Here is a 1,127,500-nt window from a genome sequence, read left to right on the forward strand (position 1 = left end):
CTCAGTTTCTCTCCCCCCATTCCTGCTCTCAGTTCCTGGCCCACCTTCCCTCCTTGATGGACTGGGATTGGTGTGTCTAAGACAAATAAACCCTCCACTCTCCTACACAGTCTAGTATACCATGGTCTGTTTGTCCATGAATACATATGTCTCTATCCTTGTGTCTACCTAGTCATCCATCCATTTTGCATCTGTCTGTTCGTGAATACATATGTCGCTTGGCCACCCACACTCCTACCCACTTGTCCATTCACTTACCTCATCTTTGTACTTATCTGTCTACACACTCATCTGGCCATCCATCTTCACAACTGTATATATACATCTGTCAATCTAGATGTCCACGTGTTCGTTTCTCTGTCCATCCATTCACCCAGCCCTCTGGCATGTATCCATCCAAGTCTTTGATGCTCATTTGTTGACTGCTATGCTTGGCACAGACACGATAAAAATTCCATTTACAATCCCCAAATGCCAAGGAGCTGGCAACTCATAGCCAACTACGCAAGATGGGGGAAAGCATCCCAGAAGAGAAAGGAGGGCTGTCCCCAACCCTCTGCCTTCCAGCCCAGCAGGAGAGTGGCAGCTATGGGCAGATCTCACCTGGCTATTAGACTTTAGCATTTAGCACATTCACAATCTCTCCAGCCAGTTCACACTGAGGTGTGAATGTGTGAACCTGTCTAATCCCTGCAGTGTTTCTGTGGAGAGCAGCCTGGGGGCCTCTTTGGCAGAGCTGTCTTAGATTTCAGACTCAGAAACCTCATTAAGGAGAAACTTGAGACAAGATCTCAGCAGGGGTCAGGATGGGAAGGGAGGCTACACAGTCCATTCCTGGAAGTACTCGCTGGGCAGCCCAAGGCCTGCCCATCAGACCTGTGCACAGCACACAGCAGGTACGACCAGGTACCTTCCACAGAGAGAGGTCTGTTCCACGGCCAAGGCCAGCCACCCTCTCTATGGCCAGTGATTAATAGCACACGAGTGGCCTTTCTCAATTACCCTTTGTCTCGACTGGACAGGAAGCAGGCAGGAGGAAGCAGGGGAAGAGGAGGCGAGTGAGGATCCCTGGAAAGCCCTGGGACTTCTACCTCATGCTCTCTTAGCAGCTTGGTCTCCTGTCACATGCCACGACTTTCACCAAGCCCTTGTTGACCCCAGCTGACTCGGCTTTCCAGGCAGAGAACGGACAGTTGTCCTGTCCCCTCTGCCTTCCAGCCCAGCCGGACCAGCAGGGGGCTGGCAGCTATGGGCAGATCTCTTGGGTGGAGGAAGAATGGGTGGGTGGGTGGGCTGGTGACAGTGATGGATGGATGATTGGTGGGGGGTAGAAGGACAATAGGAGGAAATGAGTAAAATAAACAGACACGTGTGTGCACTGACAGAGGAGGCATCGAAAAGCCAGACAAACTCGTAAAGGAAAAAGCTGCCGCCCTCTGGACCTGCTGGTTCTGAGCATCGGTGGACAGCACCCTGCGATCAAGGTTCCCTATTGTTCTGCTTCAGGCTTTCAAAGCTCAGGTCCTCTGTCTATGGGTCCTTAGGAGGTCCTGGGTAGTGTCTGTAGCAGGGGCCAGACCAACAGTGCCCTTTCCCGGAACTCTCTACCTTCCCAGCTGCTCCCCCGCCCCAGTCTTGCTTCTCAGAATCATTTCTTGATGGACTTCCTGACACCCAGCCACTACCACTCACCCTCCCCTCCGTGTCTCAGGGGCCCCAAACTGCCCCTTAGCATACCCAACTTCTCTCTCGCCACAGTTGTCCCTGACACGAAGGCTGGATACCCTAAAGTCTATATAGCTTCCTTATGTTTAATATTTCCAGGCAGGAAGCAAAGGAACTGAAGGAGGAAAAGACCAGGGAGATAAAGATGTAGGACTTGAACTCAGGTCTCCCTGATACTTGGACATAGCTATACCGTTCCCCGCAAGAAGTTCCCTTGTAGCAACATTCTTCATTCTTGCCTAGTGTCTACTCAGTGTGATTCTATCTCTCACCCCAGGGGACACGGTGAGGTCCCGCCTGAGCATCCAAACACCCATGATGGAATACTCCATCAGTCACTTTCCAGTTCTGTCTTCATGAGCAGGCATGCAGTGCAAGGCCCATAGTGTCCAAATCGATTGCATTGTCACATGTCCACACCACCGCAGTGAGTTTCGAGTTATTATAGACCCAGATACTCCAGAGTCACCTGTTGGCTTCCCCAGGACTGGGTTGTTGGGGCGATTATTTAAATTGAAATGAGGGCTGGGCTGGCAGCGTGGAGGCAGCTGGGTGGTGCCAGGCCAGGTGCTGACAGCCCTGTGTGTCTCAGATGCGACTTGGCAGACCCTGGTGACTGCCAGCAGATGGGGCAGGAGTGATGTTCAGTATGGTGTTGAGGATGGAGAGGTGGTAAGGAGCTGATAGGAGGAAGACTGAGATGCCTGACAGGAACTGAGCAGGGTGAGGGCTCGGGAGAGAACAGGAGGAAGGTTAGGCTTGAATAGTGTGCCTCTGCTGTTTTCCTAAGATCATGCCAGCCATCTGGGGCACCATGTGAGGGTCTAAGTCATAGACTCCGATCCAAGCTCTTCCCACATCCTCTTAGATACCAGACCCAATTCCAGCCATTCCGTACCTGAATCACACACAGTTCCAGACTCGTGACCTCCTAAACGTCAGGGATCAGCCAAACTTTCTTACCACAGGCTCACCCTCAGCAGAAGTCCCCTTCCCTGACTGGCTCTATGTGAATCACCTCGCTAACTCTGCCCACACACGGCACCCCACTGGAGTCTCTCACAGTCCCCTGCCTTGGCAGACAATGGTTACCACTGGTAATTATGAGCTTGGGGGTTTATTAGTTTACCTCTTAGAAGGGACGAATGTCTCCCTGGAGAAGTTTGCCTCTGCTCTACATGGACCGAGCTGGCTGCAGGTTGCAGGCCTTCCCAGGGCACCTACTCCAGCCCTGGGAAAGAGGTTTGACCCCGGTCTGGCCAGTACTGCACTCTCTGTAAGGACAGGTCCCCGAAAGGCTCTTAGGGCCGGGTGCTGGAGAATCACTGTTGGTGGCTTCTTTGACAGGATCCCCAACTCAAGGCAAACCTGGACAACCTTCTGTGACCTGCTCTGGGAGGCCAGGACACATTAAAAGGGACTCTGACTGACTCCCAATAGCACACAGGGGCCTCTGGCCCTCTCTCAGTACATGGCCTTGGTAGCCAGCCACGGTATTGTGCAGAGGCATACACCAAGGAGGCGGGTACTCTGGGTGTCTTGACAGGTAGCAGCTGCTTCCCCACTACAGGAGTAGCTATAGGACACAGCCTGGATGAGCTTCAGGTGACCCTAGCCACAGCCTCTGCGTCTGGGCCTCTGAGACCAAGTACAGCAGACACTGGTATCCCAGGGGTCTCCACCCAGCTGTGGGGTTGTGAGCAACGCATATACATCGGGGTCAGTGCCTTCCAGCCAGGCCTGAGTAGAAGAGAACCCAGACGGCTTCCTCACCTGCACCAAGGTCCTGTAGGGATCAAGCCAGAAGAACAGTGACAGGGACAGATGGCACACCAAGGCTGTGCCAAAATTGGGACCTGACTCTTCCTGTGGCTGCAAGGTCCTACCTGGAAACCAGCCCAGCCCCTTCTGTGGGAAGCGCACACTGTGCTGTATGGGTGCCTGGCATTCTGGATGATGGAACTGCCTTCCAGCTGGCTGGCCTGCCAGCTCCTCAAAGTGGATTCTATCAGGTCCTGCTTGGGTGTACAGGGAAGACCCAGTAGAGAGCTGGTCCTGTGCTTTGTACCCACCCTCAGGACTGAACAGGTATTGCCAAAGGGACCCAGGAAGAACATTGATGAAGAGATTTGAACTTGGAGCTGCCCTGAGCCCAGCTTCCTGGGTATGAATGAAGAATAGAAGGGTGTCTGGTGGGGATAACAGGACCCTTTGCGGGCCAAGTAGCAGTCAGGGGATGAAAACATGGGACAAGGCTGTTCCAGTGGAAGCTCCACATTTCTCTCTCTCCAAACCCTGCCCCATTCCAGAAAGCCTACAATGATAAGCTCCTCCCCTGGAGATACCCAGGACCACACCTACTGGCTATTCAAGACCCGGTCCATAGATCTGCCATATGGGCCTGTGTTCTGTCTCCTTCCTTCCTTCTTTCCTCCCTCCCTCCCTCCCTCCCTTCCTCCCTCCCTCCCTCCCTCCCTTCCTCCCTCCCTCCCTCCCTCCCTCCCTCCCTTCCTTCCTTCCTTCTTTCCTTCCTTCCTTCCTTTCTTTGTTTATTTGTTTGTTTTTCAAGACAGGGTTTCTCTGTAGCTTTGGAGCCTATCCTGGAACTAGCTCTGTAGACCAGGCTAACCTCTATCTCACAGAGATCCGCCTGTCAGAGTGCTGGGTCCCTGCCTTTCTGAGGATCACCCAGGAGTGCTCTGCTCTGTGTTGCCCTGTTTATTAAATCTGAATTTATTAATTCAGTTTGATTCAGCTTATTGCATGGGTGGCGGAGGAATCCAGAAACAGGGATCCAATACTTTACAAAGATTGACATAGGCCAAGAGCTGACCAGAGCCCGATGTCACAGGGGCTCTGGGAAGCTAGGAACCAGGTCAGAGCAATAAGACCCTTAAGACCGTTGGCTTTTGTAGTGGACATGGCCACCCTGGGGCACCATCCTCCCCCAGGACTCCAGCACCTGTCTAAGTTGGTCAGGAAAGACTCCATTCTCTCCCACACTCACCAGTTTGGTAGATGCTTCTGGACAGTTCCAGCTTGGCGGGGAATTCAGTTTGGGGAGGGGAGGCTGAAGCCTGTTCTGAGCTGAAAGCTAAGTTCTGAGGCAGGAAGTCTGAGATGCAGGCAGCACCTGTGAGGTCCCTCAGCTGCAGTGGAAGGAGAAAGAGGAGAGGGGAGGAGATGGTTGGCCTTGCCTAGCTCCGTTGCCTGTCAAAGGCCCTTGCATTCACTTGGAACATAGTTTAGACTCAGTACATGTTTCTGAGGGTGCAGACTTCCAGGTATTCCCATGGGAAGGGACATCGCCCGGATCCCCAAGTCTAAGGCTTCGTTATCCAGCTGTGCACTATGCACTTGAAGCAACAGTTCTGACAGGCTCCCAGTGGTTGGGAAACTGGCCTACAGGTAGAGCTGTGTCCTCTGTCCTAGGGCTTCTCTTGGTGACTGCCAAGTCCTGAGCGGGGTACACACACCCTCCATGGCTCCACTGAGGCAGGGTCTGCTTTTCAACACCATGTGTGGAGGAGATTCAGGTCCCCAAAGCCTGTGAACCAAGAGTCCTTTGTCTTTGCTGGCTATTGGACCGCCACAGGTCCTGGTCACATGGCTATGTGACCAGGTTGACTGTTAGGTTCCTCTAGAGGAGAGAAAATCTGAGGAGCACCGTGTCCAAGCATCTGTCACCTGAACACTTGGGAGGCTGAGACAGGAGGTTGAAAACCAGAGACCAGGGGGTTTACAGTATCAGACAGGAGGGGTACAGCTCAGCAGTGGGCACTGACCTCACATGCAGAACTCTGGCATCCAGGGCCACGGCACAGGTCCAGGACACAGCAAGAAGCAAAGAGACAGGGCTTGACCCAGAAGTAGAACCATGAGATCTACATACAACCTCATGAAGGACAGGCAGACACTCTGGTTCTGTGTACCCACAGGTGACACATGACAGCTGCCGTGGACAGGTGTCCAGGGCAGGGAGGGGATCCCAGGCAACGACAGAGAGGGAGACGTTGAACTTGCTTCTAAGGCCTTGAGCCTGTGTGGAGACATTGAAAAAGGTGGAAATGGACTTGGGGGACATGATAACCTAGGCCGCAGTAGCAGCCAATGCCCATCCAGGAAGCCCCAAGGATGGCAAGGCTTCAGCCTTGGCCACACAGCACTGTGCCCAGGGATCAGGGTCTCTTTCTTCCAGTCTCTGTGAGCTCGCTTAGAAGAGAGGATCCTGGGCCATCTGCTTCAGCCACCCCTCCCCTGGGCTTGCTGGCGCACACTTCATACCACTGTGCCACAGACACAGCCCCTTGAGGGAGATAAAGAGAGCAGGGAGGTTGTGCTCACACTGAGTTGGAAGCAGTACGGCTACAGTGATCATGATGCAGGCCTGCAGCCCTGTCATGCCCTGAGGCCTCTCTTTCTCCCTGTGCACTTCTGGTCCACATCTGTAAGGCAGCATTGGCTCTCATGTGTTATGCGCTGTCAGCCTGCAGGGCCATCTGTAATCTTAGTAAACTACTACTCAGGCCTCAGGACCCGAAGAGAAATGCCCTCCTCCTTCTGATTCCAGGCAGCTCAGGTGTCTTCTGGTTCCCCCAGCAATAACAAAAGCAGTGTGAGAAGAGTGTCTAGCAAGTGCCAAGCTAGTACCCAGATGTGTACTGGGTAGCTTGGCTCCAAGTTCGCAGCCTCCCACGTTCCTCTATCGTCAGGCCACCTCTCTCCAGGACCTTCTATGTGTCACGCTTGCCTTACTCAGACCAAGTTCTGCTGCTCGGGCAGTAGCGAGAACAATGAGAGAAAGCATTTCTTCTGGTTGGGGAGGTTGAGGCAGGGACACATAAGGCAGAATAGAGAAGAGGCCATGTGGAGGGACAGAGAATGGGAATGCATCGAGAAAGTCGGAAGAGAGGGACTGAGCTGCAGACGTGGAAGAAAAATCCAGAGAAAGGGATGGGGAAGAGGGAGGGAGAAGAAGGAAGACAGACAGACAGACAGACAGAAACACACAGGGGAAAAAGGCACAGAGACAAGGACATCCCTCATCCCAGTTCAGTCACCCCATAGCCGAGCCCAAACAACCATAGGCTCTGCTAGCCAAGAGGACCAGGCCAAACGACACTGGGCAGAAAAGCTGCTTCTGTGGCCCCAAAGGCTGAAGGCCTGCTACGAACTGGCTGCCTTCCACGGGCTGGGAGGGCAAGCTGTGGGGGGAACCTGGTTCCCCTCATCCTGGGATGTAAAATTCAATCAAATGGCTTTTCTCACCCCAGCCCCTTTTTCCCTATCAAGCTTGTCACATCATCCCATGCAATTAAAAGAAATACTTATTTTCTTAAGCAAGGTGCATCCTGGGAAACAGGTGAGAACAAGATAAGCCCAGGTCTCAGGGGGTTATCAGTCCTGCAAGGCTCCCAGCCTGAGTGTGTTTCCAGAGGCAAGCTTCCTCAGCAGGAGGGCATCTGCCAGGCCTCTGGGCCAGACAGTTGGAGCCACCACCCCTCGGGGAATCAGGACCCCAATTTCTCTGGAGCAAAGCAGCAGGGAAAAGTCACAGAGAGGCCCAGGGAAGATTGGAGGATCTCTCTGTCTCTCTCTCTGTCTCTCTCTGTCTGTCTCTGTCTCTGTCTCTGTCTCTGTCTCTGTCTCTGTCTCTGTCTCTCTCTCTCTCTCTCTCTCTCTCTCTCTCTCTCTTCCTGCAGTTCTTGCCCAGGCACCAGGCGAGGCCACAGTTGGAAGCCTCGCCCTCTCTCTCTCCATCCTTCAGAGGCACAGTGTCTGCAACACACAGTCTGTCATCTCTGCGAGCAGGGGGTGTCTCTTCACAGCACACGGTGTCTGTAGCACCAGGTTCCAGTGAAACTCTACCTAAGTGGAAGGCAATCCAGTTGAGCCCACCCATTACCAGATTTCAGGCTACACAGGGAGGCCAAATTTAAGAAGGGTCTGTCTGGACAAGTGAGTAGGCACTGTGCCCAATTGGAAGCATGAGATGTGGAAACTGAGGCTGGGAGCCTTCAACATCAGCTGCCCAAAGTCACAGGTTGGAGGGGGCAGCATCAAGATTTGCACCAGATTTAAAGACCACAATTGCAATACCTTGCTCTGCAGGAATGTAAGGCCTGTGGAGAAGGGACACAGGTCTCTACTAGCTAGGGAGACCACTAGCCTCAGGAGGGACTGGTCAGGGCCCAGTTGCTCTCCCCAGGGCTTGGAGCATCCTTGCAGACCATGCCCCCCTCTCCATGCTCATGTCTCCACCTCCCGTCAGGGACGTTGTTTCTGGCCTTGGACAGGCAGGAAGATGACACTAGGAGCTCTGGTCCTCCATCCCCATCACAGTCCTTACTGTCAGCCTCACTGCTGCTCAAAGTTCTTCTAGGTGCAGAAGGGAAGGGAAAAGGTAAAGGGAAGGGAGGGAGGGAGAGAAAGGAAAGGAGGAAGGAGAGAGAGAAAAAAGAAGGGAGGGAGATGATATAAAAAGATATAAAAAGAAAGTTTTTTTGCTTTTCAACAGTTGGGTGAATGTAGAAACAGACATCAGAAAAATGATGGTAAACAGATGATGAAGATGAATAGATGGATGGATAGATGAAAGATGGATGGATAGATAGATGATCGGTGGATGGATGGATAGAGATGATAGATAGATAGATACATAGATAGATAGATATAAATAAATGGATGGATGGGTGATAGATAAATAGATATATAGAGTCACAATAGATGGATGGTAGATAGAAGTGGATGCTAAATAAATGTTAGATAGATATTAAGTATATCCTAGGTAAATATTAAATAGGTGACAGATAGGTAGGTAGGTAGGTAGATAGATAGATAGATGATAAATAGACAGACAGATAGGCAGACAAACCAACAGACAGGGAATGCCTGTGAGGAACATGTCTTCGAGCTCAGCATGTGTACCCACCTTCTTTCCCCTGACCAGTTCTAGAAGTTTCCCCTTCTGAGCCTTGTCCCTCTCAGCAGGGTTCCCCAACTCAGACACCCTTCCCCTTCTGCCTCCCCCATGGGACCCCACCCAGCTTCGGTCTCTGAGAAGTCAGTGTCCTAAAGGCCCCAGGGCAGACTCTTCATTGAATACTGGGGCAGCCATGGGTACCCCAAATAAAACAGCAGGAAGTTTACATTTCTGGGACTGTCTACAGTCATTGAGCCTCTGTGGGAATCCCGGGCCTCAATTTCCCTAACTAACAAAGACAGTGCACACCTCCCTCCAAGGGATGCTGTAAAGGTCCGGAGACTGCATTCTCCGGCAAGTGTTCTGTATGCTGAGAAACTGAGGCCCAGAGAGGGCCAGCCATGTGACACAAGCCACATTACCATGCAGTCAGCCGCCCCCAACACTGCATTCCCGAGTCACCTCTCCATGTCCTGCATGGTACCTGGTGCTGGATAAACCTCACTTCCCTGGAAAAGTCCTCCAGTGACCGGGAAAAGCACCCCAAACCCTATCTGCTTTTCAAATTCCAGTTGCCATAGCAACTTAGCACAACTATTTATGTGGTATCTCTGCCGTCCAAGTCTTGCAGAGCTGCACGCTAGAGAGGCGGTCTGGTCCTTCCAGAGCAACACATTTTTTCAATCAATTTAGGACTGGGATTTTTTTTAATATAAACACACATAAAATATGTTGTGTAAAACTTTAAGAGCTAACCGGGAAATGCTGGTTTATAGCCCATGCTCCCCAAATTGCTTCAACAGGCACCTCCTGATCCGGCCGTGACAGGTGGGCTTCATGTCTGCACTCAGCACCAGCGATCCGCTGGCAGTTCTAGCCCTAACGTGTTGTGCGTCCTTGGTAAGTGAGTGCAGGTCTCTGGTCCAGAGAGGGTGCATTTGGGTCCAATTGGACCCCTTGCCCAATATTGGAACCAGGGAGGATCTCAGAGGATGTCCAAGGCAGAGACTCTTGCCTGGGAGGGGTGGGAGGGGAGCTAGGACTGTTGGAATTTTCGGCTCTCAGCTCGTCAGCCATGCACATACCGTTCCCTTTTGCTGGACTTCTCTTTGTCAACCTGTCAGAGACCACTGCTGGGCTGGGTGAATTCCTAGCTGCTTTCAAACAAGAGGCTCCAGCTGCTCTCTCTGCAGCAGAATTCTGTAGGAATTCTGTCCATCCTGTGCCCCGCACCAGTCCTGGTACCTTCTCCAGGCCTCGCAAGATGGGGACCATGAGGACCCCCTTCCGAAGGCTTAGGGTCACAGCAATATGTCCAAGAGCCTCTGCACTAGACCCCACAACAGCTTCTTCAGTAGGCTCAGCCTGGGGCTGTCCCTTCTCCCTGCCCAGATACGTCAGCTTCTTCCCTCTGTCCTCAGGCCTTGCCAGTTCTACCTGAATTCCTTCAGGTATCAGGACGTCTGCTAAGCATCTGGCACAGCACTTACTTAGCAAGTAAGAGGCCCTGGGCTCCATCGACAGCACCAGAAGTGGAGGAGGGAGGAACCTAATTCTGCTAGCCTGACCACTGAGATTTTCACTGATGTGTCGGCAGCTCCGGCTTCTGCCTTGCCCTCAGGGTAGCTCTGGTTGCCTGCCTTCGGGGTGCCCAGTGTGCACTGCTGTTTTATAAGTTGTAGAATTACTAAGCACTGGTTCTGTGGTGCCTACCACATGGCAGTCTAGGAGCCCCGCTCACTCAACTGACCTGCCCAGCTTAGTACTCAGGAGAAGGCCATGCTGTCCTTCACCCCTGAGCAAGATGCCAGCCACCCATGTCTCTCTATCTAGCTCCTGGCACACAAGTACCCACCCCTGCACTTCCCCCATCTGCCCCAGGAGTCAAGTCTCCAAGCTCTGGTTGCAGCTGTCCTGCAGACCCGCTAGTCTGGCGACCTCACCTTTGGCTGTGCCCCATTCTTATAGATAATGATCCATAAACTGAACAAACCCATACATCCATCCCTAGATCATTCTTGACCATATCTCATACCCCAGTGATGGATTTCAGACAAGTCTCGGGCTTCTACTCCCACCTGCCACTTTCTTCTCCGTCAAACTGGTCCTGTCCGGTCAGGAAGACTGCTCTTGCTAGGCATCCAGTGTAAGACCTTCCCCATCAGAACACTTCTCTCCTGGGCTCTCAGGGTCGCCCAAGGGCAGGTCCCCCGTGCCAAAGGCTCACCTCATGTTCAGAGCTGACCCACCCATGTGGCATCTCCCATACTATGGGCCTATATTCTGATGGAGGGGCAGAGGAAATTGTGGATAGACAAATGCGGGGAGACAAATGGACACGGGTGAGACAGGTGGGGGCAGGTGGGTGTCTGGTGGGCGGGTAGATGAGTGCATGGCAGTGAACACACTGAGTGGATTGATAAACGGACGGGGATGGGGAGATATGTAGATAGGAGGGTGGGGCAGATGGCCAATGCCAAGGCTAAGACCTTCCAGAGCCATAGGTACTGACTGGCTCGGCACAGTGGTGGCTACTAACTGAGCACAGCACCCTTCAGAGCCTGCAGTTCTCTTTTCCCTGCCCCTGAAGCTGCCCTCACTTTCAACATAACTTTGCTTCAGCTTTGTACATATTCATTATCAAATGATAGAATCCAAATCCACAAATTTATAACAATCATTGGGGGGCTTTAATAATAAAACCCATGACTTTGGTAATGACAGAGACCTTCCCTTACAGTTACCCCGCAGCTGTGATGAGAAACTGAAATCAATTAGCCAGAGCTGACCATGCCCTAGGTACATCCTTCACGTCTGCGTCGGATCGTCAGGGTCCTGGAGGTCGCTCCCCTCTGAGCCAGCAAGTTCTCAGAATGGTTTCAGACCGTGGAACGGTGACAACAGAGGCAGGCATATCCCGCAGACCTGGAGGTTTTTGGTGTCAGGAGCCTAGCAGAGGCCCAGAGGATGGGGTTCTGGTTTTGCTGAAGAAAAGATAGAAGCTCCTTGAAGAACCCAGCTCATCAGAGCTGTCTCGGTTCTGGGTCACCTTTCCTCCGTCTGAATGACAGAGCCCATAATGGTCCTTCTGAGCTGGGCTGTGCTCCTGTCTCCTGCAGTAAGCTGGACGTTGATGTCTGACTGTGAGTCAGGCCCTGGAGAACAGGAAATACTACACAGGCTTCGGCCAAGTTAAGTGGGCAGAGCACCATGGGACTCTGTGTGTGTGTGTGTGTGTGTGTGTGTGTGTGTGTGTGTGTGTGTGTGTGTGTGCCTGCCTGCCTGTCTGTCTCTGTGTGTGTCTGTTTCTATCTCTGTGTGTTTATCTTTTTTTTTATTTTTTATTTTTAGTTTTTCAAGACAGGGTTTCTCTGATGCTTTGGTGCCTGTCCTGGAACTAGCTCTTGTAGACCAGGCTGGCCTCGAACTCACAGAGATCCGCCTGCCTCTGCCTCCCAAGTGCTGGGATTAAAGGCGTGTGCCACCACCGCACGGACAAATAAAACAATTCTATTTTAGATCACATTGGTTCTGTTGAGCCATCACATCTGTGTGTTTATCTTTATCTTTTCTGTCTCTCTGTCTCTTTCTCCTCTCTCTGTCTCTGTGTATGTATGTCTCCTTTTGTCTGTCTCTGTCTCTCTCTGTGTATCTGTTTCTCTATCTCTATCTCTGTCTCTCTCCCCACCTGTGTGTCATCTCTATTGGCCTCAGACTGTCAGTGGACACAGCAGAAAATGGACCAGAGCAGAGAGAGAGGAGAAAGGGGAGTAGCGGAGGGTCTAGAGGAGGACAGGTAGGGGAGAGTCTGGAGGAGGGAGGGTAGGGGTGGGTCTGGAGGAGGGAGGGTAGGGGTGGGTCTGGAGGAGGAAGGGTGGGGGTGGGTCTGGAGGAGGGAGGGTAGGGGTGGGTCTGGAGGAGGAAGGGTAGGGGAGGGTCTGGAGGAGGGAGGGTAGGGGTGGGTCTGGAGGAGGAAGGGTGGGGGTGGGTCTGGAGGAGGAAGGGTAGGGGTGGGTCTGGAGGAGGGAGGGTAGGGGTGGGTCTGGAGGAGGTAGGGTAGGGGAGGGTCTGGAGGAGGGAGGGTAGGGGTGGGTCTGGAGGAGGAAGGGTGGGGGTGGGTCTGGAGGAGGAAGGGACAGCTAGAGCTGAAGGTGGTGGATCCTCACTTTCCATTCTGCACCCCTCCCTCACCCCCACCCCTAGCCCAGTGTCACAGAGGCCATGAAGAGCTGGCCAGGGAGGCCACCTCGGATGCCAGCACAGGCAGTAACGGGCGCCCAGGGCAAGCCTGAGATGGAATGATGAGTGTGGAGAGAGAGGGCGAAGTCCTAGACCTCAGGAGACCTCCTGCTCACCCTCCCTTCCATCCTACCCCAGATGTTCCCACAGCCACAGTGTGCCCTGGGCCCTGCTGCTGCCCATGTATAGGGACTGTGACTTTAGTCACCCGGCCTGGCGGGCTCCAAACTCGGGAAAAGTTGAGGCTCAAGGCCTGCCAAGAAAACTTTGGAGATCAAGCAGCAAGTCCACACCTGGTAAGAACAGCCAAAGATCTGAGCTGTAGGAGTGGCTCAAAGGTTAAAAGCACTGGCTGCTCTTCCACAGGTCCTGAGTTCAATTCCCAGCAACCACATGGTGGTATACAACAATCTATAATGGTATCTGGTGTCCTCTTCTGGTCTGCAGGCATACATACCAGCAGAGGACTGTATAATAAATAAATAAATAAATAAATAAAACAAGCAAGGTAAAGGTGGCTGCCACCAAGTCTGCCAGCCTGAGCTCACTTGCTGCAACTGTGCATGTGCATGCACGCAGAACCGTGTGTCCCTTTTCATCACCATCCCAAACTCACCCCAATCCAGGAGTCCAGGACTGGACTTTCTGCCCCTAGATGTGCCTTTTCTGGAAATATCCTCAGAGTGGATTCGCATTTTGTGACTGACTTTTTGCTCTGAAAAACATACATTTGAGGTGGATCGGTCAAGAATTCTCAGTCAGTGCTCTGTTCTTTTCCCAGGCAGAAACTACTCTATTACCTGAGAAGACCTGATCCTGCCCTGGGGACATTTGCGGTTTCCGTCTGTGGACCTCTGAGAGCATCCATGTATGCATTTCTTTCTCTCTGCAGACACCAGGGAGCAGAATGGCTGAGTCACGGGACACTCAGCTCCCTCTGACAGGGGAAGCATTTCCTTTCTTCTCCTCTTCCCAAGGTTCTGTTCATGCCTTCCCTCTTTCCCATCTCCCTGCAGTCTATAATATCACCCCACAGCCCACCTCAGCCCAGCCCAGCCCACCACACACCACCACAGCCCACCACACAGCCCACCTCAGCCCAGCCCAGCCCACCACACACCACCATAGCCCACCACACACCACCACAGCCCACCGCACACCACCACACACCACCATAGCCCAGCACAGCCCACCACACACCACCATAGCCCACCACACACCACCATAGCCCACCACACACCACCACACACCACCATAGCCCACCACACACCACCATAGCCCACCACACACCACCATAGCTCAGCACAGCCCACCACACACCACCATAGCCCACCACACACCACCACACACCACCATAGCCCACCACACACCACCATAGCCCACCACACACCACCATAGCCCACCACACACCACCATAGCCCACCACACACCACCATAGCCCACCACACACCACCACAGCCCACCGCACACCACCACACACCACCATAGCCCAGCACAGCCCACCACACACCACCACAGCCCACCGCACACCACACACCACCATAGCCCACCACACACCACCACAGCCTACCACAGCCCACCACATACCACCACAGTCCAGCACACACCACCACAGCCCACCTCAGCCCACCTTAGCCCACCACACACCACCATAGCCCACCTCAGCCCACCTCAGTCCACCTCAGTCCACCACAGCACACCGCAACCTATGTAACAGCTGAGGACCATAGCCACCTCTTCCCAAGTTAAGAAACTGAGGTTTGGAGACACATCGCACCCATACGTATGGCCCAGGATCCCAGAAGCTGCCTGGGAACATTTCTTCTGGGGGTTCTTAACACTGATAGGTAATTGGGGACAAGGAATCTATGAGGGGTTATAGTTTGAGAGGTCTTTGTCATTCCCTCCGAGTTTGGAATGGCAGCCAGCCTTACTATAGGCCTCTACCAGCACAAGGCCCCGAGGTCTGAGAGAAGCCCTGCGTTCAAGCTAGACACAAACAGGCTCGCCAGGTTCTGAGCATACAGACAGTCATCCCCTGCCAAACTCACCAAGTGTGGGCTGGAAAAAAATGAAGTCATCCAAGGGTTCTAGTCCCACTCCACAGTCAATCCATGCCTCCTATGTATCCTTCCAGAACGTTCTTCATACTTAGTGTGTGTGTGTGCGTGTATGTGTTTATGTGTACTGTGTTATGTACTTATGTGTGTTTATGCATGTGTGTCTGTGTGTATGTGTTTATGTGTATGTTTTTATATGTGTGTTTATGTGTCTGTGTGTATTTGTTTATGTGTATATGTATGTGTGTGTGTGTTTATGTGTTTGTTTTGTTATCACAACTAGAGTTATTTGGGAAGAGGGACACTCAAATGAGAAATTACCTCCATAGGATTAGCCTGTAGGCAAGTCTGCAGGGCACCTTCTTGGTTGAGGATTGATGTGGAAGGACTCAGTCCACTGTAGGCAGTGCTGCCCCTGGGAGGTAGTTCTGGGCTGCAGGATCAAATGGACTGAGCAAGCAGTGCAGAGGAGTCAGTAAGCTCCCTTTGTGGCCTCTGGATCACTTCCCTGCATTCCGGTTCCTGCCTGAGTTCCTGCCCCAAGCCCTTTTCTCTCCAAGTTACTTTTGACCATGGTGTTTTATTACAGCAGGCAAAACCAAACTAGGTCACCTAGACAGTGTCTGCCTGAGTCTGCTTGCCCTGTCCTGGGTTAGTCCAGGATCAGTTTTTCACGTGGGTGCAGGGGATCTGATCCCAGGCCCACACATTCATGGAGCAAGGACTTTACCCACTGAACCACCTCCCCAGCCGGTTTCTTTTAACCATTTTTTTCTCAGACAAGACTTTACTTTGTAGGTCAGTTGGCCCAGAACTCACTTTGTAATTCAAGCAGGACTCCTACTTTCAGCAATCCTCCTGCTTCAGGCTTCCTAGTAGAGGGAGCATCTCCAAGTGAACACCCCACACCCAGTAGTAGAGGGAGCATCTCCAAGTGAACACCCCACACCCAGCTTTTCTACACATACTTTGATGGTGTCCACACATGTACTCCATCCTCAAGGACAGGTGACAATCTCAAAGATCCCCTCCTGCACTTGGGGAAACCTATCCACATCTGTCCCACAAGAGCAACACGGTCTTTCTCAGTGGTCTAGAAGAGAGGCCCAACACATGCTTTCCCCTCCTGGTACGCGAGAGACGCGGGATTCTGTTGCTCCAGAGTCAGACCTTCCACCTGCGTGTGAGCATGTGCTGTGCATATTCTCATCCAGGGTACATTAGGATGTAGGAGCTGCAGCCCTGGTTTCGTGTGTGTGACAGGAAAAAGACTCACATGTCCCCAAGATGTCTCCCACATTGGATAGCTCAAGCCTAACCTTCCTTGCAAGTGAAATGTATAGTATATGCAGAATATTAAATATATACAGGGCTGAAGAGATGGCTCAGCTGTTAAGAAGACCCAGGTTCCATTCCCAGCACCCATATGGTGACACACAAGCTTCTGTAACTCGAGTTCTACAGGAAGTGCATGCACATGATGGACAAAAATACATGCAGGCAAAACACACATACAAATAAAATCAATCTCAAAAAAGCATATGCACATTATAAATTCTATATATACACCCATTGGCCAGGCATATACATGTGTCATATACATGTAGTTGTCAACCAGGTGTACACAAATCGACCTCTTGCCAGGCCTATGTACATGATATATTATACACCTTATACAAGCTTGCACCTGTTGTCCAGACACATATATATATTATACAGGTGCACCTGTCAACCAGGTGTACACACATATCACATGTATGCACCTGTAAGCCAGGCATACACACACACACACACACACACAGTGTGTGCCTATAAAACAGGTATAGATATATCATATGTTATTCATATATTATATTTGTGCATTTGTCAGCCAGGCATATACACATCATATATATATATATATATATATATATATATATATATATATATACTCATCAGCTGAGTATACACATACCATATTTTATATGCATGCACCTTTCAGCCAGGTGTGGTATTGCACATTTTTCATTTAACATTCAGGAAACTGAGGCAGGGGGATAACAAGTTCCAGGCTGACCTGCACTGTACAATGAGCCTGTCTCATAAATAAAACAAAACAAAAACAAGCAAATACACCCATTATGAAACCAATTCAAGAGATGTCACAAAGTCATCGACACCTGGCAACCAGCACCAGACCCAGCAGGAGATAGCCCTCTGTGTAAAGCTTGCAGCTGCTACTTTCTGTCAGCAGATCTTCTGTGGCCTTTTGGCTCAGTATCTCCAACCTATCCTCTCTACCTTGACCTCAAAGGCACCAAGAGGAAGTGTAAAAGCAAAACCCCTTTATGAATTTTCAAAAGACCCAGAAGGCGGGCAGAACAAAGGGTCCTAACAGTCTTATAGTCTCAGCTCAGCTCACAGATTTCTCTGTAGGTTCACCTCCTAAGCCTCCAAGTGTTTCTTAATTGTTTGAAAAATCAGAATTCTTTATGTGGGAACACTGATGCACCACAAATGGTGTGCTTGCTCCAGGCCTGCCTGTTGCATGTTCAGCGGTCAGAGGACCAAAGCTGCTTGCTACAGGGAAGCAGGGACCTCAGGTGTGTCCCATTCAGAGCCAAACCTCAAATGAGGGCTCCAGGCACATGTCACTAGGATCCCTGGAGAACTGCTAGGGGGCAGGAGCTGAGTATAGACCAGAGCTTAGGCCAGGCAGAGGGTGGCAGAGAGAAGGGGTGCTAGCCCGAGTTTCCACCTCAACGCTGGGGACTGAATGTGACTTGGTAAAAGAGTGGAGTATGGCAGTCAAAAGTCAGGAGCTTTCTAGTCTCTGGCCTCCTAGCAATGACAGCCTGTGGAGGCCACATTGCTGAAGGTGGGAGGAGGGAGAAGATAGATTAGTGAGAAGAAACATGGGTGGCAGTCCACAGTAAGCTCCCCGAGCCCAACATCATGAGCTGTCCACAGATTAAGGAAACAGCCTTCTGTGGCAGGTTCCCCTCATTTCCAGATAGACAAAACACTCTCAGGTCCTGGATCCAAATCTATGCAGGCCCTAGTTTCACAACCCACGTACTCCAGCCAGCTTTCAGTCCCCAAAGCCTCAGGTTCCCCTCCTAGGAACGGGGGCTGACACCGGTGAGCTTGGAACATGACTTACAAGGTGACAGGAAACATGGCATGTGGGTTGCCACCCATAGGAGCTATGACTTGTGTGCCAGTTCCCTTGGACACCCAAAAGGTCTCGACACCCGCAAAACTGATCGTTTTGTTTGCTGGAGACATCTTCCCCCAAGAGGGTAACCGCGAGCCTGGGCGTCCTGGGCTAGGGAGGCCCAGGCTGCTCTGGCTCACTGAAGTCTCTCAAACACAATCAATTAGGCATCCCCATTAGCATATTTTTCATTGTAACGCAGCCACAGAGAGGACGTTCTTGGACTGTTTATTGCTGCTCTGAGCTAATATTTGTTAAAGTGATTAATATGTTTTTCAAACCTCTGTGACAAGCAGAGCAGGCGGTATTCATCTCCACCACAGGGGCTGCAGGGGGAGGGGCAGAAGCCACTGCATTGGCCTCAGGGACCCTGCCTTGCCCAGCTCCTAGGACCCCATCTCCTCTCTGGCCTTCCCCCTTCACCCTCACATACCCTCTGCAGACCATCCCCATTGCTGCAGCAAGCAAGTCCTCCCGGGCCTCTTCCCCTCTGGGCCTTATCTCCTAGCTATTGTCATGGTGGTCAAAGCACCAACTGTCCCTCCACCCCTGCACCTCGCCAGGCCCCGCCTTTTAAAAACCATCATGAAATACTCAAAGCACATGAAACATCCCAGAACCACAACATCTGAAAGAGTGTTCTGCAATCCTTGAGATATTCTAGGTTAGCCTGCGACATGAGCCACCAGCAGTTTGTGACTCTGAGGTAGGGCCAGTCCTTAAGAAACAAAGAGAGTGTGGGGAGGGCACTGTGTGAAGGGAAGAAAGTCTGCCCCAGACTGAAGCATGCCACTGCTTGCTAACACCAAGAAGAAAAAGTAGATCTCCAAGATTTCTGGAGTACAAGTTGGTCCCAAGATTCGGGAAAAGAGAGTAGCAATGGTCATGGGGAAGAAGATGCTCATCATTGGTGGGTGGTAATAGTGGAGAAAGGGTGGTGGTTGTGTGGGGAGGATGGTGATTGCAAGAGGATGATGGTGACCACGGGGGAGGAGGATGGTGACCACGGGGGAGGAGGATGGTGACCACGGGGGAGGAGGATGGTGACCACGGGAGAGGATGATGGTGACCACGGGGGAGGATGATGGTGACCACGGGGGAGGATGATGGTGACCACGGGGGAGGAGGATGGTGACCACGGGGGAGGAGGATGGTGACCACGGGGGAGGATGATGGTGACCACGGGGGAGGATGATGGTGACCACGGGGGGAGGAGGATGGTGACCACGGGGGAGGATGATGGTGACCACGGGGGAGGATGATGGTGACCACGGGGGAGGAGGATGGTGACCACGGGGGAGGATGATGGTGACCAAGGGGGGGGGGAAGAGGGTGAACATGGGGGAGGAGGAAGGTAACCAAGGGGGAGGATGGTGATCATGTGGGGAGATGTTAACAAGTGGATACAGGAATACAGAGAACAGCCACACACCCTAATGTTCTGTATTAACCTTGCTGAGGCTGCTGGGTTGGTGCCTTTTCTATCTCAGGTATGTCTGTTAGTCAAGAAATAGTTTATACAGAGCTTCCCCTGGGAGGTCTCCCCTCTGGAATCTGAGGGGACTCCTCTGTTCTACTGCCAGAACTCAGGTGGGTGACATGGCAGCACTCACACCAGCACAGGGGCCCTGCGTGCTCACAGGGTGTGCACAGTCTCAAGGCCTGCAGTTTCTGTCAAGGAGATGGGTAGCACTTTGTGCTTGTTTCCAGGCAAGGCAGCATACTGTCCTGCTGCCCAAGTGCTCATTATTATTTTTCTCTACCAGGTAGAGAAAATAAGTGTTTTCTTATTGATTTGCAAGAGCTCTTTATATATTCTGGACCTGGTCAACTCTCCATTATGTACATATTCATATCTTTTTCAAGACTTTAGAAAAATTCATGATAACTTTGGTTAGAAAGAAGTTTTAAAATTTATGGCAATCATATTCATTCTGCATCTATGATTTTAAGCTATAATTAAGATGTCTCCCCTCTAGGGTTATAACAGTTCCTCACAGTCTCATCTAAAAGAGTTAATTTTTTTTGTTGGCAATTCGATTCTTGATACACCTTGAATTTGTGCCTATGCACGAGTTTGACCTGGGGGTCTAATGTGCTATCTTTACATCAGTCACCCTGCATGTGTAAAAATGATCGTGATCCGGTTATTTAAGATAGCACACCTGTGCTTTCACAGCGCCTGTGGTCTGGAAGTGTGCTCAGGGTGTCCCCAACTAAACCACGATGCACCAGGGCTTTTCACTCTGACAGCTGTGGGTCCCACACATTCAGGGAGCAGCTCACATGGGACACGAACCCAGGCCCAGGTGGTCTCACAGGGTGTGCACTGGTCCCCATGGCCCACTTTTGCCTGGGACAAACAGCCTCCTCCACTGCCTAGGAGGCCTCTCACGGTGCATGATGCTTCCAGGTGTGGAGGTCTCCAGAGTCCCTGCGCTTGTCCCGTAGGCCCCGTCTTCCCAACCCCACTTCTCTCAGAACATGCCTGTCTGGGCGTCTGCCAGATTGGAAACGCCACTGGATCTTCCTATTTCAACTTGGCGCTGTGAGAGGCTCAGTGGTCCAAGCCATCACCCCACCTGTAAGGTCTCCGTTGGTCCTCATCTGACAGAGGTCCTGACCCTCAGGTGGAAGGCTCTATCTGATGGCCTTGCCAACCCTGAACCCTGACCACATCTTCGGATTGAAGTTGCTCAATTTCCATCTGAGACTGAGCCTTGTGGCTCTGTGAGGCCACCATCTCTGTGGCAAGTATCAGACAGGTGCACCCTGAGGGAGCAAGGGTTCAATGCCTATGGCCAGGAAAGTGGGGCAGAAAGTGGTTACCTCACAGGGGACAAGGGGGAAGGAAGGCCACAGGAAAGGGTAGAGCAAGCAAGGCTCAAAGACAAGCTCCACTTCCTGGGTCCACCCCTGTCCTTTCCAGCCCCATAGCCTCTGGTGTGATGGTCCCTCACCTCCCTGGATCCAGACCCCTTCCCAGCAGCCTACAGGGACATTTCCTTCCCAGGCAGACCACGGCAGGCTGCATGGAAGCTGGTGACGACTGGCCATACTTCACCTTGATCCCAACTTCCCTGTCATAGACGTCTGTGTCACCACCCCCACCCAGAATTCCCCATGCCCCCTCATTCTTTTGAAATGTGTAAGTTTGGCGGTTGCTTCCTCCCCTCCTCTCTGTCACTATAACAAACCAGTGTGCTGGCTCTTCCTTGGCACCTCCTCCACTGTGGTCTATTTCCATCGTAGTGGTCAGAGCCATGTTTTTAAGGGTAGAAGTCAGTCCTTGGTGTCCAAGACTTCCCGCTGCTATGGGAATAAAACCCAGATTCCTCAAGTGCCTCACGTGGCAGCCTCCACAGGCCCGCGGGCTCCATCTGTCACCACCCGAACTGCGCTGCCCTCAGACCTGAGGATTTCTCTAGGCAGGAAGCTCCAGGGTGGTCCTTCAGGCAGCACTGAGCCACCAGTCCTGAGCCGCTCTGTTGATCCACCCCATCCCTGGTGTTGTCTGGGCAGGAGGCCTTAGGGAGAAGCCCTTGTTCCAGCCAGGGTGTGCCTGGTCTTTACAGTGGCAGCTACTCTAACATCTGCACTGGTCTCTGAGCCTGCACATGCTCTAGATAGGGACAAGCCCAGATCACAGAGTCCCCCCAAAACCAACTTGGAGACCGAGACCTGTATGTAAAAGCAAAAAGCCTTTATTTTTACCCAAGTTTGCAAACTCGGTGTGTCAGTATGTCCAATGTATTGGAATGATCAGAGAGCTCTGAGCTCAGTTAGGGTTGGGTTTTTGTAGTAGCAAAGGTGGGGGTGAGAGGTTTCTTAGATTCGGGACCCCTGATTGGTTGACATTTGTCTAGGAGTGTCCTGGTAAAAAGCGATGGGTGTGTGCTGGCAGGCAAGCCTATCTACAAAGGTTGGAACGTTAGGCATTTCATTGAGATGGTTTGTTCCTGGGTGGTGCCCAGGTAGTCAGTTTGTGGTCCTTCCTGCAACCAGGTGTTGCCTCAGGTCATAGAGACCTCAAGTCTGCAACCAAGGTACAGATGGTGCAAGGCTCTGTCTGCTCTGACCCTGCCAGTGGCCTGGGACACTCTGCAGTTAATGTGGTGAATGTCATGTTCCTGTAGCCTTCACTTCTGCCCTCACACAGCCTCCTCCGTGTTCTATGCCTATCTCTCATGAGGACACTGTCTTCAGACTCAGGGACCTCTGGGTCTCCTGGAATGACGATACCTTAAGATCCTTTAGCTTCCAGACACTGGCAGCACTCCTTCCCCCAAGGAAACCGATTACAGACTTTGAGGAGGGAACTCTGTAGTGATCTTGTTGGAGACTGAGAGGGCTTGAGGGGCCTTGCTCCACCCCCTGGGCCTCCTCCACCTTCACTCAGCTACGTCCCCCACGTTCCATGGTGCACTCTGCTTCTGCTCAGGGTCTTCATACATGCTCCTTCCTCCCCATTACCTGGCTCTTCGCAATCCTTCCGCACCTGGCAACCCCTGAGGATGCTTCCACTGGGATCCACAGGTGGTGTGGGAGGTTCTTCTGTTTTTGTGTTGCTTTCATTGGTTAACAAATAAAGAAACTGCCTCGGCCTAGTTGATAGGGCAGAACTTAGGTAGGCGGAGAAGACAGAACTGAATGCTGGGAGGAAGAGAGGTGGAGTCAGAGAGAGACACCTTGGAGCCACCAGAGACAGACATGCCAAATCTTTCCCGGGAAGCTACTGCCACATGGCAATACACAGACTAATAGAAATGGGTTAAATCAAGATGTGAGAGTTAGCCAATAAGAGGCTAGAGATAATGGGCCAAGCAGTGTTTTAATGAATACAATTTCTGTGTGGTTATTTTGGGGCTAAGTTAACCAGGCAGCTGGGAAGAACAAGCAGGCCCTCTCCCTACAACACACAGACATGTTTTTATTTATTTTAAAAATCAAAGTAAACAGAAGCATTGTCCAGCTCAGAGGAGGAGGCCAGGAAATCACAGCCCATGTGGTACACAGGGCATACAATCATCAACAGAGAATGACAGCCTGAAGTCTCGAGGTCAGAAACCATGGCTGTGGCCTGCCACAGCTGTGGTCTGGTGGGCCTGGGTATACAGGCTTGAATTCAAATCCTGCCCTCCCCTCCTCTTCTGCCTTCTCTCCACCTGAACCCTTGCTTGTCCACACTGCAAAGAGGTCAGTGAAATGCATGGCGTGTCATTAGACCCGATCCATGAGTGAGGGCCTCTGTGTGTGTGTGTGCGCGTGCGTGCATGCGTGTGTGTGTGTGTGTGTGTGTGTGTGTGTGCGTGCGTGCACCAGGCACTCGCCACATGCCAGCTGATGGCCTCAACTCTCATCTCAATCCTTGGCCATCTGAGACCGACCTCTGTGCTTATAATCTGTTCTTGTTTATCAGGTGAGCAGCTCCTATGAGCACAAACAGCTGACCAGTGTCACCAGACACAAGCTGCACCCCAGACCTGGCACTAGGTGTCTGGGACTCACAGCAGTGGAGCTGTGCAGGCAGGAGTGAGCCCAGACCCTCTACCACAGGTGCCCAGGCACTGACACAAGGTATGTGCCCCATAAACCACAAGCACCCAGGCTGCAGCAGGGCCAGAGAGATATGGAAGTGGACTCTGCCTGCTCCACTCCCTACCTTTGTTTTTCTCACCGGGCAGCCCGGGTTGGCCTGGAACTCACCATCCTCTTGCCTCATCCTTCTAAGTGATGGGATTCCAGGCATAGCCCCCTCACCAGGCTCCATCATCCTATGAGAAACAGATTGGGAGGTGGTGAGAGCTTGGGTCCGCTGGACGTAGGTGAAGATGCCAAAGCCCTGAAAGGGGCCATAGGAAGACAGAGCGGACCAGGGCTGCCCTCACAGCCCCAGGAGACCTGCTGCTTCCTTCTCTGGCTGGCCACACAGATGGGAGCACAGCCAGGAGGTTGGTATATCTGTGTGTGTGGGAGCCCACATCAGCCTTGTCTCAGTTCTGCTCCTCACTGCCTGGCCTCATAGAAAAGCCTTCCTCCTCTGAGCCTCACTTTCCTCCTCTGTGAAATGGAGCTGATGTGTGTTCAGGTTTGTCTCCATTTAGAGGGCTATAGACTCAGCAAGGGGCTCCGCCCTCACCAGCTATTGCTGAACATCTTTCCAGGCCCCTCCTCTTTGCTGTCCTGGGTGATTTTTTTAAAAAATTATTTATTTATTATGTATACAATATTCTGTATATGTGTGTGTCTGCAGGCCAGAAGAGGGCACCAAACCTCATTACAGATGGTTGTGAGCCACCACCATGTGGTTGCTGGGAATTGAACTCATAACCTTTGGAAGAGCAGGCAATGCTCTTAACCACTGAGCCATCTCTCCAGCCCCCTGTCCTGGGTGATTTTTAAAGCTTCCTAACCCAGGCTTAGGAAGGCATAGGGCTTCAAATCCTCCTGCCTCAGCTGTCCAATGCTGGGTGACAGGTGTGGGCTGCCACACACAGAGAGGATAAAGAGTGTTTCTTGTGCCTTGCTGTGTGTGGCCAACTCCGGCACTGTCCAAACAAACAGGACTGGAAGGAAAGAAGTTCCCTGTGTGCACTGACCTCAAGAGGCAAAGACCGTTGGTTCCATTTACTGTGGGCCCAGAGGTGACCTTCTTAGTGCCGTGTCTCGGTGACTCCAAGTGCGGAGGCTCACCACTGTGCAGCCACCTCCACATCAGGAGGGAACCGGGGGAGGGGAGACTCAGAGAGGGAAAGCAGCAAATCTGAGGTCACACAGCATTCTTTCTAGGAATGGGACCAGACTGCCTGGCCCCAAAGCTTTCAGTCAGTCCTTAACCTCTCAACACTGTCAACACTCTTTGCACTGCAGCCCCAGAATCTGCACTGCACCGAGCATGGTGCGCACCTTCCCTGTGTACAGCGCAAAGCGGCACCTACGTGCCTGTGCCGGTCACCCTGACTTCTCAAGGCAGAGCGACCCCCTTTGCTGTAAACTGTGAGCAGCAGCACCCTTCTGCTCAAGGTTAGGGTTAGAGTGTGCTCTAGAGAGGCCCCTCTCCTCTCTAGTCCCCTCTCTTCCACCCAGACTTCTGCAAGACTTGGCACAGCCCTTCCCTGAAGCCCTCAGACTGGTGTCTCACTGGTGGGTGGTCTCTGGCCAGAGCCCCATCCTCTCCAAGGCCCCTCTTCCTCTCCCGGCATGAAACTCCAGCCCATCCTCCGAGGACAACAGAAGGGTCCTTCAAACACTAGAGGCCTGGAGGACTTAAAAACCCAAGTAGCCCCTCAACAGAGGCCTTTCAGCCACACACAGAGTGAAGCTGCGTTTGTTTCCAAAAGGCGGAGGGCCTGGGCAAGAGAAAGGAGCCTCCTAGCAGCTCCCGGGGAGGAGCTGCTGGGGTCAGAGGGCACATTCCAATCACTAAGATGCATTGACAAGCTCCGCCCCACAGGCCCAGTCGGAGACCTGGGGACCAGAGGGGGCTGTGGCTGCTGGGGGTGGGGTGGGGGGTGGAGGCCCTCCAAAACAGGCTAACCACAAAGTGAAGGCAGGAGCCCCCCCCCCCCCCCCCCCCCCCGCAGACAGGCCAGAAAAGAATTCCCAGGTCTCATGGAAGGAGCAGGGAGCCAGAGGCAGGGCCTGGGAGGTGGGCAGCTGCTGGGATCTCATGGAAGGAGCAGGGAGCCAGAGGCAGGGCCTGGGAGGTGGGCAGCTGCTGGGGTCTGTGGTGAAGTTGGAAGATGGGAAGGGAAGCCATGAGTGACAAGGCAAAAGGTGGGGGTTGACTGGCGTTTGTTAGTCAGCTGGGGACCTGGCTTCCCTCCCAGCCTGGACTGGTCCACTGTAGACAGTTGTCTTGGTGTCTCTGAGCCTCGGTTTCCCCAACTGTGTCTGGACCCAAACTGTTATTAGACTTGAGAATCCATGAAGACAAAAGAAACCTCAAGGCTCGTGGGTGAGCCTGGATTGTAATACACATACATGTATGCACACACAGGAGCACACGCACACACAGGCAGAGTGCTTCCCGAAATTTAAAAATGTCACCAGAGGAGACAGCTGGGCATAGCGGCAGGGAGAAGAGATCACAGCAGGGGGTGTGGAAGGAGCCACCTGGAGGAGGCATCATAGTCTCGGGAACGGGCAGCATGCTGGAACACGAGCTCCCAGTTTCCCATAGAAGTTTTCTGTTCTAATACTTTGGTCAAATACCAGTACCATTTATAGACTCCATTCGCTTTTAGAGTGTAGTGAATAGTATGTGTGCATGTGGAGTGTGTGTGTGTGCGTGTGTGTGTGTGTATGGGGAGAGGTGTGTGTGTATAAGGTGTGTAGTGTGTGTGCATGTGGAGCGTGTGTGTGTGTGCTTGTGTGTATGGGAGTGTGAAATGTGGAGTGTGTGTGAGAGAGATGTGTGTGTGTATAAGGTGTGTAAGATGGGTACTGTGTGTGCATGTTGGGGGTGAGATGTGAGGTATGTGAGGTGTGTGAGGATGAGGTGTGCAGTGTGTGTGTTATGTGACCAGCTACGTCCCTCTCCTGCTGTCACACCTTCCCTGCCGTGGTAGACGGCACCCTCATGCTGCGAGCCACGAGAAACCCACCTTCCCTTAAGCTACTTTGGTAAGATGTTAGGTTCCACCAGGGAATAACTAAGATAATCACGAAGACAGTGTGTTCAAGGCTTGAGCCTTGGCCTGCGGCATTACAAGAAGGAAGAATACTTAAAAGTTTGTCTCATGCCTGGCAGTAGTGGCACACATCTTTAATCCCAGCACTCAGAAGGCAGAAGCAGGCAGAGTTATGTGAGTTTGAGGCCAGCCTGGGCTACTGAGTGAGTTCCAGGATAGCCAGGACTACACTGAGAAACCTGTCTGGGGGAAGAAAAGTGGGGACGTATGAGTGGTCTGCAGGTCATGGGGTGTGTGGCCGAGAGCTGCGGGGTGTCTTTCCCCTGCAGTATCTCTTTGCCTGTCTCTCTCATTCCCTGGCCCTGACATGAGTGACCCTGCCAGCCACATGCACCCCTGCATGCTCCCACAGATGAATAGCACCTGACGCTAGCCTGACTGAAACCTCCACCCTTGTGAGCCAAGTCACCTTTCCTCCGTACCCACTGCCTCGGTGACCCCATCCACAAGGCCTTTCTGGGTGCTTCTCCACATGTCCCCAGCCTCCCTGATACAGCCCAGCCCAACCCCAAGGCACTTCCTGCGGGAAAGTTGTGAGGTCCCTGGGTCTTCGCTGGGGCCAATTAATAGTCCAAGATATGATATTCATACTTCTAAACTCAAGTGGACCCACGAAAACCTGAGGCAGACAGATCATCCAGGATGGGGAGGAGATGAAACCCCAAAATATCCCCACCTGCACAGGCAAAGGAGAGGTGAAGGGCAGCATGGACTGGTGCACAGCACCCCCATTGTGTCCTCCTCCCCTCACCCTCCTGGTTGCCAGCTCCACAGTGGATCTCAGGGACGCTCACTTTGTTCTCTCGCTCAGTTTCCCACCAACAGAGCGTTCTCCGTCTTGTGACCTCTCAAATCTTCCTGCTTCCAACCTGAACATACAGCCGGAATTAGGGGCACCCTGAATAGTGATCAAGGCACCTCTCTGTCCATCCATTCCCCATTGGCTGGGGGAGGCCAGACAGGTGATATCCCAGAGGTGCAACCCAGTCTTTCTACTTTTACCTCAAGGGACCCAGATGTCCTATGAGCTCTGTCTCAGTCTTCTAGGGCAGCACAGGCTCCAGGCCAGGGTGGGACGTGAGTTAAAGGCCCCAGGCAGGCATGTGAAGAGACCCTCTGTGCTGTGCTCTGACCCGGGTCCCCCGCCAGCACCCCTGTTTGCGTTGGCAACAGAGCCAGACATGGCAGGACTGGCCTTTGGCCATCCTTGGAAAAATTGGCTCAGCCTGCAGCTGGACTGGGCCAGCCTTGATGGGGTCTCCATTCTGCCACCAGCCACCCCATTACCTAAGCCCCACACAGGACATGACGGCACAGGCCAGGTGAGGAGCACAGTGTAGCCCAGACAGGGCTGCCATTCACTGCTAGCCCTGACCTGCGCTTGGTGCCAGGCCTGGAGCATGGATAGTTGGGCAACTGAGAGGACCAGGCAATGGTGACCAGGCAGATAAGGGCTACAGTTGGGGTGAAACAAAGTGGCCTGGGGATCTAGTCACTGTAGCTTCCTACCCTAGAAGCCTCTCGAGAGCAAGTGGGAGCTTGCCTGGGGAAAGCACTTGCTGCCACCGAAGGTTATAAGCAAAAGGACCCTGACTGCTAAAGGATGGGAGGACAGCCAGCACACGGAGGTCTGAGCTCTCCAGAGCTAATGAGGTCTGCCTGGTGCTGGGTGGGGACCAAAGGACCCACTTTGCCTGGCATGTGACCAGGTCTCTCATCCCCGACTTAACCACTCCAAGGCTTCCAGCAGCTGCACTCTTGTGCCCAGCTTTGATTTCCCACAAAAAGGATGTTCAGTGTGAGTTCCGGAGGAAGGGGAGCTAAGGTGTGGGCCTCCAGGGAGAGCCCCTTGACGCCCTTTCCACAAGCTCTGTAAAAAGGTTTCTCAAGAGAAATGCAGGCTGCTCCTTTTCTCTCTTTCTTTTGTCTTGCCTGGAGTGGGGTTGTCCTCAGAGTCATCATCTCTCTCCAGGCCCATGGATTCATCCCTGCAGCTGTCCCCTAGGCTTCCCACTGCCCAACTACACAGGCCACCTCCAACCTCCAATTCTGGACAAGGAGCAGCCAGGGAGCAGCGGTGACCCCGGCAAAGGAATGACAGAGGCCACAGCACCTGGAGACTCAGCCCAAGGAGGCAGCCTCGGTGCCAACCCTTTGCTAAAAATGAGAATACCAACAAGATGCTAACCCACTGCCTGGCTTAGTTGGGACCCTATTCCAGGCCAGTCCATCCTGCCAGAGCTCCACAAAAGAGTCCCTTTAAAAGGCTCCCTTGGTCCACACTGCTGGGCATCTGGGCTTTCCTAACCCCTAGGGGAAGCCCAGAGGTCGTTAGCATATTAAAGGCTCTGAAAAGGTCTGTGGAGAAAAGGCCTGATTTGCTTTGTGGAGCCCAGGAGGGCGTCAGAGTTCCCCAGGAGCTGTCTTGAGACACAGGCCCTCCTGTGGCTGTGACCTCTGTAAGTCCCTCACCATTTCAAAGGTCCCTCGACCCTGCGAGGTCCTCAAGCCCTGAGTCAGGATCCCTTGTGGTTTCATCTGCTCATACAGGGACAATCCTGGACTATGGTCCAGTGCAGAGGAGCCATAAGTGCAGGAGAGTGGCCTTTCCCTGCCTGGTGGAGCCCATGCCTTCCCACGGCAGAGCGCCAGTGTTTGTACCAGCCTCATCAGCCTCGATGGGAGGCACAAAGACCTGGTCTGTCCTTGCTGACTGTACCAACACACTATGAGACAAGGGTTCAGCATGGAGTCAGCATGGATCTGGATGCCTACGTGGCCAGGCCCTCCAGATTAATTATTGCAGAGAAAGATTTGAAAATGAGACTGCCGGAAGGACCTTGTCATTTGGCAGCAGCTGACTGATACTCCGGTGTGTGAGAGCTATCACTACCCTTACCGAAGTCTAAGAGGGTGTGGGCACTCTGTGCCATTACGTCAGGGACAGTTTCTTCCCTCTGGGTCTTTTTCCCCCAGGAACTGAGGCTAGCCTTGGCTTATCTTTCTCTTCACAGAAGAAACAACAGTGAGAAGAAAGTCATATGGCCACTTGTAATTCCAGGGAGAAATAACGTGGAAGAAGAAAGGAGGCAGCTCAGACCAGCATGGCCAACTCAGATGGAGAAAAGTAAATGAACTCTGGAATCATCTGGAAGTTGGATGAAAATTTGGGTGTAAGGAATGGGAAGAGGACAGAAGGAGGTTTGGGGTACTTGAACCAAACAGTTGCCGGGTGACCCCACCTACCCTGCTCTTGTGTGCTCCCAGGCCATTCCAGGCCTCTGCATGCCCATCCTCCTGTAGCCACGCTTGTTCTCCACAGACTACAGGCATCATGGCCGCCATACACACACCTATATCGCCCAGCTCCCAATCAGTCATAAGCTGGTAACACCCAGCTCTCGCTGCCAGAATTCCATAGCTGCCCTTTGTTGGAACTCTAAATTATAAAGACCTGGGACTGTGGACTAAAGCTACCTTTATGACAAGGACGGGGCGGGTGCTCCTGGATGGGACAGACGAGAGCGGCCTCATGGACATACTGCTAGTCTTCCATTTTCCTGGGGAGCAGGGACAGGAACTTAGAGGGAACCTGTCACCTCTGCCCCAGGCTCAGCTTGGATGACTGGGAGTGTCCTCTGCTGCAGAACACTCTAGTCTACTCTTCTGGGGACTTTCCAGGAGCCTGGGGACACTGAGCTTGTACCACCCCTCTGACAACCACTAGTGAAGGACCTTGTGGGTGGTGGGGTGGAGAAGAAAGCTTCAGGACCTGGAAAAAACCCACAATGTTTGCTGAAGCCACCAGCCCTGAAGGCCTAAGAATGTGGTTCCCAGGCCAGTAGCCTGGTATCCCTCCTGGGAAACTTGTTCCAAACTCAAGTTCTTGGCCCATCCCAGACCAAACGGGTGGTGACTCATGGCTGAGGGTGGCCCAGCAATCACAGATTGGGGCTCCCGGAGCAGGAAGACAGGCAGTGTTCCAGCGTGTGCCTGAGTTTGAGGACACACCACTGGCCACTTTCTTCCCCCATTCGCTGCTGATCCTTTGAGGTTGAAGCCAGAATGCTGAGAAGACGGGGTGACTACCCCTGTTTCTCATTCTCCCAGGCTCTAACGCAGGCCTCCTCCCACTGGATCCGGAAAATCTGGGCCCTGGCAGAGCATCTCCACACTGGGGTGTAGCCACCCCCTAGTGAAAACACAGAAAATTCCGGGACCTGATGTGGCACTTGTCTTGCTCCAAGCCAGGCCTGTGCTGCGACAAGATGACACCAGGCTCCCGGGTAGAAACTATTCTTCTCTACTCTCTAGCCTCATTCTGAGCCAAAAGAAGGAAGAAGGAAGTAGAGTGCCTAGGCAGGAAACAGGAAGTTCCTGAATGCAGGGAACAAGTTCCTCTCGGGAACTAATGGGCGCTAGGATCTTGCCTAAGTCATTTCAGATTGGTGGGTATGGGGGTACCAGGGACCCAGGTCTGCCTGCCCCTCTCTTTGGCCACAGGTGGAGAATGACAGGGTCCCTCTTGGAGAATGGAGGGGTTCTCCAGGTTGTGGAACAGATGGTGAGGGAGGAGAAGTTGGCTTGGCAATGCCCCTCGGCCCTGTCTAATAGGCAAGAGTCAGTGGTCAGAGGGGACCAGAGAGAAATTTGTGACTCACCCTGTGGTAGGCAGTCTTCAGGGTCAGAGCATGCTTCTGTGACTCAGTTTCCCCAATTATACAACCAGAGGCCTGGGCACTATGGCCCTACAGGTCTCTTCCAGGTCAGGACGCTGCACCCATTAGTCTCCATGTGCAGTGAGAACAAGCCCCGTCCATTGCACGTGCAGGCTTGCAGAAAGTACCTACTACGAAGAGAATCCCCAGAAGGGACCCTTCTGACGCACAGCAGGGTCCCCCTCCCCCACAGTTGTCCTTCCGTAGAGGCAGCATCTAACCATGGTGGCTCCTGTCCCCAGCCCCAACCTCTCCTTTAGTAATCACTGGTCCAGTGAACAAAGGACGGACTCTGGCTGTCCACATGTCAAAGTGGACACAAGGCACTGTCCCTCCATCAAATGTAGATCCTGAGATCTGTGTGTCCTCTGCGCTCCCACTCCCCTCCTCAGGTGTGGGGTAATTTCTCATGTGGGGCCTGAAAGGGTGGAATCTCTACTGGCAGCGACCACTGCTGTTGCTATGGTGACCATGTCCCCCATGCTCTATGGAAGTGGACACCTGACCGAGGACTGGCGGGGACAGGGTACCTGAGCAATGGAACTCCTAAGCTGATTTCTTCAGGAGGAGGTGGGGAAAGGAGGCAGAGGGGAGAGGTGGCTGTGGGGGGGGATGGGACTCCAGTTCAAACCGGCCTTGGCCAAAAACTCAAGAAGAAAAGGACAAGCAGAGTGGGTGGTGTTCTGGCTGTGGTGCTGATGCGACATGGAACAAGGTGTGTTCTTAGCATGTACAGAACTGTACTAAAGAATGCAAAGTGTCAGTAAATTATACCAGGAAGAAAGCTAGAATGCAGTCAGTCGAGAGGGGGCATGCATGACATCACCCTACAACTTGTGAAGCTGTCGTGAGGCAGGAGGATTACGTACGCCCCTTCCTGGCTGTACACACCTCATCTTGGGCCAGTGGGATCTTACTGGCCCCAAATGGGAAGAGACTCAACAATCATAAGAAAACATTTTTTATACTCTGCTCCAGCGACACTCAGGGAAACTGAGTCACAAATCCCTGGAAGATATCCAGACATACCAGGCTAGACCCAGCTGTGTGAACAGTGTGGGTTCTGGGTTCTCCCCTGACATCTTCTGCATCTTTATCTACTTGTGTTCAGCACGGCAACATTTCTAGGTGGACCAATGCTGTGGCCAGTGACACCTGACCTCTTGGTTACTCTGGCATTTCAGAGTTACAGCCTGAAGCTTTGTGTGCTTCTCTCTGCTCTCCTCCCCAAGAAGTCTACTCTTGATGAAGGGCTCTGGACAGGAAGCCCTGTGGCAGGATGAAGAATGAGCCGTGAGAGGGGACAATCACCTTGAAGGCAGCTGAAAGCAGGGGTATTCCACAGATGCCAAGTAAGAGGCCAGAGTCAGACCCAGGCAGCCCAGAGCCCAGCCCTGTTGCATTGGCTTCAAAAGAGTCCGAATCCCCAACATTTCCTGCCTTCCGCAGGGCAGATTCCCTTAGAGGAGTATTTGGTGCTTGCCCCTGGGGTGGGGCCAGCAGGCCAGGGCAGCTGGACAGAAAAGGGACTGCGTTCTGTCACTGCCCACCCTGCCCATTATCTCCCCTTCAGCACGGAGAAGCAAGTTCCCCCTTCCAGACCCTGTACTCTGCCTAGAGCCCTTCACTTGCCACAGAAGCCCAGAAGACTCAGCAGTTTGTTATGTGAGCACTGTGCAGAACTCTAAGCAGATTGATCCAGACCTCCCCATCTCTTTTGGGGGCAGCAGAGCACTGGTCCTCTGCAGGATCGGCTGGATAGCTTCCTCCCCATACCCTCGGTGCCCAGAACATACTGAGTACCCAGTGTTTGTGGATGATTGGTCAATCTGATGATCCGAATGCTTGGCTTCACACCAGACCCGACAAAATAAAAGCGCCGGAGAAGCTAACGCTGAGTGCGGTTGAGAAAGAGTCCTCCCATGAGTGCCCAGTGCTCTCCAAGACACCTGTCTCACCCAATCCAACAGACAACAGCCTGGATTCCTGGAGGAGTCCCCAGGATAGCAGCTATCTAAAATTAAACCTGCATAGGCTGGTGCTTGTAGTCACAAGATGGCATCACAAGAAGCCAAAACAAATCAGTGACACACGGGGCAGAAAATTAGACAGGCCCTCCCCAGACCAGAGTGTCCAGTGTGGGGCAGGTAAGAATGCTGTTCAAACCCCTTGATGCCTGAACCAGAGAGGCACAAGAACTTCACAAGAGCCAAATCAACCAGGGACTAACCAGAATTAAACAGTGTCCACACCTTGTTGGGAAGGCAGCACTGTGCTGTCTGGAGGGCTTCCTGGATGAAGAGGCACCTGAGATAACTCACTCTTCCTTGAGATAGTGTAAAAGGGAACACGAGCTATAGGAATGAGCAATGAACACCCAGGGTTCTGTTTGTTGACTGACTTACTGAATGCATGACCCACAGGTGCCCACCCACAGCCATACAGGCCATGTTGACATGCAGAACACACACCCACTAGAATATGGGGTTCAACATCTTTGAGAACAGGATCAATTCCTGAGAAAACAAACAAGTCTACACACCCCAGCCCCTCCGCAGCCCCACGTATTTTTCCTTCCAAGCACTATGGAAATGAGATTGAAGGGGAGATGCATCATAGCCCAGCTATTTCCTGACGTCTGTCCTTGGGGCCCAGAGCCTGGGCCGCACACCACACTCATCTCTTCCTTGGCTAGAAGGGGTAAATTCAGAGCCAAGAGCCCCAAGATACGGGGAGGAGTCACGAAAGGCCTTTCAAGAAGACCAGCCAGGCTGTCTGGCCACGGAGCTAAACCGAGCGGTCCAAGCCCGCCCATCCCTGGCTGCACCCACTGGATGAAAAAGGAAGGACCTGTTCCTGACTGAAGAGATCCACGGGGCATCAGAAGGGTAGATGCATGCACCCACACCCGGCCTTCCTCTCTCCTCCCTTCCTTCTCCTTCTAGCCTTCCTTTGTGAGTCTTTCCATCTCTGAGGCTTTCAGAAGCCTCTTTGTATGCACATCTATCATCCTTCCTCGTCCCAGAGTCCCTGCCCTGTCCCCTCAGCTCGCTCCAGCATGTGTGTCTCTGTCTCACTTCTTTTTCTCTTGTGAACAACTTGCTGAAGAGGGCTTTATCTGGAAATTCCACCCTGTGAAAATACACGATGAAACAAATTCTAATAAGATCCTGCACTGCGTCCATCAAACGGCAAAAGCAAACGGCTCGACCACCAGGCCTGTCCTGAGCAGAGGACAGAACAATGGGCTTCCGCGGAATGTCTGAGGAGCTGCACACACTGACCTCAAAAAGCCCACTTGCCTGTGGACCATGGCGCCTGGCTGGGAAGGGGGTGCACGGAGATAGACAGAGGCACATGCAGCCACGTCTACACATACTTTTGTCCACAACAGCGAAAGTCAGACACACTGGAAGAATCATGTCCAGGGAGCTGGCACGGCAGCCCAAATTGACCCGTCATCCCATGAAACCCCATGGTTGGAATGAGCTGGGTCTGTAGGTCAGGCCAGATAAACAGACACTCAGGAACAAAGCCACGAGCCCTCAGCTTGGAAGAGCGAGTGAACCACATCTGGGAGACCCAGGGCGTCCTGCAGAAATATTTAACTTGTTCCAGCAAAGTCGGGTATGAGTTCACTAGCTCCAGGGACCTTCTGCCAGCTCTGTGCTGGGACAGCACATGGATCCCATGGGAAGAAAGATGATGGATACAAGGCCATTCCTGATTTCGTCTGTACCGCTCTGGCAGGGAAGTCACCTACTGCTGGACTATAGTGAGACCGGGAAGCAGAGGAGTGAGTGGATTCTGGGAAGGTGTGATTCTGGTGAGAGGAAGCCTGGCGATGCTGTGCATGTGATCATGGGCCGGGTTCAGAAAGGCCAACCATGCCAGGAGAGGAGATGCTGCTTAACACTGAAGTGGGTGGGCTGGGCATGGGGAACCTGCCCCCACCACACTCCTCGGCACTGGATTTTGTGAGTAGGTGAGCTTGTTAGACAAAACAGTAAAGATGAGGAGATCTGCCCCTTCAGCAGCCCAGTCAGATCCACCCAAGCTCCATGACACTGGAGACCAAACCACTAGCTCTATCCACCCCCGTGGCAAAGTAAGTCAGGTTCTCTGGGAAGGGGCTTCCAGCCTCAGCACTGGGGGTCTAGGGAAAGAGAAGCATTTAAGTGACCCCTAACCCCAAAGGGTGAAGGGCACCAGGCTTGATGCATGCAGTTCACAGCCCAAGGAGGGCAGGCATCTCCTCCATAAAGTGACACCTGACACCACTGAGCTAAGAGGGCTTGAGCCATGGGCTTCTCCCCTCACAGACAGGAAGTAAATGCTGGAGCACCTCCCCCACACCGGCCAGCTTAAGTGAGGGCCAGCTTGGGTCCATTGCCCCACACCAGCCAAGGACCAGCTTCCCCAAGCATTGCTGCCTGTTCTCCACAGCCATGGAGTGACTTTTGGAGACCAGGACATCTCTGCCTGGCCACGTCTGTGAGAGCAGCAGAAAAGAACACTGGGAAATCAGTCCCAGATGGCGTTCCCCAGACACCTTTGGAATCATTTTAAATGACCACAGGACGGTTTCAGGGAAGAAATGGAGAGAGCCAGCCCACAGGCATGGTGGCCAGTTCCAGGTCTAGTTCTGCTTTCCCAGTTCAGCTATGTGGCTTGAGACACACCTCTCTGATATGTTCCCTGTGTGCTATGGACGTGATCGGCATGGATGGTGGAGAGAGGTCAGCACAGGGCTCTGTGAACCGAGAGGTGAGGGAGCAGCAGGACACCTAGATGTGTGTGGTCATGTCACCTTTGCCCTTGCTCTTCTCTCAGAGGTCAGGGCAGGAGTGCTCCATGTCACCTTAGAGTGCCCTTCCATGCAGCTCAGGCATGTGAGTACCTGTCACCAGTACACGTAGGGACGTTTCTCCATGCCTTTATTAATACCACGAGAACTGATTCGCGCTCACGTCCCTGCTGATTTCACCTCTAGATCTCGCCTTGCCTCCTTCACCCTCCCAACAATCGTCTCTGTGATGGTCAGTCTCAACTGCTGCCTTGATGAGATCTAGACTTAGCTTGGAGACAAGCCTCTGGGCCTACCCTGAGGGACCATCTTGACTACATTAACTGAGCTCACTGTGGTGGCACCATCCCCCGGGTTATGGGCCTGGGCTGAATGAAAAGGAGAAGTGAGCTGGGCAGCAGCCTTTTCTCTTCTTCCTGGCAACAAGTGTCACATGAGCAGATGTTGCAAGCTCCTCTTGCTTTCTGGTCTCAGGGATGCACTGTGAGCCACAGGGAACCACAGGCTGCTTTTGACGGCGTAGTTACCACAGCCGTGGGGATTGTGACTGAGGCAGTGAAGGGTGTGGCCACCACTGTGATGGGGTAACCTCTTTAGGCCTGTGGAACTGGTATGTGGAGGGATGTGCCCAGTTTAAATGGGGCGGGTAGGATTGCTCGGTGGGCAAAGATGCCTGTCACAAAAACATGGGGACCTGAAGTCAATACCTGGAACCCATATAAAGGTGGAAGGACAGAGCTAATTCCACAAAGTGGTCCTGTGACCTCCACATATGCATTGTGCCACCAAATCCCTCCACACACATCACACACATGCTCACATGCCTACACACATGTTAACACATGTACACATGTCACACATACACACACCACACACATGCTCACGTGCCTACACACATGTTAACACATGTACACATATCATAATACACACAAACACGCATCACACACATGCTCACATGCCTACACACATGTTGACACATGTACACATACCACACGTACACACACAAACGCACACATGCTCACATGCCTACACACATGTTAACACATGTACACATGTCACACATACACACACCACACACATGCTCACGTGCCTACACACATGTTAACACATGTACACATATCATAATACACACAAACACGCATCACACACATGCTCACATGCCTACACACATATCACACATACACACACACACACACACATCTTATAGAAGGAGTTCATTTTAGCTTGTAGCTCCAGAGGCTTAGGGTCCATCATGGTGGAGAGGCATAGTAGCAAGTCACAGGAACAGGAAGCTCACATCTTCAACCGCAAGAACTAAACAGAGTGAGCAGGAAGTGGTAAACACTAAAAGCCCGCCCCTAGTGACATACTTCCTTCAGCAAGGATCTACCTCCGAAAAGTTCTATAAGCTCCCAGACAGCATTGCCAAGTTCAAATACGGGAGTCTGTTGGGGACAATCTTACTCAAATCACCAATCCAGGAAAGCGCTTCCCCAGGACCAGTAAGAGGACCAGGCTGTGTCTACAGCAGGGCTCAGAAGTGGTGCTGGTTTTGTAGACAGATCCAAGGTCTAGGGGTCATAGAGCTGGCTCCTACCCCTACTCCAACTATAGACAACTTAGGAATACTGAGATCAGAGAAATGGGCTTCCCAGGGATGAGCCCCCTAAATGGTATCCAGTACCAAGTGGTTAGCACTGAGATCATATACATACAAGTAACACTAAACAAAACAAAATATATTTATGCATGTGTATATACTATATGTGCATATTGCATGTATTTTCATAAATATATATATGTAACAATAACAAAGAAAAAGAGGCCATGAATTTGGTAGGAAGCAAGGAGAGACTTGGGAGGGGCTGGGGGAGAAAGGGAGACGAGGAAATCATGTAATTATACTTTATTTCAAAAAAAGTGATACGTGTAAGTGTCCAGATGACCAGAGGTGGTGTCATGATGGTCAACCTCAAGGGTCAGTGAGACCCAGAGCCACCCGGAGATATCCTCTGGGCATACCTGTGGGGATTAACTCTACTAAGTAATTGACAGGGGAAGGTTCCCCACTGTGGGCAGCACCATTCCCCAGAGCACATAAAGAGGAGGCAGTGAGGCCAGCACCAGCATCATCTCTGCTTCCTGACTGTGGGTGACCTAACACCTCCCTCACTCTGTGATGTGCCCTGTAGGACTGCAACCAGGAACTGCGAGCCAAATAAATCCTTTCTTCCTTAATTATTTTGTCTGTGTTTCTGTCTTTATTGTTACTGTTGTTAATCACAGCCGCAGCGAAAGTAACTCAGAGCCAACATCCTCTGGCCTGGGTTTCCACAGGGCCTCCTTCCACCTCACCCCTGGCTCGTCCCCTCTATTTCATCACCCTTATACATCCACAACCCGTCAGGGACTCCCTGGGGTGCGAGCAACACCTGGGTCTCTAGGTGCGTGGAGAAGAGATGCTCAGGGGAGGAATTTGAGACATTGCCCAATGGCACTGAGCAGGCACAGAGCACTGGCAAACCACAGTCCTTGGGTCACCAACACAACTGCCTGAGGGCCTGGTGAGTACCGGGTATGGTGAGCTGTGGGACACTGTGACCATGGGCATGGTGAGCTGGGGGACACTGTGGCCGTGGGCATGGTGAGCTGGGGGACACCGTGACCGTGGGCATGGTGAGCTGTGGGACACAGTGACCGTGGGCATGGTGAGCTGTGGGACACTGTGACCGTGGGCATGGTGAGCTGTGGGACACCGTGGCCGTGGGCATGGTGAGCTGTGGGACACCGTGACCGTGGGCATGGTGAGCTGTGGGACACCGTGGCCGTGGGCATGGTGAGCTGGGGGACACTGTGACCGTGGGCATGGTGAGCTGTGGGACACTGTGACCGTGGGCATGGTGAGCTGTGGGACACCGTGGCCGTGGGCATGGTGAGCTGTGGGACACTGTGGCCGTGGGCATGGTGAGCTGTGGGACACCGTGACCGTGGGCATGGTGAGCTGTGGGACACTGTGGCCGTGGGCATGGTGAGCTGTGGGACACTGTGACCGTGGGCATGGTGAGCTGTGGGACACTGTGGCCGTGGGCATGGTGAGCTGTGGGACACTGTGGCCGTGGGCATGGTGAGCTGTGGGACACAGTGACCGTGGGCATGGTGAGCTGGGGGACACAGTGACCGTGGGCATGGTGAGCTGTGGGACACTGTGGCCGTGGGCATGGTGAGCTGGGGGACACTGTGGCCGTGGGCATGGTGAGCTGTGGGACACTGTGGCCGTGGGCATGGTGAGCTGGGGGACACTGTGGCCGTGGGCATGGTGAGCTGTGGGACACTGTGGCCGTGGGCATGGTGAGCTATGGGACACTGTGACCATGGGCATGGTGAGCTGTGGGAACTGCTGAGCTCTCCCTCCCTCCCTGGTCAGCTTCTCTAGCCTCCAAACACTAACTAAGAGGCAATGGGGCTCGAAGGGACCCCAGGAGGCATCCAGGATTCCTTCTTCTCCCTGGGGTCCAGGAATGGGAGTGTCCCTTTCATACTACCCTTTTCGGTTATTTTAGACAATCACACCGACACACACACAGGCTGAGCACTGGCCAAAGGGTGCAAAGGAGGTGGTGGTAGTAACTAGTCCCCAAGAAGAGACTGAGCCTGATGTCTGCTTCCAGGCTGGGTGGACACCAGAACAAAGGACGCCAGGCTTGGTTTCCAGTTCCATCCCCCATGCTGTGATTGCAGGAAGTCCCGCCTTCTCTGAGCCTCCTGCAAGACTGGCACCCTGTAGACCCGCTGAGCATCAAGCACAGGCACGGGCGGGGAAGGCTTGGGCCTGTGTGAGCTGGAGGGAGTGACAGGCTTATCTGGGGGGCAGGTCTCAGCCTGAGGGTGAGGCCACCAAACCAGCAGTCCATCAACACCTGGTGACTTCCCCAGGCTGGTCATCATGCCCAACACCAGCTGCCTCTCTCTAGACCACCAGCCAGCAAGCCAGACAAGGAGTTAACCAGAGGCCTCTCCAAAGAAAACAGCCAGCACTGAGTCCAGCCAGGCCTGAACTCAAAACACATGGGGAGAAGAATGGACCTCCCCCTCCTCTCTTCCATCTCCTGCCCCCCTCTCAGGCCTTCAAGAGTCTGGACCGCTCCTCTCTTCAGTGTTTCCACAGCGCCTGTGACTTGTGGAGCTGCCGCTGTGGAGGGGCCTGCTCTCCACCCCCAGGATTCCCACCTGCAGGGGTGCCCTTTCCCGTCTCCACAGCTGCGGCCGACAGAGCCTGGAACAAACCTGGGCACAGAGATGCTTATAAAATGTACATAGCAGACATCTGAGTTTCTCCCTCAATGGACACACTAGGCGGCATCTAGAGATGGGGCACAGCAGTGCTGAAAGCAGAGCTAAGTGGGGTCAGATCTGCCGCCTGGACCCTCCTCATAGGTTAAGTTGCAGTTGCCTGGTGCCCTCAGGGCAGCAGGGTGCCTCAGAGAAGACCCGAGTGGGAACGCCACTCAGAAACTCCCAACAGCCCCACCAGTCCCTCAGCATCACCCTCTGAGAGCAGAGGCCACATGCTCTTTGACTCCCTGCTCGGAGAGGAAGCCCGTCAAGACCACGGGGGACGTCTTTCTGCCCTACCTACACCCCACACTGACTCTTCCCCTATGTTATCCCGCTGAAATCTCCGAAAGAGGAGCCACAGTCTGCATTTCACAGATGAAGAACCCAATGGCTGGAGAAGTTCAAGAATGTGTCTAAGAATCACAGAGGCCTGAAACCCATGCCGTATCTCCATCGCCCTCTTCAAAAATAAATCATGACCTGTTCTCAGGACACAGAGGAGCTTCTACAGCCTGTAGCAGGGGCTGGGGTGATGGTGGCAACTTCCTGGTCCCTACTGCAGTGCAGGCCGGCCAAGAGAACTCACAGTTATCCTCATGCCCAGAAGTCTCTGAAAGAGGACCTCATCTGCCCAATTCACAGCTACCAGAGCTGAGGAAGCCACTTGCTTGGGGACCCAAGCCTGTTGGCAGGGGCAAAGGAGCAATGAAGACCCTCCTGGGGCTCCAAAGGTCATCAGGGCCTTCCAGGGTCAATGCCTCCAAGCCTTGGAATCCTGGGGGAAGGGTGTGCCCACTGGCATACTTTAGACTCTGAAGGTCTGCATGGATCCAGGGCTGCCACTGCTGGTCCAGGATCTGCTGTAAGCATGGGTGCCTGCACTGGAACCTGGGGTGCGCTTTTTTTTTTGGGTTTATCGAGACAGGGTTTTTCTGTGGCTTTGGACCCTGTCCTGGAACTAGCTCTGTAGACCAGGCTGGTCTCGAACTCACAGAGATCCGCCTGCCTCTGCCTCCCGAGTGCTGGGATTAAAGGCGTGCGCCACCATCGCCCGGCTCTGGGGTGCGCTTTTGAGGAGTTCAGAAGGAGCTATCTGGGGTGGGCTAGCAGGATAACAACAGTCATTTCATGTTGTCCTGTTCTACAAGTGGAAAAACTGGGTTCCCAAGAAACAATGGTACAGACTCCGAAAGATAATGACATAGCTATGAGCCCTGGGCATAGCAGACTATAGACCCTGCCCAACAGAAGAGAAAATGAGTGTTGGCACCCTGTACCACAGCTCTCCTGAGGTCCTGAGGACACAGGCCCTGTGCATCTACAGAGCTCTGCATCCCTGAGGTCAGCCCTGCCCCTTTACTGGTCGTCAGATGTCTGGGGCCATCCAGGGGTCACTCAGGTGACCCTGAAGTCATTCTTCTAGAGCTACCCTCCTAAGAGCCACTGGTCACACGTCCCCCAGGTGAAAGGACAGCGGCCCACCTGTGCTGGATTTTGGCTTGTTTTCCTTAGTAAGAGAGACAGGGAAGATGACTGTCATAGAAACCCAGCCCCTAAAAAATGTGTCCTGGCCTGGCCCGGCTCCCTGGCCCACCAAACCCCTACCTAGCCCACACCACATTAGAAAGCATCTCAGAAAGTTCTGAGAAGGGGAACAGACCAGCTGACAAAAGGAAAGATTATTTCAGAAGTCAAGGACCAAGAAGAAGCAGCTCTGAGAGTCAAGGAAGAGTGGAGTGATGGTTCCAGAACAAGCTGGGGACCAGGGAATGCTTAAACTATAGGTCCACCCCACCAGCTGGTGCTGTTGACAGCCCTGTGGGGAAGGGCAGAGCAAGAAAAGTCTCCCAGGAGGAGACCTATGGCTTTCTAGATATGCAGTTCCAGACACCCAGGCACCCCCAGGCTTCTCCAGCCCAGCAGCTGAAAGAATGACCATGCTGTGGCAGGGAAGCCCCAAGTGAAGCCACACATGGACATAGGTCCCCTCCCAGGCCATCTTGGAACTGTTCTCCTGCCTCTCCAGTAACTTGCAAGAAGGGGAAGAAAGCCAGCTGCAGGAAAGGCATCTCATGAACCTGTTTGTGTCAGTTTGGTCCAGGCACCCCAGCAGGCTATCACTGACACCTGGAGAGGAAGATGGGATGGGGGGAGGAACCTCTGTTTTTGATATAAAACACTCTTTGTCTGAGCTTTTCTAACAATATACACATTTGGAAGTTTATGCTAAATTTTTTAAAATACTGAACGTTGACTGCTGAGTAAATGAAAGGAATGCGGTATGTCCGTACAGTGGAATACTACTAGTCAACCATTAAAAGAAATGAAACAAGTCACACAACAGTGAGATTAAGCTTGAAGACAAGATGCTCAATAAAGTAAGCTCAATAAAGCTCAATACAGTCTTAGTTGGTGGGAGGCAAGAGGATCAGGAGTTCAAAGCCAGTCTGTGCTACATAATAAGTTTGAGGCCAGCCTGGGCAACATGAAACCTTATCTCAAAAAATAATAAATAAAAATATAATGGTAATTGATTAAAATATATGAAATATCCAGCCTAGGCAAATCCAGAGATATGGAGAGACAGAAAGATGGTGAGACAGACAGACAGAGACAGACAGACAGAGACAGACAGAGTGAGTCAGAGAGACAGTGAGAGAGACACAGAGACAGAAAGAGCAAGACAGAGACAGAGAGAGACAGTAAGACATAAACAGAGACAGATAATGAGACAGAGAGACGGAGGCAGAGAGACAGAGAGACAGAGAGACAGAGAGACGGAGAGACGGAGAGACGGAGGCAGAGAGACAGAGACAGAGAGACAGAGAGACAGTGAGGAGACTGATCCCTCAAACTAAAACTTTTGGGATCATTAGAGACTGTGCTGTGGAATATGGTGACGACCCCGAAGGAATGCACACAGGAGACAGACTCTGATGTTACCCTGAAGCCACCACACACGGGACACGCACACCCTGATGCCACTGCATCATGCATTATAGCAATCCAGAGCCCGAGAGAGAGACTTTAATCTCAGCTTTAAAAGTTGTCTTGCCAGGCTTGGTTGGTAGCACATGCCTCAGGAGGCAGAAGCAGGTGGGGCTCTGTGAGTTCAAGGCCAGCCTGATCTACACAGTGAGACCCTGTCTAAAAAACAAAGCAAAACAACAATGATCACAAACAAAAGTAGCCTTAGCCACAGAAGTGGAAAAGTGGGCACATCACTCTGGAAGCTCTCTTGACAATTCCTGCCAAAGCTAGCCACACCCCTGCCCCCAAGATCCCTTGACATGTCTCCTAGCAAACACCCAACAGGAAGCGTGTTCGGTACCCAGGATCCCAGGAGGACATCAGCAGGGCCACTCTGCATAAGAGCCCCAGCTGGAAACCCTGCAGATGTTGCAGAGGGAGAACATAGGCACCAACTGCAGAAAGTTTGCAGGACGGAAAACTGGATCCAAGAGCTAGATTCAGTCTTGTGGCTGACCTCATGGGGGCAGCATGAACAAGAGAAGACACAGAACACACCCTGATTCCTCTGCTGCCTAAGGGTGAGAACGGTAGTGTTGAGCATGAAGGGGATGCTAGGGAAAGATGACAACATGGACAGGGGCTGTTGCCTCAAGGTAGAGCATCACAGGGCTCCCATGAGCCAGGCATGGCATGTGCCTGCTGCTCACAAGTTCCACATGTGAAGTGCTGCCCATTTCACAGATACGAAAACTGAGGCTGCAAAAGGTGAAGTTCTGCGCTCATGTCAGGGGAGGAGATGTGTGGCTGGGTGGTGCTTAAAGGCAGTCCTTCCTGTGTCTTTAACCACCACATTTAGGCAGGTCCAAGTAGGACCCCGACTCTGGACTTTTATGAAAGTCAATACAACAACCAGCCTCTCAGGAAGGTGCACACATGGGCCCCCCTCAGCATCTCCCTCTACATTGGTTCCAACCTCAGGAAAGTCTATGACCTCTGTCCAGCAAGTCGGGCACGGTAAGGGCTGTCCTCATGGGGAAACAGTCTTGGGCCACACAGGAGACCACAGAGGGAGGGAGACAGATGCCAGAGCCTCCTGGTCAAGTGGGGGTGGCAACTTGGATCCAGCCTAAGCACAAACCTTAGTAATCAGTGTGGCTAAGGGTGGTGGCATCTTTAAGAGGTAGGACTTGATCCTGGAGCCCCACGCTCACGCATGGATTAATAGAATGGAAGAGTCTTCCAGAGAGGACTGTTATGAGGGTGGCTGGGCCTCCTGCTCTCCAGTCCTGTGACCTGTTTACCCTGAAGCTATCGCCACACTCTGGCATTTGCCCCAGACACACTCCTGGATCTCTAGAATTTAGAGTTAAAACAATATCTTTTCTTTATGGTCACCCCGCCTCAGGTATTTTCCTATAGCAACAGAAAGCTTTCTAAGACAGAGTGCTAGGTTCCCGGGCCTCACTCTTCCTACGTTTTCCTGACCAGCTAGACTGGCCCACAGTGCACTCCACACCAGCAGAGTGTGGGCCTGGACTCAGACAGGCAGCGGGATCTCAAGACTAGTGTCATAAAATGTGTGTTACACCCATGTCCAGACTGACCAGAGGCCTGAAGGCAGGCTCCAGGGACCGTGTGTGCTCCTTGCTCTCTGTATGCTCCCTGCAACTTCACAAAGGGACTGTAAACACCTTCATTACCCTCTCTGGCAGGACTGGAATAGGTTGGTTTCTCATGATGGTGAAAGCTATCCAAGCTGGCAGGATGGGTAAAAGACTTCAAAGCATCTATATCAGTACTTTCATTCTACAGTTGGGGAAACTGAGGTCCGGGGGGGGGGGGGCGGAATAAAGAATGTCAGACCCAAGTTTCTGGCCCTAGACAGATTCAGCTTACATCTCTCACTGTGCACCCTAGAGGCTTTGACCAAATTCATCTGAGTCACAGTTGTTAACCAGTGAGTCCCCAGGCTCCACAGCAGCAGTGACCAGCCAGGGCCTCCCTGCCTTGCTTTGTTGCCCAGCCTCGCTTTCCTCACCTATGAAATGGGGACAATCTCAGAGGCGGTTACAGGCTCTTGTTGTCTATGCAGATGTGGTGAGCTCCGACTCTATGGGGCAAGGAAGGAAGGCTGGAAGTTGGCAAGAAGAGAACATGAAGGGCCTGGATGCCAGCATGGGGATGGGGTGCTGGCCGAAAACTCCTGCCCTGCTTGCACCCCAAGCCACAATAGGGTGCAGCCCTTCTGTATGCACATGAGCACACTGCACCCTGACAAGAGCCTCCAGCTATGGCACGAAGCCACGGGAGACCAAACAGAGGGAGCTGTGGAACAGGTGGAGTGGGCTTTGATTTCAACACAGCCATCCAGGTCTGTGTTTATGCAGAGGTGAAGCGGGTCTCCCATGAGGGGGGGAGGGAACGAGGCAGAGCAGCTAGAGGAAGCCACTGATTGGTTGATCCTGCGGATTCTTGCTTCTACTAGGTTTGGCAGTTGGAAGCTGCCTAAATGGCCCTGCACACCAACAGTGGGAGGGGTGAAAAGAAGGCAGAGGAAACTGAAGACCAAGGAGGGGAGAGCTCTGGCTAATGCCCTACTGACAGATAGTGGTCTAGAGCCAGTCTCTCACTCCACTGCCATGGCTGCGGGGGAATGGGAGCTGGGGTGGTGGCAGGAGCTGGTGACTGGTGGGGCGTGTTCCTCCACTCCTGTGGCTCTGCAGGTCCCACCCCTCACACACAGGCCCCGAGGCCACAGAGGCACTGCCAAAGCAGGTGAAATTAGTTCAGGTCTTCACCAGGGAGCAAGGGAGTGGGAGAACTCACTGGGGAGGAGAGGAGTGAGGAAGAAAGAAAGGCAAAGATTCTAGAGAAGGGGACACTAGGGAGGAAGGAAACACTGAAATGCTGGAGAATGGGCAAGGATTAGGAAGGGGATGCTGGGGAAGGGGTGGGGAGGGGGTCTGTTGGGGAAAGGGACCCATTGGAGGGGGGATGCTGGGGAAGGGTGCTGGAAAGAGGCCTATTGGAGGGGGTTCTGGGGAGGGGGCCCACTGGAGGAGGGATGCTGGGGAAGGAGTCCTGGAGGGAGGATATTTGAGAAGGGGGCCCATTGGAGGGGGTGCTGGGGAAAGGGTGCTGGGGAAGGGGTCTGTTGGAGGGTGAATGCTGGGAAAGAGGTGCTGGGGAGGGGCCCATTGGAGAGGGAGAGTGTCGGAAACAAAGTTTCTTACTCAGTGACACTTTGTTCTCACTGCAGAGCCTGTTGAAAATTTGGTTTCCACAATCCAGGCTAAGCAGAGGGTCAAGAGGTCAAAAGATCTGACAGCCACATTACTTGACAGGCCCCTATCCCAAGAGGGTGGGCTGTGTGGTTCCTTTTGCATCTGCCCTTGAGTGCACCCAACCAAGGCACCAGGCCTGAGAGGTGGGGACAGGGTGCTTCAGACTGAAATCACATAATAGGTGGTCCATGCCACACCGTCAGCTTCCTGCTTCAACCTTGCCACTCTGAATGCCACTTTCCCATTCTTAAAGGGACACACTGATAGTTCCTTCCAAGCAACATGACTGGGAGTATTAGACAGCAGTTTCCACTCCCCACTCCCAGTGAGGATGGATGGCCTGTGCAAGATCTCAGGGCTGTGAGAGCTCCTGACTGACAGGAGGGTGCACAGCAGACATGCCAGGTCTCTTGTTGGAAACGCATTAAGGAAACAGAACCGCATCCCGGAGGCTTACCATGACTCAGAGGGCTTCACTCAGCACTGGCTGGAGTCTGAAACATGGCAAAGGATCGCCTTTGCTTCTCTGTGATCCACTGAAACACCTAACAGACGTGGAGGATTTGCTCCCCTTCAGCTCACAGTTTCCTGCCACAGATCCCTCAAGGCAGGAAGGGATGAAGGCAGCTGATGAGTGATGGAGGCTGTTCACATCATGGTAGTGGACCAAGAAGTTGACAACTCAGCAGGAAGCAGGAGAGGTTCTAACCTGAAAGCCTACCCCTAGTGGCTTCCTGCAGTGGGCCCACCTCCTAACAGCACCACCATCTAGGAGATAAAATATGTGGAGAGACAGTGGGACACAGCGGCTCAGGTCTGGGCAGCCTACTAGGAGCAGGATCTCTGTTTTTATTAATTTTCTGTGTGACATGCTGCAACCATGAACTCAGAGAGTGAATTCGGGAGCCTGCCTGCTCCAGCTGGGTGTCTGAGGCTCCCTCCATACAGCGATGGCAGAGAATTGCATTCAATGCAGCCTGGTTAACGTGACATGGGCTTCACTCAAGGCTGCACTTTGACCCAGAACACCCAAGCTACACAACACTACTGAGGCTTCTGTGAGCCCAGCCCATCCCTGAGCTGTATGCCAGGGCAAGCAGTGGCTCCAAGCTATAGGTGCCCAGGAGGCTCCTAGGCTGGGCAAGGAGGGCTGCCATCTGCCCCTCCGACCCAGAAAACTATGCTTTAAGGCTGTGCATTTGCTCCCACGGAGACCCAAGTGTGTGCCAGGATGGTGTGGGAGAGAGACACCAGGGGTCACCTGAGTTCAAATCCCAGACACGTGGCCTCGGGTAAGCTGTTTAGGCTAATATGGATTGTGGTTATAGCCATTACTGTAACAAATGCCAGTGGTGGGCGACTTGTGGAAAGAACTGCCTGGCTCACAGTTTGGAGGTTTCAGGTTATGCCCGCTGGATTGTGGATTTGGCCAAGGTAAGGGTGTGTAGCAGAGCAAGCCTACTATCATATAGAAGCAAAGTTGAGCAAGGGACCTCAGGTCCTTCAGGCCACACCCCAGTTGCCTGGTGATCTCCACCAGGTCTCACCTTGCAATAGCTCTGCCCTGAGGACCAAGCCCTTACCTCACTGGCCTTTGGGGAACACTCCAGAGCCAAGTGATCACAGGTGTGGGAGAGAGTTCCAGTTTCCTAGATTAACAGATCAACCTGGGCTGACATGTACACAGGCACCCACCCACTGTAGAACTAAGCAAATGCTTCGCCATTACAGCCTTTGAAATGACATTGGATTCTATCATGAATGGTCAGAACCACATACACCCTGGGCAGGTCACCCTGGCCCTGCTCCTTTGTGACTGCAACGCGAGGGGTCATTGGCCCAGGTGAGGGATGTCATCAAGTCCTTAATGTAGTGTAGAGGATGAGAGTTGATTAGCCACATGGAAAACAGGTTGGCAATATGGTATCAGTGGAAGAAATGCCCCTTCCCCAACCTGTCAGCAATTTCATTCCTGAAAATACCCCAGAAAAGAGTCTGGCCACTGCACCCAAAAAACATGTTTGGACATACACTAAAATTACCTGGAGCGAGTGAGAAAGAACCACAAAACACACAACAAACCCACATAGGAGTTTATTAGAGGGGGGCATGGACAGGCCTGGGGAATCGGAGTGCAGATAGAGAGAGTAAGATGGCACATCCAGCTTTTAAAACCTGACTAGCGAATGGGCACAGGGGGTTGGCGTGACTACGTCATAGGCAGATGATGGGGCTCAGACATGCGCACAAGGGCTTAGCTGAGTCACATGTGGATGTAACCATGCACACATGCACGTGTGTCACGCAGGGCCCTTTAACATTCAGGCACTTCTGCCTGAGGGCTTGTCTGCACGTGCATGACTCTAGAACCCAGAAGTGCAGCCTTATTTGTGGCTGAATAATTACATACACTGCAGTGTACTCATGACTGTGAGCCAAAAGCAACAGAGTATCTATGACAGCAGACCAAGGAAGTCAATTGAGGTCTTCAACGGATGAAACAATGTAGCATTAAAAACAAGCTTGCCTCACTACCCAGAGGGCATACCAGTTTCATGGTGAGATGCCTTCCCCATGTGAGTCTGGAGGAGCTGGGGAAGGTGGGCTGTATTACTCTGCCCCAGTCTCCACAAAATGCTCAATTAATTACAGTACAACTCATTTAATCTGGGATCCCAGCACCTGGGGGCTGAGGTCAGAGGACTGAGACATGTAGAGTGGAATTTAAGGCCAGCCTGGGCTACACAGAAAGCCAATGCCTAAACAAACCACAAACTAGATAAGCAAACAATGAAGAGGGCCAAAGAGCACAGTGTAGGTTTGTGCTGAGTCACCACATAGCAATGAGGAAGAAAAAGAAGGCCAGACCCTAAGCAGGCTCCCTGGTGTCACAGAGACACCAGGCTTCCTGTGTGCAGCTTATTTTCTTTTGCTGTACCCCGGAAACCTGCCTGTGCACCTTATTTTCTTTTCCTAAAATAACTTGGGAAAAGATAACTTTTTCTGAAGTTGTCTGGTCTTTGGAGGCAGAAAGGTATAGTGACTGCTGGCTTTACCACTAGCAGTCAAGTGTTAGGCTGGTAGGAGGCAGCTACCAAGGGCACTGTACCCGGGGTAGTCCCATCACAACAGATCTCCAAGCTGCATTTCTGTGGGGATTCCCAGCCCAGTGACATAGTCTTTGGAGGGACCTACCAGTTCCTTCATTGTGTGACTCTGAGGTGTGCAGAGCTCCATGTAGGTGGCAGGCAATCTGTGCACACCCTCTCCAGCACTGGTATATGAGAAGGAATTGACACACCCAAAAATGTTTAGATATGAGACAGAAACAGTCAGAGGAGATGCTGGTGGTTCTCATTCCCACACAGAATGCAACCAAGCTGCCTCAACCTTGCTCCTTCTTGAAGTCACCCCCTCAAGTTCATGCTTTGCTGACTTCCCTCTCCTCTCCAACCATCTAACAGCAATCTCCACCCTCATCTACAATAGTGCAAGGTTCACCTTTGGCTCCAGTGGTGTTGTGGAAGCTCCTTCTGCTCCTTTAGCCAATAGCCTTTAAGATACCAGCCCACTTGGGCATGGTCTCTTATACTATAAATGCAGCTATAAAGCATGTGCTCACTCTCTTATATCCAGTTCTCACTTCCAGCTACTAGACTCTGTTCTTGTTCCCTCTTTGTGCAGAGGACTGTGATCTAGGACAGTGATCTGTGAGTCTCCTCTGAATAAATAACCCTTTATTATACATAATTCTGAACTAGTGTGGGATTATTTTGTATCTTCTGACATGATCTGGCACCTTGGGCAACAAATGGTGCCAATGCGGACAACAGCATTTGCATAAAACCTGAGAGAGTTTGGGAAGTAATTCTAGACACAAAAGAAGAGTTGATCATGGCTTCTTGGCAGCATTTTCTCAGGTGGGCCCTGTTTGCTAGAGGCAAGTGCACCTCATTTAAGAGAGGCTTCCTGACTCATCTTTAGCTGCAAAAATCTTGCAGCTCTTTTAAGAGGCCCCACCACCAAACACTTAAATGGTGTTGATGAGGAGCCAATAGCATGCTTGTCGGTGGTGGCAGGACCTTGAAACTCAATAGAGATGTGGCAATAAACAAGGCTCTGGTCAGTACCTCTGCCATGAGAAACTCTCAGAAAGCTAAGGAATGCAATGGATTCAGCTGTCAAAGCCATGGCTTTAATCCTAGCCATATTGCTTAGCAAATTAAAGACTTATGTGTTTCATAAAAAAGGAGATCTACAATAAAGATAGATTCAAAGACAAAGAAAACCTCTAAATGGTTTAACAGTGTGTTTAAAAATATATGTAGGCTTGGGAGAGAAAAAAGGATAAAGTCCTTAAAATAAGAAAGAGAATAGTTCAGTGTGGTGGCACAACCTTTAATCCCAACACTTGGGAGGCAGAAGCAGGCAGATCTCTGTGAGTTCAAAGACTACCTGGTCTACAGAGTGAGTGCCAGGACAGCCAAAGATATATAGAGAAACCTAGTCTCAAAAAGCCAAAAATTAAAAATAAAAGTAAAAGAAATAGAGTTTAAAATAAAGCTACGTAACGATGGAAAATATGCCGATGCATGTTATTGTGTTGTCTTTAAATTGTATGATGACTGAGGAATGAACAAGAGCTGCGAAAAGACATTTGATTATAAATGCTGCTGGATTAATCTAACATAGGTATTTTGAAAATGCCTTGACTTCAAAATTTAAGTCAAAAGGTATGTTACTTTGGAGAAGAGGATTTGCTTTTGTTTCCACAGGAAATGAGAAGTTGTGGGGTCATTCTGAATTTAAAAAAATAAGGCTTAATCAAGGAAGCCCCCCTGAGAAATCTCTGATAGGAGCGGATGGCCCAGATCTCTGAATTCTACATCCAGAACAGCCCCGAGACTGCTGGCTGAGATGATCAAACCTCACAGAATACTCCAGTCAGGACTTGACCATAATTCTAAATTTTCTTTAGGTTCCCATAAGATTATTAGAGCCCCCAATCAGCAGGAAGTAGCCTGGAAGATTATGCCCACATACCCAAAAAATGGATTATAGATATTTATCTTTGTTTAGAGCGTTAGTTACAATATGTTATGAATAATGGTCTGGACAAAAAGCTAAACAAAGGATATTAGATTCAAAGTTCTTGTTTTAAGAAAAAGGGGGAAGTGCTGTGGGAAAGTGGTCTTTTATTTTGTCACTTGTATTATTTTTAATAAAACACTGATTGATCAGTAGCCAGGCAGGAAGTAAGGGCAGGCAGGAAGTAGAGGTGGAGCAATGAGAACAGGAGAATTCTGGGAAGAGGAAGGTCAGTCTGCAGTCATCACCTAGCCAAAGAGGAAGCAAGAGGAGAATCCCTCAATGAAAAAGGTATCAAGCCATGTGACTAACATAGATAAGAATAATGGTCTAATTTAAGATGTAAGAAAGAGTTAATAAGAAGTCTGAGCTAATAGGCCAACCGGTTTATAATTAATATAGGCCTCTTATGTTATTCTTTGGGACTGAAAAACTGCGGGATCAGACAGGATAGAAACCTCGGGCAATACAGCCCCATCTCCCCATCCCCGGCTTTTTTTTCTGTCTCTTTTATTGATTTTTTTATTGAGCTCTATGTTTTTCTCTGCTCCCCTCCCTGCTTCTCCCCTCCCCTTCAACCATCTCCCAAGGTCCCCATTCTCCCGATTTACTCAGGAGATCTTGTCTTTTTCTACTTCCCATGTAGATTAGATTCATGTGTATGTTTCTCTTAGGATCCTGGGATTGTGATTCGTAGGCTGGTTTTCTTTGCTTCATGCTTAAAAACCACTTATGACTGAGTACATGTGATAATTTTCTTTCTGGATCTGGGTTACCTCACTCAATATAGTGTTTTCTAGCTCCAACCATTTCGCCTGCAAATTTTAAGATGTTATTTTTTTCTACTGTGTAGTACTCCATTGTGTAAATGGACCACATTTTTCTTTTCTACTGTGTAGTACTCCATTGTGTAAATGGACCACATTTTTCTAATCCATGCTTTGGTTCAGGTTCTGGCTATGACAAACCATGTTGCTGTGAACATAGCTGAGCACATGTCCTTGTGGCACAATTGAGCATCCTTTGGGTATATACCCAAAAGTGGTATTACTGGGACTTGAGGTAGGTTGTTTCCTAATTTTCTAAGAATTCGCCATACTGATATCCAAAGGGGCTGTACCAGGTTGCACTCCCACCAGCAATACAGAAGTGTTCCCTTTACCCCACAGCCTCTCCAGCATAAGCTGTCATCAGTGTTTTTGATCTTGGCCATGCTTACATGTGTAAGATGGGGTAACACATCCCCATATCCCCATCCCTGACTTCTTTACTGCCTCCCTCAGTTCTGTTTGTTTAAAGCCCCAACACTTGGTAAGGCAAATCAGACCATGGTCTCTGGTGTCATCCATCATCACCATCCAGAGCAAACCTCAGTTTTTTTTAACCCTCCTGCTTCCAGCTCTAAGCACACACACACATTCACACATATACACATGCATACACACGTGGGCCAAACAATACACATATTCACATGTACACACATTTATACACATGCACATACATTCACACATATATATATATGCACACACAAAAGCACGTGCATATACACACAAGAGACCATAAATACATTCACATGTATACACAGCATTCACTTGTACACACATGAGTTTACATGTACACATGTTCACATATACATACACCACATACATTCACATATATACACACATGTATTTACACAATTACATACACCATACTATATACACACTCACAGATATACACATGTATACACAGACATACATTTACAAACATGTGCATATACACACCAGGCTATATGTGTTCACATGTACACACACATGTTCACATGTACATATAGACTTCACATATATACACATTCACCAGACTATACACATATTCACATACACCATATGCATCTACATGTACATACACACCACACATGCACACATCTACATACATGCACACATGTACACATGCATGTAAACAAGTCAGACCATACACACATATATCACATATATATGGCTGTTGAGATGAAACTGTGTCTCATTAGGTAGCATGCTTGAGGTGTTCATCACTATTCCCTAATCTCTATAGCATGAAATTCCATCAACTCCTATACCCACCCTTCCCAACCCACACAGAACCCCTTTGTCCCTGTCTCCCCAGGGATCTTCAGGGTTGCAGGGCTAAGTGAATTACCATTCCTCTTCTACCCAGTCCTGGAGCTGTGGAAGGAAACTGGTCATTAGCTCACAGGGTGAAGGAAGGGCTGGGCAAAGTGGCAGGCCACGCTGATGAACGGAAACACTCACCCTCATTTCCAGGCATACAAACATCTCGATGCACAAACTCTGTGCCTGATACAAACAGTGAGGCTGGTGGACCACGCTCAAGGACTCGGGCCTCCAGTGAATCTGAAGTGGTGGCCACTGCAGTCCCTGGCCTTAAATACACACTTGAGAATCTAATTCTCTCTCACAGGAGGTCAGAGATACTCTTTATTTACTGCCGAGGAAAGCCAGGATCCCAGGAAGTGGCCTGGGTTGCCCCTGCGTACCTGCCAACAGCCCTGAAGTTCAGTGATGGACACTGTGGAAACAGAGGAATGATGCTTCTCCTTGAATTCATTTCTCAAGATGGCTTCCCATGAGCTGGAACCTTTGCTGGGTGACTCAAGGCCCCAAATGGCATCCTAGCCCCCAGTTTCCTATAAAATCCCCAAATTTGCAACCAAGGCCCCATTACAAAAGCATTGCCTGCCAAAGCCCCAGCAATGTGGGCTACCTCATCTTTGTAATATTAGAAATATTGAAAATAGCTCACAGACACACCATCCCACACCACGTCAGCCGCTACAGCTGGCACAGCCCACCAGGCCTGGCTCCATGCGTCCCACGTAACCACCATGCTGCCATCAGGTCTGGGCTAGGGAGGGCGTCCACAGGGCCAGAACCTTCTGCTGTGTTCGAGGTTTAACCCCTATAGCCAGAGTCAGCCAGTTCTGAGGGGTTGGGGTGGGGGAGGAGGCCCACTCAGCCAGAGTCATGGATCCCCCCTCAGCTGGCGGGACATCAAACCTTCCCAAAATGCTTCCATGTGAGGCCAGGCCTGCGCCCGGGTCCTTCACATTGGATTAGTCCCGGGGCTGTTGGACAGCCGCGTCCTCACAACTCCGCTTTCATGCTTGCCCACAATTTGAATGTCATCACACAAAATCAAGGCTAATTGTGAACAGGCCTGCCCCCTCCCAGCCTTCCCTCCCCCTCTTGCCTTCCCAACCACATCTGGATTTCACAACCTCTCCCGGGGCCTGGAGAGCACAGGCTGCGAACTCTTAGACTCTAACTTGATTTCCTTTCCCATCTCCCAGCCTCCTAAATATACACTATGGAATGTTCCTTTCTTTGCTCTGCCTTTGGCCTTGGGGTTGCCATTGTCAAGACCGCCCTGCCTGTGAACCCTGCCTTTCTGGGCTTGCTCCCAGCCAATGCTGAGGCTCCTACAAAGGCCAGGGCCTCACTCTGCCCAGGTGTGTGCAAGCTCTGCCCTTCAGACAAACAGTCCCACCAGACTTTATCCTCCAGCATGACATCTCAGTCTGGCCACACCCCACAGTCCCCCACCCCAGCCAGCGGTGATGTCTGAAGCAATGGAGAAAGGATTCTACCTGTCAAGGCTTCTAGACCAAGGAAATCGATTTGGGGCAGGAGAAATGGAGGTGCTTTGTCAATCGTAGAGAGCCCCAAAGGAGGCAACTGGGGTGTCTGCCAGCAACCTGTTCTAATAGGTTAAGGAAAGATTGCAGATGCTCTCCAAGGGGAGAATGTGCCCCTACAGACCCAGGGCTCTATGGAAGGGATGGAGTTTTCAAAGAAGAGTTTCAGGGTGAGCACTGGTTCGTGCCAAATTCCCCGAAGGGGCCCATTGTGTTAGAGGAACATTAGTTTTCTCTGCTAAAATAGTCATATCATCTCAGAGGCTGTGGGTGGCCATTTGACAGCCCATCACGTGAGGGGGGGAGCTGTGGCCAAGAAAGGGATAGTCACCCAGGGTCAAGCCAAAGGGGGTTCTGCCTTTGAGGAATATTGCTAATGGTGCTTTGGGGGGAACCCCAGAGAAGATGGTCCACTCTGAGGAAGTCCAGGAGAGGCGAAAGACTCTGTATCTGAGTCTCACTTGGCAAATTCAGCTAAGGGAAGTTGCCAAGGGGTAGTGCCAGCCCAGTCCACAAGTCAGAGGTTCAGAAGATGGCCATTGGAGGAGGAGCATCAGAACCAGCTCTCCACAGTCATTTGCAGCCTGGGGCCTGAGCAGGAACTTGCCCTGCAGGATGGGCCCATTCCCACCTCCTCTCCTGAAGCACCAGCCCATCCTGAGCCTGGCTGCTTGAGGACAAGGCTGAGACTAAGGGGTTTATCCTGGTTTGACCTGTACACTCGCCATTCTCATTTCCAGGGGCAGAAACTTGGGCTGGGATGTGCCAAGCACTCAGGAAGAGCCAGAGTGAAGACAGGAAGATGTGAGTGACATGTGGCCTGTTTAATACACGCAGAAGCTAAGAGGTGAAGGAACAGACTGAAAAATGAATGAATGAATGGAGAAACAACTTGCTCAGGGCTCATGTGGCCTTTTGCTCTCGGAGGTGAGGGCAGCACTCATCTACCTTCTAAGGGCTCTGATAGGAATTTTAATGCAAGTGCCTTTGTGGGCATCTGCCGAGAATGGGGTCCAGGCAAGTGCTGGCAGCCAGGAGAGTCATGGAAAGAAAGCTGTCCTTCCCACAGTCTGCCTGCCTTTACCTGACCGTCCCAGCCACTTCACTGATTCCCCACTGCATAGCTGAGGCAGATTTTCCTGGGCCGTTTGACTGGTTGGCCAACTGAGAACACAGCATAAGGTCCCAGATTCACCCACAGCATTTGTGACTCCCTGTGCAGGGGCACTGTGGGAGGAATCCAGTAGGTCCCACACACCAACCTTTGTCCTGAGGTTCAAAGAGCAAGAGACCCACTTTATAGATTCAGAAACTGAGGCACAGCAAGTGGGAACACACATTTGCTGTCACACAGAAACCTGGCGATGGAACCAAAACCTCTGTCTTCTTTCCAGGAGCCACAGAGGCTGGCTGATGGCTGTGATGCAGCAATTAGATAATCACCATGGCAACTACAGGACTCCAGCCCCACACACACACCAAGAAGGTGTAGGAGTTGTAGCGGTCACAGAGCTGGAGATGGACCCTATTTGGTTTCTAGATGCTCAAGTCCTGCAGCTCCCAAGGACAATGGTGACGCCGTACTGCAGGTCAAGGCTCTGAGGGTCAGCCGGCTCCACAGGAACACAGAGGCTGCCTTCTGTGACTTCTCACTGAGGCATGATCTAAGAGGCCCAAGTATCCCCCTGCCTGACCCCAACTCCTGCATACGCAGCCAATGTCAAAAGCTTCAGGCTTGCAGTTCCCGTCATCTGTGGCCATGTTTATGGTTACAACAAAAGCTAGCGGGTGCTGGCGACTGAACACGTCAGTCCTGGCCCAGCCCTCAACAAGGCTTCTTGGAGACTACAGTTATCAAGGTCACCAGCTCTATACACAGCTCTGATGGACTTCCTATGATGGACCAATGACAAAATGGGCCAGATGTGTAGGAGAAAGTCTGCCCAACACCCCCATTTGTAGCACGGACGCTGAGACAAGGCTGCTTCTGCCTCTTTCTCTGGATCCGTCATTTGAGGTCCAGCCAGATGAAAGATGAGGATCCATGTGAGGGCCCTACAGGGCAGATGAGTTGATTTCTAGAAGATCCTGGTCAGGTGGCATCCCCAAAAGTCATTGAGCAACTTGGTCACTCTGCAGGGTTGGCACTTACCAGTCCTGTTTGGGAGGCTCACCATATACCCCAGTGTGACCTCAGACACACCCCACAGGCCAGTGTGGGAGTCAGTCTCTAACCATTATGTGTCAGTTAGAGCATGGTTACCCACTCACAGTAGTGGGGGAGCCAGCTGCCTTGTCCACTAGAGGACAGGAAGAGAAGGCCTTCCTGTTCCCTCCATGTGACACCAAAAATGGCACTGGATCCGGCCAGCACTCTTGCCTCTTAGTGACAGTTGAGCTGGTTGGAACCTGGAGGAGAAAGTGCTTAGAAAATCAGTGATGTCTCCACTCCCACCCCACCCCACCTCAACTCCCATTCATCACAGCACTTCATTCCCTCAGCACGGGGCTCTGTCCTCTGCATTTCTGCCTGATCAGTGTTCCTCCAGAGATCAACGCAAACATCAATTTCCAATAGAAGCCATTCTGAGCACAAGCTACCTCTCCCAGAATGCTGCCACATCTGAGTCAGACTCCCTGAGTTTGACCCTGGAGAACAGGCATTGGTCTGCTGGTCCATCTGACTGGGAGTAAAGTCTCTGGGCCAAGAGAGATCTGGGTATTGGGAGGAGATGATAGGGATCCAGGCTCTGCCTATGAGACCCACACCCCCCTCACAATTGACATTGATGGGGACACAGCCAGCAGTTCATGTGGCCAAGGAGCATGTGTAGGTTCCTGCTGTGTCCATCATCAGCTGCAGTGGAGCTGCAGGGCTATGCACTGGTGGTTGAGCATGCTCCCTTCCTGGGGGCTCTGTGGCAGGCAGGCCTGACTGCTCATTGCAGGCAGTTATCAGTTATCAATTTTGCTCGCTATTTATTTTCAGTAAAAGGAATCCAGGAACATTGCTGGGTTGCTGGGGTTTTTTTTTTCTTGTTGTCAGTAGAATTTGTTTTCTTAACTTAAAGCTTTTAGTACAAGGGAGGGAGCCCACTCAACCCCGCCCATTGTCCAAGAGGCTGTGAAACAGTGTCCCTCACTGTCTTAATGACCTGTGTGGTATGTCCTTTTGATTCAATTTCAACTACACCAAAGACCACAAACGTTTCCTTCTTTGCAAGTACAATCTCACTTGCACAGGTACCTGCTTACGCCCACTGCAGTGCTTTCTGGGTGTGCGATCTGCTGTTTCTTAGCCCCTCTGCGCACTGGTCTCCTGTGCTATACAGTGGACATAAGGACACCCCTCTGGTTCAGTTGCTGGGTTTTAACCTGTGGCGTATGAAGCATGCCATACACTGAGGTCTTAGTTTGCATTCAGAGATCTGGTCTAAGACACAGACACCAGGGTGAGAAGGGAGAAGAGAGGAAGGAGGAAGGGAGAAGGGGAGGATGGGAGAAGGAGAGAGAAAAGAGAAGGGAGAAGAGAGGGAAGAAGAGAGGGATAGGGAGGAGAAGAGAGGGGAAAGAGGGAGGGAGAGAGACCACTGATCCTGGCCTCTTGGTGAAGGCTAAGTAACTGGCTGTCTGGTGTTGGGAAACTCTGGTGATGAAGGTGACCTTGACAGATGTGTTGAAACCAGAGCACCATGGCAAGGCCAACATGGTGTAAGGAACCTTCAGAGGAATTCTGCTGTGACGTGGGAGCTGCACAGCCCACAGTCACCTGCACGTGGGAAACCTGTCTATATGTTCCCACCCTGCTGCCTCCACCTTCCTGTCTTATCCCCTCTCTGAGACTCCATATTGCCCCAGAGTTTAGGCCTCATTTCTAGACCTTGAGGCACTGGGCCAGGATCTGTCTTTGACCTGTTTTATACTTGCCCTGGGGGTCTCAGAGGCACTTTCTCCAGGAAGACACCCAAGAATTCCACAGCCCCTGCCTCCCTGATGTCATCGGTAGTCTAGCTAGACTACCACTCTTTAACCCCTTCTGGGATGCAGCTCCTCCCTCTCACATGCAGAGGCCTCGGTACCAGGAGCCTCAAATAGAGGCCTGGAAGCCCCCTCGCCTTCTGCCTCGAGTACACAAGCACATAACATACAGACACCCTGTATTTCAGTTAAGGAGAAAGGCAGCCCTCAGGGCCATGGTCCTGTCCTGCTCAGGGCCCCTGGCACCTGTCCCCCAAGTCTGAGAAAACCTGAGCTCAAGCTGCAATGACTGAGTTGCTAGAAAGCTCCATTTCTACCCTGTGCACAGGAGACTCAAACAGCCTGCAAGCTGGCCAGACTTTAACCATTTTACGAGTACTCTGCTGAGCTGAGGTCTGGCCACACTGGGATCCATTCAGCATTGCACTTTGCACACCGGTCTGTGTGGGCGCCAGCACCCTACTGCAGGAGCACCCCAGCACATATCTAAGATGCTTGGCTGCAGCAGAACTGCATCAACGCATTGGCCTAAACTGACGAGGATTCTATTTCTTAGCCATCATGAACTGGATTTGCTATATGCAGTGATACCTATGAAACAAAATTCATAAGTGTCTCTGACACTTACAAGCAAGGAAACTGAGGCTCATTGAGACCAACGAACTTGGCTGCTTGCCAAACCTGGTGTCCTTTGTCCTTGGAACTGTAAGCTACAGTCTGAGCAGCCGGCTTCACACAGACATGAGTCCCACTCACCCCAAGTGTGGATGGCTATCAGTTCTCTGTGGGTGGGGAAGGCGGCTCAAGTGAGGTCGCCTGGCCACCACAGGCAGGTACCCCTGAAGTACCAGGTTCTCCCTGGGCTGTGAAGGTCCCCTGCTGCTGGCCTGTGGGGACTGGGCCTCCCTGTGTAGCCCCTAACATTTTCTATTTAAATGCAAATTCTGACTTTTCCTTGGCAGCAAGCTAAAGTTTTTTGCACTCAAATGAGGGTCAGGATTATAATTTATCCACAGGCCTTTTCTAACAATTATTATTTATTCAAGGGGGAGGACAGATTCTCTGGAGTCAGGGAGAAGGAGCCCCTGGGGACAGCTGGCAGAGGCCTCTGGACCTCCTCCCTGAGGAGCAGCCTGGGATCATGTGCAGAGAGGGGACACCCTAGGCCAGCAGAAGGGATGCCAGCCCAGAGAAGCACAGCTGACCCAATGACATATGGAGTCAGGTATGGGTGACTAGAGACTGACCTCATGTGATAATAATGACAGTGTAGATTGCCATAGGCTGGGGACCCAGAGGAGTCCCTGGGCCAGTGTGGGAGCCCAGGAAGGCTTCCTGGAGAGGTGACAGCTGCTCACAGACCTGCGATATGCTGAATGATCAGTTAGACTACTCATAACCCAGTGTCATCTATGAGGAATAATTAAATAATATCCACCCATGGGATTAATAGATGCTTCTAGAAAAAAAACTTAAACTGTCTGCCAATAGATGCATCAGGCCAATCAGTGATGGGAAATCACAGCAAAATACTGGCAATAATCTAGGTATTCAGGGGGGCCTAGATGGCAGTAATCTAGGTATTCAGGGGGGCCTAGATGGCAGTAATCTAGGTATTCAGGGGGGCCTAGATGGCAGTAATCTAGGTAATTCAGTGGAGGTGGGGGTTAGATAGAAGAATGACACCATACGGTGTCATTAGGCAAACATGTAAAAGGACAAAGGCTTTACATATAATGGAGATGATCCCTGAGTCGTGGGAAGCTGCATTCAGAGCAGGTGTGATGTTTGCAAAGGGCTGTAGGCGGCTACTATTTTGTCCTAATAAGATTCAGACAAAATAGGATGGAGTTTGTCCATCACGGGGACAGAGAGTCTGGAGGTCAGGGATGGGAGGGAGGAACTGGCTTCCAGTATTTGTGCTCTGCACACAGTGAGTGTAGACTAACTGCAAAACTGAGTTTAGAAAGTAGATTTTCAAGCTGCCCAACTGAGTGACTGAGGGGTCAGGAGGATAGAGACCTCCCCACCCCATCCTGGTTTTAAGGAACATCAGTGTCATGGCCCTGGGCTTTGGTGGAAATCATTGGACCCAGCCCCAGGCATGACCCACAACATGCCTTGACAGGCTATGACGGGCCTGGCCAGGAGGCTTCACTCATGCACCCGAAAGCCCAGTAAGTTGGGTAGATATTGCTTTGCTGGGACTGGGTGCCTTCCTGGCAGAGGGACCGGGGGGGCATGGCTAGCATCTTCAAGGAACAGTGGACTCAGTTGTGGTACTGAAGACCACAGGATGTGGGAGATGAGTGAGGCCAGAACAGACTGTGGGGGTTCTGGTGAGGGTGCCAATTGTCAGCTGTGGACAGCAGGGACAGCAGGGACAGCAGGGACAGTAGGGGAGAAGAGAGAGAAGGGAGGTACCCAAGAAACAAAGTGGCCCTCTGCTCTGTGAACCAGCAAAAAAGTTTGGTGTGAGTTGGGGCTCACTGAGGGTACCCTGTCAGAAGGAAGAGGAGGGACAGGAGGGGACCAAGTGGGGTGAAGGCTGCAGTGGGTGGTAGGGGCTAATAGCCTCTAGGTGTGCCAAGGCAAGGAAGGCTGACTGAACACTGGGTGGTGGGGGAGGGCTTCTGGAGGACTGACTACCAGAGGCTAAGAGAGCCCAGTCTGGATGGGGTGGCCAGGGCTGCCTAGAGACTATTGGAGGAGAGGGGAGGTGGACTGAGTTCCGCTTTGAGGAAACCTAGTGGAATGATTTGAGATCCACAGTCTCCCTAGAGTCAGTTGGTCTAGGCTTGCCTCCCTGACCCCTGAAACAACCAGGACCTACTTTAGGGTTGAAAGGTTAGTGTCCGTGCCAGCACCCAGCACAGTTTCCTGACACACAGTAGATGCTTAGTAAACACAACTGGACACGTGGCTCACAAGACACACGAGAGGCGGCCTGCCCCTTCCTCCCTGAGAAGCAGGAGGCTGTCAAATCCTTCTCCTGTGTACATAATTTAAACTCAGCGCATCCGTGGAGGCATCCACAGCCTGGCTGGGCTGAACCAGGACGGGAGACAGCACTGGGAGCTGCAGATAAGGGGCCGCTGCAGACAGCCTGTCGCTCAGCCTATTAGACACTGCCTCAGCCCTCCCCTCCCCTGCTCATTAATACTCAGGGTGAATAGAACACTGAATAAAAATCGGCCCGGGCCACAAACAGAGGATTGAAAGGTAACTGTCAACAGGAGGATTTGCTCCACAAAGGGACCAGCTTCACGCTCAGCAAGTGATGCTGGCCCTTGTCTCCACAGCTGCAGTTTCCAGAGGTTGTGGATGGGTTTTGCTTTTTTCTTTCTTTTATCCTTTTTTGTGTTTGCTTTTTGTTTTTTAAATAGCATTTATTACCATACTTTTGAAAGGCTTGTGTTCTCTTTGCTGCATACTCATTCCTGAGTGTATGTGCCTATGTGTTCTCTCCCGTGTGCACACTCCTTTGATTGTGTATTGCTTGTGTGCACGTGTGTGTGTTCTCTCTGCTGTGTTCTCACTCCTCTGTGTGTGTGTGCATGTCTGTGTGTTAGTGTCTGTGTGGTCCCTCGGTTGTGTGTGTGTGTGTGTGTGTGTGCATGTCTGTGTGGTCCCTCGGTTGTGGGTGTGTATGTAAGGGTCTGTGTGTTCTCTCTGCTGTGTTCTCACTCCTCTGTGTGTGTATGCATGTCTGTGTGTTAGTGTCTGTGTGGTCCCTCTGTGTGTGTGTGTGTGTGTGCATGTCTGTGTGTTAGTGTCTGTGTGGTCCCTCGGTTGTGTGTGTGTGTATGTAAGGGTCTGTGTGTTCTCTCTGCTGTGTTCTCACTCCTCTGTGTGTGTGTGCATGTCTGTGTGTTAGTGTCTGTGTGGTCCCTCGGTTGTGTGTGTGTGTGTGTGTGTGTGCATGTCTGTGTGGTCCCTCGGTTGTGTGTGTGTGTGTGCATGTCTGTGTGTTAGTGTCTGTGTGGTCCCTCGGTTGTGTGTGTGTGTATGTAAGGGTCTGTGTGTTCTCTCTGCTGTGTTCTCACTCCTCTGTGTGTGTGTGCATGTCTGTGTGTTAGTGTCTGTGTGGTCCCTCGGTTGTGTGTGTGTGTGTGCATGTCTGTGTGTTAGTGTCTGTGTGGTCCCTCGGTTGTGTGTGTGTGTGTACATGTCTGTGTGTTAGTGTCTGTGTGGTCCCTCGGTTGTGTGTGTGTGTGTGTATGTCTGTGTGGTCCCTTGGTTGTGTGTGTGTGTGTGTGTATGTCTGTGTGGTCCCTTGGTTGTGTGTGTGTGTGTGTGTATGTCTGTGTGGTCCCTTGGTTGTGTGTGTGTGTGTGTGTATGTCTGTGTGGTCCCTTGGTTGTGTGTGTGTGTGTGTGTATGTCTGTGTGGTCCCTCGGTTGTGTGTGTGTGTGTATGTAAGGGTCTGTGTGGTCCCTCGGTTGTGTGTGTGTATGTAAGGGTCTGTGTGTTCTCTCTGCCATGTGTGTTCACATGCATGTGTATATGGGTCTGTGTGTTCTCACTCTTCTGTATGTGTATGTATGCATGTCTGTGTGTTCTCTCTAATGTGAACACACCCCTGTAGGTGCACACATGTGTATGTGCACCAGTCTGTGACACCCTTCATTCATGGAAACTGATTTGTCTGTTCCTGGTCTAACAGGTCCATCTTTCAGAAGATAAAAAGAGCCATAGCACAAATGAATTCTGGGAAAGGATGTGTCTGTTATTGCAGGACTGGGCTGTGGCAAAGAGGGACCAGGAGAAGGAAGGGGGCACACAGCTGAGATCCCACACTGGCCCCTGAGTCAAGGACCAGTGGTATAAAGAATACCCACTCTGGTCTGGCCACATGCTCCTACTCAGGAGCTCTGAGTGTACAAAAGGGGCTATGCATACACAATAGCCCAATGGTCACCCAGAATTCTACTGTGAGCAAAGCCAGTTCTCCACATTGCCAAGAATACAGCTCAACAAGATGAGGCTTTGGAAGAACACATGAGCGATAAAATACCAGAAGAACACTTGCCTGCCTTCAAGTGAGTCAAAGTGACTGGAAAGAGCCCCCCAGAAAAACAAGAAGCCAGGAGTCTAGTCAAGGAAACCTCGGGGAATCTTGCTGCCACTGAGCAAGTCAGCTTCCATTCTGTGCACTCAGTTTCCCTCATCTGTGAAATGGGCCATTAGGACCTCATACTCTTAAAACATCCTTCTCAACTACAAAGCAGTGGCTCACTGCACAGAAGAACACAGATGGAAGCCAGGGAAACTTCCACCATTCACTTGGCAGAGCAGATGAAGCAGAGTTAAGATTCTGAGGACTGGGGGAGGGAGACTGGGGAAGTGGGGACTGGGGAGTGGGGACTGTGGAGTGGGGACAGGGGAGGGGGGACTGGGGAATGGGGAGGGGGGACTGGGGACTGAGGGAGTGGAGACTGGGGGAGTGGGGACTGGGGAGGGGGGACTGGGGAATGGAGAGGGGGACTGGGGACTGAAGGAGTGGGGATTGGGGGAGTGGGGACTGGGAGAGTGGGGACTGGGGGAGTGGGGACTGGGGAGTTGGGACTGGGGAGTGGGGACAGGGGAGAGGGGAGTGGGGCCAGGGGAGGGGGGACTGGGGAATGGGGAGGGGGGACTGGGGAATGGGGAGGGGGGACTGGGGACTGAGGGAGTGGGGATTGGGGGAGTGGGGACTGGGGAGTGGGGACTGGGGGACTAAGGAATGGGGAATGGGCCACTTGTAAGTTGGCAGCAGAAATATCAGGCAGCAAAGCAGGCTGCTAAACAGCTGAGCCATTGCATACCTGGGCATTCATCCCAAAGCAACAAAGACTCATGTGCCCATAAAACCCTGTACAAAGTGTTTATAGCCGTCTTACTCCCAGAAGCCCAAACCTGGCGCCAACCCACATGCCTTTCAGCAGGTAAACAGAGAGACAAATGGGGTACAGTCCTGCCAAGGAATACTACTTAGCCAGGACAAGAGCAGCTACTGATAAACACAACCAACCTGGAGATTCCAGAGAATTATGCTGAGTCAAAAAAGCTCAAACTCTGGAAGTTTGGAAAGAGGGCTTCTGCCCTTATGCCTTTGCTAAAGTAGAAAATGACCCCAAACAGAGCACATCTGAGACTGTAGGAGCTTGGGCAGGCAAGTGCATGCATACAAGGGAACACAGGTGCCCTACGCCAATATGGATGTCTTGTACCCTGACAGGGCTGTCTCTTGCCCACCAGTGTTAGTTTCTAGTGCCTGCCAGGGGCCATCATTGGAAGTTGAGTAAGGACTGCATGAGAATTCTGTGTCTCTTCTAGCAGCTGTGTGTCCCCAGGGTTCAGAAGGAAACTTGTTTACAAAGAGAGACCACATACAGAACTGTCCCTGGCAAGTAAATGGGTGTCTGTAGACAGGGCTCCAGGACCTTTGGGTTGGCTGCTACCTCTAAGCTCTTCAAGACATGCCGGCCTTTTGTTTTGGTGACCTGTGGGTTGGTGGGGCCTATGGGTCTGCAGTGGGCACTTTTTGCCACAGCCTTGATTTCCCAGGACATGAGAGTCTCTCTGTGCATTGACTTCTATGACCAGTGGCAACCTGGACCATGTGAGCATTCCAGGTTGGAAGAGACAAGCCAGGTTAAACTGAGGCAGATCTCCCTGGAATACTGGAGTCCACCTATATTGGGACATGCCCCTGTAATACCCACACCCAAGATTATACCCCCCATACCTATTCCCATCCCACATCCTGACATGTCCATATCCACATCCAAATAACGCCCCCATGCCCACTCCTGCCCCACATCCCCCATGCCCACTCCTGTCCTACATCCCCCATGCCCACTCCTGCCCCACATCCTCCATGCCCGCTCCTGCCCCACATCCCCTCATTCCCACTCCTGCCCCACATCCCCCCATGCCCACTCCTGCCCCACATCCTCCATTCCCACTCCTGCCCCACATCCCCCCATGCCCACTCCTGCCCCACATCCTCCATGCCCACTCCTGCCCCACATCCCCCATGCCCACTCCTGCCCCACATCCTCCATTCCCACTCCTGCCCCACATCCTCCATTCCCACTCCTGCCCCACATCCTCCATTCCCACTCCTGCCCCACATCCCCCATTCCCACTCCTGCCCCACATCCCCCATGCCCACTCCTGCCCCACATCCCCCATGCCCACTCCTGCCCCACATCCCCCATGCCCACTCCTGCCCCACATCCCCTCATTCCTACTCCTGCCCCACATCCCCTCATTCCTACTCCTGCCCCACATCCCCCATGCCCACTCCTGCCCCACATCCCCCATGCCCACTCCTGCCCCACATCCTCCATTCCCACTCCTGCCCCACATCCCCCCATGCCCACTCCTGCCCCACATCCTCCATGCCCACTCCTGCCCCACATCCTCTTATTCCCACTCCTGTCTCACATCCCCTATGCCCACTCCTGCCCCACATCCTCCATGCCCACTCCTGCCCCACATCCCCCCATGCCCACTCCTGCCCCACATCCCCTCATTCCCACTCCTGCCCCACATCCCCCCATGCCCACTCCTGCCCCACATCCTCCATGCCCACTCCTGCCCCACATCCCCCCATGCCCACTCCTGCCCCACATCCCCTCATTCCTACTCCTGCCCCACATCCCCCATGCCCACTCCTGCCCCACATCCCCTCATTCCCACTCCTGCCCCACATCCCCCCATGCCCACTCCTGCCCCACATCCTCCATGCCCACTCCTGCCCCACATCCCCCATGCCCACTCCTGCCCCACATCCCCCATGCCCACTCCTGCCCCACATCCCCTCATTCCTACTCCTGCCCCACATCCCCCATGCCCACTCCTGCCCCACATCCCCCATGCCCACTCCTGCCCCACATCCTCCATTCCCACTCCTGCCCCACATCCCCCCATGCCCACTCCTGCCCCACATCCTCCATGCCCACTCCTGCCCCACATCCCCCATGCCCACTCCTGCCCCACATCCTCCATTCCCACTCCTGCCCCACATCCCCCATTCCCACTCCTGCCCCACATCCCCCATGCCCACTCCTGCCCCACATCCCCCATGCCCACTCCTGCCCCACATCCCCCATGCCCACTCCTGCCCCACATCCCCCATGCCCACTCCTGCCCCACATCCCCCATGCCCACTCCTGCCCCACATCCCCCATGCCCACTCCTGCCCCACATCCCCCATGCCCACTCCTGCCCCACATCCCCCATGCCCACTCCTGCCCCACATCCCCCATGCCCACTCCTGCCCCACATCCCCCATGCCCACTCCTGCCCCACATCCCCCATGCCCACTCCTGCCCCACATCCTGGCATGTCTACCTGCTGCTTATTGTCTGCTTTCATAAGTGAGTTTAGAACCCTTCTCTCCCACAGTAGCACTGAGCTTGGCAGAGAATTCTAGAAGCCCCCAGAACTTGGCCACCCAGACCTCAGGTCATTCTGGAAGCTGGTCAGAAACCCAGCAGTTCCTCCTAAATGAAAGTCTACTATCAAAATTAATGAATGGGTCAAGGGATGCCAGGTTGCTGGTCAAGCATTGTTTAAATACTGGGCTTAACTACAAGAAAGTTTCTGGAAGAGTCAGTAAGGTAGACAGTTCTCCCCAGTGCAAATGGCCTCATCAGACTACTGAGGATTGGTGAGAGCAGTAGGGGCCTTCCTCACTGAGATGTGAGCCAGCAGTTGTCAGAACACCTCTCCCACCAGAATGAGTCCTTTCCACTGCAAAGTCCTTCTTGTTTAATATTTAACCACAGCAGTGAAAAAAATGACTAATAAGAATAGATGAGATAGAGAGATGATAGATGATGAATCATGGATGCATGAATGGATGGATGGGTGGGTGGGTGGGTGGATGGATGGATGGATAGGTGGGTAGGTGGGTGGGTGGATGGATGGATGAATGGATGGATGGATGGGTGGATGGGTGGATGGGTGGGTGGGTGGGTGGATGGGTGGATGGATGGATGGATGAATGAATAGGTGGGTAGGTGGGTGGGTGGATGGATGGATGAATGGATGGATGGATGGGTGGATGGGTGGATGAATGGATGGATGGATGGGTGGATGGGTGGGTGGGTGGGTGGATGGGTGGATGGATGGGTGGATGGATGGATGGATGGACAGGTGGGTGGGTGAGTGGGTGGAGAGGTGGATGGAGGTAGATGATAGACAGGCAGGCAGGCAGACAGACAGACAGACAGACAGACAGACAGATAGAAGAGAGAGAGATGATCGCTCCATATCCATGGGGTTAGTTTCCAACATCCCCTGCTGATGCCAGTCTCTGTGGGCACTCACGTTCTCATGTACAATGGTGCACAAGAAGAGCTCACAAGCATCCTTCAGACCATCTCTGGACAACCTGCTCTAATGCAGTGTGAGGGCTGCAGGAACCATCTGTGCATGATCAGCAAAGATTGGGGCATGTTTGGATGGCTCTGATGATTGTAGACCTTGTGCATGCAGGGCCAGCTCTCTATGGGTCCATATCCACAGATCTTATAACTTGAGAAACCTCATACAGAGCTACCTTTCTCATCCAGGAGTGAATGCCTCACAGCCAGGGCCCAGAGCTCTGCCCAGGGACAGGACCCAGGAACTTCAACTTTAAGAACTTGCTTAAGCGTACTTCTGGCTAGCTCTTATATCCTAAACTAACCCATCTCCTTTAATCTGTGTATCACCACATGACTGTGGCTTACCCGGTAAAGTTCCATCTGGCATCTGTCTCTGGCAGGGCTACGTGGCTTCTCCTCGACTCTGCCTTCTTCTTCCCAGCATTCATTTAGTTTTTCTGCCTAGCTCTAGTTTTCTGCTAAGTCACTGGCTGAAACAGCTTTATTAACCAATAAAAGCAACACATACATAAGGACTTCCCACCCCACCACAGCTTGAGAGTTCCTGCCCTCCACATACGCCGTCTTCACACAGCCACCCCATGATAGGGCACACCTGGAATCTTCATTGCACTACCAATGAGACACAGCAAAGCTAGACCACTCTTCCAAGGACACACAGCAGATAGAGGCCCTGGAGAGAATCTGATCTAATGCTCACTTGACCTTGAATCCAGTCCCTAACTACCTTCCTACAAGGATTTTGATAATAAAACTCCCAAATCTCAAATGATTCCTGGAAGATGTGCTGAAGGAAGACCTACAGGACCCTCGGTCACAAACATGAAATGTATGTCCAGTTGCCTAGGAGAAGAGCTGCAAAATGGAGCAGAGAGACGTGATGGGATACTCAGATGTGATGGGATACTCAGGTCCAGGGCACAGGGCAGAGAAAGTAAGGACAAGGAAGAGAGGAGGGGTATAGAGGTGAGGCCGGCCATAACCTCACACTTACCCTTCCACAGCCTTTACCCAGCTCCGCCTCCCCAAGAGCACTCACCCTGTTGGTGCTCATGCCCACATGTCTTCTGAACTGTCCAGCTCATCACTGGGCACACAGCATCATGCCCACGTGTTCATGCCCACGTGTCTTCTGAACTGCTCAACTCATTATTGGGCACACAGCATCATTTGTTTTGCTTTGATGCATTTGTTTTAGTTTCTCACATAATCCAGACTAGCCTTGAATTCATTATGTAACCAAGAATAACCGTGAACTTCTGGTCCTCCTGACTCCACCTCCAGAGCTTGGTGAGGGTGCAGAGGATATAGGTGTACACCACCACACCCAGTTTACATAGTACTGGAGTTCAAACCCAGGACTTCACAAATTCTAGGCAAACACTGCACCAACTGGACCACATCCCTGGATCTAGTGATTTCTTTTCTAGAAGCTTGAACACTTTATGAGAGACACACAGAGTAAATCATCATCTGAGAAGGCTTTGGTGTCAGATGGTCTGGATTTGGCTCTGCCTTATCCTTACTTTGGAATCCTGCCCACATTGCTTCCCTCACTGCCCCAAGCCTCAGTTTCCCCACTTTGGAATAATGATCGTACTCTCTACCCAGAGCTTTCCTTGGGCATTTCCTTGGACATAACCCTGTTCAAGGTGTTCTTTTAAGCATAGCCTGCAGGATAGATGCATGGATGGGCAGGTAGATGATTGGATGTGCAAGTACATGCATAGATGCTTAAATAAGATAGTGAATATATGAATAGATGCTTGGTTGGATGGATGCATGAGCTGATTGTTAGGTGGATGACTGGGCACATAATTGGGTGTTTGGTTAGAAAGATGCATGAATGGATGAATGCATGGATGGATGGGTGACTGTGTGGATGGATGAATGGGTGGGTGGGTGACTGTGTGGGTGGGTGGATGGATGGATGGATGGATGGATGGATGGATGGATGGATGGATGGGTGACTGTGTGGATAGATGGATGGATGACTGTGTGGATGGATGGATGGATGGATGGATGGATGGATGGATGGATGGATGGATGGACGGATGGATGGATGGATGGATGGATGAGTGGATGGATGGATGTGTGGATGGATGGATGGATGGATGTGTGGATGGATGGATGGATGGATTGATGACTGTGTGGATGGGTGGATGGATGGGTGGGTGGGTGGGTGAATGGATGGATGGATGGATGGATAAGTGGATGGATGGATGGATGGATGGATGGATGGATGGATGGATGGATGGATGGATGGAAAATTTGGTGGATGAGTGTATAATGGATGTAATGCTCAATTCTATTGTCAATTAATTAAATTAACAATTTTTAGGGCATTAGTGAAGTGTACCCCTGGTATATCTGTAAGAATATTTCCATAGAAGACTAAGGGAAGACACCTGCCCTGAGTGGGTCACGGCATCCCATTGGTAGGGGCTCCACACTGAAAGAGAAGGGAAAGAGAAGAGGGTGAGCTGAGGGCCCTCTCTATGCGCTTCCTCACCTGCTGAGACGTGGGTAATAGCCTCTTGACGCTAAGACTTTCTCTCCATAAGAGGCTGAACACTCAAACTGTGAGCTGAGATAAACCTTTTCTCCCCTAAAGTGCTTCTCATCAGAGTATTGTACCACAGCAATAGTGGCTTAGAGACTGAATCACTTCAGGAGCCTCCAGAACTTTGACTTTGAAACCTCAGATCACATGGCTCCTCTTGGTCTCCAGAAATCCACCCTGCTGGAAAGTAAAGGAAGCAGGTGGGAGCATACACCTGTTCATGGAGAGCCGTGGAAGACCCCACATCAGCCCCTGCTCCCTTGGAGAACCCACAGCCCACATTACCCCACAGTGGGACCCCTCATAGTCCACCATCAGCCCCCAGGACTGGAGAAAGTCAGATTGTGGAAGCGGGATCCAGAGCATCAGATCTGCTTCTCCAGCTACAGTACCCACCAGCAAGGGGAACTCGCAGGGTTCTAGAGTGCCACACTGCATGACACGGGAAAGTGACGGCGTGGGAGTGAACCTGCAATGGCAGTGGGCACCCCTGACATCTGTGACTGAGGAGAAAGAAAGGCCACTCACCATGTGGACCCATCGAGTCACAGGATCATTCTCCAAGTACCACAGGCTCTGCTGGGGAGCGTCATCACTCTCAAAGCATCCCATCCCAAACTCTCCAGGGTACCATGAACAACCGCAGCCTCTGTGCCCAACCTTCTAGAATAATGCCATAGAAAACCTCTTCTCTAGTGTCCTGGGGCAGCAGGGGCCTCAGGATACAGCTCTCAGGATAATGGGATGATCCCTGAGTGTGAGCAGCAGAAGGGAGAAGGGTGAAGAGCCCAGAGGAGAATTCCTTGCTGTCAACTGGTGGTCTATTTCCCCGACACCATTTGCTTGTATACAGATAAGGAGTTATCGTAAATGGCCATGTCTTTCTCAATTTGTCCTTAACAGTCAATCCCACTTTCCTTCCACGATACTATCTGGGCAGGATGAGAAACGCATTCAGTAATCCCCCAGGATCTTCATATATCAATATCAAATGGTCTGAAATTGACCTGGTATAAAATCCAGTTCTTCAGCCAGCAAGAGGTAAAATCAGAGTGAAGTGAATTTTAGTGTTCACCGTGCTTGGCAGAGGTTGGGGGTCCCAGCACCAAAGCCTGTGTTTTCTGGGGCCTTAATGAGAACAAAGCTTCATTCCCCCCCCCCCTTCTGAAAGGGATCCCTTCTGTATCTGGCTGACAGTGGACTTCACAGAGGGCTGGGCACAGCAGGGGAAGCTCTGGGAATCTGCACTTTGCACCTGAGGCCCAGGGGCAGGGCCTGGACTTGGAGACAGCACTCATAAGACATCCTGTCATCGAGCCCACATTCTTGCAGACTTTGCTGACAACTTGGCTGGTAGTGACTTAGAAAGGCTTCTGCCTGCTGGCAGCCCTGGAGCTCACCGGGGTAGAAGTTTTCTTCTGCTTCCATTCTGAGATCTCCAGGGTTTACTCGGCTCAGCTGTGATAGAAACAATGACCAAAGCCTACTTTATTTCATCCCCAGAACAGCCTGCATTTAAGATAATGAGAAAATTAAAGCCTGGGGCACTAGAAGAACTTCTCAAAGCCGTGTATGGCACAGTTGAGAGTCTGCTCTTGGCCACTGCAATCTAACCAGCAAGCACTTAAGTAAAATCTGGTGGTAAGGGCAGGAGGTGGGAGGAGAGAGAAAGGCAAAGACGGAGGGGGCCAGGGAGAAAGAAAAAGGAGAAGGGGATCCTGAAGAAGGCCCAAGCGTATCGGGTACTTTGGGGACAGAGAGAGGAAGGTGAAGTCCCATGAGGGGGCAGCGGGCTTCCTGCAGGAGGCTAGCCAGGCCTCTTCTGGACTCCTTGTTGCTGCCCTTTCCTACCAGGTGGGAAGCATGGTGGGGTCACTCAGGTGGGGAGGAGGTGGAACCTGCCCTAGAGAAGAGGCTGGTCAGGAGTCAGGAATCAAGCCTCCCCAAAGGAACTGGGGAACAGCCACCTCTGTCTCCAATATGAGGCCAAGAAACACAAGACAGGCTGGGGACAAACTCCACCAGCATCCTTGAGCATCTAGACCTCCATCTCCAACCTTCACACGTCAGAACCTGAAAGACAGGTGACAGGAATGACCTTGGATGGTTAGGAGCTCAATGAGCCATAGGGTTCCCACACCTGTCAGTAGCTCACATAACACGGCCTGTCCCCTCCCTAGAAAGACGGCTCACAGGTCAAAGGCGGTGGGGCTTGGGGTTCGCTGGTGGATCCCCAGTGCCTGGGACATAATTGCCTCATGGATGGATGGGTAGACAGACAGACCAGATAGATATGGCTCACTCTGGGCTGCAAACTTGCCCTCAGGAAAGCGTACTCATCCCTTTCTAAGGGAAGCGGCCTCTTGCAGTCCCAGCTGGGTTCTCAGCCTGGAGCTGCCAGGCTCCTTTCATAGAAATCTGCATCTCCCAATCCACGCGGATCTCCAGTATGAAGGGAGCTGGGACTAGGAGTCGACCAACAGAAAAGCCAAAAAAACTGTGAGGAGCAGAGCGGGTCCCACCCTAAACTGCTGGTGGGGTAAACTAAACAGGTCCCAAAGGACAGCGTAGGCAGGCCCAACTGGGGTGGGGGTGCAGCTGTGGTGGCTCTTATCAGGTAAGCTGTCAAAACCAAGAAGAACCTCACTGAGCATTGGCACAGGGGCAAGAAACCTGTCAGCGTTCGCCAGGGCACAGCAGCAGTCCACTGACCAGGGGGAACTGCTAAGGACAGACTCAGGATTTGAACCTGAGCACTTCACCTGGACTCCCCAAGCTGCACACATGTGGTGTACTAGGTGGAGCCATGGGTCCAAGCAGAACCTCCCCCGCTGAAGGGTCACCACCCAGAAAAGCAGACACTGGGTCTGGTTCTGTGGGTGGGTTGGTGTCTTGTGGTCATTCAGACATTCGCAGGAAGAGGAAGAGCAGCAGGAATCATTATCGTAATAATGATTGTCTTTGCCAGAAGGTTCCCAGGAAATGGATGAGTTGACCCCAAAACAATGTTTTCTAAGATCTTCAATTTTTGCCCAAACAACCCAAAGCACAGTGTTTTGCTTCTCACCAGCTGCACTCCAGCCTCACTGGCCTTCCGTCCAAGTTCTGAATGCTCCTGGAACTGGCTGCCCCACAACAGCACCCCTACCTTTTATATAACCAGCTTCTGCTCATCTTTGGATTTCAAACCAAAAATCTTCTTCTCAGAGATGCCTTCCCTACTCATCTCTCTTGTGCAAACAGTCACCACCCAGTTCTTCAGGTTCGCTTCCTAGGAGTAAGACAAAATTTTTATGTGCATACACCTGTTTCTTGGCTTGTTCGACCTATCTTCCTCTTAATATTGTGGGTGCCGTAAGGAAAAGGATGAGGCCAGGAACTGCTCTGCCCCAGCACCTGGCATGCAGTAGACAACACCTGGATGAGCAGGTGAATGGGTGGGTCAATGGGTAGGTGGATGGATGGATGGATGGATGGATGGATGGATGGATGGATGGGTGGATGGATGGATGGATGGGTGGGTGGATGGATGAGGGGATGGATGGATGGATGGATGGATGGATGGATGGATGGATGGATGGACAGATGGACTGACAGATGGATCACTACTGCAATTGGAAAACCACCTTTAGGGATAGGACTTGGACACATAACTTTCTCAGTGTGACTGTGAGAATCCGCATCTGGTAACCTGAGCAGGAACTACAGAGTAGTGTGTTATTGCTGCTCTATGACAGAGTGAGTTGGGGTGACTTCCCAGAGATGAATCCTGCTGAACCTGAATGGGACTCAGAGTCAACTGGGCTGAGGGAACACTACCCACAGGATTTTTCCATGTGGGGTATTTTACCAGGAGTAGCCCTTGCAGCAGCACCTCTATGGTGGGAAGGTAGACATTTAAAATGCAGATAGCAGGAGCTGGCGACATGGCAACAATGGTTAAAAAGCACTGGCTACTCTTCCACAGGACCGGGCTCTAGTTTCCAGCACCTGCATGGCTGTGACCGCAGTCTAACTCCAATCCCAGGGGATCTCACACCTCCAGGGGCATCAGGCATTCATGTAGTGCATAGGCAGAATGTCCATATACGTAAAATAAAAATAAGTCTTTTTCAAACAGTAAAATAAATGTTGATTCCCTAGGCTCCAACCCTCTGAGACAGAACCTTTAAGGGCCTCCAGAACATCTATCCGCATTTTCATCTGCCATTCTAGCAAGTTCTGAACCCAAAACTCTGTCTTTTTTAGTTATGAACCAGGAGCCCAACTGAGCCAAAGATCAAGCCACCAACAAGCTGTCTATGCTTCAGCCTTCAGCACAAGCAGGCTCTTGGTCCTTAAGGTATGGACCAGCCTAGTTCAGCCCAGCCCTTGCTCCAAGGCCCAAAAGATCTCTCCCCATAGTTCCAAAAAACTTGGGCTGACCCCATCCTTACAGCCCTGCTGAATCATGGTGACCCTGTTTTTCAGGGGTGGGGGAGCTGAGTCATGGACAGAAACCCATAAACTTGGTCCAAGCAATGTCCATGAGAGGTGGACGAGAATTCTTTTTTTTTTTTAAAGAGAGAGAAAACCTTTATGACTGACTTTGTTTCTGCCTCTTACTTCTGTTTGTTGTCATGTGACAGAAACAATCATCCAACTGTCAACAAAAACACAACGTCATCAGCTTCACGGCTACATGTCTTCGTCTTTGCTGAACATCCTGGCATCCCACTGAGAGTCTGGGAGCTCCCTGGTTTCATCTACACATAACCCGGGGCAGATATTCAACGCTTCTTCTTACAGGCAATTCTCCAGTGTCCCAGAGTAGAGAATCTGGTGACCTGAATGACTGGGTCTGTGAGAAGCTGGGACAGAAGGCAGAATCCGGAGTCTTGTAGGAAGTTCCATGCAGAGCCTCAGTTCCATACAGAGCCCCTGTAGAATGGGGGCCCACTCTTATGCTGTCTTATATAAATGTGATGTTCTAGAATCATCTCGTCTGGTGCCACTGCAGATCCTTGGAGCCTGTGTGAGTGACACAAGATGCACTTGATTTGTGAGGTCTCTGCCTTCCTCTCCCGGGTGGTTTGAGGTGGCTGTAGCCGCCTGAGGACCCACTGGAGACAGACAGAAGCGTCCATTCACAGAAACTGCACAAACTAATACCCAGTTATTGCTGCTTCACAGTAGTGAGTCTCAAGTCGGGGCTGTCTGTTTCACAGTTACAGACAACTGACAGCCAGAGGGGAATGGGCAGAAACACACCAAAATACAATAATCAATCCTTGGTGTTTACTGCTCCTGGGTACTAGCCAGGCTCTGCTCATGGTTTCTACCCATTCCCTGAGTAAACACCAACACAAGGCTGTGTGAATAGATGGGCAAAGTGAGCTCAGAGACAAGGAGATGCTTGCCCAAGGGCACACAGACTGAAGGTGGTGTAGGCAGATCTCTCAGGCTCTGAATTGCTGCACACACTGCATTCCAGGCATGGGTAAAGATTATTTTCTGTCATTAGGCTTACCATTAGTAAGTAACACTGTGTTTTTCCCATTGGAGAAGACATAAATGTTCGTGTCGCCCATCCTGCAGGGAGCCCAGCATCCCTGACTTCTCAGATGGCAGCAAGGAACCCTGTTCAGGAGAAAAGCCCAAACCCTGGAGGGAACTTGGGAACCTAGCTGGGCTGCTGTCTGCCGGAGCAGCAGGGGTTAAAGAGAAAGGCTGGCTTGAAGAAATTCTCTAAGCTGGTGTTAGAGCAGCAGAAGAAGGCAAAATGCTTGTAAATTCCACCCAGGGAATTGGGCCCCCGAATCGGCTCACCTTTCGTGGACACCCCCGCCGCCCCCGCCCCGCCTGAGAGGACAGCTGACCTTTGGAGGGAAATAATGAAAAGAAGAAATTCCTTGGAGAAAATAATGTGTCCGGGCCTCAGTAATGAGATCGGCTCCTTTCATGTTGCCATGGCGACGGCAGTCATCTTATAATACAAACCCATGAATGGTCAGGGCAGGCAGCCTCACAGCCGAGGGGCCAGGGAGGGGGTTAGCCTCTTGCAGGCTGGGGGTCAGGGGCCACCGGGCCTCATTTCCCCAAGATGCAACCTGGCTCATGGAGTCTCAGGGGCAGGGGTCTCAGGCCTAGCTGGCAGCTTGCACCACAGTCTGGGTTCACAGGAACTTTGCAGCCTGATGTTGGCTGCACCTTCGTGCTACCGCAACTCACAATGTGGGGTTACTCTGCAGCTGACCCACGAGGAAGGAATGGAAACTGAGGCACAGGTGACAAAATGACTTCTCCCTGGTTTGGTTCTTAGGCCACAGCCATGTGTGGCCCAGGCTACTATCCGGCTCAGACTAGGACCTCTGCGGGCAACAGGGAGGCCCAAGGGAAAGAAATTAGAGACTAAAAATATGCTCCTCTCAGACTGGCAGAGTCTGAGGAGGCAACCTGTGTGAAAACACACGGTGCTGGGCTAACCTGGACTGCCTGTGAGGATGCAGTGCACTGGGCTAACCTGGACCGCCTGTGAGGACGCAGTGCACTGGGCTAACCTGGACCGCCTGTGAGGATGCAGTGCACTGGGCTAACCTGGACCGCCTGTGAGGACGCAGTGCACTGGGCTAACCTGGACCGCCTGTGAGGACAGGACGCAGTGCACTGGGCTAACCTGGACTGCCTGTGAGGACGCAGTGCACTGGGCTAACCTGGACTGCCTGTGAGGACGCAGTGCACTGGGCTAACCTGGACCGCCTGTGAGGACGCAGTGCACTGGGCTAGGCTGGTAGCAGAGCGCTGTCTGCTGCCCAAAGGTCCTGGTTCGGTTGCCCAGAGTCTCTGTGTGATTGACACCCAGCAAGTTCCAGCTGCTGTCTCTCAATTGGATGGAGCTAGAGGGGCCATTCAGTGGTCACAGAGCTTTGCATGTAAGCATGAAAAGTCAGGTTGGGTCCCCAAAACCCGCACAGGGTCCAAGTCAGCAGAGCAAGGGTTTGCCAGCCCAGGGCTCCTGCTGCGGGCTGGGTTAAAGAGACAGGAGGGGCCTTAGAAGTTCTTTGACAAGCTAGCCTGAAATACACACAAGAGACCATGCTCAACTAAGGTGGGAAGTGAGGACTGACAGCTGAGGATGTTCCCTGACATCCACACTCATGCCACGGCAGACATACACACACACACACACACACACACCTAGGCACACTATTGTTTAAAGTGTGTGCACCTGCGAAACTGAAGGAAGCCCGAGCATCATGGTGCCCACACTTCTGCACTGCCCTGGACTTTGCATGAGGCAGTGCCCTGGCTTCAGGGTTGAGCTTCCTCCAGAGACCACAGTAATAAAAGTGACATCACAGGACACACAGGTGAGGCAGGAAGATTTCAGAAGAAAGACCTAGAAGGGAAGGACAATAGAAAAGTGGATGCAGCGAGGAGGTGAAGAGAGGAGTCAGGGGAGGAAAGAAGAGGAGGAGCTTGTTGAGAAGAGAGGCAGCAGGTGGATTAAAAGGCGGTCTGAGGCTTCAGAGCAGGACCTGGGGAGCTGCCACTTACTGCACGACCTTAGGGAAAATGCAGTCCCACATGGCTTCCTTATCTATAAGGATTTTCCCACAAGGCCTTGAAAGCAAAAGCAGAGAGGGAGTGACAGGCTGCTGTGGGGACACCCCTTAGCCCCCACCTCTGTACAGCCCTGTGGCCCTCTGTCTCATTCTTACCCTTGGAAGCTACTGGCCATGGGAACCAGCCTGTTCCAACAGAGACCCCCAGACAACCCTTAAAATAACAGTGTGGCTCAGCTTTTTATAGGTCTCTGTCTGATGGGACAAGTTACATGGATTTCTGTCCACAGAAAATTTCGGGTATGTCAGCAGGCACGTAGTGTCTGCAGGGAAGCTAGGCACAGCGCGGCATCTTGCAGGGATTGGTCGTCAGCTCACTTGACCGCGCTGACCTGCCTCAACTGTGTCCCTTCCTCTTGCCTTTTGATTCGGTGCCACCTGGACCAGCCCCGCTGAGCATCATCCCATGTGACTCCTCGGAGCACGGTCATCTCCATTGCACACGTGAGGAAATGGAGAAGTCAGAGGGATCAGGCACTGAGCCCAAGGTCATCCAGTTTGTGAGTGTGGAAGGCTGGACTCCTAACACGACAGGAACAGGACAAGTGGACTCTACACACAGGTGTGAGAGTCTGGAGGCCCTAGTGTCTGTGCCCTTGACCTATAGTTTTGGAAACCCTAAGGGGGTGAGACAGTCACACCCAGGACTAGAGAAGATCAAGTGTTACATGGAGGTCATTGGAATCAGGACCAGCTATACCTCTGCAGGGGAGTTTCACCTCTGATTACAGCTCCTGAGATACCCCAAGTAGAAGAAAATGTCAGTTCAGGGGAGCTAACAAGATGGCAGATGTTCCTCTATTCCCTTGTGTGTCTGTGCAATTGTAGATGGAGCCGTCCCAGCTCTAGCCTAGGTGATGACCATGACCTTGGAGGTCCATGCCCCATGGCCATGCAAGGAACAGTATTTGGCTTCCTTTGATTCTAAGCACAGTGGGTCTATGGACACCTGGTGAGGCTGAGCTGGACCTGTTGCCAGCTGCACAGACAGGGAAACTCAGGGTTCAAAAGGCAGAAAAGCCGTCTCCAGCTGCCAGTCCTTGTGTGAAGTATAGCTCACCTGCAGGCTGCTGTAAGAACAGCCTGGTCATCCTGTAACCTCCTGTCCTCTCTGCCTGGGCCTGGATGGTGTCACAAGGACATCTGAGCGTTGTCCCAGCCCCCCTCAGCCTTCCAGTTCCTGAGAAGCCTGTGGTGCTGAGCACATCTGGTCAGTTGGCCAGAGCTGTTGCCAACATCTGGGAAGAGATGGGAGGGATGGGAGAGAGGGAGAGAGAGAGGAAGGGAGGGATAGAGGGAGGGAGGAAGCTGGGACTCCCACAGTCTGATGGACAGGACCCTGGACCTGCTCCAGATGGCCAGGTAAGAACTGTACCTTCAGGTCCTAAAACTATGTGTCTGCGCATGTCGCTATGCATGGTGTGTGTGTGTGTGTGTGTGTGTGTGTGTGTGTGTGTGTGTGTGTGTGTGTGCGTGCATGTGTGTGTTGTGTTGTTGTAGAAGGGGTGTACATGCATGTGTGGTGTATGTGCAGGTAGGTGTTCCTGTCTACGAGGGGCCTGTCTTTGTCTATTTGTGCAGACTTGAATGAACAGTGATGAAGCTGCTTCCTGACTGGATGACCCTGGACCAGGTCACACAACTCTCTGAGCTATTTCTTGCTGTGGCTCAACTGAGACAGTCTGGGGATACCAGCTGGCTGAAGCTGAACAGCCGGTCTTCCTGCCCAGGCATCTCTGGTGCCTCCCAGACCCTGGTAGAGGCCTGTCTACATACCCACCCACCCTGGGACAGTCTGCTGTAGGAATGTGGGATTCTGTCTTCTCCCAGACAGAATCAACCATTCAGAGCCCTTTCCCCTGGCTTGCAGCCAGGTTTAAGAGTTTTACAAAAATTCCCAAGACCTTTAGCCGCCTTGCCTTGAGAAGACAGGGCTGTCGACGGCAGGGACGGGAATGGCTGGCTGCTGAAGGCAGGAAGCAAATGCAAACTCCTGTCCCAGTCCAGGGAGGTACAGCCAGGGCACGGAGGGGCCAGGATTTCTCCTTGGAGTTAAAACTGCTGCATTTCAGCATTTCTGCCTCAGAAACCAGAAGAAGCCCAGAGAACAGGCAGTAGGTACCAGGCGGGAAGGGAAGCAAAGCCCTCAGTGGGACTGTGTCCTCTGTCCCATGACCCAGGAAACCGTGTCCCTCCTACCAGGCCCACTACTTAGGCTCGGATTCCAGTCATGTCCCTCTTCCACTGGGTGCCCTCCAGAGCCTCTTGACTTCACCTCTCTGAGCTCATCCCTTTCTTTCTTTCTTTCTTTCTTTCTTTCTTTCTTTATTTATTTATTTATTTATTTATTTATTAAAGATTTCTGTCTCTTCCCCGCCACCGCCTCCCATTTCCCTCCCCCTCCCCCAATCAAGTCCCCCTCCCTCGTCAGCTCAAAGAGCAATCAGGGTTCCCTGCCCTTTGGGAAGTCCAAGGACCACCCACCTCCATCCAGGTCTAGTAAGGTGGAGCTCATCCCTTTCAACTTCAACAGAGGAATTAGACATGGTCACTGAAGAACTGCACACAGGGACACACAGGACAGTGTCTGTGAACTTATCCCAGGTTCCTTCCACAAACTTGCTGGAAGGACAGGGTGACAAGGACAACCCCCAAAATCCTGGAGCGAAGCTCCCAGACAGCTCAGCCTTCTCAGAGCTGCTCTGCTTTGGCCAATGGCAGGAGTCATGTGTCCTATGTGGCTTCAGGCAAACCAAACCTCTCCGGCCCTTACCAAGCGTAAGATGGTTCGGCTCTTATCCTTTTGTCATAAGGACAAAGTATCTAATGTGAACAGCTTAACAATGCTGTTGGCTCATGTTTCCATTCAAAGCATGAAGTGGAGGGAAGAGAAAGAGAAAGAGAGGGAGGGAGGGAGGGAGGGAGGGAGGGAGGGAGGGAGGGAGGGAGGAAGGGAGGGAGGGAGGGAAGGAGGGAGGCCATGCCATGGCAGCCTCTGTTCTTATGTCTCTTTATTCTAGCTTAGGCCAGTAGCCTTTGGACGGGGCCACCACATTCAGGGCAGCCCTTCCTCTCTTTGCTGGACCCATCTGGACACCCCCTCACAGAGTACACTTAGGTAAGTGCCTGGGACCAGACTTCTCTCCACATTAGGATGACGACAAGTAGCACTGTCTTGGCCTATTGTCTGTTGCTACAACAAAATACCCGAGACTGGTTTATTTATAAAGAATAGATGTTTGCTTGACCCATAGCTCTGAAGGCTGGAAGGTCCCAGACATGACTCTGGCTTTGTGTTGTGTAGGGCACAGAACTGGCTAACCCATTCCATGAGATGTACGGCAAGTGGGGATCTCAGGCTTCTCTTCCTGGTCTTATATGCCTCTAGCCATCATGGGTCCCCGCTCTCAGGACCCCCTTAATCCCACCCCACTTCCCAAAGGCCCACTGCAGACATCATCTGCATATGAATTGGAAGTTAGGCCTTCAACTCATGAACTTTGGGGGCCACATTTAGTTAGAGCAAGGACTTTTAATCCTAAGGTCTGGGAAACTTGGAAATAGAATACACACCAGCAGTACAACATGTCTCCTGAAAATTCTCAGGTGACTTCCACCCCTCAGACATCACTGCCACTTCTAAACTGGGTGATAGGACCTGCCTGCCATTGGGCAGAGGCTAGGTGTTGTGGTCCTTGGCTGGCTGTTGGGGTCTGCCAGTGAGGCTGGGGTCTTTGATTTCATTAGAGAGTTTGTACTACTTTAGGTTTTTTAAATGGCTCCTGACCTAAGGGTTGAAGTTAGGAGTAAACTGAGGAATCCCCATGCCTCGTCAGCGGAAACAGACATGCTTAGTCCCTCAGCTGTCATGGGGAGCAATTCCATGCAGCAGGACCCCAGGGAGCTATAGTTTTTCCAGGGTTAAGGCCCAGTAACTACAATAACATAGCTGACCACCACTGCTTGGGCAAGCCGTGTTTTGCAGGATGGTAGATATGGGTGTGTCTGTGCCCATCACTCCATGTGAACCACAGCGTGCATACCAGGAAAATGTCCCAGAAGTAATCACAGCATAAAGTCCTGGGCAGATTTCCAGTTCTGCCTACTTGCAGACCCCGCAGTGTGGAGAAGCAAGGGTTCTCACCACACTGAGTGGCTGATGTCTGAGTGTGGGACCTCTATGCTCCTTCTCTACCTGTGATTCATCATCTGCCGCAGACAGACGCGAATCCGGCACTAGAAGAACAAAGATCCTAGGGAAACCTGGGGTCTGATGCCAAGTCCTTGGACCTCAGCCCTGTGGCTCCACTGTCTGGGCCTGGGGACACAGGGACAGCAGAAGGGAAGAAATCAGGCAGTGCCAGCCCCACAGCACTTGACAGCACCTCCCCCACGTGTGACAACAGTGTGATTACAGAGACGGAAGCAACAGCTGGGCCCTACCCCCATCCAGATGTGGAAACGCAGTTTCTCCCCAAAATACCCTTGGCTGTGAAGTCAGAACTCCTCATAGTGTAAACAAAGAGGTTGTTCGTGGCCCTGTCTGAGTGCCTCACCCCCTCTCCCACCCCCTCCTAGCTCCCCCTGGAAGGAGGAGACTGGAACACAAGCCTCTGCATCAGTACAAGGTTCCACTGCTGTGGATGGGGCAGGGACAGCCCTGGCCACAACTCCTGAGACTGCTGCTCAGCCCCTTCCCTGCCTTCCCCCAGCTCTGCCTCTACCTCCTGCAGATTGTCAGCTGCTCCACTGGGTGTCTGGTTCCTACAGTCGCTGCTCCACCTATGAGTTAACTCCAAGAAGTCACAAGAAAACAAGAAGCAAGGGATTGTCTAGAGTCACAGGCTTGGCCTAATGCCAACTGTGATTAGGAAGCCCTAGAACAGGATGTGGCCTAAAGCTTGTGATGGGTTAGTATGCACCTCACCTGCCCAAACTCTGGCCCCCGAGGAGCGAGAGGGCACTCTGTGTCCTGTGAGGCCCGGGAAGAGGCAAAGCTCCCCAGGATCCCAGCTATAGACGCCTTATGTCAGGCACAATGGATGTGGGAGTGAGCAGACATGGAACAGCACAGACACTGGGGTGACTTCTCAGATAAACTGAGGCAGAATGAGTGCTACCACAAGGTAGGATTCAAACTCAGTCAAGACAGAGCCTGGATTTTAATAAATCCTACACAGGCAGTTCGAGTCAGAGGGGACGGGGACTCCACTGGGCCCAGGGAAGCTGGACACACCTTGATGAGTTTCCCGCACGGGAGCCACCCCAGAGGGAGAGGCAGAGCAGCTGCCAAAACAAAACAAAACAAAAACCCCATCTAACTTAAAGGTGGAAAATGAGTGGACTTGGTATGGGGCGTGGCCCAGCATCACCCTGGCAACCCTGGACAACAATCTCATAAACAGTAGTTGGCCCCTCAGGGAGGCGAGGTGGGAGGAGTCCTCTCTTGCCCCAAGGATGAGGGTGCCTGGCAAAACCCAACAGGTTTAAGAAGCCAGAAACCAGAGTGACATAAGCTGGGAGTGAGGACACCTGAGACAAGTGGGCTCTGAGCCAGTGAGCTCGGGGCAATGCTAAGGGAAGGAGCCTGGCCAGCTCCCAGCCCAGTCATAAACACCCCACACTGGGAGGAGTCTTTTCACAGGGGCACTGACTGTATGGAACTGTCTAGAATCTGGCTACACGCCTCCGGCCTGCCTGCCATGGACGCCCGCTGCCTCCGGCCTGACTGTCGTGGACGCCACTATGATCAGCCTGACTGTCATGGATGCCCACTGTGGCAAGCCTGACTGTCATGGATGCCCACTGTGGCCGGCCTGACTGTCATGGATGCCCACTGTGGCAAGCCTGACTGTCGTGGATGCCCACTGTGGCCGGCCTGACTGTCATGGATGCCCACTGTGGCCGGCCTGACTGTCATGGATGCCCACTGTGGCAAGCCTGACTGCTGTGGACGCCCACTGTGGCAAGCCTGACTGTCGTGGATGCCCACTGCCTCCAGCCTGACTGTCATGGACGCCCACTGTGGCAATCCTGACTGTCGTGGATGCCCACTGCCTCCAGCCTGACTGTCACAGGATGCCCACTGTGGCCAGCCTGACTGCTATGGACGCCCACTGTGGCAGGCCTGCCTGCCATGGACACCCACTGAGGCCGGCCTGACTGCCGTGGATGCCCAGTGGGTGGGATAGCTGAGGTGAACATGCATGTCTCCTTGGTGTCTCCCCCAAAGGTCCCTTAAGACAGGTACAAAGTAAGACAAGGTGGAGAATGTAGTGGGTTCCACAAAGCCAGACACACAGCCCTGCAAGGTGGCAGACAGACAACCAAGCTGCAGCTGAGGCTGATGCAGGAAGTGGCATGGTAAGGCCAGAACTCAGGTCCCTGCTCCTTACCCTTCTCATGGAGACCTGCAAAACAGGAAAACTCTGAACCTGGGGGAAGAGCCCCTGGTGCACCTGAGTAGGTAGGTCTAGGTGGAGGCCTGAATATGGGTGGGAGTAGTCCCAGCTCCCTCTTACCAGAGTGGCAGGTTTCGACAGGTCACAGCAGTGACTGGTTTAGTCATGTTCTCGTTTCCTTGCTGTGCGGCCTCCGGTGAGTGGATGAATCTCTTTCCACCCAACTTTCCTATTTTCAAAATGCTCATGGTAAGAGCTGTGGCTCCACAGGGCCAGGACAGGATGGGCACATGACAAACACCTGCTCTGCCGGACTGTGTGTACCCACAGGTGGGTAGGGACAACTCCTACCAGGATACCTTGTGCATTCACACTGAGAGGAGCACATTTGTCAAACAAATCAATGCATGCTACCCACCACCCTGCCTGCTCGGAAGCCATGCTGGACCCAGCAGTGCTGGGGAGGGACAGACCCTTAAAGTCAGTGCTGCTGGAGGCATGGGGGCACAGACCAGAGGACGCCTGCAAGCAAAGGCACAAAGGGGAAAAAATCATTACCACAGAAGCAGTGTGTGGCGATGGGGGAAAGGGTGTGTGCGTGTGCGTGTGTGTGTGCATGTGTGTGTGTGTGTGTGTGTGTGTGTGTGTGTGGTCACACGTTTGTCACAGGTCAAGAATTGACAAAACTAACAAGCAAAGCTGACCTACTCTGTACTTCTTGCCTTTGCCCCCCCCCAGCCCCACCTGTTCCCAGACCCTCCTTCCTGACACCCACAAGGTGTCATAGTCTCCTAACCAGACCCAGGAGCCCACCCACCTGCAAGCCTTCGCACATGCTGTCCTCTCTGCTGGGATATGGGGCTGTGTGCCCTGTAGCCCAGTGGTCACTTTTCTTGAGGATAACTGACCAGTAGCCTCAGGACCAGGCAGAAGAGCTTTAGAAGCCTAGTCACTACCATGGGGGTGGGGGAACCTCCTCCTGTCAGCTACAGACCATCTGTGACAAGGCTACCACCCTTGGCATCTGCCTTTCTCCTGAAATTCCTTCTGAATCCCAGATTACAGGAAAAGAGAGAACACAGAGGGGAAAGTGCTGAGACAGGGTTTGAACCCCAGGCAGATCAGCGCAGCCTCCTCCTCACCAGACTGCTGCTCATGCCTCCAGGTTCAGCTGCTTCTTCCATGGGCAACTGAAGTCACAGGCACAGGCACCAGGCAGTCAGGCATTCCAGCTGGGGACACACCCTTGGCCCAGCTCCCAGCCTCTCCTGTCCTGCTGTGCACCTCACATTCACTCACTTCATTAAACACCTTCTTCGTGATGCCCTTCCGGCCTCCCTGCTGAGCAAGAACAAACATTGCAGCCCTCAGGGCAGGGGCATAAATCACCAACGCTGGCAGAAGCACCATGTGCCTGGCTCATCTCTGGAGGCAGTGGCCTCCAGAGCGCAGGTTGGGCTGCGATGTACGGTGTGCATTCCCCAGGGCTTGGAGCACAGAGCTTGTCTCGACAAGGTTTATCATTCAGAACCTCAGTGAGATGGGTGCTCTGTCTATTAGCATCCTGGCCTTAAGTCACACAGCAATTTTAACCAAAACTCCGTGTTCCACAACCATGCAGGAAAAGCAACCTCAATCTCAAAAGGTGTCATCATTGGCTGGGTGTGGTTTTGTGGTAGACCACTTGCCTAACAGGCATAAAGCCTCAGGTTCCATTCCTAACACTCAAAAAGACTCACCACCATCTCCTCGACATCACCACCACCATCCCCATCATCAACACACCACTACCACTATCCCTTCACATCATCCCCACTGTCCCCCTCAGCACCACCATCTGCATCCCATCATTACTATCACTGTCACCCCACTGTTATCATCACCACCACCACCACCACCACCACCACCACCACCACCACCACCACCATCCACACCACCCAAGTTCTTCACACATCTCCCAGGAAAGGTGACATGCTATGGCCCTCCATCTGCTTTCAAGGTTTCTGCCCCTCATCTTTTCTTAATCTCAGTCTCTTGTGGATAGTACTATCCCTGAAATCACTACATGAACATTGAAGATGGAAGCTCAGAGAAACCCAAACCCTCAACACAGTGGCTACCACCAAACCCTACTGAGTGGTTATAGAAGATGGAAATGTAACGGTTACCTGAATTGGAAAGTGGTTGGTCGGACCATTCCGGTTGTATCACTACCACATCAGTGGGTTCATCTTGCTGGGCGTGTTAACATAGTAGCACACAGACCACAGTTGAGATGGACTGTTGGGACAATTCCCCCAGCAGCCTGCATTGTGCCTCCTGACTCCATGAAAGCTAGCCAGCAGGGAGGAAGCTTGCAGTTCAGTCCAACCTGATTTCTCCTTGTCCTACAACAAAAGATGGGACTTTGGTCTGGAGGGTTTCCCGTCTCAATTTATATGCTGCAGCGGCAGTGTGAATGAAGTGGCCAGTGGATCTCATTTCCAGCCGGGTCCTTGTACCACTTCCTTCCAAGAACAGAGAGGACAATCAAATGAAAAATACTTTATTGTCATTTGATATTAGCCATTAACAGTTAACACGGATTCCCATGTGTGCTGTGGCCTCATGAAGTCGCAGCTCTCAGAGGGCTCCAAAGCAGCAGGTCTGGATGTCTAGAGTTTCCAGTCTCAGAAGAAGTGAGTCTTGGAAACAGGAAGCACCATCAGGGACAAATCCCCTTCCACAGTCCAGCTGGGTGTGAATCTTGGGGGCAGAGGCAGGAACCCTCAGGTTCAAGAGGTCTCTGAGGGTAAGAATTCCCTTACAGTCTTGGAGTGGGTTCCTTCCCTTCCCTTCCTGGTTGCTCCTGTGTTGTTCTCATTCATAGTCCTGGAGTGTCTGAACGCATGGGGTGCTGGGTAGGCTCTGACAGACTTCATGTGGGTATATAAAGGAAACTAGGACCAATCAGGGAGGAGTAGCAAATCTGTAGGTGACAGAAAGAACCTGTAAGTCCACCAAATTTGCCAAGTTCCCAATCAGGTGCTCAGAGGTGGGGCAAGCAGTGCCCTTTCCTACAGGGGAGAAAAGCACACAGTGCAAGCTTGCAGGATAGATGTTAGGACAGGCCTGATCTTCTCCACCTTGCATGTCTCTGGTGAACTGCCATTCAGGTCACATGGGCCTTGGAATCTCCAGTGAAGTCGCTGGCACTGCACTTGCTTGTTGCTGCTGTTCCCGTATGAACTCCAGCTCAGCACACTTCTTGGTACATCCACCATCTGGCTGCCAAGCCCACTCCCAACCCCTCCTGGGTGCTTCAGCATCTTCTAAAGATGCCAGAGCCCTTATACCTCACAAAGATCCGGTCCACCACAGGCTCAGCAAAAGCACTAAAGCCCTCTTCCAGTCCCAAGGTCCCTCTGAATCAGACTCCTCCTCCTCTCTCTGCTGTGAACACAGTTCTGGTCCAGTGAGCTTGTGCCCAGGCCCTCAGCTGGCCTGGACACTCCTGATCTGCCATCTATGTCCAGAGCCTCCAGGAGGAGGAAGTTGCAGTCTGAGAGTGGCTGACTCACTTCAAATTCTGCTCTAAGTCCTGGCCTCTGCACTAACCAGGATTGAAGTACCCCTTGGCCATATCTCAGAAGTGTTCTGATGCCACAACTCCTTATCTGTTCTATCCAGTGAGAATCCCTAAGTGTGGAGGGTCAGGCTACCCTCAGCCAGTACCCACAGGAAGTAGCAGGTGTCATGGTCCTATTGAGTCGTGTGAAGGGCACCGTCCCAGCATGTGAAGCTTGCACACAACCTGTAGGATGTGACCAGGTGAGTAGCTGCCAGAGATTGACCGAGAGGTAAACAAACATGCAGATGCAGTAACAGGGCCTGTTGGAGAGCCTGAGCAGTGAAGGGTGATATTGAAAAATCTTCTTGAGCATGGCATGCCAAGATTGGGTTTTGTGGAATGATGAGGAGTTTTCTGGAGAGATCCATGAGAATTCCAGGCAGGGGGCAAAACCCAGGAAATGTAAAAAGGGTTCAGGGAACTGCAAGAAGCCCCAGGTGTTAAGGAGCACGGGCTGCACGTGGGGACTGGAGGAAGAGGCTGGAACTGTGCCTGAGCAACCCTACACCATGGGGTATGTGTCTGTCTGTCTGCCTGCCTATGTGCCAGCATGTATGCATGAGTGTGTGTGTGTGTGTGTGTATGTGTGTGTGTGTATGTGCACACATGGGCCTGCCTTGGGCCATTGTGTACTTGCTTGGGTCTGTGTGAGAGCTGCCTGCAGGTGGACATGCACCGGTGAGCACTGTGTCTAAGATGAATAACATGCATGTGTGCCCATGTGGGGGCCCTACAGTGTATGCTTGCACACGTCAGGCCAGACAGGCTGTGCACTGAGGCTGAGGGTGTTTCTACCTCCCTGCTGTTAGTGTAAATTTGAATGGGTACAGTATACACACTCATTGCCGGAGGATATAGGCACTTGTGCCCCTGGAGTAGCTCTGACTACAGGCCCTAGACAGAAATGACAAATTGTCCCCCTCTCCCACTCGACTTGCTTCTTATAGAATCCAGGGGCATAAACTTAGGAGTGGCACTACCCACAGTATGCTGAGCTCCCCTCCTCATCAAATGCCCCACAGGCTTCTACAGGCCAGTCTTACAGAACCATTTTCTCAATTGAGAGTCCCTCTTCCCAAATGACTCTAGTTTGCATAAAGTTGGCATGAAAGGAGCCAACATAACTGACCCCTGTCAACTTGACACACAAGCCATCGCTGTTAAACTATAACCTTTCCTTCCTTGTTCATCCCCAAGATATCACACTAAAACATAAATAAAATCAAAAGTCTTCTAATCAATTCAAATACTCCGAACTTCAGCACCCTTAAAATCTCCAAAGTCTCTTTCAAATTCTCAAGTTGCTCTAAAATTCTAAAATTTCTTTAAAAGTTCAAAGCTTCTCAACTGTGCACTCGTGAAAACTCAAAAATACATACTCCAGTGAAGAGTCTCTCACCCTCAGCTGTCTGCTGTCTTGCTCTGTGAGCTTCCTTGCTTCCTGAATCTTGAGCATCCATCTTCCCTCCAGGAGGGAATACTTCAGTACTGAGGACTCACCCCACAGCCTGGCACCTGGCACGCACCCAGCCATGCATTCCTTCAAAGTAGCAGGACTACTTCCCGGACCCACGAAGCTTCCCTGGCTTCGGAGTGGCTCTGTGGTCGTGGGGAATCCGAATCTAAGGGTCCCCAAAAGCTATGTATTGAAGGTTGGGGAGCTGCTGTGGGCAGTGGAACCCTTCACCTAAGACTTTCCCCTGAATGACCCCCACCACCTAAGGGTTCCACTGCCCGCAGCAGCTCCCCAACCTTCAATGTCTCCTTCAAATATATACCTACCACTCACCTTCATCTTAATGTTATTCATCCCTTGGCAACCCTGACCTCTCTAGAGGACAGTTTTGAGGTACTTGTCTGTGCTGCTCACCCTCTGGAAGAAGGCTAATTCTGATTTCCTCTCCTCTTATTTCCTTTGTTGTCTCATTTCCTCCTTCCTCTTCATCTTTCCTGCCCTGCTTTGTGGACAGCCTGCAGCCAAGCCTTCCCACCTCTAAAGCCTGGCCTTGGCAGGCAGGTTGCCCCACCTTCCCCGTTGAGATCTTAGGTAGGTGACCCCACCTCTGTGGGCTTCCTTCTCTGTCACTGTAGGAGGAGGGGCTGCTTGTTTGTCCCTGCCACCCGGCTAGCTTAGCCCCAAAATAACCACATAGAAACTGTATTAATTAAATCACTGCTTGGCCCATTAGCTCAAGTTTCTTATTGGCTAATTCTTACATCTTAATTTAACCCATTTCTATTAATCTGTGCATCACCACGAGGTAGTGGCCTACCAGCTAAGTTGCAGCACGTCTATCTCTGGCGGTGGCACCATGGTGTCTTTCTGACTCTGCTTTCTTTCTCCCAAAATTTAGTTCTGTCTTCTCTGCCTACCTAAATTCTATCCTATCAGGCCAAGGAAATTTCTTTATTCATCAACCAATACAAGCAACACACAGAAGGGACTCCCACATCATGTACGTCACAGACGCTTCAGGGGACTTGGACACAAATCAGAAGTGGGCCACAGCCAGCCTACACCTATTCACAGCAAGCATGCAGTTCACCCTGCTGTGCTCCCTGGCCATGACTGCTGCCCCCACCACCCTTAGTCAGGATGCACGCACGAGGAAGAGAACTCAAAGCAGAACCCCAAGTGTGCAAGAGCTCAGGGAGCAGGAAACAGCAGCTCAGAACTTGTAAGAAGCCTCCGTCTGTCCTATTTTTTGACTCTGAGTTCCCAGCATGGTGGGAAAGGCTAGGTTTCCCCTGGGAACTAGGACGACAGCTGTAAATCAAACTCTATTACATGCGGCTAGCCTTGGGACGTCCTTTCCTGTCCTCTCTCAATTTCTACCCTGTAGCCTCCTCCCAGACACCTCAACTCGGAGCTCAGATTCCAGAGCTGGGAAGGGTGGACAGCCGGTTCTGGAATGCAGGCTCCAAGGGCTGGGAGCCCCAGATGCTGAGTGTCGATTCTCCCTGGCAAAGAACCAGGCATTTTCAGCATAGCCACCCGGAGAGGAGGCCATCTACCCATCCTATTCAGGCAAACAGTTCCTCTCCTGCTCAAGGACGCATCATGGTTGCCCAGAGCCATGTCCTTCATAGTCCACCCCTTGGTGCTGATGCTGGAGGTTCCCCACGGCCTCTCTGTTGCCCATATCATCTCCCGTCTTCTAAGGCTCCCGTCCTTTCACAGAACCAGCATCTCTGCACACTGTTCGTTCTGTCTAAAACCTCATCTGCTTGCTCTGTCTCTCAGTAAAAAGCCTATGAATCCTTTAAGATCCACTTGGAAGGGTCCTTCTAAGCATGTTAGCACACGCCTTCCTTCATCTAAAGCACCGTAGCTGAAAGGGTCCCCTAGAAGCCACCTACTCCTGCTTTGCAGTAATCCTGGGCTCAAACAAAATTTTAGAGTAAAACTCTGTAAAATAGGCCAGTGTAGGCCAGCTCCAGGTGGAGAGAGCTAGGAGCCTGGATGTGTTCACAGAGGCTGCATATGAATAAATTGTTCATAATAGGGGTAATTTCCTTCAGAGTTGAAATCTGCATCCAGAGGCATAACTGAGGACCCTAAGCTGCGTGCTGACATGGTAGAAGGCCCTGGGGAGAAACAGCAAGCCTGCCAGCTTGGGTCTCTCTTCCTCTTTTCAAAAACCCACTAAATGCCACCTCAGGGGTCTCACACTGGAGCCTTCCTGTAAGCCCGATGCTCTCCCTCAGGCCACCTCACAGAAACTCATCTTGTGAACAATTTTTCTTATATTGTGTGTGTGCATGTAAATGTGTGTGCATGTGTACATGTGCAATGTAAGTGTGTGCGTGTTCCAAGAGGCCAGCAGTATCTTCCCAGTTACTCTCTCCCTTCTTTTTAATTAATTAGTTTATAAGATTTATTTTATTTGCTCGTGTCTGTGTGGTTATAAGTATGGAGGTGAGAGGAGGTCACTGAACACTGTGGAGCTGGATTTATGGGTGATTCTGAGTCACCTGATGCCTGGAAGTTCCTCTGGAAGAACAGCCAGTGCTCCTGACTGCTGAGCCATCTCTCCAGCCTTCTATATGCATGTATGTAAACCTGGGTGTGCAGTCAGAGGACGGCTTACAGAAGTGAGATCGCTCCTTCCATCACATAGGTCCCAGTGATCAAGCTCGGAAACGAGCACCTTTACCTGTCGGACCATCTCACGCACCCCATCTTATTTTGGGGGTCAGATCTCTTCCTGAATCTGGAGCACAGAGATCCGGGAGGGCTGGCCAGGAGTCCCCGAGCCTCCTGGCTCTGCTCTGCACTGGGTCACAGGCTCGCACTGCCTCTCCCTGCTTTCTCACTTGGTGTTGATGATCTAACACAGGTTCTCAGTGCATGACCAGCCCTCTGCCGCAGAGCAGCCCCCCAGCCGCACACAGGGAGAAGCTCAACCGGGAATTGCTGTCGGAGATGGCCTCAGCTGTGGAGGCCCCTGGGAGTGTGTGCTGTGGCCTACCTTGCCTCTTCTATTTACTGATTCTTCCTGTCAGGGCCCACATGGCCCCACATCTTTAGTGTCCACTCTCCTGCCTAGCCACCACAGAGAAAACGGAACACCTACCTCATTCTAGAAAGTTCTGGGCAAGATGCCAGGAAACTGTTAATCAGCTCTGATTGGCCAGACCTGGGTCATGTGATTATACCTAACCAGTGCCTAGAAGCAGGGCCATCTGCTGATTTCATTAGCCGATCCATATCTGGTGACGTGCTCTGGAATCACAGGGAGCCTGACAGTGAAGAGACGTGCTCAAGATAAAATCAGGACTCTAGTCCCCAAAGAGAATCCAGACACACTCCCCCAAACTAACACCACCATCTTCCCCAGCCCTCACCTGACCACCTCCCCCATCATCCCCAGGACTCTCTGAAGCCTAGAGCTCAACAAGCTCCGAGAAACACTTGTCTGCTTCCATTTGACAAGTGAAGACCAGAGAGGGAAATGAATCCATCTGAAGTCACACAGCTCACTGCAACACTCTGCTCTCCATGGTCTGCGCTTTCTAGCCAGGCTCTGCCCCCTGACCCATGCTATCTCCAGCACCAGGTGTAGCTGACAGGACTGTCAGTCACAGGCTTGCTTGTCTAACTGAATTAGCCGTTCACATCCGCCTCCAGTTTGCAAACTTTAAAAAGAAATTAATCCCATCATTTCCACAAGTGTAACAACTAAATTATCATCTTTACATGATTAAGGAGTCTGCCGCTTCTCCCCTGGCAAACACCACATGCACACAATTTCACTAAATGTAATAAACCAACCACAGAACTATTAATTTCGCCATGGTACTCATAACAATTAGAAATGCGTGAACCTGGAAAGATAACGACTTAATAGAATGCCGGAGTCCCAGGAACCCCCAGTCCCTCCCTGCAGGCAGGGCTGTTATGGGTGATGGCATCTGCCTCTTAATGTGTTCAAAATGAGACAGACCAGGGTAGGAGCCCTTGGCACACTCAGCGAAACTTGATTCCAAATCCAGACATCTCTGAGGAGAAAAGGATCAGGGGAAGGGCCCTGCTAATTCAGTTATCCTTCGGAGTACCTGGTCCTGAAACAGCGTAAGTACCACTAGGCAGTTTCTCACATCCATGGCAGACATTATTAATCAATCACAGAACTTCCTGCCAACATAGGTAATCTCCACAGCCCTCTAGGCAGATATTGCCTATCAGTCACAAAGTGAATTCTTTAACATTCTTGATGTAATTCAATATTGGCAGTTTACAGGAAAAGTAGACTGTAGACAGAGAAATGGCTTGTTCCCACTCAGGGCAGACTCAAGGAAGAGTTGGGATGCTGTGGACAGGGAGTTGAGCCCTAATTGACAGGTGATTCATTTTGAGACTTCCAGGAGAAGACCCAAGAGTTGTCCTTGTTTCCTCAGTCTCTGGGGACCATACATGGGTCAACTTCTTCAGACCACACAGTTCCTATCAGAAGTGTGGGGAGCATGTTCACCCAGGAATTATTTTATGTGGAATGAAGCTGGAAGCAACCTGATAACTGAAAATGTTTTAAAGCATTTAAAAATGAGGTACTTGTTAAGACACACACACAACGACTCTTTCTCACGTGTACGAGAACGGCAACTTTCCAACAGTACATGCAGGCTGTGAGGAATGAGCAGCAGCAGAGAAGGCAAAGCCAAGATTGCTGTGGAACCGCCCCGACTGTGCACTGAACAGCTAGACCGAAGCTGGGATGTGTACGGTGCTGTCTGAGGCCGAGTACTCGACATCCCTCCTTGTAGCCTAAGATGTATGAAAGGTTGTTTCCAGAAGCAGTGACAGCTTTCTGCAACAAATGCAGCTCCTTTATGGAGCGCGTGAGTGATAATCTCTCTGAAGTATTTTGTAGCATGCGCTATATACTGCCTGTTCAGGCTGACTGTGTGCTCTGCTGCCCTGACGAGATCTACGCAGACCTGCATGTGTCCACCCATGTGTGTTTAACAGTGAACGGCGTTGTTAAGGAGCAGAGACTGTCCATTTCCCGGGCCCTTTGGATTGGGTTGTATGCTTTTGGACATTGGAACCTACAGCCCACAGCTGACCCTCAATCTCCCCTGAAAAATAGGGTCTCAGAGAAGCAAGCCGCTGATGTTCCCTTCCTCGGCACCCGCTTCCTTTAGAGCAGGGACATCCCAGTCAAAAGAGCTAGGCCAGCTCTGCCCTCTGCTTCCTCACCCATAGATACAGGGTTGGTGTGGCACGGCTCTGTCCCCTCAGCCTTACATCTGATTTTATGATACTGTGCCCACAAACGCATCAGACAAGAATTGTTGTCTGTCTTGGGCCCCGACCCCTGCCCTGAGGCAATTTAATTTCCAACCCTTAACACTTTATACCTCACAACGAATATGATTCCCATAGTTCAAATGCCTCAATTCCAAGATGGCAAGCCATGCTACGATCCCTGCCCCAGCCAGACAGCTGGGATTGCAGTACCCTGCTCAGCACTTGGCTTCCTGTCAAAGAGGAGTGAGCACACAGCCAGACTCCAGAGATGCTGAAATCTGTGGTGATGCTGGCATGTTGCCAAGAGGGAAAAGAACTCAATGCAGTGGGGAGGCACGATAAGGCAGGCAGGGAGCAAGAGTAAGGGCACTCAAACAACCCGTGAGTCAAAGGCGAAGCTGAGTCTTGAGGGTGGGGTGGGAGGGGCCGTGGGTCAGACGGGCAGTGACGAAAATGGAGGATGGACAGGACTAACAGTGGGTGGGGTTGGGTGATTGGCAGGGTCAGCAGGGAGACAGATGGAGGCTTGGAGAGCATGGTGGGACTGGCGGTGGGTACAGCCTAAACCCTGTGTCACCCACCATACAGTCTTCAGTTGCCCTTCAGCAAGTGTTGGGAGTGCAATGACAGAGGAGAGCACAAGAGAAGAGTGGACGGTGGCCTTTGTTAGGAGGGGGTAGCAGGACTTGGAGAGGATGGTGGGACTGGCGGTGGGTACAGCCTAAACCCTGTGTCACCCACCATACAGTCTTCAGTTGCCCTTCAGCAAGTGTTGGGAGTGCAATGACAGAGGAGAGCACAAGAGAAGAGTGGATGGTGGCCTTTGTTAGGAGGGGGTAGCAGGGCTGGGGAAGATTGGGTTAGAAAGTCTATGGGAAGGGTTGGGGGAGGAGGGTAAGGGGGCCCAGCTGCACAGGAGACAGGAGACGCCTGAGGGGAGCCAGGGAGCTATGGCATCCACTTTGAGGTGGGAGTCTGAGACTCCTCCCTCTGCTTCACATGAAGAAGATCTAACAAATCAGAGATATAGAAGCTTCCATCAGGGTGGTGGTGGGTAGGGGCCTGCAGCAGAGGCAGGAAACGGGGGGGGGGCGGATTTGATGGCAGAAGTCTCTGCTGCCTGCTGGTCGTGAAGCCCTCCACGTGGGTCAGTCACGCAGGAAGAACTAACTGAGGACCAGAGACCTGGTGGTTAGGGCAGCCACCGCTTATGAAGTTGTCCCAAGGTCCCTTTCAGCTTCCTGAGCCCTGACAGCTGGAGGAAAGGGGTAGAAATCAGAGCCTATGGCGAATGGACAGAGATACACCAGCTCCTCAAGAGAAAATGGGAAGTTCTGGGTGAACAGAACGAGCTGACCCCTGAACTTGATCTGCCGTCCCCTCCGCGAGGGCAGCGCCATCCCCCTCCGATGTGGCACTGATGTGAATGGCTGGGTGAGCAACCACCTCACCCCCTCGGTGTCTACCAGTTTGCTCTCCCAAGTGAGTGCTCACCTCTCCCGGAACCCAATAAGCCTTTCAATTTGACTCAAAAGTCCACATTTTTCCTCTTTAGGAACTGTCACCCACATTCCTCATTCTCCTTTCTCTGGCTTGCAGCTGTTATGACCCTGGGGAGCTGCTGCTCAGGGAGGCAGCCTGTCCCCACTGTCACCACAGCAGGGTCGGCCCCTGCTGCCTATGGCCATAGCTGCTCAGGGAGGCAGCCTGTCCTCACTGTCACCACAGCAGGGTCAGCTCCTGCTACCTATGGCCATAGCTGCTGGCTGGGTCTCTGCTAGACAAAGCCTTCACTGCCCTTGACCCTGAGCCCCAGGCACAGGCCATAGACTCCAAAGTGTGTGGTACAAGCTGTTCACGACCCCCGGGGCTCTTGACCCTGGGCTGGCTGAATGTCAGCTGCTCCTCTGCCAGGCCCTAACCAGGTCGTTCAGCTATGCCCCCTGGTCTCTGCCAAAATCTCTCCCTTCCTGTACTTTTGTGCCTTTAATTTCTGCCTCCTTTTCTTTTCTTTTGCCATTTTTCTTCTCAGACAGCATGTAGGAAGGACCTGATGTTTGCCGGGACCAGTCCTGAGGTTGTGGGTGTGGTGATGAGATGAGGCCATCGCTCTCAGGAGACAATAAACAAACAGGTGGACGTCTGTAGTTGGACTCAAGATCATGGACTGACTCCATCATGATGAAGACTGAGCCTTTGTCCTCTGCAGCTGGGCAGGTCTTTATGATGCCCTAACCAACCAGGAGCAGCAAAAAGGCTCACCCTTCACAATGTCCTGTGTTTCTACCTTACTCCTGGGAAATCTCACAAAACCTAGTCTCCAGCCCCAGGCTACTTGTTTGTCAAGCCCCAGAAGATTCCCTGACCTGGGGAAGCTGTACGTCTGAGTCCTGTTCAAACAGTAGCTTCCCGGATGTTACTGTTTTAAGCTACCAAGCTCTGGGACAGTTTGTGACACAGATAACTGGGACAGCGTGCAAAATAATGACACACGAGAAAGAAAAGCATAGCCGGGCCGAGGCACGTGTGGAAACCACAGTGGTGGTCGGGGAGGCCCCACGTGGTACCAGTCCCGTCTACCCTATTGCTGGATATGTGGTCACCAAGACATGCTGGAGCGTTCAAGTTCGAGAAGACCTTTCCGGACAGCCCACTCCAGGAGTGGCTTCCAATCCCTCAGCTTCTGCTCCTATGTCTCCTGGGATGAGGCACTTTCTCCCCTTTAGGGGAGAAAAAGTGAATGAGCAACTATGTTGAGACAGTTTTTGGTACAGCCTTCAGTAGGAAGCCAGGATGGCCAACTATGAGCAGGAAGAACTAGAAAAACTGAGGCAGGGGCTGGGGAAACAGCTCCGTCAGAGAAACATCTGCCTCACAAGCATGAGGAACCAGTTCAGATTTCCAGCACTTGCGTGGAAGCTGGACCATGGCGCACACTGGAGCACCAACACTAGGGAAATGGAGATGTCAGGCTCCCTACTGTTGTTAGCCAGTCTGACTGCATTCAGGAGCTGCAGACTAAGTGAGACCCTGCCTAAGACAAAAGAAGATATCGGATGCCAACCGCTGGCCTGCACACAAGTGTGCTCATGTTTTCCTGCAATGAACTCTGTAGCCCCCTCCCTGAGCAGCCTCAGAGAGTTCATAGGTGTGTTTGCTGATTCTCTCCTCTCCTGCCTCAAAGGGGAGCAGGTGGTGGCAAAGGCTGTGTCCTGCCTCGGAGTAGCTGTGATGGAAGGGGCCCCCTCCCCCAAGCTGGGACAGGACACTGCAAAGGGATACCCGCAGATGTCCGCTCCCCTGGGCACAGTAGGAAGCTGATCTGTAGATTCTGAGGACACCCCAGACACCAATTGACTGTAAGCAGCCCCAGGCCAACATGGGACCCTTTGCCTGCCAGGCTGCTCCAGGCTTTTCTTGGGACTCAACCTCTGTCAATTACACTCTGAGACTTGTGGACTTCAGCTCCCTGAGGAGCTCGATCCATGGGAGCCTCAACTTCTTCCTGGTGCCTCAGTTTCCCTCTGTACTGAGATGACTTACCAGAGGCCCTGGAGCCCATTGCTTTTGAAGGGTTGGAAATGATTCAGCCCCCTTTGAAAGCCAAATAAATCTTTTTTAAGTTGTGGGGGTGGGGGGGGAGGTGTGTGTGTGTGTGTGTGTGTGTGTGTGTGTAGGTGTGTGTGTGTGGGTGTGTGGGTGTGTAGGTGTGTGTGTGTGTGTGGGTGTGTATGGGTGTGTGAGCGGGTGTGGGTGTGTGAGCAGGTGTGTGTGTGGGGGGGGTGTATCTATGGGTGTGTGGGTGTGTGAGCGGGTGTGTGTGTGTGTGTGTGTGTGTGTATGGGTGTGTTGCACACATGCCTGCCTGTGCATCACATGCGTGCCTGGTGCCTGTAGAGGTCAGAAGAGAGCTTTGGATTCCCAAGAACAGTTGCTGCAGAGACTTGTGGGACATCCTGTGGGTGCTGGGAATTGAACCCATGTCCATCGCTCCAGCTCAAGGAGCATATAAAAATTTAATTAATGTATTAAGTGTGTGTTTTGCATGGCCGTGCTCATAGGAACGCTCATTTCACAGCACACATGTGGAGGTCAGAGGACAACTTTTGGGAGCTGGTTTCTCCCTCCATGTAGATCCCAGGAACGGAACTCAGGTCATCAGGCTTGGCGGCAATTGAGCCATCTCACCAACCCCCAAAATAACTTGTATTTTAATAAAAAAGAAAAAGTTATTTTTAGATTTATTTATTTTATGTTTGGTTGTATGAGTGTTTCGTCTACAAGTACGTGTGTGCACCATATGTGTGTGCCTGGTGCTTACTGGGGCCAGAAAAGAGTGTCAGAATCCCTGGAACTGGAATTACAGAGAGTCATGAGCTGCCATGTGGGTGCTGAGACATCCCTCCAGTCCCCAAAACAAACTTCTAGAAGAAGTCCATACATTATAAAGCTTAGGTGTTTCTGTCTGCACATTTGCTCCTTTGTGCTGTGGTGTCAGTCACTGCATTCAACGCTTAGATGTTCTCTGCAGAGCGGAGTCCAGGAGCACGGCCGGCTGCCGGTGGGGACAACCTGCTTGGGTGCACCAAGAAGGTGCTAGGCGCCTGGAGTCCCATTGCCAGCTAGCAGGACTTTTCTGGTAGGTGCTGAGCTTTCGGGGATGGGCATGAGGTAGGGGCAGGTTCCTTCTGGGACCTGTGAAGGTGGCACCTGCTGTCCTCAGTTTCTCTGACCTGGCATCCCTTTGAGATCTGTAAGCCTGGCACCCCAGCAGAGAGCTGCAGAAGGTTCCCTGCACCACTCAAGTCAGAATTACAGGTTCAGACAATCGCCCTCTCCCTTGCTCTCCACTCCCTCCCTCTCTTTTTCTCCCATGTTTATTTTTTTAATTCCAGGATGTTTGGTTTGGCTGGGCTCCAGCTCACAGTGTTTTCACTAGGCCATCTCAGATTCCTCCTGTCCCTGCCCCAGTTTTTCCTGTAGGGGGATAAGACATCTGTCATGGGGTTGTAGAAGAGCCTGGGCCTTGATGCTGGGGTGTACTGGGTGCAAATGCACCTTCCACTTTCAGGTTGTTCCAGGCCCCGAGGCTGCTGGATCAGAGGAGCCACATTGGAGAGCTTCTTGGTCTCCAGGCAGAGAGTAGAAAGGTGCTCAGAGGGACACCAGAGAAAACAGAGGAGGGGGGCTGGAAGCCTCTAAGAGTCGGCAAGGTCCCCACAGGGCCAGAGTACTCCTGGAGCATAGTATCTGTTCAGCGTGCCCTGGGCTCTGGGTCTTTCTCCAGCGCCACAAATAATGTTCTGCTAAAAACCAGGCATGAGACAGTCCGGGAGAGGCCAGGGCAGGAAGAGTCCTGTGAATTAGAGGATAAGGAAACTGAGGTCCAGAGAGGCCATGAAGCTGCTAAGTGGCCCTGATATAACTTGAAGCCACCCTGTTCCAGATCCTAGGCTGTGCCCTCCCCTCCCCTTTTCCCTACCTTTCTCCCATTTCCCTTGCTTCCAGGGAGGAGTGACCAGTACCCAGGTCACCTGCTGAGCTCTGTCACAGAAGCTGCCAGGATGTGAAATTCTGCTTCAGAGCTGGAATTGCCTGCCCCATAATGAGTTTTTCCAACAGGACAGAGGCTCAGGCCTCAGGACCCAGGGAAAAACTGAGCTCTTGGGGAGGTTGCCCAGGCCGGGAAGACAAGCTGCAGAGGCCAAGCCCCCAGCAGCACTGTCTAGGGCTGGACCCCTCTGCCGCCCCGTTCTGGGCCCCAACTCTGCCCGCTCTTCCCCTGGACAATGCAGCCTTTCAGGGCCAGACAAAGGCGGGTTTAAAAGGCGAGAATTGTGTTTCCATGGCGGAGGGGCGGGGGGGGGGGGGGGGGGCGCCGGTGGGGAGGGCCCAGCAGCGCAAACTGTGCTGTATTTATGCCCGTCTGACACAACACAATTTGATTTTCCACATAAAAGATCAAATAATATTTCGGTTACAGTTAATTACGCAGCCCAAAAGCCCATCAAAGGCCCCTCCGCATCCACCCAGCCCTTGCTCTGTAGCTCCGCATGCGCCCAGATTTCACGGCTTGCTTCTCAGGGTCCGCATCCCACAGCTACCCATTCACAGGGGCAGGGGAACCCCTTCAAAAGCTCCCAAGAGAACCCCCATTTCTGCACAAGCTGCCTGGTCTCCCCACCAAAATAGCAGCTCAAATATCTCACGAGGCAGCAAGCCTTCTGGTTCCCCCCAAGCCCTGTCTGTCCCCTTGTGCCGGAAGAGGAAATGGGGTCCAGCCAGGGCAAGAGCCCAACATGAGCTCATGGAGTCTTCCGTGGTACAGCCACTGGGACGAGTCTGCTGGTCACACTGAGTTGACAGACTTCTCTGTTTGAAATGAAACTGCAAATCCCAAGCTGTGTTTGTTGAGTGAACAAACAACTTGATAAAGGAGTGAAGGAGGAAGAGGATGGATATGAGGGAAGAAGAGAGAGAAACAGAGCGAGGGAGAAGGGGGAGACTGGAGAGCAGAGAGGAAAAAGGAGGGAAAGAGGGAGGAGGACGAGAAGAGAGGGAGCTAGGTTCCACCCTGGGCAGTGGCAACAGCGATGGGGGGCCAGCAACAGAGCGGGTGCCCCACAAGCTGACAGGAGACATTGTCGATACCAGGAGTCCTACAGGGGCCAGATCAAAAGAAGGTCACCTTCAAAGTGAGACCCTGAGAGGAACAACCCTGTCCCCACAGAGCCTCGGCTCACCCTGTGCTGCATCATGGAACAATCCTCTCAGTGCATACTGTAGAAAATTCTAGAAAGGCACAGTCTGAGACTTACAGACTCTTAATCAGAATATTCACAAGATAAATCCACCAACCCAGACAACAATGGACTCTCAGAGTCAAACCAGAGGAAGAATTCATGTTGGCATCCTGCCCAGCTCTAACAAAAGACCCAGAGAGGGTATGTGTTCTGCCAAAGATCACACAGCAGCTTGGCAGGCTGGCTTTCCAGATTGGATGCCCTCTGGTGTTGATCCCAGGGTAGCACCCCTCTGTCCTTTTACAGGTACTATGGGGGAGCACTTATATTTGCAAGGTTTGTTAGAGCTGAGCCTCAGCTAGGGTATGTGCACACCCCCATTGCATCAGCCTGTGGAAACCCCCCTTCAGAACAACTGCCTTTAGGAAAGGTTCTCTAAGCGCCCAGGAAGGATGTTCCTCCATAACAAGAAAAGGGGGTGCTTTGGAAATTGCACCCCCAAAAGGAAGCTAGATCTGCTCCTCAAATGCAACCCTTTCACACCCCAGCCTGCAGATGAAAGCGGTATCGTGCAGAACAGGCCACTTCCTCTCCTGTGGGGAGGCACCTTCTTTTTCCAAGCTCAGGAGCCTACAGAGCCAAAGAAGGCTCAGACCACAGGGAAGCTAGCAGCCCAGACTAGGCAGGGGCACAGTGTGGGCATGAAGCTATTCTGGGCACCGAAGTTCTGTGGCGGTGCTCAGCCCGAGCTACGGCAAAGGTGTTTCCTGTGTAACTACAGCCGCTGAACCTGCCCTGTGCCCACCACAACCCTTCCCAGAAGCCCTCGCTCACCTGTCACCTGAGACACTGTCACACTCTCTTCAGTGTCTGGTATTCTACACCCCAAGACTGAGATAGCTAATGCAGTCCACCCAGAGGAGCCTACAGGTAGGTTCCAGATGGAAGTACCTGTAAGGGTAATCTTCCACCTGTGAAACCACAGAGAAAAGGAAATACAGAACCGATGTTGGTGCTGATTACTGGCTGCGGGCTCTGTGTGATCCCATCCCCAAATCCACTTCACTGGTCCTGTGAGCACCAAGGGGCACATGTTATTCTTTCCCACAGCACTGTCAACACAATCCTTACCATGGGAAATGCGCTTCACTATCTCCTGCAGGATCTTACCTAGATCTGTGCCTTGCAAATGCTTACTGAATATGCAGATGGGTGAGATGATGGACGGACGGATGGACGGACAGATGAACGGACAGACAGACGGATGGACAGATGGTGAGGGGAAGGACATGATAGATGAATGGATGCAATGGATGGGTATGTGGGTAGACAGATGTGTGGTTAGATGGGTGGATGTGATGAAGGAATGGATAGAGAGACAGATGTGATTAATGGGTGCATGAACGAGATGGGTGGGTGAGTGAAGGAAGGGATGGATGAGTGGATGGGTGGGATGATGGAAGGGATTATGGATAAATCAGTGAATGGAATGGATGCATAAAATGATGTGTGGACAGACGAATAGATAAGTGGGGGTGGTATGTGCACAATGAGTGGATGAGTGAGGAGATGGATAGAAAGATGTGGAGGGTTAGATGAGTGAGTAAATGGATGAATGTTGAACTCAGTGGATGAGTGGGTAGATGTATGGATGGGACAATGTACAGATGTAGATGATGCATGGGTGAAAAGATGAATGAGTAAGTGGGTTGGTGTAGTCCATGTGTGAAAGGTGACTAGAACGCTGGATAGGTGGCTGGGTTAGCGGGTGGACAGGTGGGTAGGTAAGTAGGAGGATGGGTGGATGGATAGATGGATGGATGGGTGGGTGGGTGGATGGACAGAGAGATGGATGGATGGATGGATGGATGGATGGATGGATGGGTGGGTGGATGGATGGATGGATGGATGGATGGATGGATGGATGGATGGATAGGTGGATGGGTGGATAGATGGATGGATGGATAGATGGATGGATGAATGGGTGGGTGGATGGATGGATGGATGGATGGATGGATGGATGGATGGATGGATAGATGGATGGGTGGATGGGTGGATGGATGGATGGATGGATGGATGGATGGATGGGCAGGTGGATGGATATGTTGTGGGGGATGGTTGAACAGATGGAAGGGCTGGTTAACAGTTGGAGGAATGAATGTATGAGTAGATGTGAGTGGGTGGATAGATGAATACACCATGGAAAAATGGACTAACACATAGTTGTATTAACAACAGATGGATGAATAGATAGAGTGAACAGACAGATTTCTTTAAAAAGAATAAAAAGCTGTTTTCTATAGGACTCCAGAGATCTAGTTTCAAGTAGTTCTTCTGATCTTTGGCCTTGCCCAATGAGTCACCCTCTCTACCCCTGCTTCTACCTTCATCAAATGGGCACAGTCCCTGGATCTCACTGGCTTTCCAGGACGTCTGGAAGATTCCAAGGCCAGTGGGAAATCCTTTCTAAAATATGAAGGTTCTTTTCTTGGATGGGAGACAGCCAGTCGTTGATGTCCTGGAGAGGCCAGCAAAACACATCATGTAGTGAATCTTCTGTCAGCTTGTGGAGACACCTAGAGCTGCCACCATGCTGGGCTCTACTCCTGCTCCGTCTCCAATGGATAACACTCTCACCGTAGCTTACACTGGCCGCTAGGAGGGAGCTGGCAGCCTCTGAGGTTTATAGCTATCCTCCCTTACTCGAAAGTTGTCCCTGTCTGATGAGGTTGCCAGGCATAGTGACAGAGATCTGCCCTCACCTGATTGGACAAGAAAGAGCAAACTGAACTGAGGGGACTCCATGAAGACTTGGTAGCTAAATTCAGAGCCAGGAGTCTAAAGGACCCAGATGGGAGTATGAACCTGGAGACTTCACAAGAAACTGGCTGATACTGTGACAGACTACAAAATTGCTACATAGGTTAGGGTCCCTTTTGGAAAGCTAGGGGACAGCACTGAAGTAGACCAGTCTCTCCTTCATCCCCTATACAAACTGCACCCTCTCACCACAGGACCTTGCTAGACACTGAATCTTCAGGGAGATGCAAGTTTGCATGGCTGGCCAGATGCAGGTGTTGATCTGATGATGCTGACAGGTATACTGGTTGTTTAAGTGTGTGTTCCTGTCATGTGTATGGGTACTGGAAGACCACAGATGTGACTTCTGTCCTGGTTTGCTTCCTATTGTGATAAACACCATGAGCAAAAGCGCCTGGGAACAGAAGTGTTTACTGCAAGTTTCTATCTTACAACACCTTTCCCTTCCGTGCTCTAATTCATCATTGAGAGAAGTCTGAATAGGGACTCAGGCAGGAACCTGAAGACGGGAACTAAGCAGAGGCCATGGAACAGTGCTGCTTACTGACTTGCTCCCAGTGACTTTCTCAGTCTGCTTTCTGTATCATCCAGGATCACCTGTCCAGGGGGACACCACCCAAATTCAGTCATTAACCAAGACAATAACCCCAGACTTGCCCTGGGCCAATCTGATGAAGGCAATTCCTCAGCTCAGATTGTCTCATTCCAGGTTTGTGCAATGTTGACAAAGGCCAGCCAGCATAGCTTGCAAAAGTAGAAGGAGAGAACCAATTCCACAGCACTGTTTTATGAGCCACGCGCATCAGCCCAGAACATACATATACCTCACACAATAATAATAAATAATATTCATAGAATAATGGTAAATGCACAGATGTGCTCACAGGCCAAAGTGATGAAGGTATTTTCTCAACTGAGGTTCCCTTCTCTCAGGTGTCTCTAGTTTATGTCAAGTTGACAAAAGAAACCTAGCACGCCCTCTTTAGGAGCCAAGACACTTCCCTGGGTGTGCAGTGGGGGTGGCGAGCCAGTGGAGTGTGCTTTTCTGGGACCTAAGATAAAATAAAGAGACAAGAGTCAGAAGCAGGAGGAAGATGCTGAGAGGGCCAGTGGCTGCAGAAGATGAGGGACAGAGGCGGAACAACATGGTGAGCTGCCTCAGCAGCTCCCAGCCTGCAGACTGTGGGAAGCTCTTTCTTGGTCAGTGCCCGTCAAACTGATTTACGGGCCTTGCCGTCCGCCATGTGCCGGCCATCAGCCACTGCCACCAGATCTATTATTGATGGAACTTTCCAGGACCTGCTAATTAACTGTGCGCCCATGGCGGTCATTGGGGCAAGTGACAGCAGAAATAGAGGCAGGAAGCCCAGCCAATGTCATGGCCACAGTGTTCTGGGCAGACCACAAACTGATTGTGCCTCCTGGGTGGCAGCCAGTCCAGGTAACTAGACTACAAGCACCCCCATCTGAGTTGGGCAAGGCAGACTGGACTCTCTGTGAGGTCAACTCTGAGTCTAGGCTATAAAGGGACTCACTCTCTGCAGGCCCCACTTTCCTTGGGAAAATAGAAATAAGAAAAGAAACTGCGGGAGGAGCTGAGAACTCAGATTCTCTGGACGACACATGGGGCTCTGAGAAGAATGTGTACTGGGGTTGAGGGGCCCTCCTGGGCTGCACAGGGAACTGAGAGCCCAGTGACAGGGTGGGACACAGCCAAGCACCCTAAGCTGTTTGCTCAGCAGCTGAGGCTGTGTCCAGCCGACACTGTCACACTCAGACCCAAGCAAGGATCCCAGAGCAAAAGAGACACTGAGACAGTCAAGATGGAGGAAGTGGTTTCAGGCTGGGGGTCTAAAGGAGTCTGCAGGCAGCCGAAGAAGGAGCCAGAAGCACCCATTCAGGAGACTGTGGAAGGTTGTGAGGCAATAAGAAAGGCTGCAGCAAAGGCCCTGTGGTAGGAACGAGGAGGGCAAGGCATGACAAGCACAACACAAACACCACCAGAACAAATTCACTAGGAAAAATGAAGCCAGGGAAGGAAGAGGAGTTAGGAAAGAGGCTGAGGGCTACCAGGGACATGAATGCCCGACCAGGGCTTGGAGAGATATACCCAGAGCTGTCAGTCAGCAACTCCTGGCCTGATGCTAATTCAGCAACTAACTGACCCCACCCTCCCAACTTGTGCAATTAGTTCCTGTGAACTTCACCGCCTCCCATCTCTGTCGTGTTCCAGAGCAGGGGGGAGCAATTCCTGATGACAGATCAGGGCTCCCAGTAGGTTCTCATTTTACAAAGGAGGAAAGGAAAGCTAAGAGAGTGTGAGCAACTTGTCTGAGGCCACACAGCTAAAACCACACCAGCAGCACTTGCCCTGCTACAAGCGCCCAGGCAAGCCCTCACCCCATTTCTCTGTGCCCCCCAAGAGGTGGGAAATCTTTTCCTTAGATGAGCGGGACTCAAGGGAGCCAGGGGAGATCTGGGCCCTGAACCTGTCTGAAGCAGAAGAGAAAACTGAATGAGCAAAGCATGTTTGTAGAGCTTTCCCAGTGGCCTAAAAGGAGGCCCTTTTCAGTCAGAATTTGCATAATCTTTATCTTATTGGTTAACATTGTCCCCTTTGACCTCCCTGCCACCCACAAGCAGGGACTGGGTTATTTCTGCAGCCACAGCAGGCTCCTGACCACCTTTTATCCTTGGGTATGGCATTCCTGGGAGAGAATCAGGGAGGCCATCAGAGCTAGGGGACAGCTGAGGGGGACAGGGGAGGAGAGGTCCTAGGCAAAGTTGGGTGTGAGGGAAGCCTGGCTTTGGGTCACTCCCCAGGGGGGAACTGTGGACCCAAGCAAATGTGTCTCAGAGAGTAAATCAGAGACAGTTTCCCTGCCAAAGCCACCTCTGTGAGATGGAGTTCAGGTCACATGATCCCAAATAAAACAATCAAGGTCCCAAGGTAACTCACCTTCCTCCTTCCCTCATCCTGAATCAAACAGGCTACCGCTAGATTAGCCCCCTACACCCACTGACAGCTCACCCTCAGCCCTGAGGCCACAGTAAAACCTGCTACACAGGCCAAGTCCCCAGTTCACATCCCAAGGCCAGCCTTGGGCCCCCCAGATAACCTTTCCTCATCACTGAGTCTAAAACTGTAGGGGCAGGTCCCCTGCCTTTTGACTTCCCCTTCTGCCAGATGTCACATAAGCCTTGTTAAATAAATCCACCTATGTGACTTATTCTCTGTCTTTTCTTCTAGGGTCCTCAGCCAGGAACCTCTAGTGTAAGGGGCGGGGGAGAATCCTCCCTCAAAGCAATGAGAGACAGAACAGATCGGGCTCCTGGGATTCCCTTGGGAGGCCTGTGTTGTCTACACTCCCCACCTCCCCTTCCACAGGCCACCCTCTGTGCTTCTCCCTAGCACAGCTTTGGGGTCCATGGGACATCTCATGACTCTGTCCCTCTGCTCAGTCAGAAGATGCATAGGACAAGGCCCTTTCTAGCTCAATGCTATGTCACGGGGGCTAGCCCAGCACCGAGCACACAGCAGGGATCTACTAAGTGTCGGCAGATGGATTATGGAAGGGCACATGTGTGGCACCCTCCTGGGGCAGGTGAGGCCTGGAGACCACCATGCATTGAGCCTGGGCAAGGAGAGAACATACCACTCCAGCTGCCATCCCTCCTCCCAATGGCTTCATTTGCTTCCTGTGCCTTAATAGGAAGGACCAGCCTTTAATTTTGATAAGCAACTTTCTATCAATGCTTTGAATTGCAATTTATTATAAGCAAAAAATAGCTCGTTGTTGAATTCAAAGGCCTTAATTGCCTAGTCATACCAAGATCCTGTTCCATGAGGCATCCCAGGCACCCACCACAGGGCCTCGAGAACCCCCAGGCTCTTCTTTCCCTGAGGCTCAGAGGCATCTGTCTCCCTCCGTGTAAATGGCCTCACCCCAGTTTCTGCCAAACCTTTAAAGTCCTTGGAAGGAGCAAAGATGAAGAGGCATCTAGCCCCGAGTGGCCTCCCACCTTGGGCCAGGGGTTTGGGCTGCCACCATCTGCTGCTCTGGGTTTCCCAGCTGGGAACAAGGCTGCTGGACCACAAGGCCACCTGACTTTCTGGCTGAGGAGACCAGCAAGAGAGTTCCTCCCACCTGTGCAGAGACACAGCCAAGATCCTTGCCCTAACAGTCATCGAAGGACAAAGAGGGAAATGCTGTTATCTGTCTAAATCAGTGGCACACATTTATACTCAGCTAGTCATACTCCTCTGGCCACCAACTTCGTTTATAGAAATGATCTTGGGTCCTGAGGTCCCCAGACTCCCTAGTGATTCTTTGGGAAGCCCTGCACCCTCCAACTCTGAAATGGCCAGGCCAGAGCTAAGACTGTGTCCTTGTATTTTATCAGGTGACATTTGAATTCACTTTCCTACCAATTACGCAGAGAGCTAGGAGACAGAGTGGTTGTTGTGCACCTGACATTATGCAATGTGACAAAGCTGCACCATCGCTGGGTAAGACCTGAGGCTGTGGGACCCGTGAGCTTAGCTGGCTACTGAGTGACCAAGAGCATTCAAGCCAGTCACTCAGTAGCCCTCATCTACTAATAGAGAAATACAGACTGAGTGGCGGCCTCTTTAAGGGGTCAGAGAGGCCCTGCCGCAGGTTGCGGGGAAGAAACGCACTCCAGAGTTCCGGGATGTGTCTAGAGGTCTGGTAGTTCATGGATGGGGATCACTGTCCTCTCCATCCTGGGAGCCCGTGGAAGGGCCTATCTGCATGCTTCTCTGGGGCTGGGCAGAGAATGGTGAGCAAGACCAAGAGCCCAAGAACTGGCACAGTGGCAGGTGTTTATGAGCAAGTGGGTGGGCATGTGAGTGAATGAAAGGCTAAAAACGCACAGGTGCCAAGCCCGAAGGCTGGGCAAGTGTCCCCAAAGACGATACAGCAGCGGGGCTGATGGAGCCCTGGGAGCCCAGTTAGTGAGACAGAAAGAAAAGTCATGTGGGACTGGGGGCTCAGCGATGGTGGGTTCACCTAGTGTGCCTGGGATCTGGGAGAGAGGGAGGAGAAAGGGGGAAGGGAAAGAGAGAAAGGAGGAACAGAGAAAAGAGGAGGAGGAAGTAAAAAGTTGGCAAGGCCCCCAGTGAGGTCATCCTTTGCGCGCAGGGTAGACTCTGATGGTGTTGGTGAGGTCCCTGGGCACACTGACGAGGGCTTGCTTGATTTCTGTGTTGACAAGCAATGACCCACCTCCCTGCAAGTCCTCTACCTCACCTGCTGGCCATGGGCTAAGGGCTCAGCCCTCTGAGATACAGCCTCCCTGTTTGCCCAGCCTCACCAGGTTCCCGGGAACATGGAGCATGACCCCTATTGTGAGACCAGGCATTTGTGAAGGAGTAGTTTGGGCCTCTCACCCTAGAGTCGACTAATCTAGAGATGCAGGTACCAAGACTCAGAGGGAAAACCACCCACCACGCACCCTTTCTTGTCCCAGAAGGCAGAAGTGCCACCTGCTTCCAACCCTTCTCATCTGACTTATCTATGGGGTCCTCAGTACATTGCCATGAAGCAAAATGAGAGGGCTGGGGCATGACTCAGTCAAGCAACACTTGCCCAGCCTGGGCAGCATCTTGAGTTCAATCCCCTGTATTGATAGGCAATGGTTTCCTCCTCCAGGGGCCAGGAGACGGAGATGCCCCGAGGCTGAGAGTTTCCCTGGGCCTCCAGGCATGGGCACTGCCTCCTGCCATAGCCTGGGGCTTAGCTTGCCGGGTGAGTGTCACAGAGCCTCCTGCCTTTGGCTATCACCCAAGGCTTCCTACAGTATCAGCTGTTAACACAAAACAGAGAAGCCACAAGGGAGGGCGGGCCACAGCCTGCATTGTCCCACACTCATTAGGAAAGCACATTTGGTCACCAGGCATATTAGCAGAGAAGAAGGACCCCTTGGAGTTTGAAATCAGCAGTCAATCAGTCAATAATCTATCAATCAAAACAAGCGAAAGAGTCCATGTATCAGCTGCTGAGCTGTGTGGCAAATGATCACATATGACCTAAAATAAATGAGTTCCCAAAACACTGGGCAGGGCAGGTATTGTCCCAAACAAGCATTTAAGTCAGGAATTGAATCAGTTCCTCAAATTCCAGAATCTTCTGGAAGATTCCAGAAACAAATAACTAGTGTCCTGCCCACAGATACCTGGGAGTACCACCTGCTTGCCCCAAGGATGTCACACCAGCCACTTAGCTCACATGAGGGCCCACCCAGTGACGTCACATGCTTAAGATGTGAACAAGGTGAGGCAGGAGGCTCCCAGGGGCCTTGTCTTCACTGTGTCCTTCAAACGGGCAGGCCCTGAAGCAGAACCCACTTGCAGTGCGTTCAGACTTGAATCTGAGAGCTTCCTCTGAACATCTTCAAGTCTCAAGGTGGGAGGAACAGAAAGTAAGAGGAAAGCCCTGGCAAGGCTCCCCCATGTCTTGGGTTGTACCCACAAATACAGGAAATACCTTTACACTGGGTAGGACCAGGGCACTACAATTTCCTCTGTCTCCACCACACAGAGCTACTCTATGCCTCTCTTCTTGTTTCACGGCTGAAATTCCGTTAAGAGGTTGGTTGGTTTAATTTGTTTATCAAGTTTAAGAACACCCCTAGAGTATCTTCTAAATGGATGCATCGTAAACACAGTGTACAAATGAGCCCTTCTGTGGTGCATCCATGTTCCGTAGGTCCTGAAGGACCCTCAAGGACCCATCTGTGCTATTGGAGGGTGTATGGCAGACAGTGGTCGGAAGAGATGCGATGGAGGGAGAGGGGTTGTCACAGAGAAGGTTGATGTCTTGGTCCTACAGCTTTGGGGCAACTGTCAGAGTGTCATCTGTAGCTGGATTGCAGAGGTTGTATGTGGCCCCTGAGAATCCAAACCATAAATACCCAGTGAGGCTGCTGTGAAAGGAGTGTTTGCAGGTACACAGTAGAGGAGTGGGTACCACAAGGCTTGCAGGGTTCCCCCCACAAGGTCACAGGTTCCCCAAATAAACAACCCTTGCTGTCCATGCTACACCCCAAGACAGAGCTACACCCCTCGGTGGAACACAAGAGAGGCCTGTTCTTTTCACTTCAGATATATTTGTGCACAACAGGTGTGAAACCCTCTAGATCCTCCTGACCGCCAGTACCAGGGAGAGACCCATTAGCTGGAGCAGGTGGATCTGCAGCAGGAAGCCATGGGCAGCCCAGGGCTGCTAGCAGTGCACCCCTGATTTTCTCCTACCAGACTCTGGGAAATGGAAGCACAGTTTAGGCAAGAAAAGCTTTGACCACTGGCACTTGCCTGTGCCCTGTCTATGGGCCCTGATTATCAGGGTACTAAGAGGCAGGGCACCTGGAGTCCCACTGGTGAAATTGAAGTTAGGAATCACCCTCCAAGGGAATCCCCGGTGACCTGCAACTGCCCTTGCTCCATTTCTTTTCATGAATACCAGGGACCAAGACCCCATTCCATGACCACTAATTAGAAAGCACTCCCACACATCTCCTAACCACAATGGTTACAAATGAACATCTAAAGAGTCAGGGAAGTGGCAGCACTGGGGGATCTGTCCAGATACAGGTAACCAAGTCCTCTGGGCATGGAGGAGCTAGCAGGGAGGCAGACTAGGCCTTGGCTCCCATGTGACACAGGGAACATGTGTCTATTGGGAGCCAAGCAAAGAGGCAGGTAGGGTCTCTGAACCCAGTGTCAGCTTATGACCGCCACCTCTCTGCTGCAACAACCCCCGGAAGACAGCATCATCTCATCTCACAAAGGGAACACCCAGCCCAAGCCACCTCATGGCCACCTTGTGAGCTCCGTGGCTGCTGTAACAAACGACCAATAGTTTGGGGGGTTAAAATATCGTGAGTGGGGCCATGGGCAAAACCCTTGCTGCACAAGTGTGAGGGCCTGAGTTTACCCCGGCACCCACAAAAAAGCTGGAGTGATTACACACACCTGGAATCAAGTGCTGGGCTGGAATGGGCACGAGCCCGGGGCTTGCTGGACTTCCATCCAAGCCAGTTCAGAGAGCTCCCAGTTCACTGAGAGACTGTGGCTCAAAAAGTAAGGTGGAGAGCAATTGAGAAAGACTCCTGAAGTCAACCCCTGGCCTCCATACACATGCACACACTTGTGTATACACACACACACACACACACACACACACACACACACGTAGACAGTTACAGTGTTCTACAGTGGGCCTGCCTGTAGTGAGCTGAGGGAAGGACAGAGTTCACTACATTCCTGGCATTGGAGAAGCCCATCTTTTGCTGCTGTGGTTTGGACGTCATATGGGTGTACCCCAATTGCTCATAAAATGGGACCTTGGTCCTTAGTGTGGTGCAAATAGGTGGGACTTGTGCAGGTCACTGGAGGAGAGGTCTCCTCTAGGAGGGTAAAGGCAGTTAATTCTGATGAGAGGGTTTGGGAGGCAACCCTGGCTGCTTGCTCTAGTTTCCTGTCTGGTCATATGATCTCTCTCTCTCTCCCTCTCTCTCTAACTCTCTCTCTCCCCTCTCCTCTCTCTCTGTCTCTCCCTCTCTCCCTCTCTCTCTAACTCTCTCTCTCCCCTCTCCTCTCTCTCTGTCTCTCCCTCTCTCCCTCTCTCTCTCTCTCTGTCTCTCCCTCCCTCCCTGCCTCCCTCCCTCCCTCCCTCTCCCCTTCCCTCCCTCTCTCTCTCTGTCTCCCTCCCTCTCTCTCTCTGCCTCTCTCTCTCTCTGTCCCCCTCCCCCGCTTTCTCTCCCTCTCTCTCTGTCTCCCTCCCTCTCTCTCTCCCCCTCTCTCTCTGCCTCCCTCTCTCTCTGTCTCCCTCCCTCTCTCTCTCTCCTTACCTCCCTCTCTCTCTCCCCTTCCCTCCCTCTCTCCCCCTGCCTCTTTAGCTCTCTCTCCCTCTCTCTCTGTCTCCCTCCCTCTCTCTCTCTCCTTACCTCCCTCTCTCTCTCCCCTTCCCTCCCTCTCTCCCCCTGCCTCTTTAGCTCTCTCTCCCTCTCTCTCTCTGTTTCCCCCCCCCTCTGTCTCCCTCCCTCTCTCTCTCTCTGTCTGTCTCCCTCCCTCCCTCCCTCCCTCTCTCTCTCCCCTTCCCTCCCTCTCTCCCCCTGCCTCTTTAGCTTTCTCTCCCTCTTCCATCATGTAGCCCAGGCTCACCTGTAACTCATGTGCAGCCAAGAATGACCTTGAACTTCTGATCCTTGATGCTAGGGTTGGTTATAGCTGTACACCACCACACCCAGATACCCAGTGCTGGAGACTAAACCCAGGTCATGTGAGTGTGCATGCACACACATACACACACACACATGTACACACACATTACACTCATGCACACATGCACAACACATATACATGTGCATACACACAACACATACACAAACATGCACACCCATATACACATATGTACACACATACATACACATGCACACAAACATACACACAAGCACACACACATGCACACACACAGATACACACATACATAACACATGCACACATACACATGCACACACATATACAAACACACACACACATGCACAACACATACAAACACACATACACACATACATACACATACACACATACACAACACATATACACACATACGTAAACATACACACATACACAACACATACAAACACACATACATACACGTACACACATACATAACACATACAAACACACACAATACACAAACATACACACACACATACATACACACATGCACATACATACACAAAGCCTCCGCAGTTACTCCACCATAAGGGAAAACAGGCTGTACGTGGCTTCTGGAAGCATTGCCTTCAACCACTGTTCTGAGCAGCTCTTCTGCATGGAGCGCCCCCACCCGTCTCTGAAGGCCTCCTGGGAGTACGTGGGCCACCCAGATGATTCCCAGCTACCTCCCTTTCTCGAGATCCTTGAATTCAGTGTCATCTGCTGGGCCAGATGACTTCAATCCCACAGCACTTAAATGTGGCCCCTGTGGAGGCCACAGAGCTCTGCCATCCACAAGACACCCCAAAAGACCAGATTGAATACATGAACACCCCAAACTGTGTTTCTCTACCCACAGGTATCCATGGATAAAACACCAAACAAAACAAACTGCCTTAGCATAAGTTGACCCCAAACTCTTCATGGGGACAAGTTCACACCATTTTATTCACTGTCCTGGGAACTTGAACAAACCAGAGCAGCCTGTGTTTGCACAGCAAGCCGACAGAAGAACCAAAGAGACCCTCCGCTGGAAAGGCTGCAGACGAGGAGAAATCTCCCTGCAGATCTTGGATATGGTCAGGGCAAATAGCTTCATTGCCTTTCTGTACCTCAGTTTACCTACCTGCAGGATGGGGGTAGAGCACAGGCTCTGCTTGTGGGTGCCCTCCCCCATGCCCAGCACTGGGATGACAGAGGCACGTCCCAGGTCGGACAGATGGGGCCTCAGCCTGATCACACTAGAGCCAATTTCCCTGGTTCATTGTCCCAAACCAAATTAGGGGCTCACAGACTATGCCACTCAGCCTTAATTGGGACTCACAGATGCCCCGCCCGGCACGGCCTTTCTTCCCTGCTCTTCTGTCCCCAGCCAGGCCATGCCTTGGGGGAGCCAGAGGCAGCCTGGGTCCTGCCACCTGGGCCCCCACAGACGCCTTAGTGTAAGCAATTAGGGCCAGGCCAGGCCTGCTGGTAATAGGGAGGTGCTGGGCAGCTGGGCCCGCATCGATCCCAGCCTCTGGTGACCCTAGGGAACGGAGACAGCCAACAGGCAGGCAGATGGTGGTCTCCAGGGCCCAGCCCCACCCCCGGTGTAGAACAGTCACTGATGGACACAGGCCAGGAAGGAAGGAGGCCTGTGCTCCTGGAGGCCCCGTGTGAGTCTGAAAGCTGGTTTGGGGTGTTTAGTCCTCACACTGTAGACATATTCAGGAATGAGCCCCTGTTGGGGTCCTCACCGTCCCTCCAAGCACCTGAAACCCCATGGTCTGTTCTGCCTGTGCAGGATGGCCCTCTGGGGATCCTAAGGAGACCTGAGGCAAGGGAAGAACTCACCATTCTTATCTGAACCTCACCTATCTCTACCCCAGCAGCAGGGATAGAGCCTTTGCAAACCCCAGAAACTGCAGCTCTGTGGGATTCCGAGGAACAGGTGCTGAAGGGACAAGGGTCCCTCAGTGTCTGGACTGCACAGGACTGGTGCTGTGAGCTATGTGTAAAATGACGGCATGCTGTGGGTCTGTGTAGAGTTCCCCCACCTGGCTAAGATGAATGGTACACATGGCCGTGTACGTGTGTATGCCTGGGCGAGTTCATAGTGTGTGAGTGTTGAGTGGAGGTGCATGTAAATATGTACATATAGAGTAGAGGGCGTTGAGTGTGTGTGTTGCCTGTATGTGTGCAGTGTATGTGTGTATGAATGTATATATAAAGACTATGGGTGTGTGTATATTTGGGTGTGCATTCAGAATATGCATGTGTATGGGTGTACGTGTGTGTGTACACTGTGTGTGTATAAGGATACACACACAGAGTGTGGTGTGTGTGTGCATGTGGTGTACTGTCTGTATGTGGGTGTACATAAGAGTGTGTGTGTGTAGACATGTAGGTGTGCATACAGAGTGTGTATTCTTGTGCGTGCATGTTTGTGTTGTCTGTGTGAATGTGTGCATATAGTGTGTATGTACGAGGGTGAACATACAGAGTATAAGATATGTGTGCATGTGGTGTAAGGGGTATACATACCGTTGTGTGTTGTGTGTATGTATGTGCAGGCATGTGGAGGGTGTATAAACCATGTGGAGTATGTTCATCTTTTGTCTGTTGCCCATGAGTGTGCATTGAGTGAGGGCAAATCAAACTCAGGGAAGATGTTTTGTGGAGAGTGAAGACCGAGGGGCTGTTGGGCTTTGAGCCTTATTTATATGTCTATTATTCAGCATGAAAATATCCATGGATGCCAATGATGCCAAGCTTGCGAGACTGCAGAGGCTTGGATAAATGTAAGGGACTCGCCCGCTCTGGTTCCAGTGTCTCTGCTTACAACACTGCAACAAATAACGTGACCTTCAGTCACCCCTTCCCCATGTCCTGAGCCAGGACTCACCAGGGTCCCGCACCCGAGGAGGGGACAAGGACTTGAGGACTTCTCTAGCTGATGCTCACCAGGTGGGACCCCTTCCCCTGTCCAAAGGGAGGGTGCAAACCTGCCCACCTTCTCACTGTCTGTGTCTCCAAGCTAATGGTGCCTCAGTTTTTCTACCTGCAAAATGGAGGGAAGACTAAGAAGCTTATTCAAGCTTGCCTCCTACCTTGCTCTCCCACTCAGGAATGGCTGTGTGTCCTGGAGCAGTATGGAAACTTTGCTGACTAGCACACGAAAATACCAAGTGCATCCACACATGCTGCCTGTCCTCACCCTTGTCACAGGTGGCACCCTTGGTATAAGCTCTGCCCTGTGGTACGTATGCCCACCACTCATTCCTCGGGAGATTTGGTGTGCCCACTGTGGACAAGAGAACTCAGGTCCAGGGGGGAAGCCCCATACACCCCCAGCTGTAATGTGCCTGGGATCCTGCAATTGACGCTCCTTCATCTGTCTCCAAAGGGCAGTGGCTGGGGACAGAGAAATGAGAGGGCCAAGCCCCCTGCAGCACTGCCAGGCCACAGGGCTGGAGAGCAGGCTGCCGTCCAGCCACCCAGCGCAGGCTGGCTAATTGCTGCCGTGAGGCCACTGCTCTGGACCGTGACACGGGCCCCTGACAGATGTGATTTATGAAGGCCCTCGGCAAAGCGGAACCCACTCAATGGCCTATTACCTCACTTAGCAGACACCTTGTCACCGCCCGAGAGCGGGGTGTTAAAAATACAAGCCAGGCGGCCGCTGGCCGTTTGCAGTCTCCACCTGCTGTGGTCCAGATCACAGCCCAGGGCTGCTGCTGCTGCCCTGCCCAGCTGGCCTCTGAAGATGCCCAGGCCCTCACAGATGTCATCAGCCTGGGTTCCAGCAGCAGAGAGTGAGGGCAGGGAAGAGGCTTCTCAGTACGACTATCCCAACCATGGTCGGCATCCGATGGAGACCTTGAAGCAGAGGCCTAGCCAGTGGACAGAACCAGGTTCCCACTCCCAGAGTCCAGCTGGCCCTGCCAGGCCTCATCTTGCCTCTGTTGCTGTGAAGCTATAAGATGCTCCCAGGACCACTGTGCAACTCTCTGGCTAGAGTTTCACAGGACTTTCCTTCCTTGCCACAAGGATCTAGGAGCCCCTTCTGCAATCCAGCCTGCCGTTCCTGAGGCTGGCAGCTTCCCAAGGCTTCCACCCTATGCCATGGACCTCAAAGACCCAATGCAAACCAAAATCACAAAGTCCTTGAGCACAGTGGCAAACATCTCATCATCAGTGACTGGAAGCAGACCCAGTCCTGGACTTCCACACAGCCTTGGGAAAGATCTGCCAGACTTCCCGCTGCAGAGACCAGGCACATAAGTGTATCTGTGTGTTTACACCTGTGTGCCTGTCTGTAAATCCACTAAGGTTTTCAAACAGTTAAGAATCAAAGTAGCTGATCCATTAGGGGGGTTTGTTGGCCAATAGTTTCCATTCTGAACTACCTACATTGCACCCTGTGTCCTGGCTGGGCCTTCTGGGAGGGGCAAGAGGGATCTGCCTGCCAATTCATGGGCACTAGGCTAGGCAGCCTTGACCCTGAGCATGGAGCCCAGCAGGCTCCCTCCCGCCTCCTTTCATCCCTCACTGACAAGGCCAGGATAGTATTCACAGCTGGCTGTTCTCCAGGGAGCTCAGAGTCCTCTGGGTAAGTTCGAAGGTGGCAGAAACTGTGGGGACCCAGAGGAGGTCACTGACCCACCCTCCAACTTTGGCAGGCCTTCCAAAGATAATTCCTCAGTGGAGATCCAAAAGTAGGTGGCAGCCAGACAGGAGACAAGAGTGTCCCACCAAGCTGGGAGGAGCCCCGTCACCTGGCCAATGGAAAGTCTTTCCATAATTTTGCAGGCTTTTCTGCCTTCTTCACTTCCTGTGACTCCTCCAGGCCTCGGTTTAAACTCTGACTTCGCATAGGCATGCTCACCTATGGTTCCCAGGTCTTTTCCTCAGGAGTCAGGCAGCAACCCAACTCGAGCGACTCCCCTCCCTGCACACATCCTCTTGTCTAAGGATGAACTGAGAAATGTTTGCAGGTGGGCGGTGAGTGACGACTGAAAGACCTGCACGTTTGGAAAGAGCGAGCTGAGGGCTGTGGTGACTGGCCCTCCATGGGGGGATTGCGACTAATTCTGATACTATGTCTCTGTAGACCACAGGAGAGAAGCCCTCCCTCAGCCTCTCTAAGGAACTCGCCTCCACGATGGGATCTCCAGGAGTAAAGGCTGAAGTGCCCTTTGCAAGCTCAGACCTGGGGATGTTCTTCCCTACTCCTCACAATGTTGTCCCCTGGCTCAGGGTCATCATCATCACGCAGGGAGCTAGTCAGTGAAGAAACCACCTTGTGTAACAATGGAGCCACAGATGTTTCCAAGTCATTTCCCATCATCCTCTGCCCCGAGGGAATCTGCTGGAGGTCAGTATGCTTGCAGGGGCCATGAGAGACTCAGGACCCTTTTCCACCCATCCCCGCCACCTCCCTGAGCTGGGTGGCAGGTGGGTGGCCCTGCCCCAGAGGTGCAGTGTAGTCTAAGTCTAGAGAGAACTGCTGCATGATAGAGCCTGTGGCTCTGGCTGAGGACTCACCCTAAGTCTGCAGAATTCCATCAGGGGCCCTGCTCTGGAGATGACCCTGAACCCTCCATAGCTCACTTGCTCTATGGAGCCCCTGTCTGAGTCCCCTAGCAACAGTAGAACCAGAACCCACATTAAAAGAAGACTCAGCTGAGGTTGTTCAGCAAGATCATACATTCACTCAACAAGCATTCCCAGTTTATTTAGAGGCATGAGAAGCAGAGATGGCATCATGTGACATCAAGTGAACACCACCTCCCAGGAGCCACATAGGGCTCTGGGGTTGGGGGACAACTGGGGGTACTCATAGCCAAAGCAGTGATATCCAGGCAAGGAGGAAGAGGAAGAGTGAGCCCCACAGAAGAAAATCCCAGGAACACAGCACAGCACCAGGCCCAGAGTATAGACAGGTGCAGCACAGGCCTCATGTACCAAATTGTGCTAGGCTGACCTGGCCACTTGGCAGCTCCTGATGCACTATGGGTGTGGGTCTCAGGAAAGGCAAGAAACAGAATAGCTCTGAGCCTTGAAATAGACCACAGTGTGACTAAGTAGAACACAAGGGATCCCGCCTCAGACCCAGTCAGGAGAAAAGAAAGCCCAGGGTTCTCCACTGTCAACCTGCCTGTCCACTATCCATCCCTCCACACACCCATCCATCCACTCATCCATCATCCATCCATCATCCATCATCCATCCATCCATCATCTATCCATCATCCATCCACCCATCCATCCATCCACCCATCCATCCATCCACCCATCCATCCATCCATCCACCCATCCATCCATCCAACCATTCATCCATCCTGTCATCTGTCCATCAGTCCTTCCAACTGTCCATCCAGTTGGATGTGTGCATCCATTCATCTATCTGTCCACTCCACACTCACCTTCATAACACAAATATCTCAGCCCAGCCCCGACGTTCACAGACCAAAGTGGAATAAACAGGAACAGATGGGTGTGAGGGCGAGGGAAGTAGCCTTTGTCCGAGCCAATTGACAGAAGCCCCGAGACCTTGTGACTTCTGACCCAAGTCCTCAGACCCAGCTTAGACCACTGCCTCTAGGACTGGGAGACATACCCAGTTGGCCACCATCTTTGGAACTTTGCACAGAGCTCTTAAGGAGCTGGCCAAGTCAGGTGGGTGCTGGGGACAGGGCACAGCTGATCTCAGCTCTATTTTAGCTTCTGCTGTGTCCCTGGAAGGCCTGGGCTGGGGAGGCTGGGGTTTTATGAGAGGGATTTACGGGGCTATTTTCAGAAAGGATGAAGGATCAGGGGTACCTCACTAGTACAGCAGGCATAGAGGCTCAGAAACTTAATCCCGGCCACCACCCACCTGGACGCTGAGCAGAACTGGCACTGGGCTCCTGAACAGTTCACAAGCAGGGCTCTTACTAACGGTCAGGGCCTGGCTCCACCCCACAGACAAGGACACTGAGGCTGGCATCGCAGCCCAGCTCCTCCCCGGGTCCCAGGACAATAAGTTATTTCTGCTTCCAGGCCTGGCCAGTGCTGCGCCTTAGCCACCGTTAATTAGAAACGGTGATACATCATGCTGCCGACAGGCAGGACGGTAGGCGTCTATGCGTGCCAGGCTCCACTCCAAGCACAGTGCGTATTTCACCATCAACCTGTTTTCACCCTCCAGACCACCTGGGGATCAGGGCTGTGCCCATTGGACAGAGGCAATTCAGTCATCACAGCCCTGGGAACCAAACAGAAGGCTGGAAGTTTGGCAGACCAGACAATTCCTGGCCCTCCAAGCCTGCCCTAACACTATACCTCAAGGCTGTGATCTGAGGGGTGATGAGACCCAAGGTATTCTCAGTTCACTCTGAGATAGAAGACAATGAGCAATAGGCCCGATGGGCTATGAAGTGGGGCCATAAATAAAAGCCTGGATTAGAATTCCACCCTGACGTAACTTGGCTGTAACCTCCTGTGAGGTCACTGGCCTTTCTGAGCCTCAATTTCCCTCTCTGAGAATTAGGGGCCCCTCTCCCCTCTTCCACCCTATGAGAACCCCAAAAAAATATAATTCTAACTGTTGTCAAACGAGGAATCTAGGGCCCAGAGGGACCAATGGCAGACAGGCTGGAGCTGAATGAGCTTTTAGAAACCGTGTCTCAGTCCAAATGACAGTTAAGAGGCAGGGGACTGGGACTCTGCCTCCCAGACAGCCTTTCTTGGGAGCAGAAATTGAAGGCACATGAGCCCACAGGATAACCAGTCTCCTGTAACCAGCTGGGGAACTTCTCTTTTCTCAATCGCAGGATGGTGACAGTCATGGGGGGAGGTGAGAAGCCAAGAGAGGGCACCTGTAGAGTCCAGGAAGCACAGGCAGTCTGGTGACAGCAGGGGATAAGCCAGACCCTTAGCAGAAGCTCTCCTACTGCTCCACATCACCCATAGGTCCCAAGAACAGATCTTGTAATATGGGAGGGTGGTCAAAGTGGGGTCCCCAGGCCATGAGCATACACTGAGAATGAAGGCCGAGTGAAGGAGCTGGGGCAGCTGCAGCCCATGTGGAAAAGGAGGCTCTTCTCCCTTCGTGCAGGCTTGCAGGAGTGCGTGAGTGTTTTCTCTGCCCTTTTCCATTAATCTGCTTGCTGTGTCCTGTTCCCGCCCTCCCACCTCCTGTGCCTGTTCATCCCGAGCTCACTCCCTCTCCTGAGGGCTCCACGGGTCATTAAAACCGAAACAAGCCTGGCTCTGATGGTTAAACCAGATGCCAGGCGCGTCCTGCCGGCCCCTCTCCGGGTCAAACCGTGGGGGGCCTCGGTTCCCAAGGGGGACGGGCCAGACGAGGGGAAACCCAACCCGAGACACATGGAGATCATTTGCCAGAAGAATGGGATCCGTGACCAACTCCAGCAGAGGGCAAGGAGGGAGAGAGGAGGTGAGGGCAGTGGGGCCAGGCAAAACTGGGCGCCACCCTATGCCGAGGCTGGCTCGGCCCACTACGGTCTTGTTCCCTCCCCCATTCCAGCAAGCTCAGCCAGAACTCCAGGCCCTCAGGGCCCCTGTGTCCTCTCCAGTGTGCCAAGGACTGAAAGAAAGCATTCGCAGCCTCTGACCCCATACAGCACAGGGCCCTCAACAGGCAGCTGATATATAGAAGATAAAAACCCGAGGCTCAGAGAGGTTGTGTGACTTTCCGAAGGACACACAGCTAATCAGCAAAGCTATAGACCAGGAAGTAATGGGACAAGGCAGAGAAGGCTCTGAGTAGCTTGTTCCCTAGGAAGGGACCAAGTCAAAAGGTCATCGTTTGCCAATCTGGTCACACTGGGCCTTCATGCCCCCTGAGACGGATCTTCTGACCTCGGCAGGCCTCCATTCACTAGCTTTAACAGCAGTTGTATTCAATACAACTCAGGCCCCATAGGTTCACCCGCCCAAGCTGGATGGTCTTTCTGATACATTCTATCATTTTTTAAACTTTGGCAAATTATAAATATAAAATGTTTCATTTGAATCCCCCAGCCTGACCTTAGACTCATAGCAATCCTCCTGTCTCAGCATCCACAGCTGGTAGCTTTGAACATATTCGGTGACAGGCTCATCACAGCCAGCAAGGCCATCTCCAAATTCTATGACCCCTGGCTAGACCCACATTGCTCTCTGAAGAGAATTCTTAGGCATTCTCAGTGGAATTCTCTATGTTCCCTCTGAGGTCCCACTGCTGCCTCTGTCCACCCTCAAAGCCCATCCCATATATGTTGTCTGCGATTCATCTGTCCCTGTGGGTGCCTGGAGGCTGGACACTGTGTCTCTGCAGGGTCCCGAGCACAAGAAGTCCTCTATAAGTAAACTTCATTAATAGAGAAACTGAGACTCCGAGAACTAGCCTGTCTGAGGATACAAAGTAACTAGAAATGGGTCTGTCTGCAGAAACATAGCAGCAAGTGCCCAATGGTCGCTCAGCACAGCTCAGCACAGCGCCAGCTCCCTTCCTTCCCCTCACCCTGGCCATCCCCACTTCCCTGGAGTCAGCCTCTAACTTGCTGTGTGGCCTCTGTCAAGATGGTTGTCCTCTCTGGGCCTTGATAACCACGATCTGAAAAAGCAAATTCCCTAGTCTCTGCTTAGTGGAATCTGATGGCTAGCTACCCCCATACCCCCCCCTCCTCAGATCCCTTGTCTCAGCTGGCCCCTCCTGCCTGCAGGTAATTAGATGGACACAGTGGGGGTCGCAGGCAGGGGAAGCCACCACTGGCAGCTCCTTCCCCTGAAAGGGGCCCCTCAGCCCCTCCGGCCCAGCTCCATATCAAGAACAAAGGCCTTGTGGACATTCAAAGCAAAGCTCTGGGCTGGAGGCCAGAGTGGGCGGCCACAGAGATGGCCACGGGGCTCGTGGCGGGACTGCCAGTGACTGGAAGCTGTCCCTATCCATCAGTCAGCGGTGACAGCTCCTGGGGCCTTGCAGCCCCCCTATGGTCCAGCCAGCTGACCCTCCTCCTTCCCTGCCTGGTGGCCCCAGATCCTCCTTGAGCAGTGACAAGCGGGTCCTCTGATCCAGGCTTCTGTTCCTTCCCGGCTGCATCCCAAACACTGAGAGAAATGAGACAGACACACATGCCACCTTCATCCTGCTGGAGAAGGAGCTTGACCTGCTGATCACTTGCCGGGTGACCCTGGGCATGCTATGGTTCCTTTCTGGACCTCACTCCCTGCCCCAACACACACAGACACACACTTTGAGATTGAATTGTCATTTCCAAGCCTTGATGCATCAAGTGATGCTGATGCACCTCAGAAAAGTGGTGAAGATGGGCTCAGGGAAGTGCTGGTTTCAAGCCTGTCTCTGCTCACTCTTGCTGTGGTCCCCAGACAAGTTGCAGAGTGTCTCTGAACTGCATGCTCCCCAGCCTTTCTTTGTGAGGGCTCAGATGTGAGCAAAGCATTCTGGGTAGAGGGAACAGTCAGAGTGAAGCTCAGAGATAGGGCCACACTGAGAGCATCTCAGGCACATAGTGGAAGCCACACTGCCTATAGCAGAACAGTGAGGGAAAGGGGCTGTAGCCATGGGACTGAGCTTCTTCCTCACTCAGTGCCCTTAGGGAAACTGTTTGACCTTTCTGGTCTCCAGGTCAGAGACTGAGACATGAGGGCAACACCAAGATATGTCTCTGAGAGGGAGAGAAGGCCTGAGCTGGGAACCTAGAGCGCTCCTGGCTGAAGGAAGGCCCAGACCTGGGGACTATTTGTCACCATCGTCACCGTCACCGTGGGCCATGGGGAGCCTTTTGGCAGCTGTTATTGGCTTCCTGTCAGCAGGTGCTTTTATTTTAGAAGCACGGAAGCCAGGGGTGTCAACTGGTCCCGGAGTTCCTACAGTCTGGGTGGTAAAGGGGGAAAGCCCAGCTACACGGCCATCACTGGGAAGATGACCCAACGCGTAGTGACACATTCGTGCTGCGGAATAGCCCATCGCCATGACCGCGTGTCAACTGGAGCATCACGTATCAACAAGGATCAGTCTCAAAACGGGAGTCTGAGCCAAAATCGTGCCCATAGGTCATGCATGTGAGAGCAGTGTGCCTACAGAACACCCCCAAACAGGTCCAGCCTCACCCCATTTCCCGAACATGCACAGAGGAGACAGTGGTGTGGGAAGGGTGGAAGCAAGGCAGAATGGTTGGGCTGCCTATTGGCTGCCAGCACACAGTTTCACCTTCCCTTTGTTCCTACCGGGACCCTCACATGCCCAGTGCTGCCCCATGCTTGCCCCTCACGGCTCGTCTGCCTTTTCTGGGAGACCAGTCCTGAAGTTAAGTGTGGGGTTTTGTCTGTAGCTCTGTGTCACCTCCCTGGGGCCTGGGATATAGTGGATTCTCTCAGAGCTGTGCTGATAGCGCCGGGGGGGAGGGGGGAGGAACAAGGTGGAAAGATCCCCAAAAGGGAAGTCTGCAATGTGGCGAGTCCACAGGCCTAGGTGAGAGCACAGACTGGGACCGAGGTAGCAGGTCACTGGATCCTACTCTTGGCTTTCTCCATGGAGCAGGAAGGGACCTGTGTCACTAGTGAGGATGGAAAGTCTGTGCATGGCCACCCAGGCACAGGAGACACCTGGCTGCTGTCAAAGCCAGTTTCCCCATCTGAGTCAAAGAACCCAGAGAGATTGGGCCTGGCACATTGGTACTCCTGCCCACCATGGCCTCCTCTTGGAGTTCCAGGTGAAGATATGTCTCACCAGTGCCAGCATGCTGCCCAGCAATGTCACTCATATCCCAGCTGTTTGCTACTGTCACCGCCCATATCGCGCTGCGCCCTCCTCTTAGGGGCCATATCCTCCTGCCTGAGTCATCTTCTGTGTCCACCACTGCCCTCAGAATACTGTCCCTCGCTGACCCCAAGCCCCACTGCCACTGCTCCATCTGTGCCCTCCGGTGCCTCCACCATGGATTTTGAACATGTTGCCTCCCTGCCCCTGCCCCCTATCATCTTCTCTCCTCCTCCAACCCAATCATCAGTCCTGGATATTCCCTTTTTATGCACTCCTCTGACAATCTTCTAACCCCTGCCATAGGCCCCCAGAAGACCTGAGCTCCAAGAGAACAGATCCCATTTTGCTCAGAAAGGTTCAGCACTGGACCCAGGGAAGATCCAGGCTCAGTACCTGTGAATGAACAACCAAGGGTGCAAGTGAATAAATGAAGAGCTGAGTGTGTGAACAAACTGGTGACTAGCTAGCTGAGCAAATGGATGAATGGATGAATAGGTGAATGAATGCTTGAATAAATAAACCAGCTAGTGGGTGAATAAATGATTAGATGCATGGATGAGTGAATGGCTGAATTAATGAATTGGCAAATTACTACATGTACAAATTAGTGAATGAATGAATGAGAAATGATGCCTGAGTGAGTACTTGGATGAATGATGGAGCAAGTGGCTGGGTGAGTAGGTATATGAGCTAATAAATTAATGGATGAATGAGTGGATAGACCACATGTGGTTCTTCCAGGTCAATCCAAGCATCCTTTAGGGATCTGGTCCCTTTAATGGGGACTAAAGATGTCTGTCTGTAGAGTGTACTGCCCTGAGTGCCTACAGCCTCCCTGTAGTGGGCTGGAAGAGGTAGAAAGAGCTCCAGGCTGACTTCTCTGCAAGACAGCCAAAGAATGACTGACTAAGCCCCTATGGACATCAAACCCCTTTGCAGGGAATAGGCAAGAGCCAGACTAGCTGAAGGAATGGTCACCCCAAATGTCCCCAGGGGTTCAGTTTGGGTTCCTACCAGCAGACAACTAAGTGTATGAGAGAAAAAACAAAAAAACAAACAAACAAAGAGAGATCTGAGACATGGCCAGGGAGGGACTGAGCTAGGGACACTTTCCTTCATGGTCTGGAGAGTGGCAAAGGACCAGGATGTCAGGGTGGCAGGGACAGCTCTGTTGACTCACTTTAGACATCTGCATCCAAAGGCCCAGCACACACTTTCATTGTCCCTGTTGTCAAAGGAGAAAACCAAAGCTCAGAGCAACCAGACAACTGCTACCCAATAAGGGAGAGCTAACAAAAGTCTCAGAGAGGTAGCTGAGGCCAGGCCAGCAGACAGTTGTCACAAAGGAGGCTGTTGTGGGATTTCTATCCTTTAGCCAATGGTTTTTGGGGGTTATGAGTCCTAGGACGTGGTCTTGTATGTAACCACATAAAAGCTGATAGGAGGACTCTCTCACTTTCTCGCTCTCGTGCTTTCCCTTGGCATGGTCAGAGAGCAAGTGACCAAGAGACTGCACGATTGGTACTCTTCACCCCTGAGTTGGACAAAGGCAGCTGGATCAGAGGCGACATCTGATTTGTTCTGTATCTGTGAGTTTGTCTTTTCATCATACCTTAACAAATTGGTTATTAGACTTCTTTGGGTTCCCACTTCACCTTGCTCCCAACATGGGGCAGACCCATGCTACCACCACCCATCAGTCAGGGAGGGAGAACGTTTGGGGCTAACCCAGTGGCTGCCCTAAATGCCCTCCCCGCCCCTGTGGCCTGCCACCTCGTTTGGGTCAGGGTGCTTGTATGCAGCTAGCTCCACCTTTTGAATTACCTGCTTCATGCCCCTCCCACCTGTAGGCACTAAATGAGATCTTTTTTTCCTCCTACTTCAGCCACATCTTTAGCAGCCCTGACACTTCCTTGTCTCCTTCCCAAGGGAGGTAGGTTGGGGTACAGGCCTCAGATTTCCCAAAAGGCATGATTCTCCCCATCAGTGTTCTCCTCCCACTGACTCCCCCAACATAAAGTTTCTCTTTCACATGTATTTGCATAAAGTGGGAGTACTTGAAACTATGAGGCTTCTGTCACTAGCCTGGGACCTGCCACCACAGCAGAGGGGACAAGGCGCTGCTGTGGAACATTCCTTTTGAACACTGTGAATATGTGTTGCCCTCATTGGTTTAATAAAGGGTTAAATGGCCAATAGCTAGGCAGGTAGAGGTGAGGCAGAACTTGTGAACAAAGAGAGAGTGTGGGAAGAAGGGTTAATTTGCCAGCCAGATGCAAAAGAAGCACGAAGTAAATGTGCCATGTTGAAAAAAGGTACCACCATGTGGTTGAGTGTAGATAAGAACTATGGGTTAAATTAAGTTACAAGAGCAAGTTAGTAATAAGCCTAAGCTATCAGCCAAGCATGTATAATTAATAATAAGTCTCTATGTGATTATTTGGGAGCTGGTTGGTGGGACAGAAAAATTCTACAAGGTACTGGTACAGTTTTCAGATCTTCTGGTGGGGTAGAGGGTCAGCAAGAAACAGTTCCAAGTTCAACAAAGAACTTGTTGGGTGAAGGAGTCAGCAAGATAAAGTCCATGCAGGGAGCCTCAAGTGTTCCCAGTCTGGGCCAGGAACTCAGACTCCACATGAGGTACTTCTGTCTCACTCAGGGGCCCTGACACATCACAGGACCATCTGGACCCTGCTGAGACTTGAAGACTGTTACTGTTGTCATACAGGCCTTGGGAGTAGCCAGGAGCAAGCCTGTGGGGGAAAGTCTTTGGCACGATGCTGAGTGAGCCCAGTGAGCCCCAGAGAGGAAGAGGGAAGGGCTGGAAGAAGTTGAAGAGGAGGGTGGGAAAGAGGAGGAAAAGAACATGATAAGGAAGAAGAGGAAGGAGAAGAGGAGGAGTACATCAGAAAACAGAGAGGACAAAGGAGGGAGAAAGAGAAAAGGACCAAGATGAGGCATGGAGTGGCAGAATTTCAGGGAAAAGAAAGAGGAAGAAGAGACAGTAGAAAAGCGGGAAGGTGAGAGGAAGAGAAAGGGAGGGAGAGGGGAGGTACAGAGAGAAGGAGGGGTAGCCCGACCACACACAGGCTGGTCCTCAGGAGCGCCTTCTCTATCCTGTCCCAAAACTGGGGACAGTCTGTCCCGTGCCCCCTCGGGTGGATAGGTGGACAGATGCATGTATCTATGATTGAGCAGGTGGATGAATGGATGGGTGAATGGAAGGATAAATGGATGGGTAGCTGGGTGGGTAGGTAGATGGATAGGTGGATGGATGAGTAGAAAGAAAATTGTGTGGATGAATTGGTGACTGGGTGGAAGAATAGATGAATGAAAGGATTGATGAATGGATTATTAAGTGAGTAGCTGGATGAACAGATGGATGGATGACAGGGAGATGAATGAGTAGATTGATAGATGGGTAGATAGGCACGTGCATGGATAAGTATACAGATACCTGGAAAGAATGTATGTATGATTGAACTGATGGATGGTGGGTGGATGGGTAGAAAGACAGCAATGGATGGACAGATGGATCGATGAATAGGATGATAGGTGAGTATATAAATACATGTATGAAAATACGGATGGATGAATGGATGGATGGATGGATGATGGACATGTGTCAGGGAGCATAGATAGATAGATAGATAGATAGATAGATAGATAGATAGATAGATAGATAGATAAGATAGATAGATGATAGATAGATAGATAGATAGATAGATAGATAGATAGATAGATAGATAGATAGATAGACAGATAGATAGATGGATGATTGGTGGATATAGGGATGGGTGGGGAGATGGATAGAGAGATACTGGAGTGGAAGAAAAGAGGGGCAGTCTTCCTGGTGAAGGGCCTCTTGTCTCAGATCCTTCCAGCTATCCTTCAGCATCTGGGTCAGGGTATAGACCAACAGGCGCTCTGATTCAGTAATTCATGGTGAGGGCTAGAACACTGACCAGGGACTAGAACCAAGCTGAGTCTGGTGAAGCAGTTTGAACACACTGGTCCAGGCCCAGAGAAGAGAAAGTTGCCCAAGGGTTGTCCAAGGAGAAGGAACAGGACCATGTCCTCATGAGCAAGCCAGAGCGGGACACTACAGGAAGGGTTAAATTACCGAGAACCAGCATGTTCCCCTGAGCTCTGCCAAGCTCACCTTGGTGAAGGTAGAGTTCTAATGGGGAAGCAGTGGAATCAGAATGCATTTTGGAGCTGGACTTGAGTCTTGGCAGTGGGAATATTGTAAGAATGGATGAGTCAATGGGATTCCCAATTCAGTTTTAATATCACAGGCAGAACAGAACCTATGCCGATTTGTGTGTGACTGGCTGCCATTTTTAATGGGAAAGTTAAGGGCCCCTTTGTTTATTCACACAAAGATATTAAAAGAATGCCACTGTGCCCTCTGTCTCCCCATCATGCCAAATCTAGAGACAATGTACCAAGTACTCGGCTGCTCAGGCACCGGCACAGCATGTACCCAACCAAGCTGCCCACAGCTCACCAAATCCCCCCAGGAGTGACAAGGCCAAGTGTCTGAAGGTGTCAGGTTCTCGTGTCCCTCCCCAGAACTAGGTGACCCAATGGCAAGCAAGCCTGATCCCCCAGGGAGCAGGCAGTCTCCTCCAGTGGTCATGTGTTAGGGTGGTGCTAATCTCTCTTCCCTGTGTCTGGACAAGCCACACAGGGCTTGTCCAATGGTAACCCAGGCCCACAACCTCACTGCAGAGAGTGCAGCCAGCAGCTGGCCTTCCCTGCCTGCTTGACCTTGAAAGGGCTGTTTTCCAAAAATGATGGCCCAGGAAGGGGTCATGCTTGAATTCCTCTAAGTGCACGCTGCATCCAAGGGTCTCCTGAGTGACAGACTTTTCAGAGAAAGTCTGAGAGCAAGGGCTTCTAGGATGTCCAAGACAGGCCTAAATTAACCACGGATTGCAGATGCCCTCAATCCAGCTAATCTTCACACACCTCAAGGACATTAGGAAACGAACTAAAAGACCCACTGTGAAAATGGGAAAACTGAACCCCGGAGCCAGGACCTTGCTGCAGGCCACATAGAAAGTGGGCTGAGCTAAGGTTAAACTTCTAGGTCCCAGCTTCCAGGGAAACGTCCTGTCTGATCTCCAAGTGCTTCCCAGTGCTATGTACGGGTGTGAGGTGGCTCGCGACAGAGGGGAGGAGGATGAAAATATAGGACTACTTCACCCCTCCCCCACTTCCAGGTCACTCAGATTCTAACCCTCCCAGAAAGGTTCTGAGAGGTCCTCACATGGCCCCCAGGGGCCAGGTCACACAAGGCTTTACAAGAGGCTAAATTTAAAACTGCAACCCAGACCTCAGGACAGGGGAAAAACACTTGGAGGAGGGGGGACTGTGGGTGAAGCTGGAGCTTCAGGAACCTGCCCAGGCCCTCTGAGTCACTCAGGGGACATAGTTCTAATGCACCCAGGGAGGGGTTTGGCACTGGCCACCGGATTGGCCAGACTACCTGTCACCTGTCGCTAGCTCCTACCTGGGGCCATTGTTCCTCACTGACCAGGAGAAGGAGAAGAGAGACCACTGCCCTGCAGAGGGCCAAGACTAACACTTCCCACAAAGGAGCAGAGGGTGTGTCCTATGAAGCACTCACTCACAGTTAAGGTAGAATCAATCCCACGAATATGGACAGAAGGCAGAGCAAGCACAGGCCCACACCTTGTAGAAGTCTCCTGAGTCATTGCACGGCAATATCTCACGCGTGGTATAAAAAAAAAAAAAACAGACCAGCCCATTCCAGCTACCATCTGTGCACACGGATGTGTGGCAATAGGCATGTGTGCAAGAGAACAGCACAGAGATGTTCACATAGGACTAGGGACCTCACTTGAAGCATGCACGTGTGCACACACACCCAAACACATATAAACATAAAAACATATACTCACATACACATATGCACACATACTCATGCACATACATACACATGCGTGCACACATATGCATGTGTGTGCACACCCACACACACCCATCCACCACGGATACATATATTCTCTCTCATACACACAAACATACATACACACACTCAAACACATATACTCACATACACATATATAAACACACGAAAACATATACTCACATACACATTCACACACACACATATATACATAATACACATACATATATATATACACACGCTCATGTGCATGCACACACATACACACTTCTTGCACCACCTAAAGGAGGAGTTTGGTCTGTACTAAAGAGTCATGACAGAACTCTGAGTGGATCATAACTGGAGACTGAAGGGTCAGAAACAGAGCACAGGTTCCAACATGCATGATCTTCCCACACCAAGTCACCTCAACAGAACTCCAGTCCCCCCAGATTAAACCAGGGTTCTGTTGAGCAAAGTGTTGCCTGCTGGAACAGTGCTGGGGGTCCAGGGGCTCCTGGGTGAGCAGAGGTGTGGCTCGTGAAGAGAGGACAGCAAAGCATGACCAAGGGGCTAAGCTTGAGCCTCCATGGTCCTCATCTGAAAAGTGGGCGCAGCTGTAAGAGCGGGGCTGGGCCGTGAGCTGGACCCACTCCAGTGAAAGCAGACAAGAACCAGCTTCTGGGCTAGAGTCTACCACCTTGTGGAAACTAAGGCACAGAGATAGAGGCTAGACGGACACAAGCCTCACAGATGAGGCTGTGGCAAGCAAGCCTCCTGCTATATTTGACAGCTGTGAACCAGGGCCACCCAATGGGCCTGCGGTGCCAACACCCTTGGACTTCCCCACAAGCTTAGGATGCTGCTGAGGAACAGTCACATCACAGAGGGGGAAACAGAGGCACATGTCTCCATCACCTGCAGAGATTCCAGAGCCAAGTGCATGACAAGGCTGGGCCTGCAGCCAGGGCTGACACTTCTGAGATCCCACTGCAGCCAGCCAAGCCCTGTCCCTCTGTCACCAGCTTCCCCAGTGTCCAACTCCAGACAGTGGTGTTTCTTCCCTTCCTGTGGCCCAGATGGTGGCTGCCTCCTTTGTCCTGAGGGTGCTCTTTTTTGCTTTGCTTTCCCTGGCTTGCTTTCTTCTTCTCCCCCTACCCCAATTGGAAGGACTAAGGAACAATTCCCTGGATGGCAAGAGCAAACAAAAGAAGCCGCTGTCAGCTAGTCCCAGGGCCCTGCCACCCAGAGCTGGGGGATATGGAAATGAGCTGGTGCGTATGTAAATGAGGCTCCTGGTGATTTGCATGGGGCTGCAGGAAGCAGTGGAGGGAGGCAGTGGGAGGCTGTCAGGTTCTGCCAGCCCCTCTGTGGGGACTCTTCTTGGTACTTGGCCTCTGCTGATAACCTCCCCAGCAGATAACCTCCCTAGGGACAGCCTTCCTGAATGCTGGCCCTTTACAGCGTGAAGGATCTGGGCAACTGTAGGGCTTCATCCTTCCTATCTGAGTAAATAAATTGAATTTTCTGTTTATTGCCTCATTGTGCCAACATGCTGCTCTTTGGATATTTTATGAAACACAGAGGGAAGTTTGAAATGGTGCTCAGTGAGACAGTGGACTGTGAGGGACACCCCGAGCAGGTACTATAGACAGGAAATATGCAGAGGAGTCTCCCCTGCACCAGCCGAGAATCCTAGACAGCTTCGCTGTGCTCTGGATAATGTGTGCGCAGAGTACTGGTGAGCGATCAGGCCACAAGGACCCTCCCAGCAGGGACTAGGCGGGAGGAGGATGGGAAAGGGTATGGGAGAGAAAAAGAAATAAGGAAAAAGGTTGAAGAATGGATGGATGGTAGGGGTTACTATTGCTGTGATGAAACACCGTGACCAAAGCACCTTGGGGAGAAAAATGCTTATTTGACTTATGCTCCACATCACTGTTCACCATCAAAAGCAGTGAGGGAAGAACCTGCTGGCAGGCATTGACACAGAGGTCATGGAGGGGTGCTGCTTACTGGCTTGCTCATCATGGCTTGCTCAGCTTGCTTTCTTATAGAACCACTAGGACCACCAGCCCAGGGATGGCCCCACCCACAGTGGCTGGGTATCACCCATCAATTACTAATTAAGAAAGCGCCTTACAGCTGAATCTCATGAAGACATTTTCTCGATTGAGTTTCCATCTTCTTTGGGAACTTTAGCTGATGTAGAAGCCGTGGAGGAGTGCTTCTTACTGGCTTGCTCATCATGGCTGGCACACCCTACTTTCTGATAGAACCCAGGACCACCATCCCAGGATGACACTACCTACAAGGCCACGCACTCTCTGACTTAGGCCCAGTCCCCAAACTTGAAAATGAGACTGACAATACCAATTCTAAGAACCTGTCTGCTAGGAATTCGGCAGAGACAAAAGAAGTACACCAGCTTCTGATATGGGAGTGTCATATATCAATCTGTTGATTTCATTGGTTAAGCAATAAAGAAACTGCTTGGCCCTGATAGGTTAAAACATAGGTGGGAGGAGTAAACAGAATGCTGGGAGGAAGAGGAAGTGAGCTCAGAGACGCCATGCTCCCCTCTCCAGGGCAGACGCATAGCTCTGCTCTCTGAGGCACACGCGATGAAGCTCCGACCCAGGATGGACGTAGGCTAGAATCTTCCTGGTAAGCACACCTCATGGTGCTACATAGATTATTAGAAATGGGTTAAGAGGCTGAAACTAATGGTCCAGGCAGTGTTTAAAAGAATACAGTTTGTGTGTTGTTATTCCGGGGCATAAGCTAGCCAGGCGGCCGGGGTGCTGGGGATGCAGCCCTGCCGCTCTTATTACAACAAGCTTCCTCCACACCCAACATAGTATGTGAGCTGGGCTAAGGTCATGACTCAACCTGCCCAAGGCTTATAGGAACGCAGATCTCATGAATACTTTCTCATTGCTATAATAAAACGCCTGACAAAAGCAGCTTAAAGGAAAGGGGCTTATTTCAACTCAGAGTTTCAGAGAGATAGCTGAGAAGACAAGGAACAGGATGCCGGCTAGTCACATGACATCCACACTCAGGAACAGAGAGAGGGGAATATTCCTGCTTAGCTTCTTCACTTCTACAGTTCATGACCCCAGTCAGGGAATGTCACCGCCCACAGTGGTCAGGATTTCCCAGCTCTATTAATGTAATTGAGATAATTCCTACAGGTATGTCAGAGGCTCATCTCCAGGGTGATTCTATAGTCTATTGAATTGGCAACCAACACTAATCATCACAGCAGGTATGTAGCCTGGACATGAGATGGAGTTACTGCCATCCAGAGGCCACGCTGTGTCCCCATAGGCTGCCCAAGAATATAATAACATCAGGGCCCAACTGATGTAGGAAGGTCTTCTTTCTTTGTGTTACTTTCATTGGTTGAATAAAGAAAACTGCCTTGGCCTTTTGATAGGGCAAAACTTAGGTGGGGAAAAGAGAACTGGATGCTGGGAGGAAGAGGGCAGGCAGGGAGCCACCTGCCATGAAGTTGCCAGGTCAGACATGTTGAATCTTTCCTGGTAAGCCATGGCCTCGTGGTGACATACAGATTATTAGAAATGGGTTGAATCAAGATGTGAGAGTTAGCCAATAAGAAGCTAATGGACCAGGCAGTAATTTAATTAATACAGATCTCTGTGTGATTATTTTGGGCATAAGCTAGCCAGGTGGCCAGGACGACAAGCAGCCTGCCAGTCTGGGTGTAAGCCAGTTGGGCAGCGGGATGCAGCCCTCTGCTCCATCTACAACAGAGTGACGCTCCAACATGGTCTACTAACTCCACTGGGCCCTGCCGCGGGTGCAATCTCTGGCTATGGAGCATTTGTGGGCCCAGATGTTTCTGTGCCCTCTCAGAGTTGGGAACAAAGTAGCTGAGACCATGCCAATGGCTCAGCTCTTCCTACCTGGGTAGGCAGTGGGATCAGGTCTACTAGAAAGTGGTGATTTTGAGATACCAGTTCCTGGGCTGTGCCCCCATCGCAATCTCTGTCTGGCTTCTGCGGGAGACATAGCTTTTGAATGGGATTTTGTGAGTAAAGTGCTATGGTTTGCTTGCTTGATGGCAATGTGGACTCGCTGCTGTGTGCCTAGAACTGCATGTGGCTCAAATGGCACCAAATGACTCTGAGGCAGGAGCAGCTCCTGCCACCATGCTGAACTGTGCTGATCTCAGGCAGGAACTATCATAATTATCATAATAACAATGCAGTTAAGGTTTAGACTGGGCAGAAAACAGGTGGTACCGTATTACCTCTATATGGTGCAACTTAAGTTTTTAAGAAGTGCTTAGCATTTTAAGAAGTGCTCCTTGATAGTAAAGAATTACAGATTCACAATAGGACAGATTCAGACATAAAAGACTTCTAAATGGGTCATAGTGTTAGACATACGGAGGCTTGGGAGAGAGAAGAAAAAGAGTATTAACAAGTCATAAAATTAAGTTAATGCTTTAAGTGATAGAGTAAAATTAAGCCACATAAAAGTGGAAAATTCACAGAGAGTTTGAATTCTTTTTATTATTGTGTTTTCTTTGAATTTTTTGACTGTAAAGGAGCTAAGTACAGAGAGACATTTCATTATATGGGCTGCCAAGCTAAACCAGAATGGATATCACAAGGGTATTATGACTTCAGAATTTGGGTCTAAGGATATGATGCTTTTGGAAAGAAGTTCTTCTTTTGTTTTCACAGAGGATGAGATCCTGTGGATTGCTTCTATCCCAATATGGTATGATAGACCACATCCTCCTGAAAGATCACCATGACTACCTTCAGAAAATTACTTCACCCAACTGATGACTGAGATGAACCTAGCAAACAGGATACACCATGAAAGACCTAATTAACAGTGCTCCCACACAGCATGAAGCAGTTAGGAGAGAAATAACTGTGTCCATATTCCCAAATATTGTTTATAAATTTTCTTTTACATTTAAAGGGGGATATGATATAGATATGGATAATTTGCATTGGCCTCTGCATCAGCTTTTGCCTGCAGGTTTTTGCCCTGTTTTGAGTTTCTGTCCTGATTTCCTTCAGTAATGAATAGTGATGTGGAAACATAAGCCAAATAAACCCTTTCCATCCCAAGTTGCTTTTGGTCATGGTGTTCATTACAGCAAGAATAACCATAACTAAGGCCTCATCTGCAACAGCTCCTCTTCTTACATAGATACTTACAGGCACCTGCTGAGACAACATCTGTGAAGTCCAAGCTAACAGAATCCCAGGTACCAGGATCTCTTACCTGAGGAAGTGAATTTACATCATAGGGACATTGACACCACACACCCTGCTCCCCAACACTTCCCTGCCTCCTGCTTGGAAATCAGAGAGCCTAGCTAGTGGCTTATGCCATGAAACCTACCCATCCTCAGAGAAGTGTATATAAACAGACCTCACTTCTGCCATGTGTATCCTGATTTTTTTTCTGTCTGTTCACAGTATTAGGGGTCTGAACTCTCCTAAGAGCCCTGGCATGTTTTTGGCTCTCTGTGTGTTCACAAATAACCCTACTCATTACTCCCACCTTAAGAGACCTTTCAGGCTATCATACCAGAGCTGTGTGGAACTTGGACCCAGTCATCCCAGGCTTTCCCCTGCTGGAAAGATCCTGCAGGGTCCCTCACTACAAATCCTATGGATGGTGACCAGAATCAGCAGATAGGAGATCCAGAGTCATTTGATGTGCCTAGGATCTTGGCTGCTGCCCCTTTGCTGTGTCTCTCTTGGAGGGGAAATTGTTTTTTAACTTGAGAATTCAGTGGATCAAGGTGTGTATGTTAGAGAGAGGGGAACATGTCAGCCTGGAAGCAGAACGAGAAGAAGCCAAGGATTACACAGCCCCAATCAAACATCCTGCCCCCACCCCAATTACTTACCTTTTCCAGAGAGATCCTGAAGTTTCCACAACCATCTTCTGGGGTCCAGTCAAACAAAAGACCCACAATTCCCAGTGTTGTCCAGGGACGGGAGTAATTAAAAGGACCTGAGATTCACCTGTCTTCTGTGAACCTCAGTTTTTGCATCTGTAAAGTAGGCCTTAGATAACTACCAGTGATAAGTTGTGTTGACCAACTGCCATGAACTCAGTTGAGAGGGTTGCCTCTGCTTCCATGATTCCCACTCCCAAAAGGAGCAGCCTACATAATGAGACATTCACAAAGTTACACACAGGAAGCATGGACTCCAACTCAGACCTTCTACCTCCCAAGAGCACCCACCTGGTCCTGCTGGGATCCCAACAAGACACAACATGGGGTAAGCGATGGACACTTAGGCCCAAAGTGTGCTGGGTGTCATGCAGGCTGAGTATGACAGTTAGGTTATTAATACTGTGTAGAAGTGCCCATTAAAAGCCTGGCAGAGAGTAGGCCTCCCTTCAGCTCTCATCACTGCCCACAGGTCAATTCCCTCCACTGTCCTCCACTAGAGAACCCCCTCAACTGACCTCCATTTGAGAACCCCCTCAATTGACCTCCATTTGAGAACCCCCTCAATTGACCTCCACTAAAGAACCCTCTCAACAGACCTCCACTAGAGAACCCCCTCAACTGACCTCCACTAGAGAACCCCCTCAACTGACCTCCACTAGAGAACCTCCTCAATTGGCCTCCACTAGAGAACCCCCTCAACTGACCTCCACTTGAAAACCACCCTCCATTCCTCATTCCATTGAGCTCCAATTAAGAATCTCCTTCCATTGACCTCTACCTGAGAAACCCATTCCATTGACCTCCATTTGAGAGCCTCCATCTAATGACCTCCACTAGAGAACCCCCTCCATTGACCTCCACTAAGAACCTCCTCCATTGACCTTAACAAAAGAACCCCCTCCACTGACCTCTATGTAAAAACCTCACTCCATTGAGTTCCAATTGAGAAGCCCCCTCCATTGGCCTACATTTGAGAACCCCCTATATTGACCTCCACTTGAGAATTCCCCTTCATTGAACTCCATTGAGAACCCTGTTCCATTGAGGGCCACATAAAAATTCCCATCTATTTACTTCCACCTGAGAAGTTCCCCCCATTGACCTTCACCTGAATATCCCTCCATGGATCTCCAGTAGAAAACCCCTTCCATGGACCTCCACTTGAGAATCCCCATTGACCTTCGCCTTGGAATTCCCCTCCATTGACCTCCACCTGACACCCCTCCTCCATTGACCTCTACTTGAGTATGCCCCTCCATTGATCTCCACTTGATAACCCCCCTCCACTGAGTTCTAATTGAGAACCTCCCTTCACTGAGTTCCAGCTGAGAACCCTCCCTCCATTGACCTCCACTTAACCCATTCGTAGAAAACGTAGCTTCTTGAGTAGAACCTACTAGCAACCGAAGATCCCACTGACCTGGGGCAAAGCCAAGATTCAGGCCCCTGAAGACACACAAAGCCCTCCAGATGTACTTAATCCCATCCTGCATTAATTACCAGTGGCCTTGGGGCAATTTAGCCTTACTTGACTGGTGTATTAGCCAACATTACCTCACAGCATCAGCAGCCCTAGGACATGACCCATGTTGGCTACTCACCTACTGCATGTGGCTTCTGGAGTCACCAGGTGCTGGCATTTAAGTGACCTGTAGGCATCGCATTACGAGAGCAAAAGAAGGAGGGAGCTGGCCCACAGAGATTATTCCAGACTATGTTACAGCTTTGAAACACAAAGCCCCAAGGCATTGCTTTCTAGGGGGATTCCTGGGAGATGAAGAGGCTGAGATACAGGAAGCCTGATTTTGAAGGTGAGGATGAAATCAAGGAGGATCAGGACCCAGAGGCCCACACTGCTGCGACCCCTGGTAGAGACAGATACATTCTCATCACTACTGGCTTCTGATGTGGAGAGATATTCTCAATCTCCCTTGTGTCTGCCTCAGAGCAACCTCTTCACCAACGGTTCCACTAGTGAAGGGCAATAGACCCATGGGGCTCAGGACCTATTCCAATTCCAGTGTAATTAATGGCTCCCCAGTGTCTTGCCTGGGGTTTGAGGTCTCCCTGGAATTCCTCCACTAAAGGAAGTTCTCAGGCCTATGTATTCTATGAAAATGATCTGTAGCCCTGGGAAGGCAGAGAAAAAGTTCATCTCTGGAGCATAGTATCTTGTCGGCTAGAATTCTTGACTTACATTTCTCTCCCCTTCGCTGCACTTAAATATTAAATGTAGTATTAATAGCTCACTTTTAATTACCCATCAGTAATGTACTAAGGCTCAGAAATTAATGAAGGGAAGGACCCAACCCAGAATATTTCCTACTCCTCTAGGTGCCAAGGGCCGATGGGAGGGAGAAATTTGCATGTGATTTGCATGTGAGGTTTGGTAGCCCTGGCTGGGAGGATGGAAGAAAGACATAAAGGCTCAAATGTGAGGCCTGCTATGGACCCACCCAGACTCTAGCACTGCCCCGGGGCATCTTTCTATCTCTCGGGTGAGAAGCCTCTCAGAGCTTTGCAAGCACCGGTGTCCTTGTGAGCTGGGGTGTGGATACGCTTCCCAAACTCTGCTTCAGATTCACTTTCCACTGTGGTGGCAGCAAGTGTCACCTTAGATGCTTGGATGCTGAGGCTGGTGGCCAATGGCATCCTCGCTCTCTTGATGAACATCAAGGGCTAGTCCTGTGGCTCATTTGGTAGGGTGTTCACCTAGCATGCATGGAGCCTTGGCTCATATCCCCAGCACCACACAATTGGTATGGCAGCACACTGCTATGTTGATGTCAGCACCCAGGATCGGGACTTTAGAGTTACCCTCAGCTACTGAAGCCTCCTGTGATACATGAGACCATGACTCAAAATCACAGAAACAAAATAAAAGATTAACTCCAGAGGCTGTGGCAGGAGGATTGTATGTTTGAAACCAGCCTGGGCTACTTTATCTCTAAATGAAAGTTTCAGAAGGTGTGGCTCTATCTCCATGGAAGAACACTTGCCTCTGTGTGCATAAGTTCACTCTCCGGAAAACAAACAGTCTGGTTTCTCTTTGACAGTCTGAGAGCAGCCATCTGACCAAGCAGCTTGCTCCCAGGAATACTGTGAGAAAGGGAAGCTTGTGTCCATGGAAACATAAACCACAGTAGCCAGGAGTAGGAAGAACGTCTGTCAAGGGAGGGGAGTGAGCTCCACCTGTGAGGTGGGATAGTGTGAGGCACAGAATCAAACGCTGGGCACGCTGTGACGCCGACAGACCTTACAGACAGGGAGGATTACACTATGTTTTTAGATTTAATTCCAAAAATACACAGATCTCTGGAGACAACCAGATTACTGGTTGCCAGGACGAAGGTTGGGGGTGGGAAGAACAAAGTCAGGCCAGTGGAGAAGGGTTTGGGGTTTCCTTCTGAAGTGTAAAAAATGTTATAAAAATTATTGTGTTGATGTTTTCATAGTTCTTGAATCTGCTAATCCCTAGATCTGTGCTTCAAATGGATAGACTGTGTGGAGAGTAAGTTACCTTAGTAAAGTCGTTAGAGACAAGCCATGGGCTGTCCAACACAGCACTAAGTGGATGCTGTCCCCTGTTGAGCGGTGGTCTCCTCTTGGGGATTAAGGAGCAGAGTCTGTGGTAAAACCATCAGGAATCTGAGGTCTAAGCAATTGTCAGTGCCACTCCTGGCAAGCTATGACACCCTGGGCAAGTAGCTTCATGACTCTGAGCACCCATAGAGCCCCCAAATGTGGGGCCAGTGTGATGTGAGGAAACAGAAGAAACTTGATTGGCCCCGGCCTGACTCCAGGCACCAAGTGAGCTCTAGTCGTCTGGCCCCAGTGAAGTCGCTGGAGGTAGGTTGGCTCCTATTAGCTCCCCACTACAGAGCTGGTCCTATACTTTGTGGCAAGGGCAAGCATCCCCAACCCTCAGGGCTTAGGACTGGGGCTAGCTGCTCATAGGAACCAGTGCTGTGTAGATGTTGGGCATCCAAGTGCAGAGTGAGTAACTCAGGTCCTCCCAGAGAGAATGGCCTGGGTCCTTCCAGAACTACTAGGTCCCATGTCATAGTACTAAGCAGTGGCCAATGCTAGTGTAATGGAACTCTTCTCTTACCCCAGCACTTGGAAGGCTGAAGCATGGGGATCATACATTTGAAGTTAGCCTGGACCACAGAGTGAATGTGGAACAATCTGGGTTATATAGGCAGATAGACCTTGTCCCTACAAAGAATGGGAGGGGGTATGAAGAGGGGAGAAGGAAGGGATATAGAGAGAATGGGAAAGATAGGGAGATGAGAGAAGAGGAGGAACCTTAGGGGTAGGTTCAGCTGACGGTCACTGGGTTGGGGTGTTCTGCTCTGGTTCAGGAGAGTGCATGGTAAAAGAGCTTGCCTGCCTGGCCTTGGTTTCTGCCCCAGCTTTGTTTGCCATGAGATCCCTGCCTAGCTCACAGGTACTCCTGCCGTGATGCTCTTCACACCCATGGTGTGAGCCTTCACCCGCAAGACTCCTGGGTTTATATTCTTGTTCCCTTCTTTCTTTACCAGTTACCCTGAGTCCAGGCTTTTCTCTTAGCAAAAGAAAACAGATGACGACACTTTCCTCAGCCCCATCTGTCTTCACTGTCTTCCATGAACACACATGACTAGAGGTTGCCAAAACATACCTGTCCCTCGGCCCTTCCCAGCCAGGGTCTGCTAACTCTCTTACAGGGTTTTCCTCTGGGTTTATAAAACTGGCCCACACTTAATGAACATAGCAGCCATCAGAGTGTGTCTTCTCTAGAAGCTCAACACTGTGTCTGTGAAATGGGCCAGCCCTGGCACTACCTTGTAGGTGTGTCATATGTCCTAGAAAGGCCCTGTACAGTCGTATTTAATGTGCCCTTGGGCAAGAGGACACTCAACGGTTCACATGCTGCAGGTTGAGCTTCAGACAGAAGTATTTCTGATTGGGTTTTGTTGTTGTTGCTTCTAAGATTTTGGAATATTTATCTTGACAATAATTTTCTACCACAATTTCTGGCATGATTCATGGTGTGAGGTCAGATATGATGTTTTCTAGTTGAAGTATCATGTGATTCTCCAAACATCCTTGACCTGGGAAGGTTTGGAATCCAGTTGTCCACATTAACCAGATGCCCAGCCTGTGTTCAAAACACCAAACCGAGACACACACACCCCAGAGCGTAGCATCAGAGACAGACCAGAGGATTTTAGTTCATTCTTCCACATGTTCCTGAAAAAACTGTGAGAGACAGCATAAAACAATTTCTTTTCTTAAAGGTGTGTGTGTGTGTGTGTGTGTGTGTGTGTGTGTGTGTGTGTGTGTGTGTTCAGAGGAGAACTTTTGAGAGTCAGTTCTCTCCTTCTACTATGTGGGTCCCAGGAACTGAACTCTGGCTGTCAGTCTTGGTGGCAAGCACCCTGCCCCCTGAACCATCTCTCCTGCCTCAAGCTGTTGAATCTCTACCGTGTGGTAATCTTCAAAGGTATGTTCAGGTATAATCTTAGTCACCATCCTTTCCTTCAGTATGTATGCCTCTTGGTCCCTCTCTAGGAGCCTCGCTGCACCCAGGCCTCCTGTTCACCTTCACCCTGTCCACAGTGCCATTGGAAGCCTGTGTGCAGGAAGCTGCGGACGTTGCTGACACCCATGCGCCAGCTCCCCTGCTGTCATGCACAGCCCCAGAGGTTGCAGAAGTGAGCACACCTCTCAGAAACCCCTCCCCAGAGGTAGGCCCCACAAGGACTCTATTAATCTCTGCCATCTTCTGAAGCTGGCGCCTCAAGCTGGCCTGAGGGGGAGGTAACACTGCCCATAGCTCACTGGAGCCCTTGATGATCACGTCAAGTGGCCGGTCATTTATTACTCTCCTTAGTGGAAGAAAGTAAATAAACAAGAGCTGGGGTCTTCAGGACCTGGAGGACAGTAGTTTGACGCTTTTCCATGCCTGCTCCAAGGCTCAAACACTGAGGGTGATGTGAGTGGTGAGCCCTGTCGGGAAAGCACGGAGGCTCCCTGCTAAGCAAGCTCAGCAAGCTGCAGGTGGGTACCTGTCCTTGCCCAGGGCCAGAAGGCATCCCCTTTGCGTGTGTATTAACAGATCCACAGGGTCTGCTTGAATGGCCTTGGAGTCTTCTATGGAGACAAATGAGTGTCCAGGAGAGGTATGTGGACCCAGTGCAGGAGAGGAGAGAGGGGCCTAGGTGGAAGTGGCAATGTCAGCATGTGTCACCCTTCTAGACTCACTTTGCTCATCCAAAAAATGGGCAAGCCTTGGGGATGAGGGACCCTATGAATATCACTGCCTTGAAATTCTAAATTTGATCCTTGAACTCATGTTTCAAGAACCAAGGGGACACAGCAGATATGTCCAAGACAAAGGAGAACAAAGAAAGATTCTCTCTCTCTCTCTCCCTCCCTCCCTCCTCCTCCCTGCCCCCTCCCTCCCCCTCTTTCCATCTTCACTCCCTTCCCCCCTCTCCCTCCTTCCTATCTTCTCCCTCCCTCTCCCCCCTCACTCCCTTCCCCCCTCTCCCTCCTTCCTATCTTCTCCCTCCCTCTCCTCCCTCCCTCTTTCTCTTCCCCTCCCTCCCCCTTCTCCCTCCCTCTCCCCCTCCTTCCCTCTTTCTCTCCCCCCCCCCCGCCCACGCACACCTCCGGAGCACTGGAGTTGCCGGCACATGTCATCACAGATCACATCATTTTCCAGCCACTGTTTTGCCCTTCCCACTGGGCCCATAGTGTGCACCACTCCAGAGACCTCAGGCCTTAGGAGACTCCTGGCACCACATAGCCTTTCCTCTCAGGGTTCTTTGGGCCCCCAGCAGACTGCGGCTATAGTCATGGTTACCTCCCCCTGTTCCAGCCCTGTGCCCCACAGGTCCCCCTCTCCCACCTAGCTCCAGTTCTGGGCAGGACCTCACCACAACCCCTGGTGTAGCTGCCTCCCCAACCTCTCTCTTGTCACAGAAGAAAGGGGTGGCTCCCCAAGGTTCTCCTAGAACCCTACAACTCAGCCTTTGGTTCTACATAATCCCTAACCACCACTGGCAGATTGCTCGCCGGTGCTGCGCGGCATCACAGGCATGTCCACGCTCAGCCATGCTCTTCCATGAGCACTGCGTTCCATTCCATCCTCACCAGGACCTGAGGATATAGGCACTGGAAAAATCTGCATCCTATATGTAGGAAACAAGCCCAGAGCAGTTCATTCACTTGCTCAAGGTCACACAGCACAGGACAGAACCAAGATAAGACCCCAACAGACTGGCCACAGTAGTAGGCTTAGACCATAGCCAAGCCTTCCCCTGGGGAATCTCCTCAGGACTTATCTACACTGACACCCAATTCCCACCTGCCAAGTCACAGCCTGGGGAAGTAATGGAGTCTCCTGCTAGCGGCTGGCTCTGGATAAGGCACACACACACACACACACACACACACACACACACACAGGAGCACACCCACCACTTAGAGGGAGAAAGACCAGGAGTCATCCATGGGTCCATGGGTAAACTCATCCCTGTGGGGAGGAAACAAGGGTCCAGGACCCCAAGCTCAGACCAGGGTGACAGATCTTTCACAAAGGGCAGTGCCCAACAGGACAAGACGGTTCACATGCCTCCTGCACTCCAAGACCTCCTCACCCCAGGACCACAGCCCTCTGTACACACCCTTCCTTCCTAGGCAGGAACTGCCAGGAGGGGCTGGGCTGGTCCCAGCTCACCCCAGCTATGACCTTGAATTGAACAAAGTCTTTGTGTGTCCAGAAGCAGACACCATTGTCCCAGTGTCCCAGTGACCCTGCTGGCCCATGTTGGAAGCTGCCCACCCAAACAGTGAGGTGGTGCTCACGTCAAATCCACACTACCTGGGAAACTGAGGCACAGAGCAGACCGGAACCAGCTAATGATCACACAGACCTCTGTGGCAGTCGCCTGGCCCAAAGCTTCTCTGCTACCCTCTAGCACAGTCTAGCACATGTGGGCAGCAAGCACCCAAGGCATCCAAGGCTCTCCCTGGGTGCACTCTCTCAGATGGCCACACGCTCCTCTAAGCCAAAGGCCTGCCAGGAATCCAACCACCTGTAGATGGTAAACCAGTGCCTGCCACACGCCCTCACCCTCAGGCACACTTGAGGTGTCACAGCTGGACCGTCCCTCCCAAGGTCAAGCTGTATGACTCTGACCAACCAGTCACCTTGCCTCTGAGAACTGTTTGCCCTCACTCATTCTTATGGCTCACACAGGGGACCACACAGCTGATCTGGCTGAACCCCACACCCATCCATAGAGCTGACAGATAACTCCCTCCAGATGAGGAAACTGAGGCTCAAAGAACGGGAAGCTGTGCAGCCCCAAGTCAGGAAGCATGTTCAGGGCTCAGGAGAGGATGTGGGTGTCCATGGGGCATAGGTGCTTCCTGCCCAGAGCCAGAGGTGGGGGCAGGGCCAGCCTGAGGGGAGGGGTAACTCTTTCCTGCCCAGAGCCTCCCCTTCCACTCTCTCCCTCCCTCCTCCCAAGACTGCCAAACAAAGAGTCCTTTATCAAGATTGTGGCTGCGTTCTTTGGTGACACATGGGGACAAAGGAGGGGACCAGGAATGACAGGAAAGCCCTGCTGTCCCACAGCAGTCTGCAGCCTTCCCACGCCCCACCCGCCTCACAGGCCTCCCTGGAGCCTTCCAGTTTCCCTCCCCCCAGAGCTCCGGAGGGTCTCCCAGGGCTGAGCACAGTCTCCCACAACCAAAGCATGATCAGGCTATCTGTTTACCTCCCAGGTCCAAAAGCCTCAGTCTTTCTGTCTGCATTTGATGGGTGTTTGAAAGGTCTCCATGCCAAGTTTCATTTTCAGCCCTGCCTGTGCTTCTCCAGTTCCCAGAGTTTGCCCCGCACTGTTTCATAACAGGGCCCTTCCTCTCTTTAACATCTCCCTATCTCTCTCCGACAGGTATCTGTTCTCTGGGCAGCCCATCTTGACTACAGTGTAGCTGCCGGGCTGGGTGACCTGTTGACCGCATGTGGACACTTTGGCCCTATGTACCTCCTCACAGTTCACAGTCCCTTAACTGTCCATGTCCGCTAACACAGCCACCCACCATCAGAGCCCCTTAAGGGCAAATCCAGGTGTTCCTTCTCCTCAGACCTGGGACAATGCCCAGACAAACTCAGACTATGATTTTGAGATAGGAGGGTGGATGGATGGAAGGCTAGATGGCTGGATAGGTAGATGGATGGATGGGTGGATAATTACACGATGGATTAATGGATGAGTGGATGTGTAGACAGATGGATTTATAAGTGGATGAATTTATGGATGATGGATTAATGGATGGATGGATGAGTGGGTGGCCAGACATTTGGGTAAAGGATGGATAGATGATTAGATGGATGGACGAGTAAGTGGATAAGTGAATAAATGGATGGATAAGTGGATAGATGGATTATGGAGTTGGTGGCTGGGTGGTAGGTGAGTGGATGGATAAACCGACGAGTAAGTGGAGAGATAGGCTGGTTGAATAGATGAATGGTTAGATAAATGGATAAGGGGGTAGATGGATAATGGCTGATGGAGGTGAATGAACTGGATAGGTATATGAACAGATGGGTGTATAGACAGATGAGGGACCCTCAATTGATGGATAAATGGGTGAGTGGGATGGCAAACGAATGTGTGGGACTGTTTCCAGATGTGCTAGGCAGAGAGTAGGAAGGGCAAGAGGGAAGAAGGTGGTTCTGGGAAGTGAGGGAGGCATCTTCCCAGGCCATGGGTTGTCACTTTCTCCACAAAGTCATGGCGGCTGTACCACTAACCCCAACCATTTGCATCTGAGCTCCCTCAGTGACTGAACTATGAAGACAGCGTAAGCCTTCAGAGTTTCCACGATGGTATAAAGAAAATACTGGGGTTTGGAAAGATAGCTCAACAGTTACGAGCACAGCCCTGGGCTCTGCGCCCAACACTCCGTGGCAGCTCACAACTATCTGTGGCTCTAGTTTCAGTATCCGACAAGATTTTCTGGCCACTGAGGGCAAGAGGCACACAGGTGGTGCACAGACATACATGTAGGTGAAATACCCACACACATAAGGTTAGAAGAAGGGGGGGAGTAACCCACAATCTCTCTTACAACTCCCTGGTCCAGATCTCTCAGAAAAAAAAACCACAAACAAACAAAAACAAAACAAAAAAACACTATTTCCATCAGATTCTCAACAAAAAAAATCCGTAGTCTGGCACTTAGAAGTTTCACACACACACACACACACACACACACACACACACACACACACACACACTGCAAAAAATAAATAAATAAATAAAAATAAAAAACAAAAACAAAAAAGAAACAACCGTCATTTCATTTAAATGTTCACCTTGGATACAGTCTATGAGGTGTGTGGAAAGCATACAGAAAAAGAGACCAAGTTCAGTTTTCACAGGAGTTCATAATTTGAACACAGCTTGAAAACCCAGTGTGCAGTTGATTCCAGACAGCTGCCCAGAGTCACAAAGCAGGGCCCAGACAAGAAAGAGCTGGGATCCAGAGTTCCAGACTCCTGGACCAGAGCGCTCTTCTAGGGATTCAAATGGGGCAGAAGCCTGTGCCGATGACTAAGATGAGGAGGGGGAGGAAGGACAAATGCCTCTTCGTCCTGGGGTAGGGAAGAGCCTGGCTACCCTCAAAAGCTGGCTTCCTCCACTCCACACTCCTGAACAGGTAAGGAAGCTTGAGCAAGGTTGGCCAAGACTGGAGCTGAGCCAGGTCTGTTCAACTCCCGAGCCTGCGGTGGAGCTAGCTAGAGCCAGGGCACTGAGAGTGGCAACAGCTGGCTTGTAATTCAAAAAGAAGAGACAGGTGGGGGCGGGGCAGCATCCTCCCTATGTGGAAATCTTATCCACAGTCCAAGCCAGGACTACCTCAGCAGGAGAGCCCAGCACTCCTTCCTGAGTTCATGCTGATCTGTGTCTACATCTGAGCACCCAGGCAGGCCCTCGGCCAGCCCCATCTCATGGCGTCTTTGTTGCCTTAGCTGGGATGGGTAGTTCCAGGGAGGCCAACAGTAACCTTCCAAGCTGGACAGAAAAGGCTGCCGCTCAAAACAAACAAACGACTTCCGGGGCAGAGGGCAGGAAGGAGGTTCCAGGCGGGCCTTTGGGCTGCATGTGGCCCATTCAGCCAGCCCCGCCTGACTGTGAAGAACGCAGAGAATCAATCACAAGTCCTGTGTGTTTGCAGAAGGGTGCGTGTGGCTGGGAGGTGCCTGGGGACACGTGTCTACTGCTTGGGCTCCCAGACCCACTGGACCCTGAAGGCTTTGATACAGAAACAGATTTCCAGGCCTAAACCTGGAGGGTAACATCTGTGGCCATGTTCTCCAAGGCTGGATTCAGTCTTCTAGATAATTATAGGAAGCAGGTTGACTTGGCAGTCCTGTGGGTAGTGATGGAAAGGCAAGGATTTAACAGATTAAGGTGAGATCCTTCTAGCTAGGCACTCATGCTTCTGGAACATTCTGCCCAGCTAAGTAAGGCCCAGTGTGCTCATCCTCCATGCCCTGTACCTGCAGATCCGTGAAACCTAGGGCGTAGTGAGCACTCTGTAAATCTGAGGGAACATCATTTGTGCTGTCCCTGTCACCCAGGCCTGCCTGCGGCTCACACTCCATCTGCCCTCCAGGCCTACTCCAATGCCTGCTTCTCCACTTGCTCACCTCTCCTCTCTGGAAGCCGAGTTGCTGGGGAAGTTGTCCCCTGCTTGTCCCCACTCAGAAGTAGCAAACCTGCTGCCTGCTCCTCAGGCTTCATGTGCTAAGAGCCACCGTCACTCTGGGCCACCCTCCACTCTAGGATTCAGCCTCTTTCTTGCCTTCTTGTTTCCTTTTTCATGTTTTAGTTGATTGTTTGCTACAGTGGAATTTTGCTTTATAGCCCAAGCTGGCTGCAAACATGCTGGGATGCTCCTGCCTCAGCCTGGTGCTGCTGGGATGCTCCTGCCTCAGCCTGGTGCTGCTGGGATGCTCCTGCCTCAGCCTGGTGCTGCTGGGATGCTCCTGCCTCAGCCTGGTGCTGCTGAGATGCTTGAGGTGTGCAGGCCACAACTACAGTGCTGGCCTGGGCTGTTGAGCTGACTCCCTGGTACTATCTGTGCCCAGTGCCTGCCAAAAAAGAGCCAGAATTCTGCCCCCTCCCCCTGCCACCACTACCACACCATGGCACAGAGGGGATGACTAGCCAGAGGACGAGACAAAGGTCACTCGGAGAGCCTGTAGTAGGCAGCTTTTGAAACCCTCTCTACAGGATGTTTTGATCTCATAAAGTAACACAGAATGTCCATTTTGACCAAGTCACTCTCCCAATTTAGTAATAAAGCCAGCAAGATCCTGCCCCCAACACTGATGACTGGCGTTCTGTCACACAGTGGAAGGGGATAACCAACTCTAACAGGTCCTCTGGCTTCCACATGTGCGCATATACACGCATGAAAACCCATATGCACACAAAAAATAAATCAAAATGTGATCAAGATTTTAAAGAAAAAGAAGACACTGAGACTCGGGAAAGAAACGGGTGGTTGAAGATGGCTGGAAGGTGGCCAGGCTCACAGCAAACAACCAGCCGCGGTCACACTACATTTATGATGAAGAAGCGCAGTCATTCATTAATGTCTGTGTGCTTGGCGCCCTCTCTCCACTCATACAGCTCAGGGTCTTCTGCCTAGGGAATGATGCCTCCCACACCCAGTTGGGTCTTCCCATGTCCAAAGAAATCCCTTCAAAGCTTGTGCACCGATCAGTCTAACACTTACTGAGATACCCCTCCCGGGCAGCTTAAACTGTGTAAGCTTGACAACCAAATCTAACCATTGCATCGTGCAACCTCCAACATGCTGCGTGATTCTCTCACAACATACAGAACTCTTCCTTATATGTCTGTCTTCTGTGTGAGGATCCAACCCAGGACTGTCCAGCAATACGAAAAGAAAAGAAACCAGGTATGTTTAAGACTTTTTCTGGGCTGGGGAGTTGGCTCAGTGGGTTAAATGCTTGCCTTTCAAGTCCAATAAACTAAGTTTGGATCCCAGAACCACATGAAAGCCAGATGCAGACAAGAAGCAATTGTCACTCTGGTAAGAGGTGAGAAGCTAAGAAAGAGAATTCCAGAACCTCAGGTACCAGCCCAAGAGAGGATGTATGTGCTGCAGGTGGCAGTGCTGGAGGAGCGGGGTTCCCCAAGTCCAGGTGATGGTACCCCAGGCTCCAGATGCTGGATATGGAGCTGACCTCTCCTTCCATTCCTCCTTTTCGGAGCAGGAGTGGACACTCCTTGCCACTGCTTGTTGGAAAACTCAAGAGAGGCTCCATCTCTGGGGCTGTGAGGAAGCCACTGTGAGCCTGCTTTGGAGTCTCTTACTCACCTTTAAGCAAGCCCTCACTCCTGCTCTGTAAGGAAGCCCGATAACTCGGTTGGTTGCTCAGGATGAATGTTGATGGACTTGTACTTTGGCTTGTCATTGGAACCCTGTTAGGTATCCCCAGGAAAGGAATTCTCCAAACACAATGACTCACATTTCTTAGAGTCTCTCAGAACAAACTTTGGACTGGGGGCTTTTTGACATATTAGAATTGTTAAGACTTGGGGGACTCTCAGAGTGAACCTAGCATGGTTTTCACTAAAAGATGCCCACTAGTCTTTGAAGACCAGGGAAGGAATTCTATGATTTAAAAGGAATGCTTGGGTGTCAAGTTGACAAGGGGTGAACTTGTGAGGTTTCATCTTTGTCATCAACATGACAGGCTTTAGAACCATACGGAAATGGATCTCTGTGTCTGTGAGATTTAGAGTGGATTAACTGAGGTGGGAAAACCCAACCTGAATGTGGGTGTCACATCCTGTGGAATGGGTCCCAGTCTGAATAAAGAAGAGAACACAGCCGAGACTAGCACTCATTTCTCCACGCTTCCTCACTGGCCACGGTGTGACATCCATCTCACACCCCTGCCTTGCTCCTCACCAGAATAACCCTTCCCTTCCTTCCTTTGTCCTCGCTGGCCGTTCTGTCACAGCAACAGGAGACACCCACATGGTGAGCAGATTTCTTAGAAAGCACAGAGAAGTGTGCAAGGCCTCTTGAGGCTTTGTTACTTCTACCACTTCCCATTGGCCACAGAGAGGCACATGACCAGCACAGATTGCAGAGAGAAGACATAGACTCAGCTTCTTAATGGGTCAGTATGCAGGATTGCAGCCATTTTTGCACTGAGTGGTTTCCAGTTTTCAGCTAAGACAATTAATTACTCTGTAAGCATTTTACCACCTGTCTTTCAATGATGTTGTAATGAGGGCCGGGCTGCTGGGGTTTCTGTCCCGCCCGGTCCCCCAGCTGTTTAGTCCCAGAGAAAATCACACAGAGAGTCTGCATTAATGATAAACTGATTGGCCATTAGCTCAGGCTTCTTGATAACTCTTATAGCCGATGCACAAGAAGATATTAGTTTAGGGCACTCTCACTGGGTCTCTCCTCTTAAAGAGCATGCCATCTCAACACTGATGGTCAAAGCTTTAGTCCCTGTTGAACCTTTGAGCATAAGCCAAACCATGCTGTCTTCATTCATGCCACTCCCATGAAGGCTGCTTGTTGCAATAAGCCAGTACCATTGTAAGATTAGCTCTTTTCAGGAGCTACCTAAGGGCCATGTGCACATTCTCAGTTCCTGGCACTTCTAGGATCGACCCTCTACTGTCTATGCTTCCCCCAAACAGGTGTTCACTCCGATGGTCAGACTGTGACAGTGGAAGCTGGTCTTCGCAGGGGTAGCCACGTTCAGATGAGGCAGGAGTAGGAGGCATCATTTCTGATGAAGGAGGTAACACATGCTTGTGAGCCCAGAACTCGAGAAGACAAAGCACAGGGGCCACATCCCCAAGGACACCTTCATCTCAGGCTGCTGTGGTCCTATAGCCCCTCTCACAGCAACCCTCCGTCCTGCCATCACCAGCTCCACCCTCCAGTCCAGATGGGGGCAGAGGGCAAGTTCCCTGTTTTCCCTGTACTTGACCTCTTATACTGTCTTGTCCCCAGGGTCACATGGTGCATGTGTCCTGGAGAAGATTTATCCCACAGCAGTGTGCAGTGCCGGCTGGTTTCCAGTGATTTAGTCTCAGAGCCCAACTGACAGAGGAGCACCAGCCGAGGAGCCTCTGTCATATATCAAAAAGCAAATTGTGAAGACATTCCTGTAAACGCAGCAGGGGGGAGAACCTACCATCGCCATAAACTCAGCAATGTGGCAGCGCCGGGCATACCATCTGCCATGCTCCCCTTCCAGATGCCTGCAGCGGCTGGCTAAAAGACTCCATTCTTTTGAAGCTCTGGACACAATCCTTCACCCCATCTTCTTGGTGACCATGGGAGCAACAGGGCCTGGAGAAGAGCACAGACCCTCATTTCTTGCCATTTCCAGAGTCTTGAGGTAAATCTGAATTATTATAGAGCAGAGACATAGTCACATCCCAGCCACACCCCACTAAGCACAGGAACCAGGATATATTTCCAAATGAGTGCCAGCCACCCTGTGTGTCAACAGAGAGTGCCCTTTAACTCACCTATGCTTCAGAGAAACTGAAGCAGAAAAGCCATCCAATCCATAGCATGCCTCATGTCCACTCCCCCATCCCTGAATGGTGTTTGATGGGAACCCAACTCTGAGTGGCTTAAGAAACTGATGAGTTTCACACACAGGGAAATTTATTGAAGGTACAACTTCTGGCATGGCTGGATCCAGGGTCTCTTCAGAAGCTACCTGTATCTTTCAAGTCATTTTCCCCCTCAATTGCCTTGGTACTTGGGGAGGCAAGGTGATTCCTGTAGCTGTAGATGTTCTGTTGTTAGCCAATCCAGGAAAAGAGATACAGAACATTCAGCATGCCCTAGACTTACAAGTAAAATATCAGCTAGCAGAGATGTACTGTGCTGCCTAATTAGCTAGTGAGTTCCCTGTCCCTAGAGGCAAACAAGCAGCCTGGTAGGGACATGAGCAGATCCAAGTGTCCAGCAGGCACTCCCTTACTAGAATGTGGGCTTTGGGACACCACAGTACATAGTCGTGAATGGCTTGCCTTCAATGTGTGCACCATTGTTGACAGAAGTTTCTGTCCCACACAGTCCTGCAGTCATCCCAAAGAAACACACAGAGGTCTGCATTAATTATAAACTGGTTGGCCTATTAGCTCAAGCTTTCTTATCAACTAACTCTTACATCTTACAGTAACCCATAATTCTTGTCTGTGTTAGTCACATGCCTTGGTACCTTTTATCAATGAGGCATTCTCATCTTGCTTCCTCTGCGTCTGGGTGATGACTGCAGACTGAGCCTTTCCTCTTCCCAGAATTCTTCTGTGCTGGTCACCTCACTTACACTTCCTGCCTGGCTACTGACCAATCAGCATTTTATTAAGCCAATAAAAGTGGCAAATCTTTTACAGGATACAAGACCATTGTCCCACAGCACACCCTAACAACTCAACATAAATCCTGGCAGGTGTTTTAGTCCATTTTCTGTTGCTATTACCAAATACCTGAGACTGGTAAGTTTACTCCGACTCTGGGAAATCCCAGAGCCAGATGCCAGTAGATTCTCAGCTTTTGGCAAGAACCTGGTGTGGCTTCAACCCAAAGTTGGAGGCTCAGCAAAGTTGGACATGTTCAAAAGTGAGGAAAGGGCTGAATTCACAAGAATTCAAAAAGAAAAGAATCAACTCAGTTCTGAGTTCCACCCCCATGACCCAAATGCCTCCCACTGGGCTCCAGTCCCCACATTCTTGTGTTGTGAAATTGAGGCTTCCACATGTGAGTGTCCCATGCACCAAGCTCACAGTCGCCAGCATCCCTGTTTCTTTCTTTGCTCTCTGCAGTCTTCTGGATCCCAGCTCCAGCTCCCTGGTCCCCTCTGATTGCACCTCAATGCCTTTCTTTGGGCTGCAAGTGGATTGACTTTCTACCACTCCTGGCATGTCCAGTTTCCTTCCTACTCTCAATTTCAGGAAAGACGTCATGGTCTCTTCTTGGGCCAGCCTCCCCAGCCTCCCTTTGGAAAGTCCTTTCCATCTCTAACCCATGATCTTACTTTCTTTGCATTCCAAGGACAAGATTCACATGGTGTCCTGTCCTGGCTTGGCTCAATAAATAGCCTGTGCTCAATAAACACCTGTCCAGTGTATCTCCTCACTTAGGATGACAGCAAGCATTGAATGAGGCTCTCGCAACGGTATCAGCAGCATTTTCCCTCGCTCTTAGAAAGCTTGCTTTCAGCCAGCAGGTCTCAATGCCTCCTGTGTGTGGCTTTTCTCCTCTCCAAGGTCTCAGAGTCACCTGCTTTCTGATAGCAGATGGAGGGAATGGGAGACATGAGTGCTGGTTTGTGGCCAAACCCAATGTGATAAAGCCATATGAACACAGCCAAGGACAAAGGAGGCTGGGAATGTGGTGCAAGAGGGGAAAGAAATGAGTTTAGTAGCAGCCAGCCTCTGCCTGGACAATGGGGGATGAAGGAATGGATGGGCCTATGGGGAATGGGTGGATGAGTAGGTGAGTGGATGGACAGGTGGGTAAGTGGATAGGTGAATGGATGGACTGATGGATGGTGGGTAAAGGGGGATAGGTGAGTATGTGGGTGGATGGATGGAAGGGTGGCGATGGGTGGGTGGAAGGTAGATGGGTGGATGGATATATTGGTGGATGGAATAGGGATGTGTATATAGATGGGTGGGTGATTGCTTGGTCAGTGGGTGGGTGGTAGGTGATGGGTGAAGGGGTAGGTGGATAGGTGGGTAGGTGGGTGGAGCATGGTGGACAGTGGGTGATGGTGGGAAGTCTGGGGGGGTAGAAGGATGAATGCAGTGCTTTCTAGTGACTTTTAGTTTACGATCTTACAAAACTCCATGTCTACTGTCACCAGAACTATCATATCAGCTGTTGCCTGCCCTGTTCCATCCCTACTGCTGGGAGCGTAGAGACAAAGGTATCTGAGTTTCCTGTGCACAAGGCTCCTCCCAACACACTACAGTGGAGGGCATGGAATCCCTCGGCAAGGAATAACTTTAACCTAGCTCTGCCTGGGTTCCAGCAGGCTTCAGGGGCATCTGTGGGCCCATGGCAGTGCTGAGTGGTTGTTAGTATACAGCCTCATCCTCATGGTGATTCTGTGTGTTGTTTTGCTCATCAAATCATACACCAGGTTCTGAGAATACAGCTACAGGCAAAGGGCCTCAGGTAGCAGATGATAGGGTAGCTTATATCACTGTGGCCCTGGATGAGTGTCATTCTAAGAAGATGAAGACATTCCCTAGCCTCAGCGGCAAAAGAAGAGCATTGTCCGGGAAGGACGCTGCAGCTTGCAGGGAAGGCTGAGAAGGACAACCCATGCCTCTGGATTCTGAGGTTTTGTACCCAGGGTTGCCACCTCCCCATGGTTGGTTCTACCCCCCGCCCCCATGGATGCATAGAAACAGCCAGAATTCAGGGTAGAGTGGCATCTACAAGCACCCTTGGTCGTCTCCACCCACAGCTACAGCTTCTGGGCTGGGAAAGCACCCCTAGGGAGCTACAGCAGCTTCAGAGTGGGCACACTTACACTTCGGAAATCTGAGTCCCAAGCCGGTCTAGTCCCGTAAGGATGCAGAGGAGGTGATACCCAGCCTATGGCCCCAAGAGCTGCAAGTCTTCCTTTCAGCGTTTTCTGTGAAGACGGCTGAAGACCAGGCCACCCTTCACTTTGTGAGGGAAGGCAGCTGAAGATGTGGATGCTGGGACATGGCTGGGTCTTGGGACTCTGGTGTTTCGAGGCAGAAAAGGAAAGGCAAACCCAGCTCAGATCCTTCACCTCAACCAGCACTCAGAGGCATTCCAGTCAAAAGCCAGCCAGGTAGCTGTTCTCAATGAAGGAAAAGGAACACACAACACTCTAGAAAACTACTGACTATGCACAGTCGCAATAGGCTCAGGGATTTGCTCTCCAGAGACAGAGAGTGCACTCACCCCACCCTACCCCATCTCTCCAGAACGTGAGCCTCATGCTCAGTTTTAAGACATTGAGTTTGGAACACAATCACAGATCTGTCATGCATGAGGTGGGGCAGGACTTGGATTCCTCAGCAACCACAGCCTCAGAGCTCTGGAGTTTCCCAAAGCTTGGGGTCCCCAGAGGCCAGCAATGAGTCCCAGGAAACAGTGTCAGGGCACCAGCCCCTGGAAAGTCTCCTGAGGTGAGGGCACGGCCCTGTGGTATAAGTCCCCTGGGCCAAGAGCCATCTCAGAACTAAGGCAGTAGATCACCTCTCTCACCCTTACCCACTTCGGGAGCAGGTAACAGGGCTGTTACTCCCAGATCAGGACGGGTGGGGGTGGGGGATCAGATGGAGTATGGCAGAGGGACCCTGCACATCCTCCTCAGGAGGCCAAGGGCACCCAGGACGTGGAAATTAAAAGGGAGGGGGGAGGCCCAGCATATTAACCTCCTTAATCTTTCATTTCTGACATGGATTGTGGGCTTTCATTTCAAAGAATTTCCAGCTAATGTCTGGAGGGCAGAAAAATCTATTTCCCAATACACTGCTGCAGCTTTTGCCCCAAACGACCGCCCTTCCTGCTACAATCAGCTGCTCATTGATTTCTCTCTCTCTCTCTCTCTCTCTCTCTCTCTCTCTCTCTCTCTCTCTCACTCTCTCTCCCCCCCCTCTGCTAACACATTATTCCAAAATATATCAATACAAACAACATCTTTGAAGGAAATGTCACCATCCTAGGTTGCGTCTTTGTTAACCCCAAAGCTGCTGGCTAGAGATAGTAGAGATAGAAAAGGGGTATTCTTTCCTAGAGAACCCATCTCAGAGATTCATCTCTGTCCCTCCCCACAAATGGCAGGCTCTCAATATGGACAATGCTGGAATATTCAGGCTCTATATGCTAAAACACCTTAGGGTAAGAGCTCGAGAAGTCATTTAAATGTGAATTAACTAACTTGAGACAAAATGAAAAATTCTGTTCCTCAATTACAAAAGCCACACTTTGGTACTCAATGGCTGTGCATGACTTGTAGTGAGTCATCAAAGCCTGGAAGCATCCTTCAGTCACAGAATGTTCTGGTGGACAGAGTTCCGTTAGAATGGGGGTCTAAAGACACTGAACCCCCACCCATGCACAAAAGTGATGTTTTGGGCTTTGGAGACCATTCTCTGTCAAACTACACACCGCTTGTCATCATAGAACAAAGAAATCATGTACATTATATACAAATGGACCTAGTCCTGTTTTAATAAAGCTTTATTGACAACTGCAGACAATGGGTCAGACTTAGTTCCCCAGCTTTGGAAACCCCCAAAAGGACTGTTAGGTATAATCTTAAGAGGAGCCTCTTGGCCAATGCAAATAATTCCAATCAGACCAGATTAGACCGAATCAAAGATGCCCACGTTTAATGAATGCAGCGCTCCCGGGTGGCCAGAAGAGCCTGGTGAAGAGAAGGGAGAGACAGAAGGAGGGGGGACACGCAAAACCTGAGACCACATGTTTCTTTTTCCTGCATGAGCTTAAATAGCCTGTGGGAGTGGTCCTGACCCTCCCTGGGGAGGGGTCAGCACTTGGTGGGCTTCTGGAGGTAGAGTTCAGACCAAGGCAACTCCTCCCAGGGGGAAAGGCTGGGGTGATGCTTCAAACCAAATATCCCAGGGGAGGGGGCTTAAGATGGTTGCCAGGGACTGGGGTAACACTTCCAGTCAAGGACTTCAGCAGGTTCCAACTGGTTAGAGTGTTTAGGCTGTCTTAAAGGAGTTGTCTGGGCTGGAAGCTCTTCTTGTTTTGTTTTGTTTTAAGACAGGGCCTTACTATTTAGTCCAGGCTATCCTGGAGCTCTTATAGACCAGACTGGCCTCAAACACAGAGATCCACAAGGCTCTACCTGCTGAGTGCTGAGATTAAAGGTGTGTGTCACCACTGCCCGGATGAGGTAGGGTGTCTTTTGTTAACATTGTGTGTTTTACAATATTTAAATGGTCTATCCCCCAAAAGAAGACTCTTTAGAATGTGAAACCAGCACAGGAAGAGGTTTCAGAAGGTCAGGATCCCGTGTGGTACATCTGAATATCTTTATCCTGTGCGCACACAGAACACAGCCTGGGTTTGGAGCCTGGCCTGGGAGAAGGGGACAAGGAGGGCTGCCCTGGGACTCTCCCATTCAGTTTGCTTCTCCCAGTCTTGCCTTATTTGGAATTTCTGGGGCTGAAAGTGTAACAGCAGCAACAGAGAGAGTGAATGTGTCGAATGTGTCGTAGCCCCAGCACCAGGGAGACCGTGACAGGAGAAGCCTTGAGAGAGACTATCTCAAAAAATAAGATGTGCTGGACCACTCCTCAGGAAAATAACCAAGGTTGGCCTTGGCCTCCACATCAGTGCACACACACACACATACAGACTACACACAGAGATACACACAAATACACACACACACAGAGTCACACACAGACTACACACACAGATACACACACCCTGAGAATCTTTGAGAAAACTAGACAAGAGATGAGAGGGAGAGCAGAGCACCTGGCAGGAGGACTGCTGGGGTGAGGGGCAACAGGACCAGGCAGGGAGGTCTCTGCACGCCATGGGGTCTCTAACCTGCTGAGACCCCTTGATGGAGCTTCTGGAGCAGGGGTTGGCAAACAGAAGCCCAGTGACTGAACCCAGCACTCCAGCTCACCAATAGAGTCCTGCCTGAGCCCAGCTGGGAATGTGGGAGAAGTGGAGTTGTAGCCTCTGCCTCCTCTCTCTCTTCATCTTAGAGTAACAGAAAAGAGAGCTGGAGAGCCAGGCAGGGCTGGGGCTCAACTCTGGCTGTATGACCCTAGGGAAATGGCTTTGTTTCCGTGTACCTTGGTTATGAGTTCTGTAGAATGGGGGCGATGATGGGACCCAACTCATGGGTTGTTACAAGAATAAAAGGAAGCATCACCCCTTCAAAACACTTTGCTCCCCTGACCTGTTTCCATTTTCACACTTGGGGCATGTGTGCTCGTGTGCAAACATGCTTGTGTGTGTGGTATGCACGAGCACAACCCAAGGTTGCTGTTGGGAGTCATCCTGATACTCTTCCACCTTATTCTTTGAGATGGAGTCTCTCAGTCAAACCCAGAGTTTGCTGACATGACTAGCCTTGTTGGGCAGCTTCTTCCAAGGGTTCTGTCTCCATCTTCAATGGCTGGAATTACAGGTAGGCTACCGGGCTCACTGGATTAAAGGGGGCTCTGCAGGGCTGAACTCTGGTCTTCACACTCATGTAGTGTGCACTTTACTACTAAGCCTCTTCTCAGCCCTCAAACGTCTTTGAAGCTTGCCTAGCATTTTGCTAAAGATAAAGGGCCTGAGGTCTGCCGGGGCCTCCCTTTCATCCCTTCTGAAAGAGCTGAGGTTCATGCCGGGCTTCGGAAAGGCAGCAGCTGGGCTGTACCACAGCAAGTGCCCTCTTTCCCAGCTTAGATCCCAGTGGGTTGTCACCATACATCTGCTCCATCACCAGGGCCTGGTTGCCCATCAGGGAAGTCCCAGAACCTGGACCAAAGCCAGTAGCTTGTCAAAACACCCAGGCCACAAGCCAGGAACTAGCTCCCATCCGGCAGCCAACCCAGGGTCCGTTGTTCTGGGTCACAGAGAGGCCACACTGTCCTCAGCATGGCCCGACTCCTTCAGAGTTTGGCTTATCTCCTGATGAAGCTGAATCCCACCCTCTACAGTCTCCCTAGCTGGGAGATAACCAACTCTGGGGCACACAGGTAATCCTCAGAGTTGTCTCCCACCTCCTTCCACCTTGGCCAGAAGCCATGGTCCTCAGTCAGTCTTTCAAGAGCTATTTATAGCATGCCTACTGTGTGCCTCACCATGTCCTCAGGATGGGGCCCACAGAGGGTAAGAGATCTGTGCTTTACACTCACACACACCACATTCCCTGGGGATGAGGCACTGATGGCTTCTTCAGAATTCAACCCAAAGGGAAGACCTGGGCATGTTGAGACGCAGTCAGGGGAGGATTCCCGGAGGAACCAATACCTGTGGAGTAGGCTGACAGCCACAAAAGAGCAAGATAGGCTTCTCTAGATGAAAAGCATCCTTGGAGGATGGGCATGCATGCACACAGGAAGCAAGAAGGAGGAGGAGGAAGGACAGAAGGGAGGAAGGTAGCCAGCAGCTCTCAGCATGTGACTTTTCCTGCCCCATCTGGTAACACCCGGCTTTGACCTAGAGATGCGAGGCCACTGTGGGTGGCTGATGGTACATATTTACCAAATTCTAGGAGTCTTGCTTTAAATTTAGCCTCAGCTTTCTCCTACCTGAGCAACCTCAACAAAGGCTGACCTTCGTGGGCCTCAGTTTCCCCAGCAGAAAAACTGAGCAGTGAAGGACATCTTTCCGTTGGCTATTGCAGAGGTCAGAGAGTCAACAAAGGGCTTCACTAAGTACCAGGCTTGGTTATCTCAGCCAAGCTAGAGAATCCGTTGGCCCTGACGACTGGCAAGACCGAATTATAGATACCTGGAGACTGTTCTGAGCCCCTCGTGACTCAGGATAGGGGCCAAGGAAGCTGAGCTGCCCAGTGAAGGAAGGGTCTCCTTTGTTCAAAGCCTCCTGTGGGCTTGCAGCTCTGCAGGACCCAGACAAGTCACGGACAAAAACACAGAGCAGGCCTGGTGAGGGGACCAAGAGTCAGGCTGGGTGAACACCGAGGAGCCATGCAACACTTGGATTTTTCTGTCTAAGTGGAGGTATTGATGGTATCTTCTTCCCAGGCCTGTGAAACTCCCATATTAAGGTTTGGTACCTGCACATCCCCAGACAAACAGACAGACAGACACACACACACACAGACAGACAGACACGCAGACAGATACATAGACACATATACACAGACAAACACAAAAACAAACAGACACACCACACACATACACGTGTGTACATTACACAGTGTCCCTTGGTTTTCCTTTTCATTTGCTCAGCAGAGCCCTGCCATGTTGTATGTCTAACTCTGTTGAACTGGACACAGAGATGCCAACATCCACCTGAGCTCAGAGCCAACTCAGCATGCCAGCAGGGTCTCAGGAGTCTTCATAATGTGCAGAAAGCAGCTAGAAACTCAAAACTGCCTCTCTCAGCTCCTTGGACAGTGGCTTGTTGGCCACATGCCTGGTCCAATGGGCCATCTTGTCTGTGGCTTTGCTGGGGGGAGGTGAGGGTCCCCTTCCTACCTGCATGTGCCCCCACGCCCCATTGCAGGATCCTCTCCTCTAAGATGCACCCTGAGTCTGGCCCTGTCTGGCTGTGAAACTTGGGCAAGCACATAACCATACTAAGCCACTGCCTGAACTGTGGCGTGGGTGAAAGCAATAGAAGAAACTGGACATGATGGTCCAGGAATGTCACCCCAGCTACTCCACAGGCTGAGGCAGAAGGATTGCTATTTGGGGGACGGCCTGAATGAGTTCAAGATCAACTTGAACAAGTTAGTTGAGTCAAATATGAAAGTGGGCCATAATTCAGTGGCTGAGCACCCCTCAGGATACACAAAGCCCTGGGTTCAATTCCCAAGAAAGAGGCATTCTGTTAAGGCGTTGGGGGTTCACTGTAGCCACGAGGTGGCACGTGCTGGGTCCCAGGGACTCTCCTGGAGAAACTGCCTTTGTCACTACCTATTTAAGGATTTCATGGATTCCAGAACCATCATTCCTGGTTACAGGAAATACACAGTCTGCACAGCTGCAGCTCACGCTGGACGAACCCTGGATAAACTCTGGCATGGCTGCCCCAATTTTGACATTTCTAGGCCATTACTTAGACATGAGAGAGCACTGTGCAGAGCAGAGGAGACCACCAAGGATTTCTGCACTTCACAGAATGGAGACTCCTTGCACCAGAACCACATTTTCCAAGTGTCCTTGCAGCTAGGTGGTGTCATGTGATTATCTCTGGCCAATAGACTGAGAGGGAACAATGTGCATAACTTCCTGTCATGGTTGATAAACAGGTTTAACTCCTCCATCTCTTTCTCCTTCCTCCAGCCAGGTGAGGACACCTTAAGGCATGTACTGGGGACTTCGGAGCTCGAAGATGAACACATCCGGGTGCCTGGTGGCTGCAGGCCAGCCAGAGGCTGTTGTATTAATGGAAAGTCCATGGTATGCAATATCCAGTGTGGACTGGGACAAGTTCCTCTGTGATTTTCCCACTTTACAATGGTGCCAACAGGAGACCCTTTCATACACATAGAACTCGCATCCTTCCCTGGGCCAATGGGATATAGGGTCTTCTCTGCCAACAGTGGACCGAAGCAGTGCGCTGTCACACAGCCAGCCCCACCAACCTGCACTGAGCATGTGCTGGGTGGCCAGAATCTTGGATAAAGCTGTTCCAAGAATTACATGAGCTTTCCAACACTTCAGTCGAAAATTGGCTTTGTTGGAAACCTTCTGTGGTCTAAAGTGATCATCCTACAACCATGGGGGAGGGGTTTAAGCCATAAACGTTTTACATCACCTCAACTTAGAATACTCTGAGCATTTTACCAGGGGCAACCCCATCATAAACCTGAAGGTTTTCCAGCTGTGCAGGCATTATCCCATTCAGCAATGAGATAACATTCAGCAGCTCCTAAGGCCAACCATACAAACTGCTCCCTACAGACACTCACATGTGCCCAGCCCTTAGCTGAGTCTTGTTCATACTCGATTTACACAGCCCCAGTTCCATCTGCTAAGCTGCTGGATGATGTTGAAGACCATGGTTCAGAAGGGTGGGATGGATCGGGGACACTCAAGCATTCAAAGTGGTGGTAAAGCCTACAGTTCAGGAGCAGCAGACAGTCAAGCATCCTGCCAGGTCACAAGCTAGTGAGGGGAAGTGGCAAGATCAGAACCCGCTCAAGTTTTTCTCTTTGTGTTTGAGGTTTTGAAACTGGGTCTTACCATATAGTCCTGTCTGGCCTCAAACTCACAGTCCTCCTGCTTCAGTTTTCTGAGTGGTGGAATTAGCAGAATATACCACAGTGTCTGGTTGCTCTGAGAAGCCCTCCACCATGGCCATGGCTATGATCACTATTAGTACAATAAGCAGCAATGGCTGGCCTAGGGCTCAGGGTTGCCCAGCACCTGGCCCGCTGCCTCAGTTTCTCTGACCCTGCTTCTGTCCCCAGTCCTATAAACAAGCTTGATATTCCCAGGCCTGATATGCTGCTAAATGCATCTTCTTGACAGCCCTGTATCTTATGCACCTTCAGGGTGGCTTCTGCTTTTTGCCATCCAAAACACCCCTACTTAGTATTGAGGAAAAAGATAACTTTCCCTCAAGGTGAAAAAAACAAAGACAACTGAGAAGAGAGAGTTAAATAAATTGCAGTGCCTCCCTGCGAAGGAATACTGTGCAGCAGTAAAAAAAAAAAAAAAAAAAAACCAGCATGGATCCAGGCATGGTGGTGCACACCCTTAATCCTAGTACTGGGGAGGCAGAAGCAGGTGACCTCTGCGAATTCCAGCTCAGCCAATGTTGCATAGTGAAACCCTAGCCAAGAAAGGAAGAAAGAAAGGGAGGGAGGAGGGAAGGAGGGAGGGAGGGAAGGAGGGAGGGAGGAAGGGAGGGAGGGAGGGAGGGAGGGAGGGAGGGGAGAGGGAGGGGAGAGGGAGGAAAGGAGGGAAGAAAGGAGGGATGGAGATGGAGGGACTGAGGGACAGGAAAAAGGGAAGGAAGGCTTGAGATGACTTGGGCTTTCTCTGTCCTGCCCCATCCCTCAGCCACTTCTAAATAGTCACTCAGGGGCTTTAATATTAATTACGAACTGCTTGACCTATTAGGTTTGGATTATTGCTAACTAGTTCTTAGATTTAAATTAGCCCATTTCTATAAATCTATGTATCGTCACATAATCATGGATTTTACTGGTCCACTGACATGTTGTTTCATGTTGGGCAGCTGGCTTACATCTCTCTTGACTTTACCTTCTTTCTCCCTGTATTCAGTTTGGCTTCCCCACCTAGCTATAATCTGCCTTGCGATAGGCCAAAGAAACTTTTATTATGAACTAATGAGAGTAACATATATTCACAGTGTACAGAAGAGTTATCCTACAGTAAATATCAAAATCATAACCCTGATGCCCAGAGTGTGTGTTTCTCTCAGTTGATCTCAGATCCAAACAAATTGATAACCAAGATCAACTGTCACACCCAGGGTATTAGTCAGGGTCCTCTAGAGGAACAGAACTGATAAAATGAATTTTATGTGATATGTATGGGGTTATTAAATTGGATTACAAGTTGTGGTTCAGTTAGTCCAATAGTGTCTCCTGACAAGGATCCAGTTGTTCAGCCCCCAAGGTGAGGCGTCTCAGCTGTCTTCAGTCTACACTGGGATCCTGAAGAAGCGGGCTCCAATGCCAGTGAAGGAAATGCCTCAACAACAGGACAGATAAACTCCCCATGAAAGGACAAGCAGGCAAAAAGCAAGAGCTTCTTTTTTCCATGTCCTTTATACAAGTTGCCACCAGATGTTATGACCCAAATTTATAATGAGTCTTCTCACGTCAATGATCCAATCAAGAAAATCCTCCCAGGCATGCCTAGGTGCTGGGGTTTGAGTTAACCCCAGATGTGGTCAAGCTGACAGCCAAGGTTAGACAGCCCACTCAGGGAGTCTGGAAGTCACAGATGCCCACCCAAGCCTGGCATCATGATGGGCAGCTCTCAAGGCCTTGAAAACAAGTGACAGTGGAGCATGGGAAGTCAGAAGCTGTCTGGGAGTCAAGAGGTTAGGACCTAGCAGACTTACAGGGACAGCAAAGCCACAGAGTGGAGTGGGATGAGAGCCCCCGCTTAAGACCACACTCTCAAGGCTGACATTCTCAAGGACAGAAAAAGACAGGGCAATGTAGGTCTGTGTGGTGACCCATACCTAGGACCCCAGCAGGGGAGAAGAGGAGGCAGAAAAGAAACCAGGACTTCAAGGTCATCCTTAACCACACAGCAGGTCTGAGACCAACCTGGGTTGCATGAGGCCCTGTGTGGAGGGCTGTTTTTAAAGACAGAAAGAAGGCAAAAGACAGTAGCCAAGAATTGTGTGTGTCACCCTATAGAGTGAGAAAACTTTCCCTTAAACTGAATAAGTGGACCTCTGCCAGAGCAGGCCCAAGGCAGCAACCTCTTCTGGAGCAGGCCTGAACCAGCAACCTCCACTGGAGCAGGTAGGTACAAGGGAGCAACGTCTGATGGAACAAAGTACAGATGGGACGTGAGTCAGGGATCTCCGAGGGAGCAGGCCTGAGCCAGCAACCTCTGAGAACACAGAGTGACCTCCAGAGTGACTGGAACCATGACTTTGACTGCACCATGAGGAGCAACCATCTGAGCCTTGGATCTACTGGCACCTGCAAGGTTGATCACCAAAGACACATCCCCAACTACACCAATCAGAGGAAAAGATGGGTAGACAAGGTAAGAACACACTCAACACCACAAAGAGCAACACAACACCAACAAAAACAGGTGGCTCTACAAAGGCAAAATTTGAACACCCAAATATAGATAAAGCAGAATAAAAATGACCTAAAAAATAATTTTAGGAGAATGTTTGAGGCCCTTAAAAAGGGAATTAAAATTAAAATTTTCTTCAAAGAAAAAGCAATCAAACAGATGAAAGAAATGATTCAAGACTTGAAAACTGAAATCGAGACAATAAAGAAAACACAAACCACAGGAATTCTGGAAATGGAAATTATGGGAATATGATCAGGAACCACAAATGCAAGCCCTAAACGGCAGAATACAAGAGATGGAAGAGAGAATCTCAAGCACTGAAGATACAATAGAGGAAATAGACTCTTTGATCAAAGAAAACATTAAATCTAAGAAAAGTTTAACACAAAATATCCAGGAAATATGGGACACCATGAAAAGACCAAACCTAAGAATAATAGGGATAAAGGAAGAAGAACTCAAGCTCAAAAGCACAGGAAATATATTCAACAAAATCATAGAAGAAAACTTTCCCAACCTAAAGAAATATATGCCTATGAAGATACAAGTAGCTTACAGAACACCAAAGAAACTTGACCAAAAAAAGTGCCTTTGCCACATAATAATCAAAACACTAAGCACACATAATAAAGAAAGAATATTAAGAGCTGCAAGGAAAAAAGGCCAAGAAACTTATAAAGGCAACCTATCAGAATAATACTTGACTTCTCAAAGGAAAGAATGAAAGACAGAAGATCCCGGTCAAGTGTTATGCAGACATTAAGAGACCATGGATGCCAGTCCAGACTACTACACCCAGAAAAGCTTTTAATCACCATAGATGGACAAAATAAGATATTCCATGACAGAACCAGATTTAACCAATACCTAGTCACACACCCAGCCCTACACAAATTACTAGAAGGAAAACTCCAACCCAAGGAAGTTAAAACATAAAAACACAGACAATTGATGATCTCACAGCAGCAAATCTTAAAGAAGGGTGAAACACATAAAATAACATCATCAACACAAAAACTAAAATAGCAGGAGATAGCAATCACTGGTCATTAATATTCCTGAATATAAATGTACTCAATTCACCTATAAAAAGACACAGCCTAACAGATTGGATACGAAAAAAGAATCCATCCTTCTGCTGCATACAAGAAACACACCTCAACCTCAAAGACAGACATCACCTCAGAGTAAAGAGGTGGGAAAAAATTTCCAATCAAATGGACTAAGAAACAAGCTGGTGTAACTATCCTAACATCTAACAGTACAGACTTCAAACTAAAATCAAAAGAGACAAAGAAGGGCATTTCATATTAGTCACAGGAAAAATCCATCAAGAGTAAATCTCAATACTGAATATCTATGCTGCAAATACAAGGGCACCCTCATGTGTAAAAGAAACACTTCTAAAGCTTAAATCACACATTAAACCCCACACACTAATAGTGGGAGACTTTAACACTCTCACCACTGGACAGGTATGCCAGGCAGAAACATAACAGAGAAATAAGGGAACTAACAGATATTATGACTCAAATGATCTTAACAGACATCTATAGAACATTTCATCCAAACATAAAAGGTATATTACCTTCTTCTCAGCACCTCATGAAACCCTCTCAAAAACTGACCACAATCTAGGTTAACAAAACAAACCTTAACAGACACACAAAAAATGGAATAACCCCATGTATCTCATCATTTCACCATGGCTTAAAATTAGAATTCAAGGGCAACACTAATTCCAGAAAGCCCACAAATACATGGGAATTAAACAATGCTCACCTGAATCATCAATGGGTCAAGGAAGAAATAAAGGAAGAAATTAAAGACTTCCTAAAATTCCTTCAATGAAAATGGCCACACAACATACCCAAAATTATGGGATACAATGAAAACAGTGCTAAGAGGAAAGTTTATAGCACTAAATGCCTACATAAAGAAGCTGGAAAAATCCCACACTAGTGAGTTAACAGAACACCTGAAAAGTCTAGAAGAAAAGAAGCAAACTCACCCAGGAGGACTAGATTCCAGGAAATAATCAATTTGAGAGCTGAAATCAAAAAAGTAGAAACAAAGAAAACAACATAAAGAATCAATGAAACCAAGAGTTGGTTCTTCGAGAAAATCAACAAAATAGACCTTTATCCAAACTTACCAAAACGCAGAGAGAGAATATCCAAATTAACAAAACCAGAAATGAAAATGGGGACATAACAACAGACATGGAGGAAATCCAGAGAATCATTAGATCATATTTCAAAAACCTGTACTCCACAAAATTTGAAAACTTAAAGGAAATTGACAATTTTCTCAATAAATATCACTTACCAACATTAAACCAAGACCAGATAAGCAAATTAAATAAACCTATAACTGCTAAAGAAATAGAAACAACCATCAAAAGTCTCTAAACCAAAAAGAAGCCCAGGGCCAGATGGTTTGAGCACATTCTACAAGAACTGTAGAATTCCACAAGATTTTCAAAGAAGAACTAATGCCAATACTCCTCAACTTGTTCCATACAATGGAAACAGAAGGAACATTGCCACACTCTTTTTATGAGGCTACAATTACCCTGATACCCAAACCACAGAAAGACATTACTAAGAAAGAGAATTACAGATCAATCTCATTCATGATCATTGATGCAAAAATATTCAATAAAATGCTAGCAAATCAAATCCAAGAACACATCAGAAAAATCATCCACCATGATCAAGTAGGCTTCATCCCAGAGATGCAGGAATGGCTCAACATACAAAAATCTGTCTATGTAATCCACCATATAAACAAACTGGAAAAAAAACACATGATCATCTCATTAGATTCTGAAAAAGTCTTCGACAAAAACCAACATCCCTTCATGATAAAGGTTTTGGAGGAAGCAGGGATACAAGGAACATGCCTAAACATAATAAAGACAAGATACAGCAAGCCAACAAATAACATCAAACTAAATGGGGAGAAACTTACAGCGATCCATCCCACTGAAATCAGGAACAAGACAAGGTTGTTCACTTTCTCCATATTTATTCAATATAGTTCTTGAGGTTCTAGCTACAGCAATAAGACAACAAAAGGAGATCAAGGGGATAGAAATAAAAAAAGAAGAAGTCAAACTCTTGCTATTTGCTGATGATATGATAGTTTATATAAGTGACCCCCAAAATTCTACCAAGGAACTTCTACAACTCATAAACACTTTCAGTAATGTAGCAGGATACAAGATTAACTCAAAAAATCAGTAGCCCTCCTTTACACAGATGATAAATGGGTTGAGAAAGAAATCAGAGAAACATCACCCTTCATAATAGTCAGAAATAACATAAAATAACTTAAAGTAACTCTAACCAAACAAGTGGAAGACTTGTATTACAAAAAGTTTAAATCTTTGAATAAGGAAATTGAAGAAGACGCCAGAAAATGGAAAGATCTCCCATGCTCTTGGGTAGGTAGAATTAATATAGTAAAATGGCAATCTTACCAAAAACAACCTACAGATTCAATGCAATGCCCAGCAAAATTCTTCACAGCATAGCCAAAACAATTCTGTACAATTAAAGAACTTCTGGAGGCATCACAATCCCTGACTTCAAATTCTACTACAGAGCTACAGGACAAAAAAAACAGTCTGGTACTGGCATAAAAAACAGATAGGAGGACCAATGGAACCAAATTGAAGACCCAGATATCAATCCATACACCTACGAACACCTGATTTTTGACAAAGAAGCAACAAATATAAAATGGAAAAACTAAAGCATATTCAACAAATGGTTCTGGCATGTAGAAGAATGAAAATAAATCCGTATCTATCACCATGCACAAAACTCAGTCCAAATGGACCAAAGACCTCAGCATAAAACCAACCACACTGAACTTCATAGAAGAGAAAGTGGGAAGTACACTTGAATGCATTGGCACAGAAGACCACTTCCTAAAAATAACCTCAGTAGCACAGACACTGAGAAAAACAACTAATAAATGGCACCTCCTGAAACTGAGAAGCTTCTGTAAAACAAAGGGCACAGTCAACAAGACAAAACGACAGCCTACAGAATGGGAAAAGATCTTCACTAAGCCCACATCAGACAGAGGTCTGATCTCCAAAATATACAAAGAACTCAAGAAATTTGTCATCAACAGAACAAACAATCCAATAAAAAAAATGGGTCCAGATCTAAAGAGAGAACTCTCAACAAAGGAATCTAAAATGGCTGAAAGACACTTAAGGAAATGTTCAACATCCTTAGCCATCAGAGAAATGCAAATCAAAACAACTCTGAGATTTTCTCTTACACCTGTAAGAATGGCCAAGATCAAAAACACTGATGACAACTTATGCTGGAGAGGATGTGGGGTAAAGGGAACACTCCTGCATTGCTGGTGGGAATGCAACCTGGTACAGCCCCTTTGGATGTCAGTGTGGCGATTTCTCAGAAAATTAGGAAAAACCTTCCTCAAGACCCAGCAATATCACTTTTGGGTATATATCAAAAGGATGCTCAATCATGCCACAAGGACATGTGCCCAACTATGTTCAGAGCAGCATTATTTGTTATATCCAGAACCTGGAAACAACCTAAATCCCCATCTGTTGAAGAATGGATAAGCAAAACGTGGTACATTTATGCAATGGAGCAGAAAAAAAATAACGACGTCTTGAAATTTGTAGACAAATGGATGGATCACATTGAGTGGGGTAACCCAGACCCAGAAAGACAATTGTCATATGATATGCACTCACTCATAAGTAATTGTTAGACATAAAGCATAGAAAAACCAGCCTACAATTCACAATCCCAGAGAGACATACATGGATCTAATCTACATGGGAAGTAAAAAAAGACAAGATCTCCTAAGTAAATTGGGAGCATGGGACCATGGGAGAGGGCAGAAGGGGAGGGGAGAGGAAGGAAGGGGAGTGGAGAAAATATATAGCTCTATAAAAACAATTGAAAATTAAAAAAATAAATAAATAAAAATGAGGAAAAAAAACCCTGTGTAAGCATGGACCTGTTTTCACTTAAGTTTGGTGTTTTAACCTGTACTGTTTTAATAGAAATGAGGTACTAAATGCAGATAAACTTAAGTCCAGAGCTGGTCCTCTATCTCTGCAAACGAATGCCCACTCTCCTGCTAAGGCAGACACATGCTGACCACAGCTCCAGTACCCCCAGAGATACAGCCACACCACCTATTGAGCTTGTGTGTGGACATCAGAAGACATGAGAGAAACCAGGCTGCCGTAAACATTCCTGTAAGGCTCAGGACAGACCGTCAGAGTGAGAGTGACCACCTCTGCAGAGGAAGAGGCTCTGGAGTAGGGCAAAACTGTAGTTATTCACATTTTTAAAGGATTCATTTATTTTTATTTTATGTGTATGGGTGTTTGGCCTGTACATTTGTCTGGGCACCACATGGGTACAGTGCCCATGGAGGCCAGAAGATGTCAGATCCTCTGGAACTAGAGTTATAGATGGTTGTAGCCAGTGCTCTTAACCCGGGAGTCATCTCTCCAGCCCCTCTCAAATATTTTTACACTGCTAACTATGGTAGTTTAAGCAAGTCCACACTTCCTTCTTTAGTGGTAAAATGAACAATATCTGAAAAGGAAAAAAAAATAAAACAGAAGGAGAGGGAGCAAGAAGGGGGGAAAGGAAGAAAGCTGGTTTCTGTAGCCTCAGAGGCCCCCACACTGCCCCCACTCAGCCCTGGCCACAAGCTGTAGGGTACTTCATGGATGGGACTTGACCCTGACTTCTGATGGCCAGGGACATTTCTCATAGAGAGTTATCAGCTGCTCTGTCCAAATACCTTTGCTTACATAATTTTGGTTTTAATGTGTACTATGTGCATAGAAAGGTGGGGGGACACATGGGGTGGGTGAACTGGACGGGGAAGACTGGAAGAGGCCACCCATTTATTCTGTAAGAAGAGGCTACAGCATTTTCCTATGTCCTGGTCCAGTTCAGCAAGGTTTTTCCATAATGTTCTTCTCAGCAATGAACTGATGATCTGTCTCCCTGGCACATGGTGTCTACACCAGACTTTTCCCACCCAAATCCCCTGGCTGGTTATGGGGCTTCTCTTTGCCCTGTGTCTAGTGAACTTTCCTCTCTCCTCTCCTGCCCCATGTGTATCTGACTCTGCCCTGTCATTCTGAGCGCTGCTTCCCCCACTGGACTGGAAGACTCCTGTGGGAAGGGATTAGGTGTCTTATACTAGCCAATGTGCTAGCCGTCAGTACCAGCAAGTCTTACGGAGTCTCACATTGATGGATAATGGGATCCCCATGCCAGCCTCCCAGGCCTGCGGGGAGGCATTTGAAGAACTATGAAGGGGCCCACAGTGCTTAGCTCTCTCTTGCAGCAGGGCCTGGGAACAGCACGATGTCAGCCCCCTCCCAGAGCATCATAGGAAGAAGCAGAAGACAGAAGGGAGACCAAAAAACATTCACTCCCTACAGCTCAAAGTCCCCTTCCCCTCCTGACTGCCACCCCTCTAGGAGGGAGCTGTCCCTGCTAGAACCTGTCTCCTAGCCATGGCAGCTGCCCACCTAGGGGCCGTAAGGTTCCAGCCATGGGAAAGGCTTTTATAACCTCCTCTCATTGCCCTGTGGCCAGGCCTGCAGCTCCTGCACTCAGCTGCCATCTATGCAGCTGCTGGTGAGTCAGGTGCAGGACACAGGCCAGACAGACTCTGCTGTGTCCAGGGCAGGAGGCACAGTCACTGAGTCTCGGTGGATCCCCTGGCTATAGCCGGTATATCCATAAAGCAGCCAGAAGGGCCTCCTGCAAAAAGTGACCCTGAGCTGAGAGCAGGAGATGAGAAGTGCGGGGGAGCCCAGTGAAAGCAGCCAACTCTCTCCATGTCCTTCTTTGGCTTTAAGCCAGGATCTCACTATGTGGCCCAACCTAGCCTCAAACTTCCGATCTTCCTGCCTCTGTCTGGCAAGTGTGCACACCTGGCTACCGGGTTACTCCTGACATGGTTGGACATGTCTGGACTAGGGTGATGGATTATCTGGGGGCAGGGTCTTTTCTTCCCCTCCCCCACATTCTCCAGCTCATGCCTGGTTTAGCATTTGTGTGTTGGTGAGTGTTTTCTGCCTCCAGGACAAGGACGTGGAGACTCAGAGAAGCTTAGACAGGAAAAGGTCATCCAAGGTCACACAGCCAGCCTGGGTCCCCTGCCTCCCCAGGAGTCCTTCCCCTCCCCTCCCAGGCCTCTGGACAGCTCAGGAGAGGGAGGGTAGACAGCCTCACTCCCTACCAGCCCATATATAACCCTTGCTGCACACCTTCCCCACGTTAATAAATGGGGAACGGAGGGCTCATAAATCCTGGGGCTGCCAATGTCCCCAGGACCACAGCTCTTTCTCCGGCCACGCACTAGTACTCTTTACAACCCATTAATTAGTCCCTCTAATAAAGTTTGACAAAATGATAACTTGCCCATGAAAAGCATAATAAATACATTTTCCCTAACTTTTGACCATTCAAGCATGGCCACCTCATAAACCCTCTGCCATGGTTCACTGCTTGATTGTCTCAGTATTTCTCCATCAGTGTAAAAGTTGGGGGCCTGGGGCCTACTGGACCCAAGACAGGCCTGAAGGAGGGTCCCCAGCACCTCCAGGGAGGCAGCCAAGGTCAGCACCTCCCTGTTCACAGACCTTCAATGGTTCTCAATACTCACCAGATCAGAGGCTTCTAAATGTTGGTCTACCTCCCAGCGCCTATAGTCTCAGGCTTTAGCCACAGGGTCCTGAAGGATCCATTTTTGGGCATTATGACTTCTTCAGACCTATTCCCTTTTAAATGTGTTTTTTTTTTGTTTGCTTGTTTGCTTGCTTGCTTGCTTGCTTTTTACAATAAAGCTTAATATCACTACAGAGAAACAAAGAGACCATCCCACAAGCCCCGCAAAGAGAATAAACGTGAGGGGCTGGGGGTAGGGCTCAGTGAGTGGAATGCTTCCTGTATGCCTGCAGCCCTGAGTGCTTCAATCCTTAGTTCTGCATGAGCCTGGCATGGTGGCACACACCTGTAACCCCAGGACTCAGGAGGTGGAGGCAGGAGGATCAGAAGTTCAAGATCATCCTGGACTACACAGTGAGTTAGGGGCCAGCTGGGCTATATGAAACCCTGTCAAAAAAAGAAAGAAAGGAAGGAAGAAGTACAATATGGAGGGGTGGAGAGGGAGGGAGAGAAGGAGGGAGAAAGGGAGGGAGGGAGGGAGGGAGAATGAGAGGGAGGAAGATAAAAATGAAAATAAAAGCAACTAACAAAGTCCTGCACAGCCCAGCCCCGCACTTCCCTGATGAGATGAGCCTTAAGCAGCTCCCTCCCCTCTCAGTCTTCCTTAAAGAGAAATTTGGACCCACTAAAAAGCCTATAAAAAACATTAGCACCCCGCTGACTTTGTAGAACAGGGTCTGGAATCAAGTCTGTAGGGGGATTTCCTGTGAGTGGCAGGTGGGCCTGGGATGCGGATCTGGTTGGAGGAGGAGCACAGGGTGTGTTAGCAGCTCACTGTGTACTTCAGACCGATGGACCCAAGCCCCTCCCACTGTCCATAGCTGTCAAAGGACTCTAGCTCATCAGCGGTGGGAGAAGGGTAGTGCTGAGGAAGGCAGGCTGTAGGCAAGTGATGGGAGCCCCCAACGTCATCTCCACCCCATGTCCAGAGAGAGCCACTTCTCCCTTCCACTCTCCCTCAGCTTGGAAGCCTGTCAGGATCCAGACCCAATCTAGAGTTCTCTGTGCCTCTGCCCCATCCCAGTGACTTGCGTGGGACTCCTGGCCTCTGTCCCTCTCTCACATCATCATCTATAGAACTGTCTGGGGCACTGTTTCAGAACAGGTGCTCCAAACATCTGAAACCAAAACCTACCACAAACAACTCCTTCATAATGTTTGAGTCAGTTTATGATTTTGCATCCGATGGCATTTCTGTCTGTCTACGTCCACATGAGGCCCATGCCTGGAAGTTGGGCATGTCTGCTGGGGGTCTCAGGGCTGCAGGTTGGGCATGCCTGCTGGGGGTCTCAGGGCTGCAGGTTGGGCATGCCTGCTGGGGGTCTCAGGGCTGCAGGTTGGGCATGCCTGCTGGGGGTCTCAGGGCTGCAGGTTGGGCATGCCTGCTGGGGATCTCAGGGCTGCAGGTTGGGCATGCCTGCTGGGGGTCTCAGGGCTGCAGGTTGGGCATGTCTGCTGGGGGTCTCAGGGCTGCAGGTTGGGCATGTCTGCTGGGGGTCTCAGGGCTGCAGGTTGGGCATGTCTGCTGGGGGTCTCAGGGCTGCAGGTTGGGCATGTCTGCTGGGGGTCTCAGGGCTGCAGGTTGGGCATGTCTGCTGGGGGTCTCAGGGCTGCAGGTTGGGCATGTCTGCTGGGGGTCTCAGGGCTGCAGGTTGGGCATGCCTGCTGGGGGTCTCAGGGCTGCAGGTTGGGCATGCCTGCTGGGGGTCTCATTCCTTAGTCTGCATCCCAGCATATGGCCCTATACAGAGGACTCAGCCAGTACCAACTGAATGTGTGAGTCGGTGGGAATCATGTCATTTCATGAGAATATTTTCTGAGAATAAAAGATTAGAGGGGTCTGAGAGGCCTGATTAAGGCAAGACCCTGGACTAGAACCCCTGAATCACTTCAGGGCTTCTGTTCTGAAGCCACTAAATCTGTCCACTTGACAAATCCATTCAGCACCAGGGCACCCATCCTGCAGGCTCCCAGTCACTCTAGACTGTGCAAATGGGGTGTCTTGCCTCTTGCCTCTTCTGGTCCTCCTGTCTTGTATTGTGACTGTTTGACTCCAATCTTGGCCTTTGTTCCCTTTCCTTTGTCCTCTGCCCTCAGATCCCATTCTAATTCAGTCATTGCAACACTTAGATTCCCTGATTGTATTTCTTCTGGGAACTTCCAAATAATCACTTTCTTAGATAGGGCTGCCGTGCACCCAGCAGCAGTACTAGAGGCAGATTCCAGCGGAAGCCCTGCTCATCCCTGCACACAGGAACACCCAGAGTCCACTCCCTGCTGCGCACACTCACACTTTCCTGAAGGGACAGAGATGCCTCCAGGCCCCAAGCTGGCTTGCTGTCCCCTTTAATTCCAGCAGAAGTGTGAACTACCTTCAGCAACACTGGCATCAACCCCCCACAGGCCTGGGGATCCATCTCTTTGAAGGAATTTATGGCCATAATTTAAGAGTGAATTATGCCGGCTGGCACTGGGGCAGTGAGAATTGCTGGGCACATTAAACCCACCCCAGACGCCCCTCAGTGCTGAAGCTGCCCTTTCAGAGCCTGTATATAGAATAGCAAAGAGCAAGCCTGGGGCTGCAGTCAACACGAGGGCCACTCTCCGGGGAGCTGGGGCAGGTCCAGGGCCATCCTGGTGCCAGCAGCCCCGCTCAGGTAGACAGGAACTCAAAAATCTGTGTCCAACCCAGACCTCCCACCCAGAAGCGTATAACCATAGTCAGATTAGGGATGCTCAGATTGATATGAGGAAGACTCAACCTGGGATTTGAAAAACAAGGGAAGATTGTGACACACGCTGGTGGCCCAGAGTCCAAGTTTAAGGCGACACATATACCAGCTGAGAACCCCTCTCCTTGTTCACAGAAGTGTACCCACTGGGCCTGCATGATGGAAGGCAGAAGAGCTCTTCCTCCAAGCACCTGCCCACAGCCTGACAAAACCCAGCCCCTGTCCCCCCTCACCCACTCTGCCCTCACCATTTGCTGACTCCAGGTGGCACCCACATGGTGTCATGCATGCACACACATGCATGTATATGCATATATACAGTCACGCATGCACACATTCCCATGCACATATACACATATTCCTGCACACACACACTCAGGCCCACACACACTCTGGTGCACACATGTACACACTCACATGTGTGCACACACTTGTATGCAGTCATGTATACACATGCTCACACACACACACAGTCCCTGTCCTGATGTTTCCTGTCTCACTGTTGGTGAGTTTTTGTCACTTGAGAAAGTTTCCCTTTGCAAGTTCATTCAGGGAATGTGTACCAACCAAAGCAGGGCTGGTGCCAGGAGATTTGCAGGCACCAGGGTTTGGAGGCGGAAACTGATGCAGGGCTGTGGAGGGGTGCTGCTTCTGGGATTTTCTCTCATGGCTTGACCAACCTGCTTTCTAAGAGAACCCAGGACCTCCAGCCCTGGGCTGGCACCACCCACAGTGACTGGACCAACTACATCCATCATTAAGTAAGAAAAACAGCACAGTTTTCCCTCAATTGAGGTTCCCTCCCGCAAAATGACTCGACTCTACCTTGCGTCAATGTGACATCAAATTAGCTAGGACAGATGGCCCCCGCTGAAAGCTGGACAGCCTGACTGTGGCCATGTCTCAGAATGAGCCACCGTGAATGGAGGCTGAAGAACCACAGACAAGTGTCATCACAGTTCCTCAGGCTGCCAAGTCCCAGGTACAGCCGCTGCCTCGCAGTTGCTGGCCTGCTGTGTCCTTGCAAGTCAGAAGGGTCAGAGGTACTCTGGGGCCCTGGTTCCACCTGGAGGCTCACCCTCCCGACCCTGTCACCTCCAAAGACCCCAGCTCCTGGACCTCACTCTTGGCTTCTGGGTCCATATTCAGCCATAATCGTCTACAGCATGCAGAAGAGGGTGTGACCCAAGTGGAGTGTGAGGGTGGCTGCAGATTGCAGAGGTGTGCCAGATGCCAGAGTGCCTGTAAGGGTAGGGGTTTGGCTCTGCATAGAACTGTGTAACCATGAGGTCCCTATGCAGAGCTTACAGATCCCATGTGTGGGTCACACAGGAAGTAAGAGACAAGAGGAAGATGAGAGGGAGGGAGTGGGTCCAGAGTGTGGGCAGGAACAAGCCCTAGTGGCTGAGCTGTGCTGAGGTCTGGGGATGCTTGTTACTGAGGTACGGCACATCCTGCACTGACTGAGAGATCAAGTGAGGAGAAGAGGGAGTGGGAGGAAGAGCGAATAAGACAGAGTAGACAGCCTGAATGAAACTCTTCCTGCTGTGCAGGGCTGTGTGGGTACTTTTGTTACTGTAGCGTGACCCATCCTGTGCTGACTGGTGTGGGACTGTGAGTTCCTGTGGATGAGGGAAGGCTGAAGGTAAGTGTGCATAAGAGTGTGAATGAGGATGTTAGTGGAGGTAAGGGAGGTCTGAGGGAAGGATTGGGAGCTCCAAGAGGACCCTTGCCCCAATCCTGATGATTCTAGGGCCCTGGACAGTGGTTGTGCTTGACAAACACACACACACACATGCACACACACATGTACACACACTGGACACCACAGGTGTGCTCCTCCTCACATTTCTTGACTGCTCCTCCCTGCCCACACCACCTCCCTCCTATACCACATAATCTCCACCCAGATGGTCAGCTGTGGCACCTCAAACTATACACATTACACGTGACCAGACTTCTCTCCAGTCACCCTTCCCAAACCTCCATAGGGCCCTGCAGGAAAAACCCTGGGAGATGACAGAATTGCTCAGGCCAGCAATGCTGGGGGCTGGGGCTTGTGTGAGAGACAGAGCCAACAGATTGTGGGGCCAATATTTGCTGACTAGAAGAGATCAAGGGAAAAAAATGATGTTCAAGGTCCCACCACCAGTTGTCAGCTGTCCTCTTCCTCCTCTGAAAGGGGCTTGTCAGTGTCATACTGCTGCACCCAGAGGTCACCATGAAAACCAAGTAGGTGATGATAGGAAAATACGTGGAAAAGGATAAAGCAGGATCAACAAAACCCTTTTGAAGGGAAGATGTCCATGCACTGGACCTGGAGACCCTATGTTCTCTCTTGCTCAGGGCTCTAAGCTCTGCCAGGGTGGGCACCCTGGGCAGACTTGCCGAAAGTAATACTTGGCTTGGTTCTGTGTTTGTTTGGTCAGTTTTGAGACATGATCTCACTGTGTGGCCCAGGCTGGTCTCCAACTCAGCCTCCTGAGCACTGGGGTCTAAAATTACTGACATGTGTCGCATGGCCAGTATTTAATAACTGCATTCATGGGGCTGTGTTTATCAGCCCCTGGATTGTGACTTGGGGCAACTGACAAGTGTCAAGGCCTTATTACCACCCCTGGTATGTCCTCACTTGACTGCAGATTTTTTTTATTTTGTCTCAAATAATAACAGAACCGAAAGAAGGAAAGCAGCTAGTTCTTCACGGTTCTGACTTGTACTGAAAGGGTTAATCTCGAATGGACTGTACCTTGAGGTATAGATGGGTTTTCTACTCCCTGAGTAAATACAGCATTTACTCAGTGCTAGGTATGGAAAGTCACCTAGATGGGGAGGGTGTGTAGGGCCCACAAGCCCACATACAGGGTATTCCATAAAGAAATTGAAGACCTGCAGATTTGGTTGTCTACAGGGGTCCTAATCCAATCCTAGACAACATGACACAGCAATCCACAGATAGTACTCTTGCCTGCACGCCCAATCCTGCACTTGTCTCAGACATTGCTAATCAACCCCTGCATGCATTGATTTCAGGCCCAAATTCTCAGACCAACATTCCAGTCAATCACTCTCCCCTGGCACTATCTACCCATAGAAGAAACGGAAGTTACTTTGGTCTGTTCCATAGAAGAAGAAGCTAAGGATGCTCAGTCTGGGGGAGCCCATGAGGCCTGACACGTCTGACAGCTCCAGAAGAGCCAGCTGGGTCCCCTGCCCTTGCTGACTGAGCTCTGCCTACCCGCTCCCCACAGCTGCTCTTTTGAAAGCCTTGTATGGGAAGCCATAGATGCGGCTCCCCGTTTCCTTTTCAGGCCATTGTCCCCTTACTGGCGCCAGCCAAGCTCCCCCCTTGGTTGCTTAATTAACAGTATTATTAATGCCAAGAGGGAAGTCATTGATCCTCCATGGGGCAATCCCAGCTCTGAGGATGAGTCCAGCCACAGGCCTCCAGGAAGCAAGGTTGGTGCCAGATGATGCCCCTCCCATCTCTGGGGCCAGCCCTCTGCCAATGCTCAGCTGTTCTTCTTGGCTCCACCCCCTTGAGTGCCACTGAGGCCAGGAAGGCTTAACTGGCAGCAGCAGAGCTGGCTGGAGGCACCAGGTCTGGCCCATCAGCAGTGCTCTGAGCAATGGGTGCGGGGCAAGGACTGAGGAGGACGACAGAACCAGCTTGTGGTGGGCTTGGAACCCAGGGATCTATCTCACCCACGCAGAAGCAGCAGGACGTGTGTTACGTGTTTGATGCTGTGTGAGCTTGGAACTACACACTGCTGTCTCTGTGCTTTAATGTCTCCCTGAGAGTGGGGACACTGTCTGTTCCCTGCTTTGGTGCAGCCTAAGGCACACTGATGGTAGTCTGCATTCATGCAGGACCCTGCACTCCAGGGTCAAGGTGAAGGAACTTGGGCTCCAAGTGAGGGAGCTTCAGTGTTCTATAAGGCAGTGAAGATGGAATATATTGCTGTGGGCATATTCAAAGACACAATCTACCATGTTCTTCATTCAAATCAGGAGTGAGGGGAGTTGATTATCACTCCCATTTGATCAGGGATGCTCAGAGAAGCTAAGTCATTTGCCCAAAGTCACACAGTGGCTGAAAAGCACACAGGAGCCCGGCTGCACTGTGTAGCTGTCTCCAGACATTTCCCAACACAGTCTCCACTGCAGACTGAAGGCAGCAAGAGCAGGCAAAGCAATAGGGCCCTGCCCTGCTCCTAGGTTCTCTCCAGAATTCACATTCCCATGGAGCCCCTCACCCAGTGAATGGGTTGGTGTTTTCCTCTCTAGCCCATGTGCCCTGGTGCCTTGTCTCATGGTCCTCTGACCAGTACATGTTGCTGTGGCCTTGACCCATCCCAGCCCTAGTTCTGTCTGGAGATGTTTAAGACAAGAAAGGCTGATGCGGAGTGTGGTGGATCTAACCAAGTGACTCTCACACAGGACCACGAGCAGGAACAGTGGAGGCCTGAACGGGGTGACAGGAGCCAGCAAGAACAAAGTTGGGGTGAGGGAAGGGGGCTCATTCTGAGGAGGAAGGAGGGTATCAACTTTGAGAACACCGTAATCAGATATGATCTGTGTGCCTGTGTACATGCATGTGTACATGTATGTATGTAAGCATGTATGTATGTATGTATGTATGTATGTATGTATGTATGTATACATGAGTGTGTATGTGCATGCAGGTGTCTATGTGTGTGTGCATGTGTGTATGTGTCTGTGTGTATGTATGTGTGTATTGTGTGCATGTGTGTGCATGTGTGTGTATCCATTTGTGTGCACATGGGAACAAGTATGGAGACCAGAAAACAGACTTGGCATAATTCCTCAAATACTGAAGGTTCTATCACAGGCCAGGCCAGCGAGCCCAAGGGCTGTCCTCTTCAGCGCTGAGGCTATAGCTCACGCCACACCAGCTTCTTAAATGTGGGTTTCAGGGATCAAACTCAGGTCCTCTGCCTTCAAGGTTGTCTCCCCAGCAGATTTAACCTTTTGAACAGGAGTGCCCCCAGCCTTGGTGACAGTGGGTCTGGGGGCATGTGAGATTATGAGGTTCAGTCACTAAAGCAAGGGGGCAGTCTGTACACGGACTCTGAGTGTCCAATAGAGGACAAGGTCCCCAGGACTCTGACTGGGAGAGCAAAGGGACAGTCAGTTTTTGCTGGAGCCAGGGGCCCTGTCCTGAACCCCCCCTCCCCAAGGAACTCTGAGGAGCACAGTGAAGGTGGGTGTGACTCGGGAGCCCGACATCACTCGCCTGAGCGTCATTCCTCAGAGTCTGCTTTGGTAACTATGACATGAGCATGTTTCAACTATAAAAAGCAGGGTTAAAAATAGCTAGCTTGACGTGAGGCTCAGGGAAGAGAGACTCCCCCGCTCCACGCACAGGAGTGACGTGGAGTCACCCAGGCTTCCAGAACTGTGCCCGTCACTGTCATTGCTGCCTCCTCCTCCCAGCCACAAGGACCTCAGCTTCGTGGATTTGCTGACACCCACTCAGAAGCCCTTCTACCTCTTCGTCAGTCATCGTCGTGAGGCAGTATAGCAGAGGTGTCTCCCAGCTGCCATCTCCCTCCCCACGAGGCTCCTCCAGGCTAAGGAAAGCATGATGCTGGCCTGAGGGTCAGGGTGGTAACCCATGAGGGTCCAGGAGACATTGTTCACAGCCCGATTCTGGACACTTGCATATGTATGCTCAAATTCTGTCTCTTTCTCTCTTGCTGTGTGATTTTGAATAAGTTAGTTAACTTCTTTGGGCCTCCATTTCCATATTCATTAAAAGTGGGGTTCAGAACACAGAAATGTTGAACATCACCTGGCAGAATGGTTTTGGAATCCCTGTGGCTGCCACACAGGTCAGTGAGTACCTTCTACCTCCCACTGAGATACTTAGCAGAGAATGGAGCCAGTGGGGAACAGCCAGGTGCCTTCAGGATGACTGATTGGTGATCCACTTAGTGTAATAAAACAGCATGACTCAGTTCCTGTACATGGAATGGTGAGAGGCTGTAGGGGTGGACACTATGACAGCCTCCCTCAGTGGTACAACATCGGGGTTACACACTCGCCTGCCAGAACTGGGTGTAGGGACTAAGATGGCCTCTCTGGTCCTCCGCGGTGACTCCTGCAAACACCACCGCATGTCAGGTGACTGAGACCGCACATGCTCTCACTGCCCTTTGTCCTTGTCATCTGAATGAAAAGCAATGCAACATCCGCAGGGTGCCCGGTACCAGATACAGCTGGCAGCTTAGCTGAGCATTGGCCAGGAAGCACTGAGCTGGGTTCCATCCCATGCCCAGAGCTATGTTGATACCCGGTGATCTGAACAAACCATGGCAGCACTGGGTCCTCTCCCATCTGCCTCCACTCCCAGCAAGTCCTTCTTCAGAGAGGGTAAAGTCAGAGATGGGCTTTCAGAGACTCATCTTACCGTAGCTCATGAGTACCCAGGACATCATGACCGAGCCATGAGTACCCAGGATATTATGCCCAGGAGAATAAATGTGAGTCTACTTAAAATAGGGGTTCTCCCCAATAAAATCATATCAAGTTGAAAAGTTTGGAATGAGCACAGCCATTGTGGAAAACCTGGACCATCTCACTTCCAGGTGTCCCCAGAGACTAGAACTGCATGCTAAGTTCTTCACATGCTCTTCATGAGCTGAGACACCTCAATGTCCACCAGCAGACAACTGCAAGAAGCCAGTGCTGTGCCAGTGCAATGTGGAGAACTGCTCAGCCATAGAAAAGAATGAAATCCTGCCATTGTGAAAGTGTGGGTAGAAGTGGCTGTCCTCAGGTGAAATTGAGGAAGCCAGACACCAGAAGAGACATGTCATGTGACCTCATTCATGTGATGTCAAAGTTGATCTCCCAGAAGTTGAGAGTAGAAAGGGAGAGTGGGGAGGGAGGGTGGAGAAACGCTGCTGCTTGCTTGGGGGGGTCACTCCATACCTTGGGGGGGTCACTCCATACCTTGGGGGGGTCACTCCATACCTGGGGGGGTCACTCCATACCTTGGGGGGATGTCACTCCATACCTTGGGGGGGTCACTCCATACCTTGGGGGGTCACTCCATACCTTAGGGGGTCACTCCATACCTTGGGGGGTCACTCCATACCTGGGGGGGTCACTCCATACCTTGGGGGGGTCACTCCATACCTTAGGGGGTCACTCCATACCTTGGGGGGTCACTCCATACCTGGGGGGGTCACTCCATACCTTGGGGGGATGTCACTCATACCTTGGGGGGGTCACTCCATACCTTGGGGGGGGTGTCACTCCATACCTGGGGGGTGTCACTCCATACCTTGGGGGATGTCACTCCATACCTTGGGGGGGGTCACTCCATACCTTGCTAATCTCCACACACATTCAGGTTCCATGTGTTTATGTGTCAGGTAAAAATAAATATAATGCAAGGGCTGGGAAGATGACGCAGCTTGTAAAGCCTTGCAACATGAGGTCCTAAGTTCGTCCCCAGAATCCAGGTGAAAAAGCCGGGCATGGCCGCGTGCACTTGCAATCTCAAAGCTGAGGCAGAGATGGACAGATCCCGGGGCTCAGTGGCCAGCCAGCCCGGTCAAATCATCAGGCTCCAGGCCAGCAAGAGACCCTGTCTCAAGCAGAAGATAGCCAGTGCCTGAGGAACAATGTGCACAGCTGAGTTGACCTCTAGCCTACATGTGCCCAAACATAAGTTAAATTCAACTAAAGAGACAATTTTTTAGGAGCAAAAAGCAACAGAAATGGAAATTTGTGGATGGCACCTAAAGCACAGAGCACCCCATTGAGCAGCTCTATGATGTCTGGCATGTCCCCGAAGGGTCACAGGTTGACAGAGTTGCAGCCACCTCCTAGGCCAAGGCCAAAGTCAAGACACAACCCAACTGTCCCAGTCATGGTGTCTCAGAGCACTAGGTGGAACATTTGCAACCAAGCCCTGGTACATCGAGTGCCATTTTCTCCAAGCCTGAGCTAGCAGAAGGGCCATTATTATAGTCACGTCCTGACCCCCCCAACAACAACTGCTGGCCCCACATATGACCCTGGGGAGGAAGAATGAGTGTCCCAAGCCTCCCAGAAAGAAGTAATTGACAGCCCAAGGCCCAGGACAAGAAAAAGGGAGAAAAAAAAGTTTCTTATCCACTCACCCACCCAGTAACACTGAGATTTCTCCCATCCAAGTACTAACCAGACCCAAACCCTGCTTAACTTCCGAGATCAGACGAGATTGGGCTCATTCAGGGTGGTATGACTGTAGACAGCACTGAGGAAGCCAACAGCCCACTAGGACCTTGTTCTCTGGGCCCCCTTTCTGGAGTGCCTAGGTGAGTGCTGCTATGCACCATCCGTGGAGGAGACCGCACCTCTGCTAGAATGTGAGTGACCAGTGTGGTCCCAGGGAAGTCATGCAAACTGGGACTCCAGCTACCTCTGCAAGGGCTCCAAGACAAAGAGGAGCTCTCTGAGTCCACAACAGAGTGGATTCAGACTCCTCTTTGCCTTGATAAAACTGAGGCCACGATGGCAGCTGGATCTAAGCCCAAGCAGTGGATGCTGGGATCTCCCCAGAGTGTCTGTGGCTTCCCTGATAAGCAGATGAATGGAAACACAGGTATCTTGCTCTGTACCCTGCAGGGTCTCACATCCACACACTCAATCAAACAGCCTGGCTCGGTGCTCAGAGCTGAGTGGACACCTCTCCTCCCCACTGTCTTCACTGTTTTACCTGGAGAGCTCAATCAGGTGCAGAGATGCAGTCATGTAGTAGCATGGCCTGCGCTCTGGGTCACAATCAGTTACTTCCCTCACAGCTGAGAGGAACACGTGTGTTTGGCTCACAGTGTGAAGATGTGGTTCACCAAGGCAGGGCAGCATCTGCAGTCTGGAAGGAGATGGGTGGACGCTGGTTCTCAGCTTGCTTTCTCCTTTGTATTCAGTCCTGGACCCCAGCCCATTGGATGCTGCTGCCTAATTCTGGGTGGGTCTTCCCATCTCAATTAACAATCTAGAGACACCCTCACAGACACACACCCAAGGCTTGTGAAGTTGAGCATCTATAGTAACATCACAACCCCTACATAGTTGAGGCTCACCTCCAGCTGGCTGTCCTCATGCCTCTGCTTCCTGAGTGCTGGGATTACCACCCTACACCACCAGTCACTATCATTTATCTGATCTGTAGGCCAGAACTGCATGTCACTGTGGCTCTACATACTCAGCTTTGCACCTCAAGTCCCTGCCTACCACCTCTCCTTGGCCTGACCCTAGTTGGACCTCTCCCAAGAACATGTGCAAATCTATGCAATTTTGCTGGACAACAGGCCATCCCCAAACCTCCTGGCTGGAAGCAAAATGTGTTTATTTAGCTCACAATTCTCCTGGGCTGCAGTTGGGCTGATGGAGGTTGGCCTCCAGCAGTGAGAATCAGCTGAGACTACAAAACCCTCAAGGTCCTGCTTGGAACTGGAACAGGCGCACTTCTGCCACATATGACTGGCTAACACACAACCAATCCAGCACTATGCCCTTTCCCTACCCCTTCTACAAAAGCTTCAGGGGGTGATCTGAGGATACAGGGTTAGAAGGTAAAGGTTGATGAGGTCATAAGGGTTGAGCCCTGATTAAATATGGCTGTGGCCTTGGGAGGAGGGAGAGATGTTATATCTTTCCCTCAAGGAAGGAATTTTAGCCACAAGCCCCCGTGTGGCATTTCCACGAGCACCATGTGGCATTTCGACGGGCCCTGTATGGTGTTTCCACGGGGACCATGTGGCATTTTCGTGGGCACCGTGTGGCATTTCCACAGGCACAGTGTGGCGTTTCCACGGCAATGTGTGGCGTTTCTAGTGCTGTCTGGGTTTCCTGTGGTCTGGGGTTTGTTTGTTTTGTTCTCTATGCACCGATGAGTTGCACTGGGGTTGCTAACAGGAGCATGAACAGCTAATTGGTGACTGTACCACTGAAGAAGATGTCTCTCCTCAGTTAACATTAACCTCAGCAAGAGCAGAGCTTCACCTTGCTCTTGGGGGTGCAGTGCCCCCAAACCAAAGGAAATGTGTTTGTGTTGTTTACACTGCCCTGTCTGTCATGACTGCAGCCTGGGTGTGCCTAGATTTGAGGAACAGAAAGTAGAGGAGCCACCACCCACGATGCAGAACACACACCGGCTTTGAGATAACACAGGAGGGAGGCTCTGTGGTCTTCAAGCCATTTGGCCTCGAGTCACCTCTCGAACCAAATGGGGATTAAAGGGAGTGCATGACGCATGGAGCCACCAGCTCTGCACTCTGTGAGCCATGAGCAACTGAGGTGGCTGCTCTTCCATGAGGGGAGTGGTAAATACCTGTGCACCATCAGGGACCCCTGGAGGAGAAGCCACGGCAGGGGATGGCTTTGGTATAAAAGGCAGCCAGGTGACCTAGCATGAACGCCCGGCAGCATTATACCTCTGTATGTATGTTTGTAAGCCAGAGGGTGCTAATGCTCTCTCCAGAGCTACTGTAGAGACAACAGCCCTCGGAGCAGTTCTCAACCTGTGGGTCTCAACCCTCCTGCAGACTGAATGACATTTTCACAGGGGTCTCCTATCAGATATTTACATTACAATTCATAACAGTATCAAAATTACAGTTACGAAGTAGCAACAAAAAATAATTTTATGGGTGCGGGTCACCACAACATGAGGAACTGAGAGCCACTGCCCCAGAGGCTTGGCTACATTGCATGGAGCTGGGGGAGACAGCTAGTTCTGATAGAAATCAGAATCAGCAAGAGCTGATAGGAATGCTGTCCCAGGCTTTGAGAGTCAAGGAGAGCCAAGAGCCACCTAGGTGCTGTGGGAGCAAGAAATACCTTCTGCAGGAGTAGGGTGGAGTCCCAGGAGACAAACATGGGGTCAGCCCGCTGAGGAGAAATGGCTGGGAGTGGGCCAACTGTAACCCCAGATCTCGGAGGCCGAGTCAGAGGGTGGTGAGCCCTAACTAGTTCGCACAAGGATTTCAAAGGAGAAAAAAAAAGATGTTATATTTGAGCTATTATCACCAAAATCTCCGTATGAGGAGAAGAAGTGGGGCCACTTCCGAGGACATCATCTGTTCCAGACTTGGCCTTTGTCCTCTGCTGTGGCTTTGCCTCGCCCTTCCCTCTTTATCTCCCTGTCACTCAAGGCTCACCTCTGTGGAAGAAAGCTGGTTATACAAGACTCCCGGAGAAGGGCTCTGATTAGCTCATTGTGAATTATGGACCTGCCTTAGAACCAATCATGGTGCTGTCTGAAAAGTGGATAAGGATGCTTCTCGGCTCCGTAAGAAGAGGAGAATGGAAGCCTGGGAGGAGAGGAAGGTGGTCTGGGGCATTCTGGGTAGATAGCGCCCGAGGTTGGGCCTGCTCAGCACCTTCCACATTGCTGGCCTCCTTTAGTTAGTCTTTAGGCTTGGCAGGGAGATGGCCTTGTTGTTGTTTGTTTGGTCTGTTTACTTTGTTTTCTGGCAGAATCTCACGTGTCCCAGGGCTGGCCTCTAACTTCCTCCTGCCTCCATCTCCCTTGAGCTGGAGTTGTAGGTCTTACCACAGTTTACTCAGAGCTGGGGCATCCACCCCAGGCTCGGTACTCGCTAGGCAAGTACCCGCCAGCTGAGCTGAGTCCACGGCACAGACTGAAAACGGCTTTGCTTTTCATGCGATATAAACCTGATCTCCTGAAGGTCTTTACACCCAGCCAAGTCGAGTCCCCCAGCGTCTTCCCTCAGCTCATATACTCTGGGCAAACTCAAGGAAAGGCCATGGCGCCTGTTTCCTGCCGCTAACCTGCAGCTACATGCCAGCACCACCACTCTTTCGGCTGGTTCCAGGAAGCACTGACCATCCAGGAGGCGCTAGTCCTGAGTTTTCAGTCCTGCAAGGCCTCCAGCCTTCATCCAGCTCCATTGGCTGTGTCTTCTGGGAGAAACCGGATTAAATTAAATGTACCTAATTATCCCATACTTGGCTGCCAGGACTCAGGACTGAGCGCTGTGGGTTGTGGAAATCCCATTCCTCCTTGGACCAGGGTGTAGTCACAGGCACCAGTAGATGGCAAGACCTAAATACAGTGTATCCATCACCTCCAAAGCCTGGCCCAGGTGGTCAGGGCAGGACAAAGGCTGAGCAAACTGCACACTGACATCTTTGTGCCCTGGGCATGAGGACACCCTTTGTCATATCAACCCCAGCCTAAGCTCCACTCTGCTTTAGTTTCCACATCTGAAAACGTGGGTCTGTAGGAAAGGGGCCTAGTAACGGGCACAGGGGAGGGTGTGGAGTGTCCACGTGAGGTTCCTGATGCTGGAGTTTACAATGTCACCACCACCGACTCTGTGCCGGATATTTTCCCAATACTATGACAAAATACCTGAGAGCAAAAGAACTGCAGAGAGGAAGGGGTCATTTAGCTCATGGTTTCAGAGGGTACAGTCTGTGGTGGCAGAGGGCATGGTGGAGGAGACACTTACGTCATAGCAACCAAAAAGGAGAGCAAAGTCAGGAATGCAGGCAACATGTGCTGGGCTTCCTTCCCATTTCCCTTTGCGTCCATCCATCTCAACCTGTGGGAAGTTGTCACCCACATTCAGGGAAGATCTTTCTCCTCAGTAAATTCTCACAGACATGTGTAGAGGAGAGGTATGTTTTGGTAATCTTCAAAGCTTTTTAGACCAATCAAGTTGATGACTGAGATGAACCAGCACAACCATCACCATGATCAACATCACCACCATCATCACCGTCACCATTACCACCACTGTCACAATCATCATCATCACCATGATTAACATCACCACACCATCACCATTACCAACACCATCACAATCACCATCATCACCATCACCACCACTGCCATCAACACCACCACCATTACCACCACCATCGCAATCATCATCCTCATCACCATCATCACCACTATCATTACCATCACCAGGATCATCATTGCCATACACAAAGCCAACTGTGGCAAGCTGGCACTGGTAGCTTCACCTCCATTGCTTACCAAGGACACTGGTGGACTCTATCTTGCATCTGCCTGTATTCCCTCTCTTCCAGACCATTGCTCCTGCTCACCCTTCCTGGCACCCATACAGTGGACCATAAATATCTTCACGTGGTGTTGAGACTTCCCTCGGCCTTCTTACCCTACACAAGGACTTCCTTTTTCAGACACACCCACCCTCTGGATGATCTCCAGGACGTTGTGCCAGCATGCTCTTCCAGCTCCCATAGGTGCTGGCCTCCTACAGAAGGGAGCCCAAGCTGACTTCTCCCACAGCTGCACGCTAGTGTAGTTGCCCATAGAGGCTTGGATGTGTTAACACAAGAGAGACAAGCAAGTAAAGAGATGTGGTTAAAGACCTTAGCACAGGCACAGGATACCAGTCAGGGGCTCCTTTGGGAATTAAAAATTATCACAGTGGCTGGGGTGTGGCCCTATGGAAGGGCAATTGTCTCACATACACAGGCCCTGGGTTCCATCCCTAGCACCAAAAATCATACAAGGCTAAACACAAAATTCCTCTTGTCCATCCTTACCCTTCAGGACCCACTGCCCAAGGCCATGTGACAAACAAGCCCCTTGGAAGAGACTCTTCTGTCCCTTCTGAGCAGAGAAGCCTGTACTTCCAAGGCATTTGCCTTTTTATGGCTGAAGTGACATCATTTCTCCTTCTCAAGCAGACATTCCCATGCAGATCCACCCCCACCCCTTCCTGTCGGTTGGGAGGACCGATTTCCTGGACTAGACAATGGCTGCTTGTACGCACAGACTGTTAGCCAGGAGATGGTAGCATGCACAGCCAGGAGATCTGTGCCTCCCTCAGCCCAGAACTGGGGACAGGAGCAGCCCTGCACAGGGACACTATAGACCTTGGATCAAGAGCACACTGGCCCTGCGCAAGGCTCTTGGAAAGACAGAAGCAGGCTTTCTAAGCAGGTCATGTGCAGGCAGTCCTGAGGACTGCAGATGCTTCCTTGTACAGACTCCTTCCATTCCTTCCTTAGTGGGAGTCCAGCCCTGGTGTGTCCGCATGTGGGGAGCTACAGTTCAGAGGTTGCCTTGAATCTCAGAAGAGACTTTAAACTTCTAAACAGTCTGGAGACTGTGAAAGACTATGGAGACTTCTGAAGTTGGACTAAATGCCTTTTGCATTACTCTGTGGCTGCAAACCTATAGGGCTAGGCAGAGAAATGTGGTGGTTTGAAGGAGAATGGCTCCTCACATTCATATATTCGAGCCCCAGTAAGTAAAACTATTTGAGAAGGATTAGGAGGTGTGGCTTTGCTGGAGGTGGTGGGCTCTGAGCTTTCCAAAGTCCATGTCAGGCTCCCTCACTCTCTCTGCCTGTGATCTAAATGTAAGCTCTCAGCTACTGCTCCAGTACCTGCTCCCACCATGATGGTCAGGGATTGACCCTTTGAAACTCTAAACGAGTCCCCAGTTAAATTCATTCTTTTATAAGCTGCCTAGGTCATGAGGTCTCTTCACAGAACAGTGACTAAGATGGGATATTATTGTTAAAAACACTGTGAAATACTACTCAGCAATAAATATAAAAAAAAACTTATTGTGGGTGCAATGACCTCAAAGCATTGTACAGAGGAGAAGGAAGACTTGGATGAGCCCAGGCTGTCCCTGTCCATTTCCATGCCATTAAAAGAACCAGAACAGACTCAGCTGCTCTATGGTGACAGAAGCCACAGTGTTGGTGCTGGAGGTAGTCAGGAAAGAACTTTTTAGAACTCACTGTGGTGGTTTGAAAGAAAATGGCCCCCAAAGGAAGTGACACCAATGGGAGGTGTGGCCTTGCTGGAGGAAGTGTGTCACTGTGGAGGCAGGCTTTGAGGTCTCATATATCCTCAAGCCACACCTAGTGAGTCCCTGTTGCCTGCATGTCAACACATAGCAGCTCCCTCTCCAGTGCCACATCTGCCTGCATGTCCCCATGCTCCCCACGATGATGGCGATGGACTAAGCCCTGGGAACTGTAAGCTGCCACCTCAGTTGAATACTTTCCTTTGTAAGAGTTGCGGTGGTCATGATGTCTCTTCACAGCAATAGAAACCCTAACTAAGGCATTCATTTTGAAGGAAGTCTGGGCTACACAGGTGTGCTTGTGAAGACAGCATATTACACACTTAGGATCTGGGTGTTTTGCTTTATATAAATTATACCCCAACTTTTTACTCTGGCTTTCCTTTTCAGTGCTGGAATTGAACACAAATGTGTGCTCTACCACTGACCTACATCCCCAGCCATAGCCCAGATTTAAAATATGACATGGGGCACCACTGTGTTTAACAAACCAACAAACAAAAAGGCTGAGAAGCTGGCTTGGGAAAAGGTGCAAGGTTGACAACCTGATAGGTCCCTTTTCTAATCTTTTTAAAAATAAAAGTGACATATCTTCTGAGTATGTACCCATCCCTCTGAGGAAAGAGGTTCTGCCCTGGGGCACACTGGGGCGACCACATGCTCAGGTGCCCAGGCCCCTTTCCTGCTTCCCACCACCCTGCATGCATCCCCACCTTCATTCTACATGTTAGGAAAGCTCTCCATCATCACTGCCTACAAGAAGAGAGCATGTGCACAGCACTCCCTCACTCTGTATGGATGGAGGCTGCACTAGGTCCTTAAACAGGGATCGGCTTACCGCAGGGACAAGCAATGCCCGCCACTGCAGTGCATCCGGATGCTTCCTCATGGCCTCCTCACATTGCACCATTTCGCAAATGAGAGCAAGGAGATGCCCAAGGCTCAGCCACATTCTTGCAGCAGTTGCACAGCTGAACACAAGACTCCAGAAGGGTCACCATCCCACAACCCTCCAGGGTTTCCCACACCCCTACCCCACCACAGGGGTTCTTGACTGGGGCAGTCCTTCCACATCAGGCAAAACTGGAGGTGTTCTGGTTGTCACTATGGGGAAAAGGAGTCCTGATGAGACCCAGTGGGTTGGAGCTTGGGGTCTGTGAGGTGTGAGCACCCAGCCTGCCTTGTAAAAGTAAAAGTAGTCAGGCCCAGAGGGGATAAGCATCACGGCTGTGAGGCTCTGGGGTAACCTGACTCCGAACACACACACACATGTATACATGCATGTGCACAGTGCACACATGCACATACTCACTCAGGATAGCACCTGAACCTCCATTCCAGTGTTCCAGAGAGCAATGAAAGCCAGGGGACTAGAGAGATGGATCAGAGAACGAAGTACTTGCTGCATGGGGGTGAGTGGAGGTTGGATGACTAATGTGTAAGGCAGGCAGGTGTGAGAGCCGCCAGAGATGGGGATTCTCAGAGCAACCTGGCTAGCCCAACTAGCCAAACTGGTGGGAGCCGGGCTTTGTACGTAATTGAGTGATTGAAGAAGGACACCTGACGTCAACACCAGGCTTCCCCAAGTGCACGTGCACACGCATGTGAACACACAGGCACACCAAACACAATACATGTGCAGAAAATAAGGAGCTTATGAAAGGAAGCAAATCCCACCCACAAACATGACCCAGACACCATTAACATTGTATTTATTGTTATTTAAGCCGCTCAGCAAAACATATACACGTATATACAGTATGCGTGAATACGGAAGACTCAACTTTACATATTTTTTTAAAAAAGAAAGAAAAATACCACTCAGTTTCATGAGCTATTGTCACTGTCTTCCAACCAAGCATTTCAGAAATGGTTTCTTTAAGACTCAAAAAAGCTTACAGGCTCGCGCACGGCACCGCAGGGTTAAGGGTTCATATTTTACATGTGCAATAGCGATTTCCTTCTCTGCTGGAGTTGGCTGTGTACTGATTGCAGGGTTCCCAGGCTTTCGCGCTTCGGGCGTGGTTTTCTTCCATTTTTATTCGTTCTACTAAACCAAATTTCATGATGTGACATCCTTTTGCTTAAGGCTGTTTCACCCTGGGGTGGTGGGGAGTGAGGCTATGACAACACTGGACACTCCCGGGGGTTGGAGATGGCCTGAGCCACACACTGGCAGCTGCACGTGGGCTGATGCTGGGAAGTTTGTTGATGGACGTTAGGGCATTTGTTCCCCAGCCTTGAGCAGTGAAGGAGAAGTCATTCTTGTTTGGGAGTGAAAAACTGGCTCTCAGACCTCTAGACGTTGCAAACTCTGAGAGTTAATGTAGAGTCTGGACCCAAACCTGGAGGGTGCTCCTGTGGCCCGTGGAAGGGGAAGCCATCCCCTCAATGCTTTGGGCACAGAACAGAGGGCCCTTCCTACTCAGCAGCCCATGTCTCCTGTTTCTGTCTGCCCTCTGAGCCCCCCACACTGCCCAGGCAACAAGTGCAGACCCTGGGGCTCCGATCTCAGCCAAGAGGAGGAGGAGGACGAGAGAGAGAGAGAGAGAGAGAGAGAGAGAGAGAGAGAGAGAGAGAGAGAGAGGGAGGGAGGGAGGGAGGGAGGGAGGGAGGGAGGGAGGGAGGGAGGGAGAGAGAGAGAGAGAGAGAGAGAGAGAGAGAGAGAGAGAGAGAGAGAGAGTGCCAGCTCTTGGCAAGTGGCTCCCACAGTTGAAAGTCCCTTGACACAAACAATGTGGGTGTCTGGAGAGCCCCGAGCCTTCAGGCCTCTTGCTAAGAAAAGGAAGGGGATCTGTCAAGTTGGGGTGGGGGCTCAGAAAGGAGCAACTGGGAAGACACACTGATGAGAATGGCTGAGCTGAACTAGAGCTGGCTCTGGTCGGACCCTCCCAGGGACGGACAGCCCCACAGCAGTGGGCACAGAGGTCAGTCAGGTGTAGATCACACCCTGAGGTATCCACATCAGCACTGAGATCTCTGCTCCTCTCTGCTTGGGAGCAGGAACTGCCTCTTGAAGGGACACACTGGGCAGGGCTCTGCTTTTAAATCAGAATGAAATGGAATCAGAAGGGCAGGAAGGGAACATGAGGCCCAGGAATGGATATCATGAAGTCACTCCTTCTATTCTCCTTCCCCTCATCCCTGTGGGAACTGCAGGACCAAAGAGAGTGTCTCAGCCTGAGTGTGGCTGCCTTAATCCCTCCTCCCAGGGATGGACTCCCAGGAGGACGTGGGAGAGCTGAGGCACCCTGGCCTCTTCCCTGTCCCCTCTGAGGGTCACAAGGCCACCCTGCTCAGCCCAGAGAAGGCAGAGTGTGCAACGGTGAAGTCAGTAAAAGAGAAGGGAGTTCGTGACCCTGGCAGACTCCTTCCTCCAAGTGGCTGGACACAGCATCCCAGCATCCAGTACCCAACCTAGGAGGGACTGAAAGAACAGTCCCCAGTGGGAGAAACAGAAGCTAGCTGAAGGCTAAGGGCCAGAGAGGCAGTGGAAAAAGCCCAGTCCCTGGAAGTTCCTCGAGCTGCTCGTGTGTCTTGTCTCCTAACTGGTGACGGAGTAGCGAATGCTGTGGCGGCCCTGCAGCCTCCACCCGGGAATATTCCAGAACACTACTCTCCAAGATCTCCATCTTAGTGATAAACAAAGCAAAGGGGAAAGAAAAGGCGAAGGGGGAGAATAGAAGAGAATAAAAAAGAAAAGAGGGTAAAAGGTGCACCCTGCCTGGGCTTAAACAAGGCAAGGGCCTTCTAGAACACACTCCAAGTACAGAAAACGGGGTTCTCTAGCAGGAAAACGGCTTGAGCCAGTGTTTGCTGTTGGCCGAGGACTGGTACTGGTGTCACAACGTGGCACACCGTTTCTTTAAAATAAACTTTTGAGGTTCTCTTTATCACCTTCCCCAGCCCTTTTCAGTGAACCCTTTCCATTCCGAGTGCCACTAAGCAAGTACCAACCTAGACAAAAACATGAGTCTGCTCAGCCACAGAGGCCCTCATGAGTGGGTAGGGCAGGGGCTCCCAGGGGCTCAAGTCAGGGCAGCCACAAATGTCCCGAATCGGTTGGAGATGTCGGAGTGCAGAGACCGCCACGTGGGTACGGAGGTGCGGGCCTTGGGGTCACCATCTGTGCAGTGGACAGTCAGGCACTGCAGGTGGCTGCCAGGCTGGGTGGCTGAGGCCTTGTTGGTGGGGAGATCATGGGCTGTGGAGAAAAAAGACACAAGTTAGTGACCACTGGGGACCAGGTAGGGGTGACGGCAGAGGCCTCTAGCCCTCCTTCATGGCTGGAGATGGTTGCAGAGGCTTGGCTGTGAAAACGGTATAAGAAAAGCCCACCACACCACACCCACACCACCACTAAGTCTGCTGCTCCCGGGAAGCAGAAAATAGGATAAAATGACATTGGAGTTTGCCCATCTCTGGTGGACAAAGATTACCAGACACCAGGAGAGCTAAGAGCCCACCTGAAAACACATCATAGGGTGACAGGACTTCACAGATATCCTAAAGGAGTAGAGGACACTACCTCGTCCTCTGGACAGACACGTGCTGTGGGCTTCCTCTCCACTCAGAACTTCCTGAAATAGACAGACCGCATAGCACACCCTAGAGCTAAGGGCAGCCAGGTCCAGAGGGTGGGATAGCCTATCTCAGGGGACATGGAGGAAATTCTGCTGGCGGCATGGAGGAGGAATCAGTGCCAGTGGAGTGAGAACGCTGTGTGGTCACCCACCTAGAAGTGTGTGCTCTCTTAAGGAACAGAGAATGGGCTCAGAGGAGGTGGCTTGGGGGTAGGCTGGCAAGGGGGGAGCCTGTGGCCACCCTACTACATCCCTCACCCTCTCAGCCCTACACTTTAAAGACAGGCATCTGTTGCCCACATGGGCACAGAAACCTGCCTGGAGAACACAGTTCTAGCCCTACACAGGAACTCCAGTCCCGTCCTCTGAAAATGGGATGATCCAGGGACGCTGGTCTCAATGCCACAGTGATCAAGCCTAGAAACGCATCCAAGCATTTGTGTAAACTGTAAAGTGCCGTGAAGTAAGTGCTCACAGTAGTAGAGCTCCCAGACCATATCAGTAGACAAGCAGAAGAAGGGATTGGGGTGGGGGCCCAACTAAGACAAAGGAGGCACACCCAGATACTGACCTCCAGGACCTGCTCATCCCCATCACTACAGCAGAAGTGCCCACCCACCCCGCCCAGTACCTAGGATTAAGAGTTGTCTTCCACCAGAGCCTGGCCCTAACGGGTGCTAAGCCCCACCCCCTGGATCAGACAAGCCTCTATGACTTAGGGCTCCACTCCAGGGCTTCAGAACCTGTAAGGTGGAAAGAAACCTGTCTTGGCTTCTGCCCTCACGCATTCAGTTCAATGGACAAGCACTTCTCTGGGACCTGTTATATCCTGGCATGGTGGCCCATGGAGCCTCCCGAGTGACACCAGGCAGCAAACAGCACTCTGATCAATCAGGGCGGCGCGGGAGGGGCGGTCCCACTGCTGAGTGGCATAGCTCTACTGCTTTTTCTCTCGGGGCCTTGGAATGGTCCCTGAGAAGGTCACAAGGGAGCCAGCCACTCAGAAACCTGTGAAGCCTCTCACTTCCTAAATCTTGGTCAGGTAGTCTGCCTCCTACCCACGACATGGACTCTTCACTCATCTTGTAAAAGAAACTGAGGTTTCAAGCTCAGGACAGTTTGGATTTTGCCAGTGGGCCCATCCTCAGCGTGCCTCAGGATGGCAGACAGAGGCCCCAGGTCCCTGAGCACATGCAGGCCCCAGCTTACTGTAGCAGTGCAGTCCTGGCTGTCTGAGCCACTCACACTTCACCTCCAGCAGCAACCCTGCTTCCTGTCCCGTGTTATATTATTCCAGAGTGCAATGTCCCATGAGGGGCGGGTCATCCTCTTAAGAGATTCATGCAGCCATGCCTGCGTCCCTTACACAGAAAACCAGAGGCTCTGAGGAGCAGAGATGAGTCAGGAGGGGCTCAGGGCAGGAGAGAGCCAGGCCCAGGTCTGACTGCAGGCCCCGGAAGGTGATATGACAGAGGTATTGCTTAAGCATATATGACTGTCAGGCTCGGGTAAATCCATTCCCGGGCCACCCTCTGCTTCTGGCCACTCTCTGCTCCCATACCTAGGCTGATGCTTCTTAAACTATCTGGATCTCAGAGCCAGGCAGTTGTTGTACCTGGGGTGGAGTCCAGGATTATCTGATTCTATCCCCAACAAACCAAGAACGTGCTGCCCTTCTTCCATTTTGGCAGAAGCACCTGTGCCTCAGAGAGGGTGTGGGGGGGTGGCCTGATGCCACACATCATAGGTACAGAATTCCCCAGTGTCAGCAGGACCTTGTGAGACCATCAACCCCAGCCCAGAGTCCACACAGTCCTTTGAGGAGAGAATGCTGTTCTCTGACGATGCAGATTGTACTCATCCACCATCAGTGCCATTACAGTGGGGGAGCCACTGTACCCTAGGATGGTGGCCCTCAGACTGTCGACTCATGGATGACAAATCTATCCCACAGAAGTTGTTCAAGTCCCAGCCTGTCCCAGCCAAGAAGACGCTAAGTTCCCAAGCCTCAGGTGATAAACACACCCAGGCCTCCATGTCAGCAATCCAGAGATTGCTCACCTGGGGCTGAGGGACACCTGGGGCTCCTGGGTACCCAGTGCTGGCAGATGTCATAGATTGGCTTTCTTTCAAGCCTGGAGTTCCTGATAGGTGAGGGAACCCCCACACCTCGGCTGCTGGCCTGTCTGCAGTACCCGTTCCCCCATTTGTTACTGGAAGTGCTATTCTGGGTAAGTGCAGGCCTCATGCAAACAGGTGAGGATGGAGGGGTACCATTGTCTCTATACACCCTGCATGAACCTCATTGACAGCGGCATTCCAGGAGTGAGTGCCCATAGCTGACTGGTCAAGAGAGAACAGGAGAGTTTGGGCTGCACTTCTGAGACAGGATAGATTCCTCATGCACATAGCCAGGATCAAGGCTGGCTCTAGGTGGCCCCTGCAAGACCTCTCAAGGCCCTTCCTCACAAGACCAATCCCTGACAGCAACACATGGCACTGAGGTCAGAGCCTGTTCGACTCGCTCACTGTAGCCACAAAGACTCAAACAGGCTTCTGTCTCAGGCATCAGACCACAGTGAGACAGCAAGACATCAGCCACAGAAGCAAAGGAGGAAGTCCTGCGGTGAGGCCAGGAGATGCCGATGTCGCCTTACTTCTCCTGTGGGTCCAACAGCAATGGCAGGCAGCTCCTGTGCAGTAGGGTATCTCTGTGTCTCACCCATGGACTTCCAGACCCTGGAGTCTAAGAAATGGAGAGCAGTCGTGCAAAGGGACCAGGGAGGTCAGGAATGTGAGGGGCCTGACTTGCCTTGAGCAGCTACTGGAGCAAGCTGGCGGCTGGCTGCCTGTTTTCTTCCCTCTCCATTTCCTCCCTCCTCCTCCCTTCTCCCTCCCCCCTTCCTTTGCTTCCTGGGCTTCCTCCTCTATCCTTCCATTCTTCTAGGTCAACACAGCAATCCTGGCTGCACCCTGCTCTGTACTGAAGCCCCAACCAGGATTCAACATGGGGACCATGCTCAGACATCAGCAGCCTTGTTGGGCAGCCATGCTCCTGCCTCAGTGGCTCTCCAGACCCATTCTACCTTGAGTCCTGGGATGGGGAGTCTGACCTGGCCTTCTGTTTTCTGCCTACCAGAGGGATGACCAAGGTACGGGACATGGGTGGGGTCCAGCTGGTGCCCAGATTGAGGGTAGGTACAGAGGGGTGGCGGATGAACCCACCTCTGGGCAGGCCCACATGATACCCAAGCCCCCAAAAGGCCCAGGACTTGCCCTTGCTACTCAACAGCCCAGGCTCTGAGGGCACCAGACCTAGAACAACGATGCTTTCATCTCTGTGGGGGCTCCCTACGGCCAGCATGAGGCGGAGCGAGTATTTTTAACTCCTGGCTTATGTAAGAGGGAGTGTGGGCCTGACAACAGCTAATGCCGCCCCCCACATTCACCTCACCGAGTCCCAGAAGGGAAGTATATTTTGAATTTCCTTTATTTGGACCCTGGAGGGGTAAAGGGAGAGGTGCTGACTTCTGTGACTTCTGCCCTTCGCTGGGCCGGATCACTTCCTGTTCTTGAGCAGCCTGCAGCCAATCTGCTCTCCGCATCCACAGGCCTGGACAGACCTCCCTCCTGCTTACCCCTCCATAGCTTCCCAGACCCAGCACTGAGCTGTGACTTTACACAATCTCCCGGTTGGTCACACTCGCCACTGGGCCTCTGGCACCATCTGTCTCTCTCCTACTGTGTGCAGTCTCTACACAAAGTCCTTCCCCACCACACCCACTCTCTGTCTGTAGCACCCTCCCTCCGCACCCCTGCTGGCTCCCACCTTCCTGCCCAGCTGTCAAACCCATGGGGGGTCCCCAACCCAAGGTCCATGACCTCCAGCCCTGCTGGTCGGCACAAAGGGAGGCGATTGTGTGAACCGCCCCTCCCCACAGGCTAAAAAGGATCAAACACCTGGAGACGGGGCTCAGGTGGACAAGTTCCCAGCCACAGAGCCAGCTGCTTGCCTGAGATGGATGATGCCACCCAGCTCTGTAGCAACAGCACCAGATAGAGGTGTGTGTGGTGGGGTAGGGGAGTGACAGGGTGTTGGGTGAGGATGTGCAGGTGTGCACTCTTGAGAGCACACTTATGGAGGCCAGAGGAGGATGTCCGGGCCCTGCTCCATCACTCTGCCTTATTCCCTGAGACAGGGTCTCTTGCAGGAGCTGGAGCTAAGCTAGCTGGCAGCAAGGTTCATCCATCCCCCTGTCTCTGCTGTGCATGGTGCTCGAGTTGCAGTCTTTATATACACATGCCTAGCTCTCCACCTGATGTAGAGACCTGAACTCAGGCCCTCACATTTGCACATCAAGTTGCTGTGCTGCCTGAGTGTCTCCCTGGCCCAACAATATTCCATCTATCAGGACAAATAAACATGCCCATCTCTTTAGCAATCCAGCCTTATGGCTTCAATTGCAAGTATGGATTTCAGAAAGGGCGGATGTTCCAGGTTAAGATCCTTGGGGATGCCTGCTCCTCTGTGAGGGGTACTGCTTCAGGGGGACAGCGGGAATGGAAACTGCCTGCCACCCACAGCTCAAACGTTTCCCCAAAGGAGATCTACACGGATAGTCATTCACATGCTATGCAGACCAGGCTCTGGGTAACCTACGCATAAGTGCCAGACTGTGGGGCTAAGGCCGACACAAATCAGCTCCCTGAATCTCTGCATCCTACCCTGAAAACCAGGATTGGTTATTCTTGACTGGCAATGAGGGGACATTAGGTTTTGGCTGCTCCGTGGGCTATGCTATGTACAAGAGTCAGGGCTCACGCAGGACTCAGGGTTGTGGGAGGTATGGGGGCAGATTTAAGGACAAGTACAGAATTTCTCAGGAGAGGAAGAAAAGGGACATTAGAAGGGCCGTTGGGGACTCTTTCTGAAAAAAAAAAATCTTCACACAGCCTTGGGCATTCAGAACCGGGAGTGAATTATACTGAGGGGTGGGGATGAGGAGAGCGAAAGCTCAACGGGATCAGCCGTGAGGTATCTAGGAAAGAGTCTGGTCCTCCTGGAAGCAACAGGGAGCCAGAGAGGATTCAGAATAAGGGCAGAGTGTTGGGGATATGCCAAAGTAGGTAAGAGTTCACATCTTCCTTACCCCAGTCTTGACATAGGACTCTTGACTTGGAAGAACCCACAATCCCTGGTGTCCTTCAACCCTGAGCAAGCTGGAGACTGGAGTCACTGTCACCACCTGAATAGCACTCTGGAAAAACTCTTGCCTGATTAGGCCAACCAGGAACCCTAGGCAGTTCACACCTGCAGCTCTGATCCCCAGACTTAGGCCAGCTCCCCCGCAGCCACACCAGACCTCCCTGAGCCTCTGCCTCCTCTCTGCATAACAGATGCAATCATCATGGCTTCCACCTTACACCAGCATGTCCTCACTGAAGTTACAGGGAGGGAAACCGAGGCCAGGAAAAGAAGCACTGAGATAATGGTGTATGAACAGGGGGAATCTCAGTGTCCGGTCAGTTTCCCTGTGTGTGAGGAAGATCAGAGATACGGACAGGGCAGTTAGGAGACTCACTCATGCAGATATTAACAATGACAGGCAACAACTGTGGCTAACAGCACCCCAGTCTATTCCTCTGCACCCACTGGGGGCCCTGTCTTGTCTCCTCGTCCCCTGACCCAGTCACAGAGATGCTTGCTTAGTCCAGGCTAACTGATCTTGGCTCATACCTGCAAGCAAAGTTTTACTACCACGTGGCCTTGTTTGTGGCTATTTTTCTGTCATTGTGCCATGAGTCTGGGCTTTCCAGAGAAACAATAGTTAACAAAAAACCTGGGCACCCTGTGACCTAGGCAAAATGAACCACTGCATTGTACAACCCACAAATGCCAGATCTTAACAGACATCTCTACAGAGATGCCAACCTTCAAACCTGAGGCTCAAGTCTATACAAGGAAGAAGTTACCATGTCTACTGGGTGCTTAGTACACACTCTAGACATGTGAGGATGTTACACTGTGACAATTAGGGGATCTGATATACCCTTATTGGTTGCTGTGGCCCCACCTTTCTTTTGACTGAATACTTTCTAACCTCAATAAACCAGAGTTGCTCTAAAAGTGTTTTGAATATCTTTTTTTTAAAAAAAAAAAAAAAAGGAGGAGGAGGACAGAGAGGGAGGGAGGAAGGGAGGGAATGAGAGGAAGGAAGGAAGGAAGGAAGGAAGGAAGGAAGGAAGGAAGGAAGGAAGGAAGGACGGAAAATCATTATTCCAGGAGTTTCCCTAAAAGAAGAGAAATGGGTTCTCTGAGACGGAGCAAGGCTGCCACATCCAGCCAGAGAAGCATCCTGGTAGCCCAGCCCCAAACTGACAGCCAGTAATGACCACCTAGGAGCAGAGCAGACAGAGTCTCACACAGCCCAGGCTAGCCTGGAACTTTTTTAAGTTGACCCCCTAACGCCCCCCTCCCCAGAGCTGGAATTATAACTGTATGACCAGGCCTGTTTATGCAGTCCATGGTTTTGTGCCAGCTGAACCACATCCACAGCCCCAGCCGACCCTCCTGACAGCCTGTGAGAACCAAAGCCACATGGCTAGATGTGAACCCAGGTCTGTGTAGGTCCAGAGCCCTTTGGACGTTTGTGCTGAGAGCACTCACCCCCAGCTCCCCCTCCCAAGGCTGTGATAGCCAGCCTCTACTGACTCTCTGGAACTGAGTGTCTGGTTTGATTTCCTCTCATCAGGGTCTCCCCTCCCACTATAGAAAACCAGGTGCCAGCTCTGCCAGAGGCTGGCAGTGTGACCTCAGGGACACTGCTTGCTGTCTCTTAGCTGCTATCCCTTTTCTAAGAGGAAGGTGAGAGTCAGCTGACAGAACTGTGACTCCGTGACCTGCAGAAACCCCCAGTGGGTGTTTCCCACCCCCAACCATTCTGTGGACTGCTGGGAAATGTTCCTTAATCTCTCCCTTGGGGGTGGGAGAAGGCTTGAAGGATTGAGCCCTGGTGACTGGCTTAGCTCTGAGTTCCCACTGGGCCTGTAACACCCAAGTGCAGTTTCTGGCATCACCCGGGGAAGGTGGGGTTGTGGACTCCTAGAGGAGCAGAGGCCTCCAAGGGAAGCGGCAGTGCAGGGGTGGGGGCCAGCAACTGAGTCAGCCTGTCCTCACCTTCTGTCAGATTTCCCCCTGGACAAGACACATTTTGTAACACCCACACTCCACCTCAGGAGGGATTTTCTCTGTTTGGCTTATGTCTCTAGGACACACACGCTGGATTAAAGCCCAGAGCAAGGGCAGAGGTCAAAAGTTCCTTGTGCCTGTGACCTTCCAAAGAAGACAGAAAGAGACCCCAGAAGGCAGTGTTAATAGGTGCTGTATCACGTAAGCAAAGGCCAGGCCATTTAAGTCATGGCAGAAGAGCAACTAGATCCATCAAAGACACGCTGTAGGTGCAATCATGGCCTTCACAGCCCATTGTCACCGAGGAATGGCACTACACAAGCCTTCATTCACCTTGCTGGGGTACTGCTGTCCCTTCTCTCCACCTAACTTATTCTCCTGCATGCCCTTGCCTTAGCAAGGCTGTCCATGCCCCATGTTGCACCTGGCGTCACCTGTACTATAACCCCAAATTCTCATTCTCACCTGTACAACCCAACAGTGTAACTTCTATACACTGAGGGCCTTGTCTTCTGCTCCCAGGGCTGGCATTAGTGTTGCACACAGTAGGTCTTGTAATATGCCAATTCCTGAGGAAGCCTTGCCATCACTCAGGGCCTCCAGGTCAACATGAATAGAAACTTGCAGAAGAAGTTACTGCTGGTGGCTGAAGACACAGGACTTCCTGAAGGGCCACCACTGTGCTTCCCCAGGTTTACAGACAGGGGACACCGTGTTTCAGAGCCTGGGCCCTACAATGCTCCCTGTGAGCTTTCCATACAGAGAGAAGAAGAGAGTAGGCTAGACCTTAGCATGGGCTGACAGGTGCCCTGGAAACACCCTATGTCCACCTTGCCTGGCTGTGGCATGGGTCTCTGAGATGATGTTCTCTGAGTGATATTTAAGTTGACTTCAGGCAAGAGAGTTAGTTCCCAACAACTCTGCAGCCATCGCTGAACAAGGGGGGGCTGTTGAGGCGTTGATTCTGAATGACAGAGAGAGAAGAGAATGAAAACAAGAGCTGGAGAGAGACAGAGACAGAGCTCGGCTGAGTAGGGAGCTTCCATTCAGCTGATGTTTCTGAGAACGGGTGCCACCTTCCCCATTCCTAAGCATCATGTACAAGCGCTCCCATTCAGAAAGACAGGACAACTTGTTCAACACCACACATCTCCATCACTGACATGAGACCTGGCCAAGTCCTGGCCAGCACCGCCCCCCACCAGAGGCAGGTGAGGGAAAGGGGAGCCTGCCTTCCCTCACAACTACCCATTGCACACCTGGAACTACCAGGCTGTTCCCTGGGCCTCAGGCAATGAGAGCCTACATACAGTCTCTGACACTGAGCGTCAGACCCAGGCTGCTGCCCAGTGCAACTCAGCACTCTAGAAAGCAGCTCTCTGCCCCAGAGAGAACAGCAGGCCCCAAGCAGGCAGCCATCCACCCAGGAACACACGCAGAGCAGTTGGCTGTGGAGGGCAGAGCCAAAGCCAGGACTATCTATCTCTGTTGCCAAGCAACAGACTCTCACCTTAGGACTCACCTGAGTTCTTGGATTAACACTAGAAAATGACCTTGGAATCAAAAACCCCTAGAGGCCAGAACTGGGGTATCCCAAAGTTACCCTACATGTGCACACACTAACTGTTCTGACATTTCTAAGTGAAATGAAATTTAGAAATGACAATGGGCCTAGCCACACCAGCCTGTCCACGACTGCAGGAGGCCCGTGGAGACTACATGGATCGTGGGCCACGCCAGCCTATCCACGACTGCAGGAGGCCCGTGGAGACTACATGGATCGTGGGCCACGCCAGCCTATCCACGACTGCAGGAGGCCCGTGGAGACTACATGGATCGTGGGCCACGCCAGCCTATCCACGACTGCAGGAGGCCCGTGGAGACTACATGGATTGTGGCAGTGAAAACATTTCTACTAATCCAGAATTACCTGCCAAATCCATCCCAATCTGTGTCAAGGGCATGACAACTGTTTTTCCTACAAAGAAGCGCTACCATTTCCTAGCAGGAAGATTCTTCCACTGAGGCCCCACGGGAGTTTCCTAGGGTTATCAGATATCCTTATAAACCACAGCACTGGCTCTGATGGACCCCAGACCTAGCTCCGGTTTTTGCCCATCACAACAAAGGAGAACTCGAGTTCCAGAGCAGTAAAATGACCAAGCCACAGTCAGCTGGTAGAGACGCACTTCATGAGGCAGGGGTCACTGGCAGAGCACGCCTGTAATCCTAGCACTCAGGAAGCTGAGACAGAAAGCCCAAGAGCGACCACCCTGGGCCCCATGCTGAGATTAAACCAGTCTAGGCTCGACAGGACCCTCTCTCAAAACACACAACCTCACATTTGCCTTCTACTACCCCATGAGGAAATCCACTCAGCAAAGAGCCTCGGGGATGCAGAGGCTGAGGGTGGTGGTGAGGATGACGACAGTTTGCAATGACAGTGTCAGAAACAATAATAGCAGATGTCATGCTATCACATGCCAGGTGCAATTCGGTTTCATGGAGCCTCCTCTATTCTCAGGACGACCTCTAATGCATGCCTTCTGGGGGAGATGAGAGGGAATCATGGCATGCAGGAGCTACTGGGTGTAGGAAGGGAGAATCCGAAGCTGTGAAGTCATCAGCTAATGGCAATGACCAGCACTTATGCAGTGCCACTATATGCCTATGAGCTGTCCTCCCACTTGACCTTAGCACAACTCTGTGGTGGTACAAGCATGGAGCCCTGCTGGCCAGAGCTGGGCTCCAACTGCTACTCTTCTCTGTCACTCCCTAGCCATACAACCTTGAACAAGCTGACTTTTAGGGGCCTCTGTTTTCTCCTGTGCCAAATAAGAACCAGGAAAGCAGATGTCCCCAGTGACTCTGCAGGAGTCACCAATGCTACAGCAGTCGGTTGCCATCATAATGATAATCACTATGACACCAGTATCACGGTCACTGGCGTCATCCCCATCATCAATATCATCATCGCTGTCGTAGTTAGGGTTTCTATTGCTGTGACAAACGCTGTGACCAGAATCATAGGGGGAAAGGTTTATTTCATTTTACACTTCCACATCACAGCTCATCATCAAAGGAAGTCAGGGCAGGAACTCGAGGCAGGAACTGGAAGGCAGGAGCTGAAACATAGACCATGGAGGAACATTGCTTCCTGGTTTGCTCAACCAGCTTTCTTCTAGCACCCAGGACCAGTTTGCCAAGGGGTGGAACCATTTTTAGTGGGCTGGGCCTTCCTACATCAAACATTAGGTAAGAAAATGTTCTCATATTTGCCTATAGGCCAATCTTATGAAACCCATTTTCTCAATTAAGATTCCCTCTCCCAAGATATGTCGAGATTTGTGTCACATAGACAAAAACAAACCAGAAGAATCACTACCATTACCACCTAAATTCCTGCCACCACAACCACCACCACCATCATCACCATCACCAAGCAGTATAGTTTGTAGGCTGGGGTTTCCTGCCTAACCTGGGCCCAATTTAAGGCTGAATTATGAAAAATCACGAGGAAGGCCTAGCTTTCTCAGCTGGCCCCAGGGGGCCTCACACATAGAGCCATGTAGCCCAAACAAGGCCCCAAACAGGCCGCCCATCCCAAGCTGCAGACCCCTTCTGGCCCTCCAGGAGCTCTATTGGGGAAATAGGCCCCCTGGGGAACCAGGAAGAAAAAGGGGACCCTTGTCCCAAAGCTACGCTGTTGCCAGCCTACCCCGAGGCCCAAGGGGGGTCTCGAGATACTCTGAAAGGCTGCTGGGGCTCATTCAGCTGCGTGCGGGTGGCTCCAATGAGTTCATTTTACCTCAGTAGAATATTAAGCAGTTCCCAGGGAAACGTGCTGAGCTTGATTTCAGAGCAAGTGAGGAGGGAGGGAGAGAGGAAGAGAAAGCATGGACCAGTCAGAGGAGAACTTGATTCTGTCTCTGCTGTTGCAGATCCTCCCAGGCTAAACCAGGCCAGAGACTGTCATGGGAGGGCATAGGCTGGCCTCTCAACAAGTCAGTACTTCAGTCAGGGCTCCTAGCTTCCTGGGTAGGAAATCCATGGGCCGATTCCATAGGAGGGGAAACCAAGTCAGAAGGGAACAAGTGATTTCCTAGGGGCTTCCTAGGAGAGTGAGAGGGTTCAAATGCAGGCTCACAGATATCATCTTGGTCCTTCTATTGACACCTCTCTGTAGGCCTTGAACTGATAAATATGGCGCCTCCTGCACCCTGTTGTCTGAAGTTTAAGTCCTTCCATCCATCTAGCCTACCTGAGGATAGCAAGCATGTCTAGTACAGCTTCTCTGTTGTGGATGGGGAAACTGAGGCACAGCCTATAAGGTAGCTACTGCCCATCCCTCCCTTCTCTACCACAAATGCACTACTAGCTCAGCACGGAAGCCAGCATTTCCTCCCTATACTGAAAAACAGAGCAACAAAGTGACTTACCCACAGCTGCACAGCCGAAAGACTGGACTAGGGCAGAGCTCCCTACCTCCACTCTCACTGGCTTCCACGGGGCCCCTCCTGCTTCTGGCTATCCATCGAGGGGCTAATCCCAGCAGGGCCTCCTTACTTTGAGACCTGACACTGCCGTGTTCCCACTGCTTGGATAAGGAAACTGAGATCTGGAGACAGCACTCATTATTATATCTAGGCTGGTGTAGAGAATGGCTCCACCAGCCACTAGTCAGCCCCAGGAACTCTCTCCCCTGAGCCACACTTCTCAGATCACCCCCCTCCAACTTCCCTTCGGTGGCATCTCCAGGCCAGAGCTTAGTGCTGCTCTAGGCTGGCTAAGGTCCCCTCACTGGGGTCTGAGGAGCCACACTGGCTGACTGCCCACTGAGTGATCCCAGAGTAGCTGGGAAGTCCATCTGCGAGTCAAGCCCCCTCTTACAAAATTCCGGGGAGGGGGGCAAGAGAGGGTCTGAGGACTGAGACCTGGAGAAGCTTCATCTACTGTCACCTGTTACAAGCTGGGAGACTGAGCCCAGCACCACCCTGCCAGGACCTCAGTTTCCCTATCTGTAAGTCGGGACACAGCATAGCTTCCAATGAGGGGCCTTGCATACGGCCTGGTGGCTTGAAGCAGTGGATATGGCCACACCTGCCTGAATAGTGGCCGACACATGTGGGAACCTTCTGCTAAGGTGAGCCGCTACGCCTGCTCACACCGCGAATCTGTTGGCCAGCTTAGACGCAGTTCACTGTCCAAGGACAGATACTAGGAAATTGGAGTCTGTGTTTCCGAGTCACAGGCAGGGTTGAGCCCTCGCTCAGCAACACTGACACAAGCATATTGAGAAGAAGGGAAGCGGGAGCAGGGGGTAAAGGAAGAGGATATAGATTTCCTTCAGCAGAACTCAATTACCTGCTCCAAGCAAACTTAAGAAAAATCTAGTATCAAGCCTCCTCTGGCAGGGTCTTTTTCTTTGGGTCTCCCTGGGCAGGGACCACCCATTTAAAAGCCAAGTTGGCCTCTCTGAGGGAGAAACCTAGCTGTCCCACTTGAGGTTATCTCTAGTTAGAGCCAAAGACGACGACAAATTCATCAAATGTGATTTCTGATTAAGCTGTGGGTCCTGGTTTAATTGCCTTCAAATGCAGGCAGGGAGGCCCGGTCACATGGATTTCAACCTGACCCTGTTAGAAGATAATAATAACCAATAAAACGCACAGGGAAGACTAACACGCAGTGGGAGGCTGGCCAGCTTCAGGGCAGGCAGGGAACAGTGCCGAGAGCAGTGGTTCTCAACCTTCCTAATGATGTGACCCTTACAATACAGCTCCTCCTCATGTTGTGGTGACCCCAACCATAAAATTATGTCGTTGCTACTTCATAATTGTAATTTTGCTACTGTTATGAATTATAATGTAAATATCCGTGTTTTCCAATGGTCTTAGGTGAGCCCTGTGAAAGGGTCGTTCAGCTCCCAGGGGGTCACGACCCCCAGCTTGAGAACCACTGGCCTAGAAGAAGGCATGGGGGCTGCCCCAATCTCTGGGCTCGGGCTCCTCTTTCTTGACATTGCATGGCTCCAGGTTCCCCAACATCCCTGGTCTCTGCCTGGTCACCTTGGGTACATACTGGTTTTTGCAGGAAGGAGAGAAGGAGAAAGGGTTGAGGTCTGGGGGGACGGCATCAAAGATACCTAGTCAGCTCAGCTCCTGCCCTGAGAGTGTGAACTCGAGGCTAGCCTGGGCTATGTCTCGAGAGGAAAGACCTGCAGGGTGCTTTTCCCAAGTTGCCTTGGTGACAAGGCAGTAACAAAGCAGCAGGGATAGCCTGCCTCCTCACTGCCCATGCCCACACGCAGGTGACATTCTCATTCTGTGAGATGCTCTTAGCGGTCTCCCAGGGACTTTCTACAGCAGTTTCCTCGAATTAGCAAGGGGCAGATTTTCCAAAGCCATACACAAGCGCATACTGAAGAAGTGGCTACACAGAGCAAGGAATTTAAAACTAACGGATGGGGCCAGCGAGACGGCTCAGGAGGCAAAGCCCCTTGCTGCCAAGCCTGGCGACCTGACTTAATGCCCAGGACAAACAGTAGAATGACAGAACTTGTAGGGCCCTGGTCTCCCTTATTCCTGTGGTGCATTTGTGGGGACAGTTTATGATCAACTTACTAAGCTTCCTGTGTGTTTCTGTGCTATGCCTGCCCCGCCTGGTGGTTAGCTGCAGGGCATTCACTCCATTGATAATATGGTAATTTCCCACCTGCCTGGGCGGAGATCCTTGTGCTGCAGTCAGGTAGATAAAAACTCCCCCAACGCTGAATAAAGTGGCATTCGGCTGATCTCCTTTCGAATGACCCTGGTCTCTCTGTGTCTTTTTTTCAATCTCCAGGCCCTTGCCCGACTCGCGTTCGGTACAGAGGCGCGCGAACTGTACCGAGGGTGTAACACCAAATCGGGTGTTACAAGAACTGACTCCCAAGAGTTGTCCTCTGGCTTCCATGTACACACACATCCACACAAATAATAAATGAACAACAACAAAAATAAAACACCCATTTCCATTCCTCCACAGATGTGTTTTCTTACTGGCTTGCACTTGAAAACACACAGCAAACCTGGAAAGTCCCACAGCCCAGCACCTCTGTGCCTGCCCAGTGCTGGGATCACCCCCACCTGAAACAACGCCCTGGGCTCTCCCTGGTCCTGCCCAAGATCCCTGGGCAGGAACGCTGACTCCCTTCTCTCCGCAGCATCCCTCACTGCCCACAGGTTCCAGATTCTACACATAAGTGATGAAAATCATGTTTCTAAGAAGGCCTGGAACAGCTGAGCCAAGCCAGGCATCGGGATGAGAGCTCTTCCACCACGCCACACCCCACGTAACCCAAAGCTGAGGAAACTGAGGCTTGAGCTGAAGGGTCTATCCAGCAGGACACCACAGCCTTTGATCCTTTCACTGTCTTCCTCCCCCAGGTCTGGGACACAGCTTTCTAAGCTTCGGGGTGCAAAGATGACCGAGTGCTGGGGCTGCTGTGCTCAGCATCATCTGGACCCACCTGAAATCAACAGGAAGCAGCCCTGCCACGGTGGCCCTGTGCCCTGCTCCTTAGGAGAGGCCAGGATCCATGTCTTAGATCCAGAGGCCCAGATAAGGCTGTCTTTGCCCCAGTCACACCCCATAATGACACTGATGCCAGAGCTCTGAGCCTAGCTCTGTAGCCTGTAGAAAATACTCAAGAAAACTGGACTAGCCCAGGGCAGAGAGTGTTACCTCCAGTACATGCTAAGGAAGTACAGCCTCCTCCTGTGCCCTTGTCTAAGCATGGCTCAGAAAAGCCAGTGTGAGTCTGCACACCATTCCTCCAAAAGGCATGGACTTAGGCAGGTCACACCTGATCACTGAGCCTGTTAGCCACACCGAAAACTGGGAGAAAGTGAAAAAAAAACTTCCAGAAGGTGGCCAGGGCAGTCGCCTGGGTGGAGCCTGTGCCTCCCTGCTGAGAGCACTATAGAACAAGAACAAGGGCTGAGGGACCCCCTGGACCAGCAGATCAATCCCAGCTTGCCCAGAGCAAAGGACCACAGACTCCTCAGGTGAGGTAAGCTGGGCCCTATCTTGGTGCCTCAGTTCCTTCTCCTGGGAGTGACAGGGATATCCCCTGCCCTAACTGGTGGCCTGGCTTGGAATGAGAAAAACATTCTGGGTCACCTTAAATTCAAATAAACCCCAGTTAACTGAAAATCAACTTCCAGATCCCCAAACATCCTCAGCTCTCATCACAGCCACAGTGAAGCAACACTGTCCCAACTGTGTGCACAAACCCTCCGAACTCTGTCATTGTACCCTTGAAGCTGCAGGGTTGGACATGGCTAGCTTCAGGACGATCCAGCAAAAGAGCATTTACATGGACATCGGCAGCTTTGCTTTTCCCCCAGAATGCCACTGCTCACTCTTTCTCACCAAAACTCAGCATTGTGTCTACAGCCCACACAGACCTCCCTTGGCCTAGGCTAAAGACTTGTGCGTGTCCTTCCTCGTTTTCAGGCTAGCCCATCCAGTGATGCTGTCTGTATTGCTGTCTGTGGTCTATCTCCTATCCTAGAAGGCAGACTGCACCACAGTGGGGCTTTGGTCCCATGGCTCCCTTCAGTCCCACCACATGGTGAGGGCTTGGTGTGTGCCTGCTGAATGACCCAGGCCACTCATTGCTACCCAGGCATATCTCAGCTTCCTGAGCACTACTGATGGGTGGAGCTAGATGGTTTTACTGTTGGGTTGGAAGGGGCCACACCCATGTTTAACAGCCTGCCAGCCTTCGATCCATTAGACTCTAGGAGGAGCCTGACTCAGTGTGACAACCAGAGCTGTATCTAGATGCTACCAACATTTCCCTGGGGATATCACCCTGGGACAGGCCACCTTGACAGCCCAGTTTGCAGCTGTGAACACTGAGGCTCAGAAAAAAGCGGAGCTGGGTTGAGGGTCAGAGAACCATCCCTTCCCTCTAAACCCAGCATCCCAAAGCTCTCTGCTGCCTCTCTGCTGCTTAGCCCACGCCCACCTTTGAGAGGATCACAGGATTACAGGGGAAGGAACCAATGCTCAGAAAAGCGGCATTCCCACCCAAAGCCACACAGCACAGGAGGATCTACTCCCTGAGCCCAACAGGAGCAGAGAGAGGCCCCACTCTCTGTCAACACTCTGCCCCCAGGTCACTCTCTGTTCAGTCCCAGTTCTGCAGGTTGCTGAGGCCCCACCTGAGGTGCTAGACACTAGGGTTTGAGGGTATCCTTCAGCTCCCAGACTGTTTATGGCTGGCTCTGGCTCCTTGCCCAGAACTGGGAGGCTAGGGTCGGGGTAGCTCATGAATTCCTCCAACAGGAAGGGTGACCGTTATGCAGACCAGGGACAGCTTCCCAGCTGGGTATTGCTGTCAGAAGAAAGAAAAACACCTTCATGCTCCCAGCTGCCTGGCGACCAACAGTGCCTGACAGCGCCGCCAGCCCAGCCCACCCCACCGATGCTGGCATGAGGTCTGTCCAACAGCTTCAGACAACCCAGCTCCCAGTGAAAAATGAAAAAGGTACAGGCAAGACTCGGTTGAAGTGCATCCCTCGCTGGGAGCTACGCTGTGTGACCTTGGCTGAGTTGCCTGGCCTCGCTGGGCAATTCTCTCAGTAAAGAGAATCTGTACGTGGCTTATCTCCCACCCTCCAGCCTGACGGTGAGGCTGAATTATTATTGCCTCAGTTTCCCCAATCCTCAGATGGGACAAACAGCAAAAGCGAAGCTCTGTGTCTCCCATCTCTGAAAGTCAGACAACCAGCCGAGCAGGCTAAAGGCCAGCGTTGTGAGGAGGGGCCCCGACTGCGGCTCTTTGAGGAAGAACTATTATTAGTCTCTTCACCAACGAGAAAACAGAAGCACAAAGAGGCTGCGTAACCTGCCCAACGATAGGAAGGATAGCTGCTGGGTTTTGAGCCCAGGAGGTCTGGCTTTGGAGCCTTTGCGACGCTATTCCCATCACTGCCACCACCACACTGTATGGTCTTCTTGGGCTTCTCTGGGGGAGATCTTTTCTCCTTTTTCTCTGTGTCAAGGATGCCAGACAGGCAGTGAGGAACTGAATATCTGAGACAACATGATCAGAAACGCCAGAGAGCCAGGCCTGGGGAGTCTCTCATGTGGAGAGATAAGGTACCCCACAGTGTCCCCAAGAACCAGACCCATCTGCAAGGGCAGAAAATGCTGAATGTCCCTGGGGGATGCATGTTCTAGGGCAGTCTAGAAAGGTTTGGAAATTTCTAGTTTGAAACCTGACTTTGGTCAGTACAAAATTTAGCTGTTTTGTACCCCCACAGTGAAAAAGAAAAAGCCACAAGCAAGGCTCGGTTGAAAGTCCATCTCTCACTGGGAGCTATGTTGTGTGACCTTGGCTGAGTTGCCTAGCCTCTCTGGGCAGTTTTCTCAGCTGGAAAATGTTTCAGGACAGGGAAATTAAAGACAAGAATAAATTTCTCCCACCTGAGAACTTTTGCTTTAACGTGGTTTCACACATGGAGACAGAGGTGTATTCTTCAGCCGCAGCAATACCTCCCAACATGAATACCTGAACAAAGCAAGCCCACCAACCAGTCCCAGGGAATCCAGTGGCAAGCTGGCAGCACTTTGTAAGCTGCCTAGCCTGTACCTGATCCCCTGCCCAGATCGGCATTCAGGCAGGCACTGCTAAACCTGGCCCCCAGAGCAGCCCCTTGCTGGGCACTCAGGACAAAACAGTCCCCTTCCCAGCTGTCACTAGGAAGGAGCTGGCCTGCCCTGCCAGCAGGCAAACACAATCAAAGAGAATCATGGGAACTCCCCAAGCTGGGGGACTATGGGGGGTGGGGGCAGTCTCAAGGGCCAGACCAGGGCTCAGCCTCCAGAACTCAGGGTTTAGAGCTAATTGCTTTATGCATCAAAACTGCCAAACACCCCAAGCCTACAGCAGGAAAAAGGAAGGAAGCTCAGAGAGGCAGATGCAGCCCTCCACTGCCTGTCTTAGGCTACACATACAGGGGTCAGTCCCCAGGATCCCCAGCAGGGAAGGGTTGGGGTACTGTATCTGCTTGCTACGGAACACGTCCATTCTACCCCCAAGTTCAAAATGAAACTTGCTCCTGTTTGGGAAAAGAATTTCATTAGGGGGAAAATATAATATGAAAATACCCATTTAGAAGGAATGTGCTATTAATTCTTAGTACTCCATGCAGAAGGGAAAATTGCATTTTTATCTAAATGGTTTTTCTGCATAAGCCATTTACAATGTACTTCGCTTCTCTGTAATAGGCCCTGCTAACCATTAGTGCTGGGACACCCAGGCTGAGAGCTGAGATCACCCTCAAACACATTTACTATAACCCCTGAAATGCTATTCGGAGGGGCACTCGGCAAACGGGTCCCAAATCCTTCTAAAGGAAGAAAGAAGATATTGCCGAGCAGGGGGGAGGGTGCTGAGGAAGAGAGCAGATAGTTTCAGCCAAAAGCAAATGTCCTGGCTCCCTCTCACCAGGGGACATGCCAAATCACCATGGCGTTTTGGTTGTGTGGTTCTAGCCACGCAACCACTCCCTGTTCATGCGCGACGCACCACGGTATACATGTCTCCATCAAACAAGCAAATAAGGATAGGATGAAATTCAGAACATCAAAACAAACTATTTTTAAACACCAAGCAAACAGCAAGATCGTAAGACTGCTATTTTCCACTAAACCACACTTCTCTAGGTTTGGAAGGCGCGGGTGTGCAAACAGCAAGGAGGTGCCGGGCTACTCCGAACAACGGAAAACACTCCACCGAGAGAAGAGGGATTGGTGGGGCCACAGGTCTGTCCACACAATCTCCACAGCATCTCTTGTCAAGATGCCTCAAACTTCAAAAGCAGCAATTCTCCCCCAACACACACTTTCTTTGCCCCCCCTCAAAGTGTCTTTTCGTCTTCTTCTTCTTTTTATTTAATCTTCCAGCTCTTTCTCTTTTGGATTCCCAAAATAACTACTGAATACCAAGGGTGGGGAGCTAGATTAATTCATTAAAGAGACTCGAGGCTGTGGCAGGAGCTGGGCGTGGGGCTCCTTCATGGCTGTGCCTCTGGCTGCTGTCTTCTGGCAAGACCTGGCCCATAAATTCTTACTACCAACCAAGAGCTCAAAATGTCATAATCACACTTGAGACAGGTAACAGGTGTGCCCCACCCTGCTGCAGCACTCAGACAAGGGGATGGGCACTGCAATTACAGGGTTTAAGGGTTAGATAAAGACCCTCTCCGAATTTAAAGCCAGACACCAGTATCCATTAGACTTTAACAGACCCACATAAAAAAGAAATTGTGTCCTCATCATTCCAAATGCCTGCTTCCTCAGAGCCTTGAGGTCACTGACAGTTGGCACAGCGCCAAAACACCCAGGCTGTGCCTGGCTATACAAAGATGGGATCTTTGGGAGGGAAACAACATATGAGAATCAAAGCTAACGGGGATCTAGGGGCCCTCAGGAAGATGCTTGCCACCGCCTAACTGGCTTTAAAGTGTGGCGTTTCCTAACACCATCTTAGAGACAGGCAAGGAGTGTGGTGTTCACTGACAAAGAGAGGGGGCAGCAGTTTAAATGCCCACGTCCTGTGAGTCACAGTGTTCAGAAAGGTTCTGGGTCAGTCTGCCATCTTCTTTCTTTTCCCGGATTATGAGGCCTCGGCATGGCTCCCCTTCCTTCTTTGGAACGTGACCCACACATTTCTCAAATTACACACAAGCAGAGAGGCCCACACACCACCATTCCCACCGATCGCCACAGCACAGGGATGATACAGGGAGCCCCAAAGCACGTTGAGATACCTCAGCTTGGGGTCATGCCATCCATTTCCCAGTCTTTTAGGAATTAATGCTCAGAAACTTCCCAGGGTCCCAGGATGGAGGCATCAGAAGAGGCCAAGTTCTATGGCTGCCTCCAAGGCCCTGGGTAGTGGAGACAGCTGAAAACTGCCTTCTCTCCAACTGCATAAGGCTGAAGGCCACTTGTTCCCCTCTCCCCAGCTTGTGAAGGATTGGGGGCTATTCTGCAATCAGTGACTGGGATCCTCCATTAATGCATACATGTACACACACACAAATGTATGTACACACATGCAAATACTTCTAACCTCACACAAATGCTTCTCACAAATCAAACACAAGATAAATGCTTCTTAACCAAACTGAGCCAAAATAATGAAATATACAAGGAAATCCACCAGCCCTTTCCCTGAGGCCCAGCAGGAAAGCCAATTCAGCAAAACCTGGTCATAACAAGATCTATGGGCCTCTACCTCACACCGAATAGAGCCAAAACTTTGTGTGAGCTTCGCGAGACAAAAATTATCTTTTCATTTCCTAGTAAGAGTTCAGCTCAGAAGGACACACACACCACATACGCATGCTCCAAACACAACCCACAGGAGATGCGCAGAGCCTGGATCATCTAGAAACAGCTGCAGCATAAGGACTACGCAATTGCTCCCCTTCCAAAAAGCCAAATGCCAGCCTCTCTGGCCTCAGCACCAGCCAGCTCTGCACCAGCCAGCTGCAGAGACAAAAAGACACTTGTTTCAACCAGCTAGGACTTTGACCAGGGCATGAGGGTTCCTGGTCCCCTAAAGGCCAGGCATAAGTCTCTTTGCCATGCTCCTTCCTACACCTGGCTTACCCCAAGTTAGGAAATGTCCCTTCTGCTGGATCTGTCACTAACTTGAGCTCCCTTTTGCCTCACTCAGAGAAAGAATGGGACTATCTCCTGAGTTGGAGGCCAGTGAGGGCACGCTGGCTCCTCAAACTGTGAAGGACCTGCCATGGGGATCAGGGCTCAGTCTCCAGGGGAAAGGACGCCCCCACCCTGGCTTATGGAATGACCCCAGCACATCTATAGCACTTGGCTAGATGGACATTTCTGTGGCTCAACCCTCCCACAGCCTGTCTGCAGTTATTATCACCCTGTGCTGGTTTGGTAGCTCGCTGCTAATAGACCTTCCGAGCAAGACCGTCCGTATCTACGTCCCTCTATATCTATGTGGGGAAAGTTGGGCACTGTCATTTGTGATACATATGTCAGTCTCCAAGCAAGTCCCACACTCTTGCCTTGTCCGGGAGGTAGAAATGATTCCCACCGTTAGAAATTATTTTTCACACCCAAATCTTGAGCTGCAGTAAATAACACTGGACTCTTAGGGTGTACTTCAGCCTGTCCTGTCTGTCACCTCTGTCGCAGCCACTCCTCTCACTGCAGAAAATAGGCTGTACCCCAGTTCTCCAAACTGGAAATGGCTCTCTCTCTCTCTTTCTTTCTCTCTCTGCCTTCTGGCTCCCGAGAAAGGGGAGAAACCACATGAGGTGTGTCTTAAAGTTAAGAGTTTTCAGACAGGAAAGGACCCATCAGCTTCTCAGCAGATTCTCAGCCTAGGCTGCTCGGCTGCTCGGAGGTCTCTGCAGCCTCACCCACCTCCTCTGATCTAAGAGATCGTCAGAAGTATCTTATTCCTGGTGGTCACTGTCAATCATTTAACAATGCTATATTCCAAGATCCAAGGATGTCACGGTAACTGGGAAGAGTCTTATGCCCTGTGCCCCGAATGACTCTGTGTGTGTGTGTGTGTGTGTGTGTGTGTGTGTGTGTGTGTGTGTGTTGTGTTAGGTAGGGTCACATGAGCACATGCATGGAAGAATTCATTAACTGTCACCTCAAGTTCCAAGAACTCCCAAATACAACCAGAAAAGCTAGATAAAGCATGCTGGGATCCCCAATTTCAAGACAGACTCGTGGCCCCAGTCACTCCACGTAAAGCCCAAGGCATCAGAAAAGCCAGAGCATCTTGTCAGCTGCAGAAAAAATGCCTTCCCCATCCATGCCTTGGGGTCAAAGGAGCCCTTTCTGCCCAAAGACTCTTTACTTATGCATCAGCACCGCAGAGGAAAAAGGAATTGTAAATCTCAGCTCAAGCACCAGGATGGACCTCTGGGTTGTTGCACGCCAGCTGTGGGAAGCGGGGTCCAGAGCGAGAGAGACTCCCGAGTGCCTCAAAGTCAGTTCACAATTCCTCCAAAGCCTTTGCTATCTGGGAGTCTTGGGAGAGGCTTGGAGACACAGTGCTCCTCTGAGTGTCTTTAAAGCCTCAAGCTTTCCAAAGACCCTCAACAGCAACATGTCCCCAACACGTTTTTTCAACTCACCAGCTAGCTTACCTAGAGCAAACGTCAGCCCAGGTAGAAGAGACTATAAACCCTAAACCAGTGGCTCTCGGAGCCATCTGAGTCCTAGGATCGTGTTTCTGTGAAAAGCCCAGAACTCTCCACAGAGAGGCCAAAAACAGGAAGAAAGATGAAGACTTCTAGTCACACAACTGATCCGCAAGCGAGAGGGAACGTGGCATGGCAGGCATGCGACCCTCCATGCTTTAGAGGCAAGACTGTAAGAGTCTGCCTCTACCGTCAAGGATGTGGGCTACACCAGCCTAAACTGACTGGGTATTTTCCCCTCCTTTTTCAGAGCAGTTCATTTCACATAAGATGTCTCTTCCGGGACATTCAGAAAGAACCAGAAAGCAAGTAGGGATGTGTTAAGACCTCCAAACTGCTCAATTCAATCGCCTTCAGTTTAAAGGGCATTTGGGTCCTCCAATGACGTATAAATCGTGGAAGGATTTGTTCTCTCTCTCTCTCTCTCTCTCTCTCTCATCTAGCGGTGCAAGGAACAGCGGTAATACAGACAGCGCTAAAGACCACGCAGCTTTCTCTCATCCCTGGATGCTGTGGCTGGGATGGGGCCCCATTCAGTAGGTTCAAGGGTGTCTACAATGTGGCTGCTAGGTCCAAACTGAAATTACTGGGGATTTGAAACAGTTACAACACTCAGAGAACCTGTGGTACCTCCTGGACCTTGTGCCTCGGCAGAGCACCACTGTCTACAGCAAACACTCAGCTGGTGTTCCAAACCTCAAGCCTGATGATTTTAATGCAGATGAAAAAATACAGCAGGCCTCAGCTCCCTCTGGTCACTATACCCCATGAAAATGATGGTTTGGGGGACCAGAGAGATGAATCAAAGGTTAAAAGCACAGACTGCTGTTCCAGAGGACCCAGGTTCAACCCCCAGTACCCACATGGCAGTTCACAATTGTCTGTAGCTCTAAGATCCTACATCTCCACACAGACATACATGCAGGCAAAACATAAAATAAAAATAATTTTTAAAAATATATGTCTTTTAAAAAATAAGAAAATGATAGCTCTTAAACCTGTTTCCACCCAAGAAAACTGAACTCAACTCCACTTTCCACTTCTGAGCACATCCCTGTAGAGTTTGGGCCCTGGGAAGGCCATACCCACAAGGCCTCAACAGAACGACTCAGACCCAACAGAACAACTGATTGTCCCCAAATGAGACTTGCAGGCAGTTGTCCCCAGAAGAGACTGGGTGTTGCATGCAGGCCCTTGGAAGATGGCAGGAAATGCCGGCCACCTTGGGCTGACAACCCATCCAGACAGATGAGCCAGGATCCCCACAGCTGCTTGTGCTCAGAGCCCCATGCTAGGCTCCACAGTCCCCTGGAGCTGCTCAGTGTTGGGGGTCTGAAGGGACTGTTGTGCCTTTGAACACAGAAGGTCCCTGCAGGTTGAACTATGACTAATTTGAGAGCCCAGCATCGTCTCTGCCACATCATTGGTACCAAAAGATTTCCATAAACAACCAGCAGTTTCTGATGCCCACAACTGGGGAAGGAGGGGTGAGAGAATCATGGATTGAAAGATTCCTTCCCTCACAAGAACCCAGACGTAGCTGAATTCAGCCAGGAAGACACTTCCACATCACATGCTCACACATAGAACTGGGCAAAGGGTGCATGTGTTTGTTGCTGAGATACGCCAGTCTAAACCCACCCACAGACCAGGGGCAGAGGTTTTGTAATCAGGATCTTCAAAATCAATGCTTTTAAGATTTGCGCTCATTCCGGTCCCCTTACAGAATCAGAACCTGTCAACTGTGGCCACTGAGATGCAGATTAGCTCACTTACGGGGAAAATAGATTGGGGACAGCAAACAAGAAGCTACAGATCTGAGTGAGGGAAGCGCACATTGACGTGTGCCTGTCAGGGTATGGGTAGAAGCTGCACAGAGGCCTGTTTTCCTTTGCTTGTCACCCCAAGACTAGACAGAACACCGAACCTCACTTGGGCTACACACTCTCCAGCAAGCCGACTTCATCTGGTCTCAGTGTGTATGAGAAGGCCAGGAAGCCCCTCTCCATCACCCGCTAAGGGCTCTATCAACGAGGCTGCCATGAGCAATCAAATCCCACACTCAAATCTATCTACCCAAGGCACACCTAAAAATAGATGCATCCTTACAAACCTCCCCTCACCAGACAGACAGATGCTGCTTACGTGAAGGTGAGGAAGCTGGGCTATTCTGGCTCCTCCTGGCCAAAGGACAAACAGAGAATTAGCCAAATAGGTTGGAAAGCAGGCGGACATGCTGGTTACAGGAAAACACGTTAGCTGGGGACCCTTGGGCAAGGGAGGAGTTGGCCTGTTCTCCTGCGGTCCCCATGCACTCCCCAGACATTTGATCCCATTATACAAAGCTGCAGGCTTTTCATCTCTAAAATTAGCCGACAGAGGTAAATACAGTATTCCTAACTGACAGTATTTATCTCCTAAATGGTTTTGGCAAAGCGGATTGCTCTCTGGGCAAGGAACACAATCCAATGTTATTGTCATTCAAGTGGAGAGGAAAGGGCCACTGGTGCCTCCCTGGGTTCCACAGTGTTGAGGAGCCCCTGGTCCCCTTCACCCAGAGGAAACTTCTCATTTCACCTGGCTTCTAGCATGGCATACATCAGGAGAGTGGATCGAGTAGCCTGTTGGTGAGGGGAGCTGTATTCTCAGGACCGATTAAGACTCTTTGTAGAAATTTAAATACCTCTGTCAGCCAAACAAAATCATATCAGGAATCATAGAATTTCATTGCTAGAAAGAGAAATGAGATTAAACCACCCACGCTCCTTTCCTAGAGCCCTCGATAAAACAGAAGTGCATCTCAACAGCCTCTCACTTCCGGTCTGCAGGGGCCTCACAAGAACTCCAAATGAATTTATATGAGAGAAGGCTTTTCCGTCAGCACAAGCTGTATGTAACTATAAGTAAATGGTGCATATTGGAATGCACTGGTACTTAAAAATATAAAATAAATTTAAAAAACACAACAGAAAAAAATGCAGGAGCAGAGTCGACAGCAAGTTCAACTCTACTGAGCTTCAGCCCCTTAAAAATCTGTTGTCCTTTATTAATATTTAGTAGAAATGTGTAATTGCAGATGTGTGCTGCTTGGGGTTTATGTCGGGAGGCGGGCAAGGAAGACAGGTTTATTACAGCCATGAAATATTAAACAAGCGTGGAAGAACAGTAGTTAGATGCCCTCCACTAGCCAGGGAGTGTGCAGCCAGAGCACTGGCCGCACAAAAGGGGCCCTTATCCATTTACGGTACCCTTGATTAGCACCTGAGGGGCCTGGGGTTACATCTGCTGAAGGCGCAGAAGTCACATGAAGGCTGCAAGAGAAAGGCAAGGCAGCGCCGGCTCACGTTCCCAGGAAGAGTCCAGATGAGACTTCAAAATTTCCTCTCTAGCGCAGGAATGATGGACACATGGTTCCATCAGCCACGGCAAACCTGGCTTCCTCAAGCGTTCCATCCCTGCCCTAACTATACTTTCTCAGCCTTGCCTGTGTTCCTACAAGAACACAGAGGAGCATGGAGTTCCAAAACGTCTCCCAAGTCTCTGCAAAGACACAGGACTTGAAAGTTGTGGGGCGGGAGGCAAGGATTAGGTGCGCAGTGCAGACAGAGGCAGCTCCGGCCTCACTGTGTATGAAAGGCCCTCTGGCCACTGGGTTTAATACACAGGGCTACCAGCAGAAGGACAGAAGTTTGCTGAGAGCAGAGTCAGTACACATCATGGAAAATTCCTGTCCTGAAAACCATGTAGCGCAAAGGAAGCCAGAAAACACATTTCCCCAAGTCAGTGCCCACTGCGTATCTTCTACCATCATTTTCCCTTCCTTTCTGTCTTAAAATTCCCCAAATCTACACTAAGCATATTATTACACATAGGTAGAGGTCCAGCCAACTATCTTAAAGCCATCTTATCTTTGCTGACATGAAATGTCTGAACCACCTCAAACGCCCTTCCCTTCACTCCAACTTTGGACAGGAAGCCTCATGGGTAGAAGTGGAGTTTTCTTATGAGAAAGTATTTGTCCAGTTGGTTGAGAAGTTAGGGCCGTGTCATCTAGAGAAGCTCACTCTTCTTATCGCCATATGACCTTCTGGCCTAGACCTTTTAGAAACTGCAACGGGCCAGTCAAGTTTCTTCCTCTCCAAGGGACCATCTACAGACTGAAGAACAAGCGAGAGGCTCCGCTGTCGTTCTGACTTATATCTCCTTCCAGCGCATACCTTTGTAAAACACTGACTAGTATGCTGTCATCTGAGCAGAGAATTTCAGAAATGGAGTTAATATTTAATCACATTAGTACTGGCATATTTTCCAGAGAGACAAAATATCATCACAAAAATGGCCTGAGAGAATGGTGAGGGAAAACATTTTCTGGGCTGAAGGTTCAAGGCCCATCATCCTCCCTGGATATCCCCACACCAGCAAATGGGGCTGGGCAACTTTTAAGAAACAGACCATTTTCTTTTACCTTTTTCTTTTTTCTGACTTATTTCAAAGTGGCTCTTTTCAGCCGGGGCTCTCAGAAGCTGACAGAGAGTCATGTGCGTTTATTTGCACAGCCTATACAAATGGAACTGTGGGGTGTTATCATAATGAAAACTTTAATCACCCTTATTTACTACCATTGAGGAAGCCAAAGTCGGGGAGTCCCTATTAAACCCGAGCTTGCAGCCATGCAGCACACTATCCTTCTATATCAGAGTAGAGAACAAAGAGGGTCAAGTGGGTACTCCCCACCAGGCTTAGGAGACAGACAGTCCTTTGGAAGTGTATCTCCTCACAGACAGGAGAATGTCCTCCAGTTTACAGAGGCAATCAACCCAGAAGCGACTGGTACATGCTTCCATGTGTGTATGGTACCGGGACACTGAAACAAGCTAAAAAAGGAAGGGAAGAAGGAAGGAAGGAAGGAAGGAAGGAAGGAAGGAAGGAAGGAAGGAAGGAAGGAAGGAAGGAAGGAAGGAAAATATCCTGTAAAGTCATGTCAGCAGCACTTGAAGCCTGCACCTCTCCCACTGAGAATGAGGTGGAAAGATACAAAAAACAAAACAAAACAAAAAACAAAAACCCTCCTTAAAGCCCCAATACTTCCCCACCTAGAGGGTCTTTCTAACAACTAGAAGGAGAAATACTAACGGGTTTTCTTTATTAATTCTCTAATTTTTAAAAACTTTTCTTACCCTATTTTGGCCATTATGTTTTTAATTACTTGTGACGCGGGGGGGGGGGGGGGCACAGACTGGACCAAGAGAAGTGACAGCATTGAGTCCTGAGCTAACTGACCATGGACTGGGCTAGATCGAGATGTTACATCCAAGAAAATAAGGGGCGGCAGGAAACTGTGTCTGAGTCAGGAGAGCTGAGGGTCCCAAACTAACCAATTTCTGGCCTTGCCTGGGAGTAGTCTGTAGAATGCTGCTGCTGGGCTCGGTGTCTGCCGTGCATGCTAAACACCCGGCTTCAAATGAGAGCGCGGGCCTGGGCATCCCAGGCTGGGCAGTAACAGGAACAAAGAGAAAAGCCGTCAGACACACTCGTGAACCAGAAAGCTAAGGGAGACTACCCAGAGTTCGAACACCTCAGCTCCTGCGTCCTTCTCCCTAAAGGGGCCTGTCATATTTTCTTAAAACTTACCCTCCCCAGATTCATACTTAAAACCCAGTGGGAGGGTTCAGCAGAGACCAGAACGCTGAAGATGAGCGATCAAGGGGACAGTTTTTTAAAAGACGGGCTTAAATTGTCAGCCATGCGCCATGGTAATATTCTGTCCAGCAAAGCCCAATGAGGAAACTCAGATTCAGAAGCAGAGTGGGGAAGCAGGCAGAACGATGCTGCCAGTTTTAAAAAGCTGCTAGCTATGTTTCTGCAAAGAAAAACAAAGCCCCATTCATATAAAATGCAAACTTATTGCAGCCTACTCATCTTTAGATGAGACTTTTTACTGGCCCTGTCCCTCCCACCTTAAAGGCCTCTGGGCCTGGTGGGGAAGGGGCGTTCAGTGTGCAAATGAGACCTGGGACTGGACATCTGTCACCAACGCCAAGTGAGATCTAGACAAGCGAAGGTCCTTTGTGTGTTAGGAATAGTCATACCCCAAACACACATGATGTCCTGAAGGAGCGGTGCACTCGCTGCCAGTGGAACCCAGTCCCAGTCCGTGGCTGCCCAGTGTCAAGCAGATAAACACCTGGGATTGGTGGCTGCCTAGAACCCTGGCTGAGAGCTATTCTCTAAAAACAAATGACCAATGAGGCCTGGCCTCTGAGTGACGCTGCCCACACCAGGGCGGGGACTTTGCAAAAGTCCTAAACCAACTCCTGCTGAATGCTAAGGAGGAAAGGGTGGGGGGCCATGTAGCTTTCCAGCTGTCCTGGGGGGAGGGGTAGAACACCTAAGCAGTGGGCTGAGTGCTGAAGGCAGCAAGAGTCTTAGTGTGAAGTGACGAGGTCAGCTTGTCCAAGACCTGAACCCTGAAAACTAAAACTGGGAGGTGGAAGGCGTAACTACGGATGATCCTCCAAAGGGGAATATAAGTTCTTGCTACCAGGAAAACCAAAATCTACCTGAGAGCCCAGCAAGGTCCAGCCACAGGTTGCCTGGGTCTGTGGAGATGAAGGCCAGCCCACACTAGGGCTGGGACCAGAAAACAAGCAAGGCGGGTACATATACCTTCTTTGTTGTTGGGGTTCTGGGGCTTGGCCTTCTCCCAGGGTGCCAGCGTCTTGTCTTCATCTCCACCATCCACCAGGGCCTTGTCAGGCGGCATGTACCAGGGGGTGCTGTGCTCTGCCATCAGAGAGTCTAGGTCGATGGTGCTCATGGCACTCTTGACGGCCTCGGAGCAGCAGCTGCCCAGTTCGCTGTCACCGTTCTGTGCTCCTGAGGCCCCTACAGCACACTCAGCTTTTTTGCCACCCTTGAGCCCCAGGGGCTGGTCCTCCGAGATGCTGAACTGCTGTCTCTGCAGCTGGATCTGGGCCTGGAGAATCTCCAGGGGATGGATCTCGTCGGGCGGCGGTGCACTGCTGCTGCTGCTGCTGCTAGTTGGGGTCCTGACCTGCTCCAGACCTGGAGTGCCAGGATGGCCGGTGCCCACGCCCCCACCATAGCTGTCAGGGGTCGAGGTAGAGGTAGACAGGATACTCAGGCCCAGCGCGGGAGCCTTCAGTGCATGTTCCCCAGTACCCACTCCTCGAGGAGGAAGTTTGGGTGAGCTGGTCACCAGGGGGCTTCGGCTGGCTTTTGCCAGGACTGTGGTGTTGTCAGAACTGGAGGACACTTCGTCCTCGTTCGCATAACTTGTGCTCACCTCATCAGAGGCGAACTCACCCACGTGCGGGGAATTACCATCCGATTTGGCTGTGCTGTCCAGGGACACCATGAGGTCCGGCTGGTCCCCAAGGAGCAACTCGGCTCCCTTTCCCCATGACGGTGATGTGAGGGCCTTCTCGTGGGGTGTGGGCCCGCGGGCCTCGTTCACAGAGCTTGCCGCAGCAGCTGAGCTAGGAGCCTGCTGTTGCCCGGGGCTCACCCCTGGTGCTCCTCCACTGTCAGGAGCTGCAGAGTACTTGTCAAAGAAGGTCCCGGGGCTCACGTGACCACTGTCCCTTTTTCTGCGTCCCCTTCCCCGGCCACCGCCCCCAGGTCCAGGCTTGCCATCGTTCCCCGATGTTGATTCCAGGGTATAGTTGGGGGAAAGATTGGTGCCATCACCCTGGATGGGTGGGTTGGGCGGTCCTGAGGATTTGGAACCGCCACTACAGGCCCCGGAAGGGCCTCCGGGTCCAGGGGCCCCAGAAGTCCCTCCAGGGAAGTAATCCGAGCCCGGGTTGCCGGCCGCGGCCGCGCTGTCGGGCTCGTTCTGGCTCAGTTTCCTTTTCCCTTCGGGTGGGTTCTTCTTGTTGAAAGTCACGTTGAGATTGGGAGCACCCAGGCTGGCGATCATGTTCTGGCAAGCGGTGGAGAGCGCAGCTAGGCAGCTCTGGCCGAACAGGTTGTCCTTGGAGCTGGGTTTGTTGAAGGACCCCAACGACAGCGCGCCCAGTTTACTGGCCGAGTTGCGCTGGCTGGGCTGGAAATCTGGCTGCGGCGGGTAAGGTCCCCCGCCAGAGCCCGAGCTATTGCTACCGGCGCCCGCACTCGGGGGCGAGTTCACGCCTGGAGCGCTGTGCGGGGTGGCCTGCCGGCTCCCTGAGCCAAATGGAAAGCCGGGCTGGCCCCCGAGAGCTGGCGCAGGAAAATCTGGAGGCGGGGGCCGCCGCTCAGACGGAGCATTGGGCAGTCCCACACCAGCCCCAGGCGACTGCAACTGGCCTAAACTAGCCAAGCTGCCCCCAAACTGCAGCCCCGGAGAAGCCAGAGCGGGCACGTGGCCTTCCCCCGGCATCCTCAGAGGCTCCTGCAGAGAGCCTCGAAATAGCACCCCTGAACCACCCGGGGCAGGGGGAGGCGCTAGGCCAGGGTCGTGCGGGCCGCAGTCTGCCGGCAACCCCGCACCGCCCATCCTCCGGGGCAGCAGGTCTCCCGGCGGGTGTGGACCGGGAAACCATGCACTCTCTTGTGCCAGGTGGGACGCCTGCTGCTCGAAGCCGCCCAGACGCCCCGCACCCGTGCTGCTGCCTTCTCGTTCAAAGTTCGTCTGAGCCAAGCCGCTCATCGAACCTCCATGGACCAGGCTACCTGGGCCTACGTCCCCAGGATGACCTAGCTGGGCCAGGTTGGGCTGTCGCAACCGTTGCTGCTGGTTCCGAGACGCCATCTGTTTAATTATGAGGGCCGCATTCTGGCGTTGTTGTTGCTGCTGCTGCTGCTGCTGCTGCTGCTGTTGCTGCTGTTGCTGCTGCTGATGCTGCTGTTGCTGCTGCTGCTGCTGCTGCAGAGACTGGTGTTCCGGACCCGGGTGTTGCAAGGGCGGTCCCGAGGTGAAGCTGTCCGGCACAGGCGGTGTGAACTCGCCTGGGAGGCCTGGGTAGGCAGAGGGAGAAAGTTGGTTGTCCAGGGCGCCGTTATGCATGCTACCATTCCACGAGGTGCAACGGTCCACGCCTGCGCTGCCCGGGAAGTCAAAGCGAGGCCTCTTGGCCACGTTCATGTAGGGGGGCGCATCGAAATGCTGCAGCCTCTGGTTGGGCGCCTGCTGAGGAGGGGGATGCTGCATGCTGAAAACAGGCTCAGAATATGGGTGCATGCTCCGGTTCTCTAGCCGGTGGATGGGATACTCAAACTGAGCGTGCTGGCTGGGCAGCATGGGGCCCCCGTCCTGCAGGCCGCCGCTGGGTGTGCCAGCCTCGCCCTGCTGGGGCCGCGGGAGAGCAGGAGGGCAAGAATTCTGTCGGACCAGAAGCCCGGGTGGTGGCGGCTGCTGCTGAGGGGGCTGCTGCTGCGAGGATGGTGGGGCCTGCTGGGGAGGCTGCATTAATGGGTGCCGGGAGCCCACTGCAGGCTCCAGACTCACAGGCATCTTTCGGGCCCCGCCAAACCTCTCGAAAAACACTCCGTGCTGAGGTTGCTGCTGTTGTGGTGGTGGCTGAGGTGGCTGGCCGTGCATTTTGGACAAACCTACCAAGCCTGCAGCTCTGGGCATGGCCGAAGCACCCGGGAAAGCGCCCCCGGGAACCTGTCGACCCGCCGCGTAATGTGGCAGCTGTCCTTCGGAGTCGGAGGGCGAAAACATGTCAAAATGTCCTGAGGGCGGCTCGCCCGGGTAATTGTATTCCAGCGAATCTACTGCTCCTTGGTTCGTCACCCTCCGGGGCTCCAGACTGTGAGAATCCGAGCCGCTGGAGGCCGGCAGGCCGTGGAAAGAAGCAGCCCGGTTAGGGCTCTGGTCCAGCGGCAGGCACGGGGCAGGCACGGCGTGGCCCGAAGTGCCCGAACTGTGGAAATCCGGGAGGTTTGCTGGCCGCTGCGGGCCGAAGCCCTCCGGCCCCTGGCTCTCCGCCATGTGCTCATAACTCTCTGCGAAGGGCGGCTGGCTGCCCAGGCCGCTCGCTGCACCTCCGTAGCCAAGAAGCCGGCCCCCGTGCAGACACGAGGCACCTGGGTCCGGACCACCGAAGTTGCCCCCGAAGTGGGGGTGATGCTGGTGGGGGTGGTGGCCTCCGGGGTGGCTGTGGTGAGGCTGCTGACCACCGAAGAAGCCGTGCACAGGCTGCGCCTGCAGCCCCCCTGCGTGCAGCTCTGAGTGGCCGCGCGCGTGAAAGCCGTAGGGCTCCATGTTCAACCCCAAGATAGGGGGTTCACCCAGAGCGCTTATGGCAGGGTCCACAGGGCCAGGAGGGGGCCCGGTGTGGAAAGAAGGAGCCTTAAAGTGGGCGTTCATACTCAGTCCGGCTTCGTTAAAGTTCCCCTCGCCCTGGCCAGCGTGCCGGCTGTTGATCTGGGGCTCGAACTGGTCCAGCCCAAACATACTTGGCTGGGGGCGGGGGGGGGGATCAATAGGGCATGACAGCCTGCTCCGCGGCGCGCCTCGGGCCAGCTACTCGCTTCAGGCCGGCTCCGGCGCTCCCGGACGTTCTCACCGGGGCGAAGCACAGCGCTCACCGCCACCCCGCCGGGCGCGCGGGCGCTGGCTGGGAGCTCTCCGCTGCTCTCCGGAACCTCGAAATCTACCCAAGCGGGCCTCTCACGTCTTGCGAGGCCGGGGTGCCTCCTGGAGCCTTGTCGGGGGGCCCATGCCCCGGGCAGATGGCACGAGTGGGTATGCGGAGAGGAGACCTGGCGGCCGACCAGCTAAGACAAAAAGTTAAGTGGGGTGGGGGGAGGAAAATAGGCGGGAGAGAGAAATGATCACCTTTTGGAGTCCGCTGCGCGGCCGCTGGGGCCGTAGGGGAGCCCCTTGGTCCCTCCCCTGCCCCGAGTCCCCGAGCCCGGGTCGCACGGGTTCCCGCACCTCCAGGCGATCGGCGACGAATGTTTCAGCGGCTCGGAAGACAGGCAGCTCCGCTCCTCATCGCCGGTGCTGGCCCCGCGGCAGGAGATGCGAGCGCCGGAGCGGGATCGCAGGCTGCGGGAAACGCGCGGCTCCGCGGCTCGGGCTCGTCCGCCAGTCGCCGCGCGAGTTCGCGGGCGTCTGTGGCCGCGCGCGGGCGGGAAGGCGTGGGGTCGGTGGTTCCGAGGCTGCGGTTCCCGCCTCCGCGCTCCGCGGGTCCCTTCGGACCCAGGAAGGGGCCGCGCGTGAGCGAGCTGGGCGCCCGGGGCGGGAGGGGCGTTGCGAGGTCCGGGCTCCCGCTCAGCGTCTGCCTCTAGCCGGCGCCCGGAGAAGCAGCAACAAGTTTTGCGTTTCAGCAATCCATTCCAGCCATTACCGCTGCACCAATCAGCGCCGCCCGAGCGGGCCCGGGGCGGGGCTCGCTCTTAAGGTGGTCCCGGGTCGGTGGCGTCCCGGGGCCGGGCTGCGCAGGCCTGGCCACCGACCCGCGCTACTCCGAGTCTAGGCTACGGCGATGGGGGTGCGCCCTGGGTGCCCCCGGCTGGGGAGGGCGCGAGCAGAGGACTACGGCGGGAGCCGGGCTTTGTCCGCCCCTTCCCATTCACTGTTTCCAACTCCCCACCCCCAACTGGAGCCAGCGCGACCTGCCGGGTGGGCAGGGGCGGGGAGGTGGGCGGTGAACTGTGCGGGGCGCACAGACAATGGGGTCGCCTGGCAGAGCCCCGGGACTCGCCAGGGAAAGTCGCTAAGTGTCGCCTGTGCTGCAGCCCGGTGCGGTGCACCAGGGAGCCGGCCCTGGGAAGTTTACGGTGTGATCGCCGAGGGCAAACACAAAGTGAGGTAGTCTCCCGGAGCCAGGACTGGCTTGCTGCTTCCCGAGTCGCCCATCGTCCGCGGCTTCCGGTTTTCTGCCCCTGGCTCCACAGAGAAAAAGCCACGCACACTCGGCTGCTTTCTGGGGACACTTTGGGTGAGCCCGGCGCGGAAGCAGCGAGGCGAGAAAATGCGGAACCCCGAGAGGAGCGACTCGCAAAGCGCACACAGTGGGGCTCCGACACCTTGCGGCGGCCACAGGCGCGCAGGCCCAGACCCTGGAAGGCGCGAAGTTGGACTCCTTAAAAGATCAATTAAACTGAAGAGGTCAAGGAACGGAATTGGATTGTGATACTAAAATCAATTGGAGTAATTTAATATCTGCCCTGTTTCCTATGAAATATTTATCCCAATAATCTTAGTTAAAATGTTTGAATCTTCCCGATCCTCACAGAGGCTGAAATCTGTCTTGCAATTAAAAGTTGGAGGTGATGGGAGCTAGAGGTGTTGATTATGTGGACGCGCGCGCACCACACACACACCCGCGCGCCAGCACTCGTGTGCGTGTTTTCCTCTCAAAGTGTAAGTAGGGGAGGAGGGACAGAGGCTTTTAATTTCCCATGCCATGAAATAAAGCGAGACAATTTTGCTGGCAGGCCAGGATTCTTAAAAGAGAAGGGGGGCAAAACTTTCGTTGAAGTGCCCTGATATCGCTATTAGATCTAAATAAAATTAAGCATGGTGTATAAAAATGCCTTTTCCCCCACAAAAGAAAGTGTTTATCACCCAAGTCTGTCTAGCGTTTGCTAAATTACGCATGAAATCTGAAATGAAATAAACGTTATAATAAAACCAACCCTTTTTATTTAAAAACCTCAGATTAAGCACTCCACTGTCGCGGGCATGAGTTAAAAGTTACCGTGTCATTCGCGGCGAATTCATCACTCCCCGGAGCTTCTAGTTGGAAAATGGCTCGATTGGGGGGGGGGGGGGGCGCGGCGGCAGGAATCCCCAAGGGACTTCTGAAGCAATCACCCCCTACACACACACACACACACACCGCCCCCGCTGCTTCACCCCGCCAAACACACTCTCACCCCGCCCCTGCTCCTTCACCCCACATACACTCCCCCACCCCCACACACACTCGAAATAATGCTCGGGAAGCTGCAACAAGCTCAGGCCTTTCCTGCAGTCTACAGATTTTTTTTTCCTTCTGAAATTAAAAATGAAAATTACCCCCACCAAAAACGGGACCCATAAATAAGCATTGGGAAGAAGTATTTGTGCAGGGTGGTGGAGTTTTAAAAGGATTTTTCTGCAGGATCAGGTTGTTGGTCTGTGATTAAATATTGATTTTGTGTAATTAGTTTTCATGCGAACTATCCTCTTGCTGATAGCTTAGAGGTTTCAGAACTAGAAAAGAAATGGAACTGGACATGGAAATTATTACTTAGCAAAGTGACAGGGAAGGAGAGCGGGGAGACAGGCCTTGGCTATGCAGGCACAAAGGAAAAAGGGCCGGTTAGACACCTCCGAGGGAGCCTTCAGCCCACAGCCAGGGGCCGCTGGTCCTCTTGGGCAGGAAGGGGGAGAGCCCAGGGTAGATCTCAGGAGGATGCCCCAGGTAGCTGTGACACATGACCTTGTGCCCATCTTGGGGATGGTAGCCTTCTCAGGAGGCAGGAACGGAATACCTTGTCCATCATGTCAGGAGGGGACAGGATGTTTTGGGAACTTTGTGGAGTACTAGGGAGGGATGGCAGGAGCTGGGAAGGAGTACACGCAGGCCTGCTCTCTGAGGGGCACTGGTCTGAGGTGTTGGGTGGGGGTCCCCGCATCTGACTGAATTTCCTGTTTGCACTGAAGGGAAGAAGTATAGGCATTTTTTCCGGGCTCTTTCCCAGAGTCAACATTTTGGGGTGTTCGGGTGTCTGAAGAGAGAATTGAGTTTGGAGGAGGAGGACTCCTTTCTTAACACTGTAAATGGACTATACTTGCATTTGTGCTTGCCCTGGGAGGCTAGCTGCCATCTGTGTGCTTCTGGATATGGCAGGTGCATGTACCTTTGGACGTCACTGTGCAGTGTGTGTGTGTGTGTGTGTGTGTGTGTGTGTGTGTGTGTGTATGCACGCGCACATGCACGCATGCGTGTGCACAAGCACACACACACTCTCACGGGTATTGTCTGCTTTCAACCACCACTGCCTATCTCTCTGGGTGCGCAGCTATTTATCTCTGTGCAGTTGCATTTACCCCTTGAACGCCCTCACCCCTGCCCTTTGTGTCTTTTGTACTGCTCTGTGAGGACATGCATGTCTGCCTGGGCCCTCTGTGCACCAGTGTTTGCACTTCCATGGTGTGGGCACCCCTGTATGGGCCTGTGTGTGCTCACACCTCTGGAGTTGGTTCCTAAGTTTCTTTCAAACAGGCACATTGCCCCCTAGTGCTCAAACAAACTCAGAGTCCCTCCTGGCACCAAGCCAGAAGCTGCAGAGCCTCGGGCATCCATCCAGGCTTCCTCTTTCCTCTCCTCCTTCCTGCACCCCACCACCACCACCACCACTACTAAACATGTTGGCACCAGCAAAGGAAGGAAGGGACACAGATAGGCTGGGGCCCTGGGGCTGCTGAGGGTGCTCTGAGCTGGGGACGTGTGAGGAGCTGCCTGGAATGCCCCGCAGCTGCTCAGAACAGCCTCCAGCTGGGGCTGAAGAGTGACATCCACATACAACAAAATGAACACACTCAAAACCCATGACCTTGTGAGCAGGAGACACAGCGCTCACATTTGCCCGTCAGCCCCACACAAACATACAAAGGGGACCCATGAGCACACAGACACATAGTGGACAGACATGTCAGACCCTGGTGACAGGGCAGGACAGTATCCTCTCTGCTGCCTGAGTACAAGGGTCCTGTTTGATTTCATGGCAACCCTTCAAGGTCCAGACCTGACCCATTTGACAGATGCCTCCCTTGGTCAAGGAATTTGCAGAGAACAAATAAGAGCAGGTCCTAAATTCTAGTCCTCAGACAGCCTGAGCTATGCCAGATCTGTACTACCACGGGCATAGCTGCCTATGGCTGCCCTGGGAGGGAGCCGCAGTAGCAGGGCTCTTCCCCAACAAATGCTCTTTGCCTTTCCCTGTGGTGATATTTTGTTTGTGCTCTAACAAATGATGCTTGCCTGAAGATCAGAGTGTGGAGCTAGCCACGAGTTAGCCATAGAGGCCAGGCAGTGGTGGCACACATCTTTAATCCCAGTACTTGGGAGTCACATGCCTTTAATTCTAACACTAGGGAGGTGGAGACAGAAAGGGATATGGCTGGGCAGAGAGAGGAGTATAAGCCGGGAGGAGATGAGTTCAAGGCATTCAGTCTGAGGACTTGTAGAGACAGGAAACCCCATTCTGTCTGAGGATTTCGTAGAGGTAAGAACTAATGACTGGCTGCTCTGCTTCTCTGATCTTTCAACGTTCACCCCCTAATATCTGACTCTAGGTTTTTATTACTAAGACAAACTAGAAACTGGGCAACATTCCCCCAAATCTCCCATACACTCTGGAGCTGGACACTTAGCAGAGTCCTCTGAAAAGCCTAGAGGAGCCCACTCCTCCAACACCTTCATGTTACCTTGGGCAAAATACTACCTTCTCTGAGCTTCTGTTCTCATTGTTGGAAAGGGACATCAAAGCCAGTTTGTGTAGAACGTAAGGATGGTTGAGCATGTTTGCAGAACCAACAGACTTCACATGGAGCCTGCGATTCAGTGTTTGCTCCTCTCCGTCGCCAGTCATCAACATGTCTCTTGCATAGGAATGCAAGAAGGCAGGAAGAGAGGCTGGAGAAATGGCTCAGTGGTTGAGAGCACTGACTGCTCTTCCAGAGGACCCGGGTTCAGTTCCCAGCACCCACATGGCAGCTCACAACTGTCTGAAGATCCAGTTCCAAGGGATTGTCCAGTTCCAGGGGATCTGACACCTTCACACCAGTGTACATAAAATAAAGTAAATAAACAATAAGAAAAAAAAAGGTAAAATAAATCTTTTCAAAAAAAAAAAGAAGGCAGGAAGACACTCAACCTTGCTCAGTAGCCCAGTGATCATGATGGATGCCTCCTCCATGCTAATGCCCATGGAGCAGTCTAGATGGTACCCTAGACAGAAACCTCCAGGAAGACATAGTGCAGCCAGGAGAGAAGACAGAGGAGTTGACTAGGGGGCCAAAGGGATGAGACCTTCCTGCAGCCACAGGCTGCTGGTTGCTAAGCGACAGCAATTCCCACCTCTCAACACATGCTTGATATCTTTTGAGTATGTCTCTTCTTCTAGCTGTCCACTGAATGGCTACTGTATGCCATCTGATAACTCAGAAAAAGAAAAGTTGAAAACAGCCTCTACTGTCAAATCAGATCAAAAGAGTCCTATTATTTGGCATGAGAAGGATTCCATCAATAAGGGCTTAAAATAGCTGTGAATGGAGGGGAAAGAAATAGAAAAGGGTTCACAAAGGTAGGTTTTGAAGGTAGAATAGGAGTATGAAAACCAGACTAGGCCAAAGGACCATTCAAGATATAGACACCAGGCTAGAAGTATGTGGGAAGTTTCAGGCAGCAATGAGGAGAGTGAAAAGGGTCAGACCCTGGATCAGGAGGTGGACATGTGTGGGCCTTGTGAACACCACAAAAGACCAGAAGCAAATCCCTGGAGACTCAAGTACCATTCCTTTCTTTGCCTTTCAAGGTGGTCCCAGAAGTCATCCTTGGCTTTCTTGGAAACCAGGCCTGGGAGAGAAGTCCTGTGTTTGTCCCGAAGCAGGTAGCCGAGAGCATGCCATACTGTGTGCATAGACTAGAATTCCCTCTTGTGGCACAGGATCTGCCCACCTATCCCTCTTAAGAGCAGCTTGGGTATGAGAGTTTTAAGTTGAAGGTTCAGAGCCACTGCTCCTGACTAGGCACAGCATCTATCCACAAACGTATCGGGGAGCAGGACAGTACAAGAAAGAATCTGGTTCACAGGGTAGATAGATGAATAGACAGATAGTCGAGAAAGAAAAAAAGATGGATTGGATGGGTGATACGTGAATGGATGAAGAAAGGAAGGAAGAAAAATGGTGAATAGATAGTGGATAATGGGTGGATGATGTTAGATTGTAGATGGGTGAATGGATGGTAAATAGATAGTAGGTGGATGGATAATGGGTGGATTGGATGATGAATGGATGGATGGATGGATGGATGGGTGATGGATGGATGATGGATGGATGGATGGATGGATGGTGGATGGATGGATGGATGGATGGATGGATGGATGGATGGATGGTGGATGGATGGATGAGTGGATGGATAGATGGATGGATGATGGATGGATGGATGGATGGATGGATGATGGATGGATAGATGGATGGATAGATGGATGATGGATGGATGGATGGATGGATGATGGATGGATGGATGATGGATGGGTGGATGAATGGGTGGGTGGATGGATGGACGGATGGATGATGGATGGATGGATGGATGGATGATGGATGGATGGATGAATGGATGGATGGATGGATGGATAATGGGTGGATGATGTTAGATTGTAGATGGGTGAATGGATGGTAAATAGATAGTAGGTGGATGGATAATGGGTGGATTGGATGATGAATGGATGGATGGATGGATGGGTGATGGATGGATGATGGATGGATGGATGGATGGATGATGGATGGATGATGGATGGATGATGGATGGGTGGGTGGATGGATGGGTGATGGATGGATGATGGATGGATGATGGATGGATGGATGGATGGATGGATGGATGATGGATGGATAGATGGATGGATGATGGATGGATGGATGGATGGATGGATGATGGATGGATGGATGATGGATGGATGGATGGTGGATGGATGGTGGATGGGTGGATGGATGATGGATGGATGGATGATGGATGGATGGTGGATGGATGATGGATGGATGGATGATGGATGGATGGTGGATGGATGGATGATGGATGGATGGTGGATGGGTGGATGGATGGATAGATGGATGGATGATGGATGGATGATGGATGGATGGATAGATGGATGGATGGATGATGGATGGATAGATGGATGGATGGATGATGGATGGATAGATGGATGGATGATGGATGGATGGATGGATGATGGATGGATAGATGGATGGATAGATGGATGATGGATGGATGGATGATGGATGGATGGATGATGGATGGGTGGATGAATGGGTGGGTGGGTGGGTGGATGGACGGATGGATGATGGATGGATGGATGGATGGATGGATGGATGGATAATGGGTGGATGATGTTAGATTGTAGATGGGTGAATGGATGGTAAATAGATAATAGGTGGATGGATAATGAGTGGATTGGATGATGAATGGATGGATGGATGGATGGATGGGTGATGGATGGATGATGAATGGATGGATGGATGGATGGATGATAATGGATGGATGGGTGGATGGATGGATGGATGGGTGGATGGATGGGTGATAATGGATGGATGGATGGATGGATGGATGGATGGATGGGTAGATGGATGGGTAGATGGATGGGTGGATGGGTGATAATGGATGGATGGGTGGGTGGATGGATGGATGGATGGATGGGTGGGTAGGTGGATGGATGGATGATGGATGGGTAGATGGATGGGTAGATGGATGGGTGGATGGATGGATGGGTGGGTAGGTGGATGGATGGATGATGGATGGGTGGGTGGATGGATGATGGATGGATGGGTAGAGGGATGATGGATGGATGGGTAGATGGGTGATGGATGAGTGGATGGATAGATGGATGGATGATGGGTGGGTGGATGATAGATAGACAGACAGACAGATAGATAGATAATAGAGAAATTGTAGATGAATCAATGGATGATAGATAGGTGTGTTGGATATGATGGATAAAAATGTATAGATGGACAATGGATGGGTGGAAGATAGAGATAGATGGATAGATAGACAGATAGACAGACAGACAGACAGATAGATAGACAGATAGATAGATATAGACACATTTATGACAATTGGGTGATCCATAAGTAGTTAAAATATGTAGACAGATGACTGACAGGAGTGGGTAGCTGGCAGGTAGACTGTTAGTATTCAATAGGCTTCACTACTTTCCTCCATGTTATAGAGGAAGAAGCTGAAGCACAGATAGGCCCAGGCTCACAAAACAAACCAGCCAGAACTAGAAGCTAAGCAGCTGGTACAGGGGCAAGACTCTGCTCAACTCTGCTCTGCTCCTCTAAAACCCCAGCTGTAGTCTGCAGGGAACAACAGCCTGGCATCCTGGAGACCCTCAGCCTAGAGAGGGACCCTCTACCTTTTCCTTCTGGGCAGCCTGACATCAGTGTTTCAGCACTGTCCCCTCGGATGGCACCCCGGAGGACTCTGTGCCGCAGAAGCCCTCTTGTCACCATATGCCATTCAACTGCATTGTACCCAGCTGCTAGCTGCTTCAGGCCTGACGGCGCCAGAGCTCCTGGTGTAGCACAGGACAGTTCAGCACTGCCCACATCGCATCTGCCCAGCTGACTGACATTGACACTGAAGCTTATGCTGTTGGCACCGAGGTAGAGCTGCTGTGGGCATGCAGAGGTCCTGGGCGCCAGGTTCACAGAAGAAAGCTGAGGAGGACCACTCTTCAGAGAAGGGATCCCAATAGCAACCAGAAACAGTCCTTTCTTTGGGGTTTTGGCTTTGTTTGTTTTATTTTTATTTTGTGTTGTTGTTGCTGTTTGCTTTTCTGAAAAGAATCTTGCAACATAGCCCTGACTTGGAACTCACTGGATAGAAAAGCCTGGTAATGAGCTCTGATGTACCTCTTGCCTCTGCCTCCCGCTGTATCAGAATCCCAAGCCTTCTCCACCACCTGGACAGGTCCCCTTTCTGAGCATACAGACTCTTCTGGATTCCTCTGAATCCTGAAAGCACCCCTCATCTTCAGCACCCTAGCTCTGGGAGGGGTAGCTGCTCCAGGCTCACAGATGATCCAGGCCCTGGGATCCTGAAGCCTTGCCTGTACCAATGCCTCTTCCTCAGACAGTTACCAGCCAGGAGCTTCCATTTTCCATTCTGTAAGCCGAGCATGATGAACCTGGCTCCCATCCCAAAATAACTCACACCAGCCCCACAGGCTGGAAATGAAGCCCAACAGCTCCAGGCCAGGTCTAGCCTCCCTTAGAACTCCCGATCAGCAATAGAAAATAAAGCAGACCTTGTGCACAGAGTGTCACGTGACCCGCGGTCATGGCTCCTCTCTTTCTATTCTTACCAGGTAGCAATAGGGCTCCCTACCACTGGGACCCAGAAGCAAGCGGGCTTCCAAACAGCCCTCACACAGCCTTTCAAACCACACCATCCTTGTCACTGACCTTCCTTCGTCTCTTAGTACACCTCCTCAAATGCAGGCATCAAGGCTGTGCTGAGGTCCCCCACAGCCACCGAGTGGTCACCTGTTTCATCTTAGTGGTTCCCCAGGCCACCTGTCCTATAGTCTTTGACAGACAGGCAGCGGTGTGTGGTGGCAGTACTGGGGGCTGGGCAGGTGTTCTACAGTAATATTTGCCTCCTTCTAACAGGGAAGAGGTGCTGTGTAGCTTAGACTACACCCCCATGCCTCAGTTTCCTTTGTAAAGCTGGCTTCAATGGTGCCTACGAGGAGAGATGTTCAGAGCATGGAATGAGATGATAGGGTATGACATCCTGATACCCTAGGAGTGTAGAGAACCTAAGGGTTCCTGAGGGTGTGGAAGTGGTGGTGGGAAGTGGTGTTCCTCTCCACGAGGGCCCTCTGAGGTCAGTTCTAAGTCCCACACCAAGCCTGACAGGGGATATACATGTGCCTATTTCACAGAAGGGAATTTAGGGGATAGTATTCCACAGTGGGGAATACCTCCCTCTGCTTGACCACAGGAGCTGGACACAGCTCAATGGCAGGGTGCTGGCCTAGTACATGCAAGACCCAGAACAAAGCCAAGGGCCTAGGGAGAAAAGGAGACTGAAGGAAGGCTTGGGAACACCCCTTGCCCTGGCAGACTGCCAGGATGGGACAGGGTGGGAAGGAGCCTGCTGGCTTTGAGAAGCAGCCCAAAAAGTCAGGACCAGGCTCACTCCCTGGGTCTTCCAGGTACCTGGCAATACGACCACCCATTCTCTGAATGTTTTGTATACAGCAAGAAGACAGTATGGTGGGGTGGTGGTGGCGCATGCCTTTAATCCTAGCACTGGGGAGGCAGAGGCTAGCCTGGTCTACAGAGTGAGTTCCAGGACAGCCAAGGCTACACAGAGAAACCCTATTTCAAACAAACAACTACAACAACAAAGACGGTATGGCTTGCATATTGTCCACTCACAATTCACCACACCTTTCCTGGTCTCAGTTTCCCTATCTGTCAAGTGGGAAGACTAAGAGTTCTAAAGAACATCAGGAGGGTGAATGGGGCCCAGGCACTTTGCACATAGTTAACACTCAATAATCGTCAGCTACTGCATTGGAGGGAGGCCCTGAGGCCCTGCATAGTGGGTAGCTCCCTGGGGTAGCCCCAGGAAGGGCTGGGGCCAGGCTGCTCACCATGGCTTCCCCAGATGCTGAGGTCCCTAGCCAGTGCCTCGTTAGCTCTATGGACCCTAAGCAAAAAACTCATCCTATTCAGGCAGACCCAGCTGTGCTGGGGCCCACCCTGTCTTGGCTGCCTTCTTCCCAGCTGAGGCCCAGCCGCCTCCACCATTTGCCACCGGGCCACCTGGGGAGCTCTGGGCAGGCTCCAGGCGCCAGCTGCCCCCACCTCTGGCTGGGATGAGCTCATCTGGGTCTGGTAACTTCTAAAGCAGCCAGGAATGTTTGCTCAAATGTTCCAGGCTCAAAGAGCAGAAAGCAACCAGCGGCCTCCGCCCCTTCCCCCGCACAGAAAGCAATCTGCTATAACTCAGGCAGCTTCACCAAGCCGGAGATGGATGCTGCGTCTCAGAATCTATATCACCCTAAAGGAAAATGCCTCTTAAATCACAGGGAGCCAGGAGAAAGTGGGGGCAGGGTGCAGGGACACAGAGACGCTCCAAAGGGAGGACTGTGGAGGAGGGGTGCTTCAGGCCCTGGGTTTCCTCCTACCAGGGCTACAGCCACCACCCAACCCCTAGGGGAGTCTCAGATGGAGAGAAAGAAACCTGGGGAAACCTGGGACAATTCTCCACTCTGACATTTTTCTTTTTTCTTTCTCTTCTTTTCTTTCTTTTTAAGTTCGTTCTCTCTCTCTCTCTCTCTCTCTCTCTCTCTCTCTCTCTCTCTCTCTCTCTCTTTTTCTTTCTTTCTGAGACTGTGTATCTCTGGCAGTCTTAAAACTAGCTCTGTAGACCAGGCTGGCCTCTGCCTCCCTGAGTGCAGGGGGGCGGGGATTAAAGGCAGGCACCACCACTGCCTGGCTCCACTCTTCCATTTGCAGGGTGTGAATTCACATACACACATGTCTCATGTGCACAGGGGTACACATACATATGCATGCAAACACACCCATCCCATGTCTTGAACCCCACTTCCCAATTCATACCTAGACAGCAGCAAGGTCTAAGTGTGTTCAAGTCAGGTCACACACAAGCACTTGTGCATCCCAGAGCCATACCAGGAAAAGACAAACGGTTTCTTTAGTGTTGTCTGCGAAGCCCTGGAGACCTCTCAATGCCTTCCCAGTTCCTTCAGCCTCAACTCTGCAACTCTGTCCTTTGCAGCTCACACCCAACACTGAAGGGTTTTTTTAAAAAAAAAAAAAAAAAAAAAAAAAACCTGGCTAAGATGCAGCCACCTGTCCAATAGGCGGCATGACCTCAGCTTTGAACCGCCCTCCTCTGAGCAGCCCAATATAATCAAAAACCTCTGGGAAGAACCTATGCAAACTGGGTCCTAGTAAGATCCTGAGGTGGGTGGGAAAACTGAGACCAAGGGAAGAGGCAAGGCAAAAGGCCTGCCGCAAAAAGCAAGCTGTTTTCACAGATTTTAACTGAGCCTGCATAGACCTACACCATAGCCTCCTGGTGAGCCCTGGGTTCCAGGCTGATGGGTACACTGCTCCAGTCCCTCTGCCCTCACCTTGTGGCTGTCTCCTGGTGCCTCTGTTTGAGTTTTCCTCGTAAGAGCACCCTAGATTTAAGCCCGCTCCCACCTCATGCACACATCTAACACAAGACTTTTGTTTTTGAGACAGGGTCTCATGTTAGCCCAAGTTGGCCACAAACTCAGTAGCTGAGGATAGCCTTGAACTTCTGACCACTCCTGCCTCTACCTACACAGTGCTGGGATCACAGGTGTGCATCATCGTGCCTGTTATGCAGTACTGGCCATGGAAGCCAGGGCTCCACGCTCATTGGGAAAAGAACTCCGCCCACTGAGCTGCCACACCTTCCGCCTATGGCCAAGTTTAATGTGATTCCAAGTAACACCACACTCAGGCTCTCCATGGACATGAGTGTTGGGGACACCATTCAATTCAGCACACGCTGATTCTTTTAAATGCCCTGGAATGTTTCCCTGGAGTAGCCAGCTTCTCCAAGAAACAGTACATAAAATCTTTGGCAAAAAGTCAGGCCATTTTGCTCAGATTCAGCTTGTGCTATTCAATTCTGTTTTCAAATGTATTTCTCTAATAACATCACAAAACACTCCATTCCTGTTACTGTGGGTATGCCCTTTGGCTCGCACGGTTTTTTAAGGCATCCACCCCCAGGCAGTCAGAAAGTAGCTGGCTGATTGCTAACGGTAGGTCTCAACACCATGCATGCTTGACTTGAGTTCAAACTTGACCATGGGCTCTTCTCGTAACAGTAGACTTTCTTTTTTCAAGACAGTGTTTCTCTGTGTAGCCCTGGTTGTCCTGGAACACCAGGCTGACCTTGAACTCATAGGAATCCACCTGCTTCTACCTCCTGAAGGCTGGGATTAAAGGCCACAACTGGCCAGCTCAGGAAATATTTTTTAAGCAACAATTATTTTTAGAAAACAATTAGGATTACCTTATTATAATTTTATATTATAACTTTAAAATTATAATATAATTTATTCCTAATAACATCTTATAGTAACTGAATACAGATGCAAAGATGATTTCTGGAGCTTACCGTGGGCTGGTGCTGAGTGTCTATTCAGGTTGGAGTTCCCGTCACAGAAGATGAGGTGCATGGTGCAGCTTAGAGAAACTAAAACTGCAAACAGCAAGATGACTCGGTGGGAAGCACGCTTGCTGCCAAGCTGAACGACCTGAGTTCAAGCCCCAGGGACCCACACAGTGGAAGTAAAGAACCAACTTTTGCCTGTTGCCCTCTGACCTCCACATGAAAACTGTCATACATGCATGCCATTCTCTGCAACATACATATACACAATAATAATTGTTTTTATTAAAATATTTAATAAAAAGGAATGAAACTAGCCAAGTGGTGGTGGCTCACACCTTTAATCCCAGCACTCGGGAGGCAAGGACAGTTGGATCTCTGCTGAGTTCGAGGCCAGTCTGGTCAACAGAGCGAGTTCCAGGACAGCCAGGGCTACACAGAGAAACCCTGTCTTGAAAAAAAAGAATAAAACAGTGCTGAGAACAAGTAACAGCGAGCACTCGGTCCTAAACTGGGTATTCAGGCCACGCCCCCTCTAAGGAAATAGCTGGAGGGGGATGCTGGGAGACACCACTCTTCATTTTTTAATTTAATATTTGGTTTTTATTAGCTGTTCCTTTATGACAACTTCATATTTGTGTATAATGCATTCTGGTTATTCTCACTCCCTCCCCCATCAGCCCCACCCCACCCCCTGTCCCTATAGGTCCCTTTCCCATGTTTATGCTGTTTTGTAACCTACTAAGTTTAATCAAGACCGTCTTTACAGTCTATGAACCTCACTTCTATTATTTTCTAGAAAATTCCATTTTTCCCAACCTTTGGCTCAATAATTGGAACACAACTAAGTAAAGGTTTTTATCCTTAACGAGAGGAGGTGAGAACTGCATGCACTCAGCAGCGAGTCTTCTCCTTGCCACAGCGGTGTCCAGGTGCTTCGGGAAGCTCCTCCCACAGCCCAGCACTAGCTTCAGAGGAAAATGTCCGTCGTCCGCCCCCCCCCGCCCCCCCCCCCCCCGCACAGGCCTGTCTGACCCTCACGCTGCCTCTGATGCTCCTCCTCCTGACTTGATGACCATAAGCACCTACTCCACACCCCCGTGTCTGTCCCTTGTCTCTCCCACCTGCTGTCTTCTCTGCCACTGAGCTCTGAATTGCGGAAGTGAGGAAGTGACGTAGGGTGCTTCCCTAACCCTCAGGACCAAGGTTGCAAGAGCCTGCTTGACCTTGGTTTTGAAAAACTAATTCAGACTCCTCAGCAAGTGAAGCTTTGGCTTTCCACTCTTGTTGACCCTCCCCACAAAAGGAAAACAGGTGTCCCAATAAAACCCAGGCTCAACTGTTTCTAGAACTCTCCACAGCAGCCACCAACAGTGATGATTAAACAGGATGAGCTCTGTCCATGCAACGGAATAGTATTCAGCCGTGGAAAGGCATGGAGCTCTGATACAGTGTGCCAGCTCAGCGCTGAGGAGCGTGAGAGACGCGCAGCGCTGAAGAGCGTGGGAGATGCACAGCTCGTTTCCTGTGTGGTTCTATTCAGAGAGGATGCATAGAACAGACACAGAAAGACGGGGCGCTTACCAGCTCAGGGGGGCAAGCGGGGCAGAGAGATAGAAAGCAATGTTTGGTGGCTGCAGATGGTGACTGAACAGCTGTAAGCTCGGTGACACAAAGCGGTGCCATTGACAATGGTTGGCACTTCTTTACTTTCTGTTTATCATAATTGAGAAAAGAACACAGTGGGATGTCTGGAAAGGCCATCCTAAGACACATGCAATCCCTAGCCATGTCCCACTCCTTATGCTGGTTCACCTCAGGGACAAGGGACGCTTCTCTGGACTCTCCTGGGTATTGTAGTCATTGTCCCTACTGGCCTGGCAGTTCTCACAGTTCCAAGGCATAAGGGGTCACAGGGTGTGGAGTGCCGGGCCAGTGAGGCTACAGAACTAGAAGAGGAAAGAGTGCCTGTGAGCTCAGTATGCAGCCTGAAGACAGTAGGCGGTATGTTCTGAAGGCTAATCTTTCTCCCTCCTCTGGTGGCTTCTATAAATCCTCTGGAAAAAGGCAGTTTTCACGTCGGATGGGCCAGGTCACCTTGCAAAGCAAGGAGCTCTCCAAAGCTCTTCAAGATGTTTTGCCCCAGATCTGGGCTAGAAGGATGGGAGCAGTGACAATGACCCTCTGAGGCACAGCCAGGTCCGTTCCTGCCTCTGAGGCACAGCCAGGTCCTTTCCTGCCTCTGAGCGCAGCCAGGTCCGTTCCTGCCTCTGAGGCACAGCCAGGCCCGTTCCTGCCTCTGAGGCACAGCCAGGTCCTTTCCTGCCTCAGGCCTTGGCAGGTGCTGTTTCACCACCTGGAACCCCACCACCATCACCACCACCTTTTCTTGAGACAGGGTTTCTCTGTGTCGCTCCGGCTGTCCTGGAGCTCATTTGTAGACCAGGCTGGCCTCGAACTCATTGAGATCTGCCTGCTTCTGCCTCAGAGTGCTGGGATTAAAAGCATGCGCCACCACACCCAGCCTGGAGCTCCCTTCTACAATATTTGGTACTCACTGTTGTCATAACACAACACCACAGACTTGGAACTATACAGACTGACTTTCCTCCCTCCCCCTCCCCCACCACAGTAGTCTGACATTAGAACATTGGTCTCCCTGGGCTAACTTCAAGGTGGTATCAGGGTTGCATCCCTTCCTGGAGTCCTAAGGAACTGCCCCCTGCCTAGTCCAGCTTCCAATGGCTGCCATGTTCCTTTGCTGGGGTGGCTCCCAGTCTGTCACTAACCTTGCATCTTGCAGAAGCATCCTGGACTGCCTTCACATAGGAATGTTCTCTTGACTAATCTGAGATGGGATCTTGCTCTGTAGTCCAGGCTGCCCTGGAGTATGTTGTTCCATGCTTCAGCCTCCTCAAGGCTAGGATTACAGATGCACCTCACCAACCCTGCTCTCCAAAGACTTCCTGTTCATGCTGCGAACTCATCAGATTGGAGCTCCAGGATAGTGCAGGACAACCTCACCATCTTGGTTCCTTTAGCTCTCTCTTCCTCCATCTGCAAAATGGCTCTTGCCACAGGAAGAAACATTCACAGGCTCTGTAGATAAAGAAGTACCACTGTGGGGCCTTTATCTTGTCCTTCCTAAACTTGACTACCTCCACTCCTTTGGTAACTCAAGAGCTATGTTTTGGGCTCTACCAGCTCCCAAACACCATGCTGGAGACACTATAGTGACCAGATCACATCCAACCTCTGCCATTCCTGACCTTTAGGTTGCCAAGAAGTTGTCTTTGATGGCTCTCTGGACTGTGGACTGCTCTGATATGAAGTTGTTGGTCTGGAATAGAGCTCTGGCTGAGCAAAGGGAATGGATGAGCCTGGGCTCCACCTAGTTCTGCCTTGGAAGCTCTTTGGAATTTGTTCTAAGAGGGAAGGCAAAGTCCCTCACATGAATAATAGATGCTGACAGTCCATTGGGATTTTGGGCTGTTTAGTGGAGGCCAGTTCTGAATTTTGCTACCCTTGGGAGTTATTGATCAAGGTCTTAAGGATCCCCAGTAAGGAACTTGGTTCTAGGAACAGCTGTCACAGGCCCTAACATCCCGACACTGTGTTACTAAAGGTCTTTAAAAAGACTTTTAATGTTCATGTTTTTAGATGGCTGCTGAGAAATTGAAAGGTGGGTCTTGGCTGGGTGTTTGGCAAGCCTGCATAGATTAGGTGCTTGTATGTGGCACCACGTGGTGATAGACACGTGACCTCTTTCAATCCCTCTTCTCTCAGAACCAGCAAGGCCTCTCAGACATCATTGTTTCTTGAAATTTGATTTGCCTCTTAAGAAAATAGATTTAATATAGCAACACACTTGTGAGATGATGCCAAGATGGGGGAGAGGTGGCTTGGGCATGGAGTAAGAGCAAGGGCTCAGTGAGTGAGAAAGATCAGAGCCTGTTGTCCCTGTGGTGGAGGATGTGGCCAGCACACACCCCTAAAGCTACACAAGGTCAGGCTCCAGATTCCTGTAAGGATGACTCTACTCACAGCCTGACTTCGGAAAATATTCCCAGCGTTTGCCATTCTTGATCTGGGCCCAATGCTGAAATTATTCCAGGACTTTTCCCTTCCCTTAGTTTTCTTTTTGACATCTTGAGCAGAAGGAACTGTTTGTTTGTTTGTTTGTTTGTTTGTTTGTTTGTTTGTTTGTTTGTTTGTTTCAGGAGGGGAAACACACACAGAGAGACACACAGACACATACAGAAAGAAACACACAGAGACACACAGACACACACATAGAGACACATACAGACACAGAGAGAGACATATACAGAGACACACAGACACACACAAAGAAACACACACTGAGACACACAGACACACACAAAGAACATACACAGACACAAAGACACATAGAAACACACACAGAGAAGTACACACTCACAGAGACACACAGACACATACAGAGAGAGTCACACAGAGATACACAGACACACACATAGAAACACACACAGACACAGAGAGATACACACACACAGAGACACACAGACACATACAGAGAGAGACACACAGACACACACAGACACACACACAGACACAGAGAGAGACACACACACACAGAGACACACAGACAGAGAGACACACACAGACACACAGAAACACACATAGACATAGAGAGAGACACAGAGAAACACACAGAGACACACACACAGACACACAGAAACACTCACAGACACCAGAACCATCTCTACAGGACAGAATGTCCCCTGTGCTGAGAGCACAGGGTCCCACCTCTTAGCCAGCCTCACTCACTTACTCGGCATCACCACGGGTTATATAAGTGCGGTTTGGATTTGGAAGTTGAACACAGCCTTGGACTTTGAAAGAAGGCAGAGGAGTTTGGGTGAGGAGCTGCTTGGCTCAAAATAAATCTAGGCACTCAATGCAGAAAGGAAAACACCACCAGCAGTTCTGATGGAGGGAATATTTGGATGTGCAGTCTAGAAGGTCCAAGCCAGAGCCTGGAGGGAGGGGTGGCGGAGTGTGACCCTTGAAGGGTGAAGATTGACACCACTCTCATTCTCTTGAAAGGGAACAGACAACTCCTCATGTGCTGAAAGCCAAACTTGCGCTTCTGTGCAGAACCTGCGCCCCTGGGTCAGACTTTGGACACACTTGGCATTTTCCAAGTCCTGGTCTGGCAAGACATTTGTTCCAGAACAAACAATGCAGGAGACAGATGCTACTAACTTATCCCGCTGGGCCTGACAGTCCCAGTTTTGAGCCTCACCTTCAAGAAGAGAACAATGTTCTGATATGGCTGCTCGGGAAGAGTGTCCCTGGTTCACTGATGGTCAGAGGGGCCCTGGCTGCCTCTCCAGCTAGGTCTCATAAGCCCATTTTACACAGTGGGCAACTGAGGTTTGAAGATGTGTGGAGACAGGAGGGAAGGAAGGTGTGTTGTCCTTCAGTTTTTTTTTTCTGTGTTTTAGACAGGTCTTTCCATGTAGCCCAGGCTAGCTTTAAACTCACAGCCCTCCTGCTTCAGCCTCCTAAGTGCTGGCGTCTCATTTGTGTACCCTACTGAAGTCTGAGCTTCCTCAGCCCCATCCTTTGCAGTGCCTCACTTTAGGACACAGTCCTGAGGGTTCCCTCAGCAAGTGGCTTCAGTGTCACTACACTGACTTAAATTGTTGGGGATGCTCTCTTTCAATGGGAACAAACGTTTGAAAACAGGGTAAGCAGGAAGGACACCGACGTACAGCAGGAGTATGGTAGTGAAACAAAACACCCTTGTGGTCAGGTAAGAGCCTAAAGGGTTTGGAACTTCGTCCTGAAGGAACTGGGGAGGTGGGGGAGTAGTTACACAGCACTTACAAGGTCAAGTTTGCAATTGGAAAGGTGAGTCTAGCTGTGAGCTCAGCAGCCATGTTGGGAGAAAGACAGCAGGAAGCAACAGCGCAGCTAAGGAGGAAGAGACACACTTCTGTACCGGCACAAAATAAAGGCAATGCAGATATCAAAGAATATTTACCAGTTTATTGTTAAACTTACTGAACCAAAGTTCCAGCGTAGCACAGGTAGCGAGGAACAAAAGGGCCGAGCCGCCTCTCCGCGCACTCTTTATTGGCAGGGATTCGCCTGAGGCAAACCCCGCTCTCTAAAGGGAGCTGATTTAACCCCTTTATCTCCCCCTTTTGTCTAAATAAGACACAACTAAACCAAATATAACTATAACAATAATAACAAATGATAAATATAACAAACAATATTGAGAGCAAAAGTTTTGCTAAAGAGTAACTACAATTAAATAATCTTCAACTCCATCAAAGATCTGAGAAGGGAGTAAATATTACTTAACAAAAAAGAGATATCCAAAATGTGCAACAAATGACAGAGACAACTGACTGCCTGGGCAATCACCCAAAATCTCGTTTGCAATGTTGAGTCAACCAACTTTGGCTAAGGCCTAACATAACTGACATACCATTCTCAAATGTAAGGAACTTTCTTAGGATTATCCTACCCTGTCTTGGCAAGATAAGACAATCCTGTTTATATCTTAGTCAGTAGTTGAGGTATGGGTTTTTCTTAACCCAAAGGCCAGTTCTGCCAGGAAGACAAGCTCCCAGTGGAGTGTCTTTGGTGCTCAACGTTCTCTCGGGAGTAGAGTGGTGTTGCCAGGAGTAAATTGTGTCTCGATGGCACAGAATTCTAGGTTAGATTAAAGGCCATTTTCTACAGCTCTTCAAAGAGGCTGAAGATTATACTATCTATACTGAAAATAATCTCTATGTATCTAAAAGACCTGATTAACCTAAAAATAATATGACAAACATGTAATTCTCAATACCTATCTAATTTGAAAACTAAGGGAATAAACAATTGTGCAATGTATGAAGACAATGATCTTCACTTGTAAACAATGTCATTACTTATCAAATGTAAACAATGTTATTACATAAATAGTACCAGAGGTAGAAATGTACATTGTGATATGATAGATGTATCCATACAATATAAGCATACTCTTATACCAAAATAGAGGTAGGAACACTCACATTCAATATTCAATATATCAATATACAAGAAACAGTACCAACATAATTTTCTAAAAACAGTAAGTCACAAATACCAATCATCCCATCAACCCAGTTAATCCCCCTCTTTTTTTTTTATATATATATATATCCCTAATTCCATACAATATCTCCCCGTCCCCTCACCCCTAAACCAACCACTAAAAGATGTCCCTAACCCTGTGGGCAAACTCTGTTGGGAGAGGGGACGTCGTCCTCTTAGATTGCTTCTAGCTGACATGGGGGCGACGTTCTTCTTAGGGGCCCCTGTGAAAGCAAACGATGGTAAAATTCCCAAATTAACCTTTGACTTAAGAAGACTATAACTAGTCTCTGTGTGTTTCGAGAAGGTCCGGCCAGAGCGTTGTCAAAAATGTGCATCATATGAAATTGTCTCTTGCAATTGGTACCAAAAAACAGATCCAAAATTAGTGCTTGAAAAAAAATTCATGACGTCATAAAAACCAGATTGAGTTGATGTTGTGGGGCCCCATCTTCATCCTGGAAACTTCAAAAATTACTGTAGGAAAATATGTTGCTTGTTATGGGAAATTTAAACATTAACAACAAGGACTTATACTGACATATAAAGAAAGACACAGATGTGAGGGAAGGCAAAGAAAGTTTATCAAGTATAAAATTATTCTTATTCTGTCCCATTTCATGGCTCCTGACCTGAGACAGAAACTTTGAAATATCTCTTATCAACAGGCTTGGAATTGAAGAAGGACAGAGCCATAGTCCAACTCCAAAACCAGCTCTACACATTTATAAAGAAGTGTTCAATAAAACATATATATATAGATAAATATATATAAAACCAATACTTACGATACGTATAGAATTTTATTGTTGATGTTTAATGGGTCGTATCTATTTTCCATCCATCAGTAATTAAATGTTCAGGGTCCCTCAAATTCTTTGGAGATGAATATTTTCCTGTGGAGATAAGAAAAGAACCCTGCCCCCATCCTATTAGTAATCCTTACCATCTGTATGTCGGTCATCCTTGTGAATGAATTGTTATTTATCTTTTCCAAGTGACTTCTCTTCCTCAAACCGAACCTTTATTAATTTTGACGGTATCCATAATTTTTCCTCACCTGTGGAGATAAGAGCAAAACCCCTTCCCCAATGCAGCACATCTCCTGGCTTCCATTGTGAGGTCAGTACATCCTTGAAATAAACTGGTTGATTTAGTTCAGCAGACTTTTCCATTATCCAATGTCTTTCTGCAGCCGTCGTTCCCTTCTCGTTAGCGTTGAGAAAATTCAAGGTTAACAAAGCATTATGTAACCTATTTCTAGGGGTGTTTTCCACCCCTTTCTGTTTGTTCAACATATCCTTTATAGTTCGATTTGATCTTTCTATGACTGCTTGACCTGTAGGATTGTATGGTATACCTGTAACATGCTTGATATTGTAATGATCAAAAAACCGTTTCATCTTCCTAGAGACATAAGCAGGACCATTATCTGTCTTTATTTGTGTAGGTATACCCATGATAGCCATGACTTCTAATAAATGAGTGATTACTGAATCAGCTTTTTCTGAACTTAAAGCAGTTGCCCACTGAAAGCCTGAATAAGTGTCGATGGTGTGATGAACATACTTCAATTTGCCAAATTCTGGAAAGTGGAACACATCCATCTGCCAGATTTCATTTCTATGAGTGCCCTTTGGATTAACTCCTGCTGGCAGTGGCGTTTGGTTATAGAAAGAGCAGGTAGGGCATTTCTTCACAATCTCCTTAGCTTGTTGCCATGTAATAGAAAACTCTTTCTTCAAACCTTTGCTATTAACATGATGTTTTTTATGAAATTCAGAGGCTTGAAGCACACTACCAATCAATAATTGATCAATTTCTGCATTACCTTGTGCTAGAGGACCTGGCAGACCCGTATGGGATCGGATGTGTGTTATGTCCATAGGGCAAAGCCTGTTCCTGATCAAATCTTGAACCTGGATAAACAATGAGGTTAGTTCTGTATCATCAGGTATAAATTCAGCAGTTTCAATATGTAAAATAACTCTTTCTGCATATTGTGAATCAGTAACTATATTAATAGGTTCTTTAAAATCTCTTAGTACCATAAGAATGGCATATAATTCTGCCTTCTGGACAGAATCATAAGGACTTTGTTCCACCTTACCCAAGTCTTCTGATTTGTAACCTGCCTTCCCTGATTTATTGGCATCAGTATAGAATGTACGGGCTCCAGTTATTGGAGCATCACGGACTATTCGAGGAAGGATCCAAGAAGTTCTCTTTATGAAGTTGAGCCGCTTGCTTTTTGGATAGTTGTTATTAATGTCTCCCAAAAAATTAGCACAAGCTCTTTGCCATGGTTCATTATCTTCCCATAATTTCTTTAGTTCATCAGCAGTGAAAGGCACTATAATTTCTGCTGGGTCTATGCCTGCTAGTTGACGAAGTCTCAGCTTGCCTTTTATAATTAACTCAGAGACTTTTTCCACATAAGTTTTCAGTTTCTTACTTGGTTTATGTGGTAAAAAGATCCATTCCAAGATAATATCATCTCTCTGCATTAAAATTCCTGTAGGAGAAATTTTCGATGGTAATATGACGAGAATACAATCGAGCTCTGGATTCACTCTGTCCACATGTGCCTGTTGTAATTTCTCCTCAATCATTGTCAGTTCCTTTTCTGCTTCAGCTGTTAATTCTCTGGGACTGTTTAAATCTTTATCACCATCCAAGGTCTTGTTCAAATGAATTATTAGATCAGGTGTTATCCCAATAGTTGGTCGTAAACTGGAAATGTCTCCTAACAGTCTTTGAAAGTCATTAAGAGTCCGTAAGCGATCTCTCCGAATTTGTGCCTTCTGTGTCTTAATTTTTTGCAAACCTATTCTATAACCTAAATAATTAACAGAATCTCCCTTCTGAATCTTTTCAGGAGCAATTTGCAATCCCCATTTAGGTAACAGTATCTGTATTTCTTCAAACAGCCTGTTCAAGGTATCTATGTTTGAATCAGATAACAATATGTCGTCCATGTAATGGTATACAATAGATTTGGGAAATTTCTTGCGTATTATTTGCAATGGTTGGTTCACAAAATATTGGCACAGGGAGGGGCTATTTAACATACCCTGGGGGAGGACGGTCCAGTGGTACCTCCTCGAAGGTTGAGAATTGTTATAAGTAGGCACTGTGAAGGCAAATTTTTCTCTATCTTCTTTTTGCAAAGGTATAGTGAAAAAACAATCCTTTAAATCAATAACTATGAGAGGCCATCCTTTTGGTAATAAAGAGGGCAACGGAATTCCAGATTGCAGAGGGCCCATAGGTTGAATAACCTTGTTGATGGCCCTGAGATCTGTCACCATTCGCCATTTACCTGATTTTTTCTTAACCACAAATACAGGAGAATTCCAAGGGCTGGTAGATTCTTCTATATGTCCAGCATCTAGTTGCTCTTGTACCAGCTGTTCTAAAGCCTGTAGCTTTTCCTCAGCTAAAGGCCATTGCTTTGTCCATATTGGTTTCTCAGTCAACCATTTTAGAGGCAAGGCTGTTGGTATTTCTGAAGGGACATCAATTACTTGTTCCTGCACAGCCCTAATGGCCGGTTTTGTCCTTTTGTAATAACTTTTAATATTCCTTTCAGAAATATGGGCTCTAGAAGTAGCAGGAATGTTAATTTGAGTATTCCATTGTTGTAATAGGTCACGACCCCATAAATTCATTGCAATATTGGCTACATAAGGCCTTAATTTTCCTATTTGTCCCTCAGGCCCTATACATTCAACCCATCTCGTGCTCTGCCTTACTCGAGATAGGGTTCCAATTCCCAGGAGCTGAACATTTACATTCTGAAGAGGCCAATATGGATGCCAAGATTCTGGGGTAATGATACTTACATCAGCACCTGTGTCCAGTAGGCCAGTAATAAAAATGCCATTTACACACACTCTCAGCTTAGGTCTTTGATCATTTATAGAAGTTTGCCAAAACACACGTAACTCATCTTTCTGATTACTATTGCTTGTAACAGTAGGCATGTGGCTTTCTAATTGTCCTGACGAGGCATGTTCTCTGCAGAAACTGGGAATGTCTGAACCATGTTTGCCATGGGGGCCTGAGAGGCCCCCCCTCTCACGTTTCCCGTCTGTATCAGGTTGCCTTGTCTATCTCTTGTAGACCTGCATTCATTCGTCCAATGTCTGCCCTTTCCACATCTTCTACATAAACCTGAAGGCTGATTCCTTCTATTCCTGTTATTTCTAGAAGACGCATTATTATTATTTCTGAAAACCTGTTGTTTACAATTCCTTTTCATATGACCCATTTTGCCACAATTAAAACATTTGGTATTCTGGTGTCTCCTTTTACCATTGGAAATTGCTTCTTCTACCCATGCTTCAGTGCCATAGTCAAATGTGTCAACATCTAGTGTATGCAAGACCCATTCTTCCAAGGACGCTGATCTGAACATTAAAGGCCTCAAGATCCTTTTGCATTCCACATTAGCATTTTCGTAAGCCAAAGACTCAATTATTATACGTCTTGCTTCTGGGTCAGGTATCCCCATTTGTACAGCCTTAGTTAATCTTTGTAAAAAGTCACTGAAGGGTTCTCTCTGACCCTGTTTAACTGTGACAAATGATTCCATTCTCTGTCCTGGGTCTTGTACTCTGTCCCAAGCCCTTAAGGCTGCTGTAGTACACATGGAGAGTATGTTTTCATCCAAATTAGCTTGTTCCTGAGGGTCTGAAAAGAGCCCTTCACCTAGAATTTTATCTAGGGAAACGTCAATTCCCTTCGCCTTTTCCTGCTGTTCTAAAAGTCTAGCCTCTTGCCTGAATAAGCATTTCCATTTTAAGTGCGGTCCACTCTCAAGGACCGCGGAGCTCAGCTGGAGCCAGTCCAAGGGGGTTGCTTTGCTTGTTGTGGCCCAAGATTTTAGCATCTCTTTAACAAAAGGGGAGTGCATCCCAAAAGACATGATGGCCTGTTTAATTTCTTTGAGATCATTCATACGGACAGGCTCCCATGTATCTTCCTTGATGACCCTAGGGTTTCTGGAACCAACCACCTTTTCTGTTGTTATTACAGGAAAGGCATGTAGAGCTGTAGGTAGAGCTTTGTGAAAATTGTCCCGGAGGGATTTATCCACAGATGTAGTTAAAATTTGCCTCTCTACCCTTTGCTCTTCTTCATCAGAATTTAGAAATTCCTCAATCTTTTCAATTCTATTCACCATTGCTTTTTGTAATGTCTGAATCTCCTGCCCAGAATTATGTTCTAAAGCCTTCATTGAGGATTCTAGAGTATGAAATTTGTCCAGTAGAGATAACTTGTCATCTTTGGACATAATTTTTATGGCATAAACCGTGCCTTCTTGTATTGACAATCTTTCCGCCAATCTGTCATACGCTTTAGACAAAATTCGATTGTCACATTCAGCAGTTTTGATTCTCTCAGTTAACGTTTCAGTTCCTACAGAAAGGGACTGCTGAAACTTACGATCTAATTCAGCTGTTCCTTCTTCCATAGTAATGAATTTCTCCTTAACATCAGAAAGGGACTGCTGAAACTTACGATCTAATTCAGCTGTTCCTTCTTCCATAGTAATGAATTTCTCCTTAACATCAACCTGTACTTTTTTTAGATTTTGCTCAGTTAACCGAGTCATGTTAAACAAAGATTTGTTTTTTTCCTGGAGAACTTCAAACTGATTCTTGAGAAGATTGTTGTCACTCTCAATAGTTTTCAAGCGTTCAACCTCTGCCTTAAGAGATTTGATCATTTTCCTATTATCAAACCAAATAGTGCTAAGGAAAATTAAGAATCCCAGGAATATCCATATATGTGGTGTGGTAGACACCTCTTGTAAGATCTCCCAAATGGTGCATTCAAAAGAACTATTGAAATAGGCTGTGGTCACGTTGTCAGACATTATTTAGAAAAGAAAAAGTTCTCTTACCTGTAATAACTGGTTCCTGCCAGTGGTGGCGAAAGAGCCCAGTTGAATCCACGTGTCCTAAATCTGAAATAAAAGGACTCAAAAACAAAATTGAAACAGACACCAGGATGATAAGTATTTTTTGCCGGGGCTCTCAAGCCGCTGTCACGTGACCTGAGCGCTGGCGGCGGTGGGGGTGGTGGGAGGGGGAGCAGACACAGGCAGCGCGCGCACGCCGGCGGGCGGTTGCGCACGGGAAATCTGGCCGGGGCGGCTCGGAACAGAGGCTTAGGCGCTGTTAAAAAGGCTCTGTGGATATCAAACTCACTGCTTGATACTCTAACAAGCAGCAGGGAAAATCGAGTCGCTCAGAATCTCAGCTGTTTCAGCGCGCGCCCAGAGAGACTGCTCAGAATCTCAACTTCTTCCGCGCGCGCCCAGAGAGACCGCCGCAGCGACCCCGGGGTGCAAGAGACTCCGTTCGGGGCCGGTTCTTGGCAAAGCCCCACGGGGGAGGCGCCAGATGTACCGGCACAAAATAAAGGCAATGCAGATATCAAAGAATATTTACCAGTTTATTGTTAAACTTACTGAACCAAAGTTCCAGCGTAGCACAGGTAGCGAGGAACAAAAGGGCCGAGCCGCCTCTCCGCGCACTCTTTATTGGCAGGGATTCGCCTGAGGCAAACCCCGCTCTCTAAAGGGAGCTGATTTAACCCCTTTACACTTCCACCAACTGATAGGAAAAAGAAACTGAGGCTTCTTCAGAGATGCCCAATGGCTAAGAGCACAGCTAAGGAGGAAGAGACACACTTCCACCACAGCACAGCTAAGGAGGAAGAGACACACTTCCACCACAGCACAGCTAAGGAGGAAGAGACACACTTCCACCAACTGATAGGAAAAAGAAACTGAGGCTTCTTCAGAGATGCCCAATGGCTAAGAGCACAGCTAAGGAGGAAGAGACACACTTCCACCACAGCACAGCTAAGGAGGAAGAGACACACTTCCACCACAGCACAGCTAAGGAGGAAGAGACACACTTCCACCACAGCACAGCTAAGGAGGAAGAGACACACTTCCACCAACTGATAGGAAAAAGAAACTGAGGCTTCTTCAGAGATGCCCAATGGCTAAGAGCATTGGCTGCCCCTACAGAGGACCTGGGTTCAGTTCCTAGCACCCACATGGCAGTTCCCAACTATCTGTAACTCCAGCTCCATGGGCTCAGATACCCTCTTCTGATCTCCTCAGGCAGCAGGCAAGCTGTTTGCACACATACATACGTGTTGGCAAGCAAGAGGTATACCTGCATACATACTGACAAAACATTCATACACATAAAATACAGTCAAAACTTTACAAAAGGCAAGGGTCTTGTAACAACAGCACATCCCTAGGCTCTGGCCTCAGGGAATCCTCATCACCCCATATTGGGTTGAACCTTTTGAGGAAAGCAGATGTGGCAGCTTCTAATGGACAAGGCTGTCATGACCCTTCCTGACTGCCTTGGGGCGCTGTCCTCACTGTTCTGCACAGGCTGGATAGCTCTGGGTTGTGCACATCTGAGGTAGCCTGGACTAGGCATATAGGCTATCACCACATGTCCTGCCCCCAGGGTGATGTGGGGTTTCCCTCTGTATGCTGTGAATATGTTTTATTACCATTGGCTAACAAAGAATCTTCTTTGGGCCTATGGCAGGGCAGAATATAGCCAGGCAGGAAATCTGAACAGAGATATATAGAGAGAGTAGGTGTACCTAAGTAGACAGACAATGAATGGAACCTCACCAGTAGACCACAGTCACATGGTGATACACAGATTAATAGAAATGGGTTGATATAAGATATAAGAGTTAGCTAGAAACATGCATAAGCTATTGGCCAAACAGTGTTGTAATTAATATAGTTTCGGTGTGATTATTCAAGTTTGGGCAGCTGGGAATGAACGAGCAGCCTCCACCTACATCAAACAAGTCTGCAACAGTCTCAATCTGTGCATCAGAAGCCCCATCTAAAATGTGCTCAACAAACATGGATTGGTGATAGAGCTCTGACTGTATGCAAAACTGTGCATGGCCAGGGACCAAAACAGGGGTAGCCTCTGCCTTTGGAAAGGGAGAGGCAGTGCCCACCTGCTGGGGTCCACAGTGGTCAGTGACCACCTGCTGGGGTCCACAGTGGTCTGTCCAGAGGCACTGCAGCAGTCCTCAAAGTGACTCAGAAATAAAATGATTTTCTACAGAATCAGGAACAGCAGTGTGCATTTAATCTTAGCCACCCTATGGCTGAGATAGGAGAAGGCCAGAGCCCAGACTCTGAGTCAGAACCTGTCTCTTTTTTTGGCGGCGGGCAGGGGGGGGGGGGGGGCTCCTAAGGTTTGCCGGGAAGCCACTTGCCCATTGAGGCTGAGTTCCTACACATTTGATCTTAAACATGTGGGCTTTTGTAGTAGGGTATCACCCCCATTTACAATAAAACAGGAAAAGAATGTGAAACTAACAAGTCTGATCCTGCAGGGCCCCTGAAGGGGACTATTCTGAGCCCACCTTCACAAACAAACTTGCTGTGTGTTATTTCCTGGGCGCATCCCTTCTGTGACCTGTGGCACAGGGTTCATTTCCAAGGAGAAAGACGAGACTCAGAAAAGCAATGTAGGACACAGTCTAGGAGACTTGGACTTGGAAAAGGGTTCCTACAGACCTGACTCTGAGCATAAAGTCTTGTTGCATCCTTCAGCTTCTCTGAGCCCACCCCCTGGCTCATGACTGCACACAATGTGTGAGGTTTCTTAGGCTCCACCATCACCCTGCTCTACTCTGGCTCAGTGTTCACCAGCCCCTGACCTCCAGGTTCTCAGCCAGCATGGACAGGCTTCATTGTGGGTCCTTTGGAGTAGGACCACTCTCCTCCTCCTGCCAGCCTCTGTCACCACCCATTCCTTCAATGTAGAGGCCAACTTCGCCACTGTGTCAAATTAGACCCTCTGGCAGAGATTTGAGGCAGGACTGTCACATCAGGAGGAGAAGATAGAGCTAATGGGCCAAGCAGTGATTTAATCAATATGGTTTCTGTGTGATTATTTCAGGCCTAAGCTAGCCAAGTGGCCGGAAAGAACAAGTGACCTCCCCCAACAAATTGGCACCAATGTGGCAAACTAAAATCCACTTAAAAACCTGAGAGAGCTTAATTCTAGACACAAAAATGCAGAGTTTAACACAGCTTCTTCCTTTTTGCTGGTGGCGTGCCGCAGCTCCTTTTAGAGAAGTCTTATTGATTCAGTGGTAGCAGCCTTGCAGTTTCAAAATGGCAGCTTTCCAGCCATGGGTCATGCTGCCAGCATGAGCTCTGACTCTTTCAGGCAGGAGGTCTGGCTACGAAGCATTTGGATGTGTTTTGTGAGCAATGTGCTAAGGGTTGCTTGGTGGTACATGAACCAGCTGTGTGCCTAGAGATGGGGCAGCGTGCATGGCTCTGGGGGAAGGGGGAACAAGCAGCTCCGCCATGCTGGACTGTGTGGAGCAAGCAGGAAGTACCATATATACCATAGTAATGGCACAGCTTAAGTTTTAAGATGCGCTTAGCATTTTAAAAAGTGCTCCTGGACAGTAAAGAATTACAGATATGCAATAAAGACAAATCCAGATGAGTCACAGTGTTGGATAAATGTGCATAGGCTTGGGAGAGAGAAGAAAACTAGTATAGAGGGTCAGAAAATAAAGTTAATGCTTTTATAAAAAAGGGAGCAAAGTCTTCAAAGAGACAGAGTACAGACAGTCATGGATTAAAAGGAGTAAAGAAAAATAAGCCATGTAAAGATGGACTATACATAGAAAGTCTGGATTATGTATATTATTGTCTTTTCTTTGAATTTTTTGACTGTAAAGGAGCAAAATACAGAGAGATATTTCATTGTATGGACTGCTAAATTAAACCAACATGAAGGTATCTTGACTTCAGAATTTGGGACTAAGGATATGTTTCCTTGGAAAAGAAATTCTTCTTTTGTCTCCACAGAGGATGAGAACCTGTGGATTCATTCCAGGCTAATATGGTTTGATAGAGCACAACCCCCTGAAAAGTTGCTGTGAACACCCTTAAAAAAATAACTTCTCTCAACGTGGGCTAACTGCTGACTGAGATGAACCTAGCACATAGGATACACCATGAAAGACCAGATTAGCAGCACCTCCAAACAGCAGGAAGCAATATGGACAGAACTACACCCATATTCCCAAATATTGTTTATAATTGTTTGTTTACATTTAAAGGGGGATATGTTATAGAGATGAATAATTTGTTTTGGTATAGATCTTGGTTTATTGATACAAATTTAAGGTAAATTTTGTTATACTGTATATGTATATTTCTGTCCTTGATTAAGGTATTGTGTTTGTGTAGTTCATTTAAAAATGTAATGTATAATTAAGAAATATTATAGTCAAGACTGTAGCCATGTTAGTTGGGTTTTCTAGATATATAGTTCAGTCAGTTAGTTAAGGATTCTTCAAATCTTTCAGAGACCTTCAGAATATGGCATTTAAAATGTTTAAGAATTTAGTACTTTTCATTATAATGGGACACATCTGCTCCTGGCAGCACCAGTCTACTTCAAGAGGAAGATGGGCATTGAAGAGGTCTAACAAATTAGCCATTTGGGCAAAAAACTGCTTTTGCCTTGACTGCTTAACTGGACATGCAGGACCCACAGAGAAATGACTACTAAACTTTCCTAAAGGGAGACAGTCCTTCGGGGTTCCTGCTTCATGAAAGAGTCTGCCAGACATTCTACAGGACAAAGAAAACAGTTATTGACAAACTGCCAATATAGTTGGAACTGTCTTTGAAATTTTCTGCTTCATGAAAAAGTCTGCTGGACACTATGGACCTATAGGCTGAAGATGGATGTCCCAATGTTACAGAAGAACTTTGGGTGACTCTCCAGGCAGTGAGATGTCTCAGTCAATTCTAGAGTTTTGGAAGTTGCTTACAATGCATTTCCTGTTTACTTAGGTAATATTATATCCTTCTGGAGTCTTTGATGGAGTTGAAGAATAGATAGGAAGTAGATATAAATATTGTAACTGTAATTCTTGTTTGATACTTGTTTTGTTATATGTAATTTTATTATGTTAAAGTTAAAGCCTTTCTTTTTGTTTAAACAGAAAAGGGAAAATGGTATGGGAGCTCCTTCTGTCTATGTGTTGCTTTTATTGGTTAATGAATAAAGAAACTGCTTTGGACCTATAGCAAGGCAGAACTTAGGTAGTCAGGGAAAGCTAGGCTGAATCCTGGGAGAAAGAAGGGCAGAGTCAGAGAGAAGCCAGAGACAGATGTGCTGGTAGGCCACGACTTTGTGGTGATATACAAATTAATACAGATGTGTTAAATTAATATGTAAGGGTTAGCCAATAAGAAGATAGAGCTAATGGGCCAAGCTGTGATTTAATTAATATAGTTTCTGTGTGATTATTTCAGGTCTAAGCTGGCTGGGGGCCAGGAAAACAAGCGCTCTCCCCCAACAAGGATATCCCAAGAAGTAGAGTCAGAAGCAAAGAAGTGATGGGAAAGCTGTTATGGTTTTTGTCTCTTTAAGAGACAAGCCACGCCCACTCCCAGTGACCCCTGCCCTCCTCCCGCTATCTTAGATTCTGTCTGTCCCCTCTTGGCACACATCTCTCTCTCTCTGGCCCTTTTCTGTCTCTCTCCTTTCTCTTCTCTCTTCCCTTTCTCTCTCTCCTTTCTTTCCCACCTCCTTTAAGTAATAAATATTCAATTCTATTCTGTACAATGTGTCTGCCCATGTCCCTTCTACCCACCGCCTGCTCACACCCACCAGCCCGCTGGGACCAGCCCAGCACCACATGGCTGGGCCCTCCCCCGCTGCTCTGGACCGGGCACTGGGACCCGCCTGCTAGCCCGCGCCCTTCCTTCCCCCCCCCCCCCCCCATGAGCTGCTCAGGACTGGCAGCCGTCTCTGCCTGGGACTGGCTGTTCTGTGGGCCTGTCTGCCTAATGCCACCAGGGACCTCCCAGTATTTTTTTTTTTTAAATCATTAAAAAAGCTATATAGGGAGGCTGCCTGGGACATGTAGGTGCAGGGGTGCTAGGGACCCTGGGAGACTGTGTGGGTTACACCCCAGATAGCCTAATGGTAGCTCCTGGAGTAGGACAGGGTGCATGCTAGGCAGGCAGCCGGAGAGAATAGAGTTGTGTACTTGTGTACAGGTAAGTGCCAGGACGGCAGGGATGTGGGTGGAGCAATGGGGACTGTGTGTTTGTAAGCCCATTCATGGTTCCCTTCTACCCACCTACCTTTCCACATCCAAGGAGCACTCACTATGCTCCGGGTGCCAAAGTGTCATCCTGTCTTTTCAAAATCTGTGTGCCTGTGTCAGAATACATGACCAGGAGTCCCCACTTGCTGGGCACAGGGCTCACTCTTGGAACTGTGTTTTCCATCTGTATGCATGGAGCACGGGAGTGGAAGGATTCAATGGCAAGGTAGTTGATATGTGTTGAGCCTTACATAAATGGCTACTGCTTTTCTATTATCAACTGCAAATAACATCTCAACTTTAGAAATACCAAAAGAGCACTTCTTTGAATAAATAGGCCATGGTACTCTTCCTTGATAGGCTATGGCACTGCCCCATGTTAAGATGCTATTTTTGTTATGTCCACAAACTGGGGATGGAACCAGTGGCTCACACAAGCCAAGCCGGTGCTTACCCCTGAACCCCAGTACTAGATCAAGGCATTCCTGAGGTCTGTGTTGTCTTTAGCGGGTCACCTTGGTGTCAAAGCCAGTCACTTATACTGTGAATGCCAGGTTACAGGAGCCGGAGCTGCAGAATGAACTCAGCCAGTACTGGTCCAGAGCAACCACTACAGGCCCACACCCACCCTACACCCTCCTGGGCCTCTACCAAGATGATTCAGCCCCAATTATCCCCTAATTGTCTCAGCCTGTGGACTCCCAGCTGGAGCCCTCCTCCCCCAGCCTTCTTGAATGGATCCTGCAGAGTTACAGGCAGGCAGGAAGCCCCTCTGCAATGGAATGCTACCTGCCAGGCTTTTCTAGGCTCTTCTAAGCCTGCTTCTATCCTTCCTTCTGCAAGTCCCCTTTGCACACAAACCTGTGGGTCCAAGATGTTTGTGAAGTTCTTGTTGCAAAGCACTTCTTGCTTTGGGGATCCCTGGGCGGCCACACTGGCCTTGCTGCCTACTAGATGACCTGCTTTGGTAGGGACAGCAATGACTCTTAAGCCCCTTAGGGGAACTACCTTACTCAATATCTCCTTCTCATGCAGCAGGCTGGCAGAGGAATCAGGAAAGATGGGAAGGGCAATGCCTCTAGATGGAAAAAGCCTCAGGGAGGGGTGCTAGAGTGGGAGACCCGAAAAACCCAGTACAGGGAGCTCCACACAAACCAGAGGATGTTCTAGAATCTCGGGAGACAGGAAACTATGCTAGAATGCAAATTTTCACCTTTTCTTGGCTAAGTACCGTTAATTTGAAAACCCACTCTCTGAACAGGCTTGTGTTGATCCACACCCAGCAAACATTTAGGTATCTAGGAGAAACAAACAACCATGCTTTGGGTAGAAAGAGTTCTAGCTGGCATTTTGGAGTTCGGACTTTCAGATTAAAGAGGCTGGCTGTGTGGATGCAGCATTAAGAACTCTGAAACCGGAAGCACTTCTGCTCCCAGATGTCCTCTCCACTGTGGGGCACTACCCATACCTGTATGCCAGTTTAATGAGTACAGAAGTCCTGAGAATCCGAGATTTTGTTTGTTTGTTTATCATTTTTAGGATTTTATTTTTATTTATATGTCCGTCCGGGCAAGTATATGTGGTGCCCTTGGAGGCCAGCGGGAGTTTCTGGCAGTTGTGAGCTGCTTGGTGTGGGAACTGAACTCAGGTCCTGTGGAATTTGCATCCTCCGGTTATAATAGCAACACTTATTAACCCCTGAGCCATCTCTCCAGCTGCCCCCAGCCATATTGTTTTGAGGACCCACTGGGAGGCAGGTTATGGCTCATAGGACCCCCACTCTTTTTATTACCAGGGACTCAACTAAACCAATCTCCTCAGGGTCACCACCTGACAGCTCACTCCTCTAGCCTGTTCCCTCCCCTGCCACACACCACAGTCACCCTTTCAAGTCAGCTGCCATGCCCTATGCACTTGTAGTCCAGTGTGAGCAGAGATAGCTCTCAGGAACACAGATAGCATCCCCTGTCGTCCACTGCTACCTTCTCTCATTTTTGAGCTTCATTCTTTCAGGTAGCTGACAGTTCACCAGCTTTTTTTTTGGGGGGGGGGCGGGGAGACGAAGATCATGGCCATGGAAGAAACTCTCCACAGGGCCTGGCATATCTAGAAGGACGAGTGAGGTCAGTGAGTACCGAATGGGAGGAAGGGGTAGTGAGGTGCACTTTGGACGATTCCATCTGGTATCACACTGCCTTGGGCCTCTCTAGCAGCCCAGGCTGAGCAGCTTCCTGCCCCAGCTGAGTACGATGTGCCTCTCATCTCATAGTGTGAATCCTCATTATATTCTGCAAAGTCCAAGAAATTGTCCCTAAGTAGACAGTCCGCTGACTGAAGACTAGATTCCTCTAGTGAAAGTCACATTCCCCAGGATTCCCCTGCAGTCCAGACCGCAGGGTCTGCCTTAGGGGGATCCAGATTTGTTGTTCTAGCAAAAAGAAACCAGAACTCATGTTGAGTAAGCTTGGAATCAGATCTTGGCCCAGGGAAACACTGCCAGAGGCTTAATTGTGCTCCAATTACACAGAATGTTCTAGAAGGGCTGCTCTGGGCAGAACAACACAGATGGCCATTATTACATCTAAACAGCCCTGTTCAGTTGTACGTAATCTCTGTGCTATTGTGGGTCTCCTTAAGAGCTGCCAACCCACCCTGAGACTGAAGATAGTGGCTGCTCATCTCATACATAACAGCCACGAGGGCAGAGATCTCCTGAAACTTCTGGTCCAGTGGGAAATGCCCCCCTCTCCCTTTCTTTCCCCCTCCTGTACTTAAGGGCTTAAAAAAGCTATGACTAGCTCTAAGAGGAACCAAATGGTGGTTCAGGAAGACATGAAGAGAGGCCATTGGACCCAATGAGTCATTGGAGGAGGAGCCTTTGAGGGGATGTGATCAGTCCAAGAACAGGATCAGTCATTGCTGAAGGGACCTGTGTGGTGGGTCACAAAGTAGTCAGCAGGAGGCAGTGTAGCTGGAATAGAAAGGGGCAGGATGAGAGCAGAGGGGCCTGGAGAGTCACCAAGGAATCTGCACGTGCCCCTGTTTTTCTGCCTTTGTAGACAGGGATGTGGCCTATCTACGAAGAGTCAGGAGGCTTCTCTGAGGGAGAAAGGGCAGCATCTCCAGAGTTTCCTGAAGACCAATGCTCCTGCAAAAGGTGTGTCTGCTGCAGCCAGGGAGCTGGACTGAGCCGTGGTCTGACTTAGCTCCACCTTTACAGCCTCGGCTGCAGCCTGCCCCTGGAGCTTTAGTTAGCCCACCTGAACAAACATGCTGCCTACCACTAAAGCCAGTGGCTGCAGCCAGAGGCTCTGATCCTGCTGGTGGACCCTGGCAGCTTTTGGCAGCTTCTCATTGGTTGCCATTCTCTCGCCAATAATGCATTTCGAGGGCTCACTTTGAAGTCTTTCCACATGCATGGTGCAGGCAGCCTGCACAGACATGACAAAGGCTGTTGTAAAAGGCACGCGGCAGTATGGAGTGACTGGAAACTGCACGCGAGAGTCTACATCGCACACAACTTCATGTGTGATGGGCAGAGCGGCCGCAGACTCCACTGCTGTAGAGCCTCAGGTCCACTTTACTTGTCCCATCTGGAAACTTTCAAGTTTTGCTTTTTTCCTCACATATCCCTCATGTCTTTCTTTTTTATTTTTCTCCCTCTCCCCAACATGTCCCTCACTTATTTGGGGCTTATTTTGATCTGGCTGGCCTGGAACTCAGAGATCAGCCTGCCTTTGCCTCCTGTGTGCTGGGGTTAAAGGTGCACACCACCACACTTGGCTTTCACCACCCCCTTTTAAGTCTACCTCTAATTCCCAGGCAACTAGAATCTCCTTGATTTAACTGCCAATCAAGTCTATGTAAGAACTTTGAAAATGAAGTTGGAGTGTAGGTGTAAGCCACATTCCTAACCACGAGTACTTGCTTGTGCTCAGTTCTCCCATCAGTCTCCTGAGTTGCAAAAGGTAGGCAGGCAGAGATGAGAACCAAGGGAGGGAGCAATAAAGACTTCAGTGATAGCTTTGTGGGTCAAATCCATGCAAAATACAAAACACATGGTAAGACGGTAGACCGTGGGGGCACTTGAGATTCAAGAGCCCGTCGGAATCACCCAGAAAACATACTCAAACACAGGACCTCCAGAATGGGCCCCGGAGGTCTTCTCTGCAGATCTAGGACAGACAAGCCCCAAGGGTGGGCAACTATTTCCCTTTGCCCAGCTCTGAGTGAAGCACAGGATGTGGGGCTGAACCAGATCAGCCCTGGGTAAACTGGGTTGGAGGACCCATCTGGTACAGAGGCCTGCAGCTTTAGCACTCCCAGGTGGTGAGATGCAGGCTTCAGTCGTTCCTGTACCACATGCTGAGGCCCAGGAGGAGTTTAGGGGGCAGGGCAGCAGACATTGTCAAGCCCAGAGGCAGTCAACATTCCCCAGAGTGAAAAAAAATCACTCTCCCACCCCCACCCCCACCCCCAAGATCTACCTCTGCATCCTCCAGCATAGCAGGTGAGCATGATCAGTAACAATTAAAAAGTGTCCATCAGCTCGTCCGGGTGGGGCCGGCAGACTTGTTGGTATTTTGGGGCCAAGTTTCCCAGCAGCACCCAGCTGGGTACAGCTGAGCTTCGGCTTCTGTGAGCTGCAGGGTATTTGGAATGAAGGCTCAACCTTGGAGAAGTATTAATGAAAATGTCACAGGCACTAAAGTCAAAGCAGATGTGAAGCCAGCTACACGGGCAGACCTAGCTGATAAGAAGCAGCCCGGGAGAGAACAAAACCTCTTGAGATTAGGTCAAGGACAGAAGGGGGGGCACCAAGGGGTCCCCCATGGCAACTCAAGGGAGGCTGTCGTTCCTGTGGAACAAGCTGACATTTCTGTGCTGCTGTGTTATATATTGACATCCCGACAGGGCAGCATTTGGAGGCCTCCACATCAGCAAATAAATATTACGTCTCCATCTTCAGCTAAGCAGAGCCGTGGTGCATTCCTATTACTTCATGTGGATTAACCATCTGGAAGTTGAATCAAGCCACAGAGTAAAGAATGGGATCCAATTTTGCATTCACCAAAATAAGCCGTACTAGTCTCAATTTATGGCAGATGGTTATGCAGTCTCAGCGGGCCAAAGAATCTCTCTGCAAAAGAATAAAGTTCATGCCAATTACTGTAATAGGAACCGGTACAACAACTGTGTGGGGCTGACGAAGATCGCAGTGATTGCTGTATAGTTCATAAACTGCGGGGGGCCGGGGAGCAACGGGCACCCAGTTAATTCATTAAGATAACGGGAGAGAAACGAGAGCACACACAATCATGAAGTAGAAATGTTTCCTCACAAAAAGGAAGCTAGCTGAGCGCTGTTGCTGGGTCATGCCACAGACAGGGGCAGGAAATGGTTAATGGTAGGAGGCAAGCTAGCAAGGAATGGGTTAAATTTTGAGCTTCTCTGTTCCATTCATTCAAAACAGACCTATGGGCTCCCTGGTCTCAGAATCTGGAATGAGACCATTGTGGGTGGAGCCTAGGGGTGGGAGCATAACAGGCAAGTCTGACCAGGGGGCCCTGCTCCCTTCAGGAAGGGGTCCTTGGCTCAGTGAGCTTGGATATGCTTGCCCTAACTGTGCAGGGCACCTGGGAAGAGCTCTCACTGTGAGGGCTCTCCCTAGCCTAGCTAAGCGTTTTCGAGACCTCCTGTGAGACTGGCTTCGCAGTCCCCTGCTCCTACTTGTGGCTATGCAATCTGTGCCCTGGTGGAGCTGGGGACAGACAGGTTATAGCATTGCATGTCTCCTGTATTTGGCTCAGTGTTTACATCTGCCTTTTAATAAAAGCTGCTGGAATTAAGAATGCTGGTATTTGGGTTTTATAACAGGGTGACCAATGGCTCGTTTGTCCAGGACTGTCGTCATTTTAGCACCGAAGTCTGGCCTCCCAGGAGTCCTTTGTCCTGGGTAAAGTGGGATGGCTAGTGACTCTAGCTAAGAGTCTAATCAGGGCACAAAACAGGGTTGTTTTCATATGTTCCCTGTCACAGAGCCATGTTCCATGTTGGTGCTGACTACTCAGAGACTTCCACTGGCAGGACACCAAGGCTCAGACGGGCCAAGGCTTCATTCTGGACCTATTGTTCAGTTAAGTAGAGGGGCAGGCATAGGATGCATGCGCTAAATGCCAAAGCCTCAGACCCAGCATGGTCCATTCTATGACGTAAAGGTATCAACCACACTTACAGGGCTAACAGGACAACAGCAGTAATCCCACTGAGAAACACGGGTTGCTGTCTCATCCCAGCACTCTGGGATGGTGGCTGCTACACAGTGTGGGGTGTGACATCCAGTCACGGGCAGCACTAACATGCACAGGCTGGCCTCAATCTCAAGATGGGCTAAAAGCAAGACTGGAATCCTGTTAAGATTTCTGGACCCCACACAGCAGGGCACTGAGTTCATGGCCCACCAGATGTTCAACTGATATTGTCTCCAGCCAGAGAAGGCAATGCAAGCCAGGCATGTGTGTGTGTGTGGGGGGGGGGGGGTGTAGCCTCAAGGCCTTGTGTTACAGCTTCAGCTATATACCTTGGTAAAGTGGTACAGCCCTGTCCACAGCTTCCCCATAACTCCCTCCAGGTATTCACAGGCCACCTCCCCCCCCCCCAAATGCTGCCAAGCACACTTACAAGGGACACACAACAGGATCCTAGAGACTCCTCATGGTCCATAGCACAAACATAAAGCCAGCTGGGGTGGGAGGAGACAAGGTGCCACTGGTAAGGGACCTCAACAGGAGCAGAATGTTGCCCCCCCACCCCAACCTTTCCTGTGAGGCCTCCAAGTGTGGAATTTTAGAATAGACCTGGCTGTTCATATTCTGCCAGAGGCCATGCTGGGTGAGAGACTCTGGCATCTAGCACATCCCCATCCTGCCCCTTCCAGAATATTACAGACTATGCCTGAGGGTTTCTATGCCACTATGAAGAAGCTCAGCTCTGCCTCAAAGAACTTTATGAGCAAATACTCTTACGATGCTGGTGGCGCACACCTTTAATCCCAGCACTCAGGAGGCAGAGACAGGCAGGTCTCTGTGCGTTCGAGGCCAGTCTGGTCTACAGAGTGAGTTCCAGGACAGCCAAGGATATACTGAGAAATTCTGTCTCAAAAAATCAAACAAACGAACCAGATGACAAAAAAACAAAACATTCTGAGCATTAAAGCTGTAGCCAGAGGCTTGGGGTTCTGCAATTGACAACTATGGTCTGGACAAGCTGGTGATCTGAGGGACCCTTGATTAGAAGGCGACCTGCCTCCATTTTTAGTAGATGTGCAGTGTCACCTGCCTTCCAGGCAACTATCAAGCTGCAAAGTTGGTGTGAGGACTACTTGGATGGCAGCACTGGTGGACATTAACAGTTTTGGAAATCAGATAGCTTAGAGAATTATTAGCAAGGTGTCACATGGCCCAATTGGGGCCACACCCCTCGCCCTTTGATGCTCAAGGCTATCTGCCTGCTACAGGGGCAGCATAGGGCAGCTGCACAAGACTATAGGCTCAAAATCTCAACACCTAGCCCTTTACAGAAAGCTTGCCAGCCCCACTGCTAAACAGCTGCTGTGGACTATAGCTGAGAGGTCACCGGTTCTCTCTTGGAAGGACACATGGGAGTGGATGCTGGCACACCTTGGAGGGGAAGTGGGCACACCACCGATGAGAGGGGTACTAAAATGATGCTGTTAGCATTCAAGGATGAAGGGAGACATCTTGCCATGGGCCACCCAGAGGCGAAGCTTCTGTTTTTATCCTGTAAGCTACTCCTCTGTTGTGTTTCTCCATGCCCCCCATGGTCTGAAGGCTATCTTACTATCAACATACAGTAAAAGATCAATACACAAGCAGCATGTCAGGCACCTCATAGCTTCTCAGAAACTAAGGCAGACTCCACCAGAAGCCACGGCACAAAGTCCAGGTCAACAAGTTGGGGGCACCACAGCAGAGGAGCAGCACACGTCAAAAATTTAATCAGCATCATCTTCAATGCCTTCTGTGTACTCACTGTAGTACCACCTTGCAGCTTTAGGTCTGCGCTGACTGGAAATGAAATGCTTCTAGTATTTCTCTGAATATCTCAGCTAGGGAAGCAGACTGTTGTTGGCTCTGTTGGCTAGCGTCAGAATGAGGCACCTAGTGGTGATTGGCATTCTGGACCTCATGGAGTCAGGAACAAGGCACCATCACACAGGTTCTAGAGAGCAATTCTTGTGGCAGAGTCCAAGACTACCCATACACTTCTGAGAACTGGTCAAACCTGCCCTACCATGAAGGCTTTGGGGACCATACTATATGAAGGTCACTGGATGTTTCTGCAAGCATAGAAACAAGAAAGCATGGCACAAAGCCTCACATCCCTTAAAAAACAAAAGGCAGTGTTTTAGTGTGTAGCTGATTGATACAGAACATCCTCTGTAGCTCAAGCTGGCCTTGAACTGACGAGATCTTGCCTGCCTCCCCTGAGTGCTAGGTTTAAAAGTGTGCACCAGCACATCCAGTGAGTTTATCTTTCATGTGAAATTCTGAGATGAGGATGGTTAGAACACAGCTTGGACTGGAAGAACAAGGGCAGCAGCGGCTCACTTTTACCCAGGAACACTCTTTGAGCTTAGGGACCAGTTAGGCTTCCTGTCTAGTGTGACCATTAGTGATACGTTGACATTCTGGAGGTGGATTCTGAGGCTTTGATGACGGGGAGAAAGAAAAGGTAGACTCAAGAGTTGCTGCCCCTTGTGTTGTGGGTTAAGGGAAGAATCTTGTTCATCCTCTCCAGCATCCTGCTACTAGACTGGCAGACATCAGCTATGGGGAAAACTGACATTCATGATTGAAGCTTCCATTACAAGAGGTGACTCTGAGGAGTGCCCACACCAACATAGGGTGTGAAGTGAGATTTAAGGGTTCCACTCACTAGTCAATAGTGATGGTCACGCTCCAAATAAGCAGCTTCTGGAAGGAGCGGCACCTGACCTAGGGACGGGACAGGTACTTCTGGGAGAGGCAAGGGTTTTCCTGCTTTTGAAGAGGGAGTGCACCAAGACAAACTCACAGAAATGACAGCGACCAAGTGGACCTGTAAAGGTTTTCATCTGTTTCCTAGGATGCAGCTGCTGCCATCGGCCTCTAGCATGACGAAACATTCTCCCAGGACATGGAAGCTGCACAGGCTGGTTTTAAGACAGCCAGAGGACCTTGGCTGGAATGGAGACTTTTTTTTTTTTAACAGGGTTTTTCTTGTAGCTTTGGATGGAGCCTGTCCTGGAACTAGCTCTTGTAGTCCAGGCTGGCCTCGAATTTACAGAGATCCACCTGCCTCTGCCTCCCGAGTACTGGGATTAAAGGCGTGTGCCACCACCACCTGGCGAATGGACATTCTTAATCCAGTCACATCTGAATTTAACTCAGCAGAACATGACTCCATGAGGTGGTCATGAAGGTTCCTCCTGTGGAATTTCAGCCTCTGAGAGGATAAGCTTGTCTGGGTGCAGGAAGCTTGTTCTGTCAGAACGTGAACTGATGAAAGGACGACCATTACAGGAAGGCTCAGGCACATCTGTCTTCCTTTCCCACGTTGTAACCTCTAAGGGGATGTGATATAGACCGCAGCGTATGGGCAGGTCAGTCTAATGCATCCCACAGACAAGATGGGCGAGGACTTGGGTTCCACTGCTCTTCCTCCTTCCCACTCACACCAAGCCAAGATCTAGAATCCTGCACCTCCACAGACCCTCTAAGATTCACCTCCTGACTTCTAGTGGCTCTGCTGACCAAAAGCAAGGTCAGCATGTTCTCCATGAGGACGGCTCTTACCTCTGGAGACATGTCTATAGGGCTGGGCCACTTGAAAACACCATCATGTTGAGGGATAGGTCTGAGCAGCCTTGGACACACAGGAAGGCAGCATGGGAAGTTAGTGGAACAGTAAAACAGAAGGCCAGGGAAGAGAGCTGCCATCTGTCAAAAAATTACCAAGTCTCACCTGCCTAGGCCTGTGCCCTCCACAGCAGAAGAAAAGGCTCTGGGAGGTTTCAGGGCTGCTCGGCCTGCAAGTACTTTCGTCAACTTCTTGTTTGCCCAGTATGTAAAGCTCCAACAGTACTCCTCAAGAGTTATCACGCCAACCTGTGTTGTACCAGTTCCAACTATGCCTGTCTCCCACACTGGGCTGCATATCTGCCCTAATTTGCCTCAGAACCTCTGCTGAGCGCCAGGTGACTGTGTACAAACACTCAGGTTGATAAATGCAAGAGACTAGATCACCAGGCATGCTGATGCTGTATCTGAAACAGAACACTAAGAAAGGAACCGCAAACAACCTGCACATTAAGTCTACTCAGGCAGTAGGCCTTGTCTCCAATGGAGAGCACAGGAGACACAACCAAGTTCTAAAGGACGAAATATCCCAGAGACACGATCTTGAGTCAGTAAGACAGGACAGCAGAGCCCGACAGAGCACTTAAAAACAAAGGCTTTCTGAATTTTTCCTTTAAAAATAATTTTTACAAACTCCGAGGCTAACAGTACTCAGTTTCCCATAAGGACAGGAAAACACCTCTGAAACCACGTGATAACCTGAACGGCATGGGCCCACGTCAAGAACAAGCCACCTCACAGGACCAGCAAAACACTCCTTCTCAGAGTGGGATTGCTGAAACACAGAGAACTCAAGCCAGTGACACCAGGGAAACGGCCATTCAAGCACACAAGCGACATTTTGTGATCAAATTTATTTTTGTTTCAATTTCACTTACTTTGTTTTACTGTAGTTTACACAAGAGACTGCCAAGTCAACAGGTATTTGACATTCACCACGTCCCTCAATCTCCACAGCTGTTAGAAGACAGTAGAGTCCACACCAGGCTCTCATTTCCTTGTGTGCCCAAACTCCCAATGTGACTATAGCTGTCCATGAATTGGTTCACTGGGGAAAAGACTGGGTTCTCCACTGCCTGGGGTGGCAATGACCCTTCTGGTGCCTTTCCCACTGATGTAACCAAACCCATCTCCCACCAGTATCCAGAGAAAAAACACCAGCCTTTATCTTCAGAGGGCACATGGAAGCCAGGGTCTGTTGCCGAGGATGACAGGGTATTATTGCAATGCAGTGGGAAGTGCTGTCATTGCTCCCATGGGAACACAGGGCATGGGAGGAGGGGCACATAGGGCAAGTCTGTCAGCAAAGGAACCAGTTACTATTGGGCTCACTGTGGGGGTAATATGCTCTATGGGGGATGGAGGACTGTGGGGTGATGTCGGTTAAAAAGACAGTGTGTAACCTGAGGGCTTCAACAGTATGATTCTGGTCAGGCTTCTGGGACTGACAAGGGAAAACAGCATCATACAGAAAAGTTAATTAAAAAAAAAAAAATCTTACCTAGCTATTGTTCCTTCCTTTAAAAAAAAAAGAGAAAAAGAGGAGAAAAAAGAGGGAAGAAAAGGAAGCAGTGTCGGCAGCAATGCTCAGGATCGAGCTGGCCTCAGGATGGGGACAGTCCTGTGCCACATTTAACTGTTCCTAGCTCACCATCAGCATTCCCCCTGGCTTGGACTGCAGCAGGCAAAGAGCTAAATGTCAGTGTGCTCAGAGCAACATGGACGGTCTGCACAGTCCCCACAGTAAAGCTCTGTGTGACTGTAATGCCATCAAGGTTATTTCCTTTGTCGCCTTGTTTGCTCAGCCAGAGTCTGAACATTGTCTAGTGTTTATAGGAATCACAAACCGTCATCACTTTTTTTTTTGCTAGATTTGATGTAGAAAAATACTTGAAATTCAAAATACAAAAATCCAATAAAAAGTGGCAATTTTAAAAAAAAGATTTCCCCGCCCCTTGGGTGATCTAGTAAAGAGCTTTGATTTCACTCCTTACTCAACAGACATTGTTGGATTTGGCTGGAAGATAGTGGCCACCCAGAAATAAATAGTTACAAATACACCCAAAACATCCAGACTTTACTCTCCGGATTCACTGGAGTATCTAACAATCTGAAGATACCTTTCTGTAGGAGTCTGCTGCTGATGGGATAAAAATAAAAAAAGTGTATGTGTGGTGATTTGAAAAAAGAAACAACCCAAAACTATACACACTGGTCCACACCTGGCATTCATGAAGCACGCCAGCCAGCACCACATGGCAGTCCATTTATCCATCAAGGGCATCACATTGATGATTATTAAAATCCGTTCCAGGTTATATATTGAAAATATTTTCTTTAGTATTTTTGCTGAAGAGAGGTACAGTACTTTGGAGAAATTGTACTGATCCCTTCAATGTTTTCACATACATATATACACTTGTGTGTGTATCTAGGCCTCTAGCCATATGTGTTTCACATACAGCTACAGACATACACACATACACACGCACACATGCACACACATGTGTGTATGTGTATATGTGTGTGCACACGTGCCCTTGAGTCATCACAGGCACACGCTGGAAACATCACACAGAGACACTGGTAGCATCTTCACTCGTCACAGGCTGCACTTGTTCCCCTCACTTGGCCTTGACTCCGTAGCTGTAAGAAAGTAAAGAAGCAAACAGCAAGTTAGGCCACAGGCTCCCCTGAGACACTCAATATGGAAAATATTTAGTAGAAAATGTTCCCCAAACCATGGCACCCCAAAACTTAATTTCTGTTCAAAAAGACCAGCCACGTTAAAGGCAAAACATTTTATTTCATCACAGAGAAAAGTAAATTCAAAGTAGGAAAAAAAAAAATCACTGAAAGTTAGTACTTAATCAAAGTAACAATTGAACCCCCCCCCCCAAAACGGTTTTTGTTTTGTTTTTAATGAACATGAGTGATAAAGGGCTTTCAGGAAATCTCAGAAGTGTTACTCAATTCTTGTTTGGCATAGCAGCTCCTCTGCATGACCAAGCACCTCTCACTTAGTCCATGTGGGGAGCAGCAAGGACGCCCAGTGCAGGTCTGAGCACATGGACACCTACACAGAACAGTAGCTTCTGCTGCTCTCATTCTCTGCCTGTGCCTGTGGAGTGGATCTGATGCTCTCTGCTCCACCTATGGTAATGTCATGTGGACATGTAGACTTTGGTAGGAATACCATAGAAAAGTGTCAGGCTTACAAAGTGAAGTGAACTATGGAGTCAACAGGGAGACTGTGTCACACAGAAAACACTTTACCTACAGTGAGCTTCTGAAGTTAGCCTGATAGTGTGGCAGGAGAGATCCTGGACTACCATGTTCCACTAGTCGGTTGTCTAGGAAAAGGTGAACCGGTTTCCAGGACAGCGCCACTACACAGCAACTACACTGACAGCAGGATCAAACGATGACATTCAACCTGGCCCACAGTGATCCACAAAACACACATGCTCACAGTTTCTACAACAGGCACCTCTTCATTCTAAAAGTGGAATGCCATCACTGTAGACAAGAGCCTGTGGCGCGCTCAGCAGTTAACTCCCCATCACCAAAAGGCGCAGGTTTTTAGAAATTCTTTTACCCAGGTCTTCACTTACACAGTTTGAAAATGTCTCTGACCTACAGGGGACTCATCTAGGCATCAGCGGCCGACGTGCCTCGGACGGAACCCTTCTTACGCATCTAAATGTAAAATAAAATCATGAGCTGCTAAAATGATTCTACGTAGGGGTTAGAAAGCAAGTGGAGAAAAGAAGGCCTAGCAATGACTACATAGCTGTCTGCTTCTCATGTAGACTTAGAAGGGATGGAGTTCTGAGGTCCTGGCTCCAACCAACTTGTGTGAGGTTTCCCTTAAAAAGCCTTAAAATTTATCTGTATCTGAATTTAAACAAAGACCTCCAGTCTGGTAGCAAATTATCAGGGATACATTTCCAAGGGAAGTTGTCATTATGCTTTGAGAAAATGCTTCAGGGGAAGGGGGCATGGTGTGGTCCACCTTTCACTGCTGTCTCTGGGTCAGACAGGAAGATGTGAAGGTGCTGCTACTTTGGCTGTTTTTAGAGAAGTTTCTTAGTGCTTTCTGGATTACTGAAAAGAGTAAGGATCAAAGGAAGAGACACAGACAAACAGCAGATAGGAAAAAACAAAACAAACCCACAAATCCGCAAAAGAGCAGGCATTTCTAACATTTACAGACCAAACAAACAAACAAAAACTCACAGAAGAAAACCAGAAAAAAGAAAGAAAACAAACAATACTGTATTTCTACAACAATTCCTTCCTCCAATCCACCCCTGGGTATGGCCAGTTCTCTTCCACCACCTGGCTAATTCTTACAGCTCTGCAAACTTCAGGCTACATACACATGCATACGCGTGCATACACGTACATACACATGTATACACGTGCACACACGTGCATACATGTGCATGTCCTTTCTATGCCAGGTATTTTCAAGTCTAAAAGTGTTTTGATAAAAAGGATGTCAATTCTTAAAGTATCTGTGAATTAAGAATATTACACTGTATGAGAGTCTTTGACTAGGCATGAGAAGAAATTCCTTCCTGCTACATGTGGGAGCAGAAATTGTCACTTCTAGGCTAGGGGATCTCGCGGTGTGTTCAGATATCTGCAGGCTGAGAACTTTGAAAGAATCAAGAGTTGGGAGCAGTAGACCTCAGACATATTCTGTCTGTCCAAGGAGTCAGGGTGCGAGGGCCTGGTCACCAGGTGATCAGTCTTCCTCAACTGACAGTTTAACACAAAACGCCCAACTAGGGCAAAGGTTCTTCCCTGAGGTTGGTTTTCTGCCACCCCGAGGTTTTGGGAAACACTAGCTGGAAGCAGCCACACTACAGCTTAAGCAGCTGCTCCAGAGTAGATGATAGAAGGAGTGAATATTCTGGAATCTGGAGCACTAGAAGGGAGGGTACAGCAGAGGAAGAGTTCCTGCTGGGAGGGGTGGCACCAGGACTGCTCCTTAAAGGAGTGATGTGGGATGCCCTCTGTATGCTGTGAATATGCTAATAAAGAAGCTGATCTGGCTAATAGTCAGGCAGAATATAGCTAGGTGGGAAATCCAAGCAGAGAGATAGGGGTGGGAGGGGAAGGAAGGCAGAGTTAGTCAGAGACACCAGTCACTACTGGAGAAGCAAGATGTGAGTTAACATCATGGCCATGTGGCAATACATAGATTAAAAGAAATGGGTTAATTTAAGATGTAAAAGCTAGTTAGTAATAAGCCTGAGCCATTGGCCAAACAGTTTGTAATTAACAGCCTCAGAGTGGATAATCGTGAACTGGTGGGCGGAGAGAAACCTCCAGTTACAGAGAAGCACCTAACTATTGAGAAGAAGGGAGCACAGGATGAGAGAGGTGTAAAGGCCAGAGCAGCATGACCCAGGCTTGATCATTCCACCACCCTACTCCAAAGACCCAGAACTTTGCTGCAGCAAGAGAAAACCAACCCCTTTATAATGCTGTCTCTATGGGAAGTTTCAAACTCAATCAACCTAAAATAATCTAGAGCAAAATCCATTTATAAAAATATAAGATAGGTTAAAACATTCTATTGCCCTATTAAGAACATATAGCCTACTCCTTTCTAAAGATTGGTATAAGGCTAATTAGAAGCAGGCCTGCTCTGATCACCCTAAGTAACCGACTGCAGACAATTCTTCATTGTGCTATAGCAGAGACAGCATTCCTTCCCTATCAAAGAGCCTGACTTCCCACCACTCTCTGGTGATGTGGTGATGTGAGGGCTCTAGTCTCACATCAGATACCACACCTGCAGGGCCTGCAGAGCCAGGAACTTTAGCAGGCCTCAGGGTGACTGTGTGGAAGTCCTGAAGGCCCTAGGCACGCCCTGGATTTACTTCCCACTTTGGGAACGAACTACCAACTGCAGAAAAGCCTGGCTCAGTGAAAAATCAAAACCAAATCCTTGTGGGAGGAAGCTAAGGAAAATGGCCTTGGAAGAGTGCAGATGCCCACTGGCTATGGGCAGGAGCTAGGGCAAGTTTAGCCATGAAACTATACCCTGACCTCTTGTCAAGGACTACTGCAATCTGCCTAGAGTTTTTCAAGTAAGAAAAGCTTACTGCTAAGTGGGAGGTGGAACTGGTGAACTCAAAGGACTCCCTGTCCTCACCTTGCCTACGGAGGAGCTGAGCCCAAGGCATCTCTATGTAAAATGAAAAGGACCAAGACAGGTACTGTTGCAGAAAAACTGATGCCCAAGACTCAGTACAAAGAGCACTGGGATGTTTTTACAAGGAACATATTTAGGTTAAGAAAGCTTTAGTCCACCTTCAGGAGTGTCCAAAAGGTTCCATTTGGATGAAAATACGCGTGGTGAGAAACGGCTTGCAGTAACTCTGTCCAACTCCAGGTCTACACTTGCTAAGAACACACAGGTTTATAAGGGAAACAACCACCACAACCAATCTTACTGTTTCGAGTTCTTTCTGAGTCTCATCTTCCATTCTCCTAATGTCTTCCATTGTCAGATCGATCCACTTGTCAATCCAACAAAAGAGCTGGCGATGTAAGTTTGTAAATATCCGTTTTTCTTGCTTTTAAAACAAAGTGGCAAAAACATCCAATTAGTGATACATGCACCAAACAGCCCATAAAACCAACTTGCACTTAGTTAAAAGACCACTTTATACAACAGCAGAAACTAGGCCAAGTATGGTGGCACATACCTTTAACCCAGCACTCAAGAGGCAAAGGCAGATCTCATGAGTTCAAGGCCAGCCTGGTCCACATAATGAGTTCCAGAAAAGCCAGGGCTATGTAGAGAGAGAGACTTTGTTGCAAAAAAAAAAAAAAAAAAAAAAAAAAAAAAAAAAAAAAACCCAAAAAGAAATAAAATAAAATAAAAATTCTTTACATCAACATTAATTCTAGCCTAGCATAATTTTATACAGGGAATCAATTCCCTGTGAAGGGGCAGCATTGCAGCTCAGCAGGTAAGAATGCTTGCTTCCAAGCATGATGACTTCAGTCCAATACATGGATTCATACGGTGTAATAAGGAGAGAACCAACTCCCAAACTGTCCTCTGACCTCCACACCCATGCAGCTGGTATACACAATGACATATAACAAACAAACATAATTCAAAACTTATTTTCAAAGTTCCCTGAGAAATGGGAAAGAATCTCCATTGGCGAAAGGATGAATGGTCTGGTAAAAGCCAAGAGCGCACAGCATGCATAACTGAATTCCATATGCTCCTGCTGGGCTTCATGTACTGACACCTGTTCTCAATGCCACGGAGCAAAGGTCAACTGGATTTTTCTACAATAAAAGCAGACCCAGTCTTCTCTCTGCACTGAAGGAAACCCCCGTGCTTAGACACATAGCATTATGTACTCTGCACTGATTCTTCTGTGCACTACATTAGTCCCATGTGTATGCACACACATAAACATATGAAAACCATGTATAGAAATAGCAAATTTAAATACCCGACTATTTAAGTTGTTTTCAACTTTCCCAAAAATGAGAGCAAAATACATAACAATAACCGACACTTTGGGAACAATTTTCAACTTTCCCCCATGAACAGAAAATTGTATGTCTACACATGCGACTTTTAAATTGGACTGTCAACCTACTTATTACAATGTCTAGGTGAGAAAGAAGGCCAGCACATACACAGTGTGCTCAAGGGATGGTTGTGAATAGGCGGAAGAAGCACTGTGACATTCCGGGGGTAACAGAGACATCTTTTTATTTCCTAGGGTTTCTTTTTATGTGTATGCATGCATGTCTGTGCACTGCATGTGCACCGCAGAGCCCATGGAGGACAGAAAGTGGTATGAATCCCCTATGCCTGGTAACTATTATTACGAATCGTTGTAAACCATCATGTGGGCGCTGGAATCAAACCCAGGTGCTCTGGAAAAGCAGCTCTTAACCACTGAGCTGTCTTTCCAGTCCCCAAAGATATCTCTATAATGATGATGGGGGTAAATACTATAGGAACAGTAACCATAGGGTATTCCTGCATCTTCCTGTGTATTTACAACCTATTGTATTTTGTTGCTCTGTGTGATGTTGGGCAACACTATACATAAATGTGTTTATATCACTGTGATCCCCTTCTATATCTAACTGCTTATGTCATCTTCATTTTTTGTTTTATTTTGTTTTTGGTTTTTCGAGACAGGGTTTCTCTGTAGCTTTGGAGCCTGCCCTGGAACTACCTCTTGTAGACCAGGCTTCATTTTTTAAAAAAGAAATTAGGATAGGGATCCTCAGATCATGTTACCAATTCAGGGTCTACCTACTCTTGGCAAGACCTCTACAGAAGACACTCCAGACAAGACAGCGTGACTGCCAGGATACTAGGTCTCTTCATGGCTGGGCTAGTCACGGGAGGGACTTTGTACTGGAAGCTCACTGAATAAACACTGCATCTCCTAAGCAGTCCTGTAAGGGCGGGAGATGACTCAGTGAGGCTAAGACCACAACGCAGCTCTTCCAGATGACCCAGGTGTGCGTTCCAGCACCCACATAACGGCTCTCAATTGTTTCTAACTCCAGTTCCAGGGCATCTGATGCCTTCTTCAAGGCTTCCAAAGGCACCACATGCACACGATGCACAGATATGCGTGCAGGCAAAGTATCTACACACAAAAGACCTTAGGGGGGGAGGGAGGGAGGAGAAAAAAGTCTCTTAAAATCTTGTTATTTGGATTTGATGTTTTCAGGGGATCAGACAGACATGGTGACAGTAACTTTAATGTCATAAAGGATAAAATGCTTGTCATAGAAACCATTTTCCAACAGTCACCTTCTCTCAAATCTCCCACAAGCAAGTCCCACTGTAAGCAGATTTACCTTTTGAATGAAGTTTTCTACTTTGCTCTGCAGCCCCCACCACTTGAACTTGATGGTCACCAGCTTATAGGCACACATCTTAGGACAGTCAGGGGTGTTTGCCAGTTCCTTCTAGATGAGAAAATGGAAAAACTGTGACTTGGGTACAGGTTCTGATCAAGACTGACTACTATAAAACAACATCACAGACACACAAGGAAAACTGGTCTTGTGCTTAATTCAGAAATCTGAAATCATCTAAACAAAAGGCCAGTACTCCTCTCCTGCCACACACCAAGTTACTTCCCAGTTGTGAGATCTCATAGCTGAATCTGATAGCTGCTGTCACTGTTGTCTTTTGGTTTTGATTTTTCTGTGTAGTCCTGGCTGTCCTGGAACTCACTCTGTAGACCCAGCTGGCCTCAAACTCAGCGATTTGCCTGGCTCTGCTTCACGATGAGTATGTGCTGAGATTAAAGGTGTGTGTCACCACTGCTGGCTTCATGGAATTCTTATGTATGGTGAAGGTCTTATCAGTAGTGAGCCTTAAACAAGGTAAAGCTCTCCTAGCTCCCACTGTGGAGTTTCACCATTTTCTGTATTTCTAAACATTTCCAAGTGGAGCAGCACAGCTGGTGAGAACAGAGGGCCACAGACAGCAATGCAAACACACACCATGAACGGCCTGTGCATGCAGTTCCAGTTTCCAGAGATCCACACAAATGATGTCAGTGGAAATCAAGTCTTTCTTGGATAAATAGGGATGCTGCAAGCAGCTGTCCTCTGAGCCATGTAACTGCCACATTAGGGAGTTAAGCTGTACCCCTTGAAAAAAAATTACCCCAGCTGGGTTTCTTGACTGCACTCCCCACCCCCTCATGGAGAGTTAAGAAGGGTGATGAGGCATCCACCTGGGTATCTAGCAGCTATCTGCCACCTAGTGTAAGCAACTCTGCTTTAACCGCACACATGGCCGTGGGGAGGGCTAGTCTGTGTATAAATACACCTCACTTGGAAGGCTGGCTTCAGCAGTTATTAAGTGGGGACCATTTACACATCACCACGTTAGGTGCTATCAGGCACACAAAACTGATTCAGATAATGTGTGTTATTTTCTTTTTTTAATTTTTAAAAAAGATACTCTATCTGCATGTACACCTGAATGCCAGAAGAGGGCATCAGATCCCATTATAGAATGGTTGTGAGCCACCATGTGGTTGCTGGGAATTGAACTCAGGACCTCTGGAAGAATACTCAGTGTGCTCTTAACCTCTGAACCATTTCTCCAGCCCACACATGTGTATTTTCAATAGTGTTATCCTTGGTGGGAACCGTTCATCAAAGACTCTGTAGTACACACAGATGTTATCAGATATGTTGAGTCAGGTCTGGACACCTGTCATCAATAAGTCAATAAAAAGAGCCAATTTAATAGTGGCAAGCAGAAAAAGGAGGACTACTTGATGTGATCACATGGGGAAGAGAGTTAAAGACATGCAGCAAACCCCTCAAGTCCATCTTTGGGGTCCTAAAGTGAAACTGAAGTTTAAATAGAGGGTTAAGGCTATGTACATAAGCCCTGACAAGATGCAGACCCACCCACCAGCGACCTGAAGTCTTATCCTGTAAGGTGGTGATAACATGTTAGAACACTGTGGAATCTCTTCCTAGGAGACAAGCTCCCCCTCTGGCAGGTACTCTTCCTGGGGAAATCCCCACTACTGAGTCTACTGTTTCCATAATCTGAAGTCAGGCTAAGACACATGCAAGTGTCTCTCTAGATATCTTCATTTCTACCATGCCAGTTAAACTGACACCAGCCTCCTCTCCTCCACTGCAAGCTTGGCTCTAAGCTGGACATCTGGTATGGTAGAGGTCAGCCAGCTTCTATTGGACACCCTGCCTTGAAGCTCTACAGAAAGGACCGTAAGGTGAGCCTTCCACAGACCATCTCTTCAATAAACAATGAGGTGAGGACATGCTAGGGCCTTTGATCCAATGAGTGCTGTTGAGCCTGAGCAGAATGTGGCTCAAGTGTCAGGCAGGTCTAGCTGGTACAAGGTCAAAAGCAGGGTCCACCCTGGTTCCTGCCATGTGGAACCCGACCTTCACTGGCTCCACTCTTCTAGACTATCCACTGAGGTGAACCAGGGATGAGCAAGCTTAGCTCCAAGGCTGCAGATAGTAAACCAAACATGTCCTTTACATCTAATGGCATGTGAAGCCCCTATATCCACACAAGGCCCTGTTCACACTTCCTGCAACACTAACAGCTCTAAGCATTTTTTCGTCTTGGACAAGTCCTGGTAACTCTGAGCTATAAACAGCTTCCTTAAAACCCTAAGAGCTGCATACCTCATTCTCCACAAAGCCCCACCCATAAGAATGACAGCTCTTCAGAATTCTCCCACAATTTATAAAAGCAAGGGGACTAAATGCAACACAGGCGCCCTCCACAGGTGGGTCAGGACTCCAAGCATACAGTGACTCCACAATGAACCAGGCTGTTTCCCATATGCTTCCTAGTGATGCTGGCAAGCTACTTAGGCCAATTAACACAGCAATTTATAGAGCCTGCACTGGGTTATAAAAATTATTTTAATGGGAGGAAGTGGGAACTGGGATTGGTATGTAAAATGAGAAGATTATTTTAAAATTAAAAAAATTTAAAAATTATGTTAAAAAATAAATGGGACCAAAAAAAAAATCCTAGTTCTTGAAGCTGTCTCCCTAGACCTCACTCTTTTTGTGTTCCATCCAATTTATAAGCAGTTATTAAAAACAAATAAAAACCCACTCAAATCTGTTCAAGGAGACAAAAGCCCGCTGCCTCAACTTCCTGGCGTAGTCTTCTTGGTAGATACCAGCACCTCACTGAAGTCACCAGAAAGCAATCACAAAAGTAGTATCAAAGAAAGACACTAATACACAAGCTAAATGTTTTCCTTCAATAATTAATATGCTCATGGTATTTTAAGTGTAATTTCCTGTTTAAAATCGACTGATAGGAAGTCATCCCTTAATTCAGGCTTTAAACTAGTGATTAAGAATAGTGATGTGGGAGTGTCATATATCAATCTGTTGATTTCATTGGTTAAGCAATAAAGAAACTGCTTGGCCCTCATAGGTTAAAATATAGGTGGGCGGAGAAAACAGAACAGAAGGCTGGGAGAAAGAAGCTGAGTCAGTGAGTCGCCATGATTCTCCCACTCCTGACAGACGCAGGTTAACATCATTCCTGGTAAGCCAGCTCGTGGGCTACAGCAGATTATTAGAAATGGGCTAGTCCAGGTGCGAGAGCTAGCCTAGAAGAGGCTAGATAGAAATGGGCCAAGCGGTGTTTAAAAGAATACAGTTTCCATGTAATTATTTCGGGGCATAAGCTAGAGCTAGCCATGTGGGCGGCCAGGTGCCGGGGACGCAGCCCCGCTGCTCATATTACAACAGAACAGGGCTTTATGAGCGGCGGTGGTGCACGCCTTCAGTTCCAGCACTTAGGAAGCAGAGGCCAGACTGATTCCAGGAAAGCCAAAGTTACAGAGAGACCCTGTCTCAAACAAACAAACAGGGCTTTAAACAGTTCCACAATCTGACGTGGTAGGATGAATTGCCCTGTTATCAGAGAAGCAAATACAAATATACTAACTTATTCAGAACAAACCCACTCAGTAATACTCTCCATACCCACAACACTTTTCAAGTCTTCTAAACGACAGCTACTGTATGCACAGCCACGAAGGACCATTTGACCATTAAAGCCAGGCTGGCCCTGAACTCAACAGTAGTTCTGCTTCTTGCACTGTATCTATGGGAAGAGCCACCTTCTTAAGATCAACTGCTCTGGGAGCAAGGACAAATAGTAGCAAGATGCATCTAAATAGCCAGACACCTGTAAAAGAACCAGGCCACGTGAAACGGGTAACAACCAACTTTTTTCTTTTAGGTTCAACACTGTATTTTCAAAACTCACATGATTTTATCACTGGTGGGAGAGGTTACCTTGTTATTAAAAAAAAAAAAAAACCCAGAAACAAAACACCTGACTCTTAAAATATTTTGGCTCTCAGTCACACATTTTAGGACAAAGGCTTCCTTTGCCTTAACTTTTATGGGTACTCTTTCAAATTGCCCTCTTTTCTTTGCCTATGACAATATAAGTGTGCTTGGGCTCCTCCCACCCCTTTTTGATGTTTACATCAAAGCTAAATAGACTGAGGTGAAAGCTCAGTTAGGGCATAAAATATTTGAGATTTTAGTTGCTTATGTAAGTATGAGTGTTTACGGTGCCCACAGAGGCTAGCAGACAGACAGCACTGGATCCCTGGGACTGGAGTCACACATGGTTGTAACTCCCCATGTGGGTGCTGGGGATTAAACTCAGGTCCTCTGGAAGTCGCCAGCGCTTATAACTGCTGAGCCGTCTCGCCAGGCCTTCAGTTTAGGGCCTTTAACAGATAAGATTGGTCCAGCCCACGTTTAAATTTTTCCTAAGATTAAACAATGCAAAATAAATCACAGGCATTCTTGGGGCTACCAGAGCATCCCTGTAAAGAGATGTGTAACTCAGATGGCTCAGCAGGTAAAGGTGCCTGCTGCAAAGCCGGACTTACCAGAGTTCAACTTCAACCTCTCCATGCCACACGATAGGAGGGCATCGACTCCCGCAAGTTTTCCTCTGCCCCTGATGCATGCTGTGGCAGGCAAACACAAGTGTATGCAAGTGTTTGCTCATGTACACACCTTCGTGCAATAAATATAATACAAATTTTTCAATTTTTTTATTCTATGTGCATTAGAGTCGTGTCCTGCATGTATGTATGTACATGTATGCCTAATGTTTGCAGAGATCAGAAGAGGGCATCAGATCCCCTGGAACTGGGGAACTTGCCATGAGCCAACAAGTGGGTGCTGGGAACCAAACCAGGTCCTCTGCAAAAACTAGTGCTCTTAACCAATAAGCCATCTCTTCAGTCCCTAATTAAAAAAAGAAATTAGAGAGACATTTAATTTTCAAAATTGTGACAGAAACAAGTAGTAGCCTGTATAGGTACCTGGGATCTCAACTGCTGAGGGCCACAGCTTCCTGATTCTTTATAAACAATACAAATGTGTCTCAATGTTTCCTCTTTATTGTTTTAAAAACAACTGCCTCTCAAAACAACAACAGAGGGTGGGAATAGAATGAAGGTCTTTCACACAATGTTCCAATCCAGCCAAAGCTGAAGATTTCATTACCTGCAGCTAAGACTAATTCTGCTAGTTCAAAATACCATTATTCTGCCAGTAAGTGAGTTTTATAAAGATTAAAAATTAAAATGGAAATCTTTTTAAAAGAAGGGGAACACTGGTTGGCCAACAAAAGAACAACCAGAAGTAAGAGAGTCCTGAGCTAACAAGAGAACAACCAGAAGTTCTGTAAGAGAGTCCTGAGCTAACAAAAGAACCCCACATTATGTTTTTCCCCACATAATTTAAATTTCATCCATAATGTAGCATGTACTAGTTAGCTGCAAAATGTTTTCAAAATTGCATTAAATAGTTTGTATAGTCACAGAATTCCTTACATTTCATGTTACTAACTATAAATGAAACTCCCCAAGTCAAATCATGTTTTCAATTTAAGAGCACATATTAAGTTACTTTGAGGCATGCGGCCGAGGCCTTCAGGGAAGCAACGGACACAGCAAGCACACATCAGGACTGAATGACTTGCAGCAGCATTTGGAGCTATGTGGTAAGCAATCAGCCAACATTAGCCTCAAGAACAAATTTCTTGAGTCTGTGACAAAAAAATATATACAAACGTAAGAGAATAAAAAGAAGAGCATCTGAGGGCATTCTCCTGACCTGGTCCTCTTGGCCTCACTAGCTTCACATGCTCATCTCGTGGGATGAGGGTGAGATGGGGTGCACTGGAGTAGAGTCAACGCTCTGCAGCAGCAGCAGAGCAGTCTTCAGTGCGGTTCACACTCCCCCAGCATTTTAGCTTTTCAGTGGTAGGCAATCAGAATGCTCAGTTTTGGCGGCCGAATTCATAGCGTTAAGTTTCCAACTGAAATCTCACTAAGAAAGCTAAAAATAAATGTGCCGTGAGGGCTGCCAGGGTGTGCACCAGCAAATGTCAACACAGGATCACAAAACACATGCCAAGCATGTGCACCACAATCTCAGAAAAACCCCATTCTCCAACGTATACCATCTTTTCTTCTCTAGACCGCTTTTACTTTGTGAGTTTTCCAGACAGGCCTGGGCTGGACATTGTGTTTTTCTACATCTTACTGATTTTCACTGGTTTATGACAGTTAACTAACTCTGTACTAAGCACCCACTGAGGGTACACCTACAGCAGGCACTGCCAGACACCACAGTGGTTTAGAACAAGACAGAAGGTGGAACAAGGAGACCACTTTGACCTGAGGCACCAACTGTACCACACGGGCGCCCTGGGGTGGGGGTTCATGGTGGAGACTCTTAACTTCAAAAAGATCCAAAGGGTAAACTAATCATAGGTAATTTCATAATTATAGGGAAAATGAATTCAAACAGGAAGACCCCTGCTTGTGAACAGATCAACAGAGTCCAGGTTCCCTTACAATACCTTGGCACAGTTCACACCCTTCCTCATCGGGAAGCGATCTTGTACAAGTACAGCTGCAGGGTCCCACTTCACTAGACTCATGAAGAGCCTGACCAGAGGCCTGCTCTGCCAAGTCACTTCCCAAACAAGGCAGCATACATTCCAGAGTCCTGAATCCTGCAGATCTGTCTAGAAGCAGAGGCATTCCACAGCCAAACCAAGGTGAAGGCTAGCAGGAAGCAGTTTTACACGTATAAAAGCTAAAAGTAAAGTCACCAAACTGTGTAATCTCCTATGAAAACCGTTCATGTCTGTAGACCTCTTTATTGCCCAGAATCCAAAATGTGGCTTAATCAGAAACCAGTTTGAGTTCCGCACGCTATAGTTACAGGGTTTTAAACACGAGACCACAGGGAGGAGGTGTGCTTTTAGCTGCTTTGGGCCTCAGGCATGTGAAGTTCAGGATTTGGGAGCGTGGCAGGCAGCATTTTCCATCAGGAGAGCCGCAGGAGGAAGCTCTAGGTGGCTTCCCCGCTGGTCTCCACCTGGAACAGGACTTTCGCAGCAGGTTCTCTCGTCGCTAACTTCCACTGTTCCCATCCCTTACATCTTACATTTCATTTGACAACCAAGGCTGTTGTCATCTTTTCACACTATGGGTACAAAGAGACAGCAATCACGAGGACAGGGAGGAAATAAACTGGCGTCTCTACAACTTGCAGCGCCCTTCTCTAGCTTGGAGAACTCAGAATGGTCATGAGGGCTGTTCCAGAATGTGACTGAGCAGTGTATAGAACAGGAGCCTGAAAGGCCAACCTCCAAATGCCAGGACACATCAAACCAGCGTAATTTCTGGGCCAACTCCTTTACCTGACCCAATTACCATATGCTCCAATGTCTGGCACTGCAGAGGCAGATGCTTTGGTAGAACCTCCTAGCTATTAACAATCATCCATCTGTAGAAATAAAAGCTTAACTGTTCAACAGTGTCTGACTTAAATGAAAAAAGATATTAGGCCTTTCATTGGATTAGAATGACACCATAATCTTCAATTTGTGAAGCCGACACTCCCAGGTTCAGAAGCGGGACACTGGAAAGCTTAGAGGAACACACACGTAAAATACTATTGCAACCCTTATGAGAGGTGGCTGTGCCAGTGCCACAAGACAAACACACCCTTCAGATAGAAACCAAAACCTACACATACATATGCATGTGTGTGCATGCACACCATGCCACAGAGAAAGAAGATGTTCATCAGCAGTTCTGCCTGGAAGCAAACTTCCTAATCAGGTTATAAATTGCTCTATTAGCATGCACAAAGTCACTTCATGTTGAACTCTAAGCAACAAAGATCTTTTAATTTCCTTCTTCAGAAGGAAAACAAGCACACAACTCAGGCTTATGTCTCTAGGGCTACAGTGTATTCCTGGTTGTGTTTGTTTTTAAGTAAAAATATGTATCATACCATAAGGGAAAAAAATAAAGCCTGTGCCTATGACAAGCCTGGGAAACGAGAACATCTCTTGAGCAGCAACACCACCTGGCTGTGGAAGGAAGGCTGACCTACACCAAGCACTAATCATTAAACACTGTAAGGACAAGGGGCTCAGACTGGTGACCAAAGGCAAATCAATCCTAGCTATAGTGTGAAGATCTCTGTGGTGTAAAACAGTGCAACACACACACACACACACACACACACACACACACACACACACGGATCAAGACCTTGACCTTTTGACACCACTCCCTGTGCCCAGCACTCACCATCATTTCATCCTCTCAATGACTGCTGAAGTTGGTGCTAACAGCTGCATTTTAGAGGTATGGAAACTGAGAGTCAAAGCTTACACGATCTAAATCCTAATATATACGTCTTCACAGACATATTCACAGTATTGGAATGCGTCTCCTTTTGTGCTCCTATCACTGGGGGTGTGCAGAACTGTCTAAGCACAGAGTTCAAATGTTACCATGCAACATGACAAATGCAGCAGACAAGGATCTGCCCCATCACTCCTTATACCTGTGAGCAGCACTGGGCTCAGGTCTGTGGACCCGCAGATCTGGGTTTCTCTGGCTACATTTCTCAATTATAAACAGAGCACCTGTACCTGACCTAGCCAACTATAAAGTTTGGAAGGTTAAATGCGACCTTTTTATAGTACCTGGGACGACAAAGAACCTTCTCGCTTCAATTGAATATAGCCAGTAAGTACAATACGAAGTATCCCCATATCAAATGAGGGAGTGTCACAGCAGTCACTAGGGTGTAACTCAGGAACAGAGCACTTGCCTAACACGTGTCAAGTCCTGGGTCTGATCCCAAACAACTAAAGACACACATGTAGGCAAACAAACAAATAGATCCCGAGGTTTACACTTAGCCTTGAGCACATTTTGGAATGTAGACTGATAAGCAAACAGCCTGCTGCTGAAGCAGCAGGTGGATGATACAAGGAGGGCTCACAGAGAGGCTACCTCTCGGCCTGCACAGTACAGCAGAGCATGTGCCATACCCTCAGCACTCACTGGCAGTGCCAGTTGTTTTGTCACGCCCACACACATTTCTCCTGTTCTCACCCTGCCACCAGCACCACCAGGCAGAGTAAGGACACATGCCCACTGACCAAACCCATAGGTGCTCACTCATTCCCATGTGTGCTCAGCTATTGTCACGAATGTAACCTTTATGTCCTTGCACATCCGTATATGGTGGTTTGGCTTGTTTTTCTTCATTACCCCAACATTCCAAAGCCATGGCAGCTCAGTCACAAGACTTGCTTGCTTCTTATGAATACCTCCACTTACCACCATGTGGATGAAGTGAGCAAGTGATCACTAAGCAGATGGGTCAGAGGAGCCTTCTGATGGGCAACATGAAGTCACTGTTGGACTTGCTTCTCTAGGCACAGCCCATTACGGCTCATGCCTGTCATCTTAAGTGTCATGAGGCCGAGGAGGGGAATCACTAAGTGTTCAAGGGCTGCTTAGGCTGTATGGTGACCCCCAGCTAGCATGGGCCCCATCATGAAACCCTGTCTCCAAACAAACTTAAGCTACTCCAGAATTTTAAGTAATAATCAACTAGAGATAAAGGTCTATGCGTAAGCATACATCAAAGTAACAAAGCAAGAACAAGCAAAGTTATTTACACACATTCTAATTTCCTAAGACGCAGAAAAGCCAAGCAAAAGTAAAAAACATTAAGTAATTCTACAGTTGGTTGGAAAACCTCCTAGAAGTACCCATGGGAAAGTAACTCTACAGTTGGGTGGAAAACCTCCTAGAAGTACCATGGGAAAGTAACTCTACAGTTGGTGAAAACCTCTTGGAAGTACCCATGGGAAAGCCCTGCACCCATGTGACACCCACCATGTGACAGGTGTGTAAAACCTATACTCCAGACTCTGGTAATTGGGTGAAAGAACTCAGTATTTTGTCATAAGCCTTCTGCTTTTTCATCCCCTGTGAAAGCACTGCTAGCCAGAGTCGGCACCACCTGGCCTAGGGGTGTCTAGAGGATGTAGCTACAAACCTGGAAAAGGTGGGGACACTGAGCAAACCCTTAACGTGGACTCAGATGATGCTTGTGTGACATTTACCACTTCCTGAGTATTAAGTCTCTAGTCATGGTTATTAGGTTGGAAGAGTTTTAAACTCTACACTGTAAACAAATGTGAAAATAAGACAAATTATGATTCTGTCTTTCCTTTCTAAGATAGGGTCTCACTGTGTAGCCCTGGCTGTCCTGGAACTCTACCCACACCAGGCTGGCCTTGAACTCATAAGAAATCTACTGCCTCTGTCTGAGTCCTGGGATTAAAGCCATGAATGACCACACCCTGCAATGGCTCACTTCACATTAAACAAAGTCAGATCCCTCCTTCCTTTTAGTTGATGCACAGCAGTTTACAATATAGTTATAACAGGAGTTATAATAGGGCCATTCAAGGGATCCTCTACAGGAGCAGCCAGCACTGTAATGACTCCTGATGTAACCAGCCAGTTAGACCCTGGCTACCAAGAAAATCCTGTGGGTAAAAAAATCTGCTCAGGTCAAGTTTGGGTGTTTATGTGCCTCCTGGTCTGTCAAACTAATTAGAATAACCTGCCGCCAACACTTAAGCCTTGTTTAAGGGATTCCATTTGGTGGAGTGCACTATACAACAAGACTATGTTGGAATTGCTTTTCCTACTTCATGAATGGTGTGAAGGTGTGCTCTACCTGAATGCAAATGCTTGCCACGAAAACTGCTTTGGTGTTCAGCTCTCCCGAAACCTACCTACCAAAAAGGTCAGGGAAACACCTGTGTGACAGGAACTCGTTTAGAGTAGATGCCAACTAGACCCCACTACAAACCTTCATTTAACATGGATTTCTTTACTGTCTGGAGTCAGAAGATGTCACAGTCCCCAAAGAGCAAACCATCTGCCCCTCTTCAAGTTCCTCAGCACGGCATGACTCTGTTAACGTAGCGCACACTTACAGGCCAACTGCAAATGGTCCTAAGTCCTTAAGCAAAGAAAACCCTCTGTGCAGTTTTTATTTTCCATTTAAACACTACCACCTCTTTTAAGAATTGGGACCTGTCAATTATTATGTTGTCAAGACTCCACTTGTCAGCAAGGTCAGCAGCCAATACCTTCCAGTTAGGTCCCAGGGGGCCTCTCTTGGTCTTGACAGAATGGAATAATGCAGGGTCTTCATCAGCTTTGTAGTCCTGTAAAGCAAAACAGAGTCAAAGATGAAGAAGAAAACCAGAAACCATTTTTTAATCTTGCCAGGCGGCTTTCTGCAGCTAGAGCTCCCTGTGCCTTTACACACGGGGAAACGGTCCACACACAGCACCCGCAGTTTGTATCCCATTATTTCCTAAACTTATGTCTCAACTATGGAATTAGGAGTGCTGAGTGATAGCAGCTCACCAAGATCAGTTGCTGGGCTGTGAAGCATTAGAGTTTGAGGGCTGACAGTCAGCAGACATGCTGAAGTACTAACACCTGACTTTCGACAACACCTGCACATGGTGGCGCTGGGCTGCTTCTGTCACTGTGAGCCACTACTGCACTACACAGACCACGTCCCTGCATGTCCCTCCTCCCTTCCCGGCTAAATCGGTGTTCTTCACGGTCATAAAAGGTAGGAACGGGTGACTGAAACTCTTCAGTAACAGCAAACCAGCAATGACTACAAAATCTACGACTCATGCATGTAAGCTCTGTTTCGTTCAGTGCATCCTGCCTGGCAGATTGTACAAAATGAGTTAAATCATTTCACTCAACTGAAGTTCCTGTCCCTCTCCCCTGCTCTCTCCAGAGGAGCCAAGTTATTTTTGGAGTGTGCACAAACGGCGGGAATTTCACTAATTGTCACAACACAGACCCAGGGTGCACCACAGCACTTGCAAAGGGCACAAACACTGTGCAGAAAGTGCCCAAACCAGGCTGAGAGGAAACCCTGGCTGCAAACTGCAGTTCTTTGGTAAGAGTCATTCAAGCAAAGCATGCATGGAGCATGCTCCAAAGCGAAGAAAATATACTGGCAAGTGGTCACTTAGAAGAGACCAGTTAGTAAATGCATATGGCATGCTATTAATTCCTAGGGAGGGTTATAAATAAACCATGAGAAAGATCAGGGAAAAAACTAAGCTTTTTAGAAGCATGCTTGGGTAAACATGTGACCCTGTACTGGAGGTCATCTCAACACTGTCTCAGAAGCTAGAGAAAGGGCTGAAATTGTTAAACACATGAAGCTGGCTGGCTTCACTGGGTCTCAATAATTTGAAATAGTTAATGTAGTACGGCCAGGACATAAGGCCAGTCAACATTATGCAGAAAGGACACACAGGGAGGAGAGCAGACAAGCAGAACCAGTCACTTCACCTGTGTGTACAACAGCACTGATTTCTCTCTACCAGCTGGGATGAGGTCATAGACCCACACCTGCATCATTAAAACTGGCACGCTTTCTCGACTCAGAAAAGAAGTAACTAAATAGGGGATCCTAAAACTTGCACTCAGAAGAAGTAAGCTACCTGAACAAACGCATACCTATAAGCCTCTAAATCATTCTTTTCTAGAGCAAAGGCTCGAAATTAAAGCCCACTTTTCCCCCCAAATTAAAAAGCATCATTACATTAATCACTTCTAGTACCATTTCCTTCCATCAAAGACCCTACGGAATAGCTACCACAGGACAGTAAGGGCCAGAACACAGGGTTGGTTCCTAACATCAGTCTAGTTCAAAGTGGCATACAAGACAAGACAAGACAAAACAAAACAGGTACCCAAAACCCAAGAAGTATCTATTACCTACCAAAGGAGAAGAGAGAACATTCAGTCAGAATCAAAACCAAACAAAACCAGTTAAGAACACACCCCATTCCAAGAGACAAGTGGCCTTCATATTCAAAAGTAAAAAGAAGCCGGGTGGTGGTGCAGCACACCTTTAATCCCCAGCACTTGGGAGGCAGAGGCAGGCGGATCTCTGTGAGTTCTAAGCCAGCCTGGTCTACAGAGTGAGTTCCAGGACAGGTTCCAAAGCTACAGACAAACCCTGTCTCACAAAACATAAACAAAAGTGGAAAGAAAGGCATACCATGTTTAAAACATTTCAGCAACTAAATTCTAACCGCCAGTCTAATGCCCAGAAGGCTGGCCATGATTCACCAGCCTGTGAGAGCGAAACCATGCCCTTTTTCTCTATTGACTGGGGTGTGAGGTGGCCATGGCCACACCAGTCCTCTTTTCCTTTTATTTTTACCAAACCTGAGCTGTAAGTGAATTGAATAGTAAACACATTTCTGTGCGTGAGTAGCTGACAGTTATAGCTTGTACTACTGTTTTATGTGACATTAATAATAAAAATGCAGAAGGCTAATACATGCCACAGCAGCAAGACAAGCCTTGGTTTTGGATGTATTCAACTGTGAAAGGGAAGAGGGAAACAGGAGTTTAGAATTGAGTGTGGAAAACTGTGGAGTGCTGTGAAATTTAAACCTGCCCCATACACATGGGAAGAGTAAGTAAACACAAAATAAACTGTACACAATTGCCTCTATGGTCAAAGGAATAAAACCAATGGCATTAAAGAAAGGCAGTCCCTGCACTAGGGCCAAGCAAATTCTGACCGGCATCAATCATTTCCAAGTCAGCCCCAACAGACTAGCAAAGGTGTCAACTGGAGGGTCAAAATAGAGAGAGACCTCACTGTTTCTTTACTCCAGTTCCATGGCAGGCAGATACGTCACACATCTACAGAAACCCTCTGCAGTAGATGCAGAAACTAAAGAAACCGAAAACCTTGTGAAAGTGTCACTCCAGACCTGACACTATTTCAGAGGGCACACCACACCAGTAAGCCTTCATCATCAATGCGAGGTAGCCATGGCTGCTTTTCCAAAACGCATCATGAAGCTCACCATCCAGTAAGGAACTGATAAAAGTTCCCTATACCTGGACTTCAACCAGAGTTTTATGTGTATGGGTGTTTTGCCTGGATGTGTATCTGTGTACCCCACACGCAAACACTGCCTTCAGAAGAATCTAGAAGGTGGCACTGGATCCACTGAAACTGGAATTACAGAAGGTTGTGGGTAATGGGAAGTGAACCTGGTCCTCTGGAAGAGCAGCCATCTCTCCAGCCCCTCCTGAACTCTTTGATCTGTTCCCTGGCTCATATGACAGCCCAGCCACAGATGTAAACAGGTGTAAGTAATCCCAGGAAGCAGACAGTTAAAAACCAAGAAGCAGTCCCAGCACCAGGAATATCCAAATGGGTCTTCTCTTTGTTTTTTTCTCTAAGAATGCAAAGCAGCAAACACTAAAGATATTATACTAAAAATATAATATAACCCAATTATTAACAATAGCACCTTAACCCTGACAGGTGAGAATAATGCACCTTGTCAAAACCTAGACATTTTGCGTGAGTTAGTTTGAATCTGTAAATGTTTAATCAGTTGAATTAAGTAGCATAACATGAAAAGGGAGAAAGTGGATGCAGTTTTCACAACCTCAATTTTGTATTTCTGCAATAAACACTATTTTCTTTTTTGAATAGTATCTTCTTGCTGAATTTTACGTTGGGTATCTGATTTGGTCTCTGGATTTGAAAACGGGTTGATTTATATCCATATCACAATGAACAAATATATTCCTTCATGTATGACAGTTTCCGCATACAGAATGCAACCTCAGCTACCAATTACAGCTGCAAATGAGCAATAGTGTGGAATGAGACAGCCTGCTGGCTTTGTTAGTATTCTGTCTCCTCTGGGATCCCAGGGGGAAAGGGAGGCTCTGATGAAGAGAAGCCCCTGGCTCATGGTTTATTGTGCTGGCCACCAGCTGCAGGCTTCTCATCTCATTAGTTCTTTTAGAATACTGTGGGTGAAGACAGCTGCAGTCTGCTTGAGTCTTCAGCTCTTGGGTATTCTGAAGGCTGAATCTGCTATGCACTTTCTGTAATCCTTGGGAAAAAAAGAGCAAATTCACTAGGCCAATGAAATACACTTAAAAAAAAAAGGTTTTAAAATCAGGTTTAAAGGGAGCAAAATCTTATTATACTAAGGTGAATTGTGCTTAGCATTTTTTGTGATCTGATTTTAATTACCTAGACAATGCCCAGAGGCCTGGTCAGGATAAGGACCTGTGAAACCATCATTATTAGCTGGGTGCACCTTTCAAGACAGTACTTGCTCCTCCATCAATAGTGCTCAAATGACACAAAAGCACAATGGCATCAGCGTAAGACAACATTAAATTTGTGCTAACCAATGCTATATCACCCAAACTCTTATTTAAGTAAAAATGAAATCGAATGGAAGCCAAGATCCGCCCCCCCCCCCCCGAACAAACTGAAGTACGATATGGTAAATAAATGGATTAGTGTCTCCATGATGGAGTCACAAACTGAAGTACGATATGGTAAATAAATGGGTTAGTGTCTCCACGATGGAGTCACAAGAGTACGGTCATTAACCTCATCTGAGGAACTGCTCTGTCCTGGAACAGGAAAGCTACACTACTTCTCGGGCACACATCTGTTATTGACCACCACTCTCAACAGAAACCACATTAATTTTGAAGACAAAGAATATTAATTTTATGAATTTTTTTAGCCTAGTGGCTGCCCCCCAAAATACAAGCATACAACCTTTGCTGAGCCAACCTAAGTATGTCCTTGCACCCAGATTTAACTCATGATTATGAATGGGGAAGGGAGTAGGAGGTAAGTTTCTTGACAGCTCGTGGAAAATCAAGATGAGCCCCAGACACCAGAAACCATTAAAGAGTGCGCGTGGGTTAGCAGAGGTGAGGGTAAGCAGAAACAGGAACAGCTACTCAAAAGCACCAGCCTTAGCAACCCCCTGATACCTGCTCATAAAGAACAGACCCAGTCTATACAACCCGCTGCCCACAGGGAGTTTCACAAAGTAAATGTTAGGATCCCGCATCTGATGATTAATTAGGTGTCTACTCAAACAGCTCAGAGATACTCACTGAGTTTAAAATGCAAGGGTACTACTGCTCAATTCAGCAAAGCTTAGAGAGGCTGAATGAAATGTGAAGACAAACAGCAAGCATCCACTCTACTAACACCACTCTACTCCCTTTAAATATTAGGAAAGAAAATGTCTCTAATCCCAAGGCCGACAGTATGCCTGGAGTTGACGAAATGTAAGCCATACTCCAGGCCAGCATGTTTAAAAAAGTGTTTGCGCTGAATGTTACTGTAACAAATAACAGAGAAAGAAATAACATTTACTAACTTGTTTAATAAACCAATTTCAACAGTTATTTTCCAATCAGCAGCTTTCTTTTCTGTTTTTAATTACATCTCCCCAGTGACTCCTCACCCTTGCAGGTTCCCACAGAGTACCATTAATACAGTATAAGTAAATCTCATTAATTCAGGTTCTACCACCTTGGAATTCCTAATCACTAGCACAAGGGCTGGGCTGAAGTTTATCTTTGCATGATCTATGAAAAAAAGATTTGCTACACAAATTAATAGAGTAACAAGATCTCAGGAGGGCTGTTTAAACAGTTCAGAAGTGTTTTAGAGCAATTCAGAAGCCTTCATTTGCATATAATTATTATGCTAATTACAAATCATTCTTATCTATTCATTAAAGCAGAGTCCCAAAGGACCACTAATTGTCAATAACTTGTTGGCCTAGTTTCTGTTACTGAATGCACCTCAGAGAAACAAAACAGCACTAAAAATATTCTATAATGCAGCCCCTCATGAACCCTAAAACCGCATTTACAAACACCTGTATGGAGACCAAAGACACAATCAGTGTGGTCGAGAAGTGCGAAGAGTGTTTCATTCTTTCTAATTCTACAGAGACCCTTCAAACAGTCATGGAATGGCAAGATGATCCCAGATGGGCTGTGGGTATCACCTCAAGGTAGGCAGAGCTAGGTTAGAGAACAACCGAGCTAGCAGCTTCTTCCTGCTTTCTAATGCTATCCTTTCCTTGCCAGAAGTCAATGCCCTGTTTATGAGAGCAGATCACCAAAGAAATAGCAATGTCAGAATTTCAGCTCTGGAAAAAAAGTTTACTACAAAATATGTGATATGACACATTGTTCAAATGACAACAGAGCAAGGAAAAGAAATGGTGCTCCCAAAGGAGACGTTGCTGCGGTACAGTGCAGATGCTTGTGTTGACAGTGCCTAAAATAACTGCCTGTGGTTCCCGCTCCATCCCTTCCCCCCAAAGGGGGCAGAGTTTACTGTTCTGGCTATGTTTTATGTACAGAATTACCCTGTTACTTATTATTTTAACATTGTCATTACTATATGTTACTATATTATACCCCTTAAAAATGAAGAGACTGTGACCCTGGTGTCATGGCACACACCTTTAATAACCTTAGTACTCAGGAGGTAGAGACACATGGATCTCTGATTTGGAGGCTAGCCTGGTCTTCACAGTGAGATACCATTCTCAAGAAATCAACAAACAGCCAAGCGGTGGTGGTGCCACATTTAATCCTAGTACTTGAGAGGTAGAATTAGGCAGATCTTTGTGAGTTCAAGGTCAGCCTGGTCAACAGAGTGAGTTCCAGGACAGCCAGGACTACACAGTGAAACCCTGTCCTGAAAAACCAAGATGAATGAATGAATGAATGATGCCGCCTGACTTTCTCATGTACACCATGTGCCCCCACCCTAACATCTCCATATATAAACATACATACACATACAATTAAGTATTTCAATGTAGGCATTTAACAGTCTAGATACCAATGAAATAAGTTTTAACACAATAAACATGCCATTATCAGCAAAGGTCCTCCTCATTCATTTTAAAACCAAATTGCACCTGAGATGTTTGGCAGTGTTCTGACGGCATATCACAGAAGACACCATAGCAAATGGTGTCAGTTAAATAGGAAATGTCCTTTGCTGGGCCGGGTGTGCCCTACCTGCCCTGCAGCTCCTCAATCCAGGATCCTGTGTGGTCTGTTGGTATAAAAATTATTAAAAACTATAAAGCCATTTCCTTTCTGTAAAAGCAGACTCCAGCACCATCATTTGTGCTTGTGTTTTCTGAGCACTTCTGGACTAAGCCAGGCAGCATAGCACTCCAGCAATGCTAAATCATGCCCCCAGGGAAGGGAAAGGGTGTTCCCTGCTCAAACACATTACCCACAACCCCAGAGCAGGAATTAGTCCTCAATACTACATTCTAAAAACAGGAACTGTAAGACCTCTGCCCCCGCTCAACTTAGGGAGCAGCCTCTACCTTCAATCCAGGACTGGGAAGCTGGGAACCAGCCTGGTCTGCACAGCAAGTTCTGGGTCAGCTAGGGGTCCAGAGTAAGTCTTCTCAAATAAATACATAGAATAAAATAATTTAGACTTCTGAAAAAAAATTTTAACAAGGAATTGCTCAAAACCATTTTCTGGCTCTCAGAATTCATCCCTCCCTGGCCCTCCCCACTGTTTTTCTTCTAAACCTGGTTTGTGGTGGGGTCCAGTCAGAAAGTACTTTTTGTGAAGATGTTTTTACACACTGGTTTTTAACAGAAATGTACACATTAAAAAAGCAGTATGTTATTTTCCCACAAGAGGGCACTGCTGCCAATCAAGTCTGCGAGCACACCAGGAATCCATGCTGGAAGTACCTGACCATGTAAGGCAGCAGACTAAAGTGGGAAAATGTTTTCACATTTATTTTTAATGGCAACCATGCTTACATTTATTTATATTCTCTTTGAAGATGATGGGGCAGGAAAGGGGGGACCCTTTACAACTCACTACAAAGAAAGATCCTGTCCAGGGCTTGCTTCACTGTGCAGCAAAGGCTGGTGAGATGAAATGGAAAGTGTATGTTTAACAAGCACAAGAAGACCAGCCACTTCAGACTTGGAGCTGTTTTCTCTTCCTTTCAAGGGCTATCCCCTGCACATGTCACACTGGCAGCTGGGTCACGGTCCTCCCACCTTCACACATGCACCATGAGCAAAGCTTCTGAAAGTCTCTTACACATGAGTGATCAGCCACAAACTCCTAAGATAGAACCAACTCCCTGCAAGCTGTTTTCTCTTATGCGTGCGCACACACACACGCGCGCGCGCACACACACACACACACACACACACACAGAGCCAAATCACAGCTATATGGACAGACTGATGGTTTATCCAAGCCATCAGGGTCCACCCACCACTGTTTAACCTGGAACTTTGGGTGAGATAACCCAGAAGAAAAATGTTAGCTCAAAAGCTGACAAATGGCTTGAATGAATATTTATTAAGCTTTTCTAGCCAGATTCTATTCTAATTTTTAAAAGGGGAAAACCAAAAATAAAAATTAATAAAGAGGGGAAAAAAACCAGTACAGACTGTTTAGGAAAGACATTCTTCTCTCTTAAAAATTATATTATTTTGGGGCTGGAGAGATGGCTCAGTGGTTAAGAGCATTGCTTGCTCTTCCAAAGGTCCTGAGTTCAGTTCCCAGCGACCACATGGTGGCTCACAACCATCTGTAATGAGGTCTGGCGTCCTCTTCTGGCCTGTAGGCATACAGACAGAACATTGTATACTAAATAAATAAATAAATATTTAAAAAAAAAATTATGTTATTTTTTCTCTAGAAACAGCACAGTAAAGCATATGCTACCAAGATTACAGATCAAATACATAAAGTGTAGGCATGGTCTAACAGAACTCAAAATCAAAAGAAAAAGCAATGCTTTTCCCAAAAAGTCTGTTTCTGAGAACCAGGGAAGATGGACTGATTTGCCCTAAGTAAACTAACAGAGCTCTCTCAATCAACTCTAGAAAGCTGCCAGCCCGCCGTGGGGTCTGCTACCAATGACTGCTAGAAATGACAGCCCCTCCTCAGGCTGAAAATCCTTAATAGTGCAGATAAAAGTTAAGTAAAGGTTGGGCCTTCATCTCCAACTGAGACTATTCTTGCTTCCAGATTCCTACTCTTTCTGATCTCTCCTGTGTGCTAGCACACAGCTTCCCACAAGTGTACAGGAGCAGGGTCACTGGGAAGACAGGCATGCTGTGCCTCATGGGATTCTCCACAGGTGAGGAGTGATGAGCCCTATACTCAAGAGAAGGGGAGTGTCATCAACAACTCACTTCCCATGAGGGGCCTGTGTCCACTAAGAGGACACCCCCAGGCTTGTTGACAGACCCTGGGTGGAAAAAGCTGCCTACAAGCTTTTCTACTGGAAAAAGATGTATGTGTACAGTGGTCGAGAGTCCAGAATTGACAATCCTAGGATCCTACTCCAGGCAGTGGAACACTCCAAGAGCACACTGTGAGCCTGCAGGGGAAAGACAGACAGGAAAAGGAAGGTGATCTGGCACATGGCAGGTGAGGAGGAAAGCACTGAGTATCAACATGGTGCGGAAGGGCTCAAAGGAGCAAACAGCACTGAGTAAAGCCCAGAAAACTTCAAGCAGTCCAGTCATAGCAACAGCTGCCCCAGGCTCCGCAGGGGAACACTGTGGGAGGGTGCTCTGTGCACCCTTTCCTGTGATCCAGAAATAGGTGCCTCTTCCTGTCCTTAGTGATCCATCACCATGTCCCTAAAACTGTGTCATTTTTGGTTTTGAAATGCCTCATTTCAAAAAAACACTTTGACCACAAATAAAAATATCACAGTCACGTTGAAACATAAGGGGACAATGTTATTATTCTCTTTGAACCTGCTGCATTTTAAGATGGGAGAAAAATATTGTGCAACATCATATTAAGTTATATTTTTATATTTTAAAAAATGGTGTGTGTGTTATGTGTGTAAAAGTGTGAGTACTTGTACACGATAGCACATGTGTGGGAGCCAGAGGACAACTAGCAGGCACTGGCTCTCCTTATAGCATGTGCATTCTGGGACTGAACTCAGGTATCTGAGAGCCATCTCACTGCACTGCAACAGTATTTGTAAACCGTATCTTTCTAGTAATCTAATATTTCTGAATCACTAATATAGTCTTATTACTAACTTCTTTAAAGCATACTAAAATGAATTACTTTAGATTTCAAAATTTTGAATCATCATTTCATCATTTCTACTAAAGAAAAGAGAGACCCATCCCGGGAATTATAAGTCACACAGCATGTATTAAGCCAGAAGAAAGGCTGACAAACTCTTTCTCATTTAAATATGGTTCCAATTTCTCTTTTTTAAAACTGTGCTCGTTTCTTTCAAATTACTTCCAAACTGAAGGACTCTGCTGTTAGTGGTGTGCTCACTTCAAGCTCATAAGCCTGCCTCTCCTGGGAAGTGACTTTTATATACAAATCATGGAAAGCTACTTAGACAGAGTGCTGGGCATGATTAAAAGGGCCACATCCAGATTTTATACCTTAGGAAACAAAGCAGAAGCAGATGTCAAGTGCTGTATTTGTGTACATTCTGGAAATGAGCTGAGGCTATGCGTGAGCATCTCATCAGGGCAGTTAAAGAAACCCAAACATTTTGCTGTGGTTATGTATCAACAACAACCTTAGAAGGGGGAAATCTTTAAACTTACATTTGGATGTTTTATGCTGTACACACAATCTATTAGGACACTTTTTAACCTGAATAAAACCAGACCACAAATAGCGGCTGAGAATCTTTGCAGTACAGGCAGCATCATGTATTTCCCATGGTGTAGGATCAGGAAGCGGTTGCAGCAGCACTGTGTCCATTACTGTCTGCACAATAAAATCCACCTTCTCTTATCTTTTTCTACTTTCTTCTTTTTATCTTGCTTTTCTGAGATGGGGATATCCCTATGTTGCCCATGCTGGTCTCAAACTCCTGGGCTCAAGCAACCCTTGTCCCTCAGCCTCCTGACTTCCTCATTTAAAAACACCAGCAGCAACAACAAAACCAGCTAACGACTACAGAAAAAAGAAACCCAGCAAAGCTAGACTGCAAAGTTCACTCCCCATCAAAAGTGTGCTGCCCTTGCCCAAGGTACTGAGAAAACTGAAGGCAGGGAATGAGAGTGTGAAGGGACAGAGGTGTTCCACTGGTACAGTGTGCTCTGTGACTGCTGAACTCCAGATGACCCTTACTTCTTGAAGGGTACAAATCTTACTGGCACTATATTTTAATGCCTCTTTCTCTCAAAGAGGAAGTCAGTTTTGCAAGGTAGAGACAATCTAAAGAACAAAAGAGACTGTGTGAGATATTTACACAGAAATATCAGACAGCCACTGGTTTCTTTAAGAAATAATGCACCTGGGGCTAGAGAGATGGTTAAGAGCACTGACTGCTCTTTCACACTTCCTGAGTTCAATTCCCAGCAACCACATGGTGGCTAACAACCATCTATGAGATCTGGTGCCCTCTTCTGGAGGGCAGGCATACATGCAGTACAGAACATTGTATAAATGAATAAATTAAAAAAATAATGCACCTAAACCAAGTCTTATAAAATTTTTCCGAAAGGCATCAACAAAACACCCTAATAACTTCCATACTTACACGCACATGATTCCTAAAGCAACTATGCTATGAAAGTAAGTCACACTTACAGATTTTCACAACAAATCTTTGCTTCTAGAGTTATACTGACAAGGCCACTTCAATTATCCAAACACGTCAGAACGCTTAGCCAAATATGCAGATACACCATGGGTCAAGATCAGTCAATACACGGTAAAGCACAGCTTCTAAGAATGAGCAAACACAGACAGACAAAACAGTGAAACACGAGCCACCTCACAGTCCAGCACAAGGTGAGCCCTAACAGAGCAAGCCCGAGTAACCAAATCCACCTGCAGTGACAGAGAACTCCCACCAGATGGCGTGAAAAGGTTCAAGCTTCCTTTCAAATTTTTGTTTCTTCTACTCTCAACTATTTTACATATGCCCTGAGTCTGACAGATCTTGACTACCTATTTTCTCAAAATTACTAGTGTTTCATTTCTTATAAAGTGAACAGCAAAAAGAAAACAAACGCAACCATTTCAAGTTTTGTTGTTATGAGGTTGCACTGGGCTGAAAAGATGATGTAGAGTTAAAATGCTTGCAGCAGAACCGGAAGTGTTCAGACCTAACATCCACGCAGCCATGTATATCTCTCATGTACCTGTAGCCCCAGTATTGAATGTCAGGAATATTTTCTAACAGAACATCTTCACCGGCGCAAAAAATTCCAATCAGACCAGATTAAACCAAATTAAATGCCTGTGTTTAATAGACAGCAGTCCCGCCAGGCGGGGGTGGAGGGGTGGTGGTGGTGGTGCACGCTTTTAATTCCAGCACTCGGGAGGCAGAGGCAAGCAGATCTCTGTGAGTTCGAGGCCAGCCTGGTCTACAAGAGCTAGTTCGAGGACAGGCTCCAAAGCTACAGAGAAACCCTGTCTCGAAAAAAAAGGGGGGAGCTATGGTCCTTAATGGCCGGGAGCATGACAGGGGGACAGAAGGAGCACACATGCAAACCCAAAACCGCGTGTTTCTTTCTTTCTTTTTTTTTTTTTTTGGTTTTTTTTCGAGACAGGATTTCTCTGTAGCTTTGGAGCCTGTCCTGGAACTCCCTTGGTAGACCAGGCTGGCCTCGAACTCACAGAGATCCACCTGTCTCTGCCTCCCAAGTGCTGGGATTACAGGCGCGCGCCACCACCGCCCGGCCCGCGTGTTTCTTTTTTCGACATGAGCTTGCATAGGTTCACCTTAATAAGGCACCTTCACCTTTCCTTCCTGCTCTTCCACAGGCATAGTGCAGAAGCCTAAGGAACAAGCTAACAGCAAGACTCTTTTCCGAGGTCCAATTTCTATGTAGAAAAGACAGACACATGAACCAAGACTGTGACCCGAGAGTGTGATGCACGCACGAAAAAGGTGTAACACACAGTCCCTTCAACCACTGCAACCCTACTCATTTTTGCCTTTCTGGGCCTGAGTCCTTGGTGACCTTTTGTCCCCTGCAGCACTGTGAACCTCTACAACTTAGCTAGATCATGGTACTGGGCTGACCTTACCCAGACTGCAAAGCACTGCCACTGATCTTGAGTATGCAAAGTGTGCACTGACATATTGCCTGCTATGACAACACTGCCCTTTTAAAATTGCAAATACATTCCTTTTAAAAGTATCTTTTATTTATTTATGTGTGAGAACTTGTGCAGTTTATGTGCACCAGGTACTCACGGAGACCAAAGTGTGTCAGATCCCCATGAAAATGGAGTCAGACAGTTGTGAGCCACCTAATGTAGCTGCTAGGAACTGAATCCAGGTCCTCTGTAAGAGCAGCAGCTCTCCAGTCCCTCAAGCTAGGTTTTTTTAATGTTACATCTGACATCCTACATGGTATCAGTTGCACTTCCATTATCAGGACTAAGAAAGCACACAGACCAAAAGACCCTGAGATACTAAAATGTCAAAGCAGCTACAATGCCCAACAGTGATGAAAGTTTGAGCAAAATGTAATATTTCATCCAGTGTGATTTGGTCAAACCTAAAAAGATGAACACCAACATATGCTACAATACAAATAAAACTTGAAATTATGCAGTCTAAGCAGCATCCAGACACAACAGGCCATATGGTGCAAGAAATGCCCAACAGGTAAATCCCAGTGGTCACAAAAAGCTGGGGTTAAGAAGGAATGGGGAATAGGGGTCTGGTGATCAGCAGTGAGTCCATCGGAACTAGACAGTGATGGCTGTATGCCCGTGAATACTCACTATGCCACTGCATTGTACATTTTTAAAGGATTCAAAAGTTAACTTTTATGTTGTGTGCATTTTATCACAATAAAAAACGCTACTATAAATTCAATATATTTTAAATTTGCATTTACTCATATCTGAAGTGTAAATTTGCAAATAGAAATTATGAACCCTGGAAAGCAATAAAATCAATATAGTACCTGCATGCTATAGGCCTGAGTTAGTATTTACCAATTCCAGGAAACCAAAACAAGTGAGGGTCTTCACCTGGCATGGGGAAGGGAGATTAAGTGAGAGGCAGGTACAGATGCTTACATTTAGTAAAAATCAAGACAGCCAGTCAGATGGCTCAGTGGGTAAAGGTCAGCCTCATGACCTGAGTTTTGACCCCATAACAACCCATGTGAAGATGGAAGGAGAATCAACTCATGGAAGTTGTTCCTCTGACCTCTGCATGTGCTGTGCATTAACCCACACATAAAATTTAAAATAATCCAAATAGCATGCTAGCTGGTTAAACGATCATATAAATGATTCTAACAGGACTAGCCTTAACTGAGCTAATAAAAACTTAGTAAGGAAGTTACTGAGTAAGGAAGATTTTTACTTACTCATACATAGAAAGTATAAAAGACCTGTGTGACTTTAAAGCAGTAAACAAAAGTGTTTGGAAACACTTCTTGAGCAAACGCTCTCTAACATAAGAAGGCACTTTTTCCTTGCCCACAGCACAGGAGACGATCACCTTCTCTTCCTCCAGTGCCTGTGTTGTCCAGACCAGACCTGAGTGCCAGAATCATTTCAGTGTAGAAATGCAGACTACACAAAAGACAGAGGTAACTTTGAGATGTGAAGAGGACATATCAAGATGCCATTAAATAGTACTCACTGCCGGTTCAACTTGACTTCGATCTGCAATGTCTATGTGGACAATTTCAACAGTTTTCCATGTGTTTGGATCTAAACCATGAACCTGTGAGAAACAGAATACTTTAGTGTGTTCTTTTTCAGGAAAGCACTACATTTCCATATGTCATCTTAGCCCGAGTACCTCAGAATACAGTATTGAATAAATTACTATTTCAGAAAATAGCAGCTGGTAATCTTGACATCTAGACAGTTTTAACTCCTTGTATTGCTTCCGCAATGAGGGGTGGATGTATACATGATTAATCTGTCAGGGCAATTTTATAGTAGAGCTAAGAGGTGATTTGTGTAACAAAATGTGTTTTGCCTGTTTAATGCAAATGATATAAGCACAGTGCTTGGAACCCTTAAATTCTATGCTAGCAAAGGTAACACGACAACCAGACTTCAACAGGCTGCACTAGGGGTTAGAAGAGTAGTTTTCAATGCTGTGACCCTTTAACACAATTCCACCTGGAGTGGTGACCCCTGTTCATAAAATTATGTTTGTTGCTACTCCATAACTATAATTTTGCTACTGTTATGAACAGTGAAGTGGAAATAAACATGAGAGTAAACAACCGCCCTGGTGAACAGAGGGAAACCGTCTAATACCCCAGGTAAGAATTGGATGCCGCACCATCTGTGAGTCACCCACATCCTCCTTGCTCCATGTAAGAGAGCTGCTGATAAGAACAGTGATCTCAAAAGAGTCCACTCAAGCATGAAGGCAAGGACTGATAGAGGAAGCCGATTTGTGTCTGGCTTGCTTGCCTCACCCCAATGACATAGACATGCTGCCAGGAGCTTGTCTAATCCTGGGTCATCATCGCACTAAGGAGAGTGGACTGTTTTCAGTAATCCCCTTTCCCACAGCCTTCTTCACTCAAGTGAAGAACTGGTACCGTGAGCTGGTACCATTCTGATAGGGCTGGTGATCAAACCCAGGGCCTTATACATGTGGACCAAGCCACCATGAAGCAGCTACTTGCCGGCCCTTTCAGTGCATAGTGGAAACTTACATTTTCTAATGTTCCTAAGTCAGGTTTGTGCCATGTTTCAATTTTGATGAAGAAGTCATCTTTCATATATTCATTCTGCAGAGAACACAAGAAAGTGATGCATCCTTCACAGTTCTTCGGGAGTCTTTCCTCACACAGTACCCCAGTGTGGCCCTCTTTCCAAATCCAAATAAACTCCCCATTTTATTTAGATTTATTTTTATTTTATGTATGAGTGTTTTGCCTACATCTATGAACATGGGCCAAACATGTTGTCTGGTACCTGCCAAAGTCAGAAGAGGGAATCAGAGGCCCTGGAACTTGATTTATGGATGGTTGTGAACCACCATGTGGGTGCTAGGAACAGAACCTGAGTCCTCTAGAAGAGCAACCTTCTTAATGCAAGTGCTCTTAATGGTCAAGATGAATCTCCAGCCCCAGCTCCTGATTTTTGGGGCTTGTTGAGTACAGCAAACGACACTTGCATAATTCAAGCACTCCCACTTGTTAGGCAGCACAAGGGCAGAGAAAAGGCAATTTTCTGAGCAATTCTGACATTCAAAGGGGTAGCAAAAGCAGAGCAGAACCAATAAGAAGCGTGAGGCAAGCCTAGGACATATGAGGTGGGAACAGCACAAGGAGGACACAGGACAGGCCGTGAAGCAATAGGGGCTTAAGCAAAAAGTGAGCAGCAGCTAGGAATCATTAGGATGCAAAAACAAACTTTAAGGAATACTGTGTGCTACTCACCGTTACAACTGAGGCAGAGAGAAGAGGCGGGCAGCAAAACAAGAAAAACTTCAATTAGATGGAGTCAAAACAGCCTGTCCCCGTATTTAATGTCAGGTGGACTAACACATAACATATCCCAAACATATAGCACTTAGTAGCTTATATCTTCAAAATGGTTCCAATACAGTGACACCAAGAAATCCTCAATTTAGATTATAGAGTACAAAGCAATATTTCCATCTACCTTAATTTAAAATAATGCTAATAAGAATATTGCAAAAGCATGACATCATATATGAAGACAGTTTGGGTCTTAGAGTGCTGCTGGAGCACAACAACAGACACTCTGGGTGTACATGATCTTTACAATTCTGTGTTTATTTCATCTTCCCAAAGCCAACAGTTAGCAGGACTTCCATATGGCTGTCATCTGGGAACGGGATATGCATAGATCTAAGAAGGAAACCAGTGGTTCCTGCAGCCATCACCCACGCAGTAGTCAACTACCTAAGACCCTATAGGAGACTTTGCTTGGTCTAATCCTCAAGACCAGGGCATTTAGTGTCCCTCTCCTCATAAAAGCAGCAGGATGCAATACTGCTGGAACCAGCTTACTTGTTCTACAGTAGGGGTAAGCATTCCAGGCTTTCTCATGAAACACCAAGGAGCCCTCGGGAGCAATCATCCTTACAAATGCAGGAACTTTGCTGTAAGGAGAGAGATTTGGATACATTTTCAACTGTACCATCATTTTTGTTTCTATCAAAAATGTTATCACATTCTAAATCTGATGAACTATATAGCACTAACAGTTTATTTCAATCCCAAAATAATCAAGTAGCAAATTAATGTTAAAAAAATGAAGAAAGTTTAGCTATATAAAAGAAGTTACTCTGTGTGTGTGTGTGTATTTTATATTTTGGTGGTACTAGGTATGGTAGGGAAGCACTGTACCACTCAGCTTCATCTCCACCCTTTTAAATGTGTGTGTGTGGTCCTTACCATCTACCGAGTGTGAATCAACTTCCCACAGGTGACTGAAGCTATCCAGCCCACACACTGCCACAACACTGGCATTCACGTGGCCAGGCTTCCCCACAACAGAAGCATGCCATAAGTGCAGGGTTATGTCTAAACAGCAGTCACCTCAGCTCCCAGGAGGCTCAGAAAGGAGTATCTCCATGTGCTCGAGACTAGCATGAATTAGAGTGAGACCTTGTCTCATCAAAGAAAAAGCCTGGTGTGGTGGCACATGTCTTCAATCCCAGCACCGAGAGACAGAGGCAGCCAGATCTCTGTGAGTTTGATGCCAGCCTGGTTCACACAGTGAGTTCCAGGACATCGAGGACTATGTAGGAGACCCTGACTTGGACAATAAAAGAATGGAAAGGAAAGAAAACTGTAAGTTCAAGAAATGGCTGTTGCTAGATGCCTCAACTGTGATCAGAAGAAGGTTAAATGCAGGACTGGCACACACAGGCTTGTGAAAACCCATCAAGAACAGCACCCAAAGACAGCTGATATACTCTTATAAACAGAAAGCACTAGTCGCTAACAAGAAGAAAACTGGTCTTTGCAGTTTATACAAAAATACTGATGAACTGAACATGCTTATGACAGAGACACTGCCACACAGACTAGACTGAACTCTCAAATCTACCTTCTAACCTGTCAACACTGGGCACGCTGCTTAGATCTTCTAGTTTGGAGTTTGTATTATCTACCCTAAAGTCACAAAAATTGAAACACAATGTCTATGATGTATCTAGAATTTTGAAAGCCCCCCCCCCAAGCCCCGAAAACTGGCTGCCGAGGTTAAAGGGAGGCGCTTTTCTCATTTAAATGTCCTAGGAACACCGTAAGGCAAGTACTGTTCCATTATCTCAGATAGCTAGTAACTCAGATGTTAAATCATAGAAGCCAAACTACATCATACCCCCAACTTCAAACATTTTATATATTCTTTACATATCATAGTAAAAGTCAAACTTATTTATTTGATAAGACAGAGAACAAAGCAAGCAAACTTGGGAGCCAGGAAGGACTTCTGACTGGATTAAGAGTGAGCAAGTTAACAGGAGCCATTCCTAAACTCAATGCTGGAGGCTAAACAAAGCACCCTTGAGAAGCCTCACACCACCCAGAAAGCTGTGCGGCATGAGAAGAGAGAACCCAAAATGCCAGGCCCAAAGGACACGACATAGCTGGAGTACCTAGCTGGGGAGTTTCACTATTCAGACAAATTACATCACAGAAAAAATATATATAGTTTGAATGGTGGGGCAAGCAACAATCCTAGGGCAGACATAAAGAATTTTCCATGTGCTTTCATGCCCTTCAAAGATAACAATGAAAGCCGGGCGATGGTGGCACACGCTTTTAATCCCAGCACTAGGGAGGCAGAGGCAGGTGGATCTCTGTGGAGACTAGCCTGGTCTACAGAGCGAGTTCCAGGACAGGCTCCAAAGCCACAGAGAAACCCTGTCTCGAAAAAACAAAAACAAAAAAAAACAAACAAAAACCAATGAATGAAGGTCAATTCTCTGAGCATTTATTCTTTTCAAATTGTAGGCTAACTCACACCAACTTCAGAAATATCAAGTCAGGATAACTAAAAAGAATGTTGTCTTAAAGTCAAAGGCAGGTTGGGGAGAAGTATGAGACCCAAGCTTCATCCCTAGAACCTATGTAAAAAGTCAAGCATAAGCTTGTAATCTCAGCTCTAAGAAGCTAGAAAATGGAGGATTCCTGAGGCTTGCTGGTCAGACAGTGGGCAAACTCCTGGTGCACGCCTCAGAAGACAGGGTAGGGGCTGGTAAGACATCTCAGTGGGTAAAAGTTCTTGTCACCAAGCCTGATGACCTGAGTCCAATCCTTAGGGACAAAGCTGATTCCCAGTTGTCCTCCAACCTCCCCGTGTGTGCCATGACACACATGCACACACATCTCATTGCTGCCTTGAGGCCTCTACACATGATGCACACTCATGAGCATGTAAGCATGCATATACACGTTCACCTACAGATGTACTGCACGCACACACACAAAGAACATCAAGTATAAACCTCACACAGCTAAGAAGTAGAACTGACAGTCCTCATGCAATGTGAGGTCCAACAGAGCATAATGTAATACAATACCTACGCGTAATTAGAATACACTTCATCTCAGAATACGGCAAATAACCTGTCAATTGTTCAGCCAGTCAACTCAGAAAAAAAGGTTGGCCAAACTCCCTAGGGATTACATCAGAAACAGTTTATTCTACAAGGCCCAATAGTAGAAAAAGTTTAATACCTATAAACCAGTATAAAACCTGCATACTTCCCAGTGTGCATACTCAAGAAGGCTAGAGGATGCTAAGTGCCCTGTCCTATGACTTCCCACTTTATTCCTTTGAAAAAGTCTCCCTCCAAACCTGGAGCTATACTGAATGCCAGCAAGCTCCTGTAATCCTCCCATCTCTGTCCACCACAGGGCTGGGGTTCCAGGTGTACACAGTCACATCCAGTTTTTCTGTGAGTGCTGGGGACTTGAACTCTGATCCTTATTTTTGCTCAACAAGCACTATGACCCAACATGCCCACTTCTAATATTTTTCTACCTAGCCTCGACTGTCTCCTATCATAGTTCCAGAAGACTGCTTCTACCATTTAAGTTCCTTTTTAAATCTCAGTTATGAAATTTCCATTTCTGAGCTAGCTGCTCCAAACTCATTATAGGTTTGCACTTAGTATAAGAACATTCATGGGTAAGCTTCTCTTCACGACTAGTAATGACTAGATAGACCTGGGAAATGTGTACCTGGAATAAACAAAATATAATTTAAATTCAGATTTTAAGAAATCTTCATTAGTGGACATTTTTCACATTCTTAACAAGGCAACTAGAAGTTAGCTATCATTTTTCCTCTATCTCTTATCTCATCTATCTTAAATTATCTATCTTCCTCTATCACGTTGATTAATGAAAATCACTTTAAAAGTTTAGAGAGCCTGAGAAAAGGAAATGACAGTAAATAAACTTATGAAATGAAACTAGGCCTTCAAAGTTCTCTCCTTTCTCTTTCCCTAAGCATTCACGAGACAGTGACTGCTTCTGATGTTTTTAGCAGATCTCATCTCAAAGTACCCTGTCTAGATGTGGGCTGGTAAAGAGAAGCCCATAGCATGAAGGTTCTCTCAGAAGGCACGCCTCTGTCACACACTTTAAGAATATTCAACCTGGGAATCAAAGTCAACTGCAGTATTTTATTCTACTGTGTTGAAAGGAGGCTACCAGACAGGGCAGCTAAAAGACAAAAATGCTGCATGTGAATGCAGGTGCCATCAGACCCCCAGAGCTGGAGCTGTCTGACATGGGTGCTGGGAACTGAACTCCAGTTCTCAGCAACAACAATACAACTGAGCAGTCTCTTCAGCTCAGGGTAGAAAACTGTCACAGAATAATAGGAAAAACAAGAGAGACTTACATGGTTTAAAGGACTAATTGCCACTCTGGGGGTTGGGAAACAATGAACCAACAGGGGCAATCCCAAAACAGCTGTCCTTTCAGGAAAGAAACAGAAACAATGGAAGACAAAAACCAAGAACCATACCACTGGGCAGAGCATGTTGCAGGAGAGGAAACAGCAGGACAGCAAGACCTGAGCTATGGCAGTTCCTAGCATGGCTACTGCTAGGACCAAAGGAAGATGATGACCAGACAGAACTGCCAGTGAGGTATGGGCAGTCAGAGACTGGATGGTTGGCATACCAACAAGCTGGACCGTAAAGCTCATTTTTTGTCTTACATGGAAGCTGTGGAAAGCTTTGAGAATGAGAACAATACAACCTGGGTCAAATTTTAAGATTACTCTGGCTCTGTGTGGAAAATTAAACCAAGTAGAGGAGAGGGCAGAATGAATGGTGGGGCGAAATCGATTCCAAATGGACAAAGACCTAGCTAGCAGTGAAGGGCGGCATGTGCCGGTGACTTGGGATAAGCACAAACAAAACCAGTAAATTGGAACTTCATTTAAAATAATAACAGTAGCATAATAATAAACTGTTGCGGCTTCACAAGGTACTCCCTAGAAAATAAAATTAGCCCAGGGAATAGGGGAGCTCTGCAAAGCACTTCTCTGATAGGCCTAACACTCAGGTGTCCTGCAGAGTCAAGAGCGGCGAGGCCCGATGTAGCAGTGCAGTCTACAGCTCTAACACTCAAGGAGGCTGAGCAGGAGGATCACAAGTAGGAACCCGACGTACACGAGACCAGTCAAAAGAACAAAACACCAAAAACCCAAAATAATAATTGAACAGTATTTTTTCTTCATACACAAACGGCTGTATTCAAGAAGCCAAGGAGTCTAGATTTTGGTTACTGTGGGTCAAGTGAAATACAGAATGTCACAATTTGATAAAATAAGGTGTTGGTGGTCTAAACAAAATCTTCGATTCTACTGATATTAAGTGGGGACAGGGCACACAACTTAACTAAAAAATTAAATGCTAAGCCTATAAACAAGGCTAGTGGGCACCACCTAAAATGTAACACAAGGCCCTGGAAGGGCCTGTACTGACACCAGCCTTTCCTAGGATCAAGGCTTTACTTGATGCTAAGTCATCTGTGCCCTTTTGTAATGTGGTTATCCGGTGGCTTATCAGTGTGACAGCAATGAGCCTGAGAGGCCTGCCTGCATCCCATAGTCTCTCTTGTTCCCTGACAGTAGCAATGGTCTGTATGGTCTCTATTGATGGCAACGTTCTGGCCATCTCTCCCATGACGTTCCATCACTGTTGCCCTCTCTCCTGTTCTCCTTTTACGCTTCCCTGTATTTCTATCTATAGCTACCATTTTGGACAGGGGCTGAAGGGTCTGGTAAGAGTGGACACAAAGTCAAGCAGCCCTCACCATCCCGTTAGCCCCCTTCTGCTCCTTCTCAGGGGACCTGTGCTCACTGAATTCTCAAATGGGTTCCGCAGGCCTGGGACTTAATACTCAGAGCAAAAGAGAAACTAAAAGTCAAGCGTATGCAAGTCTGTCACTTACTGACCACAGCAAGTGTGCATTCCTATGACTTCTTGGCAAAACTCATCAACTGTCCATGTCTCAGGACTTGTACACAGAAAATGTAGGGTGACTCTGGCTCCTTCACTGCTCCAGGAGACCAGGAACACAGGAAGGCTGCCTCCAGAGAGCTGGTACTACCAAGCCTCAAAGTTCTATCCTGTCCAAAAAAGCTTTTGAGCAATAATACCAACTGCAGTGACCATATTTATAGCTCTCCTCAACTAAGAGTTACTATTTATGGCTGGAGAGTTGCCTAAATCAAATGTTTCGAAAGTGGTATTTAATAGTCTTCTTTCCCATAAAAATGCAATTACCCATATCTCAGCAGCAAGTGATAAATATCCCTCACATTTTAATGACTTTCTAGGGTTTTATCTGATTAGGTTTTAAAAACATGGAACACGGTATGAATACCTAATGGCCCAGTAATAGACCTTTTCTACATAACAAGGTGTCATTTTTCTAATATCTGAACCTTTAGGTTTCAAACAAAAGGTATTTCACATTTATTTCAAGAGGTGTTCTGGTTGGTTTTCTATCAACTTGACACAAGCTAGTCATTTGGGAATAAGAACTTTTAGGAAAAGGCCTCCACCAGATTGCCTACCAGCAAGTCCATAACGTAAGTGCATTTTCTTGATTAATGATTGATGAGGAGGTGCCTCCAGCCCCCTGGGGATTGATACCACCCCTGAGTAGAGAATCCTTGATGTGGGAGTGTCATATATCAATCTGTTGATTTCATTGGTTAAGCAATAAAGAAACTGCTTGGCCCTCATAGGTTAAAACATAGATGGGAAGAGTAAACAGAACAGAAGGCTGGGAGAAAGAAGCTGAGTCAGGAGTCGCCATGATTCTCCCACTCCAGGCAGACGCAGGTTAAGATCATTCCTGGTAAGCCAGCTCGTGGGCTACAGCAGATTATTAGAAATGGGCTAGTCCAGGTGCGAGAGCTAGCCTAGAAGAGGCTAGATAGAAATGGGCCAAGCGGTGTTTAAAAGAATACAGTTTCCGTGTAATTATTTCGGGGCATAAGGTAAAGCTAGCCGTGCGGGCGGCCGGGTGCCGGGGATGCAGCCCGCCGCTCCTATTTCAACAAGTCCTGGGTGCTACAAGAAAGCAGACTGAGCAAGCCAAGGGGAGCAGGCTGCTAAGGTGGTACTCCTCCAGGGTCTGCTTCAGTTCCTGTCTTGACATGCCCCTTTGTAAGTCAAATGAACCCTTTTCTCACCCAGCTATTTTTGGTCAAGGTGTTTTGCCACAGCAATGCAACAAGCTAATATTTTCACATTGGAATTGTAATCTACACAGGGTTAGCACAGACCAATACGATAATGCAACAAGCTGATGTTTTCACATTGGAACTGTAATCTACACAGGGTTATCACTGACCAATATGACACATTAAACCTCCAGCTTATTAGCACTCCCAGAAGGAGTTCAGTGCTTTTAGTAAGTAACTTTTAGTTGTTTATAGAACTGAATTAATGGATGAATCAAAAATTATAGTCAAAGAGAGGCTGCAGAAATGGGTCAGTGGTTGAGAGAACTTGATAAGAGTTTAGTTTCCAGCACACGCATCTGGTGTATCACTATATCCTGCAGCCTTCCTCTGGCCTCCAGACAACTCCTCTCTTGTGACACACAACACACACACACATGCGCGCACACACGCACGCACGCACACAAATATAACTTTATAAAAGAAAATAATGATAAAACTTAAGTTTATTCACCTAAGTTCATCTACAACTTCAAGGTGCTTTAGGAATACAAGTAAGATTTACTTGAATGTACAGAGAAGAAAACCAAGATAAGCAGAGAAGCCTGCCCAACCTTAAGAGATAGGGAGGGGGTCGCAAATGACTCAGAGCCATCTCTACTATCAGGTATGCATTTTCTATTGTAAAAAAAATATCTGAAGGAAAAGGTATGGGTAAGATTCAAGACTCCAGCTTAAGAGGAATGCACAAGGGATCCAATCATACGCATAAAAAATAAAAAATAGAAACTGGCAAAAATTTAAAACAGAAAAATTTGGAAGACTAGCATATGGAACTTTGAAGGACGACTGAAACCGTCATGGCTTTCCAGTAGATCCTTCTTTGTCCTAAAGGTACAGCCATCTAAGACAACCAGAAAGTATGCTATAACACAAAAATGTACTAAACTATAAATTATCTAAAATTATAATTTTCATTCCCTACCCTGTAGGAAACAGGTAAATAAACTATGCTGGGCCCATGAGAACCTGACTTCAATCCCCAAAACCATGTCAACATGCCGAGGAGCAGTGACCTATACCTACAATCCCAGTGCCAGTCCAGGTCAATACACGCCCTACCGCAGAGGGACCATCATCCTGAGCACAATACTGAGCTGTATTCTGGCCTCCCCACAAACACTGGCACTCACACTTAGTCAAGACCCTACACACCCACACACATTAAAAAAGAAAAACAAACAAACAAAAAAAAACCCAAAAAATAAAAAAGGATGAACTAGGATCCAGAAGGATAAACCCTTAAGTATTTCAAGTGTTTCTCCTTTTAAGAATACTGATGGCAAGGAGTGAGGATGAATTACATATTTTTACTTTATGTATATGAGTGGTTTGCCTGTATGTGTACTACATGTGTGCCTAGTACCCATGGTGCTGGATCTCTTGGAGCTAGAGCGGTGGACGGCTGTGAGTCATCATGTGAGATCTGGGAACCAAACCCAGGTCCTCTACAAGAGCAGCCAGTGCTCTTGACCAGTAATCTTCTCTCTCCAGGTTGAGGATGAAGGTTTAATTTTACATTCCGCCCCGCTGTTTGAACTTGTGTTATAGACAGATGGATCTCTTTTATAATTTAGTATAAACATAAGGGGGTCCACAATAAATTGAAGCACAACACATCGTCACCACATATTATAGCTCAGCAGGCCTACTCATAAGGAGGTTGCCAGGTAGGTACTGCAGGTCACAGGTGGAAACCCCACTTGCCTCTTGAGGTGGTAAATTTTGTGTGTGTACTGTCCCTTCTCTCCATCCTTCTCATACGGTTCGTTCTTCAAGACTTCGATCCCTTCTCCACCGCCAGTCTCATTCTTACTCGCTTCTGCAACAGAGTAAAGCTGTCCAACCTGATACTGAAATTCCAAAGAGCAGAATTTTACTAAGTCAATAAAAGCTGCAGAACTTTCCTATGTTAAAACTTTAATAAAAGATGATAAAGAAAAGTTCAAACCATTCAGCATGTGTTCTACATGAAAACAGAACTCAAATGACAATGTCGGATGATCACATATTTCCATGGTTCACAACCAAAACTTACTAATATTTCACTTATATAACATTATGTATCAAGAGAATGTCAGCACTTAGTTCAACTTTTGAACCCTGAATTTGTACCCTGTGAAACATTTTTATGTTTCTTACATCTTAGATGTGTAACCTTAAGGCTGAGCAACCCACTAGCTCTCCATTCTCAGTAATGAAGAGTATGTTGTGAGGCAGTAAAAGCCTCAAGAGCTTTTTTAGCACAGCTCTGGGTCTCTTCTATGATCAAAGACACATGTGCCCATTTGGCCCTTGCTCCGCTGAAATGATACAGTATTGGGTATCCCAGGTCAGAACTTTTCAACAAAATTCTCCAATAAGCACGAACGTTCCAGGAATATAAGCATATAAGCATGTAAGCATTAGCATGAAAGGCTGGTTAGTGCTCAGTCATTCCTATTTCAAAGTGAACCAGGGATCTCAGTGGTAGGGCAGTTCCCATGAGTCCGCAGTATTGAACTGTGCACTAACAGTCACCATAAGGGGCAAAACCGAGGCTCTTATGCGCTCACTTGTTCCAGGGACTAAACCATGGGACTACTGCCAATCTTTTCAAATTTGATTAAGACAGCTTAAAGCAGTATTTTTCTCCTTTATAAGCTTATTTTCAAGGTAAAGGCACAAAATTTTACCTCTAGAACTCATAATTCAAAGCTAAAATTATACTTGAGAGAATAAAAGGATCATTAAAGTTCAGGAAATACTCCCATCTGGTGTTCACAAGGGATGCAATTTAGTGCTGGCTAGCTTAATAGCCCTACCCCCAAGCAGCATTACTCGATTTGATTTGGAAGGGTCTGAAAGGCTGGAACTAAAATTTCTCAGTGCCCCTAATATCTACTTAAGACTCTGTCTGGACTGAGCTGGGCATGGTGGGCCACACTTTTAGTCCCATCACTCAGGAAGCAGAGGCAGGTAGATCTCCATGAGTCTGGGGTCAGCCTGGCTCACAGAGTTCCATAGAAACCTTGTCTCAAAAACCCAAAACCAACCAACAAAAGAATCTGGACTGCAGGGGAAGCTGTTCCCTCTGTTTTCTGACATGTTGCCTGGGTTAGTCTAATGCCAATGTCGTAATTCTTAAGTCCTTCACAACCTACTTTCAATACATCACATTTCAAAACAGGATTAAAATATCTTTAAAACAGAGGACAAATTTGGTCTAACAAAAATCCATGAAGAAACAAAATGATTGGAATCCCCAGGGGGGCATGCTTGTTAAATCTGAGTATAACAAAAATCTGAAAAAAAATCTGAGGTGACAATATCAAGAATCCAGATTTCAATAAGTTGTTTCAATCAACTACCCCCTAGCCCCAATAAACCCTACAAAATAAACGTCAAGTTCCACCTCTGAGTTCAATTAATCAATTGTACAAACAAAGCGCAGGTTTGTTATGTGATGAAACTCCAACCCTATTCAGTCACCACACAGCTGTACTCAAGACCACACAACCAAAAAGAAAAAAGAAAACTGATTTAGGCGGTGGTGGCACACGGCGCACGACTTTCATCCCAGCACTCGGGAGGCAGAGGCAGGCGGATCTCTGTGAGTTCGAGGCCAGCCTGGTCTACAAGAGATATTCCAGGACAGGAACCAAAAGCTATGGAGAAACCCTGTCTCAAAAATCAAAAAAAAAAAAAAAAAAAAAAAACCAAAAAAAAAAACACACACAAAAACAGCTTCTTTTCTCAGTTCTGCTTTTGCCTGTCCTTCTGTTACCTGTCACTTCTTAGCTTATCAGTCTGCTCTGTCCGACATCCAACTCTCTGCTTTGGGTCTACTGTCAGCTGAAGGGCCCTGGGGTTGAGCTACACCTGCCAATTCCTCAGACACCTGTACTGCAGGATGTGGGTTTTCTGCTAATGCCCAAGACCATAATCCCGACGTCAGCTGATGGCAAGATCACATCTAGAATACCTTTTTAGTGCAGAGCACCAACTACGGTGCACGTAGCAGTGAAGCCAGCGGTGTAAAGTCATAAGGTCACAAATTAGCATAAATGGATACACTGGGAATGTTTAACCTGTTAAAGTAGAACAGAGGTCTTGGGGGTGGCGAGGTTGGCAGGCAGAGGCACCATCAGAAAAGCTCAAGTGTTACGACAGGAGAAGGCTCAACTCACACGTGTTACAGAAAAGCAAGTTCTACGGAAAGACAAATGTCCAGTAGTAAAGGAGGCCACCTCTCTCACAGCAGCAAGCTCTCTCACATAGGAAATACTTAAATTGAGATAGGAACCTCATTTTTCTGGGATAGTGTTGAAAGAATTTCTACATTGGTTAAACTATTTTCTACCGATTCTTACAAATAAGACAATATAACAAAAATTTATTTACAATTATCTGTAATATGACTCATTTTGTCACAAAAACTGGAAAGAGAAAGAAAATGAAGGCAGAGAATATAACTCATTGGTAGACTGTTCGCCTAGCATGTTTGAGGCCCTGGGTCCAGATGCCAGGACTGCACTAAAAGAGAAGGCAAAAGCAAATGAATATTACAAGAGCAGCATAGACTAGCAGAGCAGTAAACCACACCAATGGGATGCGCAGAACCAAAACAACTTACCTCTTGAACAGAACACGGCAAAACCACACGACTAAAAAGAAAAAAGAAAAGAATATACATTACATACTGATATGGCTTTAAAACACAAATCTCTAGACTCAATGTAACCTCAGTAATTTCTTTTCTTTTTTTTCTTCTTCTTTCTTTTTGAGATGGGCTTTCTCTATGTATCCCTGCTGTCCTAGAACTTACTCTGAAACCTAGGCTGGCCTCAAATGCAGACAGAGATCCACCTGCCTCTGCCTCCTCAGTGATAGGATTAAAGGTGTTTGCCACCACTGCCTGGCTTGGAATTTTAAATTTAGTGACACAGTGGACAAGAATGCCATTTATGAGAGAGGGTGTTTGCAAGCCTAGGACCCTAAGGGTCTCAACTACAAGTCTAAGACTGCCATTGTTGAACTTGGAGGGCCACCCGCTTCACTGCCACAGCATCTGAGAAACAGGGTGAGCAAGCATGAGCAAGGTCCGTCATCTGCAGACTCTCTGGTCAGGCCACTCTCACTCACCAAACGCATGCTATCTCTGGTACACATGTACATTTTTAAAGGTTTATTTTTATGTGTATGAGAGAGCACCCACAAAAACCAGCAGATGGCACTGCAGGTACAGGAGGTCACAAGCCACTCAACAGGGGTCTTCTATGCATATTTTATTTTTGATATTTCTCTCAGAATACAAACATGCCTTGAAGTCCACAAATGACTGTTTCCAGAAAAGTCCCTCCATAACCTAATTACTCAAGTTCACTGAGACAAAAGTGAAGGGCTTTAGAACAAGGAGAAACGCCTGTGAAGGAGACAGCCTCACACCTTACAAATCCCATACCCCTCCCAAGGCAGGGCCAGTGGAAGGTGGATCTGTGTTTGATACTGTCCTATTCGGGCTAGTGGACATCACAAAGGTTATCTTTAGAGTTCCATTAACTATAACGCAGTACAAGACAACAACTCAAAGTCTACAACTACGTTGTGTTTTATCAGAACCTCAGTTTTTACCTCCAGATTTTTGACAAAGAAATCCCTTATTTCTACAAAACAGGTTTACTGTTATTTCCTCCCCTAGTACAGGTCACTGTCACCCTGTGTAACAGTGATCTAAAAACCATGGACACCCAACACTCAGAAAAGTCCCAAACTTCTATTTCTCATGGGAAACAAACATGCTGTTAAGTCCCTCCATAAACCCTCTGCTCCTCCAGTGCACAATAACTTGCTGCCTCATTCCACAGGACATAAACTAGAGAAAGGCAAGTGAGAAAGAGAGGTTGAGTCCCTTTTTCAGGGCCTGTGATTAAGTTCGTTAATGAAGCGGTAGAAATGCTGGAGGATTTTCCCCAGAGTGACATAGCTATGGCTGACCTCAAAAGACCATCTGCAGGTGGCTGGGAACATGAAGAATAAGGCAAAGAAGTCTTCTGAGGAGCTTTTCAAGAATCATTACTATTAATATTAAAGGACTGAACAAAGATGTACGACTATAGAAAGGAAGAGATGGAAAAAAGGAAGTCTTCACCAAAGTTTTACGAAACCAAAGAATCACAGCTGGGTAATTTTAACTTACTAGCAGAAGATGCCCATTTATATTTAACAACACTCTCAGAGAAATCTCTTTCATGAAACAAAAGTGGCTATGACATTTAGAATGCTAAATCAAACTCACAAATTTCTCTAAAGATCCTCATCAAAGTGTTTTTCCAAACAGAACCAGCAACAAACACTTTAAAATCAAGACTTTAACTAATGGCAACTTCATCTACTGCTCGACAACTGCAGGAACCAATCTACCCTGAGAGTCGTCTCCTGTCTTGTCTTGTTTGAGAACAGTCTTACTATGCAGCCCTGGCTGCCCTGGAACTCACAAAGATCATCTCTCTTGGTGCTGGTATTAAAGGCATGTATCACCAAACCTGGCCCTGGAAGCTATTTTCAATTATTTGATTCTTATTTTAAAAAATAGATGTTTTAAAGATGACAAACATCTATGATAGTATTTTACCTTACCAACATCTTCATACAGGAACCACCTACTCATTGTCTGTGTTCAAAAACCAACTGAATGGAGTTGACTACAGAAAATTCACTTCATTTAATGGCACTGAGTACTTACACTGTACTGAACATAGAACACATTAACAGGAAACAGTCTTTACCTTAAAAGCCTAGATGGAGAAAAAAAAAAACTAGGGGAGGCCACCATGAAGACTAAGCATCAAAAACTTTAACATACGATGCTTCAGAAAAATAATCAGATGTTGGATAAATATCATCATTTATTAACTCAGTGCATTTAAATGTTCACAAAGTAAAGGTCTGCAAAAGACAGGGCTGGAGAATGGCTCAGAGGTATTGCTCTTGCAGAGGATCTGAGTTCATTTCCCAGCATCTACATTAGACAACTCGCAACCACCTCTAGGTCCAGTTCCAACTGGAGCCAATGTATCCGGCTCCACGGGCATCCATACTCAGTTGTGCGTCTACAACTGACACACACTGTCACGTCTGTCTCATAGTATCCTGTCTTAATATCTGCCACTCGAATAATAAATGAGGTGATGCTTGCAAGAGACATTATTAAAATCACTTGGAAGAAAGTTTTCATACAAGCTCAAAGTTCAATACTATGAATATGCTTTAAATGCAGATCTTTGTTCCATGCAGAATGTAAAAAGTAAGCCTTTTTCAGGTTCCCTGTCACTAACAAAAAGTAGTGATTGTTCAGGCCAGATATGGTTCAGCAGGCAAATGCACTTACGACCTGAGTTCCAGCCACAGGACCCTAATGGGGGCAGAGAACTGACTCCTTCAAGTCGTCCTCTGACCTTCGGAAGCCTGCTGTGGTTCCTGCCTGTACACACGTATGCACGCGCAAATGTAATCTGTCATCAACTCATGAACAAATGTTTGCTGAGGGGCTAGAGAAATGGCTCAGTGGCCTTGCTGCTCTTTCAGAGGACCTGAGTTTGGTTTCCAGCACCCACATGGTGGCTCATTACTCCCCTCCATGCCCTCTTCTTCCCTCCGAGAGCACTGCACGGTGTGGTGCACATGCACACATGCAGGCCAACATTCATGCACATAAAGATGAATCTTAAAAAAAACAACCACCAAATGTTTGCTAACCATCTTAAAGACTTTCTAAGAGCTAGGTATCAGAGTGAGTATAGTGTGCACCATAGAGAGAACAGGAAAACAAACAACATAAACTGCCCGAGGTGGTGAGCTACTAATTTGAGGAAAAAGCAGAAAAGAAAACAGACTGGCCCTGAGTTAAGCCTATATGTAGAGCAACAAAAGAATAATAAGGGGATCTTGTGATGCTGGGATGAGCAAGAGGAAATGTTGATGAGCAGAAAACAGAATCTGGGCTGTGTTAAGTATACTGATTTTTTGTTTGTTTACACAAGTTGACATTAATACAGATAAGCTGCCTACACAGCTAAATTAGGGCCTTTAAAAAAAAGAATTTGAAATGAAAGTGGTGGGGCGGGGAGAAGAGCAACAACAAAATGGGTCATATTGAAATCCCGAATTGCACAAGGAACATTCCCTGCCACCAGTTTCCTGTAATGTTCACGGTTCTAAGAAGGGGGAAGCTACAACTTTTCAACAAAATCATGGGACCAGTCCGATGCACCTGGGGATATCTTCATTTGCCACACCATGTGTTTAACGCCGCATCTAGCCCGGTGAAGCAGGTGGCGCCTCATTTTAGAGGCCAGAGATCGATGGCAGGGAGATGTGCTAGGGGTCAGGTCCCCTGAGTCTGCCAGCGTTCTGGCATAAACTTCAGGGCGACCCCTCTCCGGGCACTCCCGGCTCCCACGGGAGCTCGCGCCGCTAAGCCAAGCGCGGACTACGGAGGACGGCGTCTCCGCACAGGGCCTCGAGGCTCCAGTAAGGGGTTCGCAGCGTCCCAGGAGTGCCCCCCACACTGAGCCAACCGACCCTCCTCAGCTCGCGTCCCGGAGCCTCACTCTAGCCCACCGACCCACTCACAATTCCTTAATCAGCACCATCTTCCGGGAACCCCCTCACAGTTGCCTCCGCCGCCGCCGCCACCGGGCCTCTCAGCACGCCTGCGCAGCCCGGCCTCCCAATGGTCCGAGCTCTGCTTACGCATGCGCGTCCGCACCCTTCCGCCGCAGGCCACGGCGTCAGAGCGCCGGGGGGGGCGGGGTCTAACTCCGCCTAGTCCACGCCCCACCCTCGGCGCACGAGGCCTCCACTGCGGCTGCGCGGCCCGTTGGCGCGCCCGTGAGGTGTGGGCCGCGCTTGCGTAGACTTGGCGAGCGCTGGGACTGCGTTGTGTCTGACGTCCGTCCCCCAGGCCGCTGCACGAGCGTTTTCGAGTGAGTTCTCCAGTCGGGGTCCCAGACGGCGTTGTGCTGTGACTGGCTTTGCATCTCCTCGCTGCTTCCAGAGGAAGATCTCTTCTGACAGACATCTCGCTTCCATCGTGCACTTTAGAGACTTCACACAGGCGTGGAAGCCGATGACACCAGGTTTTGCAGCCTCAGATTTAGCAGGACGGTGTTCTAGAAACCCAGACCAGTGTTTTAACCCAGATGTGCTGGTCTCTTGTGCCAACTTTAAAAAATATGTGGCTGCTTTGCCTGCTTCATGTCTGCTTCATGTGCGTATCTGATGCCTATTGAGGGCGCTGGATACGCGTAGAACAAGAGTTGCAGGCAGTTGTCAAATACCATGCGGGTGCTGCGAACCAAACCTGGGTCTGCTAGAGCAACCATTGTTTTTAATAGCTTAACCCCTAGCCAAACATTTAATCCTCAACAAATGCAACTTTTACACAATAGAGACCCAGTTGGATTAGACGAATTCTACCAACCCCCCTCAGGTATTGGTTTTACCAATATGTACTTTCCAGGAGGAGAGTTAATTACAGTAAGAATGAAAGGTAGATTTTACTGAGACTTATCCAAAAATTCCTGAACACAGTGTGCCCAGCATGGGCTTTGTGCACTAGTAACACAGATGTAACACAACTCTGATCAGTTTTGAACAGTTGCTTGAATACTGCGCTTGGACATAACCTGTCAAACCCCTGCCTATCTCCACTCGCTGAGATTCATAACTTGGGATCCAGGGGCCTTTTGGTGGGACTCCCAGGGAACTGATGAACTTTAGACATTATAGGCATTTCATGTTAATGCACATGTTAGTCACCTTGCTTACTCTGTCAAGCCATACTTTTTTCCTTCCTGGATGATCTTGAGAATATTTTTATGAAAACTGGAAATAACCCCAAGCAGTAGGATCAGTCATACCAATTTGAGAAACTGGATTGGACTTTGGAATAGAAGACCTGGAACTTAATCACAGGACATGGTAACACCAAGATATGTTGTAAGACACTGCTTATCATTTCCTGGCTGCCCAGACTCCCAAAATAACCACACAGAAACTGTATTAATTAAATCACCGCTTGACCCATTATCTCTAGCTTCTTATTGGCTAACTCTTACATATTAATTTAACCAATCTCCATTAATCTGTGTATTGCCACATGACAGTGGCTTCCTGGCAAAGTTTCGGCATGTCTGTCTCTCTTACTCTGCCTCCTTTCTCCCAACGTTTAGTTTTCCCCACCTACCTAAGTTCTGCCCTATCAACAGGCCAAGGCAGTTTCTTTATTTACCAGTGGTATTTACAGCTTACAGAGGGGAATTCCACATCATCTCCCTTTTCTGTTTAAATGAAAATGAGGGTTTTAAATTTAACATAGTAAAATTACATATAAAAATATAGGTATCAAGCAATAATTATGGTTACAATATTTATATCTACCTTTTATTGTAACTAAGGAAAACTATAACTATCAATTCTTCAACTCCACCAAAGACTCCGGAAGGATATAATATTACCCAAGTAAACAATAAGTTCATTGTAAGCAACTTCCAAAACTCTAGAATTGACAGAGACATCTTGCTACCTGGACAGTCATCCAAAGTTCTTCTGTAACGTTGGGGCATCCATCTTTAGCCCATAGGCCCATAGCATCCAGCAAACTTTTTCACAAAGCAGGAAATTTCAAAGACAGTTTCACCTGTATTGGCAGTTTGTCAGTCACTTTCTTCTGTTTACTGCAGAATTTCTTGCAGACTCTTTCATGAAACAGGGACCCTGAAGGACGGTCTCACCTTTAGGCAAGTTCAGCCGTCATTTCTCTGTGAGTCAGTTTCTTGTCCCAAACTCCATAAGGAGCCTCTTTGATGCCCATTTTCCTCTTGAAGCAATTGGTGCTGCCAGAAGCAGATGTGTCTCATTGTCATGAAAAGTCCTAAATTCTTAAAACATTTAAATGCCACATTCCATAGGTCTTTGGAAGGTTTGAAGATTACCAATCTAACTGAAATATATCTCCGTAGGTCTTTGAAAGGTTTGAAGATTACCAATCTAACTGAAATATATCTCTATATATTTAGAAAACCTAACTAACATGACTAGAAGCTTGATTATTATAGATGATGATAATAAAACCATTCCCTTCCCGTCTCCTGATTACCAGACTTGTGGATTCTGCTATGAGAGAAATAATGCCAATACACTGATTGAAAGTATGTACTGCCTTCTGGAGAACCCTGCCCTAGCCCTCCAGGCCACTGACCCCCTTGGAATTTATTGTGTCTTTATGTTATTCTATAACATAGTTGTGCTATTATGTTATTCTATAAGGCCATTTGCTTCAGGGTGGTAGAAAACATGGTTAGACCAGTGGATTTCATGAACATGGGCCCATTTGTTAAACTTCTCTGGCTGTGAAGAGAGTTCTTTGATCAGAAGCAGTGCATGTGAAATACTATGATAGTGTGTAAGAAATTTTGTAATTTCATGGATGATGATTTTGGCAGAAGCATAACATGTAGGAAGGCAAACCCATAACCAAAATAAATATCTACTCCAGTAAGGACAAAGAGCTGTCATTTCCATGGAAGAAGTGGTCCAGTGTAGTCACCCTGAAGAGCAATGTCATAGTGTTGGTTTCTGCTGTGGGCAGAGCTGGCACTCTACCACAGTTGTAGCCAGATCAGCCTTAGTGAGTGGAAGTCCATGATTTGAATGCATAATCTTCATCACTGCCACCATGACCACTTTTTTTTGGCCCACTGGGCAATGACAGGGAAGGCTGGAGAAGAACTGACTGCCCACACAGTGGGTCATCCTATCCACTTAATTACTGAACTCCTCTTCTGCTGAAGTTGCCTTTTGATAATTATTTACAGGTTTTTTTTCTCATTCTTTGCCTATCCAGAGAGATCTATCCACATACTTCTTCTCCAGATGTCTTTCTCACTGATTTTTTACTTATACTATTTCCAAATTCCTGACCATCTAGCCAATCCACGGGTTACCTACAGACTATGAATCAGTAAGCAATCACAGATCTGGCCATCTATCCTTCTAAGCAAAATTCACAACCACATGTACTGTGCAAAGCTCTGCCCACTTTACTAGCATATTTCAGGGTTGTCCCAGGTATTGTAATGCTGCAGCTGTCCACTTCTGGGTGGTGCCTGCAAAACGTGTACAACCATCAGTAAACCAGACCCTCACAATCTCTTCGTTAGCATAGGCACACTCCTAGAAGCTATAGATGCGTGCTTGGCAGCAGACAGTATTATAACAGGAGCAGAAACCATAAGCATTCTAGGCACCTTCTTCATATAACTTGCTTTTGCCTTCAGGATCTGCTCAGGCATGAGCACATATATACCATTTTTATTTGATAGTGATTGCTGCTTTGCACATCTTAGTTTATGGCTTGGTGGGTCAGATAATACCTAGCTCATTATGGGCATCTCAGGTCACATGTCAACTTTGTGGGTTATTGTCAAATATTTAGTTTCTACTAAGGCCCAATAGCAAGCCAATAGCTGTGTCTAAGGGAGAATAGCTGTCTGCAGCATGGTAAATCCTTGTTCCTAAATCCCAAGGTCTCCTCCATGATTCCTCTATAGGGATCTGCCAAAGGCTCCAAATAGCATTCTTGTCTGCCACTGCCACCTCATGTACCACCAGGCCTGCTGAATCATACAGTCAAAGGGAAAGAGCAGCCTGGACTGTTGAAGAGTCTTTTTCTCTTCCATGCCCCAGTCAAAGATACCACCTTTTATTTTCACTTGGTAGATGTAGTCAAGTTGAACCAAATATAGCCATCACAGTTACTGTCAAGGTGTTGCATATTTAGGGATATCTCACTGATTGGTCAGTAGCCAGGCAGGAAGTATGGGCAGGGTTACCAAACTAAGGATGATGGGAAGGAGAAGGCAGAGTCAGGAGTCGCCAGCCAGACACAGACGACACAAGAGGTGAATGCACCATGCTAATAAAGGTACCAAGCCACATGGCTAAACATAGATTTTTTAAAAATTGGATTAATTTAAGTGTAAGAGCTAGTTAGTAACAAGCCTGAGATACCAGCTGAACATTTATAAATAATATTCAGCCTCTCTATTTGTTATTTGGGAACTGGCAGGCAGGAGAGAAATGTCTGACTATAGGTCATTGTTGTGGTTCATAGACGCCACAGTTGGGTAAATCTGTTGATTGCTTTCCTCCTGGCTTTAGCAGCTTGCATGCCACATTCCAACACTGTGAAAGTAAGTGCTGGAGAGGAAGCTTTTGGGTCAGTTCCAGCTAAGTGCATGATGTCTTCAGCAATAGAAGCTTACCTTTAACTTCTAGGAGGCAACCAAGGGCAAAGCAATAGGCTATATTGTTCTGAGAGTCTCTTGGACTCCCCTGACCAGCAACTCAAAAGGTTACGTATGCCCTGTACTGGGGATTTTATTAGTCAGTCCATGGTTCTTGGGGGAAGTATTATCACCCTAACTGAGGTAATTTCATTTAAGCCACATATATGTGTTATATGTAACGTTAGGTAAATATCTTCTTCAAACATTCTTACTGGGTTTATTTTTGCCCCTCCTCCTTCCTTCCCTTTCCTATATTGTCCTCCCTTCCCAACTAAAGCCTTCTCCCTGTTTTTTCCATTTACCCCTCATCTATCCAGTATCCTCCTGCTGTTCTACTCTGTAGAGCTCCCCCCCTTTCCTCTGGTCACTTTTCACTTCCCCGTTCTGTCATTACTCCAGGTTATTTACGTATCTGAAGGTATGAATCTAGAAACCACAGGTGAGAGAGAACATGTGGCCTTTGTCCTTCCGGGTCTGGGTTCCTTCATTTAATATATTTCCCAAACCCATTCATTTACTTCTGAATACTAGTCCACTATGTATGTGTATCTGTATGTGTATATGTATATTTTATTCATCCATTTACCAGTTGAAAGACATGTAGGGTGTTTCCATTTCCTGACTATTGTGAATAGAGCAGCAATGAACATGGCTTAGCAAGTGTCTGTGGACTAGGATGTTGAGTCCTTTTGGCACATGACAAGAAGTAGCACAGTCAAGCCACATGTTAGATTTAGTTTTAGTTTTTTGAGGGTTTCCCATACTGATATCCAGAGTGGCTGCACTAGCCACTTCCTCACCAGCAGGGCCTCCTCCCCATAACTCACATCATTTGTTTTCTCTTATTTTGATATCTTTACTATTCTGACTAGGGGTGAGATGAAATTTCAGATTTATTTTCTTTTGCATTTCCCTAATTATTAAGGATGATGAACACATGTATTTCTTAGCCAGTTTTATTTCTTCTTTTGAGAACTCTTTTTTTCCTTATCGAATTGTTTGTTTTCTTGATATTTTAAAGCTCTTTACATATTTTGGATTTCAATCTTCCATCAGATATATAGCCAGCCAAAGATTCTCTCGCTCTGTGGCTTTCCTCTTCACTCAGCTAAGTGTTTCTTCAGCTATATAGATGCTTTTTGATGTGAAGTATCACTTGTTAATTGTTGGCTTTAATTCCTGGGCAAATGGAGTTCTATGCAGAAAGTCCTTCCTACACCTATATCCCGTAGGGACTATCTATGTTTTGAGTTTCTCAATGAAGTCTTTGATCCCTTTGGAGCTAATTTTTGTGCAAGGTGATAGATACAGGTTTATTTTATCCTCCAGTATGTGGATACACAGTTTCCTCAGCAACGTTTGTTGAAGAGGCTGTCTTTTCACCAGTATTTGTATTTGACATGCTAGTCAAATATCCCACAGCTATACTAGGTGTACTCATGCTTGGCTCTTCTATTATGTCCCATTGCTCTCCTGTCTGTTTTTGTGCCTATGCCAAATGGATATGTGTTATATCCTGAGGTCTTGAATGTTAATCCTTTAGACTATCTGAGATCTTTGTATTTTTATAATAATTTTAGAATGTTTTCTGTATCTGTGAAGATTTTTTTATTGGAGTTGCATGGAATATATAAATTGCTTTTGTAGACTGGTCATTTTGGCATTAATTCTGCTAATCCGTGAGTGTGGGGTGTCTTTGCATTTTCTAGTGTCTTCATGAATCTCTTCCAAGATTTAAAGTTTTTATTATAGTGGTATTTCACCTTGTTTATGTTTATTCCAAGATATTTCCTTTCTGTGTCCATGATCTCTTTCTCAGTGTGTTTGTTGTTGTTGTATAGAAAAGATGCTGGGGGGCTGGAGAGATGGCTCAGAGTTTAAGAGCATTGCCTACTCTTCCAAAGGCCCTGAGTTCAATTCCCAGCAACCACATGGTGGCTCATAACCATCTGTAATGGGGTCTGGTGCCCTCTTCTGGCCTGCAGGCATACACACAGACAGAATATTGTATACATAATAAATAAATAAATATAAAAAAAGAAAAGATGCTGGTTTTTGTAAGTTGATTTTGTTTTGCTTTTTTTCCCCCCAAGACGTGGTTTCTCTGTGTAGCCCTGGCTGTCCTGGAACTCATTCTGTAGACTAGGCTGGCCTCGAACTCAGAGATCTGCCTGCCTCTGCCTTACTAGTACTGTAATTAAAGGCCTGCCAACACCACCCAGGCAAAACAAACTTCTTTCTTGATTTGTTTATCATTCATGTTTATTCTCCATGAGTTGTTACTTGCTAGAGATTTGTTTGCTGTTGACTTTAAGTGTTATGGTTGTAATGGTTAAAATAAAATGCTGCAGATTCCCCGTGGGGTGCAGGGGGCAGTGGGCCATGAGACCATGCTGCAGGTCCCCGAGCAAGGGCAGGCAGTGGGCAGCGAGTCCCGAGAGCAGCCAGGGACAGCACAGTTTCCCACGTGGTTGCAGTGGGCCATGAGGGACAATGAGTCCCAGGCAGGGAGCTCCAGCCCCAGCGGGTGAGAGACTTGGACAGGGTAGCCAGTCCTGTGAGGAGAGACAGATGGGCATGCCCCAAGTCATGCTGTGAGTCTACCACAGTGGCTGGTCTCAGACAGGGAGCCACACAGTGGGCAAGAGACAGAAACATGGATAGGCACACCATGTAGACTCAGGTTGGATATTTATTTAGTGGGTTATGGAAGGGAAGGGGAGAAGGAAGAAGAGCAGAGAAAGGAGGAGGAGAGAGAGAAACAGAAGGGGAAGGGGAGAAGTGGGGAGAAGGGAGAGTCAGAAGCTGCCTCTTTGAGAGGAAGATGGAAAAGGAAGGGACTCAGCCTGGAAGCTGAAGATCAGCTTGCCTCAGCTGACAGGGGAGGCAGTGGACATGGTTTGTGACTTAAAGGACAGGAGAGATCATTACATTCCCATCTCTTTTTATAATAAAAAGGCAGAAGTTTAGGCTCAACAGGTTAAAGTAATTAATGTTAGAACTAAATAATATCAAATGAGTCTACCCGGTATCTCTACAGAACATTCCACTTAAGTCCAACAAATATACATCCTACTCCTGGTTCTGGACTGCATGGGACACATAGTGAATCTTGACAAGTTTAGAAATTCTGAAATAATTCCATGTATGCTATCTAACCTGCCTGGGACTGGCTGCTCTCGGGACCCACTGCCCACTGCCACTGCTTGGGGACCTACAGCATTTCTGCTGATGCAGCCACTTGGGGATTTAATTCTAATATTTTCGTTGTCCTGTTGACTTATCTATTGGAGAAACTAGGGTATTGAAATCATCCACTATTGCTTTGAATTCCACTTGTATACTTTTAATGAAATTGGATGCACTAGAGTTTGGTGCATATATATTTAGCATTATAATGTCTTCTTGGTTAATTGTCCCCCTTATTAGAATGAAGTGCTTTTTTTTTAAAAAAAAATCTTTTTTGATTTATTTGAAGTCAGATATCAGGATAGGAATACCTGCTTGCTTCCTGGTCTCATCTGCTTGGGGTAATTTTTTCCATTCTTTCATTTCAAGTTGGTTCCTCTATTTAAAGCTAAGTGTTAGGAAAAAAATCCTAAGAGAAGCCACTCTGCCGGCATAAAGAAATCCAATTAGGTCAGATTAAACCGTTTAAAAATGCCTATGTTTTATTAAATACAGTGCCCTCAGGTGACCAAGAGCATGGTGGGGAGATAGGAAAGCAAGGAACACATGCAAACCCGGAACCTGGTGTTCCTCCTCTGGGAACCCACTTAAATACCCTCTGGGAATGGTATGCTGGGATTTGGAGTCCAGACCAATGCAACTCCCTGGCCAGGGGCCTGGGATGGATGCCAGGGGCTGGGATTTACACTTAACACTAAGCTCCTGACTTAACACTAAGGTGTGTTTCTTGTAGACAAAAGAAAGACAGACTTTATATCACAATCTAGTCTGCTAGCCTGTATCTTTTGACTGGCCAATTAAGGCCATTATTATTTAAAGTTATTGAAAAGTGTGTGTGTTGGGTATAGTCATTTATTTTGTTGTTGTTTGTGTTCTCAGTCCCTCTTTTAAATTGTTATCTCTGTTATCTTGTCACAGCTACAGAAAAATATCTCAGCCGGGCGGTGGTGGCGCATGCCTTTAATCCCCAGGAGGCAGAGGCAGACGGATCTCTGTGAGTTCGAGACCAGCTGGTCTACAGAGCTAGTTCCAGGACAGGCTCCAAAGCCACAGAGAAACCCTGTCTCGAAAAAACCAAAAAATAAAAAAAAATATGTCATCCCGTTTGTGCTTATGTCCTAACAGGCCTTCCTCCACCTAGTGGCAGCGCTGCCTGCTTTGTTTGGAGTTTATAGTTTATGGACATCTAGGATGTTTCTTTTTCCTGACTATTGTGACCACGGATGATGAGGTGTCTCTCTAATAGGATGTAGAGTCCTGGGTGAGGAAAGGGGGGACAGGACAGGATGGAGAGAGATAATGACATCAAAGGGCTTATTTTATCTTATACTTCCTGGTCATAGTCTGTTATTGAGGGAAGTCAGGGTTGGAACTGTAGCAAGGATCATGCGGAAGGATGCTTACTGGCTTGCTCCCAGGCTCGTATCTGGTTATCTTTCTTGTACCTCCCAGTATTCCCAGTCCAGGGGTGACACTGCCCACAGTGGGCGGGGCCTCCCACGTTTCTCATTAACTGAGAAAATGCTCCATAGACATTTCTGTAGGCCACAACTGTTACAAGACAAAGCATTTAATTGGGGCTTACTTAACAGTTTTGGAAGTTTAGTCCGTTATCATCATGCAGGAATGCAGGCAGAGGGTGGAGCAGTAACTGAGAGCTACATTCTGATGTATAGGCAAAGAAAAACACTGGGCGTGGCATGGGCTTTTGAACCCTCAAAGCCAACGCAGTGACACACTTCCTGCTACAAGACCACACCTCTTAATCTTTCTAATCCTTTCAAATAGAGCCAGCCACTCCCTGGTGACTAAGCATTCAAATATACGAGCCTGTTGGGGCCATTGTTGTTTAATGTAGGACTATAAGAAACAGTGCTTTTGAACACAACATGGCAGCTGCACATATGACCTCAAAGCAACTCTGAAAGCATGAGCAAGGCCTGTACAAGCCAAGCCCAGCCAAATTCCTGCACGGAGAAGGGAGTTGGGCATAGGGTCCCACCCTTAGCCAAGAAGCTATTGTCAGTTGATGGCCTGTGGAAGTCGACCATATTCCAGAGGAAGGCTATCCAAGACTATTTTGGCAGCTGAGATTGATCTTGAAGGGTTTTTGTTGTTCTTTTCTCACACGTTAGGTAGATCTTGGAAGAGTTGAGGGAGCAGGGTTACGATGGTTAAAGCAGGCACAGAATTCTAAAAGAACTTGTAAAAAGTATCTATGTTTTAATAGTGAAGTTGGCAGAGCTGAAACTTTTTTTTTTAGATTTATTTATTATGTATACAGTGTTCTGTCTGTATGTATGCTTGCTGGCCAGAAGAGGGCACCAGATCTCATTACAGATGGCTGTGAGCCACCATGTGGTTGCTGGGTATTGAACTCAGGACCTCTGAAAGAGTAGTCAGTGCTCTTAACCTCTGAGCCATCTCTCCAGCCCTGAGCTGAAACTTCTTACTCTTCCACAAGAGGGCAGCACAGAGTTCAGATAGGTTCATGCAACTGTGTAGGGCAAGATCACCAGGAGCAGGCTCTGATCTGTGCTCACTTCTGTAGCATTTCTCTCCTTGCTGTGTACTGCTTTTTCCCTGAAGTCTGTTCTGTGAGATAAGAAAGTCTCTCCCAGGCCGTGCTGCACAGAGACAGAAGGATCTCTGTGAGTTCAAGGCCAGCCTGGTCTACAGTATTTCCAGGGCAGGCTCCAAAGATACAGTGAAACACTGTAAAAAAATAAGTTTGTGGACTTTTTAGCTGATGTTAACTTCAATACATGATATGGACTGGAGCCTGCAAAAGAAGATAGAAAATCCAGTGGGATCGTCTTTCTGATAGGGTGTTTTTGGCCATGTGAAAGTAAAATTCTGAAGGAAATCTCTAAAAAACAAAACAAAAGTAAAATTACATAGTTTTACAGAATCCTCGTCTCTCTTTTAAGAAAGATGTGAACAACATCACATGACAAACAGTAACAGCCTTTGTCCCCTAGCTCTGGCTCTTACATTTGACCACAGTAATGGACTAGGCACTATAGTTAGGTCAGGCCAAGACCTGCACAGAGTCATGCAACAAGTATACTGCATTCTTGCAGACCCAGGACTTTCAACCAATCTTAAGTTTTCTTTATATATAGAACCTAACAAGGAAAGGACTACGTCATGTGGTCAGGAAGTTTTAAATCATTATGAGAAACAGCTTTAGCTATTATCAATGATTCCAAAAGCAGACATAATTGAGAGTGGTGATGGATTTGGGTGTGCCCAAGGAAAAGAAAATTGCCTATAATATTAGGAAGTTCAAGATAACCATCTGTGACTTGATAGAGGGGGTATAACATAAAGATATATGAAGCCATTTGTAAAACTAATTTCTCTTTCCATTTACTCTCTCGTAGCCTCAGAAAACGCAGCTAGTAATTAAGACCCATTTTGGTGCTGCTTGTCAATGCGTCACTCCCATTAAACCTCGCACTGGTGGAAAGAGCTGCTCGCAGGCAGCCCCAGGCAACACTTTTCAATAGCTAACTTTGTTAAAAATATGTTTTCCAAATTTCTTGCAATAAAATGTAATTGCATTTTCTGTTTACACTTGCAGAGCCTCTACTCGTACACTCCCCAGTCTGGGTGCTGGAGGGAAGGTTTGTCAGACTGGAGTAGTAGAACAACTTTTGAACCCCCCCTTCCTGACCATTCATAATTTAAAAGTTTCCTGATTTCTCTGCTAGATTTTTTTTTTTAAATAGTTTGCTCATAAGGTTAAAGAGTGACGAAGAGAGATTTCAGAGTAAATGCTTTTCAGTGTCCCCATGTAAAAGTTATCCAGAGTTGCTAGGAAGCGATGGGCAAACCAACTGCAGCTTCGCTGGGCACCAGGTCACCCCAAGAAATCTGTGAAGGTAGGAAAGGCAGGAGCAGGTGAGGAGGGAAGGAGACACAGGAGAGAGCCGTCCTGTCTCTTATTTTTGGTAATGCATGGTCATGGCCAATGAAAATATGCACTGCTTTATAAAATCTGGCATAATCCAGTGTTATTGCTGTGGGTGCGAATAGTAAACTTCTGACATGTCTTTAAGTCAGGGTCAGAATTTCCCCTTTCATACTGCAAGTGCTTGCTTCTGTGACTGATGTGTAATGACTCAAAACAGTGGGTTGTTTTAGAGTAAATATTCTTACAACCTTTAAGCTTCCTGTATCTGCCTATCTGAAGACCAATCTTAACTCAGTCATATCTACATCATAATTTTAAAAACTAATAAGAAGCCAGGCAGTGGTGGTGCTTGCTTTTAATCCCAGCACTGGGGAGGCAGAAGCAGGTGGATCTCTGTGACTTGAAGCCAACCTGGTCTACAAGAGCTAGTTCCAGGACAGGCTCCAAAGCTACAGAGATACCCTGTCTCCAAAACCCAAAAACCAAAACCAACCAACCAAGCAAACAACCAACCAAACAAACAAACAAACAAAAAAACCCAAAAGAAACCCTGATGCTCCAATGAGATGGTTCATTGGATAAAATTTCTTGTTCCCTGGGACTGACATGGTGGAGAGAGAGCCAGTTCCCACAGATTGTCCTCTGATTTCCACACACATGCAGTGGCATGTACACACACACTTACATGTTCATCCACACATAAATAAATATATTCAAAATCAAAAGGAATGCTGGGCTAGAGAGTCAGCTCAGTTTGTATGTAATGTGCTTGCTACGCAAGCAAGCATGTGGATCCAGATTGAGTCCCTAGTGCTGATGTAAGGCCAGGTGTGGCAGTGTGAGCTGTAATCCCAGTGATTCAGTCCCCACTACTGATGTAATGTATCGGCGTAAATAAATGTTAGATCTTGTAAGTAGGAGGCCATCCTGGTTTATATTGGTTTATATAGTTTCAGGCCAGTCAGACCCTGACTCACAAAAATCAAGGTGAACAGTTACAGAGGTGCAACACCTGTGACTGTCCTCTGGCCTCCATTTGCACAGCCCCCCCCCCCCCATGCACACGCACTCACAAAAGAAGTGTCAATATCTGGCTGCTTCCTTGGAGTTCTTTCTCCAGATACTAATAAATGTTATTGTGCTGGATGAGATGGCTCAGCAGGTCTAAAGGTGCTTGCCATCAAAGCCTGATTTTGAGCCCCATGAGCCCCATGTTAGAAGGAGAGAACTGACTGACTCCTAGAAGTTGTCCTTTGACCTACACACACACACACACACACACATATACACTGTGGCACATTCACACAAAACATAATTTTTTTAACGAAAGTATTCTCTATTTTGCACTAATTTTCTGCTTAGTTTGCCCTTTTGGTTTTTCCTGGGACACATCTGATCGAATGAATCTATCTATCTATCTATCTATCTATCTATCTATCTATCTATCTATCTATCTATCTGTCATCATCATCTGTCTGTCTAGGGTATTAGAGTAGCTCACAGGTTGTGATCCATTTAACCCAACAGTGGCTGTCTAACAATGGAAAGTCCCAGAATCCAGTAGTTAAGTCTCTGAGGCTGGATGTCTCAGCTGGTCATCAGTCTATGTCAGAATCCTGAAGAAGTAAACTCTAATGTCACTGAGGGAATGAGCTTACCAGTGAGAGTGAGGACAACCAAGCAAAGAGCAAGTGCTTCCTTCTCCCATCTCCTTTATACTACTACCAGAATATGTGGCTTAGATTTAGGATGGCTCCTCCCACCTCAAGTGATCTGCATTTAAGATGGGTTTTCCTACATCAGATGAAACAAGTAAGTAAAGAAGTAAAGAAAAATCCCTTTAGTGACTTGAATTTTTAGTTAATTCCAGATGTAGTCAAACAACCAACCCGGAATAGTCATCATACCTGAGATTGATAGCAGACTATAGTTGGTGAGGATGGCCTTGCTATTTTAGATCTCATGTATGAGGTCCTGCAGCGTGGTCACCACTCATCTTGAGTTTCCATCTTCTATAAATTCATTTGCCTGAGGTCAGCCAAAGTCATCTTTTAGTTTTTGGTTTTTTTTTTTTTGAGACATGTCTCATTATGTAGCTCTGGCTGTCCTGAAATTCACTCTGTGGAGCAAGCTGGCCTCAAACTTACAGAGATCTGCCTGCCTCTACCTCCCAAGCACTGATATTAAAGGCATGTGCCATCACTACCTGGCTCAAAGACCAAAATAGTAAATGGAAAAGTCCACAAGTAAATAATTCCTAAGTTTTAGATTGAATGCTATTCTGTATAATGTGATGAGTGAGGTTCTATACCAAGTGCATCAATCATCCCTTTATCCTGCATATTCATCACCAGCCAAACTGCCTTGATATTCTAGTCCTTGATTTGCTATCCCTCCCCTAGAATAAGGGAGAGGTCTATATTTGACTCTGTCGAACTTGTTTTGCTCAACATAACTACAGGCTTACCTGTATCATTGCAGATGACAAAAATCTTTTCTATTAGAGGCTGCATAAGGTTTTATTATATATCATGAAGTATATTGTTTTCATCCATTCATTGGTGGATGAACACTTACCTTGATTCAGTGTCTTGTCCATTGTTCATAATGCTGCCCTGAATGTGGAAGCATGCATGCCAGCATAACAATTCCTTTTTCTTTGGTTGTGCTTAGAAATGGGATAGGTCATAGAATCATAGAGTAGTTCTGTCTTTGTTGTGTCCTATGATGGTTACCCTGAGTTCTGTGCAGCATGATAGTCCCATTTCCTCCGTCTGGTCCCTCTGGCTGAATGAGCAAGTGTGCAGAGCATCAGAGGGTAGCTGCCTTTTCATGGGGTCAGATGCTGCTGAGTGTTTTTCATGTTGCTGCTAGCCCCTGTCTGCCTCTTTTCAGAGACATGTATATTCAGGACCTTTGATGACTTCTGACTGAGTTGTTTGGTCTGTTTTATGTTTTCTGTATTAGTCTCTTATCAGATGTGTGTTATGTAAGCATCGTCTCCCGTTCCCATTGGGTAGAGAGATGAGATGTCTTTTCTCTCTAGTGCCTGTTTCTCTGTGTAGAAGCTGGTAGTTTAATGCCACCTCATGTTGAAGGGGACCTTTGGGCTGCGTTCCTGCCACCCAGCTCCCGGCCGCCTGGCTAGCTTATGCCCCAAAATAACGACACACAAACTGTATTCATATAAACACTGCTTGGCCCATTTCTATTCGTGTGTGTAGCACCACGAGGTGCACTTACCAGGAAGATTCTAGCCTACGTCCATCCTGGGTCTGAGCTTCATTGCGTCTGCCTCAGAGAGGAGAGCTATGGAGTCTGAGCTCACTTCCTCTTCCTCCCAGCATTCTGTTCTGTTTACTCCACCCACCTAAAGGCTGGCCTATCAAATGGGCCAAGGCAGTTTCTTTATTAGCCAATGACCTTCCTCCATCAACCTCATTTGTCTTTTTCTAGCATCTGTTTTGAGTCATATGGGGAAAAAAACCCACCAGGTCAAAATCAAAAGCTTTTCTAAATGTATTTGGTTTGACATATTGAGAGCTGAGTGTGGTGGTACACACCTATATTCCCAGAAATAGTCAGGGGTGTCTTATTGCTGTGAAGAAACACTACGACCAAGGCACTCTTCTGGAAGAAAGCATTTGATTAGGAGCTTGCTTACACTTTAGAAAGCCAGTCCATTATCGATGGGCAGGTGCTTTACATCCTGATCCCCAGGCTTCTGTTTTAATCTAAATCTTAGTTGTTCAATTTTATCAATGAAGTCTTGAGAGACAGATGCTGTGGTAAAAACCAGCTAGCTCAGAGAGAGAGCGAAAGTACCGAGCCGACCTTCCTCCTCAGTGGACTGCCCAGAAAGAAAGCTTTCTCCTACACTGTCTCAAACAAAACTCCTCAAACTGAATGTCCCTCCCTCCTACTTCCTATTTGGCTTCTTTCCATCCTCCTGACTCCCTCTCTATGGGTTTTTCCTGTCAACTGGTTGCTAGCTCCACCTCTTGACCTATGGTTGCCTTTATCTAATTTTGTTTATAATAAACAGAAAGCTCTTGTATTAAAGGTGTGTACTAAGACTAAGCCACACACAACTAGAAACAGTTTTTTTCAGTAAATAATGCAATCTTGGGATTCACAGTGTGATCAAGTATTCTGCAACGAGAGAGAGAGAGAGAGAGAGAGAGAGAGAGAGAGAGAGAGAGAGAGAGAGGGAGGGAGGGAGGGAGGGAGGGAGGGAGGGAGAGAGAGAGAGAGAGAGAGAGAGAGAGAGAGAGAGCCTGGTGTGGGATTTTGAAACCTCAAAGCCCACCCCTAGTGTCATATTTTTTCTCCAACAAGGCCAAACCTTCCAATCCTTCCCAAACACTATCAGCTAAGGAGTAAGAAGCAAATGATATGAGCCTGTGGGTACCAATATCATCCAAACCACCACAGGGGACAGCAAACTTGGGGTAACACTGAGTTATACAGAGTTCTCAGTTAGCCTGGACTTCATAGTGAGGTCCTGTCTCAAAAACTGAAAGAAAGATAGAGGGAAGGGAGAAAAGAAGCAACTATTGATAAATGTGACTATGTAAAAAATAAAGAACAATTAAATCACCCAAAACTTCAAATTGGTAACTAGGAAAGCTGTTTCCTAGTAACTTACTAACAACTGCTCCTTTCTCAAGCACCATGTGCAGACCAGAGACCTCTGCTTAACCTACTTCCATCAATTTCTGTTGTGCTTTACTTAAGATGGTACTGAGTCTAGGACACCTTCCATCCGGACTGGAGGTTAGCACGGAGAACAGACATTTACACTGATTGAAAGTACCAATGTGGCCTTGCCATGCTGTCCAAGTATTTATTAATGTAAAGAGAAAAGAGAACAACAGAAAAGCCTGGAGAGCAGCATTTCAGAGAAGTCCGGATGGAAGGTGTCCCAGACTCAGTACCATCTTAAGTAAAGCACAATGGAAACTGATGGAAGTAGGTTAAGCAGAGGTGAGAAAGGAGCACTTGCTGCAGTTTACACAGTGTGTCCAGGCCTGAGCACAGGACCTCTGTGCTGTGGGACACTGGTTTTACCCTGTAAACATTTGTTTCTTGTACTTGTTTTAATAGAATGCTGATTGGCCGGTAGCCAGACAGGAAGTATAGGCCGGGCGACCAGGCAGGAAGTAGAGGCGGGGCAATGAGAACAGGAGAATTCTATGAAGAGGATTCTGTAGTCTGCAGTCATGACCCAGCTGCAGAGGAAGCAAGATGTGACTGCCTTGCCAAAAAAGGTACCGAACCACGTGGCTAACTCAAACAAGAACTATGGGCTTATGGAAGTTATAAGAATTAGTAAATAAGAAGCCTAAGCTCATGGGCCAATCAGTTTGTAACTAATGTAGACCTCTCTGTGATTCTTTGGGACTTAATGGCTGCTGGACCAGGCGGGACAGAAAACCTCAGTCAACACCTCTGGCCTGAGCTGACTTCTGCAGTGAGGCCACGGGCCTGGGGAAGTTGTAGTTGTGTGGCTGGAAGCTGTGCACAAGGGTCTTCCCGGAGCTGACCTCTGCAGTGAGGCCACGGGCCTGGGGAAGCTGTGCAGGAGAGTTTGTCAAGGGAGAAAACAAGCTGCTGTGACTCATGGGTACAGAGAGGCACCTGTGAAAGGATAGGGAACCTCTGCACCAAAGGCTGCTTTTGTCCCACAAAGCAGCTTGAAAACCAGCCTGGAGAGGCCCAAATGGTAGCCTAACCATATTTCAGAACAAAACAGGAACAGGTTTAAGGGATGTAAGAAGTGACAGAAAACTCATTAAGGTTTCCACTTCCAGCTGTGGATGGTACTTGATAGGAGTGTGGGCAGTAGAGTTGAAGCCGGGGGAGAAGAGCTGGCCCAAGTGATAGAGAAATGTTTAACAAGACACGGACAATTAAAAATCTGTAGTCTCCCATGCTCCAGAAAATTCCATGTGCATGAGAAAAGTGACATGGGAGACCTTTTGAAAAGTCCTGGAGGCACTTTTCCATATGGATGTTGTCCTGCTGTCTACCACACCTGGAATTTATCCACTTGCTTCTGATTTTATTCAGTGGCTTATAACTTGTAACTAGCATGTTTATTCAGTGGGTTATAACTTGTAACTAGCGTATTTATTTAGTGGGTCGTAACTTGTAACTAGCATGTTTATTCAGTGGCTTATAACTTGAAACAAGCATGTATATTCAGTGGGTTATAGACTGTAACTAGTGTGTTTATTCAGTGGGTTATATATAGCTTATAACTAGCGTGTTTCTTGAAAAATCATCACATTTCATTGTGTCTGTGAGTGTGACAATATGAGCATGCTCATGACACATCATACATGTGGAGATCAGAGGACAACTAGCAGAGGTCAGTTCTCTCTTATGTGGGCCCTAGGAATTGGACTCAGGTCATCAGACTTGGCAGTAGGCACCTTTACCTGCTGAGACATCCTACCAGCCTGCTATTACAATTTTTAATACTTGAATTCTGGCTTTTTTTTATCCCATGGGAGCTTCTTAAGAGTTGGTGGAGTTCTTTGAAAGCCTCAGGGAACCCATGATCACTTTGTTGCGTTCTGATAGGCCACACATCCTGGCTCCTCTTAGCCACTTTCCTGTGAATGCTAAGTGGTCCTTGGTGCCAGGCCCTGGGGCTGTGCATGCTCCCATTGCTTCTGTGCTGTTACTGCTGCCAGGCTCTCTTAGCCACCCCTGTACTGATCCATTTAGTGATTAAGTGACTTTACATCAATATCTGATTCCTTCCCACTCAAGGCTGCTTCCAACTTTTCTTGTTTAACTCCTCCTCCCTGGGCAAGAAGGCTAATTCCCATGATTCTTACCATATCTATGTGTTGGATCAATCTTGCTTGGTAACATGCCATTGCCACCACCATGGGTGGATGTTTCCCTAGCATGCACAAGGCCACTGTCGTCACCCTTCCTATGCACGATGTCCTTAGTTTAGATACTTATCTTGCTCAGAATACTTCATGGGTACTTCTAAATCAGATCCAGTCAATGGAACAGGCTACTGTATTTCAGATGGATGGATTACATGTGAAAGGCTGGGAGTTTGTAAACCCTTCAGAACCAGAGGCAGGAATGAAGCTGCATACCCTCCCCCAGGCTTGCCATTGTGCAAGAACCACAGAACAGCTCTGAAAATAATTGGCTATCTCTAGAATCCTTGACAATAATGTTTATCCCCCCATCAATTTTTAGGTGAGAGACATTCAAGAATCTAGCTGAGCCACTCATCTGGAAAAGTTCAGGGAGTGGTTCTGACCAAATTATATCTTGGTCAGTATTTAAACTTTAAGAAAAGTTAATTTAAATTTTCCCCACCCCAGATCCCCTCACACACCTGAGTAAAGAGTGTAGCCCAATACTTGCTATGAGGATCCTGGGTAACTTGTGGAAGCCCACAGAAGTGAATCCATTCCACCTTGGCTAAAGGTCAGAGAGTTCAGACCTATTCTTGTTCTTTCAAGGTTATTGATAGGAGGTTTGACTTAAGGAGTGGCTGCTAACAGGATGTTTTGGCCTAGGGTGTAGTTAATGGATGTTTTGGGTACTGAGAAGGTAATTACATTGTTCTTTGTATTTTGGTAGAGAAGCCTGTTGCCTTCTCCCTCCTTTTTGGATTGGGGTAGATGAAGCCTATGAGAAATAAACACAGGGTGAATCTCAGTATTTCCTGGATGCCCTTCCGACTCTCTTGTTCCCCACACTTCTCTCCAAGTACATACAGACAAACTGGGCAGATCTGGCAGTTGTTGCCTGGACGTAGGATATGACAAATGGTCCCAATGTGAATCTCACGGTAGTAACTGTAGAACCTGAAATTCAGCAATGAGAGATGGAGGGGAACAGTTGAGGGTGGGGATCAGACCACAGAAATGTGAGTTTGTGAGACATGAGACTTGGCACATGCCAGCAACACCACCCTGCCCTCCACGTATGACTTGTTCACATCTCTGAACAGCTGTGATGATGTTGCATTGCCAACAGCATGTGACAGTGACTTTGTGTTGTGTGATAAGACTTTCCTGGGGAGACGCAACACATATGTCCACTCACGCCAGATAGAAAGCCCATGACAAACCACAGTACAGACACCACCAAAGTCCAACCCGGTGAACCATGAGTTTTATTGGGGTTAACTGTGGATGCCCAAAAATGTGAGCCTATTTCCACATTGACCAAAGATCAGAGAGTTGGAACTTACCTCTATTCCTTCAAAGTTATTGTGTTTCTACCCCAAACAAAGGTCCCACCTAGATTTAGATCAGAGAGAATCCCGCTTTCTCAAGGTTATTGTCAACAGGTGTGGCTCATAGCCAGCCCTTGTATTTCAGGTATAGAGAAGTAGATATGTCTCTACCTCAAACAAAAGTCTAAGGATCCAACTAAGGTTCCAGTTCCTTTAAGGATTCCACCCAGGGAGTGGTTTGCCTACAGGATGTTTTAGTCTAGGGTGTGAGCATGACTTGTTTTGTTCTAGCAACAGGACGTTTAACTGTGGATGTAGCCCATGACCTTCAGTTGGTATGTTCATTGCCTTGCATCATGTTAATGCAGCCAGGGGTATTTTAAGCATTTGGAAATCAAATGTGGGTGATTTCAGTATTCAGCTCTGTTGGTCTCAACTTCTTTCCTGGAGCTGGTTTGATTTTGGAATCTTCTCTGAAGCTTGGCTTGCCTGATAGTGACTCTCAGCAGTTTGCATGTTACTTTTGCAAGGAAGGACCTAGTGAATCTGGTTAGTTTCAGAGATTTTTTGGTATAGGAGGATCTTCTATGTGTTACTTTCATTGGTTAAATGAAGAAGCTGTCTTGGCCTTTTGATAGGCCAGCCCTTAGGTGGGTGGAGTAGACAGAACAGAATTCTGGGAGGAAGAAGGCAGTGTGGCAGATGCCATGGCTGTCCTCTCTGAAATGAACGCTGGTTAGACTCATGCTGGTAAGCCACAGTCAAGTGGTGATACACATTAATGGAGATGGGTTAAACGAATATGTAAGAGTTAGCCAATAAAAGGCTAGAAATAATGGGCCAGGCATTGTTTAAATGAATATAATTTCCATGTGGTTATTTTGCGGTGTAAGCTAGCCACTCCTCTTACTACAGAGAGGCATTCCAACATGGTAAATAACTCCACGTAAAACCTGAGAGGGCTTAAAAAGGAATTCTAGACACAAATATAGAGTTTAACACAGCTTTTTGCTGTTGCTGGCCGGATGCTGCAGAGAAATTTCCCTGACTCAGCAGCCGTAGCAGGAAAAAAGCTGTGCCATTTTAAAATACAGCTTCTTGGGCTGTGCAGCCAGTGCGAACTCCGGCTATAAAGCATTTCAGTGGCTTTTATTGGACTGGATGTTTGTGTTTCCACTTGGAATTGGGAAGAAAGTCCTCTGAGACCGTGCCTGCACTCCCCACCTGGGCAGACTGTGGGATCAGGCTTGGGCAGGCGGGAGAGCACGGCAGATTTCTGCTGCCATACACAGAGATGTTTCCAGGCTGCGCAGTGCTCTGTGTGGTAGATTTGGCTGTAACTCAAAAAGAAAGAGTTTATGTGCCACACGCTCAGTCTCAGTGTTAAAGTGCTTAGTGCGGCTCCTACCTGGTGGTCCCAGAGCTAGCAGAAACGAATGGTACGTCCACCATTTTGAAATTGGAGAGAGGTGGAGCCAACATCCAGAACAGCTCTCCACTCTGCAGCTCAGAGGTGCAACTGACTCAGAGTCACAAATGGCTCCACCATGTTGGACTGGGCAGGGCAAGTTGGCAGTACCTGTATTTGATCTGGGATTGTCACAGCTTAGATTCTTAAGCACTTAGCGATTTAAAAGTGCAAAGCAAAAATGTTCCTGGACAGTAAAGAATTACAGCCAATACAATAGGACAGATTCAGACATAAAAGACCTCTAAATGGGTCATAGTGTTAGACATACGTAGGCTTGGGAGAGAGAAGAAAATGAATATAGAGAATAAAGTTAATGCCTAAAAAAAAGAATAAAGTCTTTAAAGAGACAGAGTACAGATAATTATACATTAAAAGAAGTAAAGAAAAATAAGTCACGTAAAGATAGATAATACACAGAGAGTCTGGATTATGTTTATTGTGTTTTCTTTGAATTTTTTTGACTGTAAAGGAGCTAAGTACAGAGGCACATCTCATTATGTGGGCTGCTAAGATAAACCAGGACGTATATTATAAAGGTATCTTGATTTCAGAATTTGGATCTAAGGATATGAGGCTTTGGAAAAGAGGTTCTTCTTTTGTTTTCACAGAGGATGAGACCCTGTGGATTGCTTCTATCCCAATATGGTATGATGGACCACGCCCTCCTGAAAGGTTGCTGTGAATACCCTCAAAAAATTACTTCACTCAACTGCTGACTGAGAAGAACCTAGCACATAGGTTATACCATGAAAGACCTGAATAACAGCGCCCCCATACAGCAGAAAGCAGTTTGGAGAGAAATAGCTATGTCCATACTCCCAAATATTGTTTATAAATGTTCTTTTATATTTAAAGGGGAATATGATATAGATATAAATAATTTACATTAGTATAAATTTTGCCTTATTGATAGAAATTTAAGGTCAATTTTGTGGATCCTTAGTTGCACAAGAAAACAGGCCGAGAAAGCCACGAGGAGCAAGCGGCAGCACCTCCCTTCCATGTTCTCAGCATCAGCATTAGCCTCTGCCTTGGTTCCTGCTCTGATTTCCTTCAATGATGTACTGTAATGTGAAACTGTAAGCTAGAATCAGACATTTCCTCAGCAATTTGTTCTTAGGCATGGTGTTTATCATGGCCATAGCAACCTGAGACACCATCTTAATGGGCTTCAGAAGGCAAGTTTTCTGATTGTATTTTATTTTTTAAAATGTTTTATTCTTGGTAATTTAAATACTTTTATCACATTCCTTCCCCTCTCCAACTCCTTCCAGATCCTCCCTCATTTTCCTACCCACCTAACTTCATTTTCTTTCTCTCTCTGAAAGAGAAAAAAACCAAACAAATCTGGGGTCTGATTTGTGTTAGCTAACGGTCTCTGAGCACCAGGCCTGCCCTGGAATGTGGCTGATTATTGTTTTGCAGTGCAGTTTCTTTGGTGAGAAGTAAAGTTGGAGTGAGGACTCACAATTGCAGGGTGTTGGAGGGAGGAAGCCTGTAAATGCCTGCAGGGCCTGCCTCGGAATGCCATGAGGCTCTGAGATTAAAGGGCCACAGGTACGAAGTTCATGAGGCAGGAGCCTGTTGGGCACAGCTGAGGAATGGGAGAAGGCTCTGGGATCTAGATCCCAGGGGCTGGGGTGTATATCCCACTGAGTAAATGAAAGAGGTAGGCCATTCTGTTGCAAAATCCACTACAGCTGCTGTGTAGAGAAATGACTGAGAGGAAGGACATAGGCTCAGACCAGGGAGGAGGTGGGGGAACCCACAGGCCTCTGGGGGTAAGGAAGTGGGATGCAACTTTGCTGGGTTTTATTCTAATGAGCTGATCCTACTATCTCTTGAACTGTGTAAAATTTCAAAGGGGACAGTGGTGGACAGGAAAATTGGGTGTGGGTTTTGTGGTATTTTAAGTGTTCTTTGTAGTGTTGGGGGTGGGACCCAGGGCCTTGAAAAGGTCAGAAATGTCAGATGAGCACTCATCACCGTCTCTGTCCCCAGGTGAGCACTCTTCACCGTCTCTGTCCCCAGGTGAGCACTCATCACCGTCTCTGTCCCCAGGTGAGCACTCATCACCGTCTCTGTCCCCAGGTGAGCACTCATCACCGTCTCTGTCCCCAGGTGAGCACTCATCACCGTCTCTGTCCCCAGGTGAGCACTCTTCACTGGCTGTGTCTCCAGGTGAGCACTCATCACCGTCTCTCTCTGTCCCCAGGTGAGCACTTATCACCGTCTCTCTCTGTCCCCAGGTGAGCACTCTTCACTGGCTGTGTCTCCAGGTGAGCACTCATCACCGTCTCTCTCTGTCCCCAGGTGAGCACTTATCACCGTCTCTCTCTGTCCCCAGGTGAGCACTCATCACCGTCTCTCTCTGTCCCCAGGTGAGCACTCTTCACTGGCTGTGTCTCCAGCCACTTTTTCTTTTTTTTTAAAAGTAAGCTTTATACATAATGACATAGAATAGTAAAAGCACATAAATTATATCTACATTGCATGGATTCTTATCACACTGCCACTCTATAGGCTTGATTTGCTGCCTTGCAATGTGATATGAGCAGATGGGTAGCATACAGCATTTGCTGTCAGGCTCCCTCTGTGTTGTTAGGGACATTTGCCTTGAGTATGCTGTCATCAGCCTCTCCACAACCTACAGATATCATCCAGCCCATGGATCACACCTTCTGTGTCCTCTTTGGAAAGTGTAAAGAGAGACAATCACTTCTGTCCTTGAAGCACTATCTCTAGGGTTTCTGTCTTTAGCCTTGGCTAAAACATTTAGGTGAGTGACCAATAGAGAATGGGTTTCTGTGTATGGTATGAACTGAAGTAGAGGTCAAGGTTATTAGTGTATGTTTGTGTGTGAATGGTGTATGTGCATGTGGTATGTTAATGTGTGGAGTTATGTGCGTGTTGTATATATGCACATGGGTGTGCATGTTTGAATGTGTAGAGGTGTATGTATGGGTTTTAGGGATGGAACTGTGGTCTTGTACTTATTTGGCAGGTTCTTTACCCACTGAGCACTCTCCCCAGCCTCCAGTTGAACTTTTTCCTATATATACATCCAGTTGACCTGGTACCACTTCCCTTCCCTGACATGGTACTGTGTCTTCTTTGTCAAAAATTAGGTAACCATAGACAAGTGGTTTGTTTCTGGACTGTGCATGGCTATGGGATGCTGTGGAATAATGCTCTTGTATACTGTGGAGATTTGTCACTCATATTGGTTTAATAAAACACTGACTGACCAGTAGCCAGGCAGAAAGTACAGGCAGGGTAGCCAGACTACGAGAATTCTGGGATGAAGAAAGGCAGAGACATAGTCACAAGCTAGATGCAGAGGAAGCAAGATGAGAATGCCTCGCTGAGAAAAGGTACCAAGCCACATGGCTAAACATAGATAAGAATTATGGGTTAATTTAAATTGTAAGAGCTAGTTAATAATAAACCTGAGCTAATAAGCAAACCACTATAACTTCTGTGCTTCTCTGGGACTGATGGCTGTGGGACTTGGCAGGACAGAAACTCCATCTACAACTGGTACCCAAACATTTGGCAAGAGTGTCCATATAAAGTAAAGCCTAAGCTTTTGTTTGTTTGTTTGTTTTTTTGAGTTTAGACAGAGTCAAGTGTAGCCTCTTGGTAACTGTCTTTTCTCTGGTAGGTTCTGTCTGCTGGCAGTGAACAAAGACATGGCTCCTTTAAGAGAGGCTTCCTGACTCAGCATTAGCAGCAAAAATCTCACAACTCTTTAAAGAGGCTCTGCTACCAAACACTTATAATGTTTATGAGTAGCCAACATCAGGTTTCTTGGTGGTGGCATGGACATAGAAACTCTACAGAGTTATGGCAATAAATCTGGCTCCTGCCAGTATGTCCATCATAAAACTAGACTCAAAAAGATAAGGGATGGGATGGAGCCAGCTACCAAAGCCACAGATTTAATCCTAGCAGATTAAAGACTCATGTGGGCTGGGCGGTGGTGGTGCACGCCTTTAATCCCAGCACTCAGGAGGCAGAGGCAGGCAGATCTCTGTGAGTTCAAGGCCAGCCTGGTCTACAAGAGCTAGTTTCAGGACAGGAACCAAAAGCTACGGAGAAACCCTGTCTCGAAAATCTAAATAAATAAATAAATAAAAATAAAGATTCATGTGGTCAGAAAAAGATAGAAATATAAAGTAAAGACATATTCAGCCAAAAACAAAACCCTCTAAAGAGCTTATAGTGTGTTTAAAAATATATGTAGGCTTGGGAGAGAAAAGAAAAAGAATGGAGAAAGTCCTTTAAAAAATAGAGTTGCCGGGTGTGGTAGACCATGCCTTTAATCCCAGCACTTGGGAGGCAGAGGCAGATGGATCTCTGTGAGTTTGAGGTTATTCTGCTCTACAGAGTGAGTTCCATGACAGCCAAGGATACACAGAGAAACCCTGTATCAAAAAACTAAAAGTTTAAATAAAAATAAAAGAAATAGAGTAAGAAAAAAAAAAGCCATGTAAAGATGGAGAATACACAGAGAGTCTGGACACTGTAGCCCCATTCCCACCTGCCTGTAAATGCTCTTTTTCTCTTGCTCCCATTACTTCTATTCTATCTCTGCCACTGCTACCCCAGTCCCACAGTAACTGGCAAGATTAGTTCCATGAGGCAGATGTTTCCAGTTCCAGCCCTCGCTCCCCACTGAGGCTGGTGGTATGGCAGCTTGGCGACACAGTGGCTCACAGTGCTATCTACTTCATATATGAAACAATGTGTGAATGGTGTGGCCACATGGATGTAACTCTGTTTTAGATGTATGTTCTACAAGGCCTCTGTGTTGCTCTTGTTATTTATATCTGTTTAAAATTCCTGCTGCTTCCCTAAAAACATGATTTCTCCATATAACATGTGACCACTGCCATTTTGACTAAGGTCAGGTGACCTCACCACCATCTTAACTAAGGGTAGGTCAGGTGACCAAGGCCTGGCCTGTTACCTGGGTACCCTGTCCCTTTAAGAGATAAGCCTCATCCACTCCCAACCACCTCTTCTGCCAAGGCAAGCAGATCTGCCTCTAGTCTGCTCTCTCTCTTCCTGTCCCTCTTCTGAAAAAGTAACTACTGCCACTCTCCTCCCCGTCTTCCCCTGTCTCCCTCCCTCCCTTTCTCTCTCTCTTCCTCCCTCTTCTTCCCTTCCTTCCCTTTCCCCTCCATAACCCACTAAATAAACGCTATACCCAAACTCTCTCCTTTGTTTAGCTCCCCCCCCCCAACCATTATTGATAACAGCTTGTAACCGGCACTCTAAACAAAGACAAACATCCATAATCCATTTTTTGGGGTGGTGGTGAATGTGGGCATACTTTTTTAGGCTACTTCCTAATGATTGGGGGCACTGGTAATCTTATGGGGGCCCAAAGCAAATTTAGGATTATGGTCAAGTTCTGCCTGGAGTATTCTTTGAGGCTGGATCATCTCATCCAGCAACCTTGAAGTTGTTCTGGATACAGAACTCAGAAGAAACTGCAACAGAGGTGCCTGAAATGTTGGATCATCTGGGCCATCCGCTTCTATCAGAGATTTTTCAAGGGGGTCTTCCTTGATCAAACCTGATTTTTCTTAACCTAGAATGAATTCACAGCTTCTCATTTCCTGTGGAAACAAAAGCAAATCCTCTTCTCCAAAGTAACATATCTTTTGACTTAAATTTTGAAGTCAAAGCGTTTTCAAAATATATAGGTTGGATTAATCCAACAGCATCTATAATCAAATGTCTTTCAGCAGTCACACAGTTGAAAGACAACAAATAGCATACAGTATCCAGACTCTGTGTTCTCCATCTTTAGACAACAAATAGCATACAGTATCCAGACTCTCTGTGTTCTCCATCTTTAGGGCTTTTTATTTGTACTCTATTTCTTTTATTTTTATTTTTTAATCTTTGGAATTTTGGGTTTCTCTGTGTATTCCTGGCTGTCCTGGAACTCACTCTGTAGACCAGATTGATCTTGAACTCACAAAGATCCATCTGCTTCGGCCTCCCAAGTGCTGGGATTAAAGACATGTGCCACCACATCTGACTACTCTATTTCTTTTTTTTTTCTTTTTTTTTTTTTTTTTGGTTTTTCGAGACAGGGTTTCTCTGTAGCTTTGGAGCCTGTTCTGGAACTCCCTTTGTAGACCAGGCTGGTCTCGAACTCACAGAGATTATTTCTTTTTTTTAAAGGACATTCTTTATTCTTTTTTCTTTTCTCTCCCAAGCCTACATATATTTTAAAATACACTGTAAACCATTTAGATCTTTTTTTTTTGTTTGCTCCCCTCCCTGTCTGAATCTGTTTTTAATCCTTTTTAAAAAAAAATTTCTCAGGATTTATGTGGAAATTCTTGCCAAATGTTTGGTGCCACATGGCGGCTCAGTTGTTTGTAACTCCAGTCCCAGGGGATCTCTTGTCCTCTTTTGACCTCTGAGGGTGCTGCACACACATGCAGGCAGAACACCCATACACAAAAAATAAAAGAAAAAACCCAGTGTATACAAGAGTTCTGACTTTGGCATGATGCTGCCAGGCAGAGAAGAACTCAAATTAATTCCCTCTCTGGTGACTTACAGGGCAGGCCATGAGCTCTGCTTCTGGGAGCTGATTTAGAAGTTTTTAGTTATATAACTATATTGAGGGTATTTATACGACATGGAGTATTATTACCCCTGGAAGCCCAAATGTACAGTTGCTACTAATTAAATAAATGTGCTGGCCTGGGCAATGGTCATCTGATACACAAAGTGCTGTCTAGATGCTACCATGTCCCTTTAGTTTGTTGGACTCAGATGTTTTGACCTAGTTTTCTGGAGCAGACACAAGGCTGTCGCTCCCCTGCTGTTTGTGGGTATTAATTGTGCTGGGGGCATCATACATGGGAAAGTCTGGCAGAGGGTGTTAGAGGGAGAGTTACCACACTGTGGTGCTGTGGCAGCATAAGCATAAAAGAAGCCCTAACAAGCAGGAAACTTCCAGATCAATGGGTGTCCCACCACTAGCTGTGTAGGCTGTGAGCTTCTCATGCAGCCTGCCCGCCCGAGGCTTTGGTTTGTAAGTTAGGGCACTCAATTCTGCAACTGGGACAGCCAGTTACAGCTGCAGTGTCTCAAAATGTTATAGACCTGTTCACCATCCCAGGACTTGGGAGGTGGAGGCAGGAGGATCGTTCAAGGCTAGTCTAGGCTACATGAGACCCTGCCTCAAAACAAAAACATGAGGGAAGGAAGGGAAAGTAGCCAGCTTCTCCTCACCCACACATCCCTGCATTGCTGTTGCTGCACAGGCTTTGTCTTCAGCACGGCCACAATGTGAACTGCACAGCACACACTCTGTCCTCAGTCCCAGGAATTCCCTCTGCTAAAACTATTGGGTCTTATACCTGAGGATGCTTAGAGATGCCCATTTAGGGCCAGTGCTCCGCCCCTTTGGAATGCCAATAGCCAATGCCAGTAACACACACATCCATTTCAAAGCCCTCTTTTTTTTTTTTTTTTTTTTAGAATTTGTTTTGAGACAGAGTCTCATGTACCCCTATGTTAACAAGGCCTTGAACTTAGGTCCTCCTGCCTCTACCTCCTTAGTGCTGAGATTACAGGTAGTACCTCCATACTAAGCTATTTTCTTCATATTTAAAATACAGGAATAGGGTAGGGAGTAGTTGACTTCTCTCGCCACCCAGCTCCTGAATAAATACACAGACTTATTCTTAGTTATGAATGCCCAACCTTAGCTTGGCTTGTTTCTAGCCAGCTTTTCTAGCTTGAATTACCCCATTTCTCTTTAACTACATTTGTCCCTGGGCTTCTTACTTTCTTTTCTTCTTACTCCATGGTTGGCTGTGTGGCTGCATCCTCTTCTCTCTCCTCGCTGTTCTGTAGCCTTGTCTTCCTATTTATTCCCCCGTCTGGCAGTCCGGCCTGTCCCTCTCCTGCCTGGCTACTGGCCATTCAGCTTTTTATTAGACCAACTAGGTGTTGTAGGCAGGCAAAGTAACACAGCTTTACAGAGTTAAACAAATGCAACAAAAAAGAATGCAGCCCATATTTGTATCATTAAAAAATATTTCATAGCATACACACATATTAAGCTAATAGTCTACAGCAGCAGGGGCAGTGGACCCAAGTGCCCACAGCCAGCCGTCACTCTAACTCCAGGGGACCTACTGCCCTCTTCTGTCTTCCACAGGCACTACACTTTGTGTACTTACACTGTCACTACCCCCCATACACACACATAAATACAATTTTTAAAAAATCTTTTAAAAATGCAGGGATTTGGGCTGGAGAGATGGCTCAGTGGTTAAGAGCACTGACTGCTCTTCCAGAGGTCCTGAGTTCAATTTCCAGCAACCACATGGTGGCTAACAACCATCTATAATGAGACCTGGCGCCCCCTTCTGGCTTGGGGGCACACATGGAAGGAATGTTGTACACATAATATAATAAATAAATAAATATTTTTTTAAAATGCAGGGATTTAAAGACCAACCTTCCTGTGCATAATAACATGGGCCTATCTTTTTATACTCCCTACTCATATTGGATTGGTTTGGACATGGCACCTTACTTTCCTATTTTCAAAATCATTTGTAGAGACAGAGTAGCTGGCCCCTGGAAGGCATCTGGCCTTTTCTTTTGGAAGCTGTCGGTTGGGCTGGGGCCAGGCGACTGTCGCTGGCTTCTCCCCAGTTCCTATTTGAAGGTTAGTTTCTGGCTAGCCATTCTTTTCCCTGGGAAATAACTGAGATCGAGAGTAAGCAGGATTGTAAGGTGCTTCGTGACACTGCTGTGGCTCCGCTCCCAGCAGCCCCCAAGGCTGCCTGGTGTAGTGGGGAGCTGCAGGAACCATTAAATGTTAGGGGCTGGTGTGTGGCCAGCGGTGGCTTGCCTTTGAAAGGGAAGTAATTGTGGGGTCCCATCTCTTATTCCTCACTTTTCATCAGACAGTGATCAGGGTTTGTGTCCTTGTGCTTTTGCCCCTATGTGTCTCCACCCCACAGGCTTAGAGCAGAGGTCAAAGACTTACACTCACCTGATGAAATCACCCTTTCTCTTTGTAAACTGAAGCCTCAGGTATTTCTTACAGTATCAGAAAGCAAGCTAGCAAAATGGCACACAGCTGCCAGTGCCCTCTGCACCCCTACTACTGGGCCTATTACAGTCGAGGTCAGCATGTTTTTTCTACTGATAGCATCTCTGCTGATAGCGTTTCCTCCTGCCCGCCCCACCTACTCCTCTGCTCTGCTCTAGCATCTCCTCTGATTTCCTGAATTGCCTCCCTTGTGCCCAGTCAGCTGACCCCTTGCACTTGTGACTTCGAGCTGCGGCCCTGCCCCAGGGTCTTGCAGCTACATGTAGAACTTGTTCAAGCATCTACACACCACTTCTTTTGTGGAATTGCAAGTTGTTTTGCTTTTTGTTTTTGTTTTAAATAACTTTGTAAAGGTTTATTTACTTGCTATGTATACAGTTTTCTGCCTGTGTGTATGCCTGCAGGCCAGAAGAGGGCACCAGATCTCATTACAGATGGCTGTGAGCCACCATGTGGTTGCTGGGAATTGAACTCAGGACCTCTGGAAGAGCAGGCAGTGCTTTTAACCTCCGAGCCATCTCTCCAGCCCCCTGTTGTTGTTGTTGGTTTTAAGACAGAGTTTTTCCTATTATATCTTGGAGCTCCATATGTAGACCAGGCTGGTCTCAAATTCAGAGAGCCATCTGCTTCTGTCTTTCAAGTGCTAGGGCTAAAGGTGTGCACCACCATGGCCAGGCCAGTTTTATTCTTATGGTTTTACTGTGGCTTTCTGTACCTTACCCATAGGTTCAACCAACCATCAATTAAAAGTATTTGAGAAAGTATGTCCAGATGCACTCCGTGTTTTATTACTCCCTAAATACACAGTCCAACAATGGCCATGACATTCCTCAGCCATGGGTCATGAGTTCAACAACGGCCATGACAGTCCTCAGGTCATGGGTCATGAGTTCAACAACGGCCATGACAGTCCTCAGGCCATGACAGTGCTCAGGCCATGGGTCATGAGTTCAACAACGGCCATGACAGTGCTCAGCCATGGGTCATAAGTCCAACAATGGCCATGACAGTCCTCAGCCATGGGTCATAAGTCCAACAACGGCCATGACAGTCCTCAGGCCATGGGTCAGGAGTTCAACAATGGCCACAACAATTCTCAGGCCATGGGTCATGAGCAATCACCCTCAGAGTAAGGTTTACAGAAAAATGTGCCTGACTTAGGCATGGAGCCCACAGAACTAAGTCCAAGGAGACTAAGATGGCTACTGACTCCAAATTTCCCCAAAGAAGCATACAAGTGTAAATTAAAATGTGTTTTATTGAGGTGTGTCAGGTTCCAGAAGCCTGGAAACGAGACATATACATAAGAAACATTGCTACTGTGAACAAATAAGCAAGGCCTAGGGATCCCCAGAATGGCTGGAGGTGCCTGCTGACACTGTGGTCTGTGGTGTGGCCTCTCACCCCATGGTGCCGGGGGGTGGGGGGTGGGGGTGGGGGGACAGGGGCCTCATCCATTGTAGGCAAGTGCTCTCCTGTGACTCTGCTCCAGTCCATATGTTAACGTTGCTGATTTCTGTATCAGGTAGTGTGCTTTGCATACCTGCCGAGGGACTGTAGCTCCTATGTGCAGCACGCGGCTGTGTGGTGGGGACCGGCACTCTTCTCAGCTGTTTGGGAATGATTATGTGGTCTACATTGTTGCTTTCATGGAACACCTTCCACGTGCATGTGAAGAACACAGCCTCACTGTCCAAGGCAGGTTTTCTGTTTGCTGGATTGTCTAACCTACCGCATACTCTGGTCTTTCAGCTAGCTAGGGTTATGACTTGAAGTCTCCCTCTTTGACGGGATATTTTTCAGAACTGGAACACCTACCACAGTTCCCTCAATGAGTTTTGAGACTCTGTAGTCAGTGGCACAGAGTTTAGACTTTTGCCTTTCTGTTAAGTTCATTGTCTCCTAAGTTCACTGTGAGATAGCAGGCCTCTGATTTCTTTTTTAAGATTTATTTATTATTTATATGTATATAGTGTTCTGTCTGTATATTTGCCTGCAGCAGAAGAGAGTGCCAGATCTCATTATAGATGCTTGTGAAACACCATGTGATTGCCGGGAACTGAACTCAGGACCCCTGGAAGAACAGCCAGTGTTCTTAACTGCTGAGCCATCTCTCCAGCCCAGGCCTCTGATTTCTTGTTGTATCTTTTACTTTAGGATGGAGTTTCCCCATCCTTTGTTATGCGCCATCTGAGGCTATGTGCTGTGGGGAGCTCTGCACACAGCACCGACTGTTGCCCACTCAGCTCACCTGGCATTCCTGACGCTCATTTCACCAGAGCTTTGTTCTCCTTTCCCCGTCCTTTTGTTATGGTGTTTGTCCCCCACTAATCATTTTCTCCTAGTTTGTGCTTATGCATGTTTAATGCATTTGAAAACCAGTCTACTTCCTTCTGTTCTGACATAGCAGGTTAACATCAATGTTTTTATATGTTATTGCTTAATATTTTTTGCAGTCACCCAATGGGACATCACTCCTTAAAGTGCTTGCACCCTCGCCTCTCACTGGCCCCACTCACTAGCCTCGCTTCTCTCCACACAGCGGACTGCTTTCTTCTTCCTGAAAAGCTTCCTTGAAAGTTTCCTGAGATAGGAGATCAGATTGCTAAAACCTGTTTTGTTTGTTTTTCCTTCTTATCCAAGTAACTGCTCAAGTAGATATCTCTGGCACTCCACTGTGATTCTAGGAGAGCCAAGGTGTCTAGAGTGCCTGGTGCACGTATCTCTTGCTGTCCTCCTGATGTCCCGTGGCAGGGTTACAATTGAGGTCATTCAGATGTGAACTGTGAGAAATGCATGGAAAGAGACTCAGAGACAATGGTTAAAACCGACAAGCTCATGCTTTAATAGACACTAAATCACAAAGGAAGGGCCAAGCGCCCGCAGCCTCAATAAAAATATGAAGTTCTTTTTACATGGCAAATTTCATAATATAAAAAGTTTAATGCTGTCTGGAAACTGTAATTTACCAAAAAAGTCCATGTAGGCCAAAGGTGGCTAACAATGCATATAAGGAGCGTGAATGCCAAGTGGGGAGGTGCCCAGGATGAGGGTGGGTGGGTGCTGGCACGGACGTCTCTGAAGGGCCCGCTACAAACAGGGCCCAGTTTGCAAGCCACATGTACAGTCAATTCAGATAAAACAAAATGCGAGGAAGAGCTGCGCCGTTGCCGTTTGTCTCCGTCTGAAGGGCGCAGCTGAGGGTCACTGCAGGTGCTGTGTGTGCTGGGCTGCTGGGCCCTGTGGGCAGCACCTCACCGCCTATCAGTGTGAACTGATTTCATTTCTTCTCCAAAAGGGAGGAAGGTGAGACCTGCACATTGCCACAGAGACAGTGTGGGTCAAGATGGAAGTTTTGTAGGTGATTTTTGGGTTAGTTTGCCATCAGTACTGGAGATACCTGGGGCAGCACCGAGCTCCCAGTGGGAGGCTGTTGCTTGTCTTGGGCATGTCTTTGTCTGGTAGAGCAGGGTAGAACATTTAAGAAAAAATTTATTAAAAATTTTCATTTCCTGAGCTTAAGGGAACATCTCTACGACCAGCAAAGAGGAGACAGAGAACGCTTTTGTACCTTTGACCCACATCTGTTGGCTCCTCCCATACAGGATGCAGAGCCAAGGCTAGGTAGGAGCCACCAACACTGAGTGCAAGCCTTCCAGGCTCCTGGAATACTTCCTGGCTGTGGCACAAAATCTCAGCGTCATTTCATGCTGTGTGTTCCATGAGTCACCCCTTTCTTTTAAAAGGCTGGATAATAGGTGGCTTCTGGCTGTGCAAACCAAGAGGCAAAGTCAAGACTTGTGTTGTATTTATTGACCATTTTAAAAGGCCAAATCTATCACCGGCTTATGGCCAAAACAAATAACAAAACTTCAAACTCATTCACCAGCTTTAGTCTGTGGATCTTGGTTGCCAACCTCTGACCCATGCGGAACTCTGAGTCATGTAGTCTCTTGTAATGTACCCTCTTAACGGTGTAGCCCCAAAACTTCATTTGACCGTTTCACGTGCATGGAATCACCAAGACCGACACAGCGGTGACCACATCTGCACACTGGTCCCATTATTTTGTCAACTTTGTTTCCCTTCATCGAAACTTATATCTAAGATAAATAAAAAGCATCCCAGGTACTGTTTGGCTCTTTAGTGTGAATCAGAAAACAACAGTGTACCTAGGAGTACACCAGGGCAGCCTGGGAGTCCTCCATGGCTTGACAACCGCACATGGGCTGGAGGTATTTCTGATGTCGGGCTGCATCCTGGACAAAGCACAAAGAGCCAGGCTCCTGGGCACTTGGGGGAAGAGGCTGAGGTGGTGGCTGAGGAGGACAGGACTCAGCCACCTGCATTTGTGCTGAGGTTGATTCTCGGTTGCCGAGGACCTGATTTTGCAAGTGGAATGCACAGTGCTGGGTTTGGTTTTCATTTGCTACATGGCGAGTTAGCCCCCTGCTAACATAGGGTAGTACATGCTGCTTTCATGAAGTATTTCTCTCCCAGGGATGGGGTCAGGTTAAACGTGAGAACCTTATTATTGTGTTGGTCAACAAGGCTGTTGGGTCAAATGCAGAACTCTACGGCCAAACTCACTAGAATAACATGAAGCCAGCCGACAGTGTCAGTTTTTAAAAGAGCTCACTGAGGCGGAGGTAGCAGTCCGTGGCTACAGAGTAAGTTCATAGCATAGTGTGGTGGTGCAGGCCTCAAGGCTGAGGCAGGAGAATTGCCGCAAATCTGAGAGGCTAGTTTGGGCTAGAGACCCTGCTTTAAAAAGCTACAACCAGAAACCAAACCAAAGTCAGATCCTACTCAAGCTGAGAAGTGCTCTCGTGGGTCCTGATGTCACCCCTCCACTCCTGGTAAGGTGGGCCTTGGTCATTGAGGAGTACCTGACTCTCAGTGCTAACGTGGAGTGGCCCCTGGCCTGGTGGTGTTGCGACTCCCACTGTCGCAGTGCATACACAATGACTCAGACTTGGTAGGAGCCAGGCTGTGGGGCCTGGCGATGTTGAGAGGGGTTTGCTGGGCTTGAGTTGGGAGAAGAGAATAAACGCAGCAAGGCAGCTCAAGTGGGTGTGGTTCTGGTCTAGCTAGCCAGGGGACATTTTTTTTTCCTTTCTATCTTTTATTTTTTTTTAAATAAGTAAATTGAATAATTTCAACCATATCCCCAAGAAAACTTGATTACTACTTATGGATGAATATTCAAAATTTGACATTTAAAATTTCTTGAGCTTTTAAAAATAATAGTTATAAATGCAAAGTACTATTGATAATAAAACCAAGTGTTTATCCATGTACAAAAAAGGTCAGTTATGTTTTAAAAGCACAACGTTGTGTTTTAAACCACAATTGCATAGTTCTAAAATGCCTGGGTAAGAGTACAGATTTTTTTTTTTTAAAGAAAATTCAAGTTTGGCCAACAGTGGGGTGAAAAGGCCCCACGCTTAGCTCATGGGGAGCAGCTGGGATGGAAGTGCTTTCCACACGAGTTATTGCATTGTGGCTGTGACTTCTGGTATTCACCAAAATGGCTACAATTTAATCACAAAGAATTGGCATTTTAAAAACCATAGTTCTCCTTTTGGCTAAGGTAATGCATCAGTGCAGAACTTAACTTCGAATGTTCTCTATCCCACCAGCACCTGGGAGCCCAAGAGCTGTCTGTACTCTTGTAGGAAAGGTGGGCATAGAGATTTGGTAGCAAAGCTGGTGCTGCCTTCCTCATGCAGGTCCTGTGGCAGAAGCAGAAGCAGAAGCAAGGAGGCAAAGAAGGCATGGCCATTCCCACTCCATGCAAGACCTGCTTTTGATGAATCTGACCCAGGGGAGCTACTCATGAGTACAGTGGTTTTTGGCACGGCAGTGACCTTGCCCCGGGACCCCACCTGTCTGAGGAGAGATGGTATCAGTGGCTGTGTGGGTGACTGCACTAGAAAAGGACCCCGAGACTCTGGCTGTACTGTCACTGAGTCAGGGCCAAGATATTTTTAACATTTGGAGGAAGGGAAGAGTCTTCCTGGGGACAAAAACTTGTAACCATTGGCCAAGGGCAGTCTCAGAGGGTGGGTGGTAGCTGTTGTGCTGAGGCCACCGGATGCTGTCAGCACTGGTGTCTCCGTGCACCAGTGACCATTGGTGGGGACTTTGGGTGGCATCTCATCACGCCGCTGCATAGACAGCTCCTTCAGTTCCAGTCTGTCTGCACCGCCCTCTTCTTTGCTGTGTCGAGGGGACAAGTTCAGCAGGCTAAGGACATCTCTTTTGGATGTCAAAGCTCCTGGTGCACCTCGGCATATTTTCCGAGGACCCCTGGGGGGCTGGGGTGCACTCTGCCAGAGCATCTTGAGGCTATGCACTGCCTGCACCTTCTCATCGGGAGCGTCAGCTGGACTAGAGCGAGCAGAGCCAGCTGAGGAGTAGGAGAGTGCAGGAGATGGCGCGCTGCACGCAGGGGATTGGTGGCCTGAACCAGGGGATGTGTTCCGGGGGGACTTAGAAATGTGGGCACTGTAAGGAGAGCTGGGGTACTTGAGTCTAAAGAGCGGTGGGTCTGCCAGGGAGGCTGGGATGTCACGGCCAGGTGATGGGTGGCTGCTGCTGGGCGAGCTCCGGCCATCCTTGCCCAACACCTCTGATGTGGCAGGACTGCTCACCTTGGGGAGTGATGAGCTCCTGGCTGGGGGCTGCGGTCTGGCAGTGAGGGGCGACTGCTGGCTCCTCTGATGGGACAGCACAGGTTTGCTGAAGGCGCTGGTTTCTGAAGCTCTGAAGACTGTGGTACTGTTGGGTGCTGCTCCTATGCCACCCTCTCGGTCATGCCTCTCAGTGCTGCCTGCTGGGCCACCACTCCTCTGAAGACGCTCTACTGCAAGGAGGTGGCTTTTAGTCTCCTCTAGGATCCTCTGGGCCAGCTCCTGCGGGTCGAGCTTTGGGGCGCTCTCTTCCTGGGACTTCACTGTGCTGTCCGTCTCTGTGCTGGACTGGTCAGACTCACCTGTGTCTGAGCTTGCCAGTTTTCCCACTTTCTGGAAGGGGGAGTTCGGGCTGGGGATCAGGGTCATCTTCACGGGGGAATTGGGAGTGCTAATACTTCCTTTGGAGCTGACTGAAAGCCTTGCTCCACCTGGCACCTTGATACAGGGCTGCTTGGGCTCTGGGGAGAAGCGTGCCTTCTCATCACCTTGGTAGGTTGCCAGAGGTTCCATGCTGATGATAGAGAATCCCTCATATTCTTCTTCTTCCTTGTTGCCCCCACATCTGGCCTGAGGGGACAGCTGGCGCCGTGGCAGGGTGGCTCGCTGTGGGTGGGTACTCTTGGACTTATCATAGTCCTGTCGACCTCGGGGGCCCCCACCTTCCAACCCCCCCTCGGGCTTGGAGACAAAACTCATGGAGGAGGCAATGGAGCTGAGGCTGTACACAGAGATGGCATCAGAGGCAATGCTCTCTGCCCCAGTGGGAGAGAAAGGAGGGTGCTGGTAGCCCAGGGGCAGAGCATTGGATACAGACTGTGCGGATGCCAGTGACTCCAGGGAGGATGAGCTGTCCAGGCTGAGGCGTTTGGGGAGCTCTGTGGAATCTAGGCAGAGAAAAACCGGGCCAAAGGGCAGTTAGAACTTTACAGATTGATGTTTCCTTCATAAGACATCCTTGATGTTAGGAGCTAGTAAAGACTTACACACTGCATAAGTACAACTTGAACTAAGCCCCAGTCCTCATGAACGAGAAGTAGAACACCCTAGGGCATGCCCACCCAGGAGCCACAGGCCTCTCAACCTGGGCAGCCCTTTCGGCTCCTGTCACCTTCCACTCTAGCCTTAGTCCTTACTGTTCTTGTGCATATCACTAGTGAGCTCCTACGCCAGGCTAGTGTGCAGTGGACCCATACCCTCTGCTATGTACTTTTGCCCTGCAGTAACCACAGGGCACAGAGCTCCTCCCAGTCTCCCAGCCCCCACCTCAGCAAGCACCTCGGAGATGCTCTAGAACATGATGTACCCAGGACAGCACCCCAGCCCCTCCTGCTGCTGCTTTCCTGATGTGCGTACAATGCTGTCTCACTCTGGCATCCCCTCAAGCCTTCCTGTCACAGTACGCAGTCTTCAGCAGGACCTGTTGGTTTGGCTGCCCTCAGACCATGGCTGTCATCCAGCTATCCCTGGAACAGCAGCCATCAGGCCAGGCACCCACATGACCCTGGAGTAGGACAGGCATGTCCTGATACCATGCCATGTCCCATCAGCTCCACTGTCCCCCAGCCTTGTCCCCACTTTGGTGTTTCTTAGGTTTGCCTCAGGCAAGTTGAAGAGCTTGCTGCCCGGATCCAGATCAAGGAGCTCTGTGGGCCCCGCCCCAGAAGAGGCTAACACAGACTAAACATGCCTCACTCGTGTCCTTTAGAGGGACAGGGAGTGGCTTACCGAAGAGAGACAGCAAGGACTGCAGAGCAAAGTGGGTAGTGCGCCGACTCGCCTGCTTCCCGGTCTTCAGGATCACTTCCTCCTGGCCCACTTCACACAGGTCAAAGCCTAGAGGAACATGGAAGATGCCATGTGCTGTGTGTGGTTCTCACCATAGGCAGCATGGCAGGGTGCCAGTGAAGATAGAGCTGTTGGGATTTCCCTGTTGGCTGTGATCAGGGTGTCAGGCTTTCTCTCTCAGAACAGCTACTGGGTACAGCATTACCTGCTTCTATGGAATTTTGCCTGGCTCTTCTGCCATTTTCCTGAAGTCAGGCTCTGTGCGACTAGACACTTAGCCACAGCCACAGAACAACCTGCTCACTTTCCAGGCAGATGTGCCCAGGAGCATGGCAGAGGCAGCCAGCAAACACTCTCCCAGACACTGTGGCCAAAGACTGTCCCCAGAAGAGACCAGACAGACTTCCTCCTTGAGATATCACTGAGCCTGCTGGAGACTGGGGTTGGGAAGGAAAGGGAGCTTGTATGAGGTCCCTGATGTTAGAGGACGGGCTGGAGTGCACACTGCTTCATACTGAACCACTGGCCATTCACCAAAAGGGGTCTTGTTCCCTTGCTACTTGTGGTTTGGGTTCTGACACATCTTCCATTCAGAATGAGGTTCCCTGGAGTCCGGAGTCAGCTGCTCCCACCACTGACAGCCCTGTGCTAGGTTGACAGAGGGAACTCAGATGCGGATGGAAAGACTCTTACGACCAGACCTGCCACTACTGCTCTCCTCCCCACACTGCCTCCAGGAGGGACCAGATGTGTGTGTGTGTGTGTGTGTGTGTGTGTGTGTGTGTGTGTGTGTCTTCCTGAGCACCGGCTTAGAGACACACAGGACACCAAGTGGAAGCAGCTTCAGGAGGAGCCAGGACTGGGATTATTTCCCTTCTGAACTGGTCCCCATGATCTAACTGGTAGAGGGGTTGGAAACATGGCATTCACAGATGGGGAGGGCTGACTATCCACACCACACTACTCAGTTTTAGCCTTGATGATAGAAAAAGATGGAGCCGCACCTTCCAGTATCACTGCCACGAAGGCAGCTGATAGCGAAGACAACCGTATGGTATGGAGCCAACTTTTCCCATTTGCCTCTTCTGCTTCTGGTGGCATTTGTATATACCAATTCACCAGATTTGCCTTAATTCAGGACAAAAACCAAATAGCCCAGAACATAGAGAGCACCAAGTGTGGGTTTGCCTGCTACCTTAGAAATATATGACTGAAAACACAGGCAGCTAGCCCCCAGCTGTGAGTAGATGCCCAGGACAGAGCATAAGGATGCAAGTACAGTGATGTCCGATGTTCTCTGTGGTAGTGGCATCATATCGGCATCCTCTACAGACTGTCTTTGACATCACTCAGAGGCCTCCTCATCTGGCCTGGAGGCCCTGGCCCTGCTCTCGGCCTGGTGTGCCCACATCCCTAACCTAACCTCGTGGTGCCCTTAGTCCTCCTTCCCTTACTGCTAGTCTCTGAGGCCTGGCCTGGCCACTGTCCTTCCTCCAGCCAGCAGCCCCCTGCAGATGTGGGAAAGCTTGGTCTGTTCTGGGAACATAAGGACAGACTAGAGGACATTGTAATAGAGGGAAGCAGGCTGAAGCATCAGCATCTTTGGTTGATCTATTTCTATATAACTAGGCTTTACCCAGCAGAAAACCAAGGGAAAACAGCAAAGAAAACTGAAATTTAGTCAGGGTACTTGGTCCTACCGAGAGCTGCCAGAAACTCATGACACCCTGGGAGACGCCACAGCTGGACACTGAGGGAGACCGGAATGGGAGCTGAGGCAAAGTCCTGTTCCTTCTCGCAGGCCTGCAGCTGGACCAGCACCTGATGGAGCTGAGGGGGGGATAGATAGATGTGAGCATAGGCCTGCCAGACTTTGGCCTACCCTGCCTAAGCCTTATGTCACCTGCCATGTATTGCTGACCTCTCATGACACCTGCTGCCTCTGGAGGTCCCTGTACAGTGTGGTCATATCTCCTGCTGGTCATGGATAGTGGGGCAAGGATGTGTGAGGGGTAAAGGTGGGGAGCCTCCTGGGGCCCCAACTCTGCTTCAGTCTCTGCCTTCCACGAAGCAGAGGAGAGGCTGTGGAGTTGGGGGAGGGGAACTGGGGTTGGCTCCCTCTGTTTTAGATTATGTACTTGGTTAGACCATCTTTAGGAAGATTTGAACACTACATCTTGTAACCTCAAGTTCATGGAAGAGCTCGGGTGACCCACTTAAGTGTCACTGCGAAGTCTGCTTCTGGAGTGCGACTGTTCTTCCTACGTCTGTCATTGCTTCTGTCCCTGCTGCTGTAGTGGAACCTCAGAGGTCAAATCAAGGACAGAGTTGAACAGGAAAGGGGTAGCCAGAGCAGAGGAGGGGACAACCCCAGCCCAGAGCTCTGTGCCAGCGTGCATGTGCACAGCCAGTGATCTCAGAGCTGCAGGGCACTGGGATGGGCGGGCAAGGTGCTCACCTGACAGCAGTTGCTATTTAAAGTTGTACTCACCATTCCCACCATATTTTTAACAGCCTTCAGCCAGCAGAGTATGAGAGAGAGAGAGAGAGAGAGAGAGAGAGAGAGAGAGAGAGAGAGAGAGAGAGAGAAGAGAGTTTAGATTCAAGCATAGCAGTTATGCACACAAGCTGATCGCTGCTGTAGGAAGCACTGCACCGCACCAACCTGGCTCTGACCAGGGAGAGGAGCGAGAGGCAGCAGGGGACACAAGGAGAAGCAGCTGTGCCTCAGCCAGCATCCAGCTGTTCTGGGGCCCACAGTGAGCAGACCCAGAGTCACTTTGTTCCATGAAAGCAAGAGTCGTAAAGAGCTGGCACACTTTAAGGCTCCCGGCCTCATGTTCTGCATTCTTGTCTGGAGAACACAGAGCTGCATTCTGGATATTTTAACATGCAATATTCTATACAGCAAGCAGATGAGGCATGCTAATTATATACCAGCAAGAACTCAAGGAAGTCAGGTCCCTGACTGCTAACAGCCCCAGGGCAGAGTAGTCTCCAGGAGCCATAGAGGATGTCTACCCTGGTGAAGTTCACATAGGGAACCCATATTGACTCATGGCCAAGACTGGCTTATATACCTCAGGGCAACATGCACTACTGTATCAAGTTACAGCCTCCAGCATGGCCAGGAAAGCACTATGCGCCCTTGCATGCCATCCTTAGGTCCTCCCACACACACTGGACCCGAGGAAGGAAAGTCAGAGGGACATAGAAGCCACGGGATCCTGATCAAAATTCTCATAATCCCTGAATCCCACCCACATTTCTTCAGAGTAGCCTCTTCTTCAAAAGCTGCCTTGCTTTGCCCTCAGTGCTGTGCTCAGGGCCTGGCTCAACGCCTGCTGGTCAGTTAGCTGAGAAAGCTGGGTGAGGTGGCAGGGTGAATGGAGGGTTCTAGAGATACATGGCCCCTAGAACCTGTCAAGAACCTGTCTGTAGACTGCCTATTCAGAGGTGCCGTTCCCTACGGCAGGGAAGCCACACTCTGTACTCCTGTTGGGTCTGTCCAGCCTGGCTTTACTTACCCGGCTAATAAGCTGCTCTCCAGTTTCCGAGGCTGTGATGAGCTTGCACAGTGCTTGGAGGGCCGGGCTGGGCAGACCTGAATCAGGACAGAGGAGCAGATGTTACTCAGTCAGTCTTGGCACTCCAGGGGAAAGAGTTTCAGATGTTCAGTGCTGAGGGCAGTTTGCCAGAGGGTGGCCCAGCCAGAGACATGTCCCTGTGTGGCTTAGGACAGAAGCATGTGACCTCCAGAGAAGAGGGACCCCGACCCTGCATTTCACTCTCCCATAGTGATGTTTTCAGAATGCCCTGGTCCCCAGTGGTCCACCTCTGTGTCACCCTAGTTGGTCTGTAGTTTTGCCAGAAGCATGGCAGCTGCTGATCTGTAACCCAGGACCACTGAACGGAACCGAGGGGAACAAAGCCTAGGTGACCACTGTACACAGGGAGACTGGGTGAGGCAGGCACCAGCCAAGCATCAGTGCCTGTTTGGGATTCTGCTGCTTATGGAGATAATTCTAGCTGCGTTTATTTTTTTTTTTTTTTACTAGGGTTTCTCTATATCAGCCCCAGCTGTCCTGGAACTTTCTCTGCAGACCAGGCTGGCCTCAACCTCACAGAAATCCACCTACTTCTGCCTCCTGAATGCTGGGATTAAAGGTGTGTGCCACCACTGCCCAGCCAGGTCTAGCATTCTTGTGACTCACGGCCCCTTCTGTGTTACCCCCCACCTTTGCCCACAGCAGCTTACCCAGCAGGGCCTGGAGAGTGCCGCTGCATTGCTGCAGCCTCTCGCCTGGGTCTGAGGTTGGAAAGAAGACAGCTGCCGGCAGGCCGCTGGCAGCAGGGTCCAGCCGGAAGCCCACAGCAGTGAGGAGGGCCTGCCATCCGGGGATGCCACCCACTTTGTTCTCCACACTCTGCTGAGATGTGTACATGGCATTGCGCTGCCCATTCTGGATGCGCTGCAGGGACTTCTCCACCTGGTGGGGAACAGACAGTTAGAGAGCCAGGTCAGCTCTGTTCCTCTTCCTGGTGCTTTGGGGGAAGTCAGTGCAGTGCTGACTGCTGCGGCCCAGAAAGCCCATTTTACCTAAGGACTAAGGACATAGAGCTCACTGGGCCTTAGGCATAGGAGGGTATGATGGTCAGGATCTGGTCATCGGAGCTCTATGGCTAGGGCAAAGGAGAAGTCTGCCCTTCTTCACTCTACAGACACAACAGCAAATTGCAGAAAACAGTGCCCAGCCCTTCCAACTCTCATTTTCTGCAGAACTCTGGGATTTACCCAGAAAATGCACATGTCAACAGCATTGCTCCCTGATTGGCTTGTCAAGTCACTTCCAGTGGACACCTGGCTTTGTCCTGAGATGCCACAGGACAAAGTCTTGGAGGCATATGGCTTCCTGCAGGAGAAAGAGGCACTTTACAAGAAAGTATGGCATGGGAGCCTGGTGTGTGGCTGTGGTGGTTACTAACCACGGATGGAGCCTGGTGTGTGGCTGTGGTTACTAACCAAGGATGGAGCCTAGTGCATGGTTGTGGTGATTACTAATCACGGATGGAGCCTGGTGTGTGGCTGTGGGGTTATTAACCACGGATGAAGCCTGGTGTGTGGCTGTGGTGGTTACTAACCACGGATGGAGCCTGGTGTGTGGCTTGGTGGTTACTAACCACGGATGAAGCCTGGTGTGTGGCTGTGGTTACTAGCCACGGATGGAGCCTGGTGTGTGGCTTGGTGGTTACTAACCATGGATGGAGCCTGGTGTGTGGCTCTGGTGATTACTAACCATGGATGGAGGAAAGCAGTAAACACTCTTGTATCTTGAGGCCTCATAGGGCCCCCAAGAAGCCAGGCTGGACAGAGGAGTGTGGGGAAAAGGCACTGCTGCCTAAGAGAAGTGTGCAGTGACATGGAAGGAGTGCTTTGAACGTGGCGGGGAACTTGAAAGGGCCCAGGGCTGTAGCCATAGGATGTCAATCTCTCAGCATCCTTTGGGTCTGGGGTGTGGCTGCTCACAGCGGGACTAGGCTCCCTTAGGTACAGTAATGCTGACTCCCTAAGGTTCAGAACCTCCACACAGACCCAAGCTTGAAGAATGGATATGCGAAGGGAGCTACCAGGCCCAGGGTGTAGGTCTGGAGGGCCTAGTTTGATTCTTCCCCATGAGATAAGAGGTCTGTCCACCTGGACTGCAGCCTACTCCCAGCTCATGTAGCAGGTCTTCTGCAGGAGCTTCTAATCTGGTGCTTGCTCTAGGCCTGTGAGGTAACCACAGACCATTGTGTGTTCATGCTACATGGATCCCAGCCTGGGCCAGGGCTGGTTTGGGAATGACTGGGAACTGTTCTCCATGCTTTCAGCAAAGGAGAAAGATGGGACAAATTTAGTGTGACTTTTGTTTTGGGGTCTTTTGTAGTCTGGGTCAGACTTTAACCCCTGGTCCTTCTAGCTGTCCCTTCTGTGTAGCTGTCTTAACTTACAACGCCTGCTGTGCAGATGCCTTATGGTCTCATGAAAACTGGGCTGGCCAAGGGCACACTCAATCCTTTCCTGAGTTGGTCTGTAAGCTGCCAAGTCTTCCTGCACTCCTGGGACTCATTCCCGATACCCTCCCAGGGACCTTGAAGTATCAGCATTTTGCTTTCCTTCAGGTAAGAAACCGGGCAGTTGGATCTGGTTAACCATGCCTTGCGCTGGGTTCCCCATCTCGTGCTGCCCCAGCTGGTTCTCACTGGCACCTTGCTCGGGTTCCCCAAGGGTCCCATCAGCCCTTACCAGGTGCAGCAGCACTCGTAGGGCATCCCGTGCCCGCTCTGGGTGCTGCAGGATCTCTGTGAGGGCCTGGCCGATGAGCGAGGAGGGGCTGTTCAGCTTTACATCACTCCCGACAAGTGTGAAACCTGAGGACGGCACAGAGGGACCTTAGGGGACAGTACTGCTTCCCTGATCATTTCCTCCCAAGTGCTCAGCTGGGTGCTGCTGGGTGTACTCTCAGTCCCTGGCCTCTTGGACACCCACACCACCTGGCTGTCTCAATGAGTGCCAGGAAGGTGCCTCCAGACCAGCCACTAGCCTGGGCACTCTGAAACTTCTTTGTCAAGAGGCCCTGTGGGAGAGAGAACCTGGGGCAGAACCAGCAACCAGAGGGGTAGAGGTGTTGTTCCTCCAGTTCAGAAGGAGCAACCTGAGCTAGCACGAAAGACCAAAACCAGCTAAGCAACAGAAGCCAATCCATCTCCTTCCTGAACCCTTAGTTCCTTTGCCTGCCTGGGTTGTGCATAAAGAAAAACAAATGAACGCCACTTTTAAACAAGTACACTCCACCCAGGAAACCAGCACAGGGCAGGGAGCCCCTGTAGGAATGAAGGGCCAGGCAGTGGGCCTGGCCTTCTACATAGATGCTGTGGAGTATGGACAGGACAGGTGTGATCTCAAGGGGCCATGGGTCACTGGAACACCTGCCCTACCAGAGCACCAGAAGTTCAGTGGCACAGCCATGCCGTAGCCTTGTGTTGCCTTGGTGGATGGTAAGGGCTGCCCTGAAGGAGCCACAATACCTGCCAGGGACACAGAACTGCAGAAGGGCTGGTGAGCTCTACACAGTACGCAGTCTTGTCTACATCGTCCAGAGACCAGATCAAGGGTCACAGGGTTTTAAAGTCAGGCGTCACTATGACAGACACCCACTGTCCACTAACCCCGAGAGCCAGGCATTCACACTGAGGGTGGCAATGGTGCCTCCAGGTGCTTTGTATGAGGGCTTTGGCACTCAGAGCCTGCGTCCTGCCCTCCCCCAACTGCAGAATGAGACTGGGAGGACCACCCAGGGCCCACCGATAGGTTTCAGCTGCCTACCTGCCCAGTTGGAGGGGTGTGAGAAGGCCTTGCTGCTTTGCACTGCCTTCATGGCCTCACCTAGAGAGGCACTGGCCTTTAGGCCATTCAGCAGGGATGAGTAGAAGGCATGAATAAACATCTTAGAAGCTGCTACTGGCACTGGCCACAGAGCCACCAGTACACACTGTGCACCAGCAGCTAGGAAGGCCCGTGTCAGGGCCACCAAGCCATCTGCTGTGACTCGGCTATTGGCCTCCTGGGAAGAGCTGAGCACCACCAGCTTCACAGACAGCCGCAGGTCCAGGAGGTCAGCAGCTGAGAGGAGCAGCTCCCGCAGTGGTGGGCAGTCTGAGATGCTTTCTCCATCGCTTGCGTCATCTTGCACCCGCAGTGACTCGGGGATCGTGTAGGGGTGACCGAAGGAGCTCTTGCTGCCAGGAGGGTTGCCCTCCATGTTGGGCGTGAGGACTAAGGCTGATAGTTTCCAAGAGACATGGGTAGCAAAGTGGACACACTCAGCCTGGGTCAGTGCGCTCATGACCCTCTCCTTGGTGGCCATACTGCCCACAAGGGGCTGACAGCCCAGAAGCTCTGATACCATGTATGCTTCCTCCTCTGCAGAAGGCATCGGACCCCACAGCCACCTGTCCATTACTGCTGATGGGAGCTTGGGGTTGCCTATGACCGCGGCCATGGCAGTGGAGCTGGAATATGTGGGTGGGGTCTTCCTCAGGTGACACTATAAGGGAAGGAAACAGCACTGTCAGCAGGGCATCTGGTGTCCTTGATAACACCCTTCACCCTAAGTTTTCAGCATCTTCGTGACCCAGTGCCACCTGCTCCGTCAGACGCCAGGACAGTTCCCTGTTGCCAACAGAGTGAAGGCTTCTGGAAGCTGGCATCATCACCCAGTTGCCTAGCGTGCTGTGTGAGCCAGGCAATGTTGAGGACACCAGCCCACATCCCATCTGCAACCTGGAGTTAGCCAATGAGACTTCAGAATTTCTTTCCTTCCCCCTGAACTGAATCTGACTCAAGAAAGTTAGAATTTAACAACAAACTAAAAATTGAGATCTTCAAAACCACTGAGGCAGAAACTATCTCATATGAATTGTGCCCTGGGCCCGGTTGCTAATCCCACCCTTTCTTCAGGATACAACGGCGGGGGTGGGATTGGGCAGATGGCCAGGCAGATGGCCCCAGAGTGGGGCAGATATTACCTTGGAGTGTGTACCAAGCGAGCGAAGAGCAGGCACAGCGATGAGGGTGAAGCGCTCGTATAGGTACTCGTTGGAGGCACTGCCCTTCAGGAGAGCAAAGGGGACAAGGTAGAGCTCCCCCTCCAGAACCAGGACCAGCTGCCGGTGCCGGCCCACAGGGCCACTTGAATGCATCAGGCCCTGCGGAGTAAGCACAAGGGCTGACTCAGGGTAGGCAGCTCATGACCCAGGGTCACTTTGGTCAACTGTCAGGGCAGGTTTGTAGGCTATGGGTATTGGCGATGCTACCTTGTAGACGTGTTAATAAGTGTGCCTGTCTCAGAGGGACAGTCTGTCAAGGTCTGCCAGTGACCTGAGGTGAGAGACGAGAGTCACTAGCCTAAAGGGGAATGAAACCCAAAGAAACAGCAACTGTCATAGATCCAGGTGTTTGTCCTGGAAGCATAGACTGAATGCAGAGGCAACTGTCCCAGAGGCATCCCCAAGAATAGAGTGGGGAGGCTGTGGTGGTGCCAGGATTGAGGAGTACATGCAATGACCCTCCTTAGCAGCAAGGACTCCACGAGCCTGGTGAGCCCCCCATTTTGATGAGCACAAGGCTAGACACTCAAGAGCCAGGATGGAAGACTTGGGGTCAGGGTACCAGTAGTCCAGGAAATTTTGTGATGTTTAGGTGTTGGTGCAGCTTCCCAGGGTGGGGCTCCTAAGGTGCTGTCTCCATTTATGGCCTCCAGAGATGAGAAGAGGTCAGAGAGGCAGCATCCCTCCTGACAGAACTTAGAGCGAGGACCTGGGGAGGTCTGTGAGCAAGCCACAGCATGAAGACACAGAGGTGGCCTTTCCAAAAGGACCCTGATGAAAAAGTGAGGCTGTGACTCAAAGAGAAAAGGCAGCTGTGAAGACGACCAAGCACACTGTGCGATGCATACCCATAATCCTGATACTCTGGAAGGGTAGGACAGGAGGACTGTCGTGAGTTCAAGGTGAGCCTGCACTACAGAGCAAGACTCTGCATTTGAGAAGCATGGGAGGAAGTGAGGAGGAGGAGAGATGGGAAGCTGCTGCAGTGGGGCAGGTCTTCTACCGACACCGGTCTCCTGGGTCCAGCACTCTGCCTGCCTCAGTCTGACTTGGTGAGGTTGACAGGCTGTACCCTCAGGAGTGAATGTGTTCTTCTGACCCAGTTGCCTACTGCCAGGGGACCTGGCTGAGTGTGGCAGAAGTGCTCGCCAACCCAAAGTGGCATGTGCCTAGTGGGAAGTCCAGGCTCTACAAACCCCAGGGCTTGATGTGGGATTCCCCTCTCTATGCTGTGAATATCACTGGTTAATAAAGAAGCTGCTTTTGGCCAATGGCTTAACAGAGTAGAGCCAGGCTAAAAGAAACAGAGAAGCCATGTAGCTGCCTACAGGAGATAGATGCCTCCACTGGAGCCCACAGGAACCTTGCCGGTAAGCCACAGCCATGCGGCGATATGCAGATTAATGGGTTAATTTAAGATATATGAGTTAACCAGAAATATGCTCAAGCTATTGGCCAAACAGAATTGCAATTAATAAAGACTTCTGTGTGATTATTTCAGTTCTGAGCTGCTGGGAATGAACGAACAATCTCCGGCAAAAATCAGAAATGAACGAGCAGCCTCCAAATCAACAAGGGCTTGTTTCCTTTTATAATCTAGCTAAATCGAGAGAAGGTAGGAAACTGAAACCACTGGGTTATTTCTTGTCTGCTTCCTGAACCATTTCCCAAGAGGAGCTAAATGAGCAGCCGCATGGCCCAGGGAATGAGTGTGTGCTCGCAGAGACAGTAGGGCTGCCGGCATCTAGGCCTCATGCACACCAAATCCCAAGCCAGATCTCAGTGGCAGGGCTGACAGGTCCCTGACCTAGGATGGGATGCTGGTCAGTGAGATCCAGGGAACATGGGACTCAGGTGACCCCACACAAAACTGTGCCGCACACAAAACTGATCCAAGCTTTGGGCTCCGGAGTCATAGGAATCATTTTACCAGATTCCAGCTGGGGCCTGTGAAGTCCTCTTGAGCCTCCACTGTTGAAGCCCAGTCAGGCTGGGCCAGATGTCATCCTATAGGCCACCGCTATCCTGCAACATTTTCCTTGTTATAGCAGCGCCTGTGAGTCTGATCCACTGGAACAGAGGAGTGTGAGCATGCTGGAAGCTCTGCAGAGCAAATGCAGCATGCTGAGGGGTCACAGGGGCTCTGCTAACTCCACCCATGCCATAGGACCTGGGCCACGAGCACAAAGACAGCAGCCATGTTTCCTGGATGATAATGTGTCCACTCACATGGCTCTGCTGTTGGGAGTTCCCTCCCTAGAAGCCTTAGCCCATTCTGTGCCCACTGTGCTGTGCTGAGGACAGGACAGGGCTTTGGGAGGGAGCCTACCAGGTAGAGATCACAGTCATCTTCCCCCTTTGATGGAGGAAGGTCATTGGTTAAAATAAAAGGAACTGCTTTGGCCCATTTCATTGGTTAGGACATAGGTAGGTGGAGTAAACAGAACAGAATGCCGGGAGGAAGAGGAAGTGAAGTCAGACTCCACAGCTCTGCTCTCGGGAGCAGACGCAGGAGAGACGCCATGCTACCTGCTCCAGGGAAGACGCACGCTATGAAGCTCCAACCCAGGATGGACTTAGGCTAGAATCTTCCCGGTAAGACCAGTGCTCACAGATTATTAGAGATGGGTTGATCGGGATGTGAGAATTAGCCTAGAAGAGGCTAGATAGGAATGGGCCAAAGCAGTGTTTAAATGAATACAGTGTCCGTGTAATTATTTCGGGTAAAGCTAGCCGTGCGGGCGGGGTGCTGGGGACGCAGCCCCGCCGACGCCTCTATTACTACACCCCTTCTCCCCAACTAACAACTCAGCATCGATGGAGCAGAAATACAAGACAAACAGCTAGGAGTAAAGGATTGCGGAGGCTCAAGCAAGTGAAGAATGGGGAGTGGGGAAGCAGGATTACAAAGGAATTCTGGTGGCAGTAGGAGGCAGGAGAGAAACACAAGGCTTCCCCAATCAGCAAAGCCAGAGCCTTACCAGGGCAATGTGGAGTGGGTAAAGATAAGAAGGGACAGGGAAGAGCATGGTGGAAAGGGTCCCAGCCTTTCCAGAAATAATTGTATCCAGAAAGCTGCAGCTGGGAAAGGCTGATGGGATCTTGAGGGAGGAATCTTGGACACAGCTGTTTCCCTGGCCAGGTAACAGTTCCTGCCTGTAGCCCCAACACTTTTGAGTACGTTCCCTTTATCCCTGTGCTAACCAGACACGCCCTGCAAATAGTCCTCACTTCTTACAAAGAAAAGATATCAAGTGTTGTGGCCAGGGTCACTTGTGAGGAAAGGGCAGAGACCACAGGGCACCAGCAAGCAGAACAGCCACCCCACAACTGGTAGGCCAGAGGGGGGCCCTGGGGATGGAGGAATGATACATAAGCTGTGGCCTCAGGATACACAGCGCCTCTGCAGATACTGGTGCAAAGAGAGCTGCTGAGGGGTGCTCCTGCCTCCAGACAGACCCACTGCCTGTGGTGGCCCTGCCTGCAATAAGGCCCCTATACTTTCAGATCCACCAAGTTCCCTGTTCCATCAAAGAGCATTGTCTAAATTAAGAAGGGTATGCCAAGCTCAGGGTGGCTTGTGCACGCACGCCAGAGTGCAAGGTGGTCTGTGTGGTGTCTTTAAAACTGGGCACTGACTGGTTCTGCTGGAGATAGGGGAAGAGCAAGGGACTGGTTTAGGTCATCAGGATGAACATCTAGGATTAGGTCAGGTAGGAGACATTCACTTCCTAGTGCTGACGTGCACACGTCTCATGGCCCCTAGACCAGATAAGGAACACATGAGGGCACTGAGGCTGAATGCATTCAGCCTGCATAGAGCAGAGCTAAGTGCAAACTCAGACCTGTCAACTTGATGCCCAGGACCTTGGCTATGAGCAGCCAGCCAAGAATGTGTGTCCATGTCCATTGAGTACTCTAGGGGGACACGCATGGGCACTGACAAGTAAATGATATATTCTGATATCAAGGAGCCTCATGCCCCAGGAGGCACTTACCCCTTCCATGGGCGCGATGAGCAGATCATAGAGGGCACGGAGTGGTGGCTTGGCCAATGAGTTCTGCCTCCTAGGGAGAGAGGAAGTCCCATCCTTGCTGGGCGACACGGTGCCACTGAACAAGCTTGTCATGCTCTGGCAGCTCCTGGGGGGACAGGACGAAGGCAGGAATCAGGCTCACCCTCCATTACTCTGGTTGCCTGCTGGGCCTCACAGCATGCCTGCCAGCTCCACCTCATGCTTGTCCCTTGCAGGTTATTGTCATACAACCCTGAGTTCTTTACACCACAGCATCCATCTCTGTGCTGTCAGCTACAGAACCCCAGAGTGCTGGTCCTGTATGGAGCAATTGTGCTGTCAAGCACAAGGACCAGGAGGGTCAGTACAGCCAACAAGGAAAATAACATTTGCATCAGTGAACTTGCAACCCACGGCAAGGATCGCTGGCCCAACCCAGCCAGACCCTGCCTCTGCGTCACAGGGGTGCCCTGAGAGCTGCCGATTGGAAAGTGCTTGTAGAGGGGGCATCTTGTGCAGCTACTTGGGGTTCACTAACACAGAGGCACCTTCAACCCCCAGAGCCCCAGGAGTCATACTCTCAAAGGATGGCAAGGACAGTTGCTGACTGATTGATTCATTCAGAAAGTGTGTTTAAGCACTGACTGCCTGCCAGGCACAGTCACAGTCTCTGGGGCCCTAAAGAACACTAAACATGTAGGTAAATGGAGAGGAGGTCACACAATCTGCTAGTCGACCTGGCTCATGTGGCCTCAACATGGCTAACTGGTGGCTAGCACTTTCCGTGGGACTGCTGAGCTCTGTATTGTATGATAAGCTGTAGCGTATGCTGTAGGACGTGCACTGGCAGGGTGTAACATGAGGGGCTGCTCATTGGGGTTTCTATCCCACCCAGTACCCCACAGCCAGCAAGCCCCAAAGAAAATCACACAGAGAGTCTGCATTAATTATAAACTGATTGCCCATTAGCTCAGTCTTCTTATTAGCTCTTGTAGCTTATATTAACCCATTATTCTTATCTATGTTAGCCACATGACTCAGTACCTTTCTCAGTCGGGCAGGTTACATCTTGCCTTTCGGTGGTCGGGGCTGGAATGGGAGGAATGGGCTTCCTCCTTCCTAGAATTCTCCTGTTCTCATGGCCCAGCCTCTACTTCCTGTCTGGTTGGCCCACCTATACTTCCTGCCTGGCCAATCAGCATTTATTTAAAACATGATTGACAGAATACAGACAATTCTCCCATACCACTAAATTGTCACCCCAATGTGGTCGGCTAAATCCACTTAAAAACCTGAGAGGGCTTAAAAAGGAGAGAGAGAGAGAGAGAGAGAGAGAGAGAGAGAGAGAGAGAGAGAGAGAATGAATTTAACATAACTTTTTGCTGTTTGTTGGCAGTGTGCTACAGAGAAATTTCCCTGACTCAGCAGCTGTAGCAGGAAACAAGCTGTGCGGTTTTAAAACGTGGCTTCCTGGGCCCTGCCGCCATGCGGTGCATTTCTGGACCTGCTCGGGATCAGGAAGAAAGTACTCTGAGATCATGCCAATGGCTCAGCGCTCCCCGCCTGCACCTGGGAGAGAGATGTTTCCAGGCTGCGCAGTGCTCTGCATGGCAGATTTGGCTGTAACTCAGATAGAAAGAGTTTCTATGCTGCATGCTCAGTCTCAGAGTTAAAGTGCTGAGTGTGGCTCCTACCTGGTGACCCCAGACATAGTAGAATATAGTGCATTCATCATTTTGAAATTGGAGAGAGGTGGAGCCAACATCCAGAACAGCCTGCCGCTCCGCAGCTCAGAGGCACAACTGATTCAGAGGCACAAGCCGCTCCGCCATGTTTGACTGGGCGGGGCAAACCTGCAGTACCTGTTTTTGACCTAGGAATGTCACAGCTTAGATTCTTAAGTGTCTAGCGACTTAAAAGCACAAAGCAAAAATATTTCTGGACAGTAAAAATGTTACAGGCAATGCAATAGGACAGATTAAGACATAAAAGACCTCTAAATGGGTCATAGTGTTAGACATACGTAGGCTTGGGAGAGAGAAGAAAAAGAATATAGAGACTAAAGTTAATGCATTAAAAAAGGGTAAAGTCTTTAAAGAGACAGAGTACAGATAGTTATAAATTAAAAGAAATAAAGAAAAATAAGCCACATAAAAATAGAAAATTCACAGAGAGTTTGGATTCTATATATTGTATTTTCTTTGAATTTTTTGACTGGAAAGGAGCTAAGTATAAAGAGACATTTCATTATATGGGCTGCCAAGCTAAACCAGAATGGATATCATAAGGGTATTATGACCTCAGAATTTGGGTCTAAAAATATGATGCTTATATATAAAAGGGTCTTCTTTTGTTTTCACAGAGGATGAGACCCTATGGATTGCTTCCATCCCAATATGGTATGATGGACCACGCCCTCCTGAAAGGTTGCTGTAAACACCCTCAAAAAATTACTTCACTTAACTGCTGACTGAGAAGAACCTAGCACACAGGTTATACCATGAAAGACCTGATTAACAGCACCCCTATACAGTAGGAAGAAGTTTGGAGAGAAATATCTATGTCCATATTCCCAGATATTGTTTATAAATGTTCTTTTACATTTAAAGGGGAATATGATATATATATATATATATATATATGAATAATTTGTATTGATATAAATTTTGCCTTATTGATAGAAATTTAAGGTCAATTTTGTTATATGTATATGTTTTTCTGATCTTGATTAAGGTATTGTGATTGTGTAGTTCATTTAAAAATGCAATGTATAATTAGGATAATCATTGATAATAGTCAAGCTTGTAGTCATGTTAGTTAGATTTTCTACATGTGCATAGATTTTTTTCAGATAGGCATTCTTCATATCTTTCAAAGACTACAGAATATGGCATTTAATGTTTTAATAACTTAGGGCTGTTCATGACAATGAGACACGTCTGATCCTGGCAGCACCAATCTACTTCAAGAGGAAGATGGGCATTGAAGAGGCTCCTTATGAAGTTGGTTAGCCATTTGGGCAAGAAACTGCTCTTGCATGGACTGTTGCATAAACTGGACACAAAGAACCCACAGAGAGAGGACTGCTGAACTTGCCTAAAGGTGAGATGATCTTTCTGGGTTCCTGATTCATGAAAGAGTCTGTGAGACATTCTGCAGGATACAAAAGAAAGTGACTGAACTGTCTTTGAAATTTCCTGCTTCATCGAAAAGTGTGCTGGATACTATGGGCCTGTAGGCTGAAGATGGATGCCCCAATGGTTCAAAAGAACATTGGGTGACTGTCCAGGCAGTGAGATGTCTCTGTCATTTCTAGAGTTTGGAAGTTGCTTATTTATTGTTTAATTAGGTAATATTATATCCTTCTGGAGTCTTTGATGGAGTTGAAGAACAGATAGATGGTTATAGTTTTCCTTTGTTATGGTAAAAGATAAAATAGATCTAAATATTGTAGTTGTAATTCTTGCTTGATAACTGTTTTGTTTTATGTAATTTTACTATGTTAAAGTTAAAGCCTACCGTTTTGTTTAATCAGAAAAAGGGGAAATGATGTAGGAGGGTCTTCTGTCTATGTGTTACTTTCATTGGTCAAATAAAGAAACTGCCTTGGCCTTTTGACAGGCCAGCCCTTAGGTGGGTGGAGTAAACAGAACAGAATTCTGGGAGAAAGAAAGCAGAGTCAGGCAGACGCCATGAAGCTCCGGCCCAAGATGGACATAGGTTAGAAGCTTCCCGGTAAGCCACGACCCCATGGTGATACACAGATTACTAGATATGGGTTAAAGCAAATGTGAGAGTTAGCCAAGAAAGGGCTAGATATAACGGGCCAGGCAGTGTTCAAATGAATACAATTTCCATGTAATTATTTTGGGGTATAAGCTAGCTAGTCAGGCGGCTGGGAGCCGGGCTGCAGGAAGCGGCCCGCCACTCCTTCTACAGCAGGGACTGTGCCAAATGCTAGACATAGCATCAGGCAGCAGCAAGTATTCTGCCTGCTAGTTGTGACAGCTACTCAGTTGCTGCCTGAGAGCAAGCCAGAAGGCTTTCCTCTAGGACCAGTTACGTCTGCCTCCCTGGCTGTGGCTCGCCTGTGCCCTCCCCTCCCTCAGGTCTTTACTGTCCCACTTCACCTATTTCCAGGGACACAGCAGCACTGCTCTGTGCTGCGGCTTTGCTGTCAGAGCCAGTGTTGTGCAGACAACCCTGGAGTGACAAGAGCAGATCTCTCCTGGAGGTGAGGTGTGCACATTGTCCTCTGAAGAGATGCTCCAGCAGAGTGGTTGCATGGCTCCCTTCTGGCTGTACAAGAAAGCCTGGCCCAGGGCTGGGGCAAGACATATACCTTTCCACTTCATACTGGCCCAGGAGCAGGCATGTCCCCAGGGTCCTGTCCCCTTCTCTCATCTTGGCAGTTTCTATAGCATGGGCAGCTGCCCTGAGTCTGTTTGCTCTTCCTTTGCAGGAGAGGCACAGAATTTCAGTGGTCAAGCTTTGTATGCTGTGGCACCAGACTCGCACCGTCACGGAGATCCAGAAGGTGGCACTGAATCACTGTCTTGTCATCCATTCTGGCCAGCTCCACTGGGTAAATGACAGCTCAGCTCTAGGCAGAGGGTTTTCTCAGGATGTAGTCTTTATTAGCCAGCTTCTCAGATGATGTCTATTAATCTACGGCTAGAGGATTGCACAGCACAGCAGTCTGCCTTGTGCAGGGAGGAGACAGAGCAGACTCAACCCAGGCTGTATTGTTCATATACACTGCTGTAGAACAATGGGGAAGGGGGACACAAGATGCTGGGTGTGACTCTCCCTGTGGGGAGGGAGTGGTCAATGATTGCCTAGGCTGGAACTGGGCTGTTAGCTCTAGGCCTTCCTCCAGGCTGGGCTCACAGAAGGGGGTCCCCCTCAGCACGAGCTGCTTCCTCAGGCTTTCCCACCTTGGCTGGAGCTCCGCCTCCACTCCTCCCCTCTCCAGACTTTCTAGGGTACCTCTGCAGTAGCCCACTTCCACCTGGCATACACCGCTGCCCCAAAGAACCTACCACCTTCCGCAGAAACTGAGAATGGCAATGGACCTGTTTCTCCATCTGTTCTCTGTACTATGCCTGAAACTTGATTGATTCTTCCTGCTGACACCATTCAAGGGACAGGACAGGGGCCCATCAAGCTTGCTGGTGCTTGGGGATGGAGAGATTAGAGTACAGGCCTGTGCGGCAGCCGTCACACCTACCCATCATGACAGCAACATGGTCAGCCCTTGCCAGGGCCTCTGCATCCCCACACAAGCCCAAGGACCTCTCAGAGACCTGTTGGGCAGAGGTACTCCATGGGCCCAGAAGGCTCCTGTTTAGTCCCTGGAGGAGCCTAAGCAAAAAGAGGCAATGCCCTGAGGAAGGTGAGTAGGGTCTGGGAGACTTTGTATCTGACAGGCCAGATTTTGTGCTGGCTCTTCAGGGTCTAGCTGTGAGGCTCTGGGTTGTCTTTCTTGCAAGCCTGCTAGTTTGAGAATAAGCCAGAAGGGCGATCCCCCAAGGTCAGTTGGAGAGGGTAGGACTGGCCTCCCACGTTAACAGTGCCCTTCACAGCCATGGGAGGAGCCAGCAGAGATCAGGAAGCACTCCATGGTGCTCATGGATATCTTCTCTTTGCTGGGGTGGTGGTGGGTGACTGAATGTTTGCTTTAATCCTGACCAATGAACCCTTCTATACCTTCTTCCTTGCTTGCTCATCTCTTCCCATCAGTGATTCAGACCTGTTCAACAGTAGCAACTAACCAGTACCTTGTGATAGAGAAAGAAATCCTAGACCACACCCGGCTTTGGTGAGTATGTAGCCTGGAGGATGAGAGACCAAGGGGCAGACACTGACCACTACAGAAAGCATCCAGGATTTGAGAGGAAGAGAATACTCAGGTAGGGCAGCCTAGGGGCAAAAGCTGTGTGTGTGTGTGTGTGTGTGTGTGTGTGTGTGTGTGTGTGTGTGATGACCTTCATCACAGGAGAGCCTCATTTGGCCATGTCCCAGTGCTAGGCAGAGGCTTCTAGGGAAGGCAGTTAAGATAGGCCCAGGAATCTTGTGGGTCATGCAGAGGGGACAGACTATGGAGAGAGGGGGAGAGAGTAGGAGAGATGGCAGGTGACACACTGAGCATCCTGCAAGAGAGTAAAGGTTAGGTGACCACCCACCTGCCTCAAGGTGGGGTGAGAGACGAACCCCATCTTGCCACCAATCTGTTGGGAGACCCAGCCATCTAGCAAGGCCCCTTTCCAGGGTCACATCACAGCAGTTCCCTACGAACCGTGGGGTGAGGGTATTCAGAGTGAGGACCAGTGGGGTGTGGATCTTAGCCTGCAGCTGGTTCTCAACCTTCCTAATGCGGCGACCCTTTAACATAGTTTCTCATGTTGTGGTGACCCCAACCATAAAATTATTTCATTGCTGCTTTATAACTAATTTTGCTACTGTCCCGAAGTGTGACGTAAGCACCTGTCACATGCCCTCCACAGAGCTCACGAAGCACTGGTGCAGCCCACCATGTGCAGAGCATAAGCGCGGCATAACAGCCAGACTTGGGAAGCTCTCCGGCTCTCACTCTCCTCCACGGCAGCCTAGTCATTGTCAGATTCCGGCCTGGGAGGTCGAAATGAGGCCAGGGCATCAGACAGGAAGCGTGAGGGCCTGCTGGGCTGGACCTACTCCTCAGCCTGCTCTCATCTCCTAATCTGGGGATTAGCATGTTTTGAACAAGAACGTGAATTAAAAAGTAGTGAAGAAACACTGCCTGTGAGAGATTTCACATTTAATACAAGCAGCACGGCTGGAATTTAGGTGGCCTGTGGTCTCCTGTTCTTCAGAATAAGCATGTCACTGCCTGATGGGTCTTTTTGCAAGTGGCTTCTGACAGCTATTTCTTAATTTCCCACCTGCCTGGAAGGAAGCCAGGAACCTAGAGAAAGCCAATATCTCCTGCCTTGCCCAGGCACACGTGGACTTGGGGGTGGGCGCCATCCCAGCACTGTCAGGACTGGTGGGGGTACTGAGTGGTCACTACTATGTCTACCTACGGGCCAGGTTCCTGAAGGGGCATGGGTTGGTCTCAGTCAGAAGAGGGAATGAAAGGTCGGCAAACTTCTGGGCTCCCCTTGAAGTGGGGTGTCTGATCCTGATTGGACCTTGTCAAGGGACCTAGTGCAGAGAGACAGATAACCAAGGTGCCAGTGCCTACTGCCTCCCACTGGGTCACCAGGGACACACCTCCTTTGGGGAGCACCATGCTGTCCGAATGAATCAGCAAGCACCACATAATATCGAGGCTCTGTCTCTGAGCCTCTCCGGACATAAACCCTTTTTCCAAAATTGATGGCTGTGGACACATCCCAGCCCCTGGGCGCAGCAGCTCCTGAATATAGGAGTGCTGGAGGGAGATGTTCCCCCTTGGCGGCTCTCACATGAGGATGCATGGTGCTGGGAGAAAAAGGATCAGGGCTGCACGCAACCGTGGCTAGCACCCGATGCAGGTGCACTGCACAAGAACAAGTCATTTCCAAACCTTTCAAAGTCATCTCCACATTTTCAGAAGCCTCTCAGCCTCACTCTGGCGTGGCAAGAAAGCCACTATCTCTGCAACACTGTCCATGTGTCTGAAAGCCAGCTACGTCAAACTAGGTCCTTAATTGCCATACTGAAGGGAGCTAGAGTCTATCCCTATGTTAGGACTGGGGAAGCTGACTTCTCAGTGTAACACCACTTCACCCCAGTGAGGCCTGAGTCAAGTTGTGGGCTCTTTGTACTAGATCACAAGCCTAGAGTAATCCCACTCCTCCGTGCATGCCAGAGGGCTAGGAGGGCCTTGCATGTAAGGGCAGAAAGAGGCAGCACCAGCTTCACCCTCCAGACTTTGGCTTTTTCCCCAAGGTTTCTGGGCCCTGGGAAGGCAAACATACTTTTGTCTCCATGATAACACAATGACAGGAAACCAGGCTGCAGCAAACAAGGTAACAGTGGCCACACAGTAGGGCTGCCAAGCGGGGCCACCCACCCAGTCCAGTGCCCCGTAGCCCTGAGGCAGCCTGAAGTCCTTGAAGACAGGAACTATAAATTATGATACCACCTCAACCACTTCCACTACTACCACCATCAACACTACCACCATATTCACCGCCAGTACAATTACCACTATCACCACCACCACCATGATCACTAGTCCCCCCGACCAGATCAACACTGCTGCTACTATCACCAGTACACCATCACTAATACCATTACCACCATCAAAACCACTACCACAACCACTGCTACCACCACAAGCACTAAAACACTACCAGAACTACCACCAAAACTATCAACACCAACACAAGCACTACCACCATCATAACCATTACAGCAACCACCACCACCACCAGTCCTGCCACCACCACCAAACAACACCACTATAAAATACGGCTAACCTAGGCACACAGGCGTGGCAGTTTCACCATGACCCACCCATTTGTGAAGTGACGGGGAACTGGGGCCAGGAAGGCTTGATGTGGACAAGCTCATTCTGGGCCGCTGCTCACTCCTACTCCACTGGCTGCTGGGCTCTTTTCAGCCTCCTGAGTTGCAGGCCTGTGAGAAGCTGGCAGAGAGGTGAGAGCCGCTCATCTTCCTGAGGCTGGAGAGGCAGCTCAGAGCTGGCATGACAGCAGAACACCCCTAGGCTCCATCATATCAAAAAAGGATGGCGGAAAGCCTGCCCACCTCTGTTTGAACTATTAGTGCCAAGACGAAGAACAGGCTTGCCTCTACAGCTACCTGACACCACCAGAGCTCTATGCTGATGGAGGAAGGTCATTGGTTGAATAAAAAGAAACTGCTTGGCTCTCATTGGTTAGAAGATAGGTGGGAGGAGTAGACAGAACAGAACGCTGGGAGGAAGAGGAAGTGAGCTCAGACTCGACAGCTCTCCTCTCGGGAGCAGATGCCTCAGAGAGGCCATGCTCCGCTCTCCCGAGCAGACACACGCGATGAAGCAAGCCGCCAGGTCAGACATGCTGAATCTTTCCCGGTAAGACCGGAGCTACACAGATTATTAGAGATGGGTTGATCGGGATATCAGAATTAGCCAGTAAGGGCTAGAGATAAAGGGCCAAGCAGTGATTAAAAGAATACAGTGTCCGTGTAATTATTTCGGGGCATAAGCTAGCCGAGCAGGCGGCTAGGGTGTTGAGAACGCAGCCCCGTCACTCCATATTACTACACTATGCCCTGCGACGGGGTGTAGGGAGCACCCCATGTTGCGTGGCAGTGGCCATACCTGTGCAGGAGGTTATTGTGTCGAACCATCCTCAGGAAGCCCGTGGGGTCGGTCACCGAGTTAAGCTGCTTGTTCATCTCCTCCAGCTGCTGCTCCATGACGTCTCCAGCTTCGCTTTCTGTCTCACTGCTGGCACAGGCCCTGTGAGAAAACATCAGAGAGCCCTCAGAAAAAGGACACACACTGTGGAGTTGGCCTCCAGCACCAAGGGCCCCCTACTGCCTTCCACACTGACTCGCTGGTGCCCGCTGCCTCACACAGCTGTGAGCTGGACAGATGGAGCCATGTGTGAACAGCGTGTGCCCCGGCATTTAGCGTACGCCTGGAGGAGTAGGCACCCCCAGCACAGGCTGTATTCTAGTCCATTCTAGAAAAGTTTACTAATCACCTACACTACACTAGGCATGATGTTAGGCCCAGAGCACAGCCTCCTCATTTCCAGATGAGGAGACAGGCTCATGAGTGGTTTTGATGGATGGTACAGGCTCCTTGAGCCCCTCCCCTCCCCAAGGTGGGGAATGAGGATGTGAGAAGTTTTGAATTCATATGTCTCCCCCATGCAGATTTTAATGGACACCTCATGACACGTTCTAAATAAACAGAAATGTCCATCAGCACCCTTGTTTGTGAATAAAACGACTAGAGGCTTGTTTAGTGTGCACGCTGCACACTTTACAGAGAGATAAAGATGGTGCCCACACATCACCATACCCCTCCTCCTCCACCTGTGGTCTCTTGGACAAAGGTTCATTTCCACAACAGTCACATTCATATCTGGAAGTAGCCAGAGTGAGACCTCGGGGCTCATGCGGTGAGGGTTCAGTCTCCAGAGGGACCGCTTACTTCTTCCTAGCCAGTCCCTATGTTGTGATCCCTGTATGACTTTACACAGCTTCTAAAGCTCAAACTATCCATGTTCAAGTGACAGAGTAGTCTTCTATTCCTTACCTCAGCAAACTGAAAAAGCAGACTAAATCCTGCTATTATCCAGGACTGACTGAGGTTAAGAACAGTAAGTGATACTTAGTATACTCATTCATTGGCCATTAGGCAACTGGGCCAGTCGTGAACCAGATGTGCTGGGGCATGCCTATAATCTCTGTGCTTGAGATATCAAAGCAGGAAAATCATGAGTTCTAGGCCTCCTTCGACCTGCTAAGACCCTAATCTGGCAGGTGGATCTTTGAGTTTGAGGCCAGCCTGTTCTACAGAGCAGGTTCCGGGATAGACAGGGCTATATAGAGAAACTATGTCTCAAAAAACAAACAAACAAAAAAGATCCTATATTAACAGAATTCTTTTTCCTGTTCTGCAACTGTTGTATATCAGATCCTTAACTGGGGTTGCTCTGACTAAATACAACCACTGCCCTGGAGAAGCTTTAGAGAAGGGGCTGGATGGTCATGATCCTCTGTATATGGATTGTAAATTATAACAGTGAACACCATAGGAACAGCTAGGGTGGGAGTGAGAAGGGAGTGTGCCAGCAAGCACGCAGTATCTGCACAGGTGCTCTGCAGAAGGCCTTTGGCACTGACTAGGCCTGGTTTTGGTCAGTCTTCTGATGGCCATAACGGGAGCAGAAGGACCATCAAGAAGAGCTGGTGTTGCAGGCACAGCTAGTTACAGCTTATTAGGGAAGATATCAAGGCCTCAGGATGAGGGAAAGCAGGATCTGGCAGGAGCAGTGGAAAGGAGACACCCTGGTCAACTGTGTTGTGGGCACCATGGCCAGCCTCTCTCCCCTGTACCCTGCAGTTATTATTCTCTGTCTGTCTAACAAGCTCTGGCCCTACTCACTAATTTCCTTGAGCACCACACTTTTTTTTCCCTTTGTGAGTCTCATTGCCTAAGAATTCTAGCTTGAATTTCTTGCCCTGGCATTCTTTATTCATGGGCTCCCAAGGGATGGTGAGGGCCCTGTTCTTGCTGCCTATCGTGGGGCTAGCAGAGGTTTAGCTTACCTAGCTATGAAGGACAGAGGGCAAAGGTCATAGCATAAACTGGTACCCTGGTAAGAACTAGAAGGGTGGGAGAGAGCAATCCAGAGTCAATAGCAGCCTCCCCAAGGTGCCAGATAGCCAGTCTGTACCTGCTCCAGCTGTGCCAGAGCCTAGACTGATACTGTCAAAGATAAGCCACCCTGGCCAGAGCTGGGCTCCAAACACTCACTGTGGCAACCCCCAAAGAGACAGGCACAAATCATTGCTGTGGAGCTGCTAGGGTTCATCGCGCTCTAGGGGCAGACGGGTTGGCAGAGGCTCCAGAAAGGATTTCCACTTGCAAACATGGCCTCCTGGTCCCTGGAAGCATGTGTTCATCAGTCGGGCAGGGTTTCTACACAGGCCATTGTTTATGTCAGAGCATCTCTCCCTAGCTCATTCGAATTCTTGCCTCAAAGCTTCTCTTGTGCCAGTGAGCAGTCACTTGCAGCAAACCGACTTACAGTCCTAAGCTGGAAAGGACATCAAGAAGCCGGCCTTCAGTCCCTGTATGCAGGCGGAGAGGCAGCCTCCGACATATTGAGCCCCATGATCACAGTATAGTTCTTTCAAGAAAAAGCTCTTCTCACTGAATGGCCACTGCTCATGTTCAGTGCCTCTGACGCCACTGCCTGCCCTCAGGGCCAAATACCTTCACTTTTCCTGGGATTCTCACAGTCCTGCCAACAGCTGAGAAACCATGTCCCCAGAAGCCACTCAGAAGAGTGCAAGAAACGGAAGAAGTTGAGCATCTGGAGAGCTCTCCTGGGCAACAGGCCAGCCCCTCTGCTCTTTATGGTTAATCTTAGCAGACAGTTAATATGGGGAGAGTCTGGCCTTCCTTCTGAGAGTCTCAGCGAACATCATGCTGGAGAAAGCAAGCAGTGGCGGTTGACACCTGATCATGAACATGTTCCTTTTAACATCTGTGTTCAGGGAAATCTGAATGCGGCTTCCTGAGGCTGACTCCAGACTGTGCGTAAGCACAGCACCACAGAAGGTGGCCACCATCCTGCTCTGAAGCTGAGAGCTATAACTGACAAAGGGAGCAGCTGAGTGATGGATGACCCTGCCCATGGAACCCCGCTTTCCTCTGACGTTGCCAAGTCGAGCTGCAGTTCACTGAGTCCTGCCCCTTAACATTGCTAGAAAATACCTTTTCTATTTAAGCTTTGGAGAAAACTGGTGTGGGGTAAGGAAGTGTCCCCAGAACCTTGTGTGGCTTTGGTGCCCAAAGCTGGTAATACCATAACCAGTAGTTATGATACTGTTGAGACCGGAAAACTCAAGAGAGAAAGTACACGCACGTACACAGAAGATGTGGGGACTCCCCAGATACAGGCTGCTCTCCTCAGCAAATATCACATCCAGACCTTACAGTCATACATGACTCTGATGTCGAATCTGCTGGTCCAAACCCTCTTTGTTCACAGTCTAGCCCTCAGAAATCCAGTTGCTAGACACGCCCTCTCCCCAGATCTCCTGGGAAAGGCTTCTGCTTCACGTACTCCTGAAGTGGCTGCTCTCTGAACCCTCTAGAATTTGGTTGTGTGAAGGGAAATGACTGCATCTCTCTCCTTCCCTCCACAACCTCTCCCCACACCCTCTCATGCACACACACACACACACACACACACACACACACGATCAATACATTCTGACTTGTGTTTAAACTGATAAAAGAATAAAACTTATCTTTCAAAATGCTTTTTAAAGCTTTTTACTAATTACATGACTTTTTAAAAACTGTTTTTATTGAGCTATATATTTTCTCTGTTACAGAAAGTCCCTTGAACCCTGGAGCTCTGCAAGCCTCTCTTGGCCGGGAATGGCCTAGCTTGTACTGAGGAGAAGCTCACAGTGTTGCCCAGCATCTCGGCTTTTGGGAAAACAGTGGTCATGACCAGCTGGCAGGAACATAGAAAGCTGTAATTGGGCCGAAGCCTCATTTCTTGGTGTCTTTGCTGGGAGCATGTTGGCAATAGCATTCTCCCTGACACATAGCTTTTGTGTCCTCTGAATTGATGTTTGATATGGATAGAGCCCAATGCAGTCCCTGTGAATGCAAAGACCTAAAGTCTGGGAGGATGGAATTCCACCCTTCCAGATGCTTCCCTGGGACATAAGGCCAGCAGGTGAACCAGGTTAACCATAGTCAGTGTGGGCACAGCATCTGGCAGGTGGGAAGTACCCTGAAGGGACATTTTTCTTTCCCACTCTGTTGTCCTGGTGAGGACCGTAAAGGAATCAGATGCCTGTGCACGTCTGCGCACATCTGCTGCTCCACTCAGAGACTGTTGTGTCATGCAGGCGCGTACGTTAGAGTCTGCAACAGAAGGCATACTACGAACATAATAGTTGTCCCTGTGTTGTCACTGTGAGTCCCTCCTGGAGTTTTTATCTTTTCCAGTTGTACATGCATCCCTTGGTGAAAATGCTGATAGTCAGATAAACAGTAAAGTCATCTAATCTCCTGCACTTACTGTCTTCTGGTTGCTATGGTGATCACCTAAGACTGACTGCAGAGGCGGGCAAGGGAAGACACCAAGGACCCTCCCCCACTTCCACAGAGTAAACAAGCACTGATACCCTGGGTGAGTCACAGCCCACACAAGAGGGATGTGTGTGTGCACAAACCATTTAAGCAGAATATGGAATGCCAGCACTCCCTACAGGTGAATACATGAAAAGGCTCTGAGTACTGTCCTTGACTTCTGGTCCCTGTTAGGTGAGTCAGAGAGTGGCCAGAGCAGAGGGAGTAAAGACACAGAGAGACTACTTTGATGAGTGCTACCACAGCCCGCCACTGCCCCACCCTCTGGGAGGTGGGTGGGGTACCTTGGAGCTTGACCCTACAGGGGTCTCCCAGTCCACTCACCTCTGCTCACTAGAGGCCAGGCCAATGAGGGACCCCACCCAGCTGTGTGATGGCATGTGCAGAGTAGGTGTGTGTTGTGCTCAGGACCAAATCAGCAGTGAAGTCACGCGATGCAATACAGGCGAGTGAGCTCTGGCAGAGCTCAGACGCGCAAGGTTTTTGATTTTGAATTAATTTCTGTTGCTGCTCACTGAGAAACCCTTTCCTGTTGCCAGTCTCTCCCCCATCCCCCACCGAGCCGGCACTTCAGTCACGTGACCCCCCCTCCTTACTATAGTGCCAACATAGTTTTCAGATATCACTTCCACTGTTGCTTGGAGAAGCCTGTTTTGCCTAAGCCATCAACTCTCCATGTCATGGACAAATTTGCTCTAGGGCACGGCTTGTCAGCTCTGGTCCTGCTCACAGAGCTCATGAGTGAGCCAGGGAGTTCTCACTTCTGCCTTGGCTGAAAGGCTAGGTGTGGCGCCAGGGGCTCTGGGTCACTCAGCTCTGGAGGCCGGGTCTCTCCTAAATGTCACTACCTGTGCATGGGACACACACACTGCCCAGCATTGTACGATCAACACAACTATGAAAACTCAACCCCAGAGGGAGCCTTTACACCCCAGGAGAACCATGCTAGTCTACTGGTTTCACAGCAATCCCAGGATCCCTTCCTTCCAGCTCCTCAGTGGAACCTGGAAGGTGCTTGCTGTGAGGTGGCTCCCTGGAAAATGACCTTCACTTGTTTTTACAGGTTTGGCTTGGGGTCAGGTTTCTGGAATGCTGTGCATGCCGCAAGTCCACAGCACTGGCTTTTCCTTTCTCTGCTTTGTTTGGAAATTGTAAGGGTTTGGGATGGCTCCACATCACATCACAGTGGAAGGAAAGGTGAGTGTGCATATGTGTGCATCAGGACCATCAGGTACCCCTCCAGCCCATAAGCTCCAATTCCCAGTTCAAAGGAATTGTGGGTAGTTAGTAACAGCTGAGCTCGGCTGCTGGTCGTCAAGGCCTCCTTGCTTGCTGTTGTTAAGCCTGTGGCAAAAGCCAAGAGAACACCTTACCCCCCTTACCATGGGTAGCCTGTTCATGGCAAAGCAGCCAAAGAATGGTAAGCTTCTAGACCCAGCCTTCCTAAGGCACCCTCCACCCTCAGAGGCACAGATGCTGACCTGAGATCACTCAGGCTAGAAGCTCCAAGCTCACCAGACACCTGCCCCATCCCCTCAGCTCTCAGCAGGACCAGGTCCCTCACTATTCCCTGCGTATGGATTCATCTTTATTTGATTTTGTCCTTCTGCAAAGTACAGAAGAGTCACTGTAACTATAATGGTCTGAGTTCCCACGAGGCCCAGCACCCTCATTCACGAAGCGTCAAGCAGGCATTGGAAGGAGCAGATATGCAGGATGCTTCTATGTGTTACTTAGTGGCTTTACACCTGGGTGGGGTGCTGGAGTCTGCTCCAGGCCTTCTGTTCTATAACTGCCCAGAAGAAAGTCACAGGAAAAAGCCAAATGGCTCCTGATGAGTGAGAAGGATGCTTGGGTAAGCAGGGAGGCACAGCCAAGTGCATACTGTGAACTTATAAAAGGAGCGCCACAGCTCAGCACAGCAGCACACGGGGCAGGGCGCTTGGAGCTGCTCTAGACAGCACCCTGTATGTCCCGGTCAAATACTGCTGTAACATACTAGACAGCTGCAACCGAACAGAGCGGCATATGGCAGCTTTGTTTAGAATTCTCTAAATCTCAGAAAACAGCTCACCTTTAAATTTCTGTACAAGGTCATGTGACCAGACCATGTCTACTTGGTCTGAAAATGAGACTGTTAGGTATAGAAGATACAGTCTCTATGGAAGCTGTGTGACCTTCAGAGTCATTGGCCATTCCTAGATCTTCCTTGGAATTGTTAGTAGGATATCCACACTGGGAAAGAAAAGTCTGGGGACATGTGGTCCGTACTCCTCCTTGGGAGGGATCTGGAAAAGTTGCTGCACCCTTCTGTCTCTGCTGAGCTTTGGGTAGCTTTGGGTAGGGGCAGTTTCCTGAAGGCAGTGCAGAGTTTGCTTGGGGCTGGCGGGGAGGGGTGCTCGCCTCTCTCCTCTAATTGGCTTCTGAAAGGACCTGCTTCCCCTCCCTCCTCCAGATGCTGGGCAGGCAGTGGTGCACAAAGGCTTCTGGCTGGTGCCCTTCTTGTCTTTTTCTGCCACATTAGCCCAGTAGGGGGTTTAATAGCCCAAGATTTTGAGAAGCTGTTGTCAAGTCATGAAAGCCCCCAAATGTAGCTTAAATGGTTATTAGCTGGCAGGAAACATCCTCTGCATTCTAATACTGCCATTTAAATAACAATAATAAAGAAAATAATAACAATAAGTGTAAACGCCTTGCCTGCACAGCTATGATTATACCTACCACCCACAGTCCACAGGGCCCTGTGGATTTAGGATTAACTTAGGGCCTGGGGCAAGGTAAGGGCATGGCTTTTGGTTTGGTGGACATGCCTGATTCTATTGCCAGCCAGCAGATGTCGCCCAATCATCTATCAAGTGCGCTGGGAGCTTTCATGGATACTTCCTTTAAACAATACACACACACACACACACACACACACACACACACATACACCAACAACAATCCACTTACAGACAAAAGAGCCAAGGGGCTCCTTGCTCTATTAAGAGCCACAAAACATACATATTTGCCGAATGGAAAGGTGCAGAATTAATTGGGAAAGAGATAGAGTTTGTATTCCTTAGCTCCCTTGGGGGTTTTACAATTAATAAATATTTGTGAAGCCTTTGATGAGTTGAGATACCATAGATGTGCTAAACAAAGAAGCTTCGGCGGGCATTAAGACACTCACAGGGCTCCTGCATCGAACTTGGAAGAGGGAAATGAGTAGGGCCAGGGCTGGCAGCCAGGGCCACTGCTACTGTGGGCTGGGCCCCTCCCCTAAATTACTGCCTTCCTCACAGGGACCAGGAAGGCAAATCTTTCCATTATATCCCAGGGAGTGGAAGAGCCCTGGTTAAACTGGCATCATTTTCCCACCCTTCTCAATGGCCACACTGTTTTCTGCCCTATTGTAGAGCCAACAATAGTACAGTTGTACAGCAAATGTATATTTACTTACCTTATGCCAGGGACTCCCTAAAGAAAGGGCTCTCCCACAAACAAGACCACTGTCCTCAGGGTAATTAGTGAAGAACAGATTGAGTGGGTAATACAAGAAAACAATGACTTGGATTTGAGTGTCTAAAATAACAGAGTAGTTTTTACCTTCTTATGTCTATTGGATACTTTGTTAATGTCCACAAATGCCTACACTAGTAAATGCTGCCTGCAGCCTGCAACAGCTGCCCCGTGGCTTTATTCATCTTTCTGGAGAGAAGCAGAATTGGAGCATCTTCCCCAATACAACAGGTTTCTATGGTTACACAAGACATAAATATATTATATGTCCTGTGTCACGTGAAAGGCCCAGCCAGGCGCTGTGTTCAGAAGACCCCCAAGGGGACAGCATTCATGTGGATGGCTCTCTGCAGCCAGCTAAATATTTGTTTCTGGGTTTACAGCAGAAGAGGCAAGGGACCTGCTTGAGAGGCTGTCTGCAGTGCTCACAGATGCATCCGAACGACAGCCATACTGCAAAGCCAGCTTCTGCTTTGTGGGGCTTGAAAAGTGGTCTCTGGTGAGTCCCAAGGGGCAGAAGCCATGTGTGCTGTCTCTACTAGAAACACGGTGGCCTGGATTCTCTTGTTGGTTCTAGCTCTGTGAATTCCTTTGGATCCAAATTATTCTACCAGGGCTCTGCATTTTTTTTTTTTGGTTGTTGTTTTCATGCTTAAAGAAGCATAATTGGATAGTGGCTGCTACAAAACCAAATAAAAAAAAGTAGTTTCCATTTGGGATGGTTCAGGGTTGGGGACTTTGCATCCTTACTATTACACTGAGAGAGACAAACCTCCACTGGGGGCAGAATGTTGGAAAATTAATCCAAAGAGCAAGGGCATGAACAGCTTGGATTTCTGGAGTTATTTTTGTTGCACGAATCGCAAAGCAATGCTAGAGGAACAACTGCAGCACCTCCTCACCCCTGGACCATGAATTCCCACCACCAATATTTCTGGGCCCATGGGTGCTGGGCAATGGCTAGTCATAGGGCAATTAAGATCTTACTTCTCACTACTGAGAACTCAAGAACAATGGCAATGGGTTTTTGATCCTGCTGCACATACTGGCTTTGGGGGAGCCTAGGCAGTTTGGATGCTCACCTTACTAGACCTGGATGGAGGTGGGTGGTCCTTGGACTTCCCACAGGTCAGGGAACCCTGATTGCTCTTCGGGCTGATGAGGGAGGGGGACTTGATCGGGGGAGGGGGAGGGAAATGGGAGGCGGTGGCGGGGAGGAGGCAGAAATCTTTAATAAATAAATAAATAAAGAAAGAAAGAAAGAAAGAAAGAAAAAAGAAAGAAAGAAAGAAAGAAAGAAATCTTACCTCTCTTTGCTCCCCCACCCCCAAGATGGACTCTTTATAACTCAGGCTAGCATCAAACTCCTGATCCTCCCGCGCCTGCCTCTCAAAGCCCTGCCGCATCATCTCCCTTTCAATGATTAGAGAGAAGAAAGGATAGGTCAACAATGCCTGGAAAAGGAAGGAGCACAATGCTCTGGAAAGATGTGTTTGATCTGAGCAGCTGCACACTGGGGTTCCTCAGCACAGGGTCTAGCCTGCTGCAGGATGCACTTGCTTTCAGGTTTGAGGCACTCAATAACGATCCCTCTCTTAAGTGTGAATGCATGCTGATGTGCAGTTGTCAGAGGCTGGCTGGAGCACTTTTCTGATAGGGTGAACTAAGGAACGGAGCTGGGAGAGATTGCTTACTGAGATGAGGCCTTTCAGTGAGCCTGCACTGACTTGAAGACATGCAAATATCAGGCTGAGGTTGTGCCAAAGGTTCCCCCGGGTCTGAGGCCATCTCAGCTGGCTGCTATGTACGCCACACATGAGATGCAAAGCCAGCGTTTCTGGGCTGCAGCGGAGAGCGCCAAGCGTGGCATTTGGATTTGATTTTCGCATTTGAGTCACAGCCCAGATGAAAAAACAGAGGGGTGAGGATGAGATCAAGGGGAAGGATGGACTGGGAATGGCTCTCATCCTGCCGTTTGCCCCTTTCCACCATGGGATAACCCTGATGTGCAGCCACCCCAGTCACTATTTATGTCACCCCACACCACTGGATTGTCCTGCCCTCTCCTCAGACAACCCACATGTCCCCCACCAATCACAGTTCTTTGGGTACCTCCGCCATACAGAGAGATTCCCTTGCTAATCCCAAGTGGTTTTGAAAATTCAGTCCTCCTACTGAATGGCTAACATTTCAGGGTTTAATCACATAAAATCTCAGATCCCTTCCAGCTCTCAAATGGAGTCCACAGTGTAAAGAAAATAGCTGAAAGAGAGTTTCCCTGTCTTTGAATCCAGTGTGCTTCTGTGGCCTCATCTGTGGCAGAGCCCGGCCAGGCTCCTGCTGGTGCACGTTTGTGGAGATGAGCACACTGCTGAGCAGAACCAAAGCAGGAGGTGGAGCAAGGATTCAGCCAGGGCTTCACAGGCTCACTGAATGCAAAGACAGGAAGAGCTGATGATGCCCACCCATTGGCAGACACAAAACAATCCCACAGCTCTGCTCCTGGGGACAACTCCTAGAGAGACAGTGGGAGGCAGCAGGGAAGGCTTCTCAGTAGAGTGCTTACAAGAGGCAAGGTGGACTAATCTGAAACAAGACATAGGCATAGACAGGGCCCCGTGCTGGAGGTCCCTGGAAGTACAACAGAAGAGGCACATGCTGAGGATCCCAAGGATCAGGGGAGTAGATGGGGGAGGAAAGCCAACCTCTGATTAGCACACCCTGTAGGTAAGGACTGGCCTTATGATTCCTGACCACATTATGAGGTGAGGATGATTGTCCTCACTGGTGAAGGAGAACAGGGGATTGATGGGCAACTTGCAACTTGTTCCATGCCACACAGGTAGAAACTAGTGTTCTAAGATGTGCTTTAGGTTTCGTACTTTTTCCATAGCCCACTTCCCTCTCACTGCCATCAGTCTGTATGAATCCCTCAGGAGTCGCCCAGGAGTCCCCCAGGAGTCCTGCAGAAGTGGACCAGGAGTCCCGCAGGAGTAGCCCAGGAGTCCCGCAGAAGCCCCGCAGGAGCCCTGCAGGAGTCTCTAGGAGGAGGACCATCTGTCAGACTATTTACTTGGCATGTGTCTCTCTTACCAGGTCCTACTGGACATTACTTTTGCCTCCTGGTAGTTATTCCCAGTGTACAGTTTAATGATATACAGTAAATTACAGTAAAGTGCTTTCAAATACTTCACAAGGCATATTATTGCCTGGAAAATAATACTTTTAATACAAAATATCGATATGCTTTTAATATAAAATATGTATACGTACACAAAATGAGCTTCACAAATCTTAATATAAATATTGACTTGGACAGGGACCCTGTAAAGATATGGAAAGTAATATATATATAAAGTTCCTTCATGACTGTAATGATTGTTCCATCTCTTTAAGAGACAAGCCATACCCACTCCCTCCCCCATCCACTGATGCAGGCTGATCTTCAGCTTCCAGCCTGAGCTCTCTCTCTTTTCTGTCTTTCTTTCGGAGAGGCATCTTCTGCCTCTCTCCCCACTTCTCCCCTTCCCCCGCTTCTGTCTCTCTCTTCTCTCCCCACCCTCTCTGCTCTTCTCTCCTTCTCCCTCCATAACCCCCTGAATAAAAAAACAACCTCACTCTGCATGGTGTGCCTATCAGTCTCTCTCACCCACCGCTGGGGACCAGCCGGCTGCCACATGGCTGGGGACCAGCCACGTTCGTTTGGGGACCTGCCGTGTGGTCTCGACCCCGTAGCAAGCTGCTGGGGACTCACAGCAAATCCATTTCATTGGTGCCATGTCCATAACCCCCTGAATAAATATCCAACTTCACTCTGCATGGTGGGTCTATCCGTCTCTCGCCCACCGTGGTCACATGGAGACCTGGAGATCGGCCGCATGGTCTAGTGCACCGTCCCTGCTTGGGACTGGCTGCTTTTGGACCCACAGCAAGCTGTTGGGGACTCGCAGCCTGCTTGGGGCTGGCAAACCCATTACAATGACCCCCCCCATTGTTTTCAGCCTCCACATTGGAGGCAGCCTTTGCCCTACCTTTTCCCTAGAGCTGCTCAAGAAGTGATGGAATGTCCCTCTCTTTGCTGTGAATATGTTTTATTGCCATTGGTTAATAAAAAAAAAAGCAGTTTTTGGCCAATGGAATGGCAGAATAAAGCCAGGCAGAAAATCCGAACAGAAATTTAGAGAGAGACTAGCTGGGAGTCGAGGAGATGTCATGTAGTTGCCAAAGGAGACAGATACCCTGGAAACTTATGGGTAAACCACTAGCCTTGTGGTAAAATACAAAATAATCGGAATAGGTTAATTTAAGACATAAGGGTTAAGAAGCCTTATCTAATAGGCCAAACAGTGTTTTAATTAATATAGTTTCTGTGTGATTATTTCGGGTCTGGGTAGCAGGGAACCAACAAGCAGTCTCCATCTACACAGAAGGTACATGATCAGAGTTGCATAGCGTCTGCCCTTCCCGTGACCTGCTTTCCCTCACCACAGGTTTTCTGGGCTTCCTGTGTGATGTTGGTATTTAGTTCATATGCTTTACTGCAGAGGGCCACAACATGCAGAGCAGCCGGGTTACTGGCTCACAGCGGCACTAGGCATGAAACTATGGTTCTTGTAGAAGTCCCCGTCATCCCATGCTTTCCTTTCTTCCAGGCACATGGCTCACAGTGAAATGACGTGCTCACAGTGAGGGCCACGGTGAAATCCCCATGCCTACAGTGAGGGCCATGGTGGAATCCGATGCCCACAGTGAGGGCCACGGTGAAATCCCATGCCCACAGTGAGGGCCATGGTGGAATCTGATGCCCACGGTGAGGGCCATGGAGGAATCCCATGCCCACAGTGAGGGCCATGGTGGAATCCGATGCTCACGGTGAGGGCCATGGTGGAATCCCATGCCCACGGTGAGGGCCATGGTGGAATCCGATGCCCATGGTGAGGGCCATGGTGGAATCCGATGCCCACAGTGAGGGCCATGGTGGAATCCCATGCCCACAGTGAGGGCCATGGAGGAATCCCATGCCCACAGTGAGGGCCATGGTGGAATCCCATGCCACGGTGAGGGTCATGGTGGAATCTCATGCCCATGGTGAGGGCCATGGTGGAATCCCATGCCCACGGTGAGGGTCAGTGAGGGCCACGGTGGAATCCCATGCCCTTGGTGAGGGCCATGGTGGAATCCCATGCCCTTGGTGAGGGTCAGTGAGGGCCACAGTGGAATCCCATGCCCATGGTGAGGGTCATGGTGGAATCTCATGCCCATGGTGAGGGCCATGGTGGAATCCCATGCCCACGGTGAGGGTCAATGAGGGCCACGGTGGAATCCCATGCCCTTGGTGAGGGCCATGGTGGAATCCCATGCCCTTGGTGAGGGTCCGTGAGGGCCACGGTGGAATCCCATGCCCATGGTGAGGGCCATGGTGGAATCCCATGCCCTTGGTGAGGGTCATGGTGGAATCCCATGCCCACGGTGAGGGCCATGGTGGAATCCCATGCCCACAGTGAAATCCCATGCCCTTGGTGAGGGCTACAGTCACCAACAGTACATAAACCATCTTCTCCCTCTACTTTCCCCAGCATCCATGAATTCAGTTTTTCCCATTTTATCCCTCCTAGGAGTTCCTTATGGTTTAAGCCATACTTTCTAAATGACTAATGATATGAAATATTTTTGACGTATCTATTACCGAATTATTTTTTTAAACCCTGTTTACAATTCATCACATTTTTTAATTCAGCTATTTGTATTTTTTGAGTCATAAGTTTCTTTGACTATTTTGAGTCCTTTGTCAGCCACATGAGGTGTGCCTCCCCTGCTCATTTCCTTCCTGTGTTCTGATGAGTGGCAGTGTGCATGAGAAGCCTAATACAGTTTTGTTCATTTTGTGGCTGTTGTTTCCTGTAGCCCTAACTCAGGAGTGGCTCCTCTCACTGCTATGCAGCTACGGCTATTGTTTCCTGTCACCTGTCGCCTTAGCTCAGGAAGATACTTGGTGGCTCCTCTCACACTGTACAGCAATGGCTGTTGTTTCCTGTGTTTTCCCAGCTGCAGCTCAGAAAATACACGCCATTTTTGGAGAGACCGTCTCTTCCCATTATATTGTGGGATCTCTCTGTCAGAGTCAAATAACAGTATAAGTGGGAGCTGTTTCTTGGCTCCCATTCTGCCCCAGTGTCAGTCACTTGAGATGCATGTATCACACTATTAGCCATTTGTTCCTTACTGTGGAGCCCAGGCAGGCCTGAAACTCTTGGTTCTCCTGTCCTAATTTTCTCAAATGTTGGATGCCAGGCAATTAGCCATGATTATCATGGCTTTAATAAGGCCTGGAATCAGGTCTTATGTGTTTGCCAATGGGATTTTTCTTTATCAAGACTACGTTAGATATTCTGGGTTAAGGGTCAGTACTATTGCTGTTGCTGTTATTATTGTTTGTGTATGGGTGTTTTGCCCACATGTATATCTGTATTATACACATTCCTGTTGCATATAGAGTTCAGAAAATGGCATCAGGTCCCCTGGACTGAAGTTACAGACTGTTGTGATGTGTGGACGCTGAGAACTGAACCCTGGTCCTCTGGAAGGGAAGCCAGTGCTCTTAATCACGGAGCCATCTCTCTAGTCCCAGTTTTCTTATTTTAAAGGTCAGACAGTAGTTCAGGATTGTAGGCCATAGGGCATCTGTCCCAGCCATTCATGCTGCTATGCAGGAGGCAGAAGGAAATCTTATGCTACCAGTGGAAAGGGCCCCTGCTCTGCTGTTTTCTGGAAGACTTTGAAAAAATTGTTGTTTAACTGTTCTTCTTCCTGTGCTGGAGACTGAACCCAGGGCTTTTATACAGCAGCTAAGCACTCTAGTGGTTGTGAGCTATGATCCCAGCTCTGCGGGCTTTTTCTGAAATACTCTACAGAATTCATTAAGAAAATCACCTAGGTCTTAAATGAACTTACTATTGGGGTTACAGCTTGTGATAGGGACTTTAATTTCTGTATCTGACCCAGGGCCACTCACATTCTGTTTGATGTAGTATTGGTTTTGGTAGAATGAAATTTTAAGCACTCTCTACATTTTATCTTAGTTGCACATTTGGTTCAAAGTTCATAATGTTTCTTATCCTCATAAGGCCACAAGACAACGTGACACTTCTCCCAGCCCCATGGTCTTTAAACATTCTCTCTCACCTTTTTCTAGTCTTATGATGCTTTCATTGTGAATCCCACAGGGAAATCTGATATATATATATCAACGTTCTGCCACACCCACAGATATATATATATCTATATATATCTATATATCTGTATATATATATACACAATGTTCTGTGAATCCCACAGATCAGCACTTTCCTCAGCCATCATCAGAAGTGCCTCCTCCTAACAAACACAGAGACCCATAGCTGCACAGTGTGTAGAGAATGAGAGACTTTGAAGCACTCAGTGCTAAATGGGAAGTCTCTTTAGGGTTCAGGGAACTATGTGGAAGAGGAGAGCAAAAGCTTGTAGGAGCCCAAAGGAATGAAGGACACCAAGGAAAGAAGCCCTCGATCAGAATGATCAACGCACATCTGAGCACACAAAGACTCAGGCAGCATGCACAGGTCTAAGCCGGATGGGGTCCTGGAGCTGAGAGGAGGTGGATGACAGCTCCCATCCCTCACAGAGGCACATTCAGTTTCTCCTCAAAACCAGCTCACTGTGTCGAGCAGTAGATGGAAACAAAGAACCAACTCAATGGTGTATTTGTAGGCTTTTTGTCTCATGTTGCTTTGCCTGGGCTCTGGTCTTTTGTTTGTATATCATGGTTTCTGATTTTGGGTTTTTATAGGTTATGGGTTTTTTATATGTATGTTTTTTTCTTTTTTGTTGCCTGCTTTGTTTTCTAAAGAGAAAGAAAGAAGGTATGGAGTTAGAAGGGTGGGGAGGCTCTGGGTGGAGATGGGGGAGGGAAAACATGATCAAAATATATTTTATGCAAAACATGTTTTCACAGAAAAAAAAGAAAAGAAAGACCTAGCCTTTAGCCTTCTCCTTTTATATTCTTTTTCTGAAGACTTGATCTCCTGGTTGGCATTTACCTTCAGCCAGAAGAGTGGGTGCTGATGACCTCAGCTTCCCTTGGGCCAAGAGCAGCTTTATTTTGGTTTTGTTCTTTTTTTTTTTAAGATTTATTTATTTTATATGCACTCATGTCTGTGTGAGGGTGCCAGACTCCCTGGAACTGGAGTTACAAACAGTTATGAACTGCCATGTGGGTGCTGGAAATTGAACTTAGGTCCTCTAAAAGAGCAGCTGGTGCTCTTAACCACTGAGACATCTCTCCAGCCCCCTTGCTTTTGTTCCTGGAGGTTTGACCGGAGCTAACACTTGTCTTTTCCTCTGCTGGAGGTGCCCTCCACCTCACCCCCCTAATGACAGCAGAACTGTCTGGTGTAATAAAGGAGACTAGATTCAGGGTCTTGTTTTGAAAATTCAAAAAGGGGAAATGCTGTGGGATAATGCTCTTGTACACTGTAAACATTTGTCACTCATACTGATTTAATAAAAAGCTGATTGGCCAGTAGCAAGGCAGGAAGTATAGGCAGGCAACCAGACTAGGAGAATTCTGGGAAGAGGAAAGACAGAGAGTCAGTCTCTACTGTGTGGCTCACAAACTCAGAGATCCTCCTGCCACTGCTTCCCAAATGCTGGGATTAAAGGCATGCACTGCCCAGTTTCTATGGCAACTAGTGTGGCTACTGGGATTAAAGGTGTGTGTCACCACTGCCTGGTCTGCAAGGCTGACCAGTGAGGCTGTTTTACTCTCTGATCTTCAGGCAAGCTTTATTTATTAAAATACAAATGAAATGCCACCACAGTCCAGACCTGCCTCCTCTGCTGCACATAGGATCCTATAGTTGTGTAGCTGTGATACCCAAGCACTGTCCTTGCTGCTGCTTTTTGTCTTATTGGTTCTTGGGATTTTCTGGCATCTTGGATTCTTTTATTAGCTGGTATAGGAGGTCCTTCTGTATTTGTGCTGCTTTCATTGGCTGAATAAAGAAACTGCTTTGGTCTTTTGAAAGGGAAGAGCTTAGGTAGGTGTGGAAAAAAGAACTGAATTCTGGGAGGAAGAAGGCAGTGTGGCAGACACCATGAAGCTCCTGCCTAAGACAGACATAGGTTAGAATATTTCCTGGTAAGCCACGACCTCGTGGTGCTACACAGATTAATAGAAATGGGTTAGATCAAGATGTGAGAGTTGGCCAAAAAAAGGCTAGATATAATGGGCCAGGCAGTGTTTAAATGAATACAGTTTCTGTGTGATTATTTTGAGTGTAAGCTAGCAGGGCAGCCAGGACAAACAAGGGGCCCTGCTCCTTCTACTACACTCAGCTCTGAAGATTTGTGCTCCATCCACCTGCCTCTCAACCTGCTTGTTCCTGTGTTATTTCTACACATATTAACACCCATTCACTGGACTCCTCACCTCAGAGCCTGTATTCCTAGACACAGAGCTTCATTGTTATTTTTAAAAGTTTCTGGGGATGTGAGGGCGATCTGGCTGCAACATCTGTCACCCCATTGATCGCCAGGGTTGATTCGGCTGATCTGGCTGGCTAGGCAAGTGTCCCCTTCCTCCCTCACTGCTCCATGTGCATCCCTCCCGAAGCTGCACGCTTGGTCGAAGAGGACCTCCCGAATAGAGGAGGACAGGTCTTCAGTCAAGGGTATACGAGTAGCTGCGCTCCCCTGCTAGAACCTCCAAACAAGCTCTCAAGGTCCATTTGTAGGAGAACGTAGGGTAGTCAAGCTTCCAAGACTCCAGACACATCCAAATGAGGCTCTGCTTGTGGCAGTCTGCCTTTCTTTTGTCCCCACCCCCAAAAAAGTTTCTGGTTCTATGATGAAACCTTTAGCATTTTGCTAGTGAACAGAGTTCCTTGTATGTCATGATAACTTCTGGGAAACCCTGGCCTGTGATTTCCAGCTTCTGAGTCATCTTGGGGATGGTAATAATTGGCTGCCTTTGTCTTTTTTTTAAAAAAAAAAAAGAGTTATATTTTCCCAGATCCTTTGTATTGCAAAGACTTTTATAATTGTAGGCATATTGGTGTATTATTATATGAATTCTGTAAAGTACCCCTTTCTTCCCAAAGCAAGCACTGGCCCTGAATGGGCTCCAGTGGTGCTTGCTGGGCTTCACTGTGAGGTATCTCCCTGGAAAGCAGCTCACATCTCAGTCTAGATCATAACCCTTAGCTAAGATTTGACCCTTGTCTTTGGACTCACATGGTAGCTCACAGACATACAAGTAGTACCCAGAGTCTAGTGCTGAAGGAAAGATAGAAACTGTTATCCAAGATGTGTGGGGACACTTTTGATATACATGGATACTATAAAATGACTGCCACAATTGATAACATGTATGAATTGGTAACTTGTACATGGTAGCTTTATTCTTACCACCTGTGTGGAAAATGTGGGAACACAGGGACACTTGGGCCTCATTGTCTCAGCAAATGTGTCCCCCAGAGCAGTCCCACGCTATACCTTGGATCTTCACACCTAACTTCTGCACTATGACCAGGCCCCTCCCTGCCCAGCTCTGAAGCCACCATCCTATGCTCTATTCCATGAGTTTAGCTTCTTTAGGTCTCACCTGTGAGCGAGCTCATGCAGTATGACTTTAAAACTGCTCTTTTCCTTTGACTAGCATGCCCTGTGGAACACTGCAGCCAATAGGCTCGGTAGGAAGAGGGCAAGGTGAGCCTGAGTTCTCTGGCTGGAAGCACAGGCTCTTTCTTGAGTGCACAGCTACGCACCTCCTTCTGCAGTCAGGTGCAGGTGTGAGTGTTTCCAGGACTGCCCTGTCCTGGTCCCTCTGTTTGTCCGGACTTCTCCGTCTCTCTTTGTGTATTTCCTTTCTGTGTGCATCACTGCTACAGCTGTGAGAACTTTCTTCCTGGCGACAGCCATGCAGTTAGTGGGTGGCAAGAGTCAGGCCTGGGCCTGGCCATCCACTTCTCTCTCTCCTCTGAGGAAACCAAGGCCCATACATCAGTGTGCACACTGGCTCCCCTCTCTGAAGTGCCAGGACACAGAGATGAAAAGGAGCCAGTGAGTGTGGGAACAAGTGGCAATCCTAGTGAACTGGCCGCATGTCCTCTGTGATGCGGAATACTGAAGATGGACTATTTCGAGAAGGCAAGGTGGGCCAACTTGGTGCCCATCATGTAACAGTCGAGTTCTGTGACATCCTTGCACGCATAACCTCTGACCTGTGAGCACGAAGATGGCGGTTCTCTGCCTCCCTTTGGTTCCTGTGGCCCAGCACAGCACTTGCCCAACAGGGATGGCTGGTCACCCCACTAGCTGCCCCTCGCTGGCATTTATCTCTTCTCGGTTGCTAGTCTTCTTGTTTCTAGGACCTAATGTCTGATACAAGAAAATTAATTAAGAGAGGGAGAATTTCTTCTGGTATAGTTCATCATGGTAGGACCCATGGTGACAGGTGCATGAGGTCACCAGTCATGTGGCATCTGCTGTCAGGAAACAGGGTGGCCACAAAGTGGGGCCAGACTACCAAACCTCAAGGCTCGCTTTCCAGTTATGCACTTCCTCCAATGAGACTCAATCTCCTAGAAGTTTCCACCCCCTTCTGAAACAGTGACACCAGTTTGGGGACCGGTGTCCAAACACATGAGTCTGTGGGGCACAGATCTCCTGTTCCAGCCTCATGTAGCTTCAGGTTTACTCTCACTTAGTGTTCCAGGGGTCATGGCAGCTCTGATTCCATCTCTGTCAATACTGCTGCCAGCCCCAGGCCACACTTGAGAGCTCTCAAACACAGGAAAACTATCAGGGATCCAAAGAGCATGACAGATCATCCTACAGGCCCACACCCACAGCCAGTGCCCCATCAAAAGATTGAGGGCCCCTAAGATTTGGGCTGGGGGTCTACCCCTGACCTCAGTGTCAGGGACCCTGTCTTGCTCAGTGCCCCACACATTTTGTTCTCCCTCTCTCCTACCGCCCACAAGGGCAATGACTTAAAGTCTGCGCTGCTGGAAAATGGCTACAGTCTTTCAAACATCCACATAGCCAAGCCCGTTGCAAGGTTGAGCAAAATCGTCAAGATAATTGTGCAGGGCAGCCCAGGGAGCTGTGTCAGACCCTCAGGTCCCGTCCATGTCTGAAAGGAAGCAGCTGGTGCTGAAAGGGTTCTGGGGCTTCACAGGAAATATTTTTGTTTCAAGAAGTATCTAGGGGAATACATTTGCATTTTGAAAGTAATTCTTCAAACTAAAGAACTTTCGTTTCTCAGAGTCACTGTCCTGAGATACTTTAACTGACTGATGTGTCTGACTGCTTAGTAACAGGATATTTCTCTATTTTCCCATCTTGCACAATTTTTTCTTTCTTCCACGGTACTCCTAAGGTTAGTGAGACGGAAGAATATGTATCTATTAGGCCAAACAGAAGTTTCAGAAAAGAAAAACAAAAGTCGCCAGTTTCCAGAAGACACAGCATTTGGGAGGATGGTGATGGAGGCTTTATACTTGGTTTTCTTTTAACTTCAACAGCATGTGAGCAGGTGGCTCCCTCCCCCTAGACAACCTGCCAGCACCTGACTTTGAGGGCCTTTCTCAAAGCCACATTTGATTTCCAGGTCCATGGTTCAGGTAGCTGGGGGGCTCTAGGCAACTTACTAGATTATGCTGAGCCTCAGCTGGATGCTCTGGGGGCAAGAGCGCACCACCTTGGGGTGCAGCCACACTAAGCAGGTTCGGAACCTGAGTCTAGAGAAAAGAAGGCTTCATAGGGGCCATTTATCTCTTCTTTAGTCGGAAAGAAGAAAAGGTAGGTCTCAATGAGGAAGAAGAAGCCCAACAGGAGCAGGCATCACCCAGCCAGCAACTTCTGAATAGCGGGTTACTGTGGCCACTCACTGCATAGTGAGATCAGTGTTGAGCGTCACTACCTCAGGCCAAGCGAGAGGACTGGCCCACGCAGGCCAAGCGAGAGGACTGGCCCACGCAGCTTTCCCTCTGTGTGACACTCTTCAAACGAGAATTCTATGTCTTTTAAAGGTGGCCACTCTCATCCAATACCACTGTAGTCTAAAGTCCCCATTCAGTGTAAAACATTTTATCTTTAGGACTTAAAACTCAACACCGAACCAAAGCAAGAGGAAGCAGGCAGGAAGAAAAAACAAAACTATGAAAAACAATGCGCAGTAGCCATGCTGGTTTGACCTCAGCACTCTGAGCAAACACATCACACCTTGCTCCTTTTCAGCTTGCTCCACCTGTAGCCCCTTTGGAAATGGTGATTTTTCTTATCTCTAGCCAGGCCCATTTAAGCAAGGCTCAGAACCTTTCTGGTCTCAGCATTAACTTTTAAGAAAGATGGCTTCTAGTGGATCAGGGCCACCTGGTTTCTCCACCTCAGCCCCGTGGAGGAAGGTGGTCTTCAACCTTGAGAAGAGAATCAGCAGCAAGGGCAGCAGGTTCAGCCTCCTCAGCCTAGACCAGTTTATTTCAGCATGCAGTGCTGCCATCTGCCAGGCACCAGGGACAGGCTACGTCAGCCTGCATCTGGTTTGTGTAGAGGCACCACTGTTGCTTGGTCTACTTGTTAGGCAAGAGGTGAGGGTGCAGAGGTCAGCATAAGTCAGAGCTGATGCCGGGCCTGGCAGTGCAGGTGCGGGACAGCAGAAGAGGGAGGGCTGCCGGGAAAGGAAGTCCGACCTCACAGTGCCCCTGAGTTAGCAGGAATACACAAAAATTAAGAAAAAGAAAAGCAGATTTTCACGAGGTGACAGTCCCTCAATCAGTTCTGCCTGGCACTGTTTATCACTGCGAACTGTCACTGTGTCTGTCCTCATCTGTCAGAAGCAGAAAGGGCATCTCACCGTCCTAACGTGTGGTGGGCATCAGAGGGCTTCCCATGCCCACGTGGCACTCAGAGTGGCTGTTCACTCAAGTCCCATCACTGCTTGTCTGCTCTGGCTCTGCCCACCTTGGCGAGTGTCCAGGAGATTGCTGTGTGCTTTCATGGTGTTCACAAGGGCACAAGCATGTAGGACGAGGCCGGAGAAACACATGAAGTAGCTGTGAAGGATGTGCCGCCACTCTATGTCATGTTCTATGCACTAACGCCATGCTAACCTAACCTGTGCATTCAGGAGCAGCTGTGGGTCTCAGTCCCAGCCTCCAGCGGGTGGTTCTTTCCCCCTCATTTGTCTATTTTCTCAGTATCTCTTCAGGGCCTTCCTGCCACTTGTGTTTTTGACTTCTAGGTCCATGTGCTATGTAACTTCTGGGATGGAGGGGAGGTGCAGGGATGGGTTAGACCCCTGTGGGCATCCTCTGCTTCAGCAAGCTTAACCCACATGTGTGAGCATTCCTGCCTTCATCACATGCAAAAGACTTCTAGAAAAGACCATGCCATGTATGATGGGATGTAGGGGATCCCACACTAGCAGCAGGAGAAATCAAGCAGCAAACTCAAGCTCCCTGGAACACCTTACCCCCTGCCTGCGTGGCTGCTGCAGTCAGGGCTCACAAAGCCTCTCAAGCATTCACTTTCTTCTCAGGTTTTCTGAAAACTCGGATTTGAGAACCAGGAACCTAAGAGAAGTTTCCGGTATGTTCCACCCATTCCTGCAACTGGATTTCTTTGGGGCTCTGGTTCCTAGTATATGGTATCTCCTTTGACAAGATCTTCTGATAGGGCTGATCCTGGGTAGGTCAGCTCCTAGATGTGGCCACAAGCCCGTTCCCACAGACACTGTGCAAGCAATACCCCCACCCCATGATGGAGGAAGGTCATTGGCTAATAAAGGAACTGCCTTGGCCCATTTTATTGGTTAGAACATAGGTAGGTGGAGTAAACAGAACAGAACGCTGGGAGGAAGAGGAAGTGAGCTCAGACTCCACAGCTCTCCTCTCCGGAGCAGACCTCAGAGAGACGCCATGCCCCAGCTCCGACCCAGGATGGACTTAGGCTAGAATCTTCCCGGTAAGACCGGTGCTCACAGATTATTAGAGATGGGTTGATCGGGATATCAGAATTAGCCAGTAAGGGCTAGAGCTAAAGGGCCAAGCAGTGATTAAAAGAATACAGTGTCCGTGTAATTATTTCGGGGCATAAGCTAGCCGAGCAGGTGGCCAGGGTGCTGGGAACACAGCCCCGCCACCCATATTACTACAACCCCACATTCCTGGGAGCTCCTGTTTTATTTTTGTTTATGTTGTCTGAGACAGGGCTTCACATAGCCAAGACTGGCTTTGAATTCCTGATGTTTCTGCTTTAGTCTCCAAGTGTTTGGATTATAAGCACGTTCCACCACACCTGGCCTTGGCGCTTATAAGAAAGGGGTCTCATAAGGTAGACTGAGGCTGTGATCCCCACAACAGCCTCTTCCTCCCTGCAGGCACCAGGGAAGACCTGCCTACACTGCCCCTTCTCCCCTTGGCCTTTGGAGCCTAGTTCACAGTTCTGCTGAAGTTCTTCTGTTATGTTCACCCTGATTGGACAAAGAGAACATGGCCTTGTTCAGCCTTACACAACAACCCCACGTGATGGCAACTCCTGTGTCCATCTCATGCCACACACTGAGTGCTGAGCTGTTGCAAGACAGGAACTGGGGCTCTCTAGCCTCAGCCCTGGCACAAGTCACATGCTCACAGAACATTTCCAAAGCAGCATGATCAGAGTACAAATGCAGATTCTGTTTCACTCTACAATATAAATGCCAACAGGTACAGACCTATGTCTTCCCAATGGTGTTCCGACAACGAAACACTCTTCTCATAAAGTAACCTTTGCCAGTGCAGATTGATTGGGGTGCTATGGTTACCCTTGGGCAGTTGTGCCCAAAATATCTGTGAGAAAATCTTAAGAGGAAACTGATCCTGGCTCATAGCTTCCAAAGGTTCACTCTGTGACTGCTTTCCCATACACCTGGGACACACAGTCAGAGAAAGCTTCTTCGACTCTTGAGAAGAAGAAGTGAAGGGTAAGGTGGACCTAGTGACCACCTACAACCTTCAAGGTTTCCAAAAGTGACTCCCACCTTTGATGTGGGAGTGTCATATATCAATCTGTTGATTTCATTGGTTAAGCAATAAAGAAACTGCTAGGCCCATTTGATAGGCCTACCCTTAGGTGGGTGGAGTAAATAGAACAGAAGGCTGGGAGAAAGAAGCTGAGTCAGAGAGTCGCCATGGTTCTCCCACTCCAGGCAGATGCAGGTTAAGATCATTCCTGGTAAGCCAGCTCGTGGGATACAGCAGATTATTAGAAATGGGCTAGTCCAGGTGCGAGAGCTAGCCTAGAAGAGGCTAGATAGAAATGGGCCAAGCGGTGTTTAAAAGAATACAGTTTCCGTGTAATTATTTTGAGTAAAGCTAGCCGTGAGGGCGGCCGGGTGCCGGGGACACAGCCCCGCCGCTCCTACTACAACACATCTTCCAAAGTTTCATGAAACAGTACCACTAGCTTGGGGCCAGGCATTCATCACACGAGCCTGTTGGGGGGCAGTGCATAGTCAATCCACAAGGACAGTAACAAAACACCAGTGACAGATCTCTGTAGAGATAGGCTGAAACCCCTAAAGACCCATAATAACTTCGATGGGGCTTATGACCTAGCAAGGACACAGTAGCTGCTGAATAGGCACTAGCTAGCAGTCATGTGACTTGGCCTGTCAGCTCATCAGCAAGTCTCACCTTTAATCTGAATATGGGTGATGACACTAATCATGGCAATTTCCCTCATTCCTTGCTTTATTTAGTAAATTTTAAATACTATAATAAGCAACCCTTGACATACAACTACTAGGCTCTTGGAAACAGTATACACCATTAGTCCCTCTGGCTGAGCCCATCTCCTGCCTGTCCAGCCTTAAAGTAAGGACCTGGGCTAACTGCAGAATCCTCACTCCTTGGCTGTACTTTCTACACAGGGTCATGGTATCTGCATTGCGAAAGGATGCAGGTGACTTGGGGATACTTCATTTTCATCTCTTTTGGAAGATGTCTGTTGTTCTGCTTTGGGTTCCTCACCAACAGCATTTCCAGCACTTGGGATATTGTTTATAGATCTGCTCTGTAGCCTTTGCTCTTGTGATCACACCTAGGACATGCCTTCTAATCAGTATCTGTCCTCCTATAGCCCAAGGATTTAACAATGAACCCACATCACCTCCCATCCTTGTTATCATCAGCTCTGTTGATGCCCGTCTTCATTCTAGCAGTGTTGAGTCAGGTGGCATGTGTCAACCAGCATAGCTCAGTTGGTGCTCGAGATAAAATGCACTGGATGACAAAAGAACTTACACTGCGGGAACGCGTAAACTGGCCTTCCCCTGTAATGTGATAACTGCACTAAGTGTCGTCATCGAACCTTCATCCAGCAAATGATGGAAGCAGATACAGAGATCTGCAGTGAAGCACGGGGCTGAGCTCCCTGATGCTAGGCCAAGAGAGGGAGGAGCAAGAATATGAGCAGAGGGGTCAAGACCATGATGGGGATACCCACAGAAGCAGCTGGCCTGAATTAGTGAGAGCTCCCTGACTCTGGACTGAAAGCAGGGGAACATGCATAGGACCAAACTAAGATCACTGAATGTGGGGGACAGATGTGAGGCTTGGGTAGTCTGCAGGGCCACTGGCAGTGGGACCAGGATTTATCCCTAGTGCTTGAACTGGCCTCTCTTTGGAGGGATATATTGCTCAGCCTAGATATAAGGGGGAGGGCCTTGGTATTGCCTCAAAATGAAGTGTTGGAGGTTGCTGACTCACCATGGAAAGCCTTACCCTTTTTCAAGAGGGGATAGGGTGGGGTGGGGTTGGAGGAGGGGAGGGAGTGGGAACAGGGTTAGCTATGTAAACTGAGAAAAAATTGTATTAAAAAATTCTTAATTAAAAAGGGAGAAAATATGAAAAGAGAAAGAAATGAAGAAGAAAAGGAAGAAGAAAAAGCAAACCACAAAATGGGGAACCTGAGCAACAGTTGCCTCCCGAGGCCTACTATTTCTTTACAGTGGAAGAATACATTCCCCTTAGCAGGGCAGTCTACACTTGCAATTTAGTCATAGCCTATGGGAGCTAGGATAGTAGCTTCCACCCAGCTACTATCATACCTAGCCAGCTGTGTTCTCGTCAGTCCCCAGTTTGCCCCAGCTCTGTTCCAGGTGCTCAGGGAGCAACTTGTATGCAAGCACGCCTGCTACATTTCAGAGTGATAGTGAGGTGTCTGGAAGTCTGGTGTCTCTGTCCAGGGAAACTCGGCCTGCGGTTCCCACCTCGCCTCTCTCTTCTGATCTGTGGTAGAAGTTCTTAGCAAGCTTCTCTTTTAGTTTAAAACCCACGTTAGGAATCTTCTGTCCAGCAGCAAAGTGCCATTAAGGAGGACAGAGGTGGGCGCCAGGGCTGCCCAGGCAGAACTACACCAGGCATATAGATGCAGTTTCCAAGGGCCACCACAAGACAGAAAATAAAAACATGAAACTATGCCAGCATGGACAGGCGGGCACACAGTGTTTCCTGCTGACCTCTCTGTGGGTCAGGCTCTACTCAGTGAAGAGAAGGAAAGAGCCCAAGCTCCTGAGCATCATCAGCCTCTGGGGAGACGCACACATGCCATCTATACAGCAGTCAGTTTGCTTGTATTACTGTTGGGCACCACGGGGGTCTGAGTGCTGCTGTGGACTCCAGACCTGCTCTCTGGTGAAAGCCATGGGAATGTTGATTCTGGAGGCTGCTGGACCATCACAGGGTAGAAGCAAGGCTGAGTAGACAGGACAGCATCTGCCTCACTCTGTCGGTCCTGAGGGGAGGACACCCGAGCAGAGCTTCAGAAAGCCTCGCTGGAGAAGGTGGAGATTGTATGCCCAGCATATCAGGGTGGAGAAGGATGCCATGCCAGGGTGGAGAAGGATGCCATGCCAGGGTGGAGAAGGATGCCATGCCAGGGTGGAGAAGGATGCCATGCCAGGGTGGAGAAGGATGCCATGCCAGGGCAGAAAAGCTGCCCAAGTGGTGGGCTGGACCCCACTATACAGTGGTGGGGAGGCAGATGGGAACCCAGAGCCCAATTAGCTGTGTAGGAGAACACGGAAACTGTGACAAATACAGCCCTGAAAGACTACCCTGGCAGGAGAGGGACATGACAGGGAGTCAGGAGGTGGCCAGGCTGGCAGGGATGACAATGGTGTGACCTACACTGGAGCGTGCAGATACACTACACAGGCTCACGACCCTAGCTAGCACTGCAGCAGCACTGTGGGGTGACTCTGGCGTAAATTAAGCTGCAAATGCGCCATCTTCTCTTCTGCCTTGCCCCCATCTAGCCTGATGCCCTATTCCACTTGGGGTTCAAGTTTCAGCTTAATGGTCTGGCTGCTTTAGCTGTGTCACCTACATAGGTCAGATGGCATTTGTCCCTGTGCCTGACTATTTCATTGGCAGAATGTGGTACATGATAGGATTTCTTTCTTTTCTTCCCCCTCTCATTATTATCATTATTACTATTATTTTTATTATTATTATTTGGGTTTTTTTTCAAAACAGGATTTCTCTGTGTAACAGTCCTAAGCTGTCTTGGAACTAGCCCTTGTAGACCAGGCTGGTCTCGAACTCACAGAGGTTTGCCTGCCTCTGCCTAAGTAAGTGCTGGGACTAACGGTGTACACCACCATCGCCTGGCTGATTTAATTTTTAAGGGTGGATAATATTCCACTGAATGTATATACCCTATTTTCTTACATATTCTCCCCTAGAAGGACACTTTGGTGCCTTCCACCTTTTGGGTATTGTGAACAGTGCCACAGTGGACACAGTGTGCACCTATTTCTTTCAGTTTGTGTTTTCAATTCTTAGGATTTAATACCTAGCGGGGGGGGGGGGAGGTTGTTGTTTCCATATGTTAGTGATATGTTTTAGTCTTCTGGGGAACCCCTGTACTGTTCACCTTAGGGGCTACACTGCCTCACTCTCCGATAAACAGCACTTATGGTCTCTAGCTCCCCATCCCAGTCCTCGTCATTTGGTACTTTCTGTTCCCAGTGTGAAGACGGCCTCCCACAGACATTTGATTTACGTCACTCTAGCAATGCAAGGCACCTTTTAATGTGTTCGCTGGCTGTTTGTATCTCTCGGGAGAAATGCGATTCCCACTTCTGCCCACTTTACAGGGGGCTGTAGCTTTTCGGTTTATTCTGAATCTGCTGCTCTTCCCCTGCAGCCATTCCATGTGTTACACTTGGATTTTCAAGTCCTACGCGTCCTCTCTAGATGTACCCTTCCTTCCTTCATTTTCTTCTAATTTTTATGACTTTGAGTCTCTAACTATCTGGACTGAGCCTGTATAAGGTTCTAAGAAGGGCTCAACTGCATTCTTCTGTGAGTTCCATGTTTTTCCATTTACTTTAATTCCTTTTGACAATATTTGCTGAGCTCAATATGCAGACCTTTTCTAGGTTCCGTTCAGTCCAGTTGCTCTAACATGACACAGACGCAGCTCTCTGGGCTGAGCTCAGAACCCTGAAACCTGCTTGAATCTGTGTAAGGTCCACGTTACCTGAGACTTTAGGGGCCCAAGCTTTCATGTTTCACTTCCTCCTTTCATTTCCTCCCAGGCCTGACTGTCCTGATGAGATTGCCTGTTTTGGGTGACAGTGGCAGGAGACGGTGTATTCTTCCTGCTGACTCTAGCAAGGGCACTGAGGGTGATGCCCGCTAAGGACATCACACATGGATGTGCCAATGTTGAAGGCCCTCTGTGTTCTTCTTTCATACTTTTATCACTGAAGGGTGTCATAAAGTGTCTTTTCTACTTTAGCTGGGCTGAGAGTATGTCTCTGCCCTCCTGTTCATGTGCACTATATAAATGTTCAGGTTCTGAACCCTTTCAGCCTTCTATAGACCAGCCCCATTTGGTTAGAACAAGGCATCCTTTCCATAGATGTTGATCGGTTCTGGTGTTTTCTGAGGCATTTGTGTGCTGTGGAATAATCCTTCTGTATACAGTGTGAAAAGATGTCACTGTGGTTGGTTTAATAAACAAACTGCTGGAAAATAGCTAAACAGGACAAAGTTAGGCAGGAAAGCCAAACTGTGAATGACGGGAGGAGGAAGGGTGGAGTCAGAAGAGTTGCTAGCTAGATGGAGAACAAGGGAGACACTGAAAACCACGAGCCTGGGGGCAGCACATAGATTAATATTCTGGATTAAGTTTTAAGAGCTAGCTAGTAATAAGCCTGAGCTATTGGCTGAGCATTTATAATTCATATCCAGCCTCTGAGTGGTTATTTGGGAGCAGGCGGTCAGGACAGAAAAACGCCACCTACATGTATAGCCACAGTAAGGACACTGGTTTCCTCATGGCATCGTGCAGCTCTGGTGTCAGGATAAGTCTACCATAAAATGTATTTGAACTGACTCTTCCCTTGCAGTTGCATGGGTGCCTTTGAGGAGGGTTGCTCTTTGTTCCTCTGTATGAGGTGGCGGTGGTCTACAATTAAATCATCTGGCCTTGGACTTGCCCTGCTGGAAGAGCTAGGAACCAGTTCAGTCTTGTAACTACTTACAGATCTACCCAGATGTTTATTTTTACAATTCCATGGCAGCCTGTGCAAAATTGAGTTTTATAGAGAGAACACACATTTATTTATGGGATAGAAAGCAGGAAGAGAATAATAAGAGGTGGTGATTATTTTTGTCTTCAGCCACCTGCTTTGTGACAGTAGAAGAACCGAGATAAAGCCTGAGAGAGACTGGGGACACTGCAGGCTCGAACTCTGGATCCAGAGAAGAAGCCTGTTCTGTCTCTGCCATGCTAGACAGGGCATGGCCCCCACCATGTTCATCAGAGCAGCTGTGACTGTCTGCAGCCTTCACAAGAACCCTCCCTCCTGAGGGAAGGGGGTGTCATCTGAGCCCCACCTGAGATTCCTCCACCACCCCTACTGGCCCCCAAAGCATACGGTCTGAGATACTAGTGTATACAGGAAGTGGGAGGTTGGCTAGAGCGAGACCCAGGGAGGCAGCTTTCAGGAGCTGTACCCATGCTGGGGTGGATCTGGGGCGATGTAACTGTCAGAGTCACCGACAGACTCACTGGTTCCCAGATACACTCGCATGTTCTGTTGTACGCTGTCAGTATGAAGAGATAGGTCAACATGGCACAGGAAGTCAGTGCAGCACGCCCAGACAGAGGTGTTCATAGTTCGGGTGAGAAATGGAGGAGCTGAGGGGAAGTGGTAGAGGTGGGGGCAGGGAATTGTCAGATAGGGGCAAGAATGGAAACTTAAAGCACACCATCTTCTAGGAGCACCTATGGTGACGGCTCCCAAACCGTGTCTAATTCTTTGCACAGTCAGATTACAGGAAGGTCTCTATGTTTTCTTTTGGATGGTGGAGGTTTTCTGTGGTTATTTATTTCTAACTTAAAAAAAAATAACATATGGCCACTGTAAAAGACACATAAACATGCACAGCAACCCTAAAATGATAAAAAGAGTAATGAACACAGCCAGCATCCCTAATCCCACCATCTTATGTGTGTATTGCATATACACATTCGTTATACACTTCATTCATTATATTATATAATTATATAATTCTGTACTCAACTTCCTGTCTAGCATTCTACCCTCCAGCTGTACAGCTTTATAAATTAGGACAGATTTTGCAGGGGAAAAACTGCATGTTTTAAACCTTCTTACTGTCTTCATGAAACTGCAGGGAAAATCCTCCCAGGACTCCCTGCAGGACTCTGCCGTACCACACACACTGTTACCAGGATCACTCCAGGCCTGTGGAAGCCTGAGGTGGAATCTAAGCTACTGAGGGCAGCCCGGCAGAGTGACCACTAAGCGAGGAGCCCCGGCCTGTGGGAGATGCTAAGGGTTCCGGGGCTCACTGACACAGAACAAAGGAACTGCCAACTCCTCCCTAGTCCCTGCCTCTAATGGAGGCTGAGTTTAAACTCCAAAGACATTCTTTAGTTGAAAATGTAGAGAAAGCAGCAAGGTTCAGCCTTTAGCCTTACACAACGCCCCTCAGGCAAGGTGGGGCTCAGTGGGGAGACACTTGTGAAGGTCAAAGGTGGGTCTCTTCCTTTGTGGGTGTGGTTTATCCAGGCCCGAAGACCGAGATGAAGTGACATGGATTCTTCACATGGGCTAAAAAGCTTCACTGATGTCTGGTTTGACTTGAGATGACCTGGGTGTGGCCACCCAGTCACTGTAGAGAAAAGGGCACACTGAATGGTTCCTTCCCATGCTTGTGTAGAGGGTTCAAACAGCAGTTGCTCAGCTAGGTACCTCTGCACATTTACTTTAAGTTCCAGACTGTGGCCTTAGTTAGAAACCTAGACTGACATTCCGAATTTGCACAAGAAAGGTTTTCCCTCTGGACAGAACTTCCTCAGCTCCAGAGGCTGTCCAAGACAGAGCACTGCCGGTCTGGACAGTTCCTATGCATCACAAAGACTGACAAGAATTCCAGGACCTGAGGAAGAGGAGGGTGGCCTGAGGGGTCTCCAAAGTCATTACCTGTTCAGGATAAATGACTTCAGAAGTGTAGTTCTCACTAGGGTCCTCTGGAGCTCCCAGTGCATGCCACTCCCTGCTCACACATTCTGGCTGCACCTGTATTTTCATTTGTACACTCTGGGATTTTAGTGTTTATCACCTGTTACTGACCACAGTATATGCTGGTCAGCAGGCTGCCTGCCCTGGTCATGACTACCCCAGCATCTGACCACAGTGTATGCTGGTCAGTGTAGGCTGCCTGCCCTGGTTATGACTACCCCAGCATCTGACCACAGTGTATGCTGGTCAGCAGGCTGCCTGCCCTGGTCATCACTACCCCAGCATCTGACCACAGTGTATGCTGGTCAGCAGGCTGCCTGCCCTGGTCATCACTACCCCAGAAGCTGGCATACAGCAGAAGACTTGTACAGAGCAGAGCAGCCGCCCAGTCCTGAGGTGGGGAATGAAGATAAGAGCACACTGGCCTCACGTCCACTGTGGGAAGAACCTTGGGATGAACTCCAGTCTCTGAGTCCTTAGACACTGTCAGAGGCAGGCAGTGCCTGGTTTGCCATGCCCACTCCCTCCCTCCCCGCCCCGTATTTCCTCTGTGGGCCAGCTCTTCCCTTTCCTTCTCACTTCAAGAATAAAACTCCTGGGCCAGGGAGCGGGCCCGGTGACCCTGACACACACATGCTTGCTGTCTGCAGATGCAGATTTGCCTCGCTTTGGCCTGACTGGGCTTCCAGGCACTTATGATCTAAATCTCACAGGGCATCCATACTTCCATATCCTTGTGGTTCACTACGGTATCACCCTCTGTGACCACCACAGCAACCTGGGATGCACAGCAACCACAGTGTGCATACGGGCGATGCCTGTTCATCCTGCATAAAAACAGAAGCTAGAAAATGACATTTTATATGATTTGGCTCTTTTATCAAAATATGATATTAAATTTGATAATGAAGAATAGAATAGGCCTGCCCTGGAAGTCTATCTGGGTGAGGGCTAGATTGCCTTGACCCTGGTTCTGACACCAGCGTGAGCAAGTCCCATTCCACTTATGTCATTGATTTCAGCTGGACAGGAATCTGAACCAGGCGGCCATTCCATCCCCTTATAACCTTGATGCTACACCGTCCAGTGGTTATTCTGTTCCTCATGTAAGAGCCCTTTTATAAGTATATAGCACCCCAAGAAGCACCCACACTTGGAGCCAGGCAAAGTGTCCACGGGAGCACAGAGACACCCTGGGCTCCATGGTTCCAGGCTATTTAGGACAAAAGCAGAGGTTCTGCGCAGACCCCACTCTGCCTGCTATGGACGAGTCCTAGCCACTGGCACTCTGGACAGCTGGTGCTGTGGAGTCCTGTCCTCTGAGTATAACATGATCAGTACTGTGATGACCCACTAGACTGTCAGAAGATGAGGCCTGCTGGGGCTCCTTCATGGAAAGAAGGCCAGTGGTCCCGCTCCTAAAACTCCAGCCATGGCTGCTGCACATGATCTTGGGAGACGCTCGCACCTTGACACCGTGTCTACCATCACTCTCTTGGGATAGAAGAGGCACATGACCATAGAATTTCCATGCCCATCTGTATAGGAAGCAGGAGGGAGCTAAAGTGGGATGTCTTGGTGATACAGGTGTTTGAGGGTCAGTCGCGCACCCCTTACCCATGCTTTGTAAGGCAGCCCCCTAAACTCCCTCAATTACCAGTTTGGACTTGTGGGGAACACATCTGTTGCTGGTGTCCAAACTGAACTGAGTAGATGTTTTCATGAGAAATGAAACATTTGGCTACCATTGCCCAAGGACTTGGATACCTACAAATATACTTTGGCAGCTTCTTTTTGAAGGAAGTGTTCGGAGGAAACCATTTTCCATACAGAAGATGATCCAGCACCGTAGTGAAACACTATCAGAAGCACACTCCCCTCACACCATTTGTAGAAAGCCACCTCTGTCCCCAGCTCTGATATCTGGGAGGACAACTCTCTCCACTTCAGCCTCCCACATTCAGACCTCACAGATTCTGTCAGTCAGCTACAGCACAAACTCAGTATCCTGTTTATAGACAGATACAGTCTCTGTTTAAGTTAGCTGACATGTTACCTTCACAGCCATGGTTACAATCAGTGCCACAGCCTGCTCAAGGAACCCACATCTCAGAAGAGGTCCTTTCCCACCTCAGGATTTTAATGAAAGAGCCCCTCCAGGGCATGTGTGCTGGACTGTTGCTGCAGGGGCTGCGGTGAAACCAACAGAGCATGTGATTCCCATAAGTGTCTTCTACTGGTTCCTGACCCCAAATCCTAGAAAAACCGACCAGGACTGGAACAAAGAGGAACGAGGCACACCCTCCTACCTGGAGTAGTAAGACTCTACCCCCAGGGCCTCCCGGACGCTGGCAATGTGCTGCTCCAGGGCAGAACTGGTTGCTGTAGGCAGAGTTGCACTGCTGCTGGCTTGGAAGTCACTGGAACCTTCCACTGAGTTATCACCCAGGTAATGCTCGTGAAACTTGAGGATTCCTGCAACAATGTAAGCATGGCAATGTCATGGATGGTTGGGTAGTAAGTGATCGAAGGACGGTAGGAGAGGGGACTTGAGTGCTGTGTGACTTCTTTGCCAAGCATGCTGAGATCCCGAGGTTTCGGGTTTTCTAAACTGGAGCAGTGCTCACTCACAGCCATGCTCTGAAGACACAGGCCTGCTTCTCATGACACATGCAAAGGCCCTGAGGTCGGATTCCTTCCTATGCACTTTCAGAATAGCGCTCTGGGGACTCCTGCTTCGTGGTCAGTGTGCAAGTGTCCAGATCAAGCCACAGAAGAGACTGAAATCCTGAACAAATCCACACTAGTCAAGAGGAAGTGGCACCAAAGATGTTTTGTTTCACAAAAGCAAATCATAATGAGCAGAGAGCCACTTAAAAATAAAACCAACTGCTCAACGGCCACTGATGGTTTAAGGGAGGGAAAAGATGGGTCTGTGAAACAGAGGCAGTCCACCATGACTTCCTGGCAATCAGCATAAACTGTGTCCTCATATGGTAATGAGGTATACTGGTCCTCCCATTGGATTACAGCCCTGGCAAAAGTTCCAGTCTCATAACAGCACAGAGAACAAAAGGGGACACAATAGGCACCTCATTACACATGGCTCATTGTCACACAGATCTGTCATGCCACCTGGCAAACAGTCTTTGCAGAGAAGGCTCTTAATATCTGCCAACCATCACACTCCGTGCACACAAGTGTGAGCCCCACTTGGAGGCAGGGGTGCAGATGTCATTCATTAGGTCACCAGAAAAATCACCACTTAAAACATAGCATTACAAGGTTGGGGTGGGGCTGGAGAGGTGGCTCAGAGGTTAAGAGCTTTGACTGCTCTTCCAGAGGTCCTGAGTTCAATTCCCAGCAACCACATGCTGACTGACAACCACCTGTAATGAGATCTGGTGCCCTCTTCTGGTCTGCAGGGATACAGGCAGGCAGAATACCGTACGCATAATAAAGAAATCAATCTTAAATAAAGGCTAGGGATAAGAGTAAGGATGCTGTTTGTGGAGAGCCCAGAAGGATGTGGCTGTGAGGGAGAGATGGTCATGCCAACAAAGAGCAGGCCCAAGTGCCTAGAAGCCATAGCTCTGACTTGTTACCCTGGCACCATCATTGCCCCAACACCATTGCCTTTACTACAGATGGAGAGAGAAGCCTGTTACTTCTCCCTGGCAGCAGAACTTTTTCAGATGTGCAAGAAGCCCATCTTTAGGATTCCCAATTAGTAAACTCCAATCGGATCTGGTGTCTCCAACATGGTGAGGCCACTAACATTTTATTATGCAAAAAATGTGGCCCCACAGCCAATTAGTAGTTTTGTATGAATGAAACTGTTACATCCTAAATGTTGAGTGCTGACTTAACCACAGAGGCTTTTTACTTCTAAAACAGATTTTCAACAGAACTAGTAAAAAACAAGTTGATTCTGTTAAATTCAGAAATTTAAGTTTACGACTTTCGTTATAAACCACGGAGCATCATCGTTGCTTCGGTACCTAACTTCCACATGGAGAAAGCACTCGTCAGGTGCATGGTCTTTACTCAGCAGCTGGGGAGCAGCTGCTTACAAATCAGCTGCTGCATCCACCCTTCTTGTCTCCCTTGTCGGTGTTTCCTCAACTGACGGCAAGGGGCTGCAAGTCCCTGAGCTGTTTGATTAGTAGGATGGCACCATGGAACAGCCACTGCAGCTAAGGCTTTTGTTCACCTTCCTGCTCCACCCCTTCCCTGGCCTCCTCACTTCCTGTGTTTCACAGACGGACACCTCACCTGCTCCAGGAGCAAGCAGCCAGCTGTAGAGGTAGCCAGCGGCCAGGGAATAGTAGAGCACCAGGCCCCGCTGTGCGTTGACCATCTCTAGGATCTGATCGATGGTGATGGGCGAGTAGGGATCGGAGTCCTGTTGTCCCGTCTGTCTTTCTACCAGCAGGTCAGCAAATGCCCGTGTCCGACCTCTTTCCGCTACTGCCAGGGCTTCATCATGGTGGCCTAGGAGACAGAGGGACCGGTATGATCACTCGGGGTACAGCTGACTACCCATCTGAACTGGGAAAGGAAACTGGGTATGAGATTCTGGGGAGATGTTCTTTATCACTGCCTGCATGGGTGTCCCATGCCTTGCTGTCTCACTCTGTGCGCCTATCATCCCATGGGCAAAGAGCCGAAGCCTCTGAGACCTCTAGATTTAAGCCACTTCTTTCCCAAGCTTTCCTTCAGCCTTCAGTCTACAGTCTAGCCCCGACTCCTCTAAGACAGTGTACGCACTTGTCACATCAGTGCAAAAGCACGGCAACGTGAAGCCACAGGCTCCCAGTGAGGGACACGCTGCAGAGGATGGACTTCAGGGTAACAGCACCATGGAACTGTTGCCAGAGCAAGGGCTGCGGAGATAGACAGCTCAAGCCATGGCTGCAGTGGCTCTTCAAGGGGCTCCCCCTGCTGCCAGGCAGCCTGAGAAAGAGTGGTTTACGTGAGTGTAGGCAGAGACCCTCTTCCACTCTATTAACTTAGTAGCCGGAACAGCAGGACAATTTCTGTGCACACTGGAAAATTAGTCCCAAAGTCCTGGAAGATTTAACGCTGTGATCATAATGGGTGAAAACTTAACAGTCCCAGGCAAGAGCGCATTCTATTTTTCAAGAGGAAACTCAAGCATTAGAAGTGTGGGAAGGACAGGTGATAGAAAGGCCTCAAATGCCCAAAGCACTTTGCTAATTTTGATGAATACTATGATGTCTATTTTCACTGCCACCCTGACTGGTTTGGGGATCACCTAGGAGACACCCAGAGGTGTCTCTTGAAGGGTCCTTTAGCAAAAGGAGACCCACTCCTGAGCAGCAAAGCCCAGCTGGGGTCCCAGACAGAATACAAAGGCCACAGAGGGAGCGAAGCTGTGATGACGGCGGCCTCCGACTCTCCAGGCCATGCCTCCCCACGTTAGACCATGTCCCAGCGGCCTCCGACTCTCCAGGCCATGCTTCACCCCACGTTAGACCATGTCCCAGCGGCCTCCGACTCTGCAGACCATCCTTCACCCCACGTTAGACCATGTCCCAGCGGCCTCCGACTCTGCAGACCATCCTTCACCCCTGTTAGACCATGTCCCAGCGGCCTCCGACTCTCCAGGCCATGCTTCACCCCTGTTAGACCATGTCCCAGCGGCCTCCGACTCTCCAGGCCATGCTTCACCCCTGTTAGACCATGTCCCAGCGGCCTCCGACTCTGCAGACCATCCTTCACCCCTGTTAGACCATGTCCCAGCGGCCTCCGACTCTCCAGGCCATGCTTCACCCCTGTTAGACCATGTCCCAGCGGCCTCCGACTCTGCAGACCATCCTTCACCCCTGTTAGACCATGTCCCAGCGGCCTCCGACTCTGCAGACCATGCCTCCCCACCCCTGTTAGACCATGTCCCAGCGGCCTCCGACTCTCCAGCCATCCTTCACCCCATGCTGGGCTGTATCCCAGACAAACTTTCTGCAATTTGCTCTGTCAGGTGTTTTGTTATAGTAAAAGTAACTCATAAAAATATCTTCTGGGAAGTGGCTGGCAGGCCATGGAAGAGGCAAGAAAGGGACACTGTGGCCACCAAAGCCCAGGGAAGGGTGGCGGTGGGCTGTCCTGGTACCCTGCAATACACAGGCTGGGAGTAAGGTGGGGAAGAACCCTGAGTAATACAGTTCAGGGCATAGGCAAGCCTATGAGTACAAGCAATACGTAGAAAAATGCATGGCTGAGCAAACAGAAGAGGCTAGTGTCATCTCAGCACATGACCAGAGGGGGACTGAAGCATGTGTTGGTAGAAGGGACAACTGGGGCAGGAGTCTCTGGTCGAGGGACACTTGTTCTGCTTTCTCACTATCTGAATTGCTCTCCTGTCATCAAGCCAGTTGTATCACACTGGGCTCATCAATCTATGTCCATGATAGCCCATGAGACAAGCTAAGTGTGTGTTCACTGACGTCACCAGGAGTTCACTGGCACTTGCATCCACTGCTTTGCCACACGCACACACACGTGCACACACGCACACACACGTGCACACACACACAGAGGTTGCTCTCACCTAAGCTGACCAGCACCCGCTGCAAGGCCTGGTAGGATGATGTCTGCAGGTCGAAGAGGGAGAGCTTGTAGTCTGTGCTCAGCTGTGCCTCATGCCGGATCGTTTCAAACAAGGCTGATGCCCTGTAAAGCTGCAGGGATGGAGATTGTCACTCACTCTCCATAACTGATACCCAGCCAGTTATAGATGCAAGACGGCTCCTGCTCATACCTGAGGGCACAACCTAAAAACATCTTTTAAAGGTGTTGAAAGGACGACTGCCAGACTGGTCCTTGTGGACATGAAGAACCTCCCTCACCCCAGCTGACTACAGTTTACATGACCAATCTTGGACATATGAGGGGATATGAAAGATTAAGACTTGTATTCTGAAATTTTAAAAGTCAGTTATCAACACAAACAAGAGCTTATTTTCATTAAAACAATGAAAAGCCTCTACTTCTGTCACCAGACAAGTATGATCCTCCCCCTCGGGCCTTGGGTACACTGGAGACAGACCAGACTGGGCAATGAGACTGTAGGTCTCACAGAGCCTAGATGTGAGTCTCCAAGACCAGGCTTCACTTGCCTCCATTGAGCCAGTCTCACTTACATGGGGGGGGGGGGGAGAGAGAGAGAGAGAGAGAGAGAGAGAGACAGAGAGACAGAGAGAGAGAGAGACAGAGAGAGAGACAGAGAGAGAGACAGACAGAGAGACAGACAGAGAGAAAGAGAGAGAGAGAGACAGACAGACACATGCTCACAACCTTGCTACCCAATGGCTATCACTTGGGCCAGGACACAAAGCCTTATTTTCTTTTGTTGATAAAGCTGTCATCCACCTTCCTAGAGGATTCTGAGGACTAAGTCAGAAAGTACAAGAAGCACTTTCAAAACTGAAAATTGCTGCATTAACAGAAACTTTTATTCTTACATGTAGAAAAATGACAGAATTAACCCTTTATATTGTCTTTAATCCTTTTTTAAAAAGTGTTTTTAATTTTTGTTGGTGTGTGTGGGCACCCACTTGCACACATATCTGCAGGTGTTTGTGGAGGTCAGAAGAGGGTGTTGGGGTCCCTGGAGCTGGAGTTACAGGTAGTTGTGGGCTGCCTGATGTGGGTGTTGGGAACTGGATTCAAATCGTCTACAAGAGCAGCAAATGCTCTTACCTGCAGAGCCGTTTACCCAGCCCCAACCTCTCCCCCTTCTAAGCCCAGAGCTCAGTCAGCACCTAGCATTCCGGCACGTTCCAGCATGTTCCAGCACGTGCCAGGCTGCATCTCTGGAGACAGCCTCACTCTGCTCACAGAGGGATCCCCTTTGCCTGGCACACGGCGCACAGTATCCACTCAGATGGCCAGCATGACAACAGAGTGTAGTAATATGGGGCGGCAGCGGCAGGGTTGCGTCCCCAAACACCCCAGCCGCCTGCCCTGCCCGGCTAGCTTATGCCCCGAAATAATTACACACAAACTGTATTCATTTAAACACTGCTCTGGCCCATTTCTAATCATCTGTGTAGCGCCCCTAGGTGCGCTTACCGGGAAGATTCTAGCCTAAGTCCATCCTGGGTCGGAGCTGGGGCATGGTGTGCGTCTTCCCTGGAGCAGGTAGCATGGCGTCTCTCTTGCGTCTGCTCCTCAGAGGAGAGCTGCGGAGTCTGACCTCACTTCCTCTTCCTCCCGGCATTCTATTCTGTTTACTCCACCCACCTAAGGGTGGGCCTATCCAATGGGCCTAGCAGTTTCTTTATTGCTTAACCAAGGAAATCAACAGATTGATATATGACACTCCCCCATCAACAGAGTATCTGCAGTCACCTCCACACATGTGGCCACAGGGACTTACTACCCTCTGCCCTAACTGGAGACCTGCAAGGTCATTAAACCCAATAGCAATGTGTCCTGATCTTACCCCTCTGTGGAAGAATGCGGTTTTATATTAAACACTAACCACTAGCCAGTGCCCAACACAAGAATCCAAGAAACCATTTTAGTCTGCTCCATGGGTGGCTGGGGGTCTTGGCAGCTGCAAGGACTCAGCTCTCAGGCTGGGAATCTCCTACATCAGCAGAAGAGACCAGCACCTCTGAGAACACCATGGCTGCTAAGGCTGCAGAGTACTTGCTGAGGCAACCGTCATGGGTACTTTGGATCCTGGGCTGGAGCTCTGCTTACCTGGTGCTGAGCTTCCTCCAGGTTTCCACTTGCCCAAAGGGAGAGACCAAGACCATGACGAATTTTTGCCTCATCTTCTCTTCGGCCCAATTGTTCAGCTAACCTTAAACCTGAAAACAGACAAGGAAACATAAGAAGAGGGACTGCCTGGACGCTCTTCTGGAGCAGGTAATGTTAACAGAATAACTGTAGAAAATGCAGGACTAGGGCCAATCCAGCCCAGGGAGAGGACTCTCCCAATGTGACAGCAAGCGAGGGGGTGCCACAGCAGGGGCCCAGGTGATGGCTGTAGGGCAGGTAGAGACAGGGAAACCAATGGGCCCTAACCCAGAGGCCCTCACAGATGCAAAATGCTGAGCTTTGCAAGGGAAAACTCCTGGTTGATACATTTATGTCCCTGGATTCTCGCAGGCCTGGGAAAAGCTTCTGATGGGCACAGAGGCTAAGAACACAAGGCTTCCTATCTCACTTGCAGCACCCAGCCAGCAGGGATGAAGAGACTCATGAGGGTCTCTTGAAAGTGGAGCGGTGTGCGCTGGACCCTGCTCCTGCTACTGAAGCTATTGACATGCTCTGCTTCCTGTCCATTCCTCCCTTAAGCCTGAGACTGTGGTGTGCCTCAGTGGGGTTGCAAGGCAAGCACCATTATGAGCCAGAAGGTTTAAATGACTGTCCTTGTGTTAATGGTCTTCACACAGGCACCTGGTGTGGGCCATTAATAGCAAGCTTGTGAATTTCAGGACACAACCACCTCCAGGGCTTTGTGGGGCAAAATCTGCCAGTAACTGTTTATTGCTTTGGTCACTAAGCCCTCTTAGTGTCACTTTGCCTGCATTCCAGTGATCTCTGCACAGAGCAGATCTCTGCAGAAAACACTGTACGGCTGCACAGCTCCACTGTCCACACAAGCCAGGGCAGGAAGCCAGTGCCGAGCACTCCGGGCCTGTGTGGTCCTGGTCAGCTGAGTGGCTGCCGTGAATAGTGACGCTCAGGTCAGCCTCCTAACCCATGGCATATTTCAAAACACGTGACTCAAAGAGCTCAGAAATATCATTCTGAATTTAAATCATGTCAGTGGGCAACGGAAGAATCTGTAAATAATGCACACGAAACACAATGGTTCTTGGGAGAACCTTCAAAGGCGGGCCACACTGACCCTTCACTGCAGATGTCTGGCAAGTCCTTGGGTCTGAGAAGTATGGTCCTTTTGGCAATTCCATTAGGAGACAAATTCTAGGAGAGAGGGACTTTGCCAGGCTCCTGCTGTGTTCCCAGTATGGAGGGTGGCACTGGGCAGATGCCCTGGAGCTGCCTCCTGGGAGCTTGAGCGCTCTACTCTTGAGGGCTAGCTCCTCTGCACTGTGACAAAGCCCCAGGCAGTCCCTGGATGGAACCTACTTCCCTTTCTGGTTTCCAGATGGAGAAAGAGCTGAACAAAAGCGGTGGTGTTAGCCAGTCTCAAGCCATACCAGCTGGGGACGTCTGGACTTAGACCCACACAGGATTCCATTGCACAGGCAGGCAGGGAATGCTGGCCCACAGCTCCACTCAAAGCTGGGGTGACTTCCAGCTGAACTGCCCTCTGGGGAAAGAGGCTGTGGTACCTCCTGCCCGGCACCTGAAGAGTACCTTAGGTGCCTGCACCCTGAGTCTGCTCAGAGCATGTTAGAGACACCTGGTCAGGACCACGTGGAACTCGCGGCTACACGCCTTCTGCACCAAGCAAACACTGTGGGGAGTTGTTAGATCTGTAGAAGACTTATCACAAGCGACAATAGAAATGAACTGCAGCATTTTCCATAAACATGGGATTATGGGACAATGGCCCAGTCAAAGCAGCTGCTGCATGGAAGCAGTATTTCAGGAGGGAATAAACAGTGCTGGATTCTGGGTCTCACACATTCAACTGCAAACCACACCTCGGTGACTGGACTGTTACAGTACTAGAATCTAAGCAAAGCTAGGGGCTCATTTCTGCACGCACAGAGCCCCACACAAACAGCAGGAGCCACACAGGGGTAGGACAGTGGTTTCAGCTTCAGGACTCCACTGCAGGTCTGCAGAGATCCCAGTGGCAGCCTCTAGGCATTCTCCACTCAGCCTGCTGCTTCCCATTTCAAGGACCCCCCCCCGCCCCCCCCCCCCGGGCTGGGAAACAACAGGATAAGCTTCCTGAACCCTGTAGTTTCTGTGAGGTCAGAAACAGCTCCAGACAGGGGTTGAGTCTGCTCTGCAATGAACCAATCAGGGTAAAAACACCAACTTCTCGGTGTGCAAAAATGGACATAAACAAACGATTCTTGGGCTGTGCGTTACAGCTGATGGCAACAAATCTGCCTGCCTTGTATGCGAGCTGAGCTAACATGCGCTTGGTTCTCACCACTGTCAAGCAAAGATTTTTTTTTAAAAGGATACATCTGAGAATTGCTCTGAGAACTAAAGTCTGGCCGAAGGGACTGCAGGCAGAAGTCCTTACAAAGATGTTTCTGCTTGAAACCTGGAGTCCTTCACTAGTGAGTGGCAACCTTCCCACACTCCCCCCCCCACCTCTGAGAGCTTCAAGAGTAGGGCTATCACCGTATGGAGGAGAAAGGCAATGGCTTTGCTGTGAGACTTTGGTTCACGTAGGAAGGACATGGGTGAAGTCCCACTGATCTCGGGTAATTGACAGACTGTGGTTGCAGTGGAGGAGCGAGGTGCCCAATTTCCAGTTCTGCTCCTTGACCTCAGTCTGTGAACTGTCAGAGAAAACACTCAGACGAAGCCTGGCTGATCCCAAGCAGACATGCTGGGCTAGTAGCCACTGTACCTGAGCTAACTGTAAGCCGTCATGCTCCTAGGAGGTCACCAGGGTTTGGGGCAGTTGGACATGTTTCTAAAGTAGACCCTCATGATTTTATACCCTAGGTCTTAAGAATCCAATTGACAAGGATGTGACGTGTGCTCTGACAAGCAAAGGGTACCAGCTGTTTGGGCAGCAGGCTAGGGGCAGTACCAGAACAGAGGGAGGAGGGCAGCTGGAGTTGAGAGAGCTGGGGCAAGGCAAGGAAACACCTTAAAACTATTAAGGGGAACCTGGTGGGGATGACAGGGCCTGGAGGTGACTGAGTCTCCCCCATAGAGCCTTTTGCCTACCTTCCTGTAAGTACATGACTGCCTGGGAATAGTTCTGCAAGGCGTGGTGCGTCCTTCCCAGGCTGCTATAGGACACTGTCTTGGCCACCAGGTCGTTCATCTGTGCTGCAATGCTCAGGTGCTGCTCTTGATAGACCACAGCCCTCTCGAAGGTGCCCAGGGACTCATAGGTCAGACCCAGGTTCCCATAGGCTCGGCCCTGGCAGGTGGGGTTGTCGGTCTCCTCTGCAATTTGCAGATCGAGCTGGTGATACTGCAGGGCTGTGTCATACTCCCCCATCTGCTGGTAGACTCCCCCCAGTCCGCAGGCCGCGTCACTCTCCAGGGCTCGGTCCTTCATGTCCCTGGCAATGTTCAGCTGGCGTTCAAGGCAGGAAATGGCTTGTTCATAATTCCCTAACTGGCTGTGGAGACTTCCCAGCTCTCCATAGGCCTGAGCCTTATTGGAGGCCTCCCCGAGCTCATGGGCCACCACAAGCCTCTTCTCAAAGCACACAAGGGCCTGCTGCAAGCTCCCTGTAGCCCTGTGGGGATGCAGACAGAGAAGCAATGAGATCATTCCATGCAGGTGCAGACATGCTAAAGCCCTTGAGAAAATGAAAAGCATTCGTCACTGTCACTTACTATAGACTCTCTTAACTCCTTCTCTAGCTAAAATCTATCATGTGCCCTTAGACTGAGATGCAGAGGAATTTCATAATCTGGAAAGCGATTCAAAAGTCATCCCTCAGTGACCTTCCCAAGAGCCTGCAGTTCAGCGGGAAACATAAAATATATTAATAGGCACAATGATAGCAAGGTCTGGGACTCGGGCCTCCCACACCCGCTGCTGCTTAGATGGGAGCTTTTGAAATCACTTTCCAGGAGCTGTAAACGGCCCAGCCTGACTTTCTGGGAGCAGTCTGTGGGGACGATTTAGTCTGACCTCTTCCTCCCCTCCAGGAGCCCTGATCCCCGCTCCCCAGGGAGGCCTTGACTATCCACATAGGCATCTTCTTGGGTTTCTCCCCTTGGAGAGGAGCATCCCTTGGCCAACAGAGCCTTTCTTTGTGCTGCTCAGAGAAAACATGATCATGAGCAGGAAGAGTATGGCTTTTGGTGGCAGATGGATTTCATCTGACTGAGCCTCAGTGTCCCCTGTTCCGCACCAGATGGATGTGTATTTAGTACAGCACTGGGGTACTGTGAGGATAGCTATGCAAGTGCCCAGCATGGGTGAGGCTGGATGCACAGGACCATTTACCTGCCCCTCTGTTACCAGATGGGGTTGAGTCACTGGTGGCTATGGAATGCTGTGCTAATAAACACATTATAAAGTGTGGAGGCATTCACAGAGGTCAGCTAAGCAGATCTGTCCATCTTCCTTCTATATGAACTCTTGTATCATGATCACTGTGTACTAAATGTGAAGTCTGAGCCCTGGGTTTGACTCTCAGCAGTAGCTCAATGAAATGCTGAAAAGTCAAATGAGAGGTGTGGAAACAAGCTGCTCTGTAGCTGGCAGCTACCCTTCCTGCACAGCTCCTCGCCTTGCAATTGTGTTTAACCCCACTCCCTGTCCGTGTTACCTGTGCCCATTGCCTAGACCCCGGTAGGCCTTGGCTTGGTCTTGCATGCGGTTCAGACTCTGAGCGACAGACAGGTATTGCTCATAGTACTTGATGGCTTCCTCGTAGTCCCCCAGGGCCTCGTAGCAGTCCCCCAGGTTGCCGTAAGCCCGGCCCCTGTCCAGCACAGACTCATTGCCGCTGAGCTGCTGCAGCATGGCCAGCTGCTGCTCGAAGTAGCCGATGGCGTCCTCCATCACGTTCATATTCATCTTTGTGATGCCCATGTTGCCATACACCTGGGCTTCCAGACTAGGCTCTTTCAGCTTCCGCCCCAGCTCCAGTTGTTCCTGGTAACACTTGAATGCCATTGTATATTTTCCCAGGGCCATGTAGACAGCTGCCAGGTGCCCATGAGCTCGGCACTCCCCTGGCAAGTCGCTCAGTTCCTGATAGACCTCCAGCTCCTGTGTGTGATAACCCAGGGCCTTGTCGTACTTCTGGATCATTCGGTATGCGGTACCCAGGGCCGCATAGGCACTGGCCTCCAGCCTTCTGTCTTTCACATGGTGAGCTAAGCCCAACTGCTGCTCGTAGAACTTTATTGCACCATTTACATCCTTTTTACAGACAAATATATCGCCCAGGTTTCCTAGGGCTCGAAACTTAGCCTGGGAATTATCCAGGGACTGAGCTAGGGACAAAAGGTATTTCTGACACTCCTCGGCTTTAGCAAAATTCAGCAGCGCCTTGAAGGCAAGGCCCAAGTTGCAATAGGCTTTTGCTTGGCTCAGTTTGTCATGAAGGTCTTTGGCCAGGGCCAGGTCCTGCTCGTAGTACTTTACAGCCTCCTGGTAGTTTCCAAGGCAGTAGTGGGCGTAGCCAAGGTTGTGGCAGACCTTTCCTTCTCCTTCCATGTCTTGGAGGTCAGGAGCGAGGCGGAGGTACTGCTCATAGTAGGGTGCAGCCTGGACATACTCTCCTCTTGAGCAATGGAAATTCCCCAGGTTGCTTAGTGCCCGGGCCTCACTCTGGATGTCTCGGAGCTCCCGGGCAATGTTCAAGTGGTTCTGGTAATGCTGCAGGGCCCGGTCGTGGGCTCCCAGGGCCTGGTAGGCAACAGCCAGATTGCCATGAGTTGAAGCCTGAGAGGCACGGTCGTTCACCTCCATGGAGATCTGCAGCTCCTGACGGTGGTACTTGACAGCCTGGTCGTACATGCCCAGGGCATTGTAGGCATTGCCCATGTTCCCATAGGCGCGGCCCTGGGCTGCATAGTCGCTCAGCTCTTGGGCAATGCACAGGTGGCTTTTGTGGAGCTTCAGGGCTGTGTCATAATCGCCTTTCATCTGGTGGATGATCCCTGGAACACAGTTAAACAAAGTGTGATTTACAGCTCAATCTAAGGCCAAAGGCTTTAGACCGATCGAAGGTTGGGCTAAACACTTGTCAATAATGCGGGGAGAGGGGGGTGGCTTCCCATGTTTCAAGCCACCAGGAGAACCCAACAGATTTGATGACAAAAAATGAGACTATTTTACAAATAAACACGCAAAATTAAAGGGCAAACACAACACGCTAGAGAATATGTGAGACATATACAAAAATTGTAACAGCTGCTGTGAAAAATTGTAAAATTCAGTTTAGCTGAAAAAGAAAAATCAAGATCTCAATTTATTAAAATAGGCAAAGAATGATAAATGTCAACAGACAAGCAAAGAAACAGAGAGAGGAATGGGGCACTAGTCTCCTTTAATAATCAAAGAAATGCAAAAATGAACCAATCGAGTAGAACCATTTACCTCCACTAAATTGGCAAATAAAAACTTTCAGCACCCATATTACAGGTGATGTTCCCCTGAAACTGGCAACCATACCAACTGCTGGGCATAAATGAGAGCACCGACTGTAAAAGCACGGGACACACAAGTGGGCAGGGTTCTGCTCTGCAGCCCTGTGCTGTACAGACCAAGGGGCTGTGTGTGCATCAGCGCTTCGATCCCACAAGACAAGTGACACTTCTGTGGCCAGCTGTGGAGCTGAGATGCCACCAGCTTGCTCTCTGAAAGGGGCAAGCTCTCACACCCTGGCAAGGTCAGAGACCCCAAACTTCCCAGGAAGAAATGACCATTCAGTGTGTTAGCAGTGGGAACTTGGAGACCTTCTTTTAGCCTGCCCTCTTGAGCTTCCTTCAGGCTTCACGGTTTCAAGAATCCTGGGATAAAATGAATCATTCACTACCTTTCTTCTTTCTACAAACGATCTGCCCAGCCAAGAATCACTGTACTTGAGAGCAAGCCCTGCCTGCCCTGCTCTACCCCTTCTTCCCAGGCCCCGCCTGCCCTGCTCTACCTTCTTCCCAGGGCTGCCCCTGTGCTCAGCAACCTGTGCATGGCATTTGGATTCTCCTGCAGCGGTTGTCTTTATGATCGCTTGCTGGTGGGAAACAAGAGGAAGAAGAAAGAGAGAAAGGCCTTCAGAGAAGGCTGCCTAGGGCGGCGTGCCTTCATGTGTCTTTTGCCATCCACCAACAACAAGGCCTTACTGTGACTTCTGCCCTCTTACACAGCCAGCTGCACCGTTCCCCAGGAACCTGGCCAAGATCAGGAAAGCATCCTATTATAGAAAATGCATGCAGCTTTAGACAAAACCAAAAGTCCTGTTTAAGAGCACACCTCTACGCAATTCCATCGATGGACTTGGAGACAGACAATATAATGTATCTGAGCCCTCACCTGTTTTTGTTTTAAAGTCCAAAGTCTCCCCCCACTTCTAAAATCAATAAAGTCAGATTATAATCATTTTAGAGATGTGGAATGAGAGCTTGCCATAGTGGCACATGCTTGTAATCCCAGCACCCAAGAGGCATAGTTACGGGTTGTGAGTTCATGGTCAGCCTGGACGACATACTGTCTCAAAAACATACAAAGAAATAAACAGCACAAACGTATCATGCCTCGTGAATGACACCTAAGGTAGTTTGGCCAGTGAACAAAGCCACAGAAGGGGAGTCTGTTTCTCTTACTCTGGCCCAAAGGTCTGGGTAGTGAGCAGGGAACAGTCACGATGGTAAGGGCTGCCCAGGGTTGCAACGTTTTCTCAAGGAAGCTGCCTGCTGGTCATGGCAAACCAATCTGGTCTCCAGCCAGCTGCTGCTGCTTCCTTATCTTCCACAAGTCCACAAGAAACCAGAGAAGGGCTTCCAAAATTATAGCTTCCACACACACACAAGGGCAGAGAGGCTGGCCAAGCTGAGCCGGCCTCTCCCTCTGCTGTGTCCCCCATGGCGGGTTCCGGCTGCTGCCAGCCTGGGGCATTCTGTAGGGACAGCGTGCTCTCTTGGCAGCTGTTCTCTGTTGAAGCAACATAAGGGCAGCCAACAGCTGTCAGCGAATGACTGTACATGCCGAGGGTGATCTACAGCACTCCTGCCCTTCCCCTTCCGGACGTCACTGGGATGAAGACCTACAGAGGCCCTGTCAGCAGGGTGCTCTAGGTGACAACGGGCCGCAGGGAGGGAATTAAACAAGATTAGTGGGGCAGAAGAGCCAGCCCCACAAAGCTGAGCCCTCACCAGGTACGTGGTGAGAAGCCACGTGGCCACGCTGGGTCACCACAGGTGGGTTACCTGTAGAATAATAATGTCTACCTCAAAGGTTGTGGTAAGGACCGTGGTGGCATGTTCAGCGCACTCTGTGGAGGCCTAGGTGGGCAAGTAGGGCAGACCAGACAGATAATATTTCCACTAAAATGATACCGATTACAGCTGAGCAGTAAATTCTGGCAGGTTCTCGTCTGAGCTTCTGGAAGCAGAGCCTGGTTTCTTACACACAGTGGGCCCTACTTTGTATTGATTGCCATTAGTGCCTAGCCCAAGTTGGGCTGTTGGAGACTTGGCTCTTTCCTCTGCTTTTAAGCCAAGAATCCAGCTGTCCTCATAGGAAACACAGGGTCTGGGAAAGACACCTCCCCAGTCCAGGCTTACTTTGTGAAGGTTGTGAGGAAGTCTCAGGGAGAAGAGGGGAGTTACAAGCAGAATGCATTCCCTGTCCCCTTAGCTGTACCAGGCAGCGTGGTATAGCAGACAGGCTGGGTAAGGGTCTCAGGGGGGTGCATGTGGAACTATTGACAGTTGAAGCAGCTCAGTGTCCCAACTGTCCTTCACTTATGCTAGGTGTGTGGGGACATGGGGTCTTTATGCAAGTAGAGGAGACAAGATGAGGAAAACCAGGCCACCCCACCAGCATGCAGGGTCATTACACTGTTTCCCTAATAGCTACATAATAAAGCTAGGCAGACAAGTTGGCACTGTGTGTTCTGTGGAGCCCCACTGGGTGCTCTGTGGAGCCCCCTTTGCACTATGAGACTCTTCCGTGCAACTAAGGCCTGATACAGGTCTAAGTACATTTTTCCATCTTGGGGACCTCAGTAAAGGAAGTGATCAACTGGTCACTGGACTCTCTAGCTCCCAGGTCTCATCCCTACTGGAAGTGCAAGGACATTGTGTGCAGACTGGGATAACAGTACTGTGTCCTGTGTTAATTCATGTTTATGACCTTTATACTTGATCAGTCTAGGCTGGGAGGGGACATGGGGTGTTACACTTGCTCTTTCTGACCCTTCCATGTACCAGCTGTGGCCCAGAAACCCTTTCCTATCAGCTTGAGATTCCTGGATCTTCCTTCCAGGTTTTCACTTATATTTGTTCTCCGTGGTTTTGAAAATATCTCAAAGTTTGGGGTGGGAAGGTAGAGACAGGCCTAGTAAACAAAGGCATGAGAACAGTGTAGATAAGTCTCCATTATTTTCGCCAAAGTTGAACAATAAAATATATTTTCAAATGGGGGATAACGCCAGAAATCACCCACCAGACGGCTTTATCAGTTGCAAGTGTCTTACAAAGAGACAGGCTTTTCCAGGGGCTGCCTCTGCTTGATTCAGAAATGCCTCAAAACAACCTGAAGCCAATGTGTGGAGGGCTTGGGTCCCAGCTGGTGGTGCTGTTGAGCGAGGTTGAATCTAGTGTGTTAGTCTCATCAGTGGATTAATTCACCACCAAGTTCATACCTGAAGTAAAACACTGGGGACAGGCCTGTGAAGCAGATACCTTGTCCTGGATCCTTCCTGTCTGTGCTAGGAGGCCACCAAGAGGTGAGCAGATGTGTCCCGGCATGCACCCCTGCTGCTGTGGCATTCTGTCCCTCCCACAAGCCCCCAGTGGACTGTCAGTGGTCAGGTGAGGGAAACCTTGCACAGCCCCACTGACTTACCACAAGCACGCTCTGTTGGAAGCACATGTCTTTTGACATAAGCTTAAGAAAATAGATCACATGCTCTGTGGTCCCCTCCTGCCACTGTCCCTAAGTCAAGAGCCGTGTAAACAGTGACAAGAAGCCACCCTAAAGCCCATATATATTCCATGGGCTATGTACACAGTCCCACTTCCTACTTCCCTTTGGGTAATCAGAGACACAAGCTGCAGGTGAATTGCTCAAAAATCCCCTGGGCCTCTGTGGTTGTAAATCTCAGCTCAAGGGAAAGATTAATTGTATTATGAAGTAGGAGACAGTAATTAAACCTATGACAAGAGGGTGGCTGGGAAGGGATGCTCCACAATGATGATGAGGTGGGAGGAGTCAGGCGCTGTCATCCCTAACAGTCTGGGCTGGACTGACGCTGTGAGAGCATCTGATGGGAACGAGGCCCACTGTTAGTCACTGCTGGAGAAATCAAAGCACGCTTGGGTGTTGGGCAACTCCTAAAGGGGATGCGCCGGAGCAGCCACACAGGGAGTCGGTCTCCAGGCTCAGGGTGGAACTACTGTGACACTGAGAGACCTGTTCTGTCGCCCTGGGCCGAGCCTCAATGACTGAAGCAGTCCCACCTCTCTGACTCTGTTAGACTTGCAAAGAATGAGCCACTTAAAGTGACCTTTACCACCTCCAGGCCAGATGTCCCTGCTGGTGCTCCAGGACTGTGCCAGCCTGCAGGTAGCCTCGCATGCCCTTCCAATCTGTCCCGTTCATCTTTTCTGCATTGATAAGACAATCTACAATCAGGCAAGGGAACCCACTGCATGTCTGTCAGGCTCAGCCTACCCTTGACCTATCAATTCCACACACCACATCCTACTACTGGAATAAGGTAAGAGGCCAGTTATGAAGGAGCGGCAGCGTTCTGAAGGAAGTCGTGGGTCCTGGCACTGCAGGATCCCTTCTATCGCTCCGCTGCTTCATTGCACATGTACTTGGGCCAGCTACTCCCCTCCTGGCCTCAGGTCTCCCCATCTCAAAGACCGTCACAATGAAATTAAATTGAAAACACCAGCATGGTGCGCCACCTTCTAGGAAGGGCTGTTATTTCAGACATTGTCAACCATCAGTCCTCAAAGATCTGCCTCCTTCTGGGATCATTGATAAAACGTAATTCAGTATCACTCTTAGACGTAACCATGTTTCCACCAACGGAACTTGACATCACCATACATAAGGACACAAAGGTTGTCTCCGAGAGCACCTCAGCCTAACTGTGTGTGATGTGAGAACAGGTTGTTTCCTAATGAACAGTGTGTGCAGCGGATGGAGAAGAAAGAGATCTCCTGCTGGGTGTTTTGGTAGTGAGAACAGTGGCAGGTTGTGGGACCAGTGCTTCTAACCAGCCACTGCTACAGCTTGGGTATGATTCGAAGGTCCCTAAAGTTGTCAGTGCTGAGATCTGAGTGTTACTGTGTGAAGTCTGAAGCTGATGAGAACAAGCAAGGCATCAGAGTGCCCCCATGATTGAATTCTAATCACTGCCAAAGGGAAGAAACACTAGCCAGAAACACAGCTATGCTCCCACAGCTTTGCCTACAAAAGCCTCATTGTGCACCTGGGGACTTTTCCTCTTGCAATGCAGCCCGTCTGTGCTAGTGTGCTATAGGCTGAAGAAAATGGAAACTCTAACCTGCACAGTGACGGAGCTGCGTAGCCAGGGCGCTGCTGCTCTGGGGTGCTCCCTCTGGAAGCTGTAATGAACAGTCTGAAAAACACCTCTAGAGATGCTGTTGCTGCCCAGTCACTACAGCTGGTTAACTGGAAGCCTCTGGGCTGCCATTTGCTAATTAGAGCAAAGTCTAAGAAACCAGAAACCTTCCTTTTCAACCCTGGCTTTGTCAGTGACCATCCCCACTGTGAGATGCAATTCCTCATGAAGCTAAATTAAGGACTGGGATGTGACTTAGTGACAGAGCACTCACCTAGATTCCACCTCCAGTACTCCCCCAAAGAGAAAAGATATGAACCTATGGCCTGTCTTTCAGTTTCATTATTAATAATAAAATAAAAACACTTTTAAAAATATGTAAAATAATATTGTATTTATTTATTGTGCATGTGCTGCAGCACACTTACAGAGGTCAGGGGATAACTCGGAGGAGTCTTGGGCTCAAGCTCAAGTCACCAGGCTTTGCTAGCATCTGGACTGCCCAGGCTCATGCTAACTTAGAAACAATGGTGGGGGCAGTAACACAGCAATAGAAGCATTCCTCTTTCATGATCTCAGTGATGCCAGGACACCAGGACCAGTGGCTGTGATCTCACATACACAGTTTCACTTCGAATTGCTCTTCTCAGCATTAGGACCCAAACTCTGCATAAGGCATCTTCCCAGATACACTTCCAAACCTCTGCAACCCAGCTTCTACAAACCCTGTAGACTTCAGTTGCCTCTAGGCTTCAGAGTATTCTCTATTTTCAAAGTCCTTGGCCCCCAACATCTTATTTCATTGTAGGGTAAAGGGAGTATGGCTGGCCTAGCACTCTGACCACTCACAGAAGCGACAATTATTAAATGATAGATGTGAGGCTTGAACCACTGCCCCACACTGCGCCCTGGGCCACTCTGCCCTCTCAGAGTCTAAGGCAGCACCAGCTGCAGAATCCAGCCATGCTATCTGGGTGAGCAGCAATGTTGCTCCTTTAGCAGAGACCAGAGAAATAGACAGGAAGGAGGAGGAATGGCAGGACAGGCTAAGAGATGCTACATCAAAATGACTTCACTTTGTAAATTCAGTTTCCAAGATGAATGAGTTTCCTAGCAAGGCTGAGAGCAGATCATGGGACCCGCTGCTTTGGAGCCGCGGATCTGAAAAGCTTCATTTTAAAATTCCAATTGTATTGAGAGTTCAAACTCTGAGTGGGTGAAGTCCTAGCCAGTCTGGTGTAATGTCATCAAGACAGGAGACTCCTGCATTCTGCTCATTTGCTCTATTTGTATGCAGGCTTCTCCTCGGGGCAACATCAAAAACGTGAAAAGGACTAAAGGGGACTGAACTGTCAGTTTCCTCTTTGTTGTTTGATTGAGAGGGGTTTACTGGGGACTGGGAGGCCCCTAGATGGGGTCTTTCGTGCCCTTTGCAAAGGTGCTGGTTTCCTCAAAAACTCACGTTTGGGTTGAAAACTCAGAGCGCATGCTGACGCAGGACTGTTCCAAACTGAATCTCAACATGTCACAACCTAGAATATTGGTAGAGGATGGATTCCTCTGTCTGTCAGTCTGTCCTGCCAGGTCTGGAGATCTACAGTCTGCATCCAGAAACCAGTTTTTCCATAAACCTGGAAGTCAAGGTGCTATCCAACCCTGTCTGACTGAGATGGCAATGATGGAGAACATGGAGACCATTCTACTCAAGACCCCTCTGCAGCTGAGGCTTTCTTTCACTCTTAATCATATTTATTGAGACAGTATAGTATAGCCAAAGATGAATGCATATTTACAATTACAAAAGTATTACTTCTGGTAAGAAGCAAAGGCTCTTAGTCAATATTCATTTTCTTCATCATCATCACCACCATCACCGCCATCATCATCTTCATCCCTATCATCACCACCATCATCAGCAGCAGCAGCAGCAGCACCAAACACAAGGCCTCATTCACGCTAGACCTTTGAGGCCTATCCCAAGCCTCTAACACTCAGTTTTTATTTCTTCCCTCTCCCTATCTGCCTTTGCTAGTTCTGCTAAAAAGCTAAGCATTCATTTCCCAGCCTCCCTTATAGCCAAGGCTTGTTAAATGGCACTGCTGCCACAGTGAAACCAAAGCACAAGTCTCTTGGGCTCTCAAAGGTTTTGACTTCTGACATAACGCGACAGAAACAGTTTCCTTCCACCAACATGGATGATACAGTATGTGGAGCATTACAGCCACCCTTGAGTGACTAGAATGGGGAAAACAGGAAGCACATCTTTACTTAATCTGTTGTACACAAGGACTAGATGTATGACTATAAACCCAGTGCTTGGGAGGCAGAGGCAGGTCAATCAGGAATTCAAGTCAGTCCGTCTGTCATCATCTACCTACCTATCTATCCATCCACCCACCACCCATCCATCTGAAAGAGAGGCTACATATGTTTGTGTGTGTGGCAGGAAGGACAAGTGTGTACACATGTGCATGGAGGTCAGAGGTGCAAGGAGTTACAGGACCATCCCAGACACATGCCACCACACCTGATTTTTACATAGGTGATGGGATCCAAATGCCATCCTCATGCTTTCACGGCAGGCGCTTAAATGACGGAGCCATCTCCCTAGATCTGATACAGTCCATATTGGAGATTGAGATAATCATTGTCGGCATTTCGTGTAGTTCCTGATAGCCAGGACTGTTTGGCTTTTTGTTGTTGTTGTTTGTTTTACTTTGATGTGGACTGTTTTATTTGGGGTTTAAAATCATATTCTATGTATTGAATTAAAAATGAGGCCAGGTTCTTTGAGGATCACAAAGGCAATCTGATGATATCTCTCTGTGTCTTGTGAGGCCAAGGCTGTTTGTGTGGGTGTAAGAAATGCGAAAATTGTTCTTTGTGTTTCTGAGTGATCAAAGTGGTAGCAAACAGAGCTGTGTGTGGCTCTGGATTTTGGAATAAAAATTATTTTAGCTCAGTAGTTCTGCTAGTATTTCATCTTTCACTACATAAGTATAACTGAGCCATTCCCAGAGGGGCTGGGACGGAACCACATGCTCATAACAAGCAGGACAGATGGTCCACTTGAAATGGGTGAAGGGTGAGGATGGACAGCCACCTTGTTTCAGGGCAGGTGACGCAGGACCAAACTTCCTGTGGTGGCACAAGTCGACCACACACAGCAGCCCCAGCACGAGGGCATGGTGAGAGAAGAGAAGGATGAGCCCCAGCCAGCGGTGCTCCTCCTCTCCTGTCCTCTGTCTGCATCCCGCAGCCCCTGCAGCAGCTCTGTCCATTCTGCCTTCGGTGTGTCTCCCCATTCTCTCTCTGTTACCCTTCCTAGACACCCAACCCTTCCCACACAAAATTTCCATTTTCCTTATAAAATGTCCACCTCAAGCAAGCCAGTAAGCAGCGCCCTCCACGGCCTCTGCTTCAGTTCTTGTTTCTAGGTTCTGGCCCTGCTTGAGTTCCTGCCAGCTTCCCTCTAAGATGGACTGTGACCTGGAAGTACAAGACGAAATGAACACTTTCTCCCCTCCACTCAAAAGTTCCACCTCTAGTCCATGCCTTTGAGATTATAATATAATGATATAATTTCTGCCTTCCCTTTCTTCCTTACAAGTCCTCCCAAATATGCCCCTTTCCCTCCTCCAAATTCATGGCCTCTTTTTTTCATTGATTGTTATCACTTGCATATATGTATGTGAATACATACACATTCTTATATATCATCCACTCAGTCTGTATGTTACTTTTAAGTATGTTTTCAGGAATGATCACTTGGTATTGGATAACAAATTGGTGTACTCTTCCCTGGGGAAGACTATTTCTCTCTCTCTCTCTCTCTCTCTCTCTCTCTCTCTCTCTCTCTCTCTCTCTCGCCCCCTTAGTTGACTACAGTTCTTTGTGTAGTGTTGCAGCCTCATGGTCTTTCCCCCTTCAACTTTGAGATGGTTTAGCTCATGTTTGGGCAGCCCTGTTGGTGAGGCTTTATGAGTGTAACTTCTGATGTTACTGATCCTCTGGCTCCTACAGTTTTCCCAGGCCCTCTTCCTTTGTGCAGGGGCTGTTTTGCAGCATTCACTGGGACTGGGCTCCATTGAGCTGCATTTTGATTGATTGAGGTTTTCTGTAATGATATCCTTCTATTGCAAAGAAAAGTTTCCTTGATAAGGAGTGAGAACCACCCTTATCTGTGGGTATAAGGACAAATATTTAGAATGTGGTTAAGAATGATGTTGGGTTAGTAGAGCATCAGAATCTTCTCCGAGATCTGTGACATCACCAGCCTGGACAGCTGGCTTGCTTCCCAGTGCCATCTACTTTATATCCTTTTTAAACTTTAAATGATGTTTAACTATGATAAACATTTTAGTACTTACAATAAATGATTTCAAGGGTCCACTGACCTGAGAATCTATTGCATATTCCTTATTATATAGCAATTTTTGACTTATTTTTGTTTTTCCCCATTTGATCTTCAATGAAATGGAGTTGTATCTGGACCTAGCAGCTCCCCGTAAACACAGGGCACTGCTTGTGGGCCCAGTAGGGTTTTGCCTGATTCTCCAGGTGCTCAGGCAAGAGCCACATCCCTGTCTCACAGCTCTGGCTCACGTGACAGAGTAAAGCAGCCATAGCTCAGGCCCCAGGGTGTGGTGACATCCATTTGAATAGCTCCAAGGACTGAGGCTATACTCTGTGCCAGGACCTAGCTACAGAAAGGTAAGAGCCATCCCTGTGGCATTCTCCCAGTCAGGCTTCAGGTGCTAAACTTTGTCACTCTGCCCTTCGGGCAGGAATAAATGAGACAGACAGGCAATTCTTGGGGGAAAGCCCTGAAGTTCTCCATACTGACAGAATGAATTATAAACTGGCTCGCCCCACCCACCAAACCTCTCCAAGAGAGCCCCCAACATTATCAGCTGTCCTCTGCAGCACCAGGGAAGGAGCCACCCTGGAGGAAGTGCAGTGGCAGTTATGGTGATGGGCTGTTACCCAGATCTTTCCTCCAAGGACCCCACCAGCCTCAGACCTCACTTTCTTTATCTCTACATCACCAGTTGCAGGGACATATAGCCATTAATCATTCATCTTCCAGGTGGAGAAAGTGGAGCACAAAGACGGGGGTGACTCAGCTGAAGTCTGACAGCTGGTTACTGTTACTATGGACCCGGTTCTCATCTCGCTGCCTTGGGTCAGGGTCTGCCAGGCCTCTAGAGTAAGGAACATAAGGAACACCTGGATGTGTTAGGTTCCGTTAGCTCTGACAAAAGCTGCTAAGCTACTGTTAGTGTTTACCACAGTGCACACAGGAGTAAGACTGAACTCATGGCTGCTGCTCCAGCCTGGAGAGGGCACAGTGACAACCCTGGGTGACAGGTGTAGGAATGTTTTCCCCTGTCCCAGCTGTGGGTGAACACTCACAACTCCAAAGCTGCCCAAGGCTTTTCTGAGTCAAAGAAAGAAAAGAATAAAGAGCGCTTTTGCACCCTGGGCTTTGGTAATGGGCTTGCATCGGGAGATCTGCATTTCTTTGAAGATGGCCTCACATCTGCAGCTGATTTTACAGGGCTGCTTTGAGAAAGGATTATCACCAGTCATTAATAAGACACATCAGCTCTTCTAACAGTGATTTAAAAAATCATTAATGAAATTTATTCAGTATAAAAATATGTTAGTCACTAATTCAGAAATGCCTCATCCATTAAACGACAAAGAAATTGTGTTGCACAGCTCATTACGAGAGGCTGGGGAAGAGACAAAGGGCGAGTTTGCTCTTACAAGGCATTTGCATAAATTAAGTTGAAAAAACCTACTCCACTGCGGGCTTTGTGCCGCACATCCCCCGTGTAAGATCCCGGCTGCGTGCACTACTGCTGACAAATACCCACAAGGCGCAGAACAGGAAACGGACTGTGCTGGTGCAGAGAAGAAACAGAGCAGTGGCTCGCTGCAGTGGCTTCCAATTAGCTAGAATCTCCAAGTTCCTAGAAACAGCCTCCAACTCCGATGACAGTGCCAGCTGCGTGGACCTGTCATTCTGATGGACCAGGGGGACTACATAGAACGGACAGGGTCCAATGAGGCTGCAGATCGTTGTCCCATGGTGCCTGAGCTCTGACATCCCCATTCTCAATGGTTCACTAAGGGTACAGCATAAACAGAGATTGGATTTCAAAGGCTCACTATGAGACTAAGATTGTACAATAATGTCATTAGTTGTCATACTGATTACATGCTAGAACACTATTTTATATCTAGTTAATAAAATATCATCAATTTCACTTGTTTTTGCCTTTAAAATTTCAACCACTAACAAACTGTAATTGGCCTACAAGCTCAGCTGCTCACTGTCTCCCTTGGTATTGTGAACTGGGGAAAAGGCCACACCCTTCTCCTCCAGCCCTGAGACTGGCCCACATCAGAGCCTGCGGCCGCACTAATTCAGATTCCCAGGGTTTGGCTCTCTAAGGCTTGATCCTTTCCAGTTGACCTATCATTCTAGCAAACTGCTTGATCCCAGCAAACCTCAATTTGCTCAGCCCAGTGGCTAAGAGAAGGCTTGATTTCATATGTGTGGACCATGCAGAGTCAACTTGTGTCACCAAGTGATGGCAGGCCTGGATGGTGTCACCTGTTCTCAGTCATGAAGGAGAGGATGACGGCTATGCACAGACTGATGAAAGAAGTGGGGTAAACATTTCTTGCTGACAAGGGCCGAGCTGTGTGTGAAGAAGGTGGAGGAATGGTAGCTACAAAGATTACAAAGCAAGGTCCATCTGCATTGACAGCCAGATCTGCAGGGCGAAGACCCACATCTCTCCCTAGATCATGACCGCTGCATGTGCCAGTGCAACAGATACCATAGGCAAAGACAACTCAGCATTCATAGGGATGCAACTGGATTCAATGGTGAAGTAGCCGAAGCCAGACTGTTAACCTGGGGTACAGAGTAGCATTACCGGGGAGCAGTTAAATTTTTCTTATGTTTATTTATTTATTGTGTGTGGGGGGGTGCGCACCTGGGTGAGGGGTCAGAGAACATCTTGTGGGAGTCAGTTCTCTCCTTCCACCTTGGGTCCAGGGCTCAGGCTGTGAGCCTCCAGAACAACGTCCTTTATCTGCTGAGCCATCTCACCAGCCCCTGAGGGGGGGATTAAAGCCAGGTCCAGACCACAGACTCACAAAATCAGAATCTGCAGGTTGGTACTGATGATCCAAGCATGCACCAGGCAACTCCAAAACCCAGCTGAGGCTAAGAGCCTTCTCTGCAAACTTTTTCCCATTCCAGCATGTCCTCTGATGCTTGGGAAGCACGGCGCCTCGGGCAGTTCTCCCGGCTCTCATTCTTGGCTGGCTGACTCCAGGCAAGCTGTTGAAGCCCAAGCTTTATCTTCCTAGTTGTGAACTGTAGCTATTAAGACCCCGGCAAGGCAGTGGGAAGATGAGGTGAATGTGGTTCCCATGGTTCCCAGGGGGCACCGGGCACAGTAGTGATTGCCGTCATCCTCCTCCTCCTCCTCACTTCAATGAGATGATGATCCCTGCACATGGGATGTTAGCACTTCCTCCAGTTGCCCAGCTTCGCTGGTCCCGGTGATGGGGATGAGGCTTGTGAAGGATGCAGACTGAGGCGCCTTTCAGCTTCATGTCTGTGAGCATCTCCAGAGACCTTGTTAACACATCAAGGCTGACCAGCTGGGCCTGAGAGGCCAAGTCTCTAACAAGCTCTTGGGGGATGAGACCTAGGACATGGTGTGGAGGCCTGGACTAAATGGGAATGTTCTGCACACAGGAACAGCTCTCCGAGTATTCGAAAAGTTTTGGATGTGCAAAGGACCAGGTCTGACCAGAGCTCTTGGCTGAGAACCAAATTCTTAGGCTAATTCAACACTTGGTCCAGTCTACTGATATCTGAGCTTATCCCTTTCTCTGAATTTAGACGTGTTTGCCTCTGTTTGCACCGCAGGAAGAGCCGAAGACACACCATCTGCTGCCCAGGGGGCATCAGGCTATGTCTACGACGTTGAAAAAACAAAAGCACACCACCTCCTTGATGCTTCAGAAATGTCTTAGTTTTATCTTGATAATGCTGACAGCATTTCTCAGCAACAACCATGGGCATCTCCATCCCGTAAGCGCCATCAGAAGGGTGGTTTAGTTTTGCCTGAGCACCAGCATCTAGCTTTTCTTATCAATGCACCGCTAAGTCAGGCAGGAGGGGTTTTAGGGGATACATGGGGAGAGAATGGCAGATGCAGAGATATCCGGCCAATTTAGGGTTTATGATGAATGATAATGTTGAAAACAGCCTTGTCTTTTGGACAATCTGGATTTCTGACTTTTTTCTCCCTGAGGGAACTGGATAATCTCAGTCTCCTCACGGAAGTTTAGGCCCCAACAGACTGATTTTTACATTCTTCATTGCTTTATTTACTTGGGGAACACAATCATTCCACAGAGGACAGCAGATAATATAAAAAGGGGTTTAAAGATTTTCATCCAAATTAAAATACATAATCCTAAGACAGGCATGATTCTGTCAGAGGAGCAGGGTTGTTTCTGCCTATCCTTGAGAAGGCAGCCACTCAACTGTCACCCTTACCAAGCCTTCGGACAGGATGGTGACACTGACAGTGTCTGCTGAGGAAGAGTTGATCCTAGGTATCCAGGTAGGATCGCCTACCTATGAGACCCTGCAGATGAGTCCCTGTGACAGCACAGGCTTCCCCAGATGACTCGTGCCGCCCATGTGGAGTCAGCGCTGTGTTGTTTAGGGAATAAAGACGGAGGGCGTGCAGGTCACTACAACACATCTCCCACTTGTCTTCATTTCAAAGGCGGCCGAGTCTGTGAACTCAGATCCACTGAAGTCTAGCTGCGTGTAACTCAGAGCTCCTACCCCACACCTTTTAAGAAGGGTTTATTTCGTAATTTGTTTATAAGCTTGGGCGTTCCAAAACTTAAAAACGTCTCCCAGGAAAATATTTAGCTGATATTTAGTTTGCTGGTGAATTTTGTGAAGCATGGAGAGCCACCATGGACTGATGTGGGTGTAGTGGGCCCTTTTGAAGCCTTCATCACTCAGAAACCTACTGCCATGGGTCAAACTGTGAAGGAAAGGTTTAGCACAGCGCTTGGAGATGGGAATTCAATAGTTTTCTGTTTTCTTCTGTCGCTGGGCTAATCCCTAAGATGGTGCTTGAAGAAGTGACATCCTTAACTCAAAAGACTCAGAAAATTTGATTTTTTTTGTCTTTTATGCCCAAAATGCAAAGGGTAGAGAGTTGGTGTTGTAACCTCTAGGTGACCATCATTTCCAAGAGTTTACACTTCAGGGAAAAGGCAAAATGCTCAGCTCTAGCCATCGACAGAGAGAAAGGGAGAGGTGAGGAGATACACACACAGTATGTCAACACTGTAACCTGGGAGGCCAGTGTGTAGTGGCCAGAGATGCACAACCCTGGAGACAACATACAGTGTCAGGCCTGTGGTTTCACGACACCGCACATTCGAATCAGCCGACAGCTTTGCCGTGGAGAGACACTCCCAGCCTGTCCTGGAACAGCACAGTCCTCAGCCCGGTGATGTCAGGATCTTTGATCTTTTCCCCATAACTCCAACACTGTTGGGATGTCAGTTACAGGCTAACCGGATTCAAGGGCAAGAGGCACGTTCAGCCCTTCAGTAAACGACTGCAGAGACATACAGGATCTGCTCAGGATCCAGCTGGGAGAAGAAGGAGGAGACCCCACCAGCCCTGGCGTCTAGGTTAGGCATTTTTGAGGTTGCAAAAGGAAAATGGAGTTTCCTGATGTATCAATACAGCAACTAAGCTTTGGATAAAAGCTGGAAGGCCCTGCTTCCGATCCTGGCACTGGCCTTTGCCAGCCACGGCCTTTCCCTTTCTTTCCACTTTGAAATAATTGGTTTCATAAGGAGTTGCAAAGACAGTATGGGGACTTTTAGTTTTCCTAGGACAGACACCTACGAGGGGACTGCCACATCGTTGTTGGCACTTGGTGTTGCCAGCTTTGTCTGAGTTTGGTTTTGGTGTCCTCGACCCTCAGACACATCATGTGCTTATTAATAAAGTATCTTACACTGTTTGCTTTTTAAATGTTGACTCTGTCTTCTTCCCTGACGTTGCAACTGCCCTCGCTCATTCTATATAATTCTTTCAGTATACTATTGACGCCTATTCATTAGTAGGCTGTTAATAATTTTACATCTAGCCAGCAGGATGGCTGGCTCAGTGGGTAAAGAAGCCTGCCACACAAGCCTGGAGGCAGATCTTTGGAATCACATACATGGAAGAACGACCAAGCCCACAGAGTTGTCTTCTCTCCTCTGTGAGCTGCACAGATTTGGCTGTGGCACAAACCCCCAAGCCATCATGCCTACATACTATAATAAATTTAAAAAGAATTTATACTCATAGGTTTTACATATGTATATATAAAATACTATATAATAAATACCTGGTGTGTGTCAAGCCTTTGCCTGTTAAGGGGGCCAGGAAAGACGGCATGGGCTTTAAAGAAGTTGGGAATTTCTCCTTTAGTTCTTTAAGAGAGACTGAACCACTTGTGTGGATTCTATGTGTTCAGTACATTTATCCTGTGAATCCAACAAGCACTAACTGACATTTCTTTTGGGGGAGGTTTAACTATAAACTTAGCTTTCTTACTGTATTTGTCACTACTCAGATTACTGCGTTCAAAGAATTGGTCCACATTATTTCAGTCACCAAACATCTGTGTGCAGCACCGTCCCTTACTTCCTTCTAAATGCCTGCAGGACAACAATGATACCCTCTGTTTCATTCTCAGTTTTCACAACTTGTGTTCACTGCAGATTTGTGAACTGTATTGATCTTTTCAAAGAACCAGCTTTTATTTTTATTAACCACTGTTTTCTATTTCCCTATTGCTCGTGGACTCTGGTTCACTGATTTCTGCTTTTACTTTATAATGTCCTTTCTCCTGGATGGTTGTTTGCCTTGCTGGTTTGGGGGTGAGGGAGCATAGGACAGATTTGAGTCTTTTTCTGTAATAGTGCTATGAATCACCCTGCTAACGTCGCTTGAGTCCCACAAACTCTGATACCTTGCTGCTTTCACTCAGTTCAATGTATTCTTCCCTTCCTTCCAGACCTTCTGAGCAATGGGTGATGTAAGAATGCTCTTTAGTTTCTCAGTGTTTGGGATATCTTTCCTACTTTCTGGTTTGTCCCCTTTGAGCTTGGACAACATACTCTATATGATCTCAATTCTTTCAAATCAAATTGTCTTGAATTTGTCATATGCCCTGGGGTAGTGGCTACCTTGATAAATGTCTGCATCTGCCTGTGTTCTGAGGGAACACTCTGGAAGTGCCATGTGCCCCTGTCAGTCAAGGTGCAGGAAGGAAAGTCTGTTCACTTGGCCTGTATTTCTGCTCTTTACCACATTCTTCCTCCCTTCTTGACATTTCAGAATTTTCTCCATCACTTCCTTTCAATGTAATGCACCATCTTGCTGTTGTTTTGGGATGGGGCTGCTGGTGACAGATTCTGATGATTTTTTTCCAACTGAGAATGTCTTGATTCTCATTCTAGTTGGATACAGGCTACTTAGTCCACTTCTTTCAGCGCTTGGTAAACATTCTCCTTCCAGTCCCTTCGAGAACTGTGCTGTTATTCTTGCTCCTCTTTTTCTGTTTCTTCCTGAGGTCAAGCTCCTGTTCCCAAGCTTGACCACCATGTAGCATTGTGTAGCTCTGCAGGGACAGAGTCGCCTAGACCGGAGCAATGTCGGAACGGCTCCTTGTCTTGGCAGATTGTCTGTTCTCTGACTGGAGCAAAGTTTTTCTAAGACTCTGTCTTTCCTGGAAAAGAAACCAGCAGCTTCAAGGTGTGGGTGTGAACCATCTCCTACTTTGTGTGGCAAACTTCCAGCACTCATTTACAAGATAATGATAGAAAGTTTCTGAGGCTGGCCAGGTTGCTCGGTGGGCAGTGCACTTGCTGTCAAGCCTGAGGTCCCCAGGACCCACATAGCAGGGAGAGAGACAACCCTTGCCAGCTGCTCTCTGACCACATCCAAGAGCACACACACTAACGTGGGACTTTATAAGAGCAGTATATGCTCTTAACTGCTGAGCCATCGCTCCAGCTCTGTGATCTTAAAACTGCAGCTCTCCTTCAACACTTCCTGATGAGTTTAATTCATTCCACAGAACAGACGGTGGCATCGTCTAGCTAGTCAGAAGTAAACAAATGTCTCACATAAAAATCATTATGATCTCAAGAGACCATCAAAGTTGTTAGAACTCGCTTTCTATGAATGTTTAATAATGCAAAGAGGTGTGCTACTGGACTCTAGGGAGAGAGCTCCAAAGTCCTTCAAATGCTCCAACAGATTTCTCGCTGCCATAATACACAACACCACCAAGCAAATGTTTGCAAGGCCGTGTACAAAGGGAGATGAGTAACCAATAAGCAAGAGCACGGGACGACATTGTCACAACCGTGTCCCCAGTATTGAGTCACCATCAAGATGCCTGCTCTGTTGAAGTCTGTGCCTCCTTCTGCGGGGATAAGAGCTGAAGGCAAGCTGAGGAGCTGCTGTTTAGACTTGGTCAGTGACACTTTGGGGGAAATCCTGCTCCTTACTGAGGCCAAACAATTTGACTGCAGGTAACCGCCAGGCTGACGGTGAAGGCCCTGTGTTACTGGGCCGTTTGTCACTGGGCGGCATTGCGTCTCCCAACAGCACACAACTCAGTAGGCATTGAAGTTCTGATGGGTCATTAGAAGGAAATCAGAACTGCTGAGCTGAACTCAAAGGTATGAACAAAGAATAAAGGGCAGTTCAAATAAATGGAAGATAACAATGGCTGTCAGCTCCCAAAATCCAGAACTCATGGTGACACAGAAACATGAGTCATAGACTTCACATTCTCCTCTAGGGCCCTCCAGGGACAGGATGCTGCCTTTTCCTGAGTTTGGGATTAGAAAGGTATTGCATATCAAGATGCTATGTTCATAGTAGCCTTCTGTGAACTACACCTTGTCCTAAGGGGCGCACAGGCCCCAAAGGCTGGGGATGGGATGAGCTTGTTTGGGGAAAGAGCCTCCAAGCAACTCCTAGGCTTGACTGAAGGATGTGCGGAAGGTAGGAATGTCGGAGGAAAAGTGAGCACCATAGTGTGCAGCATGAAGTAACAGAAAACAAAGCCTCCTTGTGAGGCTCAATCCCAAAGCCCAGGGAGAGCTCGGAAGCAGCCAGGCCTGTGGGACAGAGACTGGATGCCCCCACCATAGTCTCTTCTTGAGTAAGCAGTGTAGGAGGGGCTGGCTGTCAGAATCAAGAACGCCAAACAAATGCTTTCAAAGTACAAAATGAATTAGAAGGCTCCCTCTGAAGGAGGGAGGAAGCCCACATGCCTGGAGCCCCGCCCCACCAGCTGTGAGCCAGCTCTGTGGTTCAAATCCCTAACTCTGAGCTGAGGTCTAAGGTCTAGGGTCCCTGCAGTCCTGCCGGCTCTAACATGTATGATCCTTCCATGTTCTCAGGAAGGTCCCTTTCTCCTCTGAGGCACCTCCCCTGCCTCTGTAGCTTTCTGGCCCTGAGTTTACCCATCTTCCTCTGATCTGTTTCACTCACAGAGGCTAGGACCACACAGCTGACTACACCCACCCAGATGATCTGTGTAGAAAGACCCATGCACCGCATGCCAGCCGTGTAAAGGGACAGTTCCCTGAAAAGATTCACAGCCTAAAGACACAGCACAGCCATGCTCTGCATGGCCCAGGAGCTCTAGAAATAGCTGTAATCGTCTCAACAGAGGCAGGTTAATTAAATGCATAACTAAATGTGTGGTTTTTATCACCCTCTTACTTATTCATATAAATAAACCTATAAATCAGAAATATGTATTTTTTCAGGTTAAATTCCTGAGACTTGACTTTTTAAATCGGAGAAAACAGTTACTGTAAATATTTTTAGTTATAGGTTCATTAGCATGGCCAAAAACTCGAAGGCTGAAATTAAATTTTTAAATGCAGAAGAGAAGGAGGAGGCATACTGTCACTAAGTAACCTGAAACCTTCCTGCTGCCTGGTCTCCACAGACTGCTGCTCTGCAGATGGGCAAGGAGTAAAGGGCAAAGCTGGAATTAGAACCCAAGGCCAGCTAATTCTGGGCCTCACTCAGCCTCTGGATACGAGCCGTCCTTGCAAAGGGCCTTCTCTTCCACGCCCCCACCATCACCGTTGTCAATGCGCCTGTGCAGCTCTGCTACCCCCTTGCTCAGCCGGGTCTTCCTTCAGATCCTGCCCTTGTTTAAAAACGTGAGCAAGGATTCTGCTATATTCACCCTGCTCTCTCTTTACCTCTTAGACACAGTTGATACAAAATAAACAGTAAAGGAAGGGCCCCAGGATGCAGGGATGCTTGTGTCTCCCGAAGGGCCTCTGGCAGGGGAGCGGAAACAAAGGCAACCGCATGCGCATGCACTTTGTGATCCTTTCCATGATCCCTGTGGTGGTGTGGCCAGGAGTGAAGATTCCAGCTGGTCACGGGGTGATGTGTCAGTGGTTTTGGTAAGGGAAAAAGCAGCTGTCTACTAGACTAGAACCTTGTCCACTGTAGCTGTTCTCTGCACGCCCACGGCGATTGCTTCCTGTCAGCTCCAGCCTCAGGGGGATCCAGGAATTTGGTCAGATGATTTTGCCCCATTTTTTCCATAGGTAGGACAATTCAAGACCAAGGCAAACCTCCCAGTGGTTTCAGACAGTTCCACTGTCACCAAGCCTCTGTGACTAACCCAACAGAACCACATCAGCACAGGGTGAGGATTCACTTAGTAAAGCAGTTTCTTCAGTACTGTGGCTTTTTCTTCTTTTGTCATTTAAGCGACTTCTGCATTTAAAGTGGATTCTGCTTCCAGATATTTCTGACATGACTGGATGATGTCCTAGTAAAGATGGGTCAGGGGACAGCAATTAGACACTCACTATGCTGCATCCTGCCTTTGGTGCTCCCGGGTCTCCCTGAGGCTCACATTCCCTGCCCATTGGATGCTTCCCCTGCAGTGCCTCCTGGGGCTCACTGAGAGGGCAGATGCCTGCTTCATTCAGGACCCAGATCAGGCTATGCTGCCTGGCGGGGCGGAGTGCATCGGTGGGAGGAGAAAGCAGGAGACCTTCCCTCTCCTGGTGCACATGAGTGCAGTGCTGTTGTCGGAACCATTCTGTGCTTTTATAGTCGCCCAAATTCCCTTCCTTTGTCAGAATCCATCCTGGGCACAGCTTGAGCAATGCAGCAACCATGCTATGAAATGACTTGCTAACCACAGACACAAATATTTGGGCCAAGAATGTGGAATCCATTGCTGTCACATTCCATTACTTCTGGTGGAGCAATTCACTAACATTTTGGAATCTTGATCATAAATTATGCAGAGCCTCAGCAAAAGAGCTGAGCACACAAACTGCTGTAGTAAACGCCCATCCTGGAGTCATAAAAAGAGAACAAAGAAAAGGCAAAGAAGAAAACCATTGCAGGACTTCCCTGACATGCCCTGTCCTCCTCCCACATCAGCCATCAGACAGGTACACTGTCCTCCAAACACTCCAGAGGCCTCAGAACACAGTGAGCTTTTTGGAGAATGCTTCAATGTCTCACTGTGCATACAATGATCCATCTGAACATGTCCGGTGACTCTCGGGTTTGTTTTTGTTGGGAGGTGTCACAGATCTCAGAAAAGGGCTCTTCAGCACAGGTGGCCTGCGAAATCACGTTAGCTCTCTGTGAAAACAGGCAATGGCAGAGCTAGGTCCCCTGACTCACTCCCAGCATCATGCCTAAGGACGGCAGGTGTGCAAAGATGATCTGAAGGACTGACAGGAGGTGGAATGGGTAGAGAGCAGACAAATGGACAGAAGCAGATCACTGATAGACGCCCACCCCATACAAAGGCCATTGCACTGAAATACTTTAAATAATGAGCCAGGCTAACAACCGTTCCTAAAGCCACCCTGATAGTGTGGGCCTCCTTGTCAGTTATGAGACTGTTGGGAAGCAGTTCCTATCCCCACAGGAAATCTATCACCTGGCAACCATTTAGAGCAGCTTCCCTCTTTCCGGTGCAGTTCAAGTAACAGAGGCTGAGCTGTGGGGGGTCTCCTAGAACTCGAAGCAGGGAGTGCCAGCAGACACTGTGTGAGCGTGCTGCTGTGTCTGCCATGATTACAAACATGTTTAGAAGCAAACAAAACAAGATCACACAGAAGGCCCAGAATGTTAAGACAGGGAAAAAAGACTCACAGTTTAAGCCATATAAGGAAAGCAAGTTATTTTTTCACCAGCCTGGAAAGAAACTTCTAGCAAATTCATAAAACAAAAGGAGCTGGCTTCTCTCATCTGTCTGTCTAGGTCAGACTCTTCACGTTTTTTTTTTTTGTTTTTTTTTTTTTTTTTTTACCAAGAACTACTTTAAGTTCCCCAGTCCATGGCATCACTTGGGGACCAAGGGAAGGGATAGATGAGGGAGGAACCTAGTGGCTCAAGCTGGCTCCCAGGATGGAAAGTCTCATTCCCTGCTGCCTTCACTGGGCCTGCACTGTGGCCCGCCCTCACGCCCCTCAGAGATCCTTAACCTTGTTTCACATTTGACACAACTCTCTCCAGACCTCACAGCTCAGTGCTACAATATAAACCAGGGCAGGTCTGCAACCAAGTCCCACATTTTCCTGTCCCTGGCTGCCTCCTACCCCTGCTCCACCCCCAACCCATTCCTACCCTTATTCCTGTCCAGGCCTCATAGTAGAAGGCTCTTCAGATTCCTTCAAGATGATGCTCTGAAGTCATTGGTCACAATTTCAGACAGCTGCAATTGTAGTGCAAACAACTAGCTGTTTGTCATTTTTCTCTGGTGAGAATCTTCTAGAAAGCAGAAAATGATGCCGTGCAATGGATGCTCCTTCCTCAAGTCTGCTAATTGAGATGAGTGGAGACATCTGCAAGCTTATTTTAAAAGAGACAAATCCATGGGCGTGTAATAACAGCGGGACCATTCACTGAGTGCCTGCGATCCCGTTAAGCACTCCTCATCAATTCACAGAGCATCAGAGATTAACAGCTAGGGCTGGGAAGACACAGGCATCTGAAGGGGTTCACAGCCTGCAGTGGGTAGGCAGGGTGTCCCCAGTGGGCAGGCACAGACTGCCCATAGACACAGGAGAGAGCTGATATGGATCTGAGGAGCCTCATAGAGACCATGCTGTCTCCAGCAACAACAAAATTAGAAAGGAATCTAATACCTTGCTTAATGCAATTGGTAACCTAATTTTGCCTACTTGTGAAGCCCATGCAGTATGCTCCTTGCTGTGGATTCTTAGGAGAGTACCCCAACAAGGAAACCACACTAAAGTGTGGGTGTTCACTTTAGCCACACTGGCCTTTAGTCACCAAACATTCATTCATTGTGTGGACCATGACAATCTTGTGAGAAAAAAAGCAAATATTCAATCCAGCAGTTCTGAACCTTCCTAACGCTGTGAACATTTAATACAGTTCCTCATGTTGTAGTGACTCCAACCATAAAGTTGTTTTCATTGCTACTTCAGAACTATAATTTTGCTAATGCTATGAACTATAATGCAAATATCTGATATATAATAATATATCTGATATACAACCCCTGTGAAAGGGTTGATCGACCCCCAAAGGGTTCGCAACCCACAAGTTAGATTCTAATCATTGCCCCCCACCCCACCCCCCCGCTTTTAAAAACAGACCCTGTAGTTAAAGGGACTTAACTGAGGTCCCACAGAGGAGAGGCCAGACACTCAGCTCAGGCCCCAGACATCTAGCTCCCTCGGCTATCTCTGTGTTATGGGACACTGGGCACTGCATCTGCTTGTGCTGCCCTGCATGGTACCCGGGATGGAGTGCGTTCCTCCAAAGGTCCCTTAACAAATGTAGAGCCAGCATTAGAACCAAGTCCCCATCCACGCTTTGGTTCAAATTATTTTTCTGATCCTTTTCATTTGAAATGTTTCTAACCAGGAGGATATGAGCCAGTGACACTGGGGTGTGCACAAAAGAGTAGCTCAAACAGCAGCCTGTCTCACAACACTGCTCGGGGCATCTTTACCTCTGCCCTTCACAGTGTTAGAATGGGCGGGTGTTTTGTATGAAGCAGCATTTGTAGGGATAAGTCCCGCCCCTTAGGGGGCGTGTTCGCCTCGGGCTAATGTCTGCCCATAAATTTGGCGAGCGTGCTCCGAGCGGTCTCTTCTACTTTCCTGGTCTCCGCGGGAACGGTGGTTCTGTAAGTCTATTTCTACATTAAAACTATATATATCTTTACAAACTGTCTGCATTCGTTTACGCCGCTACATTTTGGCGTCCAACGTCGGGCTATTTTGCCCTCGACTCAAGCGGGTAGCCCGCTAGCTAACACAGCACCCTCCTGGGTGCTGTTTTTCAGTTCGTGACTCCGGCCCTAGTGCCGAGTCCGAGACATACTCGGCCACACAGGCCCATTCTGCCTGCCTTGGCTAAGTTTTACAGCGGAACCCCACTGCCTGAATTAGCGGAAGTTTAAGTACCTGCGGTTTTGCAACAAAAGCTGCCACAGCGGCAGATTTGGTCTGACACAAAGTGACTTGGCAGGGCAGTGGTGGCGCACGCTTTTGATACCAGCACTTGGGAGGCAAGGGCAGGCGGATCTCTGTGAGTTTGAGGCCGGCCAGGCAGTGGTAGCACACGCCTTTAATCCCAGTACTTGGGAAGCAGAGGCAGGCGGATCTCTGTGAGTTTGAGGCCTGCCAGGCAGTGGTAGCACACGCCTTTAATCCCAGCACTTGGGAAGCAGAGGCAGACGGATCTCTGTGAGTTTGAGGCCTGCCAGGCCGTGGTAGTGCACGCCTTTAATCCCAGCACTTGGGAGGCAGAGACAGGCGGATCTCTGTGAGTTCGAGGCCAGCCTGGTCTACAAGAGCTAGTTCTAGGACAGGCTCCAAAAACACAGAGACCAACAACTGGCAGGAACCGAATATTGCAGGTAAAAAATTTTTTCTTTTATAAATAAAATGTCTGAACACATTACTGTTCAAGAATTTAACAGTTTTTTTAATTGTACCATGTGGGAGATTTTACAAGAGGTGTCTGTCACGCCACCTCTATGGATCCTTCTGGGATTCGTAGTTTTCATTGGCACCAAATGGTTTGATAATAGAAATATGATAAAGTCTTTACGAGACGAATCCAGGATTCTTAAGGCAGAGATAGAACGCTTAAAAACAATTGAGAATGATAACAATCTTCTCAAGAATCAGTTTGAAGTTCTCCAGACTGATAACAATCTTCTCAAGAATCAGTTTGAAGTTCTCCAGACTGATAACAATCTTCTCAAGAATCAATTTGGAGTTCTCCAGACTGATAACAATCTTCTCGAGAATCGGTTTGAAGTTCTCCAGGCTGATAACAATCTTCTCAAGAATCAGTTTGAGGCTCTCCAGGCTGATGTTAAGGAGAAATTCATTACTATGGAAGAGGGAACAGCTGATCTGGATCGTAAGGTTCAGTCCCTCTCTGTAGGAACTGAAACATTAGTGGCTGATATTAAGGAGAAATTCATTACTATGGAAGAGGGAACAGCTGATTTGGACAATAAGATTCAGTCCCTTTCTGTAGGAAATGAAACATTAACTGAGAGAATCAAAACTGCTGAATGTGACAATTGGATTTTGTCTAAAGCTTATGACAAATTGATGGAAAGAGTGTCAATACAAGAAGGCACAGTTTATGCCATAAAAATTATGTCCAAAGATAAGATGTTATCTCTAACGGACAAACTTCATACTTTAGAATCCTCAATGAAGGCTTTGGAACATAATTCTGGACAGGAGATTCAGACATTGCAGAAGGCAATAGTGAATAGAATTGAAAAGATTGAGGAATTTCTAAATTCTGATGAAGAAGAGCAAAGGGTAGAAGGGCAAATTTTAACTACATCTGTGGGTAAATCTCTCCGGGACAATTTCCACAAAGCTCTACCGACAGCTCTACCTGCCTTTCCAGTAATAACAACAGAGAAGGTGGTTGGTTCCAGAAACCCTAGGGTCATCAAGGAAGATACATGGGAGCCTGTCCGTATGAATGACCTCAAGGAAATTAAACAGGCTGTCATGACTTTTGGGATGCAAGCCTCTTTTGTTAAAGAGATGCTAAGATCTTGGGCCACGACAAACAAAGCAACCCCCTTGGACTGGCTCCAGCTGAGCTCTGCAGTACTTGAGAGTGGACCACAATTGAAATGGCAATGCTTATTCAGGCAAGAGGCTAAACTCTTAGAACAGCAGGAAAAAGCAAAGGGAATTGACATTTCCCTAGATAAAATTATAGGTGAAGGGCTCTTTTCCGACCCTCAGGAACAAGCTAATTTGGATGAAAACACACTCTCCATGTGTACTACAGCAGCCTTAAGGGCTTGGGACAGGGTACAAGACCCAGGACAGAGAATAGAATCATTTGTCAGAGTTAAACAGGGTCAGAGAGAACCCTTTAGTGACTTTTTACAAAGATTAACTAAGGCTGTACAAATAGGGATATCTGACCCAGAAGCAAGACGTATAATGATTGAGTCTTTGGCTTATGAAAATGCAAATGTGGAATGCAAAAGGATTTTGGGGCCTTTAAAGCTCAGATCAGCGCCTTTGGAAGAATGGGTCTTGCATACACTCAATGTTGATACATTTGATTATGGCACTGAAGCATGGGTAGAAGAAGCAATTTCCAATGGTAAAAGGAGACACCAGAATACCAAATGTTTTAATTGTGGCAAAATGGGTCATATGAAAAGGAATTGTAGACAACGGATTTTCAGAAATAATAATAATAATAATAATAATGCATCTTTCAGAAATAATAATAATAATGCATCTTCTAGAAATAACAGAAATAGGAGGACTCAGCCTTCAGGTTTATGTAGAAGATGTGGAAAAGGCAGACATTGGACGAATGAATGCAGGTCTACAAGAGATAGACAAGGCAACCTGATACAGTCGGGAAACGTGAGAGGGGGGGCCTCACAGGCCCCCATGGCAAACATGGTTCAGTCATATCCAGTTTCTGCAGAGAATGTGCCTCATCAGGACAATTAGGAAGCCCCATGCCTACTGTTACAAGCAATAATGATCAGAAAGATAAGTTACGTGTGTTTTGGCAAACTTCTATAAATGATCAAAGACCTAAACTGAGAGTGTGTGTAAATGGCATTTTTATTACTGGCCTGCTGGACACAGGTGCTGATGTAAGTATCATTACCCCAGAATCTTGGCATCCGTATTGGCCTCTTCAGAATGTAAATGTTCAGCTCCTGGGAATTGGAACCCTATCTCGAGTAAGGCAGAGCACGAGATGGGTTGAATGTATAGGGCCAGAGGGACAAATAGGAAAATTAAAGCCATATGTAGCCAATATCGCAATGAATTTATGGGGTCGTGACCTATTACAACAATGGAATACCGAAATTAACATTCCTGCTACTTCTAGAGCCTATAGTTCTGAGAATAATATTAAAAGATATTACAAATGGAGAAAAACCGGCCATTCGGGCTGTACAAGAACAAGCAATTGATGTCCCTTCAGAGATACCAACAGCCTTGCCTCTAAAATGGTTGACTGAGAAACCAATATGGACAAAGCAATGGCCTTTAGCTGAGGAAAAGTTACAGGCTTTAGAACAGCTGGTACAAGAACAATTAGATGCTGGACATATAGAAGAATCTACCAGCCCTTGGAATTCTCCTGTATTTGTGGTTAAGAAAAAATCAGGTAAATGGAGAATGGTGACAGATCTCAGGGCCATCAACAAGGTTATTCAACCTATGGGCCCTCTGCAATCTGGAATTCCTTTGCCCTCTTTATTACCAAAAGGTTGGCCTCTCATAGTTATTGATTTAAAGGATTGTTTTTTCACTATACCTTTGCAAAAAGAAGATAGAGAAAAATTTGCCTTCACAGTGCCTACTTATAACAATTCTCAACCTTCAAGGAGGTACCACTGGACCGTTCTCCCCCAGGGTATGTTAAATAGCCCCTCCCTGTGCCAATATTTTGTGAACCAACCATTGCAAATAATACGCAAGAAATTTCCCAAATCTATAATATACCATTACATGGACGACATCTTGTTATCCGATTCAAACATGGATACCTTGAACAGACTGTTTGAAGAAATAAAGATACTTTTACCTAAATGGGGATTGCAAATCGCTCCTGAAAAGATTCAGAAGGGAGATTCTGTTAATTATTTAGGTTATAAAATAGGTTTGCAAAAAATTAAGACACAAAAAGCACAAATTAGGAGAGATCGCCTACGGACTCTTAATGACTTTCAAAGACTGTTAGGAGACATTTCCAGTCTACGACCAGCTATTGGAATAACACCTGATCTAATAATTCATTTGAACAAAACCTTGGATGGTGATAAAGATTTAAACAGTCCCAGAGAATTAACAGCTGAAGCAGAAAAGGAACTGACAATGATTGAGGAAAAATTACAACAGGCACATGTGGACAGGGTGAATCCAGAGCTCGATTGTATTCTTGTCATACTACCATCAAAAATTTCTCCTACAGGAATTTTAATGCAGAGAGATGATATTATTTTGGAATGGATCTTTTTACCACATAAACCAAGTAAGAAACTGAAAACTTATGTGGAAAAAGTCTCTGAGTTAATTATAAAAGGCAAGCTGAGACTTCGTCAACTAGCAGGCATAGACCCAGCAGAAATTATAGTGCCCTTCACTGCTGATGAACTAAAGAAATTATGGGAAGATAATGAACCATGGCAAAGAGCTTGTGCTAATTTTTTGGGAGACATTAATAACAACTATCCAAAAAGCAAGCGGCTTAACTTCATAAAGAGAACTTCTTGGATTCTTCCTCGAATCGTCCGTGATGCTCCAATAACTGGAGCCCGTACATTCTATACTGATGCCAATAAATCAGGGAAGGCAGGTTACAAATCAGAAGACTTGGATAAGGTGGAACAAAGTCCGTATAATTCTGTCCAGAAGGCAGAATTATATGCCATTCTTATGGTGCTAAGGGATTTTAAAGAACCTATTAATATAGTTACAGATTCACAATACGCAGAAAGAGTTATTTTACATATTGAAACTGCTGAATTTATACCTGATGATACTGAACTAACCTCATTGTTTCTCCAGGTTCAAGATTTGATCAGGAACAGGCTTTGCCCTATGTACATAACACACATCCGATCCCATACGGGTCTGCCAGGTCCTCTAGCACAAGGTAATGCAGAAATTGATCAATTACTGATTGGTAGTGTGCTACAAGCCTCTGAATTTCATAAAAAACATCATGTTAATAGCAAAGGTTTGAAGAAAGAGTTTTCAATTACATGGCAACAAGCTAAGGAGATTGTAAAGAAATGCCCTACTTGCTCTTTCTATAACCAAACGCCACTGCCTGCAGGGGCTAATCCAAAGGGCACCCAAAGGAATGAAATCTGGCAGATGGATGTGTTCCACTTTGCAGAATTTGGCAAATTAAAATATGTTCATCACACCATTGACACTTATTCAGGCTTTCAGTGGGCAACTGCTTTAAGTTCAGAAAAAGCTGATTCAGTAATCACTCATTTATTAGAAGTCATGGCTATCATGGGTATACCTACACAAATAAAAACGGACAATGGTCCTGCTTATGTTTCTAGGAAAATGAAACGGTTTTTTGATTATTACAATATCAAGCATGTTACAGGTATACCATACAATCCTACAGGTCAAGCAGTCATAGAAAGATCAAATCGAACTATAAAAGATATGTTGAACAAACAGAAAGGGGTGGAAAACACCCCCAGAAATAGGCTACATAATGCTTTGTTAACCTTGAATTTTCTCAACGCTAATGAGAAGGGAACAACGGCTGCAGAAAGACATTGGATAATGGAAAAGTCTACTGAACTAAATCAACCAGTTTATTTCAAGGATGTGCTGACCTCACAATGGAAGCCAGGATATGTGCTATGTTGGGGAAGGGGTTTTGCTCTTATCTCCACAGGTGAGGAAAAATTATGGATACCATCAAAATTAATAAAGGTTCGGTTTGAAGAAGAGAAGCCACTTGGAAAAGATAAATAACAATTCTTTCATAAGGATGGCGAACATACTGATGGTAAGAAATACAGATAGGTTTGGAGGCAGGGTTCTTTTCTTATCTCCACAGGAAAATACTCATCTTCAAAGAAATTGAGGGACCCTGAATATTTAATTACTGATGGATGGACACATTTTGTAAGTATTAATTTTTATTTATATATCTTATTAAACATTTCTTTATAAATATACAGAGCTGGTTTTGAAGTTGGACTCTGGCTCAGTCCCTCTCCAATTCCAAGCCTGTTAGTAAGAGAAAAACCCAGAGTTTCTGGAGTTTCTGTCTCATGTCAAGAGCCATGATATGGGACAGAAAGAAATATGAGTTTAGAAAACATCCTTGCTTTTCTTCATATCTATCATACTTTTCATTGAATATATGTATCATGCCTTTTATTGAATATATATATGTATGTATATATATGTCTATATGATTAATGTTTAAGTTTTTCACAATGAACAATGAGTTTTTCCCGAAGTGACATTTGAAGTTTCCAGGAAGAAGATGGGGCCCCACAACAACAACTCTACCTGGTTGATATGACGTCATGATACTGATAGCACTACTACAAGACCTGTTTTGGATACCAGCTGCACAAGACGATCCCAACTTGGTTAGCTGAAATGGTGCACATCTTGTACAACATTCTGGCCAGACCTCCACAAAATACTCAGAGACTATTTGCAATTTTAAAAGACATTGATCTTGAAATTTAACCATCATTTTACTTTCACAGGATCCCCCAGAAAGAACGTCGCCCCCATGACAGCTGGAAGTAATTCTAGAGGACGACGTCCCCTCTCCCAGTAAAGTTTACCCCTGGGTTTAGGGACATCATTTAGGGGTTGGGAGGTTGGGGGAGGAATTTTATAAGCTCAGGGATCATTTTGAAAAAAAAAAAAAAAGAGGGAATGATGGGATAATAGATTTATAATTGTGAGTTACTGCTTTTAGACAAATATATTGGTATCAATTCTTGTATATTGAAACAAAGTTAAATTATATTGACTATTGTATGCATGCATGTTTCTATGTCTGTTTAAAACATTTTTATGTATTGACATATATTGTATTGATATATATAGTGTATACATTTACCATATTGCAATGTACATTTCTACCTCTGATTAAGATACTTATATAATGTTTGTGCATTGATATATATTTACCATATTGCAATGTATATTTGTACAGTGTTTATATTTCGAGGTCATTATCCTCATTTGTTACACAGTTGTTTATTGTCTTAGTCTTTAAGTTAGATAGATATTGAGAATTATATAGATAAATAGTCATCTAAGTTTGTCATTTATAATCAGACTAATCAGGTTCTTTAGATATAGAGAGATTATACTCAGTATAGATAGATAATCTTCAACCTCTTCAAAGAGCTGTAGAAAATGGCCTTTAATCTAACTCAGAGTTTCGTGATAGTGAGACACAATTGCTCCTGGCAATACCACTCCATTCCCGAGAGAATGTTGAGCACCAAGGACACTCCACCTGGAGCCTTTCTATTTGGCAGAACTGGCCTTTGGGCAAAGAAATGCCTATACCTCAGCCACTGACACAGATACAGAACGTGCATCAATGGACAAAACAGGACTGTCATATCCTGCCAAGACAGGGTAAGATAGTTTTGAAAAGTTCCTTGCCTTTAATAATGGTATGTCAGTTATGTTAGGCCTTAGCCAAAATTGGTTGACTCAACATTGCAAACGAGACTTTGGGTGATTGCCCAGGTAGTCAGTTGTCTCTGTCAATTGTTGCACATTTTGGATATATCTCGTTTGTTAAGTAATATTTATTCCCTTCTGAGATCTTTGATGGAGTTGAAGATTATATAATTGTAGTTACTCTCTACATTATTTAGGCTCCTTGAGATAGAATGTTTAGCAAAGCTTTTGTTCTCAATATTGTTTGTTATATTTATTATTTGTTGTTATTGTATGTAGTTGTATTTGGTTTAGTTCTGTCTTATTTAGACAAAAAGGGGAGATGTAGGGATAAGTCCCGCCCCTTAGGGGGCGTGTTCGCCTCGGGCTAATGTCTGCCTATAAATTTGGCGAGCGTGCTCCGAGCGGTCTCTTCTACTTTCCTGGTCTCCGCGGGAACGGTGGTTCTGTAAGTCTATTTCTACATTAAAACTATATATATCTTTACAAACTGTCTGCATTCGTTTACGCCGCTACAAGCATTTCACCATGTTTTTAGCATTTTAGTTTTGTGTTAACAAATGATGTTTTCTAGTGGTGGTAATTTTTTGTGGGTCCTTATGTGCCTGGCATCCATTCTAAGAGAACCTGCTTCATAGGCCCGCTGGAGCCATGGAGTGGATCACTCACTTCACCTTGTAACTGTTTTGGGGGGCATTTTCCTTCCCAGAGGAGCAGAAGGCAGAGGGCAGAAGTTTGTACACATGAACACATTTAGGCCTGGCCATCCTCCGGGACAAGTGCTGTAATCATCCCCACTTCACAAGTGAACACAGCAAGGTCACAACACAAGCTTGCCATCAAGATCCACAAGTACCTGCCACCCCAACCACAAGATGCTACACAAGCCCCATACATCGCTTTGAAAGTGAGTTCTTTGTCAGTGTGTAGCAATCAAAACAAGGGAAATCGACACCCGATTCAAGCGGTTCCTCTTTCTATAAGAAGGGAAAAAGCAGCCAGCTCCACAGAAGCACACACAGACTCTAAAGCCTGGGGCCAGGGACCAGAGAAGGAGCGAGCACGGAGTTCGGCGTCACGTTCCAGGCCCTTCCTTTATCAGAATCAGAGTCTTGTGAGTTCTCCATGGACAATGTGGATGTCTTTCTCCATCAGGCATCTGAGAAATACTAGGGCTGTGAAGGCAGACATGCCAGCTTGCCTGATGGAGCCACGACCTGGGGGCCACCATCTGTTTTGTTAAGGCGACAGTCTGGAATTCCTGGTTGAACTCCAGGTCTCCTTATTGTGAAGCTCCAGCAGTTTTACCGAGTCACAGAGCAGATTATAGGTCCTCCCAGAGCACCCCCAGCAGCTGGGCCACGCTACAAGCTGTCTTTATCTTATTCAGAATTCCATAATGAATTTGCTAGAACATACCATCTGAACCAGAGAAATGCCATTACCGACTGCTGCTGCTTCCAGTGAGTGGCCAACTCTGCCAATCTGGCTTAAACTCTGCCCATTAAGCTCTGCCACAGGGACTGTTCTGAGGAGAGCTTGCTTCACAGGCGATGGGCACATTCCAAGTTTCAGCTGCTCTTGGGAACATTCCGAATGGCACCGATGAAATTTCCCTTTGCAGAGCGACCAGCCGTCCAGTAGGATGGAGAGGACAGAGGTGCTGCACTCTGAACACGCCCACTCAGCAGACCACGCTGCCTGGAAGTCAAGTGGGGCCACACTGAGTCAGCAGCAGGAACTGAAAGTTGCCTCCTGGCTTTCCTCCAGTTTGAGGGATGCATGTTCTGCCCTGGAGGGCGCCTCTGGAAAGCGACTTTGACTAATTATGTTGTGGAGGGTCTTAAACGGGGAGTCTCTGTGAATTCACTCTAGAGGAGGGGCAGTGGCCGCAGCGTGAAGGCCCCCAGAACCACACCTGAGTGAGGTGGGGATGAGAGCGAGTACCCCAAGAAGCTGGGCTCACTTTCTGGGTTTTCTAGCTGCATGTCACATTCTCCTCATTCCTTAGATGTGCCAGAGCCTTGAGCTTTCCTAAGAACACAGCCATTTCTTCAGGGAGGCACAGGACAGTACAAAGAACACCAACTCTGGCCTCAGATAGCCACGGCCCCAGCCCTAGCTCTTCCCTATGCTTGCTATGGGCTCCGACAACGTCACCTTTCCTGTCCTTCGAGGCTCTCCTTCCTGAGGGTAACAAGCCTGTGTTTTAAATGACATGGTGAGCACTGCGGAAGAAGGTGCCCCACGCACACCAGGGCACTCAGTATGTGTCATTTCTTTATTCTAAGCCACTTCAAAGGTGGGTGGCGTTTCCTCAGAGACCTTTCCGTGTTTCCTTTCTGGAACCTGTTATTTGACTACCTCAGAAAGACAAGCCAGCACGGGTCTTCTATGGCTGGATTTTAAGCACAGGAGAAAACAGACCATTAAGTTCATGTACTTGAAACAGTGTGCTGGCCTAGTGATATTCTTGTCCAGAAGTCATAAATATTAGCACTCTTCAAACTTGCACAAAGGCCCCATTGTAGCAGGCTTTGAGAACTTCTTGGATCAAGATCCAAAAGGTTAATATATTATTTAGTTAGCCTGCTAATCAGACTGTCTTACACAGCTGTAGGGCAAAGGATTGTGTAAAGGGAGAAGAAAAATCTGCTTAATTTAGTACTACCAACTGAGAGAAATAAAATTAAAATGGCACAATAAAATCCAATTGCTACCTGATGGTTTAACTATTTCTCAAGCTCATCATATTCTCAGTTCATTTCAAAACTTTAGGTTGGGTAGGTAGCTCAGAAGGTAAGAACACTTTTTGTACAAGCATGAGGACCTGAGTTCAAATCTCCAGCACCCATATTAAAAAGAAATTCAGCCGGGTGGTGGCGGCTCATTCCTATAATCTCAGCACTCAAGAGGCAGAGGCAGGCAAATCTCTGTGATATCAAGGCCAGTCTTGTCTACAGAGTAAGTTACAGGACATCCAGGGCGACACAGAGAAATCCTGTCTTGAAAAAACATTCAGCATAGCTGCATATACCTGTGGCCAATCACAAGAACCTCACTCCAAGCTCAGTGAGACCCCATCTCAAGGAAATAAGATGAACGGCTGCAGAGCAGGGCATCCGACCCCCCCCCCCCCCCGGCACCTGAACATGTATGTTCCCATGTAGCGTCTACACACCATACAGTGCACACAATACATAATATATTACATAGTCATGATAGAACACATGCACCACATACACTCAACACAACAAGCATACACATAAACAAAAGTTAGAAATATAAAGTTGGGCAGGAGAGATGGTTCTAATGTTAAGAGTGTGTTCACCTCTTGAAGAAGACCCAAGTTTGGTTTCTAGCACCCACAAACATCTGTAACTCCAGCTCTGGGGACCTGATACCTCTGACCTCAAGAAATACCTGTATTCACCTGCACCCACACACACGTGTGTGCACACACATGCACGCAAATTTAAAATTTAACAAAAACTTAGGAATCAAGTTCAGCTTCATACACATTTTCTATCCATGGGGGACAAAAATCATGGAATTTGAACTTTTTATAGTTGGAGGGATGTAGGGGATGTTTACACCAATGACAGTGTCAAGGTGCACAACCAAGTATCTGAGAACTGCTTCTGTCACTCAGAATGAGCCTCTTGGGCTCTGGGATCTACAGCAGGAAGGACACGAGGCTGAACTGGAGAATGAGGCACAGGTGTGAATGCACTGAGCATGAACGAGGAAAGGAAGGGTTGTGCTTGGGATTGGCTAATGCCTGGCATTTCCCAGCATGCTTGGCTCCCATCACCTCTCCCCATCAGGACAAATAGGCACTGTCATGGCCTTGCTGCCCTTTAAACACACACTGAGGTTTATTTGTCGCTGTGAAGGCCTTGGGTATAAACCTTGGAACAGATTAGTGCATAGGGGTGGGCTTAGGATTCAGGCGGCAACGGCTGTTCTTTTGATTAGTACTGCCATGCTCTGACTTGGCACCTTAGGACACAGCCGAGGAGGTCCTCATCAGATTTAGCCCCTTGATTTTAGACTTCCCAGCCTCTACAAGGATGAGCCAAATAAATTCCTATGGTTTATAGTTTACATCATCCATGCTAGTCTGTGATAGGAACGCAGGCAAACTATCACCCATACTCACTTGGGACCAAGTGTTGGCCACTAGGCGAAAAGGGCACCAAGGAGCTGAAGACACAGTGCTAGCCTTAGGATGCATAATCTGCTGGTAAGAAAGTGCAATACTCAGGAATACCATGTGCAAAATGTCCGGGAATTGGAGATGAACACCGAGACTTCTAAACCAGTCTTTTCTGGCTTCTGAGCAGTATACACAGAATAAGGAAGTGCTGAAGCTCCACCCAAGGAAGACGGCATCCGGACAGGAAGAAGCAGGGTGAGCAATGTTGGAAGCTTGGGGAACAGCGAACTGGGTGTGGATGAGTGGCAGAAAATGAAGTCAGTAAGGCAACTGAGGACACCACCTCAGAGGAGAGGTCAGTGTTCAGCCCTCTGTACACTAATGGGCATTCCATGAAATACCTGTCTGTTTGCCTCACACAGGGAAGACATTTGAGAGGTGCTCTGAGGTGATGGGGGCTGCTGAAGAAATGAAAACAGCAGGTGAAAAACTTGGTCTTTCTTCCTAAGGGCAGCAGGGACCCAGAACAGGGTTCTGGGCATAGATACCGTATGATAAGATTGAGCATCTGGGAGTTTCTATGGAGTTGCCATGGAAACCATGTGGACCATGAACTGAAGGAGAAGCTGAGGGACTAGTGAGGAGCTGTTGCAAGTGACCAAGTGGGTGGCCCTGACCCATAGCTGACAATACATTCAAACTGGCATTTGGGGGGTGGGGAGTCATTTGGGATGTGAGGGAAGTGGGTGGGGAGCCCAAGATGACTTCTGTGATTGGATAGGCTAGATAGAGGTGTATAAGAGAAAGGGGTTGATGGCTAACAAAATCCACAAACCCAATCAGCAAGTCGCAGATTTCTCTCACGTGCTTCAGCATTATGTGTGATCGCCAATATATGCGAGCACCCGTGTGCATCAGTGGATGATGGATAAAGACAACTGGAATAGCGACACTTTCAGATATGACATGGCCTCACAGGAAGAATGACTCCCATCATCGGAGACAACACAGATGAGCCTAGAAGACATTGTAGTCAGCACAAGCACCCAGGCACATAAGACAAATACTACCTACTTCACGTGTACCTAGGAGCTGGTAAAGCTGGACTCACAGAGGCTGAGAGTAGAATGGTGATCCAGGGGCTGGAGGCTGGGAAAGAGGAGATGTTGGTCAAAGGGGAACACGTTTTGGTAGGTAAGAGTAAGTTTTGACATTATAGTACACAGCATGGTAACCATAGTTAATAATTATGTGTTATATATGTCAAAACTTCAAGATATTAGATTTTGACTGTTTTCACCAAAAAAGTTGGTAGATGTTATTAATCTTTCTACAATATATACACAGCTCAAATATTACATTGTACCCATACATATAGATGATATTTATAAACAGTTAAATAAAGAAAACAAAAAGGAAAGTATTAGATACAGTCAGAAAGATATAAAATCCTACACATACAGCTCAAGAAATCTGACATCAGGAAAGCTCAGCTGAGACGAGCTCACTCAATCACTGCAACCCACACAGTGGGAGGAAAAAACAGATTCCCACAAGCTTCCTCTGACCTCCACATGTGGGCCATGGCCCACTCACACACATACAACAAACAAATACATATATGAATATAAGTTTTTAAAGGAACATTGTTAGGGCTCTCGGTGTATATTTTATTTACACGAAGGGTATGGCTACGGTCACAGCAGCAGCTGAGGACCAGGGAATCTTCACTCTACAAAGAGGACCCTTAGAAGCAGTCCAGGCAATCACTACATTGTCTCCAAACATCACCTTAGCTTATGGAAAAGATACAATCTTAATGCTTTATAGTCTCTTGCTGTTACTTCAGTTTTTTCAAAAAGAAAAGAGAAAGAAACCAGCCAAAAACAAATCCTTTCAAAGTCACCCCAAACCACTGGGTCTTCAAAACTGAACCTGAGATCCCAAAACAGGGCCACAAGATTCTGGAAGAAAGCCCCCACCCTTGTGTTCTGAGTTCTGGCAGGCACATGGCATGGGTCCAGCAGGTGGAGCCCAGAACAGATGGCAGGTCCCACGGCCACAACTGCCTTTGCCACTATTGACGAAGCTAGGGCTACTGCATGGGTGTTGCTGCAGACACTCAGACTGTTGACGAAGCTAGGGCTACTGCATGGGTGTTGCTGCAGACACTCAGACTGTTGACGAAGCTAGGGCTACTGCATGGGTGTTGCTGCAGACACTCCCACTGCCAGGTGTGGGAGGTGCAAGTGCCAGGTATGGGCCGCGGGAGCCTGAGCTAACACCATTGGGGAACTCTGTCTCAGTGCTCTGCCAGGCAGCAGGTGCTCAGAAAAGGGCAATGGAGGAGCTGAAGGAAAGGTGAGTGAAGGGGACAGACCTGCTCAACCGAGTCTGAGAAACAAACTTGTGCTCAGAAACCAATACCCTCTGAAGTCCTGGGTGAAGAGTTCTCAGTGCTCAGAGCAGGACCACTTAATGGGAAATGCCCCATGGGGGCTTCTGACTCAAAGACGTGTTCACCATCATTTGTGTAAAGAAGAGGAAAGCCTCCAAGACCTAATTAGAAAGAGAGAGCTGTTGTGTTTTCCTCCCCATCACCTTATCTTCTTTATTCAGTTCTTGAAGACTCAGCTATTAAAAGGAATTAAGTAATTCATCAAACCCATTTCAATTACCTGCCGCTGATAACATCAGCTTACAATTACTTCTACAAATGAACCAAGTGCCAACCGCCAGGCTAAACATAAGCTAATTCACTGCTAGGCTCTGCCTGCTGGAGACACAACTCTGGGACCCGGCAGCAGGCACTCTTCATGATTCCAACAGCAGCTGTGCACTGACCAGCAGGTCCAGAGTTCACTCTACCGAGACACACACTGCCCCACCCACCCGTGCTGGTGTTGCAGACTCCGACCACAGCTGCAGCAAAGCAGCAGTGTCCAGACAAGCAGGGGACAAATCTTGACCCGAAGTTCCAGGTGGATATTATCATCTATCAGACACTGAAGGTGTGGGCACAGAGCAGGGGGCGAGCTTTGGAATTGATTCATGCTGCACAAGTCCTCTGGCACGCCACTCAAAAACTCTGCTTCAGAGACCTGTTTCTCATTTCTCCTTCTAACTGGGAAGGGGCAGTCTTCTTCCTTCTCTTAGATGTCTAGAAAAAAAATCTGTCTTAGAGCCTGGGGGGGTATTAATTCTTTTACATTTACATTTTTTCTTTCCACCTTCAGGTGAGAACCAGAGGTGTGTGGTGGCTTCCCACATCAGGACCATCATCAGGCTTGTCTCTTTTTTCGCATAGCTGGCTCCACACACAGGATGCTTGTGGCTCCATCACAGTACAGAGCCGTCTGCAGATCCTGCCTCTGGGGCCTGATTCTGGATGGCTGACTGACACCTTCTCTCTTCTGGCATGGCTCTTCTGATGGATCCTCTGGTCTGGCCCAGCACAAGGTATCCTGAGCCCCTTCTCTAGGGCAGAGGACGTTTACAATGGCTTTGGTTCTGTGGAAATGCTTGCTGCCTTAGACTGGACAGAGCAAGGGCCATTGCTCCAGGCTGGTGTATAACCTAACTCACTCACCTGTAGGCTGGTAGGTGTAGCAGGTCTAGGCTGCAGCCTGCAACCCACGGGGCTCCTGTTGGAGTGGAAAGTCTAATGGATGTGAGACCTAGAGTCTTAAGCAATTCTGACCTTTGTCCCATGACCTTAGCAGAGTCACAAATGCCCCTTAATCCTGAGATGCTTGTAAGTTTATCTCACAAGGATACTGGTGTGACAAAAGGTACTAGAAATATAAGCACAGTCCATGCTACCATGCCAAGAACTTCCAGTGAGGTCTCACAGGCTGTGGCAGGAGAGAAGTTGCTTTGAATAAGGCCACATGTGTCATTCTGAGGATTTCCAGAGAAAAAACACTTGACTGGTCTGGATTCATTACTATTTATAACCACATTGATAAAACCAGACTTCTTTTCTCTTGAAGAGAACTCAACATACAAATTGAAATGTAAAAAGAATGAAAGAGAATGAGTATTAGTAACATTTTTTTTCCTTTTATTTTTTTAGACAGCTTTTTTTTCTGTATAGCCGACTGTCCTGGAAATCACTTTGTAGACCAAGCTGGCCTCAAACTCCGAGATCTGTCTGCCTCTGCCTCCCAAGTGCGGGAATTAAAGGCACGGACTACCACTGCCCAGTGGAGTATTTTTTCTTACAAAATATTTTATAAGACTCTTCAGAATACCAAGTTGCACATGTTCACAGCAATTATTTACTCACGAACTTCAGAAACTGCAGTTAGCCAAGTGCATGTATGAGTAGGATATAACTAAAGTGTACGGTATGTGTATGATGCAGATAATACCTAACAGGATTCCAAGTGACCTTAGGAATTCATAACTCTCTGGTTCACATGGCCAGGATTTATTTTTCAAGTGTGAGCTTTAGAAGTGTCATTTAGAGTCTAAACTTTGCTTAGACTCCAGAACTAGCATGGCAGACAGTCACAGCTTTTGGTCACCATCATTTGCAGTTGATGAGAAACAATTTGCACCCCTTCCACCCCTTACCCCCATTAACATGACCCCCAGAAAAGATTATCAACCCCAGGGTAGGGAGATTGTCTTTTGAGACCTTATAAGCCCTGTGTGCTACAAGTCTCTGAGTCAAGGAATTACAAGCATCACATTTTATGCTGGTTGTGATCTCAAAGCCCTGTTTGTAGGAAGGACTGACTATGAAAATGACCATGAGCACATGGCCCAGAGCGGCTTTGTACACACCTGAAGGAAAGCCAGAAGTTCCTGGGGGCACAACCACAGTTCTTACTCAATGGAAGAGTGCAGGGTTCTACCCTATAACTGATGCTCAATAAAACTTGTGGAGCAAGGTATGAATTAGTAAGGAAGCACTAGTCTTAGCTTCCTTTCATTCTCCAGATAAGCTACTTCCTTGACAAAAAGATGTCTTAAATAAGGACAGTCATGTTCCAGGTAGATTAGTGGATGATTGACAGACCTCCATCTGGCCTTGTTGGAACACACTTCCCATCTCTCACTTTAGACCCAACACTGGTGACAACTAGGTTGAGACTGACATGTGTGATCAGTGACTTCCAAAATGGTCCAACTTTGCACCTATGTCTGGGGTGTGTTGCTGTGGGATAAAGCTCTTGTACACTGCAAAGATCTGTCACTCATATTGGTTTAATAAAACGCTGATTGGCCAGTAGCCAGGCAGGAAGAATGTGTGGGACAACCAGACTAGGAGAATTCTGAGAAGAGGAAAGGCAGAGATGCAGTCACCAGCCAGATGCAGAGGAAGCAAGATGAGAATGCCTTACTGAGAAAAGTTACCAGCCCATGTAGCTAAACATAGGCAAGAATTATGGGTGAATTTAAGACATAAGAGCTAGTTAATAACAAGCCTGAGCAATAGGCCAAACAGTTTATAATTAATGTAAACCTCTGTGTTTCTTTGGGATTGAATGGCTGCAGGACCAGATGGGACAGAAACTTCTGTCTACAGTGTATAGCAAATTAAGTTGTCATCTTCGGTGACAGAGATGGAATGGGATAGATACTAGAGTGGAGCTGGGGCTGGAAGTGGGGTAGGGCAGATTGGGGGTGGGAATGGGGATAGGGCTTATGGGAGAAGAATAGGATTGAGGATAGGGCAGGACTGTGGGGTAGAATAGGAGTGGGGATGGGGGCGGGGCTGTGGGGGTAGAATGGGAGTGGGGTGGGAGCGGGTCAGGGGATAAGGGAAGATAGAGTCATTGTTTCCCTTCTTACTTTCCTAATTACACTTTATCCCAAAGCAAGATGGCGGCAATTGTGTCTTGTCTCCCAGTCAATGAGAAGATCTGTGACAAACTGGAGCTAGAGAAGATTAACTGGAACCTATTCCACAGTCTAGCAACCTATTCCACAGAACATCAGTGGTTTGATTTCAAAGAGCCTAAATTAGAACAATGTGACGCCCACTCCCAAGGCCATTCCCATCAGCACCAGTTCACAGGAGGACTTCTCTGCTGTTTACAAGAGTCCCAAGAGTGACCATCCAGTTCCTTCAGGTGAAATGCAGGCAATAGATATCAGTGCCTTTGCACCTCCACCTTTTCTCCAGGCTCCACAAGCTTCACTCTCCTTGCCTTCTTTGATAGAAACACTATACCCACCACATCACTGGGCTCCACCTGCCCCCCATTCCTATGCTCCTGACCCAGTCTCCCTGGCTCCCTTTCCTTCCTGGCCTCTAAGATGAAGTTCTATTCACCAACGGTCCTTGAAGGGGGAGAAGTCACTTCTGGGAGTGCAGAAAGTTGAACTCACATGAGCTTCCCAACTCTTCCCCTCCTCCAGTTTCTTTCCAAAGGCATGGCTGTTCTCCTGGTTGCCCTGGCATACCACTTTGTGTTTGAACTCTTAGATGCTTGTTCTTAGTTGCGGTAGTTTAATAGAAATTGCCCCCAGATGGAGTGGCACTCTTAGGAGATGTGGCCTTGTTGGAGTAGGTGTGGCCTTGTTGGAGTAGGTGTGGTCTTGCTGGAGTAGGTATAGCCTTGTTGGAGTAGGTGTGGTCTTGCTGGAGTAGGCGTGGTCTTGCTGGAGTAGGCGTGGTCTTGCTGGAGGAAGTGTTTCATTGTGGAGGCAGAGCTTTGAGGTCTCACATATGTTTAAGTCACACGCAGGGGGACAGAATACTTACTTCCTGTTGCCTGTGGGATCAAGATGTGGCTCCCTCTCCACTCTCAGCTCCTTCTTCAGCACCGTGTCTGCCCACAAGCTCCCTTGTCCCTCCATGATGATAATGGACTGAATGAACCTCTAAATTGTAAGCAAGCCACTCCAATTCATCTTTTTTAATGAGAGTTGCCATGGTCATGGTGTCTATTCACAGCAATAGAAACCCTGACATGAGCCACAATGTTAACATAGGCATCACATAGACATTAGCCAAATGTACTGAGAACCTACTCTGTGCAAGGTATTAACACAGACCACGAAGCACAAGGCAGCTCCTACTGGCCATGAACTCCAATGCCTCAGAGGTAACTATGTCTATATTAGTAAACACACAGCAATGATTACATCTGAATCCAACAGGGCAAGAGACAGTGTTTAAATACTATTGGGCTCACACAAAGGAAATCTCTTACTATAAAGAGAAGCTACACATAGTGAATGGAATTTGGGATAATACTGAAGTGATGGGTGAACTGCAGACAAGCAGGAGGAGACAGCTGGAGGAAAAACAAACAAACAAACAAAAAACAACAGGAAAGCATTGCCAAGGTGGAAAATGGTGAGGTCAGAAGGGCGCATGGTAGGTAATGGAGTTTTCAGAAGAAGTGGGAGGAATAGAGACAAAAGACTGGATGTGTCCATCATCGGGACTGGCTATTGTGTGGACACAGGACACTGTAGCCAACAAGTGGAGCTTTAAGAGGATAAGCCATGGGCTGGAGAGGAGGCTTGGTGGGTAAGAGCACTGGGTGCTCTTCCAGAGGCCCCTGGTTCAAATCTCAGCACCCACATGGTAATTCGCAGCTGTCCATGACTCAAGCCTGCTAACACTGCCGCAGAGGGGAATGGATGATGCGGAAGAGCTTGACTGGCGGGTTCTCACAACACACTGGGCAGCAGCGGCGCGGGGTTGGGGACGCAGAGAACTAGGAAGTGAACAGTTACGGAGCAGCTTAGGTGGACAGTTGGCTGGAGCAAAGGACATGGGAAAGACACTAGTGTGCTTAAGTCAGGATGGGGTGCTAGGCTGGACAGTGTCCCCCACACTCCTTCCCTGGAAGGCTTACATGTAGGGGGAGGGGTTACACCGATCTACTAGACAGGCCTGACAGAGGCCTGGCTGTCCCTATTAGAAGAAGCTGGTGGCCTGGGGCAAAACAACATGTATCAGAAGCAGACATTGTAATGGCTGGTGTGCTATAGGTAGACAGGAAGGTGCCCACAGAAGGAGGGAAAGGCAAAGAAACAGATCCCCGGGCCACCGCAGATGGACTTGCCTTTAGTCCAGTGAAACTGATTCCAGGTTTTCATCAACAACTGGACCGTGAGAGAATACATCCGCATTGTGGAAGTACCAAGTTCAGCATTTAGAGACAGCAGCCTCAGGTACTGAGATACAGGGCTACAAGGTGAGCTGTCCACAACAGTTCAGAAAAGCCCAAACGGCCAGTATTAGAAAGCCAAATTTCATGTTTGGATTCAGTGATATTGAGCATTCACCTCACTCACTAGGCACCTGAACACAGGAAAGGGCAGCAAGGAGAGACAGGATAGAGTTGGAAGCAGTGTGCAGAAAGCCGGAGTCAAAGATAGGCAAAGGTCAGAAACAATGATAGGGAAGCATGCCTCAAAGACATTGGAGACTGCGAGGCTGGGAGAAGAAGCAGGTTCTGGGTAGGTGTATAGTGACTCCATTCCACACGTGAGCCCGTGCCCACAGATGTATGAGTCTATGCATAGGGTAAGGGGTCTGGAAGGTTCTACCAAACCACTAAATTATAGTTGACTCTAGGTGTGGGGCAGAGACAGGTGTCCTTTCCCAATTTATTCCCTTTTGTGATAATTTTTTTTCCCACAAAAGCACCCACCACTGCTGTAACTGGAATCATTAGTCTGCACAAACAACAGCCAGGAGAAAGGACAGTGTCCAGCTCAGAACAGCCATGGGGACTTCAGCAGCTTCAATGTGGCCCCAATCTGCAACCTCAAAAGGCTTCTCAGCTCTACCTGAGAAGATCCCTGTTGATCCCTGGGGAGGGGGAAGGGCAAAAGTTAAATTGTTGAGATTAAAAATAAGTGGGGGCTTCCAGCAGTGAGACAGGAGCTTCTCTGAGCCCAAACTTCTGTAGATAACCTCAGGAGTGGGGAGGGGCATACCAGAAACTGCTGGTATTATTTTTAAATAAAGCATTAAATAAAGCAGGAGCAAGCCAGCCAACACCACTCCTTCATGGCCTCTGTTCCTTCCTATGGGTTCCTACAGGTTCCTGCCCCGGTTTCCCTGGCTGATGGACCACAGGCTGTAAGATGAGGTAATGCCCTTCTTCCCCAAGTTGCTTTGGTCATGGCAACAGAAATGCTAACTAAGAAAGCCTGTAAGTTAAAGGTTGCAAAGAAAGGTTTCCCCTGCCCCCGCCCATAGGAGGAGGTTGAGTTCATTCAAATCAACTGTCTGGGAAAGCGAGAGCCACACACTGATGTGATGGAGATAGAGAAAGCAGTTTCTCCGCAAATCTCTCCCACAGTGTGAGATACATGCCCACATGACTGCACACAGAGTGTGGGGAGGCTAAAAGCGACAGGCAACCAACAAACAACCCGGACTACACTAAAACCAGTGACGTACACACTTTAAATCTCACAGTCTGAGGATATCCGCCAAACTAAAAACCACCAAAGGGTCTAACCCCAAGATGACCCCATGGACTTAGCTGCCAAGGCCTTAAGAGCACAGGCCATACATCTAGACTGGGCTACGTAACGGGAAACAAAACCCACAAACATACACAGAAAATCTTAGTGCTAAAAGCTGAAATGTTAATGAACCAAATAAAAATTCTAAAGCTAAAAAATGAAATATGTATCTTAATGTTCACTTCTGTGGGAAACAACTGGGCTTGCCTGAGAGAGGTCCACGTTTCTGGGCACAGCTGGAACGCTTGCCCCTGGGAACACAATGCTCGCCTGTCAGCTGGGGAGGCATCTGGTGGCTCTGCTGCCAGTGTGCTCAATCTTGGGGACTTTGGTAGAAAGTGAGGTCCTCCGTGATGTGACCAGCTGCAACTACGCGAGCAAGGTTCGGTCAGTAACAAGTGGGTACCACGGCTGACAAGGTTCGGTCAGTAACGAGTGGGTACCACGGCTGATAAGGTTCGGTCAGTAACGAGTGGGGACCACGGCTGATAAGGTTTGGTCAGTAACGAGTGGGGACCACGGCTGACAAGGTTCGGTCAGTAACGAGTGGGGACCACGGCTGACAAGGTTCGGTCAGTAACAAGTGGGGACCACGGCTGATAAGGTTCGGTCAGTAACGAGTGGGTACCACGGCTGACAAGGTTCGGTCAGTAACGAGTGGGGACCACGGCTGACAAGGTTCGGTCAGTAACAAGTGGGGACCACGGCTGATAAGGTTCGGTCAGTAACGAGTGGGGACCACGGCTGATAAGGTTTGGTCAGTAACGAGTGGGGACCACGGCTGATAAGGTTCGGTCAGTAACGAGTGGGTACCACGGCTGATAAGCCTTTCTGACTGGTGTCATTCCCACTGCTCAGGAGAATTGATTCTGTCCACAGAGCCCGTGATAAAAACCCTGACAGTCCCATGCTGGGCACTCAGCTGGCCTCTGCCCTGTGGGCAGAGCTTAATTGGCACCCTTCACCACAAACATATAAATGTGGTCATCACCAGCCAGACATGGGATGGCAGGTTCTAGACTCAGTGAGAGACTCTGTCTGAAGGGAACGAGGCAGAGCGTGACAGAGCAGGACACCAGTGTTCCCTGGCTTCACATGAGTACATATAGGCGGGCACCCCACACACAGGAGTTTGTACCAGACACAAAAAGTTGAAAACTTGAGGCGTTTCCTAGATGGGTTCACTTTCCTGTGGTCAGAGACTACAGGGCTTCCAAAGGAGTGACACTCAGAGTGTCACCAGGCCAAGCAGCAGGCCAAGCTGTTCCGCTCATTAGTGTCAGTGAAATTTTAAAATATGTATTTATTAACTATTAAGAATGTCCACTTACACTTGGGAGGCAGAGACAGGCAGATCTCCGAGACCGAGGCCAGCCTGGTACATACACCTAGTTCTAGGACAGCCAGGGCTACACAGAGAAACCCTGTCTTGCGGGGACAAAAAAAGAAAGGGAGAGAGAAGTGCCCATTTAGAAGAAATCTCTGCCTGTCACCGTGGATGTGTTTGTCTCTTTAATTCCGTGGCACACTGTACTCCGAGGATCTCCCACACGCTAACGCTCACTTAGGATTTGTTGGTTCCTTCTCTCCTACGCCACCGCCACCCCCTCCCCACCTCAGGAAATCATCTACACCTTCCTGACCTTGAAACACCCTTTCTCTTTTCTTGAGTTACCTTTATGTATTTTGGTACAATGAGCACAAACTGGCTGTAGTTACGTGAACGACACGGAAATGCTTAGGCCACTGCGATCTGTGGTGTGTGGAACGTCCCTGTAAGCTGATGAGACACAAACTGCTGGGGTCTTGGGACATAGGGGACAGAAACTTCCATTTACACTCCAACCCCTTTCTGTAGCCTTTTCTTTTAACATTTAATGTAATTAATTTAATATTTAATTTTAATTTTAACATTTAATGTAATGGATGGGTCACCATCCTACGGTGTCTCAGTCTCCTTTATGCACCCCTCCCTTATTCCTCTTCGCCTGCTTGGTAGCTGGACTTTTTTGTTTCTCTTGGAAGCTGCTCTGAAGATTTCAAGTGTTTTTCACAGTTTAGAGTCTATATTGAGCTAATCCCAGAATGTTTCCTGTGAGATCCAAGTACCTTGCAGCCTTGCACATGCATCGGCTCCCACCTGTTGTGGGATGCTGCAGCCATCCCCTGCATTATTTTTAAATAAAGCATTATATTTTTGTTTTAAACAGTCATTTTAATTACTTAAGGGGAAAGCAATGTTTTGTTTATCCATGTATTTACCATTTCTGGTGCTCTCTTTCTCTCCTAAATACCTGAGCCTCCATATGGTATCATTTTCTGTCTGTGCAAGGGACTTCATTCAACGTTTCTTAGGGTTCTCTGCCAGTGATGAGCTTCTCATTGTGGTTCACCTAAAATATACTGTGTTTGCCTTCATTCCTGTAATTTGTTTGCTTCTCTCACTTTGTCTTTGTTTGTCTGTTTGCTTGACTTACTTTGAGACAAGGATTTTCTCTGATGTCCTGGGTAAGCCTTGGCCTCCTGGGTGTTGGGATTATAGCCACACATCCACACATTGTATTGGCAGCTTCCTGGTTCCCCTTGGGGCCACCAGAGAGCACAGGAATCCCATTAAACCTGGATGTTTTTTTAATTTGGCTTGTTGTGGTTTGACTTGATTGGGATTTTTGCGTCAGCAGAGAGCTTGCATTAGGAATATTCCTAACAGTAAGCAATTTTTACCTATTTTTTTTCAAATATTTTTCTTGACCCATTCCTTCAGGCTGGGAGACAGTTCAGTGGACAGAGGAGCGTTGATGGCACAAGTGTGAGAACTTGCATTTGGATCCCAACACCCATGTAAACAAGCTCTGGGCACTTGTGGCAGTCTGCATATAATCCCATTGCTTGGGAGATGGAGACAGGGCAGCCCTGGAGCAAGCTGGATAGCTAGAGGAGCCCATCAAATCAGGGAGTTCTGAGTTCGGTGAGAGACTGCCAGTGTCAGCTTCTGGTCTTTATATACGTGAGCATCCACACATATGCACACATGCATGCACGTCATGTACACACAAGAATGCACAAAGTCTCCTGTCATCTCTAATTGCACATTGGTGATTCAGAGACCAATCCGGGTGTCTGTCAGATATGCCCTGCCCCGCAGTTCTGTCATTGACTCTGAGTACATCAAGCTCCCAGGACCTGTCTCTCTTTGCCTGTCCCTCCCCCTAGCTCTAGGGTTACAGGCTTGCATAACCACAACAAAACTCAAGTCCTCATGCTTGCCCAGCAAACACTCACCCACTGAGCCATCTCTCCAGCCCAATGTTTTGATTATTGATTTTTTTTCTGTATAGTGCTAAGGATTGAACCATAGGCCTCATATATACTAAGCAAATGTTCTACCACTAAGCCCTACCCTAGACCCCAAGGAGCTTAACATTAAGCAAACAGACCAAATAAAAATCATAAATTATCTTATAATATTATTTAAATTCAAATGAAAGTGAAAACAACACAGAAAGTATGTGGTGGGTAAAGCACTGTTCAAAGGAAACGCAGGACCTTTACACGACTGCACTGAAAGTCAGTGGTCTAAGGCATGACATTTGGTAGCTGAAATAGAATTCAGGAGAGGGGATAAAATTACACAAGACACAAGCAGAAACAAAGGAATAGCCAACACACGTACTCACAGCACTAACAGAGGCAAAAACAGGATCTTCTCTAAAAAAAAAAAGTTAAGAAAATTGATAAATTTTCAACCAAAATGATCTAGAAAAACAGCTACATATGAGGAAGGGGTATAGAATGTGCTCCCCACTCAGCCACGAGGAGAATGCATGACGTAATCTCTAGAGAATCGACTGAAAAACACGAGGAGAGTAGAGCAGAAACAGCAAGTAGATAAACCCCTGTTCCCTGTGTGCAATGTTTTCCCAATTTATTGTACTATTAGCTCTTCAAAGGAACAAGGCTTTTGGGGTGTTGATACCCCTTAAATAAACGACACAGGATTAACCACATAGTAAGCCGTCAATAAACACCAGTATTTGTTAGAATGAACACAGACAGCTGAGAACTGATCACTTTGGTTCTTCCAGACAGGATGAACCCGGGACTCACAGGACAAGGAAAGCTATGAATGCAACCCCAACTAAAATATGGGACTGGGTGTGTATGTGACTCAGTGGTACAGCTCTCAAGTGTGAATTTAGTAGATGCAACCTCATGTCCTCGTGTCAAATGGCTGAAGAGTTCTGCAAACCTAGACTCCCCTTCTGGCCTCAAGGTCATCTTCAGAGCCACCTAAGAACCTGCAGGCCTTTATGGCACAAATATAGTTAAAAGCAACAGAGGCTGAGGGAAGGGAAGAAAAGCACTAGTATGGCGTCAGTGGGCTGGAGACATCTGAGTGGTAGTTCACGTAAGGAAAGGACTTGCTGCAATCACAGCCAGCGGTATGTGAAGCCCAGGCAGATACCAGTGAGGTTACCTTCTTATCCTCTCCACGTCCAATCCTCCAGAGCTCACAAATGGCCAGAAGCTCTGGCTCAGCAAGGAAGTCAACTTACACTTCCAAACACACCTGCGCCTTCTCTCAGAGGCCAGCAACTTCACCAAAGCACCTGCTTTCCAGTTGTCCACGGGCTTCTACCAGTCCCATTATATTGTCTTGACTCTAACCAAACAGCAAACCAACTGCAAGTACATCTTCCCTATGGTCTTCCACAAAATGATATTGCATTTATACCAAAACTCAATATTATTTTTAATACACATAATTTTGTGGCAAAAGATACACTGTGGGTAAATTCACCAAGTAAAGTCATCGCTGATATATTTTCCTCAGGCCCTTAAACCACACATAGCTCCCTACCACCTCCATGCTCCTCTCTGTTAGAAAGAGGCACTAACTCTTCTCTCCGAATAGGCTAAAGGGTGGGGTTTTGTTTCCCAGCACTGCAAGGTTTTAATTCTCAGAGCATAAAAGAGATGACATGATTTACAGTAAGTAGGCTCAGGGGGTATGGCTGAAGGAGAGATATGGAAGGAATTTTTCTGAACAAAACACACAAGCGCCTGAAAAAGACAACAGCTACTCCAACCACCTCAAGCCTAGCCCAGGGTCATAAAACGAAGGGAGGCTCTTACCCAGATTGGAAGATGCGCGGCCCTCCGCAGCCCGGTCCTTGAGGTCCTCAGCAATACCCAGCTGCTGCTCATGGTACTGTTTGGCCCTCTCCAAGTCCTGCATGCACCTGGCAGCGTGGCCCAAACCGGCATAGGCCCGCATCTCAATGGACTTCTCCATCAGCTCCCGTGCCAGCTCCAGCACACAGTTGTGGTAGGACATGGCCTTGTCAAAGTTCCTCCGGTAGTGGTAGGCACTGCCCAGGTTGCTGTAGGCACGGGCCTCTTCCCGCTTGCTCCCCAGGTCCTTGGCTATCCGCAGGTGCTGTTCATGGCACTGCACAGCATTTTCAAAGTCGCCCATGGCGATGTACACAGCTCCCATGTTGCCGAGTTCTCGGGCTTCAGAAAGTTCATCTTTGGACTGTTTGGCAAGAAGAACGCACTGTTTGTGACTGGCCAGAGCATTGGGATAGTCTCCAATGGCTGTGTACACATGGCCTAGACTGCTCAGGGCTGACGAAGCTGCCTGGAAAAATGAGAAAACAACAGATAATGGTTTTGGTTTGTTTCAGCAGATAAAATAAAAGTTGTCTGGAATGATCTTCCAGCGGTGTTTCTATCAGGAGACTACAGGCCCATTAATACTGACAAAAAGCACATCCCACAGCAAGTCACTAACAGAAGACAATGGTCATGTAAGCAGGGGTGTGCTGGAGCTGATCTCACAGAAACAGGTGGTGTTCCATGTAGTTTTCATCTGGAGACCTACTGGAATTCCACCAGTCCCTGTTAGTACCCACCAGCTTCTGCAATGGAAGAAAATATCGAAGAATGCCCAAATCTCATGACAAGCACAGGGTGGTGGACAGCAGCAGGTGCTGTTCCCTGAGCATAAGATGCTACGAGACCCACACGTGGCTGTGCCTCGAGCAGCTCTGTGTCCCTGTGCGTCTCTCTCTTGAAGCCAATGAGGGGGATACTTTCTACCATGACTTATAATACGTGGGTGCAGGATCCTCTGTTCTCTTATCCTGCTCCCTCAAGTGACTTGTGGTTTGCACCAGGATCAGAACCAAAGAACTCTGGGTGGGGCCCAGCTAACACCTCCGAACTGGACAGTCCCCATTGGACTGGCCATGCTCCTCCGGCTCATATGGAGCTCCAGTTTTCCTTTACCTCTGGAGTCTCTGAGCTGCAGCCTCTCAGCACAGAGAAGGGCTACCTGCCAGGACCCAACATCACACCAGTCATCTCTATCAAATCTATCTGTCTTCAAGGTCTTGATGGGACTGGTGGCAGAGCGTGGCAGTTGACACTTGCCAATAGCACACACAAGCATGGAAAAAATAATGAAGATTAAAATTGAGAGGTCTTAGTGAAATGACTCTATGGCAGTACAGGACTACACAGAGGTACAAAACAAACAAAACCAAAGAATCAAAGAAGCAGCCACACGCTTTCGAGCCCCCTACCAAGTGCATACAGTCTCAGACTCCAGTGTTCGCTTTTAAAGACCTTTGTGTAAGAATATAAAAGGGAAGTTATGCTAGGCTGTCCCTTCCCTTTATTCTGAAACTTGAAAGCTTGCCTCCTTTCCTCTCCTTCATTACATGTCAGCGGCCATTTGGCATGTGGTCCCTTTCTTCATGCTGCTTCCACCTCCATAACATGAACATGTGACCCTGGGAGAACAAAGGGAGCTCTTGCTCCCAGGGGTCTCCAGCTCGGGAGCACCAATGAGGCAGTGCTGTGCCTTCCTTTCTCAGAAGTATTCTGGGCCCTTCTGGGGGCTTTCTTTGATATCTCATAGACATGAGTGATGTGCTTTCCCTGTCTGCTTTGCTTTGTGAAGTAGCAGTTTTTGCTAAAGCGGCTGAGCCCATTTGCACAGTGTTTCTGAGTGGTATGCTTGCAAGGCAAACTATATTAAGTTGCTTTTATCAACACACATGTTTCTACAAAAAGATTTAGAAATCAGAGAGGAAATAAACACCTATAAATTTTCTTTTTTGGTTCTTGTCTGAATAGTGAGATAGATACAACTCTAGGGAGATTATGATGCTGTATCAGTCAGCCTGGCCGAGGCAGCAATGATGTCACAAGGCAACATGCCACTAAGACAGTGTTGGTCTCAGGCCCCACTCAGAGCCTCGTGGGGACAGAAGGTGGGGTGCCAGGTTGGCCTACTGTGCCATTGAAGCATGATTAATAAAAACTCAGAAAGAGAAATTGGGGTTCAACCTGAAGGTCAGAAAAGTAAAACAGCCATCCATTGGCTCTTACCTCTACGTCAGTCTGAAATCGCGATCGTGCCTCCAGGAATTCTCAGAATGAGACTGTGTCTGAGAGCTGTCTCCTCCCGTTTTATAATCATCTCTGGGATTATTAAATCCATCGCCTGGTTTCTATGGCAAACTAGTGTGGCTGCTGGGATTAAAGGTGTGTGTCATTGCTGCCTGGTCTGTAAGGCTGGCCAATGGGGCTGTTTCACTCTCTGATCTTTAGGCAGTCTTTATTTATTAAAATACAAATGAAATGCCACCACATACCATGGCTCTCCACTGCTCGAACCCCACCAGCACTCACTCTCACAATCTTTTCTTCATTTGCTGTAGGTCTTGGCCTCAGTGTCTTTCCTCTCCTGCCCTCTGCACAGCTTCTTTCCCATCTAAACCTAACGAGGGAGGCCACAGTCCAGACTACAACCTGATGTCCTTTTGGTAGGATACACAGGCCCTTCTCTGGGAAGCCAGGCAGCTAAGGACCAGATCTTACCTCTGGGAGCTCAGCTATTTGGGTGCCCTACCTCTGGGATGTGCAACAACTGAACAACGTGGAGCCTTGGTTTCCAGACAGCCATTTCTACTTCCACAGCGACAAGCCAGGAGCTGAGTGTTTCGAATGTAGCCCCGAGCCCCTGTCAAATGTGTAAGCCATAAATAATTTACTAGCTAGCTTCACTAGCAGATCTGGTTGGAGGCAATGAGCCTTCAAACAGTGTTGCGGACAGATTTATATGACTCGGGCAGGCACAGCACCCCAGGTCTCACTGTGCTTGGAAACTTCTGGTTTATGACAACTCCAAATGACAGTTCAGAGAGCTTGTGCTTCTGAGTCTTCACTTCTCCAAATGGCAGGAAGACACAGGAGCTGCCTCACTGAAGCTCTGTGAGTGTGAGACCATGCACCTCCCTCCCAGGGTGTGTGGAGAAGACCGGGGCATCAGCTCTTTCCTGCTATCCTCCCCTTAGCTCTGCAGAGGCAGACTCTTGAAGGCAGTATCCTGCCCCTCACATCTCTGGGAAGAACTGTGTAATGACAGAGTACGCATCAGAACTTCTGAAGCCGGGACAGGCTCAGCACAGGACCAGATGGAACAGGGTTGAGCAGCAGATCATCTCACTTCTTCTGTATTTATAAAATGGTGCTAATAACAACACTATACACACGTGGCATTCACTAGGACAATGCCTGATAGCACCACAGTAAAGGTGCAGTGCTCTGTAAACTCAGCAAACGTGTGTGCGTGCTGACGACCTCAAGCCACGTGAGCTGGGCTCTTACCAGGCAGCCACTAGAAGCAGTCGCTGAAAACACCAGTGATCATGACTGAACATCTGTATTCCTATCAGTTTCCCAGGAAATAAAACCTAGTGTTTCACCACCCCTGGGCAAATAACATGTGATGGCATTTATCAGCTAAGTGTGTTTGAAATTATCCACTAGTCTTTGTTCGGACTCCTGGAGAAGATGCGAAGGTTCCCTGTCGACTGGGAACCCCAGGCCTGCTGCACACAGACCCTATGTTTGCACTGAGGTTCATGCTACCTTTGTATATTGATCTTGCTGAGGTTTCTGTGCCAGAAAAGCAGCAGCTGCTTCCCACAGGGGACACATCTGGGAACATCTGTACTGAGCACTAAGATGCACACAGAAAGCATCACTATCAAACTATCAGGGCAGAAGAACACAATGGACCTCTCTTTCTACAAAGATAGAAAGGAGACCTTTTCTTGTCAAAGCACAGCTCCCAAATGCAAGCTGAGGCACCGGGGCCGGTCACCCCACCACCCTGCCAAGCTTCGTGAGGCCTGAGCCAGAGCCAGAAATTACTTCACACATCAACCCATTTTCAAGGGCTTTGAGTTTGAGAAATGAAATAAGACAAACTATCCAAACAAGAACAGACTGATGACGACAAGGTTCGAGGATGTGCACCTTTTCCTCCCATCAGGCATGTGTTTCCCTTACTGTGTGAATACCTTTCGTAGGAGTTATATTTTACATTGTTACCTAAGGAATATTCTGTATGATCGTCAATTGATTAATTGTATGTACTCCAGCAAATGGGGATTGTATTTGCAGCTAGTAGCAGAAATATTGATTTTTCCCTCTTACTACCCAAATCCACATGTATGATGTATTCCCTGCCCGCTCAGTGCTCCTAAACAGGGGTCCTTCCTTAAATACCCTCAGCCCAACCAAGGAACACAGAAACACGTGGCTCTGGGTTCAGGCATAGAGAGAGATGTGCATGTCGGGCTGAGAGTGCACTGATGGGCCTGGGGTCCTCTCCTGTAAGCGCTTGGACAGCCCAGGCAAGGGACTGGCACTAGAGATTCTTACACTTGTATATATCTTAGTTTCTCTTCTACTGCAGCAGACTTAAGTTCCATCATTTCAGAAACATGGCAAAGACAATCAAGAAACAACACCCACAGCTCTGTCACCACACCTAAAAAGACAGCAGAAGCATCTGGACTCCTGACGGTAGGCAGCACCATTACCTGCACAGCAGAAGGGACTACAGTGCCCTTTATTTAGGGGTGGACTTGGTCACTTGTCCCTTTGCTGTGACTAAAGAACCTGACACACGCACTGAAGGGAGGAAGGATTTGGTTTGGCTTAAGGTTCAAGGAGATACGGCCTGAGAGAAAACATCACAGTGAGGGCACATTGGATCTGGAGTCCGGAAGCCGAGAGGAAACAGGAAGTGGAGTCAGACATTCATACTTTAAGGTCCACCCCCAGGGACCTACTTCTCCTGGTTAGGCTCCATCTTCTCACGGTCTACAACCTCCCAAATCACATCCCTGTGATTCCAGCACTTAGGTGGCTGGAACAGGAGAATTAAAAGCTTGAATTTGCCAGAATCCACACAGCAAGATCTTACCTTTAAACAAAACAACACAGCCAAAAAATTTCTGTTAATGGTTAAAATGTGGCATTTATGAGGCAGTATGAGGTGTTCGTCTTTCAAGCTACACAGATGAAACTGGAGAGGTACGCACTGGTGGAAGAGGCCAGACTGAAATGGCTCCTTTCTGCAGCCATCCAGGACAGGCAAGCTGCAGAGTGAAGAAGGCCTGTGAGGGGGGCGTTACCAGGTGGAGCACAGGGATTTTAGGGCACTGAAGGAGTTCTGCATGATACAATGGCAGATATGTGACATTTACGTTTATAGCAGAGAATGAATCCACTGCAAATGTCAACGTCAATAAACAATATATCAACCGTGGCTCATCGTTTGTAATATACACCATACAGAAGGTGTCAGTGAAGGACAAGCAGATGAGAGGCAACTGTGAGACCTCTATTTCCTCAATCTTTTATTCTGAAATAAGGCCTTTAGTTGAAAAATTATTTATACATAAATTAGAGCTCCCCTGTGGGGAGAGGTGGGTGGGTAATTCAGGAAGCAAACAGCTCACACAAGGCAGGAGGCAGATGTGCGAGCTGAGCCTAGGGAAGCAGGTGGGATGGGTCTGTACCCAGTGTGGACAATCCCAGGCTTTTCCCAAATATGCCTTCCTCTTGTCATCGTGTCAAACCTGGCATGTGATGTAGTGACATCTCTAAAGGTTCCAACTAATAACGTTGCAGGGAAGGGCCGCACACAGCAACTCCAGCGCTGGCACTGGGTAATTCAAGCTCTACATGGATGGCCAGTAGCGACTGCAGGGGCATTCATACTGCCATACGCAGGAGGGGGAGCCGGAAAGATAAAGACAATAATGCTAACTGAAACAGCACCTGACTGTGGTTAGTACAGTGTAAGTACTGAGGGAAGTCTTCTCTCCTTCCATACTGTGTGAAGCTAACAGGAGGTGGCTGTGCACCCAGCCTCAGCTGATCAAGGTGATTGTTTCCTGGGAAACAGGAGGCATTTGTGAGAGCAGAGCACGTGTCACCACATCCTTCCCTCTGTTGCTATGACGGTTCCATCTAAACTGATCCGCATGTGTCACCGAGTGTGTACAAGAGCCCTGGCTGATCTGTAATGAACACAGAGTGGGCACAAGGAATAAAGCTCCGCTTTAAGCCACTGAGATTCTGGAATTGGTTGTTATTACCACGTAATCCACCAATCCTGACTGATATTCCACTGAGCAAAAATTAGTAACTTACCTCTCCAGCAGACATCCTCCTGAGAGTCAACTATGACAGCAAACTATCTAGCAGCCTGGTCATGTGCCAGTCACACAAGCTTCTACAACGAGACCTTATTCTGTTCTATAAGAAAACCATATTTGAGAAGAACTGGCCCCTAAATCAGTGTTGGCTAATCTCAATAGCCCTGAGAGTTTCAGGTGCAAAGGTCAACCTGGCTTCCCCAAGTCACAGAGCATCAATCCTTAGGGAGAATCAATAGCTATCCAGATATGAGCCGAGAGAAACTGCAGAGTGAATCTCATTCTTCTGGGGCATGTCTTGAATGACATGCACATCTTATTTCATAAGTATATTACAGCCTGAGCTGTACTTGAGATAATAAAATAATTCTCACAAAGAGTACATGGCCCGGGCTCCTAGAATGTTCACTCAGTGCTCACAGAGACACTTGGACAAAAACTACAGGCATCTTCTCACTCCGTCAACACCCATGACAACACCCAACGACGACATCCATGGCAAAAACACCATTCAGAATTCAGTGCTTCTGCAAACAGCTGCTGTGGCTTCGTTCTAAAGAAAGTATCAACCTGGAAACACCACACTTAGGTCTTTGCCTGTGCCACCAGGAAGCTGACGGTCAGACCATACTCTTCCCTGTTCGTAGCCAGATGTAATGTAAGAGTGAGTACACACTGCCCTGGCTCCAGCCTGAGTCAACTCTAATCCCTCCCTTAAGCCTGATGGCTCCTCTCACACCCTCTTCCTGCTTCTGCACGTGCTTCTTGGATGAAAGTAGACAAATCAATGAAGTACAAACAGAAGAAGTTAAACTCTAAGGAGGGAAACACTTCCTAGATGGGGTTCCGAGGAACTGTGAACAAACTGCCACAGGGAGAGGAAACTTAACTGGACCACATAGAAGGGGAGGCATCGAGGATCAAAAGGCGTTTCCATGTGCCCATGCTCTGTGACTGGTATCAGGTGTAGTCACAGTCAGATCAACCAGAATTACTATAGAAACAGCACACCTTTCAAGTGGTTTGAGTCTATATTCTGGGCTTACAGAGTCATTAGTAACAGTTACAGGTTCTCCATGGTAACCCAGCAGCCAGAGGACTTTCATAAAAATTATTTTTACCCAAATTATATTAGGGTTGGAAGAATAATATAATGTCATAAAGATCTATTACCTAGGCATAAGAGCTTCTACCGCAGGTGATGAATTATTTATAATGGCCGGCACTATACGGCATTGTTTTCAAACGGAGGATTTGTAAATGTCCTTTGCAGATGCAAATGAACAGATTAATAAGGAAACACGCTTTCTGGTGTGAGAAGCCAGGATGACAGATTAGCTATTAAGAGCAATTTATAGGTCATAAGATACGAAAGCTGGCAAGAAACACTGCCACTGTCGGCTCTAGAAATAGTAAAACTGCATCTGGTTTCCCAGGGGTTTCCTGTTGGACATTTTAATTACACCAGAAAACTGCCAGAATTTATAATGGTTTCATTTTTAGAAAACCTGATGCGCTGTGTAAACTTGATATAAAACAACATCATTGATGGTGTATGCCATCAGTGCCAGCCACAATGCAGCCACGAGAGCTGACAACTTCTAAATGGCAGAGAGAAACCTCTAGTGTCTCCTTGGTATTGCCTAGGGTTTCTCCTGCTTCTTTTGCACCCTAGTGGTCAGGCTACAGCCTAGTAGGACCTCACAACCACTACTCTCTGTAGCTCTTCAGTCACAGTGATCGTCAAAGTAAACACCTGGAGCTGCAGTGATGGCTGGAGAAGAGTTCCAAGGTAAAGCACCAGAAGATAGCTTTGTCTCAGAGGCGCTTCCCATGACAGAGCTCATCCTACCATGAGGCTGTCTTAGTTCCCTTCCATCACTGCCAGACACCCTGCATTTACAGTCATTTCAGTGACTATAAAACCCTGCTCTGAAGGGGTTGGAATGCAACAGATCACCTCAGAAGGCAGCATTCACACTAAACCATAAAACCAGGGTTTAGCAGGATGGGATATAAGGAGGAGTGTGGAGGAAACCAGATGGAAAAGCATGAGTACAAAAGTGTCCCAGAAAGGGACGGCTTGGGTGCAGATGCGAGAAGATAACGACAGACCTTTAAGTTGCATAGGAAAAGGACCTTCAGGGATCTGGAAAGATGTTTTGGAAATAAACAACTGAGAACTTCTGCTTCCACTGGTGAAGGAATGTTTCCATACCCTTCAACTACAAGGGCCAGGATGTAATGGCTGCTGAGGCCCCCTGAAACACACAGCTTCTGATGTTCAGGAGCAAAGACATGCAATCTCAGCTCTCTGTGTGCTCACTCACTCCAGCAGATTTACCCCTTCCCCTATGGGGAACAATGATTCCAAACCAAGATTTCAGTGAAGAGACAAGAGGGAAGGAAAGCTGAAGGAGGCTTTATATTTATACACCACCCAGGCTTTTGGCTTCATGTGTCACCAAACCACCTAACCCTAAGAGGTTGAACAAGGGATTTCAATGACTGAAGGTACAGCCATTGAAGTATATACCTCTGTGGCCCCAGCTATTTGGGAGACTGGTGTAGGGTTGCTTGAATTCAGGAGCTCAAGAACAACTTGGGCAGTGTATTAAGATTCCCATCTCAAAATAAACCACAGTGAAGTACCACTGTTCTGGTGGAATTTTCCTATAGTAGCCCCGGTGAGTACCCGAGGCATTCATGGGACTCTTTGAAGTCCTCTGAAAAACACCAGCTTTGGCCTGTGGCAGTGCAGAATAGAGCTAGGTGGGAAAACTAAACTGAATGCTGGAGGAAAGAAGGTAGAGTCAGAGATGCCATGTAGCCGCCAAAGGAGACAGATGCCAGAGAACCTTAATGGTAAACCACAAGCCCCTTGTGGGAAAATACAAAATAATAGAAATGGGTTAATTTAACATGTGAGAGTTAGTTAAAAAGAAGCCTAAGCTAGTAGGCCAAGCAGTGTTGTAAATAATATAGTTTTTCTGTGTGATTATTTTGGGTCTGGGTAGTTGGGAAGAAAGGAGCAATCTCTGAAAACAAAATGGTGCACCAACATGGGCCAACTACATCCACATCAAAACTGAGAGAGCTTGGGAAAGAATTCTAGACACAAAAGAACAGAGTTAAGCACAGCTTCTTGATAGCCGCATCTTTTTTTCAGACAGACTCTCTTTGCTGAGGCATGGCTCCTTTAAGAGGCTTTCTGGGTCAGAATTAGCAGAAAAATTGCATGGCTTCTATAAGATCCTTCCTGGTTTGTGCTTTCAGAATAAACTCTGGCTCTTTCAGGAGGTCCTGCACTTAAATGGGGTCTGTGAGCAGCGTGTTACAAACTGTTTAATGGCACAATATAGACCCGCTGAGTCCCTGGAGCTGGGCAGTGTGCAAGGCTTGCAGAGACAGTAAACATGCTTCCACCATGCTGAACTGGGCAGAACAAACAGGCAGTGCCATGAGGTTGGTTCTAGCCACACCCACTTAACATTTAAAGAAAAAAGTGCTTCTCATCAAAAATGGTGCAATAAATACAGATTCAGATAAAAAAGACCTCTAAATGGGTCACACTGTTGGATAATGTACATAGACTTGGGAGAGAATAAAAAAAATATAGACAATTAAAAAGACAAAGTCTTTAAGGAGACAGAATACAGACATTCATAGATTAAAGAAAAATAATCCACATGAAGATGGAAAATACAGAGAGAGTCTGAATTACATATATTATTGTGTTTTCCTTGAATTTTTTGACTGTGAATGAGCTAAGTACAGAGAGACATTTTATTGTATGGCTGCTAAGCTAAACCAACATATATTTTAAGGGTATTTTGATTTCAAAAATTGGGTCTAAGAATATGTTGCTTTGGAAAAGAGGTTCTGCTTTGGTTTCCACAGAGGATAGAAAGCTGTGGATTCCTTACCAGCTAATATGATTTGACCAAACAAGACCCCTCGAAGCAACAGCCCTGATGATCCAATACCCATAACAGCGTCAGGATTTCTGACTGAGATGGACCTACCACAAAGGATACCCCATGAAAGGCCTGATTAACAGCACCCCAATCAGCAGGAAGTAGTCTAGAGAACAACATCCAAATTCCCTAAATAATTGTTTATAAATGTTTGCTTACATTTTATTTATTTATTAAAGATTTCTGTCTCTTCCCAGCCACTGTCTCCCATTTCCCTCTCCCTCCCCCAATCAAGTCCCCCTCCCTCGTCAGCCCAAAGAACAATCAGGGTTCCCTGCCCTGTGGGAAGTCCAAGGACCACCCACCTCCATCCAGGTCTAGTAAGGTGAGCATCCAAACTGCCTAGGCTCCCACAAAGCCAGTACGTGCAGTAGAATCAAAACCCAGTGCCATTGTTGTTGAGTTCTCAGTAGTCCTCATTGTCCGCTATGTTCAGCGAGTCTGGTTTTATCCCAGGCTTTTTCAGACCCAGGCCAGCTGGCCTTGGTGAGTTCCCGATAGAACATCCCCATTGTCTCAGTGTGTGGGTGCACCCCTCGCTGTCCTGAGTTCCTTGCTCGTGCTCTCTCTCCTTCTGCTCCTGAATTGGACCTTGAGATTTCTGTCCAGTGCTCCAATGTGGGACTCTGTCTCTGTCTCCTTTCATCGCCTGGTGAAGGTTAATATTCAGGAGGATGCCTATATGTTTTTCTTTGGGTTCTCCTTCTTATTTAGCTTCTCTAGGATCACTAATTATAGGCTTAATGTCCTTTATTTATGGCTAAAAACCAAATATGAGTGAGTACATCTCATGTTCCTCTTTTTGGGTCTGGCTTACCTCACTCAGGATAGTGTTTGCTATTTCCATCCATTTGCATGCAAAATTCAAGAAGTCATTGTTTTTTACTGCTGAGTAGTACTCTAATATGTATATATTCCATACTTTCTTCATCCATTCTTCCATTGAAGGGCATCTAGGTTATTTACAGGTTCTGGCTATTACAAACAATGCTGCTATAAACATAGTTGAGCATATACTTTTGTTGTATGATAGGGCATCTCTTGGGTATATTCCCAAGAGTAGTAGTGCTGGGTCCAAGGGTAGGTTGATCCCGAATTTCCTGAGAAACCGCCACACTGCTTTCCAAAGTGGTTGCACAAGTTTGCATTCCCATCAGCAATGGATGAGTGTACCCCTTTCTCCACAACCTCTCCAGCAAAGGCTATCATTGGTGTTTTTGATTTTTAGTCATTCTGACAGGTGTAAGATGGTATCTTAAAGTTGTCTTGATTTGCATTTCCCTGATTAAGTGTCTTTTGGCCATTTGAACTTCTTCTGTTGAGAATTCTCTGTTCAGTTCAGTGCCCCATTTTATAATTGGGTCAATTAGCCTTTTACGGTCTAGTTTCTTGATTTCTTTATATATTTTGGAGATCAGACCTTTGTCAGTTGCGGGGTTGGTGAAGATCTTCTCCCAGTCAGTGGGTTGCCTTTTTGTCTTAGTGACAGTGTCCTTTGCTTTACAGAAGCTTCTCAGTCTCAGGAGGTCCCATTTATTCAATGATGCCCTTAGTGTCTGTGCTGCTGAGGTTACACGTAGGAGTGGTCTCCTGTTCCCATGTGTTGTAGAGTACTTCTCACTTTCTCTTCTATCAGGTTCAGTGTGTTCAGACTGATATTGAGGTCTTTAATCCATTTGGACTTGAGTTTTGTGCATGGTGATAGATATGGATCTATTTTCATTCTTCTTCAGATTGACATCCAGTTTTGCCAGCACAATTTGTTGAAGATGCTCTCTTTTTTCCATTGTATACTTTTAGCTCCTTTATCGAAAATCAGGTGTTCATAGGTTTGTGGGTTAAAGTCAGGGTCTTCTATTCGATTCCATTGGTCGACTTCTTTATTTTTATGCCAATACCAAGCTGTTTTCAATACTGTAGCTCTGTAATAGAGTTTGAAGTCAGGGATGGTGATGCCTCCAGACGATCCTTTATTGTATAAGATTGTTTTGGCTATCCTGGGTTTTTTGTTTTTCCATATAAAGTTGATTATTGTCTTCTCCAGATCTGTGAAGAATTTTGATGGGATTTTGATGGGGATTGCATTGAATCTATAGATTGCTTTTGGTAGAATTGCCATTTTTACTATGTTGATCCTCCCAATCCAAGAGCAAGGGAGATCCTTCCATTTTCTGGTGTCCTCTTCAATTTCTTTCTTCAAAGACTTAAAGTTCTTGTCAAATAGATCTTCACTTCCTTGGTCAGAGTTAACCCAAAATATTTTATGCTATTTGTGGCTATCGTGAAAGGTGATGCTTCTCTGATTTCCCTCTCTGTTTCCTTATCCTTAGTGGATAGGAAGGCAACTGATTTTTTGGAGTTGATCTTGTATCCTGCCACATTACTAAAGGTGTTTATCAGCTGTAGGAGTTCTTTGGTAGAGTTTTTGGGGTCACTTATATATACTATCATATCATCTGCAAATAACAAAAGCTTAAGTTCTTCCTTTCCAATACGAATCCCCTTGATCCCCTTATGTTGTCTTATTGCTATTGCTAGAACTTCAAGCACTATATTGAAGAGGTATGGAGAGAGTGGACATCCTTGTCGTGTTCCTGATTTTAGTGAGATGGCTTTGAGTTTTTCTCCATTTAATTTAATGTTAGCTGTCGGCTTGCTGTAAATAGCTTTTATTATATTTAGGTATGACCCTTGTATCCCTAATCTCTCCAAGACCTTTATTATAAAGGGGTGTTGAATTTTGTCGAATGCTTTTTCAACATCTAATGAAATGATCATATGGTTTTTTCTTTCAGTTTATTTATATGGTGGATTACATTGATAGATTTGCGTATGTTGAACCAGCCCTGCATCTCTGGGATGAAGTCTACTTGATCATAATGGATAATTTTTCTAATGTGTTCTTGGATTCGGTTTGCCAGTATTTTATTGAGAATTTTTGCGTCGATATTCATGATAGGCCTGTAATTCTCTTTCTTGGTTGGGTCTTTGTGTGGTTTTGGTATCAGGGTAACTGTAGCTTCATAAAAGGAATTTGACAATGACTCTTCTGTTTCTATATTGTGAAATACATTAAGGAGTATAGGTATTAGGTCTTCTTGGAAGTTCTGGTAGAATTCTGCATTGAAACCATCTGGTCCTGGGCTTTTTTTGGAAGGGAGATTTTTGATAACAGTTTCTAGTTCTTTGCGACTAACAGGTCTATTTAGATCGTTCACCTGGTCTTGGTTTAGCTTTGGTATATGGTACTTATCTAAAAAAATGTCCATTTCTTTTGCATTTTCCAGTTTTGTGGCATACAGGCTTTTGTAGTAAGATCTAATGATTCTCTGAATTTCCTCTGTGTCTGTGGTTATGTCCCCCTTTTCATTTCTGATCTTATTTATTTGAATGTTCTCTCTCTGTTGTTTAATTAGTTTGGATAGGGGTTTGTCGATCTTGTTGATTTTCTCCAAGAACCAACTTTTTGTTTCATTGATTCTTTGGACTGTTTTCTGTGTTTCTATTTTGTTGATTTCAGCCCTCAGTTTTATTATTTCCAGTCTTCTACTCCTCCTGGGCGTGTCTGCTTCTTTTTTTTTCTAAAGCTTTCCGGTGTGCTATTAAGTCCCCAATGTATGCTTTCTCAGTTTTCTTTAAGTGGGCACTTAGTGCTATGAACTTTCCTCTTAGCACTGCTTTCATCGTGTCCCATAGGTTTGAGTATGTTGTCTCTTTATTTTCATTAAATTCAAGGAAGACTTTAATTTCTTTCTTAATTTCTTCCTTGCCCCAGGTGTGGTTCAATAGTTGACTGTTCTGTTTCCATGAGTTTGTCGACTTTCTGGGGGTATGTTTGTTTACATTTAAAGGGTAATATGCTATAGAGGTGAATACTTTGCATTGATATGGATCTTGATTTATCGACAAAAATTTAAAATCAATTATGTTATGTGTATATTTCTGCTCTTGATTAAGGTATTGTGTTTGTGCAGCTCATTTAAAAATGTAATGTATAATTAAGAAATACAGGCTAATAGATAGTCACTATAATAGTTAAGCTTATTATGTTAAGTAGGTTTGCTAGAGGTACAGATATATATTTCAGATGGATAGGTATTCTTCAAACCTTTCAAGGACAAACAGAATATGGCATTTAAAATGTTTTAAGAACTTAGGACTCACACTGAGACAATGGGGATGTTCTATCGGGAACTCACCAAGGCCAGCTGGCCTGGGTCTGAAAAAGCCTGGGATAAAACCGGACTCGCTGAACATAGCGGACAATGAGGACTACTGAGAACTCAACAACAATGGCACTGGGTTTTGATTCTACTGCACGTACTGGCTTTGTAGTAGCCTAGGCAGTTTGGATGCTCACCATACTAGACTTGGATGGAGGTGAGGGCAGGGAACCCTGATTGTTCTTTGGGCTGACGAGGGAGGGGGACTTGATTGGGGGAGGGGGAGGGAAATGGGAGGCGGTGTTGGGGAGGAAGCAAAAACCTTAAATAAATAAGAATTTGGGACTTTGCCGGGTGATGGTGGCACACGCCTTTAATCCCAGCACTCGGGAGGCAGAGTTAGGCGGATCTCTGTGAGTTCGAGACCAGCCTGGTACAGAGCTAGTTCCAGGACAGGCTCCAAAGCCACAGAGAAACCCTGTCTCGAAAAACCAAAAAAAAAAAAAAAAAAAGAAGAAGAAGAAGAATTTGGGACTTTTCATGACAATGAGACACATCTGCTCCTGGCAGCACCAATCTACTTCAAGAGGATGATGGGCATTGAAGAGGCTCCTTATGGAGTTTGCTAGCCATCTGAACAAAAAACTGCTCTTGCCTGGACTGTTTGATGATATGTTGTATGAACTAGACATTCAGGACCCACAGAAAAATGACTGCTGAACTTGCCTAAAGGTGAGATAGTCCTTCAGGGTTCCTGCTTCATGAAAGAGTCTACCAGGCATTCTGCAGGATACAGAAGAAAGTGACTGATAATGTGTCAATAGAGGTGAAATAGTCTTTCAAATATTCTGCTTCGTGGAAAAGTCTGCCAGAGACTATGGACCTGTAAGCTGAAGATGAATGCCCCAACGTTGCAGAAGAACTTTGGGTGATTGTCTAGGCAACAAGATGTCTCTGTCAATTCTAGAGTTTTGGAAGTTGCTTACAACGTACTTCCTGTTTACTTAAGTAATGTTATATCTTTTTGGAGTCTTTGATAGAGTTGAAGAACAGATAGTCATGCTTTTCCCTGGTTATAATAAAAGATACATTAGATATAAAACTTTAGACTAACAAATATAGGATAAATGATAGAGTATTTTCCTTAATTTGCCAAATAAAAAAAAGGACTAAATATTGTAATTATAATTTTTGCTTAGTAACTGTTTTGTCATATGTAATTTTACTACGGTAAAGTTAAAAACCTTCCTTTTTATTTGAATAGAAAAGGGGAAATGGGCCGGGCGGTGGTGGCGCACGCCTTTAATCCCAGCACTCGGGAGGCAGAGGCAGGCGGATCTCTGTGAGTTCAAGACCAGCCTGGTCTCTAGTTCCAGGACAGGCTCCAAAACCATAGAGAAACCCTGTCTCGAAAAACCAAAAAAAAAAAAAAAAAAAGAAAAGAAAAGAAAAGGGGAAATGGTGTGGGAAGTCCTTCTGTATATGTGTTGCTTTTATTGGTTAATGAATAAAGCTGCTTTGGCCTGTGGGAGGGCAGAATAGAGCTAGGTGGGAAAACTAAACTGAATGCTGGGAGAATTAAGGTGGAGTCTAGAGAGATGACATATAGCTGCCAAAGGAGACAGGTGCCAGAGAACCTTACTGGTAAACCATGAGCCTCGTGGTAAAATACAAAATAATAGAAATGGTTAATTTAAGATGTAAGAGTTAGTTAATAAGAAACCTAAGCTAATAGGCCAAGCAGTGTTCTGACTACAAACACTTGCCAAGAGAATCTTTCAGTGTCCTTGGATGTGGGCAGAGGTTCAACATCTTGGGTGAGGGTCAGTTTTATTAACCTGGGAAGGACTAGGATCAGTGCAAGTTCTCCAGCCCCAGCAAATGCCTCCTCCAAGCCACTCACCCCATGTTTCCATGGCTTCACTGACTCTGCTGTAACTGCACAGGAAGCAGATCTGAATATATTCCTCCAGTAACCAGTCCAACCTCATCATGACCAATTTCTCATCATTGGCTCTGCATACAGCAGCACCCTATGTTTAGTTAGCAGTATCTACATGCTCAGGATCTCAGAGCAGCCCGAAATTAGAACTACATTAGTTTTTATTTAGTTATTTTTGTTTCAATGCCAATTATTTATATACTAAATCTATCTAGAGTTAATTTCTGTCTATTTTATTCTTAATGATAGATTTAAATATTTTAAAAATAATGTGGCACCCAAGTAGCAGAGCCTGAGAATATGAACATGGATTTCTGGGTCTGGTGTGAACCACCAACCACGGGCTATGCAGACTACACTTCACTAATCAGGGATGCCGTCAATTACAAGAACTTTTCAATGTGTAGCATGAAAGGAAGAGGGTGCTGCTGAACAAGCACAGTGGCCTCCTCACTGAATAAGGTCCATCTTGATGCAGACAGGAAACATGAAAGTGTACACCCCAGAGCCAGTGAGTGATGGAATTCCAGGTGTCCCCTTTCCATCACCTCAAATCTCCACAAGGTAGATTGTTTACCCCACATTTTCATAAGAAAAAAGCATTAATTATGTGGTCCAAAGTGAAATAACTAAGAAAAAGCAAGGCAAGGATGTAAGCCAAGACCTGAGAGCAAACAACCCATACAAGTTGCTTTCTGGGCAACTTAAATTCTTAAGCCTTCTCCCTAGATATAAAAATTACAACTGGAAGTCTTCTGCTCAGTTGGCCTGCCCACAGACATTGACATCATCATCAACAACAACATCATCATGATTGTTGTTATCACCATCATCAACAACATTATTACTGTTGTTGTCTTCATCATCAACAATGGTTTGTTTCTCTATATAGCTCTGTCCTAGAAAGTCCTCTGTAGACCAGGCTGACCTCAGGCTCAGAGAGGGGGGTGCCTCTGCCCCCCAGGTGCTGTCACCACCACAGCCACTACATAGTGTAGTGTTCTCTGCAGTGTTATCTACAGATGTTGGGCATATCTGCTCTAGGCCTGACGCACATACCTGATGTGCCTGACAGCACCCAGGAATCTTCCCCAGTTACTTAATTACAGCCACACATGTAAGTGACTCCATGGAGGGACGTCCACAGATGGCTTCTGACCAGCATACCAGGCTATGAATTCAAGGGTGCTTAAATGTAGCACAGAAAGAACTTGGTAGACTCCTCTAATGGCAGGGCCCATTTCAATCAATGTACACAGTATTAAACAGGCATTGTGAGAAGCCTCAGGAGTCTGTTTCTGAAACACTGTTAAAGGGAGTTGAGTATCTTGCTCTGGGTCAGTGGTGGCAAAAGCGGAGGCGATGGCTGGACCACAGAGACAGGAAGGAGCAAGGTGAGGTAGGGGGAGGTGACAGGCAGCTTTCATCTGGGTGAGTGGCTGCAGCCTTGTTCTGCTCCAGTTCCCAAGAGAGGAACACAACCCCTGGGATAAGCCTATACTGGGCCATCCTGACCACACTCAGGGTGCATATGGTTCAGAAGAAGGGGAGGGAGGGAGGAAATGAGGGGAAACAGGGGTCCACAAAGACTCGCCTGGCAGCAGGGAAGCAAGTGGAAGTGTTGAGATGGAGGAAGGCAGTGAGCATGGCAGAGTCAAATGGAATCCCACATCTCCGAGGGAAAGGAAGCCGCTAGGAGGACTGCTGGCGAAGATGGAGGTTCGTGTACAGGAAGCAGAGTCTTGAGTGTATTTAAAGGATTCTCTGAAGGAACAGGCTTTATATTTATTTTATGTAAGGAGTGTTTTGCCTGTGTGTATGTACATGCACTGTGTGCATGCTTGGTGCCCACAGAGGTCAGGATAAGGCACTGAACCCCCGGGACCAGAGTTACAGATGGTTTTCCTGTGTGTGTGCACTGTGTGCAAGCCAGGTGGCCACGGAGGTCAGGAGGATACACTAAACCCCTGGACCACAGTTACAGACAGCTGCAAGTCACTGGGAACTGAATCCGGGTCTTTTGCAAGACTCACATGCACTCTTAACTGCTGAGTCATCTTTCTATCCTTAAATAGTTCTTAAAAAACAAAACAAATCGAAAAACAGTAGCAACAACAAAAGGAAAAAAACAAACAAAAAAATCCTTTGATTATTTTTGGTCTGATAAACTTAAATTTGCTGAAGTGACAACTAAAGGGAAGAGACACCCATGCCCAACATGGATGCTTGTTTCTTTCTTTAAAAAAAAAATATTTTTTATTTTGTGCGTGTGTGTGTATGTGAATACAGTGCCCATGGAATCCAGAAGAGGGACTGAATTTTTTAGAAGTGAAGTTACAGGCAGTTGTGAGTCACTAACACGGATGCTCATGTGCTGGACACTGACGTCCCCTGCCAAGCACTCTGTGCCCTTTACCGCTGAACCCTCTCTCCAGGCCCAGAGTCTCCCTCACAGACTATTCAAGTGCGCTACAACTCCCCTAGTGTGCTCTGTCTAATGCTGTTCATCTCAAAGATGAGCAGTGCTCCTCAGACTTCTCACAAGTGCCGTAAGAGACAAAACCAAAGTGAACGAACATTTAACACATACTGGGTGCTTGAAAGAAATGCATCTATTAAGTCAGCTGGGGCATGTCAAGGACATACTTCAGAGACTTGGGAATAAGATTCTGGTAGGTGTGGTCGTCATTGGATTCTTAATTCTCTGCATAACAATGTCTACTGCGTTCTAAAATTAGCCAATTCTGTGAATGCCGGCTGCATTCAGAGATCAGATGTCTGCTGTGGCAGAATCTAGGCTAGCATTCTAGAACACCAAGATACCCCCAGGCATGGTGATTGGACTGCCTTACATGGTAGTGCTAGTTTTAGTTTTGAGGACCCTCCCCCATTTCCATGACAACTGTTTACACTCCTTCCACATTTGAGTTCATGGTTCTTCTCTCCCATATCCTTGTCAGCATTCTGCCTGGGGTGAGGTGGAATCTCAAAGTTGTTTTTATTTGCTCTCCCTAATGACAAGGATATGGGACATTTAAAAAAAATATTCACTGGTGTCTGTGCTTCTTTTGAGAAGTGTTCAGCTCCCTGGCCCATTTACTCATTGGCAGTTTGAGATTGTATCCTGTTTCATTTTTTTTTAATGTTGCTTTTTGCAGGTTTTATTATTATTATTACATTCTGGGTATCAAGCTTCTATTTAATGTACAGCTGGCAAAGATTTTTCTCCTACTCTACAGCTGTCTGTCCATTCTGCTGATATGTTCCTTTGCAGTGCAGGCATTTTTAACTTCCTAGAGCCTCATTTATAGATTCTTGGGACTGCTTCCTGTGTTGTGTCCTGTCCAGGAGGCCCTTGCCTGCCTCTGTATCTTGAAATACATTCCCTATGTTTTCCTCTGCAGTTTCAGTCTTTAAATTAAGACCGTTGGACCATCTGAATTGATTTTTGTGCAGGGTGAGAGATGTGGATGGAAACATAGCTGGCAAGGAAAGACTTGCACAGCAAGGCTGCCACTTCCACTGCCCACGTGGGCTCCCGTCTCCTAACAAGCCAGATGCTGCAGGTCTGTTCTCTTAACACACACTTCATTCCTCCTCTCAGGCATGGCTCACCCTTTGGTTATACTTTTAAAAGATGGCATTTATTTCCTTAGTGTGTGTTGTAATAGGAGCAGTGGGCTGCTTCCCGCCACCTGGCTAGCTTTAGCTGAAATAATTACACAGAAACTGTATTCTTTTAAACACTGCTTGGCCCGTTAGTTCCAGCCTCTTATTAGCTAGCTCTTACATATTGATTTAACCCATTTCTAATAATCTGTGTAGCCCATGAGATGGCTTACCAGGGAAGATCTTAACCTGCATCTGTCTGGAGTGGGAGAATCATGGCGACTGCCTGACTCAGCTTCTTTCTCCCAGCATTCTGTTCTGTCTACTCCGCCTACCTAATTTTCTGTCCTATCAGAGGCCAAGCAGTTTCTTTATTACTTAACCAATGAAACAAAAGATAGAAACATGACCCTCCTCCTTCATTTCCTGATTTGGCAACAGCAGCAGAAAAAACGCTGTGTCATTTTAAAGCGCAGCTTCTTGGGGCTGTGCTGCCAGCGTGAACTCTGGCTTTAAAGCATTTCAATGGCTTTTATGGGACTTGGGATGGGAAGGAGAGTGCTCTGAGACCGTGCTGATGGCTCAGCGCTCCCGCCTGCACCTGGGCAGAAGGCCAAATCAGGCTTAGGCAGGCGTAATAGCGTGGCGGGTTCCTGCCGCCATACAGAGACATGTTTTCAGACTGTGCAGTGCTCTGCATGTCAGATTTGGATGTAACTTGGATGAAAAGAATTTCTGTGCTGCACGCTCAGTCTCAGAATTAAAGTGCTGACTGCCGCTCCTACCTGGTGGCCCCAGAGCTTGCACAAAATGGTACGTCCTCCATTTTGAAATTTTCCTGACTCAGCAGCAGAAAAAAACTCGCTGTTTTAAAATGCCGGCTTTCTGGGCTATGCCGCCATTGCGATCTCTGTCTGGCTCCTGCGGGAGACAGAGCTTTTGAATGGAGCATTTGGAGTAAAGTGCTACGATTTGTTTGATGGCAACTAGATTGCTGTGTGCCTAAAAGGGGGACATTGCGTGCCGCAGCTCAGAGGCACAAGCAGCTCCGCCATGCTAGTGGTGCAATATGCAAGGATCAGAGGCATGAGCCGCTCCGCAATGTTGGACTGGGCAGGGCCAGCAGGCAGTACCTGTTTTTGAACTAGGAATGTCACAGCTTAGATTCTTAAACGCTTAGCGATTTAAAAGTGCAAAACAAAGTGCTCCTGGATAGTAAAAAAAATTGCAGATTCACAATAGAACAGATTTCAGACATAAAAGACCTTTATGGCCCGGCGGTGGTGGCGCACACCTTTAATCCCAGCACTTGGGAGGCAGAGGCAGGCGGATCTCTGTGAGTTCGAGACCAGCCTGGTCTACAAGAGCTAGTTCCAGGACAGGCTCCAAAACCACAGAGAAACCCTGTCTCGAAAAACTAAAAAAAAAAAAAAAAAAAAAAAAGACCTTTATGGATCACAGTGTTGGATGAATGTATGTAGGCTTGGGAGAGAGAAGAAAAATATAGAAAATAAAGTTAATGTTAAAAAAGGGTAAAGTCTTTAAAGAGACAAAATAAAATGATAGAGTAAAAATACGCCACGTAAAAATGGAAAATTCACAGAGAGTCTGGACTATGCATATTGTGTTTTTTTTTTTTTTAATTTTTGACTGTGAAGGAGCTAAGTACAGAGAGACATTTTATTATATGGGCTGCTAAGCTGAACCTGCACATATGTTCTAAAGATATCTTGACTTCAGAATTTGGATCTAAGGACATGATGCTTTGGAAAAGAGTTTCTTCTATTGTTTTCACAGAGGATGAGACCCTGTGGATTTCTTCTATCCCAATATGGTATGATAGACCACGCCCTCCTGAAAGGTTGCTGTGAACATGCTCAAAAAATTATTTTGCTCAACTGCCGACTGAGATGAACCTAGCAGACAAGTTATCCCATAAAAGACCTGAATAACAGCGCTCCCATTCAGCAGGAAGCAGTTTGGAGAAAAATAACTGCACCCGTATTCCCAAATATTGTTTATAAATGTTCTTTTATATTTAAAGGGGGATATGATATAGATATGAATAATTTGCATTGGTATGGATTTTAAGGTCAATTTTGTTATATGTATATGCATTTCTAATCTTGATTAAGGTGATTGTGTAGTTCATTTTTAAAATGTAATGTATAAGAGGAAATATAGGTTGCTAATGGATAATCATAGATAATAGTAAAGCTTGTAGTCATGTTAGTTAGATTTTCTAGATATGCAGAGATATATTTCAGTTAGATAGACATTCTTCATATCTCTCAAAGACTGCAGAATATGGCATTTAAAATATTTTAATAACTTAGGGCTTTTCATGGCAATGAGACATGTCTGCTCCTGGCAGCCCCAGCTACTTCAAAAAGAAGATGGGCATTGAAGAGGCTCCTTATGGAGTTTGATAGCCATTTGGGCAAGAAACTGTTCTTGCCTGGACTGTTGCATAAACTGGACACAAAGAACCCACAGAGAGAGGACTGCTGAACTTGCCTAAAGGTGAGATGGTCTTTTGGGGTTTTTGACTCATGAAAGAGTCTGCGAGACATTCTGCAGGACATAGCAGAAAGTGACTGAACTGTCTTTGGAATTTCCTGCTTGATGAAAATGTCTGCTGGATACTATAGGCCTGAAGGCTGAAGATGGATGCCCCAACGGTACAGAGGAACTTTGGGTGACTGTCCAGGCAGTGAGATGTCTCTGTCATTTCTAGAGTTTTGGACTTCTTGTTTACTTAGGTATTATTATATCCTTCTGGAGTCTTTGATGGATAGTTGAAGAATGGATAGTTATAGTTTTCCTTAGTTATGATAAAAGATAAAGTAAATATAAATATTGTAACTGTGATTCTTGCTTAATAACTGTTTTGCTAAATGTAATTTTACTATTTTAAAGTTAAAGCCTTTCTTTTTTGTTTAAACAGAAAAAGGGGAAATGATGGAGGAGGGTCATGTTTCTATCTTTTGTTTCATTGGTTAAGTAATAAAGAAACTGCTTGGCCTCTGATAGGACAGAAAATTAGGTAGGCGGAGTAGACAGAACAGAATGCTGGGAGAAAGAAGCTGAGTCAGGCAGTCGCCATGATTTTCCCACTCCAGACAGATGCAGGTTAAGATCTTCCCTGGTAAGCCACCTCGTGGGCTATACAGATTATTAGAAATGGGTTAAATCAATATGTAAGAGCTAGCCAATAAGAGGCTGGAACTAACGGGCCAAGCAGTGTTTAAAAGAATACAGTTTCTGTGTAATTATTTCAGGCATAAGCTAGCCACGCAGCCGTGAGCCAGGGCGGCAGGAACGCAGCCCGCCGCTCTGCTCCTCTCAACAAGTGTGTGCAGTACATGTGTGTGCACCCGTGTGACATTTCCTGGGCTTTGCTCTCTCCTGTTATATGGGTCACATGATCAAACTCAGGTCATCAGGTTTGTGTTATAAGTGCCTTTACCTGCTAAGCCACACCATCAGGCCTGGGCGAGAATCGTGCTTAAATACGTGTTTATTTGTTTCAGGTAATACCAAAGACTGCTTTAACAGCACTGGCTATAAGAATCATAAAGAACTGAGCCAGCAACCTCTTCATGAGCAGGCAGGCCTAAGACAGCAACCTCCACCCGAGCAGGCCTGAGCAGAGGAAGCAACCTCCACAGGAGCAGGTATAAGGGAGCTACTGCTTAGGAAGCAGGCCAGAGTCAGAAACCTCTGTGGGATAGGGGCCCAAGCCAGTGACCTCTGCCAGAACCAGCTACCTCAGCCAGAGCAGACCCAAAGCAGTGACCCCCACAGGAGCAGCCTTGACCAGTGACCTCCTTAGGAGCAGATGCAAGAAAATGACCGCCACAGGAGCAGGTACAAGAGATCCACCGCTGAGAGAGCAGGTCCCAGCCAGACCTCTATGGGACCAGGCAGGAATCAGAAACCTTTGAGGTATTGGGCCCAAGCCAATGACACCAGAGCAGGACCAAGGCAGCAACATCAGTGGGAATAACCTCAAGCAAGCAACCTCCACATGAGCAGGCCCAAACAATACCCTGTATTACAGAGCAAACCTCAGGAACCCTGGGAGTGCTGAGTGACCTCCAGGAACACCAAGTGATCTACAGAGTTATTGGAACCATGGCCCTGATATTCCATGACAAAGCCAGATTTAACCAATACATAGCCACAAACCCAGCCCAACCCAAAGTACTAGAAGGGAAACGCCAACCCATGGAAGTTGGCTAAATCAACAAAAACACTGCATTGATGATCTTACGGCAACAAATCCCAGAGAATGGGAAAACACACAAAATAACATCATCAACAATGAAAACTAAATTAACATACTAAATGGAGAGAAACTCAAAGTGATCCCACTGAAATCAGGAACAAGACAAAGTTGTCCACTCTCTCCGTATCTATTCACTATAATTCTTGAGGTTCTATCTAGAGCAATAAGACAACAAAAGGAGATCAAGAAAATACAAACTGGAAAAGAAGAAGTCAAACTCTCATTATTTGCTGATGATATGATAGTTTACATAAGTGACCCCAAAAATTCTCCCAAGGAACTTCTACAACTCATAAACACCTTCAGTAATCAGCAGACTAGTAATTATACAAGAGTAACTAAAAAAAAAATCAGTAGTCCTCCGTTACACAGATGATAAATGGGCTGGGAAAGAAATCAGAGAAGCACCACCCTTCACAATAGGCACAAATAACATAAAATATCTTGGCATAACTCTGACCAAACAAGTGGAAGACCTGTATGACAAGAACTTTAAATCTTTGAAGAAAGAAATTGAAGGAGACACCAGAAAATGGAAAGATCTCCATGCTCTTGGGTAGGTAGAATTAACATAGTAAAAATGGCAGTCTTATCTAAAGCAATCTGCAATCTAAAGATTCAGTGCAATGCCCATCAAAATCCCAGCAAAAGTCTTCACAGACCTTGAAAGAACAATACTCAACTTAATATGGACAAGCAAAAAACCAGGATAGCCAAAACAATCCTGTGCAATAAAGAAACTTCTGGAGGCATCACAATCCCTGACTTCAAACTCTACTACAGAGCTACAGTACTGAAAACAGACTGATATTAACATAAGAACAGACAGGAGAACCAATGGAACCCAATCAAAGACCCAGATATTAACCCATATACCTACGAACACCTGATTTTTGACAAAGAAGCAAAAATATATAAAATGGAAAAAAGAAAGCATATTCAACAAATGGTGTTGGCATAAATGGATACCAACATGTAGAAGAATGAAAATAGACCCATATCTATCACCATGCACAAAACTCAAGTCCAAATGGATCAAAGACCTCAACATAAAGCCAGCCACACTGAACCTCATAGAAGAGAAAGCGGGGAGTACACTTGAATGCATTGGCACTTCTTAAATAACAACACCAGTAGCACAGACATTAAGAGAAACAATTAATAAATGGGACCTCCTGAAACAAAGAAGCTTCTGTAAAGCAAAGGACACAGTCAACAAGACAAAACAACAGCCTACAGAATGGGCAAAGATCTTCACCAACCCCACAAGGATAGAGGCCTGATCTCCAAAATATACAAAGAACTCAAGAAATTGGTCATCAAAAGAACAAATAATTCAACTAAAAAGTGGCGTTCAGACCTAAACAGAGAACTTAGGGAAATGCTCAACATCCTTAGCCATCAGAGAAATGCAAATCAAAACAACTCTGAGATTCCATCTTTTTTTTAAAGTAAATATTTATTTATTATGTATACAATATTCTGTCTGCGTGTATGCCTGCAGGCCAGAAGAGGGCACCAGACCCCATTACAGATGGTTGTGAGCCACCATGTGGTTGCTGAGAATTGAACTCAGGACCTTTGGAAAGAGCAGGCAATGCTCTTAACCTCTAAGCCATCTCTCCAGCCCCTGAGATTCCATCTTATACCTGCAAGAATGGCCAAGATCAAAAACACTGATGATAACATGCTGGAGAGGTTGTAGGGTAAAGGGAACACTCCTGCACTGCTGGTGGGAGTATAAGCTGGTACAGCCCCTTTGGATATCAGAATGGTCATTCCTCAGGAAATTAGGAAACAACCTTCCTCAAGACCCAGCTGCTCAATTGTACCACAAGAACATGTGCCCAACTATGTTCATTGCAGCATTGTTTGTCATATCCAGACTCTGGAAACAAACTAAATGCCCCTCAACTGAAGAATGGATAAGAAAAATAAGGTATATTTACACAATGGAGTACTACACAGCAGAAAAAATAATGACATTTTGAAATTTGTAGGCAAATGGATCAATTGATAAAACATCATATTGAATAAGGTAACCCAGAAAGACAATTATCATATGTACTCACTCATAATTGGCTTTTAGACATAAAGCAAAGAAAACCAGCCTACAATTCACAATCCCAGAGAACCTAGACAACAATGAGGACCCTAAGAGAGACATACATGGATCTAATTTACACGGAAAGTTGAAAAGGACAAGATCTTCTGAGTAAATTGGGAATATGGGGACCAAAGGAGAGAGTTGAAGGGGAGGGGATCGGAAGGGAGGGAAGCAGAGAAAAATGTAGAACTCAATAAAACCAATTAAAAAATTAAATAATAGTCACAGTAATTATTTTGAGTGGTGAAAACTGGCAGATATAATGTTTATAAATACAAATATTAAAAATTTTTATTTTTAAAGAAATAATCAAATGATTTTTTTAAAGACCTAGTATTATTGCTTTTGAATTTAAAAAGAACAGTTTTAAAAGAATAAGTTAGTAAAAAGAAGAATAAATTAGTTACAGAATGGGAGTCGTAGCTGGAGGGCTGTGAAGCTAGCTCTTTGGAGAACTCAGGGTAACAGATCTGGAGTGCTGGGGACCAACTCTGGGCCTTCACAGGCTAGACAAAGGCTGGAGCACGGAGGGAGACTCCAGTTAAAGCCACTAGGAGTACTTTTCAGAGAGAGGCCCAGCCTATAAACTCAGCTGTCACACATTACAATCCAGAGACACCAAGGCTGCACTCTGTACTTTGAAAGCAGGTGTAGAGTCCTTTAAAAGTCTCTGTTGCTTTCTCTGGCTTACCTTCCTCCTGAGCATCTGCTCTGGAAGAGGACGCACATTCACTGGCCCCTGGAGAGCCAGACACGCTGGGTCAGACAAGCTGTCTCAATGCAGAGACTGACACAAGGCAGTTTTGTTAGTGCCCAGACTCATCACTACAATGACCAAACTGATACTTATTGTTTATTATCTGCCGGTAGGCACGGGCAGTGGCTGCTTTGATTTTATCAAGCACAAGGCTAGAGCCGAGGAAGGCAGGAGGCAAGGTAGGCAGGAGAGAGGAAGAATACTTACTCCTGCCTAGGAACCAGGGGCAGAGGGGAAGAGTACAAGTCAGAAAGACTGGGAACTTTCCAGGTGCTGAGAAAAATCAATGCAAGGGAGGCAGGAACACAAACTCCTCTGCAGTGCCACGGGGGAGGGGAGCAAGGGGGAAAGGCGTGGCCAGATGCTCACCTCCAGCAGGCATCTTGTGTGGCCCGACCAGAAACATTCTGGGGGTCTGGAGTACAGGAAATGGACACATAATGAGAACTGCTCAGGACACAGACCTGCAGAGCACTGATATTGTGTAGAGTCAGAGCCAATGACACACGCTATGTGTGCGGCACACGCTATGTGTGCAGCGCCACCTGTGTCACATGACACACAGTAACCATGTAAACAGATGTCTTCATTTCACAGGATGAGCTGAGCTCAGGGAGGCTGAGTGTTCTGTCCTCAGCGGGGGTGGGGAGGGCGCATCACCTGGGCTGGTTTCAGAGCCTGAAGGTGTCACACAGTCTCTGAGTGATTAGTCACTGATGTCCTACCTGCAGGGTGTAGCTTAAACAGGGGACAGAAGGATTCTCCTGGCATCCTAGATTTATAAAGCTCTAACAGTGTCAAGCTTGCAGAAGCACTGCTGGCCAGCGCTGGGGCAGCTGCATCGGCAGTGTGGAAGGGCTTCACAAAGCAAGTGTGTTAGTTACCCCCCCCCCCCCCCCGCAAGCACTGCCCAAGCTCTCTATTCAGTAATTTAGGTCTGCGTTTCTTTCTGCTCTCCATCTTTTTAAGCACTTCAAATGCAGAAAATTAAAATAACAATTACCTGTGACATATTTTAACATACTTTAACATTCTCCCATATTTGTCTTGAAATACCCCAACCCGCTACCCCAACCTCTGGCAATAAAAGTCACAGATACAATTCTTCCTTTTCCTTTGTGTTAAGTTGGGAGCATAGACCCCAGCCCCTCGCATCTATCCTAGCCCCCAGACCTGAGAGTTGCATTGGTCTAGACTCCAAATCCCAGCATGCCAGGGAGGAGTCAGGACCACTCCCACAGGGTATTTAAGTGAACTCCCAAAAGAGGAACACGTGGTCTCTTTTGCTTCCTCCTGGTGGTCGGTTCACAGCCTCCCGGTTCCCCGCAAGAGTACAGAAATACCATTAAACCTGGATGTTTTTTAATTTGGCTTGTTTTGATTTGTCTTGATTGGGATTTTGCATCGGCAGAGAGCTCGCATTAGGAAAAAATCCTAACACTTTGCAGCGTCATTACTGTGAGAATTTGATGTCTTCTACTCCCCTGAACATTTGGTATCATCACTGTATATTATGGATCTGTAAAATCCGCCATGTTTCTGTATGTTTTCCATTTCTGTGGATGGTGACAAATGGCGCACACCATTCTGCCAGGTTGACTTCCTCCTTACGCGCGTTTGCATCTGTGTGCTGAGGCAGCACGAGGAGCAAGGCAAGGGTGCGTTCAGTGTGCTGGGCTTATGCTTCTCTCTTGTGCCTCATAGAAAGTTACTGACCCTTCCAGAACTCTTTAAAAAAGAAAAGATGTGGACACCTTTAATCCCAGCACTCGGGAGGCAGAGGTAGGTGGAAGGAACTCCATGAGTTCGAAGCCAGCCTGGTTGACAACGCGAGTTCCAGGACAGGTAGAGCTGTTACACAGAGAAACCCTCTCTTGAAAAGCCAAAAAAGAATCAAAAAGAAGATAAATACCTGCCTGTTGGGCAGTGTAAGACAATCCTATCTCCTGGCCTGGCACAAACATCTGCTGAGCGCTGTTACCTGTCACAGTCAGCAGCACGTGAGCAGCGGATGACACCTTCCCCACGGCAGCCTGTAACTCATCAGACTTGTTTAGGAAACCTAGATCTTAGAAGGGCCTTAGGGTTCCCAGTGCCTGACCTGTGTCTAACCTCTGCTCTCCCTGCAGTCTGACACACTCCAACTACAGTTCTCCACCCACAGGCATAATAAGGCATGGCACTCACCCGTAATCCCAGCACTCAGAATGCTGAGCCAGGAAGACAGTGAGTTCCAGGCCAGCCTGGTTCTCGGAGCAAGACCCTGCCTCAGAATAAAAATGAAACAAAATAATAAAAAGAAAAGCCAAAGATACAACATGAATAAGTGACAAGAGTAACGCCCAGCCGGGCGGTGGTGGCGCACGCCTTTAATCCCAGCACTCGGGAGGCAGAGGCAGGCGGATCTCTGTGAGTTCGAGACCAGCCTGATCTACAAGAGCTAGTTCCAGGACAGGCTCCAAAACCACAGAGAAACCCTGTCTCGAAAAAACCAAAAAAAAAAAAAAAAAAGAGTAGCGCCCTGCTCGGGACCACAGCCCTGTGTTGCTCGTGAGGGCAGACTCCGTGCCTCAGAGCACCCCGGACATGTTTCTGTGTGTTTGTTTAAGGCAGAAAGAACTACGTATACTCATTGCCATATTTTTAATGCCTAGAAAACTCCCCCAGATCAGCCTTGCTCATCAAAATTTCAACCCTTCTTCATGATTCCTCTCAATGCCCAATTCTTTGATAAAATCCATTCTGACCTTTCCCTCCCACTTACTGCCCCTGCCCCTCCTGGACAGCACTGTGCAAGCCCTCTCTCTGTGCACAGTGCTAAAAGAAATATGTACATTGTTGGGGGTACCAGTCCCTGGGCTAATTCTAGGGGATCCAGTCTGTCTGTGGAATGGGGAGCTCTCTTCCCCAGCAGCCTTAGCTGATATTGACCCTGAAGGAAAAGTCAAACTGTCCTATTTTCCAGATGACCAAGGAATCTTGATCCTCATCCAGCTCCATCCAGTTGAGGACCCTGCTCTTCCTAGTCCATGAGTCTAAGACAATAAATGGTGGTCTGGCTCAACACTGACAATGAACCCTCCCCAGCAGAACAGGCTCATGGTACAGAACAAGCCAGTAAATCAAGATGCCCTCAGGCGCAGGGAACAGAAACTCATAAAACAATGCTTTATCATTCCAGACTCCTGAGCTTCAGTTCTACCATCCCCCAGAGAAAACCGCAATCCATTGGGATATTAATTATGATAAAAATTTATTAAGGACTCATAAATGCTAGGTGCTACAGGGACCACTTGAAAACATAGCCACACATCTGTGCTCATTCGGAGAAGATTGAGTGTCTGGTGATGAGGGCTCCTGGGAGCAGGAAGCGCCACGCTATGACTTGCATTTTCCCTGTTCCTCTCCTAGAGCTGTTTATTATTTATTTAGTCTTTTGAATTTCACACCAAATGCCAAAAACTAATATGTGCTCCAGGTAAAATACGATCTCAGCAGAGGGGCACAGTAGCTCACAGCAGTCTCATCCCCGCCGAGAGCCTGTGAAATACCGCCCACAGCACTGCACACTCCCGTTTCTCATGCTGAAAGAGAACAGAGGCTGCACCCTTTCAGGTGAAGATGGCGAGAGAGATGCTCTTTATCACAACATGAAGGAAGAAGGACTCAGTTCATTTCCTTTACCTCTCCATCCAGATAGTTCTTCCCTTGTGAACGTCATGAGATTCCTGAGTCCCACCTTGCTCAGAACCTGAAGTGAAGTGGACAGCACATAACTAATAATGTAACAACAAGACAAGTGACATGTGCCTACAATTCGGCCCAGCTGCCTACACTCCAGGGTCAAGCAGTGGATGTCCACTGAGCAGAGTCCAAGGGACTGGGAGGAGGAGATTAACACAGGAAAATGCCAGGCCGGTGAGTGACTGGCTGAATGGTATAGATTAAAACAGAATTATCAACGATGGTGTCAATGAACACTGAATGTACAGGATAAATACACACAAATTAGCCCCCTGGAAGGCAATGTTAACCCTGAAATAAGGTATGGTTTCCTAAATTGGGAAGGAGCCCACACGGCCCAAATCCTTCCCCACTCCCCATGCATGCACTCCTTTTACAAACCACAGACTCCTTCGTTCCACTTCAGAGTGAGCTTACATGAAAATAATTCCCCAGAAGCGGCGCATTGATTTCCATGCTATGATGCCGATTTCCTTCCCACTGATTCATGGGACAGTTTAAATATCTGAAAAGCAGTGAGGCCTGGTACAGATCTGGCTGCAGTGGAGAGGGCTGTGCATGTGTCATATTCTGGAATCTCAACAGCAAAGCATTGCTTCAGGGGTCTTCCCAAAGCCCGGGAAGCTGGCCTGGAGAGCCGAATCTCCCGATGGTCGAACTGTGCACTAGTTCAGCTGAGAACCTCTGTAATAACTGCTAAGTAAAAGACAACACAGATCACAGACTGGTGGGTAATATCAAACGCAGCACCAGAGTTTGGTTAACAAAGGTCTGAGATTCTTGGATTTACTTTATAAAAGGAAACTTTAATTCCCTTTTCTTGTTCAGTAGTGTCTATGGAGGTTATAGCCTCATGCACCTCCAGACTTTCCACTGTTTAATTCTGGGGAGAAGTGAGGATATATAACCAATCTACTTTCTAATCACCTTTCAACTTTAATAAACTTTGATAATAATTACAGAATTTGTGCTAGGCCAGCAGCAGCTGAATGTCCAGAGTCAGTGTAAGAGCTCAGTTCATCATGCTGCTCAGACCCCGCCCCCCCATCTGCTTAATGTGCCCAGTGCTCTCTCTGTTAAATCATTTAAGATCTAGAGGTACACTAAGTAGCTCTGGCATTTCACAGGCAGAAGGGATGGCTCATCTCACAAGGGATTTGAAGTCACTGAGTCCTGGCCACGAGGAAGTCAGACAAAGACATTCCTGAGGAGAGGCAGCCAACCATTCAGTAATGCTGGCTAAGCCCTTACATTATGGCAGATCCAGAGGGAGGCACCAGGGACACCTGCCTGAGCTCCTAGGGTGGCACTCAGGCTCACTGCTGCACACAGAATAACAGGATGGCAGAGAGGCCTTCAACTTATGCACAATGGTGACATGGGACACAGACCCTGAAAGAGGAGGGAACTTTGGAGATCGGACACATAACAAGCACACTGACTACCACAGTTGACGTGACAGATCACACTTTGACTGGGTTCAGTGAGTGAGGAAACACCTTCCAGCCTCCTTTTCTGTGAGGTATTTGGAGTGAGCTACCTGGTAGCATAGGCATGAACTAGGGAGCAATTGGTGCTTGCTGCACCTTTGCCTATGTAATCCCACTGAACTGAGATTAGGTTTAGGCGAACCACTGAACCACTGAATTACCTGAAGATCCAGAGGCAAAGGTTTGATCGTCAGAGTGGCACTGTGAGGAGCTAACGGAGGCTTTAAAGGGGGCAGTGCCTCATGGGAGGTCATCTGGGGTTCCAAAGATGTTGCCACTATAGTGTGCTGCCCTTGCAAGAGGATCAAGTCATAGGGGTAACTGTCTTGTATCTGAACCTCGGACTGTAAATCTGGAAACAAAGCATGCAGCAGTCAGTGGGGAAGGAACATTGGTGGCTTCCACAAAGCCCAGGTGCGTCACAGTTCTAACAGTCCTGTGGTCCACAAACGATGTGGATGGCTGGAATATTATTTTATAAACTTCAGCTGATGGAAAGGTTTAGCTTAAACATGGAGGAAACATATAAAACATTCTCAAATATAGGAATAGGAAACAGGTTTTTTTTGTGGTCAGTTGCAGTGTATTTACCAAATGTTACACGAGGAACACACTGAATGTTGTGGCCCAGAACCACTCTGGTGTGTGAGAAAGCCCCAGTGAGTAATCAAGAAAATCAATGCTGCCTGCAAAATGAAGGACAATTCCAGACACAAATTCCATTGCCTAATCTGATCATTAAAATTGAGGGTACATATATATATATGGAGAGAGAGAGAGAGAGAGAGAGAGAGAGAGAGAGAGAGAGAGAGAGAGAGAACTACAACTGACCAAGTGATAAATTCAGACAGGAAGCTGGGCATTGCATCATGTGTAGATGAAGTCGGCTCTGCAAAGTTACGTCTAACTCATAGGCTCTATTAGTGAGAAGGGATCATAGTAATGGAGAGAAATAGATCAACATTATTAGATATGTGAGCCCAGTCCTTGAGAGATGGAAGTTCAAAGATGGAGCTCAAGCCATCGCTGACTACACAGTGAGTCATAGTTCACCATGGCCTCCACGACAGCCCACCTAAAAACCAATACTCAACAACAAAAGAAGAGACGAAATAAAGTGACAAGATCAGGCAAGACAGTTGAAACAGGCAGCTTAACATCTCTAGAACTTCCGACACCACGCACTGCCAACAGCTTCCAGTCAGACGCTCCTCATCACGCAGCCACCCCACGGGCCCCGCCAACCACCAGCTCAGCCACAAAAATCTTGAAGTACTGGAAAGTTGTCGAGCTCAGCCAGACTAGCAGACACAAATTTTCCCTGTATCCCAACCTTTCCTTAGAACTTTGAATTGATGACAAATGCCATTTTCTTTAAAATGATAGGCTCACTAGTTTATTTTTTGATAAAAATTTTCCAAATATCCAAGTCAAGAAAACTATTTTCCTGCCATTCCTTCCCAGAAAAACATGTCCCATGACTTGCTGCTCACCTCCCAGCTTAAACAGGGGCAGGGAGGCTTTTATTTGAGAAGGCCTTGGGCTTTGGCTGGGGTGCAGCAGAGCAAGGTTCGCCGCACAACCAGCTGGTCACAGAGAATATTAAAAAGGTGTGCTCATCACTCAAGCATTGAGACCAGCAACATCCACATTTTTATTGCTTTACAGAGTGAGGGCCTTGGAGTCAGATCCCTGAGAGGCAGACAGGTAGAAAGAGTGGCCACAGCTAGATAACAATTGTCAACAAATATTGCAAATGCCCATACTCTTGACCAGAGAGATAAAGGCCTGCAGGGCTCATGGGCTTTTTCTCTGATCAATAGTCTCCCAATTTGTGAGCAAGTCTGAAAATTTCAACGCCAGAACATGTTTGCCCAAAGTAGGGGTTCTGTCAGTTTCTTGGTCTTTGTTTAAACTGACCCACTCTAAATCAAAGAAGGAAGACTCCCAAAGAACCCCAAAACCTCCAACCTCAAGGAGCAACTGAACTTCAGTTTCATAAGCCTCACCCTCTGTTTTGTGAAGGGTATTTCTGGGTGCTGTGTGTGTGCCCCGTGTGTAAGGTGTGTGTTATGCCCTGTGTTTCCTCAGCCCTCACACAAGCCCTTCTTCCACGAGCGATTCTGTTTGGAGCTGAGATTTCCCCTCACTGCCACTTGTGTGAAACTTGCACATTTTTTAATTTTTTTTAAAACAATTTTCTTTTAATTCTTGAACTGGCAGGAAAATGAACCTGACCCAGACTCCTAGACAGTAAGGGGAGGGTGTTCTTGGGAGAAAACCCCACCCCCTACTACAAGCTCATGGCAGTGACCGCCCCCATCTGTTAGGCTGGTATACAGATAACAGATCAAGTCACACCATCGTGGAAAGGGGATTCGAAAACACTCTGGATATATTCTGCCAGTAACCATGCCAACCGTCTCAGTGTCTACATAAGGGTGGAGGTGTACCCTCATTACCATGCTACAGACGCTCCTCCCCACACACCACCCCTAGAAAACCCACCTCTCATTTTCCCTTTGTTCTCGCCTGCACAGAGTTGCACTTCACATAAAACTCTCCCTGCTCCAGCTGCTGCATCACATCTGGTGTCCTGTCTGGGACACCTGCTTCAGAAGTTAGACAATCAGTTCTTTTCAGAAAATAAAACTTTCTCGTTTCCTTAGGAATGTTAGAAGAGAGACCTATGTTTAATAAAGCACAATTCCACACTAATTGCCAGATGCCAGGCATTTAGGCAGAACAGGTGCTCGAACTGTGGTCTCTTATTCTATTCCACCGAGACACTGTATTCGCCACCTATTGCTGCATAACAACACCATCCACATTCAATCACCGAAAACAACACACATTCATTACTTCTATTTAATGAATCAGGAGTCCGGGCACAGTCGCGCTGGGTCCTCTGGGATGTCAGAAGGCTTTGTGTAGTCTTGGGCTCTCCTTTAGAGACTGGGCCTACAGGAAACCTTCTCCCTATCTGTGAAGCATTCAGTTCCCTGTGATTATAAACCTGAGCGCCCCAGTCTTTTGATGGCCATCAACAGAGACTCCCTCACAATAGACAACCTGCAGTTCTCTGCCATCTGGAATCCTAGACATGGCTACTGTTCCTTTGTATCTGGTGGGGAGAGGAGATTCCAGCAGAGCTAAAAACCTTACATGGACAATGCATACAAAAAACACCATGCACATTCTGGCATTTCTGGTGCACATGCATGTGTGTGCACCTGTGTGTGTATGTGTGAAATGTGTTCTGTATAAGCATATCAGGTGTGTGTGTGTGCATGTGTCAGTGTGTGTGCATGTGCAGAAACCAGAAGAAAATGTCAGGTGTCCTGCTCTATTGACATCTGCTCTGTTCTCTTGAGACAGGGTCTCTCAGCGAATCTGGAACTAAGGTGGTAGACAGTCAGCCCCAGCACTGGGATTACTGGTGCATCCTGCTGTTTACTTGGATCTGAACACGGCAATCATTCCTACCCATCAAAAGTCATCTCTTACAGAACAATTTCTGGAATATTCTGTTGGTTAGAGAAAGTCAGAGATCCTGCACACTCCAGGAGAGGGGAATCACACTAAAGAATTGTGATGGTGGGCTGGAGAGATGGCTCAGAGGTTAAGAGCACTGAATGTTCTTCCGGAGGTCCTGAGTTCAATTCTCAGCAACCACATGGTGGCTCACAACCACTTGTAATGAGATCTGGTGCCCTCTTCTGGCCTGCAGGTGTGGAGGCTGAACACTGTGTACATAATAAATAAATAAATCTTTAAAAAAAAAAGAATTGTGATGGTTAATCTTGATTGACAACATGGTCTGAGTGACAAACACCAAGGTTGGTAGAGCACACTTTGAGGTGCGTGAGAGACCGTTTCCAGTGAGGATTAAGTTCAGAGAGAAGACCAGCCCTCAGTACCAGCAGCGCCACTCCATAGGCTGTGTGTGTAGGTGGAATAAAAGGAGGAAAAGGAGAAACCATGGCAGCAGAACACCGTCTCTGCATCCTGACTGTCATGGTTGGAGCTGTTCAGAGTGGCCACAACGTCCCTGCCATGAGTGAACCCATAAATCAAAACAAGCCCTTCTTTCTTAATGAAAGTTTCTCCGGCATCTGTTACCGCCACAGTGGGCTGACTAACACAGGTGCAGACAGTAGAGCACAGGAATGATGCCATCGCCTTAAAAGCATGGTTGGCAAGCTATGCTGAAGCAGGCTGCCTGGCAAGTGGCGAGTCTGTGAAACCGAAAAGAGCCAAGGTTTCACGAAGCCAGCTTTGAGGCAACCTGTTAATCTGATCCTATATCCAGAGGCACAGCACATCCAGGTGGAGCTAGGATAGTGCTGACATGCAAGAAGGTTGATCTGGTGGACTAAACACCCTGTGAGAGTTATCAGGCATACACCAAGCAGGTGCCAATCCCCAGGAAACTGTTGATTGCAGCAAGATCATGGTCAGCTGCTGGAATTCAGATGTGAGGCAGGCCTGAGAAGGATGTGGACTGTGTTTCCTGGAAGTTCTGATGACTTTGAAGGCTTGGTTCAAATGCTGCCTCCTCTGTGAAAAGCACCCAGATTCCAATGCCTAGTGTAGCACTTGCTCCGCTCTGGCTGGCTGGCCTCTGTGTCTACGCCCAGTGAGCTATGGGTACAAGAGAGAAAGGACTGACCTCATCCTGACTCCTTCGCACCTGGAAGAGCAGCTGGCACCCAGTGGTTACGGAATGATGGCTGAAGCTGAAAACCCACATTAGGTACGTTCTGCTGGACCTCTCCTGTTCTCAAATCCACCATCACCACAGCCACCGACGGGAGCTTATGTGTGCTGCTCACATGGTCACTCTGAAATGCAGACCAGTGCAGCCAAAGCTCGACACAGAGAGCTGAAACAGCACTAAGTCTTAGGTGAAGGCTGAAAGTCTGCATGACAAAAGCTCTGATGATCAGGAGCCAGAGGTGAAGGAGCACATCACCATGTGCTTTAGCAGAGAATCCCAAGTGGAGCCCTGGGATGCTGCAGTGGGCAACAGACGCTGACAAAAACGAACAACCAAACAAACTAACAAAAACTGTTAATCCCCAGTGACTGAAGAGACAGTCTTCACAATGTACCCATGTGTGAGACTTTCCAGGGCATTAAACCCGGCAGTTACCACTCCTGAGCTGTCGCTGTGTGCTTGGCAATAAGGAAGGTCCAGACCCATCTACTTTCTATCAGGCTCATGATCCTCAGACATGCACAGTATGGCATCTGTTGATTCTTGTCTAGAATGAAAGAAGTCTCCCAAACTGGCTGTCAGTGTTCAAGGTTGACCCCAACAGGGTCTGGTAGAAACAAGACCTCAGCTAATCATCCCAAACCCTGTTCAGTCTCTTAACATGAATATTAAACCTAGGAAATGAGAACAAATTATGCATGCATTTTGCATTAGATTTTAAAATATTCATAGATACATGTTTTAAAATGGATCTTTGGCCTAAGACAATGAAAGAATTCCATTCATAATGAAGGGCAGGCATTAGCTTTCCTGACAAAATTAAATAAATAAATACATTTGCCTAATACATTCTTAGAGTCTGACTTGAGGAGGAAGTACATACAAGACTGGAGAATCTTTCTGTCAGATGTTCACAACATGAGGCGGAACACAGCAGGTGCGTCCCACAGGGAGAGTCCAGAGCCATCACGGGGGCAGCACCTGGCACAGGTGCTCCCTCTTCTGTCCTTCCTTCTTTTCACATATTGTGAGCCTACTCAATGCTATTCCCACAGCAGGCCTCTTCCTCTGAGAAAAGATTTCATACAGAGTTCTAAGTGAGGAGTGCATCGCTGCAGTTGGTAAAGCTAACAAAGGTCCCATGGGAAGCCTTACTTCTCAAAAGGAAAAAGAAATTGAAAAGGTATTTCCACTCACCCTGTTATTAGACATGTATAGAGACATTTACAGTGGTGAGCTTCAAACATCTGCATTAGAACCGCATCCCGGGCTCGAGCTTTGATTTGCAGTTGTAACCCCACAATTGGCCACAGCAGTGGAGCTTCCTAAGTGATCAGAGCCTAAACATCCTCAAGAGAGTTCTTTTGGAAGGTCTTAGTGCTCAGCGACAAGAGAAATTTTAGAGAAAAGAAGTGCAATTGCTCAGTGGCCAAGTCAAGATTTAAGTGTAGATTTGACACCTATGTAAGTGCTGCACTCCAAATTCCCAAAAGGAAACTGGAAAGATGACTTTCTAAATGAATACAGTTAAGTTTGTAAGAATCTTATAAAACCTGACGTGATAAAGAAATAAAAGCTTACCCAGCCGGGCTGCCTTTAATCCCAGCACTCAGGAGGCAGAGGCAGGTGGTTCGAGGCCAGCCTGGTCTACAGAGCAAGTTCCAGGACAGACTCCAAAGCTACAGAGAAACCCTGTTTTGAAACACCCCCCCCCAAAAAAAACCTTACCCAAAGCCTGGTAGTAAACCTATTTACACACATGGTAAATTCTATTGGAATGACGACCATTTCTACATGAATAGTGCACAGAACAGTTGAAGTGCTATTTCTTTTGGACGGGGGTAATGTCGATGTCTGCGGCCAGCCATGTTTTTGCCACACGTGGGAGGACCTCCCACGAACAGTGGGCATAGGCCATGGTGCTGCTGAATATCTGCCATGCCATAGGCCACAGCCCATAGACCCTGCCAGCAGAGCGGGTAGCCCCTCTGTGTTGCCTCTTGGCTATAGTGTGTATGCACACACATGAAGCCTGAGACTACACACTCTCACCAGCTTCAAGAGGAAGCTGAGCCCACTGGTCCATGGAACACATGAACTCTATGCAGGATTCTATGAGCCAGAGGACCTGCTCTCTAACCTAGAGAGAGTGGGTTACATGATGTCTTAGGGTTTCTATTGCTGTGAAGAGACACATGGCCATGGCAACTCTTACAAAGGGAAATATTTAATTGGGTAGCTTACAGCTTCAGAAGTTCAGCCATTATCATCGTGACAGGACAAGGGAGCGTGTGGGCAGACATGATGTTGAAGAAGGAGCTGAGAGTGATATTACAGGCAAGAGAAAGTGGTCTGTCCCCTTGGGTATGAATTGAGCATATATGAGATCTCAAAGCCTGCCTCCACAGTGACACACCTCTCTAACAAGGCCACACCTCCTAACAGTGTCACTCTCTTTGGGAGCTACTTTCTTTCAAAGCATCACACATAACTCTACCCTTCCAGTCACAGCTTGGTACCCTCAGGGGACCTCAGAAGCCCTGAGCCAGTCAGATATCTTCTCTTGAGAATATGTTTTGAAGGTACTGGCATTTTAGAATTTCTCTTATACCAAAAAGCTAAAAGTATTTTAAAATGCACATTTAAAAATAAAGTAAGTCCTGGCTACTAAGAGGGCAGCTAAGCGCTAGGACCAAAAGGGTGCATGTCCCCTTCTCAGTTGAGTTCATCCTGGGCAGTCAGCTGAAAGACCTGTTCTAAGAACACACTGGTACCTCTCTACCCTAGGATCATATCCTCTTGGTTGCTCAAACTAATGTAAAGAGTTTTCTTCACCTAAAACTACTGTTTTATGAGCTTGGGTGTCGCTGGGAGGATGGGGGTCATTGTGTCCCATTCCCAGCAAGTACCTTCCCCCATAAAAGAAGCCCCGATTCTTGACCAAAATGTGCTTCAAAGAAATCATCTTCTAGCCGGGTGGTGGTGGTGCACACCTTTAATCTCAGCATTCAGGAGGCAGAGGCAGGTAGAGCTCTGAGGTTAAGGCCTCCCTGGTCTACAGAGCCAGTTCAGAAACTCTGTCTCAAGAAAAAAAGATTGTCTTTAACCCTGAGGTATGCAACTTCGGCTCTGAGGTGAAGCAGCCTGCCCAACACTAGTAAAACCAATACATAGCAAAGCACAAACACTGCCTTTAAAGTCCACGTGCCCTAAGTACATGAGGGTGACACACTGGAGCTGCCAATGCCACATCTCATGAAACAGCAAGGTACTGAAGCTTTCAGTCAGTTTTCCTAAGTTTCCCATGGGACAGAAGGCAGCCCAGGAATAGACTGGCTCTCCAGCATACAACAGAAAGAGATAAGCCTTCCATCATAATCTGTAATGTCATCTTCATTGCCAATTTAACTAGATTTAGGGTCACCTTAGAAACATGAAGGAAGGAAAGGAACACCCCCACCTCTGGCCATCACCAGCACTCCACAACAGCAGCTGCTCATCGCTTAGCTTCTCTTCTTTCTTCCAGCTATGTGACCAGCAAAGTGACCAGCAGAGCGACCAGCAGAGTGCCATCCTAGACAAACAGTGAGTGAGCACATCACCCAGCCACAGAGAGACTGTGCTCGCTCTATCTTTGGGAAGATGTGACCCTGTCAGTGTTCGTCATTAATTTGAGAGATTCAGATAGTACGAGGACCCCTCCACAGGTGACCAGAGTGCAGGTTGTACCATGGCACAAGCTGGGTGGGGTGCTTTGTCTTCTTATTGTTCAACATGAAATGCCCACTTTAACTGCCCCATCCATCCCCACACTGAGGATCAAACACGGGCATGTTCCTAGGCAGGTACTCTGCTATTCAACAACAACAGTAACTGAGGAACAAGTCTCGCCAGCCTGAAAGCAGACCTTCTGTTCCTGATGACACCGGATGATTACAGGAGAGTTCAAGCCTCACCTTTACATGCCAAGACCCACAATGGATTGTTCCCACACTACACTGATGTTTGGGGACACCCCAAAAGCCTGGGTGGGGTTTAGCAGAAGTGGGACATTTTGCCTTGGCAGTATCCCCTGTGTTGCCAGATAGGAAGGACCTGAACATTAGTCAAGTGCTAGCTGTAGCCAGGCAGGGAGAGCTTCCCACACTATAAACCACCACATTCTAATCATTCCAGCCCCAGGATTTTAACCTTCCTCAGTCAAGAGAAATGACCTCATGGAATTATTCAATTCAGTGCATGAGTTTTTTTTTTTTCCCAAAAAGAAAAGGTCTAAGGAGGAGCGTTGTATATGCCTATGCGGGACACTTACACAAGGAAAACACGCCAAGCATTTTGTGATGCACACTGCAATAAACACAAATCATACCCCCAACGAGCATCGCTTGCCCATAGTTAGACTGCTCTAATGCTGACAACTCTAGATGGTCTTTCAACATTCTTTTCACGCCATAACTACTGACTGGCTGAGAGAGGAAGGAGGGCATGAGTGAGCAGGGAGTCAGGATGGTGCCAGTACAAAGAGAGAGGTAAGAAAATGTCAAAGTAAAATGTTAAATGCTTCAATAATACAAGGGTGAGGAAACTCAAGGTAGCCAGAATATCCGAGCCTGTGGTTTTGTTATTACTGTTGTTAGTTTTGAAATGAAGGCAGGAAATAAATCCAGAGTCACAGTTTTAAGCCTAAGTCTCTGCAGAAGTCAAATGCACAGCTTGCATCTCTAAGTCCCACTGGAGTCACAAGTCAACCCTCTGCAGGAGTGACTGACGTCTGCGATCACAGCCGGGAACAGCTCTGCTCAGGTCGTCTTACAAGTCCTAAGGGACACTGTGGAATGTGAGTTGCTTACACATGGCTGACGGGGGAGCCGCCAAGAGCTCAGCTCTAAAAGGCCAAGCACGGCGGTTAAGAAAACCCACAGAAACCAATATCCAGAAGGAAGACATTTATTTGTAAAGAATCAAAGTTACATCAGGTCATTTATATATCTAACCATACGATTGCTACAAGTTTGATAAGGGTGAAGCATGAATGAGAAATGGTTAATTTGTACGAAACAAAGAACCAACATATAGCTGATGCAACATTTGCTGCTGACCTAACACCAAGCTTCAATATTTACTCTTGAGTTAGTACATACCTGTGTAACAGTAGGCTAGCATTTCTGAAAAAGGATCTATGAGAGAACTAGAACTAGAAGTCATTTTTTTTCAAACAGGTATTGGTCTTCCTGTGTCAGACAGAGCAATGGTAGAGAATGCCTGGCTACAGCTCCTTTTCAGAACACTGCTTCCTCATGTCGCCCTTGCAGAGAACCTACCTACCACGGTGTCCCCGACAGTCACAGTTGTGGGACCCAGGCTGGACACTCACCTGCAGGGCAGCTTGCCTACTGAATAACTAGTTTCCCACTTCTAGAATGACGAAAAGGTTTCAACCAAGAAGATTAATCTGTTTTAAGGAATGCAAGCTGGCAAACAGAATGAAAAGCAGGAGGGGCATAGTGAGGAAGAGCTAGCCCTAGGAGAATGTATCTGAAGAGAGGGCGGGGCAGCCACGCCAGCGTCCCTCAGCGGCAGAGGCCTGGGGATACTGGAACATCTGCCCAAAGTGCATTGGCCTCCTGCACAAAGCCCTGCACTCTTGACATGCATTCTGTTTCTGGAAATCTAAAGTGCCCACGCAGAGGCAGGACTGGAGAGGCCCGAGTTACCATGAGAAGGCTAGGACTCACCACAGGATCGTAGTTGTATTCTTCAGTTAGAGTTTCTTGGTCAGGTTCAACTGGGTATGCCTTTTACTCTTAAAATTTAGTTCTGAATTATATTACCATTTTTATTTATAATTATTAATGCCACATTTAACTTAAGCATCAATGCTTCAGTGTATTGAAGTGTATTCACTGTGTGAGCATGCAGAAGCCAGAGAAAGGAGAGACTCGGTGTCTGCTGTCACCGTCAGCCTTTTTATTGAGACAGGCTCTCCCACTGAACGTAAGTGTAGGGATAAGCACAGCCCATTAGAGGGCGTGGTTTGATGGGATAATTGGTATTTGTGAATTACTGTTTTTAGAAAATTGTATTGGTACTGTTTCTTGTATATTGATATATTGAATATTGAATGTGAGTGTTCCTACCTCTATTTTTGTATAAGAGTATGCTTATAACTTTGTCTATATAGTATTGATACATCTACCATATGACAATGTACATTTCTACCTCTGATACTATTTATATAATAACATTGTTTACAGTTGAAGATCATTGTCTTCATATATTGCACAGTTGTTTATTCTCTTAGTCTTCAAGTTAGATAGGTATTGAGAATTATATGTTTGTCATATTTATTTTTAGGTTAATCAGGTCTTTTAGATACATAGAGATTATATTTAGTATAGATAGTATAATCTTTAGCCTCTTCGAAGAGCTGTAGAAAATGGCCTTTAATCTAACCTAGAATTCTGTGCCAATGAGACACAATTACTCCTGGCAACACCACTCTACTCCCGAGAGAACGTTGAGCACCAAAGACACTCCACTGGGAGCTTGTCTTCTTGGCAGAACTGGCCTTTGGGTTAAGAAAAGCCCATACCTCAGCTTCTGACAAAGATACAGAATATCCCTAAGTGGATGAAACAGGATTGTCTTATCCTGCCAAGACAGGGTAGGATAGTTCTAAGAAAGTTCCTTGCCTTTAATAATGGTATGTCAGTTATGTTAGGCCTTAGCCAAAGTAGGTTGACTCAACATTGCAAACGAGACATTGGGTGATTGCCCAGGTAGTCAGTTGTCTCTGTCAATTGTTGCACATTTTGGATATATCTCGTTTGTTAAGTAATATTTATTTCCTTCTCAGATCTTTGACGGAGTTGAAGATTATATAATTGTAGTTACTCTCTACATTATTTAGACTCCTTGAGATAGAATGTTTAGCAAAACTTTTGTTCTCAATATTGTTTGTTATATTTATTATTTGTTATTATTGTATATAGTTGTATTTGGTTTAGTTCTGTCTTACTTAGACAAAAGGGGGAGATGTAGGGATAGCCCAACCCCCTTAGGGGGCATGTTCACCTCGGGCTAATGTTTACATATAAATCTGGCGAGCGTGAGCCCACTGCCCCTTCTGTTTTCCTGTTCTCCGCGGGAACCTGTGGTTCTGTAAGTCTATTTCCCCATTAAAGCTGTATATATTATTACAATCTGTCTGCGTTCATTTATGCCGATACATGTAAGGTCATCATTTTGGCTAGACTAACTTGCCAGCAAGCCCCCCAGATATGCTTGTCATTGCCCCCAAGCACTGGGGCTAGGGGTATATACCAACATAACCTGTTTTTTTTCCATTGCCCCCAAGCACTGGGGCTAGGGGTATATACCAACATAACCTGTTTTTTTTCCATTGCCCCCAAGCACTGGGGCTAGGGGTATATACCAACATAACCTGTTTTTTTTCATGGCCACTAAGATTTAAACTCCATTCCTCATGTTAGCACAGTGAACTGTTTATACACTTAGCCGTATCTCCAGACCCCACTTCATTGCTTTTGGTGGAGCCCTGTATTATCTATCACTTAGTTTTGCTTATATTTTAATTATTTTCATTGTTATCCACTATAGGGACACATTTCTACATCTAACAAAATACACACATTTTTATTGCTGAGCTATTTATACACTCTTTTAGAATACCACCATATTGTTTAATAAAGTTGTTAATATCTGTCCATTACATAGCTAGTGAAATAGTGAAAAATAACATTAAATGGTGATTTTTTTAAAAAAAAAAGACCACTTGGGTTGGTTTCCCAGACAAATATATATCTCCCAAACACCATTCAGGCATTATAAATTCACTAGTAATGACATTAGAGTCATGAGATGTATTTGCTACAAGAAAACAAAGGACCATAACTAACATACACTCTACAGCTCAATACATCACTGGCTAAATGACAACGGAGAATCCACTAAGACAGCCAGGCAGGAAGAGCCGTCAAGGTCTGGTTCCCTCTGCACAGAGCTGGCTTCATCTTGGGACTGAAGCAGCACAGTCACAGAGGAGCTAAGGTGCTATCCACAGGCAGTGAACAAAATCTCCAGGTTAGGAGGTACACTAAGGAAGCATTTGAAAAAATAGAATTTACTTCTAACCTGGAATTACAACACTGAGTTCCTCCAGTGGACCGTGAACTTACAGATGTGAACTTACAACCTGAGCTGTGATCCTGCACACTGTCTCTGAGGAGCAGGCTGCTCTGAGAGCTCCCAGACACAAGCTTTTGTGATAGGCAGAATTAGGAGGGCTAATCACATTCAGTTAGAAAAGGACCACAGGAGATATGAGCAGCCTACGGAGAGAAGCCTAGAGCTAACACAAGTCCTGTATCATTTTTCTTAGTCTGGCTGGGACTGAATTTCCAGTTATTCTTATACTATTCTCTTTTTCCTCTAACTCTATTGCCCTCTCTTGCCCTCTCTTTCACCTCTAAAAGATCAAGAGGTCAAGGAAGGAATGAAGGAGTGACATTCATCTTGGCATCGGTGCGTGGTCTCCGGAAGACCCTCTGTCCTCCTCGACAGCTCAACAGTAACAAAGGCTCTAAATCTTGACTGTCGTCTCTAGACTAATTTTTATGATCAAGGTGAAGAAGCACTGCTATAAGCAAGGCCTTTGGCTATCACGAGGCAAGAGTGGAGTTTAAATATGGCCATTTCTCACCAGGTTAGTGGTGTATTCGCAACCCAGTACTCAGGGGAGTAAGGCAGGAGGAGCGCCAGACTGTGGCCAGGCTTGGCCCAGAGTGAGGCACTGTCAAGAAAGGAAAGGGTGAAGGAGGCTTTGAAGCTGTAAAGAAAACAGACTTCATCGTTATGCGTGAACAACGGGACAGAGCGTGAGCCCAGAAGAAATGCGCACGCACTGGCAGCATCTCAAACAGAGGCAGAGATGCCATGAACGCGAGTGGAGAAAACCTGGTCAACCTTTCAGGAGAGATGCGGTTAGATCCATCCCTGAACTGTCCATAGGAATGAATTCCCAATGAAAAATAAGAATGAACTCACAATCGATGCCTCTCTCCCACACATCCTGCTGACCAGCAGCTAGAGGGAGGCAGCATCCTCTCCACACACCCACCCCACAAACTCTAGGTCCTGAGTCTGCGTGCAGGCTCTTCAGCAAGCTTGGGTTGGGAACCTTTGGAGGGCTAGCTGGGACCCTTGGCCACTCCCACATTTACACAAGGACTGATTCCTGTGTTAGATATTCATGGTGAACCTGCCTCCACATCAGGCATCACTCCCGTGCCACTCTTGACCCTCCTGCCTCCACATCAGGCATCACTCCCGTGCCACTCTTGACCCTCCTGCCTCCACATCAGGCATCACTCCCGTGCCACTCATGGTCCATCTGATTGCATGTTGGGCTGGACCACTAGTCTTAGAACGGGGCTTCAGGAGCAATTCCAAGGAAAGGAATCTGCAATGATGTCAGGATATTAGATACATCTTGTTTGCTGGTGAATGGGATGTAGGAAGGATGAGACATTAGGGTTATCTGCAGTCTTCCAAAGTCAAGGGCCAATAAAAGGCAGAGTTTTGGGTGACCAAGAAGCTGCCACAGATCTAGAGTACATATCAGTGGAAGTTCTAGGGATGGGGGCTTTGGTGGCTCATTCTAAGTACAATATAGGAAACCTGAAAGAAGGCATGCTTAGCTCTTTAAAGTGTCGGCCCCAGGTCAGGGTAGGGAACAAGAAAGCTTCTAGAATCATTTTGAAAGACCACAACAAGTTCAAGGACTCTGAAAAGTAAGTAGGATGATCATCAGCAAGGGAAGAAGGAAGCCCAACAAGCTGATGAGTACCTATGGAGTTCTGACGAAGCTGAGGATCATGACCCCCATGGGAGCCTTAGAAAGGGCTCCCCCATAACACTCAGCATTTTTAAAGTGCTTCCTTGTATCTCTTCTCCTGGCTTTTAAACACCCCCTCCAACCCTGCCCCTGTCATGATGGGCCTTCAGACTCCAGCCATGATGTCCTCTGACAACATCCTAATAAGGGTGGGAAGAAAAAAACACAGGGGCATCTTGGCCATGGAGAGGGCACAATAGTGTGGCATTTGAGGAATCCAACAGTGACTTTATGAGCTGGAGATACTACACAAATGTTTTCAAAATCCAAAACACAAAACCCTGCAGGCTATTACTCCCCTCTCAGGCCAACCCACTCCGGTCACTCTCTGAGCTAGGCTTTACTTTACAGAATAAGTGCCTGTTTAGTCTGTAGCTCTTGGCTGAATTCTTTGCTTCAAGAGGCAAGAACCAAGGAGAAACAGAGTTTCTGACATTCCCGGGATTGTGTTTTCCTCATAACTAGGCAATTCCTTAATTACTACTGCTGGAAATGTCTGTCTGTTAGAGCACTTGACCATGTCCAATAGACTCCCAGATTTCTCTTGCACCTCCTTGGCCTCTTCTCCCTGGCTTCAGTTTGGATGGCTTCCACTATTGTATCTTTAGGGCCCTTGATCTCTCTGGGCCTAATCTTTTACATTTGGAAAATTCTACATTTCTCAAACTTTTTTTTTCTAACCTAGAAGTTAATTATGGCTTCTATTTTTTTCTTCTTTGTATTAAGTTTTGTTTTAAATCTATGGCCATATTTATAACAGCTCTTCCAAAGGGTTTGTATATGAAGTCTAGTATCTGAATTTTATGCAGACCGGGGTGTTGATTTCAAGCCTTGTTTGTTTTGAGTTTGTTAGGATGGGTCCTTCCCAGAGAAGATGACTAGGATCTCCCCTCGACACCTTGGGCCTTTCAGGCTGGCCCCTAGCAGTTCTGCTTGGTGCTTGCTCTTCTGCCAGGTGGTCCTTTGCCATGGTAATGGTCGGCTATCTAGATTCATGAAAAACAGTGGAACCCAACTCCAGCTAACGCTCCTCAAAGCCTAAAGGGGACCACACATACATCGATAGTGGCCATTTTCTTCATTGTTCTTTCCTGTCTCTGACCTAGAAATTCTAAATACTCCAAATCCCCCCAGCTATGACCCATGTTTCCTTAGTCCAGTGACATTCTACCAACACTGAGAGGCGAAGTGCCTCCAGATGGAGCCAGTGCCCCCATCTCAGGACTCACAGTCCCGCCCTACTTGCTGCACATCATCTAAAATGCATCTCTTTGTAGAGGATGGCCAGTACAGCAGTTGTTCCCAACGGGGGAAACCAGCATGTGCTTGTTCCATCGTAACTGAGACAGGATTTCACTTGTCTTCCCCTTTACCCTCCCTCGTCTGCTGCCTGCCTGTCACAGGGGACAGTAGAACAAGGACAATGACAGTTATGCTTTGACCTCTATCCGTACAGAAGCCAGAAACCACATGTGGCTATCAGGAACTTAAGATGTTAATAGTGATTTGAAAGCCACAAAGGTATATAAAGCTGAGATCATTCCATTATATCAGATAAAAGCTAGATAAAATACAGATTGGAAGTCATCCCTCAGCAACCACACAGCTGAAATCAGAGTAGACACAACTTAGCATCTCCGGAAAGGAAAGGTGGGGTTAGGGCCTGGATGGGAAGCATCCCCATGGGCTCATGTGTTTGAACACTTGGTACCCAGCTGGTGGTGCTGTCTGGGAGGAAGTGGAACAGCAGCTGACACAGGTGACTAGGGTTGGACCTTGAGGGTGATGGCCTGGTTCCACTTCCGGCCCCAGCTCTCTGCTTCTGCTTGGTGCCTTGTGAGAAGCCATGTATCAAGCAAGCTCTTGCTTACTCCTGCTATCCTGCTTTCTTTGCCATGATGGACTGACACTCTGCTAACCCTTGGCCAGAATAAACCTGTCCTCCACTGTGTTGCTTCTGTCAAGTGTTGTCACAACTATGAGAAAAGTAACCAACACGGACAGAGACTGGCAGGAGGAAAAGGACCTAATTCCTGTTACAGACACTGCTGAGCACTTAAAAGGCCAGGATAAAGATGCCACCCAAACAGCTGTTGTTCTGAATGTGAATGCCCCCCCCCCAAGGCTCAATTCCACAGGCTAGCTGCTTGAGAGCTTTGTGGGAGGAGGTGTGGTCACTGGGGGTGGGCTTTGAGATTCCAAAAGCCCACACCATTCCAGTTAGTTCCAGTTCCTGTGCTTGCCCCCAACCTTGTTTTTTGCTCGTGAATCAGATGTAAGCTCTCAGCTACTACCCGGGCACCCTGTCTGCCTGCCTTTTGCCATCCTTTCCACCACGGTGATCATGGACTCACCCTCTGAAACCGTGAGCAAGCCCCAATTAAATGCCTCCTGTTGTAAGTTACTTCTGCCCGTGTTTCTTCACAGCGGTAGAAAGCCACTAAGACAACAACATTAACCAGCTGCTAATGCCTTGATATGGACTAGCAGGAGGCCAGGGAGCCAGGAGTGTGCAGACAGGTTTCTCCTCCAGAAAATCCAGTCGGGTGTCACAGGAGTGCTTGAGGAGCAGGGGACTGAAGCAAGTTATGGGTCACCAAGATGGAATAACACCAATGATACTGATTAACTTGAGCCCAGAGCCTGAGAGCCTGGAGAGGCCTTGGGAAAGAGGCTTCCCTTCTTTAGGTCTGCTTTCCCCAGGCACTACTGACTTCAAGGGCCCCCATCTGCTTGTCATAGTGCCAGTTGCAGTACTGTGGGCTGCTTGGCAGCATCCCTGGCCTCTGGTCCCTAAAAGACAGAGAAAGGAGTCTGTCTGCATTTTGAATGAGTAGCACAATCATACCAGAGAATGGGAGCTGAGCCACGAAGCTCTGGAACCTAGTGTTTTGACGACTTGTTCTCAGACAAACACAAAAACAACCCTAAACAATACTGAACTCCAGCTGGGAAGTTTGTTTTTATAGTCTTCTAAATTAGTATTTCTCAAGCTACTTTGTGTATATTACAGGATTGAGAAAGGACATCAAGATGACAGAAAGGCAGGTTTCTCACTGTTGGAGGAGAGGAGGGAGCTGGAAGGGAATTTGGCAACAGAGGCATCTGCGGGGACTAAATTTTTCATACCCAGTTTTAAATGTAATTAAATACAGAAAAGGCTATAGGTCAGCCGGGGCTATATAGTGAGACCCTGTCTCCAAAAGGGGAGGGAGGCCCAAGCTATGGATCCACATATTAAGTGTGTGTATCTGGCATCTCTTTGCATGTATCTGTGCATGTGTATACCAGACAGGCATACACACCCATAGAGTTGACTGGTTGAGCTTCCAGAGAGGATTCTCAAAATGCTGACACCTCCTTAGCAATAAACACACCTAATTTCTACACTCTGTTTCTCCTAGAAGGAAATAGCTCATTTGGAGACCTAGATAGGGACCAGCCCATGAACCTGGAACATCTTTTTGCACCAGGGAGTAAAGAAATACCCAAAGAACAATGGAGACTTGTTCACAGGGACACAAGACCCATGTGAAGGCTTCATTCCAAACCCAAAATAATCAAGTTAGTAACATCCGAGAATGAGGACCCACGCAGTCATATACGTGACTAAATGGCAGGAGGGGAAGTCTGCTTTTGATAAATATCAACTAACAAAGGTACATTGATTAATGAGGAAACAGTCACATCTCAAAGGATCTCCCTATAAATTACTTATAACCCACAAAGGTTCCTCACATGCCAAAGCCTGGAAACAGAGAGCTGGGCCCAGAACTGAGGCCCAGCCCTAGCTGCCTTCTTCATCCCAAAGCTTTCATATCCTCTCCCAACCATGCCACGAGCTTGAGACCAAGTATTCAAACCCACGAGCCTGCGAGGACACTTCACAGCCTCCAGCACAGCCTTTCCCAAATGTTACATTAGCATCAGTTCTGCCAAGTCAGCAGGCCTAGTCTGCCGCTCTGAACCATGTACTGGTTCACCTCACTGACGACAGCCTCCGCTTCTGATGTGATCATCCACCAAAACCCCATACCACTTCCACTGTGGCATTCCTGAAATGCATGGAGAAAGTCATACAATGGAAGCACAGTCTATGAAGATGTGCAAGGTCAAGGAAGGCTAAAGAACTCTTTACTCAAGGACAGCAGCTGAGACATGAAAATCAAACACAAAATATACAATCTTGGATTGGAACTTGTGGTGCAAGAAAATGTTACTGGGGCAATTGATAGTAACTTCCCTAGATTTGATTGGAGTGTAGCTCAGAAGTAGAGTACCTGCCCTGAATTTTTTCTAAATGAAAACAACAAAAACAAACAAACAAAAAAATCCCCACTTTTTTGGTGACCACAAATATCACCAGTGCTAGATATATAACATCTGAGAGAAGTGATATTTTTCTGTATTTTAGCTTCTTGCTTTAAAGAACATTTGCTATTTGAAAATTTCACATATGTACACAACGTACTTTGATTTATCTACATCCCTACTCTCCCCTTTCAGCCCCCTGACACAGCTCCCCCCAACTTCATGCTCCTTTAAAACAATTCATAAACTGCTGATTGAAGCTGCCCATGGGTGTGGCCATTCACTGGGACACGGGCAACCTGTAATGACTATGTCCCCAGAGAAAAGTGACTCTCACCTCCTAGCAGCCATCAACTGGCAAAAGCTCCTCCTCAGCCAGGCCTTGAGAGCTCCTCCCCAATCCACGCTGGAATTTTTAACTGGCTTGATCTTGAGCGAATAGTCACAGCTGCTATGGATTCGTGTGTGCAACAGTCACATGGTATCCAGGAGTCAGTTTCCCAGCTCTCCTTGTTATCCTCTGGCCCTAATATTCTTTCCCACTCCTTATTCCATGATGTTCCCTGGGCTTTGGAAAGAGGAAGCCACTGTAGTAGTATGCACAGCCACTTACCCTCCGCACTCTGAAGAGTCTGAGTCTCTGGAGGAACCATTAGTCCCTGAATTTGTTCCCCAGGAACATTTTAAAAACCCCGAATTTGATAATTGTATTATGGTTACATAAGAGACTATCCTTAAAAACAAACTGAAGTTTTTAGGAATAAAGTTTTTACTCTCAAAAGGAAAGTCAAAAATATATGGGAAGCAAATCTATATGGTGAAGCAGGTAGGCCGGGATGATGGTTGAGTGCGTTTTGGGGGGAGGCACCCTGCAACAGTCTTGTTAGTGGAACAATAACTAGTTAGTGGAAAATTACTGTGGAAAAATAAGACATCTCACAGACTGGCTGCCTGCCTCTCGGCTTGCTTTAGACACAAGGTTCTATGAGTTTGGTAATAGGAAGTAAGTGATAATGAAACTAAAGGCAGACATGGAACTAACATTATCAAACGAATTGGCAAGCGTTATGTGATTATACACAAAGAAGGCGAGGCTCTTGGGCCTTGAGAATGTAGCTTGGCTAACAGACTGCTTGCCTAACATACAGGAGGTCTAGGGTTCTATCTCTAGTGCTGTGTAAACGGACGTGGAGATACACACCTGGAAGGCAGGGATGGGGAGTTCAAAGTCCTTTTGATGGTTAAAAAGGCTAGGTGAAGTATGAAGGGCGCACTTTAATCCACCATAGAATGGGAAAGAAAGGGGCCCTCAAATGTGACCTAGAGTCTCCTAGAAGCTGCAAACTTGCCCTTAGAAGACGAGAGTCACTGACTGATCAAAAGGCACCAGAGAAACCATCTTCAGGGATCTTCCCAGAAACTCAGGTTAGCGTCTGCTCTCCAGCCCCAGGAAACATGACGCTGGTTTCACAGACCACATGCTACTATCTGGAACTGTAGTGTCCCCTCCCCCAATCCTGGCCCCACATTCCTCTCAGTGCACTGAGGGGTATACTTGCCAAGAATCTGCCTATATTGAGCCCAAACATGCTCAGGTCCCAGTTGGCTTTTACGGCAATTACATATTGCAACAAAAGCTGATAAACACAAGCACATACAGAAGACCTGGGTCGAAAAGCTTTAGAAAGACAGCAAGAGCAAAATGAATTCAATATATGTGTGATGACTATAAAATACTGAAAAAAATCTCATGAAAATCTTCACAAATCCAGCCCTTAGATTTCTTTGTAAACATGAACTCAATCCTTGTATCTACTGAAGAAAATGGAATGTAAGCAGGTTTAGTTACCACGAAGAGGAGCATGAAAATCCTATGGGCTGGGGTCAGCTGAGGGCAGTGACCCAGCATCAGAAGGTCACAGCACCAGCTGTTCATGCTTGTTCTAGCTAATATAATACAGAGGAACATTGCGTGTCTCTGCTATGATTCCTACTCCAGATGATTTTCTCTTTAGCCAACCAGTTACTGGTGCCAATCAAATGGGACGAATTTCAGTTTTAGTTAAACTCTGTGACCAATAACATAGTAACAGTGTAGGAATAGTAATGACATCATATTCTACCCATGGGACCTAGTACACCACTTCCCAAACCATGTAGACTGTTACAGTGAGACAAATATTCCACAGATCAGGTGTATAACCATACCAAAACTGAAGAGTAGCAACATCAAAAAATGCAACTGGATAGTAATTTTATATCTAATATAATAAAGAGGGTTATGTATTGAACTCTTCAATTTTTCTCATGTTTCATATAATAAGAATTTACAATAGATTGGAAATTACGATGGAGCCTACTGTGGAGAGCACAGCGAGCCGTTCTCTCATGCTGCACCCTCTTGATGCTCCTATCAGGCGCTACACGCCAGAGAGGCAGAAAAGGAAAAGGCCCCGCTCTGTGGAAGCACAAGAGGCTTCAGGCTGGAGTTTGAGGGAATGTGGAAAACTGTTAACTCAGGGCTACACAAGCGGGATGGAATGAAGTGAGGAGGAGCAGAGACAGAGACACAGGCACGCTTCCCTGCAGTTGCTCATTTAACAAATGTTTACTGAACAGCTATTGTATGGCAGTCACCAGAGACACAGATGGGGGAAGAAGGCTAGCCATTTGAACTCATGTTTTAGACGTGAGAAGAAAAAAAACGGTTAATAATTGTTAGATACAGTAGCTTAGATGTCAATTATTGTCAGGTATACTCTATTTCAGAGAGTAAAATAAGAAATAAAAGTAGGCCAAGAATCACAGCAAGAAGCTAGAAGTTTTTGGCAGGGAAGAAGAACAGGTAGGAATGGGGTGCCTGTTTGGAACGTGAAGAGGGGCCCGGTCCACACAGCTGCACACCTGCACTCCTGCTCAGGACGTTCACAGTCACCCAACCACAACCATCTCCATCACCTCCTCTCAGATGAGCAGGACGTTCACAGTCACCCAACTACAACCATCTCCATCACCTCCTCTCAGATGAGTGGGACGTTCACAGTCTACCCAACCACAACCATCTCCATCACCTCCTCTCAGATGAGCAGGACGTTCACAGTCACCCAACCACAACCATCTCCATCACCTCCTCTCAGATGAGCAGGACGTTCACAGTCTACCCAACCACAACCATCTCCATCACCTCCTCTCAGATGAGCGGGACGTTCACAGTCACCCAACCACAACCATCTCCATCACCTCCTCTCAGATGAGCAGGACGTTCACAGTCACCCAACCACAACCATCTCCATCACCTCCTCTCAGATGAGCAGGACGTTCACAGTCACCCAACCACAACCATCTCCATCTCTCCTCTCAGATGAGCGGGACGTTCACAGTCTACCCAACCACAACCATCTCCATCACCTCCTCTCAGATGAGCAGGACGTTCACAGTCACCCAACCACAACCATCTCCATCACCTCCTCTCAGATGAGCAGGACGTTCACAGTCACCCAACCACAACCATCTCCATCTCTCCTCTCAGATGAGCGGGACGTTCACAGTCTACCCAACCACAACCATCTCCATCACCTCCTCTCAGAAGAGCAGGACGTTCACAGTCACCCAACCACAACCATCTCCATCACCTCCTCTCAGATGAGCGGGACGTTCACAGTCACCCAACCACAACCATCTCCATCACCTCCTCTCAGATGAGCAGGACGTTCACAGTCTACCCAACCACAACCATCTCCATTACCTCCTCTCAGATGAGCGGGACGTTCACAGTCTACCCAACCACAACCATCTCCATCACCTCCTCTCAGATGAGCGGGGTGGGGGCTCCTGCCTTTCTAGTCAGAAAGAAGGTGATGTGTGATTTAACTGTGGCGAGAAGAGGCCACACAAACAGCACAGCATGGACGCATCACTGTGCTTCTGGGGGACCTCATCTGACTGTCCCCTTGCTAGCAAGCCACAGGGAAGGCGACTGAAATTGGGAAAGGTGTTGGCAGAGAACTAGAAAACTGCATTCTGCTTCCTCAAGCACTGGCTGCCTGCTTAGAATGGTTACACCTCTGCTTGCAGGGTTCTTATACATTATTCAATATTTTTAATTCATTATGAATTACATCTAAATTTTCTTGCTCATGTTCATTTATGGACATTTTTATCTTGTCATCTTTTTTCATGTACTGTGCAAGCAAGAAGAGACCATCCAGTGTAACAAGCTCCTCAGAAACAGGCTAACAGCACAATTTGGTGTCAATTTCACAGCTCAGTGAAGTGAAAGGGATCTCGCAGCCCATCCACACGTACCTAGAAGGAGGGCTACTGCAGAGGCCTAGTTGTGATGGGACCTATGCTGTGCCTACGAGCAAAATAGGCTCAAGTGGTAACATTATGTATTAGGAGAGAGAGTGGTTATCATTCAAACGCCCTTAGCACTTGCTAAACAAAATAAAAATAAAAAAAAGCTGGACCAGGCTTCATTTTCACAGTGTGCAAAGTTGCTCCTCAAATAGCATGCTTGTATTCATAGGAGCTTTCCTTTCATGTCTGGATAATGTTTAGAAATTTCTTTTCTTTTGAAGATGCATAAAACTGAATTACTATTTTAACAGTTTTTATGGGAATAAAAAAAAATCACAAGCTTGTAGGGCATGGTGGTACCTACCTACAACCCCAGGGTTTGGGAGGTAGGGGCTGAAGGAGAAGGAGGAGTTCAAGGTGATCCCTGGCTACATAGTCAGTTAAAGCCAGCATGAAACAAAGAAACAGAACCCACCAACAATTCAACCCCTATCCCATAACCCAAACCAAACCCAAAAGACAGAAAAAATTCAGACTGGCAACTATGCTTAACATAAAGCTAAAACCAGTTCAAAGATTATGTAGTTCTCTTATTAATAATTACAGCAATATCTATTCTTACTATTTATGTGTGCAGATTCAGGGAGGTCATAGGAACATCTCAGCTGCCAGAGCTCTCCAAGCAGGATTAGCAGGCTGTTCAGTCCAGGGAGCCTCAGATCTATCCATTTCTATCTCCCCACCACTGGGGTTACAAGTACCTGGAAGCTTGTCAAGCTTTTAAAAAGAGGCTTTATTTGATTTTTAAGTGTGTGTGTGTATGTGTGTGTGTTGGTATGAGGATATAAGTGCAGGTGCCCACAGAGGTCAGAAGACAGTGTCAAATTCCCTAGAGCTAGAGTGAGTTGCCCAATATGGATGTTTGGAAACTGAACTCAGGTCCTCTTTACTATTGAGCAGCTTTTCCAGTCCCAGGTCTGGCTTTTTTACGTGAGTTCTGGAGCTAGAACTCAGGTCCTTGTCTACTGATTATGCTATCTCCTTTGCCCCTTGCATTACTACTTATTAGTATGCATGAATGACTTCACTTTATCCTTAGGCCAATTCTATAAAGAAGGGACATATTAATAATTTCTCAGTTCTTAAAAAAATGGGTAAAACAAACATAGTGGTATAAACTTTTAATCCCAACACTCAAGAGGCAGAGACTGGGGGATCTCTGTGAGTCTGAGGTCAGCCTGATTTTCATAGTGAGTTCCAGGACAGCCAGAGCTACATAGAGATCCTGTCTTAAAAAAAAAAAGAAGAAAAGAAAAGAATGAAAAGAGCACTGACTGTTCTACCAGAGGACCCTGGTTCAATTCCCAGCACCTACATGGCAGCTCACAACTGTCTCCACTTTCAGGAGACCCAACACCCTCACACAGACATAATGTACATAAAATAAAAAAATAAATTATTTTCAAAAAAGAAAATAAAAGAAACAGTTTATTTTATTAACATAAAATTGTGCATATTTATACAGTACAGCATGATATTTCAATTCATGGATACAATGTGCAAGATCAGATTAGTGTAACTGGCATGTCTGTTACCCACTAATCATGACTTTATTTGGGAGTCTCTAAAACCTTCTCATTATCTGTTGCCATTTGCAGTTACCTGAATGTTCCATGAAGTGTCAGAGTGATTTCTCCCAGCCAGCTGCACCTCTGAACCAATGACATGCTTCCCCCCGCCCCTCATGCCCATGCTAGCCTCTAGTGATCACACTTCTTGGACTTCCATGGAATCAACTTCTTAGATGAGAACAGACAGAACTGTGTGTCTCTAATTCCTGTTAATGTCCTCCATCCAGTTCCATTCGTGTTACCATACATGGCAGAATCTCACTCATTTTTAATGCCTGATAATACTCCATGTATATATACGACACGTTTTCTTTACTCATTCACCTGTTGATGATCACTTAAGTTGAACCATTGTTTTGGCTACTATGAACAGTGCTACTATTTTTCCAGTTTTATGGATGGAAAGACTGAATCCAAGGCTATTAAATGGTAGAGCCAGAGTTCAAAGCTGCTTTAAAGAGGAGACTTCAGACATCACCACGGAAACAAACATCTCAATGCACTACAAACTTATTTTATTAGCCAGAATAACAGTGTTCTAAGCCATGATCCTCTGCATTGCTGGATGCTTTCCTGTGGCGCATTTTAAAGAGAAAAGCAACTGGAAAATGCAAGGTAGGCAACTTGCGCGTCTGCCTTGATGGCGGGATAAGCTGGAGGGGCTGCCTTCGCTTCCCACCATGCTGGGATGGAATTCTAGGCCTTTAACCTGGCAGCAAGAGCTTCCACAGCCAGGCTCCTTTTCAACCTCAGACCTGACATTAGTAACTTTCTCTTCACGTCAGTCTGGCAACAAATACAAACAAACGCCCTTTTCTATATATTCTCATCCATGTCCCCATAGGGTCTCATGGGTACCAGACTGGCCTTCAACTTGCTATGTAGCCAGGGATGACCTTGAACTTCTAATCCTCTCATCTACCTTCTGCAGTGCTGGGACTACAGGCATGTACCACCACATGACTATATGTTGCTGGCGTGGAACCCAGGCATTCATGCTTGGCAAGCATTCGAGCAACATGCCTACTTCTCAGCACGCTATCACCCCATCGGAAATGCTTTCTATATTCTTCTTTCATCAAACTGTCACCAGACTTTAGGACTAAGCTTCTGTTTCTAAGTGTGTGCGCTAGTGCACATGCATGCATGTTCACACGCACTTGTGCACAGGTGCAGTGCCTTGGGGGGCCAGAAGAGACCATTGAATCTACTGGGGCTGGAGCTACAGGCTATTGCAAGATATCTGACATGGGTGTTAGGGAGCGAACTCTGGTCTTGTGCAAGGGCACTTTGCACTCTTAACTACAGGGTCATCCTCCAGCTCCTCAGACTTGGAGGAGCAGTTTAAACCCACCTCTTCCATGAAGCTGAAAGTAAATACTGTTCCTACTACATTTTGTTAGCTTTAATGGCAGGAAATCATCATCTTCAAGAGCCTACACTGTGCCTTAGATACACTCCCTGTCCCTGCCTCTGCTAAACAGAGCAGTATAGTGCAATAGAAAAATGACAGTGCCTGAATACAAGAGATGTGGGTTTCAATCTCACTTGCCACTTAGTGAGTAAGCTGTTTGACCTCAGATAAAATAGGAAATACAATTTTTTACCTAAGTGCAGTTTTTTGTTTGTTTTGTCTTTTGAGACAGAGTTTCTCTGTATATCCTTGGCTGTCCTAGAATTTGCTCTGTAGACTAGGCTGGGCTTGAACTTACAGAGATCTGCCTGTCTCGGTGTCTTGAGTGCTGGGATCAAAGGGGTGTGCCACTACTGGCCGGCTCTAAATGTAGTTTTGAAGACTGAGTGAGTTAGGAGGCGCAGGTATTTTAGCTAAAGATCTGGCATGGAATGTGGCATTCAGCAAGCAAGCAAGCTCTAAGTTCTGTGCTGGGGAGTCCAGCATGGATTCTTGCAAGGGCTCATCATGCCACCTTTTCTAGAATGCCTCACGCTGCCTGTTTCGTGTGTTTTGTGTGTCCCAGTGTTCTGAAGTGGGAATGACTGATGTGCTTGGCACCTTCGAGCAATAAATTATCCACCGAGTCCTGAGTACCTGAGGCACAGGAAGTATCCCTGTGTTCAAACAAGAAAAACAAGGACCAGCAGAGTTAAACAACAGGCAAAAATGGCAAACTCCTAATGGGTGGGGCTCAGTTTTCTCTCTATTGACTTCAGAGCTCCTGTGTTGCTGGTCTCATGACAAAATGACAAGAAGCAGAAAGACAAAGTATCATGGATGAGAAAAATCAGACAGTATGGTGGGCTGTCCGGTGCCAGACCTCAGTGGAAATGATTCTTTGAAGGAAGAAGACTGCACAGCCAAGTGCCTGGCCAGGAAGGAGATGTAGTTCTTGGACAGGCACAGTGTAATCTGGGAAGCGCTGGGCAATGCCACAGCAGCAGGCTGAGCATTGGACGCCCGCTAAGCAGGAAGTATCAAGCATTCTTACAATGAGCAGAGTATGTGGCCTGGCTCCTGGGTGTCTGCTAGGCTATCGGGGTCAACATTCAGCAAGGGGCACATCTGGTGACAAGTCCTGAAGGAGCACAGATGGGACAGTCTGTCTATTGGCCAGGTCTCCCGTGTGAATTGTCTTAAGGCAAGGTCTCTGAGGTGCTGGAGGGAGGATGCTAATGAGAGGCATGGGGCCTGCTGGGTCCTCGGTGCTACTTCCTAGGTTGGCTGTTCATGCCGAGGCCCTGAGCTCCCTAGAGAGTAGGACAGAGGACAGCAAAGCGCAGCCTTCAGGACACACAGAGAGACAGGACAGTGTGACAAGAGCTTCCTGGGAGTGAGTACACCCAGAGGACACCAAATCTGAATTGTGGGAGGAGAAATGGGAAGGACTGTTGAAAGCTTGCGGTGATGTGGGCATCAATCCTATACAAAAACGCTTTACTCTGTCAAAGAAGTGGCTGGCGGGGGTGAGGGCACCTTTTCAACAAAGAAAACAAACAGATCACGAGAAGGCCAAAAATTACACGGATGTAGGACTAAAGTGAGTTCACTAGACTACCATGAGTCGTTGGAAAGCGTCAGCAGAGCGGACACTGGGCCAGATCTGCAGTGCCCTGTACAGTGACTCACAAATGGCGTCTCTGCAAATAAGTTTGTGGAGTGCTGGGAACACTGTCACTGTGCGGCCTTCTGGAGGCTGAGGACACACTGTTTACTTGTAAGAGGGCCTAAAGCTCAGTCAGTATCACTAAGTGGCTTGTGATAAATGACCCCTTCAATTCCACAGGAAGGCTGGGGACAGAAGGGTCTGAAGTGTCCCTAATGGAAACAGCATGTGTTCCTGTATTTGCATTCACTGAACACAGCACATGTGGTGCCCACACATGGCTGAAACTCCAGGAAACCTTAGCGCCCCCATCTATCTCCCTGACAGTTCTCACTGCAGCCAGCCTTGAGAGCAGGGGCCAGGCTGGGGGCTGAATTTTCTTTAATCTGCACAACTTTCTCAGGCTCTTATTCGACATAAAAAATGAGCTAGTTCCAGAGGTGTTCCTAAATTAAGGGAGACATTAAAATTCAAATTGGGACACCTGCAATGCTCAGCGCTGCTCGACCCAACAGTCAGAAGATGAGCCACACTGACTGCCACCATGACTAATAACTTAAGCAGGTCATTTTGTCTCAGGGTTAGTGAAGAAGGGAAGAACATGACCCCAGTGTTGGTACAGCTCTGTCCTCCATAAAACACTGAAGGCACAGCATTAGCTCTCTGCTGACACTCACACAGGGAGGGAGAAACAACTCTCCTACCTAAAGCTGCAGGATCTCTATTCTCAGAGTAAAGGACTACACTCTTAATTCAAGCCAGAGTTCGCTGGCAGGTCTGTTTCCTAATGCTTTCCTGCTTCCCTGCTTTTCCACGTGGTAAGGACAGGCTCAGGGTAAAGAAACAGGGGCATCAGCAAAGGGGGAAGGGCACAGCAATGCCACTTGGCGCTTTGTGTTAGCTTTACAGTCTTCCAATTAGGAAGACTGAACATGGCAATTCATGATAGGCAAGACTAGGGGGGGTTGTTTTAATTCCATAAGTCTCCAGATCCGTCTATAATTCCTTACGTACCCTAATAACTGGTCCCCCAAAGAGAAGCACAATGGTAAGATGAGGAAGGAGGCAGAACTCCACAGAGAGCATGAGCACCGCATTCAGAGAGACAGCCCAGCTCTCAAATCCCAGCCCTGTTATTTGGAGGACTTGACCACGCATTCCCTCATTTGGGAAAACAGGAACAAGAACAGGATCTGCCCTACTGGGCAGCTCTGATGGTTAAGCCAGTGCGTGTCTAAAGTCCCCATTCCACGTCTGGCAGAGAACACTCAAATTACCCATATCACCATTACTTCTACCCACCAGCCCTGAAGATCTTAGGAACAGGTAACACTAAATGCCCCACGGGTAATTAAAAAAAATTAAACTAATTTTTAATCATGCAAGTTGAACATGAAGACATTCTCCTCTGCAGAGATAACTTAAGTGAATTCCTACTTGGAGCCAGAGGACTGAGTGAGATAATGTCTCACAGTCTGCAGTAGTTCTAGGAGGTGATGAATTTCTCATGGCCAGGGCAGGATGTCCGTGTGTATGCCAGGACTGTGCAGAATATGCTGCACCAACCCTGTTTTCCCCTTGAGGCAGGCTGCATGCCCTCTCGTACAGATAGTAGCTCTTGACAGCAAATAGCCCACAGCAGAAGGAGAGGACAAATGTGCTTCCAGCTCGGAAGACTGAATAAAGACACTTTATCAACTTTACTGAAAACTCAGTTCTGAGACATTACCTCAGGGGTCAGGCCTGAAGACCCACCATTCGCTCTGCCTTTTTGAGACTGAGGCACTATTTCTCAGAGTGACACCTTTGAGGATTTTGCTTCTCTTGTGATTAAATCAAGGACTCTCGGTTATTTAGATAAGGAATTCATTCTGTACATAAAAGAAAGGGGCCTGATGGAAAGGCGAGAGGCAAAGCATGGCTCTCATACTCTTCTCAGCACTCTGAAAGGCTCTGTCTGTGGAAACTGTAAAACCTGTGCTCTAAAAGAACCACACAACTCTACCGTATCTAGAATTCAACCAGACAGGCTCGGCACTGGTAACCCACATGCTAACTTCAGTGTGAGCTTTCTCTTTGTCTTGCTCTGGACGACAAATATAAAAAGACTATTTTGTTATGCTTAATATTTTGGTTTTCCATTTCAAAATCCAAATTTTTAAATTTAGTTTTCTTATTCTCTTTGTATTTTCATTCTGTTTGTGTGATGAATGCATGTACATGCATTCACACGTTTATGCATGTGTATGTCAATGTTAACACTGTTAAAAAAGTTAAGGATTTTAACTCAAATTCACAAAGTTTAAACACTCAATCATATATGTTAAGAATCAGCCAAAAGTTGGCTCTTAACTGAAATATACAAACTATCTTAAACATTGAAAGCACATGCTCCCTAACACAAACATATCAGCCCCAGGGCTGGATAGAGTCGCTTAGACTCCAGTACAGAAGTCTAAAGAGACATTTGTCAGTACAACAGCCACTTTACCATCTGAACCGTACAGAGAATGCTTCATGCGAGCAGAGACGGGATTTGTCTTCATTTGCTTTCTATTGCTGTGATAAAGACCAAGACCAAAGCACCTTAGGAGACAGTTCACGTGGCTTACACATCTGAGTCACAGTTCATTGAAGAAAGGGAAGGCAGGAACCTGGAGGTAGAAACTGAAGCAGAGGCCACGAAGGAATGTTGCCTACTGCTTGTTCAGTTTCTTTTCTGACACACCCCAGGATCACCCGTCTGAGAGTGGTCAACAGGGGGCTGAGCCCTTCTACATCAATCATAAATCAAGAAGTTGCCCCCAAAGACTTGCCTACAGGTCAAGGTGATGGAGGCCATTCTATCAAAGTCCCCTTTAGCTTGGATCAAGTTGACTTAACCAAACAGCACAGAGTTAGAATGTTCGGCTGTACAGTGACTGGGGACAGTGGCTTGGGTGCAAGTGCTGAGGTATAGAGAACAGAGCATGACTGAGTGGTCTGGTGGGGTAACCTCCTGTGCAGCTGGCAGGAGAGGCAACCAAATGCCGAGGGTGCAGGTCTGAGTTATTCTACTCTCTCATTCCCAGTTGTCAGCTGCATCATTGTCAATGGATAAAAAACTGTACTGGGTATGTTACAAGGCTACTTAAATCAATGTCCTAGCATTGAAGCAGCATGGCTATAACAGGTTTTCATGATTTAGTTATCCCCCCAATTAACCAAAAATGCAGTATGAACCTATTATACAATTTTGAGTCTGTCTGGATATCTAACTTTCTAACTTCCTCCCTCCCTCCTTCCCTCACTCCCTTGCTTTCTTTCTTTTTGTGACAGGCTTTCTCTATGTACCCCACACTATTCTGGACCCACTCTGTAGACCAGACTGGCCACAGATTCAGAGATCTGCCTGCCTCTGCCAAGGCTGGGTTTAAAGGCATGCACCACCACTCCCTGGCATGAAAACCTAACTTTCAAAGCATAGGAAGACAGAAGGACACTCACGTAGAAGTAGAAAATGCTCCTGTGTCAGGAAGTTTGAAAGCTGTTGTATAGAGCACAGGTGGTCAAAGCCTGCTCGCTAGATGCTGGTATAAATAAAATTGCATTGAAACAAGCCACCCCATCTACCATCATCTACAGCACAGCCACCCCATCCACCATCATCTACAGCACAGTCACCCCATCCACCATCATCTACATCACAGCCACCCCGTCTACCATCATCTACAGCACAGCCACCCCATCCACCATCATCTACAGCACAGCCACCCCATCCTCCATCATCTACAGCACAGCCACCCATCCACCATCATCTACAGCACAGCCACCCCATCCACCATCATCTACAGCACAGCCACCCCATCTACCATCATCTACAGCACAGCCACCCATCCTCCCATCATCCACCACACATCCACCCATCCACCCATGATCTACAGCACAGCCACTCCGACCACATACCATCTACAACTGCTTCCCAGCTACAAAGGCAGAGTGGATGAGTTATGATCACAGGTACTTGATGGAGGAGGGTCATCTGTCTATGTGTTGCTTTCATTGGTTAATAAAGAAACTGCCTTGGCCCTTTGATAGAACAGAACATTAGGTAGGTGGAGTAAACAGAACATAATGCTGGGAGGAAGAAGGCAGTGAGGCAGCCACCATGGAGCCAGCCGCCAGGTCAGAAATGCTGAATCTTTCCCGGTAAGCTAATACCTTGTGGTGTTACACAGATTATTAGAAATGGGTTAATCAAGATGTGAGAGTTAGCCAATAAGAGGCTAGAGCTAATGGGCCAAGCAGTGTTTAAAAGAATACAATTTGTATGTTGTTATTTCGGGGTATAAGCTAGCCAGGCAGTCAGGAGCCGGGCGGCAGGAACACAGCCCGTTGCATTCACTACAAATGGTGCCCAACGGGTGAAAAGCAGGCCTGCTTGCCTTATCACTACAGGTATTAAAAACCCTAAGTGCTTGCCATCTGTCCCTTCACAAAAACAGTGTGCAACCTCTAGGTCTATAGAGTACGTACAGTCTGAAAATGAGAGTGCTGGTCTCTGTCTGCCCCCAACAGGGCTGCAAGAAATAAAAGTGGAAATAAGTAGAAGTAACTAAATTCATACTGATTCACATTAAATAACTTGTGATCTGATAAAAGTGATTTAAAGTTTATAAAGCATATTTCATGATCTAGTATATATAATACTGATACTATGATATAAAGACATGAGACAATGATACCCCATAGGGAAGGACCCACGTTATCCCAGGCTCGTCTTGAAGTTTCTATAAGGTCTAGGGTGACCTCAAGCTTCTGAGCCAAGGTGTGCATCATCACATTTGGTTTTTTATACGGAGTTGGGGACCAAACCAGGGCTACATGTTGGGTAGGCAAGTGCTCTGTCAAATAAGTCAGAGCCAGGCCACTGTACCTGAAACATTAAAAGTGCTGTAAGACAAACATTAAAACATTAAACAACCAGCCTGTCTCACACATTCCATTTGGCTAAGAGTAAAGCACACAAAAGACTACCGACATTCATTGCAGAATTCTGGAACACCAAATAGCCACAAGACAGTCTCTATTTAGATGAGAAAATTAAATTGCATTATATGTACTGGGTGCATAACTCAAAAACAGCCATACAATCATGTGCCATCATAACTTGTATACATAAAGTGACAATGCAACAACCATCTTTCCAGAACAGCCCCAGGATAACAGATAGCCATTTCATTTCTATCTCATGCTCCAACTCATTTGATAGAGCCATCCCAGCAGACTTTTGACAGCACTCTGTCCATGTTCAGGAGGAGCTGCAGCTGCTGGGTACTTTGAACGGTAACAAAACCAAAAGTCCTGTCCATCACCAAGAAGATGAGCTCTCCAGTTGCCACGCTTGGTGGGCCACAGTGGAAGTCTCTAACCCTTAAATATGCCGGTTCAGAATGGTTACAGGAGTAGGAAAGGAAAAGGGATAATTCTACACTACTGGGTATTTCTACAAGACTGAAAGTTAAGCTGTAACCTAGGATGAAACCCATAAATGCCAGTGGTACCACTTCATCTCCCCAGAAACACACATGGAAATGAGGCAGCTGAAATCCAGAGAGGAACTGTTCACTTGACTGAGTAGGTGCTGAGTCTCCAGGTCTCGATAAGCTCACTAAAGAACAGCTAAATGCTGTGTCCAACAGGCACTGGACACAATAGGAAAGGAAAATGTGAAGCTACAACTCTGATCTGGATAATAGATTTCCTCCTGAAAACAAGAAAGAAAGGATGCATTTGAGCAATAATATGGAAGAACACAAGCATTTAGTAAGCAAGTATTTGAGAGAGCCTCAGAAGGGAAGAAGTAGCTGGAAAGTGAGCCAGGCATAGGGTGCAGAAGGTTGATATGGAGGGACACCTTGGACCCAGGAGTCAGGGACCAGCACTGGCCACCCAGTGAGGTCCTATCTCGAAAAACAAACAACAGTATAAAAAGGTCATGGAGGAAACACTGCAGGCACATACAGTGGTGCAGAAAGGGTGCGGTTAGATAAGAAGCTGAAAGCATCCTTGGGGGTTGATGAACGGGAAACTGACTGAAGAAGGGGTCCACCCTCGAGGAGCAAAGGCCTGTCGTTGAAGCTGAAGAATGACAGAAGCCTGCATGGGACCCTCGCTCCAAACACAGTCAGGAACAATAGTATACTCAGGATTGGAACCAGCATGGAAGGCACTCAAAACCAAAGCAGGGCATGCAGTCTCTAGTGAGGTGTAAGAATAGGGGTATAAGAAAGTGAGGTCCAGAGAAGGGATGAGAAAAGTTATCTGTGGACAAAGCAAGAAACCTCACTCACCCACATGTGCAAACTCTGCACCCAATGCCTGTGACAAACACTATGTGGTCTAAAGGTTTTTGTTTCTTTTTTTTAAGATTTAGTGTCCCACAGTTTCATGCAGGCATATTCACCTCCCTTGCCCCTTCTCATCGGTCTGAGTTTTTAACTCCTAAAGTATATGGGTGCTCAAATCAAGAAATACATATTAAATTCTTGACTTGTTTTTTTTTTTTTTAAAAAAAAAGGTTCCTGTCCAGAGGAAATGTCAGGCCACTTGGGAGGGGCTCCTCTTCCACCCTCCCTGTAAAGGAAGAGCACTTAGCACACACACATGTGGGGGCCTTTCCCATGAGCAAGTGAAAAAGACAATGCATGGAGAATAAGCACCCTGTGCTACCAAATGCAACAGAACTGTGGTTTTCATCATTGCCAGCCCTAAGAATTTCCAGCCAGCTACCTTCTGGGTGCCTAAGCTCTATCTATTGGCCCACTGCAGGAAGGGCTGGTGGGGTAAACCCTCCTTTTCCTTGGTATAGCAGCTGGTGACATTCAATATGGCGGTAATTTTCAGACTGCGTGTCCATGATTAACAGAGGTGCTCTGAAGGCCCACAAACAACAATCAGCACAGATCAAACATGCTTTTGCTGAGTTATCACTGCAGCTGTAACCTCATCTGTTCTGTCTGACAAATGCGCAGTTCAGAAGTGTTTGTGACAGTGTTTAATGTGACTCCAGAGATTTTAACAGAGCACAAGCTAGAAGTGAGAGCGCTGAGTGCAGGTCATGTTTTCAGAGGTGTGGCTGGCTTTCCGGTGAAGCGGACCTGAGCAGTGTTTGCTGAGAGGAACAGGTTCACCCAGAGGATAAAGGCAGAACAGAGAGAGAGAGAGAGAGAGAGAGAGAGAGAGAGAGAGAGAGAGAGAGACAGAGAGAGACAGAGAGAGAGAGAGAGACAGAGAGAGAGAGACAGAGAGAGACAGAGAGAGAGACAGAGATAGAGAAGGAGAGGGACAGAGAGAGAGAGGGAGGGAGGGAAAGAGAGAGAGACAGAGATAGAGAGGGAGAGGGACAAAGAGAGAGAGAGGGAGGGAGGGAGGGAGGGAGGGAGAGAGAGAGAGAGAGAGAGAGAGAGAGAGGGAGGGAGGGAGGGGGGGGAGAGAAGGAGAGAGGAAGGGACGGAGGGAGGGAAATATTTCATACAGTGTATCCACCTTGTCTCAGGGGCCAGAGTCAGCTTTTATACACTGTCACATGGAATTGTTATTATTTTGTGAAAAACTATTCAATAGAAAGTCTCCAAAGGTTCCCCCCAAAGAACAGACTGGGCTCTCTGTACATCCTGTCAGAAACCAATATTGTATATACAAACTATGCTTGGTCAGGCAGTACGTGTCCTAAGTAAGAGACACCACTCATCAGCATAATAAGTGCAGATAAGGCTGTCCTGGAATTAGGGTGAAAAGTTTGTTACTGAAAGTGTGAACAAGGCTGAATGTGCACATGTTCGTGTTAGAAGGACAAGAGAACTCTCAGAGGCCAGAGATTAGTCTTGTCCTTTTCCTCATTCCCAACAGTCAAAGTACCATGTAAATTGGGATAAAAATGTACAATTTGGGTCACAGACAGGGTCACTGATTTTCTATCTTTTTCTCAACTGTTTTAGGATATAAGGCTTACTACTAGTGTTTTTAGATGTGAAAACATTGGTGCTTTAAATTTATTTTCCATCTGTTTTTATCATTTAGAATAAAATGAAATAAAACAATTAACTTCAAAGACACAACAAAAAGATCTGTAAGAGAGGAAGTTTGCAATGTATCAAGTAGCATGTGCCTGGATGCCAGAAAGGCTGCCATCAGCAGGATTTCACCCAGGAGCCCATCCACATCACAGACACGGAGCCAGCCCGCGTGCTGCACTTCAAACTTCTAAGATGCAGAGGTGTCGACAGCTTTCACGTTTCCATCAAAGAACAATTTGACAGTAGCTACAATAATGGCATCGATTTAACATTTTACTATTTTTAACTTGGACTTGGAATACTGGAGATAACAGAATAATGATGTTAGTTCAAAAAATACTATGAGAAATGGCCATGTCTCTAAAATATAATGTGAATGCTATAAAAAGCTAACATAGACTGTTATAGATATCCTCAAAGCAAATCACAGTTCTTAGAAAAAACAATGTGCTGTGTGCTCACTGGATAAAGCATCAAACACAAAAAGACAGTTCAATGGTTTGCATCATTACCTTGTGGGAAAACTCTCAGCAGCCACACTTATGCATGCTGTCTAGAATCCACCAAGAAGAGCAGTAATGGAAATGCCAGGTGAAACAGCCCTACCATTTGTCTCTAAAAGGGTTGTGCCTCATTCTGAACACACTTAGATATCTGGCATTTGTAACTGTGGTGACATGAGCACATGATTGCAAAGAGGGGAAAGGGCAGAAGGAGACATTGGGAGCAAAGACAGAAAGCCATGCTGAGCCCTGACCTTCTGCTCCTGAGGCTTTCCACTATTCACATCAGATCAACTGTCTCCAAATGTATTCTGCTGCCTTGGTGGAGGCTGTTCTTTTGCACGGCCACTTCAGTGGAAGGAAGGAGCCGCTGTGGAGACAAAGCACTCATTAGGCACTCGTGGAGTCTGCGCTTTGTCTGGGGACCAACACGAGGCTAAACACACTGGCTTTAACGAAGCAAAAATAGAAGTGGAAAAGGGCTGTCCTGTGGTGCCGGAGACTGAGCTGTGTCTCAAGGGACACAGATTGCACTAATTCTCTGGGCATTACTGTGCCTGTTCCATCGTTAATGGGACAGGCGTACGCCCTTCCCACTGAGAGAAGAGCTGGGCAAACATCTCTCTTTCATTCTTCTTGATAAATTTATGACAGAGAGAAAGCCTGGAAGCTGGGAGGGAAAAGGAAAATCAATTTCTCTGTGGAAAGAAATAGAACCATCATGATAGCACAATGGCTTCAACCTGACCTTTTATTATTTCTAAAGGACAAAGGAGGAACTCATTCTTAATATGAAGGACTTAGAAAATAAACGAGGAAATTCCCAAAATCCACAGACCAAACAAATGTAATAAAAACATCCCCAAGTCTCTTACTGGAAACCAGTGCCCAGAAACGAACCTGCTCCCACACTGAAATTGTTCACTGTGACTTGGACTCCAGCCCAGGGGTCACTGTCAGGCCAAGCCAGAGGGCTGCCCTGCCAACTCTTATCTCCCTGGCTGTAACTCCAGTAGGGTGTAACATGGTCAGGCAAACACTATACCCTGCTCCTATTTTAGGAGCCTCGATTTCTAATTTACCTTCTCCTTGCTTGGGGTCCCGAAAAAGATAGTGTACCACATTTACTGTGCAAGACTGCGATGGATCTTCTCTTCTCACACAGAACTTCACAGGGGCCTCCCATCCCACCGAACCCCCCGAGCCCCTCCTGGCCTCTGAGGAAATCGTGAGATTATGCCTGTCTTCCTAGCCTAAGCTTATAGACTACACATTTTTCACAATGACAACCAACTTGTTCAAGACATAGTTCTTGAGTGTCTGCTGTGTGCAAAGCTGTGTTCTAGATGCTAGGGATACGGTATAGGCCTAGGAATACAGCAGTGTGGTGAGCACCGGAAGGGCCAAGTGCTGTGAGGAGCCACAGTGAAGTGAATGGTGGGCAAGCCATCGCCCTGGCCTCACTGAGAAGGCTCAGCTCCTCTGGACAGTAGCAGGAACTGTGGCCCCACAGGCCTGCAATATGGCTTTTATTCTTCAAGTAGTGGGAAGATGATTCTTTTCTTTTAGTTTTTCAAGACAGGGTTTCTCTGTGCAGCTTTAACAACTATAGCCACTTGTACCACTTGTACCTGACACAAACGCGTGTTTCCACTGAGTTTGTAAATTAGGCTTTATGCAAATGATGGTTCTGAGATTGTTGCAGAGAACTGCTTTTTCATCCCAGCCACCCAGAACCGAAATAATCACACAGAAACTGTATTATTTAAATCACTGCTTGGCCTATTAGCTCTAGCTTCTTATTGGCTAACTCTTACATTAATTTAACCCATTTCGATTAATCTGTATATTACCATATGGCAGTGGCTTACCAGCAAAGATTCAGTATATCTACCTCCAGTCGCGGATCCATGGCATCTCCTCACTCCGCCCTTCTTCCTCCCAGCATTGTGTTCAGTCTTCCCCACCTACCTAAGTTTTGTCCTATCAACAGGTCAAGGCAGTTTCTTTATTCATTAACCAACAAAACAACACAGACAGAAGAACCTCCCACACCATGGGATAGTAAACTAGACTGAGTTTTCTGTACATTAATAAGGCAAAATTAACATTACAGCTTTCAAAGCAACATACTCATAATACAGCTTGTTTCTTGATTTCCTCTATTCTCACCAAAGTATCTCAAGTGTCCACAATACCTCAACAGCCTGATCCCTGATACAATCCAACATGAGCCTTTCTCCCTCGAGTTAAAACATACATGTAGAAATAAGCAGTGCTGATGAGGGGACTTCTGTGACAGATCCAGGGGTGACTGCTATCTGCTGAGACCAAGGAGGAGTAGTCACCTCTCTCTTGCATAACAGATATGATGATGTATCAGCTCACAAATCCCTAGTGGCCGTAGGCAGCCAAGGCTTCCCCTACAGAGGGGAGACTCATGAGTTATGAGAATGACTTAGGATTGGGCGGTTGGGGGTTAGCAGAAGGCCAGGCTGGCAGACCAGGTACAGAGTCCAGTTAAAGAATGAAAAGTAAGCGTGGATCATGGGTTAGAAGGTAAGGAGAGAGGGAGGTCTGGAAGAATCCAGAATCGCTGTTGAGATATTCAAAACAGTTTTCTCGGAAATGTGGGTAGGCTAGACAAAGGGTCAGTAATCACTAGCTTGGAGGAGATGAGAAGAAGACAACCAGCACTGGAAAAAAAAAATCTTGAGATAAAGTTGATGTGGGAAGGTCATTTGTCAATCTGTTGTTTCATTGGTTAATCAATAAAGAAAACTGCTTGGTCTGATAGGTCAGAATATTAGGTAGGTGGAGTAGACAGAACAGAATGCTGGGAAGGAAGGAAGTGAGGTCAGATGCCATGAAGCTCTGACCCAAGATGGACACAGGCTAGAACCTTCCTGGTAAGCCACCACCTCGTGTGCTACACAGATTACTAGATATGGGTTAAAGCAAGATATGAGACTTAGCCAGTAAGAGGCTAGAGCTAATGGGCCAGGCAGTGTTTAAAAGAATACAATTTGTGTATTGTTATTTCGGGTGCAGGAGCCAGGCAGGATGAAAAGCAGGCCTGCGCGCAGCCCCTTCTACATAAAGTTTCATGGTCAGGTTACAGTATGTTGACTGAGTATAACAAGCCAGTTTCAGGGGCCAAAAGATCACTAACCAAGATGGTGGCATTGGTCAAATCTTCACTGAGTGTCATGCATGGTAGGTAAGTGCTGAACTGAAGGCACCTATCACATCTAACAGTCCTTTGAAATATGCTTTGCCTTTTATTCCCATCTAACAAACATTTAGAGAGTTAAACAGCTAACTCAACTTTTTTTCAACAACAAAACCATTCTGCTTGTGGTGCACGTATTATATACCATTGCCCCAGAAAAATGTCTGCCGTCAGGTGACACAAGTCAATAAGCCTCAAGCATGATGTGTGTTACCTTTTCCTTTAATAGCAAAAATTCAGATTCAGATTTGAGCTAAGATAAATTCAGCACACAGACAGGGTCTGAGGTTCCTTTATTTACACCAGTTTCTAGATTCCTATGTCAAATCTTATGTAAACATGGAACAAAAAAGTGCTTTGTGTTCTCAGCCAGGTAATATTGACAGATTTGTTTGCCAAAAGATCATGTTGACCCAGCATTTATAAAAGGTGCTCCCGCCATGTGTGTGTCTGTCTGTGTGTCTGTGTGTCTGTCTGTGTAGATGGAACTTTACCTAATGTTGACTTCAAGACAAAGGGAATAGGAGACTGTGTAAGACAGAGGGCTGGACCCACAAACACTGTTGTAAGGGATAGTAGACAGATAATTCAGTACAGGCCACGAAGGGCGATGGCTAATGAGCTCAGGCTGAGCCGTGAGCTCCAGTGAGTCACCAGGGGATCTGACACAGGGCACACTACGTTGGAGACACCACGTTGAAATTCTGCTCTCAGGTCTACGTGATCAGGAATAGAGAGTGAAGAGGAGCAAAGCCAGTCAGACGCTATTCCTTCTGATGCTTGGGAAATAACAACGGCGTAAATGGGAATGCTTAGTGCAGTGGTTCTCTACAACCCTTCTAGATAGTCAGCTCCTCATGCTGTGCTGACCCTAACCACAAAATTATTTCATTGCTACTTCATGACTGTAATTTTGCTACTTTTATGAATCGTGATGTCAGTATCTGATATGCAGGGTATCTGACCCCTGTGAAAGGGTTATTCAACATTACCCACAAGGGGTGACAGCCCACAGCTGAGAACTGCTGGTTTAGTGTGTTCAGGGACAATAATGAGGATAGCCGCATGACTTCTGGAAAAGAAAAAGAGGGGTGTTTAAATGAGATAGGCAGGCAGACAGACAGCCTAACTGACTGATGAGCATTTCATACATGATGACATATAAATACATGTATATACATGTGAGAACAACAAAGACAAAGCTCAGACAGATATTTCACTGTGGAGAACGGAGGGGCTTCATGCCTGCTGACAAGGACCTGGGATTCAGACTTCCTGAACTAAAGGTACCCATGACACACATGAAGTCATATGCAAAAAGGTCTGAAATATGGCTTAAAATTCAAGAGTGAAATCCAGAGTGAACCATATCATGAGTGACTTCTGATTCTTCACTTTCTTCATGGGTAACAGCAATGAACATTCAATTGAACATTTGAAATTATCAATATTCTACTTTTACCTATAAAATGTCTGTTTCAAAACAATATCATCTATTTCTCAAAGAGCTCCTTAAGAATAAGAAAATATATCAATACATATATATTTCTGAAATAGAGCTCACAAAAGATAGCTCCACACAGCCAAGAAGAACAAAGTGACTGAGACATGAATGTATCGTGTGCTCCTTGTTTTGCGCATGGGGTTTGGGAACTGTTAATCTTAGAATTTGTGACATATGCAATTAATCGAACTGTAAGACTCGTGCACTGCTCCTTGCTGACTGCAGTGCTGTCTCATGGACCGTTCGTGCACAGCCTGGGACCTGCTGCCCAGGTGAAGCCCTGGGAAGTTGAGTTCTCATCACCACTACTTATCAATTTAGTCCCTTTGATCAGTCTTTGTTGGGGAGAAAATGAGGGGGTGCTGCTGAAATGTGTCTTTTAAGAGGCACCTTGTGCTCCAGGTCTACACGGCAGAGGAGACATGGCTGTGGGCCCAAGGCCAGATCTGCCAAGTGACCAGCAGCTACTATTCAGCCAGGCTTAAGACTCTTGGGACAAGACAAATATTAGAAAGAGTGACGTTAGACTAACAGCTAAAGTCACCAGTAGTGAACGAGACACTCGGAAACCATAGACAACTTGGGAGAGAAAATATCCTTAGCAGCACCCACAGTCCTGGAGGCCTAAACAGTGCAGGAGCTGTAGTCCTAGGCGTCACCACTCTCTGGTGCTTTCTCAGAAGGAACCCAGTTGAGAACAGCAATATCAAGTGTCTGCCACCTGGGCCCATCCTTTTCCACCACACCCTTGAGGAGAGTGGCAATGGCAGTCTTCATTCCTCCCACTGGGGATGCGGTGGCGATGCTAGGCTTGATGAAATTCATTTCCTTAGGGAAACAAAACACTACTCTGTGGAATGAAAGCTGGTTAGTAAGTATTCATTCTTCTGCTTTGCTCAAAACAGCATGCTCGGGGAGACCTGCTGCTGGACAGGCCTGATGGGCATGGATGTCCAAAGCAGGCCTTAATCGGGAGTCTAGGCAAGATCAGGGGAACCTCTAGCTGCGGACAGACTCACGTCAGCTGGCTACAGTTACTTAATAAACACACCGAGCCCAGCGTGCATCAGAGCTGTAAATGGATGTGTGCTGCTTCAGGCAGATGAGGTTTCATAGTTGCTGTGGCAACGGGAAACAGACACACATGACTACTAAGCTTTAGGAAAGTGTTTACTCATTAGCTTCGAAAGCCCAGGTCCTGCAGGGACAGCCACACAATGGCCGTTCCAGGACATAAGTTTTGTGTGCATGAAGGCTTGAGAAGCCACCATTCTTCAGGTATTTGTGAACAATTAATTTTTAGTACAGAGCTGACCTTTCCTATGACACTACATTTAAGCTCAAAATTAGAAGGCATCCAGAACATTGAATTTTAGTATGATATATATCTGAGAAAACTGAAGCATTTAGCTTGGTACATGTGGGGACAGGAAAGGACTATGCTAAATACTGAATCACAGGACCTACAACAGGCTTCCTAATTTTAGTTTCTGTTGTAATGTAATTTAGTTTTTTTTGTAATGTCTCTGAAATGACTTAGCTCCGAAATTTCATGGTAACAGAGGCCATGTCCTCACAGGCCCATGCTGGCCAGCTATACTGAAATCCTACCACTAACATTTTACAGTTTAATATCAAGTGTTTCATCTTATGTAATGGGCATGCTGAAGCCTGGCATGCCATCAAGAAGTGCTCTTTTCTTCCACTGGCATCAGAGATGCACACTCAACATACTGCAAAAGAAGCCGGGCGGTGGTGGCGCACGCCTTTAATCCCAGCACTCGGGAGGCAGAGGCAGGCGGATCTCTGTGAGTTCGAGACCAGCCTGGTCTACAGAGCTAGTTCCAGGACAGGAACCAAAGCCACAGAGAAACCCTGTCTCGAAAAACCAAAAAAAAAAAAAAAAATACTGCAAAAGAAAAGCAAGGGAGGGCACAGGTACCAAGGTCAAAGAATAAGTGCACAGGTGCACTCAGGTCAAGAAGTAAGTGCACAGGTGTGCCGAGGTCAAGGAGTAAGTGCACAGGTGCACTCAGGTCAAGGAGTAAGTGCACAGTTGTGCCGAGGTCAAGGAGTAAGTGCACAGGTGTGCCGAGGTCAAGGAGTAAGTGCACAGGTGTGCCGAGGTCAAGGAGTAAGTGCACAGGTGTGCTGAGGTCGAGGAGTAAGTGAACAGGTGTGCTGAGGTCAAGGAGTAAGTGCACAGGTGTGCCAAGGTTAAGGAGTAAGTGCACAGGCATGCAGAGGTCAAGGAGTAAGTGCACAGGTGTGTCGAGGTCAAGGAGTAAGTGCACAGGTGTGCCGAGGTCAAGGAGTGAGTTCACAGGTGTGTTGAGGTCAAGGAGTAAGTGAACAGGTGTGCTGAGGTCAAGGAGTAAGTGCACAGGTGTGCCGAGGTCAAGGAGTGAGTTCACAGGTGTGTTGACGTCAAGGAATGGACAAGAACTGGGGTCAAGGAGTGCACAGGTATGTCACAGTCAAGGAGTAAGTGCACAGGTGTGCCGAGGTCAAGGAGTGAGTTCACAGGTGTGTTGAGGTCAAGGAGTAAGTGCACAGGTGTGCCGAGGTCAAGGAGTAAGTGCACAGGTTTGCTGAGGTCAGGTCCCAGCCTTTTGGGAGGTGGAGATCACAGAAATAAAAGCTTTAGATTTGGCCAATGTTCTCACTTTATGGTTTTCAAAATAACAGAAGGACTGACATCATCTAGCTCATTCTTTCCAACATTTGTAGAAACAAGAACACTGTAGCGAAATGCAACACAAACTGCTATCTGCGGCGGCACAGTCAAGAAGGCCCCACAATGTGTCTCAGTTGCAGAGACACATGGATCCATCCTTCTCAAGAGTGATTCATGAGGTTAGGTACAGTGTTTCAGTCAGGTCACTGAGAAGACAGACTGACTGTGAGGCTCCTCTGTGTTAATGATGTATGTGGGAGGAGAGCCAATCACCATGGTGATACATACTTCACAGGGAGACCACTGAACCACAGCCGGCTATGGGACACACTAGTTTGAAAATATTTGATTCTGAATAAGAATCAGCTTTCCTTTCAAGTAGTGATGAGAATTCCAGATCCTCCGCCAGCACATTTAATTGGAAGTGCGAGGATCCTTGGAGACCTCACATCTAATTCCTACCCTTTCCCTTACAGATTAACAGGGGTGGGTGTTCCGCTGCCGTTGCCCCTTAGGCCCTAATTTATCGTGCCTGTCTGAGACATGCTCTGTTTCTTCTCAGGTACAGGTTCACAAGCCTAACTTCTTAGGTGAGGAAAGTCACATGGCTACTTCTTGTGGAATCCTTTTCCTGATCCACTTTTTACTACTTAAGAACAACGCTTAGCACTCCTGAGCATGACGAAAAGCTGCTACACCTTTAATAAAACACCTCATTCAGGTCTCGGCATGCTGGCCAGTAAAGTTTTGGTGACTGCCAACACCCAGCGGCCTTCTGGCAGCACCTGGCCCTCTAAAAGCTGTTCCCTGGCAACAGCCTTTCACGCAAGCACTAATTTTATTATAGCCAGTTTATGATTTTCCCTTATTTCCTTGCTATTTTTAAATTCAAGGCTGTAACTCTAGGCTTCTGGAGGGTCAAGATCTGAAGGAACCATTGCCTGCTATATTGTGGCATCAGTGGCCTTTGAAAGCTAAGAGTCAAATGCATATTAAAGAGAATTTGAATTTAAGGTCCCTCGGAAACCCAGTCCAAGCAGAACAAGTTGCTTTTCTTTCTTTATTCTACTTTTAATTTCTCCTGCCCAGTGCTCTTGGTCTCTAGACACTCTCGGCAGCCTTGTTCAGGGCAGTCATTCTGTGCATTTGCTGTCCTCATCAGACCTAGTCAGCTACAGTTTAACACTGACTCTTCCTGTGGTGTCCCATTACTGACTCCCATAACACAACAGCTTAGCAGACCTTGCATTTAAAAATGCCAAATTTACTTGAAGTCCTTTCACGTAGAATTCTTTGGAGAAACTGGCTAATGAGGAAGGGCTTGGGAAAGCAGGGGAATTCCAAAGACGGTTTACTAGGATGAAGAAAGGCATGGCCGAAAGGGATCCGGAAAGCTGGCGTGCTTCTCAGACAAGGCTTACTTCTAACAGCAGGAGGAGCAGGGCTATTATATGAGAAAGTGACAAGCCAAACCCCTGGGCCCCATTAGTCTTTCCATCAAGTCCTCTGAGCAGAAAAGGAGAAGCCTGGGGCTCAGCACAGGGGACGCAGCACTCAGGACCAGAATGCCTGTGCTTGGGTGGAAAACCTGTCCGGGAACAGAGGGAAGTCAGCAAGCTGGCTTAAATCTAGCTCTAACCAATCACCCTGATGTCCTGAAGGTGAAGAACTCTGTGGATATCCCCAAGTCCCTCCTGCATCTGAAATGTGGGTTCAGGCTTTCACCATTCTCTTACAATTGTAATAGTCTAGGCTATCACTATAGATCACCTAAGACTATTGAACTAATCCTTGCTTCCTGTCTTCCCTTGAGATCCCTTTAATTCTTGGGGCTGGGCAGCAAACAGAAAGAGGTGCACACTGAGGAACGTTTGAATTCTAAAACTGCATTTTTAAGAAAGAGTGAGTATTTCAAATGTGGCCCTGAGAGCTGCTTTCTGAAAAGCTCAGACACCAGAAGACTCAGCACAGGAAACCGCAGCTCTGGCAAGATGGCCACACAGCAGCCTCAGGATGGCTGTTTGGAGAGGCAGGTTCTGCCAACTGTTGGTAGGTGTAGGTTACTCTTTCCATTAAAAAAAATTCACCCATAAATTTTAAAGTAGTGTTTGGAGTACAGAGGTCAAGCATTAGGTAACATTTATTCTCCATTAACATCATTTTCTGTTCACCTGCTCCCATCACCTGTGGCAAATAGACTTCAGCACGCACGCCAGGGCCACAGGGCACTCTCAGTCCAGAGACATCACAGAAACGCCGCTGCTAACATCTCCTCCAAGGGTCCTGAAGCCAGCGTCTGCTCCTCTTTTTAAAATTATTTATAAACAGTTTAAAAGCTGTTGATTTTGCTGAAGGAGATAGGGATTAGACGTTCTCTAATTAAACTGTGAGTGAAGTCAAGACCATCCTCACGGCATGGCAGGCAGCTGTGGAGGTGACACACTGTTCTGGCCGTTGAGTGGGCCAAGACTACAGATGACGGACAATCCACTCACAGCAGTTTGAAGTGTAGTGGATTAAATCACAGCCTCACAGACAGCTGTAAAGAGTGGTACGCTGAGTCATAGCCTCACTACAGGTGTAATGTTCTGCATGTTAACATCTCCAGACTGAGAACCCTTGTTCACAATGGGCTAAAGATGAGTTTCTCACACGCATACACGCTGCTCAGCAGGGATGGAGCTTCTAGCTCTCCCGCAATCCCACTTCTCATGGGATAAAGTCCACCAGAGACCCACTCAAATGAAACCAGGCATTGAGAGGTTTTAGAGGGTGCTGGTTTGGTAAGGTTGATAATCTTGGAAAACAAGGAGAAACCAAATATATTACATTATCAGTGAAGCAATGTTAAGGCCAATGAACTAGAAACTGGAGCCCCTGACTCAACAGCCACTGGCTGTCTGTGTGTCCTCTGGTAGGTCTATCAAATTCTTGGTTGTCTCTATGTTAAAAAGAGGGCTGCATATTCTCTAAGATTTTCATCTGGTTCAAAGGATGTTATGTAAATAAGCAGCATCAGGAAGCAGACATTACTAAAACACACACAAGTGACTTCCGCCTAGGAGAGGAAACCATTTCCTGGCAGAACTGAACTGCACACTCAAGAGTGCTCCGTGTGAATTAGGGAGTGGAGGGGCAGGGATCCTGGACAGAAGGAAAGACTCAAGTGTTCAGTTATCCGGTTAAAAGAATAATGGGAGTAAGTCTCAAAGGTGACCATGAGGTGACCACCACAAAGCACAGAGTGCTCAGCATTCCCACACACCTGGCAGGTTAAACTAGCTCAAGGAAGCCATGATTTAAGGGGTCAACATACGTCAAATGCAACCTCGAGTTGAGCCCCTTTGATCTATGACACACCTTCTTAGTGATGCACTTCACCATGGTGGCTACTTTCTAAGCAGCACTCACCTGGACGGCAAGAAGACAGCAAGACAACACTAACAAATCGTAGTCTTGACATTTTTCTGAGACCGCACTTTAATTTAAATATTAAAGTCTCAAGCTTATGATGGCAGCATCACAGCCTTGGGACTAACCCTAAGCACCTAACTGAGCAGAGACAGGTCTGAAGGCGTAAGTCATAAACAATGCCACACCAGTTTGGAATTATGGTTAATAGGGTGGTATTTATTTAAAGGGGAAAAAACTTACAGATCACCATCAGCCCTCTGCGCAACCAGGAAGGGAGTCTAGTCGCCGGCAGAGCAGGAAGTGAAGAGAGAGAGGAGAGGGAAGTGGCCGCTTTTTTAAAGGGAGAGAGACCACGCCCCAAGGGGCTGGTATCTCAGCGGTGATAGGCTGGAGGAGTGGGAGGACCTCCCGTAACACCTCCCCCTTTTGTTTAAATAAGAGAGTTCTAAACCTACTATGAAATTATATACAATAAGTACAAATATCCTATTCTAACTAGCTTAGGTCTTGTATAATAAATAACTTGGCCAAGTTACGAGAGAAAGTAACTACATTTATATAGTCTTCAACCCCATCGAAGATCTGAGAAGGGAAATAATGTTACCTGGGTAATTAGGAAGTTCAGTAAAACAACTTCCAAAACATGCAACAAATCACAGAGACAACTAGCTACTCAGGCAATCACCCAAAGTCACATTAGCAGCGTTGAAGCAACCAACTTTGGCTAAGGCCTAACATAACTGACATAGCATTTTCAAAGGCAAGCAACTTTTCAAAACTATCTTACCCTGTCTTGGCAGGATATGACAGCCCTGTTTTATCCATTGATGCACGCTCTGTATCTTTGTCAGTGGTTGAGGTATGGGCATTTCTTTGCCCCAAGACCAGTTCTGCCAAAAAGAAAGGCTCCAGGTGGAGTGTCTTTGGTGCTCAACATTCTCTCGGGAATAGAGCGGTGTTGCCAGGAGCAATTGTGTCTCACTACCACAAAACTCTGAGTTAGATTAAAGGCCATTTTCTACAGCTCTTTGAAGAAGTTGAAGATTATCTATCTATACTGAGTATAATCTCTATATATCTAAAGAACCTGATTAGTCTAATTATAAATGACAAACTTAGATGACTATTAGTCTATATAATTCTCAATATCTATCTAACTTAAAGACTAAGACAATAAACGACTGTGAAACAAATGAGGACAATGACTTCCAAATATAAACAATGTACAAATATACATTGCAGTAGGTAAATATATATCAATATACAAACATTATATAAGTATCTTAATCAGAGGTAGAAATGTACACTGCAATATGGTAAATATATACAATATATATATATCAATACAATATATGTCAATATATAAAAATATTTTAAACAGAGGTAGAAACATGCATGCATACAATAGTCAATATAATTTAACTTTGTATCAATATACAAGAATCTATACCAATATATTTGTCTAAAAACAGTAACACAATTACAAATCTATTATCCCATCATCCCTCTTTTTTTTTTTCAAAATGATCCCTGAGCTTATAAAATTCCTCCCCCAACCCTCAATCGTATACTAATTATAATCAACCCCTAAATGATGTCCCTAAACCCAAGGGCAAACTTTACTGGGAGAGGAGACGTCGTCCTCTAGAATTACTTCCAGCTGTCATGGGGGCGACGTTCTTTCTGGGGGATCCTGTGAAAGTAAAATGATGGTTAAATTTCAAGATCAATGTCTTTTAAAATTGCCAATAGTCTCTGAGTATTTTGTGCAGGTCTGGCCAAAATGTTGTATAAGATGTGCACCATTTCAGCTAACCAAGTTGGAACTGTCTTGTGCAGCTGGTACCCAAAGCAGGTCTTGTAGTAGTGCTATCAGTATCATGACGTCATATCAACCAGGTGGAGTTGTTGTTATGGGGCCCCATCTTCTTCCTGGAAACTTCAAATGTCACTTCAGGAAAAACTCATTGTTCATTATGAAAAACTTAAACATTAATCATATAGACATATATAGACATATATATATATATTCAATGAAAGACATGATAGATATATTCAATGAAAAGTATGATAGATAAGAAGAAAAGCAAAGATGTTTTCTGAACTCATATTTCTTTCTGTCCCACATCATGGCTCTTGACATGAGACAGAAACTCCAGAAACTCTGGGTTTTTCTCTTACTAACAGGCTTGGAATTGGAGAGGGACTAAGCCAGAGTCCAACTTCAAAACCAGCTTTATAAATTTAGAAATATGGTTTAATATTACTTATACAACCCATTCAGTTTTCTTGATATTTCCTATTGGGCAGGTATTTTTTCATCTGTCAGTATCCAAACATCCAGGGTCCCTTGAATTTCTTAAAGATGAGTGTTTTCCTGTGGAGATAAGAACAGAACCCTGCCCCCATTCTATATGTTTTCTTACCACCTGTATGAATATCATCATTGTGGATGAGTTGTCATTTCTCCTTTCCAAGAGGTTTCTCCTCTTCAAATCAAAACTTTATTAATTGAGATGGTATCCACAATTTTTCTTCTCCTGTGGAAGCAAGAGCAAAACCCCTTCCCCAACGTAGCACATCTCCTGGCTTCCACTGAGAGGTCAGCACATCTTTGAAATAAATCGGTTGATTTAGTTCAGTAAACTTTTCCATTATCCAATGTCTTTCTGCTGTTGTCGTTCCTTTCTCATTAGCGTTAAGAAAATTCAAGGTTAATAAAGCATTATGTAATCTATTTCTGGGGGTATTTTTGGTCCCTTTCTGTTTGTTCAGCATATCCTTTATAGTACAATTTGATCTTTCTATAACTGCCTGACCTGTAGGATTATTTGGTATACCTGTAATGTGTTTTATATTATAATAATCAAAAAAGCGTTTCATTTTCTTAGATACATATGCTGGACCATTATCTGTCTTTATTTGCGCAGGTATACCCATGATGGCCATAACTTCCAATAAATGTGTGATTACTGAATCAGCCTTTTCTGAGCTCAGGGCAGTAGCCCATTGAAAACCTGAATACGTGTCTATGGTATGGTGTACATATTTTAATTTACCAAATTCCATAAAGTGGAACACATCCATCTGCCAGATTTCATTTCCCTTAGTACCCTTTGGGTTACTCCCTGCAGGCAACGGTGTTTGATTATAGAAAGAACAAGTAGGACATCTCTTTATAATGTCCTTAGCTTGTTGCCAAGTAATGGAAAATTCTTTCTTTAGGCCTTTACTATTGACATGATGCTTCTTATGAAATTCTGAGGCCTGCAACACACTTCCAATCAATAATTGATCAATCTCAGCGTTGCCTTGGGCTAGAGGACCAGGCAGACCTGTATGGGACCGGATGTGTGTTATGTACATCGGACAAAGCCTGTTCCTGATTATGTCTTGTACCTGGATAAACAATGAAGTCAACTCTGTGTCATCTGGTATAAATTCAGCAGTTTCAATATGCAAGATAACTCTTTCTGCATATTGTGAATCTGTAACTATATTAAGAGGTTCTTTAAAATCCCTTAGCACCATAAGAATGGCATATAATTCTGCCTTCTGGACAGAATTATAAGGGCTTTGTTCCACCTTACTCAATTCATCTGACTTGTAACCTGCTTTCCCTGATTTATTTGCATCAGTATAGAACGTACGGGCTCCAGTTATTGGAGCATCACGTACAATTCTAGGAAAAATCCAAGAGTTCTTTTTATGAGGTTAAGTCTACCACTTTTGGGATAGTTGCTATTAATTTCTCCCAAAAAATTAGCACAAGCTCTTTGCCACGGTTCATTGTCTTCCCATAACTTTTTTATTTCTTCAGTAGTAAAAGGCACTATAATTTCTGCTGGGTCTATACCTGCTAGTTGACGAAGTCTCAGCTTACCTTTTATAATTAATTCAGAGACTTTTTCCACATAAGTTTTTAATTTTTTACTTGGTTTATTAGGTATAAATATCCACTCTAAAATAATATTTTCCCTCTGCATTAGAATCCCTGTAGGAGAAATTCTGGAAGGCAATATGACTAGGATGCAGCTAAGATTTGGGTTCACCCTATCCACATGTGCCTCCTGTAATTTTTCCTCAATCATTGTCAGTTCCTTTTCCGCTTCAGCTGTCAGTGTTCTTGAACTATTCAAATCTTTATCACCATCTAAGGTTTTGTTTAAATGAAATATTAGATCAGGTGTTATCCCAACAGCTGGTCGTAGACTGGAAATGTCTCCTAACAATCTTTGGAAGTCATTAAGAGTCTTTAACCAGTCTCTCCTAATTTGTGTCTTTTGCGTTTTAATTTTCTCTAACCCTATTCTGTAACCTAGGTAATTAATAGAATTTCCTCTTTGAATCTTTTCAGGGGCAATTTGTAATCCCCACCTAGGCAAGACTTTCTTTACTTCTTCAAACATCCTTTCTAAAGTATCTTTATTTGAATCAGATAACAAGATGTCATCCATGTAATGATAAATGATGGACTTGGGGAATTGTTTACGAATTATTTCCAATGGCTTACTTACAAAATATTGGCACAATGTAGGACTATTGAGCATACCCTGTGGGAGGACAGTCCATTGATATCTCCTATTAGGCTGAGAATTATTATAAGTAGGCACTGTGAAGGCAAATTTTTCTCTATCCTTTTCTTGTAACGGTATAGTGAAAAAACAATCTTTCAAATCAATAACTATAAGAGGCCATCCTTTTGGTAACAGAGAAGGCAAAGGAATTCCAGATTTTAGTGGGCCCATAGGTTGAATTACTTTGTTGACAGCTCTTAGATCTGTCACCATTCTCCATTTACCAGATTTCTTTTTTACAACAAACACAGGAGAATTCCAAGGGCTGGTTGATTCTTCAATGTGGTGAGCATCTAGTTGCTCCTGCACCAGCTGTTCCAATGCCTGTAGTTTATCTTCAGCTAGAGGCCACTGTTTGATCCATATTGGCTTCTCAGTTAGCCATTTTAAAGGTAGGGCTGTTGGTACCTCTAAAGGTTTGGTATTTGCTGTATGTTCTTGTACAGCCTGAATGGCTGGTGACCTTTTTCCATAATACCTCATCATATCCTTCCCAGAATTATGAGTTCCTGGAAATATAGGAATGTTAATCTGGGTATTCCATTGCTGTAGCAGGCCATGGCCCCATAAATTTATGGCAATATTGGCTACATATGGCCTTAGTCTTCCTATTTGCCCTTCGGGCCCTATGCATTCAACCCATCTTGTGCTTTGTTTTACACGAGATAGGGTTCCTATTCCCAGGAACTGAACATCTACCTCTTGAAGAGGCCAATTCGGATGCCAAGATTCTGGGGTAATGATACTTACATCCGAACCTGTGTCTAATAAGCCTTCAATAAAAGTGCCATTTATACAGACTCTTAGCTTTGGTCTTTGATCATTAATAGAAGTCTGCCAAAATATACGTTTATTCTGTCCTACTGGGTTTTTTGACTCATCCTCCACACGTATTTCATCATTTAGACCAGTATTACTTTTTACAGCAGAAATTGGAGCTTTTAATTTTCTTGGTGAGGCACGTTCTCCACTGTGACTGGGAATGACTGGGCCACTGTTGGCTTGGGGGCCTGCGAGAAGCCCCTCAAGGAGTTTCCCCACAGTATCGGGTTGTCTTGTTTGTCTGTTGTTGACCTGCATTCGTTGGACCAATGTCGGCCTTTACTGCATCTCCTACATATACCTGAAGGCCTAGGTCTCCTATTTTTGTCATTCCCAGAGGAGATAATATTCCTAGAAATTCTGTGCCTGCAATCCCTTTTCAGATGTCCTAATTTACCACAATTAAAACACCTGGCAGTTTGATGTCTCCTCATTGCTGTGGAAATCGCTTCTCCTACCCAAGATTCATCGTTAGAGCTAAATGTCTCAACATTCATCATATGCTGAATCCATTCATCCATAGGTGCTGATCTAGACTTTAAAGGCCCAATTATCTTTTTGCATTCTATGTTTGCATTCTCAAAAGCTAGAGATTCAAGAAGTATTCGTCTAGCTTCTGGGTCTGTTACTCCTATGTCCAGAGCCTTAATTAATCTTTGCAAAAAGTCAATAAAGGGTTCTCTCGGTCCCTGCCTAATTCTGGTATATGATTCAACCCTTTTTGCTGGATCTTGTATCCTATTCCAAGCTTTTAAAGCTGCTTGTTGACATAGACACAGTACTTCATCATCATAAAGAGCTTGGACCTGTGGATCAGCATATTCTCCTACACCAAGAATTTGATCTTGGGAAACCTCGACACCTTTTGCTCTTCCTTGCTGTTCCATATGTTTGGATTCTTCTCTGAAATAAATTCCAAACATCAAGGAAGGTCCATTATCTAAAACTGCAGACACTAACTGATGGAAATCATGGGGGGTAGCTCTAGCATTAGAAGCCCAAGTCCTTATCATTTCCTTTACATATGCAGAGTGCAAGCCAAAATTAACAATAGCTTGCTTAATTTCTTTTAGATCATTCATTGCTATTGGCGTCCATCTAGCTTCTCTGACTCCCTTTGAGCCTTTAGAAGTTGACGCTTTGTCAGAATTAAGTATAGGGTATGCCGCTAAAACCTTGGGTAAGCCAGTTCTAATAGCTGGTGTTGGCATTGTATCCTGTCCTTCTGCCTTATTACTCTGTTCACCAGCTCCAATCATTTCTTCAATCATTTCAAGTCTTTTTATTATTGTCTTTATTATTGTTTCTTTTGAATCCTGAATCTCCTGACCTGCATGAGTTTCTAGTAAAGATTGTATGGTTCTTAGGAGTGCCATGATCTTCCTAAATGATAGAATATGCAAAAGAATACTGAAACCTAGTAACCAGTAAATTAAGTTATCCCCATAGTCATATAAACCTTGCATGATATAACCCATTGTATTGGTAACCAGAACAGTAAAATTCGCATTGGAAAGGAAAACTGCCATATTACCTATTATCCAGCAGGTGGCGCTGTTGCCAAGTCGCGACGAAAACAGGGTCCTGTTTCAGAGTCCGCCTAGTATTTGTTAAAAACTGGAAAATGTAAGTTGCTCAACAAAGTAAATGTAATTAAATCAATTCCAGAGACGGAACCAGAAACCCAGAATCCAGGGGTAGAGAAGAGCAACCTGGAAGCCGCTTATGCCTCAACGTGATAGAGTCACTCTGACAGGTTGCAGCTTTCAGCAACCGCGTGCTCTGGTTCGTGCCACTTAAGAGCTGTGCTTGCAAGGGAGGTTTAAAAACGACTCAGAAAATAGCAAACCACGCGGCAGAGACTACGCGGGCCTGTGGAGTTTAAATCCATGTGGGGAGGCCAAGGCCGCCTGTGGCGGCTGAGGGAGGGAGGGCTCCCGGCAAGCCGAACTCACGGCTGGCAGCCGAGCGGGTAAAGGAGAGGTTCTAAAACCAAACATTGGGTGCCAACTGAAGGCGTAAGTCATAAACATAAGTTTGGAATTATGATTAATAGGGTGGTATTTATTTAAAGGGGAAAAAACTTACAGATCACCATCAGCCCTCTGCGCAACCAGGAAGGGAGTCTAGTCGCCGGTGGAGCAGGAAGTGAAGAGAGAGAGGAGAGGGAAGTGGCCGCTTTTTTAAAGGGAGAGAGACCACGCCCCAATGGGCTGGTATCTCAGCGGTGATAGGCTGGAGGAGTGGGAGGACCTCCCGTAACACAGGTCTGACCAAGACAGGGGTTATGACCCTCGCAGGTGTTAGTTTTCTAGGATAAGATGACCTCACTCTAAGTGCCTATCAGTACCAAAGGAGATGATCCTCAGAGAAAGGCCATTCCGCTGAGGTGCGCTGAATATTTCAGAAACAACGGCCAACAGTTAGTATGAAAGAAACCAGACACAACAGAACCAAGAGAAATGACAAGTGGAAAGAAACCCACAAATCATTGGAGACAGAATGCAAAATAATTGTTATTAAAACGCTCAACTAAAAGTTAATAAGACAGGGCTGGAGAGAAGACTCAGTGGCTAAAAAGCATTGGCTGCTCTTCAGGAGGACCCGGGTGAGATTCCCAGCACCCACATGGTGGATAAAGGCCACTTGAGGCTCCTGTTCCAGGGGACTCTGAGGCCCTCTTCTGTCCTCTGCAGGTATCAGGCATGTATATGGTACACAGACATATGTGAAAACAAACACTCAAAATATAAAATAAGAGTTAAATAAAATAAAATAAGACAAATTTCTCTTAAATAAAATAAAAATATACTTTAAAATAATCAGTTTCAGGGCTGGAGAAATGGCTTATCAGTTAAGAATACATACTGTTCTTGCAGAGGACTTGAGTTTGGTTTAAAGCACCCACATCAAGCACTTCACAAATGCTTGTGACTCCAGCTGCAGGGATCCTACACCTCTGGGCTCCAAGTTACCTGTACCCCATGTGCACATGTTCATAGACACACATGTGCACACATTTATACATAACTAAAAGTAAACAGGTGCTAGAGAGATGGCTAAGTGGTCAAGAGCACCGTCTGCTCTTCAAGGAAATTGGGATTTGATGTCTAGCGGTAGTGCGAGCTTGCATGCACACACACGCACGCACGCGCACACACACACACACACACACACACACGCACGCACGCACGCACACACGCACACGCACACAAACACACACACACACACACTTGCATACTCAGACAAAAGCCAGACATAACAGGAGAGAGAAAGTGTGTGATCTGGGGTGGGGCAGAAGGAGACGACACAGAAATAACAAGAACAGAAAACAGTATGAATTCTAGAGATGTAAGGATGGACAGCCGGCAGACTGAGAGAACAAAAATCATGGGGTAGAAAAGGATTTAAGAGATGATGTCTGAGGATGTTGCAACACATCCAACCACAAATTCAGGAGCCTCAGTGAATCTCACAGCAGCAATTACAAAGCAAACTACTCCCAGGCGAGTGCTTGAGAAGTGCTTATAAGGCAAAAGAAAAAGGAAAAAGAAGGAAAAAGAATTCTCTTCAACAATGACACAATGACAGAATTATCTTTAGAAAGAAAAAATGGAAACAATCTAAAAGAATCAACAAATAGTGGAGATGCTCATGTAACAGAAAAGCTAAGCTACAGGAGTCAAAAAGGATCTAGCAGAGGTGATGTTGAGAATAAAGCCACGAAGAAGAGGAACTTAAACCAAGAAAATTTAGTCTAGTCACAATCCGCCAGAATAGGAGTTCTCTGCAGTGTGCTAACACTGGTGGACACAAGACTCCACAGTGGCTCAGGGGCTCAATGAATTGGGCGGAGCTTAGAAGGGTGTGTTTACCTTGCAAAATTCACAGAAAAAACATTTTTAGAATTCTTTGTACCCTCTCCTTATGCGCAGTACGTGTCAATAAAAGTTAATGTAAACACACGTGTATTAACAGAAGCCTAAGTTTAAAGCACAAATGTGCTTCATGCTCTAATGTAGTTCTTTCTCCTCGGGCTCATGGGTTATAGGTCTGCCAAGCATTCCCTCTTTGTATCTGAAAGACACTTAGAAATGATATCACCTTAGCAATAGTAGCTTACATTCGTAGCTCATCTACAGAATATATCAAGATCTTATTTAAGATATTTCTCTGGGGAACCAATTTTAAAGATAAGCAAATATAAAACAAAAGGATCTCTGGCGGAGTTTTTATTTAAGAGTACCCACAAGAATAAGATAGAAGCAGGGATGGCCGCAGTGCGTGGAAAACACTAGTCACTTGACGGCATACGGACTTGAGTGTGTGGTGGATGGGCACACAGTGGTGAAAGGGCACGGGCTGCTTTTAAAGAGGATTGACTTCTAATACTTAGAGCACAGGAGGGTAGCTGTGGTGTGTGACAGTTAGTATATTTCAGAAAATCTGGTACCAATACCACAAAATGATGGCAAAGTGTTTGGCTAGCACCAGCACTGTGAGGAGAGAGGGCTGAAAAATGTCAGAAAAGATGAACACGCTGATAGCTGGTCTGATCAAATGCATGTCATACCCTATACATTTTTATGATTAGTATGCCAATTAAAACATGTGTTTGATATTTGAAACAGGGTGGCCACAACTCATCATAAAGTCAAGGATACCTGACCACTGGATCCCCCAGTGGCTGCCTCCCAGGTGCTGGGATCACTGTATGCACTGCCAGGCTGAGTTTTATGTAACACCAGGGATCAAACCCAGGACTCCGTGTGCCAGAAAATCACTCTACGAACCGAGCTATAGTCCCAGGGATAATAAATTTATTATTGAAAAGAGAGAGAATTCTGAATTCTACTTATAGGGTTCTTAAAGTCCATTGAGGCAAAGTACACATTAATAATCACAGGACTTGAATATATACAGACTCCACGGGCTGCACCACACTCATTTCTGTAAACGCCCCATCTCTACAGCTTTTGGGACAGCCGTAAGTCTGGTCTAGGAGCTCTGAAGATCTTTCCAATTGCTTGTGCAAGAAGAAAGTTACCTTAAGTTGTGATTTGTTTCAAACAATAAACTTGGTATACAGTTCATGGCAGACTACCGAAGCAATCTTACTGATCTGTTCTTCCTAACCATTTTCTTACCGAATCTCACATGCAGAGAACAGAAACCTAGTCCAGGCTTGCAGGTGTGGACTACTTTTCACTCCAGCAATGTGCCCATGTGGCCTACTCTGCTGAGCTGAGTAGATAAACAGATCCTGATAAACAGGTACACATGCACTCTGCTCTTCTCACAAGAAACACACTTCCCTCCTGTGTGAGGCAAGACACTGCAATAGCTTTGCTGGAGGAAGTAAAGGTATTCTGAGGTGAAGGAACGGTTGTTTATGAATCCATAGAGAGAGAAGGAAAGTGGAAAAAGGTCAGAGACCACATTGCCTAGCCTTTCACCCACTGACTATGCAATGTAGAGATGGGATCAGCGGGCAGGGTGTGGGGCCAGAGTTGGGAGGCAGGGCTTTGAAAGGGTACGTGACTGACCTGTAAGATGGACATCCCCTCCCCACTACCTGCTCCTCACCAAAGACTTAAGCAAGCAAAGGAACTGTGTTGGCAGAGGCCACTAGTTTGTTTCCCAACTGCCCTGACTTGGAATAATCACACAGAAATCTGTATTGATTGCAATACTGTTTGGCCAATAGCTTAAACGTATTTGTGGTTAACTCTCATATCTTAAATTAACCCATTTCTATTAATCTGTGTGTCGCCACGTGATTACTGGCTTACTGGCAAGGTCTGTGCGTCTGTCTCTTGCGGGCAGCTACATTGACTCCGCCTACTCTTTCCTCCTCTATCTGCTTGGAATCCTCACCTTGCCCAATTCTGCTAAGCCACTTGCTGAAACAGTTTTATTCATTAATCAATAAAAGCAACATATAGACAGAAGGACTTCCCACACCATTTCCCCTCTTCTGTCCAAATAAAAAGGAAGGTTTTAACTTTAACATAGTAAAATTACATATAACAAAACAGTAGTCAAGCAAGAATTACAGTTGTACTATTTATATCTGCTTTATTTTTATCATACCTAAGGAAAACTATAACTATCTATTCTTCAACTCCATCAAAGACTCCAGAAGGATATAATATAACCTAAGTTAACAGGAAGTACATTGTAAGCAACTTCCAAAACTCTAGAATTGACAGAGACGTCTCATTGCCTGGACAGTCACCCACAGTTCCTCTGTAATGTTGTGGGCACCCATCTCCAGCCCACAGGCCCATAATATCTTCCAGACGTTCCCATGAAGCAGAAAATTTCAAAAGATAATTTCACCTATATTAGCAGTTTGTCAATCACTTCCTTCTGTATCCTGCAGAATGTCTAAGAGACTCTTTCATGAAGCAGGAACCCTGAAGGACCATCTCACCTTTAGGCAATTCAGCAGTCATTTTTCTGTGGATCTGGTGTATGTCCAGTTCATAGACCATAACTATCAAGCAGTTCAGGCAAGAGAAGTTTCTTGCCCAAATGGCAAACAAACTCCATAAGGAGCCTCTTTAATGCCCATGTTCCTCTTGAAGTAGACTGGTGCTACCAGGAGCAGATGTGTCTCATTGTCATGAAAAGCCCTAAGTTTTCAAAACATTTTAAATGCCATATTCCATAGGTCTTTGAAAGGTTTGAAGATTATCTAACTGAAATATATCTCTATATATCTAGAAAACCTAACTAACATGACTAAAAGCTTGACTATTATAGATGACTATCTATTAACCTATATTTCTTAATTATACATTACATTTTTAAATGAGCTGCACAAACACAACACCTTAATCAAGAGCAGAAATATACACATAACAAAATTGACCATAAATTTAAATCAGTAAACCAAAATCTATACCAATGCAAATCTCTATGTCATATCCCTCTTTAAATCTAAACAAACATTTATAAACAATATTTGGGGATTTGGGCATAGTTCTCTCTAAACTGCTTCCTGCTTTTTGTTGGGTAAAGTAATTTTGGTGGGGGGTGGTGGTCATGGCAACCTTTCAGGGGCTCTTGGTCCATCAAATCACATTAGTCTAGAAGGAATCCACAGGTTCTCATCCTCTGTGGAAACAAAAGCATAACCTCTTTTTCAAAGCAACAAATTCTTAGACCCAAATTTTGAAGTCAAGATACCTTTAAAATATATATATATATATATATATATATATATATATATATATATATATATTGGTTTAGCTTAGCACCATCCAATAATTGTCTCTCTGTACTCTGTACTACTTCACAGTCAAAAAAATATTAAAGAAAACACAATAATATACATAGTCCAGACTGTCTGTGTATTCCATATTTACCTGGCTTATTTTTCTTACTCTATTACTTTTTCAACAAGTTTACTCTGTCTCTTTAAAGACTTTGTTTTATTTTTTTTTTAAAAAAACATTTACTTCTTTTTATTACTCTCTATGCTCTCTTCTCTCTTCCAAGCCTATATACATTTTTTTAAACACACTGTGACCCATTCAGAGGTCTTTTTCATCTTAATTTGTCTTTATTGTACATCCGTAATCCTTTTCTGACCAGGACTACTTCTTAAAATGCTAAGTGGCGTGGCTAGGACTAAGGCTGCTTTGCCTTTTGACTCTACCCAGATCAACAGGGCAGAAGCATGTTCCTTGCCTCTGAGACTGCCTTCTCACACATGGGTGAGACCTGTCCTTACCACCTCAACACTCAGAAGCATCGTGCAGCAAATAAACCCTTTTTACCTGAGTAAGAGGTAAATCTGCCATGAAGTGCACTATGTAGCCTGAAAATACCCTGTGTATGGCAGTGTGAATCTGCCATGCTCTCCTGCCTGTACACTCCTAACAGACCTGATTCTACCGCCTGCCCAGGCAGGGTGTGTTGAGCCATGGGCATGGTTTCAGCTACTTTCCTCCCGACCTCGAGTGGGCACAAAAGCATCCAGATCTGAAGTGGGTGGCAGGCATCAGAACCAAACATTTCAGACCAAATTGGCATGCCATTCTGTTGAGAGAGGCTGTTCATTTGTTCCTGGACACTCCAAACCAAAATAATCACAAAGAAACTATATTATTGCAATGCTGTTTGATCAATAGCTTAAATATATTTCTGGCTAACTCTTATATCTTAAATTAACACATTTCTATTAATCTGTGTATTGCTACATGGCTGTGGCTTACTGGCAAGGGTCCAGTAGGCTCCAGTGGAGGAATCTGTCTCCAGTGGTGGCTACATGACTTCTCACTGACTCTGCCTTCTTTCTTCCAGCATTCAGTTTAGTTTTCCCGCCTAGCTCTACTTTGCCCTATCACAGGCCAAAGCAGCTTCTTTATTCATTAACCAATAAAAGCAACACATAGACAGAAGGACTTCCCACACCAGAACTGAACTACAGCAATCTCCATGCTTTAGAAGATGGTTTTAATGAACACTCAAGAGAATGAAACAATAAGCACCATCAGCTCTGCAGTCCAGTGGATCCACTTCCTTCCACCAATAGTCAACCCTTGGCCCGTCTAGGCAACTGGGACAGCAAGAGAATAACACTGAATACAAAAGGAAAATAAGTTCCTCAACTGCTCTGCCTACAGAAAAAAGACAGCCCTGAATTTAAAATGAGATCTGCCAAGACAGGTACCAGAATTTGCCACTACTCAGTATACTAGTGGATGAAATTCTAATAGAATCTTTGGTGCAGGGGTTAAAGGCATGTGCCACCACTGCCAGGCCACATGGCCTTTTTAATTGGTCAGGAGACTGAAGCTTAGAAAGCTGTGTCTTAGTGAGCTCAGTGTGAGAGCAGTGGCTCTAATGCATTCTTCTTGTGAATTCTGAAGACAGTGATCCTTCCAGTATTTCCAGAGAGTCTAAGAAACATTCATGCATATTTTAACCATGCTTACTCTTGGTTTGACTAGTGAAACTTCTCAAAAGGTAGTTACAGAGTAAATTGTATGCTCTCTGGGAGTGGAAAGCCCTGAGTGAATGTTTGCTGTTAACATGGGCACAGCCAAATGAAGAACCCCCGAGCCTCAGACCCAGAGGAAAATGGCAAAGCCATTCCCTCTGGCCCACATGTCGATGCTGACAGTGTGTGCAGAAATGTCCACCACATCTTTCTTCTTAGACATTTTCGGCCTGAAGACTGCTTGTCTAGAGAGACTGCTCCTACTGAGATGAACTAACCTACCTCCTTGTTCAGCTCTATGCCATAACCCCCTTCCTTGTTCATCTGAATGCAATAATCCTGCCTCCCTGCTCAACTTTATATAATAAACATGCTGTGTTTCTAGAGTGCTGTGGCTTCTCCATCAGAGAGCCCAGTCCACTCACCCATCACAGCTTTTCTGTATGTTCATGTATCTTTGCTTCATTCCTTTGCCACCCCAGGCAGGTCCAAGTCCCTGGAGGCATGCAAGGATGAGGCAATGCATCATCAGAAATTCTGAGTAAAATCAATATAATAAATAGTGTGGTGTTATCAGTTACTGAACTGGTAAACAACTTATAAGACTGGACAAGCTCCACTTCCACCTTTCAGGAAAGGCAGAAAGACATGTTCCATCCTCCAGAGACCAGTGGGAACCTGGACAGTGAGTTTCTGATCAGTGGGTACCTCAACAGTGGGCATCTGGACAGTGAATACCTGGACAGTGGGTGTCTGGACAGTTGATACATGGACAGTGGGCACATAGACAGTGGGCATCCGGACAGTGGGTGTCTGGACAGTGGGTACATGGACAGTGGGTGCATGGACAGTGGGCACCTGCACAGTGGGTGCATGGACAGTGGGCACCTGCACAGTGGGTGCATGGACAGTGGGCACCTGCACAGTGGGTGCATGGACAGTGGGCACCTGCACAGTGGGTGCATGGACAGTGGGCACCTAGACAGTGGGTGCATGGAGAGTGGACATCTGCACAGTGGGCACCTAGGCAGTGGTTGCCTGGACAGTGGGCTCCTGGACAATGGGTGCTTTCTCAATGGGCACCTGGATACTGGGGGCCTGGACAGTGGGCGCCTGGAGAGTGGGGACCTTGACAGTGAGTGCCTGGACATAGGGTGCCTAATAAGAAAGAAACACCTGAACAGTAGACACCTAGACAGAGGGCAGCTGGCCAGTGAGCACCTGAACACCTGGACAGTGGGCCTGCAAATCCTTGAAGAAAAATTAAAATTAAAAAGCAGCTTAGCCAGGCTATCTTGGAGTTTCCTCTGAGTAAAGCAGAACTTTGGGGTCCCTATTTAACGGAAATTAGACAAGGGTGCTTTATTATGGAAAAATAGAGAGTTTGATTATTGCTTCAAAACAGACTGCTTTTACAGAAATAAAATTGAAATCAAGAAAGGATTCTGAGCTCAGATCATGAGTGGCAAGACAGTCTTACCATCTATTCTAATCAGATTTTAACCCACAGCAAAAAATTGAACAAATCTTACTGATATCCTTAGGAAATTAAAATAAACTTTAGGAATTTACTGTTGTTATTTTTGTTTTGTCCTTTCCAGTGTTTGCCCAGGCCTGTGGCCCCCTCAATGCTGATGCTCAAGAATGGGATTGCATCTATGAATTCCTTTTAAGCAGGGAGTGATGGTGGCCAGAAAGGATGTCCACATGCCCAAACACCTGGAGCCAGCACACAAGAACACACAAAACCTTCATGGCATAAAGGCCATGCAGTCTCTTAAGTCTCAAGGCTGCATGAAGGAGCAGTTTGCCTAGAAAAATGTCTTTTGAGGCCAAGTCTCATGTAGCCCAGGCTAGCTTTGAACTTGTTAGGTAGCTGAGGATGACCTTGGTGTTCGCTTTGCTCAGCCAACAGCGTTTTCTATAGGATTCCCCATAGGACGTCGCCACAGAAAAAGGTTGCTGGCTGAGTGAATGAGCATGGTTACAAAATGTCACGTGAGCACCTCACTCTAAAGCAGGTATCCTTCATCCCCTTGCACACGCAACCCGTGCTCATGGCTATTGTGCACCTCAGCATTTGGGGGCATTTAGTTGGTCATCAGCCATCTATGAACATTTTCTGGATTGTCCTAAGATATGCTGTGTCTAGCCAGGACAGAGGAGGAGCTGTGGAGTGGCTGTCCCCTGGCACCATGCGGATCATCAGTACTGCTCACCACTAAGTTCTCCATCCTTTATTTTTTATGGCGCAAAAATTGCAAAAATATAAAAGTCAAGAGAACAGCATGCTGAATACCTACATATTCTATTAAACAGAATCTGGATCCCTGATGTTTTCCTGTGTCTTCTACTAAACGTGCTTTATTGGATCACTTTTTATCAGTCCCCCTGCCTTCCATAAAGTTTAAAGTATACACTATTTCAGAATAGTCTAGCATGTATAACTGAGTCCAGTTTGTTCTGTAACGTGGTGTGATGCACACATTTTAATTACACCATGAGTGAGCTGACAGACCGTGGACCTAGGTAGCTCCCAACTCAGTGTTGTTTTCTCCAGACTTCTTGCTGCTAAGTGCATCAACCATGTTTGCTTTCATGCCTGAACTTTCCCCATGGTCTGATGATTCTGAGATTTATTTCTATTGCATTTACTGTATCAGCACTCAACAGCTAATGTATTTATCCTTCTACTGAGAAAAGACTTGGCTATTTCCAGGTTTTGCTGTTATGAGTAAAACTGCTCTGAGCATTACAGTCACGGTGTGAAAATGTGTTCTAAGTTCCATGGGACAGCTACCTAGGAGCTATCTCGCTGGCCACTATGTGCTGAGCCATAATAAATTTTTTATTTATGTTTTAAATGTGGCTGTGTCACTTCCAGTTCTCAAAAAGAACACATGAAAATAAAATATATTTGATGGCCAGGCACAGGAATGTACGCCTTTAATCCTGCACACGGGAGGCAGAGGCAGGTGGATCTCTGTGAGTTCAAGGACAGCCCAATCCACATAGTGAGTTCCAGGACAGCAAAAGCTACATACTGAGACCCTGAATCAAACAAACAAAAATAATTCATCCCTGCAAACTATAAACATTACAATCAGATCTTAAATTTTTGTCTTAAGCAAGCATTTGTTTTTTATTTTAATTTTTAAGTTTTTTTTAAAATGTGTTTAGGTGTTTTGCCTGCATGTGTGTCTTTGCAGCATGTGTGTACAATGTCACTGGAGGCCAGAAGAGGGAGTCAGATCGCCCAGAACTGGGGTTACAGGTGGTTGTGAGCTGCCACATGGGTTCTGGGAACAGAACACGGGCGCTGGAAGAGCAACCAGTGCTCTTGGCTGTGGAGCCATCTCTCCAGCTCAAAGCATATGTTGTTTAAAGAAAAGAAGGAAAAGACATGCATGCAGTCTCTTACACCCAGCAGTCCCTCTGTGTCTCTGGATATGTATCTCGCTTACTGTTATTTCCCTTCCCCAGAGTAGTCTGAGAAGTTTTTCCCAAGCACTTCACACAGGGCAGGGCTTTGGATAACCTTCTTGGTCACTGCTTCTCATAAGATATATTTATTTTGCTTTCACTCAGTATTAGTTTTCGTTATTGAATTCTGGTTTGACAGAATTTTCTTAAGATGTTAAAACATTTGCCCTGATCTTCATTATTTCTGTTAAGAAGCCGGACAGCGTCCGTCCGCACTGTCCCTCCTCTGTGTCATGTGTCCTAAGTTGTTCACCAGACGCTTTCAGGACTTTCTCTATAATTGATCTGTGTGTGGTTTTTATTTGCATTTATCTCACTTGTGGTCACCTAAGCTTTTAGAATCTGTACATTCACTTCCTTCTAATTAAATCAGGAGAAAATGTTATCTACTATTTCTATAAATATTATTTTTGCCTGATTTTATGTCTTTTTTTCAACACCTGCCCCTCCCCCACAGCACTGGCTTTGTTCCTTTCTTGCCATGTTCCCTCAGATGGTCACGTGGTGCTTTTCCATCCACGCATCTTCCAGACCCCTTCCATCACCTAGAATGTTATAGTGAACCAGTCTAATGTCAAGTCCTCTGATCTTCGGCCCAAATATTTCTACTTTAATTGCCTGCGGTTTCTATTGTGCTGTTCCTATTTTTCATACATTATGAGCATATATTATTTATTTTTGAATACACTTAAAATCTTTTAAAAAGAGATCATGTTTGCAAGGCTGACCTTAAGCCCCTGGGCCTCTCGTGTCTAGGAAGGCAGGCCACCACCACAGCTAGGTGACTAGTTGTTCTACAGCCCTTTCCAGTTAACCCCATCCCCCTGACTTCCTGGGGCTGGTCTTATTCGGCACCTTTTATTTGGATTTGAGTCTTATTTTCTAGCTGAGGTCTCGTAAGCCCTCACTCAAACTTTCTTCTGTGCATCACAAGAAGGACCACAGAATGCTACGGCCAGAAGAAGACAACCAAAAACACAGTAGGTAACGTGAAGCTGCACTTCAGAAAACCCAGCGGGGAAATGGAGTGGCTGCTCCGCATGCCTTACTCCAGCCTCACGCACACCTGCTGGGCAGGCGGTTTCTTTTGAGGTCAGCACTATTTTATCAGCAGCTTGAAAAGAAGTTTTTATAACTCGCCTCAGGTCTGAAAGGCCTGACTCAGCTGGTTTCATAATCCAAAGATCTCACCCTCAGAACTGGGTCTGATTGCCTTTCTCTGTCAGTTCTGCCATCTGGGGGTGACCCGGGTTACGGTACAACTGTCCTGCTCATTTCTCAAAGGCCTGTGAGACAGAGAGAGAAGGTTGCCAAGTCTTCCCTGTGAACTCAATACTCCCTGTGAGGGTATAGTTCTCAGCTAAAATGGATGTTTTTTACATTTTAATCTACTGCCTGTACTACTAGGAGCAAAATAATTACCTTAACTACAATTCTTTTTTCTTATGCACACACACACACAAACCTTTTAATGGATTTCACATCACCACTAGGGCAGATTATATAATACACACTGTGTAGAAAGTGGCTGCAAAAATCTCCAAGGAAATTGCGTTGCATTGGAGACAGTACTGCGGAAAGAGGACGTCATCAGGAGTCATCTGGTTAATTTCCTGCAGCCCCATCCTAAGGAGGCCCAGAAGCTTAGTTTTCTCCTGAAAACCCACATGTGTCATGAGCTGGTGATAATTCACTTTCATTTTCATAATCAAAAAGAAACATCTTTCACTTTTGAGAGCAGCATGAGATTGTAAAGGAATCTTCACTGATGTGAACTTCAGAATTTAGTCACTCACAACAAAGATAACTGCCAAAGAAACAGTAAATCAAAATGTACTTGTGTTTTCTAGTTTCCAAAACTTGCTTGCTAGCTCTGAAGTTACAAGAACCAGACAAGAAAGCTTCTGTTCCTCCAGCTACGAGGAAGTTTGTGTTCCACATCAGCTGGGCACTCCTCCTCCAGGCTATGAGCACTCCCAACTCTGCCCTGGGAGGGAGGGGACGCCAGAGTGTTTGCGCTAAAGATGACAAGAACAATAGGAGCCTCCAGGTCCTCACAGCGAAGGTCAACGCGTGGTGTGTGGTGAAGCAATGCGCTGTGACCCTGCCATCTTCTTCCTGACACAGGCCCACCTCACCCCTGCAGACTTTAGTCCTCCTTTGTTAAAACCCACCAACTCCACCCTGTACTGCCTATACAGTCACTGGTGTGGGCCATGCACTGGAACATGGGCAACTTAACAGTGGTCACACCCTTAAAAGACTGACTCTTGGGCATGGAGGGATGGCTAACTATGTTAATGTTCTTCCAGAAGACCTAGTTCAATTTCCAACAACAGCCAGAACTACCCAAGTGGCTCATAATTGCCTGTAATTCTGGTTCCATGGCATCTAAAGCCCTCTTCTGACTTCTGTAGGTACCTGTTTACACACATATATACACATAAATGAAAAGAAAAGAAAACTGATTCTCAAGCTGGGCAGTGGGTGCTCACGCCTGGAAACAGAGGCAGGTGGATCTCTGTGAGTTCAAAGCCAGTCTGGTCTACACAGCTAGTTTCAGGACAGCCAGGGCTACACAAAGGAAACCTGTCTTGAAATCTGCCCCCTCCGCAAAAAAAGATAAAAGAAAGAAAAAAGAAACTGACTCTCTCTCCCCAGAAATCAACTGTCAACAGCTCCTCAGATAGTGTGGGAACTCATGAGTTCCTCTCCCTCCATTGCTACACATGTATATGTACACGTTTTTAAGATTTCTGTATTTTATCTTACATTTATATGTTTATATCCAAGTGTGTGTCCCTGATCGGGTAGAAAAGGAAAGAGATCACAGGGATCAATACCAATGCTCCACAGCACAGGGTGAGCACATTCTACACAGTGTGCTATGAATTTTAAAATAGGTAAAGGAAAAGAAGATAAAGGTTCTCGGTACATAGAAACAATAATACATGGTGCTGGCGAGATGGTGAAGGTTCAGTGGTTAAGAACAGATGTTGCTCTTGTTGAGGACACAGCAAGCAGCTCACAACAGCGTGTAATCCTAGCTCCAGATCTGACACCCTTCTCCTCAAAGATACTCTACTCACATGCACAACCTCCCAAGCAGACCTATGCGCATAATTAAAAATAAAATAAGGACTAAAAATAAAACAATATGCAAGAACACAGAATTACTGACTACCTTAACTTGATTGTACACTTTATGTACATGAATCAAGCTATCCCACCAAACCCTGTTAATGCGCATAAACACATACAAATAAGAATTGCAAAAAATAAGTACAAAAAATAAAAAAGAAAACTACATAACTACAAATTTTAGTTGTTTTCCATGCATTTATATTTGAATGCACAGAAAATGGGCTACGACCCCACTGTTTAAAAAATATATAAGCCACAATCCATTCTAATCATAATTGCAGTTGGATGTCTAGAGGAAAGACTGACAAGCTGGTTCAGAAGTGTGTCACATCCAGATGTGGGGAAGAAGAGAATGGGGCAGCAGCACAATCTTAAGCTCCAGGGAAGCTCCTAGAGTGACAGGGTCAGAGTCAGAAACTCATCAGTGAGGCAGTGTGCTGTTTGCAAAAAGGCAGAAAGATCTAAATGTGATGCTGAAAAAATGAAGCTGGGTGATGCACAAACATTTCCTAAGCAGGTCACAAAGGAGCTGATAAAATGGACCAATCCGCAGATGGGATAATGCCAAACAGAAATGATGAGAAAGAGCGTTGGAGAACAAGGGCTGTTCAGTCAAACTTAACAGGGGAACCAAACTAAGCTAACATGCAGAAGGATAACTTATGGCAAGTAATCTCACAGGATTACACACAGAATAGCTGGGAAGTCACGGGGACAGTTATACAGGCATTTAGACTCCCCCAGAGGCAACTGGAGCTGGCAAAGCTTTTTGAACAGGTAATTTCACAGTCTGAACTGAATTTCAGAAGGGCAAATGGCTGGGGAGAGAAGAAACTAGAATTGGGGTGAACTTAAAGCAGGGCTTCAGAAATAAGAACAATTGCATGCCCCAGTGTGACAGGAGACACATATGCAAAGCTACCTAACAAAAGAAATCCCTTCTGTCAGTCGCAGTTCAATTGAGTATTTGGGACAAAACCATTTTATGCTAAAACAAGCACAAATAATCCACAGTCATCTGCGGTGCGCACACGGTGACAGTGAGGACCCCACAGTCATCTGCGGTGCACACACAGTGACACAGTGGGGAGAGAAGCAGTAGCTCCAGTGACAGCTGTGGCTCCAGTGACAGCTGTGGCTCCAGTGACAGCTGCGGCTCCAGTGGCAGCTGTGGCTCCAGTGACAGCTGTGGCTCCAGTGACAGCTGTGGCTCCAGTGACAGCTGCGGCTCCAGTGGCAGCTGTGGCTCCAGTGACAGCTGTGGCTCCAGTGACAGCTGCAGCTCCATTGGCAGCTGTGGCTCCAGTGACTGACAGCTGCGGCTCCAGTGACAGCTGCAGCTCCATTGGCAGCTGTGGCTCCATTGGCAGCTGTGGCTCCAGTGGCAGCTGTGGCTCCAGTGACTGACAGCAGCGGCTCCAGTGACAGCTGTAGCTCCAGTGACTGACAGCTGCGGCTCCAGTGACAGCTGTGGCTCCAGTGACTGACAGCTGTAGCTCCAGTGACAGCTGCAGCTCCATTGGCAGCTGTGGCTCCAGTGACTGACAGCTGCGGCTCCAGTGACAGCTGTAGCTCCAGTGACAGCTGCAGCTCCATTGGCAGCTGTGGCTCCAGTGACTGACAGCTGCGGCTCCAGTGACAGCTGTAGCTCCAGTGACAGCTGCAGCTCCATTGGCAGCTGTGGCTCCAGTGACTGACAGCTGCGGCTCCAGTGACAGCTGTAGCTCCAGTGACAGCTGCAGCTCCATTGGCAGCTGTGGCTCCAGTGACTGACAGCTGCGGCTCCAGTGACAGCTGCAGCTCGATTGGCAGCTCTGGCTCCAGTGACTGACAGCTGTGGCTCCAGTGGCAGCTGTAGCTCCAGTGACTGACAGCTGCGGCTCCAGTGACAGCTGTAGCTCCAGTGACAGCTGCAGCTCCATTGGCAGCTGTGGCTCCAGTGACTGACAGCTATGGCTCCAGTGGCAGCTGTGGCTCTAGTGACCGCAATAGCATATCCTTTCTAAATCTTAAAGCTGCAGGCCCTGTGCTCTGAACGTTGTGTCTATGAAACAACATTTAATCTCACAACAGCATATGAACTACCTGTAACAGCATTCAGAGTTACTCACTCAGATGGCTGCATCCCCATTTTACTTTTTAGCTATTTTTGTTGGAGTTTAATAACCCCTTATATTGCTGATGACATATCTCAGTACAACCATTTTAGATAGCTGGCAAAAATCTGTCCTTCTAAACACACATATCAGCAAATACCTAAGCATTGATGTTCATCAAAAGACTGGAAGAAAGCTGTGATGCAGCCCACAAATGAAGCAACTCATGTGTCGGGTCATCTATTTAAAAGAGACAAGTTTCAGGCCACACACCAACTACCACCAGAGGCAAAATTCAAATTTAAGATTGTGGGATACCTAAGATCATATCCAACCATTTCACTATCTTGGGCTATGCTCACAGACCCAGGAGTGAACTCAACTTGTAGAATTTCTGTTCAAAGAATGAAGGTGTGCAGAGTAAGCTGCGGGAACGGTTTAGACTAAAGAAGTACAGCAGGAGAGGGGATGGAAAGAGAGACAGAAAAGAGATTCCTACTACAGAAATAAGAGAATCCAGTCACCAAAGTGACTCGAGCATGACAGGGAGAGGTGGCCTAGGCAAAAAGCCAAGAATGGTACAGCAGCAGGCAGTAGTTGAAGGCTGAGGCAGGTGCAGTGAGCCAAAGTGGGGTCCTGGGGGGCAGATGGGTAGAGAAACATGAGGCTCAGGAGAGAAATGGGGGTGATGAGACCTTCGGAGGCATCAGTGCATTTGCATATCAGATTTCCTGACGAGAGGACATTTAATACGATGTAATTTATGGACCCTCCTGACAATTAATATTCACTCACAGGAAGGGCTCTGCAGGCTCCTGAAATTAATTTTGAAGCCATTAAAGGAGACAGAAGGTTACTCTCAATGAAAAACCCTGTGGCGAAGGCATCACCTCCCCTGTTAAGTATCTGAGAGTAATTGCATAAAAGGAAACCCCATGGCGGCTAAAGGTGAGCAGATGAATGGGCTTTAAGGTTGCTATCTTCCTGTTCAGCAAAATCCTAGAACTTACTAGAGTTCAGATGCACCAGGGGAGTGCAGTTTCTTATCTCCACTATCCCAAGAGTTTACAGTGGTTAACTTTGTTTCAAAGGACATTTTATTTCAATAGAAAAACAACAGAACATATAAGATGCAACTAACGGTCACAGAGATGTTAGATTAGAAAGTATACTTTATAACAGTCCAGTCATGGAATCAACATAGGTGTCCATCGACAGAGGAATGGATGGAGACAAGCAGAGGTGTCCCTGTGAAGTGTCAGTCTCAAACGAAATCACGTTTCCTCTCATGAGGTTCTCAGATTCTATACAGATACCTGATAGCACTGATGCACGTGGCAATGGAAGGAGAAACAAGGATGACCAACTGGGAGAGGTGTTAGAAGAGAGGAGGTGTCTCAGACCACAAGTGAAATTGTGTGAAAGCTGCGTGCAATCCAGTCACACACAGTAAGCACACTCGCCAAAAATGTCAGAAAGTAAACCACAGGTTGAACTGGATGCTGTCACTCAGAGCCCTGTAAATTCTAGTCAGTGCAAAGATTAAGAGGAAAAGGTTGCCTGAGCCATACGTACAAACTACCATCACCTGGAGGACACTCTGCACTACTGGAGAACTCAAAGAATCTGCAAAATCATGCATGACCTGATAAAACTACTAGGAAAAAATTTCATACGGCAAATACAAATACAGAGCCAACCTTTTCCTATGCAGGTGTACAGGAGAGACCAGTGGGCCACACACCACATCCAGGAGGCATGGAAAACATGCAGGAAAACCTGTCTCGATGTATGCTACTAAGAAGCATAAAGAAAAACGGAGGGACAGCCCTACAATAGAGACCTCTTCCCGCAGCAGCACGCACATTTAACAGGACTCAAACAGAAACCCAAAGGACAATTCCCCAGAATGTAACAAATGATCTTCAAGTACACTAGTGGGCAGAGTGGTGCGGGCATCTTCCAAAGTAGCGAGAGCCACGTAGCGGGGGTACATAGCAGGCAAAGCGCATCACATGAGAAACCACAGTTCCCAACCTACACAAAATATGCAAAACCGCAACAGAAAACACAGGTTAAGCTATGTACCTGATCTGCTGACATACACCTGATCCCAGCACGTGGGAGATCGAGGCAGGAAGGTCACAAGTTCCAGGCCAGCCTGGGCTACAGATACAGAGTGAGACCTGGTTATCTCCAGATAGGCAATGAAGTAAAAAGAAAGCTATATATGCAATAGTAAAAACTAATTCACCCAATTGGTCAAAGTAACACAAATACAAGCATATGCCCTTAGCACCAGCACTCAAGGCAGAAGCAGGCAAAGCTCTGTGAGTTCAAGGCCAGCCTAGTCTACACAGCAAGCTCCAGGTCAGCCAGGGCTGCATAGTGAGACCCTGTCTGACAAACAGAACAGACAAGCAAATGCCTTTTTAACCAGGCTGAGCTTTGCATTCTAATGGTAATGCCTCACATAGGTAAGAAAGCAAAGGAACAGATAAAACATACTAAAGCTTTCAAAGGCTTAGCTACTGTGGTACCGGCTCACATTCTGTAATGTAATCATTTGAAACAACCTAAATATATACCAGTGGGAGGGTCAGGAGAGTAAAATAATTATGAAGACCTTAAAGACAGCAGAAAAAGTTAAGTGAAAAAGTTATAAAACAATCTTATAAAAAGGTTTCAGTTTTGATTTGAATCCTTACAACTGTGCGTGTGGATGACAGAGGGTGTCTGAAATGTAAACAGTAGGGTAGGTGAGAGTTTGTTACTTCCGTGTGCCTTACATAATTGTACAAAACTAGCAAATAATATCTTTTTAAAAATCTAGTGATATCAGCAGAACATGACGGATAATGTCAGGTTTCAGCTACTTCCTGAAGACCCTTTGAGTCGATAGCAGTCCGTGTCTTAACTTGACATACAGCATCCTGGTGTTGATCAGGACAGTGCTCACTGTTAGTGCTAAGCAGTGGTTTCACACTGTAGCGGTAAACACCTCGAGGAGAAACTGCAGTGCACATGGCGCTCTGAGCCGGTCTAGGCCAGGAGCTCCTGGAAGAAACTGCACATCTAAGAATCCCAGAAGACTGGCCTGTTAGAACTATGAACCTAAACAAAACATACACCGATTCCCTTGAGACACAGAGCCTACTCCTCTATGTTCTAACCACAGTCAATTCCAAGTTTATCACTTGGCAGTTTTCAACAACACAGAAATAAAGATTTCTAGTTTATCACAATAAGGTAAACAACAGTCCTAAGAAAAAAGTCATAATGATCAGACTGGGCTGGGAAGGTGCTCAGCCTTAGACTATCATCCAGCATGTACAAGGTACCAGGTTCACTCCCCAGCATCCTGAAAACAGGAGGGGACGCTAAGTGAGATGCTGTGCTCACTGCAGCATGGTTCGCAGCAGCCATGACACGCGAACACCCTAAGTATTGAAAATTAACATCAGGGCACAACAGAATATGTAAGTGTGAAGGACATTACACTAAATGAAACAACCCCCCCCCCCAGAAAAACACTGCAGGATCTCCCTAAGATGTGCAACCTAGAGGTCAAACTCACATAGGCATGCAGAAGATGGCTTCCTTATAAGCTCAATGGGCTTCTCTCTCAAGTAAAAAACCCACTGAAGAAACAAAATGAATGAGCAACAGTTGTAACATGAGATCACAAGTGGAGCTCACCTGAGCCAGTGTGTCCCAGATACACTCTCTGCCATTTTGCCTGTGTATTTCATGATGCAATTGAGGAGACATCGAGCAGTGTGCCTGCACACGCCATTTGCTCCTGAGATCAGAGACACTGTGCAGGGTATTCAACACCTAACCATGCACGAGAGACTCAATGACTATCAGCTTCTAAAGTAGAAGCTAAGGCACCTAGATGCTTCCTGCACAGATCAAGGGGCTCTGTGTTTCTGAAAATGGAGTTTGGCTTGCAGGTGGGTTTCCTACCTCCCGATCCTTGAGCTTCATGGCGAGCACCAACTGATGCCTGTGGTTTGTGAGAGCCTCTCGGTAATTCCCTTTGGAGAAGAACGCAGAGCCTAGATTCCCGTGAGCTCGGCACTCTCCTGTGTGGTCACCTGATTTAGAGGGGGAGAGAAATTCTCCAAGTTACAGCATTATTTACAACATACAGGGTTCTCTTAAAAGCCAGATTTACTAGCTAGGACTTGGTTTTTCTTTTAGACTCTGTATGGGAAGATAAGATCCTAGACCCCAACTCTCTGGATGTTATTGTTGTAACACACACGTGCACAGGGGTGGGGTGGGGTGTTGTAAACCTCACACAAACCAGCTGCTGCTGGGAGTCTCTTCCTCACTCTGCAGATGACCTTTGGCTCTGAGCAATTATCAGCTTGCTGGTTAAGCCATCTGATTCCAGGCCTCCTACCATAAATCACTGCTCTAGGAGTATCTGATGGCAGACACCACAGCCCTCCTTTCTGCAACCTGAGAGTCCCGAAAAATCATTACAGCGATGGCCACAATCCCAAGTCATGTCTCTCCTCCTTCTTCTTCCTTGCATGGAGGCAGGAGGCTCACAAGATAAAGGCTGGCCTGGAATTCACAGAGATCCACCTGTCTCAGCCTCCCAGTGTGCCCCACTCCACCTAGCCCTCAGTGTCCCTTCAGCAGACCTCGGTGCCTTCTCATGGAGGACAAACTTACAATGAAGACAAGTCACTCAGAGAACCAGCACCTGGAGCATTAAAACTGAGAACATGAAAACCCTGAGGGAGGTTATGAAGATGCTAATCACATTGCTAGGCCTTCTGGGAACCTTAGACCCTTGCTGTATTAAAATCCTTAAGACTGAGGGCTTTAAAATTGAATGTCCTGTTGCATATATTGGTCATGCCAAGATCAGGGCAAGCAGCTGACATGCAGGCAAACTGCATACCTAAGGTCTTGGCTACGTCCAAGTCTTGCTGCATGTACCCAGTGCTCTTCTCTGTGTTCCCGAGAGACCAGTGTGCACTGCTCAAGGCGGAAAAGACAGAGCCTCTCAGTTTGAGGCTGCAAGTGCCAATCTTCAGAGCAGCCTCTAAGACAACCACAGAGGCCCCGTGGTGGCCAGCTGTCAGGAGTTCCTGCCCAACCACAGACACGACCACAAAGGGACTCTTGTCCAGTTTCATTTTCTGAAGCTGCTGGTAAGTGGGCTCCAGGGTGTCTGAAGAAAAGGAAAAGAAGAGAATAAAGATTGATAGACACAGCAATCTTTTCATTGTGCTTTAGAAACATGTCTGTGGCCTGGTCCAAGCGCAAGCCCTTCAACCTGGAACCAGGCACCACAGGGTGGCCCGCATATCCTACAGCTAGTCTTGCCCATCCAGCATCTTCCTTCTCCCACAAGCATGGCCACGTTCACCCTTTCCTTTGGCTGTCCTTGCTCAGGACAAGTCCATCCTTCCAGCCACCCCCCACCGGGCACCACCACCCTCCACCGGGCACCAGCCTCCACGGGGCACCAGCCTCCACCGGGCACCACCACCCTCCACTGGGCACCAGCCTCCACGGGGCACCACCCTCCACCGGGCATCAGCCTCCACGGGGCACCAGCCTCCACGGGGCACCAACCTCCACCGGGCACCAGCCTCCATGGGGCACCAGCCTCCACTGGGCACCACCCCCCACCGGGCACCACCACCCTCCACCGGGCACCAGCCTCCACGGGGCACCACCTTCCACGGGGCACCAGCCTCCTTGGGGCACCAGCCTCCACCGGGCACCAGCCTCCATGGGGCACCAGCCTCCACTGGGCACCACCCCCCACCGGGCACCACCACCCTCCACCGGGCACCAGCCTCCACGGGGCACCACCCTCCACCGGGCACCAGCCTCCACAGGGCACCAGCCTCCACGGGGCACCAGCCTCCACCGGGCACCAGCCTCCACGGGGCACCAGCCTCCACGGGGCACCACCCTCCACCGGGCACCAGCCTCCACGGGGCACCAACCTCCACCGGGCACGGCCTCCAGCGGGCACCACCCTCCAGCGGGCACCAGCCTCCACCCTCAGCGCTCAACCACTGGTTTCTACACTCTCTTCATTTCATGGCGTGCATCGTATAGTTCAGCTAACAGTTATTTTAGAGTAGTTCTACATATGTCCGTCAGAAATATTAGATTAAACTGTTGAATGCTGTGAATGAGACTTCCAGGAAAGAAGCTGCGTCTGCTGCTTAAACTGTGGTGGTGTGGAGAGGTTCGGAGCTCACTGCAATTTATCTTGGCCAATCTTTAGCCCTGCTAAACTTCCATTCCATGCTTTCCCCTCTTTGTGACAGAACAAATACCCTGTTACTAATGGAGAAAGCTAAACTTAATATTTTGATAAAAAGATATTTTTTAAAAAGCAAACAAACAACAACAAGTAACTTTTGGAATGTATTAACAAAACTGTAGCCTCTTCACCAGTCAAAGAGCTGAGGACAGCGTCAGGCAACATCGACGGCCTATGACAGAGTTCTCCCGACCCTGTCATACCTGCCTATAACCTGCCTACCTGATGCAACCACCAGTATATTTGAAAAGTGCCAAAGATTTATGACTTTTCTTTGCTCTGTCACCATAAAAAGTTTATGAAATTGCTATCTTGTAGGAACATGGAATTGGGGGTAATCTAAATCTGTGTTTCTAGGCCATGGTCACTCATATTTGGCTCTTATCCTCTATGAGGTGAGAGATGTGCTTTTGTGTCAATGATGTTTTAAATAGTCAAGGGGCCCAGTACAGGCTCATGATGCAATCCCTTCCTCTGTCTCCCTGGTGAGTGCCCCTAACATGTTTATCATCCAGAGCAAATGAGAGGACTGACTAAAAAACGCTGTCCATAGTTTCTCCCAGGAGATGCAGAAAAGGAAACAGGAACCACAAAATGCCAACCATTCTCAAGGGCTACTTCTTACACTAGTACACAAACACACAGGGCTACTTCTTACACTAGTACACAAACACACAGGGCTACTTCTTACACTAGTACACAAACACACAGGGCTACTTCTTACACTAGTACACAAACACACAGGGCTACTTCTTACACTAGGACACAAACACACAGGGCTACTTCTTACACTAGGACACAAACACACAGGGCTACTTCTTACACTAGGACACAAACACACAAAGCAACAGCAAGCAAAGCCATAAGAAAACCATCACCTGCATCTTGGTGACTTACCAGGTGGTAAACGAATGTCAGCCTCATTTTATGTTCAAATGGCAACAGCCAGGTTAGAGGTCAGTAAGCCATGTGGGATTAGTTCCATTTGGGGGGTTGGATGCAGATGACAAGCTTCCATCCCTGCCTTCTCTATTTCCTCTAAAGATAATAAGAGTTATAACTGTGCCTCTAGAGTTCCTGAAATCTCCTTCACAACAGTGGTTCCAATAATCCACACATCAAGCCTGTGACAATGCTGGGCTCCTTAAATCTCTAGCATCCTGGCCAATGTGCTGTATTAACATGAAAACTCCACAATTTATGATTCTTCAGTTCTCTGCAAAGGAGCTCTCGCCTGAGTCAACATCACCAGGGAAACCTTGGAGCGTGCTGGTGCCTAAAGCATTTTCCCCTTCAATCAGATCACTAAAGAGAGAACAAAGAACATTTTTACTCCTGTCAAGATGTAAGCAGCAGAATCCTAGTCCGCACTGGCTAGCCGACAAGGCTAAACACAGTCAAGAGAGAGCAGGTCTGCTGGCAGCGGCGATCAGAAGTAGCACCATCTCCAATAGCAAAACCAGAAATAACAGACACCGCCTTTTTAGGAACAAAGAATCTGGGCGTTTATCTGATTTAACTAAGGTTAACCAGACAGGGTCAGAGGCAATGCAAGAATCTACTGCAGGATTCACAGCAGATTTAGTTGCAAGCTACAGAGACCTTGACTGCTTTTAACAAGAAGCCCACTGAGTTACACTGTGGAAGGTGGCGATGCAGCCTCCTGTGCAAAGTGGAGTCCTGCCACCAAACTCAGCCTCAGAAAACAGTGCTGCCACCCCTCAACACATCCTGTATGATCTCTCTTCATTGAACCTGGAGTTTCAGAGCTTACGTTTGGGTCTCAGATGCAAGGGAGGGTGGGAAAATTGGGATTGGATGTTTAAGCTTTTATAGTGGAAGGCAGGAAGCAGGTATGCAGAATGGGACTTCCTGACATATAAGGAAAGTGTTCTGTTGCTCATCCCGAAGTGATCGATGCAGGCCCAGGCCCATTCTTTAGTCTTTTCCATAGCAACTGCGGGGCCCCTGAAACAGCAGCAGAGGAAGCAGACAGCACTGTAACAGTTGGAAGGCTGGGGTCAGGCGTTGTCTGGAAACTCCCAAGAAGGGAAAAGAAATCTTCACTTGGGCAAGGTTTTTGGTAGATGACAATGATATTAAGAAAATTATAAGTAAAAAAGAAGAAGAAAAGAAAATTCCCATTCAAAGCATATAGAAAGAGACTATAAGTACATTAAAAACAAAATGCCACCACAAAGATAAATTTGAAGTGGATGTGAAAGAAATGTTTCAGAATGATCAAAAGCTTCACAGAAGAGGAACTTGACTCGTTAAACAAAGCGCAGCATCCAAACAGCCTAGGCTCCCACAAAGCCAGTACGTGCAGTAGGATCAAAACCCAGTGCCATGGTTCTTGACTTCTCAACAGTCCTCCCTTCAATGGAAGAATGGATGAAGAAAGTATGGAATATATACATATATTAGAGTACTACTCAGCAGTAAAAAACAATGACTTCTTGAATTTTGCATGCAAATGGACGGAAATAGCAAACACTATCCTGAGTGAGGTAACCCAGACCCAAAAAGAGAAACATGAGATGTACTCACTCATATTTGGTTTTTAAAGCACAGCATTTAATTAGTCACGGCCTTTGTTTTAAGTGGGAGGCATTTGGGGGGGAAGAACCAGCAAGAGACAGATAAATCTCTGCAAGAAAGACAGATTTCCAACAGGTGCATTTGAGCAGATCAGGCAGTGCATGAAGCAACAGAAGCTGATGTGGCTTAACGGGAAAACTGAGTGATAGTGCAAGAACATGTCTGTCCTTCAAACTACTAACCTCGGGCTCCCACACTGCTGGGTGTATAGGCTATGGCTGTGGTCGTGGTCACACACGTGTACGTATGTGTACAAGTGCACGGTTATGTGTATATGTGTACAAAGACACCGATGTATGTGCACATCTCTGATTATATATGCAGCAATAGACAACTTGACCTCCCAAGCAGCCAGGATCAGGGGTCCATGTCACTGTACCCAGCCAACTGTATCTGCTTTTGATGACAAAGATAATAAGACACATTTTTAACATCTGTAATTAACCTCTAAGGCTCTCTACAATTCTTTTGCTCCATTTCCTGTTCTAAGACAAACTCGTGCTGTCATCGGAGGGACTAATTCTGTGATTTTTAGCAGAATGACAGAACAGAATGTTGGCAGCCTATAGCTATTCAGATGTTTTTCTTTCTAGAACGTATGCATAATACATGAAATAACTGGTGTCAAACCAATACCATAGGAACATAAAGGCCCTTCGCAACACTGACTGAGCCCTGTTGCAAGTTTTTGAAATGTAAAGTCTTTAGGAATTCAAGAACAAAGTCATGTTTCCTGACACTTCAGGAGCCTGTGAGGATGGAGCAGAGGCTCTGCTAAGGAGCATGCGACATTTGCTAGCTCTGAGAGGCACACCTCTCCACACGCAAACAGGTTTGCTAGGTACTCCACACCTTGAACTCAGTGGTGCCTCATGTTCAGACAGTTTATCTAAATAGTAATGCCATCATAGCCACAAGAAAGTTTGCTCACATGTTGTATGCATGGGTGAAATTTCAAAAATAAAATAAATCAGACAATTTGGTTAGGAGTACAGAGAATAATAATAAAAATCAAGTTAATTTTAATATGGATAGGGATAGTATATTTATATAGAAAAAATATATTAATATAGGCTGGACCTTCCTTAGAAATGAATTTTTTGTCTTTGTAGTACTGGGTTCGAACTCAGAACTCAGCACACATTAGGCAAGTATGATCTAGTGCTGAGCCAGCTCTCAGATGAAATCTTGCCTTAAAAAAAGATCAAACGAGGGCTAGAGCTCAGAGGAAACAGGTTCGAGTCTCATCATCCACGTGGCAGTTTATAATCACCTATAACTCCAGTTCCAGAGGACCCGATACCCTCCTTCTGGCCTCCATGGGCAGTGCATGCATGTGGTACGCAGACTTCTACATGCACACAAACACACCCAAGAAATTAAAAACACAAATAAAGAAAGCACCAAAGTGTAGGCATCTTTGAAGTCATGAGAGATTTGTTTGCTTACAAAAGCACCTTGGTTAAATAATTTTTCTCTGTTGCATTTAAGAAGTACAAAACAAGCCAGACATCTTGGCACATCCTGTGATCTCAGCACTTGGGAGCTCTATCTCCTGTCTCTATACAGGAGGACTAGGAGTTAGGGTCAGACTTAGCTGTGCTGTGAGTTAGAGACCAGGCTTGGCTGCAGGACACCCTGACTCAACAAACAAAATCATTATAACAACATCCAAAGGGTCCAAACCACAAAGTTGGGCCTCAATATCAGAAACCACACATGAGAAGCAAACAGTGACGGTCCCAAAACAAGGCAGCTAGGATGTAGTCTGGTGCACAGAACCACACTGTACAGCCATAGGCCAAGAAAGCATGTCAGACAGAGTGGGGAAGGCAGTGTTAAAGGAAGTCAGATTTATTAAGTCTGAGGGGTGAAAACACTAAGTGCTCCAAGTACCTGTAAGCAGCAGCTTTCTCCAGGGTCAGCCTCAGGTCACGCTCTGTAAGGTGGGAAGGGACCCCAAGAGGGACAGCTGCTCTGAGCTGCTTTTTTTTTTTTTTGAAATTTTTTATGGTTCTTGTTTTTCACATTTTTCTCAACAAATTGCTTCAAAGCCAAACTGATATCATCCTGCTGGTATCAACACATTTGGAACAACACCCTACAGCAGAAGCAGGGATGTCTCAGAATGAACAGATGCTTGTTCAGTGAGTAAATAAAAAGTCTCCATGGATATTCTTTAAAAGATGTTGTTAGTTCTTGGAGAAGTTCCATGTGCATCCTTCATGGAGAGAATGGAGAAAAAAATGTAAAAATAAAAGTAGAAAATGATAAAGAAAACAGGTTGGCTTTTTTATTATCTGTTTCCCCAAAAGTTCTGGAGCCCAGGTGTATGAGCTCTGGATCACCGCTTATCGACAGCAAGGTCTGCCATGGTGAAAGCCTTTGGTCCCTGAAGCAAAGACATGGCTTTGTGTGACTTATGAAACATCTGGAAGAGAGGTTTCCTACCAACTTCCCCAGAAGATATGCAAGTCCAACTTTCAGGAAAACGTTCTCTTCTGTAAGCTAGGACTTGCAGAGAGACGTCAGCACTATCGAGTTCATCAGACTTCTATTTAGCACCTACTTTGAGTCAAGTTCAACAACAGGCAGCAAATTAAAGTCATATGAAGCTGTAAATGTTTCAAAACATGACAAAAATGTTCATTCTCTCTATAAACAATTAAAAGGTCATTTCTGTGGCAAAGACAGAGTTCTGCTTGACATAGCTAAGGGCATTTGATAGCAGTGGCCCTGTCTGTATTCCACAAACTCTCTGTCATGACTCTGTCACTTCCCGAAGATGACAGCTGGTGCATGTATTTAATCAAAACTTTACAAGTGTTTGTTCTTCAAAACTCAGTGTTCTCAGAGCTCAGTGAGTGGGAGAATATTTGCCCAGTACTCTTCAGATCCTGGGTGTGACCTCCAAGGACCACAGAATAAAAGAAAACAAAACCACCGCTCTGCAAGTAAAGACAGTCTGTTCGTGGCCTCAGAATTCCTCCAGCCTGCACGGTCCCATTGCCGTGCATTCTCATTCTCTCAGGTCCAGTGGAATAAAAGCATCAAGAAAAATACACGCTATCCTACTTTTCATCTCTCCCAAAGATGTGGGTGCTGCCTATGGCCATCCATACACTTGCTTTAAGAAACACAAGAACAAGTCAGGCATGGTAGCTCACACCTATAATTCCACCAGTCAAGAAGCTGAGATAGGAGGATTGCTGCAAGTTCCAGGCCATCTTGGACTACATAGTGAGTTCAAGCCAACCTGGGCTACTGAGTGACGTTCTGTCAGGAAGAAAGAAGAGAAGTGTGACTGAGAGTTTCTGAAAGAAGCTGTGTCTACAAAGCCTGGGGAGTTTGGGCGCTGCAGGGTTGGAAGCCTGGTTAAAACTTCTCTTGGGCTATGTTTAGTTTCTAAGGAGTCATCCCTTGCCCATCTCTGTATCAGACCTGACATCCTGATAAACAGATAAAAACGTTTGGAATGTATTAATTTAACAAAATCCTACCCTCCACCAATAGAAGAGCTAAGAATGTTAGCAGTCTGAGGCCCATAGCTGAGAACCCCCTATCCTGTTGTAATCCACCACTCTGATATTTCTGCCATGGCAACGCCTTGACTTACAATGTTCTTTGTTCTCTTGTTACAAAACTCCATCAAACTACATCCACAATGGAGACATGGAAGTGAGGAAATCTAAACTGTGTGTTCCCGGGCAATGGTTCTAGAATAAACTATCTCTTGATCCCTTTGAATTGACTGAGGGAGGGATGGAGGGAGGAAGGACAGGAAGGAGGGGGAGGGAGAGAGGGAGGGAGAAAGGGAAGGAGAGACAGAAGGAGAGAGGGAGGACAGAAAGAAGGGAAAGGGAGGGAGGACAGGAAGGAGGGAGGGAGGACAGGAAGGAAAGAGGGAGGACAGGAAGGAGGGGGGAGGGAGGAAGGACAGAAAGGAGGGGAAAGGAGGGAGGGAGGACAGGAAGGAGGGGAAGGGAGGGAGGACAGGAAGGAAGGGGAGGGAGGGAGAGAGGACGGGAGGGAGGACAGGAAGGAGGGGAAGGAAGGGAGGGAAAACAGGAAGGAAGGAGAGGGAGGGAGGGAGGAAAGAAGGGGAGAGAGGGAGGGAGGAAAGAAAGGAGGGAGAGAAGGAGAACTGGCTTAATGTGTTCTCTAATTTTTCTATTCCTAATAGCTGTATTTGTTCATACAAGAAAATCAACTTATTGCTAGAGATATTGTGGTTTAAAATACTAAATCTATTGAGAATAGCATATCCAGATCTTGTATTTCAGGAATAGAGAAGTAGATATGCTTCTACCCCAAACAGAAGTCTAAGCATCCAACTAAGTTCCTACTCCCTTAAGGAGATAATGGATTCCATCCACAGAGAGATTTTCCTACAGAATGTTTTGGTCTAGGGTGTGACTTGTCTTATTCTAGCAACAGAATGTTTAACTAAAAATGTAACCTGCAACCTTCAACTGGTCTGTTCACTTTCTTGTATCGTGCTAATGCAGTTCTTTTTTTTTTTTTATCTTACTCCTACTTTTGGGGGTTGGGGTATTTTAAGCAATTGGAAATTAAATGCAGATAATTTCAGTAAAAAAATAAAATACTAAATCTAATTTCATAGTGGGAATTATCTAAATACTCCTAAAATACAAAGAAGTGCGCTCATCTGCCCATGTCAAGGGTTTATCACCAGCCCATACCTCATTAACACCTGAAGAACTTCATCCTACCTACCTCTCATCGGAGACTTCATGGCAGCTTCTACCATACCCACCAGAAGCTGGAGACTTTTGGGGTCTTGAGCCAGCCCAGATGCAAAGGCTGCCAGGGCATCTGCGTGACGTCCAAGGTACTGGAGGGCAACACCCTGTCGGAAGTATGCCTAGAAACACAGGGAAGATGACACGGATTTTGTTATCACACCGCTGTCTATAGTGTTCATAGGGACTCTTTGTCAGGGTGCAGGGTAAGATGCCTTGACTCAAAACTGAATAAAGGGCTCATGACCTTTATTACAAATTGTATTTCTTTCATAAACTTACATTTAAATTTTTCTTTCATTTCTCAGACACACCAATTGTGTGTTCTATTCCTTGGTATTTATTCTCATTTTGTTTCTAAAACGTTGGTATAGTGCTTGCCTACCAAGCACAAAGCCCTGGGTGCCACCCCAGCACCACATACAGTCACTGTGGTAGCCAACACAAATTCTCATTCTTAACTGGCCGCAGGAGCCCTGTCATCTTAGTGCTGGATAGACACAGGAAGAAGGGCAAGGCTGTCCTTGGGCACACAGCAAGCATGTGACAGTCTCCTCAAGAATGACTATTTGGAGATTGCTGGTATCTTCCCTATGAACCTGCATGGCACATTACCAAAAGAGAGGGAGTGCAACCTCTGTACATGTCCCCGTCATAGCAGTGTGCTGTCTTTGCTTCTCTGTTGTGTGATAAAACACTGACGCCAACTCAGGGAAGAGAACCTTTATTTAGCTTATGAATTACAGTCCATCATCAAGAGGAGGTAGGAGCACAAGTTCGGACAGACACAGAAAGAACATGTGCACATCAGTGTTTAAAATCAGTCCGGGCACCCACATCTGTTGTTTTATTTGTTTGGGGGTTTTGATCGGTTGATTTTGTTATTGAAACAGGACTTTATTATGTAGCCCTGGCTGGCTACCACCTCCCGACGGCTGTTCTTCCACCTCCCCATGGTCTCCATGCATGGCTATGGGTGCATGTTTTGTGAGGGTTCAAACATATTTTAAACAGTTACCTAAAACGTGTGCTTTCATTCAAAACAACCAAGATTACTGTTCATTGCATGCTTTAATTGGTTATTTTTCACACTGATAAAAACAATGTGAACATAGAAGAACATTTCCCTTTCAGCTAACTGGAAATTATCAGAGTTGAAAATGTTTAACTATAGAATTCTTTTTAAATTCTGTTTGTAAGCTTTTTCCCAGCACTCAGGAAGCAGAGGCAGGTGGATCTCCTGAGTTCAGTGCCAGCCTGGTCTACCCAGGGAGTTCCAGAACAGTCAGGGACACACAGAGAAACCCTGTCTCTGTTTACATGTGTGCTCCACATCCAGAGGTGTGCATGGATAAGGGTGGACGTCAGACTCAGATGTTGTCCTCAGAGACAAGGTCTCTCTCCCTGGGATTTTAAGCTACATGATTAGCTAGATTGGCTGGCCAGCTTCTAGCACAGCTGAGACCACATGCATAGGTCATCACACCCAGATTTTTATGTGGATTCTTTTCATGTGAACTAAGGCTCTGAACCCCAAATTTAGAGTTTAAACTATAATTTGAAGCTAGTTTCGCCAAGTACAGTTTGCTTTTCAAGCTTACAGACAACAATCTACTAAATGATCAGAGTGTAACTCTGGAGCACACATACATGAAGACAAAACACCCCTGCCTATAAAATTTAAAACCTAATTTTTAAAATCACCAAGGCCAGCTGGCCTGGGTCTGAAAAAGCCTGGGATAAAACCGGACTCGCTGAACATAGCGGACAATGAGGACTACTGAGAACTCAAGAACAATGGCAATGGGTTTTTGATCCTACTGCACGCACTGGCTTTGTGGGAGTCTAGGCAGTTTGGATGTGCACCTTACTAGACCTGGATGGATGTGGGTGGTCCTTGGACTTCCCACAGGACAGGGAACCCTGATTGCTCTTTGGGCTGACGAGGGAGGGGGACTTGATTCGGGGAGGGGGAGGAAAATGGGAGGTGGTGGCCGGGAAGAGACAGAAATCTTTAATAAATAAATACATACATACATACATACATAATTAATGTGCTTTTTGTATAACATCTGTCTCTAAAATGCTTGGCTTCTTACTCTACTATTCTTACCATATTGTTTACAACACAATTTAACTTTGTTCAGGTAAACACAGTTGATCACTTCCACAAATAATATTCATGAGCTCTAAATGAAATTTCCTACTCTCAAAACTACTGATTAAAATATACTTCTATGCTTTTCCATCACAAACACACAGAACATGAAAGCAGGCGACTTTCATGCTCCCACATAAATCATTTATTTCAGTTTTGTAAAATCATTTATTTCAGTGTTGAGGTGATATGAAGAAGGGAAAAGACGATTCTGGGTTTCTACCAAGAACTAACCTATGAAGAGAATGAACATTGAAATGACTGTGGGCTAGTTTGTCTCTCTGGGTGTAAACCAGCAGCAGCTCCTAAAATGAAGGCACAGTTAAGACAGTAACCCATGACAGCTCTTTCCTTGCCTCTTCCTACAAGATGTGGCCACTATTTCCATTTTAACACAGACATTGTGCACATCACATTCTGGGGGCTCCAGCAATACAGCACACCTAGAAATAATCATAGTCTTTGGGTCTAGAAGAAATGCGTAAGGCTTAAATACAGATATGCCCTGGTCTATATAAATACATATATATATGTGTGTGTGTGTGTGTACACATATACATACACACATACCTACGTGTGTGTGTGTGTAAACATATGTAGCTCATATGTGGTGGCACAACCAGAAAACTCCCATGACCCTAGGAGGCTGTGCAGAAGGATTTCCAAGAGTTTGAGGCCAGTCTGATCTACATGGTGGTTTCAAATCATCCAGAGCGAGACCTTACCTCAAATTAAATAAATAAATAATAAACACTTAAGAGTTGTGTGTGAGAGCCGGGCAGTGGTGGCACATGTCTTTAATCCCAGCACTCAGGAGGCAGACGAAGCTTTGAGTTCGAGGCCAGTCTGATCTAAAAGAGCTAGTCCTAGGACAGGTTCCAAAGCTACAGAGAAACCCTACCCCCCCCCCCCAAAAAGAATGTGTGTGTACATGCATACATTCACATATAAATGTGTTGGACACCTATAAGCAAAAATTACTAACTATGGAGGGAGATAAAGAATAGATAGAATTACTGGTTTCAGGTATGCATTATAATAAACAAAAGCTCTTTTTTTGTTTTCTTGTTTGTCTGGTTTTTGAGACAGGGTTTCTCTGTGTAGCTTTGGAGCCTATCCTGGCCTATCCTAGGACTAGCTCTTGTAGATCAGGATGGCCTTGAACTCAGAAATCCACCTGCCTCTGCCTCCTCAGTGCTGGGATCAAAGGCATGTGCCACCACAGCCCAACTAAAAACAAAAATTTTAAATTTTTAGTCTTATATTTGAAAAGTTCTTGTATGCTTAAAACAAATCATCTATTATTTTACTGAGAGAGCAATGATTTTGTGGTTTATGAAGTAAAATTACTAAAAGCATGTTTTACTTGGCTTACCCCCGGGGAGTAAGCCAATAACAAGTGCAAGTTGTAAAGAACAGACCTTCAAACAAAGTGGAAGAAAAATATGGACACTCAAGGTTGTCTTCTGATGTCACGTGTATACCATGGCATGCCTACACACACACACAAAGAGAGAGAGGCATGTACACAAACACAGATACACACACAGAGAGGCATGTGCACACACACACACATACACACACACAAAGAGAGGCATGTACACAAACACAGATACACACACAGAGAGGCATGTGCACACACACACACATACACACACACAAAGAGAGGCATGTACACAAACACAGATACACACACAGAGAGGCATGTGCACACACACACACACACACACAAAGAGAGAGAGGCATGTACACAAACACAGATACACACACAGAGAGGCATGTGCACACACACACACATACACACACACAAAGAGAGGCATGTACACAAACACAGATACACACACAGAGAGGCATGTGCACACACACACACACATACACACACACACATACACACACCCCATTTAAAGATGCAAGCTGTGGCCTCAAGTGACATGGCAGTGCTATCTGCATGTTTTCTTTGGACACAAAAGGAGATGAGAAGGGTTAACATGTGCTTCCCACAGCTTTAGATTCCTTTCTTCAGAAGCAGAGAGAAAGGTCAAAGGCCTTCCTCAGTTCCCCAGCCTTCCAGACACTGTCAGTGCTCAGCAATGCTCAGATGCAATGAGACGTCATGTCTGGAGAGCAGGCACCACATTAAATGGGAGCTCTCCCAGATCTTCTCCCAGCAACAGAAAGAAAATTAATTCTTTAGATTTCTGTGAGGCATATGCCTCAATGAAATTTAAGCTAATAATGCTGAAACCTAGATTGTAGGTGACAGTTTAGAGAATTTAGCATAACATCTGACACAGATTAGAACAGCCTTCTTTGTTAATTAATGAGAAAAGACTTAAGAACACAGATTCTAGATTTAGAGAACAAACAGAACTCCAATATATACTCAAGTATTAGATATATTATTTACCCTTCTCCATAGCCTAGTTGGGTGAGTCTACCTGATCATCCCCAGCACATACCCTTCATAATAGGCAAATGTAGCCTGGAACCCACATCCAGTACCTAGCCTAATTGAGCTACAGCTGCCTGCACTGAGGTCAACCTCTAGGCTTCTACTAGGAGCTGCGTTGCCAGTCCCCACCCCACACAGCCTCCAACCTCTCCACTCAGGCAGACAGACCCTGCATATCATCCTCAAGGTCTAGTTGGATAGGTCATAATTAAAAGGCATCATACATCAAATGGAATAAATGGACATCTACAGAAGATTCCACCTGAATATCAATGTCTAGTCTACACAGCAGCAGAGGTTTTTCTAGAATAGTGCTCATACTGAAGGCACAAAGCAGATCTTTAGAAATCAGAAAGACTGAAATAATCCATGTCTCCACCCGACCACAATGTAGTGAAACTTAACATGACAGCAAAAGTCTCCAATAAATGCACAGACTCAGGGAGGTCAACAGCTCAGTATTGAACAATAGATAGGTCAAAAACAAAATCAGTATTGAACAATAGATAGGTCAAAAACAAAATCAAGACCAAAAAATTACTGGAACTCAATGAAAAAAAAACACAACACAACAAAACCTGGGACACAGAAAGCAGCCCTTTGAGGGAAACTTATAGCTCCAAGTGCTTAGACTTAAAAACCAAAAAGGAATGACTTAATGATGTGGTGATATTTTATTTATGCCCTAACAAATAAAGCTTGCCTGAAGATCAGAGCACAGAGCTAGGCACGAGTTAACCATAGAGGCTTGGAGGTCTGTACAGACAGACAGGAAGTAGTATGGTTGGACAGTGAGGAATATAAGGCCAGAGGAGACAGCTCAGCCCTTTTAAAATCCATTGAGGAGTTAGTAAGGTAAGAGTTGGCTGTGGCTTGCTCCTTTGTGTATCTGATCTTTCAGCATTTAATTTACCCTGATATCTGACCTGGGTTTTTATTATTAAGACCAATTAGAACTCATGCAACATGATGATACAACTCAAAATGTACAAAAACAAGAACAAACCAAACCCAACCACAACTGATGACAAGAAATAATCAAATTCAGAGAAGAAATCAGAGAGATAGATGCCAGAGGAAGCAATACAGCAACAGCAGACTCAATGAATCTAAGAACTGGTTGTTTGAGAGGATAAACAAGACCAACATACCCATGACCCAGCAACCCAAAAGAAAGAAGACAGGATCCAAATGAATAGAATCAAAAATGAACAGGGAAACATTACAACAGGTAGCAAAGAAATTCAGAATATTATAAGGGAATACAGTGAGCTGTGCTCCAGTAAGCTGGAAAACCTAAAAGAAATGGATGAATTTCTTGATTCAGCAAAAACAACCAAGAAGTCAAAAAACTAAAGGGACCCATAACAAATAATGAGTTTGAACAGAAGTAAAATCCTTCCAGATAAAAATATCCAGGCCCAGATGGATTCACAGAAGAATTCTACCAGACTTTCAAAGAAGATCTACAGCCAATTTCTTCTTAAATTGAGAGAGAGGGAGAGAAAGAGAGAGAACTCTAAAACTCATTCTATGAAGCTAATATTACTCTAATGCTAAAAACCAGGTAAAGACAAAAAACAAAAACAAAATAAAAGCTACAGGCCAATATCCCTGATGAACATAGATTTAAAAGTTCTCTGTGCTTGCAAACTCAATAGAGACATACATTAAGAAGATTATCCACCATGATCACCTTGGCTTTAGCTCTGAAACGCAAGGATGGTTCAACATATACAAAACAATAAAAGTAACAAGCCATATACATGGACTTTAAGACAAAACTACATGACCATCATCTTAATTAATGGAGAAAAAGCCTTTGCCAAAATCCAGTATGCCCTGATGATAAAAGTCACAGAGAGAATAGGAGGAGAGGGACCATACCTTAACACAGTACCAGCTACATAGAAGAAACCACAGCAAGTATCATCCTAAATAGAGAAAAACTTGAAGCAATACTATTGAAACCATGAAGTATACAGGAATGTTCACTATCCCCACTCCTTATCAATATTGTGCTTGAAGTATTAGCTGGAGCAATAAGGCAAGAAAATAAAATGAAGAGATACAAATAGGGAAGTAGAGGTCAAACTGTCCCTTTTTGCAAATGATATCATACAATAGAGATCCCAAAAATTCTACCAGAAAACTTCTAGAAACAATAAACAAATTTGGCAATGTGATAGGATAAGGAATCAACCTGCACAAATCAATAGTCTTTCTACACACTACCAACAAACAGAAAGAGAAAGGAGATCATGTGCACTCCCATTCATAATGCCCAAAGAAAATAAAATATCTAGGAATAAGCCTAATAAAGGATGCGAAAGACATTTACAATGGAGTGTAATTTAATGTAATTAAACCTCTGAATAAAGAGAGAAGGGCACTAAAAAATATGGGGAGACCTCCCATGCTCATGGATTGGTAGAATTAATATTATGAAAATGATCATTCTATCAAAAGACATTTATGGATTCAATGCATTCTCAATCAAAATCCTCTTCTCATTCTTCACACACACAGAGACAGAGAGAGAGAGAGAGAGAGAGAGAGAGAGATACACACACATATATACATATATATATTACAGATATAGATATATCCTATCCTAAAATTCATATGGAACCATAAAAGAATTCTGGATATCCAAAATATCCTGGGCAAAAAGAACAATACTGGAGGGATCAGCATCCAAGATCATATTTATTACAGACCCACACTAACAAAAACAATATGGGACAAGCACAAAATAAACATGTAATACCAATGGAAGAAAATCAAAGACCCAAACATGAGCTCAAATAACTTCAGCCATTTAATATTTGACAAAGATATCAAAAAACATAAGCTGGAGAAAAGAAAGCATCTTTAACAAATGGAAAAACCTGCAGAAGAATGAAACCCACTCTATTACACTGCACAAAACCTAATTCCAAAGGGATCAAGGCCTAACCCTGAAACTTAGACACTGAAACTGAAAGAAGAAAGCATGTATACCTTACGTATGCCTTACATAAAACAGGTATAGGGAAAGACTTCCTTTATAAGACTCCATTTGCCCCAAATTAAAACCAACTATTGACAAGCAGGACTTCATAAAACTAAAAAGCTCCTCTACAGCTAAAGAAACAGTTATGTGGATCCTGGGGTAGGTTGATCCCGAATTTCCTGAGAAACCACCACACTGCTTTCCAAAGTGGTTGCACAAGTTTGCATTCCCACCAGCAATGGATGAGTGTTCCCCTTACTCCACATCCTCTCCAGCAAAGGCTATCATTGGTGATTTTGATTTTAGCCATTCTGACAGGTGTAAGACGGTATCTCAAAGTTGGTTTGATTTGCATTTCCCTGATCGCTAAGGAAGTTGAGCATGACCTTAAGTGTCTTTTGGCCATTTGAACTTCTTCTGTTGAGAATTCTCTGTTCAGTTCAGTGACCCATTTTTTTAATTGATTAATCAGCATTTTAAAGTCTAGTTTCTTGAGTTCTTTATATATTTTGGAGATCAGACCTTTGTCAGTTGCAGGGTTGGTGAAGGTCTTCTCCCAGTCAGTAGGTTGCCTTTTTGTCTTAATGACAGTGTCCTTTGCTTTACAAAAGCTTCTCGGTTTTAGGAGGTCCTATTTATTCAATGTTGCCCTTATTGTCTGTGCTACTGGGATTATATGTAGGAAGTGGTCTCCTGTGCCCATGTGTTATAGGGTACTTCCCACTTTCTCTTCTATCAGGTTCAGTGTGTTCAGATTGATATTGAGGTCTTTAATCCATTTGGACTTGAGTTTTGTGCATGGTGATAGATATGGATCTATTTTCATTCTTCTACAGGTTGACATCCAGTTATGCGAGCACCATTTGTTGAAGATGCTTTCTTTCTTCCATTGTATACTTTTAGCTCCTTTGTCGAAAATCAGGTGTTCATAGGTTTGTGGGTTAAAATCCAGGTCTTCTATTCGATTCCATTGGTCAACATCTCTGTTTTTGTGCCAATACCAAGCTGTTTTCATTACTGTAGCTCTGTAATAGAGTTTGAAGTCAGGGATGGTAATGCCTCCTGAAGTACCTTTATTGTATAGGATTGTTTTGGCTATTCTGGGTTTTTTGTTTTTCCATATAAAGTTGATTATTGTTCTCTCAAGGTCTGTGAAGAATTTTGTTGGGATTTTGATGGGGATTCGGGATCAACCTACCCCAGGATCCAGCAATACCACTCTTGGGAATATACCCAAGAGATGCCCTATCATACTACAAAAGCATTTGTTCAACTATGTTCATAGCAGCTTTATTTGTAATAGCCAGAATCTGGAAACAACCTAGATACTCCTCAATGGAAGAGTGGATAGAGAAAGTGTGGAATATATACATATTAGAGTACTACTCAGCGGTAAAAAAAACAATGAACATGTTGACCTTTGCATGCAAATAGATAGAAATAGAAAACACTATCCTGAGTGAGGTAACCCAGACCCAAAAAGATGAATATGGTATGTATTCACTCATAAGTGGATTCTAGCCATAAATAAAGGACATTGAGCCTATAATTCGTGATCCTAGAGAAGCTAAATAAAAAGGTGAACCCAAAGAAAAACATATAGTTATCCTCCTGGATATTGGAAGAAGACAAGATTGTCAGGCAAAAATTGGAAAAATTGGAAAGACAGTGAGGCTGATCTAATGGGAGCTCACCAAGGCCAGCTGAACTGGGACTGATGGAGCATGTGATCAAACTGGACTCTCTGAACATAGCTGACAAGGAGGGCAGACTGAGAAGCCAAGGACAATGGCACTGGGTTTTGATCCTACTGCATGTACTGGCTGTGTGGGAGCCTAGTCTGTTTGGATGCTCACCTTCCTAGACCTGGATGGAGTGGGGAGGACCTTGGACTTCCCACAGGGCAGGGAACAATGATTGTTCTTTGGACTGGAGAGGGAGGGGGAGGGGAGTGGGGGAGGGGAGTAGGTGGAAATTTTTTATAAAAATAAATAAATAAATGAAAAAAGTCATGTGAAGAGGAAGCCCATAGGGTGGGAGAGAATCTTTGCCTGCTGCACATCTGCCCCAGGATTGTTGGGGACTGTGAACTCCCAGACCCTGAATTTCCTATGACTCCCCTGCCTGCCGGAGTTAACATCATGTTTTCATATGCTTGAAGTTGCTCTGAGCAAGCAACTTGTTTTGCAGCTACTCTGAGTATGAGACCCTCAGGAGTTCCTGATGGCAGGGGAGTGGTTTCTGGTGGACTTGCAGCTGAGAGTTAGGGTGTGGCCATTAGTCAAGAAGACCCTATATAAGCTGCACTGGAACACAATAGAGGGAGCATTCTGGGAGCATTCTTGGAGCATTCTTGGCACTACCCATGTCTCTGTATGTGTGTGTATGTGTATGTGCTGGGTTCGTGAACCGTACTGTAGCACATAACACATAGAGCAGGCATTGCGTTACAGAGGATTAATATCCAGAATATACAAAGCACTCATAAAGCAAAAAGTTAAAAAAAAAACACCAAAAAACAAACAAACAAAAAAACAACAACAAAAACCAACCCACTCAAAAAATGGGCCTTGGCTTGATTTGAAGAGGGAGTTCTCAAAAGAAGAAATAAAAACGGCTGATAAATATCTCAAAAAAAAAACCCCACAAAACTATTTATTTTCCCTAGCAATTAGGACAACTAAATAAAAACAACTTTGACATTTTTCTTACCCTAGTCAGAATGGCAAAGATCAATAACCAACCAACAACCAATGCTGGAGAGGATGTGGAGCAAAAGGAGCCCTCCCATTCACGGCTGCTGGGTATTACAGAGATTAGTTTAAAATGTGTTACATTTGTTCATGCGTGAAATATTTAATGATGCAAAGATGTGTTGCATACATACATGGTATGCATACACTCAAACAGACAAAACAATCACACACATAAAATAAATATCAAGGTATGTTTTAAAATATTATCCAATTCCAGTCTCTGCTTCGGTAACTTGTTCCCTTGCTCCAAAGAGACTGAACAACCAGAGCCATATAACTGAGCAACCACTTGTTGCCATAAGACTTACAGATAAAATCTCTCATAGCTGACAAAAAGTCATTTAAATTACTGAGCCCAAGAAGGTTAAGAGCGGCTCACTCCAGGAGCCGCTGCCAGCCCCAACCACAGCAGGGTCAAGGTGTGCAGAAAGAGATCCAGCTGTTAACGACTGCAGCAAGAAGCTGTCATGACACCCTGGAGCCTGTTTGCTCCTCTTCTATTGCAGTTTCCGCAGGAAGCCACTTCATCTGAGAAGGACATTTTGGTTTCTTTACAGGGAGCAGAGGCGGCAATGTGCCCTATGACATGGGAAGCTGAGCCTGGGGGGCAACGGTAAGTGCCTGGTGCACAGTCACCTTCATAGGCCTCGGCACATCCCCCTATGCCACACATGGGCACCGCTTGTGTGGCAGGGGTGCCACAGTCCAAAGAGGACAGAGGCATAAACGCTATAACGTTTATGGCAAGCTGCAGCAAATGCTAACTCACAAGGATTGTCATTGTATTTTAGCAATAACAAAACCTTACCTAATGACAAAAGCATTTACCATTTGCTATTTAAACCGTTAGGATTATCAGCATTTTGTTTGATTAGGTGGCCATCCAGACGGTTAAAGGAAAACATTCAACTAAGGACTGACGACAGCAAAGTACTAACCCTGTAAGCACTCTTAGAAACGGCGGCAGACGTGTGTGATGTTACATAGCATAAAGAGTGAGATTCACATGTACGATCCATATTTACTTAATCCAAACATTTGCAAATAATTTGTCTTTTCACAGACTTCATCGGTGCTTCAGGTGTCTCCCTTCCAGATTCCCTAGCTGCCTTTTCTGATGTAACGTGAATGCTTCATATTCTCTGACGAGCGCTCACCCCTGGTGTGACTTGGCTGTGCCGCTGCAGCCTCCACACCACGGCCACCTCTTGTCAGTGCTATGTAAGCCACATGACTACTAAATTTGCCCTTGTTTTAGTTTAAATTTGGGGGAAATAGAAGTGCTGATCCTTACAGAGCAGGAATAGTGACCTGTAGAACAGCACAGTCAGAAACCCTGAGAGCCTCTGACGTTGGTACAAGCGTGACAACCACATTACAGAAATGGACACAAGCAGAGAGAGGGGGAGCAGCAGTTTTAAAGGGATAGGCATGGCTTGAAATGCTTGAGCCTTCTTACTGAACAGGGCCCACTTTCATACTCCACGTCTGCACTCTTCAGTAGGTCTGGGTGGAAAGGAAGGAGGTGGCACGGACGAAAGGCTAAAATCTATGTATAGGAACACAAAGCATTCCTTCCCTTGAGAGCATGGAGTCTGGATATTCTGAGCCCTAAGCCTTACTGATAACTCTCATAGACTTTAAAAAGAGTTCATTATTGTTACATTAACCCCGTTACTAGAAATTTTCCTTTTATGGCACAGATGCATTTCTTTTAAAAAATTTCTCCAAACCTTCCTAAGCTATTCACGTATTTCCCAATCCTGTATCCATGTGCTGCTGTTTTACCAGACTTCACCTCTGCCATTCTGTCCATGCAAGGTGTTCTTTGGATAACCAAGCACACAAAGTTGACCCCAGACGCTGAGCACGATGCTAACCAACCTGACTGCCATACTCTCCCTCTGGTCCACACAATGTCTTTGATGGCAGCACTAATGGCACGCAATTAGCCTCTAAAATCAGCATTTTGCAGGGGAATTGTTCTAGCTGGAAATTCAAACCATGGAGGCCAAAATGAAGGAAAATCAGAAATGACACAGACAATTTATGAACATGAATACTTAATCTCTATTCCATTACAACCCTTGATTGTAGAATAATTTTTAATGAATTGGATAGAGAGAAAATTCATTTCATTAACCTTTCATATAAATGTGTTATTATTGAACCAAACAGTCCACTGTACTTGCAACCCAGTTCAATGTTAATTAGATCATGAGTATAAGGCTTTAAATCATGGAAACAAAAGAAGCCACCAGCAAGCCAGGCCTATCTGTTTGTGTCTACAACAGAATTTGCTACTTCTTTTATCTCCAATTATTTTCAAAGTGAGTTTTCTCTTGCTTATATTTGTGAATACCTTATATTCAAATTTTTTTAAAAACCTGGAGAATCAGCAAAGAACATGTGGCGAACGTTTTTCCCGCTTAGCTGAGAGTAATCGCTCGTACCTCTCCAGAACACTACACTTTCATTTTTCACTATTTTTTTAATTGACCTGTCTTATTCTATGTCAAAAGAACATGTGAGAAATAAGGGATTGCTTTAGAAAACACCATCATGCTTTCTGGAACCCGGCATCAACAGACCAAAGTCCTAAACACAATGTTCTGACTGAACCTAAAGTTGTGGGTGTTTTTCTCTTGTTCTTGACCTCAGTTCGCCCAGAATCAACAGCTGAAGGAAACCTGCTCTCACTTCTAACTGTCCCATTGCATCAACTATCTCTTCTCCTGAAATTAATTTTAGATTAATAATATCAAATGTGTTATTAACCAAAGAGTGTGAAGAAAAAAATATAGCTTGATAAGCAGTTAAAAAAAAGGTGAAATGGGAAACCAGGAGTTAAATGAGCAGATGCCACTCCCGCCACTGAGCCAGCTTATAAAACGTGCAAAGCTCATCCGGAGTTTCTCTTCTAAGCTTCAAAACCACAATCTGTCATTGCTGGGGCATGAGGGGTAGGAAAGGGTAATTCCCAAGGGTGGAGTGAGCGAGGCTGGGGATGCTGGAGCATGCTCTGACACATGTTAAAACTCAAAGGAGTACACACATGCGTGTGCGCACGTGCACACGCACATCACACACACACACACACTCACTCTCACACTCTGGATGGAAAGCACTGGAGCCAGGTAGCAGTGCAAGTTTCATTATGATGAAAAGAATACAGAAATTGGACATAAGCCTTGTATAAAATAGAGGTTAAAAAGCCATGATAGAATAAAAAGAGACATTAAATAATGAATGTTATATTCTTATTAATGTATAGGATTCAAAGACCAGAAGTTATAAGATTATTAAGGATTAAGAGTGAATCAAAGGGGCTGGAGAGATGGCTCAACAGCACCGACCACTCTTCCAGAGGACCCAGGCTCAATTCCCAGCATGATGGGGAACCTCCTTTAGCCAATGGCCTTTGAGAGGCTGGATCAAGTTGGGCATGGCTTTGGGTACCAAAAAGCCACAGGACCACCAGTTCACGCTCTCGTGCCCCACCCACCACACCTGGATGTTGCATTCTGTTCCTGCTATCTCATTCTGATCTCTGAGGTTTTTTTTTTAATCTAAAAAAAAAACTTTATTATACATATTAGGAGCTAGCGTGGAATTCCTTCATTTATATTCCTCCCCATCACCACCACCACCAATTTGACACATTTCTGCCGTCTAACGTGGGGCCAAGTCCATGCTTACCAGGACCTCCCCTTCTCTCCCTCACCCCCGTGCTCTTGAGCACAGGTTTTTTTGCCCGCCCATGGCCCACCTGCCGCTGCCTAGGACCCTGACTTTCCTTGTCACAGTCCAACATTGAGGGAAGCTTTGGGTGTCCTTATTCTGGCCATGAGCTCTCTCCATGTATGGGATCGCTTTAATTGTCCTTAATAACTGCTCTTAATTTGTTAAAGCATATTTATTAGTATCTAAGTAGGCAACAGCACACCTTCTTACAATGTTCTGGCCAGAACTTTAAAAAAAAAAACCCTATTGACTACAGAGAACATTTACAATTATACCAAACAGTAATCTTGGAACTTAAGCATCATTTTAGTTTTACAGGATCCCATACAAAAAAACATCGCCCCCATGACAGGTGGAAGTAACTTTAGAAGACGATGTCCCCTCTCCCAACAAAGTCTGTCTGCAGGGTTAGGGACATCAGTTAGGGTTTGATTATAACTGGTAAAGGGTTGGGGTGGAAAGTATGTACACTCAGGGATCTCTTTTTTTAAAAAGGGAAATCGAATGAGATAATAGGTAGATAGTGTGAGCTTACTCACATTAATAATAATAATAGTGAGTAAAAGAGTGAATATTTGTGAGCTATTATTTATAGACAATTTATATTGGTATAGATTCTTATATATTGATACAAATTCAAATTATATTTATTATATTGAATATCCTATTTCTGTTTACAATATTTGTACACCTATGCAAAGTTATTTTGTCAGAATTGTATGCATGCATGTTTCTACCTCTGTTTAAGACATTTTGTATATTGATATAATTTTAGGACATATTTATCATACTGCACTATATATTTCTACCTCTGATCAAAATACTTATACACTGTTTACCTTTTGAGGTCATTGTCCTCATTGGTTGCACAGGTGTTTAAAGATTGTTTAATATTCTAATATGAAGTCTTAGTCTTTAAGTTTACAGGTATTACAGGTCAATCGTCATCCCTGTTTGTCATACTTATTATTATTAAAACACTTAACATATGTTTCTTATTAATATTATTAAGCTGGTTGTAATTCTAATTTTTTTTATTGAGAAAAGGAAAAAAACAAGTTTCTGCCTCCTCCCAGCCTCCCATTTCCCCCCCCTCTCCTCCCACCCTTCTCCCCCTCCCTCTCCCCCTCCCCCTACTCCTCTCCCCCTCCCTCTCCAGTCCAAAAAGCAGTCAGGGTTCCCTGCCCTGTGGAAAGTCCAAGGGCCTCCCCCCTCCGTCCATATCTAGGAAGGTGAACATCCAAACTGGCTAGGCTCCCACAAAGCCAGAACATTAAGTAGGATCAAAATCCTGTGCCATTGTCCTTGGCTTCTCATCAGCCCTCATTGTTCGCCATGTTCAGAGAGTCCAGTTTTATCCCATGCTTTTTCAGTCACAGTCCAGCTGGCCTTGGTGAGCTCCCAATAGATCAGCTCCACTGTCTCAGTGGGTGGGTGCACCCTTCGTGGTCCCAACTTCTTTGCTCATGTTCTCCCTCCTTCTGCTCCTCATTGGGACCTTGGGAGCTCAGTCCAGTGCTCCAGTGTGGGTCTCTGTCTCTATCTCCATCCATCACCAGATGAAAGTTCTATGGTGATATGCAAGATATTCATCAGTATTGCTATAGGATAGGGTCATTACAGGTTCTAATTTTTATACTTAATGTTTGTTCTTATTGTATATAGTTTTGTATTGAGTTTGAAACTCTCTTATTTAGACAAAAGGGGGAGGTGATGGGGAACCTCCTTCAGCCAACAGCCTTTGAGACACTGGATCAGATTGGGTATGGGTTTGGCTACCAAAAGACCCACGGGACTGGACTCATCCTCTCGCCCTCTACTCGCCACACCTGAATGTTGCATTCCGTTCCTGTTTCCTCATTGTGATCTGTGAGCTCTCTTTTTAATTAATTAATTAAGAAATTTAAAAAAACCTTATTATACCATATTAGGAGCTAGCATGGGATTCCTTTATTTGTGCCCCCCCCCCATCTGACGTGTTCAGCTTCACCAGCACCCCCATGGCAGCTCACAACTGTCTGTAACTCCAGTTCCAGGGGATCTTGTGCCAATGGACATAAAATAAAGTCAAATAAATAAATAATACACTATTTTTTAAAAAATAATGAATTAAAAAGTAAGGTCTGTCTCAATGGTTAAGCACTTGTCATACAGACCAGAGACAGAGTGCAGATCCTAACAGCCCATCCGAATGCCAGGTGAAGCAGGTAGTCTTCCTGTAATCCAAACCTCAGATGATAGCTACGGGATCCCCAGAGCAAGCTGGCTAGTGAGATTAGCTGCATGAACGAACTCTGGGTTTGACTGAGAGACACAGCCTCAAAGAGTAAGGCTGGAGGAAGATGGCCAGCATCCACCTTGGGTCTCCAAATGTACCTGCATATACATGCGTGCCTAAACATAACAACACACATATACACATGAAAAGAAGAAAATAGGAGGTATAGAACTGTGCACAGTTAATCCTGCTATCCACAGATTGTGCTTATAAATTTAAGTAATTACTGAACAGTGGTAGGATATTTTACTCTTTTGGTGTTTTGAGGGGCCCACCACCCAGCTCCCAAAAGAATCACACGCAGAGGCTTATTCTAGTTATTAAGGCCCAACCTTAGTTTGGCTTGTTTCTTGACAGCTTTTCTTAAATTATCCCGACTACCTTTTGCCTCTAGGCTTTTATCTTTCTCTGTTTGTGTGTATATTACTTTTCTTCTTGCTCCATAGCTGGCTGGGTGGCTGCCCTCTCCTTGTTATTTTGATGCTCATTGCTCTTGGTCCTCCTTCTATTTATTCTCTCTGCCTGCCAGCCCCATCTATCCTCCTATCCTGCCTCGCTATTGGCCGTTCAGCTCTTTATTAGGCCATCAGGTGTTGTAGACAGGCAAAGAATCACAGCTGCACAGAGTTAAAGGAATGCAGCGTAACAAGTCTTGTATATTGTAGTTGAAAGTGACTTGTGTAAAACTGCGTGTTAATGACAGAGCTTTCTGGGAGCTACTTAAGAACAAGTGCAGGTGTGAATTCAGATGAGTTTTCTCCAGCTTGCAGGAAACAATTCTCCTAAAAATGCCTCCTGAAGTCAGTTGTTTTCGAGGGTCTGTGTGTCTCCAGTGGCTGGGTGTGGTTTGTTTGGGTAGCCAGTTCACAGTGGCTCCTCCCTGAGTCACTGTGAAGGAGGAGTGGAACCTATTTTATTAGGTTCTTTGTTAAGCACTTTCACATAAGCAATCTTACTGAGTTTTTAAAATCCTGTACAACAGATTGTTCTGTCTTCCTTTAAAGGTAAAAGGATCCGGGAACTAGGACGGGCAAAGGTGACAAGCTGTCAGAAAGACAAAACAAAGGTGAGCCTAGAGCCACAGCAGCAGCTGCAGAGAAGCAAAGCCAAACAGACACACAAGGACTCTATTCCATGACCACAAGACCCTGTAGTGCAGAGCCGAGACCTGCACAGCCTGGACATCCAATTACTGATGATGAGATGCTCCAAGGTAGTGCTCAGCCGGCTCAGCCTCCCCTGGATGTGTGTGCAACACTTCATGTTCACTGCCTACACCCTGCCTTTCACACTCTCAGCTCTCTGTCCCTTTCTTTTAACATCAAAACCCAGAGGGAGAAAATCCACGTTTACATCTCTAACCAGGACAGATATGAATTTAACCACAGCGCTTTGCCCATAAAGCCCTGAGCTTGAAAACAATTCACGGCCCTTGGAAAGAAATCACCCACACTGATGTCAACAAGGCAGATTCTGACTGGTCCTGAGGAAACGCAAATGACGCTCAGCTGCACCAACTTTGGAAACTTTCATTTTGCTTTTTAATATTCCCCAACATTTCCCCTTTTTATTTCTAAGCAAAAATAAAAAGTTTTAACTTTAACATAGTAAGACTTACACAAGAAGAACAAATTATCAAGTAAAGATAGAATTCACAGTGTACTGAATTCCAATTCATTTGTGTCTGGTAAATTTAAAGAAAATACTCTATCTTCTATACTACCTTAGCAAATCCAAAATTTTATACCTAACTTACTTGCTATCATATCTAAGAAAAACTGCAACTATATCTAGTCTTCAACTCCATCAAAGACACCAAAGTATATAATATTATCTAAATAAACAAAAAGTGCATTGCAAATGACTTCTAAAAACTTTAGACGTCTGACTGCCTGGACAGTCACTCACAGTTCCTTTGCAATGTTGGAGCACCTATCTTCAGCCCACAGGCCCATAATATCTGACAGACTTTTCCATGAAGCAGGAAATTTGAAAGGCTTCCCACCTATATTGGCAGTTTATCAGCCTTCTTCTGTGTCCTGCAGAATGTCTGGCAGTTTCTTCTGTGAAGCATGAACCCTGAAGAACCATCCCAGCTTTTTCAGTCTGACAAAGTTCACTGGTTCCTGACTGTGGGTCCTGCATGTCCAGTTTATAAGTATACTGTCAAGCAGTCAATTCTTGCCCAAATTGCTAATTTTGCCACAATGACAGCAAACTCCATAAGGAGTTTCTTCAATGCCCATCATAATGACATCTTGAAATTTGCAGGCAAATGGATGGATCTACAAAACATCATATTGAGTGAGGTAACCCAGACCCAGAAAGACAAACATCATCATATGTACTCACTCATAAGTGGATTTTAGACATAAAGCAAAAAAAAAAAAAAGCCTACAATTCACAAACCCAGAAAACCTAGACAACAAAGAGAAAGTATACTTTTGAAACAAATGAAGAAACTCATTTCAAGCTGCTTGGGATGGATGCAGGTTGACACTTGCAAATGAGTCTTCTGCAGACAGGAAGCTGATTCGCCAGCATCAGTTCAAACGCTCCGAGAGATGAATATTCAGGGCTCACACATCAATGTTTAATGTAATAGAATCCCAGATGCTTAAAAAGTAGGTTCCACTTCATAATCTGTCATCTTCTCCACATCTTTTCAGGACACATTAATTTTAAAAAGGTCTTCAGACTTAGCTCCTAACAGGCATGCTTAAGCATGGCAAGTTCAAAGCTGATGCACAAGGCCTCCAGTTAAACTGACAGCTCACGAAGGAAGGAGTCCTTCATTATCAGGCTGTGGCCATAATTAAATACAAATACAAAAGTGGTACAGTGTGCGTTCAGAATGTCTCGCTTTAAAGTCCTTGGGGGGAAAAATAGTCAAATCACTTTCTGAAGCTCTCTGAAGAGTATATTTAATATTCCAATATATTAAAATAAATACAGATAGTAGTCGGAGCGATCATTCCCAGCACAATCCAGATTATGACTAATGGAAAACGTTAAATGACCATATACCACGTGACACTGGCAGGTGAGTACCCTCTGGAAGCCTGAATCAGTAATTTCAGTGCCTGCACTGGTGAAGCGGAAGACCCAGACAACAGCAATCTTCACACCCTACAGCACGCTGGCGCACAGCAATGAAAAAGAAATACTTGTTTTTAAAACTTACTTTACATTCACATTTAAATGCCTAATTAATCCTCATAATTAAATGTAACCATTTTCTTTGCAAGACCTTTTTTATTTCCATAAACTCTAGAAGTTAATGGAAACCATTGTGTCATTCTGGCTGGGATAATAAATGCCTATTGGTCAATATGCTCTGAACCTTAACAGGCAGTCAACTAATCCAGCTGGAAATAAGACCAATAGTCTAATGGCCTCTAATTTCACCACAAGAATCCACCCTTATGAACTAGGGATGGCTTGTATGAGCTCTTCCTACAGCAGAGAACAGCAATTTAAATGTAAAAACACACACATTTGAATTCAAATGCTCACCCTGATTGCATTTGCTAAGGAGACCACAGATCAGAAAAGGTCCTTCTCTGAGAAATATTTAAGTGCAATAGGCAGAGCCAACGCAAACAGAAATAAAATGATTTTACAAGAGACAATTTAGTCTACTTGAAAATCATTTACAATTTCTTTTGCTTATTTTAAGCAATCTGAATATTTTTAAACCGCATAAAACAAATAACTGTAAATATACTTTGTAATAAAAGCGAAAGGGGAGTCTGGGATTCTTGCAGGTCCTGCTGTTCTCTCTGGGGAAGGAGAGCTTCTCATCGCAAGCTAGACAGAACTAGTCCATACATCACCAGCACCCTCTGTACTAGAAAGGCACGAGTCAGGAGAACATCCACTGACCAACTCCTCTTTCTGGCTGTTGCTCATCACAGCAGCAGAGCGAGCATTCTCAGTGCTGGGGTAAAGACGCCTCTTGGCCCTGCCATGTCAGGGAGTGACTTCTCTATGGAGAGGAACTGTTAGGCTCATGGCTCTGCTATGTCCCTAACACATCTCCTTGAGCAGTTTTAGCCCCATTCCCAAGGATGTCTATTACACTGCACTTGGATTCCTCCTTCCAAACCTGGCGCTTATCCACTCTTTGCTTTGTTAACCATGGGACAATAGTTAAGTCAAAATTCTCTGGCACAATTTTGTAACAAATCTAAGCTTTTGACAAATCTAAGGGAATCACTGCACTTGCTAACCTCAGTTATGTATAATCACATTTCCTGCAGAATGCTAGGCCTAACCCCCCTGCTGGCACTAGACAAGGGGTAAGAAAACCTTGAGCTGGCCCTGACCTTCTTTTTTACTAGCCCGTTATATGAACCCCAGTTCCATCATCTCTAAAGCGGGTGAGTCAGGTGACCTCTGAAGGGTCTGTACAGCGACAGCGTTGTGAGGACCTGTTGTGTAAAATACAATCTTCTTTGCCTTTAATCATTCACACAGTGAGCAACTGCTGAAGTACCTCACACTTTCCCCAATGACTCTAAATTCACTACCACTGCAAACTGATCGGTCCTCAGCATCAGCTTTTTCCCATTTTTTCAAACGTCGGACTCCAAGAGAGGCAAACCTAGCACAAAGTACTGAACACACACACCCCCAATATTGAACAGGAGAGCTGCCATCACCATCTCCCCTCACCTCAAATATTGAACAGGAGACCTTCCCTCACCACCCCACTTCCCTTTAACGAAAGCATAGGAAAGGGTGTGAGCTACTCTTCCCATGTGTTAATGCCAAATGGAACTCTTCCTTTAACTCGGCACACACCATTTTCTGGTGATGTAAAATGACAAAGTACTAATTGGAAGGCATCTGATCTGAGTCACAGTTCTCTTTAATTGGGAGTTACTACAGTAATTATTAGCAGGTCATATTATCATTAAACTACAGAAAATGTCAAAATTGATTCTTGCATACAGGTGCACCTGACGACAGGCCTGCAGCCACAGTCCTCTGTGGGGTGTGACCAGAGACAAAAACAAGTCTGCAAACACCACGTTCATTGCTCGGATACCTTTTTCCAGCATTAATAAGTCCTAGAAGAGAAAATATCTTAAAGTCTCCTGACCTCTTTGAAAAACCTGGAACAACCCAAGGACCTGAGGACACATCTGTTATCAAGGCCAGAAGGATCCAAGTTCAACAGACCAATTACGGTGAGCAGACGACAACGCAACAACGACTGAGGGCATTTGGAGGCCAGGACATCACAGCAAGAGTAAGAAAAACTCAGCTGTAAAATCATAATAATGTTGACACAAAAACACAGCTCTCACCTCAAAAAGAGACCTTGACCCAGGAACACACACAATCCCCCATGGTAAGAGTTTCCAGATTTTTCACAGCCGCAGAACAGGTGAGGGTCAAAGCTGAAGGCCCCTCCCGGAGGCTACCTGGTGGGCTATTGGGGTAATAAGCCTCTGAACCCCAAGGTTCTGACTCTACCGGGCTCTCATCAGCTGACAACCCTACGAGACATCAGTTCACAATAATGTGCAATTTTTTTACTTATTTTGACATCTCAGACATCTTGATCATTTTATTACAGGATTTTACACTAACTCAGCTATATGAAAAACAAAATTTAATGTTAAAAACTCTAATGTATGTTGTATTATGAATATGATTTAAAATTTCAATGAAAACTTTGTGCATTCTGCTTTATAAAAGCTAGCGTCATGAGCGCTGCTGCTCCCCAACTGCTGCACACGGCTCTGCCTAGAAAACCAGGTCTGGTGAACAATTAACACACAGCTGCAATGGTCGAAGGCGATAGCAAAATTAGTTCATACTCAGGTGTGAGATTCTGAATCTGAAGTGTTTGTGCTAGCAACATATTTCTCACCTAGAGGACAGAATAAATGAATTTTAAATGTTTTAGAAATTAACTCCATATTATATTTTAAATATGTGTATTATCTAACTAGAGAATATATGCTCACTCTTGGAAATTTAGTAAAAATACAAAACAAAAAGGAAATTAAGTAAATTTACCCCTTAATACCATCACCCAGAAAACACTGAATGCAGTTTTGCTTGCCTCTTGACATAATTTTATAGACACACAATTTTAGAAAATTTAGAATTCCTGAGGCCACTTATATATAGCCTAAGTTGGGGTAGTCAATTAGTTACAAACATTGCAGATAAATAATGACAAAGTAATATTTACAAATTAGTTGTGAATTCAAGTACATGATGCACAAAAAGGTACACAGCTGGGCAAACATACAGACACAGGTACACAAAACCAAATCTAAGTGGTACATGAGCACCAGTCGAGCATTTACCATAATTATCCAGGTAGGTGAAGCCAAGAGAACATGCTGGAACTGTCCGTCACTTACCATAGCTGTACCATGAAGACTAGCAGGTTAGAGACACGCAATACTGAAAGGAGGTTAAAAGTGAGGACACGACTAGATTCCCAACAGCTTTCGTCCCGGCAGTAGGGCTTCCAGAGCCACAAGAGCAGGAGAAATGTCCTCTCTCTGACTGTTTCTAGTTTCCCACAGAGATACGGAAAAAGGCACACTGTGGGAATGAGGGGTTCAAAACACTGATAACATGCCCTGAAAGACTCTCCAAGATGTTCACACACACACACACACACACACACACACACACACACACACCATTTAATTTTAAAAGAAAACAAAACAGACTAGAAATTAGAAAGAAAACCCCAGGTCAGAACATTAAATTTATCATTCAAAGCTTCCAGAGCCAGAGGACAGCTGTCTGTTTACTCCTCCTCTGCGGTACAGAGTTCTCTGGTGAACACAGCCAGAGGACAGCTGTCTGTTTACTCCTCCTCTGCGGTACAGAGTTCTCTGGTGAACACGCAGGATGGCACTGAAGGGTCCAAGAACAAAAATGTAAAACTGTAGATTCAAAAATAAGAATGTAGAAATAAAGAAATAAATAAAATAAAATAAAGTTATAAATCTAGGAGAATGAGAACAAACTGTCAGCAGCTTTCTCTGCAGCTTCAGGATGAACTATAACAGTGGATTATTTCACTTTATAACCCATAGCTCTACTTACAAGGCCATAGCATCTCTCTGCACACTGAGAGCTAGCCTACGGATTGAGCTGAGTCAACGTTTAGGAAATAGATCTATGACCTCTGGGTTACGCATTATCCCTGCTACGTGAAACTGGCAGCATCAAAGGGGAGAGCACAGGGCTTCAGTAAACGCCACCGGGAAGTACCAGGGAAGACAACAGATTAAGTGCAAACACTAGTTTAACTAAAAACTCTGTTAATGGAGATTGTAAAGTAAGGCAATCTGTATCTGAGTTTTACCTCAAAATTCCTTTGTTAAGACCTAATGCTTGGTGCCCCTACTATTAAAAGGTAAGTTCAGAAACCGGCTTTTTGCCACAAGCCTAACAAAATCCATCTCTGGCTGTGGTCTTAGCTAGCTGATAAGCTTTTTGTGCCCCATGGAGATTTTTTATTTTTTCCTGGATTCTTCTTGTTTCTAAAATAAAGTTTGCTTCTGGTTTATTAGACTTCGGTGGTCTGTCCCCATCTTTGCACGACTCAATACTTTGGTGGCCCGTAGGGGGAGCACAAACTTGGTTCTGAGGAGCACCCCAGTCTGTGGTTTTAGGCAAACTTTATTATTCTGTTTTTACTAATTGGTAAGTTTCTGGTTCTGGTTTCTGGTGTCTGGGCAGTCTGCAGGCTCAAGGAAATCTAGCAAATGCACTTCTAATCTCAGAGCTGGGGGAAATGAGGGGACACCCCGTTCCTCCACTGGCCACTGGGTTGTGTGGTTATGCGATCTTTGGAACTGATATGGGATCACGTGACCCAGAGCACAGCGATGTCTTGTCGATTCTGTTTCATGTCATGTTGTCTGTTGTCAGTCTTCTTGCTGTGGTTGTGTGTAAACTAATTTTAACTATGGGAAACGTTTCTTCCAAACCTAAGTCTCCCCTGGACCTTTTCCTTTCTCTTTTCCAGGATTTCAGGGAGGCCGCTGCAGCCTCTGCAGCCCATGTAAAGCCAGAGCTACTCAAGACCTGCTCTCCATGGAACTCCTCTTCCCTCCCAGTTCTCTTTCCCGAGTCCACTTGGCACTCGCACTCACTCAGGGAAGCCTCGGGTGGCTCTTGCTCTCCCCCTCCACACTTTGGGACTTCCTGCTAAGGATGGCACCCCTCGCCTGGTTATTTCCCCCTTTCAAGCAGTGATCAGTATAACTGGAAACTTCAAACTCCTTCCTTTACTGAGAAACCCCAAGCACTAACAAATCTCCTAGATACTGTCCTGGTTACACATTCTCCAACCCGGGGGAGATTGCTAGCAATCACTCCAGATAATGTTCACCACTTGAAGAAAGAGATAGAATTCAGCGGGAATGCCGTAAGCAGGTTCCACTAATGATGAGGCAGTCATTAACGAGGTGATCTCGAGCACCTGCTAGACAACCCACCAATCTGTCTAAGGCTCCTGAGAACCAAAATGGCAGTCAATCTGACTTTCATCAACTGAGCAGCCACAGACATTAAGAGGAAGCTTCAGCAACTCAAAGGACTTAAAGGTAACAATCTGACTGAATTAATTGCTATAGCCACTAAGGTTTACAACAACAGAGAAACACCTGAGGATAAGCAATTTCGGGGACTGGCAAAAGTCTTACTGGCAGATAAGAGTTGGGGACCTGATGGGCAGAGGGAACACAGACTGTCACAAATGGCCAATGCCCACAAAGGAAGAAGGGGCAAGAAGTCCTGAACCGGCAGGTCCAGACGATTGAAGCAAACAGGGTTTGAAGCCTCTCCTTGAGCCTTGGGTAACCCTAAAAGTGGAGGGGCAACCTTTTGATTTCCTAGTGGACACTGGTGCTCACTCAGTATTAAAAACTCAACTGGGGACTCTACCAGACAAACATTGTGGGTTCAAGGGGATACAAGGATGGCTCTGCAACCATGAGCCACAGACCGTGGGATTGGGAAGAAAGTTAGGCATTCCATCATAGTTATCCCTGAATGCCCTTACCCCTTCCTGGGAAAGCCCAAATTCATTTCACTGGAAAGGGGGTGACGATCTCCCCAAGGTCTGAACTCTATGCCTTATGCCTGGATCTGAAAGAACACAGGCTCTTCTCACAGACTCACTCTAGAGGTAGCTCCTCTAATGGCTCAACTCCAGCGCTCCATCCCAGGAGTATGGGCAGAAGAGCCAATGCTCAACAGGGGACTGAGGGTGAGGCAGTACCCCATGACCCCAGAGGTCAAGCTGGGCATTACTACACACAGTAATTGGTTCCTGGTGCCTTGCCAGTCTCCATAGAACACCCGCTTCTGCCAGTTAAGAAGCCAGGGACCAGTGACTGTCAACCCATGCAAGCTCTTAGGGAGACTAACAAACGGGTTAAAGACATTCATGTTATAATTCCCAACCCCTATAATCTCCTGAGCTCCCCCTCCCTGGAGCTTCAAGTGTACTCAGTTCTAGATCTTAAGGACGCCTTCTTCAGCCTAACCCTCAAAGCCAAGAGTCAGCCACTTTTTGCCTTCGAATGGCATAGCCAAGACTGGGGCTTCAGTGGTCAGTTCACCAGGACTCTCCTGCCACAAGGAGTCAAAAATTTCTCAACTGTCTTTGATGAAGCCCTGCAACGAGACTTAAAGGGTTATCAGTCCTTATACCCAGAGGTTCCTCTGAGCCTCAGGTCCTTTCAGATACTATTCTCCCACTCCCAGGATTTCAGGAATCTAACAGTAGATCTGTGCTAGCACTGCTGGCAGCCAGAGAGAGGACCACCCCTCCCCCACAGGTACTGCAGTCCCAGGCGCGAATGCCAAGGAGGAGCCAGGAGGGCAGAGGCAAGCAGAGGCGACTACAAGACCAGACACCAAGGATGGCCACTGCCAGCCGCTTCTCCCTGATGATAATTGGTTTTGCTCACACAAAATGGCACACGTTCCAAAGTGGCACAGTGGGAAACACCAGAGCAGGGCAGCTGCTGGAGCAGACCCACCAGGAAAGTACAACGGCCTGCAGCCCCTCCCCCACCTAAAATTCAGCTTAAAAAGAAAGGAAGAAAGGTTTTGTCTGCTTTACATGCATAAATACGGCCACTAAATGTATAAGTTAATCATGACTGCAGCCCTTACTGACTGCCCAAACTTAAAATTTACCTCTGAATGTTCTGGTTACTGCGTCTGATATAATCGCTTTTCTTTGCCTTCTCAGAAAACAGTCTCAGTTTGGTACAAACTTGTTCTGCTATTACCCAAAGAATGGTTATCTTAATTTCTTTATTAAACTCATCATCTACGATTAAAGTTATATTTTGATACTAAAAGAGCTTCAATTCAAAATCATTATTCTTGACTAAATCTGACAGGAATGTAATATAAAGTCCTAGTCTTATAAAAGCTGCTAACACGTTATAGACTGTTAAGAAACACAAGCTAAGAGTCAGCTTATAAGTGACAAGCTGCTGGGCATAGTCATGCTGAGTACTGATAGGGTTGATTGCAGAGATAAGCCTTACCTAGTCCCCTGTGTGCTTAGGGCAAAAAACTTGTGGCACAGATATAGCTAATGGACAGACAGTCCTCAAATGCTCAGAGATTGGCAGAAAATGGCATTTAAATGTTTTACTAAAAAGTTTTTTATAATAGAGAGGCATGCCAGCTCCAGACAGCTCCTCTACTTCCTCCAAAGAAGACAGATGGGCACAGAAGATGGGCACAGAAGATATCTACTCAAAACTGGCTCAAAAGTGGCAGCCCTAGCCACTTGGAAAACCTGCCTTTCACCTCAACTACTGCAAAGACTCTCTTCAGATGGTGGAGAAAACAGGACACTGGAAAACTGACCACTTGGGGTTGCCGAAGGCAAAAGGTAGGCTGGTCCTCCCATGAGTCCTTACTCCACAGAAGCCTATGGGATCTTCTGGGACCTCTGCCAGCCTGAAGAAGGATATTGCCCTATCACCTGCCCTCAACGACCATGGAGGATCCTGGGGTAGCTGTCTAGGCAGCCAGCAAGTAAGTCTCTGTCATTTTTTAAATCAATAACTCAGATAAAATTTATTTCTCTCAGAACTTTGATTTGACAACTTAAAAGCAGCAACCAAGGCTTCCGCTGCCTTCTCAGTTCTCTGTAATATTCAGGTCAATATTCAGCCAATACAAAGTCTACACACATTTCACCTTACTACCAGACAGAGAGAGAAATAAACTCACGAAACAGATTTCAGTATAACTTCTTACCATCACTCTACAGTGACTGCTCTCAGTGGTCAACAACCCGTACCTACTGGTAAAGTAAATAAAAGTTGTTTTACGATGCAAAGCTTGAGATGTGAGGATCTATAAGAGTTTGAGGGTCTAAGAAAGTGTTTTAAGACGTGCAAAAAAGGTGATTTAAAGTATGTAAATAAAAATGTTTCTGAGTACAAAAAATGACTTAAGATGTGTAAATGCAAGTTAGGAAGGTCTGAGGATAAAAAGCTTAAATATTGATAAAAGAAAAAATGATTTGAGATGTTTAAAAGAATAAAGCATGTTTCAGATTTCTCTCATTATGCTGCTGTTATATTTAGGACTCCAAAATTTCATAGTCTTAATGTTAACTGGCAAAATTCTGATAAGCTATTAACCGAGCTCTGGCAGAGAACTACCACGATCATCACAGCCGCAAACTCGAGATTTCAAATCGCTTTGGTTGTTTCCTAACTGTAGACCTCAGAGATGCTTTCATTGTGCAGAAAACATCGGCCACAGCTTTCTGTATAAAGAAACGTTAATGTTTTCAACCAGATTCATTTCTGGCACGAGCATACTGCATTTCCACAATGTAAATATCAGCACAGATTATACACAGGGGAATGCTAATATGTCTAAAACTTATATCTTTTTATAACTCCAGATAAGTACAACCTAAAGTTCCCTACCTGTCTGTCTCTAAGGATGTTTCTCTCCCTCTCCTGTCTTGAGACGTTGCCCCTTCCCCGAAAGTTTCAATTGTAATTTTTCCTTTAAATTCTTAAATTTAATGCTTGTCTCTGGTCTATATCTGTCCTAGTAGGGTTCCATTTGGCTGACAGACACATCCAGGCATCAGCTGCTGAATACAACCCATGAGCCCAGCAATTGCTAAAAGCTGACATGGACCGATCCAGCTGACAAGAACGCAGCTTCTCTCCAACTGGGTCAAATCAGATCCTCTTGCACACTGCCCACTATTCCCTCTTTACCTTTGACTGGCCTTCCAGCTTCCAGGGCCCTGAACATCTACACCCCTTTTCAGCTTGAAGCAGTTACAGAAAAGAATACATCGTCCCTGTCCCCAAACAAGGCTGAAGAAAGGCCAAGTCAGAGACTTTAATCAAAAACAAATCAAAGATTTGATTCAAGTTACAAATCCAAGGAGGGTCTTTGTGAGTTCGAGACCAGCCTGGTCTACAAGAGCTAGTTCCAGGACAAGCTCCAAAACCACAGAGAAACCCTGTCTCAAAAAACAAAAAAAAAAAAAAAAAAAAATCCAAGGAGGGAATGAAGGGTCCAAGAATAAAAATATAAAAATGTATATTCCAAAAATAAGAATGTAGAAATAAAGAAATATAAAGTCTAGGAGAATGAGAACAGCTTGAAGCTGTTGAAGTTTGAAGATGAACTATTAACAGTGGGTTATTTCGCTTTATAACCCATAGCTCTACTTACAAGGCCATAGCATCTCTCTGCACACTGAGAGCTAGCCTACGGGTATGAGCTGAGTCAACGTTTAGGAAATAGATCTATGACCTCTGGGTTGCGCATTATCCCTGCTACGTGACACTGGCAGCATCAAAGGGGAGAGCACAGGGCGTCAGTAAACGCCACCGGGAAGTACCAGGGAAGACAACAGATTAAGTGCAAACACTAGTTTAACTAAAAACTCTGTTAATGGAGATTGTAAAGTAAGGCAATCTGTATCTGAGTTTTACCTTGAGATTGTAAAAATTCCTTTGTTTAGACCTAATGCTTGGTGCCCCTACTATAAAAAGGTAAGTTCAGAAACCAGCTTTTTGCCACAAGCCTAACAAAATCCATCTCTGGCTATGATCTCAACTAGCTGATAAGCTTTTTGTGCCCCATGGAGATTATTTTTTCCTGAATTCTTGTTTCTAAAATAAAGTTTGCTTCTGGTTTATTAGACTTTGGTGGTCTGTCCCCATATTCGCATGACCCCCCTGCACCCAACAGGCACAGGAGCATGCACAAGCATCTATGACCATGTACATAAGCCTGTTGTTTTTATACCAACATTTCCACTCAGTTACATGTCACACACATCAGAGACAGGTGCTCTTCAGCTTTCCAAGGTAGGTGTAAAAGTTGCTTCTATTTATTTTACTAATAATTTAATTTATAAAATATTAATGTAATATTTTAGTATTTTGAATTTCTGTGAGAGTTTAGAGAAAGGATAAGAAGAGGAATGTTTGTTTCAACATTAAATACATGCTACTGTTTACGTATAAAGATAACCACCTAGGTATGCATTTCCTGTATCCTTTAGCATACCATAGATTCCAATAGCAACAAATGTCACTCACCATTTTAAAGCACCCTCACTACTCATCACTGGCATCTGGTTATGCCTGGGATAGTCCAGGCTCACTGTGCATGTACCAATCCTTTGATCATGATCTCGCAATGTAGAGTGGCATCCCCCAGCATGATGCAGAAATTAGGCCATATTCAAGCTGAGTCTTGAAGAAGAGCCATGGCCACACCAGCAGTGAGGATGCACAGATGCCTGATTCAAAGAATCTCATTTCAAGATTGTTTTAAATATGTTTGAAAAGTATGAAATGGAAAAACAAAAAGATCCCACAAATACCTTTTAGCTGATACTGAATGGTGATACCCAAGAACTTGCAAGCATCAATTGTACGAAGGCTTTGGCATGCTGGAAATATACCTGAAAATAGCTTGGCTTTCTGATTGTTTGAAGTAAAAACTATTCTGACAGTCATTAGCCACTCCATTCACTCCCCGATACCAACTATTTGATAATCATAGGAGTTCTTTTTTAAATTCTTTCATTTACTTTTTCCACATGAGTGTTTTGCTACATGTTTTCATGTCCATGCCTAGTGCTACAGAGGCTACAAGAGGGCATCAGATCTCCTGGGACTGGAGTGACAGACAGGTGGGAATCACCAGGCGGCTGCTGGGTGTTACTCTGGATCCTCTGGAAGGGCAGCTAGTGCTCCAACCACTGAGCAATCTCTCCAAATCCTGCCCCAATTCTACAGCATATATCAAGGCAGAGCCCACCACAGGAACAGGGACGTTTCCCAGGGGAAGATGGACCTCCCTGGCCACGCTTCTCTCACCCCCAGTGCTGCTGCCCAGACTGTGTGCTCCTAAGAAACCAGAGAGCATGCCAATCTTTTATAAACTAGGGGAGGAAAGGGAATGATAAATGGCAGACTAACATGAGGACACCTTCACGAAGCAGCCTAAATGCATGTGAATTTCTTTATTCACTGGAACTCCCTCCTGGTACTGTCTCATGTTTTTGTTTTATTATTTTCGCTGCTGTCTTCATCCTCTTTACTTCTTTTCTAATTCCCATCCCCTACCCTGGAAAGTGGTGTTTTTGCCGAAGCTGGTCTCCAACAGGGTTGTGCTTAGGAGATTGAGCCACCTACCTATAGCTCCTTCCCCACTCCTGAAACAAGGACGTGTGTGAACTCTTTTCTGACGTGAAAGGCCTTATTCCCCTGCATCCTGTCACCTCCATGACTGAGTTTTATTCAGTGTGGTTTAGTCATAATACCTTTCTGCATCAAAATAAATAACTTTAACCAGCTGGTCTTAATATCACGGGAACTGAAATTAAAAAGAAAAACCCACAAAAGCCACAAATATTTGGGATCACAAAGGAAAAATGTCCTGCTACAGCCAATAAAGTTCTAGTTAACAGAACTTTCAAAGGTAGATCCCAAAATAAAACTCCCAGGAAGGAAGGAAAACTACTGTTGCCAACATGCTAATGCTAGCCCCTAAACTCCCTTTCCAGCATGTGAGGCTAGCCAATGTTTTAGCCAGGTCTTTCTCGTTCCCAAGCCACCCTTTCTCAGTCCCTATCCTTGGGAGCAAAGGAAGCTAGTGGCCAAGCTGCCTGGAATGACCTTTTATGGACCTGTTGTGCCTATGGCAAAGCAGCTTTGAGAGTTTGGCAAAGAAACTCATTTTCAGTTGTTTTTATTTTTAGGAGGAAACATCATCACTAAAACATGAGTGTTCTGGTTACAAAAACAAGAAAGGCTCCTTACAAAGTGCAGAGTTGTCTGTCTTCAAAGCCTTTCACCAAAAACCAAAACCCTTTAGAAAGGAAGGCCCTACTGGTTTTGTCAAAGCAATAAAGAAAAAGGAAATAAATGCTAGCAAATGGCAGATGCTGCCGCAGATAGGCTGTGGCACGTGCATGGTCTCATTTAACCTTTGAGATTTACTGGGGAGCAGGGAGCAGGCAGCAGTAGCCCATTCGGCAGAACAGAACATGAGATTCAGAAGAGGAAGCAGAAAGCCCTGGGCCACAAAGTACAGCTCTGGGCATCCAGTCTCTGCACACTGTTCTAGACTTCAGCGCTCTTTGTCTGAGCATATCACACACTTGTCCAAATGGAACGCTGGTGTTCTATAACCCTCAACTCCCCCCCCCCACCCGGTGTTCTATGACCCTCACCCCGCCCCCCGCTGGTGTTCTATGGCCCTCACCCACCCATGCTGGTGTTCTATGGCTCTCACCCCGCCCCCCCCACTATGGCCCTCACCCCCCCCCCCGCCCTGGTGTTCTATGGCCCTCACCCCGCCCCCCCCACTGGTGTTCTATGGCCCTCACCCTGCCCCCCGCTGGTGTTCTATGGCCCTCAGCCCCCCCCCACTGGTGTTCTATGACCCTCACACCCCGCACCCCGCTGGTGTTCTATGACCCTTACCTCCCCCCCGCTGGTGTTCTATGGCCGTCACCCTGCCCCCCGCTGGTGTTCTATGACCCTTACCTCCCCCTGCTGGTGTTCTATGGCCCTCAGCACCCCCCCCCCGCTGGTGTTCTATGGTTCTCACCCCCCCCCCGCTGGTGTTCTATGACCCTTACCCCCCCCCCCGCTGGTGTTCTATGGCCCTCAGCCCCCCCCCCCGCTGGTGTTCTATGGTTCTCACCCCCCCCCCGCTGGTGTTCTATGACCCTTACCCCCCCCCCCGCTGGTGTTCTATGGCCCTCAGCCCCCCCCCCCCGCTGGTGTTCTATGGTTCTCACCCCCCCCCCCCGCTGGTGTTCTATGGTTCTCACCCCGCCCCCCGCTGGTGTTCTATGGTTCTCACCCCCCCCCCGCTGGTGTTCTATGGTTCTCACCCCCCCCCCGCTGGTGTTCTATGGTTCTCACCCCCCCCCCCCGCTGGTGTTCTATGGCCCTCACCCTGCCCCCCGCTGGTGTTCTATGGTCCCTGGTGTTCTAAGGTGCCTTCACCCTCATGTGCCCAGCTAGAACTTGCATACAACCTGAAAGATTGTGGTGGAAGACACTGCATGCTCTACAGCCTTTGTCTGAACACTGTAGCTACTTCTGTTTACCAGAAATTTCTAAAGGGGGCAGGGGGTAAAAGCAGCTCCAAACTCTTGCCAGATTTTGAGAACAGGAGATCCAAATGAGCTGACAGTGGGCCATGGCTGCCACCTGCTATGGCAGGAAGCTGACAGCAACTCTTGCTAACAGCGTGGAGAACTTGTACACCCTCCTTTGTGTATTGTGAGCACTTCTGAGCAGTCATCTGAGTGTGAGCTCACACTGTACCAATCTGTTAACACACAAAGCTGTGTGCACCTGGGCACTGGGGCAATAGGAGGAGAACAAAGATCCCAGGAGCAAAGAGTGGGACAAGAGGTGAGGGGGATGTGCACAAGACCACTGCAAAGGCAAAGGACAAAGGGGCAACTCAGGGAGCAAGGAATTAAGACTGTGACAGGAGGCTGGGCAGAAGGTGAAGGAAACGATGGTAAAAGTGACTTCTGCTTTCTGTCCAGTCCAAGTGCCCATCGCCCATCTTCCTCCACTTAGGGAGCACCTCATTTAACTCCACAGGTGCCTCAAATGCAAGAAACATCTCCATGCATACTGGGCATTGTGTAAATGCATATTACATCTAGAGTCCCATACTCACCAAACCCTCTCCAGCCCTCTCAGGGTTAGTAAACCCCAATCTGAAAAGTAGCAAGAAGAAAAGCATGGGTCTTGGCATCTCCCACCAGACCACCATATTGTTATCAATCAATGAAAACCAAAATCACACTCCATTCATGAGTAACAAGGTAGAGAGAAGCAGACACCAGCTTCCCATTACTCCAAGAGCCATGAGAACCTGAACCCTGGCCGGAGCAGTCCACCTAAAGAGCCGTGAGAACCTGAACCCTGGCCGGAGCAGTCCACCTAAAGAGCTGTGAGAACCTGAACCCTGGCCGGAGCAGTCCACCTAAAGAGCCGTGAGAACCTGAACCCTGGCCGGAGCAGTCCACCTAAAGAGCTGTGAGAACCTGAACCCTGGCCGGAGCAGTCCACCTAAAGAGCCGTGAGAACCTGAACCCTGGCCGGAGCAGTCCACCTAAAGAGCTGTGAGAACCTGAACCCTGGCCGGAGCAGTCCACCTAAAGAGCTGTGAGAACCTGAACCCTGGCCGGAGCAGTCCACCTAAAGAGCTGTGAGAACCTGAACCCTGGCCAGAGCAGTCCACCTAAAGAGCCGTGAGAACCTGAATCCTGGCCAGAGCAGTCCACCTAACTAATGCTCGAGGGCTCTCGCTGGTGACTGCCTCAGGGTGAAATCTGTCAAAGCAAATGGCCATTAATCCGGAACACACTAGGAGTGACACCCCCAAACCCACAGACATGTCTTAAGTGGGGTCTGTGGCCCTCGAGGCTCCCCTGTGCTGCTCATCCCTGAGAGGCAGGGGAGTCAGAGGGCTGTTAGGGATTTTCAGGATGTTAGTATGAGCCCACTTAAAAAGCCTCAGGGGTTAACTCTGTAAAGACCATGGGGTTTTCCAGCTCTACCATGTGCAGAAATGGAGTGGGGGGAGGTGAGACTGAGCCGGAAGAGGACAGACCCCATTGATAGAGGGCTGACTTTCAACACTCAAGACATTTTGCTCACAACTAAGAGCTACTTGAGAGTTACAGACCACTGCTAACCAATCGATGGTTCCCAATCCCACAGTCCCTGCTCAAATAAACACAGAGAAACAAAATGTCAGGCTCTTTGAACATGGCAAGTGGAAATCAAAGTGAACACGCTGGAGGACCAGTGGCAGCACGGTGTGGCTCCTGTGTGACTTCCGATGCCCACTTCTAGAGGCAGCGTCTCATGGTTCCTGTCTGACGTTCCCTTCCTAGATCAGGCTAATGGGCCCTGTGCAGAATCACTGATGAACTAAGTGCCCACAAGGCCACCTCAAGTGACACACAGACTGCCCTGATGCAAAACACAACCAACAATCTGCTGCTGTGTCCATGGAAAAACCCTGACAGTTGTCAGCACACGGGAGGAGGGGCCTGGGCGCTACAGCAGGGACAATTAGAGCACTTGGAAAAGCAGAACAGAAAGTAATGAACCTTCCTCAAAATCAACACATACACACAGACACACGCGCACACACGCTCACATGTGTGAGATGCAATGAAAAGGCCATATAGCCAGAGGTCGTATTTTTCCAGCCTGTTAAGTTAAAATGACTCAAAACCTCTGTAATTACATGGAAACAGATGAAATTGTTATCTTAACTAAATTGTAAAAGCACTTTAAATGTCATAAGTTTTGATGCAATTTAATATTTTAAATGGACATTGCTCGGTGTAGTCACTGATTTTCTAGCAAGCAGATGGGAACATAATCCACGTCCATTACCAAGACTGCACAAACGCCCTCCCATCTGCCAAAGCAATATGAGGAACAGTGCAGCCTGGAGTCACAGAGCGAGCTGTAGAGAGACCACAGAGGGCAGAGGTCCCACCTATGCCTTACAACCTCTTCTGTGAAATAGCATCAATCTCTGCCACATCTCCAGGCACTGGAGAGATAGATCAAATAAGTTAAAGTGATTTGTAAATGTTTACATCAAAATGGAAGCAGTTATGAGAATCTATGTCATCATGTGTTGGAGACAAAATATAAAAATCAGTCATTTCTTACCATAACCTAAAAACACCTTCAAATTTACTTCAACAAAATAGCAACCTCAAAGTGGGTGTGCAGCAAGTCCCAGTGCATTGCTGTGACTCTCTCCAGGCACTAATTAACTCAACATTGTGGGTGAAGAGAGACAGCAGGCACACACCTGTGTGCCTTTCCTAGAGGGACAGAAGCTCTGGGAAGAGAGGCCCATTATCTCTCTCCCCTTTGTCTCTTCCCTCACACCTAAAGAATACTGTAAACACAGTCCTAGAGCAATTTAGATATTAGCTGGAGTTCAAAGAAGGCTCTTCTCACAGCCATTTGACTCATTTTCCTGCTATCCAGTCTTGCACGTTCACCAGATCTCACGAATAATCTGGCCCTCCAGTCTTTGGTCTTAGTCTTTATTTTTAAGGAATACTAAATTCAGTTATTTTTTTAATGCATTGATGTGTTTTTCTCAAAATCTCCAAACATTTGCTTTGGGGTTAATCACAGAAATGCAAAGTATTTGCTTTGATGGCATATTTTTGAGGTCAAGAGTAAGATAAACTAGAAAAATCTATTGGTTTTGAGTGTAAAGAACACAGGTGGGTTTGGGATGTAACTGAGTGATGTGGGTCAAGCACACACAAGCCCTGTATTCTGTCCCCAGAACACGGATGGAACCATACTTCTCTTAGTCACTTCTTTTATAATCCTAGGCTCCACTTGACTGCAACAGAGACCATTGCTGTTCATGGAAGCACACACAAACACATGCCCAAGGACCTCCGAGTTATGGACAGCCACAACAATGCAGCCAGAGACAGAGGGCAGGAATTGACCCACTAGCAATAGAGAAACAAGAACTGACTCTAGCTGTACACAGAGAAGTCTTTGGCTTGGCTTTGGGTCTTTGAATGCCATTCTGTGGACTCACAGGAAATCCAGCAAGAACGATCTGAAAATCCCTGAGACAGCGTTTCTTCAGAGCAACTGGGAAAGGACTGAGCACGCTGCATACAAGGAGCACAGGCAAGATCCACGCTCCAGAAACACAAATGCTCACACCCTTGGCCAACAGCTCAGTCTCTGGTGCAGAAAAAGACCTTTGAAATCCTTCCCAAAAGGAAAACAGCACCCAAACAAAAAGAAGATCGTGTCTTAGCACAGTCTCCATCATTTCAGTCACGTGCCTGCATGACCTCAAGAATTCCATCAATGCTCTGAGACATAAAAAGCCTTTGTGAATAATTGAAGACAAAACGATGAGACTCGGGATGCCAGAGACATAATACAGTTTTGTAGAATTCATCATGGAGCTTTTAAAATTCCCAAATACTACATGATGAATAATTTATTCCTGTGTCAATATGGGGCCAGCAGATGTTCATCCAGAGTCAGTATTAACCCTTCGAGCTAAACAGCAGAACACAGGCTCCACCCAACACAGCAAAGCACTTCATTTAAGTGAGATTATCTTGGTGTTTATAGGGAAATTTAAGCAGCCTTGGAAGCTAAGAAAGAACAAACTACTTCCCTGGTGATCTTTTATCAGAGTCTGCTTATGAAGATAAGGAGGTGAGGTAAGTAAGTGAGCACAAAGGCCTGCTCTCCCCTCAGATCCGTCCCGGGAGCGTCTGCCGCTTCCATCTAGGAATATCTGCTAGCAAGCAGCTTATTGATATTGACCTCCCCTGCAGATACACAGTCCAATTTTATACACCAGGTGTTGCACTTTCTGGATATCCTCCCCCTTTTGATCCACCTACAAAATGGTTTTCTTTAATTAATATACGTGTGTCATTCGTTTAAGAAGAAAACAAAGCAGAGAGCTGCACTGTCGAGCAACAGTAAACCGCTTAAAGATCCGCCAGTGCTTATGACTTCACAGCAGACACCAGTGCGTTAGAGCTTGTTCATTTATCCCTCGTTTATCAGCTAGTTACCAAGCTCTACGTGTGAACAGAGAGGAACTGTTCAATCACAGATCCTAAAGACTTCTTAGAGATATGTTTATGTCTGAGTCTAAGCAAGCACAGAGGCTTTCAGTCAATATGTGAAAACCGTGGACTGGGCCAGTACTTAAAGACACAGCTCTCAATCTTGAAACCAAGAATAACTAGAATATATGAAAATAATTTTAAGTTATGTGCCTGAGTTATATTCAATGAAAGAAATTGTACAAGAGCTGGAAATAATGAGGAAATGAGCAGAAAGGTGGGCAGAGGCTGGAGCCAAAGGAATCTCAGGAGGGTAGAGAGTCCGGGACTCAGTCACAGGTCTCAGCCCCGGAGGAGTCACCTCTAATAGGTGTCAAGGCTGCGTGTTTGGTGGCCATGAGCTACTGAATAAAGCAGGAGTCATCAAGCCCGCGAGCAGAGGCTGGAAAGGTCAAGGCATCAGCCAGGGCAGTGACAGAGTGAGAGAACCAAATGTAATTATACAAACCAAAGTTTAAACAACTGTGTTTAAAATGTTGAAGAAGATGAAGAAACAAAATGAGATTAAACAGGAGCAGTCTAGAAAACCCCAAGGCAGACTTGAAAAAGCATAAAGCAGAAACTTGACCAGGAGAGGCCTGAGCAAACAACAAAACACTACAGTTGCTAACAGCAGCGGGGCAGATAACTCAAAGGCCACCATGGAAATCAAATTAAATCTAAGTTGCGGGACAGACAGAGATAGCTACGGGAAAATGAAACTGGGAGGAGGCCAGAATAAGAGAGTTCCGAATGCATCAAACAGGATTTCAAAGAAGCAAGTAGGAAGTACACGAGACATGAGAAATCCAATTGTAAAAGATCTCACTCCACAATGAGAAAACTCATTAATCTCACAGCCTGTTAGAGGCAAAGCAGGAAGCATATAAATGGCTAGCCTCTCACTCGTCCACTCAGACACATGCCAGAGATGAACATTTCTCTGAGACTGGCAGCCGTGGCAGAAGACTGTGGCCCTAAGTTACTATACTGAATTTTCTGCCCTCTGAGACTGGCAGCCATGGCAGAAGACTGAATTTTCACACTGTCGTTATTTTCATTTCACAGAGACAGAAGCAGGCAAGGGGGCACTTGCCCGAAGTCATACACAGAAATAGAGTAAGTAGTAAACATGAGAGCAGGGATTCGAAGGCGTATGTAATTGTAAACCTCACTGTCGTCATGGTGATGGGGCAATGTCACCATACAGATACCCTCCTTCCAGTGACGCAGATCAACTGTATTCTGGAACAGCCTCACTGTAAACAAAGAGAATCCACTCAAAACATTACAGCTGAACTCAATAGATTTGGTATAGGCTTATATGTAGTATGTTATAATGTTAAGATGGGTTTTTAATACTAATGTATTAAAAAATACTTTTGTTAATTCTTTGAAGATTTCTTTCTTTTTTTTTTTTTTTCGAGACAGGGTTTCTCTGTAGCTTTGGTGCCCGTCCCGGAACTAGCTCTTGTAGACCAGGCTGGCCTCGAACTCCCAGAGATCTGGCTGCCTCTGCCTCCCGAGTGCTGGGATTAAAGGTGTGCACCACCACCGTCCGGCTGAAGATTTCTTACAATGTATTATTCTCATATTCATCTCCAGCTCCTTCCGGATCCATCCCCACCTTCCTATCCCTCAACTTTATATTGGGTTTTTAAAATTTATTTAATAACCCATTCCCTCTGATTTGTGCTGTCTACATACTTTTGGGTGTGGGGGACACCCACTGGAGTGTGGCCAAGCTACCAGGAGCCACACCATTAGAAAAATACTGAATGCCTAGCCCCTAGAAACAAACAACTGTCCCTAGCTTCTCAGTCAGGGCTCACGAACCCTTCTACAGAATACTGACTGACCTTGTGCAGGTGACCACAGTGCCATAAGCTCATGACTGTAGCAGTCCTGTCATGCCCACAATATACCGTTTACTCCAGCCCTCCCTGGTTTGTGGCTCATACAGTCTTTCCACCCCATCTTCCTTGGTAGTTCCTGAGCCTTGTGGCTGAGCACTCCACAGGTACTTATTCTCTGCAAGTCACATTTTTTAATCTTAAAAAAAAAACTAAATAGATATTTACTTTAGTAAATATTAGACAGAACAAAACCTAAACTAGAACTCATATGGATCCTATCTGACCCTGAGTAAGCAAAACAATCACGGAGAAGAATAGAGTTGAAAGCCTCCAGTTTCCTGATTTCAAAACTTACTTTCAAAGCTGCAGTAATCAAAACAGTGCCATACAGCATAAAGACAGGCAATGAGCTAATGGGAAAACAAAAAACCCACAAGCCAATCTTTGCCCATGTGATAGACGGCCTTAAACAAAGCGCCAAGGCCATCAATGGAGAAGGGCTCTCTTTGCAGCAAAGGTTCTTGGGAAGTAGATACCAACATGCAAAGGAATGAAGTTGGAGGTCTACCTAATACCATATGCAAAAGGTCCTTCAGAGAGGATCAAAGCCCAACTTGTAAGACCTAAGCATAAAAATTACAAAACTCTTAGAAGAAAAAAAATTAAGGGAAACCTTCCCAGCACTTGTAGTGAAGAGGCGAGCAGGTTCCCACACAGCTAGCTTTACACCCGAAATAACAACACACAAATTGTATTCATTTAAACGTTGCCTGGCCCAATAGTTTCAGCCTCCTATTGGCTATCTTGCTTTAACCCATATTTAGTAATTTGTGTAGCACCACGAGGTGGTGGCTTACCAGGAAAGATTCTAGCCTACATCCATCTCGAGTTGAAGAATCATGGCGTCTGACTCACTTCCTTTCTTCCCGGCATTCTATTCTGTCTACTCCACCCACCTAATTTCTTTATTAATTAACCAATGAAAGCAACAGATAAAACAGATGACCCTCCTCCATCATTTCCCCTTTTTCTGTTTAAAAAATAAGGCTTTCATTTTAACATAGTATCTATATCAAGCACTGGATTTGGCAATTTCTTTTTAGATATAACCTCAGAAGTTTTGAGGTATTTCTTCATATGGTATCAGGGAAAGGCTAACTTCATTCAAAGCCCTAACTGTAAGACCTAACTATAAAACTATGAAGTTTCATATAACTACAACTATACACCTAACTATAAAACTTTACACATATACAGTAATCAAAACAGTGTCATAATAACATAAAGACAGAGAGCTAATGGGAAAAATAAACAGAAAACCCAGAAGACTTTATTTACTTATATATACAAATAAAAGACTTTTACACACACACACACACACACGCGACCAATAAGCACGGGAAGAGATATGAAAACGCAAAACCACAAAGAGAGGCCACTTTGACTCACTAGGAGGGCTATTGAATTGTTTTGCTTTTTAAGGTAAGGAGAAAGTAGGTGCGGGCAAGGATGAGAAGGCAGCTGTACGGTGGTGGTAAGAGGAATGCAGAGCCATATAGTCATTTCAGCTTAGTGGGTGCTCAGAAAGGCAAATACAGAAATAGTATATGATCCCACAATTGCACTTCTAGGTGCTTGTCTGAAAATGCTGACAGAACTTCTACAGATACACACATACTAGTGCTCAGAGCACTGGCATTATATATACAAGAGCCAACAGGTGGAAACCAGTCAAGCATCAATCAATGAACTTATAAGCAAATGTGACATACATGTCACCATAAAAGGAAGGAAATTCAGATGCAACACGGCTCAACTCTGGAAATATCATGCTAAGTAAAACAAGCTGGATATAGAGGAGAAGTCCTGGACAGCCGCAATCAGACAAGATTCTGGGAAGGAAGCTCATGGAGATGGAACGTGGCGTGAGCATTATCAGAGCCCAGTGGGTGGAGCTTCTGTTTGGGGGCTGAATGGTAAAAGACGTCTGCACAGCTACTAATGTGTGTAATACCAATTGGGAAAGTTTATAATATGCTCTACTACATTTTAAAAACAGCAACTTTTATAATAGCATGTTTTCAACAGAAAGTAAATAAATAAAACTCATGTTTTATCTCTAATAATACCTTATATATCATAGCTATGGTTAATACAAAGAATATTTAGCTGGGCGGTGTTGGCACACACCTTTAATCCCAGCACTGAGGAGGCAGTGGCAGGCAGTTCTCTGTGAGTTTGAGCCCAGCCTGGCTTACAGAGCAAGTTCCAGAATAGCCAAGAACAGCTAAGGCTACACACAGAAAAACCCTGTCTCAAAAAAAAAAATTGCTGTATTTCACAAAAAGGTATAAATATTTAAATAAGGTTTCATCATTTTACACATCTTACCTAATTTAATCTACTCTTAATTTGTAAGTAGGGAATGCTATCCTCATTTTATAGTTCAAAGGATACATCCTAAATATATATTTGCAACTTCCAAATTCTGATAAATATTCTATTCATGTGGAAGCCAATTAATTCAGTTCCCCAGGGAGTCAAAGAATAATAGTCACTGCCAATAGCTCCCAAGATACTGGGAAGAGTCAATATGACAGCTGCCCCCAGCATGCCACATGGCTGCATACTCAAAAGCCCAACAGATCTCACAACCAAACACCCCATTCAGGGCAGGAGTAGACTTACTTTGTTGTTGAGCCTTCTGCTCAGCATGCACAGTAGCCAGCCAAGTGATGAAGGCCCAGAGCCACAGGAAAGAGGTTCACATAGCCCTTCCCCATTTGGGCTCAAAGAACAGAACAGAAAGCTCCTCTTGGTGGTTTGAGAAGGAAAACTTTGATCCTTATATGAAGCATGATCCTTATATGAATCCACAGAACGCATTTCCAGTAACACTTTAGAGATTATCTTATCCAACTTCCTCCTCTTGACTTCATCTCATCTACATTTAAGAACTGCTCAGTGTTCTCTGACACACAAAAAGCAAAGAGGACTCTTTTGAGCAACCGGTCCAGTTAACCACTTTCATCCCCAATTTTCAAAGCCAAGTGCTTTCTTAAAAATTACTGATATATAAGATTCAGACTTAGCTGTGGAGTAATTATAATTCGGTAATGTATTTAATGGAAGAATTTCCTCCAAGTTGCTGCCACACTTCCTTGCCTCTCACTCATTCCGTAGGTTGACATCTACTCTACTTTTCCACAAAGGTTTCTGTCAATGTCGTGATTACCTAAGGCATGGAGGCCTTCATAGGACCCTAAAAGATTCCAAGGACTCTGAAAGCCAGGTTGGTTATATTTTGAGGCATAGTATTAATGGGTCTGGTGCAAAATGAAAGCATTCTCTTCTTGTCTTAAGAAGCAGAAAACTCCCCCCTCCTCTTTGGTTCTATCTTTCTCAGCAAGCTCTGCTGTTTCTGAATTTTATTTGCAGTTTTCTGTTGTGCTCTAGGTTGACGTGCAGTGTATACCCACAATGGACCTACACCCAAACTCTGCCAAGGGTAGAAGGGGCACTGGGTAAAGGAGACAGGAGTGGCGGGAGGTGCGGGGTGTCTGTTCCAGTACGCACTCTCTGTCCTATCTGATGCCACCTACTAAACACCCAAACAGTTATTGAGGATTTCAGGACAGCGGCCATAGGAAGCAGAGGAGATCCTGAGTGGATATGTATTGTTGACATAGGTACAGCCATGTCAAGGACCAATGTCTCAGATCCTTAAGAAATTGGCAGATCCTTTCTCGGGTCAGGCTCAGAATGGCAAAGTCTTCCTCTGATCCAAGGATGACCGTAGACAACTGACTGTAGTCTGTGCAACTACAAGCTTTTAGGAACCAACAACCAAGGTTTGCCCAAGCTAGCACCGGCAGGTTCTCCTCCCAGAGGTCTACAACCTGAGACTGCTCACCTACACATCTCCTACCCAGACCAGCTGGCCCCTCCCTCCTGCTAAGGTTCTGAGTTGCTGTGGTAACTGGTGTCACACCAACACTGTGTGCACAGCCCATCTGAGCTCAGCCTTTCTATGTACGAGTCTGTCATTTCTTCATTCCCTCACTGCCCCATTCAGGTTTCCAGACCCAAACTACATGGCAAACTATCATTCAACATTAAATTTTAAACGCAGGGGTCGTGAAGCAGCTCAGGCTACAGGGAATGTGGATCCATACTGAGAAGAGTAAACTAAACACAAGGTCCCCTTCTCGAGGTGTGGAGTTGGATGGGTGGGAAGGAGGGAGATGATGAGGGATGGAAACTGCGATCGGAATACAGTGCATGGAAATATTTCGTTTTCAGTTTTCTCAGAAGGACACCCATGCCGCCATTGTACCCACGACAGTGATTCTACTATGCTCCAAATGATCATGATATCTGCTTGAAACAAGTCAAATAATTCCACCTCATTTTAGTCCCACACATACATGTATGTATGTATGTATGCACACATATGAGTGGGTATCCCCATTTTCCACGCGGAGAACTGACTGGGAAACGTGTGGTGCATTGCAGGAAGCATGGGAGTGGACGCAAAGGCCGAACTGCTCCAGGTCCAGAGCTTCCTGCGCAAAGGGCAGAGCGGGAGGCTGAGCAGAGCAGTCGCTTGTTTGTCTGCATGAGTGTCCGTTTAGCTATTAGGGGAATTATTGGTATCATATTTCTGCCAATTACAGTCAAAGTTTCTAATTCAATTAATTTTTGTGTATTCAAGATTTGAAGGCCAGTTACCAACATGCAACCTGGAACTAGTAAGTGGTGGGCACTTACTTTTTTCACTAGCTATTTTATTTAGTTTTTTGGTTTTCTGAGACAGGGTTTCTCTGTAGCTTTGGAACCTGTCCTGGAACTAGCTCTTGTAGACCAGGCTGGCCTCGAACTCACAGAGATCCACCTGCCTCGGCCTCCCGAGTGCTGGGATTAATGTTATGCACCACCACTGCCCAGCTTCACCCGTAATTTTATCCATTAGACGCCTTGATGCGTTAATCCAAGGACTCTGGAGTCACAGGAGCAACTATGCTCTTTTAGGTGCAGTACGAGGCTTTCTTGACAATGTGGGAATCCTAACAAGAAGATAGTAGAGACAGTTGAGCCAGGAAAGTCACCGGCTAGGAGACATCAAAATCAGGGGGTGGGCTGTGACTACTTTCTTCAGCATGTGTGTGTGTGTATTTGGGGTGGGGTGAGAGAGATGGGGTGTGCCAGAGCATAGCCAAGGGTGTCATTCCTCAGCTGCTATCTACCTTGTTTGTACGACAGGGTCTCTTACTGGCCTGGAGCTTGCCCAAAAGGCTGGGCAGCCTGTCCAACAGCCCCAGGATCCAAATCTACCTGTTCTCCCTCCCCAGGGCCAGGGTTACAGTTTATCACATCCTGGTTTGTTTTGGTTTTGGTTTTTCTTTTAAATGATGGTTCTAGGGATCAAACTTGGTTCCTCAAGTTTAGCAAGACAAGTGCTTTATCAGCTGGGCACCTTTTCAACTCCCGGAGTACACACACGTTTCCAGAAAGTGAGATTTCATGTCAGCACAGAGGACTTTATTCTGAAACATGAACTTCAATGCATTTCAGTTCATCAATGCTTTCAAATTTATCCCCTAACAGCAAAAGTAGAGTATATTGTTGTTGTTGAATTCATGTGTTTGCTGCAAGCATTTGCAGTCTGCATCTCCTCACAGCCACTGACCACAGAACATCCTCAGAGAAAAGGAAGCACACTCACATATAGACCTGAATGCACACACTCTCGAACCAGCAGAGCAAGCTGCAAAAGCACTGCTCAGGACCACCAGTGTGGCTCCTTCCGTCCTGTCTCTAAACTGACAGCACTGCCTGTCCTAATGTCTGTGGGTTCACAAGTCCTAAATGTCAGTTTGAACTTCTGACTGGTGCCTAAGAGCACTGCTGTTGTTTCTAGTGAGGTGGTGTGTCGGCTCAGCACACATAAAAGCAGCTAATCAGCAATTTACCCTGCAGCACAAGAGGGATGGCTGGCGTGCTAAACATGTCCTACGACATGCCTCCACTTAGAACAGAAAGACTGTCCCGAGCCAGGAACACCCTCATATGTCACAGACTTCATTCTCTCTTCTCAAGATGAAATACCTCATGCCACGGAACTTATTATTTTGAAGTGATTGTTTGCATTCAGCCTGGAGCTCCCATGGTCTACACAGTGTGACTGAGGGCCCCTGTGACTACTGATGCTCCTGGCATCCATTTCCCACAGCTTCCCACTCGACTCTTTTTTAATTTACTACTTCACGCCTCAGTTTCCCAAGTGAAACAAGGATGAAATCTTGAGAATTACCCTGGGTCCTCCATCCTTTCAAGCTATACATTCAAATAGTAATTCCAATAAGCAGAACTTAAGCTGAAACATAGTTTGGCATAATTTTACCAATAGGCTTATATCTAGGAACTGAATTCTAGAGCACAGGTTACAGTTATGACTAAAATTTAGCATCCAAAGACTTTTGGGAATTAGACTCTTTCTGCAGCCATCTCAGGTACCACATCAAATTCTTCATGAAGATCGGTGGTCTCTTCACTGTAGCCATGAACCTGTCCCATTTCAACAGAAGCCTTTGCCTGTGAGAGCCTCTTGAATCAGACTGTAAGTTAACCAAGCAAACTGGTTTAATGGCAGGTCAAGGAAAACACACCCAGCTAGAATCCAAGAGTCTCTTTCTGTTCACAGGACACACACTTTACAATGGAGTTAGGAAGTAAGGGCTTCTCGGGGCTGGAGATACGGGACTGCTTTGCAGAGGACCCAGGTTCAGTTCCCAGCACTCACACTGGACAGCTCACAACTGCTTCGAACTACACTTTAAAGAATCTTAGGACTCCAAGGATACATGTACACATTGTGGATACTGTTGAGTATTTTCTGACTGACAAACCTCTCTGCAAAAGCAATAATCCCAATCAGGCCAAATCAGACCAAATCAGAAGATGTCTAGGTTCAATGGCTCCCAGCGCTCCCAGGTGGCCCCCGTGAAAACACAGGGAAGGGGAAAGAAAAACCGAAAGGACCAAGGGAAAATCAGGAGGCCACATGTTCACTCTTTGGAGGGCAGTTTAAATAGCCTGTGGGAGTGGTCTTTACCCTCCCTGGGAAGGGGTCACCGTTTGGCAGGCTTTCTTGGAGGTGGAGTTTGGACTGAGGCAACTCCCAGGGGAGGGGGCTTTGAAATGGAACTCTCCACCCAACATCCCAAAAATGGATGCCAGGGGACTGTGGTGAAGCCCCCAACTAAACAATCCATACTCTTTGTATAAAGGGGTGCCAGGGAGCTGAGGTGACGCTTCCTACCAAACAGATACACACACAGACATACACATGAATAAAAACAAAATAAACTTTTCAAAAATTCAGTCAGCAATAAGCTACTGTAGTTTTATTTCAACACCTTTAGTACAAAGAATCAGCTCTCGTGTTTCAGACGGGATCATCTGATGTTCAGATGAGGAAATGGAGCCAGCGGTGGCTCACGACTATGAGCTCAACACTGGGGGCCGCAAGGGGGACTTAAAGCCAGCTTGGACTACATAAAAAAAAAAAATCTAAGAAAGAAGGGAGGTAGGCAGACAGGCAGGCAATAAAGCCATGAAATGACAGACAGGTATGAAATGTGTCCTTGCTGAAAGCTTAGCTGCCAGGAAATGGGAACATGAACCAGCAAGCACAGAAGCAAACTCTGCAGAAATGGTTGAGACGGCGCATGGGACTGCACACGCGAACACACCGCATCTAGGGCACCTCTTCTGGTGACTCTTTCCATTAGTGCTAATGGGCTCGGCTTCTCCTTCTCTGCTCTACAAATGCTTGTTCTCTGTGGTGAGGTCCATTCTTAATATTTTTAAAAAGGAAAAAATGAAATATATGTATGGTCATTAAAACGTGTGTATATGCAGTTATTCATGTGCTTCTAATGGCATCTTTTTTACACTGAATTTGTCAGCTTATTAGAAAATATTGCCAAGACTTATTGAGTAGTACAATACAGAAACAACCAAAATTAGATTCTTTGAACATGTCCAATTAAATCTATTTTTATCGGTATTGGAAATGAAAAAGTTACGGATGAAAAGGCAGCGACAGTGCAAGCCACTCGCTGTGGTGGTCTCCAGCAGCGAGAAGGCTTTGAAATGTACACCGGGTACTTGCGAATAGGGCCTGTAGGAGCCAGGAGGCCAGCATTGGCTTTGATATGCTGATAACCACCACAGGTACTTGTCAAAGGAGAGTCAGATTTCCCTTCTGCCAGAGGCAAGGGAAATAACTCCTGTTTCACAAGTTCCTGAGGAATGCAGACAGAAATCCTTCTACAGTCCACCTCAAGCTCATTTCTGTACGTATGGACTTCCTGAGACCTAGGAGCAACAGTGACAACTGTTGGGACTGTGTGCTGAAATGCTGCTCTCAGCACACCTTTCTTGAGTCCAATGTCATTTACTAACAGCACTGAACTATGTAAAGAACTATGTCAACCAAAAATCCTGTAAAGCAGATACAGTAGCCTGTGAAAATGATGGATTTCTAAGGTAGCACAGGCTCAAGGCTCTGCTCAGGAAAGAAAGCAAATCTAAGCTGACTGCATTTGCCTTCAACACTCTGATAATGTCTACTTGTACGTCTCCACTTCTTTCCACAGCCCTTTCTCTTAGCATTTCCTTACTTAGAAAGCTCTAGCTCGTGGATACAAACATGAATTAATCCAATCTTTGTAGGAAACAGCAGCCAGGGAAGACAGATATGCAAAAACCACAATCAAAGTAACACACACTGGTGACTTAAAAGGACAGATTCATCCAGTCAGGGGGAGGTTTCTTAGAGGGAGTTTGGGTGGATCTGACAGGGGAGGATGCCCAACAGGAGAAAGGCAAAGAGGCTAAAATCAAGCCACACAGTGAAGAGTAAAAGATAGCTAATATAGGGCTGGAGAGATGGCTCAGAGGTTAAGAGCACTGGCTGCCTTTCCAGAGGTCCAGAGTTCAATTACCAGCAACCACATGGTGGCTCATAACCATCTGTAATGAGATCTGGTGCCCTCTTCTGGCCTGCAGGCGTATATGTAGGAAGAACACCGCATATACAATAAATAAATAAACCTTTTTTTTTTAAAAAAAAAAAAGATAGTTAATACAGATATCAAACCAAACCCAGATCATTTGGGGTCTTGTTTTTAAATTCTGATATCTGCTTTTGTTTGTTTTTTCAGTGCTAAGTAATGCAATAGAAAAGCAAACAGACTTAACCAGAAAACCCACAGGCTTGTAACAAAAGAAGAAAGCCAAATGCAAAGGGAAGAAGATACACATTTCAGCAAAAGGGGCTAGAACAATCTGATGACCATATGCCTAATAAGAAGGATACAAAGATAAGGGGAGGCATCCAGGAAGGAACATGCACTCATACTTAAATTCAAACACAAAAATATCAACTAAAAATGGAATGATAGACCTAAATATTGACCTAAAACCATGAAACCTCTCAACGAAAATTCATGGGAAATTTTCAATTTGTCACTAAAAGCATATGCTATAAAATAACAAAGTGCTAAATGACACTTCATAAAAATAAAAGAAGCCACAAATGAAAAATAATAGTTAAAAAGTATATGTCTTAGAAAGGACTTATACTTAAAATATTGAGTTTTCAAAATTCATCAATGAGAAAACAAACAGCTCAATTAAAACAGGTTATTAAAAGATTTAGATCATTTGCGAAAAGATCTTTTGAAAGACATACAATGACAAAACACTCAAGATCATTAGTCATTACAGAAATGCAAATTAAAACCATAATGACACCCTACTCCACACCTACGGAAATGGCTGTACATGAATTAGTGCTGGCGAGGCTATGCAGGAACTGAAGCTCTTACGCGTTTCAAGTGAGTAGGTGAAATGACTCCATCACTAAAGAGCCCAGAGTGGCAGTCTCTTGAAAAGTTAACATACACCTGCCATAAAGCCCACATGCTCCTCCTAGATATTGGCTCTCATGAAGAGGCTGGCACAGAAAGTGCTTATACATAGATACATTATCTACGAGAGGCCCAAACTAAAAGCTAAGTCCAGTAAAAGATGCCGTATCTATGAAACACCAATGGCAATAAAAAATAAATAAATAAATAAATAAATAAATAAATAAATAAATAAATAAGAGAAATGAAATACAACATAAGTGACAGGAGCCAGACACAAGTGTATACTGCATTATTCAATATCTATATCTATCTATCTATATACACTATCTATATTATATATACGTATATATATACGTGTGTGTGTGTGTGTGTGTGTGTGTGTGTGTGTGTGTGTGTGTGTGTGTATCAAAGCAGAAGGATGCAATGAGGGACCAGGATCTACAAGTAGCACAAGAAAACTTTTGGGGGTGACAGAAATGTTTTAGTTAAGTCTTAGATGGGGCTCAAGAACTACACAATGAAATGGACTGTTAGGGAGTAAACAGTTTAAGAAAAGAAGACAGACATAGAGGCAGCAGCATGGGGGCGGTGGGCCAGAGGGTGCTCTGCATAAGCCTGCAGCTAGGCTCTCTGTTCTAGGCAGGAGGCAGGGAAGGGGGTAGAAAGCAGAACGCTGGTCACCAACACCCACTTTAATGCAAGCTTCCTCTGGTGAGAAACCCTGGTACCTGGAAGTCTGCTAGCTCAAAAGCCAAGTGTCTCCACTAGCACCTGTCAGGATCTATGAGAGGGAAGGCCCAGAGCAGCAGCTGGATTCTTTTTTTCACATAACATAATTTTGATCACGTTTTCCCTCCCCAAACTCCTGCCAGATGTTCTCTTTGCATTCATTCTTATATTCTTACCTTACAGTCTCTCTCAAAACACACATGCACGCACGCACCAGCAAAAGGCCAATACTATAAAAAGTGCCAAAGGAAACAAATTGAAACAAACAAAAAATCCGCAAAAATAGCACTGAGTTCACTTTATGGTGGCCCTGAAGTGTGTTTAATATATCGAGTGACATTCCATTGGAGAAAACTGATTTTCCCTTTGCTAGCAAGTATCAATTACAAATGGCTTCTTGGTTAGGGGTGGGACTTCCCCTCTCAGTAGCAGTTGAACTTTTACATTATATTCTTACAATTATGGTACTTTCACTGTTGTATGTCAAAACACCAAACTGTAAAATTTAACTATGGGTAGTTGATATGACAATTATATCTTAATAAACGTATTTTCAAATGATGTATGTGGGTGCACGTGTGTGTACAAGTTATGTGCACTCCATGTTTGCTGGAGGCAGTGAAGGCCAAAGGAGGGCACTGAGTCCCCTGGAGTTAGGGCAGTCATGAGCCACTGGATGTGAGTGCCAGGAAGCAAATGGGTCCTCTTTGAAAGCAGCAAGTGCTCCTAAGGGTTTAAATAAGGATTAACCATTACTTCCCTGCTTTCTTTCTTTGCAAAAGAACTGAAAGAGGTAAGAGTCCAACAGAGGTAACAACCCAAGGAGTCTAGTTTTTCAGGCACTTTTCCATTGTCTGTGAGAAGTCGCATCTGCCTGGGCAACTAAGTGGGGAGGAAACTGCTGTGTGGCAGGTGGAGTCTGTCACACGATACAAAGAAATTGTGTATTCCATCAGCTTAAAAGTTGAGTGATTCTTCTTTTCTCCCCTTTTGTAGCCTTCCTTTCTTCTTTTCTTTTCTTTTCGTTTCGTTGGGGTATGTGTTCTCCAGCACTAGACATGAATGCCATTAATGAGCTCTCCCTATCCAGCTCTCATCCTAAAGGGACTAAGGGATAGTTTATTTTGGAACAATAGTGAAGGACTATGGCCCAGGAACACAGATTTAGGTTACCCCAAATTCCATGTTCCAATGTGGAGGAAGTTTCATGAAGTTTATAGTCTTACAGAATAAGAACATCATAAAGCATGGTATGTTAAAAAAAGACACTGGTGGGCACACCAGAGAGGAGGTTACAGTGGGGTGAAGGAAGCTTTTCTACAGGACCAAGATGCTGTCTGATGACATTCTTAGCTTTGGGAATGATGGAAGCTAGCTGTCTGCTAAGATAACAGATCCCAAATAAATTTTTATCTCCAAGTCAGAAGATATTAGCTTCTACACAGAAGAGAGCAAGGAACAGCTGTTCCAGGGGTCTAGAATTAATCCAAGATAGGTAATTAACCTCTGGACCTGCAACATTCTCATCTCTTGGCAGTCCTAAAATTCTAGGATGCCATCCCTCTCTGCAGACGCAGTTTCTTTGAAGGAGTTTTCGTTCACACTCACCCACCCACCATTTGCTTTTGTTTTACTATAAAGACAGAACACTACAAAGAATGTTTCTCACTGCTGTGGAAACATGACGCTATAATATTTCTGTGAAGTTGCATTTGAGTTGAGTGCACACACTATGGTATGGGAGTTCTCTGTCTAGAAGGACAAGTGTTTAAACTCATAGAACAGTGGGTGGTGCTGAGAAAATGTGCAAAACATTTAAAAGTGTGTGAAGATGTACTTGAGAAAGTTGAATAGCCTTCAAGACTCTACAAAATACACTAACAAAATAAATGTCTGTCAACACAGCAGTAAGGTTTAAAATGCTCTATGAAAAACACCCATAGTCTAGAATGAAGCCTTGTCCGACTAGGACATTTGTCCTTGATAGCACTTTCTCAAACTATGGTGTTAATTGAAGAGAGGACTCAATGGCTGCTCAGTGGACCTGTGAGTGCCCCTTGGTTAACTCAACCTGCCTCCATTTGCACCGGTCTCCCTATGCTTGTTAGTATCCAGAAACAACAGGTAAGAAAAGCCTTGTGACAACAGTGGAAAGTACCCCACAGGCAACGGTGTCATTCTGACAATAATCAAACTCCCCTCCATCATTTCCTTATAGGCTCTGTAACCCTCTAGATAGGCTAAAGCCTGGGGTACATGGTCTTCTTGGATAGCAATTCAGATTAAAGGGCCACCCTGATTTGTTGGGTGTTCCTAGTACCCCAGTAACAAGCAAAAGCTCAGATCTGAATAAAGAACTAAGAGAAGCCCCTGACTATTTAAAGTGACACATCACACTTGCCAAAATGGCAGGGGGATTGTAAAAGCTCAAAATTATAAAGCTAACCCTAAATAAGTAAATATGTATCTTTTAGAGGCTATGATAACTGGGATTAGAAACAAATCCAGGCGGCAGGCAAGATATCTGGCCCTGTTTTCCTCTTCTAAGGACAGACATTGCTGAGCAGACAGTACAGAACTAAAGCAAGGTGGGTGTGCTCACAGCCTGCACACAAAGGCTACATCTTTAGGACTCAAGCACATTGAGACTTATTGTGGAGCAGCATGTTGTCTTTCTGACACACAGCTCTCGTCCAGAGATGAAGACTCTGGTGGGTCCACAGTAAAGCTGAGGCAGTCAGCAGGTGGGGATCCAAGCTGTATGTGAGACCCACGGACTGCAGAAGCCCATGGAAAAAAAATCATCCTTTGTGTGATCAGTTGTAACAAGTACAATAATTAGATTAGTAATGGATCGTTCAAAATGAAACACTGAGTATTTGTGCAGGAAGACTGCTTCCTCACAGTTCATGCACTTCAGAGAATGGGTCATGTTTTAAAAATGAGCTACGAAGACCTTCAAAGATTCATGCTTAATTTAAAATATCTTTCATCAGTTTTAAAAGAAATGTCAACACCACTAGCGCATCTCCTCTTCTTGAATAAAATGAAGATTTACAGAAGTAAACAAATCTCTAGAGCTAGGCTCAGTTTTTAGCAATTATATACAACATTCTCTCCTAAAGGGATATACGAGGTAGAGAGAAAATCATTATCAGTTCTCAGGCACAAGAATAAAATACTTCATATACATGCTGGGGTGTACTTTATTCTATTTGGAAGTTTAATTGGACTGTTATGGACAATGTCGTCCTTTCTGTGGTGATGGTGACGCTAAGTGCCATCCGCACACCTTGCCATGCCAGCACCCTCTCTGGACTGATACGCAGACTCCCTTTCCCCCGCCCAGCTGCGCTCACAAGGACTGCTCAGCTAAGAGCAGAGGGAGGGGCCATGCTCACTCCCGTCTCCCCAGCAACGCCCTGCCTCACTAATGCCCCAGTTGCTCTTTCCTACCTCAGCTCCTAAATAGAGCTCCCTAACAAGGAACTTGGTGCCACACGCTACCTACCTCCAGCTAAGAGAGAGGGCACCAAACCCACAGTCATGCTGTTCCCAAAAACTCCCCATTCTGTCACCTTCCTGATTCTGATCAAACCCCTGAAAAAAGATCTGTCATGTTCTCTTCCAGCGAAACCTGATTTTCTACATAATGCATATCTTTCTTTAAACCTGATTTTCTACATAATGCATATCTAAAGCAAGTTGCCCCATCCTGAGAAATAAATGAACATTTTACAAACATTTAATTCCACATCTTGTCCAGTCTTACACAGCCCATCTCTTTGAACTTTCACTGTGATGCAATGACTGAATATATATCCATTTTCACAAATCTCTGTATTTGTTTTTCTGTGTGGGGTGTGTACCTGCTAATATTGGCTACAAACGTGGAGAGCGATGCTGGATGTCTTCCTTGACTGAGCACCTTATTTTTTTCCTTTATTTATTTATTTATTTATTTATTTTTATTGAAAAAAAATTTCCGCACCCTCCCAGCCTCCCATTTCCCTCCCCCTCCTCCCACTCCTCTCCCCCTCCCTCTCCAGTCCAAATCAAAACCCAGTGAGCACCTTATTTTTAATATTATTTTAAAATAATGTGTACTAGTGTTTTGCCTACATATGTGTTTGTGTGCCACGTGTGTCCCTAGTGCTCACTGAAGCCAGAGGAGGGTGTTGGATGACCTAAAACTGGAGTTACAGACAGTTGTGAGCCCTTATGTGGATGCTGGGAACTGAATCAGGATTCCTGCAAGAGCAGCAAGGATCGTATTTTCTAAGACATGGTTTCTCACCATATGTGGAGTTCACAAGTAGGTTAGGTTGGCTGTACAATGAGCTCCAGGAATCCCCCAGTCTCTACTCACTTTCCCTCTCACGAGGGTCAGAGCTTGTTGTGCCTTATACTTGTACAACAAGTACCTTACCCACTGACCCATCTCCCCCTAACCATCACTGTGCATAAACACACTCTTACAAAGGCTTGCCTGAAAAAGGAGAAGGCTTATCTCAGAAAATGGATGGTTAAATAAAATAAAGCACGCAAACATTATATCCTAAAATATTAAGTCCAGTGCTCACTCTTAGTTCTGCACCTAATAAATGAGAAGGTCCATCCCACCCTGCATCCTCATTTCTTCTTTAGAAAAATCAAAAACCCCACACACAGCTTGCCCTACAGTTACTAACTGTACTTCCAATCAGAAACAGGAAATGTAAACAAGTACACAATGTTAAAGTGGATCTCACTCTGCTCTGCCACCCAAGACCCCGACCATCTGCGGTCAGACACTGCCTGGTTAGTGCAGGTGGCAACATCAAACCATATCAGACACTGACCTGAGCAAAGTCAGTGGAAGGAACCTTGCTGCCATTCAGCAATATATTCCAAAATGAATAAAATGACACTTTGTTTAGACAATTCCTCATCTCCATTAGTTGGATAATTGAGAGGTTATTACTATATATTGACTGATCCTCAGATTAAACCCAGAGGATATATAATAGCTCCACTAAGTGAAAAAATTCATATTTTGATGGGTAAATTATAAAAATAAATATTTGGACAAAAAGGTGATATGTGAAATACCCCTTATCTAAGAATAAATAAGTCACAGATAAAAGGGGGGCTTGGAAACCATCTAGTTAAATTCTCTAGTTCAGAGCTGGCTGATCTGAACCTTATCAAGCTTAAATCTTTGGGCCACGTAGAAGTATGGCTCCTTCAAAGGCTATATTCAAATCAGAAGGGGGAATTTAAGACTAATGAATTCTGAATTTTATTATTACTATATAATGGTCACGCCAGCCTGGGGGTTGTGTGCTTGAGGGAACCACCATCATCTCCAGGAGGTTGGAATGCAGACAGCTGCCTAACGCCTCCGTGCTGTTCCTCTGAGCACAGGTAGAATGGGGCAGTGGCTTGGACTCCGATGAGAGCGCAGTCACTGGTCTTCATTCTATCTGTGCCATGATTTGGTCCCAGGTTACAAATAAGCCACAACTCATCCAAATTACACTGTATGTGAATAGAGTTTGTGTGGGGTTGACTGAGGGATTGGTCTGGTTGGTTTGTCTCTATCCAGTCTCAAGCTGAAATGCCATCACTGGTGTAATCTCACTGAGAAGTAATGGCCTTCAGGAGGGTAGGGTCCTTGTGAATAGACTATTGTTTTCTCTTAGAACTGCTCTTAGCACTGGGCTTTTATTTTCTGCCTTCAAAGTGCAATGTCTGCAACAAGCATCTACCCACCCTTCTGCTTCTCCACATACTCAGAGCAGCACAAACCCTCAGCATACCTGGGACAGACATTCTGGAGCTCTTATAACTTCCAACAGAGAGACCTCTTTCTTTGGATCTCAGACACTATAGACAGAAGACCAACTAACAGGTTGGCAGAGAGGGCAAGAGAGGAGTGAAAGAAAGGGGGAGGTAAAGAGAGAAGCAGAAAGAGAGGAAGATGGAAGCAGAGTGCAGAGAATGCAGGGACAGAGCAGCAAGCAATCACCAGAAGGAGGAACCACTCTGCCTGGCTCCAGACATGGCAAAGTCAGATACCACAGCCAGAGGAGCTTGGTCCATTTCAAACCTGAGAAGCAACAAAAACACAGCTAACAGGAGGCATTCTGATGTCAGCAGGTACAACTGGGTGCAGACTGACTACCTTGAGGGAGGCAATCTTGTCCAGGAGGTGAAGCTAACAACTGCAGCTGAAGAAATAAATAATACTAGCATTTAACTATTGTGAACTCTCCCAGCTGCTCAGAGTATTGGTGCTCCTTCACCTAGATCCATGGTGAGTGAAAAGAAAAACCTGTCAAAATCGTGCTGTGGGACAATAATCCTGTCACCTGTATTATTTTTAATAAAATGCTGATTGGCCAGTAGCCAGGCAGGAAGTATAGGTGGGTGACCAGGCAGGAAGTAAAGGCGGGGCAATGAGAACAGGAGAATTCTGAGGAGAGGAAAGAGTCAGTCTGCAGTCGTCACCCAGCCACAGAGGAAGCAAGATGAGACTGCCTTGCTAATGAAAGGAACCAAGCATGTGGCTAACATAGACAAGAATTATGGGTTAAAACATAAGAATTAATTAATTAGCATGAGCTAATATGCTAACCAGTTTATGGTTAATAGAGAACTCTGTGTGTTTATTTGGGACTAAATGGCTGTGGGACCTGGTGGGACAGACACCTCAGTCAACAAAATAGGACCCTTAAAAGAAAGCAACTGCTCCAACACTAAGAAAGCTAAAGAAAAATAATGTATCAATTACCGTGTATAATAATAATAAATCTGAAACCTGTCTCCTACAAGAGCACTGATGAGGTAGAAGGTGAGCTGCATATTTTGTTTTATTTAAAACAAATATAGACAATCATTTGTTTAAAAACAGCCATTTTTTCAAGAGAACTGAGAGCTTTCTTGGTTTAAATTCTATATAACTTATTCTGAAATTACTGCTTTGATCAGATTTAGCTGTAAGTAATTAGATTTAGTCAGCCATTTGATCTATAAATAGAATCTCCTGAAGGAATTATTACAACGTCCATGGAACTGGCAAACAGCAGCTCCATCTAGTGTGGTTCTAGAAAAGCTCCAGACTGAAAAGGACATAGTATGTGTAGTAGCCACCAAGAAGATATTTGCTCCGAAAATTAAAATCTACAAACATAGTCACATCTTTGAACTTCGCAGAAAGTTACCATTCAGGACTGTCTTTAACAAATCCGGATTTGTTATATAATAATCACATTCAACTTGAAGTAAACACTCGCATAAAAGTTATGTTTTTCTTTTTTCAGATATTGTGTGTTTCTTACACAGCATTCATGCATTGAATGTTGGCCAACACATGAAGTAAAAAGGAGAAGGGCTGCCCACGTCCTGAGCTGGGAGAAGGGTATGACCCACTGTTGGGGAGTGATATGCAGTGAAATGCTCACTAGGGAACAACATAGACAATATAAAGGTTGTTTAATTTGTTAGGGGAAAGGAGTTTGCAGACTGGTGTCCAACTTTGCTCATTCACAAACATAAGCACTGAAGAAGAAGTACTTCACAGGTGTGTTTCCAGAACAAACATTCTCACTGATCAACTGGAAGAGCCAGACTAGAGTGCTCAGAATGGCAATGATAGTTCATTCTTATGTTAGTGGTGAGAATCAGCAGAACTGTAGGGTAGCTGGTGTGTGCTCAATGTTGTGCGTGGTAGTTGTTCCATGAAACTACCATCCAGGTTGAAACATGGAAGGCTTGAATTTAGTGCTGTTACCTCACGGGCAGGAATGATGGAGGAAGCCAAGGAATGAGCGTGCTCTTTACCAGCATGCAGAATCACACAAGCCTGCATCTGGAGATGCAGGACTATGCAGTATTTTTGAAACTTTTCTGTAGGTCTGATATTTCTAAGTAAAAAGATCCCACTATCAATATACGCAAATAAGCCCTAAGATGAACACACTTTAGAACCCACTCAGGGGAGAGAAACAATTCTGTTTTGTTTTATTTAAACAATAGTATACAGAAATAAGTGCAGTCCACCCTGCTGGAAGGGCCTAATGTTCATGATCTACATACAGCAAAAGAATAATAATATAAAAAAATCCCTCCTCCCTAAAGCAATGACACATATGACAATAATAAATCCCCCCAAATCCAACCAAACAAGAGTGGCTTGTGTGATTCTGCATGCTGGTAAAGAGCACGCTCATTCCTTGGCTTCCTCCATCATTCCTGCCCGTAAGGTAACAGCACTAAATTCAAGCCTTCCACGTTTCAACCTGGATGGTAGTTTCATGGAACAACTACCACGCACAACATTGAGCACACACCAGCTACCCTACAGTTCTGCTGATTCTCACCACTAACATAAGAATGAACTATCATTGCCATTCTGAGCACTCTAGTCTGGCTCTTCCAGTTGATCAGTGAGAATGTTTATGTTCTGGAAACACACCTGTGAAGTACCTCTTCTGGCATCTGTTTCATGGCTGCCTTATTTACCAAACTGCAAACCCACACATGAAGAAACACTATTCATCTTGGTCTTGGCATGTACTTGTACTGGATTTACAATTATTGAAACCAGTATAAGGAAAGCCAGTGGAAGTAATAGACTATAAATTGTGGTACGATATGCCTATGAGTGCAACAGTGGCGTGAATGTTATGGGAGTAATCAGCTGCTTCCAGTTGAATTTAAAGCCTGATTAACAGGAAACACATGTCTGGTACTGTGAACCTCTGGCTAGGGAGCTCACAGGGCCAGCAGAACTTACTGCTGCTATTCTGCTAAACAGATTGCCATGCCCTCTACTGTGTCTCTGCACAAGTGGGTGAGTGGAGCTTCCTGACCACATCAAAAAGGTTTCTTAGTGTTGTGGATGACAGTTAGTGCAGAGATTCACACCTGGTCAGTGTACAGAGAATAAGTATCCATGTAGTATTCAGCCACAAAAAGGACATTTAGGCCACACCCCATCCAAGGCCCAGAGATCACCGTGGAAGAGGGGAGGAAAAGGTTGTAAAGAGCCAGCCAGGAGGAGGGGCAGAAATTAATGTAACATGAAGGGTACCCCACAACTGTTTAGTTCCAAAGAAAATCACACAAAGATCTCTATAAGTTATAGAGCTGATTGGCCCATTAGCTCTAGCCTTTCAGTGGCTAACTCTCATATCTTGATTAACCCATTTTTCTGATCTATGTTAGCCATGTGGCCCAGTACCTTTTTTCAGTGGGGCAGCTCACATCCTGCTGCTTTTGTGGTCTGGGCAGGAGTGGGAGGAATCAACTTCCTCCTTCCCAGAATTCTCCTGTTCTCATTACATCATTTCTACTTCCTGTCTGGTTTTCCCACCTATATTTCCAACCTGGACAATCAGCGTTTACTTATAACATGACTGATAGAATACAGACAATTCTCCTGCACCAGATTAATAGTGTCTGCTGGACACGATATGCCTGCTTCACTCACAAGCTCATGGTACCTGCAGTTGTCTGCCCGAGACCTGCCACATGACCAAGCCAGACAACACTCTACCATGGGATGGTGGGAGGGGGGTCATGAGCCCTCGACCCTTAATGAGAAACTATGGTGGTTGATGGCTTCTGGAGGAAGCAGAGGCAATCGTGCCTCCAGTGGATAGCCCCCACTTCCTGATCAGCACAGATTGCACTTGATGGGTTATAAGGAAAAGAGGACAGGACTGGAGAGGTGGCTCAGGGGTTAAGAGCTCCTATTGCTCTTGCAGGGATCATGGGCTCGGTTCCCAGCATCACATTGCAGCTCACAACCATCTGTCAGTCCAGTTTTCAGTCATCTAATGCTCTCTTTTGGCCTCTGCAGGCACCAGACACGCATATGGTATACAGACACACATGTAGGCAAAACAGTCACATACAATAAAAAGAAATAAATCTTTTTAAAAAGAGGATAGGAAGTTGGTAGGTTAGACAGATGGGAGTGGATCTGAAGGAGTTTGGTAAGAACATGATCAAAATACATTGTATGAAAATCTCAAATAATTAATAAAATAGTGTATTTTTTTTAAAAAATGAATAATTGAAGTTGTTTTCCCAGTCTCACTACTGCTCGGCAATGCAGCAACTCACAAATCCTCTAGTCTTGACCATGCCAATATAAAGTATGACCTCTGCTGTGCTTTAGAATGGATGAGCCTTTCCGGAGCTGCCTGCAGAACTAAAGTAGATCACACATGTGAAGTTCCTGGTACTGGACCAGCGCCCAAAGACACTAGGCCCCTCGCTCTCAACCAAGGGACTCCAGAAAACAGCTGCTTATTAGGACATGGAGCCTCCCTGTCTGCAGTCTGTCAGCGACCTGGCACGTTCATCCTGAGGTTACTTTTGTGGCAGCCGACAAACGCTGGTAGAGGGAATGATTCATCATGCAACTAAAATCACGGCTTACAAGGAAATGCGAACTGCAAATTACAGGGAGAAGGGAGACTTAAAAATGTACTTGAAAATAATAAAAACTCAAGAGTAGTCACTTAATCCAATATTTTACTGGAAATTGGACCAAATCCAATTCTCTTAAGGGCACCAGTTTGCTAACCAGATGTTCATACTGTTCTGGCAAAGAAAACTACAAGATTTAAAGGCTATTTTTCCATAAAAATTGTCTTGTTTATATTTCCAAACATATATTTCTCTGATGTCCTGATAGATTAGATTAAAAACTAATCAAAGTATTCTTCAGTCTATCTCGGCCATTAGCAATGTCCTTCCAGGACAGAAGAGAAAGTGCCCATTCTTAGAGATTTGGTTAGAGAGCAAAACAGATAGCAGGAGACGGTCACATGCAGACTTACAGCTGAAAGACATGCACTGCAGACACAGGCCAGGCTCAATAGCAGGACTTAACTACTCCATTACAATGAACAGCATGAACCTCGTTAGTGGGCCAGCACTTCAGCCATGAGGATACAATGCTGCTGGCATGACCCCGGCCATCACAGAAACCTATCAAACCCACCATCCAGACAACCAGGGTCCACAGGAAATTTCATGCATTTTTCTCAAGATGTAAACAGGAATAGAGTAACATGTGGTGGTGTGGCAATGCTGGCAGCGACACTGAGTGTCTTATTGCCCTCTACCAGACGTGGTGAGAGCTACTTTCTTTAGATCATATCCCTCTATCCGTCATCATTCCTCAGCCTCAAAGCTGTTGCTCACAAATGAGGCACAGTCATCTACAAAACAGAGATAACAGAGAAGATTTGATTCTTTGGTGGATTATCTGTGGACTCTACCTTTGCATAACAGTCCTGAGCTGGTTGGCTATGAATGCCCAGTAGCCTAGGCAGATGCCTCCAATCACAAGCCTTATTATCAAAAGAACTGAGCGTACAAAAGCACGACCTAAGAGAATACCCACAATCCACGGGGCTTCGGCAAATGGAGCTGTTAACCTTCAATGAAATGGAGTTTGAATAAAGACTAGAATCAGATGATAGGACAATAACCATTTATAATTATAAAAGGGGAAATTCATCTAAAATACCTTATCATGCCCCAAGTAACAGGATCTCAAAAGATACAGAGCTATGTCTTCTTATTGCCACTGCCTTTTCTTTTCTATCTTTGTACAATTATGTGCATGTCCATTGCATCTGGGGTGAGTATTTAGAGGGAAGATGTCCCTGGAGGTCAGAAGGTGTTGGGTCAGTTACAGGTGGTTGTAGGCTGCTTGCCACGAGTGCTTGGACACACACTTGGGTCCTCTGAAAGAGTAGTGCACACTCTTGACCACCAAGCCATCTCTTCAGCATCTGCCTTCCATTGCCGTGAACCACCTTCAGAAAAACTGTTCTAAGAAAGATTACAAATGGCATAGTGATGCTAACTCCATTCTCAGCCTTCCCTGTTTATTATTCTCAGCTCTGAAACATCTTTTTCTTTGCATCTCGAGGTCTTATTCTCTCCCCATAATAAAGTTTATCAAGTTCCAGACAGGAAGGAGAGTAGACAAGAACCCGGATGTGCTCGTGTGTACTCACTCACCCTCTGGCTACACCTTGGTTTCCTCTTGACCTTTATCTACTCTTTAATGCTGGTGTATGGAGGATTTGGATGCCAAACCTTGTCTCTGATGTATGCATTCTTTTGTTTATGCACAGTCTTTGATGAGAATGGTATGAAGGAGTATGACGAACTCCTTTGCCTATTACCCCAAACTACCCACATCCCTCCTCTCATCTCCACTTGTCATTTCAGAGTAACTGGTCATAGCTACAATCTCTAACTCTCCATTGAATTCTATGAATGTACTCAAATTCTCATTGAGATATTTTTTGTCATAATCTAATGAATTTTTTTTAAATTTATTTATTTATTTTTATTGAAAAAAATTCTGCCTCCTCCCAGCCTCCCATTTCCCTCCCCCTCCCCCCACTCCTCGCCCCCTTCCCCCACTCCTCTCCCCCTTCCTCTTATTGAGATATTTTATAGTCATCAAAAATAAACCATTAATTTCAGTTACCTTTCCCACCAAGCTTCTCTCTCCAATCCACCAGATGTTTAGGTCAAATATCTGAGTATCACTACATCTGTCAAGACTTTGTCCAATCCTTCTAAAAAAACAACAACAACAAAAAAAAAAAACCCACCCATGTCCCGGTACTCTCTAACCACCTTGGTCTGTGCCATCATCTCTCACCCAGATGACAAGGAGGTAAATTGCAAAGGGCTCCTGGGTCTAACCCTTGCTCACTGGTGCATATGCGTGAACCTATGGGCAGTGCCCACCTGGCAGTTCAGAGTTGGCAGCCCATGCCTACTTAAGGGCTGGGAGAGGTTTGCCCAGGAGAGAGGAGAGAAAGAGAGAGAGAGAGAGAGAGAGAGAGAGAGAGAGAGAGAGAGAGAGAGAGAGAGAGAGAGAAGGAGAAGGAGATAGATTGCTGTGAATAAAGTCCTGGAATAAACTGCAGTGAGAAGAGCTCCGGGTGTTGCGTTTTTCCTTGCTGGTCGAGGGTGGACGTGACAGAGAAGTAAGTAGGAGGCTCGATTTCTGTTTTCAGACATGATCTCAAGGTGCACAGGTTGTCCTGGGACTCACTAAATACCCAGGCATGATCTTAAACCCCTGATCCTCTTGTCTCCATTTCACAATGCTGGTACTACAGCCAAAGCCCATCACTCTTGGTGGGTTTTCTTTTGACTTTACTCGAATAATCGGGTTTGTTAGGTTTTTTGTGTTTGTTTGTTTGTTTTTAGTTTTTTGAGACAGGGTTTCACTATGTAGCCCAGGCTGGTCTCAGACTTGCTGTCCTCCTGCCTCAGCCTCAAAAGGTAATTCAGTAGATACAGTTTTAAAATGAGTTTTAGGGTCAGAGCAAGATTAAACAAAAGGTGCAGAGAGTTCTTACATGCTAGCCACCTAATACTTACTTTCAGGATGAGTGTTAAGAATAAATATAGAACAGCCATATAACTTGAATAGCTATGCACTCACCCGTTGTGAGTGAGGTTTTTGCACCTTTCCAAACCTTGATTAGGTCCATTCCTTGTTCAAAACGGTAACCAGAGATCTAATCAAATTCTGTAGTACAATTTTCTTTTATCTTTAATTACATTATTTGTTGTGTGTGTGTGTGTGTGTGTGTGTGTGTGTGTGTGTGTGTGTGTTCATAACACTTGTGTGAAGGTCTCTCCTTTCCACTATGGGAATCCTTGAAGATCAAGCTCAGGCTGCCACCTTGGCTGCAGGACCTTTCCTGAATGTCCAGTCTCACCGGCCCTTTAGTTGGATTTTCAAAGAGGTCTACGATTTGGATCCAATTTGTTTCCCCAGTTTGTTGATCACTGAACACACCACCAAACTGCCTCCATGCAATCTCGATCCCAGCCACAGTTCCATCCACCATTTCTGATCACGGTCTGCAGATTCTATTTCTCTTCTATGCTCCATCTCTGGCACAAACACTATTCCCTCCAGCATGTCTGCAAAGCTCCCCAGTCTTTCAAAGCCCAGCTGGAGCCCCGTTTTCTGCAGGAAGACTCACCTGGCTATGCTGGTTGGTGTCCACCTTGTTTTTTACTATACTTTCAAGTGTTAACTTTATTTGTGTCTCTTTTCCAGTCCTTGCCTGTGGGCAGGACTTACAGGGCACATGCTGATCAATACCTGGCATTATGAAGCAGGCTGTGGAGGAATGGCATAGAACTCATTTACTAGAGAGAGCATATGAGAGCTATTCCAAACTTTTCAGCATTCACTTCTGCTATCACTCACTAAATATCCCAGAATGTAACAGTTTTCTGCCATAGTACACACTTCCACTGCAACACTCCGCTGAGACCAAGAGAATGTGGAAGTCACTGGTTGGTTTGTGATTTTCTTTTTCTTTTCCTAGGCAAAGGGAGTGGGAAAATGGAAAAGTAAAACAGCTTCTGTGGGCTGCTGTGTGGAAACACTTTTCACCTCATTTAAGGAAAATCTAAAGTGAATGTCCATACACAAAGGTAGGAAGAATAAGTGACCCTGCTGGCTCAGGGCTGTGCTTCCAGTGCCCTCGCTCAAATCCTGCAAGTCAGCACTTCCCACACTACTCGTGTGCATGTCCACTTCCAACACCCTCCTCCTCAGCACTCGCACCACTCTCCGCTGCATGTCACAGTGTCTGCGCTATTATTTTTATTGTTGTTTGTTCTTATGGGGAAGGGCACACACTTGCACATGCACACATGCTTCTATGGCTCATGATAGCATAGATTTTTCAACTCCAATTTTTTTCTATAAGTTCTGTTACTTTTGAGTGAACAGTTTTGCAGGGTGTGTGTGTGTATAACATGTCATAGTAAAATGAGCAATTAATATCCAGAGCCAAAAATCTAGTACTTGATTGTATTAACATTGTATGTTGCAGCATTCAATTTCAGAAACAACTGAAAATACTCCAATATTCTCAAGATCTTAAATCTAAAATCGGTATTCATGTCCAAATCTGGGACCCCTAAAAGCCTCATCTAAGACACCTAAGGAGCCTTGCTCTGCTCCCATGTGCTACACCAGAAACACCACTGAGACTCCAGCAGCTCTGTTTTGCTATACAATGAGCTGATCCACAACAATGCCAGCCTTACTTTCAAAGCCCCAGTAAGCCATGTGACCTCCAGTACTGTTAAACTATGGAACAAAACCAACTGAAAGGTAAGACAAATAGGGACATTTCTGAATCCACTTTCACAGTTGCTTGGGCTACTGCCTAGCCCCAGAGCGAAGGTCGTCTCCTGCGTTTGTATTTGAGACCTATAGCACAGGGAGTGCAGCACTCCAACACTGCCTGGGTGCCAGAACATGCAGATTATCCTGTCCCCATTTGCACAGTATTTTATCTTCTCTCCTCCTGAGAAAGTTGAAAAAAATAAAACATGAGAGCTGGAGCTCTGACTTCTACTTGAACCTGAACGATCTAGTTATTGTCAGTAAGAAGAATAACTAGTATACTATTTTATCTGAAAGTCTCCATGTTTTTACCCTTAATTCAAGCCTTCAAGCAGGGTGCTGAGTTTCAGCTGTAAAACCTGGAGTCAGAATGAACTATGCTGTGTGCTGACTGGCCCAACAACGCCCATTCCCCAGCAATGCACACACACCTGTGCACACGCACAGAACTCGGGAAAGGATCTTTAACACACAAGTATCTTCTGTATCTAACTCTTTAAAGACAACAGACAAATTAACTTCTTTCTTTCCTTTCTTTCCTTTCTGCCTCCCTTCTTCTTTCCAGGATACAGGGAGAGACTAGAAAGCAGTTGCTCTATGACCAGCAATGACCCCAGTACTCACTGCTACTATATGTTTCATCAACCCTGTACACATAACCCCACATGTCTGTAGTGCTATTCCATTCCTGAGATACATTGCTCTTCCAAGTTATTTCATTACAAAATACACTCAAATAAAAGTAATGACATTTAAAAACACACGCCAGTCCAGGCCTGCTCACCACAGTAGTGTTATCTGAGGCCTGTTGCTCATCAGGGTGAACCAGGTTGGGAAAGGCACTGATAAATTTCATATAGAAGCCAGAAGAATCTGATAATTATTCGCAACTAGGACCAGTGCAGACAAAGAGAAAACAAAGCACAACAAAAACCCCAAACACCTCTGTCAAGGGCACTTGGGAGACCAGCTCCGACCAGTTACCTCACTTGCAGAATGGTCATCTACTCACAGCAAACAGTGGGGCTAAGGCCACTGGTAGGAATGTCAGCTGGCTGACTCTTGAGCTCTTTCACATAGCTTAAGAAGTATATCCAAACAGAATGTGAAGTCAATTAGAGTCCCACAGAAGGGAATGTCCCAGACTTCACAAATCTACCTGCTGATTTAGCAGTTATACTCAGCAGGCACTAGGCATTCTTCCTGTAGGTCCTGCTGCATTTTTAAGTCCAAGTCTGTCTTTTCAGAATGTTTAGCCTTTTCTGTGTTGAAATGTGCTTAGAAACTACATATGCTCCATTAAATCTCTAAGGAGACTCAGGAAGAGGACTCCCTGAGAAAGAAGATTAATGGCAATGCACTCTGTGTGCTATGCTGCTTGTCACCTGGTTACCCAGACAAGCTCCTCAGGGCACCTGCTCAAACACTTTCACAGCAGGGCTTCCATACACAGCACCTACAAGTTAAAGGAGATGAGATTGTTTTGTGATGAGACTGAAGGCCAGCGTCACCACGTCCAGCTAACAGACTGCATTTTAGGTAGTGTGGAAAGATAGAATTTCCAACCTCAGACAAAGAATTCTGATAAAGAGATGAAGCGACTTTGTAGATGAAGTTTCTGTCCTGCCTGGTCCCACAGCTGTTCAGGTTCAAAGAAACACACAGAAAGCTTACATCAATTATAAACTGTTTGGCCTATGTTCAGGCGTATTACTAACTACCTCTTACAACTTGAATTAACCCATAATTCTTACCTATGTTTTGTCATGTGACTTGGTACTTTTCTCAGTAAGGCATTCTCATCTTGCTTCCTCTGCATCTGGCTTGTGCCTACGTCTCTGCCTTTTCTCTTCCCAGAATTCTCCTAGTCTGCTTGCCCTGCCTATACTTCCTGCCTGACTACTGGCCCATCAGTGTTTTATTAAACCACTACAAGTGACAAGTCTTTAAAATGTACATGAGCATTATCCCACAGCAGACTTTTTCAGGGTCATGATGTTTTGTGGCAAAATCTATTTCTGGTCCAGTGTTCTTTCCATATTCCATGGTTACTGATACCTACTAATAGATAGAAAAGAGAATATAGTACTTAAAGTAGCAATGCTAGGTATCAGATAAATAGTCTAAAGGAAAATCCAACTTGGGGAAATTCTTTAAAAATGGAGATAACATTCACTATGCAGTCTAGGCCGGCCTCCAACTTAGGATCCTGCCATTTCTAAAGAATGACACATCAAAGTACAATGTATGTGTGTAACTTTGTGATTACATGGTCCACAGTCAGGCAGGAGAGATTAAACTGACTTTTTAAAAAAGCCAGCAGGTCCAGCCTCCCCACAGACGGCTGCTAGCACCGGCCCTGCAGCTGCACCTGCAGAGGCTCTCTTCTGAGTTATCAGTTTTGAGATGAGTGTTAAACAAAGCCCACAGCAGCAGCCCACATCATTTCCTCCTCCCCTCCTTGTTTTAATGAAGCCACGAGTTCAGTGGAGTCTAGAGATTTAAATTCTAATCATTTTCCCTTTGCCCTTTAACACAGGTGCTCCCGAGGGAAACTTCCCTTCCAAGCACTACCACTGCAGCCCTGGATCAATAACCCACAGCTCTAAAAGGCAAGAATGCCAAGTAAATGCTATTTTCTTCCTCCATCTCTATCCCAATTAAAGAAAATGAAATCTATAAGGCAGTAGAGGAGCTTCCAAGAGATTCCCTGTGATAATAAAAAACCCCTCAGAATATCTCCAGCCAGAATGAGCAAAAGGCTGCACTCCTCCCACACAGCAGTGCTAACCCAGCACCGCAGGAGGATGGGTTCTGGAAGAGGACCCTTAACCCCGACTGACTTCCTGCTGTTCCAGGTTTACCAGAAATAAAGCACTAGCCTTTCCCTCTGCACATGGCAGCCGTGCTGCTGAAAGGCTGCGGCAGAGGCTGCCTGTGTGGCGAACCCGCTCACCAGTAAGAACCACGATGCTTTAAAATCCTAATTCAGTCGACACTTATGGAATATCTATTATATATCAAATACTGAATTTGATGACAGAAACAAAGTAAATTTATTTTTAAACCCAGGGCTAGGGAGATGACTCAGCTGGTAATATGAGCTTTGCTGTGCAAGAATGAGGACCTGACCTTGACCCCTCGCACACACATAAAAAGTGAGGCACAGTGGCAGGAGTGGGGAGGCAGAGATAGATCAGTCATGTCTACACAGTGAGTTCCAGGTCAACCAGAGCTACACAGTGCTGGCTTGGTGGGAGCCTAGCCAGTCTGGATGTTCACCTTCCTAGATATGGATGGATGGGGGAGGACCTAGGACTTACCACAGGGCAGGGAACCCTGACAGCTCTTTGGACTGGAAAGGGAGGGGGAGAGGAGTGGGGGGAAGGGGGGAGGGGTGGGAGGAGGGGGAGAAGAGTGGGAGGAGGGGGAGAAGAGTGGGAGGAGGGGGAGGGAAATGGGAGGCTGGTGGGAGGAGGTGGAAATTTGTTTTTTTTTCTTTTCTTTATCCTCCTTTTATCAATAAAAAAAATTAAAAAAAAATTAAGGTGGAGAGTGATTGAGACAGACACTGGAGACCAGCCTCGAGCCGACACACACACACACACACACACACACACACACACACTATGCAAGAAAAGAAAAAATCCAACCCCTGGTCCAGACCATCTCACTGTGTAGCAAAGCAGAGGGAACAAGCAGAAGCCTAGCGACCCTTGCAGCTCCAGCCCTTTGTACCTTCACTCACCTTCACAGCCCACTGCCCCGATCATGTTCCGCAATGGGTGACACAGCTCAGTGCCTAACAGAGAGAAGAGTGAATTCCAATCCGAGAGCTGCTGCAGATGAGTGGCAAGAGCAGCCCCCAAGCTGGTGCTGACACGCGGACCTGTATGAAACCCCAAATACCTGCATCATGTTACACAGCCAGAGTGCATGTGGGTGAGCAGCTGCCTCCGCAGGCAGGCTGGAAGAGGTCCAGCAAAAGGACCAGGAGTGTGCTCAAGGCACAGGGATGTGGCACACTTTTTGAATACTGAATGGCTGCTCATTTGTTATTGCTATTGTGATTCTTTTTCCCCCATGAGCTGTATCGCAAAAACTCCATGCTACAAAATATGTCATAAACATAAGCTTAATGCAGATCCAACCATGGAGTTATAGAATCAGGTTCTGATCCCTCCTTCCTCCCTCAGGGTAACTATAACTATCAAATTCATTATCTCAGTGCATACACTGGAAATCCACTCTGGAAAAGACACTTTCACTGCGCACAGGGTTTTCAGTACAGGATTCCCAAGAACATCCCATGTACTGGTAAGTCTCATAATGATCCTAGAATCCCACTCACCCTTAGAGTTTTAAGACTGGGTCTGGACATATTAAAGACATGCAGACAAGACTGGATGCCCCTGACAGCAGATGCAAGCACTGCTTCAGGAAGATACGAGCTGCCCTCAGACTAAGAACAAATCTCAGTGTAGAGTGCAGCCTCACACCGCCCTCCGCCAGAGGAGCAGGTCAGCTCCTGGGAACCATGGTGAGGGAGGCAGAGCTAGAGCGGAAAGACTGGAGGACAGCATGAATACAGGAGCAATGGGAAGGGAAGTGTGGCAACAGAACACAGAGTTGTGGGCCTAAGAAAGGGACGGAAGGTGAGAAGCTGCCGTCTGTCACTCAGTCTCCAGGCCTCTCACAAGGACAGGCTGAAAGCAGTCCCAGGGAAAAGCATTACTTATCCCCTCCCCGTGGCCCCTTAATACAAACCAACTACACCTCGAATGGCCAGATTTACTGATCCCTAACATGGAATTTCTAAAGGGCTGTTTCAAGGCCATTTTGACCATTCCCCCTTTCAGTTTTGGCTCTGACTTTGGAATGACCTCCCAAGTGAGGTCTGTACTTGAGAATATTATCCTCAGAACATTCCAGTCACCTACGCACAGGCAGTCTTCAGCCATTATTCTGATACATCAATTCCACAGCCGTCTCCTCACTTCAACCTGGAAATCTCAGGCTGGAGCAGCCTGTTCAGATGTAGGGCGGCTGTTAATGTACAACCTGGGGTCCAGACGTGAACGTGGTTCAGTTGTTAGCCGGAGAGACTTGTCCCTCCCTGCTGCTCCAGCAGACTCCTCCACTCTCTAGCCAACCACCGCCTGTCAGCCTTTGTTTGAAATTGAAATCCCGGCCTGACTGCGCCAGCCTCTCAGCTCATTTCTGAGCTCTTTCCAGAGCAATCTGTGTATACGCTGGGAATAGAAGTGAATTCCATCATCAGTGTTTTTATAATCACACAATTTATCTCAAAGACAGGCTTTTATTCTCACTCACTGTAGAGCTCTGCACCACTTAACTTGCCTTACCTGGCCCCACAACAAGCTCAAGAGCCACCCTTGCCTCCCATCAAGGGTTTATCAGCTACTGCTACCTGCCGACTCCTGTGACAAATGACGACCATGAACAACCCACCTACCACTTGACGTGGCCAGCAGCCCTGCCCCGGCCCCACATCACACACACCTTCCATGTTCACCTTACACTCTGTGCTGCTCTGCACTTCACTCTGAAAGCCCAGATCCGCCACCTTTCATCTCTATGAGTCTCCATCTCATTTAATTCCTACAATTGCAAACATCACAGATGGGTCCCAGCTGCCTTTTCTAAATTAGCACCAGTCTGAGCCCCTCACCAGCCAAGTTTTCCTTCACACTCTCCTCCCCGTGCCAGGAATGACCTGCCTTCTTTGCTGCCAGTCTGCCAGCTCAGTCCTGTCACCTCCCCAAAGCTGCCAGGATCCTTACCCTAAGTCCCATTATACACACGGCCCCAAGTGAGCGGGCAGTCTAAAAACAAAGAGCAATGGCAACAGCCTTGCACTTGGGAAGACGGAAAGGCTCCCTCAGTCCACACGTGGAAAGCTCAATGCAAAACAGAACCAAACTAGCAAGCAGTTCATCCTTAATCCAAAACACACACAACATATACACAAACACCCTTAAATTTTTGAGACCATACTAACAAGAATGAATGAGATGTAAGTGAACTTTTTGATTGAATATGCAAATATTGGCTACAATATTTAAGGTGGACCATATGGTAAAGATAATGCATGCCAATTCTCCACTTATGAATTTCTACTATTACTACTTAAGCTTCCATGTCCTAAACAGACAGTTTTGGGGGGATCCAACAAGAAGAAGTTAATCAAAAATCTTTAATTCTTAGACTCAAGCATTTTTCAGAAGATGTAAATACAGAGGCTGGGTGAATGGATCCATGACTAAGAACACTGCGTTCTGGCAGAGGACCTGGGTTCAGTTACTCCTAGCACTGCACAGTAGCTCACAACCATTTGTAACTCCAGTTCCAGAGGAGCAACACCCTCTTCTGGACTGCAGGGGCACCAGGCACATGTGTGGTACACAGATATACATTCAGGTAAAACACATATAATATAAAATAAATCTTTAAAATATATAAATACATCTTCATCAAATATTGAAATGATACAACTTTTATTTACAGCTATGCTTGACTTATTTCATTCTTGCTTACATTTGAATTGAGAAAGAGGATGGGGTAGCAAGAGGAGGAGAGTGGGACACAAATACATTTGAAACGAGAGACAATGGAACATTAGCAGAAGACAGACTAGTTGGTAAAAATACAGCTGTAAAGGGAAACAAAGACAAGATAAAAGGCATGTGCGAGCCAGCCAGACAAGCAGAGGGTGAGTGAGTCTCATCCGATAGCAGCAACAGGGTTGGGGCTTCTTAAGTGACCAATCAAATCAGATAAACAAAATAAGAATAAAAACCAAAGCTTTTGACACACCCAAGAGACATTCAGTGGAGCCAAATGTGTTCCTTCGCTCACCCAAGTGTCTGTTGAAATTCCTGCTGTGGAAAGCACTAAGACCAAGAAACGACCAAGAAACGCACCCATGCCGAGATACCTGTCAACAACTCCATGCCGTCTAGTGAGGAAGAGAAGCCAAATGTGGTGGTGCATGCTCTTAATCCCAGCACTTGGGAGGCACAGGCAGAGGCAGGTGGATCTCTGTGAATTTAAGGCCAGCCTGGTCTACATAGTAAACCTGAGCTGACCTGTTTAGACAGTGGGTAAGAGACTAAAATAAACCTATTCTGTTACTGCAGGCAAACATTCTCCAAAATTTCAGGGACGCATGTATCATTAGGGCCAGTGTCTCAGTCAGGGTCACTATTGCTGTGATGAGACACCAGGACCAAAAACAACTCAGGGAGGAAAGGGTTTATTTCACTCACAGTTCCCTTCATCATCAGAAGCAGTGAGGGCAGGAACTCAGGCAGGGCAGGAGCCTGGAGGCAGGAGCTGATGCAGAGGCCATGGTGGGGAGCTGCTTACTGGCTTGCTCCCCATGACGTGCTCAGCCTGCTTTCTTACAGAACCCAGGACCACCATCCCAGGGATGGCATTGCCCATAATCAGCAGAACCTCCTATATCAATCAATAAAGGGAAAATGCTCCACTGGCTTGCCTACAGCCCAATCTGAAGGAGGCACTTTCTCAGTTGGGATTCCCCCCTCTCACATGACTTTAGCTTCTGTCAAGTTGACATAAAATTGGCCAGCACAGCCAGTAAGAAGGCTCAGCAGGTAAAGGCTCTTGATACCACCAGGACTGATGACCTGAGTATGATCCCCAAGACTCACAAGGTAGAAGCAGAGAATCAGTCCTTCAAGTTATCCCCTAAACTCATGTGTGCACATAAGTATAAACACACACACATACACACATGCACCATGCAAATAAATGTAAAATAAATTATTTTTAAATGCATTATTAAGAATCCAGGCATGATGAAAAGTATCTGTAAACCTAGCACTTGGGATGTGGAGGCAGTTTAGGAGTTCAAGGTCACCCTCAGCTGTAGAGTAAGTTCAAAGCCCAAGCTATGTGAAACCCTATCTCACAAGCAAAACAAAGAAAACCACCTAAGCCATTAGAACAGCAGAACCCAGACTAAGTAACTGCTGTACTGACCGTTATTGCACAGCCAGGCACCCATCTGTGGGACAGACCCACATAATTAATTCATCGGTGCCACACGGCTTTCCTCAGATAAAAGCCAAGATCCACTACCATCAGCTTTTGCTCGAGTTCACCAATCCCTAGTCACTCCAACATCAGTTACCTTTCAATATGGCTCCCACACAGTGCACCCACCTAGTGACTGCAGTGGGACATCAGTGGAACCCTCACACAACCAGAGGAAGCCCGAGATTGGCAGGTTCGGCTGAATTCCAGTTTCCAGAAGAGGTGACAGAGGAGAAAACAACTTCCTGCTGTCCACAGGGAATGGTGTCTAATGCAGTGACATGAGACATGGGTCCACAAGCATTACCACAAACAAAGCCTAGAAACCCAGCCTGTTAAGAATCCTGTGATGGCGTGTGCCAACAGAATAAGACCTATTAATACTCTAGTAAGTCTGCCTAGTTATCCTGCAGTTTCAGTTTAGTGGCTGGCTTCTTAATTCAACCCAGTTGTTGATTGCATGCTATCAGTTGGTGAACTTTGATAACATGTTGGAATTTCTGCTTTCTGTGATTTTTAGAAAGACTTATTTTTATGATTTTCACTCTGTGAAGGTGGGCATGACTGCATACAACTATGCTCATGTGAGAACAGTACCTGGGGTGCTGGAATTAGAGTGTGGTCACCTGATGTGGCATCAGGGACTGAATTCAGTCCTCTGGAGGAGTCCAGAAAGAAACCCTGAGCTACCTCCCCAAGCACAGATTTCTGGGATTTTTCTGCCATATGAGATTTGGAAATTCCCCCAAGCTTCCCTTTAGACATGTCTGTAATTCTTCCTCAGTTTAGAGCTCAAGCACATAGAACTGTGGAAGGCACCTGATCCAAAGAGGTTCAAGTTCAAATCCCAGATCACTATGTAGTAACACTTACTAATGGCTCCTCAGACTCAGTTTCCTTGCCTGTAAAAAGCCATTCTGAACCTCTCAGTGTTGTCATACTGTTAGGTGACATGACTCCAGGACAGTGCCCAGCATTCAGGAGGCCCTGAGTGAACGAGAGTTCAGTTTGCCCATGTCTCTGTTGGGAAAATTCATGAAAATGAATAAGAATTAGAGAAATTTTACATCCAATTTTGCTCTGATACCCAAGAGCTCCATATACCATGTATCTAACTATTAAACCAGCAACTAAATAAGATACTTAAGAGGCCTCTACACAACCTCACAGTTCCAAGAAGTCAACTTAACCTCTGGGGCAGCCATGCTCAAGCTGCAGGTGGCATGCTCTGTGCCTCTTGACTGCACATCAATCTGTCCAGCAAACAAGACACACAAAGCCGGGCTGAACCTTGCCAAGTTCATCAGAGAGGACAACACTACCCCACACTCTGCTGTTGCAACTGGTGCTGGACCACACACAAGAGGATCCTTTAGCTTTAGCTTTAGTTACAGACAGCTGTACCATGAATCAGGCTGTCACAACCACCAAAATACTGGTAATGCCAATGCCCATGAGGAGCACAGCTTTGGAACAGGCAGGGGGACTCCACTGTGACAGTTCAACTTATTTGCTGTTTCTAGTTCTAGATTCAACGTTTTGCTGACATTGTTACTGTTTTAGACCCAAAAAAGGGCCTGGAGAGATGGCTCAATGGGGAAGAGTACGTAATGTTATCACTAGGGACCAGGGTTCAGTTTCCAGCACTCACAAGCAGTCCACAGCTGCCTGCTACTCTAGTTCCAGAGGATCCAAAGTCCCATGTCTCCAGGCTCATACATGCACATAGCATATATACAGCCCACACACACACACATAGAATATGTCTCCAGGCTCATGCATGCACATAGCATATATACAGCCCACACACACACACATAGAATATGTCTCCAGGCTCATGCATGCACATAGCATATATACAGCCCACACACACACACACATAGAATATGTCTCCAGGCTCATGCATGCACATAGCATAGATACAGCCCACACACACACACATAGAATATGTCTCCAGGCTCATGCATGCACATAGCACACATACATACAGCCCCCACACACACACATAGAATATGTCTCCAGGCTCATGCATGCACATAGCATAGATACAGCCCCCACACACACACATAGAATATGTCTCCAGGCTCATGCATGCACATAGCATAGATACAGCCCACATACACACACATAGAATATGTCTCCAGGCTCATGCATACACATAGTACACATACATACAGCCCCCCCACATAGAATATATTAGTAGTAATAATAATAAGTTAAATAGACCCTAAAACAGAGGCCACCTGGGTCAGATGTGTCCATGAAGCCAGTGGCGCCTTCCTCACACCTGAACGATTCAAGAGAAGAATTAAAAGAATCTAAATAATTAAAGCAGGGTCCTTGGCCCCCAACACAGCTGGCGGTGGGTTAAAGCTGTCTCTTGGCAGTACAGGGTACCCTGCCTGAAAAGCCCCAACTTAGTCTGGTCACAGGTGGGGAAGGTCACCAGAGAATACAGTAGGCGGCTTTCATGGCCTCTTGTCACCAGAGGTAAACAGCTTTGTGTGTTCCAAAGCCGTCATAGCTCTAATTTCCTGCTAAACACAAACTCTGGAGCCATTCACTGGGTCAGAGGAGCTTAGTTAAGCTGAAAAGGCAACAGGGACAATAAATTGCAAATTTTTCTGTTACGAAATATATGTCCCAGTGTGGGTAACAAGCCCCCGCTCTCATGTGACTGCAGCTCACAGCCCGGGTTACAGTGCCTCTACTTGTCAAATGACAAGGTCCAGGAGCAACAAACACTCATTTACCAATAAGAAGGTTCCTTAGATCTTAAGAAGTCAGAGAATTACATAGGTTATTTCTTTTTCATATGCAACACACCAAAAGGAAAAGGGAGAGGGGGCAAATGTGGACTTCGGCTCTCCTGCACACACATCGCCTTCCCTGGCACCTGCTCCCTCATAACATCTGCCTCCAGCTTCTCCCCTCCCTCCAGTCACCCTTACAGTCATCTACCTCCTCCTTCTCCCCTCCCCACCCCCAGTTCATCCATGTGACATCTTATCCAAAACAATAACTCTGTTGTTACCGACATGGGGTGAGGACAGGGCGCAGTAGCACTTTAAGAGACATTAACCTTGGGGAAATGGCATGGTTAATAACCATGAAGGATACAGAAGGGGAACAATAGCAGTGGCAGGAAAATTTGGTCCCCCAGAACTGGGAGTTACCGACATCTGATGTAAGTGGAACTTGATGAAAATTTTGTTTCTCAGTATCTATGTATGGTTTTCTGTTTGTGTGGCAGCTTAGCATTTAACAGTGTGTTCTCAAGACAGTAAATCGCTCTCAGCTCTGAGAAGCTAATAACAGATTCTGCCTTTGTTTAAAGCCCCCTGAAGAAGGCTTGATTCACTTGGCGTTCATATTATGAAACTGTCAATTCCCATATGCAGTTCAGCATAAGGGCCTTTTTCAAAATGATTTTAACTTCATGTTCTTCAGAGTTTAGAACAAGCTATGCCTAAAAGCAAATTCTGGGTCCCTTCTTTCATTTTTCACTCACTGGGGAAGGGTGGCACACTAGTGCTATGGTGAACACACGAGGTCAGAGGGCAGCTTCAGGAGGCACTGCTCTCCTTCCAGGATTCAGTTCCATGAATGGGCCTCAAGTCATCAGCCTTGGTGGGAAGCACTGTTAGCTGCTGACCTATCTCTCTGGCCTCCACGAGTCCTTTCTTGAGACTCTGAAATGATTACATCAAAGAGATTCAAGTACATGGGACTATTTCAGTTCTTTCCCTTTTGCCATTCCCTGGACAGACTTCATGGAAAAACAGCAATGTTGGAAAAAACCCAGCAGCGGCACACACACACACACACACACACACACACACACGTTCCTGTATGCCTGCAGGAAATGTGGAGGAAACAGGACCCCATGGGCATAGACAATGTATTCTGAGCTCCAAGGAGGCAGAGACCTTCAACTGAAAGTCTAATGGAAAAGACAGGGACAGTGCTGACCAGAGGCTAACAATCCACCGCATACCCATGTTTCATCTCTGCAAATGCTACGGGAGCCCAGTCTCCTGGGGTTGAGAGGGGTAAGCCTGCTGTTAGCTCTCCTGTGGGTACCATCTTCCCAACCCCCACTGCTGTTCACTGAAATGAAAGTGTAAGGAGAAAGGGGGCTTTAACTCTTTAAATCATAATAAAGTTAATAAAGGGACTAAAATATAAGCTTCATTTGCTCAGCTAAGCTTCAAACCCTTTGTATCTGATAGTGATAATCCCAGGGCAACTAGAAAACACACTTATCTTATTAACGAGACTGGAATTATTTTAATTAGGTATCTCCACATGCACCAACTGTTAGAAATCAGACTGTTTTGAAACAGTTGTTAATGACTTAGCACGGCACACGTTCTCCTCGATTTCCGACTGAAATCTATGTTTGAGACAGATGGGGAAGAGCCTGGCCCTGCTGTGTAGCAGAGAAGCAGCCTTGTGGGCTTGGAGATTCATTTCCCACTGGGATCTAACAAAACAATCTTAAAGACACCCAGAAAGACAATCATAAACTTTCATAGCATCTGGTACATTGAAAGTCTGAAGCCTGGTCCTAGTAACACCTAATTATGAGAAAAGATACGTTATCTCAGACATGAGTCTCTGAATTTCAATGTCTTACAACATCTTATGACAATATCCGACAAGTTTGGTGAGTTTACACTGTCCAATAACCCCCTAACACAAAAGCCTGGGCTAGATGAAGTTCCTTTCTGTGCATCACTGCCTGTTAAAAAACAGGCTTGTAACTGCTTAAAAATTTGAAAGGACTATTAACAAACTTCCTGGAAGTTGTGCTTTGACCCTCAGAGGATTCTGTAGAAATAGTAAGCCATGACAGAACAAGATGGCATTTCTTAGAAAAGAATTTTTCAACTGTGAAGAAGGGACAATATATTTATTTTATTTTAAAATATATATTATTATATATATTTAATATAATATATAAATATAATATAATTATATTTTATCTTATTTTCTGGCCTAATTAGGAAGCAAAGAAGCAGAGTTCACTCCACATTTGCCTAGAACTTTCCTAGACCCAAGACAAAGACAATTCTAAAGAAAGTAAGAGGGAGGAAAGCCCACATAAGCAGCAATATTAATTTCCAAGTCTTTCTTATCTGGCATTTCTCTAATAGCACTCTATAAACAAGTCTTTTCCCAGCATGCCAAACTCCTTAGGCTCCCTATCAGGGAATATGATATCCACAGACAGACACAGCAGTGCTCTACACCAGGTTTGGGTGTTTGGATAAGATAGTCTTTTGATTCAGTGTAAGACTGAGACAGACATAGCTTAATAACCCATTTAACGGCTTCACTGTCTGATTACATTTTTTAGAGCTGTAGTCATTTTACAGCAAATACACACTATGGATGTAACAAGGCACAGGCAGCAGTGTCTTTAGGCATCGTCAGTGCTGTATGTACTGTGACTCACACATAATGTATGTAAGACTGGAGTACCCTGGTGACAAATTCTTCACTACTTTTCCTAGTTTTCACATGAACAAACCTTTTCTATTGGCACTGAGTGAACAGAAGACCACCCTGCAGGTGGCAAAGCCATGTTTAATACAAAGGAGCTGAACTAACCACCACCCAGGGAGCATCCTGGAGGACACAGAAGCTTTGTGGAGAATTCACAGTCACACTGTATTGTCTAGCTGTTACAATGAGCAGCAGAGGTCTGGCCCACTGTTAATTACAGGAAACATCTTTGAGACTTCTCAATAACTTGACTGAGATTCCTAGTGCTCTCTCACTTTGGTTACATTATGGGAAGGAGTATTAGAAATTCCCTTCCTCTTCATTTTCCCATTTTAGTGCATGGTTTTGAAGAGACTTAACTAACAAACACATCACCATGCAGAAAACACAATATTTCAGTCCACTTCTCAAGGAATTGTTCTAGTTTCTCAGGGATACTGGACACAGTATCTTTAAGTTGAGGGGTGGCTGTGGGTCAAATTCAGGGCTTTGCCCACGCCGAATGGGCACTGATGAAATCTGTCCTGCCTGGAATTCCACACTTCTCATAATGCACAAAATCAGCAGACTCTTTAAGGGCACAGTCCCAAGTTTTTGTTTTATAAAGACTTGATGTGAAGCCAGGGCTCGTCTACAGGCTGTGAACATGCTGGAGAATAACCTGCAGGGTTGCTGAGCTGGACGAATCCCTTAGTATCATCTCAAACTCTGAACAAAGAGAGCCATTCCCACATGGAGCCAGTCATGTGCTTTCTAGGAGTCACTAAGGATTCAGAGACAGAGGATTCTTCAGCTCAGATTCCAATGCTCATTAAACTCTGAGCTGAATCCTTGGAGCTGCTGCAGCATAAAGAAATCCACTCTAAGCTTCCAGCTGCGATGTCTGAATCTTATCCTTGTTCTTGTCTGCCTTGCAATGTAACACAGTGTCCGTCTTCAGAAGGTGGGGATTTTTACTCTACCTTTGCCTGCTGTGAAAAGCTCTGATAGTCAGAACAATAACGATTGTTAAATTACGCAGTTACAAACTAAAGACAAGGGCACTCTCAGAATCACCTTCTACCTGCGCTTCTATCACTGAAGAGCTGGGAGAAATACATCTTTAAGAACCCAAGAAACTCAAGAAGAGGTTTGTGAGATGTTTCCCTAAGGAAAAAGTGCATTAAAAAGCAATACTCCTATAACAAGTGCATGAGGAACACAGGCTTCCCAAAAAGGAAATTAAATTGGGATTAAATGATAACTGGAAGAAAGGTCTGGATCACAGCAACAGCTACAGTGTAAGTCTGATGACTCACACAATTAGTGATCGCCATGACAGCAAAGACATGAAAAACAGCAGAATAAAAAATGAACCACCAATTCTAGCAGGTGTGTAGTACAAGCTTGTAATGCTAAGCGGTGAAGCAGGAGAGAATCGCAGGCTCAAGATCAACTCATGCTATGTAGCAAGACACTGCCTCAGCAACACATACCTACCACCACCACCACAAGTCACAATCTCAAATCACTACGTACTTGGTAGTATACAAGCTATACAAATGTACTTCCTGAGTCATAAAAAAGCAAACAAATAATCAAAACCAATTATTTTTACTGCCAGTTTAAAACCAAGCTAACAGCATGTTTAACAGGCAGATTTCCTCAGGACCCTGACCTCCCAAAGCTCTGGGCTTAAGCTCCCTAAAATGAAGACCCTGTATAAGCATTATTTCAAAATAATCAAGTATTTTAAAGCATTGTCATTCAAAGTCAAAGTAACCTAATGGGCATCATGGAAGCTGGAAGCAGAGAGTATTCAGGAATGTTCTCAGGCAGGATGCCAAGTCACCAACCCACCGCCACTCTACTCTGAGAGGGAGATGAGACTACACAAGTTCTCCACATCAAATCACTACAGACTTTCAGATGTCTCAAGGCTTCTCGATGAAGACAAACAGAAGTTGTGCAAACTGAAACCAAAGTCTTAGTGCAGCCATAGTTAACACTGTTAACGATGGCCTCTGGTGGTGCAGTAGGCCTCCTGCCCTCCCAGGCTCTCTTCCCCAGATCATCCTCTACCATTAGTGGGGGAGGGGATCGTGGTTTTCTGAGAACTTTGAAAAATGTTGAATGTTTTCTGGCTCCAACAACCCACAACTCCTTTGCTTGACGCACAACCCTTCAACAGCAGGGCTGGGCCTAGATTCCCAGCCCTGCCTCCTTCTGACGTCCAATGAGACACATTGTGCTCTCCCCACCACAGGTATACCAGATATTTGCCAGTCTATCTGGACACACAGACTATGCTCCCTTTCTTACTTCCAAGTTCAAGCCGTAGAGCCAGCTCTGTTTTCAAAGTATGTTCCTCCATTATTATTCTGTTCATTTCACAGTTTTAGCATGTACTGTGTTTCTCTATAATTTTCCTATCTGCATTTGGGGCTGGCGATGCAAGTAAGCGGCAAACTGACAAGACTGTAAAACAGCAGTGAGCAGACTAACCTCCATTTTAAACACTTGGCATAAACCACTGCCCGTGAGCTTTTTAAAGTGACAGCATGCTGAAAGGCTTGGTTATGTATAGCCAAAGAGCAGTTCTTGTGGGGCTTCAGAACAACCTGCCCCATTTGCTCAGGCCTTAAAACCAGAGTGTTTCTGGTCACTTCAGAATTATGGCGGAACAATATGAACTGGGTTTCATCTTTATGAAGCTGAAATCTTCAGTGAACAAACTTAACAGACACCACACACAGAATGGAAGGTAGTAGCCACAGGGATTAAAAAAGAAGAAGCAATTTTGTTAAAGAAAATTTACTTTAAAATTATAATGCAGGAAGAATACATTTCATTTCAAAAACCCATCTCAAGATTACTTAAAATGATAAAATACCAAATCTGTATTTTCAAAAGATCTAAATGGAGAATTCAGAGAAAAAGTGAGAAGCTAACTGTCCCCCACCACTGCTGTAAGCTGTGGTCCATGCCATTAAAAGACGGCAGAAGAAAGAATGTCTTGCTTTGGACTGTACAGAAGCACAGTGTAATGGCAGACAAATGAGAATCCACTGAGAGGCAAGGACTTGGGCTATCTTTATGCTCTTGGCGGGTGTTATAAGCAATGGGGAGCAGAAGGAACTACTGACTAATTCAAACTCAAAAACATCACTCTTTAATTCACTTAAACCTAGACACATGTCAAAACTCAACTGAGCTTAAACGCTCTTCATATTTTCACCTGTTTCAGTCAATCATCAAGATGTCACATCATCACCTGATGCTATGTGCTTTCAGAATATCTAAAAGAAGCCTAATTTCCTCTCAAGTAAAATGAGGACACAGGAGAGCAAGAGCATCCTCAGACTTGCTCACACTGGTTGGAATTCATGGCAGGAAATGAACTTTTGGAAACAAACACCCTGCTCGGATGCAGCTCTGCTCTCTGGAGAGCGCAGTAAATCCACAGCTGTCAGACTACAGCCAGGGAATGGCCATAGGAAGGAATATTGGAAACATCTGGGAGCTAACTCCACCCCTCAAAGACAATAATAAAAGGTGGAGAGTGTGGGAAGATGAATGAATTATTATCTAAGCCAGGAGATGGTTCTGTCAGCGCTGAGGACAGAGAATCACAACAGAGTGGCCTGCAGCAGGAAAAGCATTCTAGGTGGAGACGGGCAACCTCCGCAGAGGGGCGTGCCGTGGGGACAAAGAGCAACACAGGCCATCAGGAGAAACAGAAGCATGCAGCCCAAGAACCAATGATGCTCATGCAAACATTGAAACTGATGCATGAGGGCAGCGAGGAAGCAGAAACCAGTTGCCAAGGGAAGAAAGGTGAATATGCAGAGCTCTAAACACAAAGTGCTGCAGAATTCTGATAACTCTGCAGGAAATTTGGTCTAAATAGCTCACTTTTCTATTTGGAATAGAAACATCAAAAAAAAAAATCTTCCTTACCCCTACAGGTACTCTAATTTAGACACCTACAGCAAAACTTCAAGAGCCAATATACACATGCGAGAATAGTTAGAGGCCATGGGTGGGGGAGGGGGAACAGGATGTAGGTGGTATAAAAGGGAAGTGGGACATAATGGAGTAAGAAGGAGTGGGTGGGTGGGGATGGGTGAGCAGGATAAAGGAGGTAGTATGGAGAGCAATGACTAACACTAAAGACCTTTCTAAAAATCACAAAACCTATTACTATAGAAGCTTCTTAAATATATACCCTATAGGCGGGAAACAGTGAGCCTCCTAGGTACCATAGGCTATCAAAGAAAAAGTCCAATACCAGGAATGGTTTACCTCCCTTGGAGTTGTTGGTGGGTGGGGTCCCATAGACCTAAAATTGCAGAATACTGCCATTGCTCTTAGCTATCCTTCAGAACCTGGTGATAAACCCTACTGACAAAGACATCACATATATCAGTCATAAAACTTGGAGAGATCAAGCTGGTACCAACCTTGGAAACTTTGTCCCTACCAGCTAGCTTTTATTCAGCTGAAAGGAGCTATGTGTACCACCAGGGGAAAAAGGTGTCATCAACTATGAGTACTGTTAACTTTAATAGCAACTGGCCTGGCGACCTTGCTTACTAGTACAATAATGGCACAAATGTTACAGAGCAACCAACCACTTTCTGATTTGACTTAAGGCCCTTTCCACAAGACAGAATCCTTGTTTCCCTTGTCTGACACTTATTAGTGTCAAGAACCCTTGGCTAGAGAGATCATAAGCCCTCAGAGAGGGCTTTATTATTCTGCTAAATGGACATAGCATTAAAAGGACTCTTAGTCATTTATAATTAACACAGTGCATCTCTCAACCATCATTACAAAAGTTTCTTTGTACAGTTAATGGCAATTACTACGAAGTCCCACAATTCATCAGCATACAGGGAACACAGGACTGCAGAGCGATGAGCTCTCAACTGGACATCAGTATCACATCCCCCTTCTCCCAAGCCTCAGGAATCATCAAAGGAAGAGAAGACAGAAAGATTGAAAAAGCCAGATGCAGTGGATGCCTACAACAAAATGCTGCTTTCCAGACATACAGCTGCACATATGAGTTCACAGTGCGAAAGACCCACACAAGAGCAAGCCAGACAAAACGCCAGAATGGAAGGAGGAGGTGGGACCAAGAAGTCCGAGCCTTGGTTGAGGGGCAGCTGGAAAGGAAAGACTGCTGCAGTGCAGAGCAGTTGGTTTTCTTCCGAGTTCAAAGGCTACGCAGCTGCCCACGCTCTAGGAGATGCTCTGTGCTATGTACATACAAAGGCAAACCTCATGTGCTTAGTGGGTTTGAAAAGCAGACCAAATTGTATGGGGAAGAAAAAAGAGTGGGGAGGAAAGGGGAGGGACTGTAGATGAGGGAATGGTGGGTTAATTGAAGTGTGTTATGTGTACGTATGACATTTTTGAACAATAAAAAGGAGAGAAAAAAAAGAAATGCCTTCCTTTAAAATAAATGGAAAAGCCAAGTGTGGTGGGTGGCACACACCTTTAAATCCAAGCATTGGGAGACTAAGTCATGGAATCTCTGAGTTAGAGGTCAGTCTGGTCTACCTGGCAAGTTCCATGCCAGCCAGAGCTACATAACGAGACCTGTCTTAATAAAATAAAATAAATGGAATAGTTGTAATTAACAGTGTTTATGGGGCTGGAGAGATGGCTCAGCGGTTAAGAGCATTGCCTGCTCTTCCAAAGGTCCTGAGTTCAATTCCCAGTAACCACATGGTGGCTTACAACCATCTGTAATGAGGTCTGGTACCCACTTCTGGCCTTCAGGCATACACGCCAACAGAGTATTGTATACATAATAAATAAATAAACATTAAAAAAACAGTGTTTATAACTTTAAAAGACCTTAAAAATGTGTTTAGATGCCGGGCGATGGTGGCGCACGCCTTTAATCCCAGCACTCGGGAGGCAGAGGCAGGCGGATCTCTGTGAGTTCGAGACCAGCCTGGTCTACAGAGCTAGTTCCAGGACAGGCTCCAAAGCCACAGAGAAACCCTGTCTCGAAAAAAAACAAAAAAAAACCAAAACAAAAATGTGTTTAGATAAAACTGACCAATTTACTCTTAATATTTTAATTGCATAATTTATTTTATTAAGATATAACTAATGACTCAAAACTATATTCTAGTAAAATATGTTTGATAAGGGCTCAGACTCTAATTCATGAACTTAATTAATGTTGGCCAGCCCAATATGAACACTGTCAGATGAACCTGGGATCACACAGGAAAAGATGGGGGTGTGTCAAAGGAGACAGTCTTGGGGCACATGCCAGGGTTAGCAATGGTCTTAGTTTAATGATCATAATACTTAGATGACAAAAAATAATAGTAAGATAATACCAGATAAATAAAATGCCCCAAGATAAATGAAGAAAATGTTAGGGGAAAAGTACAGAGGTTAGAGAGAAAGGCACTTTCTCAGCAGGGAAAGGCGTTTGCCTCCAAGCCTTAGGATCCGAGTTCACTCCGTGGGATCTGCTTGGCTGCTGGAGAGAGCTGCCCTCTGACAGGTGTGAGACAGCATGCCCATGCACAGACATAATAAGCAAATGGAACCGAAAAGTGAGAGGAGCAAAGATTTCACCCTGGAGGCACCTAGGAAAGCAACTGCAGTTTTTATTAAAATTGATAACATGGAATTAAAGGGAAATATTTATCACATTACTAAATGGAAACCAAAGATATTTTCAACATAATTCTATCCTCAAATAATATTTGGTAATTAGAAATTAAATACAGATTTATTTATAATACACCATATAGCCACCAAAAGGAAAGTGTTTGTTTGGCTGGAATCACCAGCTCTGCCCCATTCTTCCCTCTCCAAACCCCCCACCTCAGAACGACCGCCAAAAGTCCAGTTCTGCATTCCTGGCAGTCAAGGAAGGCTCCTTCCCTGGGGCTGCCAGCTCCCCCAAGTCCCCACCCAAAGAATTATAATTGGACACAAACCCAGCTTATGGAGTATGCATCATTGCTCCATGCCTACAAGTATTTAAGTCCCCTCCTTTAGACAGGCCACGTGATTTTTCTCTTGTCCCCTCTCCCCCCACCTCCACACTCTCTCACTCTCTGGGGGCTGGGGAGTCACCTGGAAGTGCTTTGCCAAAATAAACCTGGTCTTTTACTTTAAATTTTGGCTTCATCTGGCATACTGCAGAGGCAGAGAAACCTATTATTAGGGTACAGAAAAATCTATCAGTATGGTTTGAAACTGTTTTATATAAAGAATATATTTCTTTACAGGTTCTTGAATGTGTATTACTCCTTGAGATCCTCACAATTCCCCAGTAGGGCATGAGAAGGTTGGGCACCTGAGACAGTGATGCTGTTTTCTTCTCCGACTTCTCTAACTGAGCAAAATCAATACAATGATGCAACTTATTAAAAGGCAAGATTAATTTTATTAATTTAAAAATAGCAAATTCCAAACATTCCACATTTTGCAACCTTCATTGAATAAAAAGAAAACATGAGGGTGTGTGTGTACAAAAGGCACTGAGTTCCTGGAAGAGTCCTTGAAGGGGAATTTACAAACTCCCTTCAACATCTCCCAGTCTAGGAAAGAACGCTATATTAACATCTACTTGGATCTGGGCGGATCTGGCGCACGCCTTTTGTTCCAGCATTCAGGAGGCAGAGGCAAGAGGATTTTGTGAGATCAAGGCCAGCCTGGTCAACAAAGAGAGTTCCAGGATAGCCAGGGAAACACAGAGAAAACCTATCTCAAAACAAAACAAAAGTATTTGGTTTTTCTCTTCATGAAAGTACATTGAAAACTTTAATACACACACACACACACACACACACACACACAAGTGAGGAGAAGTCTGACAGCATTATGTCCTGTCCATGGCTTCTAGTGAGCAGGCGCTCAGCAGCAGGCTTGTACTTAATGATATTCTGTGGGATGACTTCCTTTACCCTCATCAGCAACAGCCCACAGAGTCCGGATGAACTCTGAAGCTTCTGTGTCAGTCTGGAACCATGCAAACTACTTGACTATCATGTGGTGACTGTATTCTGGACGCAGCCCCTTTCACCCCTGAAGGGCGTCTACTTCTCTGAGGACAATCAGAGGAAGATTTGCCAAGCTGTAACATTCTTTCCTGATGCCAGCATGTCACTTTAAGCAGATCACATTGAAGTGACCTCCTCCACCAAGACCTGGCTCAACTTCATCATCTGAAACTTTAGGTAGCCTCTACTACCCTCCGCAGGGACCTTAGGAGAGAGAACATAGCACAAATGCTGAAGCAAATGGGTTGATGAGTCAGTGATGGGCTCTGCAAAGGGAGCTGGGGCATCTGAACCAAGCATGGAGACAGCAGGGAGAGCAAAGATCCCCAAGCGCTCCCTGGGACCTCTCTAGAGAGCACATTCACAGAAATGGCACACCTTACAGCACCCACCCCACCTCCAGAAGGTCGATGTCCCAAAGGAATTTCTTTTAACACAGTCATTTTTTCCAAGTTTGGACAAAATCAGAAACAGTTTCAGTGAGAAGCACCTAATTCCGACTTGGACCTTCGGAAAAAGATGGAATCACTGTGCTCGCTGTTGAACAGACTTTCCGAAAAGGCAGACAACATATGGCCTAGTAGATGGCTGGGACATTTACGAGGCTTAGAGACACTGTGGTGGGCATGCTCACACTGTCTCACCACCAAGGCATGTGCACATGCATTTTCATTACCTTGGTAAGCTACAATAGCCCAGGTCAAGATTCCTGGCAGAACAATGGCACATATCATTGCTAATCTCATATCATATAAAGCCGTGGATGCTCTAGCTGCTCAGAGACGAAAACCTCAAGCCTTTTCAGTACACAGATAGGGCAGCTGGTATGAGTCGTACCCCAGGAACCAAAAGCCAGGCTTAGCTGTGGCCTGTAAGATACCAGCCACTACTTCCCTGAGAGCTGCTGCTCTGGGCCTCTCAGAGGCCTCACAGCAGCCTCTCCTCACAGGGTCTCCCTCACATGCTAAATATAGGGCTTCTACCTTTTGTCTGACTGAACTAAGAAAACCCAGTTTTAAATAGCACACACACACATAACCTACAATGGTGGCAATCTCTCAAGATTTGAGCAAAGTAGAATTAAGAGAGAAAACCTTGAGAAGACAGTAATTGGGCCATTGGAGTTTCTTCTCACTAATTATCCCTGAGTGGCCATTAGCTGTGTAACCAAGGAGGAAAGTGTGTCAGCCTTCGGCGAAGCTGTCTTCAGCGTCTTATGGAATGTGCCCGAAGCCGCTGTGTAATTAACTGCCAGGGAAATGCTGAGTGAGTAGAATCAGGAAATCTAACAAATCAAACAGACTCAGCTCAACCCTCAGTGACATCACTGGAACTGCTTAGAACTTCACAGTGCTCACAGCATGCATGCCTTTCCCAGAATCTCCAAAGAAAAGGCAAGAACAAAATTTCAGGCTACAGTACTTACAGTTACAGATATTCAGCCAGGCATGATGGCTCCTGCTATAATCTTGGCTGAGGCAAGAGGGTTGTCACAAGTTCAAGGCCAATCTTGGCTTCATATTAAGTTCCAGAATAGCCTGGACTACAAAATGAGACTGTCTAAAAGAAAAAGAGTCAAAATAAAAATAAATAAATAAATAACAGCCACTACCAAAGGGCCGGGGGTATGCATTACAAGAACTTTAAATAAATAAATAAATAAATAACAACCACTACCACAGGGTCGGGGTACGCATTACAAGAACTTTAAATAAATAAATAAATAAATAACAACCACTACCACAGGGTCGGGGTACGCATTACAAGAACTTTAAATAAATAAATAAATAACAACCACTACCACAGGGTCGGGGTACGCATTACAAGAACTTTAAATAAATAAATAAATAACAACCACTACCACAGGGTCGGGGTACGCATTACAAGAACTTTAAATAAATAAATAAATAACAACCACTACCACAGGGTCGGGGGATGCATTCCAAGAACTTTCAATGCCCTCTGAAAAGTCACATGAACTCCGAGAATTGGAGATGCACCATGTGAGGCCAGAGGACACTTCAGAGATTCCCCAAAATCTAAAAGCTATTCTGGAATCAAACACAGGAGGAAAAGGGAAGAAGCAAAATAGGGAGGAAAAGAGACTCAAATTCTTGTTGAATGCTCTGAAATTGAACCTTAAGATGTATTAGCATATTTCTATCTACTGGCAATACTTGTGCACCTGTGTGTGTCTACAGAGAACACTTGTGCACCTGTGTGTGCCTACAGAGAACACTTGTGCACCTGTGTGTGTCTACAGAGAACACTTGTGCACCTGTGTGTGCCTACAGAGAACACTTGTGCACCTGTGTGTGCCTACAGAGAACACTTGTGCACCTGTGTGTGCCTACAGAGAACACTTGTGCACCTTGTGTGCCTACAGAGAACACTTGTGCACCTGTGTGTGCCTACAGAGAACACTTGTGCACCTGTGTGTGCCTACAGAGAACACTTGTGCACCTGTGTGTGCCTACAGAGAACACTTGTGCACCTGTGTGTGCCTACAGAGAACACTTGTGCACCTGTGTGTGCCTACAGAGAACACTTGTGCACCTGTGTGCCTACAGAGAACACTTGTGCACCTGTGTGTGCCTACAGAGAACACTTGTGCACCTGTGTGTGCCTACAGAGAACACTTGTGCACCTGTGTGTACCTACAGAGAACACTTGTGCACCTTGTGTGCCTACGGAGAACACTTGTGCACCTGTGTGTGCCTACGGAGAACACTTGTGCACCTGTGTGCCTACGGAGAACACTTGTGCACCTGTGTGTGCCTACAGAGAACACTTGTGCACCTGTGTGCCTACAGAGAACACTGTGCACCTGTGTGTGCCTACGGAGAACACTTGTGCACCTGTGTGTGCCTACGGAGAACACTTGTGCACCTGTGTGTGCCTACGGAGAACACTTGTGCACCTGTGTGTGCCTACAGAGAACACTTGTGCACCTGTGTGCCTACGGAGAACACTTGTGCACCTGTGTGTGCCTACGGAGAAGAATAAATCCCAAGCCCACTGGAACACTGAACTCTTTAGACTTATAATCAAACATGATCTGACATGTCCCCCATCTTGTTTGGTAAATCCAGGGCTACTTCTACATAGACAGGAAGGCCTCTGGAGAAAGTTGTCTTCAAAACAGACTGGCACCATGTGTGGGAGCCACAGCTTCAACACCAGAACCGAGGAGGCAGAGGTAGGGGAATCTCTGTGAGTTACAACCCAGCCAGGGCTGCATTATGAGGCATTATCTTAAATTAACAAACAAAAATAAAAATGCATGGGCAGTCCCGGAGAGCTAAAAAAAGAAGAGCAGCTCTATACAAGAATTCCCGGGACAGACTCTGGGAGAAGCATCCACACAGATGTCTCCTCTTAAGATTATTAAAATGAGCATCCAGGTTAGGGATTGCCTTCCACTGAGTGCTTTGTTGCTCTTAGGAAACTAAAAGCTAAAAAGCCATGACTATGAATCCCACACAGCTACCTGAAACCACAGCACTTTCGGATCCCATTTCCTCTTGAGAAGTCACTATTTGAGGGGTGGCTGGGGGGATGGATGAATGGTTAGGAGACCCTGTGACTATTCCAAAGGACCAGAACTCAGCTCCAGCACTCACACTGTGCAGCTCATAACTGCTGTAGCTCTAGTTCAAGAGCAGCTTCCAAGGGCACCTCCACACACTCACATAAATAAAAAAAAATAGAACAAAGTCATTTCTATTCTAGTTTATTGTCTGTCGCTGTGATAAAACACCCTGACCAAAAGCAACTAACTGGGAGAGAAGAGAGTTTATTTCAACACACTTTACAGTCCACCATCGACTGACATCAAGACACGAACTCGAGGCAAGAATCTGGTGACAGGAAGTAAGGTAGAGACCACGAGGGAACGCTGCTCACTAAACTGTTTTCCATGGCCTGCCTGGTTACCTTCTTGTATAGCTCAGGCCCAGGGGTGGCACCACCCACAGTGGGCTGGGTCCTCCCACATCAGTCATCACCCAGGAAAATGCCACAAAGACACGGCCACAGGCCAATCCGTTGGATACAGATCCTAACTGAGGTTCCCTGTTCCCAGGTAACACTAGTTTGTGAGAGGTTGACAAAAAATGTACTAACCAGGTTGAAAAGACACTAGTTGTACACAGTGGTGCATGCTTATAACCCTGGCACCAGGAAGGCTGAGGCAGGAGGATTACCACAAGTTCAAGGCAGTCTGAGCTTGTATAGTGAATTTGAGCCTATCTGGGCTACATACCAGAAGGTATATTTTCAAAAATACTTTACCCCATAACCTCTTGTTGATGATCTACTCATTTTTCATGAAAAGTTAAAATACTGCTGTTCTCAAAATAGCCATTTCTAGCCCTGCATTCTATTGTGCTAATTATCTTTCTGATGCCCCAGCCTTCCACTGCATAGGCTATTAGCACTTGAAAAGTAGCTAACCTCTTTAGCAGATGGAAACTCATCTATATAATCTCTATCTATTTCAGCACCTAATTACTCACTCAAAGTAGATGTGCACACAAATCTGTTTAAGTGAGCTTTTGTCTTTTTCTTACTGTCTGAGGATATTAGGAATTGCTACTGATTTAGAACTCTCAACTAAAAACACAATGTTCATCACCAAACCAAGTTCTTAAGTTAAATTAAAAACAAACAAAACAATGACTTGAAAGGCATAGCATGTCAGCATTCTGTTTAAACGAGGGCACTGGAGGAATGAACTGGCAACAAGAGGAGCTGTTTACCTCGTTCTCAGAAACGTCTGCCTCATCTCCTGAGCTGCATATCTACACGGCCTAAGTTTTGTTTTCCCAACAGCAACTGCAAATTGAGAAGAAAAGAAGAAACTCATCTCAAGAAAGAAAGCAGTATGTAGGTGGATGCTGAGAGCTAGGGAATGACAGACAGATACAGATGGGTGGACAGACAGAAGGCGGACGGAAGGCCAGGTGATAGATAACACATAGATGAATGATAGACAGATGACAGAGATACATAAAAATGAATAGGTAAGTAGAAGAGAGACATAAAACAGGTGGATGGATAGGAAGCTAGATGATAGATCTCCACACTGCGGAGGTTAGTTTACAAATGTATTGGGAGCTAAGCAAACAAGCTACCAATTTTATCATAAAAAGCTGATTTATTTCCTAGGCAGCAACTTTGATTTATGAAAAGTTAGATTTTGACTCTCTGGCAGCTGCTACCATGTTTGTACAGCCCTTGTCATCACACCAGACGACTGCTGAGTGACAAGACTGGTAGATTTTGTTTAAATTGTAAAGGAGACAGATGAACGCTTTTGGCTGGATGGTGAAATGTTCATCTTGGCTAATGATCACGTCTGTTATTCTCCTCAGTAAAAATTTAATTTTATTTGCTATTAACCAAGATTTTGGGTCATAGTTAGGAAAGCATGAGTAGTCAAGCGTGGTGGTGCATGCTGGGAGGTTAAGGCAGCAGAATCAAGTGTCAAGTTCAAGTCTGGGCTAAAGGAAATCCTATCTCAAAAAATTTTAAAAAGAAAACGGAAAGAACATGAGGACACTGTCATAGTCCAGGTCAGTATCTTTGAAATTTTCTCTTTTTTTAACTGCTGTCCCAATAAAAATCAACTAAGCATACACGGCCCCCAGAAGCAGAGTGAAAGCCCTGATAATATTCCTCACACACAGCCGCACCTCTGAAAATCGCACTTGAAAGAGTGAAGCCAGGGTCAGGACAATTGCTTAGAGGGCAAAAGTGCCGCAGCCAAGCCTGCTGATCTGAGTTCCATCCTGGGGACCCACATGGTGAAAGGAGAGAACCCACTCCCCTAAGTTACAGAGACAGAGAGAGAGAGAGAGAGAGATAGTGAGAGAGAGAGATAGTGAGAAAGAGAGATAGTGAGAGAGAGACAGAGAGAGATACAGAGAGAGAGACAGAGAGAGGGAGAGAGAGAGGCATACGTGCACACACACACAGAGTTAATAAAAGCAACTAGATAGTGTCATCCTTCTTATTACTGTATTTTATATTTACTATCATGAGTCCAAATGTTCACCGTCACCTCTTCTGCAGACCACAACTGAGGATGATCTAAAAAAGTGTTCTATTACTAAATCAAGACATAAACAGAGAGACCACACTGTCCTATGGAGTTGCCCCTGTATAGGCTGAACCTGCAGCAGCCACATCCACAGCCTACACTCTTGCTTTTGTCCTGTCCCACTTGACAACAGAAATGGAATCTGTACACCATTACCTGACTTTATGCAATACATCCAGAAGTATGCCCAACAGAAACTTTGAAAATTAAAACACAACTCTAAAACATTAATTTGTCTTGCTACAGGGAAATAGAAGCAACAGACTGGCATTTCTACAAAGAACCCCTTATTCTATTTTACATGGGAATATTTGACTTTTTGGAGAAAATTACAAATGAGCATATCATCAAAAGAAACCTTAAACCCAAGAAAGGATTATCCAGCTCCTCCATGACTAATGAGTGTCAAATGTTGCTATTCCTTATGTATCTTAGCAATAACTACCAACTTAAGGCTGAACCTCCACTTAAAGAAAGAATTGCAAACAAGTTGGTAGAACTATATGATTAAGACATTAATAAAAAAATCTACAGTTGCTACTTCAAATCAAGATGTAAAACAAATAGCTAACAAGGAAGAGAGGAGGCATGGCCATGTGCTGTGGTCTAGGCTAAACCTTCAGCGGACTGGGCGTGAGTATGTCTGCAGTGCGTCTGAGTAATGAGCAAGGGGGACAGAGAGCAAGTGGAAGCATCAGAGTGCAGAGGTGAAGTCAGCATGATAGAAGCAATGTTGCCGTGAACATGGAGAGAAAGGTGGCTCTGACCTGACTCTCACTGCTAAATGGCATTGATGAGCACGAAGGAATTTCATTTCTGAATGGGAAGCCATATGGTTTCTCAGAAGGTAATGGTCAGCAGTCCTTAAATACAAATGCCAGTCCACAAACACTTTGACCGTCACATGTGGTCACTCTACCTACTTCTCAGCTCTGTACAGTCCACATCGTTTGCCATTCAACAAACGTAAAACCAGGGAGCAACGACAATAAGGCCATTGCACTCAGACTTCCTGAAACCATGACAATCTGCGCAATGCCTGACAAGATTGGGCCCAGCAACATCCATCACAAACTGGAGAGGGACTCACAGAGCTGCATCCTGCCCTGAGAAGCTACTGGTCATTAATGGTTGGTGGTGGGCGGGACAGAAATTTTTGTGCATAGCATGGCCTCTGGTAAGCTGGCCATGCTCCTATAAACAAACTATCACCTGTGTGATGTTTTAATCTTTTGGCTTTTTGAGGGGCCCACTACCCAGCTCCCAAATAAATCACACACAGAGGCTTATTCTTAGTTAGGAATACCTGGCCTTAGTTTGGCTTGTTTTTTTTGTCAGCTTTTCTTAAATTATTCTGATTACCTTTTGCCTCTGAGCTTTTATTTTTCTTTGTCTGTATACTTTTCTTTGTTCTCCATGGCTTGCTGTGTAGCCGGGTGACTGGTCCCTGATGTCCTCCTCTCCTTACTCCATTTGCTCCTTGTTTCTCATTCTATTTATCCTCTCTGCCTGACAGCCCCACCTATTCTTGCTCCTGTCTTGGTATTGACTGTTCAGCTCTTTATTAGGACCATCAGCTGTTTTAGACAAAGAATCACAGCTTCACAGAGTTAAACAAATGAAGCATAAACAAAAGGAACACACCTTAAAATAATATCCCTCAAAACCCATATGCCTGTAAACAACCCTAAAGGAACTCATTGGGATATCACACACACACACACACACACACACAAGGGGGTAGGGAGGTATGATCAGCAGCATTATATATTTCTTAAACGTCAAAATGAAATCCATTAAAAGCTCAAACAAGTTGCCCTTAATTTGCTGTGACCATGCCTTTAATCCTAGCATGGGGAGGCATGAAGATCTGTGAGCTGAAGGGTAGACTTGTCTACATAGTGCATTCCAGGCTAGCCAGGGCTACAGAGTAAGACTCTGTCCCCAAAACAAAGCAAGCCCAAAGATCTAATTTTTAGTTTTAAAATCAGTTATGATTTAGGTGTGATCCTGACATTGCTGATAGTCCCTTATTGTTTCCCATGGATTTAGGTGTGATTCTGACATTGCTTATTTCTGGACATTCTAAATTTCCCAATTTTAGATGACAGATACAGCAGCAGCTTCATTAAAGTATTATAAAATTTTACGTAGCATTTTCCAGACTGTCAATGACTCTATAATCACTGAACTAAAGTAATTCATAATTCCATTCAAATAAACAGGGTCATGCAAAAATATGCATGGCTTTGTGCACTATGCCACATCTCATAGCTGTATCACCTATCTGTCTGTGAAAACAGGAGCAATGTTTCCAAATGCTGATGTGCCGGCACAGTACATGCACACAGTACACACTGCCATGACAAGGTGACGATGGCAGTTGCATGGCCTTTATTATTAGTGAAAGTACAAAGGAATAGTAACAAAAGTCCCTAAACAACACCTAGTCTCTTCAGTCAAGGCCAAGAGAAGCTCTGGTACAAGTCAAGCCCCTAAGCAAGCCTGCAAGGAGACACCATGGGACCCCAAGCATATCCAGCTCTACACTGTCAGGAAGGAAAAACTTTTCTACTGGAAAACTTGCCAAGAATACTCATCCTCTTATTTAATCTTGTACTATTAAAAACATGAGTCCTTCGAGAAGAAAGTGGAACCTATAGATACTATTTTTTAGGAAAAAAACAGTGGGAACATCTTTTAAGGACTATGAAATATACACTGTCCCTTAGAAGTTATCTTTTGTCTCTGGGGAAATACTAAATCCAGGAGCTTGATCATGGATTTCTATTATGCCACATCATGATCCTGTTGCCTTTCTGTGTGACTATAAAAGTCTTCTTATGTGACTTCCTTCCCTTGTCTTCTTCCTCCTTTCATTTCCCTCCAACTAATTTCAACTGTGTAAAGGCTATCTCTATATGGACAACATTTTCACATCTAATCCTCAAAGACATGTTAAGAAAACAATTCTTGGGCTGGAGAGATGGCTCAGAGGTTAAGAGCACTGACTGCACTTTCAGAGGTCTTGAGTTCAATTCCAAGCAACCACATGGTGGCTCACAACCATTGATAATAAGATCTGGTGCCCTCTTCTGGTGTGTGCATGTTAACAGAATATCGTATGCATAATAAATAAATGAATCTTAAAAAAGAAAGCAATTCCTAAAACTGGCTCTTTTGTGTTGCCAAAGAAGGGTCATACCAGAAAGCATCTAACCTCTTGCCAGACTCGTGTCTCTTATGACCCTACAATGAGCCAAAGAATTCTACAGAGGGAGTAACTACATATACCTCTTCCAAAACTTTAACAACTGAGGCTATCTTTCAATTTTACAGAATATGGTTTAGAAACTAGTTTTTCTAAATTAAAAAAAAAAAGAATGTGGGCATCTGTGGTGGTTTGAAAGAAAACAGCCCCCAAAGGGAGTGGCACTATTAGGAGGTGTGGTCTTGTTGGAGGACGTGTGTCACTGTGGAGGCAGGCTTTGAGGTCTCATATGCTCAAGATATCACCCAATGTCTCAGACCACTTTCTGTTGCCTGCATGTCAAGACGCAGGACTCTCAGCTCCAGCACCATGGACTCTCAGGACTCTCTGCCTGCACGCCACTATGTCACACCATGATGGTAACAGACTGAACCTGAAAATGTAAACTACCCCAATTAAATATTTTACCTTTGTAAGAGCTGCCATGGCCATGGTGTCTCTTCATAGCAACAGAAACCCTAGGACAGCATCATCCATATGTTCAAAAGCTCTTTATGACTATGTAACTAAAGTACTGGACAAAGGAGGATGGTGTGCTATAAAGAGAGCAGAAGTCCCCGGGACAACATCACAGAAATCAAAAACTGTTCTAAAACCTTTAGGTTATGAGTGACAACGTGATGCATGTAAAATCACCTCAGACTGTGTATATGAGGAGGATGCGTGTAAAATCACCTCAGACTGTGTACATGAGGAGAATGCGTGTAAAATCACCTCAGACTGTGTACATGAGGAGGATGCGTGTAAAATCACCTTCAGATGTGTATATGAGGAGGATGCGTGTAAAATCACCTCAGACTGTGTACATGAGGAGGACGCGTGTAAAATCACCTCAGACTGTGTACATGAGGAGGACGCGTGTAAAATCACCTCAGACTGTGTATATGAGGAGGATGTGTGTAAAATCACCTCAGACTGTGTACATGAGGAGGATGTGTGTAAAATCACCTTCAGATGTGTATATGAGGAGGATGCGTGTAAAATCACCTCAGACTGTGTACATGAGGAGGATGCGTGTAAAATCACCTCAGACTGTGTATATGAGGAGGATGCGTGTAAAATCACCTCAGACTGTGTACATGAGGAGGATGCGTGTAAAATCACCTTCAGATGTGTATATGAGGAGGATGCGTGTAAAATCACCTCAGACTGTGTATATGAGGAGGATGCGTGTAAAATCACCTTCAGACTGTGTACATGAGGAGGATGCGTGTAAAATCACCTCAGACTGTGTACATGAGGAGGATGCGTGTAAAATCACCTCAGACTGTGTATATGAGGAGGATGCGTGTAAAATCACCTCAGACTGTGTACATGAGGAGGATGCGTGTAAAATCACCTCAGACTGTGTACATGAGGAGGATGCGTGTAAAAACACCTCAGACTGTGTACATGAGGAGGATGCGTGTAAAATCACCTCAGACTGTGTACATGAGGAGGATGCGTGTAAAATCACCTCAGACTGTGTACATGAGGAGGATGCGTGTAAAATCACCTCAGACTGTGTACATGAGGAGAATGCGTGTAAAATCACCTTCAGATGTGTATATGAGAAGGATGCATGTAAAATCACCTCAGACTGTGTATATGAGGAGAGTGCGTGTAAAATCACCTCAGACTGTGTATATGAGGAGGATGCGTGTAAAATCACCTCAGACTGTGTACATGAGGAGGATGTGTGTAAAATCACCTTCAGATGTGTATATGAGGAGGATGCGTGTAAAATCACCTCAGACTGTGTATATGAGGAGGATGCGTGTAAAATCACCTCAGACTGTGTATATGAGGAGGATGCGTGTAAAATCACCTTCAGACTGTGTATATGAGGAGGATGCGTGTAAAATCACCTCAGACTGTGTACATGAGGAGGATGCGTGTAAAATCACCTCAGACTGTGTATATGAGAAGTACAGAGACCAAATGAACTCTGTGGTTAGGCATGGATCCCATTTCCAAGACATCTTATTATGTATATGTGAATGTTCCAAAACCTGCAAAAGCCCCAAATCCAAACTGTTTGGCATACTAATAGACCACCAGTAAATGCATACTGAAGTAATTAATCTGTTCATCCAAATTTGGTGAGAATTGAGACTTCTAGAAACTTAAAGATGTGGCTTCTGAGTTATCTGAAATTTTTGTCCCCTCCTAGCTTTGCCTTTCTACCTGATCCTGCTCTGATCCTATCAAAAAGCCAAGATTTCTGTTTGATGCTGAGAACTAACAAAATGCCATCCTCCCTCCTGGATCTCAAACACAGGAATGTCTCTACCCTAAGAAACACTGCACTTGGGATTGAGAAAGAGAAAAATTCTAGTACAACTGAATAAGAATGCCCCCCTAGCCCATATATTTGAATGTCTGGTTCCCGGTTGTGGAACTGTTCTGGGAAGGTTTAGGAACTGGGGCCTTGTTGGAGGAGCTGTTTCACTGGGGTGGTCTCTCTCTCCCTCTCCCTCTCCCTCTCTCTCTCTCTCTCTCTCTCTCTCTCTCCCTCTCCCCCCTTTCTAGTTCTCTCCAGTTCATGTGATCAGATATAAGCCCTCAACTACTGCTTTAGCACCATGCCTGCCGTCACGCTCCCTGCGATGACTCTCATGGACTGACCCTCTAAAACTGCAAGCAAGCCCCCAATTAAATGCTTTCTTTTTCTAAGTTGCCTTGGTGTCTCTTCACAGCAATAGAACAGTGACAAGAAAATACACTATCTTCAACTCACTGCAGCCAAAAGAAACCCCTATAGCATGCAAAGATATCTCTGTGTGTGCATGTGTTACAAACCCCACATGTGCTTATGAAGGCCAGAGATCACCACCATTCTTTTATTTTTAGAGACAGGCAGACAACCTGTGTCTGGAGCTCACTGTTCTAGCTAGCCTGGCTCCATTACCCTCCTGTCTCCACCTCTCTCTTTCCTCCAGAGCTAAGGTTACTGATGAACACATCACTATGACCAGTTTTTACCTGAGTGCTGGGAATACAAACTCAGGTTTGTGGTTGGCATTTTACCCGCTAAACCATCTCCCCAGCCTTCAAGACTTTATTTCAAACATTTCCAGAAGCTCAGATGCTCAAGAAATTTATACTTTTGTAGACAACTGCAGCCTAACAGTAACTTGGGTCTCGTCATTAGCATCACTGTTAACTGTTAAGACACACAATCCTCACTCCTTTTCCAGTTAATTCTACTCTGTTAGAAACTCATTCCTCTCACTTGAGTTTCTCTGTTTTATCCTTATATAGGCTACCTTTCTCAAATGGCACAATTAAGTACTTAAAACAAGAGAAGCAGAATCTGTCTCCACAGAATGCCCAGACACATGCCAGTCCTTCAACCCAGAGCAATTACCCAGAAGCCTAACGGCCATCTAATTTAAAAATTTCAGGGACAGTGGGCAGACTCTCGCCACCACACTGTCCCTCCTCTGTGGTCTCCTGGCCTAGTCGAAATGCATTATTCTCTTCGAAGAGATGTGTAAGCTCTGTCCAAAAGCTCTGGAATATGATTTTTTAAATAAGTGAAGACTGCATCTAACAGAAATTCCAACAGAAGTGTGAATTAAAAGGGTAATTTCCGATGTAGTGAAAAGCTGTAATGTCCATTCAAAGTAATGAAGGCACACAGCATTAATCTCCTAAAAAGATTCGATGCTATGAGAAAAGCAATTCTGTTTCTTAGTGGGAACAAATTAAGATGATTTCCCTTACAGAAATTGCCATAATTACAAGTAATTATCTTGTACTCTCCAAATTCACCACTATAGCACATTCTGCAAATATCATGTCCTTCAAATGCTTGATTTGGAAATCCAGGAGCATTACTGCTTTGTGAATTGTGCCAGCGTGCTCAAACCGAGCACTGTGCCACACGGCGTGTAGTGAAGAGGCAGCACTCTGAAGCTGGAAGAGCCTGTAATTCCAAATTTATGATATTTCCATCATCAGGTAAGTACAAGCAGAGTGAGAATGGCAAACAATCAAAGACAGCTGAATCAAATGTGGACTCGTGCATAAAACAATGGGGAAATCATTCTGATGTGCACAGGATAATCACGGAAACCATGTAAACGGCTGCTGCCATGTTTGTAAAAGTCCTCGCAGAGCCAAGTCATTTGCAGCCTACTCAGTTTTTTTATTTTCCTTTAATATGAAAATGTGAGAAAAACTAGTTACTGACTGGGCATTAAGAGGAGAATAAGCATGAGAAACCTAATTTCACCATCTTTGGGGCCAATTACCATCCAAATTTCAGCTGGCAAGTGAAGTCTCCTCTCTAGCCAAATTGGGATTCCTTACCATGGTGAAAGCCATGCCCAGAGTCTGCCTCTCCCGCCATCACTCTCACCGCCTGGAACAGGCTCATCTCTGCCTAGGAAAAACCAGCAGACCCTCCAGCGTGGTCGAAATGCTACTCCATCATAAAGACACTTGGTCCACGCGTTTCCATCCAACTCCATCCTCCCACCTCGCCAGCCCAGCTGGGACTTCCACTTCATCCCTCTTCTGCTGCTATCCTGGTGCTGCCTGGGATGTACCACCAGGCATTTGAAGGATTTGTACACTTGTCTCATTCTCTCTTCTAAGTTATAAGCTGAGAAACCTATATTTCCACATCTTGTGACTATACTAAATATTTAATACTGTGATCATTCAAAATAAATTTGATTTTTAAAATTGTTCCCATTGAAAAGCCTATCATTGAAGCGGTCTCTAAAAGGCTACAAAGTATGAATAAATACCTGATTTTTTTTTATAAAAGCTGCACATGTCATTTTAGTATTTAAAACCCATCTACGGTAACATAATAAGCTCTGTGACTATTAACCTTTCCTGGTCCTTGTTTGGTACCATTTTTCTCTTTCAGTATTCAAGTGCACCAAGGACCTCATGCATGTATACAAGAGCTGTACTTCTAAGATGAAGCCCTAACCAAGGCCAACACAAACGTTAAAATAAATGTGCTTGCATGTTTACACAGTCAATAACCTAGAATTTAAAGGCTCACCTTTATATCTTTCTTTCTCTCTCCCTTTCTCTTTCTCTCCCTTTCTTTCCCTCTTTCTTTCTTCCCCTTCCTTCCTTCCTTTCCTTCTTTTTTCTTGATTTTCTCATGTAACCTAGGCATCCCTTGAGTTGACTATGTAAATAAAAGTGACTTTGAACTTCTGACCGTCCGACATCCTGCATATTGCATACTGGGATTCTAAGAACTCACCACCGTGTCCACGTAATGAAGTGTATGAAGCAACCTAAAGGCTATGAGGCATGTGGGGCAAGCACTCCACGACTGACTGACTAGTTAGTGTGCTACGACTAGAAGTTTTATGCTAGTTTCTCTATATTTTTACTGCTTCTTTTTAGTAATGTTTTGTTTTCTATTTTTTATTATTTTATGTGTATGAGTATTTTGCTTGCATGCATGCCAGTGTAGCATGTGCATGCAGGGCTCACTAATGTCAGAATAGGGCACTGGAACTGGAGTTAGAAACCGTTGTGAGCTGCCATGTGGGTGCTCTTAACCAGTAAGCCATCTCTCCAACCTTGTTTTCTATTTTTACCCTGTTCTAATAAACATGCCAGCAGTATATTCTATAGATGTTTAATATTTTAAATTTTAACTTTAAGAACTTTTCATCCTAGAGATAGAGAGAGGGCTCAACAATTAAAAGGATGTACAGCAGACCTATTGGGTACCCAGCACCCACAGGGAACGGGACACAGACACAGGTAACTCCAGCACCAGAGATCCACAGACACCTGCACCCGTCTGTACATACCACCCACCACACATGATTAAATATAAACCTTAAAAAATTTTTACACTCTCACTTGTCCATTCTTAGTCCAGTATGAAGCAGTGTAAATAAATACTACAGACTACTTAGGAAATAAAGTCATAGAGTTCTACCCAAATTAGCAAGGATCATTTGCTCAGTTACAGTTCTTTGGGGGGAAACATTAGTTCTGCCCAGTCACTTTAAATTGTTTCCTCCTTAAGCAATATAAGCGACATAGTGTCTGTATAGTTCATGAAAAGTGCTGAGGAACCACAGCTATCCCAGAAACAGAGTGACAACATTCAGATGGTGACCTACGTGCCAGTGAGGTTTCCTCTTCACAAGTCACTCTATCATCACTGCAAGTAGCCACTTACTCCCCTTATGCTTGGTCCACTCTGACCTAGGGTTGGTTTTCCCTTGTCGTTCAGTATGTGGAGTTTGTGATTAACATCCTCTCCCTATCTCTGCTTCTAACTGCATTCTTGTCCTGTCTACAAAGGTGCAGACACTCTTAATGCAGTTCCTCAGCTGCCCAAGGACCCCACCAAAGGGGCCCCATCTCTACCGTAGCCAGTCTTCAGAGATTAATACTGATGGTTCACAAGTCTCTCTTCCAGCTACAGCAACTGATTATATGGAGCCCATTTCTTAGCAGGTTGCTGGACAACTGTCTTAGTCAGGGTCACTACTGCTGTGATTGAACATCGCGACAAAATGACTTGGTAGACTCACAGTTCCATATGACAGTCAAAGGCAGTCAGGACAGGAGCTCAAGCAGGGCAGGATCCTAGAGACAGGAGCTGATGCAGAAGCCATGGAGGGGAGCTGCTTACTGACTTGTTCCTCATGGCTTGCTCAGCCTGCTTTCTTATAGAACCCAGGACCACTAGACCAGAAGTAGCACTACCCATAATAGGCTGGCCCTCCCCTTCAATCATTAATAAAGAAAATGCCCTACAGCTGTATATTATGGAGGCATTTTTTTCTTCAACTGAGGCTTCTTCCTCTCTGATGACTTTAGTTTGTGTCAAGCTGACATAAAACAAGCCAATACAACTGACCCCTTGTCAACTTCACACAAACACATAACTTTTCAATTAGAACCTTTCCTTTCTCAGTTAGCCTCAAGATGGTTCATTAATATTAACATCACAACATAAAACATAAGTAACTTTCAAAGTCCCACAGTCTTTATAAATTCAAACACATTAAAAGTTCAATCTCCTTAAAAATTCAAAATCTCAAACTGGGCAGTGGTGGTGCACACCTTTAATCCCAGCACTCGGGAGGCAGAGGCAAACGGATCTTTGTAATTTCAAGGCCAGCCTGGTCTACAGAGTGAGTTCCAGAACAGCCAGGACTACACAGAAAAACCTTGTCTTAAAAAAATTAAAAAAGGAAAGGAAGGAAAAAAAATTAAAAAAAAAAGGAAAGGAAGGGAGGGAGGAAGGGAGAGAGGGAGGGAGGAAGGAATAAGGCTGTCTAAAAAGATCATGACTCTAACATCGCTAATACATTTCTTAAACTGTTCAATCAAAAGCATAACTTTATTTGAGAGGGGGGGTCTCATGTAGCTCAAGATGCTCGCAAACCACAAGAGAGCAGGATTACAGTGAATTCCTAATCCACCCTCCTTTACCTTCAAAGTGCTAGAATCAAAGGTATGTGTCACCACGCCCAATTGATGGTGTCCTAGAAATCAAACCCAGGGCTTCATGCACCTGGGCAAACACTCTCCTGGCTGAGCTGCAGTCCATCCTTATGCTGGATACTCTCTATTCCACAGACTCAGCTCCCACAATACACAGCGAATATGCATGTAAGTGCAGCTTGCCACATACCAAACCCAAGATAATCTTGAAAGTGTGGATGTGTGGTATGTATTCCAGGTATAAAAACATGGAGAAAATAAGGCATGCTAACAATATATAAGCAATGAGCTTATAATTCTTGTAAGTATCATAGACAAAGTTCTCATTTATTCAATGACTGACACTATAATTTAGTCTATTTTAAAATTTCAAATATTTTTCAATCCTAAAATTCATATGGAAGTACAAAAACCCAGACTAACCAAAACAATACTAAGCAGAAAAAGAAATGCTGCAGATAACAGAAACCTGACCTCCAATTACTCCACAGAGCATAGTAACAAAGACAGCAGGGCCCCGGCACAAAGCAGCCATACAGACCATTGGGACAGGTGAAAACAAACCCACAAGGTACAGCCACCCAGTAGCATTTTCAACAAATGGTGCTGGGAGGGCTGGATGTCCACGTGTGACAAATCACACTAGATCCATATCTCCCATCCCACATGAAACTGCACTCAAAGTAGATCAGACACCATCGAGAAAAGCCTGAAATGTCAGGGAGAACCCGAGGACACAGATGTGGCAAGTGCTTTCTGAGAAGGACTACTATGCGCAGCAAGAACTCCAGGAATTGACAGTAAGGTTCCACACTATGAGAGGAGCAGCACTGAGGGAAGAAACCTTTGCCAGTCATACACTGGGCATCTAAAATCTACAAATAACTACAAAAAAATTAAACGCCAAAAGAACCAAATCCCAAACTGAACGGGCGGTTCTCAAAAGAACTAGGCAAGAAGTACTTGAAAATATGTATAGTATCCTCAACCACTGTGGAAAAGCAAATGGAAACGACACTGAGATTCCATCTCACCCCAGGAAGAATGACTGTTATTACGAAAACAGTGACTAAACGTGCTGGGGAGGGTGCGGACAGAGGAGTCCTTACACACTGGTGATGGGATATAAACGTGTACAGCTCCTACAGACTCCTCAGAATAACTAAAACAGGGCCTGGAGAGATGGCTCACTGGTTAAGAGCACTGGCTGCTCTTCCAGAAGACAAGGGTTCAATTTCAGAACTCACATGGTGGCTCACAGCTGTCTGTAATTCCACGTCTAGGGGATCCAACACCATCTTTTGACTTCCAAAGCAGACACCAGCTAAGTAGTACACAGACATACGTGGAAGCAAAACACCCAAACACATTTTAAAAAATAAATAAATAAACTAAAAGTAGAACTGTCTAGTTCTCAAGAAGGCTAGGTGGGTAAAAAGCACTTGCTACCAAGCTGGACAACTTGAGTTCAGTTCCCAGGCCCCACATGATGAAAGAAGAGAACCAACTCCCACAAATTGTTCTCTGACCTCTACAGGTACATGGGTACATGGTCTCTCTCTCTCTCTCTCTCTCTCTCTCTCTCTCTCTCACACACACACACACACACACACACACACACACACACACACACCACGAAAGAAAGAAAAAAGAGAGGGAAGGAAGGAAAGAGGGATGAAAAGAGGGAGGGAAGGAAGGAAGGAGAGAGGGAGGGAGAGGAGGGGAGGGGAGGGGAGGAGAGGGAAGGGAAGGAAAGGAAAGGGAAGGGAAGAAGGGAGGAAAAATTTTTAAAAATAACTCCTATGTGATCATATATAGCACTTCTGGGTATATTCCCAAAGCCCTAAGTCAGCATATGACACAGAGATGCCAGCACATCTATGTTTATTGTTCACTGTTTCCAATAATCTAACATGGAACCACCAAGAGGTCCACCAACAGAAACTTGCACTTGCTATGAAGAAGCTTGTTTGTTGGCAGGAAAATGGACACAACATGTTAAGAAAAAAAACAAACCAGACAAGAAAAAGACAAAATACTATTTTCTTTCATGTACAGGCTTTAAATTTAAATATATGTATGTCATGAAAGCAGACGAGAAGCTGTTTGGGGAGGAGGAGAATCAGTGGGGAGGTGACAAAGAGCATTGGACAGACACACACCTATGAAAACGTCATAAGGTAACTCGTGATTTTGTACACTAACTAGAAATACGAAGAAAAAGTAAAATAATGTGTTTTTAGTTTCATTAAAGCATTAGACAAGAGCAAACAATCATTTATCAATGGAAAACTATAACAAACAGTTTTTGTTTTATCTTACTCTCTTTTATTTTGTCATGTCTGGTTGTCTCTTAGAAGCATTTTCTTTTCTAAAAGAGACAGAAAGGGAGTGCATCTGGATGGAAGAGGAGGTGGGAGGAACTGGGAGAAGTAGAGGGAGGGGAAACTATATTCAGATTATATTTTATGAGAAAATAATCTGTTTAATAAAGGAGGAAAATAAAATGAATAAAATTTTAAAAAAGAAAATTTGGGATTATAACAAAGTTATCCAGGGCACCCAACAAGCTTCTCCACAGTTTTCTACCCTCTTGTCTCCCTCCACCACCTTTCTAGGCTAAGTCAAACCTGTAAATCAAATGTTTGGAGAATATATACCCAGACACAGTGAGTTCCCACAATGCCCTCTAGCTCCCTCTTCCTCTAGGCTCTTCCTCCAAATGTCAGCTGTTCCACAACTCAGTTTTGCCTTAAGAATATATGCGTGTCTACCAGTCTGAGATCATATAATGTAAATCAGAAACATCACCAGTGATGCTGAATCTACAGACACATTTGTGAATGGACATTGTTGTACAGAATCAGATACACGCTAATGAAAACTTAAAATTGAGAGATATCTATCAGCAGGTGACAAATATTACCAAGATTAGTTTGTGCAGTTTTTCTAAACATGCTATTTATTACACAAAAGGAATAAGTTAAGGAATATTATTTTACATTTTTTCTTAAACTGTGTGCAAAAAGGACAAAATGCTAAAAAATAATAATAATAACAAAGAACACTAACAGAATAATCTAAAGGACAAAATATGCCAGAAAGGGAACAAAACTAAAGAGCTTAGTCATGTGAGAATGTGAAAATTCTTAACTGCGAAACCTTAAAAGGGGGTGAAGAAAGTTCAGAAGTGTCACATGATTCCTAAAAATGTGGGTTAATGAAATAATTTTGAGTTTTCAATAAAACTGCTTGGTTTTAGTACATCAACAAAATCAAAGTCTTACTCCTGAGGCAGGCACTGTTGTTGACAACACATACATTCGCTAGGGAAACTAGAGCCGACAGAACCAGCCAGGACTCCAGGCTTTGCCTGCCCCTCCCGTATTCTCCATAACGTGTCATCATGGTGACAGACTAGCAAAAGAGAGGCAGCTGCTGGTGCTTTTCTTCAAGCTGGGCCAATTAAATTCTGTAGCCTCTCACATGGCATGTTTACTAGCTCATCCTGGACAGCAAAAATGCCAACACAGATTTCCTCATCTCTTACATCCTTCACTCTTATCTAATCTATAAACTATCCCACAGTGCTGCAGTGTTCCTGAATCTTGTATAGTTGACCACTCGCTACCAAATATACAGAATTAAAGATACTTAGGGCTGGGGTTGGGAATGTAACTCAGTGGGTATAGTGCTTAGGGCAACAAGAATGAGAACCAGAGTTCGGATCCCAGCACCAAACTCAAAGCCAAGTGATTCCAAGCACATCCAGTAACAGCAGGAGCCTGCAGGCAGCCCACCTACCCTAACGATGCAGTGACAGACCCTCTCTCTGTAGAGGGGTGGAGTTCACCATCCTCACCTCTACCTAAGGGTTTATATACAGCTAACAATGGAGGCTGGAGACCTTACTCTCACCTACAGTTGACTTAAACAATCTAGTAAAACTCACTGAAAGGAGGAGCTGGTTGGGAAAAGAAAGGGATTGTCAAAAATAGAAGGGGCAGGTAAGGAGAAAGGGTGAAGCTAAGTACAGTGATGCCCGATTATGAATAATTGACACATGATACTAAAGGATCAAAATATAAGGCAAATAGTGATTGAGAAAGACACCTAATATAGAGCTCTATTCTCTACATGCCTGTGTACACACTCATGCACACCTGCACATACACAAACATATATATACACACATATGCCACACAAATAATAACATACTGAGGACTGAAGAGAACAAAATTTAATACAGTGGTCACTATCATGGCCCTGGTGCGCTGATACAATGTGATCAGTGTGAAATGTATCACCAGTCACTTCAATGCCTTTTCCTTTTTCAGTTGAAGTAAAGTTTACTGATATGAGACTACTCATTGGTAAGTGTACCTCTCAGTGACATTTACTAGATGTACAACATTATAGAGCTGCCATCCCATGAGTGTGACAATATTTTTAATAGGTACACTTTTCATGAGTCACCCTCACTTCTATGCAATATAACATTCTCAAAAGGTTAAGAAGGCAGGCCTGAACCAGCACTCTCCAGGGGACCAGGCCCAACCCAGAGACCTCCACAGGAGCAGTCCTGAGCCAGCCACCTCACAGAACCAGACCCTCAGCAGGAGCAGGCCCAAACAACCACCAGGATTGCAGAACAACACCCGGGAGTGCCAAGCAATATCAGGAAACATCCAGTGACCTCCAGGGTGCCTGGAATCATGGCCCTGATTACACCATGAGAGGCAACCATCTGAACCTTGGATCCACTGGCACCTGAAAAATTGATCACCAGAGACACAGCCCCAACTACACCAATCAGAGGAAAAGATGGGTAGACAAGGTAAGAACACACTCAACACCACAAAGAGCAACACAACACCAACAAAAACAGGTGGCTCTACAATAGCAAGACTTAAATACCCCAATATAGATGAAGCAGGAAAAAAATAACTTTAGGAGAATATTCGAGGCCCTTGAAAAGGAAATGAAAAATTACTTCAAAGAAATGGAAGAAAAGACAAACAAAAAACTGGAAGAAAACAACAAATCCCTTAAAGAAAACCAAGAAAACTAATCAAATAGATGAAAGAAATGATACAAGACTTGAAAAACAAAATAAAGAAAACACAAACCAAGCAAATTCTGGAAACAGAAAATATGGGAAAATGATCAGGAACCACAAATGCAAGCATAAAGAGAAGAATATAACAGATGGAAGAGAGAATCTCAAGTACTGAAGATGTAATAGTAGAAATAGACTCAGTGCCAAAGAAAACATTAAGTCCAACAAAAGTTTAATACAAAATATCCAGAAAATATGGGACACCATGAAAAGACCAAACCTATTTATAATAGGAATATAAGAAGGAGAAGAAGTCCAACTAAAAAGTAGAGAAAATATATTCAACAAAATCATTGAGAAAAACTTTCCAAACGTAAAGAAAGATATGCATTTGAAGATAAAAGAAGCTTACAGAAATAGACAGGATCAAAAATAAAAGTCCCTTCATCACATAATAATCAAAACACTAAACATACAGAATAAAGAAAAATATTGAGAACTGCAAAGAATAAAGGCAAAGTAGCATATAAAGGCAGACCTACAAGAATTACACCTGACTTCTCAATGGAAACAGAAACTCTTGGTCAAGCGTTATACAGACATTAAGAGACCATGGATGCCAGCCCAGACTACTATACCCAGCAAAACTTTCAATCCCATAGACGGACAAAACAAGATATTCCATGACAGAGCCACATTTAACCAATAACCACAAATACAGCCCTACAGAAAGTACTAGAAGAAAAACTCCAACCCAAGGAAGTTAGCTACATCCACAAAAACACAGACAATAGATAATCTCACAGCAGCAAATCCCCCCCAAAAAGAAAAAACACACACAATAACATCATCAACAACAAACTCTAAAATAACAGGAACAAACAATTAATATCCCTTAATATAAATGAACTTAACTCACCCATAAAAAGACACAGGTTCAGAGATTAGATACGAAAAACAGAATCCATCCTTCTGCTGCATACAAGAAATACACCTCAAAGACAGACACTGCCTCAGAGTAAAGGATTAGGAAAATTTTTCCAATCAAATGAACCTAACAAACAAGCTGGTGTAGCTATCCTAATATCTAACAAAATAGACTTCAAACTAAAGTCAATCAAAGGAGACAAAGAAGGACATTTCATATTAGTCACAGGAAAAATCCATCAAAAAGAAATCTCAATACTGAATGTCTATGCCCCAAATACAAGAGCACCCACATATATAAAAGAAACACTACTAAAGCTTAAATCACATATTAAACCCCACACTAATAGTGAGAGACTTCAACACCCCACTCTCAACACTGAATAGGTCTGCCACAGAAACTTAACAGAGAAATAAGAAAACTAATAGATGTTAACTCAAATGGATTTAACAGACACCTATAGAACATTCCATTCAAACATAAAAGAATATACCTTCTTCTCAGCACCTTATGGAACCTTCTCAAAAACTGACCATGTACTAGGTAACAAAGCAAAGCTCAACAGATACAAAAAAAAAATAGGAATAACTCCATGTATCTTATCGAATCACCATGGCTTAAAATTAGAATTCAACAGCAACACTAATTTCAGAAAGCCCACAAACATATGAAAATTAAACAATGCTCACCTAGAAGAAATAAAGGAAGAAATTAAAGACTTCCTAAAATTGGAAAATGGCCACACAATATACCCAAATTTATGGGCCACAATGAAAGCAGTGTTAAAAGGAAACTTCATAGCACTAAACGCCTACATAAAGAAGCTGGAAAAATCCCACACTAGTGAGTTAACAGAACACCTGAAAGCTCTAGAACAAAAGAAGCAAACTCGCCCAGGAGGCCTAGATTCCAGGAAATAAACAAATTGAGAGCTGAAATCAACAAAATAGAAACAAAGAAAACAATACAAAGAATCAATGAGATGAAGAGTTGGTTTTTCAAGAAAATCAACAAAATAGACAAAACTTTATCCAAACTAACCAAAAGGCAGGGAGAGAATATCCAAATTAACAAAATCAGGAATGAAAAAGGGGGCATAACAACAAACACGGAGGAAATCCAGAGAATCATTAGGTCATATTTTGAAACCTGTACTCTACAAAATTGGAAAACGTAAAGGAAATGAATAATTTTCTGGATAAATATCACTTACCAAAATTAAATCAAGACCAGATAAGCAACTTAAATAGACCTATAACTGCTGAAGAAATAGAAACAGTCATCAAGAGTCTCCCAACCAAAAAAAGCCCAGGACCAGATGGTTTCGGTACAGAATTCTACAAGATTTTCAAAGAAGAACTAATAACAATACTCCTCAAATTGTTCCACACAATAGAAACAGAAGGAACATTTCCAAACTCTTTTTACAAGGTTACAATTACCTTGATACACAAACCACACAAAGACATTACTAAGAAAGAGAATTACAGACCAATCTCACTCATGAACATTGATGCAAAAATACGCAATAAAATATTGGCAAACCGAATCCAAGAACACAACAGAACCATCATCCACTATGATCAAGTTGGCTTCATCCCAGAGATGCAGGGATGGTTTAACATACAAAAATCTGTCAATGTAATCCACCATATAAAAAAAACACATGATCATCTCATTAGTTGCTGAAAAAAAGCCTTCAACAAAATACAACACTGCTTCATGATAAAGGTCTTGGAGAGAGCAGGGATACTAGGTACATACCTAAACATAATTAAGGCAATATGCAGCAAGCCAACAGCCAACATCAAACTAAATGTAGAGAAACTCAAAGCGATCCCACTGAAATCAGGAACAAGACAAAGTTGTCCACTCTCTCCATATCTATTCAATATAGTTCTTGAGGTTCTAGCTAGAGCAATAAGACAACAAAAATAGATGGGGATACAAATCGAAAAAGAAAAAGTCAAACTCTCAGTATTTGCTGATGATATGATAGTTTGCATAAATGACCCGAAAAATTCTACCAAGGAACTTCTACAACTCATAAACACCTTCAGTAATGTAGCAGGATACAAAATTAACTCGAAAAAAATCAGTAGTCCTCCTTTACACAGATGATAAATGGGCTGGGAAAGAAAATCAGAGAAACATCACCCTTCACAATAGCCACAAATAACATAAATTATCTTGGAGTAAATCTAACCAAACAAGCGGAAGACCTGTATGACAAGCACTTTAAATCTCTGAAGAAAGAAATAGAAGAAGACACCAGAAAATTGAAAGATCTCTCATGCTCATGGGTAGGTAGAATTAACATAGTAAAAATGGCAATCTTACCAAAAGCGATCTACAAATTCAACGCAATAGCCATCAAAATCCCAGCAAAATTCTTCACAGACCTCAAAAGAACAATACTCAACTTCATATGGAGAAGCAAAAAACCCAGGATAGCCAAAATTCTGTACAATAAAAAAACTTCTGGAGGCATCACAATCCCTGACCTCAAATTCTACTGCAAAAGCTACAGTACTGAAAACAGCTTGGTATTGGCATAAAAACAGATAGAAGGACCAATGGAATCGAATTGAAGACCCAGATATCAATCCACACACCTACAAACACCTGATGTTTGACAAAGAAGCAAAAAAAATAAAATAAAATAAAATAAAATGGAAAAAAAGAAAGCATATTCAACAAATGGTGCTGGCATAACTGGATATCAACATGTAGGAAAAAATGAAAATAGATTCATATCTCTCGCCATGCACAAAACTCAAGTCTATAATATGGATCAAAGACTTCAACATAAAACCAATCACACTGAACCTCACAGAAGAGAAAGTAAAAAGTACACTTGAATGCACTGGCACAGGGAACCACTTCCTAAATAGAACCCCAGCAGCACAGACACTGAGAGAAACAATTAATAAATGGGACCTCCTAAAACTGAGAAGCTTCTGTAAAGCAAAGGACATGGTCAACAAGACAAAATGGCTGCTTACAGAATGGGAAAAGATCTTCACCAACCCCATAACGGACAGAGGGCTGATCTCCAATATGTACAAAGAACTCACGAAATTGGTTATTAAAAGAACAAATAATCTAACTAAAAAACAGGGTACAGACCTAAACAGAGAACTCTCAACAGAGGACTCTAAAATGGCTGAGACACTTAAGGAAATGTTCAACATCCTCAGTCATCAGAGAAATGCAAATGAAAACAACTTTGAGATACACCTGTAAGAATGGCCAAGGTCAAAAACACTGATGACAGCTTATGCTAGAGAGGATGTGGGGTAAAGAGAACACTCCTGCATTGCTGGTGGGACTGCAAGCTGGTACAGCCCCTATGGATATCAGTATGGCGATTTCTCAAAAAATTAGGAAACAACTTACCTCAAGACCCAGTAATACCACTTTTGGATATATACCCAAAGGATGCTCAATCGTACTACAAGGACATGTGCTCAACTATGTTCATATCAGCATTCTTTGTCATAGCCACAACCTGGAAACAACCTAAATGTCCCTCAACCGTAGAATGGATAAAGAAAATATGGTACTACAATGGAGTAGTACATAGTGGAATAAAAATGACATCTTGAAATTGGCGGGCAAAAGGATAGATCTAGAAAACATCATTTTGAGTGAGGTAACCCAGACCCAGAAACACAAATATAATATGTACTCACTCATAAGTGACCTTTCAACATAAATCCAAGAAAAACCAGCCTACAATTCACAATCTCCAGAGAACCTAGACAACAAAGAGGACCCTAAGAAAGACATGCATGGATCTAATCTACATAAGAAGCAGAAAAAGACAAGATCTCCTGAGTAAATTGGGAGCATGGGGATCATGGGAGAGGATTGAAGGGGAGAGGGGAGGAAGGGAAGAGAACGGAGAAAACTGTATAGCTCAATAATAACAATTTTTTAAAAGGTTAAGAAATGCACATACATGATTTGTAAACTTGGTATTCCCTGTAACTAGCACATCAAAGATTCTCACAAAGTCATGCCTAAGTACATTCGTCCCTTCAGCTCGTCTTCAGTGCCCTGGAAATGGTGTGATGGATGCACTGGCTGTTGTAATACAGAACTGTTGAGCCAGAACTGTGACTGATACAATCATAGTCAAAGAAGGGACTAGCCAAAGAAAAGGCAAGCTCCACAATTTAAAAAGTGACAAGACCAAGATGAATAAAGAAAATGAGGACACTTAGCAGGCCATGGTGGATTTCTACTATATCCAGGAAAGCAAATGAGATCCTGTATCAAGAGGAGGAGGGTAAGGAGTGAGGAACAGAAGGAGAGGAGAGGCAGGAGTGGGCAGAAGGAGAAGGGGCATTCAGGGCATAGGAAAGAAACCATGAGCCAGGTCCTCCTAGACTCCCAGGTACAACTGTGCTATTGTGAAAGCACAGTGAGGACTTTTACATGGCAAGCATTCCTGTAAGAGCCAGGTGCCATTCCCACTGAAATAGTCAACCCTCTTCCTAAGAGTGAAGTCACTGGCCACAGAGTCATGCTGGGGCAGAGCTGGGTCCTCACCACTGTCCATCCTCAGAGTTTCGTCATTAGTACAGACTTCAAACTACTGTCTGCTTCTAGATTCTTCTTTTCATAAATCTAATTGCAAAATTGCAATTTTAAGATATAAACTGCAATGTGATGCTATACACTGATGGTAAACAACGAATGAGCACCACTAAGAACTCCTCTGACCTCTGGGCAAGGGAGAGAGCAAGTGACAAGCCACATCGTATCAGTCTCTGTGGTATGATGACCCCTCCCAGAGCATGGAGAGAGGGCAGGGCTTTAACATGGTCACTGATATAAGCGAAAGAATAAGAAGGAGAAACCAAAGGGAAAAGAGACCAAAAAGGGAAATCATTAGGATGCTATTTGCAATAGATTCAGAAGCTGTTAAACTCTGAGGAGTGAGGCATGAAAGATTAAATGACTCCCAGGAGCATGAGCCAAGGAAACTCCAGCTCAGAGCCTGGGTCTCCAGGCTGCATGGACCTAGAAATGTTATGAAGAGGGGGTCTGCAGAAGACTGCTAACATGATCCTATGCCACCAAACAAGCTGAGTTCCAAGATGAGTAACACAGTAGAAATGACTAGGGAATAAATACTAAAACACTAAAGTACAGCCGTATTAAGATTAGAAATGAATGTTATAATCAAGAAATAAAATACTTCAACACAGAGAAAGCATAGGGATCTTGAGATATGTGCTTTCACAAAAGTGGCATCATTTCAAGACACAGAACTACAGGACGCAGTCCTTACACTCGAGCTTTAAACAAGCTTTGCCAAGGCGCTCCATCAGAGAAGCCCATCCAAGAGCCTCGGTGCTGGGGAAAGGCAGCGTAGGGAGCGACACAAAGAATGGAAATGTCGCGGTGGAACTCATTACTCTAAAGCGTAAATAAAACAGGTAAGTAAAGCCAGATTCATAATTTATTAAAGTGACAAGTATAACAAGATAAATGCATCATAAGATTCTCAAATTACATAACTAATGTAGCTTATGTGACACATTCCTATTAATAATCTTTTATTATGCGTGAGCAGTAAAATAACATTCGATAAGGAATGAAAAAAATCCAATCCGGGAGGCTTTCTTATTGACACAGTGCTATCTAATACAAATCCTTGGACTTAGAAAGCAGAAATCTCTTTAGAGTGGTAAACAAACATGCTCCTACAAGACTGAAGTTTTAATTACTACCACTTCTGCAAATACAAGATAAAAACAATGTGCCTCATGATAGCCTCTTATGTAAAACAGGGAACAATATATTCTACAAGGCCATTAGGTTACATAAATAAAACGGTTATGATACTGGGGTGAATCCTGCTACAGAGCCTGGTATCACATCTTAAACATGTCTGTCTTAATCATGACATCTAGGGAGATTTTGTAGCGAGTGGCTGCCTCCTTTCTGACGCTGTCTGAAAAGATTAGAAGTCAAGGACAAATACACTGGTGCTCTCCAAGAGCACACTAAAGTCAAACCTAAGAATCAATGCTAGTAGCAGGTCTAAAACTACAAGCGATAGGATCAAGTAGTAGTTGCTTACTTTTATACAAAATAAATATTTACTGAGCAACTATATTATTCTTGAAACCAAAAGAGATATGGTCCCTGAACATAAAGAGTTAGAATTCTACAAAGAGGCCAGATAAACACCTAAAGAGATAGAAATTCAGGGAGAAAGAAAAGATGCCAGCCAACAACATGAAATCATCCTCCAAAGTCATAGGCCATAAATGCTCTTAAAATTCTCAGGTATCTTAAACCACTGTATTCCTTCAAGAGGAAAGGAGGATGAGGCATGGAGGGGACATCTTGGTAGTAGAGGAGCAAAGCTTTGTCTAAAATAACAGCCTACTTGATTTTATCTATCTCAGATAAAGAGCTCTGATCATCAAAATTCCTAAGTACAATGGTATTGCAACAAATAAAGCCTGGCTCAATCCTGTGCTCTCTCTGCCTAGGAACCAGAGAGATGCACGGAGAGATGCACACAGGCAACCAGAGGCATTGGGCACACAACAGGCACCTGACAACAGGCAACCAGAGGCATTGGGCACACAACAGGCACCTAACAAATGCTAGCTGCTACCTGAATGACAGAAAATGTCATTCCAACCACCAAACTAGAACCAAACCAGTAAGATTCAGAACCTTACATTTTTACTTAATGCACTTAATTGAAACATGATTTGATAAAGAAAATTCTGTCCATATATAAAACATGATGAGTCTGGAGTTAAGTATACACCTATGGACATTGCTTTTAGGAAAATGTTTAACTTTTTTTAAGTGTTTTAACTTTTGGTGAGAGGCCCACTATGTTTGTAAGGCCCTCTAAGACTCATCTTGGGGTGTGGTGTGGACCTGATAAGTCATGTTGGAAGGTTCCTTTGTGAAAGACATCATACCAAATAGAATACTACAGATTGAAACATTCATAAACCTTGTCTTGAGTATTTTGTATGCCAAATTAACAGTGTAAAGAGGAGCAAACAATTCCCCTTTAATCATATGTCCTAGCTTCATGGTCAGTTAGAAACAAAAAAATCTGGAATTCATTCTCTTACAGAGAACCTAGAAACCCAGAATTCAAAAAGCCCAAACTAGCAGTAACTGTCAAGACCCCAAGACCCCAAGCCACCAATCAGCCATAGTCCTAAAATCCAGATGTGCAGCTGCTTGTGGTACAGTCTGTGGGTGCTCTTCCTGTTTCTGTTTGGATCACACCAATACAGTACCACTCTATCTGGGGTGTGAAGAGGCTTTATGGACCAGTTTGGCATATGAATGTACAACTACAAATGCATTAGCAGACCAGCCAGAAATCATGGCAATGGTGTGATCATGTGAGTATTCTGGCATGACTAAGAAAATAAACTCAGTCTGCTAAAGGCTTGGTCGTGCCTACTGGAGTTGAAGAGCATGTTCCCAAGGTAGCTTTCACAAATGACCACACAGAATCAGACAGCTCAGCTTCAATGAACTCTTCAGATTCATATCTAGATGCTTATGACACGATGACTTGTGATTATGACTACAGAAAATAAACACAATCTTCTGGTTTATCCATTTAAGCATTACAGAGTGAGTAAATGCTGCAGTGAATCCTAACACTTGAAATAGAATCTTCCAGAGTCCAGAAATCCACCTGACTGCCAAGAATAATACTTCTGTGGTTCAAGCAATACTAGTACCCTGAGGGGTTTTCACTGACATAACCATATGAGTTACTACATGTTGGTCAAATAGGAAAAGCAGGCATTTGTGAATGTACAGTTTGCAGATATCTGTAAGCTACTCATAAACATTATACAAATACAGACGTTTCTAGGACTATGCAGCATGTTTAAGATGCTTGATTATATGGGGTTCTCCTCTGTTTTAATGGGTGGGAGGTGAGCACACACCTCTTAAACCAATATCGCTGAACAATGCTCTGTGATGAGAACAAACACATGGGTGATTCTGGCTTTGGGCTGAGGCAGAAACAACTGCCACAGGACAAAATAAAATCAATTAGATACCAAAGAAAACCTTTCCTTTCACCAGGATATCATGAAGCAGGGTTTGCTGGGTTTCCCAGCACTCAAACAAGCGCACAGTGTCTTCTTAGCATTTCACACAGGACTTCTATTTTCAGCTCTGATGACAAACTCAACATCGCACATCATGGCACAAAGAAAGAATCAGTTTAGCTAGTTGAGTGAAACACCAGACAGCTGCTAGCAGAGACAGGTCACGGCTGGGGAGGGGCACAGCACATTCGGTTTGCTGTGTTTTCCTTCAGAAGAATGTCAATAAAACCCACAGCCAAATGAGGTATTGAAGGGAAAGTCCCGCTATGCTGTAAACCGCGGGGTTAACCTAACAGTGGCAGTCAGGCAAGTTTGCAAAGGGGAACCCTGGCCAAACATACCGCTGCCAAGAACTTGAAGAACGCTGTCTTTCTCCCTCGGTGTCCCAAGGAAGGGACGCGTCCCACACTTAGAAACGTTATTTCGGGGACCAATAGCAATTTATTTTGATAGAACCACTGGATTTTTTTCTCCCGTTCTCAACAAAGGAGCCATATTAGGAAATAATCTTGCAAAAAGCAAAGTACCCCCTCCCCCTTGCCCACGATCGATGCACACACGCGGTGCACAATGGCCGGCTCGCCCGCACTCGCCCACGCGGCAGCCAAATCCGGCAGTCGGCCCGCCACAACCCAGGCGCCCCAGGCCCGGCCGTCACCCGGAGCCGCTCGGCGCTTGCTCCCGGGCTGCCCGCCCCCCAGCGGGGCCCAGGGGAAGCGGCTGCCAGCGGCCCGGACGCCGATCCCCGCGGGGCAGGGGGCGCTCCGATGCCCACCTGCGGGCCTAAAGGGGCGGGCGCGGCGCGGCCCCAGCCCAGCACGCGGGACTGAAGCTCAGCTGTCACCCAGCCCGGCCGCGCGCGCCCAGAGGCAAGAACTTGGCGGGCGGTGGGCGCACCGACCCAGATGGCCTCGGGGGTCCCGCGGGCCCTCCCCTCCCCACAAACCCCGCCGCCGCCACCGCACTCACCTTCTTCCGGGGCTGCCATTTCATCATATTTGTACAGCCGACCCGGGGCACATCAAGATGTGGGCCGAGGGCTGGGGGCAATCTCAGGGCGGCTGCGGCTGCGGCTGCAAGTCATGCTGCCCCCTTGCACCCCCTAGTTCTTTGCCGTGTTCGTAGCGAGGGGGAAGAGCCCGGGAGAGGACAGTCTTCGTCTTCGGTTCAATGCGAAGTGCCGCAGCCACGACACTCTCCCACGGGGCTAGGAAGTCCCAGCAGCCAGCGGCTCACGGGGGCCGGAGCGGGGCATGTTTCCCAACCCGCGCTTACGAAAGGGTCCCGCAGTCAGCGACAGGGGCTCTCCGATCGGCCGCAGACCCCTCAGAGCAGAGACCCACGACACGAGCTGCCACAGAAACCCGATCGGGTTCCTGCCATCCAAGCCCCTTTTGGCGAATTCTCTTCTCGAAAAAGATTAGAAAAGCAATGAAACCCTCACACGCAGCCTGAATCAAGTCCCAAAATTCTGGGTGTATTTCTCGTTTGTAAAATTTAGCAACGAAAATTCCAAAGATCTGTAATCAGAGCTTCTTTGCGCAGTTTTCTGCTTCTTAGACAACTTGGGACCGGATCTGCCCTTCCGAAATGCCTACCTTCCCTGAACACAGTAAATAAGAAAACTTGGTTTGTGTGTTTAGATTTTTTTTTTTTTAATTCCCAAGAACCTTAGTGGGGAAAGGCTGGAAGGAAATCCTGCAAGAACCTAACTCCACAGCTCAGTCTGCACTAATGACTTCCTTCCCTTCAGTGTGAGCACAGCCCAGCTCCAGCCACACAGAGCACAAGGTTTCTGGGTCTTAGTGCCACGACATCTACTACACAGAAAAATAAGAAAAGATACAATTCCATAGGCATCCACAGGCTGGCTAGGAAACCTCTCAAGAATTCTTAGATTTGAGTGAGCTACATAGAGAAATAACAGGGACAAGAATCCAAATAAAACGGCTACAAGGGGGCTGGAAAAATGGTTTCACTGTCAGTTGCACTGGGGACCCCTTCCTGGAGGCCAGGAGTGAGTTCCCAACCACCAGACAAGTCAGTTCCAGGAACTCTGATCTCCAGTGGTTCCTGCACATGACTGTGCTTCTAAACTCATACAAGCAGACACACTTAACATAAATAAAATAAATAATAAATGAATCTTTTTAAAGTCCATAAAAATTCTGATTTAAATAAAAAGTTCTTGAGATATATAACTAAAAAAATCAGAAATTTTGCTCCAAATGGACTTAAATTGTATTTGCTTCTCTAAATTAATTGTATTTTTAAAAAATAACAAAGTCTCACTTTGTAACCAGGCTGGTCTTGAACTTGTAGGTTCAAGCCATTTTTTCCACTTCACCCTCCTGAGCAGCTCAGCTAAGCCCATAGACACAGAACACCATGCTTGAGCAGCACTAATTTTATCACTATAAAATATTACTATAGGGACTTTTAGTCAACTTTTGTGTACTGATTCTGTCTTATGGGTGGCAATTAATCTATGAATACAAAATACTGTGAATACCACTATCATCTCTTATCCAACACCCTTCCATTCCACCTTGAGGCTTCTTGGCAGCCTCTGCTATACTCAGCAGTAGGTTACTACCCTACTAACAGATGCAGATAATATTAACTGACACAGTGTGTATCCAAAACTCCCTACACACAGACAGAATCGGAACAGGTGTATCACTATAGCAGATTACAAATAAAGTCATTAAAACACCAAAAACTCTTATCATTCATAACGCTGGTGACCCGAGGCCAATCCCAAAAGAGGCTGCGGTGAGTGACCTGAGGCCTCAGGGGTGACCTGAAGCCCTGCAGGAGACAGATGGATATGCCATGCCAGGAGAGCTTGTGTATAGAGTTTATTTAATGGGTAAGGGAATATGGAGGAAAGATGTAAACTGAGGGTGGGGAGGGAGAGAGAGGAGGTAGGAAATAGGAGATCTGCTTGCCTTGGGCAAAGAATTCTTGTGAGTTCCAGGGAGCTGAATTGAAGGGTTCGCCTTAAACAGGTCAGATACACCCCTCTTAATTGCCTGGTTCTGAAAAAAAATTTTTTTCTTCCTAAACTTAACTTTGTCCTCTGCTCTACCAACACCTTGCCAGGTCCAAGAGACACCACAAATCCTGAACGGGAGTAAAGCGACAAGCTACCCCAGGATGTGACCAGCACCCAGCTTTTTTAGGTCCCCCAAGAAAGACTTTGACACCCACAAATAAGCAGGAAGCAGTCTTGAGAACCCACTGTCCCAATCACCTCAACCTGCCACGCCTAACTTCCCGCCTTTTTATTACAGGAGAAAGGTGGGAATGTTATAATCTGCTGGCCTGGTCTGTCAGCTGGGTACCCTGTCCCTCCCTCCCTCCCTCCCTCCCTCCCTCCCTCCCTCCCTCCCTCCCTCCCTCCCTTCCTTCTTTTTCTCCTCTCCTCCTCTTCTCTTCTCTCTCTCTCTCTCTCTCTCTCTCTCTCTCTCTCTCTCTTTCTCTCCATCCTTCCCCTCTCACCCCTTCTCCCCACCCCCCTTCCCCATAACCCTTATGCCGTTTCCAATACCCACGGAATAAAGTCTATACCCAAGCCCTCTTGACATGGCGTATCTGTATTCCACCTGCCAAGGAATCTGCGTGGCCCCAGGTCACCCTCCACCATGGGACAGGCCTTGGGTCACCCAGATCATGAAAGATAACAAAAACAACTACAGTCAACCCTCAGTGACCACACAGATTGCTTTCATTCTATTTTCCACAGGAAGATGCTGAGACTTAACTGAGATACACATGAGGGCTGGAACTCAGACCCATGGGACCTTACTCTAGACCCTATGTCATTACACACTGAGCACCACAGCTACTTGTCACATAACCCTGCCATGTCCTTGCTACAGGTCCAGAGGCTGGGACCTGACTGGGGTGATAAGGGAATGAAGAAAAGACAGATTGGGTGGACTGGGCTCTCTGATGGAGAACCCTTGTCACTCCCAGAAGCTGAGCAGGCCTACTAAAGTTGATAGTGTTAAGCAGAAGTGGGATTATTGCATTCAGATAAACAAGGAGTTGTGGTTATTACATGCAGATGAACAGGAGCCAGGTTTAGTGGTCTCAGCTGGAGACATACTCAGGGAGAAAGCAGAGATAGACATTTTCTGTGCATATCATCAACACTTGCACTTATGTCTCCCAGGAAGGCTTTGTCAACTCTCTGAATCTGAGGCTCTGCCTGTGTCAACAGCACACATTCACCCAGGGCGTTGCTCACTCACGGCTTTTTCTGTTCTCTACATACCCCTCAACATCATGTAAGTCCTGATTGTTTGTCAACCTCTTTCCTGGGCACTACAAATACGAGAAGAGACTGTTCCAAATAATGACTTCAGCCACAAAGAAATCCAACATTCTCAGTGTACTGTGAATAATTCTCAAATTATTCTGGCAACTTCATATACATATCCTGCTAGAATTGAAAATTCCATATCAACCTATCTAAAATCAGCCTCATTTCTGAAGCATCCTGTTTCTGTTTATGACATCACTATGTTCCAGGATCACAAACCCACATCATTTCTCACATCTAAGCTATCACCAAGTCCTCTCATTTCTTTCCTAGATGTTGGAAAATCAAGAAACATTTGCACCAACAAGGCACAAAGCATCAAGAGGATACAAAGGACTAGATGAAATCTAAGCTAAAGGAGGGTACCTAGTCCAGACAAAGTCTGCCTAGTAAGTATAGTAATTAAGGGGCTCTGGGCCAAAGTCTGTCATGAGAGTTAGGTGGAGAAGACATCATCACAAAAGAACCACAAGTAAAAATCCAGAGAAGATGCAGCTAACCCCAGTCCCAAAGCCAAGGTGACTAGCAAAGGGTCAATGCCCCTAATGATTCGACCCCCACCCACCTTTCTGAGCTCATTCTCCCCATTCTCCCTTACTGGGTCCCTGAACACTGGCTTCTCTTTGATCCCTAAATGCATGCCACGTAGACACTTGTGGTGCCCTGCACCTGGATCAGTCTTCCTCCCTGGCTCCTTCCGAACACTAGAAAGCTATCTAACATGACTGCTGCTTTCTATCCTTTCTATCTATATACTGCTATAGTTGAGTCAATAGATCTAGCACATACTTGGTTTTTGATTTTTAAAAAAGTCTATTTGCTCCACAAGAACATAGATTCCAAAGAAACAGAAACTTTTAGACATTTATTTTTATTTTCTGTATACAGGTATTTTGCCTACCGTGCTGGAGGAGTCAAGAAGAGAACAACATTTCCCTGGAATTGGCGATTGAGGTGGTTGTGAGCCACCACAAGGATGCAGGGAATCAAGTCGGGGTCCTCCAGAAGAGCAGCAAGTGCTTTTAACCATTTCTAACCCTGACCCATCTCTAGCCCTAGGGACAAGGACTTAGTTACAATGCCCACCACCACTGATCATGGTACAATTACACCTTTTTAGCTCTTGGGAGGTGAAGGCAGGATGGCAAGATAGAGGTCATCTGGGGCTCCATCGCAAGATATGTTGTCCTAGATAATACACAGGTAGACCAATATCCACTATAGGCCCCAACATACACCACTTAGGCAATAAATGTTTCTTGATTAAAACAATGAAAAAAAGAGAAAAGGGAGAATAATATAAGCAAATGTAAGATGCTCATGTGTTAGAGAACCTCAGTGGGAAAGCACCTGTCTGGCATGTGCTTGGTTTAACCTGAACACCACACACACACACACACACACACAGTATAACTTTTTAAATAAACAAATGGAAGGCAAGCATGGGGCACCCTGCATGTGATCACAGCACTGGCAAAGCAGAGACAGGATCAGGAATTCAAGGTTATACTCAGCTTCACAGTGTGTTCTAGGTCAGTTAAGCTACTACAGAAGACCCCTATCAAAATTCAAAACAGAACAGGAATGAATGAAGAAGGAGCAGAAAATAATGGTGAATGGATGAAATACCATTCTTCTTCACACAAAATCGAAATATTCTGTTGTGGGAACAAAAACTGGAGCTTGTTGTATAGAATAAGAAGCACCGAAAGGATTAAAAGTAAGAAAGGGGGCATTGAGAGCTGTAGAGATGGCTCAGTAGTTAAGAGTACTGGCTGCTCTTACAAGGGACTGGGGTTCTATTCCCTGCACCCACATGGTAGTTCACAACTGTCTGTAACTCCAGTTCCAGGGATCTGACTCCTTTACACCAATGCACATAAAATAAAGTTAATAAAAAGGGGGCACTTCTGAATCTCTCTCTCTCTCTCTCTCTCTCTATCTATCTATCTATCTATCTATCTCTATCTCTATCTCTGGTGGGGTTCCAGGCTGACCTTTAATGCCTGTGCTCAGGACATCATCTTGACTGAGCCTCATAAAATGTTGGAATTACAGGTATGTATCAAGTCCAACCCAAGCAGCATTTAGTTTTAACCTACTATACAAAAGAAAACATTAACTCTGGTTTTATGAAGCTCTTATGAATTTTTTTAAACTATGTGCATGGTATAACTCTCTGACAGATAACAAAACCAAAGTTCAGAGAAATTACATGACCTGTTTAAGTGGCTATCAAGGGAAGATCAGATCAGACTCTTGGGCCCCTGCTGGAGAAATAAGAATGGTTGTGGTTGCTTAGGAGTAAGGAGACATTTCTTTTGACGGCCTCTGACTTTCTATATAACACACATTTTCAGAAGGGAACAGCAAGTGACATGAACAGATGAAATGGATCTAAAACAAAGGGGTTATGAGGATTGTGACCCCGGAGTAGAAGAGGTTAGCAGCCTTGTCAAAGCCTCCAAACTGTGAGGAGGAGCTGTGAACTTCCGAAAGAATCCAATTAACCCAACCAAGGCATGCCCGTAGAACTAAACTCCATCTACATGGTCTAAAGTGTAATTGTTGATTTAGCCACTCAAGGCTCTGCTTTTCCATATGAAAATTAGGCAACCCTTTTCCACAGTCAGCTGTAGTCCATCTCCACAGGGTCTTTTTTTAAACATATTTTATTTATTTATTTATTATGTATACAATATTCTGTTTGTGTGTATGCCTGCAGGCCAGAAGAGGGCACCAGACCTCATTACAGATGGTTGTGAGCCACCATGTGGTTGCTGGGAATTGAACTCAGGACCTTTGGAAGAGCAGGCAATGCTCTTAACCTCTGAGCCATCTCTCCAGCCCTCCACAGGGTGTTGGTTTATGAACTCAACCTTCTTGCTCAGATCACACAAAGTTAGTAAACTGGGGATAAGAGTGTCTCAACCATGGGCTATAATCAATAAGGAACACAGAAAATGCTTGTGTTTCTGTCAGAAAAGAATCAATCCAATCACATCAGAGTGTACGAAAGCTTTAAGGAGACTCCCAATTTTGTTTGTAATCTGTGGCATTTCTTCCCTGGAAGTCTGATGAATGTTTTAGCTTTCATTTCATAGAGGACCATTAACTAGAAGCCTTTAAATCATATTAATTAAATTAAACTAATCATGTTAATTTAATTAAATTATTAATAATCATAAATAATTTTGAATCATTATTTTTCCTCTTTGTACATAATTTACTGGGTTTAATAGATATTGAATTGGTATTTATACCTGATATATTCATATTTTTACCTTATACCTACATATGCACCATTAGGAATTGCTTATATGAAACTATTAAGTTATCACAGGTCAAAATGACCTACACACACATTAATATTATTGCTTCCAAGTCTCAAAACTGAACAGCAAGGATTTATTTTCCAGATCTTAACTTACTAAAGGGCATTTTTATAATCTCATAATTTTTAAAAGATACTTTAAATTATGTTCTATATGTATGTTTTTTGCTTGCATGTGAACCGTGTGTATACCTGGTACCCATGGAGGCCAGAAGAAGGTATCGAGTTACAGATGACTGTGAGCCACCATATGGGTTCTGGGAGTTGAACGCTGGTCCTCTGGAAGAGCACTCAGTGCTCTTAACAACTGATCCATCTCTAGCCCCAACCTACCTGATTTTTCAACACAAAGCTTTGCAAATGACTCCTCTCATCACAGATGCTGTAAGTCAGTCTAGTAAATAGTGTTACTTCAGTAATTACTTGTCTGTCTAAACTGAACAAGAGCACAAGTGAGTGGTGGGAAGAATTCCTAAGGACTGGCACGTGTCACACGAGTCATGTTCATCCGCAGTGATTGTATTGAGAATTAAACACAGTATGAAGATTTGCAGAATGCCGTTTCTTGCTGTTCTGGAGACCTCTGAATTATTTTCAAGGACCTAAAGAGGTATAGAGAATGTAAAAAGACAAAGGTAGAAGTCTATCTGATACCAAGAAGATTTACTTCATTAGTGACATTTCACACATAATAATGTTAAAGTCTTGCTTTGCTAAGAAATTAACTTGCCACATGCCCCCTGCCTGCAAGAACTGCCTCCATCCTCCTACCCCACAAGGTCCTCACCTCCTTCCACTGGCGGCAGCTCTGAAGAGGCTAGGGAGGGTCCTATTTAGCTCAACACCAACTGAGCACCCACTCTACACCTGTGTCTGTGAGCCAAGACCAAAATCAGTGGTGACTGCTGTGCTGGAGGGGGAGGTGCACAGCTAGCACAGCAACAGCAGCCACACTACCTGACCACACAGCTGGCTCCTGGGAGTGCAAAACAAGCACTCCCAGACGGACACAGGGTACTTAAAGCTGATGACTGCAACAGATGACAGCATTTTCTCAAAAATCAAAAAGGGGCTCTGAGTGACAGTGTTAGACTCGGTGAAGACTCCAAACCTGAAAGCCATGCAAAATACAAGACAAGCTGTACTGGAATTAAATTAGGAAGACTATGTAGCCTCCATGTGGAGGCTAATGTGGGATACAAAGCCAAATCTTGTCAAAAAAAAAAAAAGCACTAGAAAGGGGCAGGGCTGGAAGAAGGTTCACTCGGTAAAATGATTAACAATGTGCAATCATCAGGACCTGAGTTTAATCCCCAGAACCCACATAAAAAGCTGATTGCATTAGAATGCATTTATAACCGTATTACTGGGAAGGCAGAGGTAGGAGGATTCCTGGAGCACCTGGGCCAGCTGGCCTAGCCTAATCAGAAAGCCTCAGGTCCCAGTGAGGCACCCCATATCATAAAACAAGGTGAGCAGCATCTAAGAAATGGCACTTATACATGTGTACACACACTCACATGTGAACATGAATAAATATTTTGTTTAAAAACTGCTTCTAAAAAAGTTTAGGAAGCTAGGAATGCTATAGAAGAGTATTAATAATACTAGTTATCACTCACTGAGTATTTTCAAACACTGAAACATTTTAAATGGTAATTATATATCCATCAGATAATATTATCTTGGTGCAAGAGAGATAGCTCAGTAGTTCAGAGCAATTGTTGTGTAAGTATAAGAATCAGACTTCAGACCTCGGTACCCACATTACCATCGGGATGTGGTACTGAACATAACCTTAAACCCAGCACTGCAGTGGAAGAGGAGAGTGGAGACAGGAGGATTTCTCAGGCTTACTGGCTGCCAGCCTAGTTGAAAAATATGAGATTCAAAAGCAACAAGAGGCCCTGCCTCAAAGAAATGAGGTAGCGTGATAAAGAAGGATGTCTCACACATGCCATGCAGATGAACATGCATATATACCACATACACATTTACATACACCACACACACTTACATATACCACACACTAATATACACCTCGCATACACTCACATATATCACACACCACATCCACACATATACACCATAAACTCTCATACACCACACATACTTATATACATTGTACACACACATACCACATTCATATACACCACACACTCATATACATCACATACACTCACATAAACCACGCACACACTCATACACCACACACCACATACAATATACACATACTCACATACACCACACACATACACTACATACACTCACACACACACACACACACACACACACACACCACATTCACTCATATGCAAGACATGTAGAAATTAGCTCGATTCGGGAAATAATCAGGCTAACTAAAGGATAAAACAATTATATTTTTATTTATTATAAGGGGAAAACTCACAAAACAGGAACGAGAAGTCCAAGCTCAGCTGTGCCCCCACAGGAATCACACAGAGAGAGCACACCTGGGTCCCAGAAAGTCACGCCTTAACTTGGATCCACCTCTTAAAGATATTTGGCTAATAAGGTTTTCCCATCAAAGACACACAAACATGCACACACACACTAATAAAAATAACATGAAAAAACTTCTTCATGAGAAGGGACTATTAACATTTCCATTTTTGGAAGAGGAAACTAAAAATAAAGGGCAAGCAAGTTCTCAGTGCAGCGTCTCCACAGGGCCATAGAAAGGAGGCTCGAGTTACTAGACAGAAGCCAAAGCCTTCCTCCTGGCTCCAGAGTTAGACTGTGATGATGAGCCTGCACAAGAGTTCACACAAAGGAGTGGCAATTCTTTTTTAAGTTTTATATTGATAATCCTGTAAACCCTCTGAAAGACAGGATACAAGAACAATACAGGCAAGAAGATCAAGTAAGTTTCTGTGGCAATGAATCAATGAGGGATGAAGCAGCCTTGAACTAGGGCAGCACACGTGAAAGAGGAGCCTTCTTACAAGTTGCTTGTGAAAGGGGCTAAGAGGAAAGATTTCAGGAATATCTCAGAATATGTCATTTTTCAGAAAAAAAATGTACTCCAATAGTTAAAGTACAGCTCTGATGGAGGAAGGTCATTGGTTAAATTAAAAGAAACTGCTTGGCTCTCATTGGTTAGGAGATAGGTGGGAGGAGTAAACAGAACAGAATGCCGGGAGGAAGAGGAAGTGAGGTCAGACTCGACAGCTCTCCTCTCCGGAGCAGACGTAGGAGAGACGCCATGCTACCTGCTCCAGGGAAGACGCACGCTATGAAGCTCCGACCCAGGATGGACTTAGGCTAGAATCTTCCCGGTAAGACCGGTGCTCACAGATTGTTAGAGATGGGTTGATTGGGATATCAGAATTAGCCAGTAAGGGCTAGAGCTAAGGGCCAAGCAGTGTTTAAATGAATACAGTGTCCATGCAATTATTTCTGATAAAGCTAGCCGGGCAGGCGGCTGGGGTGTTGGGGACGCAGCCCCGCCACCGCTCCATATCACTACATATGGCGCCCAACGTGGGGCTAAACCCACTTTAAAAACCTGAGAAGGCTTAAAAATAAGGGAGAGAGAGTTTAACACAGATTTTTGCTGTTTGTTGGTGGCGTGCTGTAGAGAGATTTCCTGATTCAGCAAGAGCAGCAGAAAAAAAGCTGCGTTATTTTAAAGCGCGGCTTCCTGAGGCTTTGCCGCCAGTGCAAACTCTGGCTTTATGTTTGTGTTCCCGCTTGGGATCGGAAGGAGAGTGCTCTGAGACCATGACAATGACTCAGAGCTCCCCGCCTGCTCCTGGGCAGAAGGCAGAATCAGGCTTAGGCAGGCGGAAGAGCATGGCGGATTCCTGCTGCCATACAGAGATGTGTTTTCAGACTGCGTAGTGCTCTGCCTGTCAGATTTGGATGTAACTTGGATGAAAAGAATTTCTGTGCTGCACGCTCAGTCTCAGAATTAAAGTGCTGAGTGCCGCTCCTACCTGGTGGCCCCAGAGCTAGCACAAAATGGTACGTCCTCCATTTTGAAATTTTCCTGACTCAGCAGCAGGAACAAACCTGTGTTGTTTAAAAATGCTGGCTTTCTGGGCCATCCTGCCAGGGCAAACTCTGACTGTTTGAGGCAGGAGGGCCGGCTACCAAGAGAGGATTTGAGTGTTGTCTGTTGTAGCTTGCTGGCTGGCAGGGACCTTGAAACGCCATAGAGGTGTGGCTATAAACATGGCTGCAGCCTGTATATCTGCCATGAGGCTGGAAAGCTAAGGAATGGACTGGATCTAGCCGGCAAAGCCAAGCCTCTAGTCCTACTGAGATTGCTTGGTAAATTAAAAACTCATGTGGTCAGAAAAACAAAGAGAGATATACAGTAAAGAGAGATTCAGAGACAAAGAAAATTTCTAAATGGTTTACTGTGTGTTAAAAATATATGCAAGCCGGAACGCAACGCGGCCGGACCACCGGGCGGCGGAACGCAACGCGGCCGGACCACCGGGCGGCGGAACGCAACGCGGCCGGACCACCGGGCGGCGGAACGCAACGCGGCCGGACCACCGGGCGGCGGAACGCAACGCGGCCGGACCACCGGGCGGCGGAACGCAACGCGGCCGGACCACCGGGCGGCGGAACGCAACGCGGCCGGACCACCGGGCGGCGGAACGCAACGCGGCCGGACCACCGGGCGGCGGAACGCGGCCGGACCACCGGGCGGCGGAACGCGGCCGGAACACCGGGCGGCGGAACGCGGCCGGAACACCGGGCGGCGGAACGCGGCCGGAACACCGGGCGGCGGAACGCGGCCGGAACACCGGGCGGCGGAACGCGGCCGGAACACCGGGCGGCGGAACGCGGCCGGAACACCGGGCGGCGGAACGCGGCCAGAGGACGCCCAGCGCAGCCAGCGGGGACCCACTGGGACCAGAGCGGCAGCAGAGGACACAGGCTGCTGGCGGCGGGAACCGTCCCAGCAGGAGAAGCAGGCTGCAGGGACCGCGCGCGCAACACCAAGAACAGATCGCCCCACTACAATTAAACCAAAGAGGTAGGCCTTCGGTTGGGGAGGTCCCTGGCAAAGGAAGAGCCGGGTCCTATTCCTGAAGACCTTTCTGAGGGGTGAGAGGGATCTTGGCCCCCGGCAGGATCCAGGAAACAGAGCAAGGGCATTTTGTAAGAGGAGCCCCTGGCCAGCAGGAGAACCTGAACCAGTTTTAAAAGACCCCTTAGATAGCATCGATAGGAGGAGATGGGCAGGCGCCAAGGAAAGAATTCACCCAATAATCTGAAAAACAACATGAAAACACCAGAACCCAACGATCTTACAACAGAAGGTCTCCAACACCATAACACAGAAGAAGTGGAAAAAATTGACTTTATGAAAGCTGTAGAGTCCCTTAAACAACATGTGAAAAATGCCCTTATAGAAATGGATGAGAAGTATAACCAAAAATTTGAAGAAATGAGTAAATATGTACATAATACCCTGGGAAACCAAGAAAGAACGATCAAACAGGTAATGGAAACAGTTCAAGAATTGAAAACTGAAATGGAAGCAAGGAAGAAAACACAAACTGAGGCCCAGCTGGATATGGAAAATCTAGGTCAACGAGCAGAGCCTAAAGAAACAAGCATAATCAATAGAATACAAGAAATAGAAGAGAGAATCTCAGATTCTGAGGACAACATAGAGAAAATAAACACTCTGATCAAAGAAAACTGCAAAGCCAACAAATTCTCATCACAAAACATACAGGAAATATGGGACACAATAAAAAGACCAAATCTAAGAATAATAGGAATAGAAGAAGGAGAAGAGTCACAGCTCAAAGGCCCAGAAAATATTTTGAACAAAATTATGGAAGAAAACTTTCCCAACATAAAGAAAGATATTCCTTTGAATATTCAAGAAGCATATAGAACACCAAACAGACTGGATCAAAGGAAAACATCCCCTCGCCATATAATAATCAAAACACAAAATATACAGGTTAAAGAAAGAATACTAAGAGCTGCAAAGGAAAAAGGCCAAGTAACTTATAAAGGTAAACCGATCAGACTTACACCTGATTTCTCTATGGAAACAATGAAAGCCAGAAGGTCCTGGATAGAAGTACTGCAGAAGCTAAGAGACCATGGATGCAAGCCCAGACTACTATACCCAGCCAAGCTTTCGTTCACTATAAATGGAGAAATCAAGACATTCCAGGATAAAAACAAATTTAAACAATACGTAGCCACGAATCCAGCCCTACAGAAAGTAATAGAAGGAAAATCGCAACCCAAGGAATCCAACATTGCCAACACTGCTTACAATAACTCAGGCATCTAGCGACCCTTCACTAGCACAACTCAAAGAAGGGAGACACACAAATTCTACTTCCAAAAACAATAAGAATATCTGGCGTAAACAACCACTGGTCATTAATATCACTTAATATTAATGGTCTCAATTCACCTATAAAAAGGCACAGGCTAAGAGATTGGATACGAAAACAGGATCCAACATTCTGCTGTTTGCAAGAAACACATCTCAACCACAAAGACAGGCATCTACTCAGAGTAAAGGGCTGGGAAAAGATCTTTCAAGCAAATGGTCCTAAGAAAAAAGCAGGTGTGGCCATATTAATTTCTAACAAAACTGACTTCAAACTAAAATCAATCCAAAGAGATCGAGATGGACACTTTATACTCATAACAGGAACAATTTGTCAGGATGAAGTCTCAATCCTGAATATTTACGCCCCTAATATAAAAGCACCCACGTATGTAAAAGAAATATTACTAAAACTCAAGGCAGACATCAAACCACACACACTAGTAGTAGGAGACTTCAATACACCTCTCTCAGCAATGGACAGGTCAATCAGACAGAAACCTAATAGAGAAGTAAGAGAACTACTGGAGGTAATGAAGCAAATGGACTTAACAGACATCTATAGAACATTCCACCCAAATAGGAAAGAATATACCTTCTTCTCTGCAGCCCATGGAACCTTCTCGAAAATTGACCACATACTCGGAAACAAAGGAAACCTCCACAGATACAAAAAAATATCAGTGTCCACCTGTGTCTTATCAGATCACCACGGATTAAAGTTAGAATTCAACAACAATCCTACCTCCAGAAAGCCGACAAACTCATGGAAACTGAACAGTCAACTACTGAACCACACCTGGGTCAAGGAAGAAATCAAGAAAGAAATTAAAGTCTTCCTTGAATTTAATGAAAATAAAGGGACAACATACTCAAACCTATGGGACACCATGAAAGCAGTGCTAAGAGGAAAGTTCATAGCACTAAGTGCCCACTTAAAGAAAACAGAGAAAGCATACATCGGAGACTTAACAGCACACCTGAAAGCTTTAGAGGAAAAAGAAGCAGATGCGCCCAGGAGGAGTAGAAGACTGGAAATAATCAAACTGAGGGCGGAAATCAACAAAATAGAAACGCAGAAAACAGTCCAAAGAATCAATGAAACAAAAAGCTGGTTCTTGGAGAAAATCAACAAGATCGACAAACCCCTATCCAAACTAATTAAACGACAGAGAGAGAACACGCAAATAAATAAGATCAGAAATGAAAAGGGGGACATAACCACAGACACAGAGGAAATTCAGAGACTCATTAGATCTTACTACAAAAGCCTGTATGCCACAAAACTAGAAAATACAAAAGAAATGGACATTTTTTTAGATAAGTACCACATACCAAAGCTAAACCAAGACCAGGTGAACGATCTAAATAGACCTGTTAGTCGCGAAGAGCTAGAAACCGTTATCAAAAATCTACCTTCCAAAAAAAGCCCAGGACCAGATGGTTTCAATGCAGAATTCTACCAGAACTTCCAAGAAGAGCTAATACCTATACTCCTTAATGTATTTCACAATGTAGAAACAGAAGAGTCATTGCCAAATTCCTTTTATGAAGCTACAGTTACCCTGATACCAAAACCACACAAAGACCCAACCAAGAAAGAAAATTACAGGCCGATCTCACTCATGAATATCGATGCAAAAATTCTCAATAAAATACTGGCAAACCGAATCCAAGAACACATTAGAAAAATTATCCATTATGATCAAGTAGGCTTCATCCCAGAGATGCAGGGCTGGTTCAACATACGCAAATCTATCAATGTAATCCACCATATAAATAAACTGAAAGAAAAAAACCATATGATCATTTCATTAGATGCTGAAAAAGCATTTGACAAAATTCAACACCCCTTTATGATAAAAGTCTTGGAGAGATTAGGGATACAAGGATCATACCTAAATATAATAAAAGCTATTTACAGCAATCCGTCAGCTAACATTAAATTAAATGGAGAAAAACTCAAAGCCATCCCACTAAAATCAGGAACACAACAAGGCTGTCCACTCTCTCCATACCTCTTCAATATAGTGCTTGAAGTTCTAGCAATAGCAATAAGACAACATAAAGGGATCAAGGGGATTCGTATCGGAAAAGAAGAAGTTAAGCTCTCGTTATTTGCAGATGATATGATAGTATACATAAGCGACCCCAAAAACTCTACCAAAGAACTCCTACAGCTGATAAACACCTTTAGTAATGTGGCAGGATACAAGATCAACTCCAAAAAATCAGTGGCCTTCCTATACACTAAGGATAAGGAAACAGAGAGGGAAATTAGAGAAGCATCACCTTTCACGATAGTCACAAATAGCATAAAATATCTTGGGGTAACTCTGACCAAGGATGTGAAAGATCTATTTGACAAGAACTTTAAGTCTTTGAAGAAAGAAATTGAAGAGGACACCAGAAAATGGAAAGATCTTCCTTGCTCCTGGATTGGGAGGATCAACATAGTAAAAATGGCAATTCTACCAAAAGCAATCTATAGATTCAATGCAATCCCCATCAAAATCCCATCAAAATTCTTCACAGATCTGGAGAAGACAATAATCAACTTTATATGGAAAAACAAAAAACCCAGGATAGCCAAAACAATCTTATACAACAAAGGATCGTCTGGAGGCATTACCATCCCTGACTTCAAACTCTACTACAGAGCTACAGTATTGAAAACAGCTTGGTATTGGCATAAAAACAGAGAAGTCGACCAATGGAATCGAATAGAAGACCCTGACATTAACCCACAAACCTATGAACACCTGATTTTCGATAAAGGAGCTAAAAGTATTCAATGGAAAAAAAGAGAGCATCTTCAACAAATTGTGCTGGCAAAACTGGATGTCAATCTGTAGAACAATGAAAATAGATCCATATCTATCACCATGCACAAAACTCAAGTCCAAATGGATTAAAGACCTCAATATCAGTATGAACACAGTAAACCTGATAGAAGAGAAAGTGGGAAGTACTCTACAACACATGGGCACAGGAGACCACTTCTTACGTATAACCCCAGCAGCACAGACATTAAGGACCTCATTGAATAAATGGGACCTCCTGAGATTGAGAAGCTTCTGTAAAGCAAAGGACACTGTCACTAAGACACAAAGGCAACCCACCAACTGGGAGAAGATCTTCACCAACCCCGCAACTGACAAAGGTCTGATCTCCAAAATATATAAAGAACTCAGGAAACTAGACCGTAAAAGGCTAATCAACCCAATTATAAAATGGGGCATTGAGCTGAACAGAGAATTCTCAACAGAAGAACTTCAAATGGCCAAAAGACACTTAAGGTCATGCTCAACTTCCTTAGCGATCAGGGAAATGCAAATCAAGACAACTTTAAGATACCATCTTACACCTGTCAGAATGGCTAAAATCAAAAATACCAATGATAGCCTTTGTTGGAGAGGTTGTGGAGAAAGGGGTACACTCATCCATTGCTGGTGGGAATGCAAACTTGTGCAACCACTTTGGAAGGCAGTATGGCGGTTTCTCAGGAAATTCGGGATCAACTTACCCCTGGACCCAGCAATACCACTCTTGGGAATATACCCAAGAGAGGCCTTATCATACAACAAAAGTATATGCTCTACAATGTTCATAGCAGCATTGTTTGTGATAGCCAGAACCTGGAAACAACCTAGATGCCCTTCAATGGAAGAATGGATGAAGAAAGTATGGAATTTATACATATTAGAGTACTACTCAGCAATAAAAAACAAGGACTTCATGAATTTTGCATACAAATGGATGGAAATAGAAAACACTATCCTGAGTGAGGTAAGCCAGACCCAAAAAGAGGAACATGGGATGTACTCACTCATATTTGGTTTCTAGCCATAAACCAAGGACATTGAGCTTATAATTAGTGATCCTAGAGAAGCTAAATAAGGAGAACCCAAAGAAAAACATATAGGCATCCTCCTGAATATTAACCTTCAGCAAGCGATGAAAGGAGACAGAGACAGAGACCTAAATTGGAGCACAGGACTGAAATCTCAAGGTCCAAATCAGGAGCAGAAGGAGAGAGAGCACGAGCATGGAACTCAGGACCGCGAGGGGTGCACCCACACATTGAGACAATGGGGATGTTCTATTGGGAACTCACCAAGGCCAGCTGGCCTGGGTCTGGAAAAGCCTGGGATAAAACCGGACTCTCTGAACATAGCGGACAATGAGGACTACTGAGAACTCAAGAACAATGGCAATGGGTTTCTGATCCTACTGCACGCACTGGCTTTGTGGGAGCCTAGGCAGTTTGGATGCTCAACTTACTAGACCTGGATGGAGGTGGGGGTTCCTTGGACTTCCCACAGGACAGGGAACCCTGATTGCTTTTCGGGCTGGGGGGGAGACTTAATTGGGGGAGGGGGAGGGAAATGGGAGGCGGTGGCGGGGAAGAGACAGAAATCTTTAATAAATAAATAAATTTAAAAAAAAAATATATGCAAGCTAAAAGTTGAAGTTCTTAAAAAAAAAAGGAAGAGAGTTGTTGTGTGTCGTAGTACACACCTTTAATCCCAACACTTGGGAGGCAGAGGGAGATAGACCTCTGTGACTTCAAGGTTTGGTAGCACACGCCTTTAATCCCAGTGCCTAGAAGGCAGAGACGAACAGATCTCTGTGAGTTCAAGGTGTAGTAGCAAATGCCTTTAATCCCAATGCCTGGGAGGCAGAGACAGGCGGATCTCTGAGAGTTTAAAGACAGCCTGGTCTACAGATATACGCTCAAAAAGCAAAAAGTTAAACTAGGAATGTCACAGCTTAGATTCTTAAGCGCCTAGTGATTTAAAGGTGCAAACCAAAAGTGCTCCTGGATAGTAAAAAATTACAGATTCACAATAGGACAGATTCAGACCACTAAATGAGTCACACTGTTGGATGAATGTACGTAGGCTTGGGAGAGAGAAGAAAAGGAATATAGAGAATAAAGTTAATGGTTTAAAAAAAAAGGTAAAGTCTTTAAAGAGACAGAGTACAGATAGTTAAGAGATTAAAAGAAATAAAGAAAAATAAGCTACGTAAAAATGGAAAATTCACGGAGAGTCTGGGTTATGTACATTGTGTTTTCTTTAAAATTTTTGACTGTGAAGGAGCTAAGTACAGAGAGACATTTCATTATATGGGCTGCCAAGTGGAACCAGAACGGATATCATGAGGGTATGATTTCAGAATTTGGATCTAAGGATATGATACTTTAGAAAAGAGATTCTTCTTTTGTTTTCACAGAGGATGAGACTCTATGGATTTCTTCTATTCCGATTTGGTATGATGGACCACGTCCTCCTGAAGTGTTGCTGTGAACATCTTCAGAAAATTGCTTTGCTCAACTGCCAACTGAGATGAAACTAGCACACAGGTTATACCATGAAAGACCTAATTAACGACGCCCCCATTCAGCAGGAAGCAGTTTGGAGAGAAAAAACTGCGCCCATGTTCCCAAATATAGTTTATAAATGTTCTTTTACATTTAAAGGGGGATATGATATAGACATGAATAATTTGCATTAGTATAGATTTTGCTTTATTGATAGAGATTTACGGTCAATTTTGTTATATGTATAAATGTTTCTGATGTAACTTTTACTTGATAACTGTTTTGTTATATGTAATTTTGCTATGTTAAAGTTAAAGCCTTTTTGTGTTTAAACCGAAAAAGGGGAAATGATGGAGGAAGGTCATTGGTTAAATTAAAAGAAACTGCTTGGTCTCATTGGTTAGGAGATAGGTGGGAGGAGTAAACAGAACAGAATGCCGGGAGGAAGAGGAAGTGAGGTCAGACTCGACAGCTCTCCTCTCCGGAGCAGACGTAGGAGAGACGCCATGCTACCTGCTCCAGGGAAGACGCACGCTATGAAGCTCCGACCCAGGATGGACTTAGGCTAGAATCTTCCCGGTAAGACCGGTGCTCACAGATTGTTAGAGATGGGTTGATTGGGATATCAGAATTAGCCAGTAAGGGCTAGAGCTAAGGGCCAAGCAGTGTTTAAATGAATACAGTGTCCGTGTAACTATTTCGGATAAAGCTAGCCGGACAGGCGGCTGGGGTGTTGGGGACGCAGCCCCGCCACCGCTCCATATCACTACACAGCTCACAGAAAGAACTGGTAGACTCCAAATTCAGCTTGAGACCTGTAGAGTCCAAGATACTGAAGAGACAGATGCAGCAAAGGGGAGGAAGAAGGAAGAGGCATGGTTTAGAGATGGGCAGATGAATGATAGGTATATCATGAGTAGATAGGTAGATGATAAGTAGACAGACAGAGACAGCTAGATAGATGATAAATATGATGCTAGAGATGACAAAAAACAAATTATAGATGATAGATATACATACATGCAAATGATGATAAATAAACATACATACAAATGATACATGATAGACAGATATACATGCATAGATGAATAGCTGATTAGATAGACACAATAGAGATGATAGCCAGATAAATGATACAGAGATACATACACAATAGATGATGAATAGATGATTGATTAGATAAATGATAGATGATAGATAGATAGATAGATAGATAGATAGATAGATAGATAGATAGACAGGCAGATAGACAGGCAGATAGACAGGCAGATAGACAGACAGATAGATAATAGACATAGATATAGTTTATAGACAAATCAGCATCTAGATAAATGCATACATTCATAAGCACAACTATGAAGGCTACATTAATAATACATAAAACCTTAGATTTATAAAAGTTCTCCAAAGATGGAATGTAAACCAAGATGAGAGATAAAGGAGGGGGCTGAGGCAGGGGAGAGAAAGATGAGAGAAAGAGGGAAGGAAAGAAGATTAAACTTAAATTTTGTTTTGTTTTGTTTTTCTGTGTAACAGCTCTGGTTGTTACGGAATTCTTTGGCAGACCAGGCTGGTTTCAAACTCACAGAGATCTGCCTGCCTCTGCCTCCTGAGTGCTGGGATTAAAGTTGTATACTACCACTGCCCGACTTTAACTTGAATTTTTTTGTCTACCTTGCATTCTTTATTGAATTATGAAGAAATAATTACAAAGACACATTGCATACACCTTCCAAATATACTTTAAATGAAACTGCTTTGAAATATTTCTTTGTTTTTACACCTTTTTTAAATCTTTTTTTAAACTTGAATTTTAAGCAATGTTTAATAGTTAATTTAATGGGCAAGACAGAATCTCCTTTATTACCCAGACTGCTCTGAACTACATATATAGCCAGGGATAACCTTGAATTTCTGATCTGCCTGCTTCTGCCTCCCAAGGGTTGGAACTACAAGCTTTGGCCAGATTTCCTGGTTTAATGCCATCACTGTCAGACAGGATGGGCAGGGTAACCTGTCTCCTTAGGACAACAATTGGTAATACTACCTGATACAAATTCAAGAGACATCAGTTCCTACCTATGTGACCTTGTGTTACTTCATTTTGCTGTGTCTGAATTTTTAACACCCTCCCTGATATAATAGCACCTATTTAAATATGGAAAAAATGTATGTTTGATTATATACACACATGAACATATATGCAGTATCTCCACCATAAGGACAAGCCTGAATTTTTATGGGTTTTTGTTTTGTTTTGTTTTTTGAGACAGGGTTTCTCCGTAGCTTTTTGGTTCCTGTCCTGGAACTAGCTCTTGTAGACCAGGCTGGCCTAGAACTCACAGAGATCCGCCTGTCTCTGCCTCCCGAGTGCTGGGATTAAAGGCGTGCACCACCACCGCCCGGCCCAAGCCTGAATTTTTAAGTACAGTTATTGCCAGTGTAGTTTACTGTGCTACCTGTTAGGGTTTGGGTCCTAAATTTTCTTTCTTCTCATACCATGGGCTGTGTACTGCTGAAGTAGTGTCCTGTGTTGCAGTGGTATTATCATTTTCCAATATGATTTTTGCAGTTATCCATGAAAGAACAACTTGCTAGTCTACAGACTAAACAAAATAAAGGGGAATGCTGCTTTCAAAGCATTTTAGTTCATAGGTACTACCATCCTATGAATAGTCATAAGTAGAAGAAGTGAACAGAGTCCTGCAATGACCTGGCTTCTCTTCAGAGGTACAGTCCACGATACCTTGCTGCCTTGGATGGGTCCCAAAAGGACACAACAGCATCATGGAATTGAGAAGGCAGAAGGCAGAATTTTCAGTAGACAAAACAGCTGGAATGTTCAGACTAGACAAGTGGAGGAAGTGATGGAGACACATAGCTCCAGAAACCAGCTCAGAGACCGACTAGGCAAGTGGAGGAAGTGAAAGAAGAGAAACAGTATATAACACAATTTATCTAGAGGGTAAAAAAACTACAAAACTTTGAAGTCTTATCCTGTCAGAGAAGAAAGGCCCAGTAGATATTCCAGAATGTCCAGTCCTCACACTCTTGGTATTTGTCCAATGGCCCTGTGCATTATCAGTCCTTACAGAAGCTCTTATCGCAACAACCAAGGAACCAACATCACAAGTCTGTCACAGAGGAACAAATTAAAAAAAATATGTGGCTTACTTAGGTGGGATCTCTGTGAGTTTGAGGCCAGCCTGGTCTACAGAGCTAGTTCGAAGACAGCAAGGGCTGCACAGAGAGACCCTGCATTGAAAAGCAAAAGAAAACAAAAATGTAGATTTATTCACACAATGGATTTTTTTCAGCCATAAAGAATGAAATTGTGCCTTTGCAGGAAAATAGATGCAACTGGAGACCATCATATTAAATGAATTAAGTCAGTATCAGAAAGACAAAAGCCACATTTTCTCTAATTCATGGCTCCTAGATTTTCTATCGATGCACAGAATCATGTAAGTACATTCGACATGAGAGTAGAAGGGAAACAGAGGAGCTCACGGGAGCTGTAATGTGAGGAAAGGCCGAGTAGCTGCTGTGGGGGACTATGTTCCAAGTACACTATATGCCTGTATGAACCTGGCCTTGTGTAACATAATAACCACGTCCACTAAAAAGGAGACAGGCAAACAACTCACCCCCTAAATGTTACATTGCTAGGCATGATGGCACAGATCTGAAATCTCAGTATTTGAAACCTGGAGGAAGGGGGATTCCAAGTTTAAAGCCAGCCAGGCTACTTGAGATTATGTCTCAAAAAGCAAAGACAAAAAAAGTCAAATCCAAGTAGATCTGCATCTAGAACTAAGTTTACCCTGACTTTTCCAAATCTTAAAAACAATCCATAAAAAGAACAAACATTCCACAAATAACCATCGTCTATCTGAATACTCAACAGAAATGACCAGCACTTGCTCACCCAGTGATGTGGCTGCTGGGCAGGAAAGGTTTTTCTTATCTCTCTGGCAAGTAGTGAGTCACTATCATAAAAATGCTACCAATATGAAGTTGGTCTGGTGATGCATGACTGAAACCCTAGCATTGTGAACCTCAGATTATGAGCCTGGAGCCAGCCCAAGCTACAGAAAAAGTTCAAGGCTACCCTAGGCTAGAAAGTAAGATGCTCTCTCAAAATAAAAGGAAGTCAAAAGTATATAAATAACATTTATAGAACTAAAACTTGAATATGTTTTTTGGTTTTGTTTTGCTTTTTTTGTTTTGTTTTGTTTTGTTTTGTTTTGTTTTGTTTTGTTTTTTGAGACAGAGTTTCTCTGTGTAATGGGCTTGGCTGTCCTAGAACTCACTCTGTAGACCAGGCTGGCCTCGAACTCACAGAGATCCTCCTGTCTCTGCCTCTCAAGCACTGAGATTAAAGGTGTGTGACACCATCGCCTGGCTAAGACTTGAATATGAAATAAGAGAATTTTCTTTCCTTTTTGGGAAGTAGGTAGAACAGGCTGCTCAACTTACACTGTCTGCTTTGGGAGGCATTCACACAGAGTTCTTCGCACTGATGTGTAGGGAGTATGTCATTACAGCATCCAAAACTTCAGACAATGAGTGTTCCTTAGCAGTGAGAGCTAGAATGAAGCCTCAACACCTATGTCCACTTCTCTGGTAGAATTGTGAATGTGGAAAGTCACACAGATGAGTGGCCAACACTACAGCAGATTCATGTAGCTCCTCAGCCTTCAAGGATGGTAGCCTAACACTGACATCTTACTCCAGCTTCAACAGTTCCAGCTCAGACATCCTTAATACAACACAGCTGCTGCGGAGTCATAAGAATAAAGCTCTTAACTGATCTCTGTGATTTCCGTCTGCTTTCTAACCCCAATTTTGCAGTCTTATCTTTCTTTTTAATCTGTATGAGAGTACTTTTCCTGCATGTATGTCTGTGCACAACTTGTGTGCCAGGGAAGCCAGAAGAAGGTGGCAAGTCCCCTGGAACTTGATGGATAGGAAGTTACAAGGCTCCATGTGGGTGGGTGCTGGGAACCAACCTTGTCCTCTGAAAAAGCAGTCAGTACTCTTAACCACTCTCAACTCCAACTAGCCTGAATCCTTAATGATTCAATGAGCCACTCAATAAAGTCTTTTAACTAAAATAATCACAGTTGCTTTTTGTGTCTTCATAGATATTTGATTTTATCTGTGCTGGGGGATATTTTCCTTGCATAAGTGCACCCATGAGTCTGCTGGAGAGCTCCAAGGAATAGCCTTCTTTCCTTTTTTGGAGGGCTGAGTGAGCCTCAGGCATACCAGTAAGCAGCATCTTCATTCACAATCACCTTTGACCTCTCTCTACCCTTTGCTAACATCCAAGGCCTTCACAAGCCCTCAACATGTTGTATCCTTATAAAATCTCTCCCAAACCTCAACTCTCTCGTCATTCTGCACCTTCCTTTTCAGTCAGCAATGCCACCAACATCATCTGGGCTCTCTACTGTGATAGCTTCCATACTGTTGACCTCAGTCAGCAATGCCACCAACATCATCTGGGCTCTCTACTGTGATAGCTTCCATACTGTTGACCTCAGTCAGCAATGCCACCAACATCATCTGGGCTCTCTACTGTGATAGCTTCCATACTGTTGACCTCAGTCAGCAATGCCACCAACATCATCTGGGCTCTCTACTGTGATAGCTTCCATACTGTTGACCTCAGTCAGCAATGCCACTACCAACATCTGGGCTCTCTACTGTCATGGTTTCCATACTGTTGGTCTCTTGGTCAAGCAGAATGACCCTGAAACACAAATCAGACCACACATTACTCCTCACAAAAACCCTTTCCACAATAAACAAACAGAGAAGTAAATAGAATTCAGGGACCACTGAATAAAATATTTGTGTGAAAGAATGAGTTTCTGTGTTTGGATCCCTGGAACGCCTATAAAAACTAGGTACAGTGATACATGCTGGTAACCTCAGCACTGGAGATGGGAGAGATAGGCAGATCCCAGAGGCTTGATATCAAAATGGCAAACTTCAGGTTTCTTCAGAGACCTGTCTCAGAGTAAGCTGGAGAACCCTCCACATCCACCTGTGAAATTCCAGAGGCTGCTCACATGTATAAGACCTGCACATGATCAAGCCAGCCAAAACATCAACATGAATAGGGAAGAAGAGCTACTAGCAAGTGATGGCTTCTGGGGAGAGAGTCAGTTTGCTTAGGAATGCAGCCCCTGAGAGTCTCCCCTGTTCCAAAGAGCACCCAACACTCAGGCACATAAAGGCAACACTAAGTGGACTCCCCAGTTTAGAAAAACAAATCACATAAAGTCGGGAGGGAAAAATGGTGGGGGAGATTGTATGGGAGAGAATGGGGGATAAAAATCAAAATACATACCTGCATATATGAAATTATCAATTTTTTAAAAAAGTAGAGAACAAGACACTCAAATGAATTACGGCCAGTGTACATACACACACAGATATATACATACAGATACATGTACACACAAACACACATGTGCACGCACACACACACACAAACACATATGTAGAATAAAAGTAGAAACTCAGTGCCTTTTCCATGTTCTAGACTGCTCTTCATCCTCATTCTCATTGCACGGGCTTCTCTCTATGGCAGCCCCTGCAGCTTTCACAGCTGCGGCAGGCAAATGTCTACAGATGTTCTTCCTGGAAGATAGGTGTTTCCTTCTTTGCATTCAAGTTTGTTTGGATTCACTTTCCCAAACAGGACACCATTTGGTCTTTCAATACATGCCAATAGTCCCAACTCTTGGGAGGTTGAGGCAGGAAGATTACTTAAAAGTCAGGTGTTTAGGGCCATAATGAGAGTCAATCTCAGAAAATGAAATAAATAAGCAAACAATTTGAAATAGCATCATTTACCTCTTACCTCTTACATGGAAGCTCTATGGATGGTGTCTGTCCATCATTCTGACTCCAGACTTTGGAGTAAGTCCCAGAATAAGTACTTGTCTTAGCTACAGTTATTTTTGCTGTGATGAAACACCATGACCAAAAACAAGTTGGGGAGGAAAGGGGTTATTTGGCTTACACTTCCACATCTTAGTCCATCACTGAAGGAAGTCAGGACAGGAACTCAAACATGGCAGAAGTCTGGATATAGAAACTAATGCAGGGGATACAGAAGGGTGCTGCTTACTGGTTTGCTCATCATGGCTTGCCCAGCCTGCTTTCTTATAGAACTCAAAACCACCAGCCCAGGGATGGCACCACCCACAATGGGCTGGGCCTTCCACATCAATCACTAATTAGGAAAATGCATTGAAGTCTTGCCTACAGCCCTATCTCCAAAGGCATCTTCTTAAATGAGTATCCCTTCATATCAAGGATCCCTTGATACAAGACTTTAGCTTGTATCACGGTGACACAAAACTCTCCAGCACAGTACTTAGTAAATATCTGTTTAACAAATAAATGACTACAATTTCAGTTACATAATAATATTAAATACAGAGAATTTGTTTTAGCAATAAGACTTTCAGTGGGGTGCCTAAGACCTATAAATTCAATCCAGGAAGGCTGCCATAAATTCTGTTTTAAATAGTGAGTTCCAGGCCAGCCAGGCTACAGACTAAGACCTGTCACAAAAAAGGAAGAAAGAAGGAACACAAAAAAGGAAAGAAAGAAGGAAGGGTGGGAGAAAGGGAGGTGAGGGAGAGAGGGAAAGAGGGAGGGAGAGAAGGAGAGAAAAAGCCATTATTCAAAAACAGACCTAAATCAGAAGAACTGAAAGAAATGTTTCTGAAAGGTACAGAATAATTATTTTGAAAGAAAAGAAAAACAATTATTTTCTAAAGTTTTATTTTATTGCATGAATGCAAGTACGATCACTTTCTATCCCCCCTTCTTATCAGGGAAAATTTTGTATTACTAAAGACGAGAAGATAAGATGATCTATAGATAGTTTAATAAACACATTTAAAACACGTTGAGATTCTTAGACGGAATAGAAATCACTTGTCAAAAGTACAATCTTATTTGTCAAAACATGAAATTGAAAAAAGGGAAGACACAGAAATAACAGGCTTGGAGCTGCCAAACTGACAGGCTGTCTTAAGTGAGGCAGTCAAAACATTCATATGCTAATTTTAAAGTGCTACCTCTCTGGCCACCCTGTAACATCCAGAGAGCTATGTGTTCCTGTTCCAACTATCCATGAAAAGGTCAGACGATGAACATCCTGATTACCACAGTAAGTGACAGCAGCTCACACCAAGGAGCGCTTCCTTCAGCTGAGCATGCATGTAGGACAAGAGCTCACTGACATGTTTTGAAAGTAATTCAGAGGAGTCACCCTACAAAAATACTCTTCACACCTATCCACCTAACAGTTACTTGGCAGTAGCACAGAATGCCGGTGACAACTTTCAGTGTCAAAAGCTAGGGTTAGCTGTTACCTAAATGGTAAACTTTGAACCACCAAGTCATCAAAATACAGCTAAAGGTTTGTGGTGGCTCATGCCAGTATGGCTGTCATGAGTCTGAGGCTAGCTCATGCTGACAGAGGTTTATGCCATTCAGTCCCAAACAAACAAACAGAGGAATACATTAATTATAAACTGGTTGGCCTATTAGCTCAGGCTTCTTTTAATTAATTCTTACAACTTAAATTAGCCCATAATTCTTGTCTGTGTTAGGCACATGGCTTGGTACATTTATCAGCGAGGCATTCTCATCTTGTTTCCTCTGTGTTGTGGTCACAACTCCAGACCTAGTCTTTCCTCTTCCCAGAATTCTCCTGTTCTCGTTGCCCCATCTCTACTTCCTGCTTGGTTGCCCCACCTCTACTTCCTGCCTGGCTAGTAGTCAATCAGCATTTTATTAAAGCAATACAACTGATAAATCTGGCTGAGATGATCAAGCCTCACAAAATATTCCAGTCAGGACTTCAGCATAATTCTAAAATTTTAGGCCCCCATAAGATTATCAGTGCCCCCAATCAGCAGGAAGTAGCCTGGAAAAATACACCCACATTCCTTCCCCCCCTAAAAAAAAGTGGACTATAGATGTTTGCCTTTGTTTAGAGTGTTGGTTACAAGTTATATGGATAATGGTCAGGAAGAAAGCTAAACAAAGGAGATCAGATTTAGAATTCTTGTTTTGAAAAAAAGGAGAGAAAATGCTGTGGGACAATGATATTGTACCCTGTAAAGATTTATCAGCTGTATTGCTTTAATAAAATGCTGATTGGCCACTAGCCAGGCAGGAAGTAGAGGTGGGGGCAACGAGAACAGGAGAATTCTGGGAAGAGGAAAGACGAGGTCTGGAGTTGTGACCACGACACAGAGGAAACAAGATGAGAATGCCTCGCTGATAAAAGGTACCAAGCCATGTGCCTAACACAGACAAGAATTATGGGCTAATTTAAGTTATAATTAATTAAAAGAAGCCTGAGCTAATAAGCTAACCAGTTTATGATTAACCCTGTGTGTTTCTTTGGGACTAAACAGCTACAGGACTGGGAGGGACAGAAACCTCTGTCAACAAGCTCAGGCTTGAGTGGGGTTCTGTTTCAAAACAACAGACAATCAAGTACATGTATCTAAAATAAATAAATAATAATAATAAATAATAAAAATAAATAATATAATAAAATAATAAATAAATGATAAATAATAAATGTGTTATTCTTGATTATTTTTCTCTTTTTTCTGGGGGTGGATGCTGGTTGCTCGGAGTCCTGCATGCTTGGCAAGTAGGTGGCACTGAACCCCAGCCCTTAGGAGGTCTTCTTTCCTTCATACGTGGTCCTCCTTTCAAAGCTAATAATTCTCGAGAGTAGCTCCCTCTGTGAAATGCTCTCTCCCTCTGGTGGAGGAAATCACTACATCTATTTTCTCACATCTTACCAGGTTTCTGAAATGTAGAATGCTCAAATGAGCTTAGGTAAGAATAGGATATCTCTAAACTCAAATCCCTATATCCTGTGGTTAAAAGGAAAGGGCACATGTTATACAATTGCATTTATACAGAATACTAGGAGAGAGCAAATTCATGCAGGCAGAAAGTAGATAAGGATGTCAGAGTCTGAGGAGGTGAAGCCTGCCTGATAATAGGTATGGAGTTTCTGAAACCAGACTGTGGTGATATTCCATTTGTATTTTAATAAATAAAGTTTACCTGAAGATCAAAGCACTAGAGGTTAAGGAGTGTTAGCACTTTAATCCCAGGACCCTGGAGGGAGTTCAAGGCTACCAAGAGCCACACAAGACTGATCCAGAAACAGCTGCAGGTGGTGGTGGCTCATGCCTTTAATCTCAGTGTTTGGGAGTCACACATCTTTAATCCCAGCACTGGGGACGTGAAGACAGGAGTTATATGGCTGGATGGAGAGAGGAATATAAAAGAAAAGATACAGGAATTTACTGGAGTGTGGAGTCTGAGGTTTTGTGGAGACAGAGTCCAGTCTAAGCAGTCTGAGGATTGCCCCTTCGGTCTGAGCATTGGTAGAGGGAAAAGGTCTCTCTAGTGGCTTCCTGCTCTGCTTCTCTGATCTTCAGCTTTAACCCCTATATCTGTCTCTGGGTTTTTATTTGTGCTACACCAGACAGTGGATATATAAAATGTCAAGGGATTGTACATTTCTAAAAGCTGGACTTAATGGTATGTGAATTAGACCTTAATAAATCCATTATAGAAAATGTAGTCAGCCAGGCAGTGGTGATGCACGCCTTTAATCCCAGCACTCAGGAGGCAGAGACAGATGGATCTCTGTGAGTTTGAGGTCAGCCTGGTCTACAAGAGATAGTTCCAGGATAGGCTCCAAAGCTACAGAGACACCCTGTCTCAATAAATAAATAAATAAATATAAATAAATAAACAAACAAACATAAAATGTAGTCAGCTGTTGTACTTTGAAAATAAAATATCCCTCACTGGCTCTATGTCTGAACACTAGCTTCTCAGCTGGTGTTTGTGGAGACCATGGAATTTTCTGCTCATGGGGCCCAAGTGACAGAGCTAGTATTGTTGGAGCAGGGGCTGCCGAGCTGGACCTGCTCCCCAGTTGTCTTGTGATAGGGGCTATCAAGCCACATTTACACCATCACAGGAGTTGACTTCAAATATAAGTCAGAGTAAATCCTTCCTCCCTTAAGGTGCTTTTGTCAGGCATCCTGTCATAGTCAAGTCATTCAGAACTAAGGCAGGCATGTGGTGCCCACCCTACAATTGCAGCAGGAGAAACATGGAGGCAGTAATCCATTAACCAGTCCAGCTACAAAACAATCTTGAGGCATGAAAAAAAAAAAGGACCAACAACAAAGTTACTTCGCATGCAACTGTCTCAACTAAAATGTTTTTCTTTCATGGATTATGTATTTGTTTAAAAGGTAGGGTCTCACTGGGCAGTGGTGATGCTCGCCTTGAATTCCAGCACTCAGGAGGCAGAGGCAGGTGGATCTCTGTGAGTTTGAAGCCAGCCTGGTCAACAAAGTGAGTTCTAGGACAGCCTAGACTGTTACACAGAGAAACCCTGTCTCAAACAACAACCAAACAAAAGGCAGAGAATCACTACGTGCTCCAGGCTGGTCCCAACCTGCTGGGCTTATGCCATTCTATTTCAGCCTCCCAAGTAGCTCAGACTACAGGCATGAACTAGCATGTCTAATTTCTCAAAAAAAAAAACTTTGAAATCATCAACATGAACTAGACCATTTTTCTACACTAGACAAGAGAAATGAGCCAGTAAACCAACATTCGCGTGGAACAGAAGTGTGCCAGCAGGATATAGTAGTATATGTCTCAGAATGCTTTTCTTCGAAGCGCAGACAGACCGTGTTGAGCATGGTGGTCTCTATTCATAATCCCAACAGCTACAATCAGGAGAATCAAGAGTTTCAGCAAACTGAGATACCATTTCAAGAAATTTAAGAAAACGGAGGGAGCGTTGGTTTGGAGAAAGGGCTCAGCACCCGTCTCATAAGCCTGAGAACCTGAGTTCGGACTCCCAGAACACACAGAGGAACACAGACAGACAAATCCCTGCAACTTGGTGGCAACTGTGGGAATCGGTTTCTCTTTCTGCCTGGAGCATCAGTAATCAATCCATCTTGGTGGCAATCACCTATACTCGCTCATTCACTGCCCTATAAACGCTCAAAAACAAAAACTACACGATCCTTTCTCACAGCCTCCCTTAAGAACTTATGCAGGTTACTGCTGGGAGGTAATCCTTCTGTACACTGTGAATTCCTCTTATTGGTTAAGAATAAAGCTGAATTGGCCTATAGCCAGGCAGAATAAGGCTAGGCTGGAAAGCCAAAGGGTCAGAGAGTCAGCCACCAAAGGAACAAAATGTGCTAGAACAGGTAAAGCCACATAGCCATGTGGCAAAATGTAGATTAAGAGAAATGGGTTGATTTAATTGTTAGAGCTAGGTAGTAAGAAGACTGAGCTACAGGCCAAACATTCTGCAATTAATACACGCTTTTCTGTATTTCCTTGGGACTGGGCAGCCGGGACAATAGAAAAGCTGCACCTTCATTCACAGCTTATTTTATGTAATTCTCAATAATTTAAAATTGTCACTTCAAAGATAAAAAATGTAAAGTCTCATCCTAAAACATAGTGACTATCCCATAAAAACCAATTTCATCCAAAACCTAAACCAAACACACCGACGGATCTGAGTTTTCTGAGGCATAGCTCTATTTTTGCTGTCGGAGTCACCTTACCTACAAACCCCAAACTCTCTCACACTGTTTACAGAAATTTCCATCTTATTAGTTGATTTCTTACGTGACTTTATAGGCAACATAATTATTCAAATAGTATACTAGTTATTGCTTGTTAAAAATTTGCCTTTTATTCTATATACTTAATTTTTCTACTACTTTGTAAACTAATTTCCCCTTTTTTATATGGTTTTTAACTCTACATACTGTCCTGGTTAGCTTCAGCTGTCAACCTGATGCAGCCTAGAGACATCTGGATGAGTCTCAAAAAAAATAAGGGAATGCTCATATCCATCTGGACTGTGGCCACGTCTGCAAAGGATTATCTTGATTAATGTGGGAGGGCCCAGATTACTGTGGGTCTGTATAAAAATGTTAGCTAACAGGCAGGCAGTGGTGGCACACACCTTAATCCCACAGGGAGATCTCTGTGAGTTCAAGGTCAGCCTGGTCTACAGAGTGAGTTCCAGGACATACAGACTGTTTCACAGAGAAACTGTGTCTCAAAAACAAACAAACAAACAAAAATGTTAGCTGAGCATGCATCAGGGAGCAGCCAGAGAGACAGAGAGCTGGTAAGAAGCATTCCTCCATGGTTACTGCCTTGAGTTCCTGCCCTGACTTCCCTCAGTGATGAACTAGAACCTATAACAATGGTCCTCAACCTGTGGGTCACGACCCTCACAGGAATTGGATATCAGATATTTACATCACAATTCATAACAGCTACAAAATTACAGTTATGAAGTAGCAATGAAATAACTTTATGGTTGTGGTCAACACAAAGTGTTAAGGTGAGAACACTGTCCTGTAAGATGAGGCAAACCTTTCCTTCCAGAGCTGCTCATGGTCAGTCACTCTACATCAGCAACAGAAAAGCACAGCAGGACACAGAGAGTACGGGTTTACCGCACGTCTGCATGTGGACGTGTGTGCATCCCCCATCCCACAGCCCTCCTTCATATCACCTTTATATCTTATCTACTTATTGTCCTATAGAAAATTTGCAAAGGATGAGGTAACATCCCCCAGAATTGTTGCTGTTTCTAAAAAGTCGTAAGTCAGAATCTGCTCATGTATCAAGTGCTTTTTATATCGCTATATGAACTTTCCATATATAAACTCATATAAAACATACATGGAACTTAGATTATTTGTAGAAATGGTTGCTTGTTATAAATTTGCCTTTTCAATTTTTAAAAAAGATTTATATGTATTTTGCCTGCAAGTTATGCACCAAATGTGTGTAGTACCTGTAGAGGCCAGAAGAGGGCGTCAGACTCTTGAAACTGGAGCACCCTATGAGTACTACGGATCAAAGCTGGGTCCTTTGCAAGAGCAGTTAGCACTTTTGGCCACTGAGTCATGTCTCCAGCCTCCCGTGTGCACAGCACAGACGAAGAGTTCTAAACACTGCATAGAATGAAGGGCTGTAGAGTGCTGGATACACTACTACTCATGTATTGGACTTGTGTTCTAATTTCTGAGTTAACATATTTGAACTTATTACATGTAAAATGTTTGATGTTAGTACTGTGTTTAATTTTATATAGAATTCTGTTAAAAGTTTGATCTCGAAAATTCTAGAGTATAATTCAAAATAATAAAATAAATTAAACAGATTAGAACAATTATCAGGATTCTTTTTAAATAACTTTTATTTTGTTTATTTTGATCGGCTGGGTGTTGGAGGCACTGTACCATCACTCAGAGGGCACCTCAAGAGCCATTTCTCTCCTTTCTCTCTTGTTCTGAGGACTGAAGGCAGATTGTCTGTCATGCTCGTGTGGAAAGGGCTTTTACCCACAAATACTCAAATACTCAAAACAGGAAGCAATTCTGCCATGGAAACCATCAGATTCAGTAGGCTTTTAGCACTAGCCCCTAACTTGTGACTCTGGCAAATCACTTTGCATTTTCTCACAGAAAGTCTTCTAGCTGTTTAGAAAAACATCAGAAAATACAGGATTATGTGAGAATTTCAACAAGAGTCTCAAAATTCAGGCAGCAATGCATTTGCAAAGTACTTTGGGTATCATCTGAGCAATGGAGAATGGCTGCTGTTTCCTTTCCTCGTGAGATCTCTGGGGTGCAGGCACTGACATGAAACAACCCTCCCCATCGCACAGCATTAAAGTGCTGTATTAGTGGAGTTTGTAGGAAGAGAGGGTATAGCAAACAGATGTAACAAGTCTCAAGAAGTCATACGTAGTACTAAGAATGTGAAATGTGATCTGACAGCACCACAGTGCAGTGAACCCTGCACGGCCACATTTACATCTGTAATTTGCTCATATAAATGCATTGCACCAGATGGTTTAGAGAAGAGCACTCTGCACATCTTTGTGGGTCAGCACCCACATCTACTGCACTTTATGGGATCCAGGCTTGAGCAACACCAACCCTTCATCCTTCATTAGTTCTAAGCATAAACCACAATATTCTTTTTGTGTCTACTTCCTAGAACCAGTATTCTCACATCTAAAATAAATAGGTAAGCCACATATGCTGTGACCTTGCTAAACAATGTCCAAGGTAGACACAAAGTGCCTCCTTAACATGAAACACACTAGGAAGATCGTTTCCCCCATATCCAAATATGGTCATGTATTTCACTAGTGCAAATCCTAATTTATTTATTGAAGAATAATCCTTACTAATAAATTTTGAACTTAATAAAAAGTATAAACTGCTTTTGCTGATTTTTTTTGTTTGTTTTTTGAGACAGGGTTTCTTTGGAGCCTGTCCTGGAACTAGCTCTGTAGACCAGGCTGGCCTCGAACTCACAGAGATCCACCTGCCTCTGCCTCCCGAGGCTTTTGCTGAATTTTCATACTGGGTTTCAGTATTCTAACAGTCCTGTACTTGTTGATCTGTTGGTATCTAGCTCAACTAAACACATCACGCAAGCCCATTCACAGGGGCAGCTGGGGCAGCAACTCTTCCTAGACTAACAACATACTGTTGAATATGGTCATTTTCTTCTGTCACAAGTGTCAAAAATTAATGGATACTCAAACTAGTCTTCATTATGCAACTGTCCTATTAGGAGTTGTGTGCAACAAGAAAATAGGAAAATAAAAATATGTCTTCATGTGCAGTCATAGGGTTTCTTATATCAAAGTCAGAGAAGTCTACTTTTTAGAAAAATAAGGTGCAAGATAAGAATGCTAGGAAAAAATGTGATCTCTTATCGAAGAGTCGAGAAGGAATGTGAGCGTGATTTGAGGCTACAGACATAATTCTCCCTTGGAGAGAACTGAGTGGCTCCCCAAGGACCAATCCCAGCTGGCCTACAAATGCTAGGGGCAGTTACTGGAGGGGGTCTTCAGGTTCAAACACAGGTCTGCAATCCCAAATCGATTCAAGTGATGGCAAATGCTTCTTAAATCAACAGTATAAGGAAGACACCGACAGGAGAACAATCTACTGAATTTCTGAGTCTGGCTTCTCCTCTGCCCTCCACTATCATCTCCAAGCCTCTTTTGTACATACAGCAGAGCTCACCACTCATCTATGGACTGGCCCGCATTTGGCATGTGGCCTAGAGAGCCAAGTAATGATGATAATCACTAAGGATCTATCATTTCTTTCTAGATTCACCTTGCTCAATATAAGCAAACCTCTCCAAGTATGATTTCACAGAATATACTCTATCTTTAGTTGCAGCTAAATTACCAATCTCAGTTGAAATCTTCTCTGCATAGTTTTCTCCTCTCACTTTCTCTCTAAAATAAAAATAAAAATCACACTTCTGCAACAAGTTGATAAGTGTAACACTAGTCCAGGATTGAATGGACATCTGGCCAAACCATAGGTTCCAATTCCTTTTGTGGGAACCTTAAAATAATACTTAACTATCATATTGTCCTGAACTATTCTTTTGTGAACCTAAGACCTAATGCATTGTGAGCTGGATATCGGATGCTCAGAATATGATACCCAGAGTGAACTGCAGGAAAGGAGCTCAGACAGGATTACCATAAACCTGTGTTGCTCTTCTTTCTCCTGTAAGGCAGGTCATAGAAACAACAATTCCTCTTCCATAAAGAGGAGGACCTCATAGAAATTGGACCCTAACATCTTCAGGAAAACCTAGAAATGTTACTCTTAACTTTTCTCCATCTTTCTGTGCAAGAGCTAACTATAAAGAAATTCTCCAACTTTGCTTGTCTGGAAGTTCGTCACATGAACGTCCTTCTAAAAGCCCTGCCCCATACACAGAAGCAAGGCAGCCACAGAAAGGCCTTCGTGGCTCCCCCAAATCCTTTTCATCTACTGCTGCTACATCATTCCCCTTTTAATCCATTCAGTCTCATCCCTGAAGGGCTCGTGTTCTCCTCTATTGCTAAGTGTAGAAACAGACAGTCTACCTAGAGACTGGGCTCTAGTCTCTGAAGACCTCTGCGACTCCTGAAATGTAAAGAGTAAACCGGCTACACTTCCCTTGGTTGTTGTTCCTGTTGGTCAGTCTCTAAATGTGTTATTTCAGACCTGACTAAGAGTCTAAAGAGTGAAGGAAATTCTTCCTCACCTGCAATGTACTTGACACCTTTTGCATCAAAACAGAAAGAACTAGGATCCAGACAAAAGAAAGGGAGGGGGATCAACTATGGATACCGTAGTGAACTGAGTAATAGTCACAGAATATCCAAGCCCTGGTCCCTAGGATCTGCATGACTTCAGAAAGAAACAGAACTTTTCAAATGAGAGTAAGAGAAAGATCTTCAGAGAGGGAACATTTGAGATTATACAGGAGGGCCCTGAATACACAAACATGCTTTTCCAATGGGGGCACAGAAGGCTTTTTCTGCAAAAGCGTGAGGCAATGTGGTGACTGAGACAAGACGCCTGCTGTTTTGAAGATGGACGGGATATGTGTAAAGGATGGCAGGAAGATGGCAAAGACAAGGAAACAGTGAGCTGAAGTTCTCAAGAGACAAGACCATCCAGATGGCTCTGAGGACCTGTGGAGATACAATACTGTAGGGTAAGTAGATCAAGATGTCAAAGTTATACTGGGCTAATTTTAGTTCATTTGGACAGTTGTGGTTTCAGTTCTGTGTCTGGCCTAAAACTTGTGTCACTGCTGGGTAAACTGTACGCCAAGCTCCACAGACCTCCAGCCTCCAGAAGCCTGAAGACCAGGAAAGAAAATGAACCTGGATCCCATAGAAAGTTCCCTTCTTGCCTATTGAGCTCAGCACATGAGAACAGAGCAGAAGGTTCAGATGTCCAGACCTTCCTTTCTGGAGCAATGGAACCTATAGAATTGCTTCTCAGAGATCAAGTCCTCCAGGGACCTGTCTTCCTCTAGGTAACTTGTGTTTCTGCAGCAAGGGCACTTGTGCTTGGCTGGGAATAAACTACTTTCCCATCTCAGATGTATTTACATGGTGTTATTATATCACTGTGGGCATTAGAAACATATTCTTTCCAGAGCTGCTGGAAATAATTCAGCTTGGTACCTGGATCTGAGCCACAATGACAATGATTTTGAACTTCTGAACCTAGTTTGTTGTTGTTTGGCTTTGAGGTAGGGTCATAGCTCTGCTTGATCTCCCAATTAGCCAAACTCTCTTCCATCTTCAACAGCAAAGAATAGGTGCTCCCAGTGCTTGGATCTCTAAGCCTGCAAAGCCCCACTTAAGTGAGTACTGCTGAAGTCTACCCCCTGGAGGGGCCTTTATGGGACAGGCAGTTTGGAACTACAAGTTCTCCTTCACTCTTCAAAAGACTCAAATGTCACTTCCAAAGGGCTTTCATTTGATTAGTGATGCAAAAAAGCAAAATCTCTTCAATGCCAATATAACCCAAATATGATCCAAGTTCAATGTTATGGCTGAGGGAACAAACACAGCAATATACTGTTATAAAGGAATTCAACTGTCAAAAAGCCCAGCTGGGATCTTTTGCAAGCAGGCACACCTAATCTCCTGAAGGTAGTGGTAAATTCTGAGGATAATCCTGTACAACAGCAAATACTAACTGGTTTAGCAGAGCCAACAAACTGACTTGGCAGAAACAAAACTGGAGCCAGTGGGGAAAGTTGCGATATAAGCAATTCATATCATTTCAAAATTCTTTTAAGGCTCAGAAGTGGCAATACCAAGTGCACTGACGGGATGAAGCCAAGACTCACACACGAAGAAAAAAACAGAAGTCTGTGCAAAAACTAGTTAACACTCCCAGAAGATGGCTCATCCTTCTCTGGCTGTGTTATGGAGATACTGACCAGTGAAGAACAAGCAGGCACTTGGAAAGTTGAAGAAACCCACATTATTCATGTGTTTGTTGCAAGCTAATGTTTTGCAAAAGTTTTACTTTCTTACCAACTGTACAGGTTGGATAACAGTATTGTAATCTATTTACATAACCTTCTGAGGGTAGACTTTGAGCTCCATGACCACCAAGGAGGAGTTCTATCACAGTTAGACATGACTGCAGGAGGAAACACTCAAGTGAACAATTAAATATTCCTTCCTCAACAAACACGACCTATGGAGGGAGCCAATAGTGCTGTAATCTTACGTGTGTTTACCTTTTTAAGGTAAGAGAAAGGGGCTCTAACAAGCTAGAAGAACTCAACATACTTAACAATTTCAGAAGTAAAACTATAACTCATTCTCTTCCTATATAACCCTATAGTTTCTAGACAAGGCTGGTATTAAGCTATCAAAACACAGAGTGGAAATTTACTTTTTGTTATATGACTTATATGTATATACACACACACACACACCATTCCCCCCTTCAGCAGAAGCCTGGAAAAAATAACTGGTTAATGGCTAGCATGCTACTCTGTAGCCCTAACCTACTGTCTCCCAACTGTCTTAGAATCAAGCCCACTCCTTCCTATGCTGCACAAGACACTGGCTGGCCCTGCCAACACTCACCAACCACCCACCGCTCCACCTTCCATGGCACTCCACTCACACTAGCTTTCTCCGGGTCTGCTAGAAGTTCCAAACTCTTCTTAAAAAGTGACATAGAAGGAGAGATGTGGAACAAATCAAGAAGCAGCAACTAATCACAAAATGACTCATGTAAAATGCAGAAGAAAAACACTGACATACTTTGTAGAGGATTAATACAACCAAATAAACAGCCTCTCTGAGTTCATCCTAGTTGGACCAGCATCTTTGCCCCCAAAGGTCCACATGGTAAGTTTTGGTCCCGGTCATGAAGCAACTGGGTGGCAGAACCTTGGAAAGGTGGGATCTGATGAAGGGTCTTATGTCCATGACAGGATGAGCAGTCTGCTCCTCTATGCCTTGGCGCAGGGGTTCTCAACCTGCGCGACAAAACCTCTTTGGGGTCAAATGCACCTTTCAGAGGGGTCACATACCAGATATCCTGCATAAAAGATATTTACATTATGATTCATAATAGTAGCAAAATTAGTTATGAGGTAGCAATGAAAATATTTTACAGTTGGGGGCCTCAGCATGAGGACCTGTATTAAAGAGTTATGGCATTAGAAATGTTCAGAACCATAGCCTTAATGTTTTGGAGTCCACAAGACTATATGGTGCATGCACAGCTGACAGACCAATATAGGCAGATCCACCAGAAGTGTATATGTCCACGTCCACATGGAGCAACCCATTTTGCAGAGCTGCAGGAACACTTGTCGTTTGTGAAAGTCACTGTCGTATCTATAAAAACCTTGTGAAGCCGTGATTCTTCCCTTCAAAATGGGATTCATTCCCAGAACACCGCAGCAGTGTAACCTCTGCATGGGCAGTGAAATGGCCTTGCTCCTTTCCCCACACCGTGAGGCCTTGGAGCAATGGCATTCACTCTTTGTTCTAACAGTCAAATTTACATAGAGTCAGTGCCACAAAGTTACCTGCTACCAGACCACACAGAGATTTCTATAGAAGACAGGCCCTGAGCAGGAAGGCAGCGTGCCCCACCTCTGCTAACAAACAAATCTGGGCGTCCCCAAAGCTGGTTATCACCAAAGAGATTAGATGAGGAGAATGGGTGAATCCAGGATGCAGGGGTGTTTAGGAACTTTATCTAATGGTTTGGAAAGTCAGGTACTTCCCCTTGAATGCTGGCTCTTTCCTGGGTCGAGTCATCTGTTCCAGAGTAAGGCTTTGTCAGGTTTTACCTGCCCACTTTGTGATTTTGAAATGCATATTATCATTGTCCTTGCCTATGGAGTTTTCTAACTATGTCTGTAAAAACTAGAAACCTCATGGAGATCAGGCCTTACTCTTACTCTTCTTCTTCTCCTTGCTACTTCTACTTCTTCCCCTTACTATCCTTTCTTCTCCTTCTTCTTCCCCTTACTCTTCCCCTTATTCTTCCTCTCTTCTGTGCCCCCTTCACTTCATTTTCCCCTTGCATGAAAAATAAAGAAGATGCAGAGGTAATGTACTTGAGTTAATTTTTTTATCCTCAGATCCTCACCTGCCATAGACATCCAATTCTGAACCCTGAGTGGGTACTGAGGCTAGTACTCAAGGCCCCCAATATTAACTCCACGATTTGATATGAAACCTCAAAAAGTGTAAGCCAAAAAACTCCTTATTATTCTATAAGCTGCTTATCTCAAACATGAAGCTCCTCCTAGTCTTACTTTGGTCAATGGGAAAGTTAGCAAAACTATAAAAACTAATCCCTTCCTCCCCTCCCCCTTCCTCTCTCTGTCTCTGTCTCCTCTCTACCCCCACCTCCACCCTGTTGTATATACAATGGAAATTGAATTTAAGGCTTTGCATATAGTGGCTATGTGTTCTACCAATGAGCCACACACCAGCATCCACTTGCCCTCTTGCATAATTGGGCTTGGCTCTTACCTCTCTACCTTAACCATGGAAACATGCTCAAGATTGCCTGGGACAATGACGCTCCAGACATGTGAGAGAGCCCCGATCAGATGACCATCTCTCAGTCTAGCCATAGCTGGTCAGAGACAGCAATGAGGCCCTCACGCTCTGCCTGGAACAAAGAAACCATCTACAAGATCCATAGATTCCACATTTACTCCTGTACATTCTGTGAGGTTTGTGGGGCCATATGTTGTACTGTGTGGCTGTGACCACAGAGAAATGACACACTGCAGAAGAAACTGTAAGTCTGAATAAACATCACATGTTTGACATTTTTTAAAGCCCTGCTGCCACACATGGTGGTACATGCCTGGGTCTCAGCACTTGGAAACTGGAGGCAGAAGGAACAGGAGTTCAAACTCAACCACATAGTGAGCTGAAGACTGGGCTACATGAACCCTAAAATAAACAAATAAATAACTACAAATAGAGACTACTATTAAAGTATTTCATAGTACTAACTGTATCTTGGTATACTTTTTGAAGAAATCCTTATCTTTCAAATATACTGAAATATATTCAGATAAAATGACATCTTAGGAAATAAATGATGGAATGGGTTAGAAAACTTTATCTATAGGGTTGCAGAAAAGGCTCAGCACCTAAGAGCACTTACTGTTCTTGTAGAGGATAGAAATTTGGTTTTCAGCACCCACACTAGATGGTTCACAACTGCTTGTAATTCCAGCTCCAAGGGGTTAACAATCTCCTCTGGCCTCCTCAGAAACCCATACACACACATGTAAACAACTGTGCACACACATACACACACATACAAAAAGAGAAAAAGAGAAGAAGAAAAATTTAAAGAAAGGCTCATCCATAATGACAGAGAAAGGGTTCGTGGTTGTTTAAACTGGTAAGTACATATATTTGAAATTTTTCATAATTAAAAAAAAACAGAGGTTATCTAATCTCAGAGAGACAGCAGATGTTCCAGCTCCTTCTGCCTCAATTCACTGAGGAGGCTTAAGTTAAAATCTTGCCTTCTAAAAGACCTCTGACAAACCCATCTAAAATAAAGCAAACGTTCTTCTCAGGTTACGGCATATCACATCATCTCATTTCCTATCTTCTGGGACTCTAGCCACCACCCATTTTTAAGACAGGGTCTTACACTGTTCAAGCTGGCCTGAAACTCATGGGAAAGCACCTTGTTTCTTTCCTGCATGTCTCCTCATACCAGTGCAACCCTGGCACTTTAAGGACACCCATGCAAGGCCCTGACTACAGTGCTCACTTCTGCCTTAAAATATCACAGTCCCAGTTCATTACACTACACAGTAATAATTAAGCCACAATCAACTACATAAGCTAAAGTAGCATCATATATGGATAAGGTATGGAAATTAAAACCCATCTATTATACTTCATACAATTGTAACACACTCAACACAGGTTAGGCCATCCAAACAAATTCCCTCACAAACATTGAATGAGAGCTACCTTAGCACAAGTTGCTAACTGCAAGCAGGCTGATTTCTCACAAGGACTGCTACATTGCAAAGTCTGCATCATAAATAACTACAACAGAGTTAGCAAGACTTCCAGAGATCTGCACAAGAACCCTCACAATGAACTATCGAGAGAACACTCCTTCGGGGCTACACAGACATCCCTACCCATGTGAGGTGACAATCTGAGTTTAGGGTAATTCACATTGTTACCCAGGCTGCATCTGACGGAATGTCCATTCTGCTAGGCTGCTCTGAACCTTCTGATTACCTATGTACCAGTGCTAGAGAATCATAATTATTAAACATTTTAAAGAAAACAGACAGTTGTAGTAATCAGAAATTGGAAGCATAGGTGAATAGAAAGAGATGTGAGGATGCTCGTTGTCAATGTGCCTGAAACAAGTGTCCTTATGTTCTCCCCACTTTCTTTACTCTTCCCCTGCCCTCGTCACTTCATTGCATTTGACCACATACACTCAACATAATCTTTCCATTCTTTCTTCTCCACACTCATCTTACCCCCTTTTCTTCCCTTCCTCCCCAAGGCTACAAAAAAAATAGAACTCATTCATAATTTTAAAATATTAAATAATATAAGAAATTAAAAGTAAAGCAATAAAGAAATAACACTGTCACCCATGAGATTGTGTATCTTCTTCCTGAGGGAAAGAAAAAGACAAGCAGCAAGTTTGTACTACAGAAGATGGGGTGAAGCCGAATGAGGGCTATCAGCATGCACATTTCCACAGCTCCAGATGTGAACTGTCAGTCATGATGAATACCACAGCAACCTGAGGAACTTGTTGCTACACGGACTTATCCTGAAAGCATCGGCTTAATGAGAGCTGGAAACAAGCACTGCGTACTTGACAACTCTCATGCTTTCCGACACTTCTTTTTGTGTAACTAAGTAATACATAGCTCTTACCTCACCATAAAACTGAAAACTTTCACCATCAACTTTCTGGCACCAGTCTCAGGTCACAAATGACAGAAAGATCCAGTTGGAAGCTTGAAAGTTAATTAGAATTTATCGTGCTGAAGAAAAGAAAACCTTTCATTGTGCTTGTCAAAAGCAGTCTGGCACACTGCTCTAGCACACTGCGATCTGCTGACTGGTAAGCTGATGTTTTATTTGCATCCCCACAGCACTCCCGTGCTTCATCTGCATACACACATAAGAACTAAGCCAAACTCTGGAGTTCCAGAAGCTCTGGAAGGAGCTCCCACTCAGACTAAGGCTTTGTAAGCAAGGAGACAGCAGTGAAAACCAGGAGGAGCACACTGAAAAAGAAAAGCAGCCCAGTCCTCGCTTATAGCTGCAAACAAGAAGCACTCTGGCAACATTTTATTCTATTTTCAAACCATTTACTTAAAAGAATGCAAACCTCTGTCTACATGTCAGGCCCTACTTGAGCTCACTATGTAGAGTAGACCTCACTGTTCTAAGAGTTCATCAGACTAGAGAACATGTTCATCCTCGTTTTCTAAAGGAACTGAGGAACATTGAAGAGAACTTATCTTTCAAGATCACACTGCCAAATCCAATTCCTCAACCTCTCTGCTACTTTCCTATTCTGTCCTGTGTTAAACAATGCAACACATTGCATAATTTACAACAGAACTGTGTTGATGGGCACTATTTTAAAAAAAAAAATCTTTTAACTGTCATTCCTGTCACCAATATGACAGGTGACATAGCACAGATATTTCTGTTTCTAATTACTAATCTCTGCAGTTTCAATTAGAGAACAAACCTGAGTGAGCTAGTACCTCCTCATTTCAGAAATCCATGCAACAGTGAAACCACTGCTAACAATTAAACACGTGTGAATATACACTGAAAAGAGACGTTGTAGGATGTGTATAAAAGGATGTACCTAGCTAGGGAAAGTAATGATGTGAAATGATCCAAATTTACCCGTATTATGATGAATAAGCTGTAGAAAGTCAGCATGTTACAATTACTGGAAAGCTCAAGAAAGCTGTAAGATGAAATCAATAAAAACAGAAAAACCATTCCATTCTGAGGGTACACTGTGAAGAAAAAGCATTGAGGGAGTTAGATGTTGAAATGGAATCTGGACTGATTCTCAGTGGTGCTCTTTCCTCCATTCCCTAGGAAGCAACCTATGTCACTCAACAGTGGTAGCCAACTAAAGTTTGGTTTGGGGCTAACATTTTGTGTCTACTGCACCCCCAACTGAGAAGGATTTTAACAATGATGTAGGATCTACAATAGGTCAAAGTAAGGAAGAGCAGATAAAATGAGCTCCGTCACACAGGCATGTAGTAATAAGGGCGGCGGCGGGGCTACATCCCCAAAACCCCAGCCGCCTGCCAGGCTAGCTTATGCCCCGAAATAATTACACAGACACTGTATTCATTTAAACACTGCTTTGGCCCATTCCTATCTAGCCTCTTCTAGGCTAATTCTCACATATTAATTTAGCCCATTTCTAATCATCTGTGTAGCGCCCCTAGGTGCGCTTACCGGGAAGATTCTAGCCTAAGTCCATCCTGGGTCGGAGCTTCATAGCGTGCGTCTTCCCTGGAGCAGGTAGCATGGCGTCTCTCTCTGAGGTGTCTGCTCCGGAGAGGAGAGCTGCGGAGTCTGACCTCACTTTCTCTTTCTCCCAGCGTTCTGTTCTGTTTACTCCACCCACCTAAGGGTGGGCCTATCCAATGGGCCTAGCAGTTTCTTTATTGCTTAGCCAATGAAATCAACAGATTGATATATGACACTCCCACATCACAGGCAGGCATTCCCACGGGACAGAGAGAACTGAGAATTAGCATATCTGCACATCACAGTCAGTGCACCAGTAATCCTATTCTGCTGCCCTTCGTACTACATCAGACTTTAGGAACTATTTCTATTAATACGTGGGTTCCATGTCAATCAAAGACTTCCCTTTTCCCATGTAAATCAAATAGGACCATAGATGCTTTGGTGCGATCACTGCTTATTTCTACTCTTTCACTGTTCTTAGCAGACCTAGAAATTGGAAATTTTATGCATAATAACCAACTCACAGCAGGCTATCCAAACAAATAACCAAATGCAATCATTTATCTTCAAACATTCAAAGGAACCACAGCAAAATTCATAAAACATAAAATTAACCATTTAAAGCTGAATAATCCAGTGGGAGTTAGCATATTCACAATATGGTCTGACCAATCTGGTTCTGAGACACTGTCATCATACCACAGGAAAAGCCTACACCCATTCTATACTTCCTCCCCATTCCCCTTAGCTCCTAGAAGCCATAATTTCACATTCCATCTCCACAGATTTATGTGTTGCAGGCAATTCAAAAATTAGAATTATACAACACATGGCCCTTTGTACCTAGATAATCTTTTACACAGCATAATGTTTTAGAGTCATCTATGCTGTAGCAAATATCAAATCAAAACTCTATTCCTTTTTATAGTTATAAAATATCCCATTGAATATACACAGCAATGTATCGCAAACAGATAGACATCTGAGCTGTTCTACATATCAGTTACTGTGAATGGCACTGCTCTTATTGTGTGTGCATTTGTGTTTCAAGTTCCCTGTTTCCTTTCTTTTAAGTAATATGCAGAGGTGAACTGTGGGTGAGATGGTGCTTCTGCTTAATGACTTTGAAGTGCTTTCTACAATCAACCAAAAATGTGTGTGTGTGTGTGTGTGTGTTTGAGAGAGAGAGAGAGAGACAGAGAGAGACAGAGAGAGAGAGAGAGAGAGAGAGAGAGAGAGAGAGAGAGAGAGAAGGGGGAGAGGGGGGGAGGGAGAGAGAGGAAGAGAGAGATAGACCAACAGACAGACATGACTGTACTAATGTGTGTGAGAATGTATGTGTTAATGAGCACACATTCTCATGGAGACCAGAAGTAATATTTTCCTGTACCTCACTCCAACTAGCCAATGCTGTCTAGGGATCTGCTTATCTCCATGTTTCCCTACCTCCCAGAACTGGAGTTTTAAATTTGTGCCACACTCTGGGATTTCTAATGTGGGTTCCCAGGGACGCAAACTCAGATCATCCTGTTTGCAAATCAGATACTATACCAACTAAGCCATCTACTTAACCTCCAAACAACAGTTGAGATAAAGTTCCTACATTCATGAGGTTTATTTTTTATGAGAAATAACAGTAAGGAAATCTTTAATTATATATAACCATATATAGGAAAGCCATGTCCTGTCAGACAGTAGGAAGTGCTATGAAATATATACTTTGCTTAACACAGGGTGAGGGAGGGCCTCTGCTTCCCTGATCCATGGAAGTGTGAAAAGGGCATCTCAGTAACCGGGGGAAGGTTTTGTAACGGAACTTACTCATTTACTTACTCACTTTCCTACTTCTCTTTTTTTGAGACATGGACTCTCTACATTAGCCCTGGTTGTCTTGGAGTTCACTACATACACCATGCTAGTCTTGAACCTAGTACACAGTTGAAGCCATGTGCCACTACATTCAGCTACATGAAATAGTACTTCATACATGACGTTTTTCAAAACTTTTATCTTTCAGATTTGAGCAATGTTCCCCTGTTAATTTTTTTCTGCTGATCCAGATTGGCAACTTTACATAGAGATTCTTAGTATTTACTTTGTTCAAGATAAAGTAAGAGTCATCTGGTGGATGTGTTGAGTACAAGGACTCTGTGGCAAAAACTTGCATTTCTGATTGAAATGCATTACAGTTAGAGTCGAAGCAGCACTGCAGTGGCAGTGCCCTGCAGGTCTTTAAGCCAGCTCTGTGCAGAGATGGCTTCTTAGAAGCATGCTAGTAAAAACAACCTGAAGTGAAAAGTTCATCTGGTCTGAGCATACAGAAAACAATGGTAAGCTCAGCACAGAATACCATAAAATGGTCTTAGTGCCTATGGAATGTCTGATACAGCTTGACATAATTAAAATTACATCTAGGGGCTGGAGAGATGGCTCAGTGGTTAAGAGCATTGCCTGCTCTTCCAAAGGTCCTGAGTTCAATTCCCAGCAACCACATGGTGGCTCACAACCATCTGTAATGGGGTCTGGTGCCCTCTTCTGGCCTGCAGGCATACACACAGACAGAATATTGTATACATAACAAATAAATAAATAAATACATATTAAAAAAAATGAAAACCAAGTAAAATAAAGTAAAAATAAAAAATTAGAACATCACTATCAAAACAAAAAAAATTAAAATAAAAAATAAAATTACATCTATAACATATATGTGGTACCCAACGTGTGGATGACTGCATCCACATAAAGCCTGACAGAGCTTGGGAAGTAATTCTAGACAAAAAAAGAATAGAGTTAAGCATGGCTTATTGATAGCAACATTTTCTCAGGTGGGCTCTGCTTGCTAGAGACAAATGCTTTCATTTAAGAGAGGCTTTCTGACTCAGCTTTAGCTGCAAAACCTTGCAGTTCTTTTAAGAGGTCCTGCCATGAAACACTTAATGGTGTTGATGAAAAGCTGACTGCATGCTTTTGGTTTTCAGCCGTAGCAGGGAAAATGCCTCACTGTTTTAAAATGCTACCTTTCTGGGCCGTCCTGCCAGGGCAAACTCTGACTCTTTCAGGCAGGCGGTCTGACTACGGAGCATTTGAGTGTGGTTTGTGAATACACTGCTGCAGCTTGCTTGCTGGCAGGGACCTTGAAAGTCCAGAGAGTTGTGGAAATAAATGTGGCTATAGCCGGTACCTCTGCCATGAGCCTGGAATCTCATAAAGCTAAGGAATGGGCTGGATCCAGCAGTCAAAGCCACAGCTTTAATCCTCTCCATATTGCTTAGCAAATTAAAACTCACATGGTCAGAAAAAGAGAGAGATATACAGTAAAAAGAGATTCAAAGAGGAAGAAAACCTCTAAATGTTTTATAGTGCGTTAAAAATATATGCAGGCTTGGGAGAGAAAAGAAAAAGGTTAAAGTCCTTAAAATAAAAAAGAAAGAGAGTAGTTGGGTGTGGTGGCACATGCCTTTAATCCCAACACTTGGGAGACAGAGGCAGGTGGATCTCTGTGAGTTCAAAGACAGCCTGGTCTACAGAGGGAGTTCCAGGACAGCCAAAGATATACAGAGAACCTGTCTCAAAAAGTAAAAATAAAAGAGATAGAGGTTAAAATAAAGCCACATAAAGATGGAAACTAAACAGAGAGTCTGGAAACTGCATGTTCTCTTTGAATTGTTTGACTGCAGAGGAAGGAGCAACAGCTGCTAAAATATTTGCTTATAAATGCTGCTGAATTAATCCAAGTAGGTATTTAAGTCAAAAGGTATGTTACTTTGGAGAAGATATGTTGCTTTTGTTTCCACAGGAAATGAGAGGCTGTGGATTCATTCTGGGTTAAGAAAAATCAGGTTTGATCAAGGAAGACCACCTGAGAAATCTCAAGTAGAAACAGATGGCCCAGATTTCTGAGTTCTACATCCAGAACAGATTCAAAACTTCTGCCTGAGATGAGCAAGGCTCACAGGATACTCCAGTCAGGACTTGATCATAATTCTAAATTTTGTTTAGGTCTCCATAAGATTATCAGTGCCTCCAACCAGCAGGAAGTAACCTGGAAAACTACACCCACATTCCCAAAAAATGGACTATGTATGTTCTTGTTTGTTTAAAAAAGGGGGGGGGAATGGTGTGGGACAACTGTCTGTATTCTGTCAATTATGTTTTAAATAAACGCTAATTGGCCAGTAGCCAGGCAGGAAGTATAGGCGGGACAACCAGATAGGAAGTAGAGGTGGGTCAATGAGAACAGGAGAATTCTGGGAAGGAGGAAGCCCATTCCTCTGCAGTCCTGCCCAGACGGAAGATGTGACCTGCCCCACTGAAAAAGGTACCGAATCATGTGGCTAACATATACCAGAATAATGGGCTAATATAAGTTGTAAGAGTTAATAAGAAGCCTGAGCTAATGGGCCAATCAGTTTATAACTAATGTAGACCTCTGTGTGATTTCTTTGGGACTTAATGACTTAAATAAATAAATAAATAATGAAAGCTAATTAAAAATACAACCAAATATAACCAAAGTCCGGTGGTGGTGGCGGTGGCAGTATACACCTTTTTTTTTAAAATTAATTTATTTATTAAGGATTTCTGCCTCCTCCCCGCAACCGCCTCCCATCTCCCTCCCCCTCCCCCGATCAAGTCACCCTCCCTCATCTGCTCGAAGAGCAATCAGGGTTCCCTGACCTGTGGGAAGCCCAAGGACCGCCCACCTCTATCCAGGTCTCCTAAGGTGAGCATCCAAACTGCCTAGGCTCCCACAAAGCCAGTACGTGCAGTAGGATCAAAAACCCACTGCGATTGTTTGCAAAGAACATCTTTCAAGGATGGGAAGATCCCAGGAACCTACTTAAAAACCAGACAGCCAGGTGGTAATAGTGCACAACTTTAATCCCAGCACTGGGAAGGCAGAGGTAGGCATATCTATATAAGTTCAAGGCCAACCTGGTCTATAAAGTGAGTTCCAGGACAGCTAGGGCTACATAGAGAAGGCCTGATTAAAAAACAAAAACAAACAAAAACCACAATTGAAGGGTCACATGTCCATAATCCCCTCAAAGGGAGAAGGATGGGAAGACAGATCCAAGGTCAACTGCCCAGGTGTCTACAGAAATGCCAAGGTTCAACTACAGTCTCAAAAATTAAGATGAAAAACAATAGAGAAAGACAGTGAATGTCAACCTGACACATACCACCACCCATACACACACATGCATGCATACCACACACACACACACACACACACACCACACACACACACCACACACACACACACACACCACACACACACACACACCACACACACACACACACACACACACCATAAATATCATACAACCCAAACACGCATATGCTGCACACAGAGAATCCTTTTCTCCCTTGCTCTACAACAGCTCTACTAATACGAAAGCTTTACGACCCCATCACAACCCCATGATGGGTCTCTTTTTTGATTCTTATAACTTTTCTAAGTCATACCTGCAAGCCTCAGGGACATAACCTCAAATATTTCCCCAACTTGAGACTTTTAAATCCATTGTGTAAGTATTCTCCTTCATATTCCCCAGGTCCTACACCAAGGCTCTACCCCCATGGACACTGTGAGGTTAATATTGTCAACTTGATGAGATGTAGCTTCACCTAGGAGATAAGCCTCTGGTTACACCTGTGAAAGGGGTTTCTAGGATTAACTGAAGTGGAAAGGCCTGTCCTAAATGACCCAGACTGAGCGTAAAGGAGAAAACAAGCTGAGGACACCTTCACCTCTCTCTGCCTCCCCTACCATGGTGGACTCTATTCTTGAACTCTGAGCCCAGATAAACCCATGTGATGTTTTAAAAGATAATGGCTCCCATAGTTTCATATGTCTGAACACTTGGTCCTCAGCTTGTGGAACTGTTTGGGAAGGATTAGAAGGTGTGGCCTTTTTGGAGGAGGTCTGACACTGGGGGTGGGCTTTGAGTTTTCAAAAGACTTGTGACATTTCCAGTTACAGCTCTCTGTCTCCTACTCTCAGATCAAGATGTGAGCTCTCAGCTGTTCCTGCCTGCCATGCTACTGATTCACCTCCACTATCAAGGACTCTAACCCTCTGGAACCATACAACCAATTTACAGCAACAGAAAAGTAATTAGTATATTTTTCCTTCTGGAAGCAGGAGAGATGGTTCAGCAGGTAAGAGCACTGGCTGCCCTTCCAGAGAGCCAGGATTCAATTCCCAGCTGTCTATAACTCCAGTTCCAGGGGACCTGCACCCTCACATTAATATGCATTAAATAAATTATTTTAAAGGGGGACACGCCACCACGCCCAGAAGTTTGTCCAAAATTTGAAGCAGCAATGGAAAAAATAACTGACAATATAACTGATAATAACTAAGCTCCTAATGCAGGCATAAAGGAAACTTTCCCAAACAATCTAGAATGATAACACCAAATAGACTTACCTGAGACACCCAGCAAAGCATGCAAACAACGGCCGCCTGCCTCACGCCTGCCTCTCAGGACTCAGCTATTTTATGACTCCTCAAACATGATCAATATGTCTGATCTGTCTCCTCAGTTTGACAGTACACATACCTAACAGCACGGTATCTGCAAATCTCTCAAATAAAAACATCTGCAAATGGCTCCACAGAACGGCCCTTAAAGTCCAGTATATTTTTAGTATCCTTGTCAGTTTTCAGCTATGATATTATGAAAAGGTTATTTCATTTTAAAGGTTACCATCCCTTCAACTGTCAAATATCACTACCAGGGCAAACGATAATGAGTATTTTTGTAATATGCATAGAGTCGAAGTACTTAAAGGTTAGTAGATTAATTGATCTCAGTAATTCTAAAACCTAGCCTGATAAGAAAATTAGGAGATGAATTTTCTTAGAAAAACAAAACCCTTCCATTGCTAGAACTCACAAAGCAACTAAAGCCAAACAGTTCATTCTTGGCTGCAATCTTGTATGTAATATAAAACAGTCTGGAAACCACAATAATCCATAAAAATCATTTTATACAGCCTTTATTTAATTTAAATATGAATATACAAACTGCTATTTTAACATGTATTATTTGTTTAATTCCTAATTAACTTCACTTCCATCCTGTATTTCCCAGTTCTTTTCTCATTCAGTTGGCTTTAAATATATTCTTGCCAATTCTTCATGTTCTCGTCAGCACAATTAAAAAATTTTATACAATGCTGGCATGGAAGAAGATTGATAATAATCTTATTCTTCTTAAACTTATTCCTTGCTGGGTCTGTGGGGTTGAAAAAATGTTAGAAGTGATTTAGAAGTTAGATTTTCTGAAATCTTATTTTTTAAATGAGTATCAAAAGGGAAAGAAAATGAGTACACAGCTACTCTATCTTTAAAATGAGACGTTCACAGTGGGGAGGAATATATATATTCAAAGAGATTCGATAACAAAATGCTTTAGCCATTTCTTAAAAAGAAATGCATTTATGGTTTTAATTGCTGAAATTATAGAACCCTCTGTTCTTCAGATAAGATATAGACCTAAAATCACAGGGCTCGTTACATAAAAAGCAGAAGTACTAAGAGCAGAATCAGTATGGACAAGTTTAAGCTTGAGCACCCAGTGCTAACCCAGTGCTATCCCAGGACTAACCCAGTGCTAACCCAGTGCTAAGCCAGAGCTAACCCAGTGCTATCCCAGGACTAACCCAGTGCTATCCCAGGACTAACCCAGGGCTAACCCAGTGCTATCCCAGGACTAACCCAGTGCTAACCCAGAGCTAACCCAGTGCTATCCCAGGACTAACCCAGGGCTAACCCAGGGCTAACCCAGTGCTAACCCAGTGCTAAGCCAGAGCTAACCCAGTGCTATCCCAGGACTAACCCAGTGCTATCCCAGGACTAACCCAGTGCTATCCCAGGACTAACCCAGTGCTAACCCAGTGCTAACCCAGAGCTAACCCAGTGCTATCCCAGGACTAACCCAGTGCTAACCCAGTGCTTACCCAGTGCTAACCCAGGACTAACCCAGTGCTATCCCAGGACTAACCCAGTGCTAACCCAGTGCTTACCCAGTGCTAACCCAGGACTAACCCAGTGCTAACCCAGGGCTAACCCAGTGCTAACCCAGTGCTAACCCAGGGCTAACCCAGTGCTAACCCAGGGTTAACCCAGTGCTAACCCAGTGCTATCCCAGTGCTATCCCAGGACTAACCCAGGGCTAACCCAGTGCTAACCCAGTGCTAAGCCAGTGCTAAGCCAGAGCTAACCCAGGCTAACCCAGTTCACAAAGGGAAGGTAAAGACGAACAAAGACATCTGTGAGAGAAAATTATTAAAATCACCTGAAGAGAGGCTTGGGCGCAGTGCCGGTGCTTTAGTGTAGGATTTTCCCCATGGGATAGTGTGCAAATGTCTAGACTAAAGTGCACTAAAATTACAAATGCACACTCGCACTGAGGAAAATTGCTTCTTACTCATCGGGCTGGAAGACACAAGGAAGCCTGAAAACAGCTACTTCCAGGGAAAAAGGAAAGCAAGAAAGCGAGGGTATCATAAAAGGATATAATCAGAGATATGGGAAGAAGACAAACTGCATTAATTAATTTTCTTGAAGAAATAAGACCAGCTCACACTGAGATGAATTGTCTCATTTGCCAAGTGTCCCATGTGGCAAAGTCAAACAAATAACTGTAATTCTTCATTAGTATTTCATCAAGTTTAACCATTTGCAGACTGCCACAATGGGGGAGGGGATTCCCCTGCTCTGGTGAGAATTATAAGTAATCAACACTTTCATGTGCATTTTACAACGCCTTTCTTTCTTGAAATACCCTAATGACAAATGGAAACTGTACATAGAGCAAATCCAAGGACAAAAGCAAGAAGGGCTGCCGACTCAGCAGGGAGACCATGCTATCCTGCAGACAGAAGAAATCCTTTCAAATCAACTAAAAGCTGATTTACATTTTGTTACTCCCCGCGAGCCTAGGTCAATACCTTTCCTTTGCCTCCCAACTGAGCTCAAATCACAGTGTTCATATATGCACACAGCTCAGAAAGCACCAGAAGAACCACTGAATGCTGTGAGACGGAAGCAGAGCATAGTAACATCACACTTGCCATGTCCTCTGATAGAGACCATACGACTGGCAATTTCTTACTTACATGGTTGAGATTTACTATTAAGTAACTAAAAAAATTGTGTACAGTGAAACTTGGGAAGTCAGTGACTCAACATTCAGTTGAGAAACTATATGGGTGCAGTCCTCAACTTTAATGTACTAGGACAGAGCTAAGACTTACAAAAAAGACTAACTGTGAACATTAGGTTTTTATCTTGACTTAGTCCTATTAAGGGATATATGTGGGCTAGGGATATAGCATGCTCAATGATAGAGCATTTATTTAGCCAGTATACCCTGGCACGGAGTTAAATCCTCAAATATAGCCCTCCACAAGAGATAAACGTCTTAATCAAAGACTAAGATTCATGATAGGCACACTGGATTTTTTTTTAATGAAAAGGGTTTTATGAATGTAAAAGAAATAATACATTATCTTTGCTTTTAAAACTTGAGTATTATAAAAATATCACCTTAAATATTTTTTATCTGAGTATGTGCTATATACCTGTAATCCCAAAACTTAGAAAGTAGAGTAAGTGGGGGGCCAGTAGTTCAAGATCATCCTTAGCTGTAGTAAATTTAAGATCATCTTAAGGTCACCAAAGACCATGTCTCAAATTTTTAAAAAAGGAAGAAAAAATATCTAATTACATTAAATACCCAGAGATAAAAGTGGCTAAGATTTGATATAAAAATATATAAACATATATCCTAGAACTCTTTGTATACATATATAGTTTATAATAAAATATGTAATTAATGTCTATCAAATAGGTTTAATATGTATAAGCTATAATCCTAGTACCCAAAAACAGAAGTGGAAACAGTACTCAGAAACAGGCCAGCCTGGGCTGCATGAGACTGTCTCAAACAACACCCACCACAGTATAGCCTGTGTTGCTGTATAACAGCATCACATCATGTGTGACCAACTATAAAGTTCATAATAAACATTGACACCAAATTAGCCTTTCCAACCACAGTTTAGGAAGCTGATTATTCATTCAGAAGAATGGTATTTCAACAGTAAACACACCTGATTATTCATTCAGAAGAATGATACTTCAACAGTAAACACACCTGCCTTCCTTGTCTTTTTTGTTTTTATACCTCTAGCTCTGGACAAATTGAGCAAGGAAGAAGACTCTGGGAGGCCTGCTTATTTCGGATATAACACATCATTGCTGCCACTGGAAGAGAAATAAATAACAGGGATGTCAGGTACATAATGCGGTGCCGCTCTGTTATTTTATTTTTCTGTTTTGAGACAGGGTCTCCTTTTTCTAAGATTTTTGTTTATGGTGGAAAGTGAGAGTTTTCCTTTACTATACAACTAGATCTAGGAAGTACTATTGGGGGGCTTTTGTTTGTTTGGATTTTGTTTTTGTAGCACAGGCTAGACTAAATCTCACTGTTAGGCTCATTCTGAAGCCCTGATCCTCCTGTTCACATCTCCCGAGTACTGAGAATATAAGCTTGTGTACTCTAGCTGAATGGCATAGCTTTCAGTTCTCCTGGACTTCTGGGCTTGTAAATAAATGGCAGCTCCCAGGCTTTTAAAGTAGCAACGCCTAGGAGAATGGAGAGCTCAGCTCGGCTGCACCGAAGGAAAAACAGCCCTTTTCCCAAATGAGAAAGTCCAAACTGTGCCTAAGTAGTGACAGCTCCACAGCACACGCCTGGCTTCTGAAAAAAATCAGTAGAAAGCCTTTGGCTTCTTTGTTTTTTCCTTATTTTCTGTTTGTTTTAGGTAAGGCCTCACACAGCCAATATTGGCCTTGAACTGCCTAAGTAGCAAAGGAGGATTTTGAACTCCTGACCCTCTCTCTCACTTCTATCTCCCAAGTGCTGATATCACAGGCATGAACCACCAGAGCTTTGTGCATGCTCCCCAAGCACCCTTCCAGCTGAGCCAGATTCCTAATCCTGCATTGTTCCTCTAAAATAGGATCTCACTCTGTAATCTAGACTGTCCTTGAAGGCCCAGAAATCCCTCGCCTGGGTCTTCCAGGTCCTCAGATTATAGGCACAAATTACCACACCCAGCCTGTCTGCCTTTTTATTTTTTTGAAATTTTAACAATTGCATGGGTCCAATACTATAATTTACACACACACATATATACATTAATTCAAACCTCTATCCAAAGAATACAGATAGTAAGTACTAAAAAAAAATTATTCAATTTTGCTTAAATCCTGAAAAGGATCTACAATTAAGTAAAACAAGTCCAAGAAGACAATCATCATGTTAACCTGAACAACTACCATGGTTTGTCTTACAGCCTCCATTCTAGCGTTTGCTGTTAGGATTTTAGCACTGGTGCTTTAAGATCACTTGCTTCCATCATTGGGTCACATGGCTTTACCCAGTTCTCTGATATAAGAACCTATCATTACAGAGAAAAAATGATTACACAACAGTAATAGCACAAGTACTATAATGTGGGTGTAATTTTTACTTGATAGGCAGATTTGTTTTTATCTTTTGAAATAATATGTAATATAGCTGGAACACATCTAATTACATTAAAGACTACAATATGCAGAGACCCCGACACTTATAAGAGACAATTCCTTATCACAGTGATCCATAATTTTCATTAGCAGGAACAATTCTTACTTATTAACAGGAACAGATTTCTGCACAGACAATGATAACTGAGCTTTATAAGGGGATAGAGGGAATAAGATAAAGATTCAGTCAACAATGACACGAATGGGATCAAATGGAGAAAAAGCACACTCAGATCCGCTTCTGGGGACACTGAAACCTATGACTAGAAAAACATATCAGCCATGCATTAAATTTGTCTTTAATTTCCTTTTGAGATAGCAAAGTGATGCAAGTTTATTTCATAAAATTTTGGTGTCCAGAAGAATAATTCTTAGTGAATAATACATCAATGTCTATTTCCAGAACTTTCCCAACAATCATACAAAATAAACATTTATTCAGCACCTATCTTTATGCCAAGCATGAAAACACTTATGCACTAAATGTACAAAAAGTGACTAGTTACTGTTCCCAAGGAATTCCCCATCAGTGTATTCCGTGCATGTAACCAAAATGCCATCAATGCTTATGAGATCTCCCACAATTCAGGAACTACATTAAAAGCTTTATGTATTCAACTCAAACTGTCTGACTCTGGGACCTATTACTGACCATATAAAGACACTGTGTGTGTGTCTGCCTGTATAGAAGACCATAAGAATGTCTAAAAACCTGATATGTGGGGTGGGGGAGAAAGGAGAGTGGAAGAGGAAGAAGAGAAAAGGGGAGAGGGGAGAAAAACTTAAAAAAAAACAGGACAGTAGACATGGATATGGGGGAAGGACAGAGATGGAGAGCAAGGAAAGAGATATCTTGATTGAGGGAGCAAGGAAAAACCTGACATGGTATGCGTCCAAAGAAAACAGATTAGCATAGTGGAAGCAAAATAACAAGTTAGAGGTGAATAATGGCAAGATTTAAAACGTTAGCCTAGACTGTGAAATATCATGTTGAAGTGGGGGAAATATATAGCACATTGCTATTCAAACAATTAAAATGAGAAGGATTTTTTTTTTCAAAAAAAGAAATACGTTGAAGAAAATTGAAAATCTAGATAAATTAGGCTCATGCCATATTTGTGAATTGGAAAATTTGTTATGACTAGAAAGCTTATTCTCCTCAATTTTATCTACAGAGTCAATGTAAAAATCAAAACACCAGGGCTGGAGAGATGATTTGGTAGTTAAGAGCACTGGCTGTTCTTCCAGAGGTCCTGAGTTCAATTCCCAGCAACCACATCTGTAATGAAATTGGACACCCTCTTCTGGCCTGCAGGCATACATGCAGACAGAACACAGTACACATAATAAATAAGTGAATCCTTTTTTAAGAAATGTTTAAAAAAAATCAAAACACCAGCAAGATTTTCATAGACTTTGACAAGGTGGTTCTAAAAGGTGGTTTCTATGGAACCAAAGGATCTAGACGAGGACAATGTATAAAAAGAACAAGAGCCTGTAAGATGGTCAGCAGGTGGCGGCCACTGTGCACAGACATTACTTTGATGGCAGGAGAGAATCTCCACCCTAGAGTGTCTACTGACTTCCAGAGGCAGGTGCACACAAATAGGCCTGCACACAGTGGCCGGAGGCAGAGCAGAGACAAAGACAGAGACAGAGAATAAACAACTTGAACAACTTCCTATGACCCTGCTTCAAAATGAAGAAGACAACACGCTTCAGCCCTCTCTTGAGTTTGCCTTTGCACCTTCTTGTCCTTCTTGTCCTTCTGCCTTCACATGTGCCAGCACTGGGCTCCCCACTGTATGGCCCAGGCAGGTCACAGCCTCCCAGGCTGCTGGGATTACAGCCCTGTGCCACCAGGCTAGAAGCCCAAACTTGCTTGGGCTCATTCACTCATTCATTCATTCACTTGCTATTGTTTGATATGGGTTGTTGTTGTTTTAAATTTTTTATATGGGTCTCATTCTTTGGATCAGGCTAGCCTAGAGCTCACATTCCAGTCCAGGCTAGCCTGTGACTTTTAGCAATCCTATCTAAGCTCCCAGTGCTGGGTTCTCCATGCAGCTGTCAGCCACCATATCTGGCTATGACATTAACCTCTCATGCAAGCACAGCCCTCATGATAAATCACATTATTAGGTCCTACTTCTCAATACTGCTACATTTGTATTTAAGTTTCCAATATATGAAGTTTGGAAGACAAAGCCCTCTTCTTGGTATATATCTATAAGAACTAAGAGTGACTTATCAGGTGTTATTTGCATACCCACTTTAACTAAAACATTATTTATAATAACCCAAGAGTGGAAGCAACCAAATGTCCTTCAGCAGATGACTACATAAAGACAATGTAGCAGATACATAAAATGGAATATTATTCAGCTTTAAGAAGAAGAAAGCTGAACCTCCACGTTTGGGCCAGGGCATACATCCCATACCTGAACAGTACCAGCTATCTGCCAGAACTTAGACTAATGAACCCTACTCCATATCCACCTTCCAGAGCTACAACAGCCCTTATGTCCTGAGCTCTGGCCCAGTCTGGTAATTCTACCCAACATGACCATACCCCAGTCCTCAGCCGGAGCCTAGGTTCTAAATGCCCTAGCCTATTCTGAGGAGCCCTGCCCATACTACCCCCAATCTGCAGGCTTGGGCCAAGGTACACATTCTGCTAGTCAGGACAGGCTGCTATGTCCACATGAGAAATACAGCAATAAAAGAACTCCACATGCCCAGACTTCATCACAAAGACATGAACAATATGAAATGTCAAAGCAGGATGTAGCCTAGTCCACTAGGCCTATAGAAATATTCTCTAACATGAATGACCTAGATGACAACTAACCAAGAAGACATCATAATCCTGGACAGGTATGGACCAAACTTCAGCATACCAAATTCCAGAAAAAAGCATACTGCTGGAATTCAGCACAGACTGACATCAACCCAATGATAGTGATTTAATCCCTCACTTTCTCCAGTACCCAGGTATTACAGACAAATGCCACACATTCTCTCCAATCTGTGTTTCCTGAACTTCACATCTTTAGATGCCAGTATATAACCTAGAATAAGCACAGAAACCAGGAAAGTATAAAGAAGGGAGGAAATAGCAGGATCCGGGCAACATGAAGGGAAAGGGAAATGTGGAAAACAGAGCTTTAAACTGGGAGGTGGAAAGGAGTCTGAAGGAGATGGAGGGAGGAGAGATAACTAACACTGAGGATGCTTGAAAAGGTCGTAAAGGATCGTATTGACTTATGTTTTTACCTTAAATTACATGACTGTATGTATATATTATGCACTTTGGGTGATAATGTTCCTTTTTCCCCAAGAACCACAGACTATCTAACAAACCCTTAGTCCCACTCACAAGAACCCTCCTTTCTAGTTATTTCCAGGGAATCCAGGAGACTCTAAATAACTGCCTTTGATGGCCTCCCAAAGGCGAAAGGTAAATCCCTATTAATGAAGAAATCAGGCACATCAGACATAAGGCTCAGAGGAGGATACAAGATGGGTCTGACCTAAAAGCCATCTCCCTGAGCACTAGCTTTTCTAGTCCTGGAGGGGGTTGTGCCAGCTGCCAAGTGAGGAAGGGACTGTCTGGCTGTTCTACCAGCCACAATGATCAGCATGGTAATACATCCATAAGGTGCAGTAGTCACACTCACATCTTGGCAGTAACCAACAGCTCTCAAACTGGACTTAAAGCCCACTTCACAGGAGGCAAACCATGCCTGGTACTGGAAACCTAGCCAGCTCTACAGGGCTAAGGAGGTCATGGATGTTAGAGGAGAACCTACAATGCCACTAGAGCAGCAATGTTCCTAACTGCATTCAGAAATGTAACCTTATAAACACAGGTAAGTATGGTTCCCACCTCTCATCAAAGAAATTTTTCTTTGTATTAGATAGAAACCATTGCAGAAAGACATAATAGGTCAAAATGCAGAGAATAACTGGTTATAGGGCATTCAGTCCCAAAGAATATATCCACAACACAACCTCCACATCCACGGCTCAAGGAACATCAAGGAAAATGGAGTAGGAAGACTGTGAGACCCAGGAAACCAAAAAATCTGCTGTGAGATTGTAACTCATAGAAATGATAGAGAAATGTCAACCATGATACCTTAACAATAAATATGGCTACATAAGATCTGAACAAGGGCAAGACAAACAGAAATGCTAATATGGAAAGGAAAAATCTCTCTGGTCACCATCCCTACACTCAACACTACATGGGACTAACAAGAGCAGAGAGAGGAAAAATCTCACTGGTCACCATCCCTACACACAACACTACATGGAGTTAACAAGAGCAGAGAGAGGAAAAATCTCACTGGTCACCATCCCTACACACAACACTACATGGGACTAACAAGAGCAGAGAGAGGAAGAATTAGTCTTCCCCAGAAATATGCCCCCTCATTGCTTATCCAAAACCAAGAGGACAATCCTGAAATAATATACATACAAGCAACACTAAACAGACAACAGGTTGTATTTTTGGATGGATAGGTAGGTACACAGGTAGGTAGGTAGGTAGGTAGGTAGGTAGGTAGGTAGGTAGGTAGGTAGATGGACAGATGGAGGATGGAAGGAAGATGATAGATAGATAGATAGATAGATAGATAGATAGATAGATAGATAGATAGATAGATAGATAGATAGATGATAGATAGTAGATAGATAGATAGATAGATAGTAGATAGATGATAGATAGGTAGATAGTAGATAGATAGATGATAGATAGTAGATAGATAGATGATAGATAGATAGATAGATAGATAGATAGATGATAGATAGATAGACAGATAGATAGATGATAGGTACATAGATGATAGATAGATAGACAGACAGATAGATAGATGATAGATAGATAGTAGATAGATAGTAGATAGATAGATGATAGATAGACAGATAGATGATAGGTACATAGATGATAGATAGATAGACAGACAGATAGATGATAGATGCATGACAGGCAACAATGATAGGAAAAAGGTGTGCATTACATCTTAGTGGGAGCAATGGGGGTCAGATATGTGGGGGAGTTTGGAGGGAGGAGAGTGACTGAGAAATTATGTAATTATAATTTAATTTTAAAAGCTAGGCATGGAAAAAAGGAAAAATATAAGAAGAGGAATAATTTTCTCACACATGAAAATGAAAAAATAAGCCGGGCGGTGGTGGCGCAAGCCTTTAATCCCAGCACTCGGGAGGCAGAGACAGGGGGATCTCTGTGAGTTTGAGACCAGCCTGGTCTATAGAGCTAGTTCAAGGACAGGCTCCAAAACCACAGAGAAACCCTGTCTCGAAAAACCAAAAAAAAAAAAAAAAGAAAGAAAGAAAGAAAGAAAGAAAGAAAGAAAATGAAAAAATAATAAAATCTTGTCAAACACTACAACCTTAAAGAACCTGGAACTTCATTTTCAGTAAAATTTAAGTAAAACTTACAAAGAACAAATCATATATGTTTTCACTTACAAGAACTACCAAAATCATCAAAACCATGGAAACAAACCAATAAAAGGATCCCATGGAATGAGTGGAAGAAGGAAGGGTGAGTTGTTTGAGAAGTGCACTTCAGTTTTGCAAGATAAAAAACTTCGGTACACACATTGCATACAAGTGAAATCTGAACTGTTTAAAATTATTTGAAAGGTCAATTTTATGTTCCATGTTTTTACCAAAATTAAAAGTGAAAAGTTCTTGAATGAATGAAACACATGTTGTCAGTGTTATATGGATAAATTCATTATATAATGAATGTTATATGGATATAACATTCACTACCACTGAAGTGTAAGTTGACAAAGTGCTATTTGCCAGTTTTCTAAAGAATCTACTCTAGTATTTGTAATAATTCCCTCCTAGACCTTTATCCACAAGAAATGAAAACATGTGTCTACAGAAATATCAATATTCATAGCACCTTCATTCATAATAGCTAAAAAAAATACATGGATTTGGTATATAACTCAACAGACCATGACCTTATACTGTGTAAGGCCCTGGGTTTGATCCCAGCACAAAAATATCAACAACACGAACTAAAGTTAGACAGCTGCACATCCAAGCTGATGTGCAAATTAGCTGAGATATATTCATACAATGGAATAGCATTTAGTAATAAACTCATCAAAACACTGATATGAAACTACTTATATCAATCTTTAATAGACCATATAAGAATATGTATATTCTCTATTATTCAACTTATGGAAAATAAAAAACCTTAAATTTTTCTATGATGACAACAGATCAATGGTTGTAAAAAGAAAAAACAAAAAGAAAAAATACAAAATATTTTTAATTATATTACATATGAAAATATGGAGGATGGTACTTTAGATGGGCTCAGAAAAAAAGGCTTTAAATGTATACATATAAAAAAAGACTGAAAATTTTAAAATCTTAAACAACTTTGTCAAGAAGAATAAGTAGAAAATTAAATAAAGACAACAGAATGTAATGATATGAAAATAAAAAGCTTGTACAGATGCTCTCCAAAGCAGAGGCTGACCATCTGATGTGTGCAATGAAATTTGTCATTTCCAGGAAAAACCAAAATGGAAGAAGATGAAGACCTGGACAAGAAGGGAAAAAAATCACCAAAAGCCCTGCAGACACAAAAGACATTAATCAAGCCAAGCGTACAGAGAGTTCAACCAGCATGCAGGACATCCTAGGTTCAGTTCCCCAGGGGATAAGGAGTTAATCAGTTGAAATTAAATAGAAAATACCAAAGGTTGAAAAGATATGGAAAAACTGGAATTCTCATAAATCACTCATGAAAAAACAAAAAAACAAAAAAAAAATGTACACCAGCAATTTGAAAAAAAACTGCAGAAAGGTCACAGCAGCCTTATCCTTCACAACCAAAGCTTGGAAACTATTCAAGTAGCCATCAGTTACAACAAAGTTCACTGTTGGATACAGAGCAATAAAAGTGGACCAACTACTGCTACACAGAGCATGGATCAACAAAGCTAAAGGAACCAGAAGAATCAGATGGTCCAAAAATGATGACTTCTGTTTGTTTACATACTTACACAATATCTCACACAACCCAGACTGACCACAAACCTGCTAAGTAGCTGAGGCCAGCTCTGAAGGATTCCATTTGTACTGAGCATCTCCCCAGCCCACCAAAAGAAAATTTCATATAATTTTCAATAAATTTCATTTCTTGCCCTAGATATTTTAAAAATAAATTAACGTATTATAGAATAGTTCCTTTCCACCTACATTTGAAGATTGCCTATCTGCATGTTAATACAAACAGATGAGACGAGAAGAGATGACTCAGCTAGTAAAGTTGCTTGTTGTCAAGCCTAATTGATGTGGGAGTGTCATATATCAATCTGTTGATTTCATTGGTTAATAAACAAACTGCTTGGCCTCATAGCTTAGAACATAGGTGGGTGGAGTAAACAGAACAGAATGCTGGGAGGAAGAGGAAGTGAGCTCAGAGACTCGACAGCTGCTCTCTGGAGCAGAGACGCCATGCTCCGCTCTCTGAGACACACGCGATGAAGCTCCGACCCAGGATGGACGTAGGCTAGAATCTTCCCGGTAAGCGCACCTTGGGGTGCTACACACAGATGATTAGAAATGGGCTAAATTAATATGTGAGAATTAGCCTAGAAGAGAACGGGCCAAGCAGTGTTTAAATGAATAGAGTTTGTGTGTTGTTATTTCGGGCATAAGCTAGCAGGCGGCCGGGGTGACGGGGACGCAGCCCCACCGCTCCTACTACTCTATCTAATCACCTGAGTTTAATACCCAGGCCCACACAATGGAAGGAGAGAATGGACTCCAAAATGCTGTCATCTTGATTGCTACCTGTACACTGTGCTGTACCAGTACACCGTGCTGTACAAGCACACCGAATATGGCATGTGCGTAACACAAATAAATGTAATGCAAAACAAAAATTTTCAAGTCTCTGCTTGTCTATATAAATCCTATGAATGTACATTTAAAAAACGTGACACGCACATATTCTCTTTTAATAAATGAATTTTTAAAAAATACTGTTAAGTTTTGAGAATTATAGTAGATTCTGCTATTTATTTGTGATGTGTGTGTCTGTCTGTCTCTGTGTGTGTGTGTGTTCTCCCTCAGATGCCAGCCACCTTGGTTTTAAAATAGGGTCTCTCTGGGACCTGTTGCTCCCAGATTAGACTATGCTTGTTGGACAGCAAGCCTCCCTCAGGCATCCACCTATCTCTACTGACTAGAGCTAGGATTACAAGCATATGCCACATAGTTGTTAGAAAAAACTCTGGTCCTCATGTTTGCAAGGCAAACACTTGACTGGCTAAACCATCTCTCCAGCCCCCAGTACTCTGGTGTTCAACTGAATAGCTGAGTGATGCTATAATTTCTGGTATCTATAAATGCACATCTTTAACCACACCTTTATCTTTAAAACTTATGTAGTTAATACAGTATTCTAGCACATATTTTCCAAATACAAAACAACATAAGTATTGGTTTTGTTTTAGTTTTTGGTTTTTCAAGACAGGGTTTCTCTGTGTAGCTTTGGTGCCTGTCCTAGAACTTGCTCTGTAGACCAGGCTGGCCTCGAACTCACAGAGATCCACCTGCCTCTGCCTCCCAAGTGCTGGGATTAAAGGTGTGTACCACCATTGCCTGGCTATAATTACTGTTTTTGCTGATGGTCTAGAACAGTGGTTTTCAACTTGTGGGTCACAACTCCTTTGGGGGAGACCCTCTCACGGAAGTCACCTAAGGCCATCAAAAAACAGATATTTACATATGATTCATAGCAGTAGCAAAATTACAGTTATGAAATAACAAAAAGAATGTTGTGGTTGGGAGTCACCAATGACAGTGTGTTAAAGGGCTGCAGCTTTAGGAGGCTGAGAGCCACTGCTCTAGGACAAGTCTTGAAAGGGCATCTAATAAGAATCTGTTAGGAGGAAACAGTGTTTCTACTTCTGCATCCCCATTTTCCCTGCACCTGAGAGTTTGCAGTATGCAAAAGGCCTACCTGTTATTTCAGAATCACAGAGCTGCCACTCACTGACAACACTGTAGGAGGTAAGCAGACTCCCTTCTGAGCAAAACACAAGGGAACCAGGAAAGGCAGTGTTCCCAAGTTCTAAAGCGCTTCCCACAAAATTCTAACAACAGGCTGACACCTCCATGAGCTCCTGTAACAGTCTCCAGTGTTTACCAATTGAGAGGGAAAGAAGCCCTGCTACAAACGAAAAACAAAAACAAGCACATCTTAGTTTGAGTTCTGTATTTCATTCAAAGAAACAGATCACACAATACTATAAAGAAACAGATCACACAATACTATAAAGAAACAGATCACACAATACTATAAAGAAACAGATCACACAATACTATAAAGAAACAGATCACACAATACTATAAAGAAACAGATCACACAATACTATAAAGAAACAGATCACACAATACTATAAAGAAACAGATCACACAATACTATAAAGAAACAGATCACACAATACTATAAAGAAACAGATCACACAATACTATAAAGAAACAGATCACACAATACTATAAAGAAACAGATCACACAATACTATAAAGCCTAAACGAGTCCATGGCTGAATTGGCATCCTACGTCCACCCTCTGCTGGCTGGGGATTGGGGTATTTTTAATTCAGATATTCTCTGTCATACTGGAGAACAGACGTTTAATAATGTTTGAACTTTCTAAAACCTTTGCTATTGGGACTAGGTCCCAACTAATTCACCAGATATCTGTACTCACTCCTTGTGACCCAATCACACTTGCCTAATTTCAGCTTCTAAACTTATGAATATACTTTTCCTCAGCGCTGCCCGTGCCCCAGCCCTATCTACACAACTCCCCACATAGTCTCCTTTCTGTCAACCAGATGCAGTACTTCCTCAGGAACTTCAGATACTCTGTGTCTTCTTCATACACACTCATCCCACATTGTGTTCCTTGGCATACTTATCACTACTATAATTAAATAATTGATTCCATGATTGATTACTTTAATATCTAGCTCTCCCTTATGATGTAAGTGCCATGTGATTTTCCCCAGTGACTTTTACAATTGGCTCAAAATAAGTCTTTGCCGAATAAATGAATTTGAAAATCATTATGCATCTTAGTAAATAACTAAAAAGGATACTTAACATCCTTAGATCTCAGTTTCCAAATCTATAAAATAAAGATAATAAAAACACTGTCACTGAGTCATTGAGACTAACAATAAATTTCAAACTCTAAAATAGTATAAAAATATTAATCTATTATTCTGAGGAAGATAATTCATATTTAATATCTAAGCTTAGTGATAATTGGCTACAACCTTTAAAATGTTACAAATTATTGAGAAAGGTATAAATAATGGGATTATTGCAGTTGGGAAGTGCTATGACAGTCTCCAGACACTGGCATAAACATTACTGGCCTCATAGCTGTCCACCTCATGAGGAAGCCTGCCAGGCCTCCTGCAGCATTTACTATGAGCTTGCTCACAATCAATATGCCAGGCGGATCAATAGTGAAAGACAAAGCTCTTCAGTTCACTCATAACTTCACCTGAGTCAACAGATTTGTAAAAATACATACTTGCTACATTTACAGTCTTTGGTCTTTAATACAAGCCTGGCTATAACAACACACATTTCCTTTCCTGTGTTCTATTGTAACCTAATCCTAGAAACGGCAGAAGGATAATGCTTTTCTTGTAAGAATAAACAAATACACACCAAATTATTCACTTAAATCTTTCAGGCATCTCTAATAACTTTTTTCTAATATTTTTAAGATTTATTTATTTAGTATGTGTATAATGTTTTATCTGCATGTAGGCCTGCAGGAAAGAAGAAGGCACCAGATCTCATTACAGATGGCTGTGAGCCACCATGTGGTTGCTGGGAATTGAACTCAGGACCTCTGGAAGAGCAGCCAGTGCTCTTAACCTGCAGCCATCTCTCCAGCCCAGAATCTCTAATAACTTTAGAACCTCTGATTCTTAAAAGAATCCTATGCATACAACTAAAAAACAAACATATAAAACATAATTATAATCACATGAAAATTTATACTCTGGGTATTGTAGTCTTCCAAAGTATTCCTATAATAGTCTAAAGACAAGTATACATCCATGAGTATACATATTTAGTCATCTCTCTATATAAAACCTACATATACCTATATGTTACAACCCAACACTTGCTTCACTTGTGTAGTTATATAGGGTTTGCCTGTATCCTTGCCTAGGAAGGAAATCTCTCTCAAAGCATAGTCAATAGCTCTTAAATCCAAACCTCTGCCATGAGGACAGCAGCTCGTAATGATGGCCCCAGGTGACATGTACAAAATGTCCTCCCTCATATCTTTGTGCTGCCTAACTCACCCTAAAAGTTGGATTCCAAAGTCATCCATTCTTAACTCTAAAGGAAGCACTCCTAGTTAGAAAACAAAACAAGATAAAAAACACAACCACCTTCCTTACATAAGGTCATGGGAATGTAAATTAGCCCAAATAACATGGAAATCAGTATTGAGCCTCCTCAAAGAATTAAGAATCATTAGCCAGATGGTGGGGGCACACGCCTTTAATCCCAACACTCAGGAGGCAGAGCCAGATGGGTCTCTGTGAGCTTAAGGCCAGCCTGGTCTGTAAGAGCTAGTTCCAGGACAGCTAGGAACCTGTCGGGGGATGGGGGGAATTAAGAATCAGAAAAGATGCTTACAAATAAAGTTTGTTTGTTCAGTTTCTGTAAATTATGTCAAACTTTTGATGAGAGCTGCACTGAATCTGTAAACTGTAGGATGACCATTTTCACATATTAATTCTATCCATCCATGAGCACGGGAGTGAAAAGTTTCTGCACCCCCATAAGGCCCTCCGCTGACACAATAATCCAAATCAGATCAAACCAAGCCAAACTGGAAAAGGCCCAGTTTTAATGGATACCAATGCCCAAATGGCTTTCTAATCGTCCAGAAAGGAGTCGAAGGGAGACCTGAAAATCACGTGTTTGTTCTCTGGGGGGCAGTTTAAATACCCTTTGGGAGTGGTCTTGAGCATCTCTGGGGAAGGGATACCATTTGGCAGGCTTTCTCAGACATGGAGTCTGGATTGAAGCAACTCCCAGAAGATGGGTCTTGGGATGGAACTTCCACCCAAGCATTCCAGACTCTTTGGATACATGGGTGCCAGGGGCTGGGGTGCAGCCTTAGCCCAAACAGTGAGGTCTTTCCATCTTCTGGTATGTTTTTCCCCAATTAGGAACCAAAACTTGTAGGCCAGTAGAGTTTAAGGTCTTGGGAACAGGAAGCAAAATTTTCCCAGTGGGTCATGAAGGTAATGGTGAGTGGAACTATTCCCATTACCAATGCTTGATTCCTGGACAGTGAATCCCCACTATGGGGAAAAAATCATGTAGATACTAATTCAGCAGGATAGATGCATTACTATTGTTAAATATTGTTGAATTATTATTGAATATTCTCATAAATATTCTTTTAGTAGAATCATACTATTAGATGAAGTGGTCTTCTGTACAAAATATAAAATAGTTCGCTCAAGCTTTTAGGTATCCAACTTAAGAAAAACAATACTTTATTTTTATTACAGACATGATTTGATAATCAAATAAGAGAATAAAATAAATAGGTGCTTACTATTTTATCCCCATGTATTCTTCTGTCATAAGCTATAAATTTCTTCTAAAAATAAAATTGCTTTATATACTTGATATACCCATTAGTGTAGCATTAAAACATAACATTTTAAATAATGGTAATAAGAATGATTAAAGCAACAATTATATGCTTTGAGATATTACTAGAACAAAGATCAGCAGTATGAATCTCTGATATAACACTGCTCTACTAGAAACGGGAGGAATTTGGTGAGTAAGCTAAATCAATTAATCATTCCATCTGCTATAACCATGAACAGAGAAAATGGAAGACTCACTTAGTACTCAAATCATCCCAACAGAAAGAACATAGTGAATAAGGCTTTCCAAACAGACTGCCTCTGAGAGTCAATGAAAGGCTGGAAGCTGGAAATCAAGAAGAAGAGATTTTGCAGGAGTATCATACTTGGCAGCTACTGGTGATTGGATCAGACTCAGTACAGAACATTCTTGTCTTACTTGTCTTTATTTTCACAGAAATGGTTTTTCCATTCCAGCACTCATATATGTCTATGCATGGCAAAAACAGAGCATTCCCTGACTTTCGGTACATATGGTGTGCATTCAATGACATCATTCACCACAACATCTGCCAAGTTTAACCTCTTGCGCAGACCACCAAAACACAGTTTCACAGCACCTATGGGACTAAAAAGAGTAGTTGCTCCATAATGGAGAGGTTATTAATGTTTCATCCATATAGCCATACCCTCCCTATCCTCTCATAAATAAAACCTTTGTAATCTTCTAATGTATCCAACTTTCATTAACCCTTCACTGTTGTTTCATACAGTGTAGTGTGAACACTCACTTCGAAGCCGTGTGCTATGGCAGGTGCTGTTTACTGTGCCTTTGCTGAAGAGATTACAGAGTGGATTCTATTATGAAGACAGATGGAAATTACTATGTGAATTGAAAATAAAAATTCATATAATTGATGGTTTCATTAGTGACTATGAAAAAAGAATCAAAGCAGTTTTTCTACCAAAGAAAGACTTTCACTAATGACCTGATTTTCTGATTTAAAGCTAAGCACCCTATTTACAAACTTTTTAGGTGACTATATAAGGGAGTCTGTGATCCTTCGAGATAGTTAAAAGCCTTCATGATTATATTCAAAGAGTTATTAAATGGTCTCTTGAATTTTTTTCTTGAGAAAGGGTACTCCAGATTGACCCCAAATTTGCGACAATTCTGCTGTCTCAGTTTCCTGGTATTAGGGTTACACACATACCACCACATGGCTCTTAATTACTTTTAAATCAGTAAAAAACTGGAGTGAAAGGCAAATTATTCATATCAAATGATTTTGGTCCCTAATCCTGTGAATAATTATAGGAAACTAAGTAAGAAGACACCACTGAGAGATGCCTGGGATGTGTGGCATCTTCACATCACCATGTTTACTGAGGCACTTAAGGAAACAGCAGAGCTCTGCAGCGCAAACCATTCAGGGTTTGAAGGTAAATGTCAGAAACCTAATGTTTGAGCACTCTCTTTAAAGCTACAGCATGTCTTCACACAGCCATTCCCACAGGAGGTGGGCACTGTCTCAGCAATGCGGTACACGGCACATCCAGCAGCATTCACAAATTAGTCAACCTAAAAAAAAGTCAAATATTATAAGACAGAATTGTGGGGGGTTTGGGAGGAAGGAGGCTTTGTTGAAACAGGGTATTACTATGTAGCTGTGCCTGCAATGGAACTCACTATGTAGACCAGGATGGTATTGAACACACAAAAATCTGCCTACGTTGGCCTCCTGAGTGCTGTGATTTAAATGTGTGCACCACTACACATGGCTAAGACAAATTAATTAATTGACTGATTGATTGATTGATTAAAAACTACCTTTTCTCATTTTATATACCAATCTCAGTTCCCACTCCATCCCTCCTCCTGTTCCCTATACTTTTGCCCCCACCTCACCCTCCCATCCACTCCTCAGAGAGGGTAAGGCTTCCCTTGGGGAGTCAACAAAGTCTAACACATTGCTTTGAGGCAGGTCCAAGGCCCTCCCTACTATATCTAGGCTAAGCAAGGTATCCCTCCAAAAAGAATGGGTTCCAAAAAGTCAGTATAAGCAGTCAGGATAAATCCTGGTCTCACTGCCATTGGCTCCACAGTCTGCCCCAGCCATACAACTGTCACCCACATTCAGAGGGCCTAGTTTGGTCCTATGCAGGTTCCCTCACTGTTAGGCCAGAGTTGGTGGGCTCCTATTGGCTCCTATAAGTTGTTTCAGTGGGTGTCCCCATCATGGTCTTGAACTCTTTGCTCATATTCTCACTCCTCCCACTCTTTGACTGGACTTTGGGAGCTCAGCCCAGTTTTCTGCTGTGAATCTCTTCTTCTGCAGTTGCTGGATGAAGGTTCTATGATGATATTTAAAATAGTCATCAATCTAGCTACAAGGCAAGGCCAGTTCAGGCACCCTTTCCACTATTGCTTAGGGTCTTAGCTGGGGTCATCCTTGTGGATTCCTGGGAATTTCTCTAGTGCCAGGTTTCTTGCTAGCCCCATAATGGCTCTCTCAATCAAGATATCTCTTTCCTTGCTCTCCAACTCTGTCCTTCCTCCATCTTGACTATCCCATTCCCTCAAGTTCTCCTCCCACCTCCCCTTCTCCCATCCTCTTTCCCCTTCTCCCATCCTCCTTCTCTTCTACCCTCCCTTCTTCCCCTCCCCCCGATCCCCAGGCTTGAAATTTTCTCAGGAGATCTTGTCTATTTTTCCTTCCCAGATAGATCTATATGTTTCTCTTAGTGTTCTCCTTGTTACTTAGCTTCTCTGGGGTCGTGGACTGGATGTCAACATGTAGACAAATGCAAACAGATCCATATCTATCACCATGCACAAAACTCAAGTCCAAATGAATCAAAGACCTCAATATAAATTTGACTACAACGAACCTGATAGAAGAGAAAGTGGGAAGTAGCCTTCAATCACGGGCACAGATCACTTCCTAAATATAACACCAGTATCACAGGCACTGGGAGCAAGAATAAATAAATGGGACTTCCTGAAACAAAGAAGATTCTAGAAAGCAAAGGACACAGTCAATAAAACAAAAAGGTAGCCTACTGAATGGTAAAAGATCTTCACCAACCCCACATCAGACAGAGGACTGATCTCCAAAATATATAAAGAACTCAAGAAATTAGCCATCAAAATACCAAATAATCCAATTTAAAAATGGGGTACAGATCTAAACTACCCCAGAGAAGCTGCCCCAGAGAAACTAAGTAACCAAGGAGAACCCCAAGAGAAACATATATAGACAAAATTCTTATAAGTTCGTCTACTGAAATATTTTTGAGACAAGGCCTCAGACAAGGCTGACTTTGAACTTTTGGTTACCCTGTCTCTATCTCCAAGCACTGAGATCATAGGTATGTGCAACCATGTCCAATTTATATCTTGAAAAGTAAAATAGATGCCAGGCATGGTGGTGTATGCCTTTAATCCCAGCACTCAGGAGGCAGAGGCAGGTGGATTTCTGTGAGTTTGAGGCCAGCCTAGTCTACAGAGTGAATTCCAGCCTGGTCTACCCAGAGAAACCCTGTCTCAAAAAAAAAAAAACCTAAAATAGATACTAATACATTTCTATTTACAAATGAATTTCAATGAGCTGATGTAATTTGGAAAGGATTTCATCATGCCTTTTAAGCACAAACTGTAAACTAATACGTTAACACTATGAATATCTGAGGCTTCAAATTTTCTAGTACACTGCAATGCTTCCTAAGAATTAAGCACTTTGGGTGCTGGAGAGATAGCTCAGCAGGTTAAAAACACCTACTGTAGGATCAATTCACCCACATAAGGAGGCTCACAATTGCCTGTACCTTCAGTTCCAAGGGATTGGACACCTTCTTCCACTTTTCATGAGCACTTACAAACTAGACATATACATATACATAAAATAAATGTTTCTGGGAAGATAGCTCAGTAGATAAAAATGTTCACTTCCAAGTCTGAAAAATCAAAATTCAATCTCAGGAACTCACAAGGTAGAAACAGAGAACTGACATATACAAACTGTCCTCTGATCTTCGTACTCATGCTGTGCCACAGGAGCACTTACACACACACACACACACACACACACACACACTTACATGCACACATACACACACACATGCACACACACCACACACACACTCTCACATGCACACACGTACACCACACACACTCACATGCACACACACCAAACATACACATGTACACACACATCACACACACACACTCATGCGCACACAACGTTTAAAATTTTTTAAAGAATTCTGTATTTCAAAAACAAATTCCATCTAAAAAGGTAAGACAAAAACGGTTCTGAAAACAACAGTGCAAAATCTGTTCTACATTCCAAGAAAATATGATAGCTTCTAAATGTTGTGAGTGATAGTCATCACTTTAAAAATGATGAGCACATGAATCAATACAGATGTTACCAGGTGTGTTTAGACATTCCACAATGTATTCTTGACCAAAACATTATGCCATTCATCCAAAACAAAGAAATTTTCATTTATCAATTGAAAATTGCTAACAATACAACCTATTTACTTACAACAACACTATAATCCTGTAGTGAACAAATAGTATTAACTCATTTTAAAATTTAGGAACTTAGGCTCACAAATAAGTGTCATACCCAGGGTTGCAGTTAGTAAGTGGCAGAGTTAGATTTTTCAGACTGTTGTGTGTATGTGTACAAATACTCATCAGTGTTCATGCAGAGGTCAGAGGACAACCTGGGATGTTATTCCTCCTCAGGCACCACCAACCCTGTTTTTAAGTCAGGGTCTCTCACTGGGACCTGGTGCTCAGTAATTACTACATTCCATGACTAACATTACAAGAATGCGCCTCCATACCCACTTTTTACATGAGTGCTGGGATTAAATTTAAGTGCTCATGATTTCACAATACTTTACTGACTGAGCTGTTGCATCACTCCATCAAACTATGTCTTTCTGACTCTGAAACCAACCAGGTTTGCTCTAGATCAAACTGATCAAATTAACAGACGATAAGTACAAAGTACAAATCTTCTAAGGACTATAGTAGCCTCCTAAACCACAAAGGATACTTTGAATGCTAGCACCCATCCTAGCCAGATGCTGAAATTGAACAAAGTACCACATGCTAACCATACCGTCACACACTATTTATGTTTGAGCTGTGTTTGAGACAACAACCAGTGGCATACACAATGGTAGTCCCCTAAAACAATAAAGGAACTGAAAACTCCACTTAGTGACATCACGGTCATCTTAACATTGCAGTGCAATGAATTACATAAACGTAGAGATGATGGTGTAAGCATGCTGTGTTACCAGTCATATAAAGGTAAAAAACAAAGCATAGTGTATAATATATATGCTTGAAAATCATAATAAACAATTGTTCTGCTTTACATGTTTACTATAATTTTGGTATCTTACATATACTTTCTAGATAGACATAATAAAGCTGAATGTGAAATGTATACAATGTTACGCGAGCATTCACCTCACCCATGTCCTGTTCACCTCTCTTGTATACAGTGGACTTACAACATGTAGGCTTGTGCAAGTACACTCCAGGATGCTTCTGCAAGACAGCATCACCTGATGACATACTTCTCAGAGTACACCATGATCACAAAGTGATATAAGACTGAAGTAGTTTTTATGCACATATGCTTATGATTAATTTGTAAATTAAGTGCATGAAGACAACAACAGTGCAAGGCACATGCTTTTAATTCCAGAACTCAGAAGACAGAGACAATCAGGTATCTAAATAAAAGCCAGCCTGGTCTTCAGAGCAAGTTCCATGACAGCCAGGGCTACACAGAGAAACCCTATCTTAAGGGGAAAATGCAACAACAGTAACTAATAATAAAACAGAAAAATTATAGTAATACAAGGAATGAAATTATCAGCACTGTTACTCCAGCATTTTGGGCTGTCATGAAGTCAAATCAAGGGTGACCTTAACAAAGAACTGCTGTGAAGATCAGTGGCAATGACAGCATAACTGAGGGAGAACCGAGTATGAAGACCTAACAACCAAGCGTGTTACTCAAATGCGTATACAGGTTAAGATGTATAAATTCTTTGTTTCTGACACTTGTATGTAATATTTTAGATCACAGTTAATTGAATATAACAAAAACTGCAGAAAATAAAACCACAGACAGAAAGAACTGCTACAATTAAACAACAGAGGAGTCTGGCTGATACGGGATTACCCTCTGTATGCTATGACTATGTTTTATTACCACTGGTTAATAAAAAAGCTGTTTTGGTCTATGGTAGGGCAAAATATAGCAAGGCGGAAATTTCAAAAAGGGATAGAGGAGAAAAGAAGGCAGAGTCAGAGAGACGGCATGTAGCTGTTGAAGAAGAAAGACACCAGAAACTTACTGGTAGGCCACAACTTTGTGGTGATACACAGATTAATGATGAAATGAGTTAATTTAAGATTTAAGAGCTAGCTAGAAACATGCCTGAGCCAACAGCCAGACAGTGTTGTAATTAATATAGTTTTGTGGGATTATTCAGGTCTGAGTGGCCAGGAAACAAATGAGCAGTCTCCACTTACATCTAGCAGCCAAACTACAGTTTCTATAACTAATGTCAAACTATTCCAGAATTTTTTAAAGGCAGAAGAATACATTTATAGCTGAGCTGGTGCATGCTTTTAATCCCAACACTTGAAAGGCAGAGACGGGTAGATCTCGGATTTCAAGGCCAGCCTGACCTACAGAGTGAGTTACCCAGCAGCCAAGACTATACAGAGAAACCCTGTCTGAAAAAACAAAACAAAACAAAAAAGAATACATGTGTAAACTAAGATCAAAGACTGATTGTGGAGGATCGAAAAATGTGAGCCTATTTCCACCTTGACCAAAGGTCAGAGAGTGGGAACTTACCTCTATTCCTTCAAGGTTATTTATGGGCGAACAAAGGTCCCACCTAGGCATTGAGAAACCAGAGAGTTCTGTTCTCTCAAGGTTATTGTCAATAGGTGTGGCTAATAGCCAGACCTTGTATTTCAGGAATAGAGAAGTAGATGTGTTCTTACCTCAACAAAAGTCTAAGGGTTCCTATGGGGAGATAACTTGGGATTCCACCCAGGGAGGGGTTTGCCTACAGAATGTTTTGGTCTAGGGTGTGAGCATGTTGAACTATAGCTATAGCCCGTGACCTTCAATTGGTCTGTTCATTTCTTTGTGTCTGTTAATGCAGATTTTTGTCCTACTCCTACCTTTTGGGACAAGGAGTATTTAAAGGAACTGGAAACTAGAATCCCCTCCCGATACTATTCTGTTTCTTCTTTTTATTATTTTAATTTGCATCTTCATATTCTTTACTATATTTCTAAATCCTCTACTGTGGCAAGAGGTATTTTTGTCAAGACTGATCCCCAACAACTGAACACAAAGATCCCTCGAAATATATGGAACTCCAACTATCTACAAAACCACTCATCCTCATATCTACTGGGTTCCCAAATCCATTACCTATCTAACATTTTGTTATTCTATATGTTGTCCAGCATTTGAAGAAAACAGTCATCTAAAACCAGAACAGAAAATCACCTTTTCAAAGGCAAATAATTGGTAAGGCCTAAACATGAAAACACTCAGTGTCAACAAGTGTCTTAAGAGTTTCTTCTAAACAGCCTTCTGTCAACTATTGACAAGGAAGAACATCATTAAGAACATAATTCTGGAGCCCCAGAGACCTGGAGCCCAAGGCTGTAAAACACAGGCTATCTGATTCAGCTCTTACCTTGCAGCTTTGAAAAACAGCTTATTCAGAAAAACAGTTCCGGATCTGGAGAAGTCATGCCCTTTGCCTTACTGCTCTCTTTTTTTTAAATTAATTAATTAATTTTATTTTATGTGCATTGGTATTAAGGTATCAGATCTTCTGGAACTAGAGTCACAGCCAGTTGTGAGCTGCCATGTGGGTGCTGGGAATTGAACCTGGGTCCTCTGGAAGAACAGTCTCTTAACCACTGGAGCCATCTCTCCAGCCCTGACTTCTTGCTCTTGGCTACAATTCTCAGTCTTTGAATTGCATACTCTCCTTCATTCTCTCAATTCTCATGGTTTGAGGCACCAACTTCTTAAATCAATAAAAATCAGCTCTCACCATTCTGAGTAGAACTGAGTTCATTCATTCATTTTCCTTCCCTAACTTATTTCTTACAATACCTAACAAAATGAGACATTCAAACACAAAAGGTAAAGTCTACACAAAAAATAGTCAAATAGTGATGTCTGCCTCTAAGTCTCCTCAAAAGAATGGTGACAAGAACTCTCTAGGCAGATTATAGGGAACACAAAGATACAGTCAGGAAACTTGAAGGAGGTCCAGAGTACTGACAAATTTGGCAAGGCTGTCTCTGTTGAATGAAGTCTGTCGACTCTTCCACTACAGAATATCTCAGTCATCACACCTCAGAAGCACCCATTCTCAACAGTGAAGGAAACATAAAGACATATATCATAACTTACTGAAATACTTCATCAAGTTATTTAAGTTCACGAACACGTCCTAAACATTTATTACCCTCAGGATAAAGATGATTTCAACAATTTAATTCTTCAACATTACTTTAATATCTCATATTAAATATAAACTCAAAAGTGATTATTAAACATTTTTCTCCTCCTGAAATTCATAGACAGAGGGTTTTTTCAAAAACTTATTATTAACAATGTCATATATATTAGATACTTTATGTTCAGCATTTTAACCAGAGATGTTAAAATGCTCTTCCCACTGGCTCACTCTAGCTTCAGCATGGGTATTTCAAGTTTCCAAAAAGTTATTAATCTTTTATGGATTTCTCAGTGAACTGAAGAATTTGCTGGCAGGCTCATACTAGGTCACATTTCTACAATCTTAGATCTAGGATCTCAGACCTAAGATCACAAACCAAAAATCTCAGACTTAAGATCACAGACCAAATATTACAGACCTGAGATCTTAGATCCAAGATCACAAACATAGGATCATAGATCTAAGATCACAGACCCACGATCACAAACCTAAGACCACAGACCTAACTGACTGGAGATGGGGGAATTAGTATGTAAAATGAAACAAGTGAAAACACACAGAAATAAATGTCTAACAGACTTCATCTATCCATTAGGGAAGACGCTGAAAGGTCTCTAACCACTGATGACTAACAGGCTTTACTCAACTGTGAACACTGCAGAACACAGTCTGGGACACAGAAGGCCTGTTTCTTGTTCCTACATTATCCAGTGATGAACTGTGTGCCTTGATCAAAACCACCTCCACTTCATTAGCCATAAAATTCTTAAAGCTACCAAACTACCCACTAAAGTCCTAAGAGAATGTTTTTATTCTAAGACAATTTAAGCACCCTTAGAGATAGATCCAGTTTTCTAAGCAATGGCAGATAAAACAGCTGAATGAAGAAGACAAGACAATCAGAATCAAAGCCCTGACAGTGGTCAAAGTGAAAACTGACAAGGAGTTGACCAAAACCTTTACCAACTCAAGTTCAGGAACCTCACAACTAGAAATAGGAGGAAACTCTTCTACTATAGAGAAATCCATGCTCTTGTTTCTCTTTCTGGCACTTCAACTGTTCTTTGGTTATTTTGCTAAAGAATGAAGAAAAGCAGAGAAGACAGATGTAAACATTATCATTTCCAAGTGTTCGCAGTCAAAATAAAACTAAGGCTATGTGTGAGCTTAATGATCCACTGTAGCGGCATTTCATGAAGATCAGAAAAGCAAAGATCAAAAATCATTGGTTCTTACCTCGACTCAGTTCAAAATGGTGATCTTGCCTCCAGGAATCTCAGAATGAGACTGAGCCTAAGAGCTGTCTCCTCCTATTTTATAATCCTCTCTAGTTCTGGGATTAAGTGCATGCACCACTACTGCCTGGTTTCTATGGCAAGCTAGTGTGGCTACTGGGATTAAAGGTGTGTGTTATTGCTGCCTGGTCTGTAAGACTGGCCAGGGCAGCTGTTTTACAGTCTGATCTTCAGGCAAGCTTTACTTATTAAAATACAAATGAAATGCCACTACATTCTATTCTCAACAGATAAAAGGCAGTGGGGGTTCTTGAGAGTATCTACAAGTCACAATCACTTTAGAGTATACTGCTGAGCTATAAGAGAAATGGGTTCACAACAAGAAACAGCTTCCCTAGCTCCAAATGTATGCAGATTAAACAAACAAACAAACAAAATGCTGTATCTGATATTACACGACCTGGTTTTTGAGGTCTATCAGCAAAAGTAACAAATGCGAGGTGGGAAAACAATACTTCCTTTCACCTACCAAACCACCACACCAGCTCCCAAATTCAAGTCTTAATTGGAAGAGTAAAGAAAACAGCAATGCTGACCTTCATACAGATCAATGGACCAAATGAATTAATTTCTGAGAAAGCAAGCTTTTCACTAACTAGTCCCAAATACACGTCTATTAAATCTGTAAAGTTTGCTATACTGCCAAGGGTGACTTTGAACTTATGGTCCTCTTATTTCCACCTTCCAGGTGCTTGGACTACAGACATACACCACAACTACTGGATGTGGGCCAAAGTCTTAGATTCAGGTTGGATGAAATTATTTCTGGCAAAGCAACTTTCCCATAAAAATAACCTGGTAAAGTCACAAATTTATCTCTACTGAAAGACATCAGAAAGGACTGACTGAGGAGCTATGTCTGCACCAGTCAGAAAAGGGGAGAACAGCAAGGGAGGAGGGTTATCCTGCTCCCTGTCTTCACTAGACCATTGCTTCCACTCAGACATAAAGCTGCTCTGAAAAACATAAAAACAAGCAATGTTCCAATTGTCCCCTGGGGCAATCAGACAAAACTAGAAATTTGAGGAGTCAAAAGCCCAAAAAGGAGAGTAAAGAACTAAGCCTGCTACTCACCCAGTTTTCCCTTAAGACAGCTGCACAAACAAGAACAAAGCAATGGCAACACGAACAGACACGTTATGTGGAAGGAGAAATTTCATGTGGTCCCAACCCTAGACAAAGAACCACAGGCAACTAATGACTGCTGGGAGAGGGAGAATCAGTTTCTCCCAGGGTTGAGCCCCCTTGGTTATCCAATACAAAGGGGTCAAGCCTGAAACCATATACACACAAACAACAAAAACATACTCAGCAGGTTGCAATTGTATATTTGTGCATACACAAGTACACATACCGCAACAATAATAAAGAAAAAAATCTATCAATTTAAGAGTGAGGACACAGAAGGTGTTGGACAGAGGTACCTGGGAAGAGCTCGAGGAAGGAATTTAATTCAATTTAAAATATAAATAAAATAAAAATATTATCTGTCAAGTTATGTAAGTGGTAAGACTTTTAAAAGCATGAAAATGTTCTCAGCCACCTGAGGAGACTAGAGTTTAGACTTCAGAACCCACCAGGGAAAGAAGTTGAGAACAATCAAAACTTGTCCTGAGCTGATCCTTAATGCTATCCCCTCCTAGATTAGGCGCCATCCCCACTCTAACCAGCAGAGGGCAGCCAGAGATTCATACTTTTTTTTCTTTATTTTTTTTTAATTGTTGAAAAAAAAAATTCTGCCTCCTCCCCATTTCCCATTTCCCTCCCCCCCCTCCCTCTCCTCTCCCCCTCACCCCTCCCCCCCCACTCCATTCCCCCTCCCTCTCAAGAATGAAGAGCAGTCCAGATTCCCTGCCCTGCAGGAAGTCCAAGGTCCTCCCACTTCTATCCAGGTCCAGGAGGATGAGCATCCAAACAGGCTAGGCTCCTACAAAACCAGTTCATGTATTAGGATCGAAACCTAGTGCCATTGTCCTTGGCTTCTCATCAGCCTTCATTGTCCACCATGTTCAGAAAGTTTGGTTTCATCACATGCTTATTCAGTCCCAGTCCCGCTGGCCTTGGTGAGCTCCCAATAGATCAGCCCCACTGTCACAGTGGGTGGGTGCACCCCTCGTGGTCCTGACTTCCTTGCTCATGTTCTCCCTCCTTCTGCTCCTCATTTGGATCTTAAGAGCTCAGTCCAGCCGGGCGGTGGTGGTGCACGCCTTTAATCCCAGCACTTGGGAGGCAGAGGCAGGTGGATCTCTGTGAGTTCGAGACCAGCCTGGTCTACAAGAGCTAGTTCCAGGACAGGCTCCAAAACCACATAGAAACCCTGCCTCGAAAAACAAAAAAAAAAAAAAAGAGCTCAGTCCGGTGCTCCAATTTGGTCTCTGTCTCTATCTCGATCCATTGCCAGATGAAGGTTCTAAGATGATATGCAAGATATTCATCAGTATGGCTATAGGATAGGGTCATTTCAGGTTCCCTCTCCTCAGTTGCCCAAGGTACTCTCTGGGGACATCTCCCTGGACACCTGCGAGCCTCTCTAGAGTCAAGTCTCTTGCCAACCCTAAGGTGGCTCCCTTAATTAGGATATATATTTCTCTGCTCCCGTGTCCACCCTTCCTTTATCCCAACCATCCCATTCCCCCAAGCTCCCCCAATCCTTCCCTTCTCACGTTTCTCACGCCAATTCCCCTTAGCCCCATGCCACCTCACCCCCAAGTTCCCAGTTTTTGCCTGGCAATCTTGTCTACTTCTCATATCCAGGAGGATGACTATATGTTTTTCTTTGGGTTCACCTTCTTATTTAGCTTCTCTAGGATCACAAATTATAGGCTCAATGTACTTTATTTATGGCTAGAAACCAATTATGAGTGAGTACATTCCATGTTCATCTTTTTGGGTCTGGGATACCTCACTCAGGATAGTGTTTTCTATTTCCATCCATTTGCATGCAAAATTCGAGAAGTCCTTGTTTTTTACTGCTGAATAGTTCTCTAATATGTATATATTCCACACTTTCTTCATCCATTCTTCTGTGGAAGGGCATCTAGGTTGTTTCCAGGTTCTGGCTATTATAAATAATGCTGCTATGAACATAGTTGAACAAATGCTTTTGTCATATGATAGGACATCTTTTGGGTATATTCCCAAGAGTGGTATTACTGAATCTTGGGGTAGGTTGATCCTGAATTTCCTGAGAAATTGCCACACTGATTTCCAAAGTGGTTGCACAAGTTTGCATTCCCACCAGCAATGGATGAGTAGTCCCTTACTTCACATCCTCCCCAGCAAAGGCTATCATTGGTGTTTTTGATTTTAGCCATTCTGACAGCTGTAAGATGGTATCTCAAAGTTGTTTTAATTTGCATTTTCCTGATCACCAAGGAGGTTGAGCATGACCTTAAGTGTCTTTTGGCCATTTGAATTTCTTCTGTTGAGAATTCTCTGTTCAGTTCAGTGCCCCATTTTTTAATTGGGTTAATCAGCATTTTAAAATCTAGTTTCTTGAGTTCTTTATATATTTTGGAGATCAGACCTTTGTCTGTTGCAGGGTTGGTGAAGATATTCTCCCAGTCAGTGGGTTGCCTTTTTGTCTTAGTGACAGAGTCCTTTGCTTTACAGAAGCTTCTCAGTTTCAGGAGGTCCCATTTATTCAATATTGTCCTTAATGTCTGTGCTGCTGGGGATATACGTAGGGAGTGATCTCCTGTGCCCATGTGCTGTAGAGTACTTCCCACTTCCTCTTCTATCAGGTTCAGTGTGTTCAGATTGATATTGAGGTTTTTAATCCATTTGGACTTGAGTTTTGTGCATGGTGATAGATATGAATCTATTTTCATTCTTCTACAGATTGACAACCAGTTCTGCCAGCACCATTTCTTTCTTCCATTGAATACTTTTAGCTCCTTTATCAAAACTCAGGTGTTCATAGGTTTGTGGGTTAAAATCCGGGTCTTCTACTCTATTCCATTGATCGACTTCTCTGTTTTTATGCCAATACCAAGCTGTTTTCAATACTGAAGCTCTGTAATAGAGTTTGAAGTCAGGGATGGTAATGCCTCCAGAAGTTCCTTTATTGTATAAGATTGTTTTGGCTATCCTGGGTTTTTTGTTTTTCCATATAAAGTTGATTAATGTCCTCTCAAGATCTGTGAAGAATTTCGATGGGATTTTAATGGGGATTGCATTGAATCTATAAATTGCCCTTGGTAGAATTGCCATTTTTACTATGTTGATCCTCCCAATCCAAGAGCAAGGGAGGTCCTTCCATTTTCTGGTATCCTCCTCAATTTCTTTCTTCAAAGACTTAAAGTTCTTGTCAAATAGATCCTTCACTTCCTTGGTTAGAGTTACTCCAAGATATTTTATGCTATTTGTGGCTATCGTGATTTCAACCTCTGCTTCCTTATCCTTTGTGTATAAGAGGGCAACTGATTTTTTGGAATTGATCTTGTATCCTGCCATGCTACTAAAGGTGTTTATCAGCCGTAGGAGTTCTTTGCTGGAGTTTTTGGGGTCGCTTATGTACACTATAATATCATCTGCAAATAATGAAAGTTTAACTTCTTCCTTACCAATTCGAATCCCTTTGATCCCCTTATGTTGTCTTATTGCTATTGCTAGAACTTCAAGCACTATATTGAAAAGGTATGGAGAGAGTGGTCAGCCTTGTCGTGTTCCTGATTTTAGTGGGATGGCTTTGAGTTTCTCTCCATTTAATTTGATGTTATCTGTCAGCTTGCTATAAATAGCTTTTATTATAGTTAGGTATGACCCTTGTATCCCTAATCTCTTTAAGACCTTTATCATAAAGGAATGTTGAATTTTGTCAAATGCTTTTTCAGCATCTAATGAAATGATCATATGTTTTTTCTTTCAGTTTATTTATATGATGGATTACATTGATAGATTTGCGTATGTTGAACCAGCCCTGCATCCCTGGGATGAAGCCTACTTGATCATAATGGATAATTTTTCTAATGTGTTCTTGGATTCGGTTTGCCAGTATTTTATTGAGGATTTTCGCATCGATGTTCATGAGTGACACTGGCCTGTAATTCTCTTTCTTGGTTGAGTCTTTGTGTGGTTTTGGTATCAGGGTAACTGTAGCTTCATAAAAGGAATTTGGCAATGACTTTTCTGTTTCTATATTGTGAAATACATTAAGGACTATAGGTATTAGGTCTTCTTGGAAGTTCTGGTAGAATTCTGCATTGAAACCATCCGGACCTGGGCTTTTTTTGTTAGGGAGGTTTTTTATAACAATTTCTAATTCTTCGTGACTAACGGGTCTATTTAGATTGTTCACCTGGTCCTGGTCTAACTTTGGTATATGGTACTTATCTAAAAAAGTGTCCATTTCTTTAACATTTTCCAATTTTGTGGCACACAGGCTTTTGTAGTAAGATCTAATGATTTTCTGAATTTCCTCTGTGTCTGTGGTTATGTCTCCCTTTTCATTTCTGATCTTGTTAATTTGCATATTCTCTCTCCGCCATTTGATTAGTTTGGATAGGGGTTTATCAATCTTGTTGATTTTCTCCAAGAACCAGCTTTTTGTTTCATTGATTCTTTGGATTGTTTTCTGTGTTTCTATTTTGTTGATTTCAGCCCTTAGTTTGATTATTTCCAGTCTTCTACTCCTCCTAGGTGAGTCTGCCTCTTTTTTTTCTAGAGCTTTCAGGTGGGCAGTTAAGTCTCCAATGTGTGCTTTCTCTGTTTTCTTTAAGTGGGCACTTAGTGCTATGAACTTTCCTCTTAGCACTGATTTCATAGTGTCCCATAGGTTTGAGTATGTTGAGTCTTTATTTTCATTGAATTCAAGAAAGACTTTAATTTCTTTCTTTATTTCTTCCTTGATCCAGGTGTGGTTCAGTAGTTGACTGTCCAGTTTCCATGAGTTCGTGGGCTTTCTAGGGGTAGCATTGTTGTTGAATTCTAACTTTAATCCATGGTGATCCGATAAGACACAGGTGGTTACTAATATTTTTTTTGTAACTGTTTAAGTTTGCTTTGTTACCAAGTATGTGGTCAATTTTCGAGAAGGTTCCATGAGCTGCAGAAAAGAAGGTATATTCTTTCCTATTTGGGTGGAATCATCTATAGATGTCTGTTAAGTCCATTTGATTCATTACCTCCCTTAATCCTGTTATTTCTCTGTTAGGTTTCTGTCTGATTGACCTGTCCATTGGTGAGAGAGGAGTGTTGAAATCTACTACTATTAGTGTGTGTGGTTTGATGTCTGCCTTGAGTTTTAGTAAGTGGGTGCTTTTATATTAGGGGCATAGATATTCAGGATTGAGACTTTGTCCTGATGAATTGTTCCTGTTATGTGTAAAAAATGTCCGTCTCCATCTCTTCTGATTGATTTTAGTTTGAAGTCAACTTTGTTAGAAATTAGTATGGCCACACCTGCTTGTTTCTCAGGTCCATTTGCTTGATAAACCTTTTCCCAGCCCTTTACTCTAAGTAGATGTCTGTCTTTGTGGTTGAGGTGTGTTTCTTGTAAACAGCAAAAAGTTGGGTTCTGTTTTTGTATCCAATCTCTTAGCCTGTGCCTCTTTATAGGTGAGTTGAGTACATTGATATTAAGTGATATTAATGACCAGTGGTTGTTAACTCCTGTCATTTTTTTTCTTTTTTTTTTTTTTTTGGTATTAGAGTTTGTGTGTTTCCCTTCTTCGAGTTGTGCTGGTGAAGGGTCATTAGATGTCTGAGTTATTGTGGGCATTGTTGGACTCCTTGGGTTGTGATTTCCCTTCTATTACTTTCTGTAAGGCTGGATTTGTGGCTACGTATTGTTTAAATTTGTTTTTATCCTGGAAAATTTTGTTTTCTCCATTTATAGTGAATGAAAGCTTGGCTGGGAATAGTAGTCTGGGCTTGCATCCATGGTCTCTTAGTTTCTGAAGTACATCTATCCAGGACCTTCTGGCTTTCATGGTTTCCATAGAGAAGTCAGGTGTAAGTCTGATAGGTTTACCTTTATAGGTAATTTGACCTTTTTCCTTTGTAGCTCTTAATATTCTTTCTTTATTTTGTATGTTTTGTATTTTGATTATTATACAGCAAGGAGATTTTTTTTTTTGGTCCAGTCTATTCGGTGTTCTGTATGCTTCTTGAACCTTCAAAGGAATATCTTTCTTTAGGTTAGGAAAGTTTTCTTCTATAATTTTATTAAATATATTTTCTGGACCGTTGAGCTGCACTTCTTCTCCTTCTTCTACCCCTATTATTCTTAGATTTGGTATTTTTATTGTGCCCAGATTTCCTGAATGTTTTGTGATGAGAATTTGTTGGTTTTGCTGTTTTCTTTGATCAGTGTGTTTATTTTCTCTATGGTATCTTCAGTGTCTGACATTCTTTCTTCTATCTCTTGTAATCTGTTGGTAGTACTTGTCTCTGTAGTTCCTGTTCGTTTACCCAGATTTTCCATCTCCATACTTCCCTCGGTTTCTGTTTTCTTCGTTACTTCCATTTCATTCTTCAAGTCTTGAACCGTTTCCCTTACCTGTTTGATTGCTTTTTCTTGTTTCTCTTGGTTTTCTTGGGTATCTTTGAGCGATTTATTCATTTCCTCTACCTTTTTGTTTGTAATCTCTAATTGTTTATGGCAGTTTTTCACCTCCTGTTTAAGGTCCTCTATTATTTTCATATAATTCACTTTTGAGTTGATTTCTTCTAATTCTTCTGGAGTAGGGTGTACAATTCTTGTTTCAGGATCCCTGGATTCTGGTGATGTCATGTTGCCTTTCAGGTTGTTGGAGGAATTCTTGCATTGGCGCCTTCCCATATCTTCCTTCAAATGGAGCCAGGAGAGGCCTGGTGTCTTGGTCCAGTCTTTGCTGTGACTGACTCTCTGGGTATATCTCCTCAGTGTAGAAGCAGGAACTGTTCCCGTGCAGATGGAACTCCTCAGCACCGAAACATGGACGCCTGGTAGTCCAATGACCCACGGACAAAAGGGCGAACTTGGGGGGCAGGGCGGGGTCGAGTAGAGCACAGGAGACCCTGCAGCACAAGCTGAACATACCCACGATCCCTTGCAGGGGGTCCTAGAGGCCTGACCGATAGACAGGCACTCACCGCTCTGGGTGGGTAGACTTAGTGTAGGAGCGGAGAACTGTTCTTGAGCAAAGGACCTAGCAGACAGCAGGGCAGGCTTGGGGAGGGGGGGCTGGAGGGCTGGTTGGTGTGTAAGAAAGACAGCCCTGCAGCAGGAGCTGGGGGAGGGGGGGTTGTGCTCTCTTCCAGGACAATCCACCCCTGGATAGCACACATTCACCCGTCCAGATGGAACTCCTCAGCACCTAAACAGGGATTGAGATTCATACTTTTTATAAAATCTCCTGTTTTACCAAAATTCACTGCATATATCAAACAACAGTAATAAACCAAACAAAAAGGAGAGATAACTCAGAAAGCACAGTGAGAACAGAAGGCCTTCTGAAGCACAGTGGTTACAGACCTTCAGGAAACTGCAGGGCTGGAGAGGTGACGCATGCCTCTCAAGCACAAGGACCAAATTTCAGATTTCCAAAACCCATGCTGGCCACAGTGGGATACCTCTAATTCCAGCTGGAGGACAGAGACTGGGTATCCCCAAAGCAAGCTCATTAGCAAGACTACAATATCTGAGTTTCTCTGCCTCTGTGACTATGAAAGAAGAGCAATGAAGGCCTTTACATCTACCCACATCCATGAGAAACATATTAAGATGAACACCAAGCACACAAACATGAAGTGGCGGGGGTGGGGTGGGCTGGAGGCCTGGAGAGATGAATCATCTAGGAAAGGCATCTACCAAGCCTGACAATCTGAGCTCAGCCCTGGGGTCTACATGACATAAGCAATGAAGCAATTGCTGCAACTTGTCCTCTGACCTCTACATGTGCACTGTGGTATGTGCAAACTCATGCACAAAATACAGATAATTTTAAAAAGAGAAGAATGAGAACTGAGAAACAGGGGTTCAACAAATTGGCTCAGTGAGATAAGGTGCTTGCCATGCAACCTTGAGACCTGAGTTTGATCCCTGGGATCTATATAAAGGTGGAGGGAGGGAAGTGAATCCTGCAAGTTGTCATTTACATGTGTGGGTGGCATTCAGGTCACATGCTCATAATAATAAGAAAAAGGAGACAGAGAAAACACAAAACATCAAGAAAAAGATTAAGAATTGTAGTAGAGAACTAAAATATATTAAAGCAGATGTAATGGAACTGAAAAGCAACTACTAACATTGGAATTCAAAAGATGACTTTAAATAGATTACTGATAATGTAAAATGACAAGTAACTTAAAAAGTAATGGAAAACAAGACAAATATTGAAAAGGGAATGAGGTACCAACATATGACATCATATGAATGCATAAGAGGGATGGACATATGCCACAGTTGACATGTGGAAGTCAGGGAACAACTTTTAGTAGTTAGTTTTCTCCTTCAACTGTGGGTTCCAAGGACTAAATTCAGGTTATCAGACTTGACAAGAGTTTTTACAGCCTTTATCATTGTGTTTTCACAGCTGTATTACCATTTGTCTAAAAGAATGTCATAAACAGCACATAAAACAAAAATCTAGTATATGTAATCACTGAAGTACCAAAGTGTCTTATCATAGGTGTTTATGACATTAATTTAAAATGTAAACTAGACATGGTAACACTACAACTGTTTCAGCACCTCAAGAGACAGAACTCAGAAGTTAGAGGTCAGCCTGGGCAGTGTAGACCTCATTTCAATCAATGAATAACTCCATGCTGATGATCTGGGTATTTACTGCAACTAGCACTAAAGACTTCAGAAGGAGCAGGGATTTTTCTCCTCCATGGGCCCATAGCAAAGATAGCGGGAAAGAGATGGTTTACTGCTGGTGCTGTTCTGAAATGATCATGTTCTTCTCAGAAGTGAGGCAAGAGCCCCGAGACAAGACTGTGAAAGTGTGTTATCCCTACCTAACGCCATTTTCCTCACCTAACTTTGCAGAACATCCTCCATAACTTAACCAACCCTCCAAATTGATTTTTGTTTCTTTTTTATTTATTCTCTCATATATTACATCCTGACCAGTTTCCCCCTGCTCCTCTTCCCCCAATTTTCCCTCTCCTCCAGATTCACTCCTCTGTTTACCTTCAGAAAATATCAGGCCTCCCAGGGTATCAACCAAACACAGCATAACAAGTTATAATGAAACTAAGTACATACCCTCATATCAAGGCTGGACAAGGCAACCCAGTAGGAAGAAAAGGGTTCCTAAATCAGGCAAAAGAATCAGAGACAAATAATACCAACCCCCACTGTTTAGGAGTCCCATAGGAGCACCAACCATAACATAAATGAAGAGGACCTAGGTCATACCCATACAGCCTCATGATTAACAGCTCAGTCTCTGTGAGCCCCTGAGTCCTGGTTGATTGGTTCTGTGGGCAGTGTTCTTGACCCCTATGGCTCCTATAATCCTTCCTCCCTCTCTTCAACAGGATTCCCCAAGTTCTGCTGTGGGTCTCTGCATCTGCTCCTTTGGTTGCTGGATGAAGCCTCTCTGATAATGATCCTGCTGGGCTCGTCTATGAGTACAGCAGAACATCATTAGACATCATGTCACCAGTCGTGTTTGGTTCTATCCTAGCTCTCTGGGCTATCCAGCCTCTGGTTCCTGGCCATCCAAGCAGTATCAGGCATGGTCTCCCTCTCCTAATGGGTTTCAAATTTGACCAATCATTGGTTGGCCACTCCTACAAGTTCCACACCACCTTTATCCCAGCACATCTTGCAGGCAGGATAAATAGTAGGTCAAAGGTTTTGTGGCTGGGTTGGTGTTCCAATCCCTCCTGGAAGCCTTTCCTGGTCACAGAAGATGGCGGGTTCAGGCTCCATATCCCCCATTACTAGGAGTCTTTGCTATGGCCATTCTCATAGATTCCAGGGAGTTTCCTTTGCACTAGGTTTCTTCCTTACCCCCGAATTGCCCCCCAATTCCAGTTGTCTCTCCCAGAATTCTCTCCTTCCATTACCCCCAGCTGATTCCTCCTGTTCCCAGCCCACCCATGAAATCTATCCCATTTCCCCTTCCCATGGAGATCCCTGCATCTTTGGGCCCTTACTTAGCCTCTCTGGGTTTGTGAACTATAGCATGATTATCTTTTACTTTACAGCTAATATTTACAAGTGAGTACACATCATGATTGTCTTTCTGGGTCTGGGTTACCTCACTCAGGACGATTTTTTTTTTAGTTTCATCCATTTACCTACAAATTTTATGATGCCATTTTTTAACAGCTGAATAATACTTCATTGGATAAATGTGACACATTTTCTTTATCCATTCTTCATTGAGGAACTTGTAGGTCTAAATGGGTTTCAATTTAAAAGGTAAAACAATACCTTAAGGTAGTATTTTCCAGACTATTGCGACTCTCTAGGCAGCAAGCAGAAATGGAGAAGAAACACAAAACCACATATTTGTGGTGGTCTTCCTGTAGTACCAGCTGTGCTTCCTTGAAAATGAACCACCACTGTTTGTTATTAAGATAAATATCAATATGTGATAGATACATGAGCTCTAAAATTCACATGAACTATTAAGTTTATGAAAAATTTTTCCCAGTCATTGCAGTCAAATCCGGTCAAACTTCCCAATAGAAAGTAGTGAACTCTGTCTAAAGGTATAGTTTTGTTGAAAGATTGAGAAGCATTTATACAACAAACCCTAAGTCCAGTTCATAATTTAAGTAAAGGAGGAAGAAAAGATAACAGTTTTATCATCAACATCATCATCTCAAGAGAAAAGTAGAGAATTTAAAAGGCAGACTGATAAACACAGGAAAGTATAAAGTTAAGACAAAGGACATAAACTTTTTTTTCCTTTTTCGCAATAAAAAAAAGACAAAGGACATAATAAAAGTATCTACAATGAGGAAGAACATGAGGTGTGTATCTTTCTGGGTCTGGGTTATCTCACTCAGTATATTTTCCAATTACATCATGTACATGTCAGTTTAATTATTTAATTTTTCTTTATAGCTGACTACTATTCCATTGTGTCTATCTATCAAATTTTTATTATCCACTTGTCACTTAAAAGAACTGAGGTTGTTTCCATTTCCTGGCTATTGTGAGTAGAGCAGCAATGACCATAGCTGAGCAAGTGTCTGTAGAGTGTGATGTCATGTCCTTTGGGCCTATGCCGAGGAGTGGTGGATCTACTTTTTGCTTGTTGGGGTCCTCCACACTGATTTTAGAGCAGGTGAACCAATTTGCTGTCCCTCCAAGAAGGAATGAGAGGTCCTTTCCCACATCCTCTCCAGTACTTGCAGTCAGTTGCTTTGTTATCTTTGTCATTTTGATTAGGGTGAGATGAAATCTCAAAGCTGTTTTAATCTGAAATTCATTAATTGCTAAGGATGATGAACGTATTTTAAGATATTTCATAACCATGTTTATTTCTTCTCTTGAGAACACTGTTCACAGCCATACCCATTTTTTTAAAAATTGAATTGTTTGCTTTCTTGACTCTATGTTTTTAGTATATTCTGGATATTGATTCTCTGAATCTTTAGATATAGTATATAACTGAGACTAATGACAGAAACAGGAGGAGGCAGGAACTCTAAAGAAGGGACAGTGGACATGGGATGATATAAGTGGGAAATGAGAAACTTTGTTTTATTGGACTAGGGTTTAATGTAACCCAGGCTGGCCTTGAACTCTCTATGTAACCTATGATAATCCTGCGTTCCTACCCCTCCTGCCCCTACCTCCTCAGACGTGTACCACCTACCCTGACCCATATTCAAAAATTTCAAAGTCATTAATGCCTCAAAAAATTAATAATATCCAATATTTGTCAATATGTCAAATGTCACCCTAGCTAGAGTCACATTGGACACATTTATAATTAAATAATAGCTTCCACAGTTTAATTCACAGGCTTAATTAATGCTGCTGTGACAGCATTAATCAAAAGAACGACTCACAGACTTGCCTACAGGGCAATCTGATAACGGCAATTTCTCAATTAAGATTTCCTCTTCCCGCATACATCTAGGTTTGTGTCCAGTTGACAAAAAACAACCACCACATGGGGCTAAATTCTATGATTTTTGTTTACATCTATTCCATTTTTAAAATAATGGCTAGCTACAGCATGTATTATTTTTCTAAAGCTCTTTTAGTATAATTTTTGCTTTAGTCATTATTGTCTAATACAAATCTTTCAGGAAGAAACATATTCATATCTTTCCTACTGAATGATTATAATTAAGATCACCTCGGGACTGAGAAAATATTTAAGGACATAACTTCATTAGTTGCTTAAGCAGTTGATTATACAACACAGTCAGCATAAGTACTACAAAAGGGAGTCTGTAGGTGTATTCAGTTAGGAACTGATTCTTGAATGCTTAGTATTAAAGCTTTGTAAGAACATGAAAATAAATCTTTAACAAAATGTGAATTTAAGAACTGAGCCAGGCATAGAGGAATAGGCCTGTAATCTCAGCTACTCCTCAGGCTGAGGCAAGAGGATCACAAATTCAAAGTCAACAAGGTCAACAGAGACCCTGTCTCTAAATAAGAAATTTAAAAAAATAAAGCACTAAGGATATTGCTCAGTGGTAGAACATTTAGGGAACATGTACAGGCCCTGAGCTCAGTCTCTTGTGTGGTGGGAGAAAGGGAGGGAGGGAACAAGGGAGGGAGCAAGGGAGGGAACAAGGGAGGGAGGGCAGGCTGACTTAGGAGAACTAGCTGACCTATTAAAACTCAAGAGTATAACATAAAAAAGAGAGAGGAAAAAAGCAAATACAAGGGGGTGAGGTGGAGGGAAAGCAGGTGACAAGACAGGAATTCATCTGTATAAAGTTAAATGTCTTCTAATTCTAGTCTTAGTGAAGGATAAGAGCACAAACTTGGGTGATGTGTCAAAGCTTCCATCTCAAATGCCAATTGTAACTGCACACAGGTTCACAAAGTTGTATAGTCTTTAGATATGGTTAATTGTAATGTGCAGTGTTTTAACTTATTTCCAATGGTTTTTTATAATAAAGTAAATAAAAATAAAACACTGAGGGTACTTTTACATAATAATTATGCAATAGATTCTAAAAAATATTTATATGGTTTTTAGATTAAATTCATCTTTGCAAATGCCCACTGAAAATCTACCATGTTCCATGTACCTCATAAATTCATCATCAAGATGAGAAGTTGTACCATTTCAGCACTAGAGGGACTGAATTCTAATGAACAAGCCAGAACAGTAAGTTTATACTAAACTTTATACTAAAGTTTCATAATAAAAATATAGGTTCTAAGACAGGGGGTGGTGATGAACAATTTTAATCCCAGCACTTGGGAGGCAAAGGGAGTTCTGGATCTCTGAGTTCAAGGCCAGCCTGGTCTACAGAGCTAGTTCCAGGACAGACAGGGCTACACAGAGAAACACTGTCTTGAAACACTCCCACGCCCAAAAATGAGCGGGTTCTTCTTAAAATCACGGCAGAGAATCAAATATAGAGTCTCTCAAAGATAAGAAATTATAACCCTGAGTCAGAGCATAAACAAACAACCAGCTGAAGGTAAAACCATCACCAAGATCAATTAGAAAAGAAACAGAAGGGACCTGCTCTGGTAAGTAAGAATTGTGTGTGACTGAGACTCTCCCCTCTCTGCAAGACTCCAGAAGAAAACTACAAATCTTTCATACCTGGGGAGTAAGAAGATGGATACATCCATTATTAATTAACTGCTGTCAAGCTCCAAATTCGGCCTTCAGATATCCACTTTAAGTATTAGAATTCTGTTCACACTGAACACAATGTGGCACTTTCTCGGTAGAGGGCACTGGAGGACTATTATATGAAGGGAGGTGGGGGTGGGGATCCGAGCTGAGGACACTTGGTGGTACTTTGCCCAAGCAAGGGCTAAGGGCATATAGAACCTTAGTAAACTCAACTGCAGCTGGGCCCAGTGAAGTCTTTCCGCCAGCTCCATGGACACTAGACACTGAAGCCCTGCCTCCTTTTCAGACTTGCTTAGCTCATTTTTGTTCATTCCTATGCCCCTCAACCTCACAGCCACACCATTGCACTCCAGGCCTCCTTGTATGACAGGCACCCCTGATTTCAATGTGTTCTGTGTTGACTAATGGTCCAGAAGACTCTGTGTGCTCTGCAAACAACTACAGACCATTCACAGCCACCCCAGAAATTTTTCTGCCACCCAATGCATCACATCTCCATCTTTTCTAAAGAAGACAAAAAGCCCTCAGAAGACCCTTCCACAAGTCTTTCTTTTATCGCTCTCTCCTCCTCCCCTCTCTCCCTCCTCCCTCTGACCCTTTCTCTCCCAGCTCTCGAGTACCCTAGAGAGTTGTTTTAAGTTTGCAGAGATATTTATATAACAGCTTGATAATTCTGTGAACTAAACTCCTGTTTAAATAACTGGAAGCTGACTGGACCAAGAACTACTTGCTACATGGAACAGTCTCAGAAAACATCCTGAAGAAGAACCCGGATGCTGCGACTGGTCTGGGTTAGGCCCTTATGTGAGAGAAAGAAGATACTTACACACATGGCATACAGTGCCACAGTTAACCAAAATATTCTCTGTGGCTGCTAATTAAGTGCCAAGAAAACCATATACCAATGGGGTTCAAGTGACTAACGCACTCTCCAGTTTACAAAAGATGTCTACGGGGAACAGTGTAGGAGATGTATTATTCTGAATGTATTTCAGGGCTTATAACAACTTTTTAGTCCGTATTGTAATTGAAGATCCGCGGGACATCCACATAGCCCTAAAAGATTATTTCTTGCAGATATATGGCAAATATTGCTAAAAATAAGACACAACGTTTAATTTTGTGGAATTAACAAAGTTAAATTCATCATCTAATCCAGTTCTTCATTCAATATTTAGGAAGCTGAGAAAGAATGAGAACCTAAAAGCTAAAATAGGAAACATTAAATTCCTTTTGGAAATAATGAAACCAGCCAAGCCTGCTGCTGTCTCAGACTTATACTCTCAACTACTTGGGAGGGTGAAGAGAAAGGACACAGGGGCCACAGAGTGAAACCCTGTTCAAAAGAGACAAAAAGGCTAGAGCTGGAGCTTGGTGGTCGAGAATTTACTCCGCAAGTATACATTCTACTCCTGGTACAGAAGGAAAAGAAGAAGAAAGAGGAGGCAGGGAGAGAAGAGTGGGAAAGGGAGGATGACAGAGAGGAAGGAAAGGGGAGAGAAGAAGCAGAGGCAGAGGGAATTGCTGGTATCCTGTGAAGGAGGAAAGGGAACACATGGAGAAAGGACATGAAGGGGAAAAGTAAAGAGACACCCACAGAAATCACAATAGTTTCAAATATTCAAAAAAAAGTACACCTATGATTCTATATAAAGTAAGAAATAAAGGCAAAAAACATTTCTATGAGGGGCCTGGAGAGATGGCTCAGTGGTAAGAGTACTGGCTGCTCTTCCAGAGGATCTAGGTCCAATTCCTAGTACCTCTATGCTGGATACCACCTATCTGTGATTCCAGGTCAAGTTAGTACCCAAGAAACGGAACAGTGTGAATAAAAAAGCAGGGGCTGAGGAGGTAGTTCAGTTGTAGAACACTTTAGCAGCATGTACAGAACCCTGCTTTAATAACCATTAATAAAATAAAATAGACATAAAATAAACTAGAAGCAATGAAGAAAATTAATCCAACTCATGTGCTAAAACATGAAATTATATTGCTTAATTTATTATAAATAAATGAATATCAGATAATAATTCTGACATAATAATCAGAAAATAATATGATTGCAATGAATGGTGAAAATAAAGGTAAATTTCAAATTTACATTTAGCTTTATATAAATAGCACGAGAATTTACAACATAATAAAGATAAAACTCTGCATCAGTGCAGTAAGATGGGTAGCTATCTTGAAATAAAAATGAAAATGGAAGGGCTGAAGAGATGGCCTAGTGGTTAAGAGAATTGCTCTTGCAGAGGCTCTGAGGTCAGTACCCAGCACTCACATGGTAGTCACAAATGTCTGTAACTCCAATTTCACAGGACCTAATGCCATATTCTGGATTCCTCAGGTACTAGGAACATACATGGTGCACATTACACATATGCAAGCAAACATTAAAATATGTAGAATAAATCTAAGAAAATAGAATGGATATGCTTATATTAAAACTAAATCTAATTTTATCAAAAATTTAACGTAAAAATGAGTACTTTAGTGAAAATCCTTTCAAAGAACAATTGAATGATAAAAATTTATAAGATAAAATATACATAATTAAAATTCTATGTAACATGTTTAAGTACACAATAAAGTTAAAAGACAATAGCAATCTAAGAAAATACAAAAATTACACCTTTAATCCCAGCACTCAGAAGGTAGAGGCAGGTGAATCTCTTTGAGTTCAGTCAGCCTGGTCAACAAGAGCTAGTTCCAGGACAGGCTCCAAAACTACAGAGAAACCCTGTCCTGAAAAACCAAAAAAAGAAAGAAAAGAAAAAAGAAAAAAGGAAGGAAGGAAGGAAGATATAAAAAACTACAAAGAAATAGATATTCATTATATAAACAGTGTATTATCACAACCTTGGAGAACTAAATTAAAATATCTAAATTTTAGATAGGATGGCTCAGCAAGAAAAAGAAACTACCAAGAAGTCTAGAATCCAAAGCACATTCTCTCTCTCTCTCTCTCTCTCTCTCTCTCTCTCTCTCTCTCTCTCACGCACACACACACACACACACACACAATAAATACATATAAACATTTTTCTAAGTATGTAAATATTCAAAATAAAGTGGTCAATTAATAGGTGATTATCAATGAAGAGATATGAAAAAAATTAAACTATAGAAGGGAAAAAGGAACGGGACAGAAGAATATAAAAATACTATTTCATAAGCATGTATATATATACACATAATTTAATAATTATGGGTAAAATCTTTAAATGCACAGATGATCTGTAGTAGTACAGACAAAAAAAACTAGTTATGAGAATTGCCTCTGGGAATTGGATCTGCAAAGACAAATTCCGGTCCACAGAGTAAGTGAGGCAGTAAGAAGATAAACTTACATTTAACTCAGTTCCTAGCAGTGCATTCAATATATGGACTTATGTGTATAACTTATATAATCAAGTCATTAATATTTTAAAGTACATGAGACCTGCAATGGGGATTAAGAATTTAATACCCATATATTCAATGTATGTCCCTCTGCAGGAAGCTGTTTCTAAATGAGGTGCTATGCAGACCCAGAGATAACAGAATAAATTTTTACTATCTATTTACATAAAATACTGCTAAAACTTAAAATATTTATGAAGAAATAGCCATTCTGATATAAAATTGAAATTTTTAATAACATCCTCATCTTTGATTTATTACTTAATAGATATATTAGAGATCTGCATCACCTGAGGCCTGAAACCAAATTCTTCATTTTAAGCCATGTTTAACTAGCTGCAGAACTTAGATGTCTGACTTCTAGTAACATTCACGGGTCTAGTGTAGATCAGACTTGTGCAACTAATAAAACTTCAGGTCATATCCTGATACACTCTCTCCACCCTACAGAGAAGAGTGGGTATGCAGAAAGACAGAAACAAGCCAAAGGTCCAGGAAATGAGGATCTTGACATTGAACCCTCAGTCTATATGCCTCAGTCTATACACTTAATTTTCGTACCCCACATCCCATCACCAAACTATTCAAAAAGCAGACAAAGATCTGACTTTGTAGACATTTACTGAGGAACTATCATCATGAATACAATAATTGATACAAGGCAGGAATGTTGTCAGCATCTGGGATGCTAGCACTTAGGAGGTGTAAGAGAGAGGACCTTGAGCGCAGCCAACCAAGGCACAACCGAGCCCTCCATAGACTTTACCACCTAGTGAAAGCCCATCTCCCAAAGATTATACTTAATACACTTATAAGAACAAAATGAAGTCATGTTATCCTTATCTGCAGATCCTTATCAAACCTGCACTTAAACCTAGAGCCCCCTCAGAATTCTTAGACCTGATAAGCACTTAAAATTGACTGAGATTGAACTCTCCAACAGAGAAACCAGGGAAACAAATCCCATTAGTAATAGTCTTTCTAAATATCTAGGAATAAACCTAGTTAAAGAAGTGAAAGCCTCCACAATGAAACTATAAGGCACTTAATAAAGCAGTGGGTGCTGCAGAGATGGCTCACTGGTTACAAGCACTGGCTGATCTTCCAATGGAGCCAGCTTCAGTTCCCAGCACCCATGAGGCAGTTCCAGGGAACATAAGCTCTCTTTTCATCACCACACACACACACATGGTACACAGACATGTGTGCAGGCAAAACACTCATGCATCTAAAATAAAATAATCTAATTTTTTCCTTTTTTCTAAATTTATTTTATGTACATTGGTGTGAAAGTATCAGATCCCCTGGAACTGGAGATACAGACAGTTGTGAGTTGCCATGTGGGTGCTGGGAATTAAACCTGGGTCCTCTGAAAGAGCAGTTTGTGTCCTTAAACACCAAGCCATCTTTCCAGCCCCCTAAAAAAATTTTTTTGAGAAACTGAAAAACACTAGAACATGGAAAAACCTCTAAAGTTTATGGATTAGAAAAAATTACTAATGCAAAAATGGCTTTATTATCAAAATCAATCTAAAATTTCAATGACATCCTACTCGAAATCTCAATGGCTTTTTTAAGAGTTAGAAAAAATATGCAATACTTCAGACAAAAGCACAAAGATAAAGCAACCCCAGACAGGCAGAGCCACAGGCTAACAGACAGCGTGTCACTAACACGGAAGTACATGTGTGCCCTGATGCAGCAGACCAGCAGGGCTAGAAACAGAGGCAGCTAAGTTAATAACGTGGTCTGAGACAAACACTGGGCAGAGACAACATATAAACAAACACTGCAGCAAAGTGGGTTTCCACATATCAGAGAATGAAACCACAGCCCTATCTCTCTCAGACTACACACACTATCAAAATGCACCACCACAAAAACACACAAAGCACAAACGCCTCAGAGTAAACTAAATCCACATCCTTAAATATTAAAACTTAACTTCAACATCCTTAAATATTAAAACACTTCAAGGCAGCACAGCTAGAATTTTCTGAAGGATTTCAATGGCACAAAAAAAAATCTAAAAAAAGGGTGGGAGACGGTGCACACCTTTAATCCCAACACTGGGGAGGTAGAGGCAGGTGTATCTCTGTAAGTTCCAGGACAGAGTTACACAGCGTGTTCTAGAACAACCAAGGCTATAGAGAGAGACAGGTGGTAGGAGACAGGTGAATCTCTAAGAGTCTGAGGTTAGTCTGGTCTACATAGCCAGTTCCAGACCAGTCGGGCTACACTGTTAGAACCTATTTTCAAGATAAATAAATAAACAAACAAGAGTGTGCGTGATAGTTTATCTTGATTGTCAAATTGATTGGTTATGGGATCAACTAAGTGACATACTTCTGGAATGAGTCTAAGTATCTCTTGGGAAGGTTAACTGATGGGGTATGATTCTCCCCTTTGGAGATATCCCAGATCTAAGGTGGTCCAAGGGAAAAGCAACGCTACTTTTGCCTGCCCACCTTTAATCTTTGCTGTTAAGTCCACCTGCTTTGAAGCTGCCACTTCTGCTGCCATTCATCACTGACATGGAATTCAGCTTCTTTGGTTTTGCAACATAGACTAAAGACTAGCAGTCCACCATCAGTGCCAGACAGGGAGTACTGAGGCATCCAGCCATCAGGGACTGTCAGCCTCTTCAGTGTTTAGATAGCCACTGTTAGACTACCCAGCCTATACCATGTAAGCCAATCTACTAAATTCTCTTTGTGGGGATGAGGTGAGGGCTCAGCAGTTGAGCACTTATTGATCTTTCAGAAGACCTGGATGCAGTTTTACCAGCAACCACACAGCAGCTTACAACCACCTATAACTCCAGTTCTAGAGAATTCAACACTCTATTCTGGCCTCTGCAGGATCCCACACACATACAGTGCACATTAACTCACACAAACACATAAAAATAATAAAACTAAACTGTGCCTGAGATATTTATATAATTATTTAAAATCACCTTTATGAGGCAGGGCATGGTAGTGCATGCCTTTAATCCCAGTACAAGGCAGATCTCTATGAGCTGGAGGCCAGCCTGATCTATATAGGAAGTCCCAGGCTCCCTAAGGGTACATAGTGAGACCTTGTCTCAAAAACCTTAAAAAAGAATAAAATAATAATAATAAATTCAATCAAATTGCACTAATGAGATATATACATATCCACTCCATCAATTCTGTTTTTCTGGAGAACACTAATATAGTTTGACAAGAAAGAAAAAAATATCAGAGCAAGTCCAGTGATTTGTGTCAGGCAGACAGAGAAAAAGTAGAGGAGGGTCTTAAATAGTTTTTTCATTTCCTCCCATTGTTGTCTGTGTTGTCCTGGGTTTCTCTATAGATTCATTCATCTCCTCTTTAAGGACCTCTATCATCTTCATACAAGCTGCTCAAGGCTTTTCCTTGTTCCTTATCTATGCTGGAATATTCGGGGCCTGCTATGGTAGGATTTCTGGGCTCTAGTGGAGACATATTGTCCTGGCTCTTACTGCTTTTCCAGTGGCATCTAGGAATCTGGGATTAGCAATATTGTACTTCCAGGTGTTGATATTTAGTGACATCTTTTCAGGTGGGTGTTTTGTTCCTTGTTACCTGTTTCTTCTATGGCTTTACAGGAGAGCATAGTGGCTGTGTGCTTCCTAGAGGAAAATCTTCTGGGGTCCTGAGAGGTGTGGGCACTAGGAGTTCGACATTAAATGTGTTTCTGGGCATTGAGACCTGTAACTTAAGAATGGGGATTGGCTGAAGCAGTGCGGGGGATCACAAGAGGAGGAAAGAAGGGCATTCCCCCAAAATTTGTTTAGTTACCCCCCCTGGGAATGGGGACAGAGAGTGGGGAGAGGCCAAAGCAGAAGGTCTGCTGAGGAGCTGGGAATGAGACCGGGGGAATTGGACAAGAGGAATGGAGGCAGAGGGTAACCTACCCTTAGTGTACTTACTTTCCTGCTGAAAGTGATCTGAGGGTTCACAGGGACTGACTGCTAGATTTGAGGGCAGGGACAAAGCAATAAGCAGTATGAAAGGAAGCTATGTATAATCCCCAGAAACGGAGGGTTGGGGGGGGGTGGAAAGACATTCTCCTGCAGAGGTGGGGACTGGACTTGGAAGGAGCAGAGAGATGTGAAGACCTACAGTTGTCCTACCTGCTTCCCTGGCAGGAGTGGCTGCAGGAGCTGGGGCTGGTTAGAAGGGAATGGTCTGTGGGATGCACTGGAGATGAGGTTGTGCAAAGGATGCCGCGGTGTTCTGCGGCACTGGTGCGGGTGGGACTAGGGCACTGACTGGGTCTGGAGGAACAGAGATGTGATCTGCAGTTTGCCTACCTGCTTTCTACAGCAGGGGCCTATGGGTTTCCATAGTGACCATCTGCTGGAGTTGGGGGTTGGGACAAAGCAACTAGTGAGGTAAGAGTGGCTAGGAAGGGACGATCTGTGGGACTAGATGGGTAGGAGCCTAGAGACCAGGTAAGAGGAGGCTGCTGATGGTGTTCTGCTCCAGAGCTGGGGATAAAACTTGGAACTGTCCTTGGAGGAATGGAAGAGGTGAAGACCTGCAGTTTGCCTAACTGCTTTCCTGGCAGTGGCAGTCTGTGATAATGTTAACAAGCTTAATTATAATATTTACATACATGATTTTAGTCATTCTTCTTCCCCTTTTCGCCCTTATTCTTGCCTCCCACATCCCTGCACTTCAAGTGTCCCCTTGTTTTCACGTGTAATTTACACACGTGATGTAATATAATACATACATATGAATGCCAGAATAGTTACCTACGGAGACCAAAGGTGTCAGGCTCTGCCTCCCGCTGAATTTACACATGGCTATGAGCCACCTGACACACACGCTGCATTCCGACGTGGATCTGTAAGGCCAGTACACTCTCATCTCTCCAGCCTTCTTCATTCTTTCTTTCCTCTTTTTTTTTTTGTTGTTGTTTTCAAGATAGGTTCTATTATATAAAAAAAAACAGGCTGGCTTTAATTAAACTCAGAGGTCTGCCTGCCTCTCAGGTCCTGACCATCTTGTTATACTTTAATGCAATATTCCTATGGGCATTTTAATGTTGAGGCATGTTAAGAAACTGTTCTATAAAATAATTCTAGAAACATGTAGCATTAACTATTCTTAGCTAAAAATATTAAAGTATACCAAACCAGGTTCAAGATTTAAATACTGGCTAAAGATTAAATCATCCAAGCAAGAATATGTTTTAACACAACCTCCTAACACTGTCATAGTTCAATCAAGAATGCATGAAAACTACAGATTCCATTATTCATTTCTAATGATTTAATACCACTGTTCTATTTGGAACTATTTCATGTTGTATAAGTTTATGTACTATTTTTTCTATTTTTATCTAAATATTGCCTTTAAAGACAAAAAGCTCTATCAAGTGATGTTGGATTTTCCTCCCACTTCATCATCCCATGCCCCTGACTCTGACTTACAGAATGAGGCAGCTACTCAGATGGTGTCTACATGCTTCCTCAAGCCTCTTCTCTGGCCTGCTCCTCACCCTGCAGGGCTCTGGCAATGTTTTTCAACTGCACTGGGCCTGCCTTGAGCTTCTGCTCCTCTTATCTACTTCTCTGTCACTTGTGGTAAGCTGAGCACAGGCCTTCTCAAAAGATAAATGTCTTAACAAATAAATAACCAATGACTCTGGCAGCTCAGTGTGCTGAGGAAATAGAGGGAGGGTGAGCAGAGACTATATACTACGATACAAAGGCAAACCTGTCTTACAGCCTTCAAAGCAACGCTGCTTTATTTAACACTATGAATCATGAGTTGTAATGATCAAAGTCATGCTAATTTTCTAGCTTTCCCAGGGAAGCCTTACTAACATTAAAAGCATCATTTACTACTATCTATACATCTGTCAAACCATCTGAGCAAACAGCTGAGAACCAGTGTGCCAGGCAGTCTCCTGGCAGGTAGACATGGCTGAAGCACTCAGGAAAGCCACTTTGGTATTGAATGGGAACCAAACACCCACAGAGGTTAGCAGTTTCCAATTCCATCAACACACTTTCTCACCACATTATTAGTCATGACGTTTTCCTCACTCAGGAAGACTCCCATATTTCATCCAAATCCGGCCAATCCTGTGGGGGTTGTTCATGTCCAACTTTCCTCAGAAGACTTTACCTTGCTTAGAAGCTATAATTTCTGATAACAGCACTCCACATATAGTACTGTGCCCTCCAGATTCTAATACTTTTAAATCATAATCACTAGGCACAGAACTCTTATATAGTCTTTGTACTCATTGTATCAGAGGGCTTTAACTTTCTTGAGAGCCACTATCTGATCATTTCAGCTACTCATCTATCTACTCTAACAGCATCTAGTAAACACCTCCTGATGCCAGGCTCTGGGCAAATACTAGGAATACAAAATTGAGAACCAGCAGTTCAGGAGCACTGTTTGCTCCTCCAGGGGTCCTGAGTTGAATTCCCAGCAACCACATGTCAGCTCACAGCTGTCCGTAGCATCAGTTTCAGTGGACCCAACACCCTCCCAAGGGGATACAAGCAGGCAAAACATCAATGCTTATAAAATAAAAATTAAAAAAAGTAATAAAGAGCTAGTTCCGGGACGGGCACCAAAGCTACAGAGAAACCCTGTCTCGAAAAACAAAAAAAAAACAAAAAACAAAAAAAGTAATGAAAACCAGCAGTTCTAGTCACAAAGAACTCTGATTCTCTCCTTATTTTCACCGTAGTTTTACTTACTAATCAGATGGCTTACTGTAACACTAATGCCTACAGACTATTCAAGTACTTTCCAGTTAATTGAACATAACATTTTTTTAATTAATTTATTTATTTATTATGTATACAATATTCTGTCTGTGTGTATGCCTGCAGGCCAGAAGAAGCACCAGACCTCATTACAGATGGTTGGGAGCCACCATGTGGTTGCTGGGAATTGAACTCAGAACCTTTGGAAGAGCAGGCAATGCTCTTAACCACTGAGCCATCTCTCCAGCCCTGACCATAACATTTTTAAATTTAAAATGTATAACAATAGTGTTCCAGAATTTAAATCCCTTTTCAAAAAATAAAAAAGTGCGACATGGTTCAAGGCTTCTTTCTTTTAAGATGTTTAAAACAAACAAAATATACATAAACTACAAATTGGAAAAATAATTGTAGAATCATGGTCTTCAACATTTTTCTTCAATTTAAAAATCTAAAATCACCAATTTTTACAAAACAAAATTGCCAAGTATTTCATATTCCTAATTTCTACAAATCCATAATTATTTTGTGCTCATATTTCTCATGCCTCTTTATTGACATTTTAAGTTTCTCACACTCAGAATCAAATATACACACTTTAATTCTTAATAATTTTAGTATAATATATGACATGATCAATCCATTGACAGATGAATGATAATCATCTCCACAGACAGATATTTTGAAAAGGGTATTTTCCCAGCAATGAGATACAACATTTTATCAGATAGCATTTTTTTTATTTTCAAAGAATTATCTTTATTCCTGCAAGGGGCAAATGATAGTATTGATATTTTGTAGATAGTAAGTTCTCCTAAAGGGGTCTTAGGGATAGAGAGCCAAAAGATCACCCTTCATCCCTTCAAAGTATGAAAGTTAGTGAGGCTGTGGCTGTAGTTTCCTCACTCAAGCTGTAATTTTTTCTAGATGGGACCATTCTGATTTTTTTACCAGACACAAGAGTCTTGTAAATCTAGTGCATAAATTAGTGTCTCAGAATCAATGGCATCAATGACAAGTGCAACACATTCTCTCTGTAAACCATATGACTGGCTAATCGATCAAGCTACCATACCCTACTTCTGCCATGAATGCATATCTCTCATTTTTGCAGCAGCAAAGCAATTTCATAAGATTATGTCTAACATTATTTGGATCTATTAAAAACTATAAAAACAGTGCCGTGAAACACTATGAGGTACCCACATTCTCTGAGCTGTTTTACAGCGTAACGATGTCAAACCACAGGCAGTGCAGCCAAGGGCATCAGTCTTCACAGAAGTCAACACATGTACTTACTATATAACATATACACATTTCTTTCTTAATCTCTATGTGTGTGTTTCTCTGAGAAGTACTTTGTGAATCTAGAAGAGTGCAGCAGACGCCAGGGAGTTCCCAGCTGTCAGGAGTTGCCTGGAATGGGTGCTAGGAACTGAACTTTGGTCATCTAAGCAGCAAGGGCTGCTGAGCCATCTCTCCAGCCCTAACACATGCGTTATTTAATGTTAAAGATATTTAATAAATATTTATAGCAAGTAATTTAATGTTAGTGAGTTTATGAATATATTTAATAAACATATGTTAACAAATCAAACATATCTACAAGGGCGGTGGTGGCGCACGCCTTTAATCCAAGCACTCGGGAGGCAGAGGCAGGTGAATCTCTGTGAGTTCGAGGCCAGCCTGGTCTACAAGAGCTAGTTCCAGGACAACCTCTAAAGCTACAGAGAAACCCTGTCTCGAAAAAAAAAAAACCAAAAAACAAACATATCTACATTCAGTATTTAAAACACAATCATACATATTTTTGGTATACATAGTTCAGTCCTAGAACGATCCCACCATTGAAACAAACCTCTGAGACTTTCCATAAGTGTATTTCCAGAAAGAGGTTCCTTTAGAGGAAAGACAATCCTGAAGGAGGCAGCACCATTCTGCTGGTGAGGTCAAAGGCTGACGAAGAGGGAAAAAGCATGCTAGGCTCGAGGATCCATCTCTCACTGCTTCCTGGCTGCAGACAATATATGACCAGCTGCCTAATTCTCCTATTGCCATTGTAACCAGGGAAGCCAATGTTTCCTTTTTAAGTTTTTGAACTTACTAATGAGAAAATTTCAGAATGAATTGAGATGGAAGTTTAGGGACAACTTATTAAAGTTTGAAAGAAAAACAACTGCATAGGCAATTTAAAAATCCCTGTTGTTAGCTCAGTGGTGATGGCACATGCCTTTAATTCCAGCACTCAGGAGGCAGAGGCAGGCAGATCTCTGTGAGTTCAAGGCCAGCCTGGTCTGCCAGAGCTAATTCTAAGACAGGCACCAAAGCTACACAAAGAAACCCTGTCTCAAAAAAAAAATCCCTGCAGTTGCCAGGAAAAGGAGAGATGAAGAAAGTCAGGTCAGATCTGAAGAACTGAGAAGCCCACAGTATCCCAGAAAGATGTTGAAGCCTTTAGCCAGTATTCAAAGTACTGGGAAAAAAATGCTTAGTAGGGAGCCTTAGATCTATACCAAAGGGCACTTGATTCTAGGTTCTTGTGGTCCAAAGAAAAGGACTGTAGAAGGGACACTTTTGGCAAAAAATAGAAATACAGCCAGGAATAGCAACCTTGAACCCCAGCACTAAGGAGGTACAAGCAGGTAGAGCTCTGTTAATTCAAGGCCAGTCTGGTCTACAAAGTAAGCTCTAGTCCAGCCAGTGCTACATAATGAAATCCTCTGTCTTTAAAAATATATTTAAATTTTTTTAAAAAGAGGGATGGCTCAATAATTAAAAAAAAAATCACTGTCTGCTCTTTCAGATGACCCTGGTACAATTTCTGACATCCACATGGAGACTCACAGTGCTTTGATACCAGTTCCAGGGGATCCAACACTCTCTTCTAACTTCTAATGACACCAAGCAGGCATGTAGTGCACAGACATGCTACATGAAGGCAGGAAATCTCATGCACATCAAATAAAATAAATAAAAAGTAAAAAGAAAGAAAGAAATAGAGCACAGAGGCGGCGCGGCGGCCAGACGCGCAGAGGCGGCGCGGCGGCCAGATGCGCAGAGGCGGCGCGGCGGCCAGACGCGGCTGGGCGACACTGCATTCAGGAAGAGGCTTTGGGGGACCGGCACAGCGGCAGACACAAGCGGCGGGGACAGGCGTGCAATAAGGAGAGCAGATCGCCCTACTACAATTGAATCAAAGAGGTAGGCCTTTGGTTGGCCAGGTCACTGGCACACGGGGAGCCTGGTCCTGTCCTGAAGAACCTTCGGAGGGGTGAGAGGGTTCTTGGCCTGCGGCAGGAACCAGGAAACAGAGCAAGGGCATTTTGTAAGCGGAGCCCTTGGCCAGCAGGGAAACCTGATTCGGTTTTTAAAAGACCCATTAGATAGGATCAATAGGAGGAGATGGGCAGGCGCCAAGGCAAGAATTCACCCAATAATCTGAAAAACAACATGAAAACACCAGAACCCAATGATCTTACAACAGAAGGACTTGAACAACCTAACACAGAAGAAGTGGAAAAAAATGGCTTTAAGAAGACAATAGAGTCCCTTAAACAACATGCAAAAAAAATGCCCTTAAAGAAATGGATGAGAAGTATAACAAAAACTTTGAAGAAATGAGTAAATACGTACATGATACCCTGGGAAACCAAGAAAAAACGATCAAACAGGTAATGGAAACAGTTCAAGAATTGAAAACTGAAATGAAGGCAAGGAAGAAAATACAAACTGAGGACCAGCTGGATATAGAAAATCTAGGTCAACGAGCAGAGTCTACAGAAACAAGCATAATCAATAGAATACAAGAGCTAGAAGAAAGAATCTCAGATGCTGAGGACACCATAGAGAAAATAAATGAACAGATCAAAGAAAACAGCAAAGCCAACAAATTCTCAACACAAAACATTCAGGAAATATGGGACACAATAAAAAAAACCAAACCTAAGAATAATAGGAATAGAAGAAGGAGAAGAGTCACAGATCAAAGGCCCAGAAAATATTTTCAACAAAATTATGGAAGAAAACTTTCCCAACTTAAAGAAAGATATTCATTTAAATATTCAAGAAGCATACAGAACACCAAACAGACTGGATCAAAGAAAAACATCTCCTTGCCATATAATAATCAAAACACAAAATATACAGGTTAAAGAAAGAATATTGAGAGCTGCAAAGGAAAAAGGGCAAGTAACTTATAAAGGTAAACCGATCAGACTTACACCTGACTTCTCTATGGAAACTATGAAAGCCAGAAGGTCCTGGATAGAGGTACTGCAGAAGCTAAGAGACCATGGATGCAAACCCAAACTACTATACCCAGCCAAGCTATCGTTCATTATCAATGGAGAAAACAAGACATTCCAGGATAAGAACAAATTTAAACAATACGTACCCACAAATCCAGCCCTACAGAAAGTAATAGAAGGAAAATCGCAACCCAAGGAATCCAACACTGTCTACAATAACCCAGGCATCTAGTGACCCTTCACCAGCACATCTCAAAGAAGGGAGACACACAATCTCTCCTACCAAAAGCAATAAGAATAACCGGAGTAAACAACCACTGGTCATTAATATCAATTAATATTAATGGGCTCAATTCACCTATAAAAAGGCACAGGCTAAAAGACTGGATACGAAAACAGGATCCAACATTCTGCTGTTTGCAAGAAACACATCTCAACCACAAAGACAGGCACCTACTCAGAGTAAAGGGTTGGGAAAAGGTGTTTCAAGCAAATGGTCCTAAGAAAAAAGCAGGTGTGGCCATACTAATTTCTAACAAAACTGACTTCAAACCAAAATCAATCAGAAGAGACCGAGATGGTCACTTTATACTCATAACAGGAACAATTCATCAGGATGACGTCTCAATCCTGAATATCTATGCCCCCAATATAAAAGCACCTACTTATGTAAAAGAAATATTACTAGAACTCAAGGCAGACATCAAACCACACACAATAGTAGTAGGAGACTTCAACACACCTCTCTCTCCAAGGGACAGGACAATCAAGCAGAAACCTAATAGAGAATTAAGAGAATTATTGGAGGTAATGAAGCAAATGGACTTAACAGACATCTATACAACATTCCACCCAAATAGGATAGAATATACCTTCTTCTCTGCAGCTCATGGAACTTCTCAAAAATTGACCACATACGCGGAAACAAAAAAAACCTCCACAGATACAAAAAAATATTAGTGTCCACCTGTGTCTTATCGGATCACCACGGATTAAAGTTAGAAGGCAACAACCACGCTACCCCCAAAAAACTGACAAACTCATGGAAACTGAACAGTCAACTACTGAACCACACCTGGGTCAAGAAAGAAATCAAGAAAGAAATTAAATTCTTCCTTGAATTTAATGAAAATAAAGGGACAACATACTCAAACCTACGGGACACAATGAAAGCAGTGCTAAGTGGAAAGTTCATAGCACTAAGTGCCCACTTAAAGAAAACGGAGAATGCATACATTGGGGACTTAACAACACACCTGAAAGCTCTAGAAAAAAAGAAGCAGACGCGCCCAGGAGAAGTAGGAGACTGGAAATAAAAAAACTGAGGGCTGAAATCAACAAAATGGAAACACAGAAAACAGTCCAAAGAATCAATGAAACAAAAAGCTGGTTATTGGAGAAAATCAACAAGATCGACAAACCCCTATCCAAACTAATTAAACGACAGAGAGAGAACACACAAATAAATAAGATCAGAAATGAAAAGGGGAACATGACCACAGACACAGAGGAAATTCAGAGAATCATTAGATCTTACTACAAAAGCCTGTATGCCACAAAACAGGAAAATACAAAAGAAATGGACATTTTTTTAAATAAGTACCATATACCAAAGCTAAACCAAGACCAAGTGAAATATCTAAATAGACCGGTTACTCGCGAAGAATTAGAAATGGTTATCAAAAATCTCCCTTCGAAAAAAAGCCCAGGACCAGATGGTTTCAATGCGGAATTCTACCAGAACTTCCAAGAAGAACTAATACCTATACTCCTTAATGTATTTCACAATATAGAAACAGAAGAGTCATTGCCAAATTCCTTTTATGAAGCTACAGTTACCCTGATACCAAAACCACACAAAGACCCAACCAAGAAAGAGAATTACAGACCTATCTCACTCATGAACATCGACGCAAAAATTCTCAATAAAATACTGGCAAACCGAATCCAAGAACACATAAGAAAAATTATCCATTATGATCAAGTAGGCTTCATCCCAGAGATGCAGGGCTGGTTCAACATACGCAAATCTATCCATGTAATCCACCATATAAATAAATTGAAACAAAAAAACCATATGATCATTTCATTAGATGCTGAAAAAGCATTCGACAAAATTCAACACCCCTTTATGATAAAGGTCTTGGAGAGAATAGGGATACAAGGGTCCTACCTAAATATAATAAAAGCTATTTACAGCAAGTGTTGCGGGAGGTCCTCCTGGTCCTCCAACCTATAGCTGCTGAGATACCAGCCCATTGGGGCGTGGTCTCTCTCCCTTTAAAAAAGCGGCCACTTCCCTCTTCTCTCTCTCTTCACTTCCTGCTCCGCCGGTGACTTCTCCTTTCCTGGTTGCATAGAGGGCTGTTGCCTGGGACAGTGATCTGTAAGTTTTTTCCCCTTTAAATAAATACCACCCTATTAATCATAATCCCAAATTGGTGTGGCATTGTTTGTGACTTACGCCTTCATTTTGGCACCCAAAGTTTGGTTTTAGAACCTCTCCTTTCCCAGCTCACAGCCGCGAGTTCGGCTTGGCGGCCGCAAGTTCGGCTTGGCGGCCGCGAGTTCGGCTTGGCGGCCGTGAGTTCGGCTTGGCGGCCACGAGTTCAGCTTGGTGGGAGCCCTCCCTTCCTCAGCTGCTGCCTGTGCCTTGCAGCGGCGGCCTTGGCCTCCCCACGTGGATTTAAACTCCACAGGCCCGCGTAGTCTCTGCCCGCGTGGTTTGCTCTTTTCTGGGTCGTTTTTAAATCTCCCTTGCAAGCACAGCTCTTAAGTGGCGCGAACCAGAGCATGCGGTTGCTGAAAGCTGCAAGCCCTCAGGGTGACTCTGTCACGTGAAGGCATAAGTGGCTTCCAGATTGCTCTTCTCTACCCCTGGATTCTGGGTTTCTGGTTCCGTCTCTGGAATTGATTTAATTACATTTACTTTGTTGAGAAACTTGCATTTTCCAGTTTTTAACATCTACTAAGGCACTGAAACAGGACCATGTTTTCATCGCGACTCTGCAACAGCACCACCTGCTGGATAATAGGTAATATGGCAATTTTCGTTTCTAACGCAAATTTTACTGCTTTGTTTAGACTAATACAATGGATTAGTAATTTTATATTTACTAATACAATGAATTACATCATACAAGGTTTATATGATTATGGGGATACCTTAATTTGCTTGTTACTAGGCTTCAGTTTTCTTTTCCATATTCTATCATTAAGGAAGAATATGGCACTCCTAAGAACGATTGAGTCTTTACGTACTAATAATGAACAGAAAAATATGGCACTCCTAAGAACGATAGAATCTTTACAAACTAATAATGAACAACTAATTGCCAGGATTAAAATTATTGAAAATCAGAGGTTATCTGAACAAGTGGATACTATGACAGACAAAATTGATTCCATATCCAAGGGTATTAGAAAGTTACCTGAAAGGGTTCAGGCTGTTGAATTTGACCTTCAGACTTTATCACAAAGTTTTGATAAGGTAACAGAATGTACCTCCAAGATGGGAATCTACATGATATACAAGAAAAGTTTAAGGAGGACATGTTATCTTTGAAGGAAAAAATTAAAGCTTTGGAATCACAGGTGCAGAATGGGGACCAAAAAATTGATACCTCAGTGAAATCACTGGAAATATATACAGGTCAGGAGATTCAGGATTTAAGAGAGACAATGATATAAAGATTTGAAAAGATTGGAGAAATTATTGCAGCTGGTGAACAGAGTAAGGAGGCACAAGGACAGGACACAATGCCTCCACCAGCTATTAGAACTGGCTTACCCAGGGTTCTAGCGACATACCCTATACTTAATTCTGACAAAGCGTCAACTTCTAAAGGCTCAAAGGGAGTCAGAGAAGCTAGATGGACACCAATAGCAATGAATGATCTGAAAGAAATTAAGCAAGCTGTTGTTAATTTTGGCTTGCACAATGAATATGTAAAGGAAATGATAAAGACTTGGGCTTCTAATGCTAGAGCTACCCCCCATGATTTCCATCAGTTAGTGTCTGCAGTTTTAGATAATGGACCTTCCTTGATGTTTGGAATTTATTTCAGAGAAGAATCCAAACATATGGAACAGCAAGGAAGAGCAAAAGGTATTGAGGTTTCCCAAGATCAAATTCTTGGTGCAGGAGAATATGCTGATCCACAGGTCCAAGCTCTTTATGACGATGAAGTACTGTGTCTATGTCACTAAGCAGCTTTAAATGCTTTGAATAGGATACAAGATCCAGCAAAAAGGGTTGAATCATATACCAGAATTAGGCAGGGACCGAGAGAACCCTTTATTGACTTTTTGCAAAGATTAATTAAGGCTCTGGACATAGGGGTAACAGACCCAGAATCTAGACGAATACTTCTTGAATCTCTAGCTTTTGAGAATGCAAACATAGAATGCAAAAAGATAATTGGGCCTTTAAAGTCTAGATCAGCACCTATGGATGAATGGATTCAGCATACGATGAATGTTGAGACGTTTAGCTATAATGATGAATCTTGGATAGGAGAAGCGATTTCCAAAGCAATGAGGAGACATCAAACTGCCAGGTGTTTTAATTGTGGTAAATTAGGACATTTGCAAAGGGATTGCAGGCAAAGAATTTCTAGGAATAATATCTCTTCTGGGAATGACAAAAATAGGAGACCTCGGCCTTCAGGTATATGTAGGAGATGCGGTAAAGGCAGGCATTGGTCCAACGAATGTAGGTCAACAACAGATAGACGGGGCAATCCGATATCATCGGGAAACTCCTTGGAGGGCCTCTCGCAGGCCCCCAAGCCAACAGTGGCCCAGTCATTCCCAGTCACAGTGGAGAACGTGCCTCACCAAGAAAATTAAAAGCTCCAATTTCTGCTGTAAAAAGTAATACTGGTCTAAATGATGAATTACGTGTGGAGGATGAGTCAAAAAACCCAGTAGGACAGAGTAAACGTATATTTTGGCAGACTTCTATTAATGATCAAAGACCAAAGCTAAGAGTCTGTATAAATGGCACTTTTATTGAAGGCTTATTAGACACAGGTGCGGATGTAAGTATCATTACCCCAGAATCTTGGCATCCAAATTGGCCTCTTCAAGAGGTAGATGTTCAGTTCCTAGGAATTGGAACCCTATCTCGTGTAAAACAAAGCACAAGATGGGTTGAATGCATAGAGCCCGAAGGGCAAAGAGGAAGACTAAGGCCATATATAGCCAATATTGCCATAAATTTATGGGGCCGTGACTTGCTACAGCAATGGAATACCCAGATTAACATTCCTGTATTTCCAGGAACTCATAATTCTGGGAAGGATATGATGAGGTATTATGGAAAAAGGTCACCAGCCATTCAGGCTGTACAAGAACATACAGCAAATACCAAACCTTTAGAGGTACCAACAGCCCTACCTTTAAAATGGCTAACTGAGAAGCCAATATGGATCAAACAGTGGCCTCTAGCTGAAGATAAACTACAGGCATTGGAACAGCTGGTGCAAGAGCAACTAGATGCTCACCATATTGAAGAATCAACCAGCCCTTGGAATTCTCCTGTGTTTGTTGTAAAAAAGAAATCTGGTAAATGGAGAATGGTGACAGATCTAAGAGCTGTCAACAAAGTAATTCAACCTATGGGCCCACTACAATCTGGAATTCCTTTGCCTTCTCTGTTACCAAAAGGATGGCCTCTTATAGTTATTGATTTGAAAGATTGTTTTTTCACTATACCGTTACAAGAAAAGGATAGAGAAAAATTTGCCTTCACAGTGCCTACTTATAATAATTCTCAGCCTAATAGGAGATATCGATGGACTGTTCTCCCACAGGTATGCTCAATAGTCCTACACTGTGCCAATATTTTGTAAGTAAGCCATTGGAAATAATTTGTAAACAATTCCCCAAGTCCATCATTTATCATTACATGGATGACATCTTGTTATCTGATTCAAATAAAGATACTTTAGAAAGGATGTTTGAAGAAGTAAAGAAAGTCTTGCCTAGGTGGGGATTACAAATTGCCCCTGAAAAGATTCAAAGAGGAAATTCTATTAATTACCTAGGTTACAGAATAGGGTTAGATAAAAATTAAAACGCAAAAGGCACAAATTAGGAGAGACCGCTTAAAAACTCTTAATGACTTCCAAAGATTGTTAGGAGACATTTCCAGTCTATGACCAGCTGTTGGGATAACACCTGATCTAATAGTTCATTTAAACAAAACCTTAGATGGTGATAAAGATTTGAATAGTCCAAGACAACTGACAGCTGAAGCAGAAAAGGAACTGACAATGATTGAGGAAAAATTACAGGAGGAACATGTGGATAGGGTGAACCCAAATCTTAGCTGCATCCTAGTCATATTGCCTTCCAGAATTTCTCCTACAGGGATTCTAATGCAGAGGGAAGATATTATTTTAGAGTGGATAGTTATACCTAATAAACCAAGTAAAAAATTAAAAACTTATGTGGAAAAAGTCTCTGAATTAATTATAAAAGGTAAGCTGAGACTTCGTCAACTAGCAGGTATAGACCCAGCAGAAATTATAGTGCCTTTTACTACTGAAGAAATAAAAAAGTTATGGGAAGACAATGAACCGTGGCAAAGAGCTTGTGCTAATTTTTTGGGAGAAATTAATAGCAACTATCCCAAAAGTGGTAGACTTAACCTCATAAAAAGAACTTCTTGGATTCTTCCTAGAATTGTACGTGATGCTCCAATAACTGGAGCCCGTACGTTCTATACTGATGCAAATAAATCAGGGAAAGCAGGTTACAAGTCAGATGAATTGAGTAAGGTGGAACAAAGCCCTTATAATTCTGTCCAGAAGGCAGAATTATATGCCATTCTTATGCTGCTAAGGGATTTTAAAGAACCTCTTAATATAGTTACAGATTCACAATATGCAGAAAGAGTTATCTTGCATATTGAAACCGCTGAATTTATACCAGATGACACAGAGTTGACTTCAGCCCCAAGTTTAATTATTTCTTAGGTTTGAGTATCATTTCTTATTTTTATAGAGATTTCAAGTGTTCTCTTAAGCTGTTAATGAGATCTTTCCTATTTAGGAACTTGGTGCTATGAACTTGCCGCTTAGGACTGCCTTAATTGCGCCCTTCGGGTCTATATATGTTGTATTTTCATTCAATTCTAAATTTAAAAAGAAAAAGAAAAAAAGAAAAGACTTAAAAGCTGGGCATGGTAGTGCATGCCTTTAATACCAGTACTCGGTAGGCAAAGGTAGATTAATCTCTGAATCTGAGCCAGCCAGGTCTGCAAAGTAAATTCTAGGACAGTCAGAGCTACACAAAAAAACCCTGTCTCAAAAAACAATAAACAAACAAACAAATAAAATAATTCCCTCTTGGTCCAGAAATTGGAACTAGCCTAGATGTGTATGCTAGCTAGTTTTAGGTCAACTTGACACAGTAGAGTTATCTAAAAGGAGAGACCCTCAATCAAGAAAATATCTCCCTAAGAGTCTGCTGGAAGGCATTTTCTTAATGATTTATTGGGGAGTGTAATGGCATTTCATTTGTATTTTAATAAATAAATCTTGCCTGTGGATCAGAAAAGTAAAACAGCCACAATGGCCAGCCTTACAGACCAGGTAGTGGTGACACACCTTTAACCCCAGTCGCCACAATGACACACCTTTAACCCCAGTAGCCACAATGACACACCTTTAATCCCAGTCGCCACAATGACACACCTTTAACCCCAGTCGCCACAATGACACACCTTTAACCCCAGTAGCCACAATGACACACCTTTAACCCCAGTCGCCACAATGACACACCTTTAACCCCAGTCGCCACAATGACACACCTTTAACCCCAGTCGCCACAATGACACACCTTTAACCCCAGTCGCCACAATGACACACCTTTAACCCCAGTAACACAATGACACACCTTTAACCCCAGTCGCCACAATGACACACCTTTAACCCCAGTAGCCACACTAGCTTGCCACAGAAACCAGGCTGTAGTGGTGTACAACCTACATCTCAGAACTAGACAGGATTATAAAACAGGAGCAGACAGCTCTCAATCTCATTCTGAGGTTTCCTGGAGGCAGGATCGCCATTTTCAGACTGAGAGTGAGGTAAGTCAATGGCTGGCTGCTTTAATTTTTCTGGTCGTCAGGTTGAACCCCAATATCTGTCTCTGAGTTTTTATAATTGTGCTTCAGGAAAGTGAAGCCCATTGTGTATAGTGCCATCCCTGGGCTAATGGTCCTAGGTTCTAGAAGAAAGCAGGCTGAGCCACATAGGAGAGTGGCCCCTACCCTTCATCCAGGCAACACAGTAGAGATGGCCCTGAAAGTGTAGGAAAACTGACCCTGAGAACACGAAAGTCTGAGAACTGGTCCTGCCCCCTACCCATTGATGCAAGGAGTGAACTAGCCAGGACAGTGCTGGAGTGAAGGCGAAGGCAGAAGTCACAAACGATCCCACACCAGTTTGGAATTATGATTAATAGAATGGTTATTTATTTAAAGGGGAAAAACTTACAGATCACCGTCCCAGACAACAGCCCTCTGCGCAATCATGAAGGGAGTCTAGTCGCCAGAAGCGGAGCAGGAAGTAAGAGAGAGTGAGGAGGAAAGTGGCCGCTTTTTTAAAGAGAGAGACCGCCCCAATAGGCTGGTATCTCAGTGGCTATTGGCGGAAGGACCTCCTGCAACACTGGAGAGTCCGCTCTGGTGGTAAACACTGGGGAGAACTGGCAGGTTGACCAACCCTGCAACTACCCAGGTCCAGAACCAGGGTTATATGTTGGCCTATCCCAACATCCACCCCACTAATCCCAGGGCGAGGGCGGTATTCAGTCCTGTGGACCCAGGGCAACAATGGGATGTCCAAGAAGAGTACCAGTGAGGGCCAGTATTGATGGTGCAATGAAGACGAGGGGCTTCAAACCAGACCAATGACTCTTTTCCTTTTTTAAATTTTATATACATTGTTCTGCCTGCATGTATGCCTGCATGCCAGAAAAGGGCACTGGATCTGACTATACATGGTCATGAACCACCATGTGGTTGCTGGGAATTGAACTCAGGAACTCTGGAAGAACAGCCAGTGCTCTTAACCTCTGAATCATCTCTCCAGCCCCCAGATTAATGATTCTTTCTGACAAATGTCAGCATGTAAAAATAAAGGAGTTTATTGCATGTCTCACTGCGTCACACTGCAGCTTCAATGATGAGATTTTCTCCTTCTTTTTCCCTTTTTTCATTTCCCTCTTAAATTTTGTTTTACTTTGGGGTGGGGAAGGAGATGGGTGGGATCAGGAGGCATGATGTGAAAGGCACAAAGAAGAGAGAGAGAGGAGAGAAAGGGAAGAAGGGAGGGAGGGAGGGAGGGAGCGAGGGAAGGAAGGAAGAAGGCTAAGCAAACCATGTAGAACAAGCCAGTAAGTAGCACCCCTCCATGGCCTCTGCATCGGCCTCCGGGTTCCTGTCTTATTTGAGTTGCTGTTCTGACTTCCTTCAGTGATGGCCCACAATGTAGAAGTGTAAGCCAAATAAACCCTTTCCTCCCCAACTTGATTTTGGTCATGCTGTTTTGCCACAGCAATAAAAAACCTTAAGTAGAGTAATTTCTATCAACTGATGAACAATTAATGTGACATAGAAACAGAAATGCGCAAGGAAATGGGCGGGGCCGGAAACAACCGCTCTGGTGAGTGACCCAGACCCCACAAGTAAATGGGTGGAGCCGGAAACAATCGCTCTGGTGAGTGATCCAGACCCCAAAAGGCAAATACTTTATTTTTATCGTATGCGTAGAAGTTACATTTTAAGTTTTAGATGTGTGCTTCAATCCGAATAACCACAGATGTTAGATAACTCGGTAAGGAACCAGGGTAAGATAGGAGATATTCCACAAAAAGGGAAATAGAGTATAGTGTTACAAAGAGATAAAGAAAAAAGTAGAATAGGAGGGCTAATATCAAAGTAGTAAACATAAGTGTGCAAATGAAAAAGTAATGAAATCTATAAAATAATGAGTTGAGTTCAGTGATGATAACTAGAGAGTAAGAAAATCTTTAAAAAAATAGTTTTATGTCTAAAAATTGGACCAGATATTTTTGCAAATTAAAAACAGATTGTAAAGAGAGGGTTGGAGTTGGAAAATTCCTGTTCATCAAATTAAAAACAAGAGCTCTATTTATTTAAAAACAACACTTAATGTTGTCAAGTTACATTCTTTGTTCTACCATTTTTACAGGGGCTGAGTCCACGAGGACGCTGCAGGAGGTATGTAAGTGGCCCTTGAAGACACTACAAGAAAGAAGGCAACATATTCCTAATACCCCAAGAAAAGTGTGTTCCCAGACCAACAACTGGACTTGATTAAAAAGAAACCCTAGTCCAGGCTCCACATGGCTACGTGACAACACACATGAGAAATGCTCCATTTCTCACGGCCTCTTGCACAGTGACTGATACCGTGAGTCTGCTTCCTCCCTTCCTCTTGCACAGTGACTGACACCGTGAGTCTGCTTCCTCCCTTCCTCTTGCACAGTGACTGACACCGTGAGTCTGCTTCCTCCCTTCCTCTTGCACAGTGACTGACACCATGAGTCTGCTTCCTCCCTTCCTCTTGCACAGTGACTGACACCGTGAGTCTGCTTCCTCCCTTCCTCTTGCACAGTGACTGACACCGTGAGTCTGCTTCCTCCCTTCCTCTTGCACAGTGACTGACACTGTGAGTCTGCTTCCTCCCTTCCTCTTGCACAGTGACTGACACTGTGAGTCTGCTTCCTCCCTTCCTCTTGCACAGTGACTGACACCGTGAGTCTGCTTCCTCCCTTCCTCTTGCACAGTGACTGACACCGTGAGTCTGCTTCCTCCCTTCCTCTTGCACAGTGACTGACACTGTGAGTCTGCTTCCTGCCTTCCTTCCCGCACGTTTCTACATTCTTTCCATTGACAAAACCTTCTTAAAGGGACATCATGAAAAAGACAAAGGAAGTGCTCCTTTGGCAGCACATATACTAAAACTGGAACGATACAGAGAAGATTAGCATGGCCCCTGCGCAAGTATAATACGCAAACTCGTGAAGCCGTCAATTTTTTTTTTGTTATAAGCATCAATGTGACACAGAATACTACAACGTGGGGCATTGTTTCTCCATATTTGGAAGATAAATTTATGTGTAGACTGTTTTTGTAAGATAAGTTAATAACTAAAAATCTATTGAAACGGTCTTGCAACAATGTGTGCCCAGATGCTTCATGCAAGCATTGCTGCCACAGACTTTTCTATTTTTAGAAAGGATTTTTATGGATCAATGCCCCAGTTGTCAAAGTCCAATGTTGGTGTTTTCAGTCTTTAAAATGTCACCTGTAAAATGGGCATTATTTATGGTTTTTTTTTGTATTCCTGATTATTGTACGTATAGTGTAAAGAAAGTCTGTACATTGGATTATAACACTAGTATATTTAAACTCACAGACTTATTTTGTAAACCATCATCTTAATGTACTGTAATAAACATGGTTATAATATGTAAAATTCCTCCCTGACACACAATTTTGTGTGCAATAAACCAATTTTGCTTGCAATAAAATCTTGAAAAATAAAAAAAGAAAAAGTAAGTATAAATAAAGGTTCACTTTTGCTTTAAATTTGTGCATTTTTACTTCCATAAAAGGATAAAAGACAAACAAGTTTTTCATATAAGTAATTAAAGTTACAAATGTATATAACATTACTTTTATAGTAGATCAAACTGTGCTGGGACAGTAGAATTGCTGCTGTCTAAAAAAGCATGGTATTTAAAATGAAGGATAAAGCCGGGCGACGGTGGCGCACGCCTTTAATCCCAGCACTCGGGAGGCAGAGGCAGGCGGATCTCTGTGAGTTCGAGACCAGCCTGGTCTACAAGAGCTAGTTCCAGGACAGGCTCCAAAGCCACAGAGAAACCCTGTCTCGAAAAACCAAAAAAAAAAAAAAAAAAAAAAAAGAAGGATAAAAAGTAGATGACAAGGGGCTGGAGAGATGGCTCAGCGGTTGAGAGCACTGACTGCTCTTCCAGAGGTCCTGAGTTCAATTTCCAGCCACCACATGGTGGCTCACAACCACCTGTAATGAGATCTGGTGCCCTCTTCTGGCCTGCAAGCAGGATATTGTATACATAATTAAATAAACCTTTAAAAAAAAAAGTAGATGACAAGTGTAGTACACCTCTCTTGCCTATAGTTAGCGCTGTAATACAACACAGAATGCAGCACTGTGGGAACAATACTTTTTCTAACCTGTGAACTAATCAGTTAGACTAACTGCCCACAGTTCCTTGTGAAATCTATAGTATTCTGCATTTTACAGCTTTTTTTTTTGCTATGAACCTGGTTTGCAGAAGTTCAGGAACTTCAAACATTAATGTCAAGAAACTTAAAAACACAGTATTGCCAGGTGATGGAGGCACATTCCTCTAATTTCAGCACTCAGGAGACAGAGGCAGGGGGATCCCTGTGAGTTTGAGGCCAGCCTGGTCTGGTCTACAAAGTGAGTTCCAGGACAGCTACTGTTGTTACGCAGAGAAACCCTGTCTCGAAAAACAAAAGCAAAACAAAACAAAGTTTCTTTTAGCTTGGCAAAAAGTTTTATGTCAGTGACTGAAGAGATGGTTCGGTGACTAAGAGGATTTACTTCTCTTCTGGTATATATAAGATCAATTCAACACCCCAGTCAGGTGACCTCTGGCCTCCATGGACACCCCCACCCATGTATACAGGCACACATACAAACACATATGTATTTAAAATAAAATTTCTTAAAATACATTTATATCCATAGAAAAAAAGCAGATTTGTTAATATCAAATCTAAGGGTTAAGTTATCAAAAGATTAAAATCTCAGTTATTAATTTTACCCTTTAATAAAAGTAAACACTGTGCTTTTTATTTAAATAGTCTAATTCGAGAAGCACAATTTCCAGTAGTATTCCATTTTATGAGTTCCAATATGCTTTCGTCTTATTTATCCACAGTCCAAAGGGAATAGGAGTCTCTATATCCCTGCCTTCCTCCAGGTCTTGCTCTTCTTTTCTTTCTTTTTTTTTTTAAAGATTTATTTATTATTTATAACAGTGTTCTGTCTGCAGGCCAGAAGAGGGCACCAGACCTCATTACAGATGGTTGTGAGCCACCATGCAGTTGCTGGGAATTGAACTCAGGACCTCTGGAAGAGCAGTCAGTACTCTTAACCTCTGAGCCATCTCTCCAGCCTGGCTTGCTCTTCTTTTAAAAGAACAAAATGGGATTAACTAACTTTGTAATATTGGTTATTATAATGATTCCTTTTTCCTTTTCCTTTTCTTGCTTTTTCTTTATTGAAACAGGGACTCGTGTATACCAGACAGTCTAGATCTTGCTGTGCGGCCAAGTATGACCTTAAATTTCTGATCCTCCTGTTTCTACCTCCTATGTGCTAGGATTGCCAGCCTGTGCCACCAGGCAGAATTTATGTAGTGTCAGGGGTGGAACCAAGGGCCTTTCAATCTATAAACTGAGTTTTTTCCCTATTTAAAGAAGGGTTCAACTTACAAAAATTTAAATCTACACAAAATTTTTAGGAAAAAAATCTATAATATAGTGTAATATAATGAAGTAAAATTAAGTATTCCTGTACATATAATAATTGTCTATCATTATACTCCAAGTACTAAAAGAGGAAAGTTCTCTCTGAATATCAAATTCAACATAACAGAATGCTAAAGAAAAGGGGGTTGTAATTGACCTTGAGACCCTCACATCTAATGAGTAAGAAGAGCAGTCACACTGAGACCGGAGCCAGCTGCTAGTAGGTTGGTGTTACCGCTCAGCATGTCCACTGTTGTCTTCAGAGAACTAGAGGGACTACTACTGGGAAAATTGTACAAGAAGTACAAAATACAAATACATTCTACTGTCAATACAATACAATACAGGTCCACATGGGTCTTTTAAATATCTAGCAGGCTTTTCCTAAAAATCCTTGTGTGTGCGCACATTTGCATATGCATGGAGATTAGGAAAGAATTTTGGATGTCAATCTTCAGGTGACATCACCTCTTTTGGGAAGATACAGGATGGTTGTTACACAGCTCCTTTCACTAGACTGGAACTGACTGGTCAGTAACTCCCAGTACTCCAAGCATGCAGCAGCTCACCTGGATTCTGTTCTTACATGGGTTTTAGGGATCAAATTCAGGTCTGCCTACTTACAGAACAATTGTTTTACTGAATGAACCATCATCCTAACCTTTAAAAAGATTTTTACATTCATGCGGGGAGAGAGAAGAGGGGAGGGTTGGGGCAAGAAGAGAACATCACATCTCCCTAGAGCTGGAATTAAAGGCGGTTGTGAGCTACTTACCTTGACTGCTGGGAACCCAAATTCAGGTCCTCTGCAAGTGCTCTTAAGCACAAAGCCATCTCTCTAGTCCCTCAAAATACCCTTTTTAAACAGCATTCTCTTGCAGGGCAGTGGTGGCCATGCCTTTAATCCCAGCATTCGGAAGGCAGGCCCATCTCTGAGAGCTCGAGGCCAGCCTGGTCTACAAGAGCTAGTTCCAGGACAGCTAGGACGACATAGAGAAACCCTGTCTCAAAACCTAAACACAAAGTACACATTCTAAAAAGCAGCTGTTTGTACAATTAAGGCTATCAGAGGGATCCAGATTACCAAAATCAGAAATGAAGGGGGCATAACAACAGACACGGAGCAAATCCAGAGAATCATCAGGTCATACTTTGAAAACCTATACTCCACAAAACTGGAAAACATAGAGAACATGGGCAATTTTCTGGATAAGTATCACATATCAAGATTAAATCAAGACAATATAAACAAATTAATGTATCTATAATCCATAACGAGATAGAAACAGTCATCAAAAGTCTCTCAACCAAAAAAAAAAGCCCAGGGCCAGATAGTTTCAGCACAGAATTCTACCGAAATTTCAAAGAAGAGCTAATACCAATACTCCTCAAATTGTTCACTCAATAGAAGAAGAATGAACACCACCAAACTCTTTTTATGAGGCTACAGTTACTCTGATACCCAAACCACACAAAAATGCAACTAAGAAAGAAAATCTCCTTCATGAACATTAATGCAAAAATATTTAATAAAATGCTAGCAAACCGAATCCAAGAACACATCAGAAACATAATCCACCATGATCAACTAGGGTTAATCCCAGAAATACAGGGATGGTTCAACATACTAAAATCCATCAATTTAATCACCATATAAATAAACTGAAAGAAAAAAGCCACATGATCATCTCATTAGATGTTGAAAAAGCCTTCGACAAAATACAACACCCCTTCATAATAAAGGTCTTAGAGAAATCAGGGATACAAGGAACATGCCTAAACACAATAAAAGCAATATACAGGAAGTTAACAGCCAACATCAAACTAAATGGAGAGAAACTCAAAGCGATTCCACTAAAATCAGGAACAAGACAAAGCTGTCCACTCTTTCTATATCTATTCAATAAGGTACTCAAAGTCCTAGCTAGAACAATAAGACAATAAAAGGAGATCAAGGGGATATAAATTGGACAGGAATAAGTCAAACTACTGCTATTTGCTGATGGCATGATAGTACACATAAGTAACCCTAAAAATTCTACCAGGGAACTCCTACAACTGATAAACACCTTCAGTAATGGGTGGCAGGATACAAAAAAAAAAGAATCAGTAGTTCTCCTATATACAAATAAACAGGCCAAGAAAGAAATCAGAGAAAACATTACCCTTTACAAGAGTCACACACAACATAAACTATCTTGGGGTAACTCTAACCAAACAAGTATAAGACCTGTATGACAAGAACTTTAAGTCTTTGAAGAACGAAATTGAAGAGAATATCAGAAAATAGAAAGATCTCCCATGCTCATGGATTGGTAGGATTAACACAAGAAAAATGGCAATCTTACCAAAGCCAATCTACATATTCAATGTGATACCCATCAAAATCCCAGCACAATTTTTCATAGACCTCAAGAGAACAATACTAAATTTTATATGGGCAAAAAAATAAAGCCCAGGATAGTCAATCATGTACAATAAAGGAACATCTGGAGGCATCACCATTCCTGACTATAGCTCTAGAGCTACAGTAATGAAAACAGCTTGGTATTGACATGAAAACAGACAGGTGGAGACCAATGAAATTGAATCGAAGACCTTGATATTAACCCACACACCTATGAACAACTGGTTTTTGACAAAGAAGCTAAAACTGTAGAAAAAAGAAAGCATCTTCAACAAATGGTACTGGTATAACTGGATGTCAACATGTAGAAGAATGAAAATAGATTCATATCTATCACCATGTACAAAAATCAAATCCAAATGGATCACAGACCTCAACATAAAACCAAACACACTGTACCTCACAGAAGAGAATGTGGGAAGTACCCTTGAACGCATGGGCACAAGAAACCACTTCCTAAATATAACACCAGTAGCACAGACATTGAGAGGAACAATTAATAAATGGGACTCCTGAATCTAAGAAGCTTCTATTAAAAAGAGGACATAGTCAACAGGACAAAACAGCTGCCTACAGAATGGTAAAAGATCTTTACCCACCTCACATCTGACAGAGGACTGATCTCCAAAATGTACAAAGAACTCAATAAACTGGACATCAAACTACCAAATAATCCGATTAAAAAATGGGGTACAAATCTAAACAGAATTCTCAACAGAAGAATCTCAAATGACTGAAAGACACTTAAGAAAATGCTAAACATCATCAGCCATCAGAGAAATGCAAATCAAAACAACCCTGAGATACATCTTACACCTGTCAGAATGACAAAGATCAAAAACACTGATGACAGTTTATGCTGGAGAGGATGTGGAGTAAGGGGAACACTCATCCATTGCTGGTGGGAGTGTAAACTTGTACAGCCGCTGTGGAGATTAGTATGGCTATTTCTCAGAAAATTAGGAATCAATTTACATCAAGACACAGCAATACCACTTTTGGGCATATACCCAGAGGATGCACACTCACACCACAGGACATATATTCAATTATGTTCATAGCAGCATTATTTGTAATAGTCAGAACCTGGAAACAACTGATACCCTTCAACTGAAGAACGAATAAAGAAATGTGGTACATTTACACAATGGAGTACTACTCAGTGGTAAGAAACAATAACATCTTAAAATTTGCAGGCAAACGGATGGAACTAGAAAAAACCATCCTAAGTAAGGTAACCCAGACCCAGAAAGATAAATATATTATTTACTCACTCATTAGTGGATACCAGACATAAAGCAAAAGATAATCAGCCTACAGTCCACAACTCTTCCAGAAACAGATGGAAGCAGATGAGGAGATTCACAACCAACTACTGGGCCGAGTTGCTGGAGAATGATCAAAGAGAGGAAGGAGTGATAAAGGGGTCAAGACCATGATGGGGAAACCCACAGAAAAAGCTGACGGTGACTTGGTCAGTATATGGGGCTACCGACAGTGGGACCGGGATCTAACTCTAATGCATGATCTGACTTTGTGGAGCCCACTCTCTATGGAGAGAGACCTTGCTCAGCCTAGGCACAGGCATGTGGTGGAGAGAGGGCTTGGTCCTGCCTCAACGAAGTGATCAGACATACTTAGTTGACTTCCCAGGGGAGCCCTTACCCTCTCTGAGAAGCAGATGGGAGTGGGGAAAAGAGAAGGAGGAGAAGAGAGAGGGGGAACTAGGATTGGTACATAAAAAATAAATAAATTTACAAAAAAAAATACAGCATTCTATTTTTTTTTATTTTTTCTGCATGTCTGTACATTTTTTTTTCTTTTTCTTTTTTCCTGCATGCAGCATCCTACATTTTCAAAGCACTTAAGAAAGATCAAAGGATTTTGTTTTGTTTGGTTTTGGTTCTGGGTTTTTGGTTTTCCAAGGCAGGGTTTTGCTGTGTAGCCCTTGGCTATCCTGGAACTCTGTAGAGCAGGTTGGCCCTGAACTCAGAGATCCGCCTGCCTCTGCCTCCCAAGTGCTGGGATTAAAGGTGTGCGCCACCAGGCCTGGCCCTGAAATGATTAATCTTAAAAAGATTCTTTAGAAAAGTAAACATCAATGGTGAGTAAAGTCCAGAACTAGTCAGCAAAGTGCCTCCAGAGAACAACTTAATATAAAATGTAAAGCGCTGATACATTAATTCATCTCTTTGACCTATCCTAGAAAAAACTGATACTCTCTCTCATGTGTGGTTCCATTGCATATAATAGATTCCTCTGTCATGGGATTTAACACATTCACATTACAGTTATTGTTTTGTCAATCTCCCTGACTAAACTCTGCTCTTCCATAGAACACTGGGTAATGTGCAAGCACTTAGCAAGACACAGTAAAGACACAATTATTTGCTCAATAAACTAGTAAGATCTAGTACATTTATTGTGAGAGACACAAGATATACAGATAAAAGAGAGAAAAAGTTTTCCACTCTTGTGGAACATATATTCTAAGGAGAAGAAGATGATCAAGAAACAAAATAGAATAGTAAAAAGAGCCATAGAGGGATGGAGAAATAGCTCAGTGGTTAAGAGCACTTGCTGCTCTACCAAAGAACCCAAATTCAGTTCTTAGTTCCCGTATCTGGAAGCTCACAGCTACCTGCAACTCCAACTCAAAGGAATCTGAGCACCCCTTTCAAGCGCATATGCATGCACAAGCAAGCAAGCACACGCATGCGCGCGCACACACACACACACACACACACATACACAGGCACACATACACACTCACAATCTTTATTTTTTTTAAGAAAAGAGCTGTAGCGAAAACCCATTTAAATATAACAACAAAAGACTAACCGTGGGTTAAATAGTTACATTGTATCATACAGCAATATTTAAGATAGTGTCTAAATATAAAGTAGCTGCTGTAACCATAATGAGGAAAAGACAATTACAGGGAGCAAGTTCAATAGGATTAAAGTGACAAAGAAATAAAAATACCCATGGCCCAGGAAAAAAGAGAGATGAGAGAGAGAAGACTGTGATTGGAGTATGACAGACAAACATGACCAAAGACAAATCAAAGATGCCAAATCTTTGGGTCATGATTTGGGCTTTCTTGGGTCATGGTAAGAATTTTATTTGAAGTGAGAAGAAGCATTATTTAAAGCTCTACGATGTGCATCACAGCACAGAAAGAGTGGAAAGCCCCAGGAAGGAGGCGAAGTGTTCATACTGCTGTCCCCCAGGCTGCTGTGGCCATTACACTGAATGCCTGCAGCACAAGATTAGACCGTTCAATGTGTTGTCATGCAGCCTCTGGTATGTTATTTCACTCATAGTCCAGCAGGTATTCCTAATTTAACTCACTGATTCACATACAATGGCATGAAATTAAACAGGGACTAATTGGAAAGTGGGAAGAATTGGTGGGAGAGGGAGGGGGCCAAGAAAAGGTCTTGGGGCTGACTAATCATACTACATCATATATATGAATAGAAATGTCATAATGACATCTATTACTGTGGATAATTAATATATGCTAATAAAAACTCTAAAAAATTAAGTTATATAGTACACCTCTGCTGATTTAAATTCCTTTGAATGCCTAATATGTAGCACGAACACAAAATTAATACTTAAAAAAGCTATTATCTGGGGAGCTTTCCTTTTAATAAATTACTTTATAGTGAAAAGTTGCTTTTAATTCTATCCTCAGACTAAAGGATAAAGCAACAGCATCCACTGACATCTCAATGGCAGGTGAAGAGAGTGAAGCTCTACTGCATAATACCGGGAAGTTACAGAAGTTACTACACTAGATTTTAGACTAGTCACTGAATCATTTATTAACTCTGCAGAGGCTGCAATATCTCCAAGTAGATTACACTGAATGCCAGGCAGACATCTGGAAGGGAAGCCCTGGGTGAAAACAATGAAGAATCATTAAACATAATAAATCTTTTCTCTTAGTAGTGAAATCAAAATGAAAAGGCACTGTATGAGAATACTGCTCACCATATTAATTAAACAAAGTAGAGAAACAATGCAAAAATTAATGTATGAGGATTATCTGTGCTCCAGAACCATCTAGGCTTTTATATCAAGAATAATACTAAGATGCAGTTATAATATATTTCACAAATAATCACTGCAAAGAAAACATTATCATTTCTCATTCTAGGTAGCAGGTTCTGAGCATCTGTTAAACAGCATGTGTTTTATACCTTTTGAAATTGGTTTGTCATAAAAACACGGTAAGGCAAGGCTCACCATCTTTGCCAGTTTCGAGTACTGGGTTCTGTAATCTTATGTTCATGTTTGCTGTACAAGCCCAGAACTTTTCATCTTATGAAATGAAACCTGCACCTACTAAACGACGTTATTTCTCCTCATTCTCTCACACCCTGGTACCTATCATTCTTTCTATGCCATTCCCGTCTTATTTAGCTTATACCACTTCGTTATAAAAATACCCAAATCCCTACAAAAGAAACTATATACATAAAAGTTTGAGTTTGTATTTTAGTTTGATATCTAAATATAATTCCATCACTATTTCCTAAACTAAGATGTGACCAGTGAAAGGGGCTAAGACTTACCTTCAATATTTAGGCAGAAACAGAGACCTGATCAAGAAATATACTGTAAAACACACTGCACTATTTCCAATTCACAGTGAATACCAACAAAACTACAAAGTTCTTACTAATAATATGACAACTAATATGATCTACTTATATAGAAAAAATATATAACACAGGGACTAAGAATACTGGACTTAAAATAAGACTAAGTTTAACAACAGCCCAATGTACAGAAATACAATATTCATGTTTTTAGCTTTTTTATATTTTACAAAGAACTTCCACAAATATCAATTGTTAAACCACATTCCCTCCTAATCTCAGTTTTCTTTATCTGTACAACAAGGAAAAAAAATCCACCATGTTGGTTTCATAAGGTTGGACCAAAGAGAAAACATAAAATAATAAAAACATAATTTGGACATTGTAAACAGTACTACAGAAACAGATACAATGTCTAAAGAGAAATTTCAAATGTACTACATTTTTGGTTCAGTTGCATTTGTTTAATACAGGTACTTACTATGTAACCTAGACTGATGTGGGAAGTCCTTCTGTATGTGTTGCTTTTATTGGTTAATGAATAAAGAAGCTGCTTGGGCCTATAACAGGGCAGAATAGAGCTAGGCAGGAAAACTAAACTGAATGCTGGGAGAAAGAAGGCAGAGTCAAAGAGAAACCATGAAGCCACAGCAGAAGACAGATGCACCAGAACCTTGCTGATAAACCACGAGCTTTGTGGTAAAATATAAAATAACAGAAATGAGTTAATTTAAGAGGTAAGAGCTAGCTAGAAATACTCTTAAGTCATTAGCCAAACAGTATTGCAAATAATATAGTTTCTGTGTGATTATTTCAGGTCTGGGCAGCCAGGAACAAACAAGCAGCCTCCGCCAGTGCTAAGCTGACTTCATACTCATTCTGTCTTAGCTCTCTAAGTGCTCAAAGTCATAGGCACGTGCTAGCATACCCAGATAAAAATGTGCAATTGCTTATAATCAAGAAATAGCTGATACAGTGCTATTTATCCAACTATTTACCAAATACTGTCATAAAATTATAGAGTATATGAAACATGAAGAGAGAGCACAAGGTCCTCTATCCACTTGGACATAAAAAGGCAAACTTTGGATGTAGATGTGGCTCAGCAGTAGAGTGTTTGCCTACCACGTGTGAGACATTAGGTTCAATCCCAAGTATCACAAACAATAACAACAGACTCACTACTTAACCTGTTACTACAAAGAGGTCTTCAGTAAAAACTGCCATTACAAACACATGTGAGACTCTTACAAATTAATAATAGCAGAGCAAAACTATATCTCTATGCTACTATGAATCTGCAAAACTACACAGAAGCAAAGCACTATGGCATACGCCTATATCTGCAGTGCTTTCAGGAGGCTAACCCAAGAGAATTGCTTAAACCATTCATTCAAAACCAGCCCGGACAATATACTAGAGTTTGTCTCAAAAACACAACACAAAACAAAACAAAAACAACAAAAATAAATAAAACCACATAGGATTTAGACAAAAGTGCATACCTCACTCTTTTAAAGAGTAAATTGTATTAAACTTGAACATAGCATTAAAAAGCCATATAAAATTCTCCTATTTTTTAAAAGTAAAAACAAGCCTTTTATCTCCACATAATTGAAAGATTTTGTCTATATTTTCAAGCCTATACAAAAAACAAAAACAAAAAAATCCCAGCACTTGGGAGGCAGAGTCAGGTGGATCTCTGTGAGTTCGAGACCAGCCTGGTCTACAAGAGCTAGTTCCAGGACAGGCTCCAAAACCACAGAGAAACCCTGTCTCAAAAAAAAAAATCAAGCCTATATAAGCAATTGGTTGTGTTATTATCTAGTAGGTAGGGAGGACATTCTCAAATAGTGACCCTTTGTTAACCAATCCTTTGAAGTCACTTTTTAATTTCTTCTCTATTTGAAAAGAATTCTGTACTTATGATGATCCCATTTACAGTTTTTAAAATCAATTTGACACAATATTTCATAAACCTGTACCGTGACAGTCTAATTCTGAAGGATCTACATAATCAAAGTAACCAGCCCATTGAGGGATCTAAAAACCAAGGGTACCCAATGATTCACATCAAACAAGCAACATTTTTGATACTGAGACTTTAACTGGTGATAAGAATGCTGTATTAGTTATTTTTCTGTTCCAGTGATAACAGCATGACCAAGGATGGGTTTATTTAGGCTTACTTTCCCAGAAAGCTACAATACAACAAGCCCAACATGGCAGCAAGCAGCCAGCAAGAACAGAAGCTGAGAGTTCTTGAACCACAAGCAAAAAATCAAAGCCCACCTCTGGTGGTACACTTCCTCTGACAAGACCACACAGACACCTCTTCAAACAGCACCACTAACTAGGGACCAAGAGTTCAAATACATGAGCCTATGAGTGTTGTCAATTTGACACACGCTAGAGTTACCTGGAAAGAGGAACCTCAATTGAGAAAATGCCTCCATCAGACTGTCTGGAGGAAAGCCTGTAGGTCATTTCTGGATAGATGATGATATGGGAGGGCCAAGTTCACTTGGGGGTGGTGCTTCCACGGACAGATGGATGCTTGGAGATAAAAGTCATTGTGATAGGAATAGGAACCATAATATTTGAGCAATTTCATGTAATGTACTTGTTCCCTTAGGACCTGCTCCAGCCAAATATATACCATATATACCACTTTGATTTGTTGAACAGTTGCTGTACATATCTGACTTTAGGGCTTGGTGGGTGAGATAACACTCTGTTCAGAAAGAGCAGCTCAGGGCTGGAGAGATGGCTCAGAGGTTAGGAGCACTGGCTGCTCTTCCAGCGGTCCTGAGTTCAATTCCCAGCGACCACGTGGTGGCTCACAACCATCTGTACTAAGATCTGGCGCCCTCCTCTGGTGTGCAGGCATGCATTGAGGCAGAATGTTGTATACATAATAAATAAATAAATAAATAAATAAATAAATAAATAAATAAAAAGAAAGAGCAGCTCAGGCTGCAAGGTGACCTGGTAACTCATGGTCAAATGTTCAGTTTTCACTAAGGCCTCATTAACAGGTCAAGAGTTGGCTCTCAAAAGAACAGTTATCTAAAGATGGCCTGGCTCCAAAATCCTATGGGATTGCCAAAGGCTCCAAACAGCATTCACCTACTGGTTTATGGAGTGTGGCCTATAGATTAGATGGCTGAGGAAGAGAGACTGGGGCACAGTTAACTGATGGTTCTTCCTACTACACAAACCCAGAGTGAATAGCTACCGCTGGGTAGTGGTACACCTTTAATCCCAGCATTTGGGAAGCAGAGGCAAGCAGATCTCATGAAGTTTGAGGTCAGCCTGGTCTACAAAGTGAGTTCCAGGACAGTCAGAACTGCAGCATCCTAGCATTTCCTAGCTCTTTTCTAGGAAAACCCTGAAAGACTGCAGAGGGGGGAAATGTTCAAAGTAGGTAAAACTTCAGGCAGTGCACATAGTTGTAGATTCATTAGGAATAAGAAATAACCAGATGTGTGATTGTTCACTAATTCATGGGCTGTAACCAATGGTTTGGCTGGATGGCCAGCAACTGGAAGGAGCATGATTGGAAAACTGGTGAGAAAGATATTTGGGGAAGAAGTATGTGAGCAGATCTCTCCAAATGGGCAAAGGATGTGAAGATACTTGTGCTCCATATAAATGCTTATTAAAGAGTAACTTTGGAAGAGGAAGGGTTTAATAATCAAGCAGATAGGATGACCCCTTCTGTGGAGAGCCAGCCTTTTGTCCCTAACCATGACTGTCATTGCACAATGGACCCATGAACAAAGAGGCCATGGTAGAGGAGATGGACATTATGAATCAATAACATGGACTGCTGCGGGAGAATTGTCTGTATTCTGTCAATCATGTTTTAAATAAACGCTGATTGGCCAGGTCGGAAGTATAGGCAGGAAAACCAGACAGAAAGTAGAAATGATGTAATGAGAACAGGAGAATTCGGGGAAGGAGGAAGTTGATTCCTCCCACTCCTGCCCAGACCACCAAAGCAGCAGGATATGATCTGCCCCACTAAAAAAAGGTACTGAGCCACATGGCTAACATAGATCAGAAAAAATGTGAAATCAGTCAAGATGTGAGAGTTAGCCAGTGAGAGGCTAGAGCTAATGGGCCAATCAGCTTATAATTTATGGAGACCTATGTGTGATTTTCTTTGGAGCTAAAACAGTTGTGGGGTACCGGGAGGGACAAAAACCACCACAACAAACAAGCTGGTCCCATCATGTTACAGACTGCCACTCACCAAAGCTGATCCAGCTACAGCTGCTGCTGGGTGCCAGATCTACCAGCAGCAGCGGCCAACACTGAGCCCCCAACATGACACTATTCCCCAGGGTGACCATCCAGCAACCCGTCGCCAAGTTGATTACAATGAGTCGCTTCCATCTTCCATTGAGGAGGGAACAGTGCTTTTTTTTCTTACTGAAATAAACCAAGGAACCCACTTCACAGCTAAGGAAGTGTGGCAGTGGGCCCATGCTCATGGAATCCAATGATCTGACCATTTCCCCCACAATCTTGAAGCAACTGGCTTGATAGAGTGGAAGAATTACCCTTTAAACTTTAACTGTTAAGGGACCTGAACTCAAGGACAAAGTAACTACTGAATCCTTAGCTTCTCAGGTATGTGACTTAGCTGTTGCTACTATTTTAAAGATGACTTAATAAATTCTGAGATAAATTTTTTCAGACTTTCGGTTCTGTTCCTCCAGAAAACTCTTGAGTAAAATCAATTATGGTACCAGATTCATGGGACATTGCTGTGACAGACCTAACCATGTTTGGGGGAAGATTTAAGAAGGACGTTGGAACTTTTGGCTAGAAAAGTCATCTGGTGTTCAGAGCTTTAAAAGCTATTATGAAACCAATGTAGACAGGAAGTCTATTTTATAAAGTTTCAAAGGTAAATTTGAGAGTCTGATACTGTCAGCTGGGACTAAAGAGTCATCTGTGAGTAACAAGAGACAAGGACTACTAAAGTGAAGCCTTTGCTGGGGCAGACTGGTCAGCTGTAGCTGAGTAATCTGCATCAAGGAGGCCTAAGCTTGGGAAGTGCATCCTGGGGTAACACACTGAAGCAGCGGGCCAGAGAGAGACAATCACTGAAGTTGATCATGTGTAAGTGTCTCCCAGGTGACTCAAGATTTTGAAGTCATGAGGACTGAGAGAGCAGCTGAGACTTAGAACCTTGGTGACAATGCATGGAGAAATATCAAGGCTTGGCACCATGTGGTGGGGTCAGAGTCCCTGCTAAGACCATAACTGAGTCCCGTGTCTGACACAGAGCTTTTTACAAGGCTGAACTTTGGTTTTCCTGTACTATGTATGTGTCCTGCTTCTTTTTTTAATTTATTTTATTTTATACACACTGGTGTTTTGTTTTCATATATGTCTGTGGGAGGGTGTTGGATCCTGTGGAACTGGAGTCACAGACAGTTGTGAGCTGCCATGTGGGTGCTGGGAATCGAACCCTGGCCCTCTGGAAGAGGAGTCAGTGCTCTTAACCACTGAACCATCTCTCCAGCCCCTGTGTCCTGCTTCTTGCCTCTCTGAGTAAGAAATATGTAACTTATTTTTTATTTTACACAGCCCCAGTCAAGAGACTGGCTGTTTTAGAAAGATGAATGTAAACAGACTGGAGTGTAACCAGAGTTTACAACACCTTCTCGTCTAACTTCTTAGACCTTTTAGAAACTGTGGTGGTCTGAATGACAACGGACCCCTCCCACAAAGGCTCATATATTTGAATGCTTAGTTCCTGGTTATTAGAACTGTTCTGAAAAGGATTAGTATGTGTGACCTAGTGATGGACTTTGAAGTTTCAGAATCAAGGTTGGTTGCCCCAACTGCACAGGATGTACACATGTAAGCAGGAGGTATGGGGCAGGAAGTACATCAGGATGTATGCTTTCTCCCAATTGGACAACGGCAGGATGTACATAGCCTTGTCGTTTTTGCCTAACTAATGTAATTCACAGCCATTCTCTAGGAATCCTGGGTATGGACATGGCCAGTATTTAATGAAGCTTGCTTCAGATTTGACCCCAGAATTGTGGCAGTGGTCTTATCCTCACCTGGCGGGTGGACAGAAGATGGCCACACCTCTAAAACTATAAGCAAGCCCCCAGTTCCAGTTAAATGCCTTCTAAGTTGCCTTGGTCAGGCCGTCTCTTCACAGCAATAGAAAAATAACCAGCAGAAACCAACCAAATATTAACTTGTTTACATCTGGGTATCAATAATCAGAATCACAATGAACTTGCTCCTCAGAGTTGCAACTGGCCCCAAAAGTTTGGCCATGATTTTTATTAGTTATTCATTTGTAAAGTAACAAGCCACTACCTAATGAGACTTTATACTATGATTACAAAGACTGTAGGCACAACAATAATCCAAACTAACTCGAGTACATTCACCTAATTGGAAATTCGGAACAAAGCACAGTCTATCGTTCTTTTCAGTGTGTATCTTATAGCGCTAATGCTGGTCATACATATAAGATTATTCTAAAGGCAATCCCTTTTCTGACACATTATGGCTAATTCCTGTAGAGAAAAGGAAATTGGTCGGACCTGGAGTCAAGAGATTCCCAGGCTTTTCAAACCAGCACCAATGTATTAGACATGTAGAACGGGCAAAAGCAGTCAAAATCAAAAGGCAAGAAATACATGTTCCTGTTTTTTTTTTTTACTATAGTGGTCTAAGGTTAAGGCACCAACTAAGTAAATTATAAGTAAGAGTCAATGAATGATAAAATATCTAGTACATCAAGTAAGTTACTTAAAATGTGGGTAGGCGCCATATGTTTGATAATATAGTCTAACTACATAGCATCTGATACATTTCTTTCCAAATAGTAGATCTGGGGCCAGAAAATAAATTAGGTTCATAAAAGGCATTCCTTAAGCAATCACTGAAACGTGAATGGCGTCTATAGATTGGACAGTATTACTATATTAATGTTAATGTTCTGATTTTAAAGGTTGCATTGTGGTTATGCAACAGAATGTTCTCAATATATAATGAAGGATTTACAAGTAGCAAGCCAATTTGTCTTCAATTTAATCTCAAATGGTTCCAAAATAACAGTAAAAATAATATAGTCAGAAAGAGAACTATCAGTCAAATTCAGGAAAATGTAAAAGTAGGGAACCCAGAAGAAAAGTATACAGAAAACACTTTTTTCTATCTGTTAGTTCCCACAAACGCAGCAGCAGCAGTCAGCCTGCCTCGGCCACCAAGGCAGCTACTTCATCACCTTTCCACCTTCAACTACATGACATGCACACCTCTTAAAAGGACCTGATCATCAATTCCCTCTCTTGCTCTTGCTCCTCGTGCTTTCCTGTCTGTCTGTCTCATGTACCCACTCCAAGAAGGCCTTCTACTCTTTCACTCTCCCCTCCCCCAATAAACCCCTTGCAATAATTCTGTTGCACACTGCACATTCTCTCAGAGGAAATACTTTGGCGGGGCCAACCATAGGAACCCTTTTTACAGCTTTTTATCCTTTCACTATCTACTACTGTGTGTGTGCCAGAGAAGACTAGAGCCGGGCACCATCTATCCAGCTACAGAGAAGCCTTCATCCCTGCTTGGAAACACTGTAATCCCAACAATCCCACAGCACACTGGGAGGCAAAGACAGGAGAATCACCAGAAGTCCATGGCTAGCCTAGAATACCCAACACTAACACCACAGAACCAGTGAGACCCTGCCTCCACCAAGTGGAAGAAGAGATAACTGATTCTCCATACATACTGTATAAAGAAAGGACATGAGCACTCCATGGTATAGTTGAAAGGAAGGTTTTAACTGTAGACATGATGGAAAGTACAGCCAGAAGCATCTGGAAGAATCAAAAGCAGAAAAGAGGACCAAGAGAGAGGGAGCTGTTGCCAGAGGTTTCTGTCCCACCTGGTCCCACAGCCGTTCAGTCCCAAAGAAACACACAGAGGTCTACATTAATTATAAACTAGTTGGCTTACTAGCTCAGGCTTCTTATTAACTCTTATAACTTATTTTTTTGTCTGTGTTAGCCACATGACTTGGTACCTTTCATCAGCAAGGCATTCTCATCTTGCTTCCTCTGTGTCTGACTTCCCCTGTGATGACTGCAGACTTATTCTTTCCTCTTCCCAGAATTCTCCTGTTTTCATTGCCCTGCCTATACTTCCTGCCTGGTCACCCCACCTACACTTCCTGCCTGGCTACTAGCCAATCAGCATTTTATTAAAATACAAGTAAAAATCATTACAAGGTACAAGACCATTGTTCCACAGCAGGGGGCCAAGATGATATATGGCAAGAATGGCAAAGTTACATAGGAATGAGAAGCTGGGGGAAGAGAGATCTTGAGGTGGAGTAGGGGTAGGGGTGAGGTAAGAAGAGCTGAGAAGAGCCATGGGTACTGAGTGAGCCTGGAGGCCAGCAGGGGCTTTGGTACAATAATAGGCACAAGTTAGTCACTTGTCCTGAGTTTCTTTCAGACCTGACATAGACCTCTGATTCACCTGCAGCTAAGATCTTCTACCACATAATTTTATGAAAATTTGTCTTACTAAAGCACAAACCTAAAGAACTGAATTCATTTCCAGGAATCCACATAAAGGTGGAAGGAGAGAACTACAAAAACAAATTCCCAGAAAGAATCTCTCTGAGCACAATCTTTCCAGCTAATTAAAACTTCAGTGATTATGTAGAGGTCGGAGTAGTAGCTACACAGCCTGGTTACAATTTATCTTTAATAAATACCTTTTTTTTTTCTTTTAAAAGATTTATTTATTTATTATGTATACAGTGTTCTGCCTCCATGTATGCCTGCAGGCCAGAAGAGGGCACCAGATCTCATTACAGATGGTTGTGAGCCACCATGTGGTTGCTGGGAGTTGAACTCAGGACCTCTGGAAGAGAAGAAGCCAGTGCTCTTAACCTCTGAGCCATCTCTCCAGCCCCCTAATAAATACCTTTTATAATTGCTTTTTTCTTTTTCTTTTTTTTCTTTTCTTTTTTCTTTCTTTTTTTTTTTGTAGTGATTGCTACTGTTTTCGTTTTATTTTGGTTTTGGCCTTTGGTCTGTGGACAAGGGGGTCTGTCTCAGAACAGAGGTCTGGGGCAACTGAATTCCCTAATGCAAGCAAGTAGGTCACCAATTGCTATTTTTTTTAGGCCCCTAAATAGCCATTCCTTGCTCACTTCTATGTCGGACCCAACATCACAGATAAAACCCCTTGGGGTATCTTAGCTTACCAAAATCCTAGTTTCCACCAATGAAAGTGAGGGAGTAGGAGGTAGGCAGACAGATAGGGAGAAGAGCAGAGAGTAGGTGATAAAGATGGTGAACTTCAAAGATAACTGGCTTCTTCCTCTCCCTCCTGATCTGGAACAAAAGGCTGGCAGTTTAAAACAAAATACTTGTGAATTTTCTCCTGTCAGTAGGGCCCCTGCTGATGGAGTGGCCTACAAGTTCAAGCACATATGCACAACAGCTGTGAACCAATCAACCACCTGTCTCTCTTCAAACTGCCCAGCCCTGAAGTAGGATGGGAAGACTCCAAAGACTTAAAACCCTGTCCTGGAGAGGAGGCTGGCTTTTCAGCTTCAGGAACATTTTTCCTGCCTTTTAACATTTTAACTGGCAAAGAAACATGATCAAGACCCCTTAGACAGAAGGTCTAAGAGCACCATCAGACAGCATCTGAGGTCTACGGCAGAACTCTCCTGCTTTGCTAGAACTTACCTACCCAGTGTCCTCACTGTTGTACTGAAAAAAAAGTCTTGATTTATAGTTTTCTTTATTCTGTTAGTATAGAATGTTCATGAAATTGCTACCTTATTAGAACGTGGTATTTGGTCCTAAGCTATTATCACTTATATTTGGCTTCAAAATAAACTATCCCTTATCTTTGAGGTAAGAGTTATACTTTTGTGTTGACAGAACTGACTCTACAATAATCCTCTGACCTCTACACATGTGAATGACATACAAGAACATGCATACACACACAAATAATAAATTAAAAAGAAAAAAATCTGTCTTACTAGTCACAGGCACTTGCCAAGATCAAAGCAATTCTGACTATAACAAAGGAACTTTAAACCGTATCCACCATTGCCCAAATAAGGGCATTATGCCAAGCAGCAGTTACTTCTCAGGTAAGGAAGTGTGAACTTAACCACTAAAAGAAAGGATATACTTTTATTACCAAAATGACATCAGAAACTACATTTGCATATCAAAATGGCTAGAAGTTCAACAAAGACTTTGAAAGTGGACAAAGTTTCATAAATGGAATCTTCCCCCACTAAGCCTCACTTGCACAGGCTGAAGATGCACGGATGGTCCTCTGAGGTCAGACTGACTACATTCCAGTTACAAGCCCTCTTCACCACTGCAGTCAAACTGGATGTTTGGTGCATTGTTCCAGTAACTCCTTTGCTGGTAAGCAAGATTGGAAGTACTGTCTTAAAAGTCCTATACTAGCTGGGCAGTGGTAGCACATGTCTTTAATCCCAGCACTCGGGAGGCAGAAGCAGGCAATCTCTGTGAGTTCGATGCCAGCCTAGTCTACAAGAGCTAGTTCCAGGACAGGCTCCAAAGCTAATGAGAAACCCTGTCTCGGAAAACAAACAAACAAACAAAAAAAATTCCTGTACTCCTCATTCTTACTCTCCTGATGTCCAGGAAGACTAATGGGGCCTATTTGGATACACTCACAGTAAAGCAAGCTGTCCCCAAAGGGAACTTTCACGAAAAATCCCCTATTTATAATCGTATGTTTCTATATAAATGGACATGTATATACCTAAAATCTGATACATTGGGGGAAGGGAAATGTGTAGGAGAAAAATTATGATATGACCTAACCAATGGATCAAAACAGAGAACCATCAAAACTATGTCCCTTAGTAACCAGCCCCTCCTTGATCTGGACCTCAGAAAAATAAGCCACAGGCAATAACCTGAAGCCTTGAGGATCTTCACTCGTGTGGCCCCCTGCTCTCTAGCAGTATATTCTGATGTAGTCTATTGTTTTGTTTAAAATAAAGTAATAAGTTACTGTGAAATCTGTGTGGGCTTTTATTTCACTGTTGAACAAAAAGCCAACAACCTGGAAACACCTGGCCCTGACCCTGAGCGTTGGTAACAGAATTATAATGACACTGTAAGAAGTCATCACATGGGCTGGAGAGATGGCTCAGAGGATAAGAGCACTTACTGCTGCTCTTTCAGAGGTCCTAAGCTCAATTCCCAACAACCACATGGTGGCTGACAACCAACTATAATAAGATCTGGTGCCTTCTTCTGACCTGCAGGCAAATATGCAGGCAGAACTCTGTATACATAAATAAACCTTAAAGAAAAAAAAGTTTTAAGAAGCTGTGAAAGGCAGAATCCAGAGGGAAGTCACAGAAACAACACAGCTTTGGTGGCCCTCAGGCTTCTATATATGTGTGCTGGAGCACTTAATGAATAGAAAGCCAACATCTTGTAGGCAGCACAACATGAGAGATAGAGTAGAAATTCCTCTGCAGGTAGCCAGATACAGCCTCACTCCGTTTGCTATCTCTAAGTCTCAGATACAAAAAGTTTTATTTCCTAATACAAAGAAAGACCCTGTCAATGGATCAAACTCCATGGATATGAAGCTCCCAACATGTAGGTATTTAGAAAGGTTCAAAAGTAGGTTCCCTCTTAGAACCTCCTAAATGTTGATGTGCCCAACACTGAGTACTGTGGTCAGGATCAGGCAGGAGACATGTGGCATTTAGAGATGTCAACATCCCCAGAGTTTCTTGCTGGGTGGAAACCATCAGCCAGCAACTCCAAACAATCTCCTTTTCTGGCTGCTTTGTCTTTTTATATCAATTGTGCCTCTTTGATTTCAAACCATCTGAGGAAAAGGTAACCCTCCGAATTTCATAGGTCAACTTTTAATCAAATTGGTGGAAATATCTGGGACTGAGTTCAGTCAAAAATATCTGTTCCCTCTATTCTCTGTGAAAAATATGTGTACCTGGTCAACTCAGCTTCACATTAACTCAGGACTGCAGGCTCCTCTAGGATTCCAAGTCCCAATTTTATCCTCCACAGTCACAACTGCCATCTCTACCCATAAATGTCATCATCTGTTTGTTTTTTAACACAAGGCTTGCTATAAAGCCCAGGCTGTCTTAGAGAACTTTCTATGCAAGCCATGCTAGCCTCAAACATGAAATCTTTCTTTTTGAGTGCTAGAATTATAAACTTGAACACCATACCCAGCTTGTGTTAAACAATTCTGTCTAACTTCCAGACTAAGTATAGAAGCCTGAGGGCCACCAAAGCTGTTATGTTTTGAATGTGTATTATGTTTTGTTTTTATTAAAACAATAACCTTAAACTCAAGATCCTCCTACCTTGGCCTCCTGAATGCTGGGTGATGACCATACCCAGCTTATTTATTTTTCACTTAAATTGTTTTCAACTTAGAATACATATATATCATATATTTTTTTCTTTTCCAAATCTTTTCTTTTTATTTGTACAGGAGTTCTGCCTACATGGACGTCTGTGCACCTCATGCATGCCCAAGGAGACCAGAAGAGGGTGCCAGATCCCTTGGGACTGCAAGTGCTGGGACCTGAACCCTGGTCTTCAGAAAGAGCAGCCAGTGTTCATAACTGAGCCATCTCTCCAGTCTCACCAATACCACTACTACCTCCATAACTACTGCTTCCTCCTCCTCTTCCTTCTCCTCCCCTCCTTCTTTTTTCTGAGACAGGGCTTCTCTGTGTAGCTCTGGCTGTCCTGGAACTTCATATATATCATATTTTATACATCTATAATAATGTAATGCTATCATTAAGTTAAAAAGCATCTTTATAAAAAAATAAAATCACCAACTTGTACCACGCAATGCTCAAAAGAATATAATTAATTATGATTTTTTTAGCGAAGAATTCCCTGATTAAATTATTCTTCTTTGGGGGGGAATGGTTAGGACAGGGTTTCTGTGTAAGAGAGACCAGGCTGGCCTACAACTCAGAGATGCGCCTATCTCTGCCTCCCAAGTGTTGGGACTAAAGTCATGTACCAATGCATGGCTAAGTTAGTTCATTTTAAATTGAAGGAGATAAATACAATCACTCTACCACGTTTAAACATTTGTATGAAAAAAAGATATCTAAAACCTGAATGGATCCTGTAATTCAGCAAAAAGATAAACCAAAATCTAAAACAAGTAGGGAAAGAATTAAACATGGACAGAAGCCACACTTACAAAACCACTAAAAAGGAAGGTGGTTGCTGGTTTTTGATCATTGTAGATTTTGTGGCAGTATTGATTCTATGAATGAATATCTGCACTGAATCAATGAAATGTTATCCTAAAATATGAAAATAGATGCTTCTGTGAAAGTAAATAAAACTGCTACCTTTGGCCATTTGGGATTGAGGAGTCGGGCTTTGATTGCATCATCCAATGCCTTGTGGTACTGCTGGGTTTTCATGTAGGCTGCAGATCTATTGCTATATAAAATGCAGTTCTGAGGATCAACTGCCAGGGCTTCATTATACAAAACAATAGCTGTGTGGAAGTCTCCATCATGACAGGCCTGGTTACTCTGACGGACTTTCTCAACAAATTCAGCTTTGCTCAGTGCTGGTTCATCAGGACTTCTCTGGACAATAGTCTTAGCACCAAAGAGAGGAATCTACAAACAAAGAAACTGTCATAAGTTCAAACAGTCCACACAGATTCCTGGGGCCTGAAGCTGATGCAGGTATCCACCTTGATCTCTCTCCACTTTATTCACTGAGGCAAGTGTTATCATTTATAACGTTATAAATGACAACAGCAAGGTCTCTTTCTGAATCTGGAGTTAACCAATTCTGCTTCTCTAAGTTGACTTTTGTCCTTCTGAACAATAAGCTTTCCTTGAAACAGCTAATAGTTCCTTAAATGGACATATACAGGAGGGGGAAGATAGCTCAGTGGATAACACACTTGCCATGGAAGCAAGAAGCCTGGAGCTGGGATCTCTAAAACCCATGTAAACCTTGGCAGGTGTAGTAGCCATCAATAATCTTCATATTCAAGAGGCAGAGACAGGATCCCCACAGCAAGATGGCTAAATACAGAAACAGAATTGGTTTTTAAGATATGATCTCTCTACCCTTTGCTGGCCTTGAATTCACAGAGCTCTGCCTGCCTCTCCCTCCTGAGTGCTAGGATTAAAGTTGTGTGCCACCATGCCCAGCAGGCTATCATATTTTGGAAATATGTACTTTTCTTATTTTATAGGAGATTACAATTAAGAGGCTGCATTGAGACTCAGAAGAGACTTTATTTTTTTAAATTTTGTTCCAACATAATAATTGTATTGATTATCTGGGAATTTCATATTATACATACCAATCAAACTCACTTCCCAGTCCTCCCAAGTCCACCCCCAACCTTGTAACCTCCCACCAAAACAGAAAAAGAAAGAAACAAGAAAGAAAAAAGAGACTGTGGCAGAAATTCATGCCTGCCTGGAGTCAGAGGGTTAGCAAGCAACCTCCACTAGAGATGAAACCCTGCTGTCCTATACCTGGCCTAGCGTTGGAGTTTTCACTCAGCTCCTAATCCATCGTTTGTGTCACAGATACCTTTTGTTGCCCTGTGTGAATCTTGTCTGGGAGTTTCCCATGGATACAAGGCCTATGCAAAACCTGGTTTAGAGGAAACCCAGAAAACCGTGGGACCTCATGAATCAGGTATTTGCACCTGGCATTGTGGTTTTGGAAACTTCATTCAGTTTGTTTTGAGATAAGGAAATCTACTAGTTAAAGTGTAAACATAGGAAAAAAAATAAGGATGCCAAGAGGCAAAGGGAAAGTGCTTCAGTTCACAGAGACTGAGCCCGCAGAAGCCACAGAGCCGAAGTTCATTCTCATGTGTCTCTGAGTCTTCATTTAACGGACCCGTGGGAACCCACACACCTGTGCAGCATTACTTATTTTAAAAGAGAATTTTAAACAGTGTTGAGGCTGTGAAAAACTATAGGGGTTTTGGAAACTTTGAACTACATGCATTTTGCAGCATGACATGGCTAAGAACCTATGAAGATCAAGGAATGAAATGCTGAGTGAGAATGTTCCCCATAGGACACAGGTTAATGCATTTGAACACTTGGTCTCTGTTGGTCACACCATCTAGAAACCTCCAGGAAGTCCAGCTTTGTTGGAGAAGTACATCACCATGGCAGGCTTTGAAGTCTCAAAGCCTCATGCCATTTTGAGTGTTGTCTCTTCCTGTGCTTCAGACTCAAGATGTAACTGGATGTGTCATCCCACCCCTGGCACCCCTATACCCAAAGAGTCTGGAATATTTGCTTTGAAGTGTCACCCCACCCCTGGCACCCCTATACCCAAAGAGTCTGGAATATTTGCTTTGAAGTGTCACCCCACCCCTGGCACCCCTATATCCAAAGAGTCTGTAATGTTTGGGTTAAGGCTTCACCTCAGCCCCTGGCATCCATATATCCAAACAGTCTGTAATGTTTGAGTGTAAAGCTCCATCCCAAGCCCCTCCCCCGGGAGTTGCTTCTGTCCAGACTCCACCTCTGAGAAAGCCTGCCAACCGGTAACCCCCTTCCCAGAGATGCTCAAGTCACTACCTCAGGTATTTAAACTGCCCCCCCTAGAACAAAGACATGATATCCTGGTCTTCCTTTCCCATCTCCTCTCTGAGGGCCTGGAAGGCCACTTGAGTGTTAGTATCCATTAAACCTGGGCCTTTTTTAATTCGGTTTGATTTGGTCTGATTCAGATTATTGCATTGGCAGAGAGATTTACTGGGTCTCAAAAACTTTTCAGTAAGTTCTCAGCATTCTATGTAGTCTTAGCTGTCCTGGAACTCTCTGCAGAGCAGGCTGGGCTTGAACTCGGAGATCCGCCTGCCTCTGCCTCCTGTTATGCCCAAATACGCGAAGTTTCCCCAAAAGCCAACAAGGAGACCGAGTCCCGTATGTAAAGCAAAGAGACTTTATTTTATGCAATTTTACAAACTCGGTCTCTCCACATGTCCAACATATTGGAATAAAAGGAGGGCCCCAAGCTCAGTTAGAATTGAGTTTTTATAGTGGTAAAGATGGGGTGAGGGGTTTCTGAGGTTCAGGACCCCTGATTGGCAGACATTTGTCTAGGGGTGTCCTGGTGAGTGTGTGCTAGCAGGTGATCCTATCTACAGCAGTTGGAATGTTAGGAATTTCCTTCAAATAGTTTGTTCTTGCGTGGTGGTAGGGTAATCTCAGCTTGTGGTTCTTCCTGCAAACAGGTATTGCTTCAGAGCAACTACTGAGACTCAGGCCTCCATTAAACTTATCAATGGCTGAGTTCTACACTGGCAGGTGATAATGGTTGGAAGTAAAGAACTTCCTTTGGGTGATCTGTTCATATTTAGCTTATCATGGCTGGCTCCCAAGCACCAATGACAGGACCCAATCTTGGGTCCTGCTTGCCCCAGGTTTTAAGGAGGTATGGAACTATTTAAATTAATAAATCCATTAATTGACAACTCTGGACCTATTTTTCTGGTATATCAACAGGCACTATAGGTAGTTATCTTGTCCCCCATGCCAGGGAGTTCCCCTTTGTCTTAGCCTTTCAACCTATTTTAGGCAGGAAGCATAGGACGACAAGTTCCTTTCCTCAACTACTTCAAGCTGACATTGGGGCATTGTTATCCAGGCCCAAACTGGTTGAAAGGCTAGCCAAAGGTAGGGAGGACATTTAGGCAATAGGGCAGACTTTGTTGAAGGGACAGGTAGGTAGCAATCATATCAGCTGAACTGGGCCACATCAGCTTTCAGGAAGTCTAGGGCTTGTTGACTTCAGAGCAGGTTGTAGTCGGCAACTGATATTTACATGCATCTGCCAGCCAAGTGGAAGCCTACTGAGATATGTTTAAACTAGGAAAAGAAGTTAAAATTTAGAAAAATTTAGATAACAGGTATCTGTAAACAGAAGGAATAGATTTATACCTTTGAATCTTAGCAAAAACTACAGATTTTGGTTAGAAGAATGTGTGTGTGTGTATATATATATGTGTGTGTGTATGTGTGTGTATATATATATATATATATATATATATATATATATATATATATATTTCTGTCCAGAGAACCATGTATGGTAGCTTTAGCTTTAGAATGAGCTAACAAGTTGGCTATAGCTTTGTGGAAGAATATGGATACCTTTTGCTGTTAAACTGACATTATAACTGCCCTAGCCATTAATACTATCAGAGATCTGAGAAGGATAAAGTATATCTGAGTACAGAGTTTCTGAATCTATTAAAAATGACAGAGTCCAGAATCCATATACAGTAAGTCATACCCAGGTCTCCATAGCATTGGAGGCAAAAATATCTCGCCCAGTGGTCAGCGTCAACTTACTGTCTAAGCCAGGCCCATATGGTCAATGTTTTCTTTTTCTGTGGAAGAGGGACATGGAAAAGACTGACCTTACCACTTTTGTGGTGCAAAAATTCTCCAAGATCCTACTGTTTGTCCACAGTCTGGACCAGGTCCTGGCAGCAGGTGTTGCACTGGGCATCTCGTCCAGTGGTCAGCATCATAGTAATCCAGGTGGAGACATCATGGTGTCTCATAATCTTCTTTGGAGACCTTGGGTTATGGCTAGGATCTCGGAGTCTCTGTCTTTTTAATCATTATTTTAAATGCCATATTCTGCAGATCTCTGAAGTATGAGGGCTGCCTAGGTATGTCTGATTAAACAAACTTTGTTTCGCATTATTTGTTTTAAGTTTGACTTTGAAAACATATATGGGGAACTAAATAAGGCTTATTCCCGTAAATAATTATATCAGTACTTTAAAGATGACTAACTTGTATTTTCTGACAGTCTATAATAAATTAGCAGCTTTTACAAGACTAGAACTCCACACTCTGTAATGATTTTGAATTAAAGCTAATAAACTGAATTAGTCATTCCAAGAGTAAACACAGAACAAGTTTATATCTAGCTGTTAATGTTGTCTTCTGCAAAGGCAAGGAACAGGTCTCAGGGTGAAACAGAAACAGGAGGGAGTCTAAGAGACAGCATTGCCCTAGGGCAAACTGAGACTCAGGTCTACCTTTCTACTGATCTATAGAACCCATCTTGACAGGTGTGTTAGGGCACTATATTTTTCCCCCTTCACAAGTACCAATTACAGGATTCAATCATGATTCCTGTTGCTCAGGGGCTCAAGGGGGTGATACTGGAACCTCAATACCATCAATCGAACAGTATTGGCCCATTCTGGAACAAAAGCCATCAAGTCTGTTGATAAGAAGAAGCAAGATCATTAGGGGCCTGTTAGAGCTGAAAGTAAGGTGGTTAGCCAAGGAGACCAGCTGAACAAGTTTTCACCCAGCTTTCCTGTGAGTGTTCTGTTCTCTATCATTAACAAGGCCACTGAATCTCTAATTACCCCAGAGTGGTTGACATAGAAACAACATTTCCCCAGAAGAAGGGCCAAACCTCTTAGTGTCAATACAAAAATTTATGACTCAGTTTATCCAAATAGCTTAAACTCAACAAAGTTAGCAAAGATAAGGAAGCTAAGCATACATTCTTAAGCCTAAACAGACCTTGAACAAAGAAATATATTTTAAAACCATTAGTTAATATTTTAATGCTTTTACCTTCTAATATAATTTTTCATGTTATGGTGATCCTTCCATTACAGAATTTTTCCTGTTGTTATTTTACAAGTGCAGTTTATCCTATGTTGTGAATCTTAATTAAAACATCTGACATGCAAGTGGTCCCAGACTACCCCTGTACAACCTCCAAAAGATTGAGATTCATAGGCTTGGATGCTGTTCCAAGCCCTCTATCAAACTGCTTAGATCATTGTCTTCTGTATAACAAGAAATAGACATTTCCGTTTCTGGTTAGTTTTTGGTGCTTATGGCTCTGACCCTAATTTTTAGCCTTTTATTTTAAGCTTAAGTATTAACAATATAAAACATAATACAACACATTTTATAGTTGTCTCACAGCCTTATAAATTTAAAATTTTTTTATAAATTAAAATCTCTTAAATGTCTCTCTGCAATATCAAGAATATAAAAAATAAAGTACTTCTTTAGTCCCACCCTCGACAGCATATACATAGCCTGCTTTTAGATCTTAGCCTGCTCCATTTCACTGTAGCTGGTACTTCTGGCGACCATCACCAGGCACTGGAATTTCTAAAACTATTAAGGTCCATTGTTGACTGCAAATTCTTTGGGACGCTAGTCCTCCCATACATTTGTAAACCTCAGCTGTTTCCTATTACCCATTTATGTCTTTATAACCATTATCACTCTTAAATAAACAAAGTTTAGCTGGCAGAGCTAGGTACATTTGAGTATAAAAACATTGAGGTTCAGTTTTAAAACTTTAAATCCATATATATAATATATAAATTTTCTTTTTAGAAAGGGACATGAGTCATCATGCAAAAATCTATCCCAATCCAAACTATATTAGAGATCTGTTAGACCCACTCCACGTGATCAGCTTTCATCAAGATGGCGGTGAAATCATGTGGCATCCATTTTTTTTAACTCTAGCAAAATGGTAATGCCAAATTTAAAATGGAATTATGCCTTATGGTTTCTTTAAAATTGCCCATGCATAGATTTTAAGTAAATAAAACATGGGTTTAACATAGGAAGAGCCATAATCCAACTCTAGAGCCACCTTTTTAATAAAAAAAAAAAAACAGCACATAGCAGTTTTAACATTATCTATACCAAAAAGTGATCTGAATTTCTGCTAACCCAAATTTAGTAACCAGAGCTCAGTGATAAATTTCTGAAGTCAGACCCGTAAATGTGGCCACAAAAGTGATGGGTGGTAGAGACAGCAAAAATAGCTGGACCATTTCTGTCTCAGCTAGTAAAAAACTTATGTAGACAAACTTTTAAATAAAACAAGCATTTTCAGTATTTGCATGTATGAGAAACCACAGCAAACATAGTTTACATCCACTTCTGACCTTTTATAGATTTTCATATACCTTTAGTCCATTTTCTCTTTTTATTCTTTTAGTCTCCTGCTTTCTCCCTCGCTTTCCAGATAACATACCAAAATCTCTCTTGCTTTTTAGACAACAAACCAAAATCTCTTGCACTTTTCAGACAACATAAAAACTCTTACCGAAGTCTTTCTTGTGGTTTCCCTCAGTGGTATATAATATATTGTATGGCTACAATATTTTAAACAAGAGTAGAAACATGCAAATACTATAACAAAAAAAATCTTTAAATTTATATCACATAAAATCCAGTACCAGCGTGAAACATTTGAGACGAGACCAGCATGAAACATTTAAGACCAACAGTAGTTTTTTTTCATACATTAACCAATAATTGTAGCCAGCCCCTATAAGTGATGGCAGATATTTATAACACATTGGATCTGACCAAAACAGCTCTTGTGGAGGGAAATCTGGCTATAGCGTCACAACATGGCCATTGCCCTATAGCCAGAGCCCTTGACCCATGGAGCCAAACCTTAGTCAGGTTTGACCAGAAGTTGAGGCATGCAGACCCCAGAGCAGGCAGAGGGAACTCATCCACCAGCATGGGAGGGGGCAGGGTAGTATGCAGCATGCAGAGAAAAAATTGTTAACCTTTCAAGTCATAGTAATTATCCCCAGATTCTCTGCTCAGTGTTTGAAATCCTATTGGGGTACATCCGCCCACTACAACTGTGGCTGGCAGCCTTGCTACATTGCAACAACAAGGATGCATAGTCCAGCCACCCATTCGCACAAGCATGCTGCCCTGCAGCCTTGTGCTTGGGGCCAAGGCTGACTCCGTTTCATGAAATGTTTAAGGCAGTGGGTAGAGTTTGTTTTATCCCTTTTAGGAAAATATACCCCTATGCTTATGGTTCTATCTCTAAAGTCCTGTAAGTGATCATGATATTAAAGTCAAAGAAGTCATGATTTGAGTCTGTCCCATATCGTCAGCTTCAAAAACACAACACACAGAAACACAGGACAATGAATAAGATAAAGGTGCCAAACCAAACCAAAGATGACAGCTTCAAGCTGTTTGTGGGTGTGACTTGCCCCTCTATCGAGCCGAGACTGTTACCTGCATATCTCTATACAGAACTGGGACTGCTACCCTTATTTTATGTAAGTTTGCAAACTCGGTCTCTCCACATGTCCAACATATTGGAATAAACAGAGAACCCCAAGCTCAGTTAGAATTGGGGTGAGGGTATATTCCCAAGAAAGGTATTACTGGGTCTTGGAGTAAGTTGATCCAATTTCCTGAGAAATCGCCACACTGATTTCCAAAGTGGTCGCACAAGTTTGCATTCCCACCAGCAATGGATGAGTGTGCCTCTTACTCCACATCCTCTCCAGCAAAGGCTATCATTGGTGTTTTTGATTTTAGCCATTCTGACAGCTGTAAGATGGTATCTCAAAGTTGTTACAATTTGCATTTCCCTGATCGCTAAGGAGGTTGAGCATGACCTTAATTAAGTGTCTTTTGGCCATTTGAATTTCTTCTGTTGAGAATTCTCTGTTCAGATCAGTGCCCCATTTTTTAATTGGGTTAATTAGCATTTTAAAGTCTAGTTTCTTGAGTTCTTTATATATTTTGGAGATCAGACCTTTGTCTGTTGCAGGGTTGGTGAAGATTTTCTCCCAGTCAGTGGGTTGCCTTTTTGTCTTAGTGACAGTGTCCTTTGCTTTACAGAAGCTTCTCAGTTTCAGGAGGTCCCATTTATTCAATGTTGCCCTTAATGTCTGTGCTGCTGGGGTTATACATAGGAAGTGATCTCCTGTGCCCATAAGTTGTAGAGTATTTCCCACTTTCTCTTCTATCAGGTTTAGTGTGTTCAGATTGATATTGAGGTCTTTGATCCATTTGGACTTGAGTTTTGTGCATGGTGATAGATATGGATCTATTTACATTTTTCTACAGGTTGATACCCAGTTATGCCAGCACCATTTGTTGAAGATGCTTTCTTTCTTCCATTGTAAACTTTTAGCTCCTTTATCGAAAATCAGGTGTTCATAGGATTGAGGGTCAAACTGAAGATAGGGAACCTGAAATGACCCTATCCTATAGCCACACTGATGAATATCTTGCATATCACCATAGAACCTTCATCTGGCAATGGATGGAGAGAGATATAGACAGAGACCCACATTGGAGCACCGGACTGAGCCCCCAAGGTCCAAATGAGGAGCAGAAGGAGGGGGATCATGAGCATGAAGTCAGGACCGCGAGGGGTGCACCCACCCACTGTGACAATGGGGCTGATCTATTGGGAGCTCACCAAGGCCAGCTGGACTAGGACTGAATAAGCATGGGATAAAACTGGACTCTCTGAACATGGCGGACAATGAGGGCTGATGAGAAGTCAAGGACAATGGCACTAGGTTTCGTTCCTACTGCATGAAATGGCTTTGTGGGAGCCTAGCCTGTTTAGATGTTCACCTTCCTGCACCTGGATGGAGCGGGGAGGACCTTGGACTTCCCACAGGGCAGGGAATCTGGACTACTCTCCAGAGGGAGGGGGAATGGAGGGGGAGAAGGAGGAGGAGTAGGGAGAGGGGAATAGGAGTGGGAGGAGGGGGAGGGAAATGAGAGGCGGGGAGGGGGCGGAAATTTTTTCAACAAAAAAATAAATAAAAATTTAATAAAAAAATCTTTAGAAGCAATAAGAAAGAATTGGGGTGGGGGTGAGAGGTTTCTGAGGTTCAGGACCCCTGATTGGCTGACAATTGTCTAGGGGTGTCCTGGTGAGTGTGTGATGACAGGTAGTCCTATCTACTGCGGTTGTAATGTTAAGTATTTCCTTTGGATGGTCTGCTCTTGGGTGGTGGTAGGGTAATTTCAGCTTGTGGTTCTTCCTGCAAACAGATATTGCTTCAGGGTAAACTACTGAGACTCAGGCCTCTATTAATTTTTTTTTTTGATTTTTCGAGACAGGGTTTCTCCGTAGCTTTTTGGTTCCTGTACTGGCACTAGCTCTTGTAGACCAGGCTGGCCTCGAACTCACAGAGATCCACCTGCCTCTGCCTCCCGAGTGCTGGGATTAAAGGCGTACGCCACCACCGCCCGGCTTCTATTAAATTTTTCTATGGCTGAGTCCTACACTGGCAGGTGATAATGGTTGGAAGTAAAGAACTTCCTTTGGGTCATCTGTTCATATTTAGCTTATCATGGCTGGCTCCTACACTCCCCAAGTGTTTGGATTAAAGGTATGTACCATTAACATCTGGCTTTTTTGGGGGGAGGGTTAAAAGTTTTTCTCACCAAATTCTAATTATCCTATTTCCAAGTCCCTAACTAGAGCCAAAACACTGACTACAGCATATGAACTCATCACACATCTGGCCATTTTTCCTTCTAGGCAGAATGTCCAACTATAAAGATTCATGACTGTCCTGGAAAGGGGCTATAATGCTGCACCTGTCCACTTCCAGATGATACTTGCAGTGTACTCGTGGTGGTTTAAAGGAGAATGGCTCCCACAGACTCATATATTTCAATGCTTGGTCCCCAGTTGATGGAACTGTTTGGGAATGATTACGAGGTGTGCCTTTGTTGGATGACATTGATCACTGGGGGTGGGCCTTGAGGTTTCAATAGCTCATACCATTCCCAGTAAGCTCTTTCTCTACCTCATGCTTATGGATCAGGTGTAAGCTCTCAGCTGCTGATCCACTGCCATGCCCGCCTTCCTGCTGCCATGCATCCCAACATGGTGGTCACGAATTCTATTACCCTCTGTAACCATGTATCCCAAATTAAATGTGGTTTTTCGTACGTTGTTTTATTGTGTTTTGTCACAGGAATCAAGAAGTGACAGACAGTACAGAAACAGCAGCAAAGGAAACACTAGTAGGCTTATGTTCCTTAATCAACCAATCATACAATATACCCCATAAGGTCATAGTTGTATGCTTAGATGGAGAAGGCATTGCAACTGGAACAGAAACCATAGGCATTTGTGAATCTTCATGTAACTTACTTGAGCCCTCAGGACTGGCTTAGGCCTGCTAGCACATAATACTGTTATCATTTGATAATGGACCGAAGCTGTCCAACATGGTCCCCTTGTATCAGCTTTCTGTTTTCAATGGTTTCCTTCACTGCTTAGGCTTTTCTTTAATTACTTTTCACAAGTTGAAAGCATGGCTGGGTGGAGACTCACCTGAGGTCATCACTCCACCAGCTTTTCAACAAGAGCAGAAAACAGTCACTTTCTTTACCAAAAGTCTTCTCCTTGGAAACCTCTTTTTTTGTGCTGGAATTTTTTTTATTGATATTTATTGAGCTCTACATTTTTCTCTGCTCCCCTCCGTGTCTCTCTCCCCGTTTCAACCCTCCCCAAATGTCCCCATGCTTCCAATTTACTCAGGAGATCTTGTCTTTTTCTACTTTATACTTCCCATGTAGATTACATCTATGTATGTCTCTCTTAGTGTCCTCACTGTTGTCTAAGTTCCCTAGGATTGTGGTTTGTAGGCTAGCTTTCTTTGCTTTATGTTTAAAAGCCACCTATGAGTGAGTACATGTGATAATTGACTTTCTGGGTCTGGGTTACCTCACTCAATATTATGTTTTCTAGCTCCATCCATTTTCCTGGAAAATTAAAGATGTCGTTATTTTTTTCTGCTGTATAGTATTCCATTGTGTAAATGTACCACATTTTCCTTATCCATTCTTCAATCAAGGGGCATTTAGGTTGTTTCCAGGTTCTGGATATGACAAACAAAGCTGCTATGAACATAGCTGAGTATATGTCCCTGTGGCACAATTGACCATCTTTGAATATATACCCAAAAGTGGTATTACTGGGTCTTGAGGAAGGTTGTTTCCTAATTTTCTGAGAAATCGCCACACTGACATCCAAAGGGGTTGTACCAACTTGCATTCCCACCAACAATGCAGAAGTGTTCCCTTTCCCCACAACCTCTCCAGCATAAGTTGTCATCAGTGTTTTTGATCTTGGCCATTCTTACAGGTGTAAGATGGAATCTCAGAGTTGCTTTGATTTGCATTTCTCTGATGACTAAGGATGTTGAACATTTCCTTAAGTGTCCTTCAGCCATTTTAGAATCCTCTGTTGAAAGTTCTCTGTTTAGGTCTGTATTTCATTTATTGGATTATGTGTTCTTTTGGTGTCCAATTTCTTAATTCTTTGTATATTTTGGAAATAAGACCTCTGTCTGATGTGGGGTTAGTGAAGATCTTTTCCCATTCTGTAGGCTGTTGTTTTGTCTTGGTGACCGTGTCCTTTGCTTTATAGAAGCTTTTCAGTTTCAGGAGGTCCCATTTATTGTTTCTCTCAGTATCTGTGCTACTGGGGTTATATTTAGGAGTGGTTCCCTGTGCCAATGCATTCAAATGTACTTCCCACTTTCTCTTCTATAAGGTTCAGTGTGGCTGGCTTTTTTTTGAGGTCTTTAATCCAACTGGACTTGAGTTTTGTGTATGGTGATAGATACGGGTCTGTTTTTCATTCTTCTACATGTTGATATCCAGTAATGCCAGCACCACTTGTTAAATATGCTTTCTTTTTTCCATTTGATATTTTTTTGCTTCCTTGTCAAAAATCAGGTGTTCAAAGATGTGTGGATTGATATCCGGGTGTTCTATTCGGTTCCATTGGTCCTCCTGTCTGTTCTTATGCCAATATCAGGTTGTTTTCAGTACAGTAGCTCTGTAGTAGAGTTTGAAGTCAGGGATTGTGATGCCTCCAGAAGTTCTTTTATTGTACAGTATTGTTTTAGCTATCCTGGGTTTTTTGCTTTTCCATATGAAGTTGAGTACCATGTTTTCGAGGTCTGTGAAGAGTTTTGCTGGGATTTTGATGGCCATTGCTTCAGACCTTGGAATCACATGTGCAGAATGAGGACCAGGGGCTAGGTGCCTCAATAAAATCAGTAGAAATATATACAGGCCAGGAGATTCAGGCTTTACAAAAGACAATAGTAAAAAGATTGGAAATGATTGAGGAAAATATTGGAGCTGATGAACAGGGAAAAAAGGCACAAGGACAGGATTCAACATTGCCAATAGCTTTCAGAGATGACTTACCCAAGGTTTTAGCTTCCTACCCTGTATTCTACTCTGACAAAGCACTAAGTTCTAAAGGACAAAAAGGACTCAAAGAAGGTAGATGGATACCCATAGGAATGAATGATCAAACAGAAATTAAGTAAGCAGTCATAACTTATGACTTGCACTCTGCATTTATTAGGGACATGATAATGCTTCCAGCATTAAGGTGACAACACATGAATGACTTCAGTTAGTTTCAGCAGTCCTGGATGATGGGCCCCAGTTGATGTTTAAATATTATTTCAAGGAAGAAGCTAAAATTTTACAACAGGGAAAACCAAAAGGACTTGAGACTTCACAAGATCAAATTCTTGGTAAGGGCACTTATGCTGACCCACAGGTTCAAGTTCTTTACGATGAACAAATCTCGTCCCTATGCCACAAAGCAGCCTTAAATGCTGAGAAGAGGATTCAAGAACCATGGAAACAAGCATAGGAAAACTTGGCATCAAAATTGGACTCTTCAAGAGGCAGATATTCAATTACTAGGTTTTGGAACCCTATCTCAAGTTAAACAAAGCAGGAGATGGGTTGACTGCATAGGGCCAGAAGATCAGAGAGGGAAGCTGAGGCCATATGTGGCTAATATTGCAATAAATTTATGGGGTCGTGACCTGCTGCAGCAATGGAATACCCAGATTAACATTCCAGCAGTCCCAGGAACTCATAATTCTGGGAAGGATATTTTAAGGTACTATATACAAAGGTCACCAGCCATTCAGGCTGTATAAGAACACAAAGCAACAAACAAAACTTTAGAGGTACCAACAGCCCTACATTTAAAATGATTAACTGAGAAACCAATATAGGTTAAGCAATGGCCACTAACTGAAGAAAAGCTGCAGGCTTTAACACAGCTTGTACAAGAACATCTAGATGCTCACCATATTGAAGAATCAACCAGCCCTTGGAATTTTCCTGTATTTGTTGTTAAAAAGAAACCTGGTAAATGAAGAATGGTAACAGACCTAAGAGCTGTCAATAAGGTAATTCAATCTATGGGCCCTCTGCCATCTGGAATTCCTCTGCCTTCTCTATTACCAAAGGGATGGTCTCTTAAACTTATTGATTTGAAAGACTGTTTCTTCACTATACCTTTACAAGAAAAGGATAGAGAAAAATTTGCCTTCACAGTGCCTACTTATAATAATTCTCACCCTACTAGGAGCTAGCAATGAACCATCCTCCCACAAGGAATGCTCAATAGGCCCACTATGTGCCAATACTTTGTAAATCAGCCCTTGGAAATAATACGTAAGAAATTTCCTACGTCTATAATTTACCATTACATGGATGGAATTTTGCTATCTGATTCAAACAAATAATTTAGAAAAAAAAAGAATTTTGAAGAAGAAAGTTTTGCAATTTAGAAAGAATTTTGAAGAAGAAAGTTTTGCCAAAATGGGGATTACAAATTGTTCCTGAAAAAATACAGAGAGGAGATTCTGTCAAATACCTAGGTTATAAAATAGGTTTACAGAAAATTAGAACACAAAAGGCACAAATTAGGAGAGACCACTTGCAAACTCTTAATGACTTCCAAAGATTGTTAGGAGACATTTCCAGTCTACAAATGGCTGTTGGGATAACATTTGATCTAATAATTCCTTTAAACAAAACCTTAGATGGTGATAAAGACTTGAATAGTGCCGGGCGGTGGTGGCGCATGCCTTTAATCCCAGCACTCGGGAGGCAGAGGCAGCCGGATCTCTGTGAGTTTGAGACCAGCCTGGTCTACAGACCTAGTTCCAGGACAGGCTCCAAAGCCCAGAGAAACCCTGTCTCGAAAAACCAAAAAATAAAAAGAATTAAAAAAAAAAAGACTTGAATAGTCCCAGAGAATTAACAGAGGAATTGACAGTTGTTGAGAAGAAATTACAGGAGGCATACGTGGATAGGGTGAATCCAAATCTTGATTGTATAGTCATATTGCATTTCAGAATTTCTCCTATAGGAATTTTAATACAGAGGGACAATATTATCTTACAATGAATCTTTTTACCACATAAATGAAGTAAAAAATTAAAAACATGTGGAAAAAGGTCTCTGAATTAATTATAAAATGTAAATTGAGACTTTGTCTATTAGCAGGTATAGACACAGCAGAGATTATAGTTCACTAGTTATGAAATAAAAAAGTTACGGAAAGACAATAAACCATGGCAAGGAGCTTGTGCTAATTTTTAAGAAGAAATTAATAGCAATTATCCCAAAAGCAATAGACTCAACCTTATATAAATCCCGTACATTGTAAACTAATGCAAATAAATCAGAGAAGTCATGTTACAAATCAGAAGATTTAAGTAAGGTGGAACAAAGCCCTTATGATTTCGTCCAGAAGGCAGAATTATGTTATTCTTATGGTACTAAGGGGTTTTAAAGAACCTATCAATAAGTTACTGATTCACAATAGACAGAGTTTTCTTGCATATTGAAACCACTAAATTTATACCAGATTTAATATATATATATATACACACACACATACATACATTTAATATATATATATATTCCCGAGAGAATGTTGAGCACCAAAGGCACTCTACTTGAAGCTTGTTTTCTTCTTGGCAAAACTGGCCTTTGGGCAAGGAACTACCCATGCCTCAACCACTGACAAAATGCACAATTATCTGGACAGGGCAAGCAGGACACAAGGAAAAACTGTCAATTCTTGTCAAGACAGGGTAAAATGGTTTTGAAAATTTTCCTTCCTTTGAAAATGGTTTGTCAGTTTTGGCCTAGCCAAAGTTGGTTGCTTCAATATTGCAAATGAGACTTTAGGTGTCTCTGTCATTTGATGTACATTTTTGGAAGTTGCTTGATTGCACTTCCTGTTTACTCAAGTAATATTATTTTCCTTCTCGAATCTTCGATGCGGTTGAAGACTAGATAGTTGTTACTTTCCTCTCCTGACTTGGCCAAGTTATTTATTATAGAAGACTTAAACTCATTAGGATAGGAATATTATTGAAACATTTATCACGTTTCTTGCTTGATATATTTGTTCTTGTTTTATATAATTTGGTATTAGGCTTAGAACTCTCTTTTTAAACAAAAGGGGGAGGTGTTGTAGGAATTCCTAATACCGCCAGTAGCCATTAAGTTACCCTCCCACTTGGTGTAAAGCATGCATACGGCCTCTCTTTTTCCACCTGTGGGATTTGGTTGCTGTTCTCTATTCCAGCAGAGGACTGTGACTTGTGAGTCTACCCCTAAGTAAATAACCCTCTACTATTCTCAATTCTGAGTTAGTGTGAATTTCTTTTAAGTGTCCTTCTTCATTATAGTTAGACTAATCAGATTCTTTAAAAAAAATTTCATTTAATTTTATGTATGAGTGCTCTCTACATGTACACCGGCATGCCAGAAGAGGGCATCAGATCCCGTTGTAGATGGTTGTGGGCCACCATGTGGGTGCTGGGAGTTGAACTCAGGACCTCTGGAAGAGCAGCCAGTGCTTTTAACCTCTGAGCCATCTCTCCAACCCACTAATCAGATTCTATAGATGCATAGGGATTTTATTCCACTTAAATAGGTAATCTGCAACTACTTCAAAGAACTATAGAATATGAAATTTAAACAACTTAGGATTCGGTTGACAGGAGACACATTTGTGCCTGGTAGCACCAATCTATTCCCAAGACAATGTTGAGAATCAAAGACACTCCACTTTTAGCTTGTTTTCTTCTTGTCAAAACTGGCCTTTGGGCAAAGAACTGCCTGTCTCGACCACTGACAAAATGTATGGTGTCCAGAATGGGCAAGCAAAAAGACTGCCAAACCCTGACAAGACAGGGTAAAATGGATTTTAAAATTTTCCTGCCTCTGAAAATGGTCTGTCAGTTACTCTAGGCCTTAGCCAAAGTTGGTTTCCCAAATGTTGCAAATGAGACTTTGGATGATTGCCCAGGTAGCTGGTTGTCTCTTTCACTTCTTGCACCTTTTGGAAGTAATTTAATTGTACTTCCTGTTTATTCAAGTAATATTATTTTCCTTCTCAGCTCTTTGAAAGGATAAAAAACTAGATAGTTGTTACTTTCCTCTCATGACATAGCCAAGCCATTTCTAATATAAGACTTAAGACTCCTTAGGATAGGATAAGTATTGAAACATTTAGCATGTTTCTTGCTTGCTGTTGTTCATGCTGGTTGTTATTCTAACTTTTAAACTTGATATTAGTTTTTACTGTATATAGTTTTGTATTAGGCTTAGAACACTCTTATTTAGACAAAAAGGGGGAGGTGCTGTGGGAACTCCTTCAGCCAATAGCCTTTAAGATACTGGCCCACTTTGTGCATGGTCTCATATACTATAAATGCAGATGTAAAAGCATGTGAGGGCCCCTTGGCTGCTGGATTCAGTTTCAATCCCAGAGCATGCAGAGGATTGAGGGTCATTGCTCTTTCTGTGAATCTACCCCCTAATAAGTAAACCTTTATTATACTCCATTCTGGAATAGTGTGGAAATCTTTTCTACTGCAACAGTTAGAAGGACAAAAACAAAGTGAAAGTGGACTCCCTGAGATAGCAGCATCTTGTTCTCAGAGAACACTCTGAGAAAGGTGGAAATGCATGGGGGTGGGCATCTAAACAAAGACAATGGGGAAAGGAGCCCTATAAACTATCCAAACCAATGTTACTTTAGCATACTTCCTAGCCTTAGGCCCCTGCCATTCTTCTCTCTCTCCAGGTTAGTCTTTCTTCTTTCCTAGACATTCAGTTACTTGTCCATACCAGGGAACTAGTTTGGTGATTCCCATACCAGCACCCCCATAACACTTGAGTGAGGGACTTACATCATTTTACAGGTACTGTGCATGGGGGAAAAGGAAACAATCAAACATTCTAAAGTCTATTGATGTGGGATGTCCTTCAATATATGTGTTGCTTTTATTGGTTAATGAATAAAGCTGTTTCGGCCATTGACTTAACAGAGAAAAGCTAGGTGGGAAATCTGAACATACATGATATAGATATGAATAATTTGCATTACTATAGATTTTGCTTTATTGATATAGATTTAAGGTCAATTTTGTTATATGTATATGTATTTCTGATCTTTATTAAGGTATTGTGATTGTGTAGTTCATTTAAAAATGTAATGTATATAGGTAGTTAAGAGATAATCATAATAGTCAAGTTTGTAGTCATGTTAGTTAAGATTTTCTAGATGTGCATAGATATATTTTAGATAGGCATTTTTCATATTTTCAAAGGTTATAGAATATGGCATTTTAAAAGTTTTAATAACTTAGGGTTTTTCATGACAATGAGACACTCTGCTCCTGGCAGCACCAATCTACTTCAGGAAGAAGATGGGCATTGAAGAGGATCTTTATGGAGTTTGATAGCCATTTGGGCAAGAAACTGCTCTTGCCTGGACTATTGCATAAACTGGACACAGAGAACCCGCAGAGTAAGGACTACTGAACTTGCCTAAAGGTGAGATGATCTTTTGGGGTTCCTGATTCATGAAAGAGTCTGCAAGACATTCTTCAGGACAAGCAGATAGTGACTGCCTTTGAAATTTCCTGCTTTGTGGAAATGTCTGCTGCAAACTATGGGCCTATAGGCTGAAGATGGATGCCCCAACGGTACAGAGGAACTTTGAATGACTGTCTAGGCAGCAAGATGTCTCTGTCATTTCTAGAGTTTAAAAGTTGCTTTTTTCTTGTTTGCTTAGGTCATATTGTATCTTTTTGGAGTCTTTGATGGAGTTAAGAATAGTTAGCTATACTTATAGTTTTCCTTAGTTATGATAAAGATTATTGTAACTTTTACTTGATAACTGTTTTGTTATATGTAATTTTGCTATGTTAAAGTTAAAGCCTTTTTTTTTTTGTTTAAACCGAAAAAGGGGAAATGATGGAGGAAGGTCATTGGCTAATAAAGGAACTGCCTTGGCCCATTTTATTGGTTAGAACATAGGTAGGAGGAGTAAACAGAACAGAATGCTGGGAGGAAGAGGAAGTGAGCTCAGACTCCACAGCTCTCCTCTCCGGAGCAGACACCTCAGAGAGACGCCATGCCCCAGCTCCGACCCAGGATGGACTTAGGCTAGAATCTTCCCGGTAAGACCGGTGCTTGCAGATTATTAGAGATGGGTTGATTGGGATATCAGAATTAGCCAGTAAGGGCTAGAGCTAAAGGGCCAAGCAGTGATTAAATGAATACAGTTTGTGTGTTGTTATTTCGGGCATAAGCTAGCAGGCGGCCAGGGTGTTGGGAACGCAGCCCCGCCGCTCTTATTACTACACATACATAGAGAGAGTAGGTGGAGTCAAGCAGATGCCAGTCAGACAGGTTCAGAGGAAACAAGACATGTAGAAAATGAGGTAAAACCACAGCTACATGGTCATACATACACTAACAGAAAAGAGTTAATTTTAGATTTAAGAGCTAGCTAGAAATACTCCTGAGTCACTGGCCAAACACAGTATTGTAATTAATATAATTTCTGTGTGATCATTTGGATTTAGGTAGTCAGGAAATGCAGTCTCTATTTACAAATGGCATCCAAATATTTGGGAAATTTTTCCTCATAAGGCCATAAAAAAGGATTCAGAAAAAGATACAGATATACAGTAAAGACAGAATCAGACAGAAATTTTTAAAAAACCTCTAAACAGTTTACAGTGTGTTTAAAAATATACATAGGCTTGGGAGAAAAAAAGATAGAGAAGGTCCTTTAAAAAAAGAAATAGAGTAGCCAGACCTGGTGGCACATGTCTTTATCCCAGCACTTGGGTGGCAGAGGCAGGAGGATCTCTGTGAGTTCAAGGACAGACTAGTCTACAGAGTGAGAGCCAGGACAGACAACAAAAAGATGGGAAATACAAAAATAGTCTGGATTATAAATATTATTGTATTTTCTTTTAATTGTTTTGAGCTAACTACAGGGCTCTACAGGCTGTTAAGCTAAACAAACATATATTTTAAAGGTATCTTGACTTCAAAATTTAAGTCTAAGGATATATGACTTTGGAAAAGAGGTTCTGTTTTCACAGAGGACAGAAAAGTATGGATTCCTTACTGGCTAATATGGCTTGATCAAACAAGACTCCCTGAAGGGATGGCCCAGGTGATTCACAATAGCTTCAGGACTACTGGCTGAGATGGACCACACAGGTTACCCCCATGAAACACCTGGTTAACAGGACACCCAATCAACAGGAAGTAGTCTAAAATACTACGCCCAAATTCCCAAATATTGTTTATGTTTTCATATAAAGGGGGTTGATTATAAATACTTAATGGTCACAGTCAGGGTCTTTCTAAAAAGGGGGAGGCTATGATATAGAAATACTACATTGGTATGGACTTTGATTTATTGATACAAATTTAAGGTCAATTTTGTTATATGTATATTTCTATTCTTGTTTAAGGTATTATGTTTATACAGCTCATTTTAAAATGCAATGTATAGTTAAAAATTATTGATTAATAGATAATCATCTAAACAGTCAAACTAGTAGTCATGTTAGGCTTTCTGGATATACAGAAATATATTTCAGATGGATAGGTATTCTTCAAACCTTTCAAATAAATATTACATTTAAAATGTTTTAAGAACTTAAACTTTTCTCAACAGTGAGATATGTCTGCTTCTGAAAGCACCAACTACTTCAGAGAAATTGATGGGCATTGAAGAAACTCATTATATAATTTGCCTTCAATGTGACCCGCTAGCCATTTGGGCAAGAAACTATTCTTGGCTGGAATTATTGATGGCATGCTGTATTAACTGGACATGCAGGATCCACAGAAAAATGACTGCTGGACTTTCCAAATGATGGGATGATCTTTCAGGGTTCCTGCTTCACAGAAGAAAATGCTAGACATTCTGCAGGACACAGAAGAAAGCAACTGGCAAACTTTGCCAGTGAAGGTAGAACAGATCACAAAATTTCCTGCTTCAGTGAAACGATATTATGGGCCTGTAGGCTGAAGATGGATGCCCCAACACTACAAAAGAACTGTCCAGGCAATGAGATGTCTTTGTCATTTCTATAACTTCTAGTTGCTTACAATGCACTTCCTATTTACTTACATAACCTTATATCCTTCTGGGGTCTTTGATGGAGTTGAAGACTAGATAGTTATAATTATAGTTTTCCTTAGATATAATAAAAGATAAATTAGATATAAAACTTTAAGCTCACAAAGACAGAGCATAATATTTTCCTTAATATGCCAAATGTAAATGGACTAAATATTATAACTATAATTCATGCTTGATAACTGTTTTGCATATGTAATTTTACTACATTAAAGTTAAAACCTTCCTTGCCAGGCAGTGGTGACACATGCCTTTAATCCCTGCACTTGGGAGGCAGAGGCAGGCAGATCTCTGTGAGTTCGAGACCAGCCTGGTCTACAGAGTGAGTTCCAGGACTGGCTCCAAAGCTACTGAGAAACCCTGTCTCAAAACAAAACAAAACAAAAACCCTTTTTAATTAGACATAAAAGGGGAGATGATGTGAGATATCCTTCTGTATATGTGTTGATGAAAAAGCTGTTTTGGCCAGTGGCTTAGCAGAGTAAAACCAGGCATGAAATCCAAACAGAGATACATAAAGAGAATAGAAGTCAAGCAGCTGCCAGTCAGCTGCCAAGAAAACAAAAAATGTATAAAATGAGACAAGGCTGCAGCCATGTGGCAATATTTAGACTAATAAAAGCAGGTTAATGTGTAAGAGCTAGCTAGGAATACACGTAAGACATTGGTCAAACAGTGCAGTAATTAATATAGTTCTGTGTGATTATTCAGGTCTGGGTGTCTGGGAAATGAAAGAGCAGTCTTCATACTACAGTCTGTTAGGTATTAGTTTCAGGAGACCCAAAAAAAAAATACTGTGAACTTCCAGTTAAGGTAAGGGTTCATGGGAATCAGATAAACAAGGTTGTTTGGGCTGAAGTTCAATTCAACTCACAATGGGCCTAGGTGGGTTCCTAAACTCATCCTGTGGTTATTCCCCAGTTTTATAATGTAAAACTGGCATAGATACATTTAAAATTGGCAGAATCCCCACAGCAGGGATAGAGAAGAAGAACCCATTTAATAATAAAGAAATAAAATAAATTAAATTAAAAACTCAATGCTTTAAAAACTTATGTTTACTGTTTTTGTTTTGTTTCGTTTTTGGGGACAGAGTTTCTCTGTGTAACAGTCCTGGCTGTCCTGGAACTCACACTTATAGATGGGGCTGCCCTCAAACTCACAGAGATCTGTCTGCCTTTGTCTCTTGTGTACTGGGATTAAAGGTGTGTACCACCTGGCCGTTTACTGATATTTCAATATATACATATGTTATCTGGTGTTTGCAGTTATGAAAAAAATCTCAAAGTTGTAGTAGGAGCTGTGGGCTGCATTCCTGCCACCTGGCTCCCACCTGCCTGGCTAGCTCATGCCCCAAAATAACAACACACAAACTGATAGGGGAGAGTCTTCTGTTTTTTGGTAATTTCATTGGTTAAAGAGACTGCCTTGGCCCTTTGATAGGAAAGAAAATTAGGTAGGCAGAGTAGACAGAACAGAATTCTGGGAGAAAGAAAGCCGAGTCAAGCAGTTGCCATCACCCGACACAGACGCAGGTTAAGAATCTCCCTGGTAAGCCACCAGCTCGTGGTGATACACAGATTATTAGAAATGGGCTAATCAAGATGTGAGAATTAGCCAATAAGAGGCTGGAATGAATGGGCCAGGCAGTGTTTAAAAGTATACAGTTTTCCATGTAATTATTTCGGATGTAAAGCTAGCCAGGTGGCAGGATGCAGCCCCGCCAATCCCACTACAGAGTGGCGCTCCAACATGATGGACTAAATCCACTTAAAAACCTGAGAGGGCTTTTTTAAAAAAGGAAGAGTTTCACACAGCTTTTGGTTGTTTATGGGTGGCTTGCTGCAAAGAAGAAATTTTCCTGACTCAGCAGCAGGAAAAAACTGGCTCTTTTAAAATGCCAGCTTTCTGGGCTGTGCTGCCATTGTGATCTCTGTCTGGCTCCTGTGGGAGACAGAGCTTTTGAATGGGGTTTTTGTCATTAAAATGCTTGCTTGCTTGGTGGCAATGTGGACTTGCTGTGTGCCTGGAACTGTGCTCGGCTCATGGGCACCAAATGGCTGAGGAAGAAGCAGCTCTGGCTCTGCTCCGCCATGCTGAATTGTGCTGACCTCAGGTGGGAACTACCATAATTACCGTAATAACAGCGCAGTTAAGGTTTAGACTGGGCAGGACACAGGTGGTACTGTATTACCTCTACATGATGCAACTTAAGTTTTTAAGAAGTGCTTAGGGGCTGGAGAGATGGCTCAGAGGTTAAGAGCATTGCCTGCTCTTCCAAAGGTCCTGAGTTCAATTCCCAGCAACCACATGGTGGCTCACAACCATCTGTTATGGGGTCTGGTGCCCTCTTCTGGCCTGCAGGCATACACACAGACAGAATATTGTATACATAATAAATTAATAAATATTAAAAAATTATTTTTAAAAAAAGAAGTGATTAACATTTTAAGAAATGCTCCTGGAGCACCGGACTGAAATCTCAAGGTCCAAATCAGGAGCAGAATGAGAGAGAGCACGAGCAAGGAACTCAGGACCGTGAGGGGTGCACCCACACACTAACACAATGGGGATGTTCTATCGGGAACTCACCAAAGCCAGCTGGCCTGGGTCTGAAAAAGCAAGGAATAAAACCGGACTAGCTGAACATAGCGGACAATGAGGACTACTGAGAACTCAAGAACAATGGCAATGGGTTTTTGATCCTACTGCAGATACTGGCTTTGTGGGAGCATAGGCAGTTTGGATGCTCACCTTATTAGACCTGGATGGAGGTGGGTGGTCCTTGGACTTCCCAAAGGGCAGGGAACCCTGATTGTTCTTCGGGCTGACAAGGGAGGGGGACTTGATCAGGGGAGGGGGAGGGAAAAGGGAGGTGGTGGCGGGGAGGAGACAGAAATCTTTAATATAGAAAAAAAGAAAGAAAGAAAGAAAGAAAGAAAGAAAGAAAGAAAGAAAGAAAGAAAGAAAGAAAGAAAGAAATGCTCCTGGATAGTAAAAAAATTAGATTCACAATAGGACAGATTCAGACATAGGCTTGGGAGAGAGAAGAAAAAAATATAGAGAATAAAGTTAATGCCTTTAAAAAAAAGGGTAAAGTCTTTAAAGAGACAGAATAAAGTGATAGAGTAAAAATAAGCCACGTAAAAATGGAAAATTCACAGAGAGTCTGGATTCTTTGTATTATTGTGTTTTCTTTAAAGTTTTTGACTGTGAAGGAGCTAAGTACAGAGAAACATTTCATTATATGGGCTGCCAATTGGAACCAGAATGGATATCATAAGGGTATTATGACTTCAGAATTTGGGTCTAAGGATATGATGCTTTGGAGAGGGTCTTCTTTTGTTTTCACAGAGGATGAGACCCTATGGATTGTTTCTATCCCAATATGGTATGATAGACCACGCCCTCCTGAAAGATTGCTGTGAACACCTTCAGAAAATTACTTCACTCAACTGACAACTGAGATGAACTTAGCACACAGGTTATACCATGAAAGACCTGAATAACAGTACTCCCATTCAGCAGGAAGCAGTTTAGAGAGAAATAACTGCGCCCATATTCCCAAATATTGTTTATAATTGTTCTTTTACAATAAAAGGGGGATATGATATAGGTATGAATAATTTGCATTGGTATGGATTTTAAGGTCAATTTTGTTATATGTATATGTATTTCTGATCTTCATTTTTAAAAATGTAATGTATAATTAGAAATATAGGGGGCTGGAGAGATGGCTCAGCGGTTAAGAGCATTGCCTGCTCTTCCAAAGGTCCTGAGTTCAATTCCCAGCAACCACATGGTGGCTCACAACCATTTGTAATGAGGTCTGGTGCCCTCTTCTGGCCTTCAGGCATACACACAGAAAGAATATTGTATACATAATAAATAAATAAATATTTTAAAAAAAAGAAAGAAAAAAGAAATATAGGTTAATGGATAATCATCAATAATAGTCAAGCTTGTAGTCATGTTAGATTTTCTAGATATATAGAAATATATTTCAGTTAAATAGGCATTCTTCATATCTTTCAAAGACTGCAGAATATGGCATTTAAAATGTTTTAATAACTTAGGACTTTTCATGACAATGAGACACATCTGCTCCTGGCAGTACCAATCTACTTCAAGAGGAAGATGGGCATCGAAGAGGCTCCTTATGGAGTTTGATAGCCATTTGGGCAAGAAACTGCTCTTGCCTGGACTGTTGCATAAACTGGACACAAAGAACCCACAAAAAGAGGACTGCTGAACTTGCCTAACGGTGAGATGGTCTTTTGGGGTTCCTGATTCATGAAAGAGTCTGTAAGACATTCTTCAGGACACAGCAGATAGTGACTAAACTGCCTTTGAAATTTCCTGCTTCATGGAAATGTCTGCTGGAAACTATGGGCCTGTAGGCTGAAGATGGTTGCCCCAATGGTAAAAAGAACTTTGGGTGACTGTCAGGCAGCGAGATGTCTCTGTCATTTCTAGCGTTTTGGACTTCTTGTTTACTTAGGTAGTTTTATATCCTTCTGGAGTCTTTGATGGAGTTGAAGAATGGATAGTTATAGTTTTCCTTAGTTATGATAAAAGATAAAATAGATATAAATATTGCAACTGTAATTCTTGCTTGATAACTGTTTTGTTATATGTAATCTTACTATGTTAAAGAGAAAGCCTTTCTTTTTTGTTTAAACAGAAAAAGGGAAAATGATGGGGGAGTTTTATGTTTTGTGTTAATTTCATTGGTTACAAAAAGAGACTGTCTTGCCCCTTTGATAGGAAAGAAAATTGGGCAGGCGGAGTAGACAGAACAGAATGCTGGGAGAAAGAAAGCCGAGTCAAGCAGTTGCCATCACCCGACACAGACGCAGGTTAAGAATCTCCCTGGTAAGCCACCAGCTCGTGGTGATACACAGATTATTAGAAATGGGCTAATCAAGATGTGAGAATTAACCAATAAGAGGCTGGAATGAATGGGCCAGGCAGTGTTTAAAAGAATACAGTTTCCATGTAATTATTTTGGGGTATAAGCTAGCCAGGTGGCCAGGAGCTGGGGCGGCAGGGAAGTGGCCCGTTGCTCCTCTCAACAACAAACTGTATTCATATAAACACTGCTTGGCCCATTAGCTCCAGCCTCCTACCAGCCAACTCTCACATCCTTATCAACCCACCTCCATTAATGTGTGTAGCACCACGAGGTGGTAACCCTCCAGGAAGATTCTAACGTATGGCCATCTTGGGCTGGAGCTTCATCATGTCTGACTTGGAGAGGAGAGGCATAGCTTCTGCCCTGGAGAGCAGCAGCATGGCATCTGCCTCACTTCCTCTTCCTCCCAGCATTATGTTCTGTTTACACCACCCACCTATGTTCTAACCTATCAGGCCAAGCAGTTTCTTTATTAATTAACCAATGACCTTCCTCCATCACAAAGTCATTCTAAAAATAAACATAACTTACTTTTGTTTTTGAGACACGTTCTCACTACAATAGCACTGGCTGGTCCGAACTTGTTACATAGACTAGGTTGTTGTCAAACTCACAAGAGAACCACCTACCTCTGTCTCTCAAGTATTGGTGCAAAAGGTCTGCACACTTTGTTATTTTATTGATTATTATCAGGAAACTCATACATTAAATTGCATAATCCATTCACTTTCTAAGAGAATCTGGCTGATAGGTCAAATATAAGTTAAAAAATGGCCTTAAAGGTCAGGCAGTAGTGATGTAAGGCAGGCAGATCTGTGTGAGTTTGAAGACAGCTTGGTTTACAGAGCAAGTTCCAGGACAACCAGGGCTACACAGAGAATCCCTGTTTTAGAAAAATAATTGAAAAAGGCTTTAATGGAGCTGAGAAGATGGCTCAGGACCCAAGTTAGCATCATCAAAACCCACATAAAGCTAGGCATGGCCATTCCTGTGGAGACAGGTTCAGGAAGAGATCATGACTCAAAAAATAAAAAAATAGCCTAGCATGGCTGTGTGTGTTGGGTAGGCACAAGTTAATTTGAGAATTGTCTGGTCTAAATAATGAGTTCCATGACAGCCAGAGATTTGTAGGGAAACCCTGTTTGATGGTTTAAGAGAATATCTCCCATATATTTGAATTCTTGGTCACTATTGAGAGGTATGGCCTTGTTGGGAAAAGTGCGTAACTGGGGGTTCAAAGCCCAAGCCAGGCCCAGTGGCTCTCTCTTCCTGCTTCCTTCTCATAAATCTTTATAGAACTCTCAGCTACTTGTCCAATACCATATCTGCCTGCCTGCTACCATGCTTCCCTCCATGATGGTAATGGATCAAGCCTCTGAAATTGTAAACAAGTTCCATCTAAATGCTTTATTTTTTTATTGTTTTATTGTTGTTCTGTTTCTCTATGCAGCCCTGGCTGTCCGAGAACTCACTTTGTATACCAGGCTGGCCTTGAACTCAGAGATCAACCTGCCTCTACCTCCTGAGTGCTGGAATTAAAGGTGTGTACCACCACCACCTGGAAAATGCTTTGTTTTTATAAGAATTTCAATGGTCATAGAACACTAATATAAACCTCTGTAGAAACAAATAAAAATTTAAAAAACAATAAATACACTCAACACCAACCTCTGGCCTCTACAAACACATGCACAAGCAATGTATAAACACACACACACATGCATGCACACATAAATATATCACACATCCATACATACATACACACACACACACACACACACACACACACACACACACACACACGTTGCCTTTGCCCCTTGGCCATCATTTTGTAAATCACATGAAGTCACTTTCCACTCACCAGGTTAATCTTTATTTTATTTTTATTTTATGTTTATGGGTATTTTGCCTGTATGTATGACCATGCACAGTATATGTAGTGTCCATGGAGTCCAGAATAGGCTGATGGATACTCTAGAATTGGAGATACATAAGGTTTGAGCTGTCATGTAGGTGCTGGGATTTGAACTTCAGTCCTCTGGAAGAGTCACAAGTGGTCTTAACTGCTGAACCATCTTTCCGGTCTCAAATTAAATTATTCCTATGGCTCAGGTCATTTTCAAATTATTACATTGGCCAAGGATACAACTCAGTTGATAAACAAAGCTAAGGGTTTAATACCCAACTCTATATAAAACCAGGTTTTGTGGTACATGCCTGTAACCCCAGCAATCAGGAGGTAGAAACAGGAGAACCAGAAGTTCAAGAACATCCTTGGATCCACAGCAGTCTAGAAAGAGACCCTGTCTCTAGGGAGAAGGATATCATATGAATAAACAAAGGCTGTTTGCTTTATACTTTTTCTCTTTTGAAAATACTCAACTATTTGTTCATTTTATGTGTGTGTGTGTGTGTGTGTGTGTGTGTGTGTGTGTGTGTGTAAAAGTATTGTACAACATACATATAGTGCCTATGGAGACCAAAAGAGACTACCTACCAGATCCCCTGAAAACAGAATTATAAGCAATTGTGAACCGAATGCTGGTGCTGGGAACCAAACCACATCCTCTGAAGATCAGGAGCTCTAAATCACAGAGTCATCCCTTCAGATTCTTCCCTTGAGACCTCATTCTGTAATCCACCTGGTATGGAAATCACTATTGAGCCATGGCTGGCCTCAAATTCACAGTAATTACCTCAGTTTCCCAAAGATATGTGTGTGTGTGTGTGTGTGTGTGTGTGTGTGTGTGTGTGTGTGTGTGGTTTTTTGAAGCAGGGTTTTTCTGTATTACAGTCCTGACTGTCCTGGCATCTGCTTTGTAAACTAGGCTGACCTTGAATTCACAGAAATCTGATTGCCTCTGTCTCCCAAGGGCTGAGATTAAAGGCGTGTTACCACTGCCCAGCCTGTTTTAAAGATTTTTTAAAAATATTGTATTTATTTTATGTGTATTTGTGTGACTGTATTTGTAAATCATGTGAATGCCTGGTACACTGAGAACCCAGAAGAGAACACTGGATCCCCTAGAACTAAAATTACAGACTGCAGTGAGCCCCCAGATGGGTGAGAGAACCCCAGCCCAGGTCATCTAGAAGATGAGCAAGTGTTCTTAAATATTGAGCCATCTTTTCCAAGTCGTATACTTTTCAAAACAAAATAATGTTGTTGGGGAGTCAGTTTACTGCATAAACAAGAAGACTGAAGTCAGGTCCGGCAGTGGTGGCACATGTGTTGAATCCCAGCATTTTGGAAGTAGAGGCAGGCAGATCTCAGTGATTTTGAAGCTAGCTTGGTCTACAAAGACTTCCAGTACAGTCAGGACTGTTACTCAAGGAAAACATGTCTCAAAAAAAGAAAAAAAGAGGAAGGGGGAGGAGGAGTTGGAGGAGGAAGAGGGAGGAAGAGGAAGAGGAGGGGTTGGAGGAGGAAAAGGGAGGAGGAGGAAGAAGAGAAGTTGGAGGAGGAAGAGAGAGGAGGAGGAGCAGGTTCTGTGTCCGCAGAAATCTACATAAATGCCAAATGGTTACAGCAGCCCACATGTAATTACAGTCTTGGAAAGTGGAGACAGGGTATTTCCACAAGCTGGCTATGGGTTGAGAGACCCTGCCTCACTGAATAAAAGAAGAATGGCTGAGGATAGTTGGTGGAGGGAGTGAGCCGCTTGTTGGTTTGTGGCTGCCCAGCCCCGAAATAATTACACAGAAACTGTATTAATTAAATCACTGCTTGGCCCATTGGCTCTAGCTTATTATTGGCTAACTCTTACATATTAATTTAACCCATCTCCATTAATCTGTGTATTGCCACGTGGCAGTGGCTTACCAGCAAAGTTTCGGCATGTCTAACTCTGGTAGCAGCTCCATGGCGTCTCTCTAACTCTGCCTTCTTCCTCCCAACATTCCGTTTAGTTTTCCCTGCCTAGTTTTGTTCTTCCCTGCCATAGGTTCAAAGCAGTTCTTTATTCATTAACCAATAAAAGCAACACATAGACAGAAGGACCTCCCACACCAGAGGATGAATCTTGAGACCAACCTCAGGCATACATGTGCATGCATTCACATGCATACCTGCCCACATTAAAAAAAAACACAAACCACATACAAACACATGAAAACTGAAAAAAGAAAGTCAAACAAATGGGGAGTGGTGATATATACATGTAGTCACAGTTCATCTTGAGGCTGAGGGAAGAGGGCTGCTTGAACCAAGGCCAGCTTAGGCAGCATACCAAGAATCCATCTCAAGTTCTGCTCCCGGTGATCTTGCCTGTGTTGAGCTATCACACCACAGTGAGTGGGATCTTTAAGGATTATTTCCTTTAGTTCCTTTCATTAAAAATATTTTCAAAGGTCATCCAAATTGTGTTATATATTAATCAGTACTTCCCTTTTCTCTTGGGCAAAAGATTCCACAGTATGAGTGTTCAATGCTAACCATACAGTAGTTAGTTCATATACCTGATGCTGCTATCACTTCTCAGCTATCACCAATACCAAAGCTGTGAACATTCATACAAGTTGTTGTTAGAGCTAGAGCTACTGAACTGTCAAAGGACATGGGTCCCTTTTCATTCCAGTGACACATGAGCTATTTCTGCACATCCTCCCTCTCATTTATGTCAGGCTTTTTCAGTTCAGCAGCAGTAAAGCACAACACATCATATTGCAGCTGTATCCCAAACAACCAACAAGCTATATACTTCCACTGTTTTTGGACATTTATTTATCTTCTTTAAGAAGTAGCTATCCATGTGGTTGAAAAGATAGTTCAGCACTTAAGAGTATTTGCTTCTCTTCCAGAGGACTTGAGTGCAGTCCCAAAATCCAGATCAGGTGGCTCACTCCATCCGCTAACTCCAGCTCCAGGGGAATTCAACCACAAATATCTACACACATGCACACACGCACACACATGCGCGCACACACATATACACTTAAAAATTATAAGAAATAAAATATTTTATTTTTTTTGTCTCTCTGTGCATCTCTGGCTATCCTGGAACTCACTCTGTAGATCCACCTGTTTCTGCCTCCCAAGTGCTAGGATCTGAGGTGTGTGCCACCATGCTTGGCTTACAAAACTAAATCTTAACTCAATTCAACTGTGATTGAAATCAAAGACACACCTCCAGATGTGACTTGGAAAGCATCTCCAAAGAGCTTTAACTGAGGAAAGAAAACCCATCAGGTGGGTTTGCTCTTAGACTGTCGAAAAGAGCTGAGCCCCTGTGTCCATCTCCCACCTCCTCTTGCTATGTCTTCCCCACCAAAGACTATACCCTCAAACATAAACCTTCCCTGAAGTTACTTCTAGTCAGTGGTCAGAACAAGGATAAAAGGACCTAACACAACACTAAAGAAAATATTTCAAAGTTCTTTTGTTTGTTTTTCAAGACAGGGTTTCTCTTTAGCTTTGATGCCTCCTGAGCGCTGGGATTAAAGGTATGTGCCACCATTGCCCGGCCAAAGTTTTATTTTTTTCAATAAGCTTTTAAAATCTTTTTTAGATTATAATTGCAACATGTCCCCCTTCCCTTTCCTAGATCATACCATCCCACACATCCCCTCCTTGCTCTTTCATATTCATGGCCTTTTTACATTATTTGTTATTACATAAAGGTATGTATATTCACATATATAAATATATATTCATACACATAAATACAACTGCTCAGTCCACATATTATTACTCATATGTATGTTTCCAGGGCTGACACTGGGTATTGGATAACAAACCAGTGTGTTTGTCCCTGATGAACATTACTTCTCTTGCTCCCAGCATTCCTTAGCTGTCTGTAATTCTTTGTCTAGAGCAGAGGCCTCCTGAGCTATTCCCCTTCCTCTTTAGCATGACCATTTGTATCATAATGGGTGTAGCTTATTACTAGAAGACATAATCTCACAACAAACTCCTTTTCCTCTGGCTCTTACAATCTTTCTGTCCCCACTTTCCACAATGTTCCCTGAGTCCTAGGTGCAAGGGTTGTGCTGTAGATGTATCCACTGGGAATAAAGCTTTTCTTTTTTGGTTTCTGGGGGGTTTCGTTTGTTCGTTTGTTTTGTTGTTTTAAAGACAGGGTCTCTCTATCTAGTCCTACTATCCTGAAACTTGCTATGTAGAATAAGCTGTCCTCAAAGTTGCAAAGATCCTCCTACCCCAGCCTCCCAAGTGCTCGAATTAAAGATGTGTGCCACCACACTTAGCAGGAATAGCGCTTTTTCAGAAGGTAGTTTAGTGTATGTGTTGCCTGAATGTGTGAACACAGGTACACTGATCTGTAAATGTTTTTGAGGTGGCAACAAGGTGCAGACTTTGGGTGTCTTCTCCAGTTGCTTTCTACCCCCTTACCTCTATCCACCACCACCCCCACACACACACATACTATGTAGCTCTGGCTGGCCTGGAACTCTCTATGTAGACCAGACTGGCCTCAAATGCATAGAGATTTACCTCCTGAGTAATGGCTATGCGTATGTGTCACCATGCCAGGATTTCTCCACCTTATTTTTTTCTAAATATTTATTTATTATGTATACAATATTCTGTTTGTTTATTATTTATACAATATTCTGTCTGTGTGTATGCCTGCAGGCCAAAAGAGGGCACCAGACTCCATTACAGATGGTTGTGAGCCACCATGTGGTTGCTGGAAACTGAACTCAGGACCTTAGAAAGAGCAGGCAATGCTCTTAACCTCTGAGCCATCTCTCCAGCCCCATCCACCTTATTTTTTAAGAGATTTCTCTCCAAACCTAAAGCCCACTGTTTCAAATAGGCTGGCTGGCTACTGAGCACCAGAGATGCACCTATCTCTATAACCTAACTCTTAATTTGGGGCTTACTGGTCCATACCACCTGGCCTAATTTTAGGGGGAAGTTGGAGGTATAACTTGGGTCCTTTTGCTTGCACAGAAAGCACTTTACCCACAGAGCCATCTCCCCAATCCCTAAAGAAAGTATGTTTTGCCAGGCGGTGGTGGTGCACACCTTTAATCCCAGCACTCAGGAGACAGAGGCAGGCGGATCTCTGTGAGTTCGAGGCCAGTCTGGTCTACAAGAGCTAGTTCCAGGACAGGCTTTACAGCTACAGAGAAACCCTGTCTCGGAAAAAAAAAAAAAAACCAAAGTATGTTTCTTTAAAGGAATCAACAAAAAGCAACAAAACAATACATTACACCATTTTATTTTTCAGTCTTTCTTCTCCAGATGCAATCTCAGATCCAATCATCCTATCTTATACTTGAATCTCTATTTCCTGAAGAGAAATCAACTAAATGAAATACAACTACATGGAGGAAAAAGAATGCATAGTTTCAAGCGATTGTAGTTCTGGCAAGAAAAAAAAACATTCAAGAAAGTAACTGCCAACTTCCCTGAATAAATAATAACTCAGATTTCCTTGAATGAAGATGCAAATATTGGTGATGAAGAGATGACTTCATGTTTAAGAGCAATGCTGCTCTTCCAAAGTGTCAGAGCTCTATTCTCAGCGCCCAGTTTACAACTCACAACCAAAGCCCTCTTCCAGCCTCTGCTGCATGTACATATGTGCAAACAAAACACTCAATACATAAAAAATATTTTTAAGGAAAATGTAGCCAGGTAGTGGTGGTGCACACTTTTAATCCCAGCACTCCAGAGAAGAGGCAGATGGATCTCTGTGAGTCTGAGGCCAGGCTGATCTACAGAGTGAGTTCTAGGACAGCCAAGGCTACACAGAGAAACCCTGTATCAAAAAAAAAAAAAAAAAGAAGAAGAAGGAGGAGGAGGAGGAAGAAGAAGAAGAAAAGAAAGAAATGTAAATGTTTGCGTGTCTCAAAATAACAAAAATTCTAGAGGACTACCTTCAAATAAAAAAAACTGCATTTTTTTAACTTTGAATTTTTAAATTTATTTTATTCTCTGTGTACGTGTATGTTTGTGTAAGTGTTGGTACACCTGTGAGGAAGTCAAAGGACAACTTGCCAGAGTCCTTTCTATCCTACTGTGTGGGTCCCAGGGATCCAACTCAGATGCCTGGTGGCAGGAACCTTTACCCACTGAGACATACCCCTGACGCTCAGAACTCACTTTAATCTGGCCAGGATATTCAGACATGATCCTTTATACTAATCAACACATACCTTGCTTTTTCTCAATTACACTGGAAACACCACTTTATAGACAGTCACAAAAGTTAACCTGGAAGCTGAGAAAAATCATATACAAAATAAAGCTGACAGATATTTCTCTCAAAAGGCACTTGCAGTAGCTCAAGTGTTTCTAGGTTGCAACTCCAGAGTCATTTAGTTCTGCAAATATTTACTAAACATTTACCACATGCTAGGCACCATGCAGAAGTAAAAACAGAGACCAGTCACAACTTCGAGGGCTTGATAAAAATTCAAAATCTCCTCTGCCTTGAGAAATCAGTTGGTACGTGTTTCTTGGCACAGTGTGTGGCCTATATTTTAATAAAGTGCTCCAGATTATTTCTATACCCTGGCTAATTAGTGGCTTGGACAAACAAACAAAAACCCAAAAAGCAAGAAAACAGCACAGAGTTCAGGGAGAAAGACTGCTCCAGCCAGGCAAAGTAAATTTCGCTCAGCATCTTTCACGCTGACACACACCCAACCACTGTGAAGCCCAGGCGGACCTAAAGCTTTCCAGTAACTGTAGGTGATGAGGCACCAACAACCTCGTCGCCAGCTCCCTACCAGCAGCACCGGGGGCAACACCTGAGCCTGCGGGCGTCTGCACCGCGCAGCCGAGGTGGGCCGGGTGCCCCCAGGCTGTCCCGCTCCGAGGGGCGGGGCAGAGGAAGAGGAGGAGCGGATCTTAGGTGCCCGCTGCATTCCAAGCCCCTCGCGAGGCACACACAGCCGTGGAAACTGAGGCAGGCGGGCAGATGCCGGGACGGGTCTGCCTAACGGTTCGCAGCGGGGTTCGAACCCCGAAGAGCGGGGGGCCTCTACCTCCAAGTCACTCCTCAGCCGCCGAGGCCCGGCCCGGCTTGCACCGACGGAGTTTCACAAAGAAAGTCTCCCGGCCCGCGCCCCGCTCACACTCACCGGCGCCGGCGGAGACTCAGGCTCCCGCCGCCTGCGACTCCGCGCCGAGCCGGGCTCGGGCGCCAGCGTCAGCGGCTGTTCCATCCCCGCGGGGCCCGTCAGCGTCCGCCCAGAGCTAACGGTCCCGCCGGCTAGGCGCGCGCACCGCTCCCGCGCGCCATGTTCCCGCCGTGCCGCGCGCCGCCGAGCGCCCCCGCCCTCGACGCGCACGCATCGCGCAAGTGCGTGCCCGGCCGAGCCCTCCCGAAGCAGGGGTCGCTGTTCCCGGCTCTGAGCAGCCGCCCGCCGCGCTGCGGACCACCCGGAGGGCACCACGCGGGGCCGGGGCTAGTGAAGGCCAGCGCACCAGTGCTCTCCGTTGGGCGCTTAGAATCGAATCTTCAGAAGCCCACCTCCTGCATCCAAGCACTCGGCGGCTAGTCCTCACTAGGTGGCTCTCTGTAGGCGAGATCTAGTGTTTTGCGCGGTTAAGAACCGAGATCCCTAGAAAAGATGCAATGCCTACCCTCCTTAAAAACCATGAATTTATAGGTAGTAGTGGTGGCCCACGCCTTTAATCCCAGAACCCTTCAGAAACAGAGGCAGGCGGATCTCTTAGTTCGAGGCCAGCCTGGTCTACAGAGCAAATTCCAGGGCAGCCAAAACTACACAGAGAAATCTTAGTTCAAAGAAACCTAAAAGAATATTGTGGAGCCCTGGTTGCTCTTCCAGAGGGCCCTGTTCAGTTCCCAGCACCCGCATGGCAGCTCACAACTGTCTGTGTAAAAGTAAACCTGCTGGCCTGGCCTGTCACCTGGATACCCTGTCACTTTAAGAGATAAGCCCCCCCACTCCCAATCTCCCCCCCCCACTCCCCACTCGCCACCCCCCATGCCCTTCTCACCTTGCCTGCTAGGCAAGCAGATCTCCTGCCTCTTCTCCAGCCTGCTCTCCCACACACACACACACACACACTTAAACTCTTTCCAATACCCACTAAATAAACTTGACACCCAAGCTGCATGGTGTGTGTCTGTCTCCCATCCGCCAAAGGATGCTCCTGAGGCCTCCTGGGAACTGCCTCGAGCCACCAAGCATCATGAATGATAACATCTGTGACTCCAGTTCCAGGGGACCCAACAACCTCAGACACCAATGCACATACAAATAATGCGCACACAATGTCCGGTACACACTAGGTACACACATACAAATAATGCGCACACAATGTCCGGTACACACTAGGTACACACATACAAATAACGCACACACAATGTCCGGTACACACTAGGCACACACATACAAATAATGTGCACACAATGTCTGGTACACACTAGGTACACACATACAAATAATGTGCACACAATGTTTGGTACACACTAGGCTCTCCCAGACTGGCAGGTATAATTCCTGCTCCATCTTTCCAAAGTGCCCCCTCCAAAAAACCAAAACAAATTAATAAAAGGAAACCGGCTTTTAAACCCTGTGGTGTAATTAGCAGGAAGGGGTTTGCACAACCATTCTCCCCACAGCTCTCTCTACATCAGACCTCTCTCAACACACATAAACACACACAAAGCTAGCAGGAAAATATTGGAGAGAACATTTCCCCTACTGGTAAAGAATATCTTGGAATTTATTTCCCCTACTTCATAGACCTGGAAGGCCTCAAACTACCTCCTGGCATGTGCCACTGCCTAGATACTCTTAGAAGTTTTATGTAGCTGGCTTTCCTCTTGTCTTTTCCACATATAAGTGACACAAATGAACTCAATAAGGAGTAAACAAAAAGGAATATCCCTGATCATATAACTAAGGTCCTGGGATGGTATCTCACCTTCAAGTATAGTTGCAACTGGGATCTTATCTGCACCTGGATCAACTTGTCAAATACGCTTTGAGCAATCTGTGATTGCTTCCTAATCATGTAGTTCTTTCCATATATGGACCCAAGTGCATTAAGCTCCCACCTATGGAAGAAAAAGGTTGACCCAGTGTCAGGACCGAAAGAAACTAAGTTTGCTGGGTGTGGTGGCATATGCCTTTAAACCCAACACTCAATAGGCAGAGAGGCAAGCAAATTTCTGTGAGTTCCAGGTCAGGTTTACAAAGAGAAGCCCTATAATGGGGGAGGGGGGCCACTGGGATCAAAAGGCTATTAAAGGTGCCTATTAGCATACCAAAGTATGTGGCTCTTCTCACCACACCCTCAGCCCTAAACTCCACCAGAGGGGCTACTTTCCTCCAGGCTATCATACCTAGAGAGCCCTGTCATGAATCTATGACCACACTTTTTTCTTCCTTAGCTTTACAGCCTTAAACATTCAAGCCCTGCGAATTCCCAACAGCCAGCACTAGGCCAGCTTAACCTCAGAACATTTGAACTATCAACCACCACTCACAGGAACAGCTGTGTGCCCAGCTTGACTGTCTTTTCCAGGTAAAGAGTTTTTGAAGCTACTGCTTAGTTGATAGCCTAGCCAGCAAGCTAGTGTGGTCTATCATCAACCAGCAAATTTACATTTCCAATGGATCAGAAACAGAGAAGTCGCCATTAGAACTGCCTGTATTCCTGTGGCTACTAACTCCAGCCATACGAAGTCCTGAAACAAATTCCACTTTTCATGAGGTAAAGTGTGGGCCAACAACGTTTCCATTTCTGCCATGTCAAAGGGTTGTCCCTGTAGACAAGGTTATGGAATACAAGAAATGTTACTTTTGGCACTTCAGGGCTCAAGATGAAAGGAAACTCCTTGAATTCAGAGCACTTACTGAGATCTTGGGTTCACATCCCAGAGTCAACATGATCAAATGTAACTCCAGTTTCAGAGGCTTCAGTGATATCTTGTGGGCTTCTTGGGCATCAGGCACCCACACAATGTACATACATGTAGACAAAACTCATTTATATAAAACAAAAATAAATCTTTTTTATTGAGTTCTACATTTTTCTCTGTTCCCCTCCCTGCCTCTCCTCTCCCCTTTTAAATCCTCCCCCAAGGTCCCCATGCTCCCAATTTACTGAAGAGATCTTGTCTTTTTCCACTTTCTACTTCCCATGTAGATTAGATCTATGTAAGTCTCTCTTAGTGTCCTCATTGTTGTCTAAGTTCTATGGGATTGTGATTTGTAGGCTGGCTTTCTTTGCTTTATGTTTAAAAACCACCTATGAGTGAGTACATGTGATAATTATCTTTCTGTGTCTGGGTTACCTAACTCAAAATAATGTTTTCTAGTTCCATCCATTTTCCTGCAAAATTCAAGCTATCGTTATTTTTTTCTACTGTGTATATGTACCACATTTTCTTATTCATTCTTCCATTGAGGGGCATTTAGGTTGTTTCCAGGTTCTGGCTATAACAAACAAAGGTGCTATGAACATAGTTGAGCACATGTCCTTGTGGCACGATTGAGCATCCTTTGAATATATACCCAAAAGTGGTATCACTGGGTCTTGAGGAAGGTTGTGAAAGACCCCCATACTTGAAAGACCCTCATGCCTATGTACTATGTTAAACTTTGTTGAAATTTAGCTAGGCCCCTCAGCTCAGCTGATGCTAAAACTGGATATGTGTGGGTTGCAGACTCCCTGACTAGGCTAAGGAGAGAGACAGAGTGCTATCTGTCTAGCTTTGTGGTTTTTCGGGACTAAGGAGAAGGGATACTCCACCACCACCACCACCCCCCAAGATATTCTATCTAAACTGTAAACTCGCTGCAGGGTGTTTTATCTGTCTTTATGGTTTTTCGGGGAAATTCGAGAATAGACATGGGGTCATTCCCAGGATGAGCTAAGCCCACCAATTTGAGAGCCAATGAAATGCTTGTGCTATACTACCCTCTTATGTAATCATTTTTCCCTATAAATATGGCTGTTTGAATTTGCCCGGGGTGTGCAGTTGGCGTAAGCTATCGTTACACCCACAGGCGCCTGTGTAATCAATAAAGACACCTCTTGCTGATTGCATCTGTTGGCCTGAATTATTGAGTCTGGGGGATTTCTCCCACCACCCTTGAAAACGAGGGTTTTCAGTTGTTTCCTAATTTTCTAAGAAATCTCTGCACTGACATCCAAAGGGGTTGTACCAGCTTGCATTCCCACCAGCAATGCAGAAATGTTTCCCTTTCCCCACAACCTCTCCAGCATAAGTTGTCATCAGTGTTTTTGATCTTGGCCATTCTTACAGGTGTAAGATGGAATCTCAGAGTTATTTTGATTTGCATTTCTGTGATGACTAAAGATGTTGAACATTTCCTTAAGTGTCTTTCAGCCATTTTAGAGCCCTCAGTTGAGAGTTCTCTGTTTAGGTCTGTACTCCATTTATTGGATTATGTGTTCTTTTGGTGTCCAATTTCTTGAGTCAAATATTTTGGAGATCAGACCTCTCTCTGATGTGGGGTTAGTGAAGATCTTTTCCCATTCTGTAGGCTGTTGTTTTGTCTTGGTGACCATGTCCTATGTTTTACAGAAGCTTTTCAGTTTCAGGAGGTCCCATTTATTAATTGTTTCTCTCAGTGTCTATGTTACTGGGGTTCTATTTAGGAAGTGGTTCCCTGTGCCAATGCGTTCAAGTGTACTTCCCACTTTCTCTTCTATAAGGTTCAGTGTGGCTGGCTTTATGTTTATGCTTTCTTTTTTCCATTTGATATTTTTTGCTTCTTTATCAAAGATCAGGTGTTTGAAGATGTGTGGATTGATATCCGGGTCTTCTATTCGGTTCCTTTGGTCCTCCTGTCTGTTCTTATGCCAATACCAGGCTGTTTTCAGTACAGTAGCTCTGTAGTAGAGTTTGAAGTCAGGGATTGTGATGCCTCCAGAAGTTCTTTTATTGCACAGGATTGTTTTGGTTATCCTTGGGTTTTTGCTTTTCCATATGAAGTTGAGTACCGTTCTTTTGAGGTCTTTGAAGAATTTTGCTGGGATTTTGATGGGCATTATGTTGGTGAATCTGTACATTGCTTTTAGAAGGATTGCCATTTTTACTATGTTAATTCTGCCTACCCAAGAGCATGGGAGATAGTTCCACTTTCTAGTGTCTTCTTCAATTTCTTTCTTTAAATATTTAAAGTTCTTGTCATACAAGTCTTCCACTTGTTTGGGTTAGAGTTACTCTGAGATATTTTATCCTATTTGTGGCTATTGTGAAGAGTGTTGATTCTTTGATTTCTTCCCCAGACCTTTTATCCCCTGTGTACAGGAGGGCTACTGATTTTTTTGAGTTAATCTTGTATCTTGCTACATTGCTGAAAGTGTTTATGAGTTGTAGAAGGTCCTTGGTAGAATTTTTGAGATCACTTATGTAAACTATCATATTCTCAACAAACAGTGAGAATTTGACTTCTTCCTTTCCAATTTGTATCCCCTTGATCTCCCTTTGATGTCTTATTGTTCTAACTAGGACCTCAAGAACTATATTGAATAGATATGGAGAGGGTGGACAACCTTGTCTTATTCCTGATTTCAATGGAATCGCTGGAAGTTTCTCTGCATTTAGTTTGATGTTGGCTGTTGGCTTGTTATTGCCTTAATTATGTTTAGGTATGTTCCTTGCATACCTGCTCTCTTCAAGACCTTTATCATGAAGGGATGTTGTATTTTGTCAAATGCTTTTTCAGCATCTAATGGGATGATCATGTGGTTACTTTTCAGTTTGTTTATAAGGTGGATTACACTGACAGATTTTCATATGTTAAACCATCCATGCATTTCTGGGATGAAGCCTGCTTGATCATGGTAGATGATGGTTCTGATGTGTTCTTGGATTTGATTTGCTAGTATTTTATTTAGTATTTCTGCATCAATGTTTATGAGTGAGATTGGTCTGTAATTCTCTTTCTTAGTATTGTCCTTCTATGGTTTGGGTATCAGGGTAATTGTAGCCTCATAAAAAAGTTTGGCAATGTTCCTTCTGTTTCTATTGTGTGGAATAAGTTGATGAGTATTGACATTAATTCTTCTTAAAGTTTTAGAATTCTGAGCTGAACCCATCTGGTTCAGGGCTTTTTTTTTTTTTTTTTTTTTTTTGGTTGGGAGACCTTAATGACTGTTTCTATTTCTTCAGCAGTTATAGGTATACTTAATTTGCTTATCTGGTCTTTATTTAATTTTGGTAAGTGATATTTATCCAGAAAGTTGTCCATTTCCTTTAAGTTTTCCAATTTTGAGTACAGGTTTTCAAAATATGACCTGATGACCCTCTGTATTTTCTCCATGTCTGTTGTTATGCCCCCCTTTTCATTCCTAATTTTGTTAATTTGGATATTCTCTTTGCCTGTTGGTTAGTTTGGATAAAGTTTTGTCTATTTTGTTGATTTTCTCAAAGAACTCTTTGTCTTATTGACTCTTTGTATTTCTTTCATTTCTATTTTGTTGATTTCAGTTCTCAATTTTTATTATTTCCTGCTGTCTAGTTAGTTCTCTTAGGTGAGTTTGTTTCTTTTTATTCTAAAATTCTGTTAATTCACTAGTGTGGGATTTTCCCAGCTTCTTTATGTAGGCATTTAGTGCTATCAACTTTCCTCTTAACACTGCTTTCATTGTGTCCCACAAATTTGGGTATCTGTAGTCATTTTCATGGAATTTTAGGAAGTCTTTAATTTTCCCCTGTATTTCTTTCTTGACCCATTGATGATTCAGGTGAGCACTGTTTAATTTCCATGTGTTTGTGGGTTTTCTGGAATTAGTATTGCTGTTGATTTCTAGTTTTAATCCAATAAGGTACATTGGATTATTCCAACTTTTTGTATTTGTTAAGGTTTGTTACTGAGTATGTGGTCAATATTTGAAAAAATTCCATGAGGTGCTGAGAAGAAGGTATATTCTTTTCTGTTTGGATGGAATATTCTATAGATGTCTATTAAGCCCATTTGAATCATAACATCTGATAGTTCTCTTATTTCTCTGTTCATTTTTTGTCTGATTGTCAGTGGTGAGGGGGAAGTGTTGAAGTCTCCCACTATTAGTGTGTGGGGTTTAATTATGACTTAAGCTTTAGAAGTCTTTCTTTCATATATGAGGGTGCCCTTGTATTTGGGGCATAGATTGAAATTTCCTCTTTTTTTTCTGAATTCTTAAGAACATTTATTGATATTCAGTTTTAAGCATAATTATTAGGTAGTAGGCGCTCAATAAATGACTGTTGAATGAGCAGAGAAAAATGGTCAAGCTTAAGAAGATACTGCCACAGGAAGGAAATGTAACAGTGACAGGGAAACCATAGGTCAGTAAACATTGCACATGCACGGCTGTAAACCACACTTATATACAATTAAAAAGTAAATAACTTCAGTTATTACCTTGCCTTCAGTGAAATCATGGTATTAATCCTCTGTAATGACATAGCATACACTTTGTAGAATATCTTGATAGTAAGTGAAATACAATATTGTTGATAACTGAAATACAATATTGCTGAATGTGCATATACAAATTTTTTAGAAAGAAAATTTTAATTGAGAGAAGGAGAAAAAAAAACAAGTTTCCACCTCCTCCCAGCCTCCCATTTCCCTCCCCCTCCTCCCACCCTTCTCCCCCTCCTCCCACCCTTCTCCCCCTCCCCCCACTCCTTTCCCTCTCCCTCTCCAGTCCAAAGAGCAGTCAGGGTTTTCTGCCCTGTGGTAAGTCCTAGGTCCTCCCCACTCCGTCCATATCTAGGAAGGTGAACATCCAAACTGGCTAGGCTCCCACAAAGCCAGCACATTACATAGGATCAAAACCCCGTGCCATTGTCCTTTGCGTCTCATCAGCCCTCACTGTTCGCCATGTTCAGAGAGTCCAGTTTTATCCCATGCTTTTTCAGTCACAGTCCAGCTGGCCTTGGTGAGCTCCCAATAGATCAGCTCCACTGTCTCAGTGGGTGGGTGCACCCCTCGTGGTCCCGACTTCTTTGCTCATGTTCTCCCTCCTTCTGCTCCTCATTGGGACCTTGGGAGCTCAGTCCAGTGCTCCAGTGTGGGTCTCTGTCTCTATCTCCATCCATCACCAGATGAAGGTTCTATGATGATATGCAAGATATTCGTCAGTATTGCTCTAGGATAGGGTCATTTCAGGTTCCCTCTCCTCAGCTGCCCAAGGAACTAACTGGGGACCTCGGCTTGGGCACCTGGGAGCCCCTCTAGGGTCAGGTCTCTTGCCAACCCTAAAGTGGCTCCCTTAACTAAGATATATAGAGAACTCAAGAAACTAGACTTGAAATTTCCTCTTGATGGATTTTTCTTGTGACTAATATGAAATGACCTTCTTTGTCTCTTTTGACTGAGTTTAGTTTGAAGTCTATTTTGTTACATATTAGGATAGCTACACCCGCTTGTTTTTTCCTTCATTTCTTTAAGAGAATTTCTCATTTCATATTTAAGAATTTCAAACATTCTCTTGAGGTTTTTAGATCATTTTCTTTTGGTTCATCCATATTTGGTTGTTCAGGTCTTGCTTTTGTAGGGTCTTTATGTTTTACTGGTATTGTGTTGCTCTTTGTGGTGTAGCATGTGATCTTAACTTTTCTACTCATCTTTTCCTCTTATAGGTGTGGTTGGGTCTGTCTGAGATTCTGTTGAATAATCTTCTAGGTGCCAGTGAATCCAAAGCTCAGATGGTTGTTCCTCGTGGTACAGTCAGTGTCACAGTTCTAGTTACCCTGCTGGTTATTCCTGTTCTGGGAGGTAGCTAAGTGCTCCTGTGCTTTGGTCTACTCCCTTGGAGTCTGCTGTCTCAGACCTACCTTGACCTAGGCTGCTGGCTTTGATCTGTTTCTGTAAATCTTGGTCTGCATCTCCCCCTGCAGAAGTCCCTTGCTTGGAGTTGGACCTGTCGTGGTAGAGACTGCTGACTCTGGATCTGGTTGCTGGCTCAGTCCTGATCAGCCTGTGTCCGGGACTAGGTTTGCTCCTTGCTTCTGCTCCTGTTGGAGTTTGTTCTGTGTCTTAAGTAACTGGCTCAGTCCCACTCCAGTTCTGATGGAGATCACAGACTGGCTGACTCTGAGTCAGGTCATTGGCTCAATCCTGGTCTGCCAGTGTCCCAGGACTGGCTTGGCTCCCAGGGCTGGATTTGCTCCTGGCTTCTGCTCCTAGTGGAGCTTGTTTCCCCTCAATCACCTTCTTACAATTTTGGGAAAAATTAATATCTCAATGAAGCCCAAGAGTTCAGAGATGTAAACTATTAGGTCCGAGGATAACTTCTTTATTTCATTTGTTTTTGAGACAAGAGTCTCACTATACAGCTCAGGCTGCCCTTGAACTCACTAACTTGTTTCTGCTTCTCACAGGGATAGATTGTAGAAGGCTGATATGATATTCCAGACTGGCTTATAACACTAGGAGCAACATGCCTGCCTCCACATGGGCTCACAACACTAGGAACAACATGCCTGCCTCCACATGGGCTCACAACACTAGGAGCAACATGCCTGCCACCACATAGGCTCACAACACTAGGAGCAACATGCCTGCCACCACATGGGCTCACAACACTAGGAACAACATGCCTGCCTCCACATAGGCTCACAACACTAGGAGCAACATGCCTGCCTCCACATGGGCTCACAACACTAGGAGCAACATGCCTGCCTCCACATGGGCTCACAACACTAGGAGCAACATGCCTGCCACCACATGGGCTCACAACACTAGGAGCAACATGCCTGCCTTCACATGGGCTCACAACACTAGGAACAACATGCCTGCCTCCACATAGGCTCACAACACTAGGAGCAACATGCCTGCCTCCACATGGGCTCACAACACTAGGAACAACATGCCTGCCTCCACATAGGCTCACAACACTAGGAGCAACATGCCTGCCTTCACATGGGCTCACAACACTAGGAGCAACATGCCTGCCTCCACATGGGCTCACAACACTAGGAGCAACATGCCTACCTCCACATAGGCTCCTCGGCAGCGACTACAACCACCCAACATCACCATGCCCTTTCCTTTCTAAGGGACTTAGACTTTTGGTAGTGGGTAGTGGTAGTGACAGGGTTTCTCTGTGCAGCTCTGGCTGTCCTGGAACTTGCTCTGTAGACCAGGCTGGCCTTAAACTCAGAGATATGTAGTCACCACCCTGCAGGATTGAGACTTTCTAAGGTACTTTTAGACTTTCTATTCAGCTTGAACAAACTAAAACCAGAGTGATGTCTTGAGAAGCCAGACATGTGACAATAGTCAAAGTAAAGACCCATATAAAAAACACAACAACTTTTAACATTATTTTAGAATATTTTCTTTAATGTTTATGTGTGTTTGTATGCATGAACATGTGTGTGGGGGGGGGGGTTAGCCACAGAAGCCAGAAGAGGGCATCAGGTTCCCTGGAACTGTAGTTACATGGGTGCCAATAACCTAACTTGAGTACTCTACAGGGGTGCTCTCAAACACTAAACTATCTTTCCACATAGCCCACCTAAAATTCTTTTATAAAGAAAAGGGTATTCATCTAAAGTGCTATTTGTGAAGTATAAGTCCAGAGGCCAATTTCCACAAAGTTTTTCTGTTGTTGTTTTGTTTTCCCCGCAGTTTTTAATTGTGTATTATAGGAGGCAATCATGACAAGCTCAATAGAGGCCCGAGTCTCAGGAGTTTACCCTGAGACAATACCTGGTTATGAAAAAGACCACAACTGAGAACACCCAGGCACCACCCAGGAACAGAGCATCCAGAAGAAATTCCCAAAGTTCTAACAGCTGTAGACAGGATCATCTGCCAGCACACATCCACTGCTTCTCACCAGGACAAATGTCAGCCAATCAGGGGTCCTGAACCTTAGAAATCCCTCACCCCGACCTTTGCTACTACGAAAAACCAACCCTAACTAAGCGAACTCTCCAAATCCTCCAATATGATAGACACATGGAGAGCCCAAGTTTGCAAACTTGTGTAAGAATAAAGGCTCTTTGCTTTTATATACAGGACTCGGTCTCCTAGTTAGTTATACAGAATAGTATCAGTGGATGGAAAAGCAGTCATTCTCACCATTAAAATACATAGCCTTATTTAAAAAAAGACTTTTTTCAGTGGAAAAGACAACAACAGTATGAAAAAAAGCACATTTCTTCCTTTTTTTTTTTTTTTTTTTTTTTTTTTGGTTTTGCGAGACCGGATTTCTCTGTATAACAGCCCTGGTTGTCCTGGAACTTGCTCCGTAGACCAGGCTGGCATCAGACTCACAGTGATCCACCCGCCTCTGCCTCCCCAGTACTGGGATTTAAAGGCGTGCACCACCATTTAAGTTCAAACCAGTTCATCACACACAGCGCGGTACTTTGTGCTCTCAACATCTTCCACTTCCCGTTCCAGGGGCCGCTTTCGACTGGAAGGCTTGAAATAAAGCAAAGGGAGAAATGTTCAAAAGAAAAGCACGGCTCCTATCAAAACTCCTCATAGCGGTGAACTGGGGGCATTTCATGGGAAATGGTAAAAATCAAGAATTACTAGTGGTCATGACAACTGAATCCTCTTAATACACCTCTGGAATCAAGATGCTTATCTACTCTGCCTGGTGATCTCTAACTGCTAATGTATGTTCAGTTTTTTATTTTTTGTTTGTTGTTTGAGTTTTGTTTTATTTTTTGCCTTACAGTGATACAAAATCAAGTTCAAATTTGGATCTCTCCTCTCTCTAGCACAATTCTAGGTCAAGCATGATTTAAGGCAGTCAGAGCTCCCAGCCAAGCAAGGGGTTAGGAGTACCAGGAGAGCTTCATACACTATTGTGCCACAGAGATTGGAATTATTAAAGGAAGTTTTTATTTAACAATGCCTCCAACTGAAGACTGGGTTCTCCCAGGATGTGAGCACCTGTGAGCTGAAGAACATCTAAACACAGATAGCAGTAGCACCAACAGCTTCTCTCAGTCATCATCCCCCTGACGTGTGTTAAAGGGGGCTTGCCACGCACTGAGTCCTGCTCGACCCCCAGCACAATATGCAGAGGGGACCTAATCTCTCTCACAGTCACAAGCTTTGTTGTTTCATGGGAACAACAATCTTTTCTGTCATAATTTATTTTCCTATCTATAAAAACAGAAAAAATAGCAAGGAAAAAGGAGCAAGATCATTGACCAAAGCAAAACAGGACAGAAATAAATAAGCATACTAGTTTATGCTTACAAAGAACTTTAAAAGAATGAAACTGCAATCGAGAAATCACCACAATAAAACTCATTATCTTACTAACCGAGAGAGAGAAAACCATCATAGACTGCCTGCTCAAGTTTTACATTTTTCTAACAGGGTATTCCACCTTGCCATGAAAATCTGCGGCTCCAATCCATTCAACACAACCTGCATTATTAAATCTTCCAGAGCTGCAGGAGACACTGGCTTAGGCTGGAAGGTTTGCTTAAATAGCATATGCCCCAGGTTCAATCCCAAGTATGGCCAGCAAGTAAAAAATAAGTATCTACTATACTATACTTGTAAGGTAGAGTACCACTGCGTAGACCAAACTGATCCATGACTCCCAATTTCCCCTGCCTCTGTCCAGATTCAATGTCCTGCCTCCATCTCCTAAGTGCTGAGATTATATATGTGTGTTACCAAGCCTGTCATTAAGCACCTGCCACTGCACAGAATCTTCAGTCATCAGAGTTGCTCATCAGAGATTTAATTCTAGGCTATACAGTACAGTCATCAAAATACCTGGGCGGGAGTCAGGGGGAGAGCCATCACATTCTTCTCCTGAGCCAGTAGATCCTGAAATTTTCTCTTCATGCACTCATCCTGTGAAGAGATCAAAAAGCAAAGGCAGGCTACATATGAGGGAAAGCAAGTTCCTAAAGTGACAGCCCAAGGCTGCTATCCTAAAAGCAAGCCTCGTGCATTTGCTGAAGTCTTCTCATGAAGAGACTATGACTGTCTACCCCTCCTTTCTCAGAATAGTCAGTGCTCAGTAAGCATTGGCTAAATCAAACTCAAGGGTCATGGGCTCAGAGTTAACCAGAGAGGCAGACCCCCAGCTATGGTTCAGAACTAACCCTAAACCATGAGTAGTTGACAGTGTGCCACCTTGAGTCGCCACAGAAACAAACCCTTCCTGCTACAAATACCACCAATCACCTAGGAAATTCACACAGGAAGTGTCAAGCAAATTGATGGCAGTACCTTAAACTACAAACCTCAAGCCCACATCTTATAGTAATAAACAGGACCAAACATTGGAGATGTGGAACGTGGTGGCATAGCAAAGAGCACTCGTTTCCCAGTGTGCATAATTTGCTCCAAACTCCCTAAAGGTAAAATCCCGCAGGGTTTGAGGCCTGGCATGTAGAAGCCCTGACAGGTAGCCTGGCACTGCCTCCCATTTTCAGAAAAATAAAACAAAATCTATCAATGGAAAGATGGGTTCCAGGTGGAGGCTGGAGAGATGCTCAAAGGAAGACATGAGTTTGGATCATAGCACCCACATCAAGCACCTATAATTTCAATACCAGAGGGTCTACTCTCTCTGTACTCCTCAGGCACTGCACTAAAACACACACAAACCCACACAGCCTCACTATGTAGCCGTGGCTGGCCTGGACTCACTATGTAAAGCAGACAGGCCTTGAATCACAGAATCTGCCTTCATCGGCTGTGCTGGGATGCCTTTGATGTAAGCACTCAGGAGGCAGGTGGCTTGTATGTCTGAAGCCATTCTGATTGACAGGATGAGCTCCAGTTAGACTTTGTCAGTGCCACACACTACGGTCATCTTGGAAGAGTGGATTCAATTGAAGAGTAGCCTCCGTAAGATTAACCTGTGGGCATTTATGTAGGGCGTTTTCTTCAATGATGAGTGAGATGGGAGGACAAAAAAAAAAAAGCCCAGGTGGCCCTAGGTTATATGAGAACGTCAGCTAGCAAGCCACAGAGCAGGCCAGTAAACCACTCTTCTACAGTCTCTGCTTCACTTCCTACCTTCAGGATTCTGCCTTGAGTTTCTGCCCTGACTGACTCAGTGACAGACTGTGATGTGAAAGTGTAAAATGAAACACACCCTTTCCTCTTTAAGTTGGTTTGGTTGGTATTTATCACAGGAACAGAGAAACCAAAGTAGGACAGAGATGGAACACACAGAATACAGAGCCAGATTTCAAAGCCCTGTGTATTTTCTCACAACATTTTTCTATCTCTATTATGGTATCTAGGATGAAATGCTTCCAAAATGAGCAGTTCTGTCGAGATGGAAAATTCCCAGTACCAAAGGACAAATAATGGGCTCCTCTCTATCTACTAACGGGAAGCAGCGCTTTCTGCCATCCCTGTCTTACTAGTTACGCTGAGTGGCTCACAGAGTAGCTGTCTTGACAATATCAACCTTGTAAGTACATTCTCCGTGGCCTTAGGATTTAATGCAGAATCACTCCTGAAGTGCACCCACCACTATGTACTGCACTGCTCTGTACAGCAAGGCACCTAACAGTGTTTGAAATATGAATTCATTAGCTATGCTCTGGAGGAGTGAATAAGTAAACAGAAAAACCACGTGGAATGCCACTGTTATTTAGGTAAGTGCCCCCAAGCCCTATGTATTTAAACGCTTGGCACCCAACAAGAACACTATTGAAGGATATGGAGCCGTTCAGGGTGTGGGTGTGTGTACAGGTTGGGCACTCACATGTACACATACCTGATTGGGATTTCCCCTATTAATATGTTTTATTACCCTTGGTTAATAAAAAAAACTGCTTTGGCCTATGGCAGGCCAGTATAGAGCTAGGCCAGAAAACCAAACTGAATACAGGAGAAAAGAAGATGAAGTTAGGCAGATAAATTGTGACTCCTGAAGGAGAAAGATGCCAGAACCTTACCAGTAGGCCACAGCCTTGTAGTGATACACAGATTAATAGAAATGGGTTAATTTAAGATGTAAGAGCTAGATAGAAATATACCTGGGTCATTGGCCAAATAGTGTTGTAATTAGTTTCTGTGTAATTATTTGGGTCTGGGCAGCCGGGAAACAAACCACAGTCTCTGCTTACATAATGATGCCCAATGTAGGGCAACGTACATCCACATAAAGCCAAAAAACCTTTCAAGAAAGGTCTTCAAGAACCACAGAAATGGGAGTCAATTGGAGCTTTTTGGTAGCCACATATTTTCAGATAGGCTCTGTTTGCTGGTGGTGAGCAGAGGCAAGGCTCCTTTAAGAGAAGGCTTCCTGACTCAGCATTAGCAGGAAAAACTGTGTAGTTTATGCTGGCTACATGGCTCTGGCTCTTTCAAGAGTTTCTGCTACAGAGCACTTAAATGGGGTTTGTGAGCAGCGTGCTATAAATTGCTTAATGATGACAAAGACTCACTGCATCCCTGGAGCTGGGGTGATGAGCATGGCTTGAAGGGCTGGCGGTGAACATGCCTATGTCATGTGTGACTAGGTGAAATCAACAGGCAGAGCAGCAGTGTTAGTCCTAGCCACGTAGCTTAGCATTTTAAGAGGAGTCCCTAGTCAGAACAGAATTATAGATACACAATAAAGACAAATTCGGACACAAAAAAAGACCTCTAAATAGGTCAGTGTTGGATAAATGTACTTGGACTTAGGAGAGAGAGAGAAGAGTACAGTCATAGATTAAAGGAGTAAAAACAATAAATACTAAAAAGTAATAGAGTAAAAAAAGCCACATAAAGATGGAAAATACACAGAGTCTGGGTCATTTATAGTATGTTTTCTTTAAATTTTTCGACAATGAATGAACTAAGTAAAGAGAGACATTTCATTGTATGGCTTGCTATGCTAAACCAACATATATATGTTAAAGGTATCTTGACTTCAAAATTTGAGTCTAAGGATATATTAATTTGAAAAAGAGATTCTGTTTTTGTTTTCACAGAAGATGAGAACCTGTGGATTCCTTCTAGGCTAATGTGGCTTAATAAAACAAGACTCCCTAAGCCGGGCAGTGGTGGCACACGCCTTTAATCCCAGCACTCGGGAGGCAGAGGCAGGCGGATCTCTGTGAGTTCGAGGCCAGCCTGGTCTACAAGAGCTAGTTCCAGGACAGGAACCAAAAGCTACGGAGAAACCCTGTCTCGGAAAAAAAAAAAAAAAAAAAAAAAACAAGACTCCCTAAAAGGTCTCCATAAACCCTAAAAATATTTCACCTAACAAACAGCAAAAAGTAGTTTGGAAAAAATTACACCCAAATTCATGTTTCTTTTCATTTAAAGGGGGTTGATTACAAATGGTTAAATGGTCACAGTCAACATCTTTCTAAAAAAAAAGGGGGTGGGAAGAAATGATATAGAAATTAATACTTTGCATTAGTACGGATCTTGGTCTATTGAAACAAATTGAAGGTTGATTTGGTTGTACTGTGTTTATGTATTTCTGTTCTTGTTTTGTACAGCTCATTTAAAGTGTAATGTATAGTTAAGAGATACAGATTAATAGTCACGTATAATAGTTAAATGTTTAATTATGTTAGGTTTTCTAGATAGAGATATATTTCAGTTAAACAGATAATCTTCAATACGCCAAAGACCTACAAAATGTGGCATTTGAAATGTTTTGTTAATTTAGGGATTTTCATGACAATGAGACACATCTGCTCCTGGCAGTACCAATTTACTTCAGAGATGCTGGGCACTGAAGAAACTCCTTATGGACTTTGCTATCTTTGTGGCAAGATTAGCCATTTGAGCAATAAGCTACTCTTGCTTGGACTGCTTGACAGTATGCTGTGTAAAGTGGACATTCAGGACCCATAGGAAAGGGACCAGTGAGCTTTGATAGACTGAAAAAGGTGGGGTGGTCCTTCAGAATTCCTGCTTCACAGAAGAAACTGCCAGATATTCTGTAGGACAGAGAGGAAAGTAACTGACAAACAACCAATATAGATGGGAAATTGTTTCAAATTCCCAAATTCATGGAAAAGTCTGCTGTATGCTATGAGTGGGCCTATAGGTTGAAGATGGATGCCCCAATGTTACAGAAGAACTTTGGGTGACTGTCCAGGCAATGAGATGTCTCTGTTAATAGAGTTTTGGAAGTTGCTTACAAGGTTACTTCCTGTTTACTTAGGTAATACATCCTTGTGGGTCTTTGATGGAGTTAAAGACAGATAGTTATAAGCCGGGCGGTGGTGGCGCATGCCTTTAATCACAGCACTTGGGAGGCAGAGGCAGGCAGATCTCTGTGAGTTCGAGACCAGCCTGGTCTACAAGAGCTAGTTCCAGGACAGGCTCCAAAACCACAGAGAAACCCTGTCTCGAAAAACAGACAGATAGTTATAGTTTTCCTTAGTTATAATAAAATATAAATTAGGTATTAGAAATATTGTAACTATAATTCTTGATTGATAACTGTTTTACGTTTATATATGTAATTTTACTATGTTAAAGTTAAAACCTTGCTTTTCATTTAGACAGAAATGAAGAGCTGATGTAGGATTCCCCTCTATATGCTAGGAATATATTTTATTACCACTGGTTAATAAAAAAGCTGCTTTGGCCTATGGAAGGCCAGAATAGAGCTAGGTGAAAAAAGTAAACTGATTGAAAGGAAAAAGAAGGCAGAGTCAGGTAGATGCCATGCATCTGTTGAAGGAAAAAGATCCCAGAACCTTACAGGTAGACCACAATCATACATAGATTAATAGAAATGGGTTAATTTAAGGCATAAGAGCTAGTTAAATTACGCCTGAGACATCAGCCAAACAGTGTTGTAATTAATATAGATTCTGTGTGATTACTTGAGTCTGGGCAGGCGGAAAACAAAATGAAGTCTCCATTTACACATACCTGATGAGGGATTCCCCTCTGTAAGCTGTGAACTATTGCTTAATGAATAAAGCTGTACTGGCCAGTGCCTTAGCAGAATAGAGCAAGGCAAGAATTCCAAGCAGATAGAGGAGGAAAGAAAGCAGAGTCAATGAGATGCCATGTAGCCACTGCAAGAGGTAAACACACCAGAACTTTGCCAGTAAACCAGGAGCCTCATGGTAAAATATAAAATAATAGAAATGGGTTAATTTAAAATGTAAAAGCTAGGTAGAAATATGCTTAAGCTATTAGCCAAACAATATTGCAAATAATATAGTTTCTGTGATTATTTCGGGTCTGGGAGCCCGGGAAACAAAGAAGCACTCTCCACCAACACATACCCTCACACATATATCCATAATTAAACCAAATATTACCAGGTCTTCCTCAGACATGCTATATATGCCTTGGATGTTAGTCTTCATCTTTTCTCTTGTTTAAGAACTTAAAGAGTCTCTTGTTGCCACCACTGTGCACAGTCAAGCTGACTGGACTGTGAGCTTCAGAGGAGTCTGCACCCCCAACCTCTCAGATCCTCGTTTGTGTAGGACAAGCACCTCATCCACTGAGTCATTTCCTCAGAGCTTCTTTCTCTCTTTTCTCACATCAGTCATGGACTAAACCCCCAAAACGTAGTCAAAATAAACTTCTCTTTATAAGTTGATTTCTCTCATGTAATGTGTTACAGTAACAGAAAGCTAATTAACATAAATGTCCTTCTATTTTTTTTTTTTTTTTTGAGACAGGGTTTCTCTGTGGTTTTGGAGCCTGTCCTGGAACTAGCTCTTGTAGACCAGGCTGGTCTCAAACTCACAGAGATCCGCCTGCCTCTGCCTCCCGAGTGCTGGGATTAAAGGCGTGCGCCAGCACCGCCCGGCCATAAATGTCCTTCTAGACATTGTTTGGTGTGGCCAGAATGACCTGAGGCTATGTGCATCATATTCACAAGCTATCAGTCAACAATAAGTTGAAAAAGAATCTCAACATTAGCACAAGTGGCAAGATTTATCTGTAAATCTGTGAGAAGTCGGCATACATTAAGTCACAATATCCCTCAAAGGCAAGTAGGAAGGACTCTTCTGTTTTATTAAAGTTAAATAGAGCTGGGCAGGGTGGCACACACCTTTAATACCAGCACTCAGGAGGCAGAGGCAGATGGATTTCTGTAAATTTAAGATGTGCATGGTCTACAGAACAAGTTCCAGAACTGGCTACAAAGCTACAAAGAAACCCTGTCTCAAAAAACAAAACAAACTGAAATAGAAAGTATGAAGAATATCCCCCAATTGGATACAGCTAATGACAAAGCAGAGAAAGAATTCAGAGTCCCCAAAACCATGACTTCCCCAGCCAAGTTCAAGGTTATCACCATTAGCAGATGTTCAGATAGCCCATTTGTGCCCTCGCCCTCCTCATCCAGTGCCTACAATGCTATTCCAAGCAAAATGCTTAGAAAGATTGGGACAGAAAAACAATCCTGTACAATAAAAGAACTTCTGGAGGCATCACATTCCCTGACTTCAAACTCTACTGAAAACAGCCTGGTATTGGCATAAGAACGGACAGGAGGACCGAATAGAACACCGGATATCAATCCACACATCTTTGAACACCTGATTTTTGATAAAGAAGTAAAAAATATCAAATGGAAAAAAGAAAGCATATTTAACAAGTGGTGCTGGCATAACTGAATATCAACATGTAGAAGAATGAAAATATACCCATATCTATCACCATGCACAAAACTAAACTCCAAATGGATTAAAGACCTCAACATAAAGCCAGCCACACTGAACCTTATAGAAGAGAAAGTGGGAAGTACATTTGAACACATTGGTACAGGAGACCACATGCTAAATATAACCCCAGCAGTACAGACACTGAGAGAAACAATTAATAAATGAGACCTCCTGAAAATGAAAAGCTTCTGTAAAGCAAAAGACACGATCAACAAGACAAAATGACAGCCTACAGAATGGGAAAAGATCTTCACTAACCCCACATCAGAGAGAGGTCTGATCTCCAAAATACACAAAGAACTTAAGAAATTGGACACCAAAAGAACACATAATCCAATAAAAAAAAAATGGAGCACAAACCTAAACAGAGAACATAGGAATCTAAAATGGCTGAAAGACATTTAAGGAAATGTCCAAATCTTTAGTCATCACAGAAATGCAAATCAAAACAACTCTGAGATTCCATCTTACACCTATAAAAATGGCCAAAATCAAAAACACTGATGACAACTTATGCTGGAGAGGTTGTGGGGAAAGGGAAACACTTCTGCATTGCTGGTGGGAATGCAAGCTGGTACAACCTCTTTGGATGTCAGTGTGGCGATTTCTCAGAAAATTAGGAAACAACCTTCCTCAAGACCCAGTAATACCACTTTTGGGTATATATTCAAAGGATGCTTAATCGTGCCACAAGGACATGTGCTCAACTATGTTCATAGCAGCTTTGTTTGTCATATCCAGAACCTGGAAACAACCTAAATGCCCTTCACTCAAAGACTGAATATGGAAAATGTGGTATATTTACACAATGGAGTATTACACAGCAGAAAAAAAAATAACGACAGCTTGAATTTTACAGGAAAATGGATGGATCTAGAAAACATAATATTGAGTGAGGTAACCCAGACCCAGAAAGACAATTATCACATGTACTCACTCATAGGTTTTTAAACATAAAGCAAAGAAAGCCATTCTACAAACCACAATCCCAGAGAATTTAGACAACAATGAGGACCCTAAGAGAGACTTACATAGAATCTACATGGGAAGTAGAAAGTAGAAAAAGACAAGATCTCCTGAGTTAATTGGAAGCATGGGGTCCTTTGGGGAGGGTTAAAGTGCGGAGGGGAAAGGCAGGGAGGGGAGCAGGAAAAAATGTAGAGCTCAATAAATATCAATTAAAAAAAAAAGATTGGGGCAGAGCCACGCTTCATGTTTTCTTGCTTGTGCACAACAGATTTCTTGAGACAGAAGTACAAACAAAATGGGCTACGCTGACTCATGCATCTCAGACAAATACAAACCCTTGTTGCTAGGCCTAACTATCTGAATGTTAACACAGAAAGCCAGCACAGTGTGTCTGCCTCCATTTGGATCCCAGAAGCTGCCCCCCTATTAAAGCATGTGAAAGGAGCCAAGGAGTGGGTTTCTCTTTTTCATCAAAGTTAAATCCCCACATGTAATGACACCTTTGTTTCCAAACTCCTGGTCTCCAAGGCCCTTGCTGTTTTCAGATCTGCGTGATCTAGCAAACACTAAATCTTCTGACAGATTTATTCTAGGAGGAGAATGTTTCCAGCGCAAGATCCAAAACACATCTATCTGTTCTTTTTCCTCCCCTCCCCATCTTCCTTCTTTTTCTTAATATTTTATTGCATTTTTTGCTTATTTATCTTATGTGCATGTGTGTGAAGTCAGAGGACAATTTCAGTAGTCAGTTCTCTCCTTCCACCATGTGTACTGGGGATCAAACTCAGGTCCCCAGGATTGGTGCTGGGCCTGGTGAGCCATCCCCCCAGACCCCAGCCAGGATTTGTTGTTCTCAACTTGAGCAGGTCTGATCAAAACTTAGGTGTGGAGAATTACAAGTGAGAAAGTGGACAATCTTCCAGAGTCCCAGAAGACTAACAGGGACACTTGCTTTTTCAAGGTGTCCCGGGAACAGAGAACCATGGAAGGTAACGTCACCCAGGCCCAAACATAAGGAGTTCACAGCAAAGTGTGGCCAAGCTGAGCAGCAGAATCACATCTACCAAAATACTGGTAGATACTGCTGGATACTCGTTAATTAACTCCAAGCCAGCAATTAATCTCCCAAAGTCATAGATGCTCTGACAGCAGCTTTGAATGAGCTTGGCACAAAAATCTCACAGCAACAGGGATGTGTGAACACAGACATCATGCAAACTAAGAGGGTGCAGGTGACAGCCTGCACTAAGGGCATGCTGGCTCACTAGGAACAAGAGTGAGACCCTTTAAAACATAACCACCTGGCTCAGGAAGTGACTGGGTTCCCTCAGGGAGACTGCCTTCCTGGACCTGCCCCAGATTTCTTGATTGAAGGTGAAAAATGGCTGGAACACAGCCCAGCCCACTCCACCTGGTAGAGGAGGAGCAGAAAAAGGAGACAGCTGGGCATTGAGGAAGACCAAGCTCTCAAAGGATTATGCTGCAATGTCAGGGAAGCCAAATGGAACCAGAACCTAACATAAAGTGAGCTTGTTCATCCAGGAGCTATGTATGAGTTGCAAGGAAGGACTTGACATCCCAAACACATACACAAATCCATTCACCCTCCCTCCCCTCATCTCTTCCTCCTTCTTTCCCTCCTCCACACGTGTATCCTGATTGAAAACCATTTATACACACTATACCTACAATCAAATTGAAAACACTTACATAAACGAATCCAACAACGGAGACTGTGGGTGACCCTCAGCCTCACCTCACTTACGCAGTTCAGGGCTCCCCCTAATTTTAGGCAAACATGCATTGCCTCACACACCCACCTGTAGCCATGGATGATTCAAGGCTTCCTCAGTGGTAAACCTAGATTTTGGATCCACAACCAACAGTTTCTTGACAAGGTCCAGAGCTAAGAAAGCAGAGAATTGGGAAAATCATAATGAAAAAAATGAATACATTTCACCTGTGTTTTCAAACTACAGACCATCAGCCAGAGAGGAGAGCAGCAAGAAGTCAGCCGATTTGGTGGAGAGAGCTCTTCACCCTCTCTGAATGCAGACAACTGGAACCTTGTGGATAAGAATATATCCCATTACTCCCTGCTGGGACATCACAACTTTTTGGCTTCTTCTTTCCTTTCTTGCTGCTGTAATTGAGTTTAGGCTAATTAAAACTGAACTTCTACCCAGTTATGAGATACTCAGGATGCACCAACTCTGCATCCCATTGCTTGACAGTGAGACCAGAGAGTAGTTCTCTCTAGGCATGTAAAAACAAAGCCCAACCCCACAGGCCAGCAACGGCCAAAGCCTAGCTTGCATGCTGCAGCAATGTTCTTTCTGGAATCCCTGATATTTAACACTACCACCTATGTTATACTATTGGACACTTAGTCTTCACTTTTTTCTCCAGAGAGTTACAAAGGTGCACTTTTAAATTATAAAATACAGCTAACTGATGACATTAAACTTTTCCATTCTTCTTAGTCTAAGAAATGTTTGTTATTAAAAGTTATTTTGCACACTTGAATGGATAGCAGGCCTTTGTGTATGTTATATTAAACCTCACACAAAATCTTTAATGTCAGGGTTATTGACCACCTATTTACAAATAAAGAAAATGGAGAACCAAAAAAGTTAAGTAACTTGCCTAAGGTCACAAAACTAACAGATAGCAGACTTAGGACTTCATCTCAGTGTCAAAAGCCCAGGCTCTTAATAATGTCTTCTTCCCTTCAAATGGTGCAAAGCAATGGAACAAAACAGACAAGAGAAAAAAACACGGAGTTTGAGAAGAAACTCCCACCAAAAAAACACCCACATTCAGTAAAACTCTTTTGTGTCCATACCCTTCTCTGAAACATCTGTCCAGACTTCAGGAATAAAGTTGTATTTTCCACTGGTGATTTGATCCTTCAGTGACACTTGAGTCTTATGCTCAGAGAAAGGCGGATACCCACTAAGGCTTAATATTGGCAGAGAAAGAAAGGGAAAAAGATCAACTGGCATTCTTAGTGCCATTTGGATACACAGGTCTTTTCAGCATTGAGAAAAATCAGTTTTTCCTTGAATCAACGATTTAAAAATGACCAAAATCAAACAGAAGCTCTCTACCCAGACATAGGTAAAGCTTCCATCTGCCCTCATCCAACTAGAATGTGAAACAGAAAATGTTTCCTACCAGATGAAAAGAATAACTCCTAAGCTCCAGCAGTCTACCGCACGGCTGTACCCAGCAGTCCCATTGGAGACAAGGACCTCAGGAGCCAGGTAAGTGGGCGTACCACATAAAGTTCTCATCAGTGATGTCTCCCCCAAAATTTTGGACTGTCCAAAATCAGTGATCTAAAAATATGAAGGAAACAAACGAAATCCAAACATGATCACAGCCAATCATTCCCAAGAACCATGGATTGGCTATTAGTCACACACCCTCCATTAACCCAAAATGTACAATTTCATGTCTTTGCAAAGCATTTAATTTTGCCTAAAAGAAAATCCCTGGGCCCAGGAACCTGAGAACCAAGATTTTTCCATCATTATAACCTTAACAAAAACTGCATAAGCCCTGCCACAAACACATTAGGACTCTTAACACTTAGGCATATTTTTTAGACCCAAGACCCTTAAATTAAACTACACCATGGAACATCTGGAAAGCTTGGGGAATGAGGAGAAATGCACCTGTTCTCACCCTTGAGTTTTGGGGTCTTCTTTTTGTCTACTAATTGTAACAAGAGATTCTAAAGAGAGGTTAGGCTGAGAAGGCAAGATCCATAATTCAATGGTCCATTCAGATCCTTCCTCTCTGAACACAGAAGTGGCTTGTATACACAGAACTCAGTAAATGCTCATTAGATTGGTAGAATATGGTGTGATCTCAGCAATAACTGTTAAGTATGGGAAGTTCAGATTCTCAACCTTTAGATATTCCTATTTTTTTATGTAAGAAATTAAAGGATAGTTTTGAAAAGAAATATACAGCGGTGGCAACAGAGAGAATGAAAAGTTCCCACCTTGATAAGGCAGTCCTCTTCTTGAGAAGACAAAAGAACATTCTCTGGCTTTAGGTCCCGATGTATAATCCCATTTTCATGAAGGTACTGTACAAAAAGAGAGGCAGGACCATTGGTTTATACCAAACACATGTGAAGACAGTGACCAACCAATACCTAACTCCTAGCCGGGGTGAACCCAAGCTGTATTAAATGTCAGCTCACTCCTTAAAGTCAGAGCTGGAGTAAAGCTTCAGCAGGTTTTCTCTATGTGTAGCCTTGTCTGTCCTAGGACTTGCTTTGTAGACCAGACTGGCCTTGAACTCACAGAAATCTACCTGCCTCTGCCTCCCAAGTGCTAGGACTAAAGCTGTGCTGCACCACTGCCTGGCTTTGAAGTTAAAGGCCAGCATGGATTCTATGACAACCAGGGCCACAGAGAAAGACCTTGTCAGCAGAGGAGAGAGTTAAAAGTTAGAGCACAGAGATGGGGGAAGAAGGAGGGAGAGAGACATTGACAAACTTATCAAACCATGGGAAGTAATCACCACCACAAAATATGGGACAAAGCACGAGCACATTCCCCAACACCCACCCATTACTGGTGCACTGCATCTCATGGGGTGCTATTCGTAAGAAACACATTATCGGACCGTAGAGGAACAAATTATCTATCTCAATCATCCCAACTGGTCAGTCAGTTTTGCTTTCAATCCCATCTTTACACCTTGAAAACCAAGACATTGCCACAGGGATCAGGTAGGTGCAAAAATCAATGCCCCTCCAGAAGGCCCTCCAAGTCAAAAACATAGATGGGGTTATATGGATTTTGTTTTTCTGAGATGACTTTGTCCGTGGTAGGCAAGCACTCTACCTCTGAAGTGTTTCATTTTGAAACAAGTTCTCTCTAAATTGCCTAAGTTAGATTTGAACGAGACTCCTGCCTTAAGCTCCCCCAGTAGATGGGATTCCAGGCCATGGCACCTATGGCACCAGGTCATTTCTTTAGTTCTCTTTCTTACTGTCTCTCACACTCCCAGCAGCATTTGAGCATCTGAGTCACGGGGGCAGGCATTTTCTCCTAGAGGATGTCCTCGCCTACCACAAGAGGGCAAGAAGAGAATCACCTGTACAGCCAAAAGCATCTGGTAGAAATAGAGCTTGCAGGTTGCTTCCTTCAGGCGTTTGCTCACCACCCGGTCAAAGAGCTCTCCACCTTCCATCCTGAAACACAAATAAAGAGGGACTTTCACTCGTGAGGCACAGCACAAAAGAAACAAACTCATCTAGCTCAGCAAAACGGGGTGCGTGTGTGCGTGCGAGAGAGAGAGAGAGAGACAGAGAGACAGAGACAGAGACGGAGGGAGGGAGGGAGGGAGGGAGGGAGGGAGGGAGGGAGGGAGGGAGGGAGGGGGAGGGAGGGAGGGAGGGAGGGAGGGAGGGGGAGGGAGGGAGGGAGGGAGGGAGAGGGAGGAAGGGGGAGGGAGGGAGGGAGGGAGGGAGGGAGGGAGGGAGGGAGGGAGGGAGAGAGAGAGAGAGAGAGAGAGAGAGAGAGAGAGAGAGAGAGAGAGCGAGCGAGCAAATGAGCGCATGCCTCACAAGTCAAAGGCCCTGGCCTGGAACTCTAGTACTAAAGCACAGGTCACTTTTATCTACTCTTCACATAACTTAATGCGCTTGACTGGGCATTGTAGGGCATGACTTTAATCCCAGCACTCAGGTAGAATTCAAGGCCACCCTGTTATGATCTATATAGTAAGTCCCAGGCTAGCCAGAGATACAGGATACCCTGCCTCAAAACAAACAAACAGGGCTGGAGAGATGGCTCAGTGGTTAAGAGTACTGACTGCTCTCTCAGAGGACCCGGGTTCAATTCCCAGCACCCACATGGCAGCTCACAACTGTCTGAAGATCCAGTTGCAGGGGATCTGATACCTTTGTACCAATGCACATAAAAAATAAAGTTAAATAAAAACCATAAAATATTAAAAAAAACAAACAGATAAATAAACTCGAAGGCTGAGAGCAATGGCTCAGTTGTTAAGGCTCACTGAGTCCCCAAGGCTCCCCTCAGCTCTTCTCAACCTGTCCCCTCCCCTAAACTTCTGCAGCTTCTGGGCTTCCATAACTTCCCTGCCTTTTGGGCCATGTGCTCTCTTGGTTCTCTTGGCCCTCCTCCTTGCTTTTTCCTGTTCCTCTCTTCTTCTCTTCATTTCTCTCTTCTCTCCCAGCTCTGGACTCCTCGAGATGCCTTTCGCTGTGCTCTCCCTGATTCTGACAATAAAAACCTTCTCCTCAGCCATACCTTGGAGAGGTCATGCCCTCGTTCACTCACTTCCCAACACCCGTGCCTAACTCACAAGTGCCTGTAACTTCAGCTCCAGGGAAACAAAGCCCACCTCTGACCTCTCCAAGCACTGGCAGTCATGTGTACACACACAGACACACAAACTTAAAAGTAATACGAAATAAATCTTCTAACAAATTAATGAGCTATTAAAAGCCTCATCCACAGTCAGATGCCCCAGCTAGAAAAGAAGAAAAAGTGAAATAGCATGACTTCTTTGGGGACTTTCAAAAGTCTGGTTCCAGCAGGGTGGTGGTGGCCCACACCTTTAATCCTACCTATAATAACTGATGTCAAATAAAGACATAATTGGTGGTACATTATCTATAAGCCCAGTACTCAGAAAAAAGAGGCTGGTACATTCAAGGAGATCCTGAGCTACACAAAGAATTTAATACCAAAGTGGGCTACATGAGACTCCACCTCAAAAAAAAAAAAAAAGTACTAAGTGATGGCTGAGAATGTAGGGAGGGCACTTGCCTACCATGTGCAAGACCCTAGGTTTGAGTCCACCCACAGAGCAGAACTACTGACGCAGGTAAAAAGCATGGCACAGTGCAGATGTTCAATGAGGAAATGTCAACAGTGAAGCAGTAACCCACTGGCACCTGGAGAAGCGTTATGAAGGGAAACACCGACAGCAATATTGGGCGCACAGCAAGGCTTTAACAAGCAGCAGCAACTGTTGATTATATTGTTACTACTATTATTAATTTGTTGCCTGAACTCGTGCAGGTGCTGAGAATTGAACCCAAAGCTTCTGGAAGAGCAATCAGTGTTCTTAACCACTGAGCCATGTTTTCAGCCTTTCTATAAATAATGGGCACACACACACTATTGTTGGGGGTGTGTGTATATAAAGCACATGTGCAACATGTCTTAAACGTAAAGGTCAAAGGACAACTTACAAGAATCAGTTCTCTCTTTTCAACATTTGGGTCTTACAGATCAGACTCGGGTCCTCAAACTTGGCAGCAGGTGCTTTTATTCAATGAGACATCGTGCCCTCCTAATCATAATCTTAATGGCCACTCTTCATAGGAACTATAAGCACAGCATTCCCTGTCTGACCCAACAGCTGCTCCCAGAAACACACAAGTTTATACAAGAACAGACATGCAGCAGGCCACCTCCAGGAATGCAAAATTTGAGATACGAAAAGATATTCAAGAGCCACCATGTAGCCAGGGCTCACGGTTCTCAAGAATAGTCCACACGGGCAGATACCTTCAGAGTAATGATAAATTGGACTCATGTTGAATGTCCACATCTGTCAGTATCCTGAAGGGCTTCCTAACCCTCAAATCATTTAATCCTTTTAAGAAGTCTACCAGCTAGAGTACAATTGTTATTCACATTCAACACTCAGAAAATGAGAGTCAGGGAGGTGAAATGAACTCCTTCCAAGGGCTTGTCCTGTACAAAATAAAGCTCAATCTCAGGCCTCAGATACAAGGTCTCAATCCCTTCATACCTGTTATTAGAAGAGCTTTAGAATTCACACACACACACACACACACACACACACACACACACACACGCAGTGACTCCACTAACACATCTCCATTAAGAGCCCCAGTATGACAAAGGCAGGTCTGCATTCAATTCTTTGCTGGCTTATAAGACTTACACAGAAACATAAATTTAAAATATTACTACTACTTGCTGGGCAGCAATGATACATGACTCCAATCTCAGGACTCTATGAGTTCGAGGCCAGCCTGGTCTACAGAACAAGTTCCAGGACAGGTTCCAAAGCTACACAGAGAAACCTTGTCTCAAAAAACCAAAACGAAACAGAAGAAAACAAAGTTACTACTTACAACTCCAGAACAATGTAATAATCTTCTGCATCAAAAACATCTTTAATCTGGATGATGCAAGGCTAGAACAGAGAAGAAGAGAGAAGTGAGACACTTCACAAAGGAAACCTCAAGGCCCAGAAACTGAGGTCTCAGGAGGACAAAGATCAGGCACTGGACTCTTATCTGAGGATGTTTTTATGTCACGTACAGGAGAAGGCAGAAGAAATGTTTCTGACTCTTCAGAGAGAACATTCAGTATCAGTCAGCAAGGGGAAATTCATGTGTGCATATGAGCCTACCTAAGAGTGACAGCAGGTCCTCCCAGCCTTCTTCATTTGTCCAGAACAGGACTCAAGCAACCTGACAAGGACCATGCATAAGGCAGCAGAAGAATGGTGGTGGGGAGTTTTCACAGCAGGTCTGAGACCTGAAATCCAATCCTAGCACAAGAGTGAAGGAGAACCAGACACACAACCAGAGACCATGAAGCTAATTTGTAATCCTAGCACTTAGGAGGGCAAGGAAGGAAAATCAAGAACTCAAGGCCAACCTCAGCTATAAAACAAGTTCAAGGCCAGCCTGTAATATGAGACCTTTTCTCAACAACAAAGAAGAAAGCTAGGGAGGAAGCCCAATTATATTACCAGACACCAGACCCATACAGTTCCAGCACTGGAAGCATGGACAATGGAAGGAAACTTTCATGATTAGATCTTCCCCATTGTATAAGAACTTCCGAGCATGGCCTCCAGATTATGACCGAGTATCAGCACAGGGGACAGAGAACACAGCGGGCAGGGAAGAACAGTTTAGATACTCCAGAATGCACACTTATGATTTTCCACTTAGAAAGCACACCTATTGTGCTTACAACTGACAGCCAAGTTCAGTGATAGAGATAAGAACCAGACTGGGTGAGTATCAATCAGAATAAAGGATTGTGATCATGTGGGAACCAGACAGCCTATACTACTTCCAGGTTTGAGTTTAAGAGGGTGGTGAAACTCACCATAGTATTCTTCCATCAAAGCAAGTCTCATCATAACTGCTGCTCTGTATCCAGGGGCCTTCCTGCAGTGAACTGTTATAGACAATCAGTGGAGGCCCCTCTGCCTCGCAGCATGGAAGACCTTGGAGACACTGATGAGTGCTAAGGCGAGACTTCCGCTTTAAAAAGGATCAAAATAACCAGGAAAATACTTAGGGAGATGGGATGTATGGATTGGTTTGCTTGTTTGTTTATTTAATTACATGTGTCTATCTATATCTATGCATGCCATAGAGCATGTGTGGAGATCAGGGGAGAACTTGTGAGAGCTGATTTTTTCCTTCCTCCTGTGGTTCCTAGGGATCCAACTAAGATTGTCAGACTTAGTAGCAAGTGCCTTAAACCTTCTGAGACTTTTTGCCAGCACTGAATGTGTTTTACAAAACAAAACAAAACTGGCAAAGCAGGCTGCAGCAGGAAGATTGCTTGAGCCAGGAATCAGAGCCCAGCCAAGTCAATTCAGCCAGTTCCTATTACAAGGAACAGAAACTCACTCAAGAGACAGAGATGGAAGGGTCATGTAAGCACAGTATTCCCGGACCAACCAGGGCAGAAGTGCAGGGATGTCTCCAAACAACAAAAAAAAGAATAAAATGAAAGAGCAGGAAAGGAGGTAGGTGAGGAGGAGAAAAGGCAGAAGGAAAGAAAAAGGAAAGGGAAGAGACAGCAAAGGAAGAAGCTGCAAATCCAACAGAGGACAGCCAAGTAAGAGAGCCGACCACTGAGTTGTAAACAGGCAGTGAGATACTGTGTCAAAGGCAGTAATTTAGAATAAAAAGAGCTTCAAGTACTTGAAGGGATGTGAGGAGATGAAAGAGAGAACAAAGAAACTCTTCTGTTTGGAGGTTAGAAGGGAGAATAAGCCAGATTTGGGTCAAGTTGACTCCAGTCCCTACGGGGACACATAAACGGATGAAGACACCGAAAGAACTAGCAAAGGGAAGACAGGACCAGCCTAGCCCACTACAGCCCTTCGCACCTTCCACAGACACACTGATCCTGAGAAAAAAGGAGGCCCATTTATACCCAACCAGACTCCCACACCAAGGAATGAGACAAGATAAAATGATAGGACTCCATTCACCTCTCACACACCATAGATTTAAATAAAATACTCCAAATAAAAAGTATTTAAAAGTGCCAAATTTTCAGATGTAATTAACCTCACTAAAACTTTCATTTTCTTTACAAATATAATCACTAATCTCTATAAGATTTTGGTCAAGATCTCATCAAAAATACTGAGCATTGAATCATGAGGTTATGAAGCCTTTACAGAGGATTATATTTTCACAAGCTTTAAGGAAAACTCTTGCAAGGTTAAAAAGAGTTTGGTCATGTGTGCGTTCACATGCCCAGGTCAACACTAACCTCCTACAGACATGCTATGTACATGTCCCATATTTTCAGACAAGTTTCTATAAGTGATAGTAATACTTACATGATTTAGTTTTTTCAAAATTTCTATTTCAGTTTCAACACTGGGAGCCATGTCCTTAAAAAGGATAACATTACAGTTCATTAGTAATAATAATCGCAATGGTTAACATCACAGTTCATTAATAATAATAATTGCAATGGTTAGTATTCATCTTAAGTAAAGACTGCCTGAGTTACAAAATAGCCTCTGTTCATACAGATGACACAAAATTACATATTTATGTAAAATGGACTTTGTCCAAAAAGCCCAGATTAAAGATATTTAAATACATATTTTCTCTATTTTTTATTTTTATGCACATTGGTGTTTTGCCTGCATGTACATCTGTGTGAGAGGAAGAGACCTGGTCAGTCTTTATTAACTTAGACCATGAAACCCAGTATGAACAAGTTGGAGTTGAAAATTTGAATATCTGTGTGCGGGTGCTGACCCCCTGGAACTGGGAGTATAGATAGCTGTGAGTGTTGAAAATTGAACCCAGGTTCTCTGGAAGAACAGCCAGTACTCTTAACCACTGAGCTATCTCTCCAGCCCCCCAGATTTAAAATTTTTAAATCCAGCCTTTTCCTCTCAGCTCCCACACTCATTATTACATTGCAGGGCTGGGGTGGGAGGTTCCCACAGAGCACAATGAATGGAAGAGAACAATTGAAGTAAAGATTGGTTCTAAGTTTTTATCAATCTAGTAGATATGCTTTTCCCCCTAAACAGGAGGCAAATCCAGAATCATGTCTATAACAAAGTGAACACAGACCAGAAATTCCTATTGCCATGTAAGAATAGAATTATCTAGGAAAAACAATGTGAAGAATGTTAAAGCCAGAAACAGCTGGCTGGAAAGGAAGAGTGATTGGGTCCCACCTTTTATATTACTGTGTCGCATCATGTGTAAAAAAACAACACGTTTGGCTCACTCATTCAGTAAATGTGGGCAGAAAAGTGATAAACAGCTGTCACATAAAAATAATTTACATTCTAAAATCTGCAGCGGAGAATTGGAAATGCTATCTCAGTGGTACGGTACCTGTCTGGCATTCATAAATCTCTGACTCTGATAAAAATGTTTCTAAGCCGGGCAGTGGTGGCACACACCTTTGATCCCAGCACTCAGGAGGCTGAGTGTGAGGCCAGCCTGGGCTACAGAGCAAGTCTCAGGAAAGACAGGACTACAAAGAGAAACCCTGTCTTGAAAATAACTTTTTTTAAAATGTGTTTCTGTAACAAACTCAGTCATTGCCATTTGCCAAAGAGCAAAGAATTAGGAATTACCTCAACAGAATTCTCAAGAATTCTCAAGCAGAGAATTCTTTTTTTTTTTTTTTTTTTTTTTTTGGTTTTTCCAGACAGGGTTTCTCTGTGGCTTTGGAGCCTGTCCTGGAACTAGCTCTGTAGACCAGGCTGGTCTCGAACTCACAGAGATCCGCCTACCTCTGCCTCCCGAGTGCTGGGATTAAAGGCGTGCGCCACCATCGCCCAGCAAATTCTTTTCTTTTTACAGGTATATTTATTTATTGTGTATGCAGTGTTCTGCCTGCATGTATGCCTGCAGGCCGGAAGAGGGCATCAGATCTTATTACAGATGGCTAAGCCACCATGTGGTTACTAGGAATTGAACTCAGGACCTCCAGAAGAGCAGTTAGTGGTCTTAACCACTGAGCCATCTTCTCCAGCCCCAAGCAGCGAATTCTTATGTGCATAAATTATGAGGCAGTTGGAAGCACGGCTCCTCAGTGACATCTGTTTACACCTGTCTGATAACATCCAGAACATGTGTATAGTGTTCAGCTCCCACTCAGAACTGAATCACATCAGGCAGAGGCTAGCTGACTCTTTGGAAACACCTGAAGCCTTTCATAGCAAATGGGACCAGCAGGGCTGAGGGAAACAGTCGGTTGCTCTCCTTTGTTGTCATCAAATAGTAAAAATTATTTAAAGGTTAATTAATAAGAGCACTAATAAGCTCCCTCTGTCAAGATGGGAGTATATGCCTAGCACTCCAGAGGAGGCATTGGCATAGGCCAGACTCACTCCATAAGTTCAAGGCCAGCTGGGGTTGTGAGACAGCCCTATCTCAAAAAAAAAAAAAGTTTTTTTGGTTTTTTTGGAATAAAAAGTAATCACCACATAACTTGTAGAGTGAGGCAAAATAATACATTACAGCTAATAAGGAGTTGCCATTTTAACAAATACTTTCAAAATCAGTGCTGAGAGTAAAGTACAGCCAGGAGGTGGCACACACCATTGATCACAACACTCAGGAAACAGAGGAGGGTGGCTCTCTGGGAGTTTGAGGCAAGCCTGGTCTACAAAGCGAGTTCCAGGATAGCCAGGGCCACACAGAAAAACCCTGTCTTGAAAAACCAAGGAGAAAAAAAAGTACTACATCTCAGCTATCCAGTCTTCCTGAAGTTGAGTCATGCTCCAGGGTTCCTCGAGGAAGTTAAGAAGCAATGCGAAGACCAGGCAGCTATAAACACAGGTAACATGGGTACTCACTGCTTCTCTCGACGAGCCGAGAGCAAACTTCCGTTTGCTGATGATCTTTATGGCTACTTTCCTGCACGTTCTCCGCTCAAAAGCCATTTTTACCTCCCCACAAGCACCACTAATGGGAAAAACACAGACAGTGGTTTTCAGGATGAATTTCATCATGAAACCCACCAGGCATCTACCTTGACTAGAATAAATTAAAGATGGAACTGACAAGGCTGCTCAGGTGGACAATCTGAGTATCCAGAACCCATGTAAACCAGGCATCATAGCATACATCTGTGACACAGGAAAATTGGAGGCAGAAACAAGAGAACTCCCCAAAAGCTTGTAGGCCAGCCTGCCCAGCATATAGAGCAGCAAACAGAGACCCAGCCTCAAGGTAAAAGATCGAGGACCAACACCCATTGTGTCTTCTGTTGCACATGAACTTCCAGTCTTTTTTTTTTTTTAAATATTTATTTATTATGCATACAATACTCTGTCTGTGTGTATGTCTGCTGGCCAGAAGAGGGCACCAGACCTCACCACAGATGGTTGTGAGCCACCATGTGGTTGCTGGGAATTGAACTCAGGACCTTTAGAAGAGCAGGCAATGCTCTTAACCACTGAGCCATCTCTCCAACCCAACTTCCAGTCTTTTGTGTGTGTGCGCGCACACACACACACACACACAAAACTAAATATTGTCCAAGCAACATTTCTTCACTGTCCATGTGTTCAAATGACACACTGAAACTTCGCCAGAGTAAACTGGCAAGGGCACAGGTAGATGTGATGCCCCCAACACTAAGCTTGGAGTGATTTCAATCTAATCATAGCCCTTAATTGTGAAATTCATGGAAAGACACTAAGAAAAAAGAGAATTTACTTTCTCTAGAGTCCTCAGAAATATCAATAAAAGAGTCTTCATGATCAAAAATGAGTACCCATGCCAAGAGGGTTACACAACCATAATTCAAGAGCTAAGAGAACAGAAAGAAGGACAGCAGCCAACAAAGACCAACGTGGGTATACAGAGTTCTAGGTTGTCAACGTGGGTATACAGAGTTCTAGGTTGTCAACGTGGGTATACAGAGTTCTAGGTTGTCAATGTGGGTATAGAGTTCTAGGTTGTCAACGTGGGCATACAGAGTTCTAGGTTGTCAACGTGGGTATATAGAGTTCTAGGTTGTCACCGTGGGTATAGAGTTCTAGGTTGTCAACGTGGGTATACAGAGTTCTAGGTTGTCAACGTGGGTATAGAGTTCTAGGTTGTCAACGTGGGCATACAGAGTTCTAGGTTGTCAACGTGGGTATATAGAGTTCTAGGTTGTCAACGTGGGTATATGGAGTTCTAGGTTGTCAACGTGGGTATATAGAGTTCTAGGTTGTCAAGGTCAGCCATGCCATCTAGGGCATTCATGCCCAAATTGATATACGGGAAGATTCAAAACAATTACCAACAACTTGCACGTACAATTTAAAGCATAAATTGCACCCTACACTAAATCCTGAAGTGCTGCACGATTACTCTGCATGCAGCAGCACCCTCAAAGATTTCAGACTCACTGGATACCACCAAGGCCACACAGAACAGTATGCAGCAAACAATTACCCCAGTAAATGAAATTCATCCTAGTGCTGATTACTAAAGTACAGGCCTGTATAGTACCTGTCTATAGTGGGCTATGACAACAACCAGGTTTTGAGAGTATTGGAAAGGTTTCACATCCTTCTTATTATATTGTGTATAGACAACATAAAATGTACCATTATAATCATTTTCAAGAATAGAATTCAATCACATTAAGTACATTCACAAATGCCCTCCAACTGGTACCATCTAGTTCCAATTAAGTAAACACCATTATTCCTTATTCCTAGCAACCACTTTCTAAAAATTACCTGGCATTTCATATTAATGAATTCCTATTTCTTTCATTTAGCTTAAAGTTATCAAAGTCCATCCACATACTAGCAGCTATCAGTACATAAATATCTGACACTGGATCCTACTATGCTAGTTTTGTCTTAACCTTTATTTTTAAAAAAAAAATATTTATTTATTTATTTATTATGTGTACAATAGTCTGTCTGTGTGTATGCCTGCAGGCCAGAAGAGGGCACCAGACCCCATTACAGATGGTTGTGAGCCACCATGTGGTTGCTGGGAATTGAACTCAGGACCTTTGGAAGAGTAAGCAAATGCTCTTAACCTCTGAGCCACCTCTCCAGCCCCCCCCTTTTAAAATATTTATTTATTTATTATGTATGCAATGTTCCGTCTGTGTGTATGCCTGCAGGCCAGAAGAGGGCACCAGACTCCATTACAGATGGTTGTGAGCCACCATGTGGTTGCTGGGAATTGAACTCAGGACCTTTGGAAGAGCAGGCAATGCTCTTAACCGCTGAGCCATCTCTCCAGCCCCCTTCTTTTTTTTTTTTCTTTTTTTTCTTTTTTGGGTTTTCGAGACAGAGTATCTCTGTAGTTTTGGAGCTTGCCCTGGAACTAGCTCTTGTAGACCAGGCTGGCCTCAAACTCTCAGAGATCCGCCTGCCTCTGCCTCCCGAGTGCTGTGATTACAGGTGTGCGCCAACACTGCCCGGCTGTCTTAACCTTTCTAGAAGCTGGAAGATCCAATCATAGCACCTAACTCCCTATTTATTTCCTTTTATCCCCCTTCGAGACAAAGGTCTTAGGAAGCTCAGATGTCCTCAAATGACTATTATGCCAAGGATAACTTTGAACTCCCAATTCTCCTGCTATAATGTCTTCAAGTTGTTGAATTCCAAGTATGTCCCACTCTGTCTTCTTCTGTTAGGGATTGAACTAAATACTTTACATTAAATTGCAGGTCTACCTTAAGCAAGCAGAAGTGTTTGTCCCAAAAACCAGTTTTTTGTCTGTTTGGTTTTTGTCAACCTGACTCAATCGAGGAGCATCTGCTAAGAAGGAATCTCAATTGAAAAAAATGCTCCATTAGACCGTCCTGTAGCTAAGTCTGTGGGACGTTTATTGACTAATGTGTAAAGGCCCAGCATACTGTGTGTAGTACTGGTACTATTTCTGGACAGGCAGATCTAGGATGAATAAGAAAGCAAAATGATCAAGCCATGGAAACTGAGTCAGTGAGCAGTGTTTCTCTGTGGTTTCCGCTTTAGCTCCTGCCTCTAGGACCTGCCCTGCTTGTCCTGTCTTGGCTTCCCTCAAGATTGGACTGTGGGGCTGAAGAGATGGCTCAGTGGTTAAGAGCACTGCCTGCTCTTCCAAAGGTCCTGAGTTCAATTCCCAGCAACCACATGGTGGCTCACAACCATCTGTAATGAGGTCTGGTGCCCTCTTCTGGCCTGCAGGCATATACACAGACAGAACATTGTACAAATAATACATAAATATTTAAAAAATAAATAAATAAAAGATTGGACTGTGATCAGAACATGTGAGCCAAACAACCTCTCCAAGTTGCTCTTGGTCACAGTGATTATCACAGCAACTAAAGCAAAGGAGGAGAGAAACTGGTACCAGGACTGGGGTATTGCTGTGATGGATGTAACCATGTTGCTTGGTGGAAGATTTATAGGATTAGCTCTGGGCTGGTAAAGCTGTTGAGTGCTCAGAGATAAGTGGGTTGTTTTGTAGAGCACTGGAAGCTAAGCTGAGAGAAATGTAAATAACAAATAACAGGCCTGGTCCATTAAGTTTCAGAGGGAAATTTTAGAGTCCCTTAAAGCTCCCTATCAGAGCCATTTGTGTGACAGTTTCAATAAAGATTCTGTGAAAGCAAGGCTGGGTGTAGAGGCGTGTGTCTTTAATCCAGCACTCAAGAAGCAGAGGCAGGTGCATCTGTGAGTTCAAGGCCAGTCTGGTCTACAAAGGGAGTTCCAGGACAGTCAGGGATATACAGAGAAACTGTCTGTTGGGGGGAGGGGTTAATCTGTGAAATAAAATCTTTAGATAATCACTGCTAGTTAGCTGGGGCTTAAAATCAGCAGTGACTAGTCAGATGGTGGTGGCACACACCTTTAATCCCAGCACTCAGGAGGCAGAGGCAAGTGGATATCTCTGTCAATTCGAGGCCAGCCTAGTCTACAAAGTGAGTTCCAAGACATTCTCCAAAGCTACACAGAGAAACCCTGTCTCAAAAAACTTTAAAAAAAAAAATCAGCTATGATTAATGAGAGACCAACATCATCGAAAGGAAATCTTCTAGGTCAGCACACAGAATCTGTGGTCCAGAGAGGGTCCAAAGCTGCATCTGAAGCTGAAAGTCAAACTTCATAAGAGTTTCCCATAAACCGGGCAGTGGTGGCGCACGCCTTTAATCCCAGCACTTGGGAGGCAGAGACAGGCGGATCTCTGTGAGTTCGAGACCAGCCTGGTCTACAAGAGCTAGTCCCAGGACAGGCTCCAAAACCACAGAGAAACCCTGTCTCGAAAAACCAAAAAAAAAAAAAAAAGAGTTTCCCATAAACCATTCTGAAGGCATGAGGACTTACAGAAAGCAGCTGAGGCTTGGCACTGTGTGGCAGGCTTGAAGTATCCCTGAAGACAGTCTAGGAGGTCTCCGACAAAGATACAGGCTCAGTTGCAATTGGAGACCGCAGCATAATGGAGATGCCCAGACTGTGGGATGACCACTGAGGACAGCAGCAGGTGTGGAGCCAGCCTGAGACTACAAGGCAAGCTATATGGCACGGTGGGAGAAGTGGAGCTGCTCAAAACTTCTGTAGATCAAAAAGTCCTAAGTCCCAGACCTTGAACACTGAGTTACTTAAGCTGCTGGAATTTGATTTTGTTTTGATCTGATTGTAACCCTGGTTCCTTCTAAAATAATAACAGTTATTTTTATTCTAGTTGTTTTACAGTTAAGAGACTTTGGATATTTTTAATTTGGGAATATTCAAATTGCTGAGGGTTTTTTTTTTATGTGTATGGGTACTTTTCCTACATATAAGCCTGTGCAACACTTGCGTGCAGCAAACTAAAGATTAGATGTCAGATCCCCTGGAATTAGTTATAGGAAGCTATGAGACATTATGTAGGTACTGGAAATCACACAAATCCTCTTGAAGAGCAACCAGCGTTCTTAGTTACTAAGTTTGTGCTCCAGTTCCAAATTGTTGAGCTTTTTTTTAAATTTATTTTTACTTTATATGCATCAGCATTTGGCCTGTATGAGGGTGTCAGATCTTGAAGTTACAGTTGTTAGCTACCATGTGGGTGCTGGGAAATCAACCTGGGTCCTCTGGAAGGAGCAGTCAGTGCTCTTAACTGCTGAGCCATCTCTCCTGCCCCTTGTTGAACTTTTTAAAAGACCCAGACTTCAAAAAATTAGACCGTGCTTCACACCTTGACATTAATTTTTGTTCGTTTTGCTTTGTTTTTTGAGACATAGTCTCTCTACATAGTCCTGGATATCCTGGAACTCACTATGTAGACCAGGTTGATCTCAAATCCACAAAGATACACTTGCCTCTATCTCTCAAGTACTAAATTTAAAGGCTTGAGTCACCACCCACCAGGCCATGAATGAATATTAATATGACAACTTGAGGGGCAAAAAAAAGTTATGGCTCAAGGATGATATGTTTGTATGTTAAGTTGACAAGGAATCAATTGTACTGGGTTTTGTTTTGGGTTTTTGTTGTTGGTCAACTTGATACAAACTAGGATCATCTGGGAAAAAGGAACCTCAATAGGAATAAAAAGATCTCCATCACACTGGCTTACACGCAAGTCTGTGGGCATATTCTTGATTGATAACTGATGCTAAACCCACTGTTCACAGTCTTACACCTGGTGCTGTGGCCCTGTAGTATAAAAGAAAGCAGGCTGAATAAGCCTTTGGGAGTAGGCAGTGATCAGCGCTCCTCCATGGTCTTTGCTTCAGTTACTGTCTCTACTAGAGTTTCTGCCTTGGTGTTCTCAATGATGGGACTGTGAGCAGTGCCTAAAGTCAAATGAACCCTTTCCTCTCCAAGCTGTTTTTGGTTATGATGCTTATCACAGCAACAGAAAGAAAATTAGGACCCCAAACAAGCTTTATGACCTGAATCACTCTCTGGAATCTATGGTAGAAGGAGAAAACTGAGCTACACATGCACACCATGGTACACACATCACATGCACATCACAATTATACACACTCTTCACACACATCACATCACACGCTCCACTCGTCACTTTAAACACTCACACCTACCCATACTCACACACACATTTGTCATACTCATCACAAATCATATATTCACACATACATTATAACACTCATACCTAGATAAACACATATACACACAAGTAATTAAATAATTTTTAATTGACAATGAATACTCTGGAAATGGTAGCTCATGCCTGTAACCCTCAGGAGCTAAGACAGGAGAACTGCCCATGAGTTTGAGGTCTACAAGGGCTACACTGTCTTAAAAAAAAAAAAAAGACAGAAACTTAATTTAATTAGTTAATAAACCAAAGCCAAGCCAACCGAGTGACTGCCAGGAGAGTCAGAGCCAAGCGACAACCAGGAACAATGACAGCAGTGGCTTCCAGAAGCTATCACATGAGGTTTCTCTGGGAAAGAGTACCTGTGTCCCAGCCAGCATCCACTGCCATTCTCTGTAAGAGATAACACACTGGTATAGCAACCACCGGAACCATGGCCCGCCATCATCTGGAGGAAAGAACACCAGAGCTCTGGCCCCACCAGACCTCTACGAGTGGCCATCACCAGAGGCTCTGCTGTGCCTAAGGAACATTCAATGAAGCAAAAAATGGTAGAAGACAAGCCCCCTGAAGCACAGGCTCCACCTGTTCCAATTAGAAGAAGAGATGGGCAGACAGCACGGTAAGAATACACTCAATATCATAAAGAGCAAAGCAACATGGCACCACCAGAAACTACTGCTTCTACAACAGCCAGACCTGAAAATTCCAATGCAGATGAAGCAGAAGAAAATGAACTTAAAAATAACCTTATGAAAATGAAAAAGAAAAAGTAACATATAAAAGCAGACCTATCAGAATTACACCTGACTTCTCAATAAAAACAATGAAAGCCAAAAGATCCTGGACAGGCGTTATGCAGACACTAAGAGATAACAGCCCAGACTACTGTACCCAACAAAGCTTTTAATCACCATAGATGGAGAAAACAAGATATTCCATGACAGAACCAAATTTAAACAATACCTATCCACAAATCCAGCCCTACAGAAAGTAACAGAAGGAAAACTCCAACCCAAGGAAGTCATATACAATACAAAAACACAGACAATAAATGATCTCACAGCAGCAAATCCGAAAGAAGGGAAGCATGCACATAGTTCCACCACTAACAACTAAAACAACAACAAAATAACAGAAACTGGCAATCACTGATCATTAATATCCCTTAATATCAATGTACTCAACTGGCCTCTAAAAGACACAGGCTAACAGACTGGATATGATGACAGAATTCATCCCTCTGCTTCATAAAAGAAACACACCTCAACCACAAAGGCAGACATTACCTGAGAGTAAAGGGTTGGGAAAATTTTTCCAATCAAATGGACCTAAGAAACAAGCTGGTGTAGCTATCCTAATATCTAACAAAATACACTTCAAGCTAAAATCAATCACAGGAAAAATCCATCAAGAGGATATTTCAATTCTGAACATCAATACCCCAAAATACAAGAGCACCCACATATGCAAAAGAAACATTACTAAAGCTTAAATCACACATTATACCCCACACACTAATAATAATGGGAAACTTCAACACCCCACTATCACCACTGGACAGGTCTACCAGCCAGAAACTTAACAGAGAAAGACAGAAACTAACAGATGTTATGATTCTAATGGACCTAACAGACATCTATAGAACATGTCCCCCAAACACAAAAGAATATACCTTCTTCTCAGCACATAGAACTTTCTCAAAAATTGACCACATACTCGGTAACAAAGCAAACCTCAACAGATACAAAAAAAATTGGAATAACTCCATGTATCTTATCAGATCACCACGGCTTAAAGTTAGAATTCAACAACAATACTAATTTCAGAAAGCCCACAAACACATGGAAATTGAACAACACTCAATTGAATGAGCACTGGGTCAAGGAAGAAATAAAAAAAGAAACTAAAGACTTCCTAAATCTCAATGAAAATGACCACACAACATACCCATTTTATGGAACACAATGAAAGCAGGGCTAAGAGGAAAGTTCACAGCACTAAAGGCCTACATAAAGAAGCTGGAAAAATCCCACACTAGCAAATTAACAGAACTGAAACCTCAGAATAAAAAGAAGCAAATTCACCCAGGAGGAGTAGACAGTGGGAAAAAAATCAAATTGAGTGCTAAAATCAATAAAATAGAAACAAAGAAAACAATACAAAGAATCAATGAGACAAAGAGTTGGTTCTTCAAGAAAATCAACAAGACTGACAAACCTTTATACAAACTAACCAAAAGGCAGAAAGAAAATACAAATTTACAAAATCAGAAATGAAAAGGGGGACATAACAACAGACAATAAGGAAATCCAGAGAATCATCAGGTCCTACTTCAAAAATTTGTACTCCACAAAATAGGAAAATTTAAAGAAAATGAATAATTTTCTGGATAAGTACCAAATACCAAAATTAAATCAAGATAAGATAAACAAATTAAGGAGATCTATAACCCATAAGGAAATAGAAACAGTCATCAAAAGCCTCTCTTCCAAAAAGAGCCCAGGGCCAGATGTTTTCAGTACAGATTTCTACCAGAATTTCACAGAAGAGACAATACTGACACCCCTCAAATTGTTCCACACAACAGAAGCAGAATGAACACTGCCAAACTCTTTTTATGAGGCTGCAGTTACCCTGATACCCAAACCACACAAAGATGCAACTAAGAAAATCTCCCTCATAAACATTACTGTAATTTCTGCCTCCAATGCTAAGGAGATCTAGGTATATGGACTCTGGTCCCTGTCATTTAATAGATTTTGGAAACTATTTGGTCTGTATTCAGATATACTTTATTTATCCTTCTGAGATCTCTGACAGTATTAATGGTGAAGACAGTTATAATGTCAATTTAATAGCAAAAGGTATCCAGATTCTTCCACAAAGCTATAGCCAACTTGTTAGCTAGGACTCAAAGGTGTGAGTCTATACCTCCTGTTTACAGACATCTGTTATCTTCTCTTTTTCTAAATTTTAACTTCTGTTCCTAGATTAAACTTATCTCAGTAGGCTTCCACTTGGATGGCAGATGCATCTAAGCATCAGTTGCTGACTACTACCTGCTCTGAATGCGGTGAACCCTGGACTTCCTGAAAGCTGATGTGGACCAGGCCAACTGATATGACTGCTCCCTGTCCCTTCAACGGAGACTGATGAGTGCCCCATTGCCTAAACATCCCCCCCCCCCCATCTTTGGCTATCCTTTCAATCAACCTGCTTAGGCCTTGATAACAACGTCCCAGTGTCAGCTTGAAGTAGTTGCAGAAAGAAAAACGTCACCCCATGCCCCATGTCCAAAATAGGTTAAAAGACTGAGTGAGACAAGGGGGAACTCCCTGGCATGGGGGACAAGATAACTACCTATAGTGTCCCTTGATATATCAGAAAAATATTTCCAGAGTTGTCAATTAATGGACTTATTAATTTAAATAGTTCCATATCTCCTTAAAACCTGGGGCAAGCAGGACCCAAGATTGGGTCCTGTCATATGTGCTTGTGAAGGGGAAAATGTAGGAGCCAGCCATGATAAGCTACATATGAAAAGATCAACCAAAGGAAGTTCTTTACTTCCAACCATTATCACCTGCCAGTGTAGGACTCAGCCATAGAAAAATTTAATAGAGGCCTGAGTCTCAGTAGTTTACCCTGAAGTAATACCTGTTTGCAGGAAGAACCACAAGCTGAGATTACCCAACCACCACCCAAGAACAGACCATCAAACATTCTAACCGCTGCAGATAGGACCACCTGTCAGCACTCACTCACCAGGACACCCCTAGACAAATGTCAGCCAATCAAGGGTCCTGAACCTCAGAAACCCCTCACCCCCACCTTTACTACTATAAAAACCCAATTCTAACTGAGCTTGAGGCTCTCCGTTTATTCCAATGCGTTGGACATGCGGAGAGACCAAGTTTGCAAACTTGCATAAAATAAAGGCACTTTGCTTTTACATACGGGGGAGAAAAATATTACTGCAAAAATACTCAATAAAGTACTGGCAAACCAAATCCAAGAACACATCATAAACATCATCCACCATGATCAAGTAGGCTTCATCCCAGAAGTAAAGGGATAATTCAACATATGAAAATCCATCAAAGTAATCAACATATAAATAAACTGAAAGAAAAAAACCACATGATCATCTCATTACAACACCCCTTCATGATAAAGGTCTTGGAAAGATCAGGAATACAAGGAACATTCCCAAACATAATAAAGGCAATGTACAGCAAGCCAACAGCCAACATCAAACAAAATGGAAAGAAACTCAAAGCGATTCCAATAAAATCAGGAACAAGACAAAGCTGTCCACTCTATATCTATTCAACATACTACTTGAAGTCCTAGCTAGAACAATAAGACAACAAAAGGAGATCAAAGGGATACAAACTAGAAAGAAATAAGTCAATTTTTTGCTATTTGCAGATGATATAATAGTATATATAAGTGACCCTAAAAATTCTACCAGGGAACTCCTATAGTTGATAATAAACACCTTCAGTAATGTGGCAGGATACAAGATTAACTCAAAAAAAAAAATCAGTAGCTCCCTGTATACAGATGATAAACAGTATAAGAAAAAAAAATCAGAGAAACATCACCTTTTACAAGAGCTACCAACATAAAATATCCTGGGGTAACTCTAACCAAACTAGTGACAGACCTTTAAGAACTTTAAGTTATGACAAGAACTTTAAGTCTTTGAAGAAAAAAATTAAAGAGGATATCAGAAAATAGAAAGATTTCCTATGCTTATGGGTTGGTAGGATTAATACAGTAAAAATGACAATGTTACCAAAACCAATCAATGTTACCAAAGCCATCAAAATCCCAGCACAATTTTTCACAGACCTCGAAAGAACAATACTAAATTTCATATGAAAAAACTGAAAAACCCAGGATAGTTCAAACAACCCTGTACAATAAAGTACCATCCCTGACTGTAGCTTTGTATACAGGTTGGTATTGGCATAAGAATAGACAGGTGAACCAATGAAATTGAATGGAAGACCCTAATATTAACCCACATACCTATGAACAACTTTTTTTTGACAAAGAAGCTAAAACTATAAAATGGAAAAGAAAAGGCATTTTCAACAAATGGTGCTGGTATAACTGGATGTCAACATGTAGAAGAATGCAAATAGAGCCAGGCAGTGGTGGCGAAGAAACTAGACCTCATGCCGGGCGATGGTGGTGCACGCCTTTAATCCCAGCACTCAGGAGGCAGAGGCAGGCGGATCTCTGTGAGTTTGGGACCAGCCTGGTCTACAGAGCTAGTTCCAGGACAGGAACCAAAGCCACAGAGAAACCCTGCCTTGAAAAAAAAAAAAAAAAAACAAAAAACAAAAAAAAAACTAGACTTCAAACTATCAAATAATCCAATTAAAAAATGGGGTACAGACCTACATAGAATTCTCAACAGGAGAATCTCAAATGGCTGAAAAACACTTAAGGAAATGCTAAAGACCATCAGCCATCAGAGAAATGCAAATCAAAACAACCCTGAGATACATCTTACACCTGTCAGAATGACAAAGATCAAAAACACTGATGACAGCTTATGCTGGAGAGGATGTGGAGTAAGGGGAACACTCATCCATTGCTGGTGGGAGTGTAAACTTGTACAGCCGCTGTGGAGATTAGTATGGCTATTTCTCAGAAAATTAGGAATCAATATACATCAAGACACAGCAATACCACTTTTGGGCATATACCCAGAGGAGGCACACTCACACCACGGGGACATATGTTCAATTATGTTCATAGCAGCATTATTTGTAATGCTAGAACCTAGAAACAACTAGATGCCCTTTAACCAAAGAATGGGTAAAGAAAATATGATCCACTTATACAATAGAGTACTACTCAGTTGTAAAAAACAATGGCATCTTGAAATTTGCAGACAAATGGATGGAACTAGAAAAAACCATCCTGAGTGTGATAATCCAGACCCAAACCGGGTGGTGTTGGCGCACGCCTTTAATCCCAGCACTCGGGAGGCAGAGGCAGGCGGATCTCTGTGAGTTCGAGGCCAGCCTGGTCTACAAGAGCTAGTTCCAGGACAGGCTCCGAAGCTACAGAGAAACCCTGTCTCGAAAAACTAAAAAAAAAAACAAATATATTATGTACTCACTCATAAGTGGATTTCAGACAAAGGACAGACATCCTACTGTCTACAATCCCAGAAAAGCTAGAACCCTCTTCCAGAAACAGATGGAAACAGATGTGGAGATCCACAACTAACTACTGGGCCGAGTTCCTAGAGAATGAAGAGAGGAAGGAGTGATAATATAAGCAGAGGGGTCAAGACCATGATGGGAAAAGTCACAGAATCATTTGACCTGAGCAAGTGGGAGCTCACTGACACCAGACTGACAAATGAGGAACCTGTATATGACCGAGCACAAGTGACTGCGGCGTGACCTGGGCAGTGTGTGGAGCCACTGGCAGTGGGACCAGGATCTAACCCTAACGCACGAACTGACTTTGTGTAACCTGTTCTCTATGGAGAGAGACCTTACTCAGCCTAGACACATGGGCCCAGGGGCAGGGGAGAAAAGGGGGGGCTTGGTCCTCCCTCAACGAGGAGATGAGACAGACATAGTTGACTTCCCAGGGGAGGCCTTACCCTCTCTGAGGAACATTTCGGGAGGTGAGGTAGGGGGAAGGTGTGGGGAGCAGGAGGAGAGGGAGGAAGGTTGGGGAACTGGGATTGGCAAGCAAAAATTAATTAATGCAATTTAATTAATTAATTAAAACAATGAACTAAACAACAGAAATACTAATATGTATTCCATTATGAACACAGTAGGGTCTAGCAACAGTGATATTTTGGCAACTGTAAATTGGCATAGAAATGTTGGTGATATCTATAGATGACAGGCACGGATTTTGCCAATATGCACAAAAACATGAATTTATCAACTTTTCAGAAATATATAAAAATGATATAACGTTCTCCAAAAATTAGCCCTTTGATTAATTCTGTTTTTTGGTTGTTGTTTTTTTTTTTGTTTTTTTGTTTTTTTGAGACAGGGTTTCTCAGTGGTTTTGGAGCCTGTCCTGGAAGTAGCTCTTGTAGACCAGGCTGGTCTCGAACTCACAGAGATCCGCCTGCCTCTGCTTCCTGAGTGCTGGGATTAAAGGCGTGTGCCACCACCGCCCGGCCTTGATTAATTCTGGATTCCCTAAGGTGTCCCAAGAACACCAGCTAAAAATCATTGACCCTAAACCTTAAGCAAATAAAATGAGTAAAGTTCTAGTTTAAAAAAAAACATGATCACATGGTAGAAGTAGAGAACTGACCCTTGCATGTTGTCCTCCGGCCTCCATATACTCACTGTGGCATGAATGCACACACATATACACACATGTGAATTATATGGTCCATGAATCACAGGTCATGAAAAGCTTTTTCTCAAAAGTCATCAATAGCTAGGTATGTTGAGGCAGGCTTGGAATCCTGTCTGGGGAGGTTGAGGCAAGAGTATCAAGTTCAAGACTGTCCTTGACTGCATAGTAATTTTGAAGCCAGGGTAAGCTACATGAGAAAAGTAAACGGGCCAGGAATGGTGGTGCCCACCTTTAATCCAACCACTCAGGAGATAGAGGAGAATCTCTGTGAGTTCTAGGCCAGTCAGAGCAACAAAGTGAGACCCTATCTCAAAAATTTCTTAATCAGTTCCAGTAAAATAAAGAGCTGGAAGACAGTTCAGTGTATAAAATGTTTGCTATACAAACACAAGGACCAGAGTTTGGATTCCCAGAACCTACATAAGAAGCTTGTCTCTAATCCCACTGCTCAAGAGGAAAAGACAGAAGCATCCTAGGGGTTTGCTAGTCAGCCACATAAGCTTAGTCAGCGAGCTCCAGGTTCAGTGAGCTACAAAACATAAAGTGGGAAGTCACTGAAGATGTTGACCTCGGGACTACTTATGCAACTATCCTCATACACATGCATATGAACACACACAGTTATCAATGAACATGGCCCTAGTGGCACAAGCTAATCCGAGCACTACAATTTATAAGGAAAAGAAGTTTATTTAAATTGACCATTGTCAAATAAATCAGTAATACATCTACCACAAAGTTCAACAAACAGCTACGTTATAAATAACAGTATTGTAAAATCAGGTACAAAAAAACTAACCAATAAAAAAGAAAAAAGGAGGTTCAGTTTATTATATAAAGAAAAACAAAGTTTACCTTCCAAGAGTTTTTGACATGATGTATTCATCTCTTAATTCCTTAGGATAAACTGACTGATCATCTACAGTCAGATCAAAAAATACAAAAACTACGGGGAAAAAGGACAGAAACGGCCTCGTTAATTCATGGTTAGAAAACTGGTTCTAAAGTTTAATTAAACAGACTATAAAGAATTATATTTATCACGTAATACAAAATAAATTTTTTTTGTTTATTTTTGTTTTTGTTATTCAAGGCAGGGTTTCTCTGTAAAACAGTACGGACTGTCCTGGAACTTGCTCTGTAGACCGGGCTGGCTTTGAACTCACAGAGATCCACCGGCCTCTGCCTCCCAAGTGCTGGGATTAAAGATGTGCGCCACCACTACCTGACCAAAGTGAATTGTTTTTAATCCATGAGTCAGCAAGAGAGCTCAGTAGATAATATAACTTGCTATGCATGCCTAATGACTTGAGTTTGAACCCCAGAACCCACAGTGGAAGAAAACCAACTCCTAACAGTTGTTCTCTGACCCTATATATATAACATCTAAGTCTGCATGTGCACACAAAAATCTCTCTCTCTTGCACGCACACATACACACAAATAAATGTAAATAGATAAGTTGGAGATAAGATAGATTAAGACATCGTATATTACCCCCTGGCTTCCACACCTGCACAAACACACACACTCACAGAAAAAACTCAGCACTCAGGAGGTAGAGGCAGGCAGATCTCTGAGTTCAAGACCAGCCTGGTCTAAGCACGAAATTCCAGGACAGCCATATAGTGAGACCTTGTCTCAAAAAAAATTAAAAGCACAACTCAGGCAAGAGAGTTAACTCCTGAATGCTACTGAATGCTAACTTAATCTGACTGATTTAAAGCATAATCTATGAAGTCACAAAAATCTCCCTTTACAGAGAAATTAAAGAAAACCCATTAACAGTATGACAATAACATTACCTTTATTTCTACACAAAGAAAGTGCGATTTCAGAGTTGTTACTCAAAGGACGGCATTTCCCTTTCCCTATGAGCTCAGTGTTTACAAAGGTTCCATTCCCGCTGTGATCTTCTATATACACAATGTAAGAATTTTTTGGGCCCATTTCCTGAAATAGAAAACATTTAATTTCTATGGGTTTTGTTGTTGCTGGTCTTTTCTTTTCTTTCTTTTTCTTTCTTTCTTTTTTTTTTTTTTTTTTTGTTCTTCAAGACATTGTTTCTCTGTGTGTAACAGTGGCTGTCCTGGAACTCATTCTGCAGACCAGGCTGGCCTCCAACTCATAGAGATCCACCTGCCTCTGCCTCCCCAGTGCTGGGATCAAAGGTATGCGCCACCAGCACCACCACCCTGCTTAATTTCCATGTTTGAACAGCAGGGATTAATACTGCAAGACACCCAAGAGCAATGGCTAGATCACCAGACCTCCAAGGAGAAGTAACCTTCACCTACCCTGAAGATGCGGAAGTGCTTCTTGCTGTACGTCCGATACTTCTCAGTCTTTCTCAGCAGTGGTCCATCAAAGCAATAATCACAGCTTTTATCCCTCCCAAACCAGTAGTTGTCGCTAACACAGTCTGTTAATACAAAAGCACACAGGAGAGGACTGGAAGTTCATACACTAAACATTCAATCGTGCTAACTGTAGGGAGGAACCAGTTCTGTGAAGAGGTGAACATGTGACCCCAGCATTTGGGAGGCTCACAAGAGGACAAGCTCAAGGCCACTCTTACCTACACAGAAAGACTGTCAAAAAAGAAGTGTGTAAGAAAGCAATCAAAAGTATAGACTTGATCACCAAAACCTTTAAAATTAAATATTGGGGAACACTAAGATAGAGATCAGTGCACAGTGTGCTTAGCATATTCAAGGCCCTGGGTTCAATTCCCAGCAACAACTAAAAAATAAAAAAATTTAAAAAGGGGGTGGGGGGACAATCATACAATTGCTTCGTTTTATAGCAGGTTTTGGGGTGTGGTTAGTTGGTGTTTACAGCAGAGTCTCATACACTCCCAGCTGGCTTCTAATTCTCTATGTAGCCAAGAATGACCTTAAATTTCTAATCCATATGCCCTCAACTTCCCTGGTGCTGGATTTGCAAACAGGGCCAACCACACCCGTTTATGTGGTGCTAGAGGTGAAACCCAAGGCTTTGTGCATCCTAGGCAAGTGCTCCAACTGAGCCACATCTCTAACCCTATCTGTTTATTTGAGAGTATCACATAGTTCAGCTGCACTTGAACTTGCTTTGTAGCTGAGGTTAGCCATGAACTCCTGATCCTTCTGCCTCAGCTTCCCACAAGCCAAGATTGCAGACATGTGCCACCACAACAGGCTGTAACACTTTAACAGGGTTAAATAGCTGGTGGCTTTTACATACAATGAAATGAAAAGCAGTCATTAAAACATCTAAAATAATTTTATGATTTTGAAAAATAATTGTATCTAATTTCTTGCATATTACCTTCCTGAGGCTTCCTACTACATTCAGTATAAAATCTACAATCTTCATGGCCTGCCAGACACTCAGGTCCAGGCACTTGCCTCCCCCAGCCTAGTAACAGATACCACTCCCCTTGCTAACTACCCCTAGCCCCACTGTCTCAATTTCACTGCCCAAGCAAGCCGGGCACACAATATTCCTGTTGTGTAGCAGCTTCCTCAAAGGGTAAAACATCCACCTTGGAGATAAGCTCTTTAAGTCACAGGATGCAAAAAGGAAGGAGAAACGACAAAATATTTTAGCAAAGGATATATATAAAAAGGCAAAAATAACGGGTTCTTCCTTTCTTTTAATAATTTTTTTAAGTTTTACTTCATAGGCATTGGTGCTTTGCCTATGTGTATACCTGTGTGAGGATGTTAGATCCCTAGAACTGGACTTAACAGGCAGTTTTGAGCTGCCACCTGGGTACTGGCAATTAAACAAACCTAGGTCCTCTGGCAAGAGCAGCTTAACCTCTGAATCAGCTCTCCTGCTCCCAACAATAGGTTGTTTTAAAGAAGAAACAACTCCATACTGCAAGGAAGTTCCTTAAGGCAGAAAGTAAACAAATGAAAATAACTTCTGACCAGATTCCCTAAGTCCCTCTCTCCCCAAAAGACAAAACAAGCTGCAAAGAAGACTCTCAGACCATCAAGGTGCCCAGAAGAAACAAACACCAGACGAGATGCCTGGAAGAGGCAGAGAGCAACTGAGCCATTGGGATAGGACACCCTTGAACCTGCTGAGCTGCCTACAGGCTGTGTACAGTGTGCTCCAGGTAGCTTTGCGAGCTGTTACCCATGCTGGGATGAACCTTTGGTGATGCGGCTGTCTTTGAGACATTTCTGCTTCTTTAAGTAACCTCTCATCCATATTTCTCTAAGTAACTCCAATAAAACTTCAGTGCTATCCATACTATGTCCTGTCATCATCAGTTCCCTATCTGGGGTAAGTAAACAACTGTTCATTTTCCCCATGAACAGGATCACAACACTCCCTGCTCCCTCTCTCCTGTGTTTGCTTTCCCCAAGAACAGATCACACAACACACTCTCTCTCTCCTCTTGCATGTGTACACACATGAAAGTCCAAAACTGAGTCTGGACTACATCTCCCATAGGCTTTCCACACAAGCAGACCTCCATTTCACTACCTTACCTATTATCATAACAATACCGTGCACTGATACTCTGCAAAGATGGGCCCTTATTTTAATTCCTTGTCTACTCTCTCCTGATACCTTATTCAAGAGTGCAGCTCCATGTGGTAGTGGTAGCAGCATACCACCAATACCCCTTATAAATGCAGGTTCAGAATTGCTCAAAATATATTAGCAAGGTATAGTAGTTATGTCTATAGTCCCAACATGCAGGAGCCCAAGGAAGAACTGCTATGAGTTCAAGGCTACAATAAATAGGCTATTTAGTGAGTTCCAAGCTAGGATAGGCTATAGACTAAGGTTCTGTCTCCAAAAAGCCAAAGTCAGGCATAGTGGTAATTCTATCACTTGTGAGGTAGAGGCACGAGGTTGAGATTAATGGCCAGCCTAACACACATAGCAAGTTTCAGGTCAGCCTAGGTTTCATAAAACAAAAAAGAGAGTAAGACTTGTATATTGAAATGTATAAAACATTGTACAAAGAAGCTAGACTAAATTCAGACTAAACTCTGGGAAGATGCCACACAGTCATAGATTAAAGATAATATGGCTATTAACGTTCATTCTTGCTGGGTATACTGAAACAACTATAATCCCAGCACTGAGGAGGCAGAGGCAGGAAGATCTCTGAGTTCCAGGCAGACACAGAGAAGAAACCCTGTCTCAAAAAAGCAAGAAAAAAAGAAAAAGAAGGGGAAACAGTGTTGCTTGCTTTCTTGCTACTAAGTGCATCTATCCCATTATTTCTGCTGCCAACCTTTGCTGCTTCTTTGACCTCCATTTCTCTAGGAATCCTCCAAGCTGTCAATACCAAACTAGAACTGCTAAGACATCCAGGCTTGCAAACTGAGCAGCTACTAAGCTCTCAGTCTCTGCAACATGAAGAGAACTATTTTTGTTGTTGTTGGTTGTTTTTCAAGACAAGGTTTCTCTGTAGCTTTGGAGCCTGTCCTGGAACTAGCTCTTGTAGACCAGGCTGGCCTCGAATTCAAAGAGATCCGCCTGCCTCTGCCTCCCAAACACTAGGATTAAAGGTGTGCACCACCACCGCCCAGCATGAAGAGAACTATTAATGGACTATCCAGGCCATATTGTATAAGCCAAATTAATAAATCCCCTTGTAATTTTTTTTTCTGGTCAGGATGGGGGTGTGGTTTTCGTTTTTCAAGACAGCATTTTTCTGTGTAGCCCTGGCTATCTTGGTACTCAATCTAGAAAACCAAACTGGCCTCAAACTCAGAGCTCTGCCTGCCACTGCTTCCCAGCACCACCAATGCCTGGCTAATCTAGATCTTTTGAGGTGGTAAGATCTACCTTTACCCCAAACCATATCTTCTGCCAACAGCTAAAGGACATGGAAGAAGGAAGCTTGCTCTCTTTCCTGCTCGCTCTCACTCTTACTAGCAAGTCCATCCCATCACTGGCATTAAAGCCTACTTCAACAGGATCCTGGTGTATACTGATAACCAGCTGAGACTTCCAGCCTTACAGATTGAACAAATGCTAGATTCCTAGACCTCCCATGGGCAACCATTGTTGGACTAGCTGAACCACAGTCTGTAAGCCACTCTAATAATAATGACAAGTAATTAAATATAAATAGATTATATATATTCATTTTTTCACCTATGTTCCTCTAGAGAACACTGAATAACACAAACATCTTTCAGAAATAGTTCTGGATATCCACAAACAAATGTGTAAATTTGAACCAGGTATGGTTGGTATGTGTAATTCCAGCTACTCAGTAGGCTAAAAGGAAATTAATGCAAACTCAAGGCCATGAGGAACTACACAGTGAATTGCGAGCCTACCTGGGCTGCAGAATTTGTCTCAAAAACAAATGAGTAGCTAAGGGATGGTGGTGCACACCTTTATCCCAGCACTTGGGAGGCACGGGCAGTGGATCTTTGTAAGTTCAAGGCCAGCCTGGGCTACAAGAGCTAGTTCCAGAACAGGCTCCAAAGCTACAGAGAAATCCTCTCAAAAAAAAAAACCACAATAAAATACAGATGAGGGGCTGGAGAGATGGCTCAGTGGTTAAGAGCATTGCCTGCTCTTCCAAAGGTCCTGAGTTCAATTCCCAGCAACCACATGGTGGCTCACAACCATCTGTAATGAGGTCTGGCGCCCTCTTCTGGCCTGCACGCATACAGACAAAACATTGTATAAATAAATAAATAAAAAAAAAAAATACAGATGAGTAGAGCCTAGTGAAAGTGAAGTATGCCTATAATGTCAACACTTGGAAAGTAGAGGCAGGGGACTGGAGTTGGTTCAGTAGTTAAGAGCACTGGCTGCTCTTCCAGAGGTCCTGAGTCCAATACCCAGCAAGATCTGGTGCCCTCTTGTGGCCTGCACGTCTACGTACAGGTAGAATATTATACATAATAAATAAATAAAGATTAAAAAAAAAAAAAAGGAAAGTAGAGGCAGGAAGATCAAGAGTTCAAAGCCAGGCTCAGTGCCATAGTGAGTTCAGGTCAACCCAGGCTACATGAGAACTTTTCTCTGAAAAAAAAAGAAAAAGAAAAAGGAGGCCAGTCTATGAAACTTAGCAAGATTCTATTCGAAAATAAAAATAAGGTAGCTAGGGATAGGACAGCATATGTAGCTCAGTGTAGGCTCTCTAGTACTCATAGGGTCTCGTGTTGGTAAGCATGAAGGACACAATTTCTTCATCTGCCATAGGAGGCCAACTGTGCCAAGACCATAGCAATGCAAAACTGGGGTTCATCTATTAGATGCCAAGGACTGGGAAGTGGGATTAATATGAATGGAGTTTGGTTTCAGGTAATTTACCACTGAGTTGAGAAGAAACATGAGAAACAGAAAATTAAAATGCAACACAGTTCAGGGATGGAAAGCATTCGTTAGAGTCCAAAGGAGAAGAAACTGAACAGCTTCATAGGGAAGGAACGTTGCAGCGGGTTCCTAAAATCTCAAGGAGAATTTGTTAAGTGAAGAGGAATCGAAAGGACTGGGTGGAAACAGAACATTGTCTTTTAGGCATTAGCCAGGCTTCAGAATAGGGAACATGTGCGCAGTCTGGGAGGCGGGCATGATGTAAAACTGTCCAAAGGGTGTCCTATAAGACAAGCCTTGGCAGGAGGACCAGAAGTAATGAAACGAGCCCACGACAGGCAATGACAGCCCACACATGCCATCACAGCCTTTTTTTCTTTTTTAATTTTTACTTTTTAAACTTTTTCTCACCTCTAACCAGTCACAGGGCCCTGAGATTTCAGTTGCAACAGCCTAACCATCACCTCTGTTTCTCTGAACAATACACTCCACTATATACCAAAATGCCTTACCTAGATTGGAGAATCCATCCTGAAGAGACCATAACCGAGCCCAAGGGACAGGACCAGGATCCTCAGGTTCTTGGTCCTCAGGAATAGAACAGAGTTCCTGAGTGGACACTGTCTCTAAAGAGCTCAGCGTCCCAGAGCTGGAATGTGAGGACTGGCTGGAAGATGGCACTGTGCTGGTGGAGGAACTGGATGTGCCTGGAGACTGTGAGGAGAGATCGTGCAATGGAGAGAAAGTGCCACCTTGGGACTGGGAACAGGCACCACCACCATAGGCCTTTGAGGAAGTGCTGCTGGGGAACTGTTGATTCTTCATATCCGACCTCAAAAACAAGAGTCCAACAGTAAGGTGAGAGCAGAGGAACAAGGCTTAAAATTCAAGACTGGAGATTGGAAGCTGGAGGGATGACTCAGCAGGAAAACACATACTATTCTTGTTCCCAGCACAGCTCAAGATTGCCTGGAACTCCAACTCCAGTGGTCTGAAGCCCGCTCTCGGCCTCTGCAATCACATGTGCACACTCCCACACACATAACAATTAAAATAAAATAAATCTCTACCCAAAGATAAGTGAACATGGATATAACTCAATGGTAGATCATTTGTCTAACGGATGCAAAGTCCTGGATTCCACGCCCAGTTACACCAAACATACAAAATGAAGAATGGGTATATGAAGGGGCTGGAGAGACACCCCAGCACCCACATCCAGGAACGCACAAACACCTGTAATTCCGGCTCTTGGAATACAATGCCCTCTGCTGGCCTCCGTGCGCACTGCACGGACTTAACAAACGACTTGAAAAAAATAAAAATTTTTTAAAGGAACAGGCATATTATGACCACCTATCTCAGAAAGGCAGGGCCGTTGATGAGCGGAAAAAAAACCCAAATCACAGCAAAATTCCAGGATTATCGGCCAGTTACACAGCTTTATGTGTATAAGTGGCCTTTCCTTTGTGTACAGAAGCTGAGAATGGCTGGTTGCCTCCTTACCACCCTACCCCACAAACTTGCTTACCCTCTCCAGTTTCTGCAGAGCCTAGCAGCGAAGACTGAAGTCTCAGTAACTATTTGGAAAGAATGAATCAAGGGCCTGGTATGATCACTAACATTTATAATACTTACTACGAAACTACTTCGCTCTGCTACTCTGTGCCTTCCCATGTGTCCAGACCTGTTTCAGCTTGTAACATGGAAAAAAGAATTTCTCCTCGAAGAGCAACTAAAAAAGGAAGAGCTGCCTGCGCACAGCGCCTCCTCGCACACAAAACCAGGCAGATAAAGCGGAAGCTGCGGAGGGTTCCTTTGCATAAGACCCTGAGAACCCGATTGGAATCTTCAAACACTCAAGAAAAATTTCCCGCTAAGACTCACCGCGAAAGAACACCTGGAGTCACAAACACCCCACAGCCGCAACCAGTGGTGTGGCGCTAAACCTTCCATACAAACTCCACCCTCAGCCAATCAAAACGTTTTCCTCCTCGGCGGGCCCAATAAGAAGACACAAATCGGTTGCAACACGTAGCCTCAAGGCTTAGTGGGAATTGTAGTTTAGAATGCAGAACGGAACTCGGAAGCCTTGTTTCTCGAGACTGATCCCGCCTCCTCGGCTCCCTAACCAATCAGTAACGAGTCACTTTTTCTTCCTTCCCCTCGGGTGCGAAGACCCAGGCCAGACAGGCCGCTGTCCCGATGTGGAGCTCTGGCGCTCGGGCTTTGCTTTGCGTGTGGGAGGTGCGACTTGCTGGGTTGCTGGGTAGGAGCTTGCTGAGCACCAATGCTGCCTCGGGGAAGAGCAAGGCGCGGCAGTGCTGGAACTGCGGCAGCGCAGGGAGTGTGGAGAGTGGGGATGGATTCTTCTGCGAACACTGCCGCGCGTTGCAGCCTCCTGACCCGACTCAGGACTACTTCAGCCTCATGAATTGGTACGAGCGGCGCGGAGTGCTGTGGGAGGGAGAGCCGGCCTTGGGAAGTTCGGTTGGCCGAGTTAGTAAAATTAGACAGGCGTTACCCTAGTGACCAAGATTTGGGTCAGCGCCGGCGGATTTATAATTTCTTTTCCAGCCAGCTGGGAGACTGCGGCAAGAGGACCACAGTTCCAGGCCAGTTTAGGCAATTTACCGAGACTGATTCAAAATAAGAAAAAATGGATAAGTATATAGATTTGCTGCGGGTCCCCAGGACCCCTGGCAGCACTCGGGAAGTGGGGGCCGGTGGGTCAGGAATTCAGGACTAGCCTCTGCTGCCAAGGTACTGTTTTTAAACACCAGCAGCAACAACAAAGGGGAACAGGCACAAGTTTACATTATAGGGACGTTTGAGGAGCGGGTGTTATGGTTTAAGTAAAAAGCTGCAGGTTTCCCGAGGAGTGCAGTGGCAGAAATAATGCAGGGGCTGTCCCTAGATCACGAGGGGGCTTCTCTCTTAAGGGACAGGACAGACAGACCATTACAGCGAGACTCCTGGAAAAAAGGAAGTACAGACAGAGGCTGAACTCTAGGGAGCAGAAAGGAGAGTTTGGGGGGTTTTGTTTAAAAACAAACAAAAAAAAAAAAAAACAGGCTTGGCTGCCCAGTGGTGGAGCACGCCTTTATGGATCTTTCTGAGTTAGTTCCAGTACAGGCTCCGATGCTACAGAGAAAAGCTGTCTCAGGGAGAAAAAAAACAAAACCTTTAGCCATTAGTTCTGCCTGGCCTGGAGCTCACAACATCCACCTGGTCCACCTGCCTCCTACTCCCCCACTGCTGGGACTACATGCATGCTAGACTGAGGTAGAAAGATTCCCAGGTGGAATCCAACCACAAAATTAGGGAACATCTCATCTCAAATAAGTATTTTAAAGGAGAAAATAAAACTAAAAGAAGCCAGGTGTGTTGGCGCATGACTGAGCGCAGCACTCGGGGGTACGGGAGGATTGCAAATCTGAGGCAACCTGAGCTATATAGCAAATTTGAGAGTCTGGGCCACATGAGACTAAGTCTCAAAAATCAAAAGCAATTAATAAAACAAACTGCTGGTCAGTGGCGGGTGGTGGAACACACCTTTAATCCCAGCAATCAGGAGGGAGAGGTAGACAGATCTCTGTGAGTTCAAGGCAGTCTGGTTTACAGAGTGAGTTCCCGTACAGCCACAGCTATACAAAGAAATTCTGTATCAAAAATAAATGAAGTGTGGTGGCATATGTCTGGAATCCCAGTATTCAGGGATGAAGAAGAAGGGTCGCAACTTGGAACCCTGTCTCAAAAAACCAAAATTTTAATTCAGGCTCAAGATTGAGAGAGAGAGGCCAAGAAATGTTTGTGGTTGTCCACCCCCCCCACCCCCCACCCCCCCACCCCGGCCACCGCAGCCTTCTGGAGATTGGTGCAGAAGTGTGAGCAGAGCTGAACTAATAAAGATTAAAGTAAAATGTAGAGCAAGGTGTGGTTGTGCACACCCGTGGTCCTGCCCTCTAGCCAAAAGCAAGAGGATCCTACAGTCTGACTCCCCCAATGCCACCACTCCCCAAAAAAGAAATAAGTGGGTGCTTTGGCTCAATGTATAACACTTCCTTTGCAATACCAGGAGGCTGGGTTCGAATCCCAGTACTATCATAAAAAAAAAAAAAAACTTGCTTCTAGGTATTAATGGTTCAGTGTGATAGTCTACCTATAATTCTAACTGCTCAGAAAACTAAGGAAGGATCAAAAAAAATTTCAGCACTGAACAATTTAGCAACACCCAACTCAACTTTTTTGTTTTTAAGTTAAGCTGGTAAACTGGGTTTATTGTCATAAATCTTATAATCCTTGCATTTGCAGGGAGAAGGTAGGAAGATCCAGAGTTGTAGGTCTCATTCTTGGTTATTATAGCAAGTTTGACGCTAACCTTTTCTCTCTCACACACACTTTTTTTTAATGCCAAGGCTCTAGGCCTGGTGACAGATCTGCAATCCCAGTGATCAGGGAGACTAAAGTAGGCTTATTGCAAGTCAAAGCATGCCTGGACCATAGAGTGACTTCAAAATCTACTTGGTTACCTTACTTAAGAGACTTTGTCTCACCAGATGATGGTGGTTCAGGCCTTTAATCCCAGCACTTGGGAGGAGACAGAAGCATGTGAATTGCAGTGAGTTCAAACCCAGCCTGGTCTACAAAGCAAGTTTCAGGACATCCAGGAATGTTACCCTATGGGGGGCAGGGGGAGGAGAGACTCTGTCTCAAAATAAAAAGTAAAAAGACGTCTAGATAGGGAAAGGAATCAAAGAACATACAGGTTGGGCAAGGACTCCAAACTCTGGAACACATTTTCATCAGACACTGAGTGCTTACAATGGGCCCCTAATTTGTCAAGGTTTTAATCTTCCCTTCAGTTCAGGGTCTCTGTACTCATGTCCCTTTCTGATCTTTGATCATTCAGTAGTAGCACCATTCACATCTCTCAAATGTCATACATACATTACCTATTCTGATCCTGTTCTATTTTCCTTCATTATGGCTGCATCTTAAAAATAACCTTTGTTTTATGTTATTACATCTTCCCCACAAGCAGAACCAGACCATAGTAAATAACTTGAGTACTGTTGCATGCGTAACATCTGGTTTCCTTCCAGTCACCGATCCTTCAAGGTTGACATCGTGAAACTTAAGCACAGGTACCATCAACTACAATGTCTCATCCATCCAGATTTCTTCAGCCAAAAGTCTCAGGTATTCACTGACCCCCCCCCCAATAGTCCCCATATATGTGTGCAACTGGGTGGGTGGCTATTTCGATCTGGGAAACCTTTAGCAGCCAACCCCCAGAGATGTCATTTCTTCACAGCTTTTATCTGACTTTTCTGATAACTGGAAACCCATCCTTGAAAATACAGACTATACTGGGGACTGGAGAGATGGCTCAGCAGTTTAGAGCACTGACTGTTCTTCCAAAGGACCCGCGTTCAATTCCCAGCACCCACATGGCAGTTCACAACTGTCTGTAACTCCAGTTCCAGGGATCTGGCATTCCTACACATACATGCGGGCAAAACCCAATGTACATAAAATAGTAATAATAATAATAATAAAGTCAGAAAGGGGGCCTGCAGAGATGGTTTAGTGGTTACAGGCATTGGGTGCTGTTCCAGAGGACCCAACTTCGATTCCCAGTACCTACATGATGCTCACAACCATTTGTGGCTCCAGTTCCAGGAGATATAGCCAATATATCCTTCTCTGACATTTAAGGACACACGTACACACAAATCAGTAAATAAATTTTTTTTAATGTTTTTTTTTTTAAGACTTTATTTACTATGTATACAATACAGTGTTCTGCCTCCATGTATGCCTGCATGCCAGAAGAGGGCACCAGATCTCATTTTAGAAAGTTGTGAGCCACCATGTGGTTGCTGGGAATTGAACTCAGGACCTCTGGGAGAACAGTCAGTGTCCTTAACCTCTGAGCCATCTCTCCAGCCCCCAGTAAATAAATTTTTAAAAAAAGAAAATACGGACTACTCATCTAACACCAGTTCTAATTCTAGCCATAGTCCTTCAATCACTGTCTTATTATAAGAGTTTGGGGATCGCGCACGCCTTTAATCCCAGCACTCGGGGAGGCAGAGACAGGCAGATCTCTGTGAGTTCGAGGCCAGCCTGGTCTAGAAGAGCTAGTTCCAGGACAGGAACCAAAAGCCACGGAGAAACCCTGTCTCGAAAAATCCAAAAAAAAAAAAAAAAAAGAGTTTGGGGATCAAAAAGAACTGGCCCCTGTGGTAATAAAATTCTTTTTTTTATCTCTATGAACAGACTGAAAAACACCTCTCAGAGAAGCATTCGGCCCTACTGAATGATGCCTATAAGACTCTTCAGGCTCCCCTGAGCAGGGGACTATACCTTGTAAGGTATTTCCCAACCCATCTGTATGTGACTCCCTCTGTATGAGACCTGGGCTCCCCTGAGCAGGGGACTATACCTTGTAAGGTATTTCCCAACCCCTCTGTATGAGACCTGGCCTAGTCCAGGAAGCTAATGATGTTTAGCCTCAAAAAATACTACAGAAGAAAAAAGAAAGAAAAAGATTCTATACAAGTATAGTTTTCATAATGTTCTTTGCAAATCCATTTTCCTTGTTTTTGTTTCTTTTGTAATTCTCTTGCTTCACGTCACCCACATCCAACTCCTTTTTTTCTTCAGTATTGAACCTAGTGCCTCATGCTAAGTAAATAAGTTCTTTGCCACTGAGCCATGGCCCCTGTCTGATAATCACTGGGTTTTTCTTCGGTTTTGGGTTCTGTGTTTTATTTGGGGGATGGGTGCTAGGTTTAGCATCCACTGAACCGTATCCCCAGGTGCCTTTTGACTTCTTTTTTTTTTTTGGTTTTGGTTTGGTTTGGTTTGGTTTTTCAAGACAGGGTTTCTCTGTAGCTTTGGCGCCTCTTCCTGGAACTAGCTCTTGTAGACCAGACTGGCCTCAAACTCACAGAGATCCGCCTGCCTCTGCCTCCCAAGTGCTGGAATTAAAGGTGTGCATCTCTACCGCCCGGCCACCTTTTTACTTTTTAAAACAGGGTCACTTAGCTGCCCAGGCTGGACTTGACCTGTGATCTCCCTGCCTCAGCCTCCTGAGTACCTAGAGATGCAGATGAACCACCAGACCTGGATCCTTTTGTATATCTTAAGTTTCCCTGGTTTTATTGTTCTAACTATTTTCTATAAATTTGATGATAGTAAGAGTACTTGGGGAGTTTTTTACAAGAACATCTAGGCAATTTTAGTATTGAGTAGAATGTTTATAAACATTTTAAGACCTGGGTAGAGGTATGAATATCCAGGGCCCAGCTGCCGATGGTACAAGATAAGTGAGGTCCTTTACCAGCACTCTTGGCTCAGGTTCTCCAGGCTGGACATGTGACTTACTTGGCATGCATTGTGCTCTAAGCTCCCTCTCCAACCAATATTCACATTTTCCCATATGACCAACAGAGTATTCTGAAGGGTGAGCAAAACTTACATGACCCTGATCTGTTTCATTTTCCTTATTCTCCTCCCCAATAGCTAAAGCTCCAAGGAATAGAAATCCCTGAAGGGACAGACCATGGAACAGACAGTCAGTTCCTTGTGGAAATAATGGAAATCAATGAGAAACTCGCACACGCTCAAAGTGAGGCTGCCATTGAAGAAATAAAATCCACTGTCAGAGGTAATAGACGAGATTCTCACACATACTTTTTTGCTCTTGGGAGCACATGACAGGAGAAATGAGTTGAAAAACATTTGTTGGCCCTCATCATCATTCAAGGAGTTCTTTGTTTCCTGGTCATCTCTAGTAGGAAAATGAACCTCCGAAGCTGGCAGAAATGCCTTCGATCACATGGAGATCTACAGGCGGGCAAGCCCTGAGACCCTGACATATGGTCTCACCTGCTTTACTTTTCATTTCATTCCACTGTGTATCAGTCAAGGTTCACCAGTAGAGTATAGCTATGTCTGCTTATTTTACAGAATTGGCCCAGGTGTGTGTGGAGGCTGACACAGAAACTGCAAGCGAGATCTGGAGGGGGAAGGTGTTTTTGTACATGTGTGCTTCCCACAGCCCTAAGGACTCAAGTTCAGTCCACATGGCTCCACACAGGTGCTGTGGCACTCGCTCTTTCTCGCACGCTCTCTCGCTCGCTGCTAAGTAAATGTCATTTTTTAAATTTTAAAGGTGGATGTCGCCTGAAGAATGACACCCAAATGACTTCCGACCTTGACACACTTGTACGGGCACATACACTCAAACGTGCACGTATGCACCTGCAAACACATGTTACATACATATGTGTGCATGCACACACACACACACCCAGTCTATAAGGCAGGACAGTAGGCTAAAAACTCAGGTTGGATTTTTTTGGTTGTTGTTTCTTATATAACTTTGGAGCCTGTATTGAAACTCACTCTGTAGACCAGGCTGGCCTCGAAATCACAGAGATCCGCCTGCCTCTGCCTCTTGAATGCTGGGATTAAAGACATGTGCCACCACAGCCTGGCATCACGTTGGAGTTTTATGTCACAGTCTTGAATATGTTTCTTGTGGGTGCTCAGGATATAAACCAAGGACTTAACACCTGTTAAGTGCTCAACAACTAAACATACCCTCTATGTTACATGGTTTGTTACGTTTTTCATTTCTTTATTTTCTGGATAGGCTTATATATCCTAGGTTGGCCTTAAATTCACTATAAAACTTAGAGTGACTTTAAGCTGATTCTATTGCCTCCACGTACTCTGCTATTCTGTGTCTAGGTATTCAAGCAGAATTCCTTCTTTTGAATCCCGTTTCTGCACATAATGACTTTACTTAATTGAATGAGACTCTCACAGTGTTGAGAGTTGTCATAGTTAGGATTTCTGTTGCTATGATAAAACCAAAAGCAACTTGGAGAGGAAGGAGTTTATGGTTTATGGAAATAAATACTTACAGTTCAGAGTAACAGTCCTTCATTGAGGGAGTTCAGGGCAGGAATCTGGAGGTAGTAACTGACGCAAAGCCATATAAAATTATATTTACTGGCTTGATCACCCTGGCTTGCTTGGCTTTCTTTTTTTAATTAATTAATTAGTTTGTTTGTTTTGTGTCCCCACTGCAGCCTCCCCTCCCTCATCTCTTCCCACTCCCTCCTCCCACCTTCCCTCTACCATCCCCCAATCTACCCCTCCTGTGTTTGCTCAAAAAGGGGCATCAGCAGAGCATGACATACTGCTATAAGATGAAGCACCTCCTCTGTATTCAACATGAGGAAGGCAAGAACCCAGACCCACCTGCCCAGGGAAGCCACCACCCGCAATGGCCTGGCCCTCCCAAATCAATCATTAGTTAGGAAAATATCCTGGGGCTGGAGTAATGGCTTAACAGATGAGAGAACTAACTGCTTTTTACCAGAGACTCAATTCCCAGCCTCCACGTAGCAGTTCACAACTGTTTGTAGCTCCAGTTCCAGGGGATCCAGCACCCTCACACACACATGCAGGTAAAACACCAATACACGTAAAATAAAAATAAATCATCTTAAAAAAAAATACCCTTCAGGCTTGCCTACAGCCCAATATTATTGAGGTATTTTCTCAATTGAGGTTCGCTCCTCTCAGATGACTCTAACTTATGTCAAGTTGACATAAGACTTGCCAGCATAAGGGCCATCTTTAAGTACACTGAACTAACTGTAAATGTTACTGCAGCCACAGTCACATCACCACAACAAGTGGCCATCATAGCCTGTCCAGGTTGTCATATAAAATGAACCATTTCATGTAGAAAAGGCTCCACAAAGCTGGATGGTGATGGTGCATGCCTTTAATTCCAACACTTGGGAGGCAGTGACAGGCAGATCTCTGAGTTCAAGGCCAGCCTGGTCTACAGAGTGAGTTCTAGAATAGACTCCAAAACTAGAGAAACCCTGTCTTGAAAAAAAAAAAAGGCTCCAGAATTCTCATGTAGCTATGAGCTTAAGTACTTTCACAAAAATATTTATAATATGCCTATTGTGGATCAAGCATTGTGTGTGCCTATGGGTATAGCAAAGAAAAAGTGCTTATATATTCCAATTCAGTATGTCCAAATAGAATTCATGATAAACACTGAGTTGTCTTTAACAAGCTATGTTAGGTGCAATTATACATGTCTATAATCCCAGCTCTTGGAAGAATGGAGGCAAAAGGATCAGGCGTTCAAGGCTAGCCTAACCTACATAACAGCTTCCAAGAAAGCCTGGGCTATATGTGAGTCCTGAGCAGTGTGCTCACTGTCAGTTTATTAGAAAGTGTAAACATTAGGCTTAGGATGGACTGGAGAGAAGACTCAGGATGAGAACATCAAGTGCTCTTGGAGAGAACCAGGTTCAGTTCCCAGCACCCATATTGGCTCACAGCCATCCTTTACTGGAATTATAGGTGCCATTTTCTGACCTCCATGGATTCTGGAGCACATATGTGATACACTTAAATAGTCATACAAACATACACATAAATAAATAAAAATATTTTCTTAAAAGGTTAGACCTAAAGCCAGCAGGATGGTTCAGTGGTTAAGGTGCTTGCTACCAAGTCTGACAGCCTGAGTCTCCGCATTCATACCGTGGCATGCACATACCCTCAGCTGCAAACACATGTAAAGAAATACAGTTTTAAAAAAAAGCCCTAAACATTTCTCAACTTCATATACCAATCTCTTTTTACTACCTGCAACCTATTCCTCTCACTTCTTACAGACCACAGCAGCTTCAGATGCTTGTATCTGCCCGCCAGGCAGTGGTGGCGCACACCTTTAATCCCAGCACTTGGGAGGCAGAGGCAGGTGGATCTCTGTGAGTTCGAGGCCAGCCTGGTCTACAAGAGCTAGTTCCAGGACAGGAACCAAAAGCTACGGAGAAACCCTGTCTCAAAAAATCAAAACTAAATAAATAAATAAAATAAAATATATCTGCCCTGTCATTATGGGGTGGTCCTAAATCTAATCACTGTTAGAGTCTTGTCTAAAACCTTTTAAATGGATTTTTGCTGCTCTTAGGTTTTAAACCAGACATTTCAACCTAGCTACCCGGGCTCTGCATAGTCTACTTTCTGCTTTTCATTTTATGTCTCACTGTAGCCGCATTGGTAGTTTCCATTTCCTCATCAGTCACAGGCACCCTTCTACCCCAGGCCTTTGTGAGCGCTAGTGATGTGACCTGAAACTCTCATGTTTTCATCCCATCCCATTCTCTCCCTGATCTGAGAGCAGTCATCACTCTCATGAAGCTTCCTTTGGCCACAGTGATCATTTTACTGCTGTAAATGTTACTGTGTAACTTGTGTCTCCTCTTCTTGGCTTCCCTCTCAGAAAAGTGCCTGAAGCATGACAGGGACTCAGCTAATGCTGTTAAATATGTCACAACAGTGAATACAAGTGCTGAGCGTCAAGGCAGAAGTCAGCTACCCTCCAGAGTGAGGATCAGGCCCAACACTGCTGTTGATTTTCTGTGTGTTCTTAAACAGAGGCTTCTGAGGATGTCTGAGCCTCAGTTCTTCATCTATAACTGGAGAGTGTTAGGTCAGTACCCCAAGGGTTAATTAAGTTAGTGAGACACAGGCAGAGCATGTGAAACACTTCTAGCAGCTTTGTCTGGATGACTTACTGTCCTCTTTTAGATCAGTTCCTAAATTTTTCCCCTGGGATTCAGTTCCCAGCTCTTGTACCTAAGGGAGAATTCCATACCTGCCATTGCCTACCTTAAAGATACAATGTATTTGAAATGTTTTTAAAGATTCTAAATAAATATAGTTACATCCAGAAGGCATCCCTGTAAAAATCCCTCATTTTCTAATGAGCAACAGTAGGAATGAGGTTGCTGTGCCTGCTCTTTGCATTGGTAGTCTTCTAAGATAGAATGTAATAGAAATAGTATCATTTTCCTGGATGGCTATATAATTTGCAGGTGATTGCCTAAAACATGTGGTAATGAATGGCAATGTCATGATGGTAGGGTATTAAAGTATGGAAGACTGAGGTAGAGATAGTCAAAGCCTATCCCTGATTCCTGTGTTGCTTATTTTTCCATTAGTGTGAGACAATCCCTGATATGAAAAGAAAAGCTTTCTTCTGACTCAGTTCCAGAGGTTTAGTCCATGGTGGGTTGGCCCAGTTGCTCCTGGGACTGTGGCAAGAATGCAGAGTGGAGGAGGCAAAGTGAGAAATAACAGAGCCTGGGTCCCAGGATCCCTTTCCAGGACATGTCTATAATGTCCTAACCTCCTTCCACTAGGCCCTGCCTCCTGAAGTGTTCTCTTCCTTTTATTAGCAAACTAATCATGAGCCAAGCCTTTAACACCCAGACCATTTGAGGGACATACAAACTATGATAATCTCGCCCGTCATTCTTTTCCTTTTCTTATGTGATTCCATAACCACTTTAGAAGCCTTGGTGTTTGCCTCCAGACCTTCCTTGGCTGAAAAATAGAGTGTTTATAGGGCCTGTCAGTACTGCATTTAACAAGAACTGCAAGGCAATACAATGATAGCAAATACTTATAATCTCAGCAGTCAAGAGGAAGATGCAAAAAAATAGTGAGTTAAGGCTAGCCTGGCCAACACAATGAAGCCCTGTGTCAAAAGAATGCCAGGACAGGCTGGAGAGATGACTCAGAACTTAAGAGCAGAGCTGGCTGCTCTTCCAGAGGTCCTGAGTTCAATTCCCAGCCACCACATGGTGGCTCACAACCATCTGTAATGAGCTCTGGTGCCCTCTTCTGGCTTACAGGCCTACATGGAGGCAGAATGTTGTATACATAATAAATGAATCTTTTTTTAAAAAAAAATGCAAGTACAGAGTGTAGTGTACAAAGTACAGACTTTGCATAGCATATATAAGGCCTTAGTACAATCCTCAGCACCACAAGAACACAAAGGCTGTAAAGCCTTGAACCCCAGTCCTTGTGTATAGAGCAGCATGGTCACCAAGTGTTGCCTTCATGTTGTAAGTCTACTTTTTTCCTTTTTTTTTTAGGGGGTGGGGCTTTTCAAGACAGGGTTTCTCTGTGTGGCTCTGACTGTCCAGGAACTTGCTTTGTAGACCAGACTGGCCTCAAACTTACTTACAGAGATTCACCTGCCTCTGCCTCCTGAGTGCTGGGATTACAGGCATTCCCCACCACCACCTGGCTTGACTGTAAGTTTATTTAAATGGAAAAATTAAAATAATTATTTTCTCTTTCAGCTAAACAGAAAGAATTTACTGACAATGTAAACAGAGCTTTTGAACAAGGTATTTCATTGCTTTTTAAAATTTCCTATTACATTTACGTAATGTGCGTGTGTGTGCGTGTGTCAGTGTCATGCATGAAAAGATCAGCGGACTTTCAAGAGCCACTTCTTTCTACCATGTGGTCTCTGGGAATTAGACTCAAGCTGTCGGGTTCATCAACAAGAGCCTTTACCCCCACTTGGCTGTCTCACTGGGCCTTTTAAGCTTGACTTATTAATTTTTTTTTCTTCACTTAATTTTCTTTCTTATTTGGCTGGAGAAATGACTCAGAGGGTAAGAACATAAACTGTTCTTCCAGAGGTCCTGAGTTCAATTCCCAGCAACCTCAAGGTGGCTCACAACCATCTGTAATGAGATCTAATGCCCTCTTCTGGCCTGCAGGCAAACATGCAGATAGAGCATTGTATACATAATAAATAATTTTTTTAAAATATATTATTTATGTGTGCAAGTGTTTTGCCTGTGTATGTGTGCCACGTGTGTGCCTGGTGCTTTGGGTTCCCGGGTACTAGGAATTGAATCTAGGTCCTCTGCAAGAATAACAAAGTGCTATTAACCACTGACCCATCTCTCTAACCCTTTCACTTTATTAAATGTAAAACAATGTTTATAAGATATAAACATCGAGGCTTTCTCTCAGGGTTAGAGAATCCCCTTCCTTCAACACATGTTCAGTAACTGCACATTTCTAATAAATTCATATCTTTTACAAAATAGAAACCTTGGGTAGCAATGAGGAAGAGAGTGATTTGGAAGCAACAAGAGATTACAGAGAAGGGGAAATCCAAAACTTTGGTCCGGCATGCACATAGGGGTTTAGGATTTTTTTACCTTTGTTTTATTTTTATCTTATGTGTATTGGTGTTTTGCCTGCATGTATGTCTGTGTGAGCGTGTCATTATCTTGGAGTTTGACAGTTGTTAGCTGCCACATTGGTGCTGGGAATTAAACCCAGATCAGTGAGTGCTCTAAACATCTCACCAGCCCCGTTTGTTTGTTTGTTTTTGAGACAGTATCTCTCTCGATAACCCTGGCTGACTTGGAACTCTCTAAGTAGACCAAGCTGGCCTCAACTCATACTGCCTGCCTCTTCCTCCTGAGTGCTCGGATTAAAGGCATATACGCCCACATTTGGCTTGATGGGGCCCTAACAATGGTCTGATAGGAGAGATCACCTACAGTTTGCTTCTGTGTAACTTACTATCCTCTGAGCCAGTGGTTCTCACCCTTCCTAGTGCCACAGCCCTTTAATACAGTTCCTCGTGTGGTTGTTACTCTGTCCGTAATTTTTTTTTCTTTTCTTTTCTTTTTTTTTTTATTCTTTTGTTGTTGTTGTTGTTGTTTTGGTTGCTGGTTTTTCTTTTTCTTTTTTTCGATTTTATTTATTTATTATATATAGTGTTTTGCATGCATGAATGTTTGCAGGCCAGAAGAGGGCACCAGATCTCATTACAGAAGATTGTGAGCTACCATGTGGTTGCTGGGAATTGAATTCAGGTCCTCTGGAAGAGCAGCTGGTGCACTTAAGGGCTGAGCCATCTCTTCAGCCCCGGTTGCTGGTTTTTCTAGACAGGGTTTCTCTGTGTAACTTTGACTGTCCTGGAACTTGCTCTGTAGACCAGACTGGCCTCAAACTCTCAGAGATCTACCTGCCTCTTCCTCTCTAGAGCTGGGATTATAAGTATGCACCTCTGCCATCTGACCATTATTTTCATTGCTACTTCATATCTAAGTTTGCTACTGTTAATGAATCATAATGTAAATAACTGATACTTCTGTTAATCTTAGATGACCCTTGTGAAAGGGTCATTAGGCTCTTAAAGGGATCACAACCCACAGGCTGAGAACCACTATTCTAAGCAAACTTACTGGTAGATCCTTTGTTTTCTGGTTTTTGTTTTGTTTTGTTTTGAACTCTTTAGACTCTTTGGGGGATCCGTCACCTGGCTCCCAAATAATCACACACAGTAAGTTTTTCTTACTTATGAATGAATGGCTGGCCTTAGCTTAGCTTGTTTCCAGCCAGCCTTTCTTAACCTAAATTATCCCACTTATTTTTTGCCTCTGGGCTATTATCTTTCTATAAACCCTTCTGTACTTCTTACTCTGTGGCTTGCTATGTAGCTGGATAGCTGGCCCCTGCAGTCCTCTTCTTCTCCTCTTTCTTTTTCCTTGATCTCCTCTTCCCAGATTCCTCCTATTTATTCTTTTGCCTGCCAGTCCCACCTATTTTTTCTCCTGTCTTTCTATTGGCCGTTCCATCAGGTGTTTTAGGCAGGCAAAGTAACACAGCTTCTCAGAGTTAAACAAATGCAACATGAAGGAATGCAACTCATCTTTGCATCATTAAACAAACATTCCACAGCATAAATGAATGTAAGACATCTTAAAATAATATTCCACAACAATCTTCCATATTTTCTATACACTAGTTTATCATTTTTTTAATTAATTATGTTCTCCAAGGCTGTCAGCTGGCTTCAGTGGACAGCAAATGCCTTCATGCTGAAGGGATCACCATCTCCCCAGCCCTGTTATTTTTTAATGATTAATTTATTATTGTTTTTAATATTTACTATTCCCAGGGTTGACTACAAAAGATCTTCATTTAGGGCACATTATACTGTGTTGCATTTGTCTAAATTGGGATTTCTCAACCTTACTGACATTTCTGAGTGAAATAATATTTTTGCTGGGGGAGGCTAAGATCTTTCACAGAGTCTCTGGCTTTTACCGAGTAGGTCTCACTTCTATTTCCCTGGTTATGGCAGACAAAAATATCCCTAGGCTTTGGCAAATGTTGCTATAGGGTGCACTCACCCTGAGGTGAAGCTATCAACCTTTGGACCCTTTGGCCTGGCTGCCTGAAATGCCAGAGTTGTTTTTATTGTTGCCTGATATCATTGTCTCTTGTTTATTTCAGGTGATTTTGAAAAAGCCAAGGAAATTCTAACGAAGATGAAATACTTTTCAAACATCGAAGAAAAGATCCAGTTGAGCAAGAATCCCTTCTAGCTGCTAATTTAAAGTTATAAAAGATAAACTTTCTGTATTTCTTTTCTGGCTTCTGCTAATTGAAAATAGGCATGGGGTCTGTGGCATAGCTCAGGGTAGATCACTTGTCTAGCATATGGAAAGCCCTGGATTTTGTCCCCATCACTACAGAAAGTGAGGGGAAAGAGGCAATGTGAATAGATAGAGCTTAGCCATTTTTTATCATTTCAATTCAGTGTACGGTTCAGATACTAATGGCTGGCAAAGTGCATAGTACCTGTCAGAGCATGGGTGCTCAATTACTCATCAGGTGTGTGATACAGCGTGCACCCAACCTAGGCCAGTGGTGAAGAGGAGGCCCACCTGATAGCTCTCTAAGGTCTATCCTTTGACCCACCTTCAAGGTCAACTGTGCCTGCTTGGAGAAGGTCACCACAGCTCAGGTTGTTAGCTATTGACATCCCCTAGTATCCAGCTATTCCTCCCAACCTGTTGCATGCTGGAAGGAAGCAATGAGGGAATCATCATCCATGTTAGGTGCTGACTTTCCTATGCCCTGCTTCAGGCTCACCCATGATCTGTAACTTTGGCTTAATGGACTCTAGGGTTCTGTTGTAACTGCTGAGCTCTGCCATCATAGCACAAGCCTCCAGGTGGTCAAGGAGGAGCTCAAACTATTACAGAGAGAGTATTTGTGAAACAGAGTAGGCAAAGGCTACCAGTGGGTTTCCTACCCTCTGCTTGATAGCTACAACTTCACTCTGCAGAACCAAGTCATTTATTGGGGTTTCCTAGGGTTATGGGCATTTCTCCAACAACCGGGAAGCCTTACCCAACCGGGTTAAGGGCTTCTGCCTGTAGCTACATAGGTTGAGTCTCTGCTCTAGTCTTCTAACATGCATATAGACCATACATACATACATACACACACAAACTCTAGGCCCCCCCACCAGGCCACCTGCAGCGTTGTTGGGTTCACCTGAGCAGAAACTCAGGTGAAAGAGTCTTGTATGCATGAGTACTTGAGTATGTGTGTGTGTGTGTGTAACATCAGTCAGCCCAATTGGACTGATTGTTTGGCTTGGACAGTCACTCTGGCCTCCCCATGTGCATTTACAGTCATACACTTGGATACTCATACATGTACCACACACATGTACCATACAGACACACACATACACATCATACATGTACCACACACATATACCATACAGACACACACATACACATCATACATGTACCACACACATATACCATACAGACACACACATACACATCATACATGTACCACACACATATACCATATAGACACACACGCAAATCATACATGTACCACACACATATACCATACAGACATACACATCATACATGTACCACACACATATACCATACTGACACATACAAATCATCCATGTACCACACACATACACCATACAGACACACACAAATCATACATGTACCACACACATATACCATACAGACATACACATAATACATGTACCACACACATATACCATACAGACACACACATACCAATCATCCATGTACCACACACATATACCATACAGACACACACATACACATCATCCATGTACCACACACATATACCATACAGACACACACAAATCATACATGTACCACACACATATACCATACAGACATGCACATCATACATGTACCATACACATATACCATACAGACACACATACCAGTCATCCATGTACCACACACATATACCATACAGACACACACAAATCATACATGTACCACACACATATACCATACAGACACACACATACACATCATACATGTACCACACACATATACCATACAGACACACATACAAATCATACATGTACCACACACATATACCATACAGACACACACATACAAACCATACATGTACCACACACATATACCATACAGGCACACACGCAAATCATACGTGTACCACACACATATACCATAAGACATACACATCATACATGTACCACACACATATACCATACGGACATACAAATCATCCATGTACCACACACATACACCATACAGACACACACAAATCATATGTGTACCACACACATATACCATACAGACATACACATCATACGTGTACCACACATATATACCATACAGACACACACATACAAATCATCCATGTACCACACACATATACCATACAGACATACGCATACACATCATGCATGTACCACACACATATACCATACAGACACACACATACACATCATCCATGTACCACACACATATACCATACAGACACACGCAAATCATACATGTACCACACACATATACCATAAGACATACACATCATACATGTACCACACACATATACCACACTGACACATACAAATCATCCATGTACCACACACATACACCATACAGACACACAAATCATACATGTACCAAACACATATACCATACAGACATACACATACAAACTCACAGAGATCCGCCTGCCTCTGCTTCCCAAGTGTTGGGATTAAAGGTGTGCACCACCACCACCCGGCCCTAAGAGGTCTTATATGGAAACAGTTTCACTTCATTCCTACACCCTTTCTAACCCTAGCCCTCGATATGACTCCAGTATTTACTCTAACGTAACTTTAGCTATAACCATTTATCTATCCCTAGAGCACACCCGTATCAAAACCTAACCTTAAATTTAACCATAGTTCTAACCCCAGCACAGATCCATAACTGAAAGCTAACATTCATAACATATCTCTAAACAAGCACAAATCCCTAAACATATGCCCAACTCTAGAAATAACTAATTTAACCTTAGCCTCAACTAATTCTAACCCTAGAACTAACCCTAAGCCTAACCCTGGATGTAACGTTAAAACTTATCCCCCCCCTTACACCATCACCCAAACCCTAATGCTAAAGGAACAATAAGCCTAAGCCTAACCATAGGTCTACCTAACACTCGCCGCATCCTAATCCTAACTGACCCAAAACAAAACATGATCTTAGACCTAACCCAATTCCTAAATGTAACCTAACCATACCATTAGTCCTAGTCATAGCCATAAAAGAGGACGTAGAGCTGGGTCTGCTCCTAGCCCAAACACTAATACTGTAAAATCACAAGCCAGTCATAACCCTAACCAGACCTCTAATTCAAATATAATTTGAATTAGCTCTAATGATAATTTAGACCAATCCAAAAGGCAGTCAAAAACTTAAAGCGAGCCCAAGTCTAGCAATAGCACTTGTCCTGAGAGTAGCTCCAATCCTAACCTTAATCGTGGTCATATCCCTACCCAAACTAAAACCTAGCTCTAACCCAAGTCCTAAACATTTTGCTACCCTAACACTAACCATATACTTGAAATGAACTCTAACTTTAAACATAAGCATAATCCTAAACTTCTCTAAACATAATTATATACCTAATTCTAGCCCTAAACCTAAAATCTGACATTAAAACAAACCACAACCCTAAACAAAAAAAAAGATAAGAAAAATATAACTGGGCTGGAGACATGGCTCAGAGGTTAAGAGCACTGACTGCTCTTCCGGAGGTCCGGAGTTCAGTTCCCAGCACCCACGTAGTGACTCACAGCCACCTAATGAGATCTGGTGCCCTCTTCTGGCCTGCATGCAGGATACTGCATAAATAAATAAATAAATCTTTTTTTTTTTTTTTGGTTTTTCGAGACAGGGTTTCTCTGTGGTTTTGGAGCCTGTCCTGGAACTAGCTCTTGTAGACCAGGCTGGTCTCGAACTCACAGAGATCCGCCTGCCTCTGCCTCCCGAGTGCTAGGATTAAAGGCGTGTGCCACCACCGCCCAGCTAAATAAATCTTAAAAAAAAAAGAAAAATATAACTCTTATTCTAAAACTTAACCTAGACCTAGCCTAAACCTTGCTCTTATCAAAACATAAACCAAGTCCTAACTTTAAACCCTAGTCCTAACCATAACTCTAGCCCCAAACCAAAAATTAAACCTAGTTCTGAACCTAAAACTAGTGTTAAGTATAGACCTAACCCTTGACATACCACTAACACTAGTCCCAGCCCTCCAACCTGAGCCTACTCTAACCTTAAGCCTTAAACCTAACATTAACAATTGTCCTAACCTTTAAGGCACTGGCACCAGCCCATTAGTCCCAGCATTCAGGAGTCAGAGGCCAGTCTGGTCTTCAAAGTGAGTCCTGGGACAGCAGGGCTACACAGAGAAACCCTGTCTTGAAAAAAACAAACAAACAGGGCCGGGCGATGGTGGCGCATGCCTTTAATCCCAGCACTCGGAGGGCAGAGGCAGGCGGATCTCTGTGAGTTCGAGACCAGCCTGGTCTACAGAGCTAGTTCCAGGACAGGAACCAAAACCACAGAGAAACCCTGTCTCGAAAAACCAAAAAGAAAAAAAAGAAAAAACAAACAAACAAAAACAAAAAAGCCCTTACCTAATCCTAGAACACTAACAATGATCAGTGATGATCCCACAAGCATATACCTAATCCTAGAACACTAACAATGATCAGTGATGATCCCACAAGCACAGGCCTAACCCTGCACAAACCCTAACAGTGGGCCTAACCACAGCACTAACAGAATTATTAACTAACCCTAACCCTTGCCAAAGATCAAAATCAAACTTCAGCCTTAACTCTAATGGTAAACACCTAGTCATAACCCTAGCCATCACTCTAAACCTTTCTTTGCCATAATTCTAATCCTACCCTAATCATAGCCAAGATCACATACCCTAGGCCTAATCTCAGCTCCTGACCTAACTTTATCCCTGACCCTAAACCTAGACCTACACTCATCTTAATCCTAAACCTATCCATAACCCTAACACTGTCCTTAAAAATAACAATAACCGCCGGGCGGTGGTGGCGCACGCCTTTAATCCCAGCACTCGGGAGGCAGAGGCAGGGCGGATCTCAGTGAGTTCGAGGCCAGCCTGGTCTACAAGAGCTAGTTCCAGGACAGGCTCCAAAACCACAGAGAAACTCTGTCTAGAGAAAAACCAAAAAAAAAAAAAATAACAATAACCATAAGCCAAACCTTAGCCTAAACCTAACACTCAAACTAACACTACACTTAATACACACTTTAGGGCTCACCTTAAACCGTAACCATTGTCTCAACCCTAAACATAAAATAGTCTAGCCCTAAACCAAATAATAAAACTAGCTCTAACTCTTAACGCCAGTCCCAGTGATAACATTAACCTTTGTCCTGCCAGAATCAGACCTAGCCCTAAACCTAACCAAAACCCAAAACTTAACCTAGCCCTAAAACTAAGTCTTGCCTCAATACTAATCCTAACCCTATGGACAAACTTAACCCTAAATCTAATCACATCCCTTATACTTACCATAGCCAAATTGCTAACCCCATCCCTAGCCATAAACACTAAACCAAACCACAGCCATAACATTAACAGAAGGCCTAATTAAAAGCCCAAGTGTAACAGCAACTTTAAACCTTACCTCAGCTGGAGCTCTTACCCAGCCTAAAATAATCTTAGACTACATATAATCCTAGCTAAACTATAACACTTAACCTAAACCTAGGCGAGCACAAATCCTACTCCTTGCAACAAACACGGTCTTAGCCATAATAAAACTTAATCCTAGCAGGGGGTGGTGGCGCACGCCTTTAATCCCAGCACTCGGGAGGCAGAGGCAGCACTGTGAATTCAAGGCTACAGAGCAAGTTTCAGGACAGGCTCCAAAACTGCACAGAGAAACCCTATCTTGAAAAAAACAAGAAACAAAATAAATAAAAGATTTATTTATTTAATTATTTGTATGTATGCAATGTTCTGCCTTGATGTGGGAGTGTCATATATCAATCTGTTGATTTCATTGGCTAAGCAATAAAGAAACTGCTAGGCCCATTGGATAGGCCCACCCTTAGGTGGGTGCAGTAAACAGAACAGAATGCCGGGAGGAAGAGGAAGTGAGCTCAGACTCCGCAGCTCTCCTCTCCGGAGCAGACGCAGGAGAGACACCATGCTACCTGCTCCAGGGAAGACGCACGCTATGAAGCTCCGACCCAGGATGGACATAGGCTAGAATCTTCCCAGTAAGCGCACCTAGGGGCGCTACACAGTTGATTAGAAATGGGCTAAATTAATATGTGAGAATTAGCCTAGAAGAGGCTAGATAGAAATGGGCCAGAGCAGTGTTTAAATGAATACAGTGTCTGTGTAATTATTTCGGGGCATAAGCTAGCCGGGCAGGGCAGGCGGCTGGGGGCTTTGGGGACGTAGCCCTGCCGCCGCCCCTATTACTACACTGCCTGATTAGAGGCCTGCACACCAGAAGAGGACACCAGATCTCCTTACAGATGGTTGTGAGCCACTATGTAATTACTGGGAATTGAACGCGGGACCTCTGGAAGAGCAATCAGTGCTCTTAACCTCTAAGTCATCTTTCCAGCCACCCTAGAACAACTCTTTTTTCCATTTATTTATTTATTTATTTTTGTTTTTTGAAACAGTGTTTCTCTGTAGCTTTGGAGCCTGTCCTGAAGCTAGCTTAGACCAGGCTGGCCTCGAACTCACAGTGCTGGGATTAAAGGCGCCACCACCGCCAGGCTTCTAGAACAACTCTTTTTTTTTTTTTTGCTTTTTTCGAGACAGGGTTTCTCTGTGGCTTTGGAGCCTGTCCTGGAACTAGCTCTTGTAGACCAGGCTAGTCTCGAACTCACTGAGATCCGCCTGCCTCTGCCTCCCGAGTGCTGGGATTAAAGGCATGCACCATCACCGCCCGGCTAGAACAACTCTTAACACTCATACTAAGCCTAAATCTATGCATAATTGAGAGGGTCCCTGCAGGCATCATACAGAGAAACAAATCACATGAAGAGATAAGAGTGGAAACCGGGTATAGGTTGACTTGGTCAAACTGGATCAGACTTTGGGGGGTTTATTCCCAATGCATTGCAGCACAATGGAGTTTGGAAAAATGTTTCCTGGTATAATACAATCCCCCATTGCACAAATAAGTGTAATTACACTGAAACTCAACTCAGGGTACATATTTTATTTCTCCCAAGAAGATGGGTTCTAGAGATACCTGTACCTGATTAAGGGCCTAAGGATCTGACCAGTTCTAGGTCATACAGATAGTACAAAAGTCATCTGGGCTGCAGGGCGGTGGTGGTCACACCTTTAATCCTAGTGCTTGGGAGGCAGAGGCAGGCGGATCTCTGTGAGTTCAAGGCCAGCCTGTTCTACAAGAGCTAGTGCCAGGACAGGCTCCAAAGTAACAGAGAAATCCTTTCTCCAAAAACAAAACCGGGGGGGGGGCATTTGGGCTATTAGCCACCTTTGGCCCTGGTTGTAGGAGCTTGATATGTTGATGTGACCTGACCCAGCAGCTAACACAGATCACCAGGCCATCGGTCATTCCCAGTTCTCAGCTTTCTGGATAGAAGTACAGGTTTTTCATCTTTCCCATTGGAAAGACAGTCCTGCATGCTTAACATTTCTGGTTTCTCTTGAGATTAGTAGAGGCAAGATGCTTCATGCTATGTTCCCAACACATAATCTTAATCCTATCTTGCTGTGGGACAATAGTCTTTTATCCTATTATTATTTTTACTTTTTTTTTTGATTTTTTTCGAGACAGGGTTTCTTCGTAGCTTTTCTGGTTCCTGTCCTGGAACTAGCTCTTGTAGACCAGGCTGGTCTCGAACTCACAGAGATCCGCCTACCTCTGCCTCCCAGGTGCTGGGATTAAAGGCGTGCGCCACCATCACCCGGTTTATTATTTTTACTTATATTATTTTTAATAAAATACCAGCCAGGAAGTATAGGAAGGGTGACCAGGCAGGAAGCAGAGGTGGGGCAATGAGAATTCTGGGAAGAAGGAAGTTTCAGTCTGCAGTGGTCTCCCAGACAGAGAGAAAGCCAGTTATAGAGCAAGCAAGATGTGACTGCCTCTCCAAAAAGGTACCAAGCCACATGGCTAACAAAGACAAGAATTATGGGCTAATGTAAATTATAAGAGTTAATAAGAAGCCTGAGCTAATGGGCCAACCAGTTTATAATTAATGTAAACCTCTGTGTGTTTATTTGGGACTGAACAGCTGCAGGACCAGGTAGGACAGAAACTTCAGTCCGAAATTTATCCCCAGCATAGTCATAACTCTACAACTATTATATGTTGTAATAGGAGCAGCAGGCTGCTTCCTGCAACTCGGCTAGCTTTACCCGAAATAATTACACGGAAACTGTATTCTTTTAAACACTCCCTGGCCCACTAGTTCTAGCCTCTTATTGGCTAGCTCTTATATATTGATCTAACCCATTTCTAATATTCTGTGTAGCACCATGAGTTGGCTTACCAGGAAAGATCTTAACCTGCGTCTGTCTGGAGTGGGAGAATCATGGCGACTGCCTGACTCTGCTTCTTTCTCCTAGCATTCTATTCTGTCTACTCCACCTACCTAATTTTCTGTCCTATCAGGCCAAGCAGTTTTCTTTATTAGTTAACCAATGAAAGCAACAGATAAGAGAGAAGACACACCTCCATCAATTGTAGAACTCTAAAATAACTCTGAGGCCTCTCAGCCTTAGTGTGTTCCCCCCTCCCCTGGGAACCACGAATCTAACAATTACCCACACACATACTAAACTTGTTGGAAACTTTCCATCTCCCTGAGTCTTTGTGAATGTTCTCCAGATAGAACTCAGTTATTGAAATTGGGGCAAGATGTTGACTCAGTTCCTGATGTTTTGACTCAGTCCCTGGGAAGGGGTCAAAGTAACCCTCAAGCCAGGCGGTGGTGGTGCACGCCTTTAATCCCAGCACTCGGGAGGCAGAGGCAAGCAGATCTCTGTGAGTTCGAGACCAGCCTGGTCTACAAGAGCTAGTTCCAGGACAGGCTCCAAAACCACAGAGAAACCCTGTCTCAAAAAAAAAAAACAACAACAAAGTAACCCTCAAATGTTTTCTCTTACCTTTGAATAAGCCAATCCCAATAGTTGGAAAACAACCCCTGATTTCCCACCCCTTGTTTCTATGGCTTTTTGCTTTAAAAGTAGCCTGTACCAGTGATTCGGAGTCCTTCGCTTGATTAAATGTTGAGTGACCCTGTCACAACAGAATTAAAATCCTAATGCTTTTACATCAACTGCAGTGTGAGAGTGTTTTCTTGAGGTGACTCCTCCTCGGTAATTGGACTCTAGGGTCCAACACTATCAAAAATTATATCCTAACCCTAAGCCACTAATCCTAACAATAGCCTTTGGATGAAAGGTAACTCTAGTCCTGACCATAACTCTAGTGGTAAGGGAACCCTAACCTAACCCAGCTCTATGCCTAACAATGAACCCAGACATAAATCTAAGTTTAACTCTACCTATAACCCTAACTCTAATCACAATAACCTAACCTTGAACCAAACCCTGAATCTAGCACTAACCCTGTCCAGAGAAAGTAATAATCTGGAGTATAACCCAAGTGGTAACCCTATCCATAGCTTTAGCCCTGACCCTAAGACCAGTCATAATGTGGACCCTGATCCTAGAATAACACCAACTATAACCCTAACGTAATGTTAAGCAAAGCCTCAGCCATGACCATACCCAATCTTAGCCCTAATAGTATCCCAACTATAACCCTAACCATAACAATAGATCTATCCCTAATATTAACCCAAACCCTATATTTAACCTCAAGTCCAGGATAGAACCTAACCATAAACATAACCCTAAAATGAATCACTGTCATCACATTTAATCATCAAACTGACACTAACTCTAGACTTACCCCAACAATAAACCTAGCCAACATCCTAAAATAAAAATAACCATAACTCTGACACAAACCTTCTCCTTAGCAATGATCCTAAGCCTAGACTAAGTCGTAAAACTAACCTTCATTTCAGTCCTAATCATAAGTAAGTCTGGACATCATTGTAGTAAGCTTTCTTGTCAGACTATCTTTGAATCACCAGCCCCCAAATAACAACATGGAGACTTCTTATTAATTATGAAAACTTGGTCTCAGCTTAGGCTCATTCCCAACTAGCTCTTATAAATCCTGCATTCTGCCATGTGGCTGTTCTACCTCTGTTCCATTTTGTATGTCCAACTTGTTCTGAGTCTTGCAGGTGTCTCATGTGAGCCTAAATACATCTCCTGAGTTCCTCTCTGCCTGGAAGTCCTGCCTATTCTCTCCTGCCTAGCTACCAGTCATTCACCTCTTTCTTAAACCAATCACAGAAACATATCTTCACACAGTGCAAACAAACATTCTGCAACACCTAACCGGTTCTAAACATATCTCAAGAACCAACCAACCATAAGCTGGGCAGTGGTGGCACACGCCTTTAACCCCAGCACTTGGGAGGCAGAGGCAGGCGGATCTCTGTGAGTTCGAGGCCAACCTGGTCTACAAGAGCTAGTTCCAGGACAGGTTCCAAAACTAAAGAGAAACCATGTCTTGAAAAACCAAAAAAAAAAAAAAAAAGACCAGCACTAGGTCTAATCATAACACAAGTCCCAACTGTAACCCTAGAATTAGGCCTAACCCTAAAACCAGCCCTAATCATAACACTAGCCCTAACCGTACCTCTAACCCAAACTACATCCCTAATCTTTAACCCTAGCCATAACCAGAACACTGCGCTTTGGCACTGGCCTAATTTGAGTTCTAACTCTCAATGAAATTCTAAACATATCCCTAACTCTAAACCCTGACTGATGGCCCAAACAAAACCTTTAGCTCTGTCATAGTCCAGCTTAACCCTGACCTTAGAAAAACTCCTAAGTCTAACTATAAGCCAAAACCTAAAACTATCCCCAGCCATAGCATTTGACCCTAGAACTAACACAAACCCCAACCTTATATGTAACCCAAACAATAGCCCAAGCTCTAACTGTAACACAAGCCATAGCCTGAACTAAACCCCCCTTCATCTAGCCTACTCATAGTCTTAACCTTAAGCACTGACATTGGCCTAATTCTAAACCTCTAACAAAAACTAAACATGTCCCTAACTCTAACTGTAGCTCCAGCGCTAACCCTAAACATAACCAAAGATCCAGCCAGAACCATTTCCCCAAGCCTTCCGTAAATATAACACATAATAACCCCAACAATAGGCTTAACCCTAACATAATCCCTAACATTAACCCTAACCCCTGCCTTAAACCTAACTCTATACATAAATCCAACTGTAAATATAACCGTAACTGTAACACTAACATTTGACAGAAACCCCAGCTGCAACCCATATCGTAACCTATGCCACAGCCTCAGCACTAAGCCTGGCCTTAAAACAAACCTAGGACATAATTCCAGCGTTAAACCTAACCCCACATTTACACATAACTATAACCTTGAATCTAAGGCTGCACACAACCTTAACTACATCGCTGTTTGTAACACAAACCCTAGGCTCAGCACTAACCTTCACCATCACCACAGCCAACCCTAAAACAAGTCTGCCTGTGCAGCTAGCCCAATTATATGCCTAAGTATCACAAAGCTCATCCTAACTTAAACCTAAACCTAGATTTAAACCTATTTCTGATCTAATACTAACTCCAAAACCTAAATTCCTACCTTTAAACCTCTGCTGCTTACACTAGTTCTCTAACTATAACCATCTACAACTATATAACCCTAACCCTACTCCTGACCCTTTAACTAACCTGATATAATACTAATCCTCTACTCTAACCATCTACAACTATATAACTCTAACCCTAACCCTACTCCCAACCCTTCGCCTAACCTGATAATACTAATCCTAACACTAACCCTAACTAATCCTGAGCATCAACTCTAACCCTAACACTACATATCACAGAGATAGGAAATACATGCCTATGATCATACACCTACATATGATCTAGCTGGAAAATACAAAAATGTGAACATGTGTATGTTATACACCAGCATAATACATATCTAGGAAATGCATGTATGTGAACCTGCAGATATAAACCCACCCATGACAATGTTCAAAAATATGTGTGTCAGCCGGGCGGTGGTGGCGCACGCCTTTAATCCCAGCACTCGGGAGGCAGAGGCAGGCGGATCTCTGTGAGTTCCAGGACAGGCTCCAAAGCCACAGAGAAACCCTGTCTCTAAAAACCAAAAAAAAGAGTGTCAGCATAGACATACACATCTACATGCATTTATACCTACATATGTCTGACCTAAGAAAAATATGTTTGTGAACAACAACATATTCATCTACATATAACAGAGTAGGAGATACAAATATGTGAATATGCACATAAACACATAACATAAAAGTTGGGAAATGTATGTATGTGAATGTATATGTGCATGTTCACATACATGCATTTCCTAGTTTTGCCATATATAGCAAATATGCTCATGTTTACATACATGTATGTTTTAGCTGTGTGATATGTAGGTGTAAATGCAGTCCACACACGTATTTCCCTGGTTTTGTCATATGTAGGTGTATGTGTTCCCACAAATGTGTTTCCTTGTTCTTTTATATGTATAAGTATATGGCCAATTTTGTGGAATAATTTTTTTGGTCACTGTGTGAAGATGTGTCGCTGTGATGGTTTAATAAAGAGCTGATAACTAGGAGAGAAGAGGCAGGACTTCTGGGGAAAGAGGGGAACTTGGGATGAATCTAGGAGTGCAGATTTCACCACCAAGACACAGAGGAAGTTGGATGTACAGTATGAAGGAAAGGTAACGAGCCGGGCGATGGTGGCGCACGCCTTTAATCCCAGCACTCGGGAGGCAGAGGCAGGCGGATCTCTGTGAGTTCGAGACCAGCCTGGTCTACAGAGCTAGTTCCAGGACAGGCTCCAAAGCCACAGAGAAACCCTGTCTCGAAAAACCAAAAAAAAAAAAAAAAAGGAAAGGTAACGAGCCACGTGATAAAACATAGATTAATAGAAATGGATTAATTTCCAGGCAGTGGTGGCTGGGGCAGTTCGAGGCTGGTCTATAATAGCTAGTTCCAGGACAATCTCCAAATCTACAGAGAAACCCTGTATTGAAAAAAAAAAACAACCAAAAAAAAAGCCTAAGATAAGACCAAACTTTTATAATTAATAATAAATCTGCATGTTGTTATCTGGGGGCTGGTGGTCCAAAGAAAGTCGAACAAGAAAGTCCAGCTACAGTACAGGTCAAGCAGTGGTTGTGTACACCTTGAATCTCAGCACTTGGGAGTCAGAGGCAGGCAAATCTCTGTGAGTCCCAGACCAGCCTTGTCTACAGAGTAAGTTCCAACACAACCAGGAATACACAGAAAAACCCAGTCTCAAAACAACAGCAAAAGGAGTATATATGCATATTCAAACACATGTATTTTCTAGGCCTGTTGTATCTAGGTGGGTATGCTCACACAAGCATTTCCCAACTTTCTTTTCTTTTCTTTGTTTTTGTTTTTTTTAATATTTATTTATTATGTATACAATATTCTGTCTGTATTTCTGAAGGCTAGAAGAGGGCATCAGACCTCATTACAGATGGTTGTGAGCCACCATGTGGTTGCCGGGAATTGAACTCAGGACCTTTGGAAGAGCAGGCAATGCTCTTAATCACTGAGCCATCTCTCCAGCCCCTTGTTTTTGTTTTTTGTTTCTTGTTGAGACAGGGCTTCTCTGTGTAGCTTTGGAGCCTGTCTAGGAACTTGCTCTGTAGACTAAGCTGGCTTTGACCTCGGAGAGATTGGCCTGCCTCTGCCTCTGAGTGCTGGGATTAAAGATGTGTACCATCGGGCTGGAGAGATGGCTCACAACCATCTATAATGGGGTCTGGTGCTCTCTTCTGGCCTGAAGGCATACACACAGAATATTGTATGCATAATAAATAAATATTTAAAAAAAGACGTGTACCATCACCACCCAGCAGATCTTTCATATATATGTGTTTGAACATGATATATACACCCAACATATGAACAAGCAAGGAAACACAGTTGTGTGAACATACACATGCATTCCTACATGTGTATGCACACATACACATATATGTGACCTGATTTGGAAATTGCATTTGGTTCAACGTGTACTTATAGCCCCCAAGTGACCAGGCTAAGAAATAAATTAAGGGCAAACATGCCGATATACCCCCTAAACAGCAGGGGTAGTAAATATCACGTGCTCCAATACATCCCTACATTTCACCATGCTAACAGCCTCAAAAGAGGCATGTGAGCCAACATGGTCCCCCCATATAAATAAGCCTGAGGATGAACACGCCCAGCACTCATCTTATGACCAGCCTCAGATACGACGTGGTGGCAACATGCTCAAAGCTCTATGGGATTAGACTCGAAAACAGCATGTGAGTATTCATATCCCTGAAGATCTGGAAATAGCAAGTGAGCCAACAGGACTAGGTTCAAAAAGAGCATCTGGGCTACCATGCCCATGCACGCCTCCATATTATAGGTCACAGAACTGGTATGTGGGTCAAATTCCCTTATACCCCTAAATGACTAAGGTCCTAAGTAAGTATCATGTGTCCAAACATGCCAGTACAGTCTTCTATGTGTCCAGGTTCAAAACATGCCCTTTTGACAATTCTCAGAAATGGCAGATGGACCAACATGCTCTTATACCCTCCATTTGACCAGCCTCTTAAATGCCATGTGGGCAATATACTGCCCACCATATGGCCATGTTCAATACACCTGCCATGTTAACAGAATCAGAAATGCATGTTGACAAACATATCCATATACCACTCCATATGAATGGGCTTGGAACTAGCATGTGGGTCAACATACATATAACCCCAAATGATCAGAGTCATCAATAACATGTACTCCAATGCAACCAGCTTCAAAATACACATGGGGGCAGCATGGCCATACACTCCTCCATGTTACCAGGTTAGAAAATGGCTTGTAATTGGGCATGGTGGCACATACCTTTAATCTCAGCATTTGGGGGGCAGAAACAGGCTAATCTCTGAGTTCAAGGCCAGTCTGGTCTATAGAGTGAGTTCCAGTACAGCCAGGGCTATAAAGAGAAATCCTGTTTCAAAAACAAAAACAAAAGCTGAGTGCTGGTGGCGCACTCCTTTAATCCTAGCACTTGGGAGGCAGAGGCAGGCAGATCTTTGTGAGTTCAAGGCCAGCCGGTTCTACAAGAGTTAGCTCCAGTACAGGCTCCAAAGCTGCAGAGAAACCCTTAGCTAGGCGGTGGTGGTGCACACCTTTAATAGGCAGATCTCTTTGAGTTCAAGGCCAGCCTGGTCTACCAAAGCTACAGAGAAACCCTGCCTTGAAAAAACCAAACCAAACAAATAAACAAAAACAAAAAAAAGAGACAGAAAATGGCTTGTGGGGAAACATGTCCATACATCCACACCATATGACCAGGCTCAGTTATGTCGTGTGAGCACACTTGTCAATACACCCCCTCCCTGTGACTGGGCTTGGTAATGACATGGGCAAACATGCCCATATACCCCTTATGTAACTGGGCTCAAAAATGTCTTGAGGGCAAGCATGCTCTGACACTTCCTCTGTTAGACTGTGCTTGGAAAATAAACGTGAAGCAACATGTGGATCCACCTCGCACACCTCATTCTCAGAAAGGACACACTGAGCCCTTGTGAATGGGCTCAGAAGTGGAGTTGGAATACTCTCCTCTATGGGAGTTAGGTGGTAAATGGCAGGTACTCCAATGTATCCATACTGTCCCCCAAAATAGACATATGAGACAGCATGCCCATATATGTCACATGTGACCAGATTTGGAAATGGCATGTGGCCAACATGCACATATATCACCCCCATGTGTCTGATCCCAGAATGATATTCAAAGTAACATATACATACACCCTGCTATGTGACCCAGTTCGGAAATGGCATGTGGACAAGTATGCCGTGTATCTCTTCCATGTGTCAAAGCTTGTAACTGGCATGTTCGCATTCCCGCTTACCTGTCTTTATGAACAAGCTCGGAAATGACAAGGCCTATAAACTTGACTGGACTCAGAAATGGCATTTGTTCCAACAAGACCATGCCTCTTCCCCCAGCCTATGAACAGGCTAGGAAATGTCTCGAGGGAGAACATGCCCTCATGTGACTGTGCTCCTGACTGCTGGAATTATAGAAGAGCAGCACAATCACCCATGGGTTAGGCCATGCTGAGATTGAACAAATATTCTATCAACTGAGCTACACTCTTGTTCTCCTTCTCCTCCGGTCTGGGTTCTTTTTTGTTCATTTGTTTTTGTGATATTGTGGCTTGAACTCAGAGCCTTATGCCTGCTAGGCATACAATCTACCAACTGAGCTGTATCCCCAGGCCTTCCTAGCTGAATTCTTTTTTTTAATGCTTATTTATTTATTTATTTATTTATTACATATACATTTTCGGTCTGCACATCAGAAGAGGGCTCCAGATCTCATGATGGTTGTGAGCCACCATGTGGTTTTTTGAGAACTGAATTCAGGACCTCTGGAAGAGCAGTCAGTGCTCTTAACCTCTGAGCCATCTCTCAAGCCTCCCTTACCTGAATTTTTATTCCTTTGTTCTACATTCTTCTTTGTACAATTAATCCCTTCTGTAATGGAAAAATTAAAAATGCTGCAGTATTCCCGATGGCAGCAGGCAGCATAAACGCTGCATGTCCCCAAGTGGTGGCAGCAGGCCATGTGACAGCAAGCAGAGGGCCCTGAGAGCAGCCAGTCCCAGGCAGGGAGACACATGGTGGACCGGCAAGAGACAGAGACATGGATAGGCAAGCCATGCAGAGTGCAGTTGGAATTTATTAAGTGGGTTATGGAAGTATGGAAGGGAAGGGGCAGAAGAGAGAAGAGAAGAGGAGAGAGAGAGAGAGACAGAGACAGAGAGAGAGAGAGAGAGAGAGAGAGAGAGAGAGAGAGAGAGAGGAGAGAAGAGAGAGAGAAAAGGGAGATGGAAAAGAGAACTCAGGCTGAAAGTTGAAGATCAGCCTGTCTCAGCAGATGGGGGAAGGAGTGGGCATGGCTTGTCTCTTAAAGAGACAGAACAGATCATTACACCTTCTTCTTACTTCCCAGCAATGCTGGAACCCTGTAGTTCCTTGTGGCAGCCCTAGTCTTTAGTGCTCAGTGCCTACTTGGAGTAGGTTGGATAAAAAAACAAAAAACAGGGGGCTGGAGAGATGGCTCAGTGGTTAAGAGCATTGCCTACTCTTCCAAAGGTCCTGAGTTAAATTTCCAGCAACCACATGGTGGCTCACAATCATCTGTAATGAGGTCTTGTGCCCTCTCAGAATATTGTATACATAATAAATAAAATATTAAAAAAAAACAAGGCTGGGCGGTGGTGGCACATGCCTTTAATCCCAGCACTTGGGAGGCAGAGGCAGGCAGATCTCTGGGAGTTCGAGACCAGCCTGGTCTACAAGAGCTAGTTCCAGGACAGGCTCCAAAACCACAGAGAAACCCAGTCTTGAAAAAGCAAATAAATAAATAATAATAATAAAATAAAAATAAACAAATAAGAGAAAAAGAATGCAGGACCACTCAGTAGGTAAAGACATTCATTGCGTAAGTCTGATTACCTGAATCCAAACCCCAGAACAAGGGAAGGAGGGCACATAGTTCTGAAAGTTGTCCTCTGACCATACACATGCACACATTCTCACACAAACAGTACACATACACAATAATAACTAAACATCAAAAACAGAAACAAGGCAGGGAATGAGTGAGCACGAACCACTGTGGCCTCTGCCCAGCACTTTCCATTAGTAAAACACAACACTGGTCCAGTAGACCTTGTCCCGTCCACTCTGGTGTCTGTCCTCTGACCTCCGTCCATGTCCTGAGACCTGGAAAATGGACCGAATGAGATCAAGGGTTTCTGGGGATAATCCCCGGGGTTCCCTCTACTCCAAGCATCAGGCCACCTGGGCTATCTCAAACAATAGGGAAGCCCTAGCCCTGGAACCCATGGTCATGTCACTAAAGGCTGTCCTGATAGTCTCCTAATGGTAAAAAAAACTACTTCTTTATTATTATTATTATTTTGGTTTTTCGAGACAGGGTTTCTCTGTGGTTTTGGAGCCTGTCTGCTCTTGAACTCACAGAGATCCGCCTGCCTCTGCCTCTCAAATGCTAGGATTAAAGGCGCGCACCACCACCCCCCGGCAAAGAACTACTTCTTCAGTCCTTGTTGATAGTTCTTTTTTTTTAAACTATTTATTTATCATGTATACAATATTCTGTCTGTGTGTGTGTGTCCACAGGCTAGAAGAAGGCACCAGACCTCATTACAGATGGTTGTGAGCCACCATGTGGTTGCCGGGAATTGAACTCATGACCTTTGGAAGAGCAGGCAATGCTCTTAACCACTGAGCCATCTCTCCAGCCCTTGTTGATAGTTCTTGTGGGAGTGAAAGTCTAAGCTCTTTCTCCTGCTGACTGTGTGATGTTTGGGACTATTACTTAGCTTCTCTGGGCCTCAATTTTCTCATTTGTAAAAGTTTCCCAGTGCAGTGTGCATTGGCTAATAATGTCAACTTGACAGGATTTGGAATCATGTGGGAGGCGCTTCTCTGGTCACGTCTGAGAGGGATTTCCTAGACATGATTAACTCAGGAACCCACATGTAGAGTAGAAAGCACCATTCCATGAGTTGGAGTTCCTCCTGGATGGAATAAAAAAGAAAAAGTGAGCCTGGCAATGGTGGTGCACGCCTTTGATCCCAATCACATCTCTGTGAGTTCAAGGCCAGTCTGGTCTATGTGTGAGTTTCAGGACAGCCAGGGCTGCACAGAGAAACCCTGTCTCAAAAAGCAAAACAAAACAAAAATGAAAGTGAGCTGAGCACCAACATTCACCTCTCTGTACTTTCTGACAGTAAAGGCAATGTGCTGTGTTGCCATGCCTTCCCCTCCCCCCTCCAGGACGGACTGTTCCCTCCAGCTGGTCTCCAGAAGAAACTCTTCTTTCCTTAAAACTGTGTTTGTCAGGTGTTTTGTTATAGTAATGTATATTACAATAACAATGTATATAGTATAGTATATATGTAAAAGTTAGGAATAAATTAGTTAACATATGGAAAGTACACTGCTTGGCTTATAAGAGATGGGCTCAGCTAAGTCCAGTGGGTGTCAGGTGTACACACACCCTTCCTCTGGCCATAACATTAAGGATACTAACAGTGGGCTAGTCCACACCTTGCTTGCATTTAAAGTGCAGAGAGCTTTACACTTGAACACATGGGTATTTTACTCTATTAACTGTGTCTTTATTTTATATTTTTATTTGTTTATTTATTGGGTTTTTTTTTGTTTTTTTTGGTTTTTCGAGACAGGGTTTCTCTGTGGTTTTGGAGCCTGTCCTGGAACTAGCTCTTGTAGACCAGGCTGGTCTCGAACTCAAAGTGGGTTTTTCGAGACAGGGTTTCTCTGTAACTTTGGAGCCTGTCCTGGAACTAGCTCTTGTAGACCAGGCTGGCCTCAAACTCACAGAAATCTGCCTTCCACTCCTTACCGAGTGCTGGAATAAAAGGCATGTGCCACCACCGCCCAGCTATTTTTTGATTTTTTGAGACAGAGTTTCTCTGTAGCTTTGGAGTCCATCCCAGAGCTCGCTTTATAGACCAGGCTGGCCTTGAACTCACAGAGATCCACCTGCCTCTGCCTCCCTAGTGCTGAGATTAGTGAGTGTCAGGTGTACACAAACCCTTCCTCTGGCCATAACAAGGATACTAACAGTGGGCTAGTCCACACCTTGTTTACATTTAAAGTTATGTCTTTATTCTTCCTTGAATTTCTGGTTTTCCTGAGGTTTTAGAGTAACTATTTTGGCATTGTGGACCCTCATCTTTCAACTTTCTTTTGGTACTGGGAACAGAACCTACGGCCACAAAACCTAGGAATTAACTTAAATGTTTTTGGGGGGTAGGGAGATAAAGCCTTACAGTGTAGATAGCCATGGCTGGCCTGGAATTCACCTCATGGACTGTGGCTGCCTTTGACTCATGGAAATCCCTTGTTGATAGGATTAATGCCACCCTGCCTGGATGTTTTTGCTTTCTTGTTTGTTTGTTTAAGACAGGGTACCTTGAGCCTGGGCTGATGTTAATTTACTTATGTAGCTGAGTTTTGCCTTGGAATTCTGATTACCTAGTTTCCATCTTCACAGTCCTGGGAGTAAGGTAGGGTACAATTATAGGCTCAGGAAAACTTCGGAGAGCCAGACAGGCAAGAACACCCGAGGCAAACAGAGTGCTCACACCTACAACCCAGGACCTGAAAGATGGAGGCAGGGAAATCAGAAGTTTATAATTATCTTTAGTTATGTGATGAGTTCCAGGATAATCTGGGCTACATGAAACTCAGCCTCAAAACTCTAGCAACAAAAATTAAGTGAAATAAAAAATTAAACAAAACTGAGGGAGCCTATGGATGGTTCCATGGGTAAAGGGCATTTGCTGTCAAACTTGACAACCTAAATTCAATACTGTGAGCCACAAGGTGAACAGAACCAACTCCTTTCAAGTTGCCCCTCCGACGTCTATATGAGCATCTTCCTAAGTCACATAAAACATAAATGAATGTAATAAAAAAAATTGGGGGGGCTGGAGAGATGGCTCAGTGGTTAAGAGCACTGACTGCTCTTCCAGAGGTCCTGAGTTCAATTCCCAGCAACCACATGGTGGCTGACAGCCATCTATAATGAGACCTGGCACCCCCTTCTGGCTTGTGGGCACACATGGAAGGAATGCTGTATACATAATAAATAAATAAATAAATAAATATTTAAAAAAAAAAAAAAAAAAAAAAAAAAAATTGGGTGCGGTGGCGCCTCTCTTTAATTCCAGTACTCAGGAGGAAGATACTGGGGGATATCTGTGAGTTCGAAGCCAGCCCTGCCTACACAGCAAGTTCGAGGTCAGCCAGGGTTACCTTGTGAAAGGACACTGTTTAAAGAACGGAGAGTAGACAGGACAATAGTGGTATACATCTTTAATCCCAGCAATCAGGAGGCAGAGACAGGTGGATCTCTGTGAGTTCGAGGCCAGCCTGGTCTACAGAGCGAGTTCCAGGACAGGCTCCAAAACTACAGAGAAGCTCTGTCTCAGAAGAACAAAACAAAACAAAAAAGAAGTAATAATAATAAAAAAAGAAAACAGAAAAGGAGAGTAGGAAGGGAAAGGGGTGGGAGCTGGAGAGATGGCTTAGCGATTAAGTTCTTTTGCTACTCTTTCTCAGAGTTCCTGGTTTGGTTCCTAATTTCCACCTGGCAGTTCATAACTGCTTGTAACTTCAGTTCCAGGATCCAACCCAATTGCCTCTGCTCTCCTGCACACACGGTGCACATAAATTTATGTAGGCACACACAAATACACGTGAATAAAAAATACGTTAAGCAAAAAAAACCAAAAACTAAAACAAGAAACCCCACCTAGGGTACATCGAGAAGCCAGAAGCCTCGCAGCCGGCTGTAAAAACAGATAAGCAGGTCTTCGCTCTCTGTCTTCTCCGGCCCCGCCCATACCGTCCAATCCCAAGTCCCGCCCACTCTAGGTCCTGCTCCGCGCCAGTCCCCGCCTTCACTAGGCCCCGCCCTGCTCTACCACCCACGAGGTGGCTCCCATTTCGGACCCGCCCCTTGCCAGCTCCACCACCTAGGAGGTCCCGCCTCCGCAGCCCCCGCCCCTTTCCCCGCCTCCGCGCACTGCGGCTGCGCTGGCGTCTCTGGCTCCGGGGCCCGGGTGCCGCGGATCTTTTGTTTCCCCGCGGGGTTCTGAGCCGCGTCGTCTGTCAGTGCCGAGTCGGAGCTGGAGTGTATCTGAGCCGAGGGCCGAGTCGGAGTGGGTCCCGATTGTCAGCGCCGGGAGGGTGCCGTGGGGGACGCCGAAGGATCTCGCCCCACCGTCCGCCGGCCTGTGGGACTGGGACCCGGCCCAGGCCTGCCTGATGGGGCGCGCGGCCCCGGCAATGAGCCCGCGCCTCCGGCCCCGCGTACGCGGCCCTCCTGTCTCCCGCGCCTCCGCCTGAGGCCAGAGCAACCCGGAGCACCGCCCCCGGGCCCGCGATCCCGGTCCGCGCGCGCCATGGAGCCGGGCCGCGGCGGCGTCGAGACCGTGGGCAAGTTCGAGTTCTCTCGCAAGGACCTGATAGGACACGGCGCCTTCGCGGTGGTCTTCAAGGGTCGCCACCGTGAGGTGGGTGAGGCTCCCGGGGGCCCCAACACCTTACCTCCGGAAATTGGGAGAAGTACCCAATTCAGGACCCCAGCCCCGGAAACCCACCTGCTACTCTAGCTCCAGAATCCAGGAGACGCCCGCCCAGGATTCTCTTAACACTGAAGAGTCAGACCAGTCTTGGAAACCTAGCCTAGGGCTCCATCCGCTTAGATTCCAGGCCTCGCTGACAGAGCCTACCTGCCGGCCTCGGGCATCCTCCAATCCCACTACCTTTGGAACAGTCAACCTAGGCCACAGTGTGTTTCCAGCTTAGGGGGCAGAGGGAGGGATATTCTCATTCCTGAAGTTCTGCGTTTGGCTTTTCAGAAGCACGACTTGGAGGTGGCCGTCAAGTGCATTAACAAGAAAAACCTTGCCAAGTCCCAGACACTGCTGGGAAAGGAAATCAAAATCCTGAAGGTGAGCCAGTGCCTCAAGGAAGGGGGAGAGGTGGGCCAGCTCTTGTCTTGCTAATGAGAAACTTGGATTTACGTCCTAGGAACTAAAGCACGAAAACATCGTGGCGTTGTACGACTTCCAGGTAAGGCCGGGAGGCTGCTGCTGTAAGACTTGGGGGAGGGGTAATGTTATTCTTGCCGGTGACCCAGTCACAGCCTCAAGCTCTAGGTTGCCGGAACTGAAGCCCCCATTGGACAGTTGATGGCTCTAGACTGGTATGGTGTAGACGAAAGGAGCTGGGGTTCTGAATATGGTGTCTGTGACTTGCTCAACTCTGAAGCCCCATAAGGTCCCTGGTCCAAGTTTGTTTTGGCTTTTGCTAGGTCTTGGGGACCTCCCCCCTAGATTGTCTGTTCTTGAATGGGGAGGGAAGGCAGCCGAAAACACTAGCGTTGTATCTCTGGCGATCGTATTGCTCAGATCATGTGTGGTTTGGGTTTAGTGTGCCCTAGTGCGAAGGACCCCTTCCTCTACAGTGTCTGACCCAGTGGCCCTTACTGCATCTGGTGTCCCTGGCAGGCCCACCTGTCTGGGCTGGCGGGTTTGTTTGTTGACATTGCTTCAGCGGCCTGGCATTGGCCAGCCCACTCCTGCGTCAGAGGCTGGGAGGGGGAGGGGCTGTTGGAGATTCCTTCTTGAGCGCGGTTGGGGCTGGGCCCACTGGACCCAGCAGCAGGATGCCAGCCTCAGACTGGCAGCCTCAGCAAGAAAGCTGACAGACCGTCAGCCTCCGTGGTGCCTTCCGGTCCTCCAGTCCAGTAGTGGTAGGGGTTGGAGGCCCTGAATGCCCGGCGTGGGGACCAGGAACCCTAGGCGCTGGTCCCCTGAGCAAAGTGCTGACTAATGGTCTTGAAAGCTGTTTACTGGGGCACAGGACCAGCCCTGGCTGAGGGAAGTTCCCAGCGGGCAGCTGTGTTTTGGTGGCCTCCCTCCCTCCCTCCCTGCCCTGCTTCTCTTCCAGCTTTACCTTTGGGGCTGTGACATGTCATGTGTCATGAGGTGACCTGTGGGCAGGGCCTAGGTCCAGTGTGACAGGGAGTACCTGGCAACAGCTGGAGACATTGTGTTCCAGGTCCAGGAGGTTGTCCTTTGCCACCTGTCCTTCCTCCCTTCCCCATGCTTCCTTCTCCTGTTTCCGGTGGTGCTCTAGGCAAGGCCTCATCAGTACACTTGATGTGCTTCTTGCGGACCCAGGGCTGAGTAGATGACATGACCTTCATAGGGATAGACTCTGGCCCTCAGTCCACTTTGTGATCCTCTCCAGGTTCCCACGGTTCCATGTCTGGGCATTTTTCATGGTTGTCTTCCTAGAACTGAACAGATAATTGGTTAGGTCCACTGCAGACTTGAAGCCTGTTCCGCTCCTCTCTGGTTTCCACTCATTCTGCCTCATCCACTTGAGCCACCTGATTGAGGAACTCTGCCGTTTCTTCCAGTATTGGCAAGGCTCTGGCTTCCTCTGCCCAAAGGAAGTGCTGAGAAATGCCTGTTCCAGAGCCCTTCACCCCATGACCTGGTGGTGGTGTTCTGTATCCTTGATGTTTAAGATATACTCTTCGGTTAGAAAAAAAGAATGATTAGGTCAAGAAAGCTCTCCAATGCTGCAGAAGGGTCTGAAAAAAACATACAAAAGACATTCTCCACTGGGTGGTGGTGGTGCACACTTTTAATCCCCAGCACTCGGGAGGCACAGACAGGCGGATCTCTGTGAGTTCTAGGCCAGCCTGGTCTACAAGAGCTAGTTCTAGCTACAAAGCTACAAAGAAACCCTGTCTTCAAAATAACAACAACAACAATAACAAAAGTCATTCTCTAATCCTTAAGCAGATGGCCTGCTGTCCTTTCTCCTCCTAGGCATCCTTACAGTTTTTTTTTTCTCCCTGGAGGTGTGTACCCTTCCCACCATACTACCCCCAATGTCCTCCATGGTCTGTTGGAGAAGGCAGGAAGCCTGGGTTTCCCGTCTCACATTGATGTGAGGAATCACACTTGGTTCTTTATTGGAATGACAGCTTGCAGTCGGGTTCATGCTCAGAGCTGGACTGCAGCCCTGATTGGACCACACAGGCTGTGCCATCACTTCTGTCGGCTCTCAAGTTTGAGGCAGTGGGAGCGCAGGTGGGATTTGCTGCTGTCTGTTGCTGTGGTGTAGATTTCAGGTCATGTGGCCACCTTGACTGTGGTTCATTTTACTAGCCTAACCCCTCCTGAGGAACACAGGCTATTCCGGGATTCTGGCCAGTCAAAATGTGGTCACAACTGTCCTTGGACTCTGGCTAGCATGGATATGTAGATGGATTCCTGGAAGTTGGAGCCCTGGGCAAGACGTGTGCATACTGTAGTTTGAGGACTGTTGTCAGATTGCCCTCCAGAGAGGTGATGCCAGTGGTCACCATGCAGCTGTCCATCACTGAAGATTGTAGTGGCTCAAACCTCACGTGTTTCATAAGTCAAATCTTACTAGTGTTTGTTTGTTATTGTTTTTGTCTTTCTGAGATAGGGTTTCTTTGTGTAGCTTTGGAGCCCAGCTTAGAACTCTGCTCTCCTTCAACTCACAGAGAGCCACCTGCCTGTTCCTCCTGAGTGCTGGGATTAAAGGCGTGTACTACCACACCCAGCCTCCAGCCTCTGCCACCACTGCCCAGCCCTACTGTGTGTGTTTTTTAATGATTTATTTATTTATGTATATATGTTTGGGTATGTGTTGCCTGTGCACGCGTGTGTTAGGTGATTTTAGAGGTCAGAAGAGGATGTTGCATCTCTTGTAGCTGGAGTTAGAGGCAGTTGTGAGTTGCCTGGGGAGGGTGCTGGCTACTAGAATATGTGTCTTCTGCAAGAGCAAAATATACCTCCCCCCGTTTTAAATAAATTTTAATTTATTTTTATTATGTTCATTGGTGTTTGGCCTGCATGTGTGTCTGTGTGAGTGTCAGAAGCCCTGGAACTGGAGTTACAGACAGTTGTGAGCTGCCATGTGGGTTCTGGGAATTAAACCTAGGTCCTCTGGAAGGACAGCCAGTGCTTTTAACTGCTGAGCCATCTCTCCAATCCCAGCAAATACAATGTCTTAGCTGCTAAGATCTCATAATCCTCATTTTGAACAGTGATAAACAAATCTACTTTTGTTTCCCATGTTGGAAGCCGGGTTCAGTAATCATGATGGTCCAGGCTTAAGCCCTGAAGCTGTCTGTGGGTTTTGCTTTCCTGTATACCTCTAGATGAAACCATCATCAAGTTGCCTTTCCATGCCTGTGATTCTAACAGTAAAGGACCAGGGTCTGTGGTGACAAGCTGAGTTAAAGTTCTTAGAGCTGTACCCACTTGGTACTGTATCTATGTAAACGATCTTTTCCTGCTTTTTTAGCCTTGGGTGTCCTAACAGAGATTCATTCACCTGCCTCCTCTGCTTTTTTTTGTTGTTGTTTGTGTCCGTCCCCCCCTCCCCCCAGACAGGGTTTCACTGTAGTTATCAAGCCTATCCTGGAACTATCTTGTAGACCAGGCTGGCTTCTGGCTTCAAACTCACAAGGATCCTCCAGCCTCTGCCTTCTGAGTGCTGGGATTAAAGGCATGCACCACCACCCTGTTTAAGCAAATTTTTTTGTGTGTAAATGGGCTTTTTATTAAAGGAGTTCTGTGATGGGCTGCACCTAGGTTTCTTCCCTGCCCCTTTTTTTTTTATTTTATTTTGTTCCTTTGAGACAGGGACTCACTCAAGGCTAGCCTGGTACTCATTGTCCAGTCTGGCCTCAAACACCTGGCAGGAGCAGGTTAAGGGAGAAGTTTATTTTGGCTACAGGTTCTACTTCACCATAGCAGGAAGGCAAAGTGGAGTTCATGGTGGTGGGAACATGATTATTCTCAGACGTTGGCTGATGAGGAAAGCAGAGAACTCAGACAACAAGTAGCCTGGCTATAATTTCTAGCCATGTTTCTAGCCACGAGGCTAAAATGCCACCAAGTGTTCAGATGTGAAGCTGGAGCGGCATTGAGACCATAACACCAGCACAGGTGCCGGGCACATTACTTTAATCTCAGCACTTGCGAGGCAGAGGCAGGCAGATCAGCGTGGTCCACATAGTGAGTTCCGGGGCACTCAGCTACATAGTGAGACCCTGTCTCAAAACAAACAAAAAACGCGACACCACCTCCCCTTTTTATTCTTGGTAGTGCTATTAGATGAACCTAGGATCCTGAGCATCTTGCCTCACACTTAGGAGTCAAACCTTAACTCCCTATGCTCCTGAGTTTACCGGAGATTTGGGGAGGTAGATGGAACACATGGCCTTCACCAAGGGGGGAATGGACTCTCATCCAGGTTTCAATGTCTGAACATGTTCTTGCTCTGGGAGAGTGTGCACTGCCAGAATCATAATATCAGCCCATAGATGTAGGCTCAGTTCTTTCCTGCTTGCCAGCCTTACTGCTGAGGACTCCCTGGAGGCTAGTACGCTGTCTGGCAGGTTCTCTGAAGCTCTATACTTGCCAGGCTGCCTAGAGGTGACTCACCTGGACCTTGCAGACAGACCAGCTTTGAGTTAGGGCTAGGGGAGTGTCTGTATTCATCATAGGCTTGTGATTTGGGTTTGGTTATGACCTTCCCACCCACAGTGGAGATAGAGCTTGTCACTGGACACAGTCAGAGATAGGTCAGGATTCAGATAAGTCTGCTGTTTGTACATCTACAAATCGATTGTGCCTTGAAATTTTCTCTTTTTTGGGACTGAACTGGAGCTCACTGTAAACTAGGCTTCCTCTGAATTTTACCTTCCTGACGCTGGAATCAAAGCACTACCACACCTGACAGCCACCACACCCAGCTCTTTGTTTTTGTCTTATGGAGGAGGGTCTCCTATAGCCCAAGGCTAGCCTTAAACTCCTTGAATTCTGACCTCCACCCTCAAGATTAAAGGCAGACTCCAGTCAAAAGGTGGAGCTTCTTGACTGGGTTTTGATTTATTGCTGTAGCTGGCTTTAAATTTGTGATCCTCCTACCTTATCCTAACAGGTATTGGGGTTACAAGTGTGCACTGCCATGCCTAGATTTTTTTTTAAATTATTTTAGCTAGGCAGTGGTAGCATACGCCTTTAATCCCAGCACTTGGGAGGCAGAGGCTGGAGATCTCTGTGAGTTCAAGGTCAGCCTGGTCTACAAGAGCTCTTTCCAAGACAGACTCCAAAGCTATAGAGAAACCCTGTCTCGAAAAGCCAAAAAAAAAAATTATTTTCTTGCCTGAATATATATCTGTGCGTCACTTTCGTGCCTGGTGTCTATGAAGCCAGAAGAGGGTGTTGGATGCCTGGAACTGGAGTTATAGATGATTGTGATGTGGGTGCTGGAAATCAAGCCCTGGTCCTCCAGAAGAACAGCCAGTGTTCTTAAACACTGAGCCATCTCTCCAGCCCCATCTCTTTATTCAAAACTTTTCTTAACCTTTGTGTATTATATGGGATAGGCATGCACATGTTCCAGTGCCTGTGGCAGTCAGAACAACTGGAGTGGAGGTGATCTCTCTTTCTACTGTGGTTCTGGGGACTCTAAACTTGGGGCATTAGATTTGGTGGTAGGTAGCTTCACCCCACACGGCCATCTTGTTGAGTTCCCACTTTATTGATTTATTTATTTTATTTTATTTTTTTTAAGATTTATTTATTTATTATGTACACAGTGTTCAGCCTCCATGTATGCCCTCAGGCCAGAAGAGGGCACCAGATCTCATTACAGATGGTTGTGAGCCACTATGTGGTTGCTGGGAATCGAACTCAGGACCTCCGGAAGAGCAGTCAGTGGCTCTTAACCTCTGAGCCATCTCTCCAGCCCTATTGGTTTATTTTTGTTGTTTTTAAAGATTTGTTTTTATTTTGTGTCTGTTTTCCCTGCACATATGTAAGTGTATCATATGCGTGCAGTGCCCACTGAAGTCTTAAGAGGGTTAGATCCCCTGGAGCTGGAGTGTATTGATCAAACCCAGGTCCTCTACAAAAGCAACCAAATACTCTTAACTGATGAGCCGTCTCTCCAGGTCCCTACGCCTTCCCCACTTTATCTTAACTAATAATTTAAGGATGCACATGTCACAGGGGTGCAGAAACTAATCATCATTCAGAAACCGCTAAAAGACTGTAGTTTTAAACCAAACCAGTCAGTGGTGGCACACGCCTTTAATCCCAGCACTCAGGAGGCAAAGGCAGGCGGATCTTTAGCAGAGCTAGTTTCCAGGACAGAGAGACCCTATTGAAACACCCCCCCCCCCCAAAAAAAAAGACTGGAGTTTTGAAATTTTATTTTTTTGTGTATATGTATGTGTTCTTCATGTGGGAGTCAGATGGTAATTTGGCAGAAGTTGGTATCTCTATCAGATGGGTACCAGCAATTAAACTCAGATTGTCAGGCTTGGTGATGGCTTTTTTTTGGTTTTTTGTTTGTTTTGTTTTGCTTTTCGAGATGGGGTTTCTCTGTGTAACAGCCCTAGCTGTCCTGGAACTAGTTCTTGTAGACCAGGCTGGCCTCAAACTCAACAGAGATCCACCTGTCTCTGCCTCCCGAGTGCTGGGTTTAAAGGCGTGCACCACCACCTCCCAGCCTTGGTCGTGGATTCTTTTACTTACTGGACCAAGGTTTTTTACCTTTTGAATTATGGAGAACATAAAAATATGGCAGTTGTAAGGCTGATGGAATACACCATAAAGCCCATGGCTGTGCAGGATAGATGCCATGTTCTAGAGGCTGCCTGCCCTCCCCTCCTTGCCCTGTGTCTGGCTGGTCTCCTACAAATAGTCTTTTGCAGGGGAGTCAGTCTGACTGTACTAACTGGTGGTCAGAATCGTTGTAGATAGATTACAGAAGTATGGTTCTGGAGAGTAACTATATGGAGTTGTATTCCCAAGAGACAACTCTGTTCTGAATTATTTGTGGCGTCTTGGAGAAGGGTCTGACTATTCACAGCAGGAGTTGGTGCCTGGAAGTAGGCATGTAGACATGTGGATGCCTCCTGAGAGGCCAGTGGGGTAGAGTAGACTCTCCTTACCCCCTGGTACTATGAGCTGGCCTTCCTCTGTCAACTGTCCAGAAGAGCCCAGCATTTGCTGTGGCTATAGCCGTGGCACCTTCTGCAGTCCAGAAAAAGCCTGGCTCCTCAGGAGTTAATTGGGTCAGTACATGTCGCCCGCCTGCCAGACCCAGCTTGAGATTGCCAGACAAGAGTAGAGCAGGCAGAGGGTGGAGAGCTGGGATCCTATTAAGCAAATATCTCAGTGTCTGGGGCGGGGCGGCCTCCTACGTGCCCAGACGCCCTCCCGTCCAGCATCCCAGGATGCTGGACTCCTGGGCAGCTTCTGCAGGAGTGCTGATTCTATTGTCCCTCTTGAACTTTTGCCCTAGTGAGTTTCTGTGCACAGGGAGGGAAGCTCAGCAAAGGGTGTCTGTCTCCAAGTCTGTCTTTGCTCTACTGTCAGCTGTGGTTTGTCATTGGTTGCCCTCTGCCACCTTCCTCTCTTTACAAGGGCAGAGTGGCAATGTTGGGAGCCTAGGGCATTCCACATCAAGGTCTTCCACCCAGTGTGAGAGAGTGTGGTGGGAAAGCCATTCCTGAGAAGGACTTTTGTCTGCTCAATACCCTGGAGTGTGTGCTAGGGATGCAGTCTTGGCCTTGGAGGTTTCTGAGAGTCTTATGTGGCCCCTAGAGTTTGTAGAAACGAATTGAGCAGAACAGAGGCTGGAGAGGTGGTTCTGGGTGAGCTCAAGGTGGGTTGAGACAGGGTAGCTGTAACTACTGTGGTTGTACTTTGGCCTCTGCTACCCCTGTTCCTAAAGAGGGTAGCCTCATCAATGTAGAGGGGCTGGTCTGGGTGGGCTGTTTCCCTTTAAAAGCTCTTGCCTGGGAGGCCCTTCTTGCTTTGTGGTTTACCTCACTCCCACCAGGTTAGAGACAGCAAGGCCCAGCTCTGGAGGTAGTAGAGCTTGATTGGGACTGGTTAGGAATAAGCTTATGGAAGGCATATAGATGGCATGAAAGCCAGCCTGCCTAGGCGAGCCCTGCTGCTCCACAGAGCTGGGCATGTCTCTTGCTTTCTTGGGCCTTGGCTCATTTGTAAAACTGGCTGGGGAACGTGCTGTGCTTGTTATTTTCTGGGGCTCAGGGAAGTTAAGCACAGAGGCAGGAGAGAGTACAAGGAGCAGATTTGAGAGGGCTTGCCAAAATGGTGGGCGCTACCAGTGGGGGACTAGGCCATAGCTCAGGCCTGGTTGGAGCACTCAATCTCAGATGGAAGCTTGCTCTTTTGGGGCAGTAGCAGGTCAGAATGGGGCAACAAGTTGGCTGTTATGAATTAAAGTTGACACCATTCTACCTGAGCCCTTCTGGGTCTCTTTTAGGACCACCTCCTGGGAAGGGCCGGAGGTAGGCAGTAGAGGTCCAGCTTGATTGGGACTGGTTAGGAATTGGCTTATGGAAGGAAGGCCTTTAGATGGACCCTACTAGGGTCTAATCAGGAACTTTGTGCACATGCTGAAGTCCCATGGTTCACTGGTAGCTTTGCCTCTAGGGAGGCAGGAAGCATGATGCTGTATGTAAGAGAGGACAGGCTGCTGGTAGTAGTTATTATCCCTTGTTTGGGAATCTTGGGTTAGTATCTCCGAGGTTGGTATTCTGTATTTATCTTTCCAGATCTTTTGTCTGTCCTTGTCACTGTCCCTGCTTGTTCAGACTAGGTGGATGAGTTTGGGGCTCTGGGACAGATCATACCCCAGGGAGCAGTACTAATGTTAAGGACAGGCCTGAGCCTCTAACTGCCAGGCTCTAATGTGTGTGTCTCATAGCAAATGGCCCCAGCAGCCTCCATTGGCTTGAGCTGCAGACTGAAGTAGCTGAGACATGCCCTCTGATGCACAGAAGGAACAGAGTGTGTGCAGCAGTGGCTGTTTGTGGGTCCTTATCTCTGCCACCTTTGCTGTGCCCTGAGCCCTCTGTTAGCTCTCACTTCAGTTGAGCTGAAGGGGCCTCAGGCTATTTCTTCATTTTAGTCCCCATCCTACTTAGACTTGGTCTCTCTTTTCTTGGTCCCTGTCCCTCCATCCTGGGCCCCCTAACCTATTTGTTGCTCAGACTAGGGGCTCTCCAGGGCATCATCTATCCCACAGTATCTCTCCTCTAGCTGGCCTGGAAGGCAGAGAGAGGTGGAAGTGGAGCCAAATGGGGCTAAGTCAAGGCTCCTCATCTAGGCAGGTACTTGGGGTGTTGGCATACAGGCCTTGGTGAAGCAGTCTAGGCCTGTATTTTTGAATAGCCTCCCACCTGGGCTATACACAGTTTGTCAGTCGTGGAACACACTGAGTTGGGACAGCCAGACTGCCTGAACACACTTTTTAGCTCCCCAGTCACTCTGGTGCAGTTCTGGGGCACACGGGTGGGCTCTTTGCACATTCACATCGCAGGTGTTGAGATGTTTCATGTTTGTCACTCATGGGTGTTCATGTGTAGGCATTAGTCATAGGGACTGGGAGGCTGGGTAGGAGTAGGGAGTCCTTGGAGTCATGAATACATATTTGGGGTAACTGACTTGTGGGGCAGGTGGCCATTGATTTCTGTGGTGGGGTCATCTGGGGCCTGTGGTTCCTGTCCCACCCAGCTCTCGCAAGCTGTCTGCAGTCTCTGCTTTGTCCAGGCCCTGGAAGAGATTTGAGGAACCTCCTATATCTCTCTGTAGCTGAGTTCCTGAGGATCAGGGAGTGGATCCTCCTTGAGTGCTTGGAATTGGGGTAGGGCCTTTGCTTTTTGCTGTGGGCTATAGGAGGGGAGGGCCTTTTTCCTGTGGTTTCTAAAGCCTGCTCCACCCAGCTGCCTGCTACAACTGCAGGGATCACACCGCCTGCAGAAAAAATTTGCAAGTTGCTTAGAACCAGCCTGACTGGCTTAATACCACTAGGTCAGTGAAACAGGTGTGAATGGTGGGATTTGTGGTGGGTGATCTCACAGTGTGGGGCTTGGCCCTGTCAGGTGGATGGTCCTGTTCACACCGGCTTTGATTAGACAAGGGGACAGACTGGTGCCCAGGTGAGTATCTGTCTGAGCTTGAATGCCTGTTAGCCTCTAAAGCCCCACAAGGCTGGATCAACAGCTGGAGGCCTCCTGGTTGCTGATTCACCCTGCCAGTACCAGTCTGTAATCTGTTAGCATTGTGGATTCCAGTGCTGGGAAGTTCTTGGACTAAGAATCAAGGTCAGCTCCCTTGGGACAAGAGTAACCTTCAAAGGTAGTGGCCCCTGCGCGTATCAACCTTTTCCTACGCTGAACCCTATGGAGATCATCAGACCCTCTGAGACACTGGGCCTGTATTAGTATGATCTTGAAACAACATGTTCCCATCCCCCAAGCCACTTGCCACAAATGTCTTGTCTCCTAGATTGAGTCTTGGCCACAGAGGACACCTAGGCCTGGCCTTGTTCACTCTGCCTCAAGCCTTATTGGTAGATGACATATTGAGAGTGCCTGTGGTATCAAGTGCCAAGGGCTCTTTCAAGTAATGTCCAATGAGTGAAAGAATATGCAAGGTACTTTCCCATCTCAAATGGCTTGTTCTGTGTTTCAGGAGATGGCCAGTTCTGTCTACCTGGTCATGGAGGTGAGTTCCCATGGGGCCAGGGCAAGCACAGGGCCCAGAGGAATGGGCAGAGGGATAGGGTGGGTGGGTTATAAGTATGCACTATTGACATTCCTAGCTGGGATTTTAGGACACCTGTACTGGACAGGTTCAAGGAACAGGTATTGGGGCTAAGGAGTCAGGTTAAGACTGGAAGGTCTTTGGCCATGTTTTGATGGTATGTCCCTGGTCTTTTGCAGTACTGTAATGGTGGAGACCTGGCTGACTATCTACACAGTGAGTAGACATACCCCAGCTGGGCACTACTGCTAGTCTAAGATGCTGCCAGCTTGATTTGCCCCTGATTGATTGTGGCGTTGATCTTCCTCATCCTCTCCTCTCCTGCTTTAGGGCTATATAGAAGGGAGCCCAGCTCTTTTAGACCCTTAGGCTTCACTACCCTCAGCTATTTATTAAGTGTTTCTCACCTGTTGGGAGGGTGACGACAGAATAGTCAGGTACTGCTATTTTGGCAGGGTTGAGGACACAAGCAGAGTAGGTGGGTCAGAGCAAGCACTGGCAGGCATAAAACACGGGGAGAAGGGTGTACAGTTTTCATGGGAGGACAGGGGGCAGCTTTAGTGTATATGTGAAGTTTAGCCAAGAGATCTATGGGAGTGTCTTGTGGATACAGACTAGTAAGAGGTACTCTAACTAGCAGAGCAAGGAAGCTGCAGGCAGCAGGAGAGCTCAGGACCCATGGGAAGACAGCAAGTGAGTGGGTTGTGATGCGTAGAGTGAAAGTGCATTGATCTCTTCCATGGAGTACTCTGAGGGGAGAGGCAAGTGGTAACAATGCAGGGACCTGGGTCCAATGCCTGGAAGGATGCAGTGGTTATCCATGATTGTAATTCAGAATGCTCCACCTTGGCAAACACAAAACCAGAAGCAGGGATTGATGGTTCAAAGCAGCCCCTCCTAGATAGGCCTTCTGTCTCAGGCTGTAAAGGAAGTGACAGCCACTCAGCCTCTTGAGAATGGGGACTCCAGGGACCTGAGCACCTTCTAGCAAAACTCCTGACCATTCTCCAGAGGGACACAGGCATTTAGAGCAGTCTTCTGTTGTTTGGGTCCTCCTTTTGCTGGAGCCTCTAGACACCATCCCAGACTCGGACACTGACTTCTTGTTGCCATCATAGCAGACCCTGGGTCTAGGAGGACCCTGCAAGGTCTGCTGGGATGAGTCAGTTGTGGAGTAGGTGTGGGGTCTTGAGGCTTCTGACTTTAGATGCAGCGGCCTGTCAGTTCACTGCATGCTCAGGTTCACGTGGCTGATCTGTGCTTGACTTTGCCCGGCCAGTATTTGCTCTTGTCTCTTGGGGCAGCATGTTGCACCCATGACTTTCAGTAGTTGGGTGTTTCTTAGCAAGTTTCCAGCTCCACAGTGTGTTAGTTTGTTTGGTCTTAGGCCAGCCTCACATGTCACCTGTCTGTGGAGAAGGAAAGGGGTGAGCAGGCCAGTACAGGGTTGGCCTATTTATAACTTTGAGATTATGAGGTGCTTACAGACCCCTATGTGTGAGTGTGTGAGTTCATGTAGGCTCCCAGACTAGCCACTTGTCAAGTGATTGGACTGTGGTGAGCTGGTGTCCCACCAAAATGGTTGCGTGATCCAGACTGGATCTGCAGTGATTGTTTATTCTTTTGGTATGTGCCAAGTGCATATGTATAAGGTGTACATGTTTTGGTGTCTGCCTGCTGGGCTCTAGGTAGGTGATCCTTGTAGACCTGGTTACCAGTGAGGTGCCTCCTACTGGGAGGGAGTTAATTGGTTGTCTGACATCTCCACACTGAACTATTGGTGAAGCCTGTGTCCAGTCTAGCCTGAGTATAGAGCTACTCGCTGTTTTCATTTGTTTGTTTATGAGACAGGGTATGTAGCATTGGCTGTTCTAGAACCATATTGGTTTCCAACTCACAGAGATCTGCCTGTGATCAGATCAGCAAACCCTATCTTTTTTTTTTAAGATTTATTTATTTATTATGTATACAACCTTCTGCCTCCATGTATGCCCACATTGCCAGAGGAGAGCACCAGATCTCATTACAGATGGGTTGTGAGCCACCATGTGGTTGCTGGGAATTGAACTCAGGACCTCTGGAAGAGGTCAGCCAGTGCTCTTAACCACTGAGCCATCTCTCCAGCCCTGCAAAACCCCATCTTGGAAAACAAAACAATAGCAAACAAACAAAAAACTTTTAATTTGTTTTTATGTGTATGAGTGTTTTGTCTTTATGTATGTAGACCACATTCATGCCCTGGTACTTGACAGAGGGTTCCAGAACCCCTGGGATTTGAGTTATAGATGCTTGTGAGCAACCATGTAGGTGCTGGGAACCAAACTAGGGTTCTTAACAACGAGTACTCTTAACTGCTGAGCTATCTCTCCAGTGCCTGTCCCCACTTCGACTGTGGACTAGGAGACAAAAGACCTATCCCAGAACTAGGGACAAAGCCTAGTGATTGCTGGCCACAGGAATGGAGAAAGTTTAAGGAGGTGTCAGCAGAGGAGTAGAGACCAAGAGGAGCAGAGTATTATCAGAAGCACCAAGAGCTAGTGGTTAGGAGGAGTCTTACAAGGATGTATGAGAAGAGGGGCATGTGCTCTTTGGGGTTAAAATAAGAAAGGACCAGCTTCTTCTGGAGGTTGCAAAGGAAAGTTGGCCTTGGTGCCCAATGGCTTGCAGAATGGGTTGGCCCTGTGTGCTGGAGTGTCTGGGGAGTGGTATTGGCGCTAAGGCCTTGAGCTTGTCTTTCCACACAGCCACGTACACAGTGGTATCCCAAGTTCCTTGAGCCTGCCATTTCTTACAGCCATGCGCACACTGAGTGAAGATACGGTCAGGCTATTCCTACAGCAGATTGCTGGCGCCATGCAGCTGTTACACAGCAAGGGCATCATCCACCGCGATTTGAAGCCCCAGAACATTCTGCTGTCCAATCCTGGGGGTCGTCGTGCCAACCCTAGTAACATCCGAGTCAAGATTGGTGAGACCTGTTGGGGTGGTCGCTCCCTGAGAGACTGCAGCAGGGGACCATGCCCAGAGCAGTTTCAGCTCATGCAATCTGGGTGCTTCTCCTGCAGCTGACTTTGGATTTGCCCGGTACCTCCAGAGCAACATGATGGCGGCCACACTTTGCGGTTCTCCTATGTACATGGTGCGTGCTTACTCATGGTTCAGGACTAAAGGGCAAGGCAGAGCTGGGCTAGTGTCAGCCCTGCCTGAGACCCTTTACAGAATTCCTAAGGATCAGCTGTGGCCTTACCATTTTGGTAAGGGGTTGCAGACAGAGTGGCCGTACCATTTTGTCATGTCAAAACTAGTTGTTGCTCTGGTGATGTATGTTGGTTGCTTGGTACCCAGCAGATGTCTGCTCCAATTGGCTAGTGCCTGATAGCTGTTATTACATACTACTGTACAGTAGGGCTTATCTGTATTGTCACCCTGTAGGCCCCTGAGGTCATCATGTCCCAGCACTATGATGGGAAGGCTGATCTATGGAGCATTGGCACCATTGTCTACCAGTGTCTGACAGGGAAGGCCCCCTTTCAGGTAAGTAAGCCCGTGACACTAAGGTCTTAGTGAGTTCCCAAAACCCTAGAGGGTAAGGGTTAGTGTGGGTGGTGTTCCCACCATGGAAGAGTACAGAGTTGCCAGATGGGGAATCAGTTTGTGGTTATAGGTACTGAGCTTGGTGGCTCTCCTGCATCTTTTAGGTGAAAATTCTCTCCATAGCCTTCCAAGGGGTCACTGAAACTGCATTTTTTTAAGAGTCAGGTAGCATTAGGCCCTGCTCAGTCACCCTGATCTCTGCCACACAGGTACTTCCCACCTAGCAGAAGAGTTCTCTTATCTAGGATTAAGCCATACCTCTCTGCTTAGTAAGGTAACCTGAAAGGGGGCCTTCCCTGTCAGGTCCTTTGCTGTGACCCCATTAGAGGTCAGAGTCATGTCTCAATATGGACTGTCCACCTAGCCTTGTTTCTAAAGCAGCTGTTCGTCCTAAGTAGTCGCCCAAACCTGGAAGCAAAGTCTGCATCAAGGGGAATTTGAGAACCTAGGGCTGTGTCTGCCTCGACAAGGTGTGATATTGATACCTGGCATGCTCCCAAGCCCTAATAGGCCTGGCATAGTTCCTATTTGCCAACATTGACTATTCAGGTTAAGAGCTAAACGCACTTCCTGTACTAGGGTGTCAACCGTGAGCCTCCCAGATGTGTCCCCAACATGGAATATATGCCCAGCCCTTTTCTCAGTTGGAGGGGTCTGGTGCGTCTCTCTGTCCCATCTGCCTTCCACTTGTCCTTGTGTGCACATGGCACATGAGCTGCTCAGTGGTCCTTGCCATGGATATCTGGAGACAAAGGCACTTGAGAGGCTAGGCAATGGGAGGTAGGTGTCAGGGCTCTGAGGTGGCAGGTACTCCACAGGACTGAACCTTTTCATTGTTATCCCAACAGGCCAGCAGCCCTCAGGACCTGCGCCTGTTTTATGAGAAAAACAAGACACTGGTTCCTGCGTAAGAAACCCTCCATAATCCCCAGGACATGTCTACCCTGGCATCCCACAACTCTTGCTCAAACCCATCCTCTCTTTCTCCCAGCATCCCACGGGAGACATCAGCTCCCCTGCGGCAGCTGCTCCTGGCTCTGTTGCAGCGCAACCACAAGGACCGCATGGACTTTGGTGAGCACAGGCCACCTGGCACCCTGCCCCTTTAACTTATGTTAGCTGTTCTTAGTGAGTGCCCAGGCACTACTAGCCTACCATTTGCTGTTAGCCTCCGGGCCACATGCAATGGACTCCTTCTAACCTCAGTGTGGCCAGCAGACTGAATCCTGCTGAAATAGAGGTCAGATGTTCTCAAAAGCCACCATCTGGGGCCCTGACTCTTCCTAGGTTGCTGGGGCCTGACTTTGACACCCAGGGCTCTCTGGTCAGGCTGTCTGGGTCAGGGATATCAAGATAATTAATTAACTTTCTTTTAATCCACAGATGAATTTTTCCACCATCCTTTCTTAGATGCTAGCACCACCATCAAGAAGTGTGAGTCTCTGGGAGTCTTGGGCACAGACTGGGCTTGTGACGTGTTCCCCAATGTCTATAGGTGTCAATGCTATTTTGAGGAAAACTTTGGGCTGATGGCAGGGGCTGGGGGAGGGCATCCAGTTCTGCCTCTGTTTCAAGGCCATGTATATCTTATCTACCTATGACCGGTGTCATAGGCTTTGGGGTACTGGAGGTACCAGTGCAGAGTGGTGTAGCCTGATGCTGGCTGCTTGTCTCTGTGGTGAGAGCTGAGTGAGGTACTGGGCCAGTCAAAGGCAGCCATGTCCCCAGAGCTGTAGTGGGATCCAGAAGTGTGCATATTGACCCACATTTCTCTTGCAGCCCCACCTGTGCCTGTGCCCTCGTACCCAAGCTCAGGGTCCGGCAGCAGCTCTAGCAGCAGCTCTGCATCACATCTGGCCTCCCCACCTGTGAGTTGATTTCTTGGATTTCTGTTGGTTGGGCCATGGAATGCATAATGATAGGTGTGCAGATATTGATCTAGCTGCCTCTGGTCCTTATTAAATACTTTAGGCGTTGTGTAGCCTGTGTCCTGCATGACTAGGGAAGAGATCCCCTCTCACTGAGGCTCAGTGGCAATGATCTGTTGATCATGTCTGTGTGGGACTTGAGCCCCATCTCAATGTTCACTCATTTGATTGAGCAGTAATAAGATAGTGTCCGGGTTTGGCCCAGTACTCTAGGCTCTGCCATAACTGGGAGCAGGTTCTGTGATCTGTGTCTGGTGGTGGGGACACCCTTTGGGGGTACTCATTTCATGAAAAGTATACCTACAGCTGTGCCAAGCATTGCCACCTGCTCTAAGAGTCTAGAGGTGTGTCCACATGGTGCCTGCTTGGTGCTGGTTTCCAGTGGCAACTTCCTCACAGGGACACGACCTCTATGGTCCTCTGGTTTGTTACTGTACAGAAATGGAGAGGTGGGGTGAAGAGGGATGGATGGTGAACACTGTCCCAGAGGAGCTGCAGGCTCCCAAGCCATATGACACTCATCCTAAAGCTTGTCTTTAATGTTTGAAAGAGAGGGCTCAGAGGTTAAGAGCACAGGCTGCAGCTTTGCTAGAGGTTCTTTATTAAATTCCCTGCAAACATGTGGTGGTCCACTACCATCATAAACAGATCTGGTGCCCTCTTCTGACCTGCAAGCATACATGCAAGTAGAACACTGTCTTATGTAGTAAATAAATCGTAAAAAAAGAAAGAGCTGTTTTTGCGTGCACAGAGCTTGTTTGAGCTGCCGAGGCACTAACAATGGATACCCAGAAAGACGTCCAACCCCCAAAGCAGCAGCCGATGATATATATTTGTGGAGAGTGTCACACCGAAAATGAAATAAAGTCCAGAGATCCAATCAGATGCAGAGAATGTGGATACAGAATAATGTACAAGAAAAGGACTAAAAGATTGGTGGTTTTCGATGCTCGGTGAAAACGTGAAATTCAGGAGTGTCTTTGTTCAAACATTTGTCCCACTGATGCTTCTCTGTGTAGCTTTACGACTGTGTACCTATGGTTTCACTTTAGAAATGTGATTATATTCTAATACTTGTATAAAGGAAGTTTTGGTTTAAAAAAAAAAAAAGAAAGAGCTGTGCTGTGCTGCAGTGTCCAAGCCCAGCCCCCTTTGCTTAGCACTATGGGCCTGAGATCCACTGTGAGCTGTAACGTTCTTGGGGAGGTTGATTGCCTTTGGACTCAGTTCACCAACTCTGCTCTGTCCTGCAGTCCCTGGGGGAGATGCCACAGCTGCAGAAGACCCTTACTTCCCCAGCGGATGCTGCTGGCTTTCTGCAGGGCTCCAGGGACTCTGGTGGCAGCAGCAAAGACTCCTGTGACACAGACGACTTTGTCATGGTCCCAGCCCAGTTTCCAGGTCAGGTCCCAGTACATAGGCAGGCAACCTCACAGTATTTGTTGGAGTATAAAGGTGTGTCAGACAACTGGATACATGCACATGCATGTGGGCAAAGGCTTTAGCCTGACTCCCTATGGGCGGTTGGAATGGGTTTCTAGAGCCCTGAGCTTGCTAGGGAGGATGTTATCACCAAAGGTGTGTCTGGAGAGCCTTATGCCCAGGTTCCAGAGTATTAAAAAAGGGGGGGGGGCATGGATATATATATATACAATACAAAGGTGGCTCTCGAAGGATTGCCACCTCAGTGTCTTTGCTTTGGAGTAGACTGCCCTCACACTGGGACCCCACAAAGCCACTGTATTAGCAAGGAACTGCACTGCTCAGACTGCACTCTCTTGGGAGAAAGGGGACATTGAGCAGGGCACCAAGAGCCAGAGGGTCAGGCGAGTCCAAGAGGACAGGGGACACCTTGGTCAGATGCTTTCTTCTTCCACAGGTGACCTAGTAGCCGAGGCAACTAGTACCAAGCCCCCACCTGATAGCCTGTTGTGTAGTGGGTGAGTCAGCCTCTCCTGACCTCTGCCCAGTAGCCAGTCTTGACATGGAATAGGCCATTTGGGAAGAACTAAGGCTGCCGGGCCCACTTAGGGAAGCCTGGTGAGGGAGTTTAGGATCTTAAAGCTGTCTGTCTGTCCTTTCTGCCACCAGGAGCTCGCTGGTGGCCTCTGCTGGCCTAGAGAGCCATGGTCGCACCCCATCTCCCTCTCCGACCTGCAGCAGTTCTCCCAGCCCCTCTGGGTAAGCATAGATGGGTATCAGTGATCCTCAGCATCATAGCCATCTTTCTTGGCAAGATCTGTTGTGTCTAAAGGTCCTGTATTCGATCAGATTTGGCCAGACATGGCAATGTGGATGTCCCACTGAAGGGCTGTTGATATGTGGCTGGATTTGTAAGGGAACCCAACTGAGAATACTGCCTACAGGACCTTCCCTAGATTAGGGTATTGGCAACACATATGTGGGAGTCACACAGACAGTGTTGGGTGGGTGCAGTGTGAAACCCAACTCTTCAGACTTGGGCAAGGATGAGACCTCTCCACCCCAATGTGTCTGGGCCTGAGCCTCTTCCAGTGCTGCCTACAGTGGTCACTCTCTCTCCACAGCCGGCCTGGCCCCTTCTCCAGCACCAGGTATGGTGCCTCGGTCCCCATTCCTGTCCCCACTCAGGTGCACAACTACCAGCGCATCGAGCAGAATTTACAGTTACCTGCTCAACACCAGACAGCCCGGTTAGTACCCTGACCTGTGTGCAGTAATGGAGTTTGTAGAATTCTTGTAACTACTGGGGACTTCTAAGCTCCTCAAACCCATCTTGTTGGCAAGCTGTGTTTGGTAGACTAAAGTAAATGTTAGGGGTTGAATGAGTGTTTCATGTAAACTATAGAAGGCAGTTTAGGTTAGCAGTTACCTGTAAGCCAGACTAGCCAGGGAAAAGCTGAGTGACATCAGGGGGCCCTCAGTGATGTCAATTAGACCTTATGTGCCCTGGCTCTGTGCAGGTCCTCTGCCATCAGAAGATCAGGTAGCACTAGCCCCTTGGGCTTTGCTCGGGCCAGCCCATCACCCCCCTCCCACACTGATGGAGCCATGCTGGCCAGAAAGCCGTCACTAGGAGGTAGCCGTCCCTACACACCCTCTCCCCAAGGTAAGTTTATATGGGGGATAAAAACTGGTGGGCATTCCTTTCTCTGTGAGTGGATGGGGCGGGTTTGATGACCCCCTCTATTTGCTGTGGTCTAATCTAGCTACCCTTTTCTTACTAGTGGGAACCATCCCTGAGCGGCCCGGCTGGAGCAGAGTGCCCTCCCCACAAGGAGCTGATATGCGAGCTGGCAGGTCACCACGACCAGGTAGTTAGTGTGGGCATAGCCCATGGCCTGAGCATCTGTAGAGCAGACATGAAGGTTAGCTGACCTTGTTTGGGGTCTCTTCCTGTTGTTGAGACTCTTGCTGTTAGGGAGAAAGTAGGAAATACAGTGAAATCAATCTTTGGATCACAGAGGATGCCCTGCCACTCAGTTCCTTGTACTCCACAGCTGTGTGGCTTTGGACAGATTGCTAAGCCCTTCTGTGCTTCTGCTGTAAGGGTGTTGTGTAAGGGTCCAGAATGGTGGTCACAGAGACCCAGAGTGGGGCAGTGCTTTGTTTGATATTTTCTAGTGTGCCTGGCTGTGGGGTCTAGGGTAGTAATGCAGCCTGTCCTGTCCCTGTTCCTGTCCTCAGGCTCCTCTGTGCCTGAGCACTCCTCACGGACCACTGGGCTGGGTTGCCGTCTGCACAGTGCCCCCAACCTGTCTGACTTCCATGTTGTGCGCCCCAAGCTCCCTAAACCCCCAACAGACCCTCTGGGAGCCACCTTCAGCCCACCCCAAGCCAGCGCACCCCAGCCATGCCCAGGGCTACAGTCTTGCCGGCCACTGCGTGGCTCACCTAAGCTGCCTGACTTCCTGCAGCGGAGTCCCCTGCCCCCCATCCTAGGCTCTCCCACCAAGGTAATGGCTGGCTGGGCTGACTTGTAGGAGGGACCGAGCTCTGGTGGAGGAAACGGGGTGGGAAAGGACCTGGTCTCTGTGTCTTGGCTACTGTTAGGTTTCCCTGGGGGTGCCTAGCAGGGGCTTAGGGAAGGGAAATTAGAGGAACTGATTCTTGGAGGGGATGGCTTGTCACGGAATGGGGACCGCTGACTTCCCTAACAGGGAAGAAACCTTGCGCCCTCTGTCTCTCTGCTGTGCCGTGACTACGGTAGAGTGGCACCAAAAGGTGTTTTACTAAGATGAGTAGGCTTGATTTGAGTATAGGAAAGAAATCTCAGACTAGGCATATACCTGTAAGCCTAGCTTTGGAGGGAGGATCTGAATGTTGAGGCTACCATGGACTGTTTGGTAAGACTCCATTTCAAAAAGTGTCACAAGGCTAGTTTGTCACTTAGAGAGATTGTGTAGTTCTGTCTCTTTGTCTTAGCTTTCCTTCTGGAAAAGGGAGCCCCACACAGCAGCTGCTACCTGTGTTGTAAGCCTGTACATATATCCTCAGTGCTTGTTCTGGAGGGACAGATTTCCTCAGTGGGCCCATGTTGGGCTATGGGTTCTGAGGTCTGGCAGTCCATTGGACCTTCTCAGTGCTATCCTTCTTCCCTCCTAGGTTGGGCCCTCATTTGACTTCCCCAAAGCTCCCAGCTCTCAGAATTTGCTGACCCTGTTGGCTCGGCAGGGTGTAGTAATGACGCCCCCTCGGAACCGCACACTGCCTGATCTCTCAGAGGCGAGTCCTTTTCAGGGCCAGCAGCTGGGCTCTGGCCTGCGGCCTGCTGAAGACACCAGGGGCCCCTTTGGCCGGTAAGTGGAGTGGATGGACTGTGCTCAGGAGCTGTCCTCCCTACCGTTTCTGACCAAAATTATCTTTGTACGCTGGCTGCCCAATGTGGCAGGTGTTGCGAATTTGTGGTGGGCCCTTGCAGTCCAGCCTGTTTTCCTTGTTTGAAAGGTGAAGTGGGTTAGAGAACTTACAGCTCCTCATGCCTGACCTGAGGTACGATTGTGTGCAGAAATAGGACCCGAGCTGCTGGGTCTAGAGGCCCTCTCCACACATACTGCCTCCCCATTCCTACCACCTCAGGTCCTTCAGCACCAGCCGTCTTACGGATCTGCTGCTTAAGGCTGCATTTGGGACACAGGCCTCTGATTCAGGCAGCACTGATAGCTTGCAGGAGAAACCTATGGAGATTGGTATGTGAGGGATCTGTGGGGGTGTTGTGGGAGTCTGGCACAGGCCTGATCTCTGAACCTGCCTTGTTCCTTAGCTCCCTCTGCTGGTTTTGGAGGGACCCTGCATCCAGGAGCCCGTGCTGGAGGGGCCAGCAGTCCAGCACCTGTGGTGTTCACTGTGGGCTCCCCACCCAGTGGTACCACACCGCCCCAGGGCACCCGCACTAGAATGTTCTCAGGTGAGGGATATGCCAAGTAAGAGCAAAACCTTGGAATGGGAATTCTTGAATGCAGTCAGTGTTCTGTAGCATAATCCTAATGGTCCATTCCCAGCATATGCATGGAGCAGGAGTGCTGTTTAAGATGCTGGTCTCCTTATCCCACTGCCCTGAGAGCCCAACCAACCCTGGCTAAATAATAGATTCATGAGGATCCTGCCACTTCACAGTGATGGCAGTGGTTGCCTTTACCTCTACCACCCAGTTTTGTGCATGGCTTCACTGCTTTCTCTGAACTAATTTGTGTTTAAGTATTGGAAGCTAAAGCACTCCAAGACGGAGCTCCGGGTGCTGGCACCTTTGACTTGTATTCCCTATTAAAATATCAGGATGAGGAGGAATGTGAACTGAGAGAGGGAGTTCAGAGGGCCAAAGATGGCAGGGTGAGAAGCAGGCATGCTGCCTGTCCCTTACCAGCCATCTACCTACAGTGGGCTCTTCCAGCTCCCTGGGCTCTGCCGGCTCTTCCTCTGCCCGCCACTCAGTACCTGGGGCCTGTGCTGAGGCCCCTGAGCTTTCTGCCCCAGGCCACTGCTGTAGCCTTGCTGACCCACTTGCTGCCAACTTGGAGGGAGCTGTGACCTTTGAGGCTCCTGACCTCCCAGAAGAGACCCTCATGGAGGTGAGGCTTGTGGGGAGGTGACAAGCATGGGCGCTCCCTTCTGACTTACCTGATTAATACTTGGGAGCGAGGTGCCTCTTTGGCAGGTCAGCCTTTTAGCTCTCTACACACACTTGTGTGCCCCAGGCTCTGACCTTTATTGCTTCCTCAGCAAGAGCACACGGAGACCCTGCACAGTCTGCGCTTCACACTTGCATTTGCACAGCAAGTTCTGGAGATTGCAGCCCTGAAGGGTAATGCCAGCGAGGTGCCCGGGGGCCCTGAGTACCAGCTGCAGGAAAGTGTGGTGGCTGACCAGATCAGTCAGTTGAGCCGCGAGTGGGGGTAAGTATTGCCTGGGGACCGAGAAGGCAGTTCCTGGACATTGCTGGCCCTGACTTGCCTCTGACCTGTTTGTTGACCTCTAGCTTTGCAGAACAGCTGGTACTGTACTTGAAGGTGGCTGAGCTTCTGTCCTCGGGCCTACAGACGGCCATTGGCCAGATCCGAGCTGGCAAGCTCTGCCTTTCATCTACTGTGAAGCAGGGTGAGGATGTGGGTTCAGGGATGCGGTGCTGGGGTACATGGGTAGGAATAGGCCATGCCAGGGCAGTCGGCAGAGTGGGTACACAGGACCTGGCCTCATGCTCAGAGCACAGAGTAAGTCCATGGGTTTACCCAGGCAGAGCTACTTGGAACTGATGTTGATCTTGCTACATAGGGCTCTGGGGAAAGCTGGAGGCTGCAGCTCCTGTTCAAGCTGAACATACTCCTTTACATACATGCTTTCCAGCTCTCTTTGGGGGTCTTCTGCTCCTAGAAGCCTGAAATGACTGACACTTCTACCCTAGTTGTACGCAGACTAAACGAGCTATATAAGGCCAGCGTGGTGTCCTGTCAGGGCCTCAGTTTGCGGCTTCAGCGTTTCTTTTTGGACAAACAACGGCTGCTGGATGGGATCCATGGTGTCACTGCTGAACGGCTTATCCTCAGCCACGCTGTACAGATGGTATGGGCGGTCTGTGTGCTTTGTCCGGTGGAGCTTGGAATTTTGTTCCTAGTGTGCTCAGCTGCCAGAGGTCTCCGACATTAGGTGATGCTCTACCCAGCAAGCAGCAGGGGCTTCCCATAGTGACTTCACCTGTCCACTGTGTAGCTTTTCAATTCAGGAAGCATCCCTACCTGTTATCTCTGAGAGTCCGTTTCTCAGCTAACATGAAAGACCTCTGTGTGAAGACCACACCATTGAAGCAGGGACTCTGCTTTGAGATTATTCACATAATCCTCAGGTATGAGGAACACCCCTGCCAAAGGGAAAGGAACTAAGTATAAATTGGTCTCCTTATCTATACTCTTTTCTCAGGTGACTGTGACCTCATGGAATGACACTGAGTGAGTGCTCTGCACACTGCTCACAGTGCTACCCTGAGTGTCCTGGGGTAGGGTTTGATTGCTGTATCCAGCCCAAGCCGATAGCACAGTGGCCACAATGCAGGCAGGTCACCTGGCTCTGTGAGCATCTAATACATTAGCTATCCCCGGGACATTATTAGTCATTCTTTTTTAAAACAGGTATTCTCTGTGTAGCCCTGGCTGTCCTTGAACTCGCTCTATAGACCAGGCTGACTTTGATCTGCCTGCCTCTACTTCCCGAGTGCTAGGATTAAAGGTGTGCGTCACCACCACCTGCTAATAATTAGCCATCCTCTTATGTTCACTCTAAATGAACTTGGGTCAATCCACAGTGTGCGGTGTGCTGAGCATTCAGGCCACTCCTGCCTTGCCCTGGCCCTTCCCAGCTCTGCCTTTGTCTACAGGTGCAATCTGCTGCCTTGGATGAGATGTTCCAGCACCGAGAGGGCTGTGTACCACGCTATCACAAAGCCCTGCTACTGCTGGAGGGGCTACAGCACACACTCACGGACCAGACGGACATTGAGAACATTGCCAAGTGTGAGTGCCTTTTCCTGGCAGCCTGTGTGCGGTAGTAGGTGTGGCCTCACCATATCATGTTCTCTCTTCCACAGGCAAGTTGTGCATTGAGCGGAGACTCTCGGCCTTGCTGAGTGGCATCTGTGCCTGACTGCCTGCTACCAGCCTGCTGTGCCCTTGGAGCTAGTCGCCTCTGCCATCCTGCAGGGAAGGGTTTGAGACCTGGCAGACACTGATCTGATGGTGCTGAGACTGCTGCCAGCCAACTCCAGCAGGGATGCTGCATGAGACCTGTGCAGACTGGTGCAACTCTTGCTTCCTATTCCTAGGCTGCTAGTCTCTGCTAGTAGGTGGATGTCAAAGTGCCAGTGACAGCTTCCTTGCCCACCGGGACAGGAGTTTCTGAACATATCCTTCCTAGCTGGCTGTCTTGGCGGCCAGGTGTGGCACTGAGAGATGGTAGGCTGGTGAGTGTGGGCACCTGCCACCTGCAGAGCCCAAGGCGGCCCTGTGGACAGGCAAGGCCTTGAGACTGTTGCTGACTCTAAGCCAAAGCGAGCTTTTTCTCACAGCTCACTTACCCCATTGTTCATCCAGGAAAAAAGGGTGTGGCCTTTTGGCCTCCTGATCTCTCTAGGAACCTCTCCCTCTGAGGCTATCCACCCAGCTTTGTAAGTCACCAGAGCACTTTATGCAGACAGAGACTGGAGAGCTTCAGCCAGCAGTTCAAGTCTGAACTAGGAACCCGCCTCCTGTTTCTGGCTCTTGCTCTCCAAGATGCTGTACAGATGCAGACCATGTCTACGTGTATAAATAGCCCAGTGTGCACCTCCACCTGTGTCTGGTCTTTGGAGGGAAACACAGGCTTGCCTCCCAGGGGAGAAGCAGTCCTCCTCTTTAAATGTTCATTAGGAACAGTCATTGTGAAGCACCATGCTTTATAAACTCAGAAATTCCACACTTTACTCCTAAAATGTATTGCCCGCAATCCCAAATCCAGTTTTTCTTTAAAAAAGGAAAGTTCGGATGTTTAAAAATTGGCAGGGTGGTGGTGGGGAAGGCAGAGCATTGCTCTGGATGTTTCCCATGGAGAAGATGGCACCAGCTGTGTGGCTGAGGGTGAGAAGAGGCTGCCTGATACGGTGTGTGAGTGTGTGGCTGGCTATCTCTATCAACTTGCCCTGTTAGATGGCAGAGAGGGCAGTGCCCAGATGCCGTCCTCCCCCTGCAGTAGGCAGGTGTGGGTGAAAAATAACATATGCAAACTGTCCCCCATGGAGCTTTTCCGTCAGTCTAGCTCCTGTGCTTGCTGGCCTTCAGGGTCTGTGCTGAAGCTTGTCTTCCAGGCTCCAAGGTGGACATAAGCTAATCCCTTCCCAGCCCTCCTAGTCTGCTAGTCCTTTGTCACGGCTCTGTCCATGTGTACTTGAAAGTATCTGAGTGTCAAGGCAGATGTGGGGTTGCTGTCCCCCAACAGCATTCAGAGTTATAGGACACACACCAACACTTTTTTTTTGGTTAGGTTTTGTTTGTTTGTTTTGTTTTTGCAATACTTGAAATATTGCCACTGTGCTTGAACATACAAGAAAGCAGATCTCTAAGACTAGCCTCCTCCCTAGTCACCCCATGACCTCCCTTGCATGTAACATGTATTTATTGTTTTGTGGCCAACTGGAATCCAGAGCCACCAGGGAGGCTGGTGCAGGGATCCTTACCTACCACCTGGTTCCTAATGGCTCCTGGGTGGTTGTGTATGTGTGTGGCTGGCTTGTGTGGTGTGAGCCAAACCTGCTCTCCAAAGCAGTGCTCAGCCCCTGTCAATTAAAGATGAATTTGTGTGAATCCACCCCTTTTGCGTTTCACTGTGTTGTATCAGTTTAAGAAAATAAAAATGGAATTGTTAATGTGGCATCACTGTTTATCTGGCTGCCACTCTCCTGACCCTGCCTTTGGGTCTGTCTTTGCAGACTGCCTTTGTCCTGTAGGGCTTCATGGTGCCAATGGTGGCTTACTCAGCTTTGGGAGTAAACCCCACCTTGATCCAGAAATAATTGAGGGAAATTCATTGTATATTCCAGGAAAAAACAGTTCACACCGGGCCAGGAGAGGACCCGGAGAAGGTGGGTCAATTCTGTAGCTTTTGGTCTTTGGAGATGTACCAGTTTGGAGGTTTCACATTATGTGAGGCTTGTGTTTCCTGCAAGGAATCCTCTGACTGCTTATAGAGGGGTAGCGTCTGCCTTCCTTCTGGCAGAAGAAACTTGGATATGCACCTTTCCCCTTTTTGAAAGACAGAGTATTAAATTCCCAGGCTCAAATGACCCTCCCTTGCCTCAGATCAGACTTGGGAGTATGCACTCCCTCACACCCGGCTTCCCTTGAGTCAGTCATTGGGATTCTAAACTTAATAGCAAGTATGGTGTGAGGTGTACTTCTCCAACAGTGCAGCTGACCATCCTATGTAATCCGTTGGTCACTTTGCCTTATTTGGAGAAATGTTCAAATCTTTTTTTTTTTTTTTTTTTTGGGTTTTCGAGACAGGGTTTCTCTGTGGTTTTGGAGCCTGTCCTGGAACTAGCTCTTGTAGACCAGGCTGGTCTCGAACGATGTTCAAATCTTTTGTGCCCCTCCCCCACCCTTATTTCAAGTCAGGGTCTCTCGTAGCCCAGGCTAGCCTCAGAAATGGTATATATCAGCCGGGCGGTGGTGGTGCGCACCTTTAATCCCAGCACTCGGGAGGCAGAGGCAGGCGGATCTCTGTGAGTTCGAGACCAGCCTGGTCTACAAGAGCTAGTTCCAGGACAGGCTCCAAAACCACAGAGAAACCCTGTCTCAAAAAACCAAAATATAAAATAAAAAAAAGAAATGGTATATATCCAAAGATGACTGAAATACCAACCCTGCGACTGCCTCTTAGGTGTTGGAATCACAGACTTGTTTCACTGTGCCTAGTTCTCCTTTGCCCATGTCAAACCCACTTTTTTTCCTCAGAAAACTAGGTTTGCTCCCACTCAGTTCCATCTGGGGTTCCCTTTGCTTGTTCTGCATTGGGGTGCCTTTTTATTGCAAAGTAAACATCTGGTTGTAAGGCCTGCACTTTAAAATCTATTTTCTTCACAGGATAGAAATAAGCTATTATGGTACTAAAAAGGCTAACGACAATAGTGACAATGAAAGTTCGTTAAGGCAGAGTTCCAGGGGAAGTGCACTGTAGAGACCTTGATGGTTTGACCAGGAAGAGCTCTGCCTAGGAATGGAGGGGTGGGACTGCTGCCCACATGAATAACCAATGCCAAGACATCACTGTGGGCATTAATAGACTTTATGCACTTTTGAGACGTCTCAGATGGCCAAGTAACAGACTATGAGCTGAAGCTGGCTTTGAATTGATCATCCTGCCACAGCCTCCTCAGTGCTGGGAATGCATGCCTGGAGCAGTTTTAGGTTTATAGCTTATTTATTCCTTAGCTTGTAGCTGGTATCTCTTGTTTGCACCATTCATGAGGTGTGTACAGTTGGGTAGCAGATATTGCCATGGAGCCCATGGTTTCTTTGGGGGCTCTTGATTTTATTTGGGTTTGGTACTTGGATGGAATGCAAGGGAGAGGACCACATACATACATGCTTGGAAAATGCTCCACTGTTGGGCTATATCCCCAGACCTTTTACTTTGTATATGCATGTGTCTGTTTTTGTACTTTTGTGCAGGCACCCATAGATACCAGAAGAGGGAAAACCTCCATATTGGTTATAGATGTTTTTGAGCGAGCTGATGTGTATGCCGAGATTTGAACTCTGGTTCTTATGAGTAAGAAGCAGTACTCTTAACCATGGAGTCATTTCTTCAGCCCCTTAGTTTTTGAGACACTATCTAGTGAAGTTGTCCTTGCTGTATTGAAAATGTCCTGCTCCAGCCTCTCCAGTACTAACATGATACCTGCACCATCAGGAAGCATGTGCTGTGATGGACCACCATCACTACAGTACAGAATAGAGCACTGTCTGACAACTCTGTGCTACCTGTTCATCCTCCTGGTCCCTGTAGCTATCTAGAGCAAACTTGATGGTCTTTGAGGAAGTGGGTAAATATAGCCAGTTCCAGGCATGATGAGCTGGCAGGGACCTGGATCGTGTGGCAAAGCTGCCATTGGCCCTCTTGACCTGTCAGGGTGAGTGACTATAGGTCCTCTTCCCAAGTTTCTGACAGGTGCCTTTGGGACCTCCAGCCTTCATCCTCCAGGGTTCAGTGTTGGGTGTTGTGGGATATCTGATCACACCGTGAACCCTAAGATTGCAACCCAGCAGACAATAGGCATCCCCAAGGTTATGAAGTTAAATGGAATTCTATAAAAATTCGACTTGAGGAGCATTAAGGAAGCAGTCATTACATATGGTATGCATTTCATCCTGTGTGACGCAGAAGATATGAAATTCATGGGCAACTCAGAACAGAATTATCCCCCAAGACTGGAAAGATTTGGCAACAGCTGTATTGGGAGCTGTCCTCAGTTACAGTGATGAACATTGGCTCATAGGACAATGAGACAGAGCTGGAGGTATTTCCCAAGGTCAGCTGCTACAAGGTTACAAAGGCAGCTTGAATCTGATGACCTCATCTTGGCACCATGTTTCACAGTTTTAAATGCTTGGGACAAGGTTGAAGAGTCAGGAAAGAGACCTGAGTCACTTAAAAAAAAAATTATACAAGGACCAAAAGAAACCTTCCCTGATTTTTTATTTTTTATTTTGCAAAGATTGACTCTAGCTGTAAATAAAATAGTATTGGATTCAGATGTCAGACAAATATTAATTGAATGTTTGATTTTTAAAAATGCTAATTCAGAATGCAAAGGGGGTAATTAGGCCTTTAAAGCAAGATCAATGCCAATAGATGAATGGATTAGAAATATGACTGATGTTGGACCTCACATGATGCTGCCCTGAGAAGAAACAAGGTTCGAGACAGCGTTTCCCTATAGTTTTAGAGTCTGTCTTGAAAATAGCTCTTGTAGACCAGGCAGGCTGGTCTCGAACTCACAGAGATCCTCCTGCCTCTGCCTCCCAAGTGCTGGGATTAAAGGCGTGCGCCACCACTGCCCAGCGAGACAAGTAGTTTCTAAAGGCTTTAAGAGAAATCAAAATGCCAGCTGTTTTAATTGCAGCAAGCAAGGTCATTTGAAATGGGATAATAAGCAAGGTATTCCTAGAAACAATTTTTTTCTAAAATCTGTCTCTGCCTAAAGCACCTTCTGATTGGTTCAATAAGTGGTTGAATGGCTAATTGGTAAGAGAAAATAGGCAGAGAGAAACACTGGGAAGAGGAAGAAGAGAAATACCAGCAAGACACAGGAAATGTGACCAAAAAAAAAAATGGTGCTGGAGAGATGGCACAGTGGTTAAGAGTGAGTGCTCTTCCAGAGGTCCTGAATTCAACTCCCAGCAAAGCAACCACATGGTGGCTCACAACCATCTGTAATGAGATCTGGTGCCCTCTTCTGGCCTGCAGGCATACACGCAGGCCAAACACTGTATACATAATAAATAAGAGAGATGAGCGGTGGTGGCACCTACCTTTAATCCCAGCACTTGGTAGGCAGAGGCAGGCAGAGTTCAAAGCCAGCCTGGTCTACAGAGCTATTTCCAGGACAGCTAGGGCTGTTACACAGAAAAATACCGTCTCAAAAAAGAAAAAAGGTGGGTGGGGTAAAAACCACGTGGTAAAACATATTAACAAGCAGGTTATTTAAATTCTAAGAGTTAGGAACAAGTCTAAGCTAAAGGCCAAGCTTTCATAATAAGTCTCTATATCATTATTTAGGCGCCGAAAAAGTGTTAAAAGATCTTGCGTCCTTACATCTGATGGTGGTGCCAGATAAGGTTCAAATGGTACCCACCTTTGCCTTTTTAGGCTTTTCCATTGATAAGCAGGTTCGCCCCCTTTCCTTTAAATGAAAAATGAAGGAACTGTAGGAAGGTAAGTCTGAGAGATGAGCCAACCTGGAGTCGGCCTGAGAGCCTGGCAACAGGTATTGACAAAGGTCCTGATCGTGCCTAGCCTGTGAGGGGCAACCACGCAATATCAAAGGATCAGAATGCAGCCTGGGTGCTGGGATAAGAGTATATAAGGTGGGCTGGAGAGATGGCTCAGTGGTTAAGAGCATTGCCTGCTCTTCCAAAGGTCCTGAGTTCAATTCCCAGCAACCATATCGTGGCTCACAAACATCTGTACTGAGATTTGGCGCCCTCTGGCGTGCAGGCATACATAAAGGCAGAATGTTGTATACATAATAAATAAATCTTTAAAAAAAATAAACTGCGCAGGAATCCCATTAAACCTGGATATCCTTTAATTCAGCTTGATTGGGGTTTTTTGCCTTTAACTGACTCCCTGTGTCTAGCCATTGACACTGTGCTTTCTCACCGCCTCCCTGAGGGAACCTTTTAGGACCTAGCAACATCTGGCACCCAAACAGGTTCTAGTTGTTCCCCTCACCTCACCTGCGGTGCTGGACAGCGCCCCCAAGATGATGTATTTCGGTGGCAAAGCTCTTCAATGCTGTATGTTTTCAGTCCTTTCGGCACAGCATTGGGAACCCCTTTCTTTCCTTCTTTTGTGTTTTCTGTCGTGTTTGTCTGCCCATCTGGTTAGGAAGGCACATTTTCCTGTTTTGGTTCTCCAGTGCCTCCACATAAGGGCTGATCCCTCAACCTCCCAAGAGACGGAACCAAGACTCTGCTCCCGAACTCCATCCCTCATTCAAAGACACCATGTGGCCATACAGCTGTAGCCTAAAAAAACCACAGAAGTCCTCAACTAAGCATGAAACATAAATGTCTGACACAGTTTTACACCCCTGTTGACTGATGGTCACCTGCTGTCTCCCCCTATAAATGGGCAACCTCTCCTTCACCTCTACCTCTTCCATGTCTGATCTCTATGGCATCCGATGATGAGGAGACAGACAGTTCAAGGCCTGTGAAATATGCTAAGAAGAGCATGGCTACAGTTAAGACCACATGTGCAGTTTTCCCACCAAACCCACCCCTGATGCAGGAGGTTACATCTCCTTCGGGTGCCACGGTACTCTTGGAGTGAAGGCCTCAATAAGATGCCACGTGCACTTCCCTGTCAGTTCCACCTCTGCCATGGTAGGCTACACCTGATGGAGGAAGGTCATTGGTTGATTATAATAAAGAAATTGCTTGGCCCTCATAGGTTAAAACATAGGTGGGAGGAGTAAACACAACAGAATGCTGGGAGGAAGAGGAATGAGCTCAGAGGCCATGCTCCCCTCTCCTGGGCAGACGCCATGAAGCAAGCTGCCAGGTCAGACATGCTGAATCTTTCCCGGTAAGCGCACCTAGTGGTGCTACACGGAATATTAGAAATGGGTTAGATCAATATGTAAGAACTAGCCAATAAAAGGCTGGAACTAATGGGCCAAGCAGTGTTTAAATGAATACAGTTTGTGTGTATTTCGGATAAAGCTAGCCATGCGGGAGCTAGGACAGCCTGCCGCTCCTAGTACATACACCTCTGCTACATTACTCTTGAAGTGCCTCAATGTCCACCTGTCACTGAAGGCAGAGATTCCCTGTGCTGTGGTATGACCTCCAGTCACCACAGCTACACCTCCTCTCCTGTCTCAGGCTTCAAAGGCTTGCAGAGGCCTTCCTGGTCAACCTGGGAACAAAATGCCATTCACCAGTCCTGGGGTCCCACCCTCATAGCTGAGCTCTTCCTTACTGGGAAGGCAAGCTAATGAGTGAGGCCAGGATGCACCTTACTTTGAACAGGTCCCCACTCAAAGGAGAATGCTACTACAGACTTACCTTGATTTGTACAGTCTGCTCAAAGCTCTGCCCTAGCCGGCGTCTTTCTTAGCTGAAGTTCAAGAATGACTGGGTGGTGGTAGCGCACACCTTTAATCCCAGCACTTGAGAGACAGAGGCAGGCGGATCTCACCAAGGCCAGCCTGGTCTACAAGAGCTAGTTCCAGGACAGGCTCCAAAGCTACAGAGAAATCCTGTCTCAAAACAAAACAAAACAAACAAACAAACAAAAAAAAAAGGCCAAGGCAGTCTCTTTATTCAACCAATGAAAGCAGCATACAAACACGCCTCCTACACCTGGGGACCTGTATAGTTGCTTCCATGGCACACTCATATCAAAGGATGAGGTCATACCTAAGCAGTAAAGACAGGTGCAGAGACACTAGAATTCCAGGTTCTGAGAAGGACTTTCTTTGGGAGCCCTTCCTCAATACATGGACAGAGTGAACTATCTGGAAGTCTTCAGCACGTGCAGCTGCCTCTTCCTGTTAGCCATTCTCTCCCAGGTCCCATGACCTCCTTGCCCCACAAAGCCCAGTGGACTCTCACTTTAGTAGGGGTCACAGCCAAGTCCTTTCCATACCCATAAGGCCGCTGATGCCTCTGACTTTGTTTCTGCCATTTCTATTATGAGGCATCCCTGTGCTCTCTCTAACTGCAGACTCTGGAAGTGATCCTGCTGGCCCTACCCACTCTATTGGTAGGAAGGCGTAGGCACTGAGGAGGGTCTGCCACACTGTGGTACACAGCTGCCCCAGGGCCTTTGTACTGGTCTCTAGTTACCTGGAATATGTTTTACCCCTGTGTACACATGGTTCCCTGATCACCTGAGTCATAGTTCTCGGAAGTGTTCCGCCCAGTCCCCCAAGTCTTTGTGTGTGGCTTTATATGTCTAATGAAGCCAAGAGTGTGAGTAGGGAAGTATCCTGGGTCAGCCAGGTGGGTGCAGAAAAGAACCAGAGATTGATGAAATTTACCATTTCTGAAAGAGTGACAAAGGATGCAAGTTGAGGATGAGAATGTTCAGGATGAATGTGACAGCCAGAAAATGGGGAACAAAATCAAAGAGAAGAAACTGGGGCCTATGTACCAGTGGCTGCTTGTCCAGCATCATGCTTGCTGTGTGTTTGTCTTTGACACAATTAGAAAAATAAGAACGCGGGAATTAGATGTGGTGATTCACACTTGTAATCCCAGCACTTGGAAGGCTGAGACAGTAGGGTTGCCAAAAGTTTGGGGACAGGAGCTGAGTGGGTATGGTGGTGCATGCCTTTAATCCCTGCATTTGGGAGGCATATATATATATATATATATATATATATATATATATATATATATATGTATATATATATATATATGCATGTATCTTTTTTTTTTTGTTTTAGACAGTGTTTCTCTGTGTAGCCCTGGTTATCCTGTAACTCATAGACTTGTGATGTGGGAGTGTCATATATCAATCTGTTGATTTCATTGGCTAAGCAATAAAGAAACTGCTAGGCCCATTTGATAGGCCCACCCTTAGGTGAGTGGAGTAAACAGAACAGAACGCTGGGAGGAAGAGGAAGTGAGCTCAGACTCGACAGCTCTCCTCTCCGGAGCAGACGCAGGAGAGACGCCATGCTACCTGCTCCAGGGGAGATGCACGCTATGAAGCTCCGACCCAGGATGGACTTAGGCTAGAATCTTCCCGGTAAGACCGGTGCTATACAGATGATAAGAAATGGGCTAGTCCAGGTGGGAGAGTTAGCCTAAAAGATGCTAGGTAGAAATGAGCCAAGCAGTGTTTAAATGAATACAGTGTCTGTGTAATTATTTCGGGTAAAGCTAGCCGGGCAGGCGGCTGGGGTGTTGGGGATGCAGCCCAGCCGCCCATATTACTACAGACTTGCCTTGAACTCACAGAGATTCACCTGCCTCTGTCCCTCAAGTGGTGGGATTAAAGGCGTGTGGGCCACTGCCTGACTTATATATGTGTATGTGTGTGTGTATGACTGTATCTATCTGTCTCTATCTATCTATTATCTATCTATCTATCATCTATCTATCTATCTATCTATCTATCTATCTATCTATCATCTATCTATCTATCTATCTATCTATCTATCTATCATCTATCTGTCTGTCTGTCTGTCTCTATTCATTATCTATCTATCTATCTATCTATCTATCTGTCTGTCTGTCTGTCTGTCTGTCTCTATCTATCTATCTATCTATCTATCTATCTATCATCTATCTATCTATCTATCATCTATCTGTCTATCTATCTATCTATCTATCTATCTATCTATCTATCTATCTATCTATCTATCTATCTATGTGAGTTTCAGGCTGGTCAGGCCTATTTAATGAGACTGTCTCAAAAAAAAAAAAAAGGAAATGGCTAGGCAGTGGTGGTGCAGGCCTTTAATCCCCGCACTTGGGAGGCAGAGGCAGGTAGATCTCAGTGAACCTGGTCTACAAGTCGAGTTCCAGGACAGCCAGGACTGTTACACAGAGAAACCCTGTCTCCAAAAACAAAACAAAACAAAACAACAACAAAAAGGAAAATGTAGTTGGATGTAGACACCTATTTGTATGACCCAGGATCAGAACCCGTGCCCAATTTTATCAGTAACATGAGGACAACAGAATGATACGGTTTCATGCCATTAAACACATCAGTATCTGGCAATTGGAGCAGCTTCTGGAAACGAAAAACACAAGGACATCTTGATGGTCTGCGCACCGCAAAACCATTAAGAGTAGCTGTGACCTCCCAGTGCCAGGGTTGATACCTTGGGCCTTCAGGCAAGGGCCCACTTAGAACCACTGAGACGGTGCTGGGGTTATTTGGGCTTTAACGGTTATTATCTGATGATTGGCTCCCTGGTGCATTCCTAACCTGCACGTTTTAATGAAGTGGTTTTAATTCTCAAGACACAGCAGCTGCCAGCCTTCGGCTTCTTTCGAAATCTGCGCCTAGTCTAGCTTGGATCCTGGTTGGGAAGCCCCACCCACTGGGTCCACCCCACTAGGCGCGTCCCAGAAAGACTTTTGTCCGCCTTCGGCCGCCTTCCAACGCTTGCCCGCTTCCGCCTTCGTCCACGTGGTCGGCCTTCGGGGGTCCACGGCGCCGTGAGTGGGGCCGGCGGGACATTCCTCGCTCTGTACGCGCGCTGGCTGCGCTGTCTCTAAGGCGGCGGGCGGAGGGCAGGGGTTGTGGGGTGACAGGTCAGCCTAAGATCACGAGCGCTCCAGGGCCGGAGCTAAGAAAGATAGGGCAGGGGTGTTGGGGGTGCAGAGTTCATCAGGGATCCGTGAGATCGAGGGTCGGTGCCCGCCACCCCGCCGCGCATGGGCTTCCCCCGCCTGTGGGCTACACTGCTGAGAGCCTGGGGACGGTGGACGGCGCGCCCTGGCCCGCGCGTGCCCGGGTAAAGACTACGCGACCGGCGCCTCTGCCCTGAGCTCCCATTGCTGCCCTGGCTGTCTGCCTCTGCTTAACTTACCTGTGTCTTATCTCTACCTTGAGACTCCATCGCTACCTTGTAGTCCCCTGAGCTGTCTGCCTCTGCTGCCTGCTTGTGTCCAGCTGTGCGTCAAACTCTACCCCTGAGTTGCCACTGTTTCCTAACCCCAGTCACTTTGTCGTTTGTCATTGATGAGCCAGACTGATCTGCCATTAGACAAGGTCTTCAGAGACCGTTGAGGCAGGCAGAGAGCATCAGGTTCTGTTTTTGTATCCTTTTAGCACCTTGATCACTCATGCCTGTTTTCCCAGCCTGCCCCCTATGGCTGGAAACAAGGTGCCACCAGCGCTGGCTTCACACCAACAAGACAGGAAGGTCCGAGGTGGCTGGGTCTGGGAAGACACGCAGCATCCTCCCAAGAGGGCCAAGAGCAGTGAGGATGAAGAGCCAACACGAAAGCTACCAAAGCGCAAAATTGTGCTGCTCATGGCCTACTCCGGCAAGGGCTACCACGGCATGCAGGTGAGGAGGGCTGCGCCTAGACACCACCTACCTGGATCGACCCCTATTCCCTGATGCTCAGGAAATAGCAAAACCGAGAGTCTTCCATATAAGACTTGGGTGGTTGTGTTTCACGAATGGTTAGGCCAGCTCTGTGCCTATTCACATGTGACCTTGGGAGCAGTGAGTCTTGTGATTAGCGTGGAACCTACACAGTACTTGGGCATGCTGAGAGTGGAGACCAGAGAGATGGCAGGTGCTACTTGGCCAGTATCCTGGGGGGCAGCTGGGGCAAGGCTGGTACCTACCACCAACTTGACCTTTTGAAAGTGGCACTGACCAGTGTGGGAAGAATCTTGGTCCTTCTTGTCACCTCTGCTATTAACACTTCCCATTTATAATTTTTCTTTTTTTTTTAAAGATTTATTTATTGGGCTGGAGAGATGACTCAGTGGTTAAGAGCATTGTCCGCTCTTCTTGAGGTCCTGAGTTCAATTCCCAGCAACCACATGGTGGCTCACAGCCATCTGTAATGAGATCTGGTGCCCTCCTCTGGCCTGCGGGCATACATGGAAGGAATGTTGTACACATGATTTATTTATTTATTATGTATACAACATTCTGCCTCCATGTAGGCCTGTAAGCCAGAAGAGGGCACCAGAGCTCATTACAGATGGTTGTGAGCCACCATGTGGTGGCTGGGAATTGAACTCAGGACCTCTGGAAGAGCAGTCAGTGCTTTTAACCTCTGAGCCATCTCTCCAGCCCCACAATTTTTCTCTTTAAAAAGACATTTATTTATTTATTTTTACTTTATGTTCACTGGTGTTTTGCCTGCATGTATGTCAGTGTGAAGGTGTCAGGTTCCCTGGAACTGGAGTTACAGATAGTTGTGAGCTGCCATGTGGGTGCTGGGAATTGAACCTGGGTCTTCTGGAAGGTCAGCCATCTTAACTCTTAACTGCTGAGTCATCTTTCCCCAGCCCCTCTAGTTTTTCTTAAAACAATTTGTTTTGTTTGGTTTTTCGAGATAGGGTTTCTTTCTCTGTGTCATCCTGGCTGCCCTGGAACTTGCTCTGTAGATGAGGCTGGCCTCGAACTCAAAGAGATACACCTGCTTCTGCCTCAAGAGTGCTGGGATTAAAGGTGTGTACCACCATACCCAGCTTTAAAACAAACTTTAACCTTTATTTTTATTTTGTATATCTGGGTGTTTGCTTGCATGCATGTCTGTGTACTGTGTGCATGCACTGCCCTCAGAGGCATAGGATCCCTTGGGACTGGAGTGACAGGCAGTTGTTAGCTGCTATCAGGGTGCTGAGAATCAAACCCAGTTCTCTAGAAGAGCAGTCAGTGCTTAGCCACTGAGCCATCTCTCTGATCCCTTTTCTTACTTTTTAAATCTTAATTTGCTAGGTGGTGGTGGCACACACATTAATCCCAGTAGTCGGGAGGCAGAGGCAGGCAGATCTCTGGGAGTTCAAGGCCAGCCTGGTCTACAAATTTAGTTCTAGGATAGCCAGGGCTGCTACACAGAGAAACTTGTCTTGAAAAACAAGACGAAAACCACCACCAACAAAATACTTTAATCTGATGCACAGGATGGTGTTCATTGCTGCGATGCATCCAGCTAAAACAATAGCTGTGAAATGTCTGAGCAAGCATGATAGTGACTTTGAGAACGGATGACAGCGGTGACACAAGTCATGTCCCTTTCTGCTGTAAAAAGATCACATCGCCCATCATCCTGGCATTCAGGAAGTTGGTGCAGGAGGGTTTCAATTTCAAGGACAGTCTGGGCTACAAAAAAAACTATATGGGCTTCATAGCGAAACTCATTTTGTGAGAGTGGGTAGTAGTGGTGGTTTTAATCTGACGTAGACTATGACATTGGTGAGAACATACAGACTGTTCACTGCTCCTGGGGTGACTAGTCCGCTTTTTGGAGGGCAGTTCTGATTATGAAAAGTTATTTATTTTTTTTTATTTTTAAGATTGATTTATTAATGTTCTGCCTGCATGTCTGCTTGCACATCAGAAGAGGGCACCAGATAATAATAATGAGATTACAGATGGCTATGAGCCACCATGTGGTTACTGGGAATTGAACTTAGGACCTATGAGCCAGCTCTCCAGCCCAGAAATTTTTAAATGTGGGCTGTCTGAAGAATTTTATGCCTTTCAAGTAAGATCCTGTTTGCCTCAGTTTCCTCATTACATAAATGACAAAGATGCCTGGCTCATAGGGCTGAGTGAGGCTTATGGTCTTTTTTTGTTATAATCTTTTTATGTCATTTGGGAAGTGTCCCTGACTTCATGGTGCATTTAGGGGTGGACTTCCGTGGTAATGAGAGCAGACTTTGAGAAGATTTCCTCATGCAGGGAACTTGGCTGAGGTACTCACAGGCCTGTTCCCTTGGGAAGGTTTCCTCTGAGAGCATGGATACAGTTTATTTTGGGGATTGGTAGGATGTATCTGATATGTCTGAGCTTGTGCACTCACGCACACACTGGACCGTGGTTGGGGTAGGCTCAAAGGTGCAGCATTAGCTGGTTCCAGAAGTGATGCTCAGCTTCCTGGCCTACGTATATCCTAAGAACTCATGAAAACAGGGTGTCTATTTTTTTTTCTTTAGAGGAATCTGGGGTCGTCTCAGTTCAGGACCATTGAAGATGATTTGGTATCTGCCCTAGTCCAGGCAGGTTGTATCCCTGAAAACCATGGGACAGACATGAGGAAGATGTCCTTCCAGCGATGTGCTCGCACAGACAAGGTATGTGCCCCATCTGCCTGTAGCTTTCACTGTCACCTGTGAGAAGGGATCTTAGCCAGGGTTCATGCCCGATGAGGCATGATAGCAATTTTGATAGTAGTGACATAGTTTGTGCGGTTGGCTGAGTTGGTGGCACTTGTCTATCATGCCAGTGTTAGAGGGGAAGAACACTTTGTTTGTTGTCAGGAGGCCCGGAACACAGACTACTAATCTGCTGCTGGGTCCCAGCTGGGCTGAACAGGACCCCGTCTTCACTGGCCTTTGCTTCCTTTGCACAGCTCTGGCCGAGGCCAAAGGCAGCATGTGGTATGTCTTTGCTTTATAGCCATGCACAATAGCCCCTCCACAAAGTAGATATGATTATTAGGGTGATTGCACTTGTTTAGTTTAGGTGGGTGAATTTTTCCCCTTAATTTTGATTTTGGATTTTTTTTTTTTAATCTGATACAACAAAAGAGATGATATATTGCTCTGGGGAGGATTTAGCATTTAAGAGCACTTACTGTTCTTCCAGAGGACTGGAATTTCGTTCCTAGCAAATTCAGGTGGCTCACACTTTCTGTAGACTCCAACTCCAGGGGATCCAATGCCTCTGGCATTTTGGGCACCTATACATATAATTACATATTAAAAATGTTTATAAAGAATACAGGGGCTGGAGTGATGGCTCAGAGGTTAAGAGTACTGACTGCTCTTCCAGAGGTCCTGAGTTCAATTCCCAGCAACTGCATGGTGGCTCACAACCATCTGTACTGAGATCTGGCGCCCTCCTCTGGGATGCGGGCATACATGGAGGCAGAATGTTGTATACATAATAAATAAATAAATCTTAAAAAAAAAAGATTAAAAAAAATACACATGGGGCCTGGAGAGATTGCTTAGTGGTTAAGAGTATGGCTGGGCTCCTCTTTCAGAAGTCCTGAGTTCAATTTCCAGCAACCACATGGTGGCTCACAAGCATCTGATGTCCTCTTCTGTCAAGCAGCCATATATTCAAGTATAAATCTTTAAAAAAAAGAATACATATAATTAAAAATTTTAAAAAAGACATGATTTATTGGCCACAGCTCAGAATAAACAGAACTAGTTCGGGATGCCACAGTCCAGGGCAAAGACCAACACAGGCTGTTTTGGTTCTAAACAAGACAGGTCTCACAGGTTGACTTTGGCATTGGATGGTGATAGAAGTTCTAACTCCAGGAGAAACAAATTATGTTGCCTATAGTGCAACAACTTATAGCAGTGTTCCTGGCCTCTGGCATTTCTTATATCTGTCCCCATAGCCTTTGCTTTTGCCTGCACTTTTGCTTCTTCCTCCACCTCTGTATTCATGACTGTGATTTCAGATAGAGCTGGGTAAGTCTGCATCACTTATTTGTATAGCCAAGATGTATTCATTGCAACATATAGTTAGTGTAAGCATCTGTGTCTTCTGTGTGGGCACTAGGACTTTTTGTTGTTGTGTGTGAGTGTGTGTGTGCACACGTGGAAGTCAGAGACTTTGTTGTTGTTGTGTGTGAGTGTGTGTGTGCACACGTGGAAGTCAGAGACTTTGTTGTTGTTGTTGTGTGTGAGTGTGTGTGTGCACACGTGGAAGTCAGAGACTTTGTTGTTGTGTGTGAGTGTGTGTGCACACGTGGAAGTCAGAGACTTTGTTGTTGTTGTGTGTGAGTGTGTGTGTGCACACGTGGAAATCAGAGACTTTGTTGTGTGTGTGAGCGTGTGTGTGCACACGTGGAAGTCAGAGACTTTGTTGTTGTTGTTGTGTGTGAGTGTGTGTGTGCACACGTGGAAGTCAGAGACTTTGTTGTTGTGTGTGAGTGTGTGTGTGCACACGTGGAAGTCAGAGACTTTGTTGTTGTTGTTGTGTGTGTGAGTGTGTGTGTGCACACGTGGAAGTCAGAGACTTTGTTGTTGTGTGTGTGAGTATGTGTGTGCACACGTGGAAGTCAGAGACTTTGTTGTTGTTGTGTGTGTGAGTGTGTGTGTGCACACGTGGAAGTCAGAGACTTTGTTGTTGTGTGTGTGAGTGTGTGTGTGCACACGTGGAAGTCAGAGACTTTGTTGTTGTTGTGTGTGTGAGTGTGTGTGCACACGTGGAAGTCAGAGACTTTGTTGTTGTTGTGTGTGTGAGTATGTGTGTGCACACGTGGAAGTCAGAGACTTTGTTGTTGTTGTGTGTGTGAGTGTGTGCACATGTGGAAGTCAGAGACTTTGTTGTGTGTGAGTGTGTGTGCACACGTGGAAGTCAGAGACTTTGTTGTTGTTGTGTGTGTGAGTGTGTGTGTGTGAGTGTGTGTGTGCACACGTGGAAGTCAGAGACTTTGTTGTTGTTGTGTGTGTGAGTGTGTGTGTGCACACGTGGAAGTCAGAGGGCAACTTTGAGTAGTGATTTCTATCATGGATTCCGGGGATCAGGTCACCAAGCTTGCAGGGCAGGTTCTAGTAGCTACTCGGCCATCTCTCCTGCCCAAGTGAGAGGTCTTGGACAACACTGTGTACCCACATGATAAGCATATCACCACAGTGACTCATCCTGCAGAAGTGGCTGCTTGTGGCTGATGGCCTAACTTTTGTATTCCATATCACAAGGTCAAGTACTGCTTTCTGTCTCTGATTGGCTTGGGTGTCTACCCTGGAATCAGTTCCTGGTTGATGGTGGCACTTAGGGGCACACCTTGAGAGGCGGCATCACATTCCCAGGCTTGGGATATAAAAACATGGCTGGGCCTGGGTCTTTATGATTGCATTGACCTCCAAAGGAGCCTGTTGTGTGTAGATTGGGTGGTAAGGCTTGAAAGCACAGCCAGGTATGGTGGTACAAGTGTCCCAGAAGTTGTGAGTCTGAGCAGGATTTCAAATTTGAACATAGCCTAGGCTACAGAGTTCAAGGCTTTATAGCAAGACTCAGTTTTAAAACAAACAAGAGAAGAACACTGGGCCTACTTATGTGCAATTGTCATCCCAGCAGAGGAGAGGGCTTGTGGGAAGCTCAGCTTGGTATACATAGTGAGTTACAGGCCAGCTAGGGTTACATAGGGAGACCCACTCCCCAAAGCACCCAAAACAAATAAATAACAAAAACAAGCACAGTGAGAACAAGATGGCTGCAGTGGCTGAGCTGGACTGTTGGCTGCTTCTTCTGCCTCCGGACCAGGGTGTAAGGGTTGTGCTGGAGGACTCCTAACCCACCTCTCCTCTCTGCTCTGTATTCTTTGCAGGGTGTGTCTGCAGCTGGGCAGGTAGTATCCCTAAAGGTGTGGTTAATTGACAACATTCTGGACAAGATCAATAGCCACCTTCCATCCCACATTCGGATTCTGGGTAAGCTTCCCTGTGCAAGCACCTGTGGCCTCATGGTCAGAGGCTATGCTTGCTCTGCTACCCCTGGCCAAGCCCTTTGGGGAGGAAGTGGAGAATCTTGTAGATGCTCAGCAGGTGGTTAGGTACTGGGAATGTTCAGTGTTGTTCCCTCAGGATTAGCTAGTTGAGTGCACAGTTCCGTGGCCTTTGGCCATACAGCTCTGATAGTTTGTGAATACTTTTCTCATAAAATGATGGTTGTGAACATGTAGACAGATGGTTAAAACAAGGCCAGCAGTGATCCTTTGTAGCAGGACTGGTAAATGGATTTTTAGAACCTGATTTAGATTTAGAACCTTGTTTCAAGCCTTCTCTCTCTCTCTCTCTCTCTCTCTCTCTCTCTCTCTCTCTCTCTCTCTCTTTCTCCCTCCCTTCCTCCCTCCCTCCCTCTTTCTTTCTTAAAGATTTATTTATTTATTTATTATGTATACAGTGTTCTGGTGCCAGCAGGCCAGAAGAGATCCAGATCCAGATCTCACTACAGATGGTTGCTGGGAATTGAACTGTAGGCGGCAGCACTCTTAACCACTGAGCCATCTCACCAGACCTCAAGCCATATTTCTAGCCCCTGTTAACTTCTTTTTTTTTTTTGAGTTATTTATTTTATATACACACATTGGTATTTTGCTTGCATGTATGTATGTATGAGAGTGTCAGATTCCCTAGAACTGAGGATACAGACAGCTGTGATCTGCCATGTGGGTGCTGGGGAATGGACTCCAGTCCTCAACAGAACAACCAGGGCTCTCTACCCCTGAGACATCTCTCCAGTGTCCTCTCCCCCCCCCCCCCCCGCCCCCTTTAATTTTCTTTTCTTTTCTGTTGTTTTTGTTTTTCCAGACAGGGTTTCTCTGTGTAGCTTTGGGGCCTGTCTTGGAACTCGCTCTGTAGACCAGGTTGTCCTCAAACTCACAGAGATCCACCCGCCTCTCCCTCCTGAGTGCTGAGATTAAAGGCGTGCGCCACCACCACCTTGCTTTCTTTTTGTTTTTTGAGACAGGGTCTTTTTACGTAACCCTGATGTTATGGAACACATGATGTAAATTAGGCTGGCCCTGGGTCCATAGAGACCTGCCTGCGAGTGCTGTGATTAAAAACTTTGTATTTAATTATTAATTTTTGTTGGCAATGCTAGGCCTTAAATCCATGGCCTTGCACATGCTAGTCAAGGTTTTTATTTGTTTTTTTACTTATTTTTATTTTTATTGAGCTCTACATTTTTTTCTAGGCTTCCCTCCTTATTTCTCCCCTCTCCTCCAACCTTCTCCCAAGGTCCCCATGCACCCAGGGATCTTACTCAGGAGATCTTGTCTTTTTCTACTTCCCATGTAGATTAGATCTATGTAAGTCTCTCTTAGGGTCTTCATTGTTGTCTAGGTTCTCTGGGATTGTGATTTGTGGGCTGGTTTTCTTTGCTTTATTCCTTTTTTTTTTCTTTCTCTTTTTAGATAGGGTCTCATTGCATAGTCCTGGCTGGACTGGAGCTCTGCTATGTAGACAGGCTGACCCTGAACTCACAGAAAACTGCTTCCTGAGTGCTGGAGTTAAAGCACTTAATACCAGTAGTCAAATTTTCTGTCTCTGAGCTATGCTCCCTAGCCAACTTCCTAAAAAAAAAAAAAAAAAAAAAAAAAAAAAAAAAGAGTCAGCTGTGTTAGACTGTGCTGAGAACAGTGAGTTCTTGTCCATCCTGGGCCCGAGTAAAACTCTGTCTCAAAAATAAAATCAAGGGCTGGAGAGATGGCTCAGAGGTTAAGAGCACTGACTGCTCTTCCAAAGGTCCTGAGTTCAATTCCCAGCAACCACATGGTGGCTCACAACCATCTGAAATGAGGTCTGGTGCCCTCTTCTGTTTTTTTTTTTTTTTTTTTTTTTGGTTTTTCGAGACAGGGTTTCTCTGTGGTTTGGTGCCCTCTTCTGGCCTTCAGGCATACACACAGAAAGAATATTGTATACATAATAAATAAATAAATATTTTTTAAAAAAATCAAATAAAATCTAGATGAGTAATATGTAAATAAGTAAGATGTGTACCACCATGCTTGGCCAATAGAGTACAGTTTTATTTGGTTTGGTCTTTTTCTGACCTATGATGACAGTTTTATTCTAGAATCCTCCAGAATAAACTCTTTGAATGTCACTTTTGATTACTTTTGGTTTGTCTTGCTATTCATGTCCAGGAAGAATATTTAATGAATTACCTGGGCAGAATCTGTTTTGGTGGTTTTTTTTTTAATATTTATTTATTTATTATGTATACAGTATTCTGTCTATGCCTGCAGGCCAGAAGAGGGCACCAGACCTCATTACACATGGTTGTGAGCCACCATGTGGTTGCTGGGAATTGAACTCAGACCTTTGGTAGAGCTGGCAATGCTCTTAACCTCTGAGCCATCTCTCCAGCCCTTTTGGTGGGTTTTTAATTTTTTAAATTTTTGTTTTGTTTTTCTGTTTCTTTGTTTTTGTTTTGTTTTGTTTTGAAGACAGCTTTGGCTGTCCTGGAATTTACTCTGTAGACCAGGCTGTCAGCTATCTACCTGCCTCTGCCTCATGAGTACTGGGATTAAAGGAAAGTACTACCACCTCCCAGCCTTGTTTTGTTTCTTGAAACAGAGACTCACTATGTAGCCTTGGATATCCTGGAACTCACTATATAGACCAGGCCTGCCTCCACCTCCTTGAGTGTTGTCTAAAGGCATTTCCCATTGTGCTCAGCACAAGTCTTTTTTAATTGTTTGAGAATTTCTTACATGCATATAAAATGTTTTGATCAAAATTCCCCCCATTCTCACCCTTCTAGTTCTTTTCTCCTCTTCCCTAACACTTTTCCCTCCCAGTTAGTGTTGCTTATATGTATATTCATGTAGTCCTGGAGCACGGGTAACCTTTCAGGGGTTGTATTAGCCGAGGAAAATGGACTTTCTTTTTTTTTTGGTTTTTCGAGACAGGGTTTCTCTGTGGTTTTGGAGCCTGTCCTGGAACTAGCTCTGTAGACCAGGCTGGTCCCAAACTCACAGAGATTCGCCTGCCTCTGCCTCCCGAGTGCTGGGATTAAAGGCATGCGCCACCACCGCCCGGCTGAAAATGGACTTTCTTTGCCCAGCATCCAATAGTTGCCAATAGCTCTTCAATTAGAGGTGAGAACCTCCAGTTTTGCTCGGTAGTTAGCATTTCTTGCTGTTAAAATCTGCTGCTGTATCTGTATAAAGACTTAGCATTCTAGTCCTTGCTACCTCCTTCAGATGGCTCGTGATTCTTATAACCTGAGCCTGGCGCGTTTGCCAGCTACAGTTTCGGCAGACCCTTAGGTTTGACATCTGGGATTGTTTCATTTTGGGTTTCAGCATTGTGTAGATTCTGAGTTTGGAGTCAGAACTGGGTACCTGTCCTGGGCAAGTGGTGCCAGAATCATACTATCAGGATGGCCCATCTTGGAAGTGTTTCTGCTCACCTGGGTTTCTTAAATGCTGCCCTCTAGGATTGAAGAGGGTCACGGGCGGGTTCAACTCTAAGAATAAGTGTGATGCCAGGACCTACTGCTACATGCTGCCCACCTTTGCCTTCGCTCACAAAGACCGGGATGTACAGGATGAGAGTTATCGCTTGAGTGCAGAGACCCTGCAGCAGGTCAACCGGCTTCTGGCCTGCTACAAGGGCACCCACAACTTCCACAACTTCACTTCACAGAAAGGGCCAAGAGAGCCCAGTGCACGCCGCTACATTCTGGAAATGTACTGTGAGGAGCCCTTTGTACGAGAGGGCCTGGAATTTGCTGTGATCAAGGTGAAGGGCCAGAGCTTCATGATGCATCAGATCCGGAAGATGGTTGGCTTGGTGGTAGCCATTGTGAAGGGTTATGCCCCTGAGAGTGTGCTGGAGCGCAGCTGGGGTGAGGAGAAGGTGGATGTGCCCAAGGCACCAGGGCTTGGTTTAGTCCTGGAGAGGGTGCACTTTGAGAAGTACAATCAGCGCTTTGGCAGCGATGGGCTGCATGAGCCCCTGGACTGGACACAGGAGGAAGGAAAGGTGGCTGCTTTCAAGGAGCAATACATCTATCCTACCATTGTCAGCACTGAGCGGGACGAGCGGTCCATGGCCCAGTGGCTCAGCACTCTCTCTATTCACAACTTCAGTGCCACTGCACTTGGAGCATCTGGTACAGGTGCCCAGGTAGGAGCCTGGTCTGTAGTGTGCATATGTGTACACACTAGGGCTGGGTGGACTGGGTAAACACTTGTCTTCAGCCCTAGTTGTAGATACCAAGGTGAGCCCCAGAGAGTCTCTAAAGTCACACAGCCTCTGGAGGAATGGGGGTTCTGTAGTTACTGGGCTTACCTCCAGCTCCTGCCCCACCCTGTGGCTGAAGCAGTAGTTGTCCTAGGATACCCCAACTGTCCTCTAGGCAAGCTGCTGAGCAGTCTGGTTACCTGTAAAGGTGTAGGCTGCCCGTTCAGTTGCAGTCTGTTTCTGTGCCTCCAATGGACTTCCCTCAGCTCAAGCACTTGGCACTGTACCCAGGATTCTCCCCATGCCTACAAGTTGGGTCTCACAGTCCTTTACCTATCTGACCCCCTGTTTCCTACAGGTCCCCAGTTCCCTGGAGGGCAGCGAAGGGGATGGAGACACCGACTGAAGCTACAGCTGCGCCACTGCTATGAGGGCTGAGGCTGGAGTCTCTCAGGACATGGAAGCCAAGGATGCTGGGGCCAGCTTGTGGATTTAGCCTGGCTTCATAACCTCAGGATATTAAATTCTCATTCTAGGAATCAGCTGCCTCTTAGCCCATGCGTTGTGTATATACACCTTAGCATGAAAGGACACTTTTATAAAAAAAAAAAAAGGAGTGATTTTTTTTCCTATTAAATATGTTTTGCTTAGTGAATTATTCTTTTTCTATTTTCAGTTATTCTTTATTGGTTGTAAGATGATTGGGACACTGCTGTTAGGGATAGCACGGGGCTGTGGTTGACACGGCAGGCAGTAGATGTAGGTGAGTGCAGTGGTGTGTCCCGCCACCAGCAGTGTGCTCCCAATGGCTACCCATACCCTCATTTTCTATCCTGGCCTGTTTTGAAGTGGCTACCTTGGTAATGTGAGCTCTTGGCTGTGATTCCATACTGCTTGTTCTTGGGCTATGGAGAGACCCCCAGGGGGGCTGTGCTTCAGCAGCCTCCTCAGCAGGTGGTGGTTCCCACCTGAGCAGTGGAGCTGTGGAGCTGTGGAGCTGTGAAATGGAGCTTGGGGTCTTCCATGTTCTGACCTCAGGACACTCTTATCCATTCTGTCCCTGAGACTCTAACACAGATTTGGAAGCCTAACTTCCACCTGGCTGTTCAGAGCTTGGGTTTGGAGCGTATCCCTCCTCACTGCACACTGACTGCCACTACCTCAGCATGAGACTTGGAGTGCCCCCTTTAGCCCAGTGGAATCCTTCCAGAACATCCTTACATTTTTTGCAGATTCAGCCCTTAGACCTGTTATGGCGGTTGGATGCTAAAAAGAAATCCCACACTAGCTCAGAATTGAGAAATAGTCATTTATTAAGGGGTAAACTCACAAATCAGAACCCTTCGGTTGACTGGTCTCAAAAAACAAAGGTTTGGGGGGCTGGAGAGATGGCTCAGAGGTTAAGAGCATAGCCTGCTCTTCCAAAGGTCCTGAGTTCAATTCCCAGCAACTGCATGGTGGCTCACAACCATCTGTAATGAGGTCTGGTGCCCTCTTCTGGCCTGCAGGCATACACGCAGACAGAATATTGTATACATAATAAATAAATAAGTAAATATTTTTAAAAATGCTGCCTTTTAAAAATAATGTTACTCCACTAGGGAGGCAGAGGCAGGCGGATCTCTGCGAGTCCGAGGCCAGCCTGGTCTACAAAGTGAGCTCCAGAACAGCCAGGGTTGTTACCCAGGAGAAACCCTGCTTAAAGGATCCCCCCCCCCCCCCCCCCCCCCCCCCCGCAAAGTCTCACTTTGCTGGTCCAGGTCGGTCCCAAACTTGCACAGCAATTCTACCTCAGCTTGGTCGCAGTTATCATTTCTCTGCTTTCTAATGTTTCTAATTTCCACACTTCTGCTCACCTCATTTCAGCTTTCTTTCTATGAACTACAGCGATACTCGTCTTTTAGGCCTTCGGGCTAGTCCCCTGGTCCCCAGAAAGACGTGGCTACGACCCAGAGGACTCGATTACATCCGCCGAACTTTTCCTAACCAGGCCGCGTAACTGGGGGGTGGGGAAGGGAGGGGAAGAGGGAGGAAGACATCAGGCCACGCCCCGGCCCGCAGGCACCTGCTTGCGCGCACACTCCTCCTCGTAAGGACCAAGCGGTCCCAAGTCGCGTGGCTGAGGCCACCAGAGGCGACTCTGGGGGAGTCCTCAGCTCTCTGGATTCCGCCCCAGACCGGTCCAACGCGCAGCCTGGATATAGCCCCGCCCCTTGCCTCCGCCAACTGGAGCGTTTTAACTTCAGGCGACCTCGCACGGCTGTGACGGGCGTTGCAGGACAGGTGCTGCTAGTCCCTCTCCGCTTGCCGTAGCCCCGGCGCCGCTGCTTCCTGCGCCGGTGGACCCGGATACGCCGAGCGGCTGCGGCGCGCTCGAGCCTGCGGGCTGTCCGGACGCGGCGGAGCGGAGCTCGAGGTGTAGGGTGACCTGAACGGCGACAGCGGGGTGAGAGGCAGGGCTGTAGGCAGCTGGCGGAGGTGGCGTGCCGGGCGGTCGCCTTCAGCGGTGCTGCTGCGAGCGCTTGTCAGGCCCAGGCCGCGGCGGTGCTTTGTCGTGGGCGGGCGGGGCCGAGCGGCGCGGAGAGGTACCGGTGGTCGGGCTTGGCGCTCGTCCGACCTCTGGAAGGCCTTTTCCTCGTCTGCACCCCCGCGAGCCGGGTTCTTGGCAGGCGCGCGGCCTGTGCGGAGCGGTCGGGAAGGCGGGGCTCTTAACGCTCGCGGCACCGTTGGTCTGCGGTGCTCGGCTTTCAAGGCGCAGAGCTGGGACCTAAGGTAGAGCGGAAAGAGCGCCAGGGACCGGGGAGATTGCCGGGCCGGGTCCCCGAGGTACACCATCAGCCTCCGGGCCTCTGTCTCCGCAGGTCTGTCCCCAGATCTAGTATTTGGGAGCACCACGACTTTTGGGGGTTGCGCTCATCCCTGGCAGGATGTTTGCGTTCTGTGAATTCTGGATTTTACGCGTGACAGTATTACCGCGTAGCTCTGGCTGGCCTTTATACGTGCTATTTAGACCAGGCTGTCCTTGAGCTCACAAAGATCCGTGGTTCTTGTACATTTTTTGTTTGTGGCATTTGTACACTATGAATGTTCTGGAAACTTTAAATTTTCTGTTTACATATTTAGATTTTCTGAGAAAAAGTCTCATGGAAGTCCGAGTTAGTCTGTATGGAACTCGCTAAGTAGCCCTATCTGGCCTGTTATTCTTAGAAGTCCAGCTGACTGCCACAGTACTGGCGATACAGGTGTGAGCCATCATACCCGGCTGTTATACTTACTTTTTTTTTTCGAGGTGAACCTTACTTTTGTGTCCCAGGCGGGCCTCTGACCGACCCTGGGCTCAGGTTATCTTCCTACCTCAGTCTCCCTCTCTGGTTTTTCGAGACATGATTTCTCTGTGTAGCATTGACTGTCCTGGAACTCGCTCTGTAGACCATGCTGGCCTCGAACTTACAGAGATCCGCCTGTCTCTTTTCAAGAATTAAAGGCTTGCGCCAGGACCGCCCGGCTCCTACCTCAGTCTCTTGAGTAGCTGGGAGTGTAGGTGCCTGCCGCAGTGCCCAGTTCGGTCCCCCCCCTTCATTTTTTATTTTTTAAAGGCATGGTCTCATTGAGTAGTTCTGGGTGGCCTGGAACAGGTGGGCTTCTATCTTAGAGATCTGCCTGCCTTTGCTATCTGACTTGTAATGGATTAAAGGTGTACTCCCCCCATGTTTATAACTCAGACAGTTTAATACCCAAAGTGTCTTTATTGTCCCTTGTTCTGTTCTTCTAACTTTAAAAAATGGTTGGGATTGATTATGTAAAGCTTTGTGTCTTAAACTGTGGAGGTACCATGATCGTTCAATTGTACAATAGCTGCCTCATAATATTGCTTTGTACTGTTGTCCCAGTGAGGTATTTGTTGATGTTGTGACCTCTGTGTTTGTTGTTTTCTGGCTGCCTTATTCTTATCTACCTAGTAACCTTTCCTTGTCTGAGTGCTCCCTCCAGTTGACCTTTCAAGTTCTTAGCTACCTTGTATTCCAGGGTGGGAGAGAATTTTTGTGTGCTTCCTGTCACCATTTGCTTCTTTTTCTCTGTAGCACCTTTTCTTGGGCTTTTGGGCATCTCCTCCCCACTGATTAGGTACCGCTGTTTCTGAAGTCTTTGATCTGGTTGTCCATGGACCTTTTTTTTCTTTCTCTTTCTTTCTTTCTTTCTTTTTTTTTTATTTGTGTGTGTTCATGTGTATGCAGAGACAAGAGAGTATCTGATTTTTTGGTGCATGTGAGCTACCCAATGTTGGTGCTGGAATTCAAACTCTGATCCTCTGGAAGAGCATCATGTACTCTTGATCCCTGAGCCGTCTCTTCAGCTCCTCTCCCCAGACAGGGTTTCTCTGTGTAGCTTTAGATCCTGTCCTGGAACTTGCTGTGTAGACTAGGCTGGCCTTGCACTCATAGAGATCTGCCTGCCTGTGCCTCCTGGAGTGCTGGGATTAAAGGTGTGCACCACCACTGCCTGACTTTCTTTGACCCTTTTTATTTTATGTGTATAGGTGTTTTGCTTACATGTATATCTCTGTACCTCTTGATTGCCTGGTATCCACAGAGGCTAGAAGAGGGAATCACTTACCTTGGACCTGGAGTTACAGAGGATTGTAAGTCACCATGGTGGTGATGGGAATTGAACCTAGGTCCTCTGGAAGAGCTGCCAGTGCTCTTAACTGCTGAGCCATCTGTCCAGCTCCTGTCCATGAGTTTCTTGAGATTGTTAAAAAGAAAACAAGTGAAAATATTGTCTTTTTTTTCCCAGTTCATTAGCAATGGCTGTCCTTGAATAATATGTAGACCTGTCTGGGCTTGAACTCGTGATTCTTCTGCTTCTGTCTTCTTAATGTTTCTATTGTAGGCTTGTGCCACCATACTTGACTGAAAGCATTATTTTTATTTTTAATTTTTTAGTTTTTCGAGACAGGGTTTCTCTGTAGCTTTGGAGCCTGTCCTGGCACTAGCTCTTGTAGACCAGTGTAGCAATAAGGGCGGCAGAGGGGCTGCATCCCCAATACCCCAGCCGCCTGCCCGGCTAGGTTTACCCGAAATAATTACACACAAACTGTATTCATTTAAACACTGCTTTGGCCCATTTCTATCTAGCCTCTTCTAGGCTAATTCTCACATATTAATTTAGCCCATTTCTAATCATCTGTGTAGCGCCCCTAGGTGCGCTTACCGGGAAGATTCTAGCCTATGTCCATCCTGGGTCGGAGCTTCATAGCGTGCATCTTCCCTGGAGCGGGCAGCATGGTGTCTCTCTGAAGGCGTCTCCTCTGGAGAGGAGAGCTGTCGAGTCTGACCTCACTTCCTCTTCCTCCCGGCATTCTGTTCTGTTTACTCCTCCCACCTATCTCCTAACCAATGAGAGCCAAGCAGCTTCTTTTATTTTAACCAATGACCTTCCTCCATCATTTCCCCTTTTTCGGTTTAAACAAAAAAAGGCTTTAACTTTAACATAGCAAAATTACATATAACAAAACAGTTATCAAGTAAAAGTTACATCAGAAACATTTATACATATAACAAAATTGACCGAAATCTCTATCAATAAAGCAAAATATATACTAATGCAAATTATTCATGTCTATATCATATCCCCCTTTAAATGTAAAAGAACATTTATAAACCATATTTGGGAACATGGGCGCAGTTTTTTCTCTCCAAACTGCTTCCTGCTGAATGGGGGCGTCGTTAATTAGGTCTTTCATGGTATAACCTGTGTGCCAGGGTCATCTCAGTTGGCAGTTGAGCAAAGCAATTTTCTGAAGATGTTCACAGCAACCCTTCAGGAGGACGTGGTCCATCATACCAAATCGGAATAGAAGAAATGAACAGGGTCTCATCCTCTGTGAAAACAAAATAAGAAACTCCTTTCCAAAGCATCATGTCCTTAGATCCAAATTTCGAAATCGTAATACCCTTATATCCATTCTGGTTTAGCTTGGCAGCCCATATAATGAAATGTCTGTCTGTACTTAGCTCCTTTACAGTCAAAAATTTTAAAGAAAACACAATGTACATAATCCAGACTCTCTGTGGATTTTCCATTTTTACGTAGCTTATTTTTACTCTATCACTTTACTTTATTCTGTCTTTTTAAAGACTTTACCTTTTTTTTTTAACATTAACTTTATTTTCTATATTCTTTTTCTTCTCTCTCCCAAGCCTACGTACATTCATCCAACAGTGTGACTCATTTAGTGGTCTGAATCTGTCCTATTGTGAATCTGCAATTTTTTACTATCCAGGAGCACTTTTGATTTGCACCTTTAAATCACTAGGCGCTTAAGAATCTAAGCTGTGACATTCCTAAGTTAACTTTTTGCTTTTTGAGCATATATCTTTGACCTGGAATAACCCTGTAGCCCAGGCTCTCTTTGAACTCTCAGAGATCCGCCTGTCTCTGCCTCCCAGGCATTGGGATGAAAGGTGTTTGCTACTACACCTTGAACTCACAGAGATCTGTTGTCTCTGCCTTCTAGGCACTGGGATTAAAGGCGTGTGCTACCACACCTTGAAGTCACAGAGGTTTACTTTAAGAATTTTAACTTTTAGTCTGCATATATTTTTAACACACTTTAAATCATTTAAAAATTTTCTCTGTCTTTGAATCTCTCTTTACTGTATATCTCTCTTTTTCTGACCACATGAGTCTTTAATTTACCAAGCAATCTCAGTAGGACTAAAGGCGTGGCTTTGCAGGCTAGATGTAGCCCATTCCTTAGCTTTCCAGCCTCATGGCTGAGGTACTGGCTGCAAGGTCCCTGCCAGCCAGTGAGCTACAACAGACAACACTCAAATCCTCTCTCGGTAGCCGGCCCTCCTGCCTCAAACAGTCAGAGTTTGCCCTGGCAGGATGGCCCAGAAAGCCGGCATTTTTAAATGTGCAGCTTTTTTCCTGCTACGGCTGAAAACCGAAAAGCATGCCTTCAGCTTTTCATCAACACCGTTTAAGTGTTTCGTGGCAGGACCTCTTAATGAGCTGCAGGGTTTTGCAGCTAAAGCTGAGTCAGGAAGCTTCTCTTAGATGAGAGCGCTTACTTGCCTCTAGCAAGCAGAGTGGACCCAAGAAATTGCCATAAGAAACATGCTTTACTCTATTCTTTTCCAAGCTTTCTCAGGCTTTCTGTGGACTCAGTTAGCCACACGTCTGGGCGTCATTTGTAGTAATAAGGGCGGCAGAGGGGCTGCGTCCCCAATACCCCAGCCGCCTGCCCAGCTAGGTTTACCCGAAATAATTACACACAAACTGTATTCATTTAAACACTGCTTTGGCCCATTTCTATCTAGCCTCTTCTAGGCTAATTCTCACATATTAATTTAGCCCATTTCTAATCATCTGTGTAGCGCCCCTAGGTGCGCTTACCGGGAAGATTCTAGCCTATGTCCATCCTGGGTCGGAGCTTCATAGCGTGCATCTTCCCTGGAGCGGGCAGCATGGTGTCTCTCTGAAGGCGTCTCCTCTGGAGAGGAGAGCTGTCGAGTCTGACCTCACTTCCTCTTCCTCCCGGCATTCTGTTCTGTTTACTCCTCCCACCTATCTCCTAACCAATGAGAGCCAAGCAGCTTCTTTTATTTTAACCAATGACCTTCCTCCATCAGACCAGGTTGGCCTCGAACTCAGAGATCCGCCTGCCTCTGCCTCCTGAATGCTGGGATTAAAGGTGTGCACCACCACCGCCTGGCAAGCATCATTTTTAATAATATAAAAGATTAAACAGTTTTTCTGAATGTGTAGGTACTGAGGATCAATCTGAGGGTCCTACTCATGCTAAGCAAACACTCAAATCATTAAGTAATATCCCTAACTGTTTTTTTTAATATTTATGTATTTATTCATTTATTTATGTATTTTTAATGCAATATTCTATGCAGGCCAGAAGAGGGCACCAGACCTCATTACAGATGGTTGTGAGCCACCATGTGGTTGCTGGGATTTGAACTCAGGACCTTTGGAAGAGCAGGCAACGCTCTTAACCGCTGAGCCATCTCTCCAGCCCTATCCCTAACTCTTATGCTTAAACATTGAATGTTGTTTTATAATACCTGTAGGTAGAGCTAATTAGTTTTTGGTGTCTGTCAAATGACTTATTTGGGAATGGAAAGGGTTCTTGAACATTGGGGTTCTCAGTGAAGGTATCTACATTTGTGTGAAAGAGAGTTTTGAAATGTAAGGGTACTTTGTTGGGAGAGAGTAGAGTACGTTTTGTGTGGCTGGATCTCAGTGATTGGGTGATACAAGGCCGTTTTAGTCTAGATGCCACTGCTCTGCTTCTGGGACTTGATCTGCATCTGGGTTCTGACTCTCACTGAGTTTTCTCACTGAGTGTGCGCTCTCTTGTATATATGTGTGGATGCTCATGTGGTGGTCAGAGGTGGTCTAGTGTTGGTTTTGCCTTCTACTTGTTTGAAATAGGGTGTTTTCAAACCTATGTATACCAGGCTAGGTGGCCTGGGACCTGGACATTTTCCTGTCTCTGTTTCCCATTTCAGTGTAGGAGCCTGGGGATTACAGACAAGCTCTACCGTGTCCTTCTTTTACATGGGTCTTGGGACTTGAAACTCAGGTCCTCTTGTTTGTGCAGTAAGTACTTTACCTACTAAACTATCTCCCTAACCCGAAATCCTCTCAAATCCTGCTACTGCTCAGTTACAACTTTATTGTTTTTGGGAATTACAAAATTGAATTTCCTTCAGGAATACATTTTCTGGATTTCTATTTTATGTTTTCTACATTTAGTGTAGAACTCTAGCTGGTAAAAATGTTTAATTATTTGATACGTGCATTTTGATGAGTTTGGGTTTTCTCAATGTGTCTTTATAACTTTTTTTATTGATAAAAGGAGAATAAAAAAAAAACAAATTTCCACCTCCTCCCAGCCTCCCATTTCCCTCCCCCTCCTCCCACTCTTCTCCCCCTCCTTCCACTCTTCTCCCCCTCCTCCCACCCCTCTCCCCTTCCCCCCACTCCTCTCCCCCTCCCTCTCCAGTCCAAAGAGCAGTCAGGGTTCCCTGCCCTGTGGTAAGTCCTAGGTCCTCCCCCCTCCGTCCATATCTAGGAAGGTGAACATCCAAACTGGCTAGGCTCCCACCAAGCCAGCACATTAAGTAGGATCGAAACCCCGTGCCATTGTCCTTGGCGTCTCATCAGCCCAAAAAAGATGAACATGGGATGTACTCACTCATAATTGGTTTCTAGCCATAAATAGGGGTCACAGAGTCTACAATAGGTGAACCTAAAGAAGCTAAGTAAGAAGGTGTCTTTATAACTTTTTATCTCTGTCTCTTTCTGCTGGTTTTGTGACTTGTTTTACTTTGTTTCTGAAGCTGGGGCACTCTCTTTGGAGCTGCCTTGCATTCACAGCCACTTTGCTCAGGCCTCCTGATAGCTGGGATCATGGGCATGGTCCCCACATCCAGATTATGGATTCCTGTACGTGGAGGAACTTCTTTCTGCTCCTTTGTTTTGTTATTTTGACATTCTGAGATTTTGTTTTGTTCTTTTTCTTTCCTTCTTTTTATTTGATGTGCATTGATGTTTTGCCAGGGATGTCGGGACAGTTGTGAGCTGCCATGTGGATGCTGGGAATTAAACCTGGGTCCTCTGAAAGAACAACCAGAATCAAGTGTTTTTTTTTTATACATTTTTTATTTTATTTTATTTTATTTTAGTTTTTCGAGACAGGGTTTCTCTGTAGCTTTGGAGCCTGTCCTGGCACTAGCTCTTGTAGACCAGGCTGGTCTCGAACTCACAGAGATCCGCCTGCCTCTGCCTCCTGAGTGCTGGGATTAAAGGCGTGCGCCACCACTGCCCGGCTATTTTTTTATATTTTTTACATTTGATATTTATTGAGCTCTACATTTTTCTCTGCTCCCCTCCCTGCCTCTACCCCCAAATCCTCCCCCAAGGTCCCCATGCTCCCAATTTACTCAGGATATCTTGTCTTTTTCTACTTTCTACTTCCCAGGTAGATTAGATCTATGTAAGTCTCTCTTAGTGTCCTCATTGTTGTCTAAGTTCTCTGGGATTGTGGTTTGTAGACTGGCTTTCTTTGCTTTATGTTTAAAAACTACCTATGAGTGAGTACATGTGATAATCATATTTCTGTGTCTGGGTTACCTCACACAAAATAATGTTTTATAGCTCCAACCATTTTCCTGCAAAATTCAAGCTGTCGTTATTTTTTTCTGCTGTGTACTACTCCATTGTGTAAATGTACCACATTTTTCTAATCCATTCTTCGGTCGAGGGGCATTTAGGTTGTTTCCAGGTTCTGGATATGACAAACAATGCTGCTATGAACATAGTTGAGCACATGTCCTTGTGGCACGATTGAGCATCCTTTGGATATATACCCAAAAGTGGTATCAATGGGTCTTGAGGAAGGTTGTTTCCTAATTTTCTGGGAAATCACCACACTGACATCGAAAGGGGTTGTACCAGCTTGCATTCCCACCAGCAATGCAGAAGTGTTTCCCTTTCCCCACAACCTCTCCAGCATAAGTTGTCATCAGTGTTTTTGATCTTGGCCATTCTTACAGGTGTAAGATGGAATCTTAGAGTTGTTTTGATTTGCATTTCTCTGATGACTAAGGATGTTGAACATTTCCTTAAGTGTCTTTCAGCCATTTTAGATTCCTCTGTTGAGAGTTCTCTGTTTAGGTCTGTACTCCATTTTTATATTGAATTATGTGATCTTTTGGTGTCCAATTTCTTGAGTTCTTTGTATATTTTGGAGATCAGACCTCTCTCTGATGTGGGGTTAGTGAAGATCTTTTCCCATTCTGTAGGCTGTCGTTTTGTCTTGTAGACCGTGTCCTTTGCTTTACAGAAGCTTTTCAGTTTCAGGAAGTCCCATTTATTGATTGTTTCTCTCAGTGTCTTTGCTGCTGGGGTTATATTTAGGAAGTGATTCCCTGTGCCAATGCATTCAAGTGTACTTCCCACTTTCTCTTCTATAAGGTTCAGTGTGGCTGGCTTTATATCGAGGTCTTTAATCCATTTGGACTTGAGTTCTGTGCATGGTGATAGATATGGGTATATTTTCATTCTTCTACATGTTGATATTCAGTTATGCCAGCACCACTTGTTAAATCTCTCTCTCTCTTTTTTTTTTTGGTTTTTTGAGACAGGGTTAAATATCTTTCTTTTTTCCATTTGATATTTTTTGCTTCTTTATCAAAGAACAGGTCTTTGAAGATGTGTGGATTGATATCCAGGTCTTCTTCTTCTTCTTCTTTTTTTTTTTTTAAAGAAATTTAACATTCTGCCTCCTTGTATGCCCACATGCCAGAGGATGGCGCCAGATCTTATTACAGATGGTTGTGAGCCACCATGTGGTTGCTGGGAATTGAACTCAGGACCTTTGGAAGAGAAGTTCTTAACTACTGAGCCATCTCTCCAGCCCCATATCCGGGACTTCTATTCGGTTCCATTGGTTCTCCTGTCTGTTCTTATGCCAATAGCAGGCTGTTTTCAGTACTGCAGCTCTGTAGTAGAGTTTGAAGTCAGGGATTGTGATGCCTCCAGAAGTTGTTTGCAGTCCACCATGGTGGAGAATAGGCAGCTCTGATGTCTGATACCTAGACTGTGCTTTCCTGCTTTGTCTTCTCGTTTCTTCTGAAGCTTTCTTTCTTATCACTGTAGCCTTCTCTGCTTAGCCTTTTTTTTTTTTTTGGTTACACTGTATGTACATGGTTGCCATACATAGTTGACTGGGAGACTGCCACTCACTGAAGGCATGTATAGTCATCACCCATTGTGCTTTCCTCACCAAGGTGATGACAGTGTTGACTTGAGCTTGAAGGGACTCGTGGTTTCTTAATGGAAACATATTCTTTGCCCTCAGCTTGCTTCTTTGGATCAACAGTATAACTACTCTGGTCTGTTCTTGGGAGGCAGATGTAGCTATTTAGCATATAAGCCCTGGCTAAACTAGTGAATCCCAAGAGCCACTTTGAGCCACTTACAGAGGAGAAAGGTTCTTTGGTACTGTGGTGTAACTAGAGGTTTCTCTTCTACCTTCCATTTCTCAAATAACCATTCTGAGGCTTAATATTAATTACAAACTGTTTGGTCTCTTAGCTTAGGCTTATTACTAACTAATTCTCTCTCTCTCTCTCTCTCTCTCTCTCTCTCTCTCTCTCTCTCTTTTCTTTTGGTTTTTCAAGACAGGGTTTCTCTGTAGCTTTGGAGCTAGCTCTTGTAAACCAGGCTGGCCTTGAACTCACAGAGATCCTTCTGCCTTTACCTCCCAAGTGCTGGGATTAAAGGTGTGCGCCACCATCGCCCGGCTCTAACTAGCTTTTATAACTTAAAATTAACCTAAATTAACCCATTTCTTTTATTTTATATTTTTCTACGAGGCTCATGGTTTGTTACCTCACAGTTTGTTTCCCCAGTGACTGCTAGCTTTTCGCCTGATTCAACCTTCTTTTTCCCTTTATCTCTGCTTAGATTTCCCACCTGGCTCTATTCTGCCTGGCTATTGGCGAAATCAGCTTCTTTATTAACCAGTGGTAATAAAACATATTCACAGCATGGAGAAGAGCTTCCCACATCACTGTGGCAGAGCTCACAGGGTCATTTACAAAGTAGCCACTGTCCCTTTGGGCTGAATGTGCTGTGTAGTACCATAGTTCTTATTTCATAGTTCTTTCTTAAGTGACTTACCAACTTCTTGGCTTTTTACTTCTATATGAGGCAGGGGCTAGGGCACCCTCCCTCCCTGACCATCTTTCCTTTGGAATCTTGGGTGGAGAAAAGGGGAAGGGAGTTATAAGTTGTAAGTGGCCACCTGTTCTTTTATATAAAGTAATGAAAAGAGCTCTAGTTTGAATCAGACCCATGGTAACATATGTTCAAGTATCATTTCAGTGCTGCTGAGTGGCAATTGTATTAAGTGGTAATCAAATGTTGTATTTGCCTTCCAATGTCTTGATTTTAATTTTTATTTTTTCCAGGGGAATATTACATTGGATAGAAAAGGGAGGTGATAATGCACCATGGCAGTGGTTCTCAGAATGTCCAGCATCAGCTACAGAGGTCTAGGTCCTTCACTGGGAGTGAAGAGGAGCAGCCAGCCCATCCTAACTTATCCCCATCGCCTGCAGCGCCTTTCGCTCCATCAGCCAGCCCATCTGCGCCCCAATCCCCTGGGTACCAGATTCAGCAGCTTATGAGCAGAAGTCCTGTGGCTGGGCAAAATGTGAACATCACACTACAGAATGTTGGCTCTGTTGTAGGAGGGAACCAGCAGATTACACTGGCCCCTCTGCCACTGCCCAACCCCACCTCGCCAGGTTTTCAGTTTGGTGCACAGCAGAGGCGCTTTGAGCATGGGTCTCCATCATACATTCAAGTTACTTCTCCCCTGTCACAGCAGGTCCAGACTCAGAGCCCCACACAGCCTAGCCCTGGGCCAGGGCAAGCCCTGCAGAATGTTCGTGCAGGTGCCCCAGGCCCTGGACTGGGCATTTGCAACAGCAGCCCCACTGGAGGCTTTGTGGATGCCAGTGTGCTTGTGAGGCAGATCAGCTTGAGCCCCTCAAGTGGTGGTCACTTTGTATTTCAGGAGGCACCAGGCTTGACCCAGATGACCCAGGGAGCCCAGGTTCAACTCCAGCATTCAGGAGCTCCCATCACTGTCCGAGAACGGAGACTCTCACAACCTCATGCACAGTCAGGAGGCACCATTCACCATCTGGGGCCTCAGAGCCCTGCAGCTGCAGGAGGCACTGGGTTGCAACCTTTGTCCAGCCCGAACCACATCACCACGGCCAGCCTGCCACCCCAGATCAGCAGCATTATTCAGGGCCAGTTGATACAGCAACAGCAGCAGGTGCTTCAGGGGCAGCCACTGAACAGATCTCTGGGGTTTGAAAGGACACCAGGTGTGCTGCTCCCTAGTGTTGGGGGGCCTTCAGCATTTGGGATGACATCCCCACCGCCGCCAACCAGCCCATCCAGAACCACCATGCCTCCAGGCCTTTCCAGTGTGCCTCTCACGTCTATGGGAAGCTCAGGAATGAAGAAGGCTCCCAAGAAGTTGGAGGAGATCCCTCCAGCCTCCCAGGAGATGGCACAAATGAGAAAGCAGTGCCTGGACTACCACTACAAGGAGATGGAGGCACTTAAGGAGATCTTCAAGGAGTACTTAATTGAACTGTTCTTCTTGCAACATCTTCAGGGCAACATGATGGATTTCTTGGCTTTTAAAAAGAAACATTATGCCCCTTTACAAGCATATCTTAGGCAGAATGATTTGGATATTGAAGAGGAAGAGGAAGAGGAGGAAGAGGAAGAGAAATCTGAAGTTATCAATGATGAGGTAAGACAACAGTTGAGTAGTCTTGAAAGGCTATATATAAAGCAAAATAGATGGTGTGCAACAGTAGACTGAAGATGTGTGAGTAACGGGGTAATATAGGTTTGAGTGGCATAGGATCTGAAGAGGAATAAAGTGTGTGCTTTTCTTCTTCCTTCATGTAGAGGAAGAGTTAGCTGTCTGTGGGGAAGATGGACTGTTTGTGACTGATGCCTTCTCAGAGTCAGGTGTTGTCACTGAGAACCAGAACCCATCCTGGGCAGAGAGCTCAGCTAGTGCTATCTAGGCTTCTCACTTCTGTGTATGTGGTCCTTGGCCAACATGATACTGTTGGCAGTCCTCTGGCAACCCACAGGAAAGGTTCTCCTGGTTCAGTGAGGCTTAATTCTTCTCCCCTGTCTTCCTGGTTTCACTATATGTTTATGTAGGTCTGTCCATAAAAACAAGGTTTTTAAACAAGTAAGTCACTAGGTGTATTTTGTGTGGGTTGTTCACAATTTAAGTATAGATAATATCAAACAACTATAAGAAATTTTATATTTTAGGTTTTAGATGTAGTGTTAGATGTGAGATCTTATTTTAAGCTCACACTTTGAAATCATCTATGGAGTGATACTTGAGACAGAAGCTTTTATAGACAGTTTGTTTTTGGGTTTCTAGAATGCTGCACAGTAAATCCCCCCTAACAGCACAGCAGTTCCGCAGTTCTCTGAGGTATGCTGGGGTCTTAGTGGCCTGTACTGTGATGCACTGTCTTTTGTGCCTTTGTCTTGTGTAGTGTTTATTATGTCGGTGGAACTTATTTTGTTTTATGATAGAGCTAAAATAATTTAAAATGCTGTCAGCCCTTTGGCAATGAAACCTGCTTTTGGTGAGCAAAAGTTTGCCTTTGCTCCAGAGTCCTCACTACATCTGTGGATGTTTTTGTGTGGCTTTGCCATCTGTGTCTTCTTCAACACTGAACGTAGGTTGAACCATTTTTGTTATTTAGAAGGTCTCAATGATTTTGGAGACCACCACTAGTGCCATGGAACAATGAAACTGAGTTTTCTTTGTGTCTGTTACCAATGTTGTCTGTGAGCTGTGCCTCCTTATCTGTACTTTTGAAGAAACACAACCTCCCACAGCTTCTGCTAAAGACAATTTCGCTGTGTGATCAATGTGGTAGGCTACAGAACATTATAGCTGTGCAGATCTTTCAAGAAACCAGCTGTGGGACACTGATACCCGAGTGTCTGCCATTCTCATTTTACAGTTGGAAGTTGCAGAATTTAAAATGTTGCCTGTGATCTAGACTGGAATTCTGAAGATTGGCAGCTGTTAGATTGTTATGCTATGAACCTGTCAGTTAGCTCAGTGTTCCTTTATTGGATTCGATGCAAAAAACACTCTGTTTTTAAGCACCAAAATTAGTGAGCTGTCAGCAATGAAATTCTAATAATTTTGAGCAGTCTTAAAAATTATGTTACCTTTTTTTCTCAAAATATTTCTCTCAGGTAAAGGTTGTGACAGGCAAGGATGGGCAGACTGGGACTCCTGTTGCTATAGCAACCCAGCTTCCGCCAAATGTTTCTGCTGCTTTTTCATCCCAGCAGCAACTGTTTCAGGTACTCTTTGATGGTTCTAAATTGTAGTCTCATCCCAAACGTTTCTTTCATCCAGATATTTTAACCTTCAATTTACTATTTGCTCTTTGGCATTTTTTTTCCAGAGCCCGTTTCTTATTTTGAACAGTAAAAGTCTTTCTGCATATACAGTTCTGAAATTCTGTTGCATGAATGAATTGACAACACGGACCTTACTGCATTGTTTTCTGTAACCTGCAATGTGGTGGTCGCTTGTAGTGTGCATGTCCTCTAATATTCAAAGTCCTGTTACTGTATGCTTAGGGTTCCTTGTGTGCTGTGTTTAATGTTTGTTCTTTCTTGTGTCTTTTACCTGTATTTTGAAAAATAGTGCAAAACAGAAAGTGGAAAAGACATAGTAGGTATTTTCCTTACCTGGAAGAAATGTTGGTGCGAATCACCTATAGAGTATCAGAACTGAGATTTCTTAGTAGAGGAGAACAGAATGCATTCGTGACCCTGGGATTCACACATAAGCTAAATTCTAGGTGCTTTGGAGAGAGTGTGCTGGCTTCTGAAAGCAGTTTTTTTCCTTGGTGATATTTTTGTTTTGTTTTTAATTTTAACATAATTTTAAACATGAAATTTGCTATAGTCATATATATTATATATAGTCATACAGGAAGCCCTTGTACCTTTTATGATTCACTGCTGTTTGCATTTCATTCTTGCGATTATGCAGTACCATATGGAATTATGACCCTTATCCCTAAATGGTTCAGCTCGTAGAAAAGAGCAGGTCCTCCAAGTCAGGAAATGCCTATGACTGGAAGTTGGAATTCAGATTCCATCTCTGGTCCTCCAGAGATCCTTTGTAGTTTTTCTCCTAGCCCTGGACCTCATCCAGGAGATCCATATTCCTTACTTGTTATGCCTCTCAAGCTTTCTTTAATCTAGACTGGTTTCTTGGTCTTTTGTGATGATGATGTTTTGAAGCACACAGACCAGTTATTTTGTGGAATGTTCTGTTGTATGGGATTGCTCGACATACCCTATTATCTATCATGTTCAAGTCAGGTAGATGTTGAAGGAATGCTACAGAAGTGACAGTGTGCCCATCTTAATGTAGCATGTCACCAGGCCATGGTGTTGCCTAGTCCTGACTGGTGATGTTAACTTGAAGCATCTGAGGTGGTGTTCACCAGGTCTGTTCAATAGACATGAATTTCCCTTCTGTAAATGATACGGATATAATTTCCCTTCTGTAAATGATAAGGATATAATTTTTGTAAATGTCCTCTAACCCATTATTTCAAACATTTCTCTAATGATAAATCACTCTGAATTGGTTACTACTATAAAGACCCACAGTGGATTCCCCCCCTGTCTCTCCCTTTTCTTCTTTTCTTTTCTTCTTTTTTTTCTGAGACAGGGTTTCTTTGTGTGACAGCCCTGACTGTCCTGGAACTCGATTTATAGACCAAGCTGGCCTCAAACTCACAGAGATTCTCCTGCCTCTGCTTCCTGAGTACTGGGATTAAAGGCGTGCCTCATCCCGTCCACCTTAATCCTTTTGATTTAATTAAATAGTTTGTTTGTTTTTGCCTTTTTCTTCTTATCTTTCTTTTTGTGGCAGAGCTTCACTCTACCCCAGGCTTATTTGGAACTTATGCTGTAGCTCAGGCCGACCTCAAATTTATAGCAGTTTTCTTACCTTTCTCTCCCAAGTGTTGGTAGGATTATAGTTGTGAATCACTAAGACTTGCTGTTTTTTTTTTATTATTTTTTTATTTTTTTAAAGATAAGGTCTTAATGGGCTGGAGAGATGGCTGAGAGGTTAAGAGCACTGAATGCTCTTCCAGAGGATCTGAGTTCAATTCCCAGCACCCACATGGTGGTTCACAGCCATCTGTAATGAGAACTGGTGCCCTCTTCTGGCCTGCAAGCATATATACAGACAAAACACTATATACATAATATACATAATAATTTTTTTTGATTTTTCGAGACAGGGTTTCTCTGTAGAAAAAATAAATCTTTAAAAAAAAAATCCTGGCCCTTTTCCCTCTTCCACATCAGCTCCTAAGTGGGATTTCTCTTTCTTATATTCCTTCTTCATTTATTGGCTGTTCACTTCTTGTTACATACATTCATCTTAACCAGTGAGTTACATGACACTTTAAGTGCTTCTTTGGTTGGTTTACTTAACATTTAGTAACATTCACTTTTCTTTGGTCTGTAGTTGTGTGAATGTTGAAAACTGTAGAGTTGTGTACTTCCCAACACTGCTAAAAAAAGTTTTGTTTCTGCTGAACAGTCCCTTATGCATCCTTACATATTCTTACCTTTGATGTCCTCTGACAAGTGCTCTTGGAGTATCTTTCTTCTGATTGCTGAATACTGATACTGCTTCCTTGATACTTGGTTCATAACTTGTCTTCACAGGTTCCCTCTATTCCAAAAGAAATTAGGAAGTAGAACTTGGTAAAGGGAAGCAGATTTGTTTACAGTTTGGCCAAACTAGAGAAAAGAACTTAATTTTTCTCCATCATGGCTGTGGCACCTTTCATACTTTATTGAATCAAAGGTTGCAAAGTTTGTAGTGAGATGGTTTAACCCATTCTTTCCTAGGAGGAAGGAAGCATACCCAGGTTGTCTTCCTCTCTATCTCACTTCTTGGCAGGCATTCTCCATTCTCAGCATGTAGAATCTGGTATGTTTAAAAATTTCTATTAGGTTGATTTTCTATATGCCACTTGTGCCTGGTGCCTCTGGCATCAGATCTTTTGAAGCTGGAGTTAGATGGTTGTGAGCAGACACCTGTGCTCTCTGCAAACCTTTAAGGCACTAAGAAGTTTCTCTGGCCTCACTATGCTTACAAGTTAGATTGTTGTCTCCTGGTGGTGTCCTCAGAGAGCAGTTTCACCCTTTTGTCTTTGATGGGTATGAGGATTTCTGTTTTAGGGATTCCCAAACAAAACTGCTGTAATTGTTTACAGATAACATTTTATGTGTACATTGGTGTTCATTTCATCTACATGAATACCTGTGAGACTCAGTCAGATTATTGGGTCCTCTCTGGAGTGTATGCTCAGTTTTATAGGCGAGGACAAAACCTTTTTTTTTCTGTGTGGTTTTGTGTTCTCAGTAATAGTGTGAGAATAGACCTTCTCCAGGCAGTGACAGGTATGAGACAGTTTTCAGCCTGATGATCTTGAGTATCCTTTCTGTGTTTGTTGGAGGTCTTTTTGGTGAAGTGTTAGATATTGCTCCTTTCTTTTTCATTTAGTTATTGGTTTGTTGTTGAATAAGTTTTCTTTTTGTGCAGGATACAGATATCAAATTTTTGGTACAACAGTGTTAGTTGCATTTTTTTTCTTTTTCTTTCCTTCTTTTTTTTTTTTTTGTTTCAAGACAGGGTTTTTCTGTAACTTTGAAGCCTGTCCTGGAACTTGCTCTTGTAGACCAGGCTGGCTTCGAACTCAGAGATCTGTCTGCTTCTGGCTCCCAAGTGCTGGGATTAAAGGCGTGCGCCACCAATGCCCCGTACATTTTTTTCTTCACTATCACTTTCAGAGCAATGATTAAAAATTTTAATGACGTTTTACATTTTTTTAAATAGTGCTTGTACTTGTTCTCAGCCAAAAGGCTGAGAAGTAACATACTGTACTTCTGATATCATTTCTAAGAATTCAAGTCATAGAGATCTCTGTTTCTGCCTAGAAGTTCAGTAATTTGACATTTAGGCCTATAATCCATTTCAGTGAAGATCTGTGTGGTGTGACAGATGTTTGTGGGTGATAGTTTATTACATATGAATGTTTGATTTTCTAGTGTCAGGACTCTCTCTCTCTGTTTGTATTCAGGCACACCAGAGGGTTACTTGTTCTTTTCTTCCACCATAATCCCGAAGATGAGTTTAGGTGGTCAGTTTTGGTCATCAGGCTTGGTCACAGACACTGTGACCCACTGAGCCATCTCACTGGCCCAGGTACCGTATAAATTCTCACCTTGGTTCTATTTTCTTTGTTGTTTTGTTTTGGTCCTTGTATTTCCTATCCCTTTTCCTATAGGTTTCAGAATAGACTTGATATTTTGTTTGGGTTTGACAGGGATTGCATTGCATCTGTTAAAACCAGTTAGGGGGGGCTGGAGAGATGGCTCAGTGGTTAAGAGCATTGCCTGCTCTTCCAAAGGTCCTGAGTTCAATTCCCGGCAACCACATGGTGGCTCACAACCATCTGGAATGAGGTCTGGTGCCCTCTTCTGGCCTGCAGACATACACACAGACAGAATATTGTATACATAATAAATAAATAAATATTTTTAAAAAAAACAGTTAGGGAAGAACTGATAGCCATACTGTACTGCCCTTCAGTTCTTGAATGTGACTGTTCCCTTCATTGGTGCTTTGTAATTTTCAGCATGCTAATGTTGTGTCTAACTTGATAGATTTATATTTAAGCATATTATTTTTGTTGTTATAGAGCGTATTTAAAATCAGTTCCTAGCTGTTCATTGCAAACAGCAATACAGGTGGCTATTTTAACCTATATTCTGTATCCTTGCTAAACTCATTAATTTGTTTTTAGAGCTTTGTCATGGATGTCATGGGGTTTTATGCATAGAGAATCGTGTCTACAAATAGAAAATTTAACTCTTTCTAATTCTTTTTAAGATTTATTTTATGTGTTTTGCCTGCATGTGTATCTGTGTACCATGTGCATGCAATGGCCATGAAGGTCAGAAGAGGGCATCAGATCTCCCTGGAACTGGAGTTCGTATGGTTATGAGCCGGCATATAGGTGCTGGGAATTGAACCCCAGTCCTCTGGAAAAGCAGTCAGTGCTTTTAGTCACTGCATCATCTCTCTAACCTGGAGTCTTAATTCTTTCTTTATTCTTTGCAGTGCTATGCTGTACTATCAGGACTTCAGTGTGGTAGTGTCTTACAGTAGTGGAAACCTAGACAGTGTTGTTCTTAGGTCCTTCTCTGTAGGGTGAGGGTGGGGGCCATCAGTTTGTAGTTGTCTTCTTTTCAGGCTTGGGAAATTTCTTCATCAATGAATATTAAATTTTGTCAGGTGATGCTTCTATGTTTATTAATGTGATTTATGCTTTCTCTTGAGTCTAAATTGTAGAACACTTTATGTCAGTGTGAAGAGCTTGTTGAGTGTTAACAGGCTCACACTCTGGTATAACCCACATATGGTGGTCATTGTGTCTGCTTTTTTTCACCCTGAGGTCTCTTTTCTTGCCAAACAACTATCCAACCCCTTTCCACAGCTCTCATTTATTTTGATTCTTAGGATATTTGTAATTGACTGCCTGAGGTCTGTTCAAGCTGGCTCTAGTGTAACTTTGATGTGTCCCTATCCTTCATGGCACAGAATGTTTAAGATTCATCTACTGTGCTATGTGTGCTGGTTCATTTCTCTAATTCTAGCACTTAGGAATCAGGAGGCAGGGGCATTGTTGCAAATTTGAGACTAGTGTAGTCTACGCTTTAAACTACATCTGCTTCCCAAGTCCTGGGATTAAATTAAAGGCATGAGCCACCTAGCTCTTTAAATCTGTTTGTTTATTCAGTGTGTGTGTGTGTGTGTGTGTGTGTGTGTGTGTGTGTAGGTCAGAGGACAACTTTAATTTTTTTGAGATAAGGTCTTACTGTGAAACCTGTCTAGTCTGAAACTTGTTATGTAGACTAGGCTGGCCTGGATCCCTGCTTCTGTCCCCCTAGTCCTGGGATTAAAGGTGTGTATGATTATGTCTGGTGGGGTTAACTGTTTTATGGTTGCCTCTCATCTCACCATGGATGCTGGGATTACAGATGGACACCACTCTATCTTACTTTTTCTGTGGATTATGGGGATCAGGCTCAGGCCATTTAGGTTTGTACACTTTGTTTTTTTGTTTTTTTGTTTTTTTTTTTGATTTTTCGAGACAGGGTTTCTCTGTGGTTTTGGAGCCTGTCCTGGAACTAGCTCTTGTAGACCAGGCTGGTCTCGAACTCACAGAGATCCGCCTGCCTCTGCCTCCCAAGTGCTGGGATTAAAGGCGTGCGCCACCACCGCCCGGCTCGGTTTGTACACTTTGAACCACATCCTCAATCCTATTAATGGTATGTTAAATGCTATGCAGTGACTTTCTTAATTTTCCTTTTCAGTGGTATATTTTAAAAATTAAAATATACAGAAAATTGGAATGGGTTATTCAGTATTTGATACCCATTTAAATGATATGATTAATTAACGTCACATGCACATGTGGGAGTCAGAACAACTGACCTTGAACTGCAGCATCCAATGCTTCCAAACTGCTAGCGTTACATGGCTTGCTCCTTCATGGTAGTGCTTATAAGCAATTGTTCATATTCCATCAGTTTGAGAGCTGTAGTTCATTCAGCTGGTGTTCAGGTTTGGACTTTCTGTTCCCGCTAGGAAAGTACTCTTAGGAGTGTAGCATTTGTGAGTCAGAGAGGGTTAGCTTATAGGGCCTGACATATGCTACATCATGTTTAGCCAAGGATATTGATGGATACCATACCAGAATATGTCAGCCTTCCTGTTCTCATGTCTTGTCCTGATGTTACACTAAGCATTCTAAAAAGAATTTCAGGATGGATTTTGTTGTTTGCAGCTAATGTTGTGTTAATCAGAGTACAGATCTAGAGCTTTCTGTAACCCAGCGAATTCCAGATCTGCAGAGGAGGGTCTTACTGCTCTCTTGATGTGGAGTAGTTCTATGTGACCACCTTTGCAGTATTAGGTACCCTACCCCAGCCATTGTTTTCTGTATTATATTATGAATGTGTTCATGTTTTAATGTGTATAATTGAAAGTTTATTAAGCATGAATGGAATTTTATTTATTTATTTATTTTTAATTTTTCGAGACAGGGTTTCTCCGTAGCTTTTGGTTCCTGTCCTGGAACTAGCTCTTGTAGACCAGGCTGGCCTTGAACTCACAGAGATCCGCCTGCCTCTGCCTCCCGAGTGCTGGGATTAAAGGCGTGTGCCACCATTGCCCGGCCGTGAATGGGATTTTAAAAAAGATTTATTTATTTATTATGTACACAGTGTTTTGCCTCTATGTATTTCTGCAGGCCAGAAGAGGGCAATACAGATGGTTGTGAGCTGGAATGGATGTGGTTGTTGGGAATTGAACTCAGGACCTTTGGAAGAGCAGCCAGTGCTTTTAACCTCTGAGCCGTCTCTCATAAAATGGGATCATAACCTGTTTTATTGTACATAGTTTTTTTTTTAAATGAATTTTATTATTATTTTTCCTTATTTTGAGTCAGGTCTCACTGTGTAAACCTGGTTGGCCTCAGACTCGTAGACTGCCTCCCAAGTGCTGAGATTTTTAAAAGGCTGTGCCACCAAGTCTAGCTCTTTTTGTTTTTTAAGATTTTTATTTTGTACACATGAGTGTTTTACTTGCATGTATGCATGTGTATTGTATTAATTCTGGTGTTTGTGAGAACAGAAGAGAGCATTGGAATCACTGGGACTAGAGCTTGTTAGCCACCTTGTAGGTGCTGGGACCCGAACGCTAGTCCTCTACAAGAACAGAAAATGCTTTTAACCATGGAGACATCCCTCCAGCACCGCTGTACATACTTTTGAAAAGAAATCTTAGGTAGGCTTTGTATTTGTGTTGTCCATACCAAATCTGGTGTCAGAAAACTTTGAATTAAGAGATAAGAGGTTATTGAGTCTCTTCCACTAATAGATATGTTTTTTTTTTTTTAAATATTTATTTATTTATTATGTATACAATATTCTGTGTGTATGCCTGAAGGCCAGAAGAGGGCGCCAGACCTCTTTACAGATGGTTGTGAGCCACCATGTGGTTGCTGGGAATTGAACTCAGGACCTTTGGAAGAGCAGGCAATGCTCTTAACCACTGAGCCATCTCTCCAGCCCCCTAATAGATATGTTTTTAAAGGCACTCAGAAAGGTTTCTCTCTTCTTTCTTGTCCCCATTCTACCTTTAGTGACAGCATCAGTCTTAGAAGCAGTGGTCTAGCCATTTAGCCATTTCATTGCTTATTTAAAGTTGAGAAATTTGACTTTAGAAGCTTCAGGTTCTTTCTCCTTGTGTAGGCAGCAATTATTTTGAGTTAGATTCTCTGTAAGCTACATTATTGGCTGACTGGTTGATTGATTGTGTATGTGTGGGAGTACAGTACATGGCATAAATACGTAGATCAGAGAACAACTTAGGGAACTTGATTTCTCCCTTTCTCCCATATATGTATCAGGGATCCAACTCAGGTTATCAGACTTGGTGGTAAGCATTGTCACCTGCTGAGTCATCTAACTGCTTCGTAGCTAATGTTGTTGTGGTTTGTTTTTTTGCTTTTTGTTTTTTTTTTTTAGACAGGGTTTCTCTGTGTAACAGTCCTGGCTGTCCTGGAACTCATTCTGTAGACCAGGTTGGTATTGAATTCACTGAGATTCACTTGTCTCTGCCTCCCAAGTACTGGGATTAAAGGTGTGTACCTGACTTTTTTTAAAAAAAAAAAAAAAAAAAACGAAAAAAACAAGCAGAGTTTTCAGCCAGGTCTCCAAAGCAAGTTCCAGGATAACCAAGGCCACACAGAGAAACCTTGTCTAGAAAAACAAAAAAATAAAGACAGGGTTTCTTCATGCAGTTCAGGTTGGCCTTGTATTTGCAGTCCCCCTGCCTCACTCTCCTGAGTGTTAGGACTCAGCCTACCATTCTTGGCTACTGTGTTGCAGCTGCACATTTTGCTCTCCTTTAAGAAAGGTGGCACTAAATTTTAGTTTCTTGTCTTGACCTTTGTACGCTGCCTTTTTGAATGTGGTTGGTGGTCAGTCAGACTCCTAGTATCTCTGCCAGTCATACCTAGGCAGGGTAAACAGGACTCCTATGTCCCGCAGTCTCTGCTCTCCCTGTCCTCCTTCCACTGAGTGTAGCTTGGGGACCACCTTCATGCCGCCTGCCAACTTTGGGAAACTTGGGAGACTTCTTTTCCTTCTCTAGCACCTGCTACCTCTTCTTTGTTCTGGTGTTTCACCTGGAGCTATGGTCATTTGGAGAATGTTTCATCTAATAGAGAGTACTTAGTCGCTCCTGGATGCCAGCCATTTATCTTTTTACTAAAGAATAAATGTGACACTCATTTATTTCACAGTATTTGGAAAACTAAGAAAAGTGCACATACATGAATTACAAGTTATCTATAATCCCATTCACAGAGAAGCCATTGTTAACATGTTTTGATTTTTCAGATCATTCCTTTATTTCTTCCTTCTTTGTCTTAGTTAGGGTTTCTATTGCTTCAATGAAACACTATGACCAAAAAGCAAATTGAGGAGGAAGGGGTTTATTTGGCTTACACTTCCACATTGTAGCCCATTACTAAAGGAAGTCAGGATAGAAACTTTTAACAGAACAGGAACCTGGATGCTGGGGTTGATTGCAGAGACCTTGGAAGGTGTTACTTACTCGTTACTTGTTCAGCCTGGTTTCTTACAGAACCCAGTATCACCAGCCCAGGGATGGCATCACCCACAGTGGGCTGGGCCTCCCTGTCAATCACTAATTACGAAAAAACCCTACAGCTACTAGATCTTTTTTTTTTTTAATTTTAGTTACTGCTGGATTTACAAAGGCTTGCTTGTCTCCCTCCCTCCCTCCCTCCCTTCTTTCTTCTTCCTCTTCTTTTTTTCTTTTTTTGTTTTTCAAGACAGTGTTTCTTTGTATACAGCTCTGGTTGTCCTGGAACTCAGAGACCAGCCTGCTTCTGCCTTTTAGGTTCTGTGATTGAAGGCCTGTACCACTACTGCTTTTTTTTTTTTTTTTTTTTTTTTTGGTTTTTCGAGACAGGGTTTCTCTGTGGCTTTGGAGCCTGTCCTGGAACTAGCTCTGTAGACCAGGCTGGTCTCGAACTCACAGAGATCTGCCTGCCTCTGCCTCCTGAGTGCTGGGATTAAAGGCGTACGCCACCACCGCCCGGCTATAGATGCATTTCTTTTCTTTCTTTCTTTTTTTTTTTTAAAGATTTATTTATTTATTATGTATACAATATTCTGTCTGTGTGTATGTCTGCAGGCCAGAAGGGGGCACCTCTTTACGGGTGGTTGTGAGCCACCATGTGGTTGCTGGGAATTGAATTCAGGACCTTTGGAAGAGCAGGCAATGCTCTTAACCACTGAGCCATCTCTCCAGCCCCTATAGATGCATTTCTTAATTGAGGTTCCCTCCTTTCAGATAACTCTAGCTTATGTTAAGTTGACATGAGACTAGCCAGCACACTCGGTCTCCTGCTCTCTCTCTTCCGCCTGTCTGTATTAAATATGAACAGGGCACCTCTGTGTTCATTGTGCCTCCTGTTATTGGTGAACCTATATTCTGTAGTATGGGCTACAGGGGCCAAACCCTGTCTCTTTCTAGGCATCAAGGCACTTAGTTCAGTAGTTCATGCACGTAGTCTTTTGATTAGCACCCGTAACTTTGGTGTTTAAATTGGAAGAACCAAATCTTTTAGAGATAAATCCCATAACGTATATCTACTGGGCAGTGCTGCTGTTAGGGATGTGCTTAGATGTCAGGGGTAGTGCTCAGATGGAGAAGTCTTTGCTGACCAAGATTCAGTTCATTGCTCTTTTTGTGAAGTGACATGTCAATAGTTTTTCAGGAAATTATGCTTTTATAGTTTTTTATTCTTTTTTTGTTTTTGTTTTGTTTGTTTTTTAATGAGAGAGTCTCATTATGTATCCCTAGCTGGCCTCCAACTTAGATAGATCCTTTTGCTTCTGCTTCCTGGGTGCTGGCGTTATAGGTAGGAGTTTCTCCTCTTAGTTTAAAGGTCTTCTAAAAATTGTTTTTAAATAAGGCCTCACTGTGTATCACGGCCTCACTGTGTATCCCTGGCTGGCCTAGAACTCACTATGTAGACTAGGCTGGCATCAGCTCACAGTGATCTACCTGCCTCTGCCTTGTGATTGCTAGGATTAAAGATGTGTACAGCAAGCTTGACTATTTATTTTAGGGCAGCTTTTGGTTTATAGCAGAACAGAAATAAGGTACAGAGATGATCTAAATCCCCTTTTCCCTGTCTTCCCACATGTGTAACCTGACTTCTGTCGACATTGCCCACAGGGGTTCACTTGTTTAACTGATCCTGCGTGGACATTATTGTCATCCAGAGTTTGTAGTATACACTGGGGCTCCCTCTTGTTTCAGTGCTATTACAGGTTTAGACTGCCATGATCATATAAAATGTGCTGCATTCTACCCATCCCTCCCACCCACTCCTTGTAACCACTGACTATCTTGTGTCCTCATAGTTCTGCCTTCTCTGTAATGTCAGATGCACCTAGTTAAAACCATAAAACTCATACAGATTGAGTTCCTCTGCTTTATTTAAGCCTTATTTGACTAACATATATTTCATTTGTATATACACATACATAGATATATATGTAGACACACATCTGTGTATGTGTATATGCAAACGAAAAATATATGACTACATATTTGTTTATATATACACAGAGAGAGAGATGGGGGTGGTAATCAAAAAACATCATCTTGAAGATTCTGGATAGATTGTTGTTTATTAGGTTTGATCCCCAGTAGGAAGGCACCTGTATTTTTCCCTTTGTTACTAATTTTTTTGGTGTGAAGTTGGACCAGGTAGTATGAATGTAGGTCAACCAAGCTGTAGCCTCACAACTAAAAGTAAGGTTTCCTCGGTCTTGATCAACTCTTCTGTTGTCAGTCAGTGCTTAAAACTAGTTTTGAAGCTTGTAGATTGGTGATGATTTGAAATTCCCTTTAAAACCAGAATAATAGGTCTTTACCAGTCCTTTTTTTTTCTCCTAAGAGGTAAGTTAGAATCGTACAGTATTTCTAATATACATTATATATGTGTGTTTAAAGATGATGGGTAGGTAGTAGCAGCCTCTTTATTAAAGGGAGAGAGGTCAGTGTTTGGAATAGATATGGTGGTGTAGTGTGTGTCATTCTTCTGATGGCTATAACAATAAGAATCTTACTGCTTTTCATTTTTTTAGCACCAAGCTCTGACTGGGAGTCTCGTGGTGGGGGCTGGCAGTGCCACAGAAGCCGACCCCTTTAAGAGGCAGCAGGTGATGCCATCCACAGGTATGCCCAGTGTGGCCAACAAGGCAGTGGTGGTTTAGTTGCCACATGTTTCTAAAGAGCTTAATTTCTACTTTTTAAGTTATTTTTTCTTTTGGTTATCATCAGCTAAAATATTTGCATAAGTTTTTATTTGTATTGGAATTAGAAACTTCATTCCATCTGCTTTCCCTTAAACAGCCGGTATGACTCACTGTTGGAACTGCATAATCACCTTCGGAAGCTATTTTTTAAATTACCGTGTCCCTTTTTCTCCCTCTCCCCAAAATTTTTTCTTAAAGACAGGGTTTCTCAATGTAGCATTGGCTGGCTTGAAATTCATAGAAATCCTCCTGCCCCTGCCTCACCAGCGCTGGGATTAATACTGTGTGCCACCACTGTCTGGCACTTTTTTCTCTTTTTAATGTGAGAGGCACAGGTAGTTCGGAAGGTGACACATAGCTGCCTCTGCCTTGATGCCTGCTTCTTCTGCAGTCCCAGCAGGGGGTCACTGTCAGTATGTTGTGATTATCACAGACATTCTTCAGTGTATACTTAAAATTTTTTATATGTCTGAGTTATTCTGAAAAAACTAAGACTTAAACACAAAGATAGAGTTACTTTTAAAAAAATAACCTTAATAGGTCACTTTCCCAGGCAATGCATCTGAATCTTCCAGTATCTTCACCATGTTTCACTATGTGGATGAATTTTTTTTCTTTCAAAGATACTCTATCATGAGATCTGACTGGCCTGGAACTCTTCATGTAGCTCAGGCTGTCCTTGAACGTGGAGAAAACCTCCCACTTCTGGCTTTCCAATGTTGGGTTTACAGGTGTGTGCCACACTACACATGGCTTTGGACAAATGACTTTTTTTTTTTTTTTTTTTGGCTTTTTTGAGACACGGTTTCCCTATATAGCCCTGGCTGTCCTGGAACTCACTTTGTAGACCAGGCTGGCTTTAAACTCAGAGATCTGCCTGCCTTTGCTTACCAAGTGCTGGGATTATTAAGACGTGCACCACCACCGCCTGGCAGATGGCTGATTTTTATCACTCTTTGCTAGTCTTCCATGTTTATTACTATACTTTTTTGGTTTTTGTTTTGTTTTGATTTTCTGCCAGAATGAGCAGAGACTTGACGTATAGTCTGAAATGTTCATTTGATATATTTGGTAGCTGATTTGAAGGAGCTGCCAGGTCCAGAAGAGTGATATGTAGTGCTGCTCTCAGACTGCCTGCGAGTAGGCATGTCCAGTTCCACAGCTGTCAAGAGTTTCTGTCTCTCTCTGTCCATTTTCCTTATTTTGATAAATCTTTTAATGTTTGGTAGTCCTACCTGAGGCTGAAGTCACACCTCTTGTTTGGATGTGGATGTCTGATTCTGAGTAAGAGTGCACAGGAGCTTTTCTTTTATTGCTCATTAACCGTTTGTGAACCTGTCCCTGGCTTGCCATTGATGTTCTCTGTCAATTGTCCTTGTCATTGAAACTTCTCATGTTACTTGTGAGTGCTTTGAGAATGATGAAGTGAGCCTCTGCCAGTCATGTGTTGCTTGTCCTTTGACCTTTGTATGATGCTTTTCTTTGTACTTTCAGATTTTTAATGGAACTGTGTCAGTCTTGTCCCTTATAGCGAGGAGGGCTTCCCTTTTCAAAGACTATAAAAACATTTACATTTGTTTTTTTTTTCCTACTATTTCTGTGGTTTTATTTTTACATGAAACGACACCTTTCTTGAAAATTATTCTAGAGCAGTCTAAGAGACCTCGTCTTGAAGTGGGTCATCCAGGGGTAGTTTTCCAGCATCCAGGGGTGAATGCAGGAGTCCCTCTGCAGCAGTTAATGCCGACAGTCCAAGGTAAGACCCAGCAGTAGAGCAGCACTCTTAGTTTGTCATGAGGGAATGCCCAAAACCTAGAGCCCAGCCCACATTGGGACCATGCAGTTAAGGGACTGTACTGGACATAGAATTTCCCATGTGGGGACATGTTTCTGCATCTCAGTCAATTCAGTATGAGAAAGCCCCTAGCGATAGGTTCTTGCCCTTCTAGTGGGAGTCACACATCTCCACATTGTACTTCCAAGTGATTTTATTTCTGTGTTCCTTATTCCTACTGCTGTCAGGTGCCCTGTGGTTATTTGATGCTCGTTTTGCTTAGTACTAACTTGCAATAGTTGGGTGCATTCTTTCCTTCTTTGTGTGCTCATTCTGACCTTAGGTCTGCTCTAGGACACTACCATTTTGAGTGTTAAAAGTTCTCATGTGAGCAGCAGGATGTCCAGTCTGAGTCCTTGTGAGTCACTTGGTGGAAGCTGCTGTGCACTGAGATTATTGCTTTGGGTTTTTATTTATTTTTTTATTTTGCAGGAGGGATGCCCCCAACTCCTCAGGCTACACAACTCACTGGACAGAAGCAGAGCCAACAGCAGTATGACCCTTCCACAGGGCCTCCTGTGCAGAATGCTGCCAGCTTGCACACCCCACCACCACAGCTCCCTGCGAGGCTGCCCCCAGCCACTGTCCCAGCCACAGCTCTCTCTTCCACCTTACAGTTTTCACAGCAGTCACAGATGGTGGAAACTCCAACTCAGCTCCAAATCCCAGTGAAGACTCCACAGCTGAATGCCCCCATCCCTGCCCCCCTGCCTAGCCAGCTTGCTGCTCCTTCTCCACAGCCTGCCCAGCCGACCCTCCATGTTCCGATGACTGGGAAGGCACAGATGCAGACCTCTCAGCTTTCTTCCCAGACCCAGGTACTCTGTGGACATTGGCTGTTTTGACTAGTGAGGTGCAGAAGAAAAGAGGAAGTGGTCTGCAAAGATGGCCTGTAGTTTAGGTATTTGGTAGTATGGTCTGCACTGAACCAGCACATTCCTTGAAGCAGCTTTACTTGCCTTCCTTAGCACAGTTGGTTATTGTAGCAGTTGCAAATTAATTCTATTTGGCTCTGTATAACAATCATTAAAGTAATAGAAAATCATTATTATTGTTGCTTTTAGTAGAGGAGCCTCGACCTGTTAAGTCTCATGATATTTGGAGCATGTTGTACTTGTCATCCCATTTGGTCCTCTGGAAAACCTTATGTGGTGATCAATTTTACCAGTTTTAAAAATTGTGGGATTGACCCAAAGAGACATCAATGAAGTGATAATTTAGAGTTGACTCCAGCTTTGTTCAAGGGTGAAGCTATGATCTTCACCATCAGCTAGGCTTCCTCCTTTGCGGCCTCCTTTTCCTTTTTTTTAATATGATGAATTCCACCAGTATGATGGCACTGTGCCTGTTCTAGTGTTGAGGATGCCACTTCTCCTCACTGACTTTACACCTATGTGGGTTTGTGAGTGCTTTCTCCCACTCCTGAAGTCCATTGGGACTGTGCAGCATGGCAGGTACACCAGCTTTAGCGCATAGATGGGAGTCAGCGAGTACTGGGCCCCTCTGCTGTCACTTCTCTCATTAATAAGGGAGCTTCTCAGAAGAGTTCGAGTTCCAGTTAGGATTTACAGCAAAGGCTTAAAACAGATGGACACAGAAAAGGAAGAACAATCTATACTGACTACCATGTGCTGTGGTGGGAATGTCACTGGGGGTAATTTCTCTACCCAGTAACTTTGTGCAGTGGAATTTGCTACTCCCATTTCATGAGAAGTTCAAGCCATAAGGTTAAAAACTTGACATGTTATCATCTTAGTGGCAAGTATCTTGGGTCATTCTAGAGCTTTGAGGCAGGCAGGTATGGAAACTTCCCACACACTTGGTTAGGGAAGGAAGGTGATTGCCCCCAGGACCACTAGACTCTGTCCCCATGGCTTTCTCTCTCTTTTTTTCCCCCTCCAAGACAGGGTTTCTCTGTACAACAATCCTGGCTGTACTGGAACTCACCTGCCTCCCTCTCGTAAATGCTGGGATTAGAGGCGCACACCATTACAGCAGGCTTTGCTTTCTGGAGAGTGATCGTCCTTCTTTGGCAGCCACAGTCCTCACTTAGAGCAGCACTGTGGTTTTTACCTTTGTTTCCTGCCTTTGTTGTTAAGTGGATCAGCTAGAACAGCCTGGTCTACAGAGGGTGCTCCAGGACAGCCAGTGCTACACAGAGAAACCCTGTCTGGAAAAATAACAACAACAAAAGCAAGCAAACAAACAAACAAAGGATCAGCTATGGTAAATGGCTTTTAAGAAGCTGTCCAGGGTTGGAGAGATGACTCAGAGGCTAAGAGCACATACTACTACTCTTGCAGAGGGCCTGAGTTCAGTTCCCAACATCCACATTGGGTGATTTATGACCCCTTGTAAGACCAGTCCCAGAGGTTCTGACATCCTCTTGTGACTTCTAAGGGTCTTCCCTATACCCAAGTGTGCATACATACCCACACAGAGACACATACACATGCAAATAATTTAAAATCTTAAAAAAAAAAAACCATAAACCTATAGAAACTCATTACTAGTTAGACCTCGTAACACAGGTCTGTAACCCAGCTACTTGGGAGGTTGAGGCAGGATGATTGCATGTTCAAGGCTGTCTTGGCCAACTTAGATCCCGTTGCAAAAGTGAAAAGAAAGTTAAGTAGACTTGTCTGAGGCCCACAGGTCAATCTTCAGTTTGGTGGGAGAGACCCTTGTTTCTGATGAGTTGGGCTGGGATTAGCCCCTGTTTTCTGTAAAGGGCCATAGGAGAATCTTTTGGCTTTGCAGGCCATTCTGCTCTGTCAGTCCCTTAGCTTTGTTCCTGAAAACATAGCTCCAGATAATTTATGAGGAGACTATATTTGAATAAAGCTTTATTTATTTTTTTTAAATATTTATTTATTTATTATGTATACAATATTCTTTCTGTGTGTATGCCTGAAGGCCAGAAGAGGGCACCAGACCTCATTACAGATGGTTGTGAGCCACCATGTGGTTGCTGGGAATTGAACTCAGGACCTTTGGAAAAGCAGGCGATGCTCTTAACCACTGAGCCATCTCTCCAGCCCAAAGCTTTATTTCTTTATATATGTACGTACTGTGACTTCTGGGCCCCTGAGGTAGACACCTGTGGGAGTCATTGTTAACATTTTAGGATTGTGGGCCTGACTGGCCTTCCTGCCAATCTAGCCTTGCCCTTCACCTCTTTCTAAGTGACCTCCTCTCTGGGCTCCTAGGAGAACTTCACACAGACTTGTTGGGGTTGAGGCCCCTTTTGTGAGAATAGCTTCTGGACAGTACAGAAAGGTTTCCTATCTCTCTAGCCTTCCTGCAATAAAAGACATACATGGATTTGTTAAAAAGATGCAAGAAGCCAAGCTGGGACTTGGTGGTACTGGCCTATAATCCTGGCACTCTGGAGGTTGAGGCAGGAGAATGGAGAGTTCAAGGACAGCTTAAGCTACAATATTGAGATCTTGTCTCTAAATAGTATACATAAAAATAATAAGCTCATTTGACATTTGAGTGATATTGTTACGTGAAAATATAACATAGAGGATAAGAGCACTGTCTGCTCTTCCAGAGGTCCTGAGTTCAATTCCCAGCAACCACATGGTGGCTCATAACTATCTGTAATGATCATCTGTAATGGTGCCCTCTTCTGGCCCACAGGGTTGCATGCAGGCAGAATATTGCATATATAATAAGAAAATAAATCTTTAAAAAAAGATGTGCCTTCATGATCAAAGCAACTGCCTTTCCTTCCTTATATAATACAAATTTTAGTTCTGCATAAATGAAAAAAAATAAAACTTGCCAATCAGATCCAAAATTACTACAAGAAAACAGCACCACCTTCCAAACATGCAAGGAATAAAACCTGCATATGATGGTGCGTATCTGTAACCCCAGCCCTCAGAAGGCTGAAGCAGGAAGATACTTAGGCTTTATAATCAAGGTTTTGTTTTGTTTTTTGTTTTTTGTTTTTTTAAGGGAAAAAAAATTAAATTACCTTTTAAAAGTAAGAGAAAAAACCCGAAGAAGAAGAAAGCTTCCATGAGCTCTGAGATAATATACCAAGGTACAATTTATAATGGAGCTTTTGTTAGGTTCTTTGCAGTACAACAATTTACTGGACATCATCTAGCCTGTGGTTCCAAGTTGTGGTTTGTGATAGGATTAATTTTGTGTGCATGTGTTGCCATAGAGAAGAAGGCATTGACTGTGCTGGCTTGTGTTGACTGAGTTCTCTGCCGTTTGGGCACTCTGAACCTGTGGAAGCCTTGTCCTGACCCTGGTTCACTTGTCTTCTGCCCACTAGACAGTGGCATCGACCAGGCCCCCCCTGGACTCTGCCCAGCCCTGCCAGCGGTCTCTGCCCACTTCCTCCTCTTCCTCATCCCTTGTACCTGTGAGTGGCTCAGGCCCTGGACCCTCGTCTGCTCGTTCTTCACCAGTGAACAGACCCTCTACTGCTACCAGCAAGGCTCTGTCTCCCATCACTTCCCGGTCTCCAGGGGCAGCAGTGTCAGCTCCCCCCAAGCCACAGAGTCCTGCTCAGAATGCAGCCTCATCCCAGGATGGTTCTCAGGATAAGCTGGCCGAACAGATAACACTGGTAAGTGTGCCTAGGCAAGTACAGAGCCTATTTGTTTGGGGGAATCTTCTTGTTTTCTAGGCTAGCCTGGGTTTGGGAGATCTTGCTCCCAGCTTGACTAAGAGAGTAACTGAACAAAATAAAGACTTATGTCATCATACAAAATAGCCAGAATTCATCTTGTATTCTGGTTTGTGATATATATTTCATTATTTAAAGGCTGTGATAGTTTAGAACTGAGTACTTGGTTTATGATCATTAGAAACCAGGACTGGGACTAAATAATGCAGCCTTTTCTGCACAAAGTAGACTCGTGGACGTCTTTGCCTTGTGGTGAAGTTGACCATGGTGGACTGATTTTTGTCCAGTCATGGCTGAAGGTGGGAGTCAGTCAGGAGTGGCAGGAGCCACATCCTCAAGAGGCAATGCCCAGCACGTAGTACTTAGTTCTTTTTGGAGGACTGTTTTGTTCAGTTTTATCAGGAGTTTAAAGAAGCACACATTATATTTGATTGACATAAACTAAGTGCTTCTTTTTGTCTAGTTTGATGTTAGCTCTGTGGCTAGTCTTTATCGATTTTTCTTTCTTTCTTCTTCCTAGTTGTTGTAAAGCAAATTCCTGGCATTGTTGTTTCCCTTGTACACACTTTGATTTTTTGGTGTAAACATTGGTCCTTTTGGTTTCATTCTAACTTTTTTCTTCTTTTTCTGGTGGCTCTCGGGGCTTGAACCCAGGGCCTTGGGATGCTAGGTTGTTGCTTTACTACTGAGTTTACATCTGGGCCATTTTATTTTGCTCTTTAGAGACAGCAGGATCACTACTGCTTGGCTTCCTTGATGGTGTCTGAGAGAATCTGACTCTATGGTATTCTTCTAGAGCCACTTAACCTGTGTGAACACTTACCTTGAACGGTGACCTCTTTGAGTCTCTCTCTTTCAGTTCCTGAGCTTTACACAGTAGGGTTTAGCAGAGTACATTTAATTACATGCTGACACAGTAGGGTTTAGCAGAGTACATTTAATTACATGCTGACCCTTACCCCCCACATCCATGTTCCTTACAGGAAAACCAGATCCATCAGCGAATAGCAGATTTAAGGAAGGAAGGCTTGTGGTCCCTAAGGCGGCTGCCAAAGCTTCAAGAAGCTCCACGCCCTAAATCTCATTGGGACTACCTGCTGGAAGAGATGCAGTGGATGGCCACAGACTTTGCCCAGGAGCGGAGGTGGAAGTTGGCTGCTGCTAAGAAGGTAGGTTTGAAACATGCTTTGTGTCTTTTGGAGTAGTTGAGATTTAAATTGCTGTAAGTGAGCCAGGCACATAGCTTAAATGGTGGTGGTGTCACATGACCTTACTCCTAGCACTCAGGAGGCACTGGCTGGTGGGGTAGGGTAGTTAGGCTGAAGAACAGCACAGAATTCATAGGCATTAGTGAGGGGTCAGCTCTGCACATTAAGCCTACATCTACCCTTCCTTCTCACTGGGACAGGGAGAAACAAACACCAGCTTCAAGGAAGCCATGAGAGTATTGGTGAGACACTAGTGCCTGGTCTCATTGTAGTTGAGTGCTTTTTCTGTCTCAGATGAGGTGGACAGTGATTATTGGTATGTGCTCTTGTTGAATGAGTTACTTTTTGGAGCTGATACAGGCAAGTACATAGAGTATTTTCATTGGGAACACAGAATGATATCTAAAAATAGAATTTTGGTCTGGAGAGATGGTTCAGTGGTTAAGAGCATTTGTTGCTCTTTTAGAGGACTTGGGTTCAGTTCCCAAATCCACATGGGTACCCAAACCATCTATAACTCAAGTTTAAGGGATTCTGACACTTTCCTCTGGCTCTGAGGGTAACAGACACCCACAGGTACACATATATACATTCAGGGAAAACATGCAAGCACATGAAAAAAATTCTTTAAAGTAAAATCTTAAGCCAGATATGGTGGGTCACAACCTTAATCCCTGTTTTTGGGAGGCAGAGGCAGGTAGAACTCCGTGACTTCAAAGCCAGCCTGATCTATTTTGTGAGTTTCAGGTCAGCCAGAGCTATATAGTAAAACCTTGTCTCCTAAAATAAATTGAAATCTTCAGATTGAGATGTAGTTCACTTGGCAGAGTGTTTGTCTAACATACCTGAAGTTCTTGGGTTTGATTGCCAGCATTTATAACACAGGTGTGGTGGTATACACTTATAATTTGGAATTCTAAGACTTGGGGGGTGGAGGTAGGAGAATAAGAAGTTCAAAATCATCTTTGGCTCATAGCACATTTGAGACCAATCTGAGACCCTGCGAAAAACAACAACAAAAAAGGTATATACATAGACATCTTAACAACAAAAAGGAGCAAGGCGGTGGTGACATAAGCCTCTAATCTCAGCACCAGGGAGGGAGGCAGAGGCAGGTGGATCTAATGTGAGTTCAAGGCCAGCCTGGTCTAAAGAGTGAGTTCCAGGACAGGCTCTGAAACTACAGAGAAACCCTGTCTTGAAAAACCAAAAAAAAAAAAAAAGTCAGTTTCGGTGCTGATAACTTGTTATAATATGAGCAGCGGGGCTGTGTCCCCGGCACCCGGCCGCCCACATGGCTAGCTTATGCCCCGAAATAATTACACGGAAATTGTATTCTTTTAAACACTTCCTGGCCCATTAGTTCCAGCCTCTTATTGGCTAGCTCTTACATATTGACCTAACCCATTTCTAATAATCTGTGTAGCCCACGAGGTGGCTTACCGGAGAAGATCTTAACCTGCGGCTGTGTTGGGAGTGAGAATCATGGCGACTCACTCACTCAGCTTCTTTCTCCCAGCATTCTGTTCTGTTTACTCCACCCACCTAAGGGTTGGCCTATCAAATGGGCCTAGGCAGTTTCTTTATTAATAAGAAATCACTCCCACATCAATAACTCAGGTATACTAAAAGTACTGGTTGCTCTTTCAGAGGACCCTAATTTGATTCCCAGCACCCACCCTCATGGTGGTTCATAACTGTTTATAATTTATTTCCAGAGGATCTGATGTTTTCTTGCCTCCTGAGGCACTGCATATATAAGCAAGCAAAATATTCATACACATAAAATAATTAAAAAAAAATCCTTGCCTATTGGCTATTGTACACCTTTAAGCCCAGTACTCAGAAGGCAGATTTGGAGACATTCTTGCCTACAAAGCGAGTTCCAGGACAGAAAGGGATATTACACAGAGAAACCATCTCAAAAATCAAAAAAAAAAAGAATAAACAATTATTACTTGCTTCAGTAACACATATTATAAAATACAGAGAAGATTATTATGGCCCTGTGCAAGAATGACACTCAGATTCATGAAGTGTCCCATATTTTAGAGCATTAACACTCACATGCACCTACCTACATATGCACACACTTACTCTACTGTTAAAAAAACAAAAACAAAAAACAAAACCCCCCAAAAAACTTGTCAGCAAAACCCTACCTCAAAAATAAGAAAATAAACATTATTTTTGTTTAGGGAAAAATGTGAGTTATCTCAACCCAACAATCTCCATATGTAGGAACATTTAGCTGCATTCATGCAATGAAATACTCAATGGCCCATTAGGCATGTTGTGTATTTGTTGAATGTGAAGATATTAATCACATGAAACAGAGAAAAAAAGGTTGTAGTGTCATATAGTAGAAATGTAGTTTCATGTGTGAGAAAAATAGATGTAAATAGTAAGATAAAGTTCTAGAAAAGTCAGGTAAAAAAATGACAGCATTTATTTGCTTTTAGCCATGTTTTCATCTAGCAGACCTAAGAGCCTAGGAGGGCACCTATCAGTGAATTATGTGTGGCTTTGTTTTTTGTGGTATGGTTACTCTTTGTGGAACAGGCTGGTCTTGAAATTGTGATCCTCCTGCCTCTGCCTCCTCTGAGTGCTGGGATTAAAGATGTGCTCCACTACTGCTAGGCTAGGCTAGGCTGAGAAGTCTTAATTTTTTTCCCCCTTATTTCCCTTTTCTCTTGGCATAGCATAGAGCTCTTTTTATTGTCCCTCCCCCCCACTCTTTATTTTTTCATATAGGTGTGCACATTCATGTGGAGGTCAGGGAACAACTTTTGGGAGTTGACTCTTCCATTTCACATGGCTCTTGAGGAACCAATCTCAACTTGTTAAGCTTGGTACCAAGTGTCTCTACTTGCTGACCCATCTTGCCAGCCTGAGTACAACAAACTGTTGAACTTTTTTCCCCAGCTTGTCAGAACTGTAGCCCGTCATCACGAGGAAAAGAAACTTGGTGAGGAAAGAGGGCAGAAGGAAGAGCAGAGCAGGCTGAGACGCATCGCTGCCACCACTGCCCGTGAAATAGAATGTTTTTGGTCAAACATTGAACAGGTAAATGCTGGAATTAGTAGGATCTAAAAAGAAAATCAGCTCAGCTTGGGGAGAGGGGCAGTGCAGTAGACAGTTTTTGTGGTTACCTGTCATCTTTGGTTTACTGTCACCAACCAGAAAACGTGTGTCATATCTCTAGAAAGAAGAAAACAGTTTGATTCTTCATGTATGCTTTTGGCTTTAACTTTTATAGTAAAAATAAGAATCCAAAAAAATCAAATGTGTCCAAACTATGAGGCTGTGTGCCAGGGGACAGAGTCTTAGGAGCTTCAACATTCATGTGTGTGCACCCAGAGACTTTGTGATCACTTGCCACTCTGTGTTTGTTAGTCTTTTGCAAGGTTTAGCATGATCCTGTTCTGACCATTTGTTTTGTTTACCTTTGCAGCTGTGGCAGCTTTGAAATGAAAATATAGTGAAGGCCTGTCAAGTAGTTGTTGGTGTGCTTTGGCTGTGGAAGGCAGTGTCTCAGGATACCTGCTCCCATCTACACACTTTTTTAAGAATTGAGATTTTTTTACTGCCTAATAGAATTTGAGCAGAATAGACTAGGATACAAAACAAAGAGGAGAGCACCAAACTGAGTTATTTTCCTTAAGTATTGTGAATGAGTATTGTGTGAGTTTAATGTGCTATGTGCGGAATTGCACAGTTTACATCCATAATGACTTGCTTATTTACTCATATATATATATTTTTTTTACATTTAGGTTGTAGAAATAAAACTACAAGTAGAATTAGAAGAGAAAAGGAAAAAGGCCTTAAATTTACAGAAAGTTTCCAGAAGAGGTATGATATTGAAACTTTTTTATTACATTTATTTATTTAGTGTGGGATGGGGGAAGACACATGTGTACCATGGCATGTGAGACGGTCAGAGATCAACTTTCTAGAGGTGGTTCTCTCCTGTCATGTGGGTCCTAAGGATCAAACTCAGACCACCAGGCTTGGCAGTAAGGGGATTTACTGGTCTGACCTATCTTTCTGGTCCTCCTATAGTTTTAAAATATTTTCAAAGATTTACATATTCATTTTGTATATGTATGAGTGAATGTGTGCCACCACATGCCTATGGAGGTCTAAGTACAATTTGTGAGACTTGGTTTGTTTTTCATCATGAGTTTTGGGGACTGGACTTAGATGATCAGGCTTGATGGTAGGCTTTTGCCCATTGAGCCATCTTGCCAAGCTTTTAAAGCTAGTCTTAATGAATGAATCTCAGATATAGAGATTTCTGAGGTCTAGATAGAACATTTGTAAGGCCTAGCATTTAACTTATAGGATATGTACACACAGGCTTCACATTTTTTTATATTGTGTTCACCTTTCTGGTTTTGGCTAGAGAGTTCATTGGACAGGAGACCATTTGCATACATTTGTTCTGCTTGTTTTATTTTGTGCACACACATACACAAAGGAGTGTTGTGGGGAGAGGGTAGGATCTCCCTCTGTTGCCCTTGTTGGCCTGAAATTCAGGAGGAAAGATTATTTCTCCAGCACCTGAGTGCTGGGATGAAAAGGTGTACACCACCAGGCCCAGCAACAGTTTAGTCCTTCATCTCAGCGCCTTTGCTGTTTTCACTATGTGTCAGTAACCCAGAGTTGTTTTCATGATTGAAGTCCTGTTTCTGGACGGTAAAGAGACCAACTGACTTATCTGTCAGGCATAGGGCCCTTTGGAAATCGGGCTAGCCTTTGCACTACTGGGATATTTCTGTAGTCGTTGTTTTCCCCAGTAATTGAATACTTAGGTACATGTGAGACAGCAACCCGAGCGGCACCTACTGTCTTCTCTAGTCCTTAGAATGTTCCAGGAGCCCTCATACCTTTTCTATTTTTGGTGACGGAGCAGACTGAGAGGTGGCCATTACTAAAGTTGTAGAATTGTAAACTGAGAGCTAGACAAAGTGGCACTAATTTGAATCCCAACGCTTAGCAGGTAGAGGTAGGGGTGTGTGAATTTGAAGGCAGCCCGAACTCAGCTAGACCTTGACTCAAAAAAACATTAAAAAAAAAAGGGAGAGAGAGAAGAAAAGAAAGAACCACAAGATGAAAACAGTTGTTCTGGGTTACTAAGAGGAATGGGTTTACTGTGCAGGGGAGGTGGTGGAATTTGTGCTCCCTGTCTTTGATTGTTGATAGCCATAGGACTCAGCTCGGATAAGTAGACAGTACTTAGGGAGTTAAAAAGCATCATCTTGCCACAGGTTTGGTGATAATACTATATTTTTTGTGTCTTTAGGGAAAGAGTCCAGATTAAAGATATTTGATACATCACCAGAACATGCTCTGGTAAGTACAGGGTTATTTTTGCTCTCTGACACAAAGTGTGGGCTTGTTATATTTCCTAGAGAAGTTAGTAGGGCATGAAATTAGTCCACTTTGAAAATACAATGGCATTGGGTGGTGGTGGTGCACACCTTTGATTTCAGCACTCAGGAGGCAGAGACAGGTGGATCTCTGTGAGTTTGAGGCCAGCCTGGTCTACAGAGTGAGTTCCAGGACAGAGGCTGCACAGAGAAACCCTGTTTTGAAAAACACAACAACAACAACAACAAAAATATAGTGGCACTTAAAATAGCTGTAGTTTCACTTGGGATATGAATTTGCGAATTTGAGAGGATGAAGTTGTATACAGTAATTAAGGATCTATATCCTCGCTCCTTCTCCTTGGTGGTTATGTCATGATTGCCCAGCAAATTCCTTGGTGCTGTCCAGTGGACATCTGTTAAATAGACACTTCCACCTTGACATCTTACTCTGTGATGTTACATCTCACATTTGTGATTTTTACTCTGTTTCAGGATCTAGGACTATCTGGAAGGAAAAGAAAAGCTAGCACATCTTTGACTGATGATGAAGGTCTGTTCCCTATTCCCCTGATGCTTTAGGACTTGATCTCTAGCAGGATGTGCATTCTGTATTGTCATATTTTCAGCTGTGCTGACTTTGACCATGGTCTTATTATTTTAAATGGGTTAAAAGTTTATTTTTTATTTATCCAGGAGTCTTTGAGTAAAAAGAGTGACCTTTGGTATCTCCAGATGACATATGGAGTGTTTCTTTATCAATTTGGTGGTATCTTATTTTGTGATCTCTGGAAACCTAGGTGCATTTGGAGAGCCTTAGGGATACACAGAGATGATTCAGGGCCAGGTCTTTTTCTGACCTTAGTACATTAGTGGAGATGTACCTTTTGAAGGAAGACATGCTCACTGCCTACCACAGTCACCAGGCTGGGATATTTAGGAGGAGTACCTGTCATGTTTAAATGTTGGCACTTGGTTCAGGGTAGAACACAGATGTAATAAGTATGAGTGACTTGAGATCAGCCTGTGTTCATGGCTTCTGACTTGTTTGCAAACAGATAGCCTGGTTCTCAGTTGTAAGAATAGAGGAAGGAAGCAGAAATAAGGTATTAGAGAAAACACATGATGCTAGATGAGTGAGGCCCCATTGGTCTCAGGAGCACAATAACTGGCTTGACTGGCAGTGTGTAAATTTCCAGTTTGAGGTTTTAGTATGGGGTTGATTCTTGTTTGGGAGAGTTTGAGCAGGTTATTAGTGTGGTAGCTGTCAGGATTGTTTCACACCAGAAGATAAAGACATGAGTGACAGTGACTCACAGGAAGTAGGAGCTTGGGTTCCATTGCCCTGCTTTGACATAGCCACTTGGTATTCTTCAAAGTGCTCTTGTTTCTCCCATTTGTTCCTCGGTCCTACTCTTCTGTCTCTTCTTTTAGCTATTATCCTGGGAGATGGTCCCTCTTCATCTCCTCCCACACAACTCTGACTGTTGGCACTGAAGCTGGAGAAAGGTAGAGGTCAGGAGCAATGCTGGTGCCTCCAGCCAAACAAGGGTCCTCTTGGAAGGATTTAGGCTAAGTACTTGTCTTTCTCTCCTTGACTACCTGCTGATATTGGGAGGCTAGGACGTAGTCATCAGTGCAGCTAGCAGTACATGTGATGACTGAGAAAGCATTGAGGAATAGATGTTTTGGGGTGGCATCTAGCCATGTCTAGTGATTTTAGATGATTTTCTTTGTAGACTATAAATGTGACTATCTGGCTGATTTGGAGGCATCCCCTTGTTGGGTAGTGGGTCAGTTTAGGGAATTAGACTCATTAGGAACTGCTTTGCTTGATAGATATCTGACAATGTTGTCACCTTAAATTCTGTGTTTCTTTGTCAAGGCTGTCCTCAGTTGTGATGTCAGCATGGCCAACCACACCTTTTCACTATTCTTTCTTCTAAGCCAGTTCATTTGTTAAGCAAGTTCAGGAGAAGTGGCAGAATGAAATTCCAACATAGGTCTAGCTTGTCTTGTAAGGTTGCACCAGGCTGTTCATTTCTAGGACTAGCTGTGTCCTGGGCCTGTAGATGTGGTATCTTTTGCCTTGTCAACTTTGGTGAATGGTAGAAGTTTTATAGTGAACAACTGAGGAATTTGGGGATGGAGTAGAGATAGTGGACAGAGTATGTGCATGTGTGTGTGTATGCACATATGCACACGTATTCTGGAAGAGATGGGTCATCTACTAGTGCGGATGAGAAGAAGCCCCTAAAGAACTGCTGCTGAGGAGGTTCAGCTCTTCTGGCCAGCCCTCTTACCTCTGAGAGTTTAGGGTTGAAGAGTAATAGCTGGTCTCAGTTAATGGCCTTTGAAGCACAGGATTGCTAAGGGAGGGCACACATTTGGTCTGGGTTGTTGCCCTTCTTGTAGTAGGCAGAGATGAGTTCCTAGAAAGCATGTATCCCAGGAAGTATGCATGTAGTTTGTCTGCGGTGGGCTTTGTACTGGGTGGGAACTTTACCAGCATTCTGAGCTAGTGTGAGGTCTATTGCATATTGAAGAAACAGACTGAAGTGAAAGGAAACCATTTCCCGTTTGTTGCTTGTTTAACAGTTGTTTTCTGGAATCAGCCTGAAAATTTTAAGAATTTATATTCAGTTTCTTTAATAACTATAAAACAGTTTTGAAGCCTAATAATATTTAGTGTTACTGAGAACTTAAGTAAAGTTTTTTGCATGTCCCTGACCTCTGATAATAACCATTTTAGTGGAAGATGAAGAAGAGACCATTGAAGAGGAGGAAGCACATGAAGGGCTAGTTGACCACCACACAGAACTTTGTAATCTGGCCAAAGAAGGTAGGCTCTCACTATTTTACTGAAAATACTTTCATTAAATATTAAATAGACACAGGAGCATTTGAAAATAATGTCAGATACAAATGACAGCAGTACATGGGGCATAGTGTAGTTATCATTTTCTTTGGACCGCCAGCCCGCTTCCAAATGGAGACACGGAGACTTACTATTAGTTATGAATGCTCGGCCTTAGCTTAGGCTTGTCCCACTAGCTCTTTTAACTTAATTGAATCTGTTTCTAGTCATCTGTTTTGCCATTGAACTTTTTACCTTTCTTTCATTCTGTATGTCCTGCTTCTGTTTCTTCAATGTCTGCCTGGTGCCTGGCATCTCCCTATCATCTTTTTTTCTTTCTTTCCCCAACCTAAGTTCCTCCTCCTTTTTACTCTCCTTGCCTGGAAGTTCCACCTATACCTCCTCCCTCACTATTGGCTGTTCAATTTTTTATTAGACCAATCTTATATAGGCAAGGTAAAACAGCAACACATCTTTACATAGTTAAGTAAATATTCTGCAGCATAAACAAATGCAGCACATCTTTACATAGTTAAACAAATGCAACACATCATTGCATAGTTGAACAAATATTTTGCAATAGCATAGTGCTGCCAAATTCAAGGAAACCTATCTCTGCTGTTAAATTACTTCTGTTCTGGTGATCACAACTGACGTAAGACTTTTTGTGGCTCACTTTCTGAACTCTCCTCTCCCATCTCTGTGAGTCTCCCTAGCCACTGTTGAGACAGAAACAGAATTCCTTCACAGTGGTTTTGTACGGTGTGGCTTGATATTTCTGTCCAGTGGTTCTGCCCAGTAGTTTCAGATATATTGTTGGATATTGCTGTCAACACCTTAACTCTACACACTGTTTCACACATAAATATGTCTTTGGTTACTTTGATTCCAGCAGTACTGTTGTTGGTATTCTGTTCTGTGGTGTTTGTACACATATGTCTCTAAAAAGGCTCAGGTATGGAACATGGTCAGCTTGCAGAATCATGTAGCATATACATGTCTGTGCCAAGCTACATGCTGTATCAGCCTTGGAGCTGGTGATGAAGATAGAGCCCCCTGGTGGCTGACAGTGAAGTGAATTTTCTCGTGTCTGGCTCATTTGACTGCTAAGTTTTCTTCTTAATTGACTTACTTATATATTCTGGATACAAATTCTTGTTTTGTTTTTATTATTTTTAATTATGTGTATATGTGTGTCTGCCTGTGAGTATGTGCATGAGTTCAAGTGACCAGAGAGGCATTGAATTTTCTGAAGCTGGAATTATGGATTGTGACCTGTCTGAGATAGATACTAGAAACTGAGCTTCTGTAGAAGAGTATCAAGTACTCTTAACTGCTGAGCCTTTCTTTTCTCTACCCCAGGGGACATAAATTATACTTTGGTCATGAGAATGGCTTTCAATAGTGTCTGATTTTAAAAAAAATAAAACTTTTAATTAAAAAAAATCATATTTGTTGCTGGTCATGGTGACACATGCCTTTCATCTCTTAGGAGGCAGAGGCAGGTGAATCTGTGAGTTGGGGGCCAGCCTGGCCTACAGAGTGAGTTCTTAGACAGTCTCTAAAGCTACAAAGAGAAACCCTGTCTCAAAAAAAAAAAAAAAAAAAAAAACCAAAAACAAAAAAACCAACAAAAAACCCAGAACAAAACCAAAAAAAAATCTAAAAATGTTAATATAAATTTAACTGAAAAAAATATTTAGACTCTGTATAAGTTATTTTCAGAGAAAAGAAATGTGCTTTTAGAATTTGCAGGTTATAAATTCCTAATCTAAAAATCCAGAATTCAAAAATGCGTTAAAATCCAAAACTTTTTTTTTTCTGGGTTTTTAAGACAGGGTTTTTCTGTGTAGCCTTGGAGCCTGTCTTGTCTGGAACTCTAAAGACCAGGCTGACCTTGAACTCATAGAGATCTGCCTCCTGAGTCCTGGGATTAAAGGTGTGTGCCAGAACCGCCTGACCAAATCCAAAACTTTTTGAGTAGTAAAGAAATGGTGTTCTGAAGTTTCAGACTTCAGAGTATTTTTGATAGTAGATTTTCATATGTGTGTGCTCAGTTGACAAGTTATAGATAGTCTCCAATCCAGAAAATCAAGAGATAAGAATATGTCTAGTTTTAGGCATTTTGGATAAGCCATGCTAGCCTGTATCAGCTGTTTTAGGAAGAGGAGTGTATGTGATAGGCTACCTATCCAGTCTTTTTGCTCTACCTTTCTGAGTGCTTTTTTTTCTTTACAGCTAAGTGGCAGTTGTTATAAAATGATCTTGTTTCTCTTTGCCATCCTTTCCAGCTGAATTGCCCTTAATTGATTTGATGAAATTGTATGAAGGTGCCTTTTTGCCAAATTTTCAGTGGCCGCAACCTGAACCTGATCATGAGGAGTCAAGCGGGGAAGAGGGTATGTTTTTAGTGTTAAAGAATTCAGGTTTAAAATGAAAGCCAAAATAAATATGTAAAATAAGATGTAAGAAATTGGCGGTATTGGACCCAAGGACAGGTTCTTCAGTTCATGTTAATTATGGCAGGAACTTTGGGCTTTGGATAGGATAAAACCTGTGTTGTAACTGTAAACAAAGAACAAGTGAATTTGAGCCAATAAAAAAAAGAAGTATATTTTATATTCAGTTTTCCAATTGAATAAGTTTTAAACTCTGATGTTTTTACTTAATAACGTGCTATCTTTACCAGAGCACTGGGTAAACTGTGGAGGATCTAGAAATATTTTTTCTAGATGTATGTTGTGGTTTATGAGCCTAAGCATTGTCTTGTTTTTCTGGACTCTGCTGTGCTTGCTTATTAACTTGAAGGCTTTTAGTGGTTGGTTTTACTTATTAGGCATTCCAGACAGTCATTCTAATTCTTTTGCTTTTATTAGGTAGATATAAGATGTGAGGACATGTGTCAGTTGTTAGAGGGTCTCCTGTAGAATTCAGGGCCTTTTACAGTCCCCTTCTGCAGCAAGACCTAGGGACAGATACAAAGACTTCTTCCTTGTTTCCAAACTTGTGTGATGTTTCTAATTTTTCCTCTTTTTGATGGTAGTAGAAGGGAGATCATTAAACCTCAGATACTTGTCTGTCCATGTTATTGGCTCCCAATCAACAGAGACATTTCCTGACCACCAGGCTGCTGGGGCAGATTATGCTTTGAGTCCCAGATATAGTTGATTGTGGTGTTTCCTAAGAATTATTCATGTTATTGTGGATGTATAAAATGGATTGCAATGAAAAAAAATATATCAATTATTCTGTATTCTTTCTTGTCGTTCATTCCTCCCCTCTCCCCCGTTCTTTCTATGTTTAGGCTCCTAAAACCCACAGCAGTTCTAGTTCTGTTTCATTGTTTTTCTAGATGTGGAAGACTGTCCTGGTGACAGGGAGAGCCGGAGGGACTCAGTTCTCATTGACTCACTCTTCATCATGGATCAGTTTAAAGCTGCAGAGAGAATGAGCATCGGAAAATCTAACACCAAGGACATCACAGAAGTTACTGCTGTGGCGGAAGCTGTCCTCCCAAAGGGCAGTGCCCGGGTCACAACTGCGGTGAGGAAATCTTTTCTGCCTCCCAACAGGCTCCATAGAAAATTGCTAGAAAAGATAATTGCTGTTCTTCTGTTCTGTAAATCATTTGGGACTGTATAGGTGTGTTATACAGCCTCTAGATTTAGGCTCTGAGAAGGTGTTCTAATTGCTTAGTCATTCCTTAACTGGTCTGTCTGTCACTGTAGGTGAAGTTTAGTGCTCCATCTTTGCTGTATGGTGCTCTCCGAGACTATCAGAAGATAGGACTTGACTGGTTGGCCAAGCTATACCGGAAGAATCTCAATGGCATATTAGCTGATGAAGCTGGGCTCGGGAAAACTGTGCAGATCATTGCTTTCTTTGCTCACCTTGCCTGTAATGAAGGTAAGAGTCTCTCAGTTTTCCACCAGCAGAGTGTTGGATCTGAGGGAGAAGACCTTTTCAGTCTCTTCTGCTCAGAGTAGGTCCTTGCCATGTTGCAGGAAAAATTGACCTGACTTATCATCCTTGTATTGGGCTTTGATTGTTATTTGTCCTTTGTATTAAAAAGTTTAATTATATAATTAGTTTTTATTCTTATTTCTTTTTGTCTATGTGTGTTTGTCTGTGTGAATGTATGCCCTGTGGATTTTGTTGCCCATGGGAACATTGCAGAGGTAGTTGTGAGTCATGTGATGTGGGCACTGAGAACCAGATTCAGGTCCTTGGAAGAGCTCTTCACTCTTCACTGCTAAGCTGCTTCTCAGGCCCACAGTCCGTCCGTCCGTCCGTCCGTCAGTCCATTCATCCATCCTCCCTCCCTCTCCTCTCTTTCTTTATGTGTATGTCCATATATATGTATATGCGGCCATTTGTCAAGATCAGAGGACAGCTTGTAGAGTCTGTTCTCTGCTTCTACTGTGTGGGACCCAGAGATTGAATTCAGGTCTACAGGCTCAGTGGCAAGTGCCCTCACCATTTGTCTCTGCCTCAAGTTCTGGTATGAAAGGCTTGTACCACCATGCCCAGCTGGTATCACCATGGCTTAAATGTATTTTAAAGTAGATGCACATATATAATTGTTAATTCAAGATGGGACAAAAAGCACTCTGCCTTTTTTATTGTTTAAGGGGAAAGGGTGTTAAATGTTTTACTATATTTACAAGTCTACACTATCTTCAGGAGACATGTTCTAATACCCCAGTGGGTGCTGAAATCCTGAACCATACTATGTTTCATTTGAAGTTCAGAACTTAACTGAAAGTAAGCATATAAAAGTGTCTTTTTTGGCATGCTCAAAGTGCCAGCTTCTCTATTCTTTCTTATTAGGACTGTTACTAAGTGTCACTTGAACAAGCCCTGGATCTAATAACCAGTGTTTCTACCTGGTGCTATTGAGCAGGTGGCATGTACAGTGTGGATAGAATAGACAAAGGGATTGCCCCATTTCTCAGAATATGCTTAGAATGGTGTGCAAATTAAAATTTATGAATTCTTTATTTCTCGAATTTCACAGTTAACATTTAAGACAATGATTAACTGTGTTACTAAAATTTTGAGTTTTACTATGGTACTATGTAGTTAGAAGTGATTGTCTTTCTAAAGTAGGAGTGTTCATATTGTTAGTTGTAAGGGGAATGAGTAGGTGAACCTGCAGGAGTTTTAGGCAGGACAAGGAAGTCCATCACACTGTATGTGAGGGAACCAGGGAACTAGAGCCATGGGTGTGGGGCTGGAATGCAGTGGTACACTCAGAGATAGTGCAGTAGATAGGTACGGTTGGAAAGGTGGTAAATGTCCATATGGAAGGAGGGTGGAAGTCTTTGTGCACATGTGACTGTTTCAGCCAGAGGATAGTGTCATTACAGGCCTAGGTTGGTAGGGCTTGTCCACTTTGGTAATAGCTGCTGATGTCAGAAGGGATAGGCTATATGGAGTCTGGTGTACAAAGGGGACACCACATCTCATTGTGGATGGTTGTGAGCCACCATATGGTTATTGGGAATTGAATTCAGGAACTCTGGAAGAGCAGCCAGTGCTCCTAACCTCTGAGTCATCTATCTCTCTGGCCCTCACCTTTCATCTTCCCTCCCTCCCTCCCTCCCTCTATTTTTCTTTGTTTGCTTTTTGAGACAGGGTTTCTGTGTATCCTTGGCTGTTCTGAAACTCAGTTTGTAGACCAGGCTGACCTCAAGACCTCAAACTCAGAGATCTGCCTGACTCTGCATCCAAAGTGCTTGGATTAAAGGTGTGTGCCTCCACCGCCCGGCTGCCCTTTTTTTTTTTTTTTAAAGTTTTCGAGACAGGAGACTTTATTGGAATTACTCTGTAGACTAGACTAGACTCGAACTCACAGAGATCCTCCTGCTTCTACCTTCTGAGTGCTGGAATTAAAGGTGTTTGCCACCATTACCTGGGCCTTTTTTTCTTCTTAAAGACTTATTGTTATGTGTCTCTGTCTGTGTTTGAAGACCAGAAAAGAGTGTTGGATCCCTTGGAACTGGAGTTGCAGGTGGTTGTGAGCCACCTGACATGGGAGCTAGGAACTGAACTCTGGTTCTCTGCAAGAACAGCGTGTCCTCTTAGCTACCTTTCCAACTCCTTCCTTCCTTCCTTCCTTCCTTCCTTCCTTCCTTCCTTCCTTCCTTCCTTCCTTCCTTCCTTCCTTCCTACCTTCCTACCTTCCTACCTTCCTACCTTCCTACCTTCCTACCTTCCTACCTTCCTACCTTCCTTCCATGCTGGGGATTGAATTCAGGGCCTCGTGTGTGCTAGGCAAGGCTTTTCTAGTGTTCCACATGCTTAGTTCTACCCATTACTAATTTTTTATATGTTTTACGTATATGAATGTCTATATAGCACATGGAAGCCTGGTGCCCATAGAGGCCAGAAGAGGCATTGACTCTCCTGGAACTGGAGTTAAAATCATCTATGAGCTGCCTTGTGGGTGCTGGGAACCAAACCTAGGTCCTGTGCAAGAACAGTAGTGCTCTCCCACTCTAGGTTTTTAACCCTATTTTACTAGAGAAAGCCATTTTGGGTTTGGTCATGTTTCCTTACTTGTAAGGTTGTATGTTTAGAGTTTAAAGATTGAATTTTAATTTTTAAATTATGTATATGTTGGTGTCTGTGTGTAGGTATGTGTGTTTGTGTATGGGTACCTATCAAGGCCAGAGGCGTTAGATCTTCCTGGAGCTGCCTGATTGTATGTGCTGGGAATCAAACTTAGGTCTCTGGAAGAGCCGTCTCTCTGACCTGTTGTTTAGATAGATCCTGCCTTGATCCTTAGCACTAACCACCAAAAGGATAAAAATGTTTATTGACTTCTGATTTTTTTTTCTTTGAAACTTCTGTTGAAATGGTGGTTTTCTCTTGAACACTTTCTTTTCAGAATCAGCAGTGGCTACAGATAGGTGAAGTGTAGCATTGCTTTAAATCAGCTATTTCTATCTTTGACCCTTAATTGTATTCATTTCATTTATGACACAGAAATTGAAGTTTGTTTTCTGGGTTACACCTTCTGACTTGTAAAATGCTGTTTTCAGACTAAGTTTGATCACTGGGTCCATTGGATATTTCTCTACCTCGAAGTGCCTAAGGAGGTACCTGTCTGTCTGGACTGCAGGTCATTTGCTACTGGGAAGGTTCAATTAGGGTCAGAGGTCCCACGTCAGGAACTGTCTTGTTTTGGATTGTTGTTTGCCATAGACAGAAATTCTCTTTTTGTTGTTAGTAGTTTGTTTCTTAAGATAAGGTCGCACTGTCCAGTTTTGGCTGACCTAGAACTCATAAAACTCTGCCTGCCTCTGCTGGGATTAAAGGCATGCACCTTTAATACACCTGGAACAGACAAGAGTTTTTTTCTCTGGCTCATGATAAAAGTTCATATGGTTGTCAGTGGATCCTGGTTTTCTTTTTGTCTGTTCTTTTCATCACTGTTTCTGGAGAGCCTGTCCCTGTTACAGTGCAGCAGGGATGCACCTGCCCCTATTCTGGGCAGTGTATCTATGCTGGAGGATAGTTTTTGTTTCCTTGGTATTCGCTTTTCCCCATGGGCCACATACTTAATAAGCTAATCAAACTCAGCTTTAGGTACCTGGATCTCACATATCTTTTTATTTTATTTTATAGGTAATTGGGGCCCTCATCTTGTTGTCATGAGGAGTTGTAACATACTCAAGTGGGAACTTGAGTTGAAACGCTGGTGTCCTGGCCTCAAAACTCTTTCTTATGTTGGCAGCCACAGAGAACTCAAAGCAAAGAGACAGGTACTGCCACCCAACCTCTACCACCCTCTCTCTTAGTTTATTTTGCATTGCTGGGGATCTGCCCAAGTTTCACATATTCTGGACAAGAGGTGTGCCAGTGAACACCCTTAGCTAAGCATCTTTTAAATACGATATACAGTGGCTGAAGAGATGGCACAACAGATAAAAGAACTTGCTGTACAAGTCTGACAACCTAATTTTGATCTTTAAAAGTTGTCTGAAGGTTTAAAAGAGAAAACCAACTCCATAAACTTCTCCTCTGACCCCTACATGTGTGTTGTGGTGCACACATGCCTACACAGACATATCTCACACATGTCCCACAATAATAATTAAGCTTGAAATAAAGCTAGACATCTTAATTTTTCTTAACATAGAATCTCCTTATGTAGCTCAGGCTGCCTTCAACCATTTGATCTTCCTGCTTCAGCCATGTGAGTACTTTACATGCTGCTTAATGTGATTATTTGTATCACTGACTTTTTTTTTTTATTTTTATTTGTTTACTATACAGTGTTCTACCTGCCTGTACACCTGCACTGCAGACCAGAAGAGGGCACTAGATCTTATTATAGATGGTTGTGAGCCACCATGTGGTTGCTGGGAAATTGAACTCAGGATCTCTAGAAAAGTAGCCAGTGTTCTTAGCCTCTGAGCCATCTCTCCAACCCCAATAACATTTATTTGTAAGCTACCAGATATATATGTGGTTCTAGAATTTGAGTCCTTAGAAACTTAGAGGACACAGGGTGGACACCCAGTTCCCTGGGTGAAAGATGCTTAGACTTTAGGCCCCATTTGCCCTCTGGGCTGCATAGGTAGTAGAGTGCTTTCTTGGCATGTGTGGACTGAGTTCAGTTCCCAGTAATGTAAGGAAAATAGTTCAGAAATAAGTTCTTGTCTGGAGAGAGAGTGCAGTGCTTCCTGCCTCAAGACTGTGCTAATTTTCACAAGCTTAATGGAGTGTGTGAGTTCTCCCGAGTTCTTAATAGTTTCTGTGGATTATTCACAGGAATATTTGTGACAGATAGAAGTTTCCTTTGGCCCTTAATACTTAATAGTGCCAGGACCCAAGTGAGTGTGTATAGATCAGTTTCCATTATTTGAAATTTTGGCTCAGGATTAAGACACTACGTCAAGTAAAATTTATTAAGGGTGGGTCTTTAGGTACATTTCCTCTTTTACAATCTGTCTTGGTCTTTTTCTCCTGCTGTTAAAAATACAAAGCAAAACAGCCTCCTCCAAAAAACACCACAGAGAAGATAATTATAAAGAGCAGAAATGTATTGCTTGAAGTTCTAGAGATTGGAAGTCTTAAGGCCAAGTTTCAGATAGGTTTGACATCTGGCAAGGGCTTGTTTTCATCATCCAAGATGACACTTTTCTTGTTGTGTGCTTACTTGGGGGAAGGCAGAAATGCAGAATGGTTTCACTTGGATTTTGCTACCTTTCCATAAAGCTCTGACTTATACTTAGGGACTGAGAAGGTCCAACTCTTAATATTGCCACAGTGGGAATCCAGTTCACCATAGTTTTAGAGAGGATGCATTAGACTATATTCCATTCTACACTTGCTTTAAATATCTTGTTGCAGTTAGTTGCCATGTAGACATCTGCATTTCTTACCTTCCTTGTTTAGATTATACACTATAAAAACCAGAATTGTCTATGGTAATCTGTTTTCCCAGTGAAAATTTCTATGTCTTTTAAAGCAGCCTAATTTGTCATTGAAAGGTTCTAGAAGAACAGAGAAGAATAAGAATGCCTTGAACTTTTTCTTGTGTAGTTGTTATGAAGAATAGGTCGGATCGCTGGTGATGTGCAGCTTGTCTGAGTGATTGCCCAGCAGTGCTCTTTACATGGTTGCAGGGAAGACAGGGGCTTCTTTCTGTATTGCAGGAGTGGACTGAGCCCAACAGCTTCCACATCTGCATCACGTCCTATAAGCAGTTCTTCAGGGGCTACACTGCCTTCTCAAGGGTGCACTGGAAATGCCTTGTCATTGATGAAATGCAGCGGGTGAAGGGCATGACTGAGCGGCACTGGGAAGCCATCTTCAAGCTGCAGAGGTCTGACCTCACTCAAGTGTTCTGTCCTTTCCAAATCTCCAAGTGTTCTTTGTTCTTACCTAAAGATTCTTAAACTTGAATCATTGTATACATATATTAATTTAGTGAAGAGAAATTTCCATCTTCTTTGTCATAGCATGTTGGACCTGAGACAGAGTTCCTTTGTCAGTCCTTTTCTTTTGAGACAGGGTCTTACTATAAACTTGTGGCAAGCCTGGACTCTGTATGTAAGCCAGGCTAGCCTTTGTATTTAGAAGTCTGCCTGCCTCTGATTCCACCCCTTTCTCCAAGTGCTGTGTGTCCTGCTGTGCCTGTCCATTCTTGAAGGCATATGTATAGTTGCTGTCTTCACTTTCCTCCACACATTGCCAAGGAGAAGAGTTATGTAGCCTCCTTGTGTGTTTCAGAGTTCAAACATTGTTCCGTTTTGTTTGTAGCCAGCAGCGCCTGCTTCTGATCGACGTGCCTCTGCATAACACTTTCCTGGAGCTCTGGACCATGGTACACTTTCTCATTCCTGGAATCTCCAGGCCTTACCTGAGCTTCCCCCTGAAAGCTCCCAATGAGGAAAACCAGGATTACTATCACAAAATGGTCATAAGATTACACAGGGTATGTTTGCTTTGGTGACTGCAGCTGACTCATTTAAAGCATATTTGCCTTCTGCTAAATATACCATGGCATTATTTGGGGAGAAAATGGTTGTTATTTTCTTCAGGTCACACAGCCATTTATTTTGAGGAGAACAAAGAGAGATGTGGAGAAACAGCTGACCAGGAAGTATGAGCATGTTCTGAAGTGCCGCCTTTCCAGTCGGCAGAAGGCCTTATATGAGGATGTCATCCTACAGCCTAGGTAAGTGCTGCTTTGCCCACCTGCCCCTCAGCAATGAAAAGCAGATGCACCCTGTTGCCTCAGTGAGTATGCCTATAATTGAGTCAACCAGGAGCTCTGCCATCTCCAGAACATCCCCTCTTAACATTCCTGCTTATTCTGCCTTTAGATACGTTTTATCTTCACATCTGCCATTTGTGTAGCTTGATGTCTGTTTTGCTGCCTGCTGCTTGTTACATTAACTTTGGTGGCCAGTGTGAACTCAACTGGTTGACCAGCTTACTCTTTAAAAGTAGCTACTGCTCTACCGGGTCAGTATGGTCTTTCTGGAAGGTAACCAGGGCATAGTTTCCATGTCATGTTAGAGAATCCTGTGACCTGAATAGGTCATCTCCCAACTCTTGCCTGGTAGCCCTAAATGTCATTTAGTGGGCTCAACTTTTATCCTCTGAATCCTCTCCATGGCTGCTTTGATTCTTTTGTGCTCTCTGGTGTCTTATGTCTAAAACAAATTCAAGAACTGTGGAAATAAAGTTCAAACAGATTTTAATTTTAGACTTGGAGTTCTCAGGACTTAAATAGTACTCTTTCAACTCAAAACAGCTGAGAAGAGCTACATGTGTTTTTACTATGACCTCATATGATAGGTCTCATCTGTGGACCTAGTCCATATCCATCAGGCTAGTCTCACTCACCTGGCTCACAGGTTTCCCACTCTGGGTAGGAACATGGTGCTGTGGTTAAGGCATACTCAAATCTGTCTTGTATGCACTTGCCTTAGCTAAGGCCTCCATCTACAGCTAAGGCAAGTGCATACAAGACAGCTTTGGGTGTAGGCTGTACCAGGAAGGCAGTGGGGCACAAGGCCCATTCATGATGGACACGTAGAACCTGGTCAGCCTCCTGCCACTTTTTGTTTGCTGAGCACAGGGTATATGTGAGTCTCTACGAAAAAGTAATAACTGTCTAAAGTTCTTGGAGTAGCCTGTGGCTTCCTTGATGCCTTCAAGAAATGATTTGGCATTGCTGTACCATGTTTAAAAGGCTTACTGGAAATGTTGGGACCGAGTATAAAAGTGAATGGCTGCTCATTTATAGGTTGTTTCCCAGGAAGTCTTCGCCAAGCTGAATTAGTAATGAGACACTCAGCTTATCATCTAATGCTGAAGAGGAGCAGGGAATGCTCGCTCAAAGTACTCACTGTATCAACCCCCCAAACACTGTAAGCTACTTGAGCAGAAAATACTTGGCCATGTTGATGTTTCAGCAAGATATTGACATTTTTTTTTTAACCTTAGTGATACACTAGTTCTAGCTAGTGAGAGTAATTTTGTGGGAAGGGGGGAGCTTCTCTGGAGGTCAGGTGCCAGCAGGCAGGAGAAATATGGCTCAGTTATCCTTAAATGACTTAGATCGCCCTCCATTAGGAGTTCTAGCAAATCATTGTTCAGGGAATTTAGGTTGATATGTGACTGTTCCAGCTGGATAGTGATGTGCTTGTGTTTGGGAGTGATGTCATCTTTTGTGAAAATGTCAGAGGTCATAGCATTGGATCTAGAACAGCTGTCTAAATGATCTTTTTCTGGTTCTGTGACACCTGCTCTGAAGAGGATAACAGTGAGACTTTTCCATGTTTCCTTCCTCCTCTGTGAGCCACAATTCAAGGGCTAGTGTGTTAAGCCTTTGTGCATCTTGGTCCCATTTTTTGTATTGGGGAACCAGGTTTCTAGATACAATTAGGTGCTCAGACGGCCAGACAAAAACCTGAGGTAGGGCCCTCATTTCTATATTACACTGTCCAGATGCATAGAAACACTAAATCAGACACATTCAGGTTCTCTCGTGGCTTCTGGCTTTCTGAGGCAGCTTCATTTCTGCTCCTGTCTGCACATACGCACCCCCCCCCCCACACACACCTGCTCTTTCTCTGGAAGCATATATCATTCTTAGACTCAGGGAAGTAGATCCCAGTCTTAGCCCACTCGAAGCCAAACTTGGCAACTGTTTTAAAATATCACATTCCACTTCTATTTATTCTTTTAATCTAGATGGATAGTCTGTCTTGTTTATTATTCTGGTTTTGTGCCTAGCACTGTGCAGAGATTTTTATCACAGGACTCAGGGCTGGCTGTGTCTGGCTTTCCTGTTGTCCAAGTTAGGTTTACTGTGAAATTCCCTTTTGGCAATGTTTCCCAGGATTCCCACTGTTCTCTGTTGTATACCTAAGTTGTTTCCGAGTAACTAAGACCGGCTCTTCTCACGAGGAGCTCGGGCTCCTCCTGAGCCCAGTTCTTTCTAGGCACCGTTTTGATAAGTTGCTTGGGTTTGGAGCCTGCAGGCATCTCACTGTGGTTCTACATCCCTCTCTCAAGCTCTCCAGATGGCCATTCTTCATTACCTGACTTGGGAGTCCCCTTCCTCGTTCAAGAGCTTTATTCCATGCTGCAGTTCCCTGATCCTGGTGTGCCTTGTGGATCTCTGATACTACAGCAGGGTTTGGCTTGAAGCCTGCTTACCATCTCATCTGTGCACTCTCCTTGCAGGACCAGGGGATGTGCTTTCTGGGGTATTCTGATCCCACCTTCTGACTTAACTGGTTCTTTTTACATGTCAATCCATACCTTGAGTGCTTTTACTCCTCAGGATAAGTGATCGTGATATTATTGAAACATGGTCCTTTTACAAAGGAACAGTCTTCCTTGAGATTTGGCTTGTACTAACCCTTTGTCTCTGGATCTCTGGAGTGAATTAGTAGAGACCTGTGTAGGAATGTAGACTTGAATGTGCAATATGACTAATTCACTGTCTTGGGAAATCTTGTTAGTTCCTATGTTTCTGAAATTAAGGAAGTAACTGATGATGAGACTGAACGATGAACATACATTTGCCCTTGACACTGAACTCTTGCCTCTTCTCTATGAGCAGGACCCAGGAAGCTCTGAAGAGTGGACACTTTGTCAGTGTCTTGAGTGTCTTGACACGGCTACAGCGGATCTGTAACCATCCTGGGCTGGTAGAGCCACGGGTACCAGGCTCCTCCTATGCAGCAGGCTCTCTGCAGTATCGGTCAGCCTCTCTAATTCTCAGAGTTCTGGAGAGAGAGTTCTGGAAGGTAAGAGAGGGGATTTAGAAAAGTGGCACAGGACTTCTAGTACTTACTTTCTAGATAAAATCCACATGGTTATATTGATTTCTTTCCAACTCTTCTTCTCTCAACCTTACTAATGTACAGTGTCTCAAGTTGTGACCCCCAACCATAAAATTATTTTTGTTGCTACTTCATAACTGTAATTTTGCTACTGTTATGAATCGTAATGTTTCATTATCTGTGTTTTCCAATGGTCTTAGGTGACATCTGTGAAAGGGTCGTTGAGGATGCACACAGGTTGAGAACCACTGTCCTAGCTCTTTCTGTCTCGTGTCTGTCTGTGGGCTTATCTGGCTTTGCATTCTTTCACACTTAGAGTGTTTTCAAGGTTCATCCTCATTGCAGTCCGTCAGGATGCTGTTCCTTTTAAGGGCTGGGTAGCATTCTGTTGTGAAAGGCCACATCAGGCGATTTTCACCTCTTGCTATTAGTATTGCTGATGAGAACATTCCTATAGTTTGGATTTCATTGTTCTTGTGAGTCCACTTCAGGCCGGGCTTTTCCATCTACTTCTTTAAAGAACTGCCAGCTTGGGGGCTGGAGAGATGGCTCAGAGGTTAAGAACATTGCCTGCTCTTCCAAGGGTCCTGAGTTCAATTCTCAGCAACCACATGGTGGCTCACAGCTATCTGTAATGGGGTTGGGTGCCCTCTTCTGGCCTGCAGGCATATACACAGGCAGAATATTGTATACATAATAAATAAATAAATAAATAAATATTTAAAAAAAAAAAAAGGAACTGCCAGCTGAACCACTTGATTTGCCCTAGCAGTGTGTGGGTTTCCATGACCCTCTTTTTGTTTGTCTTTCATCCTCTTCAATGTATTGCTGCTTTCTTGTTATCTTAAGTTCCAAGAAATACATATTAGTGGTGCCGCGGAAAGCAGGATACTTGCTCTTGTCAGGGCCATAAATCTTGTTAGTTCTCAGCTGCTCAGCCCCAAAGTAATCACACAGAAACTATATTATTTAAATCACTGCTTGGCCCATTAGCTATAGCCTTTTATTGGCTAACTCTTACATACTTATTTAACCCATTTCTATTAATCTGTGTATGGCTACGTGTATGGCTTACGAAAATTGGCATCTTTCTCCGGTAGGACGACATGGCTTCTCCCTCTCTCTGCTTTCTTCCTCCTAGCATTCAGTTTAGTTTTCTCTGCCTAGCTAAATTCTGCCCTGCTATAGGTTCAAAGCAGTTTCTTTATTCATTAATGGTAATTACAGCATACAGAGGGAACTCCCACATCATCTCCCCTTTTCTGTTTAAATAAAAAGGAAGGTTTTGACTTTAACATAGTAAAATTACATATAACGAAACAGGTATCAAGCAAGAATTACAGTTACAGTATTTATAATTACTTTATCTTTTATCACAACTAAGGGAAAGTGTAACTATAAATTCTTCAACTCCATCAAAGACTCTAGAAGGATATAATATTACTTAAGCAAACAGGAAGTGCATTGCAAGCAACTTCCAAAACTCTAGAATTGACAGAGACATCTTGCTGTGTGAACACCCAAAGTTCTTCTGTATTGTTGGGGCATCCATCTTCAGCCTCTAACCCGACAGACTTTTCCATGAAGCAGGAAATTTCAAAGACAGTTCTGCCTATATTGACAGTTTGTCAGTCACTTTCTTCATGTCCTGCAGAATGTCATGAAGCAGGAACCCTGAAGGACTGTCTCACCTTTAGGAAACTTGAGCAGTCATTTTTCTGTGGGTCCTGCATGTCCAGTTCACACAGCATACCTTCAAGCAGTCTAGGCAAGGGCAGTTACTTGCCCAAATGGCTAGCAAACTCTATGAGTAGCCTCTTCGATGCCCATCTTCCTCTTGAAGTAATTGCTGCTGCCAGGAGCAGATGTGTCTCATTGTCATGAAAAGTTCTAAATTTTAAAACATTTTAAATACCATATTCTGTAGTCTCTGAAAGGTTTGAAGAGTGCTTATCCATCTGAAATATATCTCTATACATCTAGAAAATCTAACATGACTACAAGTTTGATTATTATATATGATTATCTACTAACCTATATTTCAAATCAAGAGCAGAAATATATATATATAACACAAAATTGACCTTAAATTTGTATCAACAAACCAAGAGTCATGCCAGTGTAAATCTCTATAGCATATCCTCCTTTAAATGTAAACAAACATTTATAAACAATATTTGGGTATATGGGATACATAGTCCAGACCTTCTATGTACATTCCGTCTTTACGTGGCTTATTTTTATTACTCTATTACTTTTTCTGCAAGTTTAATATTTATTTTATTATCTTTATTCCTTTAATCTATGACTGTACTCTGTCTCTTTAAAGGCTTTTTTATATTTTTTTATAAACCATTTACTTTTTTTTTTTTTAGAGATTTATTTATTTATTGTGTACACAGTGTTCAGCCTCCTTGTATGCCTGCAGGCCAGAAGAGGGCACCAGATCTCATTACAGATGGTTGTGAGCCACCATGTGGTTGCTGGGAATTGAACTCAGGACCTTCAGAAGATCAGCCAGTGCTCTTAACCTCTGAGTCATCTCTCCAGCCCAACCATTTACTTCTTTTTATAACTCTCTATACTCTTTTTTCTTCTCTCTCCCAGGCTTATGTACATTTTAAAAACACACTGTTTCTAGTTTCTAATTTAGAGGTCTTTTTCATCTGAATTTGTCTTTATTGTGTATCTGTAATTACTTTTTTACCAGAAGTGTTTCTTAAAATGCTAAACCCTTCTTATGAACGTAAGCGGCACCATTGCTAGGGGAATTACGGCACTGTCTGTTTACTTCACCCAGCCCAGCATGGTGGAGCTGTTTGCTACCTCTGAGAGCCATGCTCACAGCCCCATTTTTAGGTACACAGCCAGTCTATGTTGCCATTAAGCAAGTTGTAGTACTCTGTTCACAAACCCCATTTAAATGCTTGGCCTTCTGAAAGAGCCAGAGGTCACGCTGGCAGCACAGCCCAGAAAGCCTGCATTTCATAATGGTGCAGCTTTTTTCTGCTACCACTGAATCAGGAAAACCTCTCTTAAAGGAGCCACAGCATGCCACCAACAAGCAAAGCCCTTTTGGGAAAATAAATGTGGCTAAACTTTGTTTTTTAGTGTCTAGAATTCCTTTCCAGGTTTTCTCAGGTTTTTATGTGGATGTAGTTACCCACATTGGCGCACCAATTTGTTGTGGGGGACCACTTGTTAGTTCTAGGCTGCTCAGCCCCAAAATAATCACACAGAAACTATATTATTTAAATCACTGGTTGGCTTCTTATTGGCTAACTCTTACATATTAATTTAGCGCTTTCTATTAATCTGTGTATCACCACGGGGCTGTGGTTTACTGGGTAAAGTTTTGGCATCTGTCTCTGGTGGGGCTACATGGCCTCTCCCTCTCTCTGCCTTCTTCCTCCCAGCATTCAGTTTAGTTTTCCGTGCCTAGCTAAGTTCTGCCCTGCTATAGGTCCCAAGCAGTTTCTTTATTCATTAATGGTAATCACAGCATACAGAGGGGACTCCCACTTCAGTCTGATTGGTTCCACTCTGTCTAGCACTGAGTAGCCTTTACAGTAGCCTTACAGGAGTTGCTCCACACACTGATCAGCAAATGGAGCCACGCTTGCCCTCTCCTCCTTCCTGGGGAAGACTGCTGTTTGTCTCCAGACTATTCAGGTTATGAGTGGTTGCATATGTTCCTCTGCAGTTCCAGGTTGTCTCTCAATATCTTTGTTCATATGACACTGGGGAAAGAAAAAACAGCTGTTGTCCCATTATGAAAAGGAAATCTGGCCCTCTGAGGAGATGTGATTTTACCTAGCCCAAGCATGAGACAGCTTGGCCTACCATGTGAAATAGCTTCCTCAACTGACTCTTACCTTGTAACAGGTCTTGACTCTTGGTCAGATATTTTCATCTGCCACCTATTATAGAATGTTTCTTTTTTTTTTTTCATTTCTTCTTAGGAAACCGATCTTTCTATATTTGATCTCATTGGGCTAGAAAATAAAATTGCTCGCTATGAGGCTGAATTACTGTGTAAGAAAAAGGTGACTCGAAAACTCATGGAGGAAGTCTTTGCTTCACCACCTCCGACAGCCCGGCCAGCAGCCATGAAGCTCAAGGCCAGCAGGTACGTGGATTGGTTAGAAGCAGCATGTGGTTCATCTGTCATGTTCACTATTCCAAGGATGTTCTGCTTGTTGAAAGATCAAATGCCTGAACCATAAGCAATCCCTTCCTCTAGCTTACCTTAGTCAGTGGTGATGAGAAAAGCTGTGCTCTTGAGAATGTCTCATATGTCCCTGGTTTCAGTGAACACAACTACATTAACAAGATACTCAAACAGAGGCAGTAAATCCTGAGAGTCACTTCTCTTGGTTATGTTTAATAGAGTAAACTTTAGGATTTGGGGAAATGATAGGGCTGAGAACAGTCTGCTGTCTGACTAGTCAGTGTCTGTCATGGCAAGGTCAGACGACTGATTGGGAAGAGTATAGAGTATGTTTATGGGCCAGAACAAGGGCAGACATGGGGTCTACTCTTACAAGTGATACTACAATATAAATGATGATTTGGAGTGAGAGAGATCATGAGGCAGGGAGAGGTAAGTGATGAAATCAGGATGTAAATGCTTCTGAACAGACTAAACCCAGTGGTGAAAAGGAAGCAAAATCCTGTGCCTGGGTGAAAAAGGAAAACAAGAAAATATTTATTACTTTAGAAATAAAGAGGACATTTGTACAGATCAGAAACCCATCTTCAAGTTCATTTTCAGACTTCCTTGGGACTGTGATCTGCTTGCCATCCTTAGCAGCTCAGCTCAAGCCTGACAGACCCATATAGGAAGCCTATAGCCATTACAAACAAGGCCTTCTACTTGTACTTACCTGGGCTTTGTTAAAAGGTTTCTATGACTGGCTTCTTGTTTGTCCTTCCATTTTCTAGGTCAGAGAACTCTTACCTCTATGATCAAACTAGAATCAGCTGCTTAGTTGGGCACTTTGTGTACCTTTCCAGCTCCTGTTATTTCTGTCCACTTCAGAAGCTGTCTTGTCACATGTACTAGTAGAGAATTTGATTTTTCTTTGCTGTTGCTTTAAACCATAGTTAGATGTTATATGCCAGAGGTGTTTTTCTCTTTACATACTTTGACATATTCCTAATAGTTGAGATTGAACAGTATTCTTATATTACTGATTGAGATGTTGACCTTTGAGGACAGAGTTTGTCAGTGGTTCCACATGTTGGACACAAGCTTCTTGCCAACTGTTATTTGGAGCTACCTTGTTCCTACTCTATGCCTCTTTAACTTGCCTTCCCAGCTGATCTCTGAGGGGCAGTCCTCTAGAACCCATGCTATCTGCGATGTGGTGATGTTTGTGTCTTCTGCTTGGGCCAATGGGCATCTAGGTTATTTCAGCCTGTGCAGTATGGCCAGAAGCCCGAGGGTCGTACCGTGGCATTCCCCAGCACACATCCACCTCGGATGGCAACCGCCAATGCAGCCACTGCTGCCCCACAGGGCCAGGTTCGAGGACGGCCACCGATTGCTACTTTTTCTGCCAACCCAGATGCAAAAGGTATCTTACATAAGCAACTCTCTTTTATAGAAGACTGTGGGAAAGTTCCTGCCACCCTGTTCCTGGCCTACAGAGTGTTATAGCCACTACTGTAGGGCCTGGAAACCTCCAAGGGCCTGTGAAAGTGCCACCTACAGATCCTGATGAATTAAAGACTTTCCCTCCCTCCCTCCCTCCCTCCCTCCCTCCCTCCCTCCCTCCCTCCCTCCCTCCCTCCCTTTTTTCTTTTCTTTTCTTTCTTTTTTTTTGAGACAGGCTCTTACTATGTAGCCCAGGATAGTCTAGAATTCACAATCTCTCTGCTTCCAGTCCCCTGAATACTGGGATTTACAGGCATGCAACACTGTGCCTGGTTGTAGAGATTTGTTTTCTGTTCTGGGTTTTCCCTATAGAAGAAAGTTCACCTTAGCTGAGCAGGTGGGCAACCTCTACAAAGTGTTCTCTTAAAGTATGTCAAGGTTGTTGAGGAAAGTTCTGAACCTTCCTGTTGCATTTGGTGCTATTGTTTTAGTTTCCTTGGTAAGGGGACAGGGAAAGTCCTAGAAGTGGTCTTAGCCTCATCTGAAGACAGCAGTGCAGAGAGAGGGTGCTTCTGTGTGTTTGCCGTGCTTCCTAACAGCTGAGAGCATTTGACAGCCCTGTTTAGTTCAAGGTGTTTGCCCTGTGTGTTCTGTCAGCTTACAGGGAGCTTTAGTGATTGACAACAGACAGAGCCTTAAGTTTCTCTTAACCCAAGGACTGTACAAGCTCCTCCTTTTTTGTTTCCTAAGAGTGGGCTTCTCATTTGAGAAACTGTGAAATAATGTTTATGTAATTTCCTTAACATTCGGTTGTAAAATACTGCGTGTTATGAAGAACCTCTAACAGCTTTGCACAAAACAACCTTATTGATTGCAGCAGCAGCAGCCCCGTTTCAGAACTCTCAGGCTTCCGTCGGTGCGCCTCGACACCAACCCACCTCGACCTCCAGCACAGCAACAGGCCCAGCCCATCCTTCGAAACTGCGGGCTCAGACCGCTGTCCAGGCCTCCACCCCAGGCCCACCCCTGCCCCCGCCCCAGGCCCCCTCGCTGGTGGCCGGGCAGAGTGCACCGCCCCAGCGGCTGGTGCTTACCTCGCAGGCACAGGCCCGCTTGCCCAGTAAGTGGCCTTACTGTCCAGAGTCTGCTCTCACTGCCTTGGAGCAGTGTGTCAGGAACACGGGATGTCTGAAGAGCCTTTGCTGTCCACTGCCTCTGTCTGTCCCTCAATCCAGGCCTGGAGCGTGATGCCTGTCATGGTGGGGCCTTGCCAGAGGTCATTGTCCAGGGCCCTGCTCTGTTCTACTCTTCTCCTCCCCATTCAACCAGCTCTGCTTTCCTCCTGTGCTGCACTGGTGTTCAGGGCTAGCACCTTCATTTAGCCTTAGCCTTAGTTCTATTCCAGCGGTGCCGGGGTCCACTCTGGGGGACAAGTGGTGAGACTACATGAACTAGCACTGGGTGTCTAGATACTGTTAGTTTTTGGTTTCTCACATATTTCCAATTTAAACTTGGCATGAATTCTTCCTCAACAGAGACATTTCTCAACAATTCAGTGACTAAAACAGCTAATTGTTAACTAATTTTTTCTTAACTAAGAATTTTGTACTGCCAGCAATGGGATTGGCAGATTTCCAGATCTTCTATAGACCAGTATCCAGCCTATATGGGAATTATGCCAACTTAAAGTATTATAGATCATAAAATGTTTCTTATTTATAATGTAGCAGAGTCACATTGAGGCCTTTTTGGAAAACTGGGAAGGGAGGGAAAAGCCTCAGGAAAGACTGGGAATCTCTTCTCTGGCCAGCAGTGAGGAGTGGTTGCCCTAGACAGTCACATGAAAGGAGAAAGCTGCGTGTACCTCATGTTTCTGTAGGTAATGAGAGTTACATTACATTAGTATGGGAGACCTTACATGTAGTGTGTGGAATGAGTGTTTCAACTGGCTTTGCCTATCTAAGAGTGCTGATGGGAGATTTACGTGTCTGTGTGTACATCTGTCTCTGATTCTCATTTCCCCTTCCTTGTACACAGTTATTTTGTGTGCAAGGCATCTTCAGGTAGTTTGGTAGTCTTTTACTAACTGTTCTCCTTATGGTACTTTTACTAACCCTGACATGGGTTTTCTTGGGAGAGGAGCATTTGAACTTGGATAGCATTTGTTGGATAAAACCTTTAAGTTTCTGATCATTTGCTCTGAAATATCAAATTCTCTGAGCTCAATTGAATTAGTGTAAACTTAAGAGAGTTTTATATCTGACTTACTTACTTAAGCTTTCCTAGACTTAGAAGCATGTGCAATTAAAATTTGTTGTTTTATGTTGATGATACGATCTTATTTGCTGGACACATACTTTTTCAAATTTTGTAAGTCCTCTGAAGATTTTCCAATTTAATACAAATAGACCTCTGATATATTTTATATTTACTGGTTTTCTCCTTTTATTACTTGTAGAGAAAAGTAAAAGTTTCCTTAATAGTTTGATGAATTGATACTAAAAGTCCTTACCAGTTGTGATTAAGTAGATTAACCACTAAAGTCTGATATTTAATAGTATTTTTCTTTTGTCTTAAAATAACTTTTTTTTAAAATGATAGAAAGCAATACCTAACTAGTTTTTTGAAAACACTTGAGCATAGTATAGGCAATCATTATATATAGTAAGTGATTGCTGTATAATGGTCAGTAACTTCACTCCACGTGATGTTAGTTCAGCTTTTCTTCTGTGTTTTAACAGGTGGGGAAGTAGTGAAAATAGCTCAACTGGCATCCATTGCAGGGCCACAGAGCCGTGTTGCCCAGCCAGAGACACCTGTGACACTGCAGTTTCAGGGGAACAAGTTTACCTTGTCACATAGCCAATTGCGGCAGCTAACAGCAGGCCAGCCTCTACAGTTACAAGGTAAGAGACAAGCAGCTGATACTCGTGTTGAGAAGGACAGAGATGTGCACTTGAGAACCTGTCTGATACTCGTGTTGAGAAGGACAGAGATGTGCACTTGAGAACCTGTCTGGGTGGCAGGGTGACTTGGCCACTGAGTTTCAGGTTCTTCATCCAGAAGTGATGGTGACAAGTCTCACATCAGGGCTTATTAAGGAACGATGAGATAGCATTATTGAGTCACTTTGGCAGTGCTCTAAATAAGTGATACTCTTTTTTTTTTTCTTGGCTTTTTGTTTGTTTGTTTTTATCAGTACCAGCTTCTCTTTGAAAAGTTTTCTCTTTTGTAAGTCAGAGTAGAAATATTTGTTGCTTTCTAATATGAGTGTGCCAAAAGACTGGCAATTTATGTAGGGGAAATGTTCTACCTACCCATCTACCTGTCAGTTGGATACTTACTATGTTGTCCAGACTGACCTGTGACTTCTGAGATCAAGCCATCCTCCCGCCTCAGTCTCATAGCTGAGACCTCAAGATTTGTGCCAGATTCAAGTTTTAATTTTAACTCTGGGATCCAAAGCTCTCATACCTTGTGCTAAGAATCTGTAGTTACTGCTTTCAAAGAAATGGAGGTAGTGAAATTTGAGTAGTTCCTTAAAATTAATCTTGAGTGATACGTAACAATAGTTGCAGCTTCTTTAGCTACATCCAGCACCAGGTGATGATTGGCTGCTTACCTTCAGGTTAAGATTTCACAGGTATCTATGGCAGTGCTAGTCTCCCTGCACACCGGCCCAGCAGCTTCTGCTGGATGATTGTCATGGCACTTCAATGCCTATCTCCACAGGGCTATCTATGAATGTAGTTGGTGGTTTATTTGGTTTTCTTATCACACATTTGGTAATAACATAATAGAAAAGTTACAGAGTCATCATGAGCACCTGAGCTCTTTCTGGTAGTTTTTCATCCTGTTGGCAATAGCTGCATGGGTCTGGGAGTGTTTCTGTGACCTTCACAGCCTTAGGACAGCTGTGATTCTCATTGGGTGTGTGCCTGGATATGTGCAGGGTTAGTGGTCTTTTTTTGATGTGGTATAAAGCAAACTGGTTTTCTGTCTCTGGGATTTTCAAACTTTTCCCTCCTTCATCAGAGTTACTGAGCTGTGGGTATGTTTACTCATGTAAATGTGATGTGTGTGTGCAGTATACTGTACTATTTGGAAGTGGCTAGCGTGTTACTGTGTACACACCTGTTACTGATGCTCCTGGTGGACGTGTGATTGCAGGTAGTGTACTCCAGATCGTGTCAGCCCCTGGGCAACCCTACCTGCGAGCCCCTGGCCCTGTGGTGATGCAGACCGTGTCTCAGGCAGGCGCTGTGCATGGCGCCCTGGGAAGCAAGCCCCCAACCAGTGGCCCTACCCCCGCGCCCTTGACCCCACAAGGTAGGGTATTCTGAACAGGAGGAGAGCTTGGTGAGAACGTCTTTCTGATTTTTCTTTGCAATGACTGGGAGGGGCCATGCACCTCAGGCCATGGGCCTTCTTGTATGTTCAAACCTTATTTGTGATAGTCCGGTTTCCACACATGTCATGGCATCAGCTTTGCTTATTTCTTTTGCTCCCAAATGTACTAGTTGAATATAACCAAACCCCACTGTCCTATTCTAATAAAAAACTGTGGAGGTCAGAGAGTTGGTTCATCAGTTAAGAGCGTTTGTTGATTTGCAGCGGACTTGGGTTTGTTTCCTTGCACCCACATGGTGGCTCACATCTGTGACTCAGGGGATCTGTCACCCTCTTGTGACCTCTGCAGGCACCAGGCACACATGTGGAACACAGTATACATGCAGGCAAAACACTGATACTTTTAAGGCATATATATATATATATATATATAATGTATATTAATAAAAATAAAACTTTATTATATATTATATGTTCATATTATATGTATATATACTATATATAATATATGTATGTGTATGTATGTGTACACACACACACAAAGAAAACTTAGGATGCACAAAATGTTTTTTTTTGTTTGTTTTTTTTTTTTTTTTGTTTTGTTTTTCGAGACAGGGTTTCTCTGTGGTTTTGGAGCCTGTCCTGGAACTAGCTCTTGTAGACCAGGCTGGTCTCGAACTCACAGAGATCTGCCTGCCTCTGCCTCCCAAGTGCTGGGATTAAAGGCGTGCGCCACCACCGCCCGGCAGGATGCACAAAATGTTTAGTAACTTTGCCTAGAGCTCCCTGAGAGTAGAGTGCTTGGTGCAGGCTTTGCACACTGCTCTAGCTGGCTGTTGCCCAAATGCTGCTGGGTTCCAGCTTCTGTCCTTTTTTCTGCCCACTTTTCTAAGTCCCAACCCTTGCCTGGATGTGCTCAGTATATTAGAACTGGTGGGTGGGTTTGATTCATGGGCAAGCAAGGAGCTATTACTCACTATTTGCTGATGACCTGTAGTTTTTCACCAGTGTAGGACAAAGGAGGATATGAGGCTGGCTTGGGCAGGGACAGAACAGTCCTCACTCCAGTTCTAGACGTGGCTTTGATGCACTAGATGCTTAGATCCAGCTCCTTTTATATTCTTGGGATTTCAGGAACTAACCTTGGCCTGGCAGTCCACCTTTTTGAATGAAAAACATATTGGCTTTCCTGTCTGTTTTTTTTTTTTTGGGGGGTAGGGAGTGTAAGGTTGTTAGGGATGGTGCTCCTCAAGCATTCTAAGCAAGTGTTCTAGCATTAAACTGCACCCTCATTCCCTTCAGTTGTTTGCTTTTACATTTGTAGTTGGTGTTCCAGGTCGAGTAGCAGTGAGCGCTATGACTGTTGGAGAACCTGGGCTGGCTTCCAAACCAGCTTCTCCTGCTGCAGGGCCCACCCAGGTAAGGCTTAGATCAGGGCCATGGTGAGAAATGCACAGTGTTGAGGCAGGCAGTTTCAGGGTCTTTTTTGTGGCAGCCAAGATTCCCGTGGGTCCTTTTCAATGAATTTCAAAGATGCACATGCTCTTTGAATTAGAGCCTTGATTTAACACTCATTCCCAATGAAAGAAATTGACCTGGGTCTTTTAATTGCAGACATCAAGGTCTTCATCCCCTTTGTCTTGTCTTTTCCTCTGTTATAAATGTTATCTATCTTGGGAGGAGGAGAGAGAAAGCTCTCTGCCTCTTTATTTTTTTCTGCTTGTAGTCCATAGAAGTAGGCCATGGATGTTGAAATGAATGTGTGCATAATAGTTCCCAAAGTGTTTAGTGAAATGATTTTGTCTGGTTGTTTCTCAAGTAACTTTTCTATTGTCATTTTTTTTTTTTTTGATGTGAACAAGGAGGAAAAAAGCAGACTTTTGAAGGAACGCTTGGATCACATGCATTTTGTCAATGAGCGGCGCTGTTCCCAAGCTCCAGTGTATGGCAGAGACTTGCTGAGGATTTGTTCCCTGCCTGCTAGAAGGAAGAGGCCTTTGTGCTGGTCTTTAGATAGCAACCTTGGGACAGGTGCCAGAGTAGCAAACTGTTACATGTCACCCTCAAAAAGTAAAGGTGATCTGGTTGTGATATTGGATCAATGTCAAGAATCTCTTCAAGATGTTCTTGACAGGTGAGTTAGTGTATGCAGGTAAATATTTTTTATCCTTTATTTTTTGTTCTTTTACTCTGCTACACATAAGCAATTTTCTTCTTTTAATTTTGGTTCTCAGGTAGCACAGGTTGGCTTCCAGTTCCATGTAACTGGCCTAGACTTTCCTTGAACTGCTGATGCTCCTGCCTCCTCCTCTCAAGTGCTGGTGTGAGTCACCACATCCTGTAGTACTTCATTCTTTGGACTTTTTTTTATTTTATATATTTTTAATGTTCTATTGCTTTCCCCCAAGTTGTCCTTTTGAGTTTCTTGGGGGTTTGAAATGGTTTTGGATCTCTGTCTTTGGGACAAGAGAACCTGGTTATTGGGCTATTAGCTAGCTCTTTTAGAAAACTGACCCAGAAAACTAGCCATATGCTACTTGGGGACATTGAAGAACAGAATTCAGAACAAGTTAGTAGACCAGTGCTAGTGGGCTGGGTGCCACTGTCATCATACTATTCCTGCTAGGCCTTGATATTTCTGCTTCTGTTTAGACTATTGACCCTCTATACGAGTTTCTGTATGCCCTGGCCCTGCTCTCCAGGCTCAACTTCTGGCTCATTTTCTTTGACTGAGCTATGTTGTTAATCCCTGTCCAAAGGAAGGCCCTGTTACCCAGTGCCTGAGTTCGGTGTTCAGAGCCTGCCTTTCAGGTCTCAGATCAATGAATTAGTGAAGAAAAGGGCAGGGAACCCTTCCTATTTCAGGGCTTCCCAGGTTGTGTGCTAGATTTGCAGCCATTTGTTCTCATGCCTTTGTTTATCTTTGAAATGCTGGTTGTCTTTATACATCACAGAGGACCACTTCAGTGGAAATGTACTTGGGAGCAAACCACCAAGACCCAGCTTCAGGGACTGGAGAGACAATTTAAGAAGTTAAGAGCCCATATTACTTCTATAGAGGACTCAGTTTGGTTCCTAGCCCCCATGTTAAGGAGTTCACAAGTGCTTCAAGTTCCAGGAGATCTGACGTCTTCTGGTCTCTAAAGGCACTGCATGCATATGTACAAACCCATACATAGACACATATGTGTAAACAATAACTAAAAATAAAAGTAGCTGGGCATGATAGTGCACACCTGTAATTCCAGCACCTGAGAGACAGAGGGAGCTCTAGGCCAGCCAGAGTTATTTTACCCCATCTAAATAAAATAAAAAAATATTAAAAGTAAGTAAATAAATAAAATTTAAAACTGAGTTTTGGCTAATGCCCAGGGGAAGGTTTTCTGGTGTAGCTGACTGGAGTTGAGCAGGCAGTGTCGAGTTGGCCGTGGCACTGCTGTTCTGTCTGTTTGCAGCATACTCTGAGTCTGGCCCCTCTCACTTACATGTACCTGCAGCATTTAGAAGGTTTGCATCCAGAGAGAATTCACTTTTGTCCCAAGAGACCCAGCAAGAATATCTGAGCCAATGGCTATGGTCTAGAGAATGCTCTGTGCTAATCATTTAGATCTGTCCTGATGGAAGTTTCTTGGAGTGGTGTCATTTAAATATGAAAGATTATGCTACCTTGTAGTGATAGAATCAGGAGCTTAGACTTTTGTCTGGCAATACACACTGTCAGAGGGTTCTGTCCTTGGCTAGAAGCCTCACTGCTGCTGCAGAGGCTACAGGGTTGGCACATAATAACCACACATGATTTCTGCTCCTCAGGGTGGCCTGTGTGATTCCTCCAGTAGTGGCTACGCCACCCTCCCTGTGGGTGGCGAGGCCACCGTCACTGTATAGCAGCAGGTTGCGAGCTCTGAGGCAGTGCCTGAGAGAACATACCCGCCCCTACCACCGGCAGCTGCAGCAGCTGACAGCACCGCGCTCACTGCAGTTCCCAGAGCTGAGGCTGGTACAATTCGACTCAGGTATGACAGACCCTGTTGTCATGGATTATGAAGTGACATACACTTGTTCTGGATTATAAGACTCCCTTTCTTCCTTCCTTCCTTCCTTCCTTCCTTCCTTCCTTCCTTCCTTCCTTCCTTCCTTCCTTCCTTCTTTCCTTTCTTCCTTTTTTTAGGGAAGTTAGAAGCTTTAGCAATCCTGCTACAGAAACTGAAATCTGAAGGACGTCGAGTATTAATTTTATCTCAGATGGTTCTTATGCTGGACATTTTAGAGATGTTCTTGAACTTCCATTATCTCACCTATGTACGGATTGATGAAAATGCCAACAGTGAACAACGGCAGGTAAGTAATCTTCCTGTCGTGGTGATTGCATGGTGTGACCCTGAATCATGGGATTCAAGCCTCACTTCCTACAGCTGTGAGATCAGTGTCCCATATCCCTTCTAGCATTTAGAGCATATCTAAGCTCCAAACTGACTCTTTTGTTTTTTTTGGATTTTCGAGATAGGGTTTCTTTTGGTTCCTGTCCTGGAACCTCTTGTAGACCAGGCTGGCCTTTAACTCACAGAGACCCACCTGCCTCTGCCTCCTGAGTGCTGGGATTAAAGGCGTGCGCCACCACCGCCCTGCTCAAACTGACTCTTTTCCTGATGTTTTGTTCCCCCTCCCGCCAAACAAGCATGTCTCAGAACACATAAATAGGGGTAATTTGTAGTCATATTGGGTTAGTACTGACATACTTTTAAGAGGTGGCTATGTAGCAAAGATATGAATGCTCTTTAGACTAACTTCCAAAGAAATACGAATTGAAAAGTATATTCATGTTTTACTTGCCATATTTGCCCATTTTTAACATTTGGTTAATAGACAGTGCTGGTAGGAGCCTCTTTAGCATAACTTTAGAAAGCAGCATGATTGCCAGCCGCAGAGAGAGATAGACACTGATCTAGTGGTCCCTATCCAAGATTTCCACACAACAGCAAGAATGCCTCACTGCACGATTGGCACATAAAATTGTTCACTGTAGAATTGCACATGATAGGCTGTGATCAGTAACAGAGTGACTGCTCAGCATTTAGCCAAAGAGAGTACACAAGAAGGTCTGTGCCTTGACAGTGAACCACAAATTGTCTTCACAGCTCCATGTGACAAACTAGAACCAGAAGTTTCTCAATACAAGCCTGAGTACAAGGAGTCCTTAGTGCAAAAAAGATAGGGTGCTGCACAAGGCTCGAATTATCCTCTTTTTGTTCCATAGCAAATATGAGATTCCTACACAGCTTAGATGCAAATAGAAAAGAGCCTGTTTTAGTGGTAATAGTATAGAAAATTGGAAATTGGGTTGTTATTTGAATGAAGATGATTGGTCAACTTTTAATTGTGTTTTGGCATGGAAATAATTTAAGAAGAAAAGCACTCATGTTTTCATTATGTACAATTCATTGTCCCAAGTGATTAGAGAGATCTTGTTGTACTTCCTCAGCCTTACTCCAGGGGCTTCTTGCCTGTAGAGTGCCCTGGCATTGCCTGAGGATAGAGGAGAAAGCACAGCTCCCTCCCTAGCAAGACTCTGCTTTCTTGTGGGGCCTACAGATTGGGCTGACAGAAAGTACCAGATAGGGCATGACATCTTATGTATATGACACCTATATTGTCTAAATATCACACGCAGATGCTTATGGACAGAAGGAACTGCATGCATCCAGGGTAAGATGTTATCCATGGGACAAATGAGACTGTTATAAAACAGATCATCCAAAGTGTCAGTGGTCTTCCAATGTTCTCCAGAAATGTTTATTTGAGTACTTTGTTTCCTCTCAGGAGCTGATGAGGAGTTTCAACAGAGACAGGCGGATTTTCTGTGCCCTTCTCTCTACCCATAGCCGTGCCACTGGCATAAATCTTGTGGAGGCTGACACCGTGGTGTTTTATGACAATGACCTAAATCCAGTTATGGATGCCAAGGCCCAGGAATGGTGTGATAGAATTGGGAGGTGCAAGGACATCCATATATACAGGTGATGACAATCCTGGCCAGCTCATAGAAGTGTACATAATGAACTTTGTACAAGGTCTGGGTGTAGGAATTGAGTAGAGCCAGATGTAATAAATATGCTGCAGTTGAACTTTACAAATTCCTACATAACTGCAAAGTTTACTTTCCTTTTAGACATGTTTTAGTGCTGTTATTTTGTCTTGTCGCTGTACTTGACATTTACTTGAATTTGTAATCAGTTGTGTGGCTTAGGCCTGGTTATTGGCTTACTGGTGTTCATTGCTCACATGTTGCATCATTTTTTAGAATAACGGGAGAGCACAGTTTATATTTGTGTTGTTCTAAGAATTATAAAATACAAAGTATCTGTTGAAAGACTTGAGATATGTCCATCTTCAAGCATTTAAATTGTAACTGGCCATTTACAACTAATTGGGAAGACTGAAGGGCCCATGGCCTACTTTTAAATTTCTGGTTGTTATTTGGTATTCTAATGTGTGAGTGTGCTGGACCCTTTACTTAGTTGGTCTAAGTGAGAGAATGGTGCTGGGTCACTGTTTTCTGCTTAGGAACACAGCATAGTCTAGACAGGCAAAAGGAATGGGCTCTAGGTTGAGTATTGGAGAAAAATATAATAAGGACTGAAGAGATGGCTCAGAGGTTAAGAGCACTGGCCGCCCTTCTACAGGTCCTGAGTTCAATTCCCAGCAGTTACATGGTGGCTCACAACAATCAGTAATGAGATCTGGCGCCCTCTTCTGGCTTGCAGGAATATATGCAGGCAGAACACTATGTACATAATAGATAAATAAATCTTAAAGAAAAAAAAGAAAGAAAACTATAATAAACAGGTAAATGAAAGATTTAAGGAAATGGCTTACAGTTCTTAAGGCAAAGGCCAGGTCAGTTTTATTTAAAAGTGGAACTAGAGAGGGTCTAGGAGTATGAATAGTCAATTCCAAGAGTCACAGATGCAGTTCACTGTGGGGGCAGCATGATACTGTGGTTCAGTATGAAATGTCTCTCCAGGCCTACAGACAGGCAGCATATCAAAGAGAAGCTGAGTCTACTAATGGAAGCTGCCATGTTCATGGGGCACAGGGAGGGCCTCAGCTCTTCTAAAGCAGCATGAGAAGACTTGTTGAAATTAAAATGCTGTGTCCTTTATCCTGACTACCCCATAGCGTAAGGTTGTTCATTGCAGCAAGAATGGGGAATACTCATTAGGGTATAGCCATACACCCGTTGCAGACAAAAGGAAAGCATGTTCACAGGGACCTTCTTCATGCTTCTTAGCAAAGCTGACAGGATTTACTTCATGCTATACACATCAAAGGCCTGTCAAGGTATACCCAGGCTAAAAGCATTTTGCTAAAATAGCCTTTGCATTGGCTGCCTAGAGGAAGGGGTTGGAAAGACAATGATAAAAACATGTATTGCACAAATTCCTTGCCATCTACCTCCTTATAAGGAAGGTCCTGAAGGCAAGCCTAAGTTTGATGCTACTAAAGCTTAACTTGGGAAACATTGCAGTTAGTTTATTAGGCTTACTTACAGAGCTTGTGTGGTTTCTTAAATGAATGTGGGTAACCTCAAGGCAGCAGCTGCACCCTAGAATAAATGGCAACTTCTGTATAGCTGCATAGATAGAATCTCTTCTTCCCATCTTCTCTGGGCCTATACGCTAGCCCCTCCACATGCAGTTAGTGCAGAATCACATACAAAGATAAGAGTCCCGTGACCCTCCCCCAGTCTATCTTTCTGAGAGAACCTCAGCAGTCGATAGGTCCACTCAATGGTGTTTTCTTGCAAGCAGGCGCAGCTGATATGATGAAGATGGCTGCTTATTTTGTTTTGAGGACCACATTGTACAATATATCTATAAAAAAGTCACTTACAAGGCCCATGTGATAACTCAACTGACTAAAGTATTTGCCACCAGGCCTGATGACCTGAACTCAATCTCCAGGACCTACAGGGTAGAGGGAGAGTTGTCACTATTACTGACAATAGTGATAACAGTTGTGATAACAAGTTTTTCTCTGATTTCCATATATGAGTTGTGGCACATACATGCCTGTGTGCTTATGTTCTCTCTCTCTCTCTCTGTTATTTTTTTAAAAAATGTTTCTCATACTAGACATGGTGGCTCACACTAACAATCCCAGCATTCAGGAGGCTTAGACAGGAAGATCATGAGTTTGAAGCTAGCCTGGGCTACACAGTGATACCTGATCACAAAACCCAACTAACTTCGTGTATGTGCTATTTTACATGTGTTAAGGTGGTACCATCTTGTTTTGTGCATGAAGAGTGTTGGTGTGTTTATAAACCAAAGGTAGGCAGAAATAGAATTGTTTTGGTGCTAATCTCATGGATTAGCATCTGGCTGCTTTTTCATTCCTCATGCTCATACATAATCAGACTGTGCATACTGAACCTGCTTTGATGAAACAGCAGTGCTTCTTGATAGGTGACTTTTTTTTTTAAAGATATTTTATTATTTTATGTGCACTGCTGTTTTGCCATGGGTGTCGGAGCCCCTGAAACTGGAGTTACAGACAGGTTGCCATATGGATGCTGGAAACTGAACCAAGATCCTCTGGAAGAGCAGTCGGTGCTTTAAATTGTTGAGCCATCTCTCCAGGCCTCAATTGGTCACTTTTTCCTATGCTCCCTATTTAGAGTTTTTTTTTTTTCTCTTGGAAAATTCTCATTTGTTCTTTTTATCCCTGTGGAAATTTTTGTTAAAGTAGTTTAAGCTTTCTTGACTTTTAGCATTTAGTATCCTAAAAGCATGTAAGCAGAATTGGAGAGATGGCTGCTCTTCAGAGGCCCTAGCACCCACATAGCAGCTCACCAACTGTCTGTGACTCCAGTCTCAGTGAATCCAGTGCTATAATGCCACTCTCTGGCCTTCACGGGCACCAGGCATGCAAATGATATACAGGCAGAATACCCACATATAAAAAATGCTTAAAAACTATGTTTTAAAACAAAGCAGTGAGCTAGAATATAATAGACTGAACCAAAAAAAAAAAAAAAAAGAAAAAAAGAAGAAAGGAAGAAAGAAAGACAGAAAGAAAAGAAGGCAAGCAAGCAAGCCGGGTGGTAGTGGTGGTGCATGCCTTTAATCCCAGAGGGAGAGGCAGTCTGTGAGTTCAAGGCCAGCCTGGTTTACTGAGTGAGTTCCAAGACAGGCTCCAAAGCTACAGAGAAGCCCTGTCTCGAAGAATGAGAGGGAGGGGATAGACTGGATGATGGGGCCTGCTTGGGGTACTACCCTGAGACTATTCCATTGTTTGTTAAGTGGGGACAACACCCACAGCACTCTGTTGACCTAGCAATTTATAGGAGACAGATGGACACTGTTTATACTCAAGAGAGAATGGACATCTCTTAAAAGTCTCTCACTGGGGGGCTGGAGAGATGGCTCAGGGGTTAAGAGCATTGCCTGCCCTTCCAAAGGTCCTGAGTTCAATACCTGGCAACCACATGGTGGCTCACAACCATCTGCAATGAGGTCTGGTGCCCTCTTCTGGCCTGCAGACATACACACAGACAGAAAATTGTATAAATAAATAAATAAATAAATAAATAAGTAAATATTTTTTTAAAAAAAGATTCAGAACATTTTAAAAAAATAGTCTCTCACTGGGCAAGTCAGAATCATTCTGCTTGTGTCAGAGGATAGACAGTGGGTGAGTGCAGGACTCAGTGAGACAGTGGGTGAGTGCAGGACTCAGTGAGACAGTGGGTGAGTGCAGGACTCAGTGAGACAGTGGGTGAGTGCAGGACTCAGTGAGACAGTGGGTGAGTGCAGGACTCAGTGAGACAGTGGGTGAGTGCAGGACTCAGTGAGACAGTGGGTGAGTGCAGGACTCAGTGAGACATGTCTAGGTTGAATATGGTGGGAGAAACATTGGCGAGCAGAGGGATGCACCACAGACTCCAGAGCTCATTAGAGTTGAAATTGGAGAGAGTTTGACAGACACTGACTTAATAGGTCTTGATTAGCATGTGAGACATCTCTTGCTTCTCTGCTTACCATCTGGACGCCTGTACCTGGTATTGGCATGTTTCTAGGTGACTTAACTGTTGTTTCATACATACATATTTTTTTCCTCTTTTCTTTTGTAGGCTTGTCAGTGGCAATTCTATTGAAGAGAAATTGTTGAAAAATGGAACTAAAGATTTGATCCGTGAAGTGGCTGCTCAGGGAAATGACTACTCCATGGCATTCTTAACGCAGGTAGCTCTCATTTGTTAGGAATCCGCAATAACTAACTGGTCATGGTAGTGCAGGACTGTAGCTCAACACTTAGGAGGCTGAGGCAGGAGGCTGAGACTTTTAAAATCAGCCTGGTCTACACAGGGGAACCCTGTCTCACCTCCCTACTTTACTCAGTGAGGAATGCCACAGTGAACAGAATTGTTTTATTTTGATTTCACTTCACTAATGAGGAATGATTCTCTGGTGGGTTTTATGCTGCCCAAGGCTCAGGTCAGGTACAGGAGTGGGTCTGTCCTAGAAGTGATTGTGCTCATTGCTTGTGTTCAGCGAACTATCCAGGAGCTGTTTGAAGTTTACTCGCCCATGGATGATGCTGGTTTTCCTGTGAAAGCTGAAGAATTTGTGGTGCTTTCTCAGGAACCATCTGTCAGTGAAACCATTGCACCCAAGATTGCAAGACCTTTCATAGAGGTGAGGAGATAGATGTTCCTCCGTAAGACTTGTTTAACAATGAATGGTCTGTTTGAGTCTTGACTATGTGTGCTTTCACAATATGGTCATATCTTCTGAGTTCTCCGTACTTACTCTTACTTGATTCTCCCCACCCTTGATCCTGCAGCCTTTCTGCTTTCCTTCCTCCTCTGTCTCAACTGTAAAGAAATATCAAGGGAATAGAGGAGAAGATGCCAGCCACTGTCTTCTTTCTTTCCATCAGGACTTTCTGAGCAATATTTGATTTTTTGTGTAGAGCTGTCTTATTTCTTACTCCCCTGACTCAAAGAACCACCAGTCCCATGTGGCCACCAAACACTAGAAATCGTGTTCACCTGTGTTTAATTTACTGTCCCTTTAAAATGTACAGCTGATTGTGAAGACTTAGATGAGGCCCTAGAATGTCTCTCTTAGCATTTCTCATGTTGGTGCCTTTTTAGGGTGCAATGTTTTAATTCATATGAGGGATATTACTGTTGCAGTGCAGGCACTGGAAGATTTGGAGTTGCACACATGGGTCCTGTGCAGTGGCCATCTGTATAGGAACATAGCAGATACCTGTTAGGGATACTTAAATGTCCTCCCTCCTGGCTTGACCAAGGCTCTCTTTACTCCAAGACTTGGCCCCTGTTTGCTAAGTATCTCTTCTTTACCACAGCTTCAAGTGAAGAGATGGGGTTCCTTCCTCTTTAGATCCTGCTCTCCATGCCCTTTTTGACTGTCCTCCCCATGGAAGCTGTCACATGGACTAGGGTGGTGACCACTGTCTTGTTACTTGCTCTTCTGCAAAGGCCATGGATGATGGTGTGTGGCAGCGCCCTGGTCTGCTATTGGCCTGTACTTCATGCTCTTATAGCTTGTCTTTACCAACTACTTTCTGGTCCTAAAAGTGAAACTACTGAGAAAATCTCTCTTTCTTTAGCCACTCTCTTTCAGAAGAGACTACTCTTTTGATGTCTTACTGCATTTGCCTATCTTGAGCTGGATATGAATGGAATTCTGCTCTTTTCATGTGGCCTTACTGTATCTGGCTCCATTCTGGAGAACGATATTTATGAATTCACTACATTCTTCATCTGACCTGTTTTGAAGTATACTTTTGCAGTGTCTCATACAAGCAAGTACATGCATTCCTACTGAATGTAAGGCCTTGAAGTGGGGTCTCTGGCCAGCATATCCTGAATATATGACTAGTGGATAGAGCTCAGTGGTGTCTGAGTGCTGCAGCTGTTGAGCACTGCCTGGCCTCGCTCTTAGACTGATGGTCTCATGGGATAGCTTTATTTTGTATTTTGCTGTTGAGTACACCTTTTCATGAGTTTGCTGCCCATGAAGGTCTTTTCCTTTGCCCTAGTGCTGGGGATGAAACCCGAGGGAGGCATCATGTAAACCTGTACCACTGAACCTCACCCCAGCCCCTGGATAATTTTCTTTTAATTGCCTGGTCAAGTTTTTTGGATCCTAGAGGTGTGTGTGTGTGTGCGCGTGCATGAGCGTGCAGGTGACTGCAGAGACCAGGAAAGGGAATCAGTTCCCTTGGAACTGGAGTTACAGGTGTTGTGGACCACCCAGTTATTGGCATTGGGAACTGAACTCAGTTCTCTTTAACCATCTCTTCAGCCATTATCTTCTAACGTTAGTGTGTGTGTATGTGTGTAGGGGAGTGTGGGTATTACAACTCTGGAGCTGCAAAGATATCCTGACATATCAGGAAGCCAGGCTATACTTAGAGCCGCAATAGGACAGCTCTGAGTTCAGAGTCAAGGTGCTAAGGGATTGGTTGGTTTCCTGCTCCAGTTGATTCTTTTACTTATAGTGTGTGTGTGGGGGGGGGGGGCGTTGGTGTAGGTTAGAGAATAGCTTGCATGAGTCAGTTTCCCCCTTCCACCATGTGGGTTCTGGGGATTGAACTCGGATCATAAACCTTGGCAGCACAAACCTTTACCTGCTGAACCGTCTTACTGTCTCTCCTTTGTTGAAGATTGTTTTGTTTTTCTCTTTTTTCTACTTCTGTGTACTTTATATCTTACCGACTCAGGGCATCCATACCATTGTTCTTTATCTTGCTAAACAGAGATTCTTTGTAGACAGAAGTTTCTGTTCCATCCAGTCCTACAGCCGTTCAGTCCCAAGAAAATACACAGAGACTTATATTAATTATAAACTGTTTGGCCTGTTGTTCAGGCTTAATACTAACTAGCTCTTACAACTTAAACTAACCCATAATTCTTATCTATGTTAGCCACATGACTTGGTACCTTTTCTCAGTAAGGCATTCTCATCTTGCCTCCTCTGCACCTGGCTGGTGACTGACTCTCTGCCTTTTCCAGAATTCTCCTAGTCTGATCACCCTGCCTATACTTCCTGCCTGGCTACTGGCCAGTCAGCATTTATTAAACCAATATGAATGTGAGTTCACAGTGTACAAGGTCATTATTCCACAGCAGTTCCTACATCTGTTGTCATCATCAGGGCTTTCTGTATCCAGCTTCAAAGGTTCTCCAGGTTACCATGGCGCTTTCCTTTATTGTCTTCTGGATATGTTTTTTGTGGGTCTAGTGCAGTATGGTCTGTTGTAGTATGAGCGGCTAGCTTTATATCTGAAATAATTACACAGAAACTGTATTCTTTTAAACACTGCCTGGCCCATTATATTTAGCCTCTTCTCGGCTAACTCTTGCACCTGGACTAGCCCATTTCTAATAATGTGTGTAGCCCACGAGGTGGAAAACTATAACTATAACTAACCATTCTTCAACTCCATCAAAGACTCCAGAAGGATATAATATTACCTAAGCAAATAGGAAATCAAAACTCTAGAAATGACAGAGACATCTCGCTGCCTGGACAGTCACCCAAAGTTCCTCTGTACCATTGGGGCATCCATCTTCGGCCTACAGGTCCATAGTATCCAGCAGACACCTCCACGAAGCAGGAAATTCCAAAGACAGTTCAGTCACTTTCTTCTGTAGCCTACAGAATGTCTCGCAAACTCTTTCATGAATCAGGAGCCCCGAAAGACCATCTCACCTTTAGGCAAGTTCAGCAGTCCTCTTTCTGCAGGTTCTTTGTGTCCAGTTTATGCATCAGTCCAGGCAAGTGCAGTTTCTTGCCCAAATGGCTAACCAACTCCATAAGGAGCCTCTTCGATGCCCATCTTCCTCTTGAAGTAGATTGGTATTGCCAGGAGCAGATGTGTCTCGTTGTCATGAAAAACCCTAAGTTATTAAAATATTTTAAATGCCATATTCTGCAGCCTTTGAGAGATATGAAGAATGCCTATCTGAAATATATCTCTATATATCTAGAAAATCTAAATAACATGACTACAAACTTGACTATTATCGATGATTATCCATTAACAACTTATATTTCTTAATTATACAGTACATTTTTAAATGAACTACACAATCACAATACCTTAATCAAGATCAAGAAATACATATACATATAACAAAATTGACCTTAAAATCCATATCAATGCAAATTATTCATACCTTTATCATTTCCCCCTTTAAATGTAATAGAACATTTATAAACAATATTTTGGGAACATGGGTGCAGTTTTTTCTCTCCAAACTGTTTTCTGCTGAATGGGGGCGCTGTTAATTAGATCATTTAGGGTGTAACCTGTGTGCCAGGTTTATCTCAGTTGGCAGTTGAGTGAAGTAATTTTTTGAGGGTGTTTACAGCAACTTTTCAGAAGGTCATGGTCTATCATACCATATGGGGATAGAATTAATCCATAGGGTCTGGTCCTCTGTGAAAACAAAAGAAGACCCTCTCCAAAGCATCATATCCTTAGACCCAAATTTTGAAATCGTAATGCCCTTATATCCATTCTGGTTTAGCTTGGCAGCCCATGTAATGAAATGTCTCTCTGTATTTAGCTCCTTTACAGTCAAAAATTTTAAAGAAAATACAATGTATATAATCCAGACTCTCTGAATTTTCCATTTTTACGTGGCTTATTTTTCTTTATTTTTTAATCTCTTAACTATCTGTATTCTGTCTCTTTAAAGACTACCCTTTTTTTAAGACATTAACTTTATTTTATATATATATATATATTTTTTTTTTTTCTCTCTCAAGCCTACGTACATGCATCCAACAATCTGTTTTATTGTGAATCTGTAATTTTTTTACTATTCAGGAGCACTTTGTTTTGCGCCTTTAAATCATTAAGCACTTAAGACTCTAAGCTGTGACATTCCTAGGTCAAAAACAGGTACTGCCTGCTTGCCCTGCCCAGTCCAACATGGTGGAGCCGCTCGTGCCTCTGATCCTTGCATATTGCACCAGTAGCGTGGTGGAGCTGCTTGTGCCTCTGAGCCACAGCACACAATGACTTCCTTTTAGGCACACAGCAAGTCTAGTTGCCATCAAACAAATCGTAGCACTTTACTTCAAATGCTCCATTCAAAAGCTCTGTCTCCCGCAGGAGCCAGACAGAGATCGCAATGGCGGCACAAACCAGAAAGCCAGCATTTTAAAACAGCCAGTTTTTTCCTGCTGCTGAGTCAGGAAAATTTCAAAATGGAGGACATACCATTTTGTGCTAGCTCTGGGGCCGCCAGGTAGGAGCGGCACTCAGCACTTTAATTCTGAGACTGAGCATGCAGCACAGAAATTCTTTTCATCCAAGTAATCTGACATGCAGAGCACTGCGCAGTCTGAAAACATGCCTCTGTATGGCGGCAGGAATCCGCCATGCTCTTCCGCCTGCCTAAGCCTGATTCTGCCGTCTGCCCAGGTGCAGGCAGGGAGCGCTGAGCCATCGGCACGGTCTCAGAACACTCTCCTTCCCAAGCGGGAACAGATACATCCAGTCCCATAAAAGCCATTGAAGTGTTTTAAAGCCAGAGTTCACGCTGGTAGCACAGCCCCAAGAAGCTGCGCTTTAAAATGATGCAGCGTTTTTTCTGCTGCTGTTGTCGAATCAGGAAATCTCTCTACAGCACGCCATCAACAAACAGCAAAAATCTATGTTAAACTCTCTCTCCCTTATTTTTAAGCCTTCTCAGGTTTTTAAGTGGATTTAGTCCATCACGTCGGGCACCACTCTGTTGTAGTAGGAGCTGTGGGGCTGTGTCCCGCCACCCAGCCACCTGCACGGCTAGCTTTATACCCGAAATAATTACACGGAAATTGTATTTTTTTAAACACTGCCTGGCCCATTAGTTCCAGCCTCTTATTGGCTAGCTCTTACATATTGATCCAACCCATTTCTAATATCCCTGTAACACCACGAGGTGTCTTACCAGGGAAGATCTTAACCTGCATCTGTGTCCGGTAGGAGAATCATGGCGACTCTCTTGACTCAGGTTTCTTTCTCCCAGCATTCTGTTCTGTTTACTCCATCCACCTAAGGGTTGGCCTATCAAATGGGCCTAGGCAGTTTCTTTATTAATTAATCAATGAAAGCAACAGATTAGAAAGAAATCACTCCCACATCAATGGTCATATTTTAAACTGCAGGTTTTGTCAAATACTGTGAGAACTGGTTGTATGGTTTATGATTTTTTTTTTAAAGCATAGCTATATTGTCTCACATGTGAGCACCTCTTTTCACATTCCCAGCCATGATGTACTTCCAGCACTTAGGAGGTGAACAGTGGCAGCTTTTTAATATACATGCCTCTTATTCTAATAAAGTCAGCTGTCCTGTGTGTTCTGAGCACCTTTGCTACAGTTTTTTTTTTAATGGACTTATTTGGACTCTAAATAGGTCTCTGTCTTGTTTTCCCTGTGTCCCTATGGTTAGTACCATATACTAGGTGTGAGATAAAACCACATGGTCCCTTCTCATTCTTAGAGTCTGTAATTATTGGTAGCCTCATTTTCCCTGTTTCTTTGATCATGTTACCATCTGTAACCCATGTCAGTTGTTTTGTTTTTCCATGAAGCTTTTCCACCTATCTTGATAGTAATTTTAAAAGTTTTAGATCCATCCATATCTCTTATCACTGGAATGTGTGAGCATGTGTATGAAAATGGTAAAAGAAGGGAAGTGCCTCTGGAGGCTTACTGGTTGCTTACAGTACAGGTATGTATCTACTTTAACATTACAAACTCCTTTGTTTGCCAAGTCCACCACCAAGTCTCAGTGCACACTCCCTTTAGGCCCTCAAGAGTATTGAGTATCTGGAGGAAGACACCCAGAGGTCCACAGAGGAAGCCATGCCTGGATCCAGCACTGTAGTTGTGTCCTCAGACTCAGACGGCTCTAGATATGATGAGGAGCCATCCCAGCTGGAGGAGCTGGCTGATTTTATGGAACAGGTTTGGGGATTTTTTTTTTTAAGCTAAGAATTTCAGCATTTGAACCCTTTTGTAAAATATGTTTTGTTTGCTGTGACTAAGAACAGTTACTTTTTAAATTAAATGTCCATGAGAGGATTTTATGAGGAATATTATTGATCTTTATTAAATTGCTACTAACTCTGTTTTTAAAAAAATGTATCTTTGAAATAGCTTACACCAATTGAAAAATATGCATTGAATTACTTGGAATTGTTCCATATGACCATTGAACAAGAAAAAGAGAGAAGCAATGAGGTAAGAGAATCAAGTTTTGGTCAGTTTAACATATTAAAAGTAAAAAATTTCAGTGCTGAATTTGATTTGCAGTGACTGTGACTCCACTCCATAAAATTTAAGGGATGAAGCCAAATCCTGGCAGTGCAGGCCTTACTGAGACTGAGATCTCCCAAGCCCTGTTCAGGCAGCTGGAGCACTTGCTTTGCACTGTGACATCATTGCATTTGACTTGAAGTAGCTTGGAGTTGATACAGGGTTACATGTGGAGAGGTAGAGCACATACATCAGTAAGAACTGAGACATCCCTTTGGGGAGATAGGACTCTACCTTGTGTGTATAGTGGCTGGGGGAGTTGAGTACTAGGAAGAAGCAACCTGCCTCCTCTGATCTTGAAAGTTCTTTTCCCCCTGTGCTTTTTCTTAGCAGGATTTGGTGATGGCATCAGTGAGGGACTGGGAATTCCGCAATGCTAGGGCCCTGCAGGAAAGGGAGGCCCAGTTGCAGCTTGAGCAGGAGGAGGCAGAGCTTCTCACCTACACTCGGGAAGACGCCTACAGCATGGTAAACTAGCACTCAGGTCCATTCTCACCTGACTGCTGTTCTGACACTTTGAGGTCTTAACTGATAATGACTTAATCCTCAGTGAATGATATCTTCAGGATTTAAATAAAACACAGGTTTTCCCCCAGCCCGAAAAGCAATCAGAATTATTTTTAAGATCTGGTAATAAGATAAATTATATTTCAAAACACAGTTCCTTTTTAAGCATCTAAATACTGATTTGGAGTGAAATAAATGTGACCATGGGAGCTGTATGAGTTTGTATTTGTGGTACATCAAGTATAGATCAACATGTCACATGTCAGCTGTCTATTCTTACCTTGTATAAGAGAATAATTGGTCCGTTTTACCATAAATAAAAGGGAGAATATTTAAACTGATTGCTTTATTGTAATTAGTCCATATTATTATTTTTACTATTTTGATGGACAATTTTTCTTAAGCATATTTAAAATTTAAAACTGAAATTTCAATAACAAATGAATGAATTAAATATTCACTGAACAAATAATAAACAATCCTTTTTTATGGACAACATGCCAACTCTAATGTCCATCTACCCTGATGAAAATAATTAGTCTGAATCTTCAAGGAATTATGTTCAAACAATTAGAGCTTTGGCCACCAGGTGAACGGCTTGGTTTCATGACAAAATTCATGATTGATGAGGAGTAAACTTAATTTCAACATCTCTCTACCTGGTATAAACTATGTAGGTAACAGGTAACTGAATGTGAAAAATATACTCAAATGCTTGAAAATATTTTACTGAAGACAATATTAAAATCTTTTTCTTTAATTTTTAAAAAAAAAACAGGTTTTTTTTCATACTCTTTTAAAACACAGTCATGCTTGAATATTGATGAAAATATGTGATTTGTGGCATGTAGCATGAGGTGTAAAGCCTTTGTTATATTTTAAACTTGTTTATGTTCCGTAGGAATATGTCTATGAAGATGCTGATGGACAGACAGAAGTCATGCCGGTACATGACCCCTCTCCCTGAATGCCTGAGCAAAGGCCAACCTTCCCATAGCTTGGTAATTTACAGAACCTGCTTTCTCTGTGCAGCTCTGGACACCACCCACACCTCCTCAGGATGACAATGACATCTACATTGACTCGGTTATGTGTCTCATGTATGAGACCACACCCATCCCAGAAGCTAAGCTGCCTCCTGTTTATGTGAGGAAGGAGCGCAAGAGACACAAAACAGATCCTTCAGGTATGTACCTCTCTCTCTCTGCCGGAATGGGAGAAGTGACCCAACCATTGTCTTTTGTACCATGTTTCCGGCTCTTCCCATTTCAGGGAAGGAGCCTTGATGGTTACAGTAGTTAGTACTACAAAACCACTAGGAGCCTAAGTACCATAGCATATACCTACATTCCCAGCATGTGGGATGCTGAGGCAGAGGATCATAAATGTTGATGGCCAGCCTGTGCTAAATAAATAGTGAGACTGTTTTGAAACCCCAAAACAGACAAATAGTAAACTCGAGAAAGTGATTTTACGTTAGCAGTTGTTTCCATTAGCCCATCAGTCTACATGCCTCTTGTGTACCTTCTTCCCTTTTTTTCACTCCACTGGTGAGAAAATCTCTGAGTGTCCTGTTTTACTGAACTCTGCCCCATTTAGCTGCAGGGAGGAAGAAGAAGCAGCGGCATGGTGAGGCAGTTGTCCCGCCACGATCCTTGTTTGACCGGGCGACACCAGGCATGTTGAAAATCCGACGTGAAGGCAAGGAGCAAAAGAAGAACCTGCTACTAAAACAGCAGGCACCTTTTGCCAAGCCTCTGCCTACCTATGTCAAGTCCTCGGGGGAACCTGCCCAAGACAGTCCCGACTGGCTCATTGGTGAAGACTGGGCCCTGCTACAGGTAAATGGCTTTGTTGTCCTTGGGTTGAGCATTCCCATGGTTTGTTTGCTCCCCCACATTGGTGATTCATAGTGCTTTGCGGTGTGTCTTTGGCATTTGAATGTACGTTGACCTATTTGCTCTGAAACCTTGTCCTCCAGGCTGTAAAGCAGTTACTTGAGCTGCCCTTGAACCTCACGATTGTGTCACCTGCTCACACTCCTAACTGGGACCTTGTCAGTGATGTTGTCAACTCCTGCAGCCGAATCTACCGGTCTTCCAAGCAGTGCCGGAATCGTTATGAGAATGTCATCATTCCCAGAGAGGAAGGGAAGGTGAGCTTGTACCCCTTGGTCTTCCTGGGAAGAATTGGCCTCTTCAGTGGCCAGATCTTGCTGTGTATTGCTGGGTAATGTAGTTGTCCCTGTAGACTGGTGAAGTCAGCCTTCTTGATCAGTGAGGCCTACATCTACACAGTACCTGGCACGTAATGGACATTAGTAGAGAGTCAATCACCATACCCTTGATCATGTTTGGTGTTAGCATATGAACCAGATGCCAGCCTTTGCTGTTGCTGCAGTATAGAAAACTGTGCCATTCAGGTTTCAGATGAGTAAGGGAAGAACTCTTCTTTGACTCGTTACCATCTAACTTAAAGAAGAGTCTGCTCATGCTTTCTGTGCTGCTTTTCATGTCTCTGTTTGTGGGTTAACTTTGAGCATTGAAAGTATTTATAGTATAGACAAACCATTGTGTTTTTGATTTAAGAAGCCAGCTATGGTTTGCATCCTCAACCCAAATGAGTTGGTACGGCTGCTCAGGGACATGTAGGCCTCTTCTTGGCTTTTCCTCATCTGCTTTGCATTTGTCTGTTTCTATTTCTCCATTTGGCTCTCTTTACACAGCTCTCTCTCTCTCTCTCTTCTCTCTCTCTCTCTCTCTCTCTCTCTCTCTCTCTCTCTCTCTCTCTCCATTTGGCTCTCTTTACACAGCTCTCTCTCTCTCTCTCTCTCTCTCTCTCTCTCTCTCTCTCTCTCTCTCTCTCTCTCTCTCTCTCTCTCTCTCTCTCGTCACTTGACAGCTAGTTTTTTCTGTACAGTATCCCCAGGCCATGTCACACCAGCATTTACAAATGTTCAGCCCCGATGCCAAGGCAGGTGTGCAGAGAACACTGCCTTTCTGAACACATCAGTATGCTCATTAGCATAGGAGCAACAGTGATGTTGGCAAGATAGGCATCTAGTTCTTATTTTGGTACAGTTTGTGAAATGTCTTTGGTGTTAAGAGCCACATATGCCCTCAGGATGAGGTCGCCACACTCACCTCACTTCTGTGACCACTCTTTGAACCATCTCTTATCATTTCTAAAACACTCATTTCAGAACAAAGCATTTGTTTGCTTTTTTTTTCCCCCATAAAAAAGCAAGCCTTCCTCATGATACCATTCTGTGGTACCTGCACCATAAAACTTTCTAAAGTCTCACATTCACTCTTTATGTTCTGGAAGCATTTAGTAATTATAGCAGCCATTACCTTAATATTGAAAAAAATAAAGCTAAAATATTTTCTTCTCTTATAGCTGATTTGTGAAGCTAATCCAAAGAAAAAGGCACAAAATTTTTATAAGGTACGAGGAGGTGTTCTGAATGAGATGGAAAGCTTTCTGTAAGTGCCTGTGAATAGGAACACAGTGAGATTCAGATTGAGCCCAGACTGTAGTAACAGAAATACAGCACTTAGGGTTTTTTCAAGTGCCTTTTATTCCTATGCATAGAGGCTTTGCTTCTTCATCTGAAGGAACCACACAAGTGACTCACTGAGCCCCTCAGGGACATCAGAGCTTCCCTGTTGCTCACACCCTGTTGAGGCCTGTGACATGGTGGCTAGATGCCAATAAGCACACTGTCCTTAGCCCTGGAGCTGTTGTTCATAGCTAGAACCATCCAGGGCTTGTTGTTGAACGCGTGTCTTTCCTGCCTTTGGCCTTGTCTTGCCTTCACTCTGGTGGTGGGTGTGACTCACTAGCTCTTACTCTCCCTTCTCCCTTTGCTTAGTGTTGTTGTTGTTGTTGTTTTTATATAGGAGAATGTTGAAGAAGCAGTTCCATGTAACCGTGCACGTTCATTTTTTAGTTCTGACTTTCCTTGGCATTCTCTTCTGAACTTAAGGCATTTCTCCAGCAACAGATGTGTACATGTGTGTATTTGCCTAACTATATCATAACTATACTGGGTATACATTACTGACTGTGATAATAGGGTTGGTCAGGGTTTAGAGATACTGAGGGACAGAGAGAGTCCTGGGCTAGTTGGGGTTGTGAACTCTTGTCACTGACCTCTGACCTTGCACGACTATCTCTGTACTTTCTGTATCCGAGGGGGTTAAGATGTCTTGGTAATAAGTAGACAACTGTTGAATTGTCTATGGCATTTCTAAGCAGAAAGGATCACTAGGTACAAATGATGTCACAGCCCCAAGGAATGCAGTTTTAGACATCTCTGCTACCCTCACTGTCCAGTATGAATTACCACTGCCTCATTTGTCCAGGGTATTAGACTCAACACCCTGTTACCTGCTGTGTGTTAACTCCAGAGTGTGACCCTGAATATTTTGTGCAACATTTCTTTCCTCAGTGAAAGGGAGGTTCAGCTGAGCAAAGTTCTAAGAATTGGGGAGTATTGCCAGCTACCAGCAAATGATGGCATTTCCGTGTTGCAACTGTTGTCTCATTACGTTATCCCAAAAAGAAAGAAAGGGAATGGGACTTGGGTGCAGCCATTGGATCTTAGCCACAGGCTTCTAATTCAGAAAATGTTGTTTCCAGAGTAGTTGTGTGTCAGGCTGATGGTCTAAACTTGAGCTCCTATCAATTTTGTTTCAGAGTAAGAACAACCGTCCACTCCGCACAAGCCAGATTTATGCCCAGGATGAGAATGCCACTCACACCCAGCTGTACACAAGCCACTTCGACCTGATGAAAATGACAGCTGGCAAGAGAAGCCCCCCCATCAAGCCTCTGTATGTTCCCTGGGCTTTCATCTTCTTACTGTGATTGCAGCAGCTGAGAAACCAGTGCTCAAGACTTTTTCTTGACTATGTTGTCTTCCTGTTGCTAACCATTCCCTTGTTTTTATTGCAGGCTTGGAATGAATCCCTTTCAGAAAAACCCTAAGCATGCCTCTGTGCTGGCAGAAAGGTACTTCTATGGAGCGGACACAGTTTTTACATTCGAAATGAGTTTAGAACAGTAGTGTGAGGCAGTATGATCTAAGCTTTGGCTATGATGGTGGTACATGCTCTGTACTTGAGAAATGTTGAGGTCTTTTGCCTTTGAGTGTGTGTGCGGTAGCCTCTGCCAGCCAGCCAGCCAGCCAGCCAAGATACATGAGAGTCATGTTCTGCATTTGTAAGGAGCCATCATCTCCTTTTGCTTTTTGGCAGAGGCTTTGTTCTCTGGGATAGCAAATATGTTCCAAGGCTAAGAAAATGATTGCAAAGAACTTTCTTCCTCAGGCTCTTCAATTGCAGGTACAATTCTTGTTGGTTGTACCATAAAAGGTTATTTAGTTTAGAGGTGAGTGTACTTGGTTATTCAATAAATGAAAAATAAATTAATTAGTGGGTGGATTGTGAAATGGTAAGATGGGAGAAAGTGACCATTCTCTTTGGTGCTGAGCTCTGGCCTGGATACTGGCAGTGGTTGTTTGTTTGTTCTCTGGATGAACTCTTAGAGAGGAAATCTGGTCTGGTGAAACAGCTGCCTCTCTGTTTGCATCACTGCCCATGTGCACACTGGTTGCTTCCTCTCCAGCCCTTGCTTTTTCTGTTTTGCTGTGTGTCTCCTTGTCACATAGCTATGGGAGTGGTCCTTGCCAAATAGTCAACTCATGACACATTTGCTGAGAGCCCAATAGCACTGCTATGCTTCCTTTAGCAGTGCACCATGTGACATGGGTTTTTCACCTCATGGTTTCCCGTCTCCTGGGGCTGGGCCATTATGTTGAAGCCCAGCCCTGCTTTGCTGTTTTTTGTTCTTTGTGTTTTTGCCATAGGGATTACCTTCAGAGGAGCCCTGTATTACTCATGTGTTATATGTACCTCTGCAGCAGATTGGGTGGAGTGTGATGAGTTGGTTGATCAAGCTAGTGTATGTTAGTACGTCAAAGGCTGCCATGGCACACAGTGCATATGAATGGTGCTGGCATGCCTTCCAGAGGTCTATGTAGCATGAAAGAGGGAGGAAAGGCTTTTCGCAGATGGCTGTGTACAGGACATAAAGGAGGCTCTTTGGGGCTTGGGAAGAGTAATTTCAGGTGCCAGTGTAGGGGGCATTTAGTCACCTCCCTGGGAAGGTGGGATGTGAGCTGGGCCTGGAGAGGAAGCTTGAGGACAAGAGAATCAGAGCCACCAGACCTATATAGGTAAAAACAGACTGTACTGAAGGGCTAGATATGGCCTATCATGTAATTTAACTGGGTGTTGACCTAATTTCTGCTCTGGAGTGCTAGTAAAAGGATTTAGTGGGGGGTAAGAGGTGGGGTAGTGTTTGTCCAGGGTTGTGGTTTAGCTTTGGGCAGGCTCTAGGTTCTCTGGTAAGCAGTGGAAGACTTGTGGAGGTATTTCTGAGCAGACCCAGAGAGTTCATGAAGTGCTGCCTGATAGTAAATTCTTAAAATTACAGAAAGCACTGAATGTCGTGTATCCTGGCGGTTTTGTTTGTATTTGCTTTCTTTTTGAGACTAGGCCTTCACATAGGCTGGCCTCAAACTCAGAGATACCTTCCTGCCTCTGCCTCCCAGTGCTGGGATTAAAGGCGTGTACCACCACGCCTGGCTGTTTTTAACACAAGCCTGAAATGTAGTCAGTCTGGTCGCTGAGACTACGACAGAATGAGAAGTGTATATAAGTAGTGTATCAGTATGGACTCCCTGGACCAAAACACAGCTCATCCGTCCTGAGCTGGAATGAATGGGACAGTGCCTGTTTTCATCAAACTATTGAGGACAATATGTAGTTTCAAACCAGTGACTTGTGAGACTAGAGATAAGACTCAGCAGCTAAGAGTTTGGTTTCTAGCACCCATGTCAGATGGTTCACAACCACCTGTTACTTCAGCTCCCTGGAATCTTCTGGCCTCCATAGACACCTGTATTCATGTGCATAAGCTCAGATACCTACACATAGTTAAAAAAAAAATCTGTTTAAAAAACAAAGGATGAGCCGGGCAGTGGTGAGTTCGAGACCAGCCTGGTCTACAAGAGCTAGTTCCAGGACAGGCTCCAAAACCACAGAGAAACCCTGTCTCGAAAAACCAAAAAAAAAAAAAAAAAAAAAAAAAAAAAAAAAAAAAAACCAAAAACCAAACAAAGGACGAAATACTAATGAATTGTTTCTAGAATTTTCCAAGTAATATTTTTGATCATGGCTGATATATGTAACCTAAGCTGTAGATAAGAGAACTTTTTACCTTTCAGTGGAATCAACTATGACAAACCACTGCCTCCTATTCAAGTTGCATCTCTCCGTGCAGAGCGAATTGCAAAAGAGAAAAAGGTATGGTGCCCTGGACTTTGGGTCCTCTCAGAAACTTGCTGCTGTGACATGCTGTCACCCCGGGCTGGGTCCAGCTCCTTTAGCAGCTTCTCTTTCTGTCTGACCCATCTAGGCTTTGGCTGATCAGCAGAAGGCACAGCAGCCACCTGTGACGCAGCCACCCCCTCCACAGCAACAGCAGCAGCAGCAACAGCAGCAGCAGCAGCAGCAGCAGCAGCAGCAGCAGCAGCAGCAGCAGCAACCCCCACCACCTCCACAGCAGCCACCACCACCACTGCCACAGCCACAGGCAACAGGCAGCCAGCCACCAGCAGGACAGCCTGCTGTCCAGTCCCAGCCCCAGGTCCAGGCCCAGCCCCAGCCTGTGCAGGCACAGTCAAAGGGGCAACCAACAATGACAACTGTGGGAAGTGCTGCTGTACTGGTGAGAGCCTCTAAGCCCACAGTCTCTAGACCACCCCCTGCGAGAACACGTGGTGCTCCCTGGGGGAGCCTGTGTTTTTATTGACTGTGCCATCCTCCAAGGCTCGTGAACGAGCCTCACTGGGTTGGGAGGGTAAAGCCACTTTTTGGTACTAAGGAGAACCTGGGTTCTAAAGTTGGGTGTAGTTGCATATACTTTTAATCCAAGCTTAAGGGGGATCAAAACAGGAAGATCTTGAGTATAAGTCCAGCCTGAGCAGTAAAACTGTGACTCAAAAATAAGATGCTGGATTCTGTAGAATAACACCGATGAGCTTGCTCCCTTCATTCATTGCAAGTGTAGCAAAAAAGATGCCCCACCTGTGCCCACTCATGTTTTCAGGCCATAAGTACACAAATATCCAAAGGAAATTCAGAGTTATGACCCTGAAGGACATACTCGTTGACATCTATACTTTAGTTCATTTTCTGTGATGATTATTACATAGACATTGAAACCACATTGAAGAGAACAGACTCTGTGCTAATGGATGACACTTGAGGCTATCAGCCAGGCGTAAAAGTGTTTGTGTGATATGTGCAAGTACACATGAGTGCTGGTTTGGGTGGTTTTCTCAGGAGCCGTCCACTTTATTTTTTGAGATGATCCTTCACCCAGGGCTTGCAGAGTTGGCTAAGTAGGCTATCTGTTGGACCACAGAGATCCTTGTGTACACTTTACCAGTACAAGGATTATAAGCATACACACTACTTCTGGGTTTTTATATGGGTGCTAGGAGTCAAACTTAGATTTTAATACATGCAAAGCAAGCACCTTACCAAGATCTTCTCAGACTCTGAATCATTACATTGAACTGTGGTAGGTTTTTTTTGTTTTTGTTTTTAAT

At 45.4% G+C, this 1,127,500-nt stretch overlaps 9 protein-coding genes and 3 non-coding genes across 51 annotated transcripts in view; 8 read left to right on the plus strand and 4 right to left on the minus strand.

Annotated features, from left to right (window-relative positions):
• Positions 1-194,040: 194,040 nt before the first annotated feature.
• On the minus strand, positions 194,041-229,779 carry Mn1 (MN1 proto-oncogene, transcriptional regulator). The gene is made up of 2 exons (XM_075983650.1): positions 226,041-229,779; positions 194,041-196,549 (listed from the first exon to the last, which is right to left on the minus strand). Exons 1-2 carry the CDS (start codon positions 229,777-229,779, stop codon positions 196,374-196,376), a joined length of 3,915 nt encoding a protein of 1,304 aa, XP_075839765.1. The 3' UTR covers positions 194,041-196,373.
• Positions 229,780-273,281: 43,502 nt separating this feature from the next.
• Pitpnb (phosphatidylinositol transfer protein beta) lies at positions 273,282-324,747 on the minus strand. Of its 5 annotated transcripts, none has more exons than XM_075983675.1 (11): positions 324,619-324,747; positions 320,621-320,651; positions 317,713-317,858; positions 309,277-309,376; positions 307,959-308,033; positions 306,920-307,003; positions 292,526-292,603; positions 281,320-281,430; positions 278,919-279,041; positions 276,060-276,144; positions 273,282-275,091 (listed from the first exon to the last, which is right to left on the minus strand). In XM_075983675.1, exons 1-10 carry the CDS (start codon positions 324,636-324,638, stop codon positions 276,097-276,099), a joined length of 816 nt encoding a protein of 271 aa, XP_075839790.1. In that variant the 5' UTR covers positions 324,639-324,747; the 3' UTR covers positions 273,282-275,091; positions 276,060-276,096. The 5 variants fall into 5 exon arrangements, with proteins under 5 accessions (XP_075839790.1, XP_075839816.1, XP_075839780.1 ...); XM_075983701.1 differs by having other exon boundaries at positions 317,713-317,827; positions 324,619-324,711; XM_075983665.1 differs by lacking the exon at positions 276,060-276,144.
• Positions 324,748-360,379: 35,632 nt separating this feature from the next.
• Ttc28 (tetratricopeptide repeat domain 28) lies at positions 360,380-893,730 on the minus strand. Of its 3 annotated transcripts, XM_075983715.1 has the most exons (23): positions 893,569-893,730; positions 858,833-859,111; positions 598,802-598,949; positions 590,078-590,350; positions 589,126-589,256; positions 482,281-482,788; positions 430,740-432,081; positions 429,172-429,695; positions 426,037-426,146; positions 423,878-424,007; positions 421,582-421,800; positions 419,616-419,781; positions 385,686-385,826; positions 376,373-376,517; positions 372,294-372,473; positions 371,092-371,812; positions 370,012-370,136; positions 367,984-368,215; positions 367,253-367,329; positions 366,217-366,240; positions 365,426-365,555; positions 363,666-363,773; positions 360,380-362,824 (listed from the first exon to the last, which is right to left on the minus strand). In XM_075983715.1, the coding sequence occupies exons 1-23, from the start codon at positions 893,650-893,652 to the stop codon at positions 361,233-361,235; spliced, it is 7,389 nt and encodes a 2,462-aa protein (XP_075839830.1). In that variant the 5' UTR covers positions 893,653-893,730; the 3' UTR covers positions 360,380-361,232. The 3 variants fall into 3 exon arrangements, with proteins under 3 accessions (XP_075839830.1, XP_075839848.1, XP_075839838.1); XM_075983733.1 differs by lacking the exons at positions 858,833-859,111; positions 893,569-893,730 and adding an exon at positions 717,630-717,964; XM_075983723.1 differs by lacking the exon at positions 366,217-366,240 and having other exon boundaries at positions 361,099-362,824.
• On the plus strand, positions 835,768-835,873 carry LOC142842756 (U6 spliceosomal RNA). Its single transcript, XR_012909437.1, has one exon. It is a non-coding gene; the product is annotated as a U6 spliceosomal RNA (small nuclear RNA).
• Positions 893,731-903,543: 9,813 nt separating the features above from the next.
• On the minus strand, positions 903,544-949,945 carry Chek2 (checkpoint kinase 2). 5 transcript variants are annotated; one of them, XM_075983805.1, is made up of 15 exons: positions 949,867-949,945; positions 948,492-948,811; positions 942,984-943,108; positions 942,492-942,639; positions 941,542-941,632; positions 927,126-927,234; positions 924,630-924,683; positions 922,159-922,220; positions 919,116-919,212; positions 918,010-918,096; positions 917,175-917,338; positions 916,843-916,958; positions 915,818-915,903; positions 906,187-906,267; positions 903,545-904,863 (listed from the first exon to the last, which is right to left on the minus strand). In XM_075983805.1, the coding sequence occupies exons 2-15, from the start codon at positions 948,802-948,804 to the stop codon at positions 904,777-904,779; spliced, it is 1,620 nt and encodes a 539-aa protein (XP_075839920.1). In that variant the 5' UTR covers positions 948,805-948,811; positions 949,867-949,945; the 3' UTR covers positions 903,545-904,776. The 5 variants fall into 5 exon arrangements, with proteins under 5 accessions (XP_075839940.1, XP_075839947.1, XP_075839934.1 ...); XM_075983813.1 differs by lacking the exon at positions 949,867-949,945 and adding an exon at positions 949,618-949,842; XM_075983825.1 differs by lacking the exons at positions 941,542-941,632; positions 942,492-942,639; positions 942,984-943,108; positions 949,867-949,945 and having other exon boundaries at positions 903,544-904,863; positions 948,492-948,614.
• Positions 949,946-950,144: 199 nt separating this feature from the next.
• On the plus strand, positions 950,145-964,290 carry Hscb (HscB mitochondrial iron-sulfur cluster cochaperone). Of its 4 annotated transcripts, XM_075983748.1 has the most exons (6): positions 950,145-950,417; positions 953,085-953,181; positions 954,265-954,354; positions 955,513-955,657; positions 961,191-961,238; positions 964,162-964,290. In XM_075983748.1, exons 1-6 carry the CDS (start codon positions 950,185-950,187, stop codon positions 964,251-964,253), a joined length of 705 nt encoding a protein of 234 aa, XP_075839863.1. In that variant the 5' UTR covers positions 950,145-950,184; the 3' UTR covers positions 964,254-964,290. The 4 variants fall into 4 exon arrangements, with proteins under 4 accessions (XP_075839863.1, XP_075839890.1, XP_075839873.1 ...); XM_075983775.1 differs by lacking the exon at positions 955,513-955,657 and having other exon boundaries at positions 950,147-950,417; positions 954,265-954,359; XM_075983758.1 differs by lacking the exon at positions 955,513-955,657 and having other exon boundaries at positions 950,147-950,417.
• Positions 964,291-985,981: 21,691 nt separating this feature from the next.
• On the plus strand, positions 985,982-1,012,876 carry Ulk1 (unc-51 like autophagy activating kinase 1). 2 transcript variants are annotated; one of them, XM_075983795.1, is made up of 28 exons: positions 985,982-986,353; positions 986,702-986,794; positions 986,874-986,915; positions 997,421-997,453; positions 997,672-997,708; positions 1,000,287-1,000,460; positions 1,000,558-1,000,631; positions 1,000,925-1,001,026; positions 1,001,935-1,001,993; positions 1,002,078-1,002,160; positions 1,002,470-1,002,520; positions 1,002,866-1,002,954; positions 1,004,268-1,004,415; positions 1,004,894-1,004,954; positions 1,005,106-1,005,195; positions 1,005,561-1,005,686; positions 1,005,957-1,006,102; positions 1,006,221-1,006,307; positions 1,006,681-1,006,949; positions 1,007,599-1,007,792; positions 1,008,073-1,008,182; positions 1,008,257-1,008,400; positions 1,008,871-1,009,061; positions 1,009,213-1,009,385; positions 1,009,469-1,009,587; positions 1,009,892-1,010,049; positions 1,010,858-1,010,993; positions 1,011,068-1,012,876. In XM_075983795.1, exons 1-28 carry the CDS (start codon positions 986,243-986,245, stop codon positions 1,011,121-1,011,123), a joined length of 3,156 nt encoding a protein of 1,051 aa, XP_075839910.1. In that variant the 5' UTR covers positions 985,982-986,242; the 3' UTR covers positions 1,011,124-1,012,876. The 2 variants fall into 2 exon arrangements, with proteins under 2 accessions (XP_075839910.1, XP_075839901.1); XM_075983786.1 differs by lacking the exons at positions 985,982-986,353; positions 997,421-997,453; positions 997,672-997,708 and having other exon boundaries at positions 986,733-986,794.
• Positions 1,003,733-1,004,060, plus strand: LOC142841093 (DNA-directed RNA polymerases I, II, and III subunit RPABC4). Its single transcript, XM_075957830.1, has one exon. The coding sequence runs from the start codon at positions 1,003,795-1,003,797 to the stop codon at positions 1,003,969-1,003,971; it is 177 nt and encodes a 58-aa protein (XP_075813945.1). The 5' UTR covers positions 1,003,733-1,003,794; the 3' UTR covers positions 1,003,972-1,004,060.
• Positions 1,012,877-1,021,839: 8,963 nt separating the features above from the next.
• Positions 1,021,840-1,033,774, plus strand: Pus1 (pseudouridine synthase 1). 5 transcript variants are annotated; one of them, XM_075983866.1, is made up of 6 exons: positions 1,021,840-1,021,919; positions 1,022,566-1,022,776; positions 1,025,392-1,025,529; positions 1,028,751-1,028,853; positions 1,032,371-1,033,062; positions 1,033,478-1,033,774. In XM_075983866.1, exons 2-6 carry the CDS (start codon positions 1,022,576-1,022,578, stop codon positions 1,033,523-1,033,525), a joined length of 1,182 nt encoding a protein of 393 aa, XP_075839981.1. In that variant the 5' UTR covers positions 1,021,840-1,021,919; positions 1,022,566-1,022,575; the 3' UTR covers positions 1,033,526-1,033,774. The 5 variants fall into 5 exon arrangements, with proteins under 5 accessions (XP_075839981.1, XP_075839988.1, XP_075839971.1 ...); XM_075983873.1 differs by having other exon boundaries at positions 1,021,872-1,021,919; positions 1,022,536-1,022,776; XM_075983856.1 differs by having other exon boundaries at positions 1,021,890-1,022,218.
• A 1,633-nt stretch (positions 1,033,775-1,035,407) lies between these two features.
• Positions 1,035,408-1,127,500, plus strand: part of Ep400 (E1A binding protein p400) — a 106,658-nt gene continuing 14,565 nt past the window's right edge. For 3 of the 22 annotated variants that reach the window (XR_012911648.1, XM_075983894.1, XM_075983899.1), the window contains exons 1-45: positions 1,035,440-1,035,565; positions 1,046,118-1,047,484; positions 1,048,978-1,049,088; positions 1,061,095-1,061,185; positions 1,062,914-1,063,021; positions 1,063,532-1,063,917; positions 1,067,394-1,067,690; positions 1,068,734-1,068,919; positions 1,071,884-1,072,024; positions 1,072,735-1,072,813; positions 1,074,267-1,074,316; positions 1,074,829-1,074,886; positions 1,077,086-1,077,175; positions 1,079,482-1,079,589; positions 1,080,543-1,080,733; positions 1,080,919-1,081,096; positions 1,084,823-1,084,959; positions 1,086,859-1,087,028; positions 1,087,466-1,087,640; positions 1,087,747-1,087,883; positions 1,090,788-1,090,974; positions 1,094,973-1,095,139; positions 1,096,420-1,096,589; positions 1,097,487-1,097,729; positions 1,099,351-1,099,515; positions 1,100,780-1,100,938; positions 1,102,284-1,102,378; positions 1,102,822-1,103,093; positions 1,104,770-1,104,972; positions 1,105,128-1,105,297; positions 1,106,777-1,106,973; positions 1,111,092-1,111,203; positions 1,111,513-1,111,656; positions 1,117,801-1,117,959; positions 1,118,152-1,118,235; positions 1,118,641-1,118,778; positions 1,119,719-1,119,763; positions 1,119,850-1,120,003; positions 1,120,417-1,120,658; positions 1,120,799-1,120,972; positions 1,122,217-1,122,264; positions 1,123,519-1,123,655; positions 1,123,777-1,123,833; positions 1,126,112-1,126,190; positions 1,126,303-1,126,614. Coding sequence is in view for 21 of the 22 variants with exons in the window: in XM_075983894.1 (XP_075840009.1) it covers positions 1,046,153-1,047,484; positions 1,048,978-1,049,088; positions 1,061,095-1,061,185; positions 1,062,914-1,063,021; positions 1,063,532-1,063,917; positions 1,067,394-1,067,690; positions 1,068,734-1,068,919; positions 1,071,884-1,072,024; positions 1,072,735-1,072,813; positions 1,074,267-1,074,316; positions 1,074,829-1,074,886; positions 1,077,086-1,077,175; positions 1,079,482-1,079,589; positions 1,080,543-1,080,733; positions 1,080,919-1,081,096; positions 1,084,823-1,084,959; positions 1,086,859-1,087,028; positions 1,087,466-1,087,640; positions 1,087,747-1,087,883; positions 1,090,788-1,090,974; positions 1,094,973-1,095,139; positions 1,096,420-1,096,589; positions 1,097,487-1,097,729; positions 1,099,351-1,099,515; positions 1,100,780-1,100,938; positions 1,102,284-1,102,378; positions 1,102,822-1,103,093; positions 1,104,770-1,104,972; positions 1,105,128-1,105,297; positions 1,106,777-1,106,973; positions 1,111,092-1,111,203; positions 1,111,513-1,111,656; positions 1,117,801-1,117,959; positions 1,118,152-1,118,235; positions 1,118,641-1,118,778; positions 1,119,719-1,119,763; positions 1,119,850-1,120,003; positions 1,120,417-1,120,658; positions 1,120,799-1,120,972; positions 1,122,217-1,122,264; positions 1,123,519-1,123,655; positions 1,123,777-1,123,833; positions 1,126,112-1,126,190; positions 1,126,303-1,126,614 (7,938 nt within the window). In the remaining variant the exon portion in view is untranslated. Of the gene's footprint in view, positions 1,035,566-1,046,117; positions 1,047,485-1,048,977; positions 1,049,089-1,061,094; positions 1,061,186-1,062,913; positions 1,063,022-1,063,531; positions 1,063,918-1,067,393; positions 1,067,691-1,068,733; positions 1,068,920-1,071,883; positions 1,072,025-1,072,734; positions 1,072,814-1,074,266; positions 1,074,317-1,074,828; positions 1,074,887-1,077,085; positions 1,077,176-1,079,481; positions 1,079,590-1,080,542; positions 1,080,734-1,080,918; positions 1,081,097-1,084,822; positions 1,084,960-1,086,858; positions 1,087,029-1,087,465; positions 1,087,641-1,087,746; positions 1,087,884-1,090,787; positions 1,090,975-1,094,972; positions 1,095,140-1,096,419; positions 1,096,590-1,097,486; positions 1,097,730-1,099,350; positions 1,099,516-1,100,779; positions 1,100,939-1,102,283; positions 1,102,379-1,102,821; positions 1,103,094-1,104,769; positions 1,104,973-1,105,127; positions 1,105,298-1,106,776; positions 1,106,974-1,111,091; positions 1,111,204-1,111,512; positions 1,111,657-1,117,800; positions 1,117,960-1,118,151; positions 1,118,236-1,118,640; positions 1,118,779-1,119,718; positions 1,119,764-1,119,849; positions 1,120,004-1,120,416; positions 1,120,659-1,120,798; positions 1,120,973-1,122,216; positions 1,122,265-1,123,518; positions 1,123,656-1,123,776; positions 1,123,834-1,126,111; positions 1,126,191-1,126,302; positions 1,126,615-1,127,500 lie in introns of all 22 variants that reach the window. The other 19 variants (XM_075983901.1, XM_075983922.1, XM_075983912.1 and 16 more) reach the window with 17 other exon arrangements.
• Positions 1,070,908-1,071,009, plus strand: LOC142842788 (U6 spliceosomal RNA). Its single transcript, XR_012909459.1, has one exon. It is a non-coding gene; the product is annotated as a U6 spliceosomal RNA (small nuclear RNA).
• On the plus strand, positions 1,106,430-1,106,562 carry LOC142842844 (small nucleolar RNA SNORA49). Its single transcript, XR_012909501.1, has one exon. It is a non-coding gene; the product is annotated as a small nucleolar RNA SNORA49 (small nucleolar RNA).

Source organism: Microtus pennsylvanicus, chromosome 1 (genome assembly GCF_037038515.1).
Source record: "Microtus pennsylvanicus isolate mMicPen1 chromosome 1, mMicPen1.hap1, whole genome shotgun sequence".
In the NCBI taxonomy this organism is placed as follows: Eukaryota; Metazoa; Chordata; class Mammalia; order Rodentia; family Cricetidae; genus Microtus; species Microtus pennsylvanicus.

Coding starts and splice junctions, on each gene's coding strand:
- Hscb (XM_075983748.1), top strand. CDS start 950,185: ATGTGGAGCTCTGGCGCTCGGGCTTTGCTTTGCGTGTGGGAGGTGCGA. Junction 954,355..955,512: donor TGAGCAGGGGACTATACCTT/GTAAGGTATTTC, acceptor CCTCCCCAATAG/CTAAAGCTCCAAGGAATAGA. Junction 961,239..964,161: donor AAACAGAGCTTTTGAACAAG/GTATTTCATTGC, acceptor TGTTTATTTCAG/GTGATTTTGAAAAAGCCAAG.
- LOC142841093 (XM_075957830.1), top strand. CDS start 1,003,795: ATGGATACCCAGAAAGACGTCCAACCCCCAAAGCAGCAGCCGATGATA.
- Mn1 (XM_075983650.1), bottom strand. CDS start 229,779: ATGTTTGGGCTGGACCAGTTCGAGCCCCAGATCAACAGCCGGCACGCT. Junction 196,550..226,040: donor GAACCCCAACAACAAAGAAG/GTATATGTACCC, acceptor TTTTCTCCACAG/CCCATGATCTCCCCACCAAC.
- Pus1 (XM_075983845.1), top strand. CDS start 1,022,139: ATGGGCTTCCCCCGCCTGTGGGCTACACTGCTGAGAGCCTGGGGACGG. Junction 1,025,530..1,028,750: donor GATGTGCTCGCACAGACAAG/GTATGTGCCCCA, acceptor TATTCTTTGCAG/GGTGTGTCTGCAGCTGGGCA. Junction 1,028,854..1,032,370: donor ATCCCACATTCGGATTCTGG/GTAAGCTTCCCT, acceptor GCTGCCCTCTAG/GATTGAAGAGGGTCACGGGC.
- Chek2 (XM_075983805.1), bottom strand. CDS start 948,804: ATGAAGAATCAACAGTTCCCCAGCAGCACTTCCTCAAAGGCCTATGGT. Junction 916,959..917,174: donor GGAGTTATTCTTTTCATCTG/GTAGGAAACATT, acceptor GCCAATATTAAG/CCTTAGTGGGTATCCGCCTT. Junction 904,864..906,186: donor TCCCCCTGACTCCCGCCCAG/GTATTTTGATGA, acceptor CTTTATTTCAAG/CCTTCCAGTCGAAAGCGGCC.
- Ttc28 (XM_075983715.1), bottom strand. CDS start 893,652: ATGGAACAGCCGCTGACGCTGGCGCCCGAGCCCGGCTCGGCGCGGAGT. Junction 366,241..367,252: donor GAGAGCAGCTTATTAGCCGG/GTAAGTAAAGCC, acceptor TGCTGGCTGAAG/GCTGTTAAAAATATGGTGGG. Junction 365,556..366,216: donor TTAAAAATATGGTGGGAATG/GTGAGTACAACT, acceptor TCCCCCCCTCAG/CTCCATCAGGTGCTGGTCCA.
- Pitpnb (XM_075983665.1), bottom strand. CDS start 324,638: ATGGTGCTGATTAAGGAATT. Junction 317,859..320,620: donor TGCCGTGTTCTGTTCAAGAG/GTAAGTTGTTTT, acceptor TTGGAATTTCAG/TATCAGGTTGGACAGCTTTA. Junction 279,042..281,319: donor TAGAAAACTTCATTCAAAAG/GTAAATCTGCTT, acceptor TTGTTTTAAAAG/CAAGAAAAACGGATATTTAC.
- Ulk1 (XM_075983795.1), top strand. CDS start 986,243: ATGGAGCCGGGCCGCGGCGGCGTCGAGACCGTGGGCAAGTTCGAGTTC. Junction 986,916..997,420: donor TGGCGTTGTACGACTTCCAG/GTAAGGCCGGGA, acceptor TCTGTGTTTCAG/GAGATGGCCAGTTCTGTCTA. Junction 1,006,950..1,007,598: donor TCCTAGGCTCTCCCACCAAG/GTAATGGCTGGC, acceptor CTTCCCTCCTAG/GTTGGGCCCTCATTTGACTT.